The sequence below is a fragment of the Ambystoma mexicanum genome, chromosome 14 (assembly GCF_040938575.1).
Source record: "Ambystoma mexicanum isolate Mex_15411 chromosome 14, UKY_AmexF1_1, whole genome shotgun sequence".
Classification (NCBI taxonomy): domain Eukaryota; kingdom Metazoa; phylum Chordata; class Amphibia; order Caudata; family Ambystomatidae; genus Ambystoma; species Ambystoma mexicanum.
Window position 1 is genome coordinate 551602045 of NC_090940.1, and position 1153433 is coordinate 552755477.

The 1153433-nt window shown below is 47.3% G+C and overlaps 1 protein-coding gene across 7 annotated transcripts; it reads left to right on the forward strand.

Moving 5' to 3' along the window:
- The first annotated feature begins 60046 nt into the window (after positions 1-60046).
- CEP128 (centrosomal protein 128) lies at positions 60047-924286 on the forward strand. 7 transcript variants are annotated; one of them, XR_011283786.1, is made up of 26 exons: positions 60047-60148; positions 179368-179529; positions 186424-186510; positions 200326-200452; positions 207679-207797; positions 242409-242500; positions 261856-261928; positions 276348-276464; positions 336710-336796; positions 338014-338088; positions 340974-341106; positions 345593-345753; positions 399683-400033; positions 438052-438702; positions 467933-468097; positions 511242-511418; positions 512025-512084; positions 514042-514234; positions 736393-736442; positions 757412-757435; positions 788237-788314; positions 796038-796151; positions 880309-880417; positions 919915-921244; positions 921284-921341; positions 921381-924286. XR_011283786.1 is itself a non-coding variant. In XM_069637863.1 (25 exons), exons 3-25 carry the CDS (start codon positions 179383-179385, stop codon positions 919980-919982), a joined length of 3258 nt encoding a protein of 1085 aa, XP_069493964.1. In that variant the 5' UTR covers positions 60057-60148; positions 65771-65911; positions 179368-179382; the 3' UTR covers positions 919983-924286. The 7 variants fall into 7 exon arrangements, 4 of the variants coding, with proteins under 4 accessions (XP_069493963.1, XP_069493966.1, XP_069493964.1 ...); XR_011283785.1 differs by having other exon boundaries at positions 919915-921341; XR_011283784.1 differs by having other exon boundaries at positions 921284-924286.
- Positions 924287-1153433: the final 229147 nt, after the last annotated feature.

A 1153433-nucleotide genomic window follows, 5' to 3' on the forward strand; every position in this document is an offset into this window, starting at 1 on the left:
CTTCCCAATTTTGAGATTCAATGGATGTTGATATAGGACCTTTTTGGGTCACCCACATCACACACAGCCGGCCACCCCAACAGCTTGGACCCTGACCAAAATCCCCTTTGGGACGCGGCAGGCGAGACTTCCCTCCCTCACTGAAAGAGCCTAAAGCTTGCACCAGCCAGACCAAACTCTTCCCTCACTGGAAAGGACTTTCCCTTTAAATATCTCCCACTAAGTGTAGACAGCGCTGCTTTTCGCCTGTTTGCATGGCGCTTGAAAGGAGTGATCTTCACAAGTTTCTAGAGCCTGTGGCGAGCACCGTGTTTCGATGATACGCTGTTTATAGTCTGTGACTTCGCAAACGCTCGGAGACAAACACAGTAAGCTGAACTCGACATCTGTTTTCCCGGCGGCAAACACATTCTATACTGGGAAAACATAGTGTTATATACACAATCTGCTCACAGAGTACTGCCAATGAATATGAGAACTTAAAACACTTTACACAGCGTATAAAATAAGTATATTCACCATAGGGCTATGCACTGATAGTTCTATGTGAGGGAAGCCTGCGCTGCTGCCCACGCCGTGCTTGTTTTCTGTGGGAAGGAAGCTTGCTCTGCTAAATCTCATATCCTGAATATGTTCTGTGTGTGAGAGGACTCCTCCTGCACTGATGTTCTTGCATGTATCTGTTCTTCGAGAGTGTGAGGGAAGCTTATACCAATTGATGCCGTTACCTTTCCTTACGGGTGAGGTTTGAACCACAGCTACCAACGTCGTGCGGTCTTTACACTTTGCCCAGAATTTGTGTCTGTATTCTTTGTCCAGAATGTCTTCAATGATTGCCCAGAAGGGTGTTTGTGACTGGTGGATGTGTGGTCGCGATGTTAGGTGGGCCGGTGTGCATGCAAGGCCTGCAGGGATAGCATGCAAGAACACACAACCACTCGTTGTAATGTGGAAACAGGAACTGCTTTATTCGCGTGCTGGGCGCGCGCACACAACCATGGGTCAGATGACAGTGCCGAGCGCACCGCACCGCCGTATCCCTCATCAGGTGACCACAGGGCAATGTTACATCTCCCCCCAAAAAAACATTGTCCTACCCCATTTCCTCGATCCATCGTCTCGGTTTTCCGATGGTGCGGCATGGTCTGTTCTCGACCTGTTGTGGGGTATTTCCTCCCATTTGTGCGTCTTTGCCTGAGCTTTTCGCTTCTTCCGAGTCATCTTCATCTCCGGAATAACTGGATGTCATCCTCGTATAGTCCTCTTCCTCACCCCATGTCTGAGCGACCTGGGGGGTGTGAACGCCCGCTTTTCTGAAGAGAGAGCTATTCCTTGTCACTGTCCATCCATCTCTTTCCGCCGTTACCATAGACCCTTTCACATGAGTGATGGTCAAGGGAAGAGGGTCGAATGGCGGAACGTCCTTGTGGGACTGGGTCTGCTGCACCAGGACGGGTTCCCCGACCTTCAGGTTTGCTTCCCTCGCCCGATTCCTTCGGTCTGCCTATGTCTTCTTTTTGTCCTTTGCTTGACCATCTCTTCCTACTTCGCTTTCTTCCATGTTCTCCTCCAGGCTTTGAGTGTTTTGATGCAGCCTCGACCGCACCCGATAACCAAATATGAATTCAGATGGGCGCGATCCTGTGGCATCATGTGCAGGGCTGTCACAAGATGTAGTGAGGCCCGGGGCAAAATATTTGGTGAGGCCCCCTTACAATTGTTTGCTCTGGGCCAACGGCGGCACCTCCGCAAACAGGAGACTCGAGAAATCTCTTCTTGAGTTTGTGTGCAGGATCCCAAATGTGGTTTATTACTACAACTCCAAATCAACTGCCATTGCTTGTTTTTAACAGGTCTTCCACGAAAGACACACAGAGTGCTTTTAAATCAAGTGTTGAAGGCAGACCTGATCAAGACATTTTTATTACACCAGTTCCGTGTTTACAACTCCAATGAAGTCATTAACTCTCAGAAGACTCCTTTGAGAAAACACTTGCAGACACATTGAGGGAAAGGTTTGATGGCAAGGCTTGTTTAAAGCTAGTTCAAAGAGTTCCAATTAGGAGGGGTTTTGGGTGGGGAGGGCAGGAACTGGGTGAGAATTGCCGTAGGGATTAGCATGGCCATGAAAAGTCAATGTGTGGGCAAATAACTAAACAACATCTACACGCTTTGTGTCCCTCCTCATATGCCATTTCTTCCTATCTGTACTCAATGCTGTCATTGGGACGGATCTTCCCAGATCCAGGATCTGGCAAAACATTACTCACCAGATCTCAGATACAGCTCCACAATCTGGGAAATCTATGTGCACTATACATTTATTTTAGAAAGCTGTGGTGTGTTCGTGCTTTAAACTATGTTGAGCAGGGATTTGAACCGTGGTCGCTAGGTTCCAAAGTGAGGCACTTCCCCACAAGACCATTGGAGGGTCTGAGCGTGAGCCCTGTGAAATCGCTTGTCACTGTTGCACTGTACAGGAAATATTGATGTGAATTTTTAAGGTTTATAAGGGGTGCAGATTTTTAACTTTGCTGACGATAAATCCTCTAAGTGGAAGAGGCAAATGTTCATGGGGGTGACTAAAATACCTGCCCTACTCCCTCCTAATCCTCCTATCGCTGGACCCGGCCTCTTTCACTGCAGTAGGAGGGATGCCCCAGAAAAAAAGTCTACTTCCACCACTGTCTGTTCGCTAAAGCAATAGTTTTGGCTTATTGGTGGCACACCTAATAACCCAAACAAAAGGAATGCCATGCAGTGGTGTAATACCATTGAGCAGATCAGGCTTTAGCCCACTCCTGAAAGGTTGGGCTTTGTTGACTCGACCTGGGTTTATGGCTGGTGCCAGCCCCTGGCCACTTTGAGGCAGAAGGCCTCTTTCGATGTGTCGCCAGCCCATAGCACTCGTTAAGGAGTGGCATCAGCATCAAACATTCAGAGCACAATGCCTATCTATGCCGTATCAACAGACTCACTTTGATAAAACCAAAGTCTTAACTTCTGGTTTCAGCTTTTAGATAGCCCCCTCTCCAGAGATTAGCATAGAATTATGAAGGTAAGCAGCCTCTGAATTGGGGTGAAAGGTACGACTAGTGGCCAAAGGGAAGGTAAAATAGCTATTCAGCTTCCTAGCTGGGCTCAGGGAATTGGGAGGGAAATGGCAGCGGGGCTGGCTGAAGATGTGTCGAGGCTGGTGGGGGCCCATTTCTTTTTGGTGTTTGGGGGTACCCCTTGCCTTACTGATTGGAAAAATAGACCAAGGCATCTGTGGAGTGCTTAAATCAATAATGAAGTCAAAATAATGCAGCAAGGTGGTTAAAAGCTGCAGATTATCAGTAGGTGTTTGTGTCATAAGACTGCCAACATGGGGGGCAGCTACTTGGGGGCCCATTTCACCTGTAAAAGCTGAAAGGCCCAGATGCCATCCCTCAGTGGGGAGACCGAAGGCACAATGGGTTAATTTGCCCCACTCACTATCCACTTTCAAAACTGTCATCCAGCCCCTGCCTGGTTGACCAACAGAGCCGTTGCCAGACGGAACAGGACACAAACATTAAATGGTGCTTGGGCTTCGCTGTTAACAAAGGTCCTGCAATTACTAACATTAAACATTTCACTGTTAGCACCTGCATTCATATGCATACATTTTTAGGTAATTGAAATCGGAAATGAAAGCGAGAGTTAGCTGCTTGTAACATTGAAGCTTCACCACAATAGTCTCATTTCAATGTGGAAAGATATTAGATGCCCCCGACAAGTAAGTTTGCCCCCCTCACAGCTTCAGAAGTTAGCTGCTCTCCCAACATTTGAAGTGTTAGCCCCCCACCCCCTGACATTTTAGCCTAGGTGCACCTCTGATGCCATGAACCCACCCCTTAATGAAGTGGCCCACAGAGTGGCTACATTTAGTGGTGGGGCTGAACACAACTTACATAAAACACTTTTACCCATGCATTTATCCACCAGTTACACAACTCCTTACATGCATGCATACATAAAACCAAACACAGCATTGACACAAACATAAACACCAACCTGCACGCATGCATTCATACACACATACATACTAATGTAATTTAAATACACATTTATACACATTTAATTTAAAATAAAAAAAACACTTACCTCCATCCACCCTTCAAAAGCATCCACGCAGCCGACACGTAGACATGCTGTCTGACAGGAGAGAACTCCTCTCCCATCAGTCAGCGTGGTCACGCTGAGCAACGTGAACCCACTGACTGACAGGAGAGGAGTCCTCTCTTGTCATTCAGCATGTCTACGTTGTCAGCTGAATAACGGGAGGCAGCAGAGCTCACTTCTGACCCCTGCTGTCTCCCATTATTTTGCTGTTTGTTGCGGAGCCAAACGGCTTCTCAACAAACAGCAAAATCATTGCAGGGGCAGAGAACAGACAGCACATTCCCCCGTGTGAATAAAAGGACATGGGTGGATTGTGCTGCCTTCAGTTTAGGGGGTGCCGCGAGGCCCCCCCACAAGTACGAAGCCTGGGCCAGTTTGCCCCCCTGCAATCCCTTTATGACGGCCCTGATCATGTGGCATGTTCCGATAGTTCTGCAGGAGCTGGTACAGCGTTTTTTCAATGGGCATGTGGGTGATGTTTGCTATGCATATTGCCCTCGTGACATTTTCCATGAATCACTCAACCGCAGATTTCGCTTGGGGCCATAGTAGTGTCACTCTCCGGTGCCGGAAACCCATGTAGGTGGCAAAGTACTGAAAGTCTTTACCAGTGAATGGGGGAACATTGTCCGATTTGACCGCTTGGGAACTTCGAATGCCGATAATAGGTGGTTTAGCACGGGTATAATAGCCGTGGCAGCAGTGGAGGACACAATCTCTGCTTTGGGATATCTTGCATGTTCATCCAGTACCACAAGAACGTGTTCTCCTGTTCTCAGTGGACCGTAAAAGTCCATTGCTACCTCTACCCAAACCCCTTCTGGAAGTGGTGTCATGTGTAGGGGCTCTGGGAATGCTGATGGTTGCAGGCTCAGGCATATGTGGCATGATTTTAGCGTTGTCTCAATCATTTTGACCATTCCTGGGAACCACACTTTCCTCCAGAGCACGCATTTAGTAGACATGATACCCCGGTGACTTTCATGTGCAATGTCAACCGCACGTTGGTGTAGGGATGCCGACAGCACTATTCGGTCCCCTTTGAGCATTCGCGATGCAGGAGACATGGATAGCTTGTCTTTGGATTTAGCGAGCGTCCTGGGTAGGTGTCTGTCAAAGGCCGGGTTTCTCATATGGAAGCCTCTGCTGAGCTGCACGTCCATTTTTGATGCACGCTGCTACGAAGGAGAGTGTCGCGACCTCCTCCGTGTCCTTTGTCATGTCTGCCATCGAGATGGCTTTTGGTACTGCGTGATGAACGATGTAGTTGATTTAGCTGTCTGTTCGGTTGTTTCCTGAACCTCTAGCGGGTGGCAGGAAAGGAAATATGCGGGATTCTCGTCCTTTCCTGGCTTGTGGACAATGATGTATTTGTACACCTGGAGTCGCAATCCCCATCTTGCTATCCTAGGTGGCATCTGAACAGTTGGTTGCCCATTAATGGTGACAAGGGCCCGGTGGTCTGTATTTATCATGAATGGTTTTCCGTAGATGAACAAGTGGAAATATTTGCACACCCATACGACTGCCAGTGCCTCTTTTTATGCTTGCGTATATCGTTGTTCTGCTTCGGTGAGACTTTTTCTGGCATAAAACAATATTTTTCTGTGCGCATTATCACTCCTGGTGTGCTGGACCATGATTTCTCTGAGGCCCACTGGGCTTGCGTACACTGTTACTTCGGCATGCATATTGGGATCAAAGTAGGACGTTCACACTGCTGCAGCAATGTCTTTCCGAATTCTGTTGAACGCCTCCTGTTGTGATGGGCCCCATTCAAATGGACAGTATTGCTTCGTGAGGGAATGAAGGGGGGCGCTTATGGTGGCAAAGTCTGGTACGTATCTTGTGTAGTAGCGCGCCAAACCCAAGAAGGATCTCACTTGGGCGATGTTCACGGGGCGAGGGGCTTCAGTCAAAACTCTGATCTTGTCTGGGTCATGTTGGATCCCATTTTTGGAGAAAATGTGTCCAAAAAACTTCAGCGTTCTTTTGTTGAAGGCACATTTATCTTTGTTCAGTGTCTGGTTGGCATCATTGAGCAATGCACAGACTTTTGCAAGTGTTGCGTCATGGGCTTCCTGGGAGTGTCCAAAGATTAGAATTTCATCACTATAATTGATAGAGTGCGGAATGTGACAGATCATTTTGCAGATTTCTTATTGGAATATTTCTGCTGCAGGAGAGATCCCGAAAATAGGTGTTTATCGCAGACGAGTGGGTTGTGAAGGTCGTGATGTACCAAAACTCTTCACTGAGTTCAATTTGGTGGTATCCCTTATTTAAATCTAAACAGGAGAAGACTCTAGCCCCTTTGAGCAGATGCATCATGTCAGTGATGTGCTGTGACTGTGGTGCTCTCTGAGGATGGCCTGATTGGGTGCTTGCATGTCCACACATAGTCTTATTTGCCTTTCTGGGCCCCTTTTTAGTACTGGCACTACTAGTGAGTCCCAGGGGGTAGGTCCTGACGCTGGTTCTATGATGTCTGCCACTACAAGAGCGAGCAGTTCTTTTTCCACTTGGTGTTGAATATTGAATGGGATGTCTCTGAAGTGTTGGCCCATGGGTTTCACTGTCGGGTCGATATGCAACCGGATCTTTCGTCCCCTTAGTTTTCCAATTCCCTTGAAGAGTTGTGGAAATGTTGTTGCTATCAAGTATGTATCTATTATGTAAAGATATGTACTTGGTCGCCATGATCTGGTAAATAATATAGCTTTATAGACCTGCAGCGAGGGCCATACCAGGCGTTATGGGCCCTGAAGACCGTTTTTAACGAGGTATGAGGGACCATAACGCCCGGTATGGCCCGAGCTGCAGGTCTATAAAGCTATTAGAACACCCTCACTGTTTAATTAAAATGGAATGACACATTTATAATTGAAGTACAAAAAATTGCAAAATGGTAAATAATGTTGCAGACATTTTTTGTACTTCAATTAAACATGTCTCATTTTTTTTAAACAGTGGTGGGAGGTGCTAAGGTGGGAGGAGTATGCTACCAAAGTGTAATCAGGTGTGTGTATGCCTGTCCACTACTTTAATTAAGTTTCATTCAGGTGTGCTTCCCCCCCACCCCCACCCCCACTACACCCCCACCCCCACTACACAAATTACTGTAGACAAACATGCAGTCACTATACATGCAATTCACTTACCTTTCTGTGCTTTTCTTTTGTATTGCCATTTCCATGCTCCATTAAACGTTCTAATGTGCGTGCAAAATTCCTTTACATTTTCTTGTTAACCGCACAGCTTTCCACACGTTAAACATTACACACTGTTGCTCATGTCTGCTTCTTTTTCACTACTGCAAAGGCATTACTATCTAAATTACAACCGAAAGCAATGTCTGCGCTTTCGTTTCCTTGTTCCCTTTCCATGGGCGGACCTACGTGGATACGTTGGTTTTGCAACGTGCATTTTGGAACGGAAAGTTAACTCTTTCCATTCTGAAATGACACGCCGACCAACGCGTCCACTTGTGCAGGCTTCCCCGCCCGCCGGCATCCTCGAGTGCTCGGGTAAGTAAATGTAACCCGAACTGCGGGCTATAATCAATCTGCGGGCTATACCAGTGTGTATAGCCCGCAGATTGACCAATCTGCTTCCTGGAAACACCACTATGGTGTTCTAATATGTATGAGTCCCATCTGGATGGCTGACTTGAAACTCAGCACACAGCCACTTGCGGCTTTGGTTGAAAGGACGCGTATGATTATGTGGCCTTGCTTGTCTTTGTTCCGGCATGGGGTTGTGAAGGGGACCAGGCATAAGATTGGTTCCTTTGCCTCATATGCGTAGATCTCTACCCGTGCTTTCTTGAGTTTGTTGTTTCTGTGTGAGTTTTTGATATTTCGATTCTGGCATGGCGATGATGGTGGCTCCTGAATCCATGAGTAAATCAAATTTTCAACCCTGGATGGATAGCGGCAGCGTGGGGCTATGCTCAGCCGTGGTTAAGTTTCCCTAAGCATATAGGTATCCTCTCTTCCTTCGTTCTGTGCTAGATTGTGAGTCTGATTTGCTGGTGAAAGGCATGTTCGCTCGGAGGTGATGAATCTGTCTCCTGCCCTTGCGGCAGTTATCAGGCGACAGGGAGTTCCTTGCTCTCGTGTGGCGTCTCTCATTGTGGTGACCTCTCTCGGTGATCCCAAGGCGGGGACTTGTGTCAGTATGACTTCTGTTCTGTGGAGATGTTTCCTGCAGCCTTTGGATTTCGGCACATGCCGCGAAAGTGATCTTCGCCTCCACATGCAGAGCATATCTGGCTGATGGCTTGGCAAGACCTGTCATGTGGGAGGTCATAGCGGAATCTGAAACACTGGTTTTTCTTCAGCCGAGCGTCTTGTACAGAGTGCTAATGTGTCACAAGTTTGTTTATCCCCTCCTCTTTGATGGTCAGCACTGTTGCTATATGTGTCTTGCCAGCCATGACGGTGAGTAGTCCGATGAGGCGCTTGTCTTCCTGCAGGCCGACTGTCGTAAATCTCCCCCCGTCTCACCTGTGATCGGGATCTCCCTTGTTCGGCCGCAGGACTCTTCCTGTGGATGGTTCGGGTCTTGAAAAGGCTCGCCCGAGCCTCGTCAGGTTGCAGGATGCGTTCAGAGTTCCGGGAAGTTTGTGGTTCCAGGGTATCCAGGATTTAGCGATGAACGAGTAAGTAGGGGATGGAAATCCAGGAACAGGATAAAAGGCAAGGAAGGAAGTAAGAGGATCAAAGGAACCAATGTAGAAGGTAAGCACACGTCTGGTCACTACCGAAGATAGCGTTGAGACGCACGGAACCACTGGGGCGTGACCAATTTATAGTACGTGCCACGACGTGAAAAGCTAGTGTGTAGCCCGGAGCTTGGTACGGCCATGTTGGGAGGAACAAGGAGTACAAGCCCTTCGTGACAATGACCATGAGGTCCAGAAGGGGCAATTTCACCGGGTCATGACAGCATGCCCCCTCCGAAGACTGGTTCCTCCAGGCTTGCCTGGGTGAATAAGATGGAATCTTCTGAGCAAACGAGGGGTCTTTAAATTGGAAACTGGTTCCCATGTTCTCTCGCTAGGGGGGTAGCCTTTCCACTCGACCAGATATTGTAGTCGACCCCTCCTATACCTGGAATCACATATCCTGGACACCTCATATTCCAACTGGTCGTCCACAACAACAGGTGTGGGGTTGAAGGGTTTTCGAGTAGAACTAACGTAGGGTTTCAACAGGGAAGTATGGAAGACTGGATGTATCTTCTTCCATGAATCCGGGAGCTTACGTCGGAAGGAGACAGGATTGATGATCTCCTTTATAGAAAATGGACCATAATAGCGAGGAGCTAATTTGTTTAGTCGTAGATGTCGAGGTAACATTTTCGAGGCTAACAAGACTTGATCGCCAACTGAATAGGAAGGTGATGGTCTTCTCTTAGAGTCCGCATATCTTTTGGTTCGAGTCTGGGCCTGTTCTAACTAATCCTTTGCCTCTCTTTGTAAGTCGATCAGCGTCTGAATCCAAGAGTCAAGGGTAGGTACCGGAGTAGATTCTGGAAGAACTGATGGTAAAACAGACGGGTGATAACCTTGACTGCAATAGAAAGGGCTGATCTTGAGAGCTGAATGATCTGAGTTATAGTAGGAGAATTCGGCTAAAGGTATAAGAAGAGACCAATCGTCTTGAACCTTGGTGGCAAAACAACGAAGATATTGTTCCAGGGTTTGATTTACTCGTTCCGTTGCCCCATTGGTTTGTGGATGATAGCCTGAAGAAAGGGCACGTTGGATTCCTAGAACACGACAGAGATGTTTCCAGAATTGTGAAATATACTGAGGTCCCCGATCCGAAATAATCTTGGAAGGAAGGCCATGAAGACGAAAAATATGTTCCAGGAAAATTCCAGCAAGTTCTGAGGAAGATGGTAGTTTATACAATGGTGTAAAATGAGCTAGAAGAGTGAACAAGTCAATGGTTACCATGATGGTTGTATATCCTCGGGAAGGTGGTAATTCAACAATGAAGTCAGTGGCAATAACTTCCCAAGGTCTGGTTGGCAACGTAGGTTGTAGAAGCAGACCCGCCGGCCTCTGATTATCGTATTTGTTCTGACTACAAATAGCACAGGTCTTGATGTATTGAACTACACTGGACTTCATCCCTGGCCACCAGAACTGTCTTTGTATAAGACGGAAGGTGTTGGTTACTCCTCGATGGCCGGAGTGAAGAGTATCATGGCATAGATTCATTACCTTCTGTTGAAGTTCTTTTGTCGGAATGACCACTGAATTGTTCTTGAATAAATATCCTTCCTTGATTGTCAGACGCCAGGGATTTTTCTTCGATATGTCCTTCCAGAGTTCAGATAATTGAGTCTGTGCTCTGATTTCTTCCAGGAGATTGATCGCTTGAGCTACAAAGATTGTGGGTGGAAACATTTTAGGATAGATCTTATCCTCCAAGGGAACGTAGTCGAGACGCCGAGAAAGGGCATCGGCAATCAAGTTTTGTGATCCAGGAACATGTGAAATTTGAAATTGATATTGAGCAAAGAAGTAGGCCCATCGAGCTTATCTACTGTTCCTGCACTCCATGGATTGTAGGACCTGAAGATTTCGGTGATCAGTACGGACTTGAACTGGATATTTAGCACCCACGAGTAAATGTCTCCATTCAGTGAAGGCATGACGAATAGCCAATAACTCCTTCTCCAGAACTGAGTAGTGGGTCTCGCTGGTGGTCAGGGTCCGTGAGAGATAAGCAATGGGATGTTCCAACTTATCATCTGATTCTTGTTTTAAAACTGCTCCTATGGCGTAATTGGAGGCATCAGTTTCCACTAGAAAAGGACGATTTATGTCAGGTTGGGCCAGGATGGGGGCCTGAGTGAATTCTTCTTTCAAGCGTTGGAATGCCTTGTCTTGTGGTATAGACCAGTTAAATGGAACGTCTTTCTTCAGGAGGTTAACAATAGGTTGAACAATCTCGGAAAAGGTGGGAATAAATTTCCGGTAGAAGTTGGCAAGCCCCAGGAAGGATTGTATTTGCTTAACAGATGTTGGGGCGGGCCAAGCCAGTATGGCCTTCACCTTTGAAGGGTCCATACTAATTCCTTCTGAACTGACAACAAATCACAGATAGTGAACTGATGTAACATGAAACAAACATTTTTCTGGTTTGGCTAAGAGTTGATTTTCACGGAGACGTTGAAGTACTGCTTTTACATGTTCTTCATGTTTCAAGGAGTCCTTGGAGAAGATCAATATGTCATCCAAGTAGACGATAACATTGAGAAATAACATGTCAGAGAACACCCTATCCATAAAACGCTGGAAGACTGCGGGAGCATTAGTCAGACCAAAGGGCATGACTAGGTATTCAAAGTGGCCAAAGGGTGTTCTAAAGGCTGTTTTCCATTTGTCTCCTTCCCGCATACGGATCAAATGGTAAGCACCTCGGAGATCCAGTTTCGTGAATATCACTGCACCTCTCACAGCTTCAAGGATATCCGAGATCAAGGGTAGTGGGTATCTGTCTTTCAGGGTGTATTGATTTAGGCCCCGATAGTCCAGGCAAGGTCTGAGCTCTTTGCAATCCTTTTTTGGAACGAAGAACAATGAAGCACCAGCTGGTGATTTTGAAGGTCTTATGGTGCCGTTCTCAAGATTAGTGTCTAGGTATTCCCGGAGGGCTCTCTTTTCGGGTTCTGAAAGGATAAACATCCTGCCAAAGGGAATCACTACTGAGGGTTCAGTATCTATGGCACAGTGGCACAGTCTTTGGGTCTATGTGAAGGTAAGGCTTGAACAATGGCAGTAGAGAATACATCAGCATACCCCTGATAGATCTCTGGAACTTGTACAATATTGGAAACCATCAGTGGTGCCTCTGGACACCTTGGTAGAATTATGGGAGCTGTGACTGAGGTATCCAGGTTTAAACAATGGTTCATACAGAACTCCGAGCCCAGGAATAAGGATCCGGCCGTCCAGTTGATATATGGATTGTGCTTTTGTAACGATGGCATGCCCAGAACCAAGGGGTAATGGGCTGATTTTATAATGTCAAACACAATCCTTTCTTGATGATGATTTATGGAAAGATGGATCTCCCCTGTTTGCAGATTTATGGGTCCTGAGGGAAGAGGTCTTCCGTCAATTGCTTCCACTGGCTGTGAAAAACTTCTTGCTTCATAAGGAATGTTATGACTTCTGACCCAATCTTGATCAATGAAGACTCCCATTGCTCCGCAATCCACCAAGGCCAGTATGGGATAGACCTTGTCCTTGAATGGCGATAAAAAGGCCTGTAATATCACCAGTTTGTTTTGTCCAGGAGAGTTGAAGGATGGAACTGATGTGGAGCAAACATCGCTCTCCCGAAACCTTGCTCCATTTAGGATCGGGAGCTGGCGTTTCCCGAGCGTCGGGGAGGAGCCAGAGGACACTCCTTAACTAAATGTTTATCTGAGGCACAATACATGCATAAGCCTGTGTGTATCCTTCTTAACCTTTCCTGCGGGGAAATTGGTCCACAAAAGGCTCCAAGTTGCATGGGTTCAGAATCAGTGCTCGGATTCTTGGCAGATTCGGTCCTTGTAGTATTCTCTGGGGAGTTTCTTTGACTTGAGACTTTATTCTTTTTCTTTTCGGCCTTTCTTTCTTGGATTCTGAAGTCTATTTGCATAGACAAGTCCAGGAGGGCCTGGAATGAACTAGGACGTGCCACTCTGGCTAATTCGTCCTTAATCTCTTCATTTAGACCTCTGCGAAACAAGGTAAAACTGGCTTCCAGGGGCCAGTCCGCCTCTTTGGCTAGCTGTTTGAATCTTGTAACATAGGTCAACATGTCTTGGGATCCTTGTTGGAAGTCAAGTAACTTCTCTTGAGCACCGTGGACCAGCTCTGGACGTTCGAACATGGTCTTGAGTTCCGCGATGAACCCTTCATAATCATCCAGGAGAGCATCCCCTGAATTGAGTAAAGGAGTGGCCCATGTAAGGGCATTACCGGAAAGATGCAATATTATGAAGCCCACCTTAGCCCTAGGAGTTGAGAAATAGTAGGGCTTGAAGGTAAAATGTACCAAACAAGAATCCAGGAATCCACGTAAGGTCTTTGTTGAACCGTCGTATTTATCAACCACTCCTCCAAATAATACGCTGTCCTTGTTCGCGGAGTCACGTGACAAGACAAGCTGTCTTAGCGCCGCATTCTCGGCTTTTAAATTCTGCATCTCTGTGGAAAATTCTTGCATTCCGCGCATCAGGTCCTGAATAGCATTCTCCATGTTAGAATCCGTATTGATCGTTTGGCGTCTCAAACTGTCGTAAATCTCCCCCCATCTCACCTGTGATCGGGATCTCCCTTGTTCGGCCGCAGGACTCTTCCTGTGGATGGTTCGGGTCTTGAATAGGCTTGCCCGAGCCTCGTCAGGTTGCAGGATGCGTTCAGAGTTCCGGGAAGTTCGTGGTTCCAGGGTATCCAGGATTTAGCGATGAACGAGTAAGTAGGGGAGGGAAATCCAGGAACAGGATAAAAGGCAAGGAAGGAAGTAAGAGGATCAAAGGAACCAATGTAGAAGGTAAGCACACGTTGGGTCACTACCGAAGATAGGGTTGAGACACGCGGACCCGCTGGGGCGTGACCAATTTATAGTACGTGCCACGACGTGAAAAGCTAGTGCGTAGCACGGAGCTTGGTACGGCCATGTTGGGAGGAACAAGGAGTACAAGCCCTTCGTGACAATGACCATGAGGTCCAGAAGGGGCAATTTCACCGGGTCATGACACCGACAGCATCTAGGTAGGCATCAAATTCTTTCATCCACCTGATCCACTTCAGAACCATACTGGTGGTATCCATGGTATCAGGAGGCATCACAGACAGCAGCAGGAAAGTCTTGTTCTCCTTTGTGGCCGGACTGGGGGCTGGAGCGGCCTGGTCCAGGCCTTGCCCTGCGTTAGACATGCTGCTGGACGTGTTGGGGTGCTCTCCCTTGAGGTTCTGTTCCACATTGCGGGCCCACGCCTGGCCCTTTCTGGAGTGTCCAGTTCAGGTTTGTGCTGGATTGGGGTAGGTATATTGTGAGAAACCTGAAGGTGTCTCACTTACCGGTCCCCAGGGATTTGTCATGCAGGTGGCCAGGACACAGCCATCACTATTAGATCCAGTTCCTGGGGGTGGACCAGGTTCCTGGGGGTGTACCAGTGAGGGAGGATCACCTGAATGGGAGTCCTTGCGGAGTGGAAGTGGGACACAAACGGGTGAGACGCGGTATCCCTCTTCTTGATATACCGTTTCCCCCTCCTACCCTGTAGGATACTCAAATTCTCTACCCCCCCCTCATTTTCTGACACACTTTCCCATATTGCAAAAGACGACAGACAAACACCAAAGCCATTTACCTGACATGTTCCAACGCCAAGGTCAGGCAAAGTCAGGCAATTGACCAGAATCAGACACACCTGACAGCCCTTTCCCTTCCCCACAGGGATAAAACGTGGAGCATGAGAGCACAATACGAGCAAGGCAGACTGCACAACGAGAGAGCTAACTCAACATGGCAGTTCAAGAGGAGGAGAAAGACAGCATGGAATGAAAGGGTGACAAAGAGGGAAGTAACCTTGCCCTTTCCGACTAAGGCCCATGAAACCTCCGAAGAAGGCATCGTAAGACCACAAACAATAGCCAGCGTGTTTTGCAGCAGATGTCAATGATACACAGGGACCTCGTCCGATGACAACCAAGCCGGAGAGAGTTGCTTGGCGCCATGGTACCGACCTTGACTTCAGAGACAAAAAAGCCACGCAGTTCATCACAGCCGGTGAGTCGAGGGGAAAGCTGATAAGAAACCGAACTGTGTTGAACGAAAGTAGTAAGCAGCTGATTAAAGAAAGTACAAAGAACTGTTGATACGCAAGGGGAAATCCAGCTATAGAAGAGTCAAGCACCATGTGGGTGCTCACTCTGGAAACTCTGGGCGAGTATCCTATCGTTGAAACTACTGTTACCAGAAGGCCTCGGGAGAAAGGCGAGAAGGGGGTCAAAGTGGTCATACAGGGGTCCAGTAAAATCCTCTGACATTCGAAAGCCTTTGACCGACATATGATTGTGAAGCTAAGGGAAGTGAATCCCGCATCATGATAACTGTTCAAGGAACTATATGAATTGGAAAAGATGGCAAAAGTGAACCCGACCGAGCGATGCTGATAAAAGGGGGCGAAGTCTGAAGTCCCAATGAATAGTGTGTTGAAGAGTGAACCCCGGCAGAGGGACGTCCACAGTGAACTGTTCAAAAAGACATTAAGATGTGTGAATCAAATGGATGTCACGGATGAGATTGTGTTGAAAGCCACAGTGAACCCGGCGGAGGGCGGCTAGCAATCGAGAAGGGTCTGAACCCAGAAAGGGGGACACAGGGGTGAAGAGCTATCACCCAAACACAAACAGAGGCAATCAGAGAAAAACTTTGGAATTTTTGTTAAGCTTTTGTTTAATATTTTGGAGCCCATCAGACCCTCGGAAGAATCTTGAATACTGAAGGGCCTGATACTGCTAAATACTTAATGTGGATCTAAGTGCGGAAGAAGGGTGATCCAGGGACAAAAAGGCATCACCCAACTTGCAAGCGGAAAATAACTTTTTGTTTATTATTTTGTTGAAGACATCAGGTCCTTAGAGGCAAGAGACTTTTTGTAGAAAAGAGCCTTAACCACTCAAGGCATTGATAAGCTGAGAGCGGAACTGTTAGCTTGTGCTGGGGAAGCTCAAACATGTGCTGTGCTCAGGAGTCCCATTTTGTCCCATGCTCAAAACGTGGGGAAGGGAGACCCGACTACCGCACCCGGATTTATTATTTGTGAATACATGTTTCTTTCCTGTAAACCCTATCCACACTCTTTACTTATATTTAGCGTAAGGATTTCAATAGGTGTTTTGTTGTATAGGCCCTTTTATTTGACAAGACACCACTAGGACTGCCTTATTATTGTTTTATGGTCATAGCTTGCTCCCATCTTAGATTTAGGCTTAGATTAGGTGTTTTTCCAACTTGCATATACAGTTTAATAAACACCCTTGAACTGTGATCACTTGTGTCTGTCTTTACTGTTGCCACCATGAGTTCCTTACAATATAAACTGCCCAGTGATTTCCCAATGTCCCTTTTGTGTCCCTGGACTCTGGGGAATGCACTTTCTGCACTTCTGACTTGTGCTCTACTCTCTAACTGTGGCTGGAGGATGCTGTTCCTCCTTTTGCGCACTCACCATGTGTTGTGGTGTGATTGATTTCCCAGTGCTCCGGGCAGGCTGTTCTCCCTCCATTCCGGCTCCACTGTCAGCCGGAGAGAGCTTGGCTGGCTCCGCCCCTCCCGCTCTTCGCATCGGAGCAGGAAGGGTGAGGAGCTTCCCCAGCGAGCAGCGGAATGCTGCAGGGAGATGGTGTGTCTCTGGGCCCTGTGGAGGCTGCCGGGGGCTTGCTAACCCGTGGCCAGTGTGCGGTTGCAAGCTTAGGTGGGCCGGTGTTCCTGCAAGGCCTGCAGCAACAGCGCACAAGAACACACAACCACTCGGTGTAACACTGAAACAGGAACTGCTTCATTTGCGCGCTCAGCGCTCTCACATAATCGTGGGTCTCATCAGGTGAGCACGGGGTGATGCTACAGTGACCACTGGAGACTTACATTTGAATTATTTTGCCAACTATAGCCGGCCCTTGACAACCAGTGTCAACCATCGCTAGCCATCCTACATCATGGGCAGTCATCACTCATCAACCCCATCCATGTTGAATCGCCAATAATCATGGCTAACCATAGTCACCTGCAAACACTGGCAACTATCACTGACCAATGATTACATTTGCAGCCATAGCTAAACATGGCCGACTAATCACCAACCATGGTCGACCATCACCAACTACTTAGCTGCCAAATGGCCCCGTGCAATATCTCAGGTTTTCCCCATGGTCATATGTGAGAAAGACATCCAGTCCCATTTTTTGCTTGGCGCTCTGGGACTTGCAGTTTTTCTATATTTCAAATTGCTACCTTAAAAATGAAAAAAACACCCTCAACTATATTTTCATTGTGTATGGCCCAAACTTCACTTTAATCTCCCCTCCATTCTTACCTCAAACTGAGGAATCTTTCTTGAAACATGTGACTTTGCACGGGTCCTGTGGCTCGGTGCCGATATCACAACATCACATGCCAAGGGTAAATGATTGAAACAACATAACATATTAACATTACACAAATCAATCAGTGCTTTGTGAATCACGGTGGCCTACACAAACAACATGCACCTTTAATTGTTGGGGTCATTTTACCAGGTATACCAGAGGATGGCTGGGGGTTCACCTGGCTCTTAAGGGCCCAACTCACTCCCTTCCCCAGAATAAAAGGAGCACTCAGCCAACAGCAAGTTAGAACTGCGGTTTATTGCAAAAACCAACAGGGATCATACAAAACAATCAAGATTCTCTGGTACTTCTCAGCTCTCCATAGTGTGCCCTCCAATTGTGTACAAATATTACGTCATCACCTGGGCACTTCCCGAAAAAACCTCTCATCACAGATGTTTGGGTATCAAGAGTAAAAGTAGCTATGGAGGTACCCTATAGAGGTTTTTCTACTGGTCCTTGCATGTCAGGTGGCTGGCTGGCCTGTCCCGTCCCCAAGAAACTATCTATTACATTGTTGCAGAGTAATGGGCTTACCATTGGTTCTTGCCCCTCGCCATCCACCCCTGAGTATCTATTCTGTGATTGCCTAGAGCTGATCTCCCCAGGCCTGGGACTTGATTAGTTTCTTAGCCCTCTGTGCACCTCTTCAAGGTGATGTGAACGAATATGCGTCTGTATTGTAACTTGTTGTGTACCACCTTTGCCTATGAGAGTGCGTTCAGATGTTGCAACACTTGTTGCTTCTTTCATCTGGCTTTGCATGGACTGGCTCTTCTATCCCACCACAGTTGAATGCCCATTGTTTTGTTTGGCTGCATCCCATGCTTAGGGGCCACAAAATTGAGCTTTTGAGCTTGCATTTATGAGGATTTATTCTCTTTCTCTGCACCTGCTCCCCTTGTCGTCTGAAGATTGGAATTTGTCCGTGTATCTCTGACCTTGGCTATGAGCCTGCTTTGTGCTCTGTGCAGCCTGAATCAGCTCTTCTCGTTGCAGGCTCTATGGCTTGATGCCTTCTGTAATTTTCCTTAAACTTCATAATATTATTTCTACAGGCTCTGGTTATACTAGGTAACCTATAGGTTAGTCACCCAGGGTCCTATCGGGCTCCATATATGGTCCTGTAGTTCCATAGGGTTATTTGCATTAAGCATTTGCAAGCTTACTCAGGATCCCTTGTTTGCCTTGGGTTTCTGCAGTGCTGCATTTGGCTAATGAGAGAAAAAAGCTCTGACAATATGCATATGTATCTGTCCTTTATATATAGAACTGTGTACGCATGTTCTTCATGTATGCAAGTGTGTGTCTGTGTAATGCGGTGCAGGACTACGAGTTTGCTTCATGACTAACGCTGCTACTTTGTGGTGTCACTAATGACATCAGCATCGTGGCTTCTAATTGTTTTAATCAAGACTGTCCATCAAGGTATTTCCGTCCCTTATCTCCGTGGTCTCTCCTATACCAGTGAAGAAATGTACCGGATTCAGTCTATATGGCTGAGAAGATACCTTTCTGTGTATGTGTCAATCATTGGTGCATTTGGGATTCATCCGAAATAAGATGGGTGGCTGCAAGCGTTTCTGGCTCTACGTCCTGTCATGACTCTGGGGGCGAGGAGGGCATTCTTGGGACCCTCTCTTCAGTCCCCCCTCTGGCTGACTTGTCAACCAAATCCTCATATTTTACACCCTTCATTCTTGGTTGCCAAATTTTCGTTATCCCTCTGAGGTGTCCATAATAATTTACATGATCGTCAAAAGTCAAGGACATATAACTGCAGACTCCTTCTGGATTGCACCATACCCATTTTCCTTCATACATCTTACCACTAAGTGGATTATCCTGCTTCGTCGACTTATGTGGGAATAGTTGACATTCTGCTATTCTCTTTCTCAGCGTGTCTCTTTCCTCCACTAATTTGTCCTGTGCTCCTCCTATATTCGCATCCATCATCACCTTCATTTCTATCGTTTTCTCTGTCGTTTTGTGGCATTGAGCGATGCAGATCTTGATCACACACAGTGCAACTAGGACCAATATTCGGGCCCTAAGTAATACTTGTAGTCGATCTGCCAGCCATGAAGGCATCCATGAACAGAGGTATGCTATCCAGCTTTGATCTTTTCCAGTTCCCTTGGCTTCTTCCTCCATTTTGGCATGTATCTTTGACAGTTGGGTCATTGATTCTGTCAGAGTGCCATTTTCGCCCTCATTGGCAGGTGCGAATGTGCAACAGGAACTCCCAATTTTTGCGCAAACTTCTCCTTCCATTGCTGTCAGCAGATCCAGAACATATCTATTCTGGAGCGCCATCAAGCTTACTGCTTGGAGCTCTTCTTTTATTGCATTGAATCCATTCACTGTAGAGTTTATTGTCAGCATCAGCTCCCACCTGGTAATATGCAGCCTTTTCTCATTCGTATATGTCTGTACTACTGGAACTAGGGAGACGAAAAACATTTCAGTTCTGCTGAATAACCTACATTCTGGTGGCACATCGTCTAGAGCTGTTTCTTATGCATCTGAGAAATAATTGCTTCTTTTCACTCTACTCACTTCCTCTGACCTTTTCTAGCTTCCCCTTGCTTCTGTTTTCACTGACCTCTTCTTCCTTCTATTAGTGTTCACTTTTGGGAAGTCGTCGAGCTTTATGTCCTTGTGGGGCACTAACAGTGATGGCAAATTGATATGTACCAACAAGCAAACTCCTCCCCAATTAGGTGGCAGCTTCTCATATGCCTTGGACCCACATGCCCAGTAGTGATCCATCAGTACTGCAGTGGCTATCTTCATTGTTGGGTGCTTTTCAGGGTACCTAAACTCTGTGTTATCTCCAACCTTCACTTTTAATTCATTCTTGTAGTACAATGCTGGTTTCTTCAGGGGTATAATAGGCATTGGTCCTGTTTAATTTTCTAACCAAATGATTAGCTTTGCACTCGTACCCCATTCCTTCAGGAACTTGTAATTTTCTCATTGTACTGTATTCACTTGTGATTGTACTAGGGTGTGCGCTCTGCTTCCTACTACCCCATCCTTCAATCCTTCTTCTGTGTATATTTTCCCATACAGAAGCATCTGTAGTCTTTCTCAACATCCTGGTTATCCACCTATTTCCTTCACCCCTTATTCAGGCAGGGCTTCTCCTTCAATGTTATTGTTTTCGTGTTGCCTTTCTGAGGCCTGTCAGTTATGTACTGTATAGCCTGGTCTAACTACCAATAAGTAGTCATCATGTCAAGAGTCCTTATGTAACTGTCTTCATATGGGAACGTCGCCTGAGACATCCATCTCTATGTTGCTGTTTTCCCTTGAAATCTTCCTCGAGTTGTTACCATGGACAGGTACATCAGGCATTGGGCTCTTGCTGTGGGTATGTCAGTTGCTATAGATGTTCTGGAGGCACTCATGGCATAGGGGATTAATGAGCAAACATAACAACTCTCCCCGGTGGTTTCCTTACCTACTTTGGTCATGTTCTTGTATCACATGTTGTTAGACACTCAAGCAGTGTTGGCGAGATAGAGATCCACCCCCCTCATGTTTGTGTCAGCACTGCACTTACCTCTCCTTACTGTGCGCTCCTGTCCACCAGACATGGTCGTTCCTCCTACTGGGGTTGGGGTAATGTTAATAGAGTATACAGCACTATCACTAGAAACTAGCAATATTCTCAAGAATATGAATACAAATACTCCACCTGGAAATAACAGACATCACAAAATAAGCAAATTTTGTATTATTTAACCCATCATTACCTGTGCTGCTGGATCCTTGTGCAGCTTGAAGATATCAGTTTCCTGCCTGAAATGCGCAAAAGTGAGCGTTATTGTGTTAGTGTTAAATTAGTTTTAAGCCCCGTAGAACATGTAGTCATTTATTACGAAAACAAATAGCTGTCCCACACATTTCTAATTCCAGGGTCTCTTAGTATTGCAAGAACTGAAGGGTTTCCTCGTTCAGTTTGTGGGTAAACTTGGGCCAATTGTGCTGTGAAAACAAGAAAATATACTCTGGGTGAACATGCTTGGAATCTGCTGGGTCTTCTAATAAAATGAACAAATTGGCCCGAAAAGGTATCGGGGTGCATTGGGCAACATGAACAATCATCAAATATCACTATCAGCTTTTACTATGAATGTGTGTAGGGAATAAAATAACAGACAGACAGTGTATCCTCACTATGGATGTGTATCCAGTCCATGCCCTGACGCTGCGGCCCTTGAGCGAGTAACCATTGGGTCCTCCACTCGGCAGTGTTAGTTCAGAATTATCGTTTTGTTCCTCTTTCTGAGGATCATTGGCCGTGTTGATCTCGTTGTCAGGTGAGGCCTCAGCTTTGTAGGGCTTGATGTCTGAGAGGTGGTTCCAAACAGTTTTTCCTTCTAGTTTAACTGCTCTGTCTGCCACTCTCTCAACAATGTAGGGACCAGTGAATCTGGGTGCGTCCTACCTCCTCATGAAATTTCATGAAAAGGACAGTGTCACCCGGACGAACAAGTCATTCTGTCAGAGAGTTATTTGGTTTGTTGTCATTGTTTCTTTCTCTGCTGTCTTCAGGGCCTCCCTGGTGTCGTTGTATCTAGCGAGAGATAAAAAGAGGTACCAGCAATCAAGGAAGTAATGTAATCCAATATTTCCTGGCCTAACACAGCTGCACTGCTCTCAGCATCCTTTAATGCCCTAGTGGGAGGAGCCAGGGGAAGCTGCATGTGCCGTCCTGTCACCACCTGATGTGCAGTTAAATGGAGGTAGGACCCAGGCTTATTGCGCAATGCACACATTTCCAATGGCAAACAATGGAGCCAATTTTGATTTGTGCCTGTTTTGGTTTTGGCTATGCTCTCCTTCACGAGGCCATTGAGGTGTTCACACACCCCAATTTCTTGTGGGTGATTAGCACAGGAGAATTTATGTTTAATGCTCGGCAATATTGTAATGTGCTTGAACATCTCATTGGCGAAGTGAGGGCTGTTGTCAGACCGCAGGACCTCACATACACCCCATCGTGGGAATACTTCCCAGACCATGAAATGTGCTGCCCAGCGAGCGTCAGGATAGGAACAGGGGCCTGCCTCAATCCACTGAGAGAATGGGCACACAACCACTATCATGTTGCAGTATCCTTGGCAAACTTGGATCATGTCAACATAGTCGCTGGGTGAGGTACGGCTCCTCTCACAACTCCCAAAGTATGTCCTGCAGTAAACTGTTTACATGTCAAGCAGTTACTCAAATATTCAGCCACGTGTTCCACCAGGTTAGGACAGAGCCATGTTTCTCCAATATTAGTTACAATGCTAGTGGCATGACCACTTTTCCTGTGTTATTCTGCTGCCGTAAGGTGTCTGTGGGAGAGACTGTACATCCCCTCCTAGTCCACAAGCCCTTCTCCTCCCCGGGTGCAGCTCCCTGCAACTCAATTATCTCTGTTTCTGGTAATACATTGTACCCTTCCTTTAGTTCCATTGTCCTTGTATAGTCACGGGACTGTGACGCGACCTCCATTTCTAGGGGCTCTCCAAAATATGCGGCATACTTTGCTTCTGAGTCTGCTGCTTTGTTTCCTCTTGAGATAGGATCCTCCCCTCGTGTGTGTGCCTGGCGTTTCACTATGGCTATCTGCGCGCGATACTGAATAACTTCAATTAATCTGCCCAATAAAAGTACATGTTGCAGTGGTGACCTGTCTTACCCCTGCTGAAGCCCCTCCTCATCCATCGTGACAGTCCTAAGTGTACTGTTGACGTCACATACATGGAGTCTGAGTACACTGTCACCTCCTTTCTTCTGCTGTGTTCCAATGCTAATATTAAGGCCACTAATTATGCTGACTGTGCCGAATAATGTGGTGGCAATCACGCACTAACCTCTACCTCACTTGTTCCATCTTCTCTAAACCTCACCACTGCAGTTCCTGTATGTCTGGCCCCATCCACCTAATAAATTGTGGAAGAACCGTCAATGTAAAGTGCGTCTCCCCCCTCAAGTGTTTCCCCCTGTACCTTACGGGTGTCACTGAATTCCTTTATGTTTTCTATGCAGTCATGTGCATAAGCACCGTCCTGTAAGAAGTCTGTGAGAAAAATCGACGAGTTACCCACTCTGCACCTCACCACCTTGAGTGATGGGATTGATAGTAGCACCTCGTACCCTGATGCTCTTTGTGTTGTCAGTGTGCTCTTTGGTTTCTCCATTATCTCAAAGAGGGTATGCTCCACGTAGAGAGTGGTACTGCACCCCATGGTAGTACCTGCTGATTTGTCCACTGTGAATGCAGCAGCAGCCAAAGCTTGCTCGCAAGGTTAGTGTCCTCTCATTGTTGGGTCAAGCTCTGCACTGTAGTAGGCTTTGGGCTTGTGCCCATAAACTTGTCTTCTGTGTCAGTAATGCTTTCATTACCACCCCATCGGTGTGCGAGAATAGGAATAGTTCCTTTTTGTAGTCTGGATCTCTAGCACTGGTGCTGTGCATATTGCTTCTTTCAGCTCATCAAATGCCTCAGTCATTTCTGTTGTGTATTTTATTGTCTTGTGTCCCTTTTGGGCTTGCTTCAGAGCACCCAATAGGGGCCTGGTGTAAGTACTGTAATCAAAAACCCATGCTCTGCAGTAATTACACAACCCTAAAAATTGCTGCATCCCTCTCACTGTCGTGGGTGTTTCTGTACTGCGTATTGTCTCCGCCCTTTCTGGCCATTTTGAAAGATCATTTGACCAATGTATAGCACCTCTTTCTGACAGTACTGTAGTTTTGCTTTTTCCGCATTGTATCCCTTGTCAGCTAACACTGTCAGCATGTGCACTAAGTAATTTCTACACTGATCTTCTGTTGTGATGAAAATCAAAATGTGTTCTACATATAAGGTGACCAGATAAAAAACCAGCACAGCCACAAACATAAAAGGAGGTGTACATGGCAGACCCTCCTTCCACCCTTCTTTCCGTATGTGCATGCAATATTTCCAGGCCTGAACTGTAAATAAACTTGCAGTTTTGATTTTTAATGTAAGCATGTCATTAACAAATGAGCTTTTGTGCTGATTAATATTAGGTGCTTTCCTATCTATTTGGTTTCCCAGTTAGTCTGTTTGGCTCAAACTGGTAATGTGTATGGTGGGTACATGAAAGGTTGGGTGTTCGAGCTCAGTCTGGGATGTCAGAAGGATGCAATGTAAAACGTGAATTATTCGGACAATTGCGTGGTTTATAATTATTGCATACCATTAATATTCAATCATTTCCTACTGGTGAATGTCCTTTTATGCAAAAAGCAGGACATGGACCCTCCCTTTCCCAAAAAGTGGGGGATGTGGTTTTTAAATTAAAAACACCCTCGGGATGGGGGGACAGAGGGCCTAATTGAGGGACTGCCCTGGCTAGACTGGGACATCTGGTCACCCTGTCTACATACTGTATGACCGTGCTCTCCATCCGTACATAGCCTAGGTCCATCTGGAGGACCCTATTGAATATGGAGTGTGACTCACAGTATGCCTGAGGAAGTCTTGCATGTTTCCACTTCTGGTTTCTATATATAAAGGAAGTCAAGTCTTTTGACTCTGGGTGTAGCGGTATAGAGAAGGCATTATTCAAGTCTATGACCATGAAATAGGCAGCCTCTGCCGGACTGCTGCACAAAATTGTCGCTGGATTTGGAACCAGAGGATACCCTGCTTCTACAATATGATTAAGGGGGCACAAGTCCTGGATAAAACACCATGAGCCCTCCTTTGCTTTCTTAACTGGGTACACAGCAGTGTTGCATGGTGATTCTGCTGGTATTAGAATGCCACTATCTGCTAGTGCTGCAATCGTTTTATAAATGCCTTTGTCTGCCTCTTTTGATCGTGGGTACTGTTTGACTAGGGGTAAAATTCCTACTGGTTTCAGCTTTATCTTCACTCCCCCCACTCCTTTCAGAAGCCCCACATCATTGGGTCTACATTGGCGAAGTCCTCCTTAGAGAAGGGTGGTGGTGCTTCCAGCACAATAGCCATCCTCTGTGGTACCTCTCTGTAGTGTATCTTCAACCAGTATGTCACATTCATCACGAACACCATCTTGTGCTCTGACCGTTCGTCTCTCAATAGTTCTTCGTCTGTCATTGTAGTTAACCTGTACCCTTCAGCTATGGCAAACACTACGCACCATGGTTTTCCTGTGTCATCCATCCCATGTACCGCTTGTAAAGACTAGAGAGGGGTTTCTGTACTCCTGCTCTCTCTATGACAGAGTAGAAGCACAGAGCACCCCAGACAATGTTCCCTTTTGTTTGTAGCAATGGACGAGCAACCAAGGCTTAAGCTCTCAGGAGGAGATGTGGGCTGGTTCTTGAGTACAGTGTAGTCCCCAAGTCCCCACAAAAAAATGTCCACACACCATGTTATGTGATATCACAGTTCTTTATATAAATAAGGTTCAATATATATACACAATCAATAACACACGTTGTGCTTTGGCAATTCTAATATGAAACATCTGTACAGTGTCTATGTGGTACCACAGTTAACTCTTGACTCCTTTAAAATGCACCAACTGCTGACAGTTTCAATGACATAAAAGTCCAATAGCAATGTGAATCAACATCAGACATAGGAAGGAAGATAAGTTAGGTTAAACAATGGCAGCATAGTTTGTCCCACTACCATGAAACAGTTCTGTGTGAGGATCCTCTCATATGAGCAACCTGTAAATAAAGCGTATCGACAAGCCCAGTCGATATATGTTTAAATTAGTGTTGGTTCCTGCTAAAAATGTACTACTACCCCAATGTACCTGGTTTAGCAGAGTTTCTTTGACGGTTCATCGACGGATCCCTCAAGGGTGAACTCTCTTTAAAGCAGGAGCCATAAGGCATCGATAGTCCTCGAAGAAGCTGAACCCAGGAGTCGAGAGTCCTCAAAGAAAAGAGTTTGATGCTGCAAAGATGACTCGATGAAGAATGTAGGCCCAACAGAGGGTGTCGAATGTCAGCGTCGGATGTCGGCGTCGGCGTCGGCGATCAGGACTCGACCACAGCTGGCTTTCGGATCTTCATCTGCGTCTTTGTGGATGTCGGGTGGCAGGAAACCCACTGGCGGATTCTCCGCAGTTCCTCAATGACCTTGGCTTTCTCCAGCGGGACAAAGCAGTCGACGGTGATGGCAAGGGAGTCCTTCGTTTCAAATGTTTTAGGCAAAGGTGGAGGGATGCGGCTCCAGTGGTCGAGCAGCACAGCGTCAAGCTGTCCCCGCTTCTGGGCAACACGACTCGACTGGCTTCCAGCGGTTACGGAAATACTCCAAACCCTGGTTGAGAGCAATGGATTTCGACGGCCTCGATGACCGGGTGCTTTACTTTGAGATTTCTCAGCAGACCCCGTCTCCGGTCGACAGCCTTTCATGATTGGCTTCCAGGGTGCCTCAGTGAAGATAAGCTTTCTGCACGATGTTCCCACGTAGCTCGGGGAGAAGTCTCCTAAGCAGGTCCTCTCATGGATCAGTCCTCGACAGACTCGACAGCTTTCAGATTGGATCTTATTCTTATTCTTCCAGCTGGGCATCCAAAAGCAGCTTCAAGTTTCAACTTCAGCTTCTGAACAATTATGGTAAGTGAGAGGTCCCCAGATATACTGTTCTGTCTCTCATCCACACTGCTGAGTCAATCAGACTAAATAGTTATTCAGAAGGGCATTCATGCAGGCAGGCAGCCAATCAGGCGCACAGTGCATTCAGGCCATTCTCTTCCATCCAGATACCCATAACAAGGAATGTGGAATGGGGTAAGCACCCAGCCTTTCAGCACACCACACTGCATTCATGTCAGTTTTGGGCAGGGCTGTCTCATTCTTTGTGTCACACACACAGATACCAGACACCCATAACATGGAATGCATATTGATCACACACTTCATTCACCATGGTCCCAGCCCAAGGGTGTACCCACACATACAGTCACTGGGAAGGTTCCAGCCAGTCTGACCTGAACTTCCCCACAATACCATATATGGTTCTTCCACCCAACAGCCAGTCAGGGGAAGGGACAGAGTCAGGGCTTCCCGGGACTTTGGGAAAACAAGGTAATAGGGAGTAGAAACCAAGAGGCCACAGGCGCCATCTTGTCTCCTATCAGGAATCCACTGATTCCTATGGCAGGGCCTGGGTATCCCAAAATGGAGGATAGTCGGAGCACCAGTAAAATTCAGCACGGAGGTGCTACCAGTCCATACCCTGCTCTGTGGGCCACACACAGGTGCCCAGAAACATACACCAGTGGTACAGGGTTGTACCCTCACCCATTGGCATGCCAAGGGTCTCTGTTCACCACAACCAAAAACATACCTTCTGGAAAGGCCACCTGAATTATCAAGACTCTTCGCTGGTCTATGCTCAATAGTGAAGTCTAACCCTTGCAGGCTAATGGACCACCTGAGCAGTTTCGGGTGTTCACCCTTCATCTTCATTCGCCATTTTAAGGGCTTATGGTCTGTTTCAACCTTGAAGGTAGACCCGTAAGGTAGGGCCTAAAACGCATAAGGCTCCAAACTATACTGAAACATTGTTTTTCAACAGTAGCCCATCTATGTTCTCTACCTTTGAATTGCCTACTGATGAATATGATAGGATGTTCCCTCCCTGTAACGCTCACCTGGTATCCACGGGGACGTCACTCAGCCTGTTCTGACCTCTTACGACCTTGAACCCTTCCCTGGAGGCTATTTGACTGGAGACTGGGCCTGAAACACAGGATTGGTAGAGTATAACTCCCTATTGTCTCTGTCTGCTTGAATCCCTTCTTCTCCGGGGTCCAAACCTTCCCTTTGATCCACAGCTCACCTTGTTTTCTTAGATAGTGTGGTCTCCGTCCTGCTTTCAGCGCAGGGGTGCGTTGATTGATGCGGGCTCGTTGCTGCCTAGTTACTTCACTGGCAAGACTCCGACAGGTAAGTATAATGAGTCTTTTGAACAGTTCTCTAACTTCGTTCCTTTTCTTCCTTAGATGATGGCCGGCATCCGGGGATGGCGGCGTGCTGCTGAGATGAGTAGCGCTGAAGGTGAGTGAGAGCGCGATCTGCGATGCACCCCTTTCGTATTTGCATTGAACCGAGTTCTTATTCTGTGTCTTTTAGCTGCTGCAACGTTTTCAGCGTCGATGCCGGTTATGAAGAAAAAATGCGGTGGGTAAGCGCGGTATGCGCCGCCTCTAGATGTTTCCACGCTTACCTGGAGTGTCTTTTCCCTCTTGCAGATGGATGAGAAGTTCCGGAGACTGAGTTCCCCCAGAGCGGCTGGGATTCAGGTAAGCGTTTGAAGCTCGTACAGTATTTAAAAATAAGCAAAGATTTGCAGAATGCTTACTAATGCCTATTTTCTGTTCTTTTCCCTTTTCCTCAGGAAGAGGCGTGCCGGGATGGGAATGACACCGCCGAAGATGCCCGCAGAACAGAAGGAGCGATGAATGATGGGCAGAAGTGCCGCGAGGTAAGGCTGTTCCTAACAGTGTTCTTGCAGGAGCTGAGCGCAGAAGAAAGATGCAGGCCTACTGGAGACCAATCCGAACACGGTGAGTGTCACGCTGCAGGTGCAGAAAACACAAAGCATGTTTCTCAGCCTGGGCGTGGCTTAAATAGTCTCTGGGTATCCCAGGTGTCTCTGGGCTGAACCACACCCAAAAGACTAAACCGCACATGCAGTTCTGGGAAACAAAATATGTGGGGGCATCCATCTTGTCCCCATCAATGCACTACAAGTCCAATCCCCAATGTTATCCTATGGGAGTGAGTGAGTCTGGTGCCACAAGCGCCAAGTCTGACTCCAAGTGGGTCTTTGGAGGGATGGAGAGGCCCTTGAGGGCTATGTAGATGTTTGTGGCCTGGCTCCAGTCTGACATCTTGGAGGGCTGGGGACATGAGGGGCAGGAATCATGACAGCACCCCCCCCCCCCCCAAGGCCCCTCTCAAGGTAGCTCTTCTGTCTGGTCCTGGTTTGGTTGGATGGTTTTGATGAAATCGTCTAAACAAGCGAGGTGCATGGATGTACTCACAAGGCTCCCATGTCCTGTCTTGTGGACCATACCCCTTCCAGTCTAGTAAATAGTATAATTTGGATTTGACGTACTTTGAATCTAGGATGTCCTTGACTTCGAATTCTGGCTCCCCGGCGACTACTACTGGCTGCGGTGGTGTTGCTACCCGGGTCCCAGGTTGAACAGGTTTAAGGAGAGACACGTGGAACACAGGATGAATCTACATGTTTGACGGCAAAGCTAGTCTGACCGGCACAGGATTTATCACGGAGGTGACGGTGAATATACCCAGGTATCTTGGACGGAAAGTTTGGGCTCCTTTAATAGACACGTGTTTAGACGCCAGCCAGACTTTGTCTCCCACTTGGTAGTTGGAGGCCTTTGCTCGGTGTTGATCAGCAAACTTCTTTTGGCGATTCTTAGCTTGAAGTAGGTGTTCAGCAGCCCTTTTAAAGGTTTGAGAAAAGGTCATGTGCAAGGTTTTGACTGCTGACATTTCCAGGGTTGTAGGAACGTCCAACTCAGAAGTACGTGAGTGCCTGCCATACATCGTATAAAAGGGTGTCTGCCCATTGCTGGTGTGTAGGGAGTTATTATAAGCATATTCAGCTATCCATATGTATTGCTCTCCCATGAAAGTGCACAGAACAACCATAAATCACCAATGCAATTATAGAGCTTCAACCCATAAACAGACAGACACAATAATTCACAGCCACGCACTCTTTAGAAGATAATCAGCTCTTTACGGCTATTTATTCAAAGATTACAAGTACATAGAAATAACTCATAAAACTAACATGGACATAGATCGCAGAAGAAGTCAAAGATGTCAAAAGAAATACATCACCGTGAGCATAATTGAAGTCCTCATCTTGTCCGTCCAGAAGCGGCTGGAAGACTCCGGGGGCAGCCAGGCCGAGAGTGCCACAGCTCACAGGAAGGCCAGACGGAGCTTCCTTCTCCGGCTGAAGTCTCACCTGACCCCCTCCGGGTTCCCGCATATATAGGAACTCCACAAAAGGGGAGTTCATTCTCGAACCTTCTGGAATTGCACCTGCGCAGTTGAGGAACAGCTGTCGGTTGCCAGCTGGATCAATCGAGAGCTCCCCCCAAGGAACGCAGGGCCTCCCTGCTCTAAAAACATGCTCCACGGAGAACAGTAGCAAGTCATAACAACATGAGCTTTTCCCAGCAGAAATGGCCCTGACTGCATAACAAGTTTGAAAAAGCATGTTTGTCTCAGAACTGTGAATCTAACACTTCAGCAAAATGTGTGCAGCCTTTCACTGCGGAGTGAAGTAAATATCCAACATGGCTCCGAGCACTCCCAGAATGCATTGCGCGCCCGCGCCATTTTGAACCAAGCATAAATCAAGCAGAACACCATAATAGGTCGAACCAGCTTCCTTCAGCTTGGTGTAACATGCAATGCAGATACTGCTCGAGCGTCTGATTTGTCCTCTCAGTTTGACCATCCGTTTGGGGATGGTGACTGGTGGATAGCCGGATGTCGATCTTGTCCATAGAGCAGCATTTTCTCCAGAAGTTAGATACAAATTGAGTACCTCAGTCTGAGACCAAAACTGAAGGAAACCCATGGAGCCGTACGATGCCTTCAAGAAATACCTTTGCCAGAGTGGAAGCATTTGGGAGCCACTTAAGAGGAATGAAATGTGCCATTTTTGAAAATAGGTCCACGACCACCAGAATAGTGTTAAACCCTTGACTGGGTGGTAAGTCAGTAATAAAATCGAGGGACAACGTGTGCCAGGGTGCTGGTGGGATTTGCAATGGTTGTAATAGCCCAGCCGGTTTCTGCTTGGATGTGTTATTAGATTAAAGCTGTTGCTAAACCCAAGTGTATTACCAAAGGTTACAACAAGCTCACCTTGACAAATCGAAGAATCCAATATGGGAGAATCAAATGCGGCAGTGAAAGTTCCCCTGTAACAACCCTGGCCTCTCCGGTCCAGAATGGGAAGAACCGGGGAGAGGACAGGACCGTCAGGGAAACCCTCAAAAGGGAAGAAAACCCTGGTTGAGTCCGGAAGTCTCGTGGATCAGAAGGATATTGAAGCTGAGGTGTCCCTGATGAGTGGCAGTGGGAGGATGGCAGGCGGGAGGCTTCTTCTAGATGCACGAAAGGAGAAAAAAGGAGAATACCAGAGAAGAAATGGAAGTAGGACAGTCTACGGGAAAGCGAAAGAGAAATCCTCTCACCAGCGAAGGATCAAAGTCGGGGGTTGAATATCCGGAACTGGGACTCAGGAGTATAGTAGATGGGCGACGGGAGCTGTACAATAAACAGACAGGTAAGTTCCCAAGTCGGAACGAAGGGGGGAGCACAAAAGGGAACGCACTTACTCTTGCGGAAGCCAGGGAGAAAACAAAGCTGGGAATAGTTCATTCGAATAGGCTGGGAAGGAACAGGGCTTGCCGGGTTGGTCTGACAGCAAGGGGAACAAGGGCTGAAGAGGGCGACTGGTGACAAACTGGAGCGTCAGTAGCAGAAGCGACGCGAAGAACCGTCGGCTTCGAGTCTGGATAAAGGATCACGTGAGCGGTCGTTGGCGTCTCGGGGAAACGTGCATAGACTGGACCGCTGCAGTCCGCTCGGAGATCACAACGAGCATCCATCTTGGAAACACTTTTCCGAAGGGTACCGCACAAGCGGGTACAAGCCCATAGAGACCATCTACCGCAATGTGTAACAGGATGACTTGTTTTGAGCACACACTCCACAAGATAGGATGAATTGGATAATGTCGTTACGCCACGTGGGCCACCAATAATTTCGTTTTACCTTGGCTAGGGTTTTAGCGATTCCGGGGTGGCCCTCGATCAAGGAATCATGATAACCGGACATGACTTGTTCTCGTAGTTCTTGTTTTTGTAAGAATAAACGATTCTTGAAGTAGGGCAACTGATCTTTTATCATGTAATGTTCTCATTGAGCACTCCACGCTTGTAATTGCTCCGGACTCATCAGGTTTTGGATTTCTTCATGTAATTCTTTCTGAGTTATGGTTGCTGTGATTTCTAGGAGCTTGTCACTCGGGATGATTGCTATTGGGTCAGGGGTCTGATATCCTTGCTCTTCCACCCCATACGGGAAAGGGCATCGGCCTTCCCGTTTTTCACCCCTGGTCGAAATGTAATCACGTAGTCATATTCGGCAAAAAAAGAGCCCAACGTAGTTGTCGTGAGGATTGGGCCTGTGCCGTTTTTATGTACTGGAGGTTTCCGGTGGTCAGTTATTACGGTGATTGTGTGTCTGGCACCCAAGAGGTAGTGCCGCCATGCCTTAAAGGCTGACTTAATGGCCAGGAGTTCTTTGTCTGTGATAGTGTAATTGAGTTCAGGGGGTGTGAATATACGCGACCAGAAGGCAACAGGGTGTAACTGGCCGGTTTCGGGGTCCTTTTGTGAGAGGACGGCTCCAATAGCCATGCTTGAGGCGTCCGTTTCCACCAGGTATGGGAGATCAGGGCGAGGGTGGCGTAATATTGGGGCAGATGTGAATCTGGCTTTGAGTTCCTGGAAAGCCTCCTCGGCTTCTGTTGTCCACTGGAACGTTTTGTTGCTTTTCCTTAGTAATGATGTGATGGGATGAATGATTTGCGAAAATCCTGGGATGAACCGGCGGTAGAAGTTTGCAAAACCCAGCATACTTTGAACCCCCTTAAATGAATTTGGGGATGGCCAGCTCAGGATAGCATCTACCTTGTGTACATCCATTCGGATTCCATTCAGGCTGAGAATAAAACCCAGGAATTCCACCTTGGAGACGTGGAATGAGCACTTTTCGAGCTTGGCGTAGAGCTGGTGTTGACGGAGTTTCTCCAATACGGATCGGACGTGTTTAACGTGGTCCTGCTTTGATGCGGAATATAGTAGGATATCGTCGATGTACACTAGAGCACAGACATCTATCAATTCCCGTAGGACATCGTTCATGAAGTATTGAAATGCAGCAGGCGCGTTGCAAAGGCCAAAGGGCATTACTTGATATTCGTACAAGCCGTATTTGGTGCGAAAAGCAGTTTTCCATTCGTCCCCCTGTTTTACGCGAACAAGGCGATATGCCCCCCTCAGGTCTAGTTTTGTGTAGATTTGGGCATCTTTGACTTGATGAAGCAATTCAGGGATCAGTGGCAGGGGGTAGCGATTTTTTACGGTAATCTGGTTCAGTGCACGATAGTCGATGCACGTTCTCAAGTCCCCCTCCTTTTTCAGTACGAAGAATAGAGGACTGGCTGCTGGAGACTTCAAGGGACGGATAAACCCGTTGGCCAAGTATTGGTCAAGATAGGCCTTCAGGTGCTGGTTCTCTGGTTCCGTGAGTGCGTAAATTCGCCCACAAGGGATTTGTGCGCCGGGTATCAGGTCGATTTGGCAATCGTATGGTCTATGCGGTGGCAGGGTCTTAGCCTGTTCTTTCTTAAAGACATCTTGAAAGTCCTGGTATTCACTTGGTAGGGTGCCGATTGCCACAGTCGTAAGCGTGGAGGTTCTGGTGTCAATTGGTTGTTTCTCTTGGCGATAACATGTGTGTGCGCAAGTCTCGGGAAAGGCCAATTCTTTTGCTTGCCAATCGATTCGAGGATTGTGAGCTACCAACCATGACATTCCCAAAATCAACCGGAATTGTGGTGCCTTAATGAGGTCGAAAACGATAGATTCTTGATGTCCATCCTGGCACAGAAGGGTTAAAGCTGCAGTACATTGGGATACTGGACCAGAAGCTATTTCCGTGCCGTCGACAGTGGTAACAGTGTCGGTGGTTGATTTAGGGCGTGACGGAAGCCCCATCTTTACCGCAAGATCCTGGTCGATGTAATTCCCAAAGGCTCCACTGTCTATGTACGCTCTTACTGCGTGCATCCAAGATGGTTGTTGGTGATCGATCAAGACCACAGATAATGCAAAATGGGAGGCCTGTAGTTCACTTTCTTCGCTCGACAAGTGGACCCCTACACTTGCCGGGCTGGGGATTTTTCCAATTCCTTGATGGTATCTTCCTTGTCCGTAGCCCGTACTGTCCTCCTCGGTGGCTTCACAGGGCACTCTTTAAGGAAATGACCTGACCTTCCACAGTACAGACATAACTGCTGCTGTCTCCTTTTATCCCTTTGCGCTTTAGTCAAGGGGGATCTGACCTCCCCGATTTGCATTGGTTCTCCTGAACCTTCCGTTGTTCGGGCAGTATTGTCCTTTGAATGCACATACATAGGGCGAGGGTCCTGTCTGGTTCGATCTGCTCTTCGGTCCTGCAACCTATGATCCAGTTGAACAACAAGGTCAATGAATTCTGAGCAGTCTTTCGGGGGGTTCACTACTTGTGCGAGGACATCCTTGAGCTCCCCCCGCAACCCCCGATGAAATAACGTGGTTCTCTTCTCCACTGGCCATTCTGCTTCAACTACAAGTCTGTTGAACGTGGCTATGTATGTTAATAGGTCTTGATTCCCTTGGGGTAGGGACAGAAGTTCGTTGTCCTGGCCATGAGTACGACAGGCGAACAGCATTTCCATCTCCTGCTGAAAGCCCCTGAAGTCATGCAGCAAAGGATCGTCGTGGGCCACAAAGGGTACAGACCAGTCCGCGGCACTACCACTCAGGTAGGATAGCACAAAAGCAACCCGTGATTGGTCATTCGGAAAGGCCCCTGGCCTACAAAGGACGTGCAGGCAGCACTGGTTAATGAACGTTGCAAACTCTTTGGGATCCCTCGTAAATCATTTGGGCGGGGCCAAGGGAACTGCGCAGGAAGGGTTATCTGAACGGGATTGGCTGGTGGCGCTGGCATCGAGGGAATCGAGGGCACGCTTCCCGGCAATGGTGCATGCCCTACTTGTGACTGGAGAAATTGCTGGCTTAAATCATCAGTGCGTTCTTTGGCTACTATCAGCACTCTCCTCAGGGTGTTGATCTCCTGCCTGGCTGCATGTACTTCGGAACGTAGCTGCCCAAACATGTGGGCTAACTGGTCGGTTTCTGATGTTTCCATGACGCCCAGGTGGATTTTGATGTGAGGCTTTGCATTCTGTAACGCTCACCTGGTATCCACGGGGACATCACTCAGCCTGTTCTGACCTCTTAAGACCTCAAACCCTTCCCTGGAGGCTATTTGACTGGAGACTGGGCCTGAAAAACAGGATCGGTAGAGTTTAACTCCCTATTGTCTCTGTGTGCTTGAACCCCTTCTTCCCCGGGGTCCAACCCTTCCGTTTGATCCACAGCTCACCTTGTTTTCTTGGATAGTGTGCTCTCCGTCCTGCTTTCAGCGCAGGGGTGCGTTGATTGATGCGGGCTCGTTGCTGCCTAGTTACTTCACTGGCAAGAGTCCAACAGGTAAGTATAATGAGTCTTTTGAACAGTTATCGAACTTTGTTCCTTTCATTCCTTAGATGATGGCAGGCGTCTGGGGATGGCGGTGTGCTGCTGAGATGAGTAGCGCTGAAGTTGAGTGAGAGCGCGATGCGCGATGCACCCCTTTCGTATTTGCATTGAACTGAGTTCTTTTTCTGTGTCTTTAAGGTGCCGTGACGTTTTCAGCGTGGATGACGGTTATGAAGAACAAATGCGGTGGGTAAGCGCGGTATATGGCGCCTGTAGATGTTTCCACGCTTACCTGGAGTGTCTTTTGCCTCTTGCAGATGGATGCGAAGTTCTGGAGACAGAGTTCCCCCAGAGCGGCTGGGATTCAGGTAAGCGTTTGAAGCTCGTACTGTATTTAAAAATAAGCAAAGATTTGCAGAAGGCTTACTAATGCCTTTTTTCTGTTCTTTTCCCTTTTCCTTAGGAAGCGGCGTGCCGGGATGGGAATGACACCGCCGAAGATGCCCGCAGAACAGAAGGAGCGATGAATGATGGGCAGAAGTGCAGCAAGGTAAGGCTGTTCCTAACGGTGTTCTTGTTCTTGCAGGAGCTGAGCGCAGAAGAAAAATGCAGGCCTACTGGAGACCGATCCGAACACGGTGAGTGTCACGCTGCAGGTGCAGAAAACGCAAAGCATGTTTCTCAGTCTGGGTGTGGCTTAAATAGTCTCTGGGTATCCCAGGTGTCTCTGGGCTGAACCACACCCAAAAGACTAGACCGCACATGCAGTTCTAGGAACCGAAATATGTGAGGGCATCCATCTTGTCCCCATCAATGCACTACAAGTCCAATCCCCAATGTTATCCTATGGGAGTGAATGTGTCTGGTGCCACAGCAGCCAAGTCTGACTCCAAGTGGGTCTTTGGAGGGATGGAGAGGCCCTTGAGGGCCATGTAGGTGATTGTGGCATGGCTCCAGCCTGCATCTTGGAGGGCTGGGGACATGAGGGGCCGGAATCATGACACTCCCTTTGTCATCTAACTTGGACAAGACAGCTTCAATTCCAGTGTCACAGGCATCGGTTTGAACAATAAAGGGTTTGCTGTAGTCTGGCACACACAAACACAAAACAGGTGCCCTACACAGAATTTCCTTCAAGCCAACAAAGGCCCTCTGACAGTTTTCCATCCAATTAACTACTCTGTTGTTTGGGGGATGTTAGTGCTGTCAGAGGGGCAGCTATGATTCCATAGTCTGCCATGAAGTTACGGTAATACTGAGACAGGCCCAAAAAGCTCTCACCTGGGTTTGAGTAGTGGGAGTCTCCAAGTCATGTACATCCTGTACCTTACTGGGAAGAGGTTGGAGTCGACCCACTCCTACCTCACGACCAAGGAAAGTAACTTTCCCCTGAACTATCTGGCACTTGGTGACCTTGATAGTGAGGCTAGCCCTTCGCAAGGCCTGCAACACCCAATCGAAATAAGTCAAATGCTCTTCCCATGTGGAACTGTAGACAGCAATGTCGTCTAGGTAGGCCACACAAAAGGCCCCCAGCCCACTGAGCGCATGATTGACTAATCTTTGGAATGTGGTAGGTGCATTCTTCGACCCAAAAGCCATGGCTCTAAACTGGTAGAGCCCCTCAGGTGTTGAGAACGCATTTTTTTCCTTGGCATGGTCTGTCAGAGCTATTTGCCAATAGCCTGAGGTAAGGTCAAACGTGCTTACAAATTTGGCAGCACCTATGTTGTCCACAAGCTCATCAGCTACGGGCAATGGGTGCGTGTAGGTTTTGGTGATGGCATTGACCCCTCTCTAGTCCACACAGAACCGCCAATCCTTGGTACCTGCCAGGGAACTTGCTTTGGGGACAAGGACCACTGGACATGGTACTGGTTGAGGGTTCAATTACACCCAAATCCAACATCTTGACGACCCCAGCCTGGATGTGGTTCTTCACGGTATCTGACATTCGATAGCACCTGCTTCGGACAGGTACACTGTCACCAGTGTCAATTGTGTGCCTGCACCACGGGGTGAGGCCTGGTGTCAGTGAGAACAGAGGGGCATACTACCGGAGCAAAGCCCTGCAGGCCTTCTGCTGCTCTGGTGTCAGATCCGGAGGGAGATGCACTCCCTCCACTGGGCCATCCTGAGGGTTGCTATGCAGCAAATCAGGGAGGGGCTCACTCTCAACCTCCTCTTGCTCTGAAGCAAGCAGAAGACATGACACTTCCTCTCGCCTGTGTAAAGAGTTGTGCTTGTTAACGTGGAATACCGGAGAGGCTACCCCAGGGACTCCCATGTCAACCAAACAGTTGACTTTGCCCATCTTGGAGATTATCCTGAAGGGTCCCGACCACTTATTTGCCAAAGCTCTACGCTTGGTAGGCTCCATCACAAGGACCTCCTGTCCTGGAGTCCAACCCACTTGTGATGCCTTAAGGTCATCAGTACTTGTTGAATTCTTGGCTCGTTTTAAGATTCGCTGTCACCTGGCCCATCATCTGTGCCATCCTCCGTCTGAGGCCTAACACATAGTCACCCACTTGCTTGGCAGGACCTGGAGCAGTGGCTTCCAAACCTTCTCTTACTAAGGCAAGGGGCTCCCTCACAGGATGCCCAAAAAGAAGCTCGAAGGGGCTGAAACCAACACCCTTTTGAGGCACTTCTCTGTAGGCGAACAGCATGCATGGTAGGAGGAGATCCTATTTCCTCCTATGGGGCTTTTCCAAAGCATCCAGCATGCCCTTGATAGTTTTATTAAATCTCTCAACCAGACCATTGGTCTGGGGATGGTAGGAGGTGGAGAACTTATATGTTACTCTGCACTCTTCCACATCGCTTGTATGTAACTCGACATGAAGTTGCATCCTCTGACAGAGACCACCTCTTTAGGGTATACAACTCTGGTAAAAATGCCCAGGAGAGCCCTGGCAACCACCTTGGCAGTAATGGTCTGAAGGGGTATAGCCTCAGAGTACCTGGTGGCATGATTAACCAGGACCAGGATGAACTGGTGTCCACCTGATGTGGGAGGGTCAAGTGGACTGACAATGTTGATGCCAACCCTCTCAAATGGAGTGCTAACCACTGGCAAAGGCTGCAGTGGGGCAATGACACTGCCTCCAGTCTTACCAGACAACTGACAAGTGGGGCAGGTCCAGCAGTGGGACTCCACTTCTACTCCCATCCGGGGCCAGTAGAAATGTGCAGAGAGCCTTTGCTTAACCTTCTTGGTCCCAAGATGACCAGCTAAGGGCACCTCATGGGCAACTGCAACAGGAAGTGCCTGTAAACCACAGGTACCACCATCCTCTTCAGGGCACCAGGTTCAGGCTTAGTGTGCTCACTACAAAGGAGCTCACACTCCCAAAACATTTTGATCGACCTAGGCACCTCGCCTTGTGCCTGATCCTGTTTTCTTAGACCCTTGAGAGAGTGGCACTCTCTCTGGCCCTTGCAGAAGTCTCCCTAGACGCCCCCCCTCCTTCAGCCAGCAGGCATTGAAGGTCAGGGTGATCCTCTGGGTTGAGCACCTCTCCCGCAGGAGGGTCTTCTGGCTCTTCTGCTTCAGGAGTTGAGTCTCGGGCTACCACTGGACCTAGCCTGTCTGGAACCTGAATCCCAGTGGGTACTGCTGAAACAGCAGGAAGAGAAGGAGCACCCTTCACCGAGATGGCCTCCCAACTCTTTTGTCTTACCTTGGGTCTCCCCTTTGTCTTGGGTACCTGACTAGCAGTCACAGGCTGTGTGACCTGTGACCTAGTGACTGCAGCAGCAGTCAGGGGTAGTCCATCCGGGGATCAACCCCCAACTCCACTAGATCATTCCCCAACAAGATGTAGGCAGGCACATTGTCCTGAACCAGGACGGGAAGCTTTGCTGTCTTGTCCGCAATCGTGATGGTGACTAGGGCAACATGAGATCATTTGGGAGGCCCACCAGCTAACCTGGTAGCTCTCAGAGGAGCACCTACATAGTCCTCTGGCATGAGCAGGCTCTTGTCCAACAGTGTCATACTTGCCCCAGTGTCTCTCAAAACAGTAAAAGGCTGGCCATTCAGGAGGACACTTCTCAAAAATCTGCGGGTGTTTTGTGGGATAGTAGCCAGTACTTCTGCGTGCTGGTCCAGGCCCCAAGGGACACTAGTGAAATCTCTTCAGGTGCATCAAATGTGATTGCTGTAGAGGAGGGGAGGACAGTGGCCCCCACCTCAGGTATGAAGCAAGGGTAGGTCAGGCTGACAGCCTGGACTCCAAGTGCCTTACCCTTACACTTGAGATCACCCTTCTTGTGGTACAGAGCCCCACAGTCCCAACAAGTGCCAGGAATGCGAGGTACGGTACTGGATCCACTGGGAGCCTGCTTTGCAGCAGGAGGACCACTACTCTTCCTTCCACCCACACAAGACTTATCCCCACTGGACTTTTGGGTCTTAGGAGAGGAAGGTTTAGATTTACCCGACTGTGAATGCTTTTGGGACTCCTCAGACTTCTGAGAGGCCCCCTTTTCTTTGTCCTTGTCCTTCCCACTGGGCTCCTTAGGGGACGCCCAAGGGGAGACCCACTTGTCAGCCAGCTTGGTCAGCTTAAAGCGATCAACAATCTTCTGGTCAGCAACGTACTGACGCAGCTCTGGTGAACAATCCTCCGAAAAATGCTAAAAAAAAAACGGTGGGACAATTCAACGTACGTTTTCACCTTGTATCCATCAACCACCCCATCATGTTAATATGCGCAGCACTCAACCAGTCAACCCAAGACACATTCTCTCTTTTCTTGTATTCCCTGAACCTTTTAAGGTATTGGGTAGGTGTCTTGCCAAAATTGGCAATCAAAGCAGACTTCATGCACTCATACTGACCCCTATCTTCCACAATTAGTTTCAGAATACAGCCATAACCAGGCACTCTACTTAACAAACACTTAGCCCAATCTCTTTTATCAACATCATGGATTCAACAAGCCATTTCAAACGGTTGAATCCAATGGAGGATATCAGAACCCTCCACATACACACCAACCAAATCTTTCATAAACTTGGTGGCAGGGGACCTGACACTCTCAACTGGTTTGGCGGAAGTCTCCACTCTAGCTTTCTCCAACTGGATTCTCTCACATTCAGTATCCTTATCTTTGAGTATCACTTGCTGTGCGAACTCCTCTTTCTTAAGTTCAGCTTCCATTTCCATCTTTTTATATTCAAAGAACATTTTAATCCTCAATAATTCAAGTTCCAATGAATTCCCTGAAGAAACAGTGCTGGGTTTTGGAATAGCGGCATCAGGAGAGGTGGCACTTCCAGAAACCGATTCAATAACAACCCCAAGGTCAGTGTCCTCAATGCCCCCTCCCCCCATCAAGAGCATCACAATTTGTCTGGTACTCCACCAAGACAGCTATCAGCTCAGCCCTGGACTTATCGTCAAATTCTAACTCCCTGGCTTCACAAGCACTCTGAAGAGCCTCTAAACTCATCCTAGTCAATGTACCATTTGCAATAGATTCCATTGCTTGTAATGTAGTTATCTTGTCCACAACTAAACCTCAAATTAACAAAGTGTGGATATTTTATAAGTTGCAAGGTTACACACTGATTCTTAAAACCATTAGCATCCCACTCCTGCCACCAGTGTAAAGACTGGAGAGGCATTTCTGTAATCCTTCCTTTTATGTGGCAGAGTAGAAGCACAGAGCACCCCAGCCAAGGTCCCCTATTGTTGGTAGCAATGGACGAGCAACCAAGGCTTATGCTCTCAGGAGGTGATGCAGGCTGGTTCTTAGGTACAGTGTAGTCCCCAAGCCCCCCCACAAAGGAATGTCCACACACTATGTTATGTGATAGCACAGTTCTTATATAAATAAAGTTCAATATATATACATAATCAATAACACATGTTGTGCTTTGGAAGTACTAATATGATACATCTATACAGTGTCTATGTGGTACCACAGTTAACTCATGACTCCTTTAAAATGCACCAACTGCTGACAGTTTCAATGACATAAAAGTCCAATAGCAATGTGAATCAACATCAGACATAGGAAGGAGGATAAGTAAGGTTAAACAATGGCAGAATAGTTTGTCCCACTACCATTTAACAGTTCTGTGTGAGGATACCCCCCACCTGGGCAACCTGTAAATAAAGTGTATCAACAAGCCCAGTCCATATATGTTCAAAATAGTCTTGTTTCCTGCTAAAAGTGTTCTACTAACCCAATGTACCAGGTTTAGCAGAGTTTCTTTGATGGTTCATCAACGGATCCCTCGAGGATGAACTCCCTTAAAGCAGGAGCCACAGGGCATCGATAGTCCTCGAAGAAGGTCAACCCTGGTGTCAACAGTCCTCGATGAAAAGAGTTTGATGCTGCAAAGATGACTCGATGAAGAACGTAGGCCCGGCAGAGGGCGACGAATGTCAGTGTAGCATGTCTGCCATCGGGACTCGACCACGGCTGGCTTTTGGATCTTTGTCGCCGTCCATGTGGACTTCGGGTGGTGGGAAACCCACTGGCGGATTCTCCTCGGTTTGTCGATGACCTCGAGTTTCTCCGGCGGGACAAAGTGGTCAACGTTGATGGCGGCAAGGGAGTCCTTTGTTTCAAATGTCTTAGGCAAAGGTGGAGCGGAGAGGCACCGGTCGTCGAGTAGCACAGCGTCAAGCTGACCCCGCTTCTGGGCAACACGACTCGACTGCTTTCCAGCGGTTACAGAAATCCTCCAAACCCTGGTCGACGGCAATGGACTTTGACGGCCTTGATGTATGGGTGCTTCACTTTCAGATCTCTCGGCGGACCCCGTCTCCGGTCGACAGTCTTTTTCGGGAGTGGCTTCCAGGGTGCCTCGGTGAAGATCAGCTTTCTGCACGAAGTTCCCTCGTAGCTCGGGGAGAGGTCTCCTAAGCAGGTCCTCTCTTGGATAAGTCCTCGACAGACTCGACAGCTTTAAGATTGGGTCAAATGAAAGCAGCAGCAATTCTTCTTCTTCCAGTTGGGCTTCAAGGATAAGTACCTTCAAATTCCAACTTCAGCTTCTGAACATTTCTGGTAAGTGAGAGGTCCCCATTTACACTGTTCTGTTTCTCATCCATGCTGCTGAGCCAACCTCAGGCAGCCAATCATTCAGAAGGGCATTCATTCAGGTAGGCAGCCAATCAGGCTCACAGTGCATTCAGGCAATCCTCTGAGCCCTGGTCGACGGCAATGGACTTTAATGGCCTCGATGTCTCGGTGCTTCACTTCGAGATCTCTCGGTGGACCCCATATCCGGTCAACAGCCTTTCGGGACTGGCTTCCAGGATGCCTCGGTGAAGATCAGCTTTCTGCACAATGTTCCCTTGTAGCTCAGGGAGAGGTCTCCTAAGCAGGTCCTCTCTTGGATAAGTCCTCGACAGACTCAACAGCTTTCCGATTGGGTCAAAGGAAAGCAGCAACACTTCTTCTTCTTCCAGCTGGACTTCAAGGATAAGCAGCTTCAAGTTTCAACTTCAGCTTCAGAACAATTCTGGTAAGTGAGAGGTCCCCAGATATACTGTTCTGTCTCTCATCCACACTGCTGAGCCAACCTCAGGCAGCCTATCATTCAGACGGGCATTCATGCAGGCAGGCAGCCAATTAGGCTCACACTGCATTCAGGCCATTCTCTTCGATCCAGACACCCATAACAAGGGATGTGGATTGGTTTAAGCACCCAGCCTTTCAGTACACCACACTGCATTCATGTCAGTTTCGGGCAAGGCTGTCTCATTCTTTGTGTCACACACAAAGATACCAGACACCCATAACAAGTAATGCATATTGGTCACACACTCCATTCACCCAGGTCCCAACCCAAGGGTGTACCCACAACATACAGTCACTGTGAAGGATCCAGCCAGTCTGGCCTGGACTTCCCCGCAATTCCATATATGGTTCTTCCACCCAACAGCCAGTAAGAGGAAGGGACAGAGTCAGGACTTCCCAGGACTTTGGGAAAACAAGGTACCAGGCAATAGAAACCAAGAGGCCACAGGGGCCATCTTGTCTCCTATCAGGAATCCACTGATTCCTACGGTAGGGTCTGGGTATCCCAAAATGGAGGATACCCAGAGCACCTGTCAAATTCAGCATGGAGCTGCCACCAGCCCATACCCTGCTCTGTGGGCCACACACAGGTGCCCAGAAACATACGCTAGTGGTACAGGGTTGTACCACCACCCGTGGGTGCCATCACAGTCTCCCAAGGGTCTGTACACCAAACCAAAAAGAGGAAGAGCTGCACTGCCAGGAGTCCCACATGGTCTCCTGTGCAGAACACTACACAGAACAAACACAAGGGAGTACAGGACAAGGACATAGACGCCCTGTCCCTCCAATGCATTTCCAACATCACAATGGTATCCATGCGTCCCTCACAATCACTGACTCAATCTCTATTGTTATTATTGTCCCCTCTGCCTCATCCACTGGTATCTCTGGTCTGAACAAATACTCATTTGGAACGCGCCACATCTTCCCTTGAATCCCTGGGAACCATGCAACTGCAATCTCTGTACCGTATTGGAACAGCTTCTCATCTACTGGCATCCCCTCTGTACATTCCATTCACAATAGGCTTCAATGATCTCTCTTATGTTGAGAAAGTGTATCCCTGATGTAGAGCACACTATCCCTTTGTCTGTGAATACAATTGTCATGTTTAGTCTGCTGATAATGTCTTGTCCCAGTATATTTACAAGTCTCTGCCGAGAGTGAAGTAAAGGCAAAGATAAGTAATTTTCCCCTATAGAAGGTGAGATATTAGGCCTCATTATGAGTTTGGAGGCAGCCTCCAAATTCAGGTCCGGGTTCCATGAAAGAGGAATTACCGGCACATTCCAAACTTGGAGGACCTGGTAATTCCTCAGTCAAAAAACCCATCCCCATTCCCATTTGAGCCCCCACAGGGCTCAATGGGAATGGGGAGGGAGCTAATAACAGGCCCGTTATTAGCTCCATGGTCCCCTTGCGGAACCTTTAAAGGACGTCTGGTCTGACCAGATGTTCAGAGCGGATCCTGCAAGGGAACCTCGTAAAAGAGCGGAATGGGTTTACCGGCACCATTACCAGCGCCATTAAACCCATTCCGCCCACCTCGTAATGAGGCCCATTGTCTTTAAAATGAACCACTTCCCGAGCCCCAGAGAATCCTTGGGTATTCATGGCAGGACCTAGTCACAGCTGTCTCTACAAGAAAGGAAAATGTTTTGCCACCTATCCCCACCCCTATGGGAGGTTCCTCCGCACGGTTGGGTGTGATCGACAGGATGGAACACTTCATGTCCATCTGTGGGCTATCCTATTGAGGGGATAAGGGCATCCCATTCTCATAAAATAGATTGTTCCCTACCATGGTGACCCCCCCAGGTTTCTAACAGGGGCTGTTGCCATGGAGTCTGTGTGACAGTGCCGTTGTGTGGCTGCATACTGTTCTGTATCTGTGGCACCTGCTGCGTGCTGACTCGAGTCTGGGTGATTGCAAATACTGTGGTATGGGTGCTTGCATCTGTGGTATCTGTGTCATGGGATGGTGTGCCTGAGGATGTGCTCTTTGTGTCTGTCCTTGTTGTAGCTGTGGTTGGTCCTGTGTGTAATAGTTGCCTTGGTCCCCCCGATATGCTTGCTGGTACTATGCTCCCCAATTCTGCTGCATCCCCCTGTTTTAGCAAACTCTTGAAATGTGCCCCATCTCCCCGCACGACCAGCACTGTGGTGGCTCTCTCCCTTGCCCTTGCAAATCCCCTGCATAGTGCCATGGGCCCTGCTGCACATGTGGCCCATATCCTTGTAACCCGCCTGGGAAACCCCCTTGATTGTGATCTATCTGTGGTCCATACCCACATTCTCTGGGTGGCCCCCTTCTTCCTCGAAACCCATGCTGCATGTTCTCCCGCCATGAATCTGCCCCCCACGGGTGGCAGTGTGTACTGCTGCTGCTGTGTCCTCTGTGCGCCGGCGCTTGTCAGTACCGTCCCTTCCAATGCATCCTTTGATAGTTTCTTCTGCACTAATTGTGTGTCCTTTAGCTTTCTTTCCTCCGCCTTCTTCCAGATTTCCTCCTGCAATAGCCTACAGTGGTGTACTATCATAAGCTGTATTTGCTGCAATCGTTTTTGCCTCCATGCCTACTAATTTCCTCTGCTGTTTCTAAACCGGTTATGGCAAACCCTGGCATAATATGTGGTAAAATACTGCTACTGTTTTGTACCATGGTTCTCGCATTTCAGGGCGCCAAAGCTCTTGGATCGCCTGAATATAGTGTAAAGGGTCATCGTCTGGCCCCATCCTTCGGGACATAATTGCACCAATGTCTGATGTATCGAGGTATTGAGTCCTTAAGGTTTGCCATATGGCAGCTCTGCAATTTGCAAACGGCAAGCCGTCATGCACTGTGTCCTGGGTAGTCACTCCGGGAAACCCTACCCTCTTACATACGTCATTAGTGGCTTCTCTGAGGATTGCCACTAATAGTCCTTTTACATCCCCTGTTGCTAGTCTCTATCCCACTGTCATCCTTTACATCTCATATATCAATTTTCCTGCACCCGCAGTTAATGAAGGTAAATTACATCTCATGTTTTCCTTGTCAATATGCTTCCATGGTATATACTGAGGTCGCCCCGCTTCTTTCTCCAGTAGGGGCATTTGTGTGAACCCTACCTCCCCACTCGCTCCTCTAGTCAGTCTAATCTGCTTGTCGGTGAACCCATCTATTGGTTCTCTTATGGGTATTCGAGCACAGTTGTCAGACACCCTGTGATCCTCTCTTTAGAACATGCTACAGCTGTCCCCTCCCCATCCTTCATCCTTGGAGTTCTGTAAGTCTATCAACGTATGGGTATACACTGTCAGAGTTGTGTGATGCTGCTCTGGTTCGTGGTGTCTGACTGTCTCAGTCATTCATCATCATTCCCATATTCCTGTCCCCTTCCCATGTCATACTCCTTTGTGCGCTGTCCCCTAAAGACCTGTATTTTGGTTGCCCCCTTTTCTTGTCCACCCTCCCCCCTGTGCCATATTCTGACACTATCTCCATATCGCTGCAGAAGTAGTCCATGAAGCTCAGTCTCCTAGAGGTTGTGTATTTCCCAGTCTTCCCTTTCGGATCGATCAAGTCTATGCCACCCTTATCTCCATAGGAGCCCATGCCCATGCCTCCTGCTGTGGTTGTGGCTCTGCTTGGTAGGGTTGTACTGTCTGGTTATGTGCGCCTACCTCCTCCCCCTTGCTCATGCTGGTTCCCGTGCCTAGTGCCTGTCGTGCTTTTATCACTTTAAGTGCACTCTCCTCCTCCTCCTTTCATGCTCGCTCTTGTGCTATTTGCTCCACCTGCCACTTCCTCCATTCCCTGTCTATCAATGTTTGTTTTTCCTTCTCTTCTACTTGCCTTTGTTTCTCGATCTCTGCTTGCTCCTTCCTCCTCTCCTGTTGATCCTGCTCTTTCTCTTCCTCCCCCTTCCTCTCTCTGTGCTCCCTTTCTAATCTCTCTTCTCTCCCTTCAATCTGTTTCCTCCATGATCTCAGCCCAATCTGTTGCTTCGCTGTTCTCCTTAAGGCCTTCTATTGCTTTTGTTACTCCCTCTGCCTCTCCATTCATCTTTCCCTCCAGCTACAGGAGGATCTGTCCCCCTACCCACTCCTTCGTGCCCTTCTGCGCCTCGCTGCTCGCTCCTCTCTCATTAAACGGCTGCCCTGTTCATTTCTGTCCCTCTTTCCTTGTATATGGTGGTGGTTTATATATCAGGTTTGGTCACCTTTCTGCTGCTTTTAGCTATCGTAATGGGTGCATCCCTTGCTCATCATCTGTGCCCTCAGAGTTCTCGCTTGCAGGAGTGGGTGGGGAAGTGGAGGGTGGGGGTGATGGCCCCTGCACCTCCTGTTGGCTCAGCATCCACTGATGCCTCGCTGCATCCACCTCGCCTCCTGAAACATCCTCCAAAACTCATATTGCCATGCAGTTTGCTATCTTATTCCGCTTATAGGTGCCCTGTAAGTGCATCAGTAGGGATTACTATACATCTTTGGAGAAAGTTCTGCAAGGTGGCCCTCGTTTAGTTAACTTTCCTTCGGTGCTTTTAGTCAATTCTACGCTATATTTGCAAATCTTGTCTTTATAAGCTGGAAGGGTCTTACATAGGTGCTGTAGGGGCATGTCACCCCTGCACTTCCCTTGATACATTGCTTTTGCTCTTACTTGACCTCAAATTGAGGCTTTCGATAGTCTGCTGTTAAGGGAGAAACACAGTGTAATCACAATGCTTTTTAATTCACTACGAGCCTCTGTGGCTCCACAACCTGTCAGGCCTGCTCTGTGCACCACCCCTTTACCATCACACACCCACAACTCCTGCGCATGTGCCTTCCACGCACCACCACTGGTTCACCTCATCTGTCAATCTCAAGCTTGCCAACGCTAGCTCCTCACTGTCTCATATTCTCCAAGTCCTTATGTGCAAACCTACGGGTGACGTCACCAATTTATTAAACAAGGTAGTGCTAAGAAGCCAATTACCGCACACAATGATATAACCCCTCGCCCCCAAAATACACACAACCCTAACACAAACCCCACAGCTGTCTTCCTGCTTCCTAGCAGAGTATACCAATTATCTCTTGTGTTCGATCTGTACCTGCTGCGTCACCTCGCAAGTAAAACGCCTACTCGAGACTTAACCAGACAAATCACCTTCCACAATCTAGGTCAGCTCCCTTGCTAAACTTTACAGGTATACTGTCATCTATGGCCCGAGCTAAAATGCCCAACCCACAGGAAATCCACTATTTACATAACTTCTGTCATCCGTCCTCTCGAGTCAATAGTCTAGGTTGTTTACCATAACCTTTAGCCTCAAACCTGAATGTGCCCCAAGCACAAATAATAATATCCACATCCACTCCTGTCCCTACCAAACTCGGCAATGCTTGACAATATTTGACAATACTCGACGATGCTAAACAATACTAAACAATACTCGATATCCTCCCTCTCACCACAGTTGCCATGGGGCTCGGTCAATGCTTACACTCCATGGTCTGCTGACGGTGCTAGGCTGCCGCGTCCCCCAAAACTGCCACTTCACCTTCCTGGTCTGCTGGACCCCTCACAGATCTTGGGCAGGATATTTCCAGGGCTGTCTCCTGACCGCCTTTCCACGGGGCACACATTCCCTGTCTTCTCGAAACACACGAGGGGTCCTGAAGCCTTTCAGGTTCTGCGGCAGGAGAGTCTGCATTGTGCCGGACCAGTGTAGCTAAACCATCACCTCTGCTTCCAACTTGCTGGGGTCGTTTTCCCAGGTATACCAGAGGATGGCTGGGGGTCTGCCTGACTCTCAAGGGCCCAACTCCCTTCCCCAGAATAAATGGAGGACTCAGCCAACGGCAAGTTAGAACTGCGGTTTATTGCAAAAACCAATAGGGATCATACAAGACAATCAAGATTCTCTGGTACTTCTTCGCTATCCATGGTGTGTGCTACAAATTTGTACAAATATTTCGTCATCACCTGGACCCTTCCCAGAAAAACCTATCATGACAGAGGATTGGGTATGGAAAGTAATTGTACCTATGGAGGTACCCTATAGAGGTTATTCTACTGCTCCTTGCATGTCAGGTGACTGGCCTGTACCGTCCCCAAGAAACTATCTATTACATTGTTGCAGAGGAATGGGCTTACCATTGGTTTTTGCCCCTTGCCATCCACCCCTGAGTTTCTATGCTGTGATTGGTTTGAGCTGATCTCCCGAGGCCTGGGACTCGATTCGGTTCTCAGCCCTCTGTGCACCTCTTCTAGGTGATGTGAACGAATGTGTGTCTGTATTGTAACTTGTTTTGTAGCCCCTTTGCCTATGAGAGTGCGTTCAGATGTTGCAACACTTGTTGCTTCTTTCGTCTGACTTTGCTGGGACTGGCTCTGCTTTCCCACCACTGGTGAATGCCTATTGTTTCATTCGGCTGCATCACATGCTTAGGGACCACAAAATTGAGCTCTTGAGTTTGCATTTATGAGGATTTATTCTCTTTCTCTGCAGCTGGTCCCCTTGTCGTCTGAAAATTGGAATGTGTCCATGTATCTCTGTCCTTGGCTGTTAGCCTGCTTTGCGCTCTGTGAAGCCTGAATCAGCTCTTCTTGTCTCAGGCTCTGTGGCTTGAGGCCTTCTGTAATTTTCCTTCAACTTCATAATATGATTTCTACATGTTCTGGTTATACTAGGTAACCTATAAGTTAGTCACACAGCGTCCTATCAGGCTCCAGATATGCTCCTGTAGTCCCATATGATTATATGCATTAAGCATCTGCAAGCTTACTCAGGATCTCTTGTTTATCTTGCGTTTCTGCGTGGCAACATTTGGCTAATTATATTGATTGATATTGGTAATTTATTTCTATCTCGCTCGTACACAAGTGTTTCAGAGCGCGACAAGGCAAGTGAGGGGAACAGGGGAGACGAAAACAACGATCTTACTAGGCCCAGTGACATTGAGAACGCACAAGTGCATGGGTGAGGGGGAGGGGGGAGAAGTGGAAAGTGCAAAGCAAGGGAGAAACAGATAAACAATAATAAATAAATAATAAAGGCAACTAATAGTGGTAGTGCATGCAGCACTTGGCAAGTGCTAGGTTTAAGGCAGCAGACAGGTAGGTCTGATAAGTGAAGGAAGAAAAGGGGGGGCTGTATGGGTACAGATACAGACCCCAGTGCAAGGGGTGGCCCGGAGGCAGTGCGGGAGGGTGGCTGGGTGAGCAGGTACCTGGGCCCGGAGGACAGAGGGTGTCCAGGTGCACGGTACCAAGAGAGAACAGATCAGCAGGGGAGAGGGGGAGCGAAGGCAGAAGAAAAGAGGAAGGTCTTGAGGTGCTTCCAGAACCGGAGATGGTTCACCTCAAGTTTTAGAGTGGCAGGGAGGCTGTTCCATAGGGAGGCCCCATCCAAAGACAGAGGTCTACGCCCAGCTTGTTTCTTTGAAAAATGACTGACCCTGAGGGAGTTAGAGGTAGTGGAGCGAGGAGCTTGAGAGGGGAGGTATTTGCAGAGGGATAACTGAAGGTATTATGGACCCAGGCCCCAGAAAGCCTTATGGACAATGCAGAGGGTTTTGAATTGAACCTTGCATCCACTGGGAGCCAATGGAGGGATTTCAGAGCTGGAGAGATATGATCCTAGGGCTTGAGGCCAAGGACAAGACTCGCAGTCCTGTTGTGGATTAGTTGCAGGAGCGGAGAGCAGAGGCAGGTAGATTTAGAAAGAGGCTGTTACAATAGTCCAACCTAGAGAGAACCAGAGCTTGGGAGACCATGAGCTTCTGGGGGAAGGAGAGGAAAGGCAGAGTTCCTCTGAGGAGGTGCAGTAGGAAGTTTGACTTTTTTAGAGACATCAGAGATGTGGGTGGAGAAGGAAAGTGTGCAGTCAAAGATGATTTTTTGAGAGAAAAAAGCTTTGACAGTATTTATATGTATCCATCCTCTAGCTATAGAAGTGTGTAAGCATGTTCTTTGTGTATGCGAGTGTGTGTCTGTGTAATGCGGTGCAGTACTGCGAGTGTGCTTCATGACTAACGCTGCTACGCTGTGGTGTAACTAATGATATCAGCATCGTGGCTTCTTGGTGCTTTAATTGAGACTGCCCATCAAGGTATTTCCATCCATGATCTCCGTGGTCTCCCCTATACCTGTGAAGACATGTACCTGATCCGGTCTGTATGGCTTGCAGGATACCTTTCTGTGTATTTGTCAATCATTGGTGTACTCAGGTTTGTCCGATATAAGATGGGTTGCTACAAGCGTTTCTGGCTCTTTGTCCTGTCATGAATCTGGGCGTGAGAAGGGGCATTATTGGGATCCTCTCTCCATACTGCATCAATTTTAAGCCTAAGCGCAGTATGCAGGATCATAGCTTCAAAAGTACCTCAAGGTTCACGGGGTGCATTGGGTGGAATACACTCGGGCAATACCATTTTATTAGTCCATCGATGATAATAGGGATTGTGGAATGCTAGTGGTGCTGGCAGAACAAATGACAACACGTTTCCTTACTGAGTACACTTTAAGCATCGGGACATGCAGGATAACTGTTTCGGACACACATGATTAGTCACTGTTCCATGGGCAATATGACATATACATACACTTCACAGTTCCTTTATTTGTGTAGTGTCACACTGGATGGAGGTTGCACCCTCCGCTGGCAGGCAAAGCCGCACCCGGGTATACCGGGGGAACATCTGCTGCATAGGTGTCCATTGCTAGGGTCCGCCATTAGGTGGGGAGAGCTGGTGGCATTGGTCGGGCTGTGGTGCTTGGTCTTTTCCCCAGGCGGGAGTTTATTATATCATCCAGGCGGGCGTCATTTCACTTAATGGGGAAGCGGTAGAGGCAGTAGCCTCTCTCTCCCAGGCTGGAGCTGTTAAAAATTAATGTGGCGATGGAGGCCGGCTGTGCCACCCTTCCTCTCCTCCAGGTGGGCCTGTTCGGGGCAGTGGTCCGGGTCACTCCTCTGGCTGGCTCCCCACAGGTAGGAGTTATTTTTGAAGAGGTTGGGGGGGCTGCAGGCAGAGGTATTGTCCGTGCCACGATCAGGCCCCATATGCAGGAGTTCTGGGGGCCACACCAGGCTGGAGTTTGCAACTATGAGGTGGCAGCAGTCCCTGCCGTGCCACCTCCTATGAAGGCATGATCGGAGACCACTCCCTCTCTCTGTCTCTCCCACAGGCAGGAGTTCATTACTGCAGCAGCGTTCAGGGCCGAGCCACATCCTCTTCCCCCAGCTGGGAGTTCTCCACGGCAGCAGTCTGGGCCACGCCATGCAAAGGCTGCCCCAGGTGTGAGTTAGACCAGGCGAAGGCTGTGAGGGAGGCTGAACCTTCTCTCCCCAAGTCAGGAATTCATAATGGCTGCATTTCTGGGCCGTGCCATCGTTGCCGGGCTCCGCCGCGTTGGAGCTTAATTTATCATTACCATGTCGCAACGGCCTGTGCCGCGCGACAACCAGGTTCCCCCATGTGTGAGCAGAACATGGATGGCCAGGAAAGGCGAGTGCAGCGGAAGGGCGGGCGTCACTGCCCTATTGCTGTGCTCCAGCTCCCCCATGTGGAAGCAGGATTTGTTGTGCCCCAGTGGCGCAGGGGGGACAGGCTGTGTCCCTCCTTCTATCAGGATTGGCAGGGGCTAGGATCCCATACTCTTCGCCAGTTGTTGGATGGGCCGGGGGTACCGGGCCTCTCTTGTGAAGGGCTCTGCAGGGCAGGCCCTCTGCCTGGGAATGGGCACTTGTGCACAGGGGTGGACTGGGAACCAAAAGAGGCCCCGGAAATAATTGGCAAAGAGGCCCCATATTGCACATTTTAAGCAAGCCCAACCCTTTTCCTACAAGAACATTTGGAAATAAAATAGGTTACCACACAAAAGAGGCCAAGGGTGCAGAGGCCTACTGGGACATCTCCAGAATTCCCTATAGGCCAGTCCACCCCTGCTTGTGCAGCATCAAATGAGAGTCATCAAGCAGGAGTCTGGTGGTATTGACTGTCAAGCAGCCTTCTTTTTTTTTCTTCTTGCTGACAGGCATAGCTCTCAATTCACCTGCTTTTGACTGGTGTCACCCGCCTTGCAAGCAGCTGAATCACCTGCCAAGTCCCTTATATGCCCATACACCTCTGTGGGCTCTCAACGTCCAAAAAGAAAATCAAGCATTTTCTCCCACATTGGTCATACACGCCAACCCTGTAATAACCTTATAAAAATAAAGTACTAGAAAGCAGATTATCTTTTGGCAATTGTGAATGACACCTACCTTCTCTTCAGTCAGCCTTCTCGGGATAGAAGCTAGAGGGAATTACCTGAAAACCCCCCAGTAAGGCTGGCCACTCACCCCTTTTATTAGAGCAGTCACATGGCGCAATATGTGACACAAACATGTGCTTGTTACCGAAATCACAACATGCATGAGCCATTTATAAAGCCTATCACAATTTAGGTAAGAACATACTTGCCAAACCTACTGATTTAGGCAGTAGGCTACTGCTTTTTAAGCAGTCCTATCACCTACAGATTTTGGTGACAGAATGTAGAAAAGAAGCAGGCAGGCAGTAGGTAAAGCTTCTTTATTGGCAACCAGCCTTAGCCCAGCAGTATCAAGCCTACCTTACAGCTCTCCAGATAAGTCTCAACCATCTTTCTGGAATGTAGAACATTAACAGAGTAACATAAGAAAACATGACATAATAGGATGGATGGAATTCTACACATAGTAGAATTCCACCCAAGAGACATTATAACACTTCTCCCCCCCTTATTCAACTAAAGAGTAATCACCCAGACACACACACACACACACACACACACACACACACACACACACAGGAACTGGGAGGTGCTACTAAACACAGCACTCAAACAATTTATCAGTACTTGGAAGGATACTAAACAACAGCACCCAAAACAAACTCTTTGTACTTGGAAGGAACCCTCCTCTCCCTGCTAGACCGACTATGAGTGGGAACAGAGTAAGCCGCCCCAGATACGGACACCTGACTCTCATCCACCGGAAGACTCCTGACAGCAGAATCAGACACAGAGATGGGAAAGGAATGTTCTTCAATACCCGGGCGACCAAGAGCCGCTCCAGCGACCACAGGTTACAAGTTAGCTGGTCCCTCCCGAGCTGCTGAACCCTCCAAGGGGCCATCACAACCCACCCCTACATCTCCTGAACTGTTACCGGGCACACTGGGCTCACCACCCGCAGAGACCACTTTCTCCTTATCCACCACCGCTACATGCCTAAGACTCCATGTGGATCCGTCATCAAGTTTCACATAGCCACGACCACGCTTAAGCACCGTGCGTGGATTTAAGTACCTACTGAGACCCTTGGCCACATACCTGGGATTCTTGACCTGAACCCAATCCCCAACCTTCACCGGAAGGGGCTTCCTACGGGCCAGTTGTTCACTCAAGAAACGTCCTTGCTTACTGCAAACTCGATCCAAAACTCCCTGCATGTCCACCTGAGCCCCGCCACCCAGGGCTGGCACTCTCAACTTGGAGCCAGGTTTCCTCCCCCCGCATCAACTCAAAAGGAGAATGGCCAGTCACGACAGAAGGAGTAAGTCTGTAGGCTTTAAGAGATTCTGACACCACCTTTCCCCAGGGAAGACCATTGGCAAGGGCCAACTGAATGGCTCCCTTGATGAAGCGGTTCATACGCTCCACCAGACCGTTGGCTTGTGGGTTGTATAGTGTAACTCTGTGATGGCGAATCCCCAGATCACTCAAATAATTCTGCATGTGCTCCGACACAAACTGAGAGCCATTGTCGGTCACTAGACCTGCAGGAACACCTTCCCTGTCAAACACAGCAGAGAGGAAATCAACTACCTTCTCGGCAGTAACCGTAGACAAGGCCGTGGCCTCCACCCATCTCGAAGTATAATCCACCATAACAACAATAAACCTTAGACTTCCTCCCAATGAATCAATGGGGCCCATTATATCAAGTGCCACCTTGGACCACACTTCCTTGGGTAGTTCCACCGGATAAATGGGTTGAGCAGTAGGAGCTTTGCTCTTGTCACTAGTGGAACAAGCTGCACAATCTTTGACTACGTCCTCCACATCCGCATCCATTCCGGGCCACCAATAATCTTCCCTGAGCCTTCTTTTGGACATGGATCTCCCTATGTGCCCTTCATGGGCCAAATCAACAAGCTTCCCTCTAAGAGAATGAGGAGGGATCAACCTCAGGCCTCTAGCCACACCCCATGGACCCACAGATAATTCCTCCCACACATGCCCATAGGATCGAGACAACTTAGGTCCAACAACCCCGCTGCTGAGCGCCGTCCTTATCTCCATCAACTGGGGATCAGTTGCACATTGTGCACTCCACTCCAACTCTGACACTGCGGGCACTACACTGGCCACCAGGGTACAATCCTCCTCCTCCACCACCTGTGGCTCAACATCATCAAGAGATCTCGGAAAGCGCGAAAGACAGTCTGCCACCGCATTTCTGGTTCCTGGAACATATTCAACTCTGAAATCATACTCAGACATGTCGGCCATCCACCTTATGATCCGCGTAGACGCGTGAGATAAGCCCCTAGTCGTCAACACATGCACTGGTCCGTACGCAGAGTGTACTCAATTCCCCAGAGAAAGGTTCTGAAATATTTGGATGCCCACACAGCATCAAGGGCCTCTCTCTCAATGACAGCATACCTGCCTTCAGCCTCTCTGAGCACTCTGGACGCAAAGGCAATAGGCCGTAGTTCACCCTCCACCCTTTGCTCCAGAACGGCGCCTATACCATACTCACTCGCATCCACTGTGAGAAATGTTTTCCTAACCGGGGAGAAGGAGCCTAAAGACGGGGCCTGTTCAATCTCCTCCTTTAATTTGATAAATTCTGCCTGACACTGATCTGACCATGCAAAATGCACACCTTTCTTCAGTAACAACCTCATATTGACAGTCTTGTCAGCGTATGAAGGCACAAACCTGCTGTAATACTCTGCAAGACCCATAAAGGATCTCAACTGGTCCTTGTTTATTGGGGCTGCTGCATCACTCAATGTCCTCACCAATTCTGCCTTGGGATGAATACCTTCAGTATATTCAGTATCCAAAAAATGTCCCAGATAAGTTACGCAGGGGACGCCTACCTTGCATTTACTAAGTTTTACAGTGAGACCACAATCTTTCAAAACACCCATCACCTTCAGAACCCTGCAATAATGCTCTGCCTGTGATCTACCCCACACAAGGATGTCATCCTAGAAACATTCCACACCCTTAATGGCCCCAAAGAGTTTCTGCATAATCCTCTGAAAAACAGCAGCAGCGGAGGCCAAACCGAAGGGCATTCTACAAAAATGGAATGCACCAAAAGGGGTTACAAAGGAGGTGAGTGGGCGAGATTCTCTGTGCAGGTCTATCTGATGATATGCAGACGAGAGGTCAAAGGTTGCAAAACATGAAGCCCCAGACACCAATGAAAGCATCTCATTGATATTGGGTAGGGGTGTCTGTCAACCCAAATGCATGAATTGAGATCTCTGAGGTCTACACACATTCTCAATCCTCCATCACCCTTCCGTGCCAAGACCACCGGGGCCAACCATTCTGAACACTCCACTTCTTCTATGACTCCAGCTTCCTTGAGTTTGTGCAGTTCTTCCTTTAACGCATCACGAGCCATGATGGGGACCCTTCGGACTTTGTGAACAACAGGTACTGAACCTCTCTTGAGAACTATTCTGTGTGCAAAACCCTTCAATTTGCCCAACTCAGAAGTGAAAACGGAGGGAAACTCACTCTCTAGGAATTCTGCTGTGATGCCCCCAGTCCACACATTACAGCTGTTCCCTTCAGTCACGCTCATCACCGGGACAGGTTTTCCCGGTCTGATAAGTAGCTCCAGGGCAGCTTGTTCCTCCCACCCCACAACAGGGTCCCCCTTGTGGGCTACATACAGCTTACCCCTAGCCATTCTACCTTGAAACTCTATGTCAGCCCAATCCATTCCTAGAACTTTGATGGACAGCCGTCCATAGGCGTATGGGTTTATGTCAAGAGAGGACAAATCAGAAACCCTTTTGTGAAACTTGGATTCATATAGCTCAGGGGATATCATAGTGTATGGGGACCCCGTGTCCACCATCATATCCAACGGGACACCATTGACCACAAGGGTTGCCCAAGCTCTTTTCTTGCAACTCCCCACACTCAGTATGGAACCCTCCAGCACTCCTCTCACCCCCCCAGAAAACCCATGTAGCCCACTATTGTCACATCATCATCATCATCATGAATGTCCATCATGTTCACAGAGTCCTTAATGGAGACAACACTCCTACACATGCGGGCATAATGTCCCTTAGTCTTGCATTTCCTGCAGTCTACATTAGCAGCAGGACAACCCTTTACACCTGCAGCATGGCCACGCCACCCACAATTCTTGCACAGGTCCTTTGAGGAAGACCCCGCTCTGGTTTCTCTGTTTTTCCCTTTGGCTTCCGTAGACCTGCAAGGGATGACTGCATGCACAGTTTCTCCCTTGTCGGCCATCACTCTCACACTTTTCCTGGATTCTTCAATGGCACGGGCTATCTCAACGACCATATCCAGAGGTGGATCTTTCTCTATCCATAGTCTCTCCCTGACACGCACATCACACGTCCGCATCATGACTTGATCACGAATGTATTCGTCGATGGTGCCTGTGAATTTACAAGTTGCTATCAAAGTATGCAGAGCAGTCACATGAGCATCTATGCCTTCACTGGAACCTTGAGCCCTCGAGAAGAAATGATATCTTTCAAGTACCACTTTGGCTCTCTTGCCAAACCTTGCTTCCAACTTGCCTAGGGCTGTCTCATAGGCCAGACAGAGAGGGGTTCCTTCCCCTACTTCCAGCACTCGACGCGGACGGCGTCAGTTGGACAGCTCCTCCCCGAAGAGCTCAGAGGCAGCCACGGGCTAGGCAGCCTCTCAGGGAGAGAAATACAGGCAACTGCTGGGCTGGAATAGGCAGCGTGGGTTGCAAGGCTGGTTGCCCTCGTCGCCAGTGTAGAAAAGAAGCAGGCAGGCAGTAGGTAAAGCTTCTTTATTGGCAACCAGCCTCAGCCCAGCAGTATCAAGCCTACCTTACCGCTCTACAGATAAGTCTCAACCGTCTTTCTGGAATGTAGAACATTAACAGAGTAACATAAGAAAACATGACACAATAGGATGGGTGGAATTCTACAGATAGTATAATTCCACCCAAGAGACATTACAACACAGAACCTATTGCTTTTTAAAATGGCAGGTAATGTATGTGACTCTAAGGCAGCTGCTTGAAACTGGGCCCAGGACAAAGCATGCAACACATTAATTAGTATGTCAGTGTGGTGGGGGGGTAAGTGATATATTTGAGTGATGGGCTCAGACCAATCCGCTGACCTGACAGCCTTATGACTTTGCCCTGCGCTCTTGCCAGGGCAGGACTTAGGTGAACCGCCAGTGAAGGCAAGTGGCAGAGCGTAGCACTATCACACTGAATCTGCCTATCAGGCTCAGGAGGGTATCAGTCTCCAAGTCGTTCAGTGTTCAACTTGCAGTGCCGGAATAAATATGACCAGGCTGCTGCTACAGAGCAGTTCCAAACGTTGCATACGAGCTGTGTTATTACCTTATCTGAAGTTAGGTAATTGAATTTGGTGGTAACTTACTGTTAGGTTCTCTCCTGCCGGTGCGCCAGAGGAGGAGAGAAATGCCTGAGGCCCTTGGTGGAACGCAGGGCCGGGGAGAGCAAAAGAAGTACACACACACATGCGTTGCTTGTTGTCTCTGGGACTGCCTCCTCCGGCGGAGGTGGGCACTTTATTTCAACAATCCTGTACGTCACTGCGCTGCGGGACGTATGGCGTACATAACATTTACTATTCAGAATTATACATTTTAAACATTTGAACATCTTTCCATGTTGTGCTGTTTGGTGGTTTGTGTATTTTACAATGCTCCAGTGGTGCCAACAATGGATGTTTTGTGTTTTCCTGTAATGTCATTGTTATGCTAAGTATTATTTTTGAAATGGAAAAATCCTACATCTTTTTGGTCAGAGAATATTGGCAAGTATGTAAGAATAATCTCAAAAATCGGTGTTTCTCTGTTCTTGTTATTACTTAAACTTGCCAGTCCCTTTTCTCTGTCTGAATTGACAGTTGTACTACTTCAGCTGGTACTACCAACTCGTTCCTCTTTATATGCCCACACCCAGAACAATGTTTGGGGGATTGCCGCTTGGTCCATATGGATTGGTAGTCCGTTCAGAACTATTTCCAATGCGGCTCCTCCTGTTGAAGACTATTCGCCCCAGGAGCCCATTTGATAGGTGTTACGTCACCCAAGCTCCCATGGGTGGAGGCAGGAAGGGTTCTTCGGTCGCTGGGGACGCTACGGTGCATGGAGATTAACAGAACGCGGATACACTATCGGCCGTTGACGTTCAGCGGACACGACGGCCATGTTGTCGATTGGCCCTATTGATCTTTTTGGGAAATTACACCAAAACCTGAATTGTACTTGATATAAAATATTGAAAAATGATGTAACTACCAATAAGTCATTTTCAAAACAGAATATTCAAATAATAGATATTTTAATTTCAAATATATTGTTTATAGAATAAATATAACATAGTACTACATATAAGCTTTGTATTTCTAAAATGTACCTTCACATTCTGCCTTTATTTTTTTGACTAATTCTTGACCCAACCATGGAAATCAGCTTGGTTAAATGGTTTTTCTTCACTCAAAGATGGCCGCGGTATTGCCGCTTTTCTCCACTGGTCGCTGTCCTCTCTCGCTGTCTAGGGCGCGCTGTCTCCCTCTGCAGGGCGGCAGGTTCAAGTTGCCATAGCGGCGGCTGCGGCTGTGTGTACAGTGGGCTCAGGGGGGCAGTTGCAGAGGGCATGGCAGCAGTGTGTTGATCGAGACAGGTGAGCGCACAGGGGCTTGAGGTGGGGATAGAAGTCGGGTGCTAGGGGTGTGGTGACTGCATACATATATGTATATGGTGGGATTTAGGGGTTATGCTTTGACGATAATGCATATTGTGGTGCTGGAGTGATGTGTCCTGCTTGGGACATATGGTAGAGAGGCTATACACGCTTTCTACATTTGGGACATTGCAAAGATTGAGAGTGAGACTCGCTGATGGTGACAGAGAAGGCTGCATAAGGAGTACTACATAACCGTACCATTACATGTGAGACATAGTTCCCATTTGACACTTCTAGGGTTACTGTACCTAGCACCACCTCTTGGAGCAATTCGAGGTTTCTTATAGCAGGCTCATAATGTATAGAACATTTTGACGGGTCCCCCTTTCTGAGAACTGCTTGGAGTCAGATAGGAGACTCCAGGAAAACTGTAATGGGCATGTAACTCTGTTGGGTGATCTCATCCAGAGAGGCTTTATACTCTGCACAAGTTTGCAATGTGATTCGTTCGTTGCATTTGCCCACAGCATTGTGGAGTGAGATGGGGGAAACTGTGCAACGTGTGAGCAGGAGCCTGGAAGCAACTGAGACAAGTAAAATGTACATGGACACTATACAGTTCTGCATCAGTGAGGTGTGAAAGTGCTTGGAAAGACTTGTACAATACGCAGGGATAGTTGATGGGGGTTAGGTAGGACACTGCATTGGTGAGAGCTGGATACACTGCCATGCGGTACTGTATATTATGTGAAAGGTATGGTGCACTGGTCACTGCATGACCTGAGGTCGGATGCAGTCCATTACCTTTTCTATGATCCATTTGATGCCCATCACTCGCATGAATACTGATACTGCTTTGAGGAATATTGCAATTGCCTGGGTCCTTGGGTGCTGCAAATAGTGACATTTTAACATTGCAGTGTAGGGGCTACTACACTGACACGGAGTGCACAGCTAGCTATGCTCCGCTGCAATGGTGAGCTGAGATTTTGTTTTAAGCAGACGATCAACTGAAGCACAGGCGGGCAGTACATATGAGTGACACGGAATATATAAGGTCACCACATTAAGTAAGAAGGGCGTCGCATAGGTGCACTGTGCACATTTGAAGAGTCTTTGTTTGCGTAGCCCAAACATGTGGTGGGATGAACTAGGTCATACATTAATCTTTTCCATTGGCAGGGCTCGTAGCATCCATCCTTCAACACCATGGGGTTTATCCCATGGTTGCCATTGCAGAAGGCGACCAGCCATTTAATAATAATAATTAGCATTTATATAGCGCTACGAACTCTCAGGCATCTGAGCGCTGCTGCTTATTACCCAACGTGTGTGGTGCTCATTTATTAACCTCGGAAGGATGAAAGGCTGAGTTTGGCATGCCGGGATTCGAGCCTGCATTGGCATGCTGTGCACGGATGTCAAAGCGACCTCTTTACTTGCAGTGCTATCTGACCAGTCATCCAAAAGTCTATCTGATACTACCACCCATGGGATCAGTTGAATCGAAAAAATGCTTTGGGTGTAAAGTTATGAATTCATCTTTACCACTGGCAGCATTCTGGGCAACATTCCACACCACTGTTTTGTGGCCATCTTCACCATTGAAGAACGGGCTCGGACATATGCAACTCAGCCTCGGGGCTCGAGTCCTAAAAGAAAGTAGGGGGACTATGATGTAAGTATTTGGTAGAGACATCACAGGAACTGAAGGTATTCTTTAGTGAAATATGCAAATTTCATTCAACTTGTCCATCACCATTAAAAAACGTGCACAGGACAAATAAGCATTTACCAAGAGAACAGATGTTCCTATTTCATTGCTAGCTAAGTATAAAAGATACACAACATGTTGGATAAAAATATCTGTAACAAAACATGTCCTGTTTAGCAGGATGCCAATAGGAGACATTTTACTGCATCGTTATAAGTGATTCATGCCAGAGACCGAAATTCAGATTGGATAAGCTGGAGCTAAAAGCAGCTCCTGGGTATCCAGCATCATCCAGTGGCCAGGAGCTACCACCGGGGAATGTGGACATAGTGCATAACATTCCACAAATTGAACTTCCACTGAAGATGCAAACATTTCATTTTGTCAGTTATTGGTGACCACTTATTCTTTAAATGTCGTCTAGATGTGTCCCAATGTTTATTTATAAACCTACAGAGTTAAATTCACATAAGTGTGTTTGTTCAGCATCAGTTGGCCTGGGGAGCACAAAGTATCCTCTGGTAGCTGTTGTTGCTCTTCAAGGCTACAAGCAGGAGCTAAATAGCTTCGAGCTCCCTTCAATTTCGAACACTGCAGTCTTGTATCTAAGTGTCTCCCTTCACAGCCACAGGACCTGGGTTTGACTCCCGGCCGTTGTACTGCCCATTTTAAGTGGATACAGCAAGAGGTTTAAAAACAAAATCCTTAAACATACAAGGGGGATTGCGTCTGCCCGCTCAAAAAACTGGGCGGATGACGTCCATCCAAGTGCTCCCTCGACTTGGGGCCTGCTGGTACTGCCACCAATGGAAGAAGTCCAGACCGAACTGCTAGGTCACATGTCCTTTGAACGGAAATGCAAGCAACCCTAGACTTGTTTTAGCCTTGTTGGGCCTTATTAGTGAAGTGCAGCTTGGTTCTCCATGGCATAGCGATTGAAGGACCAATGACGGAGCATAACTTTTCTTGCGTTTTGTAGTGGCATGGCAGGCTAAAAAACGATGGCTTGGAGGGATATGATTGGTTATTTACAACTCGCTTAATACCCAGAGCTTTCTAAGCGCAGACCCGGGGATAGAACCTGTGTTGCTCCACGTCCTCTTGCTTCCAAGGTGAGCATGTTGCCGCTGAGCTATCCTCACGAGACTCTCAAGATGCCCAGAACTATGACAATAGTGATGATTAATTTAAAACCTTCCTGCCTTCTACCTTCAGTTTTGCTAATGTCACCCAGAAGTGCATCCTGAAAATTCTTTACCTAGAAACCCAAGCTACATCTCACTGATTATTCCCTATGATGCTGAAACATGGCTGGGCTTGCTTGTGGTCTCATGCAAAAGTGTTGTGACCCAGCAGTTTGGGCTGGACTGCCTTTTTGGATAAGCGCAAGCCTGATTTACATATGGTGTTTCCTCTTTCTGTGACGTTAGACAAGGTTAACTGAAAAAACAGTAGGTAGCCTGGATGGGTGCCCACAGCAATCCCACTGCTTTAGACTAATTCAAAACGTTCCAGGCATCAACCTTCAGTTTCGCTAGTGTTTTATTACATGCGTCAGTGTACAAGCAAAACGAGTAGTGCATTTAGAATCTAATGGATTTTTAAAAGGAACCAGTGATATACCCTCATCTTGCTTGTTTTAAATTGGGGTGGGCAACAAGTTGCCAGCAAGTGGAATTCCTTGGGGAATCTGCCACTTTCGGTGAAACAACTTTAAGGGCACCTTTTTAACATTGTTGCCTCTTGCACCTCCCAACATTTTGGCCAATTGGAAGGCTGCACATTTTATGCCTCCTAATTGGTTGGAATGTTCCCCCACTCGAGGCAAAAATTGCCAAAAAAGATAAAATATTTATGCCTCGAATGGGTTAAATCAATTTTCTGCACTGTGACAGGAATAGCCGAGGGGCAGCTTTTTCTTCCAATCTGCCATTCTGTTGTGCCCTCCGAAAATATACAATTTGCTAACCTTAGCCCTAACAGTAAGATTTGACACACTTAACATCTTTTTGGATATGGAGTATTTATGTTTGTTTATTGGAGAATAAAAGGCCCAGGTACTTGTCTGATGTTATGCTATCCCGTTTCTCGGAGTCTCATAACGAAAAATAGTCAATGCATGTAGCCCTTGAGAATATCTTGTTCATGCAGAGGTCACAATTGACATGTTGCTTTCAAATCCAGATAAAGCGAAGCGAAACATCTATTGCATCGACTGGATTGATACCAGAAACCTATGTTTGCAATACAAAAACTCTTCCAATCATATGTTCCGCGATAAATCACTGCGTGGAATGGAACAATATCTTTGCAAGTTGCCGTCTCCATTTTATCGATCATCAATCCTTCGATTTCGCCTCAATTTATGGCCAACCAGGTCTTATGGTCCTATACAAATTACCACTGTGAACTTCTTAAATGCATTGAAATTAGAAGTACGGGTTTTGAGTTGATATCTAGGGATCAAATTCTTTGTGCTTTTCTGTAATCATAGATTGTTTGGATGTTTTTAGATTGCATCGGATGCTTTCAGAAATTGTTTCTTTTATTATTACATGTTAATGTAAATTTTATGTTTCTGATATTGAAAAGTGAATTAATTTCAGCTGATTCAATTTTTAAAAAAAATAGTCAATGCATGTAGCCCCAGAGAATATCTTTTTTTCTTGGGGTATTGATCTTTGAAAAGTTAAGGCTAGCATTTTATATTGTCAATCTATACTGCAGTGATCTTTCTAGGCTGATGACATTTGAGTCATTGTTTTGGTGCAAGGCCCTTCATTTATCCCAGGCAATATCAATTTCAGCCATCACGGTTGAGCTTTGTCTGTTATCCATTTTAGTTACTAGTAGCCAAGCATTGGACAAACCGCTGCTGTTCATTGCGTTGTCACCTTTGATTTATCCCACCATGCCCAGTGGCTGGCGATCAGACTTGAGCACAAGGAGGTTCTTTTTCAGCCCAGTGGCCTCGGTAATACAGAGATTCGACTCCCAGTCTTAGAAACCACTTGCTGGCACGTTCTGAATGAACAATAAAAATCCATTCTTTGTGAACCTTTTATAGTAAAATCTCCTCTGTGAATTCGCATAAGACCTATACTAATTATGTTTGGTGAATTTGCATCAAGGTGGGATTTAAATTTAGTGTCTCATCTCTCTTTCCCACAGACTATTTTCTTTAAAAAATCCATGGGCCGTGAAAAACCATTTAAATTTCACAACCCATTTCCCTTTGAAGTCACACTTCAGCTTTGGCTAGGGTTCCAGCAGCCCTGAATTTGGGGTCATTTTCTAAGGTATCCTCTTCACAGAGAGCTTGCACGTTTTAATCCTGTGTTATCGACAACACCATACATATGTACGTCTATTGTCCATTGGTAGCTGTTCCTAGACTTGCACCGCTGAAGCCCTTAAGGATAGAAACCAGGCAAGCTGCTTGTTAGTTACTGATCTGAGCTGATCATTCTGAGCTTTGATATGCTCTTGCCAAGTTTGTTTCATCTATAGACTAGCACTGGAGTCTGCTGCATGGTGTATACCAGGTCTGCATAGGGTCGAAATGCCTGTTGATTTTAGTGCTCTGAGAGTTTCAAGTGGGACCATATCAGTTTGCAATGGACCCGATTCGAAGTAATGCGATGGTCAAGGGTTTAATGAGGTTACTTTGAAGTGCACCGTATTTCTGTACATGGACAAAGAATGCTTTTGGTGCTTTTGTATTTTCAATAAATGCACATTAATTTCAAGAAATAACTTTAAACGTGTTGTTTCTAAAAAGATGAATGTATGTATATTTTGATTTTTGCTAACTGAACTCCATACAGTTTTTACTGCAGTGAGAGGTGTTTGCTATATTGGTTTTGTACATTGCTCTTCTGTTTATAAGCTTCTTGTTGACACAGGGTTTGGCTCTTGCGGAAAACACCTGCTGCCTGCTTTCCCCAAAATGGAAGATCTTTTTACATGAAAAGAAGAGTGATCATGCTACGTTCATGCAGCTTAATCCTACACCACACCCTTTCAATTTCTTCAAAATAAACCAGGTATGCCAAGCGCCAAAGGACCATGAAAATGGCCGCCTTTGCTCTTTGTAAAACCCAGTATCGTAACATAACGTGTATGTTGACACACATGGTACTTCTGTCTAGCACAGCCTTCACCCATTGAGTAGGTCTGCTTCAGTTAGCATCTAAATTAACCATTTTCAGGGAACTTTAATTACTGTTGAATTGCAACCCCTTCCAATCGGGCTTGGTATATATGTTACATCAAGACAGCCCTTTGCTGTGTACCAAACTTGTTTATGGAGGATGGCTTTACAAGTTAAGGGCTGCCTTCAGACATCAGACCAGCCTTCACTTTGCAAGATTGAGTCCTGACGGGGACGATTTAGCCCTTCATCCCTCCAAAGTCAATACATTGTGTACCAATACATTTGTTCATAACACTTATCACTCCAGCACTTAGAAGAGGAACGTGACATGAGCTGCTATTTTATAAATCCGAATATTTATTATAGGGCGGCAATAGCTGCCCTATAAGGTGAGTCGGAGACACATACAAACCCCTCAAAATTCTATTCCTAATAACCTTAGTGTCGTGTAAAGGATTTGACCGGAAGGGTGGGTTCTTTGTTTCTTTGTTTCTTTGATTTTTTGTTTCTTTGTTTCTTTCTTTTCTCCCCCCTGCTGGAGCAAGTCAGACAATTGCTTGACACGGGTTACTCCCTTTTTAAAAAAAATATATATAGATGTCAATAAAGTTATGGAGGGTTTAAAAAGTCTTGGGGGGGGGGGGGGCCCTTTCACCTGAAATGTGAAAATAGAATAGTCCTTTTGAGCCCAGTCACACATTCCAAAATAAACAAGCTAGTAGCCATTGCTAGAAGTTCACCTCCAGATCTGAGCCACATCAGCACGACATTGTGGGTATGCAAATTACCCAGATGCAGACCTTTTTCTCCAGGACATTGGCTTTGTTTTAGATAGTAGTGCTGTTTTATACAGAGCTTAATCAACCCAAAACAGACATTTTGCAAGGCTGTTAGAATAACCACATACCTGGTTTCACCTTTATTATGGTTTATCGGTACAGAATAGTCCCGAGTCCTTCTTCTTCTTCTTAATTTTCGGATGCATGGGCGGACCCACGCAGGCGCTTCCCCCATCCTAAAGGCTAATGTGCACCAGACCCACCAATCAATACTTAGCTTACATAAACTCGCAACTCCTTCCACCGCCCCGTTTGCCTCTCAAAATCCAACATCACACTATTCCTCCTCCTGCCTCTCTCCCCTTCAGCTCCCAGCAAAGTCTTCCCACTCAACTCAGCCACACCCAGCGCAGACAATCGAACCCTCATCAATTCTCTCTCCTCAACATGTCTCTCACACCTAAGCAGAAAATGTCCCACAGTCTCAGGCACACCACACACCGCACAATCTCTCGACTCACGTTTCCCCACTTGAAACAGACAATCATTCAGTCCCGCATGTCCTATCCTCAACCGATTCAGCATCACCTTCTCCCCCCTCCTCCATTCCAGACTCCCCGCATCCACCTTCACCGACACTTTCCCACGAACACCAAACATCCACCTGCCCTTCACCCCACTCACCCACCTCTCCTGCCACACATCTATGACCCGTCTCACCACCACCGCCTTCACCTCATCCACACTCAAAGGTAATCTCACATCAACCACTCCCCTTCACATACCCTCACCCACCGCCAGATCCACTAACTCATTTCCCAAAATACCACTGTGACTGCAAGCCAACTCCAAATCCATTCCCCCGTGTACGCACAGATCAATCTTCCTCCTGATGTCCATAATCACGTCCTTCCTATCACCATCCCCTGCCACAATCGCCTGCAACCCACTCAATGAATCTGAAAATATCACAACCTTATCTAACCCCAACTCGCACACCCTATCGATCGCCAATGCAATCGCCACCAACTCAGCCGTACAAATTGACACATTCGTCAATCGTCCCACTTTATACTCCCCAGTGCTTTCCAGATAATACGCCATACCCACTCTCCCAGACACAGGATCCTTCGAACCATCCGTAAACACCTTGCATCCTTCCTTTCCTGCCACATACACCTGGCCCAAAGCTCTGATCTCGTTCCGCAATCCTCTTTTCTTCGACACCACATTCGCTAACTCCAAACACACCTTTGGAGACCCCATCATCCACCTCGGCCATCTCTCCAAATCCGTATCTGTTACAGTCATCAAATCGCCCACACCCCACTGCACTCCCTTTTCCCACATGTGAAACCCAAAAGTGCCTCCTTTCCTCCTCCACCGGTCTCTATAATAATAAAACCTCCAATTATACTTCAAACATTCACGCACCGGATGAGCCACACTCTTCGCACTGCACTTCACCCACCATCTCATATTCGATGCATCTCTCCTCAACCCCAACGGCATCTCCCCCACAAGCACCTGAACAGCATTCGCTGGAGAGGACCTCATCACACCCTCAATGCCCTTGCCTGAACCCTGTCCAACCGCAACTTCTGACTTGCCGTGCAACCGACTGACACTTGACATCCTAAATCCATCACACTCAAAATTAACCCCTTATACAACATTCGTAGACACTTCTGTTGAGCAACCCACTCTTTCCCAGTCACCACCCGCAACAAATTCAACCTTCGTTTGCTCTTATCCACCATTCCATTCACCTGCAAATTCCAGTTTAACTTCCTATCCAAAATCGCCCCCAAATACCAAAACTCTTCCACGCTTTTCACCCTCTCACCTTTCAAAACCAAGTCCAACCCTTGCTGCACTCTTCTCATTGAGAAAACCATACTCCCGCTTTTATCCACAGACATTGAAAAGCCCCATTTCCCACACCACTCCTCCATACGCACTATTGCAGCTTGCAACCGATTCTGCATCAACAAAAAACTTCGCCCTCTTACCCATACCACACCATCATCTGCAAAGAAATCCACCTGACACCCGAAACCCTCCAAAGCTCGAATCAACCCGTCCACCATCACATTAAACAGCATCGCACTAATCACACTCCCCTGCGGTGTCCCATTCTCCATCTTCCAAACCTCAGACATCACCCCCTCACTCTCACCTGAAAGGTCCTGTCAGCCAAAAACACCTTAATCCACCGAAATATCCTCTCCTTCACACCCATCTCCAACAGTCTCACCAGCAACCCATTCTTCCACACCATATCATACGCCTTCTCCAAATCCAACACCTCCACCATCTCCCCATCACACAAAGCTTCCTCCACTCCAGTCACCAACCTCACTAACGGACCTGCCACTGACCGATTCTTCCTGAACCCACTCTGAAAATCGCTCAGACACCCTTTCGACTCCAAATAGAACCCCAAGCGCTCAACTATCATCCGTTCCATAACCTTACACATCACGACAGTCAGCGCAATCAGCCTATATGACTTACACTCCGTCGGGACCTTGCCACTCTTAAAAATCGCTACCACAATCGCTCTCTTCCATAATCTCGGTAAAACTCCACTCTTCCAGATCTTACTGAACAATGCTAACACCTCCAACTTACATTCCACCGACAACTTCTCCAAAAATACAACATGACTCCATCCACCCCTGGACTTAACCACTTCCCCTTCCGAATCGCCCCATCCAACTCTGCCATAGAAAACAGAGCCTCATACTGCTCTTCCCAAGGCCCAACATTCGCCAACAACTCCCGCATCTCCTCCTCAACCACTCCCATACTTAGTCTCACTGCCTCCGGAAAGTTCTCTGAACTGTGCACTCCCGCAAAATGTTCCCCCAGCAAATTTGTCTTCTCCATCTTCACTGACCACCTCCACCCCTTTCAACAACACAGACATGCCACCCTGCGACTTCATTAACCCGGACATCCGCTTGAACTGCTTCCAAACCTCACCCACATCAGAATTACTCCCCAGAGACCCACAATAGCTCCTTCAATATCCGCGCTTTCTTTCCCTAATCACTCTCTGCACCACTGCCTTTGCCTTCTTATATGCCAACAAATCCTCCAACATTCCCGTTCTCACCGGCCTGGCCCTCGCCTTCTTACGCGCTGCCACAGCCCGTGAACATTCCACCGACCACCAAGGAACCTCAACCCCCCCCCTTTCCCCTTCTCTACCTCCGGAACTGACGCTACCGAGGCCGCTCTCATTCCCTGCACCAAATGCTCATTCCATTCATCCACCCCCGCCATCCCTATCCCGAGAAACAATCAATTCCTGACACAATTTCTTATACAACTCATCAGCCTTCCTAAAATTCAACCGACTTCCAAGCATCCGGGACCTGACCCCTACCTCACCCCTCACAGTCACTAAAATGCCAGAGTGATCACTCCCCATATCCCCATCGTCACGCACCATCCAGTCACATTCACCCGCAATCGCAGCAGACACCCAGGTCAGATCCAAACACGACAACTTCCCAGTCCTCACATCCAATCGTGTGCCCGAACCGTCATTCAGCAAAAACAGACTCAATTCATCCGCCATACCCTCCAACAGTTCCCCATTTGCATCCGTCCGATCACTGCCCCACAACGTATTGGCGCTGTTGAAATCACCACATAAAACACAAGGTCCCACATGTCCCCTTGTCACTTCAGACAGCACATCCACCTCCACCACCTCACACGGATTATAATAATTCAACACTAAGACTTCTGATCCTCCTACCCGAATCCCCGCCCGATAACCTCCACTGCTCCATCTACCACAATCTTCCTTGCAACCAACCCCTTCCGAACTGCCACAGCTACACCCCCCTCCTCCCCTCCGTCCTATCCTTACGAAACAACTCAAAACCCAGAATCACAAACCTCAGATCACCCCTTAACCACGTTTCCTGAATACAAACCACATCAACATTCAATTCCCCACACAACACAGCTTTCAACTCCTGCCCATTCCTCAACAAGCTCCTCGCATTCCACTGCAAAATTCTCAGGCCGACGCCCCACTCTGTTTCCGCACTTTAGTAACCTTCTTGAACACATCTTCTTCCGACACATCTACAACATTCAAAAACCTCCTTTCTGCTTCCACCACTTCTTTCGTAAGATTCGACACACTGACTGACAAATTCCCCATAACCAGCTCCAGCACATTTATTATAAAACACATAAACTCAGTTTTCGGGACAACCACCATTTCTACGCCTTTCACCTCTCTAACCACTCCCTTCCTTCCCGCAGCCTCATCCACCACCGGCTCTCTCCTACACATTTCACTCACTACTCGAACCGGTTTCACCTTAGCCACAGCCTCCGCATAAGATAAACCTTCTGCAGCCCTCACCTGCACCACCTCTCTCGCCACTCTTTGACTCTCACACCCCCTAAACGCAGTAGAGTGCCCCCCCCACAATTCACACACTTCTCCGGAGTTTCCACCTTACATTCTTTAATATCATGATCTCCACCACACCTCCGACAGTGCCTCTCATTCCTGCATACTCTCGCCACATGTCCAAACTGCTGACACTTATAACATCTCAAAGGCAGTGCTACATAAGCTTTCACACGAAACCTCTGATATCCCAAATTCACCACCTCCGGACACTCCGCTCTCGCAAACCTCACTGCCACAGTTGTAGACACCACATTCCCATGTGTATCTCTCCTCCCCAGCCTCCACTACCCCCACCTCTGCCAGCTGCTCCTCCACCTCAGACATATTCACAATCAACGGTACCCCATACAACACCCCCTTACACGACACACCACTCTGATCAAACACTCGCACCGCGCGCCTACCCAGACAACCCACCTCCAGTATCTTAGCCTTACTATCAGCACCCATCCCCTCCACCAACAACCGACCCCCAGACACCACTTGCACCCGAGTGACATTCCCCACAGCCTCTTTCAACCACCCAGCAATCACCATCAGATTCTCCCCCTGAAACGTTTTCCCATTGAAAAGCCCCATTTCCCACACCACTCCTCCATACGCACTATTGTAGCTTGCAACAGATTCTGCATCAACAAAAAACTTCTGCATATCTGGCTTCAACACCACCTTCCACACACTGTCATTCTGCATCTGCTCCTCCCCAGGCACACCGTTTCCTGAGGCCGCCAGCCCCTCCAAAATACACTTTTCCTGGGTCCCCGACCCTGAGATATTCCTAACCGTCCCCCCACCATCATTCTTTTGTGGAGGCCTGCTGCGATGCAGCCCCTCATTTCCCCGCTTCCCCCCCCTCCACAGATGTAGACTTCACAGTCAGTGTCCTCCCCCTTTCCCATTCTTACCACTTCCTCCGAGCACACTCTCCCCCTGCACCCTCCTAGAGAGTCTGCTCTATTTCCTTAATCCCAGCTCCCTCCACCCAGACACCGCTCCGCCCTGCCTGAGTCCGCCCACTTCCAGAGTCAAAGCGTTTATCTCCTCACACGCCTTCCGACGCGTGCCTCTTTCCCGCCCACCGCGACCGTTACTGGCGCTCCGCCATCTTTTTTATCATGCCTCCGCTGAGTCTGCATGTGCGACCAATAACAAGACCTTGCGCGCGCTATGGTCCTGAGTCCTTGTGGTTCGAGCATTGGGCCATGTTTTCAAAACAGCAAGAAAGTTATGGGAGGTTTAAAAAGGCTTGTAAAAAAACCTTTTCATCTGAAATGTGAAGGTAGAATAGTCCGTTTGAGCCAAGTCACACATTCCACAATACACCATCTAGTAGCCATCACTGGAAGCTCACCTCCAGTTCCGAGCCACATCAGCAAGGCATTGTGGGCATGCAAATTAGCCCAAATGCATGACTATACTGCACTGATGTTCTCTAATAAGAGTGAAACCAGGTATGTGGTTGTCCTAACAGCCTTGCAAAATGTCTTCCTTTGGGGTCATTAAACTTTTCATAAAGTAGCACTGCCCTCTAAGACGATGACAATTTTTTGGGAGAAAAAGCCTGCATTTGGGCTAATTTGCATCCCCACAATGCTTTGCTGATGTGACCCAGAACCGGAGGTGAACGTTTGGGAATGTGTGACTTGGCTCAAATGGACTATTCTATTTATATTTTATTGCAGCCTACAAAAGTCTCTTCTCCATGCTGTTCCCGCTTGACCTCTGACCTGCCTTTAATAAGATTGACCACAATATGCCACTTTCGGTCATGTCTTCACTTGGGCTCTTGGACTCCTCATATTCCGGGTTTTTCATGTCTTCTCTTTGTTATAGTACGTCTGCTGCTTTTACGTCCACCTCTTCGTATCTTTGGACATCATTCTGGGCCTCCAATACATGTCTAACTGTATGCACTTCTTAGTAGTTTCTTCCCATCTATTCGCTAATGACACCCAGATCCATTCTTCCTTTTCTTACCTGCTCACACATTATTAATAGCAAGAGAAGCTGCCTTTAAAGTAATCAGCCGTGGATGGCATTGCACTGGTTTATTTTGAATTTGCCCCGAAACAAAACGCATGTACTTAATACATTCCCAGCCTCTTTTTATCTTTGGACATCATTCTGGGCTCCGTCCGTCCAGAGAAGCTTCACTTCCCCTATATCGTTTTGCACTCATCTTAGAAGCCCTCCATCGCTCCCATCTGTGAACCTTGAGGGTTCGAAATTGAGGGGAGCTGGGACCCATTTAGCTCCAGCTTGTAGCCCAGAAGAGCCGGGTTAGCCTTACACAACAGCTACCGGGAGCTACTTTTGGATCCCCAGGACAACTGATGCCAAACAAACACATTATTTGAACTTGAATGCAACTCTGTACATTTAGAACAATCTATAAATAAGCATTATGATAAATCCATACAATTTTTAAAGCATAAGGGGTCATACATAATGGGCAAAAGGATATGTTCGCATTTTATGCGGAATTTAGATTTGTGAAGTGCTGTGCCCTAGCCCCTAATTCCCCAGTGGTAGCGCCAGGTCAGTGGTTCATGCTGGATACTCGAGAGCTGCTTTTAGTTCCTGCTTATCCAATCCTAATTTCGACCCCTGAACCTTGGGCGTCTACTTTCGTTAATAGTGCCTCTTCATTTTCATCAGTAGGCACAGACACCTGGAGTCATCTACTGATTCAAAAGGTCCAGGTCCTCCTTCCATTACACTCTACTGCAACCCTGATTCACATCCTAGTCCTCCCCACACTGCACTACTGTAACAGTTTCCAGTTGATCTCCTGTACGTCTGGTCTTAGCCACAGAATTAACACAAGTACTGGAATAGGAAACGCTTTCATCTCTTTAAAAAAAAAGCTAATATAATAATAATGACTTTATTTGTATCATTCGCAAAAGGAAATACAATGTTACCCAGACAGGTGTCTGCAGACATGGACCATAGCTGGAAACAACTGTCGGGGCAGTGAGATTATTTAGCAGCTTTTTGTTTTGTTCACGTTGCTTTGTTTCTTTTTGAATGCTGTTTTTTCCTGGAATTTTGTTGTAATGACTTTGGCTCTCCACTGAGCAAAATGTACTCCCGCTAGTAGCCTACGGATAGGTGGAAGCATGAAATAAGTGAAGTGTCTTGAGGTGTGGATGGAGACTCCATTCTTTTAGTAGGTGGTCTATTTGTAGGGTGTTCATTATCCTGGGATGCTTTATCTGTATGCATCCACCACAATAGTATATGTGATGGGAATATGGTGTATATGAAGATATGTGGAATATTTTCCCCATATGTTTGATTTTGTGATTTATTTTGTTTGTTGCTGTTGTTTTGATTCTCGTACTTTGCCATATGTGTAGTCACTGTGGCCTCGATTCATGGCATTTTTTGCACGGTTCGAAGTGACTTTTCACTGCAGACACAAACCCTGATTCATGTATCTGTGCAAAGTGTATTTTTGCACTGCAAATTCCAGGCAAAGTGATTTTTGCACTACAAAATGAAATGTTCACTGCAAAAATGCACTTTACACAGTTCCATGAATCAGGGTTTTTGCCGGCAGTGGAAAGTTACTTTGAACTGTGCAAAAAATTCCATGAATCGGGCTCTATGGCTGTTGTTCGCGCCCGATTTATTGATCAATGGTTTTGCCGACTTGTACTGCGTAGCGCCATTATAATGATAATTTTCTATTTATGATCTGCTGGTTAGTTTTACAGATAATGTTTTATTCATAGTGGGATATTTGCAGCATTTCCTTTTTAGTACAAATTCTTGTATTTCGTTGAACTAATGCCTTGGAGTTGTATCCTGCTAGACTTACACTTTAAGTAGGTTTGTTTCTAATCAACATTAACCTCTTGCGCCTTTGGAAAGATCCATTGCAATGTGCTTGTGAACTACACTTTTTGCCAGGGACTTATGGGGCTTTTGTTGTTTTTTGGGGTTGGCTGTTATTCCCTTTATAAATCCTGTAACTGATATTGTATGTCAAGATTAAGTCATGGCATGCAGCAAAACGTCAGTAAGTTCTATTAATCGGCATCTGTGCCCCGGTTATGAGCTATAATCTGGTGTGGACTGGCCTATAGGCAACTCTGGAGATTTCCTGGCAGACCTCTGCACCCTGGGCTTCTTTTGTGTGGTATTTCCAAATGTTTTCCTAGTAAAAGGGCTGGGCTTGCTGAAAATGTGTAATATGGGGCCACTCTGAACATTATTTCCAGGGTATCTTTTGGTTCCCAGTCCACCCCTAGCTATAATAAATACTAAAGGAATGATACTGCAAGCCAAACTACTTTGTATCTCTACACACATCCATTTACACGGTAATACTTTGCAATGTTAGATTCCCCAAAGTCCAGCTAAAAGTAAAAATCACTGAATGTTACCACTTCTAGTTAGTAACATTGTATAAACAATACGTGCTTTTCCCACAGGGCCCTCTATTTGCATCACGTGGTGCAGCACACATGTATGTCAGATGAGCACTGCTCCACAGGGACAAATAGTAATGAATGATGCAGATCTGATTATTGCAAAATGTGAATTGGCGGATTTCCGTGTGTGTTTATATATATATATATATATATATATATATATATATATATATATATAATATTATAGCAAAATCTAAAAACTACTGTGGGTAGACATGGATATACCTTTTCTAATTTCAAATAAGTTACCATGCATAAACGGTCCCCCCACCGATTTCCCCCCCCCCCCTTCAAATTCTCCACATAGCACATTTGTTACTCGCCAAGAGTCCATTATCACTCGCCAGTGGCTTGAGGCCTCGGTAGATGTTTTCTGCATATTGCAAGGTAAACATTTAGATCTTTGTCTGTGGTAAAGGTATGACATCAAAAAAGTGATGAGTGGAAGATTTTGAATTATTCACAACCACTTGCATTGGTGTGGGCAACCTTCCCCCACCATTTATTTTTAGCTGGTCGACACCATTGCAAAAGAGGACCCGTCATATATAAATCAGTCAGTTACTCCCATCAATTGTATACGCCCAGCCTGAACAGCTAGGCACAAATCCATTCTGCATGGAAACACAAGCAAACTCAGACATGTTTTGGCCTTGTTGGGCCTCATCAAGTGAGGTGCAGCTGCGCTCCCTCTGGCACGGCGAGCAATGGACCCACGTCTGAGCATGCCCTCGCTGACGCTGGGAAGTGAGCTATTACCATACTGATAGTAGGAAGGTTTTGAATTAACCTTAACCACAGGAACTGCTCTGGGTAACCTGCCTTACTGTTTGTAGCCTGTCTGCATAATTTCAAAGGGGTCCCTATAACACCAGCGGTGCCCACTGAGCATGGCCCGTCCCTATGCTTCGTGGGCATTTGGCACAGGCAAGGCCTCTTCCATGTCACCTATTGGCCATGTCCCACTGGGCATGGCCATGCCCAGATACAGCTTTGCCAGTGGTGTAGTGAGAGTTAAGATTTAATTGGTAGTGTGAGAGACTGTGTTTGTAATATGGTATTAGGCCATTTTAAACTGATCAAGGTTCGACATTGAGTGTAGCTGGGAGCTATTTAGCTCCTGCTGGTAGTCCAGTAGAGCTTGGTTAGCTCTACTGGACTAGTGGTACCAGGTGGTACTTTTGGCTCCCAAGGCCAACTGATGCCGAAGATATGCTAAACTATGTGCGTTTAACTCTGTGTATTTGGGACAATCTGTAAATAAACCTCTGGACACATCTATATTCCATTTAAAGCATAAGAGGGCATACATAATGGATAACATGATATTTTTACATCTTATGTGGAAATTAGATTTGCAGAAAGCTATGAACTAGCTCCTTGTTCCCCAGTTGTTGCTCCTGGTCACTGGTTCATGCTGGATACCCAGGAGCTGCTTTTAGTTCAGTGTGATGAAAACAGGAATTGTTGCTCCGAGTGCTATGATTCCCAGCTGAGGGGCTCAAGAATAAGTTTAATCTTTGTTCTGTGGATCAGAATCCCGGTCAAGGCTGGCATACAACTGAAGTGGTCCTTCAACACAGTGTTGTCCTGGGTACAGTTGTAGCTGGTAGAGAGCCAGGTCTTGTCCCAACAGCAGTTAATTCCCCATTGGTTCTTATGAATGCTTAGAAGACAGAGCTTCCCTCTGCCTTGTACACTGTCTTCACCTCACTGGCACAGGACTTTGAAAGGTCAACGCTCCCAACAGAGGTCCAATGAATTCTTAAGTGCTTTTCCAAAAGTGAATCAAAGAAGGAGTGGGTGGCCCCTTCTTTTGACTTTTTAAAAAATGTTTTAACCAATTTTAATTGATTTCTTTTAGATAGATAAATACGCAATACAATTTGCATTGTGACCCAGGCCTCCTGTATCCCCTTTCCATCTGTTTCGCAAGAGACCTGCCTTCCCTCCCTGACACGCTTCATTTAATTCCCTCCCCACTGAGCCCCTGTTCTCCATTCCCAAGGCCTCCCCATATTAAAATGCTTCTTTTTAGTCTTTCAGTCCACCTCCAGCAACTTCGCCAATATTGTGTAATGTTTTTGGGGTCAGCCTCTATCCATATATAATCTTCCCTCTAGTTCACAACAGTGGCCCATTCCCTCCTTCCACTCTATTATATTCTGTGTTGCTGGTCCTCCCCAACTTGCCGTCAAGTCTCCTTTTCCAACCATGAATGCTGTTGCTGTTAAGTGACTCCAATCCAGCACTCCCACTAAGTCAGTGCCTTGTCTGGGATTGCTCAAGGGAAGCCCTTATTTATATATTTTTATAGCAAGTTATACCCTGGATGATAAACCCTTGTATAACACCCCTCTCTATGAATCCCCCTGATCTTACTGAGCCAAGAAGTAGGTTTGTTTTGCAATTTAAAAGATTTATTGGAAAAATTAAACTAATATATATATATATATATATATCACTTTTATAATTTAATATTTGACAGCACCCTTATGAATATAATGTTGATCAACAATAGATAATCTGACACTAGCACACTTCTTTACAATCAATGAGGAGTTAGTATAGGAAGGATAAAGTAGCAGAAAATACTTTTATGGTTTCAAGGAAAAGCAATGAGAAAAATGCAGCACAGAAATAAACTTGATATGATTTCAACAAAAGATAATATGATCACATTTTCTTTGACAATTCCCTCCCCCCCCTATGCAAGGTAAGGAGATGGAAGGAGAGCACACAATTCTCAGGAATACAAAATGCAATACAAATTTCCAGTTCCCCCCAGTGAGCTTAGAGGAAAACAGGTATGATTTTAAAGCAGGCAAGATCCTTTTAAACGTGGTGGCAATGAAGTGAAAAATATGCTGAAAATGCTTTTAATTCCCTCTAGAGGTTCAGGGTGAGTGAGAGATACTTTAAATCAGTTCAGGTCAGCCCTACCAATGATTCAGGGATGGTATTCAGGTTGAAAACGGGATTCAGTAATGGAAGCAAAAGACAGATATTTTTACACGTGGTTGAAATGAAGCAAACTGTCAATTTGCGGCACTTTTTTCCGAGTGCGTCGATCGCGATTACGGAGGAACTATAAGGAGTAGCAAGTCAGTTTTAGGCTTAGAATCTTAGCTATAAGATGAAAGTTAAACCACGTTCCTAGCACACGCGGTTCAAAAGATACAGCTCAGAATGACAGATGACAGTTTTGCAGAATGGACACATGATTTCTTATGAGGCAGTTCTAAATAGGTTAAAATAGTTTGAATTAGATTATTTTAAACTAAGAGATTGGTTTTGCACAGTTCTGGCTGAGTACTCACACTATGAATTTGAAATAGGCTGTCAGGGTCTGGTCAGCAGGTTTGGACTGGACTCCGGATACAGCACTGCTTTCTGGGTCTGCTACCGGTTCTGGCAAAAGTTCTTGGCGAAGAATCCAACAGCTCGCCCGGCTGTAGAATAGTTTGATTGGATTGCTGGATTCTGAAGGCCTGCTGAGAAGAGTTCTCTAGGCCTTTGCTTTAAGTTCTGTAGTCTATCTGGAGTCTAAGTTCTGGATGTTCCTTCTAGATGTTGTATGGTCCGGCAAAATGCTCCGCAAGAAAATGGAAAATTAATGTCTTGCCTGTCCAAGCAGTCTCTTTTTATGTGTTCTGCAAGTGGGTGTGTGCGTGGGCATAACTAAGCTTGCCCCTCACAACTTATCATTGGCCAAGTCCTCCTCTCTCCCTTGATTGGGGGAAGGAATGGAGTGTCATCAGGCATTAATTTTATGGCATACAGAAAGAACACTCCCCTTTGCATTTACTTAGAAAATTAATTTTTCATAACTAACAGGTTTCCCAGATACCCACATTGTTGAAATTACATACACATTTCACAGATTAATTTAAGATACACTCTCGCCCAACTCTGATCCCCCTCAGAGCCTGGGTTCAAAAATGACAACATTTTGTGCTTTTTAGTGACTTTCGCCATATTGGTTTTTCCTCAAAATTTACAGACCTGCACTCCTTCCCTGAGCATATTACTGGAAATTACTATGTCTCTATCCTAAACACAGTGTCTGCAATATTAATAAATAGCGGGGTTCGGTCCCAGAACACCGCACAAAGTGGAGTTTGGCCTCAGATCGTGAGGGCATTTTCCATATTGAGGACTCCCTAATTGTACATTTCTGTGAGCTTAATACAAGATTTTATAAGCAATTTAACTTAAACATATATTTGCTGCAATATGAATCCACAATCCAGTCTGGCCCGCCCCCAGAAGCTTGGTGAGTCAGAGATCACAGGCCTTTCCTTCTTGGCAGGGCAGCTGTTGCCAGCTATACCCTAATATGCATTTCTATTCAATTGAAAGGGTCTATTGTGTTGGGTCCTGCAAGCTGCAGGGGAAACTCCTCCCTCTCAATCAACAGGGCCATGTGATATCTTGGGCTGTTGTGTGTGTCTCTGAGGTGTTAATGGTTCTCAGGAAAAGCAAGTCTTTTGAACTTTTAATTACATAAGACCCCCTTCTGTTCACTGCACAGTTCTGCAAGACAGCTCTCCTGTCAGGATTTATAGAGCGCCAGTGCCGGTCAGTGTCCAATGCCGGTACTGCACCTATTTTTGACAGCTGTCTTGAATTAATACATTTCAAAAAAGAAAGGATTTTACTTGATAGTATATGATCCTTGCTTGACATGGCATTGATGTGGATCTGCAGTAGAGTAAAGTAAAACACTCAACCATAGTTGGATTTTTGTTTGGTGGTTTCGGGCCCATGATCTTAGCAATTTTTGACATTAATAAAAACGGATTTTGAACAGAACCATCTTTCTTTGCACTGGTGGGTGGCAGGTCAGGGGACCATTTTGGTGTGCGCAAAACTGTGCGGTTCTCCCGGATTCTGGCGCAAATGTGGGCTTTTCCGCCATCTTGGATTTCCTAAGCCCACAGCACCAAATGTTGCAGCATAATAGTCCAAACGTGGGTCAGGACACCCAACATTGCAAGTAACCTCTTTCTTTGAGTTGATCTTTGTGGTGTCCCAACTGTGTAACAGCCCCAATTTTGGGCATTTTGATAATTAAGTTCCTGTTGCATAGTGGTCATTATTGTCCCTCAAAAAGATTGCGTCTTTGGACATTCCCAAATTGTATTTAAAATGGTGCCCACTGCCGTCCTACATCTCAGGCAATATGGGTGTCGTAACCAAATGTTGGAGCCTCTGAAGAATGTTCCATCACGCTTCCTTACCGAACTGACATCAGCGGTCTAGCATTTTCCAATATGGCCACAGTGTGTATTTCCATTGTCCTGTCCCTCGTTCGGAGCGTTGCAACCCTCATTCTTCAGGTAAGACGCTGCCGGGTTTTCGTGTACTCACCTTCCTCGTTTTCTCCCAGCCTTCGCCATTTTTCCTTCCTACGCTTGACAGCCCATGGCTTGCTGTCCCTTCTGCCTGCCTCCACCTAGTGGTCTTTGGCTTGCTGTCCCAGCTGCTTGCTACGCCCTTCTCTTTTCCTTCATGCTTGCTTGTCCAGTCTTCCTTGTAATCACATCAACCCCTCCTACAGATTACCGGACTAAGATCATTTAACAGATTCTGCCTGATCTATGTTCCATGGATTTTTGACTACTTCCGAAGATTAGGGTTTTTTAACACCACAAGGCTTTTTCCCTTTTTTGGAGGGGTTGGCTCCATGGAGTCACTACTGCCTGGCTTGTTGTAAAACCAGGCAAAGTGGCCTCAGGAGGAGCTCGCCCTTATCTCTTATCTCTTCACGAAGAAAGAGAAGAAACGTGGGGCGAGAAGAAGGGTGAGCCACAAGAAGAATCACCTGAAGATACAGGTGAGGAGATTGAAGAGGGGTTATTAACAGATTCTGAGAATGGGTTAGTTGACCTCCCCATGTGGTGTAACCCGTCCCTGGTGTAATAGACCTTATGTAGGATTTTGTATTGAATGAGGTGCAGCCTACTGGATATATTTGCCTCCCTTGGTGACCATTGGGCTCAGAGCCATTCCTCCTCTTCGAACGCGCCCCGGTCTCATTCCCATTTGTCTTTTTGTTTGACTAGTGGTGGGGAGGTAGAATTGTTTATCACCTGGTATAGTAACGTTATATCTTTTCCTGCAAGTTCCCCCTACAGTAGGTTAACTTCTAGTGGGGAATGTTCCGGGATGTCCCCGTTTTCTCTTTCTTTGAAAGCTATTGTATGTTGCTGGAGTTTATATGTATATTGATCCCTGTCAGTCAGATCATAGGTGTCAACTAGGTGTCTGAATGATGCTACTTGTTTTTGAACAATAATATGTCCGATTTTTCCTGATGCCGTGTGTGTGCCATTTCAGATTGGTACCCATTTTCATAGTTTCAGGCAAATCCGAGTTCTCCGACATGGGTGATTCAAGAGTTAATTTCCTGCCCCATCCCATTTCCTGTATCACATCTTTTCTTATCTTGATTGTGCGTTGCCCTGTATGTTGCAATTTTTTTTATCTGCTGGCTCTTGCACAACAGTTGTAGAGGGGGTGGTCCTCCTTCATATCCCGTTCCAATCTGAAATGTTCCATTGCCTTATACCAAACATCTACTCATTAGTTGGCAATACTTGTGCCACCCGGTAATATTTCCTAATATCAGGCAGTCCCAGTCCCCCTTCCCACACCAATCTCATAATTCTGTTTGCAGCTATTCTCAGAGTGCCTTTCCCCCCCATATCATTTCTCTGTATGTTTTCTATATTTCACACCGTCCTTCAGGGAATTTTCACCAGAGTGTTTTGGAGGATGTAGAGTAGTCTCGGCATTCCAATCAATTTTAAATAGGTTTGCTCTGCCCAGCAGAGAAATTGGGAGGTTTGGCCAGTGTTTAACATCATCCTACAGTCATATTAGTACTGGTTTCAGATTGGTTTGGTGGAAACTAGCCCACCTCTATTCCTATTGGTAAGCCCAGATATTTGATGGTGCCCCTTGTTAATTTAATCAGACCATTCTCTGTGATTGCCACCACGTCCCCTTTTACCAGTAACAGCTCGGGTTTGTCCGAGTTTATTTTTAGTCCACCGTGTTCCCCAAATATCCCAATCCCTTCCATCACCCTGGCCCCGGAGCTCCTAGGGTCACCCAGATAGATCAAGATTTCATCGGCTTTAGCCAGTATACAATTCTCTCCTCCTTTTGGCCATCTAAAACCATTTATACGTGGGTCCTTTCTCACCCCCTGTACCAGAGGTTCTATAGCCAGCAGGATTAAAAGAGGTGAAACGGGGAATCCCTGTTTCATGCCCCTTTGTAGCAGGAATACTCTTGACGTGTGGCCATGTACCTTCACCCTTGCCATCGGATTGGCGTATAGTAATCTTGCCCATGCCATATATTTTGTACCAAACACACAATTTCTCAATGACTGACCACAGATGTTCCCATCAGAGTTGAAACCCTTCTCTGCGTCGAGAGCTATGAGTGTGTGTGGTCCTTCCAAGTATGAGGTCATTCCCAATGGATTGTGCACCCTTCTTAGATTCATTCTAGTGGACCTAAAAGGTATGAAATCAGACTGGTCGGAGTGAATTAGTTGGTCCAGATGCCTCCACATTCTCTTTGCCAACACCTGCGCTAAGACATTGGTTTTCCCGTTCAGTAGAGAGATAGCCCTGTATGTCATACAGTGGTCAGGAGGCTTTTCCTTCGTGTGTAGAATCACTATCGCCTCTGTCTGCAGGTCCTCTTGCAAAGCTTCCTTCCGCCTGCTTTCTTTAAATGTTGTACCCATCTCCTCTACCAATTTGTCCCCTCCCTTTTTGCAGAACATTGAGTCATGGGGTTTTCCCTGATTTTAGTTGGCCTATTGCTACCTGTAGTTCTTCCGCCGTGTGTCCGCCTCCACTATTTGCTGCGTGTCCCGTCCTATGGTAGACAAGTATATTCCCTGGTGTCCTCCACCCTGGGTCCTCCCTTATCTCGGTACAGTTCCTGTTGATATCGTGCCAATGCTTCAGCAATGTTCTCGCTCCTGGTGAGAATTTCACCTTTTTAATCTGTCGTATTTTGCGCACACACCTGGACCCTTCCTCTCTTTTCTCCAACCAGGCAAGCATCCTCCCACATTATCCCCATCTCGTATTGTCCCAGAACGTTGCTTTGGCATCATCCTTGGCTACTATTCCATAACAATCTGTTGACTTTTTATGAATTCCCTTCTGGCGCTTTCAGATTTTTGTTCCATATATTTATTCTGACTTTCTCATATCCGCTTCCAACTTTTCGAGTTGGAAACACCTTTCCTTCCTATGTTTTCCTATCGTGGACATCGCCACTCCCCTGATGGCCGTTTTATGTGCCTCCCATATTGTAGTACGACTTTACACCAAACCCATCATTTATTCAGTAGTATTCTTCTGTAGCCTCTTTTAGTTGTTCAAGAATTGTGAGGTTGCAGAGATAGAATGTGTTCAATCTCCGACCCTCATGCTGTCTACTTCCTTTGCCTGCAATTCTTTTACATAGGGGAGCATGATCCGAGATGCCTCTTGCAAAATATTTAGCCTCCTTGACTTTTCCCCGAGATCTCCCCTGCAAGGAGAAAATAATCGATCCTTGAAAAGGACTTGTGTGCATTTGAATAAAAATAGTCTTGCCAGGTATCCCTCATATCTGTTGCTTCTACAAACGTTTGGAGCTTTGTGTGGGAAAAACCTTCTCTCCCGATGTGTGATGACCTATCCCTCTCTGGTTGAGTTGTCATTAAAATCATCCCCAACAACTTGTATGTCTGGCCCGTGTTTCGTCAGTAATGTTTGTACAGCGTGGAGCATCTCAGTTTGGAGGGCCGGTGATGGATACTAGAATAGATACAGATTCCCCCCACAAGTTTCTTTTTGAGCAACAGATATCTCCCATCGTTGTCACTTTTCACCGTTGTGACATTTAGGGGGAGGGGCCTTCAAACCACAATTGCTACCCCCCCTGGATCTCTTGAAGTATCCTGTGTGTTCTACCACAGTATATTTAACCCTTCCCAGAAAGCTACATGTCGTTCCCAGCATGTGCGTCTCTTGCAACAGTACTATGTCTGCCTTCTGCGTTTGAGGAAGTTTGATATCGGGTCCCTTTTAAATTTTTGTCAAGGAGCCCATTAACGTTCCGCGTCAAACATTTCAGGGAGTGCCCAGATGTTCTATCTGATCCCATTGCAGTGGTTAGGCCTGCATTGATATTGCATCTTGGATCGTATAAGGGGTCTTGAGAGATCCTATGGATCAGCTGCCTAGGTCACCAATAACATTAAACTGAAACCAAAATATCCCCCAAAGTAACACTCTCCACACACCCAACTTGAAGCATCTGTCGCCCTAAAGTTAAAAAAAAAAAATGTTTTGAATCATTCATGGGTGAACGGTCAGAGGGTGTGTTCTGTTGTACTCGCTCGCTCCGCTCCAAACTATTGCCCAATTCGTTAGTTGGTGCTGTCACGGTTTTAGGTTTTTAAGCATGTAGACTTCTCCAATCAATTTTCCCTCCTTTATTCTCCATTTTTTTATTTGGTCGGATTTGCTTCTGTTTCCTGGAAACCACCCCTGACCCTTTGACCTTCTCCATCAATCCAATCCTATGATTCTGCAGGGTCAGTAAAAAATGTCACCCTCCATGGTCCTACGATCCGGAGGGTGTCTGGATATAGCATCGAATATTTTTATTCTTTGTCTCTCAGTCGTTTTTTGGCTGCCTCAAATGCCTGACATGTTCTCTGCACCATTCTCGGGACTCTGGGTATTTAACACTTTTACTCCATTAACTTGCACTGTGCCTTTCTTCTCAGCAGTTTGCAGAATCATGTCACGTCCCCTATAGTTTAGTAGTCTGGTAATAACCGGCCTCATCTGGCTCCCCAGTGGCGGTCATCTGCTCGGAATCCTGTGAGCCCTTTCCACAGAGAAAAGGTTTGACAAACCCCCGAAACCCACCCCGTCCTTCAAACACCTTCCAGGTACAGCACCATTGATGGGCCTTTTTTTTCTGGGAGGCCGAGAATTCTTATGTTGCTGCATCGAGCCCTACCTTCCACCTCTTCTGCTCTCTTCCAAGGTCTTTGCCCTACTCCTTAGATCCGCTATGTCTATTTTCATTGGGTGCAATGTGTCTTCCACATCGGAGATTCTCGTTTTAGCTTCTCCTGCTTTTGCTGAAACCTTATGCAGGACTTGCCTCAGGAGCCCCACATCTGTGCCAATTGGATTGTTTACTGTTCCAGAGATGTTTTAGCTTCTTGAATCGCTTTCAGTATTTCTTGAATGGATTGGGTAGGCAACTCCGCCTCCTGGTTCACCTGTTTTCCTTTCTCCGCTATGTCTTTAGCCTCCTGTGAGGGCATCGTGTAGGAGTCTTTTTTGGCCTACATACTTGCTTTCTTGTTCTTTTCTTTGACCATTCCCCTTACTATCGCAATATCACCCCTTTTCAATCTTATTTGACTTCTGCTGAAGTCTGTGGTGCGGGTGGTCCAACAGATCTGGGGCAGATTTTCCCTTTATCCGCTGTTAATATCCAGGCTCTCTAGGCCCCTTGTCAATCTATCTCATCAGCTGCACCCTTATATCTGTGGGGCCCCTGGGGCCAGCCATGTTGGGATGTTCCAAACAGTTTTCCTATCGGTTCTGTGCTATCCCTCCACTGCCCTATGGATTCACCTGCTCACCCTTTGTACCTCTTTTTGATTTTGGGTGGGGGTGAGTGACCCGACCTCTCTTGCAACTCCACCGGGCCACTATGTCTCCTCTTCCCGTGTGCTCCCCACCTCAACCCCCCACTCACTACACTGCCCTTGTTTCTCTCTCCCGCTGGCTCAGCTTTCCGATCCTCTCTTAGTCCTCGCGTCACCCCAGCCATCCCGGTGGTTTCATCGATGGCTCGTCTACAGACCTCGGATGTTTGCTTACACCGTATAGAACAGAGCTGTATTCGGCATCTGCTGTTCTCCCCTCCACGTGACTTCTTCATCTCATTTTTCTGTTTGCTGAGTGTTTCGCAGCCCCAATATTATATTTTGGACAGGTTTTATGTACTCCGGAGGCCAGTTTAACCCCTCATCGGTTTCTTCAGAGTGGAGTGAGCTCGAAATGCGACTTGTGCATGTTGCTGTGCAACAGTGCCCCAGAGTCCCCTTCTTTTAAAGGTAAAGGTCCACAGGTGATTGGACTAAAGCCTGCCTACTTTAGGGGGTCCAAGCCCTGATTGTGGATTGAGTGGACTTCGCTCTCTGCCATCACGCCCAAAAGGCTTTGCTCTAGAGGACGTGAAGAGGACAGGGAGGAGAAGGAGAGAGGTAGAGTGAAACAAGATGGTGTAACCTTCCTCCAGCTGTAAAGAGCTCCTCTATCTGCACAAACCCCTTCCGTTCTCAATAAGATCAAAGGCCTTTAGATATGCAGAACCCTGGTGCAATGCTAATCCTGTTGTGAATGGGTGTGTCTTTTTTGAGTCCTGTTCCCAGAACAGCTTCCTGTGGAGTGGCTGTTTCTGTGACAAGGGTGTTACCTGCCCCCATAAAGGAATAAAGAGAGGCAATCCCCAAGGCTACAGTCCTGCATGCAGTGGCAATGCCAGCCTGTCTGTGGAGAATACACATAATCCTTTCACAGCGGAGCTGGGCTCACAGGCATGATACATGTGTGATATCAATTTGCAGTGGCTGTAATAAGTATGAGAAATATCCTCTACCATACCATAACTGATCTCTGGCTTATATTTAACGATCTGTCTGCCACCTGGGAAGTAAATTCTGTGCTGTAGAGAGGTGGCTGTCGCTGCAGCTTTCAAATGGGCAGGTGTGTCCTCTGACACTGCTCTGTGCCACTGGAAGAACAGGCATTACTGATGCAGCACGGCACAGGTAGACCGTGCTTTTGGCATGGAGCTTATAAAAGGGAATCTGATCAGAGATGGAATTCCTTGCATCGTTTTATTAATAATCTAAATTAAAAAGCCAGGGTTTCTACACACTTGCCAGATGGCAATTCCCTGCAGTCAGTGAGTAAGAATATATATCTCTATATTTTCAAAGCGGTAAAATAATTCATGTATGTGTTCTTAGGGCACCAACTGGGCTGAAAAAATTATATCACTGCAAAATGTTTTAGGGGAAAACCTACGATAGCGGTTTTCAATTTGTGTTACTGGCCTTCATAAGGACTCTAGGACAGGGACTGTTTTTTAATTTATGTAAAACAATAAATAGAAAAACCGGAGTAGATTGAAAAGTGGGAACCGCCATTGATGTCAAAGTGCTGCTGAACCTGTAAACTGGTGGCTCGTGTTTACATTTAAAAACTAGAAGTGAGAAGGGAGTGCAAGTGAACTTGTTGAGACCTCGCAATAGAAGTATGTAGCAAGTGATTTCGACATTGGGGTCGAAGAACAAAAAAAGACACCCGGTGAAGTTATCGCATATTCACGAAGTCTACCTGAGTGATTGCAGTATTGATGGTGTGCCTCTTTTCTCTTTTGTGCCTTGTAAACACATGTGAGGCTAAGTGATCCCTTGTAAGGTAATTGGGTTTTTGACTTGTCTGTTTTACGGTTAACTGCTACTGACCCAGTGGTCACCCTCAGGCTTCACGTCCAGAGTATAGAGAGTATAGGTTAAGTACAGAGGATCTGAAACCGGGGGAAGTGATCTTCTAGATCAGTGGTTTCTACCCTTTTTCCAAGGGATGAGCTGAACGCAAGTTCATGGTTTTAGTTGGAACATATGTGTGTTTGTGGCCATCCCTGAGGTTCTGATGACGAGCTATTTCTGCTCAGTGTTTCGTGCTGCCCTCTTCTGCACCCTGTAGAATGCTTACAAATGGGGTCCTCTTTCTTAGGAGAGGTCTTGAACAGTAACAGACATGTTCATATGTTGTTTTTTTTATGCCTCCAAAGGATAGAGGTTTCTTTATTATCAGCGATACACTGCATGTAGGCCTGCAGTTTCATATATGGTTTAGTTTGCCTTCAAAGGACAGAAGTTTCAGAGATGCATTGCATGCAGGCTTGTATTGCTCGCCAAGAGTACACAGACAGTTAGTTATTTATCACCAGTACATTTACAGAGCAGAGCAAATACTTTGAGCGCAGGTAGACGGAACAATAACTCAACCCACACATGCAGTTATAAAATAATGAGCACTTATACGGCTATTTATTCATAGTTAAACATACATAAAGCAATTAGCGATGACACAGAAATAAATCACAGAAAAGATAGTAAAGTTAGCAAGAACGCATCACCATGGGCGTAACTGAATCCCTCATCTCGCCAGAAGCGCCTGGAAGACCCCGGTAACAGCCAGGCCGAGAGCACAACAGCCCACAGGTATGTCGGAACAAGGCTCCCCCCCTCCGCCTGAGGTCTTTGTGCTTTTTCCACCTTTCCAGAGCTCCACATATATGCCCTCCTCAAAATGGGTGGCAATTTCTCGAACCTTCTGGCATTAGTGATGAGTGACCGTTGGCTGCCGGCCGGCCCATCCGACAGTAACGCCAAGGAGCAAAGCGCTTCCCTCTCCTAAAGCACCACGGAAAACGATTCCATAACTCATCGTGAGACCTTGGCGCAAACATAGCAAGCCATAACAAACCTTTTTTTAAAATCTGGTACCAGCCAGCACCAGTGGATTCTCACTTTCCCAGTGCTGTGTCTTTGGCTGAGGCCTGCATGCCAGGCTCAGCAACGAATAATGTTGAAAACATGCTTCTTAGCAAAGCAAGTGCAGCTTTCACTGAGGCATGAAATAAATATCTATTATGGCTCTGAGTGCCCCCAGAATGCACTGCGCACCAGCGCCATGTTTTAGCTCAAGCATCACAATCCACCCTCGGATATTTACTTTCCATAGCCCAGTGGTAGAGGAGCCGGTCTTTGAAACCGACAAAACATCAGTGCTAAGTTGGGAATACATTGAATACAACAACAACCAGCTATTATGATAGCTAATATAATACAAATGCAAGCAAAGGCATAACGCAGTGTACTCCCAATATGAGGAATCCATGAAAATAACCAATCCCACCAATTCCCAGTATGATCTTGAGACACTTGGAAAATGAGGTCCCTCAAACCTCTAATATGACTTTCAATGGATCGTGAATGGTCACTTAGATTAAAACAACACATACCTTCAACCGCGTTACAACCCAAATTATGTTTCAGCAATAGATAATCAACGGCAGCCCTGTTTTGCAAGGTTGCTTTTCTAATAACTTTGCTATCAAGGAGCTTGAGAAGTATGATTAAGTCCTTTTACTACTATACATGATAGTTTAATTAAAGATTTGTAACCCCCAGCAGCTAAACCCCAAACTCCCACTAATGAAAGGATTAATGCTAGAACCTCAGTCTCTGATAGCAAATGCACATGTGAATCACAATCTGGGGATAGACCCACAGATTCAAAAGTTGACCTTTTGTTTCGAGACATTGCTGGGTGTAAAGGGAACATCATTAGCCCTAATCGAGTTAAGGCACATGGACCTCCGGAACTGTTAGCTGGAATATAAGTGTATGTGATGTTGCCACAGGAAAAAAGCCATCCTGTTGGAAGTTTCACATGATTCAAATGACTGCCAGCTATCACTGTATGATTACAAGACATAGTATTATTTACACTGGTGCATGTGCTTGGAACTCGTGAACACAACCTTTTCTCAAATGCAGTTTGATTTTTCTGTTTGGTTAAATTTAGCTGCTGGCATTTGCCAATTTCATTTACATTGCAGGTCATAAAGTAACGCACATCACCTTGAGTTATATTGTATGTTATAATATGTGGCAAGTTTCTCCACTTGCGATCTGTTTCCTGGCAAAACCTGCAGTACTCATAGACTGAAAAGGATTGTCTGATATCGGAATCTTGAACTGCAGAATCATTGTGCATGACACCGGAAATGTGCTTTAGAACCGGAACTGGCGTTGGCACCGCTACTAAACAAGTAGTTAGCAAAGCTTCTGCATGATGCACATCAGTAAGACAACAGTGCGTAATGTTGAGTACATGTTGTGCCAAATATGTCCACATATTCTCTGTTTGGGTAATCATTGGGGAATATTTTCGCCTTCCTAAAGACATCTGTTGCATTGCTGGCATCAACGTTGTTTGTGTTTGCACCTGACATGTTTGCCGCATTCCACAAATCCATTTCTTCGATCTGGCTGGTTTTTCGGCATTGGCATAGAGCTGCTTTCGGACATCATTGCTCATCATCATCGGTTTCCCATGGATCGCTGGCACAGATGTGACATTTCTCATGGGTAGCAGCATGCCGTTTGACTCTCCCAAACGGGGTCCATTTAGTCCCACAATTACACCAGCCAGACACAGGATCTACAAGGCAAACCCAGAAAAGAGATGAGTGTTGAAAATCACTCTCTTGGGTAACATTTGTCTGCGGGCACATACTGCCATTTCTTTCTACAGGGATCCATCACTAAGACTACCTGGTCTTTGTTTGATGCAATAACATCTGCGGGCACTGGTGGGCCACTTGGTTTTTCGACCCACACCTTTGCACCCGGTACCATACTGTCTGAAGAGCCAAAACCATGATCCCCATGAGTAGTATCCCTACGAGTAGTTAACACTGTGGGAGGCTTCCCCTTTTTGATCATGGACATCTTAACAGGAACAATAATCAATAGGGCCACTCTATCACCCTTATGAATTGGTAACACTTGGTCTCCACTATTCATTAAGATAACTTTGATCTCGCCTTGGTAATCGGCGTCAATGACCCCTCCCAGTACTTGAACTCCCTTCAATGCTAAACCAGATCTAGGGGCAATCCATCCCATATGCTATGGAGGAATTTGTACCCCAATCCCTGTTTCAATCACAACAATCCCTCTCTGGTCTGATCTAATTTCTTCATGAGAATGCAAGTCTACCCCTGCTGACCCTGGAGTTGCCAAAGAGCTAAAGAACCTGGGGTAATTTCCCAGTACAATAGGGTCTCTCTAACAGAGTTGGGTTGAATCTGTAAAGCAGGAGTCATTTGTCGCGACAATGGAGTCTCATGATTATTCACAGGCCTATTGTTTACCACTTGCATCGCATCAAACACACGATTATGCCAGCCTGGTAAACTGCCATCTCCAGTTTTGCGCAGCTGTTATTTCCACAATACATTGATCCTTTCAGTTAATCCTGACGCTTCTGGGTGATAGGGCACGTAGTAGAGCCACTCAATACTCTTTTCCTGACAATATTCCTGAATTAATTTGCTTTTGAAGTGTGACCCATTGTCACTTTGAATTTGCAAAGGCACTCCGTAATGCAACGTGATCTGATCCAACAACTTAATGGTGTTCAGTTGTGTGGCACGTTTGCACTGCAAAACCATTATGTGTCCCGAGTATGTATCCACAATGGTGCATGCATACTGACAGCCTTTGCTGATTGGCAGAGAACCGATGTAATCAATCTGCCAAATTTGACCTGGTAACTTTCCTCTCCGCAACATGCTCTGGACAATCTGAGGGATAGGCCTATGCTGTTGGTGTTGGCACACTGGACATTGCAAAATGATTGTTTTCACTACCTCTAAAGGAATACTGATTCCTCGAGATTGTGCCCACCTGATAGTAGCCTTTTCTCCAAGGTGCCCACATTTCTGGTGAGCCCACTTGGCCAAACCCTCCAAATCATCTTCCTGAGCCTCCGCATTCACAGATGAAATCTTGGTGTGTTCATCTGCAACAGAATTAAACCAACGTTCTAATGAATCTGTAGTACAATGTGGGTCCACATGATACACAGAGACTTCACTTCATGATAACATTTCCGCAATATCTTGCCACAGTTCTTTTCCCCACAATTCTTTTGAATGAATCTTCCACCCATTCTTTTGCCAGGTTGGCAGCCACACAGCCAACCCATTCGCCACTGACCACGAATCTGTGTACACATAACATTGACCAGGGGCCTCTTGTTTCAATGGTAAACTGCGTAAAGCTCTGCAAACTGACTGCTCTTCCCTTTCCCTGAAGTTGTCAAAATCTTTTTTGTCTTGGGATTATATGACACCGCTTTCCAGTATCGCTCGGTTCCCACATATCGGGCTGAGCCATCTGTAAACCAGGCATGCTCTGTCTGCTCTACGGTTAAATCGCCATAAGGAACTCCCCATTACCACGGGAGACTCGCGTTTCTCAGACACTTCAGGTGGTATGTAATCTGAGGGTGGTATGTTGGCTACTTGCTCATGTAATTTGCCAATCCCACCCTTCCCTGATTTAGCTTTGTCTTGAATGTACCATTTCCATTTGATTATGCTGGCTTCTTGAGCGTGTCCTATTCTATGTGTTTTAGGAGAGCTCAGCACCCATTGCATAATCAGGATTTCAGGCCTCATTAGCACATCATGCCCCACTGTCATTTGCTCAGTATCGACCAGGGCCATATAACATGCCAGCAACTGCTTCTCGAACAGAGTGTATGAGTTACCAGCATCGGGCAACCTACGACTCCGGAACCCCAATGGCACACGTTTCCTGTCCTGTTCTGCCACACACTCCAGTTAGCGTAATTGTCTTGCACAGACACATTCAATTCCACTTCGCCTTCCTTCAATGGCCATAAATCAAGCACCTGCTGTACGGTGTCTTTCGCCAAATCAAATGCTTTTTGCTGCTCTCCCCCCCCCCCCACTGAAACTCATAGTTCTTTCGTGTCACTTTGTAGAGGGGAGCCAGTATCTGCCCTAAATGGGGAATGTGCTGTCTTTAAAACCCAAACAGCCCTATGAACTGCTGAGCTTGCTTTTTGTTCATTTGAGTGGTAAACTTAAGTATTTTCTGTCAGGCTTTCGGCACCATCTCTCGAAGCCCATTATGGCACTGAATCCCTAGGAATATCACTGTCTCAGCTGGGCCTTGAATTTTATTTGGGTTAATCTCCCACCCTTCCTTCTTCAATCTTTCCATAATGACTTCTAACTGGTTTTGCACACTTCCCTCATCCTTGCCCTGAATCAAAATATCATCAATGTAGTGAGAGATTTGTATGTCGGGTTTACACGGTATCTTGTCTAAGTGCTCTGCCACCAGCCGGTGACAGATAGTCGGGCTATCTATGTACCCCATAGGTAACCTTGTGAAGGTGTACTGATGCCCGCTCCAAGAAAATGCAAACTGCTCTTGGCACTCTTCAGCAATTGGCACAGAGAAAAATGCATTGGCTAAACCTACCACTGCATACCAGGTCCTCTCAAACTTTTGGACATTCTCAATCAAGGTAATGGCATCAGGGACTGCGGGCATCAAGGGAGGAGTGTGTTTATTTAACTTGTGGTAATCCACCGTCATCCTCCAAGACCCGTCACCTTTTTTGACGGGCCAGAGTGGGTTGTTCCACGCGGTAGTAATAGGTCGTAACACACCCGCCTCTACGTACTCTTTGATGTCGTCTGAAATTTCTTTGTGCCCCCCGGGAATGCAGTATTGTTTCATCGCTACCCTTTTGGTCGCCACAGGCACCTGCACTGGGGGCATCTTCAATTTACCTACGGTAATGGGTGTCCAGGTTAATGCACTCACCCCAAACTGATACGTTTTACCTCCAAGTCCCAAAGTCAATCCTTCTAGAATGTCAAAGCCAATTATGTACTCCTGTATTGGGACAATCAACACTTGGTATTTCTGCCTAATCAAATTGCCTATTTTCATATCTACTTCTGTTTGTACTGCGGGGTCTCCTTCCCCGCTAGCCCAGTAACGGTAAAGTGTCTGCCTTTGAATTGTGTTGGATTTCCATGAATCGGAGAGGCCTCTGCCCCGGTGTCTATCAATGCTCGCACCCCTTGGTTATTTCCCGGCCCCCAAAAAAAAATCTTAACATTAACTATCAACTTTTATGCGAGTGGACGCTGCCGGAGCTTGGCCGTAACCCTGGTCAGATTTTGAATGAGTGTAACCTGACTCTGCCTCTAACATTGCACTCACCACCTTCCTCAAGTAAGCCTATGTTGGTTGGTATGGGGAAGGAATCCCCATAGACCCTTCTTCCTGTTCTTCCTCAGGAGGGGCAGAAGATGAGGTGTCCCTCTGTGGCTTAGTCACCACCTGTTTCTTAACCTGTTTATAGCGCTCTTTGACTTGAAGCCCGCTCTTTTTGTATAGTTCATTCATTACCCTGGTTTCAATGCCATTAATTTCTTCCCGTGCCACACCATCTTTTGGTAGGGCCAAAAACATGTCTTTCCGGGACACTCGGAAGTCTCTACTATCTTGCCTCCTGCCTTCAGTTCTTCTCTCACTACGCCCCTCTCTCTCCCGCGGCTTGTCATCACTCTTGTCTCACTCCCCTAAGTCTGCCAATTGCCAGATGGCATCCACTACTTCATCAGTGGGTTTGCCCGTCATACCTACGAGCAAAGTCATAATGACACTGTTGTATGCGGGTGGAGCAGTTCTGATCACCATATTCCTGTTTGAAACTGAAAGCAGCACGACCCCCATGTGTCCTGGTTCATCTACATGAATTGCCTCCTTCATAGCATGCTCTCTGACCTCTTGAATTGCCTCTTTCAAAGTGTACCACTTCTTTTCCTCGCTAGGCCAATCCGTGGTAAAAGGATACTTGCGGTTACATGCCTGGGCTGCTAGGTGCAACAAAGACACCTATGAAGCTTGCCCATTTTCGTCAGGAGGCCGCCCTGCCCTTAAGACGTCCTGTACATTGGTGTCAGTTGACAAAGGCAAAAACTGCGGTGAGTCTGTGGAATCTACCAACAACCCTGCGGCGCCCCCATCTAGCAATCTCACCATCCATGTCAGTAAAGGTTCCCCTGACTTTTGCCTCAAACAAGTAATGATTTCCCCAACCTCCTGCTGGGTGTAATCTTCCAACATGGTTAAATCCACAAACCCGCCTGCAGGATTCTGCGGGTGGGGTCTGGCACACCGTCTTCTAACCGGCTTAGCCGCCACTGTCTTTTGATTAAGTTCTGCTTTGGAATCTGACTCATTTGCCGAGCTACTCTCGGGGCTTGTTGAGTCAAAAATGTCTCCATTCCACTTATCAGGGTCCCAATCCACACCTCTGGTAGCGATTACAGCTGCCACTTTCCTTTGGTTGACCCCCCCCTCCCCTCATCTTTTTCTATATTTGTACCAGGCTACTCTAACTGCTGCCCTCTCTGCCACAGCCTGATATTTATCACCCTTGTCTTTAAAAAGTTTCATCTGAATTTCATGCATTAACGCTATCTGCTGCTTGGCAGCCAACTCTTTTTCTAATTGCAAAATATGCTCTTTCATTTCCACATATTTCTGATGTATTTTCCTGTAGGCATGCAAGAGAGCCCAACCCTGCCTGCCTAGCGCGGCTCATTCCTTTCCTCTCTCTACTGAAATCTGTTGTAAACAAAACATTACTTCTGACGGAGAAGCTTCTCCCAAACCATTGTCCCATGTTTCACTCAACCCAGCTCCACACGCCCACACCTGGGCCAGCTTAACATATGGGCCTTTAGCCCACCTTGGGATCATAACATCGAGACATTCACTGCCAGTGGGAACGCTCTTTTTCCTGAACAAACTATTCATCATTACAGTAATTTGCAAAACTTTTTTTTTTTCTTCTTCTTCTTTCCACTCTGCAGTCACTCGTGCAAGCACGCACACACATAAAAACCAGATTAATACAGTCTGACATCACTGCCAAATGAAAACGAACTTTCCCTTGCAATGTAAGCAAACCCTATCTGCGTTCAAACAGATTCTTTAATATTTGGAGCAATTCATCACAAATATCCCATCCTCGTCACCAAAAATGTATTGCTTGCCAAGAGTGCATGGACAGTTATTTATCACCAGTACATTTACAGGGCAGAGCAAATACTTTGAACGCAGGTAGACGGAACAATAACTCGCACCCACACACGCAGTTATAAAATAATGAGCACTTATACGGCTATTTATTCATAGTTAAGCATACATAAAGCAATAAGCGATAACAGAAATAAATCACAGAAAAGATAGTAAAGTTAGCAAGAATAAATCACCATGGGCGTAACTGAATCCCTCATCTCACCAGAAGCGGCTGGAAGACCCCGGTAACAGCCAGGCCGAGAGCACAACAGCCCACTGGTATGTCGGAACAAGGCGTCCCCCCCTCCGACTGAGGTCTTTGTGCTTTTTCCAGCCTGACCTTTCCAGAGCTCCGCATATATGCCCTCCTCAAAAGGAGTGTGTAGCATATAAATTAACCGAGAAGGTCAAAACATTCAAGATTGGAAACAAGGATTGGGTACTCAAACATTTTTCAAATTGCAAGACCAACAATGCTATTTACCTTGAGTGTCCCTGTGGCCTAAGGTACGTGGGACAGACCCAAAGACCGGTCAACAAAAGGATAAGCGAACACCGCTCACGCATCCGCAGCAAAACACATAATGCCCCAATGGTTACCTATTTCCTGGAATTCCGTCACGGCCCTGATGACTTTACTTGGTTGGTTGATCGACAAGTTGGAGAGCAATACTAACATCAGAAATGCTCTCAAACATAAGGAAGCGTGGTGGATTTTCAAGCTCCAGATATTAACCCATGGCCTGAACGAGGCCAAGGTCACCTGGGAATAAGGCGGTCATTTGACACATTAGTTTTTGTAATTTTTGTCTGTGTATTCCGTGCGCTGGCATATCTACGCTACTGGACTAAACAGTGCAACCCTATACACACACCTAACTACCCCCGAATGGCCCCCGAACGGCATCATGGTGAAGGAAGATGCCGGCCTATGCGCAGCAAGCCTAACTCACACTAGTATGTTGTTCACTCATTCTGATTAACAGTTTGTGCCATGAAACACAACCTTTCTGCAGCTCTGTGACTACGACATTAACAACACACCACTAGAGAGTCTGACATTTTATTTAATTTTTTTGAATTTTCATGTGCTCTGACCCGAGCTACCCCCGGTAACTCTGCACTTACCTCAGGCCAGTGTTCCCTACACACAGCCTCCACACTCCTTATACGATCCTCCTGCTTACAGACCTTGATCTTTGTGAGGTACGGACATGATAGCAGTCTTTGCTCCTGCAGTACGACGGCCCCAGATGCGGTGGCCGTGTCTCCACTGACGTTGCCACACCAACGAGGAGCCAACTTTCACCTTACGCATGCGCAGGGCTACATCTCACTAGCCCTGAGAGCATGTATTCCTACATTACGACGGCCCCAGACGTGGCGGCCGAGGCTCCAGTAACTTTGTCATGACAACATGGATTTAACATTTACCTTACGCATGCGCGGGGCTACACCACACTAGTCCCCAGCGCATGCGCTTCATACCATTCGTTAACACAGCTCTCTCGCGGTTACAGGAGAGCTCCGCGGACCAGACACGACGCAGACCGTTGCCATATTTTCATGCCACCATGGCCTGATTTAAATCTAGGTAAGTACCCAAGCCTCAGAGTTTACAGCAGCAATCCCTTTACATAGGTCGCTCTCACTTCACCTAAGCGTGCCTCCCCCATGCTGATGTTGGCATTCTTTTACTTACTCCTTGCAGCCTTACACGTGGATGAACAAGACGTGCTGATAGAGAGCACTAGCCAGAAGTACTCCAGCATGCCTGTACTTTGCTACCCCACTGGGACATTACCCATTCACGCCATTGCACAAAGGTACAGTGACCTTTGATCCAAATTTCACATCATGTGTTGTATTTTTCTCATTCCTGAGCCCTATATTTGAGTACACTGCTTCTATAGCGCTGTTTCTACATTTGTATTTTAGCTTTTCACCTCTTAAGGGGATTCTACATCATACACACCGGATCACATTCCTTGAAGCTGTACCCTCAACGTGGCAGCCGTATTTACCCTGCATGTGTATGCCTGGGACCAAGTGAATACACGATTCCGCCCCTTCACAGCAAAGCCTAGCGGTCCCACCCCACAGGTTGGCTTCTTCGCAGCTCCAAACCTTTTTAACATATCAGACTAAGGTTGACGTTGTTGTTACACTATTAGTATCTCTTACCAAGATTGCATGCTAGGCAGCAAGGCTTTACATTTTTACATTTTTAGCATTCTTTGCTTTCAACAGGTATTGGGACCTAATTTAGATCTCACCTACCTTTTTTCTCTTCTTTTTTCTTTCATTTAATTCTACAGAGATCTCCATACCGGAGGCCCAGACAAAGGCGTTCTAACTTCCAGCCGAAACGCCCCAAGGCCAAGCACTTCATGTGCCGCACTGTCCTTTCCAACTAGATAGGGGGCCCCTCCCCCTGGCGTAGACCGATGGTTTTGGTCCACTGTTGTGAAATTTAATTTACTCCCTGATTTGATCCTCCCGGCCCTCTAAGTATAGCTGGGCTACTTGTGCACCTTGCCTTACTTGTGGACCGACAAATCGGGTCCCTTCTCACTATTGATTTTCCCCTTTTTTCTGTGTATTAATAATACGCATCTTTTGGATAAACCAATTTGGTCCTGCCCTGACTAAATTCAATTTAGCCTGTTAAACTCAATTTTCTAGGCACCCAGCTTCCAGCAGGGCTACTAGCCAGCCTTTGCTACGACTTGGGGACCAAACAATTGGCCAGTACACTCTTTTCTATTTGTGCTGTACAAATATTGAAAAACTCGTTGATATACATGCAAATACTTTCTTTTCTCTTTACATTGTGAACAGATGTTTCTTGCACACCCAGATGATACTAACTCACCAACTGTGTCATTATTGAACGACGAGAGTATTCCTTGCGTAATCATGTTTCCACATATTGTATTTGTGTTTTTTTTTTTTTTTTTTTTTTTTTTTTCTTTTCTTCTGTTTACAAACTAACCAGTTATGGTTCATGATTTGTGGTGAACAAAAGAACAACATGAATAATCAATAAACTGATTTGAATAATGGTTAAGAATGAGTCATTGGTGCCTTTTTCTGCCATATTTGATGACCTGATTACGTATGTAAAGGATATTTGGCTTACTATTTGAAGCACTACTTAGAAATAATCACAATAGAATCATGCAGACACCCCGACATTAGGGTAGAGTCAAGAATTATATCTGTTGTTGGAGCCCTTCCTGTTCTCCACTCCTCAAAAAGGGTGGCAATTTTTCGAACCTTCTGGCATTAGCGCTTGCGCATTGATGAGTGACCGTTGGCTGCCGGTCGGGCCAACCGACAGTAACCCCAAGGAGCAAAGCGCTTCCCTCTCCTAAAGAACCACGGAAAACAATTCCATAACTCATCTTGAGACGTTGGCACAAACATAGCAAGCCGTAACAAACCTTTTTTTTTAATCTGGTACCATCCGGCACCTGTGGATTCTCGCTTTCCCAGCGCCATGTCCTTGGCTGAGGCCTGCATACCAGGCTCAGCAACGAATAACGTTGAAAACATGTTTTTTAGCAAAGCAAGTGCAGCTTTCACTGAGGCATGGAATAAATATCCTTATGGCTCTGAGTGCCCCCACAATGCACTGCGCACCAGCGCCATGTTTTAGCTCAAGCATCACAAGGCTGAACCTAGGTGCCAGTCTGTATGCCTTCAATACGAGTATGGACCACGTTAATCTTCATTTCATGAGCAAGAAGACATGCAAATGGTAGCGGTGTGTGGTATAAATCCCCATAACATAACGTGTAATAATTATGACGGGTCAAGAATTTAAGTCAGACACAATTTAGACCTGCAAGGGGATACAAAGTGGGCACTAAACGCTGAATCAACTCACGCAGCACTGGTTAATTGGGTGGATGGTCTATATTATCAATGTATAGATTAGGAGCAAGATCACGTCGGGGTATATTTGTCCGCACCTCTTGTATTAGCATGTAGAGATTGGATCTCGGAGATCTTGTTCTAGTAAGTACAGTGAAATACGTTTTGTTTCTCAAGTTTTGTTGAAAGATTTATTTGGGAGTCCAAGTAGGTCAGCCGATATGTGTTTCGACCAATGCGGTTCTTTCTCAAGGCTGATTGGGTACAAGTGATGATGAAATACAGAGTAAAAATACATATTTTGAGGGAGGGGAAGAGGGAGGGGGAAGAAGAGGGAGGAGGAGGAAGAGGGAAGGAGGGAGGGAGGGGGAGGCAGGGGAAGGGAGGGGGGGAAAAAGGGAGGGGGAGGAGACTGGGACAGCTCGCTAGTATTGTCATGATATGGTTGGAAACACGGCTACTTTTAAAAGGGAGGCTGTATGAACTGGAATGGAAAAGGCCTTACCTAAATTAAGTCTGGGCTGCCCAGGTCAGTGAGTGAGATTGTGTGCTGGTTCAGGGAATCTGTGTGTGATCATTGTATATCTTAGTCCAGTGCATTGTTTTGTTACTTCAATAAAATGCCTGCGTGCCCCTGGGGATTTGGGGTTGCAGTAGTGGGGGTGGGCGGGTGCCGCTGGGGGTGCCTGGAGTTTGATTTTAAAAAAGGGGGGTAATTGTGTTGACATGGGTTGAGCTGGTGTCTGGTGTGCCTCTGGGATCAGGGTATATATTTTTTTTTTATTTTGGATTTCTAAAGCACACTACAACCCTTGGGCAACGAGGCGTTGTAAGAATATGAAAGTAGGCTTACTTCGGTGTTACAGGTGAGCGGGCTCAGTTGGACAACAATTGCTTAGTTACAAAGAGTCAGTAGACCAGCACAGGTTACATTTTGTGGTATATAGTGTTGCTGTGGCTTGGTACTGCTGTGGTGCCTGAGTATTCCCTTCTAAACATTGGTGATCACTGTGCATTTTAATCCTTTGTGAAGTGTGGCATGGATGGTTTGTTCCATGAGGAATTGGGGCATGGAAAATCTTACCCCCAATTGCACTAGTAGATAATGTACTCCTGTGTTTGTTGTCAGTATTGACACTGCTGTCTGTTGCTTTTGTTTCATATACATATGGGCTCTTATAGGATTGCAGGAGCTGTGAATAAATCCATTGCTTTGATGAGCCACTTACTGGATTGCATATAACTCTGCTTGCGTGTATGTTTCAAAGAAAATTATGAGTTAGTAGGATATGTAAGCGGTTGGGATTGTGACATAAAAATCCCATATGTTTCCCCATTCTTAAAATAATTAAAAACTTCTTTTTACTATGTTTTTCACCATCACTTTTATTGAATCAGCCTTGAGAAAGACCCGCATGGGTCGAAACGTGTGTTGGATGACCTACCGTGACTCGCGATTCAATCTTTGGACAAAACCTGAGAAGCAAAACTTAGTTCACTGTATTTACCAGTGCAAACACCTAGGAGCACTGCTCTTGCTTTTGGCGTTCCTGCGTGAAATCTTCTTGCTCACTGTATGAGCTGGTTGGCTCCCGCATGTTTCTTTCAGTTCTTCGGCCACTCCAAGAGCTGCAGCCCGCTCCCACCAATAGTCTGCCATTTTTTCTTGTGATCTTCTTTTAAAGGTCCTGGGCACAGGTGCATGCTCACAACAACTAGAACGTTGCCTGTGCTCTGGGCTTTCTCTGCTCTGCATTTCTCCATTTTTCTTTCTCGTCGCGGTGTTAAAGTGTTTCTGGGAACAGTAGTTTTGTTTTACTAACTTGCACAACAACATTGGAGGAATGGTTTTAACATGTCCTGGGGCCGGATCCATGTTTGAAAGTTGATCTGAAGAACTGTTTGAGGGAAATTCAGCATTCTCCTTGGAGGGAGCAGAGAAAGAACCACAATATGCCATTAGGGTGTTATGTATGGCAGATTAGTACCCAGCAACGCAAATCTACAGGATACACTTGTGGATTGGCTCGTTTCTGAGCCATACCACAGTGTAATCCTGTGAACGCACATGCATGCTTCGCGCGCCGGGTACCCTGTTGCGTCTTTTTAAAAAAAATAAAAATTGTTCAGGCGTCATTGGAAAGGGAGAAGGGACCGCATGTAGTCCCTTATCCCTTCTCCAAGATGGCCATTTTTAATGTTTTTTTTTCTTTCAATGTAAGTGAATGGCTGCCATGGAAAGGGAGAAGGGGACTATGCATACTCCCTTCTCCCCTTCCATGGGGGTGTTTTCTTTGTTAACTATGGCCGCCACGGAAACAGAAAACAGACAATGTTTTCTTTCTGCAGTGGACATTTTTCAACGCGTCACACAGCCGGTAAAAAAAAAATTAGTACCACGGTCTAACGGGCCGGGGTACTAATGGTGATAACCCCTCGACGGCGGGCCATTACCGCCCACGGTAATGCCCCCAGGGCTACGCTCTGGCCTGTAACTATGGGCCCTGGGGGCATTACCTTGGGCGGTAATGGCCTGCCGTCTAAGGGGTTATTGCCTCATTCATCCTGCGAGGGAAAAGGGGATACAATGTCTCATCCATGGACACGACCACAGATCCTCATATAGCTGCCCACAGGGTCAAGATCAGGTAGTGACTGCCATCTCCTGGCCACATGGGGGGGGGGGTGGTCACAGCTGGAAAGGGAGTAATGATGTCATCGTATTCATTACATAATGCATATGAACCTAACAAAAACAAAAGAAAAAGTGGTCCACTGATCTTCTGCATCCAGAAAAAGATGCAAAGCAGGCCACAATCCTCTGGGATTGGCAGCTGAGATAAATTGGGACCTAGGTTTTATATAGGGATGGTCCGAGCAACACCACAGAGGGTGTGCATGCATGCGCATTTTGCTCTACGTGTACGTTTCCAAGCTGTCCGGCAGGTTTGGGCCCCCTAAAGCATTTCACAACAACTTCTGTGGGATTTAAAGGGTCCATTTTATCAGAGCAGTGTAACCTCCCAGGCATCCTTCACAAAAGGGACAACATTCTGACTACAGGGCACTGTGCCTCTTTTGCCCGCAAGTACGAAGATAATTACAGATACTGGTGCTCTTCGTCCAACCTGCAAGGTTTTTTCTGCCAATTGGCAAGAGCCACCTTTTGATGCCTATCTTAATTGAGATGATGCAGATGGGGGCCTCTCTCTTCCCCCTCGTGGCCTATTTCTTTGAGTCTGTGAGCTGATTCTGCAGAGCCCGGTTGGCACCTGTGCCAGGCGCCAGATGTGTTTTGCGACGCCCACAGCCGAGCCGCTTTCTCTCCATAAGGGATGGGATGTCAGATTTAGGAAAGCGGAGAGAGGGGATGGCAGATCACATTTATTTCTGGCCAGCAGATGCACTGAAATTCAATTAAACATTGTAACGCCAGTAACCTATTGAATGTGTGAAAGGATGAACGCGTTGCCCTGAAGGAGCCAGACCGAAACATTCTGGGCTGCAGCTGGTAATTTACTTGCCAACTGCCCCAGTGAGCCTACATGGGATTTTCAAGAGCCATGCAACTCGTTTTGGCAGCAAACATGCAATGGTGGATTTCATTCGAATACGCAGGGTTGAAATGTAGGTGCAGAGCCGAAGCCCACTATCAGACCATGGCTCGTCAGTAATATAGCTTTATAGACCTGCAGCGAGGTCCGTACTAGGCGTTATGGGCCCGGAAGACCGAGTTAATGGGCCGAGGTATTAACGAGTTATTCAGTATTAACGAGTTATTCTCCAAAAACTGTTCTCGAACTGGGTCCCCTTTCGGTCACCTTGCACAATTTTTCCAGAGCACAAGCCAGAAAGCAGAAACAGCAGATTTGCGCCGGTTTATAATGGAACAAGCTGAACAAGCTGAACAAGCCCGCCTTCTCCATGAGGGAATATGTGCAGGCAAAGCAGCAGCCATTTTCCGCTCAAGCAGAACAGCCAAAGCCTTGCGTTTTAAGGTTTGGGCTTCCCAGACGATTATATATGACTCATGGCTTGCATACATTTTAATGTTAGGATGTTATCACACACGATGTGAGCAGCATGGCTAGTGATATGCTCTCAAAAGGGTTGCAGGCTTGAAACGCTGTCCGACATATTTGTTAAATATAAAAATGACTGCTTAGTCTTACGTTCCCAGAATGCTCTTTTAATTTATGCTAAGCAGTCTGTAGCTTATATTGATGCTATTGGTGCCTTTCATTTTCCTACAGGTGATTTCAGGGTCATGATGAAGATGGGTACGGGCCCATTTCAATATGTTGCCCCTCCAACCCCCCTCCACTCTGGTGCATTAATTATAATGGAGATGTTGCCTAATGAAAACTCAAATGGGGATTTGCTGGGGTTTATCATTGGGAATGCATAACACAAGCTTGTCCTTGAACTTAATTATTCCCCAAACATATTTCCTGCCCCACATCAAAGAGCTGAAAGCAGGTTAAAGCAAGTCTGTGGTAAGTTACCACCTTTTTAAAGAGTTTTGTCTATGTCCAGTAAAAGCACATTTACACAGCATTTAGTTTGTGACGACTGATGCCCCCTTAAAGAATATGTGCATGCCACCAGCCTCACTTTAGAGCCTCATTCTGTGCCAAAATATTAGATAAAGCAATCAAAGGAAGCTGTGAATGGCTGCAGATTCTCACGGGACAGGTGTATTGGCCTCTGCACAGCAGAACAAAGGAAGCCAGGAAGCTCAAACCCTAAATAGGCACTTGAAAAAGGGCTATTAAGTATGCAAACTGGATGCAAACAAGGACACCTGAAATAATGCTGAGTAACGCAAATTACGTTTTTGCAGGGTCTGCTTATGTATTGTTTATGACAGACTTCACTTGTCGAAGCTACCTGTTCCTTTAATTGGCCATTCCCTGCATTTTGGCTACACCCCGGTGGTAGATCCCTGCCCCACATCGATGTTTGCATCCCACTTAACACTGCCCGAGACGCACATTATTTCTACCATGTGCCATTGTTACAATCCTTGTTTGCAGTTGTAGGAAATAGCCTTCTCCAGCCAGTGGAGCTAAATGTTAGCACCTTCTAATCTGAGCACTGCACCCGAGGCCAGGGCCAGGGTGGGGAACCCCTATGAACCACATGGATTGATCAAAAAAAATGTCTGGGAGCTCCTCTATCGAGAACGAACACGGCCAAAAAACCTGTTCTATGGGAAGATGCCCACTCAGGAGGGTCTACAACCACGTTTAGCGCGCAGTACCTTTCACAGAGGTTTCAGTGCTGGACTGCCTTTGAGGGTGGGACCAGACTGATATGCAAATGGATATTTCTCCTCTGTGAAGGGTGCGGTGAGCTGAAACGTGGTTGTAGACCCTCCCGAGTGGAAGAAATTCCATAGAACAGGGTATCTGACCCATGTTCATTCTCAGTAGACGGCTCCCACACTGTTGCTTTATTTGTAAAACGTGTGGTTTCACCCTAGGAAACCAAGGGTAATCCAGACGTGGAGCCCTTGCTCACTGTGCCTTAGAGAGAATGCTTCACCTCACGACACGTTTCTGGGGTTGCTGATGGCGCTCTTGTTCAGAGGAGAATTGCCTAGCATTTTCGGTGCGGAACTGCCCTTGTGGGTGGGACCAGACTGACATACAAATGCATATTTCTCCTCTGTGAAGGGTGCAGTGAGCTAAAACGTGGTTGTAGACCCTCCCAAGTGGAAGAAATTCCACAGAACAGGGTATTTGACCCGTGTTCAGCCTCTGTAGAGGGGCTCCCACATTCTTGCATTATTTGTAAAACTTGGGGTTTCACCCTAAGCAACCAAGGGTAATCCTGACCTGGAGCCCTTGCTTACTGTGCCTTAGTGAGGCTCAGCTTCAACTCACAGAGGAAGCTGAACACAGTCGGAAACATGTGTCTGGGGTTGCTGATGTCCAGAGGAGCATTGACTAGGATTTTGGTGCAGGATTGTTTTTTTTTTTTTTTTTCTTTAACCAAAACTTTATTTATCAGCTCATTTCGCTCTCATATACGATTTGTCACAATTTGCTAGTTTCGAGTGTTATATTCCCGTCAAATTCTTGCGACACGATTTCAACAACTAGTAACTCCCCCCTGTATCCCGTCCCACCTACCCCCCCAAAAAGTCCTCGTGGGTGAACTTTTTCAATCACATTGTTTCAGTTCCAGTTCGTTGCTCTTCTTCCTCCAAAATTCCCACTGCTTGTAGTCTCTTCGGAATGTATAGCTGTGTTGCGTCTCTGATTGCCTGTTGTATGAAAGGGCACCAAACTTTACTAAATGCTCTCAGCATCCGTGTATTGTCGCTGTCATTTTCTCCATGTCTGTGGTGTCCCATATCGCATAATGCCTCTGTATAGCGGATGGGGGTTCTTTCTGGTTCCACTGTTGCGCTATGCATCATTTTGCTGCCATCATTAAATTTGGCCACAGTTGCCCAGCATTCCTCCCCACTCTTGGTTGCTGGTCAAGCGCGGTGCCTAGGAGTGTTTCCGTCCAGTCATACTTCCTGCCTATTTCCAGTATCTCCAGCACCTTCGATTTTTACCTCCTGCCAAAAGTGTTTTAAGCGCTGGAAATCCCAACATATATCCCACCATCGTTCCTTTTTCCCCACACCTCCTCCAGCATTGCTCTGATCTTGTGGGACTCATTTTATGCAGTCTCTCTGGTGTATAGTGCCAGTGGTGTAGGAGTTTGTGTTGTAGTTCTTCATGGTGCACTGATGTGTATGTGGTGTGCCAGCCTCATCACCCTGTCCCACTTCTTGTCACTGAACGCACTCCCTTTTTATCTTCTCCCACTTCTCCCTTGTGGCCCTCCCATCTTCTTCCTCCCCTTCCATTAGGATCTTTATATATCGCTGAGATCAATCCCCTGTTGTTTTCTGTGGACATTATAAATTTTTTCCACTCCGTGTGTTCCCTCGAGACCCCTTCCATCACGGTGGAGGTCCCTGCCCAGTGTCTCACCTGCCGATAGGCAAATCGACCCTTGTCCTTTAATCCCAGATCTCTTTTACAATCTGTAAATGACCGAAACCGAGTCCCTTCATAGAGATCATTAATCACCCTTATTCCCCCTTCAATCCACCTCCTGAACCTGGCATACTCTTCACCCATTAGGAATGAGGGATTCCCGAATACAGGTGTGTGTGGTGACGGCCACGGTGATAGATGGAGACTAGGGGTGTCACGGTATTAGTTTTATGACGGTACGATAACCTTATTGCCAAATGACGGTATATCATGGTTATCGCGGTATAGCAGGTGGAGTTAACCAATCTTAACAAATATTTTCTAAAAGGTCATAAATTGTCAGATTTATCATCACAAACAAAACCAGGCACCCAGGGCCAGAATTGGGCTTTTCAACATACTTTCCACTGAAATGCGACCCCTTGCTTCCACCAAACGCAAACACACGTGTGGAGAGGAGGAGGAGGGGGGGGAGCCCTGCTGCGACTGGCAAAGCAATCTGAATAGCTTTTCTTAAGTGGTCATTTAGGCTTTTAGCTCCCCCACTGGCTACTGATGAAGATAAACATGTTGCCATCTTTATAACCTGCCTGCCGCAGATCAATGGAGGCTGATCGTAGTATACGCTTGCGCGCATACACACACGCACGCTCTCTTTACGTTACAGCCTTTAGTTTACTTGCAGGCCAAAAGGTGTTCAGTAATCACGGACATGTTACCCTTTGGTATGGCAGCAGGGAATACCCACAGAGATTAGTGAATTTCGCAGTGTGACTTATTATATGTAAATTCAATGATAGAACCAGGGAAATCCCCCATTGTCATATGTTTAGCAAATATTATCCTTTATAAATATATAAACCCCAAAGCCGCCAACCCAACGTAAACCCTTTTCCTTCTTGGCACTGTATTTATTCTTCCTATTGCTAACCTAATGATTTTGTGTCAAGCATTTGTGGTTTATGGAATGGAATTAAAAACTGCTCCAACTGAAACTACTTGGCAGATGGCACATCCAACAGTGCAAGACCAAGACTGCGCAGCACTTGCTTACTGCAGCCTTTCCAAATCAGATTGAAAAGCACACTTAACGGTATAAACGGTATACCGGTATAAACAATGTGACGGTTATTATTGTTCAATTGAGTGGTTCACGGTATCTTTAACGGTATACCGTTCTACCGTTACATCCCTAATGGAGACTACCGTTGGCCTTTTCCCAGATCTTCACGGTGTTACTATTGATTGGGTTTCCGAGCAGCCCGATTGGTCTGTCTCTCTTCTTCAACCCCCTCACCTACCACAAATGCTTTCCTGCCACTGATTGTTCCATGCTTACCCAATGTTTCTGAATCCCTACCCTTCCCCACTCTGCTAGTGCCCTTAGTTGCGCCGCCTGGTAGTATTTGATTATACTTGGGCCTGCCACTCCCCCCTCACCCCCCTGTACCTTGCTCATAAATAATGTTTTCCTTCCTATTCTCCGCTTCTTTCCGCCCCAGATAAACTCCATGATACTTTCTTGGGTTTCCTTCAGTAGCTTCCCGGGCACTGTCAAGGGATTGCCTAAAATAGGTACAATAGTCTAGGTATCAAGTTCATCTTGACCACCGGTACCCTTCCGATCCAGTATATATAGAGCCCCCGCCACCTTAATAGATCTTTTATTGGTTTAAGTAGCGGATGGTAGTTGGTCCCTACTATCTGTTTAATCGACGCAGTGAGGTTTACCTCTAGGTATTTAACTGCGCCCGGTGCCCATCGAAAAGGGTTGGATCTTTCTATTCTGATTTTGGGTTCCTCTACGGACAGGCTTAGAATTTCCGATTTCCCAAGGTTGACCTTGAAGTCCGAAACTTCTGAGAGTGCTTTTATTTCTCCCATTATTGCTGGCAGTGATTTTTTTCGGCTCCTTGATCATTGAGATTACGTCTGCAAACAGCCCTATTTTATGTTGTGCCCCTGCCCAGCTCACCCTCCTGATAGCTGAGTTTTCTCTTATTCGGTGTTCAAATAGCTCCATAACTAAAGCGAAAAGGAGTGGGCACAGTGGGCATCCCCGTTTTGTCCCCTTTTTTTATTGAGAATGGATTGGTTAGCCGCCCGTTTACTTTTGCTCTAGCCTGTGGATGTCGGTAATTTGCCTGTATCCTTCTTAGGAATGTTGGTCCCAGTCCCACTTTCTTTAGCGTTTGTTCCATGAAGGCCCAGTCAACCCGATCAAATGCCTTCTCGGCGTCTAGCATCATCAGGCAGGTGGGTGTGGAAGCCCCCTTCCCAGCCTTGTCTATGACATGTAGCTCCTTCTGTTATTGAATGTGTTGACTTGTATGAACCTGGTTTGGGCCTGCTCTATTAGACCTGGTAGTAATCCTTCCAGCCTTGCCGCTAAAATCCTTGTATAGATCTTAGCATCTGCGTTGATTAGTGCTATGGGTCGATTTGAGGCACACACCTGCAGGTCCTTCCCTGGGGATCAAGATGATATGCGCCATGTTCATAGATTTGGTTACCTCTCCGGTATCGCTAAAGTGATTGAATAGGTTTGTGAGGCTTTTGGCCAAGAGGTATTTAAATGTTGTGTAAAATATTGCTGTTAGTCCATCTTCCCCTGGGCTTTCATTTGTCTTCAGTCTAGATATTGCCCTTTGTACCTCTTCTAAATCTATGGGTTTTTCCAATTGGTCCCTTTGCTCAGGGGTTATTCTCGGCCCTCCCCATCCCTCCAAATATGCTGCCTGCTTCTCTGTCCGCTTGGTCCTCTCCATACAGATTGGGGTAGAAATCTCTTACACTGTTTCTCTTGCCCCCTCCGTCCCCACTCTCCTCCCAGCCTTTTCCTCTAGGGCCCCTATAAATGCCTGCTGTTCTCTAGCCTTCCGCTGCCTTGCAAGCGCTAGGACTGCCTTTTGGGGTGGGACCAGACAATGCAGATGGATATTTCTCCTCTGTTAAGGGTGTGAATGTAAGCGTCCCCAAAAACCCACCCCACTTAGTGAGAGGCAATAAAGGACACACCCCAGGAGGGGAATGAGACCAGGACCAAGTGCGGGTGAGAGCAAAAGGGCTTTATATAGATCAATATAGGGCATGCAAAGGACTCTGCAAACTCCGAGAGCGCTCTGTCTGACAATAGCAAAGACAGGCCTACTTAGTTACAGAACACGTCATGGGTGACACAAGCTATAGGGGACACATAATCGTGGGGATTGGGTGGTGATGTCTAGGGGGTATACACAGTAGAGAGTTGCTCCTCCAGGATTGGCTGACGTTGGTGCTGCGCCAAACGGGTTGGAAGGTCAGCTGGGCTCATCGGGGTGGATTGCCGGGGGGCGGACATGCCTTGTAGCGATGATTGGTTTTGGCCACACAGTCACACCCATTCGTCACACTTCATGCTTCCGTTTGTTTGTAATTCTGATAAGCACTGACCTTAGATCAATACGCAGACAGGAACATTGATATGCAATCTGAAGCATCCCATACATCAGTTGTGAGGACACCTTTGGTTCAAACAATCTGGTCCCATGTGCACAGTCAGGGGCATGGGAGGGGTTACTCGATCACCCTGTCTTGGTAGATTTGGTGAGGGATGGTATTATGATCTGTTGGTACAAGGGTTGGCGCCCCCCTTTTGAGGGCCATTAACTTGGGGTCGGCGGAGATACCACTGGCCCGTGGGGGGGGGCATGTGACTAGTGCCTGAGAGACGGGGGGAGGGGGATTTAGGACCAGGTAGCTCGTAAGTCATGGAGTCAGGCTGTGGCGGCCTCTGACATGGGGGAGGCGGATGCTTGAAATGGGTCCAGCAGAGTCGGGAGGGGAGGCGAGGCTGTGCTGTTTGAACACCTGCTATCTCTGGAGGGCCTGGGCGGGAGGAGGGGGAGATGGCCTTGCAGCTCTGTGCGCTGCATTCTGCACAAGGCGGTGTATTGTCCCTTGGGTGAGGGGCGAATAACAACACGTGGAGTCTCTAAGATGATTCTAATGCATTTGCATTAGAAGGGATACTATCTGGGGGCTATACCCTTTAGCACAACAATTCACATCTATAGTTGACATACGAACATGAGGTAGTGTTAGGCAGGTGTATGTGTAAAGAGGGCAACACATGTTATTGCATATTGTCATCAGTTAGCCAGTCTTCCTATATCTTCACATTATAAACAATATCTGTTGCATATTACTCTTTACCCATTCTTCTTCACGTTAGCAGCGAACGTTAGTCAACACGACATATATTACATAAAGGGTTTCTACGCATTACAAGAGTTTTCGAGGTAGGCAGGGGTGTAGGGCGCCACACAGTCTAACACTGGGGGCTTGGTACAGGGTCAGGGCACGCAGGTTTTGGGCTGGTTTCAGTTACTTCCTAATGTTCCCATTCATGGCTGGGGCAATGATGTACTGCGGAAGGTTAACAGCTACAGTGTTTTATTTTGTTGTTTGTTCGTGTCTGGTGGCTCGTGAGAACGAGACCTCAGCGGATCTGCCATGCGGCGGGGGGTGGGAGAAGTGTGGGCCTCTGTGAGCGCGGTAGAGTGGGGGTCAAGCTGCAGCTTGCAGTGTGCGCGTTGACTCTGCCTGGGTTAGATCTGAACGTTTCTAACAAAATGGAGTCAGCTTAGTACAAGATGGCGTCTGTGCTCTGCCACATAACGTGGTGGTACAGTCTCACGTGTCGGGAGATGTAGTGGGAGGGGGGGGTCCTATTGACCTATCCTCCCCTATAGGTGCAGTGAGCTAAAACGTGGTTGTAGACTGTTAGGACAGTTTTCTGAAGTCCAACTAAGGGCTTAGTAAAACCATCCAACTGAGACATTCCAAGACTCCACTCTTAGTTTAAAGCTGTACCACCTGAGTTCATGGTAGCGTAGACCGAGCAGCCAGGCTTATCTTAGGAAGGAGAGAGGGCTATAGAGTCAGTCCAGAGGAATTGTAATACAAATGGTACAAAGAAACACTAGGTATTGTAAAAATAAATGGAAAATAAATGCTTTATTTAAATCTTGGGGGAAATAAGTACTATCCCAGATGATGTAAACACATTATAGAAAAACACAACACTATGCTTGAAGGTACACAGACCAAAGCATATAACCTTATTTGGAACACCTAACAGGGGTTCTAGGGAAGTCAAACCAATAGTTACTTTTTAGATTACTTTCAGTAATATTGGGTAGTAGACCCTAGCAGTTGTACTGTGACGCTCAGCAAGAAATCACTTAGTAAACCAACTGGACGATATACTTTTTATGAATAGTGGAACACGTATTCTAGGTACAGTCAAAACCTATAACTTATTTTATGATAACCCACAATTATACTAGGTGAATAAAACCCAAGGATGTAATATTCTTTACAGGTGCTTTTGAGATCAGTAAAGCACAGACTGAGATAAGCAATAACTCTTGTAATTTATTTTAGGATGTAAAACCTATACACTTTTTAAAGGAGCTTTCAGCAACTTAAATGCAGGAATAAACTTCAGACGATTTTTGTGTCTTTCTAAAACCGACTAGGGAAAGCAAAAGCCAGTGTTAGACTTTATGAATGACTCATGGCATGGGATGGCTCAAAATTCAGGTGTACTTGAGTCCAGCGGGTCTCACCAGGCTCTGGGTCGGGGTGGTCATTTTCGAAGTCCACATGTCGATTGGAAGGAATGGTAACAGCAGGCTGCGGTTACACAGCAGGCTCTCTGATCGCTGGAAATTGTTTCAGCCGCAAATTCTTCATCTTCCTCTTCGATTTTGGTTCCAGTGGTCGACTACCTCTTCAGCTTCCAGGATCTGAATTTGATGCAGGAACCCAGCCAATCAGCCATGCAACTTTCAAACTTGGTGGTGGGTGGGTGGGAGGTTGTGTCAGTCCTTTTAGGACAGCCAGCCTTCCAGTTTGAATTGGATTCTCAAAGTCAGGCTAGAAGACAAAGGGCTGCAGAGTTTTGGACGCCTCCCTCGCTTCCTGACTTCACAGACACTCTAGAGCCTGGGCAGGGAGTCCACCGGATTCCTGCTGAAGATAAAAATCACACAAAGGAATTTCCCACCCTGGAGGTCAGGGGAAGGAACAAGAAAGGACAAGGAACACTGAAATGGCAAAAAAAAAGACCGGGGGCCATTTTGATAAAATGAGCACCCATGGGTGCCTTTACCGGGGCTGTGCAAACTGGCCGCAGGAAAGGTGAACCAAAGTAATAAAAAGGTTCACTGCAACCCGCCATTAAAGGTCAGTTTGTCCTTGTAACAGAATGAGAAAAGGGATGCACAGTATCCCCCCCAGCACTCCACATAAGGTGGGGTGCTGGTCTCAGCTAATAAAATGTAAAGGGGATCCAAAGATCCTTTCTACCCCTGGGAACTGTAGGTCTCACAAGGTTAGCCACAGAAATTTAGAAGGGGGGGGCTAGAGCAACCCAGCAACAATAGGCACTTCTTGGCAACAATTTGTCAAAGAGGATCACTTTTAAAAGACACTATGGACAGTGTTAAAAATGACACCCATACCAAGAGTACAAGATTCTGTGAGTGCGTAAAAAGGTTTCCACTCGGAGGTATAAGGAAAAAGTATCCACCAGTAAAAGCAAGTTCTCTGGGTTGACACAGGTCAGATTTGTCATTGCTATGAGTCTCACATAGAGGCTCCCACACTCTTGCTTCATGTGGATTGAGTCATTGAACATGGAGCTGAACGACCCACTCGACCACAGCCTCGGCATCTTCATGCAGACGGTGGGATCTTGTAGAGTCCATGACAGCATTTATATTTATTTTTTAACTCTATTTCTTTCACTCTGGCATCTTCTACAGTAACCAACAGCACATCACACATCCTCTCAAACGCCTAGAGGAAATTCAGCATGCCATCTGCTGCAAAAGCACGGGCTTCCCCTATTAGTAGGGTCAATGTATGGATTGTAGAGTCGCTCCAGAGAATGTCATCGACTGCTCCACAATGTCACGACCCCCCCCGCCCCCCGCCTTTCTGACCTTGCTCAAAAGTGTATACCATTTTATTAAGTGAAACCCCTTCAATATGACGGTGGGTTCAACAAGGGCGGGTGTGCCTGGGCTGTGTCGTGTTTGGAAGGTTGCCGGGCAGCCACTTACGCTGCGTCCCATGACTGCCCTCAGGTGGAGGACAAGAGGACTACAGCCGGGTTGCGCTACTTTCAAAGGTACACGTTGATGCAGGTTGCATCTCCCGGGTAACGACTCTACCAAGATTTTTTTTTAATGCATGCACAAGGCAAAAAAAAACAAGAAAAAAAGCCTACACTCGTATCCCTAAAAAGAAGCGCATCTGAGTCGTTCTGCCCGCAGGCTGCAATCTGCCTCAGCGACCCTCCCTCCCCTATAGCTGGAAAGCCGGGTGTGACACTCCTGCAATACCGCAGAGCTGCCCCGAATGACATTATTTTAGGAAACGCTGCCAGGAAGCGGGGGCACGAATCTAAACCCGGCGTCCAGTGGCGTTGTGCCTCTTCCGGACATGGGGGGGGGGGGCTGCGCCTGCTGACACGCAGGCCTGAACCCGTTTCACAACCCCGGCCTTCTTGATGGAGGGATAACGCCGGCGGAAGCTCTTGCTGAAACCTCGAAGGGGGAGAGTTGCCTTCCCCCTCGCCCTGTGCACCTCCTGCCGAGTGACTCAGAGTGAAAGTCAGCCGCAGGCCTGCAGGAAGCCTCCCTCCTGCGGCCTTGCTGCGTGCTCACTTCTGCTTTCAGCCCGACTCTGCTCGGGCATTCGTTTTATACAGCACGGTGAAGCCCCAGCGTGTCTGCTGCCAGCTGCTGTGCCCATGCCCTGTCGTGCCTGCTCACAGCTAGGTAGGATCACTCAATATTGCCCGCCTTTTGAGGCTTGCAGACAGGAGAAGGGTTGGTTGTGCTGTTTGTCAAGGGTGTGTTCGTTTGTGTACACGTTCAAAGTCTGTCTTCTTCTGAACAATGGGCGCTTGCAACCTCAAGCTGTCGGCTGGCTCCATCTGCATAGCCTAGTTATTTATCAACAGGCAAAGTTCTCATTATTTGCTGCAGGCAGAAGAAATTATATTAATTTTGGGACCAGTTAAGGAAAGGCAAGGCAGTGGTCTCATAGTCCTGCATTTTACACCAGGAACTCATATGAGGAAATTCTGCTGGTCAGCGGTTCCATGCGTTAATATCCCCCTCAAAAATGTTGCCGTACAAAAATATCCAATTACTTGCTCTGCCTGGCTTTACCTGCTCTTCAACAAAGTATGTGACCTCCATGGTCTAACCTTACATGGATGTGTGTCCAGATGGGAGTGTGGTGTGCCTCAGATTGATTGCCATTTTTTTTTCCGTTGTGGTATTTTTGTAGCGTAATCCCAGCCACAGAAGGCAGCCCGGAGCGCTACACTGTAGAATCAAGTTGTGGGCACAGGCCTGTGAGATCTAGTTTTCATCACAGTGCAGCAAGGTAGTTAACAAAGCTCTGGAGAAATGCAGTCAAGGAGAAATTAGTAGCAGGGGGTGACAGCCCCAAAATGGGAGTGGATGGCTTTCTGGGAAATCAAAACAAATTTACCAGATCTCTAGAGATGCGCACATGTGTCTGGATAGTATAGCTCTTTCACAATATAAATTCAGGGTGCGGCGGGGCAAAAAAAGAGCCCTGGCACAAGGCCGACAAATTAAGAGAAAGGAAGAGTCCTAAAGGTGAGGACCCTCGCGTCCCCTGCAAACCACTGTTCTGATATATTATATGGCATTTATAACGCACCTGTACACAAGTGTTTCAAGGCGCGACGAGGCAAGGGAGGGGGAACAGAAGGAGGACCGAGACAACGATCCTATTAGGCCAGGTGTCTTTCAGATCACGCACGTGCATATCAGTCAATTATTAGGTGACCGTGTACACAAAAACTCAGAAAATGTTTCACATGTGAACATGTATTTTAAAGGCAAAATAAAAAACAAAACTAATAAGGAAATTTATGTATTCCAAAAGCAGTTTTCTAAAGAGCTCTACTTGTTTCGGGTATACAACCCTTCTTCAGGAGCAAGAAATGAATCTGATCATAAATCCAGATTCTTCATTTTCATATCTAAAAATCAAAAGTAGAGTGCATGAACTTATTGGCCTAATCTACATGGTCTTGTTGTTAGACACGGTACAGAACATGTGCAGACTCCCATATTTCCGAGTATACATTCACCTGGATGTATTGAGTTAAGCCGTCCAAACATCAATCAAATGGACTTCTGGGGCAAAAAGTTGCTCCCAAGCACTGCCGGGTCACTGATTGTACACCATAAAACAAAATAAAGGTGTCTTGTGAGATCATATTGTCCCGTATACAGACCACTCTCAATATTATGTCTTCTGGGGTATCAGCAAGGCTTACCTTAATTAAGATCCAAGGTGGGGGGAGGAGGGGGTAACCAGAATAATGTTTTAACTTCCTCAGTATATAAATGTCTGTATCATTGGATGATGCCTCACTTCATCAGGCCAGGGTAGGAGATTATCTGGATAAGCGAATGGTGGATGTCGCCAACTGGTGTTGAAATCAGGGATAGAGATGTGAGCATCAGGCTGTGAATTATGGCTACCATATAGAATCCCATGTCCAGGGTAAGAATTTCCATTTGCCTACTGCACCCGAACTAAACCTTTGAGCCGTTGATTTCATACATCTTGGTGCAGACCTAACGTCTGCACTCATTGCTATGTACCCGATATCGACACCAGTATGTGACATCCACTACTTGGAGGACGCACAAATACTGACTCCCATTACTGCGCCCAAGCAGAGTGGGGTTGCGGGGGTGTCCCCCGCTCTCCTTGGGCGCAGTAACAGGAGTCAGGGATTGCAGGGGGACAAGAAAGTTAAAAAAGAAAAAAGAAAAGCACCCTGAGGCTTCGGGTCTGACCCATGCAAGGGGGAGGAACGGACGCTGCAGGGATAGCGGGGTGTAGGCGGCGCACACATAAGTGCGCTGCTGTAAAGGTAAGTGGGGCTGGGGGTCGGGCAGGGGAATGTAGCCGTGGGGCGCTGGCAAAGTGATCTATCTGATTAATGCACCACACCGTAATTGGCGTCGACATGTTCATCGGCGCAGTTACGGGTGGAGCATTGATCACATAGATTCCATAATTTCCTTGTTAATTTGGGTTTGATTAAAAAAAAAGTTTGCCTTTTTAAAATACATGTTGAAAACTTTACTGAGTCTTTGCTTACACTGTCACCTAATAATTGACTGATATTAGTACAGTGGTGTGCAGGGGATGGAAGGGTCCTTACCTTTAGGACTCTTATTTTTTCTTCGTTTGTGGGAGATCAACACACAAAGCCTTGCCTTGCACGAATACAGTGGAGGTTAAAAGTGGGTGCAGCAGTCAAGGGTGAGGCCTGTGATGGAGCCAGCTCGTTTGCAGTTGGTACTCGCGGAGATGAAGTTTTGTGATGCTTTCTGAATTGCTGGAGGAGAAGCTTCGTCCGGTGCTGTTGGTTGTTTGCTCTTGGCGCCCTTGTATTTATTCATTTGACCACCGGCTGTCAAATGTCAGTTCTTGGTTGTAAATGCAAGAACATGTCACACGGAAGGATGGATATACGTTAATTCGCAGGAGAATTGAGCATTTGGCCTTTTCTGGTCAGGGCTATGCTTTCCTTTTTCTCTAGCGGTCCTACAGGCATACAAACCATCACAAATGCCATCCCTAACTCATTGCTCCTTTCTTAACATTTCATGTGTCTATAACTAGATTGATTAATTTAGAGTCACTAGATGGTAGACATGCATAAAAGTCACTCGCAACCTGGCTCGAATAACTGTTGTCTTCATGCATACAGCACACCATTTCTCACTCCCTAAAATGGAAGTATCACTCACCAATGGCTAGTGCAGATTTTGATGCTTGGACTTTCTTCACGTTGCCTTCTGCCCTCCTCTGCTGCCCTCTTCTGTCTGATTATCCCTGGTGGGGCACAATACGTCACCCTCCGGACAAGCCCCCGTGTGATAACTGGCGCAGTATATAACACACTTCAGCATACCATTTGAATTCCCTTTCCCAGTCCTTTTTCTTCTGTGCTTGTCATTGCAAGTAGCCTGCTCTGATTCCTTAATCCTGTTAATTGCTTCCAATAAATGGCCACCTGATTGCTTCTGTTAACTGGCCAGTTGATTGGTTCTTATCAAAAGAAGCACTTCAGGATTTATGTTTGGGCTGTATAGATTGTCTTGAGTTGGCCCAGATCATCGCAAAGATCCTTTGTTTGCTAACTCCTCCTGTAGTGACCACTTTCTCATTTCCTCCCATCTCTCCCTCTCTACCCCTCAGGCCAAGTCAACTCCAGCACTGCCATCTACCTTCTCGGTTATTCAACCCATGAAGTATGTGTCAGTTGAGGCTTTCGCCGCCACTTACTCCCCCCTCTTCCCCCTGTGCTGACTCGCACCCTGACACAGCCCTTTCCATTCTCCACTCTGCTATATCTGATACTCTTGATGTTCTTGCCCCTGTCATGAGGATCTGCCTGAAACCCAAAGCCAAGTGCAACTCTTGGTACGACTCAGACCGTGTCACCCTTAAACGCAAGTGCAGGGTGGTTAAGAGGAAATGGCGTTCTACGGGTAGATCCTCTGACAAACTAGCCTGCCACCTGCTCCAAAGGCAATACCGGCTCTATGTCCGCACCAAGAAGAGAGCCCACATCCAAGCCTGCGTTTCTGCGGCATCTAACAACTCGGCCGAACTCTTTTAAATCTGCAAGGAGCTGGCCAATCCTGCAGCAGTCTCTACCTCTCCTGTTCCCTCCCAGGCCCACTGTACGTCCCTGGATTCTCATTTCATCTCTAAAATTCAGGACATCCTGTCCTCTCTCTCATCCTCTCCCCTTCCTCCCTCTACTCCCTGCTCTTGCTCTGGCCCTTCTTCTGCAACCTCTCCTCAAACCTTCTCTGCCTTTCCCCTGTTCTCCCCAGACAAGGTTTCTAGACAAGCCCGATCTATGAAAGTCTCGTCAAAACGGGTTCACCCCTGTTTCTCCAAAACCATCAAGGACCACATTGACACCCTGGCTCTTACTCTGGCTGATTTCTGCAAACACTCCTTCGCACTGGAGTCTTCCCCTTCCCCCCCCGAAGCACTCCCTTGTGCACCATCTTCTTAAAAAACCCTCTGCCGACCCTTCCTGCCTGGCTAACTATCGTCCAGTCTCCATCACTCCCCTCCTGGGCAAACTCCTGGAAAAGATGGCCATCTCTCAGCTCAACCTTCACACTGAATCTGTTGGTTGTCTCCATGACCATCAGTCTGGCCTCAGAGCTGCCAGAAGCACAAACGGCTCTCCTGAACATCCATGAGGACCTGCTCTCCAACCTCGATTCCAACACCCCCTGTGTCCTTATCTTGCTTGATCTCTCTTCTGCCTTTGAAACAGTCAACCATGCCATCCTGTTCAACCGTCTCAGTGATAACCAGGGTATCGCCGATCAGGCCCTGGCTTGGTTGACCTCCTTCCTCTCTGATCGACCCTCCCAGGTCCAACTTGGGTCCTTCCTCTCCGCTATCTCTCTCTCTCTCTACATATGATGTTCCCCAGGGGTCTAACCTCTCTCCCTGGCTGTTTAACCAATACCTGGAACTTCTTGCCCACCACATTGCCACTCTCTGTCCCAACTTTCAGTGCTATGCGGTTGGCGCTCAACTCATTTTCAGGCTCCCTTCCGCCACCTCTTCTCCTTCTCTCATCTCTGACTGTCTGTCCGCCATCCAGGAGTGGTGTGTCGCCAATGATCTCTGCCTTAATGCCAGTAATACAGAGATTCTCCTCATTGGCACACCTGCTCCCTCCTTTCCCATCACGCCTTGGCCGTCCTCTCTTGGCCCTCTTCCTGCTCCCACCTGTGATGCTAAAAACCTCGGGGTCATCTTCGACTCCACACTTTCCTTCTCTGCTCACATCTGGCACCTCTAAGAAGTCACACTACCAGCTGCACCTCCTCAGAGGTATTCTTCCTTTCCCCTCCTTTCCCTGGAAGCTCTCTATTTCCAGAGCTCTAGTTCTCTCTAGGCTGGACTACTGCAGCAGCCTTTTTCTAAATCTGCCTGCCCATACGCTTTCCGCCCTCTGCAACTCATCCAAAACAGGACTGCAAGACTTGCCCTTGGTCTCAAGCCCAGGGATCGAGGGATCGTATCTCTCCATGACTGAAATTTCTGCACTGGCTCCCAGTGGCGGCGAGGATTAAGTTCAAAACCCTCTGCATTGTCCACAAGGCCTTCTAGGTCCTGGGACCTCCAATATCTTCAATCCTCTCTTCCTAAATATCTTCCTTCTCGAGCTCTTCGCTCATCCACCTCCACCTCCCTCAGGGTCAGTCGCTTCTCCAAGCAGCGGGTTGTGTTAGATCTTTCCTTGGCTGGGGCCTCCCTCCGGAACAGGCTCCCAGCCTCTCTGAAACTTGAGGAGAACCATCTCCGGTTGCGGAAGCACCTCAAGACCTTCCTCTTTGCTTCTGCCTTCTCTCCTCCTCTCCCCTGCTGATCTCCTGGCTGAATCTAAAACTGCACTAGTTACCTGCCTACCCTCTAATCTCGGGCCCAGGTTGCCTCCCCGCTAGTTGCACAAGTTGCACACCCGCACTGGCCCCCTGGCAACTCTTGCACTCAGGGACTGTTTCTGTATCCATACAGCCCCTACTAGCACTTGACACCTAATGTCTGCACTTAGCCCTGCACTTGCCACCAGCTGGTCGGACTTTTATTTATTGTCTTATCTATTTTACTGTTATCCTATGTAATGCACTGCCCCCTCCCCTTGCCCCCTGCACTTTTCCCCTTCCCCCCACACTTTTCCCCCTTCCCCTCTCCCCTGCACTTACACAATCTCAATGTCACCTGGCCTAGTAGGATCGTTGTCTCTGACTTCCCTCTGTTTCCCCACCCTTGCCTCGTTGCGCCTTGAAACACTTCTGTATAGGCGCGTTACAAATGCCATATCATATCATATAACGGGCAACATGGACCATCGACTGGTTATCCACACTTTACTGCCCTCTAGCACAGTGCTTTTAGGCTTGCTTTAAAGTAAAATGTCACTCCATTTAGCTTTTTTGGCTAATATAGGACGTTGCATTTAGCTTAAATATGATGTCATTGTTTCTACGGCCTTCACAACCTTTCCTTTAATCAAGCTCTCACTCGTGGATATGGCGGAGATCCACATACATGAGCACATGGTAGTTTGGCAAATTCATGCCACAGCCATTGCCAGCTGTCGGGCCAATGCGTTGGTCTGCTTCTCAAAACTCGTTCATATCTCTCTCCTGTGCGGCCATGTTTTTGACACATGTGCTCAGATCTTACATCCCTGTTTGCTATTTACCTTTGCAAGCTATACTGGAACCTCAAAGCGCTGCATTGAAATGGGACAGCAGAAACTTGTTTGGAAACAGGATTTCAGTTTAGCTTTTACAAAATGGACCATTTTGCGACCATATGGTGTGCAAAATGAGGTGAAGAATTCAACTGCGAAATATGGTTTGACATATTTTCAGAAGACTTTTGATGGGGGGGGGGGGAAAAAGCTTCAGAGGCGGAATGTGCTGTTGGAATTGGCAGTCGATTTGCATGGAAATGTTGTTCGCTTGCTGCAGCTCAATGGAGAAGGAGTAATTGGTGTGAGAGGTCTGTCTGAATGACGAACGCCTGCTGGCACAGAAGCTAACTTTATCTGCACAAAAGCTAAGCAGCAACCATTAAAAGAAATGTTACGGCCCTAAATAGGCACATTATTTTGCTGCTCAAAGAGCTGTAATTAGTTTTGCAATCAAACCCTCGTCACTCAATCGTTTTAAGGCGTCTCGACCATTTCTGTAGCTGCTGGAGGCCAACGGCAGCTTTGCCTGCCCCTGGCAGATATGCCCGTTTTGCAGGTGCAGGTCTAATAACCCTCCCCTCTATGCAGGTCTCAGTAATTTCACATAGTTCTGTTGTTCAATTCGGAAATGTTGGTTGATGAGCGAAACGTGTCCATCCTTTTGTTTCCCAGGCTTCATCTGTAGGATTGTGTCCGTCGTATGCAGCCTGCATGTAAGACTGCGTAGGAACTGCAGTGGGCAAGTCCAATAACGGGGCGTTGCGCATCCCACGTGACAGGAAGGGTTAGATGGGGTCCTGCAACAACTTCCTTGGCCTGGTGGATTCATCTTGGCCATTCTCATTGGCTGCCATGGGGTCTTGTGCCATATTCTCTAGAGCATTGCCCAGGGCATCTAGCCTAGGCGTGTAAAGCCAAGGGTGCAAAGAGTGACTCCCACTTTGGGCGTGCTGGTGCCACAAGGAGCCTAGGAAAGAAACCCTGTTGGGGCTGTTGTGGTCTCCACAAAAGGGCAACATCCTGGGGTGGCCACTGTTTGGCCATGTTAGGACTAAGACCAAAAGTCCAAATGGCTCCTCTCCTGCTTCCTACTGCTCTGTTCTTCCCATGTATCGGTAAAACCCCCATGTATCTGCCAATGTCTACCCGATCAAGGTGTTCTTTCTCCTCTGCTCCTCTCCTATCACCATCCTCATGCATATCCCATCCCTCCTCATAACACCCTCATTCTGGGGCCCCATGAACTCCCTTAATACTGCCCCACTGCGCCTCTTCCCTATTCCAAGGTGTAAGAAATCACTCATTTTGTGGGTGAGGGTAGGCCAACAGTCCCCAATGGAATCTCTTGCTGTCTTACCTTTAGGCACCATGGGGCAAGCTCAAGACGTAAAAGTTGAGGAGCAATGAGATTCAAAACACAACCAAACATTCAGAGTAAAATATTGAAGAATGCTAATGTCCCAACAACATAAAATAGGAAAGCAAATTATTTTTTCTTCTCAATAACATAAAACAAAGGCAATTACATTCCGTGTTTGGTACAAAAATTTGAGAAAATGTCCCCAATGACACGGTTTGCAATAAAAAGTCATGGAAAACTCTAATTAGCAGTGATTCCTATTGGAGCAAACGTTTCCCAAAGGAGAATACAAAATATTACTTTACCTGGTTCTCCAGACCAAGATCTAGGCCAAAAAGTGTCATATCCACGACCACCAAGGGTTGCATAGCAGGGCTGGGTTCAGCCTGGTTGGAAACGTTACATTGTGACTTAAATGTTTTTATGGAGCAAAAATGTCACAAACGATACAGCTCCCATGGCAGTTACTGACAAGTACTCTCCTCTCTCCTCCTTTTCTCTGACAACACCTGACGATGTTTCCAGACAAGTCCAATCTATGAAAGTGTAGTCTAAACAGGTGCTCCCCTGCTCTTGCAGAACTATTAAGGACCACATTTCCACCCTCGGTCTAGACTGGGCTGATTTCTGTAATCACTCTTTTGCCACTGGATCTTTCCCCTCTCCTCAAGCACTCCCTTGTGCACCTCCTCCTAAACCATCTTCCAGCTGTCCTCATCCTCCTTGACATTTTCTCTGCTTTTGATGCAGTTAATCACACCACCTTGATCAATCGAGAACCTGGACATCATGGATCAGGCCCTGGCGTGGCTGAACTCCTTCCTCCTGGACTGACCCTCCCAGGTCCAACTTGAGTCCTTTCTCTCCATCACCTCTCTCCACATGTGGTGTACCCCAGGGCTCTATCCTCTTACCCTGGCTCTTATGTCTATCTGGTCCCGTTGGCCCTCCTCATCTCCACCTTCTCTTCTAACTGTCAGTGTTATGCGAATGACACTCAGCTCTCTTTCAGGGTTCCCTCAGCATCCTCTCCTTCCTCGCTCATTCCTGACTGTCTATTCGCGATTCAGGATTGTTGCGCCTCCAACGATCTCTGCCTTAATGCCACTAAGACTGAGATCCTTCTCATTGGGACCCCTGCTCTCACTTTCCCTCTCACTCTGGCCACCCTCCTTGGGCCCTCTACCCTCGCCTTCCTGTGAGGCAAAAACATTGGTGTCATCTTCTACTCCACTCTCTCTTCTCCTCACACTACAGCCCTTGCCAAGAAGGCCCACTTCCATCTGCACTTCCTCTGAGGTATTCTATCTTTTCTCACCTCCCTCTAGAAGCTCACTATCTCCAGAGCCCTGTTTCTCTCCAGGCTGGAGTACTGCAACAGCCTCTTTCTCAATCTGCCTAACGCTACTCTTGGCCCGCTGAGAACTAATCCAGAACAGGATAGTGAGACTTATCCTTCGCTTCAAGCCCAGGGACCACATCTCTCCAGCCCTGAAAATTCTCCACTGGCTCCTGGTGGCTGCAAGGATCAAGATCAAGATCCTCTGCATCGTCCACAAGGCTTTCTGGGATCAGGCCCCTCACTATATCGAACTCTCTTCCTAAATACCTTCCTAATGGAGCCCTTCGCTCAGCTACCTCTAACTCTCTGAGGGTCAGACACTTCTCCAAGCAGAGAGTTGGGGGTAGATCTCTGTCTCTGCTGCAGGTACCTCCCTCTGCAACTGCCTCCCTGACCCCCCTCAGACTTGAGCCAGACCCCCTGAAGTTCCGGAAGTGGCTCAAGACCTTCATTTTCTCCTCTGCCTTCTCTCTCACTTGCTTCCTTGCTAACTCCTGTCTGCTGCGCTGACTGGTTGCTTGGTACCCTCAGAGTCTCACCAGGTAACAGGCTACTCGATGACCAGTCCTCCTTGCACTACCTCATGGCCTATCACGCACGTAGGGACTGTAACTAACCCTTACAGCCCCCTGCCTCCTGCACTTACCCAGAGCCGCACTGCCTTGATTGCACTTACTCAGAGCCATGCTGCCCGGTTCACACTTCTGCTGTCATGATTCCTGCCCCTCATGACCCCAGCCCTCCAAGATGTCAGGCTGGAGCCAGGCCACGATCACCTACATGGCCCTCAAGGGCCTCTCCATCCCTCCAAAGACCCACTTGGAGTCAGACTTGGCGCTTGTGGCACCAGACTCACTCACTCCCATAGGATAACATTGGGGATTGGACTTGTAGTGCATTGATGGGGACAAGATGGATGCCCCCACATATTTTGGTTCCCAGAACTGCATGTGCGGTCTAGTCTTTTGGGTGTGGTTCAGCCCAGAGTCACCTGGGATACCCAGAGACTTTTTAAGCCACACCCAGGCTGAGAAACATGCTTTGCGTTTTCTGCACCTGCAGCGTGACACTCACCGTGTTCGGATCGGTCTCCAGTAGGCCTGCATCTTTCATCTGCGCTCAGCTCCTGCAAGAACAAGAACACCGTAGGAACAGCCTTACCTTGCGGCGCTTCTGCCCATCAGTCATCGCTCCTTCTGTTCTGCGGGCATCTTCGGCGGTGTCATTCCCATCCCGGCACGCCGCTTCCTAAGGAGAAGGGAAAAGAACAGAAAAAGGCATTAGTAAGCATTCTGCAAATCTTCGCTTATTTTTAAATACTGTATGAGCTTCAAACGCTTACCTGAATCCCAGCTGCTCTGGGGAAACTCTGTCTCCGGAACTTCTCATCCATCTGCAAGAGGGAAAAGGCACTCCAGGTTAGCGTGGAAACATCTAGAGGCGCTGCATACCGCGCTTACCCACCGCATTTGTTCTTCATAACCGGCATCCACGCTGAAAACGTCACGGCACCTGAAAGACACAGAAAAATAACTCTGTTCAATGCAAATACGAAAGGGGTGCATCGCGCTCTCACTCACCTTCAGTGCTACTCATCTCAGCAGCACGCCGCCATCCCCGGACGCCGGCCATCATCTAAGGAAGGAAAGGAACGAAGTTAGAGAACTGTTAAAAAAACTCATTATACTTACCTGTCAGACCTTTGCCAGTGATGTAACCAGGCAGCAATGAGCCTGCATCAATCAACGCGCCTCTGGGCTGAAGTCGGGACAGAGAGCACACTATCCAAGAAAACAAGGTGAGCTGTGGATCAAAGGGAAAGGTTGGACCCCGGGGAAGAAGGGGTTCAAGCACATAGAGACAATAGGGAGTTAAACTCTACCAATCCTGTGTTTCAGGTCCAGTCTCCAGTCGAATAGCCTCCAGGGAAGGGTTCGAGGTCGTAAGAGGTCAGAACAGGCTGAGTGACGTCCCTGTGGATACCAGGTGAGCATTACAGAACGCAAAGCCTCACATCAAAATCCACCTGGGCATCATGGAAACATCAGAAACCGACCAGTTAGCCCACATGGTGGGGCAGCTACGTTCCGAAGTACATGCAGCCAGGCAGGAGACCAACACCCCGAGGAGAGAGCTGATAGTAGCCAAAGAACGCACTAATGATTTAAGCCGGCAACTTCTCCAGTCACAAGCAGGGCATGCACCATTGCCGGGAAGCGTGCCCTCGATGCCAGCGCCATCAGCCAATCCTCACCCTTGCATTTTCCCCTCTCATTTCCCCCTGCACTTCTCATTGTCGCACTTGCACGATCCAAATGTCTCAAGGCCTTATAGGAGTGTTTGTCTTGTCTTCCCTCTGTCTCCCCTCCCTTTTCTTGTGGCGCCTTGAAACAATTGTGTACTGGCGCATTATAAATATCTTATCATATCTGAGGTCTGTGGCAACAAGGGATGAAGAGACTGACCAAGTGGTGCCATAGTGATTGCTATAGACTTTTATTAAATAATAAACCAAACCTATCTATCCCTAACTCTAAGGGGGTTTCTCGACTCTCCAGCACCACACTTTTGTGGAACTGGCTTGGGAACTGTATCACAAAATGCACAAAGGAGTGTGGGAGCCCCTCTAATGAGAACAAACATGGGTCAAATAAACTGTTCTGTGAAATTTCTTCTACTCATGAGGGCCTATAACCACGTTTTAGCTCAATGCATCCTTCAGAGGAGAACTATCCATTTGCATATCAATCTTTGGCCCACTGATGAGGCCCGATTAGGCCGAAACATGTGGCTGGGGTTGCGGTTGGTACTCTTGTTCAGAGAAAAATTGCGTAGCATTTCGGTGTTGGACTGCCCAAGTGGGTGGGACCAGCCTGACATGCAAATGGATATTTCTCCTGTTTGCAAGATACAGTGAGCTAAAACTTGGTTGTAGACCCTGAGTGGGAACCTGCGCAGAGAACAGGTTATTTGGCCATGTTCGACCTCGGTACGGTAAAGGGACTCCCAGACCATGTGCATAACTGTATCCCAAAATGGTTTGTTTTTCACTATTTCTTTATGGCTTACAGTCTTGTAGCTTCACAGCCCCCTCCTGGACTTGGATGTGTTCTGTTACCTTCTCTCTGGAAACTCTTCACTGGTTTCGTCAGGGGTCGCAGGTCCACATGTCTCAGTTCAACTTCTTCCTTTAATAGTCTCGCTCTCGCTCTCGCTCTCTCTCTCTCTCTCTCCCTCTCCCCAGGTTAGTGTGGACCGGCTCAGTGTAGCTGTCCGACCCTTGATCCCGTCGTGACAGGTTTTTCCTCCTCCATGGTCTCGTACCTCCCATGAGTCACCTATGCAGCTCTGCTAAAGGCTACGGTAGACGTCTTGGACCTTTGTCAGACCGCATGGTCCGCCCATTACAGGTCGTTGCAGCACCCCTGAGTCTCTACAAGTTTATTGCGCCGGTTCCCAACTGACTTGCAAGACACTTCTCCGGCGTCCCACTATTCCTCTTCTCAGCCTTTGAGACGAGCCTTGCTGTAGTCGTCCGATGCCCTGCATCTGCTTTCCAGGTTTTGTTGCTGCCTCTGGTTGTATCAAAGCTTCCAGCTTGCTGGAACAACACAGGCCATTGCTGGACGGGTCAGCAGTCAAGGAAGAACACAGTCCTTCTTTGCTGTTCAGTTTAAATAGTGGGCACAGCCCTAGCGTAACGTCCTTCAAATTGACAGCAGCTGTGCTAGCTTTCTACCCACTTAAATTTAGCATTTATGAGCAGTTCATCAGTACTTTTGCCTTCAAATGGGATTGATATTTCACAATAAAACATTGCAGAGGTGATCTTGCGTTGGTAAGATTTGGGCATTCTTGTCAGCCTACATTGAGGGATTTCAGAGGGGTTGTGCCTCCCAATTGCATTCTTATCCCCAGGAGAGGTTAATTGATTGATTGATATTTTATTTCTATCGCGCTCGTACACAAGTGTTTCAGAGCACGAGAAGGCAAGGGAGGGGAACAGGGGAGAACAAAACAGCGATCTTACTAGGCCCAGTGACATTGAGAACGCGCAAGTGCATGGGAGAGGGGGAGGGGAAAAGTGCATGGAAGGGGGGAGAGGTGGAAAGTGCAAAGCAGAGGAGAAACCGATAAATAACAAATAAATAATAAAGGCAACAAACAGTGGTAATGCAGCCAGCAATTTGCCAGTGCTAGGTTTAAGGCAGCAGACAGGGTAGGTCTGATAAGTGTAGGAAGAAAAAGGGGGGACTGTATGGGTACAGATACAGACCGCAGTGCAAGGGGTGTCCCGGAGGCAGTGCGGGAGGGTGGCAGGTACCTGGGCCCAAAAGACAGAGGGTGGCCAGGTGCACGGTGCCAAGAGAGAACAGATCAGCGGGGGAGTGAAGGCAGAAGAAAAGAGGAAGGTCTTGAGGTGCTTCCGGAACCGGAGATGGTTCTCCTCAAGTTTTAGAGTGGCAGGGAGGCTGTTCCAGAGGGAGGCCCCAGTCGAAGACCGAGATCTACCCCCCAGCTGCGGAGGTGTACCTCTGCATGAGATCCTCCAGCATGTTGCCACCCGTAGGGGGACTATTGGTTAGCGGCCTTAACTTCCTAACCTCATGGGAAGGGATTCTCCCCTGGGGACAAGTGATGCCATCTGAAGGATCATCACATGCCCTTCTCCTTAGGGTTTTGACTTCCCCATCTGTCTCTACTGGAAATCGCGACAAGAAATCCACACTGCCCTGTTCCCTTCCTTTCCTATGTTCAACATGGAAACAGAATGGTTGTAGGTCTAGAAACCAGCGCATAATGCAGAGGTTTGTGTCTTTACGCAGGTCTGTTACTAATGTAAATTTGTGATCGGTAAGATAATATCACAGGTGTCCCACAGCCCATTTAATAGCAATGGCCTCCCACTCTATGGTTGCATAATTTCTTTCACGCGGAAACGCCTTCCTACACATGTAGAGAACTGGCTGTTCCAGCCCATCATGGATTTGTGATAGGACCTCAAGGTCAACCTTTAAAGCATCAGTATGCAGGATATGTTTTTATCGAAATTCATTATCTTAAGTACTTGCCCACTGCCAGCCCTACAAATAAGGTGTGTATTGGCCACTTTTACTCCCAAAAAATAAAAATAGAGTAAAAATGCTTGAAACAAAAAAAAGGAAAAACAGGAAAAAGACCTGTAAAATCTTGCGACCCTGCTTTCACCCTCACAGCTTCATGGATATGTTTGAACCAGTAATGCACTTAGTACCACAGGAAGAAACTACTATTTTAACTGCCTGATTGGAAGAACGAAACGTGTATCCTTTAATGTGCATGAATAACTAGGTGAAAACAAATAAATATTACAAAAACATTTCACTTTTTCAGTTAAAATATTTTACTCGCTTATAAAATACTCTCATTGGGAATTGGGCTTACACTTTTACTTTCTAAACTCACAACTATAAAAAATAGGGAGTAAAATACTCTCCCTTCCAAATCTTATCTGGAGCACTGCCCACTGCAGAGGATGAGTAAGGGTATTTAAGCTAGCCTGATCTTGTCTTAAAAATCGCACTGCCAACGCCCCTATGGTCGACCACTGGATAGAGAAGATGCATGTACCTGATGATCTTAAATGGTCAGTGATCTATAAACGAATTCCAAGTATGGATGTCAGTAGAGACAAAACTGTTCCCCCACGTAAAGAACAACTCATCTTCCTGACTAAGAGCTCAGGTACTGGTCTTAATGAGAGAATCGACTGGTAGAATCAGTAAGTTTATTTCTCACATGTTGCCCATTCGCACCTGAACAATTTGTTTGCTTAACCAGATGAAAGTGGTATGTGCACAATACTTTGGGACCTTGCCTGGGCATTCTGTGCGGTCCCATTTTCAGGCCTATGTGGTCTGGCTACCCTTTATGGTGCTTTCACGTAGCACACATTATGATTGTAATGACATGTCATTAGCCGCTCTTTAACTCCTACCGGGTGTTTTACTGATCCAGTCCTCCAACGCAGCAATTAGTTAAGTACAACTTGAGTGTACCAGGGTTTCAAACTTTTTCATTACTCCCCAACCAATGATTACATATCAACTGTTCCTTTGAAGTGTAACTAGCCCTTTAACGGACGCACACGCTTTCTGACTGATGGTGACTAAGGACATAGCGGAGGGCTTGTAGGCGACTGACCAATAAGAACGCATGCAACACGTTCATTTACATATATCAGCCAAGGGTCTAATCATGTGATTACATTCGCTGGGTGATTCTGGGACCTGAGACGAAACGAGACGTACAGACCTTATCCGGAACACGGGTAAGCGTTTCCATCTTCATGGCTCATTGTCAACACCGGGGGTACCATTCGCTTAGATGCATCTCTGATTGAGCTCATTTTTCAGCCACAGAGTGCATACAGGCATGTCTTACTGCCGAATCACTAATGGGATTCTCCCCTCTGCAACTCGGCTATTGGGTGATTCGAACAGAGCTCTAAGAAATCAGATGTTCCGTAGTTGCAGGGTTATTTCGAATCAATCACCTCCTACGGCTTAAGCCACTCAAGGTAACTCCCTGCTTCTGCATAATTCGAAAGCACCTCTCTGATAAGGGGCCTTTGCCTCACCGTCTCACATTACGACAACTGACTGAATCTAATTATAGATTGATCACATTTCTTTTGTCTCTCTGACATACAGGGTTCTGCGCAACCACACCAGACCTTTTCTCTCCAGTCAGCTGCAACCGGCACTCCTCGCTTGTGTTGAGGATCCCTTAAACCGCGTTTCATCCGGCAGGCAAGCTGGTCCGTCGACGTGAGATAATAACATTATCGATTTATCTTTACTGTTATCCCCACTTGCAGGCGGATACCATGATCAGTATAGGCTCAACATGCTAAGATCAGCCACTGTGTTAATGGCTACCTCAACCCCATGACGGGTTTTCATTGTGTTCTTGCCTTCCTTTTCAGGCTGCATACACCAGACGGAAGTAGCGCTATCCACAAGCCTTCACTCTGGTCTGAGTCTGGATGACGATCGATGAAGACATTGGCCCTCATTCCGAGCTATGCCGGTAAGTACCGGTACATTCCGGCATGGCGGAAAGTACGACACCGGGCTGGCGCCAGACCGCTAATTGCGGTCCATTGCGAGCTCGTGGACACGCACTTTTCGCCATGCCCGAAAAGAACCGAGTGTCCTGCCGCAAAACGACCCGAAAAACCCCTACTGGCATGCTGCGACACGTAAACAACAACCCCGCCTTTGAAGCTGTTGCGACAGCACATAACGGTGACCGTAATTTATGGGCACCGTAAATTACGGACACCGCTAAAAAAAGGAACCGGAAATTACGTCATCGCAAAGGAATGGGAAGGAGAGCGGCAGCCATCTTTAAATTGCCATCCTCACCCGCCAGCACCCTTGTGAGTCAACTAACGTCGGGAACAGGAATAGACAACCCACAACATGCCCAAGGCACCAAAGAGGGCTGCGGATCGCATCCGCAAGAGGAGATTCTGCCCCGAGGAACTCCAGGCCATGGTCGACTTCCTGGCTGAGCATGCCGATGTTGTATTCAGCAGCGACATGCAGAGGGAGTCAATCCTCCGTAAGAAGAACATCTGGGCGGAACTGGCACAGAGGGTGAGTGCCGTAGGCAACACCCCCTGCCCCCCCAGGGACTGCCGCAAGCGGTGGGATGACCTGCGGGTGCGGGGCCTCCTCTCCAGCAACCGCAGCCAGGCCCTGCAGACGGGAGGTGGACCAAGCACTGCAGTCCAACTTGAGCCGTGGGAGGAGACCTGTGCGGCTCTCATTGGCACAGAATCCATCGAGGGCGTGGGGACCATGGAGTGCGGGGGGAACGACTTCTGCTGAAGGAGGTGAGTGTCCACAGTGTACACTGGCAATGTCCATTGCATGATGAAAACTGACCCAAGGGCCATCGAAGGCACCCTCTCGTGTTGCCCTCCCCCATCCAACGCATCCCCCCCATCCAACAAATGCTGAGGCAAGTGCCGCCTAACGAAGGTCCAAGTGCGAGCACAAAACGCACATCAACCATAGTGCATTGACTTGCACAGCCCATCATGCACACTGTCCAGCGTGTTTGGCATTGTACTAGCCAAAATGTACATAACCAGGCCACAATGAGTCACTCCCAAACATGCGTAAATGTCATTACCATGCCCATGTACCACTGCCATAGCTACCCCCAAAACAAAACAAACGTCAAATGACCGAAAATGTCCATGCAGCCATGTATGCAAATAGGACATTGCACATTCACTCATGTTGTCCCTCTCTTCTACCCCCACAGGCACTGGCCATGACAGCACAGAGCCCTAATCAAGTCGGCCAAGCACCTCCACGGGTAGTGGCAGGGTCAGGCCAAAGCCAGCACCAAAAAGAACCCCCCCCTGCCTACAGAAAGGCCACTGGATGCTGCCGAACCACCATCCCACACAGCATCGGCGGCAGCCCCTATGCCAACCCCTAACTCGGCACAGTCGAGCATCTCGGGGGAGGCTGCTGCTACCGGGCCTGATGAGTATTAGCACAGCCCGTCGCCCATCTGTGGGGCCTTGTCGGAGGAGGGCCAAGACGCAGTGCACAGCCCGGAGCCATGCATTGCACCACTGGCCTCATGCAGTGACTCTGGGGATGCCCCTGCACCTGTGCACAGTCCGGAACTCGGCCCGCAGGGGTATTACACGGATCTCCCCAGTCCACCTGTACCGCCCTCTGCAGAGCATGCAGGACCAAGGGATTCTCCGATGGTTTCCCATCTTTTGTCCGGCAGCGAGTGAATCAGCTGACAGACCTCATACAAGATTTAATTGAGGACAACCGCCAGGCCAGGGCAGAATGGCATGAAGGACTCAGACAAATGCGGCAGTCCCTCACTGACTGCACCACCCAATTGTGTGACACTTTGACAGACAGCACGACCCGTCTATGTCACATCCTTGGACGCATAGCAAATGCCCTTGAGGCAGGCCATTCCAGTTCTGAGCCACAGCAGGCGGACACAGCCGCAAACAGTGAGGCCACACAAGGCAGCCCGGAGAGACGCACTCGGCGTTCCATGCGTCACCGGGATATGCCTCCCCCAGACAAGGGGGGCAAGAAAGAATAGCCATTTCTGCCACATGTGGGCTTCACATCCTACATGGGACGACTGCTCTGGAGTTGGGGGGGGGGGGGGGGGTGATGGTTTGTTGTGGAGTTGGGGGAAGGGGGTAGGGCGGTGATGGTTTGTTGTGGAGTTGGGGGGGAGGGTGGTGACGGTGATGTTTTCACTATTTTATTTTTCTCACAATACACTATTGGTGTCGCAAACTTCAACCGTTGTGGACATTCATCATTGCGCATTTGTTTATTGACGTCTACCAGTGCATGGTGTACAAGTATACACAAGTCCAGTGCCATGTGTGCCCATGTCATGCCACCCTCTACTGACTTGTGTCCTGGAGATCTTGTCCACTGTAAGTTTAGAGCATTACATGTCCCTCAAGTGCACTGCCTCCATGAAGCTTTGTTGCCACTTCACTCTCCACCTTCACCGCATCGTCATGTGGTTGTAGCAGTACCATGTCAGGGGTGATAGCCGCTCATGTAGGGATGCACTTTTTGTTCATCTACACATATGACATGGGCTCATTCGACACCAGATATCAGTGGATGGGTCACCCACCAGTCCTTTTTCGCCGGCTCATATGTGCTTCACGCAAGCCAAGTGACTGCTTCATCTACACGCATGCACGGGTATGGCCATTGTTTGAGTGCTCCATGGGCCTGTTCAGGGGGTTCATGACGGGGGTCATGTGGCTTGTTGTCAAGGGACAGCCACCAACAGCTGCATGTGTAGCCAAATAATGTGAGTGTCTGGACTGTCATGGTGGAGAACAGTACTTGGCTGTCATGGCAGGATTTCAATGTTGGCCATCTTGTGTCCAATACAATAGAATGCAGTGGGGGGTTGCATCTACAAGATGGTCTGTGTACGATGGTATGGACATCTTGTGGTACATGTTCCTTTGTTGCATGCTGCTGTCCTGATGTTAGATCCATGTGGTGCTGTGTACTGTGTAGAATCGTATTTGGGTGTGATGGCTGTAGTCCGTGGATCATGGTCATCATCCTGCTCTGATCCATTCTATGGTGATTCCCAACACTCCTATGGGTGTGCCATTCCGGTGACGTGATGTGGTATCCCTGCTGCCCTCTGTTCATTCCACTCCCAGGGATGGGTCTCCAATGTGGTGCCATGCTGGGGGCTGCCACATTGTGCATGTGCAGTGTGTCTTCCGATATGCGCTTACGGTTGTGGTGTCCGCCAATGAGTGGTGCTAGTGTGGTGTGATTAGCCCCTGTCAGATGGTGGAGATGTAGTGTATTGTGAGTGCCTTATTCAATCAAAGTGGGAAGCTGTTCGTATGTGCCGTTGCACTGGTTCCGTGGCAGGTTTGTTGTTGGGGTGAACACCGTACAATGGCTTCATCATTTCAACCCAGTTGGTTCATGCAGGCACCCACCTCATGGCACCAGTGCACTTGCATGACACAGTCTGACGACTCAACAGCCAGCCAGGCAGGTCATCCTGCATGTTGGACCATGTGGCACGGTAGCGTGGTGAACTGCTGGCCCTTTGAGTCATGTGTAGTTGTTTGGTGTCGGGCCCACCCATGTGTGCGGTTCTTGGTTTCGTTGGATTCCATCTGCACGTAGGGGGAGTGGTATTGTTTGCAGTTGCTGTGGGTACGACCTGTGGGTGCTGTCAGGGGCACCATTGTCATTTGGCATGCCTCCATTTGCATTGGGTCCAGCTTTACTGTTGTGTATCTCCTGGGTGGTCCATGTTGGGGATTGGTAGGCCCTTGTGTGCTTGGGGAGGTGTAACGGCACTTGTATATGTGGCCGTCTAATGGACGGTTGTGACATGCCATGCATTGGTGCCACTGTGTGCTGGTAGGTGCCTGTGGCATGGGTGTGGGGCACAGGCAACACCGTCACTTGTGCCAGGTTGGCACTGTACATTTGTATGGTGCTCGCTTTTTTGTGTCTGTGGCGCAATATGGTGGTGACGGTGTCACAGTCTATGTGGTCAGGGGTGTCTATCTGGTAGGACTTTTCCTTGAGTGGCCAGACATGCTGCGTGTGCATGGGGGCTGCTGGGGTGGTAACGGAGGCTGCACTGGTGCTGCATGCAGGGCCTGTCTCCCTTCCTTCTACCCCTGTATCTCCTCAGTGGGGGGTGTGGTGTTGTTGCAGAGGTTTGTGTGGTTGTGGCCTTGCTTGTTCTATTGGTGTCATCTTGCTGTGGGAGGGGGGTGGTGTGTGGGTGTGTTCCTTTTCTGCTGTGGCAGACTCCATAGCCTCCATCTGTGATGTATGTGTGCACCTGTGGCTCTGGGAACCACTGCTCAGGATTTTTACTCCTTCTCTGAGATGCCTGTATATACTCCATGCTGGTAAGGTACTTTGCGGCATTGGGGAGGCCGTTATTTACGTGTGCTCCTCACTTGCGATCAGCTCGCGTTTATGCCATGCCGCTAATTTCGGCATGGTCGTGCGCGCGCAAGACCCAAGACCGATAATTACGGCATTGTAGTTTACGGTGCCGTAATTAACGGTCTGAGGGGTCAGAATAGCATGGAGCGGAAAACAATGCCGGTAAATCATTACCGGCATGGTTTTTACCTTACCTCCATGCTCGGAATGACCCCCATTGACTGTATGACTGCAACAACCAAAAGCACAGATGTGCCATTAACGCGGCTTTGTTTTTCTTAAACGGTAAGCCGGAGTCCACATTTGGTACCGATCCACAGTGGCTCTGAAGTTTTCTCTTCAATTTGTGTCACTAGTTAAAACCTTTTTATAACCCGGAGGGCATGTTCCACCTCCCCTCCAGCCTGATGACAATCAGCCCTTGCCACTATATTGGGACTATTGCTTTTATCTCTACGCTTCTTTCCCGAGCTGCCCCAATTTTTTCTAATTTTTTTTTAGAATTGTTCTCTTTTGTGTGTGGCACCCTATCTTACTAGCATAGATGAGCGTACCATATATGTATTCTTGTTTTGGTTAGAATATTGTCTTCTCTCTTTTACAAACCCCTTTTTTTAATTTTAGTGCATTCAGTGGATTGCAGACAGTCCATGATGAATTTCCATACAATTTTTCACATATGAAGCTGGAAAGAAACATGCTGGTATATTCTGATGCAAGGAAGAATGGGTATGAGTGATTTCAGAGTAGTATGAATGGAGTGTTTGATTGTGTTTGACTGATTGAATTTGCACAGCACAAGACACTTTTTTTGTTGGTGACAACCCATCGGGCTGGACGTTAGAAGCCCACAAGACATAACCCTGTCTGTTCTATTGTTGCACTGAATACTTGACCTATTATTTATTAATGGTCTCTCATTAATTTGTGTTTTTCAGGAAATTTGCATTTTAAAATTGTTTTTGATAAAATAAAATTGTTGATATTGTGTACTCACTGCCTCATGAGTTTGATTGAGGCACTATGCTCTCCTAAACCGACTACTTATTGGCATCCATTACGATGCATAAGATAGTCTCGCCCCCTACCATAGTTTTGTCTGAAGTTAGGTGTGGGCTTTGCTTCCCTTACACCTCTCCTTGTTTTGTTGGTTTCAGATCTCGTTTGTCCCATCGAATGTTCTTTGGTTCAGCATTTTTCATTTTGTCCGCCAAGCTGGACGCAATGCTTGAGTAATTTGGAATGAACTGTGGATAATAACATGTAAGGCCTAAGAATGCCCTTAACTCTCTAGTTCTTACTTGGGGGGGGGGGGGTAGTGGGTGGGGGGACCTTGGTATCTTTCAACCGATAGGGCCAAGTGGCATTTCTTTGGGTTAGGGGTTAGCCCTGCCTCTGTGTTTTTTTTGTTTTTTTTTTGTTTTTTACAATTTCATACAAGTGGCTTAGATACTCTTCCCAGGTTTGACTATGGATTACTATGTCATCAAATTGTCATGTCACGCGGGAGACTGGGGTCTGCCGCTCCCATTTCCTCCTGGCGAGTCTACCCGCGCGTTCGCGTCTGGGGACTCGCCGGGAGGGGAGCGACGGGTTACGGGGCCGGCGGCCTTCGGCGCATGCGCGGAGGCCCTCTCTCTCGGTTCCGCGCATGCGCCGTGGGGGCTTGCCTCCCAAGCCTCGTTCTGGGTTCGCCGGCGCCCGGAAACGGAACGGTTTGCGTTCCAGGCCTCTCGGGCGCCGGCGGCCCATAAAAGAGGCCGCGAGTCAAAGCGGGCCGCGTCTCAACGCGGTTCGCTTTGCTCACCTCGTTGTTCCTGCCCAGCCTTACCTGTGGCCTGTCCTGGGCCTGCCTGCCTTCAGCCTTACCTGTGGCCTGTCCTGGGCCTGCCTGCCTCCAGCCTTACCTGTGGCCTGTCCTGGGCCTGCCTGCCTCCAGCCTTACCTGTGGCCTGTCCTGGGCCTGCCAGCCTCCAGCCTTACCTGTGGCCTGTCCTGGGCCTGCCTGCCTCCAGCCTTACCTGTGGCCTGTCCTGGGCCTGCCTACCTCCAGCCTTACCTGCGGCCTGTCCTGGGCCTGCCTGCCTCCAGCCTTACCTGTGGCCTGTCCTGGGCCTGCCTACCTCCAGCCTTACCTGCGGCCTGTCCTGGGCCTGCCTGCCTCCAGTCCTTACCTGTGGCCTGTCCTGGGCCTGCCTGTCTCCAGTCCTACCTGTGGCCTGCCCTGGGCCAGCCTGACTCCAGTCCTTACCCGGGTCCTGTCCTGAACCTGCCTGCCTCCAATCCTCACCTGGGTCCGGCCCTGGGCCAGCCAGCCTCCAGCTACTACCTGGGTTCTGCCCTGGGTCAGTCTTCCCTCAGCCCATTCCGGAGTTCTGTCCTGAGTCATCATTGAGTAGATGGGACTTATCCCACACTAGCCTGCATTCCCCCTGTTCCATCTTGGGCACGTTCCTACAGTTCTCTAATTGGCCAGACTGCTAGTTCCAACTGTCCTCACTCTTTCCTGTCTTGCCTGACTCCTAGTCTCATCCTGTGTACCATTGGAACCATCTGCACCAGCCAAGCTCCTTTTGCCTACTGCGAATACCTTTCTGCTACACTGGTCTATCTATCCACTGTCGCTGCACGGAGGTTCTTGGAAGATTCATGGTCTTGACAACAAGCTCTACCTGGACTATGGTTCCATCCATCTGAGCCTACATCCTCTTGTCACGCTTACCTGGGAGAGTGCCTTCGTGACATTGGGGGTTGGTCCATCCTTCACCCAGTTCCTCTTTTGGGTGGTGGAGAGGCTGATTCCTCGTGCCGCTATCTCATCAGTTCCTGGACTCCAGACTGGCGACCTCTGCGAGACCAACCACCAAGACTACAGGTACGCGGTCCTCTCGGGCCAATCAGCTTGACAGATTGAGACGCCTTCCTCCTGATTCAGAGATGGATGAATCGCAGGACATGAGGAACGAGTTTCTAGCGCTCAGGGCCGAGATGACCGCCCTGCGTCAGGAGAATCAAACATTACGACAAATGATAACGCAAGGAGCACCTAGTACCTCTCAAGTAGAGGGATCATTGGCTCATACAACACCCATTAAATTCGACGGAGACCCTAGACGGGTGGCAGAGTTTTGTAACCACTGCAGGATACACTTTCTCTTCCGGTCTACCCATGCAACCAGCGGTGCTACAGACCCTGAAGGTCCGAATTAAACTACCAGACAAGAACCTGGAAGTATCCGGTCTACTGGACTGTGGGGCTTCCGGCAATTACATCGACGAAACGTTCGTCACCAGACATAAGATACCACTCGTTTCCAGACACACGCCCCTGTCGGTGGAGCTTATTGATGGTACTCCCTTGTCTTCTGGACCCGTTAGTCAGTTCACAGTTGGACTGGCCCTTCTGATTGCTGATCATTACGAGGAACTAGCCTTTGATGTTATTAAGTCGCCAAACTACAAGATGGTCTTGGGATTACCTTGGTTGCAACACCACAATCCGTTGATAGACTGGAGAACCCAGACCTTGACCTTTTCATCCGAAAGGTGTGCCCAAGAATGCAAGCTACCGGTTCCCACCAGGACCGTCTCGACTTCTCTAGTAACGGACAGCAATGGGGTTCATCTATGTTCCACGTCTCTGGTCCCACAGGAATATTCCGAATTCAAACAGGTGTTTTCTGAACCCGGCAACATACCCCTTCCTCCACACCGTTCTTTTGATTGCTCCATTGACCTGCTACCGGACCACGTTATTCCCCATGGGAAATTATATGCTTTGACACGTGACGAGAAGCTAGTTCTTCAGGAGTATTTGTCGGAGAGTCTAGAAAAGGGGTACATTGTGCCGTCAAAATCACCTGCAGGATTCCCCCTGTTTTTTGTAAAGAAAAAAGAAGGTACATTGAGACCCTGTGTCGACTACCGGCAGTTGAATGACATAACAGCCAAGGACCGGTATCCTTTACCCTTAATTCGCAGTATCCTTGAAACCTTGCATACTGCGCGAATCTTCTCCAAATTGGACCTCCGCGGAGCTTATCATTTGGTGCGCATCAGGAGTGGGGACGAGTGGAAGACAGCTTTCAAGACATCTTTTGGGCATTTTGAATACAGGGTTATGCCTTTCGGCCTATGTAATGCCCCCGCTGTTTTTCAACGATTCATGGACTACATCTTTGGTGATCTGTTAGGATTATCCGTTTGGGTTTATCTGGACGACATATTGATATTCTCTAAATCCTTAGACGAGCATGTGGAACACGTTCGTGAGGTCCTTCATCGGCTGTCCGTCAATAACCTGTTCGCTAAAGCGGAGAAATGTAGCTTTCACCAACCCAGCATTGAGTTATTGGGATTTGTTATCAATCAAGAAGGCATTGGGATGGATCCCAAGAAGGTGCGAGCCATACAAGAATGGAGACATTCACACGATATCAAGGCTCTCCAACGCTTTCTGGGATTCGCAAACTTTTACAGGCGCTTTATCTCACAGATCTCGGCGCCCCTCACCAGGCTAACCAGCAGCAAGATCACGTTCGAATGGGATCCCGTGGCTTCCCGGGCTTTCGACGTATTGAAGTCGGCCTTTATGGCTGCCCCGATCCTGCGCCATCCCCAGGAAGAGTTGCCTTACATAGTGGAGGCCGATGCTTCCAGCTTTGCTGTAGGAGCAGTCCTTCTTCAGAAAGATCCAACCACGTTAGTAGAACATCCAGTGGCCTATTATTCTCGCAAGTTGAGTCCCAGCGAACGAAACTACGCGGTGATTGAAAGGGAACTGTTGGCCATCAAGACCGCATTCGAGGAATGGAGACATTTTCTCCTCGGAGCACGCTTTTCTGTGGAGGTGCGGACAGACCATCGCAATCTGCAATATCTTCGCTCTCTGCAATGTCGGACTCCTCGTCAAGCCCGGTGGGCCTTCTTCTTCTCTCCGTTTGAGTTCCATGTTACTTATATCCCGGGAACCTCCAATACAAAGGCGGATGCGCTTTCCAGGTCCCTGGAAAACGTAGATGGAACACCTTGTCCAGAACTGCCACTGATTTCTCCTCGCCATTTTCTGCTGGCCTTGTCCTCTCACCTTAAGTCCATCGCGGAAGCCACTCGGTCGGATCCAGAAAGAACGTCCCTTCTTAGTCGGCAATTGGTTTCAGAACGAGATGGACTGTTGTTTTTTCAGAGAAGACTCTACATACCTAGAGGAGCCATTAGAAGGGGCATTCTACATGGATCCCACGATTCACCCATAGGAGGACATCGCGGGGTCAGAGCCACTCGAGAGTTGATATCCCGACAGTTCTGGTGGCCTGGTTGGGCGACCGAGGTCCAGAAGTACATCGACAGCTGTCCAATTTGTGCCCAGTGCAAGGTTCCCAGAAGACGACCATTGGGTTTGTTAATGCCCACCGAAGTGGCTCCCTATCCATGGCATACCATCGCCACCGATTTCATTGTGGATTTGCCTCCATCTGAAGGGTACACCTGTATAATGGTGGTTGTGGACAGCTTCACCAAACGGGCCCATTTCATCCCATTCCAGAAAATCCCTAAAGCTACTCAAATGGCTTCAGCGTTTCTGCACGACATCTACCGGTTGCACGGCCTACCGGAGAAAATCATATCGGATAGAGGTACCCAGTTCCTTTCATCATTTTGGAGACAGGTGTGTGGTCATCTGGGAATACATCGAGCTCTAAGCTCAGGCTACCACCCACAGACAAATGGGCTAACCGAAAGGACCAATCAGACTTTGGAGGGGTACCTCCGCTGTTTTGCCAATGCCACACAGTCTAATTGGAAAGGTGGGTTAGATCTGGCCGAAGTATCCTACAACAACACTGTTCATGCTTCCATTGGAGTCAGCCCATTTTTCTGTTCCACTGGTCTACATCCTCGGTTAATGCCTTTTCAACCAGTTCCATCTAGTACTGTTCCCTCTGCTGATGGTCTGGTCTTACACATCCGGGAACAGCAAGAACTTGCACGCAAGATCTTAAGTGAAGCCAAGGATCGGATGAAGAGACAGGCAGACAGGAAGAGGAGTGCAGAACCTAATTTCCAGGAGGGCGACAAGGTGTGGTTGTCCTCAAAGAACCTGCCTCTCCGCAATCTGCCCGTCAAACTGGCCCCTCGATATTTGGGTCCCTTTATTATCACCAAACGGTTGTCCTCTGTAGCCTTCCGTCTTCGCCTACCCTCTTCCTGGCGTGTACATCCCGTTTTTCACGTGTCCCTGTTAAAGCCCTATGTGGTGGATGATTACGGCCGCACCTCTCCTCGTCCGGCCTCTGTTTTGGTACAGGGCGTCCCTGAGTTTGAGGTACACGAGATCTGTGATGCCCGGTACCGTAGAGGGGTGCTCCACTATTTGGTTGACTGGAAGGGGTACCCAGCCTGTGATCGTACCTGGGAACCGCGCCAGCACGTGCATGCTCCCCGGCTGATACGTGAGTTCTACGTACGGTTTCCCTGGAAACCTGGTGCCCCGGGTCTTCCTGGGAGGGGGCATAGTGTCATGTCAAGCGGGAGACTGGGGTCTGCCGCTCCCATTTCCTCCTGGCGAGTCTACCCGCGCGTTCGCGTCTGGGGACTCGCCGGGAGGGGAGCGACGGGTTACGGGGCCGGCGGCCTTCGGCGCATGCGCGGAGGCCCTCTCTCTCGGTTCCGCGCATGCGCCGTGGGGGCTTGCCTCCCAAGCCTCGTTCTGGGTTCGCCGGCGCCTGGAAACGGAACGGTTTGCGTTCCAGGCCTCTCGGGCGCCGGCGGCCCATAAAAGAGGCCGCGAGTCAAAGCGGGCCGCGTCTCAACGCGGTTCGCTTTGCTCACCTCGTTGTTCCTGCCCAGCCTTACCTGTGGCCTGTCCTGGGCCTGCCTGCCTTCAGCCTTACCTGTGGCCTGTCCTGGGCCTGCCTGCCTCCAGCCTTACCTGTGGCCTGTCCTGGGCCTGCCTGCCTTCAGCCTTACCTGTGGCCTGTCCTGGGCCTGCCTGCCTTCAGCCTTACCTGTGGCCTGTCCTGGGCCTGCCAGCCTCCAGCCTTACCTGTGGCCTGTCCTGGGCCTGCCTGCCTTCAGCCTTACCTGTGGCCTGTCCTGGGCCTGCCTGCCTCCAGCCTTACCTGTGGCCTGTCCTGGGCCTGCCTACCTCCAGCCTTACCTGCGGCCTGTCCTGGGCCTGCCTGCCTCCAGTCCTTACCTGTGGCCTGTCTTGGGCCTGCCTGTCTCCAGTCCTACCTGTGGCCTGCCCTGGGCCAGCCTGACTCCAGTCCTTACCCGGGTCCTGTCCTGAACCTGCCTGCCTCCAATCCTCACCTGGGTCCGGCCCTGGGCCAGCCAGCCTCTAGCTACTACCTGGGTTCTGCCCTGGGTCAGTCTTCCCTCAGCCCATTCCGGAGTTCTGTCCTGAGTCATCATTGAGTAGATGGGACTTATCCCACACTAGCCTGCATTCCCCCTGTTCCATCTTGGGCACGTTCCTACAGTTCTCTAATTGGCCAGACTGCTAGTTCCAACTGTCCTCACTCTTTCCTGTCTTGCCTGACTCCTAGTCTCATCCTGTGTACCATTGGAACCATCTGCACCAGCCAAGCTCCTTTTGCCTACTGCGAATACCTTTCTGCTACACTGGTCTATCTATCCACTGTCGCTGCACGGAGGTTCTTGGAAGATTCATGGTCTTGACAACAAGCTCTACCTGGACTATGGTTCCATCCATCTGAGCCTACATCCTCTTGTCACGCTTACCTGGGAGAGTGCCTTCGTGACATTGGGGGTTGGTCCATCCTTCACCCAGTTCCTCTTTTGGGTGGTGGAGAGGCTGATTCCTCGTGCCGCTATCTCATCAGTTCCTGGACTCCAGACTGGCGACCTCTGCGAGACCAACCACCAAGACTACAGGTACGCGGTCCTCTCGGGCCAATCAGCTTGACACAAATATGCACTGCAAAAGCTGGAATAGGGTTGCAATATCTTATCCATAAGCCGTTGGAAAGACGCTGGGGTGCTGTGGAGTCCAAAAGGAAGGACTCAGAACTGAAATAATCCCCTAGCAGTGGAGATGGTTGTTTTTTTCTTTGTCAGAGGTGTTCAATGGCACCTGCCAATAGCACTTGGACAGATCTATCGTGGAAAAGAAAATCACGGATCCCAGTCTGTCAATAAGATCATCTATACGAGGCATGGGAGTTTGCAGAAATGTTTATACAAAATCTCCCCGATTGATCTGGTTTCACAACCAGTACAATTGGATTCGGACCATGGACTTTCAGGTGGTGTAATATTTCTGCCTCTAACATCTTCTCCACTTCCCAGAGAATGAATACCGTCCTACATTCGGGAATCCTGGAAGGACGGAGGTGAACCACTTTCCCAGGATGAGTTCTTATGTAGTGTTGGAAATTCTTAATTCTTCCTGGCTCTTCATTAAACGCGTTGCAAACGCAAAACTGATCAAGCATGCCATGGGTTACCTGTTGTTTTCTGGATGGTAGCCCCTGCTTTATCAAACTATATTTGGCAGTTTCTTCCAACAAGAGAGCCTCCATTGCCACTGAGATTTTCTCAACTGGGTCCTCTCCATTCTTTCAATAGATTAATGTGAGAAGTCATTTTTTGCTCGTAAGTTGGTAGTAATACCAATACCATCTTGCAAATAGAAAATGGTGGTCTTATGGTCATGATAGGCTTTCTGGGTACCTTTTTGGCTTTCTCAGGGTTTTTATGAAACCGGTTCCAGACCGCTGTCATATGTTCCTTGAGACGTTGGTCCGTCTGAGAGAAGGGTAAGACACCCTTCTCACATTCCTCCTAAATTTTATAAGCATATCTCGGACGTCCCTTGGGTCCCAGCCCATATACAAGTTTAAAAGGAGAAAAACCTGAAGAGGCTTGGGGCGATATGCGGATTGGAAAAGGAGTCCAAAGGCACTGTCGAATACCAGTTTCGGCCATTGGCCTCAACCAACTCCCTACAGATGTTCTGTAGGGTCTTATTAAATTGTTCCACAAGCCCATCTGTTTGTGGATGATATACAGAGGTGTGAAGTGTGGTTATCTTGAGCTATTTTCTGGCATAGGGTGCATTTCGCAACAAAGCTTTTAACATCTGCATGTACAACCGGCCAGTAAAATCTGGGTACTATTTGGTCCACGTCTTGTTGATGCCTAGATGTCCAGATATTAGGTTGCCATGAACCATTTCCTTTCTCTACCCTCTTCCTCAGAAATGCCCTGATGAAAAGCCTCTGGCAATATCGCATCATTCCGTTGTGCGAATGCTAGATCGGTAACTACTTCTTTGTCTTCATCAATCTGACCTTGCATTATCGCACTAACTGAACCGTCTTTGTCTATAACTGAACCGTCTTTATCTATCAATGGGACAACCTCCCCAAGGAGATGTTCGTCGTCTTCCCCAAAACCTTTGGGACCCCGCTCTGTAATTTCATGAACGGGGACGTCTACGGGTTTAGGTAACAGAGCCGCCTCCAACACACCAAGGGCTATTTTGTTTCCAATTTTTTGTGGTAGAATTTGTCCCTTTGATTATGGAGGAGAATCTTTACATCCGCCTGGTAATCTGGATCGACCACCCCTGCAACCATATCTAGTCCATGCCTCTATGCCAGGCCAGACTTATACACACGCCGTATGTGTGTGCCTTTCAGTGGGGACAAAATGAAGCCTGTGCGTACCAATTGGCGTTCATCACTTTCAATCACTAGGTCCTTACTACTACTTGGGTCGAATCCGATGGACTCAGGGGTGGCTACTGTATGGTCGGAGGCTCTAGTGGACCACTCGGTAAATCTAAGGGTTCCCCAATTTTTTTTGTTTTCTTCAGTTGGGCAGTATCCCACTCTGACACCATTTGTGGCGACAAGGAATAAAGAGACTGACCAAGTGATGCCATATTTGTTGCTATTGACTTTTATTAAATGATAAACCAAACCTATCTAACCCTATCTCTAAGGGGATTTCCCGACCTCAACTAGAGAAACTCGGGTGCTCGTCAAACGAAAAGGCACCGCCCTGGTCACAAAGGCTTATACTCTATCTTTGTCACTACAACAAAACACAATAATGTACAGCTACTGTTCGTAATCCAGGAGAATGACTCCCTTCTCCTGGATGTAAAGCTTCAGATGCCTTTCAGGTTATTCAAAGCAAAAGCCCTGGGTTCTCTTTGACGGAACAGAAAATAAACAGTTGCATAAAGTTCTTGTGGGGCTAGGAGAACTCCAGCTGGTTCCCCAGTATATCTCACTAGCTGGTTCCCCAGATTTGTAGCTCATTTGGGTTGTTTTCATAATCGCTTGGTTTTGTACAGTTCTTGATCCACCTCCACTGTGACGATGAACCTGTTCCTGGCGTCCTTCTCGACTCTCCAGCACCACACTTTTGTGGAACAGGCCTGGGAATTGTATCACAAAATGTTTTGTTTTTCACTACTTCTTTATGGCTTACAGTCTCACAACTTCCTGGCCCCCTCCCAGACTTGTATGTGTTCCTGTTACCTTCTCCCGGGGAACTCTTACCGGTTTCGCCAGGGGTCGCGGGTCCACACTTCTGTTCAACTTCTTCCTTTAATACTTCTCTGCGTCTTGCCTCTCTCCACCTCGAGTTATTGTGGACCGCCTCAGCATAGCTGTTGGGCCCCCTTGGTCTCGCCGTGACAGGTTATGCCTCCTCCACGTCTCTCGCTCTCTCCTGATATTCCCTTATATGGCTCTGCTATAGGCTACAGTAGGCAGTTTCCGCATAGTTGTCAGACTGGATGGTACACCCACTACAGGTCGTGCCACCCCCTCTCAGTCTCTGCAAGTTTATTGCTCTGGTTCCCAACCGACTTGACAGACACTTGGGGAGTGTCCCGCTATTCCTCTTCTCAGCCTTGGAGACGCGCCTTGATGCAATCTCCCAAAGCCCTGCGCCAGCTTTCCATACTTTGTTGCAGCATCCTCAGTCACCTGGTTCTCCTTCTGGCTCCATCACAAATTCCAGATTGCCAGAACCGGATGGGCCAGTTCCGGAATGGTCAGTGGATGATGAAGAACGTAGTCCGTCTTTGCTGTTCAGTTTAAATAGCGGGGACGACCCCAGCATAACATCCTTCCAATTGGCCACAGCTGTTGTAGCTTTCAACCCACTCAAATGTAGCGTTTTTCAGCGCTTCTTCGTCTCAGTACTTTTGTCATCAGGTGGGTTCAATATTTCACAATAACAGTTTCGGAGGTGATCTTATTTTGGTAAGATTTGAGAGTTCTCTTCAGCCTATGTGGTGGGATTTCAGAGGTGGTGTGCCTCCCAATTGCATCCGTATCCCCATGAGAGCAGTCCCTCCGCATGAAACTCTCCTGTATGTTACCACATCAAGGGGGACTATTGGTTAGCGGCCTCACTCCTCCTAGCCTCATGGAAAGGGATTCTTCCCTAGGGAGAATTGATGCCATTTGAATCCTCATCACAGGTCCCCCTGCTGAAAGTTCAAGGACAAAAAAAGGTAGTGGAAAAGTGTGCCTTAGTTGGCCATGCAAAGGAAGAAGGATCTCTCGGGCATCCTTTCTTGGTTCTTCTGATGCAGGTTCTCTTGAGCTTTTAAGTGCTTGTGTGGAGAATCTGATGGGATTTTCCCAGGAACCTGATCTGGGACCCTTCTCAACAGCCACTTTCTGCAAGCGGTAGCCAAACGGTGCCGCACAGGCTATGGGTAACTTCCCCTGATACCTCTCGCTAAGCACCTCTCACAATGAAAAAAAACTCAGACCCCGCGGCTCAGGGACTTTAGGTTTGGGGCTCTGATGGGTCTTTTGTCATAGTTTCAGGGTTGACCATGTTAAAATTAACCAACCGTAATTTCTTTAGCTTGTGCAGTTCACTTACAAGCTCAGACTAAGAATGTGGGTCTTCTAGGAGTCTTCATGTTGGTTTTGGTCCTTTCTGTACCCCAAGACATTAACAGCCTCCAGTTCCGTTTTTGGGAACAGTTCACAAAGCAAGTCCTATAATGTGTCCTGCTATACTGGCCCCATGGCCCCTTCAATCCTCTCTCTTCATGATCTGGACGTCCTCCTTGAATCCGTTCACACTGATGTCCGAGTCCTACACTGCCCCTCTCTGAGTCAGGACTTTGCTTCTAGCTCTATCAGTCTGTCTTGCCATTCGGCACCAGCATTTCACTTTGAGGGGCTTTACTATGCCGTCTTCTTCACATCGCCGTCTCGCCCATTGCCTCTGAGCATAGATCCCGTCAGCCATCCAGTAGCTGATGGCAACCGTGTACCACAACTTGAGCCTCACAAAATCTTCTCCACTTTAGGGAATTACCCCTTCAGTCTTACTCTTTGTCATTGATCTTTTAGCTGTCTTTGAGACAGTTGATAAATGCTCCCTCCAGACTAAGATCTTGACTTTCAGGGCACCGGCCTTGCTTGCCTGGTCTCATATAGTTTGATAGCTCCCGGTCCATTTACGGAAACACTAAGACGTTCACTGCCATCCTCATCCGGGTAAGGGCCTGCAAGAGCCTGTTCTTGACCTCTTTCTTACCCTGCACATTCTCGCTCATCAAATTATTCTCCTCCTTTGACTCCCCATACAATGTATCATCTTCTTTGCTTTCTCCACCCGTGAGCTGTCCTCTTTTCATTCCACACTGCCTATCTGCTCTCTGCCACTGGATGGTGCTTTGTTGCCTGATGCTCAACTCCTATTAAATGAAGTGATCATTCTATTGGTGCACTTTCCTTCTCTCTTGTATATCCTTTCTCCCACTTCATTACACTAGGTTTAAGGGCTGCTATCTTGGCGTCTCTTTGGCAATGACCTGAAACGTCTGCCCTTCACCTCCATTGCAAAGGTTACGTGGCCTACACTGCTGAACATCACAGAACCTGTACCTATCTCACCTTTCACTCTACTGTACAACAAAAAGGAGTCCACTCAGCAAACTTTGAAAGTGTAGCAAGAAACAGTCGGTTTATTATATTGAAGAAGATGGTGAAGGATATTATTCTTCAAGAGAAAAAGAAAATATCTCTTTAATAAAAGCTGGCCAGTCTACTGAGAATAGTGGATTGAGAGGAAAACACTTGAAATTTAAGGAAGGAGAACGAGTTTGGAGAGGGAGAGGGAGTACCAAGAACCCTGCTAGCGTAAGCCTGAGAAGAGGCGGAGAAGTCGTGGGATGCCGGACCCACAAATTCCAAACTCGCTGTTGGCAAGTGAACAGACGCTAAACTGTCAGCATACTGATAGCTGGAGAGCAGAAGAATGGGTGGTGGTGTGACCCCCGGAAGAGTCAGGGTAGGCAGTGACCATTGCAACAACACAGAGACCTTCGGAGGAAAACCGCTGCAGAGGACACGGGTCCCTGGTGAAGATATCAAAGAGAATGGAAGAAGTTTAAGTTCTGCATGCAAGGTATGCAAACAACTCCAACTCGCAAGCACAGCAAAGAACTGAAACTGCTGCCAGACCTGTAAGAGCCACAGGACCATTTCCAAGGAAGAGGAAAGGTAACAGGGGATCGGGGAGGCACGGGAAGATTAACGAGGAAAGTAACCAAGAACAAATACCTCATCCCAGCACCAAGGAAGAGTTACTATATGTGAACTGTTATGAAATCAGTGCAATGCACGCATTGAAGGAGAATTGGATACAAAGGAATTACCATTGTCAAAGGTGAAGAGGTATAGTTTCTGGGAAGGAACAAGAGAATTGCCAAAGGGGCGGAAAGTAGAAATAGAGTAGTTACCTAATATAAACTTTTGATAAAATAAAGACTGCAAGAATAATGTTCCCAGAGAGGGACCTGCATGAAAGAGAGAGAAACCTTATAAACGTTAATAATACAGAGAGAGACAAAGAGATCCTCACAACCCATGGAACATATTCCTATCTGGGAAAGAAAGGAATGTCTGTGAGATGCCCAAAGCAAAACGGTGTGAAATAAATAGAAGAGAATATCAAAAGCTAAAGGCATACTTAGCCTATACAACCAAACACGTGGAACAAGGTAAAAACTTGCCTAAAGTGGGATGTAAAGTGTCTACAGCGAGAAAATAACTTTTTGAACTGATAAAAAGAACTGCCAAAGAAAAGAGCATATACCAAGAGAACCAGTGCTGGGAGCAGGAGAAAGGAGTCATTCTCTTCCCTTTATTTTGGTAAGGTAAGTGATAGGGTCAGATAGTAATAGCTCTGGACGGTAGACTGATTCTTTTTGGACATTGAGAAACGGATGACTGATGAGCACCTTAGTTATTCTTTAGCTAGGGAACAACCCGTAGCCATAGTGATAGCTAGGCCTTTCTGACTATTATTTAATAAACTTGCCTAAAATGTCCTTAAAGAGTCTGTGTCCATGGGAGTGGGGAGATGGAAGCACAGCCCCATTGCTAACAGTGCTTCCGTGACCAGTCTCCCTACCGGGACCGCTGTGGCTGGCAAGACAGACTTGCCAGGTGCAGCGTCCCCTGCAGGCAGACTTGTAGAGTGGCAGTCTGGAAAAAGGTGCTGGTACGTTGCTACCGACTCCCTTATTTAGGGACCGCCACACTTGTAATGAGGATCACCTATGCGTTTAGGCCAACTCACCGGATTGACTCTGCGTCCCCTCCTCTTGGTTACCATAGGTGGCAGACCTCTCATGGTCTCCCCGCGCTCCAGACAGCATCTGCTTCGCTTCAGTGAACTGCTCCTTCTGCTTCTGAAGCCTTTGGCGCTTCACTGCTTCACCTCGCACTTCAGAATAATGAGTGTAAGAATGGGAGTAAGTCTCCCCTTAAGTCCGCTTCCCTTTTCTGATGCCGCTTCCTGCTGTGAACACTCAGCACGGTTCTCTGGCCTCCCATTTCGCGTCAGCTTGGCTTGCTTTTGCTCGCACAGCGACCTCCGCACTCCAGTCTGCTTCAGCTTCGCCGTTCACACCTTTTTCTCTCAGCTGCACTTGATTTCTCCATTTAAATGTCCCGCTCAGGTGTTTTCCTTTGCAGCAACTAGACCGCTCATTCAGATTAGTGCACTTTGGATCTTTACTCCCACTGAGCCCCTCGACTCAGCACCACAGGCATTCTGGACCTTGAAGTACTTAGTGGTATTAACCCCTTTGTACTTATTCCATTCAGATTGTTTTAAACACAGAGTTGTCAGATTTATGGAATGGAAAAAAGGTTTGTATTCTATCCTTTTTTTTTCCAGTGCATTTGGTTAAACAACCTTTTACACTAGAAACCTTATAAAAATCATATGAAGCCACATCTCTAAAAAGTTTGCACCTTATACAGATTAAATGAATATAAATCAATCATTTCATATAACTCTTCACACTCTCTTCCTCCTCCTTCTCTCTCTCTGCCCTGCTAACCTTTGTTCTTTTCTCTCCACCCTACTTCCTCCTTCCTCCCGTAACTCTGTTCAGTTTTTGCTTACTGGTTGCCTCCAGAGCCTTACAGGTCCCAGGCTCCCCCGCCAGTCTTCACACTTGCTTCCGGGCCACTGAACTATGTCGAGCATTACTGCACTTCTGCTTACACTCCATGAGTGAGGCAACCTCTCTGCACTAAACCCAGAGCCCTGTTGAGTCTGGACGCGTTTGTTCCCCCTTACCCCCACCTCTTCCTTACACCTCAGTCTGTACCCATGACCTAATGTACTAGGACTAGTAGTTCGTCTGACCTGTCCTTTCTTTTCTGTCACTCCCACCCACCCCCCTCCCTAGCTTGGTCGAAACTGTTACACTTCATGCACTTGCACTAGGTGAAATGCTGTCAGGCCTAGTAAGCTCGTTTTTCTGTTAAATGTTCTGATCATTCGGAAAAACTTCAAGGCCTAAGAATGATTACCGTATTCCCTTGTTCCCTTCCCGCCTTGAAGCACTCCACCTGTGTATAAGGGCTGTATAAATAAACAATTACAATTACAACTATCAGGACCTCCATCTGAAACCGTTTCATGATAATGGGAGGGTGGTGTATTTGGATATATATGATATTTTCAACAACAAAACAATAAAAAAATCATTGAGAAATGCCCTAATTTTTGGGTATCGGGTAATAGCCAATAATATTCCCATTTATATGGTCATTGGGAACAGTCATAGGTGATATTATTAGTGGGGATAATTTATGGGGTAAATCGGAGCAGGGGTTCTGGGGGCTCCACCACTCCCTTTAAAAAAAATGGGGGATGCGGGGGTGTCCCCCGCAGGTTCCATGAGTTGATATTGCCTCAAACAAAATGACGCCATTCTTGTAGGCGATATTTTTGCAGCAATGTTAAGACATGGAACCAATTTTTGGGAGCAACATTTTTAATTTTTTAATTTTTTAATTTTTTTTTTCTTTTTATAATGCGGCAGAGTCCCCCCCGCACCCTCCCCCAAAATCCACACCTATTATTTGCTGTACATATACCAAAATACCTAATATTTTCCATCAAATAAATTGGGTCATTTCTCATTCTTTTTTTTTTTTTTTTGTATTAGGATATTTGTACGGATTCAGGTGTATTTGTCTTGAACTCCCAAAGGATACATGTAAGTCTGATTAGAAGACTTGTCACAATGTCTTCTCTGGATATTTCCATGAGAGGGAATTGAACAATAAACAAAGTAGAGTTCAATAGGAGCACTCCAAATTAAAGAACCTAAAATAATTTTATGTCACAACCTTAAGGTATTACGGGTGCTGGGGAGGAATACAGGCCCTGACACGGGGCTTGTGCAAAACATGAACAGAAAAAAAGTATCTGATACTCAAGACACTGCCGTCCCCTGCACACCATTACAGCTCATACAAAGTCAGTCAAAAGTATTTGAAATGTTTACTACAATGTAATAAGATGGTACAAAAAAACAAACAAGTAAACAAAACTTATTCGATCCAGAAACTTCTGGTTAACATTTGAGTATAAATAAACAGAAGAAATTCATAAAGGCCATCATGAAACAAAGGAATTTATATATACAATATTCTTGTGATGAACTGAAGATTCAAAGCTCTACGCGTTTCAGGGAACACCCCCTTCTTCAGGAGCAAAATTATCTGTAATCATATATATGGAGAATCCATCAGTATGAAAGTTTAAACATCGTTTTTCCAAAAAGCAAAGAAATCACTAGACATATAATTGCAAATATAAATATTGAAGAAAACAAGTCAAGAACTGTCAGCAACTACCAACATGGGTTCTAATACAATTTATACAGTCTAGACAATTCAATGCACGATGTGCCCAAACATACCTTAGGTGTGACTCAAAAAAATAGAACTCAAAGGGAAACTCAAGTAAGTAAATAGTGTAAGAGAGCAAATAATTAAAATATACCTTGTTTGTAAAAGAGGAGGTCAACAAAAATTCCAGCTGTGCTGAATTCACAGACGTCATCTAAATCAGATGTACGATAGACTAGCTCAAGGGTGAGTACCAAATGTAGTGTCAAAACTATGTTGAGCCATGTCAAGATGCGGTCTACAAAACTACACAAAACAATTTTTCATTGGATGATTATGAAGCCCTAACTTGGAGCCAAAGTAAAGAAATGACTATTCCTGTTTAAATGCAGCGCTTACCTAAGAGTTTAATGTCTGTTAATACTTTGTACTAGTCCAACAATGATGTTGTTTAGATGAAACGCTTGCTCTTTAAACACATCAACCAGTAGGCAAACCTATACGCATATGTGCATGCCTTCACTGTGCAAAGTAGAGCATCAACTCTGCACAACAGATTTGGAATGCTATAAAAAGGCAGTATACAGAAATACCTTCAATGTGTGTAGCCCTCCGCAGGGAATAGGGATGAAACATTAAAGACCCACCCCATCAATAGTATTCCCATATGGTGGGTAAAAAAACTACGGCGCACGGCCGTCCCAATAGCAACTCAAGCGAAAAAAATTCAAAGCTAAAGGTATACCACTTCAATTGTCTTAGTAGCCACAAATATACACCACAAGTAAAATAATATAGTCACACAGTTGGCGGTTATACCGCACTGGTTGTAATAATATCCATACTTGCATGCAGGCATTTAAGGGTCTATTTTACACGAACATGATGTATACGGTAGCCTCACAACATAACTCAAAATGGAATTTAGAGCATGGTCCATGCACAATTCTTACCTCGACAGGTAAACTCGGCCTCCGCAACTCATGACTGCTGATATGGTGTACCGAGTACTAAGAGCCGTCTGCTTTTTACTCATTCAAAGTGTTTCCCGTTACGTGACAATGGCACGTGATATAACTACATAACGGCGTAGGGCAAGAGAACTCAACTAGAACCGTTGTATAGCGCGATGCCATATTGACAGTTGCAAACAAACTGAATGGTAAGTGTGGTGCAGAGAGGAGGAGCAGGGTAACAGACTCACGAATGTGAGATGTAAAAAAATAAAAAAGATGGATAACAATGGAATCGGGGAAAAATGAAATTCATAATAATGGCTAATCTACTTCAAATGTTTACCCGCAAAACAATTAAAAAGGAGTAATGTAGAAAGGTAGTAATGTAGATAGGTGACAGTAAGTAGATACAATAAATGCTTTAATGAAATGCCCGAACTCATAAAGGCAATCAACAACTGCACAAAATCTCAGCGTTCATGAAAAGCACTCCATTAAAGATAGTGACCATAAGATGATATGATGAGGCATTAATTAAATACCAAAGTAGTTAAACACTGGACGGGTGAAAAACTGAACACAATATCAAATGTCATAAAAACACAAAGTGTAAGGTAGCCAAAACCTGTAATGTGTAGGCAATGAAGAGTCATCTAAAGTACTAAGTGTTTCAGCCACAAGTGGTTTCAAAGGATGTAGTGAACAAAAAGACTCAATAACTTAAACAATACTATGGCCTCAGTTGAGCCGAGAACTCCAAGAACACTACAAAATAAATAATAAACTATAAAGAATGGTGTCAAACCATATATAGAATGAGTGGACAAACCTGATGCAAAACAAATGAGACAAAATACCTCAAAGTAGCTATTTCCGAATAATCCAAATACCTATGTCAAAAAAGTCCTTTCATACAAAGCAGTTAAGAGAAAACTCTTTGTTTAGTCCCTTTGGTGATATAGTGTCTAAGAAGTCTTCTATCCAAAACATCTCCCTTTGCGCAAGGGTCCTCATATGGTCCTAACAACTTCCAAAATGGTAAATCTAATTTGTGCAATGGTATGGCATGCTGCTGTAAAGTGTCTTGCAACCGGAGATTTCTCATTATTGCAGCAAATGTTTGATTTGTGCTCTGTCCAACTCTCCCTGGCAGATCTTGCAGTTTGTCCAATGTACATAAGGCCACATGGGCACTCGATGCTGTAAATAACCCCAGTAGACCGGCAGGTTGCAAAATTTCTCAGTTTAATTTTTTTGCCCGTAACAGGATGCGTAATATAATCTCCTTTAACCACAATGTTGCAGTGGCTGCAAGTTAAGCTGGGGAATGTACCATTTTTCTTGGTGGCTAATGTCAATTGAGTTTCTTTAGGTCCACGTTCTGCCTTGACTAACTTATCTCTTACATTGGTACCTCTTTTGTATACCATCATTGGTGGTCATGGAAACCATTCAAGTAAGGTAGGGTCGTGATGTAGGATGGCCCAATGTTTTTAGACAAATCTTTTGATTTAAAGGGACTGTCTGGAAAATTTAGAGATGTGAAGAATAGAAGCATTTTCCTTTTTTGGTTTTGCAGTTAATAGTTGTTCTCTCGTGATGGGGAGTGACCTAGCATGGGCTTCTTCAACGATTTCCTTCGGTTACCCTCTGGAGGTACATTTTTTTTTGTCAATGTAGTGCATTCATCTTGTAGAACCTCATTATCCGTAATGATTCTCTTCAAACGTAAGATTTGACTGTATGGTAAACTAGACATCATTGACTTGGGGTGGGAACTCGCATAATGCAGTAAGCTGTTGACATCAGTGGGCTTGTAGTAAAGCGATGTTCTAATTTGATTATCGATAATCTCCAACTGTACGTCTTGAAAGTGTAGTGTTGGCTCCCCCATTTCTAGGGTAAATTTGATGCGCGTGTGTACAGTGTTAAGGTGACTGAAGAACTCTTCCAGTTCTTTTTTTTGGAGCCATACCATACCCCAAAAATATAATCAATGTACCTTTTCCAAACTATGATCTTAGATGACCATTCAGATTTATCTAACACATGTGATTTCTCAAACCAGTACATATAGATGTTTGCATATGCTGGGGCCATTGCTGACCCCATGGATGTACCAGATACTTGTGCAAAGTACTCCTGTTGATACCTGAAAAAATTGTTGTGCAGGATTAAAATTCAATAGCTAGCTGTGGGTCACATTTCACATTTATAGGCCGATTCATGGAATAATTAGCGCGGCGCAAGTGGCCAAAACGTGCGATTCGCAGTGGAATAGCGAAAATCGCAGTGCAAGTGCGAAAATCGCACGAAAAGCAGCGCACATCGATTCATGGAAGGCCGTGCGCGAGAAAACCATCGGATGTGCGCTAAAAAAGTGTGCGGCGCACGTTAGCGCACAGGCCATCTAACGGCGTGCGCCAGGTCACAGCGAAAATCGCACAGGCCACAGCGAAAATCGCACATAGCGCGGCGCACACAACAAAAGTAGGCGGAACACGGGGCGTAACACTCGGAATGGGGAACAACTTGCCAAAATGTGGGAGTCACGGGGTATGTACAGGGTGCAAGTGCGCGGAACGCCCACACGCTCGCCTACAACACGTATTCATGGAATCGAATAGGGCAAAAAAGTGCACGTCAAACCAGCGCACAGGCACAAACACGACCGCCACAAGAAAGCAGGAGGTAGCGTCTCTGCGCCTGTAATAAATGTGCGCCAAAAGGTGCGCCAACAAATAGCACCTATATACAGCTATGATGTATGTCCTATACTGTGGCCCTCCAGGACAAATGACGTGCAAAGGGGTACCCACAAACACGGACACCCGCTTCTGAAAAAAAACGTGTGCATGTATTCCGGGGTGAGCAGGAACTTTCACACGCGATTTCGCATGGTATGTGGATTTCAGGGGTGCGTGGGAAGTTCCACACGCGATTTGGCCGGGTACGTGCGCGGGAATTTCCACACGCGATTTGGCTGGGTACGTGGATCTCAGGGGTGCGCGGGAAGTCTCACACGCGATTTGGCGGGGTACGTGGATTTCAGGGGTGCGCGGGAAGTCTCACACCCGATTTGGCTGGGTACGTGGATCTCAGGGGTGCGCAGGAAGTCTCACACGCGATTTGACAGGGTACATGGATTTCAGGGGTGCGCGGGAAGTTCCACACGCGATTTGGCCGGGTACGTGCGCGGGAATTTCCACACGCGACTTGGCTGGGTACGTGGATCTCAGGGGTACGCGGGAAATTCTACACGCGATTTGGCTGTGTGCTCCCAGGTATTCCCTGTACACCCTCCACGGCCCCTGCAGGCAGCCGACACCACAGGGGACTACCCTGCACACCTGCTCATGTCACCCAGCACCCCCACCCCCCAGCCACCATGGGCAGCCCCCACCAGGCTCCCACCCATGTCTACCACCCCCCAGCCACCATGGGCAGCCTCCACCAGGCGCCCACTCATGTCCCCCTGCACCCCCACCCCCCAGCATCCAGGGGCACCCTCCACCAGGCCCCCACTCATGGCCCCTATCACCCCCACCCCCCAGCAGGGCAGGGCACCCTCCACCAGGCCCCCACTCATGTCCAACTCATGTCCCCCTGCACCCCCACCCCCCAGCATCCAGGGGCACCCTCCACCAGGCCCCCACTCATGGCCCCTATCACCCCCACCCCCCCACCCCCCAGCAGGGCAGGGGCAGCATCCACCAGGCCCCCACTCATGTCTCCCACAACCCCCACCCCCCAGCCACCATGGGCAGCCCCCACCAGGCTCCCACCCACGTCTACCACCCCCCAGCCACCATGGGCAGCCTCCACCAGGCCCCCACCCATGTCTCCCACCACCCCCAGCCACCATGGGCAGCCCCCACCAGGCCCCCACTCATGTCTCCCACCACCCCCAGCCACCATGGGCAGCCCCCACCAGGCCCCCACTCATGTCTCCCATCACCCCCACCCCCCAGCAGTGCAGGGCACCCTCCACCAGGCCCCCACTCATGTCCAACTCATGTCCCCCTGCACCCCCACCCCCCAGCATCCAGGGGCATCCTCCACCAGGCCCCCACTCATGGCCCCTATCATCCCCACCCCCCAGCAGTGCAGGGGCAGCACCACCAGGCCCCCACTCATGGCCCCTATCACCCCCACCCCCCAGCATCCAGGGGCACCCTCCACCAGGCCCCCACTCATGTCCCCCTGCACCTCCACCCCCCAGCATCCAAAGGCACCCTCCACCAGGCCCCCACTCATGTCCCCCTGCACCCCCACCCCCCAGCAGTGCAGGGGCAGCACCACCAGGCCCCCACTCATGTCTCCCACCACCCCCACCCCCCAGCAGTGCAGGGGCAGCCTCCACCAGGCCCCCACCCATGTCTCCCACCACCCAGCCACCATGGGCATCCCCACCAGGCCCCCACTCATGTCTCCCACCCCCCACCCCCCAGCAGTACAGGGGCAGCCTCCACCAGGCCCCCACTCATGTCTCCCACCACCCCCAGCCACCATGGGCAGCCCCCACCAGCCCCCCACTCATGTCTCCCACCACCCCCACCCCCCCCAGCAGTGTGGGGCACCCTCCACCAGGCCCCCACCCATGTCTCCCACCACCCCCACCCCCCAGCCACCATGGGCATCCCCCACCAGGCCCCCACTCATGTCTCCCACCACCCCCACCCCCCAGCAGTGCAGGTGCAGCCTCCACCAGGCCCCCACTCATGTCTACCACCACCCCCAGCATCCAGGGGCACCCTCCACCAGGCCCCCACTCATGGCCCCTATCACCCCCACCCCCCAGCAGTGCAGGGGCAGCACCACCAGGCCCCCACTCATGTCTCCCACCACCCCCACCCCCCAGCAGTGCAGGGGCAGCCTCCACCAGGCCCCCACTCATGTCTCCCACCACCCCCACCCCCCCAGCATCCAGGGGCACCCTCCACCAGGCCCCCACTCATGGCCCCTATCACCCCCACCCCCCAGCAGTGCAGGGGCAGCACCACCAGGCCCCCACTCATGTCCCCCTGGCCCAGGTCCTCACAATCCCCAATCATGTGTGTTATGGTCAGCCTCCACAGCCAAAAGGCTCTACCAAGTAACCCATTCACCCACATGGAAATGGAAATTACATGTTACACCCCCAATGTACATAAAGCAAATGAACCCATGTCCGTCACACACAATGGTTGCAATTGAATGGGAAAACACCCAACATGACATGCATGAAACCAATGAGATGATACCACACAGTGAAGTATGAAAACAAAATTGTATTAAAAAAAATTGAATGCAAATGAAATGAAACAAACTACAATGGCAATGAAAAAAAGATAAGCTGCATGTCCGTCCAAAAAAATCAAAACTACAAATCCAAATCCAAAAAAATGTTGTCCAAAGTCACATTAAAAATAAAATCAATCCGAGAGAGAAAAATAAATGCAAAGACCATTGCTCCATGGTGAATAAATAAAAAAAAAAAAAAAAAAAACAATCCAATGAAGAACTATGTACAAAACATCCAAGGGTCCATGAGCCCAACTGAACAAAGGAAACCTACAAAAAACCCTAACTAAAATGCAACTATATACAAAAAGTGGAGCAGTGTCCGTCGACTCCAAATCATAAGAAGAAACAAAGGAAACCTAAAACTAAAGAACTATATACAAAGGCGGCGGGCAAGTCCAGCGGCTCACTCCGTGGTGTTCCGGGCCAGGGCATCATCAAACTCCTCGTCTATGTCCCGGAGGCGGTCCTGTTCCATGGCCCCAAGGGTCCGCAGGGACGACGCCATCTGCTCCTCCAACCCCCTGTGGATTGCCTCGAGGCACTCGGCCCGCCTCAGGGCCCTCCGCATGGAGTTCTCCGCCCTGACCATCGTGAGCCGCGCCTCTTCCGCCCGCCGCCGCTCCGCACCTATCTGCTGGCCCAACCGTAGCCACACGGAAGACACTTCCTGTCCTGGGTCCTCCTGCCCTCCGGCCGATGCCTGCCCCTCCGATGTTGATGGCCCCGAGCCATGATGCCTCCCACGTTGACTCTGCTGCCTCCGACGCAACTGCCTCTGCCAGCACGACGGCATCCAGGCTGATGGAATCCACCGACGCCGTCGTGCACGTGCCCTGCCTGATGATGCCGGCACATCCTCCATCTGCTGGGGTACAGTTGCTGTGGTGTCCACCCCTGCTGGACCTCCGACTCCCGACTGAGGCAGGGATGGGATCCCCACCGAGCTGGCTGCATTGGTCAGGGCAGGTCCACAGGGGGCCCTGTGGCATCTGGGCCGGAAGACGGCAAGGAGAACGACCGGCGTATAGCCTCCACAGAGGAGGAGAGGGCCGCCAGATTGGCCGACACATGCAGGAAACCCCCGAACATGGAAGATCCCAATTGGGCCACGTCGGCACGGTGCTCTTCGTGATGACGTGCGTGCTCCTCCCGGGAAGCACGCACGTCATCACGAATTGCACCCGCGCGCATCGCGACCCCAATCAGGACCTTCTCCATACGGCCACGGGTCCCCTCGTCCACAGGTGGAGGGGAGTCGGGTGACATGGACATCCCCTCTACCTGCGGACGGGGCATCCCTGCTGGTGCATGGTGGTGCACTCACAGGGTCAGGGACAGCGACATGCACAGGCCCCCTCCACGGTGACCTGTGCTGCCTCCTGCCCCTGCCCCTGGACTGCACCACTTGCACCAGCAGGGATTCCCCCACCAGGCCTCATGTGTGCCTCAGTGGCGGCCTCCTCCTCTGTGGAAACCACCAACCTGGATGGCTTCTCACCGTCTTCCGCCGTAGCAGGCCCCTGTGGGCGCTCACCCACCCCTTCCGCTGCAGCGTGGGGGCATCCCCGCCGCCTTGCTCCACAGCGCCATCTCTGCCCTCTTCTTCACTAGCCGCTGCGTAGAGGGAGACATAGAACACAAGCATCAGGGTACTGTTCAATGGTCCCCTAGACAGGAAGCAATAGCAGATGAGTACCACTGTCAAAGTACACTTTCATCATGTCCCTCCACAACACATGGGTCAGTCCAGGCAAAACACAGAGTAACAGGCATGGTGCATGCCATGGACATTTCCATACATGTCCAATGGACTCTTGAAACATACAATGATATGGAACTCACATGCATCATGGGTCATGCCTATCACATGCACACACTTCACCTCAGTCACATCCATCTGGCCTCATACACCCCAAACACAGCGGATACAAGGATAACTAGGCTGCATCAGTGAATCTGTGCATTGTCACACACATGTGTCATGCATCCATGGCATTCACAAGTCACAGACACGCAGGTCAGGCACACAGACATGGCTACCATATATGTACCTGTCCAGGAACAGAGACTGGCATGCTCTCATGTGTAAAATCTGCATAGGGCTCCCCATGTCGCATTTAAACACATGCAACAACCATGTGGTTCACACATCACTGGTCGCACATGCATTACCATGATGTCCCTGCACACATACATGCATACATGGCCTATGTCACACATACAGGCAAGTATCGGACAACCAGCACACCGCAACATGCCCTGTCTCACACAGCAATGCTTGGCCACTTACCGCTCAACTCCAGACGGGTCTCCCTCTCAAGGATCTGGGAGTGGAGCGCTGGGTATACGCGTTCCAGGACCCTCATCTGGATGGAACTCATGCGGCCCCGGCTCCCCTCCTAGCGCTTCGGTTGCCACCCCCTCCGCGTTGATGGCAACCCCACAGTCGGCCCAGATCCTCTCCCGTCCTTCCTTCCTTGCTGGCGCGGGACGATCCGAAGAGGGCATCATACTGCCCCAGGACATGCTCCACCAGGACACCAACTTCGGTGGCAGTGAAGCTGGTGCCCCTCTGGCCTGGGGTTGCCACTGGTGCCAGATGTCGAAGTGCCCGACATGGCAACCCCAGAGGCAGGAGTGGGTGGCCAACTGGGTCCTGGTGCTGGGCTGTGGAGCGATGTTATCCCAGTCGGGAGTCTTCTGTTCCAGCAGGGGTGGACACAGCAACTGGACCCCTGCAGATGGCTGATGTGCAGGCACCAAATGGCAGGGCATGGTGGCAGCAGGCAGGCAGGCAGCAGCAGATGGCACGTGGGAGGCTGCTCGGGTACTGGGGGGCAGTAATTCGGCCTTCTGGGCAGGAGCGTGGTCTTTCGTGTGTTTTCGCGTGGCCAGCTTGATACGGAGTGATTTGGCACGTGAAAATCCTGCACGTCAGCGTGAAATTCGAGGAAAGGCCCTTAGCGCGTCAGCACGCATACGCGATTCTATTGGACCAAAGGCCCTCAGCGCGTAAGCGCGTCTGTGACGTGACCCGCACGGGTGTTTCCCTCATAGCACGTGATGACGGAGCACACGTGGAAAGACTGCACGTCAGAGTGTCATCGCGTGTAATTGGACAAAAGGGCGCGTACACGCGATTGGCCTATGTACGTGTATTTCAGGGGTGCGCGGGCACTTACACACGCAAGTACATCAGCGCACGTGTATTCCGGGGTGCGCGGAAATTTCCACACGCTATTGGCCTTGGTACTGGATTTCAGGGGTTTGCGGGAAGTTTCACATGCTCACCTACAATACGCGCAAAGAAACACGTACGCCAGTAGGAAGCAGGCATACGTCGACCCACGACGCATAAATTTGCGCGCAAAAAACTAACAAGCTCAGACGCCAGGATGACTATACCGTTCCTAGCAGCAGTGGCCGTGGGCTACCAAAGGAGGAGGAGGAGGAGGAGGAGGAGGATAGTCAGGGACAGAATTTTCACACCCAGAACCAGCCTTTTCGGGATGCCTGATGACCAGGTGTATGGGAGGTACAGGTTTCCACCACACATAATACTGGACCTGGTGAGTGAGTGGGGGGATGACCTCACATCACCCACCCTGTGCTCCCAAGCACTCATCCCCTGGAGAAGGTCCTCAATGTACTGCACTTCTTAGCCACTGGATCATTTCAGCGGACAAGTGCCATAGTGGGTGGGGTGTCACAGGCCACGCAGTCACGCTGCCTACACCAGGTCTTGAACATCATCACTGCACGCCCATCAGTCCGCAGGCACATATACCTGCCCAGAACACCTGCAGAAAGGCATGCTGCCGCCCTGGATTTTTACGGTGTGGCACGATTCCCCAAAGTGCTAGGTGCCATCGACTGCACCCATGTGGCTCTATGTCCCCCCAGGGCATCTGAGCACATCTATAGGAAACGCAAGCACTGGCATTCCATCAACGTGCAGGTAGTATGTAATGCCAAGGGAATCCCCTCAGTATATGCCAACTATCCCGGGTCCACCAACGACAGCTTCATTTACCGAATGTCCACCCTAAGCCGGGACCTAGAAGCTGGGCGGCATGGCGATACATGGCTGCTTGGTGAGTATGAATGCCACTGCACATGCATGCATGTCCGATACTGAGCAAGGTCACAACCCCACCAATGATACCCATCACCACCTCCACAGGGGACAGTGCCTACCCTCTCAGCCCCCACATGATGACGCCAATTCGGAACCCCACCACGCCACCCGAGGTAAGATATAACACAGCCCACATTGCAACCCGGGGCATAGTGGAGCGCACATTCGGAGTGCTAAAGTCACGCTTTCGCTCCCTTGACCGTTCTGGCGGGCAGCTGTTATACGCTCCCCCAGTAGTGTGCAGGATCATAGTGGCAGCATGTGTCCTGCACAACGTTGCAACACGCCGGGGCCTGGCCGTGGACATGGTGGTGCCCCCACATCCTCAACCACATGCACGCCCGCTGCGCATGGGAGGGGAAAGGGCACGGGGGAGGCAGCCCGTACACAGCTAGTGGCTAATTACTTCACATAGAAATCACACCCCTGTGGAGTGCACACTGCCCTGGCACATACCATCTGACAATCAATGATGACTCAACCTGACACTGATCCTGAATGTCTGGAGAATCAACCGTCAAAACCATATCAGCCTGAGATTGTTCACCTGGAAGTGTTACAGTGTGTGCATCCCTACCTACACAGACACCACCAATGCAGTTTCGTGAAAAAACACATTCATGCAGCTAAAATGAATACCCACTTGCAAAATGCAACATGAGGACAGTGCCATGTCACCCAACCCATCCCCAGCACCGCCACACGACACACCGTGCCATGTCATGCTATGTGCAGGTAAACAAAGTAATCCCCACAACATGACACAAGTGTCACAAAGTACAGTGTCCCTAATTGAAACTCGCGACACCTGAAATGCTCACAGTAATGCAGGACCAACAACACACTTGAGCAGGTATTTAGCAATAACACTTATCAGCTACTGACCCGCAAAACTACCATTAACATGACATTACGAATGTAAGGAATCAGTATTCTCACCACCTGGAAATGCCTGCACTCCCACCACTTCCAACTGTACAGTGTTCCCGCCATGTAGAGTTGTAGGTGCACTGCTACCAACATGGACCCCATCTCCAAAGTAGAGGGCCTTGTGTAGACAAGAGGAAAGGACCTGCAAATTAGGAGGTAGACATGGATGATGAGTTACACATCAATGCAACATGCAGTGTACAACACAACAGCAATATGCACTAGGAATGTATACACAGTATTGACTAGACTACCCACACATGTAGTGGGAGTCCAATGTCACCATGTACGTCAATGTCACTTGGGCACACCCTTTGCAAGCCCATGGAAACGGGAAGCAGGAGGGGTGTGTGTGACAAAAACCCAAGCATCTGAAGCAAATACATGGCAAGCCTGCATGTGCCCAGCCACAATGCAGTGTATGCCCATGGGAGCCACACAAGGCAACACACTGTCCCCAAAAAAAAAAAATAAATAAATAAAAAAAAAAAAAAGAAAAAAGCCCATTAATGGGCCCGGGGGGGTTGGGGAGGCCACCCAGGAGGTCCGAGGACAGGGTGCACACCAAAACCCACCTGTGTGGATCTTGCGAAAAAAACACCTCCATGGGCTCATGGCCCACACTGCTACCCTATTGTGGGAGTATCACTGCTGTCGCTATTATCACCCTGTGCAGCTGCATCCGGAGGTGGTGGCACTATGGGAGGCAGCCCACGCAAGGCCCTAGTCTGTTCCTCCATGGCTGCAAGCATGCGGGTGTGGTAGGTCTCATTCTGGAGGATGAGTGTGCGGAGGTCCCCATGCAACAACTCACGGGATGCCCGGACCTCCGCCCTAGTTGCCTGCATCTCAGCTGAGAGCGTACGGGTGAGACGCTCCAGCTGCTGTTCTGTCCTTCGGTTTGTTGAAGCCTCAAGCTCAACAAGAGTCGTCCTGAGGTGAAGGAGTTCCAGCCTCAGGGCTTCCCTGTGGCCCTGGGACTCTATGGAGATGGCTTCCTGCAGAGTCGCCAGTGCCGCCCGCCTGTCCCTGTTGGACGCCAACATGTCCTCCCTGTGTGACTGGCAGATGGAGTCGGTTGCCTGCTGTAGTCGCTCCATCAGCCTTTCGGGGGGGACAATGGAAGTGGCCACCCTATCCATGGCCTGAGCCATCATCTCTGATGATGCTGCCTGTTGGGTTGCCATACCGTAAATGGATTGCTCCCATGCGGTATTGCCAGGTGGCGTACGGCCACCACGTCGGCGGGCACCACACCTGTCTGGGGCAAGGCGAACTGCGCCTTGCTGTGCCGGCACTGCCTGAGGCTGCAGGACTGCATTCCCCCTCTGATCTGCTGGCCCAGGAACAGGATCAGATGTCGCGGAGTGTGACCCTGCATCCGTAACCACCAAAGGCGTAGCTGCCAACACTGACATCCCCATTGAGGGTTCTGACCCTGGTGCAGGTGGGTGGGACAGAACAGAATCCCTCCCAGGAACACTCACCTGCGACGGCACGTAGGTCTCATCATCCGAATCAACACCTGAGTACAGCTCGGGGGAGGTGCAGCCAGAGACACCCCTTGAGAGCACGACCTGCAGCAGTTGTGGGTTCTCACCCACCACCACACCACGTCCCTCACTGGTGGTCGGTCGGCCCTCAGACCCCTCCTGGGTCTGCACCATCTCCACAACCCCAGCAGTATCAGGTGCGTCTTCCCCTGCAAAGACATAAAAGCAAACAAATGGAAACAGGCATTAGCACCATGGCACACAATGAGGGCTGAGAAGCAACAGAACCAGTACTTGATTGACACATGTCCCACATGACTAAAACCCTCCCATGCATGCACCCTCACTGCGTATGAAGGGTAGGCAAATGGCACACACTGACACCAAGATGGAAGATGAACACATTTTCTGCATGCTGCCTGGCAGTGGCATCACACATTGGCCAGTGATTGCCAGGTGAAATACACATGCCATCACACAGATGGCATGTACCATTGCTATTGAGTGAAGATGGAGAGGAGGGCAGCACTTATTCATTCAGTCCAGTTCCCTCATGTAATAGCTTTTCTAATTTAAACAGGTCTGATTTTTCACCTGGAGCTGCCAGTAAAATGGTCCGATTGCACAGGGACATGTCTAAACAAATGATATCCAGGTAACAAAGTCACTCCACTTTACCATAGCCATGTCAGACATGTGACTAGAGGACTGAGAAATGCCTAGTAAAAGTGGTGGAATGCAAACAATCTGCCTGAATGAACAGAGAAAAATAAGCAACAATGTTGTGGCAAGGTGACACTTCAAGGGCAACTGGCGTGCTGTTGGGCTAGATGTCTACTGTTGGCAGAAGGGATACTGCTATGGCCAAATGCTGCTGCGCAGAATGTATTGCATGAAGCACATGGGTGACCCAAACGACTCAGGCGCACACACCCTCACCTGGCACACAAACAGAAGCCCTCGCACACACACCATGCACATGGATGACACACACATGCATGTGCACTCACCGGACAATGCCTCATAATCAGGCAGATCTCCCACGCCTTGGATCTGTTCCTCCGTGACGTAGGTCCCAGCGACTGACTCATGTGGAGTGAGTTCCATGTCTTCTACTGGAGACCCACCTCCAGTCACTAGAGTTGCGGCATGACTTGCGGCCAGCTTATTCTTTGCCCTGCGCTTTAGGTCATTCCAGCGCTTATAGCAATCATTGGCTGTGCGCCTCACGATTCCAAGGGCACTTACGATGTCCGCAACGGTCTGCCAGTGTGCCTGGCGTTGTGCAGGTGTGGTCTTGGATCCTGCAACAATGACCATTTCTTTATCATGTGCGGACACATACTCGACAAGTGTATTCAGTTCGGCATCCGTGAAGCTGGGCTTCCTCGACGGGCCGGACTGTGTAGCCGTGTCTGGGGCATCAGCCTGTGCCGGACGAGCACTCTTCCTCTTCCGCTTGGAAGGTGGTGGTGATCCTGAGTGTCCTGCGCCGCTCTGGACACTAGGGGCAGGAGCCCTGGTGGACTCTGTATCAGGAGTGTGGGATTGCACACTCAGCATGGGAGTTGGTGCAGGCATTGGCTCAAGTGTAATGGTGTCAGGGGGAATGTCAGCAGGATGGACTAGGACCGACACTGTCCTGGCTGGGTGTGTGAGAGCTGGGGTGGATGGAGCCGCAGCTGCCCCTGCAGCCTCTCCACCCTGCCTACATGGGGCAGCAGATGACCTTGCTGCCCCTGATCCATGTGGCCTGATGACATCAACGTGCACCAGCGCACGTGTCATAGGCCTGCTGACCTGGAAGTCAGCCATGGAGTCAGCCAGGTCTGGTGCCACAATGGGCTGGTCCAACAAGGGCTGAGCATGGATGGTGTCAGCCACATCAGCCTCAACCAGGTGGGGCGGGGGGGATTATGGGTGCCCTTGACTGGTCCTCCACACATGGGGGGACAGGGTCACCCTGCAAGTAACAACCACGTCCCCTACCGGATCCACCACGGCCACCACTTGTGGCTCGTCCACCTTTGCCACCCTTACGGATTCCACGCCTCCCAACCATGGCACTGATGTTAATGTGCGTATGGGAGTGGCTTTAAACTATTGTCCTGGGCAATTGGGGGTCAAAGGGGTTGGGTACCAGATGGTAATTGTACCCTACTTCTCTAGCAAGGCTGAATGTGACCCCTGGGGAAAGATGACGGGTCACGCAACGCACAGGAAGCCCAAAAAAGGGAGATGACGTGCACGCAACCCCTCCTAGACCACGTGTGCGGAAAAAAAAAACCTGCACTATGCTGTGGCACCCAGTAACACAAGAATGAACGTATGCGTGTCACACACAGCCTAGAATGACCTCTGAAGGGGTAGGCTACACACGGGGCAAGCACAGATGTTAGATACGTGCGTGACTCACCGTCTGCCAGGAAAAAGAGCGTGAAAAAGAAGCGCGTGTGTGCGTTGGCAACACCCCCGCCAAAAGAAGAATTGTACGCTGTCTGAGGAGACAGGACAGCAGTAGAAGGGAATGCTGTTTGAGGGAACAGGCCCAGGAAAACCAGAAAAAGAGAAAAAGCTGTCGGAGGTAACAGGGAGTACGAACTTGAAACGCCGTGAAGTAAATCGCGTGTGAAACGACAAGAAGTACAGATTTCACCCACTCGCTCTCCACGAAAAGCACGTACAAGGAAATGGTGTGCTACATGTACCTTTTATGCAGGCCCACACATCCAGCGTCACTTCCGCGTGTACGCGCTAGGGCCATTTCCACCAATTACACGCTTTGTCACTTCCGCGTGTAGGGCCATTTCCACCAATTACACGCTTTGTCACTCGGACGTGTCTTTCATTTTTTTAACACGCAACATTTCAAATGTGTGCCATATTCAACGTGCACGTGACTTCATAGACGCGCATACGCTGGTGGCCTTTGGGCCAATGAATGTACAGACGTGTGCTGACGCGCTTACGCGCTAAGGGCCTTTCCTCGGATTACACGCAGACGTGCTGGATTTTCACGTGCAAAATCACTCCGTATCAAGCTGGCCACGCGTTCACACACGGAAGACCACGCTCCTGCCCAGAAGGCCGAATTACTGCCCCCCAGAGCCCTGAGCACGCTCCCACCTGCCATCTGCTGCTGCCTGACTGCCTGCTGCCCACGTGCCCTGCCATTTGCTGCCTGCACATCAGCCAGGGGTGCTGTTGCTGTGACCACCCCTGCTGGAACCGAAGACTCCCGACTGCTTTTCCATCGCCCCACAGCCCAGCCCCAGGACCCAGTTGCCCACCCACTCCTGCCTCTGGGGTTGCCATGTCGGGCACTGCAACATCTGGCACCAGTGGCAACCCCCGGCCAAGGAGGCAGAGGGGCACCAGCTTCACTGCCACCGAAGTTGGTGTCCTGGTGGAGCATGTCCTGGGGCAGTATGATGCCCTCTTCGGAAGGTTGCGCGCCGACAAGGAAGGACGGACTCGGATCTGGATGGACATCGTGACTGCCATCAACGCGGAGGAGGTGGCAGTCCGCGACTACGAACGTGTCAGGAAGCGCTGGGAGGACTTCAGGTCCAGGACCCTCAACGAGGCCCGGCGCCTCCTGAAGGCAGCGGATGCTAAGGAGCCACTTGTCGGAAGATCAGATGAGGGTCCTGGAACGCATATCCCCAGCGCTCCACGTCCAGGTCCTTGAGAGGCAGACCCGTCTGGAGTCGAGCGGTAAGTGTACATGCATACTGATTGTAAGCTCTGCGTGTGGTGTGCCAGGAGTGTGCAGGTTGAACATGTATTTTTATGTGGGCAAGTAGGGTGGCGGTGTACAGGGCCGTGAGGGTGACACATGCGAGGGGTCTCATGTGTGACACATGGATGGTGCTTGTGTGTGTGGGCTTGCATGGCACAGGATGTGGAGGAATGATTGTCAGGTGTGACATGGATGTCGATCGGAACACTGCGACAGTTGGCGGAGGTGTACACATGCATGCAAGTTTGGTGGTGTGTGTGCATGTGTAGTGTACTCCCTATGTTGCATGTGATGTGTGGATGACCTTTGGCTGCTCATGCTGTTGTATGTGAATGGATGGTGCTGGCTGTTGCAATATGGCTGTGGTATGGCTCATGTGTGCAAGTTGAAATGACATGTGTGTTGGGGATTGTGATGCCATGTCTGAGGTTTACCAATGCCACTCATGTATGACTGTCATGTGTGTATGAGTCCATTGGACAGTGCCCTGATGCCTGTGTTTTCTTTCTCCCTGTCTGCAGCGTCAACTGATGAAGAGGGCGGAGAAGGTGCTGTGGAGCACAGCGGCAGGGGTCGCACCACCAGCCGGAGACGCAAGGCCCGGATCCCCTCCAAGGTTCTGATCTCGTCGGGGAGTGAGGAGTCCGGTGCCGTGTCCCAGGCCGCAGCTGCCGAGGGGAGGTCCAAGAGGCGGATGTTGGAGTTGGACTCCTCGGCAGCAGAAGGGGCAGCTGGGACCCCACAGGGCCCAAAGGAGGAAGATGGCACGGAGTCATCCAGGTTGGTGGGGGGTTTGGAGGAGGAGGATGCCGTGCAAGCGACAGAGGCAGGGTCTGGAGGTGGGGATTCCACTGGTGCTAGTGGTGCAGTGCAGGATCTGGGACAGGAGGCAGCACAGGCCGCCGCGGAGGTGCCTGTGTGCAATCCTGTCCCTGCTCCTGTCACTGCATCATCTTGCACCAGCGGGGATGCCTACCTCCAGACCCGTTCTCAGGGAGGGGATTGGCTTACAACACCTGGCCTTCCTCTCCCTGCGGATATGGTTATCCTGCACCAGGTTGAGCCTGTCCAGGGTGGGGTGGCGTTGCGTCAACGGGCCATGCGAGCTGACCTGCAGTCTTTTCATGATGAGTCTGCACGTCTTCTCGCATGGCTCGTTGACTGCGTTGACCCACTGGGACAGCTCACCAAGGCTGGATTCCTCCGTTTCCTGGACCTTGTTCCGACCCCCTCCTCCACGGAACCCCCTATGCCCCAGTCGTCCTCCATGCCATCTTCCCACCCATGTGTCACCTGGGTGCCCTGTGGAGCTGCCTCCGACCGTGCGGCCAGGCTGGTGGACAACAGATCCATGCCACAGTCGGGAGTCGGACGTCCAGCAGGGGTGGCCACATCAACGACTGCACCCCAGCTGGAGGAGGATGTGCAGGCACCATCGGACAGGGCACATGGACAGCAGCAGCTGCAGCAGCAGGAGGCTGTAGGTGGGAGCCACGATAGCTCGGGGCCTTCAACATCGGAGGGGCAGGCATCGGCCGGAGGGCAGGAGGACCCTGGACGGGAAGTGTCTTCCGTGTGGCAGCGGTTGGGCCACGCCATAGATGCGGAGCGGCGGCGGGCGGAAGAGGCGCGGCTCACGATGGTCAGGGCGGAGAACTCCATGCGGAGGGCCCTGAGGCGGGCCGAGTGCCTCGAGGCAATCCACAGGGAGTTGGCGGTGAACATGTCGGCGTCCCTGCGGACCCTCGGGCCATGGAACAGGACCGCCTCCGGGACATAGACGAGGAGTTCGATGATGCCCTGGCCCGGAACACCACTAAGTGAGCCGCTGGACTGGCCCGCTGCCATTGTATATAGTTATTTAGTGATAGGTTTCCTTTATAGTTTATTTTTATTTGGAGTCGACGGACGCTGCTCCACCTTTTGTATATAGTTCCATTTTACATAGGTTTTTTGGTAGGTTTCATTTCTTCTGTTGGGATGATGGACCCTGAATACTTTGCACATAGTTGGACTTTGGATTTGGACATTTTTTTTACTAAGAAAACCATTGCTCCATGGGAAAAAATATTCAATTTCTTTTTTCCCTTAATTTCCTTTTTATGGAGTTGAACTTTGGAAGAATTTTTTTAGGATTATCATTTATTGATTTTAATTTGAAAAGGGACAGCCAGCTTAATTTTTTTTTTTTTACTTGCGTATTTTGTTTAATTTTGATTGCCCCACACTGCTGCGGGGTGGGGGTGGTGGGAGACATGGGTGGAGGCCTGGTGGAGGGTGCCCCACACTGCTGGGTGGGTGGAGGTGGTGGGAGACATGAGTGGGGGCCTGGTGGGGGCTGCCCATGGTGGCTGGGGGGTGGGGGTGGGTGGGAGACATGAGTGGGGGCCTGGTGGGGGCTGCCCATGGTGGCTGGGGGGTGGGGGTGATAGGGGACATGAGTGGGGGCCTGGTGGAGGCTGCCCCTGCACTGCTGGGGGGTGGGAGTGGTGGGGAGACATGAGTGGGGGCCTGGTGGGGGATGCCCATGGTGGCTGGGGGTGGTGGGAGACATGGGTGGGGGCCTGGTGGAGGGTGCCCCACACTGCTGGGGGGGTGGGGGTGGTGGGAGACATGAGTGGGGGCCTGGTGGGGGCTGCCCATGGTGGCTGGGGGGTGGTAGACATGAGTGGGGGCCTGGTGGAGGCTGCCCATGGTGGCTGGGGGGTGGGGGTGATAGGGGACATGAGTGGGGGCCTGGTGGGGGCTGCCCATGGTGGCTGGGGGGTGGGGGGGTGGTAGACATGGGTGGGGGCCTGGTGGAGGGTGCCCACACTGCTGGGGTGGTGGGAGACATGGGTGGGAGCCTGGTGGGGGCTGCCCATGGTGGCTGGGAGACATGAGTGGGGGCCTGGTGGGGGCTGCCCATGGAGGCTGCGGGGTGGGGGTGGTGGGAGACATGGGTGGGGGCCTGGTGGAGGGTGCCCCACACTGCTGGGGGGAGTGGGGGGTGGGAGACATGAGCAGGTGTGCAGGGTAGTCCCCTGTTTTGTGGGCTGCCTGCAGGGGCCATGGAGGGTGTACAGGGAACACCTGTGAGGACCCACCCAGCCTAATCGCGTGTGATTATTCCCGCGCACCCCTGTAATACAGGTACCCAGCCAAATTGCGTGATAATTCCTGCGCACCCCTGTAATACACGTACCCAGCCAAATCGCGTGTGATTATTCCCGCGCACCCCTGTAATACACGTACCCAGCCAAATCGCGTGTGATAATTCACGCGCACCCCTGTAATACACGTACCCAGCCAAATCGCGTGTGATTATTCCCGCGCACCCCTGTAATACACGTACCCTGGCTAATCGCGTGTAAAACTTCACACGTACCCCTGTCATACACGTACCCAGCCAAATCGCGTGTGAAAATTCCCGCGTACCCCTGTAATACACGTACCCTGGCTAATCGCGTGTTTAACTTCACGCGTACCCCTGTCATACACGTACCCTGGCTAATCGCATGTAAAACTTCCCGCTTACCCCTGATATGAACGTTACCCGCTTTGCGTTCCTTGTTTGGCAGCCCTGTAAACTGGTCCAGGGTTAGCGCAGCCCTTTGCAATGATTTAGCGATTTTGATGGCTTTTCCTTGCGCGAGGGCATTCTTGGGGGCGTTACTGGCGCTGCTGCAGGGTCGCTGCGATACTCTGCGCCACGGCTGGTTTGGGAGCCTAAAATCCATGAATACGCAGTGCGCGGAAATCGGTTTTGGCGCACGCGCCTGGCGCAGACAATCGCACGCGGACACTCTGCGCCAGCCGCTTGCGACACTTTTCTGCGAAATTTTATGAATTACCATGTTAGTTTGCAATAACAACCACTCTATTGCCTCTATCCCCTCCTGATGTGGGATAGAGGTGTATAGGCTACACACATCCATTGAAAAAAGAATACAATCTGGTGACAAACAGGAGAATTCTTTAACATTTAAGAGGAAGTCGGTGGTATCTCTCAAGTATGTTGGTATTGATTGTACTAATGGTTGTAGAATCCTGTCTACATATTTGGATAGAGGGTCTAGGATGCTATTGGTGTCAGCAACGATAGACCTTAATGGGGGATGATATTTATCCTTATGAATTTTAGGAAGCCCATATAGGACAGGAATTATGGGGCATTTCTTCAACAGAAAAGATCTTGTCTTCACATTGATCCAATCATTATCAAAAGCTTTGTTGACACAGTCTTCAGTTGTCGCCCTGATTTGTGAGGTGGGGTCCCCATCCAACCTTGGGTATGTAGTGCTGTCATCAAGCATGGATCTGCACTGAGAGTGGTAGAAGGTGGAGTCCATTACCACCACAGCACCACCCTTGAATTTCTTCTGTTCATTTATACTCAAATGTAGTTTCTGGATCGAATAAGTTTTGTTTACTTGTTTGTTTTTTTGTACAATCTTATTACATTGTAGTAAACATTTCAAATACTTTTGACTGATTTTGTATCAGCTTTAATGGTGTGCAGGGGACGGGAGTGTCTTTAGTATTAGACACTTTTTTTCTCTTCAGGGAATTGAACAATGACAACATGCCATCAGGCTTCTTGGAATTAGAAGATGTTCATCCACAGTAGAGGATGAATATCGCGTCTCTCCTAAAGGAGTCACTACTTTCCCTGAAAGCCACCTCCTGCCATGTGATCCTACCTCCTGGTACCACCCCGAGGGTTATGATTATGTAGCTTCTGCCTTTCCCATGCCATATGGGTGGAGATCTTAGGCTGAGGGCCAGTGATGACTCCAGAGGATTCATCGCAATTGGTAGAGACAGATGGGGAAACATTGGGACATAATGTGTACATGGGCCCTATTTGCAGTTAGGAAAATACCACAGGTGTTCCTGGAATTTTTCTCATTTGAACTCTATTGGAGTGGACCCCGGGATGTCCTAGACATGTTGAAGGGGACCTGGAAGAAGAGGGAAGAAGCCCTTTTGCCAATCTCTTAAACCGCACGAAAGTTATCTCACTTCACCGCAGTACGAGAGTTTGTTAAACAACATCTAACAAATGCATAAGAACAGCAAAAGGCGGCATATAACAAACATGCTGTACACCGCACGTTCTCAGTTGGACATTGTGTCTTAGTTCTTCTACCCACTACCGAAAACAAAATGGATTCCAGATGGCATGGATCATATCAAGTCTTGGAAAAAAAAAAGGGACCTTTAAATTACCACATTTCCCAACCTGATAGAAGGCAAAAGAATCAGGTATACCATGTCAACCTGCTTAAAGAATGGAAGATGGACCACAAAAAACTACTGCTACCATGAGAGCTCACTTGACAGATTCTGATAAGGAGCACACTTTAATCTCTGCTGATTTATCACCAATTCAACAACATGATATGAAAGACCACCTGGAGCAGTTTTCTTACGTCTTCTCTTAGCAACCAGGCAGGGTTAAGGAATATTTTTAATTACATCAGAACTCCAGCAGGGAGAACTGTCAACCTTAAACCATACCAAATTCCAGAAGCACAAAAGAAGGTAATTGCAACAGAAGTAGAGGAAATGCTCAAGGCGGTGTGACAAATCGCAGGATTCCGTGACTTCTCTCCTGGGGGGGAGGAGGGAGTCTTTCCCAGTGAGGCTAGGGAGGTGAGCCTGCTCCAAAATACCCTCCTTAGGGCTAGAGGCAAGCAGGACCTCAGCGGGAGAGACTCCCCTCTGGGGACAAGGACTCCAGTTCATATGAGGAACTGCCTAAACAACATATCATTAACCCACATTCAAGACCATCCAGTGAAGGATGGGAAGAACACACCAGAATCTGTTATTCTCATCCAAATGCTCTTATTGTGCCTGTGAAGGAAAATGTATATTGTACTGAGATGAAGAAAACCACTGGAAGAATATAGAGCATGAATCAAATAGAGAAGAAGAACTTTGACATTACGCTGGGGAAGTCCCACAGAGGCGTCATTAAAAGTTAGAGGAAGAGACATTTAAAGATAACCAGCAAGCTTTAAATCGTCTCTCAGCGGTATGCTGAAAGAAACTTGGACGTGCAGCGTCCAATGCCAAAGAGAAGCCTAAGAGCAGTTTCCAATGGACCACGTTGGCATGGAGAGGAGACCCGAGAAGTGGAGGTGCGACGCATGTCTTCCCAAGCCCAAGCTAGAGATAAATGGTGGCGTGACTGCAAGCAAGTTGTGGTGGACCAGTGGCTCTGTGAACAACGAAGATACCACTTCCAATGAGGTATCACAGAGCGAACCGACCGGAAGAATGGAGAAGTCATATGTGATACCATAGAAGAAATGAGACGCCAACCTGACAAGCCAAAGAGCAGGTCGCAGCCAGTTTGAAACTCTGGTGACATTATCCCTGGACAGCCGAGGTAACTGGGAAAGCGGAAGAGCAGAGCAGGGCGTGGGACGGAAGATCATTACTGGATTGTTAATACTTGTCTCAGTCGAGATAAAGCATGGACATTGAATAAGGGGAAAATCCTAAATCTGAATGAAGAGAAAGGAATAAATGTGTCCCATTAGGTGAGGTCCCACTTGCCTCGACCCCTAGAGAGGGTGTTGTGGAGCAGGCTTTCCTCCTTAGCCTCAAAGGGGGATGCTCCCTCTTGGGGAGAAGGGAGGAATTACATAGATTCGACACATACCCTTACGCCTTAGCTTTGTAGCTTCCCCTTCTGTGTATAGAAGAAAGTGGCTTAAGAAATCACATTTTTCTTGTTCTTGACCCTTATATGTTCAACAGAGAAACTACCTAAGGAGACTTTATTGAAATGAACTTGGTGAAAAACCCGCTCATGGGAGAATGAAGTCATTCTCCTGTGCTTTTGTTGTTCTAATAGTGTAGGGTTAGGAGAGGTTAGTTTGGACAATGGACTAATCTTGATTTGGACTCTATTTGCCTCTCATTGACGACTGATGAGCACCATAGTCAGTTTTGTTAGGTAGGGAAAGATGGGAGTTTTCACCTTTTCATATAATAAACACAAGCAGTGAGATGGAAAATCAGAGTCTGCGTTCTTCTTCTGACCCGCCACAACAGATATCATCAAGCCCTCTGAGTATCAATGGTCCCCCCCCCATTGTGCTAGTTGCTAAGCCTGACTAGTCGTGACGATTTTGCATAGACTCAACTCGATCTTTGTATTGGACAACTACCCGATGCGGGTAGTTGACGATCTGATTGAGCAATTGGGTTCTGCAAAATATCTCTCTAAGCTAGACCTTACCAAGGGTTAATGGCAACTTCCCTTTCATCCATCCGACTGTGTGAAATCTGCCTTCTCAACACCTCAAGGTCTGTTAAAATTTAAGATTTCACCTTTCTGTCTTCATGGGGCACCCACCATATTTCAGCAACTGATGGACCTCATGTTAAAAATCATACTTGGCATTCTGTGGCGCTTATTTACATGACATTGTGATGCATAGCAGCAGCTGGGTGGAACACATGTACCATTTAATCAAGATCACTTGTGCTCTAAGGAAGATTGTCCTGACGGCCAATCCACGAAAATGCCATCTGGCACAATCAGCAGCAAGATACCTAGGATGTTTGGTGGGAAATGCAGGGCTCGCAAAATCTACTAGCCCACAAGCACTGGCGAGTAGTTTTTATGAATGGCGAGTACCATTTACAGTATAATCAACCTTGCTGGCGAGTATGGGTATGTTAGAAACATATTTTTCATTTACTGCAAATACACTTTGTTTGCAGTAAATGGCAAGTACGAGTTTCACTCTGCATGCTTGACAGCATTGCACCAAATATGAATTGTGCTTATGGCAACATGCACCATATTACAAAAAGGACTGGTAAATATTGCGTCACCCGTCACCTTGGGGCAAGTGCTTTCTCTTAGGTTGAGAATGTAAACTGAGGAACTCGCCGTACAGGTCTAGTTGGATTTTAAAGAATTTGCAAGGACTGAAATGGTTTAATCCAACCACATTGTTTTAGGTGGGAGAGTAAACTGAAACCCTTTTACTTTTTCAAAGAGACATTTGGGGGCCTTCCTAGGGTTAACCGGCTATTATAGGTGATTTATTCCAAACTACTCCACGATAGCAGCTAACCGATCAATTGAAAAAAATGCTCAGCCCCAGGAACAGCTATGGGATAGGAAAGATCAAACCAGTTTTGAACACTTGAAGAGTCTATGTAAGGATCCAGTACTAAAGATGCCTGACTTCAACAGAGATTTTTTTTACTCCAAATGGATGTTTGGATTGGGTGCATTTTTCTCCCAAGAATGACGACATGGAGCATCCAATACTATACACAAGTCGAAAACATTTTCCTAGGGAACAATCCTATGCCACAGTCTAGCTGGAGGCCTTCGCCATAAAGTGGGTTGTGCCACACTTGAGGTATTATCTGACGAGCCGAAAGTTTACTCATTACAGACCACTCTCCTCTGACTTGGATGAGTCTTTGGAAAGATACTAATACTCGATTGATGAAATGGTTCTTGGACTTGCAACCTTTTTGTTTCTCTGTTGAACATATAAGGGTCAAGAACAAGAAAGATTAGATTTCTTAAGCCGCTTTCTTCTATACACAGAAGGGGAAGCCACAAAGCTAAGGGGAAGGGTATGTGACGAATCTATGGAATTCCTTCCTTCTCCCCAAGAGGGAGTGTCCCCCTTTGAGGCTAAGGAGGAGAGCCCGCTCCACAACACCCTCCCTAGGGGTTGAGGCAAGTGGGACCTCACCTAAAGGCATACCTGGGATTATAAAATCTTGTCAAACGTAAAGACTTTGCTGAAGAAGATGCTGAAGGATATTATTCTTTGAGAAAAAGCCTGCAGCTGAGCCAATTTCAATGCTTGAATGTGGTCTGTAACTCCTAATACAGACCGCATTCTGAACTCTGTTCTCTTTCAACGTCCCTGCACTTGCTGCTCTGTATTTGCCAACCCCTTCCATTGCTATTGTTCATTTTCCCACAGTGTCTTTGTTGTCCATTGTCCTCTTTTCTCCAAAAAGATGAAGAACTGGATTTGTTGCCACAGCCAAAATCCTGCTCTATGGCCATCTGCCAATGGAAATTGTTCTCTCTGACCACACGCTTTCCCTACGTGTATGCAGGAGAAAAACAAGGGTCATTGGGTTGGCGCAAGTAGCCTTCTAGTCCGAAGGCAGGAACATGTTTGCTTGGGATAGTGACCATTTCCCAACTTAGAGCCTTTTGCTTTGCGGGCAATAACTTGGGCTTGTCATTACACTGCGAATTTGACTCATGATTCAGTCTATAACCTTAGCCAGCAATTTACAGGTGACTACAATATATACTCCCTGGTCACTGGGGCCATCTAAGGATTCTTGCTGTAGACATGGAATTTGGTTAGAATGTCATGTTCTTTGTCAATAGGGCATCGTCTGCATTTTCTGATGCTAGTTTTATTGCTCCCTCTCATACAGGTTTCTGTAGACACTAAAAATAAGCAACTCTACAATGTGTTGATGCTCCCAGATATGCTTTGCTCATGCTTCCTTCTTGGCATTTGAGAGATTTTTATGGGAGTTTTAATGTCTTCTTTTTACGAACCTGTGTAATGACTGCGTCAGTCTGCAGCCTATAATGGGCTCTTTTGATGGATTGATGACCAGTTTTCGAATACTCACGTTTCTGTTCGTTTTTTCGCCTCTCAGGAGTTGTAGACACCAATGGCCGAGTCATCCAGCGATTCTGACTCATTTCTCCGGAACCGGCCAAGCAAAAGAGGCCCTCTGCGGGCTACCCATGGCCGGACCAGGACCCCAGGCACAGTGGATGTTGCAGAGAAGATTCACACCTTAGCCAGCACTTTACAGGTGACCACAATATATACTCCCTGCTCACTGGTGCAATCGAAGGATTCTTGCTGTAGGCTTGGAATTTGGTTACAATGTCATGTACATTGTCAATGGGGCACCGTCTGTATTTTTCATGCTAGTTGCTGACCTCCATCGAAAGGGCCGAGAGGCATCCTAAAATGTCCCTTTACCGTAAAATGAACCTTCATTTTGAGTTGAGTGTGCTACTATAAGGTAAGACCATGTTCCATTACGGTTAACTTTACAGTTTGAGGAAAGTACTTTTTTTTATTGGACTTTATGTTAGAGCATACACCATTTGGAATGGCTGGTTCTATGTGAAAATGTAGTCAGCAAAAAGTAGTTTTAAAAAATGTAGTAATTCAGTAGCATTTATCCAAAGCGTGAATATGTTGCCAGTAATAAGGTCGCCAAACAAGCTATTTTTACATACACAAAAGCACAAGGCTGCAACACAAAATATGACCCAAACATCTAACCAGGCCTCCACAATCACCCTAACTCCATTCCTAAACCTTCCCCTAACTCTGATTACAACTCTTATTCTCCCCTGAGCTCTTAGAGACCATGAACCCTTCAGCGCTACAGCATTCTATTTCCATGTTACTCAATAAAAAAATAAATATAAAATGAACAGTGAACCTATCTCCAACCCCACCACAAGCTCACCATACAATACGTATCCCATGCCCTAACCCAAACGCTTGCTCTAATCCCAACCTTAGCCTTACCCAAACGGCAACTCTACTTCTTACCCTAATGCTTACTTAACCCTAACCACTAGGGTTATCCTTACCTCTATCCTAGGCCATCATCACAAGCCCTCTCCAACCTTCCTACTCCTTTCTTTAACACTTACCCAAACCATTACTTCATTATTCCTAGCCTTACAATGACCCCTACCCTAATACTAACCCTGACACTTATTCTACCCTAACGACTAACCAAACCCCAACTTCTTTAATCTAACCCCTATTCTTGCCTCCCCTACCCTAACCCTAAACCAGGCTTTCACAAGCCCACTAAACCCTTCTTAACTCTAACTATTACCCTAGCAGCGCTACCTCTTTTGCTGTTTTTTAGCTGCATTAATTGACTACCTTTTGCTTGGCAACTTTATCACACCACGACTTGTTCACTGACTACATTTTCACCGGATACCAAATTGCTGTGCCATAATACGTGGCCATCAAAATGACTGTCAAAGAACATTGGCACCACAATTATTGTGCTAGCCAATATGCCATCATCATTACTGCCACAGTGAATGTGCCACCATAATTCCTATTCCGTCCTCCAGTGGATATTCCCTGCAGAAATACTACAGGTAAAGAAAGATGAACCCCTCACAAGTGATTTGTTAATGGAGAAACACACTAACATGACAAGTGACTGTGAATGTGCCACCAGAAATGCAGTGCCAGTGAATGTGCCAATAAAGTGATTCAATCAGATAACATAAAAACTACATGAATATCGTCTGAAAACAATTGGGCGAATAGCTCTGCACTCTTGTAGGGAAACATCCCCTGATATTTCAAAAGGTACTGTAAGTACATATAGATTTACCCTCCAAAACATTTTTGACAAATATGTTATAAGGTAAATCCCAAAAAATTTATAAATGGGAAATTCAAAATTGAGTTTACACAACACTCGGTAAACGTAATATAGGTCAAAAGTTATTTGAGGAGTACGACCAATCACAAATCACTTGGTCATCAACAGTTGGGAATCAAGTTATACAACAATGTTATACATTCGAATAGACACTTGTTAATGGCATGAGTTCTTTTAGGAAAAATCTCAATGTTGGTTACAGACAAAGCAGAGAAATGTGTCCTATTGGAGATTTCCTGTCGCTACGAGTTTCGAGAGGGATTCTCTTCTTCAGGTGGTGGGCACTCATAGCCTTCCTAAAATTAAAAGTGTAAGTCTAATTACTCTTCAACGGACTGATACAAGCATAAATTATAACTTGCAAATTTGTTCAGATACAATTTAAATTGAGAGAGCACTGACCTGAAAATTTAGTATGGTCTGACTCGCACTCATGCAGTGTGTGTTGAATGGCGCTTAGACCGGCAAGGGTCTGTCTTCATAGTGGCATGATGTTTTAAGCCCCCTATGGGATGGAAATGTGGGGTCAGTACTGTAGCTAAAATGATCATGCTAAATAAAATTGGCATCTAACGATGTTGAAGGTAAGGAATGTCTTGGCTGGGCTAGTAGACATCCAAATGAGGTGTGGCTGTTTACTTTCCTCCTAACACTGTTGCTGTAAAGCAAACAAAAGGGTCCCCTAATTTGATGTTAACTGGTGGGAAACTAAAAGTAGCTATAGTAGTACCTGTTCTCTAGTTTTCTAGTATTCTGGAAGCAAAGCGAAGCGTGGGCAGGAGAGACAGCGAAAACGCAGCCTCCCTTCCTCGCTTATGAATGAAGTCTTGTGACGTATGGGCACGCTGAAGCGCATCGCCCTGGTCATATGATCATATGTGTGATGACCTTGACATGAATACAAGTATATGCAATATTGAAATGTAAAGCACAGATCGATATTCGTTACATGTATTTTGACTTGTGAAAACAACCTCTGTGACAATCGTACATCAAGAAATGATCATTGGTACAATATTTTTATGCCTACACAAATGAATGTCCTTAGACATAAGTAAGCTCATGTAATCGTCTTCAAATTTAAACAATTAACCTAAGTCAGCAATCGATTCTCTTGATGGTAATAAAACATTTTACACGTCATCAGTATCATCTTGCTTTAGAATGTTGTATGTGATACAGTGAAAATTCATAGACAAATGGTCCAAACCTAACGTGGTCTTATGCATGTCATTCAATGAAAAAATCCTACAGAAAAAGGCTGACGGCAATGAGTGTATTATCAGCGAATAGTGTGGCTAGAGAAAACGGGTCAGGTCATATTCTGTGTTCATTCCTCTGGGAGATAGCGCGTCCAAACGTTCAATCCACAATATCTCTTTCTGGAGCAGCATCCTAATTAGGTCTCCTCGCCTTAGGGGCTGTCTAAGCTGTTCAAGTATCACAACCGGCATTTGGGCCACTGAATGATGAAATTCTTTAAAGTGTTGGGAAACTGGAGTTTTGTCCGAGTTCCAATGTTGGACTTGTGTTCCGTCCAACGTGTCTTGGCTTTCTGGGTGATAATTCCTTCATAATAGATGACAGAGGGTCATCTAATGCCATAGACTACATTAGTAGAGTCACAGGTAGATGTGTGTCTCGTAGTAACTGGTTTTCCTGTATAGGGATGATTAATGGTGTTGCCTTTAATGATGTTGTTACAACGTTAGCAATTAGTACAAGACAAAGTGCCCCTAAAGTACCTAGTTGATTTTCAGGGTGCACTAATGTCTGCTCTAATGACTAAGTCACAAATAGCTTGACTTTTTTTTGTAGGCAAAAATGGGTACTTTTTGAAATAGTCTCATTAGTGTTGAATCAAGATGCAATATATTCCAATTGGATTTTAAAATCCGTTTTATCTGGGAACTTTGGTGTGAATAAGTGGTCACATACACCAAGTTAGAGGATGGATCCTTCACTTTCGATACTAGGCTTGTAGTTCGAGTGACTGTGTTGGCTTTCTGGCTATTCTTGTTGAATATTAGTCATGGAGTATCCTCTTTTCAGAAAGATGTTAGATCGTTCACAAGATTTTTGGATATATTGTTGATTGTCTGAAATTTTGCGTTGGTACTTTACAAATTGACTGAACGGAATACTCTCAGTTGTAGTTTTTGGGTGAAAGCTTGTAGCGAGTAGAATGTTGTTCTTGTCAGTTGGTTTAGTGTAAAATGTGCTGCTTAAACGTTCATCATGTACATAAACTTCAACATCAAGGAATTCTAGTCTAGTCAGGCTGTTTCATGGTAAATTTAATTCTGGGAGTTGTAGTTGTTATGCTGAGCCTTTCCTAATGCAAAAAATATCATCTATGTAGCAATAATAACACTTCCTATATTTCGTCCACTAGTTGTTGTTCAGGATATGCTCTTCTAGCTATGCCATCAGTGTTGGCATAGCTGGGAGCCATAGTGGTGCCCATTGCCGTGACTGCTATTTGAGTGAAATGGTGGTCTTCAAACCTGAAAAAAATGATTGCTTAGTACAATCGTAAGTAAACTTAGGACAAAGATTTTATCTGCACGACATTCTGATGTTGCCAGAAGTAGTAATACTACCGCTTCAATCGCATTTTGAGGAGTTATATTTGTGTAGATGCTAGTCACATCAAATGTGAACAAAATATCCTTTACACTCTCAAATGAAATGGTCTGAATTTTGATCAAAACATCATTTGTGTCTCTGAGATAGGTTTTGGTCTTTTGCACTAATGGCTGTATGATGTAGTGGAGGTATTTGGCTAATGGTTCCAATAAGCTTTTGGTGGCCGATTATTGGACATCCTGGCAGATTGGTCAACTCCTTATGGATTTTTGGTAGACTGTACAGGACCGGCATTATTGGATATTCGTTGATCAAAAAAGCCTTTGTATGATGGTTAATGAATTCATTGCGTTCAGCTTCATCTAGTACAGACTTGATAATCTTCCTCACTTGTTCAGTTGATTCACCATCAACCTCCATATAGGTGTCTGTATCGCAAAGTTGATGTTCAATTTCTTGTTTGTATTTAACAAGGACCATTATCACCAGAGCCCCTCCTTTGTCTGCTGGTTTCAATATGATGTGTAAAATTGCCTCTCTGGCATTTTCTGAAGTACATTTTCTTAAGGTCATTCAGTGGATATTTTAGTAAGGTATCAGAATTGTGTAACCGTGGTATAAAAACTGCTCTTGGATGCAATTCCAAGTATTGACTTTCTTAAGATTCTGTTGACTCCAATGCATCGAAGAATAATTTAAGTTTCATTTTCCTAAATAGCCGAAAGAAGTCAAATGTCTCCTTTAACAGGTAATCGTTGCAATGAGGTACAAAGGCGATTCAGATAACATGTCATGAGAATTGCCTTTTTCCTGGGTCTGACCCTGGTTAGTGTCTCATTTTCATCACTTTATCATCTTTCACTGTTAAGCCTTTACTTCTCTTCCCCGTGTTCATCTGATTCCTCGTATGTGACTATTTTAGAGGTTGAGCTCCATATAACATCCTCAAGGCCTGTAATAAAAAGTATAAGAACACAGATTATACAGTAAGCACCAGTCCACTATTAAGAAAATGCCAACATCAAAGGTTGAGTCTTGCAATGGAAGTGCAGGGATGCTCATTATGGACCACGAGCTTCTGGCAGATAGATACACTAGCCTAGCACTAACATTAAGCAGCTCTCCCTTCATAAAATCCCCCCTCTCCTGTCTCCCCCCTCTCACCCTCCTTCCCTCCTCCTACCATTCCCCCCTTTCCTGCCTCCCCCCTCTCACCCTCCCCCTTCCCTCCTCCTACCATTCTTCACCACTCCCCTCCCATCCACTCCCTCTCCCCTTCCCAATCTAGCCCCTCAGTTAATTGCTCTTTTCATTGTTTTGACGATTGATTCATAATTTATTTGCTTCAACTGTTATATTGTTTGTTTATGTATTATGATGTTCAATTGTACAGCGCTTTGGCGTAAGGCGCTTAATAAATCAATCAATAAATACAAATACAAATAATGGTGGCAGAAACTTTCCTTAGGCTCTCATGCCTTGTCTGCCAGACATCTGGAGCACCAATCTGGCATGCAAAGGGACGAGCCAACCTCTGCATGTAACATCATCCGTACCTTATACCTTGCGCCACGCTTAAAGCTTAGATCTGTGGAAATTTGAGGCAGCAGTTTATTGTCCTGTTGAGGATATTGGACTGGCTTGCATTCGAAGTTAATTTCGAGGTATATCAGCCAGTGCTGTTATGCGTGCATCTTGAAATTGACTAGTAATTATTTTGTTAGCGCTAGAAACATTCTAACAAAATCACAGGACAATCTCCCTCCAGTTCCTTATTGTGATCTGTATTGCTATTTTCTTTCTGTTGGAAAAATCCTTCTGTGGTCCCTTATGCTTTCAAATGTGCTTTATCTTCGCAAGAGAGGTCTTAACATGTTGGCTCTTGTTTCTTTCTCCAGTTACATCTACGGCCTAGCGTTTTATGGGAATGCGGCCCTCTCTTTAGCATAGAATGTTTTTTGAAAGCATTGTAATGGGTTGTGTTATAGATGGTGGAATCTGATTTGACTGGATGTTTCTGAATGCTTTCAATGGAAGATGATTTGGGCGCAGTGTGAGTTACAGCCACATTGGCTTTGCTGGTCGATATTGTGTCACATGGATCCATTGAACGCTGAAGGGCAAATACTGAGCAAGGAACGAGATTGTAGGCTCCAAACCAATCTCGTCCATCTTTCTTCAGTTACAGCCCAATGCATTTTGCCTACCACTCTTGTAATGCTTAACGCACCCGGTCTGTACAATTGTACAGGCCTTAAGGATACCTTTATTGTACTCCTGGGTGCCCCCATTCACATTTCTTAACATGTAAAGACGGAATACCTGTGCTTTGGCAAATACTAATCCAGTGGTTATAAAACTGAGATACTTGGCTCGGTCTCAAAAGCTCCAGACCAGCAGCATAACACATGACGGTACATTGATAGTTATCACCCATGTTCACGTACCTGATTCGCCATAGTAGGGGACCGCTAACGCTATTCATGCCTATATTGTTCAGTGCCTGATGGTCACTGTCCTGAACATGGCATGCGATGATGAAAAACAGAATTTGCACCTTCTCAGATTTTTATTCCAAAAATTATAAAACATGCACAGTGGTATGTTGTCCTACGTGTGATTGAGACCAGTTCTATTTTCCTCTCCTTAATGTTTTCTTTTCTTCCTGTGCATCTTCCGAAGGACACTAATCGGAACCTGAGGCATGTGGACCAGATGCTGGGCCAGTACAGGGAGCACAATAATGAACAGACGGAAGCCATGGCAACAGTGAGTACTTGACAAAGGTGGCACGAAATGTACTTTATGCTTTCCGTAAACTCTACGAGCATGCAGGAGTGCGTCTGAAGGGGAGATGTTGGGTTGCATGCACAGGAGGATTTATTGAGGTTTTTGGTGGGCTTTTTTGATCTAGTTATAATGGAGGCAGTAGTGTGCATGCTGTGCAAAAGAACAATGCTGAACTCGGCATAAACCTTTGCGTATCTGTGTGCAAAAGTCTTTCGTCTCTTATTGTGACGGATTGTGCCGGTGGCGAGAGTTGTTCTATGTTGCAGATTGGTCTAGACCAGTCCTGTGATCCAACGGCTTTTCTTGATGTTCATGGTCCTGGGTTTTAGTGCTGAACCCTTCAATGTCCATGTTCAAATCCACAGTCTGCTGGATTGTCTACCATGTTAAATGTCTGTGGGCAACTTGACAGATATTCTCCCCCGCACTTTAGTAGCTTGCAGATGGTAGCAGTTTCCACAGCAACTGTGAACTGGAGGAACACCTGCTAAACTGGCCAGATTCTCCAACGTCTTCGGGAAATTGGCAGCCATAGCTACTTCAGTGACGATACTTGTCTGTGCCATGACTCCCTATGTGAGGGCTGGTCATTTTAAGGTACCCAGGGGTTGCGGGGACCTGATCCCAACTCTCTTCATTATCTATTATATAAAATATATATGCAACCGTCTGTGAATATTGCAGCTGCAATGTACCCAAGGATCCAGACTTCAAATATCTTGCTGTGTATAGGGTATCTACAGAGATCAAAATATGGATTTGATGAGCAGGATGTTAAAGCAGCTCCTCTGCGTACGTCAATAAGCAGGAGCTACGCAATGCAAGAGCTAGTACATGGCATTGCATTGCATTGCGTGTGCAAGCTAGATTTGTGGCTTGCTAACTGTAACGTACCCATTATACCTTTCACATCTTCGTGATGTTTCTTAATGCTCCTTTTTCTCATAAACACCACACAGAGTTAATTGGGCAATAGGTCAATAGTGCCGTACCAGGTAATTAAGCTCAGAGCCTATGTTTTTGCAGAATAAAGGCTGTTATCTCCTGCCCTCTGTGCTGTTTACTACTGCTACTAGATCCCAGCAAAATGTTTGGGATGCCACTGGTCTTTCATGTGGTGAACAGAGCAGTGTGTGGCCAGAGTGTGAGACTCTGCATCTGTCAAATAAACTACAATTGAGAAGGCAGCCATGGAAATGGAAAACTGAGCTGGCGGAGCCCTTGTGTTCAAATTGGTGGGATGGGGGCGTAGAGGCATAATGATAGGTACAGCGGGGAGAGAGTATGGGGTCCATATGGCAGGTACTGTCTGTGGGTAGGGAATGGGAGACAAGAAAATTGAGGATACCAAGGGGACTGGAGGTGGAAGGTGTGATGTGAGACCGATGAGGTATCCTGCAAACTTAGTGCGGACTTGGTTGTTGAAAATAGTACAAAATACAAAGTACAGAAAGGCCTCCATACGTTCCGGGTTCACAACTTTTATGGACAGAGGATTCCCTTCCAATCATTCTGACCTTTCCCCTCTGGTATTTGTAGTGCTTTTTTCTAAATCACCCTGCCTGAGAGGAGGGTTGGCTGGGAAGAACTAGTGCAAGGAAGACTAAGCAGAAATTCACAGGAGGGAGGATAGCTCAGGGGCAACGTGCTCGCCTTGGAAGCAAGACGACACGGAGCACTAAAAGGTTTGATGCCCAGGTCCGTGCTTAGAAACCTCTGGGTATTAAGCGCATTATAAATAATCTTTCATATCACATATGCATTAGTTTGTTGTGGGCAAGTGTGAATTGTGAGACAGTTGTGTGAAAACCTTTCGGATTTGCCTTCTGTACAAAGTTCTCTCTCTGAAAGAGACAATTCTCAGGAATACAGACCAGTCCATTTTCATTGTCCTTGCAAATCGTCTGTTCTTTGTGTCTGGCATGTCACTCTTTCTTACCCTTTTTTATGACCTGGGCTGACGACTCTTTCCTTCATAGCTCTTCTTGAGCGGTTGCTTCACAAAGAATCACCAGACGTGTGGTTAGTACACAGCACAATTTAATTGCGGAATTGCCAGTCGTTCTTCCAGAAGTTGCTATGTTTCACTTTGAAAGTAGTCAAATGATGCTCAGCCTGGGAGGGTTGACATTGCCTGCAGGTCCTCACACCTGCTCCTGCAGATGTCACTTACCTCACCGTTTATTTCTTATCCATGTAAAAAGAACATAGTTATTCCTGGTATAGTAACACAGTTTTGCAAACTGAATGGGTGGGATGGCTGCATGCACTGACTACATGTCAATTCAGATTGGTTTTAACAGAAGTGAGTGAGTGAGTGAGTGAGTATCCTCTGCATGGGGCCATCTTTGGTTTGTACCAAGCACACTAAATAGTTCTGTAGCACGGACTATGGGAGCAATCTGTGCGGCAGCAGGTACAGTTCATTTGGGGGATGGGCTTGTCATTCATCTCATTTCCTTGACGGGTGTATACACATGTACGCTAAGGTCTCGTAATATAAAGAGAATCTATGATATGAACAGTAGAGAAAATGCCAGGAACAGTCCATTAGTATTAGTGTACACATTAACATGGTTCTCCTTGGACAGGCCTGGTTTAAGAAGCATTTTTTGTCTTGTCCGATTTATAGTTGTGGCAGCTTTAATTCTTAAACATTTTTTTTGGTGGGGAGCGTGTCTACTCCTCAGTTTAATAACATGTTGTACTTTGACATCACTTTACATTGGCTAGTGCTGAAGAAAATGCTGCTGAGGCTTCCATTCTCACCTGCCATACTGCGCTGGCAGCATAGCTTCTCCAATTCTCTTTACGTAGACGTGTTTCAATCTTCAAGTTGTGGTCGCTGCACCTGTACCTTTTGAATGCATGTGTTGTTTGGTTCTGAGGGAGTTGAGGTAATATCCAGTTTAGGAACCTATAATAGTCCACCTTGTTAATGTCTAGCTGACCTTCCCAATGAGTGATACATTGGCTTTGTAGGGCATGCTCTAAGCTCTGGTTTCCATTTGGGCTGAAGTATTGATGCTAGAGGAACTATTTTCCCCTTTTGCTTTAGTCTAATGCAGAGTTGTTCAACTCCCGGCCTCGAGGGATCCATGTCAGATTTTCAGGATATCCCTCAATAATATTCACAAGGTACATTTGCATAAAATGATTCTACATGTATGCACATTTTTGCACATAAGTATTGAGGGATGTCCTGAAACCTCGTCAGGTTTCCGGCCCTCGAGGCCTGGAGTTTGACAACCCTGGTCTAGCAACACAGCGGTACTCTGGCGCCCCTCTCTGCCTCCGTCTCTCACTCCCTCCAAATGCCTATGGAAGTAGATTCACCTACTGCCAGCTCCACCATGTAGTGATGGTTCCTTCATCCTTTGCATCTTTTCAGACTGTGGGGATTCAAAATGTACTTCCACTTCTGCCCACCAGTTAATAACGCTCACCCAGCTACAAACTATCCCAGCAACAAGACACGGATGGTGGGGGGTGGGGCTCTTCTCTTCAGTTAATTATTTCCATGAGACTGTGAGTGCATCGTGGAATAGCCTGACCCTCTTCCAATCAAAACTGAAGGGCTCACACCAGTGCTTTCTGTTAGAGCGCAGCAACCTATTGGCAAATGTGATGAATCTAGCGATGTCATCACGCCCTCTTTGGGGAAACTCTCTTCCCATATGGCCAGGGAAAGACAGCTGTTACCTGATCCCGACCCTCGGGGAGGCTGCCTGAGGGAGGACCATATGGGGGCAACAACCCTCATGGGAGGGAAGGAGACTCAGTGGCAGGAACATGGTATCCCCCTTTCCACTCAGGGCATGACACTGACCCTTTGACTTCCCAAACCTGTTTGGCATATTGTGATATAGATCCAGTCCATCCACTTTGCACTGAGAGTAGAGCTCTTTCCTATACTTTTTGTAAAACAACTGAGATGAGGAGGAGCAGGAGAGCAATGCAGCGCACTAAAGCTGCAGAACTAGAGAGGCGTGGTTGTTGGATGGATCCAATAGGTGCCGATACATTTAAAGCACTGCCACCCAGAGGAAGATGGAGATCCACTACACCCAACGCAGGTCGGAAAGCGAGGAGGAAGCCTACTGCAGAAGTGTACAGGAGAGCCCCTACCAACGCCATCATGAGAGGCTCTGAGGCCGCTTACCGAGGAAAGATGGAGACATTCACAGGGCGAACCTGAGTAGGAGTGCATTACAGAATGAAACGGATGAAAGGGGATTGAGGACCCATTGGCTGAGTGAGTCAAACTGTTACGTGTGGAGAAAACCCTGACATGAAAGTATAACAGGCAACGTGTTGCGAGTCTGGGACCTGCACCCAATTGTTATTATTTTTATTATATTTGTAATTTATGATTTGGTTTATTAAAACTCCTTGTACTTGTCGTGTCATAATACACATATAATAATAATAATAATTTGGCATTCACCGGTCACATCTTTCACTATACAACTCGTCCTCCCTCCTTCAATCCCTAACACCCCAATATTCCCCAACTAACAGACCACGACATGTAGTCCTTGAAAGTCCACCAGAGTTTTTGTACCCCGCACCCATTATCTTAGACGTCCCTCTTCCCCAGCACATTCCGGTCCCCACTCCAAAGTCCCCCCATCCCCAATCTTGCTACGCCCTGTCTCAGGTTCAGGGGGGTTTATCATCAGGCGAGCCAAACAATGCCTGCACTAAGGCGTTCCAGGCTGTCAAGTTTTCTGAGCTTTCTCTTCTCCCCACCTGCATAGCCTTGTACCACATCGCAGCTTCTGCCAAAGACCAGCGCCGCAAGTCCTACCACCACCCGTCAATGAGGGGACCATTCTGTGATTTCTACGCCATGGCGATCCTTCTTTTCACCAGAACCCAGGCCAGGTCATCAATCTGATTTCCGGCTTAGCCTTCTTGGGCGCGCAAACACTCCAAGTAAACAGGCTTCTGGCATCCACATATATGTTGTTATCCCTCAATTCTTAAGCCTTAATTCCATTTACTGTCAAAACCCTTGAATCACTGGACATGTCCAGAAAATGTGCGCCGTCTCTTTCCCTCTCCACAATGGGCACCTTCTAACTTTCGAGCCTGGGAACTGCGCTAGAAGGGACGGCGTCAAGTACGCCCTGTGGAGTACATAAAACTGGGTCAGCTTTAGCCTGTCATTCCTCAGGACTCCTTTCGGATATAACAACGCCCTGGCCCATTCCAAGTCCGTAAGATCCCTGCCTATCTCTGACTCCCATTTGTTCCTGCCCTTAGTGTCATCTGTAAGTATTGCCTCCAGTAACCCCATGTCCCCCCTCTGACACCTCGTATAGCACCCCTAGTATGCAGTCTTCATCCAGCTGACTTGGAAAACTCGCCCATCTTTTCTTTGTCTCATATAATATTCTTTAATATGCTAGGAACTGCCCTTTCTGTACTCTGTACTCGTCCTCTAACTCCTGGAATTTCAATAGCCCCTCAGGCGAGAGCACGTCTCCTACTGTCACTACCCCTCTATACTCCAATTGTGATCTAATCTGGGCCAAGTCCACTATGTTCTCTCCATATATTTCGGCTAAGGGTATGTGGGAGGTGTAGGGCTCTCTTGATTTTATTAGTGCCCTGATTTTGGCCCAGATCTTCTTACCTAGCTGCAAGAGGCAAAGAGGGTCCTCAATCCTCTTCTCCCCCAGCCACAGCACTTCCTGCAGTAGGTGGGGAGCTACTTCCGAACCCATCAGTCTAGGTTCCACTGTTTCTATATCCGCCACCATGTTGGAGCTGTTCCACCAGATAGTATAACTCGAAGTACAGGAGGCGTACCCCTCCATCTGCATAATCCCTGCACAAGGTATCCAGGGCTACGCCGTCCTGATCCCCATATAAAATTTCCAATCATCAAATTCAGTTAATTGAAGAAGGACTTTGGTGTAAGATACGGGACATTCAGTTTCAGCAGTGCAATCCTACCCATCACTGAGAGGGGTAGCTTTTTCCAAAACTTGACTGAGTTCCCCAACCCAGCTCTTTTCCTCAGTGTGTTCTGCCGCTTGGGTTTCTGCCACATTGTGATGAACATCCCTAAATAGTTAAACGTATTAACCTTACACTGCAGCCCCAGATTCGGAAGTCGTGATTCCTCCAGCCCTACCCAGCACGCCTACAGAAATATGTAGGATTTCTTTATGCTAACCGTTATTCCCGACAGTCTTGCAAAATTGTCTAATACCGCCATATAGGACACTAGATTGTCTTCCGGGCTGCACAAGTACAACAGGATGTCATCAGCGTAAAACAAGACCACGTGATGTGCGCCGATCACCAGGAGCCCTCCTCAAGGACACTGCTGGGGGCTCCAGGGCTAAGATGTACTGCCTGGGGGACAGCAGGCTTCCCTGTTTCATGCCCTGCCATATCATGAACTGCCCCAACACATGTTTCCTGTTCCTGACCCTTGCTATCTGTTTGGAGTAAAGTATTCCGACCCATCTAATGAACCCCTCGCCTAATCCAAAACTTTCTAGAGGGGCAAACCACCACTCGCACCAAACTGAGTTGAATGCTTTGGCGGCATCCACTGCCATCACTGTGCACCCTTCTGCCCACCCCTGCGTACTATGCATTATTGCATGCAACTGCCTGAGAGTCTCTGACGTCGCCCTCCCCGCAACATACCCTGTCTGATCTGGATGGATCAGGGTCCCAATTACTCTTTTCAATCTGTCCGCTAAGATCGCTGTGAAGATTTTGCTATCTTGATTTATTAGGGATATCGGGTGGTAGGATTAGCAATACCCTGCTGCTTTTCCTGGTTTCAGGATTGGGATGATTACAGATTCCTCCATGCTTTGGGGTAGTCTACCCACCTCATATGCTTCCTCAAAGGTCCTCAACAACCTCTGGGCTATCTTCTCTACATACTCCTTATCAAACTCTGCCGGTAGGCGAACCCCACCTGGTGTTTTCCCTGTGCGCAGCGTGCCAATCACTGCCCGCAGTTCGTCTACCATGAGCGGTGCACCCAGTTTCTCTGCTTGATCCGCACTCATGGTGTTTAGGCCTGTCTCGGACAGGGTCTCTGCAGTCTCCTGTGCCTTGGTATTTTCCACCTCTTCATACAGGTCTTGATAGAAATTTTGAAAGACCTCATTGATTTCCCACTGCGACCGCCACAGTTTTCTGCACCCATCTACTATTTCGGCAATCACATCTCTTGTATCCTCCCCCCTGCCCCCCAGGCATAACCACACTAGCATTCTCCTTGGTTTGTCCCCTTGCCCATGCAATTTTACAGAGTATTTCACAAAACTGTACCTTCCCAATCTCTCCTAGTAGTCCAGACACTCCTACAGCCCTCTCCTCCCTCAGGCAAACATTCTCCACCTGTTGAATTTCCACCTCTGTGGCTGCTAATTTCCTCTCTAATTCCCTTTGGACACCCCCTGCCTTGACGATGACAGCTCCCCGTACCATCACTTTAAAGGAGTCCCATAGGGTCCCCCCACAATCCACACTTCCACTGTTGAATCTGAAGTACTCCTCTATTTGCTGTGCTCTTTCATCTCCGAAGGGCCCATCCCGCAAGGTCTCTACTCACAGCCTCAATGTGGGTGTTGGGCCGGCTGGTTGGTAAGCACCCACTCTATTATTAAGGGCAAATTTGTCCGAGAGTGTCCTGCCCTCGTAGGAGGTTGCCACAAACTCCCAGTGGTGGTCCCTCCCCATGAAGAAATCAATACGTGTGTACACTTGTGCACACCTGAATAGAATGAGAATGCTCTCCTGGGTCCTATCAGCCACAGCCAGACCTCCTGCAGCTCCAGCTCTCCCAAGAGTGTCAGCAAGACCTTAGCACGTGGGGATAGCCGTGCATGTTTGCTATCCGATCTGTCCAGTGTTGTGTCTAGCGTACAATTCAAATCCCTGCTCCAAATCCATGTCATCCCTCGATAAGGAGTCAGTTTCACATACAGGGAGCGGAAGAAGGTAGACACATCCTGATTAGGTGCATATGTATTTATCAGGCAGACCTCCTTCTTATCCAGGAATCCATGGACTAGCACCACACTGCCCTCATCATCCTTGTAAATTCCCACCTCGTGAAAGGGTACTGTTGGGCTGACCTAGATAAGGACACCCCTTGCTTAATTGTAGAAGGCTGACCCAAACCCCTTCCCTCCCCATTTCTACAGGACCTGGGTCTGCTTGTCTGCCGTGAGGTGCATTTCATGTAACAATGCTATATGAACCCCTTTTCTGCACAGTTATGCCGCCACCCTGACCCTTTTAACTTAATTATTTAGCCCCCTGACATTCCAGGAGGACATTTTCAATACCTCTGCCATTCAGTCTCGCACTGTACCCTCCCACCAGCAACCACCTCTCAATGGGTGATGTGGGTCCTTCCTTTCCCTCTCTTCCGTCTCCCAGGTGATCCCTCAGTGTCCTCCACTTCATCAAACCAAGCCATGTTGTAACCTAAAGCACCCCTCCCCCCCAACATGAACCAAAGTAACCATTTACCAGAACCTGTCTGTAGAGGCATAACTGCCATTTATTCCATCCACCCTCCCAGAACTCGGCAGCTGGCTACCTCCAGGTACACCAAATTCTCCTGGTGAAAGGAGAGAACCCCCTCCGTCCCCCCCAAAAAAGGAAAAAGAGAGAGAAGGCCAACACATTGGTCAGATCCTCCTAACCTCGATCCTTAACTACAAGGGCGTGAGCGAGGATACTCAACCCTCTAAACTTGTGGGTGGTCCCGGTCCCTAAACTGTAGCAACCTCAGATGTCCGTGCATCCCTGCCTGTGCCTGTATCTCAACTGCTCCATGCTTGGCGGCGCTTCAGGGGTCCGTGCTCTCTTCCATCGGTTTCATCTGGTTGGCGTCCATCCAGGCATTCACTTCCTCAGGAGTATCAAAGAACGGAGCCCGTTCCTTAGATATCACCTTCAGCTTCGCTGGTTATAGGAGCATGTATTTAATGTCCTGTTTGCGCAATCGCTCTTTCGTCTGGATGAATTGGCCTCTTTGTCTCTGGATCTGTAGGGTATAGTCTGGATAAATCGCCATTGAGACTGATCCACAACAAATCACGCCTCCTTCCCTGGAGAAGGCCAAGATCTTCTCTTTGTCTCTAAAGTTCAATATCTTGGCTATGATGGGTCCGGTGGGGTTCTGAGGGGGTCATCTCGCCAGTGCCCTATGGGCCCTCTCCACCATGAATCCCTGTGACAACGCTCCCGGTCCAATTTCCTGGAGCAGCATATTTTCCACATAAGTGGTGGTACCTCTTCCCCTCCTCCCCTTCAGGTAGCCCCATAATCCGAATGTTGTTTCTTCGCGCCTGCCCTTCAGCATCTTCCGCTCGAGTCTGCAACATTGATACCTGCATTCTTAGCATCCGGACCTTCGCCTGCAGATCCTTTTCCAATCTACCTTCTGTCTCTCCCACTCTCCTCGCCAGGTTGTGGACATCCTGCCGCAGGAGTCCCACGTCGCACTTTAGTTTCCCAATGCTTGTCTACTTTAAAGTTCTCAGGGCAGCAATAGCCTCTAGTATTCTCGTGTATGCTCCATCAGCGTTTGGCTTGTGGCTGTCTTCTGTCGGTCCTGCCTCCGTTTGCTCTAATTCCAGCCTCTGGTCTCCCTTTCTCGCAAACTCTTCCATCTTAGTCTGCCTTGGTGTTGCAAAAGCTTTCTTCTTCCCTTTTTCTAACATATGTGCGCTGTCTCTTTTCCAGGCCCCTGCTGGCTTCGTAATATCCTGGCCCTTGCCGGCTTCGTAATATCCTGGCCCCTCTTCCCTGGGTCCACAGGGGTCACCCTGCACAATCTTTGCTATCATAGTCTGGCAAGCGTGTTTTTCTGTCTTATCGTGGTGCCTGCTACTATCTCGCCAGCAGGGTCGCAAGTCTGTCTGTGTCTTACCCAGCTCCTCTCCTCTCTGCCGCAACCTGGTGGGCCTCACTCTTTATGCCTCCTGATTATTAGACAGTCTAGTCTCCACCGTGGGCCCCCTGTGCCTCCCTCCTCAGGGGTGCGGGGCGCCAGCACAGGGTCCACGCCACAAGGCCCTTCAATGGTCCAATGTGCTGGTTAGTTGGGTGAGGGGGGCGACCACACACACTTGAAAGAGTATATCCCTTTGCACTTTATTTTGAGTTTAGCATGTAAGGGTCAGGTTAGTATTTCATACACAGGATGGAGAACTCTTCATTTTTGGACATTCTGACACCATCATCCTTTAGTTTCATTGAGGCAGGGAAACCGTTTGTAGCGATGGGGCTTTTTTTCCAACACTCCTTTTTCCTTTAATAAAAGCCTATTGCAACCATCATAATGCCACTGTGTCCGAGTGTTATTCCTGATTCCTTACACATACCATAACAACTGGATATAAGGATGCTTACGGAAGCCAGTTGGACAACCCCTGACTTTCATCCTTGGCTTTAACCAAAGAAAACCTAATGCATGTTGCAGAGCTGGCATTTTAAATAAGTGTGCATAGTGACTCAGCCATCCACGCAGTTCTCCGTGGTTTCTGTACCTCTGGCATGGCAAAAGAGGTCCGACCCCATGTCTTCCTCTTCGCTGTCTCCCAACCTCAGGAAAGGAGAGAAATTGATCAAATGTCAAAAAAAGTCTACCAAAATTCCTCACTGCACCTTCTGCTAGATGTTCTTAAACGTGCTGAGGGGCCTTTCATCACATTTCACAAGGTGAAAGTGGTTTTGTGAGCTAATCCATCCTTCTTTCCAAAGAAATGGCTTTCTGTGTTCTTTCCTGAACTCTCTTGATACTTGGAGGCCCTTCTTAGGACATGTGCAAACCTCTAAAGTCTCTTCGGCACCCAGCCCTACAGCTGAGCTGCGCCAGCACCCAGCCCTACAGCGGAGCTGCCCGGCACCCAGCCCTACAGCTGAGCCGCGCCGGCACCCAGCCCTGCAGCTGAGCAGTGCCAGCACCAATCCCTACAGATAAGCAGCGAACCGGCCCCTTTTAGCTTAGGAAAAACTGGCAAATGCTTCCAATTTACGAATATGTAGTAAAAATGCCCCAAACCAAAAACAGAGCACCACTGACACGTAGGCTTATTCCACCCACACTGCGCCACAGGTGTTCTTGCATGCGCGGTACTCGCACAGCACTGCCACAGTGAAACGATCAAGTACTTTTACACCCTGGTCTAAAGGGGATTCTTAAGGTAAAAATGCATCATTTAATTTGCATGAATTACAAGGTACGTTGTAACTATTGATGAAAAAAAAGGTATTTGTTTTAGAAGTAAACTATAGTTTTACATGCCTAAAGGAATATTTTACTCCTCAAAATATTGTTTACTCCTTACTATAAAATAGGAATAATATGCTTGCCCTTCAAAATCATATTAAATACTGCCTATGTGGCTTTTCCGAGACATACTGTTTTTGCAATCATTATCAAAGCAACAACCTAAATCTCTCCAAATGCTCTCTTTTGACATTTTTGAGCAGGTTGTTCTTATGCACATCTCTCTTTGGCCTGCTGTCCACCTTCCTTTCTAGTGAGGTGAGTGATTGGGTATTCTGCAATAGTATGGCAGAATTGGAACCGGGTGTAGTAGTAGTAGTAGTAGTAGTAGTAGTAAGAATGTACACACTGTGGCGACGCTTACCCTCCTAGTTTATACTTCCCATTCCTCCATATGACTGGCTGACTTCCCCATTAACCCCTTTGCAGAGTCAGAAGGATGCACGCTCTTTGAGGACGTTTTACCTTGTCTTTACTAAAGAAATACGAATAAGCCTATATTTCCCTATCTTTGTGGGGTGTTTCCTACATTACTAACTAAGCTGTTTGTCGTCGTCTCTAAATGTCCAAAAAGAATAAGTCCACCGTCCAAAAAAACAAATGATATCTAACCTGATCACTTATAGAAACCAAATAAAATGGCAGGAAAATGACCGCTTCTCCTGCTGGATGCGTTCCGCACTTGTCTTCTTATTTGCAAACAACCTCTTCTTAATATACGATTTTTCAATAGTCTTTGGCGATTGTTCTTATCAGTATCTGGTTGGTATATTTACTTTCCACTTTAGGAGTGCCTCTCGACTCCGATTGATTTATCATAAAGGCTACCTTGGCCTCCAGTTCCTCATACATTTTCTTTCTTATCTCCCACTCTTCTGACAAAGTATTTAATTTCCCCCTATTCCCAGGGTACAGATATACCCACTTTACTAGTCATTCTTTTGGCTATCTCTATTATTCGTTTTACTCGTTGCTAGTATTCAGATTTGTTAATGTTGTTTCTAATTTCTTCTTGTTTTTCATTGAGGTCATTCTTGAAAGATATTTCACTTTCATTCACCTCCCGTCTAAGGACCGTTGTTATTCTCTTGCTCACGTTATCACAGTTAAGATTTATCAAGTTGACTTTCACGTTTTTTCCATTCACACTGAGACAACTTTTCTGATTCATATTCTTGTCGGTTGGCGTCCAGTGCCTCCCATGTTACCCTTTGCCTTGCTTATTATCAGGGAACGTCTCTGGGGTTCAACACATGCCTTTCATCTGCTCTGTTGCTCCAGAGCACTGTCAAACCCTTCTCCTTGTCATTCTTGTTAGGCGGTCTTCCTCTTGGCTTCTCCATATTGCAAAGCGGAGCAGGACTCTCCCGGCGTGGCGCCTCCACCAACTGGCATGTCCCACTTGGCTCGGCTGATCTCAGGCTCTTGGTTACGCTGGTCTCTTGGTGTTCTATGTGCTGCTTCCCAGCAACTTTGGATTTCGCAGGCTGCATGTCCTGCTGCAGCTCTGCCTCCCAGGTTCACGTTCTCATGGGACCTCCCCTGCGTCCACAGACGCCCCTCTTTTCTCTCGTCCCTCTTCTTGCTCTCTATCTGACGAGTGCACGTCTTTTAATCCATTTGCCGCAGTGAATTGGGTATTTTTGTTTAAAGAGACAGTTTCTCCTTCTGCTGATTAATAGCATCTGCTAGCTTCTTCTGCAGCACAGTCTTGGTACTTAAGATTATTGTTTAGCTTCTTTGACAGTCCCATATATACCCCTAGACAGGGTGTTGAGGAGAGGGCTAGTCTCACAGTGGGGTGTTCCCCCTTTGGGAAAAGAGACTAATTCCCTTGATGTGTTCAATGCCACCCCCCAATAAGGATAATTTGAGGCCAGTTTAAAGCCTAGATGGGTGATAAAGAACTCATGGATGAAGCTGAGTGTATGTGTGAGGAGGTGGATTCAGGCTCGAGTGGTGCCACACATTTGCTAAAGGGAGTGGGACCGGCAGGGACGGGTGGGTCTTGATAAAATAATTTATGTAACATATTCAATCACATTACCTTCACATACCTGCAGTTTGTGCAGCACATGAACACAAACCGCTAAGGGAAAACATGAGTACATCACATTGCTTAGGGTCACCATAGTTTGACTTGAGGGTCAATACAAAACGAACCCAAAATCATTGTAAAGATTAATTTCAAGATCTGATTTTTCCATGTCTTTCAGTGGTGGCGGCCAAGTAATGGTTGCTTTAGGAATCATTCCTGGTACATTTATTGGATTTTATTGTTTTGATTGTAAGCAGAACATCAATTTTAACCAAGTTTTATACTGCATTTCAAAGGTTTCAACTAAGATAAACTTTAGCATTGCATCCCTTTTAATCAAAGTATTTTCACAGAACATATTTATTTATGCAAGTTGTTTTCATTCTTTCTTGGGCTTTTTCAGCCTTGGCAAACAGTCTGCATTCTGGGTTTTTATGTGATTCAAATTGGTTGTAATTTTTTATTTCAGTTGAAAGAAACATTGGAACAGTCCATTGATGAGCTCCGGAGCCAACGGATGTCGCGACTGTCAGGAGTCCGGAGTGCCTCCCTCTCCAGTTTGTATGCAAGTGACCTTGAAGCTACAACAATAACTGGTAAAAAATCTCAAGATAGCAATACGGAAAATAGTTCAAATAATCTGTTATAGTAAATTTCAGTTTGTAAGCCAGTTTCTTTCCCTTTCAATAGAGATCTTTTCTCAAAGTTGTGGATCTGGTCCTCAGTAGGGACTGCAGACAGCTGCAACAAGGCCCCACGGCGAGGTCAGACCAGTACACCTCTAACCAATTTAGCAATGTTGGGTGGTCAGAAATGTGGGTTTGCTGTGAATTTTGGGAGAAATTCTTCATGGGAAGATTTGTTCCCAAGAAAGAGATAATTAAAATGAAATGGGTCAGTTTTCAAAATTAGTCCATAATATATCTTAACAAAACTTTTTTTAAAACTATATAAGCATCACAGGAGACTAGTTACGATGGGAAGGAATCTTTCTCTGGTTTGATTAGCTTTTCTGGGCTTGGATACATGGAAGGATAGAGGATTTCCGTACGAAAGGTTGGAGCCTATTGTTGGTTTGCAGCAATGAAGTGTTGTGCCTCGAAAGAAGTACCTTTTGTGAATAGCTTGCAAAAGTAGGTGTGCTTAGCGTTCTAATTGGCCTTTTGGACTAGCATAGGAGACTTGAAGGTTGTGCACATTTCGTAGGGAGAAAATGAAGCTTGCACAGTATGGTTCTAGACTTTGAAATTATGAGCCAAATTATGTTGATCTAGTCCAGTAGTTGCTCGAAAATGTTTGTCTTCAAAGGGTGTAAACTGAAGAAATAGCCATAGAAGAATTCAATACTGTCATCCACCAGTTATTCCTGTCTCGTCAGGTTTTGAGGACCCGGGCCTGGCTGACGTTCTTTCTGCAAAACCTAATTGATGCAGTGGCATTTCCGCTATTTAAGTACTGTTAGAAAATCCTGACCTGTGAAGTTCTACGTGGTTCAGACATGTCACTTTTCAAGCACATATAAGCACCCTCTTGCATATTCACTTCTACTTCAATGTAAATGTGGGTATCAATGCTAAATCAGTTTGTAATGCATATTGAACACTGCTGACCCGATGGGCAAAGCAGATTCAAACTAAATCCTAGCAGGTTCTAAACTATTGTCTTTAAAAATAAATACAGACAAATACAATGGAAGCTTTTGACTTGTCGTTCTTGACTCCCGTTTCCCACGTGAGTAACTTGGAGTACTATTTGATTCCATCGCTGCAGGAGATCCCTGATTGTGTTGGGGGATAGCTCAGGGGCAACGTGCTTGCCTTGGAAGCAAGACGACACGGAGCAAACCCGGTTCGATCCCCGGGTCTGCGCTTATAAACCTCTGGGTATTAAGCGCATTATAAATAACCAATTACAATTACAATCTCAGTTGTGGTCAGCTGCAGTATTTTTCAGTTCAGCTTTTGTATTTGAAAACGTTTTTGCTGTAATTCTTTTACTTGCACGGTGGCAGATGGACATGGCTTTTTGTCTATACTTCGGGATATTTGCAACTTTAGACCGAACGTTATGACATATGTCATGTAATTAGGTTTCAGAGGTCGGAACACTTTCAGCTTATATTTTACTGCATAGTCAGAGTGGGCACCACATGTCCCTTGCTTTGCATTTGACTCATTTGCTGCCACTTCAAAGTTGGAGTTTGTTCAAGATCCTGCTCTTTGTGCACAAGGGACTTCGCGATTGAGGCCATAGAGTTCTTGGACAAATTTGCTATCTACTTATCCAACCATGATTCCCTGTGGGGCAAAACTTGTTTTCTTTTACTACCATGATTTAAAACTTCTCGGTTGTTGGGTGCTTTCTTTCGGGTATGGTGCCCTCTCTGTGGAATTTAATGCCTTTATCCATACAATTCCTTGAAGCTAATGTGACATTTCGATGGCAGTTTGAAGTTGCCTCTTTTGGTTAGGGTATTGTGGGTGTATAACCTATTTATTTCAGTGTCAATATATCTGTTTTTAAGTTTAAAATTGACAGACAGAAATGTGAGTCAAAATCTCCCCTTAGAGACCGTAAACTAAAGTAATTGTCTAACTATTGTTCTTCATTTTCCCCTTTTGCCTTTGGATGGGGTGTTAGAGAGTAATACAAAAATGGGTTCACTTGAAAAGGGATTGATATTTATGAGGCATTGACTCTGTAAGACCTAGACATTAAAGCAAGTATAGGTGTCATGGACTTGACAGCCATTGAGCATAAATTCAAACCAGAAGTCCCAGAAATAGATTTTCACATCATCTGCATACAGATGAAGGTCCTTAGCTGGAACAATCTCAGAGGTGTTAAAATCAGTATGGCAGTATGGCCATTTTCTGAGATCTACTCATCCACATGTGTTCCGCGCCCCGTAGCTAAATCCTCCATGCATTGGTTACTTTCATTTTAGGGGAGGCCTCTATTTAGTCCATACTAAGAATCTGATTTAATTTTGTTCCCATGGATCTTGGGTCAAGGCCTAAACAGGCAGAGTGTCCTAGAGCTGCAAGTGCTTGCATGAATAAGAGAAATTCTCACCAACACACCTGTCGGTTCTCAAAGAGATCAGTCTCGTCTATGATCTTCGGCTTGTTATTGGACTGCAAAGGACCTTGTTATTAAACCAAATGGTCGGTACTTCGGCACTCGTGTGAGGGGCCAAAAATGCGAGGCAGACAACTTGATACAGGTTTTTCACAAGAAGCCATTTTATTAACTTAAAAGGGTGTGATAAACGCCTCACTTTCCCTAACCTAATGTGGATTTCTCTGCCTGTGAAACCAGGACCAGAGTAAAACACTGTAATACAAAAAGATCTCTGCCCCTCACACTTATACATGCAACCAAAACATTTTTGGGTATTTATATGGCTGTTCAGATTCAACAAAATAATAATTAGAACCAAATATTCTTGTAACCAGGGTTGTATCCCCTTCCTTAGGATCAAGATAGAATTTACAAATACAAGTTCCAATGGAAGAAATTCACTCCAATAATCCGGTTCTACTTCAACAAGTGTAACACTCAAAGGTTCCTCCCAATAGCCAAGTTCAGTTTCCAACACAAATTTCCTTTACTCCTGGATGGTTTCACTTGGCTTTGGGATTGTCTTATAATCAAACAGTGTTCATCGCAGAGTTTCCACAGGCTTTTGTTTGGCAAACCAAAAGTCTTTGTCTTCACTCTACTCTTCCAGTGAATATTTCAATATGACTTCTCTTCTCTTGAGAAAACCAATTACTACACACTTCTTCTGCATACACAACAATGTTTTCGTCAGGATGGTTTTTACCACAGTTCATCAAACATAGTGGCCTTGCCACTTTCTTTCCACCACAACCTTTCACCACAATGCAGTATGCCTGCTTCTTGGTTCAATAACCTGCCAGGACTACCATTAACAATCCCTTTGCTTGTGTGCTCGCCTGCCAGGATAAATCTCATAACACTACTACAAGTACTCTGCGGTGCGGTTTACTTTAAACCTCAGTAACGTCTTGGACTTTCAATAACAGTAAAATTCACAACTTCTTCCATAACGATATAACACCCACTGATGCTGTTTGTTCCACTGGTTGATTGGTCACTTCCAGGTTATATTCCTCTCCCCCTTGCCACTCTCCACAAGGAGGGCCACTTTCCTGCCACCTTTTGGTTGCCACTATCCCACCGGGTAATTGTAGGTAATGTCTTTTATTCAAGTTTCTCTCTCCAAGAAAGATGTTTCCCCTTTTACTTTCACTTGCCTTTCTTTGGCTTAGGCACTGCTGGTTGTTATCTGTCTCATATATTGCCTGTTTTTAACTTTGGCAATGCTGGTTATAGTTTTGGTTTCATATTGCCCCCTCTTTACTTTGCCAATGTTGGTTACACTTTGGGTTCAATACTTCCCCCTCTTTCCTTGAGCAATGGTAGTCGCAGCTTTTGTAAATACCGTTCTCTTTACTTGGGTAGTGATGGTTATAAATGTTCTCCTCTCGTTTCCTCTTCACATGAGCTTTGGGCCAAGAACACTTGTTTTCATTAGTTTCGGGATTCAAAAGATCTATAATTGGTCAGCGGTTTACTGTGGGGCGCCCCGGGGTCACCTACCGGAAGCCAACTTCCCTGTCTCTCCCTGCGCATCTGCATATCCTGCTGCCACTTCTCTGCTCGTCGGATTCAGAGCTTCTGACTGCTCCGGTTGCAGTCCCATGACTCTCGCCTTCCGGAAACAGGAGCCCACATTTCTCCTTTTGTTCCCCAGTGCTCGCCAGCCACCAGAGCCAGGCACAAGGTACGCAGACCTCTTCTCTCCCATGAGGTAACCTGCAACAGCAGCGCTTCCCACTGTGCAATGGTCCCGGCATTCTCGGTGCTCTGCCCCGCTGCCTACTCAGCCACTGCTAACTTGTCCTACTACTACTCTGCTGCTAATTCTTTTGAACTGCATCCAAGGGGGATTTAAATAATCAAAATTCCTGCTCAGGTGTAGGTTGTCAGAAACCCTAGACTGCATACTGCTGTTCTGTGCGTCTGAGTCCCCCTTCCTCGTCCCAGTACCTATGGCAGTACCCAGTAAGCTTACTTGACTCTTATTAATGCCGGCTCATTTGACTCTTGGCAAGGTTTGTTTTCCATTCACTTTTTCCTTATATTCAATTCAGATATTCAAAACCAAATGTCTCTGGCTTCGAAACTGCCCATCCACTGTATCCGGAGACCCCTTTTTACCCAGGCGGACTCACTGGCTCTCTTACGGTCAGATTTCCCCTTTCAGTGGCTTTCTGTAGATTCGTCTCTGTTCATGGTCTGCTTGCGCTGGTTCTTTCTGGCATTCAGCGTCCTTCATGGCTTCCTCGCTTCCCAGCTGCTTACTGCAGAGCAGCGGTCATGCTCCAGTGAGCGGTCGGGAGCCTCTCCAACACTCCCGGTACCTTTGTTCGGTACTGCACACCTTTCTTCCCTCTTCCTCAGACTGCCCATGAGCCCCTCTCACTGGTTGCACCGGTTTGCGCTCCATAAACCTCCCAGCATCTCAGGAGCTACCTGCTCGCCACCGCAGCTTCCGCCATGGAACTCTCCTTCGCGCTTGCCTTACTTCCTCTGATACCTCTCAGCTGAGCCTGTTTTTAAATTTCCCAGCTCCAGGGTAATGAGACCAACAACTTAGACTGCTTATGTTTCTTTGTTCAGTCCTTCCTCTGTTTCAATGGTGGCCTCCTTGTCTCAGTACCTAAGTGGTGTGTGTTTGGAGTAGGTTGTCTTGTAAAATAGGGAAGGGATTGATAATACCCTACAAAGACTTGGGGAAGATTAGGTTTATTGGTAAAGGGAAATGGGGGGGATACCATGTCTCACCCAAGGGTGCCTCATCCCCATTCCCCAAGTCTCCTCCACCCAGGTGAAACTCCCTTGCATATCCCCCCCCAGGGTCAGGATCCAAAAGCAACAGCCTTTCCCTGGCCACCTGGGCAGAGGATATATTGTTGTGAGGACACCCTCGGGTTCCTCACAACAGGCACGCATTGGTTCTATGAACCTATCCCAATCTAAATCTTCCCCTGAGAACCCTCTTGTCTGGGGTGAATAATGAGCTCTCTGTCTCGTCCTCTGTTGGCAAATGCTATGTTTCCTTAGTGTGCTTGTAGTTCTCACCAGATGCTGGATTATTGCTCTCGGCTAACCTCTCTCACGCTCAGATTTCTTTGGTGGTACTACTGCTTTCTGAGTAAAGGAGGAACACGGCTCTGAAACCATTTCGTACCTCCTCTGTGGCTGTACTCCACTGATTCTCGATCTGCTACTCCATACCCACTGTAGCCTTTGGTCTTATTGACCAAGACACATTTTCTGCTGGGGCCTCTCTGCCGCACATACCACCCATCTCTGACCCTCCTTAGTCACGTAGCTTCTCCTGTCTCTGGTGCCCCCCCCCTTCTCTCTGCCTCTCTCCTCCAACCTCCTTGGTGTTCAGTTGTCTTTTCCTTCTTCCTCCTCTTTCCCTAATGCCATGCTAAAAGTCCCTCTCACAAATCTTCCCCCTCTTTGATCTTTCTCTTTCAGCTTCTGTCTTCTCTCTTCCACCAGCAACCTTACCCTCACTCCCCGACCTATCCCTCGCCAAACGTCCTTATCTTGCCTCCTTCCTTGAACGTAGATCTTCCAGACATGTCTGTGTCCACTCGCCCTCACTGCAGGGACAAAGTCTTTCATTTCGGAGAGTCATAGGTGGTTGAGGTGATGGAGTCCCCGTTTGGCTGCCCAGTTCCTGCCAGCTTTCCTTCACCCTGCTTGGCACAGTCCCTATATCTGTATCCTTCCTGAGGGAGAAACCTTCCCCTTGCTCAAGTTCAAGTGAGGGAGATGTCTGTTGGTGCTGGTTCTTTTCCTCCATTTTACGGCGAGGCAATGGTTTTATACTTTCTTCCTGGCCATCCCCCTTTGTGATTTTGATGGTGATTAAGCAAGAAGATACGTCTACTTTATGGGATGGTAAGAAAGTAGGGAGAATTGCTACGGTTCACTTTCCCAATGCCCCCCGCTTAGCAACGTGGTCTCCCTTGATGTTGGGGGCTCCCTCTTTGCCCTTCTCCACTCAGCCTCTGGGAGCAGTGCATTATGGGTCATCTTGTCCCAAAGTCCCCTAAAATCTTGGGGTCCTTTCAGATCAGCTTTGGCATCCTAACCTCCCGCCTGGCGACTGTCTTGTGTACACTGAACTGAACGTTGCAATAGTGGTCATGAGACATGCCCCTGCAACTCCTATAAGTATAATGCCCCTCGCTATGTTTGTCCCTCCTCCCCGCCCCATTTATCAACTGTTACTAAACAAGAAAAATGCTGTGGATTGAATGAGTTGTTCAGGCGGACCGGATGATGGAATAAAATAATTACCCTTTGAGACTGCCTTTTAAATGAATGATCAATAGATTTTGGGAACCTGGATATCTGCAAAGCTGTCATCACAAATATGAGTGCTAAGTAGACTGTGGCTTGACTCCAAGTTAGCCATTTATGTTCAACCTTTCTAGGTGATCAGTACAGTGTGTAAAACTAAGGTTCATGATTTTGCAATGGGAAAATCCTGTAGCACAGTATAAAACTGTAGGTTTTAGATGCAATCCCACTGGAGAGTGACTAGCAGGTTTCTTATTCAATTACCTAAGGAGTTTCTATGTCCCAAAGATGAACTGCTTTGTACCATATCCAAACCGCTCAGATGCCCACTCTATTGAGCTTTATGTGTCAGCTGATTTGTTCATTGACTAATTCGCCATATGTTTTATATAACCTTTTCATCCAGAGAGCCAACGCTTCCAACCTACCTCAACCCTCAGGGATTATGGAAATTCACGTGGTGCCAGACCTCGCAGGTCGAGGTCTGCAAGTGTCCGTTTTATTGATAAGAATCCAACTGGGCAGGTAAGCCAACTGACTTAGGAAACTTTGCAAGTTTGTCTTCAGATGTGTGCTTTAGCCTTCTTGCTTTCCATATTTTGCTCTCCTCAACTCATTGATAATGCCCCCGCCTATTGCAAAGGATTAGCACACTATGCACAGAGTAAGGGATTGTGCTCCCATTAGTGACTGACCGAATGAAACAGAAGAGGCTTTTTCATAGACTAAGGCTAAGAATGATGAGTAGACCAAAAGGTTGGTTTTGTATGGGAAGGTATTGCTGCTACTGGGGTCTACTAGTCAGATAGGTTTAAATAAAGCATAAAGGTTGGAGTCATTGGCGCTAGCTCTTGGAGCATCTTCAAGAGCGGTGAACACTAACCTGCAGTGCTCCAGATTTATTGGACTGCAACACTCCATCCTTCATCATTTAGTATACTGGCTAGGGCTGGTGGGGGTTGTAGTCCAAAATACCTGGTGAGACAAAGGTTGCATTCCCCCTTATCTATAAGGTTGGTTCTTAAGGAGAGGAACTACAGGAGAAACAAAAGCACTTTTGAAGAAACCACAATCACTTCCTATCTCTATATGCTTCAAGTTTGAAGATGATCTGCGACAAAGGAAACAAAGGGACAAAATGTCCTAGTTTAGGGTTGGTGAGCAAAATGTTTTATCCAGGTAGATCTTTGTGCATCTTGTGCCTTTTCGAGGGCTTACATTTGTCACAACGTGAAGATACTTTGATGGGGCAGGACTAGAATACGTAACTTGCTGAGCTATCTATGTTTGACTTCCAGTCACAAGTTTGAGATAAACAGGGCTGATTTCACCCCTCTTATATCCTTGGTCCATACATTGATTTGCATTATATTGTATAAGAATAACCAAAATGCTTAGAGTTTAGAAGCCACATGAACCCTTTGTGAAGTGCTGTATTAAACAAAACTGATCCAAGGATTTATGGGGCTAGATCTTACATAAGACCAGTCTCTGTTTTCAGTAGATGTAAGAGAGAGCTGCAACTCGGTGTTCATGCTTGAATAATCGCACATTAGCGCAGTTTAATCACTCTTCTTAGAATTTAGTGAAAGCCAAATTGAATTTGTTTGCTAATCTCCTTTGCCAGTCTGAAATTAAGGTGGAGAGCGGTGTTCCTTCTTACCACTCACTTAGGTTTTTCTTCCTGGAGATAATGTTCTTGTTTTAGATAGTAGTACAGTAGCATAGTAGTAGCAGCAATAATATGGCGCTTGAAAGATATGTAGAGAAAATAATGACTCTTGAGGGCCCTTTTTGGTAAAGAGCCTTAGGCTGGCCCCTGGTGCAGCCCAGTTGTCCTGTTTGGTCTGCAATGATCACTGGCTAGAGTTCTTTTGCAGCCAAGAAAACATAATATTAATGCTACCTTCATATTGCTCTCCCTCCTTCCCAACGTGTTGGGAAACCTACTCCTGCAGCAGATTGGACTAGAAAACTGCTCCAAAGCTACAGCTAAAGACTTTGGACATCTGACACCCCGTATGCAAACGCTCCATCATGCACCCTGATACCAAGGTCCCCTCTAGAATTGGCCCCATTAGACTAAATGCCAGCTAGTAATGGGCAGGTTAGGGAACTGCACGATGTCCCTTTCACTATGTTTATTTCCACTAAATTCAACAGTCCGTTTGCGCATCATTTAAAATATGGTGACTGTTTTATTCTGTTTTTATTGCACACCCTTTCTTTTTTAATTCTAACACTAAATTCAAGTTGTTTTCTGTGGTCTCTTTGTGGCCAAGCTGGTTTATCAAAAAATATCTTCGCACCCAAATGATAGACTAGATATATCATTAATATTATTATTATCATTGTTATTCTGAAATAATATAATATTATGCAATTTGGAAAAATCCAAGCAAGAATTATTATATTTGAAAAATCTATAAAAGCACCAATGGTTAAACATGTAGTAATTTGGTCGTTTTCTTTTTAAACAGGACGAATGTAAATGTATAAGAAATAAAGTCTTGTCTTATATCCGATATGTAGTAGCTATAGAAACAAAACAAGATTCCGGCCAATTACCTGAAAAATATGCTCCTTTAATCCAATTTGTGAAAGTAGGGATTGGTCAAATTGAATTGATGGATATCGCGTTCTGTTAGGTATTTCAATAAAAGAAAAAAACATATGTCTTTGTGGAGTGGTGGAATAGAAACATTAGACTTTTTTTAAATGCACCAAAGTTATAGCAACAAATAAGGCTCTGCTTTAAAGCTGTGACGCTGTCCCAATGAAAGGGCCAATAAGGAGGACTGGGAATCTTGAGAACACGGTATAGGGAATTCCACCAGATCTGCGATGCTCCCCTCGTGCCCATCAGAACTTTCTATGCACTGCGGTCACCCTAGCAAATGAGGAGAATTTAATTTGACTGTCTCTGTATGCACTCCCCAAATAAAGTTATTGAAAGACAGCACATAACTTTGGCATCCTTCTTGATCCTAGATGTCCTCTTTGATTAATATCAGAATTATTCAAGTAAATGTAGAGGTCTTTGATGGTAGATATGCTCTAATAATTTAGTATGCATGGTTATAATGTTGATTAGGCCATTTGTATATCTAAATAATATTGTGGACAACCCATTGCATGTTCCCCCATGCGCTCCCCCACACCCAACAAAGGGAACACCCTAGACTTAGTGTTTACATCATACCTCCTCATCACCTGCGCAGACCCTATCCCACTTGACTGATACAACGAGGCTGCCATCGCTCTGTCGATCTCCCACTCATTCAAAGCCTTCCTGCTTAATGAGCTGGAAGCAAACTTTGCAGAGTCACCCACCACACGGAATGCCTCGTTCCTACTAGAATTATTCAACAACTCTGCTTTCAATCTAGTAGGCACTCATGCCCCCCTAAAAGCCGCTCCGGCTAAGACCAAACAATCCACCTCACGGTACAACACTCAGCTTGCCTCCTAACAACTCTCAGAGTGTTAGAGAAACAGTGGCACAAAAACCTTAACTCTGGAGATCTCAACAACCTCAAATCTCTCAGCACCAACCGTAAGATTCTGATTTCCAGGCCCAAAGCTGCGCACTACTTCACCAGCAACGCGACAGCCTCTACCAGGTGCAAAGCCCTCTTTGACATATTGAAGCATTTTACCAAACCCTCACTAGACCCAGAGGTGCAAGCAACTCAGGAAAATTGCGATGGAATGAACAACTATGTTATTATAAAAAATAGATAGTCGGCCACATCGTCAAAACAACCTCCCAGCGCATTAGACCCTACTACACACTGTACATCTGTAATCAATTCTCTCCTCTCTTTGCCCCAGACCTCCTAAAAAGAAGCACTTCTCTCAAACCTATTTCCTACTCTGACAATATTATCCCAGTGTCCATCATTAAACAATTGATGGGACCAGCGCACATCGCACTCCTCAGCATCATGAATGCCTCCCTCACAGAAGGGTCATTCCCAGACACCCTCAAGACTGGTCTCAGACGACCTTCCAAGTACCGGCAAATTATCAGCCTCCCATTTATTGGCAAAATCTTGGAAAAAGTAGTCCCTACACAAATGGTCGCTAGAATCGAACTATTGCACCTCCTAAACAAGACGGCCACCATCCAATTGGTGGATGATACCCTTCAAATCATGGATAAGGGAGACTCCTTGTCCTGTTCGCTACATTTGACATAGTTGACCACTGCATCCTCCTCTCCCTCCCCACCAACAGGATTTGTTTCTTTGGCACTGTCCTGAATTATTGGTTAACCTCCTACCTCTTAGGCAGACACCAGGCCATTCAGATGAACATGTATTCTAACTAGCTCCCAGTCTCCTGTGGAGTCCTCCACGGCTCCATCCTCTCACCAATCCTTTTTGACATTTACATGTAGCCTCTGGATACATTACTTAAGACCCCAAAATAGCCATCGACCAATACGCAGACTATACTCAGTTGTACATGCGTGAAAAGCCCACGGGACATCATTTGTCTCCGCAAATACCCAGCCATCATCTATTCCTGGATGTTGACTTCCTATCTCAAACTTAACCAATCCAAGACCGAATTCGTCCTCATCGGTCCCCTCCTCCCCCGCTAACATCTTGTCCAACAATGACTTAATGATATGCGCCTGGGGCCTGGGACCCTGCTATATTCAACTCTCTCTCCCTAAATACCTCCCTTCTATATCCTTTTGGTCTGCTAGCACCAACTCTCTGAGAATCAGATGCTTCGCTAAGCAAAGAGTGGGGGGTAGATGTGTCTCCTCCGCAGGAGCCTCCCTCTGGAGTAGTCTCCCTGCCTGCCCCCCAGGCTTGAGCTGGATCTCCTTAAGCTCCTCCAGGCCCCCCTTTTTTCCTCCTCCTTCACTGCTCCCCCCCCGCCCCGCTGAAACCTTGTTCTGCTTCAGTGACTGGCTCCCTCCGAGTACTACAGGGTCCCAGTCCCCCCATTTCGCCCCACCCTTCCCTTACCTGCATTCCCTGGCACTTGCCCTCTGGTCTCCCCTTGGCACTTGCACTTTGGCCCTTCACCCTTTCCCTTCCCACCTTAGCACTTTGTTTTTGCACAGACTGGCACCTTCCCCCCACGCTCCCCTGCCTTGCGCTACTTGTTCTGCACTTACACAATCCGAATGTCACAAGGCCTAGCAGGACCGTTATGGTATCTTTCTCCCTTGTCCCCCCCCCCATTTTTTGTCTTGTGGTGCCTTGAAACATCACTTGTTGTATAGGCGCCTTACAAATAGCCAATAACTAAATAAATAAATAGGTTTTGATCCACAATTCTCGAATACAGCAAAATCCCAAGGTTGCACTTTTGACCGCAGCTTGTCCTTCTAGAAACACATAGCCAAGAAGGCCCAAACAGCCTGGCTCCAAATCTCAACCCTTGCACAATCGAACCTTTCATCCAGCTCAGGACTTATGGACCATAGTGCAGGCCATTGTGGTCTCACACATCGATGGGGGAAATGCCCACCCGACAAAGCTCCCAGCCGTTCACTTGGCGCCCCTAGAAGCAGTCCACCATGCAGCAGCATGTCTTATTATGGGTGCATGTCAATTTGACTGAATCACCCCCTTCCTACTCGAACTACATTGGCTTCCTGTTCAGGCCAGGATACTGTACAAGATTGCATGTATCATCTACAAAGCAGTCACGTGGAACACAGCAGGATACCTGGTAGCTAAGCACATATCTGGTGGCACACGCTCCTTGCGTAGCAAATAGACAAACCAGCTAGTATGAAAACTAGTCTGCAAAGAAGGACTCGCAAACAATCCTTTGCTTGTCACGCAGACACCATCTGGAACTCGATCCCGGTATCTGCTCGGAATGCCCCCACTATCCTCCAACTTCGCAAATATCTCAAAACCTGGCTTTTACAACATCACCTGACCATAGGCTAATCCCTTACAGACCGCAACTCGCAGTACTGTGCTACTGTTAAAACATGCTGGCCCAAATGCTGGCTACCCAAACCCTATACAGTGCTCTGCTGCTCTTGAGCTATGTCCGCGCTCCGAACAATAAAATAAAAATGTTTTATATTGCAAATACTTTTTTTGCCATAGAACAATGATTTAATTTTTTTTTAAATCTCATCACAAGAGTCCCTACACTCAGAACCCCCTTTTTGCAAACTCCCTTTATGGAAGATCGGTATCTCAATCCTTGTTTGCAAGGCTTATTTGTGACAATACCTAGAGATTTTCTGTGGTCAAAAATCGTCCGTCAATATTATGTGGAGAAGAGGTTTGAGGATACTGTGACTGCGCATACCTGGGGGCCATGCAGAATATATTTCTAAGGAATGCGACTGACCTCTCGTCTAGTACCCCATGAGATGCCGTGAAGGGAGGAATTGGGAGTTAATTCGGGGTTGCTCAACTCCAGGCCTCGAGGGCTACATCCATGCCGGGTTTTCAGGATACCCCTCATTAATATTCATGAGGTGAATTTGCATACAATTTTTCTCGGTGTATGCACATGTTTCCTCATGAATATTAATGAGGGATATCCTTAAACCCTATCGGGATTGCAGCCTTCAAGGCCTGAAGTTGGAAAACCCACTCTTGCATAATGGTTCAGGCTTTGCTCAGATTTTTAGAATTTCCTTTGAAATTGAGTTAGGCCCTACTGCAAATCAAAATCTGAACAGTGTACTTCAAGAGATTGTGGTGTCCCCTGCCTAGAATAGATTCTTTCTGCACACTAGTGGAATTTCCCTGTCATGCATGTGGGGCTTTGATGAGGTTTCATTCTTTAATAACTTGTCTAAAGGCAGTTTAAGGTACTGCTTAAAAAGAGGGCAGTAGAAGTTCAGTATTGTGAAACTCTGCTCCATATTGAAACCCTTGTGAAACGTTTTACTGCTCTAGTTCTAGGCTAAGAGGCCAATAACCATATAAGCAAAATTAAGTCCCCTGAGTTCAGGAGGATTGCACTCATGTTTCTGCTCGTTCTGCTCCCCCTTGAGGCCGAATGAATTGGTGCCACATGAACAAGAAATCTGCATGTTAGTGGGCAAAGATGAAGATATTGTAAAACAACATTTTTATTGATCTTTAAAAATTGTATTGATTTTAGAAGGAAATGGTTTAGGCCTCATTTTTATTAAAAACAATGTTAGTATGCGTATGGACGTCATGAGGCCGTTTAAGAATTATAATGATGTAGAATTGATGTGGCATGTTTTGGAATTTGTTCAAGCTGCTTTTTAAAAGAAACTCAAATATTTTGATGTTTAAGGTTTTGCAAGGATGTTGTGTTGTGTGTTTTTATTGTTTTATTGTTCTATGGTTGAAAAAAAATCAACCTTTAACATTGTATACACAACATCAATGCTGTAAAACAAATTCATTTACAAATACTTGACAATTCATACTAATAAGAACCCACAAAAAAAACATGTTTCATCAAAGGCAACAGGTACAATTAAAATACAATTAATTGGAAGGATCTACAACTACGACAGTACTTCATTTGATCGAGTTGAGTTAACATCTGTCTTCAAGGATTTTAGAAAATCAGTAACAGCAACTACAGTCGATGTAGTGTGTCCACCAAGACAAAGACCAAAATGACTGTTTCTCCAAACAAAAACAATCCCTTATTTTTCCTTAGATAATTCAGTCTTAAACATTGAATTGATTTAGAAGATTTTAAGAGATGCTTTAGGCTTTCACAGGCGTTCTCTTGCTTACAGAATTGACATCTGGCTTGGTCCACAGATAACATACCATACCTGACAAGAATGTGTTTAGTTAGAATCAAGTTCCAGCGAAACCGAAGGAAGATCGACCTGGTTAGTCTATCAGTGTAAATAGCAAGAAATGGGACCAAGGTCCCAAGTTTCTTGTGATCCTTCAGAAGATGATTCAGTGAGGAGTATGAATGCATAGTTTCGGTTGTGGCTATCCAGTCCATTTCATAATGTTTACCTTTAATTCTGGTCGTATAATAGATCAGGTCTTGAGTACAGTTGCCCAATTCCTCAAGAAGATTCCTGGAATAGTTAAGTATTTCACACAGCCAAGCATTGCCACTCTCCTCCAGAATCATTTTAAGATCAACAAACAAGGAATTATCAACTGGACATAAGATTTTTCGAAACGAGCGATAAGATCTTCAAGTGAGCTATAGCTTTGAGGGAAACTACCCCCAACTCACACCTCATACCTGATGGCTGCCATAGGGACAAAGGAAGGTAACCTTAGACCAGACCTCCAAATCAATGCCTCCATTACAGGCGAATGAGCGAACACAGCCAAAGGATAGGTACCAATCCCATAAAGCAATTTAGGGACTACTTTCCCTTAATAGTACCGTATGGCAGGCCTCAAAGTAAATTTGCCATATCTGGAGTCCACCCTTTTGAAGTTGTGTGAACAGGGTAACTGCATGACTCTTTATCCATGCACAAATCTTGGATGGTCAGGGCCGAGCCAAAATTAAAAAACCCAGATGGATCAAACGACCAAGTTTACCCACAGGTTCTAAACCAAGTCGCCAATTATACCCATTCTTTTTCCTAGACATGAATGTCTGAATAATTTTAGTTTTAGTAGGATTGATTTTCAGTGCATGTTTAATCGCAAAATAAGAGAAAGCATTGAGTAATCTCGGGAGGCGATCGAACAGGAGAAAGATGTCCACATAAGCCAGCCAAATTGGTTGAAGGTGATGTAATTTGGCTGTAATGAAGGCAGCTGGTGTGAAATTTTTACCTATATCGGCCATATATCAATTAAACAGGCAGGGGGCCAAAACACATCCCGCCTGACCCCCCGAAATGAGGCTATGTTTCGTGATAATTGGCCTGAAGGATTTAAGCAAACTCGAACATTGGAATTTGTTTAGAAACCAATAATCAATCGAAATAGGCCAGCAGGGATTCCCCATGCATGCAGTTTACGATCAACAGCATCAAAGGCTGCCGTCGCGACCACTGGTGCGATTTATACAGATTTGTACTTCCCAGTCAGAACTAGATGCTGAATACACTTAAATAGGAGGCCATTTAATGATCCCATGTTTTTTTCTGAATCCTTTTTGCCGTTTCTCCAACCCCCCAGCTTCCATAGCCCACATTTCAAGGTGCGATAGCAGAATCGAGGCAAAAACCTTACTGTCAGCATCCAGTACTGCAACAGGTGTATAATTAAGAGGGTCAGATGTTACTCCCCTTTTATAGATCAGTATTATGTAAGCGATGGACCAGGTGGCGGGAAAAACTTTGAGGGAACCGATGTTTTGAAACCAGGAAAGCCTGGTAGCCCATATTTCCGGACTACATTCAAACAAGAGGTTTGACAGCCCAGTAGGGCAGGAGCTCGGGAAGAGCAGTGGATTACATCGAGCACTGCTTCATAACCAAAGTCGATACAATCAACCGCAACGGTTTCCTGAAAAACCGGAGGTAAGGAAGAAATTTCTCCCTTAGGTAAGGAGAAAAGTTCATGAATATGGGACACCCAATCAGCCTCAATAACTGCATTGGCTCTCTGTTCAACTTGAGAGACGTCTTCCATTGATCACCCGCCGGAAAGCTGGAGCATTTGTATTGCACGGAGTTGACAACATCATCTCTGCATCCTCTTGAGATCTTTTGGAGCGAGTCTGACAAAGCCAATTTCGATAAGATTGTCAAATCTTTCTACCTATCCAGTCCTTGTCCTCGGATAAAATATCTTTCCTTTTCCGTATCAGTCTGAGCCTCTTTCTCATTTCACATGGCTGAAGTACCAGAACCTCATTCTAAGCATGGGAATGCTTTGGGGCTGGACTTGTGGGTCCCAACTTTTTAATTACTTTACGGGAACTAAGGATATTCCTCACAAAGGGGCCAGAATTCTCATTGAGAAGGTATTACATGTCCACTCATTCGAGGAATACATCAAAGATTTTGTCATTAAATGATTCACTTTTGTCGCTGTAGCAACATTCAGGAATATTCTAGTATTAACCAACACATCAGACGCAGTCCGCGCGCGAGATGCCTCGTTTTCTATTTTACAGAGAACGAGGCAGCAAGCATTGAATGAACGGTAAATATATAATCAATTATTGGTTGAGTTTTGCTGCGGTTTTATATTCTTTGACTTTGTTAATGGATGTTTTCCGATAAAAGGATTCTTCCTGTGTTAAGCGTTTTGGTTCCTGCTCATTAACCGCGTTGTAGTGTAGATGGTGTGGCCCTTCACCTCCTAGGCCCACCCACTAATAGAGGGGGTCGCTTCTGCGGCATGACTTTATCGCATCCCTTTACGGCTATGCAAGTTAAGGCTTTGTGTTAGGCTTCCAAGCTTACATTTAGTTATGGCTGTTGCTGCTGGCCCACTCTGTGATTGCCATAGTCTGGGTAAATGATCCTCCCTTGGAAGACTTCCCGACAAACAAAAAGGGATATCCGTGATATTTTCGGGGGGCGGCGGGCGGGGGGAAACGAATTAAGAAATAACCTAATTTTTGTGACTGAAAACGAAAATTGCTTTTGCTTTTGTAACTTTTTTCTTTTTTTATAATGCGAGGGGGGAGTCCCCCGGATCTCCCATCTATCATTTACCATACATATACTCGCGTCTCGGGAGGATAGCTCAGCGGCAACGTGCTCCCAACGGAAGCAAGAAGACACGGAGCAACACAGGTTCGATCCCCGGGTCCGCGCTTAGAAACCTCTGGGTATTAAGCGCGTTATAAATAACCCATCATATCATGAAGTACCTATTTTTGGTCAAATAAATTCTCTCATTTCTCAGTCGTTGTTTTTTTTGTATTAGGTTATTTGTACGGATTCGAACTAAAAGCCACAATCTGTGCAAACGGTGAGGGTGGAATGAAAGCCTGCTCCTAGAGGTGCATGTGTGATCCATTAGGACAATAGTTAACTTCCTTCTTATGCCTAGTTATATGACTTTACATTTAGGGGGAAGGGGTGAATAGTAAAGGGGGAAAGAGCGACATCAACTGGGCAGGATATTCAATTCCCATGGAGAACCCAGTGAAACCTTTACAGCATGACATGGGGCTGCCATTATGCACTGCCTGTCTAATAACACTCCACCTCAGAAGCGGTGAGCATGGCAACCTAGAAGCAGCGCATCACCCTGACAACATCGAAGATGATGTCACAAAGGTAGTCCAGCCACATGAGCCTCCTGCTCTTCTCTTCTGCTGCTCTGCCCCGCACGAGCACTTCGCTGTGCTCCACCCCTTTGGCGTTAGTGGAGTTTCCAACCCTGTCTGATTCTCACCAGGTAGGTACTGCACCATGCTCCTCTGTGCCTATCTTGGGACTGCTGATAATCCTTTTGTCACATTGTGTTATGTTTGCCATTTACTGCAAGATTATTGCTAAGCAATGCTAAGCAATGCATCGCTCTTCAGTTTCTCGTGTAGATTTTCCTTTGATTGAACTGCCTTCTGGCACCCTTCGCTGGCCCACCCTACTCCCTTTGTCTTCCCCTGGACACTTTCATGCCCTCTCTCCTGGTAACGCAGCATGTGTGGCCTTCCTCAAACAGGAAAGGGAATTAAAGCAAAATATAATCAAAACGAGGGTTGGGGCAATGAGGACCAACACCCAGACTCCTGGGGCAGAGCAAATGTTGAAGGGAGCTTGTCCAAGGGCAGGGGTCGTGGTAAACATACTGAGCCGCCATGGCTGTCTGCATGGTTTTGAGTCCCTAGGTTGCCCCTTCTTGGGATAGAACCTTCCCCGCTGGGGCCCAAGAGCGCTTTGGTGCACAGGGTCCAGGCACCTGTGGGCAAGGCTGAGGGGTTGGCCTTTGAGTTGTGGGGCATCTGCCTCCTGGTCTTCCCTTGTTTGTGGGCACATGTAGTGCTGTGCCTCTGCCCCATCCGTGTTGGCGCTGGGCTGCACGCTGGGGAGGCTGGTGCCACTATTGAGTACCATAAGAGGAAGCACATGGAGAGGCATGCCAGTATCCCTAGGCGATGAGGGTGACTGGCTCCCTCGCTGCCACCCTTACTGCCACCTTTGTACGCCCATGTAAGAGGCATGCTAAGGCCCTGCATCTGGATGGGTGATGACTATTCCCTAATACCCATCCGCTTAAACAATGAAATGCTGCAGAGCCCAATGAGCAGGCTTCTAAGTCCAATGCAGAGTGTAGCGCCGAGGCTGCAGCAACTTGCTGTGAAGGATCATGCACACCGCTGCAGTGACTCCGCGCTGCACAGTCCACATGCACTCGCGCGCTCTCCGAAATGCAGGCACTGCTCCAAGGGGAAACGCCCCCGAAGGACCCCGCGACACACTCAAGGAGTCGGGACTCGCGCGACACGCCCTGTGTCCTTGTGGTCATGTGCTGGTCCCGTTGGGCTGCAATGAGATGGGACCTGGAAGAAAAAAGCTGAGGGCTGACCCTCACAGAAGCAGTGCTGCTCATCAAATGACCGCTGAAGCCGCCTTGCCTGTAGCACATGCGCCAGCATTTAGAAGATTGTGTAGCCTTGTGATCTTGAGCATTCTCTATATATACCGAGGACTTGTGTGTGCACTCAAATGCATGATTGTATGCACGGTATTCATATTAAGTAATATAGCAAACTAGTATTTTGTTTTACACTTGACCAACATTACTAATAGTTGTTCGGCTTGGACCCTCAAGGCGGCATTCTGCGTTGTGCCATTATTTTCGACGCTACCCATTTATTCTGGGCAGCACTGGCAGCTAAACTGGCCATATGCTGCCACCGCTTGGTTTTTGGATCCAAAATAGTCATTTAAAAAGGGGGTACCTGGGAGACAAAGGTGTGGGCAATGCGAAGCGATTCAGCACTGGGGCCTGAGTCACGGAAACTAGCAGCTTGTCGCCAATACGACAGAGCACACATGTACAAAGCGGGACTGCAATTCCCGCCTCTTACCAGGTTTACCCAATCGGGTGTTGGCGCACCTGCTAGAGGCATAGGCTGGGTGACCAGAAATCAAATGAAAGGACGCCTTGCTTGAAGATACAGAACACGCATTTTATGAAGAATAGGCCAACTTTTCACATTTCGTGTTTAATGAACTGCTAATCTGCTTCTTGAATGTGGCATTTTTGTGTGCGTGGCTAGATGTTGAATCACGAAACCACGCACGATTTCACCTCATTTACATAATGCGTCACATTGCTAAGACTTAATGTGAAGCCTATTACTCAAACCTAAGCTCCATTGAAGTAATTGCTTTGGAGAGTGAAAAGAGTCTGCATTGAGAGCAGGAGCTCTGCGGGCCCCTTGCAGTGTGAAGTGAGGGAAGCTGCAGCAGGTAAGTAGAAACAGCAAGCTGAACGGGCAGCACGCACGCCCAGCCACATCAACTGCAAAGCACGTGGAACCCTGGGCAGGAACAACGCCCCTCCCCCTTCCCCCACCCCGCCCCCAGGGTTCCATTGCAACACATCGCCCCCCCCCCCCCACCCTCCTTAATAAAGCACAGATGAGAACACAACATGGAAATAAGGGAGGAAGAGAACAAGAGCAAAACAAAATATCAAAACACCCAAAATGGAACAATTGCAAACAGCTATGGTGCAGAAAATGACAGGCAGCCAACATCATTTTCCCAAACCCCGGCAAACATAGTCTTTCAATTTCACCGGAGGCAGCCTCATTCTCGGAACCCTGATGTCAACAGCAGGTCCCTTCCTCGAAGCCATAACCGGCTGCACCTCACCACTTCTTCTGCTCACACCCTTCCTCAGCCATCGCACCCTCCACACCACTCGCATCTACCTCCTCACACACACCTTCACACTCCTGCACTCCCTCAAATCCACTCGAACAAGCCTCCCGAATGCTCGGCACTGACACCTCAGGTGCACCTCTTTCCACCACAATCCTCCTCCTTGTTCCACCGCGACTCATCATCCAAGACCACGTACCCCGCACCCAGCATCTGAACCGTCCGCGGTGACATGTACACGCTTCCACCTTTGGGTACAAACCTTGGGTTCTTCACACGCACATAATCCTCCACCTTTACACCAAGAGGTTTCCTTACCACCTGCTGTAACATGACTCTCTCCTGCCGCGTGTGCACTCTCTCTAACACATCTGACATATTCTCCTGAGTGGGGACTCCTCCAAGTGCAACCGTCCTCAACCTCGAACCAGGCTTCCTGCCTCTCAAGAGATCAAACAGTGAACTACCTGTGAAAGATGACAGAGTACACTTATAAGCTGTGAATGCTTCCGACACTACAACACTCTACTCCAAACCATTTCCAAAAGCCAGTTGAATAGCCCCTTTCACGAACCTATTCATCCTCTCCAGCAAACCATTGGTCGATGGATTGTACAAAGATATCTTGTGATGCCTGATCCCCATGTTCTTCAAAAACTCCTGCATGCGGAGAGAAACAAACTGGGCTCCATTGTCTGTGACAATACCAGAAGGCAGCCATTCCCTGTCAAATACTCTATGCAAAAACTCAAAAACCTTCTCTGTTGCCACCGTTTCCAACGCAACAGCCTTTACCCACCGCAGGGTGTAATCCACCAGCACCGCCACAAATCTCAATCCTCCTCCAAGACCCTCCATGGGCCCATAATATCTAATGCCAGTTTTGACCACACTTCACCCTGACCCTCCACCGGATAGATGGCTGCGGCTGCAATTACTTACTTTTATCACTCACGGAACACGCTATACACTCCTTCACGACCTCCTCCACACCCTCATACATTCCCGGCCACCGATGTAATCCTCCCAACCTCCTTTTCGTTAAAACCTTCCCAAATATCCTTTGTGCGCCAACTCAAAGCTCCTGGGCCCTAATCTGAGAGGCAGAATTAAACAATCTCCTCTCGTGATGCCCCACGGACCCTCTGCCAATTCACTCTAGGCCGCCCCTTCCTTTTTGACATTCACACTCTCCCACCGACACGCAAACCTTCCCTGATCCAGGCCATTTCCCAATCTTCCGTACATTCTCTCTCCCATTCACTTTTGTGAACTGCAGGGAGGATGCAGGCAACTTGGGTACTCCTCTCACACTCTGGCTCCACCTCTAGACCGACCCTGGACAACGGGGACAAACAGTCCGTCACCACATTCCTTGAACCAGCAATATATTCTACCCTGCAATTTAACTCTTCCAGATCAACCATCCATTTAGCTATTCTGGGGGACACAGACCCCATGCCCTTAGTGATCACCACATACATGAGGGGTTTGTGATCCGTCCGAATCAGGTACAGAGTTCCCCACAAAAATGTGCTGAAATGCCTACATGCCCAAAAAGCTGCTGAAGCCTCTCTTTCGATCACAACACAACACCTCTCTGCATCTCTGAGAACTCTAGACGCAAATGCAATTGGTTTGAATTTGACACCCTGCCACTGCTCCAACACTGCTCCCAGACCAACACTGTTCGCATCTACGGTAAGCACAGTCGTACTCTTGGGATCAAATGAACTCAATGATGGAGCCATGTCCACATCTTTCTTCCACTGCATAAACTCTTCCTGACTATGCCCATACCACTCAAACTTGACGTTTTTCTTCAACAAAGCCGGCATGCACACAGTCTTTTCGGCATACGACGATTTGAATTTTACATAGTACGCGGTCATTCCTAGAAACGACCTGAGCTGCTCCTTGTTCACGAGCAATGGCGCCTCACTCATCATCTTAACCAAACCTTCCTTCGGTTTTATGTCACTAGCCTCCAATGTGTGCCCTAAGTAACATCGAGTACCCCCACCTGAAACTTTGCCAATTTCACAGTCTAACCACTTTTCTGTAGTATTTATATCACCAGCAGCACTCTCTCGTCATGTTCTCTTCGGTCCTTACCCCACACAAGTATATCATCTTGGAAGTAGTTCACTTCGTGGACTTCCCCAAACAATGCTTGCATCAACTGCTGAAAACAGCTGATGGAATGCCGTTTGGTTTGGCATCTGCGACAAAACCTGTACGCTCCAAATCGCGTGACAAACGACGTGAGGGGACGAGACTCAACGTGCACATTTATTTGATGGTAGGCAAACGGTTTGTCAAACGTAGAAAACCACGCAGCTTGCCCTTTGTTTGCTAAAAGTTCACCTATATTAGGTAGGGGATGTCGATCCACCCAGATGCTTGTGTTAAGTTCCCTAACACCAAAACACATGAGGCGTGTTCCTTGCTTCCTTGCTCATCCTGTTTGCGCGCCAAAACCACCAGCGACAATTCAGTCTTCTCTATTATCCATGCCTCTATCTGCTTGGAAAGTTCGTCCGTCAGCCCCTCCTTAGCCAACACCGGTATCTTTCTCACTTTGTGGACCTTAGGCACTGCCCCTATCTTCCACGCAACATGCCCAACTTGTCAGAAAACACAGCTTGTTAGTTGTTCTGCAAATAATCTGCAGACACTCCATCCTCCAGAGACATTTGTTACCCATCCTCTACACACAACATGGGAACAGGCTTACCAGGGCGTATCTCTATTTCCAAGTCAGCTTGCTCGTCCCTTTCCAGGCCGCTCTCACCCTTCTATGCCACATAAAACTTCTCTTCCGTACAGCGCCATTTGAACTGTATTTGCCCACTCATGTCCCAGAACCTTAATTGGTATTTGCCCTCAGGCACTGGGGTCAATATCCGGGGGTATAATGGTTGACACCTCCTTTCCATACCGTTTCGTACAATTCTGGCAAGATCATAGTATATGGGGATCCAGAATCTACCAACATTTCCATTTGCACCCCATTTACAATCCGTGTCCCCCTGGCACTTCTTGACCGGCCCTTCAACATGTAATAAAACACCTTCCTGTGCCCACCGGCTGCCCCCTGCCCACATATCCCACAACGGTGTCAGCACCTCCTTCCGACTCTAGAATCCTCACCATTTGTTTTCCTTGCGTACTGCCACTATCACTGTTCAATTTGCACATCCTGGCATAGTGCCCCCTAGTATTGTACTTGCTGCATTCTACGATCCAGGCAGGGCATTCCTTTGCACCAGTGGGATGACCTGTCCACCCACATCTTCTGCATCCTTGTCTCCCTCCTACACCAAAAGGTCCTTTAGCATTCTTGTTCATGTGGTAATCCCATTTATCAGCTGCCCTAATTTGTGTGTCTGCTGCTTTTTCTTGTTGCTAACTGCGCTTGCACACACTCCCCTTGAGCTGTTCTGTCCCCCTTTTCTGTTACAACTTGCACACTGGCCCGGGATTCTTCAATGGCCCTTGCAATCTCGATCACTTTGTCTATTGGGGGGGGGAGGGGGTTTCCTGTCCATCCATAACCTCTCTCACTTTGGTGTTGCTGGTTTTCATCATTACTTGGCCTCTTATATATTCATCCAGCACTCTGGTAAACTTGCAAGTTGATTTGAGGGTACGTAGGGCTGTCTGTCGCATACGAGTCAATCGATTCACCCGCACCCTTTGCCGTAGAGAAGAAGTGATGACGCTCCAACGCCACACTGGGTCTTTTTTCCAAAACGCCCTTCCAATTTCTTCAGTGCAGTCTCATATAACTCGCCACATTTTTTGTCCTTTACCACCACCGGGGATGCCCACTTCTTCCCCTGGTAAGTGTCTGAACACTCTCAACTCTTCAGTGCCCAAAGAATTCAAAGTGCAGCCTCCTTTTCATCAGCATTGTATTTGGCACCACCAGCTGCCCTGAAGTAGACCTTGAAAACATCTCCCCAGAGGTCCCACAGCACTGGCGGTTCACCAGGGGAAGCCAGAAAAGCAGGTGGATGACTAGCATTGCTCTGCGGCATGGTCGTGGATTTTTTGTCCTAGCACTTCCTGGAATATGCACCGCAATGTGCACACCACGCAATTAAGCCGAGAGAATTTCGTTTAAATATGTTTTGAATTTTTTAAGGTTACCTCCACTAAGCAGCTGCTGCTGTGTGCGCATTCCTTTGGGCACCTCCTGTTGTGCAGAAACGCTGTTGTCCGTCTTTTGAGGTGGGTCTCACTGATACAATATCCTTGGCACCAGTCCTGAGGTCAGATGAGCTTGGGATGCTTAGCAACACCAAAATGGGCTCCACGCTACGGCAGGTTGATGGGGCCTTTCCTCGTACCCTACTCGCAATGGTGCGTGTTGCCGCTTGCATGCGCTCTCTGCTGCGCGCGCGCCACGGCCCACTCGATCTTCCCCGTCCTGACCCCGAAAATCTGCAAGGATGCCGGGAAGTAGGGGGGGGGGCTGGCACTGGCGGTGGAAGACGCCCTCCCCGCGGATGTGTCAGAGGCTCTGTCTCACTGTGTCAGCAGGGATGAAATGCGCACCTGCAGTTATGGCCGGCTGGGCGGTAAATGGCTGTCGCGCGTCTTTGAGGCGGGTCTCACTGATGCAATATCCTCGGCACCAATCCTGAGGCCCAATGAGCTTGAGATGCTTAGCAACACCAAAATGGCCTCTGCTAGGGCTGGTTGATAGGGCCTTTCCTCGAAGTGAGGGAGGCGACAGCAGGTAAGTAGAAATGGCAAGATTTATTATCAGGGAAACTGACAACTCGTCTGCCCAGCCACAAGCCACCAACTGAAAAGAACGTGGAACCCTGGGCAGGAATAAACACCCACTGGGTTCCATTACAACACAGTGCTATGCACCCAGTGCTTTCTTCTCCAAGGAGTGCCGCAGGTAGATCTTCTGATTGGGACCGAGCACCTCTGATGTACTCGACAGCTGGCTGTCCTGGGATCTTTAGATCCGCTTCCTTGGCATCCCTCGCAAACCCACCAGAGCAGAGGGTGCCCAGGACTTGCACCGGCCTGTGGAGGAGATGGCGAAGTCTGATGCCTCATCTACATCCTTGGCCTCCAGCCTCTGTAATCACTGACTTGACGTTGAGCTAAGCAGCAGGCCCATAATCACAATGCTTTTAAGGGGGCGTATCTAGGTCAGAGGAGAGCCTACATCCTTTATCTCTCCTTGGCTCCGGGTCTTATGAATGCCAACACTGTGGCAATATACACAAGAGCCCTGGAGGAGGGGAGGGGAGGGGAGGGAAGGGTATGGCAGGGCACGGTTAATGCTAAAGCTGCACACAGATTTATCTCGGAAGTGCAGCTGTTTATCTGCAGTAGCCTTGAAGGATAAGTCCTTGGCTCGCCACACTAGCCCAAGGGGATGTGTACTATGCCACAGATCCGCGCCAGTGCACTATACTCTGACCCTGTCTATTTTACACCCAGATACAGACTCCTAATGGTCTGCCGCCTTCCAACCTTGACCTCTACTGTGTCTCATTGTTAAATGAATGTAGGCAGAGGCTTCGAACACTGCTTTCGCGCAGAGCAGATTCCCAGCTGCATTAACAATTTCACCAGAACTTTCCCTATTCTGGTCTCCGGATCGCTGCATGATCCCGACTGTGGCTCGCCCACCCATTCTTTCCCCAAACCGAACCTTGTTCTCACCCTCTCCCGCCCCCCCTCCACCCCTGTCTTCTTCACTTGCCTGTACTATTATGGGGGAATACCCCATGCACCTACTATCGGGGCCGGCCCTAGGGTAGGGGCGGTCCAGGCCACCGCTCGGGGCACCATTAGCCCCCTGTCATGCCAGCTCGTGTGAGTCTTTCAAGGATTTCCCCCTAGCTAGCGTGGTGGGAGAAGGCGCAGCAGGCGGCCTATTCAAATTAAATGCACCATGCTCACGGGAGCGGGGCACATTTAATAACAATAGGGCCTGATGCTTTGGCATCAGCGGCTATGAAATGTGTTGCCCCCCCCCCCATAACCAGAGGTGTGGGGAGCACCACATTTTTCTTTTGCTGTCAGGGGCACTGCTGCCGCTAAGGCAGGCACTGCCTACTGTCTATGCCCCGCTCGACCTTCTCTCTTCGTAGCCTACCCAACCCTTACCTCTTGTGGTGTTCCCCGCGATTCCACCCAAATACACCCCTTCACCTGAACCCCATAAGCATTTACCTGTGGCACGTCCCCATGCCATGCACATCGGAATAGTAATAGGTGCCTTCCACTATCCCTTGGCTAAGATCAGTCCGGTCGCTGGTAAGCAGTATTCCACAATTCGTTTAGAGGTTTTGCTGGCATTGTCAGAATACTCCAAACAACTGGCGGAAAAGGCCTGCGCACTTGTCAAAACGACAAAAACCTCCCTCTTAAAACTGAGGGCTGCAGGGCTGGGGGGCTGCTACTCTGATGCGCAACCACACAACATATTGCTCAAATGTTCAACCCAAGAACATCACTGCTGCAGGGCTTTGCCAATGTAGACCAGGAGAGGATTGACCAATGGTCTATGGGCCGTGGTTGAACCAATACCTTGTCTGTTGTTAGACCAAATGGCAGGGTATGTTGAGGGATTCTCAGGAGGTGGACTGGGACCCAAACGAGGCCCGGCAAATAAATGTCAAAGTGGCCCCACATTATACCTTTTCAGCACGCCATACATACTCTTTTCTTATGGGAAAATTTGGAAATACCACACAAAAGATGCCCAGGGTTCAGAGGCCTACCAGCCCGCCCCTGGGGATAATGCTTTAATGTGCCTTTATACCTCCAAGTAAGCTTACATCCACATTGCAAAGGAGAACAACCCTCGTGAAGTTATGTGCAATTTATGAGCAATGTCCGCCTCAATTAAAAGCCATGCCTTTTCCCCTAAAGTCCACTCCACGTTTTCTCTAAGTGCGTGTCTGTGAACACAGCTTACTCTACTGTCACTCGTCAGTCTGGACCCTTCCCAGCCAGACAGCCATCATCAGCGCATTCAGGGACTGGTTCAGGAAGCCAGCCAGCCGCCATCAGCGCATTCAGGGACTGGTTCAGGAAGCCAGCCAGCCATCAGCGCATTCAGGGACTGGTTCAGGAAGCCATCAGCGCATTCAGGGACTGGTTCAGGAAGCCAGCCAGCCGCCATCAGCGCATTCAGGGACTGGTTCAGGAAGCCAGCCAGCCATCAGCACATTCAGGGACTGGTTCAGGAAGCCATCAGCGCATTCAGGGACTGGTTCAGGAAGCCAGCCAGCCGCCATCAGCGCATTCAGGGACTGGTTCAGGAAGCCAGCCAGCCGCCATCAGCGCATTCAGAGACTGGTTCAGGAAGCTCGGAAGACCAGCATTGGAAGTCAGCACAGTCGGGGTTTTTAGAGTAAAGTCCACCTCTCTTCCGGTTTGGCTGTTGCAATGTTCTCTGAGTGCAGTCCTCTCTCTTTTAGTGCAATCCTTGCCTGTGCTGGACCAGTAAGTGGGTGCACTCTAAAATGTTTCCATTTTCATTTACTTTCCTATTTCAATAACAAGCGACTAGGCGCACTCGGACCACTCGAAGATGCACTAAAAGGTTTTTGGAGTAAAAAGTGCTTCCGAATTTGAGTCCTTTTTTTTAAGACGAGTAAACATATATTTTACCTCTCAACCATATTTTTACAATTCATACTTCTCTGCACTGACCAGACCCATTTTTACCTTAAAATGTGTCATCAGACAAGGCAGCAATATCCCAATCCTTCCTGTGGCCGCGTTCTGCTGTGACCCCTGATCTGAGCATACCGCGGAGCTCTGCTGATGGGGGGGGGGGGGGGGCGAGGGCAGGCTCCGATGAGTGGCCAGTGCTCTGCTGATCTGTAGGGGTTGTATGCACCAGGTACATCGTCACTACTAATGCCGTGCTCGTGCATTCAAGACTTTCCGAGCAGCTTCCGTGCAGGACAGCAGCACTGTTCTCTCCAGGTATGGGGCACTCTTCCTGACACCTAATGGGGAACTGTCGTGGGCTTGATCATTCTGGGGACTGACGGAAGGAACGCGATGGGGCTCTCGGTCTCAGACGCCTAGAATGTGTGGGAATGCTCACTTGATCACATCTCATGGACACCCACCTCCTGCTGCCAAGAAAAGTGAGTCCGGATGTGTACCGTGGTGCAAAATCTCCAATCACTTGAATGACAGTGTTCTATAAACAGGGGGGGCAAAGTAGCCAGCCGTAAAAGTCACATACAGAGAACACTCCAATTCTTACCCGCCAAGAGTCAATTATCAATAGCCAATGACTAGTTGCTCGTCCAAACTGTGCACCCTGGTATAAAGCATCTCGTGGAGTACTCCTATTCTGCGCACATTGAAGTTACGATTCTGCGCCTCTTTAGTTGCACCATCACATTGACTATACTGTTTTTAATGTTGTTAGACACCTGTGTTGTAACCCATGATGTTTGCCCTGCAAAATAAAACGTTTAAATTCTAACAATTGATCATTGTGTTATATAAGGAAATGCATCTTTCCGCTCCTGTGCATCCCGATTGCCATCAGATTTGTAGATCTGCAGAAGGTTTGTCTTTCCCCAAATTGAGACCAAAACCGTTCTGGTCCTTCAAGGCAAACATACATTAAAATACCTGCGTGGCTCTTTGAGCTGGGCCGGTCTGATTTTCTTTTCTTTATCAAATATGTTTTAGTAGGTATTTTCGCTACCAAAATCAGTTTCCATTTGGAACGACATAAACTATCTCCCCGTTTAACTGCCTCCACTCATCAATTTCCCAGCTGACAAACCCAACACAGTATATTAATAGCTGCAAAGGAGCTTTAGGGCCTCACCAGGAGTTGGGCACAGTGGTAAAAATGCAGCAGTAACGCCATCACCGCCGCATTACCGATCCGCGGAATCCCAAGTTTGGGGAAAACTCGGAGCATTCGCCTGCAGCTCTGAGCTGGAGGTGAATGCCCAACTTCCCTCCCATTTTTGGCGCAATTACCGCAGCGCAATTACTGCCGCAGTAATTGCGCCAAAATGCCCCATTGAGTCCCATGGACTAAAGGAAAATGGGGACTTACCCCGACATCGCAACTTGTGATCTGGCACTAATAGCGCCGGACCAAGTTGCGGTAACACTAATTGTGTTGGGCGCTATCCCAGTGGATTTACCACCGGAATACTGCCCAATTCCTGATTTATCCCTTAGAAACCATTCAGTCTGAGTAAAACGCCAAAGAAGGGGAAAAGTGGGATGTGCAGCTTTAAATTGCCTTTGCTAGCAGGCATTCTATGTCTTTCTCCCCATCCACAAAAGGAGAATTGAACACACAGGTGAGATTTATTAAAACACAGGTTTGGTTCTCCCTTCACCTCTTCCTCCTTCTCCTGTCACACATAGCTTGCAGTCCTGTCTGTTTGTTCAAGAGTCCCACCCCCCCAGCCCCCCTCATTGTACAAATTCACTGTCATTTATGCAGTCGCCATGATACAGTTACTCCCATGCTGCTTCCCTAAAGGTAGCATGCTGCCATCTGCTGCCAGGCCCCTATCACCGCCCTGCAGAGTCACCCAACCAATGGACAATCAGCATGAAGTCCTATCCGCCTACTCACCCTGCACCCATGAGGAGGTCTCCTGCCCTCGCTAGCTCTCTGTCTGTTACCTCAATCATATTGCCTATATGGTTATTTTATTGCTCACCTGTCTGGCAACTGGTTCAATGTAACTAAGAACCACAGACAGGTGCTATTGTCGTCCTCTCTTTCTGTGTAACTAAGTAAGCACTCTTGTAACAGCACCACGATGCCCCAGAGACCCTTTGTGCGCTTTTTAAATTCAAGTAAATAAAATAAATAAATATCAGGAACTACCGATCTTAAGCTTCACTCGTTAGATCCTGGGCTGCATGTTCGGGTCTACTGGCCAGTTAACAAGGAAAATAGCCTTTAGAGTCTGATAAAATGTCATGTGGGTTGCACTCATTTAATTGTTCACAACATTCAGCCGAATGGTAAAATGATTGCCTAATTGAACCATGCATACTGATGCAGGACAGCCTAAGACTTTGGATGTGTGAATACAATGGCTGCAACATTGGTGTCAAAGGGCAATCTGCAGATAAGGTTTCCTTTCCCTGTGCAGGATTTTGGCTTAGTCTCAGGATAAGAATGCTTTTGCACATGTTCTGTTCCATTTGCAGTAGATCTGCATATACTAGGATAGTCCATTTGAGCCAAGTTTCGCATTCCACAACGCCACCTGGTACCCATTGCTGGAAGTTCACCTCCAGTTGTGAGCTGCAGCAGTAAGGAATTGTGGTTATGCAAATTAGCCCAAACACAAGCCTTTTTTTCCAGGAAATTGTCTTTGTCTTAGAGGGCAGTGCTCCTTTATGCATAGATCAACCTAAGACCAACATTATTGAATGCTATCAAGACAACTACATATCTGGTTTAACCCTTATCTATCATCAGTGCAGTATAGTTTTTACAACATTGTGTTTGGCGCATTGAGGCATGGATACAGTACACCAATAAAGTTATGGTGGGTTTAAAACGGCTTAACTAACTTGCACCTGAAATGTTAAAGTAGTATAGTCAATTTGAGCCAAATCACACATTCTACCATGCCACCAAGTAGCCATCCCTGGAAGTTCACTTTCAGTTCTTAGTCACATCATAAGGCATTGTGGATAATCTGAGGAGTCCAAATGCAAACTTTTATCTTCAGTATATTGTCTTTAAGGGCAGTGCTATTTTATACATAGTTTAATCAACCCAAGACAGACATTTTCCAAGGCTGTCAAGACAACTACATACCTGGTTTCACCCTTATTAGGGATAATCAGTGCAGAATAGTCTTGACAGCTTTGTTTTGGGAACATTTGGTCGTGTAGACAATACACCAATAGAGTTCTTGTGGGTTTAAAATGGCTTGAAAAAGCCCTCCCACCTGAAATGTGAAAGCAGGATAGTCAATTTGAGCAATGTCACACATTCTACAGTGCCACCTAGTAGACATTGCTGGAAGTTCCCTTCCAGTTCGGAGCCACATCAGCAAGGCATTGTGGGTATGCACATTTGCCCAAATACAAGCCTTTTTCTGTCTCCAGGAAATATATGCCAGGAACTGACACCAAAAGGGTCACACTGGATATACAGCAGCATAACACAGACACACTTAAGTCTGATGTAGATATATTTTATTCAGACAAGTGTCTGCACGAAAGACCAGCACTGCGCCCTGGGCACTTGTTGAATAAATATATATTTTTGATGCTTGATAATCTGCTTAGAATCACATGCTGTGCATATAGTCCGACATCTAGTGGTAATTGCAGAGTATTTCATCTTTCTTTCAAGGATCGAAAGGGGACGTCGACATGGGCGTGCCTGTAACACAATCCCTAACGTGATGTGTAGTGTACCCAAAATCCTTCATGCGTCGAGGTCCCTCAGATTGTTTTTTTCCGCCCAACTAGTTAGTCGCCATATGCGGGGCACAAAAGAGTTATATTGCTATTTCAAAATTCTTTTGTCCCACGACCGGTGGTCATTTAATCTTCAACTTACCATCTCGACAGCTGCTTCGTGGACCCCTTTGCCAAAGAAGTCTATGGCTTTCGGCGACTGGTGCATCGGTCGACACTGGCGACCGCGTGGCCTCTGCCCTCAGGCCAAGCCTATACAGTAGGTAGAGTGGGGCCCCGGGGTTTGATTCTCTGAGAATGCATTTCCTTTTCTCCTCTTTCCCTTTCTGATCTGGCTGTAGCTCTTTACCTCTACTATGGAGAGGACTCCATTTAAATGTTGTCCGCCCTGTAACGGCAAATACCTGTGGAAAGACACACATCGCAAGTACAACAAGTGTCTCCCTCATGATCACAACGAGCAATCCTGCAAGGCTTGTAAACTTTTCCGCCCTAAGATGGTAAAGGATAGACGGACGAAACGGTGGGTGGTTCCCCCATAGGTGCCGTTGCCGAAAGCGAGGATTCTAGCGACAGCCATGGCTCTGATGTGGAAGCCATAGACCTTTCTGCAGAACCGTCTGGCTCCCAGTTGCCCATCCCTGACAGGCATGCCGCCGGCATTGCTATGGGGAGATCACACCCCGGCGACAGGGAAACACCTGCACCATCGAAGGCTAAGCATTCAACCCACTGACTCCCTCGACGGATACGTCGAGCAAGCACCAGAAGCCAGCAGGCCCATCAAAAGTTTTGATGGCACCTACCGATCCTCACGGTCGGCCGCCCTTCCCGCAACCACCGAAACGGCATGTGCCTGGGCATTCCAAACATAAGGGCATCTTCTGAAAAAAACACTCTTGGCGCTGACGCGCCACCTAAGAGTGCATCAGCCCCAAAGGTTTCGGTGGAACCAAACATCACGATGACGTCTGTAGGTGCGTCAATCTCCCTCTCAACCACCAGAGCTACGCGAGAGTCTCGCTAAGATTGTTTCAGCGGCGACTAGGCCAAAGAGCACATCCTCTTGTTGAGAGGAGTATTCAGATGGGTACCAACCCCCCTCTATGACCCTGTACAACAAATCCCTTCCTTCTAAGGACTCTTGTCCTCTTGGAGAGTCCCCATGCCCCTTCCTGACCCCTCTTGTTCAACTCTGTGGACCAGAGTGAGGTTTGAGAGTTATATGGATAAGCATTCACAGTGATGTGGATTACTCAGAGAGGTTTATTACCCCTTAGAGACCTAGGGAGGGGGCAGGGGCTTTCAAGTCATACCCAACAGGAAGAAGTACTGGACCTCTCAGAACCTGAAAAGATCTACGAGGATCCCTATGGCCAGGATGACCAACCCTTTGGCCAAGACATACCTGACCCCTGCCCAGATTGGGGTACAGATCAGCCTGCAGAGGAAGCACCTTGGCTTTCCCCCACTTATACTCCGGACCCAGACGCCCTTTGTCTGGACCCTTCCTCCTCACCTCCGCAGAGGCAGGCATCACCTATCGATGATCAGATGGCTTTTAATGCAATCCTGAAAAGGGTGCAGAACATTTCCAGATTGCCACGCATGAAGCTGTTCAAGATACTGACTCTGTGGAAGACATCCTGAAGGAGAAATCTCCCACGAGTCAGGCTATCTCCTTGTTAATTCAATCAAGAAATGCCTCACTCCATCCTTGCTGTCCCCTTCCCTTACAAGGGCGGTGAACCCTCGAGCGGAAAACATTTTCGCCCCACTCCTTCTGACCCGTTATGCATCCGAGGGCATGCAACTACAGACTCCCTGGTTGTCACTACCACCAGGAAGAGGGCTGGGGTACCACTATCTACTTCTGATAAGGACTGTAAGAAGTTGTACGCCCTGGACAAACAGATCACCACTTCAGCAGCATATTCGACAAGAATTGGTAATAATTCAACACTGCTTGCCAGTTATGGTGATATGCAGTGAAACCTGCTTTTGGAATGCCTCCAAGAAGTCCCTGAACCGGTACGATCACGCCTGCTGGCAATTGTCTCGGAAGGGAAGCAGGTGACCCACAACATTCTGAAGAAAACATTGGATGAAGCAGAGACAGCTGGCGGTCTATAGTACAAGACACTCTTCTTAAAAGGCATATCTGGCTTAAGAACTCAGGTTTTAGTCCGGAGACGCAGGCCTCCTTAATTACCAAACCAGTGGCGGACACAAATTTGTTTGGCAAGGCTGTCTGATGCCTTAGAGACGGCGAAGAAAGAGCACAAGACTCTTAAGTCTTTGAATCGGATCACTGCTAGGCCTTACCAGCAACAGGTAGGAACCTCTCACCGTTCCTTTCGGGGGCAGTCTTTCTCCAGATCTCCACACAACCAATATGGCGCAGGAGGTACATCATGGTCTTCTGCACAAGACGCAGCTGGCACTAACCAATACTAGCAGAGGGGACAACGAAGAGGCAGGCGCAGAAATTCCACCCCAAGAGGCTCTTTGGCCTCTGCTCCCAAATGAATCGCCAGTCTGGGTCCTCTCCCATGCCTCCCGGTCGGGGGACATTTAACATCTTTTCTTCACGCATGGGAGTGGGGTTACCTCAGATCAGTGGGTGCTCAGGACCATCACCCACGGTTGTTGTATCGAGTTCCAATGGCCACCTCGATACCATCCACCAAGGTACAGATGCCTATCGACCAGCACACCTGCAGATTCTGCTGGAAGAGGTGCAGATCCTTCAAGAAAAGGGCACCATAGAAGTCGTCCCCATTCATCAGGTAAACCAAGGCATTTATTTAGTGTACTTCCTTGTACCCAAAAAGGATCTCACCATGCGCCCTGTATTAAAATTGCGCCAGCGAACAAATTTGTCAAGCCACAAAAGTTCAGAATGACACAATTGCAGGAAGTAATCCCTCTGTTGACACAGTGGGATTACATGGCAACACTGGATATGAAAGATGCATACGTTCATATCTCACTGTTGCCAACGCAAGTACCTAAGGTTCATGATCGAGAACAAGCACTATCAGTTCAAAGTTCTCCCCTTCGGCATTGCCTTAGCCCCAAGTGTGTTTACGAAGGTACTGGCGGTAGTAGCTGCTCAGAGTTAACATAAAAGGTCAGAGTACTGAAGTGTTCAGGTGGCAACTGCTGGTGTAATAACAAAACCTACATAATCATACCCATCTCTGAGTACACAGAACAGCCGTGAAGCCCTTGAGTCTATCAAAAAACAACACTCTGAGGTGAAACAATTGAATTCAACCCAGTAGACGCTCAAAGGATTAAGTGTTGTTTGTTAACATTTTTTAAATAAATCATTAGAAAAGGTCATTTCTTAATAGTAAAAACATACAGCAACATTAGTATCAAAAGTATTTTGTGTTGATCAATCCCTCCAATTCATTATTGGACTGATCTGATGCATCATCCCCATCTAAAAACCACATCCAACCTCACTTCCACCATACCACATACATACACAAACCATTCAGAAATTCATTCACAATCCATTCAATGATAAAACAATATATCATCAATAAAACTCAAACTAAAACATCATTATACATTGTCTAATCCATTGTTAATATGATCCATAAGTTTAACACCATTGAGCCTATTCCATGTTATTATGAACTTTTATGGTTCGGGTGGATATGACTTCTAACTTGTTCACAAATAACAAAACATTCCCCGACCTGCTGCTCACCTGCGCAGGCAGTCCATTCCAGTCTACCCTTACCTCGACGACTGGCTAATAACAGGGGATTCAGATGGACCATGCCTTTCAAATACCCAGAAGACAGTTGATCTCCTCTTCAGTCTGGGATTCTCGATCAATGAGAAAAAGTCCAGTCTAGACCATAGCCAGGTCAAACATTTCTGGGGCCTCTTATTCAAACCAAAGACGGGCTTGTCTTCCCCTCCAATGAGAAGGTTCACAACATGCTGTTCCAGATCCCTTACTATGTAGCCAATCACAAGGTGACCGTATGCAAGGCCATACAACTGTTAGGGATGATGGCATCCTGTATTTATCTATTCCCACATGCACATCTGCACATGCACCCCATGCAAGAGTGGCTTGCGAGCCAATGGTGTCAGGTCAGCGGACAATGGGATGATCTAGTGGTTGTCTCGGCAGCCCTCATTCAGTCTCTGCAGTGGTGGTCGAGGGAAAACCTCTTGCAGGGGAAAACCTTCACCCCTGCAATAGAAGTCACTCTCACCACAGACGCATCTCTGACGGGGTAGGAGGGCTCACCTCCTTCACCAAACGGCGCACTGCGTGTGGTCCCAGCAGTGGCAACCAACCCCATAAACTTGTTAGAACTGCTAGCAGTATTCAAGGCCCTGAAGGCATTCGAAACAGACCTCCAAGGGAAGACAGTCCTAGTCCTCACAGACAGTACCACAGCCATGCATTACCTGAACAAACAGGCGGGCACTCACTCTCCAGGGCTATCCAAACTGCCTCAGAGCATATGGAAGCGTGCTCTCAAACACAAAATGTTCCTCCTGTCACAAGACGTTCCAGGGGAACTCAATCATTTGGCAGACGTGCTCAGCAGAGGCTTCCCACTTCCCGTAGAGTATGAATGGCAGTTACACACAGACATTGTTTTCAACGTCTTTGCAGACTGGGGCTTCCCAGAGATCCACTTGTTTGCAACTCTGGAGAACGCGCAATGTCCAGATTACTCCTCCAGGTACCCACAGAACTGCTCCAAGGCGAACAGTCTCTGGATATCATGGTCAGGGAAATTTGTCTATGCTCCCCCCCCCCTCCCCCGACTCCCTTGCTCATCTATATAGTGCACAAGATGCACCAGGAACGAGTCACAATGATTTTGGTGGCCCCGATGTGGGCCTGCCAACCCTGGTTCTCTCACCTGGTGGCAATGTCTGTCGCACCTGCGAAGAAGCTGCCATGTCTGTACAACATGCTGTCACAAGACAGCGGAGAGACACTTCATCCATGCCCGCAAACTCTCAACTTGGCAGCCTGGCTCCTGAGGTCATAGACTTCTGACACATCCAGCTTCCTCAAAGATGCATGGACATACTTAGGGAAGCACGAAAACCTAACACCAGACATTGCTACTCCAACAAATGGAAACCCTTCGTCATCTGGTGTAATACCAAAAACATAAATCCTATTGACTGCACACCAACAGATATTGTCCTGTACCTGTCTCATCTACTAGACTCAGGCCTGGTTTTCAACTCCTTAAAGGTCCACTTAACTGCACTTTCAGCTTACACCACGTGCCAAAGGAATGTTTCATGGTGCGAAATTCCAGTGATCAAGGCTTTTATGGAGGGGGTTAAAAGACTTCATCCCTCTATCTCCAACCTAGCTCCCGGATGGCATCTGAATGTTGTACTGAATAGAATAATGGGACCTCCCTTTGAACCTATGCATAAGGCTAGCCTTAACACACTCACTTACAAGGCCGCCTTCCTGGTGACAGTTACATCAATGAGGAGAGTTAGTGAACTGCAGGCCCTTTCAGTTCAAGACCCATTTGTCAAGATTCACAAGGATAAGGTGGTCCTGCTCACTCATCCACGGTTTGCGACTACATTTATTTCAAAGTTCCGTGTGAACTAATCAATAGACCTGCCCACTTTATTTCAGAACCACACTAACGTGGCAGAAAAAGCTTCCACACACTTGATGTGAGGAGAGCGGTGATATATTTTCTGGAGAAAACAAAAACACTAAGAAAGACAAACCAGTTTTTCGTTTCAGTGGCAGCTGGTAAAGAAGGGGGACCCGGTCTCTAAATCAGCAATCTCTAAGTGGATCATAAACTGCAACACACTGTGCTACACTCTTGTCAAGAGAGACATACCTTTCAGGCCTAAAGCACACTCTACTCTGGGCACTGGGGCTTCCATAGCTTTCATTGCAAATGTTCCTCTTGAGCCTATTTGTAAAGCAGCAATTTGGAGTTCTGTACACACCTTTACACAACACTACTGCCTGGATACATATTCTAAGTCTCAGGTGGGACAAGCGGTGCAAAGACATCTTTTTGCTACTGTTCCTTCACACATCCCACCACCATCTCTGGGTACTGTTTTCTAGTCTATGCACAGCATGTGATTCTAAGCAGATTAACAAGCATCAGAAGATATGCCTTACTTACCGTAATAGCATTTCTGATGATTGGATCTGGTTAGATTCACATGCGCCCATCCTTTCTCGCCTCTTGGAGTAGAAGGAACATGGACATCTTACACCCTCTCTCTTTCTGTACTCACACACACTCGACGCGTGAGGGATTTTGGGTACACTACACGTCACGTTAGGGATAGTTTTACAGGCAAGGCCCATATTGACGACCCCTTTCGATCCTCGAAAGAAAGATGCAATACTCTGAGATTACCACTAGATGTCGGACTATATGCACAGCATATGAATCTAAGCAGGTACAATCATCAGAAATGCTATTACGGTAAGTAATGCAAGATATATATATTTCTTTTTTTGTATGGCCTTTGGCACAGTTGGTCCTGCAATGAAAAAGTTGGTTTCTGGGAGTGAGTGAAAGCAGAGGGAGCCGAGCAAAGGTTGCGATACGACTGACTGCGAGGCCAACCAAGAGTTACCATTGGGAACACTGAGTTGAGTGCGTCCTGTGAGTTTTTGCTGGGTGGTGTTTATGCCATTCATGCTGTAGGCTACAGTTTAGGGCATTCATTTTGTTATGGTGCTCCTGAAGCAGTTTGCCATGATTTCCTTTTTTGGCAGAGGTTTTGGGAGGTGTATGGGTAGAGGAGTGGGCAGGAGGCTTACTGCACTGGTGAACAATTGTGAAAGTCAGGAATTGTTGATGGTGATAAAGGCAGAGCTAACATTACAGTAGAGTTCCGGGAATGTAGAATTGAGTTGTGGGATGTTTGTTGATGAGGAGTGAGCTGTGCTGCGTGTGAGCCTCCACTGAATTATAAGGTATTTATGGGTTGGGTGTGGAAGTTGGTGTTTCCTTTTGGTATTTTCAGATGAAACTGCATGTGCAGCAACTCTTGCTCGGGCTCTTCTTCACTTCGACTATGTATCCTGATGGTATCGCCTTGTGCACTACAGGCACCTAGATGGCTGATAGCCAGGCTTCGGTTCTAAATAAAGAGTCTAGGTCTGCGTTTAGTAGGCTGGCTATGTCTGAGCTTTGTTCTGATGCAGATGGAGCATTGCTCAGCTGCAGTTTTACTCAGTGTTTCATTGAGTTGAGGGACGAGCAGTTCAGTGTTGGACTAGTGTTGGTGTTGCTTGATGTGTATGGTGGTTCTGAATTGGCATGTGGTGTTGGAGCAGTGGGTGTGTAGTTGTTTGCATTAAGGTGGTGCATTGAGGAGTTGGAGTGCAAGAAATGTGTCTGTGTGTAAGGCGAGTGTCCGTGAAGATGATGTTGTGCAAGGCCGTGTCCTAATTCTTGGAGTGTGTGGTGCATAGATTATGCCTGTGTTTGCCATGACTCGTTGAAGGGGGAGCTTAGGTGGCGTTTAGAAGATATGGCACATCTGTGACCATTGCTTTCAAAGGCCCATCTGCAAAGAGTTATGTCAAGGGGCATATGTGGGGTCTTGGTAAAGGGGTGCTGATGGATGGTGCATCGTCTATCCATAGACGGCCCCCCGTTTTATGAAGAGGGGAACCGTAACCTCCGACAGTATGACGGTCATCACCAGGCCCTGGGGGGGGAGGGAGGAGAGTGGGTCTTTTTTATTTTGAGGCTAGAACAGGCTGATAAAGCTCTCCAACAATACAAGGTGTGTACAAACGGGGCTGCATTCTCTCCTGAGAGAATGGGATTGTATCTTTTGGCAGGCCAAATCTCTTTCTATTCAAGGGCTGCATAAAGGATTGTTGGAAGCATATATTTTTTTTTTGATGAACATACCTGCCTCCCAGCGTCGGCTCTTCCTTAATCATCTTTAGGTTAGTGCCTTTGTAGGCTTCTCATCCCACGGCTCTGCTGCTGCCATGGAAATAGAAAGAGGAAGCACTGTAGTTTGAAGGCAATTCCTTTCTGTTTCTGTGGCATCCATGTCAGCAGGATTTCATTCTCCACACAGCCTGGCCTGGGCGGACTCTGACCACAGGAAAGGCCTTCTCGTCCACCTTTACCTGCTTGGAATTCTACCTGCCTGTCTGTCTTGCCTGGGAGCGTCTGGGGTGAAGTTGGTAAAATGTATGATCTCACTATTGAATGAGTGTCTTTGCTGTTTTTTTTTTTATAGGTTTAAGTTTGCTCTTTGAAGCTTTTGTGTCCATGATTTTCTGCTTTGTTCTTTTTAGAAGTTTTTGTGCTTTATTGTATACATTTTCCAGTTATATTATAATCTGTTAATTTCCATGAGAACTATTCTATGTGGACTATTCTGAAATACCAGGGGCACACATGAGAAGTCCTCCACTAAGATCCAAAACAGAGGTGGAGGCTCGATAGACTGCATGGTTCTCTTTTGGTATGTGGCTGTATCTGCAGTAATCTTGTCAGATGTGGCACATGTTGGAATAGGCAAAGCAGCTGTCTGAAGAGCTGGACATACTTCTTGCAAGCATGTTTTACCTTGGTGCCTATGTATGCGCTGATTGTGTGGCAATCCAAAATATGCCCTAAAAGGCTTTAGGTAAGAACTCTGCCATCTCTTGCTGTCTCCTTCTAGATTCTGTAACACGAAAAAAGAAAGGGGCTACATGCCCTAACAGTTGATTGGTTGAGCTCACCATATATAATGCTCCTGAATGGTTTGGACTTTTTTCAGAGGGAAAGAGGGGCAGACAAAGCTGGTTGATTCCTGTCTTATCTCTCAAGGTCAAGATAGTTATTATGGATGTATACTAGGTACTGAGTAGATCTTTGACAAAAATATAGAGAACTATTTGGGGCTGAAGGAAAGAGGGATAGAGCGAGTGCAATCTACCCCTACATGTTTAAAAAAAGAAATTATTGAAGTTTCCTTTTCCTTACTCTATCCACTTTAAGACAGGTGGCACACCAGCGCTGACTAGGGATAGGGTACTAGACAGGTAGGGGTAGATAGAATTCTCTCTATCCCTCTTTCCTTCTGTCCTAAATCGTTCTCTGTATCTATGTCAAAGATCTGCTCAGTACCTGGTATTAATCCATAATAACTATCTTGACCTTGAGAGGTCTCAACCATCTTTGTCTGCCCCTCTTTCCCTCTGAGACATTTCAAACCATTCAGGAGCATTATATATGCCCAGCTGAACCAATCAACTGTTAGGCTACATAGCCCCTTTCTTTTTCGTGTTACAAAGTATTTCTTGGGCACAACCCTCACCAAATCACTGTTAAGCAACTGTATCCCTCTTTTGTCTATTTGGTCCCTCTAGATTCTCTCTGCATGGTAGTTCATGCACACGCATGAGAACCTATTGATGATCTAATGCTGGTCAAGAAAGACTGCCCTATTAAAAAGAATATGTCTCCAGCATTGCCATCTTCTATAGATTCATGTAACTCTGCCTGCTCCATGTTCATGCATGACCATTTTTATCCCCCCCCCTTTCTACCTTCTAATGGAATTCTGAGATGTTGTCTGGTTGGACCTGGTGTTCATCGTCTCTGATAGCCTCAATAAAAGTGTGGTGGTGAAGTACTGTTTGATGTCTAGTGATTATGATTTTTTTTTTATCATCAACGACTAAATGGAGCTTGAGGATCCTGGGCTGGGAAAGTATTTTAAAACATGCACCCCAGGAAGATACCCAGGATAAAGAATCTTTGTTAAAGGGCAGCACGTGTTGTCCTCCGCTGTGTCATTGATAACTCCCTAAGATACCCAGCATGAAGAATCTTTGTTAAAGGGCAGCACTTGTTGTCCTCCGCTGTGTCATTGATAACTCCCTAAGATACCCAGGATAAAGAACCTTTGTTAAAGGGCAACACTTGTTGTCCTTCGCTGTGTGATTGATCTCCCTAATGTGTTGTCTGTTTCAGGTTCATGCTTTGCATCAGTCATTGAGAGACCTCAGCAGTGAACAACTGCGCCTGGGAGACGATCTCAACAGGGAATTTTCCCGAAGGAACCGGTATGTTATTTTTTTTACTGCATGTAAAAGTAACTATTGCAGGAAAAATTGTTTTTGCTCAATCGGTGCATAAATAGAATAGCAACAGGTAGCCATAGAGATCTATTGCTAATTCCTAATGTGCTACATGGCTGTAACAAAGCTTTTAAAGCGGGCGTTCCTATATTTAAATGATGTGTTGGGTTTGGGAAGACTGGTGGCGTAAGCCTTGAATGTAGTCCCAGATTGGGGGGAAAAAAAACATGTTTTGTTTCTTTTTAGCGACATTTCAGAGGTTTGGCAGGTCATCCAAAAATGGCAGATTTTCTTATTTTGTTGTTTGTACAAAAATGTAACCTGTTCAGACGTCAGTCTGCTGTACTTTGGGACTGCTTCTGCTTTGATTCCAAATGTACGTTTAGCACTTGTCCCAATAAGTCTGTGTTCAGCCAGCAGGGCACAGTTTCCATCACCAGCAGGGCTGACTCGTATCTTCATCTTCTTAAGGTTGCTAAATCACACACCATTACAATGGGTAATAACCGCTATCATTCCAGCATGCAGGGCGAATTCAGGCTGAATCGCTATGTATACATTGTACATCAAGATTTGTTTTTTTATACTTTTTTTTCGTTAGATCAGGCTGAACATGCAAAAATAAGCCACCAAAGAGTCTTTACACACATTGTTCAAAATACAAGTGTAAAAATGCAACCATAAGTGATAGAGACAGAAGAGGGGACATGTATCGGAAAAACCCTCATGCAGCCAAACGTTCAGAATTCCATTTTCCAAGAGTTAAATGATTTTGTAAAATAGGGCATATATAGTTTAGTTGTAATATTTTCCCTTAGAATAATAATCTTTTTCCAAATGGAAAATCTGTATCCAGTCCCACCCACTGTTTGTTAAAATGAGGTGGGTATTTGCCTTCCCATAAAACAGGCAGGCAAGAATTTAGCAATTTCATTCGCTATTAAAAGCCAGGCGCAATTAGAACTTTTTTGAAATTCGGAACTAACAAAGATAATCAAAACACATTTCAATTTAATTTGATGTCCCACAGTCTGATAGTCACTCGCTGACTACTTTGGCAAACACTTAAAGAACCTAGGCTTCGGTCTCCACTCTACATCCCACATCTTGGGGATTTAACTTTACAATCCAGAAACCCAGAGGCTCAACCTTTCTAGGTTATATGGAACTCAAATTCAGTTTTAATGACCACCATGGTTGGATTTGTGCCTTTCCAAATTAATTATGAAGGAACCTTTTTGATGTAAATATGCTCTAAATTGTGCTGCTGCTAATTGGCTGTTGCACTTTAACTGCACCTGTCACCAAGTATTCGATTTTCACACGCTGCACTTTTGTTACTAAAGCCTGTTTTTTCAAATCTTTTCTATAAACTACATATTTGCACCATATATTTTAGGTAATTTAGTTTTATAAAAATGGGATTAAAAAGCCAATCCTGTTTTGCTGTTTTCCAACTCACCGTGATTAAACTGTGGTACAGTGTCACATTTTTTCTTTTTCCTATGGTTTTATTTAACCCTAAATAAAAGCGTTTTCAGTTAATTGCTCACTGTTCTGTGCAGTGCCCACCTCCTAGCAATTACTTTGCTCCCTTTTTCGTGGTGGTGCAATTTTAAAACATTGCAACTATTGTTAGCCTGAAATCAGAATTTGCTTGGAAGCTGGTAGTGCTGTTTCTAATAGAAATAAAGATTGCATTTTTGTCAATTTTGCACCTTGAGTGGAGATCATTAATTGATAATATTGTACCTTGACACTCTTAACTATATAAGATTTAAAATAAGTCACCAGTCTCAGCTGTCCATTTAATTTTTCCAGCATAAGGTAAAGACCAGCGGCTTTCCTGTGAATAGCTAAAACCTTTTTTTATGTAAGCCAAAGCATGTCTTAAGTTCTTCGTATGAATAGAATGCTCAGTCGCCCAGGTCATTCCAGTGTCGGCGCTGTATCTGTCGGTTAATCTAGGAATACTGATTGTTGGCAGTTAGCGAATTTCATGAACATCAGGAGTACCAATAGTTAACCTGATTAATCTTGATATACTTTGCAACGTTTTAGCCAGATAAAAATCCTTCTCCTATAATTCCAATTATACAACAAAATATGAAACTGAGTGGATGAATTGCTCTCTAGAAATACCTTAATACTGTCGAAGGCAGTCACCCAGTTACAAAGTTTAAAATGTGTCTTCCGGAGACCACCAGCGGGGGCAGACAAGATGGCTGCTTGGTAATGCAGCTCTCCTCCACTTTCTCCCCCAGGAAGCGAATGGCGATGCTTCTTGCTTCATTTTTTTACATACAGGGCATGAGAGGGACATGAGGGGGTGGCACAGCATCTGACCTGGAGGGACCCCTGGTATGATATGGTATGGCAGAAAGGCGAATGGCACAGTTCTGTGGCGTCCCTGCAGCGTCTGCTGTGCAGCCAGTGGCCTTGTCATTGGCAGCCATGGTGGAGATGGGGTGCGCCCCTGTTGGATGGTCGAGGTGCCCGTGCGTCAGCTGTGGCTGGGCCTTGTTGGGCCCGACAGACAAAGTGGCACCCAGGAGTTTGCTGTTGTGTTGCCCTCACCCATCATGAGGGGCTATAGGACAGAGACAAGACACCCATGGAGTGCCATCCATGATGGTACCAATGGAGCTTGGAGAGGAGAGAAAACCCTGGACCGCTTCGCTCCTTGCTATTTGCTGGCTCGGCTGTTGATGAAGGTTCTGAGGTGCCGTGTGAAATGTAGACGATATAGGAGCCATGGTGAAGAGGGTGTTTGGGGAGCATGCTGGTCCTAATAGGCAGTGTATCTGGAGCACCAGGTGACAATGGACGGAGGTATAGGTGCGCCTAGAGGGCCGCTACTACAGTAAGACTCATGTGTAGCATTGGGTGAGTATTGGCCCATTGGAGGTGGTTTGCGGCTGGTTGAGCCAGGTTCTGGAATTGTGGTCATCGTGCCTGACATGGGGTATTGGAGGCAGTCCCCATACGGTTTTCACAGTGCTCTTTAGTAAACAAGGGGAGTTGGTGTGTTCCTTTTTTGCCTGATGAGTTGGAATGAGATGCTGCAGCAATTCAAGAGGCAGGAGAGGTGCACTATCTGGAATGGGAGGATCACTGCCATCGCCACACAGATATGGAGGACCCTGGTGCGACCAAGAGTGACATACTAGCCATTCTGTAGGAGATTAGGGGTATACGTGCGCATATTGGACTGTAACTTGATGATATGGACAAAAGAATTGACTCGATGGAGGATGGGGTCTGGAGGCAAATCAAACGTCAGTGGATATTCTGGAGGCCCAGGTGGACTTGAAAATCTCGTTACTGCAACGTCAAGGGGACGAGGCTAAGCTGAAGTTGGATGACATTGAGAACAGAGAACGTAGCAATAACCTATGTTTTTTTGGGTTCTGAGAGAAGAGCAGCAATACTCCAAGGGACATAGAGAAAGCAGTGCAGGATGTGCTGAATATTCCTTTCAAGGCAGAAGGTGGGATCGGAATGGACAGTGTGTTTCCATTATTATCGTACAAGTCCAACATTTTGGACAAAGTGAGAATTTGTGGCCCTGTGGAATATGGAGGTTCCAAGATCTTAATTTATCAGGATTTGTCCTCCAAAAGCCTGGCGAGACCCAAGTTGTGCTCTACTCTTACCCAGTGGATGAGAAAAAAGTATGTGAGGTATGGGTGGGAATACCTCTTCATTTCTTTTTAATGGGAATGTATGAAATATAATTTGGTAATGGAGGGCAACATCCAGAGAGATGGACAAGAATTGACCGGAGTAACGGCACACTTCCTGATGTGGATGCTCAGCAGAGGATGGGGTTTCCCCCTGTTGAAAAGGGTTCAGAGAGACAGGAAGTTCAAGAGATTGTGTTCCTCATCTCGCAGGAAAATATGAGTGAGGAGGTGCGACCTTAAGTTCCAGGAGGGCTGGGGTCCTGTTGGTGACTTTGTTGTGTGTGAGGCTTACAAGCTATATGTGGTTCTGTTTTGGAAAGGAGTGGGTCACAATGGTGGGCTTTTGAGGGAGAGGCGGAGGGCATGTGGTTCTCCTGGCTTGGAGCTTTGGGGTGGAGTTAGGGAGGTGCCATTTCTGTTTTACTTTTTTGAGCTCTCAAGGGTGAGGGTTGGAGGAGTTGGTGATATTAGATTTCTAGAGAGGCAGATGTACATGTCATCTCTAGTGCCCGCCCCTTCACCTACGTCATATTGGAAGAACAAGAAGACACTGTGCAGGACACCAGGAATTAGCCCAATACCGCATTGAAGATATGAGAGACGTTATGCACTCAAACAACCGTACTGAATATACCCTCGAACTGACATGGTAGAAGGATGTCTGAATACACCATTGAACATAGAAGCTGTAAGTGAAATCTGACAAGTGTAAAGTGATGTCATGAAGGGAAGATACCAGGACACACTGAAACAATATGCAAATACCTAAAGAATGAAGCTGTGACTAAAGTAACAAAGTGAATATTTATGCCAATAAGAAGAAATCATACGCAGAGGAGATAAGTGAGAAGAGGTGCAGTAGATGTACATACGCAGAAACGCATGGTAGATGAGACAATTACTCTCCTCCAAGCTATCTGTTCTCTTCCTCTGGACCTTTAAGGCAGTGAAGGTGCATTTTATCTTCATCTGGAGCTTAATGAATAGGCTTTGTTTTCTGGTCTTGCACCACACGTGAGGAGACCATGATTTTGTCCATTCTGACCTTTTTATTAAGTGCTGTTTAATTCAATTATGCTGGGTGCTATTACTTCTCTTGGCCTCTGGAGACTTGGTTGTTCCGTCTTGCATATGCTTTCTGCATCTTTGATTGATCAATACTTGGCCCTCGCAAATGTTCGCTCCTTTACTTCATCTTAGAGAAATATGTTGTGCCTATGTAGCTTAGCCTCTTTGACTTCTCTTGTGCCTTACAGTTACTTCTTGATGTGGCATCCTTGATCCTAAGCCAAACAGATATTCTTTGTTCCTTGCACAAAGCTGGTTTCCAGCGCCTGTCAACATCGACTCTGTATAAAAAGTAAGCGAGAAGCCTTGAGGAGATAGACCAAAGCTGCAGAGCCATCTTTTCATCATGGCCGCTTTACCAGTGTTATATTTTCTACTGCAGCAAGCTTCTATATGTCTCACCTACCTTGCGTTTCACGCATGTACATCTACTGCAGCTCTTCTCCTTTGTCTTCTCAGCTTGTATGATTTCTTTGTATTCCCAAGAATGTTCACTTTGTTACTTCAGTCAAAGCTTCATTCTTTAAGTATTTGCATGGCGTTTGTGTGTCCTTGTATTTTCTCTTCATGACATCACTTTACACTGATCAGATTTCACTTACAGCTCTTCTTTGTTTAGTGGTTCATGCAGACATCCTTCCACCATGTCAGTTCGAAGGTACATTCGATATGGTTGTCTGAGCGCATAATGTCTCTCATATCTTCGATGCAATATTGGGATAATACCTGATGTCATGCACAGTGTCTTCTTGTTCTTCCAATATGACAGAGGTGAGGGGGCGGGCACTAGAGAGGACGTGTACATCTGCCTCTCTACAGTGTGGGCTGTGTATTCCATGGAAAAGTTAACATACCTTGCACTTGATGTAGTAACTGCTTTCAAAGAAGAGTGGGGGGTACTTACGGAGAAATTGGGTGATCTTCAGGGGTCTATGGGAACTCCTTAAGGTCAGGATAATGCCAGTGTTTACAGGGGGAGGAACCGCACGCTTGGATTGATGGGTAAGCCTGGGGGTTATATGCAGGGAAGAGGTTTGGTGAGGCTATTTTCAAAAGTGGATGTCCCCTCCAGTATTAATGCAAGAAGAGATTGGAAGGTCTGCCTTAGTTCGACTGCATATGGTCAATTACTTGTAATGATATGTAGGTATGTGCTACGATGTCGATGCGTTGATTTTATTTTAGGATCCTCTTTACTGTGCCTGCTCTGTAAACGTATGTTTATGTAATTCAATTTGAGATTTACAATTTGTTGATTTAGATTTTTGAGTTTTGCCACGTAAACAATGTGCTTAATTGTACAATTGTGCATATCTCTGTACGTCAAAACATGATAAATAGTTTGTAAAAATGTGGCTTCGTAAATCCTCCTGTGTATGGTCTTGAAAGGGATTTCAAACTTTTTGTGGTTTCTTTTTGTTCCACATTAAACTGGAGAATGCGGAATGGATATGGATCAGTTGCTTTGTTTCTTTAATAATGATCTCAATATATGTATGTGCCAATTGGGTAATATCCTGAGATACGTCTCCCCCTGATATGAAACCTTGGATTGCACTACTACAGAATCCTCTTTTCTATTCCAATCCATGTCTTGGGTATTGTTGATATTAGGTTCATAACCAGATACAGAGCCGAAGATGTTTGTTCTTATTATGGCATCTAATACGGCCGACTGAATCTCATAGTTCATATACAGACATTACGTTTTTGAGTAATTTAGGGAGCAATTATGGGTGACTCTGCAAAGAACCTTATTCAAAGGAATATAGTATTTGTATGCTGTGCCCCTAATGTATTGCATACATTTATTTTAGGCGATCCAAAGGTCCGGTGGCTTTTGTAATTTTAATTGTCATTGGTTATTTATAACGTGCTTAATACCCAGAGGTTTCTAAGCGCAGACCCGGGGATCAAACCTGTGTTGTTCTGCATAGTGTTGTTACCAATGCACGCGCGTTGCCCCTGAGCTATCCTCCCGAGACGAGGAATAATTTTCTAATGGGCGCTTTGAGAATTGTTTTAACTTCTTCCAGTTTTTATATGGTCTGAACGAGCCACAAGTATATTATGAATTGGCATTAGAGATTAGGGACAGAGCTGGTGAGATTATGATCTACAGAGATTTTAATTTCACACCGGATGCTTTGAAGGATAGGCCACCAGTCTCCAAACTGTATTCAAAACTGAAGACTAGGCATGCATGTCATTTCCTAGATTAAATATTTGGTTTAGGAGGAATTTAGGGAGCACTGGCTATATCCTCAATAACATATTCATAGTTTTCGCATTCATGCAATATTCCAGGATTGATTCATGCCTAAACTCTGCCTTACTCCCTAATCTCGTATACAAAACTAGGGGATTTGTGTGCTGGATCATTCTCCTCTGATAACAGAATTGGGAATCGAGGCTTTCTCGAAACACCCTATGGGATGAGCTTTAACCGTAATATGGTTTACTTTACATTTATACCGCGCAACCAGGGAATAGAAGGCTTAAGGGCGCACACAGAACAAAACACACTAACACCCAAACATAAACGGGGAGTAAAGCTTTGCCAGAATAACACCAGAGAAAAGCATCCATAGGTATAAGTACTAGCAGAATAACAGAGTTTTTTAAAATTTGTTTTTGAAAAGTTCAGTGGACTGGACTTCCCTTATATCAGGCGGGAGAGAGTTCCAAGCTCTCAGGGTAGCTTTAATAAAAGCTCCCTTTAGCGCTTTGCTGGCACTGCCTAGAGGTGACATCAATTGATTCATATAATTAGATCAAAGAGATTTAAAACTGTGTTTCTCCAAAAGAAGATCCTTCAGGTAGGATGGCATGAGTCCCATGTGAAATTTGTGTGTAACTAGTAGCATCCGATACTGAACGCTTGCCGTCCCCGGGAGCCAATACATAATCTGCCTCGCCTCCGAGATCTCTCCACTTGAGGTCTTTGAGCATCCTAACAGCACTATTCTGAATCACCTGTAAATGGTTGGACTCGGATTGCAGAATACCGATCAAAATACTGCAACAATAATCAATTTTGGAACCTTCTATTGCCTTGCAATCATCTCAACATTTTATTGAGAGATAAGCGGCCGAAGGTGAGCCAGTAGTTTTATGTAATACGTCGATAAAGAAACCAAACTACTGACCTGTGCCTTCATATTAAGGTTCTGATCCATTATCATGCCTAGGGTTTTAACTTTCTTTTTAACCTCAACCTTACAATCTGCAATGGAAACGCATTCATAAGGTGGGCCTAACTTCAAAATCTTCTTCTGTGTACCTACCACCATCAGTTCAGTAGTTTCCTTGTTTAAAGCCAAGCCATTCTGTAAAATCCAAGTTTGAATGATATCACAAACCTTGTTGATATTCCATTCATCCTCAGTGTTTGAACCTGTTAGCGGTAGGACACATTGCGTGCCATCCGCATAGTTGGCAAATGTTATACCATACCAGCTTCAATAAAGAAAAAAAAGGCACCGTGAAAATATTATAAAGGGACAGGAGACACATGCTCCCTGAGGCATGCCATATGCTAACGTTACTGGCCTTGCCTCTACTTCCCCACTAAAGACTCTGCACTGTATATTGCTCAGGCATGAAGCCATCCACTGAGTGGCATTATCTGAAAATGTTGTCACATTCTTCAACCTAGTGATCAGAATGAAATGATTTACTAGGTTGAAGGACGCAGATAGATCTAATAGCATAAGGAACAAGGCTTGGCCATTGTCCATGGACTCAAGTAACTTGGATTACAAATTAAGGAGCGCCTTTTCAGTCCCATGGCTTTGTCTAAAGCCTCACTGAAATGTATTCAAAATCTGATGTTGATTAAGATAGAAGGATATTTGACCATATGCCACGATACAATAACTTGAAAATAAATGGAGTATTCATAATGGGCTTATAATGTGTCTCTGTATGTGGGTAAATACCTGGTTTCTTTAAAAGGAGGGTAATCCAGGCTTTTTTATCCTCTCTGGGACATGATTTTCCACAAATGTGCACAGGGCGGTAATTAACATGGGCGAGCATACTTCAATTATCATAGATGAACATGGGTCCCCCTTACATCTAGTGGTTTTGAGCTGCGTGATGACCCTAGTCAGAACTACCTCTGAGGTAGAGAAATTAAAACTCTGCTGAGAGACAGTCTCACCCAAAATCTCTGAGTTGCTTGCCTCTAGCGGCTTGTTTGAGGTATGTTTTTTGGCCTACATACTTTTTAAAAATTTTATTTAGTTTGCCCATCATGGCATCCTGGAATGAAGCGCACCAGGCATCATCTTTCAACAAAGAGTCCTTAATCTGTCCATTAAGAGATTCCTGTTCTTTGAAACTTTTGAACAGTTCCTTCCTTTCTGAGCTCGAATTCGAGATTCTGTCATTAAGCATCTCCTTTCTCCTTTTTTAGCAGACACCATTGCAGTTTTATAGATCCTGGCCACTTTTTTATACACCTCAAAGCTTGTATTATGCTGATTTGTTCTCCAGGCATAAAAGTATTTTATCTTGATCGATTTAAGCTTCTGTAAATCCGCATTAAACCACAAATTGGATTTCCGACCATCCGAATACTGTGGAGGTAAAGTCTCAGTAATATCCTGAAAGGAGTGAAGAAAAAGATTGGTCATATCTTGCACTGATGCAGCTTTTAAAACCTCTGCGACCAGGGTGGAGACCCACAGTTTTAATGCCTCTGGTGTACGTTTCTTAAGATTTTTTGCTAGTATATAGACCTTGCCTTTCCCTTTATTTCTTACAGGCAATTCATTATTAATCAGAAAATTGATTAATGAACTGACCAGGGGCATGGGAGAACTTCAAGGTCACAAATATTAATATTATGGGATGCAGCCCAGTCCAAGGTATGTCCCTTGATATGCGTGGGATCTCTAACCATTTGCCGAAACCCAAGAAAGCCCAATGTATCTTCAAGTACAATGGCTGTAGAATCTGTATCACATCCAAGCCAAAAATTGAGAACACCCAAAATGACAACTGTAGTATTTGGTTTAAGAAAGGGTAATACGAGATTGCTCAACAGATCCGAGAAGTCTACCCCTGATACAGGTGCTCTATATAGCAGTAACATGTTGATGGTGGCTTCAACGGTAATACCAATTTTAACTAGTTTGAATTCAGTGCCAGGCAGATATTGAGTCTTAACCTCGCCGATTTTCAGTTTTGATTTAAAAATAAAGGCTACTCCCCCGCCATGTTCGAGTATATCTTGCTGCAGTATGCTATAGCCCTCTTGGATAGCTAACCTTCGTGAAGGGCCAGCTGCGTCATAACCCCAGTTTTCTCTGAGTGCACAGATATCTATATTGCGCGAGTACCTCTGATGTCCGGGACCATGCCATTGCTGTCTGAGCGATCCACCTCATTGAGAGTCGTGAAAACTACCTCACATTGGACATTTAAGTCAGTAGAAATAGGAGAACTTGAGGGGCTGGAGCCGCTCAAGATAGCACCAGAGCAAGAGCTCCTGGTCATTTGGGACCCAGGCAACAACATGTCTGTTTTCCTCAAACCGATCAAATCGTTAGGCACCCTCCCTCTCAAAGACAACCAGAGGCTATTAGCTTCCAGTCTAGCTCCTGCTGAGTTGATAGCCTCCAAAACCTCTGTAATACCCATATGGCTAAAGAAGTGGCCGCGATGAGTGAAATGAAATCACCTCCTTCTCAGACCTTCACGGACCGCCACAGACTGGCTTCTCCCTCTTGTGCCTTTTTTGCACAAATAAGGGCTGCTGGACTACAATCCACACGGTAATTTGTAGTTCAGATGCTATAGGCAGGACTATTACAGATTATCAAAGCGTGGCAGTTTCTACAAGAAATAAACACAAAGGAGGGAAAACTGGATCCTTCCTACTAAATTCCAACCTATAAGAATATTAAATCAAAGCACATTAAATGTCTAGTTTCTAACTGATGCAGTGTTAAAATAGTTAAAACCTATTATCACGTGAAGAACTACAATAGTTGATCATTGTAGAGTTTTGCTGCTACATCGAGTTGGAACCCGAGAGGTTCTTTGATATTAATTCTAATTCTCTGTCAGAACATTGTGTCTGGGATACATATAAACCCTACTTCCGAAAGTGTGCTAACTCTTTCTGTTTCTGGGAGGTTTGTACCAGAAATTCTAAAGTTATAGATTTGTGTGACTCCCTGAGAAAAACAAAGGTGCTCTATTCTAATCGGAAATGAAGCAGTGAAAGCAAAGATTAACTTGGCCAAAGACATAATAAATATTAGATCAGAATTAAAAGCATTCTTAAGTAAAAAATGTCTCTGATTTTAAATGAATACAAGGGAGGATGTTTTGAATATAACTATTATGTGGAAACCAATTTCACTTTAATCCAAATGAGCTCAAACTAGGAATCGTATTTTAAACATAATGGATAAGAACGCGAAACCTATAACCGAGTCAACTGCGAACGTCGATTTATTTGCATGACGCTATATGCACTACATGCATCGCTATATGCAAGATGAACCCCATTGATACAGCTACGATTGAATCATTTCTTCGAGATCTCCCCCTGAAACCAACCTCACTATCTTCTACAGGCAGATAGAACTGAACAAGAACAAAAGATGGCGATAACGAGATCATCCACAGGCAAAGCTGCCGGGGAATAAGATATTAAGGTTTCCTCTTGTAATTTTAAATATGAAATATATATTTGTGTTGTGCATGCAACCAGCATCTTTGCTGGTAGGCTAGTGTGTCTGTGGCCTTCTATTTTATAGTGCATAAATACACCTCTCTAATTTGGCCTTGCATATGTAAACTAGTAAAGTAAAATGCGCAGCAACCCATTTTTTGTTTACTTTTTTTGTAGTCATATTTTTTTCACACTTGCATAGAGAAAGAATGGGCATTCACAGCTCTAAGTACCAATTTCATATGTACATAAATATGGTGTTCAGTATGATTCCTATAAAAAAAACGTTGAAGTAATCATTATTTGCAACTTGCGGAATAGCAATAAACTAAATGCTAATATGTAAATTTGCAGCAAAGGAGTGCTCCAATTGGAAGCCTTATATTTTTCAGTTAAGAACATAGCATGTCTGAAAGTAAACGCAGGGACACATTGGGCCTCATTATGAGTCTGGCGGTAACCCGGCCGTTGCTCCCGGCGGGTTGCCGCCAGGCTTGTAAAATGTTACTGGCGCCTGACTTTCCGGTGTCACCGGGAGATTCCAAGTCCGGCGCCGGTAAAATGTTAAGTCCCCATTCCCGGCGCTTCCGTGAAGAGTCTGCCTACCGTGGCCGCTGCGCCCGGAGGGACAGATCTGTTCGGCACAGCGGCCACGGCAGGCAGACACGTAGTTTGCCAGACTGTAAACAAGGGTGCTGGTGAGCTTACCAGCACCCTTGTTTCCGGACCGGCAAACTTATAATGAGGCCAATTGTATCATTGTACTAAAGTTCTGTAAGTGACTTCAATCCAGCATTCCAACTAAGTCAATGCCTAGTATGGTATGCCCAATGGAAACCCTTATTTATATATTTTTGTGTGAAAAGTTCTTTAAATCTGGATGATGATCCCTTATATAACGCTCCTCTCTTTGGATCTCCTCGAACTCACTGAGCCAAGCAGTAGGTTTGTTTTGCAAATTAAAAGGTTTATTTGAATAATTGAACAATATATAGATTACACTTTTATGAATAGAATAATATCTGAATATCACACTTATGAATATGAACAGTGATCAGCAATAGGTAATATTACAATATCAACAATCTCTTTAATCAGTTAGGAGTAGGAATGGGAAGGATAAGGTAGCAGAGAATACTTGTATGGGGTCAAGGAAATGCAATAATAGGAAAGAATGCAACACAGAAATAAACTTGATATGACTTCAATCAAAAAATAATATGATCACTTTTTCCCCTTTTATTACTCACTCCCCCCACTATGCAATATAAAGAGATGGAAATGAGGGCACACAGATTTCAGGAATATTAATCAACAATGCAGTTCAATCCCAGTTCCCCCAGCAAGCTTAGAAAAAACAGGTAGGATTTTAAAACAGGCAAAAATACTTTTGAATGTCATTGCAATGAAAGGGAAAATATGCTAAAATTATTTTAATTCACTAAAGGAGATTCAGGATAAGTGAGAGTTACTTTGGATTGGTTCAGGTCAACACTAGCAATGATTTATGAATGATTGTCATATTGAAACGAATTTCAGCAGTTGAAAACAAGAAACGGCTATTTTCACATGTGGTGAAATTGAGCTAAATTGCAATTCGCGCCACCTTTTCCGCGATTACGGAAAGACTATAATGAATTGGAATGTCTTTGTCGGTCCGAGGTTTTTGTGAAGGTAGATTTTTCAGAAACCAAATCAAGATTTCAAAATGAAAGATGCGCTTAAAGATTTACCAACAAGGATAGGCTTATTCTAAGGGGCTATGAAGAAGCAAGACACTCAACGGGCAGCCACCAGAACAGCGGCGCCTGCGCTCTGATCTCTGTCCGTCAAAACACTTGTCCCTCCTCAGAAAAATATCAGCGCAAAGATGATTATTGCTACAATTATCACAGACAATATAATGAGAAGAATTTAGGATGGACACAAGATTCTATAATGCAGTTCTGGATGGTTGGAATAGGATTATTTTAAACTAAGAGATTGGTTATGGACAATTCTAGACTAGATGCTCACTCCTATCGCTTTGGAATGGAGTGGGCCCCGTCAAAGATCTTGTCAAGGGTTTGGCTGGGATTCTCTCGCCACCGGACAGGTCTTAGTTCTGCTCTCAACACTGCACTGCGGTCTGCGCGGTCTATTCGACTGGATCTGATGGGTTCTGGATACAGCTCTGCTTTCTGGGTCTGGGTCTTGGTTCTAGCATAGGGTTCTTAGCTAGAATAGCGAAACAGCACAGCCAGGCTGTAGAATTTTTAGATGCCCCTTGGAGGTTTAGAGGTTAGAATCAGGTTGCTAAAGATTCTGCAGGCCTGCTGAAAAGGATTCAGCTTGTGGGTTAGGCCTCTCTGCTTCAAGGTTCTAGAGTTTGGTTCTAGAGCTTGGTTCTGGAGTCTGGTTTCTGGATCTATCTCTGGATCTTCCTGCAGGGTGCTTTGCCAAGAAATCAGTTGAGTAGTGGAAAAGTGTGTGTCTTGTCTGTCCTCAGCAGTCCCAATTTATGTATTTCAAGAGTAGGTGGGGAGGCTGATTCTCTATGCCCAATCCTCTAAGGATCTGATAGTTCAAAGGAATTTCCTATCCCCTGATTGGAGAAAAGATCAGCGTGTCATCCTGTGTCATCTTTATGGCTTACGGGAAAACCCTCCCCTTTGCCTCTGTACAGAGTATTTTATTTTTCATAGAACACATATTTACAATATACACAACTTGTTAATACTACTATAAATCACATGACAGATTAACTAAGGTACATTTCTGTTCACTTCTCATCTTCCTAAGAGCTTTGGTTCAGGAATGACCACTTTTTGCACTTTTGGTGGGTTTCTCAATATTATTTCTGCACCAATTTTTATACATGCATGCACACCCCATCTGAGCACAGTTCTGTAATTTTTCCGGTTCCTGGCATAAACATAGTAGCTATAACATGAATAATTCCGGGGTTTGGTCTCAGAACATTGCACGGAGTCCATCTTAGTCTTCAACTGCGAGCAAATGTTTAATTTTAACAATCTCAAAGTTTCACATTTTTGTCAGTTCGGTGCAATATTTTATAAGCATTTTTCTAAAACATACATTTGCTGTGCTTTCTGAATCCACACAATGGTTTGTCTCCGCCTCCAAGGTCTGGGCTGACTCAGAGGTCACATGTCCTTCTTCCAGCCAGCAGTTTGTTGTCAGTCACACCCGAATTAGCATTTTCTATTCAGCCAAAGTATTCCTTTGTCTGCACTGATAGCAACAGGCCAGGGTGCCCCTCCTAGTTCCTATTCACAACAGCCTGTCAATCTCTTAGCCAAGGGCAGGGGGAAGTCTCCTTTGTCCAGGGAGAAGGTGTGGAATTTGTTTGAACACAGTGTGGGAAACTTTAACTCTTAACCCAATGTCTAAAAATTGTATTTTCTTATAATATAACTCACATTTTTAACACATACATTAAACAATTTCTTCCTTCAAGCCTTTTCAGAATATGGTTTTAAATTGTAATTGTGCAAGTCTTTCTTTGGCATAGTTTGAGTTCCATGTTCAACTTTACCCAAAATGTTTTTAAAACGCCGGCTTCTGGTAGAGGTGAGTTACGGTATTACAACCCTTTTTGACAGATTTCTTCCAGCAAGCAATCCTCAAAAGTATACTTTGTTCAGATATAGATACACTTCTATGGACCTTATATTTATGTAGATTCTTGCGGGAGAATAATGTTGACCACCCAACAAGGAGGTTGGTTCTTTTTGGGTGGTTTGTAAGCCATGCTTTCTACAAATATGACACCAAATAAAAACGGATTTTGAAACCAGCTCTGTTTCTTTTGCAATGATTTTGCTCTGTGAGCAGCCAAGTGATGGGTTTTGGCAGTGGTCTCCTGTGTTACCCCTGACATAGGCACAAAGTAGATGGTGGCCTATATTTCAGGTTTTCACTGCGCACTTTCTGGTGATTTCTGGCAAGCAGCATGCTTTCCGGCGGCCATTATGATGTTTCTGCTGCCAGCAATGCACAGTGATGTTGCAGGGCTTGGTTTAGTGGGTTAAGACATCCCACAGTTCTGTCTGGATATGTCTTTCTGTTCATGTTTGAGCACACATGCACTTCCTTGTGTGCCCTCATAGGTGTGTGTACATGGATGTGTCTGTGTCTATGAAGAGTTGTGAGTGAACGTGTGCAATTATGTGGGTGTGCCAGTGTGCAGATAGAGCTACAGAGCTGTATATATGTTGTAAAGCTGCAGAAGAAGGAGACTGACACACAGGTGGCATGGTTGTTGGAAAAAACCTTTATCATACCAGAAAATAAAGAGAAAACCTTCCTCTCCCTAACTCTGAGGGGTTCCCAAGCTCTACTTAAATACTAAGTACTCAGTCAGGATGTCCATATAAATCATAAAGTCCACCATCCTATGTCCAAAACCTTACATCTGTTCCTTACACTTATAACTAAACTACAGAGGTAGTGGGTCTTCTTGGTCCAGAAGAACAACTCCCTTCTTCTGGGCAACTTATCACAGTTCCAATGTTGGGTGGGACCTTTACCTGAAGGAATGACTCCCTTCCCCAAGTCTCAATCACCTCCCAAGGTACAAAACCTTCCAGGTTGAAGTGTCAACAAGCAGTAAAGTTCTCTGTTCAATTCAAAGGGTAAAGTTCCAGTTCAGACATGATTCCTTATTGGCCATAGTTGCTTCTTCTCTATTGGGTGCCTGGAGAATGCCTCTCTTCTCCAGGTATCTGACTCTCTGTATTTCTTCTCCACACACAGTCCAGGGGAATGACTCCCTTACCCTGAACTCTCTTTACTTGGCCACACACTTTCACAATGCCAGGGGAATGTCTGCCTTCCCCTGACCTTCCTTGACTTTGTTCTCACAGTCTCTTGGCTTTTACTTTCACAGTTCACCATACTAGGGGGGATGTCTCCCTTCCTCTGGCCTTTCTCTGGCTTCTTATTACAGTTCACAACAGTAGGGGGAATGCCTCCCTTCCCCTGGCCTTTCTTTGGCTTCTTATTACAGTTCACAATTGTAGGGGGAATGCCTCCCTTCCCCTGGCCTTTCTCAATCATGCACTGCCATGAGGAAGATGGTATGCACAAATACCCCTAGGCTTTGGAAGATCTGGCTCACTCTCCTGCCAGATACTGACACGAAGAAGATGACTTGGATGACTTCTTGTTTTTATGGGTGGTGGTCCCAGACCCGTATTTGTGTCACGTTCTCAGGGTTTCCTTCCTCAACCCGGATCGGTATTCTTGGAGTTTTGCACAACTCTGTTATGTCCTCACCAACCTGCTCAGCCACCCAGATATCTTTTGGTCCTTGCTGGCTTCCTCCAGTTGGTCTTGGGCACTCTGGGCTTTGGCTTCGGTCTTCTCCCGGGTTCTCTACTCTTCCAGCTTCCTGCAGAGACTCCAATGCATGGTTCTTCGCTCTGTGTGTGCATTGGCCCTGCTGTGCACTGTCCAGGCTTCTTGCATGCCTATACCTTCTGTCTGTCGGGTTTCTGTTAGGTTATACCTCGGAGGATCGAACAGGGACTTCCCGGCTCTTTCGCTCTTGCTCCAGACACTGGCTTTATCTCCATACTCTGTCAAACCGCTTCCTTCACTGTGGTTCCTCCTGGGAGGGCTTCTCCCTTTGGTAAATCCTTCCTTTGTTTTTTATTACGAATGGAGCATAAAAACTAGATTGTGCATGTAAGTTCTCTTAAGGACTCCTCCTTGCTCCTCAATATCCTCCTCGTCCCAGTACCTTGCTATGAAGTCCTCTTTAAGTCTTAACTACTCTTCGTGGTCCCAGTTAGTATTGTGTTTTCAGTGTTACAGAGATAAATGGAAGTGCGTCTACAGAGAGTTGAGTAAAGGGATAGGAGGATGTGTAGGAAGTGGCTGGAGGTGATGAGGGTTTGGCATACACTGTTTCCCTTGGATGATTGTCCTTGTCCCCACAGGGGGTGTCGGTCTCCATGAGATCCTCCCACTGAGTACTACCCCCAGGGGGACTATCGGGTAGCGGCCTCACCTCTCTAGTCTCATGGGAAGGGGCTGCCCCTCTGGGAGAAGTGACGATATCCAAGGATTCATTGCAATGTGCACAGATGAGCATGCCTTTGTGCATTCAGGTTGATGGAAGATGTAACAGTGAGATGTTCTGCTCTATGGCTGAATTTGTTAAAGTCTGAGTTAAGGTATGATGACTGTTTTCACCTGATGTTGACATTTCAAACATTTATAAATTACTTTTTTTGGATTTTAACCTTAACTTTTTTTTATTTTTTTTTTATTTTTTTTTAAAGAAAGGTGTTTTGACATGATGTGCACACGAGGCATCGTGGTTTAACTATCACAAAGTGAACAAAATAATATACCACCAAAATACAACGTACCACTTATAGATTTATTATATCACATGTATGCTTTATTGCGCTTCCTATTTTTCACTCACAGGATATATAATGGCCTTCTATGACATCATTCTAATGAATCCAGGAATTATGATCCTTAAACACTGGATTATGAACAATGCAAGTTAACACTGATCATATTGTGGTGATCCTTCCACACCAAACACACCAGGTTCACTCAGGTGTGTCTGGTAAATTGGCTGCATCACTTCTTCTGCTTGAATACCAAGGTACAAACACCGTCAGCATGTTCTCAATGGGTTTATCATTTGTCAGAAGGGTTGGCTTCTTTGATATCATGGGGCCGAATTCAGTTTGTTGACATACATCACTGCCCAGAGGTGATCTGATTGGTAGTGCGCATTATATAAGTGGCCATACTCGCTCGACGTGGTGGTATAGGTCCATTTGCCCTTGCTGCCCAGAGTGGGTGGACTTGGATCCGAGTACATGGGGCACTCACCCCAGATGTGGGCGTTTCATGTCTGCAGCAGATGACTAGGGCAGCCAGATCTGCAGCACCTTCCCTGGGAGCAGGCACTTTCTGGATGTCCGTGCAGACCAGGAGACGGGCATCACCTTCCCTCGTCTAGGATCCTAATTGCTTTTCCTTCTGAGGATCAGTGTTTTCCTGAGGCCCTAGTCAGATGTTGCAGTAGGGGGTTTTGGAAGACAGTCCCACCTAGCCCCCCTGAGTTCCTTCACATACTTCTCCCTTTGCTGGCAATAACCAGTGGCTCCCTTATGCCTCCCCTGCCGTGTGTATAGATTGATGTTCCGCAGCTTTCTTTGTTTACCTGTTATTTATGAGATTTCCTGGGGGGGCTTCTGTTTTCCTGCCTCCCAGCAGCGGTGTTGCTATGTCTGGAAAAGATCAGGGGCTAAGCTAACGTCGGGACTGTCGGGACTCAGGGCTAGCTATAGCCTTTTGGTTGTATCCCCTGAGCTTCTATCCGGGGCTACAACCAAAAGACCCAGGGCTATAGCTCCACCAGCACCCCCTAGCAACGCCTGCCTCCCAGTGGACTAGATATTGTGACCCTTGTATATGGCTGACAAGGGTGAAGTCTAGGGTAGCAGACTCACAGCCATGCACCGATGAGCCTGAAGCGATGCATCAGGTCATGCCACCCACACTCCATTATACTGGACCTCATTTGTCCCAAGAATTGAAATGATCATGACACCCAAACCTCACAAATGGTTATGGCTCACCCAGGCCAAACTGAGTGCAAGGCTTAGGCCTGTAAACTTAAACAAGATTCACCATTGTGTAGGAGCTGTGCTTTTTAGTTCTGCTCTTGACCTTTCTCTATGTTCACCTTCCTGGGTTGCGATCCTCACATTCACTTGTGACGATGACTGCAAAGTCTACACCACTATTTCCAGATATCTTCTTTCCCATTTGTCTCCATAGCCGCTTGTTTGCTGGTCTTTTCAGGATCTTCTTAACCTGATCGCAGTTCTTCAATTGTTGTGACCTCTTTTTTTTCACAGGACCGAGCTTGAAACCAAAAAGACCTTGGAGCAGTTATCCGAGAGGCTGAGTGATTCCCAGAGGCAAGAAACGGTAAGCCTTGAGGTATTGGTGTGCTGGTTCTGCTTAGTGCTGTGCATGTTTACATGTCCTCTGCTCATTTGGGTGTGGTATGGGATTCAAGCACAGGTATTAGTGTTACACCTGGGGACCAGAAGATCTGCATTTGTCTCGACAGAGCCCGCACATAGTGTCGGGAAGATACTGGGTTCAGATTGTTGCCATTACACCTGTGGACCAGAAGATCTGCATGGTGTCTCGACAGACCCCGCGCATAAGATACTAGTTTTTTTTTTATTGATTGATTGATATTTTATTTCTATCGTGCTCGTACACAAGTGTTTCAGAGCGTGACAAGGTAAGGGAGGGGAATAGGGGAGAACAAAGCAGAGATCTTACTAGGCCCAGTGACATTGAGAACGCGCAAGTGCATGGGAGAGGGGGAGGGGAAAAGTGCATGGAAGGGGGTAGAGGTGGAAAGTGCGAAGCAGAGGAGAAACGGATAAATCACAATAAATAAATAATAAAGGCAAGAAACAGTGGTAATGCAGCCAGCAACTTGCAAGTGCTAGGTTTAAGGCAGCAGACAGGGTAGGTCTGATAAGTGCAGGAAGAAAAAGGGGGGGCTGTATGGGTACAGATACAGACCCCAGTGCAAGGGGTGGCCCGGAGGCAGTGCGGGAGGGTGGCAGGATGAGCAGGTACCTGGGCCCAAAAGACAGGGTGGCCAGGTGCACGGTGCCAAGGGAGAACAGATCAGCAGAGGAGAGGGGGAGTGAAGGCAGAAGAAAAGAGGAAGGTCTTGAGGTGCTTCCGGAACCGGAGATGGTTCTCCTCAAGTTTTAGAGTCAGGGAGGCTGTTCAGGGGGAGGCCCCAACCGAAGACAGATCTACCCCCAGCTCGTTTATTAGAAAAACGACTGACCCTGAGTGAGTTGGAGGTAGAGGAGCGAAGAGCTCGAGAGGGGTGGTATTTGCAGAGGGATAGCTGAAGGTATATTGGTCCCAGGCCCCAGAAAGCCTTGTAGACAATGCAGAGGGAGAGGGTTTTGAATTTAATCCTTGCATCCACTGGGAGCCAGTGGAGAGATTTCAGAGCTGGAGAGATACGATCCCAGGGCTTGAGGCCAAGTCTCGCAGTCCTGTTCTGGATTAGTTGCAGAGGGCGGAGAGTAGAGGCAGGTAGATTTAGAAAGAGGCTGTTACAATAGTCCAAGCTAGAGAGAACCAGATCTTGAGATACCATGAGCTTCTGGGGGAAGGAGAGGAAAGGCAGAGTACCTCTGAGGAGGTGCAGTCCTAAATTTGACTTTTTAGAGACCTCAGAGATGTGGGCGGAGAAGGAAAGGATGGAGTCAAAGATGACCCTGAGGTTCTTAGCCTCGCAGGTGGGGGTAGGAGGAGGGCCAAGGGAGGCCGGCCAGAGAGTGAGGGGAAAGGATAATGAAGGTGTGCCGATGCGGAGGATCTCTGTCTTGCTGGCATTCAGACAAAGATCATTGGCGGAACACCAATCTAGAATGGCAGTTAGGCAATCAGAGAGGAGAGAGGGAGAGGAGGTGGCCGAGGGCAGCTTGAAAATGAGTTGAGTGCCGTCAGCGTAACACTGGAAATTTGAGCAGAAAATGGCAATGCAGTGGGCGAGAGTTGCCTGGTATTGGTTGAAAAGCCAGGGCGAGAGGTTAGACCCCTGGGGAACACCACAGGTACAGAGGAAGATAGATGAAAGGAAGGACCCAAGTTGGACCTGGGAGGGTCAATCTGAGAGGAAAGAGGTCAGCCAGGCCAGAGCCTGATCAGGGATACCCAGGTTTTCACGGAGACGGTTGAGCAGGATGGTATGGTTGACCATGTCAAAGGCAGAAGAGAGATCGAGGAGGATGAGGACAGATGGAATGTTAGAGTCAAGGTTGGTGAGCAGATCTTCACAGATGTTTAGGAGAGCAGTTTCCGTACTTTTGGCAGCTCTGAAGCCAGACTGGTGGTCATGGAAACAGCCAACCGAATTGGAATGAAGGTTAAGCTGAGAGATGGACAACTTTTCCAGGAGTTTGCCAAGAAAGGGAGTAATGGAAATTGGGCGATAGTTAACTGGACAAGAAGGATCAGCTGTGGGTTTCTTGAGAAGAGGATGCACTAAGGAGTGCTTCAGAGGGGAGGGGAAGGATCCAGAGGCAAAGGAGTGGTTGCAAAAATCAGCAAGGGCCGGAGCGAGGGTGTCAATGTGGTCCTTGATGGTTTTAGAGGAACAGGGATGAACCTGTTTTGAAGAGGCTTTCATAGATCGGACTTGTCTAGCAACCTCGTCAGGGGTGAAAAGAGGAAAGGACGAGAAGGATGGTGGGAGGGTGACTAAAGGAGGGTCAGCAAGCACAGATGGAGAAGGAAGAGGAGGAGCGTGGGTGGAGAGGATGGACAGGATGTCCTGGGTTTTTGAAATAAAGCGAGAGGCAAGGGCATTGCAAAGAGCCTGGGAGACAACAGGAGGGGTAGAGACTGCAGCAGGGTTGGCCAGCTCCTTGCAGATTTTAAAGAGTTCGGCCGAGTTGTTAGATGCCGCAGAGACACGAGCTTGCATGTGGACTCTCTTCTTGGTGAGGACAGAGAGTTGGTATTGCCTTTGTAGCAGGCGACAGGCCAGTTTGTCAGAGGATGAACAGGAAGTCCTCCATTTCCTCTCAGCTGCCCTACACTTACGTTTAAGTGTAGCTAAGTCAGAGTCATACCAGGAATTGCACTTGGCTTTGGACTTCAAACGGATCCTCATGACAGGGGCAAAAGCATCAAGCGTATCAGAAATTGAAGAGTAGAGCAGAGACAGGGCTGTATCAGGATGAGAAACAGCCAAAGGTGGAGGGGGGGGGGGAGAAAGTGGCGGCAAAAGCCTCGACTGACACACGCTTCATGGGCCGGATGTCCGAGAAGGTAGGTGGCAGTGTTGGGGTAGGCTTGGCTTGGGGGGAAGAGAGGGAGAGATGAGATGAGAGGAGGGGGTGATCACTCCAGGAGAGAGGAGTGGTCAGAGGAATGGAGAGGGGGAGGTCCGAGGAGATCAAGACATTGAATGTGTGCCCTGTAGAGTGAGTCGGGCCAGAGGGGAGGATGGACAGGGAGAGGGAGTCGCAGAGGTCACGGAAGAGTACAGAGGAGGAGCAAGGGGAGTATAAATGTATATTTAGGTCACCGAGGAGGAGGAGGAGTTGAGTGGTAGAGGCCAGGTGGGAGGAGGAGAGGTCCGCCCACTCAGAGAGAAATGAGGTGATTTGACCAGGAGGCCGGTAGATGGTAAGGTTCAGATTGTTGATGTTACACCTGGGGATCAGAAGATCTCCATGGTGTCTCGACAACCCCACACATAGTTTTTGGGAAGATACTGGGTTCAGATTGTTGCTGTTACACCTGGGGACCAGAAGATCTGCATGGTGTCTTGGCAGACCCTGCACATAGTGTTGGGAAGATACTGGGTTCAGATTGTTGCTTAGTCTTTTTTTGACTCTCGTTTTATTGTTTTTCTAAACATCTCAGATATTGCTTCCGACCTTAGTTTGATGCACAGTCTTTCTGTATTATTATAATTTTTTTATCTTGTTGGATTTATGGCTTGCGAGATTTTCATTTGTATGCCCTCTGGGACTTAAGCTGGCACTGACCTGATCTGGCATTCCCTTGGGTGCAGAGGGGCTTTAGCCCCTGTCCATCCCGGTAAGACATTTGACCTTTATACCTTCAACCAATACCTGGCACTTCTTGCCCACTGCATCGCTGCTCTCTGCCCCAACTTCCAGTGCTATGCGGATAACACCCAGCTCATTTTCAGGCTACCCTCGGCCTCCTCCTCTCCTTACCTCATCTCGGACTGTCTGTCTGCTATCCAGGAGTGGTGTGCGATCAATGACCTCTGCCTTAATGCCAGTAAGACTGAGATTCTCCTCATCGGCACACCTGCTCCCTCCTTTTCTGTAGCTCTCTGGCTGGCCTCTCTTGGCCCTCTTCCTGCTCCCACCTGCAAGGCTAAAAACCTCAGTGTCCTCTTTGACTCCACACTCTCCTTCTCTCCTCACATCTCCGATGTCTCCAAGAAGTCACACTACCAGCTGCACTTCCTCAGTGGTATTCTTCCTTTCCTCTCCTTAGCCAGAAGCTCACTCTCTCCAGAGCTCTGGTTCTCTCTGGGCTGGACTATTACAACAGCCTATTTCTAAATCTGCCTGCTTCTACTCTCTGCCCTCTGCAACTCATCCAGAACAGGACTGCAAGACTTGTCCTTGGCCTCAAGCCCAGGGATCTTATCTCTCCAGGACTGAAATCTCTCCACTGGCTCCCCGTGGCTGCGAGGATTAAGTTCAAAACCCTCTGCATCGTCCACAAGGCCTTCTGGGGCCTGGGGCTTCAATACCTTCAACTCTCTTCCTAAATATCTTCCTTCTCGAGCTCTTCGCTCATCCGCCTCCAACTCCCTCAGGGTCAGACGCTTCTCCAAGCAACGAGTTGGTGGTAGATCTCTTTCATCGTTTGGTGCCTCCCTCTGGAACAGCCTCCCTGCCTCTCTGAAACTTGACGATAACCATCTCTGGTTCTGGAAGCACCTCAAAACCTTTCTCTTTGCTTCTGCCTTTTCTCCTCCTCCCCTCTGCTGACCTCCTGGCTGTAACCGGAACTGCACTGGCTACCTGTACACACCCTCTGATCTCGGGCCCAGGTCCCTCCCCCGTCAACGTCACACCCCTTCACTGCCCACCTGACAACCCCCTTACTTGGGTCTGTTTCTGTATCACTACAGTCCCCCTACCAGCCCTTGACACCTGATGTCTACACTTACCCTTACACTTGCCACATGCTGGCCGCTACTTTACTTGTTATCCATTACCTTGTACTGCACTGTCCCTGCCCCCTTCCCATGCACTTGCGCGATCTGAATGACATCTGGCTTAGTAGGATCGCTGTCTGTCCTCCCTTTGTTTCCCCTCCCTTGCCTCATCGCGCCTTGAAACACTTGTGTATAGGCGCGTTATAAATGCCATATCAAATCATACATATATCATTCCGAATGCAGCAAATGTGCAAAAAGGCAGCCCCGACACGAGAAGTGCATTGGGAGCCAGCAGGGAGATTTTAGTGTGTGTAATCATTGTCTCGGTTTTAAATAAAGTCCGGATTTTATGAAAGCTTTCTTTCATTTTGTATTTACTGTTGTGAATTGTTTGGAAACTTCTGCTTGTGATCCACTAAGCTGGAGAGAATAACCATCCTCCTGCCCACATAACTGTACCTAGGCGAAGACAGTTTACAATCTATTTTGTCCATTTAACCCTTTCGACGGAAGCACCTGTGAGCCAAGTTGCAGTGCAAGATTGGGCATAGCGCATAGAATCCTTTGCTCTTGCGCGTATTCTTTGGCAAATACGAACTGGAATTTTCTCTATTCAGAACTGTTGGAAAATGATTCGGGCGTCCACCAGGAGGCGCTCTGTCTCTACAAAAAAGTGTCTCATCCGCAGCGCGCTTGTTCTTCTTCTTGCTGATAGATTTTTATCCATCAGCGGTGATTTTTTTGGATACCGAGGCTTGAGCCTCATTACTCCATCTTCTCGGGTTGAGTGTGTAGTCGTGGGTTTGTATTCTTCTTGGTCTGTGTGGTCTTGTCACAGTAGGGCTGGTTTCACTGGGTCTTCGCAGTGATGGGCCGCGGGTAGCGGTCGAAGGGGTTTGCAGTGGTGGCAGTGAGTCTTCTGATCAGAGGGTTCCGCAGTCCTGCCAGGTGCTGGATAATGCAGTCATAATACCCCAGCTAGCCCATTCAGTTCGGTTGCGTGTCCTGCCTCGGCTTCCTCCTTGCCCCCCACCTCCCTCCTCCTTGCCAAAGCTCGCCACTTTCACTCGTCTGGTCGCCTTTGCTGTCCCACTCCCCCCTTCCCACGCGGAAGAAGAGCATCTTGCAGCCGCCACTCATCCGTCAGGACAGTGGCCCCTTCTAAGCCGTTTGCCCCTTACAGGTTCCCGCTTTTCCCACCCAGGAACACTCGTGTACAGGCGCGTTATAAATGCCACATCATCATATCATATAGCATGAAATCGTGAGGGTTGGAGGGTGGGCGTGGAGATGTTGCCCGGGCAATCCCCCATCTCCTGCTGCTTTCAATATCTCCTAGCACAGTGCGTGTTGCCATGTTCCCCTATCAGTGCTGAAAGGACCTGTGGCGTGGGGGCAATCCTTTTTTCAGCCCTGCTGCTGAAGGTGTTGCTCGGGCTCTTTCTTGTTGCCTTTAGTTGTCTTCCCAGGGTCTGTCTGGGTGCCTCTTGTAGGTCCGGCGGTGGCGCCTTTCAACCTTTGCATGGGCAATGGGTCCCCACACCTTGAGGTGGGGAGCGTGACGGGGACTTTCACAAAAGCAGCTTAATAGCTTTCATGAAGTGGTTATTTCGTGTTTCAGCTTCCCCGGCTTCACCCGCTGGCTGCCTTTCTGCTGTCCAGAGGCCAATAAACCTGACCTGTAATAATCTGCAGCCATTTACCCCCTCCCTCCGTTGCTTTATCTAGGATTTCCCCACAGATTGAAGAGCTAGTGTGGCTAGGAAGTTTTGTACCTGTTGCCATCAGTCTTCATAACCTAAGGGGCATTATAAGGTATGCACTGCACAGCTGTCTCCCACCTGCAGCCCTTTCCTATGCACTGCATTCAATTCCCCCCATTCCATACATTATTGATTGATGTGTGATACACCGTGTGCTTCCGGGTTAGACTACTTCACCCGCGAGGCCCCTGGATCATGACTTAAGACTCCGAATACTTTGATTTTTATTTTGTTGGGGGGGCAGTCATTTACCGCAGTGGCGAACAGGGACTGAACAGTGTTCTGTTCTTGCAAATAGCACAGGCAGCTGCATGCATGCATGCATGCATGCATACACACACAAGTGTTGTTAAAGGTCCTACGAAGGTCAATTGCTCAGTGCAGAAGATCATTTGAGTAAAGGTTAAACGAAACGATGCTACCAGGCAACCCCGCTTGCCACCTAGAGTGATCGCGACAAATAACCACTTGAGGGTCTTCTATAATGGTTCGTGCCAGACTTCTTAGCGCTGTAAGAACAGTTGGTATTGTTACACAATGGGTCACGATGTGTCCCCCCCCCCCTGGGAAGCAGGAAGGACTGAGTGGGCCCTTGCGGGAGTGGCACCAGGCCGGAGGAGGTGCTTGCCTAATGTGTGAGCTGTCCTCCCAAGGTGGAAGGATGTTGCAAGGATTTGATGAGCAGGAGCGATTTCAGGCATGACTGACCGATGACCGAGCACCAGCTTGAGAACGAGGAGTCCGTCCACAGCACGTCAAAACAATGTAACTTCCACATGAGATGCAAGCTATGCCTCTGTGTCCATTATATATGCCCCGTTATGTTTACAGTGTCGTCTACAGGTTTCCCCAATGCACCTTTTATGCAAATTCCCAATCACACAGAGTTAATACCTCAAGGGTATGTTCTCAAGGCATCAGTTGGCCGGGGTAGTCAAAGGTAGCTCTTGGCCACAGTTGATGTCAAGGTAACCAGGCTCTGGTGGACCAGAAACCGGATGTAACTTGTGCGAAGCTTCCAGCAATTTTAAACCAAGCCGCCCCTGTTAGTTGGAATGCTGTCAGACAGCTGTTCCTTTGTAATTGTAACTGGTTATTTATAACGTGCTTAAAACCCCGAGGTTTCTAAGCGTGGACCCGGCGTTGCTCTGAATTGTCTTGCTTCCAAGGCGACCAGGTTGCCCCTGAGCTACCCTTCCGAGACATAACCCATAGTCTATCTGAAAGGTTGACATTGCATACAATTCTTGGACTGTTAGCTTTTTCTTTGCTTCCATTTCCCCCGGAAGCTCTTACTGTCTCGAACAAACATCTATAAAAGTCCAAAAAGCTGCTTGGAGAGTTGCATTTCTGCACGTCACTTGCTTAGGGGGGGTTTCCGCAGGACATACATCTGGGCCACTGTTGAAGTGTCTGCTCCAAAGTATGTTTGTGTTGGAGCAGGTATGTCATTTTCGTCCACTGAGTTCATGGCCATTAAGTAGAATATTAGCCGGGAAGACCGTTTCCTCTGCGTTAATCGGGCTGGTTGTCTTGTGTCGCAATGGCTTAATATTTTATATTTATATAGCTCGATACACCAAAGCGCTGTACAGAGGCAAAAATGGGAATAATAATATAAAACAAATTGAAAAGCACAGGTCAACCAGTAAGCAGGTGGGTCTTAAGATTTGTGTGGAAAGCAGGAAGAGAAGATAACGAACGAAGAGAAAGCCTAAGCGCGTTCCAGTGTTTCAGGGCCAAGAGGGGGAAAAAGAGTAGAAACAGGAATTTGCACAAGGACAGGGAACAGTAAGAAGAAAATGGGACAGAGAGCGAAGTGGACGAGATGGAACATAAAAAGAACGATAGGGAGGGGCCAGACTGTGAAGACATTTGAAAACCAGACAAAGTTAAACAGCCATGACTCAAAGGGGAGTCATTGGGGAGTGGCAAGAGTTGGGCAGTAGAATTGCAGAAGGATAAAGAGAAAAGAAGATAGCTGGGTTATAGCTAGAACGAAGAGGCAGAGGCGAGAGATGAAGCGCAGGGAGACCTAGTAGTAGAGAAGAACAGTCAGGAAAAAGTGAGAGATGAAACAAGAATTTAAGTAGCAGAAAAAGAAAGAAATGGTCCAACCTTCCACCTATTGAAACCTGGAGCCAACAGAAGCTGGAGGGAGCAGAAATATGGGAAGAGAAAGAAAGAGATGAGTCGGGAATGACTCCAAGATTTCTGGCAGAAAGAGAAATGGGACGAGAAGTAGAAGAAAGGAAATAGAGGGGGGAGATAAAGGAGGAGGCAGAGTTGTAGCAGGGAAGATAAAATAACTTCCCTCCTTCACTCTTGGAGGGGTTTAGATGAAGAAGGTGAGCCGACATCCAAGACAAGAGGTCCGAGTAGAGTGTCTGGAGGAAGAGAATGAGGAAAAAGAAACAGCTGGGAATCGTCCGCATAGAGATGATGGGATAGACCAAAGGATATCTGAGCCCTTATTGTATTTCTATTAGTCCCCATTATTCCTCTTGAATTCCAGGCACGGAATTGAGACGTTGGCATCTGATAAACTCTCTGGGCTTCTTTAAATTGCTTCTTTTTTGCGTCCTCTCCTAATGAGGCCGTGGTGGTCGCTAGATCCAAGCGTGTAAACGCTAGCGCTTGACCAAAGCTCCTTCTCTGATTCTGCATGCAAAGGGCAAACCGCTGAGGCTGCAAGATACATAGGCGCTCATCTTGCAAAGGGTGTTAATGCTGTCCCTAGTAGAAAATGCAAAGTACAGTCTGACTGCGACACCCAACGGTCCAAACTACCTCCGACAACCCCCAACCATCACAGTAAAGTCTGGTGTCTAAAACTGGCAGAAATTACCTTGCCCATTTAAATCAGCCAAAGGTTTTGCATTTGTTTGTATCTGTTAAGCGCTGAACATACAAGGATGGTACACGATTGAGGGTACACAAATTCCCAGGACCAAAATAAGTGGGATCAGATAGATAACGGGTGATCTTTTTAACTGAGAAAGAAAAAGAGAGAAAGAGGAAAGAGAATGAAGAGCAAGAGGAAGATTATTTCAATATTTGGGAGCCAGGTGAGAGAGAGAACGAAAGGTGTGATTGCACACAAGGGGAGAGGGTACAGCCAGAAGAAAATGGGATTGTGGTAGAGGAATACAGGTAGGAGAAACGGAAAGATAGGCAGCATGCCAGAAAGCGATACAGAGAACATTGATTGACGGAGCCATTGTCAAGTGGACAATCCTTTATAACTGATCCCTAAAACAAGAAGGTACTCGGGAGGTTCATGTCCAGTTTGTTACAGGCAAAGTGTGAACTTTATCAAGAGATAAGCAGATGGGTGGGTATCACTCTGTGGGGCCCACAGAGACCCATGAAGATGAGCCTATCCCCATGTTAGCAGCCAGTGTGCAGTCTTTAGAGTGGGGTGATTGGGTTCACCCACCTTATCCTGCAGCAAGACCTAGACTTGTAGTTTTCCCCCACTTCTTTTGTTTGGCTATTCTTTGGTAGTTCGAGGCCGGAGGAGCATGCGATTGTCCTATCTGGAGAGGACCATGGCAGTTTCCGCTCTGTCCTGGCATCACATTTTTGATACCGCTGTTAGTTTGGGGGTAGTGGTACTAGGCCTACCATACACTATACAGATTTGATCTTGGGTTCCCTTGATAGGATGGCGTCCAATCAACGCGTCCTTAGTCCCAATCTACCTTCAGTTGCGCAAAAGAAAGATATCCAGTTTTCTCATGCCCAGTGTTAGTATGTGATCCACTTTTTTAATTTCTTTCCATTATTGTGCTTGTAGTTTTATTGATCCCATTCTAAATGCAGAATTGCAAGTGGGAGAAAATATGAATCTGCTTCCCTGGCCAGTTCCGAAATGCACAGGAGCTGATGGGTTCCGTTGCGAGCCAGTCGGCATCCACCACCACTGTAGACCATTGACTGAGAGTCCCGCACTGGCATGGTGGGGTCAAGATCTCCACAGGGGCGCTTTATTTATTAAACAGTTCCTTTAGCAAACATTAAAGCACACATTGTGTGGGAGAGGGGGTCCTCTGACAAATTCTTCAAAAGCTTTGATGTGTCTTGCTCAACGTTTCTTTTGTTTGGGCTAATTAAAAAAAAACATAAGTGAGTCATAAAACAGTTTCTTTCATAGACACTAAAGGGGACTACTCGACACAAGCTCCTCCTGTATGGATCACATCTCCTTCTCTGATGCATTTACACAGAGGTTTTATTTGTGCCTATGGACTTAGCCTCCATTTGTTTATCTCCTTGCTACTCCTTGATTGGATGTATGCGTATGGCACTCACGACCAATCAAGTTATCGGAGCTTATCAAACGCGGGATCTTAGGACGGCGATGAAAACTAATGAAGGAATGCAAGTATAGAGATTAAAACGAGCCAAGAAAGGTACTGTCCTTAGTTTTGGTTCAGGTGCCATGTTCCTCAAGCTGCATCTCTATTATAGATGTGTTCCATAATGGCCAACACACTGGTTTATCCCTGAAGAGTTCTTCTTTGTGTTCCTCCGTCTCCTTCTTTCCATGGTTTCCTCTGATTTTCCCAGCATGCAATGTCTGATTTCTCGCTGACTCAATGCACAGACGACTCTATACTATGCGCTCTCTAGATTTCTCATTGTCATACCAGTACCTCTCATCTGTGCTCCTTGCGCCCAGCCTCTCGTACCCAATGCCACCTAGGGACTTCTCAGTGCAGCTTTATCGCATTTCTCCTGAGTGATCTTTGATACCCAGCGCTTCTTTGCCCGAACACTGGTCTGCTTCTTGTAAGCGCACATCCCATGCCTTTCTCCTAAGGAATCTTTCTGGGGTCTGCCTTTCCCACATGAACACCAGTCACCAGCTCCTCCGTGCACATTCCGTGTTCTGTGTCCTAAATGCTCTTCAGGAGACCCAAGCTCCTCATTTTTCTTCTGGCATCTTTCTCGTTTCGGAATGTCTAGTATCCTTCGTTCCATTTCTTCTAACAATACCTTGCTCCCGACCCCCATATATACCAAGCAAACGCCTTTCATTGCTTTTCACTCTTCACATGGGCTGAATTTGGTGTCCATTGCAAATTGATCGGTTCATTAATAATCAAGGTGTAAAGAGTCTATGGTCAAATTTAGGGATAAGGAGAAGCAGGACAGCAGACTGGTCCTAGTTCTCTCACTGTTATCCCTACAGAGTGTGTTTTATTTCTCGTGATTGGTGTGTGACTTCCTTATTGCATCTCCTGGGTTCTGACCACACATTCTGTCATCCTCCAGCTACCTTCTTTTTGAGGAAGGGTCTTGCACACCAGTCAAGGTTTTCTCCGTGCATGGATTGACAGGTGCACACCTGGAACGGTCCCCCTGCTTGATTTTCCCCCATATTGCTCTGACCTTTTCTGCTGGCCCAGAAACACCACACCCTCACCTTGATTATGTCCTGGGCCTTCCCAGGGTATCGTTTGGCGTGTTTCCTTTGTGTGTCTTGCCCAGTGGTCACATACGTTCTCTTTCTCGATTTCACTTCACTCCTGTAATCTCCTTGCAGTGGTGCAAGTCTGTGCAGCAGGACAGTTTCCATCTTTATCTTGTTCAACACATTCTTCCTTTACATTGAGTCCTATCTCTTCTGGATTATACGAGGTAATGCTGGAGGGTTCAGCCCACCGTGTAGATTATCCTTTGATGCCCGTGCGCACAGCTCACTGTCCTTGTGGCAAGCAGTGTCTGTTTTGCTCTGTAATCACTTTGATTTTAAGGAAGTGGGACGAGGGAGAGATTAAAGATGCATGTACTGCTCATTTCAATGCTGCAATCCTTCAAAACACAATTTCTGATCTGTGTCTTTCCAGTGCTGCTTTGTTCTCCCTTGCTCCTCTTCTTGATGGCTTTGGGAAGACAGTTCTTTCACCTCTTGTCATTGAAGTGCAGTGTTGAGTAGGCAAGACTAAGACCTTCCTCCGCGACGGAGTAGCCTTGTACCTGTTCCATGCTTCCCAGCTTGAGGGGGCTGTAATAAAAGCTTTCGTCATCCAGGTCGGGATAAACACGAGAGCCTCATTAACGCTCCACTATGTCTTCACCATAATGGAGTGCAAGGTTCAACTGGACCTTTAGAAATAAGTAGGAGTGACTATTGTTGAAGCAATGCCTCATGTGGCACAGCAAACATTGGCAACCTATAGAGATTTGTTGGCATCCGTGAACCGTAACCATATCTAGGAATATACTGTGTGAACTGCAGGAGAACATAACAATTTAGAACAGCCAAAGCATCTTCACATCATAAGATTCAATCCCTCAAAAGCACATGGGTTTTGGGGACAAATATTGTTTCAGAGAATATTACCAGCGTTCCCTGACGAAGCTCATTTAGAGTGAAACCCATGCAAGCAAGAGACCGTTAGAATAAGCATAGATTTGCTGCGCAACACAATTGTATTCAAATATTGATCTCAGTGGTTATGTCTACAAAATATGACAATTAACTAAAGATTTATACAATGAATAAAGCGATCATATTTTATATAATCTTGATTGGTTGGTGCACTATCAGTATGCAGTTGCTAGTTTGAATTCCTATATTGTCACTGGGGGAACAGTGTCTTTACCGCAGACTTTGCAGACTCTCAGAGAACTAATAAACAGCATAGAAATTAGCACAGAGCTGATACCAATTATCCCAAGAGATTTTTCATTTACAGGAATGAACATTTTATGTAGATCTGTGAGGTTCGATTCTTCCTCTTCTTATTGTGGACCCCTGATATGTTACCTTTGTTGCAATCCCTGGTAATCTTTGTAAGAAGTTATATAGACTTTCCTGACTCCTTCACCGATAACAACCCTGCTTTATCTCCAATGTGGGAGAGATTCAATTTGTCTTGCCTTTCCTTGTATGTATCCTCAGAGTAAAGCAGTAAGCGAGACAGGACTGCATTCCTAGCCTACTTTGTGGCATAGGGGGGGGGGGACTCAGTACTGGACCTTGGCAGGCCACGTAAGTGTCCATGGGATGGGTCGGAACTTCTTCTCATTCCAGACTGACCCTTTTAAGAACATTGTCAGGGGACTTTTTGACCTCTTAGTTGTATTCATCCCTCCCACCTCATATGGTCCCCCGTTCTATTGACCTATCCCATTACTCTTCATCCATGCTCCTAAGCAGCTTTTGGTGGAATCTAGTAGATTTGGAGAACTGCTAACCTACTTACTCCATGGAAATGTTACCATGTTTTACTTTCAAGAACCCAACCTTGTTACTTAGTGGGGATACATGGTATGGTATTAGCAACCTATACTCGTTGATTGCTTAAGGCAGGGCTACAACTCAGCTCATACTTCAGTAACGTTAAGAGAACGAGAGCCTGAAATATTCATTGGATGCTCCTCTGACGTTGAAAGAGCTGCAACTTTCTACATTTTCTACATTGTCCCTTGTTTTGGTAGGTGCTCCGCTTGCCTCTGGAATGAGTGTTGGCAACTCTGGCGCTGCAGTGTAATTCCATGAGCAGACTACCCGCTTGCAATTAGTTACCAAGACTGCTTGGGCTGAAGTTCCCGACCATGACCAATTGCCCCGACGTGTAGCGTCTGCCAACGGAAGTCATGAATCTTTCCTGTTGGTTGACTCCTACAAATATTGATTTCTCCAAGTAGTTGAGATGTTATTTGTTTCAATCAAAATCAGGCACTTGGAGACCCATATTTATCTTTAAAGTGCTGATATGCATGTTTGGGATTCCATGCTCTTCTTGGGAAGAGAGTCTTCCAGGTGTGAAAGTCGGCCCTTCATTCCTGGAGCATTGTTTTCCCATATTTGCTTTGTTCTGCCTGGCTGAATGTTGTTTTACTATCCTCTTTTTAAATGATTTAGGTTTCAGAGCGAGTAGAAAGGAGGCTCCAGGAGCTGGAGAAGGAAATGCGCACGGAAAGGCAACAAGTAGAGCGGCGGCAGGACCACCTGGGACAGATGTCTGTGCAGCTGCAAGAGGTATGGAAACCATGTCCCAAGCTTTTTGCAGAGCTATGGCAGAAATGTCCTGGATGCCCAGCCCAGGCCCCTCTGCCTGAACAGGCATTAACCTATGGTCGGTAGAGAACACTGACACTCTTACATGAGAGCCTTCTACATTGGCTACAAAAGAAACCTTTACCAGGTTGATAAGAATGATGTGTGCATCTATGTGTTGTAATGAATTGTGAACAGCAAGAAATGGCCCCTGCTCTCCTGAACAAAGGTTGTTGGTGCTGTAAGGAACCAAGAGTTGTGAATTTATGTAAGTAAAGGGAGTAGTCCAAACAGATGCAGCACAACATGTCTAAGCAGCTTGAGTATGGAATCTGTATGTACTTGATGTGGTGCAGTCCTTTGGTCTAGCATGATCACAGCCGCCTCCAGGGTTTGTTCCTGCGATTTATTTGTATATATAAGCTGTTATGTCTAACATTTTCTGTAGCATCATAAGGGTAATTCTCAATCAGATTCATACTGTGGCGAATGGAGAGGATTTGCACTTTTGAATGGATTGTGTCCTCCCATGTATTCTTCATCTTATGATATATCTTCCAGCTTTTGAATTTTTTCATAGACAGAGAACGCTTTGCGTCAATGCAGTCGACTCGATGTCCCTCGAGGGCTTCCATCTCAGAGTCAATGTCATCGTTGGTATATATAGCACGCACAGCACCCGTTGGCTTCAGTTCCGTTTTTCTGCGATAGCATTTGGTTCGAGAATTACGGCACGCTTCAGTTTTTGTGAGAAAACATTGTTCGAGCGATGGCCTCGTCTTCAGCTCCTACAACCCTGATGAGCGGGTTCAATAAGTGCTACAACGGTGGCACCAAAATGTCCCTCACAGATCCCTATCGGGTCTGTCTGTGGTGCCTTTGCATCAACCATATAATGGCAGACTGTCAATCCTGTCAGTCGATGACCGGTAAGGCTCTGAAAGAGCGTAAAGGGAAACTAGCAGTGGGTAGGACCCCTACTAAATCCACTTGGGTGACTCCATTGGAAAAAATATCATCCATCAAGTTGAAAGGTGACTCTCCTTGAAGGAAGAGATCAAAGCAACGATCACGCTGCAGGAGCGGGTCACACCATTCCTCGTCATCTTCGAGGAAGTGGAAGAAAAGGCATTATAGGTCGCCCTCTTCGAGTTCGTCTGATTCCTCTCCTAAGAGAAGTATAACCTGTCCAACTAAATCCTGTACTATAGCTGAGCGGAAACATTTAAGACAGGAAATGTTGAAAATTTTCGAGAGAGGCCCTAACCCCCTTGAAGGAAAAGGTAAAAGGCCATGCTCCTATCAAGCCGCATAAGGCAGACAAGGAAAGGCCAAAGCCTACATATTGTGCACCCTCGAGCCCGGGATGTAAGTCGGAGACCCTTTGAGATCTCGACACAACAAGGGGGCTCTGTCAAAGGCAAAATTGATGGAAAAGTTGTCGACGACGATGACTCCTTAGCATCAGCACCGTTAGTTTTGAAGCCATCGATGCCTATGTCGAAACCATCGATACCTTTACCTTCACAACCTAAAGCGATTCAAAAATCATACAAGCTTTTACCGAAAAAGTACTTTTTCAAGTGTTTATCTTTAATCTATGAGGATTACGTACCCTCAGACAATGACACACCATCATTTGGATTGCAACTGGACACACCTAAAGTCCCAGGAAGTTTTATTTCTGAAGAATCCAGACTTAAATATCTGAATGAGAATCTGCAAACTGCAAATGGGGTCGATATCTCACCGGAAATGGAATTTGATAAGCCAGACCCAGCAGACCATGCTGATGCCTGTTATAGACACCTTATGAATAGTCGTGGATTTTCTGGGATGGGGCAGACCTGCTCCACCATTTGAGGAAGACAACCTAATAGATATTCTGGATAAAGGTCCACAAAAGGATACAATACTTCCTTTTCATATAGCTCTTCAGAAAAGGGTTATGGCAAATTGGGAGGTTCCCGAGTCCAGTCCAGTGGTAAACAAGAACCTCGCCAAAAAATACAGGCCATCTAGTAGCGACCCTACCTACTTATATCGACACCCAAAACCTGAAAGTCTAGTTTTTCAATCAGCAACATCTACAAAACAGGCGGCATACCCTACCATCCCACCAGATCGGTATGATAAACGCTTTAATGCCTGGGCAATGTGAGAAACCGGAAGGTGTCTCCCTGGCTATACCCCAGGGATCTGTCATCCAGGTGGCCAGAACATGGCCACCGCTTTTGGATCCAGTTCCTGGGGGTGGACTAGTGAGGGAGGATCACCTAGATGATGGGTCCCCGGGGCGTGGGATTGGGACACTGAGGGGTGAGACGGGTACCCCCCTTCTTTCAACACTTTTTCCCCATCCTACCACGTAGGACATTCAAAACCACTGCCCCCCACTTTTTCGACACAAACACTTTTACACGACACACCAGAGAACGGACCAACACCAGAGCCATTTACATGGTTTATAGTCATTCCATTGACAGCCAAAACATCTAATGCCTTACCATTTAAAGAAAAAGCATTTTAAAAAAAAAAGCATCTAATGCATTTTAAAAAAAATTAAGAAATGTATGGGCCCCCCAAACCCCTTTTTTTTAACCATTAAAACCCATTTGTTTTAAACTAAACCCTTTACCATCTAAAAAAATGCATTCGTTGTTTTTTTTCGATGCATTTTTTTCGATGGTATGGCTGTCGATGCTTTGGTTGTCGACGCAATGACCGGATACCGTTTACATGACATGTCCCAGTACAAGGGTCAGGCAAAGTCAGGCAATTGATCAGAATAACATACACCTGACAGCCCTTTCCCTTCCCCCCAGGGGTAGAAGGTGGAGCAAGAGAAACAAGTATGAGCAAGGCAGATTGCACGACGAGACAGCTATCCAGACCTGGCAGTTCAAAAGGTGGAGAAAGGCGGCAATATTGAGAGGCTGACGATGAAAGACACGACATTGCCCTTTTCGACAAAACCCGCAAACCCTCCACTGAAAGAAATGTAAGGACAATAGCACAAGTGTGCTGCAGCAGATGTCAACGGTACACAGAGCATATTGACGCGGATAAGCCGGAGCGAGGGGGATTCCTGCTTCCGTGGTACTGGCCTTAATTCCAGTAAAGAGGAATGCCAAGTGGTTTATCACAGCCGGTGAGTCGAGGGGAGAGCCAATAAGAACCGGCCTGTGATGAATGAAAGTCGCAAAGTGAGAACTGTAACATTGTAAAGGAGAGACTAGGTGCAAAAGGACACTGGTACAACGTGGGTGCTGTTCCGAGAAACACTGGTCAAGCCCTGCCTGAATGAAACTACAGATAGCAGAAGGCCGCAGGAGAGCCGAAAAGATAGGTCAAAGTGGTCATTCAGGAGGTCAAGCAAAATCCCAGTACAGTCGAAAGCCTTTGTCATAAGAACTGTGAGAAAGCAAGGGAAGTGAACCCCGAAAACGAATATGAAGTTGGCAAGAGTGAACCCGGAGGAAGGATGCTTACAAGAATGGGGCTAGTCTAAAGTCCCAAGAAACAGTGTGTTGACAAGCATGAACCCGGTCGAGGGATGTCCACTGGAATGGTTTAAAAATACATACAGAATTGTGAAGGAAGGGAAGGCCATTGTGAACCCGGTGGAGGGAGGCTGAAAGTGAAAAGGGTCTATTGCCGGAAGACGGGGGCCCAGGAGTGAATCCATCACCTGCGAAATACGAAGAACCGATCTTTGGATTTGTTTTGTTGTTTTTCTTATGGTAAATCTCTTCGGCCCACTGGACCAGGAAACCACAACCACCGAAGACCTTGATATTTATCGGAACTGTTTTGAAATCCAGGCCCGGAAGAGGGAGATCCAGAGGGTGAACAGCTAACACCCGAAACCACGAGGAATAGGGGTCAGTTCCCTGAAGAGGGTGACCCAGGGGTGAAAAATCCCCACCTTAAGTGAAACCAAGAAGCAAACTTTCATTTATTTGAGGGAACGTTGTATTTTGTTATTTGAATACGTCAGAACCTCGAAAGCAAGAGATTTTTAAGAGAACCGAGACTTGACCATCGACGGCTCCGATAGCTGCAAGTGGAACTGTCGTCTCATGCTGGAGAAACTCGAGAGTGTGCTGTACTCCAAGATTCCACCTTACCCTGTGCTCAAAATGTGGGGAAAGGAGTCCCAGTCTACCGCATCCTGACATATCATTTGTGAACACTTCTTTGTTTTCTTGAGAAATATCCCACACCCTTGTTGTATTAGTTGTAAGGTTTGGCAATAGGTTTCTTAGTTAGGTCCTTTTTATTTAACACAACGCCACTAGTACTTCCTTATTTTCCTTTTATGGTCGATGCTTGCTCCCATCTTGGTTTTAGGTTTAGATTAGGCGGTTTTCCAACCTGCATACAGTTTAATAAACACCCTTGAACTGTGATCACTTGTGTCTGTCTTTACTGTTGCCACCATGAGTTCCTTACAGCAAGAGAGGTATTTTCTGCAGGAAGCATGTCGCTTAAGTCTGCTAATCAATTCACCAAGAGGCTTTGAGCGGGCACAGCTTAGTTTACCAAAAGTTGTTCAAATAATTCTTATACTGTATCCTTTAGTTATTTGGTCCAGTCGCCAGATCACACTCCATTTGCACAATCGAGTGATGCATAGAATTTGCCAAATGTTTCTTTCAATATCACAAAGATAACTAGAAAGAACTCCAAGTGGACATCCACACAGTTCCTTCTAGCTGTCTGGGTCACTACACCCAAACAACCATTTGGCTTGAGTCTGCTAATGCCACTTGCTCCCTACCAAAATTCATGTTCACCCTGTGGCACTGCGTAGCTATGGCGGCTTTTTGAACATTGTAAGAGACGGCATGGAAGCCATGTGAAAGTCTCTGCAATCAGGATTGGACTCAGCTGATCGCATCAGCAGAGCCATGGCAGCAAGCACAGTAATACGCAGGTGTGCGTGGTTAAGAGAGTCAGGATTTGCACCGGACATGCAGTCAAGCCTCCTCAACATGCCCTTTCACGGCACGCAGCTGTTTGGTAGAAAGGCTGATGAAAGCCTGCAGAAGCTGCAGACCTCAAAGGCGGCAGCCAAATTTCTTGGAGCGCCATCAGACAGCCACAACCCACTCACCCCAGTGGATCATCTTGGAGTGGTAAGTCTGTTAACTTCTACTCCTCAGTTGGAAGGGTGAGAGGACTGGCTAGTCAAGGGGTTAGAGAGGATTCCCTCGTGGTGGACAGGGGGGGGGGGGGTGCAAAGTCCGCCCAGGCAACGGCTACTTTACCATCAGCCACACTTCAGACACCTCAAAACCTCTGAGGCCTTGACCCACAAGACCCAGGTGGGAGGCAGATTCTCACTGAATCTGGAAGAATGACGTGTCATTACTTCAGATGTGTGGGCACTGGAAACAGTAGCCCAGGGTTACTGCCTGCCCTTTCTAAAAAGGCCTCAAGTCCATTCACCGGTAGCCACTCTTTCAAGGTTCCAGAACTGTTCCTTGTGTAGGAAATGTTCAGTCTGCTCGAGAAAGGTGCTATAGAACCAGTACCTGCAACGGAGAGGAACACGTGGTGATACTCTCCCTATTTTCGAATCCCCAAGAAGGACACAGGATTGAGACCCACCTTGGACTTGAGATGCTTGAACAAGTTCCTCGGGAAGGACAAGTTCAAGATGGTCACACTTTTTCAGATCCTTCAGGCACTCCAGCTCCAAGATTGGATGCTGTCATTGGACCTTCAGGATGCTTACTTTCATGTGCCAATCCATCAAAAGCACAGAAAGCACCTGAGGTTCGCTGTTGGTGGTTCTCATTATCAGTTTTGAGTTCTGCCATTCGGGCTGAACTCCGCCCGAGGGATTTCACCAATGTGATGGCGAGTCTCAGGAGAGGGGGGATTCATGTCTACCCCTACCTGGATGATTGGCTGATCAGGGCTCGTTCTCCCGGACAGATCCTGGAACATCTCAGCATAAACTGCCACTGTCTCCACAGATTGGGCTTCTCCCTCAATTACAAGAAGTCCCACATAATACCATCTCAAAGATTGCAGTTCACTGGCCCGATCCTGGATGCATCCTTGTGAAAAGCCTTGCAACTCAAGCTGAGGGCTCATCACATTCTGCAGATGGTCACCAAATTCCAGAGTGCCCAGCGTCTTTCAGCCTTTGACTTTTTGAGGTTGCCCGGTCTCATGGAATCCTGCATTTTCCTGGTGCCAGAGGCTTGCTGAGAATGAGATCCCTCCAATGGGCACTCAGGACACAATGGTCCCTATTCCCACGCAAGGTGTCAGACCTACTTCAGATTCTGAGAAGAGTCGCACAGGACCTCCTGTGGTGGGCTTGCAAGGACATTATTCTGAAAGGAGAACCCTTTTGGCAACCATGGCCGCAGGGAACAGTAGTGACGGACACCTCACTCATGGGGTGGGTAGCCCGCACCAATGATCTGACAATCAGCAGTTGTTGGTTTCCATCGGAGTCTGAAACTAGCACTGAAAGCCTTTTTGCCCTGTGTACAGTCAAGGAATGTCTTGATAATGACAGACAACACAGTGGCCAAGTACTACCTCAACAAGAGAGGAGGCATAAGTTCACTACCACTGTGCAGAGAGTCGATGCAGCTCTGGTTCTGGGCAATTAAAGAAGGATTCTCCCTATCGGCAGTTCACCTAGCTGGAGAGGAGAACACGGCGGTGGGCTCTCTGAGCAGGCAGAGCAGTCTCCCACGAATACCTATCTCGGGAAGTTCTTCAAGAGATCTTCCCCCTTTGGGTAACCCCTCAAGTGTATCTGTTCACGATCAGTGTCAACAGGAAGTGCGAACTGTTCTGCTCCAGGGAATTTCCCTCAAGAGGAGCTCTGGGAGACGCGTTCGTAGTGAACTGGGAGTTTCCACTCCTGTACGCATTTCCTCCAGTTCCTTTCATTCCTCACGTGATCAGGAGGTTGCGAAACTTCGGGAAATCCATGATTCTGTTTGCTCCGGATTGGGCCAGGAGGACGTGGCACCCAGACCTTCTGGACATGTCCATCTGGCCTCCAATGCTTCTTCCCCAAAGAGAGGGCCTTCTCTCGCAAGAGGAGGGTTGGGTTCTCAATCCACAGGTCAAGACACTCAACTTTAATGCATAGTTTCTGAGAGGTTGAGATATAAGAGTTGCGACCTCCCAGATAACGTAATGGAAATTTTGCTTTCGGCCAGAAGGCCAGCAACAAAATCCTTATACAGTGGCTGTTGGACTAAATTCTGCAGCTGGTGTAGGGAAAAGGATGTGGACCCCTTTTCAATGCAGAACACCTATGGTGTTGTCTTTTTTAAACATTTGGCTAATCTGGGGCTCCAGATTGGGACCATTAAGGGATACTCGACAGCACTTTCAATCTTCAAGCACACCTTGGAGAAGGTATCATATTTTAAAATTCCATTGATCATACCGTTTCTTAAGGGGCTCACTAAGGTGTTACCTCCTGCACTTGTTTTTTCATTCCTAATTTGGGATCTTAATCTGGTATTCAAATTCTGGATGTGTGCTCCTTTTGAACCACTTCACTCATGTCCGTTAAGACTGTTTACCTTTAAAACCATTCTGTAAATTGCGTAAACATCAGTCCACAGGCTGAGAGAATTGCAGGCCCTATCTAGTAAGCCACAATTTGCCATTTTTTTTACAAGGATAAGGTTGTCCTTAGGGTTAAATCTTCTATTTTACCAAAGATTGTGTCGGATTTCCATTTAGCCCAGAAAATTGTGCTTGCAACTTTCTATCCGCCACCTCACCCTAACAAGGAAGTGGAAAGGCTACATAGGCTTGATCCAAGAAGAGCCTTGAGCTTTTAAATTTATCGGATGATAAAGGTACGTCAGCATGACCAACTTTGCATTGGCTGTACTGGCCACGAGCTGTGATTTCCAGTTACTAAACAAATTTTACCCAGGCGGATAATTCTTGCCACTTCTGAATGCTACAGATTGGCTCGGAAAGATCCCCTAGACGGCTGAAGAGCACACTCCACAAGGGGCATAGCAACATCTTCCGCTCTCCAAAGAGGGGTACCAATAAAAGACATTTGTGCAGCAGCCACTTGGTCTACCACCCACACTTTCCCAAATCAATACTATCTGGACTCATCTTTTAGCCAGGAAGGAGGATTTGGGAAAGCGGTCTTATTCAATCCATGAGAAACATTAAAACTGAACACTTGTACTCCTTCCTCCAAAACCTAACACTGCTCTGGGAGTCTATCAAAAGATGAAGAATAAGTTGGAGGACACAATCCATTCGAAGAACAAGTTACTTAGCCCTGTTAATGTTCTTTCGATTGGATGTTCCTCCTACGTATTCCTCATCGCCCCTCCCAACATACCCTGCTGTAGAATTTCGAGGCATTACACTTTACGCTCTTTCAGAGTCTAGTACTGTCCAGGATTAACTGATGCTGGTAATTCTGCATGAGGAATGCGTTAAAACAGAACTGAACCCAACAGGCGCTGCACATGCTATAATATACCGACGATGATGTTGACTCCGAGATGGAAGCCCTCGGGGGACATCGATTCAACCGCATCGACGCACAGCGCCCTCTGCCTCAAATGTTTTCCCTAAGCAGCTGAAGCTGAAAGATATATCATATAAGATGAGGAATATGTGGGAGGAACATTTTTTTTTTTATTTATTTTTTTTTTTTCCACACCCAGGGGTAAGTAACTTGTTCTTCTCCCCAGGGTGTAGCCACACTTTTTTTTTTTTTTTTAATTTTTTTTTAACTTTGTTTATTTTAAATCAAGGCAGGACGACAATTACAAACATTATAAGCAGTGAATATTTAGGCATGTTGATCCCCAGTCCTCTACCCCCCCTTGAGTTTCCTCCCTCCCTCCTCCCTTTGGTCCCTCTGTCTCTTAGGCATTGTAGGCGGCATCTTCCCTCCTGGGCTGTCCAGTTTGCGCCTCAGCGTCTAGGTCTCTTCCTCAGGGATCTCTTGGTTTTTCAGGATCCAGCGGGCCTGGATAGGTTTATAGGTCAGGGCGGGGAAGCGCTGGTCAAATTCTAGCACTGGGGCCCAAACATTCTGGAAACGATGGAGAGTTCCCGCTTGTGCTGCCGTCACCTTCTCCGCTACCAGAATGTCCCAAAGCTTATTCCACCATTGGGTTATGTGAGGGCCTTCCAGGGTTTTCCAAGTTCGGGCCACCACCGTTTTCCCCGCTAGTAGGCAGTGAGTTAGTAGTTTTGATCTGGTCCCGGAGCGTGGGTAGATCTCGGGGATTGGAGCCCCCAACAAGACTGGTTCTGGTTCCAGGGGAATCGTTGTTCCGGTAATTCGTGTGATAGACCCCAGGCATGATTTCCAGAATTATTGGATCTTTGGGCAAGCCCAGCACATGTGGAAGAAGGAGCCTGGGTGGCCGCATCCTCTCCAACAAGAATGATCCACCTGGGGGTTCATATGGTGAAGTCGAAGGGGCGGATAGTACCACCGCAGCGTGATCTTGTACGCACATTCCCTATTGGTAATGCAGGTGGATGAGGTGTGTGTTCTGGTCCATATGTCCACCCAGGTTTGATCCTCTATTGGATGACCCAGGTCCGCCTCCCATTGGGCCATGCAGCGGGTCTTTGTGGTCAGGAAGTCACTTAGGAAGCGCCTGTATAGGGTAGATACTCTGCCACGGGTTGGAAGGTCTCCCAGAGTGAGTTCTAGGGCAGTGGGAGGGCGTGTCGCTGCTTGCAGAGTTTGGGGGTGTGAGCACCAGTGGCGTAATTGAATGTAGGTGAATCTGTCCCTTTCCTGGAGTTGGAATTTCTCCTTGCATTGGGCGAATGTGAGAAGTCTCCCCCCCCCCATATACAGCTGGTCTATGGTCTCCAACCCGCCCTTAATCCAGTTACGAAAATTGTGAGGATTCGTTCCAGGTGCGAACGTTGGATTATGGAAGACCGGGGAGCGTGGGCTCAGTCCTCTTGGCACTCCCTTTCGTTTTAGCGCCCAGTCCCAGGAGCTAAGGGTGTGTTTGGTTGATAGCAGGAGATCTCCCCATTGTGTCCTGAGGAAGGGCGGGATGTGTGGTAGGAATCGTAAGGGTAGGGGCACTTGTGATTGTTCCAGCTCTACCCATCTGGGGCGGTTTGTTGTATTTTGCCATGCCTGGACCTGTGCCAATTGAGCTGCCACTCTGTAGGCCTGCAAGTCTGGGACCCCCAATCCTCCCAGTTTGGAACTCCCCAGCATAGTTCTGAGAGGGATTCTCGCTTTCCTACCTTTCCAGATAAAGTTCAGCATTTTTCTCTGGATCCCTTGAAGAGTTGGTGTGGGGATCGCTACCGGTAGGGAGGCACAGGCGTATAGGATCCTCGGAAGGAGGTTCATTTTGCATGCAGTGATGCGCCCGAGCAGTGAGATTTCTTGGGTCTCCCAGCGTTTCAAGTCGCCTTCCAATTCTTTAAAGAGTCGGGGGAAATTGGCTTTGTATGTGTCTCTTGGGTCAGCCGGGATGTGGACCCCTAGGTAGGGGATGGCTCTCTTTTCCCATGTTATCGGGCACATCTTAGTCAGTGGTTCCCGTTCTGCTGGGGTGAGGCCAATGCCCAGGGCGGATAATTTATCGAAGTTTATGGTGAGGCCTGAGACCTCCCCGTAGCTGGCGATTTCTCGTATCGCGTGTTTTAGAGATGAGTGGGCCTCTGAGATCGTAAGCAGAATGTCGTCCGCGTATTGGGCGATTTTTGTGATGCGTGGGGCCACTTTGTATGCCCTTGATTTGGTCGTTTCGTCTGATCTTTTGTGCAAAGGGCTCCATGGTGAGTGCGAAAAGCAAGGGTGACAGTGGACAGCCTTGCCGGGTTCCGCATGATAGGGGGATTGGAGCCGAGCTGTGTCCGTTGATTCTCAGGCTTGTTTTAGGGCTATTATAGTTGGCTAGAACCATCTTTTGGAAAGTTGCCCCGAAGCCGAAGGCCCCTAGGGTGTGTCTCATGAATGTCCAATCCACCCTATCAAATGCCTTAGCTGAGTCGAGAGCCACTAAGACTAGTTTTTGGGAGTTCCGGGAGGCAAGGTCCACCACGTTCAGGGTTCTCCGGATGTTGTCACCTGCTGTCCGGTGTAGGATGAAACCTGCCTGGTCGGGGTGGATGATCTTCGGCAAGATGCGATTTAAGCAGGTTGCTAGAATTTTTGAGTATATGTTTGCATCGATGTTTAAAAGTGCGATCGGTCTGTAGGACGTTAAGCTTCTTGTATCTTTTCCCGGTTTGGGCAGGAGGATGGTGATTGACTCCTGCATCGATGGGGTCACTGCTCCCGTTTCCCTGAAGGAATTGAATAGGGTAACCAGGTGGGGGGTCAGTTGTGCTCTGAATAGTTTGTAAAACCTGGTTGAAAAGCCGTCTGGGCCGGGGGCCCATGTTTTGAGTGATTTGATGGCTTCCTCAACTTCCTCCCCTGTAATGAGCTCCTCCAGTTCGTCTCTCGCTGTGTCGGAGAGACGGGGCACTGCTGCCTGCTGCAGGTATTCCTTCTGTTGTGTTAAGTTTTGTGGGGTTGCCTGCATGATTTGGGTCAGATAATCTATTGCGAGTTGTTGCTTTTCGGGTTCTGAGAATAGTGTGACCCCGTTGGGATCACGCAGACCAGTGATCGTGTTGATGCGTCTCCGCTTGGCTAGCTTGGCCACCAGGAACTTGTTTGCCTTGTTACCCTTCGCGTAGTATGACTGTTTGGCCTTCGCCATTAGTTGGGCGGTTTGTTCCGCATAGTGGGCTTCCAGTTTTTTCCTTGCTGTACGAATGATCCGTTGTGTTTTGGGGGACCAGCCTTTCTCCTTGTGGAGTGCCTCAGCTTCTCTTAGTTCGTCCTCTAGAGCCGTCCGGGTCTGACGCCTGTCTCGGTGGTAGGCCGCACCTTGGGCGATTAGGGAGCCCCTCATTACTGCCTTCATGGTGTCCCAGTTGTTCGCTAACAAGGTGTCCGAGGCTGGATTTTCGTTAAAGAAATTTCTTATCCCTGTTGCGATCTTGTCTCTGGTAGCCATATCGTTAAGGATTGGGTCGTACAACGTCCATTTACGTGGGTTATTGAGGTTGGAATTCTGAACCCGGAGTTCCAAGAGCACTGGGGCGTGGTCAGATATCGCTCTTGTGCCGATGGAGACTTCTTTGACTGAAGGGAAAGTTTGCGGGGAGATCAGGAACAGGTCGATCCTTGAAAAGGTGCGATGGACGAATGAGTAAAAAGAAAAGTCTTTTTCGTCGGGGTGGAACACCCGCCATGAGTCTATTATCTCCAGGGATCTGAAGAGTCGGAGGAGGCTAAGTGCTTGGGCGAAGTCGCTTGGAGTCGGGGGGTGTGACCGGTCTTTGGTGGGGTCGGGCACCCCATTGAAGTCCCCACCGACTATTGTTTGGCCTTCCACAAAGCTAGCGAGAGATGTGCCCAAGGAGTCATAGAAGTGTGATTGTCCAGTGTTAGGGGCGTACACCGAGACAAGAGTATATAGATCTCCCATTAGGAGGCATTTGACCGCTGTAAATCGGCCTTCTGGGCAGATTTTCGTTTCCAGAATCTGTGGGTTCAAGTCTTTCCTGAAGAGGATCGCCGTACCTCCTTTTTTGTTTGTGCCAGATGCAAAGAGTTGGAGCGGGAATAACCGGGAGCGAAGCTGGGTCACGTCTACTGGCAGCAAGTGAGTCTCTTGGAGCATGGCTATCGCTGCGTCTTCGTCCCGGAGTTTCAGTAGAATTGCCTTTTGCTTGTTAGGGGAGTTCAGACCATTAACATTCAGGGAGAGGACCCGAAGCGTTTGGTGGTCCGCTGGAGTCTCACTCTCCTTTCCTTGTGTTAGGGGGGGTCGTGGGCCGGTGATTCAGCTGCCATGTCTGTTGGGGAATCCCTTAGTATCATCCTGCACTTGAGGTTTTAATGCGGAACCCCAACGGGGGGCTGCAACTTTAACTGGAGGATAGACCGACATTGTAAGTACGGGTGTACCCTTGGCCAACAGGGCCAACTGTCCCATCACGTATTGTCTACTGTGGGTTTCCAAGGAACAAAGGTTGGAAAGTATCCTTGGAGTGGGTATGAACCATGGGTATGGCCCGCCGTCACCGCCTTCAAGGTTCCTCAGTTCGAGACAAAGGTGGCGGGTCTTAATTTAGGTAAGGGCACTTGGTCCAGGCTAAGTTGCTGACGGGACCTGGGACCGTGGAAGCGTCCTCGTTCATCTCTTTCTGTTGCTCCGCTGGGTTGACCATGACGTGCGTTTGGGCCTTGGGGAGGGAGGCAGTCCAGAGTCCTCGGTCCTCTCCGGGTTTGGTGTGGAAGGATCTCGGGGCGAAGCTGGATGTAAGATTCTCTCTGTGTCTTCCAGGTGGCTGATCCGGCGTAGGGTGCCTTTATAAGTAAACTGGAGAGCCGTCGGAAACAGCCACCTGTAACGGATCTGTTGCTCCTGAAGGAACACTGACAGCGGTCGGAGTGCTCTTCTTTTCTGAAGAGTAAGTGGTGAGAGGTCCTGGTATATTTGAAGTGGAGTGCTCTGAAAAGTGATCTCTTCTCCTTGGCGACTGATCGCTGATATCGCCTCTTTGGTTGTGAAGAAGTGGACCCTGGTAATAACATCTGGGGGGGGGGGTCTGAATCTGTCCCTCGGCGCGGGCGGAGTCTGTGGGTCCGGTCTAGCAGGAGCAGAGATTTGTCCATATCTGGGAGTAGGGCCTCGAAGAAGCGTCCCACGTAGTCCGCTAATTTGTTGTCGGGGACAGAGGTTGGGACGCCCCGAATGCGGAGGTTGTTGCGACGTGCCCTATTTTCAAGGTCTTCATGTTTGAACTCCAGGATCTCGCATTTGTGATGGAGGGATTCGATGGATGTTTGCATTTCCCGTAGCGTGGTAGTGTGGTCCTGAGAATGGTCCTCGATTTGTCAGAGCCTCTGTTCGATCTCTGTAACTCTTTGGTCCGTCTGTTCAACTTTAGTGGTGAGTTCCGAGAGGCAGGCGCGGAACTCCGATTTAATATCCGCCATGAAGGCTATCAGGTCTCCTTTGGTAGCGAGGGAGCCCCTGTCCTCTTGTGGCTTCTGTGGGGTCAGTTTAGGAGGGTCTTGTTTCTTGGGTTTCTCCGGTGCAGTAAACATGGCAGAGATATCTGTGCCCTTGCTCACCTTTGTCTGCCTAGACATGCTGCTCGTATTGGGTGGTCTTGATTGAAAGAGTAGCAGCGGGGTCCAGGGCAGTGGGAAGCTGCACTCGGGGTGCATATCGCTCTCAACCCCCTCCCTGGTCCAGGTCTGGGCGAGTGGGCCGGGGCGCCCCAGGAAGCGGTGTGGGGGGGTCTCAATGAGTCGGGAACGGTGCAGGATGGCCGACTGTTGCGTGAGGGGGGTATGTAGCTGCGGTGAGGCCCACGAGCTCAAGGCCTCTGGATGAAAGCGGTTATCTCGCTGCTTCCCCACCCCTCCTCAAGTCTCTATCGGTGGTCCTTCGCTGATGGAGGTCTCAGATCCCTCCGTGAGCCCCCCGTGTGTGGTTCCGTAATGATGTCGGCTGTCGCTGAGAGGAGGTCCCGACTCGTTCGACGTAGCGGGGGAAGGGGAGAGTGTGCGTCGGGCCCTCGGGCCTCAGTCGTCGAGGATGCACTCGTGTGTATTCTAGGCAGCCTTGGTATGAATCGGACGGCTCTGTGCTGGAGTCCGCTCTCCTCCTCCAACTCCCTGGGGCTCTAAAGCCCCGCTACCACCAGGTGCGGAGTGCGTTGCTGGGTTCCGGCTTGGCGGCCATCTTGGTTTCTTCGGCTGGAGACGGGGGAGAAGTTTGCCGCTTAGTTCTGGTAGAACGCCTCCTCGGTCGAAGGTTATGTTTGGCCAGGTTGTGCCATGTTGGTTCCGGTCGCCTTAGATGGCATTGGCGACACGGTAACCCGCTTAGATCCGCCGGGAAATGACGGCGGCGGCAGGCATCCCACAGGTGGCCTCAGAGGAGCGACCACATCGATGGCGCTCCAAGCCATGCCCCCCCGTAGCCACACTCTTTGAGGCTAGGGAGGTGACCCCGCTCTGCAAGACCCTCTGGAGGGGTCTTGGCAAGTGGGACCTCACTGGGAATCACTCCCCCCTAGGAGACAAGGACTCCCATTCCCTCAAGGAACTCCCTGTGCAACCGACCTTATCTGCACATATGGGACTATCTACACCAAGGAATAACATACCCTTTGTTCCCTTGGCTTCATGCAATGCTGGTTTCATTAAGAATATTGAAGCAAAGAGAACTGTGCCTTTAGCAGAAAACATGTATGCAAAGAAGACAAGTGGATCAGGAGACGGGAAAGAGTTCCATATGCAAGGGAAGCCCTGGGAGCTTGCAGCGTCAAGCTGTGGAGCCGATGGCAATCACAGAAGCGAACACCAAACGGAGAAGCTGAAGACCCAGCTAAATGGGTCAACTGTTGCATAAATGGAGGACAGAGGACTGTCTAAACTGGTAGCTCGACCACAGAAGCACTGTGGTCCAGGCACCCGGAGAACTATGCCGCAACCAGTACCAGAGGGAACGCTGGAACCTTCCATCGGCGACCGGTCACTGAGCCATACCCTGCACGGAGATTCCTAGAAGAGGACAGAGCTGAAGCCCAATGCGGAGGGAAAAGAAACTGAACAAATGAAACCCAAGCGAGCCCCTAACCCCAGAAAGCCAATCACACCGAAGAAAGAAGGTACCAGGGAGAGTTTTTGTTAGAGGGACACCGCAGGGGACAGTTAAGAAAAGTTGTGAAGACTGTTATACTAAGTTTGAAACACTAAAATGGCCAAATTGTGTTTGTTATAAAATACCCACGAAGGCTAATCATAGTTTGGAGTGTGAAGATTTGAGAAAAACTGAATTCCCAGCCTAGGAAAGTGAAAAGGAGTCACCAATAGTACATTGGAAGAAGAGTAGAAAAAAACCTTTCATAAGGAACAGTGAGAAATATATGAGAAGCAAGGTTCAAGTCCTAAAAGAAAAAGTATGGGGGGGTCTCATTAACAAACGCAATGGGATGTGACATCCCCAGAAATCAGCATATCAAGGTGAAGTATGCAAATTTCATTCAATTGGCTTTGCATAACTATACAAATTGCACGGGATAAATGAGCATTTGCCTTTCATAAATCAACCCACTAAAAAACCAAGAGGAAATATTTTTCTAATGGTGTTTGAAAATGTTAAAAAGTGTGCACGTTTTAAACCCCAAGAATCGGTACCAATGTTTTTACAGGAGAATGCAGTCCCGAAAAATGACATTTCATCTTTGGTTGTTTACTATTTCTCACCAGGTTTTACGGTGCAGCGGTGAAATGCCCAACCTGTGAACCTTGCAACCGTGGCTAATTTTATAAATTCGAACAAGACAGTGAATGTTTCTTGTTTTACAGACGGCCTCTAAAAAAATACCTGGGGGGATGGCGTCTGCCCTCTGAACAAAGTGGGCCTGTTCTGTCCTCCCACGTGTACCCTCAACTTGATCCCTGATGAGAAGTAGAGAAGGCTATGAGAATTGCCATAAACAGGTCAGAGTGATGGAAAAAGCAAGATGGCCGGCCTACGTTACAAGATACTAAAGAATGTTGGCAGTAAACATTAAAGGTATGGCTTGGAGAGAGCCACAATCAGACTCGGGGATATCTAGAAACAAGAAACCAGAGACCTAGCACACTCGCGAGACTACAGGGGTGGAGGTGTTGCGTCCCAGGCCAAAACATAAATAGAAGACAGAGGGCTCAAATGGAGAAAGAGTCAAATACTCAGAGGAAGAACTATAAGAGAATATCACCAGAAGCATATTAAAGAGATCCCTCAGAACTCTGAGACATCTCATCAAGTATGGAACATTAATCCTCTTACAGGAAATGGAGGAATCTAGCATTAAGAAGAGGAACATTAACGGGAGATCACCTTTGTGAACTGGTATCTGTAAAGTGAGTTTGATACAGTTGATAAAGTAAACCAAGCACAGCCCGAAGAGAAGTGGAAAAGATAGGCACTGCCGAAGGGAAGCAACGAAGAGAGTTACGAGACATTCTTTTGGCCCATTTTTTAAAAATGTATTCTTGGGTGGTCGGTTTGGGTTATGGACTGTGGACATTTTTGATTTGACATCCTGATGTCCGACGAGCACCCTAGTTCGTTCTGATGGGCAGGGAATACCGCTATAGTAAGATAGGCATTCTGGTTATTATTTTAAGAAAAGTTGGAGAAATGTTCCGAGTGTGTCCGACTCCTTCTCCCGACCCACCACAATTCCTACTATCATTGAGAAAGACTTGTGTGTTTAAAGTAAGTCGTTTTAGAAAGTATTCTTTGTATTTTCCAGTGGGTGCCCAAATGGACCTACAAAAAGAAATAATTGGTCTACCAGGTGGATTAATGGGGTCTTTCTGGATCTTTGGAAGTGCATACACTTTGGGACATCTCACGTCTCTAGGGGTTGGAAAAGAAGCTGTTTGTTTGCTCAAACACTTTGTCGACACTGACTTGTCATAACTCTTGTAGGTGTATGATAGGTTCTATGGAGGGGTCTATATCCAGTGGAATGTAGTCATTAGTGTTGAGTAAGAGGTTATCTGCCATCGTTCCATATTTTGGAATGTCCCTAATGAAGATGCCGCCACCTTTTGTCCGCTAGCTTGGGAACTGGATTGTGATTGGTTTGGATGGCTGTAAGGGCCCCTCTCGCTACCTCCCCTAATGAGAGATTACTGGGCACCAAGGTGTGCTGATTCAGCAGGCCAGGTACTTCGTCTTGGACACGCTTCTCCACGGCCAGCATTTCTGGATGTTGGCTGCCACGCAGGATGTTGGTCTGGACAGTTCATTGGCAATGTCTCCAGGTTAAATACATGAAGCCATCTCTTGAGGAGGTCGAGATGTCATCGGGCAGCTTAGGTCACTAGAGCCCAATGATGACCCAACCCTTCAAACCCAGGGGTCCTTGGTGATGATGGACTACGCAGTCTGAAAAACACCTCCCTCCTTCCTATAGCATTTTTGTACTTCTTTTTTTTCTAAACCACAGAATTGAAGAGAGTTCTACAGCGCATTTTCACACAACAATCACTAGTGAAATAAACACATTAATTTCTAAGTCGCATGTTTCGCGTCTTGAAATACTTGTTTATAAGCGTGTTATAAATGCCATATCATATCATAATTTGGCAATTCCTTTTTTGTTTGAACCTTGTCTGTTCTCTGTGCGCACAGATTTGGAGCCGCGTTTCATCACTCTGATGAGCCCCGAGAACTATTTCTTATATCGTCCTTCCTGGCCATGATTCCATCCACAACCATTTCCATTGCATCCTTCCTGGAATCACAAAGTGTGCTACCTGCCACTGTGGCTTTTAAAAAGTTAACAAAAATCACAAAGTTTCCAGTTTTCATACCTTTTATTGGACTAATTGACAATATTGTGCTGCGATGGAAAAACCTTTGGCTTTCGAAAGTCCAAAAGACCAAATACAACCGTTGTTAAAAGGCAGAAAGGGAGGGGGGAATTCAAGCAACTCTTTGAACAACACAGGACACCCGGGTCCGCGCTTAGAAACCTCTGGGTATTAACCGCGTTATAAATAACCTATCCTATCACACTGTTTCAAGCTGCTTTTGTTTACAAGCGAAGTTCTGTCTTGTAGATCTGCAAGTCTTTGATAAAACCTTCAGAGTAGAGCACTGCCGGCCATGCATGCCAGCCTATGTAAAACACTCAGAATGTACGGTATCAGGTAATATTATCTCCATACATATGGTCGCCATGCATAATGCTGCTGGGGAAAGGTTGTGGCGACATTATATATGGGGTCATGGGTAGCTGTGGTTGCAGGGGTGTCCCCCCACATGTTCAATGTAATAATGTCCGTGCAAAAAAACAATTTCAGTGACTTTTTTGCCAGGTGACATTCTTTCAGGGACATTATTACATGGAACCGAATGTACCAACATCTGCAAGCAGAGCACAGTGTGCCATGCATGCCAGCCTGTGTAACCATTCAGAGTGTACCTCTCCCCCTCACTTTTTTAACATTTTCCTACGCAGACGATACTCAGTTTCTGTTTTGGTTAGACCCTGATCAGACTGATGTATGAGAAACATTAAAAAGCTGCCTGGGGATGGATGGCAGCCAATTAGTTTAAGTTAAATGGTGGGAAGATGGAGGGCCTGATCGTCGACCCGACACGGGCCACGACGAGCTGGACCTCTGAATTCTGGCCGTCTTCACTCGGACCTCTGCCAGAAGTCGCCAAAGTGGTCCGAACCTGGGCATTAAAATACCCACCTTGCTGACCATGGAGACCCAGATAAACTCAGTATGTGGGCATGGCTTCCTTAAACTGAAGCAGTTAAAGAAAGTTCTTCCCTTTATTCCTGATAAATTCCATGCCCAGATAGTTGCAGCCTGCATTAATGGTAGCATCGACAACTGTAACGCCATTTATCTGGCACTGCCATCATTCCTCATCCAGCATCTCCAAGTGCTGCAAAATGCAGCAGTTCAGTTAGTGAAGCAGATTCCTTTTGGCCAGCATGTCTCCAAGGCACGCCAATCTCTTCATTGGCTGCCTGTCACTGCCCCGGTCAAGTTTAAAGCCACCGAGCGGGGAAAGGTCGTCTGGCCATTCAGGAGAAGATACAGAGCTGTACTCTGGGCCGCCCCCTCGGGTCCACTGATGCAGCACTTCCTAAATATCCAAAGGAGCGAATCGGCGGCAGGGCCTTTTCTATCGCAGGGCCTAGGCTCTGGAATTCACGGCCACTCCAGCTGCGGGGCACTGTGGATTTTGCTCTTTTCAAGTGAAACCTAAAAACGTCCCTTTTCATGTGATCCTCTGCCCAGTCTCTTCACTCTCTCTCAAATGATTGCCATGATTGATTGATTGAATGACAATCTGCTGAAGTTCTTTAGGATTTTCGAAAGCTAAGGCTTTTTTTTCCATCGCAGCACCATTTTCTCGGTCCAAGAAAAGATATCAAACCTCAAAATGTTGCGATTGTTTTATTTTAAATTGGACTAACCGCACAAAATGTTTTTGCACAAGAAATTGACAGATGAAATGATGAAGCGCTTCATCTGCCCTGCCAATATTCCCAGACGCTTCTAGCACAGGTACCCCCAAGGAGGTACGGGCGGGTTTACTGCTGCACCGAAATACACAGCTGACTCCCACAGGACGAGTAATTGCACCGCCCCCGCCCCAACCTCTGCTTTGCGTCTCTGTCTTCTCGAGAGAGGCTGGAGAAAAACAATGGTGCGGGCCTCCAACAGAGAGCCTCTGTGCTGAGGAACGGTCTTGGCCGACAGGCAGAGCCAGCCCAGCATTCGCAAGAGTTTGTTTTTAATTTCATATTTTTCTGGTGGGCAGGCAGCAGCTAGGACTTGCTTGGCACCGGGTTTGGGGTCAGCCACGAGAAAGCCCTGGGTGTCTCGTCCGCTCTGTGCTTATATGTTGTGCTATGATTTCGGGGTTTCTTAAATGTGTTGCTATGTTTTCTTCATCTTATATTTCTGCAGATTTTAGAATTATGTGGGCATGACAAAACAATCAGATTTTCTTGCTTTGATTCCACAGACACCAGTTTCTTCTTTGCACTTTCTCTTTGATCGCAGTGCCAGTGTTTCTTTGTGTTGCTGTTTGCTCTGATCTCTAATGAACGGTGCCTCTGTGATGGGGCTTTTCTGTTTCTTTTCCCCCATGCCACTGCAATAATATTTGCTTGCTTTGTTCAGTGCTTCAAAGGAGGAGCCCCCGTGTCCGTGTGCGGCGGGAACATGTGTTCCCACTTCGCAGCTTAGAGCTGCATGACTCTCTGCCTGTTGCAGTTTCACCCCCTCTGCCCCCCTCACTGAATGCAGACCCTGCACCGATCCGTGGACCCGCCTCAGCCGGTTCACAGGGCTCTTATATTTGTGTTTCTGTCCTTTTGTTCCCAAGATACCGTGGTCACACTGCCACTGGATAAGCAGCTGCACGTTTCCCCTTGTTCGACATATTACATGGGTTATTTCACAAGAGCCCTGATCCAGAAACCACAGGTGGCGGGCGCCCTGTGCGCGTGCGCGTTCACTACGTCCTTCGAGCACTCTCTCCCTTGCCCTTTCCATTCTCCTGATCGCATTTTTCTACTCTCCTTTTCTCCTTCTTCCCGCCTCGCTTACATTCCACTTTCCTCCATTCCCCACCAGGATGCCTCTTTCTTCCTGGTCATCCCCTCCCAGCGCTTCCGAATGCCCCCAGACATCTCATTTCTTTCATTGCATCCCAAGTGCCCGCGCTTCCACTCCCTCTCCCTTTTCTCTCACTCGCTTTATTTCCCTTTCGATAAAAATGGAAGAATCATCAATAAAGGAGTGCAGGTCAGCAGCGAGATGTTTTCTCACCAATCCCGCGAGATATCGTTTGATCACTTGATCATGTGCGATGAAACGGAATGTGGAAACGCAGCAGATACGGGTGGGCACCCCGGCCAAATCGCCAACTCTCGTTTTCAGTAAAGCAGAAAATCACCACTTTCCGCCCATGAACCACCACCGCCCCCAAATAATCAAGGGCAATGCATTTCAATTGACATTTATTTGTATTTATTTATGTGTATATAAGTGTTCAAACATTTTACACATGATATCAACACGACAATACAACACAATTAGAAAATTAGAAGATGATACATACAATTATCACTTTAAAATCTTGTTAACAAAATCTTGTAGCAGTAATGCATACAATAATTTCCTGCCCAGCTAAAATATTATTCCAGAAAGAAATCAGTGGGCCTCATTACGACTTTGGCAGTAGCCGTGCTGCTGCCGGAGTCGGTTTTTTACCGGCACCCAGGAATGGGCAATTACCGGGTCATTACGGCCCCGCCGGACCTGGTAATTGCACGTTCGTGGGCGCGGGTAGAAAAGGCCCCCCATTCGAGCCCCATAGGGCTCAATAGGAATGGGTAGGCCGGCTGCACCGGCACCATTCAGAATTGTGCCGGTCCACCCGCCAGGTCGGACCTGGCGGGCAAAAAGGTACCCGTGAGCAGAACTCAGTTTGCTGGTACGGTAACAACAGTACCGGCAAGCTTACCGGTACCAGTGGTACTGTACCGGCAAACTTGTAATGAGTGTCTAGAAAGATTTTGTTGTAAACCAATTTCCCAAACATTTCTGTATGTAGGTTTTGTACTAGAGCATATTTGATAAATACATGTTTCAATGTTTCAATAGTTAAGGTGCAATCGCTAGTCAAGTTTCTTAAAACTTTATCTCTAGCTCCCGTACCTTCTCTAGTGGGATATAAGTTTAATTTCAACCGCAACATATGATTCCTGAATACTCTCGATGGATGTTTCTTCAAAACGGCATTCAGTGATTTAATTTCTGATTTACAATGATATAAAAGCTTCCTTTTCACCTTGATGGGGTTGCTTACAAGTTCCACTTCTGATTGAATAAGGCTCAAGGGAGTAGAATTGCACGTTGCATTCCAGTTTAATACCTTACAGAAAGAATATTCTGTTTCCATGAACAAACTATCCTCGCGTGGAAGTAAAATCTGTCTAAAAAGCTGTGAGTCTCCATTTAACAGGAGCATGCAGAGAAATTAAACCTAGTCCATGCCACAAGATGGCTATCGAGAGAGTTCTTCGCCAGAGAATTGCCTTCGGTGTTGCCCAATCAAATGACAATTGTTTGATGGTAATAATTAATAGGCAAACTCGAGACGCGCCCAATCTTTGTATTTTATAGTCTGAACTCTGTGGCTCCTACAGTAGCTAATGTTCTCACGTTATTCAACATTGTTTGTTGTTTTTATTTCCATTTAAAGTCACCCCTAAATATTTAAAAGTGGATACCATTTCCAGAAGGGATTGATCTAAATACCATCTAAAGTTGGATTTCTTTTTTAAGTTGGAGATCAGAATTTTAGATTTGGTTACGTTAAACTGCAAATCCAATTTGGCAAAATAGGACTTAGCTGTCACTGATCTTTGTAGCCATATTGAAATTTCTACTTTGACCAACACATTCTGGTCAGAGGCCCATCCTCTTCCCCCACCTGCTCTTTGCGCTGCCATTTGCTTGAGCTGGTGACTTCCCACACTATACCAGTCATGATTGGACGATTATCCAAACATATTTTTGATTAGATTGCAACCAACTTTTCCCCTCAATTTTGCAGAGCAGGCAAGTGTTCGCAGCCACACTTGGGTTCCCAAACACTTCAGCCAGTCCTTGTTGAACAAGATTTTCTCAGTAAGCCTAGTTCTCTCCTCTTCCAGCTGAGGGGCTAGATGTAGCTTGTCCTTTGAGTTGAGGTGGATGAGGAGTGCTAACCTCTCTGTTGATAGCATATGATAGTTTATTTATATAGCGCCTATACACAATGTGTTTCAAAGCGCTTCATGGCAAGGTAGAGAGCAAAGGAAAATACAATGACATTCTTACAGGCCATGAACAACAAGAATGTGAAATTAACTATCATGCTCGGCCTGACGACATTTCATATAGTGCCTGAGCTAAAACACAGATAGGAAGGAACTGGGAAACAGACAGGTGACTACCGCACTAGGCCTTATGACATTTCATATAGTGCAAGAGCTAAAACACAGATAGGAAGGAACTGGGAAACAGACAGGTGACTACCGTACTAGGCCTTATGACATTTCAACAAGAGGTGAGGGAGGGGAGGAGAAAGGAGGTAGAGGAACAAAACAAGTGACTATCGTACTAGGCCTGACGACATTTCATATAGTGCCAGAGCTAAGACACAGATAGGAAGGAACTGGGAAACAGACAGGTGACTACTGCACTAGGCAATGACAATATTTCTGGTAGAGCCGGAGATTAACAAGAGGTGATGGAGGGGGGAGGAGACAGCCTTTCTTCTCCAATGCTTTGTGTTTACCACCCATCTCGTTGCCTGGATCTCGTTCCGTCTTGTGTGTGTGTCCTCAGTGTCCTCTGTGTGCTGGCCTCCATGTGCCTTCCTGTTTTGCCTGGCTATGAGTTTGCTTTGCCCTCCTCCTCCTCTGCTTTTACTACATCCTCTTCTACTTTTGCCACCTCTTGCTCTGCTGTTACCGCTTCCTTCTGTTCCTCCTCCCCCCATTGCCTCCAGAACACCTTAACGTTCCAAATATCACTCTACAGCGATCTCCAACCAACTGCCATTACCTTCTCCAAAACCAACACTGTCTGTCTTGGCTCCCAGCTTTTTTTATGCCCTCCCTCTTTCCACCAGGGTGGGGCTTCTGGTGAAGGAAGCACACGTGTCTTATGAATGGAGTAGGGTTCTGGTTGGCTGATGCTCCTGTGTACACCTGGCCTCCATTTGCACTCAGGGGGCCAGACCAAGTCATCATATGGCCTGTCCTCCAACGTAAATTGCACTCTCTCCCTCACTAGGCAGGACTCGGATCGCCTATTCCATCAGCATGTGAGTTATGGTTCCATGTGATAATATCGCTGTGAAAAAGTCGCCAGGTGGTGACTTTTTCCCCTAACCCCTAATCTTCCTTCAACAGATATTCTAGGAGGGGTATAATTATATATTATTACCTCCAATCCTAGAGTATTTGGGAAAAGTGTTTGTCTGGAGGGTGCATTTTTAAGGAAATATGTCTGTCTGTCTGTCTAGGTCTACTATAGCGCCACTAACCCGTGGGTCTCAGGGCTCTTACAAAGAAAAAAACAGAGACATGAGGAAAGAAACGAGAGACAGAGGAACACAACACAGAAACAAGTCAAGAGTTGGAAGATTGAATAGTAGTGAGAAGTGGCTTGTTTAAGGAGATGGTGTAATTGAATTCAATCAGCCCTGTCCAGCATCAAAAAGAAAGGTTTTCAGGTCCTTCTTGAAGAGGGCCGTTGAGTCACTATCGGCAAGATATTTATGGAGGGCATTCCATAAAGAGGGAGCCCAGATGTTAAAACTAGCTCCATCAATCTTCTTGAGGTTGGAGTGAGGTTGTGTCAGGCGGATGGTATCATTAGAACACAAGGTTCGTCCAATAGACTTTTATTTTTTAATCCTTGTAGTCTGGTATGATAGGGCTTCATCATGAAGACACTTGAACACTCTGACTAAGCCCTTATACTGTAGTCGATGCTGAATGGGCAGCCAGTGTAAATGTCGCCACCGGGCACCCATTTTCATGGCGACATTATCACTGGATACCAAAGTTATATAGGGAGAAAACTCCAGGTAAGGTGTTTAAACTTTCTGGATGCCTAGCCTTGGAAATGTCCGTTCACAGTACATTAACACCATTGTTAACTCACTGAGTGAAACCTCTGCCCAAAGCATTGGATTGTTACTTTTGTTTCACACATGGTTAAATCCACCGGCCGGAAATCACAGGCTTGCCACATTGTATCAGGTACTGGGCTTTGAAGCCTACATGCAGAAAAACAAATTCCAGCAAGCTGAGGTGGCATGTTAATCAGTTGCCTCACAGAGTGGAGCTGGCGATTGGGTTGATCGATGTGGTTCGCTGCAATAGGTTGAGCTGGTGTCTGGATGTCTCAGAAAGAAGCGTTTTGAATGTTTGTAGAGTGCCAAAAGCAGTACTGAGGGTCAAGTGGTGGCTCTAAGTGTATTGAATGCAGTCAAACCACTTTGCAGAAGTCTTGAGGCAATGGAACTGGTCGAAGCTGCTTTTCGACTTCCGGGTTGCTGCGAAGCCCAGTACAGAAGCTTCTTAATCCATTGCATTCCCAAATAATGTGCTCAAAGGTGCCCTTGACATGTTTACACCTCCAACAGGCCTCTGATTCAAGTAAACCTCTTGCAAATAATTTTGTGTATTCCAAAATGCTCTGTATAAGGTTTTGATTTGCCTGCTCCTTTTGCTAAGATTCAATGAAGTTAATGCCACATTCTTACACAAATTCCTCCACCTGTTCTCACTCATCTCCGATTCTATTATTTCTGGCCATTTGTCCAGTAGTTCTTTATTTCGATTCTTGTACTGCTCTAAATGCTTGTACACCTTGGAGGCAAAGTGACCTGATTTATATTGTCTTAACCAATCATGCCATCCTTTGCCATCCTTTGGAACCTTATTCACCAGTGCTTTCTTCAACTTTCTGTATTCCCCTAATGTACAGTCTATAAGACCTTTTTCTTAAGTCAGTTGTTTAAAGCTAATCCTTTTTTTGTCCTCAAAAAGGTCTTCCAGCCATTGTACTCCACCCAAAAGCCAGTTTGGCCAGAGGTAAAGATTTCCCTTCCAGTCTAATGTCTGGATTCAGCCAGAGTGAAGTAATACCATTGCCAACAACTTCATTTTTGGCTTTTCTCAGGAGACCCTTGCAATGTGCTCTTATAAATGGCGTTGGTGCGCATGATCTGCAACCTGCTCCGTCTTCAGATGTGTGAATAGCTCTAGGTGATAATAGAGAAGATCCACTCGTCTCATCTTGTGTCCTGACATCTGTTGAGTTTTCTATGAATGGTAGTAGATGTCTTGCACCAAATGCCAGATGTTAGTTTTCAAAATCTGGAACACCCAGACCACCTCTTTCTGGAGACAATTGTAGTTTCCAAAGTTTCAAGCTTGGCTGTTTACCATCCCACAGAATGGAATGGATTGGATTAAGCTTTCAATTTTCTTTATAGCTCTCTTTTTGACCTGCATGGGGATCATGCTTAGAAAATAATTAATTTGTGGTGTTAACGTCATCTTTATTGCATGCACATTCCCCCAAAGGCTTAATCTCAGTTCATTCCATCCTCTTAGGTCTGACTCTGGGTTTTGAGTAATGTAAAATAGATTATCCTCCATCATTTGTGTCACTTCCTTAGTGAGCCAAACACCTAGGTAGCGCATTTCATCAGGACACCAGTTGAAGCCATAGGCACTCAGTTGCAAGTTCGAACGGGAATAGATTATCCTCCATCATTTGTGTCACTTCCTTAGTGAGCCAAACACCTAGGTAGCGCATTTTATCAGGACACCAGTTGAAGCCATAGGCACTCAGTTGCAAGTTCGAACGGTTAGGGGATTTGTTTTCCCATGTGGAATCTCTAGGGTAGTGCTTAAGAATAGAGAACTTGTTTAATCTGTTCTCTGGAAGGTCTATACTTACAAGAGAAAAAGGCTTTATGGTCATCAAGGCGCACCAGGCCTTCACTGCAGGGACCATCAAGGGAGTCAGTCAAGCCTCTCCATGTCCTCAAAATCAGCTACTCCAGCTCCCTGCTTCACTCCAAGACTATGCCCAATTTCTGCAAGGATAGATCCAGATTTTAGTTAGCTGCACGCCTCAGACTTTGTAGAGAGCATCTCCAGTTGAGGCGGAGTAACCTATTTATAAGCCAAATGACATCACTGATGAGTCATCCTTCTCGCATCAGCTGATAGGGCAGTGGTCAAGGGTCTTCCCCCCCCCCTGCAAGCCGGTAGGTCCAGAGAATGGGGGAGTGAAGTGGAAAGCCAGGGGAGGAGACCCCCATCCATCATATGACAAAGACTGGGGTTGGATCTGGCTCCTGTATTAAGACATTTCACATTTTAATAAATACCCTTTCTCATCAGATTCCGCCACATATGCCAGCATATTCAGACACTATATTTTTTTGTGAATCAAATGATCCGACCTAGAAGTTTGTAGGTTATTAAATAGCAGCGTCACAAGTTTTCCTCGTTTATGCCCAAACTATATTACTGAAAAATAGGGCTTTCGGTGGGCGGAATATCCATCACCTGTTACACATTTTCTCACATTTTTATGATTGTCATATTTATGAAGAGGACACAATTACATTTTGTCTTAACTGTTTATAGGTTGGTGTCGCCAAAATAGTTTACTTCCCAAGTTATTCCTTAAATAGCAGATCTGCTATTGTGTGCAATGGGTGTGAGGCTCTGCCTTCACTCTTCTCCTCTCCTAGCAGAGATCTGTTGTTTAGCTCTGACTGTCAGGAGGGACCTTTTTTGTTTAGGTTAGCCTACAGCTTCAAAGGATAATGGACATGTTTACGACAGCCTGAGTGCTTTTGGTCATAAAACTTGGAGGTTCATGGTATTCCTTGGCTCATGCCCTTGGCAACACAGCTTAGAAATCCAGTTTCACTTGTGGGTGGATTCACAGTCAGGAATTGAAACTTACTGGCATATGAATTTCCCTTCCTTTTTTCAGCTAAAATGTCCTCTTTAGCTTGCATTTTGATTTGACATAAACTCTGGAAGGGCACTCCATTAATGATTAAAATGTCACTGCAACACTTTTCCTTGCATACAAAGATTACACGTGGGTAACATAATTACACTTTTCAAGACTTTGATGCACATCTAGTTTTACTAAGTGTTCCTTAAGGCAAAATCGAAATGTCTTTTGTAATCCCAGCTGTGCAAAAGGGCCTTCATTTGACAGCAGCCTTTTAACCCAGTTCAGACTCCCAACATGACAGGAACCAAACTCTTATGTTGAAAGTTTTGCATACATTTGGGAGAGCAGGTCTTTAATTGAAAAGGACAACGGCTTTGGATGGCAATGATTTTGGTCAAAGTATAAAACTCCATTCAGCAGTGCAAATTTGCACACAATCTGGTCATTTTATTTACACGCTGTATGTCGCTGTTTCTGCCAACATGGTCTCAGCCTTTCCAGACCTTTTTCAAAAGTATCATGAGGTCTTCCCCTCATGTGTGGCAAGTAACATTTTCAGGCATCCCTAGGCTTCAATGCCTAAATTTGCTCCTTAGTGTTTGGGCAAGGGCTTCATTTTGCATGTTCTCCAGAGTAAGCCTTTTACTGAGGGGCAGGTCCCCCCCACTGACTGCGGCCTGTAGTATGGCATTTTAGGGGTATTTCACCTCACAATTGGTGCCTGCAAAGAGGGAGTTGCAGTAGTCAATCCTGGATAGTATGAGGGCTCTAGCGAATGTGATGCAGCTGTCAGTGGAAGGAATGGCCTGCATGCATTGATCAATTTCCCTGTGTATGCTGATGCAGTGGCGTTTACTTGTCTACTTAGAGATAATGTGGAGTCTAGATATACTCCTAGGGTCTTTACCTCTTTGGCAACGGTGATTATATTCCCGTCGATGGAGAAGGATTTGTATGAGTCATTGAGTGTGTTTAGCTGAGATTGTGTACCAATAAGGAGTCTTTCGGTTTTCTCATTCCATGTTGTGCCATCCAGGCCTGGATGGTTTGGTATTATTTGCTTAGCTCACTCGGTGTCATAGTTGCTGGAGATAGGTAGGAGGATTTGGGTGTCATCTGTGTAGTTAGTGTAGGCAACACCTTGGGCATCAAGGAGGTCAACAAGGGGTTTGGTGAAGATATTATACAAGGTTGGTGAGACAGATGGGCCTTGAGGCACACCACAGGTGACTGTGCGATGGGGAGCTGCTGCTGAGGTGGAGAAAACTCTCATTTTGCAGTTGAATTGGAAGGACTCTATCCAGGCTATAGGTTTGGCTGAGAAGGGGGCAGCTGAGGAGAGGTGTTGGCAGAGGGTTTTGTGTTTGACGAAGTCAAAGGCTGCAGAGAGCTCAAGTAGGAGAGCATGGCCATGTTGCCATTGTCTTTGATTTCGTCCATCTGGATGTTTAATTCCAGGAGGGCGGATTCCATAACGTGACAGGGGTGGGAGCCTGATTGGCGGAGGCCGACGCGATTGTGTGTTTCCAGAAAGTTTTAGATTTGCAGATAGGCTGCTCTGTCGAGTTTTTTGAGGATAAAGGGTACGGTTGTGATGGGGTGGTAGTTGGTGGGAATGCTGGCGTCTACTGTAGGCTTGTTGAGAAGGGGGAGTACCCATGCTTCTTTTAGATTCTCTGGGACGTTGCCAGCTGAGAAGGAATTGTTGATTAGCGCCGTGATTAAAGGGGCAAGCTCATCGGCGCAATCCTTTATGACGGTAGCCGGGCAAATATCTCCTTTGCACTTCAAAGGTTTCAGACCTTTAATTATCTTGGTAGTTTCTGAGGTTGTGGCCGGGGTGAATACGAATCTGGGAGTAGAGTGAGGGATGGGGAGTCGCTGGCCTAGGGGCTGGATTTTTGTTGGGATTTTTCTTTTTTTTTTTTTTTGCAGTGATTTTAGTTTGGAGTCGGGAGATTTTGTCTAGGAGAGCGTTTTGGGATGTTTTTGCACCAACTGATATGTTTGGTGGAGTTATCAGGTGGGCGAGCTGGTGTCTTAAGCTCGCATAAGATGGCAAAGAGTTCTCTTGTGCCCGAGCTTGCTTCTTCAATTCTCCTATTGAATGTGTCACTTTTGGTTTGCAGAATAGCTTGTTTGTACTTTTTCGAGAGGGCTGTGAAGTGCTGTTAGTTTTCATCTGAGGGTATTTTTATCCAAGCAATCTCAGCTGTGCGTTTTCAGGAGCATAGGGTATTGAGACTGGGGGTGTACCATGAATTAAGGTTGACGCTTTGTTTAGTTTTACGAATACACAGAGGTGCTACATTGTTGAGGCTTTATGGAGGGTTTGGTTGTAATCTTCGACCATGGCGGTGGGGGTCAGTGTTTGTGAGTGAGCTGTCAGAGGTAGCAACAGGGAGGGGGGGGGGAGTTGATTGGCAGAAGATATGTTCCGTGTGTTTCTGGAGAGGGAGGCCGGTGCTGGTTGCAATGAGATGTTAGAATGAGCTGTCTGTGTGATATCAAAGGTGATAACATTGTGGTCTGGCCATGGGCATGGAATGTTACATCGAATGTTGGTGTTGCAGTTGAGGTCTGCTATCCAATCTTATGTGCAACCTTTATCATGGGTTGGGCTTAAGATCCGGTGGGAGAAACCTAAGGATTTGATGGTGTTGTCTAGGGTGTGTGTGTGGTGATCAGTTAGGTTGTTTAGACCGAAGTTGACATTACCCAGAAGAATTATTTTGGAAGAGGGCTTAGTGTTTGTGGAGAGGAGTTGTGCAATGTCTTCCTCAAAGGAGAGCAGTGGGCCTGGAGGTCTGTAAATTAAGTGAGTTGTAGCGGTGGATGTAGTGGATAAAGGCAACTTTGATCGAGAGCAGCTCGTTTGAGCTGATGGTTTGGTTGGGGATTTCTCTAATAGCAGGTTTTTAGCAATGAAGGCTACTCGGCCATCTTTGAATACCAGTCTATCATTCCTGAAAATAGTGTAACCGTCCGGACTGACTAGGCAAAGGGCAGGGCCAACGGCTGGATGCAGCCATGTTTCTGTGATTGTTATGAAGTCCAGTTTGTTGGTGGTGATGAGGTCTGAAATGTTGAGGACATGGGCAATGAGGGATCTGGCATTGATGAGCGCTCCTGTGAGTATTGTAGTAGAGTTTGCTTTAGTGTTGTAAGTATTGGATAACTTTTTGGGTGTATGTTCAGGGCTAGTTGGAGAGGATGGTTTGGGTGTAGTGGGGTCTTTGGCTCGTGCTTTACCCACTGTGCCTAGATTAGTGTTAGTCAAGGTGATGGTTGGGGAGGCTGTCCTGAGGGTGGCATGAGAGATGCATGTGGTATTATCACGCTTGAGGAAGTTGGGCACAGTGGAGGGTATATTCTTTGGGTTGTGTTTTCAGTGGAGGGCTGCGAACGGAGGTTGTGTGTTCTCATGGTGCTGGGGTGGTTACTCTTGAATTGAGGTGTGCGTTCCTCCAAGTGATTGACAGGGTTGACGTTTGCAAGTGCTGCTGGCATGTAGCTAGGCAAGATGCTGGTCTTCTATTCTGATTGTGGAAGGAACAAGGTTGACTAGGGCTTAAAACATCTGTATATAGGCACGTTATAAATGCCATATCATATCATATCATATCATATCAGCTTATGTCCTGTGTTTTGTGGGATAGTGGAGATCTTAAGTGGGCATGCCTTGGGCAGGAAGAGTGATGGTGGGATGTCATGTGAGTCAGGGAGATTGTTGGACATTATTAGGGAGAGTGTGTGTAGTTGGTGGTGACATCAAAACGTTTTTTTTTTGTATATGACTTTTTTGTTACATATTGCGCATCCCTGGGAAGGTTAACTGTCATTTTCTTGCTTCAGTATTCTAGTGGCTGCTTTGGTACATGCACTAAATGCATCTGCTCAGCATCAAAGGTGTTTTAATTTTCTAAACAAGCTAGCCACTGCCTAGCACGCACACCATATGGAAACTCGATGTCACTTGGCACCTTGATTAGGAAAGTAGACTTCATTGTGTGTCACAGTGCATACAGTAGTCTATGGCAAATCAATGCAGTGATGTGTGCAGCAATGTTTTCTGCACTGCACAAGCCACCACCCTGTTGGTTAATGGCATCTATGTGGCGCTCCCGTATGTAACAGCACATATGCCTGTTTTTGTCTGATGTTCCCAATGTCCATCCAATAGCATACTGGAACGTTTTGTGTATGTGGCTCTGAGGAGCATGCCTTACTGTGCCCACACTTAAACGCATAAAGCAATCGAAGAAGCTGCCTCAAATTGTACATTCTCTAGGCCAAACGCCCTTTCTACACTGCCACACCATGATTTTCACGAGCTGCAGGCCAGCACTAATAAGAGATGCTAATGCCAGTTTTGTTAGATAAAGCATGGGCCTTCTAGCTTTTGCAGAAATAACCCCTGAGGCCTGCGTAATCGTGAGGATGTAGCTGTTGAGGCGCTGTGTACCCTTTACCGGGCATTAGAAGCCGGTTTTGTCTAAAATGCTTCATCAGCTTATTACTGGTCAGGCTAAAGTCAGTAGGAGGTACAATCCTTTCTGTGTAGCCTTTCTGTGCATTGTTGATTGGGTCTCTCTTCCGGGTATCCTGTCCTGTCTGTAGATATAATTCCCAAAAGATGTTTCTGTATTGGGGATTGGGCATGCCCACACTGAGACCCAGCCCTTCCTCATCTAAAATTCTTCAGAACAAGAAGCAAAAGAGACCTTGTACGCCATTTGAGTGTCTGGTGTTGCAGCCATTTTATACTCACATCCAAAAATGTTAGCTGTCCAAATGAGTATGTATGGTTTATTATGGTTACAAACATTTTAATATGAGGGTGAGTGGTGTGAACAGTGATGTGAGCACCAAGCCATGCTCTGTTATGAATTTAGAGATTCACACTTACAATCCCTTTTATCACAGACTTGTGTATGCAATATAGAGATCTCTAATCACTGATATGGTCCTGAAATGCTGTGTGATGTAATGCAATGCATACAGGAGCCTTCACTGGTGCCATTTGTCCCCTTTCCCACTCTCAGAGGTATTTGGAAAGAGTTCAATAAGAGCGTACCAGACTGTCCCTCTTGGAAATAATTCATATGGATAGTGTAGTATTGCCTCTTCCGAAATACAAGTGAGGTGGTACGAACAGAACACCTGCAACACAGGGCCAGTGAGCACTTAGACCCCGGTAGGCTGGTCACACCGCAATGTGCCAATATGGACAGTTTGAAACTGCATTCAGGCAAGGCCTTCCCTAAGAGCAGGTGAAAGAAACACCATTTAATTGGACAGCAACAGCTATGTTTTCACATTCAAAATCTTCTCTAAAGTACTTGCATGTAATGAAACTAGCTTCATTTAAATAACCATTATTTATTAATATTGGGGAGGGGTTTTGTTGCATGACACATGTGTAGTTTGGGAGTGGCACGTGCCAATCCGGGGAGGGTGGGCGCATTCTGGTGTTTTGCCCCGGGCACCAAGTTGGCTAGAAACTGCCCTGCTCAGCCCCTTACACCTGGCATTATTCTAAGCCGCTGGAATCAACGTGCCTCGCCATGCCTGCCGGGAAGTCACACCCGGGCCATTTGTCTGCTCGTGCAAGCACTGTTTTGGGGCAGCAAACCTTGTACCATGTCCAAAATGAAATGCACCCATGGTGGCCCCTAGTTTACCAGTCTGCTGATTTAAATTTCAAAGCTGGACTCCATGGCACTGTTGTGTTTGGGGCTAATGTTAAACCCCTCGACTCTGCAAACCCCCATATTACACCTTGACACCTGTGCTTCTTGCACAATTTTACGCACCACTGACTGGCCCATTAGCCCGGTGTGAGTTTTCTGAACCAACGTGGCCACTTGAATGATTTGGCGGTGCACGTGCAGTTGGTCAATGGCCCAAGGGCAGGGCCATATTAAGCACTTTTGGGGCCCTGGGCACAGACATCCTTGGGGGAAGGGGGCCCCCTCCACCAAACCAAAATTAAGTGATCACGAATATCTACCCTGCCCCCACCCACTGAAAGCACAACCCATAGGTGGATATGCTGCTTCACAGCATTAAAAATGATGTTTACTCCCTTTAAGTCACCTTGCCCTCTTCATTCCTGCTCTAATCAGAATGATAGACAAGTACCATTTGAAGGCCAACATCAGTTAACAAAGAGGTTACTTCTGTTCTAGCATAGATTCAGGAGACTTTTTATCAATAGAATCCGGGAAGGTATGCAGCCTGTAGTATTAATGCTGGACTGTATGTAAAAGGTACATGTAACACAGAATAGACAGAAAAGTCACATTTTCTTCCTCACAGAACAGAGACGTGCTCAAGCATCAATAAAGGAGACCAATTGGTAGGAAGGAGAAAGCTACACATAGCATGGATAGTGGATGCAGATTAGAAGCTACCAGGAAGGTGTCTGTATCCACACAGACTGAGATTATAAATGGGACCTGGTTTTGAAATAGTGTTGCCATTAGAGATCAAAAGAATAAAGTACCTGTGGTGTGAAATGTATCTATGCTCAGTATTATAGTGGAAGCAACACTATAGCCAGTGAAACCATGAGTGAGGCTGTTTTGAAGATCATACCCTGATAAGTCTCTCTGAAGGGTTAGCAATTTTGAAAGGTTTAGGCACTGGCAATTTGAGAGGCTAGGCAATACAAGATTGAATTAGATGCACGGCATTGTACACACTGGTGAAGGGGTGAATCCGGGATTTGTGCCAACTCTGCAATTTGTGCATTTCAACACTTTCAGTACCAGTTCTGACCATGAACTAAAATGATCTCATTTTATAAAACTGGCTTGGAAAGTACACCATTCACATTACCAAACATGAATGTTTTTCAAAACAAAATATTATATAGAAGGGTGTATGTAACACAGAATGATTCTAGCTTCATTCTCCCCATCATCAAGAGAACTATAGAAGTGCCAGCATACCGATCAGTGTGATTTAACAGACTTAATCTGGGTTGGCCTTTTATATTTTAAAGCTTTACATAGTTCCAAAACACTGGCTTGTAAAATTGTCATTTATAAAAGTGCATAAAAACCTTTGACATTTACAAAAATGCAAAGCGTTTTTTTGTGATAAACGAGCAGACTTTAAAATATGCTTGTCCAAGTCCTGCACCATCAAGTCCACTCCTTTCTGTCTACCACCCCTTCCACTCCAATGGGCTACATAAGAAGAGATCAAGTAATGGGCTAAAGGATGCCACCAGAATGCGAGGAGGCAAACTTCACAGAAGACAGTACAGTAATGTACGAGATATTCGATGACTTGACCAGGATCACTGTATTGTCTGCTGGCAAAGCCAGGATACAAGCATGAATGCTTTGGTTGCAAATTTGGATACTTATCTCTTGGACTAAAATGTATGCTCATCGTTGAAGGTGATTGCCTAGGTTTTATAACACCCCATCTGAAGAAACCAATTTCTAGACCTTCACCATAAGGATGACATGTTTGTTGTTATTGCAACCCCTATATGATGCAGGTACATTGCTGATAATAGCACCTGTTGTGCTGCAGGACCAAGTACATACGCAGGCAGGTTTATAAACTTCAGACATAGGAAAGGCTCAGCCAGCCTTACAGGAATGTGCTATTCTAATCTTGCATAGGAACACATATCTCTGCAATGAGTGCTTAACACACTGAGCTAACTTTTAAACCATTGTGGCACTCAATTTACCAATATGCATTTCAAATTTGGCTATTGCACATAATCGACATAATTCCCACAGGAAGGAAAGAATGCTATGGGAGTTGTGCCGTAAGGAACACACAAACTATATATAGCACAGTGAACACAGAAAGCATTACATGATGAATTGATCCAGGCAGAATGTGCTTGCCAGAACAGATAGATAGGCAATAGGTTTAGAGCCTCAGCACCATGCCATAAAATGTCCTGATGTGTGCTAGAACAAAGGAATCTTACTTCTTTAGATCAGGCAGCCTTGTGGGGCCCCTTCCAAGGTGCGGGCCCTGGGCAAGTGCCCTTTTTACCCTCCCATAAAAACGTCTCTGCCCAAGGGTCTTAAAAAGGTACAGTGTCCCACAAATTGCACCTCAAACTTGAACCCCTGATACCAACGGGTGTGTTGTGAAAATCCACAAAGTGCGAATCAGAAGTGTTGGCGCCTCTGCCCCTCTAACAGGACACGTAGACCTGTAGCTCGTGCCCGCAGAGCCAGCCTGCCCCCGAACTCGCCCTGGCTGGCACCATCCATCCCCTCCACACCTGCGATTCCCGTGCGGCCTCTAGATGCATGCCACCCAGGGCCCCTTGACGGCTGGCTGCATAATTCTCCGCATTAAGTGGTCGAGTTTGACTGACTGCAGGGGTGGAGCGAGCCCTGGCCTCGAGTGTAGAACGCTGTGTTCCCAGGCCCTGATAACAGGCGCATGCGGGCAGCACTCCGTGCTGCTGCTGCCGGAAAGACGTCCACCCCCTGCCACCCCTGGAGGCCGGCATCCGCCACACGCATGAGCGGAGGGCGTGGCGGGCCGGAGGATGCGGGCCGCGTGAAAGCCTTTCCCACCGGCTAATGAGCACTGTGGCCGCGACTAATTTTAGTCGAACGGGGGAAAGTGGCAGGTAGCGGGTTCGGCGCCCGGCGGCCCTGCGCGGTTCCCTTGGACGTGGACCCACCGTGCCTTTTATAAAACCCCATTCAAGGCACATTACTCTCGCTGCCGTGTGTGATGGCGTGTTAACTGCACGCAGACTTACTGGGGCCATTAAAAAGACGTTTATGTGCTCGTAAAATGTACTTTAATGCAGCAGGAGGCGCCTTGAAAGTGCCAGCAAGGCTGTGCGGCGGACCCTCCAGGGCACGTCGCAGGTGCCAACGATGCGGGCGGGCGGCGCGCTTTAATGCCACTCGATGTGGTAAAGTACTCGCGGCGGAGTGCCGCGGGCGTGGCCCGCAGGCTGGGGGAGACATTCTTTTTTAGCGTGCTTGTCTTCTCTTCACCCATATTAGAGCAGTGGTATTCAAACTTTTCTTACCGCGCCCCTCCTGGAGTATACATATTGGGCTCATTCTGATCCAGGCGGCAGAGCCGGGAGGATGCCGGCATCTTGTACTTACCTTCACCGGCATTGCCGCCAGATCACGGGTGCCAGTGGAGTGCTGTAAATCCCCACTCCATGAGGGGAGCCGCTGCTATTGCCAGTGGCGGTAACGAGGGCTTTTTTGGTCGGTAGGGCCCCTGGCTTACTTCCAGCATTTAGCTATTCGCGTAGTCGGCCGGTAAAGTGCCGGTATCCTTAGATATCAGCACTTTTTTCCCAGACCGCCCGACTCGGAATGAGGCCCATTGTTTCTGCCTCCCCCACCTAGGTGCTGGCCACCTCTTCGGCGCCCAAAGGATGTCTGGGTGGTTAGGGGGTTGCCATGCTCCTTTGAAATATAAGCAGATTTTCTACTGCTTACATAGCGGGAGGATAGCTCAGGGGCAATGTGCTCGCCTTGGAAGCAAGATGGCACGGAGCAATACAGGTTCAATCCCCAGTTCCGCGCTTAGAAACCTCTGGGTATTAAGCGCGTTATAAATAACCTATCATATCATATTCTATTAAAAGCAGTCATTTTAATCCCTTTTTGAAGAGTCTGGACATTCTTCGGCCCCCAGGGTTTGAAGACCACAGCGTTGCCCGGCAGCTGTTGCAAGACCCTCATGATGCAAGTGGTGACACATGCACTCATTCAGGGGATGTTCCAGCCCCTGCAGGGGGCGCTCGAGGGACGTCCCACATAGCGTTGGCGCTCCTCTGGCTGCCCCCATCCCCTTGTGGCTAGGTGGGTCACTCCCCCTTCTGCTCCTCATGAGTGGGGGCGGGCTGTCCCCAGGGCGGTCATTTCCAGCCCGCCCTGGGGACTGCCTACAAATAGGGAGGACTGGAGCACGGCCTCTTTCCAGTCCTCCGTCGAATTGCCCACCCACCCGCACCCAAGTGTAGGTTGGGGAGCACCGTTTGAACTAGGATGTGAGTTATCCAGGCGGACAAAGACGGGGAGGGTGGAATATAGGTTGAGCGGAGGATCAAGGTGTAAGTGGCGGTGTTGTGAATAGTTTCAATGATTGGCTTTCTTAGTTGGGTATTAATTGATCAATGTTTTCGCTGTCCTTATTCCAGGAACTCTCCATTCATGCCAGGTTTTTGTGTGGTGGAAATTTCCTCTGCACCAAAGCGTTACAGCAGTGATATAATCTCCTGCGCTAAATGTGTAATTTCCCAGTGGAGTCCTGTGGGACAGCAAACTGGGGGATAACTGTAGGGTCCGCAGGGCTCTGAATCGGGCAGCCCCTTCAAGTTACTGCACGGAGCAGTGGTAAACGCGTCTGCCACCATTGCCAGATGTTGCAAAGCCCTTAGTGACCCGCTGTGAGTTCTGCAGACAATTGCCTCCGCGCCCCCCGTTTGTTGAATAGAAATGGTGATGGCCAGCAGTGGATGAGTCCACTAGTGTAGAATGTAACATGCTGGGCAGAAGGGTCACCATTGACCCTTCTGTGCATTTCAAAGTGGGTGTCTGTTCACCGCTTTTGGGCAGGCTCCTCTATATTGTTTTTCTGAAGTTAAGATATCAGAGGCACACACTTCTCCTCCACCATTTGGCTGGAGGTGAACATTGGAGTATGCATAAAGCGAAACCCTAGCCGGGAACCAGCGGCGCACTGTACAAAGGGGGCGCCCCCAGGGAGTTACAAGGAAGGGTGCAGGCGTAGAGCAGAGGATCAGGGGTGGGCAGGTGGGAGTCATTTTAATGAGGTTTTTGACCACACAATCAGGCCGTATCCCTAGTAATGCCTCATGTGTTAAATACCCTGTTGCCCATAATCAGCCTGGCGGTAAAGGCGGCTAGTAAAAAGCTGTGTTTTTTAAATACTGGCTGCTTTTACCACTGCCGACAAACTTATAGCGAGCCCCAAAATGTCACCCCACCTTCAATAGCCATTCCACTGTGTCCTATGTAAGCTGTTGTTCAGGTTTCATGTATTGCACCGGCACCAAACGCAGTCCCTTTAGGAAATAGGCAGGCTTAGTGAAAAAGTATTTTTTATTAAAAAATGGAACATGGGCGGGTATACAGAAAGGTAGGCAAAACATATTCTGAACATTTAGCTAACAATAATGATTCATATTTGAACCTTGTAAAGGAGCACTAGTTATGAAGACAGTGGGCGGATCACAGAGGCCGCCTTTTGATTCTCAAATCACCAATGCGGCCCTCGCATGTTGCGTCTGCCTCAGATTGCGGCCACCAATGGCTTTGATTCCAGGGGAAAAAGTGCATTCCCTGGCACAAGAATGCAGTGTCAAAGAACAGGAAAGACACACCGGTCCTAATTCACAGGACGTTTTCCAATGGGGTTTTGCCATTATAAAATTCTTTTGTGAACTGGGCCTAAAAAGTGGAAACCCTGAGTTGCGCGTTCTTCCATTAACCTTTCTGGATAGTGAGCCACTGTCGGGGGGGGAGGGGGGGGGGATATTTAAAATACAAAAATGAAATCCTCCATTATGGTTGCTACTTTTCCAAATTTAATTGAATCCAGGTTGGACCAAGGGAAGTTTCAGGACGCGTCCTGGATGACTCGTCCAACATTGGCAACTTTCCATAGGACCTACAAAGAAGGGTAGCGAGCAAAGTAGGAAAAGAAATGCTCACAAGAAGAACCCCAAAGAAATGGGGGCAAGAAAGGCAGCTCAGCACAAAGTGTCCAATCCCATGCAGTGGGGAGAAGGGACTGCGGGATGGAAGCCGCGTTGTGCAAAAGGCAGGTTGGGTCACACTTGCACGCTCGCCTCCAATGATTCTCTAATGCATTGGAAGACATGGTCTGATCTAGGCAGTTGGGATACAGACACCCCCAAATCCTGGAGGAAGATGTAAAGGACAAACCTGCATGCAGGTTGTGAATTTTTGTGATACTTTTTTTCAGTATTTTGCATTCTGCAACAAAAGTATAAGCATTAAATATGATCCTTTGCTTTTGAATGAAGTATTCTTTAAAATGTTGGTCTTTGGAAACGTTTCCTGACATTTTGATTCTTTGAAATTTCATTAATTCTAAGACAAAATGCCTTTGACCTTTGTATACTTTAAAAGGAAGAGTGCACCTTACTCAGAGTGCAGGGGGCACACAGCAAAGATTGTGTTGTGATCGTGTGATCGTGTTACTGCTTGTCACAAGGCAAAATAAAAGAGGTAATGGCTGGAAGATTTAAAATAAATCTTAACCTCTGGCATTGCTCTGGGCAACCCTCCAGACCATCATTCTTCACCTGCCAAGCCATTACAACAGGGGAAAGACCATATGCAAATCAGGCTTGGTCCCACCCCAAAAGGGGCAGTCCAGCCCCAACTGCTAGGTTACAACCCCTTCTGCAAGAGACCACAAGCATCCCCAGACATGTTTCGGCCTCATTGGGTGTCATCAGTGAAGAGTACCTTGGGTATCTAGGCCCAGCGGATATGGGGCCTGCGTCTGGGCATACCCGTCCCACTCGGGGTGACAAAAGCAAAACAAAAGCGCTGATGGCTGGAAGGTTTAGAATAAATCCTAACCTCTGACATTGCTCTGGGCAGCCCTCCAGACCGTCATTCTTTGCCTGCCAAGCCATTACAAAAGGGAGAAAAAACATACGCAAATCAGGCTACGCTCCACCCCTCAAGGCCCAGGCCGTCTCCAGGCCTCCATGTGGGATGTATGCTTAGAGTAAATGTCCTGAGTAATTGTGAATTACCAGGAAGGTTTGTGGCTCCTTGCAGCACTTAAACACTGTTATACATACTTCTGCAAGTGGTTGGAATGGAAGTGGCAAAGAGGGAGGGGGGGAGGGAGCGTAAAGAGATGGGTTAGAGGGAGAGAGGCGCTGCTTTCTATGTCATCAGGTGCCATACCATCACCGTTTCTGATGCACAGGCAGTGGGGAAGTACCAGGGAAGCCTGCAAACACTTGGCCTCAGTCGTGTTCCATACTGGTGGGACATGAGGGAGCCCTGGCTGAACCCCACTTTTTGGAGACTTCGGGGTTCCTCCCCGGCTAGCCACAGCCAACTTAAAGCCCTGGCTACACGCCACCACCTGCTACGCCACAATGCACCAGTCAGTTGACAGTGCTTCACCGCAGTGAAAGAAAATCACGCCTTTCCCCTTTGGGGGTGGGGTTGGGCACTTTCCAGATGAATGGACCCTCTGCCAGCAACACACTTTTGATGCAATAACTCCTTGCATTGTGACATTGGGCAACGGGAAGCCTCCAGTATCGGGCCTTAAGCACAGAATGAGATCCGAGGCGGGCAAAGCATGGGCGGCTGTGGAACGCTTATCATACAGGCCGACATCGTACGGGGGGTGATCTAGCAGCAAGAACCACTGTTTCTAGACCATATACCCAGTTAAACTATACCACAGATTGCATAATGAAGTAGTCGAATTTACAGGCTTATTTTTTCATGATACTATTGTAATATTATGCAGATCAATTTGATCAGTACAATTGCATTTAACGTGGAGACAAATGCATAACTATATTTTTTGAATTTTAAGCAAGAGTGAATGAACTTCGCTGCTATTGTTGCTCTCGTGTTGAGGTTTTAAACCTCAGCTTTATTCACTAGAGATTGTCAATAACATCAAGCATATCCAAATTTGCTGGAGACTGGAACTTCCAGAAGACTTGGCGGGTGAGGGCCTACTTCCAACGTGGCGATTGGAGTAGATATCTGTTAGGCAGAATCCTGTGTAGTGCCCTTAGGAACCACTACACACAATTAAGACTACAGGTGGCAATTCACGTTTTACCTATGGTGCAAGCCTGTGCTACTATTTCAGAGTGGTAGCAGTGGCGGAGCAGCCAGGCTTATCTCAAGAGTATATGAGCAATAGCAGAGATTACACAAAGGGACCACAATTACCGTGACTCAAGCAAACACTGACTCAATGTTTCAGGTAGAAAAATATAAGTACATTTATTTTTAAACCATTCGTTATAAACACAACACTTCTATGAAACTTAAATAAAAACCACACATTAAATATACTACAACTAACCAATTCACTTTGTACACTAAGTCTCAAGGTAAGTACCCTGTGTTTGAATGAATCAGTGTTATGAACAAAACATGTTACCGCGAATACGATTGCGATCACTTTTTGACAGTTCGGTCTACTAAATAAACGCGTATCCGTGACATGAAATGCTACTGGGGCAAAAACACACTTAGCACCTGAGATACCCAGAGGGAGTTGGAGGCAAAAATCACAGGCAATACTTTGGTTAGGCAGACAGAATCGAGAAACACTCAGAGACAGGAGTTCAAGAGTCAAAGGGCCGGAGCCAGGGTCGAAAGACACCGGGGCCAGTTGCCGAAGATCACACAGACAGTTCACGATTCAACCTAGCCAAAAGTACTTCGATATTGTCAATGTTCGGAAGCAAAAGTTATAAGGAGGAGGGAAGACGAGGGCAAGCCTTGAAGATGAAGAAAAGGGGTTCACCCAGTTTCCTCAAGCAGAACACAGTACCTTATTCCAATGGTGCAGCTGGTGCCCTGGCAGTTGTTCCTGTTGGTTTCCCGCAGACCCACGATTCCTGGAGCTTCGCTGTGAAGGAGGACGTCTGAAGGGGGTCTGCACCACACAGGGATGAAGCCGGCAGCACGACGAGGAATAAAAGGTGTGCTCCTTAAAAACAGGAGAGGCTCTTCAGGTGGCTATCCGGACCACTACAGCAGCGTGCAGCGATTTCGACCAAGGAAGAGGATCCTCTGGCTGTAGAAGATGAGCTGGTTATCCCCACCAAGCTCAAGGGAAGAAGACTCCGGACTGGATCTTCTCTAAGTTGTTGAAGGGACGATAGGTCAGGACTGCAGCAGGGCTTCACCAGGACGGGGTAGTTTCAGCAGCCGTCGTTCTCTACGCTTCTCTTTGGTTCCTTGTAGTTCCAGTGGCGACTCTCTGACTTCTAGCCCAAGAGACCTGCCTTTTATGCGAAAAACCCCCATTCACACAGCCTGGCTGTCAATCACCCAGCAGAGGGTTTGTCCAGCCCGGACAACTACCCTGGTCAATCATGACAAAGTGTGACTTGGGTTTCCTAGGATAACTTGTGCAGGGAGTGACTACACTCCTTCCTCACATTCAGCCCACCTAGACACCAAGGCGCCTTGAGGAGGGCTTCTGTGCAGAAGCCCGCCAAAAGACAGTGAACAAAGAAGGCGAACCTAGTTTGCCGTGCAAAGTAAAACACAAGAAGGACTTTAACAAAAAGAAATGGCGAATAAACCCAACCGGAGCCAAAAGAAAGACGATTTGGTCAAGCGGGTTTATGTTCGAGGCTAATATAATATCTAATATAATCGCGGTAGAAAAGGTAGGGTAGATACCACTGCCACCAGCCAAGTCTAAATGTTAGTGAAACAATGCTCTAGGAGGTACAGATAAAAAGGGATACGAATTAACCCTTTTCAGTACTCCATGGAAGATGGGAAGATGGGAAGATGGGGTGTACTGGATCTGTGGTAGATTGACTAAGTAAAGTTAATGGTAACTTTACCCTTTACTGGGGGACGGTAGTCGCCTCAGAAATGGAGTCGAGGGAAGTCTCAAAGACAACCCTGTGCCACGGCACTGAAGGTGCTGTGTGACACACAAAAAGAAGGGGTCTACTGAAGTGGTGTACTTCAGAGTCCACAACCACAAAAACAGGTAGAAACACATAGCAAAACACAGGTAAGAGTGGGGGAAAAGCTCTCACTCTTACCAAGTTGAAAAAAATAAACTCCTGAAGTTCAGCAAAGCTGCTGGGGGACTCACTAGGTGAGGGAAATTAGCCATAGATGAGAATTCTCCCTAACAATATCCAGTAAAGGTGTACCGCTGTTTCAGTGCTGGGATTACCACACACATGACAGCCTCATCAAGAGGTTTCCCTGGACTCTGCCTGGGCTTTGCTGCAAATTGGATGAGACGCCACATCACCAGCCATGCCCAGAGTCTGCATGTAATTGACATTTTCCAGCTAAGCCCCTCTTTATTAACACGTGATTTGGAATGGGCAGTATTACTGCATTGATGTGACCTTTGCAGTAATCTTGACTCTCAAAGGGCATGTAGTAATACATAGTGTAGTATCCAGGGACAAGGGCCGTGATTCCAAACCTTGCTTGTTTAGATCTAGCAATATGCCGGCTAACCGCAGATTTCTCCTTGGCACTCCCAGAGAACGACGCAGATCTTCGTTATGTCACAAGTCAGAAAAGCTTTGGAGTTCACCCATAATATCACCCCGAATAAAGGCAGCCATTGTATATGACTTGTTGATGGACTTTTAGGACCTTCGTCAAAGTAAGCCATTTAGTGTTCCCGGTGAAATAGCAAGAGTATTTCTCTGCATCCTATTTTAAATTCTTTGAGTAGACCTCTTGTTGGCATACATTGATAGCTAGCTGGCACACAGAGCTCCAGTTCTAGTTATTCTTTGAGCGAGAGGGCCAATCTGTCAACCTGGGTCAGGGACATGCAACCTTTGGCTCTCCAGATGTTTTGAACTACAAATCCCACAAGTCCTAGCCAGCATAGTCGATGGGGAGAACAATCGAGAACCTTTTCCTGTGAGGTAGAATTGCTAATCAATAATATATCAATTGGTCAACACAAGAGACAAGTAAGCACCTCTGGCGTTCTCAATTCCACACTCGGACTGTAATTCTACCCTCTGAGCCTTTTCCGACTTCTGCCGGACCAGAGCATACTCTACAGGTTTTGCCGGACCGGCCGACACTCAGGATCTTCCTGAAAAATTGGCCAAAGGTCTAGACTTCATGATGGGCTTGAGATTAGTTAATCTGAAAATAAAAAGTCACTGTGGTCTGTTTACAAGTGATTCGACAATCTACTCACCAAAGTAACAAGTTGCGCTTGACCCTGAAAGATGACTCCTACCTTATGCTGAGCATTGAAGCCCAGGCACCACTGATATCAGTGAAATATCCTCTTGTTCGGTTAAAATCTGACCAATGGGTTTTCACCAAGAGCATTGCAGTAGTGGAGGTTTATCTGTGAAGGGAGCAGAATCCTGTTTCTGCCCATAGATAAAACACTTTAATGCTATTGCTGAGGGTGGGGTTGCGTAAAACTGGTGGATCCACTTGAGAATCTTGGCTTATATTGAAATCCTTTGCTTCTGGAAGCATGTCGAGCCGACAGGTGGCCATTGTTATAGAGGGGTCCATATGTTTATAAAGCTCTGTTTGAGTGTTACAGTTCCTCAGTCAGGGCTCTAACTGACAGTAATCAACCAAGAAGGGTGTTAATGCATCATTAAGGCCTATTGATCTTCCAAATATTACATCAGTGTCCTGAGTGTATTTGACTATAACACGGCTCAGTCGTATTGAAGAGAGTAGAATAGTATTATCGTAAACACACTGGGTGAGAAAGTATAAGAGTGCCATTCAGGATCTTATCGCCGTTATCTGCTGCTTCCTTCTACGATTCATCTTTGACATCCACCCCTTCCTGTTGGGACATACTCAAGTGGCCATGCAAACTTGTAGACCCTCAGCTCTGCTGTGTGTGGAAACCTGAACCCACTGACGCCACAGCTATTGAATCTCATAATTAGATTATCTTTATTCCAATAAATCAAAAAGGTGCTCTGCAAGAGCAGCAAGATTCTGCCAACTTTTATGTGTTACTTTTTTGGCATTCGTGTGATCAAAACGGTAATTAGTAGGCAGTTTTAATATCACCTTTTTTATTTTTCAATGTTTTTATTTTAGGTTTTTGTTTTTGTCATGCTGCAAGGGGCTGATTGAGAATGCAACAGTACACATGGGGGTACAGGGTAAGGGATCATATAGGGTAACCTCAGATGGATGCAGGGTGCTGAATCTAGGCACCTGAGCAATTTGCTGCTGTATCTCGGTTTGGCGTTGGGCTGCATGCGTGAGGCATAGCTATTGAAAGTCCACCTTGTTCTTCGGTGGCATCCATCAGAGGGTCTGTGTGGCGGTTCTGATCTGGTTGCCGTGCTTCACGTTGTAGATCTGTCTAGCGGAACGGCTCGGAACCCTTTGTAGTTTGTATAATGCGTTTGCTGGGAGGACTGCGTGCATGCTGTTGCTATAGTCCAGCCTGGGCGTAGTGAAGTGACGTTGGGAGCGGGAAGGATCCTTTGCGGGAACCTCACATGGTAGAAAGCCAATCTTCTGGATCTGCTCAGAGGTCTTAATTAAAACAGCACACAGATTCCAGGTTTTGTGTTTCGGCTTTGGCCATGGATGCAGTGCAGGCAGCCAGTTGATTGATAGCATGACAGAGTGTGTGCCTACACATGATTAGAATTTGTTCTTTTAAGGCAGAGACAGTTTGCGGCCATGTGAGTCTAACATGTAGCAGGCACTGTCGAATCAACTAGCTCCTGTAATCGAGCTCCACAAAAATGATGTGAAGCAGCACATCGGCGTGCTTGTGGAACGCGATCATGTGTTTCGCGGTGGTGGCGGGCAGCTAGGTGGTGGGGGGGGGCATATACTTGTTAAACATGATTGGGCACCAAGAGGATCCTTGAGGAACTCGCTCTGCGCGCAAGTCAGGCTTAGCTGTATTCCCAGTCTTGCATGAGCCCTTGCAGTGTCCTCAGTAAGCAGCGATCATGAATGCGGCACACGGGCATGTTGTGCAGAAAATCCTTTTCGCAACATCTTTTTGCTCCTTCATCTAATAGTTTGTGCCTCCTCTGAACACCTTTTGTCTGAAGGTTCCCAGCGTGATCTACGAAAATTAGCTGCATTGCCCGCTACACAGAAAGCTGCAGATTTTTCGTACAATGTTCGATTTTGGTCCATCTGCAACATTTCAATAAATGACAGTCAATTAGCCCCATTGCAGAAAGCGCCTTACTGTGCAATGTAGGGCTGCTCGTTTTTGTATGCATTTGCCCGTCCCTTGAGGCAGCTCTTGCGTTTTCTGAGATCCGACTTCGCTTCCCTTACTGTGTCGAAGTATTAGCATTCAATGCTGGCGACCTTTCCCATAATGGAAATCTACACACTTTTCGAAGCCCCCCCAAAGAAAAATTTTAAAAACCGAGAGATAGCAAAATTGTTGTTATTAAAGGCTTAAAGATGCCCAGGGGATCTCCCATTACTGCTCCGCGCGGTTGCTCGTGATTTAAAGCATTTTTAAGGCAATCTGAATCGCAGAACAGGGCGCACCGTATCCTGATGACATATAATGGCTCTTTAGAAAGAGAACGAGCTCTGTCACCGCCATTAAGTGGCAATATCAATTCACTATGTTCCCCTTCCGCTCCAAGGGCTGATTCCAGGCCATTGCAGCACCACATGGCACCCAGAGGATAGCATGCTCCGCAGTCTCCGCATCATAGAGCGGCAAGAGCGCTGTCTGTCCTGTTGCTACTGCCAGCGGCATTACGCTGCTGCCTATGCAGCACGGTTGCCTTCTTCCTCTTGTCGGCCATTTTTTTTTAATGATCAAACATCTGCAGCCATTTTTTATATACAGGCCAAAGCTCAAAACATTTTTAAGGTGCCCGCCGAAGAAGCTGCCGTTGGCAAATTTAACCCGCGCTTCCTACAGAATCTTAGAGCAATCCTAATGAAATGGCGGCTACGGGCTAACTTCAGTGGACGATTCAACAAGCCAGCTCGGTGGATGCTTATTGGCAAGTGTCCAAGAGACGGCACGGTTGTATCTCCACATGAATATGGCCTTCAAACCTGGGTTTGGCCGTGAATCCAAATGCCTCCACCACTTGGCGGAATTCAAAAAGCATCTTGGGTTTGGCCAGTGAATATTGGTTGGTAAAAATACTGAACACTCTCGGAGCCATCTGACAAGCGTATGGGACCATTTCCCTAATGTACTCACCTGGTCCCTTTTTAAATGGGCTACATTCTTGATTAGACCTCTTTTGGCTCATTCACAAGAGAAACACTAACACTTTGTGCTTCACCGAAACAAGCCAGTTTGCCAAGATTAGAATGACACATTGTTTTCTAAGTAACATTTTACTGGTTTTCCATTCTGAAAACAAGTTCTTGCCTCCTTGGAAGTCGATGGGCGATGTAGGTATTTTTGTTCTTTAGTCCCAAAATCTCTTGGTTTTTTTCAAATGCTGACTGCTATAGTTGTGCCTGACTTGCTTGAGGACAGGACTTTTATATTCAGCATTCTTTAAACGTCAGGTCTGTGTACCTGAGTAGGAAAGAAACATCTGTAAGTCTTCCTGGTAGTACAGAGAAAATGATCCGTGGGCCTTTTTGCAGCCACTGCAAGAAGGTGGCTTTGGTAGAACGAAAGAAAGGGGATCCGTGAATCCTCTTTGCAGAAGAACCCCAATATCTGAGGCCTAGAGTCTAGATTCCCTGTAGTCTTTGTGTGTCAATATCACAATATTATTTTCAACTGTATCTACCCATCCAGTGTCCTAACTAAAGGAAACTAATCCCCTTCAGACCAGCCAGTTGAGATATGGGTCGCCCAATGAGCATTGTAATTGTTTATTTGTAAAGCGCTTATACACAAGTGAAGTGCTTCAAAGTGCTTCAAGGTGGGAAGGGAACAAGGGAATACAGAGGCCTTCTTAGCCATTGAAGTTTTCGAATGATCTAACAAAAAATGACTAGCATACACAGCCTGACGGCATTACTATTAGTGCAAGTGCATGAACAAGAAGGAAGGCGAGAAAGGGGAGAGGAGAGGGAGAAGAACATACAATCCATAAACTACCGTACTAGGCCAACGACGTTTCAGATAGTGCAAGTGCATGACAAAGAGTGAGGGTATAGATCTGGGTCTTTCTGCAGCCAGAAATTCTGGGTCTGCCATGTACCTGCTTTTAAACTGGTTCCTGTCTATCTGGCAGATCCTCTGTTGATGATCTTTTATTGACATTGGCAGGTTGCATTGCGCCGGATACACACAGAAGTCTTTTTGACAGTAATTCTCAACTCAATGTCCTTGTATGGAATATGGGTAGAGTTGTTCATGCTTTCTGCAGTAATTAGAACATGGCTGCCATTTTCCCTTGGACGATACGGACTCCTGGGCAAAGCGTTGGTTTTCCAGAACAATTTCTAAATTAAATTGAGACAGCATTTTGAAGGACCTTTTTGAAATGTGAAATTCTGATTTAGGACACCACTTTGGATCACCCACCTCCACATTCTGTAACATGAAGAGTACTAAGACGAGCAAGGAAGCACACCAGTCAAGGCACTCTATTGAATAGGTTACATTTTTATTGAACTGAAATTAAATCGTCAAAGAAAAGAATCAATCTTTAGGCCTATCAAGGCAGACATGACAATTGTGGTATGGTTACCATGATCAGGAACCCGGCATGTGCATGTCTATGCGTTGGTTTATTACAAAGTGCCCTGTCTGACCACAATGGTGGATGGTGGGGTCATCAAAGGGATGCTTTATTACAGGATAAAGGTAGCTACTCTGGCCCCGTTAAGAATATCGAGAAACTGCGTAACCGCAGAGCAGCAGCACTGGTATGTTCCGCTCCCCTCGCTCAAGTGCTGAATTTGCTCCGGAATCTATCTAAACAAAAAGGTGGACCGGAGCGAGACAAAAGTAATCCTGAGACAGTAAGCTATCAGTGTAAAGAATAAGGGGGAGATGGATACTCCAATATGGCAGACCTAGTTCCCAAAGCTGCGGTCCACCTAAGCCCACCGAAATACGATTCCCAAGTTATCTGAACCTCATTGCACCAGAGAGCGGCTGGAAAGAGCGGCTAAAGCCCTATAAAACCAAGTGCTCAGACGGTAGGTGGTGGTGTGGGCAGGAAGATCTCCTTTGGAGTTGGCTGGAGTAAAGAAGAAAATAAGCTGGGACGGGGGGCAGAAGGCAGGAGACCGGATGCTGGAGTAGAGACCCAGAATCCTGGGACAAGGAGGAGACCGGAGGCTGCAGAGAGGACTTATGGGATAGGGTAAAGGCAGACCCAAAAGCTGAAGCGTTGAGAGACCTGTTGGGCTGGGGGGGGGGGAGAGGACCCAGAAGACTGCGGAAAGGAAGGTCCAGAAAGTGACCGAAATAGGGAAGAAGTGGAGAACAGTGGCGGCTACGAGGAAAGTGCCTAAAGGAGTGAAGAAGGGACCCAAGGGGGGTGAAGAAGGTGCAGAGAAAAAACACCTTTGGAAAAAAGCTGTTGATGAGGGAAGAACAGGAGATAGTGCAAAATGAAGCATAGTGGGTGGAGGAAGTTTGGAGGGAAGTTAAGCAGCAGAGTGACCCCAAGAAGGTGGAGAAGGGGGTGGCATAAGTGATTGGGCAACCTTGGGCATCCTGCAGGAGGAGAAGAATGTGGTAGTAGCAGAAACTGAGGAGGTAGCGCGGAGAACTGTTAAAGGACCAGGCGAGGATATATTAGAGCAGGTAATTCTTAAAATAGAGGTTGCAGACCCTAAGATGAAAACAGGCACATGCAGGAAGACAAATGGAGGGCCACCTGTCCCAACTTTAGGGCAGCCTCATCGCCCCATGGCTCCAGTCCATTTTGAACGGCTCGCCATTTACTACCCCGCTTACTCAATCCTTCCGCCAGTTCCAAGTAAGGGATTAATACTCAGAACTGAGAGCAATGGAGAAAAGACTCCAAGGACTGTGAGAAATAGGGTGCACCAACCCCTTAAAGCCTGAAACACTGAGCTCACAAGCATTGTGTGGATTTTCTGGGGGACCTCCAGACTATGAACCTTTTGGAGTACTGGCACTTCACTGTCAGAGAAATTTTCTTTGGAGGCACTTTCCCAGAGACCTGCCCCACTGAGTAGAAGAACCGCCCCGACACCCCCTAGTTTACTTAAGGCACTACTTGTTTGTTTTGGCGAATCCTGTACTTGTTTTGTAATAAAACCCTTGGTTCACCCTTTTTCCTGGTCTGGCCTGATTGCCGATCAATGTGTGCGCTGTGAGATTTTGTAATACTCTGAATGCACAAATCCAGCATTTAATGTGCCAAAAATCAAATCTATTTTACAGGGAGTTAGTTTATCGGACTACACATCAAAGCTGAAAACACACTAAACCATCATCCCAGAACCCTTGCTTTAACCATAGAATTGAAATTGCCTACCAAATGTTTATTTTCTTCACCAAGCAGTTGTGTAGTGTGTGATATTTAGTGTGATGGAGGACTTTGTTTACATTCAGGAAATTGTTATTTTTAAATGTTTTATTGCGACCAGTGGTATAAGCGGTCCCAAAAAAACACTGGTGGAAAGAAAATTCCCCAAAAAAAGAAATGTATATTTCAACATCTGCAAACTACATTATCTGGGTTTGTGGTGTGGTGCTGGGAAGGGGGAGGGTGAAGGCAGGGTTAGAAAGGCTAAAGGAAGGTTTTCCCCACAAAGGTGCTGTAACCTAAAAATGGGGTATGATAGGAGGGGGACGGCAAATAGTCCATATTAAGAAGGTGGTGATGGCATTTGGGTTTGCTCGTGGAAGGATAGCATATGCACAACCATAAAGAAATTTTCCTTCATTTTTGCTTCAGCAGCGCAACAAAAGATGATACCTTTGAACAATTTTTGTGTCATTTTTGCCGTCATTGCAGATCAAGATTTCATGGACAATGTTGTGCATTGGAAGGGGAACAGTGATTTCTAGCAATATTTTTTCACCTGTATTTCTTTTAAACGGTGCTTTTCGAATGGATTGTGTCCTCCCACGTATTCCTCATGCATATCTCCTATATCCAGTTTCAGCTGCTTCGGAAAGTTGTTTTTGGCAGAGGGCGCTGTGGGGTCGACTCGATGTCCCTTTAGGGCCTCTGTCTCAAGGATGACATCATTGAAGGTATATATGGAATGCACAGCGCCTGTTTGCTTCAGTTCTGTTTTTCCAAGTAAGCTATGGCTTCATGAACTACAAAGTGCCTCATAATTTTACATCGTATTTGTGAAAAATGTCTGTCTTCGGCTCTGACAACCCTGAAGACCGGGTTTAAGAAATGCCAAGACTGCGGCACTATGATGTCGCTGATGGACCCACATCGAGTTAGTTTGTGGTGCCTTGCTGTGGAGCACAAGACATTGGCTTGTCAGTCGTGTCCATCGATGATGGGAAAGGCTCTTAAGGAGCATGAAGGGAAATTGGCGGTAGATAGACTTACCAAAAAATCCCCTTCGACTACCCCATTGAAAAACATTCCTTTGATGAAGTGAGAGGTGACTCTCCTCGACGGAAGAAAACTAAAAGGTCTAGGTCGCGGAGTTGCTCTCATCACTCGTCGTCGAGGAAATAAAAAAAAAGGCATCATAGATCGCCTACTTTGTCTTCTTCGTCCCACTCCTCTGCAGAGAGGAGTATATCTTGCCCTACTAAGGCCTCTACTCCAGCTGAATGGGAATCATTCAGGCAGGAAATGCTTAACATTTTCGAGAGTCAGAATCCCTCGAAGCAAGGAGGCCATACTCCTATTGTGCCTTCTGAAACTAGTAAGGAAAGGGCTCAAGCCAAATCCTGCGCACCCTCAAGCCCGGAACGAAGGCCAGATTCTCATTGAGAGCCATCGAGGCCTCGACACTATGAAAAATCATCAAAGACTCAGTCGAGTCATCGAAGTCCGTCATGGAAAAAATGTATTGACAAGTCGACGCCAAAACCATCAACACCCAAGTCGACTTCATCGAAGACATTGTCGCCAAAATCAAGTTTGGCGACAACTCCATCAGCATCTGGCTAGAAACCATCAAAGCCATTGACGCTTTTACCAAACATTCAAAAATCCTTTACATCATTGCCAAGGAAGGATTTTTTTTAAATCTCTCACATCAATTTATGAAGACAATGAGCCTTCACCCAACAATGAGCCACCTTTTGGATTACAATATGGCACACCTAATGTACCTGATAGTTTTATATCAGAGAAATCTAGGTTGCCGGACCTGCGTGATAATTTACAAACAGCCAGTGGGGTGGACACGTGGATTTTGACAAGCCAGATCCAGATTATTACGCAGGTGTCTTTTACAGGCAATTAATGACCAGGGTCACTGAATTTTTGGGATGGAGCAGGCCTGCACTCCCATTCAAATACGATGACCTCACGGATATCCTGGACAAAGGTCCTCAAAGGGATCCAATCCTACCATTTCATGTTGCTCTACAAAAAAGCGTAAGTGCAAAATCGGAAGCACCGGAATCAAGTCTGGCAGTCAAAATAAGAATTTGACAAACAAAATATAGCCGGCAAGTAGTGACACCAGCTATTTGTCTAAACATCCTACCCCAGAAAGCCTGGTGGTGCAAGCAGCAACCGCTACCTCCAAGCAAGCTGCCTATCAGACCATTCCACCAGATTGGGATGCTAAGCGTATAGACACCTGGTCAAGGAAAGTCTTTTCTGCCGGGAGCATGGCTCTCAAGTCTGTCATCTCTACATGGGCCCTTGCAAAATTTACCTTCACCCTATGGAACTTTGTATCCATGGCGGCTGAACATATTCCTGAAGGGGAAGAGAGGGACTGCTTCCTGGCCATTGTAAAAGATGGGAAAGAGACCATGTGTGAGTCTCTTCGGTCAGGTTTGGATTCTGCTGACAGTATCAGCAGAGCCATGGCAGCAAGCACTGTGATACATAGGTTTGCATGGTTAAGCAAGTCTGAATTTGCACCCGATGTGCAGTCTAGACTCCTTAATATGCCTTTTGACGGGTTCCAATCTTTTTGGCAGAAAGGTAGATGAAAGCCTTGAGAAGGTGCAGACCTTGAAGTTAGCAGCCTAGTCTCTAGGTGGTGCCATCAAGCAGCCTCACCCTTTTCACCCCAGTGGACCTTCTTAGAGGGGTAGATCCTTTCGCTTCTACTCCTCAGTGGGAAGAGTGAGAGGAATGGCTGGTCAAATAGGCCAAAGAAGATTCCCTCGTGGTGGACGAGGTAGAGATGCAAAGCCCGCCCAAGCAGCGGCATCTTTACCATCAGGCGCTGCTTCAGCCGCCTCAAAACCTCTGAGGTCTTGACTCGCGACACCCCGGTGGGACACAGACTGTCTCAGCATCTGAAAGAATGGCGCAGTATTACTTTGGTTGCTTGGGCATTAGAAACCTTAGCCCAAGGTTACTGCCTCCCCTTCATTCTGAAACCTCAGTATCATCTGCCGGGAAACCATTTGTTAAAGGTTCCAGATCCATTACTTTTGCAGGAAATGTTGAGCCTGCTAGAGAAAAAGGTGCTATAGAGCCAGTACCTGTGATGGAGAGGAACAAAGGATGGTATTCTCCCTATTTTCTAATCCCCAAGAAAGACAGAGGACTGAGACCCATCTTGGACTTGAGATACTTGAAGAAGTTCTTCAGCAGGGACAAGTTCAAGATGGTCACACAATGGTCACACTTTCCCAGATCCTTCAGGCCCTCCAGCTCCAGGATTGTATTGTGTCATTGGACCTTCAGGATGCTTACTTTCATGTGCCAATCCATTCAAGCACAGAAAGTACCTGAGGTTCGCCGTTGGCGGTTCTAATTATCAGTTTCAAGTTGTGCCCTTCGGGCTGACATCCGCACAAGGGTTTTCACCAAACTAATGGCGGTGGTGGCAGCGAGTCTCTGTAGAGGGGGATTCACGTCTTCCCCTACCTGGACGATTGGCTGATCAGGGCACGTTCTCCTGAACAGGTCCTGGATCATCTCAAAGTGTTCTGCCACTTTCTCCAGAGACTGGGCTTCTCACTCAATTTCAAGAAGTCCCATATGATACCATCTCAAAAGCTCCAATTTATCAGGGCTGTACTGGATACATCCTTGGGAAAGACCTTGTCACCCGAGGTGAGGGCTCAGCACATTCTGCAGATGGTCACCAAATGTCAGAGTGCCCTGTGTCTCCCGGCCTTTGACTCCTTGGGGTTGCACGGCCTAATGGCATCTTGCATTTTCCTGGTGCCCAAGGCTCGCCTGAGAATGAGATCCCTTCAATGGGCTCTTGGGACACAGTGGTCTCAATTCTCGATCAACATGTCAGACCTCCTTCAGGTTCCAAACAGGGTCGCACAGAATCCCCTGTGATGGGCCTGCGAGGACAACATTCTGAAAGGGGAACATTTTTGGCAACCATGGCTGGAGATAACGGTAGTGACGGAGGCCTTCCTCATGGGGTGGGGAGCCCACGCCAACAATCTGACAATCAGCGGTCGTTGGTCTCCATTGGAGTCCAAACTACACATCAATCTTTTGGAGCAGAGCGCAATCAGACTTGCGCTGAAGGCTTTTCTGCCTTGAGTATGGGGCAAAGATGTCCGGATAATGACGGACAACACAGTGGCCATGTACTACCTCAACAAGCAAGGAGGTGTAGAGTCACTACCACTGTGCAGAGAGGCAATGCAGCACTGGTTCTGGGCAATACAAGAAGGAATATCTCTATCGGCAGTTCATCTAGCGTGCAGAGGAGAACACAGCAGTGGATGCTCTGAGCAGGCAGAGCAGTCTCCCACGGGTGGGAACTAGCTCAGGATGTCTTTCAAGAGATCACCCTTTGGGGAACCCCTCAAGTGGATCGGTTCGTGGCCAGTGTCAACCAGATGTGCGAACAGTACTGCTCCAGGGAATTTCCCCCAAGAGGAGCTCTAGGAGACCCATTCGTAGTGGACTGGGAGTTTCCACTTCTGTACGTGTTTCCTGCAGTCACTGTCATTCCTCACGTGATCAGGTGGTTGAGAAAGTTTGGGAAATCCATTGTCCTAATTGCCCCAGATTGGGCCAGCAGAATGTGATATCCAGACCTTCTGGACATGTCCATCTGCCCTCCACTGCGTTTTCTACAAAGAGAGGAAATTCTCTCGCGAGAGGAGGGTCGGGTTCTCCATCCAGAGGACAAAACACTCAACCTTCATGCATGATTTCTGGGATGCTGACATACAAGAATGGGGACCTCCTGGATGATATAATGGAGATCTTGCTTTCGGCCAGAAGACCAGCAACAAAGTCTTTGTACTGCTGCCTTTGGAATAAATTCTGCAGCTGGTGCAGGGATAAGAATATGGTTCCTTTTCTGTGCAAAACACCAGAGGTGTTATCTTAGCCTCTAGAGGAGGAACGCAGAGGATCGGTGAGTGGTAGGAAATGTCACTTAGTGCCGGGGGCGCTCATAGGGGCTACGCATGAATATGAAGTGCTGTATGACATATATTGAATCCCAAGCTGAATGTTGATTATCGAATTGAAGGAAACCCTTTGGGGAAATCTAATACCTAATGAAAGTAAAAAGGGACAGTGCGCACTTGAAAGCAACCTATGGAAAAGAGCTATAATGTGAAAGAGTGCAACATAAAAGTGGGTCATGAACCAGACCACCACAAAATGAACTTTATGAATGGATACAGTGCGGCAAGACCAAAGACTGGCAAGAGGTGTGTGAAACGTAATGCCAAAGCCAAAAGGCTAACCCATAGAGTGTGATGTTGCACATAGAGTCAAGAGGCTGACGAGGAGAAACAAAATGACTGTGAATCTGTACACAGGGGCAAGTACAGAAGAACTTGTGTGGGCTGGAGAACCTATGGATCCTGGTTGCGTGACCTGTAATGGGTAGACTGTGTGGTCTGACAACTTCGCCTAGACCATTGAGTCCTTAACTGCGAGAGTCAAATACGTTGTGAATTAAACCAAGAAGGAGCACTGTGATTGAACTGGTAATGTGAGCCAGAAGGAGGGTCGAGTGGACCCAGATTCATGTATGAAGGATTGAAACCAGTACTAGTTGCTACGTTGAAATCTTGGGGAAGGGAACCCTGATATTTGATGAACTGAAAATACTGTCTTAAGCATGGGCCCTCAAGACCCCTTTTTGTTTGAACTGTATGTGATGCAATCCCGAAGGACGATCAGGTTGACCTAGAGTTGTGTTGGACTTTGAAAGACTGAAACAAATACCATTTGCTACATTGAAGTCTTGTGGAAGGGAACACTGAGACTTGATGAACTGCAAATGTGGTCTTGGGGACGGAGCCCTTTTCATTTGAACTGTGTTCCTGAAGCTTGGGGAAGGGAACCCTGAGGATTGTGTGGAACTGTATTGCCTTGAACTTGAGAAAGGTCGTCTTGAGACTTTTTGGTGGAGCTTTCTTGAACTTGGGGAAGGGGAGCTGAAGAGGAAGCTAAGAGCTGGAAGAAGCTCAGAACTTTGTGTTGATCACTATTTTATTATTGACATCCCTACACATTGTTTAGCTTTAGTTGTGAGGGCTAGGATCGGTTTTGGACACAGACAGACCTTTAGGTTGAACTCTTGGGCTCAGACCTTTCTTAATTTCGTTCAGGTATGGAAATCCCACCTTAGCATGGGGCAAGTTAGGCCTTCTACCATCCTGACATTTGCTTTAATAAACCATTTTTATTTTGAACTTTGAATCTGTTGTCTGTGTCTTACTTCATGAAGCCTTTACAGTATCCATGCCCATGTGTACACCATGTCTGTAGCTGATGCTTCACTAGTTATCCTGGTCTTCATTTGATCCCTCTTCCCTCCCGCCCCCGTGCGTGTTCTAGGTGTTCCTACCCCGTCCTCCCCTGGCTGCATCTGAGAGCCCCCCACCACCTCTCCTGGCTATTACTGGGAGCAAAGCCCCTCCCCCCTTCATCCCCTTATTCTTTCTGCTGGTTCTGGTAGCACCCACACCTCTTCCCCCAGCTCGTTCTTGATCCATGCCCTCCTCATCCCCTCCTCCCCTGTTTGGTTTAGCACCTCCCCTGGCTGGTTCTGGGGTCTACATACTCTTTTCGATTCAGCTTCCTGGAGGTTCCCAGTAGAATTGGGAACCACCATACAGTGTTTGACCCAATGCATATTACACAAAAGGATGCAGCTAGTTAAGAAGTGTATAATTAAACACCAGTCTACTGGCTTTATTCCAAACTAACCAGAATCTATTTCTTTTATTTTTTTATAAATACCCATGTATAAGCTTCCACTATAATCTGCTCCTACCAGCATAGATGTGTGCTCTGTATCATACTAAGGAAAAACTATTCCTTTAAATATTTGTTAATTGGTTTGTGTTTCCTTTGTTTCTTTGAGTGAAACAAACCTATTGGAGATATTGAAAACTAACATAAAAAACAGAATAATTAGTAAGCCCTCTTTGGCAATGCCTTGAATTTTACTTTAAGAATCATGCAAGATGCAGGTTTTGATACCTTTTAATGGACTAACTGAAAATAGTATGCACAGATGAAATAAAGCATTCATTGGCTTTTGAAGTCCCACAGACTTCTTCGTCAGATGGTGTAGTGTAAAATACTTCATAAAGAGATGTCACACTGCACCATCTGATGAAACGGTCTCTGGGACTGAAAGCGAATGCTTCTTTGTGTTGGGAGGCAGATGAATACGTCATCCATAGCTTCTGCCCCTCCCCTACACCAATACCGCAAAGGTGAAAGACGTTACTCACTGAGACAGCCATTCCGCCCTTATCCCTCACAGGTACAACGTGGGTTGGGCACAATGTGAGCTGAAGATGGCAACATCATTCAAACTGAAGCTGTAACAGTAATGGAGCATGAATTAAAGACAAAGCTAACATGCACAGCACATGAAGAACACGTACAATAGGTAAAACATGAATTTAGACATGAAGAATACTAACATAACATCCAAAAGACATGAAGAACACTAACATGACCAATGTATAAGGTGAATGCCACGTGAATGACACGCAAATATAGCTCACTAACATAGAAACAAGAGTGTAGTTAGGCAGCCATCTTCTTAAAGATGGGTGCCACAGAATGTCTCGGAAGTAGCAAGAGCCTCAAGGCTTCATCGAAAAGTTCAAAATGCTGAATTCACGAAAACACATATCCATGCAGATCTCACAGTGGCTGTCAACACGAGCCGAGGTTAGAGTGAAATTAGGGCAGACTAGTGTGGCTGCACGAAGGCAAAGGATACCAATTCCCAAGACGGAAGCAGTATACTCCCAGATTAATTAAGGTTTTAGAAAAGCACAACCAGTCTTTGATGGTCAGGTGCACTAGAGCAGTAAGCCAAAAAACTCTATGAAGCATAACCCAAGGGTGTCCCCATTGGTAACAGAAACACGACACCCATTAATAATGGCTATATTTTAATAAACAGAAGGTAATTCAATTTCATACACAGTCTCTTAGCACATCACCAATACACAGAGAACACTGGCCATTCATTAGAAGCAAACACAGAGAGGACACCTGCCGTACTGTCTAAACGCACGCATTGACACGAGGCGCAAGACACAGCCAAGTACAAAGGGATTGCCTGGTCTCATGGCCTGAGAATGAGGGATGGTAACTTTTTTAATTGGAAGCTGAACAGTCTATGTGCATCTCGCCCCCTACTCTGTGTCTGGCTCATATCTTGACCTTTCAAGTGTCCAAGGTTGGTTATCAGAGAGACAACCCATTGGAATCCTTGTTGTCACGCCACCCATGAAGTAGTATGCCAACCAGCCGCATGTCGTAGAAGCCATGCATTTCGCCTTTTATCAACATAGGGGTGGTTCCATGTGGAGCGACCAGGTACTCATAAACCAATGAAAGGTTGAACACCTATGAAATCTATAAGTAGCCAAACCCAGTAACCTATCCTCGTTCCTCATAGGTTTTGTAAACTGATATTATGTTGTGATGTCATTGATGATGAGTTTGTAGTACTTAAGCTATTGTTTCTGATTAGCATGTTGAGAGCGACGCGATTGTAATGCTGCTGTCCCACCTTTGTGTTGATGATGATGATAAAGCTGGATTTTGCCATGTGCTTTGTCTACTCCGTCATTGAGTCTGGGTTGGACTGACTCCCAATGCTCAGGGCCGATCTGCGATTTTGGGGTCACCATAACAGTTGCATCCTGCATAGGATTTTCAGTTAGTCCATTAAAAAGTATCCAAACCTAAATTATGTGATTTTCAAAACTGGAATTGCACGAAGTTGAATGCCTACTCTGCACAGTTAACGTATAGGATTTTAATCATTATGGACAAGCTGCCTCCAAACCAAAAAGCTTTAAAGCCCTCTTTTCAAAAATCTTTTATAAGGCTTTGAAGAAGCGAGAAGTCAGGACAGACGAAATGGCAGAATCTGTGAAAACTAAGCTCATTAAGTCTGAAACAGTGAAAAGCCAGGTAAGGCCATTTTCTTTTATTAACATTTTTTATCATTGTCCTCCTGGATCAAAACATTTGTGCTTCCTATCCGCCTCTTTCAGTGCTCAGATGGAAACCATTTTTACTAAGGGATCCAGTCATCAAGGAGGCTTGAATTGCTGTAGGCAATGCAGTCTATTTTAGCATGGTGACATGCAGATGTGGTAGGCAGAGTATTTGCAGTCTAGTGTAAGTGTTGTCGTCAGGTAGGGTAGGAGCAGCTGTGTGAAGGGAATCCTATAGTGTGGAAATTATCTGGTCGGATGGAGGTGCTCCGTGCTAGGGATGTCTGGCTGAGTGGAGCACAGTGTATTCATGTTTAAGGTCTAGGCTCTGGAATCGAGGGATTTCAACTGTTTTTCAGAGCTCATATTTGTGAGGTGGTTTGTTGAGACTGGCTTTGAAAGTTCTGGAGACTTTGCGGAGTGCTCAAGGATTGTGCAATTTCAGCCACATCCTTGCCCCTTTTTTCATTTTTGTGTGGATAGCTCTTTGCTGTAGATTTACAGTTGGCTACAAAGAAAGCCTATTTCTTCCTTTGTCATGAAGGACTAGTTGACACCTGCAATATTAATGGTGACGGGGAACTTTTATTACCATTCTAGACTGCTGCGTGTTAGTAGGGTGGTTTGCAATGGTTTCCATGCAGATGTATCTTGAACATAGTTATCCTTCTAGTGGGGTAAAGAAGACAAAATCCAAGGGTGATGTGTGTCGAATTCCAAGTATAGTTGAAAGCTTTGCATCTATAATTGTATGTTGCGTATGACCTCATCCACCCCTTTCCCCCACCCTGTGCTATTATAGAGGGAGGATGCATTGGGGAAACATTTGAAACATAAGCAGATACCAGGTTCTCTCCCACCTTAATCCTAATGTAGCCCATAAATGAAAACAAACTACCTGGCAGAGACAATGCCATGTCCCCCTGCTATGACGTCATAGCAGTTGATCATTAATTCCATAATCCTCTGCAATTATGTCGCTGTAGGAGGATCCACCGCTCAGAAAGGGAAAAGGTTGCGAACGTCTTCCTACGGAAGTTATGCACTACATTATAGTTCTGCATTGTTATTTTTGGTTGATTGTTACCTGGAAGTTACTCTTAACTGTGTGTGTGTGTTTTTTATATATATATATATATATTTTTTAACCTTCAACCCTCTTTACCACCACACACTGACAAATGTTATTAGCTTGAACAGGAACTGGAACGGTCCCGAAGAAGGCTTGATCAGTCTGAAGGCAGTCGTGAGACTCTCCTGCTTCAGGTAACCTACCCAGCTCTTTCCCTCTGCCCCCCTGGCAACCCTCTGGGTATTAAACAGTGGGCCTTAAGCCCAAATCTGTCTTTACGTGCATGTGCTTCTCGAGTGGCGCAAACTCTCCTGCATTTTACCCTATAAAGGGCAAGGAATGCTGCTCTGTTGCATCCTTCGTGTGTATTGCCTTAAATTTGGTTATATTAATTAGCCAGGTATGAAATGTCTCATTTACAGTAGGAAATCCTAGAACACTGACAGCCATGCGGTGCAGTGTCTGTATTTGCTGCTGCCCTTCTGATCATATGCTCTGCTATTGCAAGCTGTATATGACCTCAGTACATGTTAATGCACAGTGCGGAGGTTGGTCAGTTGGGTCTGAACTTGGTGGTTCTAGGGCCAATGCCTGCGTATATGAGACCAAAGTTGCAACAAAGGCCGCCCCTGCAAGTTTGCTCTTTGCCCTCCCACTTGTCATTGCTTTGCCCCTCCTGCACTCTATCCCTCCTGCGCCGCTCTGCACTCCCTCACCCCTGCCACATTCCCCCCTTTCAACATACCCCTGGATGGGAATGGGGACTAAACAGGTTACTGAGCTGTATCCTGTGCTAGGCTGAGTAGTGAACCACAAGTCTCTGAGATTTCAAGTCCAACAAAATCTTTATTAGTAACAGTAATGCTGCGAAAACACCCAACTATTCTTAGAACGCAAATTCCTTACTAGGGTGATGGAGGTCATGGTAACACAAAGAAGTGACTATTGGCTTGTTCTCGTCCCCCTTGCATCATTGCCCTATCCTTATGCACCGCTTGGTCTTGGGTAGAGACCCTTATGAAGCAAAGAATCCAAAAAGATAGCCAACAAAAATAACCTAATCTTAAGCGTCCTAAGAAAATGTGCCCCTAATCTAAACAAGAGACCCTTTTAATGATGGCCCATCTTTATACCAGTACAATGCATGAGGTTCCCGCAGAAAGTCTCTCTGAGCCATACTCGGTCTTGCCCCTGCCCAAGCCTCTCTGGTCTCAGCAGGCTCTCCAGCCCTTCCTCAGGTTTTCCCTTATGGCTTCGCTGTGTCGACTCTTCCCAGTTCAGGATGCTTATCTCGGTAATTGATTAGGATGCTGCCCCTTGGCCTTCTAAGGTGCACAATCTCCATCCGGCCGCTCACGCGGTCCAGGGCTCTAGAATTACGAATCTCTTTCACTTCCTCAGGTGGCTGTATCTCTGGACCTTGGTGCACCTTCCTCCAGCCATGTATCAGGGTCGAGTTTTCTTGCAGCAGATGGCCTGAATATCTCACAGACTCCAAAAGATCGGCTTTTATTTTTAAAATGGTCAAATGGCGGCTTTTATTCTGGTCAGCGTGCAGCAGGGGCACTCTAATGGGCTTCCCTAAACTCCAGGTCTTCCAATTAGAGATCGGTACCACCTACGGTTTCTAAGGCCAGCTATCGGCGAGGGCCCAAAGGCAAAAGCCTCATCTATCAGGGTCCCTCCGAGGCTGCTAACCTAACATTCCTCGGGTTTCTTAACAGGAAGTGATGTTTCTAAAGTGCCATTTTACAAATCTCTTTAGCACATTCCTGCCAATAAACGCCTACCTTATTTATGCACATTTCAACCAATTTGCTCCTGGATTCAAACCTTTATCTGTAATTGTTGAAGTCTTGGGACCATCAAAGAACTCAAATGCCGTTCCATATGAAAAATTTAAATTGGAAAGGTTTAGAATTCAGGGAAAATGTTGATTTTAAATGTCTTCGATCCCCAGGGCTCCATAAGATAGACTTGATATTGGATAACCTGTGTTCCGTAATAAGTAACTAGAGCGTGAAACCTCCAGAAGATGTGATCTTTATACATGAGGGATCAGAAAGCTAGATGCCCAGCAGATTTGGGATGGTAAAACAGTCTGCCATTGTGAATGCCATTCTGAATATAGAGAGCTCTATCTTCCCATACAAATCTTTAAGCCTTTAAGGGATAAAAATGGATGAGAGCTCAAGGATCATTAGGAATGAGGATGTTAAATGCCGGGGTAAACATGACGTCCCGGCACAATTCACACGATAGCAGGAAAGTCTACTTCTATAATTGGTTATATACTCGGGTTGGCACAGACTTGCATTCTGCCAGGGAACTGGATAAAAGCAATATTTCCACCCGATCATTAAAATGGCAGACTAAAAGATGACCCTAGTCCCATCACTTAACCCAATAATGGTGTTTTTAAATACTTCAGTCGTATTGTCATCGGGCAAGTCCTAAAAATTAAAGTGGGGGGACTCCTCAACAAACGCAACGTGATGTGACGTCACCAGAAATTAGCATATTAAGGTGAAATATGCACATTTCATTAAATTGGCTTTGCATAACAATTCAAATTGCAGCGGACAAATGGCATTTGCTTCATAAAATCGACACACACACAAAACATCAGGTGATATAGTGCAGTGGTGAAGTGTCTGGCCTTCAAACCTGACGTCTGCAGTTCAATTCCCGAAGTCACCTTTAATTCATAAATTCAAAGAGGACGTTGAATGTTTATCATTTTAGTGGGGGGGGGGGGGCTGAGTCCACCCTCTGAAAGAAGTGGGTGGACTGTATCCACCCACGTGTACCCTCGACTTGAGCCCTGCGTATTGTTGGTTAATAAATAGTATTACTAAAACCCTTACTACCGTTTCTGCTGGTTATGAAGCTCTGTAAATATGTTTCCTGGACGCTGAAGTGTTAAAGCTGTAGTGAATGTGAATAAATAAATGTGCATCGATTGGAAACTCTAACTTGTTGGATATGCAGACCCCTGATAGGCTACTTAGCTGTCTCTGGGACTGGGCCTTGCACGAGGCCTGGTGCTTAAAGTGATGCCTCTTCTGCATTTGCCCAGATTGAGGACCTTCGCTCACAGCTCCTGCGCGCCGAGGATGACCGACTGCACCTCCAGCACCAGGTTTCCCAGGCCTCCTTGCTCAACAAGAGCCGCCTTGAGAGCCAGGAAGACGAGAGACGGCTTGGGACAGGTGAGAGCACGCCATCTTGAGCATGGGCGACCCATCGCGCTCCATGCAATCCTTCAAAGTCCTCCTGGACAAAAGTCTGACCCCAGAAAGTGTTATGTATTGCCTCTCATGTATGTACTGCCATTTGAACTTTCAGCAAATGCTTTCTAATGTGCTAAACATTTCTTAGATATTTTATTTACATTTATAAAGCACACTAAGCGTTCCTTAGGCATTGTGGCGCTGTTACAGTAGGCTTACTTAGTTGCGAGAGGATTACAGAATGAGGAAAGTAATGACCAAACAAAAAAAAGGTTAAAAACTACACTGCAAGTTACAATTTCCAGGTAGTATATAAAAGGTATGGACTGGGTAGGAGGAGATTTACTTCTGATGCATGGCAGCCTGCAATACCCTGATCAAAACCTGTAAATCATTTTCTTATTACAAGCTAGCTGTGACATTGCTGATGTCCGTTAAAAAGAAAATGACATCACTTCTGCAACTGTAATCAGTTATTACAGTGGCCGTGTCACGAGTCCCAATGTCTGCTACTTGAGCCAGCAATGAGCAGAATCCCAGCTGACACTGCAGCACTTACATTTGTGACAAGCTTTTCATATTTCTTTCTTCTAAAATATCTTTGTGACACTTTACAACCATTTATTGATAAGGAAACTTTTAGGATACTATGCTTATTTTGAACATTGCTTGTGTTTAACACACACAAGTAAGACTCCAGTTGCTTGCAATGTATTCGTACCACAAACGTTTTTTGTTGCATTTTATTGACCTGCTTAAACTATTTTTCTGTAACACATTAAAAGCTGCCCATTTAGTTTTTCAAAACAGAGATTCTACATTGATTTATCTATCAACAACTTGAAGATTTCTTACATTAGATTATTCAAGATTATAAGGAATAAAGTACTCCCTACCGTGATTGAAAAAAGGATATTGCAAGCCCGCTCTGAGTTCCGTGACGTTGTAATATAATGTCTGGAATCAGCGCAGGGATGCTTGAGGAAACGCGTCGATATGCAGTTCTAATTTGATTTTGACCCATGCACTGCCTTTGCCCTCACATGCTGCCATGTACTATGGCACTGATTCCTAATGAGGAAGCAATGGCGTTTTAAAATAAAATACTGCCAGTTTCATACAACTTAGAAGGCTGAATGGAAAGCTAGGGTGCATATACATATATTGGCTCTACCGGGATGTCGTTATCAGAAACGAATTGAGTATTACAAGAAGGTTGGTCTTTGGCCCATCTGAGTTCATGGAAGTCTACATTCAGGTCCCCAGTGTGAAACTTCAAGGTGATATCTGCTTCTCTCATAAGGCAAGAACATTCAAATACTCTTCTCATGTTGGAATAAGATGGAAGGTTTTTGTAATAAGCTTTCATCTTCTTATGAATATAAGCGGTGCTCCGGAAGCAAGTATCACTTGCTAGCAAGTACATTATGGTAATTTAAAAGTTTTCCCTAAAAGCCTCCAAATGTTGTGATATGGGCTCCTGGGAGAGCAGACCCTTCCCAGGGAGGCTGGGCATCCCCTGCATCTGGTTTCTTAGTGAACGCATAATTTGTCAAAACTTGCGATATTGTGTGTACGCTTCTGTGAGAAACCAGAAGATGTCTCACTTCCTAGTCCCTGGGGGATCTCTCTCTCAGGTGGCCAGGGCACGGCCATCGCCTTTGGATCCAGACCCTAGGGGTGGACTAGAGCGGGCTCATCACCTGGGTGAGGGGTCTTCGGGGAGTGGGAGTGGGAGTGGGATGCTGGATGGTGAGATGTGGTATCCCTCTCCCTGTAACACCTTTACCCCATTCTGCCAGGTAGGATACGTGGTAATTTTACCCTGCACCCCCCTTTTCACTTCACACACACTTGCACATGAACAGCCCGATCTGGGAGAAAACAGACTCGCACCCGAGCAGTATACCTGACATGTCCCGCTACTATGGTCAGGCAATTATCGACAATCGTTCACACCTGACTTCCATTAAACTTTCCCACACTCTGAGCGAGGCAAAGCACACGAAGGAACGGCAGTTTCGAGTCAGCATCTGAACAAGGGAAGAAAGACGGCACACCAAGAAGGGTTTGCAAGGAAGGAAATACCCTTGATGGCAAGAAACTGTTACTTTCAAGAAACCTTCGAGACAGAAAGCATAAGGCCAGGAAACCAGGCTTAAGAATCCTACATTGTGTGTCTGAGATACCAGAGGCCCTCTCGAGTAACTGACCAAGGCGGGGAGGAGCAGCAGCTGCCGTGGTATAGTTCTTGGGTTCAAGAACAAAGAAGCGCCAGAAAGATCAACACAGCTGGTGAGTTGGGGAAACCGATGCAAGACTGGTCTTTGTTGAAGTCAAGGTTGCAATTGGCAACATTGTATAACGCGCACTGGAATGAACATTGTTAAACTTGTGTGATGAAAGACACGAGTAAAGCTAAATGATTAATGAATGTATGAACTTGAGAAGGAACGATATGATACCATTGACAGAGTGGTCCAGCATTGTGAATGTGCTCAATCGAAGGTCTCTGTAAGGTATCGCTCCAAGAATTGGTAGAAAAACGAAAGTAGAAGATTAATCAGAACATTGTGCAAAGTGAATCGAAGTGGTCCTCCGACGGTTTAAACAAAACCCATCGCACATTTGAAAGTCTTCAATTTTGATCAAGAGGAAACAGTAGAAAATGAGACTGTGTATGGTCTTAGCCCGAACGAGGGAGATCCATGATACGAGCTAGAACAAGGGAGATGCCTGGTCTAAGCCCGAACAAGGTAGACCAAGTTTACACTTTGTCGTAAAAAGGGGGTCCAAGCCTGAAGGAGGGAGACCCATGATGAATACTGAAAGCAAGAACTTGTGCATGTGAAGATCCTGATCAGAGTGGAACTTTGATATTTGTTTGTTACGACAGGCCCTCTGCGGTAAGAGACTGTTATTGGAAAAGACGCTTTGGCAGAAGGCCTTGAAACGTTTGCTTTGAACTGTATCCTCATGGCAGAGAAGCCAGAGTGTGTGAAGCTGGAGTGTGCCGCCTTGCCCTGTGCTGAAAAGGCGGGGAAGGGAAGCCAACTGCTCAACCAGCCTGACGTATTGTTTCTTGAACACTATGCACAATTGTCCCACACCCTTTTGTATTTAGAAGTAAGGATTGGCAATAGATTTATTAGTATAGGCCCTTTTATTTTGACAGAGACCTGTCTAGGACTGCATTATTATTATTTGATGGTCGTAGCTTGCTCCCATTCTTAGATTTAGGTTAGATAGGCGTTCAACCAACCCATCGAAGTTCAATGACCACCCTTGAACTGTGATCACTTGTGTCTGTCTTCACTGTTTGATACTATACCTTCCTTACACTTCATAATATAAAGGATGTTCACCAGACAAGGTATGTGGTGTGTTTTGGTGGTGGGAAGGTTGTTCCTTAAAAACACAGGCTTGATATGGACTCTAGTTCAGCTCCACCACAAGAATCATCCCAACATGACCTGGTTATGGTCACAAATTAAGGTGGATTCCCACTTTCTTGTGTTCGTTCAGTGCACTTCTATCCTAGAATGGGCTTCACTTATTAGTTCCATTCCAAATCTGATCTGTGTCATGTGTATGCCATTTGGGGTATTGCAAGGCATGACATCTTAGTCTCCCCCCCCCCATATCAGTGCTTGGCAATTGCCCTGAAGCCAATCATTTTGCATACTCTTGCTTCTGTGGCTTTAGGTCATTACAAATGCAGTTTCACAAAAGGGGATGGGATAGCGGCTTGGGTTTTATCCCGCTGATAATGGTGGGTTTAGCCTGCAGAACACACACCAATAGAAAGAGACCTGCACACAGTACCTGGGTACTTCCAAAATGCACGTGTCAACCCTCTTCCTCACTAAGCTAATCCCACCTGCCTCACTTCCAGGCCCACCCGAGCGCTTGGTAACCCTGCAAATGACATTGATGCGTGATATAAATCCCAGTAATCAAAACAAAAATAGTGATGATGTCATGAGGAGAAGTGGGGCCCTGTGTGAGGTCTGCTGGGAGCCAATGAAACACAAGACGCTGCAGATCACACTAGCTTCCCAGGCTGCACCGCTCCATCATGGAGGTTACAGTGGGGCGCAGTTATAGGCAGAGAATCCCAATCATTGATCTGCTGTAAAGACACAGATTGATTACAAGCTGTCCATCATGATCAACAAATGGAAAATATGAGAGACCATTGAAGAGGGTACGATGGGGGTCTCAATGAGAAAGTTTATGTATGGGGACAGATGGAGCATAACATGTAGAAATATGTCCCACTTTGCAGAGAAGTTGCGATTGAACGAACTTTCAACTCAATAATAAATGAGGAGCTTGAACAGTTGCCTTCAATGGTTTGGTTGGGTCCCTACTGATTACGTTTGTGAAAATGTTTTTTGGGTGCTATTGAAGCTAGAAGCAGTCATTCCTATATTTTGCTCAGAAACCCCTGTCTCTTTACTAGTGCTGGAGAGAACGGAACGGGAAAAGCGCGACCTGGAGAAGCAGATCCTGGAGCTGCGTGCCCAGCTGAACCACAGCGCTGTTATTTCCGAGGTGGATGAATTGAAGCGGAGCATGGATCGCAAGGACCGCGAGAGAGGGCAACTGGCGGGCCACATTGAGGTAAGTCACTGCCACGAGTGGCCTTCCACAAAGGCTCACAGTGCAAAGTACACAGAGACCGCCATATTGCATCCAATGTGGTTGGGGAAAAAAAGCTCCACGGCTATGCCGTTGCCATGAATCGCGGCATTGGCCTGCAAATATGAAGCAGAATACGCATAGTGTGTTCCAGGCTGGCACCCCGATGACTCGGAGTTTCCCCAATTTAAGGATTCCTTGATCTAGTTGGATGTGCCTTCAAGTTAACCGGATGGTCATCATAACAAGTTTCCTTTCTGCTTGATCTCCAAAGGGATTTTAATGCCTTTGCCCTTTTTTGTTTTCCTGAATTTCATGCAGTTACCAAAAGAACTGCAGTAGATCGTCCTCTGTATTCATAACACAGTTGCATATAAGTGGCCTGCAATCCTTACCCTTCTTTTTATGGCCTGACCTATGTATTTTTCACAAATGTCTAACTGTGGCATGTAGCAATTCCGATGCATTGCTTATAGCAATAGCACATTGTTTCCATGTAATCATTATTATAATTTCACATTCTAAAATAACTCTAAATGCCAAATTTCTCCTGCTTCTTTTAACTGTCATATTAAGTGTTATAGCTCAATTTATCTACATCAGAAAATCAAAAAACTCAGTGCGAGTTGCATGAAGATATCTGATGCAAGAACCTAATAAACTTAGCTGCTTACCTTTCCCAAAATCTTTCACATAATTGGAATCCATGCTGCCTATTTATTGCTTTTACAAAATAAATCTGATGCCCATACTCTGTCCTGTGTATAGGCTCCCCAACATCGCTGCTCCCAAGCGCCCCCGAAAGCTTCCTGGAAATATTATGTCGGTGTTTGAACAGCTTCCATGCGAATGAAATTACCAATGAAAGAACAGTCAATATTTTAGAGGCAATAGAAACGGCTGCATGTCCAGATGTGGTGCGTCCTGAAATCAGCCCACGCTTCCATCATCACTCCACAAATATTTCTCCATCTAGAATGACACATTCGCCTAAACTGAAGGACTTTATCCTAAAGGTTAATCTTGCAAATCAAGTAACTTGCGAAGGTGAGCAGTGATACATCAAAAGCAGTATTTCAAAGAGTATGGGCCAGTCAACGCTCCTTCAGCGAGGCTCCATTATCTCCTCATTACTTACTTCTAATAATGGGTGAGACGCTATATCCGTACCCAAGTCCGAACATCCACGCAAATTACGAGCGTTCCTCATTTTACGGACCATTTAATGAGCATGAGACTAATGCTCCATAGATACTGGACACCTGCACTCTAGCCTAAACTGGGAATCCGAGGTATATAGATACTGGACACCTGCACTCTAGCCTAAACTGGGAATCTGAGGTATATAGATGCTGGAAACCTGCACTCTAGCCTAAACTGGGAATCTCCGGTATATAGGTGCTGGACACCTGCACTCTAGCCTAAACTGGGAATCTCAGGTATTTGCTGGTCCTTGGGTACCCTCTCTTGAATTGCCGCCCTTCTGGGCTCACCTCTTTAGCGGCTAAACACTTTAAACTATCTGCATTTGATATCTATGCTGTTACATTACAAAGCTCACTTAATAGGGTGCCACAGCAAGCTTTACCAGACTATCCCCTACCAGCCCAAGAGCCCAATAGTCTTTCCTATTTCGCCTTATTACATCCTCTTAAGGACAACTAAAGCCATCTGGTTGCACTCATTTCTTTTATCAGATCCCATGTTTCTTAGCTAAGACATAGTCGTTAGAATTTAGCACTGGTCTGAACTCCATTGTATCCTTTCATCCCACCCCACTAACTTCATTGCTTCCCCACGCATTCATCTTTACATGTCCCATCCTAGGTGCTGGCTTGGCAAACGTGTTCTTCCACTGGCACTGGGTTGGTTTACAAACTAACCTGGTAAAGGCCCCCTATAGTACTAGGGCCAGCTTGAGCACCGTTCAGGTCCATCACACAACCAGTTATCAACATTACCTAGCACCCAGACCTAGCTGGGCTGGCATATGCCATCACAGAAAACTGAACTGCACATGACTGGTCAAGGACTACTGATCACTAACTTAAGTTATGAAACGCACACCCATACAACCCTCAACCATATCCCATAACCCTCATCACTTGTGTGCCTTTGCCTTCAGAAATCGTTTGCGTTACTGTTGACTCCTCTCTTATTACCCTTTTACCCGACTCTCCATGTCCTAGCTCTTATTTCATCCTGTTCTAGCTTCACTCTTCGTTACCCTCAGACCAAGTTCTGGCAACAGCCGTGCAGGATCACAGTACACTTTATATTTGGACAAGGCTAGGCGTTATGAGACAACTACTTTGGGCCATTATTGTGCGCATGGCTGTGTGGGACAGCAGATGAATAATTTGCTCAGTGCGTCACTGCAATCCTTTTCTTCTTCCTTGACTGGTGTCCTTCTGGAGATGAACCTCTGCACCACCAGCTTCTCTGGTTCTTGCCTTCACTTATTACCGGCTTTCCTGATGGTGTTAATGATGAGGATCTGTGCAGCCCCCGATAAGTCAGATCTACTTGGGAAGACCAGCCCCCAGTTCTGCTCCATGTCTTTGGCTGGGAATCCCCAAAAATCCCACATAAGTTTAAAGTAAGGCTGGCCTGGCATCTTTGGAAATATTTTGACATTTGCATTGCTATCCAACTTCTTTGCCACCTGCGGTTAGTTGCTCCATGCCCCTTTCCCTCCTTAAGGCTTCAGAAACTTAATTTCGGCTTTAGTGCTGGGAAGGCCTCGCTAGTGATCCTCCGTTTTCCTGCCACAGTCATCCTCCCTTGCTGTGGTGCATTGTGGCGGGTGAGCCGATTCTCCTCCCTTCTTCGCTTGAGAGCGGGTCACCTGCAGAGGTGGCTTGACCTGCAGCATCCACTCACTTCCCCATTGCAGTGGCTAGCAAGTAGGTTACACGTAGAATGGGTGCCCTACTTCTCTCCCCTCCACAAACGTCTTGATACCTGCTGTTTTGCTTCCTCAGTCACTTGCACCACCTCTGCTGATGTCACTAGTGCACGCCCCAATCCGGAAGGCTAGCGAGCCTACTGCACAGTCCTGGTGTGTACAGTAAGCTGTTGCCTGTGGCCACTGAACCGGAGGGGGCAACCCCAGAATGGCCACAGCCTTTTTTGTTGGAAGGAGAAGCACCTAATTATCTCCTGTTGTCGCCATTGAATCCTAGTGAGTACACAGAAGTCTTGAGAGATGGACTGGAGTGTGTGGATCTGGCAAGGGAATCTCAAACATGTTTCATCACCTACTCAGGTAGTGTCCCTAAAGCGTCCAGCGCGGTGCAAGCTTGTGAAGCAAGCAGCACAATCGTGTCTTACAGACTATGAAAACATGATTCCCGCAATATCTGTATAGGGAATATAGAGTTGCGTTAGTCTTCTGCTATCTGACGAAAACGTGCTTGCAATCTCCATTTTGAAGCTGGTTGATACCGTAATGCATAACAGCTAGTTCCTTCTTTTTCTTAGTCTGAAGGTCTGGCTTGGTTATAATATGCATCATTGCTTAGTTTGAGAATCCTCTTTGAGTTACAAGTATTCAGCCTCATGGTCTTTCCTCGAATACAGAAGATATTTTGCCTTTAGGAATATTTGGTTTGGGAAATTGAGATGAAATGGGCACACCCAGTGTCCATAATAGCAATTTAAGATAAATAATTGATAGATCAATTTCATCTATATAGAGCAATACAACATATAACTACTGAACAAGCTGCTGGTGGCAACCCCATGCCCTCCCTTTACAAGGTGGGAGAGAGGACAGGGTGAATATGGTGGTATAGAGAGGTTTAGGGGGGTGCAAGACTGTTCCCTCCTGTGAACAAACCCTCACCCCCAATCCAGAAAAAAACGCGTCAACCTCCATTTTTGTCCACATTAAAAAAAAGTCTTCCAACAAAGATTCAAAAACATTGTCTGCAACCAATTGCATGAGCCCGTCCACCACTAACTCTGAGTTTTGTAATGAGTATAGGCTAGAAGGGGCTTTATCAGATTGATTTAATTGCATTATCAGACCTTGCTAGGAATAGAACCCAACCTACTCTTTATTTTTTTGCATTACAAAAGGGGTTTCTTAAGATTACCAATCCTGATATGATACTGTTGAATGAACAGGATGTTTCTGAGGGTGAAAGGCCTGGTCCCCTCACAGAGAGGGGGAGAATGGTTTCACAGTCACAGGCCACAGCTTGTTTCAAGATAAAGGATTTCAGCTACTGTCTCAGTTGCTGATCATTAGATTTTTCCCTTAGGGCCTGGCTGAGATTGTTCCAAGGAAGAGCACCGTGAGCCCTTCATATCCTTCTGCCTGGTTATTTTTCTTTCTGGCTGCATTTTTGCCAAATTAACGCTTGAGTGTCTTGGTCATCGATTTCTACTTGGAATGGAATCTTAAGCATGAAGCTTCAAGACTAACATCTGCCTTACCCAGCATGGCTGGCCCCATGACTTTTCTCAGATTCCAGTTATTGTCCCAACTTCATTGGTGAAATGAGTGGCAATTATTGGATTATTATGTTCTTTTGTACTGATTTGCAGTATTCGCACATGCGTGTGCAATTCCCTCCCCTGATTTTTGGTGTTTGTGTGTTCTCAGAGTGGTTTATTATATAGGATCCTGGACGTACATGAGCCATGGACCGAGCTAAGCCGCAGCCATGTTTCTGATGCCATGATGAATGGCTGCCGTGATTAGGGAAGTGGCGTAGAAAGAGTGCTGATTAGTTGGCACACATACAAGCCCATGAGGCAGTTCGTCTGTTGGGCCGGTCCCGGTTCAGGGCTTGGTAATGTCCAGTTGCACCCCAACACCGCCCTATTACTGTTTTTTGTGTCCCAGATGTAGGCAATGAGGGTAAACAGCCTGGGAACCTGAACAAGGAAGCACGTGGGCCGGGAGCAGCTACCATTGCATTATGAGGACAGATCTAGAGTGGTGGTGTGTACCACGTGGGACGGAAATGGAATTGTATGGTGTTGAATGATGCTGTAAAGCCATGCCCTCCAAGGCCAGAGGATGCAACGTTAGGACGTTTGTTAACGTAACCCGGCTAAATGTGGTATGAAGTGAAAAGGTATTTTTCTATCCATCGAATAGAAAAAAGACTGATTTAGAAAGACCACTCTGTGACCGCACAGAGCGGTCTTTCTAAATCAAACTGTCATGCCCCTGCTGCACACTAGTGAGTGCATTCAGGGGCTGACAGGCACATCGGGACTAAGGAGAGCCATCGCAGGAGAACAGGCAAGTGTTTGTGTGTGTGTGTGTGTTTATGTATTTTTGGGGTGCGGGTATGCTTGGGTGGGGAGGGAGGCTGAGGCTGCGGCAGCTGAGGAAGGGGCACTCAGGGGTTAAATCACCCCCTTTTCCCCCCGACATCCTGCCAGCGAGGGTGGGGGGGGCAAAGGAAAGTGATATTTTTGCTTTTTGAGGGCCACCGAAAATCCGCCAGAAAAAAGCTGTCTTTTTGGTAGTCGACCAACAAAAAGCAGAAATATCACATGGAACCCTAAATGTACCATAACTGACTTTCTGTATAAAGCTCATTGTTTGAAACCCCTACAGTTTCTATGCTTTGGGGCCACATTTCCAGGACGGGGATACAATGCTGGCGTCCTGCTCCATTTCTGCACAGCTGTATGGAAATAAATCTCTCTGTATCTTTGCTGTCCCGGTTTCTGTTGGATTATTGGGTGAAAGGCTGCTGTTCATAGCTGTAAACAGCTGCAACAGTTCTAACATACCCCTTTCCTTACCTCTGCACCCTATTCCTTGGCGGGCTCTCTTAATTGTATTTGATATAGAGCCATCATCCCACCTGAGGTAGATTCAGGTGCTTAGCAAGAGGCATGGCCAAAACAGAGACCAGGTTGATATGCCTTATGAGTGAGGAAGAGTTTTGGAAGGCCACGTGATTGGAGGTGGTTCTGATGCTTACGGGAAGAATGTTACATGAAGAAGGCCAGACAACCAATGCATATAAACTTCATGCTCTAGAAGAAGTCGGCTCCCACCAGAGATGTTTCCCCTGAATGTTAGTTGCCTGATGCTTGTGGGAGCATGTTGGGCATATATATAGTTTCTTCTCACTGATGGATGCCTGTGTGGCCAGTAAGTTACCCCAAGGGAAGTTCCCAAGAGTAGTTGAGAGAGAATGATGGGATGCAGGAATGCTGTTTTCTCAACACCCAGGATGGTGACTTCTTGGATCAGTGTGGTCAGACGTTGAGAGCCTCAGCGACACCTTGGCACCAGTGTTTGTGACCTCTGGTTAACCGTAGATCCCACAAAAAGAAGAGTTTCGGATGTGGCCAGGATAGATCATAGAGAGGTGTCTGGTGGGCATATGTAACTTCAGGTTGAAAAATAAATGAGACCCAGGGAAGCGGGAGAACCAACTGCACATGTTCACTCTTTCGCTTCCCATCGCTGCCCTCCTTCCTGACCTCTTCTGAGAGCTCCCACTTTCTGCTCTTTCCCACACACCCAACGAGATGCATGATCCAGCGTTCAATAAGAATCGGTGGATAAGGGGTTCTCTGGGAACTTCCCCAATTTCCCTATGACCTCTGGGATCTGGGAGGTTTGAACTGTTTGGTTTTGGGTAAGAGATGTCGCCCCCGGGATATGAAAGCACAGAATCCCATTCCTCCTTTTTAGGTCTGGCTAGAGGCAGCTTGAAAATGATGACGGAGAAAGCCCAAAAATGGAGGAGGCACCCCAGGGGGCAGGGTCCTCCTCTCCTCCCTCCCCCTGGGGTGAGGGGGAGGAACAATGAGAAGCGCGCCTAACGCTGGAAAAGCCCGCAAAGGGCGAACAAATAAGGGGGGGGCGGGCTAAGCCCCACATAAGCGGCAGGCGGTCAGTGGCAGGAAGTATTCAGCCCCTACAGCGGATGGACGTCGCCCGCCGCAGCAGAAAGGAGTTTTTTGTTTTTCCTCTTGGTTCATGTGGCTTGTTCGGGATGCTGTTTTCCGTTCCAGGAGAAGGAGGGTTCCGGTGCGCAGGATTGCCTGTTCCAGAGAAGGAGTTGATTTTGTTGCAGCAGCGAGGGTGCGTCGGGTAAGGAACCATGTAGTATGGAAAGGCCAGCGGGGCACATTCGGGAACAGAGGCAGCCAGGATATGGGAGCAATCCCGGGCATTGGAGTGGCCGTTGCGCCCGGAGCAATAGTGTATCCCCCTGTGAGACTATTTTATTGTGATGGGGGCCGGGGCTGAAAACATGTTTTTATGGGGTTAATAGCGTTTTACGGACACTATTAGCATAGTGGCAGCATCGGGATGGCTGCGGCAGCTAGGGGTGTATACAGCAACGAGAATGCTTTGCGTAAGGAACCAAGTAGTATGCAAAGGAGTGAGGAACTCTACTCGGGAGCAAACCCGGTCATTGGAGTGGCAGGTGTGCCGGGAGCAAGGTAGTAGCGTATTCCGCCCTGAAACCATTTCATTGCGATGGGGGCCGTGGCTAGAGAAATGTTTTAATTGGGTTTATGAGTTATGGCTGCTCTTAGCATAGTCCTAGCAGCGGGATGGTACGGTAGCTGGGTGTGTGGAAATGTCTTCTGGGGTTGCCGATGGGCCTGCTCAAAAGGTGGCCCAGTAGGCAGGTACGACGAGGGGTTAAACATTACACCCTGGGTGATGGTGGCCGCGGGTGTTATGTGGATACCCCGTGCCATCTGCTTACCTGGGGAATTAGCGCATTAGCCGCGTTAATTTAAAGCCATGCTCAGATTGCCATGGTCGTGGCGAATTGGCCGTTCATGGGTGGTTGGGCATGGCCAGCGCAGCCGAGTGTTGCATTTGTTTATTTTACTGTAAAGTTGATGGCAAGTGGCGCATAATACATCAATAGCTCAAGGGGTAGAGCATCAGTCTATCAGAAACCACAAGCAGGGTTCGAACCACCTATCAGGCATGTGTATGCAAGAGGGCAGATTGAGGTACACGTCGATATTTGGCCTCTGGGACGCACGCCTTTTCAGTGTTCTCCAGAAATGTTTTAGAATTGCACCTGTGGGTTCAGGCCTCCCCCTTATATATTTTGACAATTATCTGTTGTCAGTTAAGCTCAGCTGCACATTTTCTCCATGCTGCAGCAGCCATTGCAGGAGTAAACTTGGAGACATTTTTTTGCAGGCTGATCGCCATACGGACTAGCTAGTGGCCATGAACAAGACGGGCATTTTTAATTAAGTCTCTCTAGCGAAAGGAAACAAATTATGTTGGCGGACTGCAGTCTAGCATTGCAAATTAATTGGTCTTTTTAATATTTCAACACATTGATATCCGTCACCTCGATTAAGGTCATATGGGAAATGGGCACCATAACCGTAGTTTCTTTCAAATTCAGTCGTGCATGGGGTTTGTTATTACAATCACTGTAGTGATGGGACACTTTTTTAAGTTATGATGTTTCATTAGGATGGCTTGGCGCCTGCTCCCATTTTTCATTGTGTTAAAGATCCCTTCGTTGGTAGGGTTACACGCGCGGGGCAGAGAGGCATGCAGAGTTCCCCATAGGCGTTACTATGGGCCTCATTACGAGGTTGGAGGTAGCCATGGCCGGGCCAGGGAAATGCGCTGCGAGTGAGGTAATACTGGGCCTTTAATTCTAGCAGACGTGACATCTGTGTGGGAGTCATGTAAAGTAGGCTTCAACAGGCTCCTGGGTTATTCCCTCGCACCTTCTTGTCATCGGCAGCGTTGGGTGCTGCAACGAACAAGCGCAGGCAGGCAGCTTTGTTGAAAATGTTGAGGGGGAAATGGTGGAGTTTAAGGCCCAAGGAAGGCAACCCGGTAGAGGTGTCTTAAGTGGAAGGGGTTTTACTGCAAGGTAAAGGGGCTGTTTATGAATTAGGGCAAAGGTAGAACTCTGGGTGTGCATGGTCATGGCGGATGTTGTCCGGCCAGGCACGAGTTGCATACGGCTAGTAATTTTTGCCAGGGGGGCTAAATGTTCAGGCGTTGAAAGGCAGACTGGCGCGGCACAAGGTGGGTGTACCATTTCATGGCTTCATGGCAAGGTCTGGTAGTGGTGTGTCTGGAGATGGGTCGGGGGTCATGTTGCAGGTGTGACCAAGCTACAAGGTGATGTAAGAAGGGTTCATTTCAAAAGTAAGGTGTTAAGCAAGACAGCGGGGTACAGTGTTTGCACTGGGAGCAGAGTTTGGATTATCAGGTCAGCAAGTCCAACGCTGCCTTTCATCCTTGCGGGGTGATGAACAGGTAACGGTGGGGATGAGGCATCTGATGGGTAGCATGAGGGGTTTTTGGTAGGGCGCTACTTAAGTGCCCGAAGGAGGGCCGAGGACGGCCTAAAGGGGACAATGGCAAACGCAGAGAGTCTTAGAGCGGCACTCCCTCAGCCGGGGTTCGTCTGCATTGGGGCAGCTCGTTGGGACGGTGGCTGGGGACCTTTAGCCTACTAAAGGAATAGAAGTAGGGAAAGGAGGGCCCAGCCCCTCCAGCTCCTGAGCGGCACTACTCCAGCCTGGAAAAATTCCTGCAAGGGCAAGCAATCCGCTAAGGATTAGGGTTGGGGGGAATTGGGCCCACATGAAAAGGAATATGGAAGGGGGGGGAGCCTTCCTTTAAAAGGTAAATAAATGGATAGGAGTTAGACGAGGAGCAATGAAGGCAAAGTTGGTTTTTGGAAAATCAAGCAAAAGAATACAGCGCAACCTTTCCCGCCGGAAACGGCGCTCTCCCAATATGGTAACTCTTGCAAGGGCAGGCAGAGCAAGGATAAGTTGGTTGGGGTGCTTTTGCTTGATAAAAGATGGAGCTGAACCTACTGCGGGTGCAGTGTGATGAACACATTGGCCAGCCAGCCGGGTTAAAAGCAGGAGCCGGTGGATGAGCCATTGCAAGGATAATTTCACTCTTTCGGACCAACGCCTCTTGGGAGCCTAAGCGGCAGGGATGTCTGGTGGTAGCAATGAGGGCTCCGCTTCCTGCATAAACCGGAAGGGTCTTTACTCTTTGCGTGACCAGCACCTCTTGGGAGCCTAAGCGGCATGGGCGTCTGGTGGTAACCATAAGGGCTCAGCTTCCTTCGAATTACAGAGCTCTCCCAGCCCAGGGGCTCAGACACGAAGGATTGGGGGAGTTGGGCCTACCGACTGTGGTCTTAGTTGGACAAAGGGGGGAAGCAAGTGGCTGGACACGGAGCCGTACCTGCACGTAGCTTCCACAAAGGTGGTATGCCACTGGAATTAGGAAGCGAAAGGAGGGAGCCACAGTGGCCGGAAACCCACCTTCGGCTTGGCTGTGTTTTGGCGACCAGTGACAAGACAGACTCCGAATGAGCCATGGGAAAGCCGGAAGGGTTTTCGGTCTTCTCGGACCAGCGCCTCTTGGGAGCCTAACCGGCAGGGGCGTCTGGTGGTAACAATGAGAGGCTGTGCTTCCACCGACCAAACGGCACTCTCCCTGCCCAGGAACACCTGCAGGAGCAGGCGTGTCTCGGGCAGGAAGGGTTGGGGGAGTTGTGCCTACTATGGAGTGTGTTGGGAAAAGGGGGAAGCAAGTTTTGGACACGGAGTAGTCGCCGCACCTTCGGAGCTATTTTCACAGATGTTGGATGCGTTTTATTATATGTGCGAAAATAAAATCTGCGGCTTTTTATGCCAAAAAAGAAACATGGCTCATTCTGCACCTTACTGGTTGCGGAAAGTAAGGGACCAAGAGGAATGAACAAGAATAACGTATGTTGGCATAATAATGGACAAATAGCCGAGGTATTACTGTTTGCCGGCATATTGCAGTTGTGTGCTTCTAGGGACCCTGCTGTCAGTCAGCCACTCTGTTAGGCATTGCAAGTGCGTCCGGCTGAGAGCTCTGTTCCAGCAGGAGGAGTGGCTGCTCTCAGGGTTGCCTCTTGGAGAAAGGCTGCCCGTCGCGAGGGAGGTGTACCTGGGTTCCTATGACCTGGAGCTGAAACCGGGTTGACATTTTCTTTTCTTTGTTTCCTCGGAAGAGGTCATGTGGTAGTGTATGAAACAAAGCGGCGAGTACAGAAAGGAACCTTGTATTTATTTAAATGTGTACGGTTTCTGCTTCACTGCCAGCTTAGAGAGCTTTGCCATGAATTGTGTATATGTTGTCTGTTCAGGGCAGAGCACGACTCGGGCTACTATTCATGAATTGCACTGTAAAGGAAGCAGAGGGTGCCATGCCTCTGTGATATGAACCCAGCCTGTCGCCTGTCTTATCCTCATCTTGAGTTTGCCTCGAAGACAGTCCTGCTCCTTTGCCGTCACTCCCACTACCTATAGAGAAGTTGTGGCACTGGTCCTTGAGGTCAATCTCTATGCTGCTCTGGCTTTCAGAGCGCATGGGTTGGCACACTAGTCTCGTGAACCAGTGGTGCCAACTAGGAAACCCTTTATGTTTTCGTTGAGTGTGGAACATTTTGGTGGTATTAATGCAGCAAATCGACAAGCTTCCAAACCGGCACATAGAACGTCTTTCAAGAATGTCCAACTCTAATGGGGGCCGATGCATTATCTGCAATCATTTCACAATATGCCTAATTTATCATAAAAGGACCACACTTCGAATTTTGACTTCTGTGTTTTTTTTGTCAACCCAGTGATTTTTATGTTAATTTGTAATATAAAATGTTCACCATGATTACATTTTAATGATGTTGGTAGAAAATAAATCTGCGTACCCATTATTAGCGTGGTGGAGCATTCGATCAGTAACGTGGTTAGGCATCCAATCATTAGCATGGTGAGGCATCCAATCATTAGCGTGGTGGGGCATCTGATTCTTAGCGTGGTGGGGCATCTGATTCTTAGCGTGGTGGGGCATCAGATCCTTAGCGTGGTGGGGCATCAGATTCTTAGTGTGGTGAGGCATCCAATCATTAGCGTGGTGGGGCATCTGATCCTTAGTGTGGTGGGGCATCTGATCCTTAGTGTGGTGGGGCATCCAATCATTAGCGTGGTGGGGCATCTGATTCTTAGCGTGGTGGGGCATCAGATCCTTAGCGTGGTGGGGCATCAGATTCTTAGTGTGGTGAGGCATCCAATCATTAGCGTGGTGGGGCATCTGATCCTTAGCGTGGTGGGGCATCTGATCCTTAGTGTGGTGGGGCATCTGATCCTTAGTGTGGTGAGGCATCCAATCATTAGCGTGGTGGGGCATCTGATCCTTAGTGTGGTGGGGCATCTGATCCTTAGTGTGGTGGGGCATCTGATCCTTAGTGTGGTGGGGCATCTGATCCTTAGTGTGGTGGGGCATCAGATCCTTAGTGTGGTAGGGCATCAGATCCTTAGTGTGGTGGGGCATCAGATCCTTAATGTGGTGGGGCATCAGATCCTTAGCATGGATGAGGCATTCGATCAGTAACGTGGTTAGGCATCCAATCATTAGCATGGTGAGGCATCCAATCATTAGCGTGGTGGGGCATCAGATCCTTAGCGTGGTGGGGCATCAGATCCTTAGTGTGGTGAGGCATCCAATCATTAGCGTGGTGGGGTATCTGATCCTTAGTGTGGTGGGGCATCTGATCCTTAGTGTGGTGGGGCATCCGATCATTAGCATGGTGGGGCATCTGATCCTTAGTGTGGTGGGGCATCTGATCCTTAGTGTGGTGGGGCATCTGATCCTTAGTGTGGTGAGGCATCCAATCATTAGCGTGGTGGGGCATCTGATCCTTAGTGTGGTGGGGCATCTGATCCTTAGTGTGGTGGGGCATCCAATCATTAGCATGGTGGGGCATCTGATCCTTAGTGTGGTGGGGCATCTGATCCTTAGTGTGGTGGGGCATCTGATCCTTAGTGTGGTGGGGCATCTGATCCTTAGTGTGGTGAGGCATCCAATCATTAGCGTGGTGAGGCATCCGATCCTTAGCGTGGTGAGGCATCCAATCATTAGCGTGGTGGGGCATCTGATCCTTAGCGTGGTGAGGCATCCAATCCTTAGCGTGGTGGGGCATCCGATCCTTAGTGTGGTGGGGCATCCGATCCTTAGTGTGGTGGGGCATCTGATCCTTAGTGTGGTGGGGCATCCAATCATTAGCATGGTGAGGCATCCAATCATTAGCGTGGTGGGGCATCAGATCCTTAGTGCGGTGGGGCATCAGATCCTTAGTGTGGTGGGGCATCCGATCATTAGCATGGTGAGGCATCCAATCATTAGCGTGGTGGGGCATCTGATCCTTAGCGTGGTGGGGCATCTGATCTTTAGCGTGGTGGGGCATCTGATCCTTAGCGTGGTGGGGCATCTGATCCTTAGCGTGGTGGGGCATCTGATCCTTAGCGTGGTGGGGCATCCGATCCTTAGTGCGATGGGGCATCCGATCCTTAGTGCGATGGGGCATCCGATCCTTGGTGCGGTGGGGCATCGGATCATTAGCGTGGTGTGGCATCTGATCCTTTGCTTGATGTAGCATCTGATCCTTTGCCTGATGTAGCATCTGATCCTTTGCCTGGTGGGGCATCTCATCCTTTGCCTGGTGGGGCATCTGATCATTAGCGCAGTGTGGCATTCAATCCTTAGCCTGGTGTGGGCATCCGATCATTAGTGTGGTGAGTCATTTTGTTCAAGTTATTGCCTTGGATTGCTCAATTTCTTTAAGTTACAGTAACCAACATCCTGACCCTGTAGTCTGACCCCACCCAATCTCATTGGTGTTACTCGGAACCCATTCTAGGAGGCAAGAAGGGTGGAACCAGAAAGGCTCAAATTGTTGCTTTGTTTTAGGTGTTTTGTAAGGTGCTGCACACAGAAACATTGGAGAAGGGAGTGTGTATATGACGACCATAGCTGATTATTGACGATCTGGATAAGTCTTTCCCCTCCCCCCCCCCTGAAACAGAACTTGTAAGAGAGCAAAGGGACAGAGAATTTTCCCCACTTGGGCCTTATACGTTTGGTGGTATTCGCAGTGCTACTTACTCCAAACAGAAATGCATTTACGAATAGTGGTAACTAGAGAATCTCCACTTAGTTAGGAGTTGTGGAGGACTGGCAAATGGACAACTTGTCTCCAAAAGTAATTCCATTGGAGGTCATTTCTCCTTTTTGTTGTAGGTAATGCCTCCTTGCGTAGGCTCGAGGTATTCCCTCCTACTGGGGTTGCAACTATTAATCAGGAGGACCAAACAACAAGATCTGAGTTTAAGATTGAGCAAAGCTTGGGCTGAGATCAGACTGAGCAAAGCTTGGGCTGAGATCAGACTGAGCAGAGCTTGGGCTGAGATCAGATTGAGCAGAGTTTGTCCTGAGATAGAGCAGAGTTTGTCCTGAGATCAGATTGAGCAGAGTTTGTCCTGAGATCAGATTGAGCAAAGCACAGGCTGAGATCAGATTGAGCAAAGCTTGGGCTGAGATCAGACTGAGCAAAGCACGGGCTGAGATCAGATTGAGCAGAGTTTGTCCTGAGATCAGATTGAGCAGAGTTTGTCCTGAGATCAGATTGAGCAGAGTTTGTCCTGAGATCAGATTGAGCAAAGCACGTGCTGAGATCAGATTGAGCAAAGCTTGGGCTGAGATCAGACTGAGCAAATCTTGGGCTGAGATCAGATTGAGCAAAGCTTGGGCTGAGAAGAATTAACCGCATTGCTAAATCTTAAGGCACCCGTTGCTGATCCTTCCGCTGCTTTGCAGGTTATTGCAGCGTAGGTGTTCCTAAAAGCCATCTGACACACACACACACACACCCATCCCCCACTTCCTGGAACGCACAATTACTCAGGACAAATGCTGCCACTTTTGCTGCGGCAACATCGTACAAAATAGCTACCAAGGGAAAACAAATGCAGACTTGTTTCATTATGCATAATCTGAACCGGCACAAAGCATGGATTTATTTGAAACCAAGCAAGGCAGAAAAATGAAACTATTTCTCTTTCGCTGCTGGCCATTGCCGGGTGGAACGTAGCCACATAGGTTTCTGTTGTTATTTCTGGACTTTTTGTTTTGTTTCTATGCTTGATGATAAATGCTTAGGATATATTTTTTGAAGTATGTCCGTTAACACTGTCTGGTCCCGCTCTCGAGCGGTGCTGTTTTCTAATATCATCTGGGTTCTCATTTTTCCTTTGCACGGTGGGAGTTTGTTCCAGGAATGTGAACATCCTTTCCGTACGCTGTGCTACAGCATATGATCCTGTTTTATTAAACAGCACTTGCCCAGGCTGAGGCGATTATAGTTATTATTGAGATCCTTTGAAAGGCCGGGCATCCATGTTTGGGGATTAATACATTGTACCATTGCTGTAAAAATGTGCTGATTACATGGGATTACTTTCTTTGTTGTGACAAAAACACAACACATTTAATGTAGCGGGTGCAGTTGCATAAATCTGTCTGCGTAGTTATCCATTGACAGGGCTGACAAAAGATGCCGTTTTGGTTCTCCCATGCCCCCGCCATCTCCACTCCCACTTGCAGTGGGGCCAATCTGCGCCCCATGTTGCTGGCGCCTTGGCCATCAGCCTAACCTTGCTGTCGCGCTTGGGCTGGCCCCCAAAGTTAGAACTGTGTAGCACAGCATGCGAAGCAGTTGTTGGGGGGGCGGGTGGGGAATGCTTTGTAACTTACTGTACATGTAAGGTCAATTCAAAATACACTAACTAACCCTAAATGTGGTGGAATGTATGACACGCATCATGTCAAAGGTGCTACCTAGGAGTTTCTCCCTATTGTAAGAAGCAAGATAAGTGAGCTAGTTTATTGACTGATGCCATCGCCTCAAGGTGAGGTGCAAGGCGGGGACTCTAGGGCGCCAGAACTTTGTTTGGGTACCACTCTTGCCGATTTTGTGACCGTTCACAGTTGGTTCCTGGGAGTTTGTAGGATGCTTCTAGCCCAGCACGCTGCTTCTAACTCCAAGAGGCTGCATATTTGCAAGTTCCTAGATTGGGTGGGGGAGGGGGGATTAATATGCTTACCTCGCTTTCAATGCTCAGTTTTGTTGTGATTGAGCCCGTTCTCAAGGATTGGACATCTGGGGCCTCCTTACAGATATTCGGCACTGTATTGGCACAACAGCAACAGCAAAGAATTCAATGTATGTTTGCGCCAGGGTAATGTTTATCTAACAAGGTACAATATTAGCACGAGGCCAAGTGTTTCCCTTTAAAAAAAAAACAACATTGAAAGAAGACCTCTTTTGCCCCAGAGCTAATAATGCTCTACATGTTGCCTCATTGGAAGCTTCTGCAAAACCTCAGAAGAACCCCCCCCCCCCCCAGGACTCGATGCCTTTGGTTTGTTCGTCCCCCTTTTTTCATATATGCACAGAATTCTGATTTATTATTTTTTTTTTTTAAATCAAAGTCGCCTTAAGCGATTGAAATCCGCCACAAAGAGGTACAACAATCTAAAGTTGGTGGCACAAGGCCCTAATCCTTGCAGAAGAATGCATTGCGCGGGGCAGTCCTGCTCTGCCCGCCGGCCCCCCTTAATTATTAATAATAAAGCATTTAAATGGCGCTACAAACTCTGAGCGCTGCTTACCCACGGTGTGTGGTGCTCATTTATCGACCTTGGAAGGATGAAAGGCTGAGTTTGGCCCTGCCGGCATTCAAACCTGCGTCAGCAGGCTCTGCACGGATACCAAAGTGAGCGCGCGCTACACGCTGTGCTATTTGACCAACTAATAATAATAATAATAATTTGGCATTTATATAGCGCTACGAACCCTGAGGTATCTGAGCGCTGCTTATTATTACCCACGGTGTGTGGTGCTCATTTATCGACCTGTGAAGGATGAAAGGCTGAGTTTGGCCCTGCCGGGATTCAAACCTGCGTCAGCAGGCTCTGCACGGATACCAAAGCGAGCGCGCGCTACACGCTGTGCTATTTGACCAGCTAATGCTTGACACTCCATGCTTTTAGCTGCGCACTTTGATACTCATTGGGCTTGTAGTGGCATGCACCCACCTAACCTAAACAGGACTAGTAAGCGTCTTTTGGTTGCACGTAAAACGCGAAGAAGTACATTTTGACGAAGATTCACAACAACACGTTTAGAAGCTCCCAGCCTACCGAGTTTAGTCGCAGGGGCAAACTGTTTATAGAAATACCCCTCCTTCACTCCTGCTACTGCTCGGAGGGTTTCTGTTAAGTCCGACTCATGAGGCGGATAAGAGGTCATTTCACACAGCAAGCTTTATTAAGCAAAGCAAATACGCTATATTAGTACCCGCGAGGGCGCAATCAGAATGAAAGAGCCATTCTGACTGGCCCTCGCCGAGTCGATACCAGGCCGGGATTCCACGCCTTTGTCCCCGGCGGGGGGCGTGGCAGCCCCTCAACCAATGCAGAGGCTCGAAGCAGGGCCATCCCTGCTCTGAGCCTCTCCAAGGCTGAGAGGCTACCTTGGCCCCCCGCCGGGGAAAGAGGTAAGGCTTTTTTTTTTCCTTCCCTCCCTCCTCCCACCTCCCTTCCCTCCCGACCCCACTTACCTTCTATGCCTTGGTAGGGGACGATGAAAGCCTCCAGCCGTGTGAAGACTCGGAGCGGGGCCATCCCCGCTCCGAGCCTCCACACGGCTGGAGACTTCCATCGTCCACCGCCGGGGACCCAGGTACGTATTTTCTTTTCCTTTCCCCTCCCTTCCGCCCTCCCAACCCCACTTAACTTCTTTTTTTTCGGGAGCGGACGCGCTGAAAACGTCGTTTTGAATTTTTTTTTTTTTTTTTTAAAGCTTTAAGTGCCCCGGGCACACAGTTTTTTCGGGCCGGGGTACTAATAGCTATATGCCCCTCGCGGCGGGGGCATTACCGACTCTGGTAATGCCCCGGGGCCTATAACTATGGGCCCCGGGGCATTACCTGAGTCGGTAATGCCCCTGCCGTTCGGGGCATATTGCTTAATTCTATCACTAAGAAGGTTTCTAGGCTACTCCTATAAAGAAAATAATAAATGGTGCTCGTCAGGAAATTGGATCGGCATAAAGCGGCCCTCTGTCCTAAGCCTAATCTGCGCTGAATCCTGTCCCTACCGCTTACACGAGGATAACACAAACTCAACCAAGACAGGTCTGGTCAGAGCGTTCGCTTGAATGTAGGGAGTGGTGGCTGGTTTCTGACCCCCGCCCAATTGTCTCTTTGGTTTCTCCCAGGCCACTTGCAGAGTGATGTGATTCAAAGTTCAGGTTTGCCCAATGTCTCTTTATTCATCCTGTCCTCCTTGGATAAAATTCTGTCTTTTTGGGTGGGCTCATAATTACTCATTCCTGAAATATAGTGTCTCTCACCCTGCCTTGGGGTATTTCTTCTCTCTGTCCATTTGGGAGTTTTGTTGCTCACAACTTGCTTTCGGGTCCTGATTTTCATACCCCGTTTTGGACTCCCCAGTCTCTCAGCCTGCCTACGGCTTTCTGGTTTCTCGCTCTGCCTTGGGATATCTTGTCTCTCACCCCGTCTTGAAGTGTCTTGTTTCTTGTCCTATCTTGGGCTTTCGAGTTTCTCACCTCTCTTTTGGTTTTCTGGTCTCTCACCCGGTATTGGGCTATCTTTCGTTGTTCACCCCTTATTGGGCTCTTTGGCTTCTTACCCATTTTTGGGGTATTTGGCTTCTTGGCACTTTTTAATCTGGTTTCTGACCCTTGTTTGGGGTATCTGGTTTCTCAGCCCTTCTTGGTGTATCCGATTTCCCGCCCTGTCTTGGGCTATGGCTGGGTATCTTTGCCCTCCTCCCTGTTCTCTGGATGCACTGTGTACCCTGTTCGCGGCGACGGTGTTGAACGGGAGAGGCGGTCTCCCCAGCTGGTGCAGAACTGTGATCCCGGTTTCTCTCTGCTCTTCCTCATGGGTTCTTCCCATCAGGACTAGTCTGGACTCCGGCGTCGGTTCCAGCAGGTGCCGGTGCAACTCTTTGTGGGTGGTCGCGTCTCTTCTTAATTCGGCAGGCCCAAACTTCCCTGGTGCCTGACCTTGTCGAGGCTGTGGCACTCCGCGGACTTTGTCGCTTCAAGGAGGACATTCCCTCTTCTGCTTTATTCCGCTGGTCTGTGTCTTTCTCACTTTGTGTTGGTCTCACAGGCCCTTTATGTTCCTCCCTGTAACGAGATGCTACAATCTATTGATCCTGCGCTTCATGCAATTATGGCAATAGTAGTAAAGGGTCAGACACCACACCCCACTTCTCTAGGAATATTCACACAGTTAGCCAACAAAGATTGCTTCCTGAGACGAGAGGGTAACACACAACCCTTGTTTATGGATTTCCTGTCCCCTAATGGGACAGTGGGTCCTGCTTGCCCCGCCACCCCTGAGGCATTAAACTTAGTGGGCATGCCACCCTAGTCCCACTCCCCCTTTTGGAGAGGCGATGACGTTCCTGGATTCATCCCACGTTTTACCGACTTGCACCCTCGGTTCCAAACCATTGTGTGATTGTTGTCGGCAAGTAAAGCATCCAGTGCCGGCGATCTATTGGTTGTTGTTGTTACAGTGGGCTGTGCCGCCTATGCCTTTTTACCCTCCGCTCCTGCCTCTTAAACTCTTGCTTCTTAGGCCTGTGTATTGGGGGATAAAAGGATTGCCGACAGTATTTGCAAGCCAGCATTCAGTGCTAATACTTATTTCATTTCCTAATGTGACTTTTGTGTCGGTGCTGGCCCTACCCAGAGGTTCTAGGCGCGTTTTACAAGGTTCAGAGGTTGAAAAGGTGGCAAGTTACAGAGAATTTACACAATGTTTTCAGGATAGGACAGAAAGATTAGGATAGACAAGTAGTAGCAGGGGAGATGGAGAGGCGGGGTTATGTGCCCCAGTCTTCTGTCTGCCAATGGTCCTGGGCACCAATTGAGCCCAGGTTTCAATATACATCAGTGTAAGTGTGCGGTGTCTACTTTCAGTGGCTTCATTTAGACTTTATTCAGAGTGCTATTGGATAAGACATTACACCAATTTTGGGTCTTCTTTCTGAAATATCACTTCTTTCAATTTAGCTGTTCATGGCTGAATCCTCATGCTTCTAAGTGCTATAATTATAGGTTTAATACGTCTCAATTTAATTGTACTCTGTGTATTGGCAGTGGAGGGATTAAGTGCTAAATTGGCCCTGCACAGATTCAAACAGGCGTCCTGCAGGCTGAGCACAGATTCCTGGAGTATGGCCTGAGCCATCTTACTGGAAGCAAATCTGCACTCAGATACAAATCCTTTAAACTATGTCCTATGTGTTCCAAATATCCTTAGGACTAAACACATATTCCTGATAACTCATAAAGTATGAAGCCTGGAGTCTCGTCAACTCTTCGCTCGGTCTTGTAGGGACTGATACTTGGAATACTGTTGCAGAGCCCATGCGTGGTCTTGCTAGTGTTGTGACTTCTTACTGGCCACATAGAGAGTTGCCTCTATATCGGATTCCCTTGCATTTGCACCTGGGGAAGGGCGCTCCGCCAATCAGGTGGCTGGAACAGCAGGCGAGAACACATAGTGTACCACCCACTGTTTCCACCACCCGAGGCCCTTCGGCATTTGGCGCCATTTTATTTTTTGTGGAATGTGGGGAGGCTACCGGAGCCCAGAATGTGGGGAGGCAACAGGTGCCTCTCCCACTTACCTGCTGGTCTGGAGCCGTGTGCTCTGGGCGCGGCACTCCCGCCGCCCGTGTCCCTTTTCCAATGGCGGTGGCCATTTCATTTTTTTTTGGGGAGATTGGGTTCATGCAATAGCATGGAGTCCATCTACCGAGGGGTGGGGGAAAAAACGATTTGCACCACATGCAAACCCTGGGTTGTGACTAGCAATCAGATCCCAGCTGGGGGATATACAGAAACACTTGTGTGCAGGCGCATTATAAATGCCTCATCATATATGGCAGGCCGGGAACGTCCCACAGCAGTCGCTGAGGCCCTTGCCTCGGCTCAGACTGGCAGGCCATTAACAGCCATGTACGACCCCAGCTCTGGCATGGCTGCTACATTAGTGCCTTTGGAATCCTTAGCAGGTTGTCACAAGACATAAACCACGGTCAGTGTCCTCTGGAATAAGCCTGAATCCCTTCAGTTTGATTTGTCTGCCTTTCCCCGCCCCTCTGCTCTTGCCTGTCAGCCTTCTTTCTGCCTCTTGCCGCCATGTCGCCTTCTCACCCGCCTCACACTTAAACACCCCACTCTCTTCTTGGCTGCTGGCCTACCACTTGTCTTCCCCACTACAGACGCACGTCCCTATGAAGCACAGAATGCGCAGCTCCCATCCTTTTTTGGTGAGGTGGTCATTTTCCTGCCTTTGGGCACCACTGACTGGTGCTAATGGCCTCAGGGGTGGGCTGTACTGTGTGGTAACGGCCGCTGCCCGAGTAATTCCTAAGCTTTGCTCGTGTCGTGGCCTAGGCAAAAGCTATTGTTTTTGCTCTACTTCGCTCCTGATTCCCCAGAAGAAAGTTCTTGGGTAGACTGTGTTGTGTAGTTTCTGAAATTGCACTTAAAAGAGCAATCCTACCCCCACGGGTGTTGCTAGGTCTGGAAAAGATCCGGGGCTACGCTAATGTCGGGACTCAGGTCTAGCTATCCTTTTGGTAGTAGCATCTGAGATTCTATCCGGGGCTACAACCAAAAGACCTGGGGCTATAGCCCCCGAAGCCCCCCCCCCCACTCTCCAGCAACACCTCTGCCTACCCATTTTGCTGGCTGGCCATGGTGCTCCTGTTTCTTATGTTGATCCAACCTAAATGAATAAGGACTTTTCATTTGGAAATGGTTCAGGCTACTGTGGCATTTTGCACAAGCATTAAACCCTGTACCATTAACCACCGATTCATTTACTCCTGGGTGGTCCTTGGTCAATGTTACTTATTTACCTCCTGTGACGACTGCAATGGGCAATGAGATAGACTTCTTTGGGGTCATCTTTCTACTCAGAACCACAGTCATGTCTTAATTCATATCTGACATCATGAACCATGTGGTGAGACATGATTAAACTCGATCCGGAAGATGTAATGTCCACTCCCGGGCCTGGGGCTTACAAAGGTACTATTCACCACGTGATGGCCGTTCAAGGTGATACAGCAACACCTTAATATCTCGGGTGCATAGCTCAGGGGCAGCGTGCTCGCCTTGGAAGCAAGACAGCACGGAGCAACACAGGTTCAATCCTCGGGTCCACGCTTAGAAACCTCTGGGTATTAAGCGCATTATAAATAACCTATGATAGCATGTCAATAATTAGGAGCATCTCTCCTGAAGCATGGTCAGCCCCCGCCCCTTAATTAATTATTATTGAGCCGTTTTGGTTCATTTGAACTTTTCTGACTGTAATTTAGAGGGCTTCACAACTGGCTGCAAGCACATTTTTTAAATGGAGGCAGATGATTAAAGGGGACTCTTATGATGGCCCCTGTTTGGCCATTAGGCGGTGTGTGGTGTGAGTCGTGGGGATGGACCCTACCACTTGCTCTGTGATGGTGGCATGGGGAGGGTCCCTTAGAACCGCAATGACACCAGTGGCCTAGAACATGGGACTATACTCATGTCTACTACAGCTTTATGCCCTCTGAACTAGCGCACACAGCCTCAGCAGCTGTGTGGACCTACAAGAAATGAATAGTGATGAGTTCATAGGGAAAACTGGGTCTTTAAATCTGTCCTCATCAGTGGTGGTAGCAAAAATTGCAGCCCACTGTTATGCAGACTCACAAGAGTGGACTAGGGACCAGGAAACTGAAAGCATTGCATAGCTGGGATTCCAAAAGAATTGGTCTCCTCTGGGTACCTCGTCCCGCATGGAGAAAGCATGGCACTTGCCAGCCCTGCTCAGACCAGAGCCTAGCATTTGCATTCTCCATGCATGCACATGTATGAAACTTCCAAGATGGCGGACAGGCCTCTTGAAAGGTCTGTCCTCACGAAGGAGTGCTCGGAGAGGAGAGGGGTGGATGAAAACCACTTGAACATTCACTGCATAGCCCTTCCCAAGTTCAGAGTCATCAGTACAGACGTGCAAACAAAAGACCATAGCCCACTCCAGTGGCAGGGATCAAGGGTTTAGAACTCCCTGGTGAAATTGTTAGTGTGTGTGGTTGTTTGGAGGTGTAGACTAAGCAGGTGTGGCAAAATGTAGGTTCAAACAAAGCTAATGTTACAGGAAGAGCAAAAGTTATCGAGAGAGAGGAGAAGGAGGTGACGAAAGAATTGAAGGTGTTTCAGTTGGAAGGGGGAGTGGAAGGAGAAATGCTAGGAAAAAGAGAACATCAGACAGGAGGGGAGAGGACAGAGGTTGGAGGAAACCATCCAGGAGAAATGGAAGAAACCTATTGTAGGAGAAGAGCAGTAAGGATGAGTGGGCCTGAGCTGTTCAAGGCCATCTATGGACAAAGAAGCTGGAAGAGGGGAGTAGACATTGATATAATAAGTAGGGAGTGAATGGGTCCTTCTGGGATATCCACAGACATCCAGTAAAATGACAAGCATCATGTTTGGAGGGAGGGAGAGGAGAAACAAGCTTTTGGCAGACTGGTGAGGTGCTTGTACACAGATATCCGAGGGGGGCAGTGTCCATGCTAAGATACAGGTCCCCAAAAATGAATGAACATGTATTCAAAGAGGGGGTTGTGAATAAACTGAACTGGCTTTCCTGATCTGGTCCAGGGGTCAAAGTAGCACTATAGCACCGCCTCTGGCACCTAGATAACCTCCTGCCTACATCGCCTCAGGGGGATGCCGTGGACGCAATTGCAACAAAGCCCTGCCTTGCAACATGACTGCTTGTTCCACCTCAAGGACGGTACTCTTCTGTGGCCACGCTACAAAACCTACCTGAATCCAGGCCCCTATCCACCTGAACCTAGTTCCATCTAGATGTGTAAGTGACACTGGGGAAAGGCCTGGAGAGATTACTTGTAGAGAAGAAAATGTTATCTCAGAATGGAAGAGGTTGCGGAAGAGATGGAAGTTGCCCCTGCATCCCAGTTGAATCATGTGATGTTCAGTACTAATATATGCCATCTGGTACCATCCCAAGATGGCCGCCGGCTTGGTGTCAACGTTGGTTCCAAGCGTCATTGTTTGCAGGAAGACCTCTGTGCATAGCAGGAGAGACATAGAAGCAAGAACATAGAACTTTGCGTTACAACACTTCAAGAGAAGTTTATCACCTATATTTCCGATTCTGCCGCAGCTCACTAGATTGTATTAGTCTGTCATTCCGGTCCTTTAGCCTTGACCTGTTTTAAAATTGTGTTTCCTCCTGTACTTCTGCCTGTGTTTTTCATTTCGTTCATTATCTGTGGTATCAGTATGTGCTTTGCTTTATCACCTTCTGCGCTCGTCTCCAGGAAGCACCTTGAGAGCTTAACAACCACCTTGAAGTGGGCTGCCTTCTGTACCTTTTTTGTCTGCAGCCCTTTCCCGCTGTATTTGTGATTTTAGTGGAAATATATTCCTCTGTCCCCAGCTGCTCTCCGTATATGATATCCATGATCACTGTGTTGTATGAGGGTATCGGGGTGAAATCTTGAAGCAAGGAACCAGCAAAAGAATATGGCTTTCATGCCACAGCGTGGGGGCAGACATGGCCGGTAATCGTCTGCCAGCCCGAGCCATGGTAGGCCCGCGCGAAGCGATGGTATCAGCGAGGGCTTGGGGCCATTACTGGCCATGTCTGCCCCACCGCTGGGCTGTGAAAGTCATTTGCATCACAGGGGTTCACCCAGGGTGCAAATGGCTTTCTTTTTATTCCCTCTGGAGATTGGCTGCCATAAGCGATACCAATCTCTGAAGGAAAAAAAAAAACAATAAATAGAAACCAAGATGGCTGCCGCCATGTCCAGGGCTGCCAGAGCGGGAGGAGTGCCGGACCGGAGCATTAAGCTCCAATCCTGCAGGTAAGTGGGGATTGAGGGAGGGGGCGGGTAAGGGGTTTGGGTGCGTGCAGAAGCAACAGGGAGAGGCTCCCTGCTGCCTCCCCACATTACAAACAAAATAAAAAGGTGGCGGCACGTGGCGAAGGGCCTAGGGTGGCTGGAACACCGGGCAGGGAATGAGTATTCTCCCCTGCTGTTCCAGTCACCTGATTGGCCAAGGACCCTTCCTTGGGTGCGAACAGAGGTTAACTACTACAGACATTCAATTCCCACCCCCTTACTACCTACAGGACAAACATTAAAGGTTTTTCCCCCTAGCTTTTCCTCTTCTAAAGGGCAGCGATCAGGAAACTGTTTCCCCGTGCTGAAAGGGGCATACAAGAAGTGGAAGACCAGACACGGGTAGTATAGCTCAGTGGCAACCCGCTCGTCTTGTAAGCAAGACGACCCAGACCAATAGGTTCGAATCTCGGGTCTGTGCTTAGAAACCTCTTCGGTAATGAGTGCATTACAAAAAAACAGTTATAATTAGAGGCGTTGAGGTAAAGTCTGTCCTTGATTTCTTTGTTTTGGGCAAAGAGCATTTGCTCTGTTACAATATTTCTTCTCCTGGGATCAAAAGGGCGAGGCAGACTCATCCCTTTTGAGATATTTATGGCCAAACGCCTAGCCGTCCGTACAGACAGAGAGGAAACTTGACTGGAGAGACCTGTTCCAGGAGTGCCTGCGTGTCCCGGGGAGCCAAAGCATGCACAACACCAGCCCTTGTGTTTACCTGAGGGGGGTGATTTTGGGTGGAAAGTCATCCCTATCCCTGGCTTGGTAATGACTGGCATAAAGGGAGGCCGGATGAACTGTAATGCTTGTCAAGAGTGGATCAAGAGACTTATCCCTTCAATTAGTAGCTGGCCAACCCTATTACTATCCCTTGACAGGAAGACCCTACCATGACAGAATTACACAGACTGTAAAATCCCTAAAGGATACCTGATCAAACCTATTTCTTGCTCGTCTGGTCTTGGTTTAATTTGTCTTTGTGAGAGGGTATACAGTTGTCACAAAAACACTTTTTCCAAACTGTTACTATTTTATTTTCTGGCAATTTTTTCTTCGAAAAAGCAATCGCATCTACCTTTTTAATGACCCTTTTAAGCATGTTTTCTTCCTATGGTGTCCATTATTTTGTGAGGTTCATTCAAGCCCTTAAAACGGAAGCAACATAGTAGGAGAAGGGGAGCGCAGCCTGCAGGTCCATGATAGCTGCAATGGGGCAAAGTAAAAGGTTGCTTTCTTAACTTTAAACAAATGAGTTAACATACCTACCTACCCTTCCTAAACAATGGTAGTAGTACTAATATTCAAGCTATAGGCATCGCCCACTTCCACCATTGCCTTCCATCTAGTCTATCGCCCCCGAGGCCCCTCCTCTGACTTCCAAGATGCTCTCTTACACATGGTATCGGACAACCTAAAAAAAAGTTCCAAAGTTGTGTTGTTGGGGGACCTCAATCTCAGCCTGAATGACAAAAATGATGCGCACGCATCTGCTCTACAAAAATTGCTAACCACACTAGGATTTACCCAAGCCATCAATATGCTTACGCACAAGAAAGGCCGCACCCTGGACTGGGTAGCCCATCACAATTGCTCCATTCACGTCCAGGGCATATCCGCCATCCCTTGGTCTGACCACTTTTACATCAAACTAGACATCCCCACCACCTCTGGCACCACCAAATCTAACATCACACTGCCAGCTGCTCTCTCCAGAAGCTCCCGGAAGCTCACCAAAGAGAATCTGCTCCCACACCTCCTAGCACCTGCACTCCCAGCCACCCTTTCCAAATGACCCTACCCTCATGGCTAAATCCTTTAAACAACTCCTCACTCTTGCAGTTGATACCATAGCACCTCTTACCCTCAGAAAGGCTAAGAAAACCAAGCACTCCAATGCATGGTTCACTCGGGAACTAATGCTTATGCACTCTAATAAAAGGGCCGCTCTCGCCACTTGGAAAAAAAAACCCTACTGAAAAAAACAAAGCAGCATTCCAATCCATCACTAGAGACTATAAAGCAGCCATCTCACAGGCCAAAGCTGCTTCCTTCAATACTAGGATCAACAACGCGCAGTCTGGGACAAAGGAAATCTTTGCTATTTTCAGGGAGTTAGAGACTCCCACTACCCCCCCCCCCTATCAACCCTCCTAAAGGATGAGTCATGGTGTAACACTATTCAAATTGCCATGTTAGACAAACTGGACACCTTACAATCCAAAATTCTAGCTCATCAAAAAGCCATTTCAAGGGGATTGGGTCCTCCGATGTATTACATATCTATGACAGTAATCACCACAGCTGTGCTGCTTCGGGAAATCTTTCTGCGTCGATGACGTCGATACGCTGTCCTCGAGGGCCTCCGTCGAGCCGACGTCACCGGATGTTATAAGTATGATGCACGACGCCCGTAGCTTCAGTTCTGTTTTTTCCGCGAACGTGTTCGCTTCGGAGATCTCGGCACGCCTCGGTTCTTCTGAGTTCTGTTCTTTCGGTTCGACGCCTTTCGAGGCTGCTTTGTCGGAGGTACCCCATGGCACGGTGGAACCCCCTAGAAAGGCTCTGGCCAAGGCTAAAAATGTCTTTGTCCCTTTTTCTGTGCCCTCTGGATTATATTTCTGAGGTGGATGAAGGGTCTGCGGAAGGTATGGTTCCTGAGGAGGTACCTGACGAGATTTTGTCTAAGCATAGACAGATTGAAGACCTGAGGCAGTCGTTGCACGACGCAAGTGGTCTTGACACCTCTCTGGAGGTGGAGTTCTGTAGGCCTGATCCTGGCACCCATGGCGAGTCCAAGTACCGGCGCCTTATGTCGAGGGTCACAGAATACTTGGGGTGGTCTGCGCCACCAGTGGATTTTCTGCAGGATGACCTGACTGATATCCTCGACCAAGGTCCACCAACTGACCTGGTACTGCCATTCCATATGGCCTTTCAGAGAAGGGTGGCAGCAGCTTGGACTGCTCCGGAGAGTCTCCCGGTAGTGAGAAAGTCGTTGCCGCGAAAATACCGCCCAGCCAGTAGCGACCCCTGCTACTTCACCACGCACCCCACTCCGGAGAGTTTGGTGGTGCAGGCAGATAATAATAATAATAATAATAATTTGGCACTTATATAGCGCTACGAACCCTCAGATATCTGGGCACTGCTTATTACCCACGGTGTGTGGTGCTCATTTATCGACCTTGGAAGGATGAAAGGCTGAGTTTGGCCCCGCCAGGATTCGAACCTGCGTTAGCAGGCTCTGCACGGATGTCAAAGCAAGCGCTCTACTCCCGGCAAAGCAGGCGTCGTACCCTACCAGCCCTCCTGATAGGGACAACAAGCGATTTGATGGCTGGGCGAAGAAAGTGTTTTCTTCAGGGGGTATGGCTTTACAGGCAGCCAACTCTGTGTGTGCCTTGTCACTTTCACGCATACTCTGTGGAACTGTATTTCGTTAGCGGCTGATCATATTCCCGAAAGGGAGGAACTGGATAGTTTTCTTGCTATTGTGCAGGATGGCAAGGGTGCCATGTGTGAGTGCGTTCAGTCGGGTCTATACATGGCAGATTGTGTCAGCCGGTCCATGGCGGTGAGCACCGTAATATGCAGGTTTGCGTGGTTGCGTAAGTCGGGGTTTGCTCTAGATGTGCAAGCCCGGCTCCTCAACATGCCCTTTGATGGTGAACATCTTTTTGGCAGCAAGGCTGACGAGAGCCTTGAGAGATTGCAGACCTCTAAAGCTGCAGCGAAGTCGTTGAGCGCTGCAGTTCGCCAAGCTCCGCCTTTTTGTCCTACGGGACAGCAGTGGAGGGGAGGTTCCTTTCGATATTACTCATCCTTTGGTAAATCGAGAGGAGCTGCAAGTCAAAGGGGCCACGGTAGGAGTACCAGAGCTGGAAAACAGGGTACTCGAGGTGCCAAGGCCGCTCGGGAAGTTGCCTTTTTGCCCTCAGGCACTGCTGCAGTCGCTTCAGCTCAGTCATGAGGCCATGTCCCATGGTTCGCCGGTTGGAGGAAGGCTGGCGCAGCATCTTGTAGATTTGCGTGCCATTACTTCAGATGTGTGGGTTCTGGAGATCATAGCCCACAGCTACTGTCTTCCTTTCCGGCAGAGGCCTCACGACAATCCACCAGGGAATCTCTTTGAAGAGTCCGGATCCGCTCCTTGCGCAGGAAATACAATCCCTGCTGGAGAAAGGTGAGGAATAAGGGATGGTATTCCCCTTATTTTTTGATTTCGAAGAAAGACAGGAGATTGAGACCCATCATGGACTTATGCGGTTTGAACAAGCTCCTCAGGAAGGACAAGTTCAAGATGGTTGCTCTTTCTCAAGTCCTCCAGGCCCTTCAACTCCAGGACTGGTTGGTGTCTCTCGACCTCAAGGACGCTTACTTTCATGTGCCGATCCATCCCAAGCACAAGAAGTACCTGAGGTTCACGGTTGGCGACTCGCACTTTCAGTTTCGGGTACTGCCGTTCGGATTGACCTCGGTCACCCAGGACCTCCTGTGGTGGGCCGTCGAAGGCAATCTGATGAGGGGGGCTCCATTTTGGCTGCCCTGACCAGAGGTGACGATCGTGACGGACACGTCCCTCACGGGATGGGGAGCTCATGCCAACGAGTTGACAGTCAGCAGTCGTTGGTTTCCATCGGAGTCCAGACTCCATATCAATCTGTTGGAGCTGAGGGCCGTCAGGCTTGCCCTGAAGGCTTTTCTGCCAACTGTGCGAGGGAAGAATGACAGACAACACAGTGGCCATGCACTACCTCAACAAAAAAGGGGGGGGCAGGGTCACTTCCTCTGTGCAGGGAGGCGATGCAGCTATGGTTCTGGGCCATCCAGCAGGAAATTTCGATATTGGCAATGCATCTGGCCGGAGACGAAAACGAGACAGCGGACGCTCTGAGCAGGCAGTGCACGATATCTCACGAGTGGGAGCTGGCTCAGGAGATTCTCCTGGAGATCTTCGCCCTTTGGGGGAACCCACAAGTGGATCTCTTCGCCTCCAGTGTCAACCGCAAGTGCGAAAAGTTCTGCTCGCGGGAATTTCCTCCAAGAGGAGCCTTGGGGGATGCGTTTGTGGTAGAGTGGTCCTTCCTACTGCTGTATGCGTTTCCTCCAGTCCCTGTCATCCCGCAAATGCTGCAGAGGTTACGGAGGTTCGGTTCCCAGATGATCCTCATTGCTCCGGCATGGGCCCGGAGAACGTGGTACCCGGACCTTCTCGACTTGTCCATCTGCCCTCCACGTTGTCTTCCCTACCAAGACGATCTGCTCTCACCGGAGGGCGGTCAGGTTCTCCATCCAGAGGTCAGATCCCTCAACCTTCACGCTTGGCTTATGAGAGGTTGAGGTATAAGGATTGGGACCTCCCTGAAGATGTGATGGCAGTGTTGCTTACGGCCAGACGGCCTGCAATCAAGTCCCTGTACTGTTGCCGTTGGAGAAAGTTCTGCGACTGGTGCAGGGTTAAGAATGTGGATCCTTTTTCATGTAACATTCCTGTGGTTCTGTCTTTTTTGCTTTCATTAGCCGACAAGGGCCTCAAGTGGTTACCATTAAAGGTTACCTGGCGGCGCTGTCCATATTTAAGCACTCGTCTGAGGAGTGTTCTTATATCGAGATTCCTTTAATTTCTCAGTTTCTCAAAGGACTCACTAATGTGTTTCCGCCGTCACCTTTCCAGGTGCCCGTTTGGGATTTGAACCTTGTTCTGAAATTCCTAATGGGTGCTCCATTTGAGCCCTTACATTCTTGTCCTTTGAGACTGTTAACCCTTAAAACTGTGTATTTAGTTGTGGTCACTTCCGCTCGCAGAGTAAGCGAGTTGCAGGCACTTTGTTAAGCCACCCTTCACAGTGTTTCATAAGGACAGGGTTGTCCTTACGGTTCGTCCTTCCTTTCTTCCGAAGGTTGTCTCGGAATTTCATTTAAGCCAGAAGGTCATTCTTCCGGCATTTTATCCTCCTCCGCATCCTGGTAAGGAACAGGAGAGGCTCCATAGGTTGGATCCTAGGAGAGCTTTAAGTTTCTACATTTCACGCATGTCCCGGGTCAGAGTGGACGATCAGCTCTTTATAGGTTACGCTGGAAGGCGTTTGGGACAAGCTGTTACGAAGCAGACTTTGTCTAGATGGATTATCTTGGAAATTTCTGAATGTTACCGCTTGGCGGGTAAGGACCCTCCGGTAGGCCTACAGGCCCATTCTACTAGGGGTATGGCTGCCTCTACTGCCCTGCAGAAGGCTGTTCCTATTCATAACATCTGTGAAGCAGCCACATGGGCTTTGGTCCATACTTTTGTAAGACACTACTCTCTAGATTCTATCCATGGGCAGGATCTGGCCTTTGGCAAGGCGGTCCTTTACTCTGCAATTTAATTGGGCATTCTAAATTACTATATTCTAAAAAATGTTTGCCTCCTCCATACGTTGGTACTGCTTTGGGAGTCTGTCATAGGTATGGAATACATTGGAGGACCCAATCCCCTCGAAGAACGAGTTACTTTCTTACCTGGTAATGTTCTTTCGATGGGATGGTCTGATGACGTATTCCATATCGCTCCCTCCCTACCTGCCCCGCTACAGAATTTCTTATGCGACTGCAGCTTACGTTTCCGCAAGGTTTTCTGTGGTCATACTGGCAGAAGATTGGTGCCACACGTTCTGGGAAAAAAACTATAACTGAGGCTATGGGCGTTGTGCGTCCTACTTCTAACATCTGGTGACGTCGGCTCGACGGAGGCCCTTGAGGACAGCGTATCGACGTCATCGACGCAGGACGCAGACGCCGAAATATTTTCCGAAGCAGCACAGCTGTGGTGATTACTGTCATAGATATGGAATACGTCGTCGGACCATCCAATCGAAAGAACGTTACCAGGCAAGATAGTAACTTGTTCATCTGCTCTTCTAGATTCTGGTTCTAGTCCACCGGGCACAGCACCTATATGTAAGGAAATACCTACATTTGAATTCTCAGACATGAGCGAATCGGAAGTCATGGACCTTATCAGGTCCATCAAACCTTCCAATTGCAAAGGAGATGCCTGTCCGGCACATATAATTATGGACTGTGCTCCTGCCCTCACCCCTTTCATCACCGCATTCATTAATTCATCCTTCTGCTCTGCCCAAGTCCCAACGTCACAGAAGGAGGCTAGGGTGTGGCCACTCCTAAAAAAAAAAAAAAAAAAACATCTCTTGACCCCCTGGTCCCTGGGAATTACAGACCCATCACCACCGTCCTCTTCCTGCTAAAGATACTGGACAAAGCAGCTTACCTGCAAGTGCAGAAATTCTTGGAAGACCACCAACTTTTGGGACTACGCCAGTCTGGATTCCATCCACGGCATGGCACTGAGTCAGCATTACTTAATCTTAAAACCCAAATAGACGACCTTAGGGACCTATGTAAGCCGGCTCTCCTTCTAGACCTCTCAGAGGCCTTCGACCTGGTTGACCATAAAACACTTTGTCATCACCTGTCCCCACAGCTAATTTCTCCCCAAAGGCCTGTCAATGGATATCATCTTTTCTCAAAGGTAGAGTGATGAAAGTGTTCTCGGATTCCTCGAGCGCTACTCCCAGTCCAATCAAATGTGGTGTCCCTGAAGGTTCCTGCATAGCCCCTACTCTCTACAAGCTCTTCACCAGGCCCCTATTTCCAATCCTTGACACCCTGGGCATCTCATATATCAACTATGCAGATGACACCCAGGTGCTCATACCTCTGACCGGTGACTATCACTCTGATATGAACACCCTCAACCTCATCTACTCTACAATTCAATCATGGATGGCTGAAAATTGGCTTTGTCTAATTGGATCCACAACAACGCTGGGTAAATTGGACAAGCAGTACTGCTCATTCACTATAGACAACATACCTATCACTGTGTCTCAAGTAATCAAAACTCTGGGCGTATACCTTGAACCCAGCTTGACCATGGAGAGGCAGGTTAATGCCATTGCATCGTCAGCAGCCTATCACTCGAAACTAATCAATGCAGTCGGGCCCTTCCTATCACAAGAAAACTGCCTCACTATTGCTAGGGCCATCATTGGCTCTGGTCTTGACTATTGCAATTCCCTTTTTGTTGGAACATCACAAAAACACTTGGCTAAACTTCAGCTGGCTCAAAATAACGCTCTAAGGGCCGCAACTGGTATATCAAGTAGGGAACATATCTCTGGTGTCAGAAGACAAGTGCACTGACTACCGGTCAAAGAAAGGATTGTCTTTAAAACACTGGCACTCACACATAAATGTCTGCATGGATTAGCTCCCCCCTATTTAGCCCAAAGGATCATCAGACAAGCTTCTTCTAGACCGTCCAGGACCGCTTACGCCAATTGCATCATTGTCCCTACCACACGCCGAGTCCGGGCTGGCGGCTCCAGCTTCCCAACCATGGCAGTGACATACTGGAACACCCTCCCAGCCCAAATCAAATTGATCGAATCTCATGCAGCCTTCCGCAAGGCACTAAAAACCAGCCTCTTTGTATGACAGCCTCCCATTCTAACATGTTTGTGCTCCATGCCCTCTGTCGCCTTCATACCATGTACTGTACTGTAACCAAGCAATTGTATCTAACTGGGGCCACTCACCTGTAACCCTGAAGCAAGCCTACTTTCCTCTTCTTACAGCGCCTCGTTGCCCAAGCGTTGTAGTGCGCTATACAAATCCAAAAATAAAAAATAAAAAATTAGTGATAGGAATAGTACTGTTGAAACAGTAGTGCTAGCAGTAGTAGTCCCACTGCTGCCAGTATTATTACTGATACTGTCTGTAGTACTACTTTTACTAACAATAATAGTACTACTAAAACTACAACTACCCCTAGCAGTAGTAGGAGCAGCAATGGCACAGTTACCAATTGCAGCTGTAGTAGCAGTAGTATCCCTACTATTTCCAGCTGCATCAGTACTGTTGCTACTGCGATCAGTACCCACACTACTGACGGTGTAAGCACTACTATTATTAGTATTTGTTTACTACCAGTAACACTACTATTAGTGATGTTAGCTGATGTGTTGCTTCTCATGCTTTTTATGTAGTACTAATGATTCTACTGTTGCTGCTACTGCTACTGATAGTTGTAGTAATACTATTGGCAATGCTGCTACTGCTGCTGGTACTACAACTAGTATTACTGCCGTTAGTGGCATTACTACTGCCACATCTATTATTGTTAGTAGGTCTAGCATTATTACTGCTATTGTTGGTAGTAGTATTTATGCTGCTACTTTTACGATGTATAGTAGTAAATACTGCTGTTAATAGTACTAATAGAATGAGATATAACACTGCTAATATTGTTACTACCAGCATTAGCACTAATCCTACTACAATGGTATTATTGTGACTACTGGCAGTAGTACTAATTATAGTAATTCTGCTATGTGTACTGCTACTGATAGTAGTACTACTAGTACTGATAATAATGCTATTTTACTAAAAGTACTTCTGCTGATGGGAGCAGTATTGTTAGTACTACTGTTGGTAGTAGTGGTTCTGCTGTTGGTAGCAGTACTATTACTGCTAATAGCGCAAATATTTCAGGCACTGCTTCTATTGGTGGGGCATGATTAGTAGTAAAGACAAAAGAACATGATATGGCATTCATAACGCGCCTATACACAAGTGTTTCAACGCACTACGAGGCAAAGTAGGGGCGACAGAGGGAAGACGGCGACAACGATCTTACTAGGCCAGGTGACATTGAGATCGCGCAAGTGCAGGGGATGGGGGAAGGGGAGAAGTGCAGGGGTAAGTGGGGAGTGCAGTTCATAGGATAAACAGTAAAATAAATAAAGACAATAAATAGAAAGTGTGGCCAGCTGGTGGCAAGTGCAGAGTAAGTGCAGACATCAGTTGTCAAGTGCTGTTAGGGGGCTGTAGGGATACAGAAACGGTGCCCAAGTGCAAGGGTTGCCAGGAGGGCAGTGCAGGTGTGCAACTGGCAGGGAGGGGATCTGGGTCGAGAACAGAGGGTAGCCAGGTAACCAGTGCAGTTTCAGCCAGAAGATCAGCAGGGAAGAGTAGTAGAGAAAGCAGAAGCAAAGAGGAAGGTCTTCAGTTGCTTCTGGAACCAGAGATGGTTCTCCTCCAGTTTCATAGTGGCAGGGAGGCTGTTCCAGAGGGAGGCCTCAGCAGAAGGAAAAGATCTACCACCAACTTGTTGCTTGGAGAAGCGACTAATCCTGAGGGATTTGGAGGCAGATGAGCAAAGGGCTTTGGAAGGAAGATATTTATTGTTATTGTTATTGTTATTTTGCATTTATATAGCGCCTTATATACCATTGGTATGGTCTGAAGGCGCTGGTAGGTTGAACGCCCTTGGGAACCGAAGTTCAGATCAGTAGAGGGAGTAGAGAGAGTCAAAGGTGCGTGTGGGCACCATGTATGTGTGCAGCTTGTGCGGTATTCGTGTAATAGCTGCTTCTTAGCGGTAGGTGTGGTGGTTGAGGGGTCAGGAGTATGTGTTCGTTCTGGCAGGATTAATCCAGACCGGATGTGGCTGCGTTAGGCCTGAGGAGAACGCCTGGCTGGGGGTGTGTAACCAGCAGTGTTTACATAGAGTGATGTGGAGTATGAGACGGATGTTGGTATGAGAACAGTTATACCGAATGGTGTCATAGTATATCTGTGTTCTAGTTGAGTGGTGGTGTAAAGGAGAGAGTAAGCATATGGTGGGTTATATGGTCATTCAAGTGTTTTCTAAAATGTTCTAAAGAGGCTATTGGGAACACTTCTAAATTCTACTTTCTCAGAGAGGCTATTGGGGATACTTCTAAATTCAACTTTCACAAAGAGGCTATTGGGCACACTTCTATAGTCAGTTTTCACAAAAGGCTATTGGGGACACTTCTAGGTTCAACTTTTCACAGAGGCTATTGGGCACATTTCTAAATTCTACTTTCAGAGAGAGGCTATTGGGGACACTTCTAAATTCTACTTTTCACAGAGAGGCTATTGGGAACACTTCTAGGTTCAACTTTTCACAGAGGCTATTGGGCACATTTCTAAATTTAACTTTAACAGAGAGGCTATTGGGCACACTTCTAAATTCAACTTTCACAGAGGCTATTGGGCACACTTCTAAATTCAACTTTTCACAGAGGCTATTGGGGACACTTCTAAATTCAACTTTAACAAAGAGGCTATTGAGGACTCTTCTAAATTCAACTTTCACAGAGGCTATTAGGCACACTTCCAAATTCAACTTTTCACAAAGGCTATTGGGCACACTTCTAAATTCTACTTTCACAGGGGTTATTGGGCACACATCTAAATTCAAGAACTTGTTGAGACCCCGGCCCCACCCCACCGTATACAGACCACGTGTGTATAGTACTGCTCACAAGTAGACATGTACACAGATAAAAGCAGAAAACATTTACTTTGGTGATCGGGTATCAAACTGTACCACCACCTCTCTGCTCACATGCAGGAATTCATAGGATACCAGTGTCTTGGAGCATATCCAGTGTGTCAAACCAACAAAATGTTTAGATTGTGGTCAACACAAATTTGACTTGTGCCCTTACCATCAAACAAAAGTGAGGTTCTTCCTGAAAACCCATTTCTGATTCTTTCCAAAACAAAAAGTTCATGAAATTTTAGGCCACACCCAGTCTCGAAAAAAACCGGAAAATTACCACATCATAAATGGACAATGCCTTAGAAGGCGCACATATTATGAGGATATTGGTCCGCTAGTGGAATATTACCACAAAATGATTAAGTCCTATGGGAGTGGTACGGGGGACCGCCCCACTACCCCATCCCCTGAAGTACAGTGCTCGAAGAACAAACACCTGAAGCTGTGGGTGGGATGAAGTATCACATTTAGCAGGGCCGGGCATACTTGAAGGGTTCGGAACGCTGATTTGGGGGGCTAGGGGGGGGCGGTGGTCTAATAAAAAAATCAGCACGAGACCCTGGGATAAACGCCCATTAAGGGTGACCTAAGCTCATAGTTGACAGAGGACGACAACGCCACCACAACATCTGGAAGCATAAGGGCAGTGGAGGTCATTTTAACAGCAGGATGGGTGTAAAGAGGTGCCCAATCTACTGATAAAACGGCAGATATGAAAAGGTGGCAAATGAAGGCAGTCGATACAAGTAATGTTCCGGCCCCACCCACCAGCAGCCGTGCAGTCCTTTACCTGCCGGGCTCCCTGTCGCTCCCGCCTGCTCATGTGGGTCCGGGCCACGGACTTGTCTCCGTAGGCTCTCTCGTTGCTCGCGCTCTCTGGGGGAGGCCTCCGTTGAGTTCCTGGGGGTGGCCTCCACTGCTCGAGGATAGGAGAAAAGACAGTAGAGTTCGGCTATCAAACAGGAGGTGCGTATACCAGCGCTTAGCGGGGAATGGGAGGGTATGGTTGGCTTCCGGTTCTCGGGGTGGGGGGAGGCGACCTCCGGTCTTCTACACACTCCTTCCCTGTCAGCGCGCGCTCTCTTCACAGCAGCCTCACCACCCCACAGCTGCCAGATTTAGGAAGAGAGAGTTGAAGATATTGAGGCCCCAGACCCCAGAAGGGTTTGTGGACAATGCAGAGGATGTTGAACTTAATCCTCGCCGCCACTGGGAGCCAGTGTAGAGATTTCAGTCCTGGAGAGATACGGTCCGTGGGGTTGAGGCCAAGGACAAGTCTCACAGTACTGTTTTGGATGAATTGCAGAGAGCGGAGAGTAGAAGCAGGCAGATTTAGAAAGAGGCTGTTGCAGTAGTCCAGCCTAGAGAGAACCAGACCTCTGGAGACAGTGAGCTTCTGGGGCAAGGAGAGGAAAGGAAGAATACCTCTGAGGAGGTGCAGCTGGTAATGTGCCCTATTGGAGACGTCAAAGATGTGAGGAGAGAAGGAGAGTGTGGAGTCAAAGCGACCCCAAGGTTTTTAGCCTCACAGGTGGGAGCAGGAAGAGAGCCAAGGGAGGCCGGCCAGAGAGTAACAGGAAAGGAGAGAGCTGGTGCATAGCACTGAAAATTTGAGCAGAGAGCGGCAGTGCTGTGGGCAAGGAGTGTAAGTTATTGGTTGAAAAGCCAGGGAGAGAGGTTAGACCCCTGGGGAACACCACAGGTTGAGATAGAGGAGAGGAAGGACCCAAGTTGAACCTGGAAGAGTCGATCTGAACCTGGAAGAGTCGATCTGAGAGGAAAGAAGTCAGCCAAGCCAGGGCCTGATCGGTGATACCCAGGTTATCACGCAGACGGTTGAGCAGGATGGCATGGTTAACCATGTCAAAGGCAGAAGAGAGATTGAGTAAGATGAGGACACAGGGTGTGTTGGAATCAAGGTTGGAGAGCAGGTCTTCACGGATGTTTAGGAGAGTAGTTTCCATGCTTCTGGCAGCTCTGAAGCCAGACTGATGGTCATGGAGACAACCAACAGATTCAGTGTGAAGATTAAGCTGGGAGATGGCAAGCTTTTCCAGGAGTTTACCCAGGAAAGGAGTGATGGAAATTGGGTGATAATTAGCCAGGCAGGAAGGGACAACAGAGGGTTTCTTAAGAAGATGGTGCACAAGGGAGCGCTTTAGGGGAGAAGGTAAGACTCCTGTGGTGAAGGAGTGGTTGCAGGAGTCAGGGTGTCATGTGGTCCTTGAAGGTTTTGGAGGAACAGGGGTGAACCTGTTTAGATAATACTTTCATAGATTGGACATGTCTAGAAACCTCGTCTGGGGAGTATAGGGCAAGGCAGAGAAGGCGCGAGGAGAGGTGGCCGAGGGAGGGCCAGATGAAGAGCAGGGAGTAAAGGGAAGAGGGGGATAGGAAGAGAGAGAAGACAGGATGTCCTGGGTTTTAGAGATGAAATGAGAAGCCAGGGCCGTGCAGAGGGCCTGGGAGGGGACAGGAGAGGAAGAGACTGCAGCAGGATTGGTCAGTTCCTTGCAGATTTTAAAGAGTTTGGCTGAATTGTTAGATGCCGCAGAGACACAGGCTTGGATGTGGGCTCTCTTCTTGGTGCGGACAGAGAGCCGGCATTACTTTTGTAGCAGGTGGCAGGCCAGTTTGTCAGAGGGTGTACCGGAAGCACGCCATTTCCTCTCAGCCACCCTGCACTTGGCGTTTAAGGGTGACAACGTCTGAATCATACCAAGAGTTGCACTTGGCTTTGGGTTTGAGGCGTATCCTCATGACCGGGGCAAGAACATCAAGAGTGTCAGATGTAGCAGAGTGGAGCATGGAAAGGGCTGTGTCAGGGTGTGAGTCAGCCAAGGGGGTGGAGGGGTAAGAAGGTGGCGGCGAAAGCCTCAACTGACACACGCTTCATGGGTTGGATAACCGTGAAGTTAGGTGACAGTGCTGGAGTTGGTTTGGCCTGCAGCGTAGAGAGGGTGAGATGGGAGGAAAGGAGAAAGTGGTCACTCCAGCAGGATAGAGGAGTGGTAAGAGGGGCTGAAAGGTGAAGGTCTGAGGAGATCAGAACATCGAGTGTGCCCTGCAGAGTCGGGCTAGAGGGGAGAATAGAGCGAGAGAGGCACGCCTTTACTTGGCCCTTTTTGCTTCTATAATTTATTTGCAGACTGCACCTCCTCCTCCAATACCGCGTCCTCAATAAGGTCTTGAAAGCTTATTGCAAAATGGAGGGCAACTGAAGCAAGGAAAACCAGTTTAAAATAAGCTACGTGGGGAATTTTTCGGGAAAATAGGCAGCAGATAAACAATTGACTGTTTGGAGCAACATATTTTTGTACAACTGTCGCCTTTAAGGTTTTACTGCTAGTGTTCAGGATATGTCAATTATAGGTTGTGGGGGTTGGGGAAAATGGTAAGTCTGGGCGCCTCGCTTCGTTGTCTAGGGTGGCTGTTCAGTATGTGTTAGCCCGCTGCAATGACCTAACTATGATTGATGTTCCCCTAATCAATCAAGATAAATATGCACTTGGTTTGTTAGTAAGGTGTGGCACTGTGCCATGGCCAAGAAATATTCAGTCAGCAGAAAGTATATCAAAAATCTTTATACAAGGTTGTATTTAGAGTCAGTATCAGCATTCTAATAATGTCAGTATCAGAATGCTAATACAATCTTTAAGTATTGTGTATTACTGTTTAAGCCTTTCCATTTGGCGCCAACATTAACCATATGGTGGCACGTGCTGATTTTTCGCCCTGCTGCAGGTTTTGTCAAGGCTATTTGGCGTGAGGCGTCGGCATTAGAATCGCAAAGTGTATGTCCGCCTGTTCAGATTCACAGGTGATTGTGAGTTGGTAGAATTGTGCATAAAGTTATGAACATTGGTATTTAGCGATCTCTTGACTATAGTTTGCCTAGTTGTACAGAGCATCAATTTCTCAATTTCATGCACAAGTTTCGCAATAATCCTGTCTACTACAATATGCAGTTTATATTGATCATATCAGGTATATACATTTGGACCAATGCCCACTTGATTGTTAAACCTATGTGTCTTAGAGCAGAGAGAGAGGGAAGAAAAAGGATGCAACTGAGAGTTAAGGGATTGGTGGTCATTTGTTAAGAATAGTAGACCAAGCAAGCAAGCAACTCCATTTGTCTTAGGAGTGGTGTGACGTGGAGGGAATCTCCCATGTGAATGATCCTTCATATCTATTGGTCGGTGTCCGTTTATGGTTCAGTTGATTTGTTGTATTGGTGCGAGTATACCGTTCAGTGCTCACCCCAATGTTGTCTGGAGATATGGTGCCTTTGGTTGGACGTTGTTGGTTCATGAGCATTGTTTCTAGGTGGTAAGAAAACAGATCTATTACTGGTGCCATGCGCTAATTGTGCAATTGCACACCGCACAGTTGATTCACAGTGGGCTGGACTGTGAGCTACCGGGATAATATAAACCGAGATCCGTAAATTGGTTTCCTTGGTCACCCATGTCCAAAATGTCTGTCTGGATTGCTGAAGTATTTCTGTTGTGAGAATGATCTATATGCTAAGGGGAGCTGGCGTTGCTGGGGCTCAGGGATGCTCATCTAAGGTCTAGATTAATAGGTTGGTGATGCCTGGCCGGCAAGGCTCTGTGATGTGGTGTTGCGTGAGCTAGGTAGCACAGCTCTATGATAGGATGTTGCGCGAGCTCATTGCGGTGTCTGTTTATTAATCGGTCCGTGTTGATACTGTTAGTATAGTGGTCTGTCTCCTGTTGGGAGAATTGCATAGTGGGGGAGCAAAACCATGCTGGCTAGTGGTTATCCAGCTAGTATAGTGCCTAGTAATAATGGTCTATAGGGTGTATTGCAGTATAACATCCATTAGTGTGGGTGCCTAGATACTGTAGGTATTGTGGTTTATCTCCTGTAGGGAGAATTACATAGTAGGGGAGCAGACCCATGTCATCCAGTGATAATCCAGCTAGTATGGTGTCTGAATACTACCAATCTGTCTGGTGTCTGACAGTGTAATAGCCGCTAGTGTGGTCGCCTAGAAACAAGCCTCAAGTGCCAGTGCGCGTGAATAACATGGGGAAAGGATTGGAGCTTTGGTTCAATAACCTGGTACGTGCTTAATATTGTCCTGAAACTGGCGAGGATCAGGGGGCTGTTGCCTGTTACCCTCTATTTCCGTGTGGACGGTTCTCCTGTAAGGAGAACAGTCGCGTAAAGAGGCTGGCGTGATGATTAGATAGTCTGACCTGGTTAGGAGTGGTGGACTAAAGGCTCTGGATGTCAATTATACCCCTCTTTTGCCACCCTTTCATGACTGCCTTTTTACTTTCACTTTTTTGTGAAAGTTATTCTGCAGCAAATGAAATTTGCAAGCATGCTCTAGGTAGGTTATTTACTTTTTTACTTTATCAAATCCCTTCAAATAAGCAGATTTGAATCTTTGTGACTATATTAGTGGTAGTTAGTTACCACTTAAGCCAATGGGGCCATTTGAGCTTTAGGGTGCCTGCCTCAGTGCAGGTCCATGTTTACAGGCGCACATACTTGTCCATACCCCGGCACAAGAGCAGGACTTAGTTACTCCGCTTATTAACTCTGGTACTCTGATTGCATTGGTTTAATTCCCATTTTCTTTGGCCACCTGCTAGACTTGACTAACATAACTCTGACCTGATATGATAGTTTATTTATATAGCGCCTATACACAATGTGTTTCAAAGCGCTTCAAGGCAAAGGAGGGAAGAAAGGAAAATACAATGACATTCTTAGAGGCAGTAAGGATGTGAAATTAACTATCGTACTCGGCCTGACGACATTTCAGATAGTGCAAGAGCTAAGAATAGGGGGTCATTCTGAGGTGGGCGGTAAGGGGTTACGGGCACCAGTAAGGATGCCGGTGCCTTTCAACCCCTTACCGCCGTATTCCGAGGTTCCCTAGTGGGACCTGCTGAGAACGTCTGGTCAGACCAGACATCCTTAGTCGGTCCCGTTAGGGGACCAGGGAGCAAATAAGGGGCCCACTATTTGCGGGCCCGTTATTAGCGCCTGCCCCATTCCCATTGAGCCCTATGAGGGCTCAAATCGGAATGGGGAATGGTATTCGGCATGGGGACTTACCGGGTCTGCATAGGTCGGAATGTCCCGGTAAGTCCCCATTCCGGCTACCCGGACCCGAGTTTGGAGGCAGCTGTGGTGCTAATAGCACCATGGCTGCCTCCACCCTCGGAATGACCCCCATAGATAAGGAAAGGAGAGGGAGAGTGGGAAGGAAACGGAAACAGACAGCCGACTACTGTACTAGGCCTGACGACATTTCTGGTAGAGCCGGAGAAAACAAAAGGTGAGGGAGAGGGGTGGAGGAAGGGAGGGAAGGAACAAAACAAGCGACTTTCATACTAGTCTTGACGACATTTCAGATAGTGCTGCGTGGTGGGGGGACAAGTAAGGGAAGGGGGAGGAGTCAGACGAGGTTGCTATCATACTAGGTCCAGGGACAATTCTGATAGAGTAAGTGCATAGAAGAAAGTAAGGGGAAGAGGGGAAGAGATCCGGAAAGGGAGATGAGGAGAGAACAGAGAGTAAGCAGTCAAAAAGAGTGGAGAAGCAAGAGGGGAGAGTGAATACAATTGCAGAAGTCAGTAGTAACACATAATGTTGCAAGCCAGGATACAAGATGAAGATGGGAACAGCATGATTCAGGGCCACCATGAGTACAAGATGCCAAAAAAGTCCAGCATGAGAGTTGAGAAAGGGTGACGCACAGTGAATTAATGAAGTCCATAAAAGTCAAATCCAGCATTGGCCACAAGACGGTGATGGTGAAACCAGAATGTAGCAGGACAGACTCCTGCAGAAGTTGGCTGGAGGAGGGGGATGGGGAAGCAAGGAAAATAATCAAGCAAAACATACAACACCTGTGTGTACGAAGGGGGGGGGGGGTGGCACCGAGCATGTGAACATGTAGGGGGTGGGTCCATGGTCTACCCCGACTGCTGTGCTTGCTTAGACTCCATGTGTACACTTTTACAGCAGGTCAATTTTAATTTCATCATCACGCTGGGTAATGTTGAGGATCCAAAGGGAATGTGATTGCATTCATTAAAAAGGGGCAAATGTATATTTTAATGAATTGTGACTCTTTACAGCAACTCAATAGCATATTGTTAGATGCCATCTTTTTTTTAATTGTGCCTTACACAACACAATTATTTCCAACAGTCTGCTAAGAAACCAATGACGTGTAAGCGCAGTAAACTAAAGGCACACTCCTTCAGATGCCAACGTGTGTCTGAGTGGCTGCCATAGTTTGGACATCTAGCTGTTTGAGAGGCCCTATCCGATCAGTAATGCATCCTTACAGAGCTGTGATAATACATGCATAGTGAATGGAGTTCATCCTGGAGTGTTCAGTGCTCCAAGCAAGCTGCTATCAGACAAGAACGTCTCGGCCATACCCTACCATTTCTGTATTACTGGCTCGCGAGGCAAGGCTTCGCATGGCAGCCCCCTGGCTAACTGCAATGAGTCATTCTGGCTTTGCGGCCATCTTTACCAAAGATGTCATTTTCCATGCACGGCGGATGGAAGCAGCAGGGCAGCTGCATGGTGCCAGTAATTGCTTGTTTGAGGAGGCTAATTTTCTTAGCACAGACCTTACATTAGTCCTTAAACATACACAGGCCTGTGTATTAAACGACAGCTACTCAATTTCTCACATCAGGAACTTGGAGCTGCATGGTGACAACTCAATCTGGGCTCTCTTAAGCAGCTGAGGAAATGACATGGAGTTCACCTGTTCTACGATTAACATTAATGGACTTCTGCCCTGTCCTTCTGGCTTCTGAATAGTACATTACCCACTTTTCCTAGTCAGCCATCATTCTGAAAAGAAGTTTGAGAAGAAATCCGGGCTTGCCAGAAGAAGTTCAATGGGGCCCAAGGGCTTCCGCGTGCTGTGCCCAAACCTGTACCACCAATAGGCGCAGAGGTGGTCCAATAATAGAGGTTATACATCGAAAAGCAAACCGTATAACTCCTTTGCCTTAGGAAGCAGGGGCCATCCTCCCCAGAGAGGTAGGTGAGCAGACAGTGTGTGCAGTCGATCAAAGTGCGCAAAGTATTATATTAAACCGAATGTCCATGCAAGTCTATACAAATAGCAGTTTTTGCTAAACACAGTACACACTAAAACACTAACGTTAATCCCCATCCCCAGCAAATGAAAAAACATAGAGGCAATGTGAAGGTCAAAACAATGTGTAGGCAGGAAATTCTGCACAAGGGCACTTGAAAGTTAGACAATTGACTAAAAGGTGAAGGAAACAAACCTTGTCTTCAAGAAAACGTCTTTCTTGTGTCCAAGGTAGGATTGAGGACTAGGGTTGTGACAATTCTCTGGGGCCCGAAGTGATTCCTGCTGTTCAGGGTAGCTAGTGTGCCGGACACTGGCCATCCAGATCATTGATTCTCTACTCTACCTTGTTGACTCTACAGCATCAGATGTGCCTTTTGGTTTCCTTGCATCTTTTTGAGTTGCTTGGTTCAAAGTGCTCGAGTCTGCTTGACCGTGCTTGGTCACAGTGATTTTGCCCTCCAGCTGATGATGGGCAATTGTCCGGCCGAAGCAGGATTTGAACAGGTTGGCAGGAGGAGGTCTTGTAGTGAACTTGATGGGTCTCTGGCGCAGCAGTTAAGCATCTGGCTCGACTTGCTCAGTCACTGGTCTGATTGTGCAAAGTGGGGCTACAGGGATCAGGCAGCCGCATGGTGGTGCACTGGTTCGACTGATGGCTTGATTCTGGCTCTACAGCTCCATCGCTGACTTGAATGTTCTGGTTGACAGCACGGCAAGGTGGCATCTTTTGGCTGGTTGGATGCTGTGGTTTTTCATCAGAGAACCCCAAAAACAGAGTCCCTAGATAACAAGTTACTTAGGTCTCTCTGACCTGATATCTCTTGCACTCTTTCTGCCCTTCTCATGGGTATTCTTCTTATTGGTTTCTCAGTTTTACTGTTCAAGTTTTCACATGTATGCTCACTTTTGTTGTCCCAGTTTAGATTCACTTTACATACTCTTTCGTTCTCCAAGGGAATTGCGATCACTGCGTCTTTTATTGATTCATGTTCCCAATAACCTGTTTGGTTATTATATCTGACTTTGTCTCGCTGTGTTGAAATCAACTTTCTTTCAATGTTGGTACTGAGACGAGGACGCTCTGTGACATAATTATCCTCCCTTCAAGGCCACCTGTGACTCCCGTACTCCCCGTTACTGCTTTCTGTGGTGGAGTACGACTTTCGTAGACAATTTCCTCAGAATCCTTATGGTTTAGCTTCGGTAATCGCTGGGTTTTCCGGAGCGTCTCTTCTCCTCTGCTCACACAAATGCGATACCAGACACCTTGCTGCTGCTCATACGCCATGGTATTGGAATCGTGTGCTGGACTCCTGGTCCTCCACAGCTCCGTGACTGTGGTCTCGCCTCCATCTGTTCTTGGCGTTTTGCCCGCCTGACTTGTCGGGTTGCTGCGATGCCACAGCTCTGGCATTCTGCTTGCCACAGGCAAGCGAGTTTGAAACTCGCAGGCTTTCAGAGTCCTGCCTTCTGCAGGTGTTGTGTGGCTTGGGACCTCCCCGTGCCGACGTCTGCTTCTCTCTCTCTTTCTCTCTCTCTTTCTCTCTCTGTGTTGTTGAAGCAACATTAGTGTACATACTTGTCTCATTATTTGGTTTTAAAGGGACATATTCCTTTTCAATAACATAATGAAATCCCAGTAGAGTTTCCTCTTCCCCGTTTTGCTGGAAAAGGATTTCAGATGTTTGAGAGCCTCCCAGATTGCCATCATGTGTACGGGTTCAGGGAGTTCCTCGGAGTAATGGGAGTCCTTGCCACCAAAGGGGGAAATCTCTGCCGGTGAGGTCCCACTTGCCTGTACCCATAGGGAGGGTATTATGGAGCGGTCTCACCTCTGTAGCCTCACACGGGGGTCTCCCCCTTGGGGAGTAGGGACAAATTCCCTCGATTTGTCACAGGTCTAAGCCAGTAAAGAGAATTCTGAACTATATCGAGAGATTTGAACTGCATTCATCGTTGAATTGGCAGCCAGGATAGCAATGCCAATACTGCTTAGAGGGGAGCCTGATCGGTATTTCCAGTTGCTACTCATTGTGCGGATTTCTGAATTTGCTGCAAGCCTGTGAATAGATATTTGAGGTATCCAAGATAAAGGCTGTTTCTGTAAACCAGGTGTGATACTTTAACCACCATGCTTTTCGAAAATCTGTTTTAAGGGTGTAAAAACATCTTGCACAGTAGTGCATGCTTAACAAAGAGATGATTTTGCTCTTTTGTTGACCTGGGGGATCTGTGTCAAGTTAGAATTTTCGGGCATCCCAAGTTCGTGACCTGCTGTATTAGCTGAAGGCACTGCCTCATTGCTTTTGGCCATATACTTGTGGTTCAGAAATCAGTTGGTCTTGTTATGTCCTGGGCATCAGTCTTACTGCTGTTGCCCTTTAACCACATGTGTTCGAGATCAGTGTGCAATCTCTTTGATACCCATTAAGTTGTAGCTTAATTTTCGTGCCATTTGCTATACATATAAGAGGTCATTCAAATTGTACTTTATTTTTTTATTCTTTTGGAGATTTATGGTGTGCTACATTACAGGCAAGCGCCTTAAAGCGCAAATGCCAAGTGCAGGAGGAGTGAGAATAGGAGGTGAGGTGTAAAATACCGACACACTTGAAGGCCAAGCAATGCAACTTATCAGTTGTCAGAGGAAGGGAGAAAAACCTCATAGCAGAGGAGTCCGTTCTTGCGGGCGCCTGGTCAGTAGAGGAGGATTTGCCTGGCAGCCACAGCATGAGGTCTCTTAAAATCACTTTAATTCTGTTGCTGCTTCAACCTTGGTGGACATTATTCCTCAGTTTAAGGGCCACAGTGGTCATTCTCCTGCACAAGTTCTCTTGCAATGCTGGCTGAGAATGAGCTGCTTGTTGGAGGATCTCGGTGCTCTTCCGGGGGTGTAGAAGTTAAAAGGCTCATTCAGGCATTGTGGGCTTGACTTATGTAGGGCCTTATGGCTAACTCCTGGGACTTTCCTTGCGATTCCCTTGTAAGCCGGGAGCCAGTTCAGGGATTCCAGGCTAGGTGAGACGTGGCCTCATGTTTTTGTTTTGAAGATCATTCTAGCTTCCCCATTCTGTATCAGTTATAGTTGCTTAGTTTAGACTGCCGGGGGGCGCCTGTCATCAGGCTGTTGCAGTAGTCCAGGTTTGGTAGTATCAGGGCTTCTACTAGTTCTTTGCTCTGTATATATTCCAAGAGGTTGATGATGTTCTATAGCAGGTGGAGTATGAAATTGGTCTTATTGCATTCACCTATGGTTATGATGGAAAGGGTGAGGGCGAATAGGACCCCAGGTACTTTGCCAGTTGAGTGGGGTCTGGAAGGGGGGCAGCGTGTCACTGAAAGGGCAAACTGGTAGATCTTATGAACAAAAATGATAAAGATAAGTTACGCATTTTAGCCTTTTTAGTTTGAGGCTACTCTGTCATCCACTCACAGATGAGGGTGATGTTTTGAGTGATGGGATTACGAGGAGTTGAGTCAGCAACCAGATGAATCAGGATATAAACATCAACATTATAGCATTGAGAATGGCAGTAAATGGTATCTGAGGGCAGTCAGAGGTTTCTCATAGGTGTTGAATGGCCACATAGATCGGATTGTTCATTAGTAAGGACCCAAGGAATCATGGTGGGTTCCGATGAGACTTACTCTATGTTGACCTGGAAGATATGGTCTTTTAGAAAGGAGTTGAATCACTTTAGTGAAAGCCCCTCCCCCCACCCCCCATATTGTAGCGACAATGGATGTGCTGGAGGATATCATTGTCCACTGTATCGTAGGCAGCTGATAGATTAAATAGGATGAAGGTTGTTGGTTTATTGGAATCTAGTCTTTGGCTGACAACTCTGAAACCCTGCTCTAATGTGATCTCCATTTCCCTAGATCAGGGGTCTGCAACCTTTGGCTCTTCATTTGCTTTTGACTACAACTTCCATCAGTCCTAACCAACTGTGACAAATCAACTTCCGGGACACCAGTGATCCAGGGATGAATATCGGTTTCTAAACCATCAATCAGCCCCACACCTCTAGTACACCAGAAGGGTTCCAAACAGATTGGAAACACAAGTCAGTTATAAACCTCTGTGTCCAATTTTGGGAACATGGACAGAACGGCAGGCTTATCAACGCAAGGTAGTGGATTGTTGGTTAGTTGCAACACAGCGAAAATGCAATTATTACCCAATGATAAAAGGGACTGTCCAGTAATGGTTGTATTAAACCTATCTAGTTTATTATTATTACAACAGACATTTCTAACTCACTACTAAATAAACCCACCGTGTAAACGAACACAGAGGACAGACAGTTTCACAAAGAAAAGGGATGCTCTCTGGATACCGACAGGACGGTAGTCGGTAAAGCAATCAGTTTAACTGTTCAAGATTATTTGGTTTCAGCACCAATCGAGTAAGGGGTCGTAAATGTCACTAGGGGCCTTCGGGGAAGGACCAGGGGGACAGAAACACAATGTACCTGGTGCTTGAGATGATCTTGATGCTCGACAGGATCAAGTCGGTTCCAGGTCGCTTTGCAGTTCCTGCAACAGATTTCAAGATGAGAGACAACTGCGACTATGAGGCGGCAAACATGGCTGAACGGATGGCTGCAGGCTGGCCTACACAGAGGCTTAGGGTCAAGAATCGCTGTCTCTGAGCTGGTTGGCGGATCTAGAATGCGGGTGGAGGCATCTTAGACAGCTTTAGTGATTGCAGCATGACAACAGTCAGTGGTGCAGCCGGTCGCGGTTTGAGGGCTCGTCTGCTTCGAAAATGTCCTTAAAAGATGGACGCTGGTTAATGCTTGTTGTGGCACTCCTCCTAGCTCCTTCACTGGGCTTGTCGTCCTTTAAGGCAGACGGCCGAAAGCCGAGGAGAGTGTTTGCAGGCAACACTTTTTCCTTTGTTCCGAAACTCTCTGGCACTCCCCACCCCCACCATGCCCCCCCCCCCTGGGAAGCTTGCCGGCAGAACCTAGCAGGGCACGCTGTGTGCTGGCTAGGTACTGGTTCTGGACCTGCTGGACGGGTCCTCTGAGGTCGGTATCTCCCTCTGTTCCCTGGGAGATGTTTAGGGGAGGGGGATCTTGCTTCCCTCTTGATAATCCTGGCTTTCCTTCACTGGCGGAAGCTGTAAGGCAGGCTATACCTTCAGCCAGGGTTCAAATGAGTTCTTCTTCTTCTTACTACTTTCAAAGTCGTCGGATGATCTGCTAAGAGAGGGGCGCAGCCCTCCTTTAAAGCCAAATGATATGATAGGTTATTTATAACGCGCTTAATAGCCAGAGGTTTCTAAGCACGGACCTGGGGATCGAACCTGTGTTCCGTTTCGTCTTGCTTCCAAGGCGAGCACGTTGCCCCTGAGCTATCCTCCCGAGACATGGGCCCCAGTGATTGGTGTAGGCTAAGCCTACCTTAATGAACCAATCCTGGGTCCCCACCAACAATCATCTGTTATGTGTGAGGTCATAACCAGAGTGTTTTACAACAGGAAAGGTAAAGGGGTGAAAGCATGTACTACTAAGTCCCACCGATCTTCCTGTCAGTTTTGGATCAAAGGGTCTCCCTGGTTAATGGAGTGCTCTGTGGTTCTTGATTATGACATGACGGGTTCACTGCCCTTGATTCTAAGGGCAGGAACTGACTTCAGGTTGACACTGATGCATATAAATAAGGTGTTGGGTTTCCTGTCCCCTTTGTCAGCTCTGTGAGCAGGCCTCTCACAAGCCTGTTTCTATTAACTCATCAGTATGCACTGCCATCAGCAGGGTGGATAAAGGATAGGGTGGACCCATGGAGCCTTTGTCAGTTAATGAGGCTGGCCATGGCAGGAGGAATGTTTTGCCTTCCCCCTTCTTGAGATGCTTTGATGTACCTATGGCTGTCACATTCCAGCTGAACATGACAGGAGGACTGCACCTGTTGGCTGTGTTAACTCAGAGTACACACGACTATGTTTTTGTTGTGCGGCAAGCAAAGGAAAATGTGTATGCAATAGCCCCACACTTTTTGCGGAGGTTGATCTCTCATCTTTCAATTTCCTTACAACATTTCAAAAAAGCCCAGGCGAGCGCTCACTCCCTCTGCGGATCGTCAAATTCCTCATACCAACATATCGAACGCAGAGGGTTCATGAGACTGGTAGTGCAAAACATTTGGACAGCCGCAGGTTGCAGACCCCTGCCCTACATTGTCTAAGTATTAATTGCCGATCATGTAATAGCTTTTTATGGGTATTGTTGGACTTCTGTGGGTAACCACTTTCTCTGAGATTTTAGTCTCTTAATAGAGGTTAGCTATTGGGCAGTAGTCGGCAAGTTCTATTGTATCAGCAAGGACGTACTTTAGGTTGCAGGTGATGGTTGCTTTTTTTAAGGGTCACAGTGATGCACCCTATCGTGAAAGAGGTATTATGTAGGGATGCAATTGACAGGACCACATAGTTAATTTGCCATTTCTGCAACTTGGCTGGGCAAGGATTGTTGACTGCCAGATGCTTTCAATTTGGGGTTATCCTGAGGATGCCTTGCTGGATACTTTGCGGAAAATGCGAAATGCTGCTTGGTTATCTGAACTTTTCTGACAAGTGTCCGAATGACCGCTGGGGCTTGAGCTTTCAAGATCCTCAGTTGTCTTGATAGAAAAAGGTTCTTAACACGTCTATGAAAGTTTGGGAGAATTCGGGTTTGGATTTGAGGCACTCTGGATTCATGATTTCTTTGAATATTAGGAACAGTTCAGCTGACCTATTGGGGGCTTCCTTATCTGGTTTTGGTTGTACCATTTTTTTCGTTTGGGAAATGGCTAATTGGTATTTTTGTCAGTCTCTACGGCATGTTAATTTACCTTCTTCCAGAATTGCTTTTCGCCCTATACTTTCCATGTCCTATCTTACTTCCTTAAGGAAGAATACCTCAGTGAATGCTGCAGAGGCCACATTGTTCATGGTCCGAAGGTGGTGATGGGGTAGGTGGTGAGTGCCCTCCTACTCATCTGGGAGTGGAATGGTGCTAGTTATGAGGCAAGTCAGACACTGATACCAGAGTGGTTTGAGGCTCGGACAGTTTCACGTTGGGAAAATCAGATCAAGGGGTCTCCAAAGGGTACATCATTTTGCCAGCTGGGTTGTTTTGGCAGAACCTTTCCTGGAAATAAATTACACAACAACACTCATTGAAATATAGAGCGGGGTAGGAGGTAAGGAGATAAAATGGGTAGGGAGAGGGTTGGGTAGGTATACAAGTGTAGAGAAGTGGGGCTTTAGGGCAAAGCCCTCCAAATAAAAAATAAAACATTACAACTCGTTTTTTCAATGGGTTTTATTTGGTAAATATTCCATTGAAAAAATTGTCTGTAAAACGTCATAGAACCCTCCAGAGTCTGTGTAGTGTATCTATAATCAGAAAGAAGCCCATGGTCTCCATGACCTTATCAACATTGCAAGTGGGCACACCGAAATGTCAAATAAAAGGTAGCACAGGAAAGATCCATGTGGCACCTCACAGGTTAAATATAGTTGTCATCTAAAAGGTGGAATTTAATTGGTCCAAGAATGAGCTGAGCTGGCTGAAGACTTTTCTTGGATTCCCTGTTGGTTATAGGCAATCAGCATTTTTATAGATCTATTATAATCAACTGTTGTCAAATTCCACAGGCATGAGGAGACTAATATAGCCTCTAGTCCGTTCTCTCCTTAATCTGCCAGTAATGGAAACTAGCCCTTCTATTGAAATCTCTTGGGTTGCCAATAAAGAGGAGGTTCGAGATCGGGGGAAATTTCAAAGACCTTATATATCAAAAGTTGTTCTTTTTGGTTAAGAGTGGCAGGTCTAATGCAGGCTCGAATTTTAAGCTGTGGTGCCAAATTGAAATGGAAAATGTACATTGGCCTGTAGGCATGGCCCAGTGGTAGAAGGAATGGTTTTCTGTGGCCTGGTTGGGCAGGGATCCAAAATTTAGAGCACATCTGCCACTTTGTATCAACCGGATCTAATGAGAGCAATTTAAATAAGATCAATTTGTCAACATCAGGGTGGATAGGGTTGGTGGTAATATCTCGTTGGAGCAGTGGGATTGCATGTCTTGTGGTAGATGTCTTGTGAGCAAAGAGTTACTTTAGGGAACTTCATAAACGCTGGGAGAGGGAACAGTCCTTCTTGATTGAGTTTCTGCTTTTGAATGCCCGTCTAGGATTTGAAACACTCCCCTAGTTCACTCAGGGCTGTTAATACGCCCATCATATAAAATGTGGGTTCAACTGTTTAGTATGTAATGCAACCACGCTTGCCACTATATGCCACGAGTGAATTTAGGCACTAGTTGGGCCTCGATAGGTGTTTCGGTGAGCAGGATCTTTTTCTCATCTCGTGTATTTTCAGTCAAGCCATTGGAGGAGCTGCGAGTTGGTGGACATATTACCTCTTTTGGACGCAATGTGCACCAAGCTTCTAAGATGGCACAAGACAAAGGATGTCACTGTTGGGATAGATCCTCACACTGATAACTCAATAGGCAGAAGTGTATCTTACTCCATAGCCAGCTGCTGTCACATGATCTAGTTTTGATATAATCTTATGGGATAATATTTATTTTAAATGAGAAAGAAAAAGTAACCCAACTTGCTTTTTGTTATGCCCAGTTGAAAGTAAAGGTTCGCCATCATTGTAGCGGTGGTCAGTGATAATATCGAATGCAATAATGTTGACAGTCAAAATGTCGGAAAAAAAATGTCGAAAAAATAATGTTGAAAAGCAATAATGTCGAATTGTTTCTACATTTTGTCGAATTTTTAGAAAAAAATAAATATATATAATTAAAATGTGTTGAATATGAGGGGTGGGGGTAGCAGGGGGGTGTTTGGTGAGGGGGGTTGGAGGGACCCCCCTAGTAAATGATATTTTCCTTGTTTATTTATTGAATAAATAAATATATAATTAAAATGTGTTGAGTATGAGGGGTGAGAGGGTGGTGGGGGGTGGGGGGAGGTGGCGGGGGTTTTGGGGGACTCTTGTTTATGTATTTATTGATAGTGCTAAATGACATTTTTTTGGCCATTTTTTTTTCTAAAAATTGACTCTTCATTATGTATAGGTTTTCGACATTGTTTTCGAAATTTTTTTTCGACATTTTTGTAAGTCGACATTTTTTTTTCGACATTATCACTATAAACCCATTGTAGCATCAGATGCAAACAGATCTAATTGGTGACCTGCTTTATGGATGGGTTTGTGCACTGGCTGGTAATCCCATGTTCACTAGAACATCTAGAGGGTGTTGGCTATCAGGGAAAGTAAGATCGGTCCAAGTGTTAAATTCGCAGCAGGCCATCAGGGCTTGCGTCTCATTCTGTGGAGGAGCAGAGGAAAGGCTGTCAGGTGATCTGCAAATGTCTCTGTGTAATCAGTGGGTCCTTAAATGACAGCCTCATGTGGCGTGAGGATGGAAGAGATTTAGCAAAGCACTGTAAAAGCTTAAATCCTGAGGTTTTGGAAGATGGAAGTGCCACAGTTCTGCAGTTGATTGATGAATGAAAAACTCTAATGGGTGCATGCCTTTGTGTTTCCAGGTGCTGACCTCTGACCTGGAGAAGAGGGAGAAGCAGCAGCTTAGGATGCTGGAGCAACTCAAAGAGATACAGGGGCGCTACGAGGCCTGCGAAGCAGACCGCCGCCGGGCTGAGTTTCAGAGTGCTGAACTAGCCCAGCAGGTGGAGGATGCAGCCCGGGAAGGGGACCGCTACGTGGCCGATCTGCGGCAGGCCGAGGCCCTGAGACTAGAGAGTGAGAGGAAGAAGGAAGAACTCAAAGTAAAGGCGCAGGATACCATCAGGCAATGGAGGCTCAAATGCAAGAAGCTCGAGCGTGAGCTGGAGAAGCAGGGGGAGGCCAGCAGCGAGATGATGGATCGAAACAGTCAGGTAGGTGAAAGATCTCTGCCACTGCAAACATGGTCTGTATCTGTCTGTAGCGTTGGGAATCCCAAATCTATTCTGACTGATGCTGCATATGCTGCAAAAGAGCGTTTCGTTTTGTAACTTGCTATGCCGGCCCTGCCATGCTACACAACAGCTGGCCATACCACCATGGTCTGTTGGCGGGCACTAGAAATTACATACAACAAGCCCAGTTTTGCACAAAGATGTAGCGGTTCCCATTGTCGATTATGCTGTGTGTCTGAAAGTGAGATCAAAAGCCTCTGCCTACTACATGTTGGCTTCATTGGCTGCCACTTGATCTCCGGGATCCTATACACCTCACATATCCTACCCAACTGTCTTTGCTGCTATCAGCTGATCAGACATTTAACACCAGCTCCCAATACTTCCCCCTCTAAGTCAAGAGTTGGGTTCATGGGTCTTAACCCATCCCAAGGCTTTCCAATCGCTGTCACATATTTGGAGGATAGCTGAAGCCTGCAGAACTCCCCTTCTACCCTAAGCCTGGCATATCGTGCACTTTCCAAGTGCTTTTGACTTCTGTTTTGTGTGGTCCAGCACAAAGCACTCTGAAAACAGAAGGTGGCATGCATTCCTTCTTAGATCTCCAAATAAATGATGTACTCCTTGCCTACCTAGGACTGCATGCAAGATGCACAGGAAAACCGAGCATAAGAGACTGGCAGAAGGCTCCTAAAGATGGTGCAAGGCTAGATAACTGCCCAAAGAGATGAGTTTGGATTTTGAATGGTGAAAATGTTCCATAGCGGAACCTTTCAATGCATGAATGGAGTTTGACAAAGAATTGCCTTTTAGGCTACCAGTCTGTCTTTTACAGTTTACCACAACTTAACTTCATCGCATTCTCTTTTTTGCATGTACACTGTCTTGAATCCAAACTATGTAAGCCCTTCATATTGCAATAGTCTGCATTCATGCACCGTCCCAGGTACAGGGGTTCGAAGGCAGCAGCGTTGTCTGATGTAGCATGTATAACCAGCACTCCTAGCCGGGAGACGCAGCCGGCCAGAACCGAAGGCCTGAAGCAAAGGCCATAACCAGCAGCCTCTGCCGGTCTCTGCCGGAGATGTGGCCTATTGCCGCCCGAAACCCACCTGGCAACCAATCTTTGCGAGCTAACGCGCCCCCAACATCTCAAAGGTAAGCCATGCCTGTCACCAACAGTTCATGTGCTCGATTGTGTACCCACTAGCAAGATCGGGAAATGATGTGCCCAATCCATCAAACGAGCGGACCCCCTTGCCCTAACAACCACCCCCATTACCATTGCTCTCTCCTCAGCCCCACACATGATCATGCTATGCAATCGTATTTCTAGCCCCTTATTGCAACCGAACGACTTCTTCACACACTGTACTAGCTTTGGTAGGATTAGTAGAGTGCCAAGTTCCCCCGCACACACCGCCTGCACCCACTGGCCAACCCACAAACCACCCGCGCTATCAGCCGAAACCCCTCCTCACATAGCTGCCTCGAACTCATCCACAAAACTAAGTGAGCTCCTCTGACTCGATCTGGCTCCCCACCAACAACAAACAATGTTCCCCCGCCTCCCACCCACCTCCTACTGCTCTTCCCCCCGCATCCCTCCACACTTGTAAAAATGAGCCCTGCCCCTACAAGCACATGAGCTACACAACCAAGAACACACACCACCATGCAGCCCAGGACACACTACGTCCCACCCTGCTCTAGGAGCACACAAAGCCTTGCTAAGTAAACTCACTGGCCCCCCCACCATCATGCCGATATGTCTGCCACCGCACCCCATGGATGCACGTTCCTCGCCCCATATACCTGCCATATACCCCACCTCTCAACCCCCCCCCCCCGTGCTCCAATCCCACTCACAGCCAAGTGTTCCGCCGGCAACCCGCAAGCAGTGCGTTCCACAAAGCCGAATGCACTGCCCGCCTGCTGTGCAACGGACTGACCCACCTCACCGCCCGCACCACCAATCCCACTAACCTCTACCTCCCTCACCCTAGCTCAGAACCCAACATCTATCCCAAATACTGCACCATCCATCAACCACGATTCCCCCAGGCCACTCCCACCCCCACCAACACCACGCATACCGATGACACCCCTCCCACCACATCACTCACTCTGCAATGCGCCCTACTTAACACAAGATCTCTGGTAGCCCACGCACACAACATCCACAACCTAATAATCAAACAAGATCTAGACATCCTCTCTCTCACGGAAAACCGGGCTCACACCCTCCTCTGGCCCAGCACTCTCCCTAGCCATCCCCAATGGCTACACCATCCTACACTGCGACAGAACCCAGAAAACTGGAGGTGGTGTCGCCATAATCTATAATTACTCCATCACCCTACACCCACCTCTACCCCCAACTGTGAAAGCACTTCAGCCAAGAACAATGCTCGGCCAACACCTCAGTCAACCTACACCTCATTTACCGGCCCCCAGGCCCCAGCAGAACCATTGAGGCAGACCTCCTCAACTAGCCCTCAACAACCTCAAACCCACCACCCAGTGCCTCATCCTTGGAGATTTCAACCTCGGCTACAATGAACCAATAGGTCCAGATGCCACCACGCTGGCTAACTCCATGTCAGCCCTAAGCTACACACAACTCGCCTCTGAACCCACCCACGCCAAAAGCCGAACACTAGTCTGGATTCTGGCCACAAAAGTACTGCCTCAATCCTAGCCAACAACCCCTGCCTGTGATCCCACCATGTCCTATTCTTCTCCATCCCCAGTCCCCTCCACCATAGCTGCCACCCCCAAACCCGCCACCATCCTAGCCAGCTGCTCCTGCAACCACACTTGCTACTGCATCATCCCCCCTCCTTAGGCAGACCCTATCCAACACCAACACTTTGGTACAGCATTACAACAAGCTTCTTACCAACACCCTCGACCTCCTAGCCCCCCTGACAACCAGGAAATGAAAGAACGCCCAACATGTCCTATGAATGAAGAAAAGAGCAGCAGAAACCGGATCTACGTGATTTTTTCCGTCGCGGAAAAGTCAGCAACGGAAAGGTTTGCATGAAAAATGTACGCACCACAAAAGGTTTGCACATTTCCCATGCAAACATAATTTAAAAAACCCTACAAACCCCCACCCACACTCGCAACCACACCCCCAACACACTCCCACACACACCCTACTTACCTTTTAAAAACGCTCTATATCCCAGCAGTGCCAGTTAGTTCCCTTTCACTTCTGTGATCGGGAACCGGCGCCGCATGGTCCTTTTTTTATTTTTTGGGGGCAGCTGCAGGGGTGAATGGATCTCTAAAGCTTCCTCCATCTTACACAAGCTCTTTGCTATCCTCCGGGAGCCAGAAACACCCTGCGCCACCCCCTGCACTATATACAAAGACAACGCATGGTGCAACACCGTCCAAGACACCCTGACCAACAAAATAGCGCTCCTACAACAAAAGATAGACTCTAAGAAAGCCAAATCCACAGGCCACCATCACATCTGCAGAACCCAGGGAATTCCCCCCTTCGCATTCCAACCCGTTAGTGACCTCACCCTGGGAAACATCATTAAAGGTCTCAAACCTTACCAATGGCAAAGGGGACTCATGCCTATCCCCACCGTGAAGGACTGTGCCAAACCCCTCCGTCCCCTCATCACTGCCTTCGTAAACTCCTTCGCCTTCTTCACAATCCCTGCAGCCCACAACGAATCCTGGGTATCCACCTCCTCACAAAACCCTCCCTCGACCCTGCCATCGCCACCAACTACCGCCCCATCACCATCGTCCCCTTCCTGCTAAAGATCATTGACACGATTGCCTACCTGCAAATCCAGGAATTCCTAGAAACACGCCACATCCTAGGCTTCTGTCAATCTGGGTTTTAACCCAAACACGGAACTGAAACCGCATTACTAGACCTAAAAATTCAACTCAGTGACACCAACGACCGAGGACATATCTCCTTACTCTTGCATCTCTCCGCCGCATTTGACCTAGTCAACCACAACATACTCTGCGACTACCTCGCGTCCTCAGCACACTTCTCACCAGACGCAGCTAAATGGATCACCTCGTTCCTCGCTGAAAGGACTTCCAGGATGTTTGCCAGCAAAGCTTCAGCACACCCCACCCCACTGCATGTGGAGTGCCATAAGGCTCCTGCGTCTCCCCCACACAATACAACATTTATACCAAGCCCCTCGTCGACCACCTCTATTCACTAGGTGTCTCATACACCAACTTTGCAGACGACACCCAGATCCTCACCCCCCTTTCTGGCAACCACGCACAAGACTCACTCAAGAACAACCACCTTTACGAAATGATTCAAACCTGGATGGTTACACACTCTCTGTCTCAATGATGAGAAGACGGAGTTTCTCCTTGTGGTCCCCCGGTCAAGACTAGCTAAGCTCCACCAGGTCTACAAATCCTTCACCATAGACAGCCACATTACCGCCATTGCCACCACTGTCAAAACTCTTGGCGTCTACCTACACTCCAACCTCAACATGACCTGCCACACTAATCACATTGCCTCCACCGCAGGATATGACGCCAAACTCATCACCGCCAGCAGACCATTCCTGTTCTCCAAAAACCGACTCAGTCGCCCGAGCCTTAATCTGTTCAAAATCTGACTACTGCAACTCTGTTTTGCAGCACCGCCACCAAAAATCTTTGCAAACTCCATTCGATCCAAAAGAACTTTCTGAGAGCAGCTCTTTGGAAAGCGTGAACACATAGCCACAGTTGTGAAAGCCACTCCCTGGCTCCCGGTCAAGGACAGGATCAACTTCAAGACTTATCCTTCACTCACCGGCGCGTTTCGAACAATGCCCCCTCCTCCCTGAAAACCAGAATCTCCAGACGCAAAACTAGGCCACAACGCACAGCCTACACACTGCCCCGTCGCCCCAGATTCAACTGCATGAGAGAAGGGGGTCCAGCTTCCTAGCCATGCCCCCGCTCTCTGGAACAAGCTCCCTGACCACCTTTGTGACAAACTCTCCTATGGCTGCTTCAGAAAGAAGCTGAAAACTCACCTTTTCAACTAAGAGTCCTTGCATACCCCCTGCGTGTCCGCTCCACTACCCCCTTCAAACTGTAACCAGCGCCCAGATGCCGTCGTGCTTGGTGCACTCATATGAATGCCTAAATAAAATAAATAAATACATGTAGGACACCCAGAGGCTCGGAGGGATTGCACCAGGCGCGATGCTTTGCAGCCTGTTAAAGAGTGGTGTGTTGATGTTGGTGAAAGCTTCTTTTCCCTTCTCATTGTGTAGAAGTTCTAGCAACGATTCTTCTTAACCTATTTTATGTTTGTTTTTTGTTTGGAAGCCCTTTTGTTTCCTTTTAAAATGGCCCTGGTGGCAGCTTTCATTGTATATACCAAAGCCGGTGACCCCGGAGCCTGTTTAGGACCTCAGGGCCTAAACAAGCTACAAAACCATTATATTAAAAAAAGACAGTCAGAAGGGGGGGGGCACGGATGGGGTGGTGTTCAAACACAGTTAGGATGCATGCTGAGCAGTCGAAAAGCAGAGCTTCAGGGTATCTGGTTATGGACCATTGGATTCTTCATTTGGATTCCTCAGTATCGCTCAGGGGCAATGCAAGGTTTGGACCCGGTCCGGCGCTTTGACCCGGTCCCCCCTCCCCCCCGATCCCCCAACACGGGTCACGAGTTAGGCTCCTCATGAACTAACAATCTTCACCTTTATTAGAGCATGGCCATTGCAAAGCGCAGCTGATTAGTCTCCCATAACATGTGCCTCGGTGTTCAGGCAGTGCATTGCTATCAAGAGAAGGTGCTTAGCAATGTCTTCACAAAAATGGAAAAATGACAACATGCCGAGCAGCAGCAATAGAGATGGGTTTGCAGGGAAGATTGAAACCCGACCTTTAAGAACAAAAAAAGGGTTACAAAATTAAAGGGGCCTTTTTTGCCAATTGGTCACAAAGGGCATTAGACATTGTGATGGACACACTTGTTTAACATTTTCTCCAATTTGAGAGGCGGCACTAAGATAATATTGGGAAACTCTGCATCTGCCCGCTGACTGGCAGCTCGGAACACCCATGCGGAGCACTAGAAACACAAGTGCTGGATTCTCTGGCACCCTGGCACTGGAGAAAACCTACATGGCCTCGGAGATGTGTGGCACTCGCTGAGCTTGGGGATGTGTGGCACTCGCTGAGCTTGGGGATGTGTGGCACTCGCTGGGCTTGGGGATGTGTGGCACTCGCTGAGCTTGGGGATGTGTGGCACTCGCTGAGCTTGGGGATGTGTGGCACTCGCTGAGCTTGGGGATGTGTGGCACTCGCTGAGCTTGGGGATGTGTGGCACTCGCTGAGCTTGGGGATGTGTGGCACTCGCTGAGCTTGGGGATGTGTGGCACTCGCTGGGCTTGGGGATGTGTGGCACTCGCTGAGCTTGGGGATGTGTGGCACTCGCTGAGCTTGGGGATGTGTGGCACTCGCTGAGCTTGGGGATGTGTGGCACTCACTGAGCTTGGAGCTTGGAGATGTGTGGTACTCACTGGGCTTGGGGATGTGTGGCACTCGCTGAGCTTGGGGATGTGTGGCACTCGCTGAGCTTGGAGATGTGTGGCACTCGCTGAGCTTGGGGATGTGTGGCACTCACTGAGCTTGGAGCTTGGAGATGTGTGGCACTCACTGGGCTTGGAGCTTGGAGATGTGTGGCACTCACTGGGCTTGGAGCCTGGAGATGTGTGGCACTCACTGGGCTTGGAGATGTGTGGCACTCACTGGGTTGGAGCTTGGAGATGTGTGGCACTCACTGGGCTTGGAGCTTGGAGATGTGTGGCACTCGCTGAGCTTGGAGATGTGTGGCACTCACTGAGCTTGGAGATGTGGACACGTGATCTTTGCTTGGAGATGTGGGCACGCTCTCTGAACTTGGAGATGTGGTCATGCTCTCTGGCTCGGAGATGTGGACACGTTCTGTAGGCTCGGGGATGTGGGCACGCTCTCTGGGCTCGGAGATGTGGGCACGGTTTCTAGGCTTGGAGATGTGGGCACGCTCTCTGGGCTCGGAGATGTGGGCACGCTCTCTGGGCTCGGAGATGTGGACGCACTGGCTGGGCTCGGGAGATGTGGACACGATCTCTGGGCTTGGAGATGTGGGCACGCTCTCTGGGCTTGGAGATGTGGGCACGGTGGCTGGGCTCGGGAGATGTGGACACGGTCTCTGGGCTCGGCGATGTGGGCACGGTCTCTGGGCTCGGAGATGTGGGCACGCTCTCTGGGCTCGGAGATGTGGACACGCTCTCTGGGCTCGGGAGATGTGGGCACGCTCTCTGGGCTCGGGAGATGTGGACACTCACCATCTTGGGAGGTCTGGGCACGCTCGCCGCGCTCGTGAGGTCTGGGCGCACTGGCTGGGATGGGGAGATCAGGAGCAGTGGCTGGGATGGGGAGATCAGGAGCAGTGGCTGGGATGGGGAGATCAGGGAGCACTGGCTAGGATGGGGAGATCAGGACGCGCTGGCTGGGATGGGGAGGATCAGGACGCGCTGGCTGGGATGGGGAGATCAGGACACTGGCTGGGATGGGGAGATCAGGACACTGGCTGGGATGGGGAGATCAGGACACACTGGCTGGGATGGGGAGATCAGAACACACTGGCTGGGATGGGGAGATCGGGAGCACTGGCTGGGATGGGGAGATCAGGACGCTCTTGCAGCGCTCGAGAGATCCTGGATTCGTAAGTGTCCCAAGTTACTGGGGGCTTTCGTGGAGTGGGTTGACACCAGTTGAGCAGGGTGCTCCAGTGGAACGAGTTCTAGGTGACGGGGATCTCACTGTTCACTTGGAGACTGGTAGCTCAGGCTACTCTCAGGAGGGAGGCAGTGAGATAGTGTGTGGTGGCAGGGGGGGTATGCTTTCTGGTGGGGGGGGCGAGTTCTAGACGCATAGTAAGTGTTTAAATAAATGTTCAAGCCCCTCAAGGAATGCAATGTGTTTGAGCTGCTATAGAGAAATCACTGCGATCTACCCAAACACATGACAGAAACATTTGATTGTGCAGAGAAGATGGCACAAGAAGGACTATAAAGACCCATTCCAAAGGCTGGTCCATGGAATCCACTGTTAAACCTTTATGGGATGAGATTTGCCTTCATGAGGAAGCACATTTTCAGCGATAGAGCAGCTAAAAGCTTTTCAAAATGATTAAATGTCAACAGCTGTAAGAAAGCTATCGTGAAAATGGTGCCATTCATTTTAAATACATGGACATTTAGTATTCTGTTGATTTTGGTTCGGCTTCCCAGCGTGGCGGGTCTCGGTGCCACTACTATCATGGCTAGTTGAGAACGCCCCGTAGCACCTTTTAGATCCCCCCGTCCCCTCCCCCGCCGAAAAATATTCTGTAATTTCTCATTCGGTATTTTTTTTTCTTTCGGTTATTTCATGGACAACCGTAGTTATCCAAAGCCCAGTGGTCTCCAGAAACACTCGGGACATATTGTACATTTAGCGTTATTCATTCGGGATTTAACACCTGTTCATTGTCTCAGTCTTCTGTCAGCCATTCACTCACCAAGGAATAGCTTCTCTCATACAATCTCCAGGGGGACGCTTTACTGCTACGACAGTCGTGCACCCCTCACTGATGATCAGGGAAACCCCACCAACCAATAAACAGCCAGCATGTCATCACAACATGAACTACCAAGCAGAGAGCTTAACCCCTTCCACCCCAGGTCAGACTTGCTGGTCTATTCCATGGTCTGTAAAATGGAAAACAGCATTCTACCAAAAACATAAATGAAACCTCTAGCTGGCCTTATGCTCCCATCCTCCTTCTTTCAAATGAATGCTTACAACACACATTATATTTAAACTGGAAAACAACCAGGAAGATAACCAACAATTCAGCACATCCATGTCTCGCATTCAAGACTGGCTGATTATCAATGCTCTTGGCCTAAACAGTTTGAAATCTGATTTCCTCTTGTGATGGTGGGCCAAAAGTAGGGACGGAACAGCGGTAGGCTACACGGCCGGGCAAACAGACACCCTGCATGCTGGACACGGGTCGCCCGCAACATGTAACACATCAGCGACACATGGTGCAGCTTTGGTGTGCTCCGTGTTGGGAACAGATAGAGAAAGCGACCCGCGTCGGCGACTGCCAAAGGCACGCAGCCAGCAAACAGAGAATGTAGCGGTGGCTCACCTGAAGGTAGGGACAGCTAGACACATAGTGGGTGAAGGGGGCAGAGCCTTCCTAACCCCATCAGCAGCATAAACTGGAGCAACAGGTATGGCGACCCACACAACTGAAGGGAGGGGTCAAGTCTTCAAGACCCAAGCTCATTGGCCAAGACGGTCTTTGCTGGGGTTGGTGCACCCTAACCGTCAAGGGTATAAACCAGGACTAGAAGAAGCCTCTGCTGATTCTGACTTCCTCTCTTGTAGGGGGAGGACGACCCAAAGCAGAGCGCTCCCTGGAGGGGGCGCATTAGAACTCAGAACCAAACAGGCCAAGGTTGGACAGGGTGCAGTAACCAGTCGTCCTCCAAACTGTGGCCACCAAGAAGGACAATCAAGCTGATCCTGCATCCTCTTCCATTTCCTGTCATCTCTGCGTTTCTCTTGGTCTGCCAGGCTTCCGGCCTTCCTCAGCTGGCTTTCTGCCTTCCCCAGTGAAGGAAGCTGGAAACTATGATATATTCTCTTTGAGGAAGTCTTGTTTGCCTCACCGATAATCTTTGCAACCAGGACATCTCACTAGCACTTGTATTTGCTGAAAAGGACACTACCTTTTCTTAACGTGCCGTGCAAGATGGGGGTAACAAATGCCATGATAATTCTCTGCCTCAACGGTTCTGACAGACTTTACTTGGACCCTCCAAAATGCATGATCCATCTAGCTCACCTCTTAAACTTCCAAAGTACATTCCATCTTTTCAGATCTGCAAGCGCGATAAGACTTTCCACAATCCCTTTCAAAAGGAGACGTCAGGGAGGAAGAACACCGGCTGTCAAGAAAGCTACCCACTGGATCAGTCTCTGTCCACCTGTGAAGGGAAGACCGTCATCTCAAATGACCGACTTTCGGTCCGAGTGATTTAAACCCAGAGAAAAATAATCCCAGGTTCCTTGAGAATGTAGCCCTTTGCCCTTCGCTGTCCTTACCTTCTTACCTGACCAGAAATGTTCCATGGACGTTGAAAGGTAAGCCACTGTATCTCAATTTCATCTCCATGTTCTGAAGTCTGCCTTCCTATGGCCTGTGCCCCCTTGCTTGCAGCACCACAGAGTCAGTGTTCTGCATTACATGCCTTATAGACATATAATACACACGTTTCCTGCACGTTAATCCCTAGAAGCGAACCACTTCAAGGGACATCACCAAAGTGATCTCTACCTGATGACTTTTTAGAGGATAGAGCTCGTTGAACCTATACTCAGGATTTTGAACAGACTTTTCAAAGGGTGACCAGCAGGGCCCCATTGGATGATTCTTGGATCTGTTGGCATGGGCCTCAACACAGATAGAGGAAGACACACCTTTCTACACTCTACTCTGCTTGTAATGCCATGTCTCAACTCTTGAACCAGCGGCCTGTCACCCTCTCGCCACTCAACTCTCCAGTCTCCCCTTCCCAATGTTCTTTCATTTGTCCATTCTCCCCAATCTTGTGCATCTCCGCCCTATCCTTGGCCGGCCGGACACCCATCCCTCTTTCTGCTCCTTGTGTGCCTTTAACCAATGCCCTTTGTACACTCCTGGTCTTCACCCTGCCTCTTTCCACTATGGGGGTACCCATCGGCAACCCTCTATAGATTACCTCTTGGCATTACCAGGATGCTGCCCTTTCCAGAACTACCAACCGATGGACATAGTTATGGAGTTTAACACCCTCATCTGGTGTCCTCACCATGCATTTTCTTCAACTTGTGTGCACTCCAGCCTGCTTTCTGTTACCTCTACCACTTCATGTTTTTTAAGCTTAATGGCGTGAGTGGGCAGAGCCACCTACAATTACTTCCTATGGGAATTCAAGACGAAAATACTTGCCCTTAGCACTTTAGGGGATTTATATTAATACACTAGTTCCATCCATCTGTTCGACCGGAGCCCATGCTACCACTCTGCTTAGTCGATTTTTCTTTTGCTAGCTTGATTTCCCCCACCCCATTTTTACTTGCGAGTCTGTCTTCACTCTCTTTTTTTCCCCCCTCGCAGTGTATCGTAAGATTTCCTTTAAGGCATTTAGGGCCTGATCACGAATTGAGTGGTATCCCTGCGGTAACACTGCCAGGATACCGCCCAATGTTAATCGCGTTAGCGCCATCTGGAACCGCGCCGGATCATGGGTTTGGGCGATTATGGGAAATCCCCATTCTCCATTGGACACAATTGGGCATTTTCAGTGCTATTAATGCACGCTGATACCGCCGGCGGGAATTGTGCTGAAAACAGGGCGATAAATGGAATTTTCACCTCCAGCAAAAAGCTGGAGGTTACACAGCCCATTTAGTGCTCAACTCGTGATCAGGCTAGCCCTTAAATGTGGAGGTATTAGTTACTGCCGCATTTAAGTGCTACCGCCCAACTCGTGATCAGGCCTTTAGTGTATATGCATACCATCACATGGGCCATCAACTTGAAAAAGCGTCTTGAGCGAAACGTGTTGGTGTAGGATAAATGCCTTTTCCTGGAATGACATGGTGTGCCGCTTCTTCGTGGTTACACGCAATTCCATTGGTGGCAGAGTGCTGGTCTGGCAATGGCACAAGCTCTGCTTACTCTCCCCTTGGTGGCCCTTACTGGCTGCAGCTCCAGCACAAGCCCGGCTCCCTGTGTGGACCTTGATTCTCCTAAACACGTGTGCATGTTATTGACCCTTGCAAGACCTCTTTTTGACTGTGGCCGCGGGTCTTCATTGATCCACAGTTGAACACCATGGGCCTCATTACGACCCGTGCGGTAACCATGGCGCTAGTAGCGCCATGGTTGCCGCTGGTATTTTACCAATTCCGCCATGGTGAATGGCGGAATTACCGCCCCATTCCAGGGTTGGCGGGGCGGTAATTCCCCATTCACCATTGGGCCTTCCCCATTCGCATTTTTGCGGCACCGTAATTACCTCCAAAGTCCCTTTGCGGGGCCCTACCTTAATGGCTCGTTTTACCAGGTTTTCAATTTCCATTTACCAGCCGTTAAGGAAGGGACCTGCGAAGGGACCTCGTTATAGGGGGGTAAGGGATTACCGGTACCCTTACCGCCTGGGTCGTAATGAGGCCCCATGTTTAATTCTGGCCCTGCCGCTAATCTTTATCTTGATAAATGTTTGGCTTCCTATGCCTGGGTCTTCCGTGCCTTGGCTCCGTAGGCGTTGGCACGTGGCCTCGTTCTGTGAGTCTCGATAGATGGATGCCCTGTAGATGTTGTACTGCCCATATTGCTGTTTACATTCGAGTCTCTGTTTAATGCAAGCTGTCACAGTATTATGGTCGGGCAAGATGATCAGCGACGGATTTCAGCTGCTGCGCCTGGACGTGCTGTAATCTGCTGCTGCTGCTGCTGCTGCTTGTAAACTCGGCTCTGTTGATAAACATGCTCAGCAGTTTTGCAATTAATTTAGCCCTGTGCCGGCTGTGTAGATATCCCCGAGTAGGTTTAATTATGCGCTGGGCATTTGCAAGCCTTATTATGAGCCAGGCCTGGAGCAGATTGGGGAATTGAATGATTTAATTGGCGCGCTGGTTGTTCAGGTGTTTGGGTATCGGATGTGCTTAGTGAAAGGTTTTATTTCCACGGTTCTCAATGGCAACTTAAGATGGCTTCAAAGCATGCCTGCTGCGGCATTAAAACAACAATGCACACATCCGATCCAGTTAAGTCCACACTAGGTCTGCTTTCTGAGGTTGATTACCTCAGTCCAAGTTGGTTGTTCCGGGCCCATGGCGAGGGCCTCTACTGAGGGTTAAGGTCATCACGCACACAACAGCTTTGTAAAGGGTCTATATGCTGATAGTTTCTGCAGGTGAAAAAAGGGCAGCTTGACCTGGGGCTTCCTGTGACACCACTTGTCCGTATTTTCTTGACCACTGACCAGTGTGCACTCATCACAAAGAGAAGATTTCAATGCAGCCTTAACAGGTGGTTGGAGCCTCCCTTCCAAGCTTGCGGATTGGCTAGAGAGCTGGAAGCTATGGGAAGCACAAAGGAAACAACTAGAATGTGGGCTTTTACTGTGGTTAGTCAGAACCTGGATTCCACACTTTTTTATTGCTGTATTGGTGCTTGTTCTTTATTGGGGGGGGCGTACATGGCTGGTGAATTCCTGCCAGCCTGAGTATAGGCAGACCCTGGCAAAGCAAGGGCTGAGGTCCGTTATCGTCCATGTACACCCCTGACAAGGGGATGATGGCTATTCACACCCAGGATTCGCCTGGGGTGCAAATAGTTTACACATTTTTTTCAGGACATGGGCTCAGCGTGTATAGTGTGAGCCCAATGTCCCGTTAAAAAAAAAACAAGATGGCCACCTCCATATGAAAAGGGACTTGATCCTCTTTCCATTTCCATGGTGGCTGCTGCGGGTGGGAGGAGTGCGGGACTGGGGCACAATTCTCTGGTCCAGCAGGTAAGTGGGGACCGGTTGAAGAAAAGGTACAGATGTCTTTGTGGGTGGTTATGAAGGGGACAGGACGTGGGGAGGCAACAGAGAGGCTCCCCGTTACCTCCCCACAATCAAGATGGCACCTCCCAGGGAAGGCCTCGGGTAGCTGACAAAAGCAGGTGGTACACAGTGTATTCCCATCCCCTTTTCCAGCCACCTAATTGGGGGAGCTCCCTTCTTCGGGTGCGAATGATGATTAAGAGTCAATGTGTGTGTCTCTCAAGGGAGGGCCTTTTCAGCCCACCCTGAATGAGCTCTACTTTGCACGGTGGTGCATCCGTTTCATCACTGACCCTTGTTAGAAAGTGGCTGAGTGTGCGAAAAGGTCCCACATCCCTTTCCAGTTTGCATTGCCAGTCTGCATGCAGCTCGTCAGAGTTTTTTGAAGTGTCTGAGTAGCAAGCCAAAAGGTGTGTATTTCGTCCAAATCTTTTTTTAGTATGTAGACTGTTTTTCATGTTTGGGACTAGTATGCTTGCCTTTGAGCATTTTTTTTTTCTCATTATTAAGTTTATTGAAATTTACATAAAAACATACAGAGCATTAGATTCATCAACGCTATAAATATAGAATTCATCACAAGTTATCTTTCCACATACCACCATCTCCTACCCTACGTAACACAAATCAATCTAAAATATCATTACAACTCATCCAAGAATCTACCCCACATGTCATCAAAAAATTTCATTTTTTTGTTTCTGCTGAGAACAACCTCCTCAATTCTGGAAACCTGTCTTAAATCCTCAATCCACTCTGAAAAGGTCGGTCTCTCATCATATTTCCATTTCCTCAAAACTATTTTCTTGGCTGAATTTGCTGCCCTGAACAACCAGCATCTCTGTGGGTAAGTAAGTTCTTCCACCTTATCATCCTCTCCCAATATGACAGTAATGTAGTCAAATTCCTCCTGCAACATTAGAACCTCATTAATCTTCTCAGTGACTCTCCTCCAAAATGTCCTTAATTCATAACAATCCCAGATCATATGTTCAAAAGAGCCAACTGCATGTTTACACCTCCAGCAAGCCTCTGAATCAATCATTCCTCTTGCATGAAGTCTTTGGGGAGTCCAAAACACTCTGTTAAGAATTTTGATTTGTCGGCTTTGCTCTCCCAAATTAATGGAAGTGAGAGACACATTTTTACAAATACACCTCCATCTGTCCTCAGACATATCTGAACCAAGTATCTCAGACCATTTCGATAGTAATTCCTCTGCCGGTACATGACGTTGGGCCAGATTCTTGTATACCTTAGACGCCATACCTCCCTCTGCCTTATACGCAGACAACCACATCTGCCATCCATTACCATCAACTGCACCCTCATTCCGCAGGATTCTCCTCAATTTCCTGTATTCTCGCATTGTACAGTCACTGAGATCTTTAACTTGTGCAAGTCTTTTAAAACTGATCCATTTGCCATCTTCAAACAAATCGCTCAGCCATATTACACCACTTAGAAGCCAGTTCAACCACAGTAGCGGCTTTCCATTCGCCAGTATTCCTGGATTCAACCAGATAGGGATAAAATCATTATCACAAATTCTGCGATTACTCTTCTTCCACAGCTCCTTCCAGCACGTTCTCAGAAATTTCGTTGGCGGAGATGACTGATACCCAGATCCATCCACCGTGGACAGTATAGCTCTAGGAGGTAATGGAGATGAACGGCTTGATTCCGCCAGCGTCCAGACATCATTTGAATTGTCAACAAATGGAACCAGATGTCTGGCTCCAAAAGCCAAATGATAGTTTGCAAAGTCCGGAACACCCAAACTTCCGCAGTCCTGGGGCAGCTGCAATTTCCACAATTTGAGGCACGGCTGCTTATTTTCCCAGAGAAAAGATTGGATTAAACCCTCAATTTTCTTCAAAAAGCTCTTTTTCACTTCCAAGGGGAGCATACTTAGCACATAATTGACACATGGCGTGGAAGTCATTTTGATGGCATTCACTCTCCCCCATAGACTCAATTTAAGTTCACTCCATCTCTTCAAATCAAGCTCCAGGGATTGAACCACACTAACAAGGTTGACATCCATAATTTTTGAGATGGTCAACCAAATTCCAAGGTATCTCCTCTTACTCGGACACCATTTGAAGGCAAAATTCCTCATTTTCAAAATATTGCATGAGGCCGACGCTGGCAATGCTTCCGATTTGGCCCAATTGATCTTGTATCCGGAAATTCTGTTGAATACACCAATCAACTCAATCAGTACAGGAATCGAGTTCTCCACATTCTGAACCACCAATAACATGTCATCCGCATACAGCCAAACTTTTTGGTTGGCCGCACCATAATGGACTCCTTCAATTCTCTCCTCCTCTCTTATCTTCACCGCCAACAGTTCCATAGCAATGACAAACAGGATGGGTGACAAAGGACAGCCCTGTCTCGTGCCTCTCTCAAGCTCGAAAACCTCAGAGTTCATGCCATTAGTCCGAACACATGCAGTAGGGCGCGAATACAGCAGTCTTATCCATCCGATCATGTGTTCCCCAAATCCGAATCCTTTCAAGGCACTTAAAAGATATTTCCACTCAATACGAACAAATGCTTTTTCGGCATCCAGTGATAATGTCACCACATCATTCTGATGCTTCTTGCTTTCAAATAAAGTCAATAACAGCCTTCTCATATTATCTGATACATGTCTTCCCTTCACAAAGCCTGACTGACCTTCATCTATAATATCCATAAGAGAAGATTCAATCCTCATGGCCAATGCTTTGGCTAAAATCTTATTGTCTATGTTCAGTAAGCTGATCGGGCGATAACTGCCCGCCTTAACTGGTGACTGTCCATCTTTCAGAAAAACAGAGATCGAAGCGTGCCTTGTTGAAACTGGAAGGCACCCATCTCTTAAGGATACGCGCAGCATTTCCAACATAAGTTCAAAAACCTCCCCTGGGAAGATTCTATAAAGTTCTGCTGGTAGTCCATCTGGACCAGGACATTTCCCAGCGTTCAATGCACAAGCCGCCTTCCTGAGATCCTCCACACTCCACTCTCTTTCCATGCATTCCAATTAATCTGCACTTATTTTCTTCAAATGACAGTCCTCAATGAATTGACAAATCTCATTCTCAGATAAATTGACTTCTGATGAATATAGGGTTTTGTAATATGACTGAAACGTTGCATTAATTTCCATAGGATCAAAAGTCACCATTCCATCCGGTCTCTCTATTGCATTGATTTTTCTTTCATTATCCATGACTCTCAAGCGATGAGCAAGAAGCCGATCACATTTTTCGCCTTTTTCAAAGTAATTGCTCTTGGTTCTAAAAAGTAGCCAATCAGCCTTCGAAGAATACAAATCCTCCAATTTTTCCTTTTTCAGTTTCAGCACTCTTAAAGTATCACTTGAAAAGTCATGCATATTGCCCCTTTCAAGACCCTGAATTTCCTCATTGAGCTTCTTCACTTCTGCAACTCTGTTTCTTTTTCTTGCTTGGCAATCCAATCAGGATACCCCTCATATGTGACTTAAAGGCTTCCCATACAAACTCCACTTTGACTTCTCCAGTCCAGTTCTCATTTACAAAAAATCTCGCCTCTTGGACTATCTTATCCACAATTTCCATGTCCTCTAGAAGTGAGACATTCATCCGCCATGTGTTAGATTTTGGAACAGGAAAGGCTAATTGCAAGTCTATGGAGATTGGAGAATGATCCGAAATCAGTAACGGTTTAATGTCTGCCCCTTTGAATGATTGCGTGCAGAGGCCAGAAGTCAGAAGTAGGTCAATCCTTGAGTAAACATTATGCCTTGCAGAGAAGAATGTATATTGTCTCATTGAAGGGTTCTGCAATCTCCAAACATCAGATAGGTTCCATTCAGCCATTAACCTTTTCAAAGCTGACCTTTTCAGAGTATTTACGCCATCCATTGCCCCCATACTTTTATCAAGTTCAGGTTCCAGGACAACATTAAAGTCCCCACCCACAATAACATTACTTGCATGTATATCCTGTAAAAACTGTGCTAGAGAGACAAGAAAACTACCATCCCCCCCATTTGGAGCATATATGTTACAGAAACAATAGTGAACATCTTGAATATTTGCACTGACACAGACAATCCTCCCTTCTGCATCCTTTTCACATTGCATCTCAGAAATCTGCAAATTTCTTCTCAACAGGATACACACGCCCCTAGAACTAGTAGTGAAAGATGAGCAATAAGCATCTCCGACCCAACCCCTTTTCCATTTATCTATATCTGTATCTAGCAGATGAGTCTCCTGAAGCATCGCAACATCTGCCCCCATTTCTTCCAGTTTAATCAAAATCATTTTCCTCTTTGTAGCACAATTAGCTCCATTCACATTCCAAGATACCACCTTCAAATTCATTTGAAAAGAGTAAGACATGAGTGGATTGAGCACCCCGTTCCTAGTGATGAATTCACAAAACACAATAAAACTTAAACCTACAACTACTATAAAAAAACAAACTGAAAATATAAAAACACTCTTGGGTATGAGCCACCCAAACTTCCAGAACTTCCCTTCCACTTGCACACAGAAAGGGACTACCCCACTCCCTCCCATGGGTCAGTATAGAGGATCCCCAAAAAAGATGTTCATCATAAAATCATCAATAGTCAATACAAATTTAAGCTAAATATCCAGTATAGTTTGATCTGCGGCAAAGCCCAAACCCCCCACCACCTCACAGCACTCCAGGGTAGGAAAAACTTGAAGAAACCATACCAGGACTGGTGTAGTACCTCTTGACCAAGATATCTCCACAACGCTTTCCACCCGAACCACCCTAGTACATCATGAACAATAGATTAATCTATACCACCATTCACACCACCTGTCTCCTCACACTAATTATCAGAGAACACACCATACCAAGCGACCATGAGCATATGAAACTCCCAACCAAACGCTAAAACATACCGAAATATTGCTATTAGATATGTCACACCTAGAATAAAATGAAACCACTGTAATCCTGCAAGTTATAATAGTGCATACACACCTGCATCTGAATTCCAGGGGCCCCCAGCCATTATAAAGCATTCCCCACCCAATCCAATACGCTATTCAGCTAACTCCAGCGATCCGGCAGTCCATCCCATTCTGCAGACCACATATATCAAGTAGTCTTTCTAGACTGCATCACCCTAGTACAAAATCCTCCATGGGACCAACAATTATGGGCCTCATTACAACCTGCCAGTCCGGGACCGTGCAAAATCCGTGACGGCGGTAAAAACGTTTCCGTGTCCGCAAGGTTGCGGAAAAACCGTCCGATTACACGCTGTCGGTCGCGCGCACCACACGGACTCGGAAACGTTGTTACCGCCGTCACGGAAAACCCCACGGAAATGGAAATAACGAAGCCACAAGTGGCGCAAAACCCGTTTCCGCCTCCGCCACCACGGACACGGAACCGGAAATACCATGATCGCCAAAACAGGAAACAGAGAGGCGGCCATCATATAAAAGCACAATCCACTGCCATCCAGAGCCAGCACAAGCACAATCCTAACTCTGAGAAGCCAAAAGGGACCACCAGCATGTCTGCCAGGATTCCTGCTCAGAGGCAGCGCAAACAGCGCTTCAGCGAGGCGGAGCTAACCGTCTTGGTGGAGCACATTGTGGACAATGCTGAGATGCTGTTCAGCGCCGACCAACGGCGTGCCACACAGCAGCGGAGGAAGGAGGTGTGGGCCGAAGCTGCACGCAAGTGCACCGCCGTGGGCGTGGCAGTGAGGAGCGTGAAGGACTGCCACAAGCGTTGGGACGACCTGAGGCTGAGGGTACGCAACCTCATTTCCACGCACCGCCAACGCAGCAGTAGGACAGGCGGAGGACCCCCTTCCCCACTGAGGCTGCAAGCATGGGAGGAGCGTTGCAGCAGCGTCCTCCACCTAGAGGGAATCCATGGGATCGGGCAGGCTGAGGCAGGAGTGAGCCCACCTGCAGATGCCGGTAAGTGCCCAAACATGAATGCCACATGTAAATATGCAGTTGTGAGTACTGGGCCAAAGGACCCATTAACAACCCCCCCCCCAGGCAGTGCATGTGTGGGCCAAAGGACCCATTAACAACCCCCCCAGGCAGTGCATGTGTGGGCCAAAGGACCCATTAACAACCCCCCCCCCCCAGGCAGTGCATGTGTGGGCCAAAGGACCCATTAACAACCCCCCCCCCCGGCAGTGCATGTGTGGGCCAAAGGACCCATTAACAACCCCCCCCCCCCCCAGGCAGTGCATGTGTGGGCCAAAGGACCCATTAACAACCCCCCCCCCCCCCGGCAGTGCATGTGTGGGCCAAAGGACCCATCATGATCCGTATGGCAACCAATATCACTGAATGCAGACACCAGCAATCAGATGCATGTGACAAACACTATTCAATGTGCAATCTTAATGACGCATGTGATGCACCCATCTGCCACCACAACAACACTAATTGCATGCCCTTTGTGTCCCCACAGCCGTTTCAAGTGACAGTGATACTGCCCAACAGGCCAGCCAATCTGCATCGGCAAGTACACTAGCCACCGCCACCACACAGGAGGATGCTGCCGGCAGTTCTGCACCTCTGGCCACATTACCAGCCACTACAGATGTGCGGCACACCACCACCACAGACATCCCCACCGTCTCCACACTGGCGGAGTCTAGACAGGTGACACGGGAACCTATCATGGACACCCAACACAACACCGAAGGCAGCAGCACTGCAGAGGGGGCGGCCTGCAGTGATAACAGTGCCCCGCAAGAGCACTCGGAAACGGGGCCACAGGGGGAGATGCCCACATTGGAAGACCTGGGCTCCTTCCATGAGCTGGGGTTCAGCCCCACTTCACTGGGGAGTCCCATGAGGTCGCCCACCCCATCCATGGCCGAACTGAATGCCCGCATGCAGCGGATGGAGGACCAGCAGGCTACCCTCACCCAGCTGGTGGAGAGGCAGCTAGAGGAATCCAGGCTGCAGAGGGAGAGCTACAGCGCCTCAGTGCGTCGCCTGTCGAGGTCCATTGGACGCTTTGCGAGCACCATAGTGACCCTTGCACGCCATGTGCGGGAGGGCAACGACCACACCTCCAGGCTTGTAGAGGCCATGTTGGTTGGCCAACAGGCAAATCTGGCACGGATGCCCTCAATCCCAGATTCTGGCCCATCAAACACTACCACCCCATCCAGCTCCACTACTACCAGTCCAAGGAGGCGCTCGAGTAGGCTAACGGGTCCTTCGGGCAAGGTTGCACTGGCACAGAAGCGCACACGGAAGTGATGGCATGTGTGGGGGGCAGTGCAGGACACATGTGGACTACAAGGGTGTGAGAGGGGTGGGCACGTTTGGGTGGTGGGGTAGGTAGTTTTGGGGGTTTGGACAATGGGCTCTGGGTGGGGATGGGCACGTTTGGGTGGTGGGGTAGGTAGTTTTGGGGGTTTGGACAATGGGCTCTGGGTGGGGGTGGGCACGTTTGGGTGGTGGGGTAGGTAGTTTTGGGGGTTTGGACAATGGGCTCTGGGTGGGGTGGGCACGTTTGGGTGGTGGGTGGCCCCGGGTGTACAGCTTCCCTAACCAATGCACCTTCTTCCCTGTTGTTATCACATCAATACATCACCATTTCAAATCAAGACATACATGTGTGGACATTGATCATTTATTTTGCAGTGCAACTATTAATTCATTGTCGTCACCATGTTTGTGCATTTCTGTGAATGTGCTGTGACTCAAAAGTAAATGCGAATCAGGGCATCCCGTGCTCTCTGGCCATCATGTGGACCCCCAGGGGGAGGCGGTGCCATCCCATCCCCATCTCCATCCCCATCCCCATCCCCATCTTCCTCATCTGCGTCTGGTGGCATTGGGATGTTCTTGCGCAGGCATATATTGTGCAGCATGGCACATACGAGCGTGATTTTGCCCGTCTTCACTGGGCTGTACAGCAATGATCCGCCAGATCTGCTCAGACAGCGAAAACGGGCCTTCAGCAGTCCAAATGTCCTCTCAATCATTCCACGTGTGCGGATATGTGCCGTATTGTATGCCTCTTCATGCCTGTTCCTTGGTCTCCGTACAGGTGTCATCATCCATGGCGTGAGTGCATATCCCGCATCACCTACATGGGATGTAGATGGGGGAACATGTCAGTGTTTGTGGCATCATGTCCTCATCTGCTGCTGTGCATTCGTGTATCATCATTCATTCATGCATATGTACCATGCAGTGTATGGAGGTATGTCTTGGGCATCACGAGGTATGTCGCTGACTGCATATGGGCCTACACATTAACTTGCATGTTTACTGTGCCCTGCGGGTGACATTTGATTGTGTGCATGTCATGGTGCAGTGCTGTCCACACATGGCAGAGTGACTCCACTGTACGGAAGTAGTAAATACACGTCGTCTCATTTACACGCCTCTCATGCTTTTTGGGGCAGTGTTTCAATTGAGGGTGGGTGTCTGCAGTGGCACAGGGTTCATGGGACAGTGACGGGATTGGCTGTGGCAGCGTGTGCACGGGCACATTGTGGTGCCCTGTCATGTCTTCCTTCATGATGTTTGGCATCCGCTGTGTATTTGGTAGATGGAAGGGGGGTGATGCATGTGCGGTCACAGCGGCACACTCGCAATGCTCATTGGCCTGGACACACACACACCACTCCGACAGGGTTGTAGCATCGTCAGCTGTACTCACCCAATAGCCATGTGCTTTGTCCGGCATAGCGTTCCATGTACCGTGGCAACGTGGAATTCCGCAGTACCATTGAGTCATGTGATGAGCCTGGGAAACGTGCGCAGCAGTGTGTAATCAGTTGCATGGCATCACAAACCATCTGGACATTCAAAGAGTGATACTGTTTCCTATTGCGGAACACCGCCTCAATTGCATGTGGTACTGTCAGCTCGACGTGGGTGCAGTCAACTGCGCCTATGCAATTTGGCATGCCTGCTATGGCATGGAAGGCCAACTTGGTGGCAATGACCTCGGGGAGGGTGCGGGGTAGGGCTGTGTGTTCCGACACATGGCGCAACAGGGCATCCAGTACCTGTACCAGGATTTTTGAGAAACACGGTTGTGATATGCCGTGCAGCTCACCAACCGTGTGTTGATAGGTGCCAGTGCCAAGGAAATGCAGAACTGAGACAACCTTCAAGAGGGGGGTGGGGTGGCGGTGGGGGTGTCAATTAGGCTGCTGATGTTGTCCACAATCATGGCGGTGATGTCCAGGATTGTTGCGCGGTCCAGCCGGTGTAGGGTGTGGCTCTGTCCTGGGGTGAGGTTCCAGGGTGAGGCCCTGATGCGTGGTATTGGTGGCTGGCGGCGGGATCGGGCTGGCTGGGCAACGGGGTTTGCCATAGCTGCAGGGTTGGCTGGTTGCCGCCTGCGCCTCCTCCGCCTACGCCTCCTCCTCTGCGCCATTACTGCCACCATGTGCAGTGCTGCCTGTTGGTTGAGTAGGCCCAGTCCCAGTGCTACTAGACCTGCTGCCTGTATGGTTCTGTGTTGTGTTGGGCTGGGTGTGGCCCTTTTGTAGGCTCCCAGTGGCCTGCTAGGTCCAGCTGGGCTGATTTGGTGCACCTGTGCCCTGATTCAGTTCAGCAGGCAGTGTATAACGCCATGTTCGCGGTGGCGGCGGTTCCGCCACCGTGATCACGGTATTTACGCCATTTTTTTGCTGGTATTTCCGTGTCCGCGCTAGTTGTGATGCTCACCGTGTTTCGTGTTGATGGTAAGGGAGGGGTTTCCGTGCAGACGGACTTAACGGGAACCCTATTTCCGCGGTGGCGGTTTAGGGTGGTGCTATTACCGGGGCCGCGGGTCATGATTGCGCGGACATGGAAACAGTGCCGGTATGGTTTTACCGGCAGTGTTAATTCCGGACCGGAGTACTTGTAATGAGGCCCATGTGTCTAAACCAGTGTACTGCATCCACTATACCCCGGATGCACATTGTACCGGTCAGGTCTCGGTAAAACTACTACAAGACACAATTACAGCAGACACATAGAATCTTGTGGCATGTGAACACAACATATATACATACACATATACATGCATTGAACGGTGTGTCAATAAGCCCCCAAGCGACCATGAGCGTATGAAACTCCCAACCAAACGCTAAAACATACCGAAATATTGCTATTAGATATGTCACACCTAGAATAAAATGAAACCACTGTAATCCTGCAAGTTATAATAGTGCATACACACCCGCATCTGAATTCCAGGGGCCCCCAGCCATTATAAAGCATTCCCCACCCAATCCAATACGCTATTCAGCTAACTCCAGCGATCCGGCAGTCCATCCCATTCTGCAGACCACATATATCAAGTAGTCTTTCTAGACTGCATCACCCTAGTACAAAATCCTCCATGGGACCAACAATTATGTGTCTAAACCAGTGTACTGCATCCACTATACCCTGGATGCACATTGTACCGGTCAGGTCTCGGTAAAACTACTACAAGACACAATTACAGCAGACACATAGAATCTTGTGGCATGTGAACACAACATATATACATACACATATACATGCATTGAACGGTGTGTCAATAAGCCCCGGTAGACCAGCTCACTGCAGATGTACCCATGGCATTCCCAATTCTAGGTTATAACTACACCAGGTGGACCTACTAATTCAATTAACTATCTGCAAATGCCCCCGTGCAAAAAAAAACCCAACAGGACATGAATATCAACGTCTCGCCGGATGACATAACCTTGGCACAGCGCAGGCAGGCAGGCTCCACAAATAACCAAGCTGCGTAGGGGACATTGATGACATCCAAAAGTGCCCATATAATACGTGACTACATGAAGCTCTCATTGACATGTGTGCCGTCATGACAATGAGTGGGTTCCTGCAAATGTGCCGCCACTACCCCTGAAACCACTTCCCATCCCAGGCACAAAAGAGAATCATCACCCCCATGACTGCAGTGCCCCCACCCCCAGGCCACACACCCGCCGCGTACTCCGGACTCCAGAGCACGCAGCGCACTGCCCAATCCTGCAACACAGGCACGCCATGACCACGGAATCTCAAGCCCCCAGCAACATGATACGGGCGTAGCACAACTTAACGAATCACACTTACCGGCCGTAAGAACAATATCCACTACTGCACGACCGGCAATCCATCCAGAAAGCCCCGCACTCCAACCTCGCCACTGGCACTCCGAACAGAAAAACGCTCTATCTCCCCTAGAAAAACATGCGAAGACGGTAATACGGCTTCCGTGTTTACATCGGAGACATAAGAGCACCTATCAAAAATTCCGAGCCTGCGAAACGCTCGAGCAAGACTGGAAACCGTTATGCCAACTGCTGATTTTAGATACGAATAAAACAAGGACATAATATAAACATTTCAAACAATGTATCATGTTACGAAAAATACACATAAATTAATGAAAACCATAATGTTTGCCCACATTTATATTCCCAATCAAATATTAAGTGGCAACATTATTAAAATTTAGATTCCCATCTCTCAGCCATTTTTCTGCTTCAGCTGGATCGTCTGTGGTTTTAATACCAGTTGCAAAAAAGATCTTCAGTGTGGCCGGTTTTACCAACATAGTTTTAATCCCTTTGTCCTGTGCCAGAGCTTTAGCACATTTAAAAGCTTTCCTCATTTCCACTATTTCCTTGGGAAAATCCGGATAGATGGCCACCTGGTCTCCGTTCAGCCAAAGTTTTCCTTTTTCCCTTGCAGCTTTTAAAATCCTCTCCTTTGCACTCACTTTAGCCATCACCATGATGATCTGTCTGGGCTTTCCTGCTGTTGCACTTTTACCCGCCCTGAAGAAGTAGTCCAAGTCCATATCTTTCAGGATGTTTTTCCCTAGAGTCACATCCAGCACACCTTTAACTCTCAAGTCAAGATCTTGATCCAAATCAGGATTTTCACTTACACCTAATAAGCGCAAGTTCAGGTTTCTCTGATCAGCCTCCAACCGCAAATTTCTCCTCTTCAGGTCAGAGACTTCATATCTTAAATCTTTGTACGCTCTGTAGCTTCCTGCAACTTCCGTGGCCAAGGTTGTACTTTCTGCTTCCACTTTGGAAACTCTGGTCTCCAGATGACCCACTTGAGAGGACAATTCCCCCAGGGTAATCTTCATTTCTTTCACATCCTGAGCAATCTGCAGAATTAGTGTATACATATCACCATTCCCTGGAGTCTCATCCATCCTCTCTCCTTGCTTAGCTTTTTTTGAATTAGTGTTGTCAGGGACCTCAATCTTCTTCTTTGGTAAAGGATTAATATTAATTTCTGTAATATTTCCAAAACAACAGGCTGGGAGGGAGCAGGAGCAGTTGGCTTAAGCTGCTGCTCTGTTCACCAACATTCCAGAATCGCCTTTGAGCATTTTCAGTAACTTGTTAGGCCAGCAGCTAACTCTGCGTAGACTCCTTGTGCTCTGGTCCGCGGGAACTGTGTCCTTATTGGCCACAGTAGTATTTCTGAGAATCCTAACTAAGATTGGTTCTTGTGCTTCTTTTGTTTCCTCTCAGCTGTAGATAAGCAGCTGTGTTTGGTTCCTGACTTAAGGAAACTGGGTTCCTTCAACAGGCCTGTGCTCTTCATGATATGATTGTGAAGCGTGGGATAGCTACCTGGAGTAGATTGGGGGTGATTTGAGATACAGGGTATTTAATGTCTTATAACATGTGTACAGCGTTCACATAATCTGACCATTACTGAGAGCAGGAGTTCTTGTGGAGGGTACTATCGGATAGTATTGTACAAAAATGTCGCCCTCATTTGTGCACCCCCGCAGTCACTGCGACTTTGGAGGCGCACAAAATGAGGGTGACATTTACTACACCCAAGCAGAGGAGGGGTTGCAGGGGTGTCCCCTGCTCTACCTGGGCGCAGTAATGGGGGTGGAGGGTTGCGGGGGTGTCCCCCGCTTACCATTTCGGAAAGCAGGGACACCTAAGGAAAAAAAAAAGAAAAAAAAAGCACCCTGCAGCGTCAGCACTAACCCACGTTAGTGGGAAGAGCTGACGCTGCAGGGATCGCAGGGGGTGGGCGGCACACTTCTGTGTGTGCCACCCTAAAGCTGAGTGGAGTGGAGTGGAGGGGTTCGGAGGGGTAATGTAGGCTGGAGGAAGCAGGCACAGTGATCCATGTGATCACTGGCCGCACCGTAACGGGTGTCAGCATTTTCGGCCGTCGAAGTTACGGGGCGCAGTGATCATAGATCCCTATCCGATCTATATAAGTCAAGTCTTAAGTTTCGAATGGAAGGATTAGTAGAGATGGGTTTCATATAATCGGATGACCAATTCCCAATTTAAGATCGCAAGTCTTTCTCCAACAAAAGACAGCCTGGCTTTAAGTCAGTTGCACAAACGGCTCCAAGATAAAGCAAGGTATCTATCTGGCTATTCTATCAGATGTAAAGATTTGGATTATTTTGAGCAGTGGGGTCAACAAAGATGCTGAACCGAATTCCTGAATTGAAAATGTATTTTGTTCAATACACAAGTTTTCCTGGGTCACACTCAAAAATAGAACAATCAAGGGTAGGATACTCTCCTCTCAGAAAGTTTCAACACGGACATGATGGGCCTCATTATGTGGCGATCCGGAAACAGCACTGCTACACTACAAGTCTGCCTGCTGGGGCCCCTGCGCCTTGCAGGTCTGACCCTGACGCGCGCAGTGGGCTCGGTAGGCAGAGATGTCATGAAAGCACCGGCAATGTTTGTCCCCCATTCCCGTGGAGTCCGATACCGAATCCCCGCCTGACTTCCTGCTGCGCTGTGACTTGTAATGTCCCAATGTCACCAGGAAGTCAGGTGGCAGATCCAGTGTTACAGGTACGGCAACAACCCGCCGGTAGCATCAGCGGGTTACCGCCATACTCGAAATGAGGCCTGATGTCTTTAAAGTAAATTTCACAATATTCCAGTTTTGCTGTCACTTCTCTCTGAACATGTTCCTGTTTGACTAGCGATGTCGGTGGAATACAGCAACCTCCAGTGTGTCCTGTAGATGTTGTACATGTCGATGAATCTCTGTCAGGAGCTTCTCTGCCAGGCTGAGAGAGTGCTGGTTTAGGTTGCCTTCCCCAGTTTCCACAGGCACACTTGAGAGAGCCATTCCAACTCTCCCTCCTAGAGCCCTGGCCTCCCTCCTCGCTGCCTCTGCTTAGGCTCTGGCTCTGCTCCGCCTCCATGCCGCACCAAGTGCATGTTCTTCCTCCCACTCTGGGTTTGGCCCCTTTAGATTGGGCCTCACCATTCCCCCAATCCTGGACCACGGGCGCCTTGGCTGGCCTTCTTGTTCTTGCTATTTAGGTGCACGCTAGCCAAGTGATGGATGGATGGATGGATGGAGTTCAGATCGAATTGTGAATGTTAGCATGTGCCACACCTAGACGTAATCATGAACTTTAGCCGGTGTTGTATCGAGACGTAATCGTAAACGCTAGCCGGCGTCTCATCTAGATAGGTTTTAAAATGTCAGCATGTGCCACACTTAGATAGAATTCGGATTGTTCGAATTTGCCCAGTTAACCAATCCACTAACAATTTCACCCATCTGCATATACCTCGCAAACTCTAACCAAACACGACCACAAGCCTATAACACAACAATCCGCACAAACTTCACTACACTGCAACAACAAAACAAACCACACATAGACTCGCACATCAGCATACCACGACTACCGACCGGAAAACACCTCAAGCCCAGCCAACGGAATTCCGGGTTGAGGCCACCAACAGCACATCACTGCTCTCTTGCACTTTTTCAGCTTATCCCCACTAACTCGCCCCTCCCTTTTTCAGAACCGCCAGAGCGCCAGGGGACCACTCGGTGGTGATAGTGCGTGGTACAAATATCCTTTAACATTAAAATCCCCTATTACCCCTTCTCCACCTCTTCCTGATGATCCTCTGCTCCCTCCGCTAGGTTTCTCTCTGCCTGCTCCTGCCTCATCTCTCCTTCCACTTTCCAACCTCCTCCTCCACACTTCCTCGATCTCCAACCGTCTTCAAACTCTTCCCTCCTGCTCCAACGTCCCCCAACTCCTTCCTCACATGCCAGCCTCCTCCAAACTACTTCCGCTCGCTCCGCCACTGAACACCCCCACTGCCTGCAGAAAATCTGGCCTTCTATAGCCCTTCGACTGGTCTTCCCAGTAGGATCTGTAGCTGTGGATGGGAATACGTGAAGGGCTGGGAATGGTTGGCGTTAATTAGGTCACCTCTGCTGTGTGGGATTCGACCCGGCGTCTAAAGGGGTGATCGGCCATGGTGGGTTTTGGAACTGGTGTCTGTGGTATGTGGGAGTGGACCCTCCAGGTGACATTTTTCTGCATGAGTTCTCTGGGCTCAGGCTGCAGGGACCAACTAAGGCACCGACACTGGGGGCAGTCTTGCGATGCGCACGTTGGGAACATGTGTGCTGTGCTGTGCTTTGTTGTTCTGGGTGTGTTCCAGAGTGCGTGCAGCAGCAAATAGTTGAGTGTCTCTGGTGCTTAGGTGGGCTTGCAGTAAGAGTGCCACGAGTGCCTCTAATGTTCAGGTGCACTTGCAAAGCAAAGGCCGGGGGAAATGACTGCGTGTTTCTGATGTGTGACCAGGTACTCGCTATCTGTGTTGAACTTTCTCCACATCGAGTTATTCTCTTAGATTTGGAGTCAGTGTTCACATTGCTAAAAGGGCAATGTCCATAGAACTACACATGACTGCAATGCATAAAATGCTCCTTTTTGGGCGTGGGTAGAGACTCCGATGACGGGTGCCATATTGTTTCCAGTTCTTAGAGTTGGGAGCTGCCATGCTTCACTGATCCCTTCTGGCTGCCCCCTGTTCTGAGACAGTAACTAAGTATGGATGATCAGGGGTCCTCCCCATACCACTCCCAGACCCATCTCCCACTAGCTTAGAGAGGCTCCCAGCCGCCCCATTGGGTCACCCCACTGGAGGTTCCCAGAGCCAGGCAGTGGACTTCCTCACAGCACTCTGTAAACCTGTGCTTTGCAGGCAACTCCCTCCCTCTATCCAGTGATGCATTGGGTCAAAGTGCTGGGGTTTTAGTAGCCATGGGAGTAACGCCTCCCCCCACCTTGGGTCACCCCACTGGAGGTTCCCAGAGCCAGGCAGGGGACTTTCTCACAGCACTGTGTAAACCTGTGCTTTGCAGGCAACTCCCGCTCTCTATCCAGTGATGCATTGGGTCAAAGTGCTGGGGTTTTAGTAGCCATGGGAGTAACACCATATCCCCCCCCCCACCCCGTCACCCCACTGGAGGTTCCCAGAGCCAGGCAGTGGACTTCCTCACAGCACTGTGTAAACCTGTGCTTTGCAGGCAACTCCCACTCTCTATCCAGTGATGCATTGGGTCAAAGGGCTGGGGTTTAGAAGCCAGGGGGTTACACCCCCCCGCCCCCTTGGGTCACCCCACTGGAGGTTCCCAGAGCCAGGCAGTGGACTTCCTCACAGCACTGTGTAAACCTGTGCTTTGCAGGCTACTCCCGCTCTCTATCCAGTGATGCATTGGGTCAAAGTTCTGGAGTTTTAGTAGCCATGGGAGTAACGCCTCCCCCCACCTTGGGTCACCCCACTGGAGGTTCCCAGAGCCAGGCAGTCGACTTCCTCACAGCACTCTGTAAACATGTGCTTTGCAGGCTACTCCCTCCCTCTATCCAGTGATGCATTGGGTCAAAGTGCTAGGGTTTTAGTAGCCATGGTAGTAACACCCCCCTTCCCCCCCCTTGGGTCACCCCACTGGAGGTTCCCAGAGCCAGGCAGTGGACTTCCTCACAGCACTGTGTAAACCTGTGCTTTGCAGGCAACTCCCGCTCTCTATCCAGTGATGCATTGGGTCAAAGTGCTGGGGTTTTAGTAGCCATGGGAGTAACGCCTCCCCCCACCTTGGGTCACCCCACTGGAGGTTCCCAGAGCCAGGCAGTGGACTTCCTCACAGCACTCTGTAAACCTGTGCTTTGCAGGCTACGCCCTCTCTCTATCCTGTGATGCATTGGGTCAAAGTGCTGGGGTTTTAGTAGCCATGGTAGTAACACCCCCCTTCCCCCCCCCTTGGGTCACCCCACTGGAGGTCCCCAGAGCCAGGCAGTAGACCTCGTTACAGCACTCTGTAAACCGGAACCTGTGCTTTGCAGACAACTCCCTTTGTCTATCCAGTGAAGGCAGTGATGCATTGGGTCAAAGTGCTGGGGTTTTAGTAGCCATGGTAGTAACACCCCCCTCCCCCCCCCTTGGGTCACCCCACTGGAGGTTCCCAGAGCCAGGCAGTAGACCTCGTTACAGCACTGTGTAAACCTGTGCTTTGCAGGCAACTCCCGTTCTCTATCCAGTGATGCATTGGGTCAAAGTGCTGAGGTTTTAGTAGCCATGGGAGTAACGACCTCCCCCCACCTTGGGTCACCCCACTGGAGGTTCCCAGAGCCAGGCAGTAGACCTCGTTACAGCACTCTGTAAACCGGAACCTGTGCTTTGCAGACAACTCCCTTTGTCTATCCAGTGAAGGCAGTGATGCATTGGGTCAAAGTGCTGGGGTTTTAGTAGCCATGGGAGTAACACCTCTGCCGCACTTTGTGCTCTCTTATTACCACACGTGCTTCTTACCCACCCCCACATAGAATTGCGGTGAAATCCGCCCAGAAAGTTCTGCTTTTCTGCAGTCAGCATTTTCGGGGTCGCAGTGATTGTACGATCCCTCCTCTATGAGCTGTTTTCAGCACTACACGGCTCACTGTTCCGAATGAATTGCTGGAGTCTAAACCACCTCCATGACTTTTGAATATTTCGTTTTTGCAAAAGATTTTCATTTTTCAACGTTGTTTTTAAAAAAAAAAAATCAAGTAAAGAGGAGTGGTGGGAGACCAATAAATTAGACTAGTTGGGTGATCAGATGTAGAGAGGAGGAAGGTGATAGGAGTGAAGGAGGGGGTGGCTGGTGGAGATACTTGCGGAGCAGGTGGTTGGAGGAGACCAGAGGAGAGGACACTATAAAGCAGGAGGTTGGAAGAAGAGTTGAGGAAAAGGAGAATGGAAAGAAGTTGGAGGCTCAGACCAAAGGAGAGTGAGAGTGGAACAGACACACCCAACTCATAGGGCTGCGAGTGGAGATGGGGTGGAAGAGCAGGGATGTAGCAGGGAGTCGAGAAGGTGGAAAGGAGAAAGTGGGAACCGGCAACACGTGTCCACTTAGGCACGAGCCTGCCGAGGAGGGAGATGAGAACTGGGTGTTTGGGTCTAGAGATGGAACCTGTCGAAAGCTTCAGGTGGATAAGCTCTGGGGCCCACTTCCACCTGGGCCAGTCATAGCTCTTGGCACTGCCAAGGCTGAATGCGCGGCCTCACATAGGGCCCCTCGACACAGGCAAAAGTGTGCCTAAGGAAATGAGGAAGAGAGGCAAGGGACCTTAAGTTACAGAAGGAGAACCCCAGAAACGTTTGCTTTTGGAACCCAGAGACTTTTCAAGTTGACACACGGATACTTTGTGACTCAAGATGCTGCTTTGTGGACCTCAAGGGGGGAAGCCTCCCTATAAAGTGTCAGGGAGGGCTCCTACACAGTGTCGGGGAGGGCTCCTACACAGTGTCGGGGAGGGCTCCTACACAGTGTCGGGGAGGGCTCCTACACAGTGTCGGGGAGGGCTCCTATACAGTGTAGGGGCGGCTCCTACACGGTGTCGGGGAGGGCTCCTACACGGTGTCGGGGAGGGCTCCTACACGGTGTCGGGGAGGGCTCCTACACGGTGTCGGGGAGGGCTCCTACACAGTGTCGGGGAGGGCTCCTACACATGTGTGGGAGGGCTCCTACAGAGTGTCGGGGAGGGCTCCTACAGAGTGTCGGGGAGGGATCCTACACAGTTTTGTGGGTGAGGGATCCTACACAGTTTTGTGGGTGAGGGATCCTACACAGTGTCGGGGAGGGCTCCTGTACAGTTTTGTGGTTGAGGGGTCCTATACAGTGTCGGGGAGGGCACATATACAGTGTCGGGGAGGGCTCCTATACAGTTTTGTGGGTGAGGGCACATATACAGTGTCGGGGAGGGCTCCTATACAGTTTTGTGGGTGAGGGCTCCTCTACAGTGTCGGGGAGGGCTCCTCTACAGTGGTCGGGGAGGGCTCCTACACGGTGTCGGGGAGGGCTCCTACACGGTGTCGGGGAGGGCTCCTACACAGTGTCGGGGAGGGCTCCTACACATGTGTGGGAGGGCTCCTACAGAGTGTCGGGGAGGGCTCCTACAGAGTGTCGGGGAGGGATCCTACACAGTTTTGTGGGTGAGGGATCCTACACAGTTTTGTGGGTGAGGGATCCTACACAGTGTCGGGGAGGGCTCCTGTACAGTTTTGTGGTTGAGGGGTCCTATACAGTGTCGGGGAGGGCACATATACAGTGTCGGGGAGGGCTCCTATACAGTTTTGTGGGTGAGGGCACATATACAGTGTCGGGGAGGGCTCCTATACAGTTTTGTGGGTGAGGGCTCCTATACAGTGTCGGGGAGGGCTCCTCTACAGTGGTCGGGGAGGGCATTTAAACATTCTACCGTTATCCTGACAAAGAAAATAAATAACTTGAAATGTACTTGGGGTGTTCTCATATGTAGCGTTTGCTACACCTTGCATAACCTTTTTTTAAATTTGTTTTTAACTTTATTGAAGGTTTCCATCTCATACAGGTACAATCACGCACAACCTAAGCCGGCTGAGTAATGCGGCTTACAGGTACATCCCCCAAGCGATGCACAACGCCCTCACAAAGGCGCTTTAAAACATAATACAATCCACACTGTTGGGACCAGATATGCGGCCACTCCGGTGTTCTGTCCCCACTGCCCAGCATCCCCCCATTCCTCCTCGATGTGCACCTGGTATTTATGCCCCCTCCAACCAGACTTCCAGATCCGTCCCACCATGCCGCTGTGCTCACAGAAACAACGTGAAGGGCATCCAGATATTTCTCGGTCTGTTAGGCACTGCAACCAATGCACAGTACTCATGATCCATGTCACAGAACCAGGTCATATCCATTAGTAGTGCCATAAATGAAGGGGGGAGGGGGGTAGAAAAATTCCACCTTAACACAAGATATTGCTGCGCTAATATCATACCAGTAGTCAGTAGTTTGCGGTAGCCTTTCGGTAGACCCGGCAGCAGCCAAACACACAGCAGAGTATATCACAGGGAACCTCCAGGTGTGAGACCACTTGCCGCTCGTGGTGCACACAGCTGCAACATCAGCCAATTCCCCCCTCTCGTCTAATTGTAGCCCCTAGATGACGACCCAACCTCGCCTCCTCTACATACTTCCGGGCAAACGCCCGACGTGTCAAATACTTAACCTCACGCTCTGCTTCAGACCAGAAACTGTCTAATGCCTCCTTAATGAGAGCCAGCGTGCCAACATTGTCACCACCACCCAGCTGAACCTCTAGGTCTTTCAATTCCACCTCAATAGTACCAAGTTGCCTCCTTATGGTCTTCAGCACTCCAAATTCCAGGGTCATGCCCATGCCCCTAAGTAATACCTTGAAGGCCTCCCACACGATATCCATAGAAGCCACCGACCCCAAATTGTGTTAAAAATACGACCCTATAATGTCGAGTACCTCGCTGCGAAAAACATCTGCCAGTGGCAGGGCCTTAAACCGACAGAAAGGTCTGGCCACCCACTCCCTGCCGAAATCGATTGTATGCCGAATCGGAGAGTGGTCTGACAACGTTTGAGGGAGAAGCTCACAGCCAACGGTCATACGCACCAGGGCTGGGCCGGCCAAAACATAATCAATCCGGGATGTCTTATCATGGACCGACGAATAGTATGAATATTCCCTATCCTCGGGGTGGCTCGAAAAAAGCAGGGTCATTGGCAGTCGGGCCATATACATTAACTATATTCACAGGGGCTTGTGCCAGATCCCTGACACAATTCTGAACCTTCCCTCTGGATCAACCACACCTACTCCAGTGGGGGAAAGCGGAGTGATTTATGAACCAGGGTCTAACCCCTCTAGAATACCTCCCTTCAACCCCCAGGACCTGGTCACATTCTCATTTGCAGCACCTACCAAATGGGTTTCTTGTAGCAGGATGACTTTGACCTCCACGTCGCTCACAATAGCTCACCACTTTCTGCACCTTGTGCGGTTTGTTAAGCCCACGAACATTTCAACTAATCATGTTACACAACGCCATCGTAACTATTCCAGGCTGCATAAACCAACACATGGCACCGACTGCGCTCACCCATGGGTCCCTTGCACATTCAGCCGCATGCATGTATACCATCTCCTGCAAACACGTGAACCACTTTCAATGCTCACCCCTGCTCAACTAGAATACACACTGCCCACACTGCCCAACCCCAACCTGCATTGAACCCCCCCCCATAGCAATGCGGGCAAACACCCGGGGGAAACCAAACTCAGCAACCCTATTGGCCCCACCCGCGGACCTTCCCCAAGAGGAGGAGGCCACCCACATCAAGGATCATAACAGGATAACTGTATAGTTACATTTATGACAATTAGAAAACCATTGACACATGCTGTAGCAGACCCAGAGAGCTCGTGCCCCCCCAACCCCCCGAAGGCAAACAAAACGAAAATAAACATTGCAACAGCCTTCCGAATAGCCCGTAATAGGGTAGCATAGCAAGTTTCACCCCGGGGTCCATCTGCACTCCCAGCCCCCCAAGACCGTGGGATCTACAAACCATGCCTTGCATGTGGTGCCTTAGTCCTTAGGCAATTTCTCAAGGAAGTCCTGCACCTCTGCAGGATCAGTAAAGTAGTGGGTCTTGTTGTTATGGAGCACTCTCAGGGTTGAAGGGTAAAGCATTCCGCTTTGTAAACCGTGCTCCCCAAGAGAGCTCTTTGCTGCCAAAAAGGAGAGACAGGCCCGCTGTACAGAAGGCATAAAGTCCGGATAAAATGAGACCCTAGCCTCCTTGTATCGTAGATTGAGCAGCTCACTAGCCCGTCGCAGCACCATATCTCGTTCCCTATAATCGAGCAAACGCGCGATAACCGGTTGCGGATTCTGGTCCGGCCTTGGCACCTGCAGTGACACCAGGTGGGCCTGCTCCAGCAGAAACTGACGAAAGCAGCAGGTCCTCCAAGACTTCTTTTTTAAAGCCCACCACTGTATGCAGGCCAAGATAAGATGCCCAGTCCAAGAGCAACCAGACTAGTACCCATAGCAATAGTCCAGTGGCATAGTCTGGGCACACTCCACCAGGCAGGCACGCTGTCCAGCAGCGCCAGATACATGGCACCCGGGGGCTCTCCTGCAGGTCCTGCCTCCTCACTTCTTGCTGCCAGCGTTTCCAGCTTGCAACTGCCGGGGTGCATACGCCCTCAGGATGGGCTGCCCACTCCCCCGGAGCACCTGCTCCGCTCACCCCAGCACAGGGTCCCCATTGGCAGATGAAACGGGGCCACAAAGCCCCAGTGGCAACTCGCCACTATCTCCGCAGCGGTCCGCCTCTGCAATATGTGCCGCAGGGTCTCCTGGTAGCAAGCTGCGTTGGGCAGCCTTCTCCCCACACTCTCTCGCTTCAGGCCCAGCAGCATGCCAGCACTGGGGGGGGGGCATAAAGCCCTCAAGTCACCGATCAGCCACCTGGGTAACACACAAGGCACTCTGGGTCTTCCACCACCCAAAATCCTGCAATAATATTATTGTGCCGCCTCCTCCAGTCGTCCTCACACGGATCTTCCAAGGAAGCGGCCCTTGAGCGCCCCTCTTGCATAACCTTTCAAGAGGAATCTCTATGAAAAGGATATGTGGAAACCCCATGGAAACATGTGGGGTCCTGCCAACCATGGTCAGCAGGTCGCACCAAGCTCAGTGGGCCACTGCTGCCTCTGCAGCTCATGCTCAATAGTGGTGCATGCTGCAGAGACGCCCAACGTGGAAAAAGACTGATCATGTTTCTTTTATAAGAGCAAGGGAAAGTTAACCTTTCCCACAAACCACAGTTTCCACCTCAGTAGGTCCGTACACTAAAGTCTGCAAGATGTGTCATTTTCTGGTGTGCACAGCCCCCTCTCGCTCTCTTTATTGTCCCCAAAAAGAGTCAACTAGAAGATGGCACAGAAAGCAACCTTTGGTTCAGGTGGCCTTCAAGTACTGGAAAAGCATTCCTCAAAGGAGGGTACGCTGCCATCCCAACTGTGGCAAATGCGTTGGCCAATGTCACGCATTCAGCTCCTTTGCTCTGCCCCAGTCTCTTCCAAGCACACTCCAATGGAGAGGTGTTACTGCAATTGCTCCCCCACCACCGAGCCGATACCCATTTACTTTCGGTATCCAGTTAATATGTCAAACATTTTTTCGAATGACAAATAAGTGGAAAACATTTGACCAAAAAAAAAAAAAATCGAATGTATTATTTTTTTAATTTACATTTTTTTTTGTTTCGCGAGTTGAAAAAAGGGTTAAAAAAAGCAGGGTTGGGGGGAACCCCCTCCCCCCCCATTGCAAACAAGGGAGGGAACCCCCCCCATTGCAAACAAAAAAAAAAACAAAAAAGACATTCAAAATTATTTTTTTGGGTGACATGTTTTCGACATTATGGCATTCGAAAAAATGTCATTCGAAATGCTCACTAGGAACCGTGTTTCCTTATCAGGCAGGTTTTAAACATGTTGAAGTGAAAGGCTTGTACCACAGTACACATTTTTTGCGCCACACTTGATTCAACATCCTGACTGAAATGCTTCTGCTGAAGACCGCCACTAGATGTATTTCTCCTCCATAGTGGTTGGTTCCTCCCCAGTGGTCCTCGAGTTTGTCTCAGCTGCTTTAAGGGCGATGGTGTTTCAGACTTCATTACACCTTCGATCTTTGACGGCTGAGCGGTTCAACAAGGACACACACTTTTGAGGTGAAGTATACCCCAGCCCAGTATGAGGCGAGGATGACAACTAATTCACGGAGGGGGGCAAGGGGGTACACCACAAAGCGTGACCTTTAGTCCCTGGCGAGCAGAGCCAAATTTGAAACTGTGATCGAAAGAGGAAACACTACATAACAATGTATGTACATCCATTCAACCTCAGAAGCCCCTAACATAACTGTGTTTCAGAAACGACATCAATATCTGATATGATTGAGGAAGACGTTTAAACTGTCGTTCATCTGTTGTGCACCCTTTTTTTTCAAACCAATTAAAATGTTATGTTATTAAATCTTTTTTGTACTTTTAAAAGGAGGACATGAAATTGGCAAAGCTAGTTTGATATACACCCCAGAAACCTGCAAAGCTTCTGTTAGCAGAATTTGTTTATCCTGCCAAATATTGCGATCTGTTACACTTAGATTTATTTTGTCTCTTTTAGTTGTCAAAAGAAAAGGATGACATGAGGACACAGCTGCAGTCTGCCATGCACCAAATGGAGAACATGAGGAAAGAGCTAAGCGATGTCCTTGCCAAGCGGGCCCAGCAGGAAGAAGAGCTGCACTGCCGGGACTTGAAGCTCCAGGAATCCAGGACCCACAAGATGGAGCTGGAACGAGAGCTCAGGGAGACCCGGGACGTCGTCGGCCAGCTAGAGTTGGATGCGCAGAGGCTCGGTGAGCTCCAGCACCAGCTCAGAGAGGACAAAGATCGCCTAGAGGAAGAACTCTCTTCTGTCACCCGGATGCATGCCAAGGACAATGACCGGCTTCTAGAAATGCAAGAGACTATCAAGGACCTGAGTGCTTTGCGTGCAGAACTTACCAACAGGCTGGCGGAAGAGGAGAAGGCCAACAAAGACCTCCGCAAAACACTCTCGGAGGTGCAGAAAGAACAAGAGTTTGCCCAGGAAGAGTTGGGTACAGCGAGCAAGCAGCTCAAGATGGAGAGGGATATTCACCAGAAGGAGCTGTCGGACCTTCGCTCTGCGGCACAGAATGCAAAATCCAAGCAGGAAAGGAATGTCCAGGAGATGTTGGTGCATTTCAGACAGGAGAGAGAGGAGCTGGAGAACCACATCAAGGCTCTGAAGGTAAGCTACAAGAACTTCCCTCAGTCGTGCCACGAGGAATATGTGTGCTTCCATTTTCACGTGTATTAGTTTCTGTGTGCTTTGCTGCTCTTGGACTGTGGTTTATAACTTGCATCCAGAGTCGTTTGTTGTTTGTTGAAGATGTATTAGTTTGGGATAATTTGATGAAGGAATCTTGGTTGCTGATGATGGGGCTTTAAGTTTTCAAGGGACAAATCTTTCTTTAGATTATATCAATCTCTACAAAGATGACCAGCCTGACAGCCCAATGTATGGATCTTTAAGTGCATTGCCCAGCTTCTTATCTGTTAATGGCATGGGTATTTCTGTGAATTGTACAGTTTGACTTCAGAGTAATAATAGGTATTGAGCTGAGGTTCAGAACCTGTTTGCTGATGGCAAGGTGGTTTGCTACAGTGTTTGCTGCTCATGATACATTTGTACAATTGCTTTTTGATTGCTGGATACTACAATGAACACAGTTGTGAATGTGAGTTACAGTTGTCTACTAAATTCAATGATGCTCGAGTGCTGTACAATAGCTGCCAGTTTGCAAAGTTAGTAAGAATGGCTCATTTGTTTTTAATGTTGATGTTTTTAATTTGTTGAACCTTTAACTGCTGAACATAACAAAACAACAAATGTGATGGCTATACTTTTGCAAGCACCTTTGAAGCAGCAGTCGTGCACTTTTGGCTGGCTGCGCACTTAAATGCCTGGCAGATCTATTTTTTAAAACACGGTTTATCCAAGAAAACTTTATATTGAGCACTATATTTCATTCTGGAGAGCAACCAAACTAATGAGATGATGGACAGTCCACCCCACGGGCTGTTGCGCAACTTCACAAACCAATTAGAATAGTCTATTGGTCTTCTATGTCTTACTCCACATCAGCCAGCTAGCCCTTTAGGACACTGTGGGGGTCATTATGACCCTGGCGGTAGCCGTGTCAGTAAATACCGGCACGGCTGCCGCCGGAGTCATGAATTTACCGGCACCCCGGCAATGGGGACTTACCTGGGTATTACAGCCCCGGCAGACCCGGTAAATCCCCATTGCCGGGTGCCAGTAATTATTACTCCCCATTCCCATTTGAGTCCCACTGGACTCAGTGGGAATGGGAAGGCCAGATGCATTCATGAATGGTGCCAGTGCATCCGTGGAGGTCTGCTGGCGGGTGCCGGTCCGCCAGGGCGGAAAGGCTCCCGCTCTTAGTTTGCCGGTCTGGTAATAACAGTGCCGGTAGTTTACCGGCACCGTTGTTACCGGAACAGCAAACTTGGAATGAGGCCCTGGGTCTTGATATAGACCGGTTTCTTCCAGATTCTGTGGACAAATCAGTTCTGATTCACATAGACAACATGATGGCGATGGACTACATACATAAGCTAATCAGACACCCTCTACAGGGAGACCAAGGATTTGCCACACGAGAGATCTTCCACAAGCGCAAACGTCTGAATAAAACCCCTCTGGACGTGGGTAGAGTGGTGTGATGCACTCTGAAGAGTTTGCGAGGACTCCAGAAAGTTGCCATTCAATTAGGTGGCTTCGAACACATTTTATTAGAGCCAGGTAGTATTGATTCATACCTCAATGCCATAACAGAACAATGCAAAATGATGAAACTGAAGGTCTTTGTGCCCACGTCAGAGAGATCATAACAGGGTGACCTTTTGATTAATTGGTGAGGATGTTACTCTGTTTATCTTCTCTAGGCCTTAATCTCACATGTAGATGCTTGGTAAGTCTAGGGCCTCCAAGCTGCATTACAAAACACTTTCAGATTCCCCACCCGGCGGCTCTGGGGATTTAAAGAGCTAAGGAATCTGCTCAGTAAATGAAGTATTGATCTGAAACAGTTACTGAAGGGAAGTAACTTTGTCTTCTCTACACACGTCCTTCTATATCTATTATTCCCAAGGTGAATTTAAAAGGTTATTTATTTTTTATTATTGAGTATTTATAAGGCACCTATACAGCAAATGGTGTTTCCAGGCACCAGAAAGCAAAAAAAGGGAGGAAACAGGGGAAATAGTAAACAAAAACTGGCCTACTAGGCCCTGTGACATTCGGATCGTGCAAGTGCAGTAAAGAGAAGTGCAAAAGGGGAGGAGGGTGGGGGTTGGAACTGCATACTGTGTAGAAGGGGCAATAGGGGGGTCCCAGGAGCTAGAAGGGGAGGGGAGCCCAGGGGGGTAAGTGCCATGGGGTGCTGGAGGAGTGGATCACCGACTAAGTGCAAGGACAGGGGGTTGGGGGGTCTCCTCAAGGGCTTGCTGCTGAGGGGAGGCCAGAGGGGTAAGTGCCAGGAGGTGCCAATCACTGACTAAGTGCAGGGACAAGGGAGGACCAGACTCGGGAGGGATGCTGATCAGGGAGGGCAGTGCTGAAGGGGGAGTGCTGGCAAGGACTGGACAAGGAGGGCCTTGTGAGGGACCAGGCCGCCAGTCGCATTGACAGATTGGAATTAGCAGGGGGCAGAGGGGGAAAGAAGTAGAGAAGAGCAGGGTCTTGAGAAGTTTCTGGAACCTAAGGACGTCTGGCTCAAGTCTGAGAGCGGCAGACAGGCAATTCCAGAGGGCGGCATCTGCCGAAGAGAGTGGTCTACCCCCCCACTCTCTAGGTTGGTCACTAAAGTGATGCTCATAGCTCTTTACCAGAGCATTGAAGTTTTGATGCGGTGCCCTTTTTCACCTCTCCCCAGAGCAATTTAATCTGCCTTTCTTATGGATACTAACTATCTCCTCCTCAGATTCCTTATCTTTGAAATATCTAGCCGCACAGTTGGGAACGCGGAAATTTAACTCATGCTCATGTGGCACTTGGTGGTGCCACTTATACCTGCAATGCTGCAAGAGTATGACTCATGGTCTCTACTAGAAGTGACAGTTTTCGGAGTATAAGCGGTGCTGTCCCCTTAAGCCCAACAGTTCCTTTTTCAGTGCCCCGGTTACAGGACTTTGTAATACGCACTCTTGTAGCCGTGTAGCTACAATGGTCATGCAAGTTCAAATTCTTTAAATTATTTTTAAAATTTGATTGAATTGTTCAAATTATTTTTGCTAAAATGAGTTCGAAAATCTTAGATTTCGGTGCACCCCAACGTGAATCGGAAAACCCAGAGAACCTTGGTAGCACAACGGTGATAGATAAGAGGGGCTGGTTCCAGCCCCCTGACTAATAAATCGGAGAGCAGAGAGGCGCATACTCTACAAAAACGATGGCATCAAGCGCGTGAAAATTTGTCCGAGGGACTCTGATACATACTGGAAACTCATCTGGCCTCGGGACAGCACTGACAAGCGAGCACTGCACCTGAGGCAACTCCGGAGGAGCACCATCAGGAATCGAGTGACAGCAGCACCTTAAGGGTGTGAGGGACACAGCCGGAGGACGGTCTGCTGAGCACTGTCAACCAGCTGAGTGTAGCAACCGCGGCATAGGAAGGGGATAACGGATGGCGCCAATACAGACAGCAGTAAATAAATCAGGAGTAGCACAGAGGTGAAATCCCAAGGAGGGAGAGAAGGTCCTGCAGTAAGCCAGGATGACGCAGAAGCAGCTGCCGGAGAGGGAAAAACACAGGCGAGTGATTCATTTAACATTGCACATCGCTGGGAAGGTGAAGGGAGATCCCCCTCCCCCCTGGGCCTCCCAGCCGTGCCCCGGAGGAGGTGACAGCGCAACCCATACAGAAGCCGGGGGGTCCCGGAGCAAGGAAGCTAATAAAGGACTGAAGGCAGCCAGAGACTCCAGGAGAGAGGTGCCAGACAAACCGCCTGGGGGAAAGTGCCTCAGAGGAGCGCAGACCAAGGAGGACTGCAGGTGAAGTGGATCCTGGGACTCCCCTCTGGATGCTCTGCAACACATGGCTACCTTTGGAGAACTAAGAGGGGGTGAAGAAGGGCCCCCACTAGGGACAGGGCACTGGCCGGCCTACAACAGACATATGTAGCAAGGCGAGAGGCAGCAGCTGTGACCAGTCCCGGCTAGCGGCACGCGCGGCAGGCAAATGCAAGAGGGAGGAACTCACCCTGCCACCTGAAGCTACGTTGGGAGAATCTGGGGGCGCCCACATAGAACTGAAGAGGAACCTGGGACCCACTAAGAAGTGTATGACCCCCACCCCGGATCAGGTAACACCCGCCCTCTGAATGAATAAGTAGCAAGAGCACACACTAGCATCTAAACTAGCAGGAGAAACCGAAATCACTGGGCGCCTGGTCAATAACACTGGGTGGAATTAACTGCTGCAACAGGAATACGACACCTGACATAGGTCCAACGTGCAGGCTGAGGGCCGACGGTAAGGGGGACAGAATTGGCAAACAGTAATGGACCAAAGAGGAAAAACCAGAAAAGGTACGGGTGATCTCTTACCGCACAGGATCATAAGGAGACTGCAAAATAAAAGCCAAGAGAGTACTCAGTGAGAATCAACAGCTGTGAGATCACGTGATCGAAGGCCCAAGAGAAACATCAACCCGCTCAAGCTCTTTAAATGTGAATTATGGTGAAAGGACAGCAGAAAATGGATCACTACACTGCCACCAAACGGAAACCCACCAACCTAGGGGTCGGACAGAACGCAGCATCCAAAGTTTAAGGAGAATTGAACGGGTCACAATGGAAGGGTAGATGGCGGTCATACAAGATGCTCGATCATCTCCTGAGTGCAAGATCCAGGAAGTGGGAACCGTTCTATCGCTGGTGAGCAGACCTAAGCAAAGTCAGTGAGCGGGAGACAGAGGTGGAGCAACGGGTGAGCACAGTGGAGGATGATCTGCCCACCCTCAAGAACCAATTACGTGGCCTAGTGGGGGGGATGAGAGGTCTGGAGGCTAAGACAGAGGATTTCGAAGGTCGATCCCGTCGAAATAACATTCGCCTGGTGGGGGTCCCAGAAGGACAGGAAGGGCAGAGTACTGAGCTGTACGTGGAGAAACTGATATTAGAATCACTGCGACACAAAGGTCTGTACAAGCTGTTCACAGTGGAGCGGGCGCCCAGAGTACCCGAGAGGCCCCCTCCTCCAGGAGGCCAAATCAGAGCAATCATAGCCAAAATGTTAAGTTACAGAGACACAGAAGTGCTGGTCACACGCAAAGCTGGGTACATAGAAGCAGAGAGTGCCAAAATCCTAATCTTTCCAGACTTCATACAGGCAGTCCAGAGACCGAGGAGGTCCTTTGAGTCGGCCTGCAGAAGACTTCGGGAACTAATTTTGCGGTATATGACAATCTTCACTGGAAAATGCTACGAATGATGGAGGGCAGAAAATCCTTCCTATTCACCTGTGCACAGGAAGAATGGGACTGGCTGGAATGAAAAGTGCTGAGAAGAGCACCAGGAGGCCTTGGGCACTGACAGCCAGAGGACAATGACAGTGAAAGGGTGGAGAATTAGACAGAATAACCAGAAAGGATGTGCGTTGAAAGTAAGGCCTGAGAATAGAGAGGAGAGAGGTTATGCAGAGGTTATTGGTGCTTGGGCATAACGCAATGCGGTTGGAGTGGGCACAATTTAGCCCACCCCCGGATATCGAGATCCCTTTGATCTCAGACGTGTGTGGAATGGAGGATGATCTCGGTTGGCACAGGTTGTGGGTGGGGATTGGGAGGGGGTTGAGGGAGGAGGGGCGATTTGGGAAGGGGTTGTTCGATGTTGGGGGGGTCGATTTTTTTTGAATAAAGGGCAGAGGCAGGACAACCAGTGCCACAACAAACATCAGAAGGAAAGGAGCGATCCTAAGTGGACGTACTGTACTCGAAAGCATAGGCACACACCCCTTTAAGATATGCATGTGGAATGTGCATGGATTAGGCAATAGGGGAAAGACAACAAAGGTGGTAGAATACTTGAAGAGGCATTCCATAGAGTTGGCACAACTACAGGAAACCCATATGCAGGGAGCAGACTTAAAAGCGCTGGAGTCCAGGTGGGGAGGGCAGATATTTGGCTCATCGTACTCAACATATGCACAGGGAGTACTTATATGGGTAGCACCGGGGAACCGGCAGTGGGAGAAACGGAAGGGGGGAAAATCGCCATTATTGGTCAATGGGAAGGACAGGAAATGTCTTAATAAACATGTATTCCCCGAATGTAGATGATGGGGTAAATACTTCCCCTCAGTGGTGAAACTGACAGGAGGTCATCACACTGGACTGTACATTTGGGGGGCGGGGAGACTTCAACTGCATCATAGACCCAGAGCTGGACAGAACAGGGAAGCATAGTGCCACTTAACCACAGGCACGGGCAGCATTACATCAGATTCTAGGGGAACTGGACTAAGTGGAGCTATGGCGGGAAACATGTGGAACAGAGAGGGGATATTCGTACTACTCAGAGGTTCATGGCTCGTACTTCAGACTGGATTACCTATTTACAGGTAGGGAGCACTTTCACTGGTTCATGGCACCGCAATACTTAGACAGGACCCTCTCCGACCACTCACCATTGGAGACGGGACTGGGAGCAGATGGGACTCCCCGGGGGGCCACAATGTAGAGGATGAAGCAGGGGTTCCTGGAGGATGTAGCTAACTTGCAAACTCTGGGAGAGGCTGTATCCTCTTTCTTAGAGTTGAATGAGGGATCGGTGAGTGATTTGAGAACACAGTGGGAGGCATTTAAGGCGACCCTAAGGGGAGTTGGCATGTCCCAGATGGTGGGGGTTAGGCGGACACTAAACAACACCATAAAAATCCTAGAGGGGGAGATCCAGAAACTGGAAGCAGATTTAGCAAAGGGGAAAAAGCAAGTCAGTGAACAGCTAGCGGAAAAGATGTCAGCACACAGGAAGATTCAAGATTTCCTGGCACAGCTTGACCGGAAGAGTTGCACTGAACATATACACGGGGAAGGCGACAAAGGGGGCAGGCTCCTTGCATGGTTAATACGGCAAGAACACCCAGGGAGAATTATCACAGAACTGCAAGATTCAATGGGACACTTGGTAGTCATACAATGGGAAATGAAGGTGTTCCTGGAATATTCTAAACAATTGTATGCAACAGAGGGTACCTATTTGGAGCTCGAAGCCTCAGATCTGCTGGATCTGGTACGGCTACCCAGGTTGAAGAGCGAGACAGGGGAAACACTAGAGGCATCAATCAAAGAAGGGGAAATACTCAGAGCAATAAAATCGATGCAGGTTAACAAAGTCCCCGGGAGCGATGGGCTCACAGTGGAATTTTACAGGAAGTTTGCAGATATACTGGTCTCCCAATTGAAAAGAGTATACAACAACACACTCCAAAAGGGTGAACTACCAAAGTCCATGAGGGAGGCAATTATCAGTGTACTGTCGAAGAAAGATAAGAACCTGGCCCAATGTACATCAGTATTGCAAAAAATGGGTACTCCCTGTTTTTTGATATCAGGGGGTTGACTCTATCAAGTGGGAGGCTTATATATCAGAAAATACAATGATAGGTCAACTACCCCTTCCTTAAGTCCCTGAGTAACAAAAGGTAAAGTCAAGGTAATCTAGTAAACTCTTAGATTAATCATACCACAACTACTTGACTTGGAATAACTTTTTCATTTATTTTAATACATCTTGTGCAAAATTTAAAGGACTATGAATGATTCCTGTATACAAAAGGCAAAGAAAAACGAATCTGTGCTAACCACTTACAATCTACATGGTGTAGAATTACCATACTTTCCATAGTGAATGAAAACAAATGAAAATAAGCAAAAAAGTAGGCAAAAAAATATACTTTTTAAAAAATAAAACCGGGAAAAGCAGTATAAAATACTGTTAACAAAAGCTAGTTTATTCACCAATTATGGGATCAATGACCCTTGAGAGATAGGAAAAAAGATGATAGCAATTTCCTAATATTTTTCCTATCTCTCAATCTATACCAAGAACTCAAAAAGGGTACTTCCGTTGAATGTACAACCCTATACCCTTTATCAACATTGTAGAACAATATAGAGAGGTTGCAAAATATGTATTAAATGAATAAATTACCAGCTCCCTCGATAGACCTCTGTTGCATGCATGAATGCAGGAGTGATCAAGGTCATTGATCCCTTAATTGGTGAATAAACTAGCTTTTGCTAATATTTTATACTGCTTGTCCTCGTTTTTTGAAGAAAAAAAAACTTTTATATTTCACAAACATCCCATATGTCATCAAAAAGATGTTCATTCAGATGCTGGACAAGATGTTTTGGGACATGCTATTGAACACGGGACAGAGTTGGGTGGCCATGCAAACACTCCAACAGAAATGGGAAGAGGGAGGGTTGAACATGCCTGATTTTGGACCATGCTACATTGCTGTACAGTTACAAGGGATAACATGCTGTCCAGCAAATCTGTGAAGTGGGCCGCAAGGGCTGCCGGGAGGATTTGCAAAGGAGAGACGGGGTGGAACTGCTCGAAGGACCCATATGAGGTCAAGGAGACACTAACGCTTTCACTGTGATATGAGCAATTTGGAAAAAAACTGTTACGGAATTTGCAGGTGAAAGGGTTATGTAGCAGTGACTTACCAGTGGGCTTTGATACCCCCATCAGGGTAGCGTTGCGGAACATAGGACTCGGAATCTTGAGAGAGTGACAATGCACCTCGCTAGGGGACTTCTTTGTAGCGGGGAAATTACTAACTTTCGAGGAATGGAGACAATCATACGGGGCGACAAGTGGTCACTTCCTGACATATGCAAGGGTGGTGAGACGAATAACAGACATATGGGAAAGTATCCCAGAGGAACCAGAGGGGAGCCTACTTATGCAAGCACTAATGGATCTAGGAGAGGGTGGCAAGAGGATATCCCGGGCGAATGGGGCACTGCAATCAACAAAACAGGAAGGGAACCTAGCGGTTAAGGAGAAATGGAAAAGCGACTCAGGAGTCGCCATAACAGAGGAGAAATGGGTGAGGATGTGGGGAAAAGGCCAAGAAAACATCCAGGAACATAAGATTCCAACTCACCCAGTTCTACTATGTACATAGGGCGTACTTGACACCGGAAAGACTACATTCCATAAATCAATCATCGCCTCGCACCTGCCAGGGATTTCGACAAGATCATGCGGGTCTGTGGCACATGATATGGGAATGTCTCACTGTCACTAAGTACTGGGGAGGTGTGCTGGAACGGCTGAACGCTTTACTAGGGAGTAGGTATGAATGTTCATACGAGGTGCGTCTGTGGGGTCTACTACCTGGGGTGAAGAGATATAAAACACAAAACGAAATTGCGAGATTCTTTCTGGGACCAGCCAAACGGCGAAAAGCGATTGCTTGGAAAAAACCTGAGGGACCATCGCTGGGGCAATGGCTTCAAGATGCATGTAGGTGGGGTTTCGCTGAGGTGGCTTACCTGAACAAGCACACAGATCTGGAAGGGGAGAAGGCACTGGTTCTGGGCTGGGGCAAATTGCTGAAAAAACTGGCATCCACACAAGATTTGAGACCCATGTGAAGAAACTTATATGCAGTCTAAATAAACAGTGACCATGGGGGAGGGAAGTGCAAGGGCCAGCACCCGACTATCCGCAGCAACTTCCAGACATTGAGAGATGTGGAGTCGAGGACTCGTGGCACCGGGCGGATGGGGGAGGAGCGGAGCGGAGGGAAGAAGGGAAAACATTATGGGGAATAAAGGGGGAAGGAGGAAGTAAAAAGTTGGGGGGGGGGGATTTGTTGTACCTGTTTTGTACGGTTTAATTTCTATGTGAACGACTTGCAATAAGTGTCACAGGACCTTGTCCATTACACACACCATGGGGTGTTGTGGGCCCGGCGTGAGAGCAAAGACTGTTAGGCTTGCTGGGGCATGACATTGAAGGCTAGGCTGCACTGAGAACCCAGGCTCCTGATGTCTCACGAGAAGGCAAAGATGACAGATGGTCATAGGAGCTCCTTGGAAGTGGAGCAAGTATGCTAGGAGAGCTCACCTGGGGGATACAGAGGGGCTCCTTGCCCGAGCCCACTGGTCTGTTCCAGGAGGCGGCTTGGAAGTAGATCTAATTATAGTAGTGCTTCTCTGTCCACAAAGCACAGCCAGTTTGAGTAGAAAAAGCAGAAGGCTGAGTCCCCAGCTAAGCACCTACCGATCAACTCAGTGGTTGCATCTGCATGGATCTGCAGGTGACAGTGACCTTTGACACTCTCAGGGGTGGGGAACATAGAGTTCTTCTGGGGCAAGATATTGGAAGTGTTCGTAGAAATGTGTTAACAGCTGACGGGGTTTGCAGGGCCCTGAAGTGTTAAGTGCACCCAATGCTCTGGCTATGGATCTGGGCACTCTGGGTGTTGACCTGTTTGGCAGGGACTCCTCCACTGGCTCGGTAGAGTTGAGACAAGTGCCTCCGAAGGTCCGCATGCAGCGATGTAGGGCACTATGTAAGACACTCGCAGGGCTTCGAGACCCATGGACTTCAGGTTGGAAGATGCAGCCTTGCAGCCACATAGGAAGGGAGATGTCTCGGTAGGCGCGGATAAGGATTATGACATCGGAAACTGGTAAGTACATTACTCCAGAGTTGGTGATAGCTTTGAGGATGAAAATTGCTGTAATTACAAATGAGCTTCTGCATCGTCTGCAATGTACAAATAGCGATGGCATGACTGTTTTTACTGTCTTTTCTATCCCTCCACAATGCTGTCTGAAATGTGGGGTCGTTTAATATGCTGTAGGTTGTACAATTAATGATTTTTTAAAAATTGTTTGTGAATGTTGCTATATACTAGTTGTTTATTCTTTGTCCCACTAGATGAATGTTAGATGAATGTCTTAATATGTATAAATATATAAACCTTTGAACAAATAGAATGATGTATAAGAAGTGCTTTGCCTGATGGGATTATTTCTATAGAGAGCCCTTTTGTATGTGTTTATTGCCAGGGCAATCTCGGTGCAGGCTTTCCGTTTGGTCTGAGAGAACAACATGAGGGAAGATAATCTCAGAAGGAAGCAGTCTCTGTTGTAAGAGTTGTCTCCGGACTAAACTTTTTCTAAATGTAAGGTTTGCTGCTGAAGAATCCATTTGCAACCTACGTCAACAGGAAATGCCTGATGTTCCTCTCAGGGAGCGCTGTGCTGCTGGTTCTGTGTAATTTCGCAAAGATTGGAACCTTTTCCTCTTAATTGCCAAGGCACAGACAGTCCAGGGGATGTTCAGTTCATATTTAGGAGAGGTGATGATTTTCATCACCGATGTGGCGATGGAGGATCTGGCGCGCAGACCTAGCGAATCTGAGCAGTGGTGTGTGTTGCAGGATCCAGGTTTTTCCAGGTCACTTGACTCAGGAAGCAGACTGGGTACTCTGTTTGGAACCGAGCAGGCTTCAGCTTCACACTTTGCTCCTGAGAACCTAATGTTTCAGGGCTATGAATATGATACGGATGTGCTGGACGGACGACATGTGCCAGGAGGAAGGTACACAGAAGCTTTACTCGTCTAGATAGCTGCACTTCTGTAGGCCGTGTGGTCAACAGAAAATCAGCCCTGGTTTGGCTTCAGTGGCTAGGATGTTGGACTTCAAATTCACTGCCAAATCCGGTTATTGGTGTCCACCGTAAGGGGATATACCTGACTGCACTCTGTCTTTGTGCAAGCCTAAGCCGGGTTATTTCTTTATACCCGTTATAATCCAATTACTAAAATAACAGGTAATTGGCTATCCATCAGTGGCGTAGATGCATACGATGCTGTGTTTTCAAGTGTCTTACCCCGAACACTGTTTTCTGGTTGTAATTACATCAGCCAGATAAGTGAATGAGCTACAAGACCTTTCGATTTGTCAGACCTTGCACAGTTTCTACAAATTACAAAGTGACACTTGGAGTAAAGCCATCCTTCCTGTCCAAGGTCAACGGTGAGTTTCACATCAGCCAGTTCATACAACTTCCAGCCTTCTTTCCAGCCCCTTATCCTTTTACCCTTAGATGGCTTTGCCACTATATTGCAAAATAAGATGAGTACCAAATGGACAGTGTACGGGTGTGGAAGAAAGAAGGTGACACCAAGGTGGCATGGCTTTGTTTATAAACTTTTATTTTTTATAAGAAGAAAATATCCTCTATATCCCTAACTTTTAAGAGTGGTTTCCTGCCTCAAAACTAATAATAAAGTGTTCTGTCAGAATGTCCATCAAAGTAGTTTCCACCATCCTGTGTCACAACCTGCTTCTGTCCCTCATGCTACATTTAAAAGGTAAACTAACAGAGATATCCTTCTTTAAAGAGAATGCTTCTCTTCTCCTACTTCTTTGATGGTGTTCAGAAAGAATGTACTCTCACAAAAGAAATACATGGGGAATGCAGGTTTCAGCTTCTCCTGGTATGGATCTGTGCAACTTCCAGTACAACCAAGGGGAATAACTCCCTTCCCCTTGTGTCTCTAGCTCAACTCTTCGTTCCAGACCAAGAGAATGCCTCCCATCTCTTGGTATAACTGTGCAGCGCTCACAACAAGACTGGGGGGGGAATGACTTGTGTCCGCTGGTGTTTTTAATACCACTCCTGGTTTGATACCAGGAGTATGACTCCCTACTCCTGTTATGGCTTGTTACAGTTCAAGACAAGGCACGGGGGATTGACTCCCTTCCTTTGGCGTCTTTATCAAAAAGCCTGATTTGGTACCAGGAGAATTACTCCCTTCTCCCGGTGTTTCTGGATACAGTTCTTTCTCACTGCTTTCAGTTTTGATACATGCTTTGCCACTCAGATCTATTGTTAGCAAAGCCCCAACTCCTGTTGGGGTCCCAGAACCTTCTCTGGTGGCCAGTGGTTTTCTCTTTCCCACTGTGATGAGAAACATGTCCTCTGATGCTTTCAGGATCTACTCCTGATCCCAGACCCTTCTCTGGTGGACAGTGGTTTTCTTTTTCCCACTGTGATGAGGACGATTTCCTCTGATGTCTTCAGTATCTACTCTTGGCCCCAGACCCTTCTCTGGTGGTCAATGGATTTACCTTTCCTACTGTGATGAGGAAGATTTCCCATGATGCCTTTAGTAACTACTCTTGATCCCAGACCCTTCTCTGGTGGTCAATGGTTTTCTTTTTCCCACTGTGATGAGGAAGATTTCCCCTGATGCCTTCAGTATCTACTCTTGATCCCAGACCCTTCTCTGGTGGCCAGTGGTTTTCTCTTTCCCACTGTGATGAGGAAGATTTCCCCTGATGCCTTCAGTATCTATTCTTCATCCCAGGCCCTTCTCTGTTGATCAATGGATTTACCTTTCCTACTGTGATGAGGAAGATTTCCCACGATGCCTTTAGTATCTACTCTTGATCCCAGACCCTTCTCTGGTGGTCAATGGTTTTCTTTTTCCCAATGTGATGAGGAAGATTTCCCCTGATGCCTTCAGTATCTACTCTTGATCCCAGACCCTTCTCTGGTGGTCAATGGTTTTCTCTTTCCCACTGTGATGAGGAAGATTTCCCCTGATGCCTTCAGTATCTACTCTTGATCCCAGACCCTTCTCTGGTGGCCAGTGGTTTCTCTTTCCCACTGTGATGAGGAAGATTTCCCCTGATGCCTTCAGTATCTATTCTTCATCCCAGGCCCTTCTCTGTTGATCAATGGTGTTACCTTTCCCACTGTGATGGGGAAGATTTCCCCTGATGTCTTCAGTATCTATTCTTGATCTCACACCCTTCTCTAGTGGGCAGTGGTTTTCTCTTTCCCACTGTTATGAGGAAGATTTCCTCTGATGCCTTCAGTGTCTACTCTTGAGTCCCTGACCTGGTGGTCCGCAGGTTTTTGCCTGCCACTGACACGAGAAAGATGATGCTGGAGGGACGACTGACACCGGCTAGTGTGAGACTCACAACTATGTTTACATTCTCAAGTTTTTACATTTTATTTAAAAAAATATATAAAATAAACCCTAACTAAACCTCTACTAGGTGATTCCATACCTAATAAAGGATCTAAGGTAAAACCTCCTAGCTTACACAAACCAAACCCTCACACTAAATAACAGAAACTTTCAAACTAATATATAAACAACATAAATAAAAGGTTACCAAATAACCAGTGTCGTGAATGACTTCTACTTGTCCTGGGCAGATCTTGCTCCCACAGGAATGTCCCAAAGTCAGTTTTATCCAAGGAAAATAGTCTTAAAGTCTCAAAGTTCCAAAGAAACAAAAGTTAACACAAACAAAAATCCACTGATAACAGTTCCTTCTTCGCTTGATGAAAAGATATCCTTTTGAAGCTCCACCAAGAAAACGGCACCAATGGTATTCCTCGATAACCTCCTTCCAGGAAAGAATGGATGAAGCTTATGACAAAAGTATCACTTTTGCTTAGCAAAAACTCTCTTGCAACTTCTGCAGGGTCTTTGAATATAGTTTGTCAGGATGCTTCTTCTTAGGGTTTGCTCTCTCTAGCAACTCCCTTCTGCCAATGATACTGCGAGAGCAGACTCCCTTGCCCCACAGTTTTCTTCTGCTTCTACTACATTCCAATAATAATGTTCTGACTAAAAGTATCGACAACCATAGTTCTACTTCTGCTACTGCGACTTTTATTTTAGCAACTTACAAGACTCTTTGACCTCTACAGGTTGGTAAGGCACTCTTCTCACTAATATGGCAAGACAGGACAGCCTCTTTGCCTTTCCTCTCTGTCTTGCAGCTACCAGAACATCTGTATTGAGCTCCCAGACTGCTGCTTCTTAATTTGAACAGTCTCAGCTTTACAGATTAGAATGAGTTCTTTTAACAAGTACCCAGCTCCCTTACCCAGCTTCACATACACCCTTTTGTCTCCAGTAGTTACCCCAAAGCTGTAGTCCCACACTTCCAGCCTTGGATAACCTTGTCACCCTTGTATCCGAGGACTCTGCGTTGGCAACAGCTTCAAAACAATGGTGTTCAGTTCTTATTTGAGCTGCTTTCACTTCAAAAGGGTTTGATTTTCTGGCTTGGTTAATACTTGTTCTTAGTTTGACTTCAGCCACTTCTACGACTGCTACATAAGTGTTAAGTATGTTACAAGGCATCTGTTTCTCTGTAGAAACAAAATTAGGTACTTGCGAATTCGTTTTAAGGATGAACTACCACTTTAAAGATGTGCGTTCCCTCTTTTTTCGGTCAGCGTTCTACTTCAAAAGACATTGGGAAATAGTTTCATGTGTGCTGCCTCTTTCTGATGTGAAATTGGCTTGTAAAATTGTGGTAAAGTCAGCTTCTACTACAAAAGGGTCACCAGTAACATTCTCCTCTTTAATAATTGACACGCAACCATTCGTCAACAGTTTACATTTAACAATGGGAAACAGAGAGGCTTTCTGTTCACGCGGGTACTTTAGCTTCGATGATATAAGCACATGATTCAATTCCCTTGTTAAAATGACTTCCCACTTCTGCAAACAACTTTTTACTCGCTCTTACCTGCATGCAAGTATACATTAAGCTGTCTACAGTAACTGGCAAGGTATTCTAGATGGTTTGGAGTACGAAGCTTCCTTCACTGACTCCACATTCAAAGTGATGGTGGGCTTCTTCTACTTCCCGACTTAATTTCTTATGCTGCTACTGCTACGGGCACTCTTGGGACCTACACCCCTCTCCAACATGAGTGTCTCCGATCCGGCCTCGTTAATGGAGAGTCTTCCTTTCTCCGGCTTCCCTCAGCTTTCTTCTGCACACAGGCATTGGGTAGATGCACGACTTCAGCTCGGCATTCGCAGCAATTAGTTGTATCTGGAAAGACTGCCTGTTTCTCCCAGTCTCTTCCTATACTGCCAGAGCCAAACAGGGCTTGTGAGCATAGGGCCAGCCCGGAGTCTGCAGGTAAAATCTGCTCTTCCTCTGCTCTGGCGTCCCTTCTGCAGTCACACTTCCTAGTGAACTGCCAGCCTTGTGCTCTGCTTCTTCTGCTACTACTTCTGCCAACCTTCCAGCTCCTGCTTCAGCTTCTTTCTACTGCTCCTTCCTACTGCAGTCTTTTATGCCCCTCAGGTGGGTTAATTGGCTTCAGGTACAAGCCCTTCAGACTAATTGTCTGACCTTGCCAAAAGCTATTAGGCATGCCTGGCCTTGGCTCCTACATGCCTCTTCAGCACTCTTCGCCATCATAGTCCCTGAGGGATTCAGGGACATGTAGTCTACCTCAGAGAAAATCAGCTTTGATACTTTTTAAAAAGGTTTAAAGATAATTTTTCCTTCCTTGATATTGAAAGAGGAGTTATAGGGTTTAACCTTTTGAGAGACGGATGGTACAGCAAAAGTCACATGTTTGCCGTTCCTTTTCGTATACTTTTGGCATTGTGGGTGATATGGGGATTTAGGGGTATATAAGATTGATTCTTTGGGTTCGACACTATATTGAATCCCTTCTTTAGAATGTACCTTTCCATCCTTAGTAGAAAGTCGAGATATATCAAAATGGCAAAAAGCCATTTCCTCCTTTAAGTCTGTGGTAATAGTATTCCTCTTCAAGGAGAAATGCTGTGTCTCACCCTGCAAAATTTCCCTACCATTCTGGGCCTTGTCTACACCCAGGTGATCCTCCACCACCCCCATCATTGGGATCAGGAAGCGTCTGCTCTTTCCTGGCCACCTGAGAGGAGACTTTAGGCAGGGGTTTATTGGAGGATCCGCAGGATTCTCCACACACTGCCCAATAATGGCTTCAGTCTCACTGGGCCAACTGAACACTGTTTGGGCACCTCTGCCGCCTGCTCCTGCATCCCATCTGGATATCCTGTACCTCCCCTTACCTCCTCAGGGCTCGAGGTACATCACTGGGGCTTCCTGAGAATGGGGTCTACTTTGTCAGCTCTTCTGCCTTCTTTCCGTGTCAAGATCTGCAACATGGCATCTCCCTGCACAGCTCCGCTTTCTTCCTTCCCTCGGTCGTGAGCTTGGGTCTCCACCGACACACCCAAGGGGAAGTTCCACAGCTGCTCACCTGCTTTCTTCACATCCCTCTCATGCTGGACTGCCAGCAGGATTTGATTCTCCTGCACTGGAGATTGCCTACACCTGCATCCTCTCATGGCTGTGCTTGACTCTGTGGCTGGGCTTGCCTTCTCTGATTGTCCTTTGTTGCTCTTTATACTTTATATCCAGTTCCACCCATGTGGTTTACACGAGTCCTTTTAACTCTGTTGATGATTGGATTGTCCTGCTTCCACTGGCCCACTCCGGACCAGTATGAATACGGTCAGTGCTCTTTGTCTCCTGAGTTCTTCCTCATCGTAGTACTTTTGGTGTTATGTTCTAGGTCATAGTAATACATAGATTTTCCTTCAATGTAGTGGCTTTGAACATTGGGAGGATTAGGGAAAGTCGGATAGTGACAACATTCAGTGGGCTGGGCCCCAGGTGACCGTCCTTGTCCCCAGAGGCGGAGTCTGTCCCCACAAGGTCCTCCCACTTTAAACCACCTCACGAGGGACTGTTGTGATAGCGACTGCACTTCCCTATCCTCATGGCAATGGGCTTCCCTTGGGGAGAAGTGACGACACCTAATGAATCGTCACAACAGGCAACTGTTTGAGGCTTTAGGTTATGTGTCCAGTGGGCTGCTGTGTCCAAGTAGACAATCACCAGATGGTTTCTTTAGCAGTAATATTTTCAAATTTCAAGCTACTAGACAGCCATGAAAAGTCACTTGCCACCTCAATTGTACACACACACACACAGCACACCATTTCTTACTCGTCAGAGTCCATTATCACTAGTCAGTTGTGGTGTTTTTGTTATATTTGAATGCAGAATGCTACAAATCTGAGTTTTAACATTCTACAAATCGCATAAAATAATTTAGTCCACCTAATCATTTAGTCCACCTAATCAAACATCTAATACACTTAAAACATTTAATACACAACATACATAATACCCAAACGTTCATATTCTATCAAATTGCATTTAACCCAAATTGCCATTTGATACTCCTAAAATTTCTAAAATCTCCAAAAACGACTTATTCTACTGTCTTAATTACCCTCTTAAAAGAGAAAACAAAATAGTGCATTGTACGAATACCCGATTCATAATAATTTAAAAAATTATAGCAAAACAATACTTCAATTGATGGCACATTACCCCCCACCCAAGGTACCTTCTTCCTGTTTGCCAAAATACCTAGCCTATAATTGTTTATTTCTAATGGATTGTGTCCTCCCACATATTCTTCATCTTTGATCTTTGATATATTCCTATTCTGCTCTGCAGATTTGGAGAAACATTTTCATCAGTAGAGGGCACTGCGCAACATCATCTCGTAGCTCTAGATGGCTTCCAACCACTCTTGGCCATGACGTCGACACCAGTATAAGTAGAACACCTGGCGCCCGTTGCCTCAGTTCTGTTTTTCTGCATATCATCTTCAAAACGGTTTGTTTGCCAGGCACAATTTGCCTATTGCATTTATCGAGTTCTTTGATGATGTCTACCCCAAAAACTAGGTTTAAGAGGTGCTCAAATTGTGGATCGAAGATGCCCATTACAGATCCACACCAGTGCCTCTGGTGCTTGGGTGTGAGCCACAAGGTTGACGTCTGTGGCTCGTGCCAATCTATGACAGTTAATGCGCTGAAGGAAAGGAAGGGGAAACTCGCCCTGGGTAGGCCCTCGTCCAAATTTCGAGGGAAGTTTGCCCTTTTGTGGAAAAAAGGGCACAGAAAACATTGCGCAAGATTGAGTTCCCGACACTCATCGTCGTCACACAAAAGAATCGAAGCAATCGTTCCTGGTTGTCTCCAGACTACTTACCCGATAAGAAACTGGTACCTTTACAGGACAAATCGGCTACTAAGTTAGACTTGGAGGAGTTTTGCCTCAAACACGTTGGAGGTGTTCACTAAGGCTGCATCATCTACCCATGTTGTTGAACCAAAAAAGGCTTCAGACCCCATTGCATCTCATGAGGCGGACAGTACGTCGACAAAAACTGCTGCCCGTGCACCTAGGAGCCCGGGCAGCAAGGTCTCGAAGCGTCAAGAGACTCCACACCTAGATCCAAGTGGAAGCCATCCTCTTTCCTCGTAGCTCTGTCGGAGAAACCAGCATCAATCTCTTGGTCGTCGAGGCCGTCGGCATCGAAGCCGTTGGTATCTTCGACAGATCAGTTGAAGGTTTATAAGTCTTTGTCAAAAAAGGACTTTATTTCAATAAGCTCTATTTATGAGGAGGAAAAGGCAGTGGAGGAGAGAACGCCCCTGTTTGGACTGCAGTATGGCACTCTGAATTCTCCAAAGCAGCTGATTTCTGAGGAGTCGAGATCTAGAGACTTCATGCACACAGTGACGGGTGTCAGTGGTCTGGACACATCTCCAGAGGTGGAGTTTGCCATGCCAGATGTGACTGGGCATACTGATGCCTCATACAGATCAGTCATGGCCAGTTACAGAATAGTTGGGATGGAGCAGGCCTGCTATGGAGTATGAAAACAATGACTTGACTGCTATCTTTAACAAGGGTCCTCCAAAAGAACCAAGTCTACCCTTTCACATGGCACTGAGAAATAGAGTAGCAGAAAATTGGAAATAAACCTGATACTACTCCATCAGTAAACAAGGACATAATGCGGAAGCACAGAACTTCTGCAATTGATGCAGAATTCTTGTCTAGGCATTCAACTCCAGAGAGCCTGGTAGTTCAGGAAGCCACTTAATCTTCAAAAGCTGCAACCTATCCTACAATCCCTCCAGATAGGGATGACAAAAGGTTTGATGCCCGAGTAAAATAGGTTTTTTTCGGCATGTTGCATGGCACTGAAGGCTACTAATGCTACTTCTGCCCTGGCAAAATTCTTTTGCACTTTATGGGAGGTTGTGACAATGGCGGCAGTACACATCACAGAGGGTGAGGAAAGAGAATAGTTCCTCGACATTGTTGAAGATGTAAAGATGCCAAGTCTCAGTCTTTACTGTCTGGTTTCGAGACCACAGATTGTGTTGGTCATGCCAAGATGGCATGTGCAGTCACAACAAGGTTTGAGTGGGTGTGCAAATCAGGGTTTGCCCCGGACGTGCAAGCAAGGCTGTTAGATATGCCATTTTTGGATCGAAAGCCGATGAAAGTTCGGAAAAGCTGCATACTTCGAAAGCAGCTGCAAAATCGTTGGGGGCTTTGATTCACCACCAACAGCAGGCTCATTCGGCCTGTCAAAGTTGGAGAGGCAGGTCCATTTGTTACTACACTTCAATTGGAAGGGAGAGAGGACAATTCTCTCAGAGAAGACAGAGGAGACTACCTCGTGGTTCACGGGGTATTGGGGTAGAACCAGCCGAACAATCTCTCACTCTTTGCCATCCATAGCAGCTGCAGCACCACCAAAACCTCTCTGAGGCCTTAGCCCACAGGACTGTGGTGGCAGGCAGGCTGTCACAGTATTTGAAAGGATGACGAAGCATTACTTCCGATGCTTGAGCCCTGCTAGCAGTGGCACATGGTTAATGCCGTCCATTTTTTAAGAGGCCTCCAAATTCCCCACCAAGTGGCCATTCCTTGAAGGATCCTGATCCGCTCCTCTTCTAGGAGGGTATTACCCTGTTGGGGAAAGGTGCAATAGAGTTAGTAACTGCAGTGCAGTGGAATCAGGGATGGTATTCCCCTTACTTTATAATTCACAAGAAGGATGGAAAAGTGCAACCTATCTTGGACTTGAACCACTTGAAGAAGTTCCTCGGGAAGGGAAAGTTCAAGATGGTCCCTCTTTTGCAGATCCATCAGGCTCTTCAGCTCCAGGAGATGGTGTGACTCTATATTCAGGATGCTTACTTTCATGTGCCCATAGATCCCAAGCACAGGAAGTATCTGAGGTTCGCCATTGGTAATTCTCAATTTCATTTTCGGGTTCTGCTATTCGGGCTCACCTTCACCCGATGGTTTTCGCTAAGTTGATGGCAACAGTGGCAGCGAGTCTGAGGGGAGGGATTCAGATCTACTCCTACCTGGACGATTGGCTGATCAGGGCTCGTACTCCCTAATAAGCTCTGGAACATCTCAGCACCACCTGCCACGCACTGCACAAACTGTGCTTCTCTCTCAATTTCATGAAGTTCCCCATGATACCTTCCAAAAAGCTCCAGTTTATTGGAGCTGTCCCCGATGCTTCCTCTGGGAAAGCTTTGCCACCCAAGGTGAGGGCTCAGCATATTCAGCAGATGTTCATGAAGCTTCAGAAAGCCCGAAATCTACCGGCCTTCAATTTTCTGCGGTTGCTCAGTCTTATGGCATCCTGCATTTTCCTGGTGCCAGAGGTCCGTCTGAGGATGGGATCCCTTCATTTGGCCCTCAGATCCCAATGGTCACAGTTCTATGGCAGGATGGCAGACATCTTCGGGTGCTGAGTAAGGTCGCACAGGAGCTCCTGTGGTGGATCTTCAAGGAGAATGTGATGAAGGGAGAACCTTTTTGACAACCATGGTCGGACAGAACAGTAGTTATGGACATTTCCTTCACAGGTTGGGGAGCTCATGCAAACGATCTGACAATCAGCAGTCATTGGTCTCCATCGGAGTCAAGACCGCACATCGACATTTTAGAGCTGAGGACAATCAGACTGGCGCTGATGGCATTTCTTTCCTCTCTGCAGGGGAAGAATGCCCTGATAATGACGGACAACACAGTGGGCCTCATTACGACCCTGGCGCTAAGTGAAAAACGATGGCGGTAAATGGTTACTGCCATCGTTTTCCGCCAGGTCCGATCATGACCCGTGACCGTTAACTACGATGCCATTAGCGGCATCGTAGTTAACGCTGCCGCTAACTGCGCTAAGGGTGCGCACACGCGACCGGCCACACCGTACTTAGCGCCATGGCGGAAAGGTACGCAAATGCCGACCCAAGCGGACATGCACCTAACGCCATCACCCAGCCCATTAAGTACCTTACCGCCATGGTGCTAATTACGCCATCGCGAACCAACCGTAAAGGGCCATGTAAAGTGAATGCAGCTGCCACAGGTGCACAGAAACAGCACAGGTGAAGGCAATACAGACTCAGGAAGTACAAAAAGAGCACACCCCACCCCTTCCCACACCCAGTCACACTCCACAATGATACCAATACGACTAGCAATGTTGGGGCTGGAGGACCTGATAGCAATGCATGTGCTACAACAGCAACAACAACAACAGGCAGCACAGAGGAGATGCAGGAGGAGAAGGAGGGCAAGGCAGGCCCAGCAAGCCCCACCAGCACAGCCAGTGCCACCACGCAGGCAGCCCCCAATCCCACGCATCAGAGCCAATCCATTCAACCTCACTGCTGAGCAGATCCACACCCTGTACCGTTTGGACCGGGACACCATCAGCGCCATCGTAGACATGATACACAACGACATCGTCAGCATGATAGAAACTCCAACCGCCACCCCCCCCTACTGAAGGTAGTGTCTGTACTCCACTTCCTGGCCACAGGCACCTACCAGCACACAGTGGGGCACTTGCATGGCATTTCACAACCATTATTCTCACGAACACTCATCCAAGTGCTCGATGCCCTCCTCAAGCACACAGACGACCACATCTCATTACCACGGACTGCCCAGGACATTGCAAACACCAAAGTGGGTTTCCATGCACTAGCCGGCATACCCGGTTGCATTGGTGCCATCGACTGCACCCATGTGGAATTGGTGGTTCCACGTGCCATGGAGGTACCGTACCGCAACCGGAAACAGTTCCACTCAATCAACGTGCAAATGGTCTGTGACTCCAACAAGATCATCACACATTGTTGTGCCCGATTCCCCGGATCAACCCATGATTCTATGGTCCTGAGGAACTCCACAATACCACGCTACATGGAGCGACATGCAGGCCCAAGATCCTGGCTACTCGGTGAGTCCAATGTCATGGAAGTGGGCAGGTGAATGACATACTGATGCATACTCCACCTGGCTGATAGGGGGGGGGAATGATGCATACTCCACCTGGCTGAAAGGGGGGGGGAATGATGCATACTCCACCTGGCTGAAAGGGGGGGGATGATGCATACTCCACCTGGCTGAAAGGGGGGGGGATGATGCATACTCCACCTGGCTGAAAGTGGGGGGGGAATGATGCATACTCCACCTGGCTGATAGGGGGGGGGAATGATGCATACTCCACCTGGCTGTGAGTAACACAGAGAACGGAGACAGAGGATGGGCACTCACAATGCACTCAACCCCTCTGCATACATTGGGTGATGGCATGCAAAACAGGCCATGGGAGCCATGAGCATATACTGGTTGCATTGTGTGAATCAATTAGTGCATGTAGAAGTGAGCCGAAGTAACAGTTGGAGGCAAGCCATGGTGGCACATCATGTTCTTGATCAGACGACATGACTGACACATACATTCTCGCCTACATACAGGTGATGCAGGCTATCCCCTGAAGAGGTGGCTCCTTACACCAGTCCGGAACCCGCAGAACCAGCACGAGGAGGACTTCAACCGTGCACATACACATACTCGTGTGGTCATAGAGCAGACATTCGGCCTATTGAAGGCACGGTTCCGAAGCCTCAGCAGGTCTGGTGGGGCACTCCTGTACCACCATGAGAAGGTGGCAAAGATCGTCATGGCATGTGTCATGCTACACAATATGTGCGTCAGACGGAATGTGCCCCTGCCCCCTGACGCAGAACTGCAACCACCTGACGATGAGGATGAGGAGGGTGCAGATGGGGCGGCACCCCATGGAGGAGGCGACGCACAGGAGGGGCGTGCAATGCGCCAAAGTATCATCGACCACTGCTTCTAGCACACACGGCTGGTGTGAATCACATGGAGACTGCACTTGGGGCACTGTGTGTCTCTGGGACATGCACACTGTGGACTGTACACCAATAAAGCACACATATGTAATGAAAATGTCCACACATTTCATTTTGGGAAAGAAAAAAGTGTATTTAAACTATGAAACGTCGTGACACACCCCCTCCCCCCTCCCCCCTGCACACCCCAACACACCCCCTCCCCCCTGCACACCCCAACACACCCCCTCCCCCTGCACACCCCAACACACCCCCTCCCCCCTGCACACCCCAACACACCCCATGTAGGTGTCAACAGATGCCTGTGACAGTGGCCAGAGGCTGTTACAAGCCCCCTCTCCCGGCCCCCGGGGCACCCCTGGCTGTGGAGCGCAGGTTACATCCGGAACGTCGGACGGGGCTGCTCTGTGCAGAACTGGCAGTGGAGGATGTCCCTGCCTGCCCCCGTGCATGCACGTCCTGTAGGGTGTGGGTGAGCTCAGTGAGCGCACGACGCAAGCCGGCACGTTTAGCACAGATGTCCCTGGACATGGCCTGCATGGCATCCCTCAGGGTGGCAGTACTCTGCGCTACTTCGGCCCTTAGGGTCTCCGTGGCCTGTTCAATGGTTGCCCTAGCCCCCACACATTCCGTGGCATGCTCAGCCAGCATCGTGGACAGTTGTTGCTGCCGTTCTGTGATGTCCTCGAGGGACTGCTACCCCTGCTGGCCCATGGCCAGTGCTGGTGGTGTGATGGAGGGGCTGCTCCCCTCCTGTGGACTGAGGACTGGGCATGGGGTAGAAGGCCACTCCTCTACCTCTGTGTGCCCCTGTGTGTGATCCTCATGGGGGCTGGCGTCTGACAAATAGGGGGAATGTAGTAGGGCAGTGGGGCTTCTGACTTCGTGCTCCTCAATGTCTGAGTCTGAACATGCAGCTATTGCAGCTGTCTCACCCATGTTGCTGCTGGCCGCTGACCCGGTGCCTTCTGTGGCAGGCAATGTTGGTAGAGGTGGAGCAGCTGCTGCTGGCCTGCTGACTACAGGGGTGCTTGCCGGTGGGACGTCCGGTATGCTTGCAGTGGGTCCTGCTTGTTGTGGGGTTTGCCTCACTGCAGCTGAGGTTGAGGGTGCGGGGATGGTATTATTGGCCTTCTTGGCTCTCTTCGTCGCAGGGGTGTCCTGGTCCTCGGGGTGTGAATCTGTGCCTGTGGTGGAGCAAAGGAGGGAGGGCGTTATTGATGGGTCTGCGGACTTTGGAATGACAAGGATAGACATTATTCTGGTCAGTAGAAGAGGCAGATTTCAGGCAGGGCCATGCAGGTTGTCTCCTTTTAGTGTGGAATATGGATGCAGGTATGCGGGTGCCAGCAGTGTATAAAGGGTGGTGCTCGCATGTGGCTATGGGCAGTGTGGAAATGTGTTGCATTTACACTCTAGGGCAACCTTGTGCTACACATGAATGGACTGCAGTGACTATGGCATGTCTTGTTTGAGGCACCTACCTTCATCGCCTGATGTCGGAGCTCCCCTTTCCATCCCTCCGACGCCTTCAATGGCTTCCATGCCAATCGTGGTTGCACAAATCTCCTCCCATAGTTGGAGTTTTAGTGGGGATTCCGACCCTCCACCGGTACCCAGGGCAAGGTTGCGGTTCGCAGAGATGACGGCTCTGACCCGTATGCGAAGGTCGTCCCAGCGCTTCCTGCACTGCTGTGGGGTGCGGGGTACGGTCCCCACCGCGCTGACGCGCTCGGCCACCAGGGCCCAGATGGCCTTCTTTTTCCCTATCGCTGTCCTGGTCATTTCCGGGGAGAAAACGACAGCTGCGTTGTCTTGCAGGGTCTCTGCAAGCATGCAGAGTTCCTCCCGGCTGAATCTTTCCTGGCACTGGCGGTCACATGCCTTCTTAACAGCTTTAGGCATTTTTGTAAAGAAAATGTATATTTTTTAATTTGAAATTAGGACACAAAAATAGCCACTTGTTGGCTCCACACATGAGAAATATTTACAAAAATAAGTAAACACTTATAGATCAATCTGTAAATATAAACAAAATACATAGTTTTGTAGAAAAAGGGGAAAAGACTCAACAAAAGGGGAAAGGGATAAACTACGCCTTCCACTGGTAAGCGTGAGTGGCCACGTCCTCTGGTCACAGGTGCCTAGACACTAATAGCCAGGGCGAGGCTAAATTGGCATTTCGGTGGTATGTAGACAGATGGAGACCACCTTCTTCAGGTAATTCGATCTTTAAATTCAGCCCCTACAAAAGCAATCAAATGTAATCCCATCATATTGGGTCATCTCAAAAGCATTTTGAGGGTTGGTGTGAGGTATGGACATGAAAGGTGAATTGGAAGTACCAACCAATGGTAAGAGACACCAGGAAGCCACCCCTTTCGGCTGGCAGGCAGACCCCCGACAGCTCATTCATTTGTCCCATATACTAATATCCAAAGCCCAGAGACACTGTGCAAAAGTGATGGTGAATGCCCGAAGAAAAAAGTAAAATAGTAAATAACGGAATGCTATGTTAATCAAAAATAAAACATGAAAGTGGGCATAAGGATAGAGCTCCATGTGAGTGACAACACCCATATTTAGTGATTTGTGGAGAGTGGACCCCAGCAACCCTGTGAGGGTGAAACAAGTTCATACCTAAAGTATTGTTGAGGATGCCTCCTAGGCAGGTATTTCGAGGTCCAAACACTATGGCTGGAACACTAATTTGTGCTGCCGCCCCAATGGTTCACAGGCTCATCTATGATGGAATAAATAGTATGAAGAATTCAGAGACATGTGCTAACATCCGATTATAGGAGCATAAAGATCATAGTGAACAAACCCATTATTGCAGTGCGGTCGTGTGTGGCAGAGCGCCGTCAGAGTCCGGCACGAATTTAGACAGAGGACCAAACTGTCTCGAAATGCAACCGAGCCCACTGAATAAGCGATCTGTGCAGTTGCTATAAACACAAAAAAGACCTGCCATTATGTTCAGTCGGGTCACGCAGCAAGGACCGTGGGTAAGCAACAGACCGATCAGTGCTTACCTTTTAGTGAGCCTCCAGGGGAAAGATCACAATAATCCAAGTGTGTGTACCTGCTGGAGCCTCCGAGGCAAGTACAACATTTACACTTCCGGGGGCGTGTCTGGTTGCTGAAATTGGAGTGCATACAAAGAGGACTGAGATACTTACTCTTTCGCACATTCAATAGACTACGAAATGCACAGGGAATCGTAAGGGGTAACAGAATGGCCTAAATAAAGCCAGAAAGAGGAGATAAGGAAAAATTGAAGCTAATCGCCATATATATATATATATATATATATATCTGTTATTTACTTAATAAGAAAAAGATCTATACAGAATAGATAAAGACAAGTTACATAAACAGATGATGAGAGAGCAGTGCTTCATTTAAATTGCGTAATATATGTGCTACCAACAATAGGCACAACTGAGGTTATTTGACTGGTGAAAAACATCTATGTATAACTGAATAATTTGCTTTGTTTCAGCTATCAGTTGAATATGCACTGACAGCTTCGTAAATCAGAGTACAACTTAACTTTGTTCGGGAACACCCTTTGTTATATGTGCATGCTACTTATACTGGTGTTTGTTTGTTTGTTTATTCACTTATAATGCGCACCAGACCCGAGTGTATCCGGGCGCAGCAGTACAGAAAATGCGCAACTTAAAAGAGAAGAAATATAAAAGGCTGTTCGCGCATTGGTTTCCTGATGACCTCTCTAGATGCCTCTGATGAGGGGGCTATGGAAAGGTTAGTGGAGAATAAATCTGGCAAAAAGATAGATTTAAAAGACAGTAGACTGTAGGGAAATGTGTTTCTGATAATCTGCCATTAGAATGCGGCATCACCCCACCTACCAGGGGAGTGAGTTTGTTTGTCTAAAGTCACCCCTTAAGGTGGTCTCCCTCAAATAAAGGGGGACCTAGAATGTCTTCAAAGGGAGATTCTATCCACTCTATTGTTAACTTGCTCTCCCTCCTTCACATCTTGTTGCAAAGAACCACACCTCCAGCGGGCCGCACCGAACATCTGTTCTGAAAAAAGCAGCATAACGCAGTGAAAGAATTAGTAATATGGAAGCCTGGTACGCCAAGCCCGCTTACTTGCCCGCGCAGGCACCCTTCCCTGCGGAATGGTTCGGTGATTATGCAAGTGAGAGTCCACATTTCCCAGGTTCTGGACTTCAGGACAGACATTTCAAAGATATGAAGTCTGCAGAGACCACCTTCTATCAGTAGCAATATAACCAGTACAGCGAGTAATGAAGCGCCCTCTGATTTTGGGTGCAATCTGTTCTATTGTTTCAGTACTTTTCTGTTTTTTGTGAAACAAAGTAAACTTGTTTTGACTTTTTGTTGGTGTCTGAGGCCTTTTGAGCCTGAAATGTGACCTTGGGTAAAAACCTTGCAGGAAAAGTAACTTTTATAGATATTACTTCTGCTGGGAGAGTTCGTGAAATTCATTCCATGTGAACTGATGCAGCATTTAAAGTTTTCTGAAGATGTGTTCTTGTGGAACACCCAAGTTTTCTTTATCTGGTTGCTTTAGATGTTAGTCTTCATTGAAGTGTACCTGCTCAGCAGCCTTTCTCCGCGAAGCAGACTGATCCCCAAAGGTCATCACATCGTCCTCTTCCTTTAAGTGGTTGATAGAACCCTCTCTCTAATCTCACTTCATCTTTCTGAAAAATTACTCAAATCTTTTCCCTGCTACTGCAGCTCTACAGATAAGGGGCGTATCAGCCACTTTTACACCCTAATAATTGGAAAATACCCCCTAAAAATAAAAATAGAGAGTAAAAATGCTCCCAACAAGAAATAGGATAAAGTCATGTAGAATTGTGTGCACCTGCTTTCACCCCCACAACTCCATGGATATGTCTGGCCAATAGTGCACGCAGTACTACAGGAAGGAAACTACCATTTTAACTCCCTGATTGTAAGTAGTAAACATGAATCTTTTGATGTGCCTGAATAACTAGGTGCAAAGAAACAAATATTGCAAAAACATTGTTTTTCAGTTAAAACATGTTTTACATGCTTATAAAATACTCTTATTGGGAATTGGACTTCCATTTTTACTCCCTAAAAAAATAATTTCACTCCACGCGTTACAAAAATAGGGAGTAAAATACTCCCACTTCCAAATGTTATCTGGAGGCCTGGCTACTGGTCCCCATCACCTAACAGTCCTGACAATGCGTGAAATCGATAAATAACCATTTTGTGACAGCAGGCGAGTCTAGGGAAGATCCTCATGTCCCAGAACCTTTGCCACAGTTACGGAATCTAACTTTGAGGGGTTTCCCCTTTGGGGGCGATTGCACAGAATTGTTGTTAACATTGGATGCAGGTTTGAAAAGTTCTGCAAATGTTAATATACAGTTCTGTTTATTTTAAATGCTTTTATTTGATGCAATCCTCTTCTAGCAACAGTAAGTTTCAAAATGAATATTTGAATTGTAAAGCTTCTCCGTTGTCTTGAACCACAGACGGAAATGGGCGAAGACAAAAACCTGATCAAATCCCAGCGGCGGCAGGTGGAGAAGATGAAGGTGGAGTGTGACAAGCTGACGGAGCAGATGACCGGGATGGAGGAGGAAGATGCCAAGCTCAGGCGCAAGTGCCAGCTGCTGAAGCAGGAAGTGGAGGAGAAGGTAGGGCGCTTGCAGGTGATGTCACTTCCTCTTTAAGTGGCGGTTTCTCTCCAGAGAGATCCTGTGCAACACTTGACAGGAGGCTGTAAGGATCTGCTGCTTCTCTTTTTACACCTGCATCCCTCCTTACTTTTTTTAATGATCACTGCAGTTTGTCATTTTTACTTGTTTCTAATCCTTATAAGCTTTCAATAATGTTACACTGCTTTGTTAAATTAAAATGTATATCACGTATTCACTCTATTTTCATATTGTATAATGATCTTTTTTACTGTAGCTTTCATTATAGTTTTGTTTAAAAGGTTTTTTTTCTGGTATCACCCCATCACTGCGCATCCTAAAATACTGAATGCTTATAGCCTCATTTCGCCGCACATGTATGTGGGGGTGGTGGGTATGGAGGGGCTGTGTGGGTCTCCCGCCACATATATATGCAGTGAAATGGGTTCAAACAAATAACAGTTGACATTTTGGTGATGCGCAGTCATCACGTAGATCCTTTTTTCGGAGAATGTTTAAGTGCAGCATAAATTCTATTGCAGGGGGTCTGCAATGTGTGGTTCTCCTCCTTTTTGGAATGCAATTACCATGAACCCTTGCCATTGATTATGCTGGCTATGGATGATGGTGGTGGAGGGGTGGGGGTCTAGTCCAAAACATCTGCAGAGCCAAAGGGTGGAGGCCCCTTTCATGGAGACACCGTGGACTTCCATGGGAAACTGACATTGGCCACTTGTCCGGCTGTGAAGGTATGAGCGCGCAAAGTGGAAGGCAGACTGATTGAAAAGTTACATCCTGGCCCTGACCTCAGGTTATGACTCCATTCCTGCATCCTAATGTGAGATCATTCTAGCAACCTATCATCAGCCTGATACTGTTTCAGAAACATGGAGCCAGCCATGGGAACCCGATATGAACCTGCGGCCAGAGAGTTTCCCCAGTCCACTCTCCGATATGGGACAGACATCAACTGTGCCCCAGAGAAGGCCGCACTCTCTCCATGTAAATATACTGGGAATTGACTTTCACAATAATGAGGAAGGTATTATGTGCAGAAACTCAAATAAACAAATGGCTCGAATACAACTTTCAAACATCTCATCATGAGGAGAGATGGCTAATATTCTGCTGACGCTGGATTGTTGCCACACTGCCGTGAAGGCCTGTTAACCATTATCTGTGTAAAATGCATAATAAACTAATGTGTAATGGAGATAATGTATGTATTATTGAGCTGTATACCCCCACACTGCTGCTATTGACTTGGCCTCCTGCTCTCATTATAGAAGAGTATTTTTTCTGGTATTGCACACACTAAAAAGCTAATGGTTTTGTGGCATTTCAGTCAGTACAAGAGGCTTTACTGCTTGGCACCTGACATGGTTCCTACAGGAGAAGAGGGGTATACGAGAGGTCAACAGGGCCAAAAGTTGATTTCAACAGCTAGGTTTTTAGCAGATTCTTGAATTGTAACCACGATGGAGCCTGGCATATATTCGACTTTCTTTGTTTTTTTCGTCGAAGTCTGGTGCTTACTCCTCCATATGTCTTATTGCTCCAGCTTCTTGACGCCTCAGGGGGGGGCTGCTCCAGCTCACCTTTGTTTAGGCCCTTGGATATGTCTCAAGACACTATGGCAGACAACAGGAGGAAAAGCCTTGTCAAGGCCTGTTCCACCCATCATCTGAAGAATGTATATATTGAACATTTTCACAATGACTGCCTCTATTGTCTTTACCCGGACCACAAGATCAATGACCACTCCATTTGTCAGTCAATCTCCAACAAGACACTGCGCGACCGTCACAGAAGGTTAGTGGCTTATGTGAGGAACCTGATGGTGCCTCCCTAACCAGTCCCTGGGGATCTGCCATCAGGAGGCCAGGACACGGCCATCGCTATTGGATCCAGTTCCTGGGGGTGGACCAGTGAGGGAGGATCACCTGGATAGGGGTCCTCAGGAGGGTAAGTGGGTCTCCGATGGGCGAGATGTGGCATCCCCCTTCTTCCAACACCTTTTCCCCATCCTACCACATAGGATATTCCGAAACACTGCTCCCCCTTTCTTCACACAAACACTTTCGCACACCACGAAAGACAACACACTAATACCCGAGCCGCTTAGCTGACATCTCCCAATACATGGGTAAGGGAAAGTCAGGCAATTGACCAGAATCACACACACCTGGCAGCCCTTTCCCTTCCCCACAGGGATAAAAGGTGGAGCACAAGAGCACAATACGAGGAAGGCAGACAGCACGACGACTCAGCTATCCAAGTATGGCCGTTCAAGAGCAGGAGAATAGCCTCGAGCACCAAAGGGCCAACCAGGAGAGAAGCGACCTTGCCCTTTCTGACCCACACCCGCAAAGCCTCTACAGAAGGAAACATAAGACCGTAAGCAATAGCAAGAGTGTGTTGCAGCAAATGCCAACAGTACACGGAGCATGGCTACACTGATAAGCAGGACAGAGAGAGATGCCTGCTACTGTGGTACTGTCCTTAACTCCAGATACAAGTTAAGTCAAGTGGTTGATCACAGCCGGTGAGTCGAGGGGAGAACTGATACAAAACTGAACTGTGTTGAATGAAAGTCGCAAAGTGGCAAATTAAGAAAAGTACAAAGAACTGTGACCATTGAGGGAAAGCCAGCTGCAGAGGGGTCCAGCAACGTGTGGGTGCTCGTTAGAGAGACTCTGGTTAAGCCCGTATTTGTTGAACTACAGATAACAGAAGGCCCTAGGAGAGCTGCAAGGAAAAGATCAAAGTAGTCATACAGGGGTCTAGTAAAATCCTCTGTACAGTCGAATGTCTTTGGCCAGCAGAAGTTGAAAAGCTAAGGGAAGCGAGTACCGATTCGTAAGAAAGTAGAAGAAATTGAGTGTTTTATAAAGTTGGCAAGAGTGAACCCGATGGAGGGATGCCGATGGAAAGGGGTGAAGACTAAAGTCCCAGTGAACAGTGTGTTGACAAAGGTGAACCCGAGAGAGGGATGTCCACGCTAAACTTTTTAAAAGGAGATTAAGACTTGTGAATGCAAGGAAAGCCATTGTGAACCCGGCAGTGGGAGGCTGACGTTCAAGAGGGGTCTGAACCCGGAAGAGGGGGATCCAAGGGTGAAAAGCCATTACCCATCGTCCATCTGGAAAATAAACTTTTTGTTTGTTTATTTGATTACACCAGGTCCTCAAAGGCAAGAGCCTTTTAAGAGAAAAGAGACTTGACCATCAACGGCCCTGATAGCTGAAAACGGAACTGTTGTCTCGTGCTCGGAAAGCTCGAGAGTGTGCTGTGCTCAAGAGTCCCACTATCCTAACTTATCATTTGTGAATCCTTCTTTCTTTTCTTGTGAATCCTATCCCACACTCTTTGTATTTAGCTGTAAGGACTGGCAATAGGATTTTTAGTATAGGCCCTTTCATTTGACAGGACGCCACTAGGACTGCCTTATTTTTCATTTGATCGCTTTAGCTTGCTCCGATCTTATCTTTAAGGTTTTGATGAGGCGTTTTTACAACCTGCATACACCTGGTTGGACGATGGTGCTGGAGCCTTTGACTCGGCCTCCGTCCGTAGTCATGCTTTCCTCAGGCCAAGCAGACACCTGGAGCGTACTCCCTTTTCCAAGAGGTCGAGGTCCCACGCTGATTCTTCCCATGGGAAAAGGATAAAGAAGTGGCATACGACTCACACTAGGGCATCATCGGCTTAAAACCTTTTTATCTAAGAAGCGACCGTCCACGGCTTCTGCTGGTCCACAGTTGTATACTGCAAAGAAGCAGTTGTCAACTCCTGCTGCAACCCCATTGATGACCCCCTCGTTGATGGCTCGTAAACAGGACAGGTGTTCCGTTATGTTGACTACCCTATCCACTGTTCAATCAATTCTCATTTAGACAACCACCTTGTAGATGATTATGTCGACAGTGCAACAGCCTCCATATACGGCTGCTACTACCTGCTCCATGACCAGGGTGCATGCCGGTTTCTCAGACCCGACATTTGGTGACTGCGCTTTGTCATACTGCGGTCTACTTGTACACACCCACTCTTTGCGCTGACTCCTTATGTACTTCCTGCTGTTCCAAGTCCTTTGATCATTCCCAACAAGGACATATTGTAAGGGTTCTGAAGGTGTGTCTTCTGACGACTAATAGGTGGAGGTTACACCGTCTAACCTGCTGTTACTCCTTCGTTCATGATGCCCCCACATTAACTTCCTGCACCTTGTTGGCCATCTCCAAACCTGGCTCTGAGTCAACCAGAGCCTTGTGACCTCTCTATTGACATTTTTTCTATTCTGCAAACTCTATTTTCTGAGTTAGAATATAAGACTACCATCCCAGTCTCTTCCTCCTTGTCAAGTTCTTCCTGCTGGTCTATTACCTGCTCCTTGGCCTCCTACTGGATGCCCCTCACGCATCTACACACAGGTTCTTCCTCCTTCTGCAATCTCACAAATACTGAATCTGAGGATGACATCTCTGGTGTGTCTACTTGGAGGAACACCACTGACAAATTTGATAATGATGTACCAGGGGATGGTGAACCTGAAGACCCTCCTCTCAGGGTTCTCCGCCCTGATGAAACTGGCTCCTTTCACGCTCTCATGTCTAGGACTGCAAAGTTGTTTGACATGATACCGGAAGAACACAAGTTTTTTTTTTATCAGCGGAGAGAGCACATGAGAAAATCTGTGGCTGCCATACGCTTCCTCTAGGACATATGGGAAGGCGTTCTCTTGACCTTCCCAAGAAGACAGATGTAAGAATAAGTACAAAGCTCCTGAATCCTCTCTTAAGTGTCTGCGTACATAGCCCAGTCCGTATTCAGTTGTGTCGGCTGCGTCCCGAAAGAGCTCCACTAAACCATCCTCTCCATGCACAGTCTCACCTGTCAAGAAGAGAAAGCAACATAATTGCTGTGGCAATAATCATCTGCACGGCCGTAACCACCATTAAGATTGCCAATTCCATGGCTATCCTGTCCCGCTATGACAGGGAATTGTGTTATAAGATGGGCCCTATCCTGGACTATTTGCCAGATGGCAAAAAAGAAGCCTTTGCCCTTCTTTGTCAAGATGAGGCCACATCAGACCACATCTGTTGCTGTCGATATTGGAGACACTGGCTTCTGACAGATGGGCAATGGGGCGGTTTTACCCTGGCAGATACGGCTCAAAGCCAGTAATTTTCATCCCGAGTTCAGACCCAGATAGTTGACATGCCTTTTAGATGGTGAGGACATTATAGGAAAAAAGGTTGATGACCCTTCGGGCCATCAAAGCTGATACTGATACCATCCGTTCCCTGGGCACACACCATAATGGCATTGGTTCTTTTGCTCTGGCAAGGCATGTTTTTCTAGGACATCACGCGACTACAGGCCTTCCTAACGCCCACAATTGCACCGGTCCACTGCCTATGCTGCCTTGAACAGCTACAAGGGGAAGTCCCAAGCATGCAGAGGGAATAAACGCTGCTGCATGTCCTCGAACAACAGGTGCCAGTCCACCAAGCAGGCCTTACCAGGCTCTCACTCCTCCCCTCCACTTTCACACCCCAGTGGGAGGGTGACTCTCCAAGTTGGTCAAACAGTGGCGTTCCATCACCACGGACGAATGGGTGTTGTCTTTAAGCCACATGCTGGAATTCATTGGGCGCCCACCCACCGGTCTTCCCTTGTCAAAGGTCAAGAAACATTAGCTGTTGCTTCTGCACAAGCTACAGGCCCTCCTTTCCACAGGGGCTGTCAGACACATCCCGTTTCAACAGCAAGGCCAAGGTGTCCATGTGAGATACTTTCTCGTCAAAGAGAAATCATGTGGCATGAGACCCATTATCGATCTACTTCTTCACAACAAATTCCTGTGGTCTCAAACTTTCAGGATGATTAACCTCCGTTCATAGTCATTGCATCGACAGCCAAACCGTCGAATGCCATACCACTGGAAAAAAATGTATCGGGACAAAAAAAGCATTGAATGCATTTAAAACAAAAAAATGTTAATGGGGGGTTCCCTCAGCCCTCTTTTTTTAACCTTTAAAACCCATTTTTATTAAACTAAACACTTTACCATATCGATGCAATGACCACATATCATTAACCTCCAGCACATCCCAAGCCAACTACAGGAAGGAGATTTCCTGTTGTCTTTAGACCTAGATTTTCATATACCGATTCATTCATGCCACAGAAGGTACCTAAGGTTCACTGTCATGGGACAGCACTTCCAGTTCAAGGCTTTGCCCTTCGGCCTCTGCTGCACTCTGAGGGTTTTTAGCAAATTTCTCGCCCCACTTGTGCCTCACCTCTGTCGTTCGGGGATCCATGTCTACCCATACCTCGACGACTGGCTGGTCTGGGAAGAGTCTCTTCCTCTCCCTCTCTGACATACACAGTCCACGATACTGTGCCCATCATCGCTGGGGTTCTCGGTCAATTATGGAAAGTCCTGCTTGTCTCCTCAGTGTGCTCTGTTCCTGGGAGCTCATCTGGACATGCTGTCTTGCATTGCCACCCCATCGAAGGACAGAGTGAAGCCCCTCCTGCTCTTGCAGAAAACAGATGCGTCAGTAAACAACCTAAATCCCCTGCTGGGGATGATGCCATCCTGCATTCCGCTGATCCAGCACTGCAGGCGTTGGATTAGGGCTCTCCAATAATTTCTCGATGCACATTGGAAGCAGATCTACGGATCTTGGGAAGACAAGCTTCTTCTGACGCATCCCTTTCAGAACACACTGCACTGGTGGATGCTGTGTTCCAATCACCCCCAGGGAGTGCCCTTTCAACTGCTGGACCATCTTATTACGACTGATGCATCTCTGGAGGGCTCGTAAGCACACACAGCTCCTCTTCATGCCAGTAGTCTCTGGTCAGAAGAAGAAAGGGAGTTGCATATTAATGTTCTGGAATTGTGTGCCGTGTTCTGGATCCTCGAGTCCTTTCTTTCACAGCTTCACAGTCAGAAGGGTTCAGGGGAGTTCAGGTGTTCACCGACAACACAACCACCATGTTTCACATTCGCAAATAAGGCGGCACATGTTCCTCTGTTCTGTCGACCAAAGCTCACAACATGTTCCTCATTCCATTTCACAGACTAGGGATACACAACACAGTGGTGAATTACCTTAGCAGAGAACTGCGATCCTGCAACGAGTGGGAACTTGTTCAAAGCCAAGTTTACTACATCAACCTCGGGGCGGAATTCTGGATGTCGACCTCTTTGATACCAAGGTGAACAAGAAATGCGTGGTCTTTGCCTGTAGGTTCCATCAAACAGGCAGCCCAGGAGACTCCTTCATGTTCTCTTGGGGGGTGGGGGGGATGTTTCTTTACTAGTTTCCCCCCAATCCTTCTCAACTGTCGAGTACTTCGTGTTTTCAAACATCATCAGTGCAGGCTGATCTTGGTGGCCCTGACTTGGCCTAGGCAATTCTGGTTCTCTGACCTCCTTAGTCTCTCGTTGGCACTGCCCATCGGGCTGCCACTGCTCTTCAACCTTCTCTCGAGATAACGGAGTAGTGCTGCACCATTACCAGGCCTCCCTCAATCTGACGACCTGGCTCCTTCATTCTTAGTGTTTGGAATATATATCTATGCTTCTGAACTGTTGGGATGTTCCAGGGAACCGGCATCTTCTACGATTTCCTGCTACAAGAGCAAGTGGAAGTGTTTCTCCATTTGGTGTTCTGGTAGAGGCCTTGACCCCTTCTGCATGCAAGCTCAAGGCATCTTACCCTACCTTTTTGTCTTTGGCATGGCTGGTCTGGCTCATTCCTCCATCAAGGTGCACCTTGCTGCCATTTCCATTAGATTTACACACATCCATGGGTTGCCTTCTCTGTGGTCGCACAGGCTGGTTAAGAAATTCCTCAAGGGACTGTTCTGCTCCTTCCCTCCTGTATGAGCGTTACATTTTATTATCTCCAAACTCATTGGACCCCCTTTTGAGCATACGCACAAGCCCTCTCTGTTGTTCTTGTCCGCCCTGTTGGTTAACATCACCTCTGCGAGGCATGTAGGGGAGATCCAAGCTCTCTCGTGCAAAACTCCCTATTTGATTTTTCTTAAATCCAAAGTGGTTCTTCACACAAACCCGATTTTCATGCCCAAGAGTCCATCCTTGTTCACCTGTAACAAGCCTGTTATGTTGCCGGTCTTCTTTGGTTCCCCTTCTTGGGCTGCGGAAAGCTCATTGCATTCCTTAGATGTGTTGCGATCCCTTTAATGTCTGCTATGACAGCATTCCTCTCCAGTGTGCCCCTAGTGGATATTTGCAGGGCTGCCGCATGGAGATCACTGCACCTTCACATGGTTCTACAGTGTCTACAGGGATTCCACAAACAAGTCCAATGTCAGCCAATCATTGTGGCACAACCTGGTTGGGTGAGGTGAGTGTTTGAGTTAAGTGTCTCTTTCAGGTGAGCTTTAGCTCTGCCCTTGTGGTATTGTGTGTACTGCTTTATTATCTTTTCACAGGATGTGAATCTATGAAAGATCCAATGCTGGAGAAGGAGTGAGTTAATTACTTGTAACTCCTGTTCTCCAGCATTGGTATCTTTCATAGATTCACATGCAACCCTCCCGCCTTCTCCACTTTGGCTCTTCTTGGCTCATATTGCCACGTTTACGTGAGCTTGCCTTATTCTGAAGAGGGTCTCCAGGGGTGGAGCTAAGGGAGACCGGTCCATGGTCTGCGGGGCAATACGACCCAAAATTACTATAATAGAGCTCTGACGTGACAGAAGTTTCAACATTTAAATGTAAACTCCTTTAATGTTAGAGGATTCCCAGCCTGAGACAGGGAATATTCATACAGTATGTGACGCTATGAAAGATAACAATGCTAGAGAAGAGGAGTTATAGGTAAGTAACACACTTGTAGTGCTGCGCCTTCTTTTGAAGGCAGTCAGGCACTGTTCCATGGAGTGACAATGTTTACATGATCTGAGTAATCAAGTGTTTCAAATATGTGAGGGCCAATGTAGTGAATGATGGGGCAAGCTCGGAAAGCATCTTGGTCATTATTTTGGGGTATTATTGACATGTTCACGAGCAGTGAATTGTAGTCCTTTGGTACTAGCCTTTTGAACTTTTAAAATGTATGTAGCAGTGTCTGCTATTATGCGTGATTACCAGAGTGAAATGAATACTATAGGTAAAGATGTTAAACTAAAATGTATTCTAACACATTTTCTGTGAGATTGTCGTGCCTTGCGCTTGTTCATTTAGTGTCATTGTCAATCGGTTTCACTATTCCAAGATGGTGTTGTATATAAGTCTGCAAGCACTGTATTATTTGTGTCTCGCCACTCTTTTAGGAGTATGGATTCCCAATTCCAGCATGCTCAGTGTGTCTAAAGTATCTTTCTGTAGGTGCTCATTGGCTCCCATCTCAGCATGTAATGGGGTCTTTCTTAGGATGAAGTAGGAGGTCAGACTCCAAATTGGTCATGTCTTCTCAGATCTCGTGTTGTCGGGTCTCTTGGGTCGGGTCTGGTCTCTTGGGTGGGGGCTGGTCTCATTGGTGGAGTCTCTAGGGTAGGGGTATGCAACCTGCAGCGCTCCAGATGTTTTGGACTAAGACTCCCATGATCTGTCACCTTTGACTATACTGGCTAGGGCTGATGGCAGTTGTAGTCCAAAACATCTGAAAAGCCAAAGGTTCAGATCCCTGCCATAGGTTTCGAGATCCGGTGTCTGTTCAATCTATGGGGTCGGTTTTGGTTGATGGTCACCGGATTCTGGTTGATGGCATGTGGGGTCTGATCAAGTCTCTGTGATCCAAGCTGGTCTGTGGGCTAGGCTCTTTTGGATTTGGTCTCTGGGACCTGGCCTGTTTGTCAGTAGTTTGGTCTCTGCTCATCTGGATCTGGCCTCTTAGCTGTTCTTATAGTGTCTGGTCTAGTTTTGGTAGTTGTCATTCTGGGAATGTATCTCTTGGTGCTCTGTCTAATCTCTGGATTCTCTGTCTGGGTTCTGAGTTTGGTTTCTGGGTTCTGTTCGGATCTTGCATTTGGTTGGGTTTGTAGCATCTGTGTAAAGACGGCAGGGGGTATCTGTACCCCTGTCCTCCATATGGCAGAGTAGAAGCACAGAGCACCCCTGCCAAGATTCTCTATATGGTAGAATAGACCAGCAGCCAATGCTTAAACTCTCAGGTGATGCAGGCTGGTTCTTAAGTACAGAGTAGTCCCCAAGCCACTCACAAAGTAATGTCCACACACTGTTATGTGATAACACCGTTCTTTATATATAAATAAGGTTCAAGATGTATACATCAAATAATAGCACAAATCGTACTCTGGCAATTCTAATATGGCAAATATATACAACGTCTATGTGGTACCACACTAGCTATTGACTCCTTTAAAATGCATCAGCTGCTGACAGTTATAATGGCATACCAATCGTACAGTGATGAGTAACAGCATAGATCATAGGAAAGAATGCAAGTTAGTTTAAACAATGGCAGAATGGTTATTTTGCAACTAAGACACAGTTCTGAGTGAGGATTCCCCCACCCTGGCAACCTGTAATAAAGAGTATTATCAAGCCCAGTGCATTCATGTTTAAATAGTCTTGTTTCCTGGTTAAAATGTTAAACTACCCCAATGTACCTGAGTTAGAAGAATTCCTTCGTCAGTGTGTTGACCGATCCCTCGAGAGTGGACTCCCTTTAAAGCAGGAGCCACAGGGCATTGAGATTCTTTGAAGAAATACGAACACTGGCGTCGAGACAACAGCTTCAATCTTAGCGGTGTTCTTCGACGATCGGTCGAGGAAGTCCTGGGAAGATGAGGCATGCGGTGTACCTCAATGCAAAGTGTTCAGTGTTGCAAAGAACACTCAGTGAAGATTGAAGGCATGTATTGAACCTTCATATTGTAACTAAGCTTCAAATATTCTTGTAACTGCTGCGCCCAGCTACCTTGGGGTTTGGTGCGCATTACCAAATAAATAAACAAAACAAACAGAAGTGGGTGTCGGCGTAGATGATCGTGACTCGACCACGACTGGATTTCGGATCTTCACTTGTCGGCATCTTTGTGGACTTCGGGTGGCGAGAAACCCACTAGAGGACTTTCCTAGGTCGTCAATGACCTCGACTTTCGCTGGTGGGTCAACGCGGTCTACAGTGATGGCAAAGGAGCCCTTTGTTTAATGTTCTTAGGCAGGGTGGAGCTCTGTGGCTCTGGTCGTCAAGCAGCACAGCTTCAAGCTGTCCCCACTTCTGGGCAACACGCCTCGACTGGCTTCCAGCGATTATGAAAATCCCCTGAGCCCCGGTCGACGGCGATGGGCTTCGATGTCCTGCTGCTTTACTTCAAGATTCTCGGCCGACTCCTTCTCCGGTCGACAGCCTTTCGGGCCTGGCTTCCAGGGTACCTTGATGAAGATCAACTTTTGCACAATGTTCCCTCGTAGCTCGGAGAGAGGTCTGCTAGCCAGGTCCTCTCTTGGATTAGCCCTCGACAGACTCGACCCTTTTTAGATTGGGTTGAAGCAAAACAGCAGCAATTCTTCTTCTTCCAGCTGGGCTTCAAGGATAAGCAGCTTCACGTTTCAACTTCAGCTTCTGAACAAATTGGGAAGTGATATGTCCCCAGATATACACATCTGTCCCTCATTCACTCTGCTGAGCCGAGCTCAGTCAGCCATTCAGACAGAAGGGCATTCATGCAGGCAGGCAGCCAGGCAGGCTCACAGGCATTCAGGCCATCCACTTCCACCCAGACACCCATAACAAGGAATGTGGATTGGGGCAAGCAGCCAGCCTTTCAGCACGCCACACTGCATTCATCTCAGTTTCAGGCAGGGCTGTCTCATTCATTGCGTCATCCACACAGAAACCAGACACCCATAACATAGAATGCATATTGGTCACACACTCTATTCACACAGGTCCCACCCCAAGGGTGTACCCACAACATACAGTCACTGGGAAGGCTCCAGCCAGTCTGGCCTGGACTTCACCACAATGCCATATATGGTTCTTCCACTCAACAGCCTGTCAGGGAAGGGACTGAGCCAGGGCTTCCCAGGACTTTGGGAAACAAGGTAACACAATAGAAACCAAGAGGCCACAGGGGCCATCTTGCGTTCTATCAGGAATCCATTGATTCCTATGGCAGGGCCCGGGTATCCCAAAATAGAGGTTACTCTTAGCACCTGTCCAATTCAGCATGGGGCTGCCACCAGCCCATACCCTGCTCTATGGGCCACACACGGGTGCCCAAAAACATACACTAGGGGCACAGGGTTGTACCCCACCCATGGGTGCCATAATGGTATACCAAGGGTCTCTGTTCACCATAACCAAAAAGAGGGGGAGCTGCACTGCCAGGAGTCCCAACTGGACTCCTGTCCAGAAAACAACACAGAACACACATGATAAGGAGTACAGGACAGGGACATGGAGGACCCATCCCTCCAATGCATTTCCAGCATCACAAGCTGGTCTCCTGTTACGTAATGTCTAGTCTCTGAAGACTTGTCTTGTCTCTAGGTAGACTGGACTACTCTTTGATCTATGGCGGTGGTTTGTGGTCTGATCTCTGGGATCTTGTCGCCAATCTGGTCTCTGGTTACTAGGAACTGGTCTTTTTCTTGGAGCTGGGTCTCGTCTCTGGGGATTCTGGTCTCCTGGTCTCTAGAAGGGGTCTGATCTCTGGTCCGGGGCTTGTCTCTGGTGTCTGTTCAGGTCCTCTGTGAATATCTAGTCTGGGGTCTCGTATTTGAGGGTCTGGTGTCATATCTGGTCTGATGTTCAATCTGGGGGTCTTGTCTCTGTTATTTGATTGATGGTGACTGCTCTGGGTTCTGGTAATCTCTGGTCTCTGCTATATTTTGTCTAAATTAGTCTTCATGGTCCAAGTTGGTCTGTGGGGTCTGGTGTAGTCTTCAGGGGTCTGCTCTCTGCTCATCTAGGGCCTGGCCACTGGTTGTCTGGCCTCTGGTCTAGTTTTGGGATCTTGTCTGCCCTGTGGTCTTCTGGGGATCTGATCTCATCTTTTGGAACCTTGTCTTCCGGGTTCTGGTCTTCTGGGGTCTGGTCTTGTCTGGTCACTTGTGTCGATTGTGGTCTTGTCTCATAGGTGGGATCTGGTCTCCTGGGCAGTGTCTGGTCTAGTCCCTAGGATCCAGTCTCTCAGGGCTGCTCCGGTCTCTGGGATGTGGGTTTTGGTTGATGGGTTTTTGTTGCTAACATGTGGGGTCTGATCTGGTCTCTGTAGTCAGAGCTGGTTTGTGGGATCTGCTCTCTACAACCTGGTCTGGTTAGATTGATTGATTTGCTAAGGTCTAGACTGTTCTCTGGCAGGGTTTGGTCTTTGGAGCAATGTCTGGTCTTTGGAGGGGTCTGATCTCTGGTTTGGGGCTTGTCTATGGGGTCTGGTCGTACCCTCTGTTAAGACCTAGTATGGGGTCTCGTATCTGTTCACTTGCATCTGGTCTGCTCATCTGTCCCTCATGTCTGGGAACTACTCTGGTCTGCTCTCTATTGTCTGGTCTGTCATCTAGGAGCTGGTTCTGCCTCTGGGGTCGCTCTGGTCTGTTCTCTAGGGTGCGGTCTGGGATATATTTGGGGTGTCTGGACTGGGATGTAATGTGGTGTCTTTTTTTGGAATCTTTTTACCTGAAATCTGTTCTTTGGTCATCTGGCGGTGTGGGGCCTGGTTACCGAGGTTCTGTCTCAGTGGTCTGGACTATGCTTTCTGGGGTCCCTGGTGTTTAGTCTGGTTATCTGGCATCTTGGTGTCGGGACTGCGTTTTGGCCATCTGCAGGGGTTCTGGTCTCTGAGGTCCAGTACCTAGTCATCTGGTAGGGTGGGGTCTGGTCCCTGAATATCAGGGGGGGGGGAATCTAATCCATGATCACCTGGGGGTGGTGTTCTGGTGTCTGATCACTGGGGGGTCTAGCCTTTGGGCATCTGGGAGTCTGGTCTCTGGGCATCTGATGTCTTATCTTGGGAATCTGGTATGGTCTCTGGGTGGGGGGGTCTGTCCTGCTCTGATCTGTGGGGTGATGCCCTCTGTTGTACGATCCATTCTCTGGAACCTGGCCTCTTCTGGATTTGGTCTGTTCTCTGGGGCCTAGTTCAGTACCTAGGATCTTGTATGGTTATCGTGGCTCTGGTCTTTAGTCTCTGGGGTCTGGTCTTCGGAGAGTGGTGTTGACATCTGGGTGTCTGATGTTTGGACGTTTGGGCATCTCGTCTCTGGTCTTGGGTCTGGTCATCTAGTGTCCAGCTGCTCATCTAAGGTCTGGTCTCAATGTTCTGGGTCTTTCTGGGGTCTGGCTGGGTCTCTTGGTCAAGTCTGTCTGTAGAGTCTTGTCTTTGAGTTCTGGATTTTATCTCGGAAGTCTGGTCTGGTCTTTGAAGTTTGTAATCTGGGGATCTGCCAGCTGTTTGATGGCTGATCTCTAGGTTGTGGTCTGTTCTGTGGGACCTGGTCTCTTCTCCTGGATTTGGTCTGTGCTCTAGGGTCTGGCTTGTTCTGCTCTGGTCTTTAGTTTCTACAGTATTTTCTGGTCTCTTGGTCTGGCCTTTAGTCTTGGTTTTGTGCCTGGTGTCTGTTTTGATTATCTGTCAAGGTGTAGTCTGGGATCTCATCTCCGAGTTTCTGGCAACTGGCATCTGGTCTGGTCATCTGGGGGGGTTTACTCTTGGGGACTGGTTATCTGGAGTCTGGCCTCTCATTGTCGGTGTCTGGTCTGGGTTCCAATGAATCGGCTCTGAGCTGAGGCCTAGTCTCTTGTCGCTAGTATCTGGTATGATCTCTTAGGTCTGACCTCTGGGGTCTAATGGGGTCACTGGTCGGGGGCGGGTCTCTCTACTTTGATCCATGAGATTTGGGTTCTGGGGTGCAGTCTCTGATCTCTGGGTTTCAGTATCTGAGATCTGGTGCTCGATCTCTAGGGTATAGTCATGTCTCTGGTCTTTAGAGTATGGTCTGAGATCAGACCTGGTGTCTGATCTGGGATCTTTTCATCTGATGTCTGATTTTTTTGGCCCTCTGGGGCCTAGTTACTGAGGTCTTTCCTTTTGGTCTGGACTCCCTTCTCTGGGGTCTTATGTTTAGAGTTTAGTTTTGTCTCTAGCCTTGTTCATGTGGTCTGGTCATAGGAGGTTGGTTGTCTGTGTGCCCAGTCTGGTCATCTGGGGGGGTTTAGTCTGGTTGTTTTCTTTGTGGTCATATGGGGTCTGCCCGCGTCATGTGGAGTCTGGCCTGGTCACTGATGGTCAGGTCATCTGCGGTCTGGCCTGGTCAGTGGCGGAGGCGAAGTCTGTTCGCTAGTCTGGCACCTACTGTCTGGGCTCTGGACATGTTGAATGCCTGTTAACTAGTTTGTGGTCTCTGGGGTCTGCTCTCTGGTCTGGTGATCTAGGAGTTTGGTCCCTGGTCATCTGGGAGTCTGGACTCAAGTCTTGGTTTCTGGTCTGGTTGTCTGGTCATCTGGGTTCGGGGGTCTAGTCTGGGGACCTGCTGACTTGGTTCTAGCCATGTAATGTCTATTACGTGGTTTGTGGTGACTCTGCTCTGGTCTCCAATCTGTTCTCTGGTCTGGTTTCTGTGGTCTTGTCTCTCCTCATGGGCTGTGATTTCTGGGGGTCTGGTCATCTGCTGAAATGAGGTCTGAGAGTCTGGACTTTGAGGCTGTGGTGTGGTCTCTGATCTAGTGTGATCCAGGGGGAGGGGGCGGGAGGGTCTCGGGTCTGTGTAAAGGAACCCTGCCGTCTACTCTGGAGATGCAGGCATTTTGCGCGCTTGCTCTTGCCATTGCGGCGCATTGTGCAGATGCAATGCACACACTCCCCGCTAGAAGGCGCAGCTGCACCGAGCATCCCGCCTCGTCGATGTTGTTCTCCGCAGCTGGGAGATGAGATCCCGGCACTTGTTCTTTGCACCCCGTGGCTGGCGCCCTCCTTTAGAACCCGCCTTCTAATCCCCGAACACGTTCTAGTTCAAGTGACAATGAGCTGCAGCACGTGTACCCCTGCACGTCTTGGAGATGCCGTCCACTGTGACTGAAGGAGGGTCGCTGATCGTCCCTCGGCGCGGCCACTGCTCTTCTCCGGCCCCAGGCCACCCGCCGGTGACTGGGAGAGGCAGCGTGGGCGATCCGCTGAGCCTGAACGTGGCTGTCTGGCAGGCGTTTTTGGCGGGCTTTTTTTGGCGGGCAGAGGAATTCATGGGGACCGTGTTCGCGCTGTACAAAATATTCGGCAAAGAAATTGGTGTATTCAAGAACGACCCCTAGCTTAAACAATACATTCCGTGCACCATTGCTGCACCAGAAACTGGGCTAGCAGCGAGGTGCAAAAAGGCTTTGAAAATGTTTTTTTGCACACGTTCAATCTTGACCTACTGAGAATTGTACTGTTGCAAAGTTTCTGTATGACCACCTGAGGCGCTTGTACCTCTCAACTTACCCGCTTTGACCTGCCGTTCAATTGGCTTGCTCACCCACACGCCCATATTTTTCAGTGGGCTCCCATCCGTCATTAACCAAATCTGATGTGTTCACCCGCCCTGTGAGGATGAGCATACTTGCCAACCCTACCGATTTAGGCGGTAGGATAGCGCTTTTTAAGCAGTCCTACCGCCTACCGATTTTTTTACACCAAATACCGATTTTTTTGGTTAAAAAAAAATATATATATATATTTTTTTTTTTGGCATTTTTTTTTTTTTACCCACGCCAGCTCGGGGGAGTCTTTCAAGGGCTCCCCCGAGCTGGCGTACCGGGAGAATGCCCGGCATGCAGGCTTTTAATGTCAAAGGCTCCCACGGCGGTGGGCTAAAGCGCCCCTCCGCCGCGAGTGCCTTTGGCAAAAGGCGCCATTAGTCCCCCACCACGCTAGCTTGGGGGAGTCTTTCAAGGATTTCCCCGAGCTGGCATAGCGGGAGAAGGCGTGGCATGCAGGCTGTTAATGTCAAAGGCACCCACGGCGGTGGGCTAAAAGCGCCCCTCCGCCGCGGGTGCCTTTGGCAAAAAGCGCCATTAGCCCCCCACCACGCTAGCTTGGGGGAGTCTTTCAAGGACTTCCCCGAGCTGGCATAGCGGGAGAAGGCGTGGCATGCAGGCTGTTAATGTCAAAGGCACCCACGGCGGTGGGCTAAAAGCGCCCCTCCGCCGCGGGTGCCTTTGGCAAAAAGCGCCATTAGCCCCCCACCACGCCAACTCGGGGGAGTCTTTCAAGGACTTCCCCGAGCTGGCGTAGCGGGAGAAGGCGCGGCATGCAGGCTGTTAATGTCAAAGGCACCCACGACGGTGGGCTAAAAGCACCCCTCCGCCGCGGGTGCCTTTGGCAAAAGGCGCCATTAGCCCCCCACCACGCCAACTCGGGGGAGTCTTTCAAGGACTTCCCCGAGCTGGCGTAGCGGGAGAAGGTGCGGCATGCAGGCTGTTAATGTTAAAGGCACCCACGGCGGTGGGCTAAAAGCGCCCCTCTGCCGCACCGCGGGTGCCTTTTGGCCAAAGGCGCCATTAGCCCCCCACCACGCCAGCTCGGGGGAGTCTTTCAAGGACTTCCCCGAGCTGGCGTAGCGGGAGAAGGCGCAGCATGCAGGCCTTTGATGTAAAAGGCGCCCACGGCGGTGGGCTAAGGACGCCCCTCCGCCGCGAGTGCCTTTCACAAAAGGCGCCATTAGCCCCCCACCACGTCAACTCCGGTGAGTCTTTCAAGTGCTCCCCCGAGCTGGCGTGATGGCAGAAGGCGTGGCAGGCGCCTCATTGTCATTGAATGCACCTGCGGCGGCGGGATCATTCAATGACAATGGACTGCTGACGCGCCCTATTCCTATCATTACCTCCTCGCCTGACTATTTTTGAAACTTTAAGATTCCTACAGATTTTTGGTCACAGAATGTTGGCATGTATGGATGAGTGCCATGGTAGAGTCCAGAGAACCAGAAACTGGGCGTCGCAGCTTAGCAGCCATAACCCACAGCAGCCTTTCATCTGTCAAGAACATAAACAAAACACTTACTGCTGCCTCCCAACAACCAACATACCTTGTCCCACCCTCTCCCCCAACCCTCCCCCGTCTAGAAACCGGCGCCTGTAAGTGGAGTTCCAAAGAGACTGCGCCCCTTCTTGTAAAAGCCTTGCGTGAACCAGCGGGATACGGCCCACACAATGACCCCTACCCCGGTGCTTCCGGAACATTCTTTTATATGCCCACTCCATTCACATTTTTATCCTGAGTGGCAGAGGGGGAGATGCAGGCTGACGGTGGTGGGTGTCCCCACGTTGGATGCCCCTCACCAAGGCCTCCTGGTTTAGTTGGGGCGAGCACCGCTATTGCTTTCCTCCTAAGAGTGACACTGAAGTCTTGCCAAAGTCAAACTTCTGATGGATCATTGGCTGCAAGATGCAGAGCTGCCGCCTGACTTTTCACTCTCTGGTCTTACCCGCAAGAAATGCCAACCAGGCAAGTAGGCAAAGACTCATGAAGACCTGCTAGAAGGCCAGGCTGGAAACACTACCATCAGTGTGCCTGATAGATGCTACAGTGACCCCCATACTACCTGCCAGAAGGCCAGGCTGGAAACACTACTATCAGTGTGCCTGATAGATGCTACAGTGACCCCCCATACTACCTGCCAGAAGGTCAGGCTGGAAACACTACTATCAGTGTGCCTGATAGATGCTACAGTGACCCCCATACTACCTGCCAGAAGGTCAGGCTGGAAACACTACTATCAGTGTGCCTGATAGATGCTACAGTGACCCCAAAACTACCTGCTACAAGGTCAGGCTGGAAACACTACTATCAGTGTGCCTGATAGATGCTCCAGTGTCCCACCCCCCCCCCATACTACCTGCTTGAAGGTCAAGCTGGAAACACTACTATCAGTGTGCTTGATAGATGCTACAGTGACCCCCTACTACCTGCTAGAAGGTCAAGCTGGAAACACTACTATCAGTGTGCTTGATAGATGCTACAGTGACCCCCATGCTACCTGCTAGAAGGTCAAGCTGGAAACACTACTATCAGTGTGCTTGAAAGATGCTACAGTGACCCCCATACTACCTGCTAGAAGGTCAAGCTGGAAACACTACTATCAGTGTGCTTGAAAGATGCTACAGTGACCCCCATACTACCTGCTAGAAGGTCAAGCTGGAAACACTACAATCAGTGTGCTTGATAGATGCTACAGTGATCCCCCCTACTATCTGCTAGGTCAGGCTGGAAACACTACTATCAATGTCCCTGATAGATGCTACAGTGACCCCCATGCTACCTGCTAGGTCAGGCTGAACACGCTACTATCAGTGCGCCTGATAGATGCTCCAGTGACCACCCACCATACTACCTGCCAGAAGGTCAGGCTGGAAACACTACTATCAGTGTGCCTGATAGATGCTCCAGTGACCTCCACACCATACTACCTGCCAGAAGGTCAGGCTGGAAACACTACTATCAATGTGCCTGATGGATGCTCCAGTGACCCCCCCACCCCCCATACTACCTGCTAGAAGGTCAGGCTGGAAACACTACTATCAGTGTGCTTGATAGATGCTACAGTGACCCCCCTACTACCTGCTAGACGGTCCGGCTGGAAACACTACTATCAGTGTGCTTGATAGATGCTACAGTGACCTGAACCCCCCACCCCCTACTACCTGCTAGAAGGTCAGGCTGAAAACACTACTATCAGTGTGCCTGAGATGCTACAGTGAGCCAGTCCCCCATTCTAGCTTACAATGCAGTCTGTTTTTTTAATTGCCTACTGTAAGTAAGGGCAGCTAGTGTTCCTGAATAGACTGGTAGGGCTTTGGGGTGTTCTGCCCTTGATTTTTTTTTAAATAATTGATTGAACCCTGTTCTGGAGGAAACCCCATGAGCTGATCAGGACAGCGAGGGCTGTCCCAACATTCTATGGCCATGCTCCCCCGAGGCTTGTTCGATAAGGTGCAGCTTTGCCCAGCAAAACACATTCTCAGTCCTCCTGTTAGCCCAGTTCTGCCACATGCCACTCTCCCTGCACCACATTTCTTCAGTGGGAAAGTGTGCGCCATTGCGCTCTCAACGCCTAGTTCTGCCCCAGTTTGCTCTCCAGGGTCGTGTTCTGCTCTCGTTTGCCCCCCCCCCCCAACCCCACCCCAGTGCACAGTTTGGCCGCAATGTGCTATTCTGCTCTAATTTGCTGCTCAGTACTTGGTTCTTCTCCAATACGCCCCACTTCCAAGTTCTGTCCTGTTTTGCACTTTAGTGACACATTCTGCAATGTTCTTCTCTGTGTCCAGTTCTGCCCCTCTTTTTCCCACAGCATGGCAAGTTTTGCCCCGATGTTTCCCACAGCATGGCAAGTTTTGCCCCGATGTTTCCCACATTGTGGATTTTTGCACCCTTTGCCCGACAGTGATGACTTATATCTGAGTTAAATCCCCAGTCTCTAAATTGTGCCCGGTTTGGCCTTTAATGCATAGTTGAGCCTATTTGCCCCTAAGTGCCAAGCTCTACCCCGGTTTGTACCTCAGGGTCATTTCTTGCTCCTTTTGTCCTGCGTACATAATTCTACCCCCATTTGCCCATCAGTGACTAGCCATCTCACGATTTACCCATCAAAGTCCAGTAGTTCTGCTCCCATTTGACCCCCCAAAGTAGAGTTCTATCACTCATTTGCCCATAAACGGAATTCTCGTGCCCCGATGTGCTGATTGCTAGTGGGTTATGCCCCAGTTTACATATGGGTTTCAATTTACAGTTTGCTACAGAGTCTTTCCACCCAACTCTATTTTGAGAGTAAGTACAAAGTGTTGTCCCAATTTGCATCTAAGTGCTGAGTGAAACCCACGTGTCACTCGCATTGCCCACCTGGCAGCCCTCTGACACTAGACACTGCCAAGCACATCGTCATCCAAGCACACACGAACATGCACACATGGGATGAACACATTGGAAACACATGAAGCCTTGACTTCCTGAGCAGTCCCTCAGTTATGCTCCTGCTGGTCCAGGCCTTAGCTGAGAAACATTTCTCCATTTTCGCAAATCAATCAAAACATGGCTTTTTCAACCGCATCATACCATGGACTAATCCAATGGAAGCACAGAATGTGACTCGCAGTACTGTGCTACTGTTAGAAGATCACGGCTCAAACTCTGGCTACCTAAACCTTGTACAGTGCTCTGCTGCTCTCGAGTTAGGCCTGCGCTTTAAACAGTACAATAAGGTAAGATTTCAGCTTGCACAAAAGTGGCCGGAGAAGAAATGGAAGCATCACAAGACCTCGCACTCCCCCTGCAAACAATCTGGTCGCCATTCTTCTTCCTTTTTCACCACACAGAAGAGTAGCCACTCCTGTTTCAGGTATGTTGAAGATTCTCTGGGCGAATCACCATCTTTTAAAGGTATCGTTCCCCACTTGCTCTTCTAAGCGCGAACAATGGGAGGAATTCAAACAGCAGATAATATACGTTTTTTGGCAAGTTCAGATGACTTTGGTGTTGGTGATGGAACAAGGGCTGCTCTTGGACAATTGACGGCACCGCTTTGGACTACAGCTGGCTCAGGTTCCGCACCCATGCTCTATTCGGCTTTCCTTCAAAGCCACGACGCGCTTAACCGCTTGGTGAAGTAGCCCTGGTGCCAGCTTCCTTAGCTTTGGCCTCGGGCCGAGTTTACCCTGGCTTTGAGGACCCATTCTTTTTCCACTAATATGGGGTAAACCATGGATGATTAAGGTGGTCCTATCCATTATGCTAGAACCCTAGGATTCAGGAAAAGTGGAGGATTACTCTGTGGAATTCTATAAGCAAGAGGGTGTCCATACCGATCTGGCTTCCTATCTTCGGGATGTCAGTGGTCTGGACACTTTCCGTGAGGTGAACTTTATGCAGACCTCCAAATGTGGCGATCTGCTTGATTCCTTCCTGTTTACTATTGCAAACGTCATTGATGTTCGGGCCCTGTTGGCTCTAGCAAACTGTCCAGTTTTAGCCCTTTAATATGGCAGTAGTTGCCTCATTGTTAAATTTGTGGTGGAAGTGGCCTCCACACCGACTGCGGACTGTGCCCGTCCCAAAAAGCATCATCTAGGTCCCATGAACCCAGTGTTCATGTCCAGACACCCCACTCTGGTGGTTAAGGCCTTTACAGTGGGCTCCAAGTCGGTCACGTTTCTTACCTTGCCCCCTGAAAGGGAAAAATACAAGTTGGTTTTGGTCAAAAGATGTTTGCATTTCGGAGCCTGACCTTGAGGCCTATAAACGCTACCTGTACCCTGGCTCACCACATCCGCTGTTTGCCAAATGCGATCTATGAGGCAGCAGAGAGTCTCCCCTTGCTCTAATTGAAGGACGGGTTTCACTTTCCTTGTTAGTGATGGGAAGAAGGCTACATGTTCAGCAGACTGTGTGATGAGAGCAGCGGGTCTGAGCTCTGTCATCTGATGGCGACCATGGATGCAAATATATGGTTTTCCGTTGATGTCGCGGCTAAACTCCTGACTGTGACCCTTGGGGTGGCTGTCTGCGGGAGTACCACATGGGGGAGGACCAACTCCTTGGAAGTAGAGTAAGAACGTTAGACCAGAATACTTCTTTGTGTGGATTCCTTGATGACAGAAATGTGTCTTCTTATTCCATGGCATATTGTGGCGTACATAAGAAACCCCCATTACTTATTGGTCACTGACCATTTATTAATTTCTCTCCCTTTTTCATGAGATGAGATGAGAGAGAGGGATAAAAGAGTTAATATCATTGGAAGCGAGACATCAACTCCACCTTCTAGTCAGAGGAGAATGTTCACAAGTCTTGGGACTTATGTCTGTCCCCCCCCCTTGTGTAATGCTAAAACACCAAATACAGGGACCTATGGACATTTCCCTCCCAATGTTAACCCGAAGACAATAAATACCAAAACTGGTATGCATTCCTCTCCCTTTTGCAAACCAGAACAACAAACACACAGACCTGTGTACTCCCCTCCCCTTTTTACAATACTGAGACGAGGAAGAAGAGTGAAATAATGAAGATTACCAAGAGCGGCAAACCAACGCTGCGGTCTAATTATTGGAAGTTAGGTGCCGGGACATTCAAAAGCCGAACACATGAACAACATGGTAGATCAGAGTGTTCTAATGCTGGTTGAGACATTGGAGGAAGCGATGCAAGGAAACAGGAGAAGACAGCGCCTAGAGAGGTCAGATTGAAAGGTGATCACTGTGTCGCCAGGAGGAGCAGCAGGAACTGCTAAGCAAAGGAAAACATGAGGCAAACACTGAGAGACCGATTGGACATGCTTCCAGACAGCAGACAGACGGCCACGTAACTGGAGAAACGCGAGGGACGCCGAAGCTGCTAAAGACAACCGATAAGCCCAGAGAAGGAGAATGGTTTTTCCCGGGTGATTCAGGCTGAATGCCGTGTACCGCTAGTAGAGAAGCCAGTACAGGGCAATTGGGACATTAAGTTTAACTGAAGGAGGGTCGATGATCCAAGGTATAAGAAGTATAATTTCTTGAATACAAGACCATGCAAATGCAAATAGAGAGAGGAAATCTGGCACTTGCATGCAAATATTGATTGGACTGAAAAGGGTCTGGCAAGAGAGTAAACCTGGCCCTCTGCAAGTCTGGGACCCGCATTTAAGTAAAGCTGCAAAAGTCCTGGCAGGAGAGTAAACCAGGAACTGGAGAACCGGAGCAGAGGATCCCCTCCCCCCTTTTTGTATTGATATTGTGGAAAGCTGAAAGAGCTAGGGAAGAGATACTTCTTCCGTGTTTTTTTTAGTGAATCATAAGGGAAGAGGCATGCCCCTTTTTTCTGTAGCAAGATAATTGAAAACCAATGAAGGAACTGTGAAGTATACCCATAAGTGAAATTGTGAATATGTGTGTGAATAGAGAGAATAACCTTGAATCTGGCAGTATAGATAAAGGATATTGTGAATACTTAGAAGACCACAGCAAGAATATAATCCATGTTGAGCAACCTTTATTCAACAAAAAGTCATCAGGTCCAACACATCAAACTACACAATATTACAATAAAAAACATAAAAAAATGAGACCTTCTATATCTCACTTTAGTACATAAGAAGCAGTTTTAGCAAAACTTTAAAGTCAAATAATAACAAGTGCTAGGAGAGCTATGCTTGCAGCCTAGGACACTTAGTTATTTCAGAATAATAATACAGAATTATAATTTGAATGAAGACAACCCCGAGGGGAAAAGTCATCCTTGTTGGGATTGTGACATTGTGAATATTAAAGTAGTGTGTGAATGTTGATAAACGCAAGGGGAAAAGCCATCCACCTTGGGATTGTGGAACATTAGAGGTTGATGTCTTTTTGAATCAACGAGAGAAATCCTAGCGGAAAGGAAGATCCCCTTTTCCAATGGAACTTTATACCTTTTTCTTTTCTTTACTGTGAAAGACTTTATTTTTAGTACTTTGAGAAAGAGCTGTTGGCGAACAGCTCAAAGACTTTTCCTTGTCACGTTCTATTGAGTTTAGTGTGTGAGGGTCAGATTATAATTTTTGGACACAGGATGGCGAACGCTTTTGATTTAGACATCCTGACACAGACATTCATTTATTTTGTTGTGGTAGCAAAACCCCTCCTAGTCAGGGCCAATTAGAATTGCCCCAACCCCTTCTTTTGTCTTGACAATAACAGCCTTGTTTGAACTTAAAACAGTGGTGAGAGTCTTACTCTTGATCCCTCACAGTACTGTGAAAAATCCCTAGATGTCGTCAATTCTCCGCAAGGGTGAGCCCCGTCCCATGAGGTCAGTGTGGAGAGGCCTCTACTCGATAGTCCCCCTGGGGTTGGTGCACAGCGGGAGGATCTCATGGGGAGAGATTCCGCCTCTGGGGAGAAGGACAACCATCTAGGGACATCCCTCACCCAACACTCTATACATCCCCCTACTCCATTCACCACACTTCCACATCACACACCTACATGTATATTTATAAGACTGAAATACCAGCATTTACTGAGACGAGGAAGAGTAAAGTTGATCTAAAAAGACTTCCTTGAAATGTACTGGGATGAGTAGGAGGTGCCGAGCATTGAAGAGCCCTTGGAAGAATGTGAATGAGCATTCTAGTTGTCAGTGGTCCTCCTGCATAAAGACAAAGAAAAGACTTACCCAGTTGTCAATCCCTCCCTGGAGGACCCGAGAATGTGTCAGCGGTCCTTTGTTGGAAGAAAAGACGGTTGACCGGATGCGGGCTGAGAATGAGAGGCATCCATACATGGTCCTACGGTGTTGTACCGGGCGAGAAGCCGGCTAATTTACAAATAGCATGGGGTAGTGTTCATGAAAAAGAAAGAAGTGTTCACAAAACTATTTGTCAGGATGATCTGGCCGTTGGCCTCCCTTCCACATGTTTTAAGCCAGGGTAAGGTGGTTCCTTCAATCAAAGCTTCTTCGACACAAGGCTACAGCATTAGGGATATTTCCAGCATCAGGGATCTCTGTGCCCAAGTCTCTTTTCTCATCAAAGTCTCTTGATTCAGAGGGCCTGATGTATAAAAATAAGATCGTTATTTTCTTCTTACAAGTATTCAACACGGGTACTTCACCCTGGATTCCCCCTCAGTCGAGCTCAGATACTACTGTTTACAAAGTTCAGAGAATATTATTTTTCGCGGGTGACTCAGGGTTCACCCTGGATCCCCCTCAGCCGGGCTCAGATCCTTACTCTTTTCAATTAGTCTTCTTCAGCTGGGATCGGATCAATTGTAGGCCACCCTCGTTTATCGAAGACTTTTGAATGTGCACAGGATTTAGCTTGACCTGTTGCAGGACCCCTTTGATACAAAATATCTTTTACAATACAGTTGCCATTCGGTTGGATACCTAACAGAGACCTTCGAGTGAGCACCCACGTGGCGCTAGACCACTCTGTATACAGTATCTCACTTGGCCTCCCAAATGTACGTTCACTCCTTGGGTTTCCAATTATATTCGCGTTGCTCATCACATGTGTTTCACACACTGTCCTCTTTGGATTTCTTCATACAATGTTGTCACTTGCAACCTTGGTTCAAACATAAGCTGGTTTGGTATCGGTCTCTCTGACTGACCGGCTGTGCTGTCTTTACTGGCACTGCTTTGTTGCATCAGCCAAGGACAGTACCATGGCGGCAATCGTTCCTCCTCGCCTTGTTTATCGATGTAGGAGAGCTCCAGGCACCTTCGATGCACATAGTAGGTTTGTTCAGCTTTAGTACCTGGTTTTATGCTTCTTACTTTTCAAGGTTTGTGAAAGTACTGGTCTTTAAAGGTCAAGGGCACTTCCCTCCTTGAAACCCTATCTGGGCTTGCTGTCTTTCTCCTTGTATTAAAATGGCATCTTGGAACTGCTGTTTCCTTGTGCGCTTTTCCTCACTCAGAGTGTGCTTTCTTGCTCCGCCTTTTATCCGTTTGGGGAAGTGTGATGGAAGTCAGGTGTGTGTAATGATCAGTAATTGCCTGACTGTGCCTGACCATTGTGTTGGGACATGTCAGGTATACGGCTATGTTAGTCTGTTTTCGCTCACGTTGAACTGTTCGTGAGAAAGTGTTTTTGTCGGCAAATGGGGTGGTTAAGTTCCTAGGTATCCTACCTTGTAGGATGGGGAAAAGGTGTTACAGGGACGGAGATACCGCGTCTCACCATCTGGTGCCCCACTTCCACTCCCCGAAGACACCTCACCCAGGTGATCCTCTTGCACTGGTTCACCGCAGGAACTGGATCCAAAAGCGATGACCATGTCCTGGCCACCCGGATGACAGATCCCTGTGGACTAGCGGGTGAGACACCATCTAGGTTTCTTAAAACCCACACCCACTAAAGAGGATCAATATAATTCATCTTTTTCGAGGCAGTACCTGGCAGGAGAGTGAACCAGGTCTGCCAAACATAAAACAGAGGAAAGCCTGAGTCTGGGACCGAAACCCCAAAAGAAGAATAGTGCAAGTCATCTTCTTTGTGGCATTACCTGTTAGGAAAGTGAACCAAGTCTGTCATACAGAGTGTGCTGAGAAAGGCTAGGAGAAGGGAGTCATTCCCCCTGGGGTTGTGAACTATGCAACTAAGTCTGAGAAAGACCGGGGGAAAGGAACCATTACCCCAGGTTTTATAAAATGTGGGAACAAAGCCAAGGAAGCTGGAAGAGGGAAGTAATTCTGCTGGTGACTAAACTTGTAAGGAGGATCAAACCTGTGATCCAGGGGAAATGAGTCATTCCCCCTGGGAACAAATAAACTGTGAACTTTTGATAGAAACTATTGGGGGATCAAACAACCGTTGTTTGTAAATAACAAAGACCAGGCAAAGGGATTCATGCCCCCTGGTGAAGAACTTGATACCAGAACTGTGCACTCCACCCCAGGAGGAGGGAGTCATTCTGCATTGGTGCAACTCTTCTTAGTTTAGTTGTAAGTGTAAGGGACAGAGAAAGGGACTTTTGTCACAGGGTGGTGGACTTTACAAAGACATCCTGACAAACCCATTTGTGTTTTAGTTGAGGGAGGGAATCCACTCATAGATATAGGGAAAGATAGGTTTTCTCTTTATTTTTACATAAAAGAAAAGTCTACAGAAATCACTATGCCACGTGTGTCAGTCTCCTTCTTCTGCACTGTGCTGCAGCACCTTGAGGCGTCTCTTGTGCTATATGGAATTACCAATAAACAATCTCAGACCGAATAACCAGACAGGCACAGAAAATATGGCAAAATACTACTTTATTCTGAGTTTAATAAAGCAGCGCGAACTGAAGAACAATGGACTGATGCACGCACACTCACAAACAAACTTGATTATATTGATATTTTATTTCTATCACGCTCGTACACAAGTGTTTCAGAGTGCGACAAGGCAAGGGAGGGGAACAGGGGAGAACAAAACAACAATCTTACTAGGCCTAGTGACATTGAGGTAAAGTGAAAAGTGCGGACCAAAGGAGAAACCGATAAATAATAATGAGTAAATAATGAAGGCAGCAAACAGTGGTAGTGCAGCCAGCAAGTGGCAAGTGCTGGGTTTAAGGCAGCAGACAGGGTAGGCCTGATAAGTGTAGGTAGGAAAAGGGGGGGTACAGATACAAACCTCAGTGCAAGGGGTGGCCCGGAGGCAGAGCGGGAGAGTGGCAGGGTGAGCGGGTACCTGGGTCCGGAGGACAGAGGGTGGCCAGGTGCACGGTGCCAAGAGAAGGGGAGCGAAGGCAGAAGCAAAGAGGAAGGTCTTGAGGTGCTTCCAGAACTGGAGATGGTTCTCCTCAAGTTTTAGAGTGGCCGGGAGGCTGTTCCAGAGGGAGGCCCCAGCCGAAGACAAGAGATCTACCCCCAGCTTGTTTCTTTGAAAAACGACTGACCCTGAGAGAGTTAGAGGAGCGAAGAGCTAAATAGGGGAGGTATTTGGGAGGGATAGCTGAAGGTATGTTGGACCTAGGCCCCAGAAAGCCTTGTTTTGAATTTTATCCTTGCAAAGGTTTATACAAAGGTTATATACCCCAATATGCGTCCTCTATGATGTCATCCTACGTGGGAAACTACAAAACCTATTGAAGGGAAGGATTGGTTAGGGGAACATGCATACCTACGGTATGCATAGGGGTTAGTACTTTATTGGCTACCCCCTTATCTGTAGGGCACACCTTGAACTACCCGTAAATACGTACAATACTGATAACGGAGAAAATAGCAGCAGATTGGTCTGTGCAACAATGTATACCACGTTGCCCCATAGACTGATTGGTTGGCATGCTCATTCAACCTTGGACTTTCGGCTCGTTAGCAGCACGTAAGCAAAACAAAACCCAGGTGCTTGGGTCACAACAGATCACTCCACACTTTACCAAATAGTCCATCATCTCTCATCAGTACACCCTTAAGTCCAAGGTTCCCATCTGCAGTTGACCATGTAGTCTTCTCTCTGTTCTGGGACATTCGAGGGAGTGTAAGCACATCACCATTTTCATCTAAAGCTTAATGAATAGCCCTTGTTTTTGACTTCTGAATCACGTGCAAATTGACCACAAATGTGTCCATTTCAATCTTATTTATTGCTATTTTATTTAATTACACTGGGTGTTCTTGCTTCTCTTGGCCTCTAGAGAGTTCCTCACTACATCTTTTAGGAGCGCTATCCACTGTTAATTGTCCAATACTTGTCTCTTGCAGATGTTTTCTTCTTCTTTAATCTTAAGAGAAATATGTGTTAGGTACATGGCTTATCCGTCTGCCTCCTGTGAGGAACCTGAAGGTGTCTCACTTGCTAGTCCCTAGGGATCTGTCATCCTGGTGGCCAGGACACAGCCATCTCTTTTGGATCCAGTTCCTGGGGTGGACCAGTGAGGGAGTATCACCTGGATGAGGGGTCCTCGGGGAGTGGAAGTGGGGCACCGACGGGTGAGACCCAGTATCCCTCTTCTTATAACACCTTTTCCCCAACCTACTACGTAGGATACTCAAACACTCTACCACCCTTTCAAACGCGAATACCTTTGCTTATCACGAAGGATGATGGACTAACACCCGAGCCATTTACCTGACCTGTCCTAACACAGGGGTCAGGCAATTAACTAGAAATGCACACACCTGACGGTCCTTTCCCTTCCCCACAGGGATAAAAGGTGGAGCATGAGAGCACAATACGAGCAAGGCAGACCGCATGACGAGAGAGCTAACTCAGCAAGGCAGTTCATGAGGAGGAGAAAGACGGCGTGAACCAAGAGGGTGACGAGGAGAAAAGCAACTTTGCCCTTTCCGACCAAAGCCTGTCAAACCTCCGAAGAAGGATTTGTAACTGTAAACAATAGCCGGAGTGTGTTGCAGCAGATGTCAACAGTACACAGGGCCTTGCACTGCTAATAACCAAACCGGGGAAATAGGCTGGTCTCTGTAGTACCAACCTTGACTCCAGAGAGAAGAAAAGCCAAGCGGTTCATCACAGCTGGTGAGTCGAGGGGAGAGCCGATAAGAAACCAAACTGTGTTGAAGGTAAGTAACAAACTGCTAGTTGAACTGGGAAAGTACAAAGAACTGTTGATACCAGAAGGGGTTAAACCAGCAACAGAGGAGTCCGGCACCACGTGGGTGCTCACTCAGGAGACTTTGGGAGATTACCCAATTTGTTGAAACTACCGTTACCAGAAGGCCTTGGGAAAAGCGACAAAGGGGTCAAAGTGGTCATACAGGGGTCCAATAAAATCCTTTTGTACAGTCGAAAGTCTTTGACCGACAGATGATTGTGAAGCTAGGGGAAGTGAATATGGCATCGGAGGAACTAATTGAGAAAATGTGCGATTGACAAAATTAGCAAGAGTGAACCCGAAGGAGGGATGCCGATAAACAAGGGGTGAAGTCAAAGTCCTGATATACAGTGTGTTGACAAGAGTGAATCCGACAGAGGGATGTCCACAGTGAACTGTTTAAAAGGACATTAAGATTTGTGAATGTCACAGATGAAATTGTGTTGAGAAGCCGTAGTGAACCAGCTGAAGGAGGCTAAATAGTGAGAAGGTTGATTCATCTTTGTCACCCTCTTGGTTCACACCGTCTTTCTCCTCCTCTACTATATGTCCCCCCAGAAGAGGGGGATACAGGGGTGGAAAACCATCACCAAGACATAATAAACCCAACAGAGGGAGGTTGACATTCGAGAGGGGTCTGATCCCGGAAGAGAGGGATTCCAGGGTGAGGCAGCACCACCCAAAGTGCAACCAGAAATTAACTTTTGTTGAACTTTTGTTTTGGTACGTTGAGCCTATCGGGCCCTCGGAAACGAGAAAACGTAACTACCGAAGGCCCTGATATCATTCCAAACTTTTTGTAGATCTGAGCCTGGAAGAAGGGGATCCAGGAGTGAAATGTCATCACCTGTGGCGTATACGGAAAATAACTTTTATTATTTTGAAACACATCAGGTCCGCAGAGGCAAGGACCATTTTGTAGAAAAGCAACTTAATCACTGAAGGCCCTGATTGCTAAGTGCGGAACTTTTGGCTCATGCTGCAAAAGCTCGACCATTTGCTGTGCTCCAGAATCCTTCCTTGCCCTGTGGTTAAAACGCAGGGAAGGGAGACCGTGACTACCGCATCCTGACTTATTTTTTGTGAACACTTCCTTCTTTCTTATGAACATTATCCCACACTTCTTTTTGTATTTAGCGTAAGGATTTGCAATAGGTTTTTTAGTATAGGCCCTTTTATTTGACAAAACGCCACTCGAACTGCCTTATTATTGTTTGATGGTCGAAGCTTATTGCCATCGTAGATTTAGGTTTAGATTAGGGGTTTTTCCATCTACCTATACAATTTAATAAACACCCTTGAACTGTGATCACTTGTGTCTGTATGTACTGTTGCCACCATGAGTTCTTGACACACCCTTTGTGCTTTGCAATTAATCCTTAAAAATAGCACCCCTGATCCTAGGCCAACATAGACTCCTCTTTATTCTGCACACAAAATTGTTTCTCCAACGACTCCTGATTCTGCATCCCTGGTCTTTCTCTGAAGTAGCTGGATTGAATCTTAACACAAGTCGATGCCCATTTTCCTATATTGGCAGTCCTTGCCACATTATATTTTCCTCTATAGCAAGCTACTATATGTCTCATCTACCTTGCGTTACTGCCTATTTACACTATTGATGAGCAAGTTACTGTATCTTTTTTGTATATGATTACTTTATTATTTCGTACATGTTTCTCTTGTAACTGCAGTTACATTATTATTCTCAAGTATTTTCATATCGTTTTTGTATGCCCTCATATATCTCCTTCATGGCATCACTCTGCCCTCGTCAGATTTCACTCAGCACTACATGAGGTCCAATGATGCGTGCTCACATCTTTCCACTCTTTCAGTATGAGGGTACATTTAGTATGGTTGCCTGCATATCGTCTCTCATACACTCAATGTGGTATAGGGACAACACATGGGGTCCCACATACAGCTCTTCTCCTGCTGTTCCAGTCTGACGGTAGTGAGGGGGCGGGAGCTAAGGAAAACACACCCACCTGTTCCTCTACAGCACCCTTACAGTGCTCTTTACTTTCTAATACCAAATTATGCTGGGGTTGGCATTCCATCTTGTTTCTTGGGCTTCTGAACCTATACCTGCACATGGAGAAGTTCAAGATGGTCACTTGGCCCAAATCCTCCAGGCCCTCGAGTCGCATCCTGCCTCTTCATGGTTCCCTACGCTCGGTTGTGCATGAGATTGCTCCAGTGGCTGCTCCTTTGTCAGTGGTCTTAGAACTTAGGGCCTCATCACGAGTTGGGTGGTATCCCAGCAGTATTATCGCCAGGATACTGCCGGGGCTAATAGCGTTACCGCCCACCCCCTGGCGCTATTAGCGCCAGATCACAGGTTTGGCGGAACAGTAATTCCCATTGAGCATATTCGGGAATTCCTCATTCCCCATTGGGCCCAATGGGGAATTTTCAGCGCAACTAGCGTCAACGGTATTACTGCGCAGTAATTGCGCCGAAAATCACCAAATTTCTGGTACTTTTACCCCCCAGCTCAAAGCTGAGGGGTAAATGCAGCCAAAACCATGATTTGGCTGACCCTTGAATGTGGTGGTAACATCATTAATGACACATTTTTTAGGGTTACCACCAAACTCGTGATGAGGCTGTTAGTCTTTATGGCATCCTTGGCCTGAGCTGACAGTAATCACGGATGTCTTGCATAAAGGCTGGAGCGCTCATCTGGACTATCGAAGGGTGAGGCAGTGTATGCATTTCTACTCCAGGCAGTTTCCCACATGGCAGTCTCTGGTGGATGGGAAGGGGGCATTGATTTTTTAATGGAACTTCCCTCTCTTTCATGCGTTCCAGTCATTCAGCTGGTTTTACTGAAATGGAACACTTTTCGGTCCACCATGCTCACGATGGCTACAGACATGATGAGTGACCATGGACCTGGAATTGCTGGATGTGTCCATCTGCTCTCATCGTCCCCTTCCGTCGGGGGTGGATCGTCTCCTATTGTGGTGGTTGGGTACTCCATGCTTGATGGCTGAAAGGCTATGGTATAACGTCCTAGATGTACTTCTTTAAGCTAGGAGTCCTGCCACCAAGTTTATTCATGCCTGCAGGTGGATTACGTTTTCGTCTTGGTGCAATGACGATGGTCTGGACCCCTTGACTACCTTTTGATGTTCTGAATTTTGTGTTCTTTGACACAGCTGCACCTGCAGAAAAACAACACAGTTAAAATGGTATCTGGGTATTATTTCTGTCTTTAGATGGTCCCCAAATAGGGCTCATTTTTTTTACCACCCCCCCCCCCCCTGTTAAGCAGTTCTTGCAGTGATTTGTTCTCCCGGCATGGCCTTCAGTCTTTTCTTGACTTTCTTGATCGCAGCTCAGTTTGAGGCCTTTCGTTTTATTTCTTATTACTCACCCTTAAAGTGGTCTTCCTGGTTACCATCACTTCGGCGAGGTGGGTGAATGAGGCCCCTCGGTTTTCAGTGAAGCCAATGTATCTGCTATTCTTTAAGAAGAAAGTGACAGAGTATGTTCAGCCTTCCCTGCATGGGTTGTCACATTTCCATCAGTTTTTAAAGATTCACCTTCTAGTTTTGTACCTTCATCTCATTAATCCAAGGTAGGATTGAGGTTTCATCTGAAGTATCAACCCGCATCTACACTACTATATCTCTTGGATGAGGCACATTGGATGGCCAGCTCTTTGTTGGGTACTCTGTTCCTCATGTGGGCTTTTCCATTACAAAGAATATTCTTTCGATGAGGAAGGATCATCCTCTGCATTTCAGAGTTCTATGATCTGCCTGGGAAGGATGTGCCTGAATGCGTCGGGGTTCACCCTGCCAGAGATATGGTGCCCATATCTGCTCTGCATTTTGTGAGGCAGCCACATGAACTCCTGGCACTGTTTGCTAAGCACTATTGCCTGGATTTCGTGACTGGTCAGGAGGTCTATGTTGGGTGGGTTATGCGCCAGTATTTCCTTGTCTAGATTCTGCTCCGGCTAGCCTCCCTCCTCCGGGGGTTTGATACTGCCATGATAGTCTATCTAAGATAGGGAGTCTGTGGGAGGGAGGATCCTTTAGAAGAACAAATTACTTGCCTCTGTGTAATGTTCTTTCAGATGGATTCCACATGGCCCCATTGACCTAATCCTCATTTTGTATAGCTAATTTACCTCCTGCCCTTCTGTGCCCCCTTAGCTGATGGCCGCTGGGGAGAAAAGTGTAACTAAGGGGTTGAGATGGCAATGGCTCCATATTTACTACCACAGATGTTGCGTTGGATGTCATGGCCATGCATTGGAGTTGGGTGGAACCAACGCACAGTTGCATGAATCCAATATTGCACAGGGAGGACATCAACATATGCTTGTTTGTGGCGGTGCTTGGTGTTATGTAAGTTACACCAAATATGCTTATTTTTTAAGTGAGGGTCTTGGTGTGGCTGAGGCCAATGCACAGATGAACATCTGTCCCTCTATGGACTGTTATCATCTATGCAAATTGATTGGATGTGCTCGTAGGAAATGCAGGACATTTTACGTTATTCAGGTATAGAAGGAGCTTGAACTGCTGCACCAGCTGTATCTGCTAGTGAAAGCTTATCCAAGTCCAAGGCCACGCCACAATTGGCTGACTTTATAAAATTAAGATGAGCAAAGACGAATAGTGAGCGATCACGATGATGTTATTGTAGCAGGATTCAGCTGAACAACACTGGTTCCCATCCAAGTCTCCCTCCAGCCAATTGGCTTGCAGTAACATGTGTGCCTCATTCTGACAGGAGTGGTAACACTTTATTGCCTGATCAGATCCATGAGTGGTTTCATATAGTTGCTAAATAGCAATGGCGATAACTTGGAGCCCTTGTTTGCAGTCATTTAGGGTCTCTCGTTCCACTTAGGATCTTTGCCTTCCTGGGCAAACACCCTGCTTTTGTCCTCTCTGCCTTTTCTGCACTTAGTCCTTGAGTTCCCTGTAGGGATTAGCGCTGCATTTGGTGGAGTGCTCACTTTTATTTTGCTTATACCGTTCATGTGAAATTCTCTAATTTTCATCTGGAATGGGTATGGCATTGCATAATCACTTAAATGCGACCGGTATGGCGTATCCTAGTAGGATTGAATTAACTCATATACGTGAAACACTGAAGAAGGTTCAGTTGGATCTTGGCCAGAAAGTTTTATGAATGAGGCATGTGCTTTCCGCGTTACTTCTTCAACTAATCACTGGGGCATCAGCAGATCAAATGCATCTATATCCAAAGCATGTTGGCTGCAGCAGTGGCAAAGGTATCCGGTCCTTGTTGTGGCTTCGGGGAGCTACTTGAGAGCACAATTGGTATTGGTCTTCCTTCTCACACTTGCATGCATAATTACCCGTGGCGGGATAATGGGCCTCATTATGAGTTTGCTGGTGCGGTAATAACGTGCCAGTAATTCCATCTACCGACACGTTACCACACCAGTAAAGTACACATTTGCCAGTGGGGCACCCGATTTACCTCCAGCTAAGAGCTGGATCAAGTACCTGCAACGGTAATACAGTTTGGTGGTTCTGGGTGGATTTTCCGCCCAGATACCACCAAGCTCGTAATGAGGCCCATTGTCTGGCTAGAGGGGTTGGGGACTCTGTTGCTTTAATGATTGCATGCCCTCACTTAGGGAGCCTGCATAAGTCCAAACAATGGGCATGACTCTAATTGATCAATAAGCCCCGAGCCACATGGGCATTACCGAGTCAGGTAATGCCCCGGGGCCCATAGTTGCAGGCCAGAGCGAAGCAAGACCGGGGTACTAATAGTTTTGGTTTTGTGTTCTGAAAGGATGCAGTGTTTCAGAACAGAAAAGTTTTATAAAATGGTTGCCAGGAAAGGAAAACGTAGTCTGTTTTCCCTTTGTATGGCGGCTATCGGAATCGGACGCGCTGGGGGCAGAAGTATTCCCAGCGCGTTTGCTCCTGAAAAAGGACGAAAAAGAAGGAAAGTGGGGTTGGGAGGGCAGGCAGGGGATTGTTTGTAGAATGGGGTGGGGGAGAGGGACAAAACACTTAGCTGAATCCCTGACGGGGAGGATGCAGCCTCCAGCCGTGTAGAGGCTCGGAGCAGGGATTTCCCTGTTTCAGGCCTCCTCATTGGCTGATGGGCTGCCATGCCCCCTGCCGGGAACAAAGGAAAGGAAACCCGGGCGAGGGATTCCCAGTCGGGTAGAGCCACGGCAAGGGCCAATCAGATTGTTTGTTACATTCTGATTAACCTTTCGCTGGGTACTAATTTATCTTCAAAAGAGTCCATCTAAGCATTCCTTGATTTCTTATCTGGGAAAACTGGGATTGAAAACCCTTTGTGTCCCAGCAGAAAAGAAGACCTCTTCTTGGTTTAGAGTGAACCCGGACTCAACCAAGATATTCCTCAGTACCCCAAAACCAGCACAAACATAGAGGTCATGAAGCTGCATTTTGCTTCTTATTGGCTAGATATCTTCATCAGTAATACTGGCCAATTATCAACAGATCTGACTTTTAAAAGACCCTTCCTTACTGACTTCATGAAAGCAGAGCCTGTCGTCCTTTTTCACTGAAGCTTTATTTGTAACCAACTTTTGTCACTTTCTTTATCTAGTTTAAAAAATATATATTTTATTTAAAATGTCCATTATCAACTGGGAATTCAGAATCAGGAGTCAAAACTTTGTACTAGCCCTTCGACTCTGGTCCCTATGCTAAGAAAAAGAAAAGAGTTAAAAGGATGTATGTCAGGATGTGGTACAAAGTAAAGTTGGTGCACCCTCTGGAAACCTAAACTAGCCTGATCCCTACCACTACAAAGGAAAATGATCTAATCGGAATGCAAAATCACTTGAGGGCCTTTTGCCCACAGGGCTGGTTTCCTACCTTCCCTAGACCCTGCCAGGATTAGATAAGGGCTTCTTGCCTTAAGCAGGATTCCAATCTCATCACCAGCCAACGTCTCTTGGCCTTTCGCCCGATTCACAGTTCTAGCTAAAATGTTGAATAAGTCTCCTTGGGGATTTCCGCCCACTATACATGGGAGTAGTGAATGTCTCTAGGCCTCCTGGACTGCTATTTCGTCCCAGTCCTGTACAAAGCAAAGTCCTCTCAATTGTCCTTAGATAGCCGAGGCAAGTCCGTCTTAACTCAGAATCCCTCTGGCTCCTCCCCCTATCCTAGGGTCTTGGGTTGCACCCCCCCCTCCTGGGGTTGATCTGATGGCGGCCCACTCTGGGCCTGCCTGATGGTTACTCTCCCCATCCTGAGGTCTCAGGTTTTACACACCCTTGTGGGGGTATCTGTTCTCTCAGCCCCTCCTGGGCTATTCACCTTATCACCCAAGCTTGGGGTATATGGGGTCTCGCCCATTGTTTGGCATACCTTTGGCTTCTACCCCTCCCTGGGGTCTCGGATTTCACAACTCCTTGAGGGGGGTATCTGGTCTCTCAGCCCGCTTGGCCCATTTAGCTTCTCACCATAGCTTGGGGAATATGAATTCTCATCCCGTTCCAGGTATCTGGTGCTGCAGCCCCTCTTGGGCTCTTTAGCTGCTCACCCAAACTTGCGGTATATGGGGTCTCACCCAATTTTGGGCAATGTGGTGCTTCAGCCCCGTCTTAGGCTATTCGCCTTCTTGCCCCGGCTTGGGCTATATGGATTCTCGCTCTGTTTCGGGTTATCTGTGCCTCACCTCCTCTTGGTCTGTTTACCTCCTCGCCCCGTATTGGGGCATATGGATTCTCACCCCCTTTTTGGGCTATCTGGTGTTACAGCATCTCTTGGACTGTTTAGCTTCTCAGCCGACTTGAGGTATGTGGATTCTCGCCCTGTTTCGGGTTTTCTGTGCCTCAGCTCCTCTTGGGCTCTTTAGCATCTAATGCCAACTTGTGGTATATGGATTCTCAGCCTGTTTGAGGCAGTTCAGTGCCTCAGAACCCTTGGGCTCTTTTGCTTGTCACCGGGGCTTGGAGTGGATGCAGGCCTATCCACCCTCCTCCCAGTTCCCTGAACGCACTGCGCACCTAGATTTCTACGGTGGCGTTCATGGGCGGCAATGCGGTTCCAGCTTCTCTTCTATCTTCCGTATCAGTGCGCAGGCTTCTGTGCATCCCTTTGGTTCACAACAGGACTTGGGTGCGCGCTCCAGCCGGCGCATGGTCGACCACGATTCATATGTTTGCGTTGCTGCTCTTGTCGGCGGGGCCGAGCTTCTCCAGCTTCATGCCTGGATACAGGTATCAGAGTTCTGCAGTCTTTCTCGCAGCTTTGCACTCCATGCCGTGTGCATGGGACTGCTTACTGACTTCGCTTGTAAGGGCTACGGAACCTGGTCTGCTTCTCTGCTCTGCAGACTTGTGTTCCTCTCTCCTGCTCTCCCTCTCTTGATCGGTCTCAAGGGCCCTTTATGTTCCTCCCTGGGAGTAGACAGAACAGTCCATTGGTCCTTCATTTCATCCAATGAGAGCAACAGTAAGGGATCAGAAACCATACCATCTACCGCTTTATAAACATTCCCATAGTTGCCTGGTGTAATCCACATATAGCCAATAAAAACATTAGCTTCCTGGGACAAGAAAGGATATCCCTGTCAAGGGTTGGCCTGTTCTCCAAGGGGGAGTAGATGGTCACCGCAGTGGGATCCTGCTTGCCTTGTGTCCTAGGGGTGTTAAGCTTAGTGGGCTCACCTCCCTAGTCCCAAAAGGGGGGTGCCCCCCCCTTGGGGAGAGGTGACAAATTCCCTGGATTCTTCACACAAGAGAAACACAGATTGTCAATATGGTGTTCTTGCATCAATAATCCGTAACCAGTACATAGTCTCATATGAAAAACTAAATCTGTTATGTCCATCCCCACAACGAGTAGTCCATAAGCCTCGATCTCTGGACCAGTTGCTAGTACATTTCATACCATTCATTTGGGTAGCTGTGTTATACAGTGTTCCAGTCCATTGAGTTTCCTGCACGGTCAGTTGCTCCTTCTTTTTTTTTTCTTCATTTTTTCATTTTATTTGCTTTATTGATATTTGACAGTGTTAACAAGCTCTCTTATCCTCTGCCCTTTTCTGGTAGAAGGGAGGCTTCTGTGGAAGGTAGGAATCCAGGAATCCAGGTTGACCTTCTTTCATGTTTTTTTCTCTGCAGATATAATCATGAGTCTTTTCATACAGCTTTTGGCCTACGCACTCATGGTATGCACAGTGCATATCTTCTGGTGAATTTCAATATATTTAATCAGAAAATCATCTATCCCTGGGAGGGGTTGCATCACAACCCACAATTATGGGTTTCTATGGGCCTCATTACGAATGTGGTGGTACAGTGACAACGGCTTGCAATTACAGAGCAATTTTTAACACGCAATGTCAGAGCCAGCAATGTTGGATTTTGGACAGGCATAGGGTCTGCATTTTATAGCCAATGACATAATGGTACTACTTGGCAGGCCATTAGATGTCAACAGCTGGCAAATGGTGCTAATAGCTGGGCATATTATGGCAGTGCCTGCCAAATGCCTATCTAATACCTACATGACAGCCAAAACCTATGGCTTGGCCAATGCTTGCTTGTAAAAGGCATTCAGTGTAAGGAACAGAAGTTCAGACACACATACTGCTTATAAATCAAGTGGCTGAAGGCACACGTGGTTTAGACTGCTTCATCACATCTGGCGCTGGTTTCAGCTGCATTAAAGCCACGGGTAGTCAATCAGTGTGAAAATAGCCAAACACCCACAGGCAGTGTGTCCCTCCTATCATGTCATCTCTTTCCTATTTTCACTTCCAATGATAATAGTTTTGGCTTATAAGCGGCGCGTTTAGAAAACCTAACAGCCAAAATTAAAAATAGGTCAATATTTCTGAAGAAGCAATGTTAAAATACTAAACATTGAGAAGTCTGGGAATATAGATATTCGGATAAAGCGGCGTTCGATGCTGATAAGTCGGACAACGTCCAGCTCATTTCCAGTGGCTGATTGTGCAAGGATAGAGGCACTGGGAATGATCTGACCCCACAGGGTGACTTTGAGGAGTCAGGGTGTGTAGTTTCCAGTGGCTGATTGTGCAAGGAGAGAGGCACTGGGAATGATCTGACTCCACAGGGTGACTTGGAGGAGTCAGGGTGTGTAGTTTCCAGTGGCTGATTGTGCAAGGATAGAGGCACTGGGAATGATCTGACCCCACAGGGTGACTTTGAGGAGTCAGGGTGTGTAGTTTCCAGTGGCTGATTGTGCAAGGATAGAGGCACTGGGAATGATCTGACTCCACAGGGTGACTTGGAGGAGTCAGGGTGTGTAGTTTCCAGTGGCTGATTGTGCAAGGATAGAGGCACTGGGAATGATCTGACTCCACAGGGTGACTTGGAGGAGTCAGGGGGTGTAGTTTCCAGTGGTCACGGGTTCGAAACAACACGTCGAGTATCATGATTGGGTGATGACAGCCCTTACTCTATCAATACCACACGAAGGGGCCAGTGAGAAGCTGTTGGGACCTGCCCTTTACTCTGAAATATAATCTCACACAAATTGGACAAGACAACCACAGAACACACACTGTCCTACAGGTGTAACAAAAAAAAAATCCTCTCTATTAGGTTAGGAGACAGAGAAACAAATAACTCTCCCTTGTAGAGTCCGCGTCTTCTCTTAGATTACGGTGGTGACCGGCCTGTCTAAAACAGTGGATAAACATAGAAGAAAAAACACCTAACAATTCCACTGAACTCGTCATGCATATTCAGCATCACTTATATATTTTTTTAATAAATTGTGAGTCAAGAAATATCCAACTCAAAAAGAAACCAAAACCATATTTAATGTGTGTGCCCCTGTCTAGCGGCACGCATTGGGGATGGGCTGCTAGCCAGAGTTGATTTGGACCGCCCGCTTCTGGTTGCTCACTCTGACAGCCGTGTCCTTATGATCATTTTGAGATTAGGGAATGATCTGATTTGTTTTTAAATTAGGGGTCGCAATCCCCCCTGGGAAACTGCATAACAGGGTTTATAAACAAGTAAAGTAGCTCACAGCGGGTTTCCCCTGTTTTTAGAATCTCTACGTCTCTAATTTTTCTAAAGCAGGCTAGTTCACATAGGTGCTCACACGTTTAATATGGTTTTGGTTTCTTTTTGAGTTGGATATTTCTGGTTGGCTCACAATTCATAAAAAAGAGACACATACATAAGTACTGCTGGATAAGCATGACGAATTTAGTTGAATTTGTAGGTGTTTCCGCTCACCACCGTAATCTAAGGGAAGACGTGGACTCTATGAGTGAGAGTTCTTCGTTTCTCTGCCTCCTTGGTGTTTCTTACATCTGTAGGACAGCGTAGAACCTGTTACTCTATAGTGATGGAGAGTAATGCAGCATGCAGTGCTATGTGAGCAGAGGATTTCCTCTTGTGTAATTTTGGCTTGCTTCCTCCCGGTTCTTTTGCCCTATCTGGGTGGCTCATGCCGTCGATGAAGTGCGGCGATACGCACCCACGCCATTTTGCCTGTCATCATCTCCGAGCTCCTATCTTCCGGCTGAGAAGCCTCTGTGTACGCGAGTCAGGGTAATTATTGCCTTCAACAGCCTAAGTAGTGAACGATGGACTATTTTGACTCTTCCCGCCAGCCCGGTGTGACCGCCAGTGACCGCATCAATGCAGAAGCTGGTATTAGCTGACAGAGGTCTTGTAATGAGCAGGTCCGCAAGAGAATGTCAGAGCAGGGTCACTGGTTCAGAAATGGAGATGGGCACATGGGATTTAATGTAGTATTTATTCTGAATACGAACTTCATGGAAGACTAAGACTTTTAAAATGATGATTAAAGACAGTCTGAAAAAAGAAAAGGAACACGGACAAATCCCTGACGAAAATCAATATTTCTACCAAACGAATAGGGAAGGGATCTGTGGACTCGGAGTAAAAGTGAGTAACTTACACAGTATCTCTTTGTATGGATGAAGTAGCTTTTTTAAGCACACAGATATTTCGAGATAGATAGGCTGTTTTGTAGATATGTAAATGAGATATATGACATGGTATTTTATTTCTATCGCGCTCGTACACAAGTGTTTCAGTGCGCAACAAGGCAAGGGAGGAGAACAAGGGAGAACAAAAAAACAATCTTACTAGGCCCAGTGACATTGAGAACGTGCAAGTGCATGGGAATGGGAAAGGGGGAAAAGTGCATGGAAGGGGGAGAGTGGAAAGTGCGGAGCAGAGGAGAACAGAATAAATACAAATAAATAATAGAGGCAATAAACAGTGGTAGTGCAGCCAGCAAGTGGCAAGTGCTGCGTTTATGGCAGCAGAATGGGTAAGTCTGATAAGTGCAGCAAAGAAGAAAATGGGGTGGGGGACTGTATGGGTACAGATACAGTCCCCAGTGCAAGGGATGGCTTGGAGGCAGTGCAGGGTGAGCAGGTACCTGGGCCCAGGGGACAGAGAGTGGCCAGGTGCATGGTGCCAAGAGAGAGCAGATCAGCAGGGGAGAGGGGGGAGAGAAGGCAGAAGCAAAGAGGAAGGTCTTGAGGTGCTTCCGGAACCTGAGATTGTTCTCCTCAAGTTTTAGAGCGGCAGGGAGGCTGTTCCAGAGGGAGGCTCCAGCCGAAGACGGAGATCTACCCCCAGCTCGTTTCTTTGAAAAAGTACTGACCCTGAGGGAGTTGGAGGTAGAGGAGTGAATAGCTCGAGAGGGGAGGTATTTGCTGAGGGATAGCTGAAGGTATTTTGGAACCAGGCCCCAGAAAGCATTGTGGACAATGCAGAGGGTTTTGAATTTAATGTGCATCCACTGGGAGCCAATGGAGAGATTTCAGAGCTGGAGAGATACGATCCCAGGGCTTGAGGCCAAGGACAGTTCTTGCAGTCCTGTTCTGGATTTGTTGTAGAGGGCGGAGAGTAGAGGCAGGTAGAAACACATTAGAACAAAGACTACTATTTTACTTCCCTTGTGGTAATAGTTTTGCTGAAATATACGCAGTTCTGTAGTGTTTGTCTCCCGTAAAATGTATGAATCTGGGATATGGGAAAGCAACTGGCAAAGATATATTCCAGAACGCAGACCAGCATTGATCCGATTGCACATTGCATTTGTTGAAAAGCTGTATTAGTTTGCTAAGCCGTTTTTGCTATAATGCGTTGCAGTGACGGTCCCTGTGTTTTTTATTTCCCAGGACAAGCAGATAAGTAAAGTGGAAGACCATCTAAGGATGCTGGAGGAGGCCCGCCTGGAGCTCCGGGACCAGCTCAGCCGCCTGGAGACCGAGCAGGAGACAATCCTGAATATGATAGGAAGCGAAATTGATGCCTCTTGCAAAGTCCTTTCCCGGGACTCTGCTGAGAAGTTCAAGGTACATACTCTTCCATAAGGGATATGTGTGCCTTGCTGGCAAGTCGTTTTATTCCTGCTGCAATTGGTTTATGGCAGATATTACGGCACGTGCAGTTGGTCTGTAGTAGTTGTTGTGCCTGCCCACCATTTAAAGAGATCCTTCTGGCATATTAAGAATACGCCCCTTTCATCGGGATGATCCAGAGAGCTAGCATGATCTAGTCCAATACAGACGTGCCCTGAGACGCTTTTGCTTACAGCATGCAGAGGCAACCTCTGGCCATGCAGATGTTTTGGCCTATAACTCCCATCAGGCCTAGCCCATATACTCAATGGTGCAGGGTCGGCAGAGTCGTAGTCCAAACATCGAGAGCTGCAGGGTGCCTACTCTGGGTTTATCGGTTCATGATCCAATATAACATGAATTTGTACATTGCTAGTTCTGTTTTGCCCACATGGCTAATGACTGAAGGTGAGCTCCTTCTCCACAGTAAAGGCTTGATTACGCATACTCCACTCCCATGCACATAGAACTGCCCATTCGTTCACAATTGTGGAGCACATTTCCTCCCACACTACAGTATGGTTCTTATTCTTCAGTGGACTAAATAATTCTATTTTTCAGGCGATTTCCATTGCGCCTGGTTTACAGAGGGATCCTCATCGCTGGCTGGCAGAGACAAAGGTAAATGTCTATGGTATTCTGCATCAATTGGGTTGAGTGCACGGTTTGCATCTGTGGTGTGCTCCAAGGGTGCACAGGATTGCAGGGATATTGGGAGATTTTCCTTGTCTCCGAAGAACCACATGCCTGTGCATAATGACGCTCTGAGGCAGGCTCCTGTTGCCTCATTTTTGTTTGACTGGTACCTATCCATCTTCTATCAACAGCCATGCTGATAATCTTTGCATACCACAATGCCCATATGGCTAAACCTGCCTGTCGGTACCAACCACAAACAACAAAGAGATTCTCATATTGGCACATAGGTAACTGGTACTTGCAACCTGCATCCATCAACATCGAAGGTTGTTTGTTTGCGTTCCCGCTATCCGACTAACACACCCTGCCCTCTTTTCTTCCATAGCCATGCGCAGCGAGGCCAACATTGTTGGCAGAAGGGCACTATATGAGACCACTTTACATTACAATCGCTCAGAGAGATGGGTCAAAAGGAGGTGTAGGATTCTTTGGCAAGCTCTATCGGCCATCCCCAAAGTAAACCCTATGCGTTCCACCAGAGTGGCACAATCCATATAGCGAGCTCCACAGATGGAAACGTAGGGGGCAGTAGTATTCCGTGGAGGGTGCGTGTGTGTGTGTGTGTGTGTGTTCACAACTAGGCTAGATGTAACAGCCCCGCAGCTATCGGAGAAGACGGGAGCGGCGCATCACGCAAACCAGGGTACCAGAGTCTGAGAGCGCAACCAGGAATCCACTCTGAAAGCTTCTCATGTGAGTGTGCTGATGTCTGGGTTATTGACGAACCTTGGAAGTTGAAATATTGCCTGGAAAATAAAGCAGGAAAAAGTATAACTAAAGTAATAGAAGACATTAAAAAAAGAAATCTCCTAAATACCCCCCAAAAATGCTTCAAATAAACAACAATGTTGCAGTATAGGTTAACCTAATGAAGACAGTCTTCTCCGGAATGGAGAAAAAATGTGTTTTTCCCAAAGGCACCAACCTACCGATAATGGATCAACTTCGAGTGTGTGTTTCATTATGTTTAAATTAATGTAATTTTTCAGTTTTAGGAAAACACTTAAAGACTGTTCATTTAGGACTATTGTCGGTCCATTTTGAAACTTTGCACATTTCAAAACCATTATTATTATTCTCGAATTTGGTCCATCAGTTTTGACTCTAATACATAGAAAACCCTTCAACTTCTTAAGTTTGGTCCATCAGTTTTGTCGCAAATATGTAGGAAAGATATATATAGAAAAGAGAACACTTGGGCACGTGCCCCAGTTTCACTTTTCCTGGATTTGTCGAGGCTAATATATATCTACACACTTTATATGTTGAATAGCATGGAATTAACTTCTCCCATCTCCTGTCTGTGCTATGGTTTCCTTTTAAATTGTTATGGCGTCACAATGCAAAACATATATATGAGAGGAGGGACAGTGGAAGAAAAATGTGGGAAGAAGAGTGGGAAAAAAACATAGGGCACAACTTAATCAAGTGTTCTAAGTATTCACTCTGATAATTTCCAACAGCAATCTCCGGAGTCGACCCTCTAACCCACATCTCGCTCCTCCAACTGCAGCAATAATCTCAAAGCAGCAGAAACAAACATCAAAACAACCCATCTCTGCATTTGTACCCAAAATAAAACCCTTTTCTAATCTTATTTTTGCTTGATGTATTTTGATCTGTTCACATGATATGTTGAAGGCATTTTGCCACAGTCTCAAACATGCCTGGATCCAGTCATCTCTGCAGGTTTATGTTCTACTCGGTCATACTGTTATTTTCGTTTTATACCCACAAAGCACAGCTGTCTGTGGATTTTCATTCAATTTTCTTAAATCCTTTCAAAGTGCACTAGCCATGTATATATGAAGTCTCCCCCTCCCTTAGGCGTTTGGCTGTGTTGACGTCTGACGTGACTGCACATGTTGGTTCTCCTTAGACAAAACTCCAGTGGATCTGTGAAGAGGTGAAGGAGCGGGAGGGCCGAGAGAGAAAAGTACGGCGCCACCTTCAGCAGAGCCGTGAAAACCTCAAGGAGCTCAATATGAACAAGGACTCTGAACGCCAAGCGCTCTTTGAGCAGATCACCAGGAAGGAGCAGCTTCTGGAGGACATGCACCGGGAGAAGAGGGGTGAGTCCATTCTAAGCTTCAGTACCAGCTTCTGCAAGAATGAGGATTGCTTGCATTCCCCTGATGAGTATGCATTTCGTGAAGGCTGAGGTGTCATTTCGACCAGAAATGACATACATAGGAAGTGATAGAGGAGATGGAGGTGGTCCCTGTATAGGAGGCATTTACAATAGATTGATTAGGTCTGGGATGGAGGAATGCAAGTGATGGATATAGAAATCTAGGGGCAAAGCTACAATCATACTATATAATAAAAGGCCAGATGTATGTTTGTTCGAAGCCATCCTGCCCACTTTGCCTGTTATCACTGCTAGCGGGAGGTGTTGCCTTACGCATACAACAGTAAGACTTGAAGTTCATCTTTCAGGTGAAAAAAATGTTCATTTTAACAATGACAACATACAATTGGCTTCAAAGAAGCACACTAAGAAAATATATACATTTAAGAAAAAATATATAAACAGAAATTCTTTTGATTCAGCACTATTTCTCTAACAAAATAAATAACTTTTTGTTCAATGTACTCATGTATTATATAATTATTCATTGTAATATTTCTTGGTATGTATTATTATATCAATAATATTCATCATGTATGCTTTAAACTTTATTTGACTTCATATGTATTTACACTCTGAACATTTCTTCCGTTACGCATGTTAGCCCGTGTACACAGGCTTTTCCACTTGTATATTATAATGTACATGTTCACATATTTATAGCTTATAGTGCACACCTGTGGGTACTAAGTTCTGAAACTTGAAAGTGCTAGGAAAGAAGGTCATTTAACCCCATTCAAGAGTATAGTCTCTCTGGACATGCAATATGGCGTTCAATCTTTGATCACTTTGTATTTTTTTATGTTATGTATTTTAAAGTGTCGAGCACGAGTCTGCACCTGAGCGGTTGACCGTTTTTTTGTCAACAAGTGAAAGTGCTTGCAGTGAATTGGTTGCCTGTAAAGACATCCTTTTTAGTGGAAATAGGTGGACAATGGTGTGGGCAAGCAGAGATTTTGAATTTGGCAAGGTATGGGGAACAAGAGCTTGCAAGCAGATTCAGAATTTTTTGTTTTATGGAAGTTGGCCACTATATGTGAATTATTGAGTACTTGTAAAGGTGGAAATTCACATTTATCTTAGAAGGAGAAGACTTCAACTATGAGAAGATCCCTCTCGGTTAGGGTGGCTCCCTCTTGGAAAATGAGGGTCATTTGTCTGCCTTGTGTAAGCCCATTTGCCCAGCATACTATTGTTTAGCTCTAATAAAAGTGGTGTCGGAATTCAATGGTCTCTGCTGTCACTTTGAATCCAATAGCCCAATGCAAGCATCAATACCTCATTAGACATTATACCTCGGTTGGCGGATAGCGAGTGTCTGATTTTCTCTGTGGTAGGGAATATATCACACAGACTCCTTCAGTTCCTTTACCATCTATCACATACTTTCTACACAAGCCTCCTATGAACTAGTCTTACCTTTGAGATAATTACTTCTAGATGACCGACACTAGAGATCTTGTTCTCCAATAAATGTTGGCAGGCGGCACTTTTCCAAATCTATTAGAGGTGTAACAGAGCCAATCAAAAGGTGCAAAAAGCAGGCCCTAACCAACAGTTTTTCCCAGTATTGATCCGAGCCATTCTGTCGTTTGGAAAACATTTTTATTTAAAATACCTTTTGATCTTGAGTAGCTCTCTTGGCAGATTCCTGACTCTTCAGCTTGCTCTCCCACCGACACGCCGACTGCCTGTCAATGTAAAGGCGACTCCTTAATTTCAGAAGTAACTCCTTTTTCTATTTCCATGGTGGCCGTCTTGGTTTGGATACTATTTATTGTGAAATAGCTAAGGGTGCACTGAGCACAATCCACTTTCTCATGCTGAAAAAAGCACCTTGGTGACTTTTCTGGGTGCTAACAGCCCAATCACGCATCTTAGTGGGGGCTGTTCCAGCTCTTATAGGCACCAAACAACATGATGAAGGCTAAAGAATTAGCCAGATACTCTATTTCACGTGGCTTAAAAGTACATCAGACAGCAGACATTCAGGAAGCTCTCCCCGCAAATGATTGCTCCTGCTGCTCTCAAGGGGTTCCATGTAATAAAGTTGCCACAAAAATCTCGCCATGCAAAAATATCGCCGAAAAATGGCCGTTTTTTGTGGCGACATTATTGCATGGAACATGCGGGGGACACCCCCGCAATCCCCAAACTTTATTTTTTTTTTTAATAATTATTTTTTTGTTTTTGTTTTTTTGCCCCTGTCCCCATGTATATGGTCACCCAAATAATATCGCCACGACATTTTCCCGGCGATATTATTTACGGCCACCAGATATATGGCGATATTATTACCCGATACCTCTCAAAGGATATTGCTTGTCAACTGCGGACTTAAAAGATTTCTACTTGCAGATGCCCATCAGAAAAGGATTAAGATGTTTACCCGAGTGTCTGGTAAGCGACCAACACTTTTGCCAGAGTTTCGCAAACCGTCTAATCAAGCATCTCATTTAATTTCTCGAATTTCTCAGATTACTGGTTAATCAGGTTCATATTAGACATTAAAAAGAGGAAGCTTTAATGAGGTTGGCTGGTGTTCGTTTTTATATATATATATGCTGATGACATGCAGCTAATCTTTCAGCTCTGTGAAAATGAGGCCGAGGTCGGAAATAGGTTGAAATCATGTCTGGGACAGGTCAGTTTATGGATGCGTCATAACAGGCTCAAATTCACTGTCCAAAAGACTGAGCTGTTTGTGTTCCTCTCATATAGTTAGCCCACGTGCTGGTATGTATGGCCTAGCCAAAGTGTTTGAATGGGTGTCTCAATTGTGGCCCCCCTCTTTAGGAAATTGCCCTTTGAAATTGCAAAAAGCTACAAACTTGGGTTTCTGGCTTCATTCTTCACTATCATTGGAGAGTCAGATTTTTCAAGTTTCGAATGTGTTATTTTTCACTTGAGGTCTCTTAAACATTTGCTGGAGTTTTTTGGATTTTTGCAAAAAATTCAAATAGTCAATGTCTTTATTTCTAGTCGGCTTGATTATTGCAATGCTTTACACCTTGGTCTGCCAAAGGTAGCCATTGGCTCACTTCAAAGGATGCAAAATGCAGCTGCTAGGGTGCCGATGAAAGCAGGGCGTGGAGAGCATATTTCTCACATCTTGAGCCCGCTGCACTGGCTGCCAGTAGAAAAACGAATAAAGTTGAAATCACTATGCATTGACATGATAGGCTATGGCATTTATAACGCGCACATACACAAGTCTTTCTAGGCCTGTTTCATTGTGCAATGTATGGTTCATCGTCGAATTTGATTACACCCATATTCTTCCGTTACGCCGCAGACAGATGCTTGCATTGTGCTTCCGCCAATCTGCTTGTGGTTCCTTCCTTCAGATTGGCAAAGTGGGGTGGTTGCTCTTTTCCTGTTAAGGCGGCTCGGCTGAGGAACTCGCTACCCACGAATCTGCGAGGGATTGAAGCACATCTGGCGTTTCCTCATAAATCAAAAACCTTTTTATTCCCTCCGCGAGTTTGAAGATCGGTGGGCATAGGTGGAGGTGGGTCTTTGTCTGCTTTTTGGCTCAGGTGGTCGGGCCAAAACTAACGGGCGACTCGTTTTTTCAGTGACTACATGGCTCCTTGCTGAGGTGAAACATTTTTGCGCTTAATAAGTATTGGACCATACTATACCGTACCAAGAGGACAATCAACCTTCTCCAGAGCCTTTGTCTATTGATGAAGTGGCAGGAATCCAGTTCCCGTAAGCGGTATGGAACACGGAAGTTAACGGTATTGGGTCATTCACAGATGCTCGTGCCTTTCCACATCTGAGGCTGGGAATCTTCAAAAGTATATGATTCTATGAAAGACAACTCCACTCTCATTTCAAAGAACGTAGATTGGCCATTACGGCTTGCAGAAGTCATTACTTGCATTTTACGCCCTTAAATTCAACTCGAGGTTTCATCGGTGGATGGCAGGGTGACCCTCTGGTTGGCTTTCCAGCTCCACCTTGAGGCTCAATGCGTTTTTCTTTAAAGTGAGGATTGATTTTGAGCGCACACTTGTGTGTGAGTTCTAACACTTGATGCAGAATCTAGCTCTTAGTTGCAATAGTGTGCATTGATTGTGCATTTCACACCTCTTGGGCAGGTGAACCATTAGCACAGTCCCATACATTATCTTATTCCTCACGCACGCGGTTTGTTCTCCAAAGGCGCGGACGGAAGGGGATGTTCTTTTGTTGATTACCACTTTCCTTATCTTTCCTCCTACAGAACAATTCTTTCATACCCTTTTGTTCAGGCATGTCTTCCTCTAGTATCTTAAGAAAGCTTACAGCAACTGGATCCTGAAGGCAAGTGTTGTGCCCGCTGAAGAGGGATCTAAATGCACACTCGGCACACTCGGCGCACACGTAGCCCTGCTGTTTTTGGCGAGACCAGGCAGCCCTTGCTCACCGGCTTCCAGGCCAGAGAGGAGCCACTACTGGGAATAACCACTACCCTCACAGGCCAGCTGGAAAGGAATGGGGGCTCTAAGCAACCTGCAATCTACTGATGTCAATCATAACATGAGATGGGCTACCCCCGAAGTTTCTTGCACTGATTACACACCACACAATGTGGTCTGTGTAAATCGCATGCATGAAGCTGCTGCCACAAATGATCTATGCCAGAATGGTCACTTTAATAAGTGCCAAGGGCGAGTATGCTCGTCCTTTTGCATAGACTTGCATAATAGCCTGACACTTAAGGGGTTAAATTATATGACTGAATAACTTCAGCTTTCATGCAAGTGATTTACACTGACCATTACTGGCATAGATAGGTTGCGGCTGCAGCCTCATGCATGGGATTTACTCTGACCATTACTGGCATAGATAGGTTGCAGCTGCAGCCTCATGCAAGTGATTTACACTGGCCATTACTGGCATAGATAGGTTGTGGCTGCAGCCTCTTGCATGGGATTTACTCTGACCATTACTGGCATAGATAGGTTGCGGCTGCAGCCTCTTGCATGGGATTTACTCTGACCATTACTGGCATAGATAGGTTGCAGCTGCAGCCTAATGCAAGTGATTTACACTGGCCATTACCGGCATAGATAGGTTGTGGCTGCAGCCTCATAAACAGGTCTAAAGTTGGTGACATGGAAGTTACTGGATTTTTTCATGTGTTACACTGGAGAACCAACTGTAAATGATATGGCTTTGGACCTCATGTTTGTCAAAATTGTGCTGCGAAGTGCATCAATTTATTTATTTATTGGTAACATGGCTATAAATCAAAAAGTGTGTCAATGTGCATCAAGACAAGGGAGGGGAGCTACAAGGAAGAAAAAACCAAGCAATAACGTTCCTACTAGGTCTTAAGGCATTCGGATCGCGCAAGTGCTGTGATAAGAATGCTGGGGAGAGGGGAAGGAGGGGGACTGGCTAAGGGAGGAGGGGGAGAGGAGTGAATGACGGGAGGAAGGAGTAAGGATCAGGAGGGAAGGGGGCGAGAGGGGAGGGTGCATAAGTGCAGGTGAACAGGCTCATATGCAGCACAAGGCTGGACATTAAAAGACATTGGAGTGGGTGCATAATTTGGAAAAGCATCGCCCTGTGGTGCAGAGGACTAAGTCCAATATGCAGGTACAAGTTTGGTACAGCAACATTGGAATGCCTGAACTCCTAGTGACGGGGCCTACAACAATTATGCAGGTATAGGTTAGGTAAAACAACAGTGGAACTTTATGGTGAAGAGGGCTACAACAAACGGCAGGTGCATTGGGTGGAACAGCACAGGGCTGCGAATGTCAGTCCAGGATAAAGGTAAGAAATGCACAAAACGCATCAGGGGCCGCAAGATAGGCAGCAGTTTCCTTAAGACTAAAAGATGGAACAACCTTGTGGGGCTAACATCAGTTATGTAGAAGCAGGGGGTGGGAGCAGCCTTGATAAAGGTGAAAAGTCAGACAGTCTGCTTCGGAGTACATAGATAAAGAAAGGCGCTCTCTCCTGGGAAGAAAATTAATGGGATCTGCCAGATTGTAAGGGTGTGGAGGGACAGGGTTGTGGGAGGTGGGAGCAAAGGAGGGGGAGCAGGCAGCAGGCCATCTTGGCAAGAACATTTATGGGTGCATAGAACGAGCGCCAAGAAATGGACAGAACTGTGTAGCAAGATCAGGTAGGTAGGGCAGCCAAGCTTAGCCGTGATGTTGCTCAGGTGGTAAGGTGACTCAATGCTGCGATCCTCTGATGGAAAACAGGATTAGGCTGTGAGCGAGGACCGAAACCCAGGTGGGAGAACAATAGGTCCTGCACAGGGTTAGAGCGGCCATCAGGCACTCTGGCCACGGCCAGACAGGCTTAACAGGGGAAGGCCTTGGTGTGGGGCTTAGTTGGGGGCCAGTTTTGCATGCAAGGCTCCCCCGAATTGGTGTATAAGCTGGAAAAAGCGGCCAATCTGCATCTGGCAATCAGGAAGGTTGAAAGCAGCATGTAGTTAGAAATGGCGGCGGCCATCGTTAGCAAGGCATGTAGCCATGGCAAAGCATGCAGCAACCCGGCAGGGCCTACCTTGAAGTCAGAATCAGATGTGGAGGGCATGCAGGCTGTGGGCAACAGGCATGGTGATGGTAGTGGGATGCACAAGGAGCCCACAACCTGTGCCCTCCATCGATTTCCTGGATTTCCACACATTATTTTAAAACATTGTCCCCACTTAATTATACTGGGCTCCCTCGCTATGCTCGATACTTTGTGCTAATTCGATTAAATATGTAGGCCTCTCGATTCAAAATATTCACCTCTCATGATTACCCATGAAAGTCACCGGCTATTATTCATGTTCTCCTGCATGGAGTCTGGCATGGATTCACATGCTCATGAATATTCCCTGTCGTTCAGGCTGGGAATGCTCGGTAAGAGAAAAAACAGTTTCACTTTTACTTTAAAACTGTATTTCTCCTAAACCAATCCATGGCCTATGGGTCAGACTGCCCCCATCAAATGGCAGTCCTCTCCCTAAGCCCCGCCTCTGGCAGCCATATTCAGATTTTTACCGCACGCTTCAGTGTTCATAGTCTTCCAGCTGCTTTCTGAGCTATTTGTATGTTTTGCCAGGTTTTTTTGCTGAAAACTTTGATTTTTGTTTCTCCCAGAGCCTGTGTGCTCTTTCCTCATCAGCTGGCAACAGGGATCCGTTGTCAGTGAAGTTTTACGACCCTCAAGAGTGAAGATTCGTCGAAGTTTCTGGAAGGCCATCTTTGGCCTACTTCGCGACCTACGACCATGCGGAGGAGAAAAAGGAGGGAAGGACCCCCTTCAGGCCCTGAACCAAATGCGGGCTACGGAACGTGTTTGTGGAGGACAAAAATCTTGTACTGTTGTTACCGGACCGGCAAACTACAAGTGCTGCTCGCGGGTGCCTTCCCGCCCACCAGGTGGCATACTGGCACCCTTGAGCAGACCTCAACGGAAGCACCGGCACCATTCAGGAATTGTGCTGGTGCATCCGGCCTCCCCATTCGGACTCAAATGGGAATGGGGAGTAATATTTTGCGGCACCCAGCAATGGGCAATTACCGGGTCCGCCGGGGTTGTAATGCCCCGGTAATTGCCCATTGCCGGGTCCCGCACAATTCATGACTCCGGAGGCCCAATGTCTTTACCGGACCACAACGACGATGGGTGCGAGAGATTCCTGGGCTTCTCAAAGAATACAAAGAAAGAAAGACCAGCATAGCAGGCTGGCAGCTTGCTCACTTTGAGTAAGGCCTCTGCCCTGTGCTCCAAGCAGGGTCATACCTTGGCCCGGACCAGCCACTACGAAAGCAGTCTCCCTCTTGGAAGAGGTCAAAGTCCTTTGAGGTCGCCCCATCCGTGGGGGCCCAAGATAAGGCCAAGAAACACAAGTCTGATTCCACCAGATTCGCCGCTGATGCGGGTCCGAGGTTGGATAGGCCGCGATCACCATCGCCTTCTATGTCCATAGCCAGTCTGCCATCAAGCTCCTCCTGAAAGAGGTAGTCGTCCACCCTGGCCAAGTTACGGAAGAAATCAGAAAAGCCTAGGCCTGAGGAAGAGAAGAAGGCCGCACAGCCCAAGCAGGCTCAACCGGCACAGACAAAGTCCTCTTCGACTACTTCGTCGGCATCTGCTGTGATAACCACGGCAGTAGCAGGTCCTGATCCGACGAGTGTGGCTCCTACCATGCAGAGGGTATCCCTGCCCCCAAGGTTTGACACGGCCGCCGAGGCAGCAGCGAAGGCTGCAAGCCCCCCTTGGGGGGGAAAGTGTACCGGTCCAGATCCCAGTTCAAAACCCTTAGGGAGGAGAAAGGGGTGGGGGGGGGCAAGGAGGCCCCAAAACAGCTCTCCAAGGTTTGCGTTCAGCCAATGGACATCTCATCCACGGACGACGATGACCAAGAGTCTGTCCATACGGTCGACGAGGAGGACGACGGCGGCGCATGGCCTAGCGCTCCATTGTTCCCTCCACAGCAGAGGGACATAACCATGGACATCCTGTTGACTCTCCACACCCTAGTGATGGGGATCCATCAGAGGTTGCTCCCAGCACTGACACCTGTAGTGCCGCACGTCCCTGATCAGCCTCTGCGTAAGAAGAGAAAGCATCACCCTACACCTCCACATCAGCCTCCTCCACTACGCTGGGCCCTAGCTCCACCAGCTGACCCGGATACGCACATGGACACTGGTACGGAGACTGCCACGGAAACCGAACAAGATGAGGACTTCATTCAGGCAGACAATGAATCACCAATGAATCCCCGCACCTGGACGCCCCTCATAGAGTATCTCTACCAGACGACCTGGGATAATTCCACTCGATGATCTCCAGGGCCTCTGAGCTGTTCCAGCTGGTGCCCGAGGAAACCAAGAAAGAGGGCTTCTTGTATCAGCGATGAGAGTCCAAGAGAAAGACTATCATGGCGGTACCTTTTTTGGACGACATTTGGGAGGAAGGCCTAGCCCTCATAAAGAACCCATGCAAGGTTCCAACCAAACAAGACCGGTTGGAGAAGAAATACAGGGGGCCGGACTCTGTGCCCAAGTGCTTGAGATCACAACCATCTTCGGACTCTGTATTGTCAGCTGCCGCAAGGAAATGATCGGCTAACTCGGCTTCATCGTCATCATCAGTTCCTCCGGACAACGAGGGGAAGAAGATGGATGCCATGGGGAAGAGAGTCATTTACACAGTGGCATTCACGATGAAGGCGGCTAATGCTCTGGCTATCTTGGCCCAATACGAACAGGAGCTTTGGTACAAGCTGGGCTCGATCCTGGAATTTCTCCCCGACAAGAAAATGGAAGCTCTCTTCCTTTTTCAGGAAGGGGAGGTGGTGTCGGACAAGGCCATTACGGTGGCAGTGGACATCGCAGACACAGGTTTCCGGCAGATGGGAATCAGAGTCTGCCTTCGTCCGCAGGGATGGTAGAAGGACACAAACTTTCATCAGGACATTCATGCGAAGGTGCTGGACATGCCCTCAACAGCAAAAATCTATTCGGGAAGGTGGTCAACTAGTCGTGTCAAGCCATAAAGACGGATATGGAGACAGCACATTCCCTTCGTGCTTTTCAGCAGTATCGCTCGTCGTCCTTTCGCTCCTCCAGAGGAAAATCGAGCAGATCGTCCATGGGATTCTCGACATCATCCAAGCAACCTTCCCCATCCTCCATGCAAGAAGCCTACAAGGGTCGCTCCCAGGCCTACGGTAGCGGAGGTCAGCGTCGCCGTCGCCCAAGCAAGCCTGAACCAACCAAGATGTCAGGCCCCCACTTGTGCACACTGGTGGGAGGCCGCTGACGAGGTTTGTCAGCGAGTAGAAGTAGATCACCACTGACAGATGGGTGCTGGCCCCGAATCACACCTTGGAGATCCAACGCAGGTGCCCACGTATTCCACTGGTTCCCCATCAGGAGCAGCAGATCCTTAAGCTCCTGGAAGAAGTGCAAGCCATGTCACGGAGAGGGGCGATAGAGCTTCTTCTTTAATGTAATTTTTCATGTGCTGATACCATAGGTTATTCTTTAAATGAGCCGGATTGTCAAGATACGTATTTCTACCTTCATGAATTTCCCCAACATCCCTTTTAAATCAATATAAATGCCTAGTAAGATTATAAAAGATGCTGTTTGTGATTTCATCAGGGGCAACAGCAAATGTTTTATTGTCATCCACCATGTATGTATTGTTTCTTATAACTTGTCTTAATGTCATAATAATCAGAAGGAAAACAGAAATGATAATGCAAAATGACACCACAATTATTATTCCTTGGAAACCCATCAATTTTCTGGATGACAATGAGACTCTTCTATCCTTAAACCTCTTCCTTTTTGCTCAAACCTTTAATATGTGAGTCTTTATGAATCATTCCTTTATATCAAGAACTGCAAGATGATTGCAACAATTATCCTAAAAATAATATGATTGTTCTTAATTTCCCCAAAACATTCTGACGGTGACGTATCTTCTTATTAGAGCTGGATAAGACTATAATATGTCGGTAAAAACAGCATACAGAAATGTGTGTAATATTGCAGTAGGTAACATAAAGATGAAGTGTGCTTTTCTTTCAGCTCCAGTATTTCAATGCATTGTCTCATGAGCCTATCTAAACATTTCCAGGATAACTGCAAAACGGTTTACTCCTTGTGACATGTTAAAATATATTGGCCTTTAGTCTAGGGTGCTGCTGTGTTCTTCACTTTCCTGATCTTTACTATTAGCCATAGAACACGTCTGCATATACAGAACTTCTTCTCTTGCTTCACTGTGGGTAGTTGCAGGAGGGGGGGGTCAGGGTTCATCCTTTATATGGCTTAATGTCGTCCAAATGAAGCCAGGTTCTTTGTCCTTTTATCTTGGCTGCTGTCAGTGCTACGAATTCTACCTCGTATAGACCTTCAAAGCAGGGAGTGCTCCGATTGCAAACACATTTTTGTACCAGCACCTGGTCTCAGGGGTATGGAGTGGGTTGTTTTAACAAATCCTTTGCTTCAATGGGTGGATCGTCTTTGTCGCTTCTCTTTGACCCCTCCCTTCGATTCTTGACCTGTTGAGACATGAAAGAAACACTTGCAGTCATTGTTGTTAGGTAATCATGCATCTCGTCACCTAATGTCTTCACCACACTATGGGCATCAGTTTTTAACCTGGCTGGAGGAGCAAGGGGGGTTCTCATGCAGCATCCAGCCAACTCATGAGGCGTTAGATGGTGATCTGAGCCAGGCTGATTCCTTATAGCATTTAAGGCAAGGGGTAGGCAATGTAGCCATCCCTCATCTTTAAACAGATTGAAGGAAAGGATTGTAACGATAATCGTTCACAAACACCATATGCCTATGGGTGTTGAGCAGAAGAAAACGTATGCTTAATGCCCAATAGAATAGCTATTTGCTCAGACAACTAATTTACAAAATGCGCTCCATTGTCATACTGCCAAACCTCACACACACACACCCCATCTTGGGAACACTTCACACAGAAGGAACTTGGCAGCGCACGTGGCACTAGGGTGTATGCATGGACCTACCTCTATCCATCTAGAAAAAAGACATACCACGACCAGCATACATCTGTAACCATTGCGTGAATCTTTATGTAGATGCTGAAATGGGCCATTGGGTCTAGAAATGGCCCCTCTCACTGTTTGCAAAGTGTGCCCTGCAGTAAATTTCAGGCACATGATGCAATTTACAATACTGTGCCACATGCTCCAACAGGTTTGATGAAGACCACTCTTCTGCGATTGTAGCAGTTAGACTCTCGCGAGTCCCATGCGTGGCATAGTGAAGCTGCTCCAGCGCTACCCTCAATAATGCTAGAGGCATAACTGGCTTTTCAGTAGTATCCTGTCTCCAAATTGCCTCAGTGGGGGATAAAGAACACCCCCGCTTCTTCCATAACTCCTTCTCGTCTGGTGGTGCTTGCCCTTGTATCTCAATTAACTGGACAATGGACAGCCGGTTAAAGCCCTCCTTTACCAACATGCATTGTCTTGTCATTTGTTGAACTTTCTATTTCAAAATTAGAAATGATTGGGAAATGGGCAGCCTTTTTGGCTTCTAAATCTACGGCTTTGTTTCTGCGAGAAATTAAATATGTCCTTTTTAGAATGTGCTGCACATTTTACGACTGCTAGAGTCAATGAGAGTGCTAGTACTTCAATATGGTTGAGTCAGAGTACACAGTCACTTCCTCATCTTCGAATCTCTGCGATAAGCACCACTAATTCTGCAGCCTGTGCTGAGAAATACGAAGGCAATCTCGAGCTTGTTACTACTTCAAATTCACCCTCTCGGTTCAGCTTTACTACTGCTGATCCAGTATGGCTTTCACCAACCGTTTGATACATTTTTGAAGAACTATCAATAAAACCAACTACCCCCCTCTCCCCAAGGGCTTGGGGAATTTCATTATAGTTCTCAGTATACGTTGTTCAAGCATGTACATAATCATCCTCTCCTACTGGTTCAGCTTTAAACATTGCTGGGTTCACTGTCTTATATCGGACAATTTTAATTGCAGGATTCAATATTACCTCGTATCATGTTGCTCTGTGTGTGGTCAATGTACTTTTTGGTTTCTCTAAAATCGCAAATAATGCATGCTCAACAAATATTACGGAACGCCCCATTGTTATACCTCAAGCTTTTTCAATCACAAATGCAACAGCAGCTAAAGACTGCTTACAAGTATAATGACCTTTCATAGCTGGAGCTAAAATCCAACTATAATAAGCAAATGGTTTGTGTCCATGTCCTAATGTCGTCTTTTGTTTAAGGACTGATGTCATGACTTCTCCATTTGAATGAGAAAATAAATCCAATTCTTCATGATAATCTGGAATTCCCAATGCAGGGGCTCTCACTAATGTCTTACTTCAGCGGTACAAAAAACTGCTGTATTCTTGCTCATTTTATGTCTTGGGTACAAATAACATCTGGTGACATAGTAGTACAACATTGCTAATCAAATGAGTTTGTTTGCTAACCAAGAACATTTTAATTAGCAAACTCTGCTGATCAATTTATGAAGACTAATTTATGCCTTGATAAGTGTTAGTGACACCATTGGCTGCCTCTTATCTATCAGACATGCTTTGCATCACCTCTAAATACGTTTAAAACTGATTATAGCAGAAAAATGGCAGCGGGTTGGTCTTTGTAACATTGTATAGCATGTTGCTCCATTGACCCTCTGATTGGTTGGCATGCTTTTCCAACCTTGCCCTTTCGGCTCGTTAGCAACACGTAAGCAAAATGGACGCCAGGTGCTGAGAGTAATGTCAGACTACTCTCCACTTTCCCAATTAGTCCATCATCTCTCATCAGTCCGACCCTAAGCCAAGGCTTCTCCTTTGTAGTTGAACTTGCAGTCTGTTCTTTATTCTGGGACCTTTAAGGGAGTGTAGGTACACCAGTATCTTCATCTAGAGCCTAATGAATAGCCCTTGTTTTTGACTTCTGTATCACGTGTGAGGTGACCACGAATGTGTCCATTTTGACCTTCAATTTACTGCTATGTAATTCAATGTATGCAGGGTGTCATTACTCCCCTCGGCCTCTAGAGACTTGCTCACTCCACCTTGCATAGACTTTCCGCACTTTTAATTGTCCAATACTAGGCTCTTGCAGATGTTTTCCCTTTACTTAATCTGAGAGAAATATGCCTTATGTCTGTTTTGTTTATTGTTTGCTTTTACAACACAATATTTAAGAACAAAAGGGGGAGGGGCGAACCTACTATGCCTTGTGAGTATTCAGAACGTGCAAGTGCAGAAAGGAAGATGGAAGAGCTGGTAAGTGCTGGGGGCTCCGAGCTCGAGGGAGAACCATAGATGAAGTGCTAGTAATGTTGAGTGATACACGGCCTGGCCCACGGGAGGTGTAAATGCGAGCCTCCAGAGCAGAGAGTGTGCAGATGCTAAGTGCTGTGGATAGACAGGAGCTGGGAAGAATTGGTGTGGAAGGACAAGGCCCAGAGGATGCATAAGGGCCAAGTACACTGATTCAATAGCAGACGAGAGAAGGAGGAAAAGAGGCGGAAAAGAGTAAGGTCTTAAGGAGCGTTTAGAATTTGAGGAGATCCTGCTCAAGGTGCAGGGGGTGGCTATTCCAGAGGAGGGAGCCCGCAGAGGCAAGAGAGCGACCCCCTGCCCTCTGTTTAGCAAAACCCTTTACACACAGAGAGTTGGTGCCAGAGGAACACAGTGGTCTAGAGGGAGTATTTAGTGAGATCAAATTATAAAATTGAAGATAGTGTGGTCCCCGGTCCCATACAGCCTTGTGGAAGATGCAGAGGATTTTGAATTTAATCCATGCAGCAACCGGGAGTCAGTGAAGACTTTTTAGTGCGGTCCATGGACTTAAGGCTAAGGATAATTCTCGCTGCCCTATTCTAGATAAGCTGGAGGGTTCGAAGAGTTGAAGAGGGAATATTCAGGAGGATGCTGTTACAGTAGTCCAGTCTAGAAAGAACCAGGGCTTGTGTCGCATTTAGCCTCTGAGGGAAAGTGAGAAAAGGTACAATTCCTTTGAGTAGGAAGAGATGGACTTCTTGGCAATGGAGTGTGAGGGAGCAAGGAGAGAGATGAGTTGAAGATGACTGCAAGGTTTCTAGCTTCAGTTGAAGTCAAAGGGGCAGAGCCGAAGTAGGAGGGCCAGAGTGAGGGGAAGAAGGAGGGAGCAGGGGTCACAATGGGAAGGATCTCAGTTTTACAGGCATTGAGGCAGAGATCATTGGAGGCGCACCAGGACTGGATGACAGATAGACTGCCAGGGATGATGGAGGATGAACGAGGGTCAGCAGGGAGACTGAAGAATATCTGTGTGTTGTCTGCATAACACTGGAAGTTGGAGAAGGAGGAGACGAGGCGTGCAAGGAGAGCAAGGTAGATGTAAAAGTCAGCGGGAGAGTATAGAGCCCTGTGGGGCACCACTGGTGGCGGTGGAAGTATGAGACGAGAAGGGGCCAAGGATGACTTGGGAGGAACGGTTAATGAGGAAAGAGGATAGCCAATCCAGTGCCGGTTCGGAAATGCCAAGTGTATCATGGAGCCTTTGTATGAGTAGGAATGGTTTCATGTACATGGCTTATCCTTTTGACTCCTTCTGCCTTGCAGTTATTCCTTGAAGTAGCATCATTGATCCCAGACTAATGGACTCCTCTTTATCCCTCACAGAAAGCTGTTTTACCAGCATCTCCTGACTGCAGTCCTGGTCTGTCTCTGAGGTAGCTTGATTGTTTTTTATATGGGTCTGGCGTCCATCTTTTCATCATGGCCGCCTTAGTCACTTTGTTTTCCTCTGCAGCAAGCTTCTATGTCTTGTCTACGTTGCATTTCTGTGTATGTACACTTATTAGTCAGCAGGTTACTTTATTTCTCCAGCATGGGGTCTGGCATGGATTCACATGCTCATGAATATTCCCCATCGTCAGGCTGGGAATCCTCGGTAAAGTAAAAATTAGTATCAGTTTCGTTTCTGATCTCTTTCGTAGTAGTAACCAATCACTGATCTCTGCGTCATACTGACCACAGCCAATGACTGCCCTCTACCTAAGCCCCGCCTCTGGCAGCCATCTTCAGATTTTTACCGCACGTTCAAGTGTTGGGAGTCCTCATGCTTAGCTCTCGAGCTTTTACTGCGTGTTTCGCGCTTTTTCAGGTGAATTTTCACATTTTTTCGGTTAATCGAGCCTCAAGCTCCACCGTTTCTACTCCCGTTTACGGCTACCCGTTGCAGGATTTTCCTACGTCCCTCAAGGGTGAAGATTTCGTCGAATCAACTTCTTGGAGGATTCCAGAAGATTTGCGGCCTACTTCGAGATGGCCCAGGATGCGAGTTCGTCGCCCGGACCCAAGCTGTTTCGCAGCTGCCCTGGATGCGGGCTGCAGAATGTGTTTAAGGAAGACGAACATTTGCGATGCCTCTACTGTATTCATGGGGACAAGACTCATGTAGAGAAGGACTGCCAGTTCTGCAAGAACTTGTCGGAGTGGACCATGAGGGACCGTCAATCCCGTCTCGCAAGCTGGTTGGAGAAGGGCTCGACGGGTGAGAAGAAGAAGAAAGGGTCCGAGCGGGCTTCTAAGTCCTGGGCGGGCACCCCGGCGACGGGGGCCCAACACCAGGCCAAGCGCCGCAAGTCCGCTGGCTCGGGGAGCGCCGAAAGGTCGGGCTCTTCAGTCACCAGGCAGGGCGCGCCTTCCCCGGCACCGTCAACCACGAGCCAACGCTCCAGTTCGGGGAAGAGAAAGTCCGAGACCCCGGGTAAGCTTCGGGAGAAGCCCTGTCCGATCTCGGAAGAGGGGAAGCGAGGCGTCGCCCCTCCCCCCAAAGGAGAAGGCCCGGGACGCACCTAAGGTGGTGAAGGCCCCTACCTAGCAGGCAAAGGCCTTTATCGAGGCGATTGCGGCGACTCTGGCCAAGCCGGCAGAGACACCGCCAGCGGAGACTGGCTCCGGGACTAGAGTTTCCCTGCCGCCAAGGAGGGAATCCTCTTTTCAGCTCATCGTCGTGGCCTCGGAGGAGGAACTGACCGAGGCCGTGAGGAACCTCGAAGTCCAATTCGAGAAGGTTCGATCCCGTCAGGAAGATCCTCGGGAGATAACGGAGGAAGACGACGATGGTGAGGAAGAGCGGCCTTCCCTTCCAGCGCAGCCGGATCTTAGGCCTCAGGATGGCCCGGCGGCCATTTTGTCTGACATCCAGTCCTTATGCTCTGAGATAAGGACGAGATTCCCACGGCCCAGGCCGGAGGACCCGCAACCTGGCCTGTCGGTAAGTCCTCAGAACAAACGACGGAGGACCCAACCCTCTCCTCCGCTCGCCCCCGTAAGGCCTACAGTTCCCTCTTCATCCTCCCACGAGTCAGGAGATGACGGTGCGTTGGGCTCGACGACGGGTTCTGAGGGCGACGGCGATGACGACAGAACGGGTCTCCCGTCTCCTTTCGCACGGGCCTCGCCGCCCGACGAGATTGGCTCATTCCACGCCATGATCGCCAGGGCGTCCGAATTGTTCCAGCTCTGCCCGGAGGAGCAGAAAAAGGAAGGTGTCCTCTATCAGCGCCGGGAGGCCAAGAGGAAGACTGTCATCACGGTGCCCCTAATCGATGACATCTGGGAGGAGGGCCTGTCGGTTCTGAAAAACCCCTCCACGGCACCAGCCAAACGGGACCGATACGAGAAGAAGTACTGGGTCCCCGAAACCGCTCCCCTGTGCCTCAGGGCCCAGCCAACGCCAGACTCGGTCGTCTCGGCGGCGCCGAAGAAGAAAGCGGCGGGGTCAGGAGCCTCGACGTCGAATTCTCCGCCAGACGGCGAGGGAAAGAAGTTGGACGCCATGGGGCGGCGGGTCATTTGGTCTGCAGCGACGACTATCAAAGCGGACAACGCCCTGGCGATCGTGGCCCGTTACGACAGGGAGCTCTGGTTTAATCTGGCCCCCATATTGGACTTCCTGCCGGACAAGAGGTCCGAGGCCCTGGAAATACTGCAAGAGGGCGAGGTGGCGTCGGACCACGCCATAACGGTGGCAACCGATATTGCCGATACAGGGTTCCGCCAGCTGGGCAACGGTGTTTGCCTAAGACTACGGGGTTGGCTCCGGGCGACCGACTTCCGTCAGGACGTCCAGACCAGGGTGTTGGACATGCCGTTCGACGGCAGCAACTTGTTCGGGAAGGCGGTGGACGAATCCCTCCAAGCCATAAAAACGGAAACGGAGATGGCCCGCACCCTAGGAGCCATTCAGCAACGACGGCCCTTTCTGAGCTCCAGAGGCAGACAGGGTGCCTCCAAGGGATCCAGCAGTGGCTCGTCGTCCTACCGCCAGGCGGCACGCTCCTCGTCTCAGGAGGCCTACAGGGGTCGCTGCAAGCAGGGAGCGCCTCGCCGCCGTCGGCAAGGTGGCCAGGGCGGCAAGGCCACCACCTCCAAGCAGGACTGAACCGGCCGTGGTCTCGGGCCCCCACCGAAACTCCCGGTGGGAGGCCGGCTGACGAATTTCATCGGCGTGTGGAAGTCCATCTCCACCGACAGTTGGGTGCTGGATACCCTGGCAAGAGGACACTCTATCGAATTCCTGAAGAAGTGCCCTCACGTTCCACCTGTGGCCAGGAAGGAAAATCACATCCCGCAACTGCTGTTGGAAGTACGGGCGATGCTCAGGAAAGGCGCCATCGAGCTTGTCCCGAAGAGGCTCCGGGGCTCCGGGGTGTACTCAAGGTACTTCCTCGTCAGGAAGAAGACTGGCGGCTGGCGCCCCATCCTGGACCTTCGTCGTTTGAACAAATACATCAGATCACAAAAGTTCAGGATGGTCACCCTCCAGCACGTACTGGGACAGCTGGAGGAAGGCGACTTTCTATCGTCGTTGGACCTGGAGGATGCATACTTCCACGTTCCCATCCTCAAAAGTCACCCACAGTTCCTCAGGTTCGTCGTCCAGGGACGCCACTACCAATTCAGAGCACTGCCGTTCGGATTGAAGTCGGCCCCCAGGGTCTTTACCAAGTGCCTAGCACCAGTGGCGGCGCGGCTGCGCCTGCAGGGGATTCACGTCTACCCCTACCTGGACGACTGGCTCATCCGCTCAAGGACGAGGGAACTCGTCGGCGAACACACTGCGAGGACCGTCCAACTACTCACAGACCTTGGATTCGCCATAAACTACCCAAAGTCCCACCTGGTGCCGTCGCAGGTGGCCCTGTTTCTGGGAGCGAAGCTCGATACAGTGAGGCGCCTGACGGCCCCGTCGGAAGAACGGACGAAGACCATTCTAGACAAAGTGCAGCGCCTGCTAGCCACGGACGTGGCCAGGGTGAGGTCCATCAAGTCCCTCCTGGGGATGATGTCCTGTTGCATCTACCTGGTGCGCCTCTGCAGGCTACGGATGCGCCCTCTTCAAGAATTTCTCGACGCCCGTTGGATGCAGGCGACGGGCACCTTCGAAGACAGGGTCCCTCTCAACAAGGTGTTCCTGCGGGCGATTCAGTGGTGGGGCGTTCCAGCGCACCTCACGGCGGGCAAGGACTTTCAGACACCGGCGTACCAGGAGACGGTGACGACGGACGCCTCCCTGGAAGGTTTGGGCGCCCACACCGGAGATCTCCACGCAAGAGGCCTCTGGCTCCTGGAGGAGATGCTCCTGCATATCAACGTCCTGGAACTCTGTGCCGTGTTCTGGGCTCTCAAATCGTTCCTCCCGTCGCTCAAGGGCAAGGTGGTGCGGATCTTCACGGACAACACCACGACAATGTTTTACATACGGAAGCAGGGAGGCACCAGATCCCCAGCCCTATCCAAGGAGGCACAGGATCTGTGGCACTGGGCGGTCGCCCAGGGGATGTTCCTGGTTCCCTTCCACCTGGCAGGAGAAAGCAACACCATCGCCGACTCGCTCAGCAGGAAGCTGCGCGCGTGTCACGAGTGGGAACTGCGCCAGGATCAGGTGGATCAACTCTTCCGACGATGGGGCAAACCCCAAATCGACCTGTTCGCAACAGCGACAAACTCGAAGTGCAAGAGGTTCGCCAGCAGGTTTCCCCAGCCGAGGAGCATGGGCGATGCATTCTTGTTCCCCTGGGACGGCCTATACCTGTATGCGTTCCCTCCGTTGCCGTTGCTGCTTCGACTCATTAGCCAGCTGAAGAGGTCCCGGTGCAGGATGATCCTCGTCGCACCGGCGTGGCCGAGGCAGATCTGGTTCCCGGACTTTCTGGACTTGTCAACGTCCCCTCCCATCAAGCTGTCGGCGGACGTGGACCTTCTCTCCAGAGAAGGAGGCGCCATCTTCCACCACGACCCGGCATCGCAGAACCTGCAGGCTTGGCTCCTGCAGCGCTAGAGTTTGGAGGCTACGATATAGCGGCCGATTGCAGAGAGGTTCTTGCAAAGGCCAGGGCGTCCTCGACTCTCAAATGGTCATAAGTGGAAGAGGGTCTCTGTCTGGTGACAAGCACAGAAGATCAACCCCCTACGGATTACGGCCCCTCAAGTGCTGCCGTACCTGCTATCGCTCGCAAAGGCTGGGCTAGCCCATGCCTCCATTAAGATTCATCTGGCGGCGATCTCCAGATATACCAGAACCACAGGACGGACGTCCCTGTGGTCCCATCGACTGGTAAAAGAGTTTATGAAGGGACTGTTCCGGTCATTCCCGCCGGTGAAGGCCCCAGCCCCGGCATGGGAACTTAACGTGGTGCTGACCAGGCTCATGGGGGCCCCCATTCGAGCCGATGCACTCCGCACCGATGAAGTTTGTGTCGTGGAAGACTGCATTCCTGGTGGCCATTATCTCCGCACGACGAGTGGGAGAGATCCAGGCCCTATCCTGCAAACCACCGTACTTGATTTTCCATGCCTCGAGGGTGGTGCTTAGGACGCACCCCTCCTTTATGCCCAAGGTGCCGTCGGACTTCCATCTTAACGAGCCCTTGGTGTTACCTGTTTTCTTCCCGTCTCCTTCGTCGCCGGCTGGATGTGCACTCGCTGGATGTGGCTAGAGCGCTGAAGTTCTACGTGGACCGCACGAAGAGTTTCCGGAGGATATCACAGCTGTATGTGAACTTTGGGTCTGTGAATCAAGGGAAGGCTCTCTCGAAGTCTTCTATTTACAGATGGCTCTCCGGATGCATCCTGCACTGCCACCGTTTGGCTAACCGACCGCTGCCAGGCCGTCCGAGAGCCCATTTGACCAGAGCGATCGCTGCTACTACGGCGTTCCTATCTGGTGTGCCCCTGCTGGCCATCTGCAGGGCTGCTACGTGGAGGTCGACGCACACCTTCACGAGATTCTACTGCGTCGATCGGGATTCCAGGGAGGAGTCCAGGGTCGGCCAAGCAGTGCTGCGCAACCTGTTCACTTAAGGTGAGCCTGGTGAGGCGGTAAGAGATGCTTAATGTTGAGTTTTTTGTATTGCTTAATGTTGAGCCTTTTGCCACCCCCCGTGGTTGTGCACGTGTGTACCGCTATGTATTCTTGTATTCATGAGCATGTGAATCCATGCCAGACCCCATGCTGGAGAAGGAACAAGTTACTTACCTGTAACTGTTGTTCTCCAGCATGGGTCTGGCATGGATTCACATGCAAACCCTCCCGCCTACCCCTCTGCGGCTCTTCACTTGGTCATACTGCCTCTTCACGTGCTACCAAATCTGAAGATGGCTGCCAGAGGCGGGGCTTAGGTAGAGGGCAGTCATTGGCTGTTGTCAGTATGACGCAGAGATCAGTGATTGGTTACTACTACGAAAGACAGATCAGAAACGAAACTGATACTGATTTTTTCTTTACCGAGGATTCCCAGCCTGACGACGGGGAATTTTCATGAGCATGTGAATCCATGCCAGACCCATGCTGGAGAACAACAGTTACAGGTAAGTAACTTTTTCCTTTCTTTGCATATATGATTTCTTCATATTCGATTACACTTTTCTCATGTTACTTCAGTTACATCTTTATTCATAAGTATTTGCATACTGTTTCAGAACGTCTTTGTGTCTTCCCTTCATGACATCACTCTGCCCTCGTCAGATTTCACTTATAGCTGTGTGATGTCCAATGGTCTGTGCCGACATCCTTCCACCCTTTCAGTGCGAGGGTACATTTGATACAGTTGTTTGAGTGCATATCGTATCTCATACACTCAGTGTGGTATTGGGATGATGCCTGTTGTCCCACATTGGGCTCTTCTGCGAATTCCAGTATGTCAGAAGTGAGGGGTCGGTGTTGATAATAATGGCACTGCCTTTACTTAGGCTCTTTCTCTCAATAATGTTCGTATCAGTACTGTCTTTGCTTGGGCTGCCTCAACAATGTATGTATCGGTAATGGTCGCACTGCCTTTGCTTAGGCTTTTTCTCTCAAGGGTATTCGTATCGGTAATGGTTTCACTCTTTACTTGGGCTCTATCGTGTAGTATGCAGTACACCGCATTCCCCCAGAAGCGCCCGGTAATCCGCTCACTCTCCCTGAGCTTACCGGCTGTGGATGGCGTCTTCAGCATTCGTCGTGTTTCACTAGCGGCTGCGCTTCCGGTCCACAGAGTGGCAGTGTGCCTTGCAAGTTGTTCATTTCCTGCTTTATCTTCCTCTGTGTTCGACGGCTCCAGATGTCCGCAACCGAACATCTGCAAACTTTTCCCAACCTGGTTCCTCTGCACGCAGTGTCCATTGGCCTCTCCACTACGCTCTGCAGCCTGCTCGCCTTAGGCACCCTTTACAGTGTCAGCAGTCAGGTGCTCTCCAATCTCTGGCTCTCTTTCTCTGCAGTTTTCAATGACTAGTACATGGCGTTGGCTTACTGTGCCTAGTCACCCTCATTATCCCATCACTCTTCCTCGTCTCAGTACCGAAAAAGGCAGGGGGGGGTAAGGTAAATGAGGTTCTGGGCTAGAAAAACCTGGACAGTCTGTATCTATATCACATTAAGCCACATAGGAATGCTGCAACGGCACATGGTTGTCATTAAAATGTATGACTGAAGAGTTGTCTCGACTCAGTCTTTTTGTCTCTCCCGAGAGCTTGTCCTTGCCCACGTGATCCTCCTGCAGATAGCCACCCCAGCTTCTGCCTTTATCTGGCCACGTAAGAGATGCTTCCTCCTGGGAATCAGTGATGAGGTTGTCAGAGCCATCACATAAAACTACTACTGAACTCTCTGCTGCTGTTCACCGATCATTTACAGTGCTGACATTCTAACTAGTGGCGTCCTGCTACATCAAGTACTACTATTGGCAGTCCTACTAATGTGGCACATAATCTTCTGTTTCTACCCAGGCTACTGCTACTTCTCCCCGCTCTGCCACTACTGTGCTACTCCAGGTAATTACAACTACTACAAGGGTGAGCACCTGAGACTTCACTAGTTGGACCTGCAGTACCATTCAAACCCACATCAGTGAAAGTAGTAGCATGGCCAGCATGACTTCCTGTTTGAGGGGGCTGAGAACAGTTCACAGAATGGAGCACAACACAAAGTAAAGCTTCCCAAACAGTGAAAAGTATCATATGTGGGAAGTTTGATTTACCAATCTATTAGACATTCGAACATTAGTAGTAAAAATAAACATTTTATTTTTGAAAACCTTCTAGGTCCCCTGCTTCATGAAATTGGGACTGGCTCTTGTACAAACTCGCTGGCAGTTTTCTTCCCTTGCGTGCTCTTTCAATTTTTGAGTTTCAATACATGTGTGGGGTGGCTCCTGTGAGCACCCCATAGCAAATCAAAGACTCCTGTAGCCAACAGAGCATCACAAAACCAGCCCATATGTTCTAGTCGCATCGTCTGGGTGACCCCATTACTCCAGACAGCTTTGCTGACAATGTTTCTGTTGTCTTTGGAATTTTTTTCAAGAAGAAGAGAGCATCTCTTTTTGATAAATAAAATTAATTCTTGCCAATTACACTCATAAAATCAGTAATTGGTTTGTGGGATTAGCTCTGCCTAGCTGGGTATACGCATCAGCTGTTCTACGTGCATTTGTTAACCAGCATGCGTGCCTGTAGGCACAGCTCTGACGCAATCCTGTCAGCAGGAAAGGAGCCTCGGGGAACATTTATGGGGCGAGACTCCTAGCGTGGTAACAGCGCACCAAGGCTCGGCGAGAGGCCACGTGCCTACAGAAGGCAGAGGCTTAGCCAGGATTGTCTAACAAGGGGGCCTGAAGCTAATGTAGTTGGGTCCACCGCAGTGACGTTAACATCTGTAAATGCAGACACAGCACTTTTGGGTGGGCCATGCCCGCTCCGGCCTTACCCTGTCTACGCCTCTGACAGACAGTACTACATACTATTCTTACGTAGTGTGTTTCTGCCATGTTGGTGTCCTTCTGGAGCATCGTTCTGGAAGAAAGAAGCAGGTTAGTGGGAGGAGAGGGTACGCAAGGCGCAAATCCTGAAGCATTGATGAGTGCAGATCGGTTTAGCCCTTAATGTGCCTATATGTTTCTTGGCGGTTCCCGCTGAACGCACTTAGTATGTGTATCCATAGCATACACCCTTATGCCAGCCTCCGGTGCGACTCACAACCAAGGGGTCTGCCCGGAGATCACAGACAGTGCTTGTGTGGCAGTGCTGTGTGATAAACTTGTAGTGCAGAATCCCACTTTGCTGGGGTTAGTGTGAGCCCGATTCCATTACAGTGTGTGTGAGAGAGAGAGAGAGAGAGAGAGAGAGAGAGAGAGAGAGAGAGAGAGAGAGAGAGAGAGAGAGAGAGAGAGAGAGAGAGAGAGACTCACTCCTAGCTGTCCAGTAACCCGTGTCAAGCAAGTGTCTGACTCACTCCAGCAGGAGAGAGAGTGAGCTAGTGTTGCATCCCAGCTGTCCAGTACCCAGTGTCAAGTACTTGTCTGACTCGCTCCAGCAGGAGAGAGAGAGAGTGAGCTAGTGTTGCATCCCAGCTGTCCAGTACCCAGTGTCAAGCACTTGTCTGACTCGCTCCAGCAGGAGAGAGAGAGAGTGAGCTAGTGTTGCATCCCAGCTGAGTCAGACAAGTGCTTGACACTGGATACTGGACAGCTGGGATGCTTAACGCGTGTCAAGCAATTGTCTGACTCGCTCCAGCAGGAGAGAGCGAGCTAGTGTGCCTCCCAGCTGTCCAGTACCCAGTGTCAAGCAATTGTCTGACTCGCTCCAGCAGGAGCGAGTGAGCTAGTGTGCCTCCCAGCTGTCCAGTAAGCAGTGTCAAGCAAGTGTCTGACTCGCTCCAGCAGGAGAGAGAGAGAGCTAGTGTTGCCTCCCAGCTGTCCAGTACCCCGTGTCAAGCAATTGTCTGACTCGCTTCAGCCGGAGAGAGTGAGCTAGTGTGCCTCCCAGCTGTCCAGTACCCCGTGTCAAGCAATTGTCTGACTCGCTTCAGCCGGAGAGAGTGAGCTAGTGTGCCTCCCAGCTGTCCAGTACCCCATGTCAAGCAATTGTCTGACTTGCTCCCAGGAGAGAGTGAGCTAGTGTGCCTCCCAGCTGTCCAATACCCCGTGTCAAGCAATTGTCTGACTCGCTCCAGCAAGAGAGCGAGAGCTAGTGTGCCTCCCAGCTGTCCAGTAACCCCTCAAGCAGTTGTCTGACTCTCTCCAGCAAGAGGGAGAGAGAGCTAGTGTGCCTCCCAGCTGTCCAATACCCCGTGTCAAGCAACTGTCTGACTCGCTCCAGCAGTAGAGTGAGAGCGAGTGTGCCTCCAAGCTGTCCAATACCCCGTGTCAAGCAATTGTCTGACTCGCTCCAGAAGGAGCGAGAGAGAGAGAAAGAAAGAGCTAGTGTGCCTCCCAGCTGTCCAGTACCCCGTGTCAAGCAATTATCTGACTCGCTTCAGCAGGAGAGAGAGAAAGCTAGTGTGCCTCCCAGCTGTCCAGTAACCCGTGTCAAGCAATTGTCTGACTCGCTCCAGCAGGAGAGCGAGAGCTAGTGTGCCTCCCAGCTGTCCAGTAACCCGTGTCCATTGGTCTGACTCGCTCCAGCAGGAGAGAGAGCTAGTATGCCTCCCAGCTGTCCAGTAACCCGTGTCAAGCAAGTGTCTGACTCGCTCCAGCAGGAGAGAGTGAGCTAGTGTGCCTCCCTGCTGTCCAGTACCCCGTGTCAAGCAAGTGTCTGACTCGCTCCAGCAGGAAAGCGAGAGCTAGTGTGCCTCCCAGCTGTACAGTACCCAGTGTCAAGCAAGTGTCTGACTCGCTCCAGCAGGAGAGAGTGAGCTAGTGTTGCATCCCAGCTGTCCAGCACCCAGTGTCAAGCACTTGTCTGACTCGCTCCAGCAGGTGAGAGAGTGAGCTAGTGTTGCATCCCAGCTGTCCAGTATCCAGTGTCAAGCACTTGTCTGACTCGCTCCAGCAGGAGAGAGAGTGAGCTAGTGTTGCATCCCAGCTGAGTCAGACAATTGCTTGACACTGGGTACTGGACAGCTGTGAGGCACACTAGCTCTCTCTCTCCTGCTGGAGCGAGTCAGACAAGTGCTTGATACTGGACAGCTGGGATGCAACACTAGCTCTCTCTCTCTCTCTCCTGCTGGAGCGAGTCAGACACTTGCTTGACACTGGATACTGGACAGCTGGGATGCTTAACGCGTGTCAAGCAATTGTCTGACTCGCTCCAGCAGGAGCGAGAGAGTGCTAGTGTTGCATCCCAGCTGTCCAGTAAGTAGTGTCAAGCAAGTGTCTGACTCACTCCAGCAGGAGAGAGTGAGCTAGTGTGCCTCCCAGCTGTCCAGTAAGTAGTGTCAAGCAAGTGTCTGACTCGCTCCAGCAGGAGAGCGAGAGCTAGTATGCCTCCCAGCTGTCCAGTAACCCGTGTCAAGCAATTGTCTGACTCGCTCCAGCAAGAGAGGGAGAGAGAGCTAGTGTGCCTCCCAGCTGTCCAAACCCTGTGCCAAGCAACTGTCTGACTCGCTCCAGCAGGAGAGTGAGAGCGAGTGTGCCTCCCTGCTGTCCAATACCCCGTGTCAAGCAAGTGTCTGACTTGTTCCAGCAGGAGAGAGGGAGAGCGCTAGTGTTGCCTCCCAGCTGTCCAGTATCCCGTGTCAAGCAATTGTCTGACTCGCTCCAGCAGGAGAGAGCTAGTGTGCCTCCCAGCTGTCCAGTACCCCGTTTCAAGCAATTGTCTGACTCGCTCCAGCAGGAGAGAGAGAAAGAGCTAGTGTGCCTCCCAGCTGTCCAGTAGCCCGTGTCAAGCAATTGTCTGACTCGCTTCAGCAGGAGAGAGTGAGGTAGTGTGCCTTCCAGCTGTCCAGTACCCCATGTCAAGCAATTGTCTGACTTGCTCCCAGGAGAGAGAGAAAGAGCTAGTGTGCCTCCCAGCTGTCCAGTAACCCATGTCAAGCAATTGTCTGACTCGCTCCAGCAGGAGAGAGAGAAAGAGCTAGTGTGCCTCCCAGCTGTCCAGTAACCCATGTCAAGCAATTGTCTGACTCGCTCAAGCAGGAGAGAGCTAGTGTGCCTCCCAGCTGTCCAGTACCCCGTGTCAAGCAATTGTCTGACTCGCTTCAGCAGGAGAGAGTGAGGTAGTGTGCCTCCCAGCTGTCCAATACCCTGTGTCAAGCAATTGTCTGACTCTCTCCAGCAAGAGGGGGAGAGAGCTAGTGTGCCTCCCAGCTGTCCAATACCCCGTGTCAAGCAATTGTCTGACTCACTCAAGCAGGAGGGAGCTAGGGTGCCTCCCAACTGTCCAGTACCACCTTGTCAAGCAATTGTCTGACTCGCTCAAGCATGAGAGAGCTAGTGTGCCTCCCAGCTGTCCAGTACCCCATGTCAAGCAATTGTCTGACTTGCTCCCAGGAGCGAGTGAGCTAGTCTGCCTCCCAGCTGTCCAATACCCTGTGTCAAGCAATTGTCTGACTCGCTCCAGCATGAGAGAGAGAGAGAGAGAGAGAGAGAGAAAGAGCTAGTGTGCCTCCCAGCTGTCCAGTAACCCATGTCAAGCAATTGTCTGACTCGCTCCAGCAGGAGAGAGCTAGTGTGCCTCCCAGCCTGTCCAGTACCCCGTGTCAAGCAATTGTCTGACTCTCTCCAGCAAGAGGGAGAGAGAGCTAGTGTGCCTCTCAGCTGTCCAGTAACTTGTCAAGCAATTGCCTGATTCGTTTCAGCAGGAGAGAGAGAAAGCTAGTGTGCCTCCCAGCTGTCCATTACCCCATGTCAAGCAATTGTCTGCCTCGCTCCAGCAGGAGAGAGGGAGAGAGAGAGAGCTAGTGTGCCTCCCAGCTGTCCAGTAACCCGTGTCAAGCAATTGTCTGACTCGCTCCAGCAGGAGCGAGAGAGTGCTAGTGTTGCATCCCAGCTGTCCAGTAACCCGTGTCAATCAATTGTCTGACTCGCTCCAGCAGGAGCGAGTGAGCTAGTGTGCCTCCCAGCTGTCCAGTAAGTAGTGTCAAGCAAGTGTCTGACTCACTCCAGCAGGAGAGAATGAGCTAGTGTGCCTCCCAGCTGTCCAGTAAGTAGTGTCGAGCAAGTGTCTGACTCGCTCCAGCAGGAGAGCGAGAGCTAGTATGTCTCCCAGCTGTCCAGTAACCCGTCAAGCAATTGTCTGACTCTCTCCAGCAAGAGAGAGAGAGAGCTAGTGTGCCTCCCAGCTGTCCAAACCCTGTGCCAAGCAACTGTCTGACTCGCTCCAGCAGGAGAGTGAGAGCGAGTGTGCCTCCCTGCTGTCCAATACCCCGTGTCAAGCAAGTGTCTAACTCGTTCCAGCAGGAGAGAGAGAGCACTAGTGTTGCCTCCCAGCTGTCCAGTATCCCGTGTCAAGCAATTGTCTGACTCGCTCCAGCAGGAGAGAGCTAGTGTGCCTCCCAGCTGTCCAGTACCCCGTTTCAAGCAATTGTCTGACTCGCTCCAGCAGGAGAGAGAGAAAGAGCTAGTGTGCCTCCCAGCTGTCCAGTAACCCATGTCAAGCAATTGTCTGACTCGCTCAAGCAGGAGAGAGCTAGTGTGCCTCCCAGCTGTCCAGTACCCCGTGTCAAGCAATTGTCTGACTCGCTTCAGCAGGAGAGAGTGAGGTAGTGTGCCTTCCAGCTGTCCAGTACCCCATGTCAAGCAATTGTCTGACTTGCTCCCAGGAGAGAGTGAGGTAGTGTGCCTCCCAGCTGTCCAATACCCATGTTAAGCAATTGTCTGACTCACTCAAGCAGGAGGGAGCTAGTGTGCCTCCCAGCTGTCCAGTACCCATGTTAAGCAATTGTCTGACTCTCTCCAGCAAGAGGGGGAGAGAGCTAGTGTGCCTCCCAGCTGTCCAATACCCCGTGTCAAGCAATTGTCTGACTCGCTCCAGCAGGAGAGAGCTAGTGTGCCTCCCAGCTGTCCAGTACCCATGTTAAGCAATTGTCTGACTCACTCAAGCAGGAGGGAGCTAGTGTGCCTCCGAACTGTCCAGTACCACCTTGTCAAGCAATTGTCTGACTCGCTCAAGCATGAGAGAGCTAGTGTGCCTTCCAGCTGTCCAGTACCCCATGTCAAGCAATTGTCTGACTTGCTCCCAGGAGCGAGTGAGCTAGTGTGCCTCCCAGCTGTCCAATACCGTGTGTCAAGCAATTGTCTGACTCGCTCCAGCAGGAGAGAGCTAGTGTGCCTCCCAGCCTGTCCAGTACCCTGTGTCAAGCAATTGTCTGACTCTCTCCAGCAAGAGGGAGAGAGAGCTAGTGAGCCTCTCAGCTGTCCAGTAACTTGTCAAGCAATTGCCTGATTCGTTTCAGCAGGAGAGAGAGAAAGCTAGTGTGCCTCCCAGCTGTCCATTACCCCATGTCAAGCAATTGTCTGACTCGCTCCAGCAGGAGAGAGAGAGAGAGAGAGAGAGAGAGAGAGAGAGAGAGAGAGCTAGTGTGCCTCCCAGCTGTCCAGTAACCCGTGTCAAGCAATTGTCTGACTCGCTCCAGCAGGAGAGAGAGAGAGAGAGCTAGTGTGCCTCCCAGCTGTCCAGTAACCTGTGTCAAGCAATTGTCTGACTCGCTCCAGCAGGAGAGCGAGAGCTAGTGTGCCTCCCAGCTGTCCAGTAACCCGTGTCAAGCAATTGTCTGACTCGCTCCAGCAGGAGAGCAAGAGCTAGTGTGCCTCCCAGCTGTCCAGTAATTCGTGTCAAGCAATTGCCTGACTCGTTCCAGCAGTTTAGAGGCACAGCTGAGACGGCCTCACCAGCTTGTGAAAGTTAAGCACATTTATCAAAGCCATAACGGAACGACTCTTAGCGGATCATTCAGAGTAGGGCGGTAATGGGAATATTGATGATATTTGGCAAATAGTGCCGAGATATTACCTTCTCCACAATTCGGGTTTGGTTAGATAGCACCAGCTGTATTTCGCGCTTTGGAATTTCGGGTGGACTTTCGGCTGAAAATAGGCCTATTTGTACATCCATCTCAGAAGTGGAGTTAAGAATTCCAGATTGGCCCCCATTATTTTTCAAACTTTTAAACCCACGAAAAGCATAAATGGATTTGAATTGATCATTTGGTGCATTAATCATGTACAGCAGTGATCTGAACCACTACTGTGCATTATCAATTTCCACCTTCCTGTTGAATGCGGAAAAATGCCTGATTATCTTTATTTTTTTTAATACATGTTTAGCTTACCGATGGTGGAGGTTGTATGTCTGGAATACCTCCAGTGGTTTTCCTGAAATAGCACCTCCGTTAGTAATTAAGTCTGAATTGGGCCGATTTAACACAAAGTGGGGGTGGTAACATGGAGGAATTTGTCTTTCTGTTTGAAATATCGGGAATGTTTTTGACAGTCTTATTTTTAGTTTCACCAACCATTACTTCCTAATTCAAAACTAATTCTTTAAAAAGAGATACCTTTAACTCTAACTCCATCGCTTCTTGAACTTTAAAATGCGAAGGCGTTCCTGACATTATACAGTTAGCTAATTTTGAAAAAACTTAACCTGTAATATTTTTTTTCACTTAAAATACTTAGGATCCATTGCTACTTGAATGAAATGCAGAAAAAACATTTAAACGTGCATCGTAGAGCAGTTAAGTGACATCATTTGGTTAACTTTAAATATAAAACGTTGTCAGTGTCATTTGTTCCCTTTTTCTCACTATGTCGTTAGCCTTTACTCCTTGTGAGTCAGGAGTTGGCTTGTTAGCCACATGGAGATTTACAGAGGCCCAATGGTAGGACTCCTTAAACTCCCTGAGCAGGATCGATAACTGGTAGAGACATGTATTTATTTGTATTTATTTATTTGCATTTTTAAAGCGCTCACACAGCCCGGGGGCATCGAGGCGCTGTTACAGGAATATGTCTTAGTTGAGTATTTGTAATGCGCTTATTAACCAGAGGTTTCTACGCGCGGATCCGGGGATCGAACCTGTTGCTTCGTGTTGTCATGTTCAAAGGTGAGCACGTTGCCACTGAGCTATCCTCCCGGGACACATATAGACTATGTACCAAGTCAGTGCCGCTGATTGTGATTTACGCTGCATACACTGTGCAAAGTTCTACTGAGCTAGTGCCAAAGCACCCCTAACCCAGTTACCCCTCGCGTTTTCATGGCAAAGCCATCTGATGATCAAGGTTGGGTCAACCGGACCACAGACATTCTCATGGGTGGAGCTTGCTCATGCATGTTGGGTTGGTAATTCCAGGGAAGTCAAACATACAGCAAACAGTTAACAGCAACAGAAAGCAGACATTTCAAAAGGAGAAGTTTAAGCATGAAGAAGGCGAACAAAGAGGTACATTGGCCAGGGAAATAACTGCTACTACAAGTTATACCCTTGAGCGACAAGTATGATGCAGATTGTAGGTTTTGGGGTGAAGTTGGAGCATTGTGGAGGCGGCGCTGCCACAGGGGAAGCTGCATACTAGTGGAAGGCTGACCAAGTGAGTGCAGGTGAAACATTTGAACAATACAGCACGTGGGCACGAAGTAAACGGAGAGGATAGGAAAACGCCCATCGAGGCTGTGGGTCCCTCAGAGTGAGCCATAAAGTCTGTCAGCGATGGAGGAGGAAGAGGCTTTGTTGAAGCAAGTATTGTCAATGCCGACCATGATACTAGTCTCTAGGACAAAGCATAGTTTGAGGAGCAAGCGTTTAGAGAAGAAACCAGAGGAACCAAATCAGCGATCACAGGAGATAGGATAAAGCTACATTAAGCGGAGACTGATTGAAACCGTGATGAAGAAACCCTATTACAGTGGCCACACCACACGTGAGCGTGGATAATAGTAATTCAAATTTGAAGAGTTGGGACATGCTGGGAGTCGATCCTAAAGTAGAGAGACTTGAACATTTGAAACAGTTGGAATGAAAGATCAAGCCAAGCCTCACACACTTGGAGTGTGGGAAACTTTGTGGATGCTGGAAAACGCAGTCCTGTAAAGAGACTTGAATACCTAAAACGCGGAGTACCAATTTACAAGAAAGCCCAAGCAAATCTTCAGTGAGACAATTGATGCCTGCTGGAAACAAAGGTAATTTGAAGCATCAACGTCATTAAGAGAACGCAGCGTGAGGCATGCATGGAAATGAAGTCCATTCTAAGTCCACAAATCATTGACTGACCACAATGTGGTGCATGTAGGGGATCAAGATCCATTCGCATTCTGAAGTTCATTGAGAGAATGCAGTGTAATGCTCAGTAATTATGTTTATCTAGCACCAGTAAAAAGATGACGTGCCTTGGAAGGTCTAAGAATTATTGATAAAACACCAACTAAGAGTTATTAGAACAGTGAGACCACCCTTCACTCCAAGCCTAAGCAAAGCCGATCGAGGGAGTAAAGTTGGGGCACGTCTATGAAAGACTTGAGAAACATTGGTTCCAAACCAGAGGCAATACGGGCAACTCTGTGTTCAAGATACGACTTTAAAGGGCCGAACTGTGTATGCTGGATGCCACAGGCAGGGGGCCCAAAGAAAGAGTAGTCACACCTGTCACATCTCATAAGGAGTTATCAATCAGAAGGGAGAAGATCAGACTACCAGTAATAGGTCCCGTAGAGACGGAGAGAAACAGAGACATTGTGAAGGAGGTGGCATGACAGATTGCATGGAGTAGCAGGAGACTAGTAGAGGTGAAAGGAACCTCTCGGATCCCACATACAGAGTCTATATTTTTCACATCATGTTAATTTTACTTTATGTTGATAGGAAAGATCGTCACATGGGTCTTCTGAAGTCCTGCTGCCCTCTAATAGACATTCATAGGGGTTCTTTTTTAGTCATAATGCACCCTTTTGTACATGGTATTGATACTTTCTTTTTCCTCTTTAGTGGCCGCCAGCAGAGACGACATCTTGGTTGTCTGAAGACCTAGAAAGCCAAAGCTGGAATTCCTAGAACATCCTCTGAATATCTACCATCCCAATGTGGGGAAATTGCATTGTTCTGACTTCTTAGTACTATGTGCAGGTTATGAAGACAAGGCAATAAAAGCGGGTGTCAAGATGGATTTCTTACCTCTGGCCTGGTAGGCAGAAGTTTAGCAGGCAACTCTAGTTTAGTGGAGCAGGGAAACCTTCTTGACAAACCAGACCAATCTACGGTAGCTTGGCAGTCGGTCAAGACTAAGTCTCGGAGGGGGTGGGGGAGTGAGAGTGATCGGAAACCCACAATGAGCACACACAGTAAAACTTCACAAATATTCTAAAACAAGTGTATATAAAAAAATACATATACATTTATTATAGGCCTTGATAATTAAACACAAATACACCAAAGTAATATGAAACAGTTACCACACACGCCTGTCACTATTTACCATATAACGTTTCGCCTAATGCAGTAAAGGGGCAAAACACAACCACAATCTGCAACAGAAGGGTAAGCTAACACACTTACAGCATAAGGTAGTTCTTCAGAGTTGATTCCTAACTTAAGCAGTCCAGCCCTATGAAGTGGGGAGGCTTATGCTCAAAAGTACAGTAGTGCGCTGAAAATGTGCAGTTGTGCGTTATGAGCGAAAGCGGGTCCTCTTCAGGGAGCTGTAGCAGTTTGGGAAGGGGCTTGAGGTGATGAAGTACAGTGTCCTACTATTCGAGGAGGGTCTACGCTTGCAGGCAGAGCAGCTTTCGAGTTTCGAGAATAGGTATCAAGCGCGCAGGCTAACCCAGCTAAGATGAGATCTTTTCAGGGATTCTCGTGCGTAAAGAACAATGGATGTGCTAGGGGGCCACCAGTAAGTGATCACCGCCCCTCCACACAGTCTCGGCCAAACTTTGCCAATCTAGGCCAGGTCGCTTGTAAGTTCAAACCATGCAGTTACATGTTGCTCCAGCTCTCAGCGGCTGTGGGGTGGGACGATCGTCCGTGGCGGGACAGTAGCCTTTTCTCAGCTCTCAATGAAGAAAAGAGAACAGTTCAAGTGCTGCACATCTCGGGGCACACGGGGCAGGTTTGCAAGGCTCCTACAACAACCGTCACCAGAGCAGGGCGACACAGGGACTGCAAGTGCTTTCGGCGTGGTGCACTCTCTTAAATCGCGACCCAGAGGAGCTAGGACTACAAAATTTGTCGAGAGAGGGCCTAGGACCACCAGCTGGCGATTCCTTAAGCATTGACGGTGGCGCTCCTAGCCGATACCCCAGCTTTGATCTGTTCATTTCACTTGATGGGCAAGGAATACTTCTGAAGAGGTTCTAGTGGAGAGGGTTATCGGTAGAAGCCGAGAGTAGTTGTTCCCACTATTCCAAAGGGTCAAAGCACCCTTGCAGGCCTTCAGTGATCTATGCGAAAACTCAGGGTGCCAAACCTTTAGCATGTCTGCAGCGGTTCCACAGGTCTGCTTTAGCATTTCAGGATACTTGTTCCTTCTGTAGTTTGGTGTGAACCTAAGGTGATCGACCTGGAATGGGTGCAGAGCCCCTTCTCTTATCCAAGATTCACTTTGCTCACAAATCTGGGATAACCAATTGAAGATCTGCTCTCTTGCATTCACTCCAGGCATGGGCCAATCATTCAGGCATACCAGACATACTGGCACCAGTAGTGTGGATAGGGACCAGACACTCCCATCCCTCTTCCTGGGCACTTGCACACGTGATATGCAGGAGCCTGCGAAAGATACAGGCTCCTGCATCTCCCAAATAAGGAATACCCAAATAAAGAATACCCGGAAATAAGGAATAAGGCTGCATGCCCAAATAAGTAATACCCGGGTCACTAGACAAAATGGCCAAAGGACAGAACAAAAGATTCTGTGGCACAGCCATTTTCGGCACTGCCCACAGTCTTGACCCAAACGCGGTAAACACAATATGGTTTATTAAAAAGAAGTAAAAATATTATAAAAGCAAACCGCTGCCACCATTTTGTCCTAGGCACACTTGTACAATTACCAGAAAATCGTTACAGGGTGTCTAGGGCCAGAACATAAAAGGACCCCATGCGCAGAACTGTAAGGTACTTGGTGCATAGATAAAAAGTTACCAAGAAATGGCAACATAGTCAAAGACTAAGGGAAACCTAGTTTCCCAGTACTGACAGTCTGAAGGACGTGTCTGTTTCCCCAGACCAGATGAGCAAAAGCCCAGAGGAGCCGATACTGATAATGGCCCAAGGAGCAAGTTCGAGGCCCAAGCAAAGTGAGGGTTTCAACATGCTCCCCAACCCCATTACTGGATGGTACATCCCCTACCTCGATGTGCTAAGTAGTTTACAACTATATGTGCCCAGGGACCTTACCACAAGGAAGGTTGAGTCCCAAGGCACTAATTACAATATTTGGCAGGCATACATACAAAGCCAGGAGGCAGTACACAACTATGAAGAATAGTGACAGTGTTGAGAAAAACTGTGAGCCTTATAGTGAGTTAAGTCCCAAGCAGAGGAAGGTACTAATGGGGTATGTTCTACTCCTAGGCTCTCCTGTGCCGGTTGATCATCCAGCAGTTAGCAAAGTGACTGATTGCCGTTTCATCGCTCTACATACATAGTACGCCGTCCACAGGGCACAGGAGAAGGTGAACTAAACCCGCTGTATATTTCTGATGTGTGTCTCTTGCTGAACGATGCCATGAGTCAGGCCAAACGGAGGCATTCCATGATAAGTTACTGTTGTGCTTTGTGTGTCTTTTTCTGCATGGGTTAGTGCCAGCTTTTTCTCCCTCCTCTTTTTAATACAAAGCTAATTGACAATTTTCCCTGATGGATTTTCAGCCATGCTGCATAAAATGTGACGCCGTGCTTGAAAGCCACCGTGCCTTTATCTCTTAATTAAAACAGTCCACCCGAAGCAATTAAATCCAGCTTGTCAATCACCCCTTAAAACATCCTTCAAAGCATTTTCTGCAATGCCTCTGTTAATCATTTAGTGGTCTTCTCAAAGAGAATATTTGTTAAATTGGGGTACTATGAAGGTTTGATCTACACCATGCTGCGAATCTGTACCCCCCCACACACCCACACCATTTGGGATCAAGATGTACCCTTTGTGTTACAGCTGCTGCCACGCTCTGCTCATCCCAGGCCTGTTTCATTTTTTCTTCTCACATTGTATGTCTGGGAACAATGCAAAGCAGACCAACACTTTTTCTAAAATAAATATTCTAATGCACATTAGCCTCTGCAGATTCTTTATTTTTTAAATGTTTATTGTTTTATTGCCACTTCAGAAATTTTAAATGCCACTTACGCTGGGACGTCTGGTGCAATTCACACTTTTGGCACTCGGTGGCTGGCTCACGTTATACGCACTCTTGCCAATGCAGTTTTAATTGTGCAGATTTTCTTTTTAACACTGGTTTGACCTGCCAAAGACCAGCAAATGGCAAGATGGAAGTCATATTAGTACCCGGTGAGGGACAATCAGATTGTAACATGCAATCTGATTGGCCCTCGCAGGGTTTTACCTGACCTGGAATTCCTCTCCCACGTTCTTTTCCTCTTGTCCCCGGCGGGTGTGTCCCATTAGCTCCTTAGCCAATGAGGAGCCTCGGAACGGGGTAGTGCATGCTCCGAGCCACCACACGGCTGGAGGCTGCTGCCATCCTGCCCCACCTGGTGAGCGCGTTAAGTGTTTTCCCCCACACACCCAATCCAAACAATCCCTTCGAAACCCTCCCAACCCCACATTCCTTCATTTTAGTCCATTTTGGGAGCGGCCACTCTGGGAACACTTCTGTCCCCAACGCGTCTGCTCCCGATCCGCGACAGGTAGTCCTTGTAGTCCCTTCTCCCTTTCCATGGCGGTCATTTTATTTGTTTACCTTTTTCAATACACTTTAAATGGCCACCATGGAAAGGGAAAACAGACTGTTTTCCCTCCCCAGCGGCCATTTTTTCAAAAAATATTATTTTTTTCTGTTCCGAAATGCCAGAGCGTTTCGGAACAGAAAAACATTGCTATTAGTACCCCGGTCTTTCAGGCCGGGGTACTAATAGCAATAAGCCCCTGCTGCGGGGCCATTACAGAGTCTGGTAAAGCACCGTGCCTGTAACTATGGGTCTTGGGGCTTTACCAGACACAGTAATTACCCCACGGCTCGGGGCTTATTGCTTAAATAAAGCCACTGCCATTGCCACATTGTGATCCAAGAAGTGCAAATCAATGGCTCCGTCCTTCAGACATATCACTAAACAGCACTGTAAGCATCACATTTGCTTTTATGTGCTGTACTTTATGCATTCAATCTTTTATAGATTCACATGCTTGTTTGAGTATTTCCTGTCGTCAGAGTTGGAATCCTTGCTTAAAGCAGTTTCATTTTAACTGAATTAAAAAACGGCAGTTACTTTAGTGTTCTCTGTGTTGTTTTGGGTCATTTACTCCTCATCCAATAGGCGGTGCCTCCTATAGCTCCACCCCTGGAGGCCATCTTCAGATTCTTTACTACACGTTCAGTGCTGGGAGTCCTAACGTTTTCTTCAAGAAAATCTCAAACGACAACTTCAACTTTACATCTTCTGAAAGCTACAGATAAGTGCTTTGCTTTTGTGGGGTTTAGGACCTTCTACACTCTTCGTACTCCCCTGGGCTGGGGCAAAGGTTTACTCTGTTCCCTTAGGGCAGAGTCCATTGAAGTGTGCTTTCCTCTTCTCGCCATGACTGATTTTAGCGAGCCTTTCCAAACTTGCTCTACTTAGAGGTTTTTTTTTAACAAAGACATTTGTGTAGAACATATGCCCAGAGAAGTCTTTACTGCCTTTGCTCGGCCCACAACTTTGATTCTGGCTCTTTAAACCATCATTGTTCAAAGATTTTACCACAGTAAAGCGGTTACTACACCGAATGTGCATGTTGCGTCTGAAACCCCTGCTTAAAGTGACATTTGTTTGAAATAAAGTGAATAGTAAATTAAAGGTATTATAAAGAGTATGGCTATAAGTGTGGCTCATTTTGTCTACAAAAAGCCTACTCTACGAGAGAACCTCATCCACGAAGAACGGCTCATCAACAGCCTTGTTTACAAAAGAGCCTTGCCCAAGATTAAGGCTTGTCCATGAGAGAGTTGTTCATGAGAGAGCCTCGTCTACAAGAGAGCCTCGTCAATGACAAGCTCGTCCATGAGAGAGCCTCGTCCACGAAACAGGCTTGTCCATGAGACAGGCTTGTCCACGAGAAGGCCTAGTCTACGAGAAAGGCTAATCTAGGAGAAAGGCTCGTCAATGACCGGCTTGTCTATGAGAGAGCCTCCTCTACAAGCGAGAGCCTAGTCTGTGAGAGAGCCTCATCTACGAGAAATACTAGTCAACGACAGGCTCGTCTGTTAGAGAGGCTCGTCTGTGAGAGGCTCGTGTATGAGACAGTTGTCTCTGAGACATGCTCGTCTATGAGAGAGGCTTTTTTACGAGAGAGCCTCGTCAACAAGAAAGACTTGTCTACGAGAAATGCGTGACAATGACAGGCTTGTCTGTGAGAGAGCCTCATCCACGAGAAAGGCTTGTTAACGACAGGCCCCTCTACAGGAGAGCCATGTCTGCAGGAGACCCTACCCTACCAGATAGACCACCCTACGAGCAAACCTGTTCTACAACAGAGCCTAGTCTACACGAGAGAGCCAGTCTATAAGAGTAAGCCTTGTCTACGAGAGAGACTCGTCTATGGGTAGCTCGTCAACGAGAAATACTCATCAATGACCGGCTCGTTTACAGGAGAGCCTCATTTACTAGAGAGCCTCTTCTAAGAGAGAACCTAGTCTACGAGAAAGGCTTATTTGCGACAAAGGCTCATCAACGAGAAATACTTGTCAATGACGGTCTCATCTATGAGAAAGTCTTGTCAATGACAGGCTAGTTCACAAGAGAGCTTTAGCAACAAGAAGATCAGTGAACGATAGGGTTGTCTATATGAGACATGGCAATGATACTAGTCTATGAGAGCCTAGTCTATGAGAAGGCCCTTAAACAACAGACTTATCTATATGAGAGCCTCATCTATGGGCGAGCCTTCCCACTGATGGTCTCATCTACGAGAATGGCTCCTCAAATGCGGAAGACTCTTAAATGACAGCAGTTTCCACAAGTGTGCCTCTCCCACAAGTGTGCATCGCCCATGAGAGCACCTTGCCTACGAGGGCGCCTTGCCTACGAGAGCACCTCGTCTAAGAGAGCGCCTTGGCTATGCAAGCACTTCATCTATGAGAGTGACTTTGCTGCGCCTTGGCTACAAGAGCATCTAGTCTAGGATAACATCTATTCTACCAGAGAGCCTCGTCTACAAAAGGGCTTGTGCACGTAAAGGACCGTCTATGAAATAGCCTAGTCTATGAGGGAGGCTCGTCAAGAAACCAGGCGAGTCAACGAAACAGTTTATCTACTGGGACGTCTCAACAACTAATGAGCATGTAAATAAAACATTAAAAAAATTAAAAGCTTCATCTACAAGGGTACTTCATGTACAGGAAGGGTGATTCAACAATGGGCTCGATCATAGACTAAGAGCTCTGTCCATGCGGGTGCTCGGTCCATATGAGACCCTAAGCTTTAACAGGCCAGTCAATGAAAATGCTACCCTCAAGTGCAGTTAGTCTGCCAGGGAACCTCGTCTACAAGGGATCTTACACCACAAGTAATCTTATTCTACAAATAGACTTCGTCAATAAAGGCCCTACTATGGGGCTTTATCTATGATTCGCTTACTCAAACACAGGCTCTTCTAATAAAGGCCTGATTTTTCTACAAGCCTCTCTATGATGCCTTTCTCTGAGGGACCTCGTCTGTGATAGAAGCCTCACCTACAATAGTTTTGTCATTGGCCATCCCTCTAGAAAAGCTCTAGCCTCTAACATGTCGTTCTATTACAGAAACCTGTCTTCGGCAAACTTGTCGATGAAGGGTTTCGTCCAGCACTGCTTATTGCAAGAGATAACATATTATTGAGTGATTTCGGAGGTGATAGCCCTTGTCTACAAGACCTCTTCCGTAATATGCCTCATTGTCAAAATACTTTTGTACGGAAAACCGAGTTCCCTGCAGCTTCACCTATAGAAGAAAATCATTGCAAGGGTATTGTCCATGACAAATTCATATGAAGAAGGCCTATGCAAGGTCCATTGGCACTCTGCAATGATTCAGCCTTTTCAGTTCTTCTGTCCTGGGCATACCACTTCTCAGATATCGGCAGGGGTTTCTGCTTAACATACCGCTTCAGTTCATATTCTGTTGTACGTCTAATGTGAGAAATATTAAGCTGAATTTCAACCCTACGGATGTTCCAATATATTGGGGTTCTTCTCAACCTACAGAAAAATCCAACAAGCTTCACTACTGACCGTTGCCACCCTTCCTTTTTGGCACCACAGCAGGAGGATGTCTGTCTTCATTACGACATCCAATGGAAATGATTAACATTAGTCAACTAGGTGTTTTTCATATTAGCCCACGGCAATTGATGCTAAGGGCTGCCAACTATTCTCCCTGCCAACAAGCTAGCAAACATGTCTTCAGGCGCTTCAACTAATGGTGCTGTGCTCCTGCCCAAAGAGGTGTGGAGCAGGTCCCTCATTCTCAAGACCATCCTGTCCAAGTAAAGTTGGGTGGATTGATACCCTTCCCCATACCTACACTGCCTCAACATATTCCTCCGCTCACTATCATTTCAAAGGATTTCAGAAAAGAAAAGCAATGTTTTCGCCCATCTTGCCAAGGATATTTGTCCCATCATTCCTGAACAAGTTGGGCACTTGTTCCAGGTTTCTTTTCACCACTTTGGTCACAGGTTCCTGCGTTGGAGGTGACGGGCACCGCTTTCAATTCAAGATCCTTCCTACGTGTCCTTGGTTACACCCTCCCAGCACATGCCATCTTTCTGAAAATTCAATTGAACAAGGTCTCTTACACAGCTTCCCCATCTCTCGACCTGGTCAACACCGTTCTCATAAAAACCTATCGCAGCAACAAGATTCCTTTAGTCCGGACATGAAAATTTCACCCGGGGATTATGTCCGCTTCACATGCGATCTGTCTAGGAGTTCCCAGATGCTGACTTGCAGCGGCCCACCATCAATTGGGACGACAAGTTGTTGCTAACCTGTCAATTTCACGTTTATCTTTGGAAAGCTCCTGCCTCACGCAGGCAGATCCGTTTGCACACAAACCACCAGGTCACGTTTACATCTGTTGCATCCAGGGAGGACTGGGGAGGCCACACCCGCGATCCTCACACCATGAGTCTTAGGGTAAAACATAAAAATCCTTACACATCAGCGTCCTGCAGTTGTGGGTGGTGTGGTGACATAGAATGAGGAGTCTGACTACGACTTAGTTTTTGTTTATAACCTTTTATTTTGTATTCAAAAACATATATTTCCCTATCTCTAGAGGTGGGTTTTCCTACCTCAACCAAACTAAAACTCTAGTCTGTCAGGAAGTCTGTGATGTTTAAATAAATGTTCAAACGTACTGGTCCAAACATCTAAACTAGCCCTACCACTGAAACACAAGTCCAAAGCAACAAAAATCATACCCCAGGAGAATACCTCCCTTCTCCGGGGTCATCCTTTCTATGGATAGGTGAATGCTTACGTTCTCCAAGCTAGTGAGTTTGACTTTAACCTGAAAGTCTCTTCTTATATTCAGTTTTCTCCTTCCTAATTTGCTTCTCTTAGAGTCCCTTCTTGAAGGGGTTTAAGGATTGAATCCCTTTTTGTTGAAAAGGGTGGGTGTGGGAAAGAGGAGCTGACTCTCGACATGATCCGGTGTTGACACAATAACAGGCAAAGAGAAAGATCGACTTTCACAAAAGACCAAATCCTAAACGTGAGTTATCCTCCATGGTTCTGAAGTTCTCTGTGGAGGAATTTAGTCGTTTGTGGGTCTTCACCACATGGGGAAGTGATGTCTTAATGCTCTCAGAGACAACTTCCAAAGAATGCTGGCTTCGGCTTACTGGGCTTCTTCGAATCCTTTTTGCTCAAATCACTAAACTGAGGAAAAAGAGTTAGTATCCCAATTTTAGGTTTCCCAGCGGTGCTCAGAAATATCATTGGACTGGGAGAATGGCTCCTTTCTCCCATTTTATAATCCGCTATTAGCAGCCTTTTCTTGACTTGAACACCGTCTTTTAACTTGCCGCACCGGGACATGGGAGAGACTCCCCAAGCTCTCCTTGACTCTTCAATGTTTTCTTGGTTTACTTCAATTTAAGATTCTTCATCAATTCTTTAAGTTCTCTCCACGGGTTTAGTTTTCTTTCTACTTGAACACTGTCCTTCAACTTTCCCCCACTCAGACAAGGGAGAGACTCCCTGTGCCCTTCTCGACTATTCAATACCACAGTCTCATGGAAATGACAAGGGAATTGCCTCAAAAAATGATCTCCTTCGTTTTTGCCTTCTTGTTTTACCTTCTCAAGTTTTCCCAGCCCCCTCCTGAACTTATTACTGTTCCCATTGCCTTCTCTCAGGAACTCTTCACTGGTTCCACTAGGGGTTGTGGGTTTGTTCTTTCCCTCTTCTTCTGCTCTTCTTCGACACACTTGACTTCACGGCCCATTACTGCTAGCGGTCTGGGCACAAGTTTCTAACCAAACGATCCACCCATTACAGGTCACGCAATCACCACAGTTCCTCGTATTTCCCATGCAATTGCCTACGTGGTTCTGCATTAGGCTAGTGTTGGCAGTCTCAGTGTAGTTCTTAGACCGCATGGCCCACCCACCACAGGTCACGCCACCACCACACTGACTCCCAGCTTCAAGGTTGACACCCAGCCGACAGATAAGACATTTTCCTCATGTCCCTCTGTCCTTGTTGCTTTACACTGCTGCTTCAACAAAGTCTTTGAACGCCATGTTTCCAACTCGCTGGCTTTTTGCCAGTTTCCTAGCTCACTGACTTCTCCTTCCAGATGTCGCTCTCTCTGAGGTTGCTCTCCTTGTTCTTCTTTACTGTTTAGCTTAAGTAGCTGGGGCTGCTACAGCGTAACGTCATTTTGATTGACAACAACTGGTCAAACACTTTTCATGCTTGACGGTAGTGTTCTTTGGATCCTCTTCATCCCAGTACTTATCATAGTGAGACTGTTTGACACGTTACAGTAACACATCGTCTCAAATTTTACCATAGGTAAGGAAGGGTTGGGTGTTGTTTTTACCCTGTGGCGCTGGGAGATAACAGGGCTGTGTCCTAGATGCATGTCCTTGTCTCCAGGAGGAAATTCACCCCCCCCCCTGTGAGATCCTCCTGCAGGTTACCACCCCTAGGGGGACTATCCATTAGCAACCTCACACCACCGTATGGCCTGGGTACTACTTCATTACAGTTCAGCCAGGTATACATGCCCTAGGATGGCAGAGACATCTTAGCGAAAGCTCAGGCTCCCTCTGCCTTTTCTCGCTACAACTGTAAGTGGAACCGTTTCAGAGTTTGGTGCGCTACATATGGTGCAGACACCTTCCACGTCCAACAGCAAATTCTGCCTTATCGGCTCCATGGCATGCAGTTGTCTGGCGTTTGATCATACGTTTTCATGGCTGCTGGTTCCCTTTTTACTCAAAGCACTTCTTAAGGGCCTGCTTTGGATTTCCGCCAGTACTAGCATTGGCTCTTGCTTAGGAAAACAAGGCATGCAACATCCTTGTTCATTCTCTACAAAGGACAGACATCAAATTCCTGTCATGGAAAGCAGGGTGTTTGACATACAGGCGCTATCCGTCTAGCCGCTGTGTCTTGTTTTCCACAAATCTATTGTCCTGTTGATGTTGAACTCTACGTTTAGAACTACTGCACTCTCATTTTCCCTAGATTAACATTTGGAAGCACTATGTTGCTCATTCCAAATCACAATGAAGGTCTTCACTGCAGTTTGTGGCATTTGAACCCACAACATCCGTAACAGGCTGTTCAGGTCCTCAATCTCCTAATGGTTTGCTTCCTGCATTTCCTTGTTCTTCACCTGGCCAACGGGCCTCTTCCCTGTTGGCCTAATGAACTATCTACTAGAGCGGTATCGTTTGCCACAGCCATTATTCTGGTGGGCTGCACATGGACATCTGCAGGGCAGCAAGGTGGAGGTCCTTAGACACCTTGGCCAGGATCAGCTCTGTTAACATGACGGAGTAGTTCTGAGTTCAGCAGGCTGTCCTAAGGCTTCTGTTCACCTGAGGTGTGCTTGGTCCTGAAGGTGAGCCTTATCCTCCTCTGGCGTGGCATTCCGTGCTTGGAGATCTGGGTGTCCTGCTATATAATCTATTCAAACAAGCATGTGAATCTATGAAAGATCCAGTGCTGAAGAAGGAATAAGTTACGTACCTGTAACTCCTGTTCTCCAGCAATGGTATCGTTCATAGATTCACGCGCACCTCTGTCCTACCCCGCATATGGCTCATCTTGACGCGGTTTACCACCATCACGTGCATTATGAGAATCTAAAGATGGCACTGCCTATTGGCTAAGGGGTAAATGACCCAAAGCAACACTGACAGAACACTAAAGTGACAGGAGTTTTTTCATCATTTCAACTGAAACTGCTGCAATGTCCAGGTTATGAGAAGTGCCGCCCACCCTGAACCAAAATGTTTCAGTCAAATTCTGCAGATTATGAGACTCTGGATTATGTTCAGAGTTGAACGGCTCCAGAACCTATGCAAGTTCAAATTTTTTGATAATTTTTCAAATTTAATTGTCTTTTTTCCAAGTTGTTCTTTCGCGATGAGTAAGTAGACTGACTTTTAAGGTTTAGAGGACAATGCCCATTACTGGATATTCATGATCGCTGTAGGTCGCACCTGGGAACCTGACGGGACAGAAAGGATGTGTGGACTGTTTAGGCATGATTTCAAAGAGCCTGTCGATTCCGAGGATGCAACTCTTTGGGTTGAGAAGAGGGCAAAGGGGACTAGCCTGCACTGCAAGGCTGTTGTAGTTCTTTGGAACTGGAGTGTACACACTGTGGGGTAGGGACTGTGGCCAGATCCTTTCTGCCCACTCCAGTAGGAGGTATAAGAAGAGATCCCATTTGAGAAGTGCACAGGCAAGTGGACAAAATCTTAAAAAAGTGAGAGGCTGATGTACTTTCTTAGGACGTCCATCTGCCCTAGTCAGGTCAGTGGCTGTTTTGGGGCCGCCGCAAGCCGTGGCCTGTGGGGCACTGGTGGACTTGGATGCCTTCCGATATGAGATGTTTGCATTGTTCACTGAGAAGCATCAACAGCGAAGAGCACCTCCTCCCACTGTGCCTGTTGTACAGTGCGGGTCCACTAAGTGGAGTAATGTTGCTGAAAATGTTGGGGGGTGCCATGACCTCTAAATGAAAGGGCCCCCTCCCAAATGAGTGGGACAAAATGGTGTGCCACAAAAGTTGGGGGGGGAACAAACACTGTTGTCACTCTAAAATGACGCCCATGGGTCCACAGAGCCATTGCTGCAAAACTCTGTGGTGATGAGGATGCCAAGTGAACTATAGTTGTGGGCCTGTGTGGCTGGGGTTCCTCGAGCGACTGCGGTCCATGGGTGTCCAGAGCAGAGCTGCACGACGGTGACGCAGCACTGCCTCGCCGCTGTGTCAGATGCCTGTGGTGTGCTAGAGGACCAATGGCTTCAGGCTGGAGGACGCGGGCCTGCCTTCCTGCAGTAAGGTGGGTGACCAGCATATCTGTGACTGGGAGAAACCTTACTGCCTGGCTCGCGGGAGCTTTCCTTAGGGGAATCTACCAGTCGTTTGCATACTTTGCCTGAGACTGTGCTCAACGAGCAGAAGCCTGTTAGCCTAAATGCAGAGATTGCCTCATGCAGGAGTCTTTGAAGCAGTGCTGTTATGGTTTGGACATTCAAGCGTCACTCTGTGGATTAGGGTGGGTGAGGGTTCAATTATGAATGCAATGAAAAAAAGCCCTAAGGTGGACCAGCCCATCTTGCCTTTTGGTGTTTGCTTTAAAGATCCCGTTATGGATTTCTGGGGGGAAACCAATGCCCGTTCCTGTGATTAGCAGAAACAGTCGGATAAACTAGAGGCCGTAGAGGGGCGGCCCTCTGTACCTGCTTGATCACACAGCCGCTGCAAGGGGGCGCCTTACCATGTTCCCAACTCTACCTGCTGATGGAATTAAAATACATCCACACGATAGGTAGGAATGTTTTTACCTTTGGGTCATTGGACAGCCAATCTGTCAGTGCTGCTCTGGCACTAGGTCACTGCCAGTGTGGCAGATTGCAGAGAGGTAGACTCACTGCCTTCCTGTGGGCCGCTGCAAGGCTTTAAAGCCTCAAGCATATCACTCCGCTGGGTTTGGACTCCTTCGATTCTGTGACTAGAGTAATGGCCATCTCCACTCTTTTTCGGCGTCATGAAAGGTTATGACTGTTGTGTTTTTTTGCTTGACATACAGGCACTTTGCAGGGTGACGAACTCTTTGGTGGCACCCACTGGAGAACGTATAGCTTGATCTTTGGGTCATCTGCCACCCAAAACTCTTCTTCATGGCTCAGCAGTAGAGGGGCACGTCGGCCACGAAGGAGAAGTACTATTTTGGCTGGGGTACTTCAACTAGGAGCTAAAGTTACAGCAAGGTTGAGAGAGGCAGGTGCCAGCGTGTGACATCTCAGTGGCCCGAGAGAGGCAGGGGCCAGCCTGTGACATCTCAGTGGCCCGAGAGAGGCAGGGGCCAGCCTGTGACATCTCAGTGGCCCGAGAGAGGCAGGGGCCAGCCTGTGACATCTCAGTGGCCCGAGAGAGGCAGGGGCCAGCCTGTGACAACTCAGTGGCCCGAGAGAGGCAGGGGCCAGCCTGTGACATCTCAGTGGCCCGAGAGAGGCAGGGGCCAGCATGTGACATCTCAGTGGCCTGAGAGAGGCAGGTGCCAGCCTATGACATCTCAGTGGCCCGCGAGAGGCAGGGGCCAGCGTGTGACATCTCAGTGGCCCGAGAGAGGCAGGTGCCAGCGTGTGACATCTCAGTGGCCCGAGAGAGGCAGGTGCCAGCGTGTGACATCTCAGTGGCCCGCGAGAGGCAGGGGCCAGCCTGTGACATCTCAGTGGCCCGAGAGAGGCAGGTGCCAGCGTGTGACATCTCAGTGGCCCGAGAGAGGCAGGGGCCAGCCTGTGACATCTCAGTGGCCCGAGAGAGGCAGGTGCCAGCGTGTGACATCTCAGTGGCCCGAGAGAGGCAGGTGCCAGCGTGTGACATCTCAGTGGCCCGAGAGAGGCAGGTGCCAGCGTGTGACATCTCAGTGGCCCGAGAGAGGCAGGGGCCAGCCTGTGACATCTCAGTGGCCCGAGAGAGGCAGGGGCCAGCCTGTGACATCTCAGTGGCCCGAGAGAGGCAGGGGCCAGCCTGTGACATCTCAGTGGCCCGAGAGAGGCAGGGGCCAGCCTGTGACAACTCAGTGGCCCGAGAGAGGCAGGGGCCAGCCTGTGACATCTCAGTGGCCCGAGAGAGGCAGGGGCCAGCATGTGACATCTCAGTGGCCTGAGAGAGGCAGGTGCCAGCCTATGACATCTCAGTGGCCCGCGAGAGGCAGGGGCCAGCCTGTGACATCTCAGTGGCCCGAGAGAGGCAGGTGCCAGCGTGTGACATCTCAGTGGCCCGAGAGAGGCAGGTGCCAGCGTGTGACATCTCAGTGGCCCGCGAGAGGCAGGGGCCAGCCTGTGACATCTCAGTGGCCCGAGAGAGGCAGGGGCCAGCCTGTGACATCTCAGTGGCCCGAGAGAGGCAGGTGCCAGCGTGTGACATCTGTGGCCCGCGGTTCCGCAGAAGCCACTTTGCTGTATCCTCGGTTCACACAACGGATGTGGGTGCACAGAATTGTTGTCTTTATAAAGGAGAGGGGATCTGGGACCATGGACCGGTGGGTCTTGCCTATTTTGGAAAAGGGTTGGTCTCATCGGCTTGACTTTTCCCCTAAGCTGACCGGCACAGCAGCAAAGAGAGAAGCAGTGTCCGGCAGATCTGCTTCTCTAAGTGAAGCAAATGGTCCGTAATGGCCATGGGAGAGGCGATTCATGAAAAATGCATGACTGGGTTCTACTTGAGATGTTTCCCCGTGACAAAAAGAGAGCCAGCGAAACTGACATGTTCTTTTCAACCCATACACGAGAAAGACAAGTTAAAAATGATGTGTGCCATGTTTTGGGCACTCTGCCTCCTGGCGACTGGATGGAATCCCTGGACCTCCAGGACGCTTCTACTCATATGCCTACCTTACCACCACACCGGAAGTGCCTTTGGGGTTGTAGCCACTGGACGACTCAGGGATTTTTAGGTGCTGCCTCTTGGTCCAATATCATCCCCAAGGGTTTTGACCAAAGTGATTGCAGTCATGGCATCTCACTTGCTGCTGGGAGGTGTGGTGTCATGCCTGCACCTTGATGATTGGCTTTTAGAAGGGAGACTGTCCACGCTTCCGCAGACCATGGTGCTGCGCCACATTCTGGGGAACTCGTTAAACCGGAAGAAATTAAATCCGATTCCCTCCATATGGCTGCAATTTATAAAGGTGGTGCTGGACATGACCTTGATTAGGTCTTTCCCACTGCCTAAAACATTTCAGACCATAAACTTACCTTTGGACAGTTTCTGGCTATGGGACCATGCTCTGAAGTGTGGTGTTTATATAACTGGTGAGGCTGGTGGCTTTCTGGCTATGGGACCATGCTCTGAAGTGTGGTGTCTATATAGCTGCTGAGGCTGGTGGCTTTCTGGCTATGGGACCATGCTCTGAAGTGTGGTGTCTATATAGCTGCTGAGGCTGGTGGCTTTCTGGCTATGGGACCATGCTCTGAAGTGTGGTGTCTATATAGCTGCTGAGGCTGGTGGCTTTCTGGCTATGGGACCATGCTCTGAAGTGTGGTGTTTACTTAGCTGCTGAGGCTGGTGGCTTTCTGGCTATGGGACCATGCTCTGAAGTGTGGTGTCTATATAGCTGCTGAGGCTGGTGGCTTTCTGGCTATGGGACCATGCTCTGAAGTGTGGTGTCTATATAGCTGCTGAGGCTCGTGGCTTTCTGGCTATGGGACCATGCTCTGAAGTGTGGTGTCTATATAGCTGCTGAGGCTCGTGGCTTTCTGGCTATTGGACCATGCGCTGAAGTGTGGTGTCTATATAGCTGCTGAGGCTCGTGGCTTTCTGGCTATGGGACCATGCTCTGAAGTGTGGTGTTTACTTAGCTGCTGAGGCTGATGGCTTTATATATTTTCGTTGTTCCTCAGACAAGGCCTTGCATGGAAAACTTGCGAAGCTGAGGTTCAGTTCAAATCAGCTGACTGTGTCCTTGCAGGACAAGCTACTAGTGACCACACTATTGGTGAAGGACTTGAGTTGGTGGTGCAGGGAGTTGAATGTCCTGTTGGGCGAGCCCTTTGCTCTCCCAGACTCCGAAGACAAGGCCATCACAGGTGCTTCCATGACCGGCTTGGGAGTCCATCTCAGCAATCAGGATTTTCAAGAGAGACTTTTGGAGCTGAGGGTGATTTGCCTTGCCCCCATGGGCATATACCAGTTGCAGCTGCTGTGCAAGAAAGTGATGATTGCCTTGGAGACCGCATATCCCCAGTGCACTTGTAAACGTTTGGAGAAGGGGGCTTCCTCAGGTTATCAGGCCTTCTCCTTGGCTGGGGACTTAGGCAATCTTCAGCTTCATCTTGGCTTCTCAACGCTTAAGGTTCTATGGGACTTTTCCAAGGAGGATCTATATTGCATGGTCGTTACCAGGCGGCAAACCTTCATGGAAAATGTATTTGTGCATGTAGCTGTATTTCTACAGGAAGGGTGATCAACAGCAGATTGCCTGCTCTGCCCAGCCTTCTCTGCTTCTGTGACTAGGGAGCTGGTTGCAGATTCCCACAGTGAGGGGACACCTGGCCGCCTAGTAAGCTCACCGGCACCCTTATTTTCAGACCAGTAAACTGCATAATGCCCATTATATCCATCAGACCTGCATTGTCATATCTTCCGCTCTTTACTCTCACATGAGTCAGCGCACGGCTTCAGTTAGAATTAACCAGGTCACATAACATATATCGGCTCCTCCAGATGTAATTTTGTTCATAGTGCTGTGTGGTCGAATCAAGGCACTAGTTCACTCGTGACCATTGTCTAGAAGCACTAGCTGCCCTTCTCTTAGCCATGATCTTTCACTGCAAGATAAGTTGTTTAGTAATTGCTACAGCAGAGCCTTTCTCCACAAGACAAAACCATTCCCTCCTAATGTCACACTCTTACTCAGGGGTCGTGTGGGTTAGTTCCCTCCTAAGATACTATTCTGTAGTCACCTCTCTTTGTAACATAGTGCAACATTCTCCCATTGTATCCTTTGCATAACTATGATTCTCTTTTGTGCTCCTCTACCATGGCTTATTTATTTTTTTGGCCTATAAAAAACCAAGTTCTTCCGATCATTGGTCAGCCAGTGTATTATGAACGACGGATGCAGGTTGGGGCCAACCACCCAGCAGTACATACTAACACCGGAACAGGTTCAAAAATTGGGGGAGGAACCGATTTAAGGGCTGGAGTGAATTAGAAACGTTCATGTTGGATGGGGGCTTCATAGCAGCTGAGCCTTCAGAATCCAAAGACGCAGCCCTTGTGGGAAGGATTGGCACAGCAGAATGCAATCAGAGCGCCTGTGCATGGCGGGGTGGGGTGAGGTAAAGAACGCTTCCATAACAGGGCGCATGCTTCTTTCTCCGCCCCCTCACTCGCTAACCGTCATTCTTTTGGTCTCTTCTTCTGAGCTGTTTTAACTTGAATGAAAATCAATCCCAGCTCAGCTGGATGCAGCACCGGTTTTGGGATCAGTCATATTTCCTTATTCACATATCAGATTGGCGAAGTCTGCTTGGCAGAAGGATATCTTACTCTGTGCGGTGCTCACTGATGAGACGTGCTTAAAACCCGCAGGGAAATAGGTTTTAAACTGGTCCTGACTCAGCTTTTTCTCATTTGAAGGTCAGGTTTATGTGTGTTAGTCTGCTGCTTCTCTGAAAGCTGGGGTCTTAAGCTCTAACCCCCAGTCCCATATGCCTATGTTCCTGTGTTGCTAACATTTCCAATGTTTTGTTCTGGTTTTCATAGCTTTATGCTCATCTGTGCTCCTCACCGACCTGAGCATTGAGGTCTTGGATTGCTCCCCACACTAACACGCTCAAATGCCACTTTCCAACACACAATTGGCCTAATTACGAGGTTGGAGGCAGCCATGGAGCTGTTAGCTCCATGGCTGCCTCCAAAACCCTACCGACTCCGCCCTGGTGAATGGAGCGAATACCGGTCCATTCCAAGGTTGACGGGACCGGTAATTCCCCATTCACCAGGGCCCTTCTCCATTCCCATTTGAGCCTCCATAGGGCTCAATGGGAATGGGGAAGGCGCTAATAACGGCACCGCAAATTGCAGTACCGTTATTAGCTCCAGAGTCCCTTTGCGGGTCCCGTCCTTAACGCCTGGAAAAACCAGGCGTTAAGGGAGGACCCGCAAAGGGAACTCGTAGTAGGGTGGTAAAGGATTACCGGTGCCGGTAATCCCTTACCGCCCGCCTCGTAATGAGGCCCAATGTGTATGCCTGCTAAGCCTGGTGTAAATATTTTAATGCAAAAGCTACTAGTGAGACATAAAACGTTACTCGCTGCTTGCATTATCCCTATGCACACATTACACAGTGTCTTACTCGCCAAGAGTCAACATCACTCTCTAATGACTTGTGGCAAGTGCAGATTTCAAGGCCAGACCCTAAGCCAACCATGCGTGGCAATTAAACACCCCTGCCAACAAACATCAAATATCAGAACACCACACCTTTACAGCCAGATTACAGAACTGGGCAATGCTTCCTAACAGCACTGGCACGCGAGGCTCCCCTGCAGACACAACTACTCCTGTATTCTCGACGTGGAACGCCCAGTGACCGTCCCGCGTGCAGAGGGTCTCGCGATATTCCTCTGCTGTCCAATCCCTAACCCAATGGCCCTCTCTTACAGGCGCGTAAGCGAGCCTGGACCCCATGCAAATGGCAGCTGAGTGTCGTACAGATCCCAGTCACATGACATAGAACATCAACGTGACGGATCAATGTGGAAAGGTTGCGGCGCAAATAATCCCGGCGCAATGCAGCCAGTGGTGGACTGGCCTATAGGGCACTCTGGAGATTTCCCGGTGGGCCTCTGCACCCTGGGCCTCTTTTGTGTGGTATTTCCACATTTTCTCATAGGAAAAGCATTGGACTTGCTAAAAATGTGTCATATGGGGGCACTTTGGAAATTATTTCCAGGGCCTCTTTTGGTCCCCAATCATTATTTCCAGGGCCTCTTTTAGTTCCCAGTCCACCCCTGAATGCAGCATCGCCACAAGCTTCGAATTACCAAAGATGCGGAAGCCTGCCTTTATAAAATAGGAAGACGTTATACATGAACCACTGCTCAAATAAAAAATATGGTGGGGTTGAATTTTTTTAGAAATGCAATGCGTATACGCGTATAAACTTACAATTAGGATGTGGTTGGTTGAGTAAGGTTCATTTCGTGAAATCTTACAAAAGATCACGCGAAAATTGGACTGCAGGAAGTTAAAGTTACTCGATGCGTAATGACAGGTTATCCGTTTTTCTTTCTTCAGCGAGGGGAAAAGAAAGTGACTGCACAGCACGAATCGAAAACAAAGGTAAAAAATGGAAATGTTTGTACTTTACCCCCACCCCCTCGGTGGACCACCACTTCCGCTGCCTCCCCCTGCATTCCCAGCAAGGGATATTCGGCAGGGGTGGGGAATTGGCTGCTGTGCCATGCTTTATTTAGTAGCACCAATGTTCCTCCAGCGCGTAGCGGTCTTGCGAGAAAAGGTGGCATTGCCTTTGCATCCGAGGCCGCGGCTTCAGTGAGAATTGACGACTTTGCTAAGCTGCTTAAGAGCCATCTGCGACACATCTCGGCTGGCGTTGCCTTCGTGCGGGCTATGTGCGTGCTCCCCTGCGGCAGAGCGGCGACAGTCGGCTTGAACATTCGGCTCAGCGTTGGGGTGGAGGCGGGCTTGCCTTGTCTCTGCTTTGCAAGCTGTTGTGGGGATTATGGGAGGCGCGCGCCAATCACAGCTTTCTGTATTGTCTCATGGCGGCCCACGGTGGCATAAGGGCCTCACTGCTTTTTCTAATGGATACCAACCATCTCCTCTGCCGATTCTTTAACTTTGAAATAATCCAGCCAATCAGGCTTGCGTGGTGCCATTCACACCCACTCAGCCCTGGGGTTGGGTGCCTTGCCACACCTGGTGCCACCTGCTCCAAGCCCAACAATTCCTTTTCCAACGCCACATTTTCTTTAAAATGTTTAACCTCGAAATTCATTTAGGATTAATGAATCTAAATCGTTTAATATTAAAGTGTTTCCCAAAATGAGCAATATCGTTTTGGGGTTTCAGGACCTGTGCAGAGCACTACAGGGTGCTCCTGTTGACAAACCCACGACAACTGTAGAGGTGTCGGCCATTACAGGCAACATTGTGAGGCTCGGCCTAGACTGGCCATGAAGGCCAGGAGCCTAAAAGCTACATTGCTTTTTCCTTTTTCATCTTTTGTATGCTACACATTTGAGATCGATAATTACTGTCTGTTTTATGCTTGTTTTTGTGAATCTGTTTTTGCAATTTTTGATTTTGCTTCACTTACATTTTGTAAAGATTTATAACAAACCATACATAGATTTGAAAAGAAATGTACATGTCCCCATGTAGGGGACACGTCTGCTACAGGAGGGGCACCAGGTGTCGCCACTGGAAAATAAAGACTTGGGTCACTTTCTATTTATTTCTTTATTCGTATGCGTAGAGCGCACAGCAGCCCTGAGGCATCGTGGCGCTTGTTACAGAGAGTGCGCAAACTTGGTTTACATTACAATGTACAATTACAGTTGGAGGCAATAGGGACAGGAGTGAGAATGGTGAGGGGTGGAGGAAGTTTAGTTCAAGGAAGAGGTTTTGAAGTTTTTACGGGAAGGCAGGGAGGGAGGTTTCAGCTCGGAGGGTGGTGGGTAGCGAGTTCCATAGTTTAGGGGCTATGTATGAGAAACCAACCGCTCCTGCTTTAACTCTGCGGATGTGAGGGATGTGGAGTTGGTTGGCATACTGGGTACTTGTGGGACGTGCGGGCTACATCTGATCCCGTGTTGTAGGTGCAGGAGGAGGCGACTGTTATGAGGCTGTGAAGGGCGCAGGGGCACCTGCAGTACTGTCTATACACGGGGAGATGGATTGCAAATCATATCTCCTCTTGGCAGCTATGCCTGCAGGGTTCTATGGGTTCACACATCATCTGCTTAGATCTCCCACTCTGCCCGCTTTGCAGCACAGCTGTGTTGAGTGATGGTTCAGTGGTGCTGATGCACCAGCTGAAGGCCTTGGCGATAGACTGCCTTGATTGGGATTTTTCACAGGTGTGTTGGTGAAGCACTGTGGCTTGCATTGCACCAGACGCCAGAGCTGTGGTAGAGGCTCGGGGGGGGGGGGGGAGGGCTTCTAGTTAGGGAATCCAAGCTTGGCACCATTGGTTACTGCACCTGATTCCAATACAGGTGATCGGGGGGGGGGGGGGTGGCATGATGTGGGACCATGATCTAGAACCCGAGACAGGATGGGAGATGATGGGTGGCTTGCGGAAAGGCTGGTACACGGGCTTCAGGATTTGCAGGATCCTAGTGGCGTGGTCCCCTCTTCAGAGCGTTTGCTTAATCTACACTTGCCATTGGAACCACGTGGTAAATTTGCTTTGCATGTGGCCGTAGTGAGAAGGGCAGCCATGTGTCTAGACGCAGGCACTGTGGCGTGTAGTGAGCAGGAAAACGGATGTTACATTTAAGGGGTCTAATGTAGAACAGCCTTTCTTGTCTTTTGGTTAATGTTTTAAAGATCCAATTATGGATATCTGGGAGAAGCAGGCTTCCGTCCCATATTTAAACAGAAACATGTTACAAAAGTATTGGCCTTTGAAAATTGCCCCCCTCCTATTTGTTGACACCCCCCCCCCCACAGGCATAGTTCCAGGTGGTGCATGCAGCTAATCCGAGGTGCAGACCAATTGTGCTTCTGACCTTGCCTCTGGACAGAGAATCGAAAAGGGTTGATGCAATGGCCAAGAAAGTTTTCTCCTATAGCTCATCTCATTGGCACTGCGATCTGTCTTTCCGGCTACTGTCCAAGGACCATACCAGTATGCGTAGTAGTTGAGAAAGCACAGACCACATGCTATTGAAGAATGGGGACGCAATGAATGAGGTGGTCTCAGTTTGCTTGTCGACTTCAAAGGGTATTATTCAATCTGTCCTGAGGTGCTTGATTCAGTGGCAAGGGGAATGGCTACATCTGCCATCTTCAAGCACCGAGACTAATCGAGGATATCTGGGGTTTCCCCAGATGTTCAGGCACGACTTAACATGAAGTTGACACAGTAGGAGCTGCGATTCAGGTGATCGTAGATGAACTGACACTGAATTCTGCACCAATGCAAGACTTCTGTTGAATGTGATAGTGAAGGTGCGGTGGAGGTGGGCGGGCGGGTTCCTTTGCACCACTTTATCTGCACCCATAGAGCCCCCCCTTTTTTTTCTTTTTCTGCACTTATCAGACTACCCAGTCTGCTGCCTTACACACAGCACTTGCCACTTTCCGGCTGCACTACCGCTGTTTGTTGCCTCAATATTCTATTTATTATTCTGCTCTCTGCTCCGCACCTTCCACTCTCCCCCTTCCATGCACTTTTTCCCGTTTACCCTTTCCCATGCACTTGCGCGTTCTCAATGTCACTGGGCCTAGTAAGATCGTTGTTGTGTTGTGTTCTCCCCTTGTTCCCCTCCCTTGCCTAGTCGCGCTCTGAAACACTTGTGTACGAGTGCGATACAAATAAAATATCATATCATATCACTGAGGTTTTAGGAGCCAGTGTCTACATACACCTTTTTAAGTGGCGGGGAGATTGAATAGACTGCACACTAAGAAAGCCGTTACATTTTCTTGATACAAGAAACACAGAATGGATAGAACATTGTGTTGCATTTGGACTTGTGTCCATGGAGTGGCTATGACCAACCAGACCATAACCAGATGGATTATCATATGCACTAGCCTCTGCTACGAGTCCTCACGTGCAAGTCTTTTTCAGAGGGGATTTGTTGTGCATCCTACAGAGTCCTGTGTAGCTATTAAGGCTTTTCTGAGGTGGGTGCAGATTCAGAAACTCGGCAGGCTATTAATGTGGCTGACTGTACGTACATTTGCAAAGCACTATTGTTCAATGACTGTGTGTACATTTGCAAAGCACTATTGTTCAGTGACTGTGCGTACATTTGCAAAGCACTAGTGTTCAATGGATTGGTTTTCTCCCGCAAATTCCTCATATTGATGGATATCCCTCCACAGCTCTGCTGCTTGGAAACTTTTGCCACAGGGGACGTAGTTGACCTTGACTCTGCCGTCGATCATCGATCCGTCTTGCGTGGTGGTCGATCGTCGCCTCCGGAAATGACATCAGGTGTCATACATCTACCACGTCACTACGCCCCATGCCTCAGTTCCTTTTTTCTGTGCGCTCACGTGCTGCATCGGGAACTTGCTCGAGTTTAATTCAATGTTTTTCGGTACATGTTTTCCATTTACCTCAACAATGTCTTCACACCGGATCTCGGGTTTCAAGCGGTGCTCGGATTGCAAGGGCAAAATGTCAGTGATGGACCCACATGATGTCTGTTTGTGGTGTGACCTGCACATCGTGCGCCAAGATGCAACCCAAGTCCCTGCGAGACATAGCCGATAAGTTGGCCCTGGGCGGACCGTCGCCAAAGTCTCTGGCACGGTCTCTCATCCGGTCGTCTTAGGCTGCGACTGAGGAGCCCACTCGTACCGATGAGAGCCTGCACTGCAAGAAAACAAGGAAGAGGTCCCACTCCAGAAGCCATTCCTCATCCTCTCCCTCACAGAAGAAGAAGCAACGCCACCATCAGTGGGAATGGGATTCTTTGTCGGAGAGAGGTAAGCCCTCTAAGGGACCGACCACTCGGTAAGTGTGGGATTTGTTTAAAAAAGAAATGCTTGACATGTTTTGGTCCACAGGCAGTCGTTGGTGTGGCTCCCACCCCTGACCAGCAGGCCTCGGCAGCAAAAGCGGCGCTTTGTACCCCCGACCCTATGCGTGCCAAAAAAGTTAACGCCTTCAACGCTGACTGAGCTTTGAAGCTCTGTGGCCTACGAGGCCAGGAAATCGCCCTTTAGAAGCCTCTCCCTCTCCCACGGCCACGTCAGAGCTACTGGCGCCTGTATCTAACCCATAGGCCTCTAGGGTTCTGCTGTAGCTAAGCCTTGGCATTCAGACCTGTGGAGCCGAAAGATAAGCTTTCGATGTCGACCATCAACATCAGCGCTTTTCAACCGCTGTCGTGGACAGGGTTTTTCGACTCAAATGAGGTTGATTTTCAGCACTGATCAAGCTGAAGATTGTGAAGACATCAACCCTTTCTTTGTGGGATCTGGCGGCATCCACTATTTTGATGGCACTGGCTCAAGGCCTTCAAGGTGCCAGTGGGATTCACACATCTTCAGATTTTGAGATGCAACAGAAACAACCCAACACCCACTCTCATGTCAAATTCAGGACATTGGTAAAGAAAGCGGTTGACACACTCGGCCTCAAGTCGTCTGCAATTCCCCATCAAGGGTGTGACCTGACAGACATCCTGGATGAGGTCCCGGCTATTGAACACAACATGCCCTTCAATCAGGCCATAACTGACCCTTTGGCTTCCATCTGGAGGACCCCTTGCGCTTTGCCCCCCTGCGAGTACCAATGTCACGAAGTACAGGCCGGCAAGAGTGGATCCCTACTTCCTCTCAACACACCCTTCCCGGAAGGGCTGGTAGTTCAGGCTGCCACTATATCCTTCAGGCCTGCGGCGTCCACGTTGAATCTCCCTAAATACAGGGAAGGGAAAAGGATTGACGCTTTGGCCCAAAAGTGTTACAACTACAGATATTAGAACCCTAGCGGAACACAAAAAAGGATACTCAGGTATACAAAAAGGATACAAGTTGAGTTCCCGGAGGGCTTCTCACAATGACGTATTCCGGATGACTTCTAAGAGGAATTAGATGATTGAAAACCTTCCAACTAATGTCACTCTCAGACTAGATAAAAACAGCCTGAGGGAGTAATTAGTGGAAAGGGCCAGGTATGGAAAGGATATCACCAGTCTGCTGAAAAGAAGACCAGGAGTTTAATCACTACTCTTCATGAAGTAATTACTAGGTATGGGTTAGATTAGAAATACACCAACCTGCAGCTAGATGGACTGAGGACTGTAATCCAGGAATTCCAAATCCGAAAACAAAAACCAACGAAAGGAAAAGAGAAGTTAGTAAGGTGACTAACCCGAACGGAGCGAGGGCCGCACTAGTGACGGGTTGGTGCACACCGGATAGCGTCCATAAGTTCAGTGCACTATCCTTGAAGCAATGAAGGCTGAAATGGATGGATATCCGGTTGGAAATAAGTCTAAGGAATTCCTAGAACAAGAAGGTCCATGAAAGGCAGGGACTGGCAGGCCCTTTAAGGGAGGTTGAGGCTGGGATAGGAACTGATCGCTATGAGTTGCTGCAAGGAGCCAGAGGACCGCGGCTTTGGGTTAGCTGGAGTTCCTGCCGTAGATTGCAGGGTGGGTCTGGCTGACAGCAAGAGGAAGAGCAGTCTGGAAACTGCTGGGAAGCGTGGTAGAATACCGAGCTCCGTAACGCTGACAAAAGAACAACGATCAGAAGCGCCGTATCGCGGGAGGCTTCCGTTTAAGTACCAGTCAGCTGATGAGGGATCGTGAGTAGCGCGATGACGTACCATCATGTGATACTCGCGCATACCTGTGGAATAATTGGTAAGCGGTATGCGCGGTATGGAATGTCCGTTCGGGAAAGGCAGAAGGTAGGCAGCAGAGAAAAGCGCGATAGAAGTCTTACAGGGATTGGCGGGAATGAAGGCGTTTGCCAGAAAACTTCCCCCAGAGTCACCACCGAGTATAAAACGGTCTGGCTGATCTCTGGGCTGTACGTGCAGGGTGCCGAGCATGAGAGGATCTGACAGGCATGACAAAAAGGTGTTTACCTCCGGCAGCATGGTTCTTATGGCCACAAACGTAGCTTGCGGTTTTGCAAAATGGTCTTGCGGTTTGTGGAAGGCAGTTGAGCGTGCAGCAGAATTTGTCCCTGAAGGTCGTATGCAGGACGGATTTATACAGCTGGTGGAGGATGGGATGGAAACTGCCAAGCAGTCCTTACAAACCAGGCCTGGATATTGCTGACTGTGTTGGCTGCTCAATGGCGTCGGTAGTAGTTATGAAAAGGCAGGCCTATTTGAAAACTTCTGGCCTCTCCCCCAATGTACATGACCGCTTTCTTGATGTGTCTTTTGAGGGGGAGATGCTTTTCGGACAGAAGATGGATGACTCTTTGGAGAAATTCAAGGAGTCTAAAATTGCTGGTAAATTTTTGGGTCTGGTTGCGCAGCCGGCTAAGCCTGCTTTCAGCTTTGCCTCTAGAGGCAGAGGCTATAGGCGCTATGTGCCTTATGGCAGGAAAGCGCAGCCCCCACAAGCCAGACAATGGGCAGAGGAGTTTTCCATGTCCTGGAAGGAGCAGAGGAGCTTCTAAGGGCAAGCAGACAGCAGCTGCAGCAGGGGAGACCGCACCTTCAAAGCCGTTTTGAGGTTCCCCTCCCACGGCATACGGACGTTTGGCAGGGCATTGGTCCCCGTGGCAGAAGAATACCTCCGATGCTTGGGCCCTCCAGTTAAATCTGTGGGGTTCTTGTCTCCCCTTTTTGAGAAAACCTCCAGACAGACCCCTGTCTTCATCGATCTAACAGGGACAGGAGCTCCTAGAAGAACTGAGATCCCTGTTGACAAGAGTGCCGTGGAAGAGGTGCCTCGTGATCAGAGAGGATTGGGCTGGTATTTCCAGTATTTCCTGGTACCCAAAAAAGGAGGAGGTCGCCGTCCCATTCTGGACCTCAAGGCTCTAGACAAGTTCATAAGAAAAGACAAATTCTGGATGGCGACGTTGAGAGAAATTCTCCACGCTCTCGAGCTTCAGGACTGGCTGGTGTCCATAGACCTGCAGGATGCCTACTTCCATGTGCCCATACATCAGAAACACAGGAAATTCCTGCGGTTCCTCATTGGTGACAAGCACTATCACTTCATAGTGCTGCCCTTTGGGTTGGCCTTCGCTCCAATGGTCTTCACCAAGCTCATACAGTAGTCGTGGCTCGCCTCAGGAGATCCTGAGTCCACGTATTCTCATACCTGGATGACTGGTTGATCTGGCGGAAGTCAGCAGAACAGGTGTTGACTCATTTAGACGAGACCTGTCGGCTCCTTCACAGGCTGGGCTGCTCCCTGAACTTGAAGGCCAAATTGACACCTGTCCAAAGGCTCCAGTTCATCGTGGCTGTCCTAGACACTCGGGCGGGGAAGGCCTTCCCTCCCGAGGAGAGAGCCAACAACTTACAACAGAAGGTCCAGTTGTTCTGGAACCACGCCACCTTACCATCGGCTTCCTTTCTCCACCTTGCGGGCCTCATGGCCTCTTGCATTTTCCTGTTGCCAGAGGCCAGACTGCGCATAAGATCCCTTCAGTGACTCCTGCAAGACCAGTGGTCTCAGTATCTGGGGGCGCTCTCGGACCTTCTCAAGGTGTCCAGCCAGGTAGTTTGTGGACTCGGCTGGTGGGACATGCGCAAGAATCCGATGGCAGCAGAACCCTTCTGGCGTCCTTGTCCTCAGGCCTGAGTGGTCATGGATGCGCCCCTGAAGGGTTGAGGCGCTCACTGCGAAGACTTGCAGGTGAGCAGCCTCTGGGCTTCGTTAGAAGCCAGGTGGCATATCATCAGGCTGGAGTTGCGAGCCATCAAGCTAACCCTGAAGGCTTTTGTCCCATCACTCATGGGGAAGCATGTCTGGATTCTGACGGACAACACGGTGGCCATGCACTACTTAAACAAGAATGGTGGAGTGCATTCCCGTTCCCTCTGCACAGAAGCGATGCAGCTGTGGGTGCTAGAGTATGAAATCTCGGTCTTGGCAGTTAATCTTGCAGGGACCGAGTACAGTTTGGCGGATGCTCTGAGCAGGCAGAGCACAGTCTCACACGAGTGGGAAGTGTGCTAGGAAGTCCTGGAAGAGGTCTTCCTTCTGGGGTACCCCAGCAGTGCAACTGTTTACCACGGAAGCCAACGGGAAGTGTGAACAGTTTTGCTTGATGGAATTCCCAGCGAACGGTGCACTGGGGGATGTGTTTCTGGTGGATTGGACCTTCCCACACATTACACGTTCCCTCCGATCACCGTCATTCCGTGGATTTTCAGGAGGTTGAAGAGTTTTCGAGCGACCATGATCTTGATCGCCCCGGATTGGGCAAGGAGGACGTGGTACTCTGACCTCTTGGATCTGTCCATCTGTCCACCTCACCGGTTGCCTCGGCGGCCTAATCTTCTCAACCAGTCGGAGGGTTAGATACTACACCCAACCCCGGATTCCCTCAACCTACATGCGTTGCTCTTGAACGGATGAAGTATGATGACTGGGACCGTTTCAATGACAGTCTACAAGATCTCTGTATTCATGCAGGTGGAGAAGATTTGAGGCGTGGTGCAGGGAACACAAAGTTGACCCCATCTCTTGCCCTACCACAACGGTGATGGAGTTCCTTCTGTCACTAGTCATTCATGGCCTTCCGGTTGCAACAGTCAAGGGGTATTTGGCAGCCCTTTCTGTTTTTAAGGGGTCCCCAGACGAAGGTTCCAATTTTTTACCATACCAGTCCTGGCCCAATTCTTGAAAGGCCTTCTCAACAAATTGCCACCAACTCCCTTTGTTGTTCCAGATTGGTACCTTGACCTGGTTCTCGCCTTTCTTATGGGCGGCTCTGTTTCAGCCTATGCATTCTTGTTCGCTTAGGTTGCTGTCCTTTGACATCCTTTTTGATGGCCACCACATCGGCTTGGAGAATTAGTGAGCTGCAGGCCTTATGCTGCAAGCCTCCCTTTTGGCATTTCTTCAGAGTAAATTCCTCTTAAGGTCTGACCAGGGTTTCTTCCCAAGGTTGTTCGGAATTTGATCCTTCACAGTCTGTTTACTTGCCAGTGTTCTACCCTGCTGCCAACCCTTATAAGGAAGAAGAGTGTTTTCACAGTAACAATCCTAAAAGAGTCCTTAGCTTTTATATTGCCCGCACAGCGGAGTTCAGGAAGACGGATCAGTTGTTCGTCGCCCATTCTCCTTCTGATTTAGGAGGATGAGCTGTTTGTGGTGGGCACAATCGAATGATAATCTGGCACGGCAATACTGGGCTGCCATTTATGGAGACACCCGGGTATGACTTACATTCATCATCATGGTTTTTTCATTGAGTTTTTTGCTGCCAATTTTTGGCTGAAAATACTCATCGAGAAATATGTGGGTGCTAAAGGGTTAGCGGCGGGAAATAGCTAGAAAAAACTGGGAGGAAGCAGTTTAAACAAAAAGGTCTCGTTTTTTCAGCCAAATATTTTCTGCAAAAAAACTTGTCGAAAAAAAAATGGGTTTAGAACATAGACCCACAACGGCAGGGATTTTCCTCGATTGCCCACTGGCCATATAAGGAGCAAGTGTTCTCCAGTTGCTAGTGGACGTGGATGACTAAATGTCCCTTTTTTGTGGCATAGATGCCAGCATACTCCACCCTGTATGTTTATAAGAGCAGGCTGATGTATCAAAAATACCCCCGTCACCTTTTACAGTTAATGTACACACTTGCAAGGACATCGCAATCTGTGGGCGCGTGGTGGTCCCTCTATATTTCCAGCTTGCCATTTTTGGGAAATGACAGCAGAGTTGGTGGCTGATGGTGTGCTGCGCGGCAAACCACCATTTAATGTTGCCCCTTTCTGTAGGATTGGTAACGCTTCTGTGTTTTGCGTTGACGCCTGACATGAACAGAATTGGAAATCGCTGTTCTTCCGAAGCCAGCGGCAGCCGCACAAAAGGAAGCTCCAAAAGACTTTTTTTTTTTTTTTTTGCACTAACAGGCGATTTTCGATCAGGGCTCGGGCACGTACCGCTTTGCCTCTTGAACAGATGTTTATGAATCTAACCAGGTGGGAGGGGGGTTGGTGAGCTGAAGAGGAGGCCTGCTTGCTGCTAAAGTTTGTGGCTCTGATGCAGGTAAACAGCCTTTTGAATGGGAATACCCAGCTTCATCGCAAGCCTCGTGGAATATGCATTTCCTCTCCTCTTAACCCTATGGAGGTACATGTAACCCTGGCGTTCTGAAGCCATCGGTGCCGCCTGGTGCTGAGCACAGGCCTCTAGTTTCGGCTGGGCGCTACCAAGCCATTAGCCCATACGCACCAACCCATTGCAGATCTGGAGTCGAATGCTTCGAAGCTGGTGTGCCTCCGCCTGTCCATTTGGGCAGACAGGGCTTTTAAGGGGCAGCACTGAGTGATGCTCAAAAGTGCATTTGCCACTAGCCACTGGCTAGTGATGATTGACTGTTGGCTAATAAGAAGGTGTGATGTGTATATGTAGAGAATTGAGGGAGCAAGAGCACGTGTATGCATTGCTAGTAGCTTACATTGACCTATGCACACATACTTTTCTCAACTAAGTAAATGCTAACAATGAAACTATAAAACAGTGAAATGGTCTATTAGTAAGTTGCATCTCTTTAATTGGTCGGATTACTTTCATTGTTGTCACAGGTGCATGCCAGAGAATGCACACAATTCCGAGACTTTTCAGCATCTTTAAATGAAGGCCAGGAAGTATGTTTCCGGAACACAAATTGGGGTGAAAATTCCAGAGGGGTTGTCTGGGGGGAGAAAAATGATCTAAGCCCCTCCCCTTTTCAAGCACAGTTTTGGAAACTGTCTTTGATGTGGTAGCAGCCAGTTGTTCATGCTACTCGTTCTCCCTATGGCTTTTCTCAGTTGTTGGTGGTTTTTGTTTCTAATTCGGTTGGGGGGGGGGTGTTCTATGTTGCTCCTGTCCCTCTGCAGTCTCTCCTCACTTCTAGTTTATTTTCTGCTGGACCCCCATTTGCCTGGGGGTCTGTCTGAAGTTGACGGATTGAGTGATGGATGTCTCATTGCTGTTTGGCAGGGAAATTCCAAGCCCGTTTCCTGGCTGTTCTTGATTGTGGTCTCTTGGCTCTAGTTAGGGTTGTTCTCAGTTGCTCCCAGGTGCACTGTGGGAGTTGGAGTTTTGAAATTAAAAAAAGTGGAAACACTAGCCAGAAAAATTGCGGGGAGGCATTTGTTTCGACAGAGAATGGCAACTGTTAAGATTTCAAAATCCGTCCTGGTTGGAGGATTTAGGACGGCCACCCTGTTATGTTGAACCGGGCAGATATTGAGAAGTGAGCCAAAACCAGTCAAGGTGAGGTAGCACAGCAGCAAGGCCTGGTCTCGGAAAGGGTGTGAGAGTGGTCTAGGGTACAGCGAGTCCACATAGAGCAACACCAGGAATTCCAGGCAGACAGGTGAGTAGTTAAAAATACAATTATTTATTAGGCTTGTAGTTTACACAGTAAGCAGATGAAAATGCCAGCCAAATATTATCCAATAAAACCTTATGAAACAGATAGATGCATTAACCCTTAGGAGAGATAAGTTAGCATTTGATACAATGACCAATGCAACACAGGTAAGCAGCTCAGACGCATAGAGCTAGAACGAACTCTTGGAATCAACACAAAACAGCTTATGCCAATTTTATGAAGTCCAACCCTGAAATGGGTTTGGGTCTTGTGCTCCAAAGTCACTAGTTCCAAATGATCTACTTCATCAGGTAGGTCTATATACCGATTTGCAATTCCAGTGGTCATGATTAACAGAGATTCCCAAAGTTAGATAAAAGTTCAAGTAAAGTACAGATTATCACTCCACTCAGTCCAGCACATGAGGTTAGGCCCAGACAAGGATCCTTAGCTCAAGTACCACCACCAAGGGTTGGGTAAGAGTGTGTTGGGGCTGGGACTTTACGCCCATGTAACCCTATGGAGGACGGAAGGGGGGCGAGGCTGCAGAAACAGGTATATTAACTTACCTCACTGACACCAATTTTCCAGAGACCAGTGCAGGTGTTCTGTAATCCATTGGGGATACAATCTTCTGCCCTACGTCCAGTCGAGGAGGGCCCATGGGTCGCAGGTGTAGAGGTCACTTTCAGCGTCAGACTTAGTTTTGGTCGGTCGCGGTGCACAGGAATTGGTTCCAGAACGCTTCCAGTGGAAGACTCAAAGGAGGAAAGATGAAGATGAAGACTTCCACGGGGTAGAGCTCCTCAAAACACCTCACGGGATTGAAGCAGTAGTCTTGCAATGGTAGTCATCACAGTCAAGTGGCGACAGGCGATCTTACAGTGGCGAACACAGGAGTGATATGACTGAAAATGCAGGAGCAGGAGAGTTGTGGCACACAAACGAAGATCTGCAAAGTTCCAAGGCTCTGTTCTAAATGACGACGACTGCAGTGAGGTAGCCCAGGAGAGAGCTAGTCAGCGGACCAGTTGGTCCAAGGACACTTACGAAGGCTATGCAGGCACAGATCCTCGAGCAGAGGTCGAGACTGGTTGTTCCCACTGATCTAGGGGTCAAAACACCAATGAGGGCCTTCTTAAGATCAGAACAGAGGAGCAGTGCTTCCCACGGGACAACACTGAAGTTGATGCTGGCCAGCTGCAGAGGTAATCTTCTGGGTGGTTGTCTTTGTAGAAGTCTTGGTTCCAACCATGACCAGATGAACAGTTGCAGGAGTCCTCATTTTATCCAAGATTCCGTATGGGAGCAAGCCCACCAATGTAATGTTAAGGATATGCACCATTCAAACAGCCAGTGGCTATCCCATCATGGATAGCCAATGGTCAGCACATCTGCCCAGCAACAAACTTTACGGCACCAGAGATGTGGTTTGGGACTAGACAGTCACAGCCCCCTTCTCTGGCAAACAAACACAACACCCCCCTTAGCCCACGAAAGCCACAACTTTCCCTGGGAAAGGGCTTTCCATGTAAAGCATTTCCTGACCTGAGAAGGCAGGAAGAAGGCCAAAGAACAGTATGGGCAAAGAACAAACTAAAAACCTTGCGTCGCAACCATTTTACAGTGCAAATCATCTTTGGTAGCCATTTGAACAAATAAAATGACACAAGCGGTTAAAATATCACAGCTGTCACCAGCTTGTCTTAGGCACGTTGTACAAGTAACCAAAAAGTTATTATATAAAAAGTTATAAGAATACAAAGTATCCTAACTGCACTTCACTGTAAGGTGATATGGTCAATTGCAACAATTCAAGAATTCATAGAGAGACCTCATTCCGAGACTGGAGGTAGTCATGGCGCTATTTGCGCCATGACTGCCTCCAATAACGGTACCAGCACCGGCCTCGTTCAATGGGGACTTACCGGTGTAGTCCGACCTTTGCGGGACCGGTAAGTCCCCATTGAAAAAACCATTCACCATTCCAATTTGAGCCCCCACAGGGCTCAATGGGAATGGGGAAGTAGCTAATAACGGTACCGCAATTTAAGGTACCGTTATTAGCTCTGAAGTCCCTTAACGGGTCCTGTCCTTAACACCTGGTCAGACCAGGCGTTAAAGGAGGGACACGCTAAGGGACCTCATAGTAGGGCGGTAAGGGATTACCGGCACCGGTCTCCTTACCGCTGCCCATTATCCCTTACCGCCCCACTCGGAATGAGGCCCATAGTCTTTCATTACTGACAGTCTTTGGGGCTAGTCTGTTTCTGCACAAGAATCAGCCAAACAGGCAAGGGAGGTAAAGCCGAAGGCTTTTTATACCTCCAAAGAGTCAGGACTGGGTTCAAACCATGCAAAAAGAAAGGGTGTTCCATAGAAATCTACGGAGGGAAAGGTGGAAAAGGAACATGTTTCCTAACTGCACCAGTAGCAACATGCTTGGCACATGATTGGGTCTAAGTGCCTGGGAACCCCATCCCTCCCCGCCCCCCCCCCCCCATGCTCCCGCAACCCCCAGTGACAGGATCTTGAGTCACAAGGCTCAGGTGAGAGTTTTGACAGTCGTTCTAATGTTTGGTTGTGGCTGATGCAAAAATATCTGGTACGGTCACTTATTGTTGAATCTTGCTCCCATAAAGCCCAGGTCATGAGTCCTGGCATCCATGGTATCCATGGTACAGTTTGACTTGAATACTCCCAGCTGACTGCAAGTCTGGTACTCATGTTAATGTTCAGATGAGGGTGTGGTTTTTGGGTTAGTCGTTAAAATTAAATACTGATAACCTGTGTCAACGCTCAGATCATAGGCCATACAGGTGTGGACCTCTTTGTAAATGGATCCCCATAGTGCGAACTCTCAGCATTCAAGTATCTTGCCTGAAGAGGTATGCTGGTAAGAAAGCTCAGCTGGTTGAGTGCTCTCTGCTGTGATCTGAGTGAGATCTGCAGGTCGCAGGTTCGAATATCGGCAAGGCCAACTCAGCCTTTCACGCATCCAAGGTCGATAAATAAGTACCAATTTCGGTTGGGTGATATTGTATGTAAATATGTGCTCTGTAAAGCGCTTTGGATAAAGGCGCTATATAAATAACAATTATGTGTCGAGCTGAATACACATCAAAGAGAGGGAAGGTGTATACATATTTATATTAACATGGTGCCTGCAGATAGGTTTATTTGTTACTTTTGTCGCTTCTGCAGCAATATTTGCCTAGCCCGGCTCACATTTAACGCTAAATACAGAAAGCACATGTCTGTCCTGTCCTTCTCAGTTGGCGATTCGTGTGAAAGAGGCGATCTACAAGTCCTTGGCTCTTAAGGGTATAATACGTATTATTAGAGTGGGCAGATCCAGGCACAATCCAACACCAAGCTCTATGTGAAAAGGGACAGTGTGGTACTTCTGCAAAGAAGATTACGCTTGTTTGCCGATTGGGTCATATTCTGCCTTCTTATGCAAGAATCCTTCCCCCCCTTTTATTTTAAGAGGAGTAATTTGCACATTCTCTGTGCCATGCATTCAGGAAAGAACTTCATGAAATCGTGGTACTTTGAGTGGGTCGTGGGCGCAGAGACTGTTCCCAGTGATGATTGGGGTGCCCGCGTCTAGCGCCCGGTCTCCTTCAGTGCATTCATAAAGGTCTCTTTAAAGGAGAACATTAAGGCACAGTTTGCCTGTTTATAACTGATGCACGGATCTGTGAAGAGAGGAAAACTGCAGAGACATAAAACTTGAAATGGTCTTCATCATCTTGGACTGAAAGCTGCACCGACCTTACATGTCACCAGAAGGCGTCTTGTGATGTGCCAGAATGCCAGCTGCAAATGAGCTATAGGGACCCTTTCTTATTTTTGCTATGCAAAGTGAAGGTGGTTACTCTGCACGAGAAATGTGTGCATTAGCAAACCCGTGCACTTTCCACTCGTGCCCCACTGCTAATAAGGCCATGGCAGCGGTTGCACCGCTCTTCGAGTATGTAACGTAGTGCCCGCTCTTTAAGGGTACTTTAATGCCGCACAGACACGCCAGGAGCTCAAATGTGAATTGGACACGCAAGTATCATGTCCTTCAAATGTGCACACGCAGAAACCGTGTAGCAGTTCACCGTGTAAGGTTCCAATTTTAATTTGGTACTAAGGGCAGGGCTCGAAATGGCTGCCAGCCGCAGAAAAGCATGGTTCGCTTTATACCAACAGGTGCCAGGAGCTACTTTTGACTCCCCCTGGCCAACTGATGCCAAGCAAACGCACCTACGTGACATTACTTTTCTGTCTGGCAATGAGTATAAAAATGTATTAGAGACATGTAGAAGACCATTTTATAAGAAGGTCAAAAGTTAGTTTGCAGCTCAGATTGGCGGCACGCTGTATGCTCGCTCCTGGTTCTCTAGGATCGCCCCTGCCTACTGGGTGATGGCACGCTGTGTGCTCGCTCCTGGTTCTCTAGGATAGCCCCTGCCTACTGGGTGATGGCACGCTGTGTGCTCGCTCCTGGTTCTCTGGGATCGCCCCTGCCTACTGGGTGATGGCACGCTGTGTGCTCGCTCCTGGTTCTCTAGGATAGCTCCTGCATACTGGGTGATGGCACGCTGTGTGCTCGTTCCTGGTTCTCTAGGGCCGCTCCTGCCTACTGGGTGATGGCACGCTGTGTGCTTGCTCCTGGTTCTCTAGGATAGCCCCTGCCTACTGGGTGATGGCACGCTATGTGCTCGCTCCTGGTTCTCTAGGATAGCCCCTGCCTATTGGGTGATGGCACGCTATGTGCTTGTTCCTGGTTCTCTAGGATAGCCCCTGCCTACTGGGTGATGGCACGCTGTGTGCTCGCTCCTGGTTCTCTAGGATCGCCCCTACCTACTGAGTGATGGCACGCTGTGTGATCGCTCCTAGTTCTCTAGGATAGCTCCTGCATACTGGGTGATGGCACGCTGTGTGCTCGCTCCTGGTTCTCTAGGGTCGCTCCTGCCTACTGGGTGATGGCACGCTGTGTGCCCGCTCCTAGTTCTCTAGGATAACCCCTGCCTACTGGGTGATGGCACGCTATGTGCTCGCTCCTGGTTCTCTAGGATAGCCCCTGCCTACTGGGTGATGGCACGCTATGTGTTCGCTCCTGGTTCTCTAGGATAGCCCCTGCCTACTGGGTGATGGCACGCTATGTGCTCGCCCCTGGTTCTCTAGGATAGCCCCTGCCTACTGGGTGATGGCATGCTGTGTGCTCCTTCCTGGTTCTCTAGGATCGCCCCTGCCTACTGAGTGATGGCACGCTGTGTGCTCGCTCCTGGTTCTCTAGGATAGCTCCTGCATACTGGGTGATGGCACACTATGTGCTCGCTCCTGGTTCTCTAGGATAGCCCCTGCCCACTGGGTGATGGCACGCTATGTGTTTGCTCCTGGTTGATGCCTGATAAACACTAGCTAGTTTTAGCACCTGCTCATGGAATCTTAATTTCGACCCCTGCTAAGGGAGCAACTCTGTGGCATTCAGATCTGATCTTCTACCGTGTGGCAAATTATGGTACCCCCTTTTTATAGTGCGGGCAGCCGTTTTTGTTAACTTGCATTGCCATATTGTGTTTGCGTGGCATGCCTGCCAGAAGCACACCAGAAGCTTTCAAATTGGAGGGCACATTCCTGACATTGATCCCGGGAGGATAGCTCAGGGGCAATGCGCTCGCCAGGGAAGCAAGACGACACGCAGCACCACAGGTTCGATCCCCGAGTCCGCGCTTGGAAACCTCTGGCTATTAAGCGCGTTATAAATAACCTATTCTATCGTAAGGAGGCTTTGCTAGACATTCAGCAACACTTTTTTTATCTGGTGGCAGATCTGCAACCTCTTCTAAATTGAAGGGCTGAGTTGAATTACAGATTCATAGATCATTTCCAAATCTAGATGAAGTGATATAAAAGGAATGGAAGTCATGGCTAATACTGCGCCAGGACATTAAACCTAGCATCGGCCTATTTTAGCATTCGTTTGATCTTTTCCATCCACCATTGCCCTACGTGGCTCAGGTATGCCCAGATATGGTCCAGAGTTTTCTTTCTCCATATCCCTTAGTTGCACTTCATTGATGATATCCAAAGTGGCCAAAACATCTCTTGGGGGACAGGTGTGGTCTCATTGTCTCGGGCAGAGAGCTCAGGGGCAACGTGCTCGCCATGGAAGCAAGACGACGCGGAGCACCACAGGTTCAATCCCCGGGTCCCCGCTTAGAAACCGCTGGGTATTAAGCGCGTTAGAAATAACCAATCATATCATTCAGAAGGCTTCAATTTAGCAGTTTGTGTACAACTTCCTGTTTTGGGGTGGCACCAGGGCTGACTTTCAAAGGTTTTTTCATCTTGTGTGATAACACAGCAAACTCGAAAACAATACCTTAGGGCAGTGTTCTGTCCTATCCATCACACTTTCATGTCCCTTCTACACACGTCAGTAGTGAGGCCTTCTATTGGGTTTTTAGCCCGTTTTTGCGGCGGCCACATCTTATTAGGAACAGATCTGGCACTCCGGCGATTGCCTCACCAGCTGTCGTATTGTGGAAACTGCAAGTTTTCTAATCGGAGGTTCCCAAACTGAAATATAAAGGGGTGCAGGGATAGTTCCAAGAGGCTAAAAATAGCATAGGCAAGGATAGTTCAAGGGAAGCCTCGTCCTCTGAGATCTCACGCCCACAAAATATTCTTACTGAAAGAGGAATGTGTGCGGTCTGTGGGGAAACCGTGAAGCAGGCCTGATTAATTATTCTCTTTATCACAGCTCTCGCGAGAATGGGGGGAGAAGGATGAGCTGGTAACTTTGTTCACGGAAAAGGCATTGAATGCCTCAACCAGAGGCTCTCTTTCCAAGAAGGCTTGGGCAATTACTGAAGAAAAGCAGTACTTAGAAAGCATGATAGCCAGGGCTTTAAGTGGCGCAGGGCTCTCACCCGTGCAGTCTCCAAATGCTTCCCCCGAGCCAGGTGCTGCTGGGGCACCCTGTGTCACGAAAAGTAGTGAATGTGATTCCTTCTGCGCACACGCCCTTAATCTAACTGCACGCTTCCGGAGACCCACTGTAAAAGCGAGGGGCTGGGGAGACTGCCTGACTGACTGACTGAGTGATTGATTTATAAGCCCTGTGAAAGATTAAGAGAAATTAGACATTTCCCTTCAAGCTAACACTGTCCAAATGAATATGCATACAGGGCTGGCCTTGGAACAGGGCTGCCCGGGCAACCGGCCGGGGCACCATTAGCCCCCCCCCCACCAGCTCAGGGGGCTCACCCAAGCTGGCGTGGTGGAAGAAGGCGCAGCAGGTGCCCAATTGAAATTAAACGCAGCCCGCTCTTGTGCTGGCACAGGCTTTCCAACGCGGGAGCGGGGCCCATTTAATAACAAGTGTGCTGATGCAGCGCCCTATTGAGGTGATTACCTCCCCGCTCTGGTGCTGCAGCGGACGGTTTTCATTATAACGGGGTTTTCATTATAGTGGGGTGCTGATGCTTTCGCATCGGCGCCCTATTGAGGTGATTACCTCCGCAGCGGACGGTTTTTATTATAGTGGGGTGCTGATGCTTTCGCATCGGCGCCCTATTGAGGTGATTACCTCCCGCTCTGGTGCTGCAGCGGACGGTTTTCATTATAGTGGGGTGCTGATGCTTTCGCATCGGCGCCCTATTGAGGTGATTACCTCCCGCTCTGGTGCTGCAGCGGACGGTTTTCATTATAGTGGGGTGTTGATGCTTTCGCATCGGCGCCCTATTGAGGTGATTACCTCCCGCTCTGGTGCTGCAGCGGACGGTTTTCATTATAGTGGGGTGCTGATGCTTTCGCATCGGCGCCCTATTGAGGTGATTACCTCCCGCTCTGGTGCTGCAGCGGACGGTTTTCATTATAGTGGGGTGCTGATGCTTTCGCATCGGCGCCCTATTGAGGTGATTACCTCCCCGCTCTGGTGCTGCAGCGGACGGTTTTCATTCTAGTGGGGTGCTGATGCTTTCGCATGGGCGCCCTATTCCAGTGATTAACTCTCTACTCTGTTCGGGTGGGGAGTCAAACAAATGTGGCACTCCAACCCTCCCCCCATCATTGATCAGGGGCGCGTGGAGGGGTGGGGGAGATCACATTTTTCTGTCACTGCCCGCGGCGCTGCCGCCGCTAAGGCCAGCACTGTACGCATGGTTTGTGGCTTGCTGTCATTTGACTGTTAGGGTGTGTCTGTGACAAATCAAATGAGCACAGTCGAGCTACATTAAATGCTTGGAAGGCTGTCACGCTTGAATCACAGACGTATTGCAAATCTAACATTCTGTTTGATTTTGTGGTAATCGCCGGGAAACCACATTGGTGCAGTTTGGTCCCACCCCCATGCTCGTAGGTGAATCATTCTGTTAGCAAGAGTGATGTAGTCACTACTTGAATAATCCACTGAGTGAGGGAGTGGTCCATTTACAATATGCATTCTGGAAGCAAATGATATTATCTGAGACAATGCCGAGTGACCCAAAGTACACATTTGCGGGGTCGTCACGATTAGGCCTGACCCAACGTGCTCCTATCTGCTCATCAGCGCGCAGTACACGACAGCCTAACGTGTTGCGACTGCGTCACCGCCGGGAAACAAAGGCAGATGCTGTCTTAAAATGAACACCGAGTTCGTACGTTCCGTGCGGGATTCCCGACTAACTCCCGTATCAGTGAAGAGCTTTGCTCGCGCTGCCCGCGTAATCCGCCCGCATCCTCAATGTTCCCTTTCCCGCCCGGGGCTGGCGGGCTGGCGGGCTGGCGGCTCTCATGACTGGGCTACTCGTGTGTCCTCAGAATGAAGCCCGTGCTGCCAGGCAGCCAGGGTCTGTAAAACCTGCCCCCCGTTCCTGCGCGACTTATCTGCCTCGTTGGTGCCTGTAAGGGGTGGACGTTGTTTCGAATCAATTGACTGTGAACTTTGTGTAAAACGTAATATGAAATTCCGTGGCCATTTTGGGTTTGTTGATAACACAACACCAGCAGCAGCAGCAATATGTGAAGGGCTATGATCTGTACCTATATGTATGAATTGATAGTTTTACTCATGGAATCAGTACTGGTGTTGTTGATATGGTAGGATGATCCTGTGAGGGGGCCATTTCAACATGATGGTTGCCCCTCCCCCCCCCCCTCTTGCTTAGAGCAGAAATAAGTCAGAGGCCACCGTGGGGTACATACATTATATGGAGATAAAGATAAGGTTAATAACCGCCTATTATCATCAGACATTGAGCCAGCAGGGAGCTGAAATACTGAACGCCTGCTGAATAGCAACAAATCCTTCTTTGTAGGCAAGTGGCTGATGTGGAGGAACCAGTATTGAAAGGCAAGGAGATGATGACACTTCTGTTTTCCCCAGTGGAAATGATGGTCGGACGGACTCCAGCCAATGCAGCTTGTAATAACAGCACTAAAAAGCGCACATTAACCTCCAGAACGTAAGTGATATTTAAAGGACTATATTGCCATGTTTTTAGACTGCTGACTTGCAATATGGAGGCAGTTGCGTGGCCGCCCTTGATGCTCAGGGCCACTTTCATTTGAAGGGCTTTAAAGGCCCTGGTGTCCCTCCAGGAGTCGACCCTTTGACCTACACATGCTTACAGAGCAGTCGTGTCTTAAGTAGAAACAGGCATGTTTAACAGGTGGCTGCGACAGTCCTGCAGGGCGATGTTTCTATAGTCATAAGTTACAGCAGGTAGTTAGTTGGTAGCATGGGGGGTAAAGTGAAGTGCCAGAGAGCACAGCAGAGACACTGGGCATCCTACACCAAGGTATAGCAAGGTCTAGCTGCTTTAAGAGGCACATATAAAAGGCAGGGGGAGAACACTGACCCGAAGATGCTATAGCACCACTTACACGTCACTCATCAAAGGGTCATTAACTCGGCAGAAAGGAGGAAGTGACATTTCGACTGACAGCAGGTCATATGCCGACCCCCACTCAGGAGACGGACCAAGTGTTCACATTCCGACCTTGAGGTGATGGTCGCAGCCTTTCTATAATGGCTTGGCAGGCTGAAGAACGGTGGCCTGGAGGGCTGCTCAGAGCTATGCCAGAGGTTAAGATTCATTCTAAACCTTGCAGCCATCATCACCCCATGTCAACCCGAGTGGGACGCTTATGCCCAGACGTAGGCCCTGGGCCTGCTGTGCCTGGAGACCCAAGCTACACTGCACTGATGATACCCAATGAGGCCGAAACATGTCTGGGGTTGCTTGTGGTCTTGTGCAGAAGGGTTGCTGTTAAGAAGGATTTCTGAACTCTGTCCAAGAGGGGCAGAGGTTCAGAAGGCCAACCTAGTTTCTTGGAACAGGGTAACCTCTGGACAAGCCAGACCAATCAGGGTAGCTATGGCAGGCGGTCAAGACTAAGTCTCAAGAGGGGTGAGGGTGACCGAAAGACCTCAATGAGCACACAGACCAAGGACACTTACAAATTACTCCAGACAGGTGTTATATTAAAAATATAGACACATTTATTACAAGGCCTTTGTAACACAGACTATAGCAAAGAATCACAGTGACACTAAGTAAACCAATACATCAAAATCAATATAATATATATACAAGACCAGGATGGTCAAAAGGGATGACTGGACGAAATATGTGGACAACCTGGAGGGGACGAAAACAGGCAGTGCAGTTATCTTTAGACCCAGTTCAGCATCATTTATTCACTTAACTAAGAGGCAGTACAAGCCCTAAGAAGAGTGGAGCCTTGTGCTCAATAGTACATGTGTGCCAAGGCACGCGGTTGTTCCAATGGACAAAGCAGGGTCTCTTTAGGGGTCTCTAACAGCTTGGGAAGGTGGATAAGGGGATGAAGAATACGTTCCCACTATTCAAGAAAGACCTCCACTTGAAGGCAGAGGCAGTTCCAGAGTTCGGGAAGGAGTTGCTATTTCGCAATAGCAGTGGACAGGAGAGGGGCCCCTAGGGGCCACTTGTGTGTAAAGTTGGGATCTGGTGCTAAAGGCCACTGGTTGGGGTTACGATTACTCACCGGTCCCCGAGGCAAGGAGACCCAAACTTCGGCAGGTTAGTTCAATTCGGTTGCAGGTTCGACGGCGGCAAAAAGGACGCCTTGGCACCTTTTAGTTCCTGAGATCCAGCGAGGATTCCCAAATGGGACAGTGGCGATTTCTCCACTCTAGGGGGATGAATCGCCCCAGTTTCACTGCAGCAGGTTTCAGGGGCAAGAGGGTCACAAATGCAGCAGACTTGCAAAGGACGTTTTGCTGCAGCAGGGCAACACGGTAACCACGTTTAGTCCGGTCCGGGCGCACTCGTCTCACTTCAGACCTGGGAATGCCAAGTGTAGGAAATTCGGTGTGAGGGTGCCGTGGACACAGAGCTAGCAGTATACCAACTTTTGAGGGCCTCCTCGAAGCAACGGCGGAGACAGAGCAAAGGTCCTGCGTAAGCTGGTCAGCCCACTGGCTGGCCCAGGGACACTTCCGAGAAAGCTTACTTGCAGGTTTTGGTGAAGGTGCCGAGAATAGGTGGTCCCACTATTCCAATGGGTCAAAGCGTCTTCGCAGGCCTTCTAGGACGACCAGATGCAGAGGGGTCCCATGGGACGACAGCGGGCTCAGGGTGCCAAACCTTCCAGTGGGTCACCAGCGGTTCCTCGACTCAGTTTCGTAGTTGCAGGATACTTGGATCCTATCCTTTGTTCAGTGAGAACTCAGGAGATTGACATGGCAGTGGTGTTTCCAGCCTCCTCTTACCCAAAGTTGCCTTCGCGCCAAAACGGAGAGGACTCAATGGGAGATCTGCTCACAAACACTCACTCCATATGTGGACCAATCATAGACCACAGTGGTCTCAGGCATTCAGGACACACCAGACTCTCTGGCACCCAGGATGTGTATTGGGACCAGACATCCCAGCCCATATCCTGGAGGCACACACACAAGGCATGCAGAACCCCGCGAAAGCATTGGGATTCTCTGGAAAATGCATGACCAAATAAGGATGGACCCAGGTCGACTCGACCTGGGGAAGGTGAAGGGGCAACATGGCCAAAGGACAGGACAAAGAACCTTGTGGCATAGCCATTTTGGAGCCATGCCACCTATTCCTGCCAAACGCGGTTAACATGGCACGAAAGGGTTAAAAATACTGCAAAACGATAGCTGCCATCAGTCCTGTCCATGACACATCTGCACAGTTCATAAAAAGTCCAGCGAGAGTATCTAGGGCCTTTGGAAATGACTAGAGACCCACGTGTGCTGCATAGTAAGATACAGTGTACACTTGTTACATGTTGCACAAAAGTTGCAACATGAGCAAAACGACTAAGGGAAACAGTCTCCCAGTACTGACTGTTTTCAGGGCATGTCAGTTTCCCCATTAAAAGTGAGCGAAAGCCCAGAGGAGTGCAGCTGAAGGCTGTGCTTCTCTGGCAAAGTCAGTCAGGTATGTCTAAACAGCAGCAAAAAATGTGGGGATTGACACATGGAGGGAAAATTACATACACATATGAAATCTTCCCTAACAGTTGTGACCTAGCAGTTCGGCTGGACTGCCCCTCTTGGACTGGAACCCAGCCTGTTGGCATACAGTCTTTCCCCTTTTGTAATGGCTTGGCAGGCAAAGAACAATGGTCTGCAAGGTTGCTCAGCTATGCCAGAGGTTAGGATTATTTCCAAACCTTCCAGCCAGCACCTGTTTTGTTTTGCCTGACGTTCGCCTCTGCTCCCCACGCTGCTCACTGCTCGGATCTGTGTGTCCTGCCCTCAGTTCCAAACAAGGCCCATGCTTCCAGTCACACAACAGTTTCAAAACAAAGTACAACCAAGTTTGTGTCGAAAGACTCAACACAAACGTGTAGAGGGCACACTCACCTTGTTCCGTCACTCATTGTATAAGCAGCGCATGCTCCAGTTCGAGTCAAGTTAACAGTGAAGTGCTGGTTTCATTAAACGGGGCTTCTGAGGACCTTTACTGCTGTGGTCTGCTTGCTCTTCTAATGCCTTTGCCTGTCATCCACAGCACAGCCCAAATCCTTCCCCCACCCCACCCCACCCCCTCTCCATCATGCAGCATCTGGGGTATCTTGCTGCAAGGAAGCAAGGTCCTAGGAGATAGGATTTGGGGGGAAATGGGGTATCCTGCTACACAGATACAAGGCCTAGGGAGAGCAGGTGTAATCTTCAGTATGGAGTCCAGATGTATGCAAAGGTTTATTCTCCTGGAGGTCCATGTTGCCTGATGGCATATGTCAGACCTTCTAGCGCCACCAAATTGACCAAAACAAACATTGGAACTGTTTTTGAGTACAGGCATATACACAAATTGTTGGAGGGGTACACAGGAAGACAAGAACAGTGCAGAAATAGTGTGTAAAAGTGGCTGAGCACTGACCTTTTAAATAATGAAACTAAGGTTCTAAGAGCGCACAAGAAAGTCGACCCAAACCTCAATCACAGAGGTCAATGGATCAATCCATCCTCTACCAACTTGTTGGGATGGTTACCCGGTATGCTAGAGGTCGTCTGGAGATTAGTCTAAGGGCCCAACAACCCTTTCCCTGGAATAAACGGAGCACTCAGCCAACCTCAAGTGGTTTCTTAAAAAAACAACTTTACAATGTGTGCTCCCCTGTTTTGTTGCTACATGTCGTCATCACCTGGGCCCCTCCCCAAAAACCTTTCCCCACTGCTGATTGGGTGTTGAGAATGGTAACCCATATAGCTATCCCCTATAGAGGCTATTCTACGGCCCTCGCATGTCAGCTGGTGGACTTGCCCGTCTCCAAGAAACTATCTATTACATTGTTGCAGAGTAGTGGACTTACCATTAGCCCTTGCCCCTTGCCCCTTGCAATCCACCCCCGTATTTCTGTCTCGTGATTGGCTGGATCTGGTCTCCTCAGGCCTGGGACCCAGTTCGGTTCTCAGCCCTCTGTTCACCTCTTCAAGGTGATGTGAAGCGACTGTGTATGAATTGTTTTAGGTAGTATATCACCTTTGCCTATGAGAGTGTGCTCCCCGTATGCAACACTTGTTTAAATTTTTGTCTGGGTTGCTGAGAATGGTTCGTCTTACCACCACAGGTGAATGCCCATTGTCTAGTTCGGCTGCATCACGTGGTTGGTCTGTATTTATGAGGACTTATAAAATGCTTCTGCAGCTGGTCGCTTGTCTAGAGTTTGGAATGTGACTGTTTATCTCTGACCTTGGCTGTGGGCTTGATCTGTGCTTTGTGCAGCCTGAGCCTGCTCCTTCTGTCTGGCGTTCTGTGGCATGAGGCCTTTTGTAATTTTCCTTCGACTTGTAGTGTGATTTCTATATGCTCGTGCTGTGCTATGTTTCCTATAGATTAGTCACATGTGGTCCTACCAGGCTCCATATATACTCCTGTTGTCCCATAGGGTTATTCACGTTAAGCATCTACAAGCTTGCCAGGATCTCTTGTCGCCTTGCGTTTCTGCGTTACTGCATTTGGCTAATGAGAAAAATTATAAAAGCTTTGACAGTATGTATATGTATCTGTCCTCTACCTATAGAACTCTGTAAGCATGTTCTTCGTGTATGCTAATGTGTGTTCGTGTAATGCTGTACAGGGCTGTAAGTATTCTTCATGAGTAACACTTCTACATTGTGGTGTCACTAATGACGTCAGCACAGTAGTTCCTTGGTACTTAATCGAGAGAGTCCATTATGGTGTTTGGTCCGCAATCTCTGTTGGATTCTCTGGATCTAGGAGGATATGCACTGGATATGGTTGAAATTGAGGTCTGAAGGGATACCTTGATGTAAATGTGTCAGGCTGGGGTGCACTTGGGGTTCTTCCAAAATATGATGAGTGACTTCAAGTGTATTTTACTCATCTTGTCATGTTCATGGGGGTGACGAGGGGCATTCCTGAGACCCTCTCTTCAGTGCTTATTTAATGTCTTCTTATTCCAGGAGTTGAAGGGCCACTTGAATGTTCCTTGATTGCAGAAGCGGTGAAGTGTGCTCTCTTCTGTAGATCGTTGGGCCAAGGGCAACACTTTGTGAGATAAACTTCCTTTGTAGCAAACAATGCACTTTGTAATGCACTGTATATGGGTGCAGAAGGAGGAAACTGACACACAGGTGGCATAGTAGTTGCTATCTGACAACCTGATAAGTCCTAATTTACTTTTTATAATGAATGGGAAACAAGTAGCACGTCCATTCAAGTTCTCCTGAGGACTCTTCATCACTCTGCACTTCCTCCTTCTCGTCGCCGTACTTACTAAGAAAGCTCCTGTCAAGTCATCAATACTCTTCCTCATCTCAGTAGGTGTGTAGCTCTCAGTCTTACAATCATGGGGGTAGTAGATAGGTCATCGGGGTCCTAGTGTAAGGAGGTGTGCAAGATGTAAAATGAGGGTTGTTATACTCTCCCAAGATGTCTTTCCTGATCCCCAGAGGTGGAGTCTCTCCCCATGAGATCCTCCAACTGAGTACCACCCCCAATCGATAGCAGACTCGCCTCTCTGGATTCATGGGAGGGGGCTGCCCCTCGGGGAGAAGTGACACATCGCATGATTCATCACAACTGTTTAGTAAAATGGTTTTATTATCTTTGATTTATAAACAATCAAGGTGTGTCTGTTTTATAACTACACACTGGCTATCAACCGTCTTGAGGCGGGTGGGAAAATAGGATGTCAAGGAAATTGTGTTTGATCGCCTTATTATGAACAAGAAATGAAAAGAGGGGATGGGAAGTTGGTATGTGAGCGCAACTTAACTGATGACAAAACTAAAACTTCACCATACAATGGGGATACGTCTCCCCTGGAGACCTTTCTCTCCCTAAATTCTCTTCCCTTAACCTGATTCTCAGTCCGCAGGTGCCTTCTAAATGTTAGTATTTCATAAGTCTTACAGCCTAAGATTTCTGTCTGTAGATCGGGTTGATGAACAGAGGGGTTAGTGTGACTGACTGAATGCCATCAGGGTTAAGCAGATTAAGGTTTTGAGGTTTGTAATGAAATGATGCTCCGGCTGCTTATAAGCCACACTGACCTGGATATTGATGGTCTGTCCTAAGGTTCTGTTTGCCATATGCAATTGCTGCTTGGATGGCACCGAAAGCACCTAGAAGCCTGGATCAATGCTGTTGAGCCCCCGGAACAAAAAAGAGAATCCGTGGAAAGAACATTACTAGTAAGTAATTTCTCCTTCAATGGATTGCATTCTCCAACAGATTCCTCATCTTAACAGACTGCCAAAGCGGTACCAATTTCAGGCAGCGGGCTGGAAGATTAAATCTAGAAGCTCTGTACCACTGCCCTGCCAAAGTGGCCATCTCTACCCCAGGCCAGATCCAGCCTATAGTGTTTAGAAAAAGTGTAGAGACGACAACATCGCCACTTAAAAGATTTCCCTAATCGCTACTACCCTCTGCAACAAGGAGGATGCCGCTACACCTCTGGTACAATGCGCCTGTGTGCCCAGCAGCACCTCCTTTGCTGCCTTCTCTTAGCATTCTGTAATGCATAAGAAAATCCAACGTCATAGCCTTTTACCGCTTGTCCCATCCTGGACTGGGAGAATGAAACAAATAGCTGCTTATCCAACCTAAAGGTGGCTTTCCTAGCCACCTAAAAACTCGAAGCCCTCTTGGGGTCTAGCCTATGGATCTTCTCCTCATCCATAGATGGGAGAGGCAGAGAAAACTGATAACTGCACACTTTGAGAAATGTGGACACCCGAAACCACCTTCGGCAGAAATGTGGGTTTGACTTTTAGCAAGACCGTCTCCTTGAACAACTTTAAAAACAAAGACTTGCATGAAGGCACCTGATGCGTTGTTGGCATGAACTCCAACCCTGTTCACAATCACCTATACTTGTTGCTTTTCTCCTAATGAGTAGGCAGTGAGTCCATAGATCAGAGTAACCGCCTGGTGCCAGATGACAGTGGATGCCAGATGCCTAAAGTCCAGGTACTAATCGGAACAACACAAGGGTGCCGTCTAGAGTCCAGGAGACGCAGGGACCTAGCCCCGAATGGCACCAGGATGCAGCTAAAGATTGGTATCCAGAGTAGGCGGGAGGTCCAGTAGGCAGGCACTATTGCGTGTAGCAGGTAAGCAGTTCAAGAACGGAAATTCCAGTAAGCAATCCAGTAGCCAGGAGCAGGGAAACGTGATGACATCACGCATTGTAGTTCTGAAGACATCTTAACATGGAACTTGTAGTCCCCTTTGTTCTCCAGACTAAACTCTGGCTGAGCTGCCATGGAAGGTGGCAACCCTGCTGCGTCAGGCACCATGCATGTTTATGTATCTGGATCCTGACAGTCATGCTGATGGTTATGGCCACCAGAAAGGTAGTCTCAAAAGTGAGCAGCCTGATGGATGTGGAATGCAATGGCTCAAAAGAAAGAACTTAATTTAAATCCCAAGCTCGGACATCAAAGGGTGTCGGAGGAAGCCTGTTCAAAAGGCCTTTCAAGAACTGGGCCCATCACCGGAATGGAGAAAAAGGAACCCTGCTTCATGGACCTCTTAAATACGGGCAGAGCAGCTAAATAGCGTTTAGCTGTGTCTATTTGCAGCCCTGAGGTTGTCACTGATAAAAGGAATTGCATTACTGTAGAAGTAGGGCACGACATGGGTTTACCCCTTGGTCTTAACACCATGCTTCAAACCATCTCCTTCTACACTCAAATAGACCTGATTGAAGTCCTATTCGCAGTCAGCAGCACCTCTAAAACCTTGGCCATCAAGTCCCAGTCGTCATGCTTAAGCGTCTCGGGAGCCAAGCATGTTGATTGAGAGACCCCGGATTCAGGTAGAGCACCTGATCCTCTGAAATGGATAAGAGGTCCAGCTTCCGAGGAAGTCGGGAAGGTGGTGTTAGGTGTGATTTGGTGCAGTCACACTGTGTGAGACTATAACAAGACATATCTGCTTGGTATTAGGTAACCCACCTTTTGGTATAGGGAAGTGTGACGGAGCAGCCAGGCCTATCTCAAGAGGGGTAATTGTGAGCTATACAGATGAAATCGGTCAATACAAGTAACACACTCTCAAGGTTTCAGTTATAAATATATCTTTATTTATTTACACATCAAGTTTTAGTTGAGCATTCTTTAAAAAGCCAATTGTTTGTAACAGTCAAACTTTGGAATAACTTTTCAACAGTCAATAAAGTTGGTGAACACTCTTCGGATATGCTAATACATTTCTCCTACAACCTTAAGTGACTTCAATAACAAGGATAGTATTGCATTTATATACAACACCAATATACTCGTTAGACTCTGAGTTTCGGACAGGAAGAGTTAAGGAAAAATAGAAAGGTTAGAACATACTTTCTTATAAGAGTAAGACAGCTGAAATCCTCCAATGAAATCTGGGTAAGCCTTTCCCAGCAGTAAAAGTGTTCAACAAATTACAACCTATGAAGGACAAGCAATGTCAAAGTCGATGGATTCAGAAAGCTGCCTTTTGGGAGCCAGGACAGACAAAGTCAGTTGGACAAAGTCTATGGTTCTGATGCACTACTTGGATAAAGTCTTTCACAAAGTCAGATAGTCCAATGAAAATCACTGAAGGAAGACAACTGCCAGGCCTGTGGAAGGGGAGTTGAAGTCAACTCGGAAAGTTAAGCAATTGCATTTCTCAAGTGAGAAAGCACGACTTAAGGCAAGAAGGTAAGTACCCCAAGCCCAAACAGTATCTCTGGTTTGGAGAAAGTGGTCCAGCAGGATTCAGACCCTGGTTCCTGAGCCTCAGTTGTGGGGACAAGAGGGAGGACATCTGGAGGGCTCCTGCGGCAGTACTCTGGGAAAGGACTTTGTCGCAAAGGGTTTCCTTCGATTCAGTGCTTCTTCAGTGTTTCAGTGCCTTGCAAACAGCACTGATGCAAAACGAATATCTCCGGTTGGACTTTCCTTGCTCCTTCGGTCCTGGACTCTGGTGAGGGATTTCCTGCTTTTGGAGTGTCCTTAGAAGGCCCCTGGAGCTTTTGGCCAGATTTGTTCTGAGGACGACGTTGTACTCGGTTATGGTCAATCGACCACTGGCATTGGGCTTGTGCAAGTCTTGAGAGACACAGCAAGTCGGGGATTGCGTCAAAATGGTGTTTGTCTCGGGGCTAGTTGGTCCCACCAGCCCAAGGGGAGAAGTCATCCAGTCCGTAGCTTCTCTGTCGATGCAAAAAAGGAGGTCCGCACAGCAGCAGGGCTTCACCGGTCAATTCAGGCTTCTCTTTGCAATTCCTGCTTAGGGTGTTTCTTCCAGTGGTCGACTCGGTCTCTAGTCCCAAAACCCTTGCCTTTTAAGCAAGTTTACCATTCAGTCACAGCCTAGGCTGTCAATCACACCGCGGTGTGGCCAGCCAGACACTCCTAGAGACATAGGACAGTGGAGTTTTGGGAACCTCCCTCACTTCCTGCCCTTCCAGACAGACTGGAGCCTGGGGTGGGCTTCAGCGTTGAAACCTGCCAAACGCAAAACACACAAAGGGCTCAAATCCCTCTCCACGCACAGAGTAAAAGCCAAGAAAGACCTCACAAACAGAAAATGGTGAAAAAAGAAGACGGGGGTCATTTTAACAAAATGGACAACCATTGATGCTGTACTGCAGCTGAGGGTTCAGCTTGTGGTAAAAAAAAAAAGCTGCAAACTGGTAGTAAAAATGAAACCACTGCCACCAGCTGTTTAAAGTAGTGAGGGTAACAGAAAATGTTACATGAGAAAGTAGGATAGGGGGCTACTAGGTACCACATAAGATGGTGTGTGCTGGACCTACAAAGTAAAAAAAAAAAAAGGTAACTAAGATCAATTTCACCTTACTATTCTTGGGAAAAGTAGTTCACCCAAGAAAGGGTATTTAAACCTTAAGAGAATCCAAAGGACTTCTCAGTGACACTGCACTGAGGGTGATGTGTGTCTCTATACAAAAATCAGATGTCTATGGAGTTTGTTAGACTCCAAAAACTGTGAAAACATAAAATCCTAGTCAGGGAAAACACAAGAGGGAGTGAGAAAAAGGTCCCACTCACTCTGGAGTTAAAATTAAAAAGTCCCAATTCCAGCAAAAGATCTGGGGGTCTTTAAGGTGGGAGGAAAATGGCACAGAAATGAACATTCTCCTCAGTAGGTGGATAGATGGTTAACTCCAGAAGGTCTGGGTACAACGTCCTCCTCGCCCACTCAGAGGCAATTAGGGTTAGGCATGCCCAACGTCACCTGAACCTCCTGAGAAGTTCTTTGGAAACAGCTCTTAAAAGGTGGATGTATGCACCGTCAGTCAATCGTGGATAACCGTTGCAGACATATTTCAGCAGGTCCCCTTGTAGTCTTGCGATTCTGCTCGGCAGGTTCCACAGCCTCTCCTAGGAGTGAGGCTGTTATTGAGGCTGGCGGTGAATGCTCTAGGGGGTTTCTAGTGGTCTCCTGATCAATCCCAAGACCCAGGGCTGGACCCTACGAATGCCCTGTCCATTCTGGCTTTCCTCCTCACCAGGCAGACGCTTACTGGAGCCTCGGGCCTGTGCTCTAACCTCACGTTTGGCCCTAATGTGTCTTGAGCCTTCTCAACGCTCTGCCGCAGACTTGTATCTTCTCCCACCTGAACAATGCGCTTGGTGGCCCCAGGTTGTTTACTGCCCCGACTAGTATTTTTCTCTGTTTCTCCAAGGAACCAAAGCCAGTGATGTGAAGCTGTCTCACAGCGCTCTCTGGGACCGCTTTCCTCTAGGCTTCTTCCGTTTCTCCTTCCAGGTTCCCAGAGCTTCTCCTCCTCTGGTGGGTTGCTTTCTTTTCTTACCTCTCTAGTCTTGGTCTCGTTGGTGTTGTTACTCATGACCTGGCCGCATTAGTTCATTGGGTTCCGTCTACGCCTCACTTCCCAGCATTTAACGTATCTCACTTCTCATCCCATGGGCCAGGGAGAGGAGGAAGAGAAAAGTGCTGTTCGCCATCTTGGATTTTCTTACCATAGTACACTGGCAGTGCCCGGTCAAAAGGGAGTGCTTTCTGTTGTCCTGGCTTATCTATGTAAACTGGCACTGCTTCTGCCCACAAGAAGGTGTGCATGCAACAGATATGTCCCCCTGGTGCAAAGACCACGACCAAAGTCTAATAACACTCAGATTATTGATCCACCCGGAAGTACAAACGTACTGTGCATTCTAAACAGCCACAAGAACCCTGAGCAAAGCCAGCACCTACATCAGTTTAGCAACCCCTCAGCAAATGGTCCAAAGCAATGTTAACAAATACACAAAGGCAGCACAATGGTTGTCCATAGTATCCTGAGAACACAACCAGTTCCCATTTCAAATAACATGCTTTACAGCTCTCTTGTGAGGGGGTGGGGTGTGTGTTGCATGCGTTGGGTTTTTTAGGCGCTAGGCAGCAATAACTTTTCACCTGTTGGACAGGGTTAATACACTAGGGCTTTTTGGGGTGAAAAGATCAGTGTCTACTGATGGTGGAACATGCTTTAGACAACAGCCAAGGTTGAGTACACAGCTCCTCGGGGACCAGAAAGACACACCAGGGTCCTATAAAACATGTCACGAGGATGCTTAGCACTACATGCCTCTGCACAGAACACCGTTCCTAGACTTGCCATTCTTAGAGAGACCCCTCTTGCCCCAGGTAGTGTTTCAGATTCGGGAGGACTCTCCGAGGCTAACCGTGCAGGTCAGTAAGAGGAATTGGCTCTGGATGATTCTCGCAGTAGTCGGGCAGCGTTGTCTCTCCAAAGACCTATGCAGCGTGTTGAGGACTACCCCTGTCCCCACATCCTGACCTTAAAGAAATGGAGTGATTACCACCCTCTGCGATTGTGGGTAGCGGGCCAGGACTCTGAATAATTCTCTGTTTTAGAGGCCTCTCTTTTTAGTGAAGTAGGAAGAAGCTCGGAAAATCAAGACCATTACACACATGATTTCATACCAAGGGACTTTCCAGGTAAAACATTGTTTTTACCATTCTATAACCTTCACACCTACAATCCAGAAATGTACCAAATTACAGATGTCTTAGACGGATCCTTGTCTCATGATACGGTAAATGTGATACGATATATGACGTGACATTTATAACGCGTCTGTACTCTTCCATCAGATATCGTGGCAACTATGTCACTCAATCTAGCATCATTTTTAGATTGAAATTATAATTTTTAGATTTTTTTTTTAGATTGTGCTTTAGTTTAGTTACAAAACTTTAAGCAGATTTTAAAAAGTTACAAATATAACATAAAAAAATAGCAATAAAAACATTCACAATTAATCGTAAAATTAATCGGCTAAAACTCATTGTTCTGCATATACACTTTTATCACACAAAATGTATCATACAATCCATTTACATTATTAATTTTAATGTATAAAGCGTGCAAGCGGCACTGGGGCATGGTGACGCTGTTACAGAAGATTCACTTTGATACAATGGTAAAACGTACAGTGCAACAGTTGTGAAGAAGTTTACATAATATGAGTAAGCAGGTTCCAGGGTTACATGAGAACTACCTAGAAATGTTAACGGAGGGGAGGTCTAGTTGAAGAGCTTGGTTTTCAGAGATTTTCGGAACACTGTGAGGGAGGTCTCCTTCCTGAGAGTGAGGGGTAGAGCGTTGCAGTTTTCTGGGGGTAGAACAGGAAAGCTCGCACCTCCATTAACATTTAGTTCTCAAATGTAGCCATCTGTTCCATCTTTCATCACTCGCTTCCAGAGATAAAAATCTGCTCCATTTATTACATAGTGATTGAAATTATTGCTCTTTCCTTATTCGTTCAAAACTGTAATTTCCCCAAGTCTGTCTTGTCCGGAAGTATAATCGCTAGTAGTGCAGTTGTTTATATATGTCACGCCGCCTTTTCTCTCGGGAAGCGGTGGTAGGTGTAAGCATCTTGCCTCTACCCCTGCTTTCTAAGGCACATTTACTGTGGAACTTCACATCTGCAATCCTGTGGGGCGGGGGGAGGGAAGATTGGCAGAAAATGAACTGCACTAACGTTGGCATTACTGAAAAACCGGGAGAACACACTTTCGAAAGTTATTGACGGATTGGCCGAAAAAATACGCTGGGAAGGGCGCAGGGCACTTAAGTGGTAGCAGACGGGCTCAGAAAGGGAATGGGAGAAAGACTCACAGGATCAGTAGGGCGAACTGCAGCTTAAAATGAAGAATAGTTTTCAAAGGGGACCACAATGGTACAGCCTAAAAGTAGAGCGCTAAGAGTGATCGCTTACAGGATCTAGGTTCTAGGTGCAGACACGTTCCAAAGCAGGCAGAAGAGTAGACAGAACTCGTAAGGCTGTGATGCTAAGGAACACGCTCATATCAATACTGAATCGGGTATCTGAAATTACGCTGATTGATATTAAAGGTTTTGAGGGTTGTGGCAAATCCGCGCACTGCCTGATCCAGGGCAGCAGGGGCTGCTTGTAAACTGAGTGTTTGTGGAGCAGTCTCCTGAATGTTGAAACAACCCTCCTGACTTTCTCACATTCACTTAAGGCCCTGTGACATCATCCTCTCATGTCTCAACAATTCCCTCCTCTTGCGCAATTGAAATTTGAAGAAAGCAAGGGATCCGATTTGTGCCTTGCGATTTTGTATTGCGCAAGGCAACAAAGACGCTTGATCCAGGCCATCTCTGGTGACACTTTAATCTCTGCCCAGGATTAGCCATAGATCTTCCATACTGGATTATCTTTTTGCCTGATCAACATTTTATTTCAAGCATGAATTAGGCAGACACTGTTTTTTTCTTCTGGACGCATCAAATATCGAACAAAAGATCCAGGGACCCCCCCGCCCCCTTTGCCCCATGGTTCCTCCGATGTTAATAATCCTGTTTGTCTCACAACGTCAAAGTACTTAGAAAGAAAAGGGAACATGTGAGGAAACGTAGGCTGAAGGAATCCAGAAGTCTTTGTTAGGCAGCTGGGCCGGCACGCAGCAGCAGGAATGCAGGCAGTTGTAAAATAAGTATGCTACCTTTGGCGGGTCGGAAGGAGGAGGCCAACACTTTAAAAGTTTTTTGATTTAAACTATAATAAAAGGCCAATCTTTCCCTATCACTAGAGGAATCACCCCGCCTATCTAAATAATTATAGGCAAAATAAATGTCCCTGGTCCAAACCCAACACTACCCGACCGTCCACTAATATGAAGAACTCAAAGTAGGCCAAAATAATGTCTCACTTCTCCTGTTCTTTCCTTTCCTCGTATTCTCTTTATAGAAATATTTCTCTTTCAAACACGTCTTGGATATTCTCTTGATGTCTACTTTATTAGCTCTTCTAGCTCTTCAAAATACATTCCTGGATCTGATGCTCTCTTTAGTGATAAGCTTGTGACCGCTTTCCTTCAGACAAACTCTCACATGCTTTTCTTTTGCTTTATATCTCTCACAGTCTTTAAATTCAACCTCTCCTAGGTTTGATATGACATTATCAGATTTTAGTGTCCCCCTCTCCTGGGTCCTCTCTATTGGATTATTACTTCTCTTATACTGTTCGCTTGACAGTCTTATCTCACAGTAGTTGTTCCATGTTTTGTGGCATGCTCTATGCACTCGTCCACCCTATACTCATGGGGCCCGTCCTCTTCTTCCCAGGGTATTCGTTTCCAGTCTCTCTTTACTTCCCATACAGGGTTATTCTTTATGTTCTTTATTGGCTTCCCACAACTCCAGTTAAGCTGGTTTATTATTCGTATATCGTGCTTATGATTGGGACAAGTTTCTCCATGCATTTACTGTTGCCCCGGCGGCCTCCTGCTTCTAACGTTCTCCCATGGCAACCTTGCAGGGCTCTGCACTCGCTCTGGTAAACAACTTTGTTGCCTGGCTTCTTGTTCTTTGGTTTTGCCGGCTTTCTGTTCTCGTCTTCCCTACAGGCTGCTGTCGTCCACGGAGGCTAGTAATGGGGAGCTGCTAACGCTCCCGGTTACGATGGTCTCGGCGTCGTTAGCCGGGCATCTCACCTGCCACGATACGGTCGTCAACACCTTTCACAGGATACTTGTTCTTCTGCCAACGGCTTCCCCTTTGTTTGACTTACCGACCCTCTGGCATCTCAAGTTGGCATTATTCGCCATTCTGAAAGTCGCGAGCTCCGCGGCTTGATTCTGCTCTGCCTCTCCATGGCGCGCAAACGTCAAGGGGCTTCCCTTGCGCACCATACACACTCTCTCCTTGTAATCCACTCATCCCAGTTAAATGCACATCTCTTCTTAAAGAGACATCTTCTTTTCCTTTTGATGACTGGTTCTCTTCAGCAGTGCCTGCACCAAATGTAAGGAGTTCACATTGTTCACGGTTGGTAGTCCCATATATGCTGATATGGTGCTTGGTCTAGGGAGTTCCTCATGGGAATGAGAGTCCTTGTCCCCTGGGCGGGGGGGGGAGTCACTCCCAGTGAGGTCCCACTTGCCCAGATCCCTAGGGAGGGTCTTGTGGAGTGGGCTCACCTCCCTAGTCTCAAAGGGGGTGGCTTCCCCTCAGGGAGAAGGGCCGAAGACCCTTGATTCGTTACAAACCTCAGTATGAACTTTGACTATAGTTTGACTGTACAGGCTCTAAGTAGCTACGACGGCAACAGCAGCCTCCTTTGGAGCACTCAATCACCCCATGCATAATCAGCTCTGATTGCAAATGATCATCCACATCGGATGTAATCTCACCACAACAGCCGTGAACGATCTGCTGTGTCTGATGTCCCGCTATTTGCAATCTCTATTGTTGCTCCAAATAAACGTTATTTAAAATCTCACAATCATAAGAATATAGACCCTAAATTCTTTCATTATTCTGCAACATATGTTTGTATTTACCGCCTGCTGATATCACGTAGGCAGCAAATTCTGGTACCTAAAAATAAAATGATTGGGTGGACAGCAAAAAACCAAAACATATAAAGTTGATAAGATTCCTGATTAAATTAGGAAAGGAAGAAAAAGCACAGGCCCACAGAACATATGAAGCCTGATAGAATAATGAAAGGAGCCTAGAAGACCTGATCGGCTGGTTTATTGCTTGCATGCCGGTCTTGGGAATTAAGTCAATCACGCCCAATCACATACATGTGCCGGCCAGCAAGATCCTACAAAGGAATCATACTACCAGACCCACCAAGGGCATGCAATGCCGGCAATCTTTGCCCTACACCCAAGGCTCTATATTGTCTGTCCACTGAGCAGAAGACCCCAAGTGGTTGCCCCTTTTAAGGCGTAATTGCTTTGCAGAAGGTATTTGTACATTTATACATTTGCTGCATTTTTTTTATAACCAGCAAAAATTCGCAACTTTGTGTTGTCTCTATTTTCATTACTGGGGGTCTTTAATATTTTTTCCAGTTCTAGAAGTTATTGCTTCTGGAACATTGAGTCTTATTACAGTTTTGAACAATACTAGTCTGTTTATTGATGATGGAATTTAAAACGACTTCTCTTGAGAAGGAAGGGCGGTTACTATTATCTCCTGTCCTTGCAATTTATGGATGAATAATTGCTGTTTTATAGGTTTTTATCTCTATTCCAGTGGTTTGCATCCTCCCACACAGATTCCTCATCTGCTGTCTTGCTTTCATTTTCTATTCCTCAAGCAGGGATAGAATGCCTTTTTTTGGGATCATATTCTACTACAGTGAGAGGCCCTATACGTTGTAATGTGCTCCCAGCACCTACTTGGGTGCTGGGAGTCTGGAGAACATTAGCATCATGGGAGCGCTCCTGGCACTAGTGTAGTCACCTTAGCTGGCCAGAGCATAATTTGCACTACAGCTCAGAGCTCTGGAAATGCGCAGATCACCTTGGAGAATAAGGTCACTTGCGCGTTTCCAAAAATGGGGCGTCTAAAACGGCACAGCCTCTGCTCTTTTTTTGTTGCCCCTTTTTTTGAGAAACTGGCCCAAAATCTACCGTTTTGAAACATTTGAAAAATAGTCGCGATTGGAGGAGCTTTCTGGTTGGAAATAGAGCAGAGAGAGAATAGGCCAGAGATGGGGCGGTGTGCCAGAAAGCAGAGGTAGCAGAGGGCTAGAGGGGGTGGGGTCAGTGGGACAAAAAGCAGAGAAGGAGCGGTTGGCCAGAAAGAGGCAGCGTGCTGCTGATGCGAAGCTAAGATGGGAGAGAGGATGCAAGACGCAGCAGGAGAAAGAATGAAGGACTGTAGACTGCAGGAGGAACGGGGCGTAAGCTGTCAGTTGGGGGTGTGGCAGAGACTGAGAAGTGCGAGTTGCTTGGCAGTGTGGCAAATTGCGTGCCTATTTATTGAATATTTGTAAAGCGCCTGCACAACAAATGATGTTTCAAGGTACCACAAGATAAAAAGGAGGGGGAGAGTGAGGGGGCAAGTCAGTAAGATAACAATAACGGTCCTATAACGGTGCAGTTAAAGAAGTGCGAGAGAGGGGAGTGTCAGTGTGCACATACGCAAAATGCTCGGGTGGGATTGGAAGGGTAAAGAGGAGAGAGTGCAAGTGAAGGGGGGTGGAGGAGGCGGGGGAATGGCAACAGGGGCTAGACAAGTGATAAGAGGAGGTCAGGAGGGCAAGTGCCACATAATTGCATGGGGTGCAGGTGGTGAGGGTCCCACATGGCTGGCAATGTGAGAGGTTTGGGAGTCTACGGTATGATGGGGAGTTGGTGAGTATGAGGGATGTTGGTGAGTGAGATGTTTGGGTGCTTGCGGGATTGTTGAACATTTAGGGATCATATTTTCACCATTAAAACTGATAATGGTCCATATAGTTAACAATTTTAAAAAGTCATGCACATTCAACCCAAAAAGTAGAGCAAACCAAACCCTGTTCTGTCAAGCCAGGGACATCTGGTACTCTTCCTTTTAAATAGGTACAAAAGGTGCAGGTAATAACCTGGTTCTCTTGTTGCCTCACAGACTGTCTTTCTTGCAAACTGTTAATCTTACACCAACCAGTGAATTCAAATTGTGCTGCAAAAATGCTGTAATAAATGCAATTTTGTGCCACAAAATTTGCTTTTTTATGCCGCAAAATATTCACTTTCATGACGCAATATTCTGGAGCGTCTGATATTAGGCATGGAGTTAACATCTGAAAAGCTGTTCCCCAGACCAACGTTCTTTCTGCCTTACCATGGAGGGCAAACATCGAGGACCGTGCTGCCTTCCACAGGACACATTTGTGAAGGATAAACGGATTCCAATGATTTGACTCCTAAGCTGCATTGCTTAGACTAGAAACCCCAAAAGTAAAGGATTAAGGTTCTAAGGTTGGCCATTTTGGGCGCAAGAGGGATATGTGTAGAACAGACCAAGGCATTGGTGGAAGGGTCAGCAGGGACTGTGCATCTAGATTAATTATTTATTTTTTTGATACTCTTTATGTAAGGACTGTCCAGGCCTCTCCTCGTGTCTGAACGCTTGACAGTGCACAAATGGCGAAACAATTGGAATACGTAGAGTGCCCTGAGTGAGGCCAGATGAGGAATGGTAGGTTTTAAGAAGCGATGATTGATTATGAAGGGGTTCAAGTAAGTACCCGAGAGCCCCATTGTGGTGTAAATTAGATCTCACTGGCCGAGGGGCAAGCTTGCTGGAAAGACTCTCGACAGCATGGATTTCCAAAAGCAAACTCCATGTTTAGCGAGCTAGCAATGACCGGAAGGCAATGACACAGCGATGGATGGTCACAACCGGGGACATATACGTGAATAAGTCTGCATTTGCCAGAGCATGTCGGGACCTCTGTGTTGAGGCCTTCAACAGAAGTGCCATGGTCAATCGAAACCTGTGTTGAGTCTGAGGTCCACAACCTTTGGATCTGCAGATATTTTGGGCTAGCACTCCCAGCAGCCCTAGCCAGCATAATCAATGGTGAGAGATCATGGGAGTTGTAGTCTGAAGAGCTGCCGGTTGTAGACCCCTGTAGGGAGTGGTTGAGGGATTGAAAAAGCGGTGAACACATTTTACTACCTGGAGGTTTAGGACAAACCTAGGTAGAGTTTTAATTTCTTTCTTAAAAGTTGCTAAAGATCACCGTGCTTAGAATTGTCCACAGAAAATGAAAACTCGTGGACTCCTGCTGACCTAGCCCCCCTGTGTCCTGTTCAGTTAGGGTTTAGGGAGTTCTTTGGGAAAAGTCCTACCCTAGATACAGCATCATTGAACTTTAAACCTGAGGCACAGTTGTATGTTCAGTTTTGTTCTGTCTCAGTCACGAGAACACTGCGCTTCCACCCAGAGTGGCGCCCCCTCCTCCTTGAAGTTGTGCATCCAGTTATGAGTTGTCAGTTAATGGGAAGATTTCAGGCCTCGGTTTATTGCCTTTGTTGCCTGCAGGAGCATTGGAGGTGGAAAAGGGGATTAGATCCACGCCTTGTTTATACTGCCTTGAATGTAAGTACATCTGAGCCCTTCACGTGTGCTGCGTTCCGGCGCCCGTCCCCATCAAGCGGGGTCTGTGGTTTGAAGCAAGTCTCCCAAGCATCTCGTGTTTCGGCTGCAATGAGTGTTCGTGAATCAGTGCAGGCCTTGCCCTCTCTTGCCCCCTAGAGCCCTGGCCTGCTGCCTTTGCCCGTAGGCCGCGTGCGGCAGCTTTGCGCTCCTGCGCCCGGAGTGCACATGACTCCCTCACAGCCTAGTACTGAGTAATCCCTAATGCCCGTCCTCCTGCGCCCCGGGGAACCATGAGGCCTTTGTGTCAAAGGCTGGTCCCGGTGTCACCCCAGGGTGCTAACCTGGCTTCACATCATACCCCAGTGACCTACATCCGACATTACTGGCCGTGCTCTGTCTGCATTTAGAAGAGGAAGGTGGCTTTATAAACATCCTCTTCATCTGCTAGAGGTAGGATGACCAGATTAAAATAAATAAATATACGGGACAGACCTTGGACATAGAAGTAGGACTAAAGTAAACACACATAAAACGGTTGTCCCACTTCTATGTCACTGGTCTGTTGCAGGGGTGGAGAGGGGGTGTGCTCATAGGCACACTCCTCTGATTGGAGGAGATCAGCCAGGGAGGGGAAGGGAGAGGAAATGGGGGCGTGAAAAGCATTCACGTGCAGGAAGAGTCACGCCAGGCCCGATTTTCAGGAGTTCGAAATCGGGTCCCGGCAAAAACCTGGACCGTAGATACCCACCCTTCCAATCCCAGGATCCCGAGACGGAGGGCGATTTCCCTGGACTGTCCCGGGAAAACCAGGATGCCTGTTCAACCTGGCTGGGGAGCAGTCAGGGAGGTGGGCACCTTGGTGGTGACTGTTTGGTGCCAGGTTCCGGCTGGGCTTCCCCAGTTCCACTTGCGGCTTGTCAGGAAGAGTGGGTCGAAGAGGGAGAGTTTTGGCCCAGCCACAAGTAATTGAAATGTCAGAGTGGATAATCAGCATCATTAGATTTGACTTACCGGCCTTGATTGTTTCTTCATGTATTATCTATGGATCACCTCTAAGCTGACGAGTAGCGAATGCAATGAAACCCGAGTCCGGCAGATCTCTCGGAATCGTTGTGTTGCCTCTTTCATCGTCCATACCTGGCTGGAGGTGGACATTAGCTGCGCGTCACTGGTATGTGCTTTGGCCCATTGAGTTTCCTCCTCAGCAGATATTTGCCAGACAGGTGCAGTAGCAAGTATGAGTGGTTCATCCTGAGATGGTCGGCGCTCCGTCGCTGCGGGAGATCAACAGCTAACCATGCCTCCTTCCACAGGATCTGGAGAGCCACACCGCAAAGGGCATTGGAATGCCAGGGGTCCCAGACCTTGCGGTAATTCCATGAGACCGTGATTGTTGCCCTGTTTGGAACGACTCTTCCACCATCCTGGAAGGATGCACCACAGGAGGACAAGACAACAAGGAGGACAAAACAAGGTGGCGCCCAAAAGGTTTGAGGTGTCCCCGCCCATCATTTAGGCTGCCTTTGCACCTCAGATTCAGTGCCATGTAGCAGGCAAATGTCTCCCGGTTTGAGGGGACGTGGTTGGCTGTGGGTGTCTGCCGTCCTAGTGGAGATCATGACATGTCCTTTCTAGAGGACATGCTTTTCAGAGACGAGGAGGCACATACCTGAAGTGAAGACAGGCAGTGTTGTCGCCACTTTTCCTGTTGTCTGTTCCAGCAACCAAGCCACTTCAAGGCTTGCTTCAATTATCTCTCATTAGTATGCACTGCCACCAGCCGGATTAGACAAAGGAAAAGCAGATCCATGGAGCCTTTGATATTTAATTTAGGCTGCCAATGGTTGGAGGAAGGTGTGCCTTCCACCTTGTTGAGATGTTTTGATGTAACCGTGGCTGTCACATTCCTGCTGAATATGACTGGCGAAGACGGCGCCTGTAGGCTGTGTCTTCCTGGAGTATATGTGACTATGCGTTTTATGCGGGAAGCAGATGAAATGTGTGCGGAATTTCCATACACATTTCTCAGATCATTCATTTTCACTTATCAAAAAGCCCAAGCGAGCACACTGTCTCCGTGCAGATGGTCGATTTCCTCACACAGGCCTTGTAAGAATATCCTTAAAGTTGGTGAATTGGCGAAGTGCACTCTGCCCACCCATAGTGTGCATTCAACCACAGTTGCATTTTCTTCTCATACCTAGAGATCTTTAAAGGTCCCTTTTGTTTAGATGCCTCAGTCAAACTGTAGGAGGAAAATGAATGCTAGGTGTTATTGGCTAGGTTTCAATCGTGTGCGTTGCCTAAGCTTTTGTAATCATTTACAATGGAGATTCAGAATGCCACATGGTCTAGTGCATCTGCAGCCTCTGCAAAGCTTTCTTTCCTTTGCACATTGTGCCATTTTCATAGATGTAAGCGGCTGAAGTCAGCGTTGCCAGATGACTCCATGTCAGGAAGAATACCATGTTCCAGTACTGGGCTTTCTTTTCTCCATCAATTACTTGCTGGGAGTGGCAGTGTTGGGTCACGTCAATTGATTGAAATGAACTGAAGTGAAGCACAAGGTAAAAGCATAGCCCAGGAGAGTTGTAGGGTGTCTTCCATAACCCGGAGTCATCTGGAATCACTACCGAGCAGGAGTGTGCTGAAAACAATGAAACAATGAGCCTTGTTCTCTCACCCATGCGTCCCACAGTCACTCTTGCACTTTAATGGGTGTTAAGATGAATTTCTGAACTCTGACCTGGTGGGCAGAGGTTCAGAAGGCCAGTCTAGTTTCTTGGAACAGGGTAACCTTCTGGACAAGCCAGACCAATCAGGGTAGCTATGGCGACGGTCAAGACTAAGTGTCGGGAGGGGTGAGGGTGACTGAAAAACCTCAATGAGCATCCAGAGTAAAGATAACTTACAAATCACTCCCAGTCAGGTGTAGATATATTAAAAATACAAATACATTTATTCAAGGCCTTTGAGTTTCAACACAATAGTTATTAACAGTAACACTTTAAAACCAACACAATCCTACTAAAATACATTTATACAAAACCAAGGGGCCTGAAGGATTAATGCACGAAATGGGTCCACAACCTAGAAAAAGGAAGGAAGCAGGCAGTGCAGAGTCTGTAGGCAGTTCTGCAGTGATCACAAGCCTAACTGAAAGGCAGTCCAGTCCCTAAGAAGAGGGGATCCTATTACTCAAATGTACTTGCAAGGCTGGCGCACGTGGTAGTGCAGATGGGTGAAATCGGGGTCTCTTGCAGGGTCCATAGCAGCTCAGGAAGGTGGGTGAGATGATGCAGAATAGGTTCCCACTATTCGTGGAGGGTCTCCCCATTCCAGGAGTTGGTAATAGTTTGCTAGGTTATGCTAACAGTGGAAAGGAGAGGGGCCCTCAGGGGCCACTCATCTGTTAAAATGGATGGATGTGCTAGAGGCCACCAGTAAAGGTTGCCAGTACTCACTGACCCCAGGCGCACTCCAGACCAAACTTCGGCAGCCGAGTCCACTTCGGTTGCAGGTTCAAATGCGGCAATCTCGCGGCTCTGCGGCTTTCAGTGACTAAGTTACAGGGTTGATTCCCAAATGGGACAGTGGCAATTTCTCCGCTCCTGGTGGATTGATCAGGCCAGTTTCACTGTAGCAGGCTTCTGGGCACAGAGGGGCACAGCTGCAATGCACTTGCAAAGTTCGTCACCACGGTGTGTACTACTGTTCGGGCGCTCTCTTTACTCCAGACCTGGGAACGCTAAGTGTACGAAATTCGATGTGACCGTGCCATGAACACAGAGCTTGCGATGTACCAAGTTTGAGGGCCTCCTCGAAACGGCGGTGGTGACAGAGCAAAGATCCTGTGCAAGCTGGTCAGCCCATTGGTTGGCCCTGGGACACTTCCGAGAAGGCTTACTTGCAGTGTTTGATGAAGGTGCAGAGAATTGTTGGTCCGACTATTCCAATGGGTCGAAGTGTTTTCGCAGACCTCAGATGCAGATGGGTCCAGCGGGACAACTGCGTGCTTAGGGTGCCAAACCTTCCAGCGGGTAACCAGAGGTTCCTTGACTCAACTGCTTAGTTTCAGGATACTTGGATCCTATCCTTCATTCATTGAGAACTTCAGAGATCGACATGGTATGGATGTTTGGGGCCTTCTCTTATCCAAAATCTCCTTCGCGCCAACACGAAGAGGACCCAATGGGATATCTGCTCACATACAGGCATACCATTCGTGGACGAATCATGGACCACAGTGGTCCCAGGCATTCACGGCACACCAGACTCTCTGGCACCCAGGATGTGTATTGGAACCAGACAGTCCAGCCCACATCCTGGAAGCACACACACACACACGGCATGCAGACGCCTGTGTAATCTTGGCGTTTAGCGGGAGAATGCATACCCAAATAAGGACTGACCCGGGTCAGCTCGACCTGGAGAAGGTGAATGGGCAAGATGGCCAAAGGACAGAACAAAGCACCTTGTGGCATGGCCATTTTGGAGCCAGGCCACCTATTCATGCCAAATGCCTTTTACCTGGCAGGAAAGGGTTAAAAATACATGAAAAGATAAGCTGCCACCAGCCTTGTCCAAGGCACATCTGCACTTCTCCGAAAAAATCCTTTGAGGGTATCTAGGGCCTTTGGAAACGAAAGATATACCCAAGTGCACTCTCCTGTGAGGTACATTGTGCACCTGCTACATGAGGCAAAGAAACTGCAACATTGAAAAGACTCAGGGAAACAAGGTCTCCCAGTACTGACTGTCCTCAAAGTGAGCGAAAAGCCCAGTGGAGTACAGCAGAAGGCTCGGCTCCTCTGGCAAAGTCTGACTATGCTGTATAACATCAGCAAAAAGTTGGGGGGGGGGGGTGGGTGTACACAACTGGAGGGAGAATTACAAATGAAATGGAAATCTTGCCTTACAATGGGCAGAATATTTGCTAGCTTTCAGTTTCTCGCTGCATGATGGGCTCTTCTGCCAGCTTGGTGGCGCCCATGGCTGTAATTTTAGGGGGTGAGACAAGGGTGTTATCACCAACTTTTGTGGCACACCATTTTGTCCCACTCATTGTCCCGCCTACATTACTCCACTGGTGGCACCGGCATTACATGGTGAATCTGGAGAGACCATGCAGGTGTGCCAATAGCAGGAAGTGCGTGGGCATCTATGATGGGCCCTGCTGGCACATGACCTGCCCTTTCGACCTCGTGCTGCATTGCATCTGGGAGGCCACATCCTGCTTAATCAGCTGAAATTCCAGGGATTGTCTCCAAAAAGGACCTGTGCCAAGCAGTACCGTTCCTCCCAATAGCCTGCTGGCTTTTTGTGAAATCGTTTAGTTTAGTTTTTTTTTAGGTTGGGGGCCTGGTTCCAAGATTGTGTGCACTGGCCTCACGTCACCTTATTCCTCCGTTTATGGCATCACACTTCTCACCATGGCGACGGGAGGAGATGCCACAGACAGGGTTTCTGTGAGGCCACCCGTTACGTAACAGGAGCTGGACGCATCTCGAGGCACGAGGAGGGATCCTTGGCCCTCCGGAGTAGGACCCGCATTGGGAACGGGCAGGCCGGAAGCCACTGCAGTGGAAGGTACTGGCGTTTTCCTCTTTCCATTCATTTACTCTTTGGAGCTTTTCTGTTCGGGCGCGTGTAAGCTGTTTTGAGATTTTTGCCCCATAGCCTAGGAATGTTTTTAAACCCCGCTTGTGCATCTTGCGTGGACTGTTTCATGCGTGGGGCTGTGCACTGCTTGGTGGGTGGCGATGGGCACACATGTGAAGGACTTTGATTTTTTTGTGGTTCTGCCTCTAGAAATTTTCTAAAGTGCTAAATTGAGGATGTGCGGGAAAAGAGCTTTAAAAAAAATCCGTCTCGTATTTTGGACGCATACCTTGCTGTGGTTTAACGTCTGACTGAATAGCAGGACCCCTCTGCAGATGAGACCCCTTGGCGTTCGGAGAAGCCATGTATTTCGGGTTAGCCTTGAGGTCACCCACGGCTTTGCCCAGGGCCCGGGTGGCATCCTTTCCGGATCAGCTCAGCCTTGACCGCTGTGGACACGTCCAGGGGTTGTCCCCATGCCCTGGGCTGGTGCTCCCAGGCCGGAGAGCCGGTGGGGCAGAGCCATCGCCGTGGAAACCAGGCTCCCGCGGAGGTCGCCCGGGGTCACCTGCATCTCGCCGTGCTCTTTTAGTCCTTAGCCGAATGAAAAGGGCCTTTTGATGGTCGCGTCCAGGCTTCACGGAACCGTCGCGCTTTCTTTCGGCTGCGCCTTAGTGCGGTGGATGCGGCAGTCCAAGGCGGGCAGGAGAAGCCTTTTCCTCCGCTCCTAGACGTGCAAGCCCGTGCCCCCAGCCCCCAGAAAGTGTAGAGCGCAGGCTCACCGCGGAAGCAATCTCTCTTTCACAGGGCCTGCTGGCAGGTGTGCGTCTATGCCGTCTGCTGCCCCAGGTGCATGGAGATGTCTTTCAAAAGGGTAATCTTAATGCGTGCTCTTGTACCTGTGAACTGGGACAACAAACACTTACAGTAACTAGCGCCTTGATGCCCCAGGACTTTAGGCGCTGAAATAAATACAAATAAATATATATAAAGTTACAGGGACCCTTTAAGGAAGGACAGGGACCCTTTAAGGAAGGACAGGCCCACTTCAAATACCTTATGTTCTTTCAAGAGATGTTTATTTTTGAAACTGTTAACGCCGTTCGGTGCTACCCTCGCCTCTTTTTGCTTGAACTTGTACAACAGGGCAGTTCAGTGTCTGTTTTCACTTCTGCCCTCCTCTCCCCCCCCCAATTAGGAGTGTAATGCGACACACTGAGTTGCCTGGCAACCTAGTGCATGTGTGTACTACTGTGCTTTGAAACCAGCACTGCCTAATGCACACCAGAGAACGCGGACCCCGTCCGGCCTGATTGCTCGCATATTGTTTGAATTTTGTGTTTTGTACACATTGGAAAACATACGTTTAGTGTAAGCAGAATCCATAGACGCACATCTGGAGCGCGTGCCTCAATGTATTTGTACATATCGCTTCCCGGGATGTTTCAAAAGGACTTTAAACCTTCTGCATCGAAACCCTGGAAGAAAGTTACAGGAATCCCACCGGGATCAGCAAGTGAATTCCATCAAGTCCAGGGAAATGTGGGGTGAAAGTTGGTGCCGTTTCTGGGGCGTCGGGGAGGGGGGTACCTGGGGGTAAGGGAAAGATTGGTTCATTAGCACTTGGCATCCCAATGTTAACGATTGCAAGCATTCCCAATTCAATGCAAATTGAAAGGGGGCAGGGTATTTCTAGAATCATTTGGCCTGCCAGCCTCTGAGCTGTGGTGGCACTGCTCCTTTTCCCAATCTCTGGTTCTCTCTCCCATATGCGTGCGGGTGGAATCCTAAGGGCATCCACTCGAGGTGGGTGAACCGTCCAAGAATTAGTAGGAAGTAGCATGGGTCATGGACGTCGGGTACGTGGTTGCTGCGGTGCCCAGGCACCCCTCTCTGACAACGCTACCCTTTCAATGCCACAATCTCACATTCTGGGCACCAGCATCACACCCGGACATTCATGAATTGGCTCCACTGGCATGAACTGGAGAACTGGCCGTGTGTATTTATGGACTGGGCAGCCAGGAGCGCAGTGCACCCGAAATATGCTGCACCCAACACGCTTCCTGAACTGATGGGGTGTGTGTGTGTGTGTGTGTCACGCTTGCAAGTAGGGCGTTATGCAGTGTTAAACTGATGCATCACATGCAAACCTTGATATTCTATTTGTTTACTGTTTTTTCCCGGCCCATCATAGGTCCATCTAGCAAGCCCTCACTGTTTCTCTCGCTCTCTCTCTCGCTCTCTGTGTTGTTTCTCATTCTCTTTCCCTTTCTCTCTTAGGCTGGGCGAGAGTCACATTGCCAGGTGTGCTCTATAAGTTCTCTGTCAGTCAGTGCAGTATGGTACGCTTTCACTGTTGGCCTGGTCTGGTTCTCTCTCCAGTTCAATGCTCTGTTGGCCTGGTCTGTTTCTCACTCCAGTTCAATGCTCTGTTGGCCTGGTCTGGTTCTCTCTCCAGTTCAATGCTCTGTTGGCCTGGTCTGTTTCTCTCTCCAGTTCAATGCTCTGTTGGCCTGGTCTGTTTATCTGTACAGTTCAATGCTCTGTTGGCCTGGTCTGTTTCTCTCTCCAGTTGAATGCTGTGTTTACCTGGTCTGTTTCTTGCTCCAGCTCAATATGCTCGGTTGGCTTGGTCTCTTTTGCTTTCTCTTTCTCCAGTTCAATGCTCTGTTGCCTGGTCTCTTTCTCTCTCCAGTTGAATGTTTTGTTTACCTGCTCTGTTTCTCTCTCCAGTTCAATATGCTCGGTTGGCATGGTCTGTTTCTCTTTCTCTCTCTAGTTCAATGCTTTTTTTACTTGGTCTGTTTCTCTCTCCAGTTCAATGCTCTGTTGGCCTGATCTCTTTCTCTCTCTCTTTCTCTCTCCAGTTCAATGCTCGGTTGGCCTGGTCTGTTTCTCTCTCCAGTTCCATGCTTTGTTTACCTGGGCTGTTTCTCTCTCCAGTTCAATGCTCGGTTGGCCAGGTCTCCTTCTCTTTCTCCAGTTCAATGCTCGGTTGGCCTGGTCTGTTTCCCTCTTTCTCTCTCCAGTTCAATGCTCGGTTGGCCTGGTCTGTTTCTCTCTCCAGTTCAATGCTCGGTTGGTCTGGTCTCTTTCTCTCTCCAGTCCCATGCTTTGTTTACCTGGGCTGTTTCTCTCTCCAGTTCAATGCTCGGTTGGCCAGGTCTCCTTCTCTTTCTCCAGTTCAATGCTCGGTTGGCCTGGTCTGTTTCCCTCTTTCTCTCTGCAGTTCAATGCTCGGTTGGCCTGCTCTGTTTCTCTCTTTTTCCTCTCCTGTTCAATGCTCTGTTGGCCTGGTCTGTTTCTCTCTCAATTTCAATGCAGCCTGGCTTTATCGCCCGCGCTTCATCCACTCGTCTTCTCTGGAGGTGATAATAGAGTCTTTGTTCGGTTGGTCTCTTTGTGCCAGTACAGTCTGCTCCCTCTGTCGCTATGGGATGGTCTCATTCTGCATCTCTCTCTCTTCCCCTCCCTCTGTTTCCTCTCTTGTGCCCTCTCTCCACATGAGCACCTCTTTCTCTTTCTCTCTGTCTCTGTCTCTGCTCTGCGTCTCCCCCGCTAACCTCCCAGGTGTGTGCAGTGACAGAGGCATCCTCAGTGTTTTGGATACTTAGTCTTCATGCGTGCACAGCAAGAATATTGCCACCACACTTAGGAGGCCGTTGTCATACAGTGGTGTTGGTGGTGGCGGGGGCGACATAGGCCTAGACTTCAGGATCTACCGATGTCAGTTTTCTGTCTTTTGTTAATTATTGGTGTTTGTGCAATCAGTGGGCAGCTTGCAGAATTAGACATTGCCCTGGTGCTCACAGAAGAAACCGGCCATTGCTTTTAATCGGAGGATGACCCCTTCCGTGATGAAAGGCCATATTCAGATAAAAAATGGTATGCATTCTCGGCAGAACAATCTATTAAAAAGATTTTAATTGCATGAATTCGTTGAATTGATTAGTTTTACCAGCGTACAATGTTCATGTCAAATGATGGCATTCAGCATATATTGTATTTATTATAAGAACGTAAATTGGCTCATTGAGCAAAGAACATTACCAACACTTAAACTAATCTATATATTATGTTCTATTCTACTCTTAAAATACCTAATTGAGAAAGGAGCAAGGGACAAATAGCACCAACGAGGGGCTGTGGCCGCTTAAAATGAAAGACCATTTTGGGAGCATAGGAATCCCTGCAGAGCGATATATTTGACACATATATATGGGATAGAAGGGTTGTATATTTGTACCCCTGAGTACATAGTGCAAGCTGGAACTGGTGCTCGTTTCATTTTTCCCAACACTCGCCCTAACTTTCAAGCGTTCGCAACCTTCATATATACACATTCAGATAGCCTCAAGATTTGGATGTGAGAATAAAGTAGCTGCCACGTGACACTCCATTGGAATCCAATGGCCATCCTCTTTGGTCTATGTTGACTTTTACAATCGGATGTTCAGAGAGGGGATGCCGTGTTTTAGGGTAATATTAGCTCTGCACATGCTCACTCTCTAATGCACAGACATCCTTGGAGAATTATGTATATAGGATTGAAATAACACTCTGCTTCAACCACAAATAATTGCTGAGCGTGGATGGTTATTGGTGCAATCCTGCAACCTGTGCCATCTATTCAGACAATGTGGTCGAGGAATTTGAGTAGTTGATGGCGTGAAGTACAATAGTACATGGACTGGTAATGAGGCCTGACTCACGGAAAGAGTGATCTGAAGGGAGAGGGAGTGCTCTAGTGGGTACAGACAGAGTAAGGACTAGGGAAGGAATGTGTTAAGGTAAGTGTTCGTCCTCTCGGCTGATGCGCTAATGAGTGAGGAATACAAATAATTGATGTTACTGGAGTTTTTATGGCATATGGGTGCACGTGCTTCCAATGGTGTGAGCGAGGAGGGAGAATGCATGAAAGTGAGAGGATGTGCAGGGTGAGGGTGATCGGGAGGGACGGGGTTGAGGAGGATGATGGATTGGAGGTTGCCTGGAGTAGAGCAGTGGCAGATAGTGTCAGCTAGGTAGAGAATTAGAATTTTAATTAGGATCCGATTGTGCATAGAGAATTATGCAACATTAAGTTGGTGAAGTGAAAGTAGCAGAAGTGCCAGGAAGATTGTGGAGGGTTCGATGTCGATGATGAGTATCTCGTCAAGTTGAAGGAGTAGTAGCAGGGGAGGACCAAGAGGAGAGAGGCACATGAGTTAAGGTGGTTCTGTACCTGAGTTTGTATGAGGGTTTTGGTAGCATGGAAGTTGAACAGGCATATTTATCTGATGTTAAGTAGGTTCCTCCTGTCCGCGGTAGAGGTGATACCCATGAAGTGATGGAGGTTGTGTTCACTGATTAAAAAGGATCCCAAAGCTGTGTTATTACAAGAGGGGGCGAGAATGTCCGGCAGGAATGAGATGGGATAGAGCACAGCGGATGCATTGGAACCAGGAAGTAGATCACTTCGCTCATTGTGACGTTTAGTCTCAGACACCGAGGGGCCATCCTGTGAGGGATATCAGAGTGGCAAGCAGTAATGTATCCAGGGAGGCCCGGAGTAAGAGCAGAACTACGATACCCATGATACTTCACCATTGACTATACTGGTTAGAATAGATGGGACTTTTAGTCCAAAGCATCTGGAGAGCTCAAGGTTGCAGACCCCTGCTTCTACACCTAGAATGAAAGGGAGATAGCTATATTGTAGTTTCTCCAGCATGGGTCTGGCATGGATTCACATGCTCATGAATATTCCCCGTCGTCAGGCCGGGAATCCTCGGTATAGAAAAAATCAGTATCTGTTTTGTTTCTGATCTGTCTTTCTTAGTAGTAACCAATCACTGGTCTCTGGGTCATACTACCCCCAGCCAATGACTGCCCTCTCCCTAAGCCCCGCCTCTGGCAGCCATCCTCAGATTTTTACCGCACGTTCAAGTGTTGGGAGTCCTCGTGCTGTAGCTCTCTAGCTTTTGCTGCGTTTTTCGCGCTTTTTTCAGGAGATTTTTCTCATTTTTCGGTTAAATGGAGCCTCAAGCTCCACCATTTCTACATCCGATCAACGGGGACCCATTTCGGAGTTTCTACGCCCCTCAAGGGTGAAGATTTCGTCGAGTTACGCTTTTGGAGGATTCCAGAAGTTCCATGGCCCAGGAGAAAGGAAGCTCGACGCCCGGGAAGCTGTTCAGGACCTGCCCTGGATGCCAGCTTCAGAATGTGTTCAAGGAGGACGAGCATTCGTTATGCCTCTACTGTCTCCATGAGGACAAGACGCACGTGGAGAAAGACTGTGCATTTTGTGGGAACATGTCGGAGCGGACCATGAAGGATCGCCACCTCTGTCTCGCCAACTGGCTGGAAGGGAAGAGCCCGTCAGTCGAGAAGAAGAAGAAAAAGTCCGAGCAGTCTTCTAAGTCCTGTGAGGGCGCCCCGGCGATGGGGGCCCAACAAAAGGCCAAGCACTGTCAGTCCGCGGGCACCGGGAGCGCCGAACGGTCGGGCTCCTTGGCTGCCAGGCAGGGCGCATCCTCCCCGGCGCCATCAACCACGAGCCAACGCTCTGGCTCGGGTAAGAGGAAGTCTGAGAACCCGGCGAAGCTTCTGGAGAGGCCCCGGTCGATCTCGAAGACTCCGGCACAGGGGGAGCGAGGCTCGGACCCTCCCCCCAAGGTGAAGGCCCCAGGCGTGCCAAAGGTGACGACGGCCTTAATTCACCCTGCTAAGACCTCGATTGAGGATGTCGCAGCGGCCCTGGCTCAGCCTGTGGAGACTACGCCAGTGGAGGCGACCTCAGGATCCAGAGTCTCCCTGCCACCGCGGAGGGAGTCGTCTTTCAGGACCATCGAGAAGACCCCCCACGAAGTCCCAGTTGGAAAAAGAGGGGGAGGGGCAGGTGGCCATCGTGGATACGGACACGACCTCTGAAGAAGAGCTCATCGAAGTCGTGGAGGAAGCCCAGCCCATCGGGAGGGATCCCGACGAGGGCGACTATGAGAGCAACAACGAGAGCGACGGTGGCGCCGACGAGGTTCCTGAAGAGCCCTCGCGGCCATCGTTTCCGGTGCCACAGGACACTTGGGCAGCCATTTTGTCAGCAATTCAGTTCTTATGCTCGGAGATAAGGATAAGGTTGCCCCTCCCCCCCCGACGGAGATACCTGAGCCAGACCCGACGGGGGAACCGGAGCCGGGACCTTCGGAAAGGCCACCGCATAAAAAGAGGACGACGCATCCTCCGCCACCTTTTCCACCTCTGCGGCCTGCTCTGCCTTCCCCCCCGTTCAACTACCCACGGGGATGATACAGGCATGGACACGGCTACGACAAGTGCAGATGACGACTGAGGCGACGACGGGACGTGTCCCCCCCCGTCGCCCCCTGCTTGGGCGTCCCCGCCCAACGAGATTGGATCCTTCCATGGCATGATTTCCAGGGCATCCAAGCTCTTCCAGCTCTGCCCCGAAGAGAAGAAGGAAGGGTTTCTTTACCAACGGCGTGAGGCTAAAAGGAAGACGGTCCTCGCCGTACTACTTCTTGATGACATCTGGGATGAGGGGCTCTCCCTCCTCAAGAACCCTGCCACGGCGCCTGCAAAGAGGGACCGGTACGAGAAGAAGTACTGGGTCCCCGACGCTGCCCCCTTGTGCCTTCGGGCGCAACCTACCCCGGATTTGGTCGTCTCGGCGGCAGCAAAGAAGAAAGCTGGGGGGGGCATCGGCTTCGACATCAACTTCCCCGCCGGACGGCGAGGGCAGGAAGCCGGACGCGATGGGACGACGGGTCATATCATCCGCAGCGACGACTATCAAGGCGGCCAACGCCCTGGCTATCGTAGCCCGCTACAACAGAGTTGTGGTTCAAAATCGCCCCTTTTTTGGATTTCCTTCCGGACGCCAAAAGGGCTGAGGCCCTTGAAATCTTACAGGAAGGTGAGATTGCTTCGGACATCGCCGACACCTGTTTCCGTCAGTTGGGCAACGGCGTTTGCCTGAGACGACAAGGATGGCTCAAGGCGACGGATTTCCGCCAGGACATACAAACCAAAGTTTTCGACATGCCCTTCGACGGGAACAACCTGTTTGGGAAGGCGGTTGATGAGTCCCTTCAGGCTATCAAGACGCACACGAAGACTGCCCGGGCACTGGGAGTTCTCCAACAACGACGGCCGTCCTTTCGGCGCTCCGGAGGCAGACAAGGTGCCTCCAAGGAATCCGGCAGTGGCTCCTCGACGTACCGCCAAGCGGCAAGATCTTCGTCTCAGGAGGCCTACAGAGGATGCGGCAAGTCAGGTGGTGCCCGTCGTCGACAGGGAGGTCAAGGAGGCAAGGCAGCCTCCAAACAAGATTGAACCGACCGTAGGGTCGGGCCCCCACCGAAGCACCCCAGTGGGAGGCCGGCTGACGAGGTTCGTCAGCGTGCGGGAGTCCATCTCCACTGACTGTTGGGTGCTGGACGCCCTGGCCCAAGGGCACGCCCTCGAGTTCCAGAAGAAGTGCTCTCGCGTTCCACCCGTGGCCAGGAAGGAAAATCACGTCCCTCAACTACTGTTGGAAGTAAGGGCGATGCTCAAGAAAGGTGCCATCAAGCTCGTCCCAAAGAGGCTTCAGGGCTCCGGAGTTTACTCAAGGTACTTCCTCGTAAAGAAGAAGACAGGAGGATGGCGTCCCATCCTGGACCTGCGACGACTGAACAAGTACATCAAGGCACAGAAGTTCCGGGTGGTCACCCTCCAGCACGTGCTGGGACAGCTGGAGAAGGGCGACTTCCTGTCGGCGTTGGATTTGGAGGATGCGTACTTCCACATCCCCATTCTAAAAAGACACCGAAAGTTCCTCAGGTTCGTGGTCCAAGGGCGGCACTACCAGTTCAAGGCTCTCCCGTTCGGATTGAAGTCGGCATCCAGGGTGTTCACCAAGTGCCTCACACCGGTGGTGGCGCAGCTGCGCCTGCAGGGGATCCACGTCTACCCCTACCTGGACGACTGGCTCATCCGAGCAAGGACAAGGGAGCTCGCTGTGGAGCACACTGCGAAGACCATCCAGCTGCTCACGGATCCCACCTGGTCCCGTCGGAAGTCGCCCTGTTTCTGGGAGCCAAGCTCGACAGTGGCACGGCTGGCCTCGCCGTCGGAGGAAAGGACCAGGACCATTCTGGGCAAGGTGCAGCGTCTGCTGGCCACGGACGTGGCCAGGGTAAGATCTATCCAGTCCCTCCTCGGGATGATGTCCTCCTGCATTTATCTGGTGCGCCTTTGCAGACTTCGGATGCGCCCCTTACAAGAGTTCCTCGACGCCCGCTGGATCCAGTCGACGGACAGCTTCGAGGACAGGATCCCACTGAACAAGACGTTCCGTCAGGCGATCCGGTGGTGGGGTACCCGCTCTCATCTGTCGGCTGGCACAGACTTTCAGACCCCAGCTCACCAGGGTTGGAGAGGGTTGGAGAGTGCACTCCGGAGATCTTCACGTGAGAGGCCTTTGGCTCCCGGAGGAGAAGCCACTCCACATCAACATCTTGGAGCTCTGCGCAGTGTTCTGGGCCCTCAGGTCTTTTCTTCCTTCCCTCAAGGGCAAGGTGGTGAGGATCTTCACCGACAACACCACCACGATGTTCTACATCCGGAAGCAGGGAGGAACCAGATCCCCTACCCTATCCAAGGAAGCCCAGGATCTATGGCATTGGGGCGTCGCCATCGCTCACTCACTCACTCAGCAGAGAGCTGCGCTCGTGCCACAAGTGGGAACTACGCCAGGATCAAGTGGATCGACTCTTCTGACGATGGGGCGAACCCCAGACCGATCTCTTTGCGACGGCGACGAACTCCAAGTGCCGGAGGTTCGCCAGCAGGTTCCCCCAGTCGAGGAGCATGGGCGATGCTTTCTCGTTCCCCTGGCACGGCCTATTTCTTTATGCGTTCCCTCTGTTGCCGTTGCTGCTCCGGCTCATCAACCAGCTCAAGAGGTCCCGGTGCAGGATGATCCTTGTCGCTCCGGCGTGGCCGAGACAGATCTGGTTCCTGGACCTTCTGGACTTGTCAGCGTGCACACCAGTCAAGCTGCCGACGGATGCAGATCTTCTCTCCAGAAAAGGAGGCGCCATTCTTCATCACAACCCAGAGTCGCTGAACTTGCAGGCCTGGCTCCTGCAGCACTAGAGTTTGGAGGGTATGACATCCCAGCCGACTGCAGAGAGGTTCTTGCAAAGGCCAGGGTGTCCTCAACTCTCAAGTGCTACGGACATTAATGGAAGAGATTCTCTGTCTGGTGCCGTGCACAGAAGATTAACCCTCTGCGGATTACGGCCCCTCAAGTATTGCCGTACTTACTGTCATTGGCCAAGGCTGGACTAGCTCACGCTTCCATCAAGATACATCTGGCCGCCATCTCACGATACACCAGAACTACAGGACGGGCGTACTTGTGGTCTCATCGGCTGGTGAAGGAATTTATGAAAGGATTGTTCCGATCGTTCCCGCCGGTGAAGGCCCCTGCCCCGGCGTGGGAGCTCAACGTGGTGCCGACCATGCTCATGGGGGGCCCCATTTGAGCCTATGCATTCGGCGCCGTTGAAGTTTCTGTCGTGGAAGACCGCATTTCTCGTGGCCATCACCTCCGCACGACGAGTGGGAGAGATCCAGGCCCTATCTTGCAAGCCACCATACTTGACTTTTCACGACACGAGAGAGTTGCTGAGGACGCACCCCTCCTTCATGCCGAAGGTACCGTCGGACTTCCAGCTCAATGAACCCTTGGTGTTGCCAGTTTTCTTTCCGTCGCCTTTGTCGCCGGCTGAGAGGACTCTGCACTCGCTGGATGTAGCTAGAGCGCCGAAGTTCTACGTGCACCGCACAAAGAGTTTTTGGAAGACATCACTGCTGTTTGTAAACTTTGGACCTGTGAATTAAGGGAAGGCTCTCTCGAAGGGTTCCATTTCCAGATGGCTCTCTGGCTGCATCATGCACTGTCACCGGTTGGCAAACCGACCGCTGCCCGGCCGTCCGAGAGCCCATTCGATCAGAGCGATTGCTGCTACCACGGCGTTCCTGTCTGGTGTACCCCTGCTCGACATCTGCATGGCTGCTACGTGGAGGTCGACGCACACCTTCACGAGATTCTACTGTGTCGATCGGGACTCCAGGGAGGAGTCCAGGGTCGGCCAAGCAGTGCTGCGCAACCTGTTCGCTTAAGGTGAGCCTGGTGAGGAGGTAAGAGATGCTTAATGTTGAGTTTTTTGTATTGCTTAATGTTGAGCCTGTTGCCACCTCCCGTGGTTGTTTGTGTATACTGCTATGTATTCTTATATTCATGAGCATGTGAATCCATGCCAGACTCCATGCCGGAGAAGGAACAAGTTACTTACCTGTAACTGTTGTTCTCCAGCATGGGTCTGGCATGGATTCACATGCGAACCCTCCCGCCTACCCCTCTGCGGCTCTTCACTTGGTCATACTGCCACTTTACGTGCTACCAATCTGAGGATGGCTGCCAGAGGCGGGGCTTAGGGAGAGGGCAGTATGACCCAGTGACCAGTGATTGGTTACTACTAAGAAAGACAGATCTGAAACGAAACTGATACTGATTTTTCTATACCGTGGATTCCCGGCCTGACGACGGGGAATATTCATGAGCATGTGAATCCATGCCAGACCCATGCTGGAGAACAACAGTTACAGGTAAGTAACATGTTCCTTTTTCAAAATCCAATTCCTGTAATTTTGTCAGGATGTGTGATGTCACTTCCTGCAGGGTCACCAGAGGTGAGGTTAAATGGAGAGTGATGGCTCTTCCTCCACCCCTTTGATTCGGATGAACTGATATCAGTAAGACTGAGATATCAGGTTGTGGCCTTCCCACGCATGGCCTTGTGTAATGGCTAACCTTTGACCTTTCTACTAAGCATGTCTTGTTTTCTTTGTCTGGGGCCATCATTCCTTTCAGATATGGCCGATCGTCACTTTCAGAATCGCCCACTTTATTCATCAGTCTCAAGAATAATCCGAGAGGAGGGACAGTGTTTTCTCCCGCTTTCCCTATCCCTATTATATAGGCGGCGCACCATCGCCCACCTAGGGAAAGCGACTCCTGACAGGGGCAGGGTCTTCTTCCTTTAGGGTCAGTCAGCACGCTGGATTACCTATTTTGTCTGGACGAATGAGACAGTTTGTCTATGTTAAATATTTCTTTCATGAACTGTTTTGTTGTGTTATAAATATGTTAAGATAACGGCAAGGGAAGCAAATTATGTTTCTTGAGGTTTGAAACCTTTATCCTGATGTTGCAATATCAAGAATAGTCAAGACATGTGTACACGCCTTATCTGTTGACCTTTGGCTGTGCAAGGAAAAGGTCATGTTAGGTTAGGTGTACATTACTTACACATCCTCATCTTTCCACCAAAAGTGTTTCTTCGCCACCCCCAGGTGGTTCCTGGAAGAGAAAGCCCACAAACAGGCATGGTATGGTACTGCGCGACTGCTCTCGGCCTTCTCTCAATGCCTGCACTAGCACACGCTCAGGTTGCCTACTGCTGCTGCTGATGATGGGACTGCACACGTGTGTTTTAATTACAGTGTAAGCGATAGGTTAAGCAATGGGCGATAAAAGCTGATAGAAGCAGCAACTTCACTTTTTGGCAGCCTTTGAAATCCCCCCTAGAACTCCTCCAGTTGGGTAGCTCCTGATTATAGTAGCCGAGAACAGATGGGGATGCGGACATGGAGAGTGTCAGGCTCCCCTAATTAGCAGCCAGGCTTATGATTGAATATGGGGCGCCACCCCATGTTTATAATTCGACGGTCTTCATTCTTCACGCTCAGAGTTCTTATTGCTTCGCTTGCTTGGGAGTACATCGGTGGTGCTTTTCCCAATCCCTGGTGCTACGTGGGGAGGAGGGGGCCGGGGGGGGGGGGAATGGGCGATGCGCAGTGCTTTTAATCTCCAGCCTTTCCTGTCACTTGTGATATGTGGGGTAATTTTCAGGTATTTTTTTTTTTCTGGCAGGTCTGAGTAAATGGATTGCTCTATAGATAATACAATAAGGAGACCAGTGGTTTGTGAACAATAAAGCAGAAAGTGTCCTGCTTGCGCGATCAATCAGCCTGGCCGCACGGCTCATTGCCTCCAGCGATCTAGAGGTGGCCCACTCTGCCGGAAGAAAGGGGCAACATTCTCATGAAGAACGCCGCGTCTGTCGCCCTTCTTCAAACTTCCCCTTCTTTACCTTTGAAAGGATAGAATAGATGGGCGATGCTCTACGCTAACTCGCACCACTAATCCTGCCTCTGTTCTTTCCACGCCCTGTCCTGTGGCACCTGCAATGTGCCTCTTAGAACAAGCGATCTGTATATTTCTCTCACACATTATCTGCCACTTCTATAATTCACTCTCTAGGCCCTTTCTCAGTGTAATCTATCTGCCTCGTTTTCACCTGCTGTTTATCCACCCATGATGGGTTTCCCCTTGCCCTCTGTGGAAAACCTCAAGGTGTCTCCCTAGCTAGTCCCTGGGGATCTGTCATCCAGGTGGCCAGGACACGGCCATAGCTATTGGATCCGGTTCTTGGGGGGGGGGGGGGGGGTGTGCGGGAGGATCACCTGGACCAGTGGGGGACATGACATCTGAAGAAAAGGTGCCCCAGCCAAATGAATGGGGAGAAAATGGTGTGCAATGAAAGTTGGGGGGACAAACACCCCTGTCCCCTCTAAAAGTACGCCCATGCCTGGATGGGGGGGTCCTTAGGGAGTTGGACACCAACGGGTGAGACGCAGTATCCCCTTCTTTCAACACCTTTTCCCCATCCTACCACGTAATCCCCTAAGGTAGTTTCAGATCATACCTGACTCAGAAGATTCACTTACCAGTGTTTACCTCCTCATCGTTTGAAGGAGGAAGCGAGGCTACATTGTCTTGACCCTAAGAGGGCGCTTAGTTTCTACATTTCCACATTAAGGCAATGTGGGAAGAGAGGATCAGTTGTTTATTGCATACGCAGGATGGGCACAGTCATGACAGAAACTATTTTGAGATGGATACAACTTTGCATTTCTGAATGCTAAAAGTGTGCCGAGAAAGAGGTACTTGTGGGGTTATAAGTGCATTCCACTAGAGGGAGGGCAGCCACGTCAGCTCTTGAGAGAGTTGTCCCTGTCATGGACATTTGCTAGGTGGCTAGACTGGCCACGTCCATACAGTGCCAAACATTAATGTCTGGATTGTATGAATGTCCAGGATGCTCGATTTGGTCGGGCTGTTCTCCCAAGTTACCTAATCTAAGGCTTGTGTTTTTGCCCTCTTCCCATCTCGGAGTTTTTTCCGAGTACTGCTGTGGGAGTCTATCTTAAGATGAAGAGGATGCCATCCATTAGAAGAACATGACCCTAGGTAAATCATTGTTCTTCCCTGCTTTATTAAAGGTTCCATGTATTCCCGGCTTTTAAATCCTATTGGACTCATTGGAGAAATTTGCTATGACTGCATGCAACAATTTTGTCATTGTATTTCTTTCACTTACAACATTGCGTTTTCTCGTGATATGGGTTGCCAAACGCATAATTGTGCTGTGCAGTAAAACAGGCCAGCATTCTGCCTTACTGCCTCCGGCGAACCGACCGAAAGACATATGGGGTGGTTTCAGACAATATCTGCTTAATAAGAGTGAGAATGAGGACAGCCGGGGCAAAGTGATATGATGAGTGCTATGTACGTACCTGCCAGACTACACAAGTGCATAACTGGAACACTGTGTAATGTAACTGAAAATACTGTAATGTGATGACTCAAGCCTTTTGGGAAGAAACAGTCTGACACTACGGTGGTGGCGGTGCATCACAGAGAATGTCCGAATTACACCATCAATGACTTGAATCTAGGAAAGTGACCTCTCCCCCATCACTAAATGATATCAGTGTCTGGGTCACATCCCACTCTTGGTGTGCATTATAATCCAGTACTGTCTAATAGGTCCACCACCAGCATTTCTCCAATAGTTACAATGCTCTGGTCAGCAGCTGGTCAGCAGCTGCATCCCTCTTTTGTTGGTTTTCCATGGGAAAACAGCTGTGAGGGACACACAGGGACAGGCATTTAAAACGTTGGAAAGCGCTGTTCTGTTGGCAGCCACACTAGAGTGCAAGCGGGATCAGCCGAGATGGAACTGGGAGATGGAAAAAGCCTTTCGACCATTGTCTTTTGGGTGGAAGCGAGCAGCGTGGCTTGCACGTGTGAATTGCTCTGTTGGCAGTTACACCACAGTGCAAGCGGGATCAGCCGAGGTGGAACTGGGAGATGGAAAAAGCCTTTTGAGCATGGTCTCTTGGATGAAAGTGTGCAGCGTCTCTTGAACATATGACTTAACATGTCTTTGAGGATGGAATGGAATCATATGACCAAATGTCTAGCTGTGAAGTACTCTAGAATCCCAACCTCGAAAAGCTAAAAAGGTTTCATTGTGTGTTCGTCATTTGCTGGGACCCTCAGCCTATTTAGAGAGCTGTGATCTCCTTGGGCTGGGTCCCCACCATACTCCCTTTGTACCTGGGCTGGGTCCCCACCCTACTCCCTTTGTCCCTGGGCTGGGTCCCCACCCGATTCCCTTTCTTGCTGGGCTGGGTCCCCACCCGATTCCCTTCCTTTCTGGGCTGGGTCCCCACCCAACTCCCTTTGTCCCTGGGCTGGCTCCCCACTGACTCCCTTTGTCCCAGGGCTGGATCCTCACCTGACTCCCTTTGTCCCTGGGCTTGGGTCCCCACCTGACTCCATTGTTTTCTGGGCTGGATCCCCGCGGACTCCCTTGCTTCCTGGGCTGGATCCCCGCAGACTCCCTTGCTCCCTGGGCTGGATCCCCGCGGACTCCCTTGCTCCCTGGGCTGGATCCCCGCAGACTCCTTTGCTCCCTGGGCTGGATCCCCGCGGACTCCCTTGCTCCCTGGGCTGGATCCCCGCGGACTCCCTTGCTCCCTGGGCTGGATCCCCGCGGACTCACTTGCTTCCTGGGCTGGATCCCCCCGGACTCACTTGCTTCCTGGGCTGGATCCCCGCAGACTCCCTTGCTTCCTGGGCTGGATCCCCGCAGACTCCCTTGCTTCCTGGGCTGGATCCCCGCGGACTCCCCTGCTTCCTGGTCTGGATTCCCACAGACTCCCCTGCTTCCTGGCCTGGGTCCCCGCTGACTCCCCTGCTTCCAAGGCTGGATCCCCGCTGACTCCCTTGCTTCCAGGGCTTGGTTCCCGCTGACACTCCCTTGCTTCCAGGGCTGGGTCCCCGCTGACTCCCTTGCTTCCAGGGCTGGGTCCCCGCTGACTCCCCTGCTTCCAAGGCTGGGTCCCCGCTGACTCCCCTGCCTCCAGGGCTGGGTCCCCGCTGACTCCCCTGCCTCCAGGGTTGGGTCCCCGCTGACTCCCCTGCCTCCAGGGCTGGGTCCCCGCTGACTCCCCTGCCTCCAGGGCTGGGTCCCCGCTGACTCCTTTGCTCCATGGGCTGGGTCCCCGCTGACTCTTTTGCTCCATGGGCTGGGTTCCCACCTGACTCTTTTGCTCCATGGGCTGGGTTCCCACCTGACTCTTTTGCTCCATGGGCTGGGTTCCCACCTGACTCTTTTGCTCCATGGGCTGGGTTCCCACCTGACTCTTTTGCTCCATGGGCTGGGTTCCCACCTGACTCTTTTGCTCCATGGGCTGGGTTCCCACCTGACTCCCTTTCTCCCTGGGCTTTGCCTGGGTCCCCACCTGACTCTCTGGCTAGTATTGTTTTTTAAATCCATGCATGTCCACAATTGTAAAGCAGCCAGTTCTGGGGCTTCTGCAGTCATGCTTGTGTGCTCTGTACACAGTTTCGGGTTGAACCTCTTTGTGCCTCTTTTAATAAATGAAGATTAACCACACGTTACGCTTAGCTAGATTATGAAATCAACAATACGCATCACTAGATAGGATTGTGAAGCTCAATCGTGCATTACGTTAAATAGAATTGTGTAGATTAGCCACCTAGAAGAACTTGGAGAGTAGCCGATGTACTAACCACCCCACTCCTGCTCCCCTCCAACACACCACCCAAGTACTATACACGCCCACTGTGTTAGCCAATTCATACACAAACTCACACTCACCATAAGCAAGACTCACATACAGCAATCCTGACACTGTACCATATCCATGCGGATACAACAGGCCAGTGCGCGCAGCCTTAAATAACAACCAATTTACACATAAAACACAGACACTCCAACATAACAAGCACTCGCATACAAAACAACCCAGGCATTAGCCTTACCCGTACAGATACAAGAAGCCAGTACAGCACTCCACAACCTCAACTAGAAGCCAATCTGAACATTAAACACACATACACACCCAACATAGCAAGCATTGACATAGAAAACTACCCAGACATTGGGCCTTACCCGTACGGATACAACAAGCCGGTGCACACATACAATCCATCTGCAAGCCAACACACACAGATGCCAGTTTCCCCTGGTTCTGGACCTACATTTCCACTCTACCCTCACTAACCAACCATGTCCTCTTTCTTGCAGGACCACGTGAGGGCCTGGAGACTGCCCCTGGGTGGTAGCGGTGCGCGGTATAAATCATAACATAACCTTATCACTAAAAAGTACTTCAAAACAATTGGCCTGCTTGCACACAGCATTTCAGCACCATGTGGCTCCACCCTAATGGGATCCACACTGCGCCGGGACAAAGAGCACATTTAAAGCAGAAAGTTGAAGTTTTCCATGAGTTTTCAGCTATAGTGTTTGCTGGAAGCTGACTCTCGTGCAGAACACCAAAACATGCCTTCTCCCATAGCAGAACTTCTTAATAAACACATGAAAAAAGTAAGTTCCTGTAGTACACAGCTGGATGTCTTGTAGAATGCTGGATCAAAGCTTCCTATTGCATCCATAGTTAACTTACATGCACTTTATATTCGATCCATTAAGTTTTTGATTCTGTCGCCGGCGCATCTGATCTTTGAGAAACTTTTCCAACAAGCGATGCAGCAAGGGTTCACTTCTGCTGCACCCAATGCCTCTACACGCCCTGCACGGACATGATGTTGGGGCTGGTACATGTCAAGGCACCACTCTACGTGATTGCATTTCTTTTTTTTTCTGTGCACTCTGTCCACTTCAGGAACACTATTACTGAATTGTGCAAAAAACGTCTACTCCTGCGAAGGTCTCGGGCTTCAAGTCCTGTGCAGCCTGTCGTCAACAAATGTCAGTTTCCGACTCCCACAGGATCTGTATCTACTGTTTGGGGGACCAGCATGACCCCCAAGACTGAGGGTTTCGTCGGTTGATGCCTACAAAGGCTCTCCGAGAACGGTCGGAAAAGCTCTCTACCTTTTTCCACGAGGGAAAAAGACAAGAGATTGTGTTTTAGGATGCAGGTTGTGTAGTGGTGGTTGGAAAACCGGTCCCAGAGACGAAAGAAGCGCAACAGCACCACAGGAGGTCACGATCGATCATTGAACAGTTACTCTCTGCACCACTTTTCTTCCCCTTTGAAAATGAGTAGTCCCCGTACAGCGACTCTCGGGAAGCCGCTCCGCAGGTATTGTTTCCCAACCAATCCTCCATCCCAGAGGAATGTGAGGCTTTCAGGTTGAATTGACATCTTTGCCGACATGGAAGGACCGCAAATACACACCTTCAGGCTTGGACCCAGCTCCTATGGGTGCCATGCACCAACTCGCACTGCCCTCGGGAGTCGAGCAGTCTGCACTGGCACCCTTGGCATCATTGATGCTGGAGTTCCTCTGGAGTAGACCCGTTCCTCATGGGGTCATTTATGTCAAGATGGGTGAGATCTTTGATGAAGGTGACCCTTTCACTTTTCCAAAGGAACCCCAAGGTCATCGTGAGTTAGGGATTTCCTGACGAGTTCTATGTTGAGGGGGGAAGGCCTGTTGGAGCTGGTATCCGACTTGCAGGAGGTAAGTGCCTGGACGAATCCCCAGAGGTGGACATTTTCCCGGCGCCAACTCTATGGAAGCCTCAGGCCTTATTCCAATTGTTAATAGCCAACGCATAGAACTTGCTATTTGTAATAACTTGTTATTAATATAGTGCTTTTATCTAAAGTGCTTTACATACATACATACATACATACATAAGGTGGTGGACACTCTAGGATTGTATGCGTCACCTGTCGGCCTTACCTGCTCAGTTGGTCATCTGGAACACTTCTTGAGGTAAGGCGGGCCCCTCCTGGTCTCCATGATGTGGAACTGGGAAATGTAGCAAACCCAGAATCCCCACTATGAATGCCAGGAAGAAACATCGCAGTGGGGGAAAGTGGCCGCAGAAAAAGCCCCAGCAGATCCAAACATTGATTCTTCGATGAGTGTGGATTCCTGAAGGTGATATGAACGATGTCCAGGAACATCCAAGGAGGAAAACAATATCCAAGAGGAAGAAAGGTCCAAATTGAATGTCAGATGGAAACACAACACAACACAACACAACAGAATATGAAAACCAGGAGCAATTTTAAAAGAACTGAAAAGTTGAAAAAATAATGGTGATCCAGAAAACAAGAAGGAATGTAGCTCGGGAGCTGGAAGGAAACGAGACGAACGTACAGGAAATAGGGACAAGGAAACCGGGCAGTGTCAGTACTCCGGAGGACAGGAGTCTTGAGACGCGAGGCAGGTTCTGTGGCAGTCCAAGATATCGAATTCCTGGTGTTGTGCTGTATGCCATCCGATGAGCGCCGTGATGTCGTCATGTGAAGGATGGCACGGTGCTTCCACGTACCACAGCCATCTTGGTGAGGATGAGCCAGTATCCACAGCGGACAACCGTAACAGTCTGCCCCCTCCATGCCGAAAGTTTAGTTTGAGCTTACAGACATCTTGGTTGAATGTCCTCGAAAGGAGACCTTACTGCCCTTCAATCTGGCAGTTGAGGCCCTTGTACTAGAAGCCGGGGTAAATTATGCCTCCATATCTGCAGTGGACAGATTTGGGAAAGAAGCAGCACCCAGCTCCTTCAGACCCTCCTTTTGTGTCCACCCACAACTCCCCTGAGATCTTGATGGTCCAGGCTGCGACTGTCAACTTGAAAATATCCACATTTCCTTCTCGGCCTCCGGACAGAGAAAGCAAGAGGTTGGATGCGTAGCGGAAGAACGGTTTTGCCTTTAGAGCAATAAATGCCTCCTGGGCCCTGGCTAAATTGTATTTTGATCTTTGGTTGGCAGTGTCTGTGGCGGCCGAGCACATATCCGACTGGCGGGTGAGAGAGGGCTTTGAGGCCCTGCTTCAAGATGGCAGAGAGGTGTCTCATATAGTGGAGTCAGAGCTGGACACAGCAGACTATGTGGGACGGGCCATGTCTTTGGGCAAATTGGTGAGGAGACACTCCTGGATGAGAACCCCGGTGTTTGCCCAGGATGTGCAGGCAAAGCTCTTATATATTCTTTTAACAAGCATCATCTCTTTCGAGTGAAGTCTGACGATTCCTTACAGAGGTTCTAGTCCTTTCAAGCCACCACAAAATCCCTCAGTCTGGCAGTGCAGCAACCGTTGGCTCTCACCTCCAGGGGTAGAAGCTTTCGATCCTCACCCCCCCTATGCCCACTATGGAAGAGCCACGCACACTCGGGCAAACAGCAACCGTGCCGTTTCCCCAGAGGTAGGGGCAGAGGAGCGCCCATGGGTGCCATCTTAGTTTCTGTGGTACCCTCTGCTGCCCCTTTAAAGGGTGCTTTCATCAGACCCAGTTGGAGGGAGAGTTTCAATGTTTGCCTCGGAATGGTGTTGCACTACGTCGGACACTTGAACCTTACACATAGTTCACCACGAGGATATTTTTTCTGCTTCACTCAATACACTCCCGACCATCCTCCTTCCAGCCGTCTTTTGCCTCTGGACCCAATCCTTCTGTCTCTCTGGTCTTCTCACACTCCCCCTTCTGTCTTTCTACACTGCCCCCTCCTACTACACTCTCAGCAAAAAGTCATACCTTGGGGGCGAATCGCCATCCTTTTCGCTGTGCGGGCTCACTGCGTACTGGTAGCTTGGGAAGGCTCATGTTCGTTTTCTGGGACCCCCTTTTAGTGGGTTCTCCTAGTAAGTCTCTTTTCGTCCCTGGTGCTCTAGGAGCCTCTGGGTTGTTGCACAAGCTCATTTCTGTTGTCCTGGAGATCCACACCTTCTACAGTGTTACCGCATTGGGAAGCTGGTTCTCTTTCTCCCCGTTGCGGCTTCTGGTAGTGCATCTGCAGGCTTATGGAGACTTTAGTTGCTCCGTTTGCAGCTGATCATGCTCATAGTTTATTGGTTGTTGATACCTTTTCTCTGCATTCTGGTCTATTTGCTCAAATACCGGTTTTCTGACACACATAAGAAAGGACTGTCAGCCAACTGTACGAGTCCTGGCATGGGCAGATGGTGGTCTACTCAGAAACATGTTGTCACGAGGGGGGCAGGAATTGGGTCTGCGTTTCTAGTATTTTCCCTAAGGGAAAACACTGCTTCTCGATTGCTCCCTGCAGCTCCAACCCTCCGCACAGAGGGTTTCCTAACCCCCCTGACAATGCCAAAGACTGAGCCTTGTCTAAGAGACTAAAAGGGCAAGTTTCCTCCCATCTCATCTAGCTGGTCTGCATGGGCCGTAGAGATGTCTCCCTCCCTGCAGGTCGGGTTCTATGGTTTGGCAGCAGTGGTACATCTTTGTGACAGTCCTCTGTTCCCAGCGTCTGGTCTTGGTGGGGGTTGGGGGAGCGGGGGAGAACCAGGTGATCCTCCCATACCTCTCCCAAGCCCTTTATCATGGAGTAGGTGATGGGCCCCGGTCCCCTCATTCATCCCCACCCACACCCTCAGGACTTAACAGGAGACATTGCTGCAGAGTATTAAAGGGATTCCCACACCAGGGATTATTTTGGAGCTATCCTTCCCTATCACATCCCTTGTGTGCGGCCGCCACTGATTCATTGGCTGAACTATTGTCCATAAACCTTAGACCTTCTGCCTAGCGCTCCAAATCTGACCACTATTTTGAATTTTAGGGGTCTCTGTTATCATAAACCTTTTTCATGCCTTTCCCTGAGGAAGCCCAAACTGTGAAACCCTTGTTGGCACAGTTCCACATAATGAATGTATATTCACTGTTGAGAAACTAAGACTACAGGTGGATTATGGGTTTCATTTTGGAAACAAACCTTTGAGGACCCCTGTTAAATATTTACAAATAATATTGTGCTTTCACATTAGATGGTGCATCTTCAGATCACACTTGCCCACTTCGGTCTTCGGTTTCCTGTTCTGAAGCTATCTCACCCTCGCGCTCCCCATAACCTTAACTATCCCCATATATCCGGCTATTTGAGAGGACCTCGCTTTGGGGATCTCAGTCATGGTGTCGACACTGTTTGAGTGTCCCCTGGTGTTGGGAAAGTAAGTTAGTTGAGCTGCTATGGCTTCGGTGAATGCAGGCTCCAACAGTTTCACACCACTAATCTCCCATCACTTAACTACAAGTTAACCTTCATCACCCTGGTCATCTTTTATTCCCGGCTCCTTTAGCACCCAACCCAACCCATTTGATGTCTGTCACTCTGAAGAGGGGGGCAGTCGCCAATCGCTGATTTGCCTTTTTGGTGTTACCAGAGCAATTGAGATACTTGGCTTTAAATTGGCAGAACGATCCTGGCAATGAGTGTGATATTTTCCTTGTTCACCAACACACAACGTTTCATGATCCATGACTTATGTCTGGGTGTCATGAAAGAGTGGAGCTCCACCCCTGTTGTGGCTAACAGTCTGGTCCTTCAATTCAGAAGCTGTAAAGTTGACAGCAACCATATCTTCACATTTCCTGGAGGCAAGATGTTGTCCTTTTTGAAACTCTATATGGAAGAGGTCCTTTCTTCGCCTCACTCCCTCCAGACAAAGCCTTCAATGTCTGGTATCTTGCCAGCAAGCAGTTCATCATGAATATTTAGCTCTGTGACAACTCTCCGATGTACACTCCCAAAACAGATGCTCTGTGCAGTCCTTTCTTCTATGTCTAGTCACATGGTCCTTCTCAGGACACTGGGACCCTTGGAGGAAGAAGCAAGTTGACCACTATCCTTTGCGATAGTAGCTGTGTGCGACACTGTGGACCTGCTACATGGACTGCTGATGAGAGGAGCTGGAGCAAATCAGAGAGGTGAGGTTGAGATCAACTGTGGCACCCAGTGGCCGACACTGACCCAGTAGAGACAGAAGATGAGAAAGTGACCCTGTCAAAGAACTCTCTCCTGTCTAAGAACGATGAGGGACACAAGGCAGAGCAAGAACCTTGAATATCAAAACCAGCGTTTTTTGGTGACGTGCTCTGGCCTAAGGGGAGAGAAACCTAATCAGGGTGAGCGCGACCATGTTCCACAAATGGGCAATTTAAGATAGAGCCCACAAACACCCACCTGAGCATTGAGAAAGGGGGGGGTGCTATGTCATGGAACAGAGTTGGAAGGACCAAAGTGGTAAAGCTAATGATGGAGAGAGAGAGAGACCAAGAGAGAGAGAGAGAGAGAGAGAGAGAGACCGATCCACCCCTGACCTTAAGCAACCTTGGATGGTGGGAAATGGCAAACCAAAAAGAAATTTTGGTTGGAAAATGTCTCCCTGATGGAACACTTGGTGTAACCTCCCAGAGTTGACTGAAGGGAGCACATACCAATAAGCCTGTCTGCTGCAGCACTGAGGAGGGTTCCCAGACCGAAATGCAGAACCCGCTACATACTGGAACAGACTTTGCTTCCAGAGCGACTCTGCAAAACGTTGCAGGCTGGGACACGGAGTCCAAGTTTCAGGTAGCCAACAGAAGGAAGTACCTACTAGGACACCACAGCAGACTGGGACATTGAGCCCAAGTTCCCAGAAGAAAGTGAAAGATGTACTTGAGGGAAATAAAACCCTGACACTCTCGGAAAGCAAGTCTAACTTCCCAGAAGGACCTGGAAGACGTAAGGACTGATGGAACCCTGTGTGCTGACACAATGAGTATCAATCTTCAAGCAAACTGAAGGAGGCAAACCCCGCCATTACTGTTAACTGAAACTCTGGCTAGAAGTTTCCCAGAGTGAACGGAAGAATGAATATGCCATGCAACCACGATTGACTGAGACGATGAAACTACCGAGAACAACCTGAAGGAAATTTTAGGGAATCTTAGGAGGGGCAGGCACCTATTCGACAAGGTTGAACTTTGATTTGGACTCTGGAAAAATACTTCAAGTTTTTCCCTTTCCTGACATTGTTTAGATTTAGATGCCATATTTCAGTTTGAGACACTCCCTAATTCCCTATAGGCATTTGGCCCAACTGGTGAACATTAATCAATGAAACACCTTCTTTAAACCACAAGCTATTCTTATCTTGTCAGATGTGTTATTGCTTGGCTTTCCCCACACTGGCTTATGAAGACAGTGCCATTACATGTAGATTTTTAGATTGCCCTTCAATAAGGCTTAACCCCTCCCCCTTTTTTCTGGTGTACCCATTGTTTTCAGCTTGTGTGTTATTTTGTTCTTACTGCATGCAGGAGGTAGCAGAGGGTCACTTGTCAGCTTGAGACAATCTTGTCCAATGGGACCTTTTCTCTTTTGGTTTCTGAACAACATTATGCCCTTTGTGTTGTGGCATCAATTGGACCAAGACAATGTGCCAGGAAACATAGAATTATGCTGCTAATGGATTGCATCCTCCCAGAGATTCCTCACCTTGGTCGATACCCCGCTGTGGCAGCGAACGTTGGAAACTCTTCCACAAGGGGGCGTGGCGTAGTTCTATGACGACCTCCGACGATACATCTCAGTTGAACATTTATGAGGGCCTCTGATGATCTGTAACGCTCACCTGACTCCCACGGAGGCGCTGGCCTGGTTCGCGCTGCTGTGACCTCTTCTAAGGTGATGCGCAGGGTTCGGAAGACGGACTGGACCGGGCCCCCAAATCTGGCTTATCTGGCTCGCAGAAATATCCTTCTGTAGGCGAAAATAGGGGATTAACTGTCTGCGGGGTAATGCAATCAGCCTCCCACTTTCCCCTGTCACCCTCCTCGAAACCCTTCTGTGATTCCTCGTAGCGTCTCACCTTAGGGTCTGGAAGGACGAGCTCTCCATCCTGCTTCTGATGCAGGGGCGCGTTGGTATCCAGTTACTTCACTGGATTTTCGGATTGGTGAGAACCAAACTTGCTTGGCTTCCAGGTAAGTTTTTTGATAAAAGGTTCCCCTTGTGTCCATGCATTAATGTACTAATGCTAGTGTCTTTTTCCCCATAGGGGCCGGGGTACAGAATGCCGGGGAACAAGCACCGACCCGAGATGAGAGGTGAAATCCTTGTAGAAATCAGGTAAGTCTTTAATGAGCGTTTTTTTGGTAATGTCTTTTCATTCGCTCATTAACGCTGATGTCTCTTTTTCCCCTTAGGGGCTGGGGTCCGGAAATGCCTGGATGCGGCGCGGACCCGAAATGAAGAGGGAATGAATCAACAGGTAAGTCTTAACATGGAGATTTAGCTTTCCTTATTCCCTTCTCTCTCTCTCACCTTTAGTTCTGGTCTTTTTCTCCCTAGGCGCTGGGGCGTGACTGTGAATCCGGATGATCGCTGCTGAACATGGAGGCGCCCTGTAAAGGTGAGTGGAATGCGGCGCTGCAGCGATCGACGCAATGAGCTTTAAATAAAAGTCTTCCTTTTCAGGATTGTCGGCGAGATGTCTCCGGGATGCGGATTTAGCAGGTAAGGACTTTTCCTTCTTCTGTTCTCTTCTTCTCTTCCTTTGCAGGTGATCCAGGATGCTGGCAGGCGTGGCAGAAGTCAAGATGCAGGAGCAGACACGGTGAGCGTCCAGCTGCTAGATGCAGAACAACGCGAAGCATGTGTGGCTGTTCAGGTGGGGTTTAAATAGCCTTGGAAGAAGTTCCAGGTATGTATCCTTCCTCCAATCATGTATGTATCCTTCCCCGACCACGCTCGGATGGTAAATTAGTCCCATAGGTAAAGTAGTTCCTTTCAGGACTCAAGGAGGCCGGGATCCTGCAGCATGGTCTGCATCAGGTAAGTGCACCCAAGCACTTCCATAATGAGCCTGGCGCCAGGACTGATGTCTTTTATGAGCCTGGCGCCATAGGCGCCAGGACACTGTCCAAAGGGCCCCTATATGGGGTTGCTGGGTCTTTCCTTGGGGACTGGATGTCCGCTTTCGGGGACGCAGGGCTTGAACCAGCTCCCCGGGAGCGGGCATCATGACATGATCCGTCTCTGTTGAACGTTGGTAACTCTTTCAACAGGGGGCCTAGCATAGTTCTGTGATGACCTCTGACGATTCGGCCCTGTTGAACCTCGGAAACACTTCCACAGGGAGCGTAGTGTAGTTCTGTGATGACCTCAGACGAACATTCCCTATGGAACCTTGGAAACTCTTCCACAGGGGGCGTAGCGTTGTTCTGTGACGACCTCAGACGAACAGTCCCTATGGAACCTTGGAAACTCTTCCACAGGGGGCGCAGCGTTGTTCTGTGACGACCTCAGACGATACATCTCTGTTGAACATCTATGACGTCCTCCGACGATTCGTCACTGTTGAACCTTGGAAACTCTTCCACAGTGGCCGTAGCGTAGTTTTGTGACTACTTCCGACAATCCATCTCTGTGGTCCTGGAATGGATGCCGCCACAACATCAATAGTGTCCACCATGTCCTATGGCCCCAGTTCCTTTTTTTTCATGCTCGGCATGCTGTTTTTAGGATCACATGAAAAATCTTTTGCTGCGTCACTATGCCCAGCACCGCTAAACATTTGGTTGTCAAGCACTGTAGGAACTGCAATATGTTTTTGTGCTTAGATGTTAGAGTGAAAGTAGACCAGTTTAAAATAAAACACCACCCACTATGACTGCTAAACAATATCGCTTTGACCATACGATATAAAGGTGTTGCGCACATTCCCTAAATGGTTTTGTGAAAACATTTCTTTTAAACAAGCAAATATTAGAAAATTGATTAAATATGTATGACCTAAAACATTTTGTTCAATCATAATCTGCTATTCAGTGACCTAACTTTTTAGACACAGTTTGCAGTATTGTAATTGTGATTGGTTATTTATTACGTGCTTAATACCCACAGGTTTCTAAGCGTGGAACTGAGGATCGAACCTGGGTTGCTTCATGTCGTGCGAGCGCATTGCCCCTGAGCTATCCTCCCAGCCCAACCATCACACGTTAACCGGGAGGCAAAAATTGAAGTTGCAAGGTACTAGACAGCCATGAAAAATTCACTTGCCACCTCAATTCTATAGATACACACAGCACAGCATCTCTTTCTCGCCAAGAGCCAAGAATCACAAGTCATTGTGGCTAGTGGCGAGTGCAAATTTTGCACCCTGCGTTAACGACTGGTAATTGAAAAGACATACCAATTCTTTCGTAGCTGAAAAGGTCCTGAATTTCCAATGTTCTACTGAGTTTGTTTCTGCAACATTTTGTGCTGGAAAGATTGAGTAGACGGCTATTTTGTGAGCCAGAGTATTAATGGTCTCCCTGTAGCACCCTTTGTGATCATACATGCACATGGGTTAAGCTGGCATAAGCCAAGTGGCCCAACCCAGCAAACCCACATGGTAGTAAACACTGGTTTTCTAGAAATCGTAATATATGCCGCATAACGTCCATTGGACGACCTCCCTGCCGCTATTCTAGCTCGTATAGCCCGCATATTGTCCATCCTCACCGTTCCAATTCTACTGGCGGCAATGCGGAGCGAACCCACGTCCAAATCTCAGCAACCGCCCATGCCGATTTGTCTACCACTCACAGTGCATACGCATGTTCATTTTAGCTTCAAATGTGGGCAATGACATTTTTTATAGCATTTATGTCATGCCTTACCTGTTATAGGTCTGTAAACCTCGTTATGCGACCTTTCTGTACTCGAACTTCAGGGCCGGTAACTCATGGTACATCCCTCAGTCTGGGTCTGTAAAGCTTAATTAAATGACCTTTGTTGACTTGTGTGATGCTCCAAAGGGAAAATGTGCCATTTCTGACAAATTGAGGGCACCCGCTCGAATGGGACTGGGTTGAATGGCACCATGATGTCAGTCTATAATGCCCGAGTGGTGGCATCTGTGTTTATGATCAATTATAAAGTACGGTCATGATTGATTTCACCGTGGTCGACATTGGGGACCGTTTTATATTTCCAGGGCTTACCTCAGGGCACCTCTGCATTGTGTCTTGGAGATGCTGGCCTGCAGGCTCAGACTGGCCTATAGGGCAATAGGGCAGTGCCCAAACCCGAAATGCTAGTGTGGGCAATTTTTTGGGGTAACCTTTTTTGACCCGTGCGGGCCCATTTGATAAGTTACTTCCCCATGTGGCTAGTAGTTTTGACCAGTATTACTGAAAAAATATTCTTTAAAATGCACAATTTACATCACATATTATCAAAAACCTCCCCGTTGGATACTACTCAGTTACAAATAGAATGAATAGTTATTTGCAGCTGCGGGCCACTTTTTCATTGGTGCCTGAGACAATTGTATGCCCCAGTCACCCGTGCTGGACTGGAAATCTAAATGTCCTGTAGACCACTGGTCTTCAAACTTTTTAGGTCTGCTCCCCCCTCCTGAGCAAAATGTGGGCAAGCCGGGCTCCCCAAAAATGTCAAATGGACAGTAAGTCCAAATTACTATGAACTATCGACTGCCGTCGCTGCACCCTACTCCCAGGGCTCCCCACCTGCTCCCATCAGTCTCTGGGCTCCTTCACCCCACTCCTACCCAGTCCCTGGGCTCTCGCCACAGACCCTGGGCTCTCCCCACCTGCTCCCACCACTATCCCATGTCTCCCGCCCATCCTGCTCCCACCACAGTACCTGGGCTCTGTCCGCTCCCCCCTGCTCCCAGCACAGTTCCAGGGCCAGTGGCGGCTGGTGAATTTTTTAAGTGGAGGGGCATCAATATTTCTGCCAGATATGCCATAGCGACCAAGCGTAGCCCGAACCAATCAAGGGAGTCTCAGGGGTTGGGGGGGGGGGGGGGTTTAAGGGACAGGTTAAAATGATGCATTTTAGAGCATACTTTAAAAAATTAAATTGTGTAAAAAGCCAAACAGTTTGCAATTCGTGCTGGGGGGCCCAGGCGGCAGGTATATTTTTTTACTGGACATCTAATAGATGTCCAGTAAAGATACCATCCCTGGGCCCCACAGCGCCTCCGCCCCATCACCTTACACTCACTCATAGCACAAGCATACACGCATCCATGCACATATTTAAATAAAAAATGCATGAACATAAACTTACTTTCTGCCCCGGTCCTGAAGTTTCCTCCCCAGCGCTCCAGCACCTGCATCAAGAACAGGAATCTGGAAGCAAGAGCTTCCTAGTTCCTGGACATGTGTGCAGCAAGAGCTTACTAGTTCCTGGACTTGTGTGCAGGGGCCTGCACATGGGTGCTGAAACACCCCGCTCCAGGCTGCTCTGTGCGTATGTGTGAGGAGGAGCAGGAGCTCCCCTTGCACTTACAGACATGCAGTTCCCCAGCCAGCATTTCCAATGATCTATGCAAGGCTGACTAAACAAAACGCCCCAGCCTTGCATGGCTCAGTGAGCATGTGCAGCTGGGGAACTGAATTGTCAAAGGGAAACCGTGTTTCCCTTTGACAGTGCAGCCAGCTCAGGAGCACTCCCTCAGCTGGAAAAAGCTGAATAAATATTCTTGAAATATAACAATTTGCTTACATTTTAACAAAAAACAACCCCTTGGGTACTATTCAAACAGTCTGCCACTAAAGGAATGAATTGCCATTTGCAGCTGTGGGCCACTTTTTCATTGGTGCCCGAGGCACTTTTATGCTCCAGTCTGACCGCGTGAGCAGCCCCTGCCTATTTCCTCCATTTACACCAAAAAAAGAAAGAAGTGTTTATAAAAAAAAAGGGTGGCTGGGGTCTTGCGTCCCCCGGGAATCCGGGGGCTGGTGTGCGCCACACAGTTTGAAGACCTTCCTGCCTTTTCCAGCTAGTCGCTGCAGTGCAGCACGCACGCGCGGGCAGGCCATGGCATGCGCTCCTAGAGCGGTCTCGTGTGCGCTCCATCTGCGCTGCTCTCGTGCACAGCTAGCCTGCCAGCTCAAGATGTGATTTAGCAGAACATTTGTGCAAGCCCGTGTGCCCCATCTCTTCCTAGCACAGGGGGCCTTTAATGACCCAGATCTAGCCTGTTGTGTTTTACTTCTTCAGCCGGGGCTTGCTGAGATTACAAGTGACAGCTGGAATTGGTTTCAACCGCAGCCAAATTAAAATTGTTAAACAAAAAAAAGTTAATTGTTATTTTTTTAATAGTTCTTCGTCTCCTCCGAGTGCTGACTCCGTGACTGTTGGCTTTCCCGCCCTTCATTCGCTGGCCCTGGGCCTTCTACTTGCGCGTTGCCGCCCAGTGAGAGCTCCAGTCAGGGGTGGGCTGCCCTAAAGGGAACTCTGGAGAAGTCCCTGTAGGCCTCTGCGCCTCTCGTGTGGGGTTTCTACATTTCCCCATAGGAAAAGGGTCGGGCTTGCTGAAAATGAGTAATATGGGGTCACTTCGAAAATGATTTCCAGGGCCTCTTTTGGTTCACAGTGTCAGCGGTGACTGGCCTATAGGCAACTCTGAAGATGTACCAGTAGGCCTCTGCACCCTGGGCCTCTATTGGTTCCCAACCGCTCCTCCCCGCTCCCCCCTCCCCCCCGCCATGTGACTCCCAGAAGCTGAAGCTTGGCAGAGACACACGTCTTATTTCCAAGGCCTCTTTTGGTTCACAGTGTCAGCGGTGGACTGGCCTATAGGGAACTCTGGAGATGTCCCGGTAGACCTCTGCACCCTGGGCCTCTTTTGGTTCCCAGGCCACCACTGGCCATGTGACTCCCAGAAGCTTGGCACAGGCACACGTCCTATTTCCAGGGCCTCTCTTGGTTCCCAGTGTCAGCGGTGGACAGGCCTATGGGGAACTCTGGAGATGTCCCAGTGGCCTCTGCGCCCTGGGCCTCTTTTGGTTCCCAGTACACCCCTGGCCATGTGACTCCCAGAAGCTTGGCAGAGACAGACGTCTTATTTCCAGGGCCTCTTTTGGTTCCCAGTGTCAGGGGTGGACAGGCCTATGGGGAACTCTGGAGATGTCCCAGTGGCCTCTGCGCCCTGGGCCTCTTTTGGTTCCCAGTACACCCCTGGCCATGTGACTCCCAGAAGCTTGGCAGAGACAGACGTCTTATTTCCAGGGCCTCTTTTGGTTCCCAGTGTCAGGGGTGGACAGGCCTATGGGGAACTCTGGAGATGTCCCAGTGGCCTCTGCGCCCTGGGCCTCTTTTGGTTCCCAGTACACCCCAGGCCATGTGACTCCCAGAAGCTTGGCAGAGACAGACGTCTTATTTCCAGGGCCTCTTTTGGTTCCCAGTGTCAGGGGTGGACAGGCCTATGGGGAACTCTGGAGATGTCCCAGTGGCCTCTGCGCCCTGGGCCTCTTTTGGTTCCCAGTACACCCCAGGCCATGTGACTCCCAGAAGCTTGGCAGAGACAGACGTCTTATTTCCAGGGCCTCTTTTGGTTCCCAGTGTCAGGGGTGGACTGGCCTATAGGGAACTCTGGAGATGTCCCAGTGGCCTCTGCACCTGGGCCTCTTTTGGTTCCCAGGCCACCCCTGGCCATGTGACTCCCAGAAGCTTGGCACAGGCACACGTCCTATTTCCAGGGCCTCTCTTGGTTCCCAGTGTCAGGGGTGGACTGGCCTATAGGGAACTCTGGAGATGTCCCAGTGGCCTCTGCACCTGGGCCTCTTTTGCTTCCCAGGCCACCCCTGGCCATGTGACTCCCAGAAGCTTGGCACAGGCACACGTCCTATTTCCAGGGCCTCTCTTGGTTCCCAGTGTCAGGGGTGGACTGGCCTATAGGGAACTCTGGAGATGTCCCAGTGGCCTCTGCACCTGGGCCTCTTTTGCTTCCCAGTACACCCCTGGCCATGTGACTCCCAGAAGCTTGGCAGAGACAGACGTCTTATTTCCAGGGCCTCTTTTGGTTCCCAGTGTCAGGGGTGGACTGGCCTATAGGGAACTCTGGAGATGTCCTGGTAGGCCTCTGCACCCTGGGCCTCTCTTGGTTGCCAGTGCCCCCCTGGCTCCAGTTATGTTAGCAGTTGAACCATTGATTTCTTGAAGCATTGACGGCGGATCCGCCACTTGAGCTGAGCCTTCAGCAGAGGGGGGAACCGGAGAGCTGTCACGTTCTCAGCTTAACGAGCAGTTTTACTTGTCCCGAGTTTCTCTTTCTCCGCCTGAAAGCCAACAGATTTATGCAGAAACCGTAAAGGGACTGGAAGGGCAAGTGGCAGTTGTATCACTCGGCAATCTGCCACCCTCTCGCGGATGCCATGGTATCAGGCGAGCCCTGGGAGCCTCCCTTTCCTCACTCTGGCAGAGATGGTGTGTATAAAAGAGCACGGTTCTAGGCGACAGGCGTTGGTCTAGGCCCTGGTCCACGCCTCCACTGCTCTTAGTGTGTGTGCACATGTATGTTCATCTTGACAGCACTACCGGGCCGTGCTTGCTGTTACCTATGGGTCTGGTGCGCATAAAATGTGAATAAACAAACAAACAACATCACCCTCTAAACCTCAGACTTGCAAACAGGAAGGTCAGTCTCTCTGGATTTCCTCTCGATTTCTGTCCCCCTGAGCTTTGAACATGGGGGTTTGATATCTGCTGCTTTTCTAGTTCCCAAGTGAAGGGCCAAGGGTGTTGCTTTCGTGCCTGAACTTTGCTACTCTGGCAGATCATACCCATCTCCAGCTTGTGCTTGAAAGGGTGGCCTTTCCCTCTGTTGATCACCCTAGTATGGTACTTCTAGTCAATTCCATGTTTACATCTTGCCCAGCTGATGAAAGAACTTTGTGTGGAGGCTGAACTGGTGCAGGGGTGCTGCACGGCCTACCAGTGGTCACTTGGCGCCCTCCCTGTGGGAGTGGACAGAGCACCCCCTCACCCTTCATTGCTTGCCCATTCACTGAAGAATCATTTTGCAGTTTCTGTGCATAGTCCATAGGGCTGTCCATGTTTAAGGCCCAGCATTCCTGGGAAGCAAATTATCAAGATACAGTCCAAATGGTCCCAGCAACAGCTTCCAGCAGTTATCTGGCGTTTTCTGACTTCAGGAAACCCCCTCGGAGGGCTCGAGTTAGGGGTGTATTACACTTTCTGTGCCCCTGTTCCTCAGCAAATTAAAACCAACATATTTATTTAGTGTCTTGTAGCCTAAAGGAATAGGCCTTAACACAGTTAATATAAAAACAATTAATTTGTCAACAAATTAAAATAGAAATCAACTGGTAAATTAATTAAATCGGCAAATCCAATCCAATCCATTTACATTTTAGATTTTTGTATAGAAGTCTACAAGGCAATCCATAATGATCTTGATAATAGTGCGGATGCAGGCGCCCCCAAAGAGATTCCCAGCGGTGTAATCTAAGAGCCTTTAGCCCCCTCCACGCCAGCTTGGGGGTGTCTTTCAAGGGCTCCCCCGAGCTGGTCTGGTGGCAGAAGGCGTGGCAGGCGCTTCATTTTCAGTGAATGCACCCGCGGCGGCTGACGCACCCTATTAATATCATTACCTCCTCGCCGGAGCGAGGAGGGTAAAAAAATAAATAAATAAGTGGCCCATCCTGGCCCCACAAGTCTAAGGAGAACTATTGCTCGATGTTTTACATTTCCTTTAAGCACAGAGCATCTGAGATATTTCGGTTCCTTAAACCCTAGCACAAGCAGCTCTCCAGATGTTTTGGACTAAGATTCCAATTATCCCTCACCATTTACAGTGCTAGCTAAGACTGATTGGAGTTGTAGTCCTAAATATGTAGCGAGACACAGGTTGCAGACCCCTGGCCTAGGGTAGGGTGACCAGATTATCAAAATTAAAAAACGTGGCACGCAAGTGGCATCAAAGTAGGACTACAAGCGGTATTGGCTACCCTGGCTACCCGTCGGTAGTGAGGGGAAGTGGGAGTGTGCTAGGGGCGGATTTCAGCTATTCTCCTGGATATAAGCTGTGTGATTTGGCTGAGACTAAGCATGTCAAAAACAAAGACGCCTTTAGCTCGGATTGCCATTTGAGGCCTTGCTATAAAAATATTTCCAAGCAGTCTTTGTGGCACAGTCTGTTAATGCATGTCGCTGTTAAGTGAAAGGTTGGGGGTGCAAGGGCACCCCAGGGACGGCAGAGATTTGGCTTGTGTTAATATTAATTTACAAAATTAGAAAGTTTGTAATTTATGATATAATAGGTTATTTATAACACACTTAATACCCAGAGGTTTCTAAGCGCGGACCGGGGGATCGAACCTGCGTTGCTTTGAGTCGTCTTGCTTCCAAGGCGAGCACTTTGCCCCTGAGCTATCCTCCGGAGACATGTTGAATTTTGGCTAAAGGAGCAATGTGCATAGAGATGTCAAGATGTATGCACTTCCTGCAGTCCCATCTGGTATTCTGCTAGTCGCTAGCCTCCCTCTCCCCAAAACTAGAACAGAGTTTTAAACATTTTAAAATTTAAAAAAAATCGGATACAGGGCGGAGGGCGCAACTGGGACAGTCCCAGCAAAACCGAGACGTCTGGTCTCCCTCGTATTGTTTGTGCCTGGCAATGAAGAAATGTCTGTTTGGGGTCAGAAATTTGGCAAAGAGAACTCCAAGAAACTAAAATTTCGAGGCAGGTTCACTGGCTCTCTGGTAAACAGAGAATCATTTTCAAAACACTCTCCCTGGCACACAAATGCCTCCATGATGCTACCCCTCCATACCTTGCCCAGAGGATTGTCAAACACACCGGCACAAGACCTCTTAGAGAGGGGTACTCTTAACCTCATCCTTGTGCCTAAAACCAAAAAGGCCCGCGCAGGCGTATCCAGCTTTCCCACGATAGCTGCCACACAATGGAATGCCCTTCCGCCCAACCTAAGAATGATGGAGTCCCACCAAGCCTTGCGCAAAGCAATCAAAACACAACTCTTCATCTAATACCACTCAATTGTTTTCTTATGTCTGACTAAATTGTGTGTATGTATTACTGCAGAATTTCGTACCTGCAACTAAGATACCTTTCGGTCACATGTAACCTTGCCAACTGAAAATGCGTATACACTTCATGTAACAAGCGCCACGATGCCTCTGGGCTGCAGGTGCGCTATACAAATGCAAATAAATAAATAAAATCTTCGTGTAACAGAAGCAAGGAAAATAAAAGAATCCCATGGTTCGTTACCACATTTTGGCCTTTTTTGTTCGATCTTGAGATATTGGCGCTTTTTATAAAGTGCACACATGGTTGCAAGAGCGTTTCAAAGAGACACATGTTAGGACCCACAGACGCGTGCACACGCATACGTTTTCGGACGGTTACTATCCGGACTACTAAGGGTGATTGTAGAACAATAACTTCAATTGGTGATTGTAGAACAATAACTTCAATTGAAATGTACAACAAGTGTATGCTCATCCAGCACTGCCTACAAAATGACCCAGATCCCAAACAGATCATCTGGATTAAGACTGTGACCGGGTCAGTAACCTAACCCTGTCAGGAAGGGATGGGGGATTCCCTCTCAGACTGAGGTTTAGGGGGGCCTACCAAGGTTGCAGCGAGAGCGAGTTCTACCCCAGAGGGAGAAAGTGGCAGTTGGGAAGCCCCGCTTCCTGTCCCTTTATGTGCCTGTGTGATTGGCAATAGCAGCACTGTTGATCATCCCATACCTCTGTTGCAAGATGCTGGCCAGTTTTTCCTGTATTTTTTAGAGAGCCATGAATATCAGCAGCCTTGTTGATGGACAAATGCGGCTGACGTCTCTGAAGGAAACATGAGGTACGGTTTCCTGTCCTTGGTCACTGATGGCATGGAGGCGGCACGCCAAATGGTGCAATCGGGACTTAATGCTGCGGATGGTCTGGGCGGATCCATGGCCACGAGCACTGTGGTCAGGCACAATAGGACGGATTTGTGGCCGATGTTCAGGCCAAGCTGCGGGACATGCCATTTTTAATGTCCAAAACCTCTTTGGAGCTAAGACCGATGATGCCCTGAAGAAGGTCCAGTTGTCTAAGGCAACGGCTCAGTCTTTAAGACTTGCTGTGCAATAGCCCTCCACGCAGTCAGCCTCTCGAGGCAGGGGTTTTCATCCCTCCTCCACCTGTGCCCCAAGAGGCTGTGGTCAGTCTGCCCTGAGAAGAATGCATGGAAGAGGCTTCCTGCAAGGTCATGGTAGACATGTCGAGGTGCCGCGGCCACAGCCACCGTCTTGCCGGACCCCAGGCCGCAAAACCTCAGTGATGGGCTATGCTGCTTAACGCTGGTAGGGGGGAGGCTTTCCCTGCTCAGCCTGCAATGGTCAAGCACCACGTCCCATGCTTGGGCCTTACAGGTCCTCAACGGAGGCATTGCCTCCCATTCCTCCAGCACCCTCTGAACCACAGCCATCAGCCTGTCCCCTTGTCTCCGGGCCCCTTCCTCCTGTAGGAGGTCAGTCAGCTTCTGTCCAAGAGCGCAATCGAACTGGTGCCGCGATCAGAATGAGGACGGGGTTGGTACTCCTATTTTCTGGTGCCAAAAAAGGATGGAGGGTTGCTTCCCATTCTGGATCTACGGCTGCTGAACTTGGTCCTGCGCAAGGTCAAGTGAGGGTTACACAAGCTCAGATCCTGCAAGCCCTCGATTTGCAGGATTGGTTGGTATTACTGGACCTCCAGGGTGCCTACTTCCATGTGCCGATTCAGCGGAAGCACAGGAAGTAACTGAGGTTCGTGGTAAGCCAACATCACTACCAGTTCAAGGTACTGCTGTTCAGTTTTTCTTCGGTTCCCAGGGTTTCCACTAAGCTGCTAGTAGTGGTGGTGTGTCGCCTCAGGAGGGAATTCATGTCTTTCCCTACCTGCTTGCTCCCCAGATCTTGGGTCAGAGCATCTACTCCACACACGCACTCGATTGCACAGCCTTGCTTTCCCTTCACTTCAAAAAGTCTTGCGTTTCGCCATCACATTCCCTCCGAATTATCAGAGCAGTTTTGGACACTCGCCTGGGCAGGGCTTTGCCACCTGAGGACTGATTGGCGAACATCTTTTGAACCTCTTTCTGCCTAGACAATCAGAGAGGCATCCCTATCCTGGACATTTGCCAGGCGGAAACATGTCCGTCTTTGCACACATTTGCAAATCATTACTGCTTGTATTCCTTTGCGGGGGAGTATGTCTGTTTTGGCAGTGCAGTTATACAGAGTTTTCTAGTTTAGGTGGTGTTCTTGCTTCCTCCCTCAGGTTACGTACTGCTCTGGGAGTCTATCATAGATGAGGAATCTGTGAGAGGAAAGAACCCATTAGAAGAATAAATTACTTACTTCTTGGGAATGTTCTGTGTGATGGTTGTTCCTTCCACAGATTCCTTATTTGCCTCCCCACCTGCCCCTCTTGGCAGAAAACTGGTACACCATCAGTTCTACGGTCCTTGAGCATCAGAGTGCTAGGGAAAAAGAGTAGAATTTAGGAAACTGGGTGGAGCACCTCAATATATACTGGCCTCGACGTCCTGTCTATCGCGGGGCATGTAGTTGTGTGGGCCAGAGCCTTACTGCGGCCCCTGGGGGTGGAAATGTTTCCGAAGAACAGCAGCGTAGGCATAGGGATATCATAGATGAGGAATCCCTGTGAAGAACATTAGGATAATCATAGATGAGGAATCCCTGAGAGGAACATCCATCAGAAAGAACATTAGGATAATCATAGATGAGGAATCCCTGGGAAGAACATCCATCAGAAAGAACATTAGGATAATCATAGATGAGGAATCCATGGGAGGATCATCCATCAGAAAGAACATTACAGAGAGGTAGATCATTTGTTCACTTCACTCAATCACCTTTCTCCCTTTAGTATCCTATTTCTTAAATTCTCTGTCTGGTGACATGTTATCAGGGAAAGTATTAGGGTTGGACCTCGCACTCAAAAGCTTCACCAAACTCTTCAGTTTATGTCTTCATTTGCTGGCTCGGTAACAAGAGCTTAGTTTGGGCTGTTGCATCATGAGGGAAGATCTTGCACTGGATCTGGGGTACCAGCAAGAACTCCCCTTGCCCCAACCTTTATGGAGTGTAGCGTACAAGCACGTGTGGGCAACTCTTCAATGGTGTCCAGTCATAATGTCGAATACAATAATTTCGAAAGTCAAAATGTCGAAAATATTTAATCGAAAATAAAAATGTCGAATTACAAAAATGTCGAATTTTTTTCAATTTTTTTTCGAATTAATGTTTAAATAAATAATTAATTATAGTTTATAAAACATAATTTTTTTAAATGGTTAAAGGTATATCCATGGTGGGTGGGGAGGAGGGGGGGGTTGGGGTAGGGGTTTGGGATGGGGTTTTTTAATAATTAATTATTTAATTAATGTTTAATTAAATATTTTTTAAAAAAAATTAAAGGTATATCCATGGGGGATGTTGGGGGGGATGGGGAGGAGGGGGGGTTGGGGTAGGGATTTGGGATGGGGGTTTAGGGGGAGGACCCCCCCAATAAAAAACGTTAGTATGTGTGACATTTTACATAGTTATTTTAACATTGGTTTTTCGATTTTTTTTTCGACATTTTATTTTCGAATTAATGACTTTTTCTATTATATGTATGTGTTTTCGACATTTTTGCATTCGACATTTTTGCATTCGACATTTTTGTAATTCGAAATTATTTTTTCGATATTATGACTATAAACCCTCTTCAATGTATCACCTGGAAGAAAGCTCAACACTGGTGTGGATCCGATGTGATATTTGCCATGCATGATCCTTAGTGTTCGGTGTAGACATTGTAACGCATTCAGTAAAATACATGAGTGGCAAGTTCAGAAGCAGCATCTGTGAGGGGGTGGGGAAAATGGAGGTGCAGGCATAGATCTGCACAGTTATATGCAATTGCCAATGTATTTAAATAATTCCTGAGTTCAGCCTCTGAACACGGGAACAGGTATCGAACTCGTGCTGCATCGGCTTGTCTTGTTTCCAAGGCAAGTGAATTGCCCCAGATACATTCCTCCCCCATCTTTGATATGTCATCCATTTGCAGACTGGTACACACGTTTCCAACAGCCGCTAGGTGATGCCCACCATGTATGAGCTGAGTGGGTCGAGACATCGATGGCTCAGGAAGTGAAGTCCTTGGTATGTGTATGTATAAGGAGCCGCATGGGCCCCTCTGAATTCAGTTGATTTGTTCTGTGGCAGGTGCTGAGTTTTTTTTAAAGAGTAGTCACATTTCTGATTTTGGCCTGTCCCGTTTTTGCCTGCCTCGCGGTTGAAGCCCTGTAAGGACTTTGGGCAAACAATGTTGGTCTCCGGTCCGCACCGTTGCTCCATGTGGTGTTTGAGTAAGGTCCACAGCATGGAGGATTGTAGGCCCTGCTGGGCCATGCACGTAACGGCACTTCCGGAGCAAATTTCTACGGCGTTTAGCAGAATAAAAAGGCACCAGGAGACACTGCTCCGGATAAACCTAACCCAAAGTTAATTCGCCAAGAGACCTTAGTTCCAGAGTACCCTTCAAGGACGAAGACGAGAAATGGGAATAAAGAAGCACCATCATTGCAGTGGCGAGTCTTTTATTTTTCCACATCGTGCTCTTTCTAGGAAATTGTACCACTGGTCAGACCCTTGGAGGATTGTTAAGCTATGAGGTAGACACTGCTACCTAGCATGTAGATATTCCTGCAAATACCAGTCCAGCCTTTGTAGCTTCCTCTCTATATGAATAGGAGACCTTTTGGGCAGCAATTCTTAGTTTATTAAAAAAACATCTGCCTCACTGACACCAAACTCTTAGGCCACTGCTCCCCTTCAGTATAGCATGCGCTATGCAAAAACTTCCCACCTTATGCCTATGTACTTGGTTTTGATTTCATTGGTGAGAGAGCTAGAGTCATTGGTCCCTTTGACTCCGACACTGCCCTACATTGGCCATGCTCTTGGCCAGATCCATTGTAGCCAGTCCTTTCACCCATTCTTGAGCCGAGGCTGGGTCTCCCCACCGGCACACTGGCATGGCTCAGTTTGAGTCCATATTTTTGGAGGAGGAGGAGGCAGAAGAGTTCCATTTGGCTCAGACCTCTTAGAAAGCATGGGTTACTTCACCCTGTCTCATGAGTTCACACTGGAAGACACTTTTGACTCGTCCCACTAAACCGGGCATTGGGACTGCAGGACTCCAGTTGGTTGGACATTCACCTGCCTCAGAGATCTGTGTTATCACTCTGTCTGACCTGGACCCTGGTTTTAAGGCATTCCACCATGTTGTCGCTGGGGCAGTATAGTTGCTCAAATTAACTACTGTCTCAGTGGAGAGCAAAGTCCACACGCTCGCAGACATTCTAGAGTGGAGGCCTCAAATGTTACCCTGTTTCCATTTAGCAAGGCTCTAACTGACTTTTAATCACCACCTGGAAGAGGCCTGTCACTGCACCTCCTGTCTGTAAGAATAATATCACAGACCCTATTTCCTTGTTGGCTCATCTGTTCTTCCGCATGCTTTCCTCCACCCTCTCTGCAGTGCATCCTCCTCACGCCACAGAGTTATTTCATGTGATGAAGCTTTTGGTGTTAGAAATGGGGGGGGAGAGCTGGGAGCTATTTAGCTCTTGCCTGTAGCATAGAGGTACCTGGTTAGCTTGACTCAAACAGCTACCAGTAGCTACTTTTGGCTCCCCAGGCCAACTGATGCTAATCTATAAGTAAACATTAGGACACTCTTTTATGACAATTAAAGCATGAGGGATCATAAGTAATGGGCAAAATCATGTATGCATCTTATGTGGCGGTTTGATTTGCGGAACGCTATGTACTAGATGCTAGTTGTAGCTTCTGGTCACTGTTTAAGTACGGATACTGTGAGGGGGCCGAAATATGAGGTGGACAACTTTGTAAAGAGTTTTCAACTTAAGTTTTTTAATTAAATGTACAGGTTGGATAAACACCTCACTATCCCTACCCTGACGAGGATTTCCCTGCCTAAAATAAACTAATGGAAACACCCTAACAAAGGGATATCGAACACTCGCACTTGTACAACAAATAAAGCAAAAATGGGTTATATGGCACTTCAATTCAACAATAATGTCTAACATATGATATGATTCACAATGTCTCTTTTCATAACCTGGGTGAGTTTCCCTTCCCCAGCCCTGAACACAGGTGTTCTCCACGGTATCTGGTCATTTTTTCGAAAAGTTATTTCCGAAACACCATTTTGTCAAACATTTTGCCGAAATGAATTTATTCGAATGTATTTTTTTTTATTATGTTTTGTTTTTTGGTTTCGTAAGAAAAAAAAGTGTTAAAAGTGTTTTTTAAAAAAAGAAACATTCTGCCAAAATTGTGTCGAGAAAAATGGCATTCGAAAATATAACATTCGAAAAAGTCACTATAAACCGTTCTCCACACTTCAAAGGAAACGAGGAAATCAGTGTTGACACAAAGTTCCAATACAGTTCCTAAGGTCTTGTACTTGAACTCACAAAGTTATGTTGCATCAATAAAGCATCTCAAGAAAATCACAAGTTCACACTCCTCCTGGAATAAGAACTGTACCACATTTGTCTTCTCCAAATAAGCAACCGCAGTTGTCTTTATCAGGATAATTTTCACAAACTAAAAAAACTATTCCAACTCCTCCTGGAGTAGGAACAGGTTTCAACTTTGAAGTAACAACAAATGTCTTTGTCTGGATGGTTTACTGCAATTTTGGTTTAAAAAAGAATTGTAACTTTTCCTCGACAAGCTTTCACAATTCTTCAAATGTAACAAATGAACATGAGTTGTTTCTGTTAGAACCACAGTTTAGCACTTGCATCAACTTATAACGGGCTTATTCTTTTGCCAAGCTCTTTTGGGCAATAACCTCTTGCCCTACTGATCTACTCGCCTGCCCGTCTACTACTTCAACAACAAGAACAGAAAAGTGTTTGAGTAGTAACTTCCAACTTAGAATAACAACAACTTAATTAGACGTCTTTAGCATAAAACTTTAAATAAGTTGCAGGGAAAGAAGGAACCACATTAGTGCTCTTTAAGACTCCTCTGCAATTATGCTATTCTCCCTCTGAATAACCTTCTCCAGAAGGGCAGCCTGTTTACCACCTTTCTTTCCCCTCTGCACCAACAACTAAATACTGGCAAAAATATATTCTCACTTTTCTTCTATCCTGACTTTGGCAGTGTGGGTTTCTATGACATGAAGATCTGTGTTTCATAACACATAAGCAGTAAGTCTCCCAATCATTAAGCCTCTCAGTATACCCCTCTTGCCTTGAACACTGTTATAGTGGTAGTGCTGGTTGTGAATATACTCTTGGCTTGCGTATTGCTTGTAAGCTTTTGGACTTTCTACAGCTTCCCGACAGGTTTTCTGGTCTTTCTACACTCTCATGTGTTTATTTATACAGTCATTTAGTTTCAACAGGCACAACGTTTGTTGCTTTTGTATAGTTCGGTATTCAAAACTAGGGCTGCTTTCACTCACTCGCGTGTGAAGCGGCCTGCCATGAACACGCACACAGTGTTGGAGCGCTCCGGAATCACTTGCAAGCTGTGAACTCACTGGGTAAATCGCTAGATTATACTCTCGTCTGTGTTTCCAGGTCTTCGGTACTTATGACTCCTTGCAGTTGGGTGGACAGCCCCCTCTGGCCCTCCACCGCTCACGCCACTGATGAATGGAGCCTCCTCTGCTCCGGAGAAGGCAGGGTGTAACACAGCCCCCTAGAATCTCCAAAGAGGCAACACTTACTACACTGCGACTGCTTCCCGCTGCGCAAACTCTGCACAACTGCAAAATTGTGTCGGGCAAGCATCTCTTCCTCACGCTTCCCGCTGCACGACCTCTGCAACAGGGAGAGCCAAAGGCAGAGACTCTTTCAGGACCCATCACAGATTCTGGCATTCAGTGGTCCCGGCGTCGTCTCTCACCTCAGACTTCTCTCTCAGCTGCAACCACGGCCCGTGCTGCTGCTGCTTCTTCCTCCATTGGCAGATGGGGAGCAGGTGCAAGTGGGTCTAGGTCACCTGGCCTAAGCACCACCCACCTTCTTAGCCCTGCCTCTTCCTTCCTGCTCTTAACTATTAGATCAAGGGTGTCTCTCGCCCGGGCATCCTAAGCGAAGGGCAGACGAAGAAAAGGGCAATTCCTGTTTGGACCTGTTTGGACCTGTTCGGACCAGGAGGACCCTGGGCCCGACCCCCTGCTTAGAAAGCAGGTAATCATGCACCAACATGTGTTGCTCCCTCTGTCTCCACAGGCCATCCCCACCCCCTCTGGTCACCCCGTGATGTTCCCTTGTACCCCCACTGTTTTGCTTGATTCTTCCACCCAGTTCCCCCCACCATGCCCCTCAAGCCTACTTCTGCAGGAGTCTGTCCTGATAAATTCTGGTTTCACCATCACCGTCTTGTGGCCAATTCTGGATTTGACTTTTATGGACTTCATTTATTCACGGTGCGTCACCCTTTCTCAACTCTCATGCCGAACTTCCTTTGCATCTTGTACTGGTGGCCCTGAATCATGCTGTTCCCATCTTCATCTTGTATCCTGGCTTGCAACATTATGTGTTACTACTGACTTCTGCAATTGTATTCACTCTCCCCACTTGCTTCTCCACTCTTTTGACTGCTAACTCTGTTCTCTCCTCCTTTCCCTTCTCCCTTTTCCTATCTCCTCCCCTTACTTCTATGCACTTACTCTATCAGAATTGTCCCTGGACCTAGTATGATAGCAACCTCATCTGTTTCCTCCCCACACCCCCTACAGCACTATCTGAAATGTCGTCAGGCCTAGTATGATAGTCCCATGTTTTGTTCCTCCCCTCCCTTTCTGCACCCCTCTCCCTCACCTTTTGTTTTTCTCCGGCTCTACCAGAAATGTCATCAGGACTAGTACGGTAGTTGCCTGTCTGCTTCCATTTTCTTTCCCACTCTCCCCCCTCCCTTCTTTATCTATGCCTTAGCTTTTGCACTATCTGAAATGTCGTCAGGCCGAGTACGATAGTTAATTTCACATCCTAACTGTTCATGGCCTGTAAGAATGTCATTGTATTTTCCCTTGTTCCTTCCCTTGCCTTGAAGCGCTTTGAAACACATTGTGTATAGGCGCTATATAAATAAACTATCATATCATATCAGTGCTCTACTTCTCTCTCTGCTCCTCCCGTTTCTTTTGCTAGCATCTGAGGGAGCTTTTTAAGCCTCTCAGTCCCATTCAGGTGTAGGTCCTCAACACTAATTAGGAGCTCACTCCCATAGTAGTGTTCCTCTGCATCCCTCTTCCTGGTCCCGGTACTGAGGGAACTATGGGACTTTACGTCCCTGGCAACTAAGTTAGTTTTTCTAACTCTTTGTGCTTTGCTGGTGTGCCTTCTATTTTCTACAACGTTCATTGAATGAATATTATAGAAATCAGTTACTAGTTTGGTTTGAAAAGAGCAATAAGGTTTTCTATGTTTTTGTCGATTATTATTCAGAGACTTCATTCCATTTCCCCTTGAGTTTGGGAGCATTTAGCTCTAGGGGTTTGAGAATGAGTTTCATTCACATTTATACCACAGGAGCTTTGGTAGATTTCTACCCACATTTAGGTTTTCAACAAGTGGAACAGTTAGATTATTGTGGCAACAAGTAATTCTGTATTTTGGCATTTCTACTACCTCTTCCATAGAGGAAGGTAAACACTGCGTCTCACCCTATTGATTTCTCTCACCTCCCTGAGCCTTTTCTCCTCCTAGGTGATCCTCCCGCAGAGCACCACCCCCAAGGTCAGGATCAGGAAGCGCCAACCTTTCCCTGGCTATCTGGGAGGAGACTTTAGGCAGGGATTTGGTAAGGGATCCATAGGATTCATTACAATACAATACCTATGAGCTACTTTTAACTCTTGCTTCTACAATCTTATTTTCCATTCCTGAACTATTTTAATACATCACTTCCCACCGTAGGGTCTCCTTGTCTGTAAACAATGGCTTACTGTGTCCTGCCCGGGTAAACTATACTGTAGTCTCTGGAGTGTAAGGGTTGCGAAGAAGGAAGCTGATAAAAAGGTGTCATGGTGGTGGTTTATAGACTTTTATTTGTGCATAAAAAGGCCCTCACTAGCCCTATCTTTTAAGGGGGATTTTCCTCCCTCAAAACTAATACTAAAGGGTCCATCAAAACAAACCCCAGTGTCCTGTGTCATAAACTACTTCTATCCCTCACACTACAACTAGAGGATAATCTAACAGAGTTCCTTTTCTAGGAGAAGGTCTCTCTTCTCCTGATGCTTGGATAGTATTTAAAAGAATGTTCAATTGCAACAAAAATGCCAGGGGGAATGACTCTGTTACCCTGGCTTGCGGGTTTCACACAGACTTTATACAATTCCATGTCCCGGAGAATGGATGTCTTCTCCTCGTGTTGATGTATATGGTTTCCAATAAAACCAGGTGGAATAACTCCCTTCCCCGGGCATCTAAAATGTTCTCTCTCACAATCTTCCTTCAGTTTGATTTACACTTTGCCACTTTGTATTTTGTATTAGCAAAGTCCCAAATCTTTCTTTGTTGGTCCCGGGCTTAGTGCTTCCACTGCAACAAGGAAGTTCTCCCTACTTGCTCAGTTCCCTTTTGTTGAGTCCCACACCCTTCTCTGGGGGTCAGTGGGCTTATTACTGCCACTGTGATGAGGAAGCTCTCTTCAGATGCTTGATTTCCGATAGTTGGGGTCTGCAACCCTTTGCTGGTGGTCCGTGGGCTTATTGTCACCACTGCAACAAGGAAGCTAGCCTCGGATGCTTATTTTACAATCATTGTCTCCGACCCTTCTCTGGTGGTCCAATGGGCTTCTTGTTGCCACTGTGATGAGGGCATCTCAGCAGATCCAGGTTTACAAGTTCTAGGGCCATGGTTGCTCGAAACCTCTTGAGCTGTCTGAAAACCCAAGAAATGATGGGAATTGGAGGAAAGACATAGTGGAGAGGGAAGGTCCAATCCACCAGAAACGCGTCCCCTAGCATGCCGTCGCTGGGAATTCCCTCAAGCAAAACTGTCTGCACTTCCTATTGGACTCCATAGCAAAGAGGTCCACTGATGCGGTACCCAAGCGGGAGAAGACCTCCTCTAGAACCTCTTGGCACACTTCCCATTCGTGTGAGACCGTGCTTTACCTGCTCAGAGCATCCGCCTAAACTTTTCGCTGTGTAAGGAACTCATGATGGCAACAGTAAAGACAAGTGATCACAGTTCAATGGTGTTTATTGAACAATGAATGCAGGGTGGAAAAACGCCTAAGCTAAACCTACATCAAATGATAAATAAGGCAGTCTTAGTAGCGTTGTGTTAAAAATAAAAGGGCCTATACTAAGAAAAACCTATTGCCAACTCCTTACAACTAATTACAGAAAGAGTGTGTGGTAGGTTATCAAAAATAAAGAAAATAGTGTTCAAATAATAAGTCAGAATGTGATTGCCTTGAGGGCTCCATTACACGTGTTTTGAGCACGGAACAAGGTGTGACTTTGGAGCACAGCAAATGCTCGAGCCTACCCGGCACGAGCTGACAGTTTCGTTCTAGCTGGCACAGCACACGCTCACGCTTTCTCAGCACGAACCGACGGTTCCGCTCCAGCTATCAGGTTTGTCGATGGTAAAGTCTCTTGGCATTAGAAAAATCTCTTGTCTTCGAGGCCTGATGTATCCAACAAACGAACACAAACAAAGTTATGTTACACAGTTCACGTTGGGTGATGGCTTCACCTCTGGGCCCCCCTCTTCCGGGCACCCACCCATCACCTAAATAATTCTACCAATCAATTGAATAGTTCCTTTCTTATCACCCCTGGATCTCCGTCAGCCGGGCTCGGATCCTAAATTACAAGGGGGTGCCCCCTTCCCCTTCTCTTGCAATACTTCCTGCTTCACAGATCTTGATGTCTTTTTAAACAGCACTACAGGCTTTGTTCCTGACTGTCGGCTTCTCTCTTCAAGGTTCACTCTCACCAACTTTTACAACACACTATTCATCCGCTTATTTCACCAAGTGGGATTAATTTCTCTTTGCGTCTCAATCATCTGTAGGTCAAAGAATTTCGACGATACAGGGGATTTTACAAGACCTCTGTATGGCCACTTTGACCTCTTTTTGCCTCTTCCCAAGGGCTTCTGGTTCTGTTAGTTTCTACCGTTGGGTAATCGGCCAGAGTTTCCTGCCTGAGCACCCATGTGGCACCGGACTTCTCTGTTGCTGGTTTTCCCCCTCTTTCCTCAATCGTATCTTTAAGTCTTTCAAAGTTCAAATTAGCCGTTGGCTACTTTTCATTCAACAAATTTCGGTTGCTTATCGATTCTCCCCTCGACTCACCGGCTGTGATGAACTGCTTGCCTTTCTGTATCCTTGGAGTCCAGAATTGGTACCAGCAAAACCAGCATCCTTCCCGGCTAGTTATCAGCGCAGGAGCGTCTCGTGTGCCATAGACATCTGCTGCAACACACGCTGGCTATTGTTCGCGACCTTATTTTTCCATCTGCAGAGGTTTCACAGTCCTTGCTCGGAAAGGGCAAGGTTACTTTTCTCCTTGTCACCCTCTCGGTATTCGCCGTCTTTCGCCTCCTCTTCAACTTCCGCGCTGAGTTAGCTCACGTTGTGCATTCTCCCTTTCTCGTCTTGTGCTCTGGTGCTCCACCTTTTATCCCTGTGGGGAAGGGAAAGGGCTGTCCGGTGTGTGTGATTCTAGTCAATTGCCAGACTTTGCCTGACCCTTGTGTTGGGCCATATCGGGTAAACGGCTCTGGTGTTAGTCTGTTGTCTTCCGTGTTGTGTGAAAGTTGTTTGTGTTTTGGAATATGCTATGGTATCAGTTAACATTGTCCCCATACATATAGTTGCCGGGAAACAGCATTGGCGACATTATTTATGGGGACAATATATGGGGTAAATGGGAGCAGGGTTTTCCCTCGCTCCATCAAAAAATGTGTGGGTTGCGGGGGCGTCCCCCACAGGTTCCATCTGATATTTTTGCCGCAAAATAAAACGGTGCCATACTTGCATGGCAACATTTCTGCTGGGACATTATCACATGGAACCTATGGTAGGATGTGGAAAAGGTGTTGAAAGGAGGGGGATACTGCGTCTCGCCCGTCGGTGTCCCACTCCCCAAGAACCCCCCATCCAGGTGATCTTCCCTCACTGGTCCACCCCCAGGAACTTGATCCAATAGCGATGTCTATGTCCTGGCCACCAGGATGACAGAACCCCAGGGACTAGTTAGGGAGACACCTTCAGGTTTCTCACAAATGTCCCTGCCAGATAAACTGCAGAGACCGAGATTTGCTTCTCCAATAGCCAGAACAACAGCAGCATCGCCTCTCTGCAGAGGGGGAGGGAAGGCACGCCACCCTGCTTGTTCTGGTAGCGAATGGCCACTGTGTTGTCTGTCAGAATCAGAAAATGCTTCCCCTTCAGCGACTGAGCGAACACCCTCAGGGCTAACCTGATGGCTCGCCACTGCAGCCTGTTGATGTGCCACCTGGCTTCCATTGCTGACAAAAGGCCGTTCACCTGCAAGTCCTCGCAGTGAGTGCCCCAACCCTTCAGAGACGCATCCATGACCACTCAGGCCTGAGGCCAGAAGGGCTCCCCCGCCATGAGATTTCTGCTGTCGGCTCACCATCCAAGGTCCTTGACCAATGCCCTGGATACCTTGAGGGAGTTCATGAGGACTCTGAGGTACTGGGACCACTGCCCTTGGAGTCATTGAAGAGATTTCATGCACAGCCTGGCATCCAGCACTAGAAAATTACAGGAGGCCATGAGGCCTAAAAGGCACAGGAAGGAAGTTGCTGTTAAGGCGTTGTGGTTCCGGAATAGGTTCACCATCTGCGCAGTGCTGTTGACTCTCTCCTTCTGGGTGAAAGGCCTTCCCCACCTGAGTGTCTAGGACTACTCTGATGAACTGGAGCCTCTGGATTGGCAACACATGGGACTTCAAGTTCAGGCAGAATCCCAGCCAGTGGAGTAGTGAGCAGTTGTAATGTAATTGTGGATTTATACAGCGCTTATACCCAGTCTGGAAGGGAACAAGGGAATACAGTAATCATTCTTAGGCCTTGATGTTTCCGAATGATCTAAACAGAAAAACTAGCATACTAGGCCTCACAGCATTTCTCCTAGTGCAAGTGCATGCAATGTTATAGTTTCGACCTGCTGGGGAGGGGGGACAGAATAGGTGGGGGAAGGGGGACAGGAGACACAAACTTACTAGTCCTAGTACATTTAGTTAGGGCATGCGTACAGAAGGAGGTGTGAGGAAGAGGGGATTGCAGGGGGAACAAACGCGTCCAGTCCAACAGGGCCCTGGTTTAAGTGCAGAGAGGTTGCCTCGCTCATAGTGAGTAAGCAGAAAGTACAGTAGTGCTAAAACATAGTGCAGTTGCCCGGGGGCAAGTGCAAAGACTGGTGGGGTGGCCTGGGACCTGTAAGGCTCTGGAGGTGAACCAGGCAACTAGTCAGCAGAAACTGAGCAGAGTTATACAGGAGAAGGAGGAATGAGGGTGGGAAAAAAAGAATGGAGGTTAGCAGGGTAGATGAAGAGAGGAGGAGGAAGAGAAGAGGAAGGTCTTGAGGAGTTTCCGGAACTTAATGTGCTCCGGCTCAAGACGGAGAGAGGCAGGGAAGCTGTTCCAGAGAGAGGCACCTGCAGAGGATAAAGATCTACACCCAAATCTCGGTTTGTGAAAGCGGCTCAACCCCCAGAGAGTTGGAGAAGGACGAACTGAGGATTTTAGAGGGAGAGTATTTAGGAAGAGAGCGTTGTAGTTAGTAGGGGCCCCGGCCCCAGAAGGCCTTTTGGACTATGCAGAGGGTCTTGAACTTCATCCTTGAAGCCACGGGGGAGCCAGTGGAGGGAATTCAGCCCCAGAGAGATGTGGTCCCTGGGCTTGAGGCCAAGGATAAGTCTTGCGGTTCTGTTCTGTATGAGTTGTAGAGGACAAGTAGGAAGGTTGAGAAAGAGACTGTTGCAATAGTCCAGCCTAGAGAGAAGCAGGGCTCTCGAGGTAGTGAGCCTCTGGGGCAAAGTGAGAAAAGGTAGAATACCTTTGAGGCTGTGCAGTTGGTAGAGTGTTTTTTTTGCAGAGGATGCACAAGAGAGTGCTTGAGAGGAGAGGGGAAAACTTGAGTGGCAAAAGAGAGGTTGCAGAGGTTGGCCAAGGATGGAGCAAGAGTGTCAATATTGTCCTTGATGGGTTTGGAGGGGCAGGGTTCCTCCTGTTTGGAAGAGGCTTTCATAGTCCGGACTAGTCTAGAGACCTCATCAGATGTGACAGGGATGTGGAGGAGAGAAGAGGGGGGGGAGTGAGGGGGTGGCCGAAGGGGCCCAGGAGAGGACAGTGCAGCAGGGGGAGCAGAAGAGACTGAGGACAGGATGGCCTGTGTTTTGGTGGTAAAATGTGCAGCCAGGGATGAGCAAAGGTGAGTCAAAACCTCTGCGTGAGACAAAACCTACTCTGCCGACTTCCCCTGGATCAGCCAGTCGTCCAGGTACAGGAATACTTGGACTCTGGATCTCCTGAGGTGAGCTGCAGTTACTGCCATGAGCTTGCTGACGACCCTTGGAGTGGAGGTCAAAGGAAAGCACCTTGAACTGATTGTGCCTATGCCTGATGAAGAACCTCATGAACCTCATGTGCTTTCGATGTATTGGCACATGGAAATAAGCATCCTGCAGATCTATAGACACCAGCCAGTCCTGCAATTCGAGAGCATGGAGAATTTCTCTCAATGTCACTGCCTTCAACTCATCTTTCCTCAAACTTGTTGAAGGCCCTGAGGTTCAAAATGGGACTAAGACCTCCTCCCTTCTTGGGCACTCGGAAAAACTGGGAATACCACTCCAATCCTCTCTGCTCGGGTGGTACCACTTCCACGGCATCCTTCAACAACATGGCTCTTAGTTCTTCCTGGACCTCCTGTCCGGGTTGGCTTGGAGGTGGTGGGGGGTCTGTCGGGAGGTTTCCTTAAGAAGGGCAGACAATAGCCCCACCGCACGAGCTTCAGGGCCCAGGCATCGGAGATAATCTCCTGCCATCAGGGCCATTTCTCTGGCAGCCGTCAACCAACGGCAAGTTGTGGGAGGAAAATCAAAGCGGCTTAGAGGACAGAGCCGCCCCCGCCACTTTCTCTGCTTTTTGGTCACTGGAAGCCCCCCTGCTGCTTCCAGGGCACGAGAAATGCTTCTGCCCATGCATGGCCTGCGGGAGCTGAGTCTTCCTGCCGTAAAGCACATACGCCTATAGCATCTGCCCCTGGAAGCAAAACGGAATTCAGGTTTTGCTGGCTGCGTAGCTAGGCCTATTGACTTCGCAGTGATCTTTGACTCCTTACATTCTTGTAAGGAGTCATCAGCCTTCTGGCCGAAAAGAAATTCACCCTCAAAGGGCAAGACCAGCAGTTTGGTTTGTACACTCGGCGAAAAGCCTTGAGACCTCAAATAGGCCTGCCTCCTCAACGCAGTCGCCAATGCCATTGAACAGCCCACGCAGTCGGCCACGTCCAGGCCCTTTTGCAGCGACTGCCTGGCCACCTCTTTCCCTTCCTCCACCAGCTGTATGATGCCATCTTGCAATTCCCCCTCAGGGATATCCTGCGTAGCATGTACCATTGCCTTCCAGAGGCTGATGGAGTACTTTGCGAAACCACGAGCCACGTTTGTGTTTCTCTCAGAGCTATGCTGCCTGATGTAAAAACCTTCTTGGTCATTGCGTCAAATCTTTTGCCTTCTTTGTCAGGAGGCAGATTTAAAGTTGAAGTTGAAGATGCTGGTCTGGTGGAGACTGTGGCAGCTTGTTTGACAAGACATTCTGGGGAAGGGTGAGAAGACAGAAACGACAGGTCTCCTCTTTCCGGCCTATACTTTCCGGTCATGGTGGAGCTGACTGGGGGACGGAGCTTTGATACTGCTACAGAGTGGCTACAGGGCTGGCAATCGCCGGATTCAGAGCTGTGTTCCGTTCCATAACCGGACCCGCGTCCAGTATGTCTGTTAGCTCGTAACCTTGGACTGGCACTGCCAAAGCATCCAGTCCCAAGGTGTCAACCACCCTATATACCAGTGCCCTAAACTTGGCATGGGTGTTGGTATACGGTTGACCTTGCCAGACTTTCAGGTCAGGATTCTGTGTCCAGCCCGCTGGCCTCGTGAAGCCCTTGTGCCAGCTCTAAAAGCTGAGCTTGGTCGTTGAAATAGTCGATGCCCCCTAAAGCAGCGTATCGAGTGCGCAGAAAAAAGGAACTGAGTTGTGGGGCGTAGTGATGCAATTATATATACAATGCTTGATGTCGCGTCCAGAGCTGAAGATCAAGTAGCGAGCAAGATTGATCGATGATCGACGGCCGAGTTGAGGTCCAGTTTGCCCCCCTGTTGAAGTTTTTCCAAAGCAGCCAAGCTGGATGAGGATGTCTAGCAGATGAGGAATCTGCAGGAGAAGAATCCATAAAAAGAACATTACGGTAAATAATTTCTCCATCTCCTCTGTTCTTCTTCATCCTAGTCCTTTTAACTTTGTCTTTATCCCCTGTGTTACCACAATACATGGGTTTACTTTCAATAAAAAAGGCTCTGTCCAGTGGGAAGGCTATGGAATGTTAGGGAGTGACCGTACTCAATTGGCTGTACTCTAGGTGGTCATCCTGTCCCTCCCCATGAGGTCCTCACGCATTAAACCACCCCTAGTGGTGCTATTGGGCAGTGGCGCACCTCCCTAGCCTCATGGAAAATGTCTCCCTCTTGGGGAGAAGTGAGGACACCTTGTGAATCGTCACAGGAGGAAGAAGAAAATAAAAACAGGGAACAGGAGGGAGGCGAGGAGAATCGGGAAAAGTATAGGGACGCGCAGAGCTAACAAATTGGGGAGATACAATGAGAAAGTAGAGGGTATACGATTGTGTAAGTAGGGGCACATGTGTTAAGGATAGGTAGTGGCTCCGGCGGAAGAGGGGAAGGGCATTTTCAGTGAGGGTATTTCCTGGGACCGTGCAGGAAGTACTAAAATTGGTGGCAGCATGGGGGTGTGCAATGACAATACCGGGGCCGGGGCCTAGCCCACATTTTGTACTTGGTAGCTCAACCAAGCTTTCAGAAGAATGTATTTAACTGCCATTGTTGCAGTTTTTACTGTAAGAATGGCAGTGCAAGGGAATATGTTCTAGAAAAGAAATAGGATGAATTTACAGCATGCAGACGCGCCATTAAATGAGTGTAGCTTCAGAATGCTGAAGACCTCTGTTGCTGTCCCTCTTCAAGGCTCCTGTGGCTGCTCCCTTGCAAAGCTAATCCTCTCCTTTGGAATCTGCATCAGAAGCATGCAGACAGTCTGCAATAAAGCTCGTGTTTTCGGCGCTGGGTACAATTGTCTAATTTGTTTCTTACGACCTATTTTTAGATTTGTATAAATAGAGCACAGCTGTTGAGGACAGAGACTAATGGGGGTGTAGTAGAAAAGGGCTGATGTTGATAAAAGTACTGATGGTTTGTAAACCTCATCAATCTTGATAGTCAATGGCAGTGTAACATTGCCACATTCTTCCTTGCAAGAGTGCCTCCTGACAGCTGCTGGCACTGCAATGCCTGCAGCGCAGGTCTGGTACTGTGGACTCTGGGGACTCCCCCGCCCCCCCACCGGGTAAACCACCTTTACACTAGTCTCTCTGGGGCAGACATGCCTACTCCCCACTCCCACCCCTTTCCACTTCCTGCTAACCTGCTTCAGAAGGTTTTAGGAGTAGTTTCTTAATACAAACTAGCAGCCTCGCCTTTCTTTTATGCTCTTTCTACAAAGAGCAATGAGTGTGTGATCGAGCGCGTGAGTTAAGTTATAATATGTTATTTGTACTTATATAGCCCGGCTTCCGCCATTTTCCAGAGAGAGACTGTGGGCGGATCTGCATGTTTATGGGTGTCTGGTATAGACTTTTTCAGTGTTGTGGTGTTGGGTGACCAGTGTGTATACCTCTATAGTATCAAGTGTGGGTTTATGTGGTGACTCATTTGGGTTCATGCACGCAGCACCTGTACTAAAAGGTAGGGGTTGTTGTGTTGGCACAGTGTTTCCTTGTTAAGGTGATGTGAAGTCTATTAGGGAGCAAAGTTAGTTGGTGGTTAGTATTGCCCTCATTACGAGGTTGGCGGTAACCCGACAGTGCTGTTTTGGGTATTCTCCACTCTAGGCCTAAAAAATCATTTGGGACCACACATGCTCCGAGGAGTGCAATATAGCGGTACCGATTGGCAACAACTGGTTGTGATTTGCATTGTTTCTCTCTGTCTCAAGTGGCCTTGGGACTCTTCCCTATTGCACCTGAAATAACACTCTACATTGGTAAGTCTCTGAATTGTGTGCACACCTTTAAACCAGATCCGAAACATACTGTTGTGCCTCCCACACCCACCTTCTAACTTCATTGACCTGTTCAGCCACTATTTTGCCCCAGCAATTATCCCTAATGTTGGGCTAAACAGCCGTTCAAGAAGCTCTCTTTTGTTTGGCAGCTAGATGTCTTGTTATTCAACAGGGGTCGAAGCGCCTACGTGCATGCTCTGTCCAAAGTGCACATGCTTATAAACCTTGTAGTGCATACAGTATTGGTGGACTAGCGGATAGAGCACTCTCTCGGGGGAAGCAAGCGGCCCAGGGTGCTGGGTTCGAGCCTGATCACCAATGCGCTCCTTTTTTTCTTCATTTTAGTAACTGTGCACGTGCCAGTTAGTTGACCAAGCGGAAACAATGAAGAGAGTCTCGGTGATCTCAAGCTTTTTCCCCTGGAAAGACTATTTTAAATCCCCTCCTCCCATTTTAGGATTTGTTAATAATTAGCAGTATGCACTTTACTCCACGTGTTAGTAATTAATAACAAAGCTTACTAAGGGCTCATTTGAAATATTCTCCCCGGCGATCAAAGTCTACATCACTAATGCCCTCCTTTTCATTTTTCTTTTTTTTTGTACTTTGATCTTTTCACTGGTTTGTCCCAGATAGTCATGTCATCATCGATAAACCCACACTAGGCATGAAATCCTTATATGGATTCTTTCGCAGTGACTCGGGTGTGAGGGCCTGCTGCAACTGTCCACACTCGGGGACTAGAGCAGTCTGGGCTTTCATTTCTCCACCAAACACCTCATGCTACTTGCAGCCTTGACTCACTTCAGATGAATAGGTTAACTAATATCTGCCACAACAATTCTCTCAAACGTATTATTGTTTTAAGCTGCTTGATATTAATAATATGTCTTAAAATGAAATGCCCTTTTGCAAAATAAAGCTCTTCATCCCTGGTGTATTCAGTTCATGCTTTTTTCTTGCTGACTTCTCCAACAGATCACCCTCTTTCATGGCTGCCTCTACTCCTGCACTGTTTTTTTGGGATGTGCACACTCTCGTTAAATGTGTAGCTGCCTGTGGTGCATCTGTTCTCTTACCCACAATGCGTCGCCTGCTGGGCGCATACGTGTTGATCACCAGCCTCAAAAGGTTGGGTAAACCCTGTGTGTGTACAGGTGGGAGTAGGGGCAGCAACGGCCCGAACATGAGGGAGCCCCAAGCACAGAGGTGTCCATTCATGGGTCATTGCAAGAGCCTGGCTGGAGCCCAGCGGTTAGTGGTCTCACCAGGAAGCCCCCAGAAGATTGGGAGTTTGATCCTCCCCAGCAGTGTTGTTGCGGAGAACACCTGCATTTTTTTAAATGTACTTCAGTTCAATGAGCTCTGCTTGATGGCATTTATTCTCGTGTATATTCACTCATACTCAATAATGGCGATCTGTCTATACATCTACTACAATGGCCGCAGCTTTGGTTTTCATCACGAAACGCATTATAGACATTTTAAAAATGCAGGCGTTTAAAAGCCTCTATGACCTTTCTTTACAGTATATCATCTTCTAATGGATTCCTTCCTGCCATGTATTCCTCATCTATGAAATCCTTATCCCAGCGCAGCTGTTCTCTGGAAACTTTTCTGCCACCATCAGCGTCACGCCCCATGACCTCAGCTCCTTTTTTCTGTGCACTATGTTCGATTATCGGGAATGTGCTCACCAAGGTTTTCTAGGGATTCGCCATGCTAATTCCTTCCAAGACCTCCGGTTTCAAGCCATGCACAGACTGCGGTAGGCAGATGTCTCTGATTCGCACCATATTTGCTTGAGCGAAGACTACGCCACCCAGGACTGTGGCTCTTGTCAGTCGATGCACCCAACGGCCCTTAGGGAGCAGGCAGCGACATTATTCACCTTCATCCATAAGGCGAAGGCTCTGTGGTCTCAGTTGAGGTTGCACGCGTGGATCGTCGTTCCAAAAAACGAATGGCTCCGCGCTTGGAGAGGAAGAAGAAGTACCGTAAGAGGTTGGCTCGCCGAGGCAGTCGGCACAGGCACCTTTTCCAACCCACATGGGGCAATGGGAAAGTTAATAAGTAAAGTTACATTTTGTAGAAATGTTCATATTTGTTATGAGTTATTGCAGTCAATTTTAGGTTCTAGAAGTTCACATGAAAATGGAACATTTAGGGAAAGGATTGAAAAAGCCTGAATGGCTGTACCCTTTTTCAAACCTCTACACTACCGATGCTGTTGTGATGGATCCGCTCCCATCATATATTACAGTACAACAATATGTGCTCTGTGCTATCTTGCGGTGAGATGTAATTCCTATCATACGGGACAGTAGATAATGCGGCATGTTATCTATAGCTAAATGTTAGCGCACAGGCCGTTCTGTTTGTGTGCAGCACCACACCATGCAGAGAGCCGAGAGGTGCAGTTACTTTGCGTTTAGAAGTATTTATACATCTGTACACAGAAGCAAAGGTAAGTCTCCTTACAAGTGAGCTTGGCAATAGAGATCCTCTCCCTTCACTCAGCTACTCAGCTGTAAGTTCAAAATACTTAACTCTGTATACATGATATTAGATGATATACATTTTAGGTCTCATGTGCTAATAGACATTTAAATTGACACTTTTTCTAATATGATGTAAACACGGCTTACGGCTGATTTAGAGCACATATTAACCTTCTCCTGTAACGCGTCTCTTGGCGTGTATTTTGTTGACGTGCCTGTGAACCGGCGGGGGTCTGCAAACTATGTCTCTCCAGATGTTTTGCAATACGATTCTCATGATTCCTCACCATTGGCTGTGCTGGCTAGGGTTGATGGGAGTTGTAGTCCAAAACATCTCCAACGTTTGCAGACCCCTGCTCTAAAGCGTAGTCTTGTTTTCAACAGTGCAGCAAATGCATTTATATGACACTGCGCCTACTTACATGGAATGTTTAGAGTTAGTAATATGAAAAACTTTGTGAGGGCTAGGGGTTCTCTAGGTTGTTTACTTGGAGTGTCAAAATGGGGCTGTGTTGGGTGGCCGTCGTGTTGTCCTGTAGGGCCCACACGTACCCTCTCCTTCTCTGATCCTCCTCTGACGAGAGGGTATCCGTGCTGGTGGGGGATCGGGTCTCCACATATCTTACGAAACGCCACCTGTGTGATCTTCTAGTGTCCTCCGATGACCGTTTGTCTTCGCGTGTGTAGCGACTTCTGCGGTCTCCTTCTTCTTTCCTGGTACGCCGCCTTTCGCTGTCCGCTGGCGGCCTGGGCGGGCTCTGTGGTGTGGGTCTGCGCCTTTCCTGGTATCGGTGTTTGGGCGTTGAGTGGGTCGGGGCGTTCTTGCACATGGCCCTGTAATGGTCCATTCCCCCGCACGCGGCGCACTTCTGCCCTATGGCTGGGCATGTACCTGTGTGTGGATATTCGTAGCCGCATTTGAAGCACGTGGCGTCGGGGTGTTTGTTGGTCAGACTTGGGTGGGTGTATATCTTGTTGATTACTTCTGCGTTGTCACTGGGTTGGTGAATGGACACCTTGCCGAGGTTGTCCAGTTGCGAGTCCACCGCTGCTTCCATGCGGGCCAGCGCCAGGATTTCTTCTAGTGACCGTTGTTTCTGTAACAGTTGTTTGCGGAAAGGCTGTGGGAGACATCCAGCTATCACTTGGGACCTGAGCGCCTCTTCGTTGGAGTACCTGTGGAATTCACAATGTTTCAGTTTGATGCGTAGTCGCATCACAAAACTGTCTATGGACTCCCCTTTTTCCTGTCTTGTTGTGTGGAACATGTGGCGCTCATAATCCACGTTTGTATGCGGAGCGAAGTATTCGGACAGTTTGGCCTGTAGTTCCCCATATGTGACGGTGTCTACGTCCAGCAACTCCCCCGCAATGTCTCTTACCGCCGGTCCCACTGCCATGAACAGTGTGTTTTTCAGCCTCGTGTCGTCCGACAATCCTATGGCCCCTGTGTAGAACTTGAAGTCTCGTAACCATATGTTCCATCTGGGCCCCAGGTTGGAGGTGTCTCTGATTTCAAATGGGTTGGGCATCTGCATGACTTGGACTGCTCCTTCCTGGTGTGCATGCAAGTTGTTATCCTGCGCAGTGTCGGCCTTTCCAGATGCCTGTCCTGCTCCTCCTGAGGAGGACGCCGGGGTGGTCGCAGTGTCCGACATGACTGCGCCGCAGTAAGGGTGTTGTGGCACTGACCTTTGTGCTATGTGAGATGCACTGTGTGCACCTACGTTGGTGCTTCTTCGTGCTGTGGCCTTTGGCCTGTCCTGCGGCCTTTGGCCTGTACTCCTGCTGGGTGCAGGGTGCCAGCACGTCTTCTTTTGAACACCCGCGTGTGGGGGCGGGGCCGCTTGTGGCGGGTGCCTCCGCGGGTTCGGAGCGCCCGTGTCCCGTGGGCGTCTCTGATCGGGTGTTTGCTGTGTCACGCAGGGCCGGGGCCGCGCTCACACGGTGCGCTCGACCTCGGGGGCGGGGCCGCTCGTGACGCGTGCCCGGCGGTGCCGGAGCGCCCGTGTCCCGGCTTGCAAGTAATGTCAAGCGGGAACCGGGGCCACGTTCACGCGGTGCACCCGTTGTTGCCGAGGGTGAACGGGCTGAATGTGAGGCCTCTGTCACGCGGGAGGCGGGGCCTTGCAGGGTAGGCACCCGTGCCCGAGGCGTGCCGACGTGCTAAACTGCTCGTCTGCAGACCTCGGCACGGCGCCTGCGGGGTCCGGTCCCGCTTGTCGCCAGTGTTGGGTCCCTGCTTCGCACTGAAGCGGGCCCAGGCAGCTGATCCGGCGCACGCCGGAATAATACGCAGGAGCCGGGTCTGTGCTCAACCTTCTTTATTAACTGTATTGGCGGAACTGCCGAAACCTCCCTCATCCCTCCCCCTTCCCCTGATGTCACGTCTGGGACGTCATGTCCTGAGGACCCAACAGGGGTCCGCCCACACAACTATGTGGGGCAACCTGACAACCTGTTTGTGCAGGCGCTATAAGGGTATAGTGCACCGCCTAACCCAAACGTTAAGGATTACTAATTTAAAAAAAAAATCAAGTGCCTTGAGCCCAAATTGCCAAGTGCCGAACATTTCTGCATTTAAAGGGGAAGTTCTCTCAGAAATTGAATTGGCCAATAACATTTCTGAGAGAACTTCCCCTTTAAAGCAGATTGAAATGGTTGGAAAAAAATGCTTAAGGAGAGTTCCAGGACTAGGAGGACCTAGTATTGCGCGAGCTGCCGCTGACCCGGAGCCACCATGGTTTGAAAGGGAATGCACGTGGACGCGGTGTGACCTTAAGTGACCCAGATCTGTTAAGACGGAGAACAGCCTGTATTTGCAGCACGCACAGACAGCAAGGTTGATCACTGAATGCAGAAAGTCTCCTGGCTCGCGTCCAATAGATAGCATTGCGGTCTCGCCGTTTCACACTGAACGTACAGAACAGATTAGATCAGCAACAGGCCCACAAAGAACCCCTTTTGTTTATGTTTGAGCTGCAGCCAGACCTAAACAATGAGCCTGGCGCACTCCCCACCGCCCCCCCAGGACCGGGAATGGGCGCTATTCCTGTGTTTGCAGCCACTTCGGAACACCTTGTGTCGAGGAAGCGTGCGTGACTTTGGCATTGCTGGGCGTGGGCTTGTGCAGTACTCGGTGGAGCCCGTCCAGCTCTGCCTAGGTGCGTGTTAAGTGAGCAACGAGCAGGCATCTGGTGCCAAGCCTGTGTGTAGCACAGCAGTCTTCCGGCTATTGTTCAGACATTCTCTTAAAGGGACACCCTGCTCTTATTTCTGCCTGCATTGGAATGTACGGATGTGTGGGGGCAGGTGAGGCACATGTCCTCAGGGTTATGAAAGGTAAATCCAGGCGTCTGTCTTCCAGGGCTCTTGCTCTGCTCCCAAACAGACTCCTTTGCCCATTGTAATTGTGTAGCCACGGATGGACCGTTCACTGGTATTAAAGCATCAGCTCTCCTCTGCTTTCCCTGGCAGTGACTTTTGCTGGAAGCCCAAGCTCTGACCACGTGCCTGCCCCTGCTGCGGCATTTCTCTCTAGTGGCCCACGGTATGTTCTGTCCCGGCTACCAATGTGTGAATGAGGACATGATTTAAAGCAGACTTCGGGGCCGGAAACATGTCATATTTTCAGGATACCCCTCGATAATATACAAGAGCTACATTTGCATATAATGATTCTAAATGAATGCATGTTTTTTCTCATGAATATTAATGAGGGATATCTGGAAAACCTGTCAGGATTCCAGCCCTCGAAGCCTGGAATTGGACAACACTGATCTAAAGCCTGGTTGTCCAACTCCAGTCCTCGAGGGCCGGATCCATGTTGGGTTTTCTGGATACCCCTCATTAATATCCATGACATACATTTGCGTACGATGATTCTATATGTATACACATTTTTCCTAATGAATATTAATAAGGGGTATCCAGAAAACCTGTCAGGAACCTGGCCCTCAAGGCATTGGAGTTGGACAATCCTGAAGAATTGGTTGAACCAAAAGGTTTGGCTTTTGCCAAAGGCGGATTCCTGGGACCAAAATCAGGGTAGGTGGCCTGAAAGATCATGTGAGACCGCAGACATTAACGCAGGAATTGTGGTTGTGATTTCAACAGGTCAAATAATGTCATAGCAACAGTGCAGAACGCAATATTATTTAGAAGTTATACTATGCTATAACCAGCACAAAATCGGTTTCTACTCCAGCCTTAAGACCAGTATGAAGAAGACCATTGCCCAGTGATACCACAAGTATTGGATTTGTGCGATATACATGTTTGCTGTAGGATATTGCTATCATAGACCCCACCCAGACCTGCCACTCTTGATTTGGTCTAGGTCTGGCCGTTCAGCCAGCCTGCAAGCCAAGAGAAGACACTGCATGGAGGCAGGACCCGTACTACGGTGTGCACCGCTAGTTGCATCCTCCTTGTCCATCCAGGCCCTAGACCAGAGGTCTGCAAACCTTGGTTCGCCTGATGTTTTAGACTATCATTCCCATCTGTAGTAGCCAGTATAGATAGTCATGAGGGTTCATGGGAGTAGTAGTCCAAAATATCTGGAGAGCCACACGTTGCATACCTCTGCCCTAGGCCACCATTTGCCTCTTGTTTGGGAACCAGCAAAAATAGGTGAAACCTGCTGTGTGATGGCAGTTATGGCTGGGCAATAATGGTTTAAGTGATTGCAATGGAAACCTGCCATGATGTTGGGCCTAACGAAAACTGGAAAGTATGTGCACAGTGGGACAGAGGTAAACGATCAGAGATGTGCCCATCTAGCACACTTGAAATCTACCACGATGTGCCAGCTGGGAGTAATGGAAACTGAATATGATTTGCTAATTGGGCATGAGGCAGTTTTAGTATTGGGACTAATATGGCCTGGAAATGATGTGCCAAGTGGATTTCCGTCCAAAATATTGCTCGCTGCCCCACAGGGAACCAAGCTGCACCTCTCTGATGAGGCCCAACAAGGCTGAAACACGTCTGGGGTTTCTTGTGTTTCCGTGCAGAGGGGACCTGGCCTAGCAGTTCGGGCTGAGCTGCTCCAATTGGTGACAGTACCCCACTGATTTGCCTATCCCTGGACCCCTTTTACAATGGTGCAAACAGGCTAACAATGGTGTGGAGGTCGCCCAGAGCAGTGCCAGTGGTTCAGATTAATTCAAAAGCTTCCACCCATCACTTTTGTGGTTACACTAGAAACCTGCCATGATGTTGGGCCTAACGAAACTTAGAAATTATGTGCAAAGTGGGACCGAGATAAACTATCAGATATGTGCTGAGCTAGCACACTTGAAATCTGCCACGATGTGCAAGGTGGGACTAAGGGAAACAGAATATTATTTGCTAATTGGGCATGAGATAATTTTAGTATTGGGAATAATGTGGACTGGTAATGAAGTGCCAAGTGGATTTCTGGCCAAAATATGGTGGATCATGACAAAAAGAATCTGCATAGGCGAATTTTGCTGATTTGATGTCAGATTTTGCCCGCCCCTAGTAAAGCAAACGGATCTGGGTTGTTTGCTCATGCTCGATTCGTTTGCGACTGTACGGCCCCCAGTCTAATTGCTTGGGCCCGTTTTCTTTGTTCATTGTTTTTTTCTTTTTTGTCCCCCGCCGCCAATGCTAAGAAGCGGGAGACACCCCTGCACCTCAAATCACCAACATAGGGGGCAGGTGACACCCCCACAGGCCCCACTCCTCATGTATGGCTATTTTGGCTTCGATCAAAACGGTAACACCCAATTCGATCAAAACATCCATACGGACAGGTTTTTTCAATCAAAATGGGGGTTATCAGGCAAACCTCTACTGTTACAGTTCTAAGAAGAGGGAGCAAACTAAATAAAGCACTACAGAAATCTGTGATCTTGAAATCTGTTGCTATAAGCTTGAGTATTGGATTCTTCACTTTCTTTTGGGGGTTTCACCAGACTGTTGAGTGTTATTCCAGTGGAGGCAATATGCTTTAGAGGCAGAGAGACCTTGAGCAAGCCTTCCTCTGTTGACTTTGATGTAACTGGTCCATGCCTTTATTTTTTATTTTTCAGTTTGTGCTATTAGGTGTCGCAAGCAACACCTACATGCCAAAACTATTGCATTCGAGTACAGATGGGGAGAAATGACAAATGAGGAGGGACACAAAACATTTGTAGGTGGTTTTTGCTTATTTGCCCACCCGTTGACTTCACAATGGATTGCTAATCTGTATGGCCATTCCTGCTTCTGCCTGCCCAAACACCTCAAAAACCAACCGTTTTTACTTGTTTGTAAGTAATTAGGCATTTGCCAGGCACTGCTAATAGATGCCCAGGTACACTCACCATGTTACATCTGCTTCCATCAATGGCCAGTTAATACCACTAGGGCACCTCCTTGCAATTGCCTTTCCCATGCCTACACAAAAGCCCAAACTATTGGCATTGTCAATGTTTGTTTTTTATTTTGCTGTGGCTGGACTCACCTTTGGAAATGGCCTCAGGAGTTTTCTTTCTGTTTCCTGGGAGCGTTCAAGCAATGAATTTGCATTAGAACCCGGTGCAGGGGAGCCAACAAATGAGCTCTCTCCCAACACCGGGCGTGAGTGGGCAGTGAAAGCCTGCCTCGGAAGGAGCTCCTGGCTCCCCCGCAGTACAGACGCCATTCTCTGCCACAGTCCCGCGTTCCACCCCTGCAGACACCTTTCATCCTCCCCATGCCCGCCTCCTCTCAGGTAAGCTGTCCTGTGGCTGCACACCTCTGGGACACAGGCCACTGTAATCTTCCTCCTCCAGGATGGCCGCCATAGACCGCAACAGGGCAATATGCTCCAGAAGCCATGTCGCGCGTCCCTGGCAGCCATCTTTGTTTTGTCATAGCTTCAGTTTGATGATAGGATGCATGGCTTGCGTGCAACGCCTTATCAAAGGGGAATGTTTTGCTTTTTATTTTTTAACCATCAGGGCACTGCGTGCTGCTTGCCGGGGTGCTAATGGTGTTAACATCTTCTTTTACGGTAAAGCTTGGCCACTGACAGCCCTCACAGAAGCCCTTGTCACATTCATAAGGCTGGCAGGCCATTAATGGCCAATCCTGGCTTGGGAGGCGGGTGTTGAGGCGAATCATCATTACACTTAACCATCCTAATCTTCAGATTCATCTTAAATTGTCTCCATTGGAGATGGTCACGGTGTTGGGAGTAGTTCATGGTTCAGTGTGGACCAGCACTTTATAATGTTCCCTATGTGGCCATACAGTGGCTGTCAAAGCCCCTATAAGTTTGTTCTTTCTCAATCCTCCCGTTGTAGTCCTCCTGTGACCCCAGTCTATGCTATCCAGGGACTCATGTTGGGGTGTCCGCTTTTGAATGAGGCGTGCCTACTCCTCGCCGGGGACTCCCAGCTAGTTTGGGAATGTGTTCTTATTTGTATCTTTCCCGGCGATCAAGGCCTCGCTGCTGTGTGATCTTACAGCAATGTCTGCACTTTTTGTGTTAGGCTTCCGGGTTTTTGGATTATAAAAGGAATGCGGGCCAGGACACCCAGGCCGCTGCACTGCCTTAGCCGAACAGCAGCCATATCCTGTGCATGGGTAGTAGTCCATAACAAGGAGCAAAGCCTGCTGTTTGCTTTCATCTTGCCCCTCATGCTGGGGTGTGTTTCGGCCACTTGAGTTGAGAGTTCAAGTGAGGTCATTCATTATTTCCCTATGGGTATTAAAATGGAGACACATTTACATATGCTCAAATATAGTATGTAGGTGTGTCGAGGTGTATGTGTGTATGCACCTAAATACACACGTCTGTTTATGTGTGTGTGTCCCTCAGTGGAAATAAACATGTTAATAAAAGGGTTAAGGCTTGTGACAGTCAGTCGTGAAACTTTGTCCTAAGGCAGAGGGGTCTACGATGCCCAGCAAACATAGCCAATCTAGCCAGAGCCGCAAGCTACCAGAGAAGCCAAACAGGGAGGAGCTGCCGAGGCACCGCCACATCCCAGGCCGTGCCCTGACTTAAGTGACATTGTTACATCTTTTTTGAATGAGCGGAACACCATGCCCTTTTGCTTATTGGCAGACCACAGAAAGTGTAGACCGCTGTGCTAGAACTGTGTTTTGGCAGTGGTTGTGTATAGGCAAAGCCTGGCATCTGTCTGTTGCTAAAACTGCAAAGGGTGGGTATCCAGTGATAGTCACCTGAGAAAAGGTCGCAGATGTTTGGTGCCAAAAGGTCCGCGGCGCACCCTCAATCCTCCCGACTACAGCGGCCTCTCTCCAGCCGGCCGCAATGCCCGCCCTATCCACCCCAACTACCACATGCCTCTGGCTGGTATCAATATGCTTTGTGGCAGGTGATTGAGAAGGTGATCAACCATGTGTCTCTTGTGAGATGCAAGGCAATTAAAGCACTGGTATTGTATGGCATGGACGCTTCTCAGATTATAATCTTGTCTGGATTACACACAGTCGATTCATTGGCAAGAGTCATAACAAGAGACCCCCCCACCCTCCCCCAACCCCCTCCAGCCCGACGTAGAATCCAAAATCATGGTAAAGCCTTTTCATGGAGAGAAGCTATTTTGTAACCGGGTTCACCATATGTTGGTGAAGTTGAGCCAAGGGAGACTGAGGTCCTGTTGCCTGTCTGCCACTCTATTGTGACACAGCAGTATAGGTTTCTGCACTACAGAGCCTACACCAGCTAAGGGCCAGAATTCCAGGAATACAGCGAGTCGCAGAGGTGGCTAGGAGATGCCCTCTGAGTAGGTGTGGCTGTGCCAGTGATGTGTCCTTACAACAACAAATTCTAGTGGCATCAGGCTGTAACCAGGGCACAGTTGGTCCTTCGGATTGAGAACAGGGGTCCACTCTTGCCTTCATGACATTTCCAACCAAATGTCTTCCGCATCTGCAACCAAACGAGCACCACCAAGCAGAGTTGTTCTTAGACGTTGCGGGAGTACACCAAAGCGAGCACTGTAAAGGACGCGCAACCTAGTACAGTTTATGGGAATCGAACAAACTAGAGCCACCATCTTCAGGCTCTGCTCCGCATGGTGCAGCCGCAACACAAGGTAACTCTGCCAACCAGTATTATCTGGGTACCATGTCTAGGCGAAGAAACTTCCCTGGGGAAGCTAATAGTCACCATTGCGGTAGCCAACCACCTCAGCGGGTCTTTCGATCTGCATTGAGGTGAGTCCATTCCTCAGTGAGACCTCAATGCGACACTCTTGGAAAAATTACTCTGGAACAATACAAACATTTTGGAAGGAAGACATTTCATATGCATATCTTCCATTTTATTTGCCCAGATCAAGTATTGTTACCAGGCGTGTTTGGTTGGCGGGGAGGTGCTCCTAAGGTTCATTGTGATGTGCCCATGGGCTAGTAGCAGGACAAGCCCAACAAATGTGCGCACCGGGCGTGCAACTAAGCAGAGTAAGGCAACAGTAGTCGATTCAGAATCCATCACTTACCACTAGCTTTTGGTCATTGGTGCCCAGAATTGTGCCTCTGCAGGACACAGCCATGCCATAGGAATAAAGTCTCCATCATCCTGCTTACCTCTCGGACATAAGCCATCTGCTGTCGGGTCATGTTTCTTAAATTATATTTGAGTCTGTGGTTTGTTGGAGATAATCAAAGTGTAACTTCTTTCTTTTTTCCTGCACTTGCACGTTCTGAATGTTCACAAGGCCTAGAAGGACCGCTCATATTCCCCTGATCATCTGTTTATTCTTTGCCTTTGCTCCCATGTTCCCTCCCCTTTGCTCTGTGGACGCTTTGAAACGCAATTTCTTGATGTACAAGCGCCTTACAAATGCACAATAAATAAATATTATTTATGGGCGCTCTTTTGAAGCGAATGCAGAACATCAGTGGTCCTGTCTGGAGGCCCCCCCCACCTTCTTTTTGCTGCAGTTCTGTCCTCTGGCCTCCAGTTCACCACAATCCTACATGGAGCCAACGCGGCTTCACAGGCTGAGCCAGCACTGCAAAGCCACTGCAGAAATGTCCCCTTCAGGGGGGCTCCTAAGGAACATTAACACCTTTTCAGCAGTAAATAATGTAAGGGGGCTAGCTGAGGAGCACCCTGCAAAAGATAAGAATGTTCCATCTACGAAGAGACCATCAGGTCTCCCCAAATCCAGTTAATTTACCGTTTGTTACTGCCAGGTTAAAATGTGGTCCTCAGCCCCTGTATTCGGTCTAGCAACAACTGGTGACCGTATTGAGGGCCAATCACATGTTGCGCAGAGTTGGTTGACCATATTGAGGGCCATTCATATGTTGCACAGAGTTGGTTGACCATATTGAGGGCCAATCACATGTTGCACAGAGTTGGTTGACCGTATTGAGGGCCAGAGTTGGTTTGTTTTTGTTTGTTTGTTTGTTTGTTTGTTTGTTTGTTTAGTTTATTTGTAGAGCGCTCCGGACCCGTGGGTAGAAGGGCGCTTAAGAACACGGTTACAGGCAAAAGATATGCATTTACATTTACAAGTACATCAATTTACAAAAATTTTTACATAGTACAACAATTTACATATAGTGTAGGTATGGTTGCGGCTGTTAGATATTCGGGATGATGGTGGATGCTACTCTTTGTTCAGTAACCAGCCAATAACAAGTTTCCTAAAGATCGGAAAGGACTCGGTGGTTTTAATTTTGAGTGGTAAGGTGTTCCAGAGTTGGGAGGCTAGTACAGTGAAACTCACGCCTCCTGCTCTTTTTAAGGCATATCTGGGCACTAGCAGGCATAGGGAGTTGGATGATCTAGTGGTTCTGGATGTGGATTTTAGAGTGAATTTGTTGGAGAGGTACGGTGGGGCTAGGTTGTTTAAGGCCTTGTAGGTGAGGCAGATAGTTTTGAGGTCAATTCTTTGCTGTATGGAGAGCCATTTGCACGCTTTCCTGGTTGTGGAAATGTGCTTGCGCCTTGGGATGTTGAGTGCTGCGCGTAGAGCATTGTTCTGGAGAACCTGGAGTTTGTTAGTTACAGATTGGTTGGCTCCTAGGTACAGGCTGTTGCAATAGTCTAGTTTGGATTGAATGAGTGCTCTGGCCAGAGTGAGGCACCTGTCGGGGGATAGGAAGGGTCTGCTTGCCCTGATTAGCTTACCCGTATAGGTAGTGGCTGAGGCGGTTGAATTGAGTTGTTTGGAGAGGTTGGAGTTGGCATCAAGGTGGAAACTTAAGGTTTTCACGCTTTTGACGATAGGGATGGCGTTACCGTCTATGATAATGTTCTTGTAGATGGGACTGAGTTTAGACAGGTTGTTAGGAGAGCCGACCAGCAGAAGCTCCATCTTCTCATCATTCAGGCAGAGGCCGTGGGTGGCCATCCATGCCTGAATGATTGAGAAGATTTCGTTGATCCGTGTGACGTCTGCATTGTAGTTCCCTGAGATGGTGAGGAGAATCTGGGTGTCATCTGCATAGTTAGTGTAGGTGACACCCAGACGGTCCAATTTGTCGAATAGGGGCTTTGTAAATATATTATACAAGGTGGGGGATACACAGGAGCCTTGTGGGACTCCGCAGGTGATGGGAATGGGGTCAGCAGCAGCTGTAGTGGAGAAGACTTGCATGGTTCTATTCGCCAGGAAGGATTGTATCCAAGCGGAGGCAGAGGAGGAGAAGTGGGCTGCGATGGAGAGGTGGTTGCATAAGATTTCGTGGTCGACTAAGTCGAAGGCCGCTGAGAGGTCTAAGAGAAGTAGGATGGCTGCATTTGACGGTATTGAGGGCCAATCACATGTCACCCCGTTGGTTGACCATATTGAGGGCCAATCACATGTTGCACAGAGTTGGTTGACCGTATTGAGGCACAGAGTTGGTTGACGGTATTGAGGCACAGAGATGCCGCACAGTTGGTTGCCCGTATTGAGGGCCAATCACATGTTGCACAGAATTGGGTACGTGCCCAAACAGTGGAGCCCACAGTGTTCAGACAGCCCCTTGTATCTTCATTCTTGAAAGTGAAATCCTGGCTTGACCTCTGTGGGGGCATCTGTGTGGCCACCCACAGCTCATTCTTGCACACACATTTGCATTCTTTTTGCAGTGGCCAAATGAAAAGAATCTTGGCCAGATAGGTCTCCCTTTCTTGCATGATGCATTGAATCCCATTTTTTGTTTTGCCACTTAGCGGTTTCAGAAGTCAACTACATGAGAAAAAACGATTGGTCGCATTTAGGTTCTTCCTTGCAAGACCATTGTCTGAAAGGCAAGGGGTGCACTTCGCCATTCCTCAGCCCCTTCTCTAGATGTGTGTCTTATGGCGGGGGCACAGTACCACATTCTAAGGACAGGCCCGGGCTCTCTGAATCTGCCATTAGTAGAAGTCCTACCAGCAGAACATACCGTTTTGGAGATTTAGAACTGCCGGCTTGCAGAAGTATCTGTCTGAAAGGTGTTGCGTGGATTGCAGCTCCCAATCGGCTTTTGGTATAATGCAAATTCTTAGCCAAGTGTGTTTTCGCCCCCTTGCTAAGAAATACACATTTCAAGACACTGTGCTCCTTGTATTTACTTTTCTTTTGTATAGAAAACACAAGAGACTACAAGTTAAATCTTGATATTATTTTCTTTTTAAAGGACAAGTTAAAGGCCAGCATTCGTTTTCCTGGTAAATCTTTAACATTATAACGTTTAAAAGTTGTAACGGCTCCGATAGAAAAGCCAAAGATGTTGCCTTTGCCGGTGCTTGTTAATGTTCTGTGCATTGCACCCGAGCGTTACCTGCGTGCAAGGGCGCATCGTGCTGGCCCCAGCCCTTAGAAGGAACACGCCTGCAGCCAGATATGTGCTCATTACAGTGGAGCCCAGTGAGACACCGGCTCCTTCCAGCCACAGGAAGCCACGCGAGAGCCGCCGATTCCTAATCCACTCCAGTCTCCAGGCCGGATAATCGCGCCTTGTCTGGCCTCTTGAAAGCGACACAATTGCAGTGCAGCCAACCACATGTGTGGCTGCTCTGAGCTGAATCGCTCAGCTGCAGCACACACGCGATGACCCCTTCCCGGCAGCCCGTGCTCTCGATGCATAGGATATATAGTAAGGTAGGGCAGGAGAGATTATATGATATGATAAGGCATTTATAACACGCCTATACACAAGTGTTTCGAGGCGCGACGAGGCAAGCAAAGGGTAACAGAGGGAGGACAAAAGACAACGATCTTACTAGGCCAGGTGTCATTCAGTGCATGGGAACGGGAAAGTGCGTGGGGAAAGAAGGGGGGATAGTAGAATAATAAGAATAAAAAAAACAGCCAGATGATGGCAAGTGCAAGGTAAGTGCAGACATAAGTGCTGGTTGGGGGACTGTAGGGATACAGAATAACAGTCCCCAGGTGCGGAGGGGTTGCCGGGGGGGCAGTGTAGGTGTGCAATTGGCGGGGCCTGGGCCTGAGATCAGAAAGGGTGGCCAGGTAACCAGTGCAGTTTCAGCCAGGAATTCAACAGGGGAGAGAAGGCACAAGCAAAGAGGATGGTTTTGAGGTGCTTTCGGAACCGGAGATGGTTCTCCTCAGGTTTAAGGGAGGCATGGAGGCTGTTGCAGAGGGAGGCACCAGCCGAAGAGAGAGATCTACCACCAACTCGTTGCTTGGAGAAGCGACTGACCCTGAGGGAGTTGGAGGCGGATGTACGAAGAACTTGAGAAGGAAGATATTTGGGAAGAGAGGGTTGAAGGTATTGCGGCCCCAGAAGGCCTTGTGGACAATGCAGAGGGTTTTGAACTTAATCCTCGCAGCCCCTGGGAGCCAGTGCAAGGATTTCAGTCCTGGAGAGATACAATCCCTGGGCTTGAGGTCAAGGACAAGTCTTGCAGTCCTGTTCTGGATGAGTTGCAGAGGGCGGAGAGTAGAAGCAGGCAGATTTAGATAGAGGCTGTTACAATAGTCCAGACTAGAGCGAACCAGAGCTCTGGAGACCATGAGCTTTGGGGGAAGAGATGCGGGGAAAGAGATGAACAGTCCAGAATCGACACCATAACCAGAAGATTGCTAGTCGTAGGCTGCCAGAGCAATTCGATCTGGCTCTAAAGACGCTAAAGTGCATACCCGTGGCACCCTGGTGCTGAGTTCAGATGCCCCGCTCAATTTTGCTTTTTCATACTTATTGAACAGCCACCTATCATACACCCAACTTGCGAGTTGGTAGGAGAAAGCGAGAAATGAAGGTGCCCAGAGGTGATACCGGTGGGTCCATAATTTGATTAGCACACTTACCTATTCATGGACTTTGGATATCATTTGGAGCCTGCTGCCTCAAAGCTTTGATTGGGCTTTTCTGAGAGTCTGTTGCCCTCAGAATGCACCAATCGTGCAGTAATTCCTAAGGGAGTCAACTGCAAGCTGCACAAAGTATTGGTATAGTCATTAGATGCCGTGCCGCTACAAGAGGTCCACAGGTATCCAATCCTTCTTTTCAAGTTGCATATGCTGCTCCAAATCACAAGCGTAGAAGTCTCAGAGCACCTAGGCTGGTCCAAGGGTTGGCATATGCTTGGAAAATGTATCGTACTTGTGCCTAGGGATCACCAAGCCTGGAGGGCGGGGGTGGGAGGAGGGACATGGCAGAAGCAGGTAGTCTAAGAGCAGGTGGTATTTAAGTAAATCGGGACTACTGGATATTGCTGGCTTCCGTTTGGACACGTGTGATCGCAGGATGGCCATTGGATGGCATTCTTGCCAAGAAAGATAGCAACATGTTTACCATTTACAAGGGTGGGCATGGCTCAGCTATTTTGTAGATATTGAAGAGCTTTCATAACTAGCAATGCCATCCCATGGGAAAGCCATTAATGACCCGCTCATGGTTTCTTTCCATCATGCTGTGAATCATTTGATTTGCAAGTTATTGCAAGCCAAATCCCTTAGCTTCACCTTGAATGTATCAATATCCTTTAAACACACACACTACAAAATCAGACTGTGCCGCATTACTACATCTGCATTCCCTTGAGAGGCCCTGAGATGTGCAATTACTCGTCATTCTCTACACTGACGGAGATGATGCTCCATTGAGAGGTCTCCTGTATACCACTCTCCCTCCTGCCAAGACTGTCCTCCATTTTGCAACCAACTTCATAACAGAAGCCAAACAGTCACACCACATAACACTGCAGCTTGTTGATCTTTACTGGCTCCTCTTGGATGGGCAGTTTACTCACATGTTGCTGCTTTCAAAATGTTCCGATTCCATCACCCGTCCTAGCCAATGATCAAAGTGTACGAAACGAAGTAATGGCAAGAATGTCTACGAAAAGGCATTGCAAAATACAATAAGAGTATACAGTCACAGAGTGGTCAAGGGGCAACACGTGAGTTACGATGGCTCTTTCAATATTTCTCTTTCAGAAAGAAATGGAGTAAGGGTGACTAAGCTTTGGTGGGGGGACATCATAGTCTCGAAAGGAGGACAGCTTGCTAGCTCAGCTTGGAAGAGCTTGCTGTTTCAGCAGGGCCCACTTTACACACCCAGATGGGGATAACTCATGGGCTTGTCGGAGGGACCCATCCAACAAGCTCGGAAGAGGAAGTCGCACAGGCTTCATTGTGGGAGCAGCACTTTGGGCAATGGTTCAAAAGTAGGAAAAGCAAACTTTAGTATGGAGTGGATACCGAAACATTTGTGCAGTTTGTTGTTCAAGATTATGATGATTTGGGAGTGTGTCAAGAGACAGCCTGATCCGGACAGTAAGGCCAAGTCGAGAAGGAAGGGTTCGGGAAAAATATCCGGATCGGGGCACCAACCCTTTCAACATCCTTGCTTCAGGCCCTTCCTTCTTGGACCTTGCACTGTGCTCTTTGGTTTCCACCCACTCCAAACCACAGTCAAAGCAAACCACTACACAACCACTGCCATGGAAGCATTCAAGAAGAAAAGAGTGATCTTCCAACCCGTGAAGCACTGCACCAACCTGCTCGCAGGCTCTGCAATACCACAATCCACTGACAAATGCACCACCGTCAGCAGCTTATTCAGAGCAGTGGTCGAAGTGGGCGGGAGTGGTTGGGAGCGGTGCTCCTCTACTTTTTTTAATTGTTTTACTGTTCCTCTTCTTTTATTTTGAAAAAAATCCTTCTGGAATGGTTTCCTTTTTTAATTAAAAGTGTAGGAAGAAGTTGAAACTTGCACTTCAGTGCACTGCACTGAACGTTCCCTTAAACAGCTGGCATGTTTGGGGATTTGATTTGCACGTGGGAGGGGGCGTGGCAATGGAGTTTGTGGGAAGTGGGGGCAGGCCACCAAGAAACATGGTTCCACTACTTCTTTTCGTACATTTTGACCAATGATTCAGAGGCAAGATATGCAAGATACTCCAACATATTGACAGTTCTAAACACATCACTGACATCTGACCACTAACTGACCGCAACATATTGAGATGGAACACATTCAAGACAATTACTCCAGACACCCGACCAATCAACCATCTACAATGAAGACCTCTCTGCTCCTCCATTGGGAAGATTATCAAAGGTGATACACTCTCTGAACTTCCCAATGCCACCAATGCTGTGGTTACACAATGCACTTTCCCATATGCACTTAAAAAGGGACAGATCCCCCCCATTGAAGAAACCCACACATGATCTGGATGGTCCTGACCAACTGGCCCCCCAACACCCAACTACCCTTTGTCTGTGTAGTGATTGAGAAGATTGTTGCTATCCAGTTGCATAAAAGGATCACTCAGCATAGTCTTCTTCAGGACTTCCAATCTGGCTTCTGACAAAGATGCAGCACAGTGGGAGCTCAGATCCATGTATTTGATGATTCTCTACACATCCTGGACAAAGGGAACCCTGGCTTACTTGTTCCTCTCAACTTCTCTGCTGCCTTCGATACAGTTGAGCATGAAGCCCTCTTCAACATCCTCTCCACACGCATGGGCTTTGATAGAACAGTGCAACATTGGTTTGTCTCATACCTCTCCAACAGATCCCAGCCCTGCCGAGTAACCTGGAAGTCCCACAAAGTTCCACTCTGTCCCCTATTATCTCCATCCTCCACATGGAGACTCTGGCGGAGCTCCTCTCCAACACCAGCATCATGATGTGCCAATGTTCAGATGACACAAATGTTTCCCAAAGATAAATTGCTTCAATGACACTCCTCATCTCAAGCAAGGTCTATCCCTCGTCCAAACCTGCATGCCAAGTGCCTACCTGAAGCTCAACCCTTCAAACACAGAATGTATTCTCTTAGGAAACCCCACTAAGCTTGCACAAGTTCAGGATTGGCTGACTGACATGAAGCGCGATTTATTAGCGCCCCAACTCTGACCCAGTACACATTTCTTTGATTTGATATTGACTGGACCTCACATTCACAAAACACATTACCAAGCAGACCCAACAACATGGTACCAGCTTGTGCCTCTCTGTAAAGTCAAACCTTTCATCCCTGTCCTGCGTTTTGGAACAGTTTTCATGCGCTGGGCAACTCACACCTATACAGTTGCAACGCTTTACTCGCAGCCTCTCTGCAAGCTGTCCAGCACAGTTCAGCGTGTCTCATCACAGGACTAAGAACATTCGTCTAGGTCACCACTGTCCCCAAGGAGCTGCACTGGCTCCCCCTTCAAGCAGGCATCTTGTTCGAGACTGCCTGCATCACCTGCAAAGCAGTCATAACCAAAATACCACTTTGCTTGGCCGAGCGACTCCGCATCTCCGGAGGCCAGTACATCACCAGAAGCCTCAACATCGCCAGGCTGGAACTACAGAGCTGCAGGAAAAATGCACACTGTCTCTGCAGCGACTTACCAACGAAGGCAAGACTGGCCTCCTGCAACACACACTTCAGGAAGGACTTGAGGACCCTACTGTTCAAAGAACATCTTGCCTATTATTCCACTGAATCCTGTTTCTACTCCTCTGTTGCCGCAGCGCCCTACTTTTAACCCTGTGGGTGCTTACCCTTCACACAGTGCTCTGTTATGTTACATTGGTGGACTCTTGGTGCAGCCGTGCAGAAATGAGTAGTGGCCTGATTGGGCAAGGTTAGTTCTATCCAGCACACTGCTACTTCTAGTATCTCTGGAGGCCTAATGGTACACCAGGACAGGCCTGGACATCTCAGATAACCAAGCAGTAAATAGTTCTTAGAGTCCAACTGGCCATCAAGGGCAAGTTCTGCGAATTCTTGAAATCTGCACAAAAGTAATCCAAGAAACAACCCATTTGAACCATGTTAGTTGCGCTTGAAGGGAGGTACCCATTGAATCCATCTGAAGGCCATTTTCTAAAAAGTTCTTCTTTTACCAATATTTAACAAACCCTCTCTGTGCTCCCAATGCTGCAAACAGATAGTTTCAACACACTTGCAGAATTTTGTTCGCAGGACTTTGATTAGTCTCCTAGTAACTGCAATAGTATGCCTTCGCCCTCTTCTGCTCCGTGCCCATATAAGTGGGTTGAGGAATTCCCAAGTTTAAGGAGCAAATGTGCGCTTACGTACATATGTGCCCGATTCATGGAATTGTTCTGCACTTCTGAAAAGTGACTTTGCACTGCTGAAAAGTGACTTTGCGCTGCCGACACAAACCCTGATTCATGGAACTGTGCAAACTGTATTTTTGCAGTGCAAAGTCATTTTTGAAGTACAAAATGACTTTGCTCTGCAAAAATACCCTTTGCACAGTTCCATGAATCAGGGTTTTTGTTGGCAGTGCAAAGTCACTTTTCAGCAGCGCAAAATATTCCACGAATCGGGTCAATGGTCTCGAGCTTTAATGATAACCAAATATAAATGATTCATGCCAGCACCTGAGATTTATAGAATTTATAGTCCTTAACTTATAATTAAAAAGACAAAACTAAAAGTCCCAGAATTACAAGAAAAAAACAGCAGTGGCGGCCTTTCCCACGCACGGAACCAAGAAAGCTGAGTGCTCTCAATGTCTCCGGAGAATGTCTCCGGAGAACAGTTGAGGCGTAACCTCAGAGAATTTTGGATTGGAACTAAAGATTTTAAATATTAAATATCTCCCACACAAAGGGCCTCATAAGTATGCAGGTCCGGAAAAAATGCTGGTAATTCTGCCTCCATCTTTTTTTCCAGATTGCCATACTTCAAGTTTGTCGGGGTAATGGCTACGTATCTCCTGGCAGACCTGACCTCCTGGGAGTTCAGGACCCTACCGGCAAATAAATTCCAGAATCACCAGCACTGTTACTAACGGTGCCAGTGATTCAGGAATTCCCATCTCATGGAGTCCTATCGGACTCCAGGGGAATGGGAATTACTGGCACCCCACCGCCCCTAATATCCCCGTATTACCGGGATATCAGGCGGCAGATAATATCTGGATGTCAGGCCGCAGAGACAGGAAAGGGCAGTCTGCCGGTATCCCGCCGGCAAACTTATAATGAAGGCCAAAGACTTGCTTGTGGTCACGAATGCAGACGCATCTCCCTTGACACATGCATCTGAGGCATGATGGGTCCCATGTAGGAGCCGTGTAGAGGGCTACATGGCTTCCTTCCCAACCACATGCTTGGCCATTAGTTCATGGACTCTGATGTCCAAACAGAAGCTCTGTTTGATGGATCTTTGCCTGGCCATCGTACCTTGCCTTGGCCTTGCTGCAGTAATCTTTCCAAAGAGAACTAATCTGTGAACTGTATCAAATAGGAGAACATTTTGGTACCACTGGGTATCTTAGCATCAGATCGATTCGTTATTGCCCACCCATCTCCTCTCCGTTGCCTCAGGAATGTTTCTTGTCTTGATATGGCAGGAACTGTTGAGCTCAGGGTGGGGATCGGCATGGATTCGATCTGGCTGCCACTTCTTGCCCTGAAACACGCACTGTCTGTGTGGCACCATGGGATTTAAGTAGCAAACCGTGGCACAGCGAGAGCGTGAAGCACTCTTTCATAATCCCGGATCGGTGACTGGGGCACGGAGATGGCATCTGCAAAGGGACCAATGCAAACCCTGGGATCAAGGTTATCCCGAAGTCAGAGCTCTCAAGTTTCCTGGGGCCATGCATAGGAAGGCCATCCATTCTGTTTTCACTTTGGATTTTGGAACTTGTTTTTTAATCTTTTGGTGCATTTCGTCTCGGAGGATAGCTCAGTGGCAATGTGCTCGCCTTGGAAGCAAGACGACATGGAGCACGCAGGTTCGATCCCCGGGTCCACGCTTAGAAACCTCTGGGTATTAAGCGTGTTATAAATAACCTATTTGGACAAGTGCACCATTACAACTCGCAGTCCCTGCACACCTTCTTGGATGTTGGTCGATGTGGTCCCGCTACCCATTGGCGACCAGTGCCACTTCAAGCACCTCTTAACTTTAGGTTCGGGCATCATGGGGAATCGGGTAGAGATAAAGCAGTGTAAGGTGATTGGATGGTGGGATTTTACAGCAGGAGGTAATGTCAAATGCGGGTGAGTGAATAGGATGGTGAGCGTGACGGCACAGCTTCACGGCGCCGCCATCTTATCAGGTTAGGCGACCGGTGAGGCTAGCATATTAGTCCTTACCGATTGGTTGCAGTGTGCCTCACTTGCATATGCAAGCCCTCAAGCTTCATCTAGCATAATAGTCTTCCCCAATTGGGCGCAATGCCCCCAAATGCATGCATCTCCCCCGACTGTGCACCTTCACTGTGACCCCGTCTCTAGTGCCTCAATAGAGGCCCGGGTGAAAGGTCCGAGCCTGCCCATGGTCAGAGTGACCTGCTGCCACCTGCGGGCTGTGCTGGGCTTCCTGCCGTCCCACTCACTCCTCGTTCCAATTATGTTCTGCTGACAAACTTATCACCCTCTTCCCAGAAGACGTTAGCCCCTGTCTGCTTGGGTGCCGCCGGCCGGTAATTTATCCCATGTGTTTGCTATCCGTTTTCAGATAATTGCTTTGTCTGGAACAATTCCTTGCGCAGGTCTGTCTGCCGCAACCAGGCCAGGGCTTGCATGGAAATGTGCGCCGTTTGCCACTGTTAGAACCTGGAAGTGCGCAATTGGGCAGTAGCAGTGCGCCTGCCTGCTCTTTTCGAAGAAGCTGCTTTGGGGAATTGCGCCTTGAACTTACACACCCGCTGCCTTTTCAACGACACCACCCTCTTAACGTATGGCATTTCCTCGTAACAAAACATGTTCAACCGGAGCGTAAGAAAACTGCAATTTTGTGCAAAATTTGTCCAGCGGCTCTATTACAGAATCTTTGCGCAGATGCAAGTGCAATTTTGCACACAATTACCACTGGGACAACAACTGGCCTAGTGCAACAAACATATTCTGTCAATACATTTGTGCACCAGCCAGGGCTATGTTTGCCCTAGGGTTCATTCGGATATGCATTGGGCATCTGTCTACCCTCTGATTTTGAGCCCAGATCCCTTGCCCGCCCTGCAACTCGCACACACTGGGCCTCATTACGACCCAAGTGGTAAGGGGTTAACGGCGCCATAAAAGGTGTCGGCGCCATTAACCCCTTACCGCCTAATTACGAGGTCCCTTTGCGGGTCCCCACCTTAACGGCTGGTTTTACCAGCCATTAAGGAAGGAACCCGCAAAGGGACTTTCGAGGTAATTACAGTACCGCAATTTGCGGTACCGTAATTCCCACCGTCCCCATTTCCATTGAGCCCAATGGGGGCAAAAATGGGAATGGGGAAGGGCCAATGGGGAATTACCGCCCCGCCAACCTTGGAATGGGGCGGTAATTCCGCCATCCACCATGTCGCAATCGGTAAAATACTGGCGTCAACCATGGCGCTAGTAGCGCCATGGTTAACGCCTGGGTCGTTATGACCCCCACTGCCTCCGGCAACCCTTGCACTTGGGTCTTTGTCCGCTACCATATAGTCCCCATACTTGCACTTATTAGGCACGTGCTGTCTACACTTAATTCATGCACTTGCCACCCGATGGCAGCACTACCTATTGTTGTTTTGATCCTATGTTTTGCACTTCACACTCCTCCCTTCCCCTTTCCCTTTCCCCTCTCCTCTGCACTTGCACGTTCTCGATGTCACTGGGCCTAGTAAGATTGTTGTTTTGTCCTCTCTTGTACCCCTCCCTTGCCTCATCGCGCCTTGAAACAATTGTGTATAGGCGCGATATAAATAAAGTATCATATCATATACATGCATTAGTACTAGGGCATACATTCCCTGGTGCAAAATAAATTGAAATACATGTTTTGCAATGGGAAAATCTTTGCCCAATGCAAATACCAAGCAAAACTGCATTTGCACTTCTGCAAAGTTTCAGCAATTTGGCCCCTGGTGCAGAGCTCGGATGTTTCCTGTGGCCGTGTGTGAGAAGGCCATTCAGTCTTGTTTTTGCTCAGAATTATGGAAAATGTAGTTGTCATTCATTTTTAATGGGGATGAAAAAAAACTACAATCGCCAGAATCTAAAGGGAAAGAAATAGGAGTGATGGCCATGGGAAACTTGAGAGCTCTGCTGGTGTGTTTCATCTGAGCCAGTGACCTTGCTCTGCCCGTTTGCCATTGGTTACGCTATTTATTTACTTTGCTTATTTGTTTGTCATACAGCTTGAAACAAACTTAAACAACTATACATCACAGTTTCACAAAAATAGATTAAAACAAATAATTTTAAAACATAACATTTTTAACATTTTGATAATTGATATAGTTTGGAAATAAAAACCTCATACCCGCTAAAATCAATGAAATATGATTTACATTTAGAATTCTGTACCAAAATGATTTGGTTGTTAAAATACCTACATACAAAACGGGAAAAGTGCTGAAGGCTCATGAGGTGTACATTTTTACATTCAATAATGAAATGCTCTAGTGTTTCAACATTTCTTTGGTTCTTGCTGATTCTGCACAACCTCGCCTCTCTGAATTTGCAGTCTGGCTCCAATAAGTTCATTAGTCGGAAGCAAATTAAAACAAAGTCTTAAAGACATTTTTCGCCACGTGGAACTCAGGAATTTTACTAGATATTGAGGTAGATAATTTAATGGCTTCTTGGATAAAGACACATGTAATATTATATTTCACAGCCTTGTCTTTATTTCTACAGCAGTCCTACAGCCCTAGCTTTCTTTTAACTTCTATAGACTGATATCTCAAGATATCTGGCATAAGATTGAGGGACAATAATAGTTCCTCACAGCTCCTGATCAGAACTATCCCCCAACAGTAGAGCTAGATTGCAAAATAAAGCTTTCTGAAGATTTAAAATGTTGTTATAAAGAAATAGTTTTCCACCAAACATTAACCTCTAACCTCGAACAATGGTGAGCCAACTAAACGTATAACAGAGACCAGGACTACCTTTGGAAGGTTTAAAACATACCCTCAAAATAAACTTTCCAATTTAAACCATACAATATTCATTGATGGATCGAAAAGGTCTGCCCTGTAAGTTAAATTCTGAACAACCTTTACTTCATGGAATCTTGGTAATATCTTAAAGTGTCCAAACTTTTGATTGATTTTCCTAGCTTGGGCTGCCAAAGCGAATATGTTTGGTTTTAACTTATTATATATTCGTTTTTTAGAAATTCACCAGTGATTTGGAAACCGAGATAAGTCACCTGACTTAATACCTGAAGTTTAGCCTGGTTAGATCTCCAAACAACATTGATATTTTTTGATTTGGAAGGATTCATTTACAAGCCATTATTAATATAAAACGCAAGCACATATAATAAACACTGTTAACCGATTGGGGGCAGATAAAAAAAAAAAAGAAAAAATGAACTCCCCGCCCCCTCCCCCAGGTCATTAGCATTGGCTAAGCAGTGCAACTGTGAAATATCTCAACGAGGAGGATATAGCCTGGCACCTTGAAAGCATCTTCAATGTCAGAAATAAAAAGGTTGAATAAAGTTGGTGCAAGAACGTAGCCCTGACACAGCCCCCTGAACGTCCCAATACTATTAGACCTAAGACCCTTTGAATTTCGTCTCACTCACTTGTATTGTTGTACCTGTATGGATGTCTTAATAAATTAGGCAGTGTGTGAGGGTATACCCGCTCAGCTTATCCCGTAATGGATTCCTGTTTACACAATCAAATACACTAGCTGGATCAATGACTGCTAGAAATATTGGTTGTTTATTTTTACAGCAGGTGTTATAAAGCCATTGTGAAGATGTCCCCAACCTTTTCTAAAACTGGATTGATGCAGGTCAATTATTCCACTATTCTGCAGCCATATTTCTAAATTCTTGAAAATAAGGGCAGGAATGTTTTGCTGGATACACATAAAAGCGCAATCATGCGATAGTTTTGAACATTTAATCCAGCCACCTTTTTATATATTGGAGCCAAATGGGTTCTCTTCCACGTAGGAGGGTCTTTAACATTTACACATGTTTCAGGCTTGTTGGGTCTCATCCGTGAGGTGAAGCTGTGCCTCTCTGGGCATAGTGAGCAGGGAGTCCACGTTTTTTAAAAATATTTGCAAGGAACTTGGGGTTGGTCACCCTTAGTTACCTGGGGGCAATCGGACGTGGACTCCCTGCTCACTGTGCTCAGAGAGGCACAGCTGAACCTCACTGATGAGGCCCAACAAGGCTGAAACACGTGTATGGGGTTGCTGTTGGTACTCTTGTTCGGAGAGGAATTGCCATAGCATTTTGGTGCTGGACTGCCCCATGTGGGCGGGACAAAGACTGATATACAAATGGATATTTCCCATCTGTGAAAGGTACAGTGAGCAAAAAGTGTGTGCTGCAAACTCTCAACTCAGAACAGGTTATCATGCCGTGTTCTTTCTGCAGAGGAGCGCCTGCTACCTTTTTTGAAATACATACACTTGACTGTGCCTGGTATACTCTCCCGCTAGGATGTTCACACAATTACTTTTAAACACTTCTCTTCACCTGGTGTATTCTCTTGCCATGACTTTCACATAATTACTTTAAACATAAAATGATACTAGCCCAACACTGCAGTATCGTTCCGTGCTTAACAATGTTTGTTTTAATAATAGCTCTCTTTTCATACAATGGGGGTTTGCTCCTTTTCCAAGTTCATTCGCATTTATTTGAATTTCTTTCTCAATTCTGTCTCTTTCGGGATATGGGCTCAGTGACCCGTTCGTGGCACGGCTTACATGTATGTACACATCTTCACGCAGTTCCCGTGTTGCTTAAATGAGGCGTCATGCACTTTTAGGCAACCCAGTGACTGTTCTGCCTTCCCTGGGTTTACGGGGGGTTTGTAGTGGCGCTCACTTGCAAAGCTTCTCTGCTTTGATTTTCTGCGTGTTGCTGGCTCAGCGTGCCCCGTTAACCGATTTGCTGTGTCCTTCTCTGTTATATGCGGTTCCCGCTGCCTTGCGCTCTTGGGCGGCGAGCCGACTGCATTCTGTTTTTTCTCTCCTGCTGTTTGGATCGGCCTCAACACAGTTTCCCGCAGTGTCCTTTTCCCAAGCGTACTGCTTGGTATCCGTGCAAGTCACTGTGCAGCCCAGCGTCTGCAGCTCTCTCTGATTGCTGTCAGGTGTACTGGATTTAAACTTCCGGCATGACTGAATAATCTCCAAAGACTAGATCGCTGTCTGGGCTGTCTAAGTGATCTTCATTATTCTGTCCCTCTTCGTCTCAGTGGTTACCATGTCGTCCCTTATATGATGTTGAGGAAGCTGGTATGAGATCTTATTCCGAGTGATCATTGCTGCTCCCTGCCTCTTCCTCGTCTCAGTAGTTGATTTATGGGCCTTTGTGTCAGGTTGGGAAATGCTAAGAGTGGGTCTGGCAAGGGGTTGAGGAAAAGTGTTTCAGTATTGAGGAATGGAGGGAACATTTGCAAAAGGGAATGGAGCAAATGAGATTTCCCACACTGATGTGATGTCATTCCCCAGAGGGTCCCCTGCCCCCAGGTTGGCTTCACTTATATAGCCGCCCCCAGGGTCAGGATCAGGTAGCAGTTGCCGTCCCCTGGCCACATAGTGAGAGGCTACTTCAGGGAAAGGAGTGATGACATCATATTTATCTCAACTGCCATCCCCATTGTTGTCCAAGGATGAATAATTTAGGATTTTTCCTAAGCTCACTTGGTGATCTTCTAGGATCTGTTGGGTACTAGGTGCATGGGTGTGGGAGAAAAATGAGGAAAAACGAAAATGTATTAAGACATTGAAAGGGGCCCTAGGGGTCCCTTACGTCTATGGGAACAAGGCGAGTCACCACAGACGATAGATACGCCAGACACGAGGTTGTATTCCCAAAGCTAGGGTTTATTGCAAAGCAGATAGTCTCAGTTGGCCAACTCGGTCTCACGCCCTGCGACGTGTATCTCTAGACCTCGAGGGATGCAAGAGAGTGAATTACGTACATCAGTTACATATATACAAAATGCATATCATACAATCAGCTATGACATGTTTAACACCCTCCTTTATTGGGTTTCTTTGAACTTGGTGTGATGATGGACACTTCCGACAATTATGACACCTTCAAATATCTATTCTAGTAACAATATGCAATTTGCAAGTGCGGAGGCATCTTTCAGTTGTTGATCAGAACACAGTACTTCTGTTCTTGGAAGCGAGCTACATACGGGGGTAGAGTCACATTCCAGACCCTGCTATCTATGAGGTGCTATTCGTGTCCTGGGAGCCGACACGCTCTACAGGGCTCAGTAAAGGCGGGCCGTAAGAAGAGCATAATTCAAGCCTTTAGCTGCTTTATTCTAACATATTCTACCATATATCGAGACTGGCTGGCAGCTGTGAAATGATTAAATGCCCTGCAGCTCTGCTTCAAGGCTACATTCGGGAGGGAGCCGGGCATTCCTTCCTGGCGCTGCCTACGTTGTGTTACAACGAGCTCTTGTTATCCTCACGGCCCTGCGGCCTTGTCCTTTCACGTGCAGACAACAATGTTTTACAGTCGAGCAGTGTAAGCAGAAAATGTGCTGCGAAGCAATAAGAACAGAAAGCAATGAGCAATGGTTAGAAAACAAAATGGCGATCCTTCTTACATCAAAATGGTTGTTCATTTGCAGACTCGGAAACCTATATGTCTGTCATATCGTGCATGAGACGGTTGGCCCACGGCCACCAAAATACATTTGCCGTTAAACATGAGAGGTATCCATTTTTCTAGACTGACAACATGATTGAGTATAAAGAGGAAGAAGTAGGAGCAGGAGAGGATGTTGAAAGGGTGATGGGTAACCCCTCTCAATAAAACAAGGCAGTGTACTCATTGACCTTACAAAGAAGTCATTCACCAGATCCTTCAAAAGTCCTCCGTATATTGCATGGTTTTTGTGCACATATTGTCCGATGCACTGATGTTATTTTTAGCTCAGATCTGAACAAAAGAGGGATTGAAAAAGAAACCCTTAATTCTAGTCTATATGGCTGCGATGGAGCATGCTGGGAGTCTATGATCGACCAGACCTTCGGCGACCGAGCAATCCCCTGGGCACACAGCAAGGGAAATGTTCTGTTCTGTGATCAGAGTCTGAAATCCATTCAATGTTCTTATGACCCTGTAAATCACCCATACCATGGTGTTTAAAGTTGAAAAGTTTACTGTTCCAAGAACCTGGACAGAGCAGGGTGGAACTAGTGCTGCCATAATGGCATGCCATCAGCAGAGGAGAGGCCTTTCCCCCACTTGTTTTTTTTAATGTCATAAGGGGTTGATAGTTTCTATGAAGCATTGGCCAAATTGAAAACGCTGAACTTCCTTATCATTAAAAAAACACATGAGGACATTTCAAGCCCTAATCTGGAACAGACCCGGTTCCAAATTCATTTTGGGAGAAACTAAGTTGAACTTCATTTCATTTTAGTTTACCCATTATCTCTCTTTTATTGCTGAAATACAAATATCGAGCAGACTTAAAACCAGCAGTGAACTAAGACCAACTTTTCTGGGCACTGTTGACAGTACAAAAAATGGAACGGCTGATTGGACACACATGTAGCACACATGATATCTTGTGTTGTTTGGTAGAGTCATAAAAAGGTTGCCAAGTTATTGTTCCGACCTCTGGTTCGTTCCACGATTCCATGGCTCGCCGCCTAATGTCCTTCCATTATCCGCTTTTCTTTTTGCTCTACTGGTCTCTGACCATTTTGTGGTGGCAAAAGATCACAGTGGGCGGTGTTGCTGTTGCCGAGCTCGGGTGCAGTGCAGTCACTTATCATTGTGCTATGGGTATTCCAGGAATTTGCCTGCCCAGGAAGACAAAAGTGCAAGGGGTGGGTTACATGGTGCTGTCTAGAATTGCACAGAGAGCAGCAACCACAGTAGAGGGGGGAGCAGAGTCTTGGGGGGGGGTCACCAAAGTTTCAGGAAATAGAAATGGTATTGCTATTATTGTGACATGTTAGATCACCTTCATTACAAAGGATGAAGATTAATTTGCTCGAAGCCTTTCCAATGATGACGACCATAGCGGAGTTCATAATTGTGGGGCAAAATTATCTCGCAGAATCTAGCTTCACTAGGAACCAGGTAAAGGAATGCGTGTGTGTCAATCCATGGTAGAGGGTAGCAATCCTCACTTGACTGCTGATAGAGCACTTGATCACATGCTGGAGGCGTCGCTAGGGGTGTCCTGGGGGGGTTGTTGCCCCGGGTCTTTGTTGAAGCACTAGATAGAAGCTCAGGGGCCACAAGAAAAAGGCTAGCTAGCCCCGAGTCCCGACATTAGTGTAGCCCCAGATCTTTTCCGGGCCTAGCAACACCCCTGACGTGGATGCATTTAGAACTGGTTCTTGGGTCCGCGCAGGCAAATATTCACAAAGCGTTGTCCGTACCTCTGAGAATAGTCTTGGAGTCGACACATCCTGAGACAAAGCTTCTGAAGTTCAGGTGGGAAAGGCAAGCCTGCAAATGTGGTGATTACATGATGGTGGGCACAAATAAGGGGGCTCTTGCAGAGGCTTCGTTTCTCTACGACCGGGGTCTGCAACTATTAGCTCTGCAGATTTTTTGGGACTACAACTCCCATCAACCCTTACTGGCACAGACAAGGCCGAGGGATCATGGGAGTTGTTCTCCAAAACTCTTAGAGAGCCACAGGTTGCAGACCCCTGAACTATGACAAATTGTCTAGTAGTTTTGAGATATTGCTGCAAACTATAAAGGCATGGCACGTCACAGAACCAAAGTTCATACGTCAATTGAAGGATTGAGACGTGTCCCGAAGTAGCGTCCCCCTGTTTGCCATTTTCTTTTGCACATGGGGCATGGTCTGTCTGTTCGACATACAGGCATGACCGTGGTGGGGTGAGAGGGTGGAGGTGGTTGGGATCAGTAAAGAAGGTGTGGTAAAGGGGCCATAATGGGCCCGGTAGGTCTTTTCCTGCATTGATATTACTTTCAATTCTTTGCCTCGCATGCCTTGATTAGCTATATGCAACTCCTGGATTGTTTGCCACCTCCTCAAATCTCCTCGCTATTCTACTTTCCAATTAGTATACGTGTCTCGTATAGCCACTTACCCTCGGAAAATGAACACCAGCTAGTACGCCCCTACCCTTCAAATACCAACACCCCCTGAACTCTACCCCTCCCTCCTCCAGTTCAACACACACAGAGGCCCCCAGCAATCCATTCCCGCACTAAGCGTAGATCTTCTTAGTGGCAAATTGGGTATTATACCTATAAATGGGGCTCCATCTGAGTACATGAACCCAAGTGCCCTCTACGCAACCAACCTAAAAACATACCAGCCTAGATGGCACACAGACCTGCAAGCCCCAAGACAACTGCAAAGCCGGCCCACGTTTCTCCTTCTACCCTTACTAACAAACCCCATCTGGTTTCCCTGCACGGGTGAAGTGCCAGGAGAGCATGCAAGTGCCAGCAGTGTGCTGCATCAAACCCAATAATGGAACACAGCAAGTGTCTCGAGTAATTACATCCATGCAGTAATTGCCCATTTGGCAATCAATGGTTCTCAGGAAATGTCTCTTTCCCGTGAGCTCTTCAGTTGCATGCCTTTGCGTCTCAATGGAAAGGTGCCACAGAATGGATCCATTTAGGAGTTTTCTGGAGCGCTATGTGTCCCTTTGCAGTAACGTACAAGTGCTTTTCGTGGTAGGTTCTGCTCTGGGGCAAAATCAAGGCCTCCGTTCAAGCTGACGCGCGTGCGCACATGATGGCTACCTGTCCAAGCAGAGAAAGGGAATGTGGAACTTCTCCTAAGCTCATGCTATGCTCCCATAAGCCTCACGCCAGCGCGGGTGAGAGAACATTGACGGTTCTGGGCTCTTCCATTGCCCAGGGCAGAGTGGCTTCATTGACAGACGAGCTAGATGGGCGTAAGCACCCTCTGAAATGGGAGTGGTCTCTCTGAGCAGTGGTCTTATTTCTAAGTTTTTTAACGAAGTGAATTTCTCATGGTAATTTACTTCCTTGAAAATACTTAGAAATGTATAAAAAAATGTTTTAATGGAGGGTTTGCCCCATGCCACACTTTACTACCACCCGTACCCCATCCAATCTCCCCTATACTCCCTAACCGTTAATTACATCTATAGAATATATTTGAAGTCATTTTACCTCAAAGCAATTGACTGTGTTAAAACAACAGCGCATGATGCCCTGCTTCTGGCCGCCTGGTAGGAACCTTCTGAGGGTGGTTATAACATTGTGGGAGGCTGGGTTACCCTTTTCTTCAATTTGGCAGGACCATGTCTGTTTCTTAGTCATGGGCTTCTTCCCTGAGGGCATCAGTTCTGAAAAACATTGGGCCTCATTCCGAGTACGGCGCTAACCAATGGCGCTATTAACACCTTGGTTGACGCCGTACCCGGACCGGCAGCGCCTTGGTGGATGGCGGAATCACCGCCCCATTGCAAGGTTGGCGGGGCGGTAGTTCCCCATTCACCAAGGCTCTTCCCCATTCCCAAATGAGCCCCCATAGGGCTCAATGGGAATGGGGAAGATGCAAATAACGGTGACCGTTCATTACGGTCACCGTTATTGGCTTGGAGGCCCCTTTGCGCCCTCGACTTTAACACCTGCTCAAAGCAGGCGTTAAGGGCGAGGGCGCAGAGGGAACCCGGAGTATGGCGGTAAGGGATCACCGGTCTCGTTACCGGTGGCCGCTATCCCTTAACGCCATACTCGGAATGAGGCCCATTGAATCTCCCACTCATTTATCTTATATGTTCCTCTTTATTCTCATTCCTGAAGACACTTAAGAAAAAGCTGGGCAGAAGGCCTGGTTGGTTAATGCAGTATCATTAATCCAGAAATACCCTGGGCGTTTGTCTTCCCTAAGTAGCAGATTCAGTAAACTGGGAATGCAACTTTTTCTTTTTTTACTGAGGGGTTTCTAGAATTCATTTTGGAGGTTGAATTTGACCAATTTAGGCATTACTTGTGCTGAGGAAATCAGACACTGGACTTTCATTTCGGGTGGGGTCTGTTTGGTAAATCTTTTTTTTTTTTAATTTTATTGTGCACTGTCCGCATTTTTTTACTTTTAGCATAGTGTACAAAAACATATAAAAAATATAGACAATCAATTCATATTTGCAAATAGACAATCAGAGCAGTAAAAATAAAAAAGGAAAAGCTTAAAAAAAAGAGAACACATAATACCTTACATAGCATAACACATAACACATAACACTAGATCTTATTCTTTGCATCTGCACATATTTCTCGGTTTGGTACCAAATTAAATTCCTTCAAAATTCTAACCACTTCGGCAGTCATGAAGATCTCATTACCTGAGTTCTAAAACTCATCAGTATTTAACCAGCATACATTTGTTAAATCTTTAAGGCGGTATTGCAGGAGGAACGCCAGAACGGACAGCACGCAGTCCCCAAGCAGTCCCAAACTGTATTCTGCCACCACTTTATCAGCAATTTCTATAGGTTTTCAAAACATTGGGCATCATTGCAAGTTCGCTCGTACAGTTGCGGTAAATCCGTTTACCGGCACTTTTAATGTAGCAGCAAATTACAAGTAGGCTCAAACACCATTACCGGTAATTCCAGGTGCCGGAAATGCGAGTCGCCGGAATCACCGTTGCTGGTAATACCACCAACGGAATACTGGAAGGCTCAGACTCCTGTGCTGGAATTACCGGCACAACGGTCAAATACGAGTCCGGATTTGCCAGTATTACTAGCCCAAATATGCTGGTAACACCAGCAACATCCTGGCAGAGTTGCCAACATCTCAGAGCGGCTGGTTAAAGTACACAGGTGTGGGTACATGGGTCACAGGTGCACCCAATCCACCCAGGTGCACCCAGTGTACACAGGGAGAGCAGAAAAGGGCCACACCTTCCCCAAACACACAAAACCAACACACCCATGCTGCCCCTTCTTGCTGCAACAATGGAACTGGAGTTGCTGCTGGGGCTGCAGTATCTGCTGTGGTGACAGGTTGCCAGGGAGAGAAGGAGGAGGAGGATGCAACAGATGGCCATGCAGGGGGTGAGGAAAAGGAGGGGTGCAGGGATCCCGCGCGCAAGTTCCACACACGCTACACAGATGCCCACATCTTCACCTACTACCGCCTTGACAGGGCCACCATTAGGGAACTCCTGACCCGCATCAAGGAGAACATCTAGAGTGTAGGATCGGCATCAGGACAGCCATAGCACCGCTGGTAAAGTTGGTGTCGGTCCTGCACTTTATGGCCTGTGGCACATTCCAGCACTCTATGAGCCAGCTGCACGGCATATCACAGCCTGCATTCTGCATCACCCTACCCACCACCCTGGCACAGATTATCAATGCCACCAAGGCCCCTTTCCATGCCATTGCAGGCATGCCCAATGTGTTGGCAGCGCTGGCTTGTGCACATGTTGATCCGGTCCCTCCCCCACGCCTCAGAGGAAGTCTACAGGAACCGGAAGCAGTTCCAGTCCCTCAACATCCAGGTGACCTGTGATGCTGACCTGTTCATTACGCACTGCTGTGCACAGTTCCCAGGATCAACACACGACTCTATGGTCCTACAGAACAGCACCCTGCCCGTGTACGTGGCACGTCACAGAGGAGAATGGACCTGGATGTTGGGTGAGTACATTTACAACCACTGCATCCTGAGTTGGAGGCAATGGCGGTGGTGATAACCATGCCATGGATGCAAGTACAGAAAGCACCCTTCACATGCTGGACCCACCCGCATACCTCTTGAATTGACAGGCCATAACACACGGGTGAAACATGACTAGAGATGCAGCAGTCACTGACTGACAAGGCCATTGCAACCCAACCGGCCAGTAACACAATACACTACAGCTACCAGAATGCAACATCCCCCCCTCCACCCCCACTTGCAGTGGCAGTGAGTAGGTAGGCATGGCTACCTAGGCACATCAAACGTATGTCCTGGGTCACCCCCAAGAGCCCATGGGCAAGCTTGCAGATGACATGTAGCAGCAGAAACAGAGTGCAAGGCAGAGGAACACACATGCAGAGACACAGTCCAGTGATGCAGAAGTAGCCGTGCACATGCTATGACACGTACATGGCTAGAACTGGTTGCCCTGGCCCACACAAAGTTGGCGTGAACTCCAGGGGTGGGCGAAGAGCAGGTGTAGTGCTGAGAAACCACAATGTCGCACATGGCGAGGACGTGGGATGAGGCATCATTTGACCCCCCCACCCCCATGCAAGGAATTTTACACTGCCTAACTGAGGGGCACTGCCCTGCCACCTGAGCTGGTATGCTCTCTGTACACCAGAAGTGACACAATCCATCACGACCAACAGACCACTCGCACTTGTTACAATGACTGCCATCAGGAACCATGCATGTCAGCAGTTCACAGGCCCACACCACCCCACCATGGCATGCCTCATTCTCTCCATCAGGTGGTTTTAGCTAAATGCGTGTTGGCCATGAGCAGTGTGCAAGTATCGCCATGTTGGACTGGATCCCCCCCAAGCAGTGCAATACGCATGCAAGGACTGGAATGTGAAACATAGTAGCACAATGTGAAAAGTGAGATGCATACACAGACTGTCACATTTCTGTTACTGGCACATTTCTGCCAATAATACCAGCGATTTCCTGTGTTTGCAGGTAATACCGTGGTGCTGGTATTACCATTTCTGGAAGTGGGGTGTACGCGCGCCTGCGCCTCCCCATGTACCACTGGCACGCAGTATTACTGGCGTTTTACCGGCAAACTTTTAATGAAGCCCATTAACTCCAATGCAACGAATAAAAGATTCCAGGACTTAATTGTATCTCTTCCAATTAGCAAGTTGTCTTCTATGGAGTCATGCAGGCCTGTCTCTCAAGGTCACTCCTACCGTCTTCAAGCGATATCGACACAGATGTGCGCCCATAACGCAATTAAGACTTTCACTCTCATTTGCATTTGTTTGGAGCTGCTTTTGTTAGTAATACATTACTATATTTTTGTCAATGTAAGCAGGGTAATGAATAAACCTGTTAAGGCAGCACAACACAAGCATGTAAGCAAAAACCGGGTTTGTGTGCCAAGTTTATTTGCTCCATCCTGACTACAAGCATATGATTCAAAATTGAGTTTCTAAGCTACACAAGGCCTGGGTGCTGAATGTAAAGTCCTAGTGTTTCTCGAAAAGCATACACTTCTCATTTTCATTTCAATTCACTTTCAATTACATTTCCCGGAAACATTCTTTAGGCAATCATTCACATATAGCTGCATTTTCCTTCTACACCTGTTGTTTCGAAAATTCACTACCAAAGCTGAACAATTGTTGCCCTGATCTCAATATAATGATTGGGGTTAAGAAATACATGCGTTAAGGCTGGCTTAAAGGCAAAAGCTTAGTAAACTTACCTGGACTTTTGGTCAGTGGCCGAGCCCAATACTCCATCTACAATGTCTAATGAAAGCGTTAGCTTTATAGCCTGTGCTCTTGCGTCCTACCACCTGTCCCAACCATGAAAGGAGTCCTTATGTTGCTTTGAAGCTCCCCATTCGGCCCTCCCTGTTTAATAAAAATCAGATACTTGTCCTCTTTTGCTAGCTCACTAGTTTGGTCTCCCAATCTGCCGCTAGCAGACCAACTACCCAGACATGGAAAGAAAAGCGGGATCTTGGGGAACAGAGTTTTCACCCCTTCTTTATTTTTTACTGTTTATTTATTTCACTTGGTATATAACAACATAATGACCGTACATCAGCAAAAAGACGTGTTCAGAACAATCGTATAATCATGGTTGATACGCATTTGCAAACTGATATCAGCATCATTAGGGGTTTCAAGAGATCGGTCTGAGGGGGCCTGGTTTACCCTGGTTAAATATGCCCGAAACTCGGCCCAGATGTTCTTAGGAGGCTTACTGGCGCCTGGCACCAAAGTGATGTACACTTCTTCGGTATCATTGGCCCAGACCATGTCTTGCATCCAAGTTTCTTTCGCGGAGGGATTGTTGGTGTCCATTTCATGAGGATAGCTCTCTTGGCCAGCAGCAATCCCAAGTTCAAGAACATGCGCTGGGTTACCCCCATCCGGCCAACATAGCCCAGTATGCAATCGCAGAGCGATAGTTCCAAATGCTCCCCCATTATCTCAGGCAAAGTGATCTTAACAGCGTTCCAGTAACCGTTTAATTTGGGGCAGGACCAGAACATATCCCGCAGATGAGCTCCTGGAACATGCTTAGCCTCGCCGAGGAGTAGTATTGTCTGTTCAAAATCTTAAGTGTATAAGTCTATACTTCGAGTTTAGCAATATTCCCTTTGATGATAGGCGATGCGTCTTCCATTGAGAATCCGAGAATTCTACCTGGAGATCTCTGCCTCATCTCGCTCTAATGTTCTGTGCGTCACCAGTAGTCGTTGATTGTGCAAGTCTATATAGAACAGAGATGCTCCTTTTAAGATTAGACCTTTGAAGTATGTAAGATTAGCATGGGTGTGTTGGTGGTTTATCCGGAAATGTGAGCCCTAGTGCCCGCACCGCTGTGCGCATTCACAAATAATAGAACGCCCGCAAAGGGTCCCCACTGACTGCTGTCATCAATATTTCCCATTCTACAAAGCAGCCCTCCACATATAGGTCTCCAGTCATGAGTATGCCTGCAGCGCCCCCGGTTCTAACCATACCGCCGTCCTCAGTCGGGGGGAGCAACGGGTTCCCCCACAAGGGCAACACTCCGTCATAAGTGGTTCCTGAGTCCCCTTAGCTGACATCCTCCTCCATGCCTCACATGTGGCCCAGACGGGATCCTGTTGGTGTTTTGCCCTGTATGTGCTGCCTATCAGTAAGGATGGTAAGGATACGGGACTAGCACACACCTTCTCTAGACGTGTGTGAGGTAGGGGAGGTTCCATAGTGGCCCAGTGGAAAGCATAGTGTAGCTGTGCCGCCGCATAATACAGTTTAAAATCAGGTGCTTTGAATCCCCCCTCCACATATGGTCTGGTCATGTGCGTCCATTTCAGGCGCACCAACACGGTCCACCCATACGAAGGAGGAGCATGCGGCTGGCCATAATGCAATGTTATGAAACATGTAGAGTATTTTGAGGAGCACCACCATTATAATTAGGGATAGCCTTGTGACCATTGACATTGGAAGCCCCCCCATCTTCTCGGCTTAGACCCTTCATGTATGATCTTTAGTTCATTTCATGGTTTAGGCCGGGGTTACGGGGACACCTTTATCCCCAAGTAACGGAACAAAAGGAGAGCCCACAACAATCCCATGTTGGATGATTCCGTCCCAGCTGACGGGAAAGATTTCAGATTTGCTGTTATTTAGATGCAGCCCAGAGTGTGCGCCAAACCCCACCACAGTTTCCAATACCTTTTTTAAGTTAACCTCTGGGTCTCGTATATATAGAAGTACATCATCTGCATACACTGAGATGATTTCAGGTTTACCCCCTATCATTATGCTGGCCCGACTGTGTTCGGCCCGAATCTTGTCTGATAATGGCTCAATTATCAGTGTAAATAAGAGCGGGGATAGCCTAGTACCCCCTCTGAGTTGCATTAATGTGGATTTGCAACCATTTGTTCGGATGCGGGCATGTGGGGATGCGTTAAGTAGTTTCACCCAGGATATGAAACTGTGTCCAAACGGATCTGTGATCACTGCGCTGCCCGTAACTGCGCCAACAAAAAAGTCGACGCCAATTATGGCGTGGCACAGTGATCCGATAGATCACTGTGCTTGCATCCCCATGGGCCGCATTATGCTTGCCAACCCCTCACCCCACTTACCTTGACGGCGGCACACTTCTGTGTGTGCCGCCCGCACCCTTCTATCCCTGCCAGCTCCTCCCACAAATAAGGGCGACATTTTGGAACGATTCCGGTCCAAACCCTTAGTTAAACAGTACTTGGTAGAGGAATGGCCAAGACACTGTGTCAAATGCTTTTTGCATATCCGGCGATACCACCACTGCTTGAGCATCAGAAGAGATCAGGGTCATGATGGTGTATAGTCGTCTAAGGCATAGTGCCGTTGATTGGCCTGGTATGAATCCCGCCTGGTCAGAATGTACCATATGGGTCATCAGGGGGGACGGGTGCATCGCCAGTAATTTCCCAAATATTTTTGCGTCTGTATTTATGAGGGATAGGGATCTAAAAGACCTGCATTCTTCTGGTGCCTTGTCTGGTTTAAGCAGTAGTATGATGCTTGCCTCCCATACCGAATCAGGTAGCACCCCTAGCACCAGTGCCTCCTCCCACAGCAGTAATAGGTAAGGGGAGAGAATCTCATAGAATTCTTTATAAAACTCGGCTCCCAGCCCATCAGAGCCGGGTGCCTTGCCTCGGGGGAGTTCTTCAATAGCTGCCTGTGTTGTTTCCACCGTTAGTGGTATCTCCAGTGTGTCGCACGTCGCACTGGAGAGAAGGGTGGTGGGTATTTTATTTAAATAGCTTTCTGTCTCTCTGAGAGGCTCTACCTTTTGGGTTGGTATAGAACCTGGTAGAAGACATAGAATACCCTATTAATATCTGTATTATTATGGGCTTTTGGACAATTTGGCATTTGGATACATGGTATGTGTGCGTTCCCCAATTCGGATTTAACCAGATGGGCTAGGGTACGGCCCGGCATGTCCGCCTCCCCGTATCGCCTAGCCATCTGCGTTCTGTCCATCAATCGCACCTGTCTCTGTGCCAGATCCCTGTATTCCTCTAGCGCCAGTTGTGTCTTGAGATGGAGGTCCCTACCAGGGGATTGCCCACCCTCTTGTTGCAGGGTGCCCAGTGCAGCTTCTTTCTTAGCAAGTTCTATACTTTTCAGGACTCCAAACTCTGCCAGCATGGCAATACCACGTAAAAACACTTTAAAGGCCTGCCATAAGGTTACTACCGTTGAGACCCTTTGAGACCATCCCCACATTTGTTTCAAAGTAGATTGTTATTTGTTTGTGCAGTTGTAGGGAGAATGCTATGTCAGTGAGTGCTGCTGCTTTAAATCTCCACGGTGGCTGGATTGTCTCTGTGCTGGAGCGGTCTAAAGTGATATCTAGTATATTTTTTTAAATCCCTGCCTAACACTACCTCCGCCAGGGGGTATTGGAAGCACAGATTAAACAGGCTGTCATAAAAGGACAGATCGTCGATGTTGGGGCCATAAACCTTCACTAAGAGGATTTCTTTCTTGTGTAAGAAAACCTGAACCAGTACATATCTGCCCTTAGGGTCTATCTTGGTGTCTAGCAGCACCCAGAGGTGTATCAAAATGAGTGCGCCCCTAGCATTAGTGGAGTAGATGGTGTAGTATAGAGCTGGCCATCGAGTGCATCCATCTACTGGAGAAAAAGGATTTGTGCTCCCTTCCGATTGACATGCACAACTATTTTCCAAGCTTTGATTGGATTCCCCAGCCCCCTAATGTTCCAGCTAAGAACCGTGATTTTTGAGTCATCCCCAATGCTTGAAGTATGATGTCAAGTGTTCCCGATGTGGATGTCTGGCCCTAAACTTCCCATGTCTTTTCCCACGTTTCACCAAGTGTGTTTTAAACCAACTCCATAACTCTGACCCCTCCATTCCCCGCCACCCTCACTGCAACTCGAACTGAGGCAGTGTTGTACCCCCACAACATAACCAAACCTGAACAACGCATTGCACTTGCAAGGGGGGTGCTGTAGCTGCACGGAACAAGCAGGATACTTAATTCACAATACCTAAATCGCAGAACATACCCCGGCTGCCGGGCATTCCTCTGAGCTTGTGCTACAGTAAGCCTTGTATACAAGTGAGAGCCTATATGATCATGTATGAGATGGACCCACAGATTGTGTGTCGGGCAAGGGTATATGTGTTTCAGTAAAGGATATCTCTTCAGCTGGGACAGTGGAAAAAAAAGTCTTGTGCTGGAATTTTAGGCGAGCCAGGAACAGCATAACATAGGAGACATTTCTTTCATGCAAGAGTTTTTTTCATCCCCGTGAACGTGCAGCGCTCCAGTTGAATGGCCACTTTGAAATCTGGGTAAATGTGTATACTGTTTGACTCCTAGCGAAAGTCGCCATTTTATCTGGCCCACCGTAGAATATAATAATAATAATTTAGCATTTATATAGCGCTACAAACCCTCAAGTATCTGAGCGCTGCTTATTATTACCCACGGTGTGTGGTGCTCATTTATCGACCTCGGAAGGATGAAAGGCTGAGTTTGGCCCTGCCGGGATTCGAACCTGCGTCAGCAGGCTCTGCACAGATGTCAAAGCGAGCGCTCTACTCGCTGTGCCACCGGACCGATATGATCTCTGTCTCTGTAGTTAATGACGCGGGCAATCATTGGTTGAGGATAATCGCCCATTTTGGGTTTGGGCTCGATGGGCATGCTCAATGGTAAAGTGAGAGGAGAGCCCAGATTCGCCCAGCAATTTTCAGAGTAGTTCCTCTACCGCGATCTCCAGGTTACCTCGTAGCACCTCCTCGGGTATCCCTACAATGAGTAGGTTATTCCTGCGTGACCTTGATTCCCGGTCGTCGCATTTGGCCTTCACTGATCTCATATCGTTCAAAAGAGTTTCCACTGTGGATTGCAGGAACGTAATGTCGTCCTCGGCTGGCGAATCCTGCATTCTCGAAGTTTCCTTCTCCAGTTGGGTCCTTATGGACATGACCATTGTGGTGATATCGTCCAGTTTGCCATTCACTGCATTGAATCCTCTGGTCATGGTATCAAGTATTTGCTGCATAGTTAATGGCTCGGGTGTCATAGGGGTTTCAGTGGTCGTTGTTGAGGCTGTCACCTCAGACGTTTTATGTGCAGTCGTCGTGAATCGTTCCATGCCCCCTCCTTTCTTACTCGCAGCACTTTTCGTCATATTGTGGTTAGAGTAGTCGCAGTTCCCAGCACCTAATCTCTCTGATCGCTGCTTTTCACTTGATGGTTGTGCCTGCTTGTGGAGGTGGTGGTGCAATCTTTCGCACCTGTCCTATCCTGTAGAGGATGTAGCGTATGTGGCTGAGTGTGTTAGTCAGTATTCAGAACTAGTTTCTCAATATGGCCCAGCTTGTGTGCTGAGGATAGTTCCAAATAGTTAACTCAGGGTGTTGACAAGGTATTGCCACTTCCAGAGCCCAATCTCTGTTTTCTGCAAAGTGAACTGGATGCCCGGGTTTGCCACTCAGAGGGTTAGGGGGTACCTCAGGGATCCTGCCGAATGCAATGATGTGTCACGTAGTGTTGCTGCCCCCGCCCCCTCACAGCAGTTATCCCTGGAGGGCCCCCTGTACTCACAAGTGCATCGTAGTTCGGTGCCGAGCCTCGTTGAGGGACATGTGTGCCTGGCAGGCTCTGCTTTCTACCAGCCCAGCCTTGAGTCCACGCCGGGTGCAAGTGTTGATGATCTCTACCCCCTAGCTTCGATGCTGCGGGGTGGCAGCAGGCCGGGTTGGTTGTCCTCCGCTGGCAGTGTACGTGGTATTCGGCATAGTGTTGCCCAACCGTGGCGCTGAACCGGATTGCATCGGCACCACCAGTAAGGAGAGCTAAGCAGAGGGCCCGCTCTGTAGCTAAAACGTAGATGCCTGAACTTCGGCACTGATATCCGGTGATGCCAACTATGAGCCAAAAAGTATGCAGCACTGGGTCTCCAAGGACCTGCCGCCTCATCCCAGGGTCTGGAGAGTCAACGCACGGAACCTCAATGCAGCAGGACTTTCACTGCAGAGGCAGTGTCTAACAAGCAGGGCTGGCCCGTTCAGTGCTAATATCAAGCTCGGAAGTGTGTAGGGCCGGGCTGCAGTACCGACGGGGCCTCTCCAGTCTCGGTTTTCACTCCCTGGCATCGGGCTGGGTCGGATCAATTGGCCGCATGTCGGGTATGCCGAAATACCAGTTACCAGTGGCGTGTCGGGCCGGAATATGATTTGTTTGAAGGAATGGGTTTGCACCACCTCGAATATGCTGCTACTATCACCATTGTGGTGGTCTTAGGGAACCTCTTCTATTTTTAATAGTCAGTACTCCCAGAAAAGCTTGCTCTCATGGTTCCCCAAGCCACCCATAACAGTTCACTGCTCTCACACCTTCAATGCAGGGGTTAGTCATGGGATCCTATGTGTCCTTAGGTATATTTTCTCCCCTATAAAGATGTTAGTTCATAATATTAACAAGGTGGTAAATACATTACCTGTCTGTCAGTGGATTATTGTGCCTACTCTCCAGCTTCATTCTGCCTTCCTCATACATTTAACCGCATGAGGGCGCAGTGGAGTGCCTGCTCGTTTCAGGAAGTGGCTCGCAGGGCAGATGGGTTCATAGACTTGCTGGTGGACCATGCATGCAGTGCCGCTCTTGTTCCTTCTCTACTTTGGAATAAGCCTGGCTGCGGCTGGATCGGTCTCATTTCCAAGGCACTGCAGGAGCGCCTTCCGTTATCCAGTCGGCAGGCGCAGCAATTTTTAGGCCTTTAAGAGACACTCTTCCTGCCTTCGCCGCGCTTCGGCGCATTTGTGATCACGTAACACTTGACAACTCTCTCTCTAGGGTGTTCTGCAATGAAGTTGATGCTTCTTGGAACTTGAACAAATCATTATGCCTGACACCCTGTAATGTCTGCTGCATTACATTATGGCAGTTTGGTATCTGAATCCTTTCCCCGAAGGCCCAACTGCTCATTCCAGAACTATAATTCAGTTTTTGGGGAATTTGTTTTTTTATAGGCTTCCTTTCACAGGTGCCTGTTAGTCTTTTTTGGCAAATCTTTATCCTTGTTTTGGGACTTCATCAGTGTGCATAACCCCCCCATATTTCAAATTGTTACTCTTAGTCACAAGTTGTCCTAGATTGTAAAAAGAATAGCTGTGCTGTGCTGTGGGTACATGTATAATTTCCATATGGGCACATGCTATTCTCCAGCATGGGGTCTGGCATGGATTCACATGCTCATGAATATTCCCCGTCGTCAGGCCGGGAATCCTCGGTATAGAAAAAATCAGTATCAGTTTCGTTTCTGATCTGTCTTTCTCAGCAGTAACCAATCACTGGTCTCTGGGTCATACTGTCCCCAGCCAATCACTGCCCTCTCCCTAAGCCCCGCCCCTGGCAGCCATCCTCAGATTTTTACCGCACGTTCAAGTGTTGGGAGTCCTCGTGCTTAGCTCCCGAGCTTTTGCTGCGTTTTCGCGCTTTTTTCAGGAGATTTTCTCATTTTTTCGGTTAAATAGAGCCTCAAGCTCCACCGTTTCTACTTCCGATCAACGGGGATCCGTTTCGGAGTTTCTACGCCCCTCAAGGGTGAAGATTTTGTCGAGTTACGCTTTTGGAGGATTCCAGAAGTTCAGAGGCCTACCCCGGACATGGCCCAGGAGAAAGGGAGCTTGACGCCCGGGAAGCTGTTCAGGACCTGCCCTGGATGCCAGCTTCAGAACATTTTCAAGGAGGACGAGCATTCGTTATGCCTCTACTGTCTCCATGAGGACAAGACGCACAAGGGAAAGGACTGTGCGTTTTGTGGGAACATGTCGGAGCAGACCATGAAGGATCGCCACCTCCGTCTCGCCAACTGGCTGGAAGATAAGAGCCCGCCAGGCGAGAAGAAGAAGAAGTCCGAGCGGTCTTCTAAGTCCTGTGAGGGTGCTCCGGCGACAGGGCCCAACAAAAGGCTAAGGACCGCGAGTCCGCGGGCACCGGGAGCGCCGAACGGTCGGGCTCCTTGGCTGCCAGGCAGGGCGCATCCTCCCCGGCGCCATCGACCACGAGCCAACGCTCTGGCTCGGGTAAGAGCAAGTCCGAGAACCCGGCGAAGCTTCTGGAGAGGCCCCGGTCGATCTCAAAGATTCCGGCAGAGGGGGAGCGAGGCTCGGACCCTCCCCCCAAGGTGAAGGCCCCAGGAGTACAGAAGGTGACGTTGGCCTTAATTCACCCTGCTAAGACCTCGATTGAGGATGTAGCCACGGCCCTGGCTCAGCCTGTGGAGGCTACACCAGTGGAGGCGCCCTCGGGTACCAGACTCTCCCTGCCACCGCAGAGGGAGTCGTCTTTCAGGCCCATCGAGAAGACCCCCACGAAGTCCTCGTTGGAAAAGGTGGGGGAGGGGTTGGTGGCCGTCGTGGATACGGACACGACCTCTGAAGAGGAGCTCATCCAAGTCGTGGAGGAGGCTCAGCCCATCGGGAGGGATCCCGACGAGGGTGACGACGAGGGCGACGGTGACGCAGACGAGGCTCCTCAAGAGCCCTCGCTCCCGTCGTTTCCGGCGCCGCAGGACACCTCGGCGGCCATTTTGTCAGCCATCCAGTCCTTAAGCTCGGAGATAAGGACTAGGTTGCCCCTTCTCCCGACGGAGGTGCCTGAGCCAGACCCGACGGAGGAACCGGAGCCAGGACCTTCGGAGAGCCCACCACTTAAGAGGAGGACGACGCATCCTAGGCCTCCTCTCCCGCCTCTGCGGCCTTCTCTGCCTTCGGGGATGATACAGGCATGGACACGACTACGACGGGTACGGGTGACGACGGAGGCGACGACGGGATGTGTCCCCCGTCGCCCCCTGCCCGGGCGTCCCCGCCCGACGAGATTGGATCCTTCCATGCAATGATTTCCAGGGCATCCAAGCTCTTCCAGCTCTGCCCCGAGGAAAAGAAGGAGGGGTTCCTTTACCAACGGCGCGAGGCTAAAAGGAAGACGGTCCTCGCTGTACCGCTTCTTGATGACATCTGGGATGAGGGGCTCGCCCTCCTCAAGAACCCTGCCACGGCTCCTGCGAAGAGGGACCGGTACGAGAAGAAGTACCGGGTCCCCGACGCTGCCCCCTTGTGCCTTAGGGCGCAACCTACCCCGGACTCGGTCGTTTCAGCGGCGGCCAAGAAGAAAGCAGGGGGGGGGGCATCGGCCTCGACGTCAACCTCCCCTCCGGACGGCTAGGGTAGGAAGCTGGATGCGATTGGACGACGGGTCATCTCATCTGCAGCGACGACCATCAAGGCGGCCAACGCCCTGGCCATCGTAGCCCGCTACGACAGGGAGTTGTGGTTCAAGATCGCCCCTCTGTTGGACTTCCTTCCGGATGCCAAGAGGGCTGAGGCCCTGGAAATCTTGCAGGAAGGTGAGATTGCCTCGGACCACGGCATTACGGTGGCTATGGACATCGGCGACACCGGTTTCCGTCAGTTGGGCAACGGCGTTTGCCTGAGACGACGAGGATGGCTCAAGGCGACGGATTGCCGCCAGGACGTTCAGACCAAGGTTTTGGACATGCCTTTCGATGGGAACAACCTTTTTGGCAAGGCGGTTGATGAATCCCTTCAGGCGATCAAGACGGACACGGAGACGGCCCGTGCACTGGGTGTGCTCCAACAGCGACGGCCGTCCTTTCGGAGCTCCGGAGACAGACAGGGTGCCTACAAGGGAGCCGGCAGCAGCTCCTCTACGTACCGTCAAGCGGCAAGGTCTTCGTCGCAGGAGGCCTACAGGGGACGCGGCAAGTCAGGTGGATCCCGCCGTCGTCGCCAAGGTGGTCAAGGAGGCAAAGTGGCCTCCAAGCAAGATTGAACCGACCGTCGGGTCGGGCCCCCGCCGAAGCACCCCGGTGGGAGGCCGGCTGACGAAGTTCGTCGGCGTGTGGGAGTCCATCTCCACCGACCGTTGGGTGCTGGACGCCCTGGCCCTGGGGCACGCCCTCGAGTTCCAGAAGAGGTGCCCCCGCATTCCTCCTGTGGCCAGGAAGGAAAATCACGTCCCTCAAATGCTGTTGGAAGTAAGGGCGATGCTCAGGAAAGGGGCCATCAAGCTCGTCCCGAAGAGGTTTCGGGGCTCCGGAGTTTACTCAAGATACTTCCTCGTGAAGAAGAAGACAGGAGGATGGCGTCCCATCCTGGACCTGCGACGACTAAACAAATAGATCAAGGCACAGAAGTTCCAGATGGTCACCCTCCAGCACGTGCATGGACAGCTGGAGGAGGGCGATTTCCTGTCGTCGTTGGACTTGGAGGATGCTTACTTCCACATCCCTATTCTAAAGAGACACCGAAAGTTCCTCAGGTTCGTGGTCAAAGGGCTGCACTACCAGTTCAAGGCCCTCCCGTTCGGATTAAAATCGGCGCCCAGTGTGTTCACCAAGTGCCTAGCACCGGTGGCGGCGCGGCTGCGCCTGCAGGGGATCCACGTCTACCCCTACCTGGACAACTGGCTCATACGGGCAAGGACAAGGGAGCTCACCGTGGAACACACTGCGAAGACCGTCCAGCTGCTCACGGACCTGGGGTTCTCCATCAACTTTCCAAAATCCCACCTGGTCCCGTCGCAAGTTGCCCTGTTTCTGGGAGCACAGCTCGACACAGTGGCGCGGCGGGCCTCACCGTCGGAGGAAAGGATAAGGACCATCCTAGGAAAGGTGCAACGTCTGCTGGCCACGGACGTGGCCAGAGTGAGGTCTATCAAGTCCCTCCTCGGAATGATGTCGTCCTGCATTTATCTGGTGCCCCACTGCAGACTTCGGATGCGGCCCTTGCAAGATTTCCTCGACGCCCACTGGATCCAGACGACGGGCAGCTTCGAGGACAGGATCCCGATCGACGAAGCGTTCCATCAGGCGATACGATGGTGGGGTGTCCGCGCTCATCTGACAGCGGGAACAGGTTTCCTAGCCCCGGCCCACCAGGTGATGGTGACGACAGATGCCTCCCTGGAAGGTTGGGGAGCGCACACCGGGGGTCTCCATGTGAGAGGCCTTTGGCTCCCGGAGGAGAAGACACTCCACATCAACATCTTGGAGCTCCGCGCAGTGTTCTGGGCCCTCAGGTCCTTCCTTCCGTCCCTCAAGGGCAAGGTGGTAAGGATATTCACCGACAACACCACCGCAATGTTTTACATTCGGAAGCAGGGTGGAACCAGATCCCCAGCCCTATCCAAGGAAGCCCAGGATCTGTGGTATTGGGCCGTCGCCCAAGGGATGTTTCTGGTACCCTTTCATCTGGCAGGGATAAAAAACACCATCGCCGACTCACTCAGCAGGGAGCTGTGCTCGTGCCACGAGTGGGAACTGCGCCTGGATCAAGTGGACCGACTCTTCCGACGATGGGGCAAAACCCAGATCGATCTCTTCGCGACGGCGGTGAACTCCAAGTGCCGGAGGTTCGCCAGCAGGTTTCCCCACCCGAGGAGCATGGCCGATGCTTTCTCGTTCCCCTGGGAAGGCCTGTTCCTTTATGCATTCCCGCCGTTGCTGTTGCTACTCCGGCTCGTCAACCAGCTCAAGAGGTCCCGGTGCAGGATGATCCTCGTCGCACCGGCGTGGCCGAGGCAGATCTGGTTCCCGGACCTTCTGGACTTGTCAGCGTCCACACCAGTCAAGCTGCCGACGGACGCAGATCTTCTCTCCAGAGAAGGAGGCGCCATTCTTCATCACGAACCAGAGTCGCTGAACTTGCAGGGCTGGCTCCTGCAGCACTAGAGTTTGGAGGATACGACATCCCGGCCGACTGCAGAGAGATTCTTGCAAAGGCCAGGGCATCCTCAACTCTCAAGTGCTACGGACATAAATGGAAGAGGTTCTCTGTCTGGTGCTGTGCACAGAGGATTAACCCTCTGCGGATTACGGCCCCTCAAGTATTGCCGTACCTACTGTCTTTGGCCAGGGCTGGCCTATCTCACGCTTCCATCAAGGTACATCTGGCTACCGTCTCACTTTACACCAGAACTACAGGACGGGCGTCCTTGTGGTCTCATCGTCTGGTGAAGGAATTTATGAAAGGACTGTTCCGATCATTCCCGCCGGTGAAGGCCCCTGCCCCGGCGTGGGAGCTCAACGTGGTGCTAACTAGGCTCATGGGGACCCCATTCGAGCCTATGCATTCAGTGCTGTTGAAGTTTCTGCCGTGGAAAACAGCATTCCTCGTGGCCATCACCTCTGCACGACGAGTGGGAGAGATCCAGGCCCTGTCTTGCAAGCCTCCATACTTGACTTTTCACGACACGAGGGTGGTGCTGAGGACGCACCCCTCCTTCATGCCCAAGGTGCCGTCGGACTTCCACCTCAACGAGTCCTCAGTGTTGCCAGTTTTCTTCCCGTCACCTTCGTCGCCGGCTGAGAGGACTTTGCACTCGCTGAATGTAGCTAGAGCGCTGAAGTTCTACGTGGACCGCACAAAGAGTTTTCGGAAGACATCACAGCTGTTTGTGAACTTTGGACCTGTGAATCAAGGGAAGGCTCTCTCGAAGACTTCCATTTCCAGATGGCTCTCCGGCTGGCAAACCGACCGTTGCCAGGCCGTCCGAGGGCCCATTCGACCAGAGCGATCGCTGCTACTATGGCGTCCTGTCTGGTATGCCCCTGCTCGACATCTGCAGGGCTGCTACGTGGAGGTCGACGCACACCTTCACGAGATTCTGCTGCGTCGACTGGGATTCCAGGGAGGAGTCCAGAGTCGGCCAGGCAGTGCTGCGCAACCTGTTCGCCTAAGGTGAGCCTGGTGAGGAGGTAAGAGTTGCTTAATGTTGAGTTGTTGTATTGCTTGATATTGAGCCTTTTGCCACCTCCCGTGGTTATGCATGTGTATACTGCTATGTATTTTTATGTTCATGAGCATGTGAATCCATGCTAGACCCCATGCTGGAGAATGAACAAGTTACTTACCTGTAACTGTTGTTCTCCAGCATGGGTCTGGCATGGATTCACATGCGAACCCTCCCGCCTACCCCTCTGCGGCTCTTCACTTGGTCATACTGCCACTTCACGTGCTACCAAATCTGAGGATGGCTTCCAGGGGCGGGGCTTAGGGAGAGGGCAGTCATTGGCTGGGGGCAGTATGACCCAGAGACCAGTGATTGGTTACTACTGAGAAAGACAGATCAGAATCGAAACTGATACTGATTTTTTCTATATCGAGGATTCCCGGGCTGACGACGGGGAATATTCATGAGCATGTGAATCCATGCCAGACCCATGCTGGAGAACAACAGTTACAGGTAAGTAACTTGTTCCTTATTGTCCCATGTCTATACGGGCACACACTGTTGTCCCATATCCATTCTAACAAACTAGGCAGTCTCTACATTATCTGTTGGTAAGTTGTCACTGGGGACTAAGGCAGGATGAACCGCCATCAAAAGTGTGAGGACAAAAATTCACAGGTCACTTTTAGGGGTGCACATCAACACCTGTAACGGTCCCTCTACCACTCACACCTCCCCATACACCCAAGGAATATTTTTGTGTTCTATTTCCTGCTAACATGTGCTGGAAATGGTCGAAAGTTGAATAAGCCCTACTGTGCTGCTGTGCAAGCATTTTATAGCACCATCTGTGGAAGGTATAAGCCTGCTTCCATGTAGGGATGGTGGCAGCCTGCCCTCTTTTACAGGGCCACCATATTTACCCCTTGGTGACTTCGAACTTGCCTGGACAAATCTCCCCAAAATTTGAGAAACAAACACATCATAAATTCGGGTACATTGGCAGTTCACTAAGTGTGTTTGCCCAGTACTACTGAGGACTAAACATTCTACTCATACATCCCGTCCCCTTTCCTCCATCATTGTGGGGCATCCCTCCAACATGGGTATGGTACCGGAAACTTTGGCAGCAAAACAATTGAGCTTCCCCTTTAAATTTAATATAACACAGAGGGCCACAGCCTCTGGCATGGGAACGCCCCGCCGAGGCCGCGCCCTCCGGTGCCTCAGCTCAGTCCCTTTTTCTGCACGGACGGTGTCGGACCTGGCAGCCAGGGCAGAGACTTTCTTAGCGGCCCTCTTGCTCATCATTTTAGTTTTTCAATCTCATTTAACCTCCCTTCGGTGCCTCCTCTCCCCCGGCCCATGTGATCTGCAGGAGGATTCACGAGATGTGCATCATGCAACCGCTTGTTCCCGGCCTCGGACCCCCATGCACTCCATGTTGAGTGTTTGGGGCCCGAACACCGCTGGGACGCATGTTCGCCTTGCAGCGCTCTTGGTTACAGGGCATTAATGAATCGGTTGTTGCGATGGAGGGAGATCTTCCACACTTCTCTGCCCCACCTAAAGGAATTAGTCTTCAGGACCTCTCTTTAAGACAAGGTAGACCCTCTGTTCAGCACAGCTCCACAGTGCACCAACTCCTTTCCAGGGTTCCCACAGATAGGGGTTCCTCGGATTCAGGTTCCGGCAGGCCTGAGGACTCGAAGGCTACTGGCTCCCAAGCTGAGGGGCTCAGGCGCCTTACCGGACTGCCCTTGGAAGGGCGATCCAATTGTTCCTCTTCTTTGACCCCAAGGGTTAAGGGTTTGTAAAATTCCACTTCCAAGAGTCTGTCCTCAGCACGATCCAGCACGGCTACCGGCACAGGTACCGGGGGCGGCCAGCCTACCAAAGCTCGCTCCGAGGTCGTGAGTCAGGGCGTTACGACTACCGGCCAGCCGGCAGAGGGCTCAGCGCCTACCAGAGTGATCTTTGAGTTTGAAGCTTCTGCTTCGGGAACAAGACCCAAGCTGGATCCCCCTGGCCCCCGTGTCTGAGGCCTTTTGTGGTTCAGGGTCTTTGTGCCCTCCCACCCAGGGCATGGCGCAAGACTTCAAAATGGCAGAGGAACGTGGCAGAGCTTGCGAGACAGACGGCCATCTTGGATCCAACTCAGGACCTGCCCCTGCTTTCACCCATTGAGTGGGTTTTGCCAGATGATCCCAGTCCCCTTCCCCCTGGAAGCGGCAGCGGATTGTACAGTACAGGCATCTGGTCTCCTCAAGGATACATATACCCATCACAACCTTACAGCTACACACCTCAGGCGCCTCAGCTCTTTGACCAGAAGCAGAGACCCAGCGCCTCGGAGGGCCAGACCCCTAGGGACTCGGTGGCTAGCGAGGACCGCTTCCTCTTTCTCATGCGTTCACCTCAGATGAAGGGGCTCCTGAAGGATATAGTGAAGGTCCTATGGATACTCCACCCTTTTCTCCAGTGCTGCGGGTTCCCGTGTCAGTCCCTTCCCCAGTTCAGACCCCTCCACTTCCTCTTGTACCACCAACACCTCTCCCTCAATAGCCATTGGACCTGTCTTCGTCACCTGACTTAGCGGGGACCCTGTCGGCAGCTGTGTCCCAGGGCCCGGGCTCCCCTCGGTCTGTAAAAAAGGTGGGAGGGAGCTATGATGATGATGCCGACGCCTTCGACGATGAACCCTCAGCATCCGTTAAGGCCTTTCATGACTGCCTTCAGGGCCAGGAGAAGTTCTTGGGGGTCCCTCTGCCCGAGGAAGCACCCCATGAGTCGGGAGTGCTAGCAGAGTTTTTGGGTAAGCACACCATGATCCGGTCTGGCATTCTAGTCCAGAAGGATGTCCTGCAGGTGGCGGCTAAGGTCTGAGAGAAGTCCAGGGTAACTCCCAGATGAACAAGAAGCTGGTCAGCAGGTTCAGGCTGACTGACGGGAGCCAATAGTCCCGGCCTCCCCATTCGCAGCCGTGTTAATCAGTGGTGGCTGGGGCAGCATTATATTCTAAACCATCGTCTTCGTCGTCTTCCTCCAGAGGAGCCACTTCCAGCTGTTTCCAAGGATGACCAGGTCCTCCAGTCTTTGGGCAAGCACTGTTATTCCATCTCAGGGCTGCATCTACCACAAGCCAACACAGACTCCCTCTTGGCTGTGGCTAACCAGACGCTGTGGCAGGAGCTCAGGGAATTTCTGCCCGACCTCCCTTCGGTCAAGCAAGCCTCTTTCAAGGCCAGTCTGGCAGATGCCAGGACCTCATGGCGTCTTCCGTTCCCACAATGATACCCAGGACCTCAGACTTTTTTCATATGGTAGCTGAGGAGACAAAAGCGGAAGGATTCCTTTATTAACTACGTGAGTCCATACGGAAGACCATCTTGTCCGTCCCCTTGCTAGACGATATCTGGGAAGAGGACTTGGCCCTAATGAAGACTCCAAGCACCGCTCTTCCCAAGCGGGACAGACTGGAGAAGAAATACAGGGTCCCAGACTCGCCCCCCAAGTGCCTGAGGTCCCAGCATTCACACAACTCTGTGGTCTCTGCCACAGCCCGGAAGTGCTCGATGAACCAGTCATCCTCGTCCATGGTGCCTTAGGACCAAGAAGGGAAGAAGCTGGACGCGATCGGCAAAACGATCACCTATACTGCGGTCTCCACCATTAAGGCTGCTAATGCCCTGGCTATTCTGTCCTGCTATGATCAGGAGCTATGGTATAAATTGGGCCCTATTTTGGACTTCTTACTTGAGGACAAGAAAGTAGAGGCTCTGGCCATGTTCCGGGAGGTGGAGGTGGCCTTGGATTAGGACATTATGGTGGCAGTGGACATCGCGGACACAGGTTTCTGCCAAATGGGCAACAGAGTGTCTCTTTGTCGACAAGGATGGCTGAAAGCAACCACCTTCAGACCAGACGTTCAGTTTAAAGTGTTAGACATGCCATTTGATGGAGAGATCCTCTTTGGCAAGACCGTCTGAGTCTCTGCAAATTATCAAGACAGAGACTGCATGTTCACTAGAGGCCCAGCAGCAACGTCGATAGTCCTTTAATTCTTCGAGAGGAAAGTCTGGCAGGTCCTCCAAGGGGTATACCACCCGTTATCGCGACCTTCTCGCTCCATGACTCAAGAGGCATACATCGGTTGCTCACAGGCATACGCAGAGGTAGTTGGTGCCGCCTACAGGGCAGTACCCCAGCACTAGAACAGGCCTGGGCCGGCCGTGGACTCGGGCCCCCACTAGTGCACCCCAGTGAGAGGGCAACCCAGCTGGTGAGATGTGTCAGCACGTGGAAGTCTATCACCACAGACAGATGGGTGCTGGACCTTCTTGAACAGGGGCACACCTTGGAGTTCCAATGCAGGAGTCCTTGTATGCCTCCTGTGGCTAGACAAGAACAACACGTGGTGCAGCTGCTACAGGAGGTACATGCCATGTTAAGAAAGGGGGTGATGGAGCCCATCCCCCAGTGCCTTCAGGGGCATTGGAGTGTACTCCAGATACTTTCTGGTCCGAAAGAAGACCGAGGGGTGGAGGCCGATCCTGGACTTGAACCCCCTCAACTACTTGAAGTCCCAGAAGTTCAGAATGGTCACGTTGCAGCATGTGCTCGGCCAAGTGGAGGAAGGCGACTTTGTGGAATTGTTGAAACTGGAAGACACCTACTTCCATGTCCCCATGCACCTGAAGCACTGCAAGGTCCTGCGGTTCGTGGTCCAAGGACGACACTATCAGTTCAAGGTGCTCCCCTTCGGACTGAAATCGGTCCCAAGGGTCTTTACAAAGTGCTCGGCTCCGATGGCGGCGCATCTTAGCCTTGAGGGCATACACGTCTACCCTTACCTGGACAATTGACTTGTACGATCCCATTCCCATGCACTAGCGAGCCAAGACACAATGAAGACTGTGCGTCTGCTGACAGAGGTGGGATTTTCCAGATTATCCGAAATCCTGCTTGAGCCATCGCATAACGCTCTGTTTCTGGGTGCCCGACTGGACACAGTCACTTGCTTGGCGTCTCTGTCAGAAGAGAGGGATTTGTCCTTCCTTTGGAAGGTACAGCGCCTGTCGTTGGCTACAGTGCGAGCTGTCAAGTTGTTGCTGGGCATGATGTCCTCCTGCATTAACCTTGTCCGATTTTGCAGACTACAGGTGAGGCCTCTCCAGGAGTTTCTGTATGCGAAGTGGCTGCAAGTCTCGGGATCCTGGATGGACCTGATCGCCCCCAACGAGGAGTTCCAGCAGACGAGTGGTGGGGCGTGCGCCCTGACCTCGCGGAAGGGGCTTTGAACCAGGCGACAGTCACCACAGTGCCTCACTGGAAGGTTGGGGAGTCCACACCAGGCAGTTGCACGCCAGAGGCCTCAGGTTACTGGGAAGAAAAGACCCTTCACATCAATGTCCTGGAGCTTCAGGCGGTCTTCTGGGCCCTCAAGTCCTCCCTGCCATCTCTGAAGCGGAAGGTGGTGAGGGTCTTCACGGACAACACCACCACCATGTTCTACATCCAGAAGCATGGCGGGATGCGCTGTCTGCCTCCCTCCAAGGAGGCCCAGGACCTGTGGCACTGGGCCATTCCTCAGGACATTTCTTGTTCCTTTTCACCTGGCGTGAATCAAGAACATCATTGCAGACTTGCTCAACAACAAGCTACGTTCTTGCCATGAGTGGGAGCTTTGCCAGGATCAAGTGAATCCTCTATTCCGTGAATGGGGTCAGCGTCAGATCGACCTCTTCGCGACGGTGATGAAATCCAAGTGTCAGAGGTTCGCCAGCAGGTTCCTGCAGCCGAGGAGCTTGGGGGATGCTTTCTCGTTCCCATGGGAGGGGCTCTTTTTTTACGCCTTTCCTCCTTTTCCACTCCTGCTACGTGTGATCGACACACTCAGACAATGTCACTGCAAGATGCGTGGGCACCACAGATCTGGTATCCAAACTTGCTATGTCTGTCGGTGACTGCATCCATCAGGCTGCCTCTATTTCCCAATCTTCTTGGCAGAGAAGGTGGGGCAAGTCTACACCACGACCCAGCATCGTTGAACCTCAGGGCCTGGCTCCTGCAGTCCTAGAATGTTGACATTATTCTTTACCATCGAAATGTAAGGACATCCTGGCCAAGGCCAGAGCCTCTTCGACATTGACATGCTATTGCCATAAGTGGAAGCCCTTCTCTGTGTGGTGCCGGGCTCCGATGTTTACTCCTTTGCTTGTCACAGCCCTGCAGCTCCTACCATACCTGCGTTCTTTGGCCGAAGCTAGAATGGTCATGCCTCTATCAAGTTGGACCTAGCCGCCATATCCTGTTACACCAGGGCACCGGGTAGGCCTTCTCTGTGGTCGTACACACCTGTCGAGGAGTTCCTGAAGAGCCTCGTCAGGACTTTTCCACCAATGAAGGCTTCGGTCCCAGTTTGGGAAATCAAATTGGTATTGACTGAGCTTATGGGGACCCCCTTTGAACCGATGCATCAGGCCCCTATGAAGTTCCTCTTGCGGAAGGCGGCTTTCCTTGTGGCGATCACCTCGGCCAGGCAGATCATGGAGATCCAGGCCCTGTCGTGCAAACAGCCATACTTACCCTTCTATGCTACAAGGGTGGTATTGTGTACACACCCCTCCTTTATGCCAAAGGTGCCGTGGGAGTTTGACCTCAACAAGCCTTTGATGTTGCTTGTCTTCTTCCCGAATCCGTCATCGCAACCAGAGAGGGTGTTGCATTAGTTGGATGTTGCTTGTGCCTTGAAGTTGTATATGGCGCGCACGACGAGTTTTTGGAAGACTCTCAATTGTTCATCAATTTAGGTCCTGTGAATCACGGAAAGACTTGTCGAAGGCTTCCATCTCCAGGTGGCTCTCCGGCTGCATCATGCACTGTCGTCGGCTGACTAACAGACCTCTTGCAGGCTGGCTGAGAGCCCATTCCAGCAGCACCATTGCAGCAACAACAGCGTTTCTCTTTGGTCTGCCTCTGTTTACATCTGCAGGCATGCTTCGTTGAGGTCCATGCACAGCTTCACAAGGTTTTACTGCATCGACGTATTCAGGCTGATAAAATGGCTAGTATATGTGAACATGGTGAATTTGTTGTGAAAGGAAAGAAGTACTGGTTGGGACAGAAACATGGTTAACTGATTCTCCCTGCACTCTAGCTGGGGCAGTTTTGCATAGAGCTGATTGTGACCTTGAATAATGGAGGTGGCAGTATCACTGGGAGCTGATTATTCCCAGACGTTCTAGCCATGAGCAGATAGGGAGTGGGGGTTATTTATTACAGCAAGATGTACCTGGAGCGTGAACACTTATTGGAAAGGCATTCTGGGAAGCTGATTTTCATTGCATCCTCTAGCTGGGGTAGTGTCGAAAAAAGCTGATTGTCCCTGTCTGTTCTGACTGGGGGCAGCATCATGGCAAGCTGACCATCACCATGAGCTTTTTATCTGGGGCAGGATGACCAGGAACTGATTGTCATCTGTAACGCTGGGAGTAAGTACAGGGAGCTGATTGCCAACACCCTGACCACCTTAGATAGGATAATGAGGGGGTTGGTTGACAGCAGGAGCAATTGGCTCTTGGCAGTGCAGTATCCCAGGGCGATGCTCTCTACTATAATCATTTATTAAAGAAGGTTGTATGGAGCCAGTTGTTACCACAAGCTTTAAGCAGGGCAGGAGCATTAGAAATTAATCGGAACACTTGACTTATTTTCTTTCTTTTTTTTTTTTAACGCCTTCAAAAGATATACAGGCACCAGATAATGCATTGCAGGTTTATTTTTCCAAAAGGCTTTCATTAAGCCGAGCAGTGACCTGTGTGATTGGTCCTTATCTGGTGCTGGTGGGCGCTTAAGGAAACATTGCGCTGGAAGCTACACCTGCCAGTCACTCGCAAGGGTCTTTGTGTTCTTGTGAGAGCTCTGAATAAGCACATTTGCAGATATCCATATGTATGACCTATTGGGGAGCACACAGGCACCGCACCGAAGGATGCCATTGTGACAGTGACCGGAGTAATCCAGCTTCCATCCTGGTTCCATCTTGCCGAACCATGTATTGTGGACTATTGGGAAGAGATATTCTACCGTGTAATGCCACCTTGGTCTCCCCTCATTCCGCTGTGACTCTAGGCTCTCTCGAGGGGTTCATGTACATGAAAGGCATTTCTGAGAGAGAAATGGAAGGGATATGGAGATCTCCTTAGGTCTAGAAAGGCTTGGATGGCGACACAGGAGGAGCGTAACCATGATGATAGGCTTGTGTGAAGATTGGTGCTGAGTGCCGGGGGTGCCCATGAGCTAGAATACCCGCTGGGGCGGCGAGGTGGAGGAGATGTATGCGGTTAGCCCTCTTTCCATGGGATTTTGGAACTACTCACCTAAAGAGAACAGTGCAGCCTCTTTGCCTGGGATGCTGTACCCTTGCGTCTGTACAGACTGATTCCTGAATGGTGGCGGCCCCATTATTTAAGGGATTTTCTGAGGGTTTACATCAGGACAGAGATGCTCATCATGGTGTGGATCTGTAATGGTGCCTAGGTTTAGAAAAGGCCCCCTATTAGCAAAATAATGACCATCTTAGGCTCCAGCAAAAGGTATTTTTGTAGGCTATTGTGGAATGACCCACAAACCGGAGTAAAAGCAGAGCAAAAAGTATGGAGGATCCCTGTTTCATCAGGTCTTTAACAGCACAGAGGTATATGGCTGATTATTTAAAATGACATTTTTGCTTTATTAACCTTGTTTGAGAGGACGGCCTCTGGTTAAAGATGCAGCACTGGGGTATCCCCACACCAATACTGGTAATTATGCAGACACTGCAGCTCTCCTATCTCAGCAGGGGTTGGGGGGCAGTTGTCATTCCTCCCCAGCATCTCTTAACTTAGCTGCCTGGTACCTGAGCAGTTGACCTTTGCTGGCTTCAGCATTTCAGATCTTGACCTTACCATCATGCAAGCTGGCGGAAATCAATCTACCTGCTCACAATGCTAGAGCAAGTGGGCTAGGCTTTAATTTTGGATGTTAGAACATTCGTTTGACCCTCACCATCCTTCATTGGATAATGTCCTATCATTTCTGGCTTCACCCGCATCGATATACATTTTTTTTGTCATACATACTTATCAGCTATAGGATCATATGTTCGTTCTGCTGAACTCAACATATCCACATCAAACCCTGTTATTAAAAACACTTTGAGGGTTTGCTTCATATTTTTCCATCAGTGGCTAAACCTCACCCAGTATGGGATCTCAATGTTATATTAACTGCAAATTTTGCATAAACCATTTGAACCCATGGCATCAGCAGAGATAAAGCTTGTTTGGTGGAAGACCGCTATTTTAGTGGCCATTACTTCCGTTAGACGGATTAGCGAGATTCTAGCTCTGGCGGCAACTGAACAATATACAACATTTCATTAGGAAAAGGTGGTGCTAAGAACTTACCCTAAATTCTTGCCTAAAGTAGTGTCAGCATTCCACTTGAACCAGGTGATGATTTTCCCTACACTTTTCCCATCCCTGCAGAAAGAGGGGGGAAAGAGTTCTGCATACGCTTGATGTGGGGCTGACACTTGAATGCTATTTGCAACGATCAAGCGCTTACAGAAAATCTGACGGCTTGTTTGTTTCTTTTGGCGGTCAGCAGGCGGGCCTTCAGTCATCGAGGGCTACAATAGCAAGACGGACTGTCGCCTGTATTACTGAAGTGTACAAGCTGCATGCCCATGGGATGTCATTAGTAAGGCAGCAACTTGGTCTTCGCTGTGTGCTTTTTGTAAACACTACACGTAGGGGCACTTCCGCCAGAGCCGACGCAAAGGTTTGGATAGGCAGTACTACACAACCTGTTTTACTAGATTATCGCCAGCTTCTCAAGGGGATTAGTGCTATGTAATCTCCCATAGCTATTGTGGAAAGGGGACGGGGCGTAGGAGTACGAAAAAGTTACTCCCCGTAGTGACTTCTGTACTCTTAGTCCATAGCCCCCTTTCCTCCATACGGCCGCCCGCCGCCCCCATTATTTGGCTGTTAGTCAGGTGTCCCATCTAGCAGATGGAACGACTGATTCGTGTTGCTGGTAAAGGAGTCGGCGGGGCTAGCCACGCCCCCACGCTCTGCACCACACCGGGTAACCTACATTTCTTAAAGGATAAATTTACTTTTGTGCTGTGCAAAAGTGTTCCGGTCCAGTCCCCATAGGACCGACTCCAATATGTATGGAGGAAAGGGGACTATGGATTAAGAGTACAGAAGCCACCATGGTGAGCAACCTCTCCTATCTTCCCCATATGCCAGAGAAAGACGGTGAAAACCTGAAATGCCTTCATCCTTTGCCGGCCCTTAAAATGGATATATACATCTGGAAGTAATGGTCCAATCGTGCACCTAGCATGTATATATACATGTTTTAAATTTGGTGGGAGGGATGATCTGTGTGCCCCCAAGTCCCAGGGACATTTGTGGCCACCGCAGCATAGCACCCAGTGAAGCAATGCTTAAAGTACTGTTTGGATAAGTGAGGGCAACATAAGAAATGATGGCAGAACTTGCCTGGTGAACTCTTTGGCAATGTAACCAACACTATAGCCAATTCAAAAAATGGATGTGGAGCTCCTAAGAGTGACTGGGACATGGAAAACAGATGATCACTCTTGAATATGGGGTTTGGTCTTGTGAGTTTACAATTGGAGTTTATGCTTCCGATTGTGACTTTGTAGCAGCAGTCCCGTTTACAATGCAATAAATATTAACAATGGAGAAAATAACCAAGGGAGACCGGGAGCCCCCTTCTAACCCTGCTCACATGTCCGTACTTCGGGACAGACGCTTCGATGCCCACCAGTGCAGAGTGGTGCCCTCCTTCAGTCACATTCCAGGACTTCGTGACAGATGCTTCGATGCCCACCAGTGCTGCAATGCCCATCGACGCAGAGTGGTGCCCTCCAGTACTTCGGGACAGATGCTTCGATGACCATCAGCGCTGCAATGCCCATCGACGCAGAGTGGTGCCCTCCAGTACTTCGGGACAGATGCTTCGATGAACATCAGTGCTGCAATGCCCATCGACGCAGAGTGGTGCCCTCCAGTACTTCGGGACAGATGCTCCGATGCCCATCAATGCAGAGTGGTGCCCTCCAGTACTTCGGGACAGATGCTCCGATGCCCATCAGTGCAGAGTGGTGCCCTCCAGTACTTCGGGACAGATGCTCCGATGCCCATCAATGCAGAGTGGTGCCCTCCAGTACTTCGGAAAAGATGCTTCGATGACCATCCGTGCTGCAATGCCCATAAATGCAGAGGGTGTGCCCTGCTGTAGGAAAGTTTCTTGGAATTTCTTATGATATCTGGAAGATTTATGATGGCCCATCTGTGCCCGCCAGGCCTCGGCAGCCTGTTAAACAGCCAAGAGCCCTGCAAACACTGAACCCATACTTGGCATGGGGTAGTATTTTGCTTCTTTTTTTATTGGAAACGTGCCTTCTTTTCTGTAAACAGCTTTACAGTTATGTATGTTGTGCCTTCTGAACAACTGCGAGGCTTGAATTCTGCCACTTTGATCTGCTTGTGTGTGGCTGTGCTTTTTGCTCTGTGGTGTATGAGCTTTTAGTCCAGTGTTCAACCACATGACGTGCAGCACACGTGTCTTCTGTACTTCACGTGCCAATGCCCGTCATGGACAGTATCGGAGGGAGGTCAGTGTGTATGTCCGGGACTCGCTTGAGGGATACGAAGTTCTGCACAAAGGGGGGCACTGCCATGTGGCATCATTATTGACTGATGAGGTCCAATGAGGCCCAAACATGTCTGAGGATGCTTCTGGTCTGGCGCAGAAGGGGTGTTACCTAGCAGTTCTGGCTGCACTGCTCCTTTTGGGATGGGACCAAGCCTGGTTTGCATATGGTCTTTCCCCTTTGGTAATGGCTTGGCAGGCGTATGATAGGTCAGATAGCACAGTGGGTAAAGCGCTTGCTTTGACATCCGTGCAGAGCCTGCCCATGCAGGTCCGAATCCTGGCAGGTCCAGGTGATAAATGAGCACCACACAGGGTGGGTAATAATAAGCAGCGCTAAGATACCTGAGGGTTCCTAGCGCTATATCAGTGCAAAATGATTTGATGGGCTGGAGGGGTGCATAGAGCAATGCCAGAGGTTAAGCCATCCCCCCTTTTGTTTTGCGCGCATCATTATTGGATCACATGAGATTTTTTTATTGACCTCGTAAAACTTTGAAGTCATTCTGCTAGCCTTGAAAACTCTCTGGCGGCAACGCTGTCATCTTTAATTTTGCTCCAAAGAACGTAGACTCTGCTGCCTCGTGCCATGATAAGGGCAAGAGAATTAGGCTCCGTTCGTAGGGAGCCAGATGGAGCGCCTGGTTGGTGGCCTTCCATAACTCCCACACGTTTGGGCTGTGCAAAGTGAGGGGGGCCAAGCCACCAAAGCTGTGAACAAGCAGCGAGAGCCAGCATTGGCCGAGAAACTGACAAGTTAAGTTGTTTAGCACCTACCCTCTCCACCAGGCAGCAAGGGCCCTGGCAGATGAGGGTACCGCCCCTGGCATGTTATTACATTCCTTCCACTCATGTCACTATCTTTTCAGTAGATGTTTAAAAGCTCTGTTATCATTTGAGAGACGGGTTTCTTTTAATGTTATGAATTGGCCACCTTGTGTGCCTCTAGAAGAGACACCATGTTGGCAAGCACGAACTCTACAAACAGCAAACATGCCCTACTTGACAAGTAATGGCCAATCAGATTGCCCCTTTGCTTGGCGGAGCCCCGATCCTTGATCTTCCACGGCCAATCCCCAGTGCAGATCCACATGAGGTTTCTGTCCTCCTTTTCACCCCCCAAGTCATGGGGCCCATTCACGGAGACTGTGGGCGGCAACCCTCGCTGTGCAGAGCGCTTCTAATAGCAGCCATGCTGTATAACTTATGTTATACTTGGCAAAGACCGACTTCCCAAGCCAAATCCCTAAAATCTTGCATTTATTTCCCCTCTGGTTTAATGGTTCTGACCTTCACACATCATCAAAAAAGAACTGCATTTCTGTTGTTGATAAAGGGGTGTAGGTGGGAATGGATAAGGGGGGCAGATGAAAAAGGAAGTGACTTGGCTCATACATATGGAGCCACAGAGATTTAATTTCCGGCCTTATAAGTCTTTGCCAGCTGTGTAAACGTCTATAAATAAAATCTGCAGCAAAGTATGATTTTAAGGTTTCATCGCATGCAGTCTGAGGCCATGTGCTTGTTGGTTTGCTAGCGGTCATTGGCCCTTTTGACCACGGAGTGTTACTCTGGCGCCAGGGATGCACAGAGGATCTCCTTGTTTCTCATGCGGGGCTACTTTGACGCGCAGCTTTTATGCTTAACCGCGAGGATCTCTGTGTGTTGCTCCCTCTTGGTGGGAGATCTCAGGATGATGTCTGTAGCCAATAATGCAGTCTCATCAGTTTGCTGATCATACATGTCTGGTTCCTTTGCCCCGGGGATAGGAGGGGCTAAAGTTGCGTTTATACGAAGGCCCAATTGAGGTTGCTTTAAGGGGGACAGCCATGCGTTGGTATCTTCTTAAAACTCTTAAGTAAGTCAGGATGGTCACCTCAGACAAAAAAGTAGTCAAGTTTTTGTTACCTCTGAAAAAGAGCCAAATGCACCAAAGCTGAACCCTGAGCCAAAGTGCCCCGTGCTCTTCGTTTTGTCTACGTCCTCGCTGAACCATCCGCGGTGGACTGCCTCATCTGATGGACTAGGGCGTATCAGGCGGGCCCAAACTCGTGCATTTGGGGTAGGGAGCTGTTACTTCCGAGATTATCCTTTCTAAAAATGGATCAAAATGGTGCAGTCTTGAGGGAAAGTAGACTTCTTTTCCAGGCAGTTCTGTAGGGCAGCAACACATGAAGTATGCCCAGGGTTTTCAAATGCAGATACCACTGTCCCAGATGTGCCCCATGTCACTCTCATTGCCCTTCTGGCTTTCTGTGGGATTCTTATGCATGGCTTTCTTTCACTCTTCGGTCCCTTGCTTCTGCCGCATGCTTGCAAGAGCAACATGTCAAGGCAATCCCCATCTTAGATTTGCACTCCTTCCTTGCCTGTTTTTTTTCTTCGACACAAGATCGACCAGTTCTTAGAAAGCTAAGTGTGATCTCAAGCAGCATTTGCCTCTTCCCATATGATGGTTAATCCTTGATACCATATCCTACGGTGCCTCTGACTCTAGAGATGTCCTATGCTGGAGAAGAACACTGTTCAGTAATTATCCACTGTGAGTATTCCAGCAAGCGGTTATCATATCAGCTCCAGATGAGCTTCTGACAGTTGTGGGTTCAGGTAACATGCCACTCTTTGCGCACCTGTCACGTGTGTAAAGGACAGCCTTGGGGCTATTCAACAGACTTCCATCAGCAGTTATTGCCTTGAAATAGAATCTTCCTATAACAAAGCGCTGTAGTTGCGAGGGATCCCCAAACTGTGCACAATGCAAACATCAGCCAAGGCTACCTAGCCCCCATGAAAAACATATTTCTTTAGTACTTGTTCACTTGGTTTTGGACTTAGGTTTCAAGGAAGTGTGTCTAGATTCTTGCCCAAGCCGTTTTGTATTTCCCATGACTAAGGTACAGAAGAGAGGCGAGGATTCACAAGACGTTTGCCCAGCCACCTCCCATTTATGGTTCTCAGCACTTGGATAATGAAGGTGAGTAGCTAGGCCTCCAGACTGATATTAAAAGGGGTTGCACCGCCATCACAAGGCAGGTTAATTAGGATACTGTCAAAACATGTTCCCCTCTCCCTAAACTAAACCCCCTAATAATGTATCAATCCAAGAGGTTTATGTAAATAACAACAAAGAGAAGATGCAAGAACTGGCTGCCTGTCACCTGACTTCTTTGGCTTAGTCTTAGAGTGTAATGGCTCCATGTTGGTGCAGCAAGGTACCCAGCTCCTTTGATGATGCTGGCTCCTGTGTGATGCAGCAAGGTACCCAGCTCCTTTGATGATGCTGGCTCCTGTGTGATGCAGCAAGGTACCCAGCTCCTTTGATGATACTGGCTCCTGTTTGGTGCAGTAAGGTACCCAGCTCCTTTGATGATGCTGGCTCCCATGTGGTGCAGCAAGTTACCCAGCTCCTTTGATGATACTGGCTCCATGTTGTGCAGCAAGTTACCCAGCTCCTTTGATGATACTGGCTCCATGTTGTGCAGCAAGGTACCCAGCTCCTTTGATGATACTGGCTCCATGTTGGTGCAGCGAGGTACCCAGCCCATTTTAAGATATTGAATCATGTGTGGTGAACTTGCAGATCCATTATATTGAGTTTCCTTTTATCCCCTATCCATATGCATGGTGTAGGAATGGAGACCTTGCCCCCATCAAATAGGTTTGTTTTAAACTCATCTACTACCAATCTTGAAAGATTTGCTTCCTATGCACCCAAGCTCAATCTTACTTTGCCTCAAGCTTTGCATGTATTGGCCTTCATCTTTGTACAGCCCCTTGGTCTGTGGTGGAAGGGCCATTGTGCACGCCTGAATACATTCAAAAAATGTCTGTGCTTTGTTTGGAGCTGGGCAAATAGGAGATCTTTAACTCTGCATCTTTCTCAAGAGCACACAGTGAAACCCTAGGTATTTACTCCATACGTTTTGTTCTTTGAATTTTGTATTGTCTCATGAATCACCTCTAAATGTGAGTCTAGATGGCAGGCAGGCAGGCAGAGTGAGAGAGTGAGAGAGTGAGAGAGTGAGAGAGTGAGATTTTTTCTCTCCCTCACATCTGCTTATTGGCTTGGACATAAGGCCCCCAGCTAGTTATCAGTGTGCACCTTGTAATAAACTCACTGCCTCTGCTCCCCTTTCATTGTTTAGTTTGGGCTTGCGACTCCCATAAGCCAAACTATTGCATTAGATTATTGATGGGGAGAAATGGCATACGGAGGGGGACACAAAGCCTTAGGTGTTTGGTTATTTGACCTCCCATGACCATGCTAATGCCTATGGCCATTCCAACCCATTTCCTGCCTCTCCCCAGTGAAAATACCTCCTCAAGGGAACCTTTTGAGCTTACTTTATTCAAGCCTTACCATCAGACATTGCACTCGAAGTACCTGCCAGTGTGTTTTCAAAGCAGTCTGCAGAGGGTTAATTATTTAATTAAAGTTTTAAACTCTCTACTCGTGTAATCAAAATGTCAACCAGTTCTGCCTTCAGCCACTCGATTTATGAGCCTGATGCCTGTTCTTCGCTGAAGTCCTGTTAAAAACAAGCATTGGCAAAGCCAACCGTTTTGGCTTGTGTATAAGTATTAGGCATTTGCGAGGTGCTTCTATAAGATGCTCAGTTACTCATACCGTGTTGCGCCTGCTACCATCCATGGCCAGTTAATGCCACTACGGCTGTGTCTGGCAAGTGTCTTTCCCAAGCCCACACAAAAGCCCAAACTGTTGGCATTGCCAATGCTTGTTTTACAATATTGTCTCTCCGCCTGCTAAATCTTTTTTGGTAGCATCCCGGCGCATGTAACGTTTTATTAGCTATGCAACGCATCCGCAAGAAACACTGTTTTCAAGATTAAACCCATACGTAATGTGGCCAGTGCTGTGAAACGGCATAGACTGCAATACGCTGCCCTTGTCCTTGTAGTGTCCTACTTGCTGACATGATCCCAAGCAGCTGGGAATATCATGAGGAGAAGGCAAATTGAGTAATGCTTACTTCCCTAACTGCATCTGTAGGGCTCAAAGTCCATTCCACCCTTTTCCTGAACCAGCCTCGATCCATTATCCTAGATTTACTATCCAGGGTTCAAAATAATATTGGTTAAGCTGGAGCTAAAAGCAGCTCCTGTGTATCGCACATTAAACAGTGAGCAGGAGCTACCACTGGGAAGAAAGGAGTTAGGACATAATGTTCTGCATATCTAACATCCACAAAAGATGTCAACTGTAATGTGAATCATTGTTTCCATTATGTATCTCCCTTTAAGCTTTACAGTCCATGTAGCTATGTCCTAATGTTTATAGATTGTCCCAAGCACACAGGTACATTTCATAGGTGTGTTTAGCATCAGTTGGCCTGGGGAGGCAAAGGTAGCTCCTGGTAGCTGTTGGTGTCAGGCCAACCTGGCTCTCCTGGGCCATAAGCAGGAGCTAAATAGCTCCCAGCTCCCCTCAATTTCGAACCCTGCTATCCCGCCAAAGAACCACTGTCTGGCAGAGGAAATGTGTAAATGAGGGCTGAGATATGCAGGTGATGTATTGGGATTGCAATCAGCAGGCCAAGGATTGGTCGCAATGTGCCGCCCTGGCTTCACACACTTATTTGGGACTAAGGAGGAGTTTCTCATTCAGCCTCAACGCTGTTATTTAAAGAATGATCTATTGGATTGTGAGTACCAGAGTTACTGAAGATTGTAAGTAACATCACACATCATCAAAAAAGAACTGTAAGGCTATTTCTGTTGTTGATAAAGGGGTATAGGTGGGAATGGATAAGGGGGGCAGATGAAAAAGGAAGTGACTTGGCTCATACATATGGAGCCACGGAGATTTAATTTCCGGCCTTATAAGTCTTTGCCAGCTGTGTAAACGTCTATAAATAAAATCTGCAGCAAAGTATGATTTTAAGGTTTCATCGCATGCAGTCTGAGGCCATGTGCTTGTTGGTTTGCTAGCGGTCATTGGCCCTTTTGACCACGGAGTGTTACTCTGGCGCCAGGGATGCACAGAGGATCTCCTTGTTTCTCATGCGGGGCTACTTTGACGCGCTGCTTTTATGCCCCTATGCGTAACTGTGAGATACCTGTTGCTCCCTCATGGAGGAAGATCCTAGGATATCATCTGTAGCGAGAGTGTGACCTCCTTCTTAATTTATTTACAAGTGTTAAATGTACTTTCAAAGCACATCCAGTGAAATCAATGCTCATCAGCTGCAGCGTCGCAATCACCATCTGATCAAGATTGCTTATCGATAAATGATCTTTGTGACATACAGAGCTGTGTGTTCAAAATGTTGCGAAGCATGCACAACGTGCTTATAATAAGTTTGTTATTTACCCATTGATGAATATATCTCTTCACCTCCCTGCATGGCTAAATGGGTTTGTACCTTTATTTCTGACAGATCTTCTCGAGAAGACGCGAAGGCAAGATGAAGAGATGAGATCCTTGCAGGTAAAGTGTGTTACGCTGCCGCGCTCCAGTATGATTTAGGCTCTTAAAGTACCTAAAAGTACTGAGTCAGGATAGCAAAAATTGACTTGCATAGCATCATGTAGAATTATAAGTGTGTCTTCGGTGAGTGGTTGGACACCAAAGGACTGCACCTCCGCCCCATTGGCCATTTGGTAGATGCTTGACAGGATTGGCCTTTTTTGCAGCCAAACTGGGCTGCATTCAAACTGATGATCTAGTATTGAATCTTTGTTGCAAATTGTTCAGCTATCTGTCCTGCCTTTTCTTCCCCTCTGTGAATTGGTCAACATGTTCTTATGTTGGAGTGTAAGGGAAAGTTTCTTATTACCTATTTGGTGTAAATATATTAAATGTAGGATTTTAAAATGAGAGCTATTGAAAGTTTTACTGCTTTACAGCATTGATCGTAGAAATGCATTGATGTAATTGTTTATTGCATACAGTAATTTTAAAAATATTTGAAGGAGAAGTGGCTGCCCCCTCCTCCCAAAATTATAGCTATAGCACCCATGGTGCATTGAGAGCCTGACAGGATTTTCAGAAGTGAAAAAGCAGCAATTTTTCCCCACATTTCTATTGTAAAGTGCAGTTAAGGTGAGCAGCTTTGACGCATCAAAACACTTGAAATTCAGCAGCTGCGGGTAGTTATGACCGGTTTAACTCTGCTCGTTCCCGTTGCAAAGCCCATGAGCACATGTATATTATAAGAGAAGGGATTCACAGTGGCATACAAAATGGCATTATGGGGGGCATTGACAGGAGCATGCCGAGTTAAGCTAGTCATGACTTCCCACACCTGCAGAATTTCAAGGGTTTTGTTGCGTTAAATCTGGTCAACTTACATGCACTTTAACTAACTAAAGATTTTTCAGTGAATTTCCTGGGTCTTGTTATACCATAATTGCAGTGAACATATATATATATTAATTGAAAAAACTTTGTTAAAGGGACATTATGGTTAAATTGCACTAATAAAAACCTATGAAATTCAACAAAAAAATGTTGTTAAAGGGACTTTATGGTTACAAGTAAAACCAAAAGCCACCAGAAATTCACCAGTTATGGTAAGCTAAGCAACCATACCTCGTGCCACCAATGTGCACTGCTAAGACTAACACCCAGGACATCAAAGATGACATCACATGGCATCACATATGTGGGCACTTGTTTTTGTCCACTGACTGTGAGAACTTTAAAATTCGAAAGGTGATATATATGTAGACTTTAACCTTGTCCTATGCTGTTAAGGTACTTTCCTTAGGGTTTGGTCTCAGCTCATGGTGCACATGTATGAGGCAATAAGCTGGTCTCAAACACACAGTTCATTTGTATACATGACCATTAACTTTAATGTTATAGACATTTTCTAGTGATTTTGTTTCTGTCTTCCTTTATTTTTCCTGTATGTGCCTTTGATTTGTATGCATTGTGGGTCTTAATATGTATTCTTTGTACTAACAAACATTACTCAAAACTCTGATAAGGTAGCATTCATGATTGTACTGTCCAAAATTACCAGATCAAATATATTGCACTTCTATGGTGCATGCTGCAGCCATTGCCTATGTGTATGTATGATTTGGTTCCTGTATTAACAAAAACACTCCAATATAATGTTTTGTTTAGATGACTACATTCTTTAATACATTAAGTAGTTCATGATAGGAATCCCGAACACCCCTGACATGTTGTTACCAATATTATAAGCACAACCCCTTGTAGGGACTTTTCATCAAAATTAATTTCATATGTGAGGTCATCTTTAATGTCCTGGGTGTTAGTTTAGCAGTGCACGGTGGTGGCGCGAGTTATGGTTGCTTACCTTACTATAACTGCTGAATTTCTGAGGTTTTTCGGTTTTACTTGTAACAATAATGTCCCTTTGCGGACTTCGGGCATTGTCACGTGACCACGCACGGCATGATGTGTTCGCGAACACGTCCACACCTCGCGAATGGGTTGGTGCTTCGCAAATAGTTCGGAATTGCATTTTCCGCTGATCTAGGAACTTTGAAGCTCAACATTTACCCTTGCACACCTCCTACACCTATTTTTACTCATTATCCATTAACAATCCAGCACATACCTGGAAGAATATTAGCAAAACTGCTCTTTATTTTAAAAATAGCATCAGCTATTGCCATCCCGCCTCCCCAAGAGCCACCATCACCACCACTGCCAGCTGGGGGAACTACACAACAAAAAAGCACAGTACTTCAAAAGACAATCAAGAGAACCAAGAAGATGAGGCAGAGGAAGTGCCTTCCTCTAGCACCCGGCGAGAATCATGGGTGTGGCAGTTCTTTACCACTGTTGGGAATGTACCAAAAGCTAAACCTACCAAAGTGAAATGCAGTGAGTGCTCAGTCGCGGACTACCTGGACAGTACTCCTACGGGACCACCTCCATGAGCCGCCACACCAAACCCAACCACCGCAATGCTCTCAGAAAGGCTGTTCCTTTATTAGTAAGTATTAGGCTGTCTTCCTCCACCTCATCTTCATCAGCCAATACTGTAACCACACAGCCCACTTCTGTGGGACACAAAATCCCACCAGCTACCCTGCAAGCAATAAAAGAGGCTGTTGATCCATATCTTTTGAAAACAACAGTACTCCTTATATACTGCAACACACCACTCTGCAGGGGCGAGCACTTTCTAAGTGCTTTTGGAGCACTAATCTAAGAGCATGAGAAACACTGCCCCCTACCTTCGATATAACACATGCACACTATCTTCCCCTGTCCACCTGCCCCTCCATATTAGTGCTTGGTGCCTCTTCCCTCATTTCCCTCCCCACCTTACTCTGACCTCTCTCGCAAAAAACATCAAAAAACACTAAAAGTTCCTTTAGGAACCTCCTTTCACAGTTAAAAAATAGAACAAAAAAATATAATCTTATAGGCTCCATCTACTTTCTCAGTAAAGTAGATGGACTCAATAAGATTCTCCAACATTTCCATTAGCATTTTGTGGTATGCTAATGGGAACAATGGACACATTGTATACTAGAGAAAAATATAGAAGGACAAACAATTTTCTGTCCCAAATACATTTCTCTAACATACAATAAGGACCATAATCTATGAACCTTTATAACTATCCACGGCCCCCTTTCCAGGCCATGGATCAATGAAAGACCTGGATGGCACGTGCGCACCATCGTAGACGGCAGCCGTTCTACCCTTTTTCATTTTATATTTGTAACACTCCCTGAATGCCTGCTTTCAAACAGTCACACATCCATCCACCAATCACTTCCAAAAACCGTACATGTAACGCAATGACCATATTAAGCTTCCACACACCAACTGCCACTTAACACTCTTCTACAAATCATTTGCATCTGCATTTCCCTTACTCATACAACACATTGTGCACAGTACTCCCATAAATGCACATATGCATTGTGCAGTGAGAGAAGTGCATAAATGGAAGCGGCAGTACGGATGGGCAAGTGCTCATGAGAACCCAAGAGGAAAGTACCAAGGGATGCCAAGGTGGGACGCCACTGGCTAACTACTAGAGCAGAGGAGTTCCAACGGTGGGATACATTTTAACCGTAACATCCCTTTAACAACATTTTTTCTGTCCATGTCTTAGTTTTTATAAGAGAACATGTTTCATGGTGTTGCATCACTGTATATAGATTATTAATAATTCCTCTTTTCATATGTGTGAAAGAACTACAAACCTCCTTTAAGAAACTTATTTTTTGCAACGCATACCTATGTCTGTTCTTATCAGCAGTGCATGCTGGGGCTGCAAATCATCGTTCAATTGCATATGGCATAAGGCTCCACCATGACCCCAGCCAAACCAAACCACCCCTATTATTCACTGCACCTGCCCTGCATCCTAGCTCAGTGTGCACTATACCCTAATAATGTAACCGATGGCTAGTCTCCAAATCCATGGGGTATGGGCTTCGACCATGCCGCATTCCCCAATAAGCAAATCAGAGTACGCATTTGTGTTTGCCGAGGGCCAGTCCCGCTATCCAGACACCAAATGTATATCACTAGTGTTTCTATTTACATTCTTACACTTTGGAAAAATAAAACACAACACATATTTCCCAAAACCTGCTTTCAGGTCCTTGCTAATGCACGTCTCGCAAGTTTGTTGTAATCTAGTCTACCACTTCAAGCTGTAACCATAAGCACAATGTTTTTTCCCATTCAAAGATACCGCTTCGGCCATGCCGCATGCCCCAATAAGCAAATTACAGTACACATTCCTCCTTGCTGACGGCCAGGCCCATTGCTCAGACACCAATCACTGTGCTGTGTACTTGCATTTTACACTTTGACAAAAATAAAACAAAGGACATATTTACAAACCATGCTGTGGAGTTCTTGCTGACCCGCCTCATGCATATTTGCTGCAATCCCATCCAGCACTCAACCAGTACCCACAAGCAGATTTTTTCCCCTTTCAAACGTATCCCAATTTTGAAAAACTTTACCACAAAGGGCCCTGGTGTCCATGCCCACTTGAACCCTATTGCTGAGCCTTGTGGTCGTGGCCAGTAGCCAGATTGTCCGGGTCATAACCTTAGGCCATGACCCGGACAATCTGGCCACTGTCTATGGCCACAGGCTATTCCACAGTCACCAAAGGTATATTACACTTTTTTGTACCTACAGTATGACATTTTTCAAAAAAGAAAAGTCACATTTTCAAAACCATGCTTTCGGTTCCTTGCCAATGCTCCTTACACGAGTTTGCTACAAATCCGCCCATGTTTTAGTTTTTCGAAAGTTTCAAAATGTACATACATAAAATAGCCATATAACTTAGCCCTCACTTGAAAAAATCCATTCAGACTTTGCACAAACAGTCAAGGTTGGGTCTTCAATCTGTCTGAAAACGTTTGTCCAAATTTGTCAAATGGCAACAAAGTTATAAGCCATCTAAAGATGTTGAGACCCTGCCTCTAATGGTGCCCCCTCTTGACAAAAACTCACCAAACTTTGCAAAAAAAATCATATGTAGGTCTACAATCTTTGTGCAACTTGAGTGTAGGTTTTGGCACCCCCTGCCCCCTCTACATTTGTTCCCTCTTCACAAAACAGTGCCACACTTTGCAGAACCATTCAGAGTCAGGTTTAGACTGACATTCCAAAATTTCATGCAGTTTAATTGATTGGTGCCAAAGTTATAAAACATCCAAAAACTGCTTTTCACCAACCCTGTAATGCACAAATAAGCATACATGTCCCCGAATATCTCAGATGTTCGTGAACATCTCAGGACTGCCCCGGACATGCAGACTGTTCACGGACATCTTAGTTGGAAAGCCACCTGTTTTTGGGGCCTTTTAAGGCCATATCCCATCCCATCCTCATGCCCCTCACATCTCCAGATATTTATTAGTTTGACAAGTGCAGTGTTGTGTTTAATATGTTTTTACCGTGATGTCCTCAGACAATGATGGTCGTCCGTGAATCCAACATGGCGGGCGTTTCCAAAAATCTGACGCACCTCAAGCTTTTCACCATCCAATCAGCGGGTGCATCAGATATTCGCAGACCTCAAGCTGCTCTCTGGGCAAATCGGATGTACGTCTGCAGACCGAACAGGGAAGTAAGTGCACAGACCGGACCCAGATATCACTAATTCCTTTTTACCAACTTTTTGGGCATTTTTAAAATAAAGTACTGGACATATTTATAGCAAATTTACAAAAGTACGCTTTCGGGGCCAAGCCACAGCTCCTGCCGCAAATCGGGTGAAAGTCTGTCCAGCAGTTTGGGCTGTAGGCATTTGCAAACATTTTTTCCATTGCATCCCTGGTAAAAACCACACATTTTGGGACCCTACCTATAACCTTGCCCCCCCCTATACAAAACCTCACCATAAATCAATCTGATGGGCCATATACTTTTGTTGAAAGATTTCATGAGGATTCGTCCATGGGAGGCAAAGTTATAAGCCGCCCAAAAAGTGCTCTTCCTATGGGTTGAGCAACTTAACCATACATACAGGGCCGCTACAGCAGGCCCTGTAATATTACAAAAATATATATGTATATATGTGTATGCCTCAAGGGCGAAGACTCATCGAAGATTCTAGAAGGCCATCTTGGACCTACTTCGCACCTTGCGACCATGACGGAGGACAAGGAGGAAGGCAGGACCCTCTTTAGGCCCTGCACCAAATGCAGGCTACGGAAATGAGTTTGTGGAGGACAGGCACCTACAATGCCTCTACTGCTTGCACCCAGACCATATGGAGGTAGAGTGCGAGATATGCCTCGGTTTCTCTAATTAAACGACAAAGGACAGGTATAGTAGGCTGGCGGGGTGGCTGAACACGAACAAGGCCTCTGCCCCGTGCTCCGAGCAAGGTAATGCCTCGTCCAGGACCGGCCGGTCCGCAGAGCGGTCTTCTAAGTCCTTTAGGGTGCCTCATCCGTGAGGCCCCAAGATAAGGCCAAGATCTGCAAGTCCGAGTCCACCAGGTTCATTGCTGAAGCGGGTCCCAAAGCAGATAGGGCGCGATCAGCATCACCTTCTGCCTCCATTGCCATTGCCAGCCTACCATCAAGCTCCTCTTCAAAGAGGAAGTCATCTACCCCGGCTAAGCTATGGGAGGAATCCAAGAAGCCGAGCAAAGAGGAGAAGAAGACTGTGCAGCCCAAGCAGGCTCTAACGGCACAGGCAGAGACCTTGTCGACGACCACGTTGGTGGCTACTACTACCACGGTAGCTACGGGCGCTGATCCTACGAGGGTGGCTCCTATGGCGTGGAAAGTTTCCCTGCCCCAACGTTGCAACACCACCGCAGAGACTTTGGCAAAGTCTGCAGGCACACCAGAAGGTGGGGTGGGGGCAAGGAGCCCCTGAAATAGCCCTCCCATGTCATTGTGCAGGCTATGGAGGTCTCGTCCCCAGATGCCGAAGATCAGGAGTCCATGCATATGGTCCATGAGGACGATGATAACGATGGTGCAGGGCCTAGTTTTGCTGTTTTGCCGTCTCAGCTGAGGGACATTTCCTTGGACATTCTATCAACTCCCCACACCTTGGTGTCAGAGATCCAGATGAGAATGCCCCCGGCTCCGGTACCTGCAGTCCTCCATGTCCGCACTCATCATTCATCAAAGAAGGGGAAGCGTCATCTGACGCCACCATATCAACCCCCTCCACCACTTCGAGCCCTGACTCTCCCAGCGGAGCCAGACACGGGTACAGGAATGGATACGGCCACGACGACAGATGAAGAATAACACTTCATCCCAGTGGACAATGAGTTGCCTTATTTGGATGCTCCGCACAGGGTTTCCCCACCGGACGAAGTGGGTTTGTGCAACTCCATGATCACCAGAGTCTGAGCTGTTCCAGCTGGTGGCCGAGGAAACCAAGGAGGGCTTCTTGTTTCAAAGGCAGGAGGCCAAAAGAAAGACTATCATGGCGGTGCCTTTTTCTGGATGATATTTGGGAAGAGCCCTTGTACAGCTCCATCCAAGCGGGATAGAGTGGAAAAGAATTATAGGGTGCCAGACTCTGCACCCAAGTGCCTTAGGTCGAAACCTTCGCCGGACTCAGTAGTGTTGGCGCCCGTGAGGAAACGATCTGCTAACCCGTCCTAGTCATCTTCGGTCCCTCCGGACAGCGAGGGGAAAAGGATGGACGCCATGGGGAAGAAGGTGATTTACACTGTGTTGTCCACTATCAAGGCGGCCAACACACTGGCGATCCTGGTCAGCTACGACAGGGAATTGTGGTACAAGCTAGTACCGATCCTGGAGTTCCTCCCTGATAATAAGATGGAGGAAGCCTTCGCTCTCTTCCAGGAAGGGGAAGTGGCATCGGATCACGCCATCACAGTGGCAGTGGACGTCGACGACACAGGGTTCTGGCAAATGGGGAACGGTGACTGCCTTCGTCGACCAGGATGGATGAAGGCCACTAATTTCTGTCAGGAGATCCAAGTGAAGGTTCTAGACATGCCATTTGATGGGGAAAATCTGTTTGTGAAGGCCATCTACGAGTCCCTCCAGGCCATCAAGTCGGATACGGAGACAGTCTGTTCCCTCTGCACTCTCCAGCAGCAGCGCTCATCTTATTTTCGCTCCTCAGGGGAAAAATCAAGCAGGTCATCAAAAGGGTTCTCCACGTCAGACAGACAGCCTTCCCAATCCTCAACACAGGAAGCCTACAGAGGCCACTCCTAGGCCTACGGTAGTGGAGGACAGCGTCGCCATCGCCCGCAGGGCTGGACACCGGCGCCCAAGCAAGCTTGAACTGACCAGGGCATCGGGCCCCCACTCAGGCATTCCGGTGGGAGACCGGCTGACGAGGTTAGTCAGTGAGTGGAGAAAGATCACCACTGACAGATGGTTGCTGGACGCACTAGCCCAAGGACACACCTTCGAGTTCCAGCACAGGTGTCCTCGTATTCTGCCGGTTTCCTGCCAGGAGCAGCACATCCCCCAGCTTCTGGAAGAGGTACGAGCCATGCTATGAAAAAGGGGCAATAGAGCTAGTTCCTCTACGGCTCCAGGTCTCCCGAGTCTATTCCAGATACTTTCTGGTCGGAAAGAAGACAGTGGGCTGCAGACCCACCCTGGACCTACGTCTCAAATACCTAAAGACCCAGAAATACAGGACGGTCTGTGTCTGCAATGCCTGTGATGTCACATGAAGTGTTGCTGTGTGAATGATGGAATGTTGATCAGAGGGTTACACACTCGGGCAGTTGGAGCTCACCTGCCTGGGTGATGGGGCCAGTGCTGTGTCCTATCCATACTCTTGTATTTATCTCTGTGTAAATGTAACTTGAGTTCCTGTAATAAAGCTAAGAGGTAATCCAAGCCTGGAAGTCACTTTACAACAGTCAAGTTGCAATACATGCAACAAGTACATGCTGGAACAAGTAGACCTCTTGACGTCGTTGGACCTGCATCTACCCCGCCCGTCTCTGCAGTTTCATATGCAGGCCCTAAAATAATTCCTGATGCCCACTGGATACAGGTATCTGGAAGATTCACATACAAGATCCCTATCAAGTTTCGGCGGGCGATAGAGTCGTGCCAGGTCTGCTCCCACATCGCCCAAGGCACATATTTTCAAAACCCCCCATATTAGTAGACTGTCACCACGGACGCCTCCTTGGAAGGTTGGGGAGCGCACACCAGACGTCTGCACGCCAGAGGCCTGTGGATGTCGGAAGAGAAGGATCTGCATATCAACATCCTGGAGCTACGGGCAGTGTTCTGGGCTCTCAAGTCGTACCTACCATCTCTAAAAGGAAATGTGCTGTGGATCTTCACTGACAACACTACCACCATGTTCTACATCAGGAAATGGGGGGGAAGGGCACTGGATCCTCAGCACTCCAAGGAAGCGCAGGACTTGTGGCACTGGGCCATCAGACGGGGGATGTTCCTCGTCCCTCTTCCCCTGGTGGGAGTCAGGAACGCCATTGCAGACTCCCTCAGCAGGGAACTGCGCTCCTGCCATGAGTGGGAGCTTAGTCAGGATCAGGTGGATCGTCTGTTCATCAAATGGGACAGATCCCAGATCGATCTGATTGCGATGGTGACGAATGCCAAATGCCAGAACCTTTCCAGCCGAGGAGCCTGGGGTACGCATTCTCCTTCCCGTGTGAAGGGCTGTTTCTGTAGGCATTTCCCCCATTCCCTCTCCTGCTACGAGTCATCAACACACTCAGACAGTGTCAATGCAAGATGATGCTCATTGCACCGGCATGGCCAAGGCAGATTTGGTACCCGGACCTTCTCAGCCTAAAGGCGGCGCCTCCAGTTAAGTTACCGGTGGGTCCGAATATTCTCACCAGAGGGAGCCGCAATCCTTCATCATGAGCCAGGATCGCTGAACCTGGAGGCTGGGCTCCTGCAGCCTTAGGTTTTGGAGCTTATGCGTTGCCAGCGGACTGCAGGGAGGTCCTCAACAAGGCCAGGCCATTGTTGACCTTAAAATGCTACAGCCATAAATGGAAGCATTTTGCTATGTGATGCCGGTCACAGAAGATTGACCCTCTGAAGGTCAAGGCTCCACAGATCCTTCCATACTTGTTATCCTTGGCAAAGGATGGTGTGGCACATGCTTCCATCAAAGTGCATCTGGCGGCTATCTTCTGCTACACCAGATCCCCGGGGAGGTCCTCACTGTTGTCCCACAGACTCTTCAAGGAGTTTCTCAAAGTATTTTTCTTATCTTTCCCGCCGGTAAGGGTGGCTGCCCCGTTGTGGGAACTCAACGTGGTTCTGACGAGTCTCATGGGGGCCCCCTTCGAGCCTATGCATCCGGCCCCACTCAAGTCTCACTGATGAAAGGCAGCTTTCCTGGTGGCCATTACCTCTGTCAGACGTGTAGGTGAGATCCAGGCCTTATCCTGCAAGCAACTGTACCTGAATTTCCACAAATCAAGGGTGGTACTGCGTACGCACCCCTCTTTCATTGTGGAGGTTGCGTCGGAATTCCACCTCAACAAGCCTTTAGTGTGAACTGTTTTTCTTCCCGAAACCTTTGTCGCCAGCGGAAAGGGCCTTGCACTCGCTGGACATTGCTTGTGCCCTGAAGTTCTACGTGACACACAAAGGGTTTTCTGAAGACTTCTCAACTGTTTGTGACCTTTGGTCATGTGAACCATGGGAAGGCCTTGTACAAGGCTTCCATTTCAAGGTGGCTTTCCGGCTGCATCACGCACAGTCATCGGTTGGCTAACCGACTGCTGACCGAGAGCCCACTCCATCAGAGCGGTCGCTGCGACAACAGCGTTCCTTTCTGGTGTGCTCCTGCTGGACAGCTGAGGTCCACGAACACCTTCACGAAGTTCTACTGCGTCAACAGGGATTGCAGGTCCCGAATCGGCCAAGCAGTGCTACGCAACCTGTTTGCTTGAGGAGAGTCTGTTCCAGAGGTAAGAGTTAATTGCTTCTGTTGAGCCTTGCCACCGACCGTGGTTGTGTAATGTTGTACTGCTGTGTATTACTTATTCATGAGCATGTGAATCCATGCCAGACCCCATGCTAAAGAGGATTTAAGTTAATTACCTGTAACTATTGTTATCCAGCATGGGTCTGGCATGGATTCACATGCAAATCCTCCCTCCTGCCCCTCTGCGGCTCTTCTTGGTCATTCTGCCACCTTACATGCTTTGGTCATACTGCCACCTTACGTGCTTACCAAACCTGAAGATGGCTGCTAGAGGCGTGGCTTAGGGACAGGACTGTCATTGGATGGGGGCAGTATGAGCCAGAAGACAGTGATTGGTGTAGAGGAGAAATGCTGTTTTTAAGTGAAAGTGAAACCGTTTTTTCTTTTACCGAGGATTCCCATTCTGACGTCTGGGAATATTCATGAGCATGTGAATCCATGCCAGACCCAGTCCATGAAAGTAACGACTGCTGGTTGAGACCTGTGTGCACGGTGCAACACGACAATGCATATGTACCCCCATCGTATATGACACTACATTCAGTTCCTGGGATGGAAAACCATGTTGTGCAACAATTCGGAAAAAAATACATTACCAGAGTGTCCATCAACATGCCTTCTGGAAAGGAAACTCATCCACAGTGCACTGGGAATGACAACTATTGCCTTTGCCCTTCCAGGTATGGTATGGTAATGTTTATTTATAAACGCCTATTCACAAGACAAGTGTTAAAAAGCGCTGAAGGAGGGATGGGAACAAGGGGAGAAAAAAACAGTCATTCAGAGCCCTTGAAATTCTGAATGGTACAAGTCTGCACAGGCAGAGTATGTGCATATAGTATCATTCACAGTGTAGATAACAGCAAATAGGTCTGACGACGATTCTGCAATTCTTCCAAGTGCATTTAGGCAGACTCTGGATACCCCCAGCTCCGGTGGCCAATGACACCTGTGCACATTCCACCTACAATGAGGCACACGTCAGGACCAGGTTGTGCATAGAGCGGACGTTTGGCCTGCTGAACAGTCATTTTTGGTGTCTACACTGTACTGGAGAGGCCTTGATGTACATGCCAGAGAAGGTTGGAAAATTATTTCTTGCCAATGCCATTCTGCACAACATCTACCTCAGGCGAAATGGACCCCTGCCCCCTGATGAGGACATACCACTCCTAGAAGACAATGACTCACCACCTTCAGGTGCAGTGCTGCCACACAGTGAGTGGGAGGAGGGGAAGGGATGGTTGCCATGTGCAGCAAGGACTAATAGACAATGTCCTAGCATTGCTTGAAGTGAAATAGATTTGTATACGTAAGTGTGAAAAAAAACATCCCCAACACCTCTCCCCAACACACCATTCCCAACTCACCCATGCCCTCCCACCTGCCTTGTGCCTATGTACAGAGTGCTATCTAAGATCACTTGTGCAGCCTCTTGCCCTTGCAAGCCTGCTCAAGCACAGTTGGAGTCCGATATTACAAGGATCAACGACTTGGGGTGCTGGGCCCAGGCCCCTCTGTCGGGGTAATGGAGGTAGACTGGTCCAACTCAGGTCCCTGTATGTGTTTGCGTGTCCGGAGCATGCTGCCCTGCATTGCCTCAGCAAAAGTCCAAATGCCCTCCGCCATCTCCCTCACCCTCTGTCCCACGACAGTCAGGGCAGCAGATTAACTGCAGACTGTTGCTTGTCCAGTGCTCTCGCAATCCTCAATGAGGTGCCCTGGACAGTGTTGGATACTCTATAGGTGTTGCACCTTTGTGTCTGCCATTGTTCCCTTGCACACCTGGTGGTGCTCCATAGTGTCCACTTTCCTCCATATTGCATTCTGTAAATGCTGCACTATGAGTTGTGGGTTGTGGGTTTGGCTGTTGCTAAAGCAGGGTGAGCCGAAAGCCCTCCAACCTACACTTGCATCCGTGTCTCCCTCTGACACTAAGCCATGCTGGCCATGTGACTGATTGCCCTGCTCATTTGTCAAGGGAGTGTAATTGTCCAACTGGGTGGGTGTGGGTGCAGCTTTTTGTGTGTTGGTGCCAGAATCTGGCTCCTCTGGTACAACCACAGTGGCCAGCTGTTGGGTGGTGGCTGCAGCTGCAGGGGGTGCAGCATCTGCAGCTGTGTTGGCATTGCTGCCATCAGGTGCTGTCTGCACTGGCATGTGCAGCACTGCTGGGCCCTGGTGTCCCACACCTCCCCTTTTCTTCTGCCTTCCCATTGCTGTACAGTGCAATGGTGTGGAGGCTGTTGTTAGTTAACTGGAGGCCCAGCCATGGGAGGTAGGTGGGCCTGCATTCTCCTCCTCTTCCTCCTCTTCCTGCTGGGAACCAGTTGGGTGAACAATGCCATGCTGTTAGTCATCATGCATACTTGTACATGGGCTTACTAGTCACTCAAGCTATATGGTGGAAGGACATCATACACGTGTGGTCTAATGGTTATGGTCGACTGCAGGCCAGTGCATATGGCAAATGCAGGGTGGTGTTAGTTTCTGCTGAGGGTGTACACCCGATTGGCATGTGCTCTTTGCCTGTTGGGATGGCAATGTGGCCTGTCCATGTGGTTGTTTTGGGGATCACTTTGGCTCTTGGCCTTGGCATTTCCCAGCTGACATGGTGTTGCTCATAGTTGCATGTGCTCACATGCACATTCATACTAATGTGCATGTGTAGGGGCACAGTTGCCCTCTTAGCCTTTCATACACATTGGGTGGCGTTGCATTTGGGTGCATTGGCATGTGGTGGCACGTTCCCCTGTCCATTGGGCCTGTGTTTGCTGAGAGACACATGCTTGGAATGGTCATTTGGCCAGTGCATTGTCAGGGGAGGGGTGGGACAGTCATACTCGCCAGCTTCATTTTGTCTGCTGCATCTGACCTCGGCATGCCCAAGTCCCTCAATTCCCCTCCATGTGGAGGATGGAGCTGCCCTTCTCTGCCCATGGAGTCAGGACAAGGTGGGTCCACAGTGCTGCCTCCTGTGGCCCATGTCTCCCGACGATGTTTGGACAGGAGGCTGGTGGACCCTTACGTTGAAGTTGTGCCAGTGTTTCCTGCAGTCCTCACTGTCCCGTGGAACTGTCCTCACTGCCGTGACCATGTTCACGGATGCTTGCCCAAACTGCCGTCTTCCTCTGGCCAGATGTTTTGCGATGCTGAGAGCCATAGAGCTCTTGGGCATGGGCCGCTACCTCATTGGTGAATTGGTGAGGACCTGCAGCTCGGCCTCACTGAATTTCTGCTTCCTCAGGTGTAGATCGTTCATCTTCTCTTTGCCTTTCTCCTGGGACACGATTGCACTCCCTTCTGGGTCCGGGTGGCTACAGGAAATGGGGGGATTCTGAGTGGATTGAGTTTTTTAAACGGCTGCAGCTGTGCTTCCCATTCTGGCGATTACGCCATTTCCACCTGTGGAATTAATGCTGTATGTACATCGGTAAAGGTAATTCGGTCGATTCCCAGTGGAATTACTGTCGGGATTGCCAGGCGGTATTACCGTTATTGCCAATGGTGTGTGTGTGCGCGCCCCTGCCAAGTTATAATATGGCAGTAGTTCTGCCGAATACTACAGCGGTAGCACTAATTCCACCAGGGGGGAATTACAACCATACTCATAATGAGGCTCATATTGTCTGTTAAACCTCCCTCCTTGGTGTTTTCCAAGGAAAATGTGCCTTTGAGAGTGAGGCTCTCCTTCCTCCCGAAGATTGTTTCAGACTGTCTTTGCTCTCAAAGGATCCATCTTTATTCCTCTGCCTCACTCTTCCAATACGGTGTGGCATTTCCCATGGCTAGATGGTGTGGGCCCTCGGCTACTATGTCTCTTGGATGAGGGATGCCAGGAAAGACGACTAGTCTTTTGTGGGTTATGCTGGTGCTTGTGCTGGCATGGTTGTGACTAATCCAAACCTGTCAAGGTGGTTCATCCTCTGCATTTCGTAATGCTATGATCTGGCTGGGAAGGATGTGCCTGAGAGTCTCGGGCTCATTCGGCCACAGGCCTTCCTCTGCTACCTCTGACCTGTAGAGGCGTGGTCCCTATATTTTTGCCAATGGGTTACATGGGCCTCGCTGCACATGTTTGCCAAACGTAATGGGTGGATTTCTTTTTGGGGCATGATGCTCGCTGTGGCTGAGCTGTCCACTAGAGCTTTCTAGTGTAGGTGGTGGTTTCTCCCTCTCCTCCGGATTACTGAACTGCTGTGGGATTCTAAGATGAGATATCTGTGAGAAGAAGGAATCCATTACCGGAAGATATAACTTGCCTCTCAGTAATGTTCTTTCCGATGGATTAGTCCTCCCACAGATAGCTCGTATTCTAACCTTCCGCTCTTGGCAGATAGCCTGTGCACATTGTTTCTTCTATGGCCCCCCTAATTCGTTAAGTGCTCAGTAAAAAGGTGGAACTGAGGTCCTGGGGCACCATATATACGAGCCCGTGACGTCACTTGCAACAGCTGGCCACAAACGTTTATGAAGTCGGCTGGCTCTGGACAAAGAATATCTAAGATGAGGAATCTGCCGGAGGAAGGACTAATCCATCAGAAAGAACATTATGAGAGGCAAGTAATTTGTTAGTTTCATCTCATGCAGTGTCAAGAATGCATCCTGACTGGGTAGTTGGAACTAATAATCCACTATATTGATGTGTTAATGTGGGTGACTTGCAGCTCAGTGTAAGCTATTGTCATGATCTATTTTACTGCAATTATGGTGCCAACTGTGATTTGAAAGTCTTAGGAGGACATGAAGGGGTAGATCTGCTACTTTGCTCTAATCTGGTCGGGAATTAATAGATGACGGAGAGGACCACCCCAAGACTTTGCCTGTGCTTTTAACCGCCTGAACAATGCTTTTAATTTAAGGGATGCCAGTTAGGAATTCCCCCCCTTTCTGGGTGGCCACAAGTTGTTTTTTGTATGCATGGAGTCGAACTGCGCCATTCTTCTCATCTTAGAAAGACAAGATGTCATAGCACATGTGGCAAGTCAATCATTTATTAGAGTGCAACATCGGTGCAGCTCTGTACTTGGCATCCTCCATGCTTACATGTCCGCTTTTTTTTTTATCAGTTCTGCTGTAAGCATGGAGCATTTAATGTGCATTCTCAGTTTCAGAATGACTGTTACACTCTTGGGTTTAGCCCCTCTATGCACAGCTGTGTTCTCTGGCTCGATACTCTCCTTGTGGCTTTGAGCATGATAGGTTTTGATGTAGTTCATTTATACTTTGTCTCTTTCATTTGGAGAGTAGATTAGAATGTGGTGGGATTTGAAATCATTTGTCTATAGGGCCCCTTCGGGCCCCCCTATGTTGGCTGCCTAATAGTTCTGTCAACAGTGGCTCGACTATGGCATTGTATCCCTGGAGATCTCAGAGGTAGGTTAGGTGTAAATTAACTTCACCTCCAAAAGTTTGATTTCTTCAGAAATGCTCTCCAATTTCTGGGTTCTGGATCCAGATCTGTCTCTCCGAAAATACAGCTTGGCCCGGCCACCGCAAATTGTTCCGGCATCCGTTATATGTGTGATAAATCAGTCAACCATTCAAGAAATGGGTCAAGAAAAATAGACCCCTGTATTTAATGTTTAAACCCTTCGATGCAAATGTGAAGGTTATGTTAAATGCTTTTGAAGATTAGTTCCATATGCATTGGCAGCCAGTCAGCTAGCCTTGAGCTTTTTTCATCTGGGAGCGGAGGCTAAAGTTAACGTTGCCTCTGGAACATATTTCCTCTGCGCACTGTCAGATCTGGGTTTGTGTGTGGCCTAGCTTGGGAAAAAATTAGATAGCACATGCTTTCCAGCCGAGTCGAACCTAGGAGCTTTAGTCTGCGGGTGGAGCAGAGAACAAAGAGAGTAGAAAGCTAGACAATTAAGACGCTGAACGTTAGGAAAAATTTAGACTGCACATGATTGGCAACAAGTCAGAGGGAGGAAGATCAGAGCAGACCACTGCGTAGGTCTTCTGATCTGAAATCCACCACCTCATGTCCGATTTTGCTTATCATTGGAAGTAAATAGCAATAGAAATGAATAACTCTCCTCTTTTTTTGAAAAACATCAACTTGTATTTGTTAGGGCTGTAAAAGAATTGTGACATTTGTAAGATCAAACACAGTTTCTTCTTCTGGATGCCATAAATCTGCCGGCAGGCAGTATCCAAGAATTTTTAATGGAGGTGAAGAGGGAGTTGGGGTCCCAAAAAAGGCCCTCCGCCCCATTAAGTTCATGACGAGACAAAAGGCTAGAAATGCTCGTAGCTATTCAGCTTATTTCGGATGAATCCCAAACGCACCAATGATTGGTAAGTACACAGAGGTCCCTGCTCAGCCAGCCATACAGACCAAATGCAATGCAAATGTGTCCATGTGTGGGAGAAGAGCCCATGATCGTGAACAGAGACACCTATATGGACAGCCTGGACTAAGCACCAAAAAGCCATGTTTGATGTCATTAGTGACACCACGAAATAGCGTTCGACCTGAAGCACATGTGCAGTCCGCACTGCACCACACAAACACACACTCGACTACATCAAGAACATGAACGCACAGTTCTAGACCTAGAAGACAGATACTCATACATACTGTCAATGCTTTTATTATTTTGTCATTAGTCAAATGCAGTAACACAGAACCTCAAGGCACGAGATCCTGAGCAAGCTTGCAGATGCCCAATTCAAATAACTCTATGTAAATGCAGGAGTACATATAGAACCTGGTAGAACCAAGACTGACTAACTTATAGGGAATGAAGTATGATATTATATGTTATTTATAACGTGCTTAATACCCAGAGGTTTCTAAGCACAGACCCGGGGATCGAACCTGTGGTGCTCCGTGACGTCTTGCTTCCAAGATGAGCACGTTGCCCCTGAGGATAGCTCAGGACAATGTAGAAACTCATGGACAATGTAGAAACCGCAATATAAGGTTTAGGAAAATTACAGCAGGCCTCAAATCACTGAACAGAAGATGAGCTGAGCCAATTCAGGCTGGACAGAGAGCAAGATGCGTGAGACAGTCCCACAGCCAAGGTCAAGAGATATGAAGACACATTCCAATCCCCAGATGACAAAGGGACCAGCTGCAAAGAAACAGAATCCTCATAATTTGGAGCTGCAGAGCTCGATTTTGTGGTCTCTAAACATGTGGTACAGCGAATGAAACAATGGACAGTCTTCCATGGTGGGAAAAAGAAGCCAGTCCTAGCAACCAGATGCAGATTGCAATAAGTGTTGCTACCCTAAGGAGAATATTCTCATAAAGCAAGGTGGTGTACATAAGTTACAATACAGACACATAATCGTTTACATCACCTTGAAAAGGTACACAGCGAGCTGAGAACTTCTTTGCGTCCCAGGCCTGCGGGCATCAGTTGTAACCAATTAGTTTAGTATTCTCGGGGTGGATGGCAACAGACAAGAACCAATAGTAAGCAGCCCACTACTCTGCAACAATGTCATAGATGGTGAATTGGGAACGGGACTGACCAGCCAGTAGAAGAACTTCTATAGATGTCATATAGGTAATAGAGGTCTCAATATCCAATCCCTCAGAATGGTTGGTTTTTTGGAGAAGAGCCCAAGTGATGACGTAGTAATGATGCAACTCTGCAGTAAAACAGGCCTGCGAGCCAGGAGACGTTGAGAATTACTGCAATAAACCGCAGTTTGAACTTTCCGTTGACCGAGTCCTCCATGTATACTGGGGGAGGGAGTTGGGCTCTCCAAGTCTGCAGACTTCCAGCATCGATCTGGCATACCTGGGAGTTCGACCCAACAGAGGTAAATTTATGACTTTGGCTAGAACTTTAGTGTAACCACGTTCTTCCCCACGGTTTGATCACGTGCCTTATCCAAGACTGGGATGTAGGAAAGAACACAACAAAGTGCAATGCGCTGATGTGGCCACTATTGGCCTTGCATTGGATGAGAGTGGGGCTAACAGCCAAAGGTTCCAGGGGCTGGACATTTTGGGATAACCCTGCTGCAGAAATCAAGGTCTCCCTTTTGGCTCTATTCTTGATTTCAAACCACTATATGCCATCGTAGCAATTTCTGAATTGATGACATGAGCTGATCCGGCTGTTGGGAATTTCCTGTAACACACAGGTGTGATGATGTGTCCTCAGCAGTAGAATGACACAGAAAATCGGTGTGTCCCTGGAGACATGACCTATCCGAAAACAATATGGCACTAACATGACGACTGAGGGAGTGGTACTACCCTGAACAGTTCTTCAGGACTCCTTACCAGTGAAAGGAAATAGCAGGGTAGCCTGACCCGCTCTGCACAAAGGAGGGGACCAAGCAGCAGCATGAATATGGAAGCCATATCTTTCACTGTCCAGTGTGATGGTGATCTGAGATGCCCAGAGTGGAGAGTCTTCCCTTGAGCATCGGAAAGGCTTATTCTTCTAGATGTTTGTTTGCGTCACTTCATCACCTCTTTGGCGACCCGAGGCGCAAAACTTCAATCCAAGCACTGAATTTCTTTATCGAGCTGTAATGATAGTATTTTTTATGAAAAACAGGAACCATCCCTTGGGCGGGTAAGGTGACACCTGAGCCCTTCATGCTCTTTTGCCACATTCACAATTCCAACAGATTGTCTGTGCCTTACCTTGCCCAGTCAATATCAGCGAAGACGCCGATCGTGCATGCATCCTGCTGGAACAGGAAGTCTGTGTGGCGAGATGGTGGTAGCAGTAAGGAGAAGGGGATCAGGAGTCCAGAGTTTTGGTGCCCCACACAAACGAGGGGAAAATGGAACAGGTGTGGCGGTGGTGCCGCTACTCTTAAGGGTGCTGCGGGGGCCCGAACGATGCAGGGCACACACAAGGTTGGCAGCATGGTACACTATGGGTGGGTGTGGGGATGTCCTCCACACTAAAGGACAGACGGGGGTGGGGGGTGTGCAGGGAGGCAGGACGTGGTGCCACAGAGAAGGCAGACTTCGCCGAAACGTGCCAGCGCGATACGTCCCGGAACCACTAGCATCGTCCTGACTGGCATTGTCTCACAGTATGTGCCAGGCAGAGTGAATGTGCATGTGTACCCACTCCTGAGGGATGCACTCGGTGAGAGTCTTTGCAGGAGGCTCCCATAGGTTCAGGGTTTTTTTGTGGCAGTATGGTCGATCAGCGTCTTCTACTGTGGGAAGAATTAATGATGCACCTGTTGAAACATCATGGGCCGAAATGAGTAAAGATACGGTTTCCTCTGAACGTGGTGTGATGGTCAGTCTGTGGACTCCTAATAGAAGACAAGATGGGTATTATTGCTGTTCACCAGAAAGGGGCGGACCTACACTATCCATAGCAGTTTTTTGTTACGCTTACTGATGCTATCAGATTAGCCTCTAGGGGGAGCGGGGGGGGGGGGGTTGTCGGGTCCAATAAGGTTGCTCCCTACGTGGGCTGTAGCTCTCTATTCATGCCTGCATTCCAAGCAGGCTGAAGGCCTTGCTTTGGCTGTCCTCTACCCCTGCATCCAACTGCTCCCTGCTTCTCCCCCAACCAAAAAGAAAAACAAAGGGATCCCAATTTTACTACTGCCTTTCTTCTTGGATCCCAGTTCTACTGCGTTTGTCCTTTGGCCATGGAAAGAGCATATAAGGTGTTGTCTTGGGATTCAATTTTGTTTGTAATTGTTTTTATAATTCGTTGGTGGGAAACAGTTTTGTTTATCACATGTGAGTACCAATAAAAATATGACCAGCAGCACCTGGACATTTTGGTGATAATGGCCTTGGGTCGAGCCGTATCAGGTGGTCACTGCGCCACAGCCATAAGCAATGCCTGCCGGTACAGCAAGCAACCACGGTCATCATTGCTAAATTAAGGCTCTCACTTCTGTTTCCGCAGCTATCTTAGACCATATATGCGATAAAGGCACAGGGAGCAGTTCTCCATGGTCAAAGTAATGTATAGTTACAAATGCACAATTACTGTAAATGCTAAACCTGCCAAGATTTACCGAACTAATAAATACATCTACTGTGGTTTACCCTAGCTGCGATTTTTCTATTTTTGCAGGACAGAGTTGTGGATTTAGAAATGGTGAGTACTTGTTTGATTTATTTTTGAGATCCATATAAATGTCAAACTTGGATACACGCAATGCTATCATGGTCTTGGCTTGTCATGTTTCTCCTCCGCTGCCAAGCCAGAGCGCTGTGCTAGGGTGTGGGAGCTGGAGTCTCTGTGTACATTCTGCAGACATTCCTCGGCCGGTACACATTCTCTGCTGTTCCTATTGGAGACATACGGTGCATCTTCTAGTAACTTGAGCATGGTAATGCGTAAGTGGTCACCCCAGGGACGAGAGCATGTCGGAGACACAATGGGATGATAGAAAGGAAAATATGATTATTCCATGCAACGCATGTGTCGGGTTGTGGGTGATCACATTTCCTGGAATTCCCCTCCATGAATTCCAACTCTAACCAGTGCCCTCCATTGGACCCCCTTCACCATTGATATAGTCCCCTTAACAAGCATTGCTTGAGGGGGTGGGTGTTCCAGTGCTCTTTTACCTGCCTGAAATACTGGTGCAGACGAACCCTGACCAATAAATCATCCATTCTGGTACCAGCATTGACCACCCAACCCCTCACAACTCCCAGCAACGACCAAGAGCCTCATACACCACAGAGGGACGGGCGTGCGTGCGCGCGTGCGCGCGTGCACAGTGGAGCTGGTGGAATCCTGAGTGACAGGTCCAGCAGATCACTATATTGTGTAGCTCAAATTGTTTCCTATACAAATCCAGATAACCAGCAGGTGCAAACTGATCTCATCTAAGCCTATGACATAGTCTATGCATAAAGTCCATGTATGCATTATGGGAGAGGGACTTGCGGAGATGATGATGGAGGGGAGATTAGCCTAAGCCAGCCAAGCTAGCAAGAAGCCAGTCATCAAAGACAAGTGAGGAATGGCATAGAAGCAGCAGCATGATAGTAGCTGGTCATGCCTCGTGGGCATGAGAAACCAACATGAAAAGAGGCAGAGCATTCACTGGGCTCTAGTCTGTTTATGTAAACTAGCAGTGTAATTAGTTCATGTATCACTTAGCTCGCTCTAACTAAATTGGTCATAATTTAGTACCACAGTCAATATTTAATCTGTATTGGCACTGTAGAGAGCCACGGGGAGCAAATGGCATCCTCGCCTTCCCACCGCCACAAGCTCTAGATGAAGAGAGCATTTTACTCCCATACCTCGTGGAGGTCACCCGGGTCCACCATGAGTGTCCAGTGAGAAGGTAAGCTGATATCCAATTGGAGATGGTGGCTTTTAAAGGAGCAGACCGTCCCAGATCCACAAGCTTTTTTCCTTTGTGACTAAAGGTATCAACTAAAGAGCTGATTTGCATATAACTCCATCTAGTGGAATAGCACATGTAATCACGCCCAAAACCTCTCACCAGTCTGCTTTGAGGATACGGCAGGCAACAACATATGCCCCATCAAGCCCTCTTTGGGGTTACAGGGGCAGGAAAGATTACGTTGTTCGTTTGTGGATGGGACACAGGACCCTACAGCAACAGATTTGTTTCCCCCAAACTTTGTTCGGGGATCTCTCCACTGAGACCAGTGATGCCTACCATCTATCCCGCTGCCTCAGTGGGATCACTGGACTTTTCATGAACCTTTGCCAACTAGCTCCCTAGGTTGGCAGTCCAGTCCACAGGGAAAGTAGATCATTATTTTACAAATAAGTCAGAGGGTAAGAAGCGGCCACCTACAGGCAAGTTGGAGTGGCGGCAGAGGGGTTCCGCGTTAGGTTTTATTGTGTTTCTACACACCCCTCATCCCCTAATCTACAGTCAGATAAGTTTGCAGGAACATCATGATGACCTTTTTGGTGTCCAAGTTGATCCCACAGGCTGTACTATGCAGGCAGCAGTTGGGAAGGGTCTGATTACAGCATAGCACATAGAGGCTACCTGGGCAACTATGTAGAGTCTTAGCAGGTCATTGGAAAAATAGAACCTGTTTCATTCACAGAAAAATAGGACAAAGTTACTTTATCAAATCTACAGGAAATCAGACATCAAAATTGAATAGCTGTAACTCTTCCAAAAATAAAGAGAAATCTCGTTTAAAATGTAAAGTGCAGTGTAAAGGCTATCTTTTCTTCTGCTCAAGCAGTCATGGTGTAGAGTGCCTATCCCTTGAACTCTGTCGTAATTGATGGGTAACAAGATAATACCTAATTGAGCTGGAGACTAAAAATCACTGTCTCTCTTCCGGTTCAGTTGTGGGTTTTCCCACTGTGGGATGGACTGGTAATATGACAATGTTGGTGAGTTTGAAGGTGATCCTCAGCTAGGTTACGGCGCTGTTTTGCTGGACAGTCAGTGGAAAAGCCAGGTTTCCACTAATGCCAGCTGTGACGAGTCTGGACAATCAGTCCCAGAGGGGAGCCACCCCTTTGAGGCTTGGGAGGTGAGCCCACTCAGCTACACCCTTCCCAGCGGTCTGCCAGAGTGGGACCTCACTGGGAGTGACTCCCCTCTTGGGGACAAAGACTCCCATTCCGCTAAGGAACTGCCTGTCCGGAACACGCTATCCGCATACTTGGGAATTGGAAAGACTGTTAACCCTGTTTTGGATTTAATGAATAGTGACATTTCTTCAATCTCTTTGGCTACAGGTAATGCTAGATCATGCCTGAATCCCACCTTCGAACAGCAATGACCCAACCCTTTTAGGATCTGGGTTCTTTGGCCGAAGTGTAATTATTCGCGGCAGAATTGACCATAGTCAATTTCGCTGCAAATCGATTTGCACTTCTGCCAAACAACCCAAAATGTATCTTTCACAACCCCCAAATCCCCCTACTTACCTGCTTTCTAGCCACCACTTCCCCTGCAACCCGGTGGCTTCAGAGCCTTCCCTCTAACGTGGGTCGTATCTGACGCTGCAGGGTCCCTTTTTATTTTTTGTATAAAAACGTTCAGTCCCCACCTCCAATTTTGAGTTGGCGGGGGACACCCCTGCAAACCCCAAGCCCAAAAATACAAAATACCGAACATAGGGAGTGGGGGACACCCCTGCAACCCTCGGTCCACATATTCAGTATTTTTAAAAATCGATCACATAATACTGGCTGCAATCGGTCAAATTGTACCATTTGATCAATTTTTATCGGTCAAAATGGGTAGTACCCCTTTTAATTTGTGATGCCGTTTTGGACTTAACCAATAATGGCATTTCATCAATCTCTTTGGCTTCAGGTAAAGCTGGATTCCTCCTGAACACCACATTCAAAGAAGAACAACACAACCCTTGCATTTCTGATGACATACATCAACCACGAGGAATGTGGAAGAAAGGAAGAGAATCTTAGGCAGAGGCCATCCTCTGATGGCAAGACGTCCTGGGGACCGAGTTACTGTAGAGCCAGCAGTAGCATGATCATTGACAAGTACCATGTCGAAATGTATAGGATTGTGTTAAAACCCTTGTCTTTCCTGAGAAAAAGGAAACCGTATGGAATCTAATTTGAAATTTGACATACAGAAACCTGCAGAGAGGCTGAGAACTGTATTAGGAATTATTGAACATTGCCAGAACTTTGTTGAACTTTTAAAGACCCTGCTTCCGAGAAGAAGGAATCCAGAACTTAACACACTTTCAAAACCTGCTTGGAGAAGGAATCCAAGTGTTGGGCCAGGCAGAAGCCAACGACGTTCAGACTAAGGACTTGTTTCTGTTGAGACCCTTGACGAGCACCATTAGTTTTAGTTTGGTAGACAGGGGACTTCCCTGCTGGTGATAGGGCTAGAGAGGGGTTTCTTTTTACTTTTAATAAACACCCTTAGAATATGTCAGTATTTAGTCTGACTCCTTCTGGTCACCCACACAGTCCAGCGCATTTGTGGATCTTTACAGCGGTACTTCAACACCTTAGTCACTGATGTCAAATCATGTATGAAAGGGGGACAGTTCATGGGCTCTCCAGAATGCTTTATGGGTCCCCTCCTAATATAAACAGCGCAGAGGCTTTAAACTCTCATAGTGCAAGTCAAACAGCTGTTCCGTTACTGGTAGCTGTGAAGTACATGAGGGGCTTCTAGGCGGCAATAACCTCGGCTAGGAGAGGCTCGGAGCTTCAGGCCTAGACTGCTTCGCCACATTTTTTTTGGTTTTCTCTGAGGAGGTAACCTCAAGGTTAAGCCCTCTTTCCTTCCGAGGATGGTATGAGTTTAACTTGAAGCCAAATATTCAACTCTCTCTCAGCTGCATTAGTCTAAAGTGGCATAACGGCTCAACACCAAGATGGCCATCAATTCTAACATTTCCAGAAGCAAGGTGTACCGTCTGGATGATCAGTTGTTTACTGGCTTTGCTGGTTCTTGAAAAAGATATTGTAACTCCAAGTACTTTATTTTAAGAAAAGCCATCTTCTGCATCGAAACATGCTGATAGCTGACAATCAACTGAGTTCCAGAAGGCCCGACGGCCCATTCCAGGAGAGGTCCATCAGCTACTGCTACTTCTTAGAGAGAAGGCCCATTGCGGCACATCTGTTGGTTGGCAATGTGGGCACCTCTTCATAAATTCAGAAACCATATTATCTCAACTCTTTGGCCAGTAAGGATGCTCAGGTGGGACCCGGAAGACTTTCTGATGCTAAGCAAATCACTGTGAGCACTTCCTTCAACTCTGGTTATTGCTATGGCAGACTATGAGATCCATTAGAACAGTGGTTTGTAACCTTCGACTCTCCAGATGTTTTCAACTACAACCACCATGAACCCTAGCCAGCATAGACGATTTTGAGGAATCACGGGAGTTGTAGTCTAAAACATCTGGGGAGCCTCTGGTTGCAGACCCTTGCAGTAGAAACACAAGTTACTTACCTTTGGTAATGTTCTTTCTGATGGATATGTATTCCTGCCACAGGTTCTTCCTCTGTCTTCCTGCTTACCACTCCACATGTTAGCTCACGTGGCTTGCATCTCGGGGCCGTCGACAGAGTCGCCATGATGTAGAGCAATATTAGTTTAAGGGAACGTGTTCTGATCACAAGTGTGCTTGGAAAAAATGAACTAAGGTCATGGGGCGTATATGCTGGCCCCGACGTCATGTCCGATGTGTAAAGACGTCGGACGGAGCAAACATGGGGCCGTGCCATGGCTCCTGAATGTGGAAGAGTTACAGAAGAACAGCTGCGTTGGTATAGGATTATCATAGATGAGGAGATCGGGAGAGGAACATCCATCAGAAAGAACATTGCCGAGAGGCAAGTAATTTGTTCTTCTCTGCGTCTGGCGTATATTGTGAAAAGGGGCAGACATCATGCAGGGCAGGTACCATATACTCCATGGCAGGAAAGCGCAAATTAATTCAGGGAACTTATAATGGGACTTGCCCCATCACAGTATGCTGTCACTTGCCACTTATGCTCTTTAGGACTCTTGAATAAAGGACAGTAAGAAGCTAGTATCATTTTCATCGAAACGCTACCGAATAATTTGAACTGCCCTTTTAAATGTGTGTTCACTAAGTAGCTGATTTAGTCATTAGTGGGTATGGCGCTCCATTTTGGTATAGCTGGTAGAATTTCAAAGTAAACCCTTCTTCCTTTCGTATTGCACCATGCATTCGGTTCACAATGCAACTGCATGAGAGCGAATGGTGCTTACACCAATGTTTTCCAAAAGAAAGTGTACGCTAAAGATTGAATTGTCATTGGCTTAAGATCTATGGGCTGCAATCCCACTGCAGCGCTTTGGTTGTAGGTCAAAGGATCGACAACCAAATGGTCGAATGGTCAAAGGATTGACACCAAAGGACCGAAAACCATAGTAAAGTCAAGTGAAGCAAGTCCGGCTACTTTTAAAGCCATAGAAAGTGGCTGCCATGAACTTGTGTTTAAAAGTAGCCTGATTTACTACACTTTACTATGCTGGAGAAAATCTGCACAGAAAAATCCTACTGATCTTTTGTTTAATCACCACCGCCACCAGCCATAGAACATTGTCCATGAGGGCCTCCACACTCAGGACAAGGGATGCTTGCACATCTCTGAACTGCAGAACAGACCGAACATGCGCTCCTGTCAAGTGAAACTTAATGGCGTTAAGTGAAGCAGGCGCTTAGAAATCGAGGAGAATGCATCTAATATATCCTCACGCCTTCCTTGACCAGTGCAGGTTTCAGGCTTTTGGTCCAAATTGTGTTCAAGTGCTGTTCTTAAACATGGGTTGCACACCTGGTTACGTATTCTGAGAGATGACACTATCCAGTGAAGCAACAGTCCCTGGAGGAGCTTGCCTAAATAGAACAGCAGTCTTCATGGATGTGTCGGAATGAATCGCAATTAGTTACAGTCGCCTGTATGACTTAATCCGTCGCTTGTGCTTGTTTTGTCTGGATTAATCTCCACTCAGACGTTGCCTGTCTGAATGAATCGTCAGCCTGTTGAATCGCTTGCCTGAATGAATCGCCAGCCTGTTAAATCGCTTGCCTGAATGAATCCTGAATGAATCCTCAGCCTGTTGAATCGCCAGCCTGTTGAATCGCTTGCCTGAATGAATCGCCAGCCTGTTAAATCGCTTGCCTGAATGAATCCTGAATGAATCCTCAGCCTGTTGAATCGCCAGCCTGTTAAATCGCTTGCCTGAATGAATCGCCAGCCCGTTAAATCGCTTGTCTGAATGAATCGCCAGCCTGTTAAATGCTTGTCTGAATGAATAGTCAGCCGATTTAATCGCTTGTCTGAATGAATAGTGAGCCTGCTAAAATGCTTTCTGAATGAATCGTCAGCTTGTTAAATCACTTGCCTGAATGAATCGCCATTCTGTAAATGCTTGCCTGAATGAATCGTCAGCCTGTTGAATCGCTTGTCTGAATGAATCGTCAGCCTGTTGAATCGCTTGTCTGAATGAATCGTCAGCCTGTTGAATCGCTTGTCTGAATGAATCGTCAGCCTGTTAAATCGCTTGTCTGAATGAATCGTCAGCCTGTTGAATCGCGTGTCTGAATGAACCTGCAGCATGTCCTTTCATCGCATGAATTAGCCAGTCAGACCATTCTCTCTGTGATGAAGAAGCAAGGTTGCCAGGCTGGTAAACATGGCAGTACATTTTCTTGCCTGATAGCGAGTGCAGGTGCCTGTCTGTTGAGGCTGCAGTCTGGGAAAGCAGCAGGCGGTGCCATTGCCAGTCAGATGATCGGCCAGACCTCGCAGCCGCCGGCTTGTGGAATCAGACAGTGAGTACTGCCTGCTAGCTGGTAATAATCTAGTCCCATCTGATGGAGGGGGTGGGTGGGGGCAGCGTCCAGTGTGTGCACTTGCAAGTCTCATTCATCAAAACTATAGATTTCGCCATCAGATGGATCTGCCATCTTGCGACCAAGGAACAGTCTGTAAGAACGTGAACGTCCGTGTAGTTACAGGCCCCGCGCGCGGCAGCCAGTTGCTTATCGGTTAGCGACGCGCCCGCCTGATGGATGCGCAAGTAATGAAATGTCCAGCTTGATGCTCGAAGCATTAGTGAAGTGTGCACCCAGATGGAACAGTATTTAGCGAGGACGGCGTACTGAGTGATCAGCAGTTTGCTGCATGTCCACTCTCATCAAGCCGCCATTCCTGCGATGTCCTCTCTTGGGCTTTGCGCTGTGAGAACTAGAGCTCCAGCTCCTTAATGCAGCCTATTGAAGTCAATACTATCCGTTCAGGGACGAAAGGACAGCCCACGAATGTGGCACGATGGACGGCAAGTGGCCTAAGGTGCTATACACCCATGTCCGTCATACATTGCGAAGGAACACGCTATTCTCACGAACTTTTTGTGGTCCTCCTAGCCCATCACTCAGGCATGAACTTCAAGACACACCTTTTACCCAAAGCTTCTCTCCGTTCACACGTTTGCCGTTAGAGAAACCCATGTCTTCAGCCCCAAAGGCCACACAGCGAGAGATCCAGCTTTCATGCACCATGCAGAGTGTCCATTGCGATCAAGCGTTCATCACTCCAAGGGTTATGATTAGGCAGTAACCCCTGATGGGCTGGGGCTTTAAAGGGCCAGGTAATGCGCAGGGCCAATTCAATGCAGGGGCCTTAATGTTAGCACATGGATTCGCAGCACCGGCAAAGCCCCCTCCGAGAGGGGTTTATTGCTAGTCGCATCCCAGCATTTTTTTCCCGGATAGTAATCGTTTTTTTTTATTGAGAAAGGGCGTGGTTGCCATTTCTCAACGTTAAAAAAACTTCAACTCAAGATGGCCACCCTGGACAAGGGATAAGAGAACTGGACCTAGTCCCTTTTCATGGCTGCCATTGGTGCAGCGGGGGAAGATGTGAGAACATGGAGTGTTCCTAGCGAGAGATGAGGACGCTGCAGGTAAGTGGGGAGGATGGGGTCAAGGTGGTGCAGGGGAGCACTTATCCGTAGCTCGGCAGGGAAGATGGCAGCCTCCCATTTTCCAGGAGGCCTCCTGCCCTCGCTGCGGTGCTAATGTGAATTAGATGTAGCCTTATTCAGTTGTTCTCCATTTGTGCTAGAGACTAGAACTCATTTTGTATAGTCTAATGGTGGCACAAGTGGGATCAAGTGGGATCAGTACTCAGGCTTTACATGTTCCCCTATCAAGTAGTTGCGTGGTCTCCTTTTTTGCTCTATAGTGCATCAAGACAATTATATACTTGATTTGCACCCCTCTGTTGAGCACTCTGAAAACCATTCACATATAGCAGGGGTGTAGCCAGATGTTCACTACAGGGTCCCCAGGACCATATGCATATGGGCCCTGTGTAGTTGTGAAAGTTTGTATCATTTTTGAATATGTACTGAGTCATTTGAGTGCAGCCTACAAAACTACGTCCTTGGGTAGGGATCCCCATAAACTAGGGGGGAGAGATGTATGTGTGATGTTTTCTGGTGTGCGCGCCTGTAACCAGGGTGAAGTTATGGCTTTTACAGACTTATCTGCATTGCATTGTAAATAATAGATGTTACTGTTAGGAGGCTAAATGGTACTCATTTTATCAACTGCATAAGGATGAAATGCAGAAAGGGCCTGGTTGGAAATGCACAGAGCTTCCACAAGCAACACTAGAGATCTACATGTAGGAGAGCCTGGCCCCATTGGATGAACCATGGTTGGGGCTACTCCCCTCCTCCACTCTGCTCTCCAGGCATTCCTTCTCTGTATTCTTCCACTTTTCTGAACCTTGCTCCATTATTTGGTAGCTAGGTACACACTTTATCAATTCCATGCATACACGGGTAAATGGTTTTGCTTCTGGACAAACAGTTACCTGCATGCAAAATAAATGTGGCACAAGAACCTTCAGACAAGTCACAGCCAATGCTGAAATCATGGCCAGTAAGCCCTGGCATGGTTGGCACTGTTAGGTCATTTCCCATTCTGGTACTCAGTTTATGAATGCAGTGCAAGTGCCAGAATGCAATATGATGCGGGTCTATAAACCAAGACTGGCGGATTTCACACCTGGCATGGCAGCCTTCAGATTATGCGGCAAGGCTGGCACTGCTTTCAAGTCTGAGGCAAACCTGAGCAGAGCCTGTGATATAGTCATGTGCTTCTAGTCATTCTTGACAAAGACATGTATGTTGTGGTAATGCATTATATGCGTTTCTACAAAAAAGGAACAACGTGTAGCACTTTAAACTTGCGAATATGCACCCTCATCAGTTATTAGTAACCCCTCTGAACCCAGCTGTGCTGTGGCGGGAAAAGTAGGGTGGGCCTTCTAGTAGTACGGGAGGGCCTTTGTCCTCATCCCTGTCTAGGCCATTGCATGTATAGGTTCAGCACGAGGAGGCTTAAACAGAAAATGGAACAATGGGATCGGATCCACAAGTATGACCACCTAAACACGTTGCATGGTTACAAGCATGTTGCCAAGGTCAGTCACTCGTAACCCAAAACTAAGGTGCCCGTGCTGCAGAGTCCTAGCCTGGCAGTCCGAAACTGGATTTTGCGGCTTAGAATTGATCAACTTCCTCTATTGGTTGTGCGAGGGGCTTACTTGAAAATACCCTCGGGCCAAAGACTCTGTCGTATCTGTAAGTCTGAAGATAAACTGGAAACAGCGAGGCGCGTTTTTACCGAATGTTGTAAGTTGGGAACCGTTTATATGTGTAAATCGGGTCAATTTGTGAGTCACCATGAATCGATCAAGTCAGAAGAATTCTGCGATCACTGCCTTAACAGTGACTCGACTTTTATTGCCTTTGGCAACGTATTACCCTGCTGCTAAAAGACTAATTCATTGATGGTTTTACATTTTATGATTTTTATAATTGTTGCGATTTGTATAGTATTACGTGTATTATGTATTTTTACATGTGATAGGAGATAAGATGTATGTATTTATCGTTGTTGTCTGTTGGATTTGTAAAAGTTCATTTGAGCTTGCTGGGCATTACAGTAAAGCTGTGTGATTGGACGTAAATTGCTGAGGCTAACATTTACAAAGGTGTTTTTTTTTCTTTATTTGACCTGTAGTTTAGTTTTGTATATCGTATAACATTTATTATTAGACCCAACGTGTAAAGTGCAATGTGGGATCTGGCTCACTGTGTGTAAATGCGCACTGATCGCCACATACAAATATTAGAAACACAAAAAAGGCAGCAGGCACCCCTCTCTAGAAAGGACATGGCATGATAACCTGTTCTGTGGTTTTATCCCACTTTGAGAGTCCGCAGCCATCGCTTTTAGCTCACTGTACTTTTCACAAATGAGGAAGATCCATTTGCATATCAGTCTTTGTCCCGCCCCCAAGGGCAGTCCAGCACCAAAATGCCAGGCAAACCTCCTTTGAACAAGAGTACCTACAGCAACCCTAGGACCGTTTCCTCCATGCACGTTTGTGGTTTCCGTTGTGGGATTTAATTTCGGTTTTAGCCTTTCTTATGGGCACTCTGTAGGAGCCCCGCCATCCATGTTCTATTAGAGTGCTCACCCTGAAGGTGATTTTCCTGATCGCCATCGCTTCCGCTAGGCGGGCGAAAGCTTCATGCACATTCCCAATTGAAGCCCTCTAAAGCGGCTGGACCCGACGGGCTTCCGCCTTGCGTCATAAAAGACGACCCCCATTTTTGGGCTCGATACTTTCTTCCTTGTTACCAGTCGATTTATTTAACTGGTAAGATCCCGGAATCATGGTTGACCGCCATAATTATCCCTATACACAAAAAGGGTATGCTAAACAATCCCTCAAATTTCAGGCCTATTGCCCTGATAGATACTGCCGCGAAAATTTTCGCACGTCTGCTTTTAGTGGAATTGGAACGCTGTATCCATGAGCTAAAAATTCTTTCCAAAGCACAGGTCGGTTTCCGCAGAGCAATGGGCACCCAACTAAATGCCACAATCTTAGCCCATTTGCTGCGGAACGTTCATATCGAAAAAAAAGGAACTATTTACATGGCTGCCCTCGATCTCTCGGCTGCTTTCGATAATGTCCTACGTACTCGGCTTTGGCAGAAGATGTTGGCGTATGGCGTTCCTCCGCCACTTGTAGCTCTAATCGCTGCTCTACACCAGAGGACTTCTTATCGAGTCCGCATTAATGCGGAAGGGCTCCTGTCGGATAACATACCGACATTTATTGGAGTAAAGCAGGGCTGCAATTTGGCAGCAGTCCTGTTTAACCTTTATCTCGCTGACGTAGAGGCGATTTGGCAGGGATCTAACTCTTTTCCGGTTACACTGGGATCCATGCGGCTTCATTGGCTAGCTTTTGCTGATGACATCATATTATTTGACAGAGTGCCGTTTGGACTCCAAAACAAATTAAACCTTTTTGGAGACTATTGTAAGCTTAACAATATGATTATTAATCCAAGCAAATCGCATATACTGGTCTTCTCTGCCAAAAAAAAGCTTCCAAGAGTTAACTTTACCATAAATGATCAGGTGATCTTGAGAAAAGATGAGATTAAGTACTTGGGCTACCATATATCGAATGGAATATCAATCAACAAGTGGCGTGCCGTATTGATGGCAAAGTTTAATCCCCTCTTGGCCCAAATGAGAATCATCTTCAACAAATATTGTCGCTACTCTCTTTTGCCTCTGATACAATATTACACTATGAAGATAGAGCCCATTCTTCTCTATGCATTAGACACCTGCCTGTTGAATTTGGGGCCCCTTTTAAATATTCTACAGGGTAAACTTTGGAAGAACATCTTGGGGCTTCCCGGTTTCTTACCAAATGCTCTTATCACTCATGAACTGGGTTTATATCCACTAGAAGACAGACTAACTTGGCGGATGGTTGCTACCTTCTCCAAAATGATTTCCCCTCCGCCTAACTCACTCTATGAGGACTTCCAGGAAATGATAGCTGGAAAGTGTCCTAGTTCGATCACATGTGTGAAAGAGAAGATACAAGCGGTCCTAATCTCCTTGAATATGACGCAGAATGACCTGGTAAATAATCCTGTTAAAGTCAAAAGGCGTTTTTTTAAAAATTCCTGGGCCCAAAATTGTGATCGTATTGGACGCTACTCGTCCTTTACTACATATGCCTCTTTTAGACATGCAGTCGCTCCACGCCTGCCATACATTCTAGCCTTTCCAGACAAAGGAGCAAGACGGCATTACATGCGGTTCCGTATGGATCTTATCCAGACGGGTGCTCGCATCAGAAATTGGAAATGCTATAGGACATTGACAAAATGGGAGGGTTGCAGATTTTGTTTAAGTACATCTGAGCCTGAAACCCTGCCTCACCTTTTCATGTTCTGTAGCTTTTTTTCCAAGCACCGAAAACGCTGCTTGGCTGACTACCTTTCGTCGTTTTCCCTGTTTGAACGTCACCTAGTATGGTTGCGATGTATGCAGGGAAACTCTAACTCCATTATATTAGCAACCGTTCGACTCGTTGTAATAATTGAAGAACATCTGACGCCACTCAATAGGACGTTCTGGAGTGGGTAAACTTTTACATCTGTGAGAGTTTGCATACTCGATGAATAGTGGGTTTTGCCACCATTGGTGGCGGTTTGTGATGCTCTAGTACCTCTACCAGGTTTGGTTAGTCTAAGATGGGTTAGTTTTATTATTTAGTATCACTGATCTTTCCTGCGATTTTGTGCTTTTGTGTCATTTCGACTCTGCGAGGTGGTGTCTCGGCGATGCAGCGATGTTACTGTGATTTTGTGACCCTATGAGTTGGTGACTTTGAGGACGCTTGTTGATGTTTTAGGTAATGTTTTAATATTTTAAAGAGATATAGATTTTAGTATTGCTTGGTTGTATAAACATCCGTGTGCTACTGTTGTATTGTAAGATTTTATATGTGTTATATGTGTTTTGTATAATTTGTAAAGGTGCAAATTTATTTTTGCTACCAAAACAAATAAATAAATAAAAAAAAAAAAGCTTCATGCACTATCTGTTAAACCTCCTTGTTTGCTTTTCTCGAAAAAGAATGTGACGTTAAGAGTGAGACTATACTTTCTTTCAAAAGTGGTCTCGGATTTCCATCTTTCTCATAAGATCCATCTTCCTAGGTTTTTCCTCAACCCCATCCTTCCAAGGCAGAGGAATGGTTCCATCAACTGGACCCAGTGCAGGCTCTCAGCTACTACGTGCCGTGGACATGGGACATCAGGCAAGATGACCTGTTGGTTATGCTGGTGCATTTGCTGTGACTAAACGGACCCTGTCAAGGTTGGATCGGTCTCTGTATTTCGGAATGCTATGATTTTTCTGGGAAGGATGCGCCTGAAGACCTCAGAGCTCATTCTACCAGAGGAGTGGCTGCCGCCTTTGCCCACGGAGGGCAGTCCCTGTTTCAGACATCTGCTAAGCAGCAACTTGGGCTTCTCTACACACGTTTGTGAAGCATCACTGCTTACATTATCGTTCAGGACTAGGCGCCCATTTCAGCAGGGTGGTCCTCCAGAGTTTTCTGGTATAGGTGGTGTCCTTTGCTCTCCTCCCTCTTCCAGATCCACGTACTGCTATGGTAGTCTATCATAGATGAGGATCCGATGGAGGAAGACATCCAGTAGAAGAACACTTTGCTTGCCTCTCTGTAACGTTCTTTATGATGGATGTTCCTCCCAATGATTCCGCATCACTCCCGTAACCTGCCCCACTTGGCAGATAGCCAGAACACCATTGGTTCCACTGTCCCTCAGCTTCAGAGTGCTAGGGAAAAAAGGTGGAACTGAGGTCAATGGTTGCAGTGTCTCAATATATACTGTCTCCGATGCCATGTCTGGTGCGTAGAGGCATCAGGCAGAGCTGACGCAGAGCCGCACTGCGCCCGCTGGTGGTGGAAACAATTCAGACTTTTGCAGATAGGATATTGTAGATGAGGAATCCATGGGGAAACATCCATCAGACAGAACATTACCGAGAGGTAAGTAATTTGTTCTTCTGTATGTCCCCTCTATAGGATCCAGCTATGAGTTGAAAGAGGCAGCCAGATAGGTAAGGTAAGGGATTTAGGCCACCACAACCAACAAGTCCGATTATAGAAAGTAAGGATTACCATTCTCGAGTGACAACCTTGGGGTTTAAGGATGTCTGGGCTTAGGAGGAAAAAGCCCACAATACACGGGAGAGAGTGGCGGCCCTTAGAATGCCTGTTTGCAGATATTCTAATAAAAACACTTGACCATTCTTCGATAGTTGGTGTGTTCTGTGACACATGATTACAACCCAAGTTTATTAACGCTAGGTCTTTGAGTGTTGAAATTGATTATTTTTGTTATCGATCTGCAAACAGGGATCTCTGATCTTGTGTCTAAATCGTATGATGTGGTGCCACAAGACTTGTGCACTGTCCCGGATGCCTGACTTAATGTTAAAGGACATTTGTACCGCGCACTATCACCACCGGAGTGGTCCCCTGGCGCTCTGGCGGCTCAAAGAGGAGGGGAGGTTGAGTTAGTGGGAGGAAGCAGGAAAAGTGCAAGAGAGCAATGATGTGCTGTTGGCGGCCTCAGCCCGGTGGGTCCTGGGGTGTTTGCAGCCGGTAGTCGTCGTGTACTGTTGTGCAAGACTGTGTGTTTTTGTTTTGTTGTTGCAATGTAGTGAAGTTTGTGCGGTTTGTTGTGCTGTAGGTTTTGGTTGTGTTTCGTTTTGGAGTTTGAGAGGTGTATGCAGAAAGGGAAATTGTTAGTGGGGTTGGTTAGTTTGCGTCTCTATCCTGAATGGAGGCGCTCAGTTTGCGTAGTCTCCCCTGATGTGGCTCTGTCCTGATCTGGGTCTGACTGGCATACAGGTTCCTTACTCCTCTGGCACCTACCTCTAGCATGTTCTCTTAGAGCTCCCCTTATCCACCCTTCATACTCCTGTGGCCAGTGCACCTGGCAATGTCAACCTCTCAGGTAGTGTGGTGATTGCCAATATCTCGACAATTCCACACCACTGTGATACCTGGCGGTAACTAAGTGGTGGGGGAAAGTGTTGGTGGGATTGTCTGAGGTAGTTGACTCGGTCTCTGTGCGCGCCGCCTGTGTTTAAGTCTATCCGGGTCCACCCGTCCAGGTCCCGTGGGAGTTACCCTCTCGGGTCGGGGATGTTCGTCTCCTTTCCGGTTTAGTCCTCCTTTTTCTGGTTTGGTTTCCAGATTTAGTCTGTGGTGTTGAAGAGCCAGGTTTTAAGCGATTTCCTGAATTTTAGGTGATCTTCAGTGTTTCTTATTTCTTTTGGGATGTTGTTCCAGGTTTTTGCGGCTAAGTGGTAGAAGGAGGTGCCTCCAAATTTTTTCTTAAGGTATGGTTTGAGTTCCAGGCGGATTTCATTGCTTGATCGAAGGGGTCTCGTTGGTTTGTAGACTGTAATTTTCTTTTGTAGGAATTCTGCTCCTTGTCCGCTGATTGCCCTGTGCGTTATGAACATTGTTTTGAAGGTGATGCAATGTTTTACTGGGAGCCAGTGTAGTGTTTTTAGGGCTGGAGTGAAGTGGTCTCTTCTGGATAGTTTGAGGAGTAGTCTTGCTGCTGCATTTTGGATCCGTTGCAGTTTCTTCAGGAGGTATTCTGGTATTCCGAGGTAGAGGCTGTTTGCATAGTCGATTTTTGACATGATGAGGGCGGCGATAGTGAGTGTTTTGTACGTGAAGGAGAGGAAAGGTAGAATTCTTCTTGCCGTGTGGAGGAGGAAAAAGCATTTCTTCACTGTTGCATTTATTTGTGGTTCCAGGGTTAGGGAGCTGTCCATTAGGACTCCCAGATTTTTTACTACTACCTTCCATAGGCCATGGGATGGTAGTTTCCTTCTCTTGGTCTTTGGATACGATCATGATTTCTGTCTTTCCTGGGTTGATTTTCAGGTTGTTGGCATCCATCCAGTTGAAGACCTCTTTTAGACAGTCGGTTAGGGTTGAATGGTCGGTGTCTTTGATTTTGTAGATGATCTGAGTGTCATCTGCGTAGTTGTAACATGTAATGTTGTATTTTTTGAAGATTCTGATGACCGGAGTCTGGTAGATGTTGAAATATAGTGGAGATAGTGAGGATCCTTGTGGTACTCCACAATCGTTGACTCGTGGGGTGGATTTGAAAGGTTTTATCCATACGGTTTCTGTTCTGTCTGCTAGGAATGATTTGGTCCAGCGTAGTGCTGAGTCTGTTATGCCTATGTCTTCTAGTCCTTTGGTCAGGGTGTCATGGCTAACTGTGTCAAAGGCTGCGGAGAGGTCGAGCAGAGTAAGGGCCGAGGTAGTGTTTGAGTCTGCGTTAGTTTTGAGGTCGTCCCAGATGGATAGTAGTGCTGTTTCCGTTCCTCTCGCTGGTCTGAAACCGATTTGAGCTTGGTGCAGCAGGTGGTGTTTTTCTACGTGTTCTTGGGTTAGTTTATATACGTAGGTTTCTAGAATTTTTGCTGGGTAGGGGATGTTGGAGATCGGCCTGTAGTTGGAAAGGTCATCTACGTCACCACTTGTGTTTTCAAGAGTGGCTTGATGTATGCTGATTTGAAGATCTTTGGTACAGTCCCTGTTGATAGTGATAGATTTGGAAGGTTTCTGTAGTGTTCTGCTGGCGATCCTTGCGCGAGGATTGATTTGTAGATGTCTGAGGGGCAGGGGGCAGGGGTCCATGGGTGATCCCGCTTTCTTGCTTCGTTTTACCAGCATTGCGAATGCCTCTGCTGATATTTCTGGAAAGCATTGGAGTTTGTGCTGTGGTTCCGTGTTAGGTTCGTTGGGTTGTATGTTGTGGTTGGTTGGTCGCTTTTGTATGGTTTGTCAGATGTCAATGATTTTTTTTTTTTTTTTAAGTGTTCTGTCAGGTCGTTCCATAGTTTTTCTGAGGGGGTTGGGGTGTTATCGCAGCCTGGTGGGTTTCTCATTTCTTCAATGATGCTAAACATTTCTTTTTGTGTGTTGGTGGCATTATTGATTCTGTCATCGTAATGTCTTCTCTTTGCCTTTTGAATCTCTTTCTTGTATGCGCGGATTTGTTTCTGGTACAGTATTTTTTTTCCCTGGGTTGTATTGTTCCTCCATTCCAATTCCATCTTTTTGTTTTCCTTTTCCATGTCGTTAAATAGTGGGGTGAACCATTTTGCCATTGTTCTTTTTTTTGATGGGGTGAACGGTTTTTCTGGGGCGATCTTGTCTATTGTATCTGCGATCCATTTGTGTAGTATCTCTGCTTTCCCATCAAGGTCAGCTGGTTCCAGTTCTGTAGTTGAGGGTTTCGTTAATTCCAGTTGTTCGAATGGGTTGCTTTCTTTGACGTGTTTCCAGTTTCTTTTGGTGGTGGTTGTGATTTTCGGATGTTGGATGTAGGCTTGGGTAGGCAGAGTGATCACGAATGGGATGATGAGATGGTCGCTCCGCAGTATTTGTATCGGAGGTGCCGTGGTGATGAGTTTTTCTTTGGCGAAAATTGCGTCTAGGGTGTGTCCTGTCGAGTGTGTTGCTCCTTTGACTAGTTGTTGTAGTTTCATGGTGCTGAGTTGTTCAATTAGTGACTTTTTTTTGTGATTCTGCGCACTGTGACCTCCCTCTGCCTGCCCCACATGTCTCCTGAAGTCTAGTGTGCTCATTAACCTGCAAAACAGTAGTTTTAAGCAGTAAAATTGAGATTTGTCTTGTAAACTCTTAACAGCCAGCAGGTGCAGGTGCTCCTTTATAACTGCTCGGTCATGGATTCATGGACACCACTGGCACCTTAAATTGACATATCTGGTACACATATATGGAGTCTCACATGCCTCTATATCTAAGTTCCTGTTTTTCCATGTGCCATACATGCCTCTCTGGCACTTGCTTCCTCAAATTTGAAAGGTGTTTCCTCAGTATGTTGATCCTTAATTCCTCTGAATATACGTTTAGCAAGAGATAAATGTCGGTTCCTGATCCACAGGAGCCTTACCTTTGGTGCCCTGTTTGTGGATTTCGACACGGACCATCTGAGACGGAACAAAGCATTAGCTTTCGAACTCCCACAAACTTCTTTATCAGACGGTGCAGATTAAAATGATCAGTAAGAAAAGCCCCAGCACAGTATTATTGTCTTGATAGCCCCTTGTTGTGCACTGCTTGATGCTAGATAGCCATACTGCATTGTTTGAGTCCTTGAACACTAGGTCAGAGCGGTAAGGTGGCAGACATTGATCGACAAGAGGCCAAAAAGGGGCATTTTAATAAACAAGTACATGTTGGGGACAAAATAACAAAATAGGAGGGGCTGAAATGAGCCGAACCTGTCAGGGTTGTTGATCTTGAAAGTGGTACAGTGCTTTGTGACAGCTTAAAAGAAATGGGAAGTAAAAAATGTTCAAACATAGCTTCTCTGTTTTTATTAAATCCGTGGTTGGGTCTTTCCCAGTTAGTTTACACCGCTACCAGTAAGCAGATAGTGTGGGACTTCAGTGCCTCCATAACCCTATATCTTGCTCATCTCGTTGCATGTTTCTAAGGGGTCCCAAACACTTTTCTCCAGAGTTCAGTGTCTCTGCTCCTTCGTTCCCTGTCCTAGGTTTTTAGCACTGAACTATTAGCATGGTGGTAGACTCTTTAAGTGGGATCGTGAGTGGTGGGCCAAGAAACATTTACGTCACTGGATGGCACGAGGCTTACTTAGTCTGAACAGGGTTCTCATGATTCCCTTCCTTCTATTCCTCACTTCCAGGGTTTTGCTTCTCTAGCCACCTGCCTCATTCGCTTTCTGTCTTTCTTCCCTGGCGTGTCACCTCAAGAAATGTTCCTCTACCCAACCTGTCTATACCCATTTGTATCTTCTGGGCCACCACCTTCTCCTCTTCACTCCTGATCTCTCACCTCTTTTCCAGTGTGAACCCTTTTCCACAAATTATTTTGTTGCCGCCTTTGTCCTTTGATGTTTCTTTGGGCACCTCTTTTAACATGTAAGGTTTTTCAATTGTCTTCTAACTATCCCACTTTCTTCACCACTTTGGCTTATCCTCCTCTCATATAATAGTCATGGCTGCCTACATCTACACTACCCCTTCCACTGCCTAGGTGTGCCTTCTCCCAGCCTTCCGGTTTGGTTGCTTCTCACCCCTTTTGGTCAGTCTCCTCCCAATATCCTTGGCTCTGTCTACTCGGCTCTCTCTGGGTCTCTTAATTCCCTGCCTCCAGAGTCTGGTGTTCCCCTGCAGACTGGGTCTCCTGCTCTCCCCAAACTCCAGGAATTACCCTCCATGCTCCTATCAACAGCTCTTGTTCCTGCTGTTCACCTTTCCAGCCATCTCCGAATGAGCTCTTCCACTCAACTCTACCATTAACTGAATTTAGTCCTTGATTTTTTTATAAGCTTTGTCCCCCCCTTCCAGCTCTCCTGGGTGTGGTAGCTGTGATCAGGAATAGCTGCCGAGCCACATCCTTGAGGATGGTTTACAGCTTTGGTGTCAGGCTTGGGATTGGCTTATCCATACCCCTGGGCGGTCCTCTTTCAGCCTGCCACACTCTGGTTCAGCGTTCCCACCTCTCTCTGGGCCAAGGGAACTCAGATGTGCAGGCCTGGAATAGGACATCTGAGAACTGTTTAGTTCTGTGGGCCTGGAGGGTGTCTAGTGTCTCCTGGACTGCAGCTTCAAATAATATATCAGCCATCTTGGAGTTCCTAAGTCCCTCTTCCGCTTTAGACTGGTGGTTTAGGCACTCGCTGACAGGTCCCACCCCTACGGGGGGCCTTCCAGTTCTAGGATGGAAGTTTGGCCTACCTTCCTCTGTGTGTCAAGGCGTGATTACTGCATAGATTAAAATACCTCCCTCCCCAAGCACCAGTCGGGGAGATAATGGATTACTCGCTGACCGGTTATTGGGGCCACAGGTGGCTGGAACAACAGCACCGGGTCCCCAGGTAGCTGAAATGGAAACAGAGCAGGTTATAGACAAAACACAGCATCATATAATGCAAGAGAAAAACAAAGAAAACCACTGGAATGGCACTTACCAGCAGAGTGGCTGGGGACAAGCACTGAAGTGAGGGAAGGAAGCAGAGTCCCTGAACTCAGGAAGTAATTCCCCCACCAGAAATGGTGCAGTATTGTGATGTGGCAATAATCCAGCTACCTAGATGGTAAGTCCAATGTAGAGTAGACCAGGATACTGCTACAAGTCAGCAGCATGGATGACCAAGGCACGGACAGCAGAACACCTGGTAAATCAGTTTGTGGTACAAGGGAAAATCCACGAAACAATCCAAAAGCGAAGTCCGAGGTCAAGAGCAGTCAGTAGAAATCTAATTTGCACAAGAGAAAAAACGCCCTAACAAAACAGTGTCCAAAGTGCAATCCGATAAAGCTTTTGCCGAGGTCAGAATCCAGGAAGTCCGGAATACTTGAAACGAGATGCAAGAGGTAACGCTTGGAGCCGGTAGGAAACACAGCTGAGAAGCGCATCAAGCGTCCTTTTATGTTGTTGGTGTGGTTACCGATCACGTGACTGCCTACGTTCCACGTGATCGGATAACCATGTTAACAGAGTGTCCCCTAGTTTCCATGGCATTCGCCATCTGGAGCGCGGCCGGAGCCGCCAATGAAACAACCTCCGTGCGAGGCAAGGGTGTCTTCCTTGATGACATGTGAAGCGGCTTACAGAATGTCCGCCGCGCCTCTGCCTGGCAGAACGCCATTGTGAACGGTGAACATGCCTAGTAGGCATTGGATCTTTGTGAACTGAATGCGTGACACTATGGTCGTCATGCACTGTCCAAACCCATGCGGTTGCCCCCTTTATCCTATCTGGTGATGGTATCCACTGCATGCTGCTCTGGGAATCACTTTGCATGTGGCGGCCCCCTGTCCCCTCTGCAAATCCGCCTTTGTTCGAGTTCAGGCAGAGGACTTTATCACACACCCTAAACTCTTTACTATTCTGGAAGCTCATTGGTCATATTTTGAGTGTTGTTGTCGCCCGTGTTATCCACCTAAGGAGGACCAGCCCTCTTACCTGGAAAAAGATGGTATAGCTCCCTGCTTCGAATAGCAATAGTTTGAGAAAGTAAAGGCACGTCAAAGGAGACCCTTTGTTTTTGTTTGATAACCCCCTGGAGGAGTTGATAGTGGTGCGGCCAATGCTAGAGGTATACCTAACTTGTATCGGCCGTTGCCTCTTTATAAGGAATCCAAGAGCTTGATACCTTTGCAAAGTAGATCTTCACCTCAGGCTAATGGAGACAGTGGTTGTTCAAGGCCGCGGACACTTTGGGGTGGTACTTCTGTGCTGTTTGCAGGTGGCCTGGGGGACCACTGGCCATTTACGTTTCGAGAGACCTGATGGAAAGGAGTGGGTGCTTATGGATGATTTTGGGAGGTCGGGGGCACGCCTAAGTTCCAGCAATGCTGAATGAAATCCATAAGAGGTTGAAGTACATGTTGACCCTAAATTGGAACCCGAGACGTGTATGTATGGGGTGCAATGCCCGGATGCTGCTCTTCTAGAGCCATTAGTACTTAGGATTACATGGTACAATGTCCTTTCATCGCGGGATGTTTTCTGCCGCAAATTCTTTTAAAAAAAAAAAGATTGAATCTTTTAGGGGGAGTTAGTAAATTATATATATGGGGTGTGGGTGTTTGGGAATAAATACAAATTAAAGAAAATGGGTGGGTTGGGGGGAACCCCCCAAAAATAATTTAAAGAAAAATTGATGGGTTTTTTCATTAAAAAAAACCAGCGAACGCGAAAAAACATCCCGCGATGAAATGCCATGGAACCGATTACATTGCATCTTTTGATTCATAGCTTAGGTTGGCCAATAAACACCGCCATTTTGCTACGGGTTACACCATGGCAGCTGCAGTCTCATTTATTGTGGAGTCGTTTTCATGTTCTTTTCAAACACTCCGATTCATGACATCATTATTTGGTGTCTTGGTTGTATGGCCCAGCAGAGGAATACATTGCCTACCTTAGCAGACCTCCGATAACCCGTCTGCATGCGTGTACGGAATGGGTAATGCAGACACGGATTTTCACACAGCACAACAAGTCTCTTCCATTCGTTAAAGAGATTCCTCTGTTTAGTGGATTGAGTTATTTACTGAAATCTTAATCGCGTTAAGGTCGTCAGTCGTGTTATGTTCATTTGCATTTGGGTAGCGCTCATCTGGCATTGGCGTGGCCTCGTTCAGCTGTGGCCTGGACCTAGAGCATTGTAGCCCGGATCCCATGTGTCCTAGATGGTGTGTTTGAGGGCCAATGTAGCTGCTGCATTTTGGACATGTCCGACGTCACTCTCCATGTCCCACCTTGATGGTTGTTTACAAGTGGTTCAGTGTGTTCACATCCTTCTCCCTCCCGCCCTTTCCTAGCGTCAATCAATGTTGCTGAGGTTTTACAGAAACACCGAAATATTGGGGGGTAGTGTCCTTTCCCAGCGAGCTTTGGCCTGTCAAAACAAAAAGTGGCAAGTTATAAAACCTTAAATACCTATCAATTGAGCAAGTATTTGAGGGCGATTTCAAAGGTCAGTCCTAAGACTAAGCGTGTCTTTCATTTTCAGAGGCCAAACTGTGCACCTGATGGTCCAGATGCAAGGGAGGTTGCTGGAAGCGGCTGTCCAAAAGATCCACCTGAATACCGGAGCCTATTCTTCAGTAGGCAAGAGGGGTCTTCTTTTCAGGTCTGTGCTGTCTCTGTGGATTCAGGAGGCCAAGTCCTAGCGTTGAGTGTCCCGCTACTGGGTCCACCCATTGCTGGCTTACTCTTGCTGCCAGGTCCACGAGGGTCCCTTCCATCTAGAACACTTTTCGCCAAATCATCATCTTAATGAGGCCAACTTTCCCCATCATGGCGCTAACTACATAAAGTTAGGCTCTTGAGAAAGGATGTCAGTCTGGGAAGCGCCGGGTTTGAATGGTGAGGTGCAGGAAGAGGTAATCGAGATATTGGATATGTTTTGGAGGCAAATCCAGACACAAGTCGGCTGCACGGAGAATGCTTTGCCACCCTACCTGATTCTTGATGTCTTAGGCCGCAATATAAGGCATTGGGCATACGCGCGCAAGTGTCACTTCATATTTAATTAGAAACATATTTAATCCAACTTTCAGAACCGCTCATGTGAACGGCTCTCTGTACCATACACACTGCCTTGACTTACCCCCAGGCCTTCGGCTAGAATGATGTATTGTGATCAAAGGGCTTAGCCATTACATTGGAATCATAGTATAGGGGCCACTTGCTGTGCAGTGCTACGAAGCAACCGTCACAGATGGCGATTTATCAAACTCCAATACATAAAATAAGTATGTGTTGAAGTTTGAACACGCAATGTTTGGTCACCCTGTGGTAGACTCAATTCCAGTGGTCAATTGGGATGAATTACTAGTTATGCTTATGCTTGCTTGTTAAAGTAACGGGCGTCCTAGTGCCTTCCCCACTCTTGCTGGCTTCAGCTCTTGGGTGCTGTTGTGTCTGGTTTTCAAGCAGAGGAGTTGTATCTTTTTGGGTTGGTTTAGAGGTGTGCTACTACTTCACTGTGTCTTCTGGAGCCTGAGTCCGTGCAAGTTTGTGTTCTGGATTTGCCAATGATCTCTTCCAACGGTCCAAAGGCCACCCCAGACACCGCTGACTTCTGCATTCGTGTTGGCTCCAACTCTAAAATGCAAGTTCTAATTCTCAAAGGATTAAAAAAAGAACGTGCTTTATTTCCAAATTGTATGCTATCATAGGACATGGTCGGTGTTTAGCAAAGTTAAGGTTGTACTGAGTTTGAACCAGTTTACACATCTTTACATAGATTTGATGAGCCATAAACTCATTTTCCAGTGTACAGCAATAGACTTTCACTTGTCCAGGGCCAGTTTCATAAGAACCTGCTATTGATCTTGATTGAGGCTACATCACTGCAGTCCCAGGAGTTGGGGAACTTCTGCTATCCTATGGAAATGCAACATCAATACAAGTGTACATACCCCTCCTCCGGGTTTACGCATTTAGCGTACATGTATTTCTATGAAATTCTTCTAACCAATCTTCTCTTTGCACGCGTTCCGATTCGTTGCAGTCTAATGCATGCACATTTTTCTAAAGTTCTCCTTCATTTGTGTTTTGAAGGTTGAACCTTTACACATTTTTTGAAGAGTTTCTGGAGGAAATGTACCCACTCTTCTACCAGGGCCTCCCCATCGGTGTCTTCTCTTGCAGCGCCTCGACCCTGTGGGAAACATGCTCTTATTTCTTTTGTATTCCTTTACCATCTTTTCATCCTGTGACCACAGACTTCTGAGAAATGTAATCTTTTTTTGTTGCCACCATATTTTATCCATATAACGTGAAGACATGTTTGCTTTGTTGGTGATTAACAACCTTACACAAGGCCTCCTGCAGTTCTTTCTTTCTATTTGCACACTCAGTGCTGCTGGGTCACTTGGTGTCTTTATGCTCTGTACTTATACTGTTTGTTTCATCTTGAGAATTTAGCGAAAGAGATGCTTATCGAGTCCTCAGAGGCTTCCAAGGCCCCATGTCGGGCACCTCTTTCACCATCTTGTCCCATTGATAGACCTGAGCTATTATCGAGTTCTTGTTGAGGGTGTTCTAAGGCTTAGTCCTTTAGCTGTGCTTGGAAGTCCTCGCTCCGGGGGACTCTTGGTAGTAGAGGGAGCTTTCTAAGAAGATGCTGATTGGGCTTCACAGTTTTTGAGTTTTCTATAGGCTGGTGTCTAATTGTCAAAGATCAGGCGTTCATTCATGGTTGCGTGCAAACTAACAAGGACATATTGAGAGGCCAAAGATCCCATTCACATTCTCATATACTGAAATTTGTCACATAAATGGAAACTTGTATAAAATACAATTCACAATGTCTAGGGTTCTGGTTCAATACCAAAAGGATATGACCCTAGTTAGCATAAAGCTATCTGCCATTAACTTCCCTTTCTTTTAGTAGTGTCTTGGGAGAAAACAGATATACATTTAGACACGTACAAAATATTATAACATTTGGTGGAATATTAATCTGTAGCTCAATCACCAAAAGCCAATAATAGTTCTAAGTATTGGGGTTCCTTGTCATTATATGATAAAAAAATCTACGACGCTGTTATGCTGGACAATTGATGAATGGGTGATTTGGGGTCCCCTCCGGACGAGCGGTCCCTCAATGGACCACACGCCAACTCCATTCACAGTTGACTTGTTGCTACTCTTGTCTGCCTCCGGAGTAGTGTGGATGCACTGTGGTGATGCACCCAGGACTCGGTGTTGGCCAGCAGAAGCTGCCAGGAATATAATTTTGCAGCACAGTGGCTGGCAGAGTTGGACGATCATGTCTATCACATGAAGGATTAAAGTAGAGTGGAATGTCTCCAGGTTTGTGGGGTTAAGGGATGACGACGTTAAACTAATTTCAGGGGCATGTCTTCATACTAGGGACGTGTTCTTAATGAATCAAAATTAGAGAATCAGTATGTCAAAGCAGCACTGACTGAGAAGACAGTGCAGGTGAGTGTTCCAAATGAAGGTATAAAATTGTGTTATTTGGTACATATCCTGTTAATTTGCTCTGTGATAAGTTTTTTTTTTTCTGGTGGAAGTATGTAAGCCGGTATATTCTCCATTTCCGTGCTGGCGTTTCAGAATGAACAGAAAGACTCTTCATGGGTTTGTAAATGTTTGTAAGTAGAAGAGTTGCTTGTTTGATTGCTACCGCTGAGTGGTTTGGCTGCCAGTTTTTGCTTCTCCCACAAAACCATATCACCAATGACATGCGATTTTATCCAGGTTGATGCTTCAAACTAGAAATGATCAAAAATAAATGATCAGCAGAGCAATCAGTGTGGGAATCGCGCTGTGTGACCTAGCAGTTCGGGCTGGACTACCCCTTTGGGGGTGGGACCAAGCCTGATTTGCATATGGTTTTTCCCCTTTTGTAATGGCTTGGCAGGCGAAGAACGATGGTCTGCAGGGTTGCCCAGAGCAATGCCAGAGGTCAAGATTTATTCTAAACCTTCCAGCCATCAACTCTTTTGTTTTGCTATTGTCACCCGGAGTGGGAAGGGTATGCCCAGACGTGGGTCCCTTGCCTGCTGGGCCTAGAGACCCAAGCTACTCCTCACTGATGACGCCCAACAAGGCTGAAACATGTCTGGGGATGCTTGTGGTCTCGTGCAAAAGGGATGTGACCTAGCAGTTCGGGCTGGACTACCCCTTTGGGGGTGGGACCAAGCCTGATTTGCATATGGTTTTTCCCCTTTTGTAATGGCTTGGCAGGCGAAGAACGATGGTCTGGAGGGTTGCCCAGAGCAATGCCAGAGGTCAAGATTTATTCTAAACCTTCCAGCCATCAACTCTTTTGTTTTGATCCTGTAGGCCATATATGGAGGATCTCAAGGCCATCGCTCCCATTCTTAGCTGACTAAGGGATTCAGATCCCTCAACTCTTGTCACTTGCATCGGAAATGCTGGTGTAGCAGTTAACCTGGGTGGTTACCAGACATTTCGTCAAAAAAATATGGTTGACAATACATTTGGTCGAAACCATTTGGTCGAAAGACAAATGGTCGAATTTTTTATTTTTTTTTATTTTCCCCGCCAACCACCTTTTTTTCTAAAAACCCCTTTTTTTCCCTAAACTAAAACCTAAAAAATATATATATATAAATAAATAAAAAATTCGACCATTTGGTTTTGGACCAAATTCCGTCGACGAAATGTCCGGACACCAACTTGGGTGTTGACACTTGCAAGCAGTAATCATAGTCCGTAATCGTTAACTACAAGGGAAGCACAGGAGGTTGAAAAAAAGGTCTACTGACCCAATGCCGTCCATAGTTGAGCCTGCAATCGCAATCTCGCCAGAAGTATGCTTCAGCGGGTTCTGCAAGGGGGGACCACGACTATATACAGTACTAAGAGACAGCCAGATTGAGAGAGCAAGTACTGCACACCGGATCCTGTGGAACTCAGGCCGAATCAGTCAGTTGCCATGACAGGACTGCCCGATTCCAAAGGGCCACCAGATGAAGCCTGAGCCCACAGCTCCAACAGCCAATCACAAACACTTTTATTCACACCTGGGAGAGCCAGGCCTCATTGCCCCAAATGCTCAATCACCCAGAGGAGGGCCTGGCTGGGTAAAGCAAGGACAGCAAGAGATCCAGGGCAAGGGCGTTTGGAGAGTGGTTGATAGCGGGAAATTGAAGGAAGTCACAGCAGGGAAGATGAGGAATGAGGGAGAAACAGGGGGAGGATGGAGTATATGGGTCGTATCAGGAAGGATGTGACAGGAGGAAAGGAATGGGAAAAGATGGAGTTGAAATAGGAGCAGGAAGGAGTTTGGAAGAAAGAAAGGTCATTGGAGGCAGGAGGAGGTTGAGAGAACGGACAATGGAGGTAGGAGGAGGTTGAAAGTTAGGTCATCAGAAGCAGTGAGAAGTTGGAGATGGAGTAGGGACAAAGTGGAGGAGCGAGTATACAGAGAGGTCCAATAAGGGAAGCCAACGTTGGATAAAACAATAGAGCCAAGGACTGACATGGATGCGAAGATACAGAAAGTGATGCTAATGCTGCAAGAGGAGGGGTATAAGAAAGCCTAGTGGACCTGTGGACCTGGATCCGGAGAATGTTAGGGCAAAAACCTAGGAGCACTGAGAGAGAGAAAAATTGAGGCTTGCAGGGAGCCATAAACCGGATGCTTGTGGCACTAGCAATCTCACCAAGACAAATAGGACTTGCTGTTAGAGAAAGAGGGAATAAGTGTGAGACTGAGGCTAGCCAGCAGCAATTATCCAGACTCTAGTGGCACTGCCACGGCCTCTGGAAAAGATACCCTAGGCTTACTGCTGGACCACCCGAGCCTGGGGCTTTTTGGGGGATCAATACCCAGAAGAGTTTCAAGAGAATCTGAGTAAAGAAAGATCACTCAGGGTTTATGCCAGACGAATTTACTAAGAACGATGCTCCTGTGCTTGGCTCGTGATTGATCTAAGCTAGAGATTAGCTCAGAGGTCCGCACAGAGCCCTTGGCTGGAGTGGTGGAAGAGGGCGCTTCATAATGATACAGCCGGAAAGTTCACCCAGGACAGACCGGGAAGAAGTAATCCGTCACCTGTTGGCTTAGCAGCTGACACCCCAGATGACTAGCGTTCTGGGGAAACATCTGTAGAAGAGTCCAGGACCATGGGGAAGCAGCAGGAACAACGAGTGACTTTTCATGATTACTTCAGGCAAGTCCAAACCTGAAACCGAACAGTCGTAGAACACTGCACTTGGACGGTTGTAGATTAGGATTTGATTACCAAATATCCAGTTTACCCGTCTTGTTCTCCTTAATCCTCGCATAATTAAACAGGAGCATCCTTAATTCGTTCTATTCTTGCTCCAACCCTTGAGTTTGAACTGAATATAAATCTTTTTTTCACAATATACTTCAGGCTCATGTCGTCTCTTGATCTCCCGGTCTGTGACAGCACCCAGCTCATATTTGGCATAGGGCTGTCTGCGCGACTTTAGAATTTAATAAAATGGTCAAGAACCCAGCCTGGCAGAGAAAGACAATAAGGTCAAGTTCCGATATTGACACAGTCCAGACTTAGATCAAGGAGAATAAGAAGGATTCAAAGATGTATTTCAATGGCACTGCAGGACCATTGCTGAGAAGAGTATTTCTGAAGTCAAGCTTAATAAAGAAAATGATTACTCAGAAATGACAATAAATGTTATACTGCGCTATTCATGGTTCCTGCCAACGAGGGTAATATGATAGCATGTTTTCCCCGCCACCTCCACTGCTAAGGTTGTCTCAGAGTGATGACAGCTCTTGCTGTCGGGCCTTTTCCATACTGCCACGCCTCTTAAGTGTACATTGGGCCTCATTACGAGTTTGGAGGCAGCCGCGTCCTTAATAAGGGCACGGCTGCCTCCAAACTCGGGTCCGGGTCCATGGTCCCTGAATGGGGAAATACCAGGCCAGTCCTACCTTGGAGGACCTGGTATTTCCCCATTCGGGGAACACATCCCCATTCCCATTTGATCCCCCCATAGGGCTCAATGGGAATGGGGGGGCAGCTAACAACGGCCCGTTAATAACGGGCCCGTTGTTAGCTCCCTGGTCCCCTCGCGGGACCCGCAAAGGACGTCTGGTCTGACCAGACGCCCAGAGCGGGTCCCGCAAAGGAACCTCGTAATAGGGCGGAATGGGTTTAACGGCACCGGCACCTTTACCGGCGCCGTTAAACCCATTCCACCTGGGTCGTAATGAGGCCCATGGGCCTCATTACGAGTTGGGCGCAAAGGGATACCGGGCACCGGTGCTGGTAATCCTTTTCCGCCCTATTCTGAGGTCCCTTTGCGGGTCCCTTCCTTAACGCCTGGTTTTACCAGGCGTTATGGATGGGACCTTTTAAGGGACTTTAGAGCTAATAACGGTACCGCAATTTGCGGTACCATTATTAGCGCCTTCTTCCCCTTTCCCATTGGGCCCTATGGGGGCTGAAATGGGAATGGGGAATGGCTTTTTCAATGGGGTCTTACCGGTCCCACAAAGGTCGGAATAGACCAGTAAGTCCCCAGTGAACCATGCCGGAATCGGTACCGGTATTGGAGGTAGTCATGGCGCAAATAGCGCCAGGATTACCTCCATACTCGGAATGAGGCCCAATGTGTTGTGAATCCCTGATGGAACTGCGTGTACACTACTTGAGGAAATGTGTGCACAATGTAACAATTACAGACCAATTGTGGAGTCGAATTTTAATTGCAGGGCAGACTTCCTTATCAATTGCAGTTTTGCATTTCGTAGATAGGATTTTAAAGTAATATGAATTATGGCTGTATATAAAAAAAATAATGGGCCTCATTATGACTGGCGGTAGCTGTGCCGGTAAATACTGGAACGTCTGCTGCCGGAGTCATGAATTTTCCAGCGCCTGGAAATGGGCAATTACCGCGGCATTACAGCCCCGGCAGACCCGGTAATTGACCATTCCCGGGGGCAGGAAAATGAGTCCCCATTTCCATTTGAGTCCCACTGGACTCAATGGGAATGGGGAGGCCGGATGCCCCGGCAGCATTCATGAATGGTGCCGGTGCATCCGTCGAGGTCTGCGCGCAGGTGCCATTCCGCCCGCCAGGTCAGACCTGGTGGGCTGAAAGGCACCTGCTCGCAGAACCCGTACTTTGTCGGTCTGGAAACAACGGTACTGGCAAGCTTACCGCTACCGGTGTTTATGGACCGGCAAACTTATGAGGCTCAATGTATTTTCTGCTTCCTTTTATTGTCTGATCAAGATGTTTTATTAAGAGATGTTTTCACCAAGATGGAATTGGCATTTTTTGAAATGGAGGTTTTAGTGGCAATATTTATATATGTGCGGTGTATATGTGAAACGTGAATCTGTTAACTGAATCAACATAAATGAATGTATTTTCAGATCGATGTATATTCTCACACTGTTGGATGTTTCCTTTTCCCACCTCCAGAGTACCCGAGTGGCGTTGGATCATCTGGAGTCTGTGCCAGAGAAGTTGAGCCTTTTGGAAGATGTGAAAGATCTTGGCGTGAGAACACTTCCATGGGGCTTTACCTGCATGCTGCGGCACAGGACATGGGGCTTTACCTGCATGCTGCGGCACAGGACATGGGGCTTTACCTCCATGCTGCGGCACAGGGCAGGGGTTGATACACTTCTATGGGGCTTTACCTGCATGCTGCGGCACAGGGCTGGGGGCTTTACCTGCACGCTGCGGCACAGGACATGGGGCTTTACCTGCATCCTGCGGCACAGGACATGGGGCTTTACCTGCATGCTGCGGCACAGGGCAGGGGTTGATGCACTTCTATGGGGCTTTACCTGCATGCTGTGGCACAGGACATGGAGCTTTACCTGCATGATGCGGCACAGGGCAGGGGTTGATGCACTGCTATGGGGCTTTACCTGCATGCTGCGGCACAGGGCAGGGGTTGATACGCTTATATGGGGCTTTACCTGCATGCTGTGGCACAGTACATGGGGCTTTACCTGCATGCTGCGGCACAGGGCAGGGATTGATACACTTCTATGGGGCTTTACCTGCATGCTGCGGCACAGGGCAGGGGTTGATAGGCTTCTATGGGGCTTTACCTGCATGCTGTGGCACAGGACACAGGGCTTTACCTGCATGCTGTGGCACAGTACATGGGGCTTTACCTGCATGCTGCGGCACAGGGCAGGGATTGATACACTTCTATGGGGCTTTACCTGCATGCTGCGGCACAGGGCAGGGGTTGATACGCTTCTATGGGGCTTTACCTGCATGCTGTGGCACAGGACACAGGGCTTTACCTGCATGCTGCGACGCAGGGCAGGGGTTGATACACTTCTATGGGGCTTTACCTACATGCTGCGGCACAGGGCAGGGGTTGATAGACTTCTATGGGGCTTTACCTGCATGCTGTGGCACAGGACATGGGGCTTTACCTGCATGCTGCGGCACAGGGCAGGGGTTGCTGCACTGCTATGGGGCTTTACCTGCATGCTGCAGCACAGTGCAGGGGTTGATACGCTTCTATGGGGCTTTACCTGCATGCTGTGGCACAGGACATGGGGCTTTACCTGCATGCTGCGGCACAGGGCAGGGGTTGATACACTTCTATGGGGCTTTACCTGCATGCTGCGACACAGGGCAGGGGTTGATACACTTCTATGGGGCTTTACCTGCATACTGCGGCACAGGGCAGGGGTTGATACACTTCTATGGGGCTTTACCTGCATGCTGCGGCACAGGGCAGGGGTTGATATGCTTCTATGGGGCTTTACCTGCATGCTGTGGCACAGGACATGGGGCTTTACCTGCATGCTGCGGCACAGGGCAGGGGTTGATACACTTCTATGGGGCTTTACCTGCATGCTGTGGCACAGGACATGGGGCTTTACCTGCATGCCTCGGCACAGGACATGGGGCTTTACCTGCATGCTGTGGCACAGGGCAGGGGTTGATGCACTGCTATGGGGCTTTACCTGCATGCTGTGGCACAGGACATGGGGCCTTACCTGCATGCCTCGGCACAGGGCAGGGGTTGATACACTTCTATGGGGTTTTACCTGCATGCTGTGGCACAGGACATGGGGCTTTACCTGCATGCTGCGGCACAGGGCAGGGGTTGATACACTTCTATGGGGCTTTTCCTGCATGCTGGGGCACAGGGTAGGGGTTGATACACTTCTATGGGGCTTTCCCTGCATGCTGCGGCACAGGGCAGGGGTCGATACACTTCTATGGGGCTTTACCTGCGTGCTGCGGCACAGGGCAGGAGTTGATACACTTCTATGGAGCTTTACCTGCATGCTGCGGCACAGGGCAGGGGTCGATACACTTCTTTGGGCTTTACCTGCATGCTGCAGCACATGGCAGGGGTCGATACACTTCTATGGGGCTTTACCTGCATGCTGCGGCACAGGGTAGGGGTTGATACTTCTGTGGGGCTTTACCTGCATGCTGTGGCAAAGGGCAGGTGTCGATACACTTCTATGGGGCTTTACCTGCATGCTGCGGCACAGGGCAGGGGTTGATGCACTGCTATGGGGCTTTTCCTGCATGCTGCGGCACAGGGCAGGGGTTGATACACTTCTATGGGGCTTTACCTGCATGCTGTGGCACAGGGCATGGGGCTTTAGCTGCATGCTGTGGCACAGGGCAGGGATCGATATACTTCTATGGGGCTTTACCTGCATGCTGCGACACAGGGCAGGGGTTGATACACTGCTATGGGGCTTTTCCTGCATGCTGCGGCACAGGGCAGGGGTTGATGCACTTCTATGGGGCTTTACCTGCATGCTGTGGCAGAGGGCAGGGATCGATGCACTTCTATGGGGCTTTACCTCCCTGCTGCGGCACAGGGCAGGAGTTGATACACTTCTATGGGGCTTTACCTGCATGCTGTGCCACAGGACATTGGGCTTTACCTGCATGCTGCGGCACAGGGCAGGGGTTGATGCACTTCTATGGGTATTTACCTGCATGCTGCGGCACAGGGCAGGGGTCGATACACTTCTATGGGGCTTTACCTGCATGCTGCGGCACAGGGCAGGGGTCGATACACTTCTATGGGGCTTGACCTGCATGCTGTGGCACAGGACATGGGGCTTTACCTGCATGCTGCGGCACAGGGCAGGGGTCGATACACTTCTATGGGGCTTTACCTGCATGCTGCGGCACAGGGCAGGGGTTGATACACTTCTATGGGGCTTTACCTGCATGCTGCGGCACAGGACATGGGGCTTTACCTGCATGCTGCGGCACAGGGCAGGGGTCAATACACTTTGGGCTTTACCTGCATGCTGCAGCACAGGGCAGGGGTTGATACTTCTATGGGGCTTTACCTGCATGCTGCGGCACAGGGCAGGGGTTGATACGCTTCTATGGGGCTTTACCTGCATGCTGCGACACAGGACATGGGGCTTTACCTGCATGCCTCGGCACAGGGCAGGGGTTGATACACTTCTATGGGGCTTTACCTGCATGCTGCGGCACAGGGCAGGGCTCGATACACTTCTGTGGGGCTTTACCTGCATGCTGCGGCACAGGGCAGGGCTCGATACACTTCTGTGGGGCTTTACCTGCATGCTGCGGCACAGGGCAGGGCTCGATACACTTCTATGGGGCTTTACCTGCATGCTGCGGCACAGGGCAGGGGTTGATCCAATTGTCGGCCACTTGTACTGGATTCACTGACTTGCCTGTCCATCATACACTATTCTCAAAGGCCTATCAGGAAGTTTATTTCAATAATCACGTGGAGAGAGAGACACACACACACGCACACTCTCCTGTCTTTCTTTTGGACACTAGAGTACAATCGATCATTCTAAAGGTAACACAGCGGAAAGTTTACAAATGCTGGAAATGGCAGCAGTTAGCTGCAAACTACTTGGTCAAAATTAAGTATTTCCCTACTATGAAGTAGACTTCACAAGACTCTCTTTAAGTGTAGAATGTATGCCTAGTGTGAGCGTTGTAAAGTACTGCTGTAGTGTTGATTACATGTAAAGTGTGATGGATTTTGCATTAGGGAATTACTTCACTCGATTGCACCCCTCCACCCCCCAGATTCCCCGTCTTGATAGATCATCCCCTCAGCGTCAGCGCGGAAACATTAGACAGGAGCTGCAGTGCGAGTCGATGTCGTCTCTTCGACTGCTTTTCACCTCGGCCGTGCCACTCCTAGACTCAGAACGTGACGTCAGTGATCATACATGTAGCATGCACTATGCCCCCATACTTCAGGTCCTTTTTTCTGCACACTCAGCACACTGTTTGGCACACAGCCTTTCGTGAAGTCTAATTTTGCTGCGTCAGTATATCGGGCCTGAACATTCGGGGTTCAAATGTTTTCGGGATTGCAGCTCTAAAATGTTCATTACGGGCCAACACATCCGGGGAGGAGCATGATACAGAGCAACGTGGCTCCTTTCAGTACATGAACCTACAGGCCTTCAGGGACTGCTCGGCCAAGCTGCTGCTGGAGAGGCCCCCTTCCAAGTCTCCAGCCACAACATCATCGGGAGTTGATACCGAAGGACCCGCCCTTGAGAGGGAAGATGACAGGCAGTGCAGGTGGCATAACAGATCGAAAAAGAGATCACACACTCAGTGTTATTCCTAATCCTCCTCCTCCTCCCACAAGAAAACCGGAAGCCATAGGCAGGACTCTGTGTCTGCGGAGCAGAGGGGCAAGTCCTACCCCTCCAAGGGGGCTCCTATGGGTGTGTGGGAGGGTTCAAACAGCAGATGTTGCAGCTTTTTGAGAAAGCTGAACTTTATTTTCCCACTGATCCTTACAATCAGTTATTGGGGAAGCATAATTTGACTGTTTATTCTCACAATTGTGCCACTGCGTGGCCAGGCAAAGACTGCAAAATGCCAGTCGCCGTTGCTGTATTGCTTTTTGCGCATTGCATTGGACAGAGTGCACACAAAAAAGTATTGGACTGATGTTAACTCTGCCCTGTCCCCTTTTCTGCTCCCTTCGCTATCCCATACTCACCGTCATTCCCCCACCCCTACCAATTCAAACCCCGTACCTGGGTTCTTCCTTTCCTCCCCTCACCCCACAACATGTTGTTTTAAACGTTTCTCGCGAGACTGAAGAATATATGGTGAAAAAATATGTATTTAAATGACCACCATGAGTGGTACTCATTGTCCCCCTATCAGCATGCAGCTTTCTGCAGCCTCCCCTTCCAATCACCCACCAATCAAACCTCTTAAGGGACATGGCCAGGACTACAGCCACTGACACACCCCTCCCATCACCTGCAATCACCTCTGTGCCTACACAAGCACCCCAGTGCCTACAGCAATTCCCAGATGGCCGCCTGACTGCTTGGGAATGGGCTTCATGTGCAAGCAGACCACTGAAATAAACCAAGCTTAGCCGGCACTTGCGAGATAGAACAATGAGGTTTGACACAGGATTGTTTCCGACAGAGCCTAGGTTCAAATCCACAGCACGGGAAAATGATTTAAAAAAGAAAAAGTGGCCTTTCATACCAAGACTCCAGGTCAAATAAAGTAAGGGAACTATGGCAGATTTCCCTCAGAAGTAAGGGGACACTGTACCCTTTAGTTCCCTCTCACTTTGACCTCTGGCGGATTGTGTATTCTCATTCCCTGTGCCTGAAAATTGGAAGGCCTGCCTTCAACTCGCAAGTTCGGTGAGACAAACCCTGGGTCAACTTGGTAAAGTAATTCTATGTCAAGACCAGAGGCGAGCATTATGCTTAATCTTCTTTATTCTACTCTTCTGCTCGCCTCTGTTGCCTTAATAGAATCAAGGCTCTCTGTGCTGTATAGAGGGGCAATCTTCAGTGCTGCTCCAATTGTACATGAGCTTCAAGCGCAGGTTTGGAGACATAAAAAAGGGCAAAAGTTACACACAACAAACCTTCGATAATGTGTTGGCGTGGGTAGGATTCTAACTTCAAAGCCAATGCTGCATGCACAAAGCCCCTATCACCATACGTTACCATACACAGACAAAACCTTGCATATGTGCAGCATGGCTTGTGTCTAGCGCCACACCTTGGAGAGAGTGGAGAATTGCCCTTAGTTTGTCTTTAGGTCGATCGCAATGGAAAAAAGAAATCATGGACCAGAGGTCACTCGCGAGGAACCCGGCCTGTATCAAGGCAAAGGATGCATGCTGTGTCGGACGATATGTCAAATGTCCATGACAAGTGCTCTCCACCAGAAGAGAGTAGGTGATGACTCGGCATACTGTTATGAGTATCATGTTTATTTTCCACTTTGGGCGCACACACACCATCTGAGGTCACGCTCAGAGTTAAAGAGCTGACTAGGCAGCTTGTTTGAGATACTGCATATCAGTGTGTTGCGGTGTGTGTCTGAATCCAAACTGTGGACGATGCCATTCGAGTATGACAAATAAGGGGTTTTAGCCCCCGGTTTCCCACTTTCGCTGTACTTACCTGACATGCTCGTCAAGTAAACTGGCTGCAATACAGCTGTTTTTGTCTTTGTGTAAGACTTGTACAACTGTTGGCAGTATCCTGAGTTCCCCGAGGATGTTGTGAGCTGTCAAAGAAAACAAAACAAGCACAACTTGGAGCGGTGGCTGCGGAGGCCGAACTGCTGGCGGTCCCTCTTGCAGCAGCCCAGCCTCCTCGGGGGCTTTCAAGGAAGGGTTCAGCGAAGGCAACGTTTACTTCTGGCTCTGCCAGAGTTCAGCCCCGAATGCAGTGCTCCAGCCAAATAAACTTCCCTTTCCCGAGACTGGGGCACATCACAATATTGGAAAACGGCGCACGGCCGCTTGCATGGAGCGCCGTATTTTTAGCTCACCTCAACATGGCCAATGAGGCATATTTAATGCAGAAGTTCCCCCATGTTTTAGGATCAAGTGCCCTTTAATTAGAGTTCAAAATAATAACTTATTAAGATGAGTTTTTTGTTGTCTTAACTAAGGAATTGGATTTTTTTTCACTCTCCTTAAATATATAACCTAAAATAAAACAGCGACACATTTGTTTTGGCATTTTTTAGTAGCAATAGCTACTCTGTCATTCCATGTCTCCTATTCCCAACTAAGGGCAATTTCAGCAGCTTGCGATGGACTTAAAATTGCTTCTTAAAACGATTAAAAAGCAAGTGTGTTTGCATCCCAATACTGCGCATGCGTGAAGCACGCGGGTAGGCTGCAGGATCCCTTCCAATTAAAATCTGCTCAGGCTTGCCTGTTCCAGGTTTTCCCCATATTTGGTGCACGCGTGCCTCTGCCTTGCGACTGTTCGTACGAGCAAAAAGGTATATGTTAAGCTTGTTCCTGGCAGAGCCTGTGCCGTGCCGCTCTCAAAGGTGTTTTGGACTGCAACTCCCATGATACCTCACCACTGACTCTGGTGGCTGGGTGTGAATGACAGTTGTAGTCGCGAACAATCGGGGCACTATGACCTCGATTTTGCAGGCGTTCTCCTCCAGCGCGATCTTCTCACGCTGTGGTTTTAGCTTTTAGCTATACTAAAGTACACCCATGAGAAGCTGAGAGGAGGACGTTGGAAAACCTTCATGCCCTGGGTGCCAGGTGGCATCACCCAGATTATCCTTGCAGCCCCTGGGAGGAGGCATTCAGCATGAGAGGTTGGATACGCTTTAGCCAACATCCCAAGGAGAATGGCAGTCTCTGGCCAAATCCAGGCTGCAAACACCCGAAAGGAACTCTGTGCCGTTGCCCTGAGGAGTCAAATTGCTTGTTCAGCCTCGGGGTGCTGTGCCTCGCTGCCGGCGGTTGACCTTGGGTTTAGGGGTTGCTTTTTCTGTGGTTTCTTGGGAGGTTGTGACCAAGTTATGATTGCCCCTCAAATGTTGGGTGTATTTAGTAAGGCTTACGAGAAGGGTGGATGACCTCCCTGCCTCTTTACAGGAGGAATAGAAATTATATTTTTCTTGTTGGAATGTAACAAACACTGTTAGGGCCTCCCCTCCTATCACCCCCTTCCTTTTAACGCATCAGCACCCTTAAGATTCTCTTATTCCAACATTTACGCCAAATGATCCACTCAATGCGAAATGTGTATTAAATGAGGTTGTCCATTGGTGCAGAGTCTTCCCCTAATGATCAGCGTGGTCTCCCTGCTCGTCGATTCTGGCCTGCAAAGTAACTGTGACCCCCTACCCATCGGGTCCCGCGTCCAATCACAATGCTAGTAGGAATGCTCGGCTCTGCTGTTATGTCTTTCCCGAGTGTTGTGTTCCCGGTATCCAAACCTGCTCATTGTACTTCCAGGAATCTCGTCAGCAGAGGGAGATCATTGAGGAGAGATACTCCAAGTACAGAGAGATCGTTGGTTCTCTACAGCAGCAGCTGGAGGACTCGAAGCGGCGTATCCAGGAGTACCGAGTGAGTATCCAACCCTAAAGTCCTCAGATTCATTGCTGCTTTGGCACTTGCATGCAATGTGGTAGAGAAGCAGCAGCAAGTGATGCCTTCAATTAGATTAGATTGTAACAATCCGCAGCCTATGCTGGCAGATCCTTGCTTATGCTAACTAACATGTGCTAATTTTACACCATTTATGTCAACATTTATGAACAGATCACAATTCATCTCAGACGACGCTTCGTTGTGTTAGCTGGAAACGTCTAATGGCAACTGATCCATTTAGAAAAATTGACATGTGTTTATCACTCTATGTGCTTATGACCGGCAAGGCCTTCAATACGAAATTATGCCCATCAATAATTAGACTACATTATGCCTGATGCCTGTGGCTTCTTCCAAAAGACACCCGATTATGCAGAGTTCCCCTCTGTTGGGTCGTCAAAAGGCTTCAACGCAGGAGAGTGCAATGACGTTTTCTGGTTTAGGGTAGTGAATGGGACTGGGGTTGGCCCTGGGGTCCGGGGACAGCCACAGGTCGGCGTGATGCAGGCCCCTAGCCAGTACACAGAAGACCCTCTAGGCTCCACAGTCAACGCCTAGATTTGTGTTTATCCTTCCATGCTGTCTTCCTCCACCCTTCGAAGCAGCAGGGTGGATAATTTAGACTACATAACGGAGACAGCGATGCAGTCCTCCCAGCTGCCACCGTGGCCATGGATGCCTTATTTGAAAGTGCGATGTGGTTTGCCCAATGGCAACAGTTTGCAAGCATGGCTTTCCCAGAGGTCTGGGGACAATGCACGCGCCGGCTAGCTCACCCCTGAACAGCCAGAATCTCTTTGGTACAGAGGAGGAGACTCTCAGCCCCAGACACACTACTGACGTTCTCAACGTGAGAATTGAACCTAAGATAGCAGCTGGGGGGCTTTAGTAGGTAAGCTGGATATTATATTCCCAACACAGGGCTTTGCCACTCTGCCCCCGCCCCCTCCCCCCTTCTCTCTCCTTCTCTCCCTCTCCATCCACAGATTCATCCTCTCTTGAAATGGACATCCATGAGCAGACTGGTCCAGAAACTTGTGAACCCAAGCGGAACCAGTGGCATTCAAAGCTCTGTGTTGACTATCTGGCATCGCTACATTTATTTCTTTAGTTATTGGAGATTTGTGTGGCGCCTATACACAAGTGTTTCCAGGTGCCACAAAACAAGAAAGGGGGGGGGGGGGCATGGGATATCATGAGAAAAACAGACAACAAAGATAAGGTTATATTGGCCTTGTGACAATCCGACTATGCAAGTGCTTAAGGAGATTGTGCTAGGGTAGGGAAGAGAGAGAAGTGCAAAGGAGGGGCGTGGAGGGAGGGGGGACCGGGCAAGTGCTATAAGGCCGATTAGACAAGTGCTAGGGGAAATGGGGGGAGGGGAGGCAAAATGCAGTGGTTAGGAGGACTGCATAGGGATAGTCAGGGAAAGGGGGCCCAAGGGCAAGTGCTGACAAAGGATGCTGGGAGGGACTGTAAGGGGGGTGGTTGGTCCCTGTATGATAATGTTAAAGGATATTTGAACCGCACGCTATCACCACCGAAGTGGTCCCCTGGCGCTCTGGCGGCTCTGAAAAGAAGAGGGAAGGGGAGGGTGAGTTAGTGGGGATGAGCTGGAAAAGAGCAAGAGAGCAGTGATGTGCTGTTGGCAGCCTCAGCAGGGTGGGTCCGTTGGCTGGGCTTGGGGTGTTTTACGGCCAGTAGTCGTCGTGTGCTGTTGTGCGAGTCTGTGTGGTTTGTTTTGTTGCATTGTAGTGAAGTTTGTGCGGATTGTTGTGTTGTAGGCTTGTGGTTGTGTTTGGTTAGAGTATGAGTCATTCAAAACTGGATGGCTCAACATGAGCTCTGTCTTAACGACGACAAGACAGAGCTCCTCATCCTTGGTACACAGCAAAGACTCAACAAGTTGGACCCTCTGTTTAGCTCCTTCAATATTGATGGTAACTCCATAAAAGTCTCCAAAGATACTAAAACTCTCGGAATTTACCTCGACTCCACTCTCTCCCTCCACAGAAAAACAAATGCAGTCGCAGCCGCCTCTGCCTACACTTGCAAATTGATCACAGCGTGTCGCCCCTTCCTCTCTTCCCAGAATTGCATAACCCTTGCTAGGACCTTGGTCATGTCAATACTAGACTACTGCAACGCACTGTACTAAGGCACTAACCAATGCAATCTAGACAAACTGCAGATCATACAAAATAATGACATTAGAGCAGCCCTGAATATCCCGAGATCAGCTCACATCTCAGAAACCAGGAAAAACCTTCGCTGGCTGACAGTCTCCCAAAGGATTTCCCTAAAATCTCTTGCCCTGACCTACAAATGCTTGAATAACCAAGCCCCTTCCTACCTATCCTCTCGGTTTACTCAATATTCCCCACCGCAGTCACTAAGATCTACCCACAACCAGAGCCTACTAATCCCTAGATACAAGCTCCAAACTGCCGGTGGGGCTAGCTTCCCAGTTTTGGCTGCCAAACTGTGGAACTCGTTGCCTCTCACGATTAGAAACATGCCTTCCTTGAACCTATTCAAACACAAAGCTAAACTTTGGCTAATCACCTCAGACGACCAATTGGCACGCTAAATAATGTGATTATGTATGCACTGTCTTTGTCCATTATTTATTGTTACTGTAATCCTCTGCTCATTTAAATGTCCTTTGCAATGTAATACTGTGCCTGTAACCGTTGTCCTAAGATATGCGCCCGGTAGCCTGGTCTGCGTTATACAAATAAAATAAATACAAATGAGAGGTGTATACAGAGGGTGAAGTTGTTAGTGGATTGGTTAATTGGCATTGCTGTCCTTGTAGTTATGTCTAGGTGCGATGCTTGCTACCATCTGAGTGTGGCACTTGCTAATCGTCAACATCCTATCTAGATGTGAGGCAGGGTAGTGATCACGATTCAATCTAAGTGTGGCACTTGGTAGCATTCACAGTTTCATTTAAGTGTGGCGCATTTAACATTCACATTCAGACATTCGGAAGGGACCAGGCCCCAGTCGGTGGAGAGCTTAGCAAGGGGGGCGAGATCGAAGGCAAAGGAGAAAAGGAAGGTCTTGAGAAGTTTCCAGAACTTAAGAAGATGATAGCTCGCGATTTTAAGGTTTGTCCCTCACAAGTTCAAATCCTCCATCAAGATTGACTCAGCCTTTCATCGTTCCGATGTCGATAAATTCACTATAATTAACTCGCTAACTATAATGCATGTTATTATAGTGCATGGAATGAGGATCAATCCAGAATTAAGCGCTTTATGAGAGCACAGGTTACTATTAATATTTTCCAAGCCATCAGTGGCCTTTTATCTCTATTCATTTTTTCTGCCGTCACAGACCTCCAACTCTGCACGGATCGTTCCAAGCAACTTTCCGTCTCAGAACCCTATCAAAGCTGGGTTTAGTGCATGGGACATGACCACAATGCTGAGGAGTGTGGCTCCTGCACCAGTGTACCCTAAGGCAGTGAGAGAGCTGGTCGCCAGGGTCTACATGGCCTTGAGTAACGTTGGGTCAAGGGCTCTCTGCCAAGAGACAGTTTCTTGGCTAGCTGAGCCGCTAGAGGCACTGGTTTAGAACATTCATAGGGCATCCTAAAGACACTGGTATTTTTTCTTACCTCTTACAGTGTCCCGGTTGACTCTCTTGTTCCGTTTCTGTTATGCTTGCAGCAACTCTCGAGCAGATAGAACCTCTAGCAGGACCTCAGACAGACTTCTTGGCTGCATCTCCCAACATCCCTTGTTCAATGTCATTTGCTGGGTTCTGTGCTGTCTTCGCACCATTCATTCTTGGATTCTCTCCTCTCTTGGACCTCATGCCCCTGTCTTCTGAACTCTGAACCATTCAACAGCAGCATTCCGCCTGTGGCAGGCCCAACCAAGGTGTCATGCCTCCTGCTCCGATCACTCTCTAAACCACCTCTCCTCCTGATTTTAATAGCCTCCACCGCTTTGTTTCCGCTTCAAGGTCTCCACAGCTTCTCCTGATTAGCCGTGTCTCTTCCAGATTTTACTCCGTTGGTGGGGGAATCCTATGACCTGTTGTCACTTGTCTACAAAATGTGACTATCTCTATTCCCACTTCACCAATCAACTTGCAACAGACAAGTCCTTGTTTGGGTATTTGTGACACTCCAGGTAGGCACTTTGCCACAGTAGGTACAAATATACATTGATTAAAAAAAGATAACACATTTATTTTCAAAAAACGATTAGGTGCCTTGATTTTGTTTTAGCAATGCAATTAATGTGAGCAGTAGCATTGTGTTGTGACAAACCTGTGGATGTCATCCCTTCTCCCCTTTCCCATGTGACCAGGGCAGTGCATCCACAGTACAATAGGGGGTGCACCAGGGGAGGATCATGTGGGAGAGGAACCCCCTTATGGGATTAGGGACAGTCATCCCCTGAGAACGCAGTATACCTATGCTTTGTTAGACCCTCCCTCTTCTTCCCAGCCTAACTCTTCTTTCCTCTGCCCAACCAGTGCCAATATTTATTATTGTAAAGACAGATAAACTAGTATGCTAGACTTGACTAAAGCACCAGAGAACCTAATGTGCTTTCCATATAGTTCCAATGCAAGTACTGTCAAGAAGAAGCTGACCAGAAGTATGAAGAACACTACAGTGAACTGGAGTGAACGGTCTAGGCTTTCACAGCATTTGATTGGTCAAAGGGAATACAAAATAACAGAGGGCAAGCAAGATAGAGACATCGTCCAAGGAGGAAACCCGGGAGATGGCGATCCGGTGAACAGGAAAGCCCACCAGGAGACGCTGTGCACAAAGCTGAACAGGAGCACGAAGGTAGTCCAGGGAGAAGGAACTACTTTGTCCACTGCCCAAGCAACCCTCCGGGCGTCCCAAAGTCTAGAGAGCTGCGGGAGAGAAGAACAGCAGCCCATGAAGGAACCAGTGACTGGCTGAGCAACCGCCAGCAAGGAGAAGAGATACCCGAACCTGGCTGGAAACGGAAAGCACAGCCCAAGAAAGGAGGAGTGACCGGCAGAGCCACCGCCGACCTTAGAGCATCCGAACACTACCGGAGCCTCGAAGTTGAGTATCGCCACTCGGAACACGCGAATCACCTAAACAGGTACGTGGGCAGACCAAGAGGTGCTAGAGGTCCAGGAGGAATCGGGGAACAGCCGCATAGTGCAAGTCAAGAGGGACTGGGTGCCTGGGAATAACAGAGAGAAAAAGAAACATGTATATACTTGGCAGGAGAGTAAACCAAGCAGGCCAGAAACATTGTGAGTCTTGGACCTGCACCCTTGTGAGATCCTGAGAATAAGAGGGTGTGGGACCCTGAGAGAAACGGACACACTCCAGAAGGGCATATATGCTTGGCAGGAGAGTAAACCAAGCTATTGTGAAACCGAATTGTGAGTCTGGGACCCGCACTCCTACGAGAGCCAGAGAATAAGAGGGACCCTGAAAGCAACAGAGATAAAACAAGAAGAAACCACATGTTTGGCAGGAGAGTACACCAAGCTGATATAATTTATAATTGCGAGTCTGGGACTCACACCCATATGAAGGTCTAAAAGTAAAGTTAAGAGTATTCAGAGCTGCCAGAGGCATGGGAACTGCTCTCCTGAACATCCCTGAAGATCAGCTCCCTAACCTTGATTCCAGCATTCCTTTTGTCCCCATCCTCAATCTTTCCCCTGCTTTTGACACAGTCAACCACCTCATCTTGATCAATCGACTCTGTGAGAAACCTGGGCATCACGGATCAGGCCTTGGAGTGGTCGACCTCCTTCCTCTTGCATGCCCCCCTCCCCTGTCCAACTTGGTTCCTTTCTCTCTGGCACCTCTCTCCACCTGGGGCGTTCCCCAGGGTTCTCCTTTCACCCTGGTTTTTCAATCTCTACTTGGTCCCTTTTGGCCACCCTGATCTCTACCGCCTCCCCTAACTTCCAGTGTTATGCGGATGATGTTCTGCTCTCCTTCAGGCCCCCCTCAGCCTCCTCTTCTGCCTCGCTCATTCCTGACAGTATATCCGCAATTCAGGATTGTTGCACTTCCAATGATCACTGCCTTAATGCCAGTAAGACAGAGATCCTTCTCATTGGGACCCCTGCTCCCGCTTTCCCTCTTTAACTCTGGCCGCTGTGAGAAACCAGAAGGTGTCTAGCCCGCTAGTCCCCGGGGGTTCTGTCATCCAGATGGCCAGCACACAGCCATCGCTTTTGGATCCAGTTCCTGGGGTTGGACTAGTGCGCGAGGATCACCTGGGTGAGGGCCTGGGTGAGGGGTCTTCAGGGAGTGGGACACTGGATGGTGAGACTCGGTATCCCCCGATCTGTAACACTTTTTCCCCATCCTACCTGATAGGATATTTAGAAACTCGTGTCCCACCCCTTTTTCATGCACGAGCACTTTCATACGGGCAGCCCGCTCTGGGATAAAACAGAATCGCACTTGAGCCGTGTACCTGACATGTCCCAGTACTATGGTCAGGCGAGGTCAGGCAATTATTGACAATTACCCACACCTGACTTCCATTACACTTCCCCACACAGATAAAAGGCGGACCACGTGAGCACACTCTGAGCGAGGCAAAGCACATGAAGGTACAGCCGTTTCGAGTCAGCAGCTGAACGAAGGGAGAAAGACGGCAAGGCACGAGTGGTTTGTGATAAGGGAGGTACCCTTGATGTTTTCGGTCAAGACCCTGCTACTTTCACAAAACCTTTAAGGTAGAAAGCATAAGGCCAGGAACCCAGACTGAAGAATCCTGGATTGTGTGTCGGAGATACTGAGCGCCCTTCTGCGTAACTGACCAAAACTGGGAGGAGCAGCAGACGCCGTGGTATCATACTTGGCTCCAAGAACAATCGATCAACACAGCCGGTGCGACTGATGCAAGACCGGTCTGCATTGAAGTCAAGGTTGCAAGCGGCAACATTGTATAACGAGCACTGGAACTAACATTGTTAAACGCGTGTAATGAAAGACGCAAGTAAAGCTAAAATGCTGATGAGTGTTTGAACTTAAGAAGGAAAGAAACTATACCATTGACAAAGTGGTGCAGCACCGTGAATGTGATCAATCAAAGGTCTCTGTAAGGTTTCTCACCAGGAGAAACAAAAGTACAAGATTGATGTGAAATAAAATTGTGTGAAGTGAATCGAAGTGGTCCTGCGACTGTTTAAGCAAAACTCATTGCACGTTTGAAAGTCTTCTGATATCAAGAGGATCTGAGCCCAAATGAGTGGGAAAAAATTCTGAACATTGTGGAAAAGGGATCTGAGCCCAAACGAGGGGGTATCCGTGGCCCGAACCCGAATGAGGGAGACCACATCGACAATATTGTGGTAAAGGGGTCTGAGCCCGAACGAGGGAGACCCATGGTCCGAGCCTGAAGGAGGGAGACCAAATGTGAACTTGTGAATATGAAAGCCCTGACAAAGGAAAGGAACGTTTGTGTTTTGATATTACATTGGGCCCTCTGCAATAAGAAACTCATTTGGGAGAGAGACTTTGGCAGAAGGCCCTGATGGCTATGATTTGAACTGTTAACTCATGGCCAAGAAGCCAGAGTGTGTGCGAAGCTCGTACGTGCCACCTTGCCCCGTTCTGAAAACGTGGGGAAGGGAAGCCAACTGCTCAACTATCCCGACAAATCATTTCTTGAACACTTTTGTTTTGCATACATTGTTATCCCACGCCATTTTGTATTTCAAAGTAAGGATTTCCAATAGGTTTATTAGTTTAGGCCCTTTTATTTTGACAGACTACACTAGGACCGTATTATCATTTGATGGTCGTAGCTTGCTCCCATTCTTAGATTTAGGTTTAGATGGGCATTCAGCCAACCTATTTGAAGTTCAATAAACAACCTTGAACTGTGATCACTTGTGTCTGTCTTCACAGTTTGATACCATGCCTTTGTTACACCGCCCTCCTTGGGACCTCTTCTAAAAACCTGGGTGTCATCTTCAACTCCACTCTCTTTTTCTCCTCACATCTCGGATGTCGCCATGAAGTCCCACTACCAGCTGCCCCTCCTCAAAGGTACTCTTCCATTTCTCACCTTCCCCCAGAAGCTCACTGTCTCCAGAGCCCTGGTTCTCTTAAAGGTAGACTACTGCAACAGCCTCTTTCTCAATCTGCCCTCCTCTACTCTCCACCCTCTGCAACTAATCCAGAACAGGACTGCAAGACTTGTCCTTGGTCTCAAGTCCAGGGGCCGTATCTCTCCAGCCATGAAATCTCTCCTCTATCTCCTGGTGGCTGCAAGGATCAAGTTCAAGACCCTCTGCTTTGTCCACAAGGCTCTCTGGGGCTGGGGCCCGCACTACATCAAACGCTCTCTTCCAAAATACCTTCCTTCTCGAGCCCTTTGCTCAGCTACCTCCAACTCTCGAAGGGCAAACGCTTCTTTAGGTAGAGAGTGGGGGGTAGATCTCTCTCCTGTGCAGGTGCCGTCCTCTGGAATGGTCTCCCTGCACCTCAAACTTGAGCCGAACCAACTGAAGTTCTGGAAGCAGCTCAAAATCTTCCTCTTCTCCCCTGCTTTCTCTCTCTCCCCCTCTCCTGCTGACCTACCTGTCTGTTGTACCGACTGGTTGCCTGGCTACCCTCAGAGTCTCACTGGGTATCATGCTCTTTCCTGATCAGTCACCCCTGCACTGCCACCGGTCCTACCATGCACTTAGGGGTTGAACTGTTAACCTCCACAGGTCCTGCCTCTTTGCACTTACCCAGAGCCCCACTGCCCTGGCTCCACTTACTCAAAGCAACGCTGCCCTATTTTCCCCTCCCCTCTCCCTGGCACCCTCCCTCCTCATCCCCCCCTCTCCCTGGCACCCTCCCTCCTCATCCCCCCCATTTTCCCCTTGCACTTCTCGTTCTCGCACTTGCACAATCTGAATGACACAAGGCCTAGTAAGATCATTTGTCCCCCCCCCTGTCTACCCACTATGGTCTTGTCTCACCTAGAAACACTTTTGTACAGGCACGTTATAAATGACTTATAGCATATCATGAAAGTATGAGGTCTGAAAAAGAGGAAATGAGATGTTTAACAGTGACTAGCCGTTATAATTTCCTGGGATATGTTTGGCAGGAGAGTGATCCAGACATAAGCCCTCCGTGAAGAAAGAAGGGCTGTTCACAGGAAAGATGGAAACCTTTGTGTGCATCTAAAGTAAAGGAAACGACATAAAGGGGAGACGAGCCGTAGCTTGCCAAGTAGGATGAGAAGAAATCCAGGGGAAAGGAGCTAATCCCATATCCTTGGAATTTTATGTGAAAAAGGAACATTTTGTTTGGTTTGACAACCCGAGATGTTGGGAACTTTCTGTTGACAAGAACTGTCTTCATCACTTTAGTTCTGAATATAGCATCCTTGCACATTAGATTTGAGTTACCTATGTTAGGGTCAGAAGTAGCGTTTTGGGACACGACAGTGACTGACTATTTATTTTGACATCCTGACATTTTCACTAGTCTTCTCTGAGGCAGGGAAACCACTCTTATCTTTAGGGACATAGAGGCCATTTTCCCAACCCTTTTACTAATTAATAAAAGATTATAACCAAAACTGTCACCTTTGTGTCCGAGCCTTACCTCTGCACCCTTAGTGTTTTATGGAAATGGATTTCCCTAATAAATGATTTTTTTAAAAGCACCCCTCTTATCAGCCAAAAGAAATTTGAAGCGCCTAATCTTCACAAAGACCATTACCCACAGAAGGCATCTTTTACAGTAGTTACCCAATTTCAGAATTTTATCCTGAAACATTGATTGAGCATTGTTAATGTAGATGCATAAATCTGTTTGCTGCAATTTGTCTTTCTGACAGTATGCACATTGTCCTGCTATGAGCCATTCAATCCCCAATCCCAAACTCCTGAAATGCTTCTTCAATGGCATTCTGGACATTGGCAACCTTAAGAAATCTGCAACATACATTGCATTCGGCAGTATCAAAACCCACTAAATATTTAGCAATTCAAAAAAAATGTCACAACTAAGAAAGACTAGTGCATTTACAACAGTTACAACCAAATACCCTGTTCCAAATTACAGGCAATTGCGTGTTTGTTACATTGTGGTTAACATTCCAAAGTTGTCTATATATGCTGACATTATTAGTTCACAATTAGTTCACAATCTTTGGATGTTAGCAACCTTGGTTAGTCAGAATCTCTGCCAATTTACAAACATTTTCAGGAATTAGTATCCCATTGAAATCTTGCTGGTACATTAGTTAGTTAACATTCCTTGTGTTCAATTAAAGTTACATTTACAGTGAGTCACTGCCTTTTTATAAATAATCATGTAGGCGTAATGATAAAGGAGGAAAGAAGAAAAGAAGGAAGAGGAGGGGTAGGAAGTGTTTAATATGTTAGAGAATAATTCCATTGGGGGTGCTGTGGTGACCAAACAACCATCTCACAAACCAAGTCTGGATCAATATTCTTATCATTGCGTATCCCATTCTCTACAGTGTGAATCAGTAACATTGCTATTGGGCCTGTGTATAATGGTGAGCAGATACTATCTGCCTAAGCACAGATCAGAGAGTCTAATAAAGAGTGGGGGGTTCTGGTGGTCCAGATACTAATGGATCATTTACATAGCATGGGTGTAATATGCTAAGGGAGATCATTAAAAAGGTTCATGCTGTGCTAAAATGCAAGTAGTGCTAAAGATCATGAAGCAGGTGCACTGCATATGTTGGAATAAGTACCTTGATAGCTTACATGCAAGGCGTTGTAAAGGGAGAAATCCTATTGCCACTGCGAGTGCGTCCGTTGAAGTGTTTGTTTACATAAGTCTGTGAAAAAAGATGTTTGCAAGAGAGGACCTGAGTTTCTACTAACATTACAAGTTTCCTGGTTTAATATGGGTGGCAGGCTTAAGTGCATAAAATAGGTTACGGTACATTAGGTTATCCTTGGTTCAAACTCCAGTGCGGGATGCTTCCCTCTTAATATTATAGCAAAGTTCCTATGATATATGTCTCCTAGGGGGAGAGTGGTCAGAATTAGTTCTGTGCCAATTGAAAACATATTAATGTGTATCTAATCTGATGGGGTCTGCCGCATTCGTACCTTACTAGAAATAGTAGCAGCTCTTCAGTTCCGATGGCGGTGCTCCGCTTGTGTGTGGGAGAACCGGCATTATATTGCCACTGCGTGATGACATCAAGTGTTGGGCAACGTTGTGACATCATCAGCATAAAAATGTCTGCATTTCGCTGTAAATGTGTCTTTAAAATGTATCCAGCACCATTCTATTTTTAAAAATAGAATTGTTTCAAAGGTTAGGTGTATACCATACCAAAATAATGTCCATTGGGCAAAGCCCTCCGTTATCATGGCTAAATAGGATTATTTAAGGTACATGATAGAACGTGAGGCTTACTGGGTTAACAAAAGTAGCTTGTTAGTAATAACCCTTTAAAATGGGAACAGGTGTTATGGGAGGATTCCGGCTCCATTTCTTGTAAGGGCAGATATATGCTGTAAGTCCTGTATGTATAATATCAATTAAGGTTCCTTAAAGAATGCCTGTTGAGATGTGTGAGTTGGATAAGTGTAATGTACATGATGTGTTTTTTCTCGGTCTCCCAGTCTTGGGTCCATTTTGATATCTCGAATCCCAAAGAATTTCACATTGTCCTTTTTCGCTGACGTATGTTCCTTGTGCCAATGTTCTGCCAGTGCAGTCTTACGTTCGGGCGTGGTTAGGCTGTAGAGATGTTACCTTATTTTAGTTCTTAATTCTTGTATAGTGCTCCCTAGATATAGTTTATTGCAGATGCATACAATGATGTATATTACGTATTACAGTTCACAAATTCATTTATTTTGTTCACTTTACCGTAAATGGTGGTATGCAAGTTTATTTTGTTCAATGCATATCTACACATGTTGCAATTGGAGCATTTGTAGAATCCCATCTCTTGTTAGCCGGTATCCAGTCTTTTCACAGAAAAAAATGTTTCACCTAAACTTTTTTCATTGAATATTTTCTAACAAAAACAGTTTCGCCGAATATATTTTTGGGTGGGGTAAAGGATTCATTTTGTTTGTGAAATTTTTGGGGTGGGTTTTTAAGGGTACTAAACAGGGAGATTGGGGGGGAATGCATTTGGTAAACATTTTTTCGTTAGAAAATAATCGATGAAAAATGTTAGGTGAAACATTTTTCAGTGAAAAGACATGGAGCCTTGCTAAACAGTATGTGGTCCTTAAGGCCAAAATGAAAGAATAGATAGGAGGAAAGTGAGAGGGTTCCAGTGAATTGGGGCAAGAGAGAGCAAGAAAAAAAAAGAATTGGGCACAGGGTGCTCAGGGACAGATACAAGGAATTGAGACAGGGAACAGAGAAAACGAGTGGGACAGTAAAATGAAACCAAGGCAGAGAGATAAGTAGGGGCAAGAATGTGGACTTAAAGACAAGACAGAGGAAATTAAACTTGAGACAAGAGTGGAAGGGGAGGCCATTGGAGAGAAGAGAGAGCTGTGGAAATGGAGTCACGATGTGGAAGTGAATAGAAAAGGCAGATAGAAGAGTCCTAGATGGATTTTAGAGTGCTCAGTCAAGAGACAGGAAGTCCAAAGAGGAGACAAATCAATAGAAAAGAAAAGAAGAGATAAGAGAAGAGATTAACAATTTAGAAGCATGAAATATGAGAAAAGCTTGTGGCTTGCAAATATTAAAGTGGTAAACCCTGCAGGAGTGAGAGTGATATGAGATGTGTGCAATGAAGCAAAGAGAAGAATCTATGTAGACACCTAGATTACGGGCAGATGGAGAAATAGGAAGCCAGGAATGGGAAAAGGAGGCAGGGGAGAGTGGAGGGGGGATGGTTGAAGTAGGAAAGAAAAGAGCCTCAGTCTTACAAGGATTAAGAAAAAGGTAATGATCTGCCATCCAAGATTGGATGCCAGTAGACAGGATGTCAAGGTAGCATGAAGAGAGGAAGAAAAGGCAGAAAAGAATACAAAAAGGTGGGTGTCATATGCATAGAGGTGGTGAGACGGATCACAGGAAGAAACAATAGATGCAAGAGGACAGCCGTAGAGGGAGAAAAGAAGCACTCCCAGGACAGAACCTAGAGGGACGCTGTGATGGAGGGGGAGAGTAAGGGAGGATTTGCCAGCCCAAGAGACAGAATCAGTACGATTAGACAGATAGGACTGGAACCAGTGCAGAACAGCCCCTTTTAAACCCAAGAGAGAAAAGGGAAGAAAAGTGTGACCAACAGTATCAAAGGTGGCTAGCAAATCTAGAAGATCAAGTGGGAGGAATGTTTTGCATGGCGTGCAGAAAGCAGAGAATCACAGAGAGGAGGTTAGACCCTATGCAGTGACTGGTGCGGAAACCAGAATGAAAGCAGCGGAGTGTAGAGTTGGAGGTAATAAAGGAGGAGACTTGAGAATAGACAAGGCCTTCGAGGAGTTTAGAAAGATAAGGGAGAAGCAACATAGGGAGGGAAGGATCAAGTGAATGTTTTTTAAGGTTAGGGAGAGTGGCATGCTTAAACGAGGAAGGAAAGGATGAGGTTAAAAGAGAAACATTAAACAAAGCTGTGAGTTAAGGCAGTAGTGGAAGGTATACTTTAGAGATGAGAGAGGAAGGAATTGGGTTGGAACAGGCTCTGGAATGAAAAAGAGCAGTGTCGGAGTCAGAGAGAACATAAAATGAAGACATGCAGGCAGAGTGAGAGGGGGGAGAAGAGACAGAAACAGAAGATGAATGAGTAATAGCAGAGCAACCGTGGAGAAGAAGTAGGAGGCCAGGTTAGAGACGTTGGGGAAAGAATATGAGTCAATGTTTGAAAGAGGCAACGGGGGTGGACAGAATAAGAGTTGAGAAGATCAGAATAATAAGATTGCTTAGCAGAGAGAAGGGCAGTATTCAATGAGGAGAAATGGTTGCATTAATTTGGCAATGAAATACAGAATATTCCATGCAAAAATCATGACGCCAGACCTCACCGTTCATGAGGAGTTACGTCCCCAAGATCAACGCCATTTACACACCCACAAACAAACACGACTTTGTTTTATACATGTAGATAGTGTTTGAGATTGTTCACATTGCAGTTCTTCAAGCATCTAAACATTCTAACTTTGTATTTCTTATATATTCTAGAAGGTATTTTAAATGAGTTAGTCCACTTTATCACCTTTTTGTCACATTCGGAGATCCATTTGCTAGACTCAAAAAACGCTATACAAATCTAACCTTGGACTTTTAAGTATTTCTCTGGGAGCATAGCTCCAGAGTTAAGTGCTCCCCTACAACACTGGCCAGTCTGCACTTCCCAAGCTCGTATTCCGGCACTGTTCACTCAGAGCTTTCTCTGCAGTTGGTGAGCTGAGAACTTTGGTGAACCAGAAGAAGGAGTCAGACTAAGATGTGACATGTTCAAGGATGTTTATTTAAATAATAAGAAAAACGTCTATATAGCCCTACCACTATGAGGGAACTTCCCTAACTAACAAGCTAAAACTAATGGTGCTCATCAAATGCCCAAAAGAAATAGTCCTTAATCCAATCCCTATGTTCTATATGGCCCTACCACTTAGAAAAGCAGAATACAAATATAGACCGGAGCAATGGCCTCTATCCATGGGTTTTACTCCGCCCTGCTTCTGGGATCTCTTTCCAAGAGATGGTTTTAAAAGTTCAGTTTCTCAAAATAGGTTCTTCCAGCCTCTCTGATGGCATTAAATGGCCAGTCTTAATTTTTTATACAGTTCAGCCATATTCCCTTCTTTGCCTGGAAAAAAAGGGTCTTTTTAATGTGCACTAAAACTAACTAAAGCAGGAGGCTCCAGCTTCCCATCTATCACAGCCAAACAATGGAACTCCCTCCCGCCCTCCCTGAGAGTGGAGCCCTCCTACTAAGCCTTCAGGAAATCCGTGAAAACCTGGCTATTTGTATAACAATCCCACACCACGCTGCTCCACACTACCCAACTTACCATCTGTTTGTTGTCTATGCTCTTTGAATGTTTCACCTGCATGTTCACTGCAGGTTCACTATAACAGCGCCTTGATGCCTACGAGTTGTTTTGCACTCTATAAATGAAATACATAATGAAATGCCACCATTTGAGTCTTGGTGTTGGAAAATCTTTCGTTGATTTGGGCAGGTGAACCCTCCTGGTCCTCTCTGTTCCCAGTCTTGATTTATATGCATTATTTTTCCAGGGCTCTCCAAAGCCCTTTGGTCCTGTAGTAGGCCTGCTTTAGTGGGGCCTTGCTTGGGCTTTTGCCCGTTTGGGTTTTCCTGGCTCTCGTAACCTTTTATGCTTTCCCAGCCTTCGATAACAATGTTTCTCTTTCCAGGGTTCCCCAAAGCTCTCTGTCCCTCTGGTTGGCTTACTTTAGCGGGCCTCGGTTGGGCAACTGCTGATTCGGTTTCCTGGCTCCCATAACTTTTTAGGCATTCCCAGCCAGCAATACAGCTGTTCTCCCCTCTGTGCGGTTTACTTCCCTTGCTCGGCCCTGCTCGGCAGCTAGTGTAGTTCTCTTGCAGAGATCATTCCACTGTGGTCTGGTCTCGACGACTGTTAACGGGCACCAGGCCCACCACGGCTTGCGGGTGGTCACACCACTGCGAGACAGTCCCTTCACTCCCTCTCTCTCTACTTTGGCTTTGTTGCCATCCAGCATGCCAGTCTTCTGGCGTCTTGCTAGTGATCAGCTCTCTCCATATGCTACCGCCGGCTCTGCGGTCTGTCGTGGCTCCAAACTTCCAGGACGTCCTCCCAGCAGAGGCTCGCCTCTGCGTAGGATTCTCTTTTCCATTCCAAGTTCCCCATTGTTTTATGTACATCATGAAAAAAGGGTTTTGTCGTTCCTCTTTGACTGTGGAGTTCAGGCAAGATCCAGCATTACCTGAAGCCAAAGAGAGTGAAGAAATGTCACTATTTGGAGAGTCCAAAACAGAAGTAACAGCAGTCTTTCTGATTCCCATGTAGGCAAACAATGTACTCTGGACAGGAAGTTCCTTTTAGGAATAGTCATTGTCCCCAAGAGGGGAGTCACTCCCAGAGAGGTCCCACTTTCCCAGACCCTTAGAGAAGGGTCTTGCCTAGTGTGCTCACCTCCCTTTCCTCAAAGGGGGGTGGCTCCCCAGTGGGGCGAAGGGACGACTAGTCCAGATTCATCACAGTACCTTTTAATTTAATATTAATACCTACAATTAAAGTTGTTGGGGGTGGAGGGGCGCTGTTGCGTGGCTGCAAAATGGCGATGGCCTGAGACAGCTCCGACAGACAACTTGACTATTCTGCAAATCTATCCCATTTTCCATTGTGTATGGTTGGAACAAAGCTGCATCTCTGGAAACCGAAATCTAGAGGCACCCGACGACCTACGCCCAGTCCCCCAAAATCCTTGCTGTGTGGAGATATGTAGTGTGGGCCTCGACACGGCAAGAGCGGCCTAACTGCTGCCCTTTGGCGCCAAAAGGGGGTGCTGCGTGTGAGGGGAAAGCCACGCTCTGACCAGACAAAGTAGTGGAACTGCAAAAAGAGATGGCGCTCCTCCAGCAGATGGAGAAGAGGGTTGTGGCGAAGAACAACCTTGAGGGGCGATCGAGGAGGAACAACTTAAGTATTCTGGGGGTGCTGGAGTCAACAACGATAGATAACAAGGAAACCTGTTTGAAAAACTGCTTCTGGACACTCTAGAAGGCCTCCTGGTCCCACAATGTTCCTAGTTGAAAGGGTGCACCGCTCTCTGGCCATCAGACCACCACCGGGTGCCCCTGAGCAGGCCATCATTGCCAGAATATTCAACTATAGAGACAGAGATATTCTCCTTAAAGCCGCTAGAGGGAAAGGAGATTTGAGGTTTGGCTTTGCAACGATTCGTATTTTCCCTAACTTAAGCCCACAGTCCCAGGAACAAAGAACGGCTTTTCCAGGTGGCTAAGAATATCCTGAGGAACAAAGAGATCCGCTATGTATTGTTATTTTCGGCAAAACTAAGGCGGGGTCCACAATGGCAAGGTTCTGTTTTTCACAACTTCCGAAGCGGCAGAAAGATTTGCCAACAGGTTGCGAGATCCGGGGTGTTCCCTGCGCTAGCCGCCCCACTGAACGCTGACATGCTAATAATCTGCTTGTTCTATGGTTCCGTTCACATTGCTTGTACAACAGAAGGGTGCCCACAATGAGCGCCTAATGTGGACAGCCATCACAGGAAAGTGAACATCTGTATGGGGTTGTCTGTCACATGGAGCTATAGCAGCTGACGGCTGCACCCCAATTTCGCAGTAAGTGTGTGCCGGTGTGGTTTGTTTGGTTTAACTGGTTTGGGGAGTGGGAGGGTCTACTAGGCGGTATGTTTGAGTTTCTAGCGTGGGTGGGTGGGAGGGTGGATTGGGGTGTTTGGATTCAGTGGAGCACAGCACTAGCGATGATGTTGTTGTTTAAGAAGCACATGATCTCTTTACAAACCTCTCGTTCAACCGAAGGGCTTAGCTTCCAGCCAGCCTGGTCCTGGGGTATCGGAGAGCAGGTGGCGGGCTTGCACAACTTTGTGGTACATGTGAGGCTCCCCCTTTGCGTCACACTCTAGGGGTTTTGCAGCATAAATTCACAGGTTATTAGCTTTTTGCCTACACAAATAGATTGGTGACGCAGAAGGGCGTTTTTATTCTCCTGGTGGGTGAATGTTTAGGGATGCAGATTCTCTCTCTCGCTCCCTCTCTCTCTCTCTCTCTCTCTCTCTCTCTCTCTATATATATATATATATATATATATATATATATATATATATAATTACACAGCCACGGCAGTGGCTGTGTAGTTATGGTTAAGTTGCTGTTTCCATAGGAAGAGCCCTTTTTGGGTGGCTTATAACTTCGCTCTCCCTGGACGAATCCTCACCAAACTTTGCAAAAAAAAGTATATGGGTCACTCTGAATTGTTTTGCAAAGTTTGGGGAGGTTTGGTCCAGGGGGGGGCAAAGATATAAGGGGGGTCACACAACTTCTTTTTTTCCCATAGACTGAATGGGGAAAAAACTTTGCTCACGCCTACAGCCCAAACCGCTGGACGGATTTTCACCAAATTTGGACCAAGAGCAGCGGCTTGGTCCCGAAAGCGTGCTTTTGCAAATTTGGTGAAAATCCGTCCAGTAGTTTTTTAAAAAATGACCAAAAAGTAGGTCACAAAAAATGTGTGATATCTATGTTCGGTCCGCGGACACACTTCCCTGTTCGCTCCGCGGACAGTGTCCTGATTCGCCAACCGGCTTGCGTCATGTCCGCGGACATTCAACGTGTTCGCTGATTGGACGGTGAAGAGCGTGAAGTGCGTCAGATTTTCAGGAACGCCCGCCATCTTGGATTCGCGGACGTCCGCGGACAGCGCGGTAAAACTTGGTGGAAAAATACTATTTAGTAGAGTGTGTTGTGTGTAAGACTGTTTGGGGAGGGTGGGGGGGAGTAAGAGATGGGTTAAATGTTGTATTTATTTAGGTGGTAGACCCCCCTGTTGTGTTTGCTTTGTCCGCGGAAAACACAGATGTCCTGAAATGTTCTAAATAAACGAAATGGGGGTGTCCTGAGGACACTACGCCTGTACGTATGGTTCGTAGGCAAGTTGAAACTGTTCTAAGAACACTCGCGGTGTCCTGAAATGTTCGAAAATAAACAAAATGGGTGTGTCCTGAGGACGGTATGCCTGTCAGTTTTGTTCGCAGGCAAGTTGAAATTGTTCTAAGAACACATGAAGTGTCCTGGGATGTTTGTAAATAAACAAAATGGGGGTGTCCTGAGGACGGTGGATGTTCGTCAATAAACAAAATGGGGGTGTCCTGAGAACGGTATGCCTGTCTGTACTGTTCGCAAGCATGTTGAAATTGTTCTAAGAACACATGAAGTGTCCTGGGATGTTTGCAAATAAACAAAATGGGGGTGTTCTGAGGACGCTACATCTGTCCGTATTGTTCGCAAGCAAGCTGAAACCCGTCCTAAGAATACACGCGGTGTCCTGAAATGTTAGAAAATAAACGAAATGGGTGTGTCCTGAGGACAGTATGCCTGTCCGTTTTGTTCGCAGGCAAGGTGAAACTGTTCTAAGAACACATGCAGTGTCCTGAAATGTTCGTAAATGGACGAAATGGGGGTGTCCTGAGGACGCTGTCCGTATTGTTCGCTGGCAAGTTGAAAGTGTTCTAAGAACACATCATGTGTCCTGGGATGCTCGAGAATAAAAGAAATGGGGGTGTCCTGAGGACGCTATGCCTGTCCGTACTGTTCATAGGCAAGTTGAAACTGTTCTAAGAACACTCATCATGTCCGCGGACATTAAAAGTGCCCATATGGCATAGTTAAAATGTTTGACTCTATGGGTGTGATATGCTGCAGTGGTTGTGGCCAGGACATAGAGTCTTGGGAGCATGGCCATATGGGAGCGTGTGTCCGCAGGACACCAAATGCACTGAAACTGTTTTGCGCATGCGCGTTGGTGTTCTACGGACACTGTTCGGGTCCTGAAACTAATTAAAAGTGTGTCACAAGCGAAATAAACAGTTACGAACAAGCGTTTGTTCTTAGCTTTATCAGAGCAGTTGCGCCTAATACAGAGAAACTGGCCAAAGGGTAAATTTTCCCTCCGTGATTGCGAATGGGAGCTATGGAATTCTAGTAAAGTATTCTTCTGGGTGGGTTTTTTGTAAAGACTCGTGTCAATCTTGTTATCTGGCATACTACAATAATGTCCCTTTAACAACATTTTTTTACTGAATTTCATAGGTTTTTAGTAGCACAACTTAACCATAACGCACCTTTAACTAAGTTGTTTTACTGAAAAAAAAAAATATATATATATATATTACATGGCCTGCGGTAGTGGCCATGTAGTTATGGTTAAGTTGCTAAACCCATAATAAGAGCACTTTTTGGGTGACGTATAACTTTGCTCCCCATGGACGAATCCTCACCAAACTTTGCAAAAAAAAGTATATGGTCCACTCTCAATTGTTTTGCAAAGTCTGTTGAGTTTTGGTCAAGGGAGGGGGCAAAGTTATAGGGGGGTCCCAAAATGTATTTTATTTCCCATAGACATAATGGAAAAAAACTTTGCTCCCGCCTACAGCCCAAACCGCTGGACGGATTTTCACCAAATTTGCAGCAGGAGAGGCGGTTTGGTCCTGAAAGCAGGCTTTTGTTAATTTTGGTGTAAAAAAAAAAAAAAACAAAACGTTAGGCAAAAAATGTGTGATATCTATGTCCGCTCTGCAGATTCACTTCCCTTTTCGGTCCGTGGACTCTCTGATTGGCCAGAAAATGTGCTGACTTTTGCATGGTCTGCAGACATTGGGATGTGGCTGCAGATTGGGTGGCAAGAAAACATGAAATGCATCGTTTTTCCCAAAACGCCCGCCATTCTGGATTCGCTGACAGCGCAGTGAAAACATAAAAGCAGCATTTCACTTGTCAAACTCCACAAACAATCTCTGGGGATGTGGGGGGATGAGAATTGGATATGGGGCAGTCCTGTGGTGTTCGCGGACACTCCAGATGTCCTGGGGCAGTCCTGTGGTGTTCACGGACACTTCAGGTGTCCTACGACATCTGTACCTATTTCTGCATTACAAAAGCCGTTTTTGGGTGGCTTATAACTTTTGCGCCACTCAATGAAACTGTATTGTAATTTCTAAAGTTTGGTGGGATTTTCGCAAGAGGGGGGTCTCAACATTTTTAGATGGTTTATAACTTTGTTGCTATTTGACGAATGAAGACAAAACTTTTGAGAAAGATTATAGGCCCAACCTTCAATGTTTGTGTAAAGACTGAATGGATTTTGTCAAGTGGGGGATAAGTTATATGACTATTGTATGTACATACATTTTGACACTTTAAAAAAAATAAAACATGGGCGGATTTCGAGCAAACTCATGAGGAGCATTGGCAAGGACATTAAAGCATGGTTTTGCAAATGTGCCCGTGTTTTATTTTTTGACAAGTGTAATAATGTAGGTACTAAAAATAATCATATACCTTTGGTGACTGAGGTGTATAGTCTGTGGCTGTGGGTAGTAGCCAGATTGTCCGAGTCATGGCATAAGGTCATGACGCGGACAATCTGGTTACTGGCCATGACAGCTATGGATGAAAAATGGTGTTAACGTGGCTATGTCTACCTGGGGCCGGCTATGTGGTAAAGTTATTCGAAGGTCAGATAGGTTTGAAAGGGAAAAAAAGTGCTTGTGATAATATTTTCATAGGGATTTGCAGGCTGCCATGGCAAGGGAAGAGGGGCTGTGTACGGAGCCGCGCCTTCTCTTTCCATGTTCGCTGTCTTGGAAAAGGATTGGTGTCCCGCTGTAGGAAGAATAATTCATACTTTCCCGCTATAGGAAGAAAAATCTGTTTTAGCACCCTGAGTTCCCGCTTTGGGAACCAGGGGTGCTAATGGCCTTTATCCCCCATTTCAGGGGCTGCAATGGACGATAATGGTCCGTAGCCATCCTTTTTTATTTATTTCTAACGCACCAATGCCCGCTGACATCAGGCTGTGTGGTTACAGTATTTGTTGAGGAAGATGAGGTGGAGGAAGACAGCTTACTACTTGCTGAGAAAGGAACAACCTTTATGATTGATTGATTGATTGTTTATTTATATAGCGCCTATACACAATGTGTTTCAAAGCGCTTCAAGGAGGGAGGGGAACATAGGAAAATACAGTTACATTCAGTTAAAGTCCTTGAAACAATACAGAATGCGAAAAATAACTATCGTACTAGGCCTGTCGACATTTCGGATAGTGCAAGTGCATAGAAAAAATAGGCAAAGAGGGAGGGGAAAAGAAGGAGAACTGAACAAGCAGTAACATTACTATGCCTGACGACAATTGATGTAGTGCAAGTGGTATACCAAAGGGGGGGGGGCGGTCATTGGTTTTGGTGTGGCGGCGCATGGAAGTGGTCCTGTAGGAGTACTGTCCAGGTAGTCTGCAACGGAGTACAAAACTCGGTGCATTTGACTTTGGTAGCCTTTGGTACACTCCCAACAGTAGCAAAGAACTGGCACACCCATGATTCGATCTTGGTGCTAAAGTAGCCACTTCCTCTACCTCTTCTTCTTGGTCCTCTTCGTTGTCTTTGAAAGTACTGCGCTTTTTTTGTTGTGAAGGTCCTCTAGCTGGTGGTGGTGGCTCTTGGGGAGGAGGGATGGCAATAACTGATGCCGTTTTTAAGATAAATAGCAGTTTTGAAAAAATTCTTCCAAGTATGTACTGTGTACTAGATTGGTAATGGATAATGAGTACGAAAAGGTGTAGGAGGTGTGCAAGGGAAATTTTGAAGTTGAAAGTTCCTAGATCAGTCGAAAATGCAGTTCCGAACTGTCTGCGAAGGACGGATCTTATTGTGAAGTGCGGATGGGTTTTCGGACACGTCATCATGCCGCGCACCAGCGTATGGTCATGTGGCACTGTCCGGAAGGTCCGCAATGAAGTCAGATGTTCGTAGACGTCTACGGATGCAAAACTAGTTGAAATAGTTGCAAAAGTGTATAGAAGTGTTAAAAATTATTCTAGAAGGTGGGAAATGGCAAAGTTTTAAGGTGACACTTTGTACATTGGAAGCAAATATTTTTATATTTGGTAAGTATGATATTAGTAAGTTGTAGGAAAATAGTAAGCACTGGTAAAAACCCATGAAATTCACTGAAAAAACATTGTTAAAGGGACATTATGGTTAAGTTGCACTAATAAAAACCTATGAAATTCCGTAAAAAAACATTGTTAAAGGGACGTTATCGTTTAGTTGGACTAATAAACACCTATGAAATTCAATGAAAAAACGTTGTTAAAAGGATGTTATGGTTACAAGTACAATTGAAAAACCCCTGAAATTCGGCAGTTATGGTAAGCTAAGCAACCATAACTCGCGCCACCACAGTGCACTGTTAAGACTAACACCCAGGATATCAAAGATGACATCACTGATGACATCACATGTGCATTTACTTTTCATACAAGGGGTTGTGAATGTAATGTTGGCAAAAAAGCATCAGGGATTATCGGGAGATGTTTAATAAACTATATACTTCATTACGCAATGTAGTGTTTTAAAGAACATTCAATTGCAGTGTTCTTTCTAGTACAGGAACCTATTCATACAGAAATGTAGGTATTGGCTGCAGCATCACCGCAGAGGTGCTATATTTGTAATTTTCCAAAGTAATATACTAAAACGGTGAATGCTTCTGTATCAGACTTTTCCGTACTGTGAAACATGTACTAAGTAGCTAATATTGCATCACTTACTACATATTTCTACTAATACACACAAAACATAAATAGACTACAATGCATACGAATATGGGGCTTATATATGGAGAGTAAAGTAAGCAAACAAGAGGCAGTATAATTAGCAACTATGTATAATCTACATGATTGTATTCACATACAAAAATGATTGCTGTGTTTCAGGCCTGCTTCTTCCCCTATAGATGTACATCATAAGATGCGATTAAATTCTAAGGAAAGTAGTGTAAGAAAATGTGAGAATAGCAATATCTATACATTTAATACCTTTTGAAAGTTAAGTTTCTGACTGTCGGTAAATAAAACCACCTGGCCAAGATATAGCAGTGAACAAAAAAAGGGGGGCTAGACATGTGATGTCATCAGTGATATCATCAATGATATTTGTGATGTCATCTTTGATGTCCTGTGCATTAGTCTTAGCAGTACACGGTTGTGGTGGCGCGACTTATGGTTGCTTAGCTTACCATAACTGGCAAATTTCAGGGGGGTTTCGATTTTACTTGTAACCATATTTTAACAACCTTTTTTTACTGAATTTCATAGGTTTTTATTAATAACCATAACGTCCCTTTAACAGAGTTTTTTCATTCAAAATATATATACACCCCTGATTTGTTCCAAACGTGTGCAATTTATATCCATAAATTTGCGTCCTATGAAATTATCTGGGTTGGAGATTGTAGGGTCCTTGATTGGTCATCCACAGCTCAGCATGCGCTCCCGAAAGCTGCAACGATGTGGGGGAACATTGCAGAATACCACAGTCTGATAGATGCCTGGCGGTTTTCCCATCCCACAGCTAGAGAATATTAGTTTTACTCTGGGGTACACAATAGTACATCTAGAATAGACTATGTTATGTTAACTTCGGATATAACCAGGTCTCTGGCAGAAACCAAGATTCTGCCCCAGACGTTGTCCGACTACAGACTGGTGATCTCCTTTTCTAGCCAGCACAGGTTCCTCGAGTACTCAGGGGTCATGCTCTAGAAGATGCTGTATTCAGGGATGAAATCGAGCAGGACATGCAGACCTTTTTTCATACGAATGCGGGCTTGGTGCCCAACAGAGAGTAACTTGGGAAGGTGTCCAGTCAAATGGTCGAAAATAAAAGATTGAATGACCATTTGATCGACAGTCAAATGGTCGGAAAAAAAAGGTTGATTTTTTTATTTATTTATATATATATTTTTAGTTTTGGTTGGTTAAAAAATATTTTTAATAAAGAAAACGGGGAATTTGGGGGGGAACCCCCCTTAAAAATTTTTTTGAAAATCGACCATTTTTTTCGACCATTTGACTGTCGATCAAATGGCATTCGATCCTTTGGTTTTCGACCAAATGACTGGTAACCACTTGGGAAGCATTCAAAGTCTATATTAGGGGTTATTGTATCTCCAAGGAGGGAGGAGTTCTGAAGGCTTTCCTCAGATCTTTGACATCTCTTGTGGTGGAGATTAAAAGTCTGGAATAACAGCAGCAGTTCTCATGATGATCCTGATATCGGGAATTCACTGAGTGAGAAAAGGGGGGAGTATACTTCGCTGGCCGGTAGAGAGGAGAGATTCCTGGCGGATTCAGTGGCGGTTGCCGCTTATGAGGATTGTGACGGGCCCAGACATACTTTGGCCTGGGCAGTTAAATGCGAAAGGCAACAGGGATTGATCCTTAAATTTGCATACACTACAGGGACACTGGTTAGAGACCTCAAAGGGATGAACTCTGTCTTTCGTGAATATTATGATCGCCTATACTCCTCCCAATCTCAGGTGGATCGTGGCGAGATTGGGCAATTTCTTGATAAGGTGGCCCTGGGATGGCTGGACCCCGAGCAAGCTGGCATTCTGAATGAACCTTCATTTGAGGAAGAAATACGCGGGGTGATATTCTCTCCCCAATCGAAGGGCCCCTAGGTTGGACAGAATTACTGCAGAGATGTATAAGGAATAAGTAGACTTTCTTGTACCACATCTGCGCAGTATGTGTGAGTCCTCTTTGGCGACAAGTGTGTTACCTGAATCTACAAGGCCTACAAAGACCCCTGGCAGTGTGCCTTGCACAGGCCCTTAGCCTTAAAAAAACCTGATAATAAAATGATTGCTAAGTTTTTAGAGGATAGATTGCTGCCACATATGATGGCCCTTGTTCTCCCGGGACCAGGCAAGATTTATTCCTGGAAGGTCTACCCATAACAGTCTACATTGCGTGTTCCCACTGATGCACAATGTTGACAGTGAGGTTCCTATTATTGTCACTGCGCTTGATGTTGAGAGGGCTTTTGACTCCATGGAGTGGCCTTTCTGTTCGAAGTTCTGCAAAGATTGGGGCTAGGCCTGGTTTATCTTCAATGAGGCAGGCTCCTTTATACAGCACCTAGGGCCAGAGTGCTAAACAACCAGGTGGTTTTAAACTAGATTATGGCCATTAGGGGCACTAGTCACGGGTTTTCCCTCTCTCCCATTCTTTGCGCCTTAACGATCGAGCCATTGGCCTGCTGCATAAGAGAGTATCATGCTCATAGAGATGTTAAAATGTACTTGCATGTCTCGACCATTTCGCTCTGTGCCAATGACATGCTCTTATATGTAAAAAATCCAAAACTTAACGACCACTGGTACATGAGGTCTGTCGCTTTGGTGAACTCTCCGGATTAAGAATAAATTAGTCTAAATCTGAGGTGTTGCCTTTGACGTCCGTGATACTGTGCAAAGACATTGGAGAAGACTTCAGGTGGTGTCCTCAAGGCATTCGATACTTGGGTTTAATGGTAACTATCACACCGGCCTCTCTATATATTGAAAACTATGTGAAGTCTTTGGAAAAACTAGAGCATAAGGTTGAGGCCTGGATCCTCCTCTCTTTGTCGCAGGCGGCTCGGATCTCCCTTGCTAAGATGGCAGTGGTCCCTAAGATGCTGTCTATCTTTAATAATGTACCAATAATACGGCCAGACACTTTTTGGACATGGTTAAGCAGTTTGATGGTAAGATTAGTTTAGGCTGGTGGACAAGCCAGGATTTCGAATGACACCTTGACCCAACCATTTGAGAAAGGGGGCCTGGAGTATCCCTGGTTATATGCCTATTATTTGGTATTAAGTCATAACAACTTTTTCTAAAAAATGAATAAAAAACAGATTGCTTTAGAACGACCACTCTGTGACCACACAGAGCTGACTTTCTAAATCGAACTGTCAGCCCCTGCAATGCACACAAGTACTTGCAGGGGCTCACACAGGCACGGGGAGACCGAGAGGACGAGCCGAGGAGTGACAGGTTAAGTGTCTGTGTGTAATGTGTGTGTGTGTGTGTGTGTGTGTGTGTAGATGTGTGTATGTGGTGGGGAGTGTGTGGGGGCAGCAAGGAGCAAAGGTGGTGATCGGGGGGGAGGGGGGGTAAAACGCTGCTGAATAAAAACGAAAATGCCCTGGTCATGTCCCTTTTCCGACCGAAATAAATCTGTCTGTTTTATATGCGACCTTCAGAAAGTGGAAAAATGACAAACCTATTTTTCAGTAGCTCAATTGCAATAAACAGTTTGGTGGTGGTACCCCTCTCTGGACTTTCCGAATGCTAAATTAGAAAAAGCAGTAACCCACCGGACAAGCGTAGGGGGGGTGCTTTGGGGGAAAAGGAGAGTGGTTGGGAGGGGGAGATGCAATCTGTTCACACCACATTCAAAGCGGGGGATGCTGGTGGTGGGTGCAGAAGAGTTGTCCGCTCCTGATTTTGCAATTTACAGTATAGACCGGGTGGAAATTATGCATGAAAAGGTCTACAGGCTCCCCTTTGAGAAGTTAGGTGTACTTACATTGGGGGATATGATACAGGATGGGAAATTCATTACATGGGACCAACTAAAAGGAAGGGGTGAATGGGACAAAGTGACAATGCTGTTATACTTTAGGCCGAAGGTGGCACTATGAGTTATGTGGCCAAATTATCTGGAGGTACCACCAATGTCCCTTCTTGTCCAGTTTGCCATTGACCCCCCTAGATATGCTAAACTGATGTCCTCGTTGTACAAGATCATTAAACAAAAGAAGGTGGACAAGAAGATTACATTTAGAGAAAAGTGGAAGCTATCGCTGGGGATGGAGCTCTCGAAGTTGCAATGGAAACAGAAATGTATGCAAACGCGAAGGTTGTCGTTGATCACTGCACTATCCCCTTCCCCTCCGCACTTCCCCTTTCCCTTGTGCGATCTGAATGACACCTGGCCTAGTAGGATCGCTGTCTGTCTTCCATCTGTTCCCCTCCCTTGCCTCGTTGCGTTTTGAAACACTTGTGTATAGGGGCGTTATAAATACCTTATCATATCATAACAATAGGTTTCCGATTGGCCCACCTTATGTTTCTGCTCCGGATTTATTACACCCTTGTCCAGTTGCAGAAGTATTACCCTGATAGATCAGCCAAGTGTAATAGATGTTCCAAGGGCCCTGCAGATTTTGTACATGTGATATGGGAATGCATACATATATGCCCCTTTTAGGAAAGTATCAGAAGGATTATGAGGCAGATGGTCTCTGACCTACCACTAGATTCCCCAAAATGTGGTTGCTGTCGGTGTTTGACACCAGATCCAGGGCTGAGAAAAGGCTGTAGAGTATGGCATCCATTTGGCGCAGTCATTGATCGCAAGGGCATGGGGGAACCAAAGAGCGCCTAGCGTTCAAGAATGGCTGAACTGCTTGAATAACTGTGAGAGACGTGAAACTCATTATGCATTAACGCTACCTAGTAGGAGCTGGCCGAGTACTATTGGGCTCCATTAAGGACCTCTATGAATAAAGAAGTAGGAGACTCCGATGGTGAGCTAGAGTAGCAAAACACAACCTGTTTTTACAGCAGCTCGCAACTAGTATTTGCAGGGTATCTATGGTGGCATGTTTCTTTGGGATTTGTTTTGAAGTTGTTAAAGCGGGTGTGGGGTAGTGGGTATTCAATTTGTGTGTGAGCTGTTTGTTAGAAAAAGGTAAGAACTAGGGTAACGCAGGCGCTGGTTCAAAACGTATATCTAGTGGATAGTGTCATCAGTTTCTGAAATAATTCCAGTGGAGTCTTGATGGTTAGGATTGTGGTGATTTTTTAAATACAGTTTGGTTCAATAATTAGAATTTATGTTATGAACAAAATAATAAAGAAAAGTCTAAATAAAAAAGTTCTTTGGGGCGAGGTCGCTGACATGTAGTTTTATATAAAAATGTGTTATTACCCTTGAGCAAATTGATCAGCTACCAAACTGTTGGTTAAAGCTGGAACATACTAAGACTGGTCATCATGTTTTTAGTTTTTTCAGAATTTAGTTTTTGAGACTTTAGCAGAAAGATATACGGGTTAAGATATCTGAAGCATCAATCGAGATTATATTTTTCTAATTGTTTATTGTATCCAGAATTAGATATCCATGCCTTAGTATTAATGTATGGGTCCTTTTTAAAGACCATGCCACAAATTCCACCTCGTACAGGGTCTGTTGCAAATGTAGATTTCATGATTGGTTCCTAAAATGAAAAATCACTTACAGTTGGTAAGGATTTCCCTGTGCTGGCCCACTAAAATGATCCACTCTTTTTGACTGCTTACTCTGTGTTCTCTCCTCCTCTCCCTTTTCCTTCCCCCCTCCTCCCCTTACTTTCTTCTACGCACTTTATCAGAATTGTCCCTGGACCTAGTATGATAGCAACCTCGTCTGTCTCCTCCTCCATCCCCTTACTCGTTTTTTCCTCCCTCATCCCTCCAGCACTATCTGAAATGTTGTCAGGCCTATTACGATAGTCGCTTGTTTTGTTCCTCCCCTCGTTTCCTGTATGATAGTTAATTTCACATCCTTACTGTTCGTGGCCTGTGAGAATGTCATTGTATTTTCCCCCGTTTCCTCCATTGCTTTGAAGCGTTTTGAAACACATTGTGTATAGGCGCTATATAAATAAACTATCATATCATTCCCATAATGGGTTAGGCGAGTGCTATTTTTGGGATCACAGATCTGGCGGAGTCTCAAAGTAATCGACACAGAATCAAAAAATGAATGCGTCACCAGTATCTCAGGATTTGAGGATGCTCGGCTCTCCTGCAACGTGTTCTCCTGTGAGTTCCTATCTTCGTCTAAGAACTGCCCGGCCTTTGTAGGTCCATAGCCTATGCCCCAGAATGGTTCCTCAAACCTCCTTGGTTTCTGGTATTCCTTTTTGAGTTAGTCTTTGCAACTGTTTAAGGCCGATACTTATGTCTTTTCCCCTTAGCCCACCAAGCTGCTAGAGCAGGTTACTTAAATACCACCTGCCAGTGGAGAATCTCACATTGTGATTGGACCATGTAGTCGGCTGTGACCATCTCTCTGTACCGAGATATAACCTTGGAAGGTATCCACTGACACTAAGGAAACTTTGCTAGTGGTCTGAAATAGCCTTGCAGCCTGATCTGAGAAATTGGGGGTGGGAGATAATTACAGCTTGGCAGCTTAGTGGATTGGGGGCCGAGTTTGTAGTCTGATCTGGGTTATGTAAAGGGGAAAACATGCAGCTTGAAGGTCTAATTTGAGAAAAAGGGAGGGGTATGATTTGTGAGACTGGTTGGAGTATTGAGGGGTGGGTGTGGAGAATTGCAGCTTGGCGGTCTGCGAAAGGGAGTGGGAATAGGGCGTGACAGAGTTTGGTGGCCTTGGTTGGACTATTGAGGTGGGTGGGGAGAATTGTAGCTTGGCGGTCTGCGAAGGGGAGTGAGAATAGGGCATGGTGGAGTTTGGTGGCCTGGTTGGACTATTGAGGTGGGTGGGGAGAATTGTAGCTTGGCGGTCTGCGAAGGGGAGTGGGAATAGGGCGTGGTGGAGTTTGGTGGCCTGGTTTGAGTACTGAGGGGGGGAACTGCAGCTTGGCAGCCTAGTCTGAAAAAGGTATCGGGTAATAAAATTGCGGCAAAAATGTTGCGTTAAAAAAATATTGCGGCAAAAATGCTGTGGTTTGACCCGGTAAAGGTGTACCCCATTATACCATTTAAGGGGAGCGGTGGTTGCGGGGGTGTCCCCAGCTCCCCTTAAATGGTATAATGTGTCCGGGGGCTGTGGGGGTGACCCCCGCATCCTTTACATGGATTGTGGCGGCAAAACCACAGCATTTTTGCCGCAATATTTTGTATACACGATTTTAAGACATGGAACCCTGAAAAATAGGTAGTGTGGAGTCTTGTACCTTGGCAGTTTCATCAGAGAAAAAGGTTAAGGGATACTGTATAAATGGTTGGAGAATTGCAATTTGGCAGAGTGGCTTGAGAAATGGGTGCAGGGGGGGCGCCATTGCAGCTCTGGGGTCTGGTTGTTAGAGGATGCAGTTTTGCAATCCGATGAGAGGAAAGGGGGAGATCTGTACCTGGTTTGATAGACTGGTCAGCGTAGTCTGATTGCAGGGGGAGGAGGTGGTTTAGTAGTTGGTTTGTTTGCTTTCTAGTAGTTCAACAAGCAATGACAAGGCCAACAGTTTGGGCTTTTGTGTAGGCATGGGAAATGCACTTGCCAGGCACTGCCGTAGTGCTATTAACTGGCCATTGATGGTAGCAGGTGAAAAATAGTGTGAGTACCTGGGCATCTAATAGCAGTGCCTGGCAAATGCCTAATACTTATACACGAGCTAAAATTGTTGGCTTTGTCAATGCTTGTTTTTGACAGGACTTCAGTGAAGGACACACAGTGCTTATAAATCGAGCGACTGAAGGCAGACGTGGTTAAGGCAGTTTTATTACACCAGTAGCCGGTTTACAGCTCCAATTAAGTGATTAACTTTCAGAAGACTGTCGAGAAAAAAAAAACTGGCAGGCACTCTAGTTTGATGGTAAGGCTTGATTAAAGCGTGCTCAGAGAGTTCCCACAAGGAGGTGTTTTGGTCAGGCAGAGGCAGAAACTGGGTGGGAATGGCTATAGGGATTAGCATAGCCATGTGCAGCCAATGGCACACAACCAAACAACACCTAAGGCGGTGTGTGCCATTCCCCGCTATCTGTACTTTAAAGCAATCGTTTCTGCCTATAGGTAGCCCAAATTAAAATATGGACGTGCTTGAGGCAAGGGGCTGCAGCGCCTGCGGCGGCGAAGTGTTCGATAGCCCTGCGTCTTATGTCTTTTGTGGAAAAGCTCTCCTACACACATGATACATGCGGAACACATTTAAGCCTCTAGGCAATCCTCCCATTGCCCCGTATTCGTGCCAGCCCTCGCTCTGGAAAGCGTGCCAGGATGTTGACACTCTCGAGGGCAGCCCGCGCCTTCCTTCACTCGCGGGCCGATGGTGCCAGCCGCTGCAGTTTGGCAGGAGGCCGCTACGTGAGCGCAGCCGTGATTACCGCGCAGATAAGGGCGGGATGGCGCTGCTTTCATTTTGAAGGGCCTAATTGGTTTTTGCTCAACAAACATTTGCTGTCAGCACTGCCGTAAATCGGACAGACTGTTCGGAACTCATTTAGCGGCGCTAATCTGATTCCACTGGTCAGCCTGCGGTATTCTAATTGAAGCAATCGCTCTCTGCGGCATTCCTTTGCCCCTTTCCCATCTCCCACCATCCTGGCGTGCTCGAGGAGGAGCTGGCGAGAGCTGTCCCCGCCATTCAAAGCACGTGCTCCTCCCACAGGGTGCTATTGCGTGTCCCCTGGAGCTCTGTAGAAAGTAATGCGAAGACTTTGATCAAGGGTCTGTAGAGATGATGGGCAAACTTCGGGAGGTCCAATAGTGTAGTGCCCAAAAGGATGGTCTGACAGTTTAATGTGGCCTGATTCTGAGGACCTGTTTACCAATTTAGTGCTCTGTGCAGCCGTTAGTTGCAAGCACTATTACTCACCAGTATGATTTAGAATGCACGTTTTATCATAATCTTTATCCGAAAATGTGCCCCAAAGTACAACGTCAACAGCATGAATTGGGGCATACCACCGTGGGGGACTTTTTTTTTGTGCTCTTGCATATATTTTCCCCTTCCGACCCTGGTCATTGCTGTCCTGCATTTGTATTTTGGGCTCAAAATCCACCTTGTTGGAATGGAGGCCGCTCTAGTCTCCGAGTATGTGCTCTAGCCCATGCGGCGGGTTCCCAAGGAGTAACCGACTGGTGGTCTATGGATGGAGGCCCCTCTAGTCTCCGAGTATGTGCTCTAGCCCATGCGGCGGGTTCCCAAGGAGTAACCGACTGGTGGTCTATAGATGGAGGCCCCTCTAGTCTCCGAGTATGTGCTCTAGCCCATGCGGTGGGTTCCCAAGGAGTGACCGACTTGTGATCTCTGGATTCTAGACTACTCTGTAAGAGTCTGTTCCTGTTCCCAAGTATGGGGACCACCAACAGTAGTACAAAGTTGGGGGATTTTCTCCCCCGGGTTAGCACATGATGTAAATTCTTTCAGTGGATTGCATACTCCCACAACAGATTCCTCATCTTGATAGATATTAATCCAGCGTCAGCGTCTCTGAATATTTTTTTGACACGGGGCATAATGCAGCTCAACGTCATCTCTCGACTCCATCGTCTTTGACCTCATCACTCTGAGACATGACGTGACGCCAATCTCCATATTAAAGACTGTAAAACAGAAAATGTGGATTAACGAGTAGAGGTCTGTGCGTTGGTGTTCACTGATTATGTTAATAATTCAGTTAAAGTTAAGGAATTGGAAGTGTAAGCTGCATTACCACCTGCGCCAACCAGTCCACCCTGGCTGGTACTGAAAATCGTATACAAAAAAAGGGGGTGAGGTGGAGATGCGCTAAACACTATGTAAATAAGGAACACTAGTAGTACAGTTGATGCTTTAATTGTAGCAGGAACAGTCTGATTGTAGCAGAAACAGCCGACACGTGTTTCGACACGCAGGTCGTTTTCAAGGCTGAATAGTTAAATGCAACATTGGTATTACACAACAAAAGCAAAATCCAAAATGTCACAATCACATTAAATATGAACAAAAACAACCGCATCACATTACAGTAGTGAGTCCCTCATTTTTTGATAACCAACCAAGCTCCTCCACGTGGTTACAACAACCGGGTGGTTTTCACAAATGTGGCAATTGTAACCAATGCCCTTGGGCTGTTAGCAAATGCAAAACTTTTTGGGACAAATGTGGAACACAAATTGCAATACGTGATTTTATTAACTGCAAGACTACCTATGTGGTCTGTCATCATTTGTACCTGTGAGAAGTTGTATGTGTGTAGCACCATTCGCCAACTTCGTATCCGAATAAGGGAACATTTGTCCAGCCTCAAAATGCCTGAACCAAAATCACCTTTGGCCGTTCACTGGCAATTGGAACATCAGCTGAATAATATTGCTGATTTGCGCTTTATTGGTCTGATGAAGGCGCATAAGGGGAAAAGGGGTGGCAACCTACAGTTGAAACTACGCCAAATGGAGGCAAAACTTATTAGTCTATTACGTTGTACCAAACGGGGTCTAAACACAGACCACGAGATGTCTGTTTTTCTATAATAATTTTCTTAAGAGTCACAATGGATCTTATGTTTTTCAATCAGTATTTGGAGTAGCACTACGCCGGATCCATTCCATCAGGCTCGTGGACACTAGCACCCACTAATTTTAACCTGTTTTATTCTCATTTTGACTTATATACTCCATATGTCTTACCTTTGCAATATTTAGTTCCTTTGGTCCTCTTTTTCATACTACAATTGTGATTTGACCCTGCCTTTCATATTTTGCCAATGATTCTAATTGCTATTTCGAGTCCGGACTATATATTCTTTGGTTAAGTATGAACATACTCTGGAAATACTATCTATCTATTTTTGTGCTCATTAACCCATTTCTGATTTATTATTATTCAGGTACCAGCCTCTTATAGGTCTTCTTTGCATTCTTCTAAACATGACATGTTTGTCGGCTTAGGTTTAACTTCACTCACAATTCAGTTGTTTGTTTACAACTCACGTCATCAAGGCGACGTCTAACGTGTGCGACGCCACCGACGTCACCGCTATGACATCGGTTGCTTCTCCTCTACTTCTTCCTTACCCTTTTATTATTATTCAGGTACCAGCCTCTCATTATTGGTCTTTTTTGCATTCTTCCAACATGACGGTTTTGTCGGCTTAGTCTTAATTCAGTTGTTTGTTTACAACTGACATCAACGCGACGCCAGATGCGTGCGACGCCACCGACGTCACCGCTGTGACGTCGGTTGCTTCTCCTTCATTTCTTTCTTACCTTTCGCTTGGACGGCTGCTTCGGGGATTTCCTCTGTGATTGTGAACGCTCGATTTAGCGAGTAAGTTTGGTTCCTTGTTGCTCAGTATTAGGTAAATTGATTCTATCTAATTTGGCTGTAGTTCTCAGCTAATTTGTTGATTTTTTTAGGTTATATATTGGTTACGGCCATTACGGCACGGACTCAATTTTCTGAATGTGACATCAGCGTGATACTTACAACGTCCTGTTCTTTGTGGTATGTGGACTCGAATGCTTTGATTTATAATTTATACCTCCATACGAATAGTTAGAACCGCTCCTTATGCTGTGCCACCTATTTGACATTGATGATTATTTTGCACAGGGATTACCCATCATCAACTTTTTCGATATATTTGATTTGCTTGTGGTAAGTTTGGTTTATTACTTTTATTCTACTTTGTCCATCAGACACTGGTTTCTGGCCGATCTGTGGCCTTTTCCTTTGGTGCCTAATAGACTTTTACCCAACTGGTTTTTCGGGAGATTTGTGCACACTATGCATGACTGGAGGCTCCGGTGTGGCTGCGCACAGTTCAAGAGGACTTCTGTTTTTGTTCCCCCATACGCGGAGTGATGTATTCACTAATTACTAAAGCATGTTACTTACCGTATATCTTTTGTTTTGTTTTAATATTTGCAACTGCCTGTGCTTCTGCTTGTTCCACTCTCCAACCATGGTTTACGGTATGCCAACGATTTTTTATTATACAATGTGTTGTGTTATTCGGTCTTATTTTAATTATTGTCTACTATAATGTGATGCGGTTGTTTTTGTTCATATTTAATGTGATTGTGACATTTTGGATTTTGCTTTTGTTGTGTAATACCAATGTTGCATTTAACTATTCAGCCTTGAAAACGACCTGCGTGTCGAAACACATGTCGGCTGTTTCTGCTACAATCAAGCTCTTCCTGCTACAATTAAAGCATCAACTGTACTATTAGTGTTCCTTATTTACATAGTGTTTAGCGCATCTCCACCTCACCCCCTTTTTTTTTTTTTGTATTCCATATTAAAGACTATACCCATTTAACTCTGTTCCTTTTTCCGTGCTCTCAGCACGCTACTCGGAACAGTTTGATCTATTATTTCGATTTTCTTTGCTGTGGCAGGATGTCTGGGCATAAACGGTCTAGTTTCAAGCGATGCAAGGACTGCAACTCCAAGATGTCCCTCACATACCCACACACTATGTGTGGTCTCTGCGTCAGGATCAATATGGTTCGTGTCTGGCCATCAACCAAAAGGCAGTGAAGGAACGCTTGAAAAAGCTGGCGCTTTGTAGAGGCCTTTCAAAATCACTGGCAAAGTCGGTCACAAAGTCCTCGGAGGATGACACGATGGGCCTACCCCCCAAAGAACGGTTGGGCAGGAGCCATAACATTTTTAAAAAAACATGTTGCATACATGCAGTGAGTCCCACCACTCTGTGTCTCACAAAAAGAAGGGTAGACGCAGACGTGACTACAAGTTATCGGGCGACATGGATGAAAGCTACTGGTTGGCTCAGCCATGAACCTGTTTTACGACTTTATTGCGGACCAATCAGGTCTTTTGGATTTGGCTGTGGACCTTCACGACGTTAGCAGACAGGACACGTCCCCTGACGTCGAGCTACAACAGGCGGTCTGTATACAAACCCCAAGGCCAAGTACAGCTAGGCGGTCTAGAAGGTGGTTGTGGTGCTCGACCTCAGTGCCCCGTCGAAACCGCTGTTGTACGAATTGACTGACATTCTCGACCGAGGACCAGAGGCGGAACAAGCTCTCCCGTTCAACACCACCGCAAACCCAGTCATGCGTCCATGCTCGATACAGAATTCCGTTTCGGGTGGCTCGCCTTAATCCCGAGGGGCTAATGGTGCAAGCCGCGACAGTTACCTCAAGGCCTTCAACCTCCACTTCGAACCTTCACACGGATAGGGAATCGAAGAAGGTTGACGCATTGGCTAAAAAGATGTTCATCTCGGAGAGCATGGCGCTAAAGGCCGTCAATGCCTCTTGTGCTTTTGCTAAGTATTCACACATAATGGAACACCATCACTGAAGCAGTTGACCACTTCCCAGAGGGCGAGATCAGGAACAGAGATGAGAAAGAAAACATGCAAGTCGCTCCAGGCTGGGCTGAACAACATAGACTGCGTGGGTCGTGGTTGATCTATGGTCAGTCTCAAGATCAAGTTTCGGGGCACCTCCTCCCTGCAACACAGCCTGGGCCATCAGAGCAGTCCTGGATACTCACAAAGAGAGTGTCACCAACGAATGGTCGACCTTTTCCAGAATTTCAGCAGTTTCTCAGCATTTGCTTTTCTGCGCCTGTTGGGCCTCATGGTATCCTGTATCTTCCTTGCCATAGGCGAGGCTCCGGGTGAGGTCCCTGTAGTTGCTCCTCAGGAGCCAATGGTCGCAAAAATCAGGCGAGATCTCAGATGTGCTTCAACTGTCGATGTCCGTAGACAACTTGGCTTGGTGCAGTAACTGGACCAACATGTTGGCAGGAGAGCCGTTCTGGGCGCCTTGACCAGAGGTACAGGTGTCATGGGCACCTCCGTGATGGGCTGGGGGCTTATTGCATGCCCCTCAAAGTCAAGACACTGGTTCCAGAAGGGGAGGTGTTGCCACATCAGTCTAATGAAGTTGTAGGGGAAAACATGTCGTAGTCCTAACGGACATCACAATGTCCATGCACTGCCTCAATCAGCATGGAGCCACGAGGTCACTGCTCCTGTGCAGGGAGGCCATGCAACTGTGGTTCTGGATGCTGGAGAACAATATCTCTGCCTCTGCAGCTCATCTAGCAGGAGTGGAGTAGGGCTGGCAGATGCTCTGAACAAGCAGAACTTGGATTCCCACGAGTGGGCACTATACCCGGAGGTCATCACAGAGATCTTCACCTGGTTTGGAACCCTGTCAGTAGACCGATTTGCCATGAAGGACAACGCAAAATGCAGACCGTTCTGCTCAAGGGAATTTCCCCCAGGGTGTCATTGGCGGGAGCGTTGCTGTTGGAGTGAGTCTTCAACCTTCACTAAGCATTCCCACAGGTACCGAAGGGTTCTCAGGAGGATCATGGCTCACCTGATCCTGATCACCCTGCGCTGGGCAAGGAGGCCATGGTACCCGGACTGTCTGTAACTGGCCGTATGCCCACCTTTCCGGCTTTCTCTGAGTCCGAACCTCTTGTCCCAGTCTGAAGGCCAGGTGCCTCTCCGGAACCCCTCAATCTGCATGCGTTGCTTTTGAGAGGTTAAGGTATAGGGACTGGCGGTCTTGGTGATACTGTCAGTGGCAGACCGTCCACTAGGTCGCTATATGCATTAAGGTGGAGAATGTTTGTGGCATGGTGTAAGGCAAAAAGGAGTGGATCTGATGTCCTGTCCCACCTCCACAGTTTTTGTTGGCCTCAGCCAAATCCGGCCTTCAAGTGGGTATGGTTAAGGGATACCTGGCTGCCCTATCTTTGTTTAAAAGGACGCTAGAACAAGTTATATTTTTTTCAATCCCGGTGGTGGCCCAGTTCCTTAAGGGCATTGTTAACTCTTTTCCTCCCTCGACCTTTTGTTGTCCCGGATTGGGATTTAAACATTGTGACGAATCGAGGGAAAAATGTCCTTTCTCCCCAAGGGTGTGCACACTGTGGCCTTCATGGGATACTCTAAAATATCTGAGACTTTTCACCATCAAGACTGGGACGAAGAAACATTTAATAGATGTTATCACCTAGGAAAAGAACATGTCCCTTTCCTTTATGATATGATAGGTTATTTATGGGACGCTTAATATCCAGAGGTTTCTAAGCGCAGACTCGGATCGAACCTGTGTTGCTTTGTGTCGTCTTGCTTCCATCTTTAAACCAAGATGTCCAATCCACTGAGTCGAGTATGTTAAATAATGTGTACTCAATGAGTAATAAAGAGAGAGAGGGAACGCTTACGCAGGCACGTGATGTTCCCGAACTGCGTAACACCTGGAGAGAGAGAGAGGAATGCATACGCAGGTGCAGCAAGGCCCGAGCTGCGTAACACCTGAAGGGAAAGAGGGCGGAAGCAAGAAAGCCCACAAGTTTGAAACCCGCAAAAAAGTGAAGAATGAGACGCCAGAACCACAGTGAATCCCCAGAGTGAGAAGTCAACAGGGCAGGAACCCAGGAAGGTGGTGGCAAGACCACAAGGGATCCGTGTTGGACAGCCGGTCCACAAACCAACGCAGACATCACAGCAAGCAGAAAGCAGCCCAGTGTCCGGTCAGGCATCGAGAGACCGAGACACAGCAGCAGGAAGAAAACTCTGATGCAGAGAAACTGACAATGGTGTAGGACAAAAAAGAAGGCCCCAGAGGAACAGGGCTCCAGAAGAGCTTCTTCACAGTTGAAGGTAACAGGGAGAACGGGAGGTCCAGAGGGAATCATTAATCCTTATCAACAACTCATCTCGGTAGAAGTCAGGATGTGAAGTTAAACCTGAAATTAATTAACTTAAAAATTGTGACACAGGAGAACGTATTTCTAAAGTACTGAGAGAAAAGAACAGTGGATAATAGCCTGGGGAAAGGGGAAAGCAACTCCATATTCTGTGGAAGAAGAACATTATATAAAAGAGTGTGAATATTATGTGCCAGAGTTCACAGTAACTATTCAATTGAACTATGCATTGAAGCCAAGTGGATCAGAACTGGCTGGACAATAATTTTCCAGGAGTTATATCAGGGAAATAATAATTTCCAAGGAAACGTTGAAACCAGCAACCAAGAAAATAGATCTTACAAAAGATCTCTGAAAGGGATTCCCAAGGAAGAGAGAAAAGTCAATAGTCCCTTTGAAGATTTAGAGACTGATTCAAGAAATAACTAGAGACAATTACATATTAAGGAAGAATCCTTCACACGGGTACTAAAGGTACCCGCAGGAGAAGGCAGTCATTCTCCTGACCGAAGTTAGTTTTCATAGTGGTAGGGTCAGTTAAGGTCGTTTTGGACAGCGGAATTAATTCTTTGGACTTTCCTGACTGACGAGCCCGTTAGTTCATAACATAAGCGGGACTACCCATAGTGATAGGGAAAGTGAGGCTGTATTTAACTTTAATAAAGCATTTGTGAAAAATGTCCTCGGGGTGTCCGCGTCATTCTGACTTGCCACAACGTGTTTTTAACCTTTTTGATGGCAGCTCCCTTTGAGCTCTTAGATTCCACTTCCATCAGACTTCTCACATTGAAGACCGCTTTCCTGATGGCGATCACGTCTGCAAGACGGGTCAGTGAGCTGCAAGCATTCTCTTTCAAGGCACCTTTCTTGAAATTCTACAGAGAAGGTATCTCTGAAGGTTCATCAAATTCTTTCCGAAGGTGGTATCGGAATGCCACTTGAGCCAGAGTGTAGACCTTCCAGCGCTTTTACCTCCACCTCCCCTTCCAAGGACGAGGAGAGGATCCATAGGTTGGATCCTAAGAGGGCACTGAGTTTCTATCTGGCCAGAAGGGCTCCTTCATGAGGGACAGTCAATTGTTTCTTATCTTTTCACAATCCAGATTGGGGCAAGCTGTTACTAAGCAGACCATCTACTGATGGATTGGGTTCTGCATCTCTTGAGTGTTTTCAGAATGCAGACAAGGAAGTTCCTTCTGGGCTTAGGGCCTTATCGACCAGACAGGTGGCGGCTTCTTCTTCCTTCCACAGGGGAGTGCCGGTAAGAGACATTTGGGGGGCTACAATGTGGTTGTTGCTGCTTAAGCTTCCCAAGCATTACAGCTTGGACGTTGCCAGAGGGGCTGATTCTGGCTTTGAAAGAACTGTGCTAGAGTGTCTTCGTTTAGCTTCCATGCCTCCTCCGCTGGGGACGCTGCTTTTGGAGTCTATCAAGAGGAGGAATGTGTGGGAGAATGCAAACCATTGAAGGCGAAATTACTTACCAGTAATATTCTTTCTATGGATTCTTCTCCCACATGTTACACTGCTTCCAGCTGTTTAGAGGAGCCCATGCCCACATGGGGCAGGCTGCTTTTCAAACACATTTTGTGTTGGGTCTCTGATATGTAAGAAGGTATTGATCTGAGAATAGGGCAGGTTCAGCCTTTTGCCAAAACCTCTGTAAAGTGTGATCAGATTTCAGTCCTGGCATCTCACTAAGCTCCAGATACCACTTTGGAATTAAAAGGGCAGGATTTTAAAGGGTCACTGTTGGCTCCACCTGGTCCCAGATAGCACTCGTTTTCAGCTTAAAATGGTCCCAGATCTTTTTCTGCTGAGACAAAAACTAGGAAACATCCAAGACAAATTCACACATTCAGTATGACTCCCTCCAATTGGTCCTGCCTTTTCGACACGCTTGGCAGAACCCTTTCTACCTTTTCCCAAAGCAAATAAATCTCAAAAAGAATGTTGGGAGTGGTAATTCCTCAGCCAAGACTGTGCCATCACATGCACAGGTGTTTGTACTGAGTCACCCATTATCAAACACCAGAACAGAATTGCCCATTGACACTCGTCAGGCAGGAAGGTTTCTGCTAGACTGTAAGTCATGTTATTCTTGCTTCATAAATCATGAAACTACCCATCTGCAATCTCATGTTGCATACATTCAGTATTTTACAGGTTACGTAGTAGAATCTGATGGTCACTTTCACCCCCTGTAACTTGCATGGTCCAGATAGGGGGGGCCTATTGAGAACTGTAAGGTCATTGTAATCATCAACTCTCCTCGAAATAGTATTCCTAAATCTTGGCTTCTGTTTTTTTCTGTCCTACTTAACAATATCGTCTGTATTCCTTTTCTTTTTCTTTTTGGCGAAATGACCATTCATTCCTGGCTCTTGACCATACATAAATCCCAAATAGTACAATTTTATAGGAGTTAATTATTTTTTTATGGAAAGCTTTCAGATGAACAATGTGTATGGCGACAAGGTCTTTTGCCCACAAGTTGTTTTAAAGGCCATTCGGTGTTCGAGTCGCTGGCGCAGGTTTCAGCACCCATATTTGCGCCATTGACTGGCATTCTTCCATTGCGGTCTCTATATCGTTACACCCCTGTCATGGACCCAAGATCTGTTGGGTGTGTTCATATATAGAGGAAGACTTCCCCAGTGAGGTTCAGTGCTTTCTTTGATGAAGAGGGCCCAGTGGTGTCCTTTGAGTTGTAGTTTTTAGTTGGATGCTGGCAATGTCTCCATGCCCGAGAGGCCTGTTTCTAAAATGTTTGGTTGAAATTAGACTAATCTCTCCTTCCCAGCTCCCTCTCTCCAACTTTCACCAAAATCTTGCCAGTAGCTCCTTTTCCAGACACGCACAACAAAGATGCATTTGGGCTTTCTAATGAACTGATAGGGTGGACCATGCCTTTCACTTGCTGGTCTGCCATCTTGGATCTCCGTCATCTCTTTGCCGGAGTTAGAAGTGAGCCGTGGGCGTTGTATGTAATGTGTTGCTTTTCTAAGACCGCAGTGTGAATTTGATAAAAAGCCTGGCGTTCTCCCACGTCATTTGAGTTTCATCCATCCGTGGATCGGGATCTATCACAAATTCTGCGGCCTGTGAGCCTTATCATCTCACTCTGTGCCAGAGGTGTCTGCAAACCCAGGGTGTGTCTGCAGATCTGTGGGCAAGAACGCGCAGGAACTTTCAAAGGTCCAGCATGGGATAGCTCCTTTTCCTTGCTGAGTGCTCGATGGTCCCCTGGTATGGCTCGCAGCCCAGCTACCTTAGTAATAGCGATCCCTGATGCTGCCCTAAATTTAGGTTGGAATAATTTTGGTTAGGGACAGAAATCCGCTGAAAAGATAGGGGTGGAGGACCCATTCTTAAGTCACTGTGTTTTGACCCTATCCTAATGGGGAATTGTGGTTGTTGCTGCCCCTGTAATTGTTCTCTGCTCTGTGGAGGGGTCCAAGTGGCATGGCGAAACCCAGAGATCCCCCCTCTCCGCCAAGCCCATCATCCCCTAGTTTGGTGGAGCACTGGCCCCCTTGTCAACCCCAGGAGAAGCCCCCATAATCAGGCATGGGACTTTGTCACAACCATTGCGTTCTTGATGGTGGCTCCTTTAGAAGCTATGCACGTGCGGCCCCTGTAAGCTACTTAATCTTAAAGGTTCATGTGTGGTAGTGATTACATCCGCTACAGGGGACTCGGGGCTTCATTGCTGTGATCGTCTTTCAAAGGATGAGAATCTGGAGAGGCCGCTGTTCATTAGATAAACTAGTTCCTCACCTCGCATGATGGTCTTTCTGATGGATACGGCATTACTGTTTCTCCGCGGTGCCTGGACTGTGGCCTGGGAACAATGGGGTTGAACTGAGGTGCAGGTGTTCAATTGGCGACATGTATGTACACAGGATGCCGCTTCTGGCACCATGCATGCCGCGTCAGCGCAGAGCCACGTGATGCCACCTAAAGGCCGAGAGAAAAGTTAGCAAACGTGTTTGACATTTCAGATGGTGAGGAATCTGTGGGGGGGGGCGTATTTCCTAGAAAGAACATTAGTGTGGGTAAGTCAATTGTTAATCCGTGACTGGATTGTGCTGGCTCCCGTTGTCATGCAGTGGAGGCCAAGCCCTGCAGCTTCTTTTGATCAATTCTATGGTTTTATACGAAATATTAATAAAAACATTGACTTTTGGGCCAAATAAAGAATGGGTATATGTACTGCATGGCAGTGCCAGAGCAAGCTCTCTTGACAGACACAACTTATACAGCACGAGTGCTGGCACCAGGAAGCCTTCCAGCTCTCTTGCATCCAGAGAGCTTTGCTTTACGTAGACTGCGCCCCCATTCAGCAGCTCTTACCCGTGGCCAGGTGTTCACTAGAAAGAGCGGTGGGTACAGAGGTTGCCATGCACAAGCATGCCCGCTTTAGGCACTTGGTCCTGGTCATCGTTCTATCACTTTCAATTCCTGTGCCGCTGTGAAAGGGTCAGATGAGGCGTCATGAGGATGATGGGGTAGTGAGCGCGGCCGATACTGTCCTTCACCACACCCACCCACCCACACACTACACACACACCACCCACACACCACCCACACACACACACCACACACACACCCACCCACACACTACACACACACCACACACACACTACACACACACCACACACACACCACACACACCCACCCACACACCCACCCACACACTACACACACACCACACCACACACACACACCCACCCACACACTACACACACACCACACACACACTACACACACACTACACACACACACCACACACACACACCACACACAGACACCCACCCACACACTGCACACACACCACACACACACCACACACACACCACCCACACACTACACACACACCACACCACACACACACCCACACACTACACACACCACCCACACACTACACACACCACCCACACACTACACACACCACCCACACACTACACACACACTACACACACACTACACACACACTACACACACACCACACACACACCACACACACACACACACACACCACACAAACACACCACAAGCATGCCCGCTTTAGGCACTTGGTCCTGGTCATCGTTCTATCACTTTCAATTCCTGTGCCGCTGTGAAAGGGTCAGATGAGGCGTCATGAGGCTGATGGGGTGGTGAGCGCGGCCGATACTGTCCTTCACCACACCCACCCACACACACCACACACACACACCACACGCGCGCTCGCATTGTCTGGGTAACATGCTCACTCGCTAGGGTTGTTACCATTGCCCAACACAGAAAGTCTCCACTCTGAAGTCTGCCAGTATGCCAGTTAGCCTGCGAGGAGGTAGGCCATGGCGTAAGTCCTAAGACCGCTTAGCTAGAAAATCGGTGGCCCTTTGAACCGCACGTGCCCTCAACATCCCCTATAATCAATGTCACCCCTAGTGCCCTATGAGTTACACAGTCCCTGATTTTACGCACTGTCACTTTCAAAAACAGGGTACCACTTGTCTGCAGTGACAAAATGTTCAGTTACTTTAATGTTGTTCACAGTAAGTTTCATGCTGGACCCGCATTTTCACATCAGACAATCCATATATATATCTTTCAGCGGTTTAGCTCCGTGGATTTACCCTCAACATACACATGTTCGCAGCCAGTGTGTTTATCTTGGCGTTATAACTAACACTGGATATGCATATACACTAGCAGACGCGAGCCACCCTTGATCTATGTGGTTCAATATTGCTTTGAGAGTTGGCACAGAACACGTGTGCATTATGTATGTGTGCTTCCTTTGTTAACATTCCAAGAAATGCTTCAGAGCATTGCTTGCAGGTATGAATTCACCCGAATACAAAGTATCACACCTTGCATATTGTGTGCGTCCTCAAAATTAGGTCATTGTATTGATCCAGTAGTTTTAATTATGCATGCATCAATCTTCAGCTTGAGAGCAAATCCTGCAACAAATCAATCATTTCGAGGGGGGGGGGACACTAGTCCCAGAGCCCTTCAAGCCTTGCTTGAAACTTTATATCTGCCGTGTTCTTCATGTTAACGAAAACGGTTAGGAGAACGTATGCTGTAAGCACATTGCACTTTGACCTATTCTGAAATTGTGTGGAAAAGGCCATTGCTGTCCCTGTTACTGAAGTTGCATGAGACCCCTTAGCCCACCTCATCTCCCTCCTGCTTCTCTTACCTGTGAGGTGGCTGCTTCAGCTCGTCCATGCTGTGCCTCTGGAGGTCCCAGCAGGGATTGGCCGAGCATCTGACCCGCCTGGGGCGAGTGTCCTGAATACATTATTTTCTCCAGACTTCTTCCTGCTAGACTTCAGTGTTTTCTCTTTTGAGCAAGTTCATGAGGTGTGCAGCCCTAGAACCGGTGTCCACGTGCAATAGCCCTACTTCCACTGTCTGGTCAGGGACTGAGACTAACCTGACAGTGGTCAGATCAGTGGTGTAAAAGTCTTTGATTTGCTGAAGGGCACCCCTTATTGCAGAAGGGCATCATTCAGTCTCCTTCGCTCAGATTGGTTTACCTCCTTATTGTATGTTACTATGTATCAGCCTGATTGTTTCCTCATGGTATGAACTGTTTGCCTCATTACAAACACTCCTTTTCACACCCAAATAAACTGTGCACAGATGAACTATGCCAATAGCACACAAACACACAGCAATTTAAACCCCTCTCTACTGGTGTCCAACAACGGACCTCTACACCTCTACAACCAACTTGCATACCACCGACCTAGCCAATGTACCCAGCACCACAGGGATAGAAGGGTCCCATCTGGATATAAACGATAAACAACCTCAATATTCCTCCTTTGGGAGAGTGTGACACGGTTCTCTGGGGTTTGCCCTCTCTCTGAACTCGAACGACCTGACCATGTACACCGGCCATGTCTTCTGCTGCAGTTAGTGTGCTCTGTAGTGTATTTTGTGAGGGTTCCTAGCTTACCACAAAACACGGGGCTAGTTGAAGTTATTCTTACACTGGGATCATTTGCTGAAACCAAAAGCAGGATTTAGTGCTGCACAGGTACACAACTGCTCTACCTTATTTATATTGGATTGCTAGGTAATTGCCTATTACGGTATTCGCAAGTTAGTTGTTAAAAGATGTATTCATAACATGAGGAATCAGCTGGCAATTATACCCACTCTATCCGGAGCCTCTTGGAGAGACACAATGCAGGACATGCGACATCCTTATTATGAAAATATACTAACAATGAACAGCCACACACGTTTCTTTTTAAAACCATGCCCTTCAGCCTTTCTCTATATTTTCTCAAAATATACATGATTGTAAGGAACTCATGGCGGCAACAGTAAAGACAGACACAAGTGATCACAGTTCAAGGGTGTTTATTAAACTGTATAACGGGTTGGAAAAACGCCTAATCTAAGCCTAACTCTAAGATGGGAGCAAGCTACGACCATCAAATGATAATAAGGCAGTCCCAGTGGCATCTTGTCAAATAAAAGGGCCTATAGTAAGAAACACCTATTGCCAATCCTTAAGCTAAATACAAACAAAGCACAGCATACCCTCGAGCTTCCCCAGCACAAGCTAACAGTTCCGCTCTCAGTTTATCAGGGCCTTCATTGGTTAAGCCTCTTTTCTACAAAAAGTCCCTTGCCTCCGAATACCTGATGTCTTCAAAAAAATAATAAACAAAAGGTCATTTCTGCTTGCACGTTGGATGATGCCCTTTCACCCCTGGGTCCCCTTCTTTCCGGCTTTGACCCCTCTCCAATGTTCGCCTCCCTTCGTCAGGTTCACTACGGTTTTTACCACAATTTCATCTTTGACATTCACATATCGTAATTCTTTTTAAAAAGTTCACTATGGACACTCCTCTGCCCTGTTCACTCTTGTCAACACACAGTTAATCAGGACTTTTGGCTCTGCCCCTTCTTTATCAGGCATCCCTCCATCAGTTTCACTCTTGCCAACTTTATGATGCCTAATTTTCTTCCCTTAGCTGCACAATTTTCTGTCGGTCAAAGGGCCTCATTACGACCCTGGCGGAAAGTGACTGACCGGACCGCAACAGCGTAAATAGCGTTTCCGCCATTGCACGAAGGAGCAAAGTGCGGCTAATTACGACCTATCGGGCACGAGCATTACGCCATGGCGGAATCCGAAAGGCTGCGATGGCGGAAATGACCCCAAAACGGCCCTTACCGCCGCCGTACGCTGCACCAGGTGCAATACCGCCACCCATCTTAGCGGTCACCGTAATGAGCGGTCACCGTAACGAGCGGGCACCGCAAATTACGGGCACCGTAAATATACGGAAACGGAAGTAAAAGCATGTGGCCGGAACGGGAAACAGCACGCCGCACAACTATAAAATCCGAATCCCAACACAACCATTAAAAATCCGACCCTGACACACATCCCAACCCGTTAGCAACCCCAGTTAAAAAAATAAATATGGGAAAGGTAGCCAAGAAAGCGTGTGATCGCAAGCGGCAGGTACACTTCTCCCGAGAGGAACTGACCGTGCTCACCGAGACCCTCCAGGAAAATGCCGCCGTCGTCTTCTCCAGTCAAATGACCAGGACGGCCCTTGCCAACAAGAAGGCCATATGGGCCCTGGTGGCACAGCGCGTAAGTGCGGTGGGGACAACACCCCGCACGCCACAGCAATGTCGCAAGCGGTGGGACGACCTGCGGATCCGCGTACGCAGCATACTTTCTGCGAACAGGAACATCGCCACAGCTACCGGGGGGGGTTCAGAGTCGCCCATCAAGTTGACCCCCTGGGAGGATATCTGCGCCTCCACCATAGGAATGGAGAGCATAGAGGGAGTCGGAGGGATGGAGAAAGGAGTGCCGACATCCGGAGAATCAGGTAGGTTGGCCAAGAGAAACAATGCGAAATCCACAAAACACGAACATGTGCAGTACCATGTGACCCCATAGTGCAATACATACTTTGCCCTGACAGCGCCCTCTAAAAGTCAGAATGAATAAACAAATCAATCAAGATGCCATAAACAACCCCTACATGTGCAGCATGCACCCCCTAACTGCAGGCAGCCAAATGAATGCATCCTCAATCCACACGAAAATGAGACCACCTCCAAGGCCCAGTCCCAAATCAGCCTCATGTACCACCCCAATGCATTTGATACGTTGCCATTCCAAATCCGACAGACCCATAACTAACGCTCGCCCCTCTTTACTCCACCACAGGGTCCGATACCAACGACGAGCTGCAGGACACCCCTACCAGCACGCCTGCAAAGAGGGCCAGGACCAACGTCCCAAGAGCCTCCACCTCAGGTGCAAGGATCAAGACACGGCAGCAGCAGGAATCAAGTGGCAGCACACTGGAGGGGACTGCAACAGGCACCCCAGCAGCCAGCAAGTCCACAACCCCAGCACCACAGGTCCCCCCAAAGAACGTATCTGATGGCACTGCCTCTGGTGGTAGCAGCACCATAGGTGACACAGCTGTCATGCCAGCATGCTCCGACACGGAAAACAGTGCTGGCGACGTAGGTACCATCCATGACCTTTCCCAATCCCCCTGCATGTTCCATCCCCTACACCATGACGAAACCACGCAGGGGCACCCTGAAGACGACGACTGGCCAACCCCCACAAGTCCTGTGCCAAGGCAACATGTGTTGAGCAGCCCCCCTGTCACACCACCGCAAATGTCCATGGCCCAGCAGAGGCAACAGTCCCTCGACCTGCTGATCGAGCAACAGCAGGAAGTGTCCACGCTACTCAAGGACCATGCAAATGAATGCGGGGGTTCCAGGGCAGCCATGGAAACATCCACCGAGACACTCAGGGCACAAATAGAGAAAAGTAGTGAGAGCCTCAGGGGAGAAATGGAGAGAAGCACCGAGAGCCTGAGAGCACAAATGGAGAAAAGCACCGAGAGCCTGAGAGCACAAATGGAGAAAAGCACCGAGAGCCTGAGAGCACAAATGGAGAAAAGCACCGAGAGCCTGAGGGGGGAACTGCATGCGACGTCCAAAGACGTTTGTGCTGAACTTGCTGCTGTGCGCCGTGTGCTCTCGGAGCTCTCACAAACCCTCAGAGACATGCATGGACGCGAGCAGGCAGAGACATCATCCGTGGCAAGTTCCGTCCAGGGCAGCCCCCAACGCAGATCTGGCAGGAACCTGCGCTCCACGGGCAGGGGTGCCCCTGATACCCGTAGAGGGGGCTTGCAATAGCGTCTACCCACGGACAGCATGCATATTTGGACACTGGTGTTGGGGGGGGAGGTAGTAGGGTGGAGGGGGTGTGTTGGGCTTCACTGGGTGGCGGGTCCATAGGGTGTATAAATCAAATCACATTAACAATACAGCACCTCATTATCATCCAATGACATGTGTGGACATTGATATTTGCGTACGAGGCCTTCATAGGCGTACAGTCCACAATGTGCCTGTACTACACACACACAGTGCCACAGGTCCCCTTTCCGTGTAATAGGCACCATGCGTGGTTGCTAGAAGCATGCATCTATGATGCTCTGTCGGATTGCACGTGCATCCTGTGCCTCATGGACTCCTTGAGGTGCCTCCACATCCCCACCCTCATCATCATCATCATCTTCAGGTGCATGCAGTACAGCGTCAGGGGGCATGGGCACATTCCTACGTATGCACATGTTGTGCAGCATGACACATGCCATGACCATCTTAGAAACCTTCTCATGGCTGTACATGAGTGCCCCGCCAGACCTGCTGAGGCTGCGGAAACGGGCCTTCAGTAGGCCGAATGCCTGTTCAATGACCACACGGGTACGTGAGTGGGCATGGTTGTAGTCCTCCTCATGCTCGTTCTGTGGGTTCCGGATTGGTGTAAGGAGCCATCTCTTCAGTGGATACCCGGCATCACCTGTATGAGACGAATAAAGGGTGTCAGTGGAATGATAGTGCTAAGTAGCCCCCCCCCCTCCTGCAAGGTCATTGACGCATCAAATGGGCCACGATGTCATGCATGGAATGAGACTCACCGAGTAGCCAGGATCTGTGCCCTGCGTGTCGCTCCATGTAGCGTGGTATTCTTGTGTTCCTCAGGACCATAGAATCATGGGTAGATCCTGGAAATCTGGCACAACAATGCGTAAAGATCTTGTTGGAGTCACACACCATTTGCACATTGATTGAATGAAATTGTTTCCGGTTGCGGTACTGGACCTCCATGGCATGTGGGACAACCAATTCAACATGGGTGCAGTCGATGGCACCAATGCAACCCGGGATGCCGCCAAGTGCATGGAATCCCACTTTTGCGTTGGTAATCTCCTGGTACGTGCGTGGTAGTGTGATGTGGTCGTCGGCGTGCTTCAGGAGGGCATCGTGTACTTGGAAGAGTGTCCGTGAGAACAGTGGCTGTGAAATGCCATGCAACTGTCCGACTGTGTGCTGGTAGGTGCCTGTGGCCAGGAAGTGGAGTGCAGACACCACCTTCAGTAGGGGTGGGATGGCGGTTGGGCTATCTATCATGCTCACGAGGTCAGCATGTGTCATGTCCACAATGGCGATTATGGTGTCCCGGTCCAAACGGTAGAGGGTGTGGATCTGCTCAGCAGTGAGGTTGAACGGATCGGCTCGGAGGCGTGGGATTGCGGGCCGCCTGCGTGGTGGTAGTGGCAGTGCTTGTGGGCCTTGCTGACCCTGCCTTGCCCTCCTCCTCCTCCTTCTCCTCCGTCTCCCCTGTGCGCCCGGTTGTTGTACCTGTTGTTGTTCGTCGTCTTCTTGTAGTTGTAGCACTTGCAGTGCTATCTGGTCCCCCAGGCCCAACATCGCTAGTCCTGCCGGTAGCATTTTTGAGTGGGAGTGGTTGTGGGAGGGGTTTGGGTCTGCTATATATGTGCTGTCGGCCTGTATGGCCTCCACCTGTGCTGATTGAATGAATCTGTGGCAGATGCAATCCCTTCTGGCCGAGCACGTCCCGCACGTAAGGCTGCATTTGGCCGCATGGCATCTTGGGATTGGAATCATGTATCAAATCCCGATGGCAGTGTGATGTACTTTGACTGATTTTCATGCTATGCTCCCATTGTTACACATGCTATGATTGCAGCCGCTTCCATACCTGTGAAGAGTCAGTGGTATGTAGGGCTCGATCGATGGCCGACCCTCATGCAGCACAGTAACGTACTTCACCGACGGGCGTGGCGTCCCATTTGTGATTGCAGCCAGTTAGCATTATGACACACAGCCGCACTACATTGATGTAATTGTGAATGCAAGCGTTCACAGAAGCCTTTTCGACGTAATGTTGCAAGTGAGGAATTCGAAGGCCAGCATTTTTGGTTTTGAAGTAGCGGCGAGGATACGCCCACAGGTCTGGCTGGAAATGTAACGTTCTATTGTAGAATGTCCTTGGGACATGGCCCATAACGAGCAAGCAATGAATGATATGAATTGAATGGGATGCGCAATAGCGTAGTGGACGATAAGGCAGGACGTTCCCAAATCCATCTTGCTTCACAACACTACAGATCCGGCCAGGAGCACAGTGGTTTTTGCAGACTGCATTACGCACAGACGCGATGGAAGTTTCACATATTATGTGAGTGAATATTCATGCGTTTTCATTGCGGGATGAGGGAATGATGAATGGATGCATGGACAGATGATTCCGTTTAGGGTCTGCCATGTACATGGGTTTTTTGAATCACTCCCCTTCCCCTGCGCTATGTGATGCAAGGCTGCCATAGTGGGACTTACGTCTATCTGCCCTTGTCGGATCCTCCCTGTCTCGACGCGCCTTCATACACTTGTGTCTAGGCACGTTACTAATCCCATGTCATGGGTTCTATCTTGACGGACGCATGCACAGTAACCGACGTTGCCAATGGTGTATTTACCTCGATTGATTTCGTTATGATTCGATACTGATTTAGGGGTCTGTATATTCCTTTGGAGTGGGCTAGCATGCATATGGGTGTGGATTTGGTGTGTTGAATGAAGATTGTAATGCATCATGAGTCCCGTAATGCAATCGGTTAATTTGTGTTTCATTTGGGTGACAGGTATCTCCTGCCCTATTGCAGATGCCATCTCTACGCCACTCCTCCAGATGGGTTTTACTCTCGACACCTGCAGCTTCGGGTGAATCAGTGGAGCACCATTTCGATCTTATGGGACGATCGCCAATGGGCCACATGCCCTTACGCTGTACTGGTGGCTAGGTGCAACATTTCGGCCTTTCAGCTCGACTAGTGCCTGCCTCATGGGACGGACCTGCGGTTCTTGCCGCTTCCATGTTGCCTTTTGGAACGTTGATGTAGGCCCTGTGTGCCATGATGGTACAGGGCGTCACACAAGTGGAAGCTGGTCAATTATTGCAGATGCAGCCCTCGGTGATGATGGATGTTTTGGTGTTATTTTGCAAATTGCTGTGGGGCCTTTGTCATTTGGATGTGCATTTAAATTGTATTCCGATATTTGTCGTGTTGCGTTATTCTTTGCAGGTGATGTGGCGATTTTCGATTTGTGGCGGTATGTATTGCGAGAAGATCTGCATTGTGTTCCGCCTTCTGAGTTGAGTTGTGTGGTACAGTACTGGCCGCGTTTGCCTACGTAGCACAGTATGGTCACGGATAGGGGCTGCCATTGTGACTGTTTACATGATGTGCTGTTCAGGGGCGGGGGATTGGCTTTTGGCCGACTGGTGCCTGTCAGCCAGGTCGATTGGTGGAATGATGGGATGTTCAGAATGTGGCTGGTCACAGGTGCCTGTGTTTGCGTGCGTTTGTTGGAGGGGGACTGGGGTCATGTCCATTGGAATAGCTTCTGTATTCATGCCATCTGTGCCCTGCAGCTCCCATCGGCCCCTCTTGGGATGAGCCTGGCTGCTCAGTCACTCTGCCAACTTGTGTGGTACATGCTTCTGCTGATGGTTGGTTTGTTTACTGGCAAGAGTACAGGGCTGGTGCAATCCCCCTCAGGATGCTGTTTTGGATGTTGCCTTGCGCTGGTGGCAAGCGATGGGGGACTACTGTTGTTTTGTGTCATGTGTTCTTGATTTTCATTTTGATGTATTGTACCTTCACATGCCTGTGCTGCATCAGTACGGCTATGGTGACATGCCGTACATGGATGCCCACTCACGGGGCGCTTTGAGCCCCTGCATGCATTTCTACGTTGGCATGCATGGGTGAATTGTAGATTTCACTGGTTGCATAGTGTGAGTACATTGCGCCTGCCAGGAGTTGTGCAATGTGGCCAGGGAGTGGAGTACAGGCACTCAGTGGGCCATTTACGGTTGGTTCACGATGCCGTATTTCTCGCCATGGCGGAATGGTACTTTACGACGTGCTTGATGGCGTTCAGTACATGTCCGCTAGGGTCAGAATTCGCGTACCGTTGCGCCATGGCGGTGATTCCGGTTTTGCAAGGCGCGCGTGCGCGTACTTGGTGCAGTTAGCGTTGCCGTTCACTGCGGTGTCGCTAATGGCATCGTACTTTACGGTGACGGGTCATAATCGCAACGAGCGGTGTTCGATGGCGGTATTGCATTTCCGCCATCATTTTTCCATTTCCGCCAGGGTCGTAATGAGGCCCAAAGTCTTTCGACTGGACAGAGGATTTTACTAGACCCCTGTATGACCACTTTGACCTCCTTCTCGCCTTTCTCCCAAGGCCTTCTGGTAACGGTAGTTTCACCAACACGGTATTCATTCAGAGTTTCCTGAGTGAGCACCCACGTGGTGCTCGACTCTTCTTCAGCTGGCTTTCCCCTTGCATATCAACAGCTCTTTGTAATTTCTTTAATCAGCCGCTTGCTACTTTCGTTCAACAGAGTTTGGTTTCTTAACGGCTCTCCCATTGACTCACCGGCTGTGATGAACTGCTTTACTTTTCTTGTCTCTGGAGTCAAGACCGGTACCATGGGGCCAAGCGTCTCTCCCCAGCTTGGTTGTCAGCGGAGGACGACCCTGTGTACCGTTGACATCTGCTGCAACACACGCTGGCTATTGTTCGCAGTCTTATGGTTCCTTCTGCAGAGGTTGGAATGGGCAAGGTTGCTTCTTTCCTTCTTACCCTCTCGATTGGTGCAGCCTTTCTACTCCTCTTGAACTGCTGTGCTGAGTTAAATCTCTCATTGTGCGGTCTGCCTTGCTCGTATTGTGCTCTCGCACTCCACCTTTTATCCCTGTGGGGATGAGAAAGGGCCGTCAAGTTTGTGTGATTCTGGTCAATTTCCAGACTTTGCCTGACCCTTGTGGTGGGACATGTCAGGTAGACGGCTCTGGTGTTTGTCCGTCGTCTTTCGTGGTGTGCGAGGAGGGGGGTAGAGTGTTAGAGTATCCTATGGGGAAGGACGGGGAAAAGGTGTTATAAGAAGGGGGATACCGCGTCTCACCCGTCAGTGTCCCACTTCCACTCCCCGAGGATCACCCATCCGTGTTCCTCCCTCACTGGTCCACCACCAGGAACTGGATCCAACAGCGATGGCCGAGTCCAGATCCCGCAGGGACTAATAAGGGAGGTGCCTTCAGGTTTCTTACACAATGCACAAATGCAGTTTACAAGGTGTCATTAGAAATACAGAGAGAAAGAACATTTAGCAGGAAACAGTCGATTCACATTTCACAATTCACCCGCATTCCACATACCTCAATAAAAGCGAAAGTATTCTGAAATCCTTTTTTTACAAAGCCTCCCACAAAGAAGTTTAGCAGGCGATCCCGGAATTATCTGTGGAACTTAGACCCACTTTGAATGCTTTTGCTAGCTTGCAACTGACTTCCCACGTGCAAAACTCACCACACTAGATTCTAGCGCACCCAAACACGATGTAATGTCCTCACTTTTTTACTTGTATGCTTACCAAAATGCTTGAAGGATCTGTGTTTGCAGAGCCAGGGAAGGACAGACTTTCCTCGGTCTCAGCTCGGCGTTCAATTCCCCCTGGCTCCCTCCTCCTTCGTTCTCTTCTGCAGAAGTCCTCTCAGTCATGGTCAGTCTCGTCTGTCTGCCTTCGATTGTGCCCAATTTACCTCCTCTCTCTTCAGTTTTCCTTCTCCCTTTCTTGGTAGCAAAAAGTCCTGAAAAGTCCTGTCTTGCTCTCTTTGTCTTCTTTGTAAACCCTGAAATGGAGTGTCAGAGCCAAACCACTTCATGTATATGATCTTACAGAAGGCTTATGATCTCCCTGTCCCTGGCTGTGATGTAAACCATCAATCAGACACCTCCTCTGACATAGCCAAGCCGCTTGGAACCTTCCAGACGTTTCTATTATTTTCCACTGTCACATTTGAGCAGAGTTTTGGTTCCTTGGGCGCTGGTATCGATGTGTTGCATTTTATTCTGGATTCCAGAGCTATAGCTCACAACACAATGGACTGTTTACACAAAAAGATGTCTGCACATTCCTCATTCTCTAACAGTCACGTCTCCCATTGCAAAAGCCGTTTGAATTCCTGCATTTATTTTCTAAACAGCATTTCAGAGCCTGTGCTCGAAATTCTATTTACACCCCATGTTTGCACCAACCAGTTGCAAAAAGTACTATGGAATCAGCTGTTCCATTCTTAACACAAATTGTATTAGTTTGTTAAATTGTTGGAGTTAGTAGTTAATCATGTTAGAAGTTAGACATTAGTCCCTGCACTGCCTGAAGATTTGCACTGCCCTGGCAGGGTAAGTTGCAAGTTACCCCTCCACTCTGGTTTGTATGAATTCTCAATGCTGTCTCACCTCGGTGTCTCACATACACCCTATCATATCACTTCTGCAGGAGTCGGAGTTGTGAATCCTGGCCTCGTTGAAATGTGCAGCATCTGACAATGTGCAAATCTCCTACTGCTCTCAAAGTTCATTGAATCGCCATTGCTCCCTCATCCAGGTGGTGCCTCAAAGACCAGCAAGGTCCTGTTTCTGCACTTGATTATCCTGACATCTCATTCTTAACAGAAAGGTCCTTTTTGTCTCCACTTCCCCCCAAATCGTTGGGCTTGGCATCATGGTTCCTGCAGCCATGATCACTGGACACCTGAGTCTCTAGCGAGTGAATATTAACCTTGTTCGGGCACCTTGAAAGACCTCCACAAGGACCCAGTACTGTCTGAAGTGTCTTTGTTCTTTCCACCGGGGTTTGTAGACTACCAATTCTGTGGCCTGCTCCCTTTACAGTTTCCTTTCATTTATTTCTCTTCTCAAATTGAGAGGGTTCGGAATGCCTCATTCAGCTCTTTGGCTACCATAGGGGTATAGTGACATTCCATTTGCTTGACCTTCTCTTGCAAAAAAACCTGTAACTGACATTTAGAGGGGTTGTTGCATGCCCCCCACACCTCAGTCAGTCCTGACATTCTAATCTAGGACCTACATGCAGCCTTCTTGGTGCTGGCCCATAGGTCCTTCAAAGCTTTGACCTTGGTTGATATTAATCTGGTCATAAGGAAACAAGCCTTTCTGGCGAGTGCCCTCCAGCTTGATCTCAACAGACACTGCCTGTGAACCCTCTAATGTTTTTCATAGATAAGGTTGTTCTAAGAACTCCACCATCAAGTTTCCATCTGACTTTTATATAATGCAAAAAGGGCTTTAAAATATTTTGATGTGCGCAGGTTGTTTACGTTCTACTTTCACAGGATGTAATTCAAAGCTTCTGAGATTCTGTCGCTTGCGGGAGTCATTGGGGTCTTGGTTTTCAGAAACTTACAAAGTACCTAAAAATGCTTCCATGGTATATCTCCATGCTCAAATGGTTGTACTAAAGCAATATCCAGAGCCTATAAAAGAGGCTTATCAGTTGATGTTATCAATTAGACGGTGACTTTGTCCTCGTGTTCAGACTTCTGTGGCAGAGGCAGGGTTGTGGCCCGAGGGACAAAGCTGAAGCACATTGATTTGACTTGAGAAATACCCTGTTGTTCTGACCACAGCTCAGCTCTGTTCAGAGTTTTTCCTGATAGCTAATAAGGGTGTTTGCTAGCGTAATTCACAGAATATATGTAACATTCTTTTGTCCAACTGCAAATGTTATGCATAACCACTACAATTCCTGTTTGAGTGGCTTTCTCAAGAATGACTAGGAGCATGTAACTATAACACAGACTCTTCTGCGATGTACGACATCACCATCATATAACTTTATTCGCATAAGCCTTAAAAGTATGATGTGTGTGACGTGAAAGTGATAGTATTCCTTCGGCAGAATCTCTGGTTTCTCAACCAGGTGTGAAGTAATGAACCAGTTTTGGTTTTTAGACTGGCATCATATTGCATTATGGTGCTTGGTATTTATAACATGTATAGAAATGGAAAATGGGCCAATAATGACCTAGAGTGCCAACAATGCCACGGCTTGGTGGACATGATTTGAGAGTTCTGTTTCAGCATATTTGTTTATAAACAAGAGTGTGACTGAAGTAGCTGAGGGAGAAAGGTAGGCCCTGAATAGTTGAGTTGCTAGCTTTGCAATGGTCATGCCCCGCAGTTACTTTGCATGCAGCGTTACTGTTGAGCGGCAGAAGAGAATACATTTAGCAATGTATGTATGAAGGTTATATAATGCATACTGTTGTATCAGAGGCCTGTCCATGTATGCATGTCTGGTGAGTGGTGATGTCAGTGTGGAATGTTAGTGTGGAACACTGTGAGCCCGAGTAGAGTGTTGGTTGATCAAGATGTAGCCTGGGTGGTGGGAGCCAGTGGGCTCTCCACACGTATCTCTCTTGATGTAACCTGATTAACCTGATGTGACTTGCAGCAATGAACTGATGAACTATACCACTGGCCTGACGCGTCATTATGGAGGCTGCTCCAAAACACATACTTAGCTGCAAAGCAATGAAATGCAATACAAAAAGGTGCAGACTACAGAGAAATAATAATTGTTGGTTTAGGTGAAGATGGTTTATCCAATGGGGCCTGGATCATATATTTGTAGATCTCTAGAGATCTTTGTTGAAGCTCTGTGCAGATGTCATGGTCCTGTCCGGGCCCGTTCTGCCGTTCAAACTGACAGTTGATAAAATGAATACCATTTTGCTGCACAACCGTAACATCTGTTATTCACAATTCAATGAAGATGGTCTACAAAAGCTTAAACTCCTGTCGGTACACAGGAGCGCGCAACAGAAAACACCACCAATGAATACATCTATCTCCCCATGTTTATGGGTACCCCGGCCCAAGTTCCACATGCAAATGTGGCCGGCCTACCCTCGAGTGAAATTGTGGCTCTGACACTCCTTCGGGCATTATGTGATGTAAGGGGTCATGCTGGGTTTGCTAAGTTTGTACTCTGTAGCTTGTTTGACTATTAAATGTTCCAAGCTGCTTTGTTAAGCCGCTGTATTGCTAGACTCCTGCCAGTATGGCTGAAAGCAGATGGACATTAGAGTGTATAATGGTTACTCTCCGTAGCAGATTTGTACCGTAGGCCCCTTCCCACTAATTCTGTCTGTTAGTCCCAGCGTAGGAGCTTATGGAGCACAGTGCGGCTGTGCGCACGCGCAGTTGCTCTCCACATGACGTGTTGGGACGGCTGTATAATTATGACTTTGATCCCGCCCACGTGGGTCTTAAATCCCCTACTAGTATGGGGGAAAGGGTGCTATGGACTAGGAGTATATTAATCGTTACAGTGAGCAACTTCAACATTTTATAGAATTAGGGGGTATAGATGTCCATCTATCTTCAGAAACTGTGGCACGTGCAGGCACATCAAGATTGCCACGGAGGTAGATTTACTTTCACGTGTAACCCCAGACCGCATTGATGTGAGATCAGGCAAGTGCATATTTTGGCTGCTGTTCACGCGCTGAGGCTAGGGAGTGTTTTCTGAAAAATGTAGCCTTCAGTCTTTCTTCTGAAAGTGTTTGATTAAAATTGGTTTTACTAGCAGAAAGATATTAAGTGTCAGCCACTTGTGAAGAAATGCCCCGCAGCTGCCTTTGAAGAGCTTCAGTTAACTAAACGCAGCACCCTCCAACTACCTACAGTAACTTTTGAAGATGATCGCGCAGTGTCATTCCAAAATAGGCCATCTTGGCAGCGGGCCACCTTCTGTTTCAAGCCCTGCAGCTCCTTCCCTTTCATACGAGAAAAAAAATCCCCAAACATTTCAGGTTTTCTTTGTATGGAGCTGCATGTAGCATGATTAATGAGAAAGTCACCCATGCCGGCTTCCTTTAAGCGGCTGTAAATGTGCCTCTGGCGGCTTTGATCCCCTGAGCAGTGTTTTTGCGTCTAAGGATGCTCTAGGATTCGCCAGGCTCCTAGAGGAAGGTATTTCTTTCATGCACGGCATGTTCCCCGGTCTCTGTAGCGGCCCCTTGCATCTTCCCGCTCTCCCTTTGTCCAGGCACATGGTTGTATCTCCAGAGACACTGGGGCATGTAGAATGTCTTTTGAGGTATCAGATTGATGGCTGGCTGTTATATGCAGACATGCATTGCAGCTCTTGTTTAGCTGAGCCTTTCCAGCGAGCCATCCTATTTTCAATTGTGAGTCTGGCCTTTAGCTTTCAACACCATTCTTGGTTCACATTATTTTCAGCAGTAGTGTTGTTATTTAAGCAATAAGCCCCTTGCAGCGGGGGCATTACCGAGTTCGCTCGGGCCTATAACTATAGGCCCTGGGGAATTACCTGACTCGGTAATGCCCCCCGCCCCCCACAAGGGGCATATTGCTATTAGTACCCTGCCCGCAAGATCTGCGTGACCGGGGCACTAAAAGCACTTTCTTCTGTCCCAAAACGCTGCAGCGTTTTGAAAAAAAAGACCAAAAAAATGGCCACCAGGAAAGGGAAAACGGAGTCAGTTTTCCTTTTCCATGGTGGCCACCGGGAGCAGAAGCTAGAAACACTTCTACACTTCTGTTCCCAGTGCGTCCGTTCCCGAAAAAATAAAGGGAAGAAGGTAAGTGGGTTTTGATAGAGAGGGGAGGAAAAAGAAAATAGGAAAAAAAAACTTACCTCGGTCCCCGGCGGGGGACGATGGAAGCCTCCAGCAGTGTGGAGGCTTGGAGCCCCCCCCCTGCACTTGCGCGATCTCAATGTCACCTGGCCTAGTAGGATTGTTGTCTCTGTCGTCTCTCTGTCTCCCCTCCTTTGCCTCATCACGCCTTGAAACACTTGTCTATAGGCGCGTTATAAATGCCTTATATCATATCATGATACTCGCCTGATAGTTATACCGCTACGCTTGATGCTTCCGGATGGAAGGCAGATTCTTACTTCAGCAATGTTGGATAGTGGAGCAGCTGGCAATTTTGTAGACATAATATGGGCAGACAAGGAGCAATTGCCACAATGTGCCAAGGAAGTTAATCAACCCGTGGAAGGAGTTGATAGTAAGCCGCTCTGTTCAGGTCCCATTACCCATTCTTCGTTACCGATCTTGGTTTCTATCTTTGAACATCACGAGATCATGAGCTTTAATTTAATAAGAACATTCCCAGTCATATTGGGTATACCTTGGTTGCGTCTTAATAATCCTGACCTTGACTGGACAAGAAATAATCTTCACTTCGCTTCAGACTACTGTACAGTGCATTGTCAACCTCCTGATAAAGATAAGACTATACCTGTCAAATTTGCATCTAGGCAACCCTCAGTTTCTGGAGTCTTCCAAATGCCTGATTTTCTACGAGTCTACCTGGATGTCTTTGAAGCCCGAACGGCTAAAGAACTACCACCACATAGGGCTGAAGATTGTGCCATAGAACTTGTTTCAGAGTCCGTAGTCCCCTTCGGAAGAATGTATTCTCTCACTTTGCCTGAAAAAAGAGCCTTGAAAGAATATCTGGAGAACAACTTACAAAATGGACACATCCGAAAATCCAAATCCCCGCCAGGAGCCTTGTTATTCTTCATTCCTAAGAAAGATACAAAAGATTTAAGGCCCTGCATTGTTTTTAGGGGATTAAATAAGGTAACAATACAAGACCAATACCCCATGCCTCTCATCAAGGACATACTTGAGGTTGTTCAAGGAGCTAAGATTTTAACCAAGCTAGATCTCAAAGGTGCATACAGGCCCTCCATTTTTCAACAGTTCATGGATTGTCTGTTTCCGGATCTTTTGTTTCACACCGTGATTATCTACCGCGACAATATGCTTGTCTTTTTTGATAATATGGAGACGCATCAAGTACATCTTAAAGAGGTGTTGGAACGATTGTGCTACCGTCATTTATTGGTGAAACCCAAAAAGTGTTTGTCCGTCCGAAGTCTCTACTGTTCCCTATCTGGGTTTTATCATGTCGGACAAGGGCATTGAGATGGATCCGCAAACTATCTCAGCAGTACTCCAATGGCTGGTTCCTAATACAGTGAAGTAGATCCAGCATTTTTTGGGGCTAGCCAATTTCTATCAGAAATGTATAAGGAACTTTTCTGAAATTGTTGTTCCTATAATAGCGTTGCTTAAAAAGAATGCCAAGTTCAGATGGTATCCAGAAGCTTCTGAAGCTTTTAACTGATGGAAATCAAGGTTTTGCTCTGCACCCATACTTGTACAACCAGATCAACCGCAACAGTTTGTTGTTGAGACTGATGCCTCCTCGGGAGCCATAGGAACTGTTCTTAAACATAGTAGTGGGGAGAGCAAACATCCTGTTGCCCATCGAAGACCTTGACCTGAAGTTAAAAAAACTATTCCGTTATCGAGCAGGAACTGCTGGCTATGAAATACGCTTGTAAGGAATGGCATAATTTGTTGATGGGAGCTTCCATCCCCTTCAAAATACGCACAGACTTGTGAGTGATCCAGCAGATGGAATGCTCTAATGCCAGACAAGCCAGATGGGCTTACTTCTTTGCGCAGTTTTATTTTTACATTACTTATCTTCCCCGGAAGAGAAAACATCTTAGAGGATTGTCTATCTGGGAATCCAGAGGTCTTCTCGGATGCCACTTCCTTCAGAGAACATTTACTCCCAGAAAGATGTTTCATTTCTGTGGTTACTTAATTTCTACAGGAAGTCCAAGACACTTCTTCCATTTATCATTTGCCTGCAACTAAGGGAAGACTTCATCCTGTGATAAACAGACAGATTGTTGTTTCTGGAGGACAAACTGGTGGTTCCCACGTGTTCTCTCCAAAGGCGGCTAATGGCCTGGGGTCATGATTCCAAGATCGCCTGACACGGGGGATATCTGGCAACCAGAGATCTGCTCTTCCAGTTTATCTGGTGGCCAACGGCCAAAGATGATATCAAGGAATATGTCGCAGCTTGTCCCATTTGTGTACAAGGAAAGAACATCACCTCAAACCTTCTTGGATTTTTGAAACAAGAGGACATACCCAAGCATCCCTAGAGTCTTTTATCTGTAGACTTTGTGCTAGATGTACCTCCTTCACAAGGTTTTACTGCATGGTCTTGATTGACTCATTTTGTAAACTGGCTCACTTTTCACCCCTTCTTGGGCTATCTACTGCTCCTGAGATGGCTAAGGTGTTCTTTCAGCACATGTTTTGTCTACTTTGGCTTTGCACTGCAATCACATCTGACTGAGGTTCTCAGTATACTTCAGACCTTTGGAAATCCTTATGTTCCCTCCTCGGTATTCAGCGATCACTGTCATGTGGATATCATCCACAGACTAATGGCCAAACCGAAAGATTGAACCAGACAATGGAACAGTATTTATGCTATTTCACCAACTCAAGACAAGATAACAAACCCTGAAACAGCTAACAGGCTAAAAAAAACTGCCCGGAGGAATTGGGATTATGGATGACGCTGAACTGGCTCAAGCTAAACGGCACAAAAACTGAAGTCTTGGTTGTAGGTACTTCTACCCTTCATATGTTCTGGACGGCTTATTTCTGGCCTCCATCATTGGGCCCTCTCCCTATACCTGTTCTATCACCTGTTCTATCAGTTAGGAATATGGGAGTTCGTTTTTCTGCCACTCTGACCATGGATGAGCGGGTCGGAGCGGTTTGCAAATCGGGTCATTTTAAACTTAGGGTTCTCCGGAAAGACTTGCCTTTTATTCCCACTGCTAGTCAGACACCAGTGGTGGGTGCCCTGGTCCTCAGTGTTTTGGACTACTGCAACTCGCTTTACCTGGCTCAACCTGCTTATCTGATTGGTCGTCTGCAGCAACTTCAAAATGCTGCAGCCCATTCTATCATCCGCCCGCCTTTTGGAGCCCATATGACTCCCCTACTGAGACAACTTCATTGGCTCCCTGTTGCTCAGTGTATCTTATTCAAGTTCATTTTTATAGTACACCTGGCCTTTCATGGAACCGGAGCAGAATATATGCAAAGAAATTTCACTCCCTACCGTACCCTTTGTTCTCAAACCACCCGGTGGGTGGCCGTACCTCGGTTTAAGCTGGCCCCCAAGGGAGGCCGTGCTTTCTCAGTTGCTGCTGCAGGATCGTGGAACAACCTTCCCATCCCTCTGCGTGACATTTCTGATCACCTCGCCTTTCGTCAAGGCTTAAAAACATTGCTTTTCTAACTGCGCATCGGTTTTCGCCTGCCTCCTCAGGGCCAGGATGCCTCCGGGCGTATGTGCACTTCAGAAATTCCTATAACATAACATAATTGGGTGGAACTCTTACCTACTGCAGAATTCTGCTACAATAACACTTCATACCTCGATAAACATGAGTTTGTTTTTCTGCACATACGATTACCGTCCTAAATCTTTTTCATGTGAACCCTTTCTTCCTTCACGCCTACCATCCATAGAAGCCCTTTAGGAGAACCTTCGCCAAACCCATGCTTTAGCCTCCACTAATTTGGAAACAAGTAAACAAAGAAATAAGGAACAAGTGGACCGACATCGCAGACCTGTACCTGCATGGAACAAGGGCATTCTGGTTTTGTTACCTACAAAATATATACCAAGAAGGGTTCGGCCTACCGAGTTGTCAACAAGATGCATAGGTCCTTATAGCATTGATGAGAAGATCAATCCAGTGGCCTTTAAGCTGCTTCTACCCAAACATCTACAAAGAATACACCCTATTTTTCAAGCTTCATGCTGCGAGCTTACCATCCAGATGTGTATTCCAGAAAAAGGCCATCTGCTCCTACACAACCTTCTGATGACCCTGATGCTATGAAGTATCCAGGATAGAGGATTCTCTGTACCACAAAGATACGCTGCAATATCTTGTACATTGGAGGGGTAATCAATCATCTTGAGATTCCTGGGAACTAGTCTCTCACATCAAGGCCCCAGATTTGCTCAACCGTTTCCATCGGTTACACCCAGGTAAACCAGGAACGTCGAGGTTAAGAAGGGGGCATACTGTCACAAAACGCAGCGATTGGAAACTATGCCATGTTTAGAAATACTGCCATTAATGTGCAACCATGTTCCTACCCGCTATTCAGCTGACGGTCCAGTCGTTCTTCCAACATGGCGGTCCTCCATTATCACCAACTGACAGTCCCGTTCGCAATGGCGTTGCAACCCGGTTCCTTCTTTGGGTAAGACGCTAGTTCTCTCCTTGCTTTGCCTGCTTGGCCTTTGCTTTTCCAGCCCTGCCCTCTGCCTTCTTCATTCTCGCCTTGCTCCCTTGTCATTTCTTTGTCTTGATCTCGTGTCTTCCAATTCCTTTTGCTACTTTGTATTATTGGAAATTCTGCATTGCATTCGCCCGACACCACTTGGAAAGATGTTCCTGTTGGGTAATTCATTAGAAACTTTCTCTGCCGAAGGACCCAGGTTATTTTTGTGCCTTTTGGCTTTTTCCCCTTTTGATGGCTGCATCCAGGGAATCACTCGGTCCAGCTGTAAACCTAGACGGACATAGTGGCTTCCTCCAGGGGAAGACCTTACCTCTTTGAGGGTCGCCGTGCTGGAAGAAAAGAGATGCCTATCACGCCCAAGACTCATCTGAAACAGATCCAGTGACCTCTGTTGAGGAAACGAACAAAGAGTTTGACACTGTGCCCCTCTACCCACCCCTCTTATCCCTCAACTAAGTTCTCATTATTTAAGTCTTGCAACCTTACACTTGACATAACCCCTTCGAACGATCCACCAGGTCTAGTGTACTTAACAGATTTCTACCTGTCTTCTATCAACCACTTTCAATCGATTTTTCACAAGCAGGCAGCTAGCCTTATAACCTGGGTCTTACTTGCACCCATCTACACCCATCACAAAGAATAGTTTTTTTTTCTCCAGTGTTCAGTAACAGTTCCTTCCGACCTTCACCCATCCACACCACAGGCTTTCCACGTCTGCCTTCCCGCTAGCTGACTGGCAGAAGGGCGCTATATAAGACCATTTAACTTACCTAACTGGGCTTGTGTTTGGAAGGTCACGCTTCTGGAGTACTATGGTGCTGACTGCACTTCTGGAGGAAACACACACTGCTGGCCCCCTGTATCATTGACAGGGCACTGTTGGTGTCTTCTGGAACTAACACAGATCTCTCACTGTTAGAGTAAGCTCCGCCTACTTGAACCCTCTGCCACTGTCCATGTACTGCTTGAGTCGTATGTACTGCTATTGTTCTTCTGGAGTCTGATTGCACTGGTAGGATACGCTTGTAGAAAGCTCAACTAATGGGGCACTCTAGCTATGGGTGGAGTGGGCTCAAAAAGCTACAGTCCTACCGGACATCCAGAATAAATTTAAGGTCCTATAGCCTTCACAGGGCAATACTGCATGAATCTTAAAACGGTGGTCGCCTGCATCCATGGTATGCTGTAGGAAAGTCACACTGCTACAGTTCTATAGCACTGAGGGCACTCCTCGGGGAGGTGCTGACAGCCTATAGCACTATCAGGGCTCTGGTGGGGTCCTATACCACTGACATTTTCTATTTTGCAGGAAACACACACTGCTTTATTTCTATACTGATGGGACTGCTGTTGGAAGCTTATCCATCTACTGTCTTAAATTGGTGACCTGGGACAACTAGAGTAAGATCAAACTACTAGGGCCCTTCCTCGTCAACAGCGCATTGCTAGAGTCCTACAGCACTGACAGTGGCCTTCTGGTCGAAGCACACTGTGCAAGAGTACAGGAGCCCTGGCATGCACCGCTGGTGAAAGCTCAAACTGTTGTGGTTATGTAGGTATGATGAGGAATTGCTCCAAAGTCTTGTACTAGAGTCATGAAGCATGTATATGCTCTGCTGGGGTCCTACAACGTTTGCAGAGCTCTGCTGGACTGGGGTACTTTATGCCAGACATGGCGCTTAGAGAAGAAGGTCACACAGGCCACAGCAGGGGATCTCTAGCACTAACAGTGTATTTCTGTAGGAATGCTCACACTGTTAGTGTCCTAAAAGACTGGCCATGTGCTTCTGACATAGTTTGTGCTATTGGGAGACTGCTGGAGGCCACTCCCCCATTAACCTTCACCCCCACCATCAAATGTTGTATCATTTATGGACATCTACGAGAGAGGACCATGGGTCACAATAGATGTTGCATGAGTGAGATCATATATTCAGCCTGTGATAAGCCTGATATAAAGCACTCTATACATTGTCAACGTTATCGTATATAGAACAAGACTGTAGTCTTTTAAACTATACATTAGTGATATTTTTGTGAAGTGCACACTTACAATACTCACTTCTTTGTGTTCCCATTCTCATCAGCGAAGGAAAATAAGGCACAGTGACGTAGAGTGATTTGCCCTGGTTTACCCAGGGTTGATATAATCTAGGTTTCATGGTACTCCAGTTTACAATTCTGCGAGTGGACTACAACTCCCTCCCCCCATCCCATCTTTTGTTTACATCAACATTCACTGCTATATTAGTACTTGGTAAAGCTAACTTGGAAAGCACCAAACCACATTGTAACTCAACCTGACAGTATATTAGAATTCATTATAGAAACATGTTAGGCAAAATAAATCTCAGTTCCACTAATAAGGAATATTTTTGTCCCTGCAGTAACTGTATGGTGTCCGACTTGGAGAGGGGTGAGGAGAAAGGATCTATGAAGACTTCCTGCATGGGTTTCATAAAATACCACTTTGCCAAACCTGTTTTCCGATCTTTCCACAAAAAGCAGGTAGAGACCCCTTGTGCTCTCCGCCCCGCAATTTTCCAAACCTAAATTTACCATTTATAGTGGTATAATAATCAGCGAAATAAAATGTGGCGAAATTGTAGTCAGGAAAACAAAGGTAAACAGAGGGCGTAGGAGAATGGTTATTTTACTTTATTAGTTTAAGTTTTGAACAAATAAAATGGAATCATTGTAAATCTCCACATTACTATAGCAAATGCAAGAAGGGAAACGCCCCATTACTGGTGAAAAGCTGTGCACTTAATCTCCACAGAACAATATCTACCTTCTAAATTTTCTACCAGGGGCATTCTACCTTTCCTCACCTAACCCCAGAAGCTGAAAGTCTCCAGAGACCTGGTTCTCTCAAGGCTGGACTACTGCAACAGCCTCTTCCTCAATCTGCCTCGGTCCTCCCTCCGCACCCTTCAACTAATCCAGAATAGGACTGCGAGATTTATCCTTGACCTCAAGCCCAGGGACCGTATCGCTCCAGCTCCAAAATCTCTCAACTGGCTCCCGGTGACCACAAGGATCAAATTCAAGACCCTCTGCATCATCCACAAGGCTGTTTGGGGCCTGGGACCTCTCTACATCCAGCTTCTGGCTCCAACTCACTGCAGGTCAAATGTTTCTCAAGCAGAAAGTGGTAGGTAGATCCCTTTCCTTGGCTGGTTCCTTCCTCTGGAATGGCCTCCTTGCCCCCCCCCCTCAGACTTAAGTTCCAGGAAGCTTCAAAAGACTTTCCTTTTCTCCTCTTCCTTCCCCCCTCCCATGCTAATGCTCCCTCTGCCACTGCGATTGGGTCTGGTCCCTTCAGAGTCATACAGGGGCCAGATCACCCCCTACCAATCACCCCAGCATCCTTTGCCAGCAGTTGCCTGTGGGCTCCCTTGCCTGGACTAGCCCTAAATTGGTCCTCCCTGTCCACTGTATTCATCCTCCCTCCCCCCTCTTCCCCCTGGCATTTGCCACCTTGGCCTCCCGGGACTTGCCCACCCCCCTCCCTTAGGCTCCCCACTCCTGCACTTCTCCCTCGTCCCCCTCCCCCTGCACTTACCATCTTGTCTTGCATTTGCACAGTAGGATTGTCACAAGGCCAATATAACAGTTTTTTTTCTTGTTCTACTTCTTTCCCGTGCCTCCCACCCACCAACTTGTCTTGTGGCGCCTGAAAACTATTGTGTATAGGCGCCATACAAATGTCCAATATATAAATCCATAATATATCCATTGCAAGAAGGGACCCACCCCAGTATTTGTGAAAATCTGTGCAATCAGTGTCAATCTCCAGAGTACTATAGCCAATGCAAGAAGGGAACCACCTGTGGCTGGTCAGGAGGTCACTGTCTCTGATCTCCCATTTTACGGTTATTCTTTATTAAAATAAAAGAGAACTCCTAATTGTACCTATAAAGTGGGTTTTCCCTTACTTACAGAAACTAACTAGGGTCCTCATCAGTGAGTCCAAAAGAAAGATCAGTCCACTGTCCAAACTAATCTAACCTGACCCTACCGCTACAAAGACAACTAACTAGGTCACAGGCGAATGACTCCTGTCTCATGTGAGGGGGGTTCTCACCAAGTTCAGTTCAATAAGGTATTCATAGGTAGTTCTTAGTAACTACTGAAATCAAGACTTATAGATTGGATATTGGATTCTTCAATTTATCAAATGTCTTGCACTCGCTGGTTAGCTCTTTCCTATCTTATGATCTTATTTGTTTTTATCCTCCTCTCTCCATGGGTTAATTCTCTTCCTTTCTTATTAACCCAATTTAAGACTTCCTTGTTACTCAATGTCCAATCCTTCTCTTGACTGGGAGTAATGAGATTGTTCCAACAATGGTTCTTCTTCTCTTTATTGGCTTTTGCCACTGTATCTTGCCTGGGACATGTTTGAGTGTTCCAATTATGTTTCTCACTTTCCTCTTGTATTTCAAGTGGTTTACCCTGACACTGACGAGTAGGAGCATTCCAGTACTGATTCCTGCTCTTCCTATGCAATTCCAAGATTTGGTCTCTACTGGGACGAGTATGGGCATTGCAGTAATAATTCCCACTCTTCCTATGCACTTCCAACACTTGGTCTCTACTGGGACGAGTATGAGTGTTCCAGTAATGATTCTCACTCTTGTTATGTACTTCCAACACTTGGTCTCTACTGGGGCGAGTAGGTATGTACAAATCATTATCTGCGGTCCCCCACCCGGGTCTCACGCCTTCCCTGTTACCTTTTTATCTCGGGGGTGGGGGGTAATATCGCAGGGACTTTGGTGAGGATGGGACCATCCTCCTTCAATGTCAGGATGGCTTCTCTGCTCTTTGCTTCTCCTTCGCTCGGCACGGTTAGCGGTGTCTTTCACTCTTAGAATACAGTGTCAGTACTTAGGCTTCTCTCGTCTTAGGGTTCCCTGAGTGCCACTCGCTAGGACTCTCAGCATCGGACGCCATGCATCCCAATTTCCCCGGCTCTCAGATTTATGCTGTGGGACTTCACTTGCATAGCTTCAAAGTCCTTCTTCCTGTTCTACTTGTCCTCTGTATTGATCCAGTGGTTTTCTTCGTCTCAGTACCACATAGGAATTGCCTTTCAGGTTGACTCAAAGGTTCTCTGTGACAATAACAAATGTCAATGTGTTCTTCATGGTTTCTTCTAGCAGATGTCGTTAAAGATGGACCACAGGTATATTGGTTAGGCAGTTCCTCGTCGGAACAGGAGTCCTCCTCACAGGGGGCGGGGGGAGTTTCTGCCGGTGAGGTCCCGCTTGTCTATACCCCTATGCAGGGTATCGCATAGCGGGCTCACCTCCCTAGTCTCACAGGGAAAGGCTCCCCCCTGGGGAGAAGTAACTGAATCCTGCAATTCGTCACACACACCAGTATTAGTGAAAATATGTGCACTTTCTGATTTATCATGAACAACTATTTGAGAATTTGCAAAACTTGGTGAAAAAGCCATACTTTGACATATTATTTAGAGATTGGATAGTGTGGTGATTGATTAGTGTGGTGTGCTCAGATATATGCAACAGCACATATAGCTTAACATGGAAGAAAATGATGGTAAAATAGCTCAGTGGGTTGATGACCTGCTGAGAATCTTTACATCACAGGTTTGAATCTTGATTTGGCCGACATGCTGTCATCCACTGAGTACTATAAAACAATTAGAGTTTTGCCCGCCACTAACATCTATTCATGAAATGTAGATTTACTAAAGCGGACCGACTGAGATCATTATCTTGGGCACTCCCTCAACCCTCAAATATAAAATACTCTACATTCAATGTTGATAGCAACCCCATTACGGTAGCTAGCGAGGATAAAGCTCTGGGTTTCTACCTGGACTCAACCCTCTCCTTCAAGAAACAGGTTAATTCAATGGCATCCGCCACAGCATCCACTTGTAAATTAATCAGAGCAGGTAAACTTTTCCTGTCCAACAACAGCTGCATTACCCTAGCAAGAGCTCTTGTTCTGTCGAAGCTGGATTACTGTAACTCTCTCTACTTCAGGGCCAACAAGGAAACTATCAAGAAAATCCAGCTTCTCCAGAACAATGCTCTTAGGGCTGCACTCGGTATCTCCAGGAGCGATCCTAGCTCTGAAACAAGAAGATTAAACAACTGCTTATTCACACAAGATAAAATCCAGTTGAAAGTGGCTTCTCTCACATACAAATGTCTAAACAAGAATCACTAGAAAAACCTCTTTTAGACCTTCCAGATTATCAAACACCAATTGCCTTTTGGTCCCAAGATTTAAACTCTCCAGAGTTGGGGGGACGCAATTTCCCAGTTAAGGCAGCCCAACTGTGGAACTCTCTACCCCCTCCCCTGCGAGAAGATCAATCTTACCCACAACTCCAGCAGAACCTCATAAGCTGGCTCAAAGACTCGGACCAGCAATCTGGCATATGACTCCATTCCACCTCCTGCTCTCCCTTGCACACCACAACGTGTTACCAGAATTGTATATAAGAACACAGGGAACTTTTTGAAAGAATCACTCTTAGACCTCCGCAACTTGAGCTCTGATCACCATTTAGGTGGTGTCGCAATGGTGCGTGCAGGAAGACCGGAGACACTGAGTTTCCCCCACTCCGATTGTAACAATAATCAAAAAAGCTGCACGCATCTGTTTACTGCGCCACAATAAGATTTAAGAGACTTGAACTTGTTCCCAAATTGAAAAAGTGATTTATTGATAGCCCTTTGTTTGATGACACATGTTTCGGCACAATCCCTGTGCCTTCCTCAGATCAGGGCAATGTCTATTTTGGTGAGTAAAAATAATGTCACAAAATTGTATAATTAAAGTTGAGCATAATGTCAGAACGTAACAATACAGCAAAAACCCCAAATTGGGGCCACACAAAAAATGTATTATAAAATCATATGTTTTACACAGTTAACATAAACACAAAAGACACAAATAGGACATCCATTGTATGATAAATTAGATCACATCCCGTAACATTACATGAAGGCCATATAACGTTCAAAGGCAGCAAATCAAATAAATTAAAACAGTTGTGTAAGTAGAAGACAATTGTGATTAAAACATACCATTTGGTCGTCGAGATTTCATTGGAAGAGGGTGGAAGTGGGGGTAAAGAATAATTGAAAATATAAAGAGGAGAAGAAGATAGGAGAAAAAAGAGAGAAAAGACACCCACATTAGACGATATATACTACGTTAAACTGCGGGGTTATGTTGAGTATATAATCGGAGAAACCCAAGTGGGTACAAAAAGCTTACCCATCAACTGATTTGTCAGCTACACATTAACGTGGTTATCAAATGAGTCCCATCAGACTCTGTACGTCTTCTAAAAAGTAGAGGTAAGACATAAAGGTCTGTTTTGTGCATAAATAAATCTGTGTGTACTATTACATTTCAGCCAATTGGTTTAGACAGATGTATTATAACCAATCCATGAGTACAGTTACATGCTGGTACAGGTTAGTTGTAGTGTCGCATTGTTTACCCCTAACCGCCTATGCGTTAGTTTACGCGGTGCTACGACACGATTATTGAGGGGTGTATTAAGTTACCTCAAGTGTATGCATGTTCTTTAAATTGTTGTGACCATGCTCTGTCTTAAGTGTTCATGTTGGCGCGTGTACAACAATAAGGGTACGAAAAGAGTAATGCGGTATCACCCATGTGGGGGAGGGGGGGAATCTATTGCCGTCTGCAGTGCGGACCCTTAGCTGATTGGTGTGCTGATAGGTGGGCTAGATAGCCCCCTAGGGCTTACCTGAAAATTTCAAGATTCACGCATCACGCGTCGGATTACCAAGATGGGAGTTGCCATACGGTTTCCTTTGTATATAGGATGTTACTATAGTAATACTAGTAGTCCTACCTCTATTTCCATCTTGTCAAAGCTGTCGGCCATGTTTAAGAGCAAAAAACATATTGTTGCCAATAGGTACGTACGTTGTAGCGAGAATACTTGGGTCCTGCAAGAGTGCGTTCCTATGATACATTAAGAGATCATTTATCTCGTTCCATGACTTTTCAGTGTCTCACTTATTATTCCTGCAACTAAGGTAGTCAAAATACACCTTATCCGGATCAGCTCCCAGAAGAGTGTTCACTCTTCCAGAGGCATTCTGGGAGATGTAGTCTTATCCGGCTCTGGAGTCAGGGCAGTCATGCAAATGCCATGCAAACTATTTCATAGCACTGAGTCTGGTGTTCCTCATAAATAATGTGAGTGTTGCTGGCTTTTAGGGAGGCATTTATGTTTCTACGTGAGACATAAGCGAAACAGTGGTTTTAGTGTGTCATAAAGATTTTATCTAGATCATGTTTAAAAACATATTATTTCCAGTTACCAATTTCCATTATTTACCGCTTACAATCATAAGCATAAACATTATTCCCAATTTACATCGTTACAACATTATTCTTAGTGCAAAAATGTTCCCTTGGTGATCTGTTCAATGCAAATTGCAGTCTGCAGAAGTCATAGAAAGTATGACATTTCATTGTCTGTGTTGAGGCCAGTTTCCACACATCTGAAGAAATTGATGAGTTTGGCCTCCTCCTGGCGTAACAGCAGTTCCTGGTTGCCTCCTCTGCACACCAGAGTCACTTTTTTTAAACCAATAAATTTGATATGTTGCTTATTGTCCATCTGGTGTGCGCGCTGCCAATGATCAGCGAGAGGCAGATGCTTCTCCTGGCTTCCGATCACTGCCAGGTGTTCTCTAATCCTGAAGCGAAGTTCACGAATCGTACTCCCTATGTAGATTTTCCTGCAAGTGCAGATGATTGCGTATATGACATGTTTACTTTTACAATTTATCTGTTCTCATATCCTGATTTGAAGTCCGTTGTCTGCTTTAAAGACATCTGTCGTCGGTGTAGCATGTTTGCACATCGTGCAGGTGCCACACTTTCTAAAACCTGGACTCAATTCTTGTAGCCAGGTCACAGTTGCCTCTTTCCTTTCTTCTGGTAGTAGTGACGGGCTGAGACTCTGTTTCAGGGTTTTTGCTCTTCTGTAGATCATTGACGGGTGATCATGTATAAGTGCCCCAATATGGGGTTCCAACTTAAGTAGATGCCAATATTTTCTAAGAGATTTCTTGATAATATGCTTGTCTGCACAGTATGTGGTAATAAATTGTACCTTGTCAGATGGAGTACGTTTAGTCCGTTGTGTCAAAGTCTGTATTCTCGCTATTTTTTGTGCTTTATTATGTGCAATTTCAATGCTCTTGGTCGAATAGCCCCTGGCTTGAAATCTTCTTGACAATATTTCACATTCTTCGTTGAAATGAAATAATTCTTTACAGTTTCTCCTTGCCAAAATGTATTCCCCCTTTGGGATATTCCTAATTACCGGTTCATGGTGGCAACTGGTGGCATATAGTGTAGAATTTACTTCTGTCTCTTTCCGGTATGTTCTGGTTTTAAGATGTTCTCCTGAAACATAGACATTCAGATGCAAGAAATTGATCTCTGTCTTACTGCAAATTCCTATGAATTCAATGCCTAGTTTGTTATTGTTGATTTGAAGTCTGAAGGTTTCCAGTTCTTGTGGTGTCCCGTTCCATACGAAGAAAACGTCATCGATGTATCGAGTCCATTTGACGATGTGTCTATTGTAAGTCTCTGTAGTATAAATTAGCAGGTCCTCAAACATGCCCATTACTAGATTTGCTAGTGCCGGTGCATATTTAACCCCCATGGCTACCCCCCTTTTCTGTTTGAAAAAGATGTTGTTAAAGGTGAAGATGCTATTATCTAGGGTGGCCATGAGCATTTCTTTTAGCATGCAAACGAACGGGAAATGTGATGCTGATTCCTCTTTAAAAATGTAGTCAACGGTGTCAAGGGCAAGATCATGTCCAATGAACGTATAGAGGGCCTTGACATCCCATGTGGTGAGATAGTATTTAGACTGCCAGTGAATCCTTTCGATAATATGTATTGCAGCAGTTGTATCTTTTAGGTAGGCTTTTACCAGTTTGACCTTGGGTCTTGATATGTTATCAATGTATTCTGATAGTGGTTCCGTGACCCAACCTATTCCACTCAGAATTGGTCTTCCTTCTGGGATGGTGGAGAAGGCCTTGTGCACCTTAGGAAGGAAGTAAATAGTTGGTAATATCGGTTTGGGAATGAACAGAAATCTTTTTTCCATATCTGTGATGAGGCCCTGTCGGTACCATCCGTCAATTGAATCCTTAAGGTCTTGGACAATCTTATTCTTCGGGTTACTTGTCAAAGCTTCATAACAGTTTGGAGTATCGAGATGATTTTGAGCCATCTTAATATAGTCCCTACGGTTCATAACAACTATATTTCCACCTTTGTTGGCTTCTTTAATGACCAGGTGTCGATTGGTTTTCAGTTTGTGGAGTGCGCTCTTCTCTTGTAGTGTAAGGTCCTCCCGTTCTGTCTGTCTGCGGTTGTTTCTCAGTTTGTCTTGAGTCTTGTACAGGTCTTTCGTGACTGATTTATAGAAAGCGTCTATCATATTGTCCGGAGGTAGTTGTGGTAAGAATTTAGATGTAGGTTTGAGTTCTTTACTGATTGGACCAATAGGTAAGATTGTTAGTTCTTGCATGGTCTGATGGATGGGGAAATTTTCTGGTTCCTGTAATGATCTCAAAAGGTGAATGTTGCCTAGTTCCTCTATCGTGACTTCACTTGTTCTCACTGGATCTGAAGTTGGTTTCACTTTTTCTACTTGAGTCGTGAAGAATTTCTTAAGTTTTAATTTTCTCACAAATTTAAACAAATCAATATGCACTTGCATGGGTTCCATATAGGCAGTTGGTGCGAATGATAATCCTTTGTTAAGGAGAGAGATTTCATCCTGTGTTAGTTCTGTGTCTGATAGGTTCATCACAAGAGTATTCATTGGCTCTTCTTGGCCGCTGCCCTGGTTCCTGCTCTCGTTAATCTTCAAGATTCTTCTAAGGCATCTGGGTTGCCTGTGTCTACCTGACCCCCTCCTTCCTCTTCTCCGAGTAAAGGTTGTTTCTTGTTTGGGAGGTTCGTTAACTGAAAACGGACTTGCTTTAGTGTTTGGGTCCTATTGCCTTTTTTATATCTCCTTATCTGGTTGAGGAAACCTTTCCCTGCTCTGTTGTCGACCTCTGATGCAAGTGGTTCTCCTTCCGATAATTCCTCTGCATCCGAACTTGCCGGTGATGTATTTGGTGTGCTTTCTTTAGATGAGGGTGTGGTCAGTTTTATATTTATCTTGAAATGTATACACTGTCTTCTTTATAGTCTCTCTCATCTCTGTAAAATTTCCGTAGTTTCCGTAGTTTGATATCATCTTGATATTCTTTTAGTACCTCATACATCTTCAAATAGTTTTTCTCCTTGGTTGCTTCCAATGCTTTTGCGTCCGTAATTCCTTTCTTAATTGTTTCTATTTGTTCAATGGCTCTCTTTTGTTCCCGTGTGGCATGTTCCACCAACATCTCCAACATTCGTGTGGAACACGATTCCAAATTCTTTTCCCAATCTTCCGCCAGGTCCTTGTCTTCATCTTTGTTGAAGTCTGGGAAGATCAGGATTCTTCAACCACGAGGAACTTGTTTCTTGCTTAGATAGTTCTTCAGTGAAATGGCTTCCCAGTATTTGTCAATCTCTTTCCGTGACACTCTTTCCAACTTAATAAATTTGTATCTCAAATCCTCCCGTTTTGGTGTACTCGTCCCAAATGAATGGGCATTGTTCCCTTTCGGTGTGAACAGGTTGCTAGCTTCCTCATCTCGATTTTCTAGATATTCCGCCATTATGTTTTTTCTTTTTTTCCCTTTTTTCTTTTTTCTCTCTGACATTTCCGTAGTCTGCGTGGTGAGTGATAACTGAAAGTATAAGAACACAGGGAACTTTTTGAAAGAATCACTCTTAGACCTCCGCGACTTGAGCTCTGATCACCATTTAGGTGGTGTCGCAATGGTGCGTGCAGGAAGACCGGAGACACTGAGTTCCCTCACTCCGATTGTAAAAGTAATCAAAAAAGCTGCACGCATCTGTTTACTGCGCCACAATAAGATTTAAAAGACTTGAACTTGTTCCCAAATTGAAAAAGTGATTTATTGATAGCCCTTTGTTTGATGACACGTGTTTCGGCACAATCCCTGTGCCTTCCTCAGATCAGGGCAATGTTTATTTTGGTGAGTAAAAATAATGTCACAAAATTGTATAATTAAAGATGAGCATAATGTCATAACGTAACAATACAGCAAAAACCCCAAATTGGGGCCACACAAAAAATGTATTATAAAATCATATGTTTTACACAGTTAACATAAACACAAAAGACACAAATAGGACATCCATTGTATGATAAATTAGATCACATCCCGTAACATTACATGAAGGCCATATAAAGTTCAAAGGCAGCAAATCAAATAAATTAAAACAGTTGTGTAAGTAGAAGACAATTGTGATTAAAACATACCATTCGGTCCTCGAGATTTCATTGGAAGAGGGTGGAAGTGGGGGTAAAGAATAATTGAAAATATAAAGAGGAGAAGAAGAGAGGGGAAAAAAGAGAGAAAAGACACCCAAATTAGACGATATATACTACGTTAACCTGTGGGGTTATGTTGAGTATATAATCGGAGAAACCCAAGTGGGTACAAAAAGCTTACCCATCAACTGATTTGTCAGCTACACATTAACGTGGTTATCAAATGAGTCCCATCAGACTCTGTACGTCTTCTAAAAAGTAGAGGTAAGACATAAAGGTCTGTTTTGTGCATAAATAAATCTGTGTGTACTATTACATTTCAGCCAATTGGTTTAGACAGATGTATTATAACCAATCTGTGAGTACGGTTACATGCTGGTACAGGTTAGTTGTAGTGTCGCATTGTTTACCCCTAACCGCCTATGCGTTAGTTTTCGCGGTGCTCCGACATGATTATTTAGGGGTGTATTAAGTTACCTCAAGTGTATGCATGTTCTTTAAATTGTTGTGACCATGCTCTGTCTTAAGTGTTCATGTTGGCGTGTGTACAACAATAAGGGTACGAAAAGAGTAATGCGGTATCACCCATGTGGGGGAGGGGGGAATCTATTGCCGTCTGCAGTGCGGACCCTTAGCTGATTGGTGTGCTGATAGGTGGGCTAGATAGCCCCCTAGAGCTTACCTGAAAATGTCAAGGTTCACGCATCACGCGTCGGATTACCAAGATGGGAGTCGCCATACGGTTTCCTTTGTAAATAGGATGTTACTATAGTAATACTAGTAGTCCTGCCTCTATTTCCATCTTGTCAAAGCTGTCGGCCATGTTTAAGAGCAAAAAACATTATTGTTGCCAATAGGTACGTACGTTGTAGCGAGAATACTTGGGTCCTGCAAGAGTCCGTTCCTATGATACATTAAGAGATCATTTATCTCGTTACATGACTTAATTTCAGTGTCTCACTTATTATTCCTGCAACTAAGGTAGTCAAAATACACCTTATCCGGATCAGCTCCCAGAAGAGTGTTCACTCTTCCAGAGGCATTCTGTAAGATGTAGTTTTATCCGGCTCTGGAGTCAGGGCAGTCATGCAAATGCCATGCAAACTATTTCATAGCACTGAGTCTGGTGTTCCTCATAAATAATGTGAGTGTTGCTGGCTTTTAGGGAGGCATTTATGTTTCTACGTGAGACGTAAGCGAAACAGTGGTTTTAGTGTGTCAAAAAGATTTTATCTAGATCATGTTTAAAAACATATTATTTCCAGTTACCAATTTCCATTATTTGACGCTTACAATCATAAGCATAAACATTATTCCCCATTTACATCGTTACAACATTATTCTTAGTGCAAAAATGTTCCCTTGGCGATCTGTTCAATGCAAATTGCAGTCTGCAGCTGTCATAGAAAGTATGACATTTCATGTCTGTGTTGAGGCCAGTTTCCACACATCTGAAGAAATTGATGAGTTTGGCCTCCTCCTGGCGTAACAGCAGTTCCTGGTTGCCTCCTCTGCACCCCAGAGTCACTTTTTTTAAACCAATAAATTTGATATGTTGCTTATTGTCCATCTGGTGTGCGCGCTGCCAATGATCAGCGAGAGGCAGATGCTTCTCCTGGCTTCCGATCACTGCCAGGTGTTCTCTAATCCTGAAGCGAAGTTCACGAATCGTACTCCCTATGTAGATTTTCCTGCAAGTGCAGATGATTGCGTATATGACATGTTTACTTTTACAATTTATCTGTTCTCGTATCCTGATTTGAAGTCCGTTGTCTGCTTTAAAGACATCTGTCGTCGGTGTAGCATGTTTGCACATCGTGCAGGTGCCACACTTTCTAAAACCTGGACTCAATTCTTGTAGCCAGGTCACAGTTGTCTCTTTCCTTTCTTCTGGTAGTAGTGACGGGCTGAGACTCTGTTTCAGGGTTTTTGCTCTTCTGTAGATCATTGACGAGTGATCATGTATAAGTGCCCCAATATGGGGTTCCAACTTAAGTAGATGCCAATATTTTCTAAGAGATTTCTTGATAATATGCTTGTCTGCACAGTATGTGGTAATAAATTGTACCTTGTCAGATGGAGTAGGTTTAGTCCGTTGTGTCAAAGTCTGTATTCTCGGTATTTTTTGTGCTTTATTATGTGCAATTTCAATGCTCTTTGTCGAATAGCCCCTGGCTTGAAATCTTCTTGACAATATTTCACATTCTTCGTTGAAATGAAATAATTCTTTACAGTTTCTCCTTGCCCTAATGTATTCCCCTTTTGGGATATTCCTAATTACCGGTTCATGCTGGCAACTGGTTGCATATAGTGTAGAATTTACTTCCGTCTCTTTCCGGTATGTTCTGGTTTTAAGATGTTCTCCTGAAACATAGACATTCAGATCCAAGAAATTGATCTCTGTCTTACTGCAAATTCCTATGAATTCAATGCCTAGTTTGTTATTGTTGATTAGAAGTCTGAAGGTTTCCAGTTCTTGTGGTGTCCCGTTCCATGCGAAGAAAACGTCATCGATGTATCGAGTCCATTTGACGACGTGTCTATTGTAAGTCTCTGTAGTATAAATTAGCAGGTCCTCAAACATGCCCATTACTAGATTTGCTAGTGCTGGTGCATATTTAACCCCCATGGCTACCCCCTTTTCTGTTTGGGTGTGTCGGAGCAACGCGAAAACTAACGCATAGGTGGTTAGGGGTAAACAATGCGACACTACAACTAACCTGTACCAGCATGTAACCGTACTCGCGGATTGGTTATAATACATCTGTCTAAACCAATTGGCTAAAATGTAATAGTACACACAGATTTATTTATGCACAAAACAGACCTTTTTCTGTCTTACCTCTACTTTTTAGAAGACGTACAGAGTCTGATGGGACTCATTTGATAACCACGTTAATGTGTAGCTGACAAATCAGTTGATGGGTACGCTTTTTGTACCCACTTGGGTTTCTCCGATTATATACTCAACATAACCCCGCAGTTTAACGTAGTATATATCATCTAATTTGGGTGTCTTTTTTCTCTTTTTTCCCCTATCTTCTTCTCCTCTTTATATTTTCAATAATTCTTTACCCCCACTTCCACCTTCTTCCAATGAAATCTCGACGACCGAATGGTATGTTTTAATCACAATTGTCTTCTACTTACACAACTGTTTTAATTTATTTGATTTGCTGCCTTTGAACTTTATATGGCCTTCATGTAATGTTACGGGATGTGATCTAATTTATCATACAATGGATGTCCTATTTGTGTCTTTTGTGTTTATGTTAACTGTGTAAAACATATGATTTTATAATACATTTTTTGTGTGGCCCCAATTTGGGGTTTTTGCTGCATTGTTACGTTATGACATTATGCTCATCTTTAATTATACAATTTTGTGACATTATTTTTACTCACCAAAATAGACATTGCCCTGATCAGAGGAAGGCACAGTATTGTGCCGAAACACGTGTCATCAAACAAAGGGCTATCAATAAATCACTTTTTCAATTTGGGAACAAGTTCAAGTCTTTTAAATCTTATTGTGGCACAGTAAACAGATGCGTGCAGCTTTTCAGAATTGTATATAGTATTTTATGTGTATCCCCACCATGCAACATCGTCTTATCTTGGATTGCATACCTTGTATTATGTAAATATACCTATGTAAATGTACTTTCTGTAACTAAGCAAGTTGTCTTATGCAATGCGCCCTGATACCCTTGGGTCTGGTGCGCAATGCAAGTAATAAAACTAAATCAAAGCCTATTTATAATTGAATGATCTCTGGAATCATCTTCTTACTTCCCAGAAACTGCCTTCTGCCAGTGGCAATCTTCAAAGCTCATGGGAGATCTATGTTAGACAGACGATTCATGTCGACTGGGTGATGAACTGCTGCTCGGGTATACTTTAGCCAGATACTTTGGGAATGTAATTAGAATGACATTTCAACTAGCAATGTTAGGCAGGGGTATATATGCCTCGCATTCTATGACAGTAAGTGCTCAGTGAAAATATTTTCCAGGCCAATGAAACTGGTCATGTTGACACACTTATGCCCACATTCATCCAGCAACACACTTTCATTTACATGAATGCGTCACTCTTTGCCCACTACAAAGCAGCAAAGTGGTCTTACATTTTCCCATTCTCTGTAGTACTATCACACCCCTTCTCTTCCAGATCCACCAAAGTGCCTCGAAGCCATGCACATATATGTCAGCAGATTTTTGTTGTCTCGTGTCAGATTTGACATCTTCTGTTACTCTAGGTTTTTTGGCTCATGTCCATGTTTTTATGGCTCATATAATGTGAACATTAAACTTCAGTATTGTAAATGCTGGACTGAAAGAAGTATATTTATTGGGTTATGTTATGTTGATTTATACTGTCCACTGCCACCACCAACAGGCACTCTACAGGCGCTCACGTGACTCTGCAAGAGAGGGAGCCTGGGGGTGTTCATGAGAATAGGATTAGAGGATGCGTTCAGAACCAGGAAGAACTGGCGTCAGTGTTGTTTTGCATGTGGGAGTTGGTACAGGAGGCCTTGTGCGTTGTCATTGTATGGGTAAGACTCAGTGCCTCGGGAGTGCGCTAGTGTTTGTGTCGTGCGATGATGGGTGGGTCTCTGTTGTGCGTACTGGTTAGTTGTGTCCATAAGGGGTCCAGAGTTGCGGTGGCAGTTGTTGGTGTATGACTATCTTTTGTATTGGTGTGTACTTGTGTTGTTGATGGTTTTCTGGACTATGTGGCGAGTGGTTCCCTCTAGGTCTGCTTCCCGAATCTCAGAGAGATGGTGGGGTGTGAGCATTAAATTGGTTATTGGTGTGTTTGTGTAGTGTGGCAAGCCCAAGGTCTAGTGTAGTGGCATTGGTTATGTTGGAGGAGCAGGAAGGAGAAATGGGTTAGTAAGTCGGTCGGTTTGGTGGAACATCTGGTCTGACTCTATGGTTGTTGCTTTATGGTTCCTACCCACGTTCTTGGTTGCGATTTGTCGGCCTGTCTAGCCTCCTCGCCAGGGCTGGGCTTACTTCCCTTGCGCATTGTGGTCGCAGGTTGGTGGTTGAAGCTAGTGTGTTACTTGTTGTTCGTTCAGGTTAGTTGTGTCGACCGGATGTCTGGTCGGTTCCCAAAGAGGTGTGCAGCTGGAGTTCTAAGTATAGTGGGGAGGGTGCTATGTTGGGCGGCCCATGGTTATAAGTGGACAGGTTACGGTTGCCCTGGTTGTGGGTGGGCCGGTTGTGGGGTACTACGATTTTAGTTGTTTAGCTGTCTGAATTTCCTTGGTGTATAATTGTTCCGGGAAGCTCTTACTCTTTACATGGGACGAGCCGAAAGATCAGCAGGGAGATTCCCAAATTCTGACAAGTCTTTGGGTCAGGGATCTGCAATCTTTGGCTCACCAGATGGTTTGGACTACAATTGCCACCAGTACTAGCTAGCATCGTCAATGTAGAGGGATCGTGGCAGTCATAGTCCAAACCAGAGGGATTGTGGCAGTCATCGTACAAACCAACTGGAGATGTACAGGTTGCAGGTGTTGTTTTTTTCTTTGCCTTGTTCTAACCCTACTTTATTTGTATGCCCTTATGGATGAAGATCTACACGCCCTGGAATGCAAAGAAAAAAAACATCTGGCCTTGATGGGCCGTTCACAAGTGACATGGGGCAGCTTGAGCCCACGGAGTGTTTGCACATCATGCTGCAGAGCACAACTTAGAAGGAAGGTGTTTGCAACAATGTCAGTATTGAAAAGGTCTAACTCTACCCCATGCCGGGAGTAAGTGTTTTCAGTTCTGGTACCTTTCATTTTGCAAGTGGCAGAATGCAAGCAAAGGGTTGGATGTGCTACTCTCAAGTGAGCTAGGGCAACTTGAAAAGTATGTTAACATGGTTGTATTATCCAGAAAACATCACCTGATTTTGTTATAAAATGTGCAGTGGAGGGAAAAAAAGAAAACATTTTACTTGTGGAAGGAGCAAACAGCTTTGTGCATTTTTAAAAAGTATTTAATTAACCTTTTTCTTGCACTAATCAATCAACTTCACTTTAAAAATCAGGCCAGTCATCACAATTTATCACCGAAACATGAGCACTTTTTATGAAGAATTTGAACTTTTAACATAAAATGGTCGCTGGAAATGAGCTCCCCAACCTCTAACTCCCTCAGGGTCAGTCGTTTGTCAAAGAAATGAGCTGGGGGTAGATCTGTCTTCGGCTGGGGCCTCTCTTTGGAACTGCCACCTTGAAACCTGAGGAGAACCATGTACAGTTCTGGAAGCTCCTCAAGACCTTCCTCTTCGCCTCTGCCTTTGCCCCTCTTCTCCCCTGCTGATCTTCTTTCTCCCTCGGCACTGTGCACCTGGCCACCCTCTGTCCTTCAGGCCCAGGTACCTGCTCACTCTGCCACCCTCCTGCACTGCCTCCAGGCCACCCCTCGCACTGGGGCCTGTATCTGTTCCCATACAGTCCCCAACCCACTCTTCTTCTGCACTTATCAGATACACCCTATCTAACTAACCTAGCACTTTGCCAATCACTGGCAGCACTACCACTGTTTATCACTTTTATTTATTTGACTTATTACTTATTTCGTTCTCTCCTATGCTCTGCATTTTCCAATTTCTCCCCCCTTCCATGCACTTACCCCTTTTTGACTTCCCCATGCACTTGCACGTTCTCAATGTCACTTGGCCTAGTAAGATCGTTGTATTTTTTTTTTGTTTCTCCCCTGATCCCCTCCTTTCGCCTGGTCGCGCTCTGAAACACCTGTGTACGAGCACGATATAAATAAAATATATCATATATCATATAGCATATAGCTTATCCCTCAGGCCCAGTTCCTGCTGGCTGCACAGCACTGCAGCAGGAGATCAAGAAAAGACTAAATGAAAAGATCACTGAATGCACATCTGGAAGCTTTGATGGGAGAACCTGCGGCATCACTGCTCGGGTTCCAACAGGGCCCTCCTCACCTGAGGCTCTCAAATAGTATAGTGAAGGATGCAGGGGCTTTGGGGTTGAAATGTTGGGATGTTGCAAAGGGCACCTTTCAAAATGTGAGGGGTTCAAAGGCCCCTTTGAACCTCCATTGGTGGTATGTTTGTGGGTGCAGGTCGTTTATTTTGGTCCTGGTTTTTGGTTGGACAAAGCCAGCTCAAGTGGTGCACAGAGGGCCAAAAAGCAATACTTGATCGATGTCTGACTGTGATTGGCATGTGCCTCAAAGATCAGCGTTTCCAGAATATTCGCCTGAAATCTTTTTTTTTATTTCACTTTTTCTTTCTAAGGCGGAAAAGAAGAATGCTGATGCCCAGAGTTCCCGCCTGAGTGCCCTCTCTTCCTCCCTTCGTGGCCCACAGAGTTTCCTGTCCAGCTCCCTGCTCACAGACTCCGGCTGTAAGTATTACAACAAAGCGATGGGCCTATTGCTGAGTGGCTTTGGTATAGCCGTCAAAACACCTCTTCAAGGCTGATGTTAACTTGGTTGCACCATGCTTTTCCCTGGATCCTTAGTAGGGGAGCGAACCCTTTGTAAAACCCCTCTCCATTATGAATATTCCTTCTCTTTCAGTCAGAACTTGTGTGCCAATGCTCTGTGAACCTCATGAATATTGCCACAGGAGGTCCAATCGCTACTTGCTCTGCTGTCGACCAATCAAATTCCGTCGAAATTGCATGCAGAGGCCCTGTTCCTTGCTTTAGGAGGAGATGCTCCGCCTTGTGGACGTTTTCCAACAAATCTACCCCCTCCCCACACTGTTTCTGGGGACTTATTTATGGTTAACCTTGCAGTAGTTGCCCCACCACATTTCTGCAGAATCCACTTAAACTTAGTGCCTAAAATTTCAAACCAGTAAAGTATATCGCAGGTAGACACTGGCAGAAAACAAGTTACCAGCAAATATCCAGCAGAAGGTTTTTTGTTTGTTTTTGCCACAGAAGCATGAACTGGGTCTTTACCAAACTTATGAAATAGCCACCACGAATCATGTGCCAGATGTATGAACGCCACATGTGACGCAAGTGCTGGAATCAGTTTTCATGTGGCAGTAAAAATAACTTGTGTGAAAGAAAATAATAATATAAGAATGATTACAATCCGCTTGCATGGTGCAAGCAATATATCTATATATGGTGCTGCTCAATATTCCAGTATGTTGCGAATATTATTATATTCCAGTTAGTATGCTTGGGTATACCAGTAAAATTAACATGCCAGGGTGATTCAAGTAATATATGGTGATCAATTTGTCAGGTGTTAGTAGATATTTGAATATATTTGGCCGAATGGTACATTGGACCGAATCTGGCCTGTATCATTTGACTGAATATATTAGAACAGATTGGCTAATACATACTGAACAAGTGGAACGGGGGCTGCAGGGGTGTACCCTGCTCCCTCGATATGGGAGGCGGGGGATGAAAAAGAAAAAGGGACCCTCCGGCCTTGGATCCGACCCAAGTTAGAGGGACGGATCTGAAGCCGCAGTGTTGAAGTGGATCATGTGGCGATTAAGTAGGGGTGGGGGGGTGGTGTTTGATCATATGAAAAGTGACCGCATGCAGGCTGTTTTTTTTCTGGTAAGTTTGCTGCGGCCACTTTTCATACATTAAAACACCCCCAAACCTGTTGTCGGCTATATTGAGATATTATTTAATATGCCTTATTCATGCTTCACCCATTCTGTTCTCTCTCTCGCGGCTCTGTCGGCTTGACCCCACTGCTTTGCTTGCACACAATTCTCCAATTGCCTGTGTATCCAAAATCTGGAACTTAGTTACTTTTGCGCCAATATGTCAATGGAAGGCAAGCTCACTATGGCTGGCCTAAGACCAGGGGCCTCATTACGAGTACGGCGGTAGGGGCTTAACGGCACCGGTAAGGATGCCGGTGCCGTTAACCCCCTACCGCCGCATTCCGAGGTCCCTTAGCGGGACCCTCTAAGGGACCAGGGAGCTAATAACGGGCCCTCTATTTGCGAGCCCGTTATTAGCTCCTTCCCCATTCCCATTGAGAGCTATGGGGAATGGTTTTCAGAATGGTTACTTACCGGGTTGTAAGTGATTTCAATCCAGTACTACAACTAAGTCAATGCCTAGTATGGGATGCCCAATGGAAACCCTTATTTATATATTTTTATGTCAAAAGTTCTTTTAATTCTGGATGATGTGCCCTTATTTAACGCCCCTCTCTTTGAATCCCCCCCGGTCTCACTGAACCAAGATATAGGTTTGTTTTGCAAATTAAAAGATTTGAAGAATTGAACAATCTATATATCACACTTTTATAAATATGAATAATATCTGAATCACACTTATGAATATGAACAATGATCAGCAATGGGTAATATTACAGTATCAACAATCTCTTTAATCAATTAGGAGTAGGAATAGGAAGAATAATGTAGCAGAGAATACTTTGTATGGTTCAAGGAAATGCAATGATAGGAAAGAATGCAAAACAGAAATAAAACTTGATATGACTTCAATCAAAAGACAATCTGATCCCTCTTTCCCTCTGTTACTACTCACCCCCCCCCTAATATGTAATATAGAAATATGGAATGAGGGCACACAGGTATCGGGAATAACAATCAACAATTGCAGTTTCAATCCCGATTCCCCCCAGCAAGCTTAGAGAGAACAGTAATGATTTTAAACAAGTCAATTGCTTTTCAATGTGGTAGAATTGAATGGGAAAAATGATAAAAATGATTTTAATTCGCTAAATTAGGATTCAGCACTAGCGAGAGTTGCTTTGGATTGGGTCAGGGAAACACTAGCAATGATTGTTGAATGGTTAGCAGATGGAAAACGAAAATTCAGAAGTTGAAAACAAGAAATAGCTGTTTTCACAGGTGGTGAAATTGAGCCAAGTGCAAATTCGTGGCAACTTGTCCGCGTGCGGGAAACGCAATTATGGAAAAACTATGCGGAATTGGAATGTCGTTTTGGGTTTGTTTGAAAGCGGAGGATGTTAGCTTCAAATTGACATTTAAACAAGGAGTCAAGATTTCAAATGAAATTGCACTTTGAATTACAAACAGGTTGGCTTACACTAGCAATTCTCATGGGATTAGATGATGAGAAAGGATTCAGAATGGACAAAAGAGATTCTACAATGCAGTCTGGATATGTTGGAATGGGTTGGATGGATTACTTTAAACTAAGAGATGACTATGGACAGTTCTACACTAAATACTCACAACTCTGGTTTAAAATGGAATGGGCCCGTCAAAGATCTGGTCAAGGGTTTGGACTTCACTCTCCACCGGACAGGATCAGGGCACCGGGACTCTGCTCTCAGGAAGGCACTCTGGTCTGCACGGCCTCTTGGACTGGATCTGACGGGTTCTGGGTTACAGCTCTGCTGGACTGGTCTGGATCTCGGGTTTTAGCATGGGTTCTTGGCCAGAAACAAAACAGCTCAGCCAGGCTGTTGAATGGTTTAGTAAGGCCCTGTGGAGGTTTGGGGTTAGAATCAGGTTGCAAAAGATTCTAAAGGCCTGCTGAAAAGGGTTCAGCTTTTTGGATTAGGCCTCTGCTTCAGGGTTCTAGAGTCTGGTTCTAGAGTCTGAATCTGGAGTTGAGTTCTGGAGTCTGGTCTTCCTGCAGGGTGCTTCGCCAGTGGATCAGTTGATGAGTGAAAGTGTGTATCTCTCTGTCCTCAGCAGTCCCTATTTATCAATTTTCCAAAGTGGGTGGGGAGGCTGATTGTCCATGCCCAACCCTCTAAGGATCTGATGGGTCAGAGACTTCCCTGTCTCCTGATTTGAGAAAGGAACAGTGTGTCATGAGGTGTCCTCATGTTTCAGAGTGATGCTGCCATTTACAATCCAGGGAAGAACCTCCCCTTTGCTTTTACCCAGAAAATCTATTTTTCCCAAAAAACATATTTTCAATATGCACAACTTGTTAATAATACATATACACATCACAGATTGCCTGAGGTACGTGTCTGTCAAAATCTTATCTTCCTATGGGTTTTGGTTCATAAATGACAATTTTTCGCACTTTTGGTTGGTTACACATTTTCGGATCTGTACCATTTTTATACATACATGCACATACCCTCTGGGCATATTCCTGTAATTTTTCATGTTCCTAGCATAATAACAATAGCTACAGTATTAAAAATGTCATAGTTCAGTCTCTGAATGTTGCACAGATTCCAGATTAGTTTTAAACTGTGAGTGATTTTTTTCATTTTAATAATCTCTAAGTTTCAAAATGTTGTCCGTTCTGTACCATATTTTATAAGTCTTTTCCTTAAACATATATTTAGTCCAATTTCAATCCACATTTTCAGTCTGGCCCGCCTCAAAAGGTTGGCTGAGTCAGAGAGTCACATGGCTTGTCTTCCTGCCAGGGCAGTTGATGTCAGTCACACCCAAATTAGCAGTTCCATTCAGTTCAAGGACTCCATTGTCTCTTTCCCAGAACAGCAGAGGAAGTCTCCTCCCCTTCTCATTAGTATCCCAATGCGATATCCTCTCCTTTTGGTGGGAAGGAACAGGGTGGGGTGTTCTCAGGGGAAGGAAGCCTCTTTGAAGTTTTAGCTGATTCAGGTTATCTTATAGTCCATTTTAACATTGTCCCTTGTGCAAAATTACAGTTACAAATTTAAAATCAGCAAACATATCCAATTCCCGTCTTTTTCAACATGAAAATCAATGTGTGGCACCCTATATTGCATTTGATGGAAGTCCCTTCCTTGGCATATTTAGCTTTTGAGACACAGTTTCTCCTGTCAGATTTAGAAATCGCCAGCGTCTGACAGAGGCGAGTAGCGGTACTGCACCCATTTTTGACAGACTTCTTTCCAGCAACCATCTTCAAAATTGGACTTTGTTCAGATAACATATACTTCTGCTGACATTATATTTATGGGGATTCTTGAAGTAGAATGATGTTCACCACCCAACAGGAGGTTGGATCTTTTGGGTGGTTTGTGGGCCATGATTTTTGAAAATTTGACAACCAAGAGAAAAACGGATTTTCACACAGCTCTGTGTTCTTTTGCAATCAGCCTTGCTCTGTGAGCAGCCAAGTCATGGGTTTTGGCAGTGGTCTCCTGTGTTACCACTGATATAGGCAAAAGTGGATGGTGGCCTACTTTTCAGATTTTTACTGCACACTTTTGGATGATTTTTAACGGGCAGAATGCTTTCCAGTGGCCATTCTGATGTTCCTGATGCAAGCAATGCACAGTAATGTTGCAGGGCCTGGACTAGTGGGTTGAAACATCCCACAGGGTCCTCCAAAGTTGGAATGACCCGGTAAGTCCCGATTCTGACTACCCAGACTCGGACACGGGTTTGGAGGCAGCCATGGTGCTAAAAGCACATTTTCTAAAGCACCATGGCTGCCTCCAACCTCGTAATGAGGCCCCATGTGTTAACTTTTTTTAGATATGTGATTAAACTTTGAAATGTGAAGTGGGCTCTTTGGTGTTTTGGCTCTTAGCAATATTTCCCCCTACATCTCTTTTAACTGATTTCCCAGGTAAGTGATGATATTTTAATTAATTGGTCCTCCTAAAGTGCTCGCCCCTCATTTAATTGAGCCTTTCAGTCAGTTGCTGCTACCTAATTTAATTGAGTTTCCGGCTAAAGTGTGAAGGTTTCATTTAATAGGGGTCCCCCAAGTAAAATTGGCAAAATCCCATCTGGTGAGGGGTTCGAGGTCAGTGAAGCATCTGAACTGCTGCAACTACTTGTAGAACTACTTGTAGCTGCCTGATTAAAACCTTGCTTTTTCATTAGAAGTGTATATAATCCTGTATGAAGTCCCGAATGCTGAGGCCAGCCAAGCAATTGCATAGTCGCTCTTTTCCACAAACACCACCTAATCCTTAACATGATATTCTATGCACAGAAATACCCCTTTCCGCAAAAGACACCTGGAACACCCAAGACCAACCTGCATATTAACATCATCACCAACAATGAGGAATTTGGGGTGTCATTTTTTTAATGAGATCTGGGTGGGTATTGTGGCACAATTCACTGGCTGCCCTGTAAGACCCACCGCCTGCATGGCCATAAATTTGTGCCTATAGCCTCACACTGCACTCGCTGAACATGCTTGACAAGCCTAGGACTGCATCCAAAATCGGGCTCATAATGAGTATTGCACTAATGATAAAAAAGTGGTATTTCAAATAGCACTTGTTTTTAACACCCCACCTAATTATGATTTGGGATCACATTGGATATTTACTGCATGGGAAACATATTTCCGATATTTACTCCATGCCGTACTTAGTATGCAACTCCTCCCATAAATATTCCAACTCTTATTTGGAAAATAGGCATTTAAAATGCCACTTTTTCACTGTTACCGCCATACACATAAGGCTGTGGCACACTATTCATTTAGTTTCTCCATTCTGCGACATTGGTGGTGGTAGGGTGGAAGAAAAACCTCCAGTACTTGGCTGGAGGTTCTTCCTCCAGAAAAATGCAGGCATTATTGACTGCTGGTTTACCACTGGCGGTATTTCCTTCGACCCCCAATGGAGTGCAGCGGGACTTAATAATAGGTAACAACAGTTAGGGTGACCAGACGTCCCGGTTTTTCCGGGACTGTCCCAGTATTTGGAGCTCTGTCCCCCTTTCTCAAGGTTATGTTCCCATTGGAAACTGCAGTGGTGCTGGTTTTTTTTATAGTAAGTCTTCATAGCTGGCAGGCAGGAATGCACAATCTCGCACGGAAGAAATTATGCATTTTACAACTTGAAGATAGTTGTAGTTTGTGATAAATTAATTATAATATGGGCTTCTTTCAACAGTAACACGTAAACCCCCTTCTCCTCAAAATGCTACTGAAGTGTAGTGCCTAGACAGCCACTTTCAAGAGTTAGTCTTACTTTTATGTTAGTTGTCCTGTTACGGTTTTTCACTTTTTAAATCTGGTCACCCTGACAAGTGTTATCCTGCCTCTTCAAATATATGGCAATTTCCCTACAAGACTATTTGGAGGCGTGGGGGAGAGTAAAAACACGTTTGGCGTAATACTTCAAACTCGTAATGTGGTCTATTGTGTTTTTCCAAGCAGCCTTTGTTAACAGCGCAAAACCAGTAAGCGCAACATGCTTGTAAAGTACTGCATTAGGTGCCGTTAGTGAACCCCAACATTGATTTGTAGCATCGTTTTTCTAAACATTTTAGTTTGCAAAACCTCCGTCTATTCGTGCCCGTGTTCATTGCTTGAGGACGAGTGAGTTATTAAAACTGAATTTAAGCGTGCTGTTCAGAGGATCTGAGACGAGATGAAAAGTAAGCTCACTTCCTCAAGGACTGCTACTCCGGACTAAGCAGCTTCGTTTGGTTGGAGCTGCTGTGTCTTGGACTTCACACGGCTCCTTAGTTTGTGTTCCTTCTGGCGCTGGTCCCTGCTGCCTTGCTTATCTTCCAGAAGGATCAGAACAGCCTGGTCTGGCGCGCAGAGCGTGCGTGCCTGCATGCCCATCACGTTGGGTTTCTCCCGTCTCGCGTCTTCTCATCCTCGCGGCCCCCCAGGAGGGCACATTGACATAGCTCTCAACTCACACGCATTTGGTGGGTGTCACCCGCCTTGTAAAGGGCTGTATCACCCGCCAAGCCTCCTGCACGCCCATTCATTCCAATGGGCGTCTCACCCGCCAAAAACTAAATCGGGTGATTTCACCTGCCTTGGCAGCACAAATGGTTGAGATATGCATTGACATTGCTAAATTACAGAATGTGCAGGCCTCAGCGCTTCTCTTCTCACAGCTTGGAGTCGGACAGGCTACCATATTGCCGAATATCCTTCTGCATTTTATCACAGAGGAGGCCATGCTGAATAAACAATGATCAACTCGATACTGCTCGCTGTGGTTGCCCCCAATGGACCTATAAACGAATCACATTCTTGGGCATCTGCATTCATCTCTCCGCACGCCCACACACATCCATGAACACAGCCTTTACCCACGCAGCTTTGACAGCCCCCCCAAACACACAACACTCACTGCACACACTTTTGGCAGGTATAACCCGTCTTAAAATCAGCCGACTCACCCGCCAAGTAGCTGCACGCCCATACACTCCAATGGGCCATCACCAGCCAAAAACAAAAAAGGATGTTCTCACCCACCTCTGTGACACTTAAGGTTGAGAGCTATGTAAACATTCTCTCTCTCTCCACATGTACCAGCATGCCCCATTCCATTCAGGCGATCATAGCTCTCAAATCACACACTTTTGGCAGGTGTTACCCACCTCGTAAGTAGCTGACTCACTGCCAAGCCCCCCTACATGCCCATTCACTTCTATGGTCTCTCACTGCCCCAAGAAAAATCATGTATTTTCACCCGCCTTGGCGACACAAAAGATTGAGATATGTGAGATGCAAATCCAGTCCTGTTTCAACTCTCCACAAACGATCTCCACCACTCCTTTCCTGGGCAAACTCTTGGAAAAGCTGGATCTCCCAGCTTAATCTGCCTACTGAATATGTTGGTTGTCTCCACGACCACCAGTCTGGCTTCAGAGCGGTCAGAAGCACAGAACCTACTCTCTTGAACAACTCTGATGACTTGCTCTCTAATCTTGACTCTAACCTTCCTTCTGTCCTCATTTTCCTCGATCTATCCTCTGCTTTCGACACAATCAGCCACACCATCCTGCTCAATCATTTCCGCGACAACCGTAGTATCACTGTTCAGACCCTGGCCTGGTTAACCTCCTTTCTCAATGACCGACACTCCCTGGTCCAACTTGGGTCTTTCCTCTCTTCTATCCCTCTCTCTACTTGTGGTGTTCCCTAGGGGTCTAACCTTTCTACCTGGTTTTTCAACCACTACCTGGCACCTTTTGCCCACTGCATCGCTACTTTCAGTGTTATGCGTATGACACCCAGCTATCCTTCAGGCTCCACTCAGCCACCTCTGCTCCTTCTCTCATACCAGACTGTCCGGCCACAATTCAGGAATGGGGTGCCGCCAATGATCTCTGCCTTAATGCCAGTAAGGCTGAGATCCTCATGATCGGGACCCCTGCTCCCTCCTTTCCTCTCTTTCTCTGACCGCCACCCTGGGCCCTCTTCCTGCTCCTTCCTCTGATGCTAAGAATCTAGGTGTCATCTTCGACTCCACCCTCCCCTTCTTTCCTCACATCACTGACGTCTCTAAGAAATCACACTATCAGCTGCACCTTCTCAGAAGTATTCTGCCTTTGCTCACCTTCCCCGAGAAGCTCAATGTCTCCAGAGGCCTGGTCCTTTCTAGGCTGGACTATTGCAACATCCTCTTTCTAAATCTACCTGCCTCTACTCTTCGACCTTTACAACTTATCCAGAACAGGACTGCAAGACTTCCCCTTGGCCTCAATTCCAGGGATCTTATCTCTGCAGCTTATCTCTGCAACTGTCTCCAGAGGCCTGGTGCTTTCTAGGCTTGAGTATTGCAACAGCCTCTTTCTAAATCTACCTGTCTCTACTCTTCGACCTTTACAACTGTCTCCAGAGGCCTGGTCCTTTCTAGGCTGGACTATTGCAACAGCCTCTTTCTAAATCTACCTGCCTCTACTCTTCGACCTTTACAACTTATCCAGAACAGGACTGCAAGACTTCCCCTTGGCCTCAATTCCAGGGATCCTATCTCTGCAGCTCTGAAAGCCCTCCACTGGCTCCCTGTGGCTGCAAGGATCAAGTTCAAGACCCTTTGCATCATTCACAAGGCTTTCTGGGGCCTGGGACCACACTACCTCCAACTTTCTCTTCCTAAATATCTTCCTTCACGAGCCCTCCGCCCTTCCACCTTCAACTCTCTGAGGGTCAGATACTTCTCCAAGTACAGAGTGGGGGTAGATCTCTTTCCTCGACTAGGGCCTCCCTCTGGAACATCCTCCCTGCTTCTCTCAAACTTGAGCAGAACCACCTCCGGTTACGGGAGCAACTCAAGACCTTCCTTTTCTCTTCTGCTTTCTCTTCCTCTCCCTTTCTGATGTCCCGGACTGCTCTGCAAACTGGTCACCTGGCCACGCAATGAAACTAGGGCCCAGGCTCCTGAATGTCCAGTTGCCCTTGCACTGTCTGCGGGCTCCCCCAGCACTCAAGGGTCTGTATCTGCAATCCTACAGTCCCTTGTCTCTCTGCAGTTATTCCCCCATCATCCTCACTCTTGCGCAATCTGAATGACACAAGGCCTAGTAAGATCATTCTTTTGTCCCCCTCCTGCCCCCCCCCCCCTTGTCTTGTCACGCCTAGAAACACTTGTGTACAGGCACGTTATAAATTACTTATCATATCATAACTGGGCATGTTAGCTGGCTAGCATAGCTCTCAACCTTTTGTATCGCCAAGGCGGGTGAAAACACCAAATCTATTTTATCGGGGAGGAGCATATTGAAGTTAATAGGTGTATCAGGGACTTGGCGGGTGAGTCAGCTGATTGCCAGGTGGGTGACACCCGCCAAAGGCATGTCAGTTGAAAGCTATGAGTATGCTCTCTCACACCAAACACCTTTATGCAGATGACTCACTTTTCATGTAGACCTCTTATAAACAGAACCACACTTCCGCGCTTTTATTTTATTTTTTATTTATTTATTTGATTTATATTTCAGGCCAAAACCTGTAATTTTATCAAAGGTCTACACATTTAACCCTCCGGGATTCTCCGAAAAATTGGCTTTCAACAGATCAAAATACATCTTCTGCAAACAGTAGATGCGTTTCAAATACAATTGTCCAGGAGTTCCTTAGGCTGGTAATGATGAAGCGGCTTCAATGGGGAGAATTTCGTTTATCTGTTTGAAAGCCAATCCAATTAGGTTTGCCATGGCCATGGTCCACCGCGTTGCTTCACCTGAGATTAGTCTGTTCCATATGTTATCCTCTTCGAACATCCAGGGATTTGTAATCAGCGGCGATAGATAAGTAATTCTGTCCTGTTTAGTGTGTGGGCAGATTAAAACTAGGTGCCTGATTGTTTCCACAGTGTCCACGTTTTTGCATAACCTACATACTTGATTTTCCGCCATACCTCGGAACCACACTTCCGCGCTTTGAGTTATTACCCACACGCATTCGCAGTATCAAATACCCACAACATTGTGTGTGCAGCTGTGACTCTCCGGCCATCGTAATACAATGACAACTTTCCTATGCACCCCTTACTCATCCTGTGACTCATCCATAGAGTGCACTAAAACACTTTCCAGGACCGATTCACACATATATGCTTTCTCACACACAAACACTTCTTCAAGCATATTTACTTATCCACATAGTTTGACATGCCCCATCTTCGGAGGCTAGTGCAGTACCAGAAGAAACAACACCGCCCGGCTGGAAACAAAGAGCTGCAAGAGCTACACACGTTCATGTACAACAGTCACACATTCCAGGCAGAGTAACACATCCACATATTTTATGTTGTCACACAAAGGTGCTACAGCATTCCAAGTTGTGAAACCTATGGGCTTAAGCCACCCCAATTCAAATAGATGCCCTCCTCCCTCAGATTCCTTATCTTGGATACACTCTCTGGTGCCAGCTGTTCTTCTGTGAATTTTATTTTGCCGTCAGAGAGCACAATTCACCTCTGCTCAGCGTCATTGACTCCCATGACACAGAGCATGACATCATGTAGAGTACTTATGAAGCTGGCAGTGCCACAACCTCCATCCCCTTTCCCAGAGAATGAGTGAATAGCAGTAAAAAGCCTGTTTCCTGTTTGTCCCCTCTTGCATTTCTTTGTTTCCAGCCTGGCGATGTTGTGGCATCTGGTAGTGCACTAGCCTATGGAGATGGTGAGTTTCTCGACCAAGTAGAGTGGTGTTTTGATTGTGACTGCTTTGTAGATGATGAAAGCGGTCTTGACCATGATGCATGCTTGAAGGAGTAGCCAGTGTAGCTCTTTGGGATGCTGTGGTCAAATGTTGTTAATCCTCACATGATGCATGCGTCGGGATGCAGGATGGCTTTTAAAGAGAGTACAAGTACGGCAGTGTCATGTTTCCCGGAACACCATATTAGCTCGCTACTTTCAATTCTTATTGAGTCGTGCTGGGTGCCCCGAAGGCTTCAAGCCTTAAGTCCTGCAGAAACTCCAGAAGTAAATGAAGTAAAATGTCTGTCAGGACCCATAAAGTGTACCTTTTGTGCTTCGGGGTAGAGCACAACTCAGAATATCAGGGTTCCTGTGAGCCGATGCAGCCCAATGCTCAATGAGAAAGGCCAGGTAAATTGTTTGCTACCCTTCACAATGGTGGGCCTCAGAGTCTCCCCAAATCCCTGGTGCTGGGGCCCTCTTCCAAACGACCTTGCAAACACTGGCAAAGAAGAGTCCAGAAGAACAAGGAGAAACACCACAAAAGTTCTCAATCCATCATTTACTCTCACCACCCTTCTTCCAACAAGAAGAGAGCTTGCTGTTACTGCAGTGATGATGAGAGTCCTCAGAGGACTCCCCATCTAATAAGTCCAAGAACCTGACTGATGCTGTACTCCACTGGTTCCTGCACCCCAGAGCAGGGGGTGGTAAATATGTAGGGTATTTTGTGGATATTTGGGGCTTTGCGGTATTTTCTTACCGCCAGAATACCTTTAGCAATAATCACTCTCTATATTCATATTGGATCACACATAACAATAATACAGTGCATTATTTCAGAGGTCAGACATATTTAGGTGGTAAACGTGGTTGATTTGCGTGGTTATAGTGGCGAGCATAATTCCTTTGTTCTATTTGTGGCCCCAACATCCAGAATCCCTTGTTTTTGTTTAGATTGTTCTTGTGATTACTAGAGAAACCTCAGGCCTACATTTCAGGAATACCACATTTTCAGTGTTAGTGTTAGTGTGCCACCATGGGCGATCTCACTGACTTATTTACGACAGAGAGCTATATGTGGTAATTTCCACTACCTTATATACGGTAGGGAACTATGTCCAGAGAGTCTCTCTTCCCGTTGGCTCATGTACCTCCAACGAGCTATGCTACAGTCACTCACAACTGTCCATACTGAATATGATCATGCACACATCTGTCTTAAAATGACAATTGCACTGTTTAAAAATCTCCCCACATCATCAGCACTGTATTGGTAAATATAAAACACACCACCCGTCTGCTTTCAAATATTTTTCTGTATTATAAAAGTTGCATTTAAACACAATCTCACTCTTTACAGAAATAAATAAAATAGCACAGTAACAGCATTGTCTGTGATACACTGAAAAGAGAGTGGAGGAGACAAGAACTCAATTTGCAACATTAACATGTGATTAAAGCACAGGAATCTCCTTTCCTACACTGACTGAATATTCTCGTACACACTCAGCCCCCACACTTCTGTAATTACCTTATCTGTTCAGCCTGAGTTTTCTTCAGCTGTTCTCTTTCTGAATGTGGCTCCCTTGAAGATTAACCCCGGTGAAAACAAGCGTCTTTCGTTCTCAAACCGGGGTTATTGCCTGGAACTCTCAGCTTTTTCATCAGAAATGCTCCAACCAGGAAAACAGGTCCTTCTCCCAGCTCTCCAAATCCCGACTGACCTCCCCCTCTCTTCAAGCTCCCCCCAGCAAAACCCTCATCACTGCCTCTAGCATGATACTTGCTATGATGCTGCTCCAATCAGAAATTAATCATGCCATCTCCTTCCTCTCTACACAATGGCTCCTTTTTACTGTAACCATTTGTAACCAACTGATTTCCTGTATCTTCGAGCCCTTGGCTTCCTGAGCTATGTGGACAGAGCAGCAGAGAAAAAGAAAAATAAATGAATGTGCGTTTAAAAGTTCACTTTCAGAGTAGGCCTATTTCTGCAGTGGAGACACATTTTTATTAGTGGGTTATGTTAAATGCAGTTTTATTAGTCAGGTTAGTTATGAATAATGTTAGTTATTAATTTTCAAATGTGTCTCTTGCACCATAGGCATTTCAGGTGAAAAATAGTGTGCATTTTTGAATGTGCACGTGTGCTTTTAACTGTAAAAATAGATTTGCATCTTATATGTTAAAATTGTTTTTTGACTGAATAGCCTGTCTTTCCATGTTAATCTAGTAACACATATAGCAATGCACCGCACCCATGTGGTGGTGCTGCATAAAATAAAATTGCTACCTGTGCAGTAGTGCTGTACTCTGTGCTGTAACACGCCAAATATCCTTACAGGTGGAATTCAAGTGACAGATGCTTGAAATCTTCTTTAAGACACCACTGCCGACAATCTCCACCTCAGCTCCTGTGCTGTAGTCTGGGCTCACAGCGCCTTCTAAGGCCAGCAGAGGCACCTCTTTAGGCCGCAGCTGCATGCCTGCTGGCTTGGTCCCTGCTCCGTATGTGAAGTTGTTTCTTCCAAAGTCCAGTTCAGCACCACCCCTGGACATGGAAGACTTGGCACCAGCTTTCTCAGACTGGGCAGTGGCGCTGACCCCATATTGATCGAGTTTGCACCATTCTCTAGATAAAAGTTTTTTACTTAAATAGGTCACATTTTTGATGATGGAGACCATGTTGCACATGCATGGAATCCAGAGAGGTGATTGATGTCCCGGAGGGATTTTATCCTGAAGATGTTTCCCTGATGCCCTCTGCCTTTTATGTACTGGATGCCAGTGGTTTGGACGCGTCTCCCGGGCTTCAGTTCATGCAAGCTTCCTCGTATTTGGACCACCCCTCCACTCCTATCACAGGAGATCCAGCAACTGGTGCCCACCACGGGGAAGAGCTGGAACTCCCTGTATTCTCTGGAGCTGCCAAAGAAAGACAGGGGCCTGCATTCCATCTTGGTTCTGTGGCTCTTCAACCTATAACAGCAAAAGGCAGGTTCAAAATGTCCATCATGGTCCAGATCCCCAAGGCCATCGAATTGCAGGACTAGCTGGTGTCCTTGGACCTTTAGACCTCCTTCTTCCATGTGCCAATCCATCCAAAGACAGGAAGTTCCTGAGGGTCGAGGTAAGCAACACCAATTACTAGTTTAAGACCCTGCCCTTTGACCTCGCCTCATCCCCAAGCTGTTGGTGATGGTCGCCACTGTGAGAGAACGGATCTCAACGACCGGTGGGGGGTGTCTGTACTCCCACTCCCTATATGGTGGAGGAGAGGCACAGGAGACCCCAGCCAAGATTCTCTATTCGGTAGCAATGGTCGAGCAATCAAGGCCTAGCTTCTCAGGAGGTGATGCAGGCTGGTTCTTAAGTACAGTGAATCCCCAAGCCCCCACAAAGGAATATCCACACTCTGTATTGGTTAGAACACAGTCTTTATATAATCAATAGTTAAGGTTATGTACATTCATCATGATAACTCACTTTGTACTCTGGCAAAATCTACAATGACAAATATTTACAATCCTAAAGTGGTACCACCCTAGATCTCATTGAAGTGCATGAACAATACTGTACAATATCACACAGACCAATAGAGTGAAACCAGCAATAGAGAGAGGAGAGAAAATAAGATGGTTGAGCAATAGGCAGAATACTGACCCCTACCACTAGGCACAGTTCTGTGTGGAGATCCCCCCACCTGGGCAACCTGTAAGAAAGATATAGCACAAGCCCAGTCCATATATTGCTCTGCAAGTCTTATTCTCTCCTATAATGTTTTTACCCCCCTAATGTACCTGGTGGAGTCGAGTTCCTCGAAGAGGCGTCGACAAACGTCGAGGGACTCGCTGTTCGGCGACGGGGAATCGACGGCCCTTCTTGAATGCCTTCCCTTTCAAGCGGGAGGCACGGGGCGTCGGACGTCCGTCGACAAACGAGGTGGAACGATGTCGAAGAGGCGGCAGCTTCGTCCGAGCGGTGCTCGTCGGCGTCGGGGCGTCGGCGTCCTGCAAGGCGGAGGTGTGCGGGGCACCTCGATGACAATAGTTCTGGACCGCAAAGATTGTAGAGACGGGAGCCCAGCAAGGGCGTCGAGTCGTCCGGGTCTTTGAGGTCGTCGGGTGGCGGGAAACCCACCAGCAGGTTTCTCCTCGGCGCGTTGGTCGTCCTCGACTTTCTCCGGCAGGATAAGCGGTCGATGATGCGGTCGAGAGAGTCCTTCGATTGAATGTTCTTAGGCAATGGAGCGGACGGCTCCGGTCGTCGGCGGCACGGCGTCAAGTGGTTCCCACGGCTGGGCAACACAACTTCGACGGGCCTCCAGCGGTTCCACAAACCTGCGAACCCTGGTCGACGGCAATGGACTTCGACGGCGTCGATGTCCGGGTGCTTCACTTCGATCTCCTCGGCGGTCCCGTCTCGGGTCGACAGCCTTTCGAGGATCTGTCTTCCAGGGCGCTTCGGCGAAGATGGAGCGGTGCTCGATGGTCCCTCGGAGCACGGGAAGAGGGCGCCTTACCAGGTCCTCTCTCGGGTCAGCCCTCGACGAATTTCGACAGCCTTCGGATCGGTCGAAGCAAATGCCACAGCAAGTCTTCTTCTTCCAGCTGGACGTCGAGGATCAGCAGTTCCAGTTACTCTTGAGTGGAGACTCAGCTTCTGGACACTTCTGAACTGAACACTTCTGAACTGAACACTCCTCCAGTGGTGAGAGGTCCCCAGATATACTATCCTCACTCTCATCCACGCTGCTGGCACACACTCAGCAGCCAATCATACTGCAGGGCATTCATGCAGTCAGTCAGCCAATCAGGTACACAGTGCATTCAGGCCACACTCCTCCCTTCCAGACACTCACAACAAGGAATGTGGATTGGGACAAGTACCCAGCCATCCAACACTACACACTGCATTCAGGCCAGTTTCGGGCAGGGCTGTCTCAGTCTTTGTCTCACATGCCAGAAACCAGACAACCACAACAAGAAGTGCATATTGGTCACACACTCCATTCACCCAGGTCCCACCCACAGGAGGTACCCACAACATACAGACATTGGGAAGGCTCCAGCCAGTCTAGCTGGGCCTTCACCACAATACCATACATGGAACTTCCACCCAACAGCCAGTCAGGGGGAAGGGACAGAGTCAGGGTTTCCCAGGACTTTGGGAAAAACAAGACAACAGGCAATAGAAAGCAAGAGGCCACAGGGGCCATCTTGTTTCTATCAGGAATCAACTGATCCCAATGGCAGGGCCTGGGTGTCCCAAAATGGAGGACACTCAGAGCACCTGGCAGATTCAGCATGGAGCTGCCACCAGCCCATACCCTGCTCTGTGGGCCACCCACAGGTGCCCAAAAACATACACTAGGGGCACAGGGTTGTACCCCTACCCATGGGTGCCATAAGGGTATCCCATGGGTCTGTTCACCAAACCAAAAGAGAGAGCTGCACTGCCAGGAGTCCCACATGGACTCCGGGGCAGAAAACATAACAGAACACACGGTAAAAACAGAAAAAGGACAAGGATTCAGAGGCCCTGTCCCTCAGATGCATTTCCAGCATCACAGCCACCCATCTCAATAGGGGCAAATTAATATCGTTCTCTATCTGGACAATTGACTCAAGCCTGTACCGCAGATCTAGTAATGGTCTCATCTGTCCAAACCGGTCATCTTTTACACAGCTTGAACTTTTCCTTAATTCAAAGAAGTCGCACGCCATACCCTCCCCGTAGCTGTAGTTCATAGGGGGGTTTTGGACACCAACTGGGGCAGATCTTTGTCGGTGATCTCTGTTTTTTGGCACCATTACAGATCTGTTGCACGTCTCGGACAGAGTATAACAGGACCTCGCATGATGGGTCTGATGAATGTTCTCAGGGTTGTCTCTCTGTGGTATCTTTGTCCTTAACTGACAGTGGTCAGGGACACGTCTCAGAAAATGTTGGGAACTAGCTGGGATTATCTCACAGCTAGTGGTTTTGGTCTCCCACAGAGACTAAATGTTGCATCACCCTTCTGGAACTGCAGGCTTTCAGGCTAGCCCTAGTTGCCTTTCTTCCCCCTGTGCAGAGCAAGTGTTCTCTGATCCTCTCTGTTAGTAACTGCCCATCTTGCAGAACAGAGATGGGGTTGCATATGCCTTTACTATACAGGCCGTGGTCACATACGAGTTGGAGCTCTGCCAGGAATTCCTGATCTCTTCACCTTTGATGTGAACAGGAAGTGTAAGTTGTTTTGCTACAGGGAATTTCTCAGAGCTGAGTTTTGGGAGATGTATCTCCTCTTTGCCTTCCTAGCAATCCCTGTCATCCTATTTGTTTTCGGGATACACAAGAGATTTGGGCCCACCCTTATTCTGATAGCCCCATATTGGACTTGGAGGACGTGGTACCTGAAATTTCTGGACATGTATATTTATCTCCAATTTTGCTCTTATTGGGGCTCAAATGGGAAGAGCCTTTACCAACCAGATTCTGTCTAGATGGAGCATCCTCTCTTTTTTAGGGTGCTATGACTTACCCAAGAAAGTTGTGTCTGAGAGTTTCAGGGTCCATTCCACACGGCCATCTTTGCACATGTATTCCAAGCACTGTCATCTGGATTCCTTGCTGGTCAGAATGCTTGCTTTGATCATGCTGTGTTGGTGTAGGATTTGGTTCTCTTTCCTCTCTTTCCTCTCTTCCCAAGGTTCTATACTGCTTTTCTCCCAAGGTGTGGATTCAGTCGTAGGAAGGAAACCATTAGAAAAACAAATGGCTTACCTACAGTGATGTTCTTTTTGATGGATTAATCCTCCCTGACAGATTTCTCATTGCACTCCTAACCCACTGCTCGTGTGAATTGCCTGCACTATTGCATTCTGCGTTCCCTCAACTGCTGAGCATTGAGCAAAAAGGCACAACTTAGCCATGGGGCTCAGGCGGCTTCATATATACTGCATATGATGTAATGTCCAGAGTGATGGGAGTCAGCAGGGCTGCACTGCACCACATGGTGGCTGAAGACTTTTCTGAAGATCAGCTGCCACTGAAGGAAATATCCAAGATGAGGCATCAGGGAGGAAGGACTCATCCTTCAGAAAGAACATAATAAAATCCAAGCCATTTCTTCTTCTCATGGCCAGTAGCATCCTTCTCTCCTCTACCAGGTGACAAAGCAGCAAACCCCCAGTGCAAAGAAAAGTTATTCAAAAACAGTTAACATCATCCAAAAGTGAAACCTGTCCATAGAAGTCTGGTCCCACCAATGGCGAAACATGCTTGGCTGTTAATGTCAGGTGACTATGGTGCATTGCTACTCATGGTTGTGAGGCCTTCACGAGACACTTCTATGGGATGGATGGAGTTGTGTTGGTTCCCTTGTCTTTCAGAGCCATTGATAAAGAGCAACTTACCTCAGGTTGGAGAGCTTGTAAACCTGCATATTCCAGGTGGTCTCTTGACCCTTCTGTCAAAGGGTTGGGCAAAACATCTTGACGGGCAGGGGTCGTGAACATAACTGGTGAAGTCGTGGATGGGGAAGATTGACAGAGGTAGGGAAACCTACAGTAAGACTGAATTAAAATGATCAGTGACAAAAAACAGGTTTACTAAACGAGAACAATAGCTATTAGGGGAAAAAGCCCACAGAGTAAAGGTCTAGAAAAACCGCTCAGCTGCAAAGCAATTCATAAGTGATTAAGGGACTGTGTATTGGCAGAACATTTCTTGCGCTTGGGGTGTTGCCCAATGAAGCACATATCAGGCCTGCAAAGGTTCCAAGGAGGTACTGCGTAACACATTGCTGTCATTATAAAACTCTCGGAGAAGCTGCTCTCTGCTATGTGTGACTGATGGTACGGGGCAATTAGCAATGTTTGGGGCATTATGGGCAATGGAGTTTCCCGTGGTCACCTGTTTTATTTGCCACACCCCTCCTTGCGTTCCGCTCTTCCATGTATTGGTGGTGAAGGCATGCTGACCAGAGAACTTGCTGGGCCACCGGGCATCTTGCAAGCAGAAGTGCAAGGGGAAGAGCAAGGGCCTAAATATCCAAGTCAGCAGTCAAGGCCTGCAGAAACTGCTGTAACAAGGGGGCTTTAACACTACTCGAAAGGTGGAGGCCGAAGCCCTGAACACACATCAGTTGACTCACCCGTCAGATACCAGAAAATTAGCTGGTGCCTCTCTGGGACCAACAAAGCAAGGACCTGACATTCATTTATTTGTGGTTTTCTTTTAAGGCGCCTATACAATAAGAAAATACTTTTTCAAAGCGCCCACAGGGCAGGGAGGGAGCAGGGGTGGCAAATACATTACAGCACAATTTAAGAGCACGGGGGGGGGGCAAACCTAATATGCCTTGTAAGTATTCAGAACGTGCAAGTGCGGAAAGGAAGAGAGAAAAAGGGGGTAAGTGTTGGGGAGTCTGAGCTTTTGGGTGAGCCATAGATGAAGTGGTAGGAATGGTGAGTGCTACACAGCCTGGGCCGCGGTAGTAAGTGCGAGCCTCCAGAGCGGAGGGTGTGCAGATGCAAAGTGCTGTGGATAAATGGAAGCTGCAAGGCCTCGAGGATGCATAAGGGCAAAGGACACCAATACAGAACCTGCGAGATTAGCAGAGGAGAGAAGGTTGGAAGGAGGAGAAAAAGAGAAACATTTTAAGGAGCTTCCGGAATTGGAGAAGATCCTGCTCAAGGCGCAGGGGGAGGGGCTATGCCAGAGGAGGGAGCCTTCAGAGGAAAGTGAACGACCCCCTGCCCTCTGTGATCAAAACACTTTACACACGCAGAGTTGGTGCCAGAGGAACGAAGTGGGTCTAGAAGGAGTGTATTTAGTGAGATAGAGTTGAAGACTTTGTGGTCCCCGGGCCCAGACAGCCTTGTGGATGATGCAGAGGGATTTGAATATAATCTGTGCAGCAACCAGGAGCCAGTCAAGGCCTATTAGTGCAGGAGAGATGGAGTCCCTGGGCTTAAGGCCAAGGATAAGTCTTGCTGCCCTATTCTGGATAAGCTCGAGGGGTCGCAGAGTAGAAGATGGAAGATTCAGGAGAAGGATGTTACGGTAGTCGAGTCTAGAGAGAACCAGGGCTCGAGTCATATTGAGCCTCTGAGGGAAAGTGAGAAATGGTAAAATTCCTTTGAGAAGGAAGAGCTGATAGTTGGACTTCTTGGTAATATCCTGAGTGTGAGAGAGGAAGGAGAAAGAGGAGTCGAAGATGAGTCCAAGGTTTCTGGCTTCAGTTGAAGGCACAGGGGGAGAGCCCAAGGAGGAAGGCCATAGTGAGGGGAAGAAGGAGGGAGTAGGGGTCCCAATGGGAAGGATCTCCGTTTTACAGGCGTTGAGGCAGAGATCATTGGAGACGCACCAGGACTGGATGGCAGATAGGCAATCAAGGATGATGGAGGGTGCAAGAGGGTCAACAGGGAGTCTGAAGAAGAGCTGTGTGTCGTCTGCGTAACACTAGAAGTTGGAGGAGAAAGAGGAGATGAGGCGTGCAAGGAGACCAAGGTAGATGTTAAGGAGCGGGGGGGGAGATTGAAGAGCCCTGGGGGATGAGATTGGACGAAAATATAGAATATAAAAGCCTGAATGCACAAATATTGTGCATTCTGTCAAGTAGAAAATACCTACTACCAAAATGCCGAACTTGAGGAGCCGGATTCTGCGGGGGTCGTGTGGGTGTCCCCCGCATACACTACATGTGTTATGGGGGGAGACAAAAAAACAAAAGTTTGAATTAAAAAATGCAAACAAGTGGTGTTCATAATTTTGTAATTTGATCTTTTGGTTTTTTTTTTAATGTACATCCCTGGGGGGACACCACATGTGGAGGTGGAAGTAGGAGAGGAGAAAGGGGCCCAGGATGACTTGGAATGCGCGTTTAGTGAGGAAAGAGGACAGCCAATTCAGTGCCTGTTCTGAGATACCAAGTGTATCGTGGGGCCTTTGTATATGGATGGAATAGTTAACTGTGTCAAATGCAGAAGAGAGATTGAGAAGGATAAGGACAGCTGGGGAGTTGGAATCCATGGATGCAATCAGTTCTTCATCGGTTTTAAGAAGAGCAGTTTCTGTGCCTCTGGATGCTCGAAATCCAGATTGATGGTTGTGGAGATCCAGATTGATGGTCGTGGAGGCCACCAAGAAGTTCAGTGTGAAAGTTGAGTTGGGGCAAGGCAAGCTTCTCAAGCAGCTTCCCCAGGTAGGGGATGATGGATATAGGGCGATAGCTGGCAGGGCAGGTAGAGTCAGAGGATGTTTTTTTCAGGATTGGGCGCACAAGGCAGTGCTTAAGGGGGAGGGTATAGATCCAGTGACAAGAGTGATTGCGGAAATCAGCGAGAGCAGGGAGGGGCAAGAGAGCCAACGTTATCCTTGATGATTCTGGATGAGCAAGGCGAGACCTGTTTAGAAGAGGCCTTCATGGAACGGGCAACTTTGGTAACGGCTTCAGGTGTGACGGGAGAGGAGGAGATGGAAGAAGGAAGATGGAGGGGGGAGAGGCGGGAGTGTGGTGTAGGGGTGTGGGATAGGTTGTGAGGGAGTATAGAAAGGGAGGTCAGAATGTCCTGAGTTTTGGTGGCAAAGTGTGAGGCCAATGCATTGCAGAGGGCCTGCCAAGGAGAAGGGGAGGAGGAGACTGCACAGGGGTTGGCTAGGTCCCTGCAGATTTTGAAAAGTTCAGCTGACTTATTGGATGTGCCGGAGACCCATGCCTGAATGTGGGCTCTTTTCTTTGCACGGATGGCGAGTCTGTATTGCCTTTGGAGCAGGCGGCAGGCCAGTTTGTCAGAGTATGAGCCTTAAGTTAGCCACTTCCATTCTGATGCCCTACACTTTGGTTTCAGTGCTGCAAGTTCAGAGTCGTACCAAGTGTTACGCTTTGAGGCAGGTTTAAGACAGATCCTGATGACTGGGGCAAGAATGGCAAGAGTGTTGGTGATGTAAAGATGAAGGTTGCTGACGGCAGAGTCAGAGGTAGAGTTAGAGGAAGGGGGGGTGGAGGAGGAATGAAGGTCGAGAGGAAGGTGGCTGCAGTCACTCCTTTCATCGGGTGAACGCCGGTTAACAAGGTTGCTGGCACCTTTGTGGGGGGGGGGAAATCAGTGGGCCAATGGGACCCGAATGGGAGGAGAGTAGTGGTCTGACCAGGAGAGAAGGGTGACTAATGGGAGGAGAGAGAGAGGTCAGAGTGAATGAGGGCATCAAGGGTGTGTCCAGCTGTGTGGGTTGGCCTGGAAGGGAGAATGGAGAGGGAAAGTGAAGTGCAGAGGCCAGTGAATAAAGTGGATGCAGAGCCAGCGGGGTCCAGTTCAATGTTGAAATCACCCAGGATGAGAAGGTTGGAGGTGGATGAAAGTAAAGAAGAGCAGCAGGCAGCCCATTCAGAGGAGAAAAGGAGGAGACGCCTGCAGGCATGTACATGGTAGCAATAGTCAGGGTGGTGGTGGGAGAGGTGACCAACTTGCAAACCAGGATCTCAAAAGAGGAATAGGGCTGAGTAGGTAAGATGGAAGCAGGAACCCACTCGGGGAAGATTAAGGCACCCCCCCCCCCCTGCCAGTGCGGTGAGCTGAGGCCTGGACTGTGACATTGGCAGTGACATTATCCCATCAGAGGGCCATATACGACAAAAGTACTCCCCATCCAAAGTAGGGTTTTGAAAAGTACCTCCTTGATCTCCTCATATATAATGCTACCATTTACAAACCACCCATCAATTTACAGGCAATTTCAAACGATGGAGCCACTGAACCGTTGCACACACCATGAAGAGCCTACTTTAACACCTAAACATACTTGCCTAGAGATTGTTAGTACAGTATTGTGTGCCCCTTCTACTGACTGCTGCACCAATCACACCTCACCATGACATCCATTTTGTAGACACACTGTAGCTTCAATGTTATAGGCCTCAGCATCTCCAAAACATACTAGATCCCTCCCGAAACACGATACCTATGTTATTTCATTCATTTGAAGTACATAATAAAGTGGGAACATTGACAGGTGGTGGGAGGGGGCCTCAAGGAGCATTGTACATAAACAGAACATTGTCCAACTCCGGGGCTCAAGGGCCGGAATCCTGATGGGCTTTCAGGATATCCCTCATTAATATTAATGAAGACAATGTGCATACATTTAGAATCATTGTATGCAAATGTATTTCATGAATATTAATGTGGGGTATCCTGAAAACACAGAATGGATCTGGCCATCGAGGCCTGGAGCCAGACAACCTACACGTTTTACAAGAAAAACATACGTTCAATAGACCATTTTATACCTTTCCTCAATAAAATAACTATAAACGGAAACCTATTGAACAAGAAATGCAACTACATAATAAAATAATTTGGGGAAAAGGTAGGTCTAAAATCCTCAGCAAAAAGTTAGTGAATGCTTGTTTTAAAGTACGAGGTAATGCGCACTGAGGCCTGAGGCTGCGCACTGAGGCCCGAGGGCATGTTCCGCTGTATGAAACGTAATAATAATCATTCCAAAATTTGGGGTTGGCAACTGAAAAAATGTGATTTTTTTTTAGTATGCTTTAACTGTCAAAATCTGCTAGACTCTGCTACACGAAGTGTGTGTCCCATCCAACAACTAAAGTTGTAATGACAATAGCTGGGCTGATGTGATATCAAGGCTGTGTAAGCCAGGCAGCCCAGCTTAAACAAAATCAGTACATCCAGGGGGATCCAGTTCGCAAGAAGCCAAGAAAGCGGAAATGGGATCGTATTGTCCAGCCCCCATTATTAAACAAGGGGCTGAATATGACACAGATTTAAGCAGGCCGAGACTCCAATCAGCGCTGCACTTCCACCCTCAATGTTGGAGGACGCCAGTGCTTGCGCAGCAGAACATAATCCGTCCTCAGGTTGAAATAGGATTAGTTGATATTGTTCCCGACTGAGCTTTCTTGGAAACATGGGTGCAAAGTGAGAGTTTAGAATAGAACAAAGAGAGTCTGGGAAGGTTAATAGCATGGGCTAGAATTGGCAACCATGGTTGGACAAAAAGAGTAATCTTCTCTGGACCAAACCGAAGAAATTCTGTTTTAGAATGATTCCATTTTAGACTTGTATGGGCCGTCGGGCGTCAATCTCTGTAAGGCTGCTTCCCAGGAGATGGACCTCCTCGGCCAGTGGCAATCGTAGATAGAATTGTGTGTTATCAGCATTCTGATGAATCGAGACACTGCATCTGCACACGATCTTCCAGCGGCCCCATATACGCATTGGGCCTCATTACGAGTCCGGCGGTAACCTGCCGGTTTCCCCGGCTCGGTTACCGCCGGACTCGTATTACCATTCCGCCTCCTTGATTCCCGGAATTACCGGAGCATTACAACCCCGGTGGCCCGGGAATTCTGGAGGCGGAATTCAGTAAATCCCCATTCCCATCTCGTGATGGTGCCAGTGTTTCCACGTCCGCCTGCAGGCGGGCGGTGTTAAACCCGCCAGGTCAGACCTGGAGGGAATGACACCTCCGCCTGCAGGACCCCGAATCACCCGGTATGGAAACAACGGTGGCGGCGGGTTTAACGCCACCGTCATTTCCATACTGGGTGACTTGGAAGGAGGCCCATTGACTCCTGGGGCACTCGGCAGCATACAAGAACCTCAAATGTTCAGCCCCAGAGCAAACCTCAAGGCGGCCGAATAGTAGTGCTGATGGTTCTTACAAAGTGAGGATTCGGGAACTGCACCTAGTATCCTCCAGCATTGCTATGGCGGCCATCCTCATTCCCATCCAAACCAAAGCCAACATTATTGGCTTCTACTTTAAGCTTTCATAACCATGGGCAGCCAAATCAATGAGGTGGTGCTATCCTGCCACTATTGATAACTCCTCATATGGAAGTATAGGCACAGCCTCATTTGGAAGTAGACTTAATGACCACACATGGGAAGTATAGTATGACCAACCATGATGTACAGTATATGTAATAGTTACTGTGGGTATTCCCCTGATGACTTCTTCCACACGGTCTTAGCAAAATGTGGGGGAGACCAACTGTACTTCCCCTTACTACGCCTTACTTCTGCACTTGCGCATTCTCAATGTCAGTGGGCCTAGTAAGATCGTTGTTTTTTGTTCTCCCTTGTTCCCATTCCTTGCCTCGTCGCGCTCTGAAACACTTGTGTAAAAGCACGACACAAATAAAATATCATATCATACCCCCAGCCCCATATATACCTTAATTCCACTTACCATATCCATTTTGCTGCAAACAAAATTTGGCAGAAGTTCAGATTGACAAAAGTGGGCTAGATGGTATTGATCTCGAGCCTTTGTCCATATTGACACCTGTTGTGCAGTATCGATAGCTGCACATCCAGGTGCCCCAGAAACCAGTCATTATTTCCTACAAAGTGTAACTTCAAGCTTCAAGCTATGTATCCGGTCAATGGTCATGGAGATGGCCTGCCAGTTTGTCACAACCCTGGCTAGATCTTTGGGGTGTTTGTCATGGACTGACTTCTTAGTGGAATGCACAGAACTTTGCAAGCCAAGAGTCCCTAAAAGAAAGGGACCTGCACGCGTTGAGTGATGGTGGCTGGCCAGTGTCCTGTGTGCTTAAAGGAAAACATCCCTCTGATTGCAGCCGTGGACCCCCTTCTCAACACCATTGATCAAGAAGTATTTGAGATTTTGCCCCAATTCTTGGCAGAAGCTGTTGGTAGGAAACCTGTAAAGATGTCAACCTTGGAATGATCTGCCGGCAAAGTGCCACTGATTAAGTTGCAGTGGAAGCTTCTGAGGACACCGATGACAGACTGAGAAGGACGTTGAGGATATTGTCCAAAAGACATTTCCAGGATGAAGCCCTCATATCATGCTCATTTCCATGTCAGGGGGTGTAACTATGAATCCCAGTTTCCTCATTCAGACTCTGGCTGCCAGCCATTCAAAGAAGAGACCATAATGAGAAAGGAGGCAAATTGGGATCCCCTCCCCAAGAAGTGAGACAGATGCCTCAGCAGCTTTTTTGTGATCACTGTAAGCATTGGGTGGACATAGTGTCCCCTTTACTCTGACAACAAAGAATTGATCTGGATCCCTCAAGCTTTGAAGTGGCCTCTGGTCCAGCAGAGTGGCCTTGCACTGATACCCAGTGCACCCTTTTGTCATCAGCGTCTCAGGCCCGAAAACACGGTCCCCGCTGGAATGAAAGAGCGGACTGCATATCTACTGACCACATCCCTTAAGTTTGACACTCTGGTGAACTGTCCTCGCAGGCCTGCTAGTCCCTTCTCCGCAAACACTGCCAGGGACCCAGAACATCCGGACGAAGGCCAAGCATTCTTTTGCCAAAGGGCCAAGAGAACCGCGGTCATCAGAGTCCAGGCCTTCCATGAACCCAGGTTAGAATGCGTGAACAATCAGACTTACAGACACGCAGTTTTCTTTGCCCATTACTCCTTTTACTGTGGATAATACTCTTAGTAGCATTAGTTGTGCGAATACGATTTTTTCTTATAAAGACGTATACATTTGTCTGGACAGATTAATCAATATTGGCTTGTGCGATTGACCTCGGCTATGATGGTGGTGCCAAGAAAACTACAGAGTCTTAATAAAAGTGCTATATAAATAGCACATTATTATTTATTAGCGAAGTCTAGACACCAGGTGTATCCCAGGAAGGTGTAATGCCCTGGCATTGTTACAAGTACTGCATTTGCCTGCATCGATCACAAAACCTGGAAAACTCCTTACAACCGCATACCCAACATTGGGCCTCATTAGGACCTTGCTGGTATCCTGGTGGTAAATCTGCCAAGATACCAGCAATTGCTATTACGTTTTCCGGCACTCGGTCCAGCGGCATTACCACCGGATTAATGAATGACGGAGTAACTGTGTAAATTCCCATTCATGGAGTCTGGTAGGACTCCATGGGCGGATTTGCTGTAATTACCGGCACAGGCAATATTGGTGCCGGCAGGCCGACTTATGAGGCCCATTGTGTCCGTGTTTGTGCTAATGTGTTAGCTAAATTATAATGAGGCATGCTTACACCCCAACCCGCACTCAGATCCTCCTACATCATGCAACTGTGGGTAGGGCAGTGACCACTTCTGTGAAATGTTTTCTCTTTGCAAGTAAACATTAAATCTGTGTTCTTTGTGTCCAGGCCAGCCGGTGTGTCCCAGTGTGGGGACTTTCAGATCTCAGTGCCTGGCTCATTCCTTCCCCCAGCCCAATGCTCTGCCTTACTTTAGTTGCGAGCAGCGTTCTCCCCCCACACCCCCTGTTTATCTGTCTGTACAGTTTATCATTTCAAGACTCTGATCTTGGAATTCTTCCCAGAACTTGTATTGCTTCTAGGGCTTTTCACTGTTGGTGGTCCCAAGGGGGGCGGGTGAGGTATGCTGTGTTCTAGGCATTGTGGGACCGCGACTTCACAGCAGCTCACCGACTCTCGACACCCACCAAGTAATCTTCCACACAGCATCAGTCGAGGGGAATCAGGACAGTGATGGCCATTTCTGCAACTGCAGGCCTTCTTACATCCTGCTCTCTCCCTCTTTCCCAACTAGTTGGGAACGTTGTTCCTTCAGCAGTGCCTTTTGCATTAGACCCCCTGTCGGGGTTTATCCCTCACACTCCTGACCTTCTAACCCTCTCCCCATACTATTCATGCCCTTCCCTAGTGATCCAAATGCCAATTCCAATGCCAAAGCTGACCTTTAGCTAGTTGGTATTGCGTTGTTCATTTTTTTTAGTTTGTTTTAGTTTTACATATCAGTAAACCTCTTTCCTTCTTTTGTAAGTGTGTAGGACTTGATCTCTATGCCGGCACTGACTCGGTTCTGGAAATGTCTGAGTTCCACTTCCCGTCCTCTTCTCATACGCTTCCAGAGAGGATGAAGGTGTTTTGTTCGCTGATGACTTTTTAGGGCCACTATGAGGATTTCCTAAATCCTGAAAGCTCTCCACTGCAACAGATGGCATTGTATGTGCTTTCGACCAACATTCTATGTTCAAGGACTTTTTATCAGTTGCCTGGGGCTCAAGTCTTGGCACCCACCATAGTTGACTTTGGAGGACTTCCAAGCCAGAGTTACCTTGGTTGATTCTGGTTGTCCTCCCGTGTCTGTCTGTCTGTTCATACCTATATCCCTACAAGGAAATACATCTTAATTATCTACAGCCAGGAATGATATAAACGGAAAGCAATGCAAAATTAAGTAGACCTCTGCTAGCCATTCGACTTTTGGCTAGGAATTGTATTCATCGGACTACATCCATAAGCCCACATTATAAGTCTGATTCTGAAAATGTTTTGACACAAGTGATAAGATGCACAAGTGCACACGCAGATGCCCTATGTCTAATGGACTCCTTCCTCCCATGGGTTCCTGATCTATATCTATCTATCTCCCAGCACCAGATGCTCTATTGCTGCTACGCTCGATGACTCTACGCAACCTGAGCTGGTCATGACATCAGGCCAGTAAATATGGAGGCGATGCGCCCCGTGACCTCGGTTCCTTTTTTCTGCACATTGTGCTCACTTTAGGAACACCAGTCTTTTTGTTTAACGGATTTTCCCTACGTCTTCTTGAATTAGTCACAATGACGAATCCAACGAGGTCTTTGGGCTTAAACCATGGATCAAATGTCAGTTTCGGATTCTGCACTGCATCCGCCTTTATTGCCTTGGTGAAGGCCACGACTCGCAGGACTGCATGTCTTGCCAATCGGTGCCTCTGAAGGAACTTCAAGAGCATGACGCTAAACTTTTCACCTTCCTCTACAAGGAAAAGGGGATGGCAGCACACTTAAATAGACGAGCAATACTACACTCAGTGGAATTAATAACATTAATTGCCTCAACAAGGTATGTTCAGGTGAAGTTTCCACAATGAGGAGAAACTAGCTATAAGATTAGAGGGAGGAACATTGGGTTTTGGTCTTCTACATCTTGCCGATATTTTCCCCACGCTAGTCCCCTCTCTGAAATCCTTAAGCATTACGGTGGATGTGCATCTTTTAAGGTACAGACAAGGCCACACACTGTTCCAGGGAGTTCCCCCCCCAACACTTGCACCGTAAGATCACACCATGCATTCAAACTTTTAACGCCCAGACCGATGTCAAATCAAAACATTGTTCTCACAATGACAGGTGCAATGTAATACCCTAAAAATACATACCTAACACAGGTTAAAAAAAAAAAAAAATTTGTCCCCTCATCAGCGTAAATCTATCTCTACAATCTGGGGTAGACCAGAGTCTGTATATACGAAGAGAGATAAATAATCCCAATTAAAGACAACTCTTTTCTAATTGGTAATAAACCCCTCTAGTTTCTCACTGTTTGTCCTGAAAAAATGGACACAGTAACCCTATAAAATTATATAGAAAAATAATGTATCATTGTCAATATCAAATTATTAAAAACCTTTACTACACACCCATAATAACACAAAGCATCACATAAATCAATACTAGTTCACAAAAACAATAACAGTACAACAGACACAATTTAACAACAATGTTGACTACAACACAAATAACGTGTCCGTATATCAAATTCCCAACATGTTTCTGTTCATTGCACCACGCTGGCAGAACTTTCATCAGGGGATGTCCTTTTGTGTAATAATTTGATTTTTTCAACACTTTGTGCTGGGAGTGACTTACGAGAAACAACTGTACAATAAAAAATTCTAACAGAAAGACAAAAAGAGAGAATACTGAATCACCAATCTGACAATGCTGTTGATGCATTCAAAAACAAACTAACCCGTATCAATACAGTGTCAGAATGTTGCTTAATGTGCATAAGAAGCACACCAAATTTCAATCTAAAGTACCTGAGAATTGTACTTCTTCCGCCCTGTGCATAGGTTTCCATGAACTCCAAACAAATCAGAATTCTCTCCCTTATATTTGCTCCCAGGTAGCATGTAAGCTCAACTGCAAAAACATCATAGTGGGATACCAATTAGACTCATATCTAGTCCACATATATCTTTGCAGTGATATTACACCTAAATCCTCACCAACTTCCTACCTTTCGATCCGTAGTAGACCACAAGCCCTTCGTTACTTCTATTTCCAAAAGCCACACAGTATTCCTTCCAAAGGCTAGCCTTTTAACTCTCTGCAAAACAGATGCAGTATATTTACCAAACATGTCCATGCTGATCAATACACATGGCTTGAACGTGTGTCAATAACTGCAAAACCCATTTTACCCAACGTAGAGTAGAGATCAAAAAATATTATTTTGAGCCTCCCATTTGTGTATGGTCTATGGTCTATTCATGCATACCACTTCTTCAAACGTGTGTGTAGTTTAGGTTTTTAATAATTTGATATTGACAATAATACATTATTTTTCTATATAATTTTATAGGGTTACTGCGTCCATTTTTTCAGGACAAACAGTGAGAGACTAGAGGGACTTATTACCAATTATGAGAGAGTTGTCTTGAATTAGGATTATCTACTATAAAACTACCCATTCAGATGTAAAAGATGTCATAAGCTCAGCAGCTGATATAAATTCGAGAGATAATGCAACACAAATAGATCACCCTCACCTCGCTCCGTTCACTTCAAATTTGAAGCCCAGAACCCTTCAAACGCCTCATTTGTTGTCTCCAAAGGCCATTACTTGCACTAATGAGCATACCTAAAAAAAAATGGCACCTATCAAGAATATCTATTATTTGAGCGTACAACAGATTATCAGGATATTTAAGATGATTGCACTTTACATTTTGATGGATAGTATCACCTCTGCAGATTCCTTATTTATGAAATTCAAGCTTGCAGGCTGGGATTTTCAAATCAACCTCGCACAGTGCAGGGTGGTGTCACCTTGTGGTCCCCCCTTGTCCCTTAGTTTCCACTGTCTCGGGAGGATAGCTCAGGGGCAACGTGCTCGCCTTGGAAGCAAGAAGACACGGAGCAACACAGGTTCGATCCCCGGGTCCACACTTAGAAACGTTTGGGTATCATGCACTTTATAAATAACCTATCGTATCATATCACTGTCCCTTACTGTCAAAGTTCTAAGAAAAAAAGTTAGAACTAAGGTGAGGACGCACGATACCTCAATATATACTGTCCCCATGTCATTCTTGGAGGCACTGAGCAGAGCCACACTGCTCCCCCTGGTGACGAAAAGGTTTCTGAAGAGCGGCTGCGCTGGGAGATTGATATCATAGATGAGAAATCAGTGGGAGGAACGTCCATCAGAAAGAACTTTACCAAGAGGTCAGTAATTTGTCCGACTCAGTGATTGTTCTGCCCATTGCTTGCCCTGGTAGTTGTTAGTAGTTCTTTATGCTACTCGCCCTGTAGCTTTGGTGTTAATCTGTGTGCACTGAACCCACACCTTTTAGTAGTTGTGTGCTGTTGATTTTGGGGCAATATTATTTGTCTTGCTGGTCACTCGGGTTCATTGGTGAAAATGTTCCTGCTGCCCCTCAGGCTCAGTTGCAAAGCAGTACAGATATCAGCCCAGTGTGCAATTGTAGTGCTGTTGTCCTGGATTCTAGGATGTGCCTCAGATAGTACAGAGAACTGCATTAGCAAATGAACCAGTGGGAGAAGTGACATGAACGCCAATGTAACGGAAAAGATTTTTAGAACTGTACAGAGATAAGAGGGTATCTGGAATCTGAAGTGTTTTAATGCAGTTAGATGGTTCGGAAAACAGAATATTGATTGACTGAAAGTAATGAAAAAACCTAAAGAGCATGCCACTAAATAGTAATGAGCAGTGGATATCTCTAGCTGCAAGACTTGTAAATCAGGTGACAATTGAATACATTTGTTGAGTACTTCAGTGCTCAGTAATGTTATCAACGCCACCAAGATCACTCACCCAGAAGAATGTCCTGTTTATATCTATGAACTTTCACAAGAATAGAAATTTCAGCCAACGGAATAGAAGTGCCTGGAATGCCACCCTGGGGAGGCCAGCAATTGAAAGCTAGATCCCAGGAGCTAACAGGTGGACATTGCACAGATGAACTGACACATTTGCAAGAGAATATAGATTGACAAGCAAGACTGTACAAAGTGTTGTTATTGAGCGCTCTGCTGCCATTTGTATGTTTTCCAGGTGCTCTAGAGGGTTTGAAAAAGAGTGAGTGGGTTAGATTAGTAGGTGAGAGGGAAAATTCAAGATATCTTTTCTGTTGTGTTGGTGCATGCAGATAGGAAGTATGCTGAGTGCAGGCCTTTTTTCTAGGTGTGTTGTGTCAAGAGCATAGGGGCGTTTCTGTCCAGAGGGAACTGTGAGGGGTCAGGAATGAAGCTTGGAAACAGTGTATTCATGTTTTTGGCCATAGACTTTTATTAAACAAAATGGGTCCCTGCTCTAAGAGGTATTTTCCCTACCAAAACAAAACTATGGATCAGTCCTTTGTCAGAATGTCCAAAACAACAAGTCATGTGTTCAAAGTACTATTCTGACCCTCAAATTCTAAAATCATCTCTAAAGTGAAAGAGAAATGACTTTGACCTTGAAGTGTGTACAAATGTTCAAAAGAAGAAATGTTTAACTCCAATACAAAAGTTCCTAGTAAGTACAGCTCCAGGGGGTAATTCCCTACCCCTAGATTTCTCTTCACTTAATAGCAGTTCCCTGAGTACCCTTACAACAATAAAAATAAAAGTACTGCCTGGTGTACTCTCCTGCCAGTATTCCTCTTACCCCAGAATATGTTTTATTCAGACTCCTTGGTTATCTCTTGTTATGTTTGTCAGGATGTTCTCATATAACATAGTCCAATTTGACTTTTGTCTTGAATGTCCTCTTTCCAGTGCTCGCCTTTTATATAAACGCCTCTTGCTTCTGAATGCCTCGTATACTTTCCTGCCAGGGCTTTACACTTATTCTCACACACTTTTTCATATGCTCAAACACTTGTGATTTTTAATGCCTGGGATACTCTGCTGCCAGGGTTTCTTTTACTTGTGACTTGTAATATGTGGTATTCTCTCCTGTCAGGGCTTCCTTTCAGATGCACATTTCTGTAATTTCGGTTTGCCTGGTATACTCTCCTGACGGGAGTTTCTATATGTGCTCTATAAAGCTTGACAGTATCTTGTTATAACACAGTTTGGTCTCTACTTTATTTGGCATCTTTTGTTCCATTTCATTCACCTCATTTGCTTTGGTTTCCTTTCGGCCCCATTGTTTGAATGAATGTGAACACTTGCAACTTTGACAGTCTATTGTTATTATATTGTTTGGTGTCTTTAAATTGTATGGCACCTTTCGTCCCGTTTCATTCATTACATTTACTTCAGTTTCTTTTCGGCATCATTGTTTGCATGCCCAGATCTCCCCTCTTCCCTCGGGCTGTCATGCGCGCCAGGGGCTGGAAGGTTTGGAGCCGCTGGAAAGGCGCACTCATTAGGGTTGCCGTTCGGTTTTGCAATGTTTTTCTTGATGCGGTATAGTCTTTCCATTCAACATGGCCACCACAGAGAACTCTTATTCAGAGGGTTTTGCGGCGGCCTGCACGTTGAAACTCGTACGGTTTGTACTCTGCTTCGTTGTGCACGCTTTCTTGTCATTTCCATTGGCGGTGCTCTGCCCGCCCTATCTCTGTCCTCTCCTGTGCTTTTTCTTCCTACCTTAATATTTTGCTTTGTGCGGTCTTCACCATAGCACCTTTCTTGCCTACTCCCTCTCTAGTTCCCTTTGAGTGTATTCCTCCTACAGCCTTTCTTACCTTTTGATTCTTCCCTTTCTTATCCTTTATTTTCTCGCTGCCTCTCTCTCACCCGGTTAGTTCATTTTTGGATTGGTTTTCTAGTTCAGCCCTCCCCAGATCTTCTGCTTTCTTTCCTTTTGTGCTTCCTGCTTTCAAGACGCTTGCTCTTTCCTTTCCGTCCATCGGACCATTTTCTCTTGCCTGCAATCTTCAACATCCGATTGTATCTAGCTGTTTACCTCCGGATTCCAGGATCCACCTTCAGCGGAGAATCCCTCACCTTTCAGTGATTGTCTGACTTGAACCAGTCATATCTTTCCTCTGCCCTTGGAACCAACACATCAAAGACTGTTGGAAGACAACAGCGCTTACCTGTAAGCAAACACTCTCTCCCCTGGGTTTTTTTATGCTTTGGGCTTTTTCCCCTTATTCGGCTGTCCCGGAAGCAAAGTCCCTCTTCTGCCAAATAGGCAGCTAGGGAGGCTTCCCTTTGTGACGGACCTTACCTGCAAAAAAAAGAAGAGATTCCACAAAGAAGAATGAAAAAGAAGCCGTCGCCAGATCCCAGCATTTCAGGTGAGAAGGGGGAGGAAGGGACATTTCCAACTGACTCTAACACCTCAGGTGAAGGGGATTTTGAACATTGTGACACGGGCAGACTCACCGGGTTATTGCAGTGGGAATAGCTTCTCCCGTGGTGATCCGCTAGCGGCCTGCAAGTGTCCCGCTGTCTCCTCTGGGGCTCACTGCCTCTGCTGTACAGTTCCGATGCTGCTCCTGTGTCTCGCTCGCCTGCTGCACCTACCTCTTCCTGGACTCCAGTAGCACAGAGGCTGCTCTTCAGTTCAGCTGCACGTTGGGACACCATCTTCTTCACTCCGGCGTTCCTGCAACTTACCGGGCTGGGCCGTCTTTCTCCCCGGTTTCCTCTCCAGAGCCGGTTGGCTCCACGGATCTTGCTCCTTGCTGGTACTCCCTCGGTCAGCAGAGAGTGGATAGTCGTTTTCCCTGCAGTCTCTGGTACTCTGCTGATCTCTGTTTGCAGTTAGGTCGCAACAACTACAGCACAGCGTGTGTTCCTGACCTTTAATGGTCTTTATTACTCGGCTCATCTTTCTCGTGGCAGTGTTTCCAACATTAGAAAAAGGAAAGTCAACTTGTGTCATTTTACAGGCAGAGTTTGAAGAGATGCCTTTAATAAGTTTTAAGTGTCAATTTGACAGGTCATGTGCAGGGGTTGAAATAACGTTTCCAGTAATTTTAGAAGGGAAGTGTGGCAACTTATATACAGAGTGGGGAAAAAGCATGTCTAATAGTTTCAGATGGCATGTCTGGTTTTAGATAACTCGATGGGAATGAACATTGGGTTACCTGTCCAGTAATCCTCATCACCACCTGCCTCTTCCTTGCTCCAGTGGCACGCATATTTTCCCTACTTGGAATGTGATTGCCAGCCACACCATCCTAACACTGAGATGAGAAAATAGGGCAACATGCCATGAAGGCCTGGTGAACTGGGAAAAAGGAGGCTATGGGATTTCCTCAGTCGAGTTACCTGCCCTCAGGTGGTGGTCCTTCTTCATATAATCACCTCCAAGGTCAGGATCAGGTAGTGGGTGCTGTCCACTGGCCCCATCGGGGGATTCTCCCATGGGAAGAAGTGATGACATACTTGGATCCATCACAGAACTCTTGCGTGCCCAAGTTGCTAGAGTGCGTTGGCCAGCATTGTGATATGTAAGTGGATTGTAGCAGTTTAGTGTTCTATTGTTTGATGTTTGTTGGTAGGGTTATTCAATTACTATATCCGCTGATGTCTTAATTGGTTTGGTGTAGTTTTTGAGAAGAGTGGTTGCGAAAGTTAGTTTGGAGAGGTTAGACGGGGGCCTGGTGGGCATCTAGAATTTCGGTGATTTAACCATGACTGATATGTTCGCGGCCGAAATGACCGTAAGCCTTTTGACCGAAAATATGAATTTTTATACGGTCATTTCTGCCACAAACCTATCTGTCATGACACCCCCCAAACACCATCGCCCGCCTACCCCTCCCCCCACTTACACTGTTTAATGCGCAACACTGGCGCGAGCCGCCCGCCGTCTCCTATCCTGCGACGCAGGTTGGCCGACATGAACCGGCGCCGCAGGGTCCTTTTAAAAAAAGTGTTATTATTTTTGTTTTACTTTACTCATGGGTAAGTGAGGGACACCACCGCAAACCCTGATGCCATTGTAGCAAATAAGGGTGCGTGGGGCACCCCACAACCCCAGCTGCCCTTAATTGTTACAATGGCACTGCATGGTAAACATGTTTGTATTTTTCGGCTGTACGTGATTTTCATACAGCCGAAATTCGAACATATTTGCCATACAGGATTTTTTATAGAATCTTTTTGGACAATGCCGGCTACTAAGATCATCCATCTAGTGTGGCCAAGCTGGCTTCTCTGTAGTTGTCCTTTGTGTAAGGTATTTCTGAGGCGATGTCCTGAAGCACCCTAGAGTGAGCCGAAATCCCTGGCAGTGAACCTTGTGCAGCAACAGGTCTTTTATTTGAGTGGGGGAAGCACAGGGCTGTGTGAAAGACATAGGGAGCAAGAAGCACTGCGTACCAAGAATACAGAGGGTGAGAATAGTTTCAGGGGGAGTTCAGAATAGAGATTTCAGACGGGGCAGAGTTTCCTTTGCAACTAGGGAGGTGAGCCCACTGTGCTTAACACCCCCTAGTGCACAGGGTAAGCGGTATCCCTCTGGAGGTGACTCCCCTTCAAGGGGACAGGAAAACCCCTAGAGAGGGACTTCAGCCCCCACCCTTCCCCTCGGACACTAACACCTTTATGGGGTATGTAGGAGCTAAGGTGCTAGCTTCCCCTTCATTGCCTCTAGGCACTAGAACTCTCTCCCACGTGCTCTCGGTGCCGAACCTTCACATGTCGCCTTCCGCGAAGCAATCCAAACCAGACTATTTGTGTAAAACCTCGTGCACACGACACTAAGAGCTTTACCCAGCTAATGTCTGTATCCTATTGACAATGAATCATGGTATGCAGCCTAAACTTGTAACCCTATGCTGCTATATCACATGTGTAGCCAATCATGCATACCTAAACTCATGTATGGGCTAATGTACCCTTGCCATTTTCTCTGTAAAGTAACGAAGCAATTTTCTTGCAACAGCGCCGCAATGCCTCTGAGCTGCTTGTGCGCTTTATAAATTCAAATAAATAAAACCTAAATAAATGAGGTATATATAACCCTATGACCCGTTTCATGGATATCTGTGCTTTCTTTTATATAGAGTAGTGCTGAGTATCGCAGGCTTTGCTTTGGGAGAGATGATGTCTTTTTCCTTGGAAGAGAGAATAACATTGACACTAATCATGCCTCCTTGTCCAGCTCCTGATTCTGACGTGGAACAGTTCCCTCTGAACAACTTGCATGCCACCAGATGAAGGTGCAATATCTGTGAGCCAGTAATGGGAATTACATTGGGCATCAGAGGGCAAAGTCTATTTAAGGCCGCTAATTGCCTCTTGCACCAGGAGCGGCATAACCACAGAGGCGCAGGTTTACTTGGCTGCCAAGAGACTGCAGAAATGTTTCGCCTCAACAGCTGCATGTTTTGTCACTAATACTGAAATAAATCCAAGACTCATTGACGACGAACATAGACCAAAGCCCAAGAAGGCCGAGTTTCTATGCGGCACAAGCCTGCGGCTGGTCTTACCCATGCAACTTTAACTGATGTCTGCACTGGGGGTTCAGTTCTGAAGCTCTCCTAGTTGGCACACACCCAAAAGGTGCTTGGCTTCATAAACTGTCACCTACCTCCAACACCCGAAAGTTGAAGTCAAACCTTTTAATAGTAACGTTAAAAAAACAGAGGTGGGGGTGTCAAACTCTTCGAAAAAATCAAATATGGCGCACTAGCTGCCAAAAAATCTCCCGGGGAGATTAAGAGGTATTTGCTGTGGATCGTGGATCCCAGGCAAGAACATGATTGATCCAAGATCCATCCTCCCACCCTCCTGTTCCACCTGGCTAACGGGGCCATACTATGATGACATTTTGAGCTCACGCCCCTTTTGTCCAGAATACGAAGAACCGTACATTCATTTGTATTCACTGCCCTGGGGACTGAGCATTTTGTCGTCATACTCTTGTACCCACCCATCGATCTGGTGGGCTCTTTCATTGTAGACTGACCCATAAGTTCCTCCAACTCATTCCTGATGTTCCCTTTGCATTGGCCCCACACATCTACCGGGAACAACGCCTCGGCAATAGGAGGAATAGAGTGTCTTTCTCATGTCTAAGCCAAGTTGGGCAAAGGAGTGTTTCTTTTCCGGATTAACATAAATCTTGTCTTTTTTTTTCTTTCATATTTTAGCCACCCGCTGCTTCATGGCTCTGTCAACATGTTTCATCTGTGTATGACAAGAAATGCGTTTTAACTCTTTCACTTTCTTGCCTTTTAACAGTCACAAAGTTTTTAATGATGATAATTAGTGAAACTAGTAATAAGGAGTGAGCTATGAACTTGAAAAAAACTGTTTGACAGAAAGAAAGCATTGAAGAACTAAGAAGAGAAGGCAGACAAGAGGAAAGGGCTCCCATATGTTGCCCGGCAGAATACTAGCCACCAGGGAAGACTCGGGTGCTCGGAAAGTGCATGTGGGAGTTACAATTGGCAGAAGCTGTGGTGCTCAGCTGGCACGGGAAGCAGACTACTAACGTCAAGGGCAGCTCAGAATGGCTTGCTGTAGGATACAATGAGTGCCAAGGACGAGTATGCTCGTCCTTTTTGCATAGACTTGCACTTGCCTGCACTTGCATTTGCATAGACTTGCACTTGCCTGGCACTTGCCTGGCACTTAAGGGTTAGGGATTCTGGCACTAGGGGCTTGATCTGTATGCCAGCAGGGCTGAGGTTCAGCAGTGCACAGCTGTAAGTGGCAGCAGTTGTGAGTGGACCGATCTGGGATCGTATTGGGCCAGATCTTCAGTAGATGTTACAGTGGCACAGTCATAGGATGTAGCAAATGTGAAGGCATCACTGCTCTGATAGGGTCTACTAACTGCACCCTTTTAAGACCGGGACTTACTATAGGAAAGGAAGAGACTGTCAACAATGCATGCATTTTGTGCCAAAGTTCTTGGCGCCAGGTGGCCTTACCTCCTTAGATACTCGTGGCCCATTAAGACACTCTAAAGTTAGAAAGTAGGGGCGGAATAAAAGGTGTGCACCTTACTGCAGGAGTAAGCAAATTAAAAATATCCGAAAAGGCATGGTATAGCATGACATCATAAGAAAATCAGAAGCACAGGCAGTCTCCTTTTTAATATCATTGCCTCCCTGTTTAAGGAGCCTTCTTAATTGTACTCTGCTTTCCCCTCCAGTGTCGCAGAAGAGAGTGGTTCCTCCAGACTTCGATGATACGTTGGGCGAATCCATCAACGGAAGCTAGACCTGAGCGGCAGGAGCAGCAGTGCCGTATTGGATCTTGGAAGAAACAGGCTGGCTTCCATGGGACCTCACGCAAGACCCCATGTTTAAAAACACCAATAGGAATGGACAGCAATAGGACTGCAGAGTGTGGCCACAAGCTTGCAGCTACTACAGTCTGTCACCACCTGACAGAAGGTGCAGTCCAACATGGCGGTGCTAGGAATGGAACTCAACTCCCTGGAAAATGGGGTCTGGTCGCTCTTGACCGATGCAATGATTTTCCACGCTCAGATCCAGTTGAACAATTTGTGAGTTTCCTTTTGGATTTCTGCATGGCCAAATCTCAAGAATGCCATCTTCCGGAGAGGAGTAACCTGCGAACAATCACGATCTCCACTGGAATGCATGGGAGATGTCGCCAAAACCACTGTGACGAGCAGAGACATTGGTTGTGCCGACAGTGTTGTATCCCAAATGGCTTTCTACTGTAATTGCACAAGTCACTGTCGCAGATGTACTATGGTCAAGCTCTGCTGGTCCCTCACCGATGCCTTAACGCGGGGCCTGACACTAGTAGGAACACCAGGCCAAACCATATCTCTTAAAGGCACTAGGTGCATGTGTAATGAGTGTTCCACCTAAGGTGAATGGCTCATATCTGGGCGGGGCAGTAGTCCATTGGTTGCAACTTTCATGCAGATGTGCAGGAGCGTACACGTCAGTAATGTTTATACACACACACAGGAAAGCAATGATGTAGCTTCAAGGCAAGCATGAACACAGCCTTCACCTCGTGTTTCACCCCTCCCACCAGGGACATGTGCACACCTGCACATTTTATGTAATAAAACACACACTTCCCTCAGGGCGCAGAGGAGGGCATTGCAGAGGAGCCTGTGCCTGACCCCATTAAAGACTTATGAACGGTTTGTCTGTCCTGTCTAGGGTTTGAGGAACAGGTAATGTATGGCACTTTACAGGGGACTATCAAATATGCTTCTATGCTGCAGCACATCTCATGTCCCCTTTTAATTGACACTCTTTCTACATATTCCCACCTTTTTAGCTATCACACTGGGTCAGACTAAACCTGTGGAACTCTTTTCCGTATAGATTCTGCACCGGGTGGCTTAATAAGTAGGTGTTGATGCTACTCGTTGCTGTGGTGCACCATAATTTAGATTGCCCAAATTGCACCTTTCCTTTCTTGCACCATCGACTCAGACACTTTTGAAATACCTGCAAAACTGCATATGTCGGTGGTATAGCAGGCAAAAAAAGGTATAGCAGGTTGAAAAAGGGTATAGCAGGCTAAAAAAGGCTATAGCAGGCTAAAAAAGGTATAGCAGGCTAAAAAAGGTATAGCAGGCAAAAAAAGGTATAGCAGGCTAAAAAAGGGTATAGCAGGCTAAAAAAGGTATAGCAGGCTAAAAAGGAAAGGGCAATTCGTGTTGTGCACTTTCAGCCTATCTCTGAATTTAATCACCTGCAAAGACTGAACCAATTGATCACCATGTAAGGTTTCAAACAGATTCCAAATAATGAACCCCCCAAGCAGGCTGAAGAGGAGTGTGTTAACCTCCTGAGTTGTTGGTTGGACAGTCGGAGAGTCCTTGGCCAGCTAACGTGATTAATCGAGATTCTACAAATCTCCCAAATGTGAATCAATTTCCAGAGACTGTGGTGCAAGGCGTTCACCTGGGAATCCTGTGTCTCCAGCCACCACCATTTCTAGGCATAACACAGTCTAGCCCATAGGTCTAGCTTTAGGGGTGACACGTCTGCACCAAGAAAGGAGCACCAGTCGGAAACCTGGTTGCCTCCGGGCAAGTGACTCTGTCACAGCTGCCCGCTGATGGCGTTAAGAGGACGGCGCCAACCGGTTGGGAATGAAATGCAGCTTGAGGTTGAAGAATATTTGTCATATCAGATGGGAGGACGCCCCGTAACCGAGCATTCTTACTATTTTTGAGGTTTTGTGGCACCTTGTTATCCAATTGTTCGATGACCCACACTCTTTGATGCCCTTAGACGGATTGAGAAAGCCTTGTCTATGTCACTTGCTGGCTTGTGAATCGATCTCTGAGAGCATCAAGCAAAGCTGGACAGGGCGTCTACAGGGCGCACTCAGCAAACAGTTCAGCTTTAGGTCCAAAATCTGAACATCTTTTTGGTTCCTCAGCTTTGTTCAAAGGGGCATTTGTGGGGCAAGGGACTGCAACCTCCGGCACTCCAAATGTTTTAGATTGCGACTTCCATAATCCTTTAACACTGACCGTGATTGCTAGGACGGATGGGAGAGGGAGTACAAAACATCTGAAGAGGCAAATGTTGCAGACCCGTATGTTCTTCTGGTCGTACTTCTATTTATTTGGGCAGCACACTAGCTACGATAGCTGAGCTGCCAGTACCCGATAGTGACCTTTTAGAGTTCTGCTTGAGTCCATGCCAAGCCCCAGCCTCCTCCCATCGCTCCAAAATACTGGTGGTGCCTGGAACAATGCACACATCTGAGGTCTTTTCTTCTCGTAATTATACGCTCTCTCACCTGAAGTCAGACAAGTGGCTCTTGAATTCCCTCGGTGCCACCGCAGGGGTAAAGCCAAGCTTAGCTGTGCCAGGGCATTGACGTCCTTCTTTTTCTAAAACCATGGGAAGGCGTTTGAATTGAAAAGCCCCTCCAAAAGGCATCTGCAGCATTGGGGCTGGCAGTTGGACCTTGTCCAGCGGGCTGCAGAATTAATGTGTAAAAGAACAAGGTGGTTCCTTTCTGGTGATCCTTCCGCTGATTCCCTTGGTCCGGCTGGCAGGTGTACGTTCAGTAGAACACAAAGCCATCCTTCAAAGGCATTTTTTCCATGGGTTTAGTCATGGTTCCTTGTATTTCTTCCATGCGGGTGGCAGCACCTCTCAAATTCCACCCACCCCAAATGCCGAGAGCACCTCAAGCAGGTCGCGTTAAATAATATGTGACACTCCGATTTGCGTAGTTGGTACTTCTGAAGCATGCACAACCACCCTAGACAAGCAATTATTGGTTTCAAAGAAATTCTACTCTACCATTGAGTCAGAAGTTGCAGACTCTGCTGTGCAGGTGCAACCTGGATCGCAAATAGCTGTTTATTTTCCAACCACATCCCGTTTGAACTGTATTTTAATTCTCACTTTGAGAGCCCACACTTTTACTGTACTTATCGCTTTATGCTCCCAGTCAGCTATTCGGCCCAAGGGTTCATTGTGCCGTTGACCATCTGGACACGAGATTGAGTCCATCTTTCAATGACGTTTGAAGACCTTTTCAGATACCGGGAGGGCGATTGCAAGCTTCTCCATCTGTGTACAGGAAATGATAAGAAATTAAGAAAAAATGGATCTGTTAATACTGTAAAGAACCAAGGTTCAGAAAAGTCCAGCGCACATATTCCATTGTCCTTCCGCTTTGGAACAAAAGTAAAATTATCAGGAGAGACTTCACACAGCAGAGCTAAGCAAGTTCAGAAAATCATAGGTGAGATGTTGAACTGGACTTCACCTTTTCTACTGTTCAAGGGTGTGTTCTATTAAAGTTCTCTGGAATGGGTTTTGCCTGGTCTTCCTGAGAAAACCATTTTGCCTCTGCGTGTTGGACTGCTCCAGGATGTCCTGTTATAGGACGCCTCTGGATTCCGTGGTCAGATGGACCTTCTGGGAAATTGAGAAGTTTCCAAACCTATAAGGGCCTCTGAATGGTTGGTGGTCTCTGAATGGTTGATGGTCCCTGAATAGTTGGTAGATGACCTCTGAATGCTTAATGGGTGTGGGGTAGTGTCTGTCGCAAAGACAGGCCTTTTTTGTCAAATCACCCACTCTCTTGAACAGCCTATTGCACTTTGCCGACATGCTTTTCTACAAAACCTGAGCCATGCCGAAATGGCAACACTATTGCATTTTTGCGCTGATGCTAAAAAAAAAAAATGCAGCTCTGGGAGCTTGCAGCATGCATGCACGATGGCCAAAAACAAGGCTGCTTTTTGTAATGACATACTGTCTAGCACACCTAATCATTTTTAATGAAGTGTTATTCGATACATGGCTTTCCTTTAACCAATGCAAACATATTTTATATGGGAAGAACCCTCTATTTATATCTATTTAATGATGTCTTTGTGTGTCTTTTTTAATGTTCTCGTTTGTGCAGCTGTTTTCCTTGGAGTGCGGATCACTGTGTGCATTCTCTGGGTTGGCCTTCCTGTCACTGGAAACAAATATGCCAAGTGCCTTCACTTTTTTATGTCAAACATTTTTATTTTTTAAATTTAATATTAAAAATCTAATTATGGGCTATGTTTTAGAGTGATTGATTGTTTCTTCCTAATGCTTTATTTCTGCGTGCAATAACTCTGTGTAGCATTTACTTTGTTACTTTAGTGAAGTTGTCCGTGATTTATGTGCCCATCTCCATAAAAGGAGAGGGCATTCCTGATCATGAATTCTCCCAGAAAGAACAGTCTGTGCTTCACATCCCTGGCCCTGCTCAGTGCTCAGCCTCTGGTGTACATCACGGTCCCTGCTGAAAGAACAGTCTGATGTACACATCCTAATTCCTGTTGAAACGCCACCTGTGCTAAACACCCCTCCCACTGCTCGGTCTGTTGAGTCTGTGCTACACACATATTTCCCAGCTCAGAGTTATTCATCGTGGTCCCTGCTGAAAGGACAGTCTGGTGTACACATCCACTCCAAAAAAAAGTCTTAATTCAAGCCTGCATCTCCGCGGCATCAAGCACAGCCAAAATGTTCAAAGTCTGTAAGGAACTGGCCAATCCTGCAGAAGCCTCTTCTTCTATCACACCCTCCCAGGACCTTTGCTTGTCCCTGGCTGCACACTTCACTGCAAAAACCTTAGACATCCTTTCCTCTCTCTCTTCCACACCACACCATGCACCAACGCTGGTCAGATAGCACAGCGAGTAGAGCGCTCGCTTTGACATCCAAGGTCGATAAATGAGCACCACACACCGTGGGAAATGAGCAGCGCTCAGATACCTGAGGGTTCGTAGCGCTATGTAAATGCACAAACAAACAACGCTTCTAGAGCCTCCCTTGCCCCACCCACCACTTCTCCTCTCTTCTCTCACTCCCATCACACCTGATGAGGTCGCCAGACAAGTCCGGTCTCTGAAGGCCTCATCCATACAAGTGGACCCCTGCCCTTCCAAAACCATTAAGGACAACATTGACGCTCTCGCTCCAGCCTTTGCTGATCTCTGCAATCTCTGTTTTGCCACTGGAGTTTTCCACACTTCACTTAAGCACTCCCTTGTGCATCCTCTGCTCAAGAAACCCTCTGCCAACTCCTCCATTCCTGCAAAATGCTGCCCTATCTCTGACTCCCTTCCTGGACAAACTCCTGGAGAAAGTGGCATCTCTCAGCTGACCCTCTACATTGAATCTGCTGGCTGCTTCCACAACCATCAGTCTAGCTTTAGAGCATCCACAAGCACGGAAACTGCTCTTCTGAACACCTGTGAAGACCTTCTCTCAAATCTTGACACTTGCACTCTGTCCTCATTCTTCTTGACCTCTCCTCTGCCTTTGACAGGGTAAAGCATAACATCCTTTTCACAAGTCTCCAGGACACCCTGGGAATCACGGGTCTGACTCTGGTGTGGTTAGCCTCCTTCCTTTCTCTCTACTGTCACTCTTTCAACTTGTGGCGTTCCCCAGGGTTCTAACCTATCCCCCTGGTTCTTCAATGTCTACATGGCTGCCCTGGCACGTGTGATTGCCACCTTCATCTCTAACTTCCAGTGCTACGGAGATGACCCGCAACTCCTTCAGTCTACCCTCAGCCACCTCTTCTTCCTCGCACATAGCTGACTGTCCGCAATTCAGTCATAGTGTGCTGCAAATGATCTCTACCTTAACCCCAGTAAGAATTAATCGTTTGCATTGGGACTCCTAGTCCCGCTTTCCCACTTTCACTCTGGTCGACCTCCCTTGGCCCGGCGCCCGCACCCACTTGGGAGGCAAAAAACCTTGGGGTTATCTTCGACTGCACTCTCTCCTTCTCCGCTCACATCTCGGACATCTCTAAAATGTCCAACTACCAGCTACACCTCCTCAGAGGTACTCTTCCTTTTCTCACCTTACCCCAGCCGCTCACGGTCTCCAAAGCCCTGGTTCTATCTAGGCTGGGCCGTTGCAACAGCCTCTTCCTCAACCTCCCTGCCTCTGCTTTGCACCCTCTGCAACTCATCCAGAACAGGACCATGAGACTTATCCTTGGCCTCAAGCCCAGGGACCGCATCTCTCTGGCACTGAAATCCCTCCACTGGCTCCCCGTGGCTGCAAGGATCAAGTTCAAGACCCTCTGCATTGTCCACAAGGCTTTCTGAGGCCAGGGACCTACCTATCTGCAACAATACCTACCTAAATACTGTCCTTCTTGAGCCCTCCACTCATCTACCTCCAACCTTCTGCAAGTGAGCCGGTTCTCCAAGCAGAGATTTAGAGGGAGATATTTATCCTCTGCAGGGGTCTCCCTCAGAAATAGCCTCCCTGCCGCCCACCGTCTTCAGCTGGATCCTCTCAAGTCCCCGAAAAGTCTTAAGACATTCCCCTTCTCCTCTTACTTTTCTCTCCCTCTACCCCACTAACTTCTCCCTCTGCTCTATCCCTCTCTAGCTCCTCTTCCGCACAGCTTGCTGACTGGCCACCTGGTGTACCTCAGAGTCGCACAGGTCCCAGGTAGCTGCGCCAGTCCTCTCGCACTTGCCTCCGGCCCTTGCACTTGGCTCACTGTTACTGTTCTTGGTGGCATCTCTCAGCACTTACCCCAGCTTCTGACTGACTGGGCGCACTTGGGCCCCCCACCCCTGCACTTGTCCCCCTCTTCCCTCTCCCACACTTGTCTGCGCACTTGCACAATCTGAATGTACCATGCCTTGAACACCGTCTATGTGTATTTCCCTTGTCCACCCTCCTTTCATGGTTGCGCCTTGAAACACTTGCGTATAGGCGCATTACAAATGAACAATAACTAAATCCCAATTCCTGCTGAAAGACCAGTCTGTGTTACACATGTTACTTCCACACTGAACTATACATCATTATAAATGTTGACATAGCAGTCTGATTTACACATCTCAATCCCTGCTGAAAAGGCCGGTCTGTGCTACGCGTCCCCATCCGTGCTGAAAGAACAGACTGAATCGCACATCCAAATCCCGGCTTAAAGTCCAGTCATTGCTAACCATCCCTGTCCCTGCTCATTCGGAGCTGTGCATCACAACCCCTGGTGTGTGTGCACGCATCACAATCTCTGCTGAACACACACTCTGATAGACACGCATCCCAGTATCTGCTGGATGAACAGTCAACATTTTACAAGCTTCGCATCCTATTACCCGTTGAAGACACACAACTAAGCGACGCCAGTAGCTTGGACGAGTCACCCGGGCTTCAGTTTATACAAGCTTTACCATACGGAAACCATAATGCATCCTTTTGGAAGACTGGGTGCAGGTTTGTGGAGACCTTTTGGGCTACTTCCCCCCTTCCAAACCGATGGTTCAGTATGAGGTGCGGTGAAGTGGGATGACTAAGCGGGCTGGGTGCCTCCCCAAGTTAGCAGAAGGAGGGCCCATGGCCGGTGTGGGGAGGGAATCCTACTGTCACCCTTACTTAACCAACTTCGCAGGGCAGAGGACATTATTGAATGATGCCAATAAGGGGCATGGTCTATTTAAGGGGCATAGTTCTGACTCCTGAGGAAGCAGAGATCATATGAGATCCGGAAAGTCAGGCTCTCCGCCCCCCACCCAAAACACAGTGATTTTGATTCTAGCGGAGCTCGCAACTCTGTAGTTACCGGCCCTTAAAGAACATCTAGAAATGGTGGTCAGATCCAGCACCTTTGGCACCCATCAAGCATGCACAGAATTGCCAACTATATAGATAAGTGGGGACCCTGACTTAGGAAGGGAAACGCGACAGTCAACCAGCCATCTATCAAGGAAAGCCTCCTCTGTGTCTAGATTCTGTGGTATATTGCCAGACTTCCATATTGTGCGACACATCTTAAGAATCCATTTAGATTTTCATGCACATAATTTAAACACTGTACCTGGAAAAGCAGGAGGAGTAATCTGTAGGATGATCCAGTTAGTGTATGGTCCTTAACATGGCCATCAGGAAGCCTTTATTTCCCCAGGGCAAGATGGAGGCTCAGCTTCACAGCAGTGATTGGAGGAGTCTGATTGTGAGGTAGTTTGGAATTCCATTTGGAGTTGTCAACTGCCTTTCATTTTAGCTTTCAAGGGAACAGGTCGCAGTTTCATAGTGCAGCAGTATTTTAGTTTAAGTTCAAAGGACTTCATTACCAGAAGAGTGAGAGTAAAAGAAAATACAAGAAACTGAATCCGCTGTAAAGGTCTTAGAAAGAAAGTACAGATGAAGCAAGCTAAGTGCCAATAATCTCATTGCTCGAGTTATTTAAAAAACGATTAAGTTAGTGTTGAGCAGTTACAGTTTTGGATTTTGAACTATGTTCAGCGTGAAGTTGAAGAGCACGCAACTTGTTTTAAAACGAATGAAATGTAATTCGTAAAAGACTAATACAGAAAGCTGTCAGCTGAATAGTGCGCGAGGCGTTTGAGTTATTTCTCTATGTATCGGTTTGCTCGAGAATAATAAATAATAACCTAGGCGCGCGGGTCAATTCTGACGGGAGGAGCAGATGTTTTAACTGTTTTAACACCACTTAGCAAGCCACGCCCACCTGGTGCCTTCCTTCTTCCCGCTCTTTTTCACAATTTTGCAAGCCCCAGCCACCTGGTGCCTTCCTTCTTCCCGCTCTTTTTCACAATTTTGCAAGCCCTGCCCTCCTGGTGCCTTCCTGCCTGCTGCTCTTTTTCACCACTTAGCAAGCCCCGCCCACCTGGTGCCTTCCTGCTTGCCGCTCTTTTTCACCACTTAGCAAGCCCCACCCAACTGGTGCCATCCTGCTTCCCGCTCTTTTTCATCACTTAGCAAGCCACGCCCACCTGGTGCCTTCCTGCTTGCCGCTCTGTTTCCCTACTTAAGGAGCCCTCCAGCTTCTTTTCCTTTGCAGATGGGGAGCAGGTGCAAGTGGATCTAGGTCACCTGGCCTAAGCCCCGCCCGCCTTCTTGCCTGCCGCTCTTTTTCACCATTAAGCAAGCCCCGCCCAACTGGTGCTTCATGCTTGCTGTTCTTTTTCACCACTTAGCAAGCCCCGCCCACCTGGCGCCGTCCTTCTTCCTGCTCTTTTTCACCACTTAGCAAGCCACGGCCACCTGGTGCCTTCCTGCTTGCTGCTCTGTTTCCCTATTTAAGGAGCCCTCCAGCTTCTTTTCCTTTGCAGATGGGGAGCAGGTGCAAGTGGATCTAGGTCACCTGGCCTAAGCCCCGCCCACCTGGTGCCTTCCTGCATGCCGCTCTTTTTCACCACTTAGCAAGCCCCGCCCACCTAGTGCCTTACTGCTTCCCGCTCTTTTTCACCATTTAGCAAGCCCCACCCAACTGGTGCCTTCCTGCTTGCCGCTCTTTTTCACCACTTAGCAAGCCCCGCCCACCTAGTGCCTTACTGCTTCCCGCTCTTTTTCACCATTTAGCAAGCCACACCCACCTGGTGCCTTCCTGCTTGCCGCTCTGTTTCCCTACTTAAGGAGCCCTCCAGCTTCTTTTCCTTTGCAGATGGGGAGCAGGTGCAAGTGGATCTAGGTCACCTGGCCTAAGCCCCGCCCACCTGGTGCCTGCTGCTCTTTTTCACCAATTAGCAAGCCCCGCCCACCTGGTGCCTTCCTTCACCATCACTGTCTTGTGGCCAATGCTGGATTTGACTTTTATGGACTTCATTCATTCACGGTGCGTCACTCTTTCTCAACTCTCATGCTGGACTTCCTTTGCATCTTGTACTCATGGTGGCCCTGAATCATGCTGTTTCCATCTTCATCTTGTATCCTGGCTTGCAACATTATGTGTTACTATTGACTTCTGCAATTGTATTTGCTCTCCACTTTTGCTTCTCCACTCTTTTTGACTGCTTACTCCCTTTTCTCTCTTCATTTCCCTTCTCCCATCTCCTCCCCTTACTTTCTTCTATGCACTTATCAGAATTGTCACTGGACCTAATATGATAGCAACCTCGTCTGTTTCCTCCACCCTCCCATTACTGTTTTTTTCCTCCCCACCACCCCTCCAGCACGATCTGAAATGTCGTCAGGCCTAGTATGATAGTTGCTTGTTTTGTTCCTCCCCTCCCTTTCTTTACCTCTCTCCCTCACCTTTTGTTTTTCTCCGGCTCTACCAGAAATGTCGTCAGGCCTAGTACGGTAGTCGCCTGTCTGTTTCCATTTCCTTCCCACTCCCCCCCCCTCCTTCCTTATCTATGCCTTAGCTCTTGCACTATCTGAAATGTCGTCAGGCCGAGTACGATAGTTAATTTCACATCCTTACTGTTCATGGCCTGTAAGAATGTGGTTGTATTTTCCCTTGTTCCCTCCCTTGCCTTGAAGCGCTTTGAAAAGCATTGTGTATAGGCGCTATATAAATAAACTATCATATCATGTCATACTAATCTCTGATATATTAATAGCTAAATACTAACTTGCGTAGCGCGTATAAACTTAACTTAAATAGGCACCTCGTTCCATGTCGGGCGCTTTAGAGGAAAGCACCTTCGGGTGTGCGCGTACGTGACACGCTATGTTTTTCTTTGTTTCCGTTGCATTACGAAAAGCTGATTTCTTTTGACGACCGGAAAAACGGATCTCTTCAGCAAGACAGGAATACGGCGATTCAATGAAGGAACGGAGAAAAAAGGAGATTTAGCCCGAAGCAGCGTTAGTAAAAGTAGAGACAATAACTATCAGCTGAGCTTGGACAGTGTCTAAGTTAGGTACAGCATTGAACTAATTCCTCAATCAAATCAGAATATTGGGCTAGGTTCGCACAGAAGATAGTTGGGAAGTGAGCAGAAGGTAATTGACTCTTAAATTGAATATTCCAAGTCGTCTGAGCATCAAGTAAAGCTGTGAATGTGCGCAGCAGAGCAGACAAAAACTTCAAGGTATGTATGGGTCAAAGGAGGCAAGGAGATAAGGTAAGAGTGAGAAGGGGGAAATAAGTGGAAGTAATTGCTTTTACTGTGATCGCTTTTTAGGTCTTCCAAACTATTGCGAATCCAAGCATAGCCAGTCCAGGAAGGATGCAGGAGCAGTGAGAGTAGAGAAGATCTGCGTTTGTTATTTGTTCCAATTCCCCTTTCCCCTTGTGTTTGCCAGTTTGATAGTTTATATTTAACATGATTGTTGGGCTGGCAGGCTTGTGGGGCGGGGGGTCTGGTGGGCTATCATCACTCCTGCAGGAAATCGTAACTGGACCTGACAGAATGAAAGGCCCAGGTATTTAATCCTGCCTGAGTGAAGATGGACCCAGGGTCAGAGTTGAGTTTGGGTGAGCTGGGGAAAATGTTGATGGAGATTAAGGAGGATCTGAGGGTGGCTAGAAGTGAGACCTTAACTTTGGGAGTTAAGATGGAGGAATTGAGTAATTTGGTGCTTAAATCTGAGCTTTCAGGCCCATCCACGGTTAGAAAGGTAATAGATCTTGAACCACCAATTTTGTATCCAGAGCCTAGCGTTAAGTGGTCGATGCCAGAGTTGGAAGAGAGTAGAAGTATTAAGTTACCTTCTGGCATCTCTTTGGTTTCTACTCCCTTAGCACCTCCGGAGAGATTTGGTGGTGATTGTAAAAAGTTAGACTTTTTTAATGCAGTGTGAATTACACTTTGTGTAGACCCGAGGCTTTCCCTAGTGGAACCGCTAAGGTGGCATTTCTTATTTCCTATCTCACTGAGGGGGCGTCTGCCTGGTCAGTACCCTTAGTTGAAAGAGGAGCTGAGGAGTTAAATGACTGGAAGATTTTTAAAAGTGAGTTTAGCAAAATGTTTCATAGAAGAACGTCATCATTGAGTGTAGATGGCGAGCTACTGGAGTTACGACAGAGAAATAGGGAAGTGGTAACATACATTACTCAGTTTTGGGCAGTAGTGCAGAAGAGAGGGTGGCCTGAGGAGAAGAGAGCTTCAATATTTTATAGAGGTTTATGGGAGGAACTTAAGGATGCGTTAGCTACCATACTAGAGGGATCCACAGTTAGTGAAGATTTCATGTCTTTAGTTGAATGGATGTAACATTATCGGAGAGAAGGTCAAAAAAGAGGAGACATTTTTCTGAAGGTCGAGTTTGGAGTAGAAGTGAGCATCCTAAGTTGGAGCAGACTGGAAATTAAGTTAAGGGGCAAGTGGGTGAAAGTGGGACAAGTCAGATTAGAGCTCCATTGTCTAAAGAAGAGAAGGATAGAAGGCCTATGGAGAAGTTGTGCTTGTACTGTGGTGATGGAGCACATTTTGTGGGCAGATGTCCACGCACTCCTAAGAGATTTCCACCGTTTTCAGCAAAAGGACAAGAAGTGGCAAATACCATCCAGACAGCGATGCCACATATCACTCTCAATGTATCCTTGTTTTGGGAAGGTAAGCTGAGGTGTGGGGGTCCATGTGTAATTGATTCAGGGGCTACCGGGAATTTCATGAATCTAGCATTAGCAAACATATTGGGAGTTCCTGTGGTTGAAAAGGGTGTGCCGGAAGAAGTGAGGGCTGTTGATGGTACACAACTGACATTGGGGTTAATTACATAAATGACTTGTGTTTTAAGGATGAAGATTGGGGAGGAACCATGGAGAGGACATAGTCTTTGAGTTAATAGATGCACCACAACTACAAATTATTCTAGGTATGCCTTTGTTAACCTTACACAATCCTTCGATAGATTGGGGAAAAAGAGTAGAATTTAGGTCAGAATTCTGTAGGGAACAATGTTTTTTGGAATTTCAGGAGGAAGTCTGATATTCAGGGAGTGTGTTTGGCTGCTGGAGCTACTAAGGAACACATTATAGGGGCAGTGTCTGGGGTGCTAACAGAATGTTATCTGGAATTTCAGGATGTGTTTGACAAGCAAGTGGCATGTGAGTTGCCTCCTCATCGTTCATTTGATTGTAAGATGGACCTAGAAGACGGAGCGCCAATTCCCTGTGGGAGAATTTATGCACTGACTGAAAAAGAAAACAAGCATTCAAAGGAGTATTTAGATTAAAATCTTGCCAAGGGTTTTATTCTGCATTCACAGTTACCCGCAGCCTCTCCCTTGTTTTTTGTACCTAAAAAAGATAAAACTTTAAGAACATGTATTAATTATCAGCCTTTAAATAAGATCACAATCAAGAATAAATAGCACTTGCCTTTGATTTCAGTTATGCTTGACAGAATCCAGGGAGAAAAGATTTTCACTAAATTAGATCTTAGGGGGGCTTATCATTTAATGCGAGTTCAAGAAGGAGATGAATGGAAGACAGCGTTTAGCACCCGCTATGGGTTGTTTGAATATCAAGTCATGCCATTTGGTCTTTGTAATGCTCCTGCCGCTTTTCAATTTTTTATCAATCAGGTCCTTTTAGATGTTTGTCTAGTCGTTTATATTGATGATATTCTAATTTTTTCTAAAGAGTTAGGTCAACACAAGGAACACGTGCGGAAGGTATTGATCAAGTTAAGGGAGAATCAGTTATTTGTAAAACTAGAAAAAAGTCAGTTTCACACTGAAAGGGTGGAACTTTTGGGATTTGTTTTGTCTCCAGAAGGATTAGAGATGGATTCGGACAAGGTGAAGGTGGTAAGGGATTGGCCTCAACCAACAACAGTGAAGGACTGGCAAAGTTTCATGGCATTTGCACATTTTTATAGTAGATCCAAATGGTTTCCCTGATTACTAGGCTTTTGAAGAAGGGTGCTAAATTTGAATGGAGCGAGGAAGCAGTGAAAGCGTTTCAGTACTTGAAGGAAAAATTTGTGACGGGACTAATTTTGCTGCATCCTGACGTGGAGCAACCTTTTTCCCTGGAAGCAGATGCTTTGAATTATGCGATGTGAGCTGTGTTGTCACAACGTCATCGGGTCACCAGGCAGTTACATCCTGTTGCATTCTTTTCTAAGAGGTTTTCTCCTGCTGAAAGAAACTATAGGATTTCAGATCGAGAACTGTTAGCCATTAAGGCAGCATCCATAGAGTGGAGACATTATCTCTTGGGTGCCAAACCTCGAGTCACGGTTTTGACTGTTCATAGGAACTTGACCTTTCTTCGGTCGGCAAGAACTCTCACACCGAGGCAACTGCGTTGGTCTTTGTTTTTTTGCGGGATATGATTTTGTCATCTTGTTTAAGCCAGGACATCAAAATGGGAAGACATACGCTCTATCTTAATGTATTCCTGGAAGAGTTAAGTGATTCTTGTGCGCCGATGCCTTTGCTTGCAGAGAAAAACTTAGTCTTTGGAGGGATGGAGAAGGTGATGTCTGAGAAGCAGCTTTTGGAGTGGGAGGCTGAAGATCCTGTAAGTCAGCTTAAGGAAGGTTTACCTTTTGTGGGAGATCAACTGTATTTGCCGTCTGTGGAGTTGCGAATGGAAGACTTGAAAGATTATCCTGACTCTCCTTTGGCTGGACATCCTGGGGTTAAGAAGACATTTGAACTGTTACAGAGGAAATTTTGGTAGAAGGGGATGCATGAAGATACTGAAAACTATGTAAGAACTTGTGAAGTTTGTATCCGCTCAAAGTCGGAACATCAGAAGGCGGCAGGATTGTTGGTGCCACTTCTGATTCCACCACACCCCTGGCATACTGTTTCTATGGATTACATTGTGGATTTGCCACTGGATAAGGGTTGTTCAACTATTCTTATGGTGGTAGATGTTTTTCTAAGACTGGGCATTTTATTCTGATCAAAGGGGCAGCTTCAGCTACTTCTTTGGTTGTATACGAATTGTTCAATTTACAACTGTTCGAATTACAATTGACCTTTTCACAATTGACTGAATTGTGATGGTCAATTGTAACATTTGGTCAATTGTTCATTCGAACATTGTAAACAAACAATTTGGGTAATACCACTTCTTTAGCTCAGGCATTTTTGCAAAATGTGGTGAAGTTACATGGTTTACCTAGTCAGCTTATATCGGACCAGGGATCCCAATTTGTCTCAACATTCTGGGAGGCATTTTGCAAGGAATTGAAAATGAACATTAATTTAACCACCAGTTATCATCCTGAGGGTAACGTTCAGACTGAGAGGGTCAATCACGAATTAGAGAAGTATATACTGTGTTATCTGGGGTCAGATCAAGGTTGGTTAGATCTACTTTGGTTAGCTGAGTTTTGTTACAATAATACTGATAATGATTCTACCTCAATGTCTCAGTTTTTTGTGAATCAGGGGTTTCATCCACATTTCTTAAGAGGGGTTGTGTTGGAGGAGATTGCGGTGCCTGATGTGGAGAGTAGGTTGAAGGCTATGGGACAGAATTTAAAACTGGCAGTTCAGGCATTCGAAAAGAGTAAAGTGAGCTATAAGAAATTCGCTGGCAGGAACGTCGGAAGGGGCCTGAGTATCAGGGTGGAGATCGGGTGTGGTTGTCCACTAACAATTTGGCGTTGAAAGGGAGAAATACATTTAGTCCACGTTATATTGGGCCATTCGAGGTGGAGCAGGTTTATTCTCTGGTTTCTGTGAAATTGAAATTACCACTGGGGTTAAATATTCATCCGACTCTTCATTTAAATCTGTTAAAGGTTTGTAGAAATGACACCAGAATTCTTGAGGCACCAAGTCAAGTGTTTTCGTAAAATGAGAATGAATGAGGTTCAGGCCATATTAGATTCTAGAGTTGTTCGGGGACATCTTCAGTATTTGGTGGACTGAAAGGGTTATGGACCAGAGGAGAGATCCTGGGCAAAGGTTGAAAATGTGCCTTTCCTTGGGTTGGTTAAACATTTTAATAATTTACATCCAGAGAAAGTTAGCCCTGTGACAGGGCATTAAAGTTCAAAGGACTTCATTGCCAGAAGAGTGAGAGTAAAAGAAAATACAAGAAACTGAATCAGCAGTAAAGGTCTTCAAAAGAAAGTACAGATGAACCAAGCTAAATGCCAATAATCTCATTGCTCGAGTTATTTAAAAAACTATTAAATTAGTGTTGAGCAGTTACAGTTTTGGATTTTGAACTATGTTCAGCATGTAGTTGAAGAGCACGCAACTTGTTTTAAAGCACATGAAATGTAATTCATAAAAGACTAACACAGAAAGCTGTCAGCTGAATAGTATGCGAGGCATTTGAGTTATTTCTCTACGTATTGGTTTGTTTGAGAATAATAAACTAACTAGGCGCGCGGGTCAATGCTGACGGGAGGAGCAGATGTTTTAACTGTACTAATCTCTGATATATTAATAGCTAAATACTAACTAGTGTAGCACGTATAAACTTAACTTAAATACGCGGATCGTTCCATGTCACCATGTCGGGTGCTTTAGAGGAAAGCACCTTAAGATGTGCACGTACGTGATGCGCTATGTTTTTCTTTGATTCCGTTGCATTACGAACAGCTGATTTCTTTCGACGACAGGAAAAGCAGATCCCTTCAGCAAGACAGGAATACGGCAATTCAATAAAGGAACAGAGAGAAGGAGATTTAGCACGAAGCAGCGTCAGTAGAAGTAGAGACAATAACTATCAGCTGAGCTTGGACAGTGTCTCAGTTAGGTACAGCATCAAACTATTTCCTCAATTAAATCAGAATATTTGGCTAACTAAGTTCGTACAGAAGATAGTTGGGAAGTGAGCAGAAGGTAATTGACTCTTGAGTTGAATATTCCAAGTCTTCTGAGCATCAAGTAAGCTTGTGAATGTGCGCAGCAGAGCAGACGAAAACTACTGAACTCTTTTAGACTCTTATTTTTTCTGTGGTAAAAGAAGAAGAGCAGAGAGGAGCAGCGAACGGAAGTGACTGAAGTCATCAATATTTAGAAGATAAGACTTTGAAAGTTACTTCAGTTCAATTTAAGGAAAGCCTATCAGCACAACAAGCATAGGCTGCAGGTATTTATGGGTCAAAGGAGGCAAAGAGATAAGGTAAGAGTGAGAAGGGGGAAATAAGTGGAAGTAATTGCTTTTACTGTGATTGCTTTTTACGTCTTCCAAGTTATTGCAAATCCAAGCATACCCAGTCCAGAAAGGAGGCAGGAGCAGTGAGAGTAGTGAAGATCTGCGTTCTGTTATTTTTTCCAATTCCCCTTTCCCCTTGGGTTTACCAGTTTGGTAGTTTATATTTAACCGGATTGTTGGGCTGGCAGGCTTGGGGGTTGTGGTAGGCTATTGTCACTCCTGCAGGAAATCGTAACTGGACCTGACACTCTGCCACACAGTTAACAGCCACAATCTATGACTGTACCGAGGCGGCAGGGTTAGGTGACGATGCCAGAGATTGGACCGTCAGAAATGAGAGAGCCCCAAATTCCACATCAGAACTGGAAGCCAACCTCAGGAGTGGGGATCATCAGCCAATCCCTACACCATCTGCCTGAAGCGACCAATCTGAGTTCCCTTACCCTGAAACAGGCTGGAACTTGGTGCCAAGCCCGACCCATTGATTGACAAGCCAATCTCAAGTCCCACATCAGTGCTGTAAGCCACTTCAGGGGGGCAACCAATCCCCATCCCAGTTTAGACACCTGTGTCTCCTTTCACCAGAGTGAGCCTGGGACAAGGGTCTAAAGCAGCATAAAACCCCAAGGTCTGAAACAAAGATTATTAGCAGTTGGAGTAGGAGTTGGATAGCGGAGCCAGAAGGGACGAGTGGTGTCTGAGAAGGCTGGGGGAGGGAGCAAGAGGCCCTGGATTAGAAGCATAGCCCAGGAGGCTGAAACAGATGTGTAGAATGGTGGGTCACACTGAAGCCTAGGATCTCTACTAGAGACCGAGGAGCCTTAACAGAGAAGTCAAGAGACTCAGTGCTGCTCTTTAGGAGTGTGGGAGCGGTGACCAAAGATAGTAAAGTTGAAAGTGAAGATATCTGGTGAGTGGAGTAAGTGGTGCCTAAAGAAGTAAAGAAGGTGACCTGGTGAAGGATATTTCAGGTGGAGACCAAAGAGCTGAAGGTGAGGGAGAGAAAGATCTAGGGGAGGGGGAGAATGTATAGTCTGCATTGAGATTGAAGAGGTACTAGCATGAGTGTGACATTAAAAAGAGGGAGAAGGTGTATACAGATCATCAATGTTTGCAGGAGAAAGAACAGTAAAAGAGAGGCCAAGAGCTGATAGTAGAAACTGTCAATTGGAAGAGGAGGAATAAGGGCAGCTGAAGCCAAGCCCGTAGAAGACCTTGGGACGGACCGGAAAGCAGGTTCCAATGTCTGTGATCAACAGAGTGATCTGATCTCCTTAATACTCTCTTTTCTTGGGATTCGTGATCAACCTCTTGCTTGGCACCTCACCAATTCTCTGTCGCCTGGAACAACAACACCTCTCAACTCACTCCTCTAACTGTTGGTATTTGACAAGGCTCTGTCTTGGTTCCCCTCCTCTTTCCTCTCTACACCTCTGCTCTTGTGACCCTAATCTCCACCATTGGGTTCTTGCACCCACTCTTCACGGACAACACCCACATCTTCTTTTTCCCCGAACTCTCCTCTGATCTCTGTCAAAATTTCCAGCTGTCTCTCTGCCATTAAATATTGGATGGCTTTGCACTCTGTGATGTTAAACTCTACCAAAACAGAGGTGCTCTTCTTCCCTGCCAAGTATTTTCTCTCATTTCTTCCCTTGCCTATCCAGTACCCACCTGACATTCTCCCCTACTCTTCTTCAGCTAGAAACATCAGCGTCATCTGTGACCCTTCTCAAACCTTCTGTACTTAAATCTTCAAAACTATAACAGTGTCTCACCTCAACCTTCTAGATATTGGGAAAAACAGGCACCTCCTTCCTCTCAATACCACCAAGCATCTCTTAACCACGCTAGTCTTCTCTAAACAGGACTACTGTGCCGGCATCCTTTTTGGTCTCCCCAAATATCCTTTCTGTCCTCTCGACAAGATCATACATTTCTCTACACAGACTCTTTTGAATTCCCCCACTTCACATCTACTTCCACGTACCATCACCAGGCTGGATGGGTGACGATACAAAACAGGGCCAGATTTAAATATCTCCTGGTTCATAAATCTATCCACGGTAAGGCACCGCAGTATCTATCCTTCTCTATACAACTCTACAAGCCTTCTCGTAATCTCCACTCTGCCTCCTCGACTACCTTTGTGGCACCTCACCCTTCCTGTGCTTCCGCTCTTTCTCTCTTCTTGCAGCAAATTCTCTTCCTCCATACTTCCGATAAACAGTCCACACCAATTTGCTCAAAACCAAACTAAAAGCCTGTCTTGTAGCCTCTGAGTTACCCTCCTAGCCTACGCTTCATCTGCTTTCTAGCTAACATTTGTCCCTCGCGACTAACCCTCCTCTGTTTCTCATTTTCTCTGCATCCATTGTAGCTCCTCATCCATCATGGTCTCATCCCTAACACAGCTGGCCGTACCGCCTACCTAAACTTAGAAATATCTAATGTTGACTGTGCGTTATCTTTGTAAATCCACCCATGCATTGTCCCTGGTGACTGTTCCATTTACTCCCCTCCACACACTGTACTCTGGGAGTTGCTGTGCCTGATGCCCAGTGTCTTCACTCCCTGGACTCTTAAGGCTGAGGATTCCTTGTGGGTGACTACCTCGGTAAGCGAATTGGATGAATCCCTGATGATAGGAACAACCAGCAGAACTGTAAAATGAAAGCAAGGCCAAAAGGGGCAAAAGCAAAACCCGGATATTGTGAGTTTGAAGAAACTTTGTTTTGTTGAGACTTTCTTTTTCTCCACCATATCCATTTCCAGTGAGGGGGACCCTGACACCATCTAGACCCTGAGACACATTGTGAACTTTGAGTTCTCCCTGCGTTTCCTGGGGAGCCCCCGCTGGGTCGCCGTCCCTCCCCAGAGGGAGAAGCTCTAATGTGTAGGGGAGGAAGCTCTAAGGCAGCCCGGGACAGAGCTCCAGGCAGGCGCCCAAGGCCTGGCTGCTGCCACCCGGCCTTGGGCGCCTGTCGACCGTCCCCCAGCCCAGAGGCTGTGGTCCCGGGTCACCCTAGCGGGGTCCCCGTCCCTCCCCGGCGGGAGAAGCGTACAGTCATCATTCTAGACTAGGTCATCCTAAAAGGGAGTCTGCTTTCTTTTAATCTGGCTATTGTAGGGCTGGTCAAGAAGGTATTGCAAAACGCTGCTTCAGCCGCATCATTAGACAGGGACCTTGTTAACACACTGTGCCATGCTCCAACTGACCCGGGTTTCTTGTCACCCACCCTTCCCAAGAGAGTCTGCTGGTCCAGGCTTCCACTGCAGCACTGAAGCCTTCTCTTTTTTTCCCACTTCCCCCAGAAGGCAAAAATCTTGACACCTTGGGCCAAAATCTTTTTGTGCCTAGCAACATGGCTCTACGTCCTTTCAATGCTACCTCATCCTGTGGAGAACCCACAGCAATGGCATAGAGCCTTGAGAGGGAGAGTAAAATAAATTGTCCTGGTAATCCCATAGGCACACCCTCTTACCGACCAAACAGACCGGTCGCTATGTGGTTGCAGCTACATTCAGCTCAACTCCTCCTCTATTGGATTATTTCACTTCCTTCTCTGGTTGGAGGGGCGGGGGGCGCTATTCCTCTACATCGATGAGTGGCAATTCACTCCTTCCAAAACCTAAGCATCACAGGTCATGTCACAAAGATACTGACCCCCTTTCCTTGAACACCCTCCAGATTATCCCTTTTCTGCCCTTCTCCTTCACCAGCTCCAAGGCCACCATAGATCCTGCCATAGAGAAGATAAAGGGATGGTTCTTGTGCCAAAGAAAGACTAGGACCTATGAGGACCTAGAGGACCTGTGTCCCATCTTGAATCTAAGGCTCTTGAACCTCTCCGTGTGTTCAAAATGGCCACTCTGGCCCAACCTTGAGCAACCTGGGTCCTTTATCAGCTCCTCATTCATGGTTTGCTTCTACCTTTGCCTCCTTAATGAGACATCTCACTTGCACTACTCTAGAAGGGTGCCAGGTTGAAATGCGGGGCCAAGAAAACAAATGCTGTTTAAGTGAGTTCAAACACCGAATTGCTAGGGTGCTGGCTCACCAGGATGAGTCGTATCAAGCTAGGGGCCTGGATCCTGTCATGGCTTCCCTCAAAGGTGTGAAACGAATGGGGTGGCCCCGGGTGAAGAACCTGGGCCCTGAGCTGAATACCTATTACTAAATTAGGGATGAATTCCCTAGTAAAGGTGGAGTGATATTTAAGAATGGTAAAGGTATGTGTGAGTTAGACAGTTCTGGTTGGCGGAGTGGGCCACTTGTGAATGTCAGCCATTGAGAGGCTTCTAACAGGAGAGTAATGGTGGCTGGCCATGGATAGGCTAGTTGACAAGTTGGCGTGAGACTGTGACTGCAGGAAGAAGAGTTTGAGAGTAAGGACCCCACCAATTACCCTCCTGGAACTCCCCAGTTCAGTGTGGAGTAGGTTTGGGTTGGATTTTGTAGTGCTCATGCTGTGCCTAGCAGCAGGGAAACGATTTGTCGTTGTCGTGGTTGATTGTTTCTGTACTTACGTTTGTAGACGCATCTACCACAGCCAAGGCCATTGTCTTCTTGCAAGCCGCCTTTTAGGGGAAATTGTCCTGATTTTTGATAACCGACAATGTGGGGGGTGCAGTCCTGCTGTAATGAAATGAAAATATTTGTGCTGGAGGGTGGTATGCAACGCTCAGTCTTCCAACCGGCTAGTAACGGTCAGGTCGAGAGATTTCATAGAAAGTTTGAGGCGACTCTTCAAATGGCTTTCATGAGGAACGGTGGAGATTGACAGAAAGCAGTGCAGCAGATGATATGGAATTGCTGCATTGTTCCAAACTCCATGTCATGTGTGGCACTGTTTGGAATTCTGCGTGGGAGAGGAGTGGGGGCCATGGTACGCCTCTGGTAGCTCTTCCTTGAAGTGGATATGGACAGTGTTTGTGTGCAGGAGGGTAGAGTCGAGGAAGGAGACCAGCAGGGTGCCGGTTGACCTCAAGACGACAGCAGTGTCTAGACCTGTACTTGTAGTGGGCGAGGGTTATCCTTTCTGCAGAGTTTTCGCTTTGGGAACTCCGGGAAGTTTTCCATACCCCTCAAAGTGTGTGACAAAAAGGTAAATTCCATGAGGGTGAGTAATGGGTGCACCTCACACCTGTAGAGGGTGGTTGTCGTGAAGAGGAATGCTAAGGAACAAATAACTCTGAGGTGGAGACCCCGGATAGGAGTCTGAGAGAAGTTGGCCAGGAGGGTCATTACCAACAAGAGGTAGGCACTGCCGAGCCAGGGTGGATTGATGTAGCCCCTCGTAGTGTGCGAGGTAGGGAGGTTCCACCCTGCTTTCCCTTCCTCTTGTAATGTGAGCATTGACATTCATACCACAGTGCTCATGACTGAATGGGAGCTTCTTATGGTTCTCCTAGTGACCATTATTCTTGTGATGCCCAGGAGAGGGGATGTCTTCTGCTTCATGTGTGAATGATCTTGTCTGCCTGTTTCACTGACCCGTGTGTCATCTAAGGGTTTCAACAGATGCATGCTTCCATGTGCCACTGCAGGCAAAGTACAAGAAGTACCTGTGGGTTTTGTTTGGAACACCCATACTCATTAAAGGTCTTACTGTTAGGCATTACCTCTGCTCCAAGGGTTTTCACTAAGCTCTTGGCAGTGGTGACCATGCATCACAGGAAAGACAAGTTTCACGCCTTTCCCAACCTGGTCAATAACTTAATTTGAGCCCACAGCCAGTGGCTTATGGCCCACCTGAAGAGCACCCGTCACCTTCTACATCCTTTGGTCTTCTCCCAGAATTTAACTAAGTCTCAGATCACGGCATGCCAAGAGCAGTTCTGTGCACATGCAAGGGTAGGTTATTCTGTCCTGAGGAGGGATAGTGAACATTGCTCAGATTACACAGATTTTCCTCCACCAAAGTTTAGTCCCAGCCTCAACTCTTCTGGGACTAATGATTTCATTCATTGTTGTAGTGCCTGAAGCCAGGCTATGCATGAGTCTACCCCAATGAGGCTACTTTGCTCTCAATGGTCTCTGTTTCAGGGCCACATACAAGACGTGTTGCTGGCTTCAAATCGAGTGTTACAGTACCTCGAGTGTTGAACCCTACAAGACAATGTTCTGTGGAAAGAGCCTATACAGTACCCTTAGTCTTAATTGCCAGTGAACCTGGATGCTTCCCTGAAAGGCCGCGTCACTCCCCTGGACGATCCTACAGTGAGTGGACTGTTGCTGTCAGCACAGACAAAAGAACACATTAACTTGCTGGAACTTCAGCGATCAGTTTTGCCCTGGTTGCTTTCTTTTCCTGCCTATATTTGGGGGTTGTCCTGGTCCTGATGGACAACACAGTTGCCATGCATTATCTCAACAAGTCACAAGGGTTGGGGTTGCTCGACCTGTGCAGGAAAGGAATGCAGCTACAGTTCTGGACTATGGAGAACAACAAATTTCTGTCGGCTGCCTATCTTGCCGGACGGAGATCATGGCTGTGGATGCTTTCAGCCGACTGGCCTCGGTCTTGTACTAGGGGGAAGTCTGCCCAAGGTCATGGAGGAGATCTTCGGCCTGTGGGGAACCCCTAAAGTAGACCTCTCAGCCTCCAGAGTCAACAGAAAGTGCAAGTTGTTCTGCTCCAGGGAACTTCCCCAGCGAGGATCTCTGGGGGATGTAATGATTGCCGAGTGCTTCTTTGCTCTCCTTCATGCATTCCTGTTGATCCATTCCATTCTGCTACTTCTTAGGAGTCTGCAGAGGTTCAGATCCACCATGATTTTAAAAGCCCTGGATTGAACTATGAGGCGTTGGCACCCAGACCATCTGGTCATGTCCATCTCTTCTGTGCTGTGACTTGCAGCATTGGTTGGCCTTCTCTTCCAGTCAAGGAAGTAAGTTCTTGACCTAAACCTCAGCAGCCTCAACCTTCATGCTAGGCTGCTGGGTGGCTGAGATATAAGGATTGGGATCTGGCCGGTAACATCCTAGATGCGCTCCTTTCTGCCAAGAGGCCGGACACAAGTCTTTAAGGTAATAGAAGTCTTCTGCTTACTGTCCAAACATAGACTAGACTCCCTAGTTTGCCGGACATCTATTCTTGATTTTCTGCTCCATGGTGCAACAAAGCATTCAAATTGGCTCTTTTAAGGGGTACTGGCCACAGCTTCTGTTATCAGTAGAACCCACAAGAAACACTCATTCTTCTCCACCACCTATATTCAGTTTATGCAGTTTATCTAACATGCTTCTTCCATCTCAGTTTAGTGATCTTTTGTGGATCTGAACCTTGTGTTTAATGTTCCTCGCAGAGACTCAGTTTGAGTCCTTGCAGTTGTGCTCTCTGAGGTTGCTCATCCTTAGGGTGATCTTCCTGATGGCATTACCTCTGCTGCACGGGTCAATGAGCTCCAGCACTCTGTTAAGCCTCCTTACCTTGCCTTCTGTCAGGGAAAGCCCACATTGAGAGTGAGACCGACCATCCTTCCTAAGGTGTTGGTGGTATTCCATCCATCCCAGAGGACTCACCTTCCTGTGTTCTATACCCCACATCATCTATCGAAGGTATAGAGAGTTTTCTCTGCCTGGACCCCAATAGGTCTCCACTACTATGTCTCTCAGACCAGTGAAGTTAGTAAGGATGATCAGCTGTTTCATACCTTTGCTAGGTCTATGATGGGCAGTAGAGTTAGCAAACAAACTCTGTCCAGTTGGATCATTCTCTGCGTTGCAGAGTGCGACGACCTGGCTGGAAGAGCCATGCCTCAAGCTCTCAGAGCCCATTTCAGTAGAGGCCAGGTGGCCAACCTGCCCTACACATGGTTGTCCCGACTTTAGACATGTGTCTGTCATCTGGGCTTCCTTGGACGCTTAACACCATTGCCTGGATTCCAGGACTGTTCAGGATGCCCGCTTTGCCCATGCAGTGCTCCAAATATTCATGTGAAGGTGATGGTCCCGCTCTCTTTCCCCCTTCTGGTTCTGTACTGACTTTGGGAGTCTTATCTAAAATAAGGAATCCGTCTGTGAGAAGAAGGAAGAAGGAATCCATAAGAGGAGGAGGATTACTTACATTTGGTACAGTTTTTTTTCTGATGGATTAGTCTTTCCTCTCGCATCTCTATCATCGCCATCAAAGCCTACCCTTCGTGTCTATAACTCCTATTGGTTGTTGTTTTGCGTTCCCTCAGCTGCTGAGCAACGGCGGAATTGATGACATGCAGCGCATCCGACTCGGTATGTGGTGCCAATTACAGTCACGTCCGTAATCATGGGAGACAACAATGCAGAGACACAATGTGGCTGAAAAAAAGCTGTAGGGTCTGCTGGAGGATATGGCTAAGATGGCGAATCTGTGGGAAGGACTACTCCATCAGAAAGAACACTACCAAAGGTAAGCAATGTGGTCTTCCCGGAATAGAACTGTCTGAGCTATATTTAATATTTACCATAATTGTCTTACGCTACTTCTGTGAGGCTTAAGTACCTGATGTCATGGGCGTAATTTTAGGGGGGAAAGGGGTGTTTCCCTCCCTCCCCCCAACTTTCATGGCACACCATTTTGTCCCCATTCATTTGGCTGGGGCACCTTTTTCTGCAGATGTCATGTCTCCACCCCAACATTTTCAGCAAAGTTACTCCACTGCCTGATGTAACACCTGTGACATCTTCATGTGTCCTTTCTTGCCCCAATCTGGACCAGTTGTTTCCAGGAGAACTGCTTGCGCATGCCAGCCTTCAGTATTACCGTACTGGTGCATTAATGGGCCATGATATTAAGAGATTCTCAAGGCCAGAGCTTCCGACCCAATCGGAGCAAAGGTCAAAGATGTACTTCCTCTCTTAGAATGGGAAGCTGGTGGCGTGCAAGCAGGATGGCACAATGCAATGTTGACAGCCCTTTCCTTACAGTGAGACCAGATTTCATATTTTTAAGACCAGGACTCAAAATGCTGCCCTTGGGTTGTCCTTGTCCTAGGCCACATCCTGAAGTTGCCTAGTTTGAACACCATCCCTATAAAAGCCTCATTTTCTAATTCACATGCAGTCCTCCTGGCACGGCAATGGGCACGGGCTGCTCAACAATATTAAGAAAAGCCTGTCAAGTCTCAATAGCTTATTCAGCACAACAGACAGTATAAAAAGAACTCGGACTTTGAAAAAAGGTTTCTTTTTAATAATCACCAAAACTACACCAAGGGCCGAATATTGACCAAATAGTGTTAAAAAAAACGCCTTGTTTGTGTGTACATTCCAATCTTTTTAAATCATCGGAATATCCAATGTTGGTCGAACTTCAGTGGTAAAATGTGCCAAAGGATCATGAAAATTATGAATTAATTATTATGAATTCTATGAATTATTTTCTAAATCGCTTCTACATGAACCATTTTGATCGTAGAAGAAATATAATTTGTCTAACGTTACAAGGGCTTATTTCAGTGTTCTTGGCACCGGTTTAAACTGTGCAGCTCTTCTGCAAGTATGTTTAGTTTATTTATTTATTGTTTAAAGCACACACCTAGCTCGAGAGCACCGGAGCGCTGTACAGAGTGTGGGTAGCCGGCATTTGGGCTGCCATCTTTAACAGTAGCGCAGTACTGTGAGTTGGGGGATCTGTGCGTCGGTATGTGCGCCCATTGGAATTAGTCCTTGGTCAGGTGTTGTTTCTTATGTGGACACGTGTGCACTCCATGGTTACCAAGACATGGGGATATATCTCCGTAGGATTCTACGCATGGCGAATCGGATTGTTAGTTCTTGTGGTGTGGAATAATAGAGTCTGGCATTTGGAACATAACCTAGAAGTAGTCTTCTCATTGGCTGAATGGATTCGCTGTTGTCCTTTCACGCTCGGCTAACGTAAGCGCAACAGAAGAGTTGAGCGATTTCCTGGCAGTCTGGCACCTCGGAAAGATCATTAGGGCTGGGCAGGGTCAGCAAAGTGTCGGCCGCCATTGCAGTGGCGTGTCCAGGGAGTGGCCTGGTGTGGCACGTGCCACTCTTGGAATCTGATTGGCGACCGCAGGTGCCACCCCATTTTCCAAAACTATGATCATTATGTGTTTGTGTGCGCTCGTACTTCATGCCACCCCTGCATAAGTCAGTGCCCCACTTGGGCCGCACCAATCAAGAGTCTGGACATGCCACGGTGCCATTGCCCAGTCACACCAGCTCCATATAGAGGTTAGAGCTGCCCATGGAGCATTCTGATATGCATGCAAACCTGTTGCTTTTGTAGCCCAGATAATAGTATTTTTTGTGCGTGAAATTACCCTTACCTCTGATCAGTGACTACAAGCAATAGAAAGACGCCGCAAATTCCCCCAAACCAGAGCGTCTTGAATCTCTGACGATGCTGATTTCCTAGGCACCAGCCCAAGGAAGCAAATAAGTTCACGCCAGCTGTGCCAAAGTCTTGTTTTGGGCAGCTGGTGCATCGCTTTCAGAAAAAAAAATAGAAATTTCCAACTGTACAAGGAGGTAAGCACAGAGCGGATCCCAGCGGCGGTGATGCAATCCGGGGTGACGCGAGGTGGGCTTGTGTCGTTCTCCTGTTGTTTGTTTCTTTTGGGTGCTTTGGCGTTGTTCTCTGCGACTGTTCTTTTGTGTTCCCTGGTGGAAGCAGTTGGTGCCAGCTGCCAGCTTGGGGTGTGAGAAGCCAGAGATGCCAACTGCAACAGAAGCTACAACAAGAAAGAAAGGCAAACTTGCTCCACCCTCTGGAACAAAAACCAAGTGGGATAAGAAGGGGAGGGAGACCTCAAAATACAGCAGACGTGGACGCTAGGGACACACATGCAGAGGAAGTGGCAGAGCTGGGTACCAATGTTCGCTCATTGTCTCTTTGGTTGGTTATAGACTGGCAGTGCCATGGCAAGACGCAGGATTTACCATGCCACCTCTCGAGTGAAGGGATCCTGGTTGGTGTCATGAAGATGATGTGATGGGCGAGGGATGCCAGGCTTGGCAGCAGTTCTGGGCTCCCGGTGGGCACAGAACAGCTCTGAACAGGAATGTGTTCTGGCTCCTTCTGTAGCCGGGATGCAAGGCCGGGATGCCTGTTGTGTCAGGGGGGACTCCCCACACGTGACCTTGGATGCCCTGCGTGTGAATCCTGGATTTGTTTCAGAAGGCGACTCTGGATAGCGCTCTGCGGGTTTGGACTGGTGAATGGCGTGTGTAGATGGAGGTAAGTTCACAGCACAAAGCTCTAAAAGGCTTTGTCTTTTTTAACGTTTTCCTTGTGGAGCACACAGCACAGTCATCTGGCCGGTTCCATGTAATAATGTCCCCGCAAAAATGTCCCCTGGCAAAAAAGTCGTAGTTTTTTCGGAGACATTATTACGTTGAACATGCAGTGGACACCCACGCAACTCCTGCTTTTTTTTTTTTTTTTTGTTGTTTTAAATGGGAGCAGGGGACATCCCCGCAACTCGTCCCCATACATAATGTCACCATATATAATGTTGCCAATGACTTTTCCCGGTGACATTATGCATGGAGACATTATGTACGGGGACATTATGTATGGGGACATTATTACCTGATACCATCTGGCCTTCGCCTGCAAACCTTCTGCAGCATTGGCAGATTTTACTGTATGGGTCTTTTTTGGAAAATACTGTATTCAAAAGTCTGTAAGTTCCTCTGATAACACTAAAGTTCATTTAATGCATTATATGTGTGTTAAACTATTGTGATCTTGAGTGTGCCTTTAGAATTTAGACCATGACCCTAAGGAATATCTGGCTACATTGCGGATCTTTCCGTCGTGTGCCTTGTGTTGAATCCTGCATAAGCCTAAGGACCAAGCCTGATTTGCATATGGTCTTTCCCCTTCTGTAATGGCTTTGCAGCCGAAGAACCATGGTCTGGAGGGCGGCCCAGAGCAATGCCAGGGGTTAGGATTCATTCCAAACCTTCCAGCCATCACCTCTGTTGTTTTGATGTGGAATCCCGCATAATGCCACGAGTCCTCCTCACCTTTCGTTGTGCAGGTCCTGTGGTCCGATGTAAATTGTACCATTACAAATACGCCTGTTATGTTATGTGATATCTGGGAGCGGAAAATGTTGCTGTCCACTCGTTTCATGCAGTCTAGGCTTCAATGGTCAAGTGATAACCAATTGTGGTTCCTATTCCACTGGCTTATATATTTGGGGGGCGTCTTATCGGCGAGGCACCCTCCATCCAGCCTAGCTCCGAGCCAATGAATGAATGATGGCTATTCCTGGCACGGGCCATTCTCCTGACTCCAGATGCCAGGAACTGGAGGCGAGCTAAGTGGTGCACCCTGGCCTTGCTGGCTTCACTTACACCTTCAGTGCGTGTGAGCACAGTGGCAAGCCTCCTCTCCCTCTTAGGTGGCATTGAGGGTGGCAGCAGGCAGAGGACATGAGCACACGTTGGAAGGCCCAGCACCTGAGCTGAGCGGATCTGTTCTCTCGGCGGTGCACGTGATTCGACTTCAGCCCTCTGTGCCTACTGTGCACCAAGCTCCTTCTCACGTGAACCTGATGAACTCCTTAGGCCTAAGTGCTGATTAGCCCTTCAGGGATTCAATGAGAATCAGCGGCAGTGAACAGCGTATTATCCTCGTCCTCCTTTCCAAGCAGGAGGTAGGAAGCCAGCAAGAGCGGCGCACAGCTGGGACAGGGCGGAAGGACGTTGTGTGTTTTTCTTTTTTTTGGCTGTAGTCCTCGGCCGCAGGGTATCTGGCACAGGCAGAGGGTGGCAGAGCTTCTCGCCAACAGCTCCACCTGCCAGCGATAAACTTGGCAACTGGAAATCAGCCTTGCCTCCGGCACCTGGGGGCAATGGTGAAGAGCTGTGTCACTGGGGGAGCTTTGTGGGCCCCTCCGCTCGTCACCTGGTACAGGGGTGCTTGAGGTCTTTTGTGCAGGCTTTGTGTGGTTAGTCCTTTGCAAAGCTGCTCGCGTTTCTCTGTTGCCGCTCTTCCCTTGCACCCCCCATGCCTCTTACTTCGGCCACTTATGGCCAGAGAAGTGACAATAATTTGGCCAAATGCAGACTAAGGGCCTCATCACAAGTTGGACGGTATCCCGGCAGTTTTACTGCCGGGATACCGCCTGCGCTAATAGCTTTACCGCCACACGGTCTAGCGCTATTCGCGCCGGATCAAAGGTTGGGCAGTAATGGGTATTCCCCATTCCCCATTGGGTCCAATGGGGCATTTCTGGGGCAATTAGTGCCACACTAAATGCACCCAAAAATGGGCTTTAAACTGGCGCCTTTACACCCAGCTTAGAGCTGGAGGTAAATGCTGCCAGACTCATGATTGGGCGGACCCTCAAATGTGACAGTAATAACGTTACCACTGGATTTAAGGGTTGCCGTCCAACTCGTGATGACCCTATAAACGGTTGCCACCTACCTTTATTTGATTTGTGTGCTTGGGGGAACGCCTGTTCTAGGTTATTATATCCCTGGTCAATAAATGGTTTGTCTGCACAAGTCTCTTTGATTAACGCTGGCTGATACGCAACAATAGTTATCCTGGTTTTACTGACTCACTGGATGGTACCGGGTGAGTACTGGTGCAATCATAAGTCTTACACTATTTCACAGGTTTATTCTGAAGCCTTTTAATGCTGCAATGCACCTTTTCTGTGTGGTGGCCTTTAGTTTCGATTCCATGCGGCATTCACCCTCCCCCCCCCCCCCGTTTTTATTTTTATACATTAATACATATGCTAATAGTGTGCTCAGATAAAAATGTATCCTTATGCTCGACGATCCTATGTTAAAAGAACATTGCTACACACTATCCTTGCACATTGGTCATTAGGTTGCTTTGGATGTTGGCCTCCGCTTTCTGATTTAGATACTGATTGATTGGCAGGTTTATGGTGGAAGTTCCTTTTGGAGTCATTGATTGGTTGGTTACTATGGATGTTCCTGGTTTGGAGTCATGTTGATTGGTTGGTTATTATGCATGTTTCTGGTTTGGAGTCATTGATTGGTTGGTTACTATGGATGTTCCTGGTTTGGAGTGATGTTGATTGGTTGGTTATTATGGATGTTTCTGGTTTGGAGTCATGTTGATTGGTTGGTTATTATGGATGTTTCTGGTTTGGAGTCATTGGTTGGTTATTACGGATGTTTCTGGTTTGGATTGAGATGGATTGGTTGGTTATTATGGATGATTATGCTATGAATTCATTTTGATAGGTTGTTTATTATGGATGTTTCTGTTCTGGAGTCAGATTGACTGGTAGGTTTAGGTCTTCCTTTGTTGATGAGCATTGGTTGATAACCTAGAAATGTAATTCTTTTGTACAAGCATTGTTGCTTGAATTGTTTTTCAGCAAATCTGTTATTGTTGCATGTCCCAACATGTTGTGATGTGTCTGCATTTTTGCAGAAATGCTACAGAATTGTTTGTCCTCGGTTCACCCTTGCTACACACAAACACCCACCCACACGTAGGGTCCACAGGAAAGCCTCCATAAGACCTGCTTACAGCTCACCCCAGCTGAACGCTAACCTGGCTCACAAGGTGAATGTGTTTAAGCCTTACATTGTGGCCTTTGTTGGCGAGCATTTGTACTTGTGGCTTGGCAGGGTCTGCATGCAGCAGAAAACCCGGCCAAAGTTCAGGAAGAATGTGCTCACTGAGCTCATTTCTGCTGCCAGCTGCCTTTTGCTCTCCTCTGCTATTATTGCCAATATTTAAGTTTGATATCCTAGCACAAAGAGCACCTCAGCACTGTTGTTATTCAGTCTATCAAGCAGAAACTCTTTGATTCCCTGCGTCTCCTCCACTTCCATGGCCTGTGTCCGCTCCTGGCTATAGTGAAGGCACTGAATGACTACCCCACTACAACACCCTAAGCAAAGTAACAATGCCTCTACCAAGAGCCAAATATTTTGATGAATAACTGATTATCACTGGTTTTATGTATGTTTATTTGAACCCAGCTAGAATGGGTATGTCGTTGTGAAAAAGGCGACAGTAAGCAACCTCCTTTTCCTGACCCCTAAAATTCTTTCTCTGAATATTCTCAGAGGGGTATAATTATATATTATTACCTCCAATCCTAGAATATTTGTGGAAAGTGTATGATTTTCTGGAGGGGGCATTTTTAGGGAAATGTCAGTCACCAACCTGCAGCTATTTACACTGCAACAGTAATACTGGATACAGTTGGGACATCATTGCCAGTTTACATTACTCCTTGATAGCATGTGGTTGTCAGTTTTCACCTTAGTCGTTTGGCACGTTGCTTCCGATTTACGTTCTGGACAGTTAACAAATTGCATCATGCAAATTTAGCAGATCATTACCATTTTCCATCATGCCCTTGCACATCTGGACTTCTTTCCAATATACCCACTTTGCATGCATTTGCTAATTGACATAATTCCCACTTGCCAATAATCGTGCTTTTCTGTTATGATCCTTAGCACCCCATTGGCTGGTTTTTGTTATGTTCAGTGAGCCAATCGTTGCCCATCTTTCACTGCCCTCTCCCAGCAGGCTCGCTGTCAATGTCAGAACGAAGGAAAGCCAGTGCTCCCCCTTGGTGGTCTAGAGTCTGCATAGGAAGCAATGCTGCATCCTTTGGGGGCATTGACTTAAAGGTTATGCACTAGGAGGTGTATGGTGTTGGCTTGCAGACTGGCTAGGATTGGCTCCACTGATGGACCCTGAATGCCCAAGCCAGTCTGCAAGCCAATACAGGCACCCCTGGAAGAGGCTGCTGAAAACACTAGCCTGTGGGAACTTCTTTTGAACACACATGTATTGCTTGCCGGGGCACCAGGACGGTGGCCTGTTTTGCGCTCATCTTAATGCTTTAACAGTGGCTGGATTTCCAGTAGATGCAGTGCCACTGACATTTCTAAACATAGCTGTTTTTTTTTACTGGAACAAAGGGCAGGGGTTGAACTGGTGGAAATACTGGCGTGTGGACCTAGTATGCCCTAGTGTTGGAACTGAAGCTAATAACAGAATTCTGATCACTGTGTCTACAATAACACCCACATACTTTGTGCCAGCACCAAGTCAGCTCAAATTGCATCATTGCAAATGCTTTGTGTGATGAAGTGAGCTATCGAACAGGGGTTAAATATGTCAGTTGGGCCACCAAAACCTCTAATGTGGTCTCTAAATGATGTGCATTATGTGGCCAGGAGTTGCCACTCTTTACAGTAGGTGGATTTGATGGCAGTGGCCCATAAAGGATATTGCAATCAGCCTGTTAGTGCTCCAGCATTTACACTTGGAGGACAGAGACGAGGAAGCAGTTGATCCACAAATGCTACAAAGAGTGGAAACAAAATTGCGACACTGTAAGGCTATGCATAGCAAGAGTTTGGTTCAGAGTCCCAACCAGTTACAATGAAAGTTAGAGGAGGAGGTCCTTTAGCAACCCAAAATGTGGATCAGAAGGTGGTTCAATGGAGTGCAAGAATGAGGTCTTCGACTCATGGAAAATGTCAGTTTTCTTTTAAGTTGAAAGGAAGGGTGTAAGGAGCCACATCCTGGCAGTCAGAGATGAAGGAAAGGCGAAACAAGCAAGGTGAGCACCCGCTTCTTGAGGTGCCTGCAGCAAGAGAGTTGATCATCAGAGAAGTCTTGGACACTCGCCTGGACAGGGCAATACCGCCCCGAGGATCGAATGGCGAACCTTTTGTTTGGTTGGTCCATGTCTTTCAGTCTCAGAAATGAGTCTCGGACTCAGCCTTCTTGTGCCTTCTGGGCCTCATGGACTCCTGCACAATAGTGGTGCCAGAGGTGAGGCTGTGCATGAGATTGCTTCAGTCACTTCTCTGTTGCTAGTAGTCGCATTTTCAGGGCCACGTGGCAGAACTTTTTACACGGCTCGGACCAGATGTCCCGGGATCTAGTGTGGTGGGCTGTCTGAGAGAACCTGATGAAGGGCGTATTGTTTCACCAGCCTGGGCTCCAGGTGACGGTGGTCACAGATGCATCTGACTGGTTTGGCATCTCACCTTTCAGATCTGACTGTGAGTGGATAGCGGTCTCCCGTGTAGTCTTTGGGACACATCAACTTGCTGGAGCTGAAGAAAATCAGGCTGGACCTGTTTGCTTTCCTCCCTTCTGTGAAATGCAAGGCTGTGCTGAACCTGACAGACAACACAGCAGCCATGCACTACCTCAACAAACGAGGTGGAGCGCGGCTTTCCAGAGAAGCAATACCACTGTGATTCTGGGCTCTGGAGAACAGCGTCTCTGACGGCAGCCCATCTGGCTGGAAGCGAATGTCACAGCGCATACCTTGAGCAGATAGATTTCGGTTTACGACAAGTTGGAGCTCTGTCGGGAAGTTCTGGAGGAGTTCTTCTCCTGTTGGGGGACTCCTCAAGCGAACCTCTTCACTTCCAGTGTCAAAAGGAAATGCAAGTTTCTCTGCTACAGGGAATTCTCATCAGCTCTGGAGACACGCTGATGGTTGAGTGGACATTCGGCCACCTTTATGCATTCCAGCAGCCAATCCCTGTCATTCTGCTGTTTCTAGGCAGATTGCGCCTGTTTGGACCACAGTGATTCTGATCGCTCCAGGTTGAGCCTGGAGGACGTGGTATCCAGAGTTGCTGAACATGGCCTTCTGCCCTCCTTTACGCCTCCCTAGGAGAGTGAACTTGCTCTCCCAGTTGGAGGGGTGGGTTCTACACCTGAACCTCAGCAATCTGAACGTTCATGTTTGGCTACCGAGAGGCTGAGATAGAGGGAGTTGGACTAGTCGGGCGACATCCTCGATGTACTCCTTTCAGCTCGGAGATCTGTCACGTTGATGGCATAACATTTCAGCTTAGTGCCGGGAGAGGGATATGCACCCTTTATACTGTCCTTTTATCCCCAGTGTTGGATTTTCTGCTGTCTTTGGCTCAAGTGGGCCTGCATAAAGCACTGTCAGAGGGTACCTTGCCGCTATTTCAGTTTTCAAGAGGTCCCCAGAACAGGGCTCTTTAGTCCCAATCCCCACTGTCATTCAGTTCTTGCAGGGTTTGTGTAACCAGTTTCCTTCCACCACACCAGTTTGTTCTGGCATGGGATTTAAATTTAGTTTTGTCATTCCTTATTGGGGCTCTGTTTGATCCCCTTCATGCCTGTTCTATTAGGTTCCTCACCCGTAAGGTGACTTCCCTGGTTGCCATCAATCCGACACATGGATGAGTGAGCTCCAGGCTTTGTCGTCACACCTCCCTGTTTGGAGGAAACCAAAGAGAAGGGGAATTTGAGAGCTGAGTGGTCTCTGATTTTCATCTCTCTCAGAAGATCCATCTTCCTGTGCTTTTTCTTCTGCCTCACCCTTCGAAGGCAAAGGAACGATTCCATCGGCTGGACCCGCTGCGGGACCTCCGCTAATATGTTTCTCGAAAGAGGTAGGCCAGGAAAGATGACCAACTGGTGGCAGTGCTGGCAGGGCTGTGACCAAGCGGATTTTGTCAAGGTGCATCATTGCCTGCATTACTGAATGTTTGTTTTTTTCTAGCTGGTAAGGATATGCCTGAGAGTCTCAGAGCTCATTTTGTCAAAGGCTTGACTGCCACCTGTTTCCTGCAGAGGGTGGAGTCCCTGTCATGGACATTTGCCAGGCGGCAACATGGGCATCTTTGCACACATTTGGAAAGCATTAGTGCTTGGATTCCCTTGCGGGACATGACGCCCGATTTGGTAGGGCAGTCCTCCAGAGTTTTCTGGTTTAGGTGCTGTCCTTGCTTCCTCCCTCCTCCAGATGTACGTACTGCTTTGGGAATCTTAGATAAATCGGTGGTAGGAAAGAATCCATTAGACCACTGGTTTTCAAACTGAGGCCCTAGACTCATTAAAAAGATATTAAAATGACTGTCAATATTAAAAAAAAGGATTACGGTTACTGCTTTTAGTAGAAAATCTGTTTATATGTTAAGGAGCTTGGGGACCCTCTGGACACTCTCTTAGACCTACTCAGGGCACGGGGGCATTAGGTGGTGTTTGGGGGGTCGGTATGAAAATGTTTGAATACCACTGCATTAGAAGAACAAATTACTTCCCTCTCAGTAATGTTCTTTATGATGGATGTTCCTCCCACAGATTCCTCATCGCTCTCCCTGCCTACCGCTCTTGGCGGAAAATAGTACACCATAGGTTCTACGGTCCTTCAGCATCAGAGTGTTAGCGAAAAAGGGTGGACCTGAGGTCACAGAGAACGGAGCTGCAATATATTCTGTCCCCAATCTTACGTCCAGCGCAGAGCACGTAGAGGTGTTGGAAAGGAGCCGACACGCAGCCAGGCTGCATCCCCTGGAGGCAGAAACGTTTCAGAGAACATCTGCGCTGGGTATAGGATTATCATGGATGAGGAATCAGTGGGAGGAACATCCATCATAAAGAACATTACTGAGTAGTAAGTAATTTGTTCTTCTGTTGACTTTGACGACAGTCTCTGGTTTGACCACAGTTAGCACTTATTCTGTTAACTGATACCCTGATTCTGCAACTCTGATGACACATTGTTACTCTACCCATAAGAGGACTCTTTGTATTTAGCATTTCTCGTTTTTGAAAAGCAGTTTCAGTGGTGTGAAGAGCCGTGCACTTGAGCCAATTCGTGGCTTCGGAATTCGGATACCAGCATCCTGTAGATACTAATGTCATGTGTTTGTTAGTAATATTTACTAGTGCAAAGGGGTGTGACCTTTTATTTACCATCTGCCTACAAGTCTTATGCATTTAATGTGGAAGGCTGATGGGACTTGTGTTCTGAAGCACTTTGCAACCTCCAGGTGGCATCTTCAAACCCCCATTTACTGGCTTTGGTATGCATATAGTGTGCCTGTGTACAATGGTAATGACGTGATGTGTTTAGAAATGTTTAGAAATGATTCACAATGTCATTTGTTGTGCTCTTTATTTTTTATTTCCCATCTGTCCATGGCCACAGAATTTCATATAAGCGATGTTTTGGACTATGTGCTGAGTCAGTAGAACTCTCCATTCTCCTGTGTGATGGGGGGGAAGCAAACTACAAGGAGGGCTGGGTTTGTCCAGAGCATGGTATATTCTCAGTTTGTCCAACCGCAGTATGTTTCCAGTTTGTAAGTAACTCTGGGTCTCACCCTAAGTTACCAGGGGAATCCATACGTGGACCCCTTGCTCACTGTCCTCAGAGAGGCAAAGCTTCACCTCTATGATGATGGCCAACTAGGCTGAAACATGTGTCTGGGATTGCTGTTGGTACGCTTGTTCAGAGGAGAATTTCCTAGCATTTTGGCGCTGGACTGCCCCTGGGCAGGACAAAGACTGATATGCAGGGATATTTCTTCTCTGTAAAAGGGACAGTGAGCTAAAGACTTGGTTGAGACTCTCCCTAGCGCCATTCACGAAGAACAGGTCAATGGGCTGTGTTCGTGCTGGTATAGACTCCCAGAACCCCCTTTGTTTGGCAATCACAAAATATGTCCAGGATGGTACACATCTGGCACCCTCTGCATTATACGTGATCCCAGTTTTCACAGCCCGGGTATATTTAATGTTTGGCCTTCCTAATATACGCACATTTTGCAAAATCTCAGCCGTGAATTGCAAAATGAGCATATGTGCTGTTGGTCCAGCAGCTGTATATCCCCAGTTTGACAAACCCAGTGAGTTCCCTTTTTTACAATTCCAGCATATTCTCACTTTAACCAACCTCAGTGTATTCCACGTTTGTACATTCCCGATTTGACAATCCCACCACACACTGTTGGTTAAATCCCAGTATACTGTCGGTAAGAGAATCCCAGTTAGTGTGTATATATGTATTCATGCATATGTGGGAGTTCTAAGGCGCAAACCTAGCTGGGAAGCAACGAAGCACTGCACATAGGGGAAACGCGCAGGAGGCTGTAAGCAAGGTGCAGTGTTAGCAAAGGAGATCGATAGGTGGAAGGGGATAGCTCTGGAGAGGGAGAAGTATGATTCAGTGGCGCGATCAGTGATTGGCAAGATGTTCCTTGAAGAGTAGGGTCTTCAGGTCTACCCTCAAGTGTAAGAAAGAGGAAGCAGTCTCTTCTGTGTTAGTAACTTGTACCACAGACTGTGTGCACAGCCTGAAAACACCCGTTTTCCTCCCCTTGCAGTTGTTTTCAGTCTGGCGATGTTCTGGCCTTTGAAGGCGGTACGTTGGTCGTGACTGCTTTTGTAGCTGACGAAGGCTGTCTTGAACATGCTTGCTTGAAGGGGGTCCCCATTGCAGCTGCTTGTGATGGTGATGATGTGGTTGGATTGTCTTAGTCCTGTGTTGAGCCATGTTGCAGGGTGCTGAACGGCTTTCAAATGGGCCAAGGTGGAATCTGGGACTCTTGCAAGTAGTGTGTGGCCATCATCCAGATGGGAGATGACCAGGGCTTGGACAACTATTCTGAAACTCAGGGCAGTGATAAAAGGTGTAACTTTGTGGAGGAGAGCAACCTGGTCAGAGGCTGCTGGGGTCTTCTTGGCAATATGTGTTTTGAATGAGAGGTCAAAGTCAATGGAAAAGCAGATCGATTTTGCACTGAGTGTACATTTAGGTGTGAATCTGTTCAGCTCCCATATAACAATCCTACTTTGACTAACACAGTATAATGCCGACTCAAATAATAATTTTACACCCACAATATAGTGCTAGTTTACTTTTCTAGTTTTCTTCCAATCTGCACTGTGCCCGAATGTTTTTAGTTGTACTTAACCTGGTATGTTTCTAGTTTGCTGAATTTCACTATATCAGTTTGTGTAGTTTGACCATATTACCGATTTCACAATTCCAGTAACCTCTCGGTATATTCCAGTTCAATTAAAACCAGTAACTTGTGTTTGCACAATCCCAGTATGTTTCCAGTTTGCACAATTCTGGTATATTTACCAGTCTACATACACTTTGCAGAATCTCACTGTATTGCTATACAATCCCAGCATGCTCCCAGTTTGCAAAATACCAGCGTGTTTTCAGTCTGAACGATGTCAATACCATTTTAGATCTTTATTAATGCGACCTCCAAGTTAGATAGATGCAGTTGGCACAATCTCATCATGTTCCCAGATTGATATTACAATCCCAAGGTTTTGCCAATTTGCTCAACCCTAGCACATTTCGAATTTAACAATAGTCATCTTCCTGTTTGCACATTCCCAATAAATATCAAGTTTGACCATGTTGAATCATGCCAGCATGCTGGAGGTTTCATCCTAGTATACACTGTTTCACATTCCCAGACAATTCCCCATACCAGTATGTCATGGTTCATGTCTGGGTGGTTAACAAGTTTAGAAATTATAGCAGTGGTCCTAGTCATGGTTTAAATCTGTGGGGTAAGTGCAGAGATGATCCCATGGGAGGGGGTCCCAACATCCCCCGTGCCCCCTGCTCCTACCCATCCTAAAGGGACTGTCGGATCCTCCTGATTGTGAGGGTGTTTAAGGGGTTAGGAGGGTTTTCCTGCTAGGGAGTCTGGGTAACCTGTGACATAACTAAATGAGTGCCTGCTTCTAAGGGTGTGTGTCTGAGTGGTCAGATAATTGAATAGACAAACTATTGCAATTACGTGGTGTAAGGGAGGCATGGCATCACAAGTGTGACACTGACACAAGAGGTAGACATTTCAAAACATTTATTCAATTCTTGGGGTTTGGAAAAACTCCTACTTTGCCCCATAGCTATGATGGGAGAAGTCTCGACCATCAAATAAGGAAAACACTGTCCTAGTCAATCTGTCAAATCATAAATGGCCTACACTAACAAAACCTAATGACTGCCCTATCTCTTATACAAAAGGTGTGTAAAGAGGAATGTGTATGCAAAGGATAATATGTGTTATAAAATAAAGGATCAAGGTGGCTGAGTCAGCTCTCCTCCCCATGTTGGACAGCATGGCCAAAGGCGGCCCCCGTAAACAGGATGGCACGCTCTGGCTCAGGTTATCAAAAAAAAGCAGTTCAAAACGTGGGTTGGGGCCCGTCTGGCCTTCCACTTTATAGTCATTTATTCTGGCTTTCCACAAGTTCATTCAAAGTTCAATAAAAATTCATGTAGATCTCCCTCTGTCGGGCTCGGACCTCTCAAGGCATCAATAGTTCCCACAGTCGGGCTCTGACCTCACAATCACAGTACTTGCATGGGTTCCCCTCCCCAAGCTTTACTCACATTCATTAGGGGATCCCTTCCCCTAACTTATTTCACATTCCAGGTCTCCCTCAGTTGGGCTCCAACCTTTCTGATGTCAAAGACTTTCGAATGTGCGAGGCTTTTACTATAGACCTCCGCAGGACCACTTCGACTTTCACTCCAGCTCTCCCTTTGTTATTTTCCCTTTTGTCATTTGGTAGTTCCATACCACAAGCACAAAAGTTCAAACAAATCTTTCTCATGTTATGTTATCGGAACTTCTAAAGCGCACGTACACCCGGAGGTATCTTGGCTCTGAGGAGGCAGGCAGAAAGGAGCGCAGCTAGAAAAGCAGGGTTTTTAATCCTCGACGAAAAGCGAGGTGATTTGAGATGTCACGTAAAGGAATGGGAAGGTCTGTCCATGTTCTCGCAGCAGCGACAGAGAAAGCACGGCCACCCTTACGGGCCAGCTTGAACCGAGGTACAACCACCCACCTGGTGGTTAGGGTGCGGTGGGTTGATGGGGAGCAAATTTAATTTGCAGATATTCTGCTCCAGATCCATGAAACGCCTGGGGGAACTATACACATAGACTTAAACACGATGCTCTGAGCAACAGGGAGCCAATGAAGATGTCTCAATAAGCGAGTCATATGGGCTCTAAAACGAGGGCGGATGATGGACCAGGTTGCAGCGTTTTGAAGCAGCTGCAGCCAACCAATCAGGTAGGCAGGTTGCGCCAGATAATGTGAGTTGCAGTAGTCCAGGACGCTAAGGACCAGGGCTGCCACAACCGGTGCCTGACTGGCAGAGGGAATAAAAGGGAGGACCTTTCAGAGAACCTTGACTTTAAAATGACCTGATTTGCAAACTGGTCCGACCTGCTCGTCCATGGTCAGGGTGGCTGAAAAGCGCACTCCCAGGTTCCTAACTGATGGGACGGGTATAGGAAGAAGGCCCAGTGAGGGGGGCCAGAAATCAGCTGTCCAGAACACATGAGGGGTAGAAGTACCCACAACCAGGACTTCAGTTTTTGTGCCGTTTAGCTCGAGCCAGTTCAGCATCATCCATAGCCCAGTACCTCCAGACACTTTTTTAGCCTGTAAGCTGTTTCAGGTTTTGTTAGGTCCAGACGGACCAGTATCTGGGTATCATCCGCGTATTAATCGAAGCGAAACCCATGAGACTCAATGAGGAACAGCAGATATCTTATATAGATGTTGAACAGAATAGGGGAAAGCGCCGAGCCCTGAGGGACACCACAAGAGAGAGAGAGACAGGGCTTCAGAGAGCCGTGAAATTAGAAGAGAGTGATCGGTGTCGAACGCAGCTGATAGGTCTAAAAGCAGGACTGCTCCGACACCGCCCTGATCAACAAGACGCATAAGGTCATCCATCACCAAGTTAAGAACGGATTCGGGGGGGCGTGGCTAGCCACGAGATGAGAAAGACGTAGGTCTCCTCGGCTCCCGCGACTGCAACACACATCCTGGCAAAATAGCCGGATTCCTGACGCAAAAGGAGCAGAAAACACCTCTGTGTGGTGTCGGACACTCTTGGGCACAAACGGGGTGAAGAACAGAGAAAACCGCACTCAAATCCCGGAGCAGTGATCACGAGAAGTTTGAAGATGCGCAACACCCAGCCTGTCTCCAAAATGGCTGCCGGCACGCACAGATGAATGCCCTGAGACTGAGTGGCGAGGCCGTGCTGCAGCGGAGCCCAGCCCGTGACTGACCTGCTGAATGTAGCAGAAGGGGAGTGCGGTCCCTGTAGGGCTCCGGCGGTGTCCCGACCAGTGGGCAGACTTTGGTGGGCTTGTCACGGACAGGAAGGTGAGGCGTGTATCCACCGGAGTGGGACGCCCTGGGCCCCGTCGGCGCCGCTGGCACTCAAGAATGGAGGACACATACCTCCGAGTGACCCAACGAGTGGGACAAGCCCGAGCGCTGCCGGCGGAGAAAGAAACACCGACGTGCAAAGGAGGCGCGGGTGAGTGTCCCCCTGCTGGCTCTGCCCCTTCTATAGTAGCGACGAGCGAGGCGGACCGGGAGGAAGGCGGAGGACTGGGGAGAGCTGCTGGAGCTCACGCGACCCCGTCTACAATCAGGCCCCGCAGGCATTGCTGAAGTAACAACATACACGGCCCCGTTAGCCAGAATCGGAGACCTGCGCCCCCGGTGTGGGGAGAGTGCTTCACCTCGGTTGTATGCCGGGGACCGGCAGTGGACATCTGTGACACCACGGGACGCAGAGGGGGCTCCCCAGCAGCCTGATCCTGTGTGGGCCGGGAGAAGGGAAGCGATACGCATAACCCCCGGAGCGGGGCCACGCGCCGGCAACTGCAGGACTATCGGCTTGGCAAAAGTGAACAAGACAAGGGATCCACAAGGGAGTGAAGTGCCCGAACAAACATTGGTCAGGCTGAAAGCCCACACCAGCCCACACAACTCAAACTGCAACATGATCCAGGAGGGCTACCGCACCCCCAAATATTTGGCCGTGAAGCAGCAGAACACCGCCAGGGGCAGAGTTCACAAGGTGTCAATAACCAGCATAACGCCAGGCCCCCAGCATCAAAATACATTAATGCAACCCCAGTGGGCACCATTGAAGATGGACTAGGTCCGAGGGTGAAGTACCCGAAGAAGAAGAACCGGCTGGGGGTGGGCAGGAAACGCGGACCACAATTAGATCACCTCCTACAGAGGTCCCTAAACACAATCCCGACGCCTATAGAGTACAGAAAGTGCACGGATGCAACACACAGCTAGACAACTACAAATGGCCCACCATACAAAATCATTTAGCGAAATTGGTACCATTGGGAAAGTTAAACCTAGGAAACTCCCCACGCAAAGCAGAATGGACCAATACACCTTTCCTCCACCCCAAGCGTCAGACCTGCACCCACAATCCTCGGAGGAGATGGAAACAGGCCAGAGAATCTCACTTAAGGACATAATGGCCGCCCTAGCCGACTCCCGCACGTCAATGGAACAGAAAATGGACGGAATAAGCATGGACGTATCCCTCCTCAGACATGATCTCCAAAAACTAACTGCACGTACCGGGAAAGCTGAGCATCGCATATCCAATACAGAGAATAGGATGCATAACATGCAACAGCAGCTCCAAAACGTCACATCTAAACTGAAGGTACTAGAGGACAGAATTGAAGATGGAGAAGGTAGATCCAGGCGCAACAATGTGCGCATACTCGGTATAACCGAGAAGGCGGAAGGCTCTTGCATGGAACATTTTCTAGAACAATGGCTCACCGACCTGTATGAACCAGATGCTTTCTCCAAGTTCTTTTCCATCAAGAGGGCACACAGAGTACCTACGGGCAGACCAGCGCCTGGCGCACCCCCACACACTGTAATAGCGAAGTTTCTAAACTACAGGGACCGAGATGCCTTACTGCAACATGCACGCGCCAAAGGCTCCATCATGTCCAAAGGCTCCAAAATCGCCTTTTTTCCTGATTATACCAGGGAAGTGCAAAAGGCAAGGCAATCCTTTGATCACCTACAACTACAAACAATGGGAGTGAAATATGGCCTGCGCAACTCAAGATTTACCACAAAGGAACAACAGTCCACTTCAGTGACCCCAAAGAGGCATGGCGCTGGGCTGAACAAAACATAGACGGAGACTGGTCGACCCCCCGCGACAACAGGGAGAGAAATCGCAGACCACCACCAAACCAACAGCGAGTGCCCCGCCGGCCACCAGCGCAAGACCCACCGGAAGACTTAGGGGGTTGACCCCTACCTCAATGTCCGCCAGAGGCTCGGTGCCCGACAGGACATACAAGTCGAATTACAGAACCATCTACACTACACACATACACTCAACAATAGGCAACACACACCTACCTGATGCGGCCGTGGAACGCCCCAAGGCCGCAAGACAAGGAGAGCCCCCCCGATAGTGAAACAAACCCCACGTTTATCACATGTGGTGGCTCCCCCTAGACACGCCTCTAGAGGGGGGACTACCTTCCCCTTGAGTTCCAGGTAGGGGGAGGCCACCTGTACCTGAAATTAAGTTCACTGCATGTAAGGTGTCCAGTTGATACCATAGGTTCCTATGTTCGGGCGACCGATGCTTCTAGTTTGGAGGAGTATGGGGAGGGGGTTTGGGGGTTTGTTAAGTTTAGTTACAGACAGGACCAGTCAAGCACATAGCATACCATGGCTAGATAAGATAGTAATAACCCACGGGCATAACCTCAACTGGCGCATAGCGCCGCCAACGGCAGTACATGCTGCTATTACCACAGGCACACATGACATCACATAGCGGTACCACTAACACTCTCAGAACACTCAGGCTCATGACATGGAATGTTAATGGCCTGGGAAACGCAGTCAAGCGCCGGTTGGTATGGCAATTTCTAAACGGTGGGGAGCAGACATAGTGTTCCTCTCCGAGACCCATCTTGCGGGCACAGAATGTACCCTATTCAGACGTACAAATTACAAGCTAACACTCCACTCAGGCTTCACTATGGGCTCAAGGGGCGTCATGATCCTGGTACACAAAAACCTCCCCTTTCACCTTAACACAATAACTCATGACACAGGTGGCAGATATGTATATGTGACGGGCACGTTATGGGATCAGTCTATTGCATTGTTAGCCACTTATGCTCCGCCAACCCTACTAGAGCCACTACTCACTGATATTGCCCCACTGATCGCAAATGACACTTCTAACCTCATGGTACTGGGAGGCGACTTCAATGAAGTCATGAACGTAACCTTGGACAGATCACACTTACGTAACAGAAACCCCAACGTACCCACTAGGCTTGCCACATTCACCAACGCGCTTGGCCTATGCGATGTATGGAGAGAACTCCACCCAGACACCAGAGCATACTCTTTCCACTCAGTGGCACACACCTCTCTCTCCAGGCTAGACTATTTTTTTACCCCAGCAACGGATCTACACAGGGCACAGGAAATAAAAATGCTTCCCAGAGGCATTTCTGACCACTCCCCGCTGGAGCTGAAACTCAAAACATCCAGGCTGCTCCCACCGCCGAGCTGGCGCTTGAATAACTACTACCTGGGTGACCCCGAGCTAGTGGACAGGCTGCAGGAGGCCACCAACACATATTTTGAGCTAAACACACAGACTGCATCGAACCCTGAGACACTGTGGGAGGCCTACAAGACGGTGCTAAGAGGTGAACTAATATCGTGGACAACTGCAAAAAAGAGAAGGCACCCGAGTAAGACACTTGAAGCGGAACAACAAGTCAAGCAGGCAGAGGAGAAACCTATAAGCGAGGACATGCCAGTTACTAATCGAATGCTGCTACTAGCATAGAAAAGGCTTCAAAATATAGCAATGGACAATGCAAAACAAGCGCATACCGCAATGCGAGCAAGACTCTATGAAACAGGTGATAAGGGCTGGCAAGATGCTGGCGTGGCTGGAAAGGAAGGAGCAGGGACACAGTCATGTCCGGTGGCTAGAAACAGGAGGGTCGAACGCAGGAGTGACGGACCAGGAAATAACCCAAGGCTTTGCGGAATGCTACGCTGAACTATATAGAGAACCCACGTCCCAGATGGACACCACGATCATGGAGCAAATTGATATCCCCACCTTAAATGAGGTGCAACTGGAACTGCTGGAGATCAGAGGATGAGATCCTAAGTGCCATATCTGGCCTCCAAACCGGCAAGTCCCCAGGGCTTAACGGCTTCCCGGTTGAGCAATGGCAGAAGGTGGGAACCAATGTGATAGCCCCCCAGCTACTCCGAATGTATCAACATGCGGAAGAAAAGGGCATTCTTCCACCAGATCTGCGAGAAGCAACAATAATAGCGATACCCAAGCCGGACAATCCCCCTGAAAGATGCAATTCATACAAGCCCATTTCACTCATCAATAGCGAGACTAAAATACTGGCAAAACTACTTGCGGACCGTCTACAACTGGTTATCCCCTCCCTGATACATCCGGACTAGTGCGGCTTCATGCCACAGAGATCAACTCGCATGAACCTCCACATACTATATTCAGCCTTGGAAAGGGCCAACAGCATACAGGGCCCACTAGCCCTACTAGCAATTGATTTTGAAAAGGCCTTTGATTCGGTGAGATGGGAGGCTATTTGGATCGTAATGCGCCGCATGGGCATCGGTAAGAACTTCATGAGTTGGGTGCGCCTGCTGTATGAATCGCTGGCGATCGGACCTCTTTAGTCTGGGGAGAGGCACGAGGCAGGGCTGTCCCTTGTCGGCCCTGATTTTTGCAATCGCTGTCGAACCACTGGCAATCCTTCTGTGAAACGCACCAACCTGGGAAGGCTTCCGATGGTCCGAAACCTGGGAAGACAGAGTATCCCTCCATGCTGATGACCTGCTCATCTACCTGAAGGATCCAAGCAATTCCTGCCCCAGAGTCACGCACATGCTAGGGCGATACAAGGCATTCAGCGGTTTATGTGTGAACTGGTCCAAATCCATCCTATTCCCTATAGGAGACGTCTCGATGGCGAACCTAACGGCCGGCCCTTACCAGATTGAAATGGAACAGTTCAAATACTTGGGGATACGTATCACGAAGCACCTCACTGAATACACAGCATTGAACCTCTCACCCCTTGTAACAAGATTCGCAGAAGATACTCGCCACTGGATCTCCTTGCCACTGACGCTGATGGGCAGAGCTGCCTTGTTCAAAATGATTGCCCTCCCTAAATTCTTATACATCCTGCAAAACGCTCCATTATACATTCCACATCGAGAATTCCAAAAACTCGACTGCATCCTCCGGAAAGTGCTATGGGGAGGAGGACACCCACGGATGGCTCTTGCCACTCTCCAGAGGTCAATCTGGGAAGGGGGGATCGGGCTGACCAGACTGCAGTCATACTACTGGGCCAGTCAGATGGCGGTGGTGAATGATATGCTCCATGGGGAGGGGAGCCTCCCACACATCAAAGGGTTGAACTCCAACAGCACCACAACGCCACTAGAGCACCTGTATGGAGGCCTGAGTCACACACCAAAACAAGATATGGCAATGCATATAGTGAGAATCTGGAAGGAAGCACATCGATACTTAGGGTGGGACGGGAAACTAACACTGGGCCAACCTCTATGGATCAACTTTAGCCTTCCCGAAATACAAAAATTACCTAGATGGCCCAAATGGGTCCAGCGAGGAATCACTAGCATTGGAGATGTGGTACATGAGGATAACCTGGTACCATGTGAGACAATACACTCGGAATTCTCCCTCCCAGCTACAGACAGGTACCGCTACATGCAGCTGAAACATGCTTGGACCGCCCATCGACGGATCACACAAGACATGCCAGAAAGCTCTCCGCTAGAGCGAAATATAGTACTGGATCGAGTGGAACGGAAGGTCACCTCTACCATGTACAATGTGATAACATCCTTTGCGACACCAGAACTAACCAGTCTGAAAACAAAGTGGGAACGAGACGTGGGACCGCTTCAACCAGAAGACTGGGTTGAGGCCCTGATGTACCCGTGTGAGGCAACCATCTCCTCAAGGCTCAGACTGGTTCAACTGAAGATCCTGCCTCGCACCTACTATCCGAGAGTGGCCCTCTTCCGCTTGGGTAAGACGTCGGATGCACGATGCCTACGCTGCAAGCGAGAGGAAGGTACCTTTTTCCATATTTTATGGGAATGTAGTAAGATTCAGCAGCTCTGGCGGAAATGCTGTGATAAACTGTCCAGCGTTATGGGCAAGACAATAGCGAGGTGCCCAAAACACCTTCTCCTAGGGATTTCCAGTGAAACCGACCTATCCCGTTATGAGAAACTGCTCTGGTCAACCGCAATGGCGGTTCTCAGGCGGAACATTGCGCAACTGTGGGGCTCGGAACACACACCCAGTTATGACCAGTGGGTCACGGATGTGGACATATGCACTGTAATGGAGCACTGGGTGTACACGGCGAGGGGCTGCCCGCAAAAAGCGGACAAAATATGGAGACGGTGCATTGACAAACCCTCACCAGGGTGACAACGAAACGGAGGACCTGGTTGATGGCTGTCTGGGTAGCGTGCCACCCAATGATGTTCCCGTAAACAACATGTGAGAACCGGCTCTAGTTTAAAGGGGGAGGGGGGAGTTGGGGAGTTTGAAAATGTGTTGGAATATGATGCTTTCCATGTTTTGAAACAATTGTAATGTGTTTGTTTGACCTTAAAAAATAAAATAAAAATATTTAAAAAAAAAAAAAATATGGAGGCGGTGGGTTGAGGCCAGCTAAGTGCCAGAGGGGGCCCCGCAGCTGCTGAGGTTGAGATGCCCTGGGAAACCGGGTGGAACAAATCTGATATGAACAAACTATGCCAAGAGTCCTTCCTATCCCAAAGATTGACGGTCTGTCGGACTGCGGCCCCTGTATGTTTTTTGATTGCTTCTCTCTCTTCCATTAGTCTCCCCTGGAAGTATTGACTTTCTACATGCTCCACCCCTCCCTCCCCCAACCCCCTCCTTTTCCTTTCTTTCTCTTCTCCCTCTCCCACTTCCCCTCTCTGTAACGCAGAGAGATGAATGTAATGTTGCCTTTATGTTTTAAAATCAATAAAATCTTTGATTTAAAAAAAAGAATGGATTAGGTACCTCTGCCAGTTCGGAAGCCAGATTGAAGGGAATCAAAAAACTGTGTGGATTCCAGAAATGTAGATAGTAATGGAGATACTATTGCCTCCAAAACCTTTATCCGGAAGGGCAGGAGTGGAATGGGGCGATAGTTGGCCATCACTTCAGGGTTCTCTTGAAGCATTCACCTTTTCAGATCCCCTTTCGCTGGGGTTAATCTTGACCATTGCGCATTTCAGAGTTTGTTCACTTTGCCATTTTATAACAAGACATGAAAACATTTTGTGCAGTCTTTCGAGTGGGCTACTTCCTTTTGCCAGACCACTCTGCTACTCTGTTTTCCTGACTTCACGGTTATCGGCAACTTAAAAGTTCATCACTGGTTTACTTTCTTTCGTGTTTCATCAGCATGTGTGCAACCTTTAATTGTGAGATACACTGTTGCGGCTTCAATCTTTCTTTGACAAAACGGCCTTTCATGTCTTTGACTGACTCACCGGTTGTTTGCATTCCCACCTTGTTTCTGAGGTTGATTCACAAGTCAAGTTTAATACCACAGGCTTGGCCTGACCTCCCCAGCTCTGTTGTTCACCCAGAAGGGTCACTGGCGTCCTTTAAATACAATGCAGACTTCTTCTTGTCTGCGATTTGGCTTACCCTGCATCTCCTTCACGGCTTCCCGGAGGGCAACAACCTCCTGCAGGGAACTTCAGGATTTCTCTACCCTATGCTCTTGCCCCTTAATTGGTCGTCCTGCTCCAGTGGGTTTACCTTTTGCTCATGAAGATCTGATCCTTCTTGTGTTCCACCTTGCACAGAGTGTGCCTCTACGTGCCGCCTTTTATCCGTGCGGGGAGAGTTAATGGGTATCAGATGTAAGTGATTAAAGTCAAGTGCCTGACTTTCCATGACCTGATTAGCGGGACATGTCCAATGAGATATGTAAGTGTTAGCCTTTTTACCCTCAATTGCGCTCTTCCGCGGCCCAGTCTTTGTGTAGAAAGGGGGTTGAGGAAGTTGGGACATTGGAGAATCCTATAAAATAGGATGGGGTATGGGTGCAGAAAGGGGAGAATACCGCATCTCACCATCGATTGCCTCACCCCCACTGTGGCCTGGCCACCTGAGGGAGAGATCCCCGGGGACTAGCAAGTGAGACACCCTTTGGTATCTAGCGTATGCACTGCACAGGCATACGTTGCATTTGCTCTTATTAAATTCATATTGGCAAATCTTGTATAATTTACCCATTTCTAAATTTGAACATTTTCCAGACGTATGGTACTTACTGGAAAAACATTTGTGGATGTTTCCCTCTTTGCTGCAAATGCGCCTCTATATGTCTGATATCCAACCCTAGCCGGGAGCTGTGGGGTGAACTCCATACTGTACTCTACCATATCTAATTCTAGCTACACTGGGGGATTTCAATTCTGTTCCCCTAGATTGAAATTCAGTCATTAGTCTCTAGTCACTTACTGTTTTTATTTATTGGAATTTATAAAGCGCTGAACATATCAAGAAATAGAAATAGAAAAATGTGAAATTAAAGTACTTTATTTCCGCTGAATGCCATAAAACTGAATATAAACGGCATGCATAAAATTCAACAATTTACCAATAAGAAACAATAAAATAAATACACGTAAATACGCTCCAAAATTGAACCCTCTGCATAATGTCCAACCTGTCTTCTTTCCACAATGCATATAGTCATCAGACTTGATGACATACAAGTAGAAATATAAAATGCATGTGCATTGTTAAATATAGCACATAAGTTAACATTTTTGGTAGAAAATAAAGCATAAATAAGCCCTAGAAAAATGGTATGTTCATTTTGTAATAGAGCTTTGTTATTTCAACACTTGATCCTTTTGCTATGTAGACTTTAAAAGAGCACATCTCTTAAGCTTTGACCTATAAACGTACTTGGCAACCGCGAATGCATTTACAGCATCGCCAGTCCCACTGCAAAATGCCATAGCTTCACTTGTACTGATTCTTAAACGGAGAATCCTTGGCCTCGAGTATAGCCTTCTGTAGTGCAGGTACAGTGTGTATGCTAAAAGGAAATGCTCTGTGCTCTCAGTCCTGTTACAGCAATATGGGCCTTTGTTGGACTCCTTAGCATCCCGTTGGCCTTTAATATAGGCCCCCGAGGAGCCACTATAAATGTGGGGTGGAGCCCCCAACTAAAGGCAGAGACATTGGCAAGATATACTGGGCCTCTCATAAAGAACATAATAAGGAAGGGGTAGGTATTATTTTGGCAAAGGCATTCCAGCTGGGGGTAACGGAAATTAAGAAGCGGTTTGGTGACTGTTTTTTTTGGGATCAAGGGTCTCCCCGAGGGTGTGTAGTGCACGCTAGCCCCGGTCTATCCGCCCAATGCTGGGCGGGTGAAGTTCCTACGTAGGATATTCGAGATGTTGGAGAGCTGGGCGGAAGGCGTCGCAGTTCTGGGAGGCGACTCCTACTTAGTGGTAGATCCAGCGGTGGACTGTTGGTCTCTGAAAGGGGGTAAGCAGAGGGTTGAATCCAAAGATAATGTCGACTTTAGGAACCTGCTACAGAACTACCACTGGGTGGATGTGTGGCAGGAGCACTATGCACGGCCTGGGAGGATATACGTTCTCCCTCCCCCCGCCCCTCACCAATCCTATACCAGGATAGATAAGTTGTTGGTGCTAAGAGAGGAGAGGGAGGCAGCACGAATGCCCAGAATAGAAGTAATAATGTGGTCTGGTCACAAATTGTTGGTGTGGGAATGGAAGATGGTGAGCTCACCGAGGCTAAAGCGACATTCTGGGTACTACTTATTGCGGAGGGGGCACAGAAGAAGAGGGACAGGGGGCTGGTGGAGGCCAGACTCTTGGGGAGGGGGAACTGAAAGCGCTGAAGGCCCAGATGGACGCGAATAGGGGGAAAATCCTGGGAGAAATTAGGGATAAGCGACATGAACTACACCCAATTTCCATTGGGGAGGTGGTCAAGCGATTGAGGTTCACTCGGCAGAAATACTGTGAGCAGGGTGACGCGACTGGGGCATTCTTGGCAAATAGGGTCGACAGGGCAAGAGGTACAAATGGGGCCATGGTGGAGAAGGGGGAAGAGGGTCCCAACCCAACTTGTGGAATATAACCAGAGGCTCTATTCTGTGCCCATGGCAGAAAGGCGAGAGGAGTTCTGCGGCTACCTAGAAGGTATACAGTTACCCAGCCTGATGCCAGAGGAAAGGGACATGTTGGACAAAGAGGTGACGCGGGAAGAGGTGTTGCTGGCAATTCGCAAGCTATAGACTGTAAAGACCCCGGGGTAGGATGGGTTTACTACAGATTTTTATCAACAATATCAGGACTGCCTCGCAGCGCCCCTGGTCAAATTGTTTAACTACATAATATGGGGGGAGGGAGGAAATCCATCCTGCCAAAATTTCTTCGAGCTTTGATCAAATTAATCCCAAAGCCGGGTAAGGATCCAACCAGCTGCGCCTCGTATATGCCCATCTTGTTACTAAACGTGGACGCGAAGATCTTCACCAGGGTGTTGGTGTCTCGTTTGGAGTCCTATCTTCTGGGTCTAATGCACACAGATCAGGCAAGATTCATACTGCATAGGCAGACGGCCGACAACATGCAGAAAACGCTTCACATTCTTAATTCTCCGGGGGTGATGAGAGAGGATGACCTATTGATGGCCTTAGACGCTGAGAAGGCGTTCGACAGGGTAAACTGGGCCTTCTTGGGGAAGTCCTAGCAGCAATAGGTTTGGGGTGGAGATGGATGCAGTGGATCGTGGCCCTATACTCGAAACCGACAGCCAGGGTGGTGGTGAATGGGAGTGTGTCGCAGCCGTTCCAACTACAACGGGGCACAAGAAAGGGCTGTCCTCTCTCCCCATTGCTTTACCAATTGGTGATGGAACCGTGGGCTAAGGGGATGAGAAAAGCAGTGGGGGATTAAGGGGGTGATGATCGGAGGACGAATCTATAAGATGAGTCTCTTCGCGGATGATGCCTTGCTGTACATTACGGACCCAATGCATTCAGTGCCTCTTTTTCTGGATGGCCTGGAGCAATACAGGAAACTATTAGGATTCAAAGTAAATTTTTGATAAGTCTGTGGCCCTGTTGGTAGGTGGATTGTTGGGAACAGAGAGGGATTATGTTAGCAGGCTCCCATTCTAGGTGCCGAAAGAACACTTTCGGTACTTGGGAATATAGGTGCATAAACAAGCGGGGGATCTGTAAGCAGGGAACTATCTGCCGCTATGGGAAACAGTGCACAAGGATGTGGAGTAATGGGGCAGGCTGGGGCTTACTTGGATGGCACGTCCAAATTGCATAAAAACTGAACTGTGATATTGCCTAAGTTCCTGTTGCTGTTCCAGATGCTGCCGGTGGTGCTTCAAAGTCTTTTTTGAGGAGGTGAGGGGGTCCTGTTGAAATTTTTATGGACAGGGGCCAAACATAGGATTTCATATAAGATGCTGATCTTACCAAAGGAGGAGGGCAGGCAGGGTTTCCCCAGATCTCCTGACCTACTATAAAGGGGCCCAGCTTCGGGTGTTGCTGGACTATCTAGATCAGGCGTCGGAGAAGCAATGGGTGCCGCTGGATAACGAGGTCCTGTCGCCTTTCCTTCTTGGGGAGTGGCTAAAGGGTTCCCCGTTTTTGTATCCCGAGGGGGGTGCTGCATCACCCGATTCTGGAAGTCCTGTGGACTCTCTGCTGGGACGGCGGGGAGAACAGGTGGCTTTCCACATGGCCATCCCCTCTCTTAGTTGCATCTGGGCACCGCCACTGCAAGATAAGATTGACAAACCATAGGCGTTCCAATTGTGGTACGAGGTAGGGTTATAGAGAGCCGGCCAAAAGTTCCGCTACATGCAGCTGAAGGGAGTCCTATTGGAGGGCCGATGGGGGGGAGGAATTGCTGAGGAGTTTGATGGACTTCGAGAAACTCTTCCTCACAGGGACAGGCTCAAGAGCCCTAATTGCCTAACTCTACATGGGGATATTAATTGCGGAACCCTGGGACCCACCTCCAGCTAGAATTAGATGGGGACGTGACTTAAAAACTGAGATCGACGATGCCCTATGGGCATTGATGTGCAGAAGGGTTACCAGTTCAACAGCATCCCTGCAATATCTGCACCAGGCCCTAAATGTCCTGCATAGGTGGCATTACCCACTGGCGGTGTTAACAAAGATGTGTAAGGGATACATATGATCCAGGCTGTTGGAAGTGTGGCGATGCGAATGGGGACTATGGTCACATGTGGTGGGGCTGTGGAAAGGTTCAAAAGTATTGGCGGGAAGTTTTGTCATGGATCAAAGGGGTTGACGGAATTAATAGGGAACTCTCTCTGTGGCAGCTGCTCTTTGGGGTGAGGCTGGGGATGGATGAAGGGGGGATGGGCACATGGTAAGGATACCTTGCCAAGTTGTGGAAGAGTCCGAGGATGCCAGCTGAAGTAGATTGGGTGGTGAAGGCACGAGCCATATATGACATGGAGTTCCTCACGCATCTGCGTGACGAGTTTTAATCCAACATTGAGGGCCTATGCGTACCGTTTTTCGAGAATATGGGTGCTGAAAAGTGGGGGGAGGTGCTGCGGCGCAAGGAGAGGGGACAAGGAGCTTCATGGCAGGTAGCCCTTGATTACTGGACAGTATCACCCCCGAGAATGACTCTATTGGGGTAACTCTTAGTGAAACGTAGCCTGACTGAGGGATGGTGGAGCAACCAGCCAGGTTTGCATGGAAGAAGGTCACCATTGTGAATGGGGCTAGAGGGGGCAGAATCCCGGGGAACAAATGGGAATTTTGGATGTGTCCTGTTTTGCAGTTACTGGTTTGTACTCTGTGATCAAGTCATCCGTCCGAGTCTATGAGTTGGGAGTTAGACTGGGTAGGGTGGTGTAATGGAGAAGGGCTCATTCAAAAGATTGTACTGCTATTGTTGTATTGCAAATTCTAATAAAGTTCAATTCTCCCCAAAAAATCTTGCTCACATTTTTGCCAGCAACCTGCTCTGATGATTTCTTTTACACAACCAGTTATTGATTCGGGGGTGTAACCAAAGCTCCCCTTCTCCGATATCATACAACTCTCTTTTGACATGGCAGGGATGGGTCACCTAACTGCCCTAGGACCTCCTTAGCTACCTCTTTTTACGTTTGGAAGTCAGGGCTGCTTCATAACCTAATCCAGTACAGAACTGGCCTAAGGGCTGCAGCATTCTGAACCCGAGGCAGCCCCCTTCCTTCATGTATTAGGAGCATACTTTGCAAGCCCTACATTTTTCTTTAAGAAGCCGGTCTCAATCATATCAAGTGTACTACAGTTGGTGTGTCCCCATATTTCAGCTCCATAGAGAGCGGGTTGTCTAGCTTGAGCTTTATATGGCTGTAATAATGGTCCCATTACTCCATCACCATACTCCAATGAGAATGTAGTGATGGCCCTACTATGGGGGTAATTCATGGATTATTTGCACTGAAAAAAAACGGATTTGTGCGCCATTCTGCCCGCAAATCCCCATTTGTTAAACAGGGATTTGCGGGCAGCATGGCGCACAAATCCCATTTTTTTCGGTGCAAATAATCCATGAATTACCCCCAAAATCTAGAGAGCGATGTGCCAGCCCTATTCCTTTGCTCGACCCACTTGACCGTGCTGGCAAGCGTTACTCCCAGATAGTCCTAAAATCTCACTGGTTCTATGCTGTCTTCTCCTAGTTTTAGGTTGCAGAATTTATTTTTCCTTTTTTTGATGAAAACCATAAATTTTCTCTTACTGACATTAATTGCTACACCCCTCTCTCTGCAAAGCTCCTGAAATAGCTGGAATTGTTTTTTTTTAACCTAGAGGGAGTCGAAGAGACTAAAATTGCATAGTCTGCAAATAATAGTACTGGGTACCTTTCCCCAGCTAGCAATGGGGCATCTAATGGTGTAGCCAAAATTGTATCTATTAAACCATTTCTGTAGAGCAAAAATAAATTTGGGGGCAACCCACAGCCCTGCCGCACACCCTTTTGTATTTGGAACGGGGCAGTAGTTTCACCGCCCAAGCCCCACCTAACTCTGGCTTAATTTTCTTTATAAAGCATTAATATGGCTGAAAGGAGGGCATGTTGGATACCATAATCCTTAAGCATATCCCAGAGTTTTGAGCGTGGCACTGCATCAAATGCTGTGTGTAGGTCGACAAACAAGACAAAAATGTTAACTTTCCTCAAACAACAAACTTCTTCATTATTAGTGATAAACTAAAACATTGGTCCAAAGTACTTATTCTCTCTCTAGAGCCTAGACCCTGCCTGGCGATGGTCAATAAGATCAAGGCTTGTTACCCAATTATTCAAGTGGTCAAGAACAACTTTGGCAGAGATTTTCCCTGTTGAGTCGAGTAAAGAAATAGTTTGGTAGTTACTCAGAGACTCACGGGTGACAATTTCCATGGTCGACCATGATTTGGGGGCTAGATTCAGACTAGTTATTGCGTTAAACAATTGCTGAGCATAAGGTGCCCATATTGTCACTTCAGACTTAAATATATCCCCTGGGATCCTGTTAGATTTCTGTGCCATTATAGCTGCAATGATAATTAGAGGTTTATGTACTTGGGGTTCTGAATAAGAAGTTTGATTAGTTGGGAACACTGTTGTGTGTTTGTAGAGATCACTAAATTAATCACACCAGCATTTTTCACTAAAGTTCCCTTGTAAGGAATTTGTGGTATCAGTATTCGGTGCCTTCATAAGTTTCCAAAACTTACGTGAATCGTTATCCTGGATTGCTTCGATAATTAGATCCCGAGTTTTGGCTACATGATCCTTCTTTTTTCCACAGCTATGGTTCTTTTATAAGCAAGTCTTGCTTGGCAAAGCTAATTTCTCCCTAAATTATTCATATTTCTGGCACATCAGATCAACCTCCTTTTAGCCTCTCTATATTCTGTCATGCCAGGGAGTGTCCTTTATGGTTGCCTCTCTAACCGCTATAGCAGGGATGGTTACACGGCTTTTGATTATGGTACTTTCACTGAAAAGGTCTGTAAAATGTCAGGATTTGTTACTTTGTGATTATTTAGTATCCGGGCAAGTAGTACCATCACTTCTTAATACAGAACAGGTAATACTTGCCCTAGATCCAGATTCGCCCATTTTACATGCCGTCTGGCATTTCCCACTATAGCGATTGGGACAGTTTGATTGGTGTTCCTATCAGAGGGTTACTGCTCAGCACCATTTGTCTCGGAAGGATAGCTCAGGGGCAACATGCTCGTTTTGGAAGCAAGACGACGTCGAGCAACACAGGTTCGATCCCCGGGTCGACGCTTAGAAATTTTTGGGTATGAAGTGCATTATAAATAACCAATTTCAAAAAGACACTGCTAATGCTCTGTGGTCGCATTCACTTAGGGGGGATCACCTCACATTTCTTAACCCTAGCCCATGATTGTATATTAAGCATAATGTAATCAATGTGAGTTGCATGACTAGTTACCACCAAAGTGGATTTGGCCAAGACTTCTCCCTTTGGCCTCCCATGTATGCTCTAAGGTTTAAACTAAGCCATATGCGTGCAATCTCCAGGGTATGCTTAGGCTGTCTCTTGCAATATGAGGCAACTAGATCAGGTATGTCCCAGGCTAGGTCTTCTTCTTCTACCAGACCATCAATTAAATGAGGAAGCTTGAACTGTGCATTCTGGTCGCCCACTGCAATAATACTTCTGGTTTTAGCTAGGTTTGATTGCCATGCCTTTATTTGCTCTTCTGTACATTGCCCGGTCACCTGCCTATTATATAGATTAAACAACAGACCAGTGCCATTGCATAGTTCAATGAATATTTGTAGATCCTGACAGCCACAGTCTACCTCAACAATATTCGAGATTATGGACGAATCAACCCCTTATACCATACCTCTTCTAGGTCTGCCACCTACACCTTTGCTAGTAGGTCCCTCTAAAGATTCATAACCCTGTGTACTGCAACTGGGCGTTGCCCAGGTCTCCTGTAGCCAGACTCTGTGGTGCAGTCTAATAAAGTTAACCAGCCACGGTCCTGCCTATTTGTATTTATGCCTGCAATATTCCACGAGAGGAAGCGTACTTCGTGTACCCCGGAAATGCTCCCTGCCCCAAGCAGTCGCGTGCTTTCAATGAACGCGGGACATGCCGCTGATTATTCCACTTCTTCCAGGTTTGAGGATGTACAGGATTACAGGGACAATGTATGAGAGTTGCCACTGGTGAGTGGGAGAGAAGCTCTTACTACAATGTTTAGTCCTTTAGGTGGGAGTGATCTTACTTCTAATCCAAAAAGGCCTTCCACCAAGAAACTATCGTTTTCTCATGAGTGCAAGGAATACACGGCAACATCTAGGATGTCCTCCCTAATTATTGCACAACAGCTCCTATCAGATCTAATCCAATGGACTAGTTTGTTTCTTAGGGCGTCTTTAGTTTCCCTTGTGTTCGGACTTAATTTAGGTACGTTAATCAGGAACATATTATGTAGCAGTGATTTTCTCAGTGCTCGAACTGGCAACTTCTGAATTGCCTCCCACCAAAACCCTTTATTATATCTCTGAAAAATGGAGGGGTAAACTCTAGACTGCCCAGACACAGGACACAGTTCCTCCCTGTTTGCATTAAGTCCCTGCTCCAGGTCATTCTATTCTCTTGATGTTGGTCAACAGCTATAGTAACCCTGTGAACCAGTGGTGCATTAGCTTCAACATTACTTGTCGTCGTGCTATCCTCACCATCCCTGGGGTACCTTGGCATTAGCCCTAGACCGTGGGGCATTATCCTTAGTACAAGATGACCATGAATTATGTGACCCTAGATCAGCATTAGACTGGGTACTCCTTGTTTTAGCCTCCGGTTAATTTACAGTCTTCATTAGTCTGAATGAAAATGTATCATTAATACATATCTCCAGATATGCTTTCTTTAGGAGTGACAATACTTTCCTTAATGTTGGGTTTTACTGTGGCACGCAATTACAATAAGAAGAGGAGGTATTGCGGGCTCGGTTGACTGTACAATCGCCTGGTGGTATAACCACCTCTTCTTCTAGCGGTAATGTCCCCGCAAAAATATCGCCATGCAAAAAAATTGCCGAAAAATGGCAGTTTTTGAACATGCGGAGGACACCCCCGCAACCCCTGCTGCCCCTGTCCCATATATATGGTCACCCAAATAATATCGCCACGACTTTTTCCCTGCAATATTATTTACGCCGACCATATATATGGGGATAATATTACCTGATACCCTTCTAGCGATGTTCTACCTGTGACCAAAGTATCATATGTACCGTCGGCGTACCCTATATAATCGTTGGCGATATTACCCTGGGTTCTGTCAGAATTTACTTTGTTTACGAAGTGCTTCAAATCGATTGCATGTGGGGACATTAGCACCCAGGCCGGGGGAGCCAGCCAATCAGATGGCAAGGAATGCGGGATTGAACCACCGGTACAAACCCACGTTCCAAGCCGCCTGACGGCCGGCTCCTCCGCCACCGTTTTCTCCCCACCCTCCCTTTGCTTTTTTTATCCCCCCACACCCCTAATTACCTTTTTTCAGCGTTGGTGAGTCCCGCCGCCGTATCCACTCCTCCTTCGTCCCTCAGGCCACCATGGAAAGGGAAGAGGGGCTCTGTATGGAACCCTGCCTTCCCTTTCCATGACGGCCATCTTTGAAAAGTATTTTCCCTCGTTCAACCGGACACGCACGGCTTCCTGATGAACGAGGGGAAAATCCTTTTTTTTTTTTTAGCACCCCAGATTACTGCTTTAGCAACCCATGGTGCTAATGGCCTTAACATCTGATCCGACCTGCCGGATCAGGTGTAAACGCCACATTGATCTACAGGTTAGGGGATTTATTACCCAGACTCTGGGTCATACTGACCGGTCTCAACGGGAATAGAATAGTTCTTCCTGCACACTTGGGCACACTTTCTAGCTGTTTGAAAGGGTTGGGGTTTGTCATTTAATCTTGCTAAAGGAATTGCAGGCATTATATTCCACATGCTAGTGCCTGGTGTAGCACTGGGCCCATTCGAGTGGTTAGGGTTCCCATGTGTTGGTTTATCCTGATTATCCGTTGAAGTGGACTGGCCTTTGTGCAGGGGAGTACTCAAATAAAATAGTAACAACTCATCCACATCTTTAGTTATACAGTTGGGGTATTGGTATTGTTCTTCTGCAATGTTGTCGGTAACAGGGTCATCTTCCCAGAAGGGGGCTACGAAGGAAGACCTTGGTTTCACCAATTAGAAGATTGGCGTCTTCTTTAGGCTTAGTAATGACTGCTTCTTTTCTTAGGCTGTAGTTGTTTGTAGCAGGAAGGTAGCTGTCCTCTTAACCATTTTTGCCAATTGATGATAATATATGACATTTGATTTATATTGCGCCTATACACAAGTGTTTCAAGACGTGACAAGGCAGAGGAGGGGAACAGGGGGTACAAGAACGATCTTACTAGGCCCATGGACATTGAGATTGCACAAGTGCGGGGGAGAGGGAAGGGGAGATGTGCCAGAGGAGGAGGAGCAAGTGCAAGACACGGGATCAAACATTGAAAACAAGAAGTGCGGCCAGCAGGTGGCAGTGCAGGGATAAGTGCAGAAAACAAGTGTTAGATAAGTGCAGGTAGGGGGGGGGGTTGTAGGGTTGCAGATACAGCCCCTAGTGCAGGGTTGCCGGGGGGCAGTGCAGGAGTGCAACTGGGAGGGCAGAGACCTGAGGCTATTTGTACAAAAGGGAAGTAAAACTAATAATTGATACTAATTGTTCTGTGCAAGAAGTATAAAGTGTATACCAAAGGAAAGTGCTCTTGGACTTATCTATATCAGAAAGCTTCCTTGCAGCATTACTTTTCAATACAGTTCGATTTGGCTGGTCTAGTTCATGCCACAAACCACAACGGGCACAAAGTGCGTATTATCGAAAGGTCGTAAGTGCGGGTGGTGGGGTCACGTAGCAGTGTTTTTAAAATTCCTTGCGCTGTTTTACAAGTTTAAAAAAGCTAATGAAGCAGTGAGCAAGACATCATTCTGTTATGGTAGCCAACCTGAGGGGAATGCCGACGGGCTTGAGGGGCTTTGCATAATTCCATCCCTCTGCACCCCCCCTTCCGCGATCTCGTTCCTCTCGCACGCAACTCTCTAGGCCGCTGCCGGACGATGTTATGTCCCATTTGCTAGTGTTGCCAGTTTTACATGTCCCGCCCTTTCCGACTCCTTTCAATGCCTTGCTTTGCCACACAGGCCATCCTGGAAATGTAAATACATTTAGTACGTGGCTGGGACCGTCCCATTTTATGTTGCTCCAAATAAAACTGTGAACTTGTGCTTCCCAAATACTTTACAATGGTGTCTGGTGTTATTATGGAAGGTAGTATTTGCCATGCTGTTTCCACACGAGGGGTGGGGCGGTCAATGGGGGATCGCCCCGCTATGTCCCATTTTCCTGGTGTTGCCAGTTTTACACTTCCCGCCCTTTCCCACTCCTTTCGATGCCTTGCTTTGCCTCCTGGAGACCGTTCAAAAGGCCGGAGCAGACCAACACACTGATTCACAGAGACCAGTCGCGTGTTGATATGATATATGATATTTTATTTATAGCGCAGGAGTGATTCCCTGCAAGGTCTTGTCATTTCAAGAGGGAAGCAGTGATTAGATTTCCAGATGGGCGTGCCCCTCCCGCCTACTGCCCGACTGCAAGACGGCGCTTACCTGTGCTTCTTCGCTGCAGAAGTCCTTCTAAGCAAGGAGGCAGATGAGGGCAATCAAAACCCCTCTTCTGACTTTAGCTACAGTGGGGGACTTCATTTCTGTTCCCCTAAATTGAAGTTCAGTCATTTATTCATTGGAACGTATAAAGTGCTGAACATATCAAAATGCTACACAAGAAATGGAAAAAGAAAATTTAACAGCAGCACCCTATGGGAATAATGACTTATGATGGGAAAACATTCGGACGAATTTAAGCTAAGGACGGAATGTGGCAGTTTTGGGGACAGAAAAGATTGCAAACGGGGAGGGGTGTCTGGGATTTGGAGGCCTGCAGATAGACGATACAGGGAACGGGAAATGTGGGAAGGGCAGAGTGTTGAAAATGGAGTGGAGAAGGTGAATAATAAGGGAAACGAAGTATAAGGGGAGGGTGGTAGTCAAAACTCCATTGTATATCAGAGCAAAAGTCTGCACAAGCAGCAAATGTATTGAGTGGTGTATTTAATGGAGGCTTTAAGGGTTGAAATTGACATGGGAGGCTTCTCGGGAAGATAGTTTAGGGGCAACGTGCTCACCTTGGAAGCAAGACGACATGGAGCAACACAGGTTCGATTCCTGGGTCCACACTAAGAAACCTCTGGGTATTAAGAGCGTTATAAATACCCAATGATATCATGTGATGTGTGGGTATTAGGAGAAAGGTGAAAGGAAAATGTGAGATAGCTCGAAGATCAACTTTGTGAGCAGGTCATTGGAGTAACGAAACTAAAGAGAGGGCGTTATGGGGGGAAAAAAGGGGAATTTAGGTTTTTGATGAGCGTGTGGAATTTTCCAGGTTTCATAGCAGAAGAAGAGAGCTGTTCATCAGTCACAGATGGAAAGGAAAGTCCAATTTGTGAAATGCCAGCCATAAAGCGGCCATCCCTGACAGTGGCATATTATTTAAAATTATTCGGTGGGAAGTCTCCCGTCAGCCTTTCCGACTACCGTGCCAGTTCTGCATGGAGTGTGTTCAATGTTGACCTTGTGCGGAAGGACGAAGCCACAAAGAATCTGCAGTGCTGTGTACAAAACTGAGCTTGGCTTTCGCTTCCTAACCACAGTAGCCACCACCTGTGTGCAAGGCTGCTTCCCTCAGCTTGGCCCTTGCTGACTTAACCAGAGCTTAATCTGTTTTCCCTCTCTGTGTGGTCCAAGCAGACACTTTACATGTGGCTAGAACAGGTTAATGCAATAACCCAGTAACAGAATTAATGCAAATCCCCCAGAACCCTGTGTGGTTGTTTTCCTTCTATTGAGAAATCACACTAAATGATGATCTGGGTTGCAATTGCTCCATCTGTGGTTCTCCTCCAGGGTGGGTAGTTACATGTCCAATGCTCTCCCTTAATTTCTGGTGAGAAGGGGCCATATTCATAGGATTTCCTGCATGCCCCCGCCTTTTCCTGCAGGAGGTCGTTGCCCCAAAAAGCAGCAAAAGATTCATGGCAAAGGCCGAATCAATAACAAGAAGGCTGCATTGTGTTTCGAGGATGCCAACTGCCGTCCCGGGTGAACGGCAGAGTTGGGGAGGCAAGGCCATGCCTGTGGTACCAACCTTGACTCGCAAATTGGACAAAATTAAAAGACAAGAAAGAAACGCACACAGTCGATGAGTTGAGTTGGAAAGCGGTGTGTGCTGCAGAGATTGAAGTGGCAACATTATATCGCAAAATTGAAGGCTGCACGCGTGTGGATGAGATGCGAGGAAAGGCAGACCTGTGAATGAACTTTGATATAACGATAGTTATAAAGTCAGTGATACTGAGTAACAGAGTGGTCTGGTGAAAGGAAGTAGCCCACTCGAATGTCTCTGTGAAAGGTGAAAAGGTTGCAAAGAGAAAGTGAATGAACTGTAAAAGCAAGGTGATTGAAATTAACCAGAGGGAAGGGGAATGCAAAAGGCTGAAAGTTGAACTTTGGTGCATAATATGGTGAACTACCCAGACCAGAAAGCACTGGGGTGAATAACATATGAGTATGAGTTGAAAGCTGAAAATTCGAATTGGTCCTGCAGAGGTCTGTCACAAAACCACACACATTCGAAAGTCTTCAACATCAGGAAACAGTCTGAGCCCGACTGAGGGAGACCGGAAGTATAATAAGTTAGGGAAAGGGAACCCCTCAAAGATATGCATTAATCTTGGGGAAGGGAATCCCTGCAAGTGTTGTGAACATTTTTGTTGTGAAAGGTCTGAGCTCGACAAAGGGGCCGACGTGAACCTTTTGTTAAATTGTGTTTGTGGAAATTGGAACACAAGACTTTAATGTGGAAGGCCAGGCAGGCACTGATCCACATTCTGAACTGCCTTTGTGTTAAGAGCTTGAGCCAGAGTGTGGCATCTTGTCTGCAGGGACCGCCTTACTCCGTGCTGTGCATCGCGGAGAGGAGAGCTGACTCAGCCATATTTATTCTTTTGAACACTGACTTTCCTTTACATACATATATTCCTTTTCACACTTTTTGTACTAGATATATGGCAGGCATTAGGTTTTTGTTAGTATAGGCCATTTTGATTTGACAGACACAACTGGGACTGTTTTGTTTAAGATTTGATGGTGAAGACTACTCCCATCCTAGATATAGGGGAAAGTAGGAGTTTCTCCAATCCTGTTGAAACTTTAATAAAGGTTTTGCAAATTGTACCTTTTGTGTCAGTGTCATATTTGTGATACCATGCCTCCCTTACACCCCACTGTTGCAAAGTTCATGATCACATACATAACAGATGGGATTCACAATGACACACAAATTAGAGGCTGGAAAGATATCTCAGTGGGTTGATCGCTTGCTGCTGCGATCTGTGTGAGATCTGCTGCTCACAGGTTCAAATCCAGGCAATGCAAACTCAGCCTTTCATCCTTCCAAGGTCAATAATTGAGTACCAACTCCAGTTGGGTCAATTTGTATGTTTATGTGTTCTATGTAAACTGCTTATGCATAAGTGCTATATAAATAACACATCATTAGATCCTAGGGGTCATTACCTTACCTATCCCTTACCTAAAGTGTTTTTCAATGAATATATATATATATATAGAGTACAATAGTCCATTTGAGCCAAGTCACACATTCCACAACGCCATCGCCATCGTTGGAAGTTCATCTCCGTTTCCGAGCTACATCAGCAAGTCATTGTGGGGATGCAAATTAGCCCAAAATGCAATCTTTTTTCTGAATGAAATTGCAAAATGTCTGCATTTGGGTTTATTAAGCTATGTATAAAGTAGCACTGCCCTCTAAGACAAACACAATTTCCTGGAGAAAAAGGTTTTCATTTGGGATAATTTGCACACCAACAATACCTTACTTATGTGGCTCGGAACTGGAGGTGAACTTCCAGCGACTGTGCAATATGTGACATGGCTCAAATTGACTATTCTACGCCTACGTTTCAGGTGAAAGTTTTTTTTCAAGCCTTTTTAAACCCACCGTAACATTTTGGTGGCTAGTAAGCCCTATGACATTCCTCCAAGTAGCTGCACCCCTGACACCCTGGCTTAAAAGGTAAAGTTGGAAGCTGAGACATTGCTTTAGTGGGTTCATGCCCCCGTCTCATTGTCTGAGTATCCCCTTTTGTGGGCTTTGCGAGGTGACCTACACCTTTTGAATCCTCAAAGTTTGGTTTCTCTTTCGTGGATTGGATTAGGAAGGCATGGGAGTTGTAGAACAAACTGTGTTCCTATGTAAAAGACTCGGGTGCATATTTCGAGCCGAGAACTTGCTGGAGGCTCCAATTATTTATTTTGAAAAGGCTGTTGAATGTTTTGTGGTAGGTCAGAAGAAGGACATGGACTTTGGTCAGACATTTCACTGGTATTTTTATTAAAGATTTATGAATAAACTCAAAGTCAGGAGAATGTCTCTCTTCTCCTGAGGTTTGTTGGCTTTTCTCTCTGCCACTTCTCAATAGATGATCTTTAGATAGTCTCTAATTACCATGTTTATCAGTTTGCAAGACATGAAATAAGCCGGGTTGCATAGCAATTTACTATTCAATTCTGTAGGTTTGGTAATTAAATTGACACTTGTGTAGCACAGCTAGCTATTTAAATGACCCTGTTCAATTAATGCACACATCACCATGCACTGCTTTCTTGCCCTCAGAGCTCTCTCTACCCTCTTTTCTCTGCTCACTGCAATTTCAAAGGAGCAAATGGACAGCGAGTGCAGCAGTAATCATCTCCTCCACTCTTAAAAGTGCCACAGGCCTGCGGGGGTACTATGCAAGAAGTGTTCTTTGCCAGACAGAACACTGTTAACTTTATAAAAGTATCATCCTGATTGCAATTATTAGAAAAATACCACACTGTATTAACTTTACTTATTAAAATACAGTCCCCTGGAGGGGCGTGGCAAGATGGCGGGCTGAACGGATGCAAGTGATGCGAGCTCCGTCCCTATATGAGGAATTAAAGGGAGATTTTCAACAGTTTATGCTGAGCAAGCAAAACCTGGCAGAAGGGGCTGCTCTCGGAACACTCAGGAGGCGACTGAGAGTGCAGGTGCGGTCAGAGGAACTCATATAGTGGAATGGGCCAAGTGTGGAGGAGGGCCCACAGGAGAGAAAGGTGGGTGACTGCTCTGGTCCGGAGCAGGCATCTTGGGGGCCGGTGGAGCCCTGCACCTAGCTGCTAAGTGCTGGAAGGAGAGGCAACGGTGAGCCCAGGAGCGAACCGGCAATCGGCCGTGAAGGAAGGTGACAGGCAGAAAAAAGCACCCAAGCAAGGAAAGATCATGGCGGGCAGCGGAGCCGCAGCAAAGGCTGGGAGGGATCCCGGCCACGCTGCAAGTGAACCAAGAGAAGAGGAGAGGAGAGGTCAGGGGGGAGGAGGGATTGGAACTCCAATGGAAAGGACAAATAGGCAGGCCAGACTGGGGAGAAGGAGATCCCTTCAGATCCGTCCCTTTAGGATGGAGGGGCTGCCAGACTAAGTATATAGGAGTGCTGATCTCTGGGGCGAGCGAATAAAGTGGGGAGGGGAGGTGAGCAAAAAGGAAGCGCCCAAGTACAGAGAGGAGGCTGAACATGGAGACCTGTCGCCTGGAGGAGAGAGGAGTGAGGGCAGTGGCAGCCAAGGTGTGGTGAAGCTCCAAGCAGCGGAAAAGTACAGAGGAGCATTGCAACCTTTCCTAGAGATGACATAAGCAGCAGGAGGCCAGTCCTGGAGGATGTGGATGGGACCGAAGAGGAAAGGGGTGGCATCTGGGGATCGGGGACAGGAGAATTGCTGGTGGGGGCCAAACAGAGGCCAAGCTCCACTTTGGCAACCTAACAGTAAGCAGCAGCGAGGAGATGGTGCTTACCAAGGAAGACCTTTTGGCGGCCCTCGCTAAACTCAAGGGTGAATATACAGAGGTGGTCAAGGTGGAGAGGGCCAGCATACAGGAGGACCTCCTGCAGGTGATCACAGCGAACAGAAGAGAAATTGATGCGCTCAGCGACAGAATGATGGAGGTGGAGAGCCGTATCATGGGTTTGGCCAAGCAGATGCCCAAATGGTCCAGCCGGCAAAAGGGGCGGAGGACCGGATAAAGGCCTTGGAGGAGAAATGGGAAGATTTGGAAAACAGATTGCAGAGGGACAATATCCGGATCAAGGACCTTAGCGAGGGAGCATAGGGGTTGGATCTGGAGGGCTGCATCCGGGAGCTGTTAATGGGCCTCGAGGAGGGAGATCAAAGTCACATGAATACAGAGAGCCCACATAGCGGGTTGTCGAAGAGCGAACCCAGGGGCAAGGCCAAGGGATGTGCTGGTGAAGATGCGCAACTTCAAGGATAAATTAAGGCTAATGGCTGCGCCATGGAGGTCAATGTGGAGAAGCGCCATGAGGAAGCATCGGGAGTAGGACAAAGTAGCTCCCAGTGGTGGGGCTCGAAAAAAGGGAGGAAGACGTGAACTGGACAATTCTCACAGGAAAGACACCGGGAACACCGGCGGCCTCCTTTGCCAGTGGGAAACATTATGAGTAAGGCAGAAACTGTTAAATTCAAAGGATTCAGGGGGTAAACATTGCATAATATTCAAGTTAGGAGGTCACGTCGAGAACCTGGATGAGGGATCCAGGGATTAAGAGTTGGGGTTTTGTGCTAGTCTGGGGGGTCGTCAAGTGCAGCAGGGTATAAGAGACCTGGCTAAGGAGGCTATGATGTCCAGGGATGAAGGGGTATACAGAGGGAATGGGGAATCTATAGGCTAGACTCCTGGAATGTCAGGCGGCTAAACAGCCCGAGCAAGAGAGAGGCGTTGTTGTGGAAATTAAGAAGGGAGAAGGTGGGGTAGTGTGCCTTCAGGAGACGCACTTGATGGAAGGATATTTGCGCCGGTTATACAATAGGGAATGCCCGCTTCAGTACCATGTGGTGGCGGGGAGCAAAAGGGCGGGGGTGGCTATCCTCTTCCATAAGTCCATGAAGGTTGAGGGAGCTAAGGTGAAAATGGACCCGCGGGGCGGAGGGGACATGTACTGGTGAAGGGGAAGTGGAAGGCAAAATGTATACATGGGCATCGATATATGCTCCCAATAAAGATCAAGAAGGGTTTTTGGAGGGGTGCCTGGAGAGCTGGGCTGGTTTGGAGAAGGTGAGCTACTGGTGGTGGGAGATTATAACATGGCGGTGGATCTGCGGATGAACCGATCTGGTGGGGTGAGGGGATACGCGATGGGGATGATGTCTAAGCAGTTGTGAAACATATTTGAGGAATTGGGGCTCAAAGATCCATGGCGGGTACACCACCCAGAAGAGAAGGACTATTCCTTCTACTTGCATGACACAAAACATACTCCCGGAAAGATTATATTTTGTCAACACAAAGGGTAGTCCAGGCAAGAGTGAAGGCCCACATCAGGGGCATGACAATCTTGGATCATGCGCCGATCATGTTGGAATGGAAGGTTGGGAGGTTACGGAGAGGACATAAGTGATGGCAACTGGAAGAATACCTTCTTAGAGACCAGAGGATTAGGCAGGAAGTGGGGGCCAAGATTGACCGATTCATGGGGAGGGTAGGGAGACTCTTGTGCTAATAAAGATTTGGTTGAACAAAAAAGAAGCCAGTCCTACAATTTCATTCCTAAAAATGAAAGTTGTTACATAATGCATAGTAACAGTATTGCTACTATAAAACATGGCATTGTCTCCATGTTGTTCAGTAAAATTTAGGTTAGTGAATCTAAAGCTCATAGTGTCAACTATATTTCATTTTGTTGGGGAAGTCGTGTCATATTGACGAGTGAGCACTTTTGAAAACTGTGCAGTAGCACCTGGAGCGTTCCTAGTGCCAGATGGAATTACCAATAAATGGTCTCAGACCTAAATAACCAGACAAACTCAGAGTATGGCAAAATACTAGTTTATTATCAGCTCAAATAAAGAAGGTGAAAGCTGCTGATCCTGGTGAACTAACATGTTTCAGCTCACACACTCTCAATTATATTTCGATTATACAAAGGCTTTATACTTGGATGTACGTCAGCTATGACATCATCCTACGTGGCAAACTTTAAAACCTACCGAAGGGAGGGATTGGTTTAAGGGAGTATATATACTTATTTTTTGTTTGTGTTAGTAACATAATTGGGTGTTCCCTTTCAGGTAAGCACTCCTCTTGTTATGTATAATACAGATGGATAGCAGAATAATAGCAACGGATTGACCCCTGAAACAATGTATAGCACACTACTCCATAGAGCCTCGTGATTGGTTGTCATTCTCTCCCAAACTTGGACATTCGACTCGTTAGCAGCACGTGAACAAAATGAAATCCAGGTGTGGGGAACAACCATGGACCACTGCCCACTTTGGTCAATTAGCCTACCATCTCTCATCGGTTAGGCCCTAAGCAAAGGCTTCTTTTTTGTAGTTGGCCTTGTTGACTGTTCTCTTCCTTGGGACTTGTAAGGGAGTGTAGGTACATCACTATGTTCAATTTGCACCACGTGTGAGGAGACCATGATTTTGTTAATTTTGACATTTTATTTAGTGCTTTTTAATTCAATTGAGCTGTGGGCTATTACTCCTCTTGGCCTCTGGAGACTTGGTTGCTCCATCTTGCATATGCTTTCTGCATTTTTAATTCTCCAATACTTGGCTCTTGCAAATGTTTTCTCCTTCACTTAATCTAAGAGAAATATGTCCTACGTATGTAGCTTATAGTTTTTGACTCCCCTTGTGCCTTGTAGTTGCCTCTTGATGTGGCATCCTTGATCCCAGGGCAAACAAATGCTCTTTGTTCCTTGTACAAACGTGTTTTCCAGTGCCTGTTAGCTCTGCAATTCTAGTCTCTTTCATCAAGGGTTTTTAGCTCACTATTATACGAAACCGATGTCCATCTTTCCATCATTGACGCTTTACCCACGTCATATTTTCTATATGTCTCATCTACTTTGTGTTTCTACGTATATACATTTGCTACTTCTCTTCTCACTTATCTTAGTGTATATGATCTCTTCGTCTCTGCATACATGTTTCTCTTGTTACTTCAGTTACATTATCATTCTTTACGTAATCTCGTATCGTTTCAGTGCCTCCTAGTATCTTCTCTTCATGATGTCACTTTGCTCTGGTCTGATTTCACTTGTAGCTCTTCTATATTCAATGGTGTAAGCAGACATCCATCCAACACATCAGTGCAAGGGTGCATTTGATACAGTAGAGTGTATAATGTCTCTCATATCTTCGATGCAGTATTGGGATGATACCCGGTGTCACACAGTGCTCTCTTGATGATCTTCCAGTATGACAGAGGTAAAGGGCCGGGTTCTAGTGATGACGCATACATTTGCCTCTCTACAAAATGGTCAACTGCTTTTGATGGCACACCTAGTTCTGTGACCTGCTGGTTAGATACATCTGTGCAACTTGCACTCAACCCATGAGCCGATCCCAAACTCTTTGACAGTCTTTCTGATCACCCTGTACTTTATACCAGCTAGCCTGGGAGTGAGATGGCAGCAAATTACAATGTTCGGTTATATGTGATTTTACCAACCCCAATTTCAGAGTGATATATTTCATCGTGGCCATAATAGCCCCTGTTTTTCTACCTTTTATAACACCACCCCAACCCCATCCTGACTCATTTTAACCCCTTACCCTATTGCCCCTTATATATTTAATTCATATTTTTGGTATTTTTCAGTATTATGTCCTGCATTGAAATGTACCACTCTATTTTGTATTCAGTAAAATGACTGTGTACCCAATATCCCACCTAGTTTTCCAAGTCCTGCCTGCTACACCATCCACTCTTATAAGTCTCCTACTTTCTTTCCTCTTACAGGCCCTCGCTTCGAAGCTGGTTCACTTCGGTATTAAGCGCATTATAAAAGAAACATTTATACATTATAAGGAATACACAAAGCTAACACAGTGATTACGCAAAATAGTGATTAATAGTTTCATCCAGTCTGTACACCTACAGATTTACTGCAATAGCATAATACTGTAGTTTGCCTCCAGCGCTCGCTGTGATATTGGCATGTACGGGAGAGAGCTGGCCAATCTGAAAGCCGGCAACACAAGCAGTAATCTGCGATTAGCCGCCAGCTTTGCATGCTGACCCGCTATGCTTCTGCCCAGTCTTCACCCTATCCTTGGAGGCGGTGCCCCAGGCCGAGTCTCCACTTGAGTCCCACGCCTCGACCCCTCCCACTCACCTGCACATCTTCTGGCTCACCTCCAGGTCCTGGAAATAGTTATTTCCAATCATGGACATATGTGTAATTACTTTTTAAAGGAGCCATGAATTGCACAAAGCCTGGTTTCCTTAAAAACAAAAACAAAAGTATTGGTTCCCCAGATGGTGGTTCAGAGTGCTAATAGTGATAAATACTGCTTTCATGGGTGCGCAGGGCTGGAATGCTGCACTTGGGCCCACCTTGCTCGGGCTTGCGGGCCGTAGGCAGCCTTGCCCTCCCCGAAAGTGGTTTATTGATATATTGAAAACAGTTCATATCAATGACAGGTCAGGGCCATCTCATCCAACTGATGTGGACAATTACCCTTCCTTCCGCAACAGCATACTACGTACTTAATCTCAGGCTACGACTGGGGCGCTCGAGAGCTTGCGACCAAGATAGCCACTGCTCACTGAGCTCTGCAAATGAGGAGCGAGAGGAGGAGGCCTACACCTGATATGGTCCAGCAGTAAGTGCTCTGCTGAACGGGAAATGAGCAAACACCTGTGGGGTCCCCTCTGCTAGAGTCTGAGGATTGGTGAGCGCCTCATTGCTCCACTTACTGAGTTCCCCGGAGCCGCAGAAAGAAGGAGTTGGCGGTGCGTGGCAGCACCACGGGAGGCGCTGAGGCCAAGGACATGGGCAGTGGGCCTCCTGGCCTGAAGAACCTCCCAGAGTGTGCCTCCGGGGCGACGCAGGGAACACAGAGCAGCGGGGCTGGTGACCTACTGATAAGCACCACCCAGAGCGAGTGTTACCCCCTTGACATCAGAGGCGTTGCTCTTGGAGTACCAAACCAGCCTGGGGGAAGACGCGGAAAGGAGAGTGAGGCTTGCTGATGCAAACACTGCTGGGTGACCTCGTCAGTGGTGCTGTGGGTCGCGGAGCTTGGAGCGGATTTATACCCAGCTGATGCCAACTCCCCGACAGAGACCAAGCTTTGTGGGAGGACCAGAAAGGTGGAGGAGACATAGGTGATAAATGCGCACTTTAGTGGATAGTCCCTGAATAAAATAGCATAGACCTTGCTTGGAGAACTAGAACAAATTGCATTTGCAGGAAGGACAGCCTGATCACCTCTCTGACACCAGAGGTTTTTCTGTGAGTACTGATCTCTGATGTGGGGACACTCTGGGGGCCAAGAGGGTTTGAAGAAATCACGCTGCGGAGGGTGCCAACTGTTGGAATATGAGAGTGGCTGCTGGATGGCCGAGGGAAAATACAAAGCAGGGCTGCCTGCAATTCACTCAGAAGGAAGGCTTGTCTTTGTGCCGAGATACCATGGCTGCTTCAAAATCGACTGGTCAGGAGGAGGGGGCATTCAGCTCCGGCTACATCTGGAGGGTCATCAAGTCAGTCCTTTGATATGAGCTTAATACTGTCTGAAATGAAAAGCGGCTTTGCGTCTGTGAACACAAAGCTCGATATGGAATGTAATATGGACCACACGCAGGAAAGAATTGAGAAGAAGAGCGGTCGCCTTTGCGTGGCAGAGCACAGAGTGAGAGTGCTGGAGGATATGAGCAGCGAAGTGACTCAGGCGATCCGTGACTTACAAACAGAGGTGAAAGAAACCCGGGACAAGAAAGAGGATCTGGAGCAAGGTCCCGGCGTAACAACATTAGAAAGGTGGGGGTCCCAGAGTCGGTGCCTGCACAGAATATGGAACAGTTCACAGAAACCATTATTAAAGAGGTCCTGAACGGCCCCTCGCTTTCCTCTAAATTTCTGGTGGAGAAAGTGCACCTAGTGTCAGTGCAGAGGCCCAGGCTTGGGCAAAACACACACCCAGTCATTGCGAGACTGCTAAATTAACGGGACTGTGAAATCATTTTGTGCAGGACATGTGAACTTGGGGATCTGTATTATAAGGAGGTCAAAGTGTCATTGTATCAGTATATCACACCATCTGTGCAGCGAGCTAGACTCTCATTCTTGGCTGCGAAGCATATGCTGAGGGAAAAAGGGACACAATACGCAATGCTGTACCCCACTAAACTGCGAGTTGTCCATGAGAATATAACTCATCTTTTCACAGACTCGGCTGAAATTATTGCTTTTATTGAATCCCTGACTAAGACCTGAGAAAGGCAGGGTCTAAGTGAGAGTATTCTTATATTGGAGTTGCCTCTAATTGGTGTCTGGTTATGTTTGGAAGATAAATTGATCTGTTACATTTGTGGAAGTAGGGGAGGGTGCAATGCGGTACTTATAGCAGCGCCCATGTTGCTAACTTGGTTGTTTGATTATGTAAAGAAACAGAACAGATGCTATTTATTCTGGTTTTAAGGGCCTCCTCCTCTTTGGGGATGGTGCTCAAAGTTGTTTGCCCTAAGAAGTTGCTGAATCCGGTGACCCCAGGTAGGCGCCCTGGTGGGAGGATGTTGGAGGGAGGGGTTAAGGATGTGGGAGTGTGTCGCTGCTAATTGGGGTCGGGGAGTGGGGCTGGTGGGTGTTTTATGACATGGGGGTGGAGTAAGGGTTCAGAGTTGGGTGGGTGAGGGTGGTCGGGTAGGGTATGGGTTTGGGGTTGTTAAGTTTGAAGGGGTTCAGGTAAAAATGTTTCACGTGAGCTTTGGAAACTGTGGAGTACACAAGTCTGTTTCTTGATTACGTTACGGTTAGAGGGGCACGGAAGCAAAAACTGTGGGATGATGGCTAGGGTTCCAATGCAAGGGCACTGCACCCTTCGCAGCTGAAATATGCGAGGGCTGAATAATCATGCTAAAATTAACAAAATAGTAGCATATGGGGGCGCCATGATGCTAAGATTTTGTTCTTTCAGGAAACGGATCTGATGGGGAAGCTGAATGAGGGGTTAGCAAGGGCCTGGTGAGATGCCCAGTTCTTCACGTCCTATTCCTCCTACTCATGGGACGTCTCGATTATTATCCACAAATGATTAGTTTAGTTTAATTTGTTTGCTTGTTATGTGCTTACAGAGCAAATGCATTCTGTTTCAAAGCACCCACAGGGCAACAAGGGGGGCCGGGGTCAGATGGGATTGCAGTACCATTAAAATATACAACAAAATAAAATACCATGGGGGAAGGGACGGCCAAACCTATTATGCTTTTTTAGTATTCAGAACGTGCAAGCACAGCAAGGAAGAGGGCAGTGGGGTAGGTGCTGGGGTGCCGCGCTCGAGGGTGAGCCATAGATGAAGTACAAGGTATGGTAAGCGCTATGCAGCCACTAACCCGTGTTGGGTGGAAAAGTGTGAGTCTCCAGTGTGGAGGGTGCGCAGAGGCAAGTGCTGAAGGTAGACAGAAGCTGGGGAGATTGGAAGTGCGTGGTCAGGGGTCCCAAGGATGCATAAGGGTGCAAGACACCAATCACCGCATCTGTGAGATTAGCAGAGGAGGGATGAAGGGAAGGAGGAGAAAACGAGGAAAGTATGCAGGTGCTTTCGGAATTTAGGAAGGTCCTGCTCAGGAGGCAGAGGGAGGGAGAGGCTGTTCCATAGAAGGGATCCAGCTGAGGAAAGCGAACAACCTACTGCTAACTGTTTAGTGAAACGCTTTACACACAGGGAGTTGGTGCCAGAGTAACGTAGAGGTCTAGAAGAAGTGTTTTGTTAAGAGAGAGTTGCAGATAGTGTGGTCCCTGACCCCAGAAAGACTTGTGGATGATGCAGAGGGATTTGAATTTGATCCGTGCAGCAACCAGGAGTCAGTGGAGACTTTTTAGGGCGGAGAAATGCATTCCCTGAGCCTAAGGCCAATGATAATTCTTGCTGCTCTTTTATGGATTAGCTGAAGGGGTCGCAGAGTAGATGAAGGTAGATTGAGGAGGAGGCTGTCACAATAGTGAAGCCTGGAAAAACATTGAGCTTCTGAGGGAAAGTGAGAAAAGGGAGAATTACTTTGAGAAGGAAGAGTTGAAAGTGGGACATTTTAGCAATGTCCTGAGTGTGAGGGATGAAGGAGAGATAGGAGTCAAAGATGACTCCAAGATTTCTGGCTTCAGAAGAAGTAGCAGGGGTCCCAATCGGAAGGATCTCAGTTTTACTGGCATTGAGGCAGTGATTTTGGAAGTGCCCCAGGCATGGATGGCTGATAGGCAGACGGGGATGAAGGAAGATGCGCGCGAGTCAGCAGGAAGTCTAAAAAGAAGTTGGCTCATCTGTATAACATTGGAAGTTGCGGGGGAAGGAGCAGATGAGGAGTGCCAGCTGAGCAAGGTAGATATTAAAGAGACAGGCGGAGAGGATAGGTCCCTGGGGAGAACCACAGGTGGAGGTGGAAGTACGAGAGGAGAAGGTGCCCAAGATGACTTAGGAAAAGCGGTCAGTAAGGAAAGAGGTCAGCCATTCCAGTGCCCATTCTGAGATACCAAGAGTATCGTGGAGCCTTTGTCTGAGGATGGAATGGTTGACTATGTCAAAGCCAGAGGAGAGATCAAGTAGGATGAGGACAGCTGAGGAGTTGGAGTCCAGGGATGTGAGCAGTTCTTCACGGGTGTTCAGAAGAGCAGTTTCCGTGCCTCTGGATGCTCGAATACAGATTGATGATCGTGGAGACCACCGTCAAGTTCAGTGTGCAAGTTGAGTTGGGGCAAGGCCTGCTTCTCCAACAGTTTCTCCGGGAAGTGGGTGATTGAAATAGGGCGGTAGTTGGATGGACAGGTAGGGTCTGCTGAAGGTTTTTTCAGGAGCGGGCGCACAGGGAGGTGCTTGAGGGAAGAGGAGAAATAGCCAATGGTGAAAGAGTGGTTGCAGAAATCAGCGGCTGTGGGGGCAAGAGAGCCAATGTTGTCCTTGATGGTGCTGGATGAGAAGGGCAGAACCTGTTTGGAAGAAACCTTCATAGAGTGGACAACTCTGGTAACTTCTTCCGGTGTTTAAACTTTCTTCATTGGGGTTTAAGTTATTGCCTCATGAAAAGGATCCTGAGGGGATACTGTCCCGGAACCTAATTACTATGGTCAATGTTTATGGCCCGTATATGGAGGACCCCGGGTTCTATGACTCCCTCTGGGTTAAGTGCATGGCATACTCACACACCCAACTAATAGTACCCAGGGATTTCAACGCAGTCCTGCAGGCAGAACGGGATAGATCCACTGTGGGTGCAAGGCCTCTGACCCCATTACTATAGCAATAATAGGGGGATGGTAGAGCTTGGATTGGTAAATTGGTGGAGAACATTACACCCAGATGAGGGGGATTATTATTTTTACTCCTCTGTGCATGACATGAGATCCTGCATTGATTATATATTGTTGGGGCCGGCAATCGCCCGTAAAAGCTGAGAATTGTAGCATGGTTCCAAGGACACTGTCCGATCATTCCCTGATTGTGTAGCATTTTCGGCTTGAGAACCTAATGCTGGTCCGACCGCACTAGAGCTTTAAGGGCCAAGCATTACTGGATGTGCTATACCGAAGTGAAGTGCAGGAGATCATTACCTAATTTTTTACATGTAACATGGGATTGGTGGCTTCATCCGGGACCCTCTGGGAGGTGTTCAAGGTGAACCTGAGAGGGCACTGCATTGCGATCGAGAGTGGTGATACGCAAGAGGCTGGGTGAACTAGAAGGCAAGCTTAAATAGAGTCTGAGGAAAGGGTGCGCCCCCGATGACGGCTTGGGGGTGATTTGTTCAGCCCTTGACCGCTTTAGAGAGGAGGCGGTCAGGGTGGAGCACTTTCTCGCAACCCCACAATTGGTGCGTGGATATGAGGAAGAAGGGAGGCCGGGTCGGTACAAAGCTGGATTAATACGGGGTGCTAGGGGTCAGACGGACATCCCAGCAATCCGCCGAGCGGATGGTACTTTGGTATCAGAACCCGGTTTTAATACTGGTGGAATTCTGTGTTTTTAATGGGAACCTGTATGCTGCTAGAGGCACGACAGACCTGGATGCCATGCAGTGCTTTGTATAGGGGGCTGCATTGGAAAAGCTAAGTGAGCAGGCAGGATAGGTTTTGGGTGTTTATGATATTATGAAAGCAGTTAAATATCTCCCGACTGCTAAGGCCCCTGGTTCAGATGGGATTACTTCAACATCCTTTAAGGAGTTTGGCCCTAATGTGTGGGAGTACTTGCTTCAGGTATGGCAGATACACGTGGGATCTTTGCTTCCTACGATGCTTGAGGGAATAATATCTTTGATGTTAAAACCTGATGAGGACCAGATGGACTGCACTTCCTACAGACCGATATCCTGTTTTAATATGGACACGAAAATATTCTCCAAAATACTAGCTGACATATGACTTCTCTGCCTTCCTTCTATTGTGCACTCAGACCAGGCAGGTTTTATTCCGGGCCGATCTACGGAGATTATTTGGGGTATTGGCACAGATTGATCCCTTCGTACAGGCGATTGGGGCGCTTTTGGATATGGAGAAAGTGTTTGATTCAGTCTCCTGGGATTATCTGTATGCAGTCTTGGCGAAGATTGGAGTCCCGCTGTATTTTCTGGCATGTGTTAAGGTCTTATACTCTGGGGTGACCGCGAGGATTGGTCTTTTTGGTAGGTACTCTGCATCTTTCCAGCTTGGGTGAGGAACGAGGCAGGGGTGACCGCTGTCCCCGCTTTTGCTTTCAATTGCGATGGAACCACTAGCGCTCCGTCTAAGGACATTCCATGAGTATCGAGGGCTCGCTTCAGGAGGGGCCCGGGAATTAATTTCACTTTATGCTGATATTATCCGATATATCAAGGATCTGGGTAGTAATTTACAACTTCTCTCGTAAGAGATAGAAGCCTTTGAGTGAGTGTCGGGGCTACAAGTTAATTCGACCAAGTCAATCCTGTTTCCACTGAATGAGGGAACATTACCATCTCCAGGAGCAGAGAGGTTTTGCTGGTAGAAAACTTTGATGAAGTATCTGGGTTGAGTCGGCGTCGTTCTCAACTACTTGGGGGATAATCACTGGGCTTATCTGGAGAAGCTCAGAGGTAAGATCGATAGGTGGGTATCACTCTCGATTTCACTCACGGGGGGAAGGTGGCAATAATAAAAATGGCTATTCTTCCAAAATTATTATACTTATTTCTTATTTTCCTGCTGTGGCCTGTTGCCTAATTTTTCACAGCCCTGTCGTCATTAATGGTTGCGCTGGTGTGGAGCCCGAAGTCGCCCAGTGTCAAGTGGGAAACGCCTTTTTGGATGTGGGAGCAAGGGGGACTCAATGGTCCTGATTTGGAACTGTACTACTTAGCAGCACAGGTGTTGTTTGTTTTACTGGATGCCAGGTTCCGACCCTTTCCCGCATGCCAGTATTGAAAGGCGATCGACTTATCCGTATCAGTTGCAGAGTGTCCTGATTGCTAGACAGATGAACGATAGGTGCACTTTTCACCCGGTGGCTTGTACGGTCCACGCATGGCGGAGGTTATGTCAAAGAATACAGGTTTTCTCTTCCTTATAGCCCTGAACTTGCGGTTTGGGATTCTCAGTGTTTGGCCCTGACATGTGAAGGAAGGATTAAGAGGGAGTGGTCTCACTTTGGGGTGAATCATATGTTTGACTTTTATCAGGAAGCGCAGTCTGTTTCCTGGGAGCAAGTTAAGGTCAAGTTAGGTGACACATTTGGACTGGCATTTCAGTTTTTTAGAATTTGCGAGGCATTTTCGGGGTTGGTCAGTTAACTTTGCTACACAGCCGCAGACATTCCCACTTTTTAAGTTCCTGGTTAAAGCTGCTAATGCTAAGAGGGTTGGTTCAACAATCTATCGGATGGTGTTAAACTTGATGCCCAGTGGGGAGCCGACTGGTAGGTCATTGTGAGCAGCTGATATTGGCTCCGATTTAGGAGAAGTATCTGTGTTCATATACTATGAAGGTAGCGATCAACTCCCGATTTAAGCATATACAATTCAAAATTCTTTAACGGGCCTATATGTCACCTGCTATAAAGAAGTTTGACCGCTCCTGCAATGGTCGGTGCCCTAGGGGTAAGGGCAATGGTGCAGGCTATATTCGTGTTCAGTGGAGCTGCCCTCTTCTGGCAACCTGCTGGCAGCAGGTGGCCGAAATAACGGGGGGGGGGGGGTATGGTCAACCGGGAAGTCCCGCTGGAAATCCTTTGTTGCCTGCTTGGATGGCTACCGGGGATAACCCGGTGGGAGAAACTGCTGTCCATTTGTAGGTTGCTTGCAAAGCGTTGTATTTCAATGCCCGACGAAGTGGTGGACGGACTTGGCGTGGTGCTGCGATATTGAACAGGAATATTGTAGAATGCAGCCTGCTAGATCTAGGCCCGGCGATATTTGCGACCCAGTGCACGCTTTTCTGCTGTCCAAAGGTGCAATTTGTGGAGGGTGTGGGGGGCTGGTAGTGACCCCGCTCTGCAGAGCTGACCAGAGTTTGGAACTTGGTCACGCTGACCGTTGGGTTTTTCTCTTTTCTTTCGTAAACTTAAGGTGGAGGGGGTATGCTGTCATTAATTAGCAATAATTCTGTTTTCAGTTCTTTGTGTACTGTATATTAACTGCACAGTACATGAAACCCTAAATAATAAAATGTTTAACAAAATGAAAGAAATACAAATCTCAGGCTAGGACTTTCCTTTAACATTGTGAACTTTTTGATAAATGAATCGTCTGAACCTCTCCTTGCCGAGCAACTGATGGATCAATTCTGTCCTATGCGTCATCCCCCATTACGACCAATGTGTTAAAGGTCGAAACACGTGTTGGCGATGGCGGGATATGACTTTTGAATAAGCAATTCAAGAAATAGTTGATTATACAAGAGAGGGTGTGTCCTTATAACAGATTTATGGTGTTTGGCGCATAGGACAGATATAATTTTGTGTGTTGTGCCTAGTTTAAAGAATTTGTGTAGGGCCGTAAGTCACTATCTGGACCAATACTGCCCAATTACTCAATTTAAAAAAAAGTTAATCACTGAGATCTGTAGAACCCATTTATTTTGGGTGGGTTAAGTGCGTTGGAGTGAGGCCCTTGTGTGTAGTGTTTTCATTACTACTCCATTTGTGTGGTCAAATGATGGATCAGTCTTACAATAAACGGGACAGTGCCCTATGCAACACTGACTGCACCCAGCTGTGCATAGCCTTGAACTGAAAACTGTTTTCAGAGCTTTTTAATCACATCTATTTATTTATTTGGGTCTATTCATGCAGCTAACCTTTACATTTACAAACACTCCTCTCTCTGTCTTACTTCAGCAGTACACAACAATGCTGTAATGTTTCTCATTGTGTGTGTTGGGTACAAATAACGTCTGGTGACATTAAAAATATAAGTACAAAATTGCTAATCAAATAAGTGTGTTTGCTAATCAGGAACGTGTTAATTAGCAAACTATGCTAATCAATTTTTGAAATAAATGTATGCCTTGGTTCGTACAGTTCTGTTTCTTCTTTCTTTCCTCTATATGGAGTGATCCTTTGATCCTCCTCTGTAAACTTATCCAACAAGTATTGTTTCCTTCTGGACAATTTGTGACATACAAACCAGATTCACCAGATCCTCTAAGAGCCATATTCTAGCATCTTCAGGTACCCTGGATCTTACAGTCTCTAGAAGGGACCCCTTGTTTTCAGAGGGAAACCTTGATCCTAGTTAGCCCTCGTGGCACACCACATACTTCCCTTTTCCCGCCAGGAAAGGAGAAACATTTAAACATTAAAGATAATTTGTTTCCAAGGCCCCATTGGGCCATGGACCCACAGCCTCTGGCATCCGTGGAACCTACACCAGCAATGCAGAGGCCTGGTTTAATCAAAGACACATACTTTGGGTGGTATGCGTTTTCACAGACAACCGCTCTGCCGGTGTTCATGGCACCCTGTGCTGCTCATTGAAGCCATTGATTGGCCACTGCATGAGGAGAAGACTGGCCAATGACAAGTGCTGGTGATTCTTGCACTATAGAATACAAATCCAAGATGGCCGCCCCTCCATGAAGTAACCAGGACTAGCAGAGACGCTGCAAGTAAACTGGAAACAAATACAGGTTTTGGAGTTCTGGCTTATGGAAACCAGTCACAGCGCTCGCTCACGCGATTCACGTATGTGAGACCCCCTCAAGCAACTAAAATCCCCACAGGCATAAGTTTAAAAGAGGACAAGAGAGACAAGGGGATGTGGGAGTTAGGATTTTGGTGTGGAAGGAAAAAGAAAATGATGGGTTTGTGGTGGGATGGGCAGGTGCAGAGCCGGAGAAGAGCATTCAGCAGGTGGGGGTGGGAAAAGAATGTAGGGGAGGGAGAGATGCTTGAAAAGGTCTTAGGAGGAATAGGAGTAAAGTTCAGACCAGAAGAAGAGGAGGAAGAGCAGAGGGACATTAAGTAGGAGCGGAAAGAGGGGAGGAGTTGAAGACCTAGCGAAGAGCACAAGAGAAAATTAACATCGGAGAGGAAGGTGAGAAAAGCAAGACAGAGAGGGGAGAGAGCAGATTAGAGCAGAGGGGAATTTAGAGGAGGAGAGGGAGTGAGAGAGAAAAAGGACGGCAGAAAGGACGAGAAGACCTGAAAAGAAGAAGTCTGATGCAATAAGGTCACGGATGGTGCATAATGAAAGTGGCAGTAGTAGGACGGCTGTTGTAGACCTAATTCCCCAGAGACTTAGTAGACTAGCACCTCCAGGGAAGGACCCAACACCCCACCCGAGGGATTAAGTATGAGAACCCCAAAGGAATCCAAAGGGTCTCAAAACGTTCTAAAGAGTCTGATAAGTGGCCCAGGTTCGGACGACCCAAGGCACATGGGGTGGAGGTGCTAGGTTTGCCAGAGCAGAGGAATAGAGGTGGCACAGCCAGAACATTTCTCCAAGAACCAACAAAGTCATCACACTGGACCAAGAAGGAAGTGTGATGCACTTAAATCCCCATAGACGGTAAGTGACATTTTCCCCATCCGGAAGGCAGAGTTTAAGATAGAGAGAGAGACCGGCTCAGACGGGCCTATAGGGCAACAGGCCCATGGCCGAACCAGAAACACAAAATGCAGGTGTGGGGCAGTTTTTTTTGGTCAAAGTGGGCCACTTTTTGTGCCCAATTTGGGCCAGTTTGATGAGTTAATTCACTTTGTGGCTTGTAGTTTTGACCAGAGCTGCTGAATAAATATTCTTTAAAATGCATAATTTGCATCAGACTTTGTCAATAAACTCCCCCTTGGTTACTTCTCAAACAGTGTCACAAAAGGAATGAATAGCCATTTGAAACTGTGGGCCACTTCCTTCATTGGTGCCCGAGATAATTTGATGGCCCAGTCCGACCATGAGAACCGCTGTCCCGAGAGAAGCCTGAGGGCTTTGTCGCTAGAACCCCACCCAACTTGACTTGGTTAAACTGAATCCCTTATTTTTCTTTTGTTTGGAATAAAATCTTTGAAGGATATTCTTTGGCTTGGAGTTGTCTGTTGGTACCCAGCCGCGGCAGGGGCTGTATTTGGCATTCTCCAGGTTGGACGATTTTACTGCCCTCCTAAGAAGCTACCATCACGCAGGGTCCTTGGGATTGCCCCTAAAAGATGGCGGGAGGCAGACGGCCCATCAAATCCCCCTTTCATTGACCTCAACCCAATAAAAGGCTTAATCAGTCTTGCAAGAAGGGCAACTTGCATCCCTGTTATTACACAAAGGGTAGCCTCAACCAGACCGAGCTACCAAACAGTCTTAACCCCTATAGTGCCAAGGACGACTATTCTGGGCCTTTTTGCATAGACTTGCATAATAGCCTGGCAGTTAAAAGCAGCAATGTCGAAGATAAACTTGGCTTCTGCGTATTCTTCCCAAACGAGCGGTCCTACCTCTGGAATTCTAAATTATATGCCAGCACTGAATGTCTGATTAACATTTGCTTTTGCTCCCCTTTTCTTTTGCCACCTGCTGTGGCGCCGGAGCCAATCCACCTGGGCAGGCGCCTGGCAGATCTTGTGCCCAGCCTTCTTCAGGGTCTTCTGGGGACAAGTGGATGGCTCCAAGTGGAATCATTTTCAAGATGCTGTAATTAGCCAAGCAATTCATGTGAGTCTCATTTAAGACTGTCAACAGCCGCACCCGGAAATGCTATTTCTAGTCTGTGCGCTGTGCCTCCTTTTCAAAGGAAGGGCAGGAGCAGACAGGAGGACGTTTTCATGCCAGCCGCCTGGCAAAGGGCTTTTGGGCATTCATTTTATTTATTTCTCCTTTAAGCGCTTTAGTGCATGGAACGATAGACTGTTTGTACATTAACCCTTTCCTAAAAGAATTAGAAATAATAAAGACTCGAAACTACATTAAGGGTGCGATCATGACTTGGGTTGTAACAGTAAATCCAGCGATATGTGCCAAATGCCACCACATTTACCGCCTGTCCAATTCAGGGTTAGGAGGTTTGGAATACCGCCGGGGGTAAGGTATTTTTTGATGCCACTTTTTACTGCGCAGCCACTTCCCCTCAATACAGTAAGACAGCTTTTAGATTAGGCCATGGTAAGGTGGTGGAAAGGCTGGCCCTTCTGATTTCCCCGTCACCACCTTACAATGTAATGCATAGAAGGGCCAAACTTGGCGCAGTGTGTTCAGTGGTGGTATGACCCACTGATGTGCACTATCTATTGGCACCCTCGCAACAAAGGAAGAACTGGGCATACAAATTTACAAAAATTACTTCAGAGATTACCTTTCTAGAGGTGGCATTTCTGGAATACCACTGGAGGTATTCCAGAAATACCACCTCCACCAGTGGTGAACTTTCAGAAATGGCACCGGAGGAGGTGGTATTTACCCCCAGCTGCATTTCTGCTAAAAAGCCCACCACAAACTTAGAGGCACTAAAAGTATCAAAATGATGTCACAAATAGAAATGGCACCCACCATCACCAGGAAAGGCTTCCACGGGGACTGCCCATGGTTGTGTGTACCCTGAGTGGGCACTGGATAACCCTGCATCTGACTCATTAGACAGACCCCCCAATGACAAGTAAGCCTAAGTTTGATGGCCCCAGCACACCGGTAACCAACCTGTCAACCTCCATATGTTACGGCCTACAACTCCCATAATCCTTCGCCACTGACTGTTGGGTGGGTGATGCAGGTCAAAATACCTGGATGTTAGCCGGTTGGCTACCCCAGCCACAAGCACATGCCAGGATCCGCCAGCAAGCCTGCCTGGCCTCATGTGTGCCTGTGACTCTGGAAAAGAGCCCTGAGAGTGTCGGAAGGTGGTGGGCACACTTCTGGAGAGGGTATAGCTTTCCTGGCTCTGCAAGCAGGACCCGGGCATAGATGCCGGGTCCAACAATGGCCAGCTCGTTGGCAGTGCTTGGCCAGAGAGACAGTGTTGTCCTTTTCACAGTGTCCATCTTAGAGTTGTGGATGAAGCAAAACTCGTTATTTTGGATGCTGACACTTAATCTTTCATTTCGGATGGGGAAAGAGAATCTATAACCCTACTTTTTTCTTTCTCAACCTGTTTCCATAATGATGTATATGTGTATATATACATTTCCCCCATAATGCCTTTTTGTATGTCATTATCTCTTATAATATGTATGTGCTCATGGGAATGGACAGAGTTAAGCTGATCATGACTTCATACATTCGCTGGATTTCAATGCTTTTGTTGCATTAAGTCTGTGCAACTTAACTAAGATTTTTTTCAGTGAATTTCAAGGATTTTCTTACTCCAAATTCTTTTTACGAGCCACTAGCCTTGGGCTTCGGCAGGGACGTCATTTGGGGGACCCCTGAGGCCTCCCTTGCTACCCCTAAAAAAAAAAAAAAAAAAAAAAAAAAAAAAAAAAAAAAAAATAAAAAGTAAACAAAACATGTATTTATTTGTTTTTAATTTGAGGCTCCTGGGCTGTGGCCAGCAGCACGTGGCTCTGTGTTTCTTGAATGACTTGTTTTCTGATCGCTATAACCAGTAATATAGCTCAGTGGGTTGAGTGCTTGCTGCTGCAACGTGCGTGTGCTCTACAGGTTCAGCTCCCGGCAAGGTCAACTCGGCCTTTCATCCTGCTAAGGTTGATAAATGAGTACCAACACAGGTTGGGTGATATTGTGTGTTGGTTTGTTCTAGATGAAGCGCTTACGCATAAGCGCTATATAATAACACATCATTATCGTTTGGCCTTGGATGCCTGCTTGATATGAAATGATAGTTTATTTATATAGCGCCTATACACAATGTGTTTCAAAGCGCTTGCATTCACATTGATTTGGTAAATGGACCTATACACGCTGATATTAACGATACATACGGTGATACACTTTTGTATGAAATGTGTATCATTTTACAGTGCCCATAGTAACCATATTTTTCGTGGTGTACTTAGAAACAATGCTATGTGATGCCACTTCCTGTTTTGTCAAGGGGTAAAAGGTTGTGTCCCATAGATTCCCGTGATGTGACTTCAGGGTGGGGTCAAATGACATCATTTCCTGTGTTGTCATCAGGGGTCAAGGGTCGTGTGATGTTGCTTCTGTTACCCCTGGCATTTTGGTGAAATGACGTCCCTGGGCTTCGGACGCAGCCTTCAGCCGTGACCACTGTACATGGTCCCTCAATATATTGTTTTGTACCCACTAGGTGGCCAAAACCTTCGGCCATGGCCACTATACATGTCTTTAGGGCCCACTAGGCAGGGCCTTCGTGCTCACTGGCCAGCGCCATATTGCACCCCTTGACATGTTGCCCCAATAGGTGACCCCACACTTCACTATAACTATAAAAATTCCACTTTGTTTTGTATTCATCTCATTTTTGAAATGTTTGTTCCCCCCCCCAACACCGCAGTTATATAGCAGTGGATTACAAATAACCCTGAATATTTAGAAAATATTCAGTTATTATATGTGTGACACACCTATAAAAAAAAAAAGCCCCCGCATATGGAAACAAGAACCCTGAATATGGAGAAAAAAAAAACGGAAAATGTGAAAATGTTCGAGCTGTGAACTTGGAAACTACCCCCCCCCCCGCCAACTCCCCAATTTCCCCCTCCCCGCCTCTAGCCTGATGCCATTTCTGACGCTTCATGTTTCAGATATTCGCGCACATTTCAAAAATGTTTGCAAACACTTATCGCATTGAATAAAAGACAGATTTTAATTTCTGTAGTGGCACTCTGCTGCAAAGCACCATGGGAGATGGAGATATAGCTATACTTTGGGGAAAACTGGATAGAATAACACCAGACCCTCCCCACCCCCACCGGAAATGGAATCAAGACTTTGTACCCAAGTTGTTTTGTGCCTGGTCCAATTTTGTGCAGCGCTTTTGGCTGTACGCTGAACAGAATTTTGCCTTTTTCTCTGATGGGAAAATGAATGGGGACTAGGCCATAACACCGTTTTTTAACTTTCTTAATAACGTTTTTATTTTTAGCGCATCTTTCCCATAATTTCCAGTCTGAGGGAGTGGAGATGTGACAAATGTATTGTCTGCAAAATTTCATCCAAATCCGCCATTCGAGTAAAAAGTAATTAGCTATTCATTGCTTGGCTTTCCTAAGTATCTCGATACTCAACTATAGTGCGGCGACTACCGCCTTATATCGGCTTAGTTTATCATGTGATATGTCTGGTTTTCAAGACCTCTCCATAAAACGAAATATTATTTGTGATCTTGAAACCAGCACCCTAACAAATATGTACATGAATGAAAGCTGGGAAGATATATGGTTAAGTGATTCAGTCGCAGGCTCTGCCTTGATTTCAGTTTAACCACTTAAGCAAAGTGTGTGATCCTGGGCATTCACTCCACCTTACTTTGTCTTATCTGCCAACATTGGCAGATGCAGGAGGGATCAGACTGCAGCTTTTTTAATTAAAAACATTTCTAAGCAGTCTTCTGAGAGTTAATGACTTAATTAGAGCTGTAAACCCGTTACTGATGTAATAAAAATGTCTTAACCAGGTCTGCCTTCAGCCACTCAATTTATGAGCCCCACGCATGTCCTTTACTGAAGTCCTGTTAAAAACAAGCATTGGCAAAACCAACAGTTTGGGGCTTGTGTATAAGTATTAGGCATGTGCCAGGCATTGCTAATAGATGCCCAGGTACTTGCACCATGTTGCAGCTGCTGCCATCAATGGCCAGTTAATACCACTATCGCAGTGCCTGGGAAATTTCCCATACCTACACAAAAGCCCAAACACTTGGCATTGCTGATGCTTGTTTTTTTGTGTTGTGTATATGTTCAAGTGCCATTTGCCACTCATATAACCAGAATAGTGTCTCTGTGGGCAGCAGAGAGGCACACATAAAGTGTACTGCAAAACCATGTTGTCAAGTTGGCAATCCTGTGCTTAGCCAAAAATAACAAGTCATTCCATCGCCTCCTTTGGCACTCAGATTTCTGGATGCTACACCCATCACCTCTTTGACCTCAGCCACCAGGGGTTCCATTTCAGTATTAAGTGGCCTGTCCCTGCCTTCAAAGATTTTGATGAACACTGTCTCATCGCTGGAGAGCCACTCGTGGCTTAAATGTCATAATCGACGTAGAACTCTCATGTCTCTTCACTGAGCCCCGCTACTCTGAGGCCTCCAGCATCGTCTCGGTGGCACAAAAGAGGCTGACATCAGACACTTGCAGAGAACATTTAATTGGACCACGAGGGTTGCGCTAAGTGTTAACCACCCCTTCCAAGGGCTGGAATGGGTGGTAATGGCCCAGAGCCCGAGTTAAAGGCCCAAGCATAGCGAGGGTGTTAAGAGGGCCCCGGGACCGTTACAGCCCTTGGAAGAGGTGTTTAACGCTATTAGCACCCGTCCCATTGGCTAGGAAGGGGCTAATTTAAAGTCATTTATTTCCATGAACGGGTCTCCTCGCGGGGGTCAAGTTCGTGGAAAGAAATACTATACAAACATGTCCAGCACAGAAATGGAAGGCGAGGTTCCATACAGAGCCCCCCTTCTGTGTCCACCATAGAAATGGAAGACGAGGCTCCATACGGAGCCCCCTCTTCTATTTCCATGGTGGGCAAACGTGGCAGAGTGGAAGGAGCAGCTGCAGTGGCGGCACTTGCCAGCGCCACAATGAGGTAAGTGCATAGCTCTCAACCATTTGTGTTGCAAAGGCGGGTGAAATCACCCGATTTGGTTTTTGGCGGGTGAGACGCCCATTGGAATGAATGGGCGTGCAGGAGGCTTGGCGGGTGAGTCAGCCCTTTACAAGGCGGGTGACACCCGCCAAAAGCGTGTGAGTTGAGAGCTATGTTTAAAGTGCAGAGAGGCGTGGGATTGATAAAAATGGGTACGGAGGCTGGGGGAAGATAGCGGGCAAACTGGCCATTAGGTAGCTTGGAACGCAGGCTAGATCCGCAGTATCAGTCCGAGTTCCTTGCCTCCTGAATGGTTGCCCCCCCACCCCGCAGAGTGCTAATGCAAGTTAAGCGCTTGCACCAGGCATGAGGCCAGCCTGCCCTATGCTAAATTAATCCTGCGGAAGAGCCGACTCAACCCCTACGTCCTTCAGAGGCCAATAATTTGAATGGAATTAAATTAGCTCATCTCATCTCTGTCACACAAGTGGCCTATGATCTCTGTTTAGGTGTGTTTCCTACGGTAGATTTAAATCGCAAACAAAGGGCAGCAAGGTTGGGTACCAGGCGTCCAGCGCCTGTTTTCAGACACCCAACTCGTCATGGCCTCGTAGCACGTGAGCCTAGTTTATTTAATTTTCATGAAATGTTTGCCAGAAGTAGAACTTCTTTGCTTCTGTTTTGGGAGGCTGGGCTCGGTGCTCGGTGTCACCACTCCTAAGGAGGCATCAGGCTATAGCAGTCAAAGTATGGAGTAGCCTTCCACCAGCACCAGCCCCCACGAGCCCTGCAGCAGCACCCCTCTTTCCACCTGGGGATGATCCTCCCTCACAGCACACACAACCCCTCTTGTACTCCCACCCCCGCAGCATTCACTTCGCCCCTCATGCCACCTCCTTACAGCACTCGTCATCCCGAAGTGCTTTATGTATGGAACCAACAGAGATATCCTACAATGGTTTATGGTCTTTCCATCGAAAACCCTTTCCAACAAAAATTTTGCATCAAATTTGTTTCCATCGAATGCATTTTTGTGCTTTTTTTTGCATTTTTTTGCATTTTGGTAGGGGGGGACCCCCCAACCCCCTGTTTTGTTTTACCCTTAGGACCCTACCTCAACGAAAAATAACCCTTTACCCCATCCATATATGCATTCGATGCAAAAAAATGTGCATTCGATGCAAAAAATTGTGCATTCGATGCAAAAGGTTCGTTGGAAAGGGTTTCGATGGAAAGACCAGCTACCCTTAAAATGACAAAGGTTTTGCAGGGGTTTTTCCGTGCCATGAGTTGTAAAAATCCCAGGCAGAAAAAACGATATTGCCAGGCATAGTTTCTAAGGATATCCTTTGTGACGTCCAAGCACAGCACCTTGAAAAGTGCATTCCAACCACAGAACCTTGAAAGGTGCATTCCTTTGCCTCGAAATGGATATCACTGCCTTGGGCCTTATCACGAGGTGGGCGGTAACGCCGGTGCTATTAGCGCCGGCGCTAATAGCCCTACCGCCAAACCCCCCGGCGCTATAAGCGCCGGATCACGGGTTTGGCGGAAGGGTTATTGCCCATTCCCCATTGGGCCCGTTCGGGAATTCCTCATTCTCCATTGGGCCCAATGGGGAAAATTTGCGCTATTACTGCCGGCGGATTTCCCACCGTCGGTAATCACGCTGAAAATCGCCAATTTTGCTGCAGATTTCCCCCCAGCTCAGAGCTGGTGGGAAATCTGCCAAAATCATGATTTGGCGGACCCTTAAATTCAGCGGTAATGGCGCTGCCGCCGCATTTAAGGGTTACCTCCAGACTCGTGATGAGGCCCTTTGTTAGAGTCAACCCCACAGAACGACTTTAGTTTTCTATCTTATTGGGAAAAGCACGCCATGCCGGTGGGCTCATTGAGGGTGGACGCCAGACTCGTGTAGTGTGTATTGCGCAAGGGTCAGGATTAACATCGATTGCTGCTGTTTCAGTTCCGAAATACTCCTGAGATCTAGCCTTGCAAAGCCATCGGGACACCCACCTTGCGTAAGCATGGGGGTCAGAATGCTCGATCTTCAGAAGACCACCCACTGCCTTGATTGGTAAATTGTGGCGGGTGGGTTTGGTGAGGCTTTAAGGCTACAAGAAAGCGAGGGGGAGGAATGGATGTTTAATGACGACCGGAAGCACTGCTTGTTGCTTTTACTGGGTTAGGACAAAATTACCTAAGTAGAAAAGTCTCACCACCAAAAGTCCAACCCCCATTTATTTGCATATGTATATGTGGGGGGGGGGGTAAAGTTAATACAAATGTGTAGGTATAAGGTGGGTGGGCTGTGGGGGGGTCTCCCCCACATATATATATATATAAATGCGAAAAAATTGAGGGGAAAAAAAAGAAAAAAAAACAGACTTTTGGTGATCGGACTTTTCAACTTGGTAATTTCATGTAGGTCCGCTTTACCACTGACTGAAAACTCAACAGTATCTTTCATTTATTATCTCTTCTTTATGTGTCAGAATGAAATGTGTACAGTTCGTATACAATAGTTGACCAGCCAAGATCACATTTAGAAATCAAAAGGTATAGTGCTGTCATTTGGGATGCAATTCCAACATGTTCAACATGGCCCAATTCTGCTCAATGACCCTCAAGACAGCTGTGATGGCATTTAGCCTTGCCTGTGTGTTAGTTTTTTGTGTTTTTGAATGCTTATATTCAACCTTCACATTTATACAGAAAAGGTTTGAGCATCAATACCTAAAGATTATTACACATTAAAAAACACATTTAACAATACTATAAAAAGTAATGTCACCATATAGGAAATACCAGTAAAAGTGTTTTCACAAAACGTCTCCTTAATTTAAAAAAAAAAAACATGTTTATCAGTTAAAGAATTAAAAGAGAAAGAAAGAACTTTCAATGTGCTGTGAGGCCGGGGTGATAGCTCAGAGGCAACGTGTTTGTCTTGGAAGCAACACAGCGCATAGCAACACAGGTTCATATCCTGGTTTGGCAGACAGAAACTAGTCCCCGGTATAAAGCGTGTTATAAAAGAATAATTATAATAACCTATAGTTAAAAGAAGAATTATTATAGTCGATACCCAAGCAAACGACCGAAATGACCATCTGCGCTTGACCATGCCTGCTTCATCTAATATCTTTACCACAGTTCTTATTACTGCAGTTTCCTCACCATTAGAAGTACAAGTGAAAAAGTTCACCTCGTCCAGCACTACAATATTATGCACAAACCTGCACGACCAAAATGACCTGGACTCTTTCAATGCCAGGTACTACAGGAGAAGGTGCTTTCTATTTTGCAGCCCACGTTCATTCTTACATAAGTTACAGACCATTTTCATTCCCCTCTCCAAGAATCTAATTTGTCGAATTCTGCCCGTGGGTGGGTAGAATGTTCAGTCTATATCTCAAAAATAGAGATGGCCAGTAGCCATTAGGGAATTTGCTTCAGTATTTTGGTATCATTCCCAGACGTTTGTCCAGAGGAGACAAGCTCTTATGTAATCAATGCTCTGTCATCCTGGACATTGTCCTCATCCATTCCTGTCTAAATAGTTTTTTTGACCTTGTGTTTTGTTTTTGACAATGAGTCAAAAACACTTAGGCTATGCCCAAACTATTTCGATCGGACTCTGGTGACTTAGACAGGGTCCTGACCCAATACGGTCTTAGCTATACATGAATGACCTTATAGAAGTTATGTTTTGATCAATGTCCATCAGTTTCCAGTGTTTTTGGTTGAACCCAGGTGTAATGCCATGTCACCCATGGCACCAGCACCCCTAAAGACCATCATCTCTTTATCATTCTAAAGAAAACTTTGTGTTTTGGGCCATGCTTGGAGATGCCCACCTAGGCATGGACTGTGACTGAATGATCAGGCTGTAGTCTGCAAAACGTGTGCATTCTCTTATGAAGCAGCTCCCTTTTGAAAAGGAGAAATGTGCCAGATGTTTCATGAGTGAGAGTCTTCGCCTGTCTCGATCCAGTGTTTTGCGTGCAATAGCTACACTTTGCCCATATAAATGATCATAGGTGAGAGCGTAGAGAAATGGCAACGTACGGGTATGAGCCAAGAAGAAATGCGCTTATGGGTCTCCCCAAATTTAGATCTAATGGCAGGCTGCGTACTCCTTTCCCAAGGCCCACGCGTAGGGACCTGATAATTTGTATGTGTTAAGATTTGATTGTGTATGGGGTTGCTGCTCTCTGCCTTTTACTAGTTGTGAGAATATTGTTAAAGACATTAGAAATCAGTAGGATGACCGTTCATTCTATTGATTTCTAATGTCTTTAATAATATTCTCACAACTAGTAAAAGGCAGAGAGCAGCAACCCCATACCCAATCAAACCTTAGCACACAGTTGAGAGTGCAGTTTCAACCAAAAAGGCCCCCTTCATGGGCTGTACATGAATACCCCACATAACATGACACAAAAAAGCAATGCTCGTTTTTCCCCTCCTCAGGGTTCCATGCCTTCTCACTGCACCTCTGAAATGGACTTGTCATATTCTTTTACTCTAGCACGAAACATCACCTAATGGCAAACGGATGTAATGCATAGTGATGGACACATGCGATCTAATGCTTTGGAACACTTCAGAGGGAGAGTTTGCACCGAGCATGGAGAGTGGTGTTTGCGTGACAAAGCGCAGCAATGCCCGACTTACGTCGCAGTGCACCTTTTCCCGCCTGGAGCCTGCTGCGCATTGTGTATAGCCACTTCGATGGAGATTGCAGCCATGACGCGGTTCTTTCATCGTCAAAGAATCGGTGATTTCACAAAGACATCTGAAAGTGCGATACTGCAAGGTGAAAGGGCATGGCGGCGTTCAGCAAGACATTTCAGTTTGTAATTATAGTAATATTCACCCCAACTGCCTCTAAAGAGCATCTAAAAAGATTTATGCTGAAGTTTAATTAACCTCCTCTGTCGGCGCTTTAGTAGATATCAAACAGACTACATCAAGCCCGCTTAGGGCCTTTTTCATCCCAGCAATAGTAGCGTTGACTGTGGTGTACCACAGGGGCCCGACCTATCTCTCTTGTTGTTCCATCACTATCTGTGCCCTTTAATGGATCTAATTTCCAGTTATGTTTATATATTTTTATAATTACACAGATGATATTCAGATTATCTTGGATTTAGAGCCAATCAATAGCACGTGGAATGATAACGCTACAAACCGCCTTTCTGCCATCAAACTCTGGTCTGATGCCAGCTGCTTGAAAATGAGTCCAGATAAAACTGAGATTCTGATCGTCAAATCTGACCCATCCTCATGGAACCCCTCTTTCCGGCCTAATAGTTTTGGTCAATGTCCAGAACAGAAACAAGAGGTTACAAATCTAGGGATAACTATTGACAAGAAATGAACTCTAAGCAAGCAACTTGTACTTGGGTCTGTATCTTCAACCCTACGGTCCCCTTACTGGCACTTATTCTGACACCCTTGTCTGCGCTTATATTGGCACTTACCGAATGCTCTTTTTGTTATATATTATTTTTAAGACCTGCTTCCTGAACTTTGAACTCCTCCCCTCCTCTTGTACTCCCCTCTCCATCTCCCCTGCACTTTGCGCGTTCTCAATATCACCGGGCCTAGTAAGATCGTTTTGTTTTTGTTTTTATCCTCCCTTGTACCCCTCCCTTGATCTGTCGCGCCCTGAAACACTTGTGTATGGGCGCGATATAAATAAACTATCAGGTTTCATTGCCAAATCTTGCTTTTCCCTGATTAGGAAAATTAGATATGTTACCTTCACTAGCTTTTAAACACCAGCTGCTGGTGATGATTGCGTTTCTATCACCCAGTCTAGATCAAAGCGATAGTATCTATCCTGGTCTCTCATCCTACTCATTAAACAGATTGCAGAGAATTCAGAGTACAGCAGCTAGAACTCTGATGAAAATGAAGAGATTTGAGCGTATCTCACCTGCACTTCACACACTCCACTGGCTTCCAGTTAAAAATAAATATTTAATATCCTGTGCATTGTATTTTAAAGTTTCAATTCTTCACGTAATTCACCTGTCTGGTTCAGGTTCCAATGGTACACCCCGAGACGTAAGGAAGGCTGATAAATATTCCCCGCTACACAAAAGAGAATCTGGAAAATTCTGGAATTAAATGGTTCAATGTCCCTTTGCCGACAGGTTTTTTTTATGGAAGTAATTTTTTTCACAAAAATGACTTTAAAAAAACTCTTTGAATTGTTTTTTTTTAATTATGGGGCCCCCTCTTTCCCTATGCTATTCCCCCGCCCCAACGCTCTACCAACCCCTTTTAACCTCCTACCCCCAACAATATATTTTAATTTGTTTCTTTGAAGTAATTTTTGCGGTAAAAATGACTTCGAAAATATCACGTCGGCAAAACAACACGATACCGAATGAAATACCACTGACTATTTGAAAAAAAAACGGTTCTCTTATCTTTCAGGAACACATTTAAAACCAGTGGTTGAAGTGTTCGAAAAGAAGTAGTGGAACTTTGGGCCCGGCTGGCCTGCCCCCGCCCCCCTTGCACAATACAAACCCCCAAAACATGTGCCTGCTGTTTAAGGGAACATTCAGTGCAGTGCACTAAAGTGAAAGTTTCAACTGCTTGCTTCACTTTTATTTTAAACTAAGCCATGGTGGAACGAATTTTTCAAAAATAAAAGTATCGGAACAGTAAAACCTGATTAAAAAAAAAGTAGTGGAGCACCGCTCCCGCCCACTTCGACCACTGCTTGAAACGTGTCTATTTAATTCTTCTTAATATATGCATTTAACACCTGTGCTACACTGGATCCCACACTGCCGTAACTCTTGAAGGATTGGTTTGCTCATCTGCACTGCTATTATCTTACAGCGCCAAGATACCTGCGGGTAAATGTTTGCGCTTTACAAACTCCCCCATGCAACACAACACAACACAATCCAATAGTAGACCACATCAATGAAATTATGAGAGTTCAGAGACTTACATCCCTAGATTTTTTTTAATTCAACAGCAATGATCAGCAGAAAAAAAGATCTCTGTGTGTCCTCATCTCTCGTTTAAACATTTCAGTCATTAAGCAGTACCAGAAAATTGCTGAGAACAGTGGGATGCAGTAGTTTACTTATTTTATTAGTGCAATAAGAAAGTCAGCCATGCTCAAACATGTCCTTTAATGGCTTCATGGGATGGGAGGATGGAGGCCACAAGGTGCTCTGAAGTTTGGAGTTTCATTGTTTCATAGAGCAAACCGCAGCCATGAAGAGCTGCTGGTTCTGTGCATCTCCAATAGACCGACGAGTAAGCTGAAAATCTCCACTTCACACCTCAACGCAGTACTGGGCCCTTTGCAGAAGGCTAACGCATGAGTCCATATCGGGAGGAAACCCCAGTCCGTCCATTAGCATTCTAGAAAGACAATCGGGGAAGGCCGCCCGCTTCTGAGCCAACATGTGACACCCAGATCACGCATGTCAGCGAGCCCAACCTTCCGAAGAACCACAAATTGAGTGCTGGTGGACAGGTTTGAACCCAGCTCGCTTTGGGAGCTTCGTCGTAAGGGACCCCCTAATTGATCGCTTTTATTTTAATTGGCGACCATTTTGTAACATTTTAAATAAAGTAGAACTGGGTCCCTCTAAGTGCTTTCTTGTAATGGACATCTTATTGCATATCATAAATTTTCTTTTAGTACTTGACCAATCTTTCTAAGAAGCGATAGAAAATACTTCAATCAAACAGGGTGTTTTAAAGGAATGTCATTTTGCATCATAACAGAGTGTATTAAATGCAGTAATTCTGCCAGTCTCTTGCTTCATTCTGGCTTTAACCCCCAAATTCTTACCCTGCATTGCCAATTGGCAGTAGCATGTCTAGATGCTGCCCTTCAAACCCTGCCACACAGCAACCATCAGGCCTACTTTAGGCTTCTGTTTCCTGGCAGGATGTCTCCATCAAATAGCGTGATTTATTTGGAAGCCATTTGTCGCCCGTTTTAGCTCATAACAGTTTACATTTAAAAGAAAATGGAGCATTGCTGGCATTGTACACACCCAGCTTAGAAGGCTGATTCCTTTTGTCTTCAAGGGATCTGTTGACCTTCTTACTCTGGACCCTCGCCACGGAAGTGAAATTGGCAACAGCGGCTGCAACACAGAAATTATATGATCATGTCTTCTGATGATGGCAAGGTCTTGGTGGTTTGAACTTTGGGACAGATGGACAGAATTAGAATAGCACTTTGCAAGGTGATGTGGACAGATTGGAAATGTTTTGGTGATGAAGGACGGAGAGACGTAGAGATTGCGGGACTGTGACTCGTCACGTTCGAGAGTCAGGGGGGGGGATGCAAAGAATGCGCTGCAGATCATGAAAGGAAAGACCATGGATGGGTGCCAGGTCATGGCGAGGTGCTCTCGGAAGATACTGACGAGGATCGTTTGGAGCAGAAGGTTCCGTGGATGCAAAAGGCGAGATGGCGATGGATACAGTAGTACTTGCTTCTTCTCCTGGAGCTGGCGCTACCGAGGTGATGGCTATGGTGGATCGAGAGACGATTACAGCCGTGGCAGGAGTTAAGATGGTTATGATCACTCCGAGGATCCTACAGAGAACGCTAAGACAGTTAGGCTTGCAAGGATTTTAAAAAATCCTTCCGGTCTATAAACCCAGCCATTTGGAAGGACAATTTTCAAAGACTTTTGGAGTGTGGCCGATTTTTCTCTCATAGTACACCTGCAATAGTTTGCATGTTATTACACACTTTCCCACCGCCTAGTTCATTGATTTCCACTAATTCAATGGGCAGTTATTAAGTTATGGACAATTTTCTTTCATTTTCTGGATCATGGCTGCAATGCTATTTTGTTACTGTTCTATACGAGGTTGAACCGAGCTATTGAATCTATTCGTTTTATAGACTTTTAGTTGACAACGATTGGGTGCAGCCAGGGCCCTTGTAAAAACAAAAATAAATCTTAAAGCTCCCGCCTTGGTGCTGACTAAGAGACACTGCTATATCTTCAATGGGTCAGTTCAGGGTATTTGCAGCAGGCAACCATTCTCTCAATAGAACATCCGGGCCGATCGCCTCTCTGAAGGGCCCCTATACTTTAAATTTCACAGTCCGAGCACTTTGAAACTGATCAACTACATTGTTTTGATGGGTTAGTGCTGGCACTTGCCACTGGGCTGCTATATTTTGATTGAGGACGTGGTGGCACTTCTCATCAAGGCTGGTGTAGCATTCAAGGGAGAGGACCAGAGCTACTTAAAGTGGCTGCTGTACTTTCATCAAGATAAATCGAGCACATCTCAGCCGAGCTGCTATACCGTTAATGATGTAGCGCTTGCTCCTCCCAGCAGGACTGCTATATAGTTAGCGCAGCCCAGGGGTAGACAGACGGGAGGAGCTGCAACCCACTTTTTGAGCTTATTAATGAGCTCAAGCTCCCCAAGTCAGGTGCTAATGGGACCCTACCAATAGCTACCCGATTTCCCAGTTCCATGTGTGATATCTCAAGCTAGGCCTGATTTTTCAGATTCCATTTTGGGACTTGTGGTTTCGTTTTACCCATAGTAAGTATGGGCCTACTAGTCTGAGCTTGGAATTGTGGCAGTTTTACGAGCTACCGCCATGGAACGCGGTCTGAGCGCGGGTGTATCGGCCCATGACCATGGAACCTGATTGTTGCACCTGCCCAACCAACCCCCCCGCACCGGGCTAATATGTAATAAGAACATAAAATTACTGCTGCCAAATTGCTGAAGTTGATTTGTGACGTCAAAATGCCTGCTGACCAAGACAGCACTGAGCAGGATTCCAGCTGCCACCGGAGCATGACTAGCTTTCCAGATTTCTTTCTTCTGAAATAGCTTTCAGCGGCACTTTGCAGTATTAATTGATAAGGAACTGGTTATTGCACTATATGTATTTTGGGAACTGCTGGGAACTTAACAAAGGAGAGCCGTGAACATAAGGTCCTTAATCAGTAACATGTCATGCAAAGGATGGGATGCAGAGTAACTCTTAAACCAAATAATCAAACCGACTCAGGAAGTTGGCAAAACCTCATTCGACTGTTTTAATATCCATTGTCTAAAACAGGGAGTCACAGCAGACATATACGCTCAGAGCAAATCACATAAAAACAGTCTTTTATACTAAACATTTGTCATAAGTGACATCACACCACGTTGCAAATAGGAAAAACCTACGGGGGATTGTGGTTGGCTCAAGGGGAATATCTAAGAATACCTTCTATTGGGACTGGGATTCTGATAGGAATTCTGGTGTCGGGCGGACAACTTAAGCCTGCCTCTAGTGCAAATCATACTCAACACTTAGTAAGTACACAGAATACTATTGGTTCTTAAGCTAGAAGGCCCTTCATTATGTGGCCCTATACAATTGGTTGGCATGCTCATGTCATGTGTGGAACATTCATTTCACTAGCAGCATGTAAGCTCATACCCAGGTGCCAGGGGGTGAACTTGACTTCACCTACCCACCCAATTAGCCCCTCATCTCTCATTGTCCATGCCTTCTGCAGGCACTACACAAACTCATTCCTTATAAGTACCATCGGACAGTCTGTCGCAGGACCATGGAGCTGGAGTGATCAGGTTAAGTATGTATGTCTGCAGTGTGCTTTATACAGGGCAAGAGTGCTTTTGGTTTTCTAGCAGCTAACCATGTATATGCATTTGTTTCTATTGATAAAGGGTCTGGTGTTTGAATAATAAACACATTACAATGCGGCACATTTTCCCGAGAGTGCCACTTGCACGGTGGGTACTGGAAACCTCCATGCAATTGTCATGTTTTGAACTACATAGTGCAGAGAATGCATGCACATCAGAGATCGAAGCGAGCGGGAACGATCGGGAGCAGTGTTCCACTACTTTTATTTATTTATGTTTTTACTACCATATTCACCATTCTATACAGAGGCTTTGCCCATTTAGGTCCCTGTGCAAGTGTAAAGTTGTAATAGGAGGCTTAGTTACTAGTCAGTATTGCAAAGACCCGGCCGCAACACCTTGCCACATCTCACACTACCCTCTCCCCTGCCGAGAACACAGTTCCAAGACTTATTTCGGTACACTTCTAGCAGTGATGCACATCTGGCTCGACCCAGGCATACATGCATTTGTTGCACTTCGTAATGCAAAGGAGAGTAAATGCCTACTGCCAGGTATGCAAAAACTGCACAATCCGCCAAAACCAAAAAGAGATCTAAAACCAGGGGTACAACTTCTATGCCTGGATTTAATGTATTATTGCACACTGTGGATTGAGAATGAGCCCCAAGTAAGGCAGAACAGAGGTTAGAGTGGTCCCGTGAGCTGGTGCTTCAAATGAGAGTATTCGGTCCATTCTGGACAGAGAACACGCAACACATAATGGGGCCAATACAGGTTAAACTAGTAGCATTATTCAGAGCAATGTGGGCCCTGGCATATGTCTCAAAGTAAGGAAGGCCTTTTCTAAATTACATCAGCCTGTGTCAAAACATCTGCGCACTGCCTACGTCGGAGGACTGCAACCTGTGGCTCTCGAGATGTTTTGGACTACAAATCCATGACCCTTAACCATTGACTTTGCTGGCTAAAACTGATGGGAGTTGTAGTCCAAAACACCTGGACAGTCAAAGGTTGTAGATCTCTGGCCTATGTCAATCAGAGATGTGATTTGGTCCCTAGACAGTTACATGCAGCACTTTTCTAGACCCTAGCCCCGAGTAGAGGCACCAAACAACCACACACTTCTCCCTTCAGTCCAGGTGAGTCCTAGGGCTCCTCCTCAATCCACTAGGGCAGGTTAGTTCTGGGTGCCCTATCCCTGCACAAACCCCTTATGAGACCCCAGAGGGTATTAAGGCAGCGCGCCCCCATCAAAGGAGCATGCAGCTCTCTTTAAACAAACCTTCGGTTCCAGTCTAAGAAAAGGGACCTTTCTTTTGAAGGGAAAACATTTTAATTCTCTTGATACCCGTTGTGTGTGTTGAAAAATTGTTAAAACTTCTTCTGAAGGGGTGGTTGGGGAGATCCCGGAAGTCATTTAAAAATGTAAAAGGCATATTCGATGAACCAGGAAGTTCGCTGATACAATATTGCAAACCCATGGCTTTCAAATTGAGGTCTGTCTGAGTTAAAGGGCAAGTTTGCTCAAAAATGGTATTGTCCCAATCGTTCGGGCATGTATTTTTAAGCATACTTTAATCGATCTTAACATTTTTCCTGTGCATCTTATCTTAGTTTTCCTCACTTTTACACATGTGAAAACAACGGGTTGGGTGCGGCCATCTTGTGCTAATCTTATCCGTTGATGCATCGCCCTAAATTCAAGTGCCCTCTCAGCAAGACTACAGCTCGCCCGCCCCTCAAACAGGCATCACTAGATGCTTACGCCCCTTTTCACAATGTCAGTGCCCGTCTCGTGTCAACGTTCTCTGTGCGCAAGCTATTGACGTGTCTCCATGGAAATGCCGGGACACCTCTTTCCTCAACAGGTATAAACAGACCCTTTCTGAGCAGACAACATTCCAGTTGCTTTTTCAATCGTCTCACTGTATTTAGTTTTGATCGCCAGTGACTTGTTTCTGATCTGTTCAGCTATCTTCCTAGTACGATGCCTCACAAACAGATACTTACAGTAGCAGAACTGATTTAACTTGGTACTTGCGTTTTATTTAAATATTTGTCATATAATGTATCAATGTCTTCACCAAACCTTATATCATTTTGAAATGTCATGGTTTGTGCCAATTGTGCATTTATTTGCTCGATGGGTGTTTTTAACATTGCAATGCATTTCCTTCTTCTTTACCAGTAGTTGCTTCATACAAATAAAAACGTTTTTATTTTCTTACTGTGGATTTTATACTTATTCAATTTTCAGGAACCATGGCAACAGTACGAGCCTGAACAATTCTGAAGATGAACTCATTGAAAGAGAAAGAGAGAGAAGCGGAAATGATGGGGAATCAGATGATAGTTGGGGAGATAAATCACCGCAGCCTAACCCTGAGCCTAGTTGCATGGAAGACGTTTCCACCTGTTGTACCTGCAATCGTTGCAAAGTCAAGCCAACTGAGGAGGAGAACTGCTGCTGCTGCCAAGAAAACTCTGGATGCTTGGCCTACATATCAGAAGAAGACCCACCACCGCTATGCGTTACTGAGCTGCATGCCTTCAGAGCAGCCCGCCTCACAAGGTCCGTGTTGAGGATTATGATGGTGCTTATGCACGAACTTCACACAACAGTTTGCCCTTGAAATCCAAGTAACGAGTAAGTGTGCTCTAGATGTGATGTAATTTTGACCACGACGTCTAACATTTCATGTTGTTCTCCTACATTGTCATAACTTTGATCGATCACTGACAAATTAATTTAGTCTGTAAATTGAATACATTTCTCGCACTTATTGTAATCTGAGTGTTCATCGCTTTCGCTTTCGACTAAAAACTATATTTCTCTATGGCCCAAACCGTTCTGTCTTGAATGGGTGTTCACTTTTGTAATGTGTCAATACGTCAAAGCTCAAGTACATTTTTCCAGAAAGTAACTTTTCTAAGGGCAACTATGCCATAGAATTTAGGATGCATTTTCAAATAAGGTTCATTCAATTAAAATATTTATGTTTCTCTTTCACAGGTGGTACAGGCTGGTGGGCTACCCTTCGTTTACATGCTGGCTTTATGGGAGGCTTGGATACCACGTTCGACGAATAATACCTGCATGTGTCGTTCGAGCCATTCGCACCAAATTCCCCAGTGACAGTGGACAGTACAGGCGATTTTCACACACTGTGCTGCAACCTCGAGTACACAATTTGTAGTTTTTTGTGACATCAACATCACCAGACTAAATAAAATACAAATGAGCATACACGAATAGTTGTTTGAATTTTTCAGTGAATCAAGAACACGCCCATTCGTTGGAGGGTCATGAAAGAACGGTTGGTGCCCTTGTGACTCACCTCATCCCCATCATCCCCCCTCCAGAAGTGAGTGGGTGAGTATGCTCAAGGTGCCAAACACCATGTACAACTCAAAGGGATCCTCCAGACTCTGCTCTTGAAGACCCCGCCCCTGCAATCAACATAGGTTTGTGTCCCTTCGGCAGTGTTTCGGGCCTTTTGCGCTCACCTCATGCTCATCCATCCCCCCTCATGTATCAATGGCAGTTCACACTTGTGACCATGCTCTCCAATGGGGCTGGGAGGATGGGGACACTAAAGTTGTCGAACACCATGTGCACCACAAAGGGTTATTTTGCAAAGGGACCATTCCTCAAATGGCCTCCCCAGACCAAGTGTCTCCAGAATCCCCTCTTTAAGATCCCGCCCTTGCAATCAACATATGCATGTGTCAATTGAACAGTGTTCTGGGCTTTTTGCACTCGCCTCATGCCCATCCGTCCCCCCTCCAGTATCAATGGCAGTTTGCACCTGTGGCTGTGCACTTGCAAGGGGGCTGGGAGGATGGGAACGTCCAAGGCACCAAACACCATGTGCACCACAAAGAGTTATTTCACACAGGGACTATTGTTCACATGGCCTCCCCAGACCCAATGTCTCCAGACTCCCCTCTTCAAGACCCAGTCCCTGCAATCAACATATGTATGTGTCCCTTGAACATTGTTCCAGGCTCTTTGCGCCCGACTCTTGCCCATCCAGCCCCCATCCAGTATCAATGGCATTTCGCACCTGTGGCTGTGCACTTGTAATGGGGCTGGGAGGATGTTAATGTTAAAGGATATTTGTACCACGCGCTATCACCACCTGAGTGGCGCCCTGGCACTCTGGCAGCTCTGAAAAAGAAAAAGGATGGGTTGCGGGGGAGTTACTGGGGATGAGCTTGAGAAGTGCAAGAGAGCAATGATGTGCTGTTGGCGGCCTCAGCCCGGAAATCCGTTGCCTGGGCTTGTTTGTTATACTGTCGGAAGCCGTTGTGTGCTGCTGTGCGGGTCTATGTGTGCTTTGCTTTGTTGTTGCAGTGTAGTGAAGTTTGTGTGGATTGTTGTGTTGTAGGTTTGTGGTTGTGTTTGGTTAGAATTTGAGAGGTGAATGCAGAGGGTGAAGTTGTTAGTTGGTTGCTTAATTTGCATTGCTGTCTCGAAGTGAGGTGCTACATTTCTGTATTTCTAATCAGGTGGGATGTGTGGGCGTCTCCGTGTCTACGTCCAGCACAGGGGCTGTACGAGACTTACAGTCCCTTTCCCATATGGCATCCTTTCATATGCATAGCCTTTCCTAAATTGGGCACCGGCAGCTTACGTGGCCCCTGTTTGTATGCGGGCGGGCAGGCGTTTGTGCGTCCCTTGCAGTCTAGCCTAGAAAGCATTCCCGATCTAGTAGGAGGGCAGCATCAGTAAGCCCGGGTTTACTCCCTCCATGGGTTGGGGCTGCTCAGCATTCATCATCTTATTCGGTTGCTCATTCATGTTACCGTTTCTACCCCCTTTGGAGTGTGGCAATGCTAACGCTTGCAATTATGTCCAGGGGCGGCATCTGCCTTCATTCACAACTCTCTTCGGTCCCTGCCCCCGCCAATGTCCACAGCTTAGTTAGTGTGGCAAGTGCTAACGTTCACCCAACTTTATACAGGATGAGAACGCTCAAGGTGCCAAACACCATGTACACTTCAAAGGGATCTTCCGCACAGTGACCATTGTCCACATGGCCTTGCTAGGCCCACTGTCTCCAGACTCTCCTCTTCAAGTCCATCCATCACCCTCCCTCCCACCTCCCCCCCCCAGTATCAATGGTAGTTTGCACCTAAGACCATGCCCTTGCAAAGGCAGCTGGGTGAATGTGGATGCTCAAGGAGCCACGAGCTGTTGAATCGCTAGCCTCTGTGTAGCATTGAAAATATACATTATGCATCATACACAATTATGCAGACTCTGAATTAGTGTTGGCAATAAAAGTCTGTGGCTTTTATTAAACATAACAATAATAAACCAAACATGATTACTGTGTTTATTTCACAAATCAACAGGTGTGCAGCGTTATCATAGTTCTGTACTTTTCGGGCACTTGTACCGGGAAACAGGAACTGGCCCTCCTTAGCTTACTGAGTGCCCCCATTGTGGGCTCTCAGGTCCATTTGTTGGGGACCTACATCTTGTCTGGTGAGGACTCTTGTGCTTGCTGGCAGTTTCCTTCCAGGCCCATTCCACCACACCTGAGTGGGTCCGGGGCCACTCGGGTTCACTCAAAAGACCCTTGCTCTCCTACAGCTCTATTCACAACCCCTTGTTGCTAGTATGTTTAAAATCCCTGTATGGAATAATTTCATCCCATTTACTGATGGTGTGTTCCATTTGTGTGGAAGCGCTATGGGTCAGAATAGACTATACTCCCACCAAGTGCACTTTTTGTCAGCAATTTTGCACTGTTTCAGCACTTTATGATACCTTTTACTTTGCTCACCAATATGTATGCATTTGATGTTGTATTGTATCCATGATTAGAGTCAAATGGATCTATCTAGCCTTATGTAAAATTGATACAATATGGACAGTTGGCCAATAATGAAGAGGAATATTTAGTAGCCACTTCTTTCAGGGTCATTTATTCAAGCCATCTCTCTCACATATATCATACATTGTTATCTTAAGTAGTATCAAACGTGATTGTTTTTAGAATTTTTTGAATGTTTGTATACATTTTATGATCAATATTGTGTTTATTTGTATGAAACTCTGTGTATTTACCAATAAAATAAGACTTTATAATGACTGTTACTGACTGATCTTACCCTCTCTTCTACCAATTGTATTCACAGTTAAATTGTTTGCTGTTCCGTGTGACCACTCCTCTTGGTTTCTTGATTTTATATGCTCCCTAGTCCATGGTTTAAGGGATACCCATCAGTTTGTTCCAATAATCTCAAGTGACACCAAGAAAGGGCCGCATACATGCCACAGGGATCATTCCAGACTTTTATTTAAGGTGACAGTAACCCCCTTTGAACCACAGCAAAATAATTTTTGTGTGATACACATAACAAGTTATTGAGGAAAATTTGAGTTGGGCCTTCCCTTGATTCTGCGAGATTTGAAAGTTGGTGTGAGGGTGAAGGACAAAATTAACATGGGAACTATGAAGTGGCATATTTTTCACTAATACGGCTCCTGAGTGAATTAAGAAAACCTGTATCTCTGCACAGGAAGGGCATGCTGACTTCAGATTAGCATCATATGATTGACCTTAAAATGTAGTTCTTAAAAAAATGTCCATGCATGTTAAGATTTGAAAAATGAGGGTACTTGCCATGTTGATAGATTATCAGAGTTTGAACATGACATGCCCACATGTCAGTTTGGGATGACAAAGCGTTCTCCTCCCCCAGCTTTGCTAACTCGCATCCCTCCTCTCCTTGTCCTATTAGCACACAGGTGGGAGGTGGTTCGAAAAAACCAACCAATCCCTTTTGCTGGAATCATGACAAGATTGTGATGTCATTTGCCCTATAATTAGTTTGCATCACAACTGGGGCTTTTTCACTTATTCTGGGAGGTAACCTGCTGCTGAATGCTTGCGAGAAACACCCAAGCAGAGCAGCCCCAAATCTTGCATTGGAGACAGGGACCAGGAGACATAGAAGCTGACTGGGACCCCTTGGAGGAGCCAGAAAGGACTATCTTTAGCTGCCACCCTTGCTGTCCCATAGGTGCCCTGCTGTTCCCTGATGCCCATTACAAGGCCTCTCCTATAGCCAGTATAGACCCAAAGATGTGCCAAAAGAATTAATCCCAAAACCCTCTTCAAGTGAAGGTGCAGGGTGCAAAACGAAATTCCCCATTGATCCCCTTCATTTTAAATCAGAAGTGTGAAGCCTTGTATTTCCTTTGCATGTGTGGTGGGAAAAATGAAATTGCCCCTTTCTTCCCATTGTGCTCTGACCCTAACCACAAAGCTTTGCCTGTTCTTTTTATGTGTAGCAAAACGAATTTCCCATTGCTTTTCTTTCCCTCATATTGCATCCGTGGTAATAAGTGGAAAAAAAAGATTTTTCCCCTTGAATCCCTTTTCCAATGAGTTAATTTCTATCAGAACCCAAAACGATTTTCCCATTGTGCTCCCACTTTCTGCCACTCAGAGGGGCCAACTCTAATTGATGTTTGGAGGGTAGAGGTTGCTAGGAGAAAAGTATTATGACCAAATCAGCAATCACTGTGTGCTTTTAATTGTTGTTTTTCTGTATTGGTGAAGGATTTGAAAAGACAGCTGTGGGAAATTGTGACTGCATATCTCAGTATTATCTCTGTGTTGGTGCCATTACGGAAGTCATTTTTGTTCTTGTGTTGCCACGGCATTGGTGGCTGATGTTAGTCTGTTTGGCAAATTTGGTTTAAATTAATTAATACATCTATATTCTTACTGGACACCGGCCTGGTTCCTAGTCCATGGTGGCACTGGGTATTTGTTGGGGTTGGGTGCGAGACGTGTTGGAGGCCATACCAAATTGAACCTTAACAAACTAATAGTGCTTTGTTGTATGCCACCTTGATTGGGGGGGAAAGGAACTCACTGAGTTGAGGGTGACCGCGTAATAAACGGTGACATAGGGCAATTTGAGCCGTGGTGCTTTTAATATGCCAAACAACACTTGTCGAGGTGCAATGGTTTTTTAATGTGTCCCATTGTTTTTAAAAATAGGGCAAACTTTGCCCTGGTGGTAATACCGTGCAACCTTTGCACTTGCATCGTGCAAAGATTCTGTAATCTGCCCCATGATTGCAGCATATATATGGTATTCCATTCTATGGGGTGGGGTGGCGGGCAAGAGACTGTTATAAAGACTCCCCTGAAGAACCATTCCATTGGTGTCTGTGGCCACAGTGGCCTGTGTCTCTGATGTAAGAACTCCTGCCAAACGAACCCCTGATGCAAGATCCTATTCCTTGCTGGAAAAGACACTAAGGCCTATATTTTGATTGGTTATTTTGCATCTTATGTGTTGGCAGAGCATTTTTCTGGTAATGGCCTATTGTGTGTTTGCTGTTACCACAAGTATCTCAGCTTCCATGAATACGCTGCAGCCCCCACAGTGCTCTGCGACCTCTTCCTTCTGTATGCGTGCAGCACATCCCTAAATCTTCACTCATGCAGGCCAGGGAAACATGCCCTCCTCCCACACAGAAGCAGGCGCCTGGACCATACTTCTCTCCACCAGGGCCAGACATCGAATCCACACAGCGCCTAGTCGCCGCCTGCTCCACCACCACACAGAAGGCACTCAAGCATTCCTCAAAACACAGACACCCCGTAGGCAATGGCCCTGCCAGCACACAGTACCCAATGCAAAACAGACGACATACATTGCTGCTGGAGAACAAAGCCCCACGCACAGTTGAGGTCCTGCAGAGAACTGTTCACACTGTTGTCAAGTGGAATAAGGCCGTTAAAAGAAAAGGTTGACATTTTATATTAATTAGCCCATTTCGCAAGTGTCTAAAATGTACCAGAAATGCAAAAGTGTGGGAAACATATCTCCATAACGAAAGAACACAAAGGCCACTGAAGACTATGGGCCTCATTATGAATGTGCCAGGCCAGAAATAACAGTGCCGGTAGTTCCGTACTGGCACCTTTTTCTGGACTGGCATTGTCTGAGTTGCGATGCCGTACCACCGGCACCTCAAATGACCCTCTGCATCTGGCAACAAAGTTGCCTGTAACTGCGAAGAAATGTGGCAGCCGTGCCTGACATTCCACCATGGCATTATTAAGTGCACATTCCGAGCAGCACAGGCATGCAATTACCGGCATGTCCATGCCAGTATCAATGTGAAAACGATGCTGGAAAAACTGGCATCGCGGACCAGGCGTTAAGTAGATTCATGTGTATAGAAACATGTCAAATGTGCACAAAATCCGCACAGGTGGTACAAATGAGCAGTGCTGCAGCACAAAAGGACCACTCACACACCCCACACCCCTTACAATACCACAATGCTAGCAGTAGCAGTACTGGAGCTGGAGGCCATGCGTGCAAGACTATTTCCTGAAGAGGCAGGGAGGCAGATGATGCAGCGGAGGTGCTTGAGGAGAAGGAGGGCCATCATGGCTCAGCAAAACCCCATTGTCCAGCCGGTTGCCCCAACTAAAAAGCCACTAATCCCATGCTTAAGGGTCACACCTTTAAACCTGAGCCAAAGCCAGATCCACACCCTGTACCGGCTAAACAGCAACATCATCATTTATATAGTGGACCTGATCCATGACTACCTGGTCAGCCTCATAAATATCCGCACAGCCAGCCCCCCTCTTGCTCAAGGTAGTGTCTGTGCTACATTTCCTTGCCACAGGCACATACCAGCACACAGTTGGTGAGCTGCATGGGGTATCGCAACCCTGTTTTTCACGTACCCTGTTCCAGGTCATTGATGCACTCGTGCATCACGTTAGGGACCACATCAGTCTACCCAGGACAGCAGACCAGGTCAATGGCACGAAAATAGCCTTCCATTGCCTTGCAGGCATGCCAACCATCATTGGTGTCTTGCACTGCACACATGTGGAGCTGGTGGGCAGGCATGCTGTGGAGGCTGCGTACCGCAACAGAAAACGTTATCATTCACTGAAGGTGCAGATGGTGTGTGATGCCCGCCACATCACCCATTGCTGTGCCCGATTTCCCAGTTCCACCCAGGACTCCATGGTGTTGAGCAACTTCACGCTGCCTCAGTACATGGCGCGTCACGGTGGACAGTGTACCTAGCTGCTGGGTGAGTCCAACTACAAGGACATGTGCACAGTTGATGTGGGGTGGGGGCAGGAATCAGAATAGCGTACCTGGCTGATGGGTGTGTTCAACTACAAGGCCATGTGCACAGTTGAATCATGGCCATGTATATAACCCATCACCAGTGACTGTGCGCATTGAATGCTCCAATCCATCTTTCATCCCACTTCTCTGCTCTCCGAAAATTACAAATACACCATGAAATTGCACATGGGCCGGGTAGGGAGGTTAAAGGGGAAGGATGACCATGAATAAGAGTAATGGTCATAATTTGCGTCAATAGTACAACACATAGTTACTAAATAAAAGCTCAGAAGTATCTACTTTGTGGTGTGTGTGCATTAAATGTGAAAGTATACAGGTGTCACTCACGGTGCTAAACAGTGATAGCATACCTGAGTGCAGGGCCTTGACATGCGTGCCACAATTCAGGAAATAGATCCAGTGCACGCATGCGATCATCAATTCTGTACAGCTATAAACAAAAGAACTACATGTACCACAGTGCACCACAACAAAATGAGAACAAGAAGCACTAACAAAGTCAAGGAAACACACAACACATTATGAACAGACAGAGAATACTTCTGCACCCACCCACATAACAGCCTTTGTCAGCACACCAATTGCCCAGGTCCCCTGCCTGTTAGAGCCACACAATTGCACATGCATCTCTTATTACAAATCTAAAGGTACCCTGGTACATGGAATCTTGTTATTTGTTCTTTGTAACAAAGATCCAGCAGTTCAATTTGTGCCAGTTGTACTAAAAGGGTCAAAGGTCATGATGTCTGTGAATGGGCCAAGTGAATGCCACTGCAGACCACATACCCCACACTCATTTGGACATAGTGCATTTCAGGTACCTGATAAAGGACATATGCTAGCAGAACGACATTTTGCATGTGCATGTATGTGCATGCAAATTAACACTATAGAGCCTGTGCCGACCTGACATGGCCAGAAGAATGACATTGTAGACTTTCTGTTGCCCCCTTGTAGGTGATGCTGGTTACCCCCTGATGCCATGGTTGATGAGCCCTGTGAGGCAACCACACAACATCCATGAGCAGGCATACAATCGTGCCCATGCACTTACTCAGGGTACCATTGAACAGACATTTGGCCTGTTGAAGGTGAGGTTCTGCTGCTTCAGCAGATCGGGGGGGAGTACTGATGTACAGCCGGGAAAAGGTGGGAAAGATAGTGCTTGCTTGTGCCATGTTGCACAACATGTGTATCAGAAGCAACATCCCCCTGCCTCCCGACATGGACATGCACCCACCAAAGGCTGATGAGGACAATGATGATGATCAGGCAATCGCCCAGCGCTGTGATGGCATGGATGGATGTGTTGCACGAGATTAACTTTTACAGCACTGCTTATAATCACCTGTCACACATGCGGCACAGGCTAGCTAGCGCACTCAGCACTGCGCACTGCACGTAAATGAATACACTCACACTGAATGATCAATGTCCAATCATTAATTCTGTTTGCAACACCAATTATATTTTGTGAATTAAAAATATATACAATTGTGAAATTACTACAATCCTAATACTGGCACCCCAACTATCCCTCCCCACACCCTCTCCTTACCTTTCCCTCCCCAGACTCCCTCCCCAACTATCCCTCCCCACAGACCCTCCCCCAACTATCCCTCCCCACAGCCCCTCCCCAACTGTCCCTCCCCACACACCCTCCCCAACTGTCCCTCCCCACGACCCCTCCCCAACTGTTTGTAGCCAACTCTTGTCCTGTTTTACTATGTACATTCGCAAAAGTCACTGACAGGGCAACTATGGGTCCATGCCCTATTTGCGGACCCTTTTATGCTCTGGTGTGCGGCTGTGTGCAGGGCGTGACAACCAACTGGAGCACCTCCTCGGGCTGCTCTGCACTGAACTCCCTGGTGTGGTGCTAGTTGAGGGAGTGGGTGGTGTTGCCAAGGGCCTCCGGTACAGGAAGGCCTGAAGCAACATGGCCATAGTTTCAGCAATTGAAGACCTTACGCTGATGCCCTCCCTCTCCCTCTGTGACATTTGAACTATGGCACGTGTGCATGGACCAAGTGCCTGTGCATTTCGCCTGGAACTGGCCTGCACGCTCTCACATTAGCTGTGCCTCATTAAAGTGCTGTTGCACCAGGGATGTGAGAGTATCCTGGCATTGTTCCATCCTGGTTAGACGGATTTCTATATCCCTCACACTGCAGAAGAGTTGAGTTTGGGGGCTCATTGGGCTCATGGGACTGAAGGGCAGGGCCTCTTCAATGCTCTGGTCTGTGTCACCAGTTTCAGGACCACCCACGTCAGTTGAGTTGATTGATGGATTGATATTTTATTTCTATCGCGCTCGTACACAAGTGTTTCAGAGCACGGCAAGGGAGGGGAACAGGGGAGAACAAAACAGCGATCGTACTAGGCCCAGTGACATTGAGAATGCGCAAGTGCATGGGAGAGGGGGGAGGGGAAAAGTGCATGGAAGGGGGAGAGGTGGAAAGTTGCGAAGCAGAGGAGAAACAAATAAATAACAATAAATAAATAATAAAGGCAACAAACAGTGGTAATGCAGCCAGCAATTTGCAAGTGCTAGGTTTAAGGCAGCAGACAGGGTAGGTCTGATAAGTGCAGGAAGAAAAAGGGGGGGCTGTATGGGTACAGATACAGACCCAAGTGCAAGGGGTGTCCCGGAGGCAGTGCGGGAGGGTGGCAGGATGAGCAGGTACCTGGGCCCAAAGGACAGAGGGTGGCCAGGTGCGTGGTGCCAAGAGAGAACAGATCAGCAGGGGAGAGGGGGTGCGAAGGCAGAAGAAAAGAGGAAGGTATTGAGGTGCTTCCGGAACCGGAGATGGTTCTCCTCAAGTTTTAGAGTGGCAGGGAGGCTGTTCCAGAAGGAGGCCCCAGCCGAAGACAGAGATCTACCCCCAGCTCGTTTCTTAGAAAAACGACTGACCCTGAGGGAGTTGGAGGTAGAGGAGCGAAGAGCTCGAGAGGGGAGGTATTTGCGGAGGGATAGCTGAAGGTATTTTGGACCCAGGCCCCAGAAAGCTTTGTGGACAGTACAGAGGGTTTTGAGTTTAATCCTTGCATCCACTGGGAGCCAGTGGAGAGATTTCAGAGCTGGAGAGATACGATCTCAGGGCTTGAGGCCAAGGACAAGTCTTGCAGTCCTGTTCTGGATTAGTTGCAGAGGGCGGAGAGTAGAGGCAGGTAGATTTAGAAAGAGGCTGTTACAATAGTCCAAGCTATAAAGAACCAGAGCTTGGGATACCATGAGCTTCTGGGGGAAGGAGAGGAAAGGCAGAGTACCTCTGAGGAGGTGCAGTCGGAAATTTGACTTTTTAGAGACCTCAGAGATGTGGGCAGAGAAGGAAAGGGTGGAGTCAAAGATGACCCTGAGGTTCTTAACCTCGCAGGTGGGGGTAGGAGGAGGGCCAAGGGAGGCCGGCCAGAAAGTGAGGGGAAAGGATGGTGAAGGTGTGCCGATGAGGAGGATCTCGTCTTGCTGGCATTCAGACAAAGATCATTGGCGGCATACCAATCTTGAATGACAGTTAGGCAATCAGAGATGAGAGAGGGAGAGGAGGTGGCAGAGGGCAGCCTGAAAATGAGTTGAGTGTCATCAGCGTAGCACTGGAAATTTGAGCAGAAAATGGTAATGCAGTGGGCGAGAGTTGCCAGGTATTGGTTGAAAAGCCAGGGCGAGAGGTTAGACCCCTGGGAAACACCACGGGTAGAGAGGAAGATAGATGAATGGAAGGACCCAAGTTGGACCTGGGAGGGTCGATCTGAGAGGAAAGAGGTCAGCCAAGTCAGAGCCTGATCAGTGAGACCCAGGTTTTCACGGAGACGGTTGAGCAGGATGGTATGGTTGACCATGTCAAAGGCAGAAGAGAGATCGAGGAGGATGAGGACAGAGGGAATGTTAGTCACGGTTAGAGAGCAGATCTTCACGGATGTTCAGGAGAGCAGTTTCCATGCTTCTGGCAGCTCTGAAGCCAGACTGGTGGTCATGGAGACAACCAACAGAATTGGAAAGAAGGTTAGGCTGAGAGATGGACATCTTTTCCAGGAGTTTGCCAAGAAAGGGAGTAATGGAAATTGGGCGATAGTTAGCTGGACAAGAAGGATCAGCTGTGGGTTTCTTGAGAAGAGGATGCACAAAGGAGTGCTTCAGAGGGGAGGTGAAGGATCCAGAGGCAAAGGAGTGGTTGCAAAAATCAGCAACGGCTGGAGCGAGGGTGTCAATGTGGTCCTTGATGGTTTTAGAGGAACAGGGATGAACCTGTTTTGAAGAGGCTCTCCAAGACACCTTGTGCATGTCCTTGTGGCTGTGGTGGAGGTGCCACAGGGATCTGTGGTGGTTGTGCCACTGGGATCTGTGGTGGCTGTGGTGGAGGTGCCACAGGGATCTGTGGTGGAGGTGTCAAAGGGGCTTGCAGTGGCTGGAGGGATGTAGCTGGGGTAGCACTTGGACATCTGCCTATTGAGGCTGTGGAGTCCTGTGTTGAGGTGGTGGTGGTCCTTCGGCGGCAACGGCTGGTGCCCCTTGATGTACTGGGCTGGCCATCCTTATTGCCAGATGATGTGTCTGAGGGAGTCAGAAAGGCAGGGCATCAGTGATGCATGTGGAATGATGAGACAGACATGAATGCTTTGACTTTTTGATGACAGTGCTGTGTCTGGGACACCTCAGGGGACATGGCATGGTGCACACATGCTTGTGTCATGGATACTGTGCGGGTGGATGTGTGATGCGCCTACATGGTGTGTGCAATTCGGAGATACTTTTGTGGTGTACTTGTGATTTCTGGGTAGGGTGTTAGGGGTGTGGCACACAAGTTGTATGATGTTGCGTTGTGGCGGGTTGTGCTATGGATGTGTTCCGCATGTGCCTGCTGCCTGTGGCACTTAATGCGTCAGTGATAATTTGGAACTATGGCTCGTGCTGGATGGGACGAGGGAGTCTCACGTTTCCTTGGTGTGTGATGCTGGTCATTTGTTGGTGGTGTAGGTGCTTGGCACTGACATGACTTTGTGCCTGAGCTAGCACGGCGGAAACAACACAAGTTATGCTGTGGCAGGGGGATGTGTGTCTAAGTGCCAGCAGGAGCATGTTGTGTTGACGATACAGGGTGCATATGATATGCTGACTGTGTGAATGGTGTATGATGGAGGTTTGGGGGCAAGGTGTATGTCGTTGTGGCAACCAGGATGCAGGGGTTCCCGGCAGGGCTGTACTGGTGTTTTGCACAACACACTTGACGTGTTTGACAACTCTAGTGTGTGCAGGGTGGACAGGGAGGGTGATGTGACATTGGGGTTACGTGTATTCACCATCCTCCTTGGATGTCTTGCCTCCGGCCTCCGCAGCACCAACTCCCTTGATGGATTCAAGGTGCAGCACACTGCTGCAGGTCTCCTCCCAGGGCTGCAGGTGGATGGGGGAGGAACTGACACCTCCTGTGGTCATACCCTGGGTGCGCTGGGCCAACAGGATGTTGTGCACCCTCAAGCGCAGGTCATCCCACCTTTTGTGGCAGTCACGCACAGTGCGGGGGTTTGTGCCAACTGCAGTAACCTTCTGTGCCACCTTCTCCCAGATGGTCTTTTTTCTCAGCTGTGCGTGCCTGCGTAGGTCTGTGCTGAACAGTTGGTCGGCATGCTACACAATTGTGTCTGCCAACATGTTCAATTCTGCTTTGCTAAAGCGTGGTTTGCGCCTCCGGGTTGCAGGTACCCTTGATGTCATCTATATTTTGCAAGATCAGTGTTCTGGATATGTGTATGAGTCCTGTGCTCTGAGGATTGCAATGGATTGTTTTTTATTAATGGCCGCCGGACGATTTCCTGTTCCGGCGATCACTGTATTTCTGGTCACGGTAATAGCGGCACCATTGTTACCAGTGCTGTTGAAACCGGGAGCATGATGCCGGAATCTGAGTCACTGGCACAGAGGGTGGCGATGTTGGGATTTTGGGGGACGTTTGGTGTAATTACTGGCCTTCTGGTGCCACCATATCCGGAATGCTGGAATGCACGTGCATGCCAACACGGAATCAGCCGTTGTTTCCGGCAGCTGTACTTCACGGACATGGTAGCACTGGCATGCCGGTAATTACGATTTCTTACAGCCGGACCCGTAATGAAGCCCTATTATGTGAATGTTTACTATAATGTCAATAAGTACTGTTTATCTTTCTGGAAAATAAGTATTTGAATGCACTGAAAATCACACTTTGGTTGTGCTTGAAAGTACTGCTTGGTTGACTATACTTTGACCTTTTGTCTGGCCATGCTGAGAGGCACTATTATCTAACGCTCAGAGAGGGCTTTTGCATCTTTGCAACATTCGCCCACGTCTTTTTATCCTCTGAAATATAGGCTGAAAGAATTCATTTACAAGCGCGGATATGTCATGTTACTTGGAATAATACTGCATAGCCCTGACATTAGCCTGGTCTGGTGAATCTTAGAGGGGTGCTTGTTTGAAACAGCAACAAAGTCTGTGTCTGAAACTGCGGGATAGTCTCTGTGTGAAGCTACAGGATAACCTGTGTATGAAGTTACAATATAACCTTTGTCTGAAACTGTGGCGTAGTGCTACATCCATGGGCAAGGCACCCTGGCTGTATTATACCAGTTAATGCCTTTAAGCAAGGCTTTGCAGATACGGCGCCCACAGCAAGATGGCCCTCGCCGGTTTCTATGCTACGCCTAGCGTCATGAGTCCTGTAGCGCATACAGGAAGTGAAAGCCTGAAAACTTGGATTTGTCTGTGTGTCGCAACACTCAATTTTCTCCGTGGATGGATGCTTTGTTCCTTGCTTCCCTGTTTTGCCCTTTTGTCCTGCAGCTCCGCCTGCCTCCTGGGTTTTCCTCCTTGCCTCCCTATCTGGACTCGAACTCTGCTTTAGGTTCCTCTTTCTCCTGTCAGTCATGGGTTCTTGTCTGTTCCTGCCAGACTGGGGATACTCCCTGCTTCTTTTGGAATTGCTTACCTAATGGAGTGATATTCAACACGATGTCCTCCCTACTCTCCTTCTTCTTCTTGCCATCTGGAGCTGACGCCTGTTGGAGTTTTTTTTGCATGGCGTTCTTTTCCTTCTTTTTCTTATCCATCTTGGGGTCCACTGGTTAAGGGGTGTTTCCATCCACCGTGATACTGAGTGGAGTCCAGTAATGACCAGCCTTACCTCCTGAGACCCGATTGAGATGCCCAACCGAAACCGAAACGATCGAATCTTCACAAGAGTTGATGTCCATGGTCCATGCATTGACTACCTCAATATAGACACTAAAAGCCAAAAACATGGCCCTCAGACAATAAGTGGCAACTAGAGATGTTTTTCAGTCAGAAAGCGCCTCTCTACCCCTTGGTATGGGTCCTTTTTATGGGTCACCCAGTAAACAAACAGTGTATTGATGCCTGCATCATACATTTCACTTTTTGACCTCTCTTCATTTTGACGGACAAATCAAAGGTGGGGTTTCTTGTTTCCAACCTTACAGGCAGCACCTTGGCATGGGCTATGCCCTTGGATACTAGTAGAAGTGCCTTGTTGGATCATTAGGATGGATTCCTGTTCGCCCTCAAACAGATGTTTGGACGACCTGAGCTGCCTTATTCCACACAAGAAACCCTGTTAGATTATTAATTAGTTACATCGGATGTCCTGTCATACATCACAAAGTTTACATAGCTAGCCACTGAAAAGGTCTGGCCTGAGGAGGCCCGGTTCACGTTGTTCTGCAGAGGCCTCATGGAAGAATGAAAGGATGAGTTGGCTCAGGTGCCATGTCCTGCGTCTTTTGCTGAATTGACCTCTCCGGTCCTACCACTGTATTAATGCCTCCAGGAGTGCCGACTAGAGCGAAGACTTCATTGAGTACAAACCAATCCTGTTAATTCCCCTCGTTCGGATAGGGGTGCGACTGCTGATGCTCTAACTTCAAATGGGGAACCCATGTAGGGGGTCTCCTTTCAGCAGAAGAAAGTGCCCAAAGATAACAATTGGGCCTCTGCATATATTGTGCATCAAATACCCACTTGGTAAGGGAATGTCCGCTTACTCCGTCAAGGCGTACAGGAAACGCTAATTCCCGTTATTTGAGGGGAAGTAATCGAAGATTGCATATTCTATGACGAGAACAACTTTTAATGATAACCTTCTTATCGTCTTTCTTGTGGAATTATCCATTTCTGGTACCTCATGGAAGGTACCCACCTTGATTGACTCAGGAGCCACCATTTTTTTCATGGACGCCAAGTGGGCTAGGAGCCAGTCCATACCACTAACAAGTAAGGCTATCACAGTAGTGGTCGAAGGAGTCGATGGCTGACCTTTTATCTTCCAGACCCGTGGTGGCATGAACTTGTCCCCTCATGATGTTGGTGACATCGCATCAAGAGGGATTGCCTTTCGACTTTATTACCATGGCTAATTTCCCTGTAATGCTGGGCATACCATGGTTGAGGATACATAATCGTTACATCAATTAGGCAGCTGGGACCCTGTTTTTGGGGTCAGAATACTGTACTACGCATTGCACCCATTCTTCAGTAGTGTCGGTGTCCAATAAACTTTCTCAATACATGTCACCATCATACCACATAACAATCCTGAGTTCATGGACATCTTCTCTGACAATCAGTTCAAAACACTCCCTCCTCCTTGGGTGCAACTGTTCCTTCAACCTGATACCCACGGCACATGTCTCCTTTTGTAGAATGTATGCCTTATCCAAAAAGGAAAAGGAAAGCCATCAAGACCTACCTAGAAACTAACCTACGCAATGCACTTCTCACCGAATCAAGATCACCTGGGGGTGCTTCACTGTTTTTTAGTCCCCACGAAAGGCACAGAAGAGCTACGACTTTGCTTGATTTTAGGGGCATCAATAATATCCCCATTAAGGACCAATATCCTCGTCCCTTTGATTTCAGATATTCTTACAGCTGTCCAGGGAGGAGTCGTCTACCCCAAATTCGACCTTCAAGGGGCTTATCACCTGGTTCATATCAAGGACAAAGACAAGTGGAAGACAGCTTTCCGCGTACCATTCAGCCACTACCATTATTGGCTGATGCCCGTCAGCCTCACCAGTGCTGCAGCCGTTTTTCAGCGGTTTCTGAACAACATCTTTTCTGATATTATTGGCCATAATCTAATTGTGTATTTAGATGACATTTTGGTATTTTCGAAGGATCAAGCCCGTCGTACTGTGAACGTCAAAGAGGTTCTAAGGAGACTCCATCAGGACCATGTCATGGTGAAACTGGAAAAGTGCCAATTCGATGTCTCTACATTGCTTTATTTGGGATTGCTCTTTCATCTGATGGCATTTCCATGGACTCAAGAAACTAGAAGTCATTCTAAACTGGCCTACCCCTTCTTCAGGCAAGGATGTCCAAAGATTCATAGGTCTGGCTAATTTCTACTGCCAGTTTATACCATGCTTTTTCCAGATGGCGTTACTGTTAGGAAAGATTTCGTAATTGTAGGTAATTTTCCTTCCATGTGGCAACCCCTAAACTTTTTGCTGTTGTTTTTCACCTTGTTCTCGACTTTGCCAGAGAAGTGCAGCCTTCTGCCGCACTCCTCTGGGCTTTCGCTCCAAGTTTACGGGGAAACTGACATGCCCTTAAGACAGTCAGTACCGGGAAACGCTGTTTTCCGTAGTTTCTTTTATCATGTTGCGGCTTTCGTGCAACATGACACAAGAGGGCACTGTAAGCTAAGTTACTGCTCTCTTTGGTCTCTAGCCTTCTACAGGCCCTAGATACTCTTTTTGGATTGTAACTGATCGGTGCAAGTGATTCACGGACGGGAATGGTGGCAGCGATTGTTTCTTGTGTTTTGAGCTCCTTTTGGCGTTTTAAGCGCGTTTCTCGCGCTTAGCCCAAAATGGTGGCCTGGCTCCCAAAATGGCCAGACCACAAGGCTCCTTTGTCCTGTCCGCTGACCGTCTTGCTCCCTTCACCTTCCCCAGGTCGAGCCGACCCGGGGCCTTCCTTATTTGGGCATGTACTTTCCCGCGAAACACGGATGCTTTCGCGGGCTTCTACATGCCTGGTGTGTGCCTCCAGGATGTGGGCTGGGATGTCTGGTCCCAATACACATCCTGGGTGCCAGAGAGTCTACGGTGGCGTGAATGCCTGGGACCACCGTGGTCCGTGATAGGTCCACGTATGGTGTGAGTGTTGATGAGCGGATCTCCCATTGGGTCCCCTCCGTTTTGGCGCGAAGGGAACCGTGGATAAGAGGGGGCTGGAAACACCACTACCATGTCGATCTCCTGAGTTCTCACGAACGAAGGAATACAGGAGCCAAGTATCCTGCAACCAAGAGGCTGAACCGAGGAATCGCTGGTGACCCGCTGAAGGACTGCTCCTCTGCACTGCTGTCGCCTTGTGAAACCCTTTTCACCTTTGATCGAACCAGAAGGCCTGTACTGGTACTTCGACCCTTGGAATAGCAGGAACAGCTATTCTCGGCAGCTTCACCATTTCCTGCTCGTAAGCCTTCGGAAGCGTCTCTGGGCCATCCAGCAGACTGACCAGCCTACACAGGAGTCTTGCTCTGTAACCGCCGCCAGGTTGTGTAGTATTTCGAGTCCTTGTCACTCTCACACGATTCGTACACTTGGCGTTCCCAGGTCTGAAGTGAGTAGTGTACATTTGGCTCAGATACACACGGCCGCTCCGTTTGCCCTGCTGTGGTAACAAACTGTGCGGGTTCACTACGTTTGGGACATCTTCAACTCAACTCTGCTGCTGCAGACTCAACACGACAACGAGACGTCCCCTGCTCTCCTGAACCTGCCAGCGACTGAAACTGACGCGGAGAAGCCTGGGTCTGCTTGCATCGGGGACCGGTGAGTAGCATAGCTAAGAACTGGTCGCCCTCCTGCAGGAGCCCATAGCTTTTCCCCGCTGTGTCAAAACAGCACGCCTTTCCGTACTCGCGCTCTGCTTCTGCCCACAGTGGAGGCTGCGCTTGAGTCGCGGAACTCTGTTCTTCTTCATTTGTGCACTAAACTGAACTGCCTGATTTCCCTCGAAGAGACTCCCCTTTTGGCCGTTGGCACAGCGTGTGCAGGTACTTTTGAGCACAAGGCTCCACTCTTCGTAGGGCTCGGACTTCCTTTTAGTTAGGTGCCTCTGAAGGCGGACTGGGTCTAAGCATTATTTCGCACTGCCTGTTTTCCTTCCCTTTTAGGTGGACTACACATTTCGTGCATCTAACGCTTGAGACTTGTTTGTATTTGTATATATAGTGTATTGGTATGGTATGTGTTGGGTTACTAGAGTCGTATTGTGATTTCTCGCTACGGTCATTGTTTTAAAGGCCTTGGAATAAATGTGTATATATTTTTAATATAACACCTGTTTGGAGTAGTTTGTAAGTGTCCTTGCTTTGTGTGCTCATTGCAGGCTTTCAGTCACCCTCACCCCTCTTGAGACCTAGTCTTGACCGCCGCGATCGCTACCCTGATTGGTCTGGCTTTTCCAGAGGTTACCCTGTTCCAAGTAATTAGGTTGGCCTTCTGAACTTCTGCGCCACCAGGACAGAGTTCAGAAATCCGTCTTAACAGTTACCAATGACACACCTGCTCAAAGGAAGAATGTTGTTTTACTGGACTAACGAAGCAGAAAAGGTGTGTATTACTCTCAAATATGCGTTTACCTCTGAACCAATCCTTGCTCAGCCCTATCCCACTCGTCCCTACATCGAGGAAGCTGAAACCTCTAATTATGTTTTAGGGTTTGTGTTAAAGCAGCTTGGTAGGGACGGACGTGAACATCCCCTGGCTTGTTTTTCCTGGAAAATGAATGGATTCGGAAATCCATTACTCTGTTATAGAGAAGGAACTACTCACCATCAAAGGTGCCTTCAAGGAATGACGACACCACCTCATAGCGACTCAACATCAATTTGGAGTACGGTCAGACAATAGGAACCTCCAAGTGCCCCGACAAGGGGATTGCATGAACAGCTGGCAAGCCCCTTGGCCCTTCTTTGCACAGTACAATTTTTTAGTGGCTTATCTTCCAGGGTGAGCTAATATTATGGGGTGAAACTACAGCCCCAGAGTGACAGAAATTGAGAGGCCATGCTAGGCCCCTATTGTGAACCCCGTGAGGCTGGCTGATGTTGAGACCCATTGGAAAATGCAGGCCCGTTCCAAACTTTGACTTCCGACATAAGGACTCCAGAAGGAACAAAAATGCGAATCCCTCAACTTTGTCACTAGGCTAAAGGAGAGTGTGCCTCAGAACTGTAATAGTGCAAACTGTGTCCAGTGGATTCCAAAAAGACATGTGGTGCTGCAGATGCTGACTTTGTATAAACTGGGAAAAGGCACATTTTTACAGATTCAAAACCGCAGCAATATACATTGGAAAAGATGCATTGAAATGTGGTGCATTTGAAAAATTCAGGGGAGGAATTCCTTATATTTAAAAAGTGAAACCAAGTGACATATTTCGGAGGAAGATACTTACTTTCCACAAATAAACAGAGATTTAAATAAAAAGTACAAAAAAGGTAGCAGGCGCCACTCTCTCGAAAGAACAAGGCATGATAATAACCTGTTCAGTGGTTATTAACCACATTGAGAGTTCACAGCCATTGCTTTTTGCTCACTGTACCTTCACAGATGGGAAATATCCATTTGCATATCAGTCTTTGTCCCGCCCACAAGGGCAGTCCAGCCCCGAAATGCTATGGCAATTCCTCTCTGAACAAGAGTACCATCAGCAACCCCAGACACGTGTTTCAGCCTTGTTGGGCATCATCAGTGAGGTGAAGCTGAGCCTCTCTAAGCACAGTGAGCAGAGAGTCCACGTCTGGTTGCCCCCAGGTAACCTAGGGTGACCAACCCCAAGTTCCTTTCAAAAATACAAAAAAGGTAGCAGGCGCCCCTCTCTCGAAGGAACAAGGCATGATAACCTGTTCAGTGTTGCTGATGGTACTCTTGCTCAGAGAGGAATTGCCATAGCATTTCAGTGCTGGACTGCCCTTGTGGGCGGGACAGACTGATATGCAAATGGTATTTCCCATCTGTGAAGGTACAGTGAGCAAAAAGCAATGGCTGCGAACTCTCAATGTGGTTAATAACCACTGAACAGGTTATCATGCCTTGTTCTTCCGAGAGAGGGGCGCCTGCTACCTTTTTTGTATTTAAATAAAAAGGCCTACTTGTAGGAGAAGTGAACAATAAATTCCTATGGCAACTATGGCTTATCTGTGTGAATAATACCAAAGGTGAACTTATATGTATTCGAACAGTTTGTAAAAAAAGATTGTATTCTAAACAGCAGGATGTTGAACACATCATTTCAATTTAAAATGCTATTCTGTTACAATTATGGATGTAGCTTGTTTTCCCCACTGAACGGAAAGGTCTGTGCCTCTGAAACTTTGACCTCAAGACCTTTGGGCTGGGCCCACCAGGAAAAGCAGGCCTGCTTTTCAGTTTAAATGCTAAGAATTACATCAGAATTGTGGAGGCTGTAGAAAACACGGCCAGCAATAATTACCTTTAAGGTCAAACCTACCCATTAACCGTTCATTAGCCCTGCACAGGGTCTTTTGAAGCCAAGGAGGGGAGGGGAAAATTATATGAGCCAGGCAGATGTACTGGTCATGTGACAGAAGTTAAATGATTCTTGAAAAAAAGATGTGTGCTATTGTGAAACAGAGGGACACATGTGAAGAATTGGCCGTTTAAGATAAAAAGAATCATGTGGCCCAGCCATCCCCTATCATTTTGGGATGGTGAATTGTTCTCCTCTCTCAGCTTCCATCAACCACACCTCCCAATTCCTTGTCCTATCAGCAGTCAGTGGGCGTTTTGGGGGCAGAGGGAGGGAGAGTGAGAGTGAGAGAGCCAGCCAATCCATATCATGGGAATTGTTAAGATATGTAAGTGTCACCAGCTCTATAAGAGATCAGGTTTCAATCTGAGAGGCAGGAAATAGACTCTCAAGATATATGGGGAACCTGGCTGGTTATAATAGTCGTGTCCAGAATTTCCTGGCCGGATCTTCTGAGGGGCAAACGAACGTTTGAATTACTCCAAACTGTTTCTAGGCTTTTTGGCCAGTTTTAAAAAGACCTCACAGGGATACCCGTGGGAGGGGAACAAGAGATCTCATAATTATGATGCAGTGGTCCAAGAGAAAAATAGAATGCATAGAAGAAAGATTTGCTTGGGGATAGAATCCGCTCAGCCTCGGAGCATAGGCTTGGTGGTCATTAAAAGTATGAAGCAAAACTTTAAAAATTCGATGAAGAGTTACATATTCAAACTGATACAGATGAATGAAATTAAAATGCTGGATACCCTATTAAAAAAAGATACAAGGAACTTTTGGGAAATAATACATTTCATGCAAAATACCCAAAGCTCCCTGCAAAGTGACATGATTGCAGAGGGTGAGTGGATAAAGCATTTTCAGTATGTCTATAGGAAATCAGACCTTGCGGTTGCTTGTCCATTAGATAAGCTGGCATGGGAATTGAATATGTCAGCAGGTCTAATAGAGATGATGATAAAAAGCATCAAACTCGAGAGCATCTGGTCCAAATGGCTGTTTGAATGCCCTACTAAAGTCTGATCCAGCTCAAGGGTATAATTTATGTTGTCTAGATCCATTCTGCAAGAGGGGGCAGTCCCGAATTCTTGGCACAAGGCCATTGTAGTGCCCATATACAAGAAGGGAGACCGGGCGAATTCGGGGAACATTCGTCCCATCTCCCTTCTTGATGCAGAGAGCAAGATTTTCTAAGGTTTACTCCTGCAGGAGCTTGAGTGCTTGATAAATAAAAGGGGCATTCTAGGAAAGTACCAGATTGGGTTTCTCAAGGGGATGGGAACCAACCTGAACAGTTTGGTGGTTGGTTGGTTGAGAGAGCAATCTCTTAGAGCAGGCAATGTACTGCTATTCTTGGTAGCTGGTGACTTCTCAATGTGTTAACCATAACCTGCTCTGGCTCAGATTGAGAGCTTGGCAGATTACGGGATCCCAGCTGGCAATCCTGGTTCATATACATGATCATAATCTGTTGTGTATGAGGCTGAATGGACAGGGAGAATCGTCAGAGGCATTCTCTGCTCAGAGAGAACTTTGTCAGGGTTGCATTCTAGCTCCCTGTTTATTCAACCTCTACATAGCCGACATGATAATCTCATTGATGAAGTCCTGCTTTGCACCCCCAAGGCTGAAATCATTGAGCATACTTCTACTAGTGTATGTGGATGACATAATTCTGATGGATAGGACCCAGCGGGGTCTCCAAAGACTATTGGACGCCATTAAAGTCTAAGCTGCGAGAAATTAGTTGGTTATTAATGAGAAAAAAAAAACTATAATTAGGTTCATGCCAAAAGAAAAGCTACAAGGGCACTTAACTGGCATATGGACACCAAGTCAATAAAACCATCAGCCTCTATCACCTATTTGGGGTTCAAGTTGGACGTAACAGACAATAAAGATGTTGCCCTGTCGCGTATGCTTGCCAACGCCACTGAGGCCGGAGCTCAGATGAAGAAAATTAGATCTAGGTATTGAAGATTCTCTATGCGTCCTTTGTTGGTGTACTATAGGATGAAGGTGGTGCCGGCTATGCTATATGGAACAGAGATTAGTCACACATTACGCTCCCTACAGTATGAGGTGGTTGAGGCCAGAATTTGGAAGAGGGCTTTGGAGCTGCCGATTGTATACCCATGTCTTCCTTACGATTGAAGTTGGGTCTCGTAGCACTGTGTTGGACTGGCGGATTCTGTAATTATATTTTTAAAAAATCCTGCTTCCTCTGAAGGACTCCCTTTACAAGGATGTGACAGATATGCTACAGTCTGGGCATCAGGCGGTGAGTTACTTTAGGGTGAGAGCTAATAGAATCCTAACAAGGTTGGACGTATCAGTGAAGAAGGGGAGACTGCATTGCTACAATTGCAATTACAAGGCCATCTAAAATGTACTATACATTATCTTTTTTTGGGCATTCCCATGGGGAGCACTTCAAAATACCTGGATCGATTAGCAAATGCATATTGGGCTCTAGAATTCTTAAGATACAGGCTGAACCTGCTCCCTACAGGAGAAATTATCCAAATAAGATCTCGAAATAGAGAGGTGGGGGTTGGTTGCGCACTGCGTGGCAATATGAGTGTGCTTCAGAACAGAGAACATGTGGTTCTGCATGGCGGGCACTTTCAACCTTCAGATCATTTGTTTTTGAAAATGTGGCTTATAACTATGAAATGATAGATGCTACAGCTGTTTTTGCCCATGTATCCAGCGGAGAGGGAATAAAAGCTACAAAATCAGTTGTAGAAATCTTGACTAGAGCTGGTCTGATAAAGCTGAAATTGTAAACTTATTGCTGTAATTGGTATCTACTTATTTCCTCTTTTCGGTTGATGCGGTTTACTTCCATGTTTAATTGTGCTGTATTGCTAATTATGATAGTTGACTTAATTTATTCTTTTTTGGATTGTTTTGATGAACTTTTTTAATATTTATAATGGCATTACTTGGGTGTATGTATTACTGTAGTCATATGTTTTTTCTTTTCTTTTAAAGTTTTGTGTAAGGTTGACGTAGAGCAACCAGGATGAAAACACACAAAAAAAAAAAAATCTAGAAGCTAACAGGGCCTGACAGAGGAGGACTTGGTGCTGGGGACTATCCTTGACCGACGCCTTTGACCAGATCTGTGCTGTCCTCAAAGGAGCCTTGCTGTTTTCCTGGATGCCCCATAACCAAGGCCTCCCATGTAAGTAGATGAATCCAAATGCCAACAAAAGTGTGGGGCGAATCTGCCAGCCTTAATCACCATCTCACATAGCGGGTAGGGTGTGGAACTGGGTAGCCCGTGGCACATTTTATTAAATATAACTCAAATTAATTCCCACATAGAAAACCACCCTATCCATTTAAATTGAATTGTGTTGGGAACTGCCTGCCTTAATCCGTTCCATTAAATTGTGGGGGAGTGGGTGAAACTATGTAGACCCTTAGCACATTTAATAAAAGTTAAATCAATTAATTCCCATAACGAAAAATCATGGGATGAGTGTAGGAGTTCGAAACTAACAAAGTTCATGCCTGGTGTGTTACAACCGGTACAGACAATAAGTACTTGGATGACTATTTTTCTGAAAGCCCTGAATTCTGTATAGAAGGGCGTGTCATTCATCCAGAAAAGAAGTAACCCTACAACTCTACCTTTCAAGTAAATGTAGAATATGTTAAAATGAATGTTCCCATTCATTTCAAGCAAGAATCCCAAAGCATTACATGTCCCTTGTATGAGTGGTGCAGAATGAAATTTCCCATTTATTCCCGGACCAGATTCCCCAAAGCCTTGCTTTCACTTTGTGTGTAGAAAAAAGATTTTTCCCAGAGTGTTCATTCCCAAACCTTAACTTTCTAATAAAAAGCCAACACAATGTAACCATTTGGTTTATTTCCTAAACCCTGCCTTTCTAATAAAAACCCAAAACGGTTTTTCCAATTGTGATTTTTTTCCTGAATTCCGCCTTTATAATAAAAAGTCAGAATGGTTTTCCTACTGTTTTCCCACTCCCTGTACCTTGCCTTCAAATTAAAGGGTCATATATAAGTGATGCCTGGAGGTGGGGACTACTGGGAGAAAAGAGCATGGTAACAGACTAAGCAATCACTGTGTGAGTTCTATTTTTCTATTGCAAGAAATCTGATGTAAAGTGATGACTGCCCATCTCTAAATGTTACCTGTGTGTTGTAGTATCTGAAAGTCCATTGGAAATATAAGTCTATTGGTGCCAGTAATTTGAAATTGTGCCACAGCGGTGGTAGCTGATCTTTTGTTGACTGTTCTATTATTCTTTGTAAAAACCTAAATAAATATATGTTCTTACTATACACCAGCCTGGTTCCTAGCTCATTGGTGGTAAAGAGGGTATTTGCTGAATGGTACTATATAGGTTGGAGGCCTCACTTAAGTTGAATCTGCAAAGTGCTTTGTTGTGCGGCACCTGGCTCGGGGGGGGGGGGGGGTAGGGGAGAACTCCCCGAGTTGAGAGTGACAGCCCAATAAATCATGACAATATTATCGCAGACGCACTGTTTCGGTGACACTGCAATGAAAACTCTGATTCCCCCTATCAGGGCCATGTTTTGGAAGACAAGCTATTTATGTACACAATTAACTCATTCATGGCAGGTATCCAAGCATTGTATGCGTCGTCTCCTGTAGATACAGCTTGACTTGGTTTATGGCAGCATCGTGGTTTTCTGTTTAAAGACAACCTAGTGTTCGTCCCTGACACTCTCAGCGCTGGACACAGGGGTCTTCATTCTACTTGGAATCTGGTGAACCGCTATATTTGGTGGCCATCGGTCAAAAAAGACGTGCAAGACCTTGCGACCTCCTGCATTACTTGCACCCAACAGAAAACACTCTGGCAAGCACCTGCAGGGTAATTCCTTCCGCTGGAGATACCCTCAATTCCATGGAGGACAAAGCCATGGATTTCATGATGAGCTACCCCCTTCCGATGGGTCCACAGGGATAATGTTAACTATCGACCGGTTTACCAAATTGGCTCACTTATCTCCCCTAGTCAAACTACCCAACGCAGACATTATGGCCCAGGTTTTCCTTACAGACATCTTCAGACTACATAGCCTTCTGGATACCATCATCTCTGATCAGGGTACGCAATACGCTAGTCACATCTGGACAGCCCTGTGTAAACTGGTAGGAATTACCCATAATTTATCCTCTGGCTATCATTCGCTAACCAATGGTGGCACTGAATACTTGAATCAAATGATTAAACAATATCTACATTGTGTCGCTTCTGCTACCCAAGACAATTGGGCCACCCTACTCCCGATTGCCGGAATTAGCGGACATGGCTCTACGCGAGATAGCCTTTTTCTATACACTTACGGATATCATCCACAGGCCTTTTCATTGCAGATACCATCTGAATCAACTGTTGCTTCTGCACATGCACATGTCAAAGATCTACGTCAAGGATATGTTAAAGCTAACAAAATTCTGATGGAAGCACAAGACGTCTCCTGACTCATCGTACCCAAGAACTGGTATATGTCATCGGAAACAAGGTGTAGTTAGATTTGAGATACCTACCAAGACATCTTACTCCAACTAAATGTTCACCAAAGTTCTTTGGCCTCTATGAGATCATCAAGGAGATCATTACAGTAACATTCCGGGCTGTGTTTACCTCCTCATTGGCATTGGATTCATCCTTCCAACCACGTGTCCATGCTCAGACTGTTTATGACCAGCAGATTATTTTCACAATACAAAATGCCTCCACCACCAGTGGGCCCTGTGGAAGTCCCTGATTATGAGGCTAGCAGAATCTGTGATTCACGTTATCACTTTGCCAAGTTTCAATAGCTTATCGACTGGAATGGTTATGGCCTGCGCGACAGGTCATGCGAACCCACTACCAACTAATCAACACATCATCTTCTGCAACGCTTTCATTCTATGTATCCTGGTAAACACGGACCTGGTTCTCATCTGAAGGGGCATGCTGTTACATCCATGGGCAAGACATCATGCCTGTATTGTACTATGTACAGCCTTTAGTCCAGGCGTTCTTGATACACCGCCCATTACAAGATGGCTGCATTACAAGTCAGCTCCAGCCCACAGCAAGATGGCCACCGCCAGTTTCTGTGACACTAGGCAAATTCGCCCCTTCTCCCTTTCCTATAAGGTACATGATGCTGAAGACGGCCAGGAGATACTGTTAATGCCCATACTATTTCGGACCAATTCCTAGTGCTCCAATAATTGAAAAGTATGTCGAGAGGATAACACTTAGCCAGCCCTACAGACCGGGAGCGGTACAAATCTTCCCTAGAGTGGACGAGGAGCCTCAGGCTGCAACTAAAGAGACCTCACTTGACAGTGTTGACTAAAGCGCTGAGAAACCAAATCCACTGACGTCATTAGAGCCACCACGACTTAGCAGCGCTAGACATGAAGCACAGGTGCCATCTGCACATCGGGACAAAAAAACACCCGAATACACGAAGAACATGAGCGTACAGTTCCATAGTTAGAGGGCAGAGGCATATACATACTGTCATTGCTTTTATTATTTTGTCACTAGCTTAACACAGCAATTCAGAAAATGCAAGAAGCATGCGATCCTGAGTAAATCATGTAGATACTTATATGCAATTAATCTTATGGAACTGCAGGAGCACCTATGAGACCTGACAGAGCCAAGTGTGACTAACATATGGAGAATATAGAATAGCATGGACACTGTTGAAACCGCATAATGGGTTAGGAAAATTACAGCAGGCCACAAGCCTATCAGCAAGAGCTGAGCTGAGGTGCATTCATGCTGGACGAGCGCAAACGTGTGAGACAGGACCCGCTGCCAAGGCCACCAGATCCTAACGTCATTATATTCCCTGAACGACAGTAACACCAGCTGCAATTAAATCAAATAATTATTCATAATTCAGAACTGAACAAGCTCCAAATCATGGCCTTCAAACACGTGACCCGTCCGACTGAGACAATGAATAGAAATGAGAGCTGGGAAAGAGAGTCAATCTCATGCCACCAGACAGACGCTTGCAACAAAGATGTTAAAATGTGAGACAAGTGTTGCACGAGATGAACGAACACTCTTACGGTCTAAGGTGGTACACAAAAGTTACAATGCAGACCCATAATCATTTTTATTACCTTGAGAAGGTACACCAAGAGCTGAGAACATTTGCGGATCCCAGGCCTGGGGAGGTCAGCTCTAGCCAATCACAGTTCAGACTTCTATGGGTGCATAGCAACGGGCAAGAACCAATTGTAACACCCTCACACTGTAACACTTTTAGGGAGAGGAATTTTGGGGATAAATCAGGCCAGCCACCTGACATGCGAGAGCCAATAGATTTGTTCACGAAGAGAGGAATTCGCTGACGGGCCCATTGATCAGCCCTCACCCTCTAGCACTTGTAAGACAAGATAGCTGCACCATGTGAGGACAGGGGGTGCAGGATTCACTTACTCCGACACGACTCAATAACGGGGACTCAGTAGTTTGGCAAAGGGAAGTCTGTTTAATGATACAGACATCAAACAGAAAAACAAATGGGAATCAGCTGTAGTGCGATCACCGGTCTCGCTCCGACTTCCACGAACTTTGGTAGAACAGCAATTCTTATAGGCAAAAATCGTCATCACTGACGTCTAATTTCTATAAAAAATCATCATGCAATATAATTGGTTAGGAAAGGTAACTTAAGTATAGGTGCTATATTTGTATATACAAATAAAGCATGTGGATTGGATAACTCTTATCGGGTGGGCGTCTTCGCCCATCCCTCTACAACACACGTGATTGACGTCACTACAAGTACGATGTCTCATTGGTTACAGTGTCTATAGGACCCTAGATTACATGGTCCATTGTGATTGGGCAACTTACACCCCTAAACATAAATCTCCACTTTAATTAGCAGCATGCAGAATAGACACCCTGGTGCCTACTGCCCCAAGATTCACCCTTCCTCTTTTCCATCAATCAGTGGTTTAGGGCTATGTGTCAATTAGTTGGCTGGGCATGGCCTCAGAACTGTAGCCTCTTATCGGGAAAAGTTATGGCATCCTCGGGTTGTGGATGACATCAGGCGGTGGCACCTCTTGACGCCTGGCTGCTCACGTGTTGGTTCACCGTGAATCTGCTTCAGTTTCTAGCCTTTTGTGCATTTAATTCTGTGTCAGCCTAGCCACCTGCATGGGCCTCCCTTATCTTGACCTTCACGGACGGGCTGGTATGCGTCTTGTGAGCTCATGCTCTCCTCCCCTTCTCTGGTTGACCTCGATTTCCTAAGCATGAGCCGCTCTTTGCTGTGTTTCGATTCCGCTCCTTCTCCTGCCTTTGGCTGGGTTTCCAAACTTGGCCTGTCAGGCCTCTGGCCGCCTGGGTACCTTTCTGCCTTTACAAAATGGAGTCGTACTAGTATAATGTGCCTTATAGAGGTAGATATATGATTGGCGCTTGCCGCTCTATCTTCTACTAAGCATTGCAAGCAATATCGATTTCTTAGCATCTTGCGTTTCAAGCCTATTTACACACGTTTAACAGGACGGTTGCTTCCATCTTGTCTCGTAGCACCATTTCCTTTCGTTTTAACATTGTCTCTTCTCTGCGTACATTCCATTCAATTTCGTAGTTACTCGCACTGGCGTGTTATCTCCGATAGCTGCTCTTGTTCATTCTCGGATCTGTTCAGGCCCTTGTGTCATTTCCACTGGCCTTCAATTAAGGCTTTTGGGGTCTCTTCGTGGACTGTGTGTAGGTACTCCTCATTTCGTATCAGAGGCTGGTATGGCTGTCTAATAGGGTTCCGTGCTGCCCAGGGTTGTCTGATTATGGGTGCTTCAACTGGTATGGATCTTCTGATGTATACTGGGCAGAGTCCCAGTGCAGCTCTTTGTAGGTTCATTTGCTCTTCATACGTCACGTGCCTTGGCGAGTTCCTTCCTGGTAGCTTGAAATGGGGGACAGGGGTGCAGGTCAGGTCTGGGGCCTCCTTTACACTCCGCCCTCTGGTCGGTTCATCAACCACTTCTGCTTAATTCTTCTCCTCTATTTTTGTTCATCATCTTCAGGATTGGTACATGAAGGCGTGAACATGTGCATCTTTGGAGTCCATATTTTTATCACGCCTTTCAAACTTCCTGCTGTTTTGACATGTTCATCTTTGTTCCAGGTCATGAGCTGGCACTGTCCGTTTGAACTGCAGTAGATCCACTTTCCTTCATACCTTCTTCGCTTTTTAGGATATGTGAACTTTGTCCAGGATTTCTTCATCTGTCAGGTCTCTTGGCTTCCAGCCTGGCTCGACATCGACCATAATTTTCATCCCAATGGCTTTCTTTGCAGTTTTCTGGCATTGTGTGATGATTATCTTGATAACGCAGAATCTTAGCAGTACCATGGCTAGTAGGGCTCCCAGGAACTTGAATATATCAGCCATCCATTGCAGGACCCATGAGAATAGGTTCCCAAACCAGCTGTCATCATCCATCTTATCCGTTTCATCGGTCATCTGGTTTTTTAGTGTTGTCAACATGCTTATGGCCTCTGTTAGGGTTCCGTTTTCTTCATGGTGTGATGGTACAAATGTGCAATATGATTTTCTGATTTTTGCACAAACAAATCCATCCATCGCAGTGATCATGTCAAGCACATATCTGTTTTGGAGGGTCATCAGTCTGATTGCTCTCAACTCTTCTTTGATCGCGTTGAATCCTTTTATAGTGGTATTGATGGTCTGCAATAACTCCCATCTGGTTATCTGCAACCATTTAGCATTCACTCCAACTTGGATGTGAGGCAGGAGTAGTGTTGTGAATACTGTCGAGGTGAGGCTGAACAGCCTATGTTCGTATGGGATTGCATGGAATGCCTCTTCTGATTTGGGAGAAATCCCTCTTCATCCTGGACACCAGTTCCACAGATCTTCTTCTTCTTAGATGAGCATCTGCTTTCAGGAAGCTGTCCAACTTTAGGTCATTCTTAGGGATCACTAGTGCGGGAAGGTGGACATTCACTAGTGTGCATATGCCTCCCAAGTTTTTTGGTAGCCTTATGTATGCCTTGGATCCACATACCCAGTAATGGTCCATAATAACTGCGGTTCCTTGGGTCATTCCCGGAGCTTCAAAGATTTGTCTGCAGTTTTGATTCTCTCGCATCTTCCTTGTGCCATTGTTTCTGAAGCATGGTTTCGGGCTCTCCAGCGGCACTATCTGTAGGGGTCCCCCTCTATCTTCGACCCATGTTAGTAATTTTACTAGCTTTGGCCACAGATGTTTGCATAACCTCTGTGAATTCTCTATTGCTTCCTTGCAGGCTCCAAGGACCATCCACGCTCGGCAGATTACTACTCCGTCTTCCCATCCATCTGGGGAGACCACTGACCCCCAGATCTGCATTTGGCCTCTGTTCTTCCAGATTTGAGCCTCTTCTGCAGTCTTCCCTTGAATGTTCAGTCTCGGGTTAACTTCCCATCTTATCCCTGATCCTTTGACGCCAGGGTTCTCGTACCTGATCACATGATTTCTGGTGTGCGCTCGGTTTCTTGTTTTAATGTCCTGGACGCAGCCATCTTCATCCGGGTCATCCTTTTCGTTGGCCCATATCAACGAGGCGTCCCTTCTCATAAATTGTCCTCTGGTGTTATACATTGCTACGTGTGACATACAGTGTGCTGTAGGGACATCAATTTCTACAGCCACGAAGATCTTGGATTTTACCATGCTGTATGGTAGTAGAGCACAGACAAAGCATTCGCCTTTCGACTGCCTTCGCCTTACTTCCTTCATGTGCTGGTACCATATGTTATTTCTGAGATGGGCTGTGCTGTCCAGGTAGTCATTAAGTTCATTGTTATCTTCATGCAGGCTTCTCTTGATTCTCAGCGTTCTCCTGTAATTCTCTATTACTACGTCTCTGAATGCGTCGGTGCAGCTTTTCCACTTCGGGTATCTTGGTGGAGCAGGCTGCCTTGACTGTGTCGCTGTGGTAGGGGACAGATTTGTGCTTCTTTTCCTTCCCTTTTGCAGTCTGCCATAACCACCATTGGTTCATCAACCTCCCAACTGGTGGCTGTGTTGTAGGCCTGCGGCTTGTTCCTTGCGTTGGAGCAGGTGTGCTTGCTGTTATAGTTTCTATAGTTCTGTTTTTCAGCTCCTCGTGCAGTTTCTTTGCTCTGACTATAAATGGGAACAAATAATCTATTAGCATGTGTGTCTTTTCTGTGAGTTCTTTCGTGGCCACTTCTGTTTTTTTTGAGGGATTTTGCTATTTCCTCCTTCTTTAGCATTTCATTTGACTTTTCTTGGTTATCTCCACTATTCTCTGGAATTGAGTGTTCGGTAGGCAGTTTCTCCTTCTCCGCTGCCTTCGTTGGAGGCCTTGTAGCAATTGACACTTGCCCTTGTTTGTGTGCATTCTGTCTGTGGGTGCGTGCCGTGGCCAGTGCTACATTATAATTCATTCCGTGCTGACCCTGTCTCCAGCTTTTCTCTCCATTCATCACCTCACGTGTACACGTATTGCTGCTAATTACATTCAAATTTAAGTCATTTGCTTCATCATTAGCTTTTCTTGGAACTGGAATCACTATATAGGGTCTGGGTGCTCTTGTAGGCCCCTGACGTTCGTAATCCAGTGGGTGTACTGATAGGGGGACACTTCGTGCACCAATAAAGAAAGCAATCCTGATTGTTAATGACAGAAAGACAATGATGATCACCAAACATATAGACATGATAGATTTTTAAAACATCTGGCAGCATTTTCTCCCAGGAAAGCGGGGGCGCCTTTCTGTTGGGGGTAAAACCAAGTTACTGTTCTGGGCCCCCATTTCGAATGAGTTCATAGTCAGTTATTTATTCCTTCTTTTGCTCTGGTCTCGTTGCTGCAAAGTTCAGTAACTACTAAAGTGATGAGTGCTATTCAAATGTCCCTTCTCACGAGTGAACATAGTAGTCTCTGGATTTGCAGTACAGTTCCGTTTGCTAAACTATGGAGAAGAGTTAGACTACCATTTTAACACATCACATTCATCCTGCATTTCTATAGTAAACACCGTCTCAGGGCACAACTCCAATTTGCCTCGGCCTCGAGGACATGCAGGAATCTGTTCACTGTGAAAGGCTGAAAATCTCACAAAAATAAAATGTCGTAAAAATAAAAACAAAAATAAAAATAAAAGTGAACATATGAAAAAATAGGCAAAAATAAGAAAAACGAAGAAAAAAGAAAATAGGACGGCGAAGTTCTTGGGTCTGCTCCTTTCTCTCGGTCTCTCAGTGACAAGTTGAAGAACAGTGTCTCTTTTTTCTCTATCTGCTTCACAGTGAAACGATGACGACAATAATTCTATTTTGGATTTCCTCCTCCTAAGGCTCTCCTCAGCAGTGGATGTCCATAGTTGCTTCTTAGTTGCGCTGCAATAGCCTTAAGGAGCCTGTTTAGTTGAGCGTTTTTTGCTGGATCACTGAGAAAAGTGGGCACATCAATGTGGTTGGGTCTGCTCACTAGTTCTGGAAAGTTTTCAATGAGGTGAAAGAAAACACGATATGCGTATTGGCTGTCTTCTGGTGTTATTGACATTTGCTCTGATTCTCTAGCCTCTAGATCACAGACCTTTCTTGCAGCGTGAACAGTCTTGCACTTTCCTCGATCTGTCTCTCGGCGAACAGTCTCACTGGAAACTCCTTAGGAATTCTCGCTGGAAATTGGACAGCTCCACTTGGAGCATGATACCATGGAGAAGGGTCCTCATATGTAGGAACTTGACTGGATCTCTTAGGAAAGTGACAACGTCAACATCAGCAGGCCTTCCCACCATTTCTGGATAGTCTGTGACTAGTCTGAGCATAACATTGCGTGCAAGCTGTGTATCCGCGGGAGACGGAGACACCTGCCTTGTTTTGCTGGGTCCCGATCACAAGCCCTTCTTTTGACGCGAACAAGTTTTACACCTTCCTGATGTGTGGGTTGCGACCAAGTAGTTTAATTTGTACCATACTTGGTTGAGAAATTCATTGTTTCTTGGGTCTCTGGTGAAGGTTAGTGTATCTGTGGTTCTCCCAACAAGTACTGGGCACTCCTCTATGATTCAGAAAAATATGGTATAGGTCAGTTCATCGATGATCACTTGAGGTGGGAGCATTTGTGCCCTTTTCACTGTATTCAGGCAGCTCAGTGAAGGCTTCTGTGATGACAGTCAGCAGTTGCCAGATTACCTTCTTGTTATCTGGATCTTGAATGAATTCTGTGACACTTGTTTCTCTTCCTATGAGTGACGGATATGATAGCACCACCAATTGAAAGTACGTGAGCACATCCCACCTGAGGCTTCTGCTGGGGGCTACCATTAGGTATGTAAAAGTCTTGATAATGGTTGCTTCAGGATACTGTGTTGCGCTCTCAGAGAATATTTTATTGGCACTCTATCAGAGTCTTGATTCCTTGTACTACTTGGGCGTGACGTGATTTAAAACATTAATTTTACCACTGTTGTTGTGGCTTTGGATGTGCTTCTCTTTACCCTGTAACTAGGATGCACGGAGTGTCAGTTTTTTTTTTGTCCTTTATCTCTCTCACTGGTTTTGAGGAAATGTCTTGTTTTAAAAGACACAATTCAACCAGCATTCTTTTGCCTTTATTTTGCTGCTCGTGCGTCCTCCTTCCTCATCATGGATCTTGTCTGCACGTGCTGAGGTTCTTCTCCTTTGTCTGTAGATTCTTCAGAGTTAGGTGTAGCAGGAGGGCTCTCTCCTACAAAAGGCTTAATGTCATTTAGGAAGATCCAGGCTCTCCTGCCCTTGAGCTTGACAGCGGACGGGGTGCAGTCCTCAATGATAAAAGGGCCATTAAACCTTGGCTCGTCCCACCTTTTTCTGGTAAAGTTTCTTACGAGGAGGCTGTCTCCAGGGAAGACGAGGGGCACACAAAGGCTTGGAGCTGTGCCTGCATCAGCACTATCTGTTGTGGTCTGTGCTGTGCTGTCCCCTTTCCGCCGTTGTTGCAGCTGGCCTGAAATGACAAAGGTGCTGGATATCAAACAGTCCAGATAGGCTTTCATCTCTTCTCCTAGTACCTCCCTAGTTGGCTGGGCATCACATCTAGCTCTGTCTCCGGGGGTAGGAGGGGTCCTCATCCTTCTACCAGTAACTATTTTGTGCGGCGTGAGATGATGGTCAGAGCTTGGCTGGTTCCGAAGAGCATACAATGCCAGTGATAGGCAGTGCAACCATCCCTTCCTTAATGTGAGATTCAACTTGGCTATCCTTTCCTTAAGCAAGCCGTTGATTCGTTCACATACCCCATTCCCCTCAGGATGATACGCCGACGAGAACTTGTGCTTTATACCAAGCAACAAGCTGATCTGTTCGAAAACTGAATTTACAAAATGGGCCTCATTATCCGATCTCATTATCTCGCACACCCCCCATCTAGGGAACACTTTCCTCACCAGGAACTTTGCGGCACAGGTTGCATCGGGGTGTGTACAGGGACCGGCTTCTACCCATCTTGAAAAGGGACACACCACCACAATTAAATACCTGTACCCATTACACACCTGGATCGTATCGACATAATCGATATGCAGGTCCTGGAACGGTCCATTTGGTCTGGGGATGATTCCTCTCACTACTTTTAATGTGTACCCAGAGGTGAATTGCTGGCAGATAATGCAGTTTACCATAAAAAAATGCAACATGCTCTGCTAAATTTGGTGTGAACCAGTCTTCTGCGAGCGTTGCAGCAAGATTTTCCTTTGACATGTGTATGGGGTAGTGAAGCTGTTCTAACGCTACCTTTAGAAGGGTGACAGGCATTACTGGTTTATCAGTGCTGTCTTACCTCCACAGTCCGTCAGAGGGGTTTAAAGAACACCCTCAACGCTTCCACAAGTTCTTCTCCTCCTGAGATGCCTCCCCTTGGAGCTCCATTAGCTGAGTCTGCCCCATGTTGATATAGGCCTCTGGAGTGGCTTGTGATACCATCATTCTTTCATGGGTATGTGCCACCTCCACGTCCATGATTGTTTCATTCTTGGATGCCATGCGCTTGGCTTCCGTGTCCGCTTCATGGTTTTCACGTGACACAAAATCTGTCCCTTTGGTATGAGCAGCGCATTTCACGACCGCTATGCCCACTGGGAGCTGTAGTGCTTTTATCAGCCTGTCCAATAAGGCTGCGTGTTGCACTGGCGTGCTGTCTGCTCGGAGGTAGCCCCTACTTTTCTAGCGTGCTATTCCTGCGTGGACTGTAGACGTCACATAGGCAGAGTCACTGTACACTGTTACATCCTGGTCTGCATGATTCTCAATGGCGGGTATCAATGCCAATAGTTCTGCAGCTTGTGCTGAATAGTGAGATGGTATTTGTGCACTAAGGAGTACTTGAAACTCCTCATTCACGATGTGTTTTACCACGGCCACGCCTGTATACCTTTGTCTGTCTTCTTGGTCAATTCTCGAAGACCCGTCAATAAAGACAATCTCTCCAATTGCCAGGCCATTTTCCTTTACCCTGAGGATCTCATCATAGAATTCCTCATAGTTCGCACAGTCGTGCACAGGTTCTCCCTCAGTGACTGGCTCAGCTATGAACGTAGCAGGGTTCACAGTTTTACATCGCACTATTTTGATCGATGGATTAGAGATGATCACCTCATCGGTGGATGCTCTTTGAGATGTCAGTGTGCCTTTTGGCTTTTCCAGTATGGCCAACAGCGAGTGCTCAACATACAGGGTCATGGAGCACCCCATCACAATGGATGATGCCTTCTTGATGGCGAACGCGGCAGCAGCTAGATTTTGTTCGCATGGGAAGTGGCCCTTCATGGCCGGGTCCAGATTCCTGCTGTAATATGCTAGGGGCTTTTACTCCAGCGAGGTTCGTTGTGCGAGTACTGCCGTCATAAAATTACCATCAGTATGAGAGAACAGATAGAATTCCTCTGCATAATTAGGAATCCCGACGACTGGGGCCTTACAAATTGCCCCCTTGCGATCTGTAAACCCCTTCTCCATTGCTTCATTCCATTCAATTTCTTCTCTTGTTGCCTGGGCCTTTTTAAGGGCCTGTAGCAAGGGCTTGGTATACGAGCTGTAGTCAAAGACCCAAGCTCGGACGTAATTGCACAGGCCTAAGAAGCTTTGCATTTGTTTTATCGTGCGCGGCTTGGCCGTGTTCATGATGGCTTCAGCCCTTTCTGGGGTTACCTTCTTTCCCCCATGTGAGATCAGTTGCCCTATGTACAACACCTCCTGTTGGCAGTACTGTAACTTTTCCTTATCAACATTGTATCCCTTCTCAGCCAGTATAGTCAATAGTTGGACAGAATCACGCCTGCATTGCTCTTCAGTGATGCTGCAGATCAGAAGTCATCTACATACTGAAAAACAACACTGTCCACCGCAATATTGCTTAGGTCCATCTGCAGGACTCTGTTGAAAATGGATGGAGACTCACAGTACCCCTGTGGCAACCTCATACTTTTCAGGTGCATTTGTCTGAAAGTAAATGACGTCAGGTCTTGAGAGTCACGGTGCAACGGGATTGAGAAGAATGCATTTTTCAAATCGATCACCGTGAAATATCTTGCCTCGGTGGGTATGTTGCACAGAATTGTGGAGGGGTCCGGGACTAGAGGGAACTCGGCTTCAACTATATCGTTTAGTGCTCGTAAATCTTGGATTAAATGCCAAGACCCTCCCTTCGATTTTTTGACAGGGTAAATCACAGTGTTGCAAGGTGATTCTGATGTCACTAGGATGTCCTGCTCCATCATGGCGGAGATTGTCTTCGCGATTCCTTCATCTGCCTCTCTGGACATGGGAAATTGTTGCGCTCGTGGTAAAATTGCTCCTGGTTTCAATTTCATTTTCACTTCACCCGCCCCTTTCAGGAGACCTACATCCATAGGGCCCTGTAGTCCATACTATGGCAAGCACTTGGGCCATGTCATTATCAAAGTATTCTGCACGTATTGGTGCCAACATCATTCTCTGTGGTACCTCCCTTCTGATAATTTTGACCCAAAATATGAGACTCACTTGCACTCTTGTCTCTTCTAGGTCAGGGTGTTCTTCGAACAGATCGTCATCAGTGACGTCAGTCACTCGATACCCTTCTTCAATGGCAATAATCGCACCCCATTGTCTACCTTCGTCATATCCTTCAACCAATACCACTTTTCCTCGTACTGCGGCAGATTGTATCATTAAGGGAAATACTTGTCCCTCCTCTTCGTGCATGGGTATTCTTCGTCTGAATAGAAACTCATCAGAGGTTCTCATAGTTCTGGCTCCAGCGGTATATCTCTCATGGCTGCACGTCCAGAGTATGCTCTAATCATTTCGCACACGTTTGAATAATGCATTCCTGGGGTGGAGCACACTATACCATCCTCAGTTAACGAGATGGTCATATTCAACTTTGTCATCAAGTCCGACCCATGATATTTACTGGGGACTGATGTGAATACAATAGAGGAACATTCATTCTGCGCTCTCCTACAGAGACTGGGAGTGCATCAGTAAAGGGAACTCTACTATGAGCTCCAGTAAAACTCTGGGTGTCTATAGCCTCGCCGGACAAGGAGAACTTGCCTTTTCGTATGCACGAGCCCGTTGCACCCGTTTCAACTAAGAAGGAATATTCTTTCCCCCCTATGGTGACATTTACCCTAGGTTCCCTGTTAGGGTCTGGTGTCACTGATGGGATAGAACACATCAGAGTCCCCTGTGAGCCGTCCTACTTCATATACAGGTTCGGTCCACTGTATACTTGTGGGTTTCCCCCATTCCCAGGGTTAATTCCCCCACCGGAATTAGTGCCCTGAGCCATTTGCGGCGGTGCCTGCTGGGGTTGTCCCTGTGTCAAATTCCCCATGTTCGGTGGTTGAACCACTTGCTGTGCACCTTGCTGCAAGCCTGCCGCCTGCTGCTGCACGGTATAATTTTGTACATTGCCCTGTTGCGGGATAGCAGGTTGATTCACCATGCCTGCCACCGTCCCTTGGCTGTTTTGCCATGTGCTTTGGCTTCTGCACATGCGCACCATGTGTCCACTAATTCCACACAGCCAACATACTGGCGGTGGTCGTGCCATCTGTCCATCTTGCATAGTTGGATTGCCCATCTGTGTGTTCTGGAAGCCACCTTGAACAATCCGACACCCTCCTTGGTTACCTCGAAACACTCCCTGATTACTCTGGCATCCTCTATTTCCAAACCCTCTTCCCCTCGGGTAAAATCCTGCGCTACCTTGATTATTCTGCGAGAGGTTAGTCGCTTGCTGTATGCTTGGTTCGGCCGGGCTGGTGAGCATTGCTCCCTCGAGAGCATACTTCGAGAGCTTCCTTTGCACCAGCTTTGCCTCCTCTCCCTTATGCGTTGCGTACTTTTTCTGATTCTTTTCCTGTAGCAATCTACAATAATGTGCAATTGTCAACTGGATTTCGGCCCATGGTTTAGCTTCTATTCCTGCCAATTTCTTGAGCTGTTTTTGCACCGGTTCTGGTAACCCTTGGCACAATATATGGTAGAACACAGGGATGGATTTTGTCCAAGATTCATGCGTTTCGAGCACCCATGCGTCTTGAAAATTCTGGATTTAAAGCAATGGATCCTCTGACTCTTTCATTTTTCGAGTCATTATAGCTCCCATATCAGACGTGTCTGGATATAGCGTATGCAGCATTTTCTACAGTTATTAAATGGCGCTCCATCATGGGAGGTGTCAGTTATGGTTACTCTAGGGTATCCCGCCCTTTTCCTCAGGTCGTCTGCTCTTTCACCAAGTATAGCAATTTGGAGCCCCTTAATGTCCCCTGTGGCTAGGGTGACACCCCCCGTCATTTTCTCTAACTCGTGTATCCACTTTCCAGCTCCCGATGTCAGCATTGGAAGCTTATTTTTCAGGTTTTCTCGGTCCATATGCGGCCATGGGATATATTGTGGTCTTGTTCCCCCCTCTTCTAGCAGTGGGAATTGGAATGCGAAATCCTCCTTCTCCTTCCCCGTACCTCTCCGGTCTTTCGCCGGGGTGGCGTCCCCGCCTTGCCGTCTACCTGGCAATGCCCAAAACCTGTCCGCTTAGGCAGGTGCTGACGTCCCCCTCTGACCGTGGGGTGCTTCTTTATGTCGGCTGGACTATCGAGCGGACTTCGGTGTCCTACTTGTAGACTCACTAGCATCTGACCATCGTACCTCTCGGTCCCTTGGGAGCTGTTTTTCGCACCGTCTCCCTTTGTCATGTGCCACTTCCTCTGTTTCCTCACCAGAGTCAGACTCTGAATACTCCCAGTTTACACAGCTTCTTGCATCGTCTTCGTTCTGCCTAATTTCTAGCCTATCTAAGGACAGTCCCCTGCTCCCGCTGCTTCGGGTGACATCCTCGGTGTCATATAGCTGAGTGCTCTCTAAGCGCTCATCCTCCCTGCCCCCTTGGGAAATTAGTTCCAGCCCCATCTCATCATAGATTTTATCAATCGTTTCCCCGATGCTTCTGGTGTCGAAGTCATCATCAATATTTGTCCCGCTTGTACCTGGTACCGCGTTGCTTGCAGGAAAGAACTCTTCTATGTCTTCCCAGTCTACAACAGGTTGGGTTTAATGACTTCCCGCTCCAAATACTGAAGATCTCGTGCCCTCTGTCTATGCTTGCGTTCTGCTGCCTCATTTATTTATTTTCGCTTCTTTGCTTCTTCTCTAGCCATATCTACTTCTCTCATTCGTTTGTTTCTACGTTCCTTTGCCCTTCTAATCTCCTCATCTTCTCGCTTCTTCACTTTCTTTTTATGCACTCTCCTTCCTTCCTCCAACTTTAGCATGTTCTGCCTGTACTTCTCATAGGCAGCGTATTGTGTGCGACTGAGCGGTATTCCCTGCTCTTCGCGATATAGTTGTTCTCGCCTCAACCTATCCCTCTTTCTTACCCTCTCGTCTCTCATGTCCTGTACTTTCTCCTTTTCCTTTCTTTGCGCCTCATCAGACCGTTCACTCGGTCTCACATCATCACTTCATTTTCTATCTAATTTCAATAATATCTGTCCTTTCATCCATTTGTCTTTTGCGAATGCTAACTCATCACATTCTTTCTGCTTTTTTTCCTCTCTCTCTCTATCGAGAGGTGCACTAATCTGTGCCTGATCCTGTCTTCCATTGCCACGCCTCTCCTTGTCCCTCGGGACTGTGGCGGCCAAATAAATTTCCTGTTCCTTCTCTTTCGTCTCGTCACTACTGCATGTAGGTGACTCATATGCAGGGTTGCTATACCCTGTGGCTGCTTTGAGCTCCCAACAGGTAAAGGCTCTGTGACTTGCTTCCCTCAATGACTGGTTCCGGCGGGGCTGGTGGCGCGGTAGGCGTCTCACCCCGCTCCGTACATACATTTAATATCCAGTCTTCTTCCTTCACTTGCTCGAACATTTCCCAAAGTTCGAGAACAGTAAGGCGTTTACCAAGCTTCTTGCCGGTATATGTGGCGTGTAGAAATGTTGTCATGTGCTGTAAAACAGCCTTAGACAGTGACCCGTTTTGGGGCCAAGCCATAAACATCTTGTTGGCGGTACCCTTAACCCACTCCTGGCTGTATTTTTTCAATTTTACTGCATGCTTGGGCAGCTGCTTACATAAATGCGCAAGTGGGGTAACTTCCTCCATTCTCTATTTTGTCACCAGCAATATTCACACAGTTCTTTTAAGCTTTCCACTAGTATGAGCGAGCACCACATATGCAAGCTCCAATCCAGCCTTTTCCCGCCAAATTTTGTTTCAACAATTTACTCAAAACTCATCAATTCAAAGGAGATTCCCTCTTAGTTACGAAATCGCGTAAAGCAAAATACATTGCAATCAATCAACAGTACAGAAATTTCACATTTGACATACAGAGGACAAATACGACAGACTAGGCAGACTAGACGGTCGCCAGCTGGTCATACATATACCTGCCTTTTAATCACTACCCCACCATGGGATTTGAACGAACCCCCTTAATTACGTCTTTAAACGTTATCGTAGCCTAAATGTCCCCCGCCTGTGGGCTCTGGGTTCATGTTCCTTCTGACCACTCTTTAAAGCGCAGGAACAAGGCAAATCTTTACGTTTTTGCTCAGGTGCCCCCCCTGGCATTCCTTACGTTTTTACTTCAGGTGCCCCCCTGATACCTTTTATGTTTTTACTTCAGGTGCCCCCCTGATATTCTTTACATTTTTATTTCTTATGCTCCAGTCATTACTATATATATATATATATATATATATATATATATATATATATATATATATATATATATATATAGTCTTCTCCACTTCTAACTATTTAATTGTTTCTCCACCACCCTCCGTTACCTTTCCCTTACTGGCTCTAGTGCCTACACGACATTTGCCAAAGTAACGAGTTTTATTGCATTACTCACCGATCGCATTGTTTCCTCTCTGGAACTTCGGGATCACCGCCCCTTCCTGCTTTAAGGTGTTTGTCCGATCCACTGCCCGTGGGAATGAGAAGGGTTATGCTTGGAAAGGTGGGTTCCTTCAGACCCACTGCAGATTTTTTACATTTTTTACTCTATCATTGTCCACGGGAAGCTTCTCAGTCTACTCAGCCGGAATGGCGAAAGGACTCGTGATCTTACCGAAGGCCCAGAGTTACTTCGTGCCTTCGGTCTAAGGGTGTCTTACACTATATCAATCGATAATCTATAATCGCTGGCCGAAACCATCCTCACGCTACCAAGTGTTCACGAGGAGAGGAATTCGCTGACAGGCCCATTGGTCAGCACTCACCCTCTAGAACTTGTAAGACAAGATAGCTGCACCATGTGAGGACAGGGGGTGCAGGATTCACTTACTCTGACAAGACTCAATAACGGGGACTCAGTAGTTTGGCAAAGGGAAGTGCGTTTAATGATACATACATCAAACAGGGAAACAAATGGGAATTAGCTGTAGTGCGAACACCGGTCTCACTCCGACTTCCACAAACTTTAGTAGAACAGCAATTCTTATAGGCTAAAATCGTCATTGCTGACGTCTAATTTCTATAAAAAATCATCATGCACTATAATTGGTTAGGAAAGGTAACTTAAGTATAGGTGCTATATCTGTATATAGAAATAAAGCATGTGGATTGGATCACTCTTATCAGGTGGGCGTCTACGCCCATCGCTCTACAACACACGTGATTGACTTCACTACAAGTACGACGTCTCATTGGTTACAGTATCTATAGGACCCTAGATTACATGGTCCATTGTGATTGGGCAAGTTACACCCCTAAACATAAATCTCCACTTTAATTAGCAGCATGCAGAATAGAATAGGTGTCTAGTGCCCCAAGATTCACCCTTCCTCTTTTCCATCAATCAGTGTTTTTGGGGCTATGTGTCAATTAGTTGGCTGGGTATGGCCTCGGAACTGTAGCCTCTTATTGGGAAAAGTTATGGCATCCTCGGGTTCTGGATGACATCAGGCGGTAGTACCTCTTCGCGCCTGGCTGGTCGTGTGTTGGTTCACCGTGAATCTGCTTCAGTTTCTAGCCTTTTGTGCATTTAATTCTGTGTCAGCCTAGCCACCTGCATGGGCCTCTCTTATCTTGACCTTCACGGACGGGCTGGTATGCTCTGTAGTTGGAGTCTTCTGAGCTCATGCTCTCCTCCCCTTCTCTGGTTGACCTTGATTTCCTAAGCATAAGCCGCTCTTTGCTGAGTTTCAATTCTCCTTCTCCTGCCTTTGGCTGGGTTTCAAAACTTGGCCTATCAGGCCTCTGGCCGCCTGGGTACCTTTCTGCCTTTACAAAATGGAGTCGTACTAGTATAATGTGCTTTTTTGAGGTAGATATATGATTGGCGCTTGCAGCTCTGCATTGCAAGCATTATCGATTTCTTAGCATCTTGCGTTTCAAGCCTATTTACACACGTTTAACAGGACGGTTGCTTCCATCTTGTCTCGTAGCACCATTTCCTTACGTTTTAACATTGTCTCTTCTCTGCGTACATTCCATTCAATTTCGTAGTTACTCACACTGGCGTGTTATCTCTGATAGCTGCTCTTGTTCATTCTCGGATCTGTTCAGGCCCTTGTGTCATTTCCACTGGCCTTCCATTAAGGATTTTGGGATCTCTTTGTGGACCGTGTGTAGGTACTCCTCATTTCGTATCAGAGGCTGGTATGGCTGTCTAATAGGGTCCCGTGCTGCCCAGGGTTGTCTGATTATGGGTGCCTCAACTGGTCTGGATCTTCTGATGTATACTGGGCAGAGTCCCAGTGCAGCTCTTTCTAGGTTCATTTGCTCTTCATTCGTCACGTGCATTGGTGAGTTCCTTCCTGGTAGCTCGAAATGGGGGGCAGGGGTGCAGGTCATGTCTGGGGCCTCCTTTACAGACTAACATGTATAAAGCCCACTATAGGGGGACTATTACTCAGTACCCAATCCAGTAGTCAATAGGTTTTCTGGAGAGGGGCCCAGGTTGTGATGTCACTATGATGCCACTTCAGGACAAAACTGGCCTGCGAGCCAAAAAACGTTAAGATATTTGTGGATTTCTTCTATCCTTGTAATGATCCCTGTTGGTTTTGGCTGTAATAAACCGCAGTTTGAACTTGCTGTCTGGCTGGGTCTACGTTCCTTTTGGGGGAAGGTGTTGGGCCTTCCAATAGTCGGCAAACTCCTAGTAGCCCTCGAACATATCTGGGGGTTTGTCCCCAACAAGTGCATCCTGAGTCATGACGTGCATACAGAAAGTTAAAGCCTGACAACTGTGACTTGTCTGCGCGTCTAAACACTCTGTTTTCTCTGTGGATGGGTGCTTTGTTCTTTGTTTTCCTGTGTTCTTGCCCTGTTTTTCTCTTGTTTCCTGCAGCTCCTTCTGCCTCCTGGATTTTCCTCTTTGCCTCCCCATCTGGACTCGATCTCTGCTCTGGGTTCCTCATCCTCCTCTTAGTCCTGGTCCTGCCAGACTACTGATACTGCCTGTTTCTTTTGAAATTACTTTCCTGCTGGATTGATATTCAACATAAGGTTCTGTCTACTCTCCATCTTCTTCCCGCCATGTGGAGCTGATGCCGCTTGGAAGTTTTTCTGCACTGCTTGCTTTTCCTCCATGTTCTGATCTATCTTGTGGTCCATTGGTTAGGGGGTGTTTCCATGCGCCGTGGTGGAGGGTGGAGTCGAAGGAGGACTGCTTTTACCTCTTGAGACCCGCCAGGTTTTACTACGAACAGGTAAGAACCTGATCTGATACGTAGTCTCTCTCTGAAGCTACAGGATACTCTGTGTGTGAAACTGTAAGGTAGTCTGTATGGAAAGCTGCCGAATAGTCTAGTCTGAGGGTGAAGGGTAGTCTTCTTTCTGAAGCTGCAGGAATGTTTCTGTCTGAAGCTGCTGGATGTTATGCAGCTGAAGAGGCAGTATAGTGTGTGTCTGAATCAGCGCTATAGTCTCTGCGTAAAGCAGCGAGATAGTCTCTGCCTGAAGCAGCGGGATAGTCTATGCCTAAAGTAGCAGGATAGTCTCTGCCTGAAGCGGCCGGATAGTCTCTGCCTGAAGCAGCCGGGTAGTCTCTGCCTGAAGCAGCCGGGTAGTCTCTGCCTGAAGCAGCCGGGTAGTCTCTGCCTGAAGCAGCCGGATAGTCTCTGCCTGAAGCAGCGGGATAGCCTCTGTCTGAATCCGAGGGATAGTCTCATGCACGAATCAGCAGGGTAGTCTGTATGGGAAGCGTCAGGGTAGTCTGTATCAGAGGCTGCAGGGTAGTCTGTGTCTGAAACTCCTCACCAGTCTTTGTTTGGAAGCAGAATAGTTGTCTGTGTTTTACATAGGAAAATAGTCTGCAGGGCTTATTCCGCAAGAAGGCAATTAAAGCAGCTGACTAGAGTATTAGCAAAAGAGTGCACCAGATGGCCATACAAATTACAAATTTGTACCAATTTGAATGATAGTGATGGGGGGTTCCTTTAAGCAGGCCTGAGAGACATTCTGGAGCAGAAGGGTGTGGTGTGATCTAGAGCAGTCAGCTAGCCTGTGTTCTGGAGCAGCAGCATAGTGTGTGGTCTGGAGCAGTCAGATAACCTGTGTCCTAGAGCCGCAGGATAGTTTGTGGGCTGGAACAGCCAGATAGCAGCATAGTTTGTGGTCTGGAGCAGCCAGGTAGACTGTGTTCTGGAGCAGCAGCATAGTGTGTGTGGTCTTGAGTAGTCAGATAACCTGAGGTCTGGAGCAGCCAGACAGAAGTGTAGTTTGTGTTCTGGATCAGTCAGATAACCTGAGTTCTGGAGCAGCAAGGTAGTTTGCGATCTGGCGCAGCCAGGTAGCCCGTGTTCTGGAGAAGCAGGGTAGTTTCTAGTTTGGAGCAGCCAGATATTCTGTGTTTTTCTGAATCACCTTGGTAGGCTGTAGCCTGGAACATCCAGGTAGTTGGTATGCTAAAGCAGCAGGCTACTTTGTGGTCTGGAGCAGCCAGATAGCCTTTGTTCTGAAGCAGTAGGGTAGTTTGTGTTCTGGAAATCCAGATATTCAGTGTGCTGAATCACCATGCTAGTCTGGAGCAGCCAGGCAGCCTGTATTCTGAAGCTGCTGTTAGTTTGTGATCTGGAGCAGCCAGATACGTGGTGTTCTGCAGCAGCGAGGTAGTTTGTGGTCTGGAGCAACCAGAGAGGTGGTGTTCTGGAGCAGCAAGGTAGTTTGTGGTCGGGAGGATCCAGGTATTCCGTGTGCCTAATCAGCATGCTAGTCTGGAGCAGTCAGGCAGCGCGGCTGGTTGTTTGTGGTCTGGAGCAGCCAGGTACGTGGTGTTCTGGAGCCGCGAGGTACTTTGTGGTCTGGAGCAGCCAGAGAGGTGGTGTTCTTCAGCAGCAAGGTAGGTTGTTGTCGGGAGGATCCAGATATTCAGTGTGCCTAAACACCATGGTAAACTGGAGCAGCCAGGCAGCCTGTATTCTGAAGCTGGTGGTAGTTTGTGGTCTGGAGCAGCCAGAATAGTGGTTTTCTTGAGCAGCAAGGTAGTTTGTGCTCGGGAGCATCCAGATATTCAGTGTGCTGAATCACCATGCTAGTGCGGAGCAGCCAGGCAGACTGTATTCTGAAGCTGCTGGTTGTTTGTGGTCTGGAGCAGCCAGATATCTGATATTTTGGCACAGCAGGGTAATTTGTGTTTGCCATTCGGTGTGCTTAATCACCATGGTAGACTGGAGCTGCCAGGCAACCTGTATTCTGAAGCTGCTGGTAATTTGTGGTCTGGAGCAGCCAGATACATGGTGTTCTGGAGAAGCGAGGTAGTTTGTGGTCTGGCGCAACCAGACAGGTGGTGTTCTGCAGCAGCAAGGTAGTTTGTGGTCGAGAGGATCCAGATATTCAGTGTGCTGAATCACCATGGTAGGCTGGAGCAGCCAGGCCGCCTGTATTCTGAAGCCGGTGGTAGTTTGTGGTCTGGAGCAGCCAGATAGGTGGTTTTTGGGAGCAGCAAAGTAGTTTGTGGTTGGGAGTATCCAGATATTCAGTGTGCTGAATCACCATGCTAGTCTGGAGCAGCCAGGCAGCCTGTATTCTAAAGCTGCTGGTTGTTTGTGGTCTGGAACAGCCAGAAAAGTGTTTGTTCTGGAGCAGCAAGGTAGTTTGTGGTCTGGAGCAGCCAGATAGGTGGTGTTCTGGAGGAGCAAGGTAATTTGTGGGCTGGAGCAGCCAGATAAAGTGGTGTTCTGGAGCAGCAAAGGAGTTTGTGGTCTGGAGCCGCCAGATAGCTGGTGTTTTGGAGCAGCAAGGTAGTTTGTGGTCTGGAGCAGCCAGATAGGTGCTGTTCTGGAGCAGCAAGGTTGTTTGTGGTCGGTAGGATCCAGATATTCAGTGTGCCTAATCACCATGGTAGGCTGGAGCAGCTAGGCAATCTTTATTCTAAAGCTGGTGGTTGTTTGCGGTCTGTAGAAGCCAGTTAGCATACGTGAATTTCAAATGCTCCATGGTCAGAGGCGTAGCCAGGATTGTCTAGCAAATGTCCTGAAGCTAGATGTAGTTGGGCCCACTGCACTGACCAAAATATCTGTAAATGCCCACACAGCGCTGCTGAGCGGGAATTTACAGATTTTGGGTGGGCCTTGCCCCTCGGGCCCTACCCTGTCTACGCCTCTGTCCATGGTGTCTCTGGGTACCTGGGACCTAGTCTCACAAGAGTGGGGTCGTTTTTCAGAACACGAGAATCATCCAGAATGCAACAAACCCGGACATGACATGTCTCAGGGGGGCGGGCCGTTACCCCTGTGCATTGTTTCAGGGATCGGCTAGTGAGGTCTTTGTTAGATGCCATTTTGGGATGTATTTACACCTGTTTGTTCAAACAACGGTTAACAGTCAGAGCAGAGATAATGTTTAATCCGTACGTGTTTTGGAGTTTAGGAAAGCATTGTGAATATGAGAGTAATTCCACACTTCTTTGGAAGTGTGCTGTTAGCCAGTAAAAGGTACTCTTCCTTAGGGGCCAGCAGGGCAGTGTTTCGGGTTACTTGGAACAGATGTGACTTACAGAATGAACTAAATAGGTATTCCCTTCAATTCCTGTGGTGATTATTTCAAGATGGCGACCCTGTCCAAGATGCCACAGTAATGTGTTTCCCAAAATAGCCCTCCACATCAACCACAGGAAGCTAATCAGTGGGGAGAATAGTAGCTGGTAGCATTAGCTGCTAACATTAGAAGCAATCGATTCCATATGCTGTTATATCTGGATGACTAGCCGCTAAATGCAGGGGAGAAATTGGGCCGGAAACAGATGGCGCTGCGCTCCTGCAAAAACTGTCTTGCCGGAGAGCCATTCCAAGGCCCAAACGCCCCCCAAGTTGAGGAAGCTCTCTGCCCGTGACTGCCGCGAGTCTCCTGAGTGCTGTGTCTGAGACACTGGTTCCGCTGCTTAGCTGCACGCATAAAGAGCACACATAGTGCTTCCATTCATGCAGCTGAGCAACGACTTTACAGACTGCATCTGAAAGTCGTCCTTTGCTCAACAGTCCAAACTCGAACAATGAAATCACCCAAAGCTCTATATATGTCTCAAGCTATGCACACATGTTACTGTCACGGGGGACTATTCTGACAGAGGAAATGAGCACCATACCAAGTGTGCATTGTATCGTTAGAAGAAATTAACTTATGAATTACTAGCACAGAAATGTTTAATAAATTAGTGGTCATTATGTTTTAAAATGCACTTCATTTTTATGCAAAGCAGCCAGTCACGCCAACACCACTGACAATCCGGCCCCAGTCCCTCCCACACCACAGACAACCCTCTCCCCCCTCCCACTCCCTGTGAAGGGGAGGGGGATTTCCCAAAGTACGTTTTGACCATTTCCAGCACTGGTTAAATGATCTGATAACTCGCTTAATACCCATAGGTTTCTAAGCGCAGACCAAGGGATGGAACCAGTGTTGCTCCATGGCCTCTTGCTTCCAAGGCGAGCACATTGCCCCGAAGCTATCCTCCTGAGATGAGAACTGAAGCTTCCTCTGGTTATTTGCCGCCCATCTGTTAGAGGAAGGTGTATAGAGAACCAGATGGACAACATGATTGCAATCGTATCCGAAAATAAGTTGCGCGCTGGGCTTGCTCCATTTCTGCAAGGAGGACCTGTCATTCTTGCTCTACGCACTCTGATATAACTTGTTCTTCTTGGTGGCACACCTGGGAAGGAAGGAGGACATCCTAGCAGGTGCACCGAGTGGCTTGGATGCAGTATCAAATGAGTAGGATCAGCACCATGAGGTGATCTTTGTGCCTCTTTGCAAAGTCTGGTCTTCCCCAGTTTGACCCATTGACTTCCAGCATTAACAAAAATCAATGTCAGCTGTTTTGTTCCAGGGAGTTTTCTACCATGTTGGAACTCTGGCGGTTGCTTTGTTTCTCAACGGCTTTTTGGTGTTGTGGGTGCCTTCCTGTTGACCCGTCTGAGCTATTGCGTCTTGCAGTATATTCAGCGATACAGATGACTGATTCTCATTGCTCTGGAGGGTGCATGAAGATTTGGTAGCCAGGATCTCTTGATCTACTTGTGTGTCTCTTCTGGAACCCCTTCCTTTGAGGAGGGATGTTCTGGCTGGGCAGGATAATCCTTCCGAATCTGATCAGTCTGGATCTCGATGCATGCCAATCGAGAGATTGAGGTTCCAGAACTGGGATTTCACTTCTGGTATTCTGAATGTTAGGTTGTTTGCCCTTAGGCTTTCTACCAGGGCAGTGGTGGAGCCGGGGGGCACGTGAAGCAGCCACCTCTCCTGGCTCTCTGCTTGTGCCCGATGCACCCTCCAGCAACCCCCCGCAGGACTCTGAGCGCCAGCCCTGATTTGAAATATTATTAAATAAATCACCCTGTGAGTGGCGCTCCGTCCTGTTCAGTGCAGCGTGCACCTCACAGGGTTTGCCGGACAGCCACGTTCTTTCTGTGACCCGCGTGGCATCAACTCCTTGGAAGGGCTTTAATCATTCATGTCCTTCCGGGGCGTGCCGTCACCATGCACCCAGCATGCTGCTGCCTCATCCCTCCCCTGCCTTGACCTGAGTGGAGACCTACGGCATCTCCCCTGCCTTGACCTAAGTGGAGACCTACGGCATCTGTAAATCTATGGTTGTATTGTAATGCATGTTTTATTGTTATGGATGTATGTATCATGTATTGTAATGAATGTATATTGTGTTGTATGTATTGTAATGTAGGATTCATGTATGTATTATAATGAATGTATTTATTGTGACAAATCCTTAAATGTTGTCACTTCTCCCTAAGGGGGGATACGCTTCCCATGAGGCCAGGGAGGTGAGGCCGCTACCTAATAGTCCCCTTTGGGGTAGTGTAAGGTGGGAGGATCTCATGGGAAGGGACTCCGCCTCTAGGAATGAGTACGACCATCTAGAGTGCAGTCCTTGTAACATCAGCACACCCCCACACTCTCTAACCTCTTTCCTCTACCTGAAAGTACAATGATGAGGAGGAGTATGGGCAACAGGAGGCTCACTTGCCACATATATACTGGGATGAAGTGGCCCCTCACCATCCTTAAGAACAACACAACAAAAGAGATGAAGGACTTATACAATGAGCCGATCAGGAATCGGCTCCATTGTATAAAAACTGACGAGGGACACAGACACCTGTCAACTCCGGTCAGGACAGACCATGAGTTTCAAAGCTGCCTGGGAAACCAGAGAGGAGCGAGCATGGAGGACGCTGCGGAACCGCTGCAGCCTTTCTTCTCGGACGCCGCTGGAGCGGTCCCGAAAGCCAGAAGAAAGCTAAACTGCGTAAGAAACCACTGCGCTGCTATGACAAACTTGGAGAGAAACCCAACGAAGCCTAGCTGCAAAGTGGGAGACCGCACTGCTGTTGGAAACATAGAGAGAACTGAAGGAAAGCCGACCGCATAGCAGATGTGGAGAGAAGCCTGAAGCAGCATCCTTGAATGCCCCTATGCTGTACCGACACCCTTGTGAAGGTAAAGGGAAATATGGTTGTCCCATAGGGGGCTTGGGGCAAGAAGGGGGACAGGCACTGACGACTCTCCCTGGGCCTAATAGTTGGGGCACTCAAACTAGCTCTTATGTGTATCAGACATAACTAAAAGCTCCCCTTCCTCGTGTCAGTGGATTGAAGAATCCTACTGACCAGCATAGAAGGGTCAAACCCAAGAAGAATATGAAAAACCAAGGTCAGTAACCATAAGTGAGAGAATAAAATAAGTCCAAAGAAGAGAAGTTGGGGGTCGAGGCCCCCAATACAGAGAGAGACACAAGTCATCTTCTTCGTGGCAGTACTTGGCAGGAAAGTGAACAATGTAAGCCAAACCAAAGAAGAGAAGCCCAGGTTGAGGACCCCAACTTTAGGCGAGACACAAGTCAGGAGCTGCCCCAGTCTAGGACCCCTCCTCAGCTGCCTGTTGCAGCTGAGGAAATGCTTCTGCACTGGTTTGAACTATCATGGGGAAACAGTTTCCCTTTGACAGTTTGTACCCCTGCCATGCATGTCCAATGGGCCATGCAAAGCCTGGGGTGTTTTGCTTCTGCAGCTTTGAGAGCCCATTGAGGATGGAGGCTGGGGTCATGCATGTTTGTATGTGCAAGGGAGGACTAATGCCTCACCCCACACATACAAATGGGTCAGGCACTGCACCGCCTCAGTAGCACTTCGACACCTGCGTGCATGTGCAGGATCCAGGAAGCCCTCCCTGTTCATACTGTGTGGGAGCCAGGGGGCTTTCTGGAGCAAGCAAGCATGTTCAGTGTTGCTACCTGGCTAGATTGGCATTTTGCAACCAGCCGAACCCTCTCTTACTGTGGCTTGATGTTTTTACTGGGAATCTATGATAAACCAAGCATGATATGTGATATGTGGCTAGACAGCCATTTCATATTGTGGCAGCGCATTTGTTCCTGGATAGCTATGATAAAGCCAGCATGTTACGTGCTAGTACTTGGCTATACAGGCATTTTGTGAGCAACCATTCTGGTCCTTTTTTACTCAGCATCTATGATGCACCAAGCATGTTATGTGTTATTACTTGGCTAGACTAGCATTTTGATTCGGACAGTCTAGCTATTTTTTTACTGTGGCATGTCATTTTATTCTGGGCATCTATGATCACATAAGAAAGATTAGTGCTATTACATGGCTAGATTGGCATTTTGGTGCAGTCGGTGTAGCTATTTCTTACTATGACGTGGCATCTTTTACTTGACATCAAGGATAAAGCAAATAAGTGTTTTATATGTGTCTAAACTGGACTACATTGTGAAGCCGTGACTACATGTTTTCCTATTGTTGAATAGCCTTTTTAAAGGCAAAGCTAAAAGGAGTAAGTTCTTATGTAGGGATGCTGCCATATAGTGGCACAACCAGTGTGGACATGTTTTTTGTAGTATAATGACTGGCATTATGTGCAATGCAAACATGACTATGTTCTCATATAGGAATTCTGGCATATATTGGTGCAGCCAGCATGGAAATGTATGGGCATAATTAGTGTGAAAATGTTTTTATAATGGCATATATTGTGGACAAAGGCATTATGAAAATGCATTGGGAAATGCTTGTGTGTACTGTTGGTGGCTTTCGAACCGTCTGGCTTTTTACCCAGTCTGACACAGAAAGAGTGCTGTATAATGCACCATTTTAACCCAATATTTAAAAATAATTCTACAGGGGGAGGGAAACATCCCCAACCCCGTAGGTTGGTTTGGGGGTCCCTCACTATGCTTAGTCGTTCTGATGTATTTGGGGGAAATATTTATGCTCCTCAAATAAAATAATTAATCAGCTGCCACATGTTTTAAGTGACCATTACTGGTAAGATAGCACAGCGAGTAGAGTGCTCGCTATGACAACCGTGCGGAGCCTACCGATGCAGGTTCGAATCCCGGCTTGGCCAAACTCAGCCTTTCATCCTTCCGAGGTTGATAAATGAGCACCACACAACGTGGGTAACAATAAGCAGCACTCAGATGCCTGATGGTTCATAGCGCTATATAAATGCAAATTATTATTATTACTATTGTTCTATCTACGCCAGTTATAGTCATTTTAAATCACATGCATGAAGCTGCTGCCACAACCTATCCATGATAGTAATGGTCATTTCAAATCACATGCATGAAGGCTGAATCGCTTCATGCTTGTATTTTAACATGACCGTTACTGGCATAGATAGATTGTGGCCACGGCCTCTTGCATGTGATTTACACTGACCATTACTGGCATAGATAGGTTGTGGCTGCAGCCTCTTGCATGCGAATTACACTGGCTATTGATGGCAGCTTCAAGCAAGTGATTTACACTGACCATTACCGGCATAGATAGGTTATGGCAGCAGCCTCTTGCATTGGATTTATACTGGCCATTACTGGCATAGGTTGGATGTGGCAAGAGCTTCATGCAAGTGATTTACACTGGCCATTACTGGCATAGATAGGTTGTGGCAGCAGCCTCTTGCATGCAAATTACTCTGGCCTATACTGGCAGCTTCATGCAAGTGATTTACACTGGCCATTACTGGCACAGATAGGTTGTGGCAGCAGCCTCTTGCATGCAAATTACTCTGGCCTATACTGGCAGCTTCATGCAAGTGATTTACACTGACCATTACCGGCATAGATAGGTTGTGGCAGCAGCCTCTTGCATGCAAATTACTCTGGCCTATACTGGCAGCTTCATGCAAGTGATTTACACTGACCATTACTGGCATAGATAGGTTGTTGCTGCAGCCTCATTAAAATGGTATAAAGTGCTCCTATGTAGTGTACTATTGATGACATGGCATTTACTTGATTGTTTTCATGTTTTGAGAACCCATTGTAAATTTCATTGATTTTCATCTCATTTTTTCCCCAAACTTTGTGCTTCAAAATGAATCAATTCAAAACATTATTTATAAGAAAACTCTCGGAGGGGAACCCCTCTGAACCACCCTCAATTTATGGTGGGGAGGGGTGTTGCTCGCTATGCTCATTCGCTTGCTCACATTTGAGGAAGCGTTCGGAACCCTCTACTGAAAACATACACCGCCCACCAGGGCTTGCTTACCCATGAATCATGGACAGACCTTGGTGCCTGCAGGAACTATCCACCACCCTCGCACCAAAAGCTGCCACTGAGGACCACCTATGCTCGCCGATGGAAAGCAAGCCGTGCCGGCTGCCCTGGAATTCCAGTGCCATTGGCCAATAGTAAGCTTAATGTTGGAACAGTTCAATGCTGTTAAATCACTGCATGTGCGTTTAGGAGACAGCCTGAGCAGGGTTACTGATTTCTTATTTATACCCTAGTGCCATTTCTAAAGGTCCTGTTTAAATCCTCTGTGCTTAAGATACTGTTGCATCTTGGGGCATGACCCCTTGTCCTGACCCTTGTGACAGCTGCTCCTTTGAGTCTATGATGTCTTTGCCTCTGAGGTTTCTGACAATGAAGGGGATTTGTTTTCACAGCTATTACCTATTCATGCCAAGTGACTGAGCTGCAGGCACTTTGTGCTTAACCTCCTTGCCTGGTCATTGCCAAGGAAATATGACTGCAAACCGTTCCTTTTTGCCTAAAGTAGTGGGAGAGTTGCAGTTTTCTAAGGCAGTTCAACTTCTGATGGTTTTTCCTTTTCCCACATCCTTCCAAGATGGAACGTGTTCAATGTATTGACTCTAAGCTCCTGCGCTCAGCTTTTCTGACCCAGCAACTCTGTCTCCCAATCACCAGCCTCTCTGATTTTCCCAATGCACCGTTTGTTCTTTATTAGTGATATCGCTGATATTCACCATATACACGTTTAATGTCCAGATTCAGCCTTAACACAATGAAATCCTCTTTGTAAAATCACATTCTCACCCCTGGATTCCACACTTTTACCATTGGACCCTCAGTCAAAGCAGCCGTCTAACTCCCAAAGCTCAGAGCGCACTCAGTAACATAGGTCCACACACTCTCCACACCCCAACTAAACTGCGACTGGGCAATGTGCTCCCACGGTTTCCCCCCTGGATGCTTGTAGATCCCTTGCTGCCAAATTGCCCCCCTTCCCTGTTATTAGCTCCTTGCTCCATTGTACTGATCTATTGTGATGACTTGTAAAGCCCTCTGTTGCTTCCTGAAGCTAGGCCCGTGCTCAATATATATCATATCACATGGAGATTATTATTGACCTCCTATCAGCTAATTGGAATGTTCAGAGTGCAGTCAATAATTGCAGGTATGGACTGCATACTGAACATTCTGTCTGCACAAGCAAACAGGGAAACAACAATGCAATTTGCCGGCAAGATTTTTTTCAACAAGTCACTTTAGCCCTCATCACGAGTTGTGCGGTTGCCCTTAATTGGGGCGGTAACGGCATTACCGTTGCATTTAAGGGCTGGCTCTATCACTAGTTCAGTGCTAAATTGGCTGTTTTACCTCCAGCTTTTTTCTGTGGGTTAAAATTCCATTTAGCACCCTGTTTTCTGTGTAATTACCTACCGCCGGCTGTATTAGCATGCAGTATTTGCGCTGAAAACTCCCCATTGGGTTCAGTGCACTGAATGGGAAATTGGGATGTACTGCTAACGCCCAACCTGTGATCCAGTAGTAATACCGCTGGACTGCTTGGCGCTACCGCTATTAAAGGTGGTGTTACACCAGGAATACCGCCCCAACTTGTGATGAGGCCCTTGGTCTCTGGGAAGAGCTTTTTCTTGCTGTAACATCGTGAGAAACAGAAAGCTAAAACATTGCAAAATGCTTTTACTTTCTTATAGAGAAATAATGTACTTTTACATGACTTCCTATGCATTTTCATGCGAAACGCACTCCATTATGACTAACCTTGTGGTTGCGGGTAAGATACCTCAGCGGGTTGAGCACTCACTGCTGCAATCTATGTGTGATCTGCAGGTCTCCGGTTCTAATCCTGACAAGGCCAACTCAGGCTTTTATCCTTCCATGGTCAGCAAATGAGTACCAACTATGGTTGGGTGATAAATGTATGTAAATATGTACTATGTACAGCACTTTGGTGAAAGCACTATATAAATGAATAATTATCATTATGAAGACAACCTTGGTTAAATTTTACAAAATGGAAACAAATTTAATGCACCAAATTTGGCTATTTACTTTTTTCACTAATAAAGTAACGTTTTTACTTCACCACGAAAACTCCAATTTTTTTTATAGCTATTACCACTACGTGCTTAATAGCCTTAAAGACCTCGGGAGAGGTCATTATCGCTTGTGATAATGACCCTTGCCCTACTTATGACCCTCCATTTCGACTTGATTCATAACATGGTGGTGTTTCATTATCCCACAATAATGACCCACCCGAGGTCTATGATGCTAGATTATTATTATAATAATTATTATTATTATGTGCTTACCTCCGACTCTCATATCCAGAGGCTCTCTGGTCTACTTGGAAATGGGGATTTTTCACAATGGGCAGGTTGATAGACGGCATGGAGCACATTCAGAGGCAGTGAATGATTCAAGATAAGAGGTTGCTTGGATTACAGGGGTCTGCAACCTTCAGCTCCCCAAATTTTTTGGACTACAGATCCCATGATCCCCCACCATTGTGTATATTGGCTTGCGCTAATTGGAGTCGTAGGTCCAAACATTTGGAGAGCCAAATATTGCACACCCGTGGCCTAGGAGAAAATGCTCTTGATGCCAATTATCACTGAATTTAAGGCAGACTGTACAATGTTTGAAAACGAATAAAAGAGACGGTAGTCAAAAAACTACCTAGCGGCTCACATACAAACATTACCCATGAACACCTCATCATTCTAATAAAACGAAGCTATATCCCACGACGAACTGGCCGAGCTGCACAAATAAGCGTCCCACAGGCCTAACGCAGCCAGAACCCAGTCTTGGTGTCCACCCGCCAGACTGCACACATTTAACCGATATTGATACCACCACACCTAATACTAGAATGCAGCTACCATCAGGCAATTACATCAGCTTCACACATAACTGGTGCACCCAAGCACCTTCGACTCCCTATCCTTTCAACTGACCTGGACTACGGTCCCCCGAGGGCGTTCAACCTACCAGCGCTTTGAGGTCATACCAATGAGATATAGAGCGCTATATAAATGCCTAATAACATAACTTACTACTTGAATTGCACAGGGTACTCATTGCAGAAAACAATTCTCATTGCTCATCTGTCTTTCGATTCCAGAAGAAAATGATAAAATGTACGTCTCTATATCACAGAGAGATGGTGTCTTTGTCATTCCTTTTCCCAGAGGATCCTGTTATATCGGGAAGATTTCTAGACTAACTCCCTGAAGGAAAGAGAAACTCGGACTGTCAAACATCACGCGACATCCTTTCTTCCCTAGTGTCTCGGTCACATGTCTTTATACTGAAAGACTTTATAAAGAAAGAACATATATTCAATATTTTGCAACAAAAGTTTTTATAGTGAATGCACTTTTTTGGTTCTTAATTTTAGGGGGTGGTGTCCCCCACCCAAACTCCCAGTTCTGACCCCAAAAAACCCACCTCAACTGTTTCCCAAAAATATTTAACCCTTTACCCCACCCCTGAATGCATTCTCTATAAAAATGTTTGATTAAAAATATTCGAGATATGTTCAATTCTATATAAGATATTCGATGTAAAGACCACATTACCAGTGTCTCGTGCTCTCCCTTCTACTCCAAAGGCATGCAATGAGTTATAAATAAAAAGACAGAAAATTTGGGCTGCTGTCAAAGTTTATATTCAAACAACTATGATCAACCCGAGGACATCGGACATGCAGTAGTTGCTGGCCCAGTAGAATTAGTAAAACATTTCTTCTTTGGGGGGTGCACTCAAGGTTGGTGCATTATGTTGTTGCTTGAGTGTAGTCAATGGGTCACACCATTCAGCAACTTTAGCCAGACCTGTCCATCTTTTGTGTAACGTGAGACTTGCTCAGAGCAAATATGTATCATCTGAGCTACTGAGTGTGCAGGAGTGGGATTTCCAATATGTAAGCTATTCAGTTGTCAATGGACACAAAAATACCAATCTTTTATTACAGTGCTACACTAAGGCACACTTTAGATATTATAAGGTAAGTACAGATGCATTAGAACATATATACAACTCAGTGAGGTCACCCCAAAGGGCTACACTCTACTCTAAAAGACTTTAGCATAAACACATTACATGCAATCTTTTAAAGTAGGGAGCAAGTGATGTTATCTCACAATGAAGCCAAGCACCATGTAGTAACTTTGGCAGTACATCCCTAGTCCAACCCAAGTCTCTAAGTCTTTTAGGTGTCCCGAAACGTTCCTGAGGATGGAGGCACGTAGCTAGAAGGCACACTCAATTAGTGCAGGAACGGTACCAATGTTCAGTTAGTGCAGAGCAATAGCAACAATGCCAAGATGAGGACTTAAGGGATTGAAGTCTAGTTCCAGCCTGAAGAGCAGCAACTACCATCCCTGGGGTCCTTCAGGAGAGACCCCCAGATGTACTGACCCAGACACCACCACCCTGGATCAGCCCCGAATAATGCTAAGCTAAGCAGAAATCTGCGCCCAATGCAATCCCTATAGAGAGCGGAGAGGTCGCGAGACATAAGGGATCTCCGTCCCCCAATCCTCTAGAAAGTTAGGAATGGCCCCAGGTGACAGTAAATAGCCGGGGGAAGCAAGGCTGACCATTGTTGTCACCATGTAAGGTCGTCTGGTCGCCGGTTTATGTCAGTACTCCCTGGTCGTCTTTAAAATCCTCTGGAGACATCAGATTGTAGGGAGAGAACACAGATCTGTTCACGCTGAAGTCGGGACCCTCATGGAGATCTTCATCAATGCACTTCTTGCATTGACCCCAGACAGGGCCAGGAGGAACTCAACCAGTCTGTTGTACTTTGGTGGTCCTGCAGGCATGTTTCCTGGTGGAGGGCAGCACAGCCGATTTCCAGAGTCCAGGCAGGGCCTTGAAGATGCCCATGATAAGTTCCAGACGTTGGGTCAGCAGGATGTTTTTGCAATGACGGATGTCTGGTATTGGGCTTTGCAGAGAAAATGCATCCGTGCATGCTCCAGCTGTGGGAAACAGGCGACAAACCTCGAGCAAGACAGGTGACTGGTTGGTCCCACCAGTCCTAGGGAGAAAGGAACCTCACTGAGGTCTTCCCTGTCTAGTAGAAGGTCGAGGTGGGTGACACAGTGATTCGTACTGGGCCAGTGCTGGCCTCTGCAGCAGTCCTCCTGCATCCCTCGGTCGTCTTCGGCTTCTGATGTCTTCAGTTCCAGTGGTCGCAAAAAAAGGGGGGTCTGGGAATCTCTCTACCAGCACGAACATAGCCCAATGACCTGTTCTTGGGTGAATAACCCCTGGGAGAGACTCTACCAAGTCTTTAGATCACTGTCCTTTTCACAGAGAAGAAATTTCCCCGCATATCAGCCTTTGTCCTGCCCAGGGGAAGTCCAGCGCCGAAAACCCTATACACGTGTTTCAGCCTTGTTGGGCATCATCAGTGAGGTGAAACTGTTGCCTCTCTAAGAACAGTGAGCAAGGGGTCCACGTCTGGATTGCCCTGTCCAGCTCGTCTCCTCATTTCCAGGAAAGGGGGTGGGGGACGGGGATGACCCCAGCCCTCCAATAAGGACATTCTGCAACATTCGAACTTGGAGGTGGATGTCCATTTGGGGACAGCCAGCCTCCCAGAGTTTTCCAGCAGCTTCTGAGCCAGTCCTTGGAGAAATGTGGATTGGGAGCAGACATACCCCTCCCCATTTCCTGCCAGCTCACACGCATAAAGGAGAGGCTTTACGGGCTTCCGCAAGAAGCCGGTCAAGGTGCATGAAGCAAGTGAGCCCTCCCCCACCTGGAAAAATAGAAGGATGGCTAACAAAGGACAGGACATCTTGAACAGGGCTTAAAAGTAAGGGGCACCATATATATATTTTTTTAATAACACATGTTATTGTTTGTTTTTAATCACATTTTACAACAACAAACATTACAATGGGGTCAACGGACCCTTAACAACTAATCGTTCACACCTTTGAATTGGGTCTCGGGAGCAACACCATCGTTCATATAGGGATCTTCCAGGTCATATCCCACATCGTTTAAATGAAGTTATGTACATGCGGTCACCTGATTCACTGCATATCTTCCCATTTCTGCCATATCTTTTCCGCCTTATTTGCGCAGCCTCTGGCTGCACATACTCTGCGTGCCATCATAATGCACATGTCCACATCCGCAACCCATTGTTCGTATTGCGGGGGTGATGCTGAACCCCACAGTCTCGCAATGTTCCTTTTGATTAGTGCCGTGGCTGTGGACAAACAGTTTTTCTTCACCCTCCATCCATCCCGAGTAGCAGTACTTTCGGATCTTTGTGAATCTCTTTCCCCATTACTCGTGCGAGTTCATCGCAGCATTGTTGCCAGTATTGTTGGATCTGATCACATCACACATGGACTATGTTTCTTTCAAGGGGAGTGCTTTCGGGCATGTCTGCGAGGCCTGCGAGGTGGGGTCTTAGTGCGTGTCGTATTTGTGTGTAGTGATAGTGTTCCGTGTGTGCGAGGTGGAAGCGGGTAATTACGTGCTCGAAGGGTGCCAGCCCGCCGCCAACAATTACGTCAGCAACCGTGGTGATTCCCTGGTTTATCCACTGGTGCCATCTCGGGAGTTTGTTCAGTTCAGGAAGGTTCTTATTTCCCCATAATGGTTGTAAGGGGGTGATTTTCACATCCCAGCCTATGTATTTGTGTGTCTCCTCCCAGATTCATGAGATGTGGAGCGCATGGTTTGGGGATTCCTGGGGTTCGTTGCCCGGTAGAGACATTCGAGGTGGGCACTGCCTGGGTCCCCAGCACTCGCCACCCTGTTGTGCGGCAGTGATGTATCACCATGTAACATATCATTGACTACGGCCATTTTACTGGCCCAGTAGTAAGATTGTAGGCGCGGGAGGCCGATATCCCCCTTCCCACACCGAGCGTTGGAGGATGCTCAGTGCAATGCAAGGGTGTCCGCACCATAGCAGTTTCCTCAACACGCGGTCGATAATCTGGAACTCTCCCTTCGGAATGCATAATGGGGCATTCTGTAGTTTATACAGGTAATTGGGAAGTGCCATCATTTAAAACAATGCGGCCCTGCCTAGTAGGGTTAGTGGAAGGGAGACCCAATGGCGGACATCTTCTGTAAATCTTATCGTTATTGGATGGAGGTTCTTGGTTACATATTCTTTTAAGTCGTTGGTGACCTGCACTCCAAGATACCGAAACTGATCGGCACAATTTTGTATGGGCAATCTGGTGGGGCTCTAAAATTGTATAGTGTCGATTTGGACCAGTTTACTCGTAGCCCGCTAAATGACCCATATCTGTCAAGTAATTCCGTTACTACGGGGCATGCGGTGTGTGGGTCTTTTACGTAGAGAAGTAGGTCATCTGCGTATAGGGAAACTTTGTCTTCCCAGTCACTTTCCCATTGAAAACCTGTCCAAGACGTAGATGTACGCAACAATATCGCCAGGGGTTCAATGGCCAGCACGGAGATCATTGCAGACAGAGGGCACCCTTGTCTAGTCCCCTTTCCCAGCGCGAAGGGATTCGAGGGCCACCCATTGACTCGCATTTCTGCCTCCGGGGACTCATATAATAGTTGAACCCAACTTATGAATTGGGGCCCGAAGCCCATCGGTGCATCACCACCCATATAGCATCCCAGTACACAGAATCAAAGGCTTTTTCAAAATCTATTGTGAGCAATGCTAAGGAGCCTTGGAGAGCGGGAGCTCTCTCAAGTACTGAGTGTAGCCTGTGTATGTTCATACGGGTGGATCTTTGCGGCATAAATCCGCATTGATCGGGGTGTAACAGTAATGTTATTACCTGCTGCAGTCTGTTGGCAAGTACCTTTGCGAGAATTTTGGTCTCAGTATTAATAAGGGAGATGGGCCTGTGTGAACCACAGCGGTCTGGTGGTTTGTCCGCTTTCGGAATCACCACTATCGTGGCTCGCCAGAGGTCTGGGGGGAGAGCACCTCGGGATTTGGCGTGTTGGAACATTCGCAATAGGTGCGGGCCATTACATTCGTCCCCACATTTTGCCATGCTTCTATCGGGAAGCCGTTCGGGCCTGGCATTTTCCCAGTTTGAAGCTGGGACATTGCTGTTACCAGTTCCTCTTCTATGATATCCTTCTCTAACAGGGTTTGTTGTGTTTGGGTGAGGGTGGGAAGGGTGATTTCATTCAGTATGTCAGTGTTCGCAGGTGTTTCGGGAGATCTGTATAATTCGGCATAGTAGGAGGCAAAGCTTTCAGCTATGTCTTTATCATTCATTAATTCTTCTGAGTTTTCTGTTACGATCGCTCTAATTAATTTGGCGATTGCCCTCGTCTCTTTTTTCCAGCCATGCCAGTATTTTGCCTGCTTTATCTCCTGTTTCGTATATCCTAGCTCACAATGTTCGATGAGCTTGCTTGGCACAATTTAGGGCCACGTTCTGGAGGCGTTTATGGGCTAGGGTTAACTGGCGGTGGGTGTTGGGCTGGTCGAGAGCTAGGTGGTCTGCCTCGGCCTTCGTGACTAATTGCTCAGCCTCGTGGTGTTCTTTTTGGTGTTCTTTCCTATGTGCAGCGGTCCAGGAGATGACCTCGCTGCGCAGCACTGGTTTAAGGGCCTCCGATATTACAGTTGGATCGTCAACGGAACCAACATTCATTTCAAAATACGTTGTGGTAGCCGTTTGCATCTGTTCTAGGAGTTCTGGGAAACCCAGGTAGTAATTATTTAAACGCCATGTGGGGGGGAGGTCGTGGTCTGGTTGTGCGCAGTTCAATGAGCAGGGGGGAGTGATCTGATATGCCTCGGGGTAGTAAAGTTGCGTTTATGACCCTATGCATGTTTGGTGCAGGAAGAAAGAAGTAATCCAAGCATGATAGTGAGGCGTGTGCCCCAGAGTGGAATGAGTATTCCCTTGTGTCAGGATGAAGGTCCCTCCACACGTCACGTAGGCCTAATGCCGCGGCGAAGGTGGCGAGTCTGGTGCGGTTGGCCGGGTTCCTCCCTCTCAAGTGTGTGCGGTCTGTTTCTATATCCATGACTTCATTGAAGTCCCTGCCAGTGACCAGCAGGTCAGATTCATCCTCCGTGATTATAGACGTGATGTCAGCTATGAGTGCTGGTAGTAGCGCCGGTGGCGCGTAAACCGCCAGCATTGCTATGGTCTGATTCCACAGCTCTCCTGTAATATATACATACCTCCCATTAGGGTCCTGTCTGACTTTCGTAAGGGTAAAGGGTAACCTTTTATGTACCAGTATGAGGACGCCACGGGAGCCCATGGTAAAGCCTGTGTGTACTGCCAGTCTGTAGTTAGTGCGTTTGAAAAGGTTACATGTGGAGCCTGCAAGGTGTGTTTCTGTTAAAAAAAAAGCTATGTCTGGCTTGTGTCTGTTTAGGAACTGCATGACCAGTCGTCTCTTGATTCCTCCACCCAGTCCATTAACATTCCAAGTCAGGAACTTGAGGGTCCTGACTTCATTACTGTTAGGTGATATTGGTCTGTGTATTCGGGGCCTTAAGTGGGCTGTCAAACATTGCGCGTGGATGTAGTGGTGTTCGTTTTGTGGTGTGTGGGACCTTCTCATGGTGTGTAGGTGTACTCTCCAGGACCCTTGTGGTGGTGAATATAATAACGATAAATTGTCCCATCCCCCTCCCCAAACTCCTCCCACCTAGAAATACATGTCACCTAAACTTCACACAACAACCAAGGCTGGTCTTAGTGGCCAGCGATCAAACAATTAACTATCTATGGGGTGGCCCACCTTTGCCACGGCCGTCCTATTGCTCCAATCGTGACGTGTGTATGCTGTCGTACTGTCTTTGTTCGGTAGATGCTATCCATGGTCACCCCATTCCCTCAGCATGGGGGTCTTCGGGTGGTTGTTGTGGTGGCTGTGGGTTCCGGTCCCGGCAGCCCCGGGAGTTCCTCCGCCTATTGTTGCTTGGGGTGTTCCAGTCCCCCTCAATGTGTTGCTCTGTCCAATTCCGGGCCTGTTTCGGATTGTCGAAGTGAACTGTCGTCCCTTTGTAATATATTTTGAGCTGTGCTGGGAACTGTTAAGATGGATTTCTGAACTCTGTCCTGGCGGCGCAGAAGTTCAGAAGGCCAACCTACTTACTTGGAACAGGGTAACCTCTGGACAAGCCAGACCAATCAGGGTAGCGATCGCGGCGGTCAAGACTAGGTCTCAAGAGGGGTGAGGGTGACTGAAAGCCCGCAATGAGCACTCAAAGCAAGGACACTTACAAATTACTCCAAACAGGTGCTATATTAAAAATATATACACATTTATTCCAAGGCCTTTGCAACAATGGCTGTAGCGAGAAATCACAATAAAACTCTAGTAAACCAACACATACCAAACCAATACAATATATATACAAATACAAATGAGTCTAAAGCGTTAGATGCACGAAATGTGTAGTCCACCTAGAAGGGGAGGAAAACAGGCAGTACGAAATAATGATTAGACCCAGTCCGCCTTCAGAGGCACCTAACTAAAAGGAAGTCCAAGCCCTACGAAGAGTGGAGCCTTGTGCTCAAAAGTACCTGCACACGCTGGTGCCAACGGGCAAAAAGGGGAGTCTCTTCGAGGGAATCGGGCAGTTCAGTTTGGTGCACAAATGAAGAAGAACAGAGTTCCGCGACTCAAGCGCAGCCTCCACTGTGGGCAGAAGCAGAGCGTGAGTACGGAAAGGCGTGCTGTTTGACACAGCGGGGAAAAGCTTTGGGCTCCTGCAGGAGGGCGACCAGTTCCTAGCTATGCTACTCACCGGTTCCCGATACAAGCAGACCCAGGCTTCTCCGCGTCAGTTTCAGTGCTGGCAGGTTCAGGGGAGCAGGGGACGTCTCCTCGTCGTGTAGATTCTGCAGCAGCAGAGTTGAGTTAAAGATGTCCCAAACCAAGTGAACCCGCACAGTTTGTTACCACAGCAGGGCAACGGAGCGGCTGTGTGTATCTCAGCCAAATGTACACTACTCACTTCAGACCTGGGAATGCCAAGTGTACGAATCGTGTGAGAGTGACAAGGACTCGAAATAAAACACAACCTGGCGGCGGTTACAGACCAAGACTCCTGGGTAGGCTGGTCAGTCTGCTGGATGGCCCAGAGACACTTCCGAAGGCTTACGTGCAGGAGATGGTGAAGATGCCGAGAATAGCTGTCCCCGCTTTTCCAAGGGTCGAAGTACCAGTACAGGCCTTCTGGTTCGATCAGAGGTAGAAAGGGTTTCACAAAGCGACAGCAGTGCAGAGGAGTAGTCCTTCAGCGGGTCACCAGCGATTCCTCGATTCAGCCTCGTGTTTGCAGGATACTTGGCTCCTGTATTCCTTTGTTCGTGAGAACTCAGGAGATCAACATGGTAGTGGCGTTTCCAGCCCCCTCTTATCCATGGTTCCCTTTGCACCAAAACGGAGGGGACCCAATGGGAGATCCGCTCATCAAACACTCTCACCATACGTTGACCTATCACGGACCACGGTGGTCCCAGGCATTCATACCACACTAGACTCTCTGGCACCCAGGATGTGTATTGGGACCAGACATCCCAGCCCACATCCTGGAGGCACACACAAGGCCTGTAGAAGCCCTTGAAAGCATCTGTGTTTCGCAGGAAAGTACATGCCCAAATAAGGAAGGCCCCGGTCGGCTCGACCTGGGGAAGGTGAAGGGGGCAAGACGGTCAGCGGACAGGACAAAGAGCCTCGTGGTCTGGCCATTTTGGGGGCCAGGCCACCATTTTGGGCTAAGCGTGAGAAACGCGCTTAAACGCCAAAAGGAGCTCAAAAACACAAGAAACGATCGCTGCCACCATTCCCGTCCGTGATTCACTTGCACCGATCAGTTACAATTCAAAAAGAGTATCTAGGGCCTGTAGAAGGCTAGAGACCCAAGAGAGCAGTAACTTAACTTACAGTGCCCTCTTGTGTCATGTTGCACGAAAGCTGCAACATGATAAAGAAACTACGGAAAACAGCATTTCCCGGTACTGACTGTCTTAAGGGCATGTCAGTTTCCCCTTAAGAATGGAGCGAAAGCCCAGAGGAGTGCGGCAGAAGGCTGCACTTCTCTGGCAAAGTCTAGATCATGGTGAAAACAACAGCAAAAAGTTTAGGGGTTGCCACATGGATGGAAAATTATCCATAATTAAGAAATTTTTCCTAACAGGAACAAGAGGCCGTATTTGACGTTCAGGGTTTGTAGTTGTTTCTTTAACTGATCAAAGGATTGTCTGGCCTTTTGGACTTCCCTTGTGTAGTCTGGAAAGAAAGCTATTTTTGCGCCGTTGTATGTCAGTGTGCCCTTGACTCTTGCTCTCCGGAGTAACGTGTCACAATCTCTGTAATTGAGAAAATTGCCAATTACGGTGCGGGGAGGAGCACCCGGAATTGGTTTCCTGGAGGGGATGCGGTGTTCCCTTTCAATCGAGAAGAATTTAGAGAAGGCGTCGGCATCAAACATGTCCGTGAACCACTGTTCAAGGAAGGTTTCCATGTTTGCCCCTTCTGTGTTTTCGGGCAGGCCAAGAATCCTGATGTTGTTGCGCCATGATCTGCCCTCACTATCGTCCACTCGGTTGGTCAGTGTTTTAAGCTCCGTTTTGACGCTGGCCAGTTGGTGTTGTAGGGTGCGCATTTTATCTTCGGTATTGGAGATGTGTTGTTCCGCTTCCCCTGTGCGAGATGTCAGCTTTTGTAGATTGTGGCGGAGGAGCGACACATCCATGCTTATACCGTCTATTTTTTGCTCCATAGAGGCACGTGAGTCGGCTATCGCCGCCATGACATCTTTCAGCGATATTGCGGCTTCTGGGTTGGGGGCATCTGTGGTCGGTTCAGGCTCCTCTTCGTTTTGTGTGGTTGGCGTGGTATATTGATCCATTTTGTGTTGTACGGCGAGTTTTTTGGGTTTATCTTTGCCCATGATGGTCACTGGTTCTGCCAGTTTCGGGGGTAAGCTCTTTTCCGCCGTGGCATCGTGGGTCTCAGTTGTTTTTTGGATGAATTGATGGCACTGGGGGGTGGTGGGGGAAGCGTTTCCCCCAGGTCTGGCTGCCAGGTGCTAGGAGCGGGTATCTCAACAGTTCCTGTAACAACGTTAGGGCTTTCTGACTTTTGTTGAGGCTTTTAGGGCTCTTTCCAGGGTCGCGGTATCCGGAGAGTGCGGGCTGTCATCCAGGGAGATTCACAGTGGGTGTTCCAGGGTGTGATGCCTTCCTAGGGTCATGAATTTCTTGGAGAAGGGGCCGTCAGCTACCTCTTTCCACGTGTTTTCTACAGTTGCAGTCAGTTTATAAGTTCGTCTCGGGCCTCTCCTTGTCCGCCCGGGGTGGGATTTAACATCGATCCAGTGTGCGGCTTCTCGTGGGGTTCTGAGAGTTCCCTTCAGTAGTGTCGTGTTCTGCGGGCCAATGGAGCGGTGCACTATCAGGCATTTCACAGTACGATTGTTGGAACCAGGGGGGGCAAGCGCTCACCCGTTCAGGGGGGCGTCAGCTCGTCGAGGCACCAGTGGGCCAGAGAGTGGTTCCGGCTGGCTCGGCTGTTGGTACTATGATGTGCGCGCTGTGTTGTGGGATCTGTATCTGCGGTGGACCGCCTCGCCCCTCAGGCGGGTACCTCCACGGGAGGCGAGGCCGTGTCCGAGGATCGCCAAAACGCACTTCTTCTCCTGTATGACAGCCCCAAAGCGCCCTGATGTGCCCCTCTGTCCGCTACGGCTCCGAGGCACGTAGTCTGCCCAGTGAGGGGGCGAGGGCGATGGTGTCTGGCCTGCGATGGCGTGATGTCGCTTCCAGTGCAGAGCCGGGATGGGACGAAAGGGCGTCGCACACTTTTGGCGGCAGCGTGTTACTGTGTTTGCGTTCCTCCCCTGTCAGGGATCCCCAGAGGACCACCAGGGCGAACCGCTCCGGCGACGCGGCCCCGGATGAGTTGTATGTTATCACCACCGGCCCCCCGGCATGGCCTCACCCCAGGGCTGTCCGCTGCGTCGGCCTCCTCGGTATCAGGCGTGTCGGGGCAAGTCCCGGCGGGCGGCCATCTTGGTTTCACTTCTTCGGGCTCCGCGACAATTTTCCGAAGGCCGTTTGTGCAGGACTGCGTCCAAGGTTCTGAACGATTTTTTCAGCTGCAATTGTGATTGGGCGTGCGATGTCAGCAGTGGTCTTTTGGTGCTGCAAAACATCGGATTCAGGCTGATTGATCAGGATATTCACAGACGGCCGCGGAAGCGATGGAGGCGCACGTCTACTTCGCTTCACTGCTGGCCACCAAAGGGGCACCATATTGAGTATGTGGTCCCGTTTAGGGTATTATCGTGGCTACAGCAGCAGCCTTGAGTGATGCACTCAAAAATGATATCAAAACGTATCGACTGCCACAATCCTGTTCAGAGGATTCCTGAAAAGTAGGAAAACTGCTTCTTAGAAAGAGATTAAGCAGATATAAAGTGTCCCACCCGCACCCCACTGAAGATGGCTTTTGCTGCAATTAAAAGTAACAGTCACAGAAAGGGGGGGGACTACTCCTGTACTGGGGAGTCAAGCAACTCATCAGTGAACCCAAAACGACTTTGCACTAGTGGGCCGGGGGGGTCCTGGCAGCACACCACATGTGGTGGGAGTGTGCTAGCATAGGGAGGCATGAGCCACAGGCTAAGGGGAGAGGTCTACCCTCCACTGGATCCTTATGAGAAGGGGCCCAGTTGTCAAAAACCTAAAGAGCATGCAGGAGGTGGGAAGCAAAGGCAAAAGCCAGAGGTCGGGCTCGGGGGAAATCCACACACCTAAGAAACGGAGGAGTCCAGAAATGTGACAAATGTACTGCTTTAATAACAAGTTTAAAAAAGCAGGAATAGGCACACGGACGGCTGACTTCCAATGCACTCTCAACTCATTACAGCCTGGTCGTGGGGTTTTATTACACAGTGACATCACAAACAAAAGATACATTCCTGAAGTTCAGATGAGCCAGGATTGGACAGACATACATTCTATAGGGGATAGATGATCCGATTGGTCTGGCCTCATTGGGTAGCTTCGCCTGGGACCATTTACAAGATGTTACCAGTGAGATCACGTCATGCTAGTGGGTTGTGAGTGACTCCTGCAACAAAATGTGAGAAGCGTTAGAGGCTAATAAGGATTGGCTATTACAGGCCTCCTCAGCCAGGGAATGCAACCAGCATGGGAACACAATGGGGGGTGGGGAGGAGGACACTAGATTGCTGCCTTTTCCCAATAAGGTTCCCACTCTCTGTCTCGTCTGGCCACGAGCAAGGACATTCTAGATTCCAGTGTCATGCTGTGTTACTTTTGTATCTTCTGTCTTCAGTTTGGTGGGAGCAACAGTCTCTGGCTCGAATAAATGGGCTTTGTTTCCTAGGTTCAGGTCACGTGTGTAGGGACCATAAACCTGAGTTTCTCTTTGCATTTATGAAGAATGTCAGCTTCCTACCCTTGCAGGTGCCCTATCTTTTCTTTCAAAAAGGTAGCAGGCGCTCCTCTCTAGAAAGAACATGCCATGATAACGTGTTCTGAGATGGGAGTTTGCAGCACACTCTTTTTGCTCACTCTACCTTTCACAGATGGGAAATATCCATTTGCATATCATCAGTCTTTGTCCCACCCACATGGGCAGTCCAGCACCGAAATGCTATGGCAATTCCTCTCTGAACAAGAGTACCAACAGCAACCCCATACACGTGTTTCAGCCTTGTTGGGCCTCATCAGTGAGGTGAAGCTGTGCCTCTCTGAGCACAGTGAGCAGGGAGTCCACGTCTGGTTGCCCCCAGGTAACTCGGGGTGACCAACCCCAAGTTCCTTGCAAATGTTTCAAAAAAGGTAGTTGGCGCTCCTCTCCAGAAAGAACATGGCATGATAACCTGTTCTGAGATGAGAGTTTGCAGCACACGCTTTTTGCTCACTGTACCTTTCACAGATGGGAAATATTTTTTTAAAATGTATTTATAATATGCTCATAGCCAAAGAATGGCTTAACATATACAGACAATTTACACATACAACAGTTTAAAACACAAGTTCACACAATCCATAGGTTAAACGGTTTTCATACAAAAATACCCTCTGATAGATCCTGTAAAATTGTTAAAACTAGTTCATAAAATTTCATCATGTGATATATTAAGTTAATATCATTTCCTTCCAGCAGTTTTTTCCAAATGATTTCAACATTCTCAGTTATACTGGAGTTTTTGTAGCGTGAAAGGAATTTTGTGCGGATGAATGCAAGACTCTCACAGTGACATATTAAGTGTTTGGCATTTTCAATTTCAGACGTTCCATATAATCTACAAAGCCTTGTATTTCTCTCGAGTCCCAATTTAGCTCCAAGGATTTCCATCGTATCACAACGGTTAAACTTGAACAGAAAGTACCGTCTTAGTTGCTGCGGCAGGGAAGGCATATTGATATTTGGGTTTCGCGGATGTTAACGACCAGTGTTCTAAAAATAAACCACTTGTGGATTTTGTGGACAGGGTAATCATGTCACGCTCCTTTGCATAGCTGTATATTATTCCTTGTAATAGTTTTTTAATCTTAGTTTGCTTAAGGAGTAACCAACTTCGTGTTAACTGTCGCCCATTTCTCATATACAGCATGTGTAATCTACTTAAAGATGAAAACAGTTTTTTGTGACCCTCCTTAATGAATATTTTCATTAGTTCAACCACAAAAGTGCTGGTAGATAGCATACTTAATTTTGCATATAACATTGCTGATTTGTATTCTAAGATGTCTTTCGCAAATCTAAAGTTACATTCTAATAAGATGTATTCACATGATGTTGCACTGGGCAACTTAAACAAAGATTTTAAATTTTTTCCTTCTAATATACACATTTCATTAGCATATTTACCTCCCCAAATCTCAGCACCATATAATAAGCAGGATATTATCTTACTTGCGTACAATGATAAAATTGTATTTACAGAGATACCTCCTTGCTTTCCTATGAATTTACTAATTGCACCAGTGTTGTTTAAACATAGAAGTTTAGCTGCTTCCCAGTGGGGTTTCCATAGCAGCTTAGATGGGAAATGTCCATTTGCATATCAGTCTTTGTCCCGCCCACATGGGCAGTCCAGCACCGAAATGCTACGGCAATTCCTCTCTGAACAAGAGTACCAACAGCAACCCCATACATGTGTTTCAGCCTTGCTGGGCCTCATCAGTGAGGTGAAGCTGTGCCTCTGAGCACAGTGAGCAGGGAGTCCACGTCTGGTTGCCCCCAGGTAACTCAGGGTGACCAACCCCAAGTTCCTTGCAAATGTTTCAAAAAAGGTAGCAGGGCTCCTCTCCAGAAAGAACATAGCATGATAAACTGTTCTGAGATTAGAGTTTGCAGCACACACTTTTTGCTCACTGTACCTTTCACAGATGGGACATCTCTATTTGCATATCAGTCTTTGTCCCGCCCACATGGGCAGTCCAGCACCGAAATGCTATGGCAATTCCTCTCTGAACAAGAGTGCCAACAGCAACCCCATACACGTGTTTCAGCCTTGTTGGGCCTCATCAGTGAAAGGTACAGTGAGCAAAAAGCAGATGGCTGCGAACTCTCAATGTGGTTAACAACCACTGAACAGGTTATCATGCCTTGTTCTTCCGAGAGAGGGGCGCCTGCTACCTTTATTGAATGTCCTATCTTTTCTGTTGACTCGAAACACTCTCTCTTGATGTCCATGCCAAGGCTGGGCACAATAGCTGCACTGCCAGCCTGGTCTGCGTTTCTCAGGGAATTTAGTATGTTAGGCCTCTCCCTGTGTTTTGAGCCTCTCCGGTGTCTTCCATTCAATTCAATGCAGCTGTGGCTTCCTTCTTTATTTTCATGGTCGGCCATGTTAGTCGTGTTTAAGTGTCAATGAGCAGTTCATGTATGTTCTTGTGCAACTAGCTAAGTGAGTCATAAGCATGCTCTTTGTGCCTAAGAGTAATGCGGCCTAAGTGTCTGCGTAGATTTGTGCAGGAATGCATGTGCTTTATGTCTAACACGTGTGTGTGTGTGTGTGTGTGTGTGTGTGTGTGTGTGTGTGTGTGTGTGTGTGTGTGTGTGTGTGTGTGTGTGTGTGTGTGTGTGTGTGTGTGTGTGTGTGTGTGTGTGTGTGTGTGTGTGTGTGTGTGTGTGTGTGTGTGTGTGTGTGTGTGTGTGTGTGTGTGTGTGTGTGTGTGTGTGTGTGTGTGTGTGTGTGTGTGTGTGTTTTCAGCCATGTCGCCTCTTCATGATTACTTTGCTGATGTCATCCTGTTATGGCCTGTGGGGCTGCTTCAGTGAGTGGTGTCTGCCATCTTGATGGTATGCTAGGGGAGGCGGGGTTTATGCGCCAGGAACAGTGAATCGTAACACATGGGGAATTGCAGTGCGATTGAAGAGCGACAGAGTCAAAAGGATGACTAAGACCGGTAAACCAACGCAGCAATCTAATCTATGGAAATTGTTCGGCAAGGCCGGAAAGTTAAAATCTGCCACAAATGACAGATCAAGGAGAGAGAGGCTGAGTCCAAGTGCACTGGTGACTGGTGCTGCCGCTGAGGAGAATGCTGAATGCGAGATAAACGAAAGGAGAACGATTATGGTTGACACGAGAGACTTCTAGAAAAAGCAGAGTGAAAGCAGCCCACTGCTTGATTGCCAACAGAAGCGGGAGCAGTACACTGCAGGAATAGGCAACACAAGAGCTGCTCGGCTAAAAGGATGCACACTGATTCAGTGAACCAGAGAAACAGAGATGTGAGAGACACGAAAGACACCCAGTGAGCCCACGGGAGCCGAATGAGTTACTGGAGTGCCTGCAAGTGAATTCTGTGTTACAGATGTAGCACAAGGAAGGCAAAGCGAGGCCTGTGTGGAAATTGGTATCTTGGCAAATAATACTGCGAAAGAGTCAGCGACCCACTGCATGAAAAGATGTTAATGTGAATGTAAATAATGGTGAAATGGAAACAATAGCCCAAAACTTGAAAGACAGTGTTAGGAATTTTGATAAAAGGGGATCAGCGGCCCAACATTGGACAAATATAATATTGAGGATAAAAAAAAGTATCATCAGAGGACACAAGCCCTAGCAGGTTAGTGAACCAGGCAAATGCTGAGGCTGGACTCACACACACAGGAGTGAGAAAGAAAGTGAACTTGCATTTATGAAACAGTGATATACTGGCAAGAGAGTAAACCAGGAGTGAGAAAAAAAGATGATTAGAACTGTATGAAATAGCCACATCCTGGCAGAGGAGTAACCGAGGAGTGGAAAGCAAAGTAAACTGGGAATCATAAAATTGTGAACAAGTATTGAAGTGAGGAAGCACACCACTTTTTGGAGGGTAAATGAGAAAGTCACAAATATCCTCGTAGGGAAAGTCTATCAAGAATTTAAAAAGCAACCCTTTTAACCCAATGGAAATACAGAGTATGAGAAAGTGAATGTGAACCACAATTGAGTGACCTTTTGATTACCAGAAAATACCAAGGGAAGGCATGTGATACTTGGTAAGGGCAAAAGAGGACAAGTTAAAACATTTGAAGAGTGATAATAAGAGGAATTAATGAAAACTGTATTTTTCCTTAAAAGAAAAGTGTAAAGTTTAAAGCAGAGAAGAAACTCAAAGGAGAAGTTATCCCCATTGAGCTTATAAGACGAAGGATCAAAAGTAAGAACTGCGGGGAAGGAACCCTACTTTTTGTTGTGTGAACAGTGGAACTTTATTGATTGTTATCCAGAGACATTGGACAGACATTCAGAGACTACAAGAACCATAGAGGAAGGGAGGAACTCCTTTCCTGGTGGAACTCGGAAGGAAAGCTACGAGTGACTGCTTATGTGAGTCCCCTTGTGCAAACCTAGAATGTACAGGTCAGTTTAGGGTGTGGACACAGGACACACTTTTTCTTTTGTTGAATATCCTGAAACAAACTTACCTTTTGTTGAGGTATGGAAAACCCTCTTAGAAGTAGGCATAGACAGGACATCCCATAACCCCCTCATTGTTTGAAAGATAAAGGCTGAGACACATACTTAAACGATTACTGTGTCCCAGCCTTACTCTTGATCATTTACACGAGCTATATCATACAATACAATAAGTGGTTCACATTTCAAGTTGGCAAGCATCCATTGCTCCCTGATTTCTCCACATTCACACAGCACAACATTTCTTCCAGGCCAAGAGTCCATTATTGCTTGCCATTGGCGAGTGGTGATTGCAGACTTTGAGCCTTGTATATAATGTGCATTTTTAAGCCATGGCTGATAATATCTTCCTTGTCTAACCAGATGGCACCTTTCACTTTTGTTTCCAACGTCTTTCTGTTCTCTTTTATCTCACATAGGAGGTCCCTGTTTCATTCTTTTGTCGTCCGTTCTCCTGGTGTTTGCCAGTGCTTTCAGAAATTTTACAAAGTTATATGTTTGGTGCCTATCCAGTTCTACAAATAAAATGCCCTTTTATTGCTGCGGGGATAACTTGCATGTTCATTTTGTTGCAATACTACACGATTGCTATAAGCAGTGAAATGCTGAAAGAGTACGTTTCCAAGAGCTTTTCTGATACCTGAGGACCTTTGTGTGATTCCAGAGGAGGGAACCCCATATAGAGAAAGAGAAAACGCCCTTATTGGTGTTCTTTGTAATTACTGTGATTGTTGGTGAAGCTGTTTCTTGTGTGGCAAGTGAATGAATAAACATGGTGGCAGAAGCAATGACATTAAAATATGGTTCTCTTCCATGAACAGGTGACCTATGCCTTGACTCTCTGGATAAGAATGGTGGGACTCCAGTCTAAGTGTTGCGTCGATCTAGAGCTTAGTTTGGCAGCTTCTTGAGTTATGCTGAAAGTCGATGAGTGGAAAAAGAAGGGCGATGGGAGCTGGAGGAGTGGTAAACCCTGTGACAGAACTACTGAGCAGAAGGAGCCAGACAAATCCAGGTGCTGGAGACCCTTATTATTATTAGTATTATTATTATTATTGTAGCTATTATGTACCGGCATGAGTCTCTGTCCAACAGTGGTACGGGCAAGGTGTACTTGCATGCCAAAGGTGTAGGAAGGTCAGAGAGTCAGAGAAATACCAAGGATAATCAGTGAAGATCCGAAGCCCAAGAACCAGAGGAACAAGAAGCAATGAGAGAAGTGAAGACCTTCTTAGGGACAGTGAGATTGCGATACCCATCTCAGTGAAGTAGCTTGTGAACCTGCTTGGAAGAGAAGATAGCCCAGAGACTGAGGTACTAGCCGTCGAGCTGAGGGAACAATAGACTCTAGTCGCAACGGAGGGGAGTTGACAAACAAGTGAACCAAAGAGAGGACCTTGCGGTGCCCTTGAAGAGGCTGATTAATCTCATATGTCACAGGACGGTAGGATATGAGGAAGAGCCTGAGACCGAGAAGGAAGCAGAAACTGGAGACACCTGAAGACTAGATTGTCGAATCTGATGGAGACCAAGACCCAATATGGGAGTTTTTCTCATGTTGTTGGGCAGAGACTTCTCCAAAACATCAGGAAGGTACTAGCAGGGATATTGATGCATGGTATTCCAGTGGTAGCTAGTCTTGGGGACCAACGATGTGTCTGAGATGCTCTATTCTGGAAAACCGTGTCAAAACCATAAAAGTCTGACAAATTGAAAGAGAGAGCATTAAAGAATTCAGTGGACTCCAGACTGAATGGAGTGATACTGTCTAAAGGAAAAGGGTTTGGCAGTATTGGTGAAATGGGCAGTACTTGGAAATACTGCCTGTTGTACTGTCCGTTCCGCCTGATTAACTTTTTCGAAAACACAAACCCAGTGAAATCGCTTGCTTGTGGGTACAGGTAAATTAGGCAGTAAATATGGTGGAGATACTTCGTGATGTTACAGCGTACAGTATTAGCACCCTTCCTCAATGGGACACCAATAATGGGGAGCAACCCTAATTTTAGGTCCGGTGGTTAATTGGTAATAACCACTTGTGGGGTGTCCAGTCATTTGGTCGACTACAAACTGGTCGACTGCAATTTGGTCGACGTCATTTGGTCGAAAACCAAATGGTCGAATTTTTTTTTTTTATTTATATATGTGTTTTGTGGGTTTTCGTGTTAAAAAAAAAAAAAAAAGAAAAAAAAGGGGGTTGGGGGGGGGACCCCCCCAAAAAAAAAAAAAAAAGGTAAAAAAAAAAAAAAAATTCGACCATTTGGTTTTCGACCAAATTGATTCGACCAGTTGTCCAGTCGACCAATTGATTTCGACCAAATGACTGGCAACCCACTTGTGGCAATGGTAGGTAATTCCATCATACTAAGAATGAGGCCCAAAGTTAAGATTCTATATTTTAATAAACTGAGTCCAACCATGAACCTCGGAGAAGCTAAAAAAAGAGAGCATCACATTGCTTTATTCCAGAGAAGACTTAACATCTCACGGAAGAACATCTAGGTCCCCTGCCTAATGCTTAGCATGTCGGTGGGGGATGCTCAGGGGGCCATATCCCACATCCGTGTGTGTGTGTGCGTGCGTGCGTGCGCGACACGGGGGGGGGGGGGTGGCAGGACCAATGACCTTCTACATGATGTGGAGTCCTAGGGAGAGAAAGCTGGAGAAGTGACAAAGAAGAAGGCACTGTAGTTGGAGGAGTGGAGAAGAAACAGGAAACATGGTAGAAGGATGTTGGGAAATACCTTGGAGGAGTGTAGAGACCGTGATAGGGAGAAAGAAAAACCACACTAGGCGGCATTACCCGAAAACATCGGATTTATTTTTCAAATGTTCTTTTACTGTGTATTTTACAGGTTCAAAAGGTCGAAGTGCGTGGAGTGTTCCTGTGTTGCCGTGTTTCCAGTCCTCCCAAGTGACTGGTCTGTCTTCCCTGCCTATTCCTTGGAAGCGTTTAATTTTTTTACAAAACCTCCCCCTTTGCTGCATAGCGGCTCAGAGTGTGTGGAGTGTTCCTGTGTTCCGGTGGTTCGGGGCAGGGGGCTCCTGACATTGCCTGGACCATGGTACACTCTGTATCCCCGGCTGTTCTCCTGTGCACTTGACAACGAACAAAGAACAACAAGGTGAGCGGCTGGGGTATCACCAAGGGGAAATATATGAAACAAAAAAAAACAAGCGACAATCTCGACATTATTAGCATTGAGCCTGGTGTGTGACCCATTCTGCAAGGAAGCTTCTATGATCCCCTTAAAAGACGCCAGAACGTGGGTGAAGGACTCAGAGTGGCCTAGAATGTACAAGCCTGGCTAATGTATTTAAGGGGAAAAAGCCCTCAGCACCTATGACTTAACATCAGGGCTTTAAGTGGGGTAAGAAATCGAGGGGGGCCCTCATTTGGGGTCGTGGCTTGTGGGAGGGCCGTGGCCTGAAAACTAGGCAAACCGTAAGGTATGCACACAAATATATATGCATGTTATATATCTGTGTGCGTACCTTACTATGTGTTATATATCTGTGTGTGTACCATACTATGGTTTGTGTAATATGCAAGCCATCTTTTCTAAACATAGAAATATATAACATATTTCTATGTTTAGAAAAGATGGCTTGCAAAGTACACAATACATAGTAAGGTACACACACAGATATATAACACATATTAAGGTACGCACACAGATATATAACATGCATATATATTTGTGTGCATACCTTACGGTTTGCCTAGTTTTCAGGCCATCTTTTTAAACATTTCGGGTTTATAAAAGATGGCTTTGAAAGTACACAATTCAAGCCATCTTTTATAAAGCTTTGACTACGGACAAAATTGTCCGTCGGCAGTTTTATAAAAGATGGCTTGAATTGTGTTCTTTTCAAGCCGTCTTTTATAAACCTCGAAAAATGTCGAGGAATCCCCAGGTTCGCCGAGGGTTAAAGACGCTTTGCCGACCTGGGGAAACAAAAGGGGACAGTAACTGCTTCTGGTGACCTCTCGCGCGAGGGGTCACCAGAGGCAGTTACTATGACTGACGGAAGTGGCAGCCAGGCACAGGGTCGCTGTGGCTGGCTGGCACTTCTGTCAGCTCGCCTGACTTCATGGCAGTAGCATCTCCCGTCGCGGCTGCGGCCGCAACGGAGTAATGCATCCCGCCAATGTTAAGGTGGGAGTGGGGGGGCCCCCCGGCAGGGACCCGGCTCAGCCCCACTTTTTGGAGACTGCCGGGGTCCAGCCCCGGCAGGCCCCGGCCCACTTAAAGCACTGCTTAACATGCCGGTCATAGAACAAGGAGTGGGCGCAGTAGGGGTGTTAAATAAACAGCCAATTAAAGGGTTGGCAGGAGGAGCTAATGTAGACTCTTCTGGCAATTCCAAGGTGTTCGACTTGACAGATGCTGAAATACTGGCTGCAGTAGCCCACTTGGGTGCAGTTCCTACAATGAGGAGGGGTGAATACTTAAAGGGTCAGGTCAATAAAAACACCCCGGACCAATTGAAGGGCTCAACAAGCAAAGTGATTGTCAACATGGAAATAATCCCTGGGGATGATATGATATGTTATTTATAACGTGCTTAATTCCCAGATGTTTCTAAGCGCGGACCCGGGGGAATCGAACCTGTGTTGCTCCGTGCCGCCTTGCTTCCAAGGCGAGCACGTTGCCCCTGAGCGATCCTCCCAAGACAGGGGATGAACCTCAGACCGTCATAGCGGAAAAGCTGGTTGTGGCGGCTAGTTTACAGCCAGGCATGAAAAAGTGGAGTTCTCATGAAAAAAAGAGAGGAGACGGAAACTATGCCTGCCGAGCGAAAACAGGTGCCCATCAAAGTGGGGTGGCGATCAGTGAAATGGACATTCCATTCCCTGTGTGTGATGCACAAAATCGAAGTAGCGCGGTGGTGATACCTCTCCTCGCAACAAAGCTGTCAAGAGACAGGGACGATATGAAAGCCAAATTGGAGCCTAGACCTGATCAAATGATGAGGTTGATGAAAGAAGGTATTCAAGAGGAGCTTGGATTAACAAGGATTGAACAGAGGATGCAAGCCTTGATGCCTTTGCAGGAGCAAGAAAGCGGTCCTAGAGTAGTGATGCTTGAACTGGACCAGAGGAAAGTGATTGTTGATCCTATCCAACCTAGCTCACTTTTGAATCCAGCAGACATATCTGTAATATGCTCTGTACCACCAGTTGAATCACTCCATCTCTTCTCCTTCTACCCTGGAGGACTCAGCCTTTCCTCCTCAAACTACCAGACGACCGGTCCCAGTTCTAAATTCAACAGCGTTTAAGTCGCAATGCAGCGTTATGTCTGCAATGACAATAGCATTATCTCCCTTTATCTCCCTTTCTGAAGTTGTACGAATCAATAAATTACAACTTTAAAGACCAGGCAACTCTTCTGGCCATGATCATTTCAAAAGTGATATTTATTGAGGAGTTTGTCTCTTCCTTACAGTCTAGGGCAGATTGTGAGGCTGAATGTGGTAAACAGTTGCAACAAAACCTGCAAACTACGCATGATGCGGAAAGGGAGGATACACTTGTGCTGAAGGGTGCCTCATCGAAGGAGGGTGAGGAGCAAACCATGGCAACTGGGGAAAGGGATAGTAGGAAGAATGACATATATTTAGCAGAAAGGAGCAAGACCCTCCAGACTTGGAACATAAAAAATGTGGATCCACTACTAGGCCAATTAACATCTGACAGTGTTCAGTCATCGTTAAAAGACCAAGAGTGCAACGTCCCCCCAAAAGGAGATGGCCGATTGGCTACAGGAGAAAAAAGAGGTTCGGTTGACCTTCCAAAACTTTAAAAGCAATTTTTTTTAACCAACTTTATTTATTCAAATGCAGTCATGTTCAGATACTGTATTGGCCAGGGATTTAAATAGTTTTAACACATGTCATTTTTTAAAGCCACGCATTCATTTTAAGCACAGGAAACTGTGTAACTCAATTTCCCGATATTTCAGAAAAAGAAGCGGAATACATTAAATGACTCGAATAGACCATCTATGCCTCCGCATAAAATGAAAAATATGGCACCATTGAAAAGAGAAGATCAAACAGCTCAAGTACTTTTTGAGAAACCTAATAAAAGCATCTTAAAGTAAAAAGAGGGTATAAGGAGTGACCGTCCCCATATTGACGAAGTTCAAGCAGAGGACCCAATGTGGCATAATCCGCCGAGAACATTGTGATGTATGTTTCGGAAGAAGATGAAGAAGAGGGATTAACTGCATCTTCACAACTCACAATGACGACCTGTAGGACGAAGTAGTGGAACTGTACGCCAGTGGGTTGATGACGAGTACAAATTCTGGGCCGGGCTTGGACAAAAATAGAGTGGAAGGGGGCCATGTTTATCTGTCTTTCTTGACGCTGGAAGAGAAAAGGAAAGCGATCATCAGTAAGGGGAGACATTTTCAACAAAGAATTGCTGCAAGCGAAGGGAATGACGAGACCCGAGTACCAAACTCAAAGAGACCTACCTTAGAGAATAGGCTGGTTTTGCTTGTGAGGGTTGATTGCCCAGTGAAAAAGTCCAACCGTAGTAAGCAACACATTGAGCCTAAGGACTCCCCAAAGTTTAGATTGGAACGTATAGTACCTTCAAATGATGGGATGATTCTTAACCGCACAAAAGTTATGAACAGGTTTTGGCACATTCAATTGTTACGTCTTATACATCCCGATGACATCAAAATAGTGGAATTTGAGAAAGAAACGAAAATGGATCAAGTGAAATTGCATTTGGCTTTGAAGGGGGTGAATTGTTCACTTATGCAGATGGCACATGTACTCTTGCCACTGGGCTTTGAGCTGAGCGAAGTGGTTGCAAATGTGATAATTCCACTGCTCGCTAGAAGATCTGAAGAAAGGAACGTTGGTCAGGATTCCAAAGGGTGGGTTGAGAAGGGGGTTTTCTGGGAGGGTGGTACCCACCACAGAGAAGTAAGCGATCACAGAGTGCCATTATTCAGCAGCGGCCCGGGGGGGGGGCTCTTGTGGAAATGCTGAGTGGCCCCTTAAATGTGACTTTCAACTGTGATAACATGGGTATTCGATCTACCAAGGAAATAAGTCTCAAAGGGAGTAAAGCTGGCAAGTCAGTTCAAGGTTCCAGGGTGCGAGAGTGTATAGATTTGTCAGTCAACTAACAATGCCACTGAGTGTGGACTGTGGGCTTCTGGAACACAAGAGGATTTATCCAGGGATATAGATGTAAGATCAGGAACAATTGACTTTTTATGTCATCAAGAAACCTGGCTAAAGAAGGCCCCGGTCTATGATGGTTATAGCTCATATATTCATCCAGCTGTCGGTGGACGTAGAGGGCGGTCACCGGCAGATTTGCTGACCCTGGAGAAAAGTGGAAGAGGTCTAGTGGTTGAACATACATTATGTCTGAAACCATTCATTCAAGTGATTTGTTTAAATGTGAAAGATGCAATATGGAAACAATGAACTTGTGGTTTGATTATTAACATATATTGGAACCCCAAGGGGATCGCGACAAAGGTGTTCTTGCAGGAAATTATTGATATTATTGATAAATGTTGTAGTATCCACAGTGTCCAGATTGTTTGTTGTGGAGGGGGGAGGGGTGATTTGAATTGCCCATACATGTTAAACAAAGGAGTAATGATTAAGGAAGGGGAGATAGGCAGGGGTGGGAGGTAGGCAAGAGCTCTTGCTTGGCTGGAGTTCATGAAAGAAATATAACTGTTTATGTTAAATGCTCAATGTGCCGGTGATCGTCCTCCTGGTATAACCTGGACTAATGGGCCGCAGTCTTCTATTTTGGACTATGTAGTTATAGCACCATCACTAATCAACAACATAACATCATTGCAAATATGGTAACTGAAGCAAGTTGGGTGGCTTATTATGAAACATGCTTTGCAAAGAAAGGAATGGTGGAGTATTATCCACTGGCAGAATGTAAAGGGGGCTGGTCAATTTCTTTCAGCAATTTGGATTTAGAATTGCTAGTTAAAAAAGTGAGTTCCTGTGGACCTCTGGAGGCCTGATGGCTTAATGAACCTGAAGATTAAAGTGGCTCCAAAGGAATGGGTGTTGTTCATAGAGAATACTATTCAGGCACGTGATGAAGACAGCGACTATTCCAGAATCATGGCGGTCTGCAATTATTGTGGCCATACATAAGAGGGGCAACATGGCTGATCGGGCCAACTATCGCCCAATCGCCTTTCTTGATGTATTGGGCACATTATTTGGAGGGTTACTGTTGCGTCACCTCGAAAGATGGATTTCCAATACTAAGAGATATGACCCCCGTCAAACAGGGATTATAAAAGAGTTGGGAACTGACCTGAACCTTTTTTTGTTGAACATCTTAAAGGAAATAGAAATAGAGTGTGAAGATCTGCATGGCTTTTAACGACCAAAAAAGGCTTTTGATTGTTTGGACAGACAGTTACTATGGACCAAGTTAGTTGCAGGGAACTGTCCTGGGGATATACTTTCAGTCATTGTACACGGCCACCAATGTGAACAATATACTTGGCACACACAGCGTACTGACTTGACCCATTCATAATAAACAAGGTCTTAAGCAGGGTTGTCGGCTGGCTCCGACTCTCTTCAACTTATTTACATCTGACCTGGGAGAAACCGCCCAGGTTGGGGGGAGAAGGGTCAAGAGTTCTTTTTGCGGACTATCTGGTCTTGGTAGACAAAACCCCAATAGGCCTCCAAAGGAGCAAGGGTTATGGGAATATATGAGCAATGATGGTCTAGAGAAAAACCCTTCAAAAACAAACATTCTGGTATTTGGACAGTGAGCAAAAACAAAAGCCCCATAGTTTAAATGATATGTGGAAGGAACACTCTAAATACAAGTTCAGACCATGACTTACCTGGGCACCCAAATTAACATGAATATGGATGATGGTCCTCAAATCGGGGCCCTGAAGAAGAGTGCTAAAACGCTGACATCTTAGGGGATCTTGATCAATAGAAGGTTCGGGAAGTTCTCAATAATACTGGTTGAGGGCCTTCTATGAATCAAAGGTTGTCCCTGTTTTGATCCATGGAGCAGCAGCCATCTGATTTGCCTCGGGCAAATGACTGGAGTCTTTGAAGGGATCCTTTTGGAGAAAAATGCTGTGGCTGCCGAGCTTGGAAGACATTGGCTCTTTACCGCAAATGTATGATGTCCCCTCTGATCCCTCCCTTTGTGATTTTAAGTGCAGTGATAGCTATGGGTGGATCACACTTGGTGACCTCCTGCCAGGGAATATTGGAATCTGTAAACGCAAATCAATATCTGTTGTTGTCCAATCCTGAAAAGATTAAAAAAAACTCTGGCAGCAAGATTAAATGGGTACAATTGCAGATACAAATGGCCGGCACATGCAGTCGGCATTATGGAATGAATGTAAGACATATGGTCTTGGTACCAGTCTCAGAATCTAAGAATTTGTCTTAACACCCACCCGAATAAAGAAATTTTGAAGGTCTATGAAAACAGCAAAGGACCTTAATTGTAGATTTTGCAGGGAGGATGGTCAAGTGGAAACACTACAACATATTGTAGTGTTTTGCCCAGGGATTAATGGATACTAGAACAAGCGTTATGGGCAATTGGATCATGGAGAGGAAATCCCAAGATTCAGAGACATTTTGGAACTATTTGGGGAGGATTTTAAGGCAATCTTTGGTTTGGTGAAGTTTTGGGAGAAAAGGTCTGTGTGTTAGACAGAAAGGGTGTGCAACTTATAAACGTATGAGGGATGAGAAAAAAACTCATTTTTTTTCTTTTTTGACTTGAAGCTTGGCAGGAGGGACTTGATCAAATTTTAAAGTGGGATTGGTTTGAATTCATGTTTGGTCTTTATTGTCTTTGTTCTGTCACTGGCCAAAGATTTCTTAACTTTTGATAAAGGTTTCTAATAAACTGTATATCAGTAAAATAAAATAAAAATAAAAAAGGTTGAATTTCCTTTTCTTTTTTGCTGTTTCTTATATAAAAACGCAGCGGTTTTGAGCCTGTAAAACATGCAGTTAACATGCCGTTATTTAAAAATAAATAAATTTAACTGGAAGGAGCATCACGGTACTTTGTTGCCGGCTAACATTTTGCGCACCCCGACAGCTTCTGTTGTTCATTGTAGTGGCTCGTGTTTGAAAGTCAGATGGCTAATAGCTGTAACACCTGTGTACGCAATATGTTGACCCACCCTGTGCAGTATAGGACTTGTGGGGGTGTTCCATGCTTTTTTAAACATTCAAAACTATCGATCTCTTCATAGTTGGAAATCTCGCGAGATTTTGGATGTGACCACCGGATATGGAAATCCCATCCTCTTAAGACTGAAACATGGAGGGCTCCTACTTAAGGTAAGAAATGCCCCGAACATTTTTTGAGTACAGCCTTATGAACAATCTTAGTATAGTTCAATAATTTACAATGTTTTATACATTTTGCTTGCTTTTCGATTTCTGTTGTTTTTTTGTTTTGTTATCTTTAATTTGGATGTTTTGGGATACGCAGTGATCACGTAGATCCCACTAGGCTATCAGTTGTTGGAGAGAAATGTAAGGAGGAACGAGCATGTGGCAGAACTTCAAGCTTCGAGGAGGTTGGATATATGATATGATATGATATGGCATTTATAACGTGCTTATCCACAAGTGTTTCAGAAAAGAGCCAGCTCAAGGACTAGTAGCAAGACCCGAGGACAGGCCCACAGGCACGAGTAGGCCTTGAATCGATGAGGAGGGAAGTAAGACTGGCTTCTGTTTGCAGGTTTCGAACCCTCGGACAGGGAGGTGAGTCAGAAACCCAATAAGCACATTCAAGCCCTCTTGGCCTACCTCATCTTGTGGATGACTCTGTGGAATGTACTTATGAAAAGCCTTGAGCTCCAACAAGAGTGGCTGAGATACCTTGGGTGATGCTACGCATCCAGTGGCCAACCGTCAGAGAGCACTTAACGACCACCACTTCGTTCATTGGAGCAGGTCTATGCCAAAGACGGAGCAACACCAGGGGGAGACCCAGCTGGAGACCATTTGTATCACAGACGTTTCTTCGAGAGAAGGGGGAAAGAACAGATTAGTGAACTTGACTCTCATTTGGATCTTTTCTCTGTGGACCTATTGGCAGATGGAGAGGGGTCAAGAGGCGATCCAAAGAACCTTATTGCCAGATGGAAGATTTATAGTGAACTAGGGAAGCTTAGGAGAACTTTACATGTGAGCTTCAAATTATCTACGGTGAGATCCTGGTCTTTTTTAAATTGCCATCCTAACAGGGGACTTGGTTCCTTGTAAAAGGGGACAAGGCTAGTCCCTGGGATACCTACTGAACAATGGGGAGGATTGACAGGGAAACATGTCCCTTGGGTTGTTCTAGCTTGTTTATAACTCTTCCTGCAAGATGCGATCCTTTTCATTTCGTTCCTATCCACATTTATTTTGACACTTGAATAAGGACCCAATCTCTTAAACCGTATTCATCTGTCGGATAGAGTTTTCACAATGTCTTTGTGACGAAGAACATACATAAGACACTAAGGCCTGGGAAACGGAGATAAAACACAGAGAGTCCGAGAAATGCCGAAAAAGAGAATGCAATCATTCCCCTCCAGAAGAGTGACTAGAACTGTCGGTAAGAAGGCCCATTAGAAACATTAAACTCTGAAATTGATAAAGAATCATTTGAATGAAAGATAGTAATTGACCTGTTGCATTCTGGGAAATCACGTTCTCTGCTGGAAAGAAGTGAGTATCCTTAGCTGCTAGAAAACGTTTCAATCGCGTCAACATTAATTTTCATTAAAATTAAACTTTAAACCTTTAATTTCTGTTTTAAAGTATTCTTCACGACACCCAATGATAAATGCGGAGTTAATTATAATACTTAACGTTATTTGAAAAATGCCAGGGGGTTAATTCACTGGCACGTTCCTTTAATTAATAAAACGTTTCTGCAAGTAGCTCCCGAGCGTGAGTCCATCTTCGCAGTGTGACCCACTAAGTACCTCACATGTCAACTTGTCCCGCGTTTGGTGTACCTGTCCCTCCAGTCCAGCACCATTCATTACATTGTGGTACCCTTAGTCCTGCCTGCATATTGGAAAAGCAAAGCAAGTACTAGCATACAAAAATAGCAAAGGACCAGAATAACTACAAGAATCAGAATGGAAATACTTGAGTTCTGATATTACCTTCTTCCTGAACATGGTTGAAACATCATAAGCAAGGCAGAGCAGGCAAATAACGTTGTTTTGCTTACAGAATAAATATATCGCGTACACCCAAACTACATTGTGACTATTGACCTCTGATTCGTAAGCTGGTGTAACATTGTCAGGTGCATGGTTGTCTAGCCCCAGATATGTATATGCTGGGACTTGTAGTTCTACTTTTTCATTAAAAAATACGGACCTACAAGTCCTAGCATGCAAATCGCTATTTGTTCAAAAGCCAGTACTGGACAAATGTGAAGCAAATGGCATTGGGGCCAAAGAACATCTGGTTCTTGTTGCATGGCACCCCTGCAAGGGGCCATGGTATCGTCCAGTGTGCTGTGGTATGGTCACATGGTTACCCATGGGACCAACTTAATAAAAGGTCCGAGCCGTTTCCCGCTCGGCAGTCCTACCAACGAGACTCAGTGGTGTGTGTGGGTTTGTGTTCGCACCATGCGGGTGCCTCGCCACGTGGGCTGGGCCCCAGGATGAGGCCCAGCTCCAGGACGGTGCCCCTGCCGGGCAACGCCGTCCGGGCGGTGCCCCTGCCGGGCAACGCCGTCCCTGTGTGTTGCCATGGCCCTGTGAGGCGGGCCATGATGGCGACCCCGGCCTGGGTGCCCCCAGAGCCGGGGCCGCGGTAAGCCGGTTGCCAACCGGCCCCTGTGTGGAGCTCCGGTGTCCCCGGAGCCGGTGGGATGAACCCCCACCCTTTATCCAGTGGCGTGATCGCCGCACCTCTGTGTGTGCCGTCGGGTGATACCCGACACAAGTATGGGGCTGCCCAGTGGACCGGAGCAGCCCCCAACAATGGCGACGAGGATGCGGGCCCGTGTGCCCCAAAGGAGATCTGGTGTGGCAGGCTCATTTCCAACTGGGCCCGCGAACAACGGTGGCGAGCTGCATGCCCGTCCCCTGAGGGGGACGGAAAAGATCTGCGGCCATGCCGCACCAGTGTGCAGTGGCCCGCGGGAGGGTGGGTCTGCGCCCCCCGTGGAGAAGAGTTATGCTGGTGGCTATGCCGCACATGGGCGCTGCCCCTCCCCCCAACCATGAGCCGCAAGTGAGGGGGGGCTGCGCAGCGGCCTCGGCCGCAACGAGAGGTAAGGAGGAGGATGTGCTTGCGGCCCGCGCCGCAGTGAAGACGATGCTGCCCCTCCCCCTTTCGGAGCGGCTAGGCATGCGGTATCGGCTGCTGCCTCCCGAGAGGGAAAGATTACCGGGCGGCGCAGTCATCGCCGCTGGGCAGAGGGATGGGGATGCATCGGCATACACTGCCCCGGCAGCGGCTCTCATCAAAGAGGGTGCTCGTGCGGTGTGTGTTTGCACCTGCAATGTCAAGGTGCGCAGCGTCCTGCCTACAAAAGGGAAGGACTGCAAGCCTCTCCCAACATCAGGGCCGGGTGATTCCCGGAGGAGGGAGAGGCGTTGCGGCGCCGCAATGAGGGGAGTTGTCCTTCTCCCACCCACCCACAAGACGAGGGGGTTAGGAGCGGCGATGGTCGCTCCACCAAAAAAAAAAAAAAGAACAACAACAAAGAAATGCAGCATTGGCCGTGTGAGCCGCTGCTGTCCCTCACTGGAGGAGGGGAACTGCGCTGCCCCGACCTGCGCCACAATGGGGAGGCGCCGCCCCACCCGCGAGCGGCGAAAGTGAGGAGCGGCAGAAGTGACCCACTGGTGGGAGGCGGGCCCATCATCACCCGGGGCCGCAATCCAGGAAAGTGGGGAACAGTCAAAGAATGGTGGCTCTCCAAACAGCCTGCCCCCTCTTCCTGCAGGTGTTGGGTCGGCTCCGTGCCGGAGTGTGATGTGAGGAGAGGTGCACCCACAAGATGGACCAGAGGCCCGTGGTGGCCCATCAAGAACCCGGGCCCAGTGGTGGTTAAGGTGGTGTTTCCGCAGGGAGGGCTGCGGCTCTCACGAGTGCTTGTGTGCCCTCCTGGCCCTTTCTCCCCAAACGTCCTGTTACCAGTGTCGCCCTGCCTGCTGCCCCAGGTGAGAGGGAGGGAGTGGGTGTGAATCACCGGTGCAGTTGTGCGGGCACCCCCTTTTTGAACGCTGAGCCTGCCCACGGGGGAGAAGAAGCGGAGCAACGGGCCTGCTGCCAAGGTGCCGGTCGATCATCTCAGGCGCTCCAGACTATGGACTTGGCCGATGTGGCCCCTGGGCCTCCCCAGGTGCGGCTTTGCCGGTGTTTGTGTGACTGTGTTGTAACTGTCCTAAATGAACTCTGGTGAGGGTGCGAGCTGGTTTCCGGCGACTCCATGCGGAAGATGGACATCATGAGTGACATTCCCCGGAAGACTGTGAGCCGGCAGACACGCCAGTAGCCCCCAGTGGTGCCGTTTAGTGACATGAGAGCCACTCGCCCAGGTTAATAAAGGGTGTGCAAAGTAGTAGAGTGGCTCAAATAGTAGTAGTTTTGTTTAGGTGGGGATTTTGGGGTTTTCGTTTTGTTGTTATGAAAAAGGAGGAGTGTTGCATGGCACCCCTGCAAGGGGCCATGGTATCGTCCAGTGTGCTGTGGTATGGTCACATGGTTACCCATGGGACCAACTTAATAAAAGGTCTGAGCCGTTTCCGGCTCGGCAGTCCTACCAACGAGACTCTGTGGTGTGTGTGGGTTTGTGTTCGCACCATGCGGGTGCCTCGCCACGTGGGCTGTGCCCCAGGTTGAGGCCCAGCTCCAGGACGGTGCCCCTGCCGGGCAACGCCGTCCGGGCGGTGCCCCTGCCGGGCAACGCCGTCCCTGTGTGTTGCCATGGCCCTGTGAGGCGGGCCATGATGGCAACTCCGGCCTGGGTGCCCCCAGAGCCGGGGCCGCGGTAAGCCGGTTGCCAACCGGCCCCTGTGTGGAGCTCCGGTGTCCCCGGAGCCGGTGGGATGAACCCCCACCCTTTATCCAGCGGCGTGGTCGCCGCACCTCTGTGTGTGCCATCGGGTGCTACCCGACACAAGTATGGGGCTGCCCGGTGGACCGGAGCAGCCCCCAACAGTTCTGATCTTAGCTGGGAGCTTCTCGAGAGCAGCCCCACGTCAATAAGTCGGACCTCGGAGAAACTGTTATGCAGCATTAGTTGTAGTTGTTTTTTACAATTAAAATAAAAAGTTAAAATACTCAAACACTATGAAGGGAAAATGTATTGTAGTGATGTTTTATCAGTATTTTTAGGTTTTTATTGGAAAACCGGAAAGTGCAATAATACACATTATTGCTACATATTTCCTGACATATGGCACATGATTGTAGTTTATGATGGTATGGAGCTACTTAAAGGCTGGAAGGGCTGGTGGAGGGACAGTCATATGCCAGTTATTTGGCTGGGGATCCTCAGCACACCCATCATTTTGTTGGTCTCACTTCGATGAGGAAAGACTGTGAGCATGCTGGGTCTAAGCAATGGATGGGAAGGGGGTTTATAGGGTACGGCTGTCTCACTGCTTTGAGTTTAGAGTACTTGGCTTTTATTTAACCAAAACCGAAGGTTTCATTTGCTGCAATCTTTGGTCAAAGATCGATTCGAAGCTAAAGGTTGGTAGACCCTTATCATATGTTAGTACCCGGGAAGGGACAATCAGATTGTCCCTGCCAGCATCACAAAGACTCACCTGCCAAGGTTCGCAGTACCGCGTCCCTCAGAGTTCCATATCTTTCTTCATCAGGCCGCAATGGGAAGGGAGAAGGGACTACGTGCAGTCCCTTCGCCCCAATCCATGGCAGACATTTTCTTTGTTTTCATTTTTTCTACTATCTTTTTTAATGTCCGCTATGGAAAGGGTGAAGGGACTACACGTAGTCCCTTCTCCCCAATCCATGGCAGGCATTTTTTTTTGTTTACAGGCCATTTCTCAACTTGAGTAAAAATACTATCAGTACCCCAATACAACGTGCCGGGTACTAATGGCAATAGAACCCTCAGAGGGGGGCATTACCGGTCTGGTAATGCACCCGGGGCTACTTCAAAGTAAACCAAAAAGTGCGGCAGAAAGAGAAATTGGAAAACTCAGCGGTTGTACTGAGGAATTAAATATAGATACGGCTGCGGGTGAATGTGAAGTGTGGGTAGCCTGCCAAGTCCACCACAATTAGAGAATACAGGTTTGACAGTTAAATTCACACTGCACACAAATCGATAGAGTCCATGCAGAAGTTGCATATATTTTAAATGATTGCAGGTCAGCATGAAGCGTGTTTTGTGCTATGAGCTCTTCTTCTGAGGCTGAAAACATCATCTATTATTCATGTATAAAACCACACAAAGTAATATTTGCAATGGGCAACACAACCCAAAAAGTAAACTATCAGGGCAGATAACCATTAGCCACATCAGACATTGAACAAAACCATATGCATAAAATAAATGCTACTTATGCATGGACTCTATTGCTTTGTGCACAGTGTGAATGTAACTGTTGAACCTGTATTCTTTAATTGTGGTGTGCTTGGCAGGCTACCCACACTTCACATTCACCGGCAGCCGTATCTAGATTTAATTCCTCAGTACAACCGCTGAGTTTTCCAATTTCTCTTTCTGCCACACTTTTCGGTTTTCAAATTGAGACAAAGAAAACCAGCAGCTGTACGCTCTTACAAATAGCGACCAGCATATTAGTATTGGCTAATATGCCACAAGCCGCCAAATACATTCTCACGAGAGATGATGATATCAAAGCATTGTTTGCACCTCGCGGTTCAACTTTGAATCCTTTCAAAAGGCTTATTACCGAACCGGAGGAACTTAGATCTAAATTTATCAAATTAGAATGCCTTAGTGTCAAAGAGATAAAAAAATTTTGGGAACAAACCACATTGACTCATTACTTAGAAGAAAATAAAATACTGAGGGGTCTAAGATTCCTCACATTGCTGGATTTCGAGGACCCCTTAGATGGCGATTTGGCCTCAGAATGGGAAGCAAATTTGACTGCAAGTTCTAACAATATGCTTAAACTACTGGTTGAGCATGTCAAACGAGAACATGCCCGCATTGTGACTCAAACAGATATTCTAAAACAGGAAATAGAACTATATGATGCTCCTAGTTGAACAATAAATAAAAACTTCAAGATCCTCTATAGCAGACTCATGCAACACCAAGATGAAGTCAAACTAAGAAAATCTCGGAAATTCTCCCGCAATGACAGGGACTATCGGGACAATCGGGTATATACATACCAACCGAAATATGATGAAGTTTCTAGATCAAGGAGTTTTAGTTTGGCTTCATCTCTCGCTAGCTCAGAAATTGACAGCGATTCAGATAGATAGACTACTAGTAAAGACAGCTCCGATCACAGTGAAGCTACTACATCTGACACTACAGCCACAGACTTACTAGCAGGACAATCATCCAATTTGCAAGAAATTGCTGAACCCTCTACTTTTTTAGAACAAATAAGACGGTTCAAAAAAGTAAACCGTCAAGTTGCCATGAAAAAGTCAGATTTCAAACCCCTGTGGTTACAAATACTTCAACCACAGGCACAAACCAAGGGGCACATGGGGCGGCCAACATGGCCGGCGTAAATGCATCAACCATACTACGCAGAGTGACGAGAGCTTCGTACCAACAATTGTTCCAGAATCAGAACAGGTAGATTCAGTTTGTAATCTGAGCACACACAAACTCTCTCCTGAGGAACACTCTGTCCTCAACAAAGGACTGTCGTTTGCCCCATTGTGCTTTAATAATTTTGTTCAAATACAAATTTATCTGTTTGAGTTTATTCATAAATTAAAATGAAAGAAGTACTTTTCCACGCAAGTTCAAAGATATACAGAAAAGTGCACCATAACTGTACCATCGGACATATCTTTGCAAACCATGCTCAACACACATGTATTAATGTCTTTACAAGATTGTGAACATGACCAGGGAACCAGTATAGAGGACCTGCTTAAGGATTTGAATATTCAACAGCAACATTTGAAAATTAAAGAATTAACTGAAAAATCAGTTCTTGCCTGTTTTTCCAAATGATGATAATATAGACATCTTCTACCAAGCAGTGACTAAGGACATTCACAAACTGGCAGATATTACCAAGAAAACTAATCGTCATCAATGTTTTAACTTGATTAAATCAGAACAGAGAGCTATGCAAAAGTTAGCATCTAATCAGGCTTTAATAATTAAGGAGGCAGAAAAAGGGGGAAATGTGGTGATCATGAACAAGTCAGATTATATTACAATGGGACTTGAGCATCTAAATACTCCTGGCTGTTATCAGGTATTACCCACAGACCCCCTCCAAAATCAGCAAGCAACAGTAAGTACATTGTTGAACAAATGGCATGCCGGAGGCATACTGACAGATGTTGAAAAACAGTACGTAATGGTGGAAGGACCAATGATGCCCACTGCCTACTTCCTACATAAAATACACAAATCTTTTGCAAGTATTCCGGAGGGCAGGCCTATTGTCAGTGGGGCGGGGGTGGTGGCATCATGGACCCATTTACATCTATATCAATAAATGTCTGGCTCCACTGGTTGCTCAAACGCCCACCTTTGTGAGAGACACCATGCACACCTTACAGATTTTTGAGAATCTACCATTTGTTCCGAACCTCCCGTTGGTCACGCTGGACGTGAAGGCACTATATAATTGATCACCAAAAAGCGATTGAAAGTGTTGATTACATATTTCGTGAATACTCGGCCTCATATTTTGAACATATTGAAATGCTCAAGGACCTACTACTTTGTACACTTACCAATAATGTCTTTTTCTTCAATAACATGTACTACAAACAGCAAATTGGCATCGCCATGGGGGCGAGCTTTGTGCCAGTCCTGGCGAACATCTTTATGCACCAATATGAACATCAATTTTTATTTTCCAATGTGCAATTTATACAATTCATTTATGTATGAAAACGATTCATGGATGATGTTATCAAAGTATGGTCTGGAACGGTGGAATGTTTGCTCGACTTTGTTAAATTTCTAAGCACCAACAATTGGGGAATTCAATTTACGCACTCATACAGTGACACGTGCATTAATTTTTTAGATTTAACAATCTCAATGTCAGACAAAGATTTAGAGACCAAAACATTTTGGAAGTCCACTTTGGTTAATGCAGTGTTACATGCGGAGAGCTGCCATAAAAAATTAATAATCTCCAATATCCCAACGGGAGAGTTTATTAGGGCCAGAAGGAATTGTTCCAATACTGCTGATTTAAAAACAGAATGTGAATTGATAAAAAAAAGAGGTTCTTATCAAGAGGCTATGATTATCGTACCTTAAGTACAGCTGTTCATCAAGTGAGTAACATGAAGAGAGTTGACCTGCTCACCCCCAAAGTATGTGCAAAGACGGCTTACAGTAACAAATTGTGTTTTATCACAAGGTACAATGCGGACAGTCCAAGCATATATTCGATTGTTAAGCGACACTGGCATCTGCTTCATTTGGATAAGGACATCAGTACATGGTTAGGTCCATATCCAAACTTAATTAATAGCAAAGCAAGTACTTTGAAGAGCATACTTTGCCCTTCCTTTATGTCCAACCCACAGTTTACACAAACTTGGTTAAATGTGGTACAGAACAAAGGTTTCTACAAATGTGGGGGTTGTTCAATGTGCGCCCATGCTTTGGAAACCAAAACAGTGGATTTTGGAATTTGTGGAACACACTATGTGAATTTGTTTATCAATTGCAACTCCAAAGTCTGTGTTTGTTGTATCATTTGCTTGTGTGGACTACACTATATCGGTAGCACAATTCGTCCACTTAAAATTAGAGTGAGAGAACATTTGTCAACAATATTGAATCAAGAAGCTAAATATCCTTTAGCGATACACTGGCAAAAGGTTCACCAAATGGACAATAAGAAAGAAATTAAATTTGTGGGTTTGGCAAAAGTCTCTCTACCTCAGAGAGGGGGCAATCTTGTATTGAAGCTAAAGCAATTAGAAGCCCGGCTTATCTGCCAATATCCGCCTTCTGTGGACTTAATGCAGATCATGAATTATCTGTGTTTTTATGAAGCTCTGCACACTCCCATTGGTGTCTACGGAAGATGCACAGCCTCATGTTTATATGGCACTAGCCATTAAATCAGTCTCTACCTAATAGGTGTATGGGAAATGTTTTCTGCCGGTGTCATGTCTTATTTGTAAGATGGAGGATGTGTGATGTGATTTACCAAGTTGAGCAAAAGCTGCATTATTTATATTGACATAAATTCACATAATGCCAAACAGCACCAGAACTAACCAAGTGACGTAGTCAGGGACTAGTATGTATTCAGATCCATGGTTGTAACCAAGGGCAGGGTGGAGTGCGTGCTCTTGTATTGGATTCTTAAATCTTTCTTTTGATAACAACGGCTGCACGATTTAGTGCAGTTGGCGTGTTCAAGTTTTTTTGTAATAAACACATTTGATATGTATACTCCAGTTTTGGATAACGCACTATTATTCAGTGCTTTGTATACGCGGTAAGAGCAACAAGGTTAGGCTCACTCATCCAACATGGTGGCTCTCCGAGCCCATACCCTTGTTTGTCTCCATTACGCACTATGCACTAAGTGGAGATATAGACGAACAAGCAAGAAGCCGATGGCTTTGCTCAGAATGGATTTGTTGCCTAAAGGCTTGGTAAGCAAGGTATCTTTATGTACGACCCCTTACAGTTTACCGGGGTCTGTCTTATTACACTCGATGTAGTTAACAATGTGATTAGTTAATTGAGCTAATGCAGCACACATTCTTCTCAATCTTATTTTTATTCTTGTTTTTTTAATGGAATCGATCTACCTACGCTTGGATATGTATCTGGATGGATGTTTACGTTTATTTGATGTACGATCGCAGCAACTACTAAAACAAGCTTATGGAAGCACGCAACCGCGTTATATATAGGTATGCGCAATCGTATTATTAATGTTAGCCATATGCACTACAGAATTTCTTGTTATGGGAATCTAATTCAAGTTCCTCACTATTTGTTTTTCGTTAAGGATTGCACAAACAGTGATTCTACGGTCAATTGACAATTGGTAAGTGGTAGCATCAATATTAGGTTATACAAATTTCAGATTTGCATAAATATGCAATTGACAAAGCTTGATTATTCTCAAACTTGTATTCCTTAGTGACATAGATTGAGACCAGGATTCCAAAAGGTACACACCTTCTGTTATTATGAATTGAAATGTGGCTTTTGCAAACTTTGGTCTAAGCACACACCCTGAACCATTATATCCTGCACTTTATATCATATACATTTTTGTGTTTTCTCTTACCCATCTCCCTCCTTTCTCTATGTGTATACTCACTGATTGATATCCTTTTGCATTATTTGCATTGATGGATGGGTACATGTTATGTTTCTTGTTAATTAATAACCATAATTGATATACATATGGTTTTGTTCAATGTCTGATGTGGCTAATGGTTATCTGCCCTGACAATTTGCTTTTTGGGTTGTGTTGCACATGGCAAATATTACTTTGTGTGGTTTTAAACATGACTAATACATGATGTATTCAGCCTCAGAAGAAGAGCTCATAACTCGAAACACGTGTCAGGCTGACCTGCAATCAATTAAAATATATGCAACTTAGGCATGGACTCTATTGTTTTGTGCGCAGTGTGAATGTAACTGTCGAAACTCTACGTTAAAGTAACTCTTGCCTTGGGGGCATTACCCGACCGGTAATGACACCCTTCCTCGCGTTCTATTGCTTTAGTAACTTCAATTTCAGGGCAATGGTTTTCTCAATCAATTGGTCGAAATTGAGTCTTGTTTTATACACACACACACACTGAATCGGTCAAATGAAGGTCATTAGCAGCAGACTTGAAAGTACCCTCCCACATGTAGCACAATATATTTTGCTGGCCAAGCTTGAAACCAGGACACGTGATAATTACAGAGAACCCCATCATGCATCTCACTTAACAAAGCATCCCACTTGCAATGAAAACATAAGGGCAAACAAAACAGCTGCCTCTTCTTGCAAAAGGATTGACACCATGGCCTGCCAATATGAAAAGCACAACACACGTCAAGAAGCGGTATGCGTGTTCTTCTATTAATCAACAGCACAGGGAGGGCATATAGCCGAACCCGTGTATTTATTCGCCAATGCCATTTTCTTCTCTCTGCACTAAGTAGCAACCATTTTGGCTGGGCCTTGTGGTACTTTTAACGCTGCTTATGAACCAAAACCTGTTTTGATCTGAAAAATGTGGTCTTACGTATCCACAAATGTTTACAATGTACAAACAATGGGCCTCATTACGAGTTGGGCAGTATTCTGGCGGTTATTTCGCCAGAATAGCGCCCAGTGGAATTACTGTTACTGCTACTTGGTCCACTGGATTTACCCCCGGATTACAAGTGGTGGTGGCGGTGTTAGTCCCCATTGATTCGTAGTTATAGGACTCCATTGGGGATTTTGGTGGAATTACCGCTGCAGAAATTCGGGCGATTATGCCAATTCTTCTGCGGAAAGCAGGAGGATTTAACTACAGCACAATGCGTGAGGTAAATCCTGCACTCCAGGGGAAAACTCATAGTTTGGCAGAGCGGGAAAAGTGGCAGTAATTCCGTTACCGCCACTTTTTCCCACACGGCCATACTCGTAATGAGGCCCAGCATGTGCTCATCAACCACAGCACAAGTACGTCCTTTTGCTGACATACCTGCTGCATCCCCTGCATGCTTGTAAACATTTAGCAAACATGACATTAAAACATACATGTTATCAGTTGAGGATTTACATTTACATATTTATTAGATAAGAGAATTGAAGAACCAATATATGTCCTGGTCCAAACAAAGGAAAAGAACATAAAAACTTGAATGTTGGCAAAGGACAGTTAGTTATATGCTCCAGAAACACTCAGAATATTTGGGCTTTGCTGGGAGAGTTGATGGGGAGCAGGATATCTCCACAAATCAACCCCATAAATGCTGAGGAATGGATGGGATTCCTCGAGAGTCGTAAGGGAAAAATGGGGGAGAGGGTTGGCATGTCACCTATAGTTAAACAGGTCACTCCCCCTTCTCAGTAAGTCTGGAAGAACTTTCAGACAAAATGTGCAAACTTAAATCTTCGCGTGCGCTGGGACCTAACTGTCTCTCGGATATTGTCATGAAAAATAATCCTCTCTTCTGAGCAAACTTACTAAAATTCTGATTGAAAAGGTCCTTAAAGAGGGGAGAATCCCTGAGACTTGGCAGACTGCAATATTAGTGTCTGTATTTATAAAGGGGAATAGATCAGATCCGGGAAATTATAGACTACTGTCTATGCTGGATTGTTCCGGTAAGATGTTTGCCTCCTTATTATTGCAAAAATTGCAAACCTGGGCAGATGGAACAGGGGTGTTGGATCGTTTTCAGAGTGGATTTAGAGCCGGATACTCAACCTCTCATAATTTACTAGTTATGAATAACCTTGAGGGATAAAGCTCGACTACCTAATAACTCTCCTCTGTACGCACTATACGTTGACTTTAAGGGGGCCTTCGATGTTGTCAATAGGGAGAAATTGTGGTTGAAGCTGAAGGGAATGGCGTGTCCTGAAGGGTTGCTCCACTACTTACAGCTTTTACATTGTAACACCACAGTGCAACTCAGAATGGACGGGGCGAACAATCACCAGGCCCATAAAGCAACACAGATGGGTAAAGGAGGGATTTGTTACTGCACCAACATTGTACAATCTGTTTCTATCGGACATTCTGGAATTTATTCGGGCTACTCATAATTGTCCTCCCAAATTGGGCACCCAGCACTGTTTGGTAATGGCATACGCGGACGATCTGATCATCTTTGATCATACATTCAGCAGATTATTATGATCAATAATATGCAGAATTAAATGATTTAGTAATAACTCATAATAAAACTGAACTAATTCTATATTGGCATGGGAAAACCAGCTGCCCCCGTATGAATATGGTGTCACGAAATACAATACACCCATTCATACAGATATCTGGGCGTGGAAATTGACTCTAAGAGAAATTACAATACTTGTATCCAAAACCGTAAATTAAAAGCTGCCCAATTAACTGCAATGATCTGCCAATTCTCTTGAAATCAGAGCGGCTACTCTATTTGGGCGGCTCGCCAGTTGTACATCCAATTCTTGGTGCCTATGGTAATATATGGATTAGAGGCGTTGGTTAACAATAATTTAGTTTGGCTTCAGATAATAGAGGGCAAGTTTTGGTGGAAGCTCTTGGGACTGCCGCAAGGGATACCGATGGCAATCCTTAGATTGGAACATGGTCTGTTCTCGTTGAAATCTATGGTGTTGAAGAAGAGGGCCGAACTCTATATTAAAATACACAAGAACCCTACCAATTTGTTGTTGGCGTCTATTAGAGAGGATATTAGTGGGAACAAACAAGCTAAGTTTACTGTAGAAATGACTACACTATTTAAGTCAATACGATGGAAGCCCAAGTGGGGTAAAGATTTTGATTACCTTAAATTTCAGCTGGAGGAGCGCTTGAAGTTTTGGGACTGGCAAAACAACGTTGAGCATCTGGAGGGCTTGAGTAGTTTGGATTCATTTCACATATACTATATACATACAAGAAGCCTCAAGGGCACTTAGATTTGTGTCCGTCAGATAACCTAAGACGCTTCCTACTGCTATTACGTATCAACCACCTCCCAGTGCTAATGGCGATTGGTCCAGAACGAGCAATACCTAAAACTGAACGGTTCTGCTGGATTTGTAAAAAGAGTGCCATATCTGAAACTGCGAGACATATTCTTATGCAATACCCAATGTTGGGCTCAATACATATTAAGCACTATGGCAGATATGTCCATAATTTGGACTACATCAAGGAAGATGAGTTTTGGTATGTGTATATAAATACCATGAATGCTAGTCTTCACCTGGAACTATATTGAGTATGGAGTATGGCCGACAAAGGATTGAGTAACAGTAACCTATTTGTTCAACAGTGTCCATGAATTGGTGTCTCTAACGAGAAATGACTCTTTCTTCTTCACTTTAGCAGTTGAGATTCCTCATTCTCTCCAGTTAAGTAGCAAAACATGTTAATAAGAGCTGAGTGTATGGATAGTACATGTTTCCTTTTCATATGATTGGTGGATATTTATTTATTTGCCTTTTCTTTTCAGATGGTGATTTGTTTATATGTAGCAAGAATTATGTTCTTTTTATGAGTTTATTTGGATGATTATGTTTTAAGATGATTAAGAATTTATGAATTAAGGAATAATTAATTGTATGAATTTGTTGATTTAGGTGTTACGTTTTTGTTTATAAAACTATATCACATTAAATTAAATAAATAATTACATATTTATTAAAAATGTATTAACAAGTTTTAGGTAGGAGACCTTCAATGATGTGTATTAATAATGGAGATTTTGTATTTGGTCAGGGCACCTGTTAGATATTTTGTTTCACTCTTTAAAATGTTTCTTCACAATTTGCAGCCCATGTCATAAGCAAAGTTTAAACCAGGACTTGTTGAAACCCCCTTCTTTAAAACAAATGTATCTATTTCCCATGTGATTTGTCACCAGGGATGTAATTTAGGGGTCGCCAGAGGTTGCACCTAGGACCTCTGAGGTCTCCCTTGCTACCCCTTAAAAAAATTTGAAAAAATAAAAAAGTCTTTCTTTTTTTTGTTTTGTTTTGTAATGCAAGCTCTTGGGCTGTGGCCAGCACCATGTGGCTCTTTACTTCTGGGGTGGCTGGCTTTCTTGTTCAGGCTGCTTAGAAAAAAGAAATAAAAGAACATGGGTGTCACAAGTCTAACACTTTCAGCAGTGCCCCTAAATAAGAAAGAATGTGAATACCAAATAATGTGCCGTTCTGGAATTCTATACAATAATTTCTAGACTCATTAAAGTTTTATTTCAGGCACACTTCAGGGGGTGAGTCGCTGATTTAGTCTGTTCTTAAACACCTCAACTGAGCCTTTCATCCTTCTGAGCTCGATAAACGAGTACCAACATAGGTTGTGTGATTTGGGTGCATATTTTTTTTCTATATAAAGCGCTTAAGCGTAAGTGCTATATAATCACATCATTATCATTTGGTCATGGACGTCTGCTTGCATTCACAGTAATTTGGTCTATACACACTGATCCTAACGATACATATGGTGATCCATTCTTGTATGAAATGTACATCACATTATAGTGATATCGGAACCATATTTTTCATAGTGTACAATGCTATGTGATGCCACTTTCTGACTTGTCAAAGGGTGAAAGGTCGTGTTCCATCGCTTCCCACGATATCACTTCGGGGTGGGGTCAAATGACATCACTTCATTTGATGTCATCAGAGGGCAAAGGTCGTGTGATGTCATTTCCGCTACCCCTGGCATTTTGGTGAAATGACGTCCCTGTTTGTCACCTTTCATGCTGTGCATTATTTGGCTGGTATTCCAGCAAGGAATGCTTATGAGAACAACATGTTCTAATGTATGCTCTCTAGGCAGTTCTGTTCAGTGACCTAACCTTGCTTCTTGGTTTTGGCTGTTAAGTGGCACTTTAGTGGCACCTATAAACCAAAACTATTGGCATTGGAGTGCAGATGGGAGGGAGATGCGATGTGTGAGGAGGAAAATACAGCCCATGGGTGATTTTTGGATTTTTACACACCCATTGAAAATGCTTCTCCATTTGGTCATTCTCACCCGCTACCCATCCTTCCTGACCTAAAACACCCTCTCCGCCAGCACGTCTGTGTATTGGCACTATCACTTAGTTACATCAAACAAGGCGCTGTTGTGGTGCTGTCATTGTTAGGTTTTGCACAGTTTTATGAAAGGCAATGGCTTCACTGTAGCTGTAAATCAGCTTCTCGTGTAATTAAAATGTCTGAAAGTCTGTCTTCATTTACAGTTACTTGATTCAAAAGCAATGTAATCTGTCTTCAGTTATAGATACTTGATTTACAAGCATTGTAAGTCTGTCTTCTGTTTCTTGATTTAAAAGAAATGTATTTCTACTACTAGTTTAGACGGCCATAACCTCCAATGCTCATGTAATGGGCACACAGCTTGCCAGTGTGTAAAGGACACAGCACTGATCCTACCCAGGCATCTCTGGAAAGCAAGTTGATCTTGCCTAGCACATAACAGGTTCATTTGCCACAGGGCAATGCCATTTGTCAGGCACGCCTCACTTCCTGAAACACTTCCTTGAAACACTTGTGTTTAGGCGCATTATAAATGCCATATTGTTGAACGGGAAATCATATCGTGCCTCCTTCTGATATATATTGGCCTAAGCCTAGTCGCTCTGTGCAGAAAACCACGTTGCAAAGTTCCAATTTTGGATCGACTTTGCTGCCATTTTAGAATCGTCCGCCATTTTGATTTGTTAGTATGTGAATTCTCTGTTCTAAAATGGTGGACTGTGTTTCTAACTTGTAACCGAGCCTTCCCGACCTTTGCATCTTGTTAATGGTTAGACTATCCGAGGGCCGAATGTTTAGACTAGGTAATGAGACCTTGCCCCGAGCATGACTTGTGGACATAGGATTGTCTGCACTAACAAGCCTCATCCACGAACACACATCGAGGACAATGTAATGCAAATGTCGAGCGTGGACACTGGCAGAACTACATTGTGAAGGGATATGTGCTAAGCCTTACTGCTAAATCCAGGAATACACTTTGCCATTGTAATTTGTTGGAAACGCAAACCTATGTAATCCATGTGCATATTATTGTATGAGCTATGTGTGAACTCGCCACAAACTCTAGACCGCAGATTATTAACCTGTAGATGGGCTGGACAATCTTGCAGGATATGTATTAATAATGCAAATGTTTAGATGTCCAGTACCTCTCCCTCCTCACTCTGATGGGCTGGTACTCATTGCGGGGTGTCGAGAGCCAGATAGCTATCTTTATCAGATCTGCGTTTCTTTGTAACTGTGCAGTATTAAAGATCTGTGAATCTTTATAGCCCGTGTTTGGTGTATTTCCTTTTGTGGTACTCAGCCTCGATAATTCCCTGCTTTTACAGATGGCGCCTGAATAGGGACCCTCAAGATTGATGCCATCTCGTTGAAGTGTTGACGCGGCTATCGGACCGGGATTGGATGGTGAGAAAGGGGGGCCCTTCTTGGATGAGACGCGATAACTCAACAGTACTGCATGACCCGATCCCTGGATGGTGAGCCCGTGGTCCGAGACGGCATCTTGACGAGGGTCCTTATATCGAGGCGGGCAGTTTTGCTGAAATCACCAACCACGAGGGTCCTTATTTGTCCTTAGTAATCCGATCGGACCGCCTTTAGTACTTTGATCAGGTGAGTCGTGACCCGATTCTTAAGTATCCTGATAATTTGATTTGGCGTATTGTACTCGCGAGTGCAATTATTGACCAGGTAACACCAGGGATCTGATATGCCTGAGAAATTGTCTGCCTGCTTCAGGGCATTATTCCACAGGGACAGACAATCTTTTGAATTTGCCCATCCGGCGCCACAGGAGGGGTCGGCGGTGTGTACTATGTACTGAAAGCATGGCATTGGTAGTATAGTGTTTAATGATATTTGGCACAGACAAACTAGACATGCTTCCGAACTTCGGTGGCCAATCACTGGTAGCTTTGAGATTCCTCCTATAGAATATTTAGAGTCTATATTGTTGAAGAAAAAAGCGACACCTGCAGCATTTGATGTATTACATAATTGGAAGAAAGAAGCTATGCAGCAACTTAAAAGTAGAGAGAAACATGCACACCGACATATGTCCAACGCAGGGAAAGCGTTATTGTATGATCAAAACAAACAATCGGAGTCAGTTAGAAATATGGATAGGGCTTTTCAACTTGGCATTCAGAAAATATATCCATCTAAAGATTTTCATGTGTCTGATGAATTAATTGACAAGCTTCTAAATGAACGAAGGCCTGGTGCCACTGTGCCACCTCCGTATGTACCTATTCCTGTTGCATTACCTCTTCCTGCTTTTGTTCCTCCTCCCATAGTAATTCCTGCTCCTCCTAGCGTTCCTCCTATTGCTCCTCTTCCTCTGGTTATTGTTCCTCCTCCTATCGTTGCTCCTCCACCTGCACCTCTGCCTTTGCCTACTGTCACGGGTCTGGTAGATTTGTCTTCTGCACCAGTGATAGCACCTTTGTTACCGATTGTACAAGATTTGTCTACTCTTCTTCTTCCGAGTGATTCTGTCCCACTTGTAGTTGATAAGGGAGCAGAATCAAAGATTGTAACTTGCATCACTGTGTCTAAAGAGAAAAAGCGCGATTTGACTGCATGGGTTAGACAGGGTGAAAGGGTGAAAAATCTGATGTTTTTGCCACACTCTCTAATCCAGAAAGTCTTCCTGAGAAAAATGTTTTTATCGAAGGGCTAGGAATTCATTTACCTGTAATGTGGAACAGACTGAATGATGTAGATCTCCCACAAGGGTTGAGGGATCGGAATGTTTTAGCATATTCAAGAGATACTGGGGAGAAAGTATATGAGCACGTTGAGAGGGTTTTTGATTATAGAAGGGCGTTAGAAAGGTTACGGAATGAAGAAACTGATAGTGATAGTTTGAGCGCTATTTTTGTACAGAAACGGTTCCTTCCTCTTTGTAAATCGATGAGTGAGGAAACATGAATTTGCACAAAAGATGCAATTAGATGGATTTCAGACATGTCAATATCTCCTGTAGAAGTATATGACACATATAGTCAGTATACGCCAGAAATGCAGAGGAAAGTGAAACAGGTTATGGTAGAATACCTACAGGGTGAATGTATAAAAAGAAAGATTTGTTGTCCCGCAGAATTATTGAATATCTACAAGAGAGCTTTTTTCGTCTGACACTCTTTCAGCTGCTTTAGCGCTCGCTTTAGCTCTGTTGCTTAGTAAGCGTTCAGAGTTTACAATCTCTCAGTTGCCTATGAGAGAGGTTCCTCCGACATTTGTCCCAAAGGTTGAGGTTCCAGCTAATTACGCAGCAGGTATTGCTGCTATGACATTCCTGCACATTGTGTATCACAGTTTATTCATGTCCCGTTCTCGAGAAAGGAGGTGAACACTATTAGACAATCCATCGCAGATATTAGAAATAATCCAACAGGGTTCTATAAAGAGCTAGAATCTGTCTTGCAGTCGTCAGTATTTACTTTGAGTGTTATAGATTTGTTATTTCCTGTGCTCCTACCCATTGATTTGTGGAAACATATTAGGTGATGATGCAGCAGGGTTGGGGGACACATGGGATAATATGGTTAGACAAGGTAGAGATAGACCAGCTGGCGAGACACCGCCACAGGTAATACTGACTTTGCATGATAGAATAGTGACGAAACTAAAAGCCATAATTCCTGAGAGAAGGATTGTTTGGGACAAACTTACTGCTTGTGTCCAAGGGAAGTCTGAGGGTGCTACCGAATTCTTTAATTGGTTTGAACAAGTGTTTTCAGATTTCAGTGGACAAGATTTGAGCACAGAGTCTGGAAAACGACTATTTGTAGACAAATTTGTGTGTGGATTGTTACCTGACATCCAGTCGCAAATTATGGCCTCTGAGAGCGCTTAGCAAGCTAAGTCTCAGTCTGAAGTATTGAATATGGCTCAGTATTATGAAAACTCAGTCAATAATGAAAAAGAGAGGATCGAAAAGAGAAAGGGAGACCTGAAAACTAAGGTTTTGTTGCAACAGATCATTAGAGGTCCTAGAGGGGGTAGTACACAGTTTAGAGGACAGGATGTTCCACAGGGTACTGCGCCGTTGGGTCTTTACACACAAACCAATGTGCCTATTGCAGCCAAGAGGGTAATTGGCGAGCACAATGCCTGATCCTCCAGCAGAGGTTGAATAACACATTTGGTACTATGGGTAGACGATCCAGAGGCCGCCCTGGGCCAGGGGGTGCTGGTAGAAGTCAGTTTTCTCAGAATTCACAGCCTTTTTCACAAGACAATCAGTCACCGAGTGTGGATAATAGAAACATTTTTGATCATCCTTCTACTGCATATCTCTCTGAAGACCTTCCTTTTGACGATATATTGTTTCGCCAGGATTGTCCGAAGCAGGGTTTGGAACCGACGCCTATTCCCATTAATCAGAAAGGTCCCTACGTTGAAATGATAGTGGGAAATAGGAAACATCTATTCTTGATAGATACAGGAGCGCAGAAGTGTTCCATTGACCATTCACGGGTTCCAAACATTCCCCTGTCAAGGAAAACCAATGTTTCTGTAGGGTTTTCTGGTACACCAGTGATTTGTCCGGTTTCTTCGCCGGTACCGATTACACTGGGTCCTTTCACAGATTACTGTCTTTTTCTTTTGACAACGAACTGTGGAGAGAATTTGTTGGGGTTGAATCTGTTGAAGGAATTAAATGCGTTAATTCATTGTTCTTCGGATGGAGTGCGTTTGACGATTTCACCACAGCAATTTTCTGCCTCACAGTTCCTGATTAGACCTTTGCCGCCGGAATTTAGTGATGTTCTGGAGTGTTTATGGGCGATTGATGACAATGATGTCGGTGTTCTACAAATTGAGCCTGTTAAAATCATTTTGAAACATTGAGTAAAGTTGCCACGTATTCCACAGTATAAGATTTCGGTTGATGGTGAGCAAGCTTTGAAGTGTATAGTCTCCGATTGTGTACACTGCGGGGTAATTGAGGAAATTGCAGGTAGTTTGTGCAATAGTCTGATTTTGCCTGTGTATAAGAAAGGCAATAATGCAATTCCTTTTCTTTTCATCATTGATTTACGCACTATCAATAAGATTGTTGCTCCACAATTTCCTATTATGCTTGATGTAACAACAATATTAACTATGATCCCAGCTTCTGCTACTCATTTTAGTGTTGTAGATCTTAAGAATGCTTTCTTCAGCATTCCTATACACAAGGATAGCAGATACCTGTTCGCGTTCACCTTAGGGGGACACTCGTTTACATTCACCCGTGCACCACAAGGGTACACGGAAAGTCTGAGCAATTATAGTAGGGCTTTGAAAGAGCAGCTTGATACACTCGAGTTGCCTACCACTTGTACATTGCTTCAATATGTAGATGATCTTCTTTTAGCTGCTGACTCAGAGAGTGCCTGTAAGGAGGACACCGTACTGTTGCTTATTCATCTAGCAAAGCATGGACATAAAGCTTCACTGAAAAAGTTTCAATATTGTCGACAGGAGGTCGCCTATTTAGGCTATCTCCTGTCAAATGATGGAAGAAGGTTGACGCCTGAACGGATTAAAATCATTTCTAGCATGTCTGTCCCAAATACACAGAAGGAAGTCAGAGCCTTGATTGGAATGGCTTCTTACTGTAGGCAGTGGATCCCAAACTTCTCACTAGTGATTAAACCAATGTTGGCTTTGACAAAGAAGGGCATTTCATTGCCGTGGAACTTGGAACACCAGAAAGCGTTTGATCTGCTCAAGACTGCACTGTGTTCAGCACCAGTTTTGGGCACACCAAATTATGAAAAGGCCTTCGAGTTGTATGTGCAGGAACGTGATGGATGTGCTTTCGCTGTATTAACGCAGGAACATGGAGGGAAGAATAGGCTGTGCGGTTACTTTCCTTCCACCCTTGATCCTGTTGCATGCGCTTTGCCAAGATGTTTGAGAGCTGTCGCTGCTGCTACTGCGTCTGTAAAACAGAGCAAGTGCATGGTCCTGGGCCATGCTTTAACCTTGTTGGTACCTCACTATGTAGATGTTCTATTAAATAGAACACAAACACAACACCTCACCTCCGCACGATTAACAAGATATGAATTTATCTTGTTTGCATCGCATATAAAAATAAAGAGGTGTTGTGTATTGAATCCGGTTGAACTATTACCTTTCCACAAGGTACTGCTTGCAGTGACGAAATGTCACATGACTGCCTTTACACCACAGAACAAGAGACTAAAGGCAGGATTGACCTGAAAGATACGCCTTTGAACAACCCACAAGGGGAGCTGTTTTGCGATGGCTCCTGTTTTAAACTTCCGGATCATACATCCCCGGCTGCTTAGGCCATCACTACACTGAGCACGATTGTGGAAACCAAGAGAATCACGCATAACTCCGAGCAGGCCGCAGAGATTATTCCATTGACTCGAGCTTGTGAACTTTCCGAAGGTCTTAGAGTAAACATATATACTGATAGTCAGTAGGCTTTTGGGATGGTTCACAACTTCGATAGAACTTGGGCAGAACGAGGTTTCTTGACCTCACATGGAATGAAGATTCAATATGGCTCCTTGATAGTGTGGTTACTTTCAGCGCTTGCACTTCCCACTCAGTTAGCGATCATGAAACGCGCAGCGCATCAGAAAATCATAAATGATGTAGGAAAAGGGAACGCTTTTGCTAACCAGCTAGCCAAACAAACTGCCAATTATCTCTATTCAGAAATGTACACTGCAAGGGAAGCCACAAATGTTGGTACCATAGATGAAGGTATTGAATCTGTAAAGAATATCCAAGCCGATGCCACTCTAGAAGAAACTAAGCAATGGGCTGACGGTTTGGTGAGGTTGGATAATGACGGGTGTATAAGTTAGAGGGAAAATGGATATTGCCAGATGCGTACATTACTATGATGGTTGCAATGGCTCATGGGCCCACCAACATCTGTGCCAGGAAGGTTTGTAAAATGTTAGAAAATGTCTGGGTGAACGATAAAATCTCAAAAACAGCTGAGCGTTTTGTCCAAAGTTGCGTGATCTGTCTACAGCATAATATGGGAAAGGGCACATCGACACCAAGGGGTAGTGTTGGTCCACCTTCTGTCCCCTTTGAAGTGATCCACTTTGAATTTATTGAAACGGAGCGTTGCAATAAATGTAAGTCTTATTATATATTATTTGTGCCTTTAGTAAATGGGTTGAAGCCTTTCCTGTAAAAGATGCCACAGCAATGACAACGGCGAAAACCATGCTTAAGGAATATTTTTCTATGTTTGATTTGCCAAGGGTCATCTGGTCGGACAATGGTCCACATTTTATCGCTGCTGTAATTCTGCAGATATGCACGGGATTGCAGATCGATAAACTGTTCCATTTGGCTAGACATGCTCAGAGTGCTGGATTGGTAGAGAGACATAATGGAATTTTGAAAAACAAGTTTGTTAAGACGTGTGCCGGCACCAAATGGCCAGATGCCTTACCGATAGTGTTGGTGTCAATGCGCACCACCCCACAGACTAAGACTGGGCTCTCCCCATATGAAGTAGTCATGGGTAGGCCAGCTAACATTTGGAATCTCCAAAAACCCTGGGCCCTGAAGGATATTGAACATGTACTTCTTTCTGATTACTATGACCAGTTAACAAAAAATCTGTATTTGACTTACCAACAGGTGCGAGAAGCCCTTCCAGTAAAGCACGAGGGGGCAGGTCATAGTATCTGACCTGGGCAGTGGGTGCTCGTGAAAGCATTCAAACAAGCATCCTGTCTCGCACCCCAGTGGAGAGGCCCACACCAGGTCCTCCTGGCCACACAGACGGCGATCCGGGTGGAAGGAAAGAGGCACTGGATACATGCGTCGCATGTCAAGAGAATTCCCTTCCCTTTGCCACACGATACAGACGATTCAGAGAATTTTACCTGCTCTGCTTCCAACGATCACTCAGCAAATGAACTCCAGAGTTTTTCATTTCGAAGGAACAATGCCTGCTACCGTCTCCACCCGTAGGGAACCAATAAGTGACTCTGTGGCCAGTAAAGACAATGCAAAATTGAATACATGGTCTCTTAAAACGCATTGTTTTCTTGCAATCATGTTAACCGGTTTCACAATAGTAATTGCTTTGGGATTTTGGTACATGGAAGAAATACGTCCGCTCGAAACGTTTTTGGCCACCGAAAATGTACCTACTGTACCTACACCTTTCGTGCATCTACCACTCTATCTCTTAGAGACTCTCAACACAGACATAGTTATCACAATAACACACTACTGCTTATAATTAATGCAACACATGCCAATTTGAACAGGTCTAATTGCTGGGTCTGCTCTTGTTTACCGCAACATGGAGACAAGGGGTTGGGCTGGTATATTCATCCTTTGCCTCTAACCACTGCATGTTATGCTTCTCTAAGGGCACTGTTCTTTGGCCGATGGAATGCTAGCATCTCGGGGAACTTTGATGGAACAAATTTGAATGAGTTTGAAAGACAAGTTTTAACGCCCCTGGGATGCTCGCTTTTTGCAAATAGGAACAAACTTAATGTTGCTTCTATTAGGCCTTCTGATAGACTGTCTAGATCTTTTCAATCTCTGATCTCCTTCAGGATGGCTCCTATAGGCTATAGGGATGCCACACCACCTTCCTATACTGTTAACCATAGTCCCGATTCAGTTTCTTTCTGCATACAGAGGAATGGTACTCAGTCAGTGGGTGATTTCAAGGGTTGCACCAATGTTGCAAACTTGACAGTGAGGACAGACCTTTGTATGTAGGTCAACCTGTCTACTTCATTTGCGGTAATGAAGCTTTCTCATGGCTACCTAGGGATTGGCAGGGAACCTGCTATTTTGGACTTCTGTTACCAGGGGTATTTATAGCTAGTACCACAGAAATGTCTAAAGCTTGTCCAAGGCGGGATAAGAATGGCGATACATCGTCGCAAGTTCTGGGTAATGTAGCAAAATCCTTCGTACCTTTCTGGGGACAAATACTAAATTCCGAGGATATTAGGAGACTAGCGAGAGTACTGGAGAGAACCATCAACCAGACCACTGACATACTCTATAACATGACTCTTGAACAGAAAGCGATAAGGTTAGTGGCACTACAGAACCGGATGGCATTAGACGTCATCCTGGCTGAGCGTGGTGGAGTATGCAAATTAGTGGGGTCCGCTTGTTGCATTTTCGTACTGGATTCCTACCCATCCATCTTTGAGGCTATACAAAATCTGCACGTCCTTAGTTCAGAAGTGCACATTCCCGAGGGAAATTGGGATCTTAGCGCTTGGTTCTGGGACTTCTTACGATCTTGGGGATGGAAGCTACTTTCAGTCTTACTAATTATTCTGAGTGTTCTGTTGTTCTGCTGTTGCTGTATACAATGTCTTCCTGTCATATGTTCAATGCTAGGGGGATGTTGTGCACAGACTATGGGGACGTTAGGACAAAAGGTATGCGCACCAGAAAGAATGACCAATGAATTTGTGTTGAAGGAAATTTCCGTCACAGACCTTATGGCGATCGATATCTCTGATGATTGTGATTCAGGGAGTATGGACATTGAGACGTGGAGTTACTCGTAAAGGGACTAATAGTAGATTAGCGCTTGGCTTAGGCCAAAAGGAGGGTTTGTTAAACGGGAAATCATATTGTGCCTCCTTCTGATATATATTGGCCTAAGCCTAGTCACTCTGCGAAGAAAACCGTGTTGCAAAGTTCCGATTTTGGATCGACTTCGCCACCATTTTAGAATCGTCCGCCATTTTGATTTCTGCTTGTATGTGAATTCTCTGTTCTAAAATAGTGGACTGTGTTTCTAACTTGTAACCGAGCCTTCCCGACCTTTGCATCTTATTAATGGTTAGAGTATCCGAGGGCCGAATGTTTAGACTAGATAATGAGACCTTGCCCCGAGCATGACTTGTGGTCATAGGATTGTCTGCACTAACAAGCCTCATCCACGAACACACATCGAGGACAATGTAATGCAAATGTCGAGCGTGGACACTGGCAGAACTACATTGTGAAGGGATATGTGCTAAGGCTTACTGCTAAATCCAGGAATACACTTTGCCATTCACTTTGCCATACACTTTGCCATTGTAACTTGTTGGAAAGGCAAACCTATGTAATCCATGTGCATATTATTGTATGAGCTATGTGTGAACTCGGCACAAACTCTAGACCGCAGATTATTAACCTGTAGAGGGGCTGGACAATATTGCAGGATATGTATAAATAATGCGAATGCTTATATACCCAGTACCTCTTCCTCATCACTCTGACGGTCTGGTTCTCATTGCGGGTTGTCGAGAGCCAGATAGCGATCTGTATCAGATCTGTGTTTCTTTGCAACTGCGCAGTATTAAAGATCTGTGAATCTTTATAGCCCGTGTTTGGCGTATTCCCTTTTGTGGTACTCAGCCTCGATATTTCCTTGCTTTTACAATATCATATCCTTACTTTCAGTTTCGCATCCCTAGCAACATTTGAATATGCCCATAGAATGTCTTCCTTTCTCTGCAAATTCAGGGCTTACGTTTATAAAGAATATAGTCAAACGTTAGTTCAGACCATAAGGGGTTAACTGCCCTTGAAGCCATCATCATTGACACTTTTTAGTGATGATAGGTTTTTTATAACACGCTTAATACCCAGAGGTTTCTAAGCGCGGACCCGGGGATCAAACCTGTGTTGCTCCGTGCCGTCTTGCTTCCAAGGCGAGCATGTTGCCCACGAGCTATCCTCCCGAGACTAGTGCTTGTAGTTTCTGGCGCAATGCATTTACTATCTGAATGCGTGCAGACATCACGTTAAAGAGGAAAAGTGGCCACTTCTGAATTTGCATCCTGGGACTGCAGTCTGGTGGTCCTCGTTATAAGGAACATGCACCTAGACTGGGCTAATGCATCTACCGCAGGCATCCACAAGTCCCTGAGTGCTCAACCTATGCTTGCGTCCTGTGCATGTAAGAGGTGAGTACAGGGAATGGGATTGGCTTGAATAACAGTGATGCATGCACAGTTGGGCTGCATAAAATCCCTTCCTGTGGCAAAACAGTGTGCAGGGAGCCCAGTTATGGCTGCACGAGGCTACTTTTTGGGTGCCATAATTGTTGTGTGTTCTAATATGTTCCTTGCACTTGGTTCCTGTTAAAAACAAACATTAGCAACAGCAAGAGTTTTGGCTCTCGTATAGGGATTAGCCGGGCACTAACAGTCTGTGCCCCGGTACTATAGCATGTTCTAGCTGTTGCCATTGTATAGCCAGGTTCTATCATTATTGCAATGCCTTGTAAATGGGTATCCCATGCCTGCACAACATTCAAAACCTTTGGCTTTGCCTATGCTTGCTTAAGATAGTGGCTTACAATTGTAATCGAATATGCAACTCTTCCAGCGGTCTTATTGAGTTGGCTGTTATAATTTACAAGCGGGAACTCAGACTGAAATCCATCACCCACACAAACACCAGACAAGCCACCACAATCGCCTACACGTTGCACTCTACCAGCTAACCTGAATGCAAAAACAAGCCTTCAACCAATTGGTGCCCACAGCATGGAAGGCCCTCCCACCCCGCATCCGAACCCCACCTTCCATCATCATCATCTTCATCACAATCATCAATACCTCCATCCGCCTCCCCACCCCCAACCAGCCAGACCACCTCCCTGCTGTCCTTTGCCTATCCTAATCTCCCAATCCTGTTTTGAAAACAACCCAGGGGACCCAGGTCCCCTCCCCCGCCAGCTGCACATCTGCACTGCCTCCTGGGCGACCCCTGCACTTGGGGGTTGTTTTCTGTATCCCTACAGTCCTCACCAGCTCTTGACACTTGATGCCTGCACTTACTCCTGCACTTGCCACCAGCTGGCCGCACTCTTACCTATTGTTTTATTTATTCTTGACTGTTGATCCTATGTATTGTACTGCCACCGCCCCTTCCCCCTGCAATAACCCCCCCCCCCCTCCCCTTCACTTGCGCGATCTCAATGTCACCGGGCCTAATAAGATCATTGTCTCCCGTCTTCCCTCTGTTCCCCCTCCCTTGCCTCGTCGCGCTTTGAGACACTTGTCTATAGGCGCGTTATAAATGCCATATCATATCATAGTGAATTCTCTTTCCGCGCCACCCTTTTTAATTTTGCAAGGCACTCTGAGACCTTCTGGGTAGGGCCAGTGCTGTATACAAGTTTTCATGAAATAATGAAATAGCTCAATAGCTCAGGGAAGTCAGCCCTGTGCAAGCTTCAGATCACGAAGGGTTTGCGCTGGCAGCTGACAGGGCCTGGCTGCATAGAACCAGTAGAAAAGTGGTTGTTTAGTGCCATTTCTGCTGTGTGGCACTCGACTGCCTCCCCCTGCGAGGCAGGGATACTCACACTGCAAGATTGCCGCTTCCGCTGCTTTAATCAGACACATGTGGCATGCGAAGATCCTCAAAGCCATCCTTTGAGAGGATTAAATGCACCCCATTGCAAGGTTCTGCTGTGGGCACCCTGCCACCAGGCCTAATGCAAGATCTGTCGGCGTACTTCTTCAGAGCAATGTCGTCTGTTCTCATCCCGCCACCTCGCTGGCCAGACTTCTGTGCGGCGCTGCCTTGCGCATCGTTCAAGGAGCCATTGCAATGAAGACGCCACGTGCATAGAAGGTCCCGCCCTGCGTTTATTTACCCTGTGGGGTTAGGTCACCACCTTACACTGCCAGTGTGCCCCCTTCGTGGTGTGGGCATGCGACTGGTGTTCATCGGGACATTTCAAACAGACAGCCGACCGATTCTGCCCCAGCCCTCCTGACCTTCCAGAGATTCCAGGCCAGCCTGGTCCGAAATCTCCCACTTTCCCTATAGGTGGCGTGTGATGATGTGACATGGATGCAATACAAATGGAGCATGCGTGCCTGCACGCAGCCTTGGCACCGAGCGCGGGCAGGGCGGGATCACGTGAACACGTGTTTGTTTTTCTTCTGCCTCACGTGCTGCTATATTTCACAGCTGCTTTCTTTCCAAACTTGATCCGCGGTTGCCAGCTGGATTGCGACGCAAGGGCTGTTTGGGTTGCCATATTTTTTCAGGCTGATCTGCAAATAGAAAGGACGAGGGCGTCAGTTCAAGGGCCAAGGAATGGTTTCTAATGTTTAAAAACCCGACACTGGCCTGGTGCAAGAAGAGAACCAGTCCGAAGAGAAGGCGGGATCCTGGTGCAAGAAGAGAACCAGTCCGAAGAGAAGGCGGGATCCTGGTGCCAGAAGAGAACCAGTCCGAAGAGAAGGCGGGATCCTGGTGCAAGAAGAGAACCAGTCAGAAGAGAAGGCGGGATCCTGGTGCAAGAAGAGAACCAGTCAGAAGAGAAGGCGAGATCCTGGTGCAAGAAGAGAACCTGTCAGAAGAGAAGGCGGGATCCTGGTGCAAGAAGAGAACCAGTCAGAAGAGAAGGCGGGATCCTGGTGCAAGAAGAGAACCAGTCAGAAGAGAAGGCGGGATCCTGGTGCAAGAAGAGAACCAGTCAACCAGTCAGAACGGTATTAATCCAGGGATTGGCAGGCAGCAGTCTTTCTGCTCAGACTTACTTTTATGTCAAGACTCCAGACTCCCAATATGCTGAAACCATACATGCCAACATTATCCTTTCTATTCACGAGGCACTAGTCCAATTTTACATTCTGGGAATTGTAGTTCTGTCTTTATAATGGGGCAATCTATGTCTTCATGTCTCCGAATACAAAGTTATAGCTGGGGGGTGGGGGGGCTTGTGTCTCTAAAATGGAATGGATAATGTTGGCATGTTAGTGACATGGTTCGCAGAATGGCATCCAGGTGTCTCGCAGCAGGCGTGCAACGGATCAGGGGATGGTTATCTGTAGTCTTATGCTTTGCAGGACATTTAATGACTCCAGAGGCGTAGCTAGGGAAGGGTTGAGGGGGCTACAACCCTGGGTCTTTTGGTTGTAGCCCTGCATAGAAGCTCAGGGGCTACAGGCAACAGGCTAGCTAGCCCCGAGTCCCGACAATCCTGGCATTAGCATAGCACATTATTACGTACACAAACTATGCGGGCGATTCGCAAATACTTATACCCATCACTAGATGCCATGACACCGACTCCAAAAATCTAAATAAGATTTATCTGGCCATCCAGGCTTGGATGGCTCTCAATGAATTGTGTCCTAATGACAATAAGACTGAGCTAATCCTTATCGGCAACACAACTAAACTTAACCTCCACCAGACCTACAAATCATTCAATATGGACGGCAATACTATCACAGTCGCCAAGGAAATAAATACCATGGGGGTGTATATTGACAGACAGGTCAATGCTGTTGTCTCCTCGGCAGCCTACACCACAAAATTAATGAGAGCTAGCAGACCGTTCCTCTCTGCTGACAACACTATCACCCTAGCTAGAGCCTTGATATTATCCAGGATAGACTACTGCAACTCTCTATTTGCAGGCACTAGCTCAAGAAACATCAAAAAATGACAGGTTGTCCAAAACAAAGCTATTGGGCCAGACATGATCACATTTCCTCCACCAGGAGAAAGATTCATTGGCTCCCTGTCCAGGACATAATAAACTTTTAAATCCTGACGTTCACTCACAAATGTATTACAAACAAAGCACCCCCGTATCTCAGCAACCTAATCTGCAAAGCCCATTCCAACAGACCAACCCGCGCCCAATAAACTTATCTCCTCACCATCCCCAAATTCAAAAGCCAGAATGCTGGAGGAGCCAGCTTCCCCACAATAGCTCCCAAACTGTGGAATGCCCTCCCTACTCATCTCAGAAACAACACCTCATTCTGGTCTTTTAGAAAACACCTGAAGACATTATTCTTCAGGACAGACCGCCCGCATTAGCTACTCTAGCACTAGCGGAGTACCTGCTTAACCTGTGTACATCATTGTATATAAATGGATATTGTTTTTCATGTACAAAGTTTATTGTGTAACCTGACGATATGCTTCAAACAACTGTAACCATCTTCTTGAGTATGTAACAGCGCGTAGTTGCCTCTGGGCTTTGAGTGTGATACAAATGACTGAATAAATAAGTAAAGTAGCCCCGGATCTTTTCCAGACTTAGCAACACCCCTGAATGACTCCCCTCTTCGAAGTCATCATCCACCCCTCCATTAGGGCTAGCTTTTCGTATACTGAATCCAGACAGCTGATACCGTTTCAGTATAATACGTAGCCTCTGGTTCTTTATCAGAAACAAAACCTTCTGGGACAGGACGGAAAATCTGTATTCGTACCCAGCTGGAATAATCTGGTGGCTGAAAACGCAGGGGAGAACGCAGTGTACCGCCTACATTTTCCAGCCTTCCAAAGTCCTTCCCTGGGTGCCGCCATTTTGATTGTGGGGAGTCAACAGGGAGCCTCAATATACATGGGGTCTATCTCCTGTAATAAAACAAAAAATTAAATTTGTTTGCACCACGGTATGAACACGAGGTGCGAATTGCTATGAACCCTGACTAGTGGGGCTGAGGCTTGGGCTAATGGTCTGCTTTTGGCTCTGTCAGGAGGATAGCTCAGGGGCAACGTGCTCTCCTTGGAAGCACGGTGACACAGAGCAGCCTTAGAAAAATCTGGTTTATTAAGTGTGTTATAAATAACCTATTATATCATATATCACTAACAGGAGGTGATTGCTATAGTCTACATTATTAACCCGGTGGGTGTATGCAACCAATCAGGATGCTCCAAACTCAGGATATGCATGTCGATATGAGCCCACTTTCGGCGCTAGCCGATGGTTGCTCGTGTGCACCCATTTGCTTCCCCGCATTCCTGCCCACCACCCGCCTGTGTCCAATAGCCTCCCTGGGCCTGCTCTGAATAATTAAACATAAATACAAGAGGATTTACCGGCTCACCTGTGTTATCTCTGCTACTGCATCCTCCTCTATACTTGCACCTTCGTTCTTCTGCACCATGGACATAGAAGAGGTATTCTGGCTCCTACTTCGCTAGTCAAATGCAATGTCATTTCTTTGTTCGAGGGCTGAAACGGGTTGCAAGCTCCTCGCAGCCTGTGTTTTCCTGAGAAATTGCCCCTTAGCGCCCCATTTCATACCCCTGGGGCAAATAGCAATAGTCCCCATGCTACCCGGCTGTAACTGCTGCTGAAAGCCCTGATTCCTCTGCAATGACACTTGCTCGGGTTGTTAACTCGGGCTGAAGGGCCATTACCGTCAGCATAGGGTTTATCGTCCTAGTACAACACACTGTAACCTAGAAGAGTTTCTCTAAGAGTTGGCTATTAATAGAGGGAGCAATGGACAGCATTCATGGGTCAGACCCTCATAGGACTTTGTTGTGCACTGTAAGTGGTTCAGTTGGGTTCTTTTTATTATAGCAATAATAACGAGCCGGCGGGCTGGATCGGCCAGTAATGGCTGGGACCCAAGTTAGAGGCCTGAGCGAAGCAAGTACATTAACAAAGGGCCCCAGTGCTGATACCGTGCAATCCAAGCCCAGCAGTGAGGGTGTTACTGCATTTCCCAAAGCACCTACGGATTTTTAATCCGTGCTGCTGATAGCAATCTATTTTTATAAATGAACGGGTCGGGTGCTGCGGCTTCCTGTTCATTCAAACAAATACTCACCTAAGATGACTGCCAAGGAAATGCATAGAAGGGCTAAATCTGCACTCCCCCTACACCCCCCAATTCCATTTCCATGGTGGCCCAGATGCGGAAGTGGAGCACCACCGCCAGAAGAACTGGGTAAGTGGGATGGGGAGGGGTAGCAGAGAGCAGATCGAAGGGAGGATTTTGGGGGGGTGGGATAGCGTGGCGGATGCTTGCAGCCTGCTCGGAACACGGAGTTGGATTGTGGGATTCAGCACAGGATCCGAGCAAGCTGATTGGTTGCAGCGCTCGTTTCGGCTGCTAATTAACATTCTTGTGCATAGTGTAGTTCTCAGACCTGTGTCTTTTTTGAAGTTTTGCATGGTGGTTTGCAGACTTGTGGATTGCTAGAAGCTGTGCAGTTCATGCTCCGGCCCTTTGTTTTGTTTTTTATTTTCACTGCTGTCTTCAGATTTGCCTGTGGGTTTACACCACAGAAGGGGTCGATTGTGGGCACTCTACACTCTTCTAATGAATGTACATTGTAATATCGTATCCCAAAAGACCTCATTACAAAATCACGGAACCCACTAGCCCGCATTTTGTAATTCGGTCTTTTGGGTTTTTGTCTGTCCCGCACAATGCCTATAATGTATGTGCGGTATGCCCCTGCAACCTCCACTCCTGATAATACTGAAATGGAGGTGCAGGGGACACCCCCACAACACCTGCACCCTTGTTCGGTATTATGGGCTTAGATCTTATCTACTATGCCAAATGTGTTTTAAACCTGCATTCAGCATTTTAGAAACAACCTTTTCGTGCAATCCCTCTGCCGATGACTTGGTCGAAAAAGTTGCCATGAGGCTTCATTTTGCATTTGATGTGGTAGTCCTGTGGCTTTGCCTTTTTGAGATTTCATAATAAATCATTTTACAGCAAATCCAGTCTCATTTTTCTTGACCCTCTTTATGTATCCTTCTGTCTTACCTCAGATCCTGTGGCCACCTCCCCTCCCCCCTCTTCCAGACTTTCCTCACCCAATCCGTCGGATTCCAGGTCCTTGGAGTGAAGATGCCGCCAGGTCAGGTAGTCTCTCTCTTTTCGTGGTGGATTCTGCCTGCCACGGAAGGAAGCCACAGTGAATGCTTATTAGACAGCAGACCTCTGGCTCCGTTCCCGTGACCAGGCTACAATAGGGTAAAAGCCGGAAGGCATAAAAAACCATATTCCAAGATATCACCGGTTCCTCCAATCTGATGGAATGGCAGCAGCGTGGAAAACTTCCCAAGCGAAAGGTTGAGCGAGAGCTTCAGTTTTTGTCTGGGTAAACGGTGTGGCTGCAGTCCTGTGACCAAGGGCAGTCAGAAAGAACGCGTAGACAGACAGGTAAGAAAGGAGAGCCAGGGAAGAGAAACGCCGGGCAGCAAGAAGGTAAGAAGAGGGGAAGAAAGAAGAGAGAAAGAGGACAGAAGTGCAAATGCTGGAGGGCACTTCGTCCGCGAGGGAGAGGCAAGCCCAAAGGGATCACCTACCGGACTCCACTGGCGAGGAGGAAGCACGGCAGGGGAATAACGGGTAACAGCAGACAGGTAGAAAACAAGGTACGTGAAGGAAGAGAGGCACACTAGCGTCGGACCCAAGGAGCGGATACAAAATCCAAAGGGTTGCAATGCGGGGGGGGCGCCGGAAGGAGAGGAGGGAAGTACCTTCCGACGGACGCCGCGTGGCAACCACCAGACCGCTACTCCTGGGAACCGCGGATGCGTAATGGAGCACTCGGAGCCGCGCGTGGCACTGCAGGCTCCAAGGCGGAAGTAGCCGCCAGCCACGGCGGGGGATGACACTGTCACTGAGTTTTATTCTGAGCTTTAAGTTTTATTTATCTATAGATTTAGGATTGTATACATTTCTCTGTCAGGGTGGCCAGATGACTCCATATCAGGGAGGACACCGCATCTCAGGGCCTGGAGGATAGCTCAGGGGCAACGTGTTCACCTTGGAAGCAAGACGACTCAGAGCAACACATGTTTAATCCCTGGGTTTGTGCTTAGAAACCTCTGGGTTACAATTACAATTATTGGGCTTTCACTTCTCCATCAATTGCCTTCTGGAAGTTGTAGTGGTGGGTCAATTGAATAAAATGGACTGTGGTAAAAGTAAAATCCAGCAGTGGAGTGGGGTGCCGTTTATGACTTTGAGTCATCTGGCAACTTGAGGGAATTCTGTGATGTAAACATATACTATTAACCTTTGGAAAGGGTCTGTCTGTCAGTGCTTGAAACCAATTCAACCTGGCTCCACAGAATTTGACCGCAGATTTGTTTGTCAATTTCTATGACTACTCTTTTTATGTAGGAACCCATTGCTTGAGGAGGGAGCAGCGTTTAAGATTTCACCATCCTCTCCTAGGGGATGTGAGTGGCCGAGCCTACGTGGCAGCACCAGGTGGAACCGGCCCGCCTCAGTCTGATCACTCTTTCACATCCAATTTGATAGCATGCATGAGTATCCATCACACTCTTTCCCTTAATCTCCTGCCTGCTCCAGGGATCCTTCCCTTTTCTTTCATGGTACTCCTCTGATATCCCCTCCTAATATCTCATGTTATTATGCAGGAAAAGGTGTATTAATTAAGACTGATGGCTCGCATGCGTGTGCAATACTGGCTGTTAAATTCCTGTTTGAGTAAATTGTGTGAGTATTTGTAGAACCAAATTCTCCTTCTAAAATTGAAGGAAAGTAGTTGAGAGGAAGGTCGCACAATCCTTACACGGATAAGGCCCTGCACCCAAGACAGAGCCTCCAAGCTACTCTTTCTGACATAATCGGAGCGATGGGGCGTATTTCCTTCTCAGTCCCTCTCCCTATTTCCTGTTTCTCTAAAGGCTTCTCCTTCTCTTAACACTGTCTGTTTTATACCATGCTGGCGGTGAGATGCGGAAAGGAGGGAGGAAACTAGGACTGTGATGAGAACTCAGTGTAATAAAGATTACTCATAAGTAATCGGTCAATTACCCCCTCATCCTTCTTCCTCGTTACAGTCCCTGCATGCATGAGGAGGTACAAAGCTTCGGCCTTAGGCTGGTTTAACAATCAGTGACAATCCTGCAACAAAAGTGATTCATTGTCCATCTCCCAGGGATTCCTTGAAGACTACACTGCTGCACCAAAATCCCCAATGTGTACACCCTTCACCAACAGTTGTATTGCCTTGGAAATGTGGTGGGAGTATGCATGTGATCGCCTGACCAATCTCCTGCATGCAAGCCCCCACTCACCAATATCTCTGGCCTGCCTGATATCAGGGAGGGCAGCGAGCACTCATCAGAGGCGTATGAGGTGGATATCGCCAGCTTGATACATTTACTCGTTGATGATGGGGTGGGCAAGTTCCCTGTTTGGATGAACCAAAGGTTGCAAATGGAGAATCCACCTGACAGAAGGGTTGCACGTGATCTAGTTGGATAACATCCAGGAAGTGAGGACCTGAATCGCGTGAGTCTTCTGGCAATACTGGGAGAAGAATTTCCTTGGCTTCCTGAAAGGACAATGCTATTTTGGGTGTGAAGGAGAATGGGGACTTGAGCACCACCCTGAGAAAAAAAATAACTGAAGGTATAGTTTGTGGCAGAGGACCTCTCCTATTTTCATGATCCATCACCACAAAGCTTTGACAACCAGGAAACCTAACTTTGGGGCGATGAATTGCAGGGGTACATTCTCCAGAGGATCAAAAAGAACCTTCTACAACCCCCTAAGAACCAATGGCAGATCCCAATGGTCCCAAGGGGGGGGGGGGCATTATGTGGTCACTGGATGCTTCAAGTCGAAAATCTTGAAGAGCTTTGCCCCCAGTTATTCTAAACATGGAACATGCTCCAAGGTGGCCCAAAAAGCCTTGATGGCCACCCACTGACAACCGAGTATTGAGACCGACAAGCCTAGCTGGAAATCGCCCCGAAAGAAAATGAGAGTACAGCATGGTTTGCTTTCCTGTGGAAGTCAAATGTTCTCTGCTCAACAGGCATATAAGTTCACTAAGTGCCACTGATGGGTGAGAAGAGTAAATGGCTTCCTGGTCGCTTGAATGCATACTGCTATCCCCTTTCAGCCTCCCAGTTATTTGGACCCTAATCTCTAAAGATCCACGCCACTAGGCAGATATTCTGGAGGGATTTCTTGGGAAGGACTGGGGATAGGAGCCTAGAGAGGATCAGATGTAATGGCCATGAAAGCTCCTGCGCCAGCTGTGGAAGTAGGGGGTGCCAGGGTGTGCTCGGCCAACTAAGAACTATTGCCAGAACAGAAGCCCTTGCTATCTGGACCTTTTGCCAAGACCTGGAATCAGTGGAATTGGGGGGAATGCATATAGCCATTCCCTTGGCCAAGGTACTTAAAGGGCATCCATCTGCCATGCCTTCCTGGTTGGGTGTAGTAAGATGAAATATGGGAAATGATGGTCCTGTTGAAGGGCAAAAAGGTTGACTTCTGGAGACCAGAATCACAGAGCGAAGGTGTGAAACAGAGAGGGATGAAGCTGATATTGGACTGAGGAGGGGACTACCTTGCTGAGGTGGTCTGAAAGTGCCTTTTACCTCTCCTGGAAGATAGGCTGCTGAGAAATTGAGTTTGGCTTTTGCCTATGACCAATATTGGAAGCTCTCCAATCCATAGGTTTGCTCTCTTTGCTAACCCCAACTCTCTTGCCAACTCAAGTCACCTGATTGTTGATGCGTATTAAACCAAGGGTGTAGAATCGGATAGGGTTGAAAGCCTGATCTGGAAATGTTCGAGGGAGAAAAGACTGAAGATTATTTTACCAAAATAACCTTCAGTCTTTTCTCCCCCGAACATTTCCAGCTTGGCCCCCCGCCCTCACCCCCATCCACACCTCACCACACCACACCCACTTCCCTACTTAACTTGTGGGCCGCCGACTTGCTGTGTCCCTGCAACGCCTGTTCCCTTTCACTTCTGTGATCGGGAACCGGCGCCGCAGGATCCTTTCCTTTTTTTTTTGGGGGCTGATCGACTGCGGGGGACAGCCCCGCTCACAATATAGTGAGCCAGGACATGGGGGACACCCCCGCAGTCCCAGCACCAATTGCGTTATTTGGTCAAACCTTTCAACCACTCGGAATTATCAAACGGCCGAAATTCGGTCAAATCATGCATTCGGGCATTGAAACTCAGTCTTTTTGGCCAATTCCATAGCATTGAGTGGGCAAAGTGTAACAAAGACCTCTATACTTCTTTGAGCTTGTGCCAATTTGACGATGGGGCTGCCTTCACCCAGGACAACCTCCCCTGGGGCTGCTCAGACTCCAAGATCATGCCCTACCCCACCGTGCTGGGATCAATCCTAATCATTGATTAAGCAGGAGGGCACAGTGGCTTCCCCTTCTCTAGGTTGGCTGACAGTAGTCACCATTGAAGGTCATCCCTGAGAGTGGATGACTGTTGGATACGAGTCTGTATCGAAGAAGCAAAGGGGACCAATGATGCATCAGGTGGGAGACTGGAGGCTTCAAATGATGACGTGCCAGGGACCACCTGAGCTATTGCTAACAATTCCCCCCGCACCTCAAGCCTTCTCGAGATGATGGACAGTCCTTGTCTGGGAGTCACTGGAGCCATTCCTGGAGCCTGAATATCCTGCCCCGTGGGAACAACACACCACCCACTATGATGCTGAAACTGGCTCCAAAGAAAACAAGTCTGTGAGGGGTTGATGTGGCACTTCTTCCAATCCTCCAATTGATGAGAAACCCCAGCTGCTGGAATGCTGTTTATCTCGCAATGACTAAGGGGGTTCTGGGAGTTTCTCTCTACCGGTCTATATCCGGGTTTGAGTCTCAACTAGAGTCTTTAGCTCGGCATCCTTTCAGAGAAGAGAAATTTCCATTATGTATCAGTCTTTGTCCTACCCAAGGGCAGTCCAGAACCGAAATGCCAGGCAATTCTCTTCTGAACAAGAGTACCAACAGCAACCCTGACACGTGTTTCAGCCTGTTTGGGCCTCGTCAGTGAGGTGGAGCTTTCCCTCTCTAAGAACTGTGAGCAAGGGTTCCACGTATGGAATACCCTAGTAATTTAGGGTGAAAACCGAAAGCTACTTAATATGCATGAGTAAGGGAGGTTCTGGGAGTTTCTCTCTACCGGCCTATATCCCGGGTTTGATTTATTTATTTATTTTTGGGGGAATTTATAACGCGCTCAAGACAGAACAAACTGTATAGTGGCGCAGATTACTTTTGCTGAAGCAAATAAAGAGAATTGCAAAGACTGATATGTAGCGGAAATGTCTCTTGTGTGAAAGGATGGTGAGCTAAAGACTCTGGTTGAGACTCAAATCTGGGATATAGGCCGGTAGAGAGAAACTCCCAGAACCCCCCTTACTTATGTTTATCTTGGAATACTTTAAGACAGAGAAAGACTTTGATACCATAGTTATGCAATTCACCTACCACTGGGGCAAATATCTTTGTAAACACTGCAGGGGAGGTTGAAACCCCAAATGCAACACCATGAACTGGAAATGCTGGTACAGGACACTTAAGACTCTTTGATCTGTCGTTTGGACTGGCACGTTTAGTAGGTGTCCCTCAGATTGATGGAGGTATTATGGACTGCAGAGTGGCTATCCTGAACTTTTGGTATGCTTCAAAGCAGTGGAGATGCTACAGGTCCAGGACAGGCCTGAACTCCCCATACAGCTTCTTTATCAGGAGTAGGATCGATGACATTCCCTAACTCTCCTTGAATACAGGTGCAATTGCCTTCTTTTGGACCACTTTTGCTATACCCTTCATCATCGCCTGATGCTTGCGTGGATTCCAGGCACCAGAGTTTGAATCGATACTGATAGAGGTGGAGTGGCTGAAAATTCTGTCACGTGGCCCTAATGGATGACGTTGCTCACCCCATGCATCAGTGGCACACCCCTGACTTATTTTCAAGAACCTCAGCAGCCCTCCCCCCGACTCAATCTACATCTCCTGAGTCGTGCTTTCTGTGGTTGTCTATGGTTCCACCCTTTTCCTGCATGGTGGTATGGAAAATATGTCTCTCGTAGATTACGTTGCTATGTGACACAAAGGGATACGTCTGTGCTGACGGGGCTCTGTCACCTATAGGAAACCCCAGCTATTGCCCTTGAGGCAAAAAGGACTGATTACCCTCTAGATCCTGAGCTGGTGCCTGCCTCCTGCAGAATGTCCTGTGGGGAATTTGTGTAGAGAGTGGATGATATTCTGGTTCTCCAATGATTTTTATTTTCATGGGCTCCACATCTGCAAACCAAATAGCTCCAAGCCCAAACAAGGCAGATGAAGGATAAGGCTTGTTTCCATCTTCCAAGGTCCTACCCACTGCAAAGGATGACCCTGCTGCAGAAGCACATTGCCCATCAAAAGTGGCATCTGATAACAACTTGGACTGCAGTCCATACTGGCCAGTAGTCCTAGGGGAAACTCCTGGGACTACAGCAATTTAAAGATGTAGCTTAAATCTCTGACTTGGGTCAAAGTGATGAGGTCAGCATAAGTTCCAGCTCTTTACTCAGAAGTTGTATGCAGAAAAGGAACACTTCGAAGCCACCTCGATATTTTTGTTCTTTTGGTCCCCTGGAATGGCGGCCTCCAAAGGGATGTTTGAGCTGACATACTACATGTTAAAGAGTGAACTCTCAGCCTCAAATTTCATGATAGGATACTTACTATAGAAATAGGAAGGACAGGTGTGTCGCTTTCCTCATTTCATTGGAGAGTAATGTCCTCACAGCCAGGAGAATTGACAGGCTTTCTGGATGTCCAGTCAGAAATTTCCCAAAGAGATTGTCCTCTTCTGGGTCTCCAAGGGCTGCTTCTGGTGAGTGTAGCAACCCCCTTACATGTTGCAGGACCTCCTAGACCTACTCTTCCAGAGATATCTGGTTCTCTTAGCAAGAAGTTTTGCATGAACGGGTCAAGGATCTTCTGTTGCAGGTTGCAGAATTGTCATTTCTCCCAGGGCTGTTGCTACTGCAGAGGCAATTAAGTGCTCAAACTGCATGCAGAGTTACTGGTGTCTCCGTTGCCCGTAACATCAGGATATCTTGTGCCGGAGATGGTATGGTAGTTCCCCGGTATCACAGCTGGATACCGGGGAACTCTTAATGAGCCCCTCTGGCTAGGCAGCTGGGGCCTCGTGCATGTAAGGACTGTGATAAAGAAGACGGACAAGGGGATACTGCTTAGGAAAGAGTGCAGGAGCAAGGAGGACAGGTTCCTTCTTGCCAGAGTATAGCTGTCCTATCACTTTAGAAAGCTTTTGAGTTATGTGCCTCTCCCTTTGGCAATTTCTGAAAGTAGGAAATGCAGATGGAATCCCTCTCCATCTAGGCATTCCTTAATGGTAATATTGCTTTCAAAGAGTTTACTTTAGCTTTACTGAGAGTGGGCAGGATTATGCTCAACTGTAGGCCCTTTGCATAAAGTGACTACTAACAAAGACAGTGAGGACAAGATCCAGACCCCAGATTGTCCAATTATCCTTTCTGGTGATCTGTTGTTCAAATGGAGGGAAGAGTACATCTAATTGAAAGTTACAAGGGCTTTTGAGCCAGAGATGTTACTAATCCTCTTTAGTAGGCTGTATGTTTCATGGTGAACCCATTGCTTGCATACATACCTGCTTTCACTATCATTGGCCCATGTGTTTATTTCACTAGTGCGCTGTTACCCAAGTGTCTCTATTCTGTCACCCATTTTCTAGGCTGTATCCTCTTTAGTTTGTTTTCCCTTTTTCCCTTGCCTCCCACAGACCAAGGTCTGGTCTGACACCCTGGGTGGGGGGGTCACAATTCGGTCAACCATGGGGAAGGATTTGCCGTTCGATGATCCCTACGGTGGTGATTTGTGCAGTATAAAAAACAAATAACATAACATGGTGCAGGCTATGTTTAAGAGATTGGCTCCCTTAACAGAGGTTGCAACTTGATGGTGTGAGAGAAACCAGGAGCCCACCATTGCTGCCTGCTCTTTCAAAAAAACGTGTGCGCGCAACTTTGACTCAAATAAGACCTGATCTTCAAGGCAGCGGCAAGTCGATCTACTGCATTTAATTGGTCTGCAAGGATTTGCCTGGGTGGATCTTCATCTAGCATCATATCAGAAGGATATTAATCTATTCGAATTGTGCCCAGGGAGTTGCAGCAGGACCTTAGGTGGTGTTCCCCAGCCTGGCACCAGATGTATATCGGTTACATCTGATTTAAACAAATATAAAAATAATGAATGAAATAATAATTAAAAAAAGACATTTTTTTAAAAATCAGTGGGGACTGCCCCCTCTTTCCCCATGCTTCCAACCCCACCCCGAACTCCCCACACATTTTAACCCATCATATATATATATATATGTATATATATATATATTCACTACAAAAAAAACTTTGTTGAGGGGACGTTATGGTTAAGTTGCCCTAACAAAAACCTGTTCACTTCACTAAAAAAAACTTTCCACCTCCCCTTTATGGTTCAAATTAAAACTGAAAAAACCCTGAAATTCGACAGTTATGGTCAAATAAGCCCCCAACCCTGCCACCACCCCTGTGCACTGCTAACACTGACACCCAGACCATGAAAGATGTCATCTCACATGTCAATGATGCCATCAATGACAACATCACTTGTTTAGCCCCTTTCTTTCCCTTCCCTGTCATACATATATATGTACATTCAGTAAAAAGACTTCACTAAAGGAATGTTACACTTCACAGTGCAACCAAACACCACTGCACATTCCCCCTTTACAGTAAGCTAAGCAACCATAACTCACACCATCTATGTGCATTGCTAAGATTAACACCCACAACATCAAAGATGACAAATAACATTGATGACATCACTGATGACATCACATGTTTGCCTCACTTATTTTGGTGCATTGAAAAATGTAGGCTAGGTGGTTTTAATCACTGACTAGCACAATATGAAAATAGAAAAGGTCCTGTATACCAAAACGATACCCTTGTCGTGTGTTTTTAAAGTACTTTCCTTAGGGTCTGGTGTCAGCTCATGATGCACATGCATGGGGCAATAGCAGGCCTCAAACACACAATTAATTTGTATACAGGAAGATAAACTGTCGGATGCTACTAGTTCTTTCTAACTTAATTCAGTTTCCCTGAATGTGCACTCATTTATATGCGTTGGGTCTTCATATGTATAGTTTGTTGTAGCACAAGTGTATATTAAGTCTAGATTTTTGAGCTAGTTATTACATGTGACATTACACAATCACCCCTCACATCTTGCTACCAACATAGTAGAAAGAACCCCTTGTAGGTAAGGACTTTTTAGGAATATTATTTTCACATGTGATGTCATCAATGACATACATTTAACATAGAACATACAGAACCCCCTCCCTTTTGATTTTAGAAAGGGAAGGAGTGAGCGCCTGTTTGCGGATGGGGGGGGGGGGCAGGATCAATATTACCCAAAGAGGCAGGGGTATCTGAAAATGTACTATTGTCTTACACAAAAAGTGTGAAACGTTGAAGAAGGGCATAAAGCTATTGTAAGTAGTAATAAGTAAATATGGAAACCTGAATGTGGGAAAAGAAAACAATGCATTTAATAACCATGTAGAATGAAGTGGATGGTACCAAAAAAAAAGAAAGGATGCCTCCAGCGTAAGCACTTCACAGAAACTCGGCAGCCTGGAACGACAGTGGACGGACGCAGTAGTACGAAGGGAGATTACATCAAAAGAGTGAGTGCAGGAGGCCACCAGGGGGCGCGGGCAAGATGGCCGCCTGAATCTCAAGCTCCCCGCATGGCCCCAGGAAACTCATGGAAAAACATGCCTTAAGTGCTTTTTAACCCCACCTATCAGAGATCATTGAGAAGGAGAACCAATGTGGACTACCCAGAAGCTGGTCCGGACTTCGGAGATGCCCCCATTCCTGAGATAACGACCTGTGAACGGCGACCCCCCTGCACGTGAGGGAAGGCCCCGGGCGGGAGCCGCACATCGCCTAGCTGCGTAGCGGTGGGAGGAGTCAAATTCCCCACCCGCACTGACTCGCGCACAGAGGCCTGAGGTCCTCTCGACGGCTCGGGCGGGCCCTGCGGAGATCCCCTTCAGCAGCTGGGGCCACAATGCTGACGGCCCCCAACCTCTCCGGACATCTCAGAGGAGCCCCCACGCCGGATATGGCGGGTCAGCAGACCCCACCAGTGAGGAGTAACGGCCCGTGCGACCAACACACAGGGCCCAACGCCGGGTGGGCCTTCCGAGAAGTTCCAACGGCTGCCGGCGACCGGCCCATCCACCATTGGAGGTACGGGGGCACCACCGCCACACCTACCGCTCTCACCACCAGTGATTCGCCTGTGCCCGGCGGAACACAGAACCATCTCAACGGGGCACGTTTCCATACCTGACCACCACCCCAACGGCCTACCTCCCCACAGGGCTCTGGATTAGTGGCGAAGGCGCCCACCCGACCACCGGAGAAGGCTCAGGCCGTCGCGGGAGCGCGCCTGGGTCACCCCGCCACCCGGCAGACACCTCAGTGCGATCGATACCCCATGAACTGGAGGGAGACCCTTGCGCTATACCAATACATGCCTGGGTCCCTCGAAATGGAGACCGGCCCTGCAGCCTCGCAACCCCCGGACATGAATGCCATACAGAGCAACATCCAAACGATCCTAGAAGAAATTAGGGGTATGAGGACAGACATGGGGGCCAAGTTGGCGGACCTCACGGCCAAGGTTTCAATGCTGGAGGATCGGGTAAAAGGGGTCGAGTGCAACCAGGCATCGACGGACATCCTCGAGGTACAAATGGAAACTAGATTTCAGGAACTACACCGCCGCGAGGAGGACCTCCGGCTCAAGGTCGACGACATAGAGAACCAGGAGAGGAGAAACAACTTGAGAATTTTTGGCCTTGGGGAGACGGAGGGAGAAACCCTGGTTGGACTTGAAAGCAAAATCCAAGACATCATCAGGATTGTCCTAGGGTTGGACTCGGGGGAGACTCTCTTGCTTGATAGAGTCCATGGGGCCGGCGGGGGGGGTAGAGGTCCATGCTCAGTTCTTGCAAGATTCCACTATTATAAAGACAAGGCTAGGGTGTTGGAGAGGGCTAGAACCCTAAGGGATATTCAACATGGAAACTCCAGGGTGACGATTTACCAAGATCTCTCGGCCCTCACTCTCCAGATGCGAAAGAAATGCGTCACTATCACCAGGTGGCTACAAGAAAAGGGGACACGCTATCGCTGGGGCCACCCATTCCACCTAGCATTTGAATGGCAGGGCCAGAGGTACCAACTAGTCACGGAGGCGGAAACCCGAAGGGCCACCGAGGATCTCACAGGCGACATCGCTGGACCATCAGAAAATCGGGATGAAACCAATGGAGACCGCCCTCGTGCCCCTCGAGGCCCAGACCTCTCCCAGGGGGAAGCTAAAGGTCAAAGGCTCACGTAAATTCCGGAAAACCAAACATCCACCCACAGACCGAGGAGATCCTATATGAGTTTACGAGCAGCAACCAAGGCTCGCCTTTTTGCACAGAAGGCCTGATCCACACCCCATGGGAGCACACGATGATTCATGGAGCCCGCCGTTCATAGTGTTTCTGCCCCACGACCTGTGGAGAGTTCTTTGTTTAATCGACTTCGTTCAGGGTTGAAGTGTTGCCCATTTGGAGGCTGTTGTATGGTTGCACGGCGACTCCACACAGAAAACGGCCGGCGCCTCTCCAGGCCTCACGCCGGGATACGCCCCGCCAGGGGCAAAGGAGGCACGACCAGGTACCAGGGCCGGGGGGGCCTGGCTCGGGAGTCACTACAGCCAGTTCCTCACCGCGGATCAGAAAGGGCCGGTACTCAACGAAGAGAGACAGGTTGGAAAGCGCTACACCTAAGAACATTTTTTCCCGGGGCCAGGGAAGCGACCCTGGTGGTTCGTTGCCAGTCACATCCCCACCCGGGGACCCGGCGGTGAACGCCCCACAAAACGGGTAAGGCGGGGAGGAGTGAGGGGGGTTGGGGGGAAAGGTGGGTCGCCACCCGTGGGGCTCGAGGGGAAAGGGAAAACCAGCTCAAACTATGGACACTTTTTTTGCAACGGGCTCCGAGTAGCAGACATTTAGAGGTGATTTCAGTGCACGTAACGAAAAATGACAATGATTGAAGCAAAGATAGGCACGTTGAACGTCAAGGGCCTTAACTCCCAGAATAAGAGATCTCTCACGAGCAACATGTTCCGTAAGCAACATCTAACGGTTCTCTTCCTACAGGAGACACATTACAGACAAGGCAGGGAATCGAAGATCAAGGGGCAAGACATCAGGTGCAATTACTGGGCCTTACACAGAGGTTCTAAGAAGGAAGGGGTGGGAATCCTCCTGAGCAGGGCGTTCCATCTCACAGACCTAGAAACCAAGAGGGGTTTTGGTGGTCGATTGTTTTGGGCATTAAGGGAACCTGTGAGGGAGAGCGCGTTACCCTGGCCACTCTATACGCGCCCAACTCAAAACAAATACACTTTCTCACCCAGGTCTTTCATGTCATGGATGAGTGGGCAGAAGGTGCCATGATACTGGGGGGGACTTCAACCTTATAATGGACCCGAGCCTTGACTGGTGGTCCGCGAGAGGGTGGACACCCAAGGGCATCTCCAAGGATAATCTGGCCCTCCAGGCCCTCCTGAGAGAGCACTATTGGGTGGACATCTGGTGAACAGCAAACCCGAACCAGGGTGGGTACACCTTTTTCTCGCCCCCTCATTGCACCTACACCAGAATCGACCTTTTGTTAATCTCGGAAGAGGGGAACGGGGTGGCACAACAGCCGAAGGTGGAAGCCATAACTTGGTCGGACCACAAACTCCTCATAGCGAATTGGTCACTGCCCATCTCCCCAAGATCTTCCCGATGGCATTGCAATTATA

Excerpts from the sequence above, each read along its gene's own strand:
- CEP128 (XM_069637862.1), top strand. The coding sequence starts at position 179,383 with ATGGCCGAGTCATCCAGCGATTCTGACTCATTTCTCCGGAACCGGCCA. Across the intron at positions 207,798-242,408 it reads ATAAGAATCCAACTGGGCAG|GTTCATGCTTTGCATCAGTC; the intron begins GTAAGCCAACTG and ends TGTCTGTTTCAG. Across the intron at positions 336,797-338,013 it reads CTGAAACAGTGAAAAGCCAG|CTTGAACAGGAACTGGAACG; the intron begins GTAAGGCCATTT and ends AAATGTTATTAG.